The 1,126,074-nt window shown below is 42.9% G+C and overlaps 28 protein-coding genes, 4 long non-coding RNA genes and 1 pseudogene across 91 annotated transcripts; 15 read left to right on the forward strand and 18 right to left on the reverse strand.

Annotated features, from left to right (window-relative positions):
* Positions 1–1,853: 1,853 nt before the first annotated feature.
* FOSL2 (FOS like 2, AP-1 transcription factor subunit) lies at positions 1,854–25,251 on the reverse strand. Of its 3 annotated transcripts, none has more exons than XM_082427974.1 (5): positions 24,373–24,431; positions 17,457–17,525; positions 14,250–14,501; positions 9,673–9,780; positions 1,854–7,216 (listed from the first exon to the last, which is right to left on the reverse strand). In XM_082427974.1, exons 3-5 carry the CDS (start codon positions 14,484–14,486, stop codon positions 6,695–6,697), a joined length of 867 nt encoding a protein of 288 aa, XP_082284100.1. In that variant the 5' UTR covers positions 14,487–14,501; positions 17,457–17,525; positions 24,373–24,431; the 3' UTR covers positions 1,854–6,694. The 3 variants fall into 3 exon arrangements, with proteins under 3 accessions (XP_082284100.1, XP_082284101.1, XP_082284099.1); XM_082427975.1 differs by lacking the exon at positions 24,373–24,431 and adding an exon at positions 19,757–20,057; XM_082427973.1 differs by lacking the exon at positions 17,457–17,525 and having other exon boundaries at positions 24,373–25,251.
* Positions 25,252–70,189: 44,938 nt separating this feature from the next.
* On the reverse strand, positions 70,190–513,531 carry BABAM2 (BRISC and BRCA1 A complex member 2). Of its 4 annotated transcripts, none has more exons than XM_082427967.1 (12): positions 513,399–513,531; positions 509,400–509,551; positions 471,217–471,293; positions 426,524–426,618; positions 380,884–381,078; positions 362,013–362,087; positions 279,780–279,889; positions 175,442–175,541; positions 172,343–172,413; positions 169,429–169,511; positions 115,309–115,462; positions 70,190–72,278 (listed from the first exon to the last, which is right to left on the reverse strand). In XM_082427967.1, exons 2-12 carry the CDS (start codon positions 509,525–509,527, stop codon positions 72,194–72,196), a joined length of 1,173 nt encoding a protein of 390 aa, XP_082284093.1. In that variant the 5' UTR covers positions 509,528–509,551; positions 513,399–513,531; the 3' UTR covers positions 70,190–72,193. The 4 variants fall into 4 exon arrangements, with proteins under 4 accessions (XP_082284093.1, XP_082284091.1, XP_082284092.1 ...); XM_082427965.1 differs by having other exon boundaries at positions 513,319–513,463; XM_082427966.1 differs by lacking the exon at positions 513,399–513,531 and adding an exon at positions 512,859–513,289.
* Positions 476,865–482,833, forward strand: LOC309644334. Its single transcript, XR_014254376.1, has 2 exons — positions 476,865–481,828; positions 482,188–482,833. It is a non-coding gene; the product is annotated as an uncharacterized lncRNA (long non-coding RNA).
* A 145-nt stretch (positions 513,532–513,676) lies between the features above and the next one.
* Positions 513,677–598,488, forward strand: RBKS (ribokinase). Of its 4 annotated transcripts, XM_082427977.1 has the most exons (9): positions 513,677–513,918; positions 539,652–539,784; positions 546,216–546,279; positions 547,218–547,280; positions 550,955–551,119; positions 558,799–558,890; positions 564,024–564,212; positions 586,049–586,123; positions 588,130–592,854. In XM_082427977.1, the coding sequence occupies exons 1-9, from the start codon at positions 513,821–513,823 to the stop codon at positions 588,184–588,186; spliced, it is 936 nt and encodes a 311-aa protein (XP_082284103.1). In that variant the 5' UTR covers positions 513,677–513,820; the 3' UTR covers positions 588,187–592,854. The 4 variants fall into 4 exon arrangements, with proteins under 4 accessions (XP_082284103.1, XP_082284104.1, XP_082284102.1 ...); XM_082427978.1 differs by lacking the exons at positions 586,049–586,123; positions 588,130–592,854 and adding an exon at positions 598,375–598,488; XM_082427976.1 differs by lacking the exons at positions 586,049–586,123; positions 588,130–592,854 and adding an exon at positions 596,815–597,059.
* Positions 514,038–552,076, reverse strand: LOC309644330. 6 transcript variants are annotated; one of them, XR_014254367.1, is made up of 3 exons: positions 551,208–552,076; positions 542,641–545,922; positions 514,038–527,952 (listed from the first exon to the last, which is right to left on the reverse strand). It is a non-coding gene; the product is annotated as an uncharacterized lncRNA (long non-coding RNA). The 6 variants fall into 6 exon arrangements; XR_014254368.1 differs by lacking the exon at positions 551,208–552,076 and having other exon boundaries at positions 542,641–544,830; positions 545,746–546,209; XR_014254369.1 differs by lacking the exon at positions 551,208–552,076 and having other exon boundaries at positions 542,641–542,716; positions 544,688–546,209.
* A 130-nt stretch (positions 598,489–598,618) lies between the features above and the next one.
* On the reverse strand, positions 598,619–607,178 carry MRPL33 (mitochondrial ribosomal protein L33). The gene is made up of 4 exons (XM_082427994.1): positions 607,071–607,178; positions 606,197–606,215; positions 604,346–604,452; positions 598,619–598,925 (listed from the first exon to the last, which is right to left on the reverse strand). Exons 1-4 carry the CDS (start codon positions 607,090–607,092, stop codon positions 598,876–598,878), a joined length of 198 nt encoding a protein of 65 aa, XP_082284120.1. The 5' UTR covers positions 607,093–607,178; the 3' UTR covers positions 598,619–598,875.
* Positions 607,179–609,024: 1,846 nt separating this feature from the next.
* On the forward strand, positions 609,025–609,994 carry LOC309644328 (cAMP-regulated phosphoprotein 19 pseudogene; annotated as a pseudogene). Its single transcript has one exon. The product of its transcript is annotated as a cAMP-regulated phosphoprotein 19 pseudogene (transcript).
* A 1,492-nt stretch (positions 609,995–611,486) lies between these two features.
* SLC4A1AP (solute carrier family 4 member 1 adaptor protein) lies at positions 611,487–700,335 on the reverse strand. Of its 5 annotated transcripts, XM_082427932.1 has the most exons (15): positions 699,532–700,335; positions 699,120–699,315; positions 697,527–697,649; positions 696,675–696,735; positions 696,199–696,338; positions 691,236–691,396; positions 689,872–689,941; positions 689,296–689,482; positions 685,884–685,995; positions 683,758–684,004; positions 681,871–681,957; positions 681,130–681,197; positions 679,688–679,757; positions 615,574–615,632; positions 611,487–614,149 (listed from the first exon to the last, which is right to left on the reverse strand). In XM_082427932.1, exons 1-15 carry the CDS (start codon positions 700,195–700,197, stop codon positions 614,027–614,029), a joined length of 2,370 nt encoding a protein of 789 aa, XP_082284058.1. In that variant the 5' UTR covers positions 700,198–700,335; the 3' UTR covers positions 611,487–614,026. The 5 variants fall into 5 exon arrangements, with proteins under 5 accessions (XP_082284058.1, XP_082284061.1, XP_082284059.1 ...); XM_082427935.1 differs by lacking the exons at positions 611,487–614,149; positions 615,574–615,632 and adding an exon at positions 616,528–616,574; XM_082427933.1 differs by lacking the exons at positions 611,487–614,149; positions 615,574–615,632 and adding an exon at positions 626,693–628,699.
* A 116-nt stretch (positions 700,336–700,451) lies between these two features.
* Positions 700,452–712,096, forward strand: SUPT7L (SPT7 like, STAGA complex subunit gamma). 2 transcript variants are annotated; one of them, XM_082427959.1, is made up of 6 exons: positions 700,452–700,708; positions 701,486–701,586; positions 702,327–702,945; positions 706,454–706,778; positions 707,696–707,933; positions 709,514–712,096. In XM_082427959.1, the coding sequence occupies exons 3-6, from the start codon at positions 702,533–702,535 to the stop codon at positions 709,774–709,776; spliced, it is 1,239 nt and encodes a 412-aa protein (XP_082284085.1). In that variant the 5' UTR covers positions 700,452–700,708; positions 701,486–701,586; positions 702,327–702,532; the 3' UTR covers positions 709,777–712,096. The 2 variants fall into 2 exon arrangements, with proteins under 2 accessions (XP_082284085.1, XP_082284086.1); XM_082427960.1 differs by having other exon boundaries at positions 700,487–700,778.
* Positions 711,476–739,043, reverse strand: GPN1 (GPN-loop GTPase 1). Of its 2 annotated transcripts, none has more exons than XM_082427969.1 (14): positions 738,854–739,043; positions 738,058–738,151; positions 736,006–736,045; positions 735,172–735,238; positions 734,409–734,446; positions 730,350–730,428; positions 730,049–730,143; positions 729,074–729,119; positions 728,278–728,424; positions 727,465–727,547; positions 726,125–726,164; positions 725,384–725,474; positions 714,365–714,472; positions 711,476–712,843 (listed from the first exon to the last, which is right to left on the reverse strand). In XM_082427969.1, the coding sequence occupies exons 1-14, from the start codon at positions 738,962–738,964 to the stop codon at positions 712,758–712,760; spliced, it is 1,125 nt and encodes a 374-aa protein (XP_082284095.1). In that variant the 5' UTR covers positions 738,965–739,043; the 3' UTR covers positions 711,476–712,757. The 2 variants fall into 2 exon arrangements, with proteins under 2 accessions (XP_082284095.1, XP_082284096.1); XM_082427970.1 differs by lacking the exon at positions 738,854–739,043 and adding an exon at positions 738,240–738,787.
* Positions 739,044–739,140: 97 nt separating this feature from the next.
* CCDC121 (coiled-coil domain containing 121) lies at positions 739,141–742,349 on the forward strand. The gene is made up of 2 exons (XM_082427958.1): positions 739,141–739,643; positions 740,115–742,349. Exons 1-2 carry the CDS (start codon positions 739,147–739,149, stop codon positions 741,067–741,069), a joined length of 1,452 nt encoding a protein of 483 aa, XP_082284084.1. The 5' UTR covers positions 739,141–739,146; the 3' UTR covers positions 741,070–742,349.
* A 3,963-nt stretch (positions 742,350–746,312) lies between these two features.
* Positions 746,313–778,089, reverse strand: ZNF512 (zinc finger protein 512). 5 transcript variants are annotated; one of them, XM_082427938.1, is made up of 14 exons: positions 777,932–778,089; positions 777,352–777,410; positions 767,714–767,898; positions 766,808–766,903; positions 766,125–766,208; positions 765,342–765,466; positions 764,716–764,802; positions 764,204–764,302; positions 763,446–763,613; positions 760,333–760,527; positions 752,768–752,869; positions 751,780–751,842; positions 750,508–750,606; positions 746,313–748,334 (listed from the first exon to the last, which is right to left on the reverse strand). In XM_082427938.1, the coding sequence occupies exons 1-14, from the start codon at positions 777,959–777,961 to the stop codon at positions 748,026–748,028; spliced, it is 1,701 nt and encodes a 566-aa protein (XP_082284064.1). In that variant the 5' UTR covers positions 777,962–778,089; the 3' UTR covers positions 746,313–748,025. The 5 variants fall into 5 exon arrangements, with proteins under 5 accessions (XP_082284064.1, XP_082284063.1, XP_082284066.1 ...); XM_082427937.1 differs by having other exon boundaries at positions 767,714–767,901; XM_082427940.1 differs by lacking the exon at positions 766,125–766,208.
* A 490-nt stretch (positions 778,090–778,579) lies between these two features.
* On the reverse strand, positions 778,580–819,913 carry SPATA31H1 (SPATA31 subfamily H member 1; the record flags this gene model as incomplete). The annotated part of the gene is made up of 4 exons (XM_082427084.1): positions 778,580–793,121; positions 793,520–793,755; positions 794,483–794,572; positions 819,905–819,913. The coding sequence occupies 4 exons, from the start codon at positions 819,911–819,913 to the stop codon at positions 778,580–778,582; spliced, it is 14,877 nt and encodes a 4,958-aa protein (XP_082283210.1).
* On the reverse strand, positions 816,908–844,938 carry GCKR (glucokinase regulator). Its single transcript, XM_082427995.1, is given in 23 exon segments — positions 816,908–821,968; positions 821,971–822,052; positions 822,867–822,992; positions 825,374–825,532; positions 834,088–834,171; positions 834,262–834,359; positions 834,557–834,653; positions 835,040–835,116; positions 835,466–835,544; positions 835,548–835,563; positions 835,796–835,842; positions 835,846–835,894; positions 836,534–836,652; positions 837,929–837,970; positions 837,972–838,035; positions 840,848–840,942; positions 842,093–842,146; positions 842,369–842,435; positions 842,744–842,817; positions 843,202–843,270; positions 844,133–844,198; positions 844,364–844,519; positions 844,800–844,938. Coding segments are annotated over 23 exon segments (1,866 nt in total). The 5' UTR covers positions 844,860–844,938; the 3' UTR covers positions 816,908–821,882.
* Positions 844,939–846,897: 1,959 nt separating this feature from the next.
* FNDC4 (fibronectin type III domain containing 4) lies at positions 846,898–849,727 on the forward strand. 2 transcript variants are annotated; one of them, XM_082427987.1, is made up of 7 exons: positions 846,903–847,308; positions 847,489–847,633; positions 847,720–847,835; positions 848,067–848,271; positions 848,748–848,837; positions 849,171–849,295; positions 849,462–849,727. In XM_082427987.1, the coding sequence occupies exons 2-7, from the start codon at positions 847,513–847,515 to the stop codon at positions 849,495–849,497; spliced, it is 693 nt and encodes a 230-aa protein (XP_082284113.1). In that variant the 5' UTR covers positions 846,903–847,308; positions 847,489–847,512; the 3' UTR covers positions 849,498–849,727. The 2 variants fall into 2 exon arrangements, with proteins under 2 accessions (XP_082284114.1, XP_082284113.1); XM_082427988.1 differs by lacking the exon at positions 849,171–849,295 and having other exon boundaries at positions 846,898–847,308.
* A 3,136-nt stretch (positions 849,728–852,863) lies between these two features.
* Positions 852,864–894,537, forward strand: IFT172 (intraflagellar transport 172). The gene is made up of 48 exons (XM_082427929.1): positions 852,864–853,064; positions 855,657–855,800; positions 856,375–856,487; positions 856,917–856,956; positions 857,261–857,326; positions 857,538–857,617; positions 857,836–857,923; positions 858,751–858,965; positions 859,868–859,991; positions 860,403–860,498; positions 861,409–861,570; positions 861,930–861,983; positions 862,221–862,324; positions 862,499–862,584; positions 865,603–865,715; positions 866,698–866,865; positions 874,759–874,895; positions 875,128–875,235; positions 879,178–879,262; positions 879,552–879,644; positions 880,177–880,254; positions 880,492–880,740; positions 880,921–880,999; positions 881,199–881,319; positions 881,512–881,656; positions 883,011–883,100; positions 883,693–883,790; positions 883,967–884,102; positions 884,188–884,304; positions 884,644–884,786; positions 886,378–886,471; positions 886,633–886,697; positions 886,890–887,070; positions 887,314–887,423; positions 887,545–887,674; positions 890,037–890,135; positions 890,344–890,453; positions 890,583–890,646; positions 890,737–890,823; positions 891,117–891,233; positions 891,921–892,031; positions 892,222–892,341; positions 892,865–892,960; positions 893,183–893,242; positions 893,328–893,426; positions 893,740–893,893; positions 894,100–894,191; positions 894,401–894,537. Exons 1-48 carry the CDS (start codon positions 853,026–853,028, stop codon positions 894,488–894,490), a joined length of 5,250 nt encoding a protein of 1,749 aa, XP_082284055.1. The 5' UTR covers positions 852,864–853,025; the 3' UTR covers positions 894,491–894,537.
* A 77-nt stretch (positions 894,538–894,614) lies between these two features.
* KRTCAP3 (keratinocyte associated protein 3) lies at positions 894,615–896,324 on the reverse strand. Of its 7 annotated transcripts, none has more exons than XM_082427984.1 (7): positions 896,143–896,318; positions 895,812–895,996; positions 895,677–895,736; positions 895,303–895,509; positions 895,045–895,179; positions 894,847–894,943; positions 894,615–894,711 (listed from the first exon to the last, which is right to left on the reverse strand). In XM_082427984.1, the coding sequence occupies exons 1-7, from the start codon at positions 896,171–896,173 to the stop codon at positions 894,689–894,691; spliced, it is 738 nt and encodes a 245-aa protein (XP_082284110.1). In that variant the 5' UTR covers positions 896,174–896,318; the 3' UTR covers positions 894,615–894,688. The 7 variants fall into 7 exon arrangements, with proteins under 7 accessions (XP_082284110.1, XP_082284111.1, XP_082284107.1 ...); XM_082427985.1 differs by having other exon boundaries at positions 894,615–894,708; positions 894,830–894,943; positions 896,143–896,314; XM_082427981.1 differs by having other exon boundaries at positions 894,615–894,708; positions 895,677–895,996; positions 896,143–896,324.
* Positions 896,325–896,393: 69 nt separating this feature from the next.
* Positions 896,394–907,688, reverse strand: NRBP1 (nuclear receptor binding protein 1). Of its 3 annotated transcripts, XM_082427943.1 has the most exons (18): positions 907,555–907,688; positions 904,238–904,467; positions 903,930–904,052; positions 903,639–903,740; positions 903,164–903,253; positions 902,970–903,010; positions 902,506–902,600; positions 900,911–900,994; positions 900,667–900,725; positions 900,407–900,505; positions 898,487–898,619; positions 898,183–898,288; positions 897,985–898,035; positions 897,751–897,886; positions 897,493–897,546; positions 897,342–897,405; positions 897,024–897,079; positions 896,394–896,943 (listed from the first exon to the last, which is right to left on the reverse strand). In XM_082427943.1, exons 2-18 carry the CDS (start codon positions 904,445–904,447, stop codon positions 896,839–896,841), a joined length of 1,608 nt encoding a protein of 535 aa, XP_082284069.1. In that variant the 5' UTR covers positions 904,448–904,467; positions 907,555–907,688; the 3' UTR covers positions 896,394–896,838. The 3 variants fall into 3 exon arrangements, with proteins under 3 accessions (XP_082284069.1, XP_082284070.1, XP_082284068.1); XM_082427944.1 differs by lacking the exon at positions 907,555–907,688 and having other exon boundaries at positions 904,238–904,475; XM_082427942.1 differs by lacking the exons at positions 897,342–897,405; positions 907,555–907,688.
* A 15,254-nt stretch (positions 907,689–922,942) lies between these two features.
* On the forward strand, positions 922,943–942,621 carry PPM1G (protein phosphatase, Mg2+/Mn2+ dependent 1G). Of its 2 annotated transcripts, XM_082427946.1 has the most exons (11): positions 923,160–923,270; positions 925,613–925,727; positions 937,296–937,365; positions 937,837–937,922; positions 938,266–938,398; positions 939,076–939,491; positions 940,079–940,213; positions 940,541–940,775; positions 941,161–941,290; positions 941,588–941,690; positions 942,007–942,621. In XM_082427946.1, the coding sequence occupies exons 2-11, from the start codon at positions 925,671–925,673 to the stop codon at positions 942,211–942,213; spliced, it is 1,572 nt and encodes a 523-aa protein (XP_082284072.1). In that variant the 5' UTR covers positions 923,160–923,270; positions 925,613–925,670; the 3' UTR covers positions 942,214–942,621. The 2 variants fall into 2 exon arrangements, with proteins under 2 accessions (XP_082284071.1, XP_082284072.1); XM_082427945.1 differs by lacking the exon at positions 925,613–925,727 and having other exon boundaries at positions 922,943–923,270.
* Positions 942,622–943,052: 431 nt separating this feature from the next.
* ZNF513 (zinc finger protein 513) lies at positions 943,053–946,734 on the forward strand. 2 transcript variants are annotated; one of them, XM_082427957.1, is made up of 4 exons: positions 943,053–943,173; positions 943,729–943,884; positions 944,883–945,470; positions 945,561–946,734. In XM_082427957.1, exons 2-4 carry the CDS (start codon positions 943,860–943,862, stop codon positions 946,385–946,387), a joined length of 1,440 nt encoding a protein of 479 aa, XP_082284083.1. In that variant the 5' UTR covers positions 943,053–943,173; positions 943,729–943,859; the 3' UTR covers positions 946,388–946,734. The 2 variants fall into 2 exon arrangements, with proteins under 2 accessions (XP_082284083.1, XP_082284082.1); XM_082427956.1 differs by lacking the exon at positions 943,053–943,173 and adding an exon at positions 943,217–943,470.
* Positions 946,735–946,842: 108 nt separating this feature from the next.
* SNX17 (sorting nexin 17) lies at positions 946,843–952,662 on the reverse strand. Its single transcript, XM_082427972.1, has 15 exons — positions 952,432–952,662; positions 951,864–951,938; positions 950,726–950,843; positions 950,144–950,208; positions 949,753–949,863; positions 949,551–949,641; positions 949,294–949,381; positions 948,980–949,049; positions 948,594–948,686; positions 948,294–948,497; positions 948,030–948,155; positions 947,788–947,865; positions 947,561–947,635; positions 947,427–947,468; positions 946,843–947,334 (listed from the first exon to the last, which is right to left on the reverse strand). Exons 1-15 carry the CDS (start codon positions 952,492–952,494, stop codon positions 947,221–947,223), a joined length of 1,413 nt encoding a protein of 470 aa, XP_082284098.1. The 5' UTR covers positions 952,495–952,662; the 3' UTR covers positions 946,843–947,220.
* A 118-nt stretch (positions 952,663–952,780) lies between these two features.
* Positions 952,781–957,691, forward strand: EIF2B4 (eukaryotic translation initiation factor 2B subunit delta). Of its 9 annotated transcripts, none has more exons than XM_082427952.1 (13): positions 952,788–952,909; positions 953,288–953,331; positions 953,647–953,782; positions 953,978–954,184; positions 954,448–954,530; positions 954,718–954,809; positions 955,045–955,159; positions 955,361–955,437; positions 955,620–955,722; positions 955,961–956,088; positions 956,227–956,404; positions 956,811–956,991; positions 957,452–957,691. In XM_082427952.1, exons 1-13 carry the CDS (start codon positions 952,876–952,878, stop codon positions 957,649–957,651), a joined length of 1,578 nt encoding a protein of 525 aa, XP_082284078.1. In that variant the 5' UTR covers positions 952,788–952,875; the 3' UTR covers positions 957,652–957,691. The 9 variants fall into 9 exon arrangements, with proteins under 9 accessions (XP_082284077.1, XP_082284078.1, XP_082284075.1 ...); XM_082427949.1 differs by having other exon boundaries at positions 953,981–954,184; XM_082427950.1 differs by lacking the exon at positions 952,788–952,909 and adding an exon at positions 952,919–952,937.
* Positions 957,692–961,312: 3,621 nt separating this feature from the next.
* GTF3C2 (general transcription factor IIIC subunit 2) lies at positions 961,313–982,854 on the forward strand. 2 transcript variants are annotated; one of them, XM_082427931.1, is made up of 19 exons: positions 961,313–961,504; positions 969,065–969,335; positions 969,499–969,820; positions 970,414–970,699; positions 972,572–972,666; positions 973,429–973,506; positions 973,653–973,751; positions 974,843–975,070; positions 975,245–975,356; positions 975,573–975,681; positions 976,989–977,014; positions 977,199–977,328; positions 979,304–979,448; positions 979,556–979,717; positions 979,901–979,988; positions 980,654–980,782; positions 981,077–981,229; positions 981,380–981,487; positions 981,803–982,854. In XM_082427931.1, the coding sequence occupies exons 2-19, from the start codon at positions 969,089–969,091 to the stop codon at positions 982,019–982,021; spliced, it is 2,736 nt and encodes a 911-aa protein (XP_082284057.1). In that variant the 5' UTR covers positions 961,313–961,504; positions 969,065–969,088; the 3' UTR covers positions 982,022–982,854. The 2 variants fall into 2 exon arrangements, with proteins under 2 accessions (XP_082284057.1, XP_082284056.1); XM_082427930.1 differs by lacking the exon at positions 961,313–961,504 and having other exon boundaries at positions 969,059–969,335.
* Positions 982,855–984,663: 1,809 nt separating this feature from the next.
* MPV17 (mitochondrial inner membrane protein MPV17) lies at positions 984,664–995,866 on the forward strand. Of its 4 annotated transcripts, none has more exons than XM_082427989.1 (8): positions 985,369–985,513; positions 985,906–985,980; positions 992,683–992,798; positions 993,017–993,109; positions 993,204–993,299; positions 993,548–993,580; positions 993,850–993,902; positions 994,894–995,866. In XM_082427989.1, exons 2-8 carry the CDS (start codon positions 985,911–985,913, stop codon positions 994,961–994,963), a joined length of 531 nt encoding a protein of 176 aa, XP_082284115.1. In that variant the 5' UTR covers positions 985,369–985,513; positions 985,906–985,910; the 3' UTR covers positions 994,964–995,866. The 4 variants fall into 4 exon arrangements, with proteins under 4 accessions (XP_082284118.1, XP_082284117.1, XP_082284115.1 ...); XM_082427990.1 differs by having other exon boundaries at positions 985,444–985,525; XM_082427992.1 differs by lacking the exon at positions 993,548–993,580 and having other exon boundaries at positions 984,664–985,513.
* On the reverse strand, positions 985,905–991,504 carry LOC309644335. The gene is made up of 2 exons (XR_014254377.1): positions 990,835–991,504; positions 985,905–990,248 (listed from the first exon to the last, which is right to left on the reverse strand). It is a non-coding gene; the product is annotated as an uncharacterized lncRNA (long non-coding RNA).
* LOC309644333 lies at positions 994,232–995,799 on the reverse strand. Its single transcript, XR_014254375.1, has 2 exons — positions 995,718–995,799; positions 994,232–994,941 (listed from the first exon to the last, which is right to left on the reverse strand). It is a non-coding gene; the product is annotated as an uncharacterized lncRNA (long non-coding RNA).
* Positions 995,867–996,628: 762 nt separating the features above from the next.
* On the forward strand, positions 996,629–998,063 carry UCN (urocortin). The gene is made up of 2 exons (XM_082427993.1): positions 996,629–996,767; positions 997,029–998,063. The coding sequence occupies exon 2, from the start codon at positions 997,042–997,044 to the stop codon at positions 997,420–997,422; it is 381 nt and encodes a 126-aa protein (XP_082284119.1). The 5' UTR covers positions 996,629–996,767; positions 997,029–997,041; the 3' UTR covers positions 997,423–998,063.
* On the reverse strand, positions 997,956–1,018,278 carry TRIM54 (tripartite motif containing 54). Its single transcript, XM_082427971.1, has 9 exons — positions 1,017,759–1,018,278; positions 1,002,623–1,002,795; positions 1,001,920–1,002,091; positions 1,000,076–1,000,171; positions 999,163–999,396; positions 998,881–998,903; positions 998,640–998,764; positions 998,409–998,501; positions 997,956–998,101 (listed from the first exon to the last, which is right to left on the reverse strand). Exons 1-9 carry the CDS (start codon positions 1,017,924–1,017,926, stop codon positions 998,091–998,093), a joined length of 1,095 nt encoding a protein of 364 aa, XP_082284097.1. The 5' UTR covers positions 1,017,927–1,018,278; the 3' UTR covers positions 997,956–998,090.
* Positions 1,018,279–1,019,146: 868 nt separating this feature from the next.
* DNAJC5G (DnaJ heat shock protein family (Hsp40) member C5 gamma) lies at positions 1,019,147–1,026,053 on the reverse strand. Of its 2 annotated transcripts, XM_082428014.1 has the most exons (5): positions 1,021,823–1,026,053; positions 1,021,305–1,021,518; positions 1,020,964–1,021,108; positions 1,020,402–1,020,475; positions 1,019,147–1,020,203 (listed from the first exon to the last, which is right to left on the reverse strand). In XM_082428014.1, exons 1-4 carry the CDS (start codon positions 1,022,020–1,022,022, stop codon positions 1,020,420–1,020,422), a joined length of 615 nt encoding a protein of 204 aa, XP_082284140.1. In that variant the 5' UTR covers positions 1,022,023–1,026,053; the 3' UTR covers positions 1,019,147–1,020,203; positions 1,020,402–1,020,419. The 2 variants fall into 2 exon arrangements, with proteins under 2 accessions (XP_082284140.1, XP_082284139.1); XM_082428013.1 differs by having other exon boundaries at positions 1,019,147–1,020,475.
* A 7,099-nt stretch (positions 1,026,054–1,033,152) lies between these two features.
* On the forward strand, positions 1,033,153–1,041,322 carry SLC30A3 (solute carrier family 30 member 3). Of its 3 annotated transcripts, none has more exons than XM_082428007.1 (8): positions 1,033,162–1,033,468; positions 1,036,931–1,037,112; positions 1,037,688–1,037,834; positions 1,037,932–1,038,085; positions 1,038,673–1,038,871; positions 1,039,117–1,039,222; positions 1,039,464–1,039,598; positions 1,040,518–1,041,322. In XM_082428007.1, exons 1-8 carry the CDS (start codon positions 1,033,374–1,033,376, stop codon positions 1,040,664–1,040,666), a joined length of 1,167 nt encoding a protein of 388 aa, XP_082284133.1. In that variant the 5' UTR covers positions 1,033,162–1,033,373; the 3' UTR covers positions 1,040,667–1,041,322. The 3 variants fall into 3 exon arrangements, with proteins under 3 accessions (XP_082284131.1, XP_082284133.1, XP_082284132.1); XM_082428006.1 differs by lacking the exon at positions 1,033,162–1,033,468 and adding an exon at positions 1,034,445–1,036,625; XM_082428005.1 differs by lacking the exon at positions 1,039,464–1,039,598 and having other exon boundaries at positions 1,033,153–1,033,468.
* A 9,048-nt stretch (positions 1,041,323–1,050,370) lies between these two features.
* Positions 1,050,371–1,072,775, reverse strand: CAD (carbamoyl-phosphate synthetase 2, aspartate transcarbamylase, and dihydroorotase). Of its 2 annotated transcripts, XM_082427998.1 has the most exons (45): positions 1,072,488–1,072,775; positions 1,072,109–1,072,248; positions 1,069,802–1,069,931; positions 1,068,796–1,068,938; positions 1,068,482–1,068,623; positions 1,068,124–1,068,295; positions 1,067,735–1,067,920; positions 1,067,451–1,067,563; positions 1,066,985–1,067,130; positions 1,066,596–1,066,727; positions 1,066,221–1,066,454; positions 1,065,873–1,066,094; positions 1,065,485–1,065,673; positions 1,065,115–1,065,239; positions 1,064,804–1,064,934; positions 1,062,005–1,062,117; positions 1,061,516–1,061,760; positions 1,061,053–1,061,299; positions 1,060,590–1,060,688; positions 1,060,177–1,060,401; positions 1,059,908–1,060,090; positions 1,059,461–1,059,679; positions 1,059,018–1,059,185; positions 1,058,224–1,058,406; positions 1,058,000–1,058,104; positions 1,057,325–1,057,564; positions 1,056,997–1,057,078; positions 1,056,530–1,056,696; positions 1,056,200–1,056,364; positions 1,055,924–1,056,055; positions 1,055,502–1,055,703; positions 1,054,936–1,055,126; positions 1,054,701–1,054,841; positions 1,054,389–1,054,490; positions 1,053,889–1,053,985; positions 1,053,557–1,053,607; positions 1,053,220–1,053,264; positions 1,052,944–1,053,113; positions 1,052,759–1,052,833; positions 1,052,025–1,052,237; positions 1,051,695–1,051,820; positions 1,051,340–1,051,495; positions 1,051,153–1,051,254; positions 1,050,871–1,050,965; positions 1,050,371–1,050,755 (listed from the first exon to the last, which is right to left on the reverse strand). In XM_082427998.1, the coding sequence occupies exons 1-45, from the start codon at positions 1,072,567–1,072,569 to the stop codon at positions 1,050,653–1,050,655; spliced, it is 6,729 nt and encodes a 2,242-aa protein (XP_082284124.1). In that variant the 5' UTR covers positions 1,072,570–1,072,775; the 3' UTR covers positions 1,050,371–1,050,652. The 2 variants fall into 2 exon arrangements, with proteins under 2 accessions (XP_082284124.1, XP_082284125.1); XM_082427999.1 differs by lacking the exon at positions 1,053,557–1,053,607.
* Positions 1,072,776–1,072,926: 151 nt separating this feature from the next.
* Positions 1,072,927–1,077,289, reverse strand: ATRAID (all-trans retinoic acid induced differentiation factor). Of its 5 annotated transcripts, XM_082428008.1 has the most exons (8): positions 1,077,089–1,077,274; positions 1,076,537–1,076,731; positions 1,076,297–1,076,418; positions 1,074,419–1,074,490; positions 1,074,135–1,074,206; positions 1,073,912–1,074,033; positions 1,073,486–1,073,583; positions 1,072,927–1,073,260 (listed from the first exon to the last, which is right to left on the reverse strand). In XM_082428008.1, the coding sequence occupies exons 1-8, from the start codon at positions 1,077,185–1,077,187 to the stop codon at positions 1,073,156–1,073,158; spliced, it is 885 nt and encodes a 294-aa protein (XP_082284134.1). In that variant the 5' UTR covers positions 1,077,188–1,077,274; the 3' UTR covers positions 1,072,927–1,073,155. The 5 variants fall into 5 exon arrangements, with proteins under 5 accessions (XP_082284134.1, XP_082284135.1, XP_082284137.1 ...); XM_082428009.1 differs by lacking the exon at positions 1,074,135–1,074,206 and having other exon boundaries at positions 1,077,089–1,077,289; XM_082428011.1 differs by lacking the exon at positions 1,076,537–1,076,731 and having other exon boundaries at positions 1,076,364–1,076,418; positions 1,077,089–1,077,248.
* Positions 1,077,290–1,077,567: 278 nt separating this feature from the next.
* SLC5A6 (solute carrier family 5 member 6) lies at positions 1,077,568–1,088,974 on the forward strand. 5 transcript variants are annotated; one of them, XM_082428000.1, is made up of 17 exons: positions 1,077,568–1,077,642; positions 1,077,906–1,077,972; positions 1,081,455–1,081,999; positions 1,082,327–1,082,392; positions 1,082,720–1,082,771; positions 1,083,131–1,083,198; positions 1,083,521–1,083,675; positions 1,084,054–1,084,194; positions 1,084,389–1,084,518; positions 1,085,059–1,085,147; positions 1,085,565–1,085,677; positions 1,086,020–1,086,087; positions 1,086,498–1,086,584; positions 1,086,733–1,086,914; positions 1,087,130–1,087,233; positions 1,087,481–1,087,596; positions 1,087,992–1,088,974. In XM_082428000.1, the coding sequence occupies exons 3-17, from the start codon at positions 1,081,607–1,081,609 to the stop codon at positions 1,088,142–1,088,144; spliced, it is 1,917 nt and encodes a 638-aa protein (XP_082284126.1). In that variant the 5' UTR covers positions 1,077,568–1,077,642; positions 1,077,906–1,077,972; positions 1,081,455–1,081,606; the 3' UTR covers positions 1,088,145–1,088,974. The 5 variants fall into 5 exon arrangements, with proteins under 5 accessions (XP_082284126.1, XP_082284127.1, XP_082284128.1 ...); XM_082428001.1 differs by lacking the exon at positions 1,087,130–1,087,233 and having other exon boundaries at positions 1,077,569–1,077,642; XM_082428002.1 differs by lacking the exon at positions 1,086,733–1,086,914 and having other exon boundaries at positions 1,077,570–1,077,642.
* The last annotated feature ends 37,100 nt before the right edge of the window (positions 1,088,975–1,126,074 follow it).

Raw genomic sequence — 1,126,074 nt, forward strand, 5'->3', positions numbered from 1 at the left:
ATAACCAAGTCTCCTCCTTTTTTTTTCAGCACTTCATACCTTCTCCTATGCCTTCACATACGTGTCTCATTCAGTAACCCAAGAGACAAACACTGCTGACGGCCTTGGAAAATAGCAGCTCCAGGAGAAATTCCTTTTCCCTTATTCAGCGGTGGTCCAGTGAACAAAGAAAGCCCAGTGACAAAGTTGTGTTCACTTGGGAAACTCTAGGTCCAGCAAAAGGGGATAGTCCCAGGAGTCGCTCACCAAGTCGTCTTTCCCGAGGGAGAGAACCCCGCTTAATCTTTAGAACTCCAACTTTGTTGGAAATGTAATCAATAGAGTTTCCCATCAACCCAGGTCACTGAACTAGTTTGGTTCAAGACAGCCTAGACTCAGCAGGAATTGCAAATTCCCCAACAGACCCTGTTAGAGCCCAGTGGAGGTGGCCCCTTATTGTTTTTCTCAGTAAAAGACTAAAAAGCTGTCTGCGTGCTTTGAAGGCATTGACAGTCACCCAAAGAAACAGGACTGCTTATGACTCCATCTAATAAGCGCCTGGCAACCATCAACCTCTCTAATTGCCATGTGAGTGAAGAGGTGGGAATTTTAACAAACGAAGTCGATTTCGAAGTGTTACTGGAAGATGAAAAATGTGACAGAAGCGCCTAGCCACGAGAGGCGAGCAGAGACGCCTGCTTCTCTCAGGACAGCATAATCCCGAAAGCCGACAGAAGCCGACATGAACATTCCCAGCACCTGCCTCCTTGACACTCACAAAGAGACGCATCAGTTGCTCAGGAAAATACAGGTCCCCCTGAGACACCCCAGACCCTTTCCTTGTTGTCTACTCAGGCAGAAGAGGTGGCTTGGAGGCCCGGTGCTGAGAACTCTGAGTGCCCCGTTCCCTTATATTCCAGGCCCTCTCGGAAGGGAAAGGAGATATGGGAATCCTTCCCAGGCGGGTGCTCGCATAGTATTATCGTTCCCCTCCCCCTCTACAGAGAGGAAACTAAGGCTCAGAGAGGTTACGGGTAGTGGGGGCAGGCCTAGGATTCAGGGCCCCTGTGACTCACAGGCCAGTGCTCTTGGGTCCTCCAGGAAACGAGGCCTACACCCTGGGCTCGTCTTATGCAGATTAGGAGCAAGTGGTGTCATCTCAGGGCCTGACTCTCAGCAGCTGCCAACCATCGCGAGCGCTAATTGATTACAGGTGTGTCTCCCTACCGTTTATACTGCAGGGAAACAGCACCCAGGACAGATGCTCCCCCCTTTACCCCGGGGTTTCCTGGTCTACAGGGCAATGGGATCTGGCTGACACTTCTCAGTGTTCCACACCCAACAAACTGGGTCTATTCAAAAAGGAAGTCCAGAGATGTGATCATTATTTGCACACCTTGGTTGTTTCCAGAGGCCTTTCCTGCGCGTGACCTCACGTGACCACCTGGACCATCTGAGCGATACCTTAAATTGGTTTTTTGAAGATTCTTGAGTTTCCAGAGTCAACCTTGTTGAAATACAATCCAAAGTACCCCCAGGAAGGGACAGCACTGTGCACCATTAGTGGCTTGCACTTGGCAGCCAGCTGAGAATCAGGCCCTGAGAAGTGGGAAACAGGACTGGGAGGGTTTGGAGAGGGTCAAGAAGAGAAAGAAGCAAGAGAAAGGAGGTGGGGAAGGTCTAAGCCCCTCCCAGCAGCTCACCTCCCAGTTTTGCAGAAAGAGGTTCCCGGGGAGCCATTCCTTGCTTCCCCACTCCCACCAGAGAGACCAGCTCTGCCCACGGGGCCAAAGGTAGAAAAGTCTAGAAGAAAAAAGGAGACGTGACAGGAGAGATGGGAAGAAAACACAGAATAAACCAACCATCAGAGGCTCTTCAATCTTAATTCATTTTATTCTACAAAATGCTACTCAATTGAAAGTGGAGAAGCTAACCAAAAAAAAAAAAAAAAAAAAGGAAAAAAAGTTGTAATATGTTCTCTCTTCCATAGCAGCAAGCTTTTTCTAACAAGCTTTCTTTAGTGCAAATACTGTAGGCTTGTATTACAGTAAAATAACAAAACAGAACAACAACAACAAAACACCACCAGAGATGCTTTAGAGCAGAGCTACTCCTCAATTTTCAAAAGTATACAAAGATTTTTGAGCTCACAGCCCTGCCTGGAGAGGCCTATTTAGAAGCCTTTCCAATGGGACCATTTCACCAATACTTAAAAAAAGAAAGAAAACAAGGTGCTCAGAAAGATAATTAAATTCCCCATCAAGCTGTAGGAATCTTGTACAACTTTTTTTTGCCTCCAGGATCTTATAGCAGTCTTTACTCCACATCATTGACATACCTCAAATACAGATGCACAAAGCTTATGATTGTCCACTATATCCAAAATACTATATATACATCTCTCACTGCAGAAAAGACACCCTGATACCTATTCTTTATACAAAGGCGAAGATTTTCTTCCTCAATATCAAGTAACCACAAACTAAAATAAATGGAATAAACTTTTAATCATACAGAGAAAATAATTTTTGAGGAACACGGCAGGATGTTTCCTTGTGTTCTCTTACAACATAGACTTCTTGGTGACCACTGTCCCTAGAGGAATGACAGTCCATCTTTAAAAACAGACCTTTTTTTATACAGTTTATACAGCACAAATCACAAATCATTTTAGAAACAAAAAGAGTATCATTAGCCTAAATTTTTAGAAAAATTATAAAGAAGAAAGAGAGGGAGAGAGGAACGGAGCATTTTAATGCTATCTGTTTCTATTCAGGCTTGGTACAACACAAAGATGTAAACATTTAAAATAAATAATAAAATAAATGTCAATTTCTTCTCCCCCTCCCCTTCCCATGCCCCGCTCAAAATTTGACCCAGCTCCTCCTGAACATGTCAGCATTAAAAAATTAAAACCCTTTTTGATGTATGACCAAAATACTAGAAGCACGAAAAGATGTCAAATAGGTAGTGGGGTGACTGGGTTTCCTTTTTTAAAAGGTGCAGGAGGACATGGGCACACCTAGAAATGTACACACGAACACACACACACACACACACACACACACACACACACACACGACCTGTCAATAAATAGTGAGATGCTGGCTTTTAAGATGAATGCCAAGAAGACTCAACAAGCAGAAAATAGCAAGACCCCTTTACTTAAGTTTTTAAAAGAAAGTTACACACACCACGTATCCTATTGGTCCACAAATTCTATAAAACTCAGGTCAACCATCTGAAAAGTGCAAAGGAGCACATCACAGGGAAAACAAGTTTAGAGGTGGAAGGATATTGTAGGGGGTTGGTCTTTGAGAACAAACCTCGGATTGAAGGCAATCTTGCCTTGGATCTTTGGAGAAAGACCTTCTCACCTCCAAGTGTTTTTTTTATTCATTACTTGTGGGCTTTTAATAAGGGAAGTCCTCATCGCTCAGTCTCATCCTAAAGAAGGTATATATATATATAAAAGTGCCTAACACAGCGTCTGGCACATAGTAGGTGTTATTCTTTTCCTTCTTAAAGAGGCCACGTGGATGTCTCATCAGAGGAGGAAATCAACCTGAAAGTTACAAGAAGAGACTGCGAGAAGCACTGGTGGTCCATCAAGGAAATGGGAGAAAAGTCCCAATGCCTATAAGTTGAGCTCATCCTTAAAATGGAGCCATGTGGGAGCAGAGAGGAGACTCCTTTCCCCAAAGCCTGAGAAAGAGAACCCGTAGCCTCTGATGGTTCTTGGCGTTGAGATGCTTGTGTGATTGGGCGCAGTGAAGACACCTGGCCTGTCTCACGGGCAGAACAATGATTTCTTTCTGAAAACTTCCTCAGTGAACTCCCTGCTTTGAGTTGGCTCTGGCAATTGCCTAAACTTCACCTGGGATCTCCTCTCTTTCCTGTGTCAGCAGCTGCCCCCACCCACCCAGCCAGGAAGAGGACTATTCCCAGAGAGGCCAGCCAGGTGGCCAAGGGGACGGTGTGTTTCACACCAGCCTGTCAAGGGGTGGCTGCCCTGTGCCATCCCAGAGCTGCCTGCAGCCCAGCTGGAGTCCACACCAGCTGCCTCACGGCTGGGGACACAAGGGGAGCACAGGGTTCCCTGCCCAAGCACAAAGGCCTCCCCCCTGCGGCTGCTCCCTGAGGAGGAGGAGGGGGAAGGAAGGAAGGAAGGAAGAGGAGGAGGAGGAGGCAGGCCTGGGTCTGGTGTGAACTTGGGGAACAGCCAGGAGGAAGTGACTGAGGATACACTAGTGCGTTAGGTGTGAATATTCAGCCTTCTCCGAATAACCTCTGGCTTTGGGGAAGCCAGACTACCTCCCAGAACAAAGCTAGAGGGTCCTGAATAGAAACACAGCTCGGAGGCCTCAAGATCCTGAGGGGCGGCTGGGGTTTTGTTTTCTGCTGGTCCCAAAGCCAACGCAGCTTGAAATCAGAACGAAAGCCAGACATTGTCTCAGGCATGTACAGCCCGGCCCCAAGTCTCATACCGGGACCTGCCTTGGGATCAGGGCTGTGCAAAGTGGGGCACAAAGGGACTTTTAGAAATAAAACACCAGAAAGCAGCTTCATTTAAGAAATATATATATATATATATATGCAAAAAGAAGCAAATAGCTCCCAATTGGCCACAAATACCACTTGAGATGATTAAGCCTTTCAGAGCTGAGCACACCCCAGTTCTCTTTGCCCACCTCCTGCTACTCCTTGCTGACTTCTGCGTCCTTGATTAATCTGAAGCCAGAGAAACCCAGTGGCCCAATCTTATTAGGAGCGCCGCTCCCAGAACCTCTGGGGAACTGGGAAGGCAGCGTCACAGCCAAGGAATGTGGGAAATAACATTTTTAAAGCATTTGGGGACAAAATACTTTTTCTTTTAATCTCCTCTCTCTTCATGCCCTATCTCTCCACACGTCACTCCCAGTCATAGCGGTCTGTGTATTTTAGGCATTCGGCTGTTCCATTCTGTGTGTCTAGTGCATGGCAAGTGGATAATGGACATTAAATACCGGCCGGTGTGCCAGGCCTGGGTACGTGAAGGGAATAGGGAACAGGGAACCATGTCATTGCTCTCTTTCTCTCTCTCTCCCCGGAGTCCAACTTTGAGTTCTAACCCCCACTGGGTTGATTTAAATAATATCTATATAGTTTTAAATTATCATACAATGATCTCTAGAGCTGAATCACAATAGCGGGGTCTCCCTCAGAGCACTAGCCCAGCAGAAGCTCATTCTGGAAGATCAGCCCTGGGGAGAAAAAGGCTTTGAGGGGTGGGAGGTGGGGACCACGCTGAGCTCTGCTGAGTTGTGCTCTTGGCGAGGCTGGAGGACTCCTTCCCTGCCCCCCACCCCATGGGAAGGGAGCAGCTAGCTTGCAGCGGGAAGCAACACATCTCATCTCTGATTTCAGCAGCCCCCAAGAATGGCATGTACGCTGCAAGCCACAGTGACAGCTCTGGGCCAGCTGGTCACAACTGGCTGATGGATCTGAGGAGCACACTGGGGTGAGGGGGCAGGGGAGTGTAAAAGAAAAAGCGCTAGATCCATTAGGTAGCAGATGACCACAGGGGGTTGAACAGGCACCAGGGTGAGAGGTGAGAAGCAGGTGCTGGGGCTGCTGCGAGGCGAACCCGACTCCGACTGCCTCCCTCCTTCCTCCCCCTGCATTTCTGTCCACAGCAGGGGCGCTTTTGAGGCTTGGGGAGGGGCCAGGCCCACACTCATTAAACCTCTGTGGGTGGCATCACCCTGAGAGACAGGGTGGGGGAGGGCAGAGCCAGCAGGGACTTGGAGTGATTTGTGGCTCCTAGGAAGAGATGCCTCCCTGGTCTGGAGAGAAGGGTCCGGGGCAGAACGGCGAGGCAGTAATTACAGGAGACGTCCTACTCAAGACACCCATGTGGCTTGTTGGCACTATTCCTGGCCCGGTAATTAGGCATTTGGCAAACCCAATCTGTGCCCCGGCTGTCTCACTCACACCCTGTCTTTTGGCCAAGCCGCTCCTCCAAAAGCCGTCACCGAGGATGGGGAGGAAGGGTCTTCCAAGCCTCCCAGCGATGGCGGCATCTCCTTGAGAGCTCAGGGAGCCCTGCTGGTGGTTCTGGAGATGGTGGTGGACCGGGAGTGTCAGGGGAGGAAAGGTTCTGTATTGCACATTGACTGTCCCCTTCTGGACAAGTCAGCCCCAGCAGAAGAGTCACCTGCTGCCCCATCTCCAGAAATGAAGAGCTTTAATATTGAGACCACCCAGATGAAATGTCATGGCAAATTTGATAAAAACCAAGAGGAAGTGAAATTGACACTGGGGGAAGGAAGGGGCAAATAGTGGGAAGGTGAAACCAAAAGGCACTGAGCATGCTTGGTGGGGCAGAGAAAGACACCATCACTCCAGAGACATATCGTGACAAAGGGACGGGAACGGTCCACACCAGCTTCAGGCTCTTCAGAAGCCAGAGAGATGCCCGGGTCCACCAAACCAAGTTCTCCAACGTTTTTCAAGAAACAGGATTTGCTTTGCAAGATGAACAAGGGAGGAGGTCCCGTGACTTCTAAGAGATCATCCAAGTCCTCCAACGCCTCACCGCCAAATCCCACCTGGGTCTCCCCAGAACCAGGAAGCTCTCTGGCAGGGTCCCCTTCTTACCCTCATGGCCCTGGAGTGCTGAAAGGTGCTGGTCCCTGGGAAGGAGGCAGTGACGAGGACCCCCCTGGGAGCTGGGTTACAGAGCCAGCAGAGTCGGGGAGTTCAAGGAGTCTGATGACTGGTCCCCACTGCTACTGCTTCTGCGGTGAGCCTTGGAGCAGGACTCAGAGGGCGACGCTGGAGACTCCTGCTCCAGGACGCTGGGGTAGGTGAAGACGAGGTTCGAGGTGCCTGGAGTGATGGCAGGAGTGGAGGTCACCACTATGGGGGTGTGCAGGGGCTCCTCCCCGTAGAAGCCCCCAGCGATGCTGATGGGCTTGATCACGGAGCGCTGCGCCTTGTCCAGCCCCGCCGATGAGGACGAGGGGCTGTCCTCTTCCAGGGGCTCCTGCTTCACCACCACGGCGCCTACCCCTCCACTGCCCCCACTGCGCAGGGCCTGCAGCCCGGAGGCCGGGGGCGACCGGCGCTCCTCGGGGCTGATCTTGCACACAGGCCCGTGGGCCACCAGCATGAACTCCAGCTTCTCCTTCTCCTTCTGCAGCTCGGCGATCTCCTTCTGCAGGCCTGACTTCTCCTCCTCCAGCTCCTCCGTCTCCTGCAGGGGAAGAGGGGTATGTGAGGGACAGCAGGGGGTGCGCTGGGGGGTTGTCAAATCTGGGTGACAAACGGAAAACCAGCCACGTGCTCAGAGGACAGAGCTTGAAGGCAGCAAGCTCACACCCCACTGCTTCTGAGCCACCTGCACATTTAAGATTTCCTTTTGTTCCCAAAGCTCCAGACTGAGAGAAGAGGAAGGTCAGCTTGGAGGAAGGGTGAATTAACAATTGTAGCTGTCATGATCGAGCACTCACTTTGTGCCAGGCACTGTGTTAAGCACTTCACAGGCATTATCTCATTCAACCTAGCAGTTTTTTGAAGCAGCTATCAGCAACCCATTTTGCAGATGAAACTGAGTTTCCAAGAGGTTTAATCATTTGCCCAATGCCACAGAGCAAGCAGGTAGGGTAGCCCAGATTTGACCCCAATGTAGCTGACTCCAGAGTCCATATGCTACTACGCTCTTCTGCCTTCGTGCCAGGACCGCCCCCCGGTACCCTGAGGGGTGAATAATAGTGAGATCCGGCGGGGGAAGGGAGCACAGCACGCAGCTCCACCCCCTCTCCTCGTGCCTCCTCAACCCCATCCAGCTCGCCGTGGACACAGCGACACTAAATTCTAAGCTGCGTGACAGTGGAGGTTTCTGTCTGCACGCACAAGCCTAGGGCAGTGCCTGGCTTATAGGAAGCGCTCGATCCATCCCGTTGGGATCTTCACCGTCCCTCTTCCCTTTTTTGCTCTAAGTAGAAAGCATATGTTTCAGGACTCACAGAACCCCGGGAGAACATTCAGTTCAGCCCCTGTGCTTTAACAGATGAGACCCCTGCCAGCCTGAGCGGGCATGTGAGGCTGGCATGGACCTCAGCCCTTCCCTTCACACAAAGCCAGAGAAGCAACAGATGCACATGCAGGGGGTCGTTATGGAATACGGAAAGGCATGTGTCACCAGCCTCTTCCCCACTTTTCCTGAACACAGATTCCTGTTTGAGAACGAGATGACATGGGCCAGAGCTTCGCTAAGCAGAGTACAGCACATTCCGAAGTGAAAAAAAGTTTCCATCTGTCTCAAGGGTCTGATGAACGTCATGAGCTTACGAGAGGCTTCCTGTGGAGGATGTGGCTCAGGGCCTGGGTGGCTGGGCCGTAGGTGGGGAGGCGCGGGGGAGTAGGGTGTGAGGCTTCTAGGGAGGTGGGGGGAAAGCTGCGGGGCCTCAGGGGGCAGGCTCTTCTGGGGCTGGTGGCAGAAGCACCTGGGGTACACCCAGGGGGCATGGCTCCTTGGAAGGTTAGTGGTAGGGAGGGCTCTGCTCGGGGAGTCTCCCCGGGGAGTGCTGATCACTAACGGATCTGCCTCACGTGACATCGGAGCACTCCCACTCCTCCTCCCCGACTCTAACACCTCCACAGGGCACTACTACAGGCATCACGGAATTCACGCAGTGCACATTCAAGACCCACGAGCGAGGGCTCCAGGATGGACAAAGGGAAGCGGCAGCAGGTGAATGGTAACTGGGAGGATTAACTAAAGTAATAGGATGTGCAAGGCAATGATTTCCAAAGCACCATCCTGGCTGCTCACTGCAAGGACTGCCAACAGAGTCTCCCTCACCTCCTCACTTTGCACACATTCCACCCAGGAGAGTTAGTCCTGGCTCTGGGTTTCCTCCACATGGCATACGGCCCATCCTGGAAGGCGGGGCTCTGGAGGGAGTTATGTGACGTTGGTCAGGTCAAGCTTTTGAGAGGGAGGGGTAGGGCCATGGGCCCCCAGGTGTGGGCAATCAGGCAGCAGGGGAGAATGACTCACAAGGGCAGAATGAGGTACCAAGGTGACAGCTTCAGGCTCAGGGCAGAGGCAGGGAACCCTCCCAGACACGAAGGATATGAGAAAACCCCAGGAGAGCACAACTCAGCTGCACGTGACCCATCTCCAGGAGACCCAGAGAGCGTCACGACCCCTGCAGAGGTGAAGGAGCCCAGAGAGCAGCTCCCCACAATGCTCGCCCGCCCAGACTAGATGGCTGAAGCTAGGCCGGGCCACTCCTGCTGGTGGCAGGCACCCTGGGAAGAGGAGCCCCAGAGGAGGCAGGTCTGGGCTTGCCTTGGCTCCCGGGCCCGGCAATGCCAACACCCTCTGCCATCCCTCACCCAGGAGCCCCAGCAGGTCTCAGTGCAGGGATCGCTCAGGTGCTGAATGAGAAAGGGTACCAGGCCCAAGAAGCCTGTCCAATGCTCTCTGGGCCCAGGCTGGTGCTAAAGGCCAGCTCCCTCTCCCCAGCCCTCTCCTTTAATCAGGGCAGTGCTGACCCGTGTGCTGAAAGGAAGGAATGTCTCTGTCTGCACTGACTCACGTGTCAGCCACTAGGGGCAAGGAGGAGGGGCGAGGGCCAGGAGCCCTGGGGTCCCTGCTCTGGCCCACCCAGAAGCGCGCCCACCCCACGCAGAGCTCCTCACCGCCTGCAGCTTCTCTGTCAGCTCCCGGCGGCGGTTCCGGCACTTGGCCGCGGCCAGCTTGTTCCTCTCCCTCCGGATTCGACGCTTCTCCTCCTCTTCAGGGGACAGCTAGAGGCCAAGGTCAAGGATCATGGTTAGGCTCGGATAAATGGCTCACCATCTTTTTGGCTTTTAACTGCATTTTAAGTAGGGGAAGAAGCCCTTCTGGAACTGGGGAGGGGAGGGCCGAAGGCAAGAGGAGCACGGCTCAGAGGCCCAGAACATGCGGCTCACTGCTGTCTGGATGCCTGGGAGGGCACTTAGAGCTGAACCCCACCGGAAGGTGATGTCACGTGTTTGAAGGGAGAACAGGGCAGCCATGGGTCAGGGACTCACCAGCCCAAGCATGATGGCAGCACGTGTCAGGTCAGCCCCGATTCAGTGCCAAGGCCCGAGAGAATGAGCTGGGACTGCTTCCCCCAGAGTCCCCCCGTGCCAGGCCTGCCCCACCCACTTAAGCAGCTTCCTCCGCTCTGCCTAATTACGCCTCCCCATCACTCTGCCTGCTCTGCAAGCCTCATTATCTCCATTCGATTAAGGAGCTGGGCCCAGAGTAAGAACCACCCAGGGGGGCACGTTCTGTTGCCAGAGGGAGGGCCACCCACTCCCAAGGCCCTCTGCCAGCCCTCGAGTGCTGGCCGCTCACAGTTCAACCCCGAGGACTCACCAGTGTGCCTGGCACAGTGCCAGGCTGGACAGGACCAGCAAAAGGAGGAGGGGCCCTTAGGCAGGTTAAACCCTGCTGCCCACCACATCCACTCATTCAACCAACGAGCCCTTCTACACGCCAGGCACAGTTTGTGGGGTTAGAGATTTGTCAACGAACCAAATGAACAAAAATCCCCCTGCAGCTCCTCACAGTGAGGTTGGTTAGGGGCCCGTGGCTCAGGCCAGAGGGCAAGAACTCTGCTCCCCCATCAGGGCTGACACTCTGTTTACATAGAGCCCCCCTTCCAGAGAAGGGCCACCAGCCCCTCGCAGAGGTGATGTGAGGAGATGGCTGGGGGCCAAGGCAGAAAGCAGTTCAAAAAGACAGACCACCCCTTCAGTCATCAGACTGACGGCACACCTACAAGATGCCAAGTACAGTACTTGGGGCTTAGAAGAGTCTGGGGGAATAAGACCTGAGTCCTACCCTCAAGGGACACATGGGGAAAGGGCCAAAGCCACTTTTGGAGGGGCTAAGAGAGAAGCCGCCCCACTGATGGATGCTGCCTGGGCCACCAGCCATCCTGTGAGGGAGGGAGCCACTGCCCGGGCTGGGCCCAGGCCAGAGTCCCCAGGACGCTCCCTGCAGCCTTGAAGGTGCGTGGCTGTGATGTCCTGCACAGGGCACAGCATCACTGTGGCCCTCACCCCCTGCAGCAGCCTCCAGGTGGTGCGCACTGACCTGAGCCCATCCAGCGGTAACATCTCTGTTAGTCTTCAGGCCCCTTCCAGAGACCCGGTCTTGGAGTCCACACTGGAGTCCTGGCTCCACGTCCCTCCTTAAGCCCCCTCCTCCGCCTCCCCAGGAAAGCCAATGGCTCCACAGTCTCTCTTCTGAGAGGTGTCAGGCAGCTGGCAGCCAAACACAGATGTGGCACTTCTGGGTGGACTTGGACAGATTATTGACCCTTCTGAGCCTCAGAGCCCCAGTTGTAAAATGGGGTTAATAGGACCTGCCCTGCCTTCCACAAAGTTTCTGCAATGATCAGATGAGATGCAGTGTGACAGTCCTCTCTAAACTAGAAAGTGCTAGAAAGAAGAAGATGCAATTCAGAGGTCTCCTCTCTGATGCCTTTTCTGCACTCACTGGGCAGCAAATCAACTGGAGACCCGGAGTCCACAGATTCAGGCACCCTGTTCTCTGTGGGGATCGGCTGAGGTCACAAGGCCACTTGGCCAAGGCCCTGAATACTTGCTATTCCTAACCCTGTCTCAACCTGAGCCCAAGAGGGTAACCCTGCTGCAGTCGTGGGTTCAGGGCTCAGCACTGAAAGGCTACCAGGGTTCCCCTTGAGGCCCAGCTAGCCCCCCTCCTCCTTCACTGATGAGGGGCAGAAAAGATGGAGAGCTGGTCCTGGTCCACTTTGGCCTCCGTTCCCCCTTGGCTGCCTCTGGACAAATTTTGGCCTCCCAATTGCCCTAGAAGTCTCGCCCCTATCTGGTGAGGTGTGGGGCAACTTGTGGGAGCTCTTGGCTTAGGAAGTGTTCAGGGGTGGTGACAACACGGTTACAACTTGAGTGTGTCAGCACCACCACGTACCCATCCACAAGCCACACACACCCGTCCCTCCCCGCCACTGCTGGCCTCAGAGGGAGCCTCTGGGGCAGGTTCCGGAGCAGGGCAGTGAGGCACCAGGCCAGCCCCTGGTAACAGGTTCCTCCCCCTGGGGGAGGCTGGGAAGGCGGAAGTGAGCCTCTGAGAAAAGACCCTAGGGCTAGGAACCCAAAGAGCCAAGGTTCTAGGATGCTACCACCTAGGCTTCCTCCAAGCTGCCAGATGATTATCTGAACTCCTAATTGACACGGGATAAAACACTTCTGGCTCTCTCCTTCCCCCTCAAAAAAGGAAGGAAATTCTCCAAACTGTCTTATGGCACGCCTAGGTGGTGTGGTGGGAAAACCACAGGGCTGAAGGTCAAAAGAGGTGGATTCTAGTCCTGGCTCTGCTACTAACTCACTGTGTGAGCCTGGACAAGGCCCTTCTTTCTGGGCCTCAGTTTCCTCATCTGTAAAATAGGTGCAGAGGGAAAATTATTGAATTTTCTATAATTACTGAAAATTATAGAAAAGCTGGTCTCCAAAGACTCTTCCAGATATAAACTTCTAAATTTGGTGTGAGCTAGGTCCAGAAAAGGATGAAGAGTACTCAGCACATCTTGCTTTGTTGTCCTGCTAACCCAAGAGTCCCTCACAAGCCTGGCTCTCACTCAGGGGTCCCTTACGTACAGAGAGAATCCAAATCATCAGTGACTATAAAGCTTAGCACCCTGGGCTCCCTGAAGGAAGCACATTTATAGAGGACCTTAGGATCACTGCTACTGCAATATTTATAACTACAGGTATGGAAAGCAGCAGTGAGGGGGGATACTGGCCACTTGCCCCAGCAGCAGAAGCCCGACAGCACCTGGGAGCTGTGTCTGTTACTGTCTATTACACTCACCTCTCCATGTTGCCCCTGCACAGGGCCCTGCCACTAATAGAACAAACCAACATGTAATGGATACAAGGCCCAGCTTTGTCCTCAGAGGAACGGGGCTCCTGTGAAAGCGTCCGGTTCCTCAGCGCAGTGACCCTTGTGATTCTAAGTGTCCTGGGGACTAGTGGCACTGGATCTGCAGTCATCCACTGGGCACCACGTTTGAAAGGTCCTTGTATTGGAACAAGGAGTGGAGGCGGACAGTGGTTGAAATGGGGAGGGGTTCCAAAGCTGTAACTGAAGTAATTCTTCAAGCTAACGTTTCATTTGAAAAAGGGATTCTACTGCCAAAGTATCTCCCTTCCCTGGACTTGTGGTGGCATGGTGTTGTAGAAGGAGCACCGCACAGGGGTCCAGGGGCCTGGTTCTAGGCCACGCTTGCCCACTCACTTGCCAAGTAGCCCCAGGTAGCTGTGTCCAGGCCTTGGCTGTGTCATCTGTGAAGGGGGACAGATGGGGCTCTTGAAAGGCTCATTCCCTCCTTTCTGGAATTATGCATGACTCTGATTTCTCTTTTGGGAAGCAGGGGGCCATCGCTGCCTTGGTAATCTGTTAATACAGACAATGGGCCTTTTGAGTGTTGGGTAGATGCTACGTAGAGAGCACAGGCCCCACCCTTTTCTGGCGTCTCTCTCAGCCAGGCTGACTCCTGCTCAAAGCTGAGCCCCTTGAGGAAAAAAAAAGGCTGATGATATCTGACCACCTCCACCCCCAGCCCCAGGAGCTCAAGCAGCGGAGCAGACTCCAAAGACCCCAGAGTCCCTCCACTTCCGGAATGTGCATCCCAGGCACCTGAAACGGGCTCCTGCCTTGAGTTGTAGGCCTGAAACATGGAGGGAGAATGGAAGTAGTGTGGGCAGTACTGGTCTAGAAGGGGCGGCGGGGGGGGAGGCTTTAGGACTGCTGGGTGTCTACCAGATACTGGGAGACAGTTAAGGACTCCCCAGAAACCTCCCAGCCAGGGTTCACTGGCTGCTTGTCCTGTGGCCCCTGTACCAAGGATCAGAGAATGATACTGCTGTAGGCAGGGCCTAAGTCCTGCCCACATGCTGACGCCTCACCACTCACTATGCGCTTTCCCACCATGATCTCATTCGGGTGGCAGCAAGTCCTGGCCAGCAAGACCCTATCTCCATTTTGCAGCCGAGGAAACTAAGACTCAGAGATTCTAAGGGACACAGGCGAAATGCCTGACTCTCAGGTCTCTAGCTCTGCCTGCACTGATGAAGGTCCTGAGCTCCTTCACCTCCCCAGTGCTCCCAGAAGATCGACCCTGCTCCCTGCCAGTCTTCAGAAAAACCCTGTGTTATAAGGCCTGGAAAGCCACCGATGCGGCTCCTGACCGGAACTGTACCTGCTCATCTCTCCTCCTGCGGCCCACAGTGGTGCCAATGGTCTTGATCACGCCGGGTCTTGGGAGGGCCATGTGCCCGGGAACAGAGGCCAGGCCCGGCAGGGGGCTATAGGGGTGCGAACGGGGGTACGGGTTGGACATGGAGGTGATCACCGTGGGCTGCACCATCCACTGCAGGTCCTGGCTGGTCGTGATGGCGTTGATGGTGGGGATGAAGGCGCTGCCTGAGCCAGGCATATCTACCCGGAATTTCTGAAATGAGGAGAAAAGTAGGATTGAGCCAATAAATACTGCAGAACAGGACAAGCAGAGCCAGGAGGCCAAAACTGGCAGAAAGTAGAGTCAGAGCCTGGGAAGCCAAGGTCAAGACACTGGGTGGACTTCCTGCACATCCAAGAATCAAGGGGATCTTAACTATTCCTGGGACCCCCCATGTCAGATCTGATCCCTGACTGAGGTCCTGGAAACTCCATCCCCAACTGGCTCAGCGAGGATGTGGTCATATCCCCAATGGTTTCTAGGACAGATGTGGTCCCTAGCAGCTCACACTCAGCAGGCCCTCTCTCAAGCCCTCCAGGCCAGCTAGGCCCCCATCTGCAGGAGAGCAGGTCTTCCATCTGGGCCTCCTGAGCTTCTGGGTCACTTGCCATTATTCCCCAGGGTACCAGCTTAGGATCCCTTGAGGAGATTTGCCGACCAACTGCTTTGCAGCAACGAAGATCACCAGGAAGGTTATTATGTCTGCTTTTGTTACTTTCCAAACAGGTTCATGATGGGGTTGTGACCCCATCAGGGTGAGACCAGGTCCATGAAAAGATGTCCTCTGACCCATGAGACTGAAAGTGGTAGCGTCTGCTGCCAGACTTCCCCTTGCTGTCCTTGTCCTCCTTGACCTTCACCCCCATCTTGCTTGGGGCAGACACACTGTGTCTCTCTTTATCTATCTACATATCTATCTATCTGTGCTCCCAGGCGTGTCTGTGCGAAACTTTGCTGCTAGCTCTGAGTCTTCTCCCTGTCACTTAATTTATGCCCAGACCACGTTGCAGAGCTCTGTGGAACATGCTGCAGGAAGCATTCTATTTAAAATATAAGATGATGACAGAGTACAAAAGCTAAAATGGGCCATGCTCCTCAGCAGCTGGGCTTGACCTTCCTTCAGGGCAGCTACTAGAAAGCGAGAAGGGGGGAGAAGGGAAAGATCCCCTACTTCCAGATTTTGGGGAGAGCTCCCCTCCTGAAACCCTCAGCCTCGGATGATTCCTGTTGCCACAGAAAGGTTCTGCACATCCTTTCTTCCCTAACTTGGTGGATGAAATGATGACAACAATAATAACTAACACTTACTGAGCACTTATTAAATGACAGGCACCATGGTAGTGTTTAACCTAGATTATCCCATTAATTTTCCCTCTGAGGTAAGAACTACCATTATCTCCATTTTAGAGGCAGAAATTTAGGCTTAGAGAGATTAAGTAACTTATCCAAGGCCACGTTCTAATAAGTAGTGGGGTCAGGATTCAAACCCAGTTCAGCCTGACAAAGAGCCTAGGTCTCTCAAATACGGTGCAACACAAGCTTCTGTAGCATTGTTTCTTCCTGCCTCGAAATCCAGCCCCAAGTGCTGGTATCCATCCCCACTGCCCTCGGACAGAGCATCAGGGCCATCCCCACCAAGGGTCCCTACAGACCTTCCCTCACCAAGGACGCCCCACAGGTCTGGTTGACCCCAGATGAAATCCCACTGCCATTAGCATGGATGCTATAGCATCTCCCCTATATTGGCCCAATCAGACCAACCAGGATTAGAAGCGCCAGCAGCAACGGCAGCTGCCACCACCACCGTCTTCGCCCCTGGTGACGACAGCCGGGTTCCTTTGTGTAAATAAGGTGAAGCTTAGAGTACTTCACTGCAGCTGAGGGAGCTGTGGACCCTTCCTTGCTCACTCCCCTGCCAGCTGCCTGACCCCAGTCTGGGTGGTGGAATGTGGCTGCCTCACCTCCCAGACTGCCCTGGGGGCCCAGGGCAGGGGCATTCAGTGAAGAGAGTGACCCAGTGCAATGAATTCTGGGATTCTGTGAAGTTACCAGCGCAATGGATTCTGGGAGTCCGTGAGGAGAGCTGCCCAGTGCAATGAATGGATTCTGAGTCACCTCCCAAGGCAAAGACAACTGGACTTTTTATCCAGAGCTGACTGAAAAGTAACAGGTGTATCTGGGTATGTGTGTTTGAAGGAGGGCAGGGTGCAGTGAACACGGAAGGATACAAGTGGGAAATGATCTTCAAGGAGGAAAAACAGACAACCAGGGCTGGCTGTGAGGAGGCAGGGCAGTGAGAACACGTGAGCGGCTGAGTGTGTGCAGAAGCACTAAAGCCCAGGCAGCTATGTTTCTCTTGGGCTGCTGGATTGGTAGGGTGAATGGGGAGTAGTCTGAGTCAGGAGGCCTGGGTTTGAGGCCTTGGTGAATCACTGAGGACCCAGTTTCCCCGTCTGGAAAGGGGAGTAATAACACCAAACTCACTGCACTATCATGAGGATTAAATAAGTAGCTACTTGTAGTCACAGGCTATAAAAGCACACCGGCAGCTCTCAACCCTGGCTGCATATTAGAATATTCTGAGGAGCTTTTTAAAAACACCAATGCCGGAGCCAGCCTCACCATTATAGTTCTAAAATCATTGCTTTGGGGTGGGGTTCTGATAAGGTGTCTTTTAAAAATGCCTGAGGAGGTTCTAATGTGCAGCCAGGGTTGAGAAATGCTGCTCCAAATAAGTGGCAGGTGGCATCGTCATCATCACGACCACCATCACCACCATCACCATCATCATCATGCATCATCATTGTGTCTGTGCATTTACGGTGCAAAAGGGGTGGCTCCAGGGAGAATTGCCAGCTTCTCATTCCTGGGAAGCACCCAACGTTTTTATTGTTTCTCTCCCCAAGTCCGGTTCTGGGTTTGAAAGACACCCGAGGCATCCAGCAGGATGGTTTAATGTGACCTTCCAGTTGTGTGGGGGAACTGTCAGCTTTCCTTTCAGGAAAGCACCCAAGAAATTCATTCCTCATTCCAAAAAAACAAACAAAAGAGCTCCCATTTCAGGCTGGGAGAGGGAAGCCAAAAACCTGAAGCAAAGCTGAGCGACTAAGATCCCTTAGGACTAAGTGCTGACTCTCAGCCCCTCTCGGGGCCCTCCAGCCCACTCACTCTGTGATGGCAGGTCTACAGAAGGCCGTGCCCAGCCATCAGCCAGATTCCTTGCAGCAGTGGCTTGGTCTAGACAAAACAAGACAGCAATAAAAAAAAAGGCAGTAGGTAATGACTGCCTCTAAATGCATGTACAACTTGTTTCAGAGGGAGGTAAAGCCATCTGGATAACACACTGGCTCTAAACTGCAAGGAAAACACGTCCTAGCCCCTGAGGGGACTGGGGCTCCGATAAAGAAGGCTTTTGTCTGCCGGAGGAGGCTCTCTGAGACACACACAGAAGTTTAAGTGAGATCTGGCAGATGTGTCTTGTCTCAACTCCAAAGGTATTTTTCAGAAAGCGACACTGGGGTCGGAGAGAAGAGGTGGGCCTAGGAGTCTGTGATCCCAAAAGTTAGCTGGTGTTCTTCTCTGACAACAGACCCAAGAATCAGTCAAATGTCATGCTGGGGAGAAATCATGGTTCTCTACGAACGGGTTAACACTGAACACAAACCAAGATGGGGTTTCCCAGCTGTGGGCATTAGGGTGGTTTGATCTCTGCTGCAGCACCAGGTGTGTGCTGCGAGTGGGGGGCTACAGGAGGTAACCCAGGACCCTCACTTGACTCCCCTGGGGCTCTCCAGCCCCCCTGGAAGCTCCTCCTCTAGGGACAGAATTGAAGATGCTGGATGGCTGTGTGGTATTCCAGCCTGGCAGAGCCTCCAAATGCTTTCTTTCACTGTGTCATCCTGTTGACTTCTGGGTGGGCAAGAATGCCTATAAAAGGACAAACTGCCCCCCACCCCCACCGACCTCCTAGAGCAGTTTGGCAAACTTTCGCTGTAAAAGGCCAGATAGTAAATATTTTAGACTCTGAGGGCCATAAGGTCTCTGGTGCAACTACTCAACTCGGCCATAGTAGCGTGAGTGCAGCCACAGACAAGATGTAAACAAATAGGCGTGCCTGTGCTCTCTTAAGCCCTATTTACAAAAATACTTGGGCCATAGTTTGGCAAGCCCTGTCCTAGAGGATCATTCTCATCTCTCATGCTCAGGTTGGTGGAAAAAGAATAAAGAGAGGAAGTGAGAAAGCAAAAAATCACAACTATTCTTCTAACCCAGGGAGTCAAGGGATGGACTCTCACTAGACAGCTTGAATCTCCAGAACCTGAAGCCAAAGTTCAAGCCTTACAAGCCTTGCTGCAGGTCTTTGGGCAGCAGAACCGCCTTATCCTGAAGCATCCTGAATTTAAGGGAGCTGTGGGGCCGCTCAGTAAGTACGTGTGTCCTCCCACTGCCTATGAGAAAGACAGCTCAGAACACAGGGCCCCTAGGGCCACCCAACTTCATCAGGTCAGAGAGGTCCCTGTAGCCCAGCAGTTGCTAATTTGGGAAAATGACCTTTCTGAACTCTGCAGGGCCTTGGATTCAGAAATAAGGGTCACAACCACGGCCTTTTGCAGAAAGGTCTAGGAAGTAGGGTTTGGGTTCCTATTTCTTGCAGACGTGGATGGGGCAGGGCTTATCCCAGAAACTCCTGAGCTGGGCAGAAATGGCATTTAAGATGGAAGTCAGAGTTGGTGTTTTGGGTCCATCCCCTCAGCCAGGCATTTCTCCATCAGATTGATTCTTGACTGGGCCACAAAGCACTCGAGCCATGAACCCCATGAATACCTGTGACCTGCCTCGGCAGGCAGAAATGATTATGCATATCTGGGAAGAGACTGGGTTCTTTCTCTTAAGAACCCCTTTTTTTAGTTTCCCAGCACAGGAAAAGGAAAATTCCAACATCCCAGGAGACTGGCTTGGGGAAGAGGAGAGGGCAGGGCAAATGCTGCCTCAAATGCCCCAGAATAACCCTGTTGAGGTCCAGTTTGACTCAAATGCTCTGTATTTTTACCAAACGTGGGGTGTTCTCCAAAGCCTTCTATATGGAATTCAACCAATTTTCACAGATTCTGCAGTGGACATCACTTTGACCTTTGACCTTTCTTCCTCTCTGAGTAAAGCCACTTAGCTCACCATGGAAATGGTCCTAATAACTCATGATTTCCCCAAATTTTAAAGTATACAAACACTATCTCAGGTGATCTGCCTCCTGTCAGGTTCACTTGAAAGAATCATGCTATGTATCTTCACCTAACTGCCAGAGTGAAGAACAGCAGAGAAGAAAAGAAAAAAGCAAGGAAAATAAGGTGACCAACACAGAGTTTCCACCAAGTTCCCCAGTGTCCTTCCTCCCAGGGCCCTTCTGGACAGAAATTCCACTCCAAAGCATGAGAGGATTCTCTCCACCATTCTGTGGATCCCTTTTGTACCTCCACCAATCCTGGGACAGCTGTGCACTCCACGGGAAGGGGATGCCGTCTCATCTTCTCTACAACCACAGCAGGTGAGCATGGCCAAGTCACTGCCACGTGACAGGGTGCGAGACAGCAGTGGGCAAGAGGAGTCTTACACCTTCCCTCTCCAGCCCAGTGAGTCCAAGAGGGACAGAGTTACCGAATGGGGTTTGGAACAGATATATTTGCCTCAATCAGGGCAGCTGCCGTCATTTTGAAATGCTGTGGCCATCAAAAGACACCACATACAACACAGATGAGACACAGCCATAAAACACTAATTCTTTTTCTTTCTTTCAACAAATAGACCAGAAAGTTAGCCTCCCGAATTATCAAAATCAGTACCTTTATTCCTGTATAACAGAGTGGGGACATCTAAGGTAGAGGTGGCAAAGGCGCCTGCTTTTGGTGTGCCTTGTCTTGGTGACTGCTGTCCCAGGAAGACTCCTGAGATGGAGACCAACAGGATTCGGGGTCACACCTTGCTTTGGACCCAGACAGATCACCCAGACCTCATACATCACACTTGGTTCTTTATATGTCAGATCTTTTGATAACTTCCAAATATCAAATTCACCCTCAAAAGACAAAGATATGTTAGGAGGGAGGGTTTTCAAAAGAATTTGCTGAAGGCAATCCCAAAGAGGGATGCTGTAAAACCTTTCTGAATCTGACTAATAGCCACAGCATTCAAATAAGTATTTAGTCTTCTCAAGGAACAATAATGAAGGGGACAACAGTGATTTGGATGCATAAGTTCGGGTGTGTTTGTAATAAGACAGAAAAGAAAAAAACAGAGGCTCCTAACTTTACACTCACCTTGCATAATGAGGCAGGCAGAAATAAAGTAATGGAAATGCACTCAGGAGTTTGGATAGGAAAATTCAACTGCCACTCAGACAATACGTGACTGCTGTTTCACCCCACTCACTTTGGTGAAACAGTGACACTGACTTCCACCATCAAGAATCAGCGGAACAGACAAATTCCTGGGATAACATTTCGTTTGATCCTAATCTACAACATCTGTGAGATCAAGGCAAAAAAAAAAAAAAAAAGGCACCAGACCGTTAATATACACCTCCCACCTTCCCACCAATTCTGAAGACCACCTCCCCAAATAAAATTCCCAAAGCCCTAATACAAACAATATCAAGAAAACAAGCCTTGGGAATTTGAAGACACTGTGCTGACAGATATCAAAATAGGGAAAGAAAAAAAACACTCCTTTTTCAACCACGTTTTATTCAGAAAAAAACAAACAGAAAAGAAACTGCATCTCGAAGTCAAGCAGCTCCTATTTAACCACTGTTAAATATATGGCATTTATTTGACCTGGATTAAAAAGAAAAAAATCCTAAGAATTCCGAAAACTCACCAAGTTAACACTCTCTGGGGCTGGAAAAATACATTCCCCAGATAGTTCTTCTAAGAATGTCCCGTAGGGGGCACTAGAGAGGTATGATTGGGGCTGACTTGGGAATCACAGTCATTTCTGGTAAAAGTTCTTTGATGTGAGGAATGTCCCAGCCTGGGTACAGTTGGCAAAAGTTCACTCTGGGGAATTTTGTGTGTGTGTGTGTGTGTGTGTGTGTGTGTGTGTGTGTGTGTGTGTGTGTGTGTATGTGTGTGTCTTGGAAAAGGATGGTTGCCAAAGAAGAGAGCTAGTCTGGTATTCCTTGAACTGTCCCCCTTGATTTATTTTCACAAGTTATCTGAGGAACAGACAAATGGCAGCCTTGGAAAAGTTCTGGGTCTTGTTTTTGTTTTGTTTTTCATTAAAAGGGGGCCCAGCTGATGAAAACAAGTTATGAAATGACCTATGTTTGTGTAACTGGCTGAATTGCGTAATGCTCAGGGCCTGAAACCGTTTAAGAGTCGCGCAGCCAGGCAGGGCATATATCTGGGAGGTGTTTTCCTAGGAAAGTTAGGCGAGAGAGAGAGAAAACAACAACTACAACAATAAAAAGAAAAAGCCAGGAGGGGGAGGTGTGTGCAACTATTAGAGACAAATCAAATCACCAATGACCAACCTCTGAGATTAAAACTATAACTGGAACAGGAAATATTTTTCATGCTTCAAGTTCCTGCCATATACAAGAACAGAGGTTTCAACAGAGTTATCTGCCCCCCACCACCTTCCCCAAGTCACTGAAACTCATGGCCATGTGTTAAGATCAAGCTTTGTGAAGCGAGAGAGGAAAGTTCTAGGTTGAGTAAACAGCAATAAACTTCTCAGGAATATCAGACCCCACAAACAAAGAGAGCAGAAAAAAATAATATTCACTTGCCCAGGGTGAAACCAGAGAATGCTCTTACACTGATTGGTCCGCTGAGATGCCACAAAAGGAAGAAGGCCCATCACTAACTGCCAGGAAAGTCTCCCCGTAAAGGAAGCTAAGAGAAATAAAGTGATTACAGGCTTTATCTGGTATGCAATAAAGTTACCTTGAGCCAGAGTGGGGTCACAGACTTGTGAAGTAACAAAAGCTTCTCGCGTCAGTCCTTAGGACCACAGAACAGCTCTGCTCAAAGCCACAGAGATGATAGAAAAAAACCCTGCCTCCCTCCCCCCACCCCCTCCCTCAGGAGTGGATAGGCTGAGAAACTTGTCCAAAGCTATGTTACCTTGCCAATCCCTCTGGTTTGAAAGGCGCCTCACTCAAGCTGCTGGGCCGAATGGGCAGGCGTATATGCAAGAACCCTGTGCACCAGTTATTACTAATTGCAAAATCCTCATGTGTTACAGCATGCTAGGAATTAGCCAACAGCTGCTTTTTGCTTCGGTGATGAGGCCCCATTACACTCTGCTGGACTGAGTTCTCTTCCTTCTGCCTAGCACTGGTTTCCTGTCTGATTTTCTTCCAAAACAGGGAATTGCCTCCGCTCACATCCTGGGCTCAAAGCCCTAGTGACACAGATTATTCAGTTGGGGCACTGATGTCCGGTCTGACTTCCCATCCAGGCCCCAGGGTCTGAGAAAAGCCAGGCGGCGAGGTTGTAACATTTCAATGATGAGTGCCACAGAAACGGCAGCCAAAGGAGCAGATGAGAAATCAAAAGAACCCTTCCTGGTTCAGAGAGGCAGAGAGGGACTTTTTGGGGGCTGTTGAATCGGAGAATGAGGGAATGGGTTATAAATGACTCTAACCCATTGCCTAACGATAGCTGGATTCAATACAAACCACCAATGGGGCTGGAAAGCAAACAAAATCAAACACTTTGGAACAAGATTTGAAACTCTTCACCTTGGTATTCGTCATTAGGGGTGCACTGACTGCACCCTCAATGCACAGACCAGGCTCTCTACAGTGGTGCTTATGGGGACACCAGGGCAGGTAGAGGGAAGACACAGAAAAGCCGTTCTGAGGACTCACCAGGTATGGGGAGCCAGTCTGGAATAAGATACCCCTCTTCAGTTACCAGAGAGAACCGTGTTTCCATTTTATTCTCCATCAGGGTCCCTCCTCCCTGGAAGCCCACCCCAGCCCCCTCTGGTTGGCTGGCGTATAGAGGCCAAGGCCACCGCCTTACCAGAGCAACTCTCGCTGCAGCCAATTTGGCTACAGACTGCAGATCCTGACTGAGGCGGGTTTCAGGTTCTAGTGGCCTTGTTTGTTAAGCCAGCTCCCTCACAAGCCTCGGGGTGGGGGGGGTGGCTGCTGCCGAGGACAGGCACCCCACCAGCACCACCAACCCAGCAGCACCCTTCTGGTATTTATTTATTCTGGTATTTATAGACAGATCGCACGCACAATCCCTCCAGTGCAAACCAGTCCGCCTGCTTTAGAAACAAGTTGTTTTTCGGCTTCCAGAACCACTCAGGAGCCCAAGCGAGGTCTCTCCACCCTCCCCCCCCCCTTCTCTCTGCAGGCGTCCTTGCCCCAAGGTACTACCAGACCCACAAGGCGCCCCTTCTGGTGGCAGTGCAGACTCCTCCTCCGACCCTAACAGGAGATGCATGGGCGCCGGGCACCTAGGCGCAGCCGAGCCAATCAAGGCTGACCTCCTCTTTCCTGACCTTCGCACCTGATTCCCAGAGCGACAACCCGCGCCCACTCCGGATTACTTGAAGGAGCCCAACCATGTTTCCGAGTCCCCAACATTTTTCAGAAATTAAGACCGATGGGGGCCGGGGGAGAGAAGGAGAGGGTTTTTCGCAAGAATAAGGTCCCGAGATGTAGGGAGGGGCCCGTGGGTGCAAAGAATTTTTTTTTTTTTTTTTTTGTTCCACCACGGAAAGAGAGGAGAATGGAGGTGGATTCCTGGGAGATGAGGTACAGACTCCTGGGAAGGGGACCTGCAATTCCAGGAGCTGGTCTGGATAAGATGTAGTGTGAAGGATAGGGTTTGCTGGCTGTTCCAGCCCGCTCAACGCTCCACTTTAAAAAAAAAAAAAGTGTTGGCGGCGGGTAGAGGGGATGAAAGGAGGTGTGGGCAGGACAAGACGAAAATCCAGAACTTACAACGGTGGCCCGTAGGAATTTTCTCGCCAAACCAAGAAATGGAAAAGAAAGCAAGAGAGGCAGTGGCGGCGAGAGGATGGCGGGGATCCGCCCGCGCCGCCAGGTGCACCCGGGCCCCGCACCTACCTGCTGGCCGCCGCCGCCACTGGAGTAGGACTCGGCGTGCGCAGGAGAGCCGCTGCTGCCCCGGGATGAGGTATCAAAGTTCCCGGGATAATCTTGGTACATGATCCGCGGTGGGGGCCCGAGAGGAAACAGGGTGTTTTTCTTCCCCCGCCCTCGCCGAGGCCGCGCACCGGCTGCTGAGCGCTGGCTCCCTGCGGGCCGCGCCTCGGGCTCTAGTCTTCGCTCCCGGGCTTCTCCCCCTCGGCGGCGACACCCCGGGAACAGTGACCCCCGAGCGCCGAGCGCTGCACTTCTTTCCTGCTCTATGAGCGCTGCGGGTCCGGCTGTCCACCCGGTCCCTCCCACTAAAAAGTCCGCGCGTCCCTCGGTCCCTCCCCTGCGCGCGCCCTCCCGCCCCCGCGCGCAACCGGAGCTCAGGTCGGACCGCCGGCTCAATCAAAAATTGGAAAGTAAAACAGAATAGGAGCCCGGCGAGTCAAGCCTGCCACGTCTGGGGACCCCCGATTTCAGACAGGGCAAAAAAAGGCGAAAAGAAAGGCTGCCCGCTTGGAGAAACTTCTATTTCCTCCTTTTAGAAAAGGAGCTGAGAATAAACTTCCTGTGGCCGACTCGCCGCCGGAGTTTCGAGCGGTTCGGACACTTGACTAGAAGAAGGCAGCCTGCGCCCGGCCCGCGGCCGGTGGGGTTCCAGTTGAGCCGGCGCGGAGAGGGACGTGGCCCCGCTCCCCGTGCCACAGCTGCGGCGCCCGGACCTGCACCCCTTCCCCGGCGCCCGCTCCCGGACGGGCCCGCGTTGCCCGTCCGCGCCTCTCTCACTCCCTCTCTCTGTCCCCGCCGAACGCCGTTCGCTTGCTCGCTGGTTTGCTCGGAGCCCCAGCGCTCTGCCCGAGATGAGTCACTACAATGGCACGAGTTCAACTCCACACTCTTTATTCTCCAGCCCCTGTACCTCACGTCAACCCCAGACTCCACCTTGCAGGGAGGAGCGCGCGGGGAGGCGGAGGGAGAAGACCGAGGAGGAGGAGGAGGAGGAAGAGGCGCGGGAGGAGGCGGGCGCAGCGCTACCCTCCCTGCCCCGGCTCCCGGCCGCGCTGACGCCAGCCGCGCACCCAGCGCGAGGAAGGAAGGGGGTGGCGGGTGTGGGAGCGGACCGCTGGCGCGGTTTGAGGGAGCCGAGGCTCCTGGCCCTTCCCCCCCCCGCCCACCCCCGGCCCCGCGCCCTTGGTCTGCTCCGCTGGCGCACGTTGCCAAAGATGGTCATTTGCGTTAGAGGACGCGAGTGCGGGTTCCCTCGCTTTCGGGTGACGTGGAGGGAGAGGGATTCCCTCGCCGGTTCCCCAGCACGCCGCGGCCTCCCCGCCTTCCACCACCCTGGGAAGGGGCGCGGGGCGGGGCCCCCGAGAGCGGCCGCAGGGGCCTCGGCGCCGGGTTTTAGAAAATAATCACAGTCCCGAAGAGCGAGACGGGCGGTTCAGTGCGGCGCCACCGCGAGGCTGGGAGCCGGGCGCGCTGAGCCGCTCGCAGGGAGGGCGCGGCCGCGCATGGTCGTCGGCGTCCTCCGCGGCGCCGCCTGAAGCAGCGGGCGCCCTGGGCGCGCTGGGTATCCGCACCTCCCTGAGGCCGGGCCTTGGCGGGGCGCGGCGCCGCCGGGCGGGGCCGGCCTGCCTAGTTTCCCCTCCGTGGCTGGCTGCCCACTGCTTCCCGCCCCTTCCCCCCACCCGCCCCGTTTTTTCGGCCCTGAAATTAATTTGTTAGGAGTAGCCTTGAAGACGAAATTAAACAGTCAAGACATTCCGGCCGCCTTCTACGCTGGGCAGTTGGGACGCATCTAATAGGAGTAATCGGGCATTATAAGCAACCTTGACTGTTACGAATTTGGAAGAAAAAAAAAAAAATAGGGAAGAGGGAGGCCCGGGAGAGGGTGTGCCCCAACGTTGTCTTCAGCTGTTTTGGAGCGAAGTTCAGGCAGTAGGTAGTGCGGATTCCTAGGTTCTCCCTCCTCGCTGGGCGCGGTGCGGGGTAAAGAGCACAGGCCCTGGAGTATGAACGCCAGGCTGTGCTGTTTACGAGCTGTGAGACTTTGGGCGAGTCCCTTAACCTCTCTGGGCTTCAGTTTCTTCCTATCAAACGAAGGGGTTGAGACATGACCTTCAAAGGCCCTTGTCAGCTCTGGAACTTCAGTCCTTCTGCAGAGATGATCCGGAGGAGCACTGTACTAGGAGTCAAGGAAACTGGGTTCTGGTCCAGGCTCTGCCTTAGTCTCGGTTTACCCAACTTTTACGTGTACCATCTGTATCCCCACAGGGTCCTTGTGAGGACCCAACGGGAAGATGTGTGAAGGCTGTGAAGCATTATGCATTGTTAACACATCACGGTTTCGGTCCTCAGTTTCCTTATCTGTAAAGTGGGGGTGTTGCTAGGAAAGAAAAATAGAGCCGGGAACTCAAAGCTTTCCCGGGGCTCTATATAAAGCGCTGGCGTTTCCGGGACGGCTGGCGGCATCTGGCCGCCCCAATGGCCCCAAGATACGGTAATCCCAAACAATACTCGGGGTCATTGTTTACAACTATAAAACACATTCTGTCCTGAGCTCCATCCCCAAGGACGCGCGCGAAGAGGCGAGGCTGGCCGGGCTCCTCGCACCTCCGCCGCCGCCTGCCTGGCAGAGTCCCCAACTCCCCCGGTCAGGGCGAGAAGTGTCGGGCAGACGGATGCGCGCACCCAGCGCGGGGGCTTGGCGTTTTATGTTTTTGTCTTTTAAATCCTGCGTCCTGCCTGCCTGGGTGTGTTTACGCTCTTCTCTCAGCAGGACTGTGTAAATGCAGTCCTTTGACGCAAAACCGTTCAGCCCTTTCCCCAGCGGCAGCGGCAAAACCCAGAAAACTGGGGGTGGGGACGGTGAGGGGGGGGAGCGCAGGAGAAGAAACCGTGACACTTTCTTCCTCGCCTCTCCGTCCCCTCCCGCGCCACACGGCCCCCGGCCGCCTTGGCGAGCTCTTAGGGGGCTACAAAGGGAGTCGCGGTCTGGGCGTCCAGGGCCCTCCCGGGAGCAGCCGCGTGTCGAAGCGGCGCGAACAGACGCACTTTTAGTTTTCCTTTGAGCAGCAGCGGCTGCCCGGGCCTCCCCCACCCCGCGCTTGAAAATCCGGATGCTTCTGGGTCTCTCCCACACAGTACTTCCAGTAATTCGGGGGAAAAGAAGGAGGGGGAAAGGGAGCGGGATCTTCCTCGGTGGCCTCCGCCGTCCCGGGCGCGTCCAGGCCCGGGCAGGCGCCGCCGGGAGCGCGCGGGCAGGCGAGCGCACCCTCGCGCCCTCACCCGCCCCCGCCCTGCCTGCTCCCCAGCCCTTTCCTTTCTTGTGGGTTCCCGTAAAGCCCAGCAGCCCCGCGACGTCTGCACAGCATCACGGAAGCTGTGCTGATGCAAGTCGCTAGCCTCCCTTTGGTGCGCCCCGGCCTGCCTCGGAGCGCTTTGATCCCGGCCTTCCCCGGCTCCAGAACTTGTGTTGGCTCCCTCTGCCCGCCGGGAGGCCTGCGTTCTGCAGCCTGCCTTCGCCCCTCAGTCCTGGAGCACAAGACACAGAGCTGCGCCCTGGTGCTGTGGGCACCGGTGCAGCTGGTGCCTCGGACTAACTGTGAATGCCAAACCGAGAATTTAGCTTCCAAGTCCAGTTCATTGCCCCCCTCTGGGGGGAATCATTCCAGGATCACCCAGTTAGAAGGGATCCTCTGACTCCCTGGAATAGGATACTAAGAAGAATAGGGGCCAATCTTTACTGAGCACTTACCAGTAGTCAGGCTGAATACTTTACGGGGATTGTCTCATGCAAGCCTCCGAACAAACGTTTGAGGTGGGTATTCGTCCCTGGTTGCAGATCAAGAAAGGGAGATTAAGTAACTTGACCAGGAGAATTAGTTAGAGGGTTAGTGACCCAGTTGGAAGTACAGCTGGGCCTCTATGACTCCAGGCTCTTCCTCTTACCTAGGACATGTGTGACCTGCCTCCTACTGGAATGTCTTTGTTTCTCTCTTACTGGTCTCCAGAAAGCATGGACTTCCTCTGGTGCATGACTTTTCCTCCACTTAGAGGTTCTCCTTAATTCTCTGCCCAGCACTATCACTCAGGGTATGGAAAGGTCATGTCATGTGAGGGAAGAGGAGGCGGTAAGCTGGGATGGGGAGGAAAAGGTAGCTTGTGCCACCTTCTCATTGCCTCTCTGGGTCTTGGGACCTCCCTGCACTGAAGTTAGGTGTTTCTTCCTCTGTCCCTCCTGTCCAGTGTTTGGCCCCGAAATGGTTGCCTGCACATCTAAGTGCTGGACAGTTCATGAAGCCCTTTCACATACATGGCCTCGTTTTTCCTCACATAACATCTGTGCCAGAGATGTAACAACAGTCAGGGTGCCTCTGGATTGCCAAAGTGGAGGCCGAGGAGCAGAGTGGCAAGGCAGCCTCCTCAAGATTTCCCAACCCATGGTTGCCAGAGCCTGAACTCAAACCCATCTCACCTGACTTTACACCCAGGGCTCTGCCTGTTATCCATGCTCCCAGGCTTGACAGGTCAGAAGCAAAGTCCATGGCTTAATAATAAATGGTCCTTTATCCACCATGCCTGAGCGAATCTGCCATCATTTCTCTATTGTAAACCATACATGTTGATGATGTTTGAACATTTCTGAAAGCCAGGTACATGTTATCATCAGTGACTATTTAATCCGGAAGGGTTTCTGTTTGCCCCAAGATCTCTGGATCACTCAGGAGTCCATCAGGAAACAGACCTCAGCCCGGATGGTTCAAAGGAAGAGGCTTTAAAAATGGAGCATCTCCACAGAGAAGTATGAGCAGGGCTAAGAGAGCAACAAGGGATCTTGCCACACCCAAGGCCCAGTAACAGCTGGAAACTGTGACCATGCCCAGGGTTCAAAAGGGAAGAAAATAGTGTTATTAGAACCTATTGCACACTGGGACCACGGAGGAAGGCCATCCAGCAGGATAAAGAGAAGCAACCCATGCCAGAAAGACACTGAAGAGGATGGAGGAAAGGATCCCAGACCATCTCTCCCATCCCCTGTCAGCCTCCCAGGCACAGCAAAGGGCAAGGAAGGGTGAGCAGTGGATCTGGTGGGGGTGGGAAAGGCACACTCAGCAAATGAGGAATAACCAGCAAGGATGCTATTAAACCCAGAGGTATCTTCTCATGGGTGACATTTCAGGATGGGGGAAATACAGTCAATCAGTAAGTCTCACATCTCACCCCGAGTCAGGGTAAACATGAGAATAACGCACACAGCTTTTCAAGCTTGCACCTCCCCTCCCTTTAAACGTCACTGATACATTCAGCCACTAATCCAGAGGGAATGTGTTGTATCGTTCAGGTGTGGGGGCAGAAAGAAAGGCTGGGAACCACGGATCAGAAGAGATCAGCATCTGGAGGAAAGAGCAGGATGAATAAGCAATGTTGACTCCTCCCTGTGGCCTAACACAACCTCCGTTACATTCCAAGAGGGGCCCACCGGCTTCAGTATTCTGAGACATGACATGGGCTCTCACCCACCATGATTTCCATTTCATGTATGGGATTCACACCAAGGAGGAGATGTGAAAGCAAGGAAGTCCAGAAACTATCGCTCTAGAGACCAACCTAATAATAATATTAAAACTGAATGTTCTGCATCTGGGTGGTGGTTACATCTGTACATATGTGAAAAACTCATCAAGTTCTACCCTCGGATTAGGGCATCTATTTACTGTATGTTACCTTCAATTTAAAGAATACAAGCAAACAACAACAAGCCCTTTTGATTGCCTTAGACAACATTTAGCGTTATATTGAAGTCCGTGCAAGACTTCTCAGAAAGCATATGCAAATGAGGCCTTTCTGGTCCCCACTTATGGCCCCGAGGAGACTCTGAGTAGTGACTGCCCTAGAAAGACTCAGGCAGGAAGACGGTACTTCCCCAGTTGCATGTGTGCGCGTGTGTGTATGCGTGTGTGTGTGTGTGTGTGTGTGTGTGTGTGTGTGTGTGTGTTTAAGCCGGATACATTCCAGAGATAAGTTGACCAGTGCTATTATTCAGAAATATCTTTATGAGTCAGAACAGAAGTTACCTCTGGTAGGAATGTTAGTTGGGTCTGGAAAGGAGGAACAGGACAGCTTTGCTCGCTTCCTCTTCTGGGTCTAAGATCTGCATGAGGAGAGGCAGCTCAGATTGGGCTTTGTGTTGAGAAACAGAGGTCCAAGGATGGCCCTGCTATGGCCGGCTCTGTGACCTGGGCCAAGTCCCTTGATATCTCCAGGCCCCTGCTTTCTTATCTGCCACCAAGAGGCTGGACTGAACATAGGCCCTGTCATAGGGCAAGGGATGCACAGAAGCCCTAAAGGGGGAAACTCTTTCCCCACCACTCCTCTATCCGGCATGAGTCTCCTGCCAGGCATCTTCAAGTCCCACATGAAAACACATCTCTCCCACCCTCCTATCCTGAGGACCCAGAAACCCAGGGGGCTATTCAGACCCCAGCATGAGCTTCCCCCCTCCTGCCCCCACCCCAGGCCAGAGGCTCTAGGAAGGCTTCCTCCACTTCTAATCTGGTCAGAGCGTGGGACCCATCAGCCTGGCCCCAGGATTTGCCCAGCATGTAGAGGAAGGGGGAGGAGAAGCCTGAAGCCTGGATGGACCCTGCCCTCAGGCAGTTCACAGTCTAGCTGAGAAAAATAAAGAGAACACACACAATAGTGGAGGCATGAAGCAACAACAATGGTGACACCTATAAAAACCTTTAATAGGGCTTCCCCTGTACCAGACAGTGTTTTAATTGTCGTATATATTAACTCAGTTAATATTCACAACAACTCTATGAGGTAGTTACAATCATCCCCATTCAACAGATGAGGAAGACTGAAGTCAAGAGAGGTAAATTCACCCAAGATTCCAGAGCAAAAGAGAAACAGAGTTGGAATTTGAACACGTGCATTCAGGCACCAGACTCGTGGTATAGAAGGCGCTAATGAATCTTCCCCCTAGCTCTGCATGGAATCATGACAAACCATCTCTACACACTTAGACACTCCACCCACCAGGGTGTCATCTGATCCTCTCAACAGCCTATGCGGTAGCCAGGACCCCCATTATTGGCCCTATTTTCCAGATTAAGAAACTGAGGTTCAGGAAAGGTAAGCCATGGGCTCAAGGTCACACCCACCTTGCATGCAGAGCAGGGTGTACCCAAGTCTTCAGACTCCCATGTGCCAGGCCTTTGCCTTTCTCCTTCACATGCTGGGTCTGTAGCGGATACAAGAGGAGCTCAGAGAATGACCAAGAGCAGGAGGCCTTGTTGCTTGATCCAGGGCTCCTTCCAGCACTGTTGAATCTCTGTCGTTTGGCAGGCCTAGCACCCACTCCCCATTCTGGTAGGAGGACCCTGATTTTCCTTTGGGGGAACCTCCACTTCCCCATTGATCCTAACCTTTGAGCTCTAGGGATAGACTCAGGATACATGATCCAGTCCTGGCCAAACCAAACACCCACTTCCCTGGCCACAGTTACTGACTGTTTCAGGGTGTGCTGATGACCCAAGACTGGCCTTTGAGAGTCAGACCTGAGGCTTTGGCTGAAACCCTTGGGAAAGACATACTCTCTTTCCAACTGGGAGACCATGCTCTTCACAGGGGAGAGACTGTGAGGCATAAAGCCAACCCAGAGGGCAGCAGGGCCAAGCGATGGAGAACAACAGGTTTTTGATGACTTTGTTGGGTCTCCTGGACCCCAGCTTGCCTAAAGTGGTTGTGTTCCTGGATTTCCCATCCTATGGCAAGAGATTCCCTTTTCTATTGGAGCCAATTTGAGTTGGGTATCTGTCAATTGCAAGTAAAAGAGTCCACCAGTGAGCCCATAAACAGCACCTACTGTTAGCACTTACCGTTTGCTAGACATTTCAAAAATAAACGATGCCAAGTAAGAAAGTGGCTGGCCTCAAAGAATTTGGAATCTGGTGAGGGATGAGAAAGATTCTCAAACAACTTTAAAACAAGTCAGAGCGCAAGGCACCCCTAAACACCACAAGGCAGCCACCAGGGTTCTCTGGCTAATGCGGAGGGTGAGAACATATCAGGTGGAACACCTGAGCAAAGGCCTCACGAAGGTGGTGGCAGTGACACTGGCCTCAGGAGTCTGATGAGATGCTGACACGTGAAGGCGGGGGAGGTTGCAGAGCAGACAGCATTAGGAAGAGCCCAAGTTCAGGGAAGTAGGGGCAAGAATCAAGTGATGGGGTTGACTAGGTCCAGGGGCATGGCCTAAATTTTATAGTCTGGGTGGGTGGGGGTGAGGAGAGAACGGTCCTGAGCTATTTCAAATACCTGAAGGCATTCCCTGTGGAAAAAGAGCTAAGCCTACTTGGTATGGCCCCAAAGGACGAGGCTAGGGCTAAAGGGGGGATACTGGTGCCGGGGGGAGGCAGAGTTGACCTCAGCCTAAGGAAGGCAATATCATATCAATTTCATGGGCAGTTTGGGGAAAATGTTCAAAAAGAGGCCAGAACCTGGTAGGTGTTATAAAGGGGATTCAGAAACCAGAGGGGAGTCTGAATCAGCTGACACTGACCATTCTGTGAGCGCTGAGCCAGACTTGGAAATCTGTGGCTAACATTGGAGGGGTTTGGATTTCATTCCAAAGGCAACGCTAATACACACCAACTTGAGGAGTGAGAAAAGGATACAGGTGCGTTGATGGGGTCAGAGCTGCACCTGTATCTATGAATTTCCTTTATAAACACACAATTTGGGAAATTTTAGTATGGATGGGATTGTAGGTGATGCCCAGGAATTTTTTTTTTTTTTTTGGTTAGGTAAGATACTGGCATTCACTCACGTAAGATAATAGTCATATTTTTTAGATGCATACTGAAAAACATGGGGATTAAGTGACATAACGTTTGCATTTTGATTTAGAATATTTAAGCAAGAAAATGGGGGAAGCATATGTATTTTTTTCACACACATATATGTATATGTGTGTCTATATATACTAGACACATATACAAAGTTAGCAAATATAATGAACAAAAGATGCCAGACACAAAGCGATACTGATTGTGTTGTTCCATTATATAATTTTTAAAAGGCAAAACGAATCTATGATGTTAGAAGTCATTGCAGGTCAGGCAGAGTGGAGGGCATGAGGGCTGAGTTCTGTTTCTTGGCTGGGTCAGGCTTACAGGTGTGTTCACGCTGTGAAAACTCAGTGAGTTGTGCACACAAATTTGTATACTTGACTGGATGTATGTTTTATACGTCAATAAATTTACCCTAAAATGCCACCCCTACACACATGCCGACGCACATGCACGTGTGCATGAGCGGGAGAGAGATCTGAATTGTGATATATATGTGAGAGGGAGAACGATCTGAAGCACATATGATCCTCCACCGATAATTTCTTAGAAGAAGACGCAATGTGAGCTACGGCCTCAAGCCTGAGTTTTCCAAACAAGTTTGAATGCTACCCTCAGTGGGAAGTTGTTTTGTTTGTATTTGCCTTACTCAAGAGACACAAATCATGGGCTACAGCCAGAGAATAAAAATCTAGCTTTAAGCTGATCACCCTGGTACAGGATGGAAGGGAGGGGGAAGACCCCAGCGTGGAGACTGAGAGGAGAGAGGTGGGGGGGACCGCAGTGGGCGAGGGCCTGGGAGGGCAGCGTCCACGTTCAACGCTCCCACCCCCGCCCCCGCCGGGCAGTCCCCAGCACACCAACCGTCTGGGGCGTGCTCATGTGGAGAGGGCAGATGTGCACAGACTCACAGACACCCCAAGTACGACACTCACAGAGGGGGCAGGCGCTGCCAGAACCCCTACTGATCACCCCCTGGGTGTCAGCACACCCCACCCCGGCACCCCTGTGGATCAGCTACTGTGGGTCACTGAGCGCATGGGCTGCTGCGGGGACCCGCACCCCTAAAGACACGCAGAGCCCAAGGAGCGGTGGCCCTGTTATCTGCACAATGAGCACATCATGCGATTGCCTGCCTCGGACAAGGAAGCACTTGAGAGGTAGGGGATGTTCCTGGAAGGAAGAATGGGAGGGAGGGAGAGAGGGAGGGAAAGAGGGAGGAAGGAAGGAAGGAAGAAAGGAAGGAGGCAGGGAAGAAGGGACACCACTGGTTTTTCTTTTGAGGCAACTGAGATGTTTCAACAGCCCTAGGTGTGTAGGCGAAAGACAAGGTTTGAGTTCTGGCTCTGCTACTCAGAGCTGCAAACCCCTGACAAAATCATTTCATCTCTATACACCTCGTTCACTCATCTGCAAAGTGGGGCAGAGAGTGCTGATTTGTGCACAGCTCAGTGCTCAGAAAGGGCCATGGGCTTAGATGAGAGGGGCCTGGGTTCCAATCCTGGCTCTGCTGCCTGGGACCCAGGGGACCTTGGGCAGTTACTGAACCCCTCCAAGCCTCACTTTCCTCCCTTGTGATGTGGTGACGACAATAACACCAAGACCTCAGGGCCATGGTGAGGATTATGCATGTATGCATTCATCTAAATATCCATCCACTGTCTATTTATTTATACTCTGCTTATTCCCCAAAGGATTTCTGTAGCTATGGGGAAGATTCAGTGAAACAACACAGGAAGGGCCTGACACATGGTTGGCTGAGCGCACTGCATCCCTTTCTCTGCCTATCTCACAGGGTTGGGTTGAGGCTCCAGTGGGATAATGTTTCTGAAAATGTCTTGCAAACTAGGGAATTCGATACACATGACAGCTAGAGAAAGTGGAAAAGAAAGGAAGGATTTGGGGAAGCTGAGGCAGGAATGGACATCCAGCCACCTCACAGAGGAAGAGCTTGGGTTCTTGGAGCACTGAGGGTGCCCACGCACCAGCTAGGGGCCCATGTGCTTAATACATAAAGCAACTCTAGGAGGAGCCGTGGCTACAGGGTCCTGTAATGTCAGAGCCAGAAGGAACATGAGAGATCATAGGGTACAACCCCACCTCCCTACCCCATTTTACACATGTGGAAACCGAGGCTCAGAGAGGGAAACGGGCTTGCCTCAGATCATCCAGGGCAGCAGAGGCAGAGCTGGGACCAGACTCATTTCCTGATGCGAAGTGCAGAGCACCATTTCCACTGCCCCATGAACCTGGTACGTTTCTCCTCACTCTGGTCTGGGGCACTCCGAAGCAGGTCTGCAGGAGCCTCACTTCCTGGGGTGAATTCTGGTAGCTTAAGGCAGGAAGGTTTGCTCCTTCCCCTGGTAAGTGTGCCTGGGGCCCCACCCGGATGACACACCCAGGGGCTCCTGAGCAGTGACTATAGCCAGTGAATATAACCCACAGCCAAGAGCAAACATAGAGCCTTATTGTTAGGGACATCGATTGCTGCACTGGGTTGGGCATTTATTTATTATCACATCTATTTCTTTGCATCAACAGAAGGCAAACATTCCCCACCCCAGTAACTGCAAGGCTACTACGTGTACCAGAGGATGGCTGATGTCCCTTGAGGCTGGGTTGGGAGCAGAACGAACCTACTTACATGGTCCTTCCATCCGATCCAATTCAGGCAAGGGTAGGAGGGGCTCAGGCCCGACCTACGGGAGAACTGCCCACACCATCAGGACCCGGAGGCTGCATCACTAAATACCATCAAAAGCTGGGGGGTGGGATTGGGAGCCAGAGCTTGTTCTATTCCTCACTTTGCCTCTCAACTTTTGGCAAGATACTAAACCTCCGCCTTGGCGTGCTCACCGGTAAAATATTAGGGGCTGAAAGGATTAAACAGAATACATGTGAAAGCAGCTAGCGTAGTGCCTGATATGTGGGTGATATATGGATGCTCGATAAACGGTCCTGGATCTGTGTCTGAGAGCATGGTGAACCCGTATCCGCAGACGAAACTGTCAGGCCACAGCGGCTCCTTACATTACAAGGCGGATCTGAGCTGGGTTGCCCCTTCTGGGGGAGGACAGTAGCCTGGCCGTAATCTCGCTTGGCGCCAGGGAAATAAACCTGGTGGCCTTCTCAGTCTATGCCAGTCTCCTTATTTAGCTTTCGTGTCAACGTTCCCATCTTTCTCTTGGGCCCAGAGTTGGAGCCGTGCACCTCCACCCATCCCGCCCTCAGGCTCTCTCTCTCCTCTCCGCTTGGGACACACCTTCAGGGCCTTCTCTTCCCCCACCAGCCCTGTCTTTCCCTTGGGAGGTCCAGGTTTCTTCTTGCTCCCATTGCAGAAGATCCAACTTCTCTGGGATTTTTTTTTCCCCCCAGCAAACGTAGGAGGGATTTCGTTGGGACCTTCAGCAGAAAGCTTTGGGAGAGGCAAGTTCCGAGGTAGCTTTGTCTAACGAGGGAGGGCCGGGCAGGTGGAGTCGGAGGTGGAGGTGAAGTTTGGATCCGAGGGATGTGGTGAGCAGGTCCTGTGGGGCAGAGCAGCGGAAATGCTCTTTCCTCCGTGGCTTCCTCCCAAAGGCCCCCAGCAGGCCCGGGGCCCTTGGGAGGAGGCCTTCACCCGCAGCCTTGCCCAGGCTGTCTGCGGCTTGGGGGAAGGGCTTCTCATTTTCCAGATTCTTGACTCTCATCTTGTAATGGATCATTTGTTACTTCCAGCAAAACGCCTGGCAACAACTCTGGGGATGGGAACCAAAGACTCGAACTGAGCTGTTTGGTTTGACCTCAACAGACTGTGAAAGCTGGAAAGGATGCCCAGGCATCACAGAGATCGGTCCTCCTTCCAAAGCAGCACAGAAGTTCTGCGGGGTGATAAAAGAAAATGGTAGTCGAGAAAACGACTCTATTTTCAAATAAGTTTGGAAAAGACTGACTTCAGTGGGTTTCTCTACTCAGGACTTCTCACAGGCTTTTGTAGGCCAGTGCAAATTACGAATATCCAGGATGCATTTTCCAAAAGCGTCCCTTGGAAATAGTGATTCAGCCAGCCCTTTGGCATTATGGTGAGGAAACCGAGGCACAAGGTTCTAGGGACAGAGCCACCAGTGAGTCAAGGTCTCCTGACCTCAGGGTCTATGCACTGTTTCTGACACCAGGATTAAGCTGGCTCATCTTTTTCTGATTTTGTTTTTGCATTGTAATCGGGGGCAGGAGGTAGTGGGAATAGAGTTTATTTATTTAGGTGTATTTTATGTGCTCTGAAGGACAGAACTAGGGCCAGTGGGTAGAGGTTCCTGTTGAGTGGAATTTCAACTCCACCCAAGTTAAGAACTTTAAAATAATTAGACCTGTCTGGACGCGAACTGAGCTGAGGTAACGAGTTTCCCATCACTGGAGGGGTCCAACCCATGGCTGACTGACCGCTGGGTGGGGTAACAGATGGCTCCCAAAAGATATGTCCAGGTCCACATCCCCGGAACCTAGGAATGTGGTCTTATTTGGAAAAAGGGTCTTTGCAGATGTGATGAAATTAAGGATTTCAACACGAGGAGGTCATCCTAGATTATCTGGATGGACCCTAAATCCAGTGACAAGTGTCCTTATAAGAGTGAGGCAGAGGGAGATCACACACACAGAGGAGAAGCCGATGTGAAGACAGGGCAGAGACGGGTGCGCTAAGGCTACAGAACACCGCAGCTGCCAGGGCCTGGAAGAGGCCCTGCCCACGCCTTGATTTTGGACTTCAGGGCTCCAGAACTGTGAGAGAATAAATTTCTGTCATTTTAGGCCAGCAAGTTTGTGGTAATTTGTTGCAGTAGCCACAGGATAAGGGTTAGGGATGCTGGCAAGGGGAGATAAGCACAGATGGGCCAGGGAGGCTTCCCCGAATGACCGTCGGGCCTCTCCTGACCCTCTGCCCAGCGGTCATCATGCCTCCAGGACACCTGTGATTCGGGGACTGGAAAGCTGTGCCAGGATTTCCCATCTGTCCTGGGAAGGGGAAGCCATCAGGGTCTAAGGCCTGAGTTAGGACAAGCCGGTGGGGACAGCTTAGTGGCTGAACCCTGGCTGGTGCTCCCCACGGCCCCCAGCAAAGGCCCCCACTTTGGTGTCTTCAGCAGAGTGTCCCTTAAATTCAAAGAACCTACAAGCATCTCTACTAAGTGATCAGATGGCCTGTCAGAGGGGGGCCCACGGGAGCTTCTGCGTCAACCAAGCAGGGTCTGCCCTTGGGTCCCCTGCCTCAGTGACAGAAATCAGTTCCCCCCGACACACACACACACACACAAACACACACACACACACACACACACACGGAAGGAGGGCCAGGCACGCACTCCGAGGACAGCCTGTTCCCTCACTGCTCCACGCATGCACGTCTACACGCACGCAGGGGCCCTGTGGCAACCGCCTCTCTGCTCCCGAGACAAGTGATAACACGCCTGCCGGCCCATCTCTTCTTGCTTCAGTCCCTGGCAGACTAAGACCCAACCCAAGTTGCAGGGCACAGCAGGATTAATTGCCAGGTAAAGGAGGAGGCTGTGGTTTGACTGTCTCAGCAACAATCTGGGGAGACCTGGGGACAGGAGAGAGGGGGACTGAGGCCAGTGCCCCCCCACAAAGCACCTGACTGCCCCCAAGACCCGCAGCCATCTGCAAAGCCAGTGTCGGCTGCTTTGTCCCTACAGCCGGCAGCCCAGCGCGTCGGGCACCTCCTGGCTGGCTGCTGCCTGCCTCCTTGGGGAGCAGGATGAGCTTTGCCCACCTGGGTGAGCCAGGCTGGGTGCTGGGCAGGAGCCCCAACCCTGGCACACCTGTGCGTGTGGCGGCCTGGCTCACACAGAGCCCAGCTGGCCTTGGGGGTGAGGAGGGTTCCCCCTTGCCCAGCTGCAGTCACAACAGGACGCCCAGCTCCCCCTTAGCTCCCACCCCACACACCCAGGGACCCGGGATCTGGTCTTGGAGGTGGCCTCGCTTTACTTCCTGGTTCCCTCTTTCCACTTTCCAAATCCTCTACAGACTTACCCCAAACACAAGAGGGAACATGGCATTCTCCCCTCTCTAGGTTAGAAATGTTTTTGTAACTGCGCCCGCGGGCTCTGTAAATGTTTGCTTGCAGGCTTGTTTTGCTCAGCTGGGCCAGGGATGGGCTGAAGCCACCCCCCTCAGCACCCCACCCCGCCCCCACCCCGTTCTCGATTGCCTTCTACCCCTCCTGTCACCACCCTAATTTCAGGCTCAACTGTGCGCGTTTAGGGCTTAATTAAACTCTTGTCTTGCTTTCAGAAGAGACATTTTCTGCCCCAGGGAGTTGCTACCGAGCTTTGTGCGGAAGGCAGGTCTGAGCAGGCTCTCAGGTGAAGATCTGCCTGGTGGGAGAAAGAACATCGCCTCCTAGAAGCTGCGGAGCTGTGGCCAAAGGGGAACCAGCAGGGCAGGAGGTGGGAGGCAGGGAGGCCCCAGCCTCGGCAGTGAGGCCGCCCCCAGGCACGGGGGGGCCTCGCCACCTCCGCAGCAGCCATTGCGTGCAGCACTCAATTATCGCAGGTCACGCTGTCCAGGTCACACTGTTCCCGTGCCCGCCCTGCCCTGCCCTGCCCAGCCAGCAGCAGCCTCCAGCGCCTCCCGCCCACTGCTGGCCGCACCCTGGACTCACCATCCGAGATTTCTCCCTCGGGGCCAACGCCCCACCCCCAATCCAAGGGGCCACTGGAAGAGGAAAAGGGCCCAGCGAGTGGGCTCTGTGATCCAGGCCCTCAACCCAGGTCAGACCTGCCCAACACTGGTTCCAGGAGGGACTCTGTGGTATGGAACTTTCTAGAGAAGTGTGTCTCAGGGAGAGGCCTGGGTCTGCCCCTTACTACTTAGGTGTCCTTGAGATTACTTCATCTTTCTGAGCCTCAGTTTCCTCATCTGTAGATTGGGAGTGCTCATATACCTCTCCCACGGGTGGGGAGGGGAATTGAAAGAGACAACACAGGAGAGAAAGCATTTTGTTAACTTGGGTAAAAGGCTGTACAAATATTAGGTAGTATTTCTATCAACATTAAGCAGGCAGTGAGCAAAACCACTGCTGGAGCTGCATTCTCGCCTCCACCCCCCAGCCCAGCCGAATATCACTCCACGGTCCTCTCCCCACCCCGCGCCCTGCCCCCGAGCCGTTCTACCCTGTGAGCACCGTGTCCCCTGCACGGCCCCCCACCCCTGCCCCCATCTCCTCCATTTCTTTCCTCCAGCCTTCAAAGCCTCCTCAGGCGTTCCCCACAGACGTTACCAACAGGGAAACTGAGGCAAGGAGGAGGAAGGCCCTTGTCCAGACCACACAGCTTGTTTGTGGGGGCCAGGGGTCGGAGCCTGGTCTCCAGACACCCTGCTCGGGCCCAGAGCTCCCACCGCTGTCACTGGGATGAATCTGCTTTCTAACAAACTCTTTGGGCTCCTGTGAGGCAATCATTAAAAACAGACAAGAGGGGCTTCCCTGGTGGCGCAGCTGTTGAGAGTCTGCCTGCCAATGCAGGGGACACGGGTTCGAGCCCTGGTCTGGGAAGATCCCACATGCCGTGGAGCAACTGGGCCCGTGAGCCACAGTTGCTGAGCCTGCGCGTCTGGAGCCTGTGCTCCGCAGCAGGAGAGGCCGCGATGGTGAGGGGCCCGCGCACCGCGATGAGGAGTGGCCCCCGCTCGCCGCAGCTGGAGAGGGCCCTCGCACAGAAACAAAGACCCAACACAGCCAAAAATAAATAAATAAATAAAAATTAAAAAAAAAAAACAAAAAAAAAAAACAGACAAGATTCTGGGGAGTGTGGCTCTGAGTCAGGGTCTCGGGGACTGTCAGAGCTGGGAGGGACCCCAGAGGTCTCCTAGGTCAACCCCTTTGGAGAACTGGGCCCCAGAGAGGGGCCCTAGCTGGTCAGTCACACGCCCTGGCCTCAAACTCTCCCTGGCCCGTTCCGGTGGGAAGGGACACCCTCAGCCCTCTGTCCCAGGAAGCCCGGTCCTCCCCAGAGGGTCCCCCAGGCAGGACATGGGAGGCCGCCCTAGAGGCCTGGCGGGAAGCCCATGGGCCACCGTCCCCAGGTGATCCCAGGTCAGCCCAGGTGACCATGCTGTTTCCATCTTCTGAGAGCTTCCCTGTGGGATGACAAAGAGCCCAGGACAGGAGGCTTTTCATCTTCCCCTGGGAGGACCTGGGTGCTGCCTCGGAGCACTTCAAAGCCCGTCCCGCCGTGGTCTCATTCAGCCTTGCCTGAGCGCTGGGGCTGGGAGGCAGTCAGGGCTGGGGGACTCTGAGGACTTGAGGGTGGTGGGGGAAGGGAGAGGTTGTCGAAGAACATGACTTGTCCAAGGTCACACCACTGAGAGAGTCACTTTTCCTCTGTGTACCTCAGTTTCCCCATCTCATGCTCCCCAGATGACTTGTGGCCCATATTGTTGACAGTGAAGGCACCAGCATGTTGCTTGGTCCATGGTAGGTGAGCGTAAATGGTGGCTTCTTCAACAAGCCAGTCATGTCACTTGTGAAATGGGAGCAATATGCCTACCTCACGGGTGGGGTGTGATCAAATAACACAAGTGCCTTGTACAGGGCCTTGGCACACACCAGGCGCCCTGTCAATGTTACTTCTCTTCCCAAATCGCTGGACCAAGCTACCAAAACCCATGCCTATGGACCTCCTCCTATGTTCCCAAGTGTCCCCAGAACTCAGTGGTCCAGACTCCCCTGGCAGCCACTCCAGGGCCCTGGCAGGTGGGAGGCTCTGCCGCTGTCCCATCAGCCTCGTTGCAGGGCTGGGCTGGAGCCCACATTTTCTGAGCCTTTCCCAGGGGCCGGGGGCTGTGTGTTCTAGCCCTCATGGCGCTGCCGACTTACTGTGTGGCCTCAAGCCCACCTCTTGGATTCTCTCTTGTTTCCCCATCAGTAAAATCAGGCTAATGACCATCAGCCTCCTGCACTGGGGTGTAGTGAGAATTAATTAAGGTTTGTAAGAGGCTTTGAGATCCATGGATGAAAGGCCCTGGAGAAGGGCAGAGTGTTATTATCCATTATTAGTACTGTTATATTCCATCCAAAGATCTCACAGTGTCTTACAGATGGTAATTAGTACCTTGCAGGGGTGTTTTGAGGGTGACTAGTCCCATTTCACATTTGGGAAAACCAAGGCACAGAGAGAAGTTAAGTCAGAGCAGGATGGAAAAGGGAAGAGCTGGCCCAGCATTCCTAGAATCTATTGCCACCCTGGCTCTTGTATCCTCAGCCCCCAGGGTACACTTGAGCATCTTCCTTAGGACCAATCAGCCAGGGTCCACGAGGGGCTGGTGACGTGCCTCCTCATCTGTTCCCCTGATTCTTCCCTCGGGGAAGCCCATCCCCAGTCTGGCTGGGCTGCAGAAGCTGGCGCTGAGGGGCCTGGAAGAAAAGCCATAGCCGGATATGAAAGCAGAGGGCACGACAGGACAGGGAGAGTGGAGACCCAGGGCAGCCCACTGCTTTGGGGTGCTGGGCACAGATGCTCCCTTTCACGCTTAGCTGCCCAAACTCCTCTTGTCGCCTTGAGGGTGGGATCATATCAAGGTCCGGTGAACCAATGCCAGTCCAGCCTTCCAAGCTCTCTCTCCAAGGGCATTCAAGAAGGTGAAGAAGCATGAGGCTCTAAGACTGACGAGGTGGGTGTTTCTGGGCTGTCAGTCCATTGAGGACTCATTGGACTAGAGAGCCCCCGCCTGCCTTCTCTGGGGGAGGCCCATTTGTTTCCTGGAGACAATCAGGAGCCCCCGGTGCTTGTGGCTGGCTCCCTGGTGCCCTGCTATGCAGATATGGTGTCCCAGAGCTGGTAGTTTGAAGGCAAGTTGCACTAGTTTGCAGAATAAGCCATGATTTTAAGTACATAAAGTAAAATCAGTGCTTTAATGTAGCAAGCTACAGAGGTGTTCCACAGCAAACCCAGCCTCAGAGCAGGCATCCCCCTCACGGCTGCCATACTGCACAACTGCAGGCAGTTGTCCTGACCCTCAGCCCCACTCCCTAGGAACCAGAGCGCCGAATGCGGGACACTGATATTCAGGGACATGCTGTAAATGTTTAATACCAAGCTCTCAGAAAACGAAACAAAACCAAAAAACTTGACATGTAGTGTTTGCCAATTTCAGTGGTATAAGTACTATGGCTGACTTCAAGCTACTGATGTGACATCAACCAGCTCGCCCAGTTCTCGAAACTCTGACAGTCGGCTCTCTTAAGCTGGTTGGCGCCAGCTCCTGCACACTGCCATCCCTTGAGACCATTTCCCCAAGGAGAGAGGGAGCTAATCGGTACCATAGGGAGGGAACTGGGAGGTCCCTCTCACCCAAAGTAGTTCCTTCATTGATTGTTTTGTCACCAGAAATTCCTATGAAACCTTCAGTTCCAATAGAGCCCTGACATAGATGGAGAGGAGGAGGACTGAGGTGCCTGCTCCGGGGATTGTATTTGTAGGGCTCGATCCCTGGGTGTTTCCTTGAGAAGTGGCAGCAAGCTGCTAAGGAAATGGGCCTAAGATGGGCAGGTTTTGTGAAGGGATGGAATTATAAGGGGTACAGGTAACTGTCAAAGTGAGAGGCCTCAGGATAGAGGCTCTGGCTGGGAACCTGAAGCACAGGAATGTTGAGACTCCCCTGCCTCCAACTAACCAATAAGGGGCACAAGAAGCCTTTTGAAATGACCTGTACTCTTCAAAGAAATGCGAGAAGCTACTGCATCCATGAAATAAGAACAAGATGATATTTTAAAAGGTGACACTGGAAAATAAAAGAGCTCTTTGAAAGTAACCTGATAGGAAACCTTAAAAAAATCTAACAGAAAAGTCAGAAGATAAAGTCGAGAAACTTTCCCAGAAAATTGAGTAAAAAGGCAAAAAATTAGGAAAGAGGAAAAGTAAAAGATAAAGAGAATTAGAGAGTGGATCCAAGAGTTCCAACATTTGCTTGTAAATAATCTCAGAAAAAGATAATGGACAAATTTAAGGGGAGAAATAATCAAAGAAATAACCATACAAAAAAATTTCCCAGCACTGATAAAATGGGTGACCAATATGAAAGGACCTACCAAATGCCTAACACGATAGTTGAGAAAAGACCTACACCAAGGACCATCGTTGTCAAATTTCAGAATGGAGAGTAATAAAAGAACCTAAAAACTTCCAGGGTGGAAAAAAAAGCAGGTCACACGCAGAGGATCAGGAATTCAAATGAAACCAGACTTCTCAAGAAAGCAAAACGACAAGGGAGCTATGTTTTTAAAATTATGAAGGAAAACAATCTTTAACCAATACATGGTTAAACTAAAAACTAAGTGTGAGGATAGAAAAATATATACAATAACTAGATATGCAAGATCTTCAGACATGCAAAATCTCAAAAAAAGTTCACCTCCTATGAATCCTTTCACTGGAAGCTGTTATTTGAGGTACTTTCCCCCAAAACAAGGTGAAAAGGGGAAGAGCTAGGAAACCAGGAATGGAAACAGGAGACGTCTCAGATGATAGCTGTGTCACAGTCGTAGAGAACAATCTATCCAGACCAGAGCCTAAGGCCTCTAGGAGGGTGTCCGTCCCGTGGGTGATAAATCACAGACCTGACCTGTTACCCACGGCACTGTAGTGAGGGGGGTTTTACTCTCTGTCTCAAGGTTAGATGAACCATATTGCAGTGTGTTAAGAATAAACGCTAAGGATAGATGAAAAGATGTTAGAGGAATTAAGAGAGACCCTTCATGATGTCCTATAATTTCTCTGCAAAACCGGAGTTAGGTCATCTGACAAAAGGGGAGGGAGAGGGAGACAGATGGGAGGCTGAGCCAATGGAGAAAGTTTAGAGATTCTGTGTCAGGAACGAAGGGGGCAGTTGACCAGGAGCAAGAGTGCTCCTGAGCATTGGGTACCACGCATTTGCACCTGTCAGCAGAGCCGGGTGGGAGCTGTCTGCACCATGACTGGGTGTGGGGTTTATTCACTGATCATTTATTTTGAAAAAACTTCAGACCTATAGAAACATTCCAAGAACAATACAAAGAACTTCTATATCCCCTTCATCCAGATTCTCTGATAAACCTTTTTCCACATTTCTGCTCTCTCTCTCTCTATTTGTGCCCCTGTCTCTCTCTCCCTCTCTCTTCATAAATATATATAGATCTGCCTTTTTCCCCCTGAACCACTTGATAAGAACTTGTAGACAGGTTGCCCCATGACCCCAAAATACTCCAGTTTGTACTTCCCCCAAACAACGCCCTCTCCTCATTACTATCATTCAACCCTCCAAATTAGGAAATCAAAATTAGTTTCAAGCCATCCTTTAATCAATGGACCCCATCCAAGTTTCTCCAACTGTCCCAACAATGCCTCATTTGCCTTTCTGGTCCAGGATCCAAGTCAGGATTCTGAGTGGCATTTAGTTGTCATGTCTCATTAGTTTCCTTCAATCTGGAACAGGTCCATCCTTCCCTGTCTTTCACGACCTTGACAGTCTTAAAGAGTACAGGCCATTCAGTCTGAGGCTGTCCCCCAGTGTGGATCTTTCCAGCGTTTCCTTGTGTTCACTCTCGGGATGTGCACTCTTGGCAAGAATACCACAGAAATGCTGCTGTGCTCATGTCAGGACATCACATCTGGGCACGCGTTACTGACCTGTCCCACCAACAGTGATGTTAACCTTGATCACCAGTCAGGTTGGCGCCTGCCAGGTCTCTCCATCATCAACTCACCATCTTTTTCTTTGTCTTTGATAAGTATGTGGTGGGGAGATACTCCAAGACTACACCAATATCCTGTTCCTCGTCAAATCTCCGCCCACCAGCCTTAGCATCCTTTGATGACTCCAGCCTTATTCAACAACTAGGAAGGTTGCCAAATGGTGAATATCTATTTCCATCACTCGTTCTATACATACAGTTGGCATTCTACTGTAAGGAAGAGTTTTCCATTCTCCATCATTTATTCATTTATTCCCTTATATCAGTATAGACTCACGGATTCTTATTTTAATCCAAAGGTTGTAATCTGTTACCATCACTATTTATTTTGATGCTCAAATTGTCCCAGATTTAGCCTTCAGGCAGATTCCTGTGTCATTTTGACATGTCCCCATTATTCTTTGACTGTTTCCTTAGTTTCTGGCACAAAAAGATGTTTTAAACTCATCTTGTATTTTTCCTGTTCTAGACCTGGGATCGGCTATCAGCTCTGGTTCCTTTTAGTGGAGAATGATATTTTTTTAAAACTAAGAAGTGGGCTCTTGATTGCTTATTGCTACTGGGTTATCATTGCCTCTAGGCAATTGCCTCTAACCAATAGCATTGATTGTCTGTTCCAGAATAATGTTAAAGAACAGTGGCAAATCCTGGCTCCCTCTTCTTATGCCTGACTTTCATAGCAATATCCCTGATGTTTCAACATCATGCATGGCGCTGTCTATTGGTTTGACATAGATATTTTAAAACCACATTAAAGAAGGATCCTTCTATTTCAATTTTACTAGGAGTTTATTTTTTTAAAGCAGGTATGAATATTGAATTTTATAAAATATATTTTTTGGCATCCATCTAAATGGCCAAGTTGTTTTTCCTCTTTTGATATATTAATATGAGTCATTGTATAAAATTTAGCAGTATTAAACCACATCTCTTTCTCTGAATAAAGTCTATTTGGTCAGGATGTACTTTTTAGAATATAATGCTTGATTCAATGTGTTAATATTTTATTTCAGAATTATGTATCAATATTCATAAGTGAGAAGAGCCTGGCATTCCCTTTTTTTCTTGTCTAGGTTGGATGTCTTGGTGGGGTGGAAACAGGATGCAGGTGAATGTGCAACAGAAATGAGGGCTCCTGGAGTTAAGGAGGAAAGGAAGGCAGGCAAGTGGGAGAAAAGAAGGTAGAGGGGGTCCCTGGAAGGCATACAGGAGACATAGATGCACAGCAAGTTGAAGTGCATTCTGAATGGGAATTTGAAAGAATGGAGCCCTTTCCAGTGAGGTCAAGTCTCAGATTTTGGCCAGGGGGTAGCTTGCTGAAGAAAAGCTATAAGTCATGGGGCTTGGAAACGTCAAGAAACTGTGAGGCAAGGATCTGAATGGACTGCGCACCTGACTGTCGAAATCTCCCCAAGTGGAAGCCAAGGAGCTGGCAGAGTCAGTGACAAGGCCAGTGGGGTCATGACCTGGAGGTTGATGGAGATTGCCACAGTGGGGAGGGGCAGGTGGCCTGGCTGGCTGAGAAGACCCCAAGGGGGAGGTGACTTCTTTTTCTTCTTAATAAGGGTGAAATTGCTCGACACATGACCAGCAGTTCAGAGCTGGGGGAGTGCTGTCCTGTCCTCTCCTGGGCCCAGGTAAGGAGGTGAGAGAGGGGAGTTGACAGCCTGAGAGGCCAGGCGTCAGGGCAAGCAGAATTCGGTTGGCCAGAACTGCTGTTGAGGGAGGGGCGGCTTTTCTAATCTCAACTTGAGGACCAATTCAATTGAATGAGTTAATGGATGTGCCTGGCACAAAGGAAGCCCAACAGAGTCACTATCATTATTATTATTTGTATTAAGTAATTAAATGTCTTTAAGTGATGCTAAAAGGCATTTGCAGACATTGCCCAAGAAATGTGATTGACACGTTCTATTTACAGGCAGAACTGGTTATCTTTCCCACACCCCCGCCCCATCCTCCCTTTCCCTTTCTCATTTCCAGACAGCCTTTGGCATCAGCCAGTCCCCTGACTCAAATCCCAGCGGCCCAAGGGCAAGTTGCATGGACTTGAGGAAACTCGGGCCTCATCTGGAAAATGGGTAATGACACCTCCTGAAGTTGAGACAGGGCACCAGTGCCACAGGGACCACTGAATCTTGCAGCACCCTGAGCCCAGGACTGCCTAGCACTGCAGGTTTGGTGGCTGCTCAGAGGCTGAGCAGATCCCGGGGTAGAAAGGGGATGAGAGAGGGAGCCCCAGCCAGGGCCTGGATTCCTGCAGCTCAGACTGAGGAGAGAAAGGCGGGCGTTGTGGGCGGGGGATGTCGAGAACAGGTTTTCCGGTCCAGACAGGCACTAATCTGTCAAGCCTAAGATCCAGGAACAGGATCCAGGAACTCTGGGAACTCTGCGGCAAGAGAGCATGGCAAGGCAGGGAAGGGCGCCGATCCTTGGCCTGTGGACCGGTGGGTAGTCTCTGCAGTTCCGCATTTAAGCTGGGAACCAAGCAACCAGCCTCTACCACACGCCTCCATCCCCCCATTTCCGGCCACGCTCCTGGTCCCAAAGTCCCCTCCTGGAGCCTGTGTGGTCACAGGCCCTTCCCAGGGTCACTGCTAGGGCTGCCTCTTTCCTGGGTAGGACCCTCACTCCTCAAGGGACAGGGCATGCTGGAAAAGCCTGGGTGAACTTGGAGCCTTGTCCTAAAAGCACCTTATCACAGAGCCAGGGAGGGAGAGGGAAGGAGGGCAGGAAGGATGGACTCCCTCAGCAGGACGAGCCTCTCCCGGGGGACGCTTCCATCCGGGGCTCTGGTTGCTGAGTAATAATGATGATGATATTAATACTCATTCAGCATGTAACACGTGCCTGAATCAGAACCCGCACTTTACAGATGAGGAAACTGAAACTCAGAAGAGAGTTTGACTTACCTAAAGTAACAGAGCTCGTCAGTGTCAGGGCAGAATTCGAACCACATCTATGGAGCGCCAGGGCCTGTGCTTCGGCCCCCTCCACGTGCAGTGCATGAGTATTTAGAGAGCTAGTGGGAGCTCAGCAATCAGCCAGGAGTGGGGTCAGGTGTGAGTTTCTTAACCTCTCTGGGCCCCAGGTGCCTCTGGTGGAAAATGGGCAAAACGATAGCTCCCACAGAGAGGCGTGGGAAAGAGCAAATCAGAAAATGTAGTTGTAACCGAGTCGGCTGGGGTCTCACAGGATCAGTGTGAAACCCCACACCAGGCTCCGAGGAACCCAGGGCCCTCCCCAGGATTTTTGCAGATCACCCAGAGTGGGGGTGAGATGCGGGGCTTAGGTTCAGGGTCCCTTAGCCTCTGGGCCCCGCCTCTGCGTTTCTCTCTCCATGCCACCCTGTGAAAGCCCAGGCTATCTGTCCCTTCCTCTCTCTCCATCAAAAGCCAGCTCTCCCACACCCAGAGGTAGAGGTCTTCACCGGCCAGTGGACGGGGAGGACAGAGAAGCAAAGAGCTTCCGAATGAACACAGCACACTTGGGTTCTTCAAATGCCCTTCAGTCACGAGACTTCCATCTGCCCTCTCCCTGCAGGGCCCCGAAGTCCCAGGCCTCAGCTTCTCATGGGCTCCGGGCCCGCCCTGCTCTCTCCCCCCACCCTCCCCTCCCTGTGTGCCCTCTCCAGTTTTCTCCCTCTGTCAGGCAGTCCACTCAGCTTCTCCATCCCCTCCTGCCTGACTCCTTCTAGACCCTTCTCTGCACGTCCAAGCCAGCCAGGTGCTCACAGAGCAAAATGACCTGCACCTAACGGAGCCACCTTCTTAGACAGCAGACTAGGTTACTTAAGCGGGGCAGGGGCACACAGGCGAAGTGGTTTGCCTTTCCCATCCTCAGCATCCTTCCCTGCTGGCAACCCGCCCTTAAGAGGTGTATGGTCTAGTCGGTGTAAAAAAACAATTCTTGTGTTCTCTGTTAAGACCATTTGGAAATAAGATAGTTAAGGGTTCTAAGTAAACTCAGGGAGAGGAGTAACTGTAGGGAAAACAGGACGACTCACTGTGTGGCCTCAGGAAGGTCTCACCTCCAGACTTTCCATTCACCTGTGACAGGGGAAGGGGACAGGGCAGGACAAGGTGGCCCCGGAGGGCCTTCTGGCTGCTCCCTGCGTCCTGGAGAAGCTTTGGGAGGCGTGACACCCGCGTGACCCTCAGCCAAGGCACCGGGCTAACCCCTGTGGCACGTGCAGCCTGGCAGCCCGTGTCCCCAAACACTGTGCCGAGGAGGCAGCCCTGTGCACGAAGCAGCTGCAGGCAGAGGGCTGGACGCTCCGTGGACAGAGGACTGTGGCTTGAGCTGCGGTTTGCGCTGCGCACCAGGAAGGCTGAGCAGGGAGAAGTGGGTCCTGCTTCCTGTCTCAACCACTGACTGTTACTTTGAACAGCGAGCTTCCTCTCTCTGAGTCTTGGTTTCTCATCTGATGAGGAGGGCCTGGCCCAGCCAGGACAGATCACTAGGCCCTGGGCCTGTGGAGCTTGTGCAGGAGGCCACTCTTTGGGGCTGGGTTTGGGGGACACCCCAGCTATAGGAAGAGCTGCCTGCGGAGGCAAGAGAGACACAAGAAAGGAAACTTTAAAGACTTAGCCAGCCTCCAGACTCCACCCTAACACACAGAAATCAACTCAAGAAAGGATGAGAGATTGTATAGCCCCAGGAGCCTAAAGTGCTAAAGAGAAGTACTTGAAGCGTTGCCTCAGCGCCCTGATCCTTCAGCACTCCCTTGACCTACTTTGTGCCAGGCAAGGCCGAACCACCAATCCTGGTCACATCCACCCTGACCACATCCTCGCCAGCCCCGTCGTGGTGTTTCCTTCAGGTCCAACCACCACCAGGGTCCCTCTCCTGAAGGACTCCGTCTCAGACCACCAGGACACCTGATTTTGCCCCATCAACCTTGGGCTTGGATGAATGAAGGAATGTTTTCAACAATGACTAATTACTGGATGCCAGTCTCTGAGTTATGCCCCGAGTGTGCTGGGCCTCATGATGGCCCAGCCCACCCAATCCCCTTTGGTGAGGACTTGTTGCCCCAGTTCCTGGGAGGGCCAGCCAGTCATCTGCCCCTTGAGGCATGGCCTCAGCTATAGGGAGCTGCCTCTCCCAAGATCTCGCCTTTCCCAGGGCAGCACAGATTGATGACGGATGGATTCGAGGGTATAAAGGGCCCATTTGGAATGACTCTGGAGAGCAGCTCTAGTTCCAGAACTCCCATGGGGCTGGCTGAGGCTGTCACTGGGCATCTCTCCTCGGCTCCCCTCTGCCCAGTCCTGCTTCCTTGTCCCCTTGACCCCAGGGGTTGATCCCAAGTCCACTCCCTAAGAAACATCCTGCACGCTGTCTGAGAGCCTGCTTCCAGGGAACTCAGCCAGCAACACAGACAAGAGATGTGGCCCTTGCTCTGGAGAGCGCCCAGTCTAGTTGGGAATAGAAACAACAACAACAGCGGTAATAGTAACCACACAGAGCTTCCTATCGGCCGGGCACTGTGCTGTGCGTTTTATATTCACTGTATATCAGCCAGGCCTCTCTCAGTTGAAAGAGATAGAAACTCAGCTGAAGCAACTTAAGTAAAAGTAAAATAGGGAATAACTTGGCTCATGCAACTGCAAAGTCCCCTAAACCTCTTGATTCAGCTCCTGTCGGATCCGAGTGTTGCCATGGTGCCAAGAGTGTGTGTCCGAGGCCCTGTTTCCAGGGTTGGCTTCAGTCTCAGGCACAGCCTCTCATTTGGTGGCTGTATTAGTTTCCTGTGGCTGCTGTCACAAACGCGGGTGGCTTAACACACAGCTAGTTACTCTCTTCCAGTTGTGGAGGTCAGAAGTCTGAAATCACAGTGTTGGCAAGGTCTGTCCTTTCTGGAGGTGCTGAGCGGAAAACTGTCCCAGGCCTCTCTCCCAGCTGCTGGTGGTTACTGGCAATCCTTGTGTTCCTTGGCTTGTAGCTGCATCACTCCCATCTCTGCCTCTGTTGCCATGTGGCCTTTTCCCTGTGTGTCTCCATGTCTAAATTTCCCTCTTCTTATAAAGATACAGGTCATTGGATTAAGGTCCACCCTCATCCAGAATGGCTTTATCTCAACTTGCTTACATCTGCAAAGAGCCTATGTCCAAATAGGATCACCTTTGGAGGCAGTTAGGACTTGAACGTATCTTTTTGGGAGACACCATTCAACCCTTAACAATGGCTAAAGGCTCCAGCTTTCCTTCTATAAGCCTGGTAACTTCAATGGAAATGAAGTCTCAGTAACTCCAGCTAAAGTCCCAAGTATGATTCCCACTGGCCTGGTGTGAGTCACATGTCCATCCCTGGGAACCTATCTCTGTGGCCAGGGCAAAGGAATATTCTTATGGGCTGGGCCTGGATCATGTGCTCACACTGGAACCAGGAAGTAAGATTAGCCCTACCTGGACCACATAGCCAAGTACAAATCCCTGATATCACCCAAAGAAAGAGGAATGGACCCTGGAAAGGCCAAAATAACAGATGCTTCTCAGTCTCCGTACCCCCAAGTACCCTGCAGGGTGGGACTTATTCCAATTCACCGAGTGGGAGATGGAAGCTCGGAAAAGCCAAGTGACTTGCAACGAGTGAATGGGATTAGAACTGAGCCAAGACTCTAACCCAGGTCTATCTGGCTCCAAAACTGGGTTCTTTCCCCAAGAGGTGAATGCCAAGAGTTCCTAGGATGTTCCCCCTCAGATGGGACAGTCAGGCAAAGCCTCTTGGAGGAGGTGGAGCTTGGGCTGTGCCTTGAGGGGAGGGAGAGGAGGAGCAGCCAGGAGAAGCAGAGGCCTGGAGCCGGAAGAGCCCAGGGCCTTTGGTTGGGGCAGAGAGTTCTCTTAGAGCAGTGGGGAGGGGCTGGAGGTGTGCCTGAGGCCCACTGCGAGGCCCTGACACTCTTCTGTTCCCCATGGGCAGTGGGGAGCCACTGAAGGTGTCGGAACCAGGAACAGACTAGGCCCTTGATCAGCACACAGAGTGCAGTCTCAGCGGAACATCAGTTAGAGGGGCGAGGCTTGGGCCAGGACCACGAGGAGGCTATGGCCACAGTCCAGGTAAGAGGCGATAAGCACCAAGTGGGGCTGGAGACGAGGCAACTCTACCCGCAGCCACCTCGCTGGCCCCAAGCCGAAATGCAACCCTGTCCCAGCCCAGTCCCCCCACCCGACTCTGTTACTTTCTGCCTCTTGATACCAGCTGTAAATTATAGGAGAGGACCAAGGACCGGCTGGGACTTCCCTCACACTCATGTCTAGTGTCGGCCCTCAAAAACCCCTCCGGACAAACCATGCTAGTGCAGACCTCGATGTGGGCGAATCATTTCGTCCTGGATGGTTATGTTCTGGCACCAAAGGCATTTCCCCAACCAAGAGGGAGAGCAGCGAGGCCAGCTGCTGGCCCAGCTCCCCTGCTTCCTCCCGCTGACTCAGGGCAACAGGGATGGGGGATGGGGGTCAGCTGCTCCCTGGAGCCCCAGGAGCCCGTGCCCTTTGCGATGGGCTCCCCTGCGGGCTCTCTGCAGGGAGGGATGCGAGCAGGGGGATTTCTCCTGCTGCACAGAGGCCGGCAGCTGAGGATGGAAGCCCACGGGCTGCTGGGAAGCCAGCCCCGGGGCCTGGCTTAGGAAGGGGAGTTGGGGGGCCGCTCAGGTGGACTCCTCGAGAGCTGAGGGCTCCGTGAATCTTTCGCAAATGAGGCAGAGCCTCACAGGTCAGGAGAGAGGTTCCCACTGTCCCCAGCGCCCTCTCGTGAAGTGTGTGTGTGTGCGCGCGCGCGCGTACAACATGCGTAGCGTGGGGGGTGGCAGGGGAGAGGGAGCCTTCGCAGTCTCCATTCTTCCCTGGTGCTAAGTCTGCGGAGATGGTCTCAGGCCACACCTATGACTGCACTTCCTCTCAGGGATCCTGGAGGAGATGGAATGAGACCCTTCCCCGGTGGGTCCCCCAGTCTTTCCAGTGACTCAGTATGGAGCGCCTTGCTCACCTTCCCCTCACCTCCTGGCATTTGAGAGAAGGGGAAGTGTGTGGGCAGCTCTGGGATTTCTCGGCGACCGTTCCCAGTCCCCCTGCCGGGGGCACTTGCTGCTCCGGCTGCTGGGAAGCAGCCCACGGGAGGGGGCTCGCTCTGCATCAGAGGGAAGGCCCTTCATGTCTCACTGACTTGGCTTTTCCCAGAGCTCCCCCTGGCATCAGAAGCTGCCAGCTCCGCTCCCCGAGCACCTTGTCCTGGGGCGGTTGAGGCCTTCGCTTTAGGGCAGCGGTCCTGGGCTCCCAGTTCCCCAGCTTCTAGAGGCCAGGAGCAGAATGGCATGAAAAGGAGCCCCGAGTTTCTCAAGGGTGGATTCAAAAAGATGGGATGGGGGAGGCCAGGGGGAGGCTCTGCCCAACACATGGTCATTTATAACGATGAACCAGAAAAATCTATTCTCCTGAAAAGCTGGTACACTTCTTTTTATCAGAAAAGGAGAGCTTGACACCAACAGCACTAGCTTTTGGACGAGACTGCCTGGAAGCTGTGCTCAGATGCGACAGCAGCTCAGCCCACGGTTCCCGGACAACTCTCTCCTCTTCTGCCCCAGCCTTGTATTCTTTTAACCTGACTTTGAAGGCCTCTTATATCTGTGTTTTCCATTGTGAGTCATCTCTAACCTATTTGGAAACAGTCAGGACAGAATGAGTGAATGCATGCATGCATGAATGAATGAATGAATGGTAATCTTTACTGAGTAAATGTGCCAGGCTCTGTTCTAAGCACTTTATGGTATCGACTTATTTAAGTCTCCCAACAACCCTCTGAGAAGATATTTTTAGCATGCCTGTTTCACAGCCAAGGGACTAAAGCACAGTGAGAATAAAAGCTTACCCCAGGTCAAGGCTGCCTGGCTCTGCATCCTGCTTCCTACTGGCACTATCGTGCCTCTGAGAATGAGTGAGTGAAAAGAGCCCATAAGTACTGGTGAAGGAAGGGGAAGGGGCAGGGGGAGGGCAAGTGATGGTGCTGGTGCTGGAGGGTCAGAGCCGATGCTGGAAATGCTGGTGGTGGGAGCGATGGAGGTGGGGCTGCTGAGGAATCCTTCTCACCTGGCTGCTTCCAGCTCTCCCATGAGAGGGTTCCTTCAGGTGCAAACACAAGGCAGCTGACACTGTGGGAAGCTGGTCCCTGGCTTGCTTGTGGCCTTGGATAAGTTCCTTACCCTCTCTTGGCCTCACTCTGCCCATTTGGGAGACAGTGGGATTCAGGGATCTGGGAGGCCTTTTAGCCAAGACACACCACGGCTCTTCCCATGGATGGAGCCAGGGCAGGGGGTGAGCTCTGAGGGTCAGGCAGCCTGGCCCCAGTGGGACCTGGAGGGCATGGGAGCAGGGTGGGAGGGCTCCAAGCTCTGGCAGCTCTTGGGGGCCACAGTCCTCAAGCCCAAACCACCCTGAACTCCCTGAAAACTGCTGGGTTCTCAGAGCTGGGAAGAAACCCAGAGACCATCTAATCTGACCTTGCATTTTACAGACAAGGAAACTGATCCTGGGGAAGGGAACTCCCTGGGCCCCCCCACTAAGCCCAGGCAGATGCAGGGCTAGACCCCAGCTGCCTGTCTCTCCGCCCACCTTCCACTGCCCACGGCTCTCTTTCCTTAAAGCTCCAGTCACCAGGCAAGAGGGCTGCAGGCAGGAGAGACCCCAGAGCATGTGGCTGGGCCAGTGGGATCTCCGGCGGTTCCTCCGGCCTTCGTGTCATCCCGGGCCATGAGTCAGGGAAGCACCACTGTGACACCAACCCAGTGAACTACGACTTTTGAGGTCAAGCAGTTGCTTATGACTAACCCTCACACTTAAGGTGCTGAGTTGGCCCTGGGAAAGTGGCAAGGGAGGCTATATCTCTTTCTGGCAGCCTCCCCTAGCCCCTGGACCCCCAGGACCCTCCCTCAGCTCCACATCTACATGCCAGGGCTCCTCAACCCCAAGCTTGCTGTCTGCTCGCAGCTGGGGGTACCTTGGAAAGAATACGATGGGTAATTCATAGTAGGATGACGACAGCTACAGGGAGGGAAAGCCCCACAGAAAGAGAGGGAAAGAGGGAGCGAGAGCTGGGTCCTGGCTCCCGCGCTGCTGACAGCTGATCACGTGCTTGTGGACAAATCCTGTCCCCTCTCTGGTCTCAGTTTTCTCCTCTATAAAACGAGAGCTTGTGCTGGGTGTCGGTGTATCGTTCTGCACGCTGACCTTGGAGGATGACGGGGTGCTGTCCCTCTCACGGGGTATCTGCATTATAAGGAAAAGAACTGAAAAGGGTGAGCTTCAGCCCAAATAGCTGCGACCCCAGCGAAGAAACGTTGGCCAACTCCCCGCACTGAGCCTCCCGTCCCCTGCCTGACACAGCGGCCCCTGCAGCCCTCAGAGCAGGTCTAAGCGGGCGCGGGGGCCCCTCCCCGGAGCAGAGGGACTGGGGCCTGGGGCAGGTCAGTGCACTTGGACAGTCTTGGCCGTAGAATTAGCGATCTCACCCACCCCTGTGGGCATCACACCTACCCTTACACTCCCGCCCAGACCCACCCAGAGCTACAGAAAACTCCCTTAGGCACTGCCCACCCCTAGCTCATGCAGCCCTGGAGAGGGGGCGTGCAGGCCTGGTCTCCCCGTACAGCTTTCTGTCCTCAGGCGAGCTGTCCACTGGTCCCCCCTACACAGAGGTCACGCCCTCCACCCCCACTCGCCGGTCCATCAGGACCAGTGCCGGGCCTGCTCTTCAGAGCCAGTTTCTCCAGAGAAACCTGCTCAAAGCATTGAGGAAGGAATGGAATGAGATTGGAGAGTAGGGTTTGTTTTAGGAAATCTCTTAGCTTACGAGGCAGGACGTGGAACAAATGAAGAAACCTAGGCTCGCGGAGGGTAACTCAGTAAGTAGGTGGGGACTACGGGGCTGGAACCCTGGAAGCCTCCACACGGGCCTCGGTGTCATTTCAAGGTTGAAAGCACAGAGCAGAGGCCCACCAGCCTCTTCTCCCTCATCTCTGCGTGGGGATCGCGCCGACCTCATGGGGTGCTGTTGAGGAGGTAACAGGGTAATGGACCCACGTACGTGACATTTATTGCCAACATTACTATGATTATTGCTACTCATTACGCCCACCACGGTGAGCACGATCCTCAGTGCCTCAGGTGCCAAGGAGCCACGCCGCCCAGGGGGCCCCTCCCTGCAGCGCCCCAGGAAGCCGCCCTGCCTGGCCTCTGACGTCTGTCCTGTCTGGGAACCCTCTCCTTTCTTGCGGTTCCATGTTTGAAAATCTCCCTCTGTTTTCCCAGCTCCCCTCTAACCAGAATGGCCCAGGCTCTCTGTCCCTCTGTGCACATGAGTGACTTTTGCTGAAAAGCAAACATCATTGGGGCACCCAGCCTCGTGGTTTCAGGCTGTGCGGTTTACCTCATGACGTCATCTTCCTTCCTCCAGATAAACCAGAAGAGACTTAACATCTCAAAGTCTCGGCTGCTCCTGGAAAATGGGGCCTGCACTGACTCGTCCTTTGAAGATTCAGAGAGGGCAGAGGAAGGAGTCCCCAGGCCTGGCCCAGGGTCAGGCTGACCTGGGATGGCCGAAGGGGGTTTTCTAGCACCGAGAACCTGGGTTCCTACTGGCTTGGACAGGGCTCTCTAAATGTAGGAATCAGGCTCAGGGCAGGAGCTGGGGTCCCTGAGGCTGGAAAGGAAGGGCTGGCACCTCCTGGGCCCCAGCTAACAGAGCACCGGGCCCTGAGCCGCCATGCACAGAAGGCAGGAAGACAGTTTCAGCCTGAGCCCGGGGACCCCTCACCTTCCTCAGACCAGGGCACAACCCCCCTCCCTGCCCCCTGCCAACCACACAAAGGGTGGGGTATACCGGGGCGGGGGGACGGGGGGACGGGGAAAGGACCGCTTACGGCTGTTGAATACCCACCTTATCCCAGGCTCTGTGCTTTATTATCTCATTTAATGTTCTAACAGCCCTTTGAAGTAGGTAATTTATAGAGTGCTCAGTGACAGATGACAGACCCAGAGCTCAGAGAGGTTTGCCCAAGGCCCCAGTTAGCAATGGGCCTGGCACACGGTGTTCAGGACTGTTTGCTGCATAGAAAGGAGCCCAGATGCTACCTTCCCTCCGCGAAGCAGAGGTCTCCAGGGCTTCCAGGACAAGACCATCTCCCTTCCGAGGGCACTCGTACCCACGGCCAGAGGGGTCCTGGCTGAGTGGGGCCTCCTCAGAAGGAGCTTGGACCTCAGGCTGGGGCTGGGGGTGGCCAGAGCAACCCAGAGTCATCTCATTTCAGACCTGTCCACTGCTGGGGAGCATGATGGCCCTTCTGTCTTCCCAGTGGGGCCCCATGTCCTTCTACTCGATCCAGATTCTTACTGGGCCTCCACCCCGTGCCAGTCCCACTCACTCCGCAGGGTGTGACAGGAAACGCAGGGAGGGGAGAGAATACAGAAACAAAAAGACGTGGTTCCGGTCCTCAGGGAACCTACACTCTTGGCAGGGGCTGTGACAGGAACAAGGGCCGGCACCACCGCCGCAGTGTTCACGGTCACCGCGTTACTACGTGCCTCGCCCCGCACTCAGCATGTCACACGCTTGTCTCATTGAATCCCTGTTAAAAAGCAACCTGTGAAGTGGCCATTATTCCCATTTTATAGATGAGGCAACTGAGCCTCGGTCTCTCACCCAAGGTCACCCAGGTAGGAAGTGGCAGAGCTGGGATTTGAATTTGGAACTGTCAGACCGTAGGACTGTGGCCCTGATCACAACGCTCCAATAACTCTGACCCTAGGCAGGACCCATGTTCCAGAAAGATATACTGAGTGTGCAGGGGAGCCAGGGTCCCGTGAAGGGAACAGAGGAGGCAAAGGGCGCTCTCAAGAGGGGACCAGCATGAGTCAAGTTTCATGGTGCACATGCGAGCAGCAAAGAGTTCCATCAGGGCAGAGCCCCAGGCCTGGGAAGGAGGGTGCCTTTGGGAAGAGAGATCAAGGACATCCGCGGGGCAGAGCAGATGCTGGGTGATAGCCTCCACCCTGGTGCAGCCTGGGCTCCTCTCAGGAGGTTGTGTCCTTGGGGGTCAATGGCCAGTCCAGGAGGGAGCTTCTCCAGGGCTGGGCCACCCTCCTCTGCTCTATGTCAACCTCCTGCCTCACTCCCTGTGGCCCAGATGCCTTCCCGGGTCAGCTGTTGGGACTAAGCAGTCCCCAAGAGGAAAGCCTGAGCAGCTCCGAGATTGCTGGGTTTGTGGGCTGAGCTGGAGGTCTGGACAATAATGCGAGCTGATAGAGCCCACGTGGGTGGTCTCCGGGAGAGCCTGGGAGGAAAGCAGGCAGGGCGCCTCTTGGCCTGGGCTCCCAGAGCTCATTTGGAACAGGCGTGTCCATGCTGCAGGCTGGGCTGGCTGCAGGGCCTCCGGACCCCTCGGATTCTATCCCCCAAATCGTGGCTGGTCATCACGAGTCACTGCTAGGTGGCCACAGCTGCCTGCCTGCCCACTCTGCCTGCAGGCCCTGGTGGGGGTGGGGAGATCTTTCCTGCACTCGGGGGGTTCATTCCACAGCCGGAGCCCTGGCAGTTCCTCTCTGCCCTCTGCCCTTGGCCACCCCCTTCTCTCGTCAGCCCGTCCTCTGCTCCCCCATCAACAGGAGTCACTCTTTGGGGCCCCAGAGCCGGCAGGACCCTGGGGAGGTGGACTCGGAGGTGGGGAAGGGGCAGGGCCAAGGGCAGCAAGCCCCGAGCGAAGGCCTGGGACAGCGTCGGAGCCCAGCTCCCTCTGGCTCACGCTCCTGGCAGGAGGCCCAGGCTCAGAGCCAGCCTCACAGGCTGATTCGTGACTGAGAAGCTGCCTCCTGGGCCCTGCTCCGGGTGGGAGGAGCCTGGGAAAGTCAAGTTGTCGGCCCGCACAGCCCCGTGGGGCTGGCGCAGGCTGAGTGCGGCGGCTCGAGAAGCACGGAAAAACCGTTGTCTTCATTAAGCATCTGGGTGGAGACTGAAGGAATCAGCAGGAAGGCTTTTCAAATTATCCAGACTTGGGCTGGCAGCCGCGCCCCCGGGGGAGGCAGGTTCGCCTCTTTTGGGCCTTGGAAGGCTCCTCGCTCTCCTTCCTGCCATGGTAATTAACTGGGGCCTCTCTGAGAGGTGAGCAGCATTTTTCCGTACTGCTCTGCCATCCAGCTGCCCAGCCGAGGCCTCTGGCTCTGGAACCCAGGAGCAGCAAGGTCCCCAGGATGTAGTTGCCATCCCCACAGTGGGCCTGGTGAGGCCCACTTAAAGGCCAAGCTTGGGTGAAACAGGGAGCAGAAATGTGGCCACCCCAGGCCCTCAGGCAACCTTGTGTGCAGTGGCGGCTGTGGCCCAATGATCTCTGCAGGTGGCCAGGATGGTGGGGGTCAGCCATCAATGACCAGCCCCTTGATCTCTCTGGCAGCCATCGGCCTAGACCTCTGCTCCCAAGGAGCACGACGCCCGCCCGGGCGGACCCCCATCCCTGGGCACTGCTCTCTGTTTCAACTTTGGAGGTAGAGTAAGAAGGGCCAGTGACTGGCTGGATAAGGGGATTAGAGAGAGTGGGGGGTGGTCTCTTGGGCGACTTGGGGTGCCGTCATCTGAGCCAGAGGCCCGAGGCCCCTCTGGGCCTCCTAAATCCAGAGGATCCCCCATCCTACCCACTTCCAAGGAGGGATGACTGAGGTCACGTCTGCCCAGTTCCAGTCGCTCTGTGGAGTCAGCGTTCTGGAAACTCACACAATCTTCTCTATACTTGTAACAAAAATCATGAAATAACCCAAATACACTCAAAAGAAGGAAAAAGGAGTATCATGACACCCCCCCACCCCCATGAGCCCACCACTCAGCTTCAACACATCAACATTTTCTAATCTCTTTCACTTCCCACCCCACTTTTTAAAAATGTTTGAAAAGAATCCTAGACATATTATTTTTTTAAACATCTTTATGGGAGTATAATTGCTTTACAATGGTGTGTTAGTTTCTGCTGTATAACAAAGTGAATCAGCTATACATATACATACATCCCCATATCTCCTCCCTCTTGCGTCTCCCTCCCTCCCACCCTCCCTATCCCACCCCTCTAGGTGGTCACAAAGCACAGAGCTGATCTCCCTGTGCTATGTGGCTGCTTCCCACTAGCTATCTATTTTACATTTGGTAGTGTATATATGTCCATGCCACTCTCTCACTTCGTCCCAGCTTAACCTTCCCCCTCCCCGTGTCCTCAAGTCCATTCTCTACGCTAGACATCATATTATTACCCATAAATATTTCTCATCTCCTGGCAGTGGCCACGTGGAAGTGACCTGAGCAGTTTCCACGTCTGTCTCCTTTGGGGCAGGGTCTGCCCCTGTCACCTCTGTAGCCCAGCTCCTGGCATGGTTCTTTAGGGAGAGATCACTGAGCTGAGGTGACCCAAGGGCCATGATGTGACCTGTGTGCTGGATGACAATCTCTAGGCCATCCTCCTGTGATGATCTCTAGGTCTAATTTCTATGACCTAGAAATCATGGCCCTTGGGTCACCTCTGCTCAGTACTCTCTCCCTGAAGAACTGTGTCAGGAGCTGGCTTACAGAGGTGACAGGGGCAGGCCCTGCCCCAAAGGAGACTGATGTGGAAACTGCTCCGGTCACTTCCACGTGGCCACTGCCAGGAGACGAGTCTTCCTAGACCAGCCTGGATCCAGGAAGATGTGGAATCCTCTCCTGCCTCCCCAGCGTCCTCAGGATCAACCCAATGGGGTTGGGAAGCCCCTTAATGGGGCCTATGCCTACCTCCGGCCCCTTTCTCACCCTTCGTCCTCTCTATGCACCTGTGCTGGAGTGGCCAGGCCTGTCTCCTGGCCCAGAACACCCCTTCTCCCTGCCTCCAGGCTCCTGCTCAGCATCTCCTCTGAGAAGCCCTCCCTGACCAGCCTGGGGTTGCTCCTGTGCCCGCAGCCTAAACCCCCGGCCCTGTTGTGATGACGGTTCAGCGTGCCCGGGGCTTTCTGAAAGGAGGGACCGTGTCCTGAGTGTTTCACACACGGCCAGGCCTCCTCACCAGGGATGCTCTGTAAGTTTGCTGCATGACTGATGGTGTGCAAATAAAGGAGTGAATTTGCAGGAGAACAAGTCAGTGGAGTAGAGAAACGACTGGAAGCATGTGGCAATGGGGAAATGCTCTTCCAGATTCTCCGTCCATCTTCAGAAACTGGAAAACAGATGGAGCCAGTGAGAGTGTGGGGATGCTTCTCTGCCGGCTGGAGAGAGGGTCTCCTGCCCCTACCCGTCAGCCAAGGCCTGGCCCTCCTGTCCGGTGTCCTGTGTCACTGGCTTCTCGGAAGCCCCCAGGCAGTTTCTCTCCCTGGGGCGGTCCGGGAACCGGCGTGGGGCTCAGTGCACACCCAGACCCTGCGCCTGCTGGTGGGGTCTGTTTGCACAGGGCCATCTGGTTTCAATCCAGTGAAATCTTCAAACTTTCCATGGGAACATGTTCTATTTTAAACTCTCCCGGATGGGCTGGACAAACTCAGCCCAAGCAGGCTGTGAGCCCTTGGGCAACTGCTGGGGGACTTGCCACCGCCGGCTGGCCCCCCGTCAGCAGGAGCAGGCGTGGCTGGGGGGCTCTAGGACCGAGGCCCAGCTCCACTCCGGACTCCCTGGATGACCTCAAGCAAGTCCCTCTGCCTTCTGGACCGCAGTCTCCTCATCTTTACAGCATAGGGTTAATAGCAGGGAGCCCGACTGCCTGGGTTCAAATCCTGGCACCCCCCTCAGTTAACTGCGTGAATGGCAAAGTTACAGAACCTCCTGGGCTTCAGTTTCTTCATCCATAAAATGGAAATAAGTTGAGTTGTTGGGATTACATGAGAGAAGTGCTCAGCACAGTGTCTGGGATATGGCAAGGCCTACGCTAAGTGCTGCTTATCACAGATCTGGAATTTCTTATCTGGAACCTTTGGTCACTTGTGTTCCAGAGTTCATATGTTTTTGCATTTTTAGGAAGGTAATATAATGCATAATCCAACACTTCACATAATCCAGTGAGGTCTGGGCAGTACCCCGTGATGAAACACATTAGTATTTCCTCATTAACACCCATGAATAGTCACCCAAAGTGGGAAAATTATAGGTAGCCTCATGCTTGATCAGGCCAGGTCTTGCTGCCATATAGGTTATGAAAAAAACTTTGGGTTTTCAGAGCTTTGGGGAGTTTGGAATTTCAAACAAGGGCTTGGGGAAGGTGTATTGTTATTATACTGGTCTGTTTAGGAGGAAATGCTGAAATGTTTTCCACTGCTCTGGGGTGGCTCCAGGGCCACGGACGGGGAGGGCAAGGTGAGCCCGCTATAGAGCACGGTGGCGGGCCACCCCCTCCTGCCCAGCTGGTCTGCCCACCGTGGCCTGCCCACCGTGGCCTGCCCTGGACTGGGCCCGGTCATGCAGGGCCTCCACCAGAAACTGGGCACCTTTGTGTGAATTAGAATAAAGCACCCCTCCGTGCAGGCTCAGCACCCACGGGGGTGAGACTCAGTCAGCAGACAGCGACCTTGTCTGCAGAGAACGCATCCCTCCCTCTGGCAGGCCAGCACCACGGCAGCAAACCACACAGACCAACAGGGCGGGCCCTGTACCGACGGGCGCTGGAGGGGCTGGCATCACCCTCGCCTCATGTGGACGCAGTGTGACGGCGCACCTTTGTCTGAGAGTCACGAATTACAGAAGCTTCCCATGGCGCAGAGCAGTGGAAGGAGCCCCTTCAGGTCAGGACATCTATCTGGGGGCACCTGAGGCTGATTTCTGACCCACCTCCCTCCCCTGCCCTCTGCTCTGGCCACTTGGGCCCAGGAGCGCAGGCTGAGGGCTATGTGGGGAGAAGGGAACAAGCTCCTTTCATCTTAGACTCCAAGTGGGAACTAGGGCTGACATCCCCACGGGGTCATCTCAACTGACGTCTGTCCCGACGGTGGAGTGCTCTGTCCTGCATGTTTGCCCAGAGCTGAAGCATTTACAGATCACTGTCACAGACTCCGATTTGACAGCCACAAGGGTCTCATCACCCCTGTCATATACCTCAATAAAACCAGGTTCAGAGGCGAAGTGACTGGCCCAAGGTCATACAGCAGCGGTTGGCAGAACCTAGGCTTCCCGCCTCCCCTTCTAGCGCTCTCTTTCCCACAACTCGTGGCCTCTGGGGCCACCACCTCACAGCTCATCCGGCAGTGGCCTCACAGGGACACCTTCCCTGCTGCCTGGGCGGATGCTGCGGACAGATACCCAATCAAAGGCAGGTACGGGAGAAGGAGCTGGGCAGCAGCCGGGTGGGACCTGGCCCCCGGTTCTAGTCATGCTGGCCAGGAGGCGTCCAGTGACTGCTCCACCTTGGGCTTGAGGAATTACGCCTTGCTGGGTGCCCAAGGGTTAAACGCAAAACCTCAGCTAATAATAAAATACAAAGAGCAAACAAAACAACAGCCGGGGTGGATAAAGGAGATTAATGCTTGTAAAAGTGCTTTGAGCCACTGGAAGAAAGGAGACACCAAACACAAAGCTCCCTTCCCCAGCCTTGGGTCACTGTCGGGCAGCTCTGAGCCTCACGATGGAGAGGGAAGGCGTGGGCGAGGGGTAGGGGTCCACAGCTCAGGGCATCCTGTGAGGAGGGGGGATAGACACCCACACCCGGACTCAAGGGGAGAGTCTTGCTGAGATCACGCAGCCCACAAGGCAGAGGGAGGTCAGCTCTGGCCCACGCGTGGGAGGCCTCGTGAGCCTCGGGGCCCCCGGACAGGATTGACGTTCAGCACAGGTCGGGAGGCTGCCAGGCCCCTAGGGGCTCGAAGCCAGGCCAGGGGCCCTGAGGACTGAGCGCTGGCCTACTGCAGCTGGACAGGGGTGGCAGCCCCCCACACGGGGTAAGGGCGGCTCCAGTGGGGCTCTGGGGTGGGGGGGCCAGGGGCTGAGGCCAGGGGCCGGGGTGGGAAGAGGCAGGAGCCCAAAGCAGATGCCTGTGGCCCTGACAGGAATGGGCACAATGCGAGCAAACAGTACCTGGAAACAGACGCAGAGTCGTGGCTCCCAGACGGGGCAGGAGAAAAGAGGCAACCAGCCCAGGGCCGGGCCAGCGCTCCACGCGCCACTGCCCCCTCCTGCCCTCCCTCAAGCCAAAGGGCTCTCCAACAGCGAGCTGCAGCAACCACCTCGGCCGGCCAGGGATCCTTTCCAGAATGGGCCAGGTGACTCTAATCCGGGCTGTGGGCGGTTTCTACAGGGCCTGAGGGCAAATTGGAAAAAGGTGCCCCTTCTGGGCTGCTGCAGCCCCAGGCCCAGCTCCAGGGTTTGCTGAGTAGCTGGGAGGGGGGGGCTGCACTTTCACCTCCTCCCCCCTCCCTATACGAGGTGGGCCTGAGCTGGAAGGCCCCCTGCAGATCAGGACCCGCCTGCCTTCCACGGGGCCTCTGAGGTCTTCCTTCCCACCTTATTCCTGCACCGTCCCCGTGATGCTGGGGACCAGCCTGCTTGGTCCCTGCCTCAGCTGAGTCAAAGAGGCAGGTGAAAAAGCACTGAACTGGGAGTCAGATTGGGTTTTAGCCTCATGCTGGGTCTCTGCCCCTCTCTGGGCCTCAGTTTGCCCATCTGTGTTAGTGTGGGCCCAGATGGTCTTGATGGTCTTCAGAAGCCTGGACATTGGTGATGCATTGATAAGTGCCTGAGTAAAGGTCGCCCATTGCCTGGGTAAGGCCCCCTGCCTCCCGCCTTTCCCACAGAGTAGCAGGAGTAGAGGCAGAGATGGGGGTTGACGGTGCGGGCAGCTTGGGAAGGGCTGGATTCCGGGTCTTTCCCCACTGCCTGGGTCTCCTGTGTCCCAGGGAGATGCCTCAGAGAGGACTCGTGCTGCGGGGACACCGTGGCTTTTCCTAGAGTGGATGACACCCTGGCTCGTGTGGGTGTGGTCACATACCTCCCTGCTCGGCTCCCCTCCGCCTCCACTCAGACCCCACGGCCTGCAGCCTGGGAGAGGGAGCCCAGAGACCTGCGTTCTCCTCCTAGCGATGCCTATTATGAGCCGTGTGGTCACGCTATGGGGACTCCACTTTCTTGTCTGTAAAATGGGGATAAAAACTTTTACCTCTTAGGGTCATTGTGAGGGTGAGAGATGATGTGGCGAAGGGTCTGACCCCGGGGCTGGCACAGGGTAGACAGATGGGAACTGTCATCCATCCCACCTTTGGCCCAGCCGACTCCCCTGCAGCTCCCTCCTTCTGGGATGTTCTTTCCCAGCTCCCATCCATCAGAGCCCATGGGACAGACAAGTGCCACCTCTCCCAAGTTACATTTTATGATCCCCTAGCTGGACTCTATCTCAAGAGCCCTTTTTCGCCTCCACCATAGACTCTTCCTCTTCCCGATCTCCTTGGAATGTAGTTGCTTCTCTGTGGGAGGCCTTGGGGGCAGGCCAGATCTGATCTCTCTTGGAGCTGATCTCTCAGTGCCCAGCAGAGCCTGGCACACAGTAGGTGTCCTAGAAGAGTGTGTGCAGTGCCCCAGCACTGAGGCTGCCGGCTGGGGCCTTCACAGGGGACGCTCGGGGAAACCTCTGCGATGTGCTGGCCTGTGAATGGTGCCAGGTGGGTGCTGAGGGCTTAGGCCGTCCGTTCCCTCCGCAGCCGCTGCCCCCAAAGCCTCCCAGGCTGGCCAGGTGTGGCTGGGGTAGAGCTGGGGGTGGGCTGAGGGCGCCTTCATAACAGTAATGGTAGCAGCAGCTCCCATCCACTGTCTGTTACACCCCAGGTGTGTTACGTCCATTATCTTGCCCAGTCAGCACAACCAGCCCGTTAGGTAGGTGCTATTATCATCCCACTGGATCGACAAAGAAGCTGAGGTTCAGAGACGTGAAGGTCATGTGGCCAGTGAGTGGCTCAGTGAGGACTCTTGTCTCTTTGGTTCCAGACTGTTTGCTGCCTTCCCTCCAGCCTGGGGGTTCTGGGCTGTGTTCAGGTCAAGCCCCTGGGCCTCCCATAGGCCCTGGCTGGCAAGAGGCTGGCAGAGGAGGGCATTCCCACTATTCTCTGAGGCTCCGAGGCCTTCCCTTTGGTCTCAGAGCTCCTCCTGCACTGATGCCCACAGGTCTGTAAAGGCCAGGTTTCAGGGACTCCCTGGGGCCTCCGCCTGGGCCTGCCCCCGGGTGGGCTCCCCCGGCTGCTTCCACGCCCAGGCCCTGAAGGCAGAGGACTCAGGCTCCCGCTGCCCCTGCCGGGTCCTGCAGCAGTGCGGCCTGGCCACCAGCAGGTTGCCTTGCTTGCGCCCTGTGCCCGCTGGTCTCAAAGCCCAGGCGCTGTCCCCGCATGTCGTCTCATTCCCATCTGTTCCTGTTCGCCCCTTCCCAGGGCCTCCCCTGCTCCAGGGCCCCCCGCCCCGGCCTCACCTCGAGGTGAGGTTCCTTCAGCAGCTGCTGGCCCTGGGCTCCTCTGCCCCTTGCTGGCTGACTTCCAGTCACCACACGGATGCACCTGCCTTAAGTATCACTTTGATTCTGTCCCTCCCCTGCTCACAAGCCTTCAGGGCTCTCTGTGTCCACCTGCAGCAGCTGGACACCTCAGCCTTTGTGGGAAGGCCTTCAGAAGCCAAGCGTTTCGGTGGCTGACTGCCTCCGTTCTCCTCACCGCCCCCCTCAGCTCAGTCTGGAGACACAACACCCTCCATGGGGTCTCACCCAAGGCACCCACCTCAGTGCTTCCTCCGCCACCCTACCAGAATATTCCAGCACCTTCCCCCATCCCCCCTGCTCTGGAGTCTCTGAGGCATGAGCTGGTCCACCACCACACCCATTCCCCTACTGTTTGCTAATTGAATCGCCCCAGATTAGTGTTGCCCTAGTGCCTTTCCTACAGTAGATTTAAGTAATTATTTATGGAATATATTTATAATAGAGAAAATCAAGCAATAATTTAAATGGCCCCAAGTAAAGGACGTGGTGTAGGAACTATGGAGAAATATGAGGTAGATCTTTCAAAGATGGTTGTGCTGACTGTAGCAAGATGGCAAACCCTTATGAAATCATGTTAAGTAGAAAGAAAAGCAGGATACAAAATTGTTTTGTATTGTTTTTAAACACGTTAAAAAAGAATAGAAAGAAAGACTGGAAGGAAATGCCTTTATTCCTCAGGCCGCAGCTGGGCTATCATTTCCCTCCGTGGAATAGGTACAAAGAACTTGCTGCACACTGTTTAACACCCCCCCGCCAAACACGGTCATGTTAGGAGGATGGGTCACGAGTGGCTTCTGTCCTCTGCTCCTTTCATATTGAGAAAAAGACTAGGATACTGACAGTGTTGATGGGAATGACGTGGAGGGCTGGGAGCTTGTTGCTGGCTGTGACACCTGCCCAGGTGCCCACCTTCCAGGTCACACCCACCTCGGGCTGATCCAGGACCCAACAAGCAGAGCTTTCAGGCAGGACTCCTTGTGTTCCCTCCTCAGCACCCCAGGGGACCCTGTTCACCCACATCGGGTTCTCTAGAGCTGAGTGGGGGGAAGGGCGGCCCGCTGCCGGCGCACCTGCCCCCCCACCCCCGTTCTCCCCTCCACCCTCCGCTGGGCCAGCAGGGGAGTGCAGGCGAGATGGGCATCAGAACACATGTCCTCTGCAGTTGGTGGTACCTTCACCGCGTCCTCAGGCACCTCTACCAGGCCCCGGCCGGGCAGCAGGAGGGCCTCGATCTTAAGTGGTGGCAGAGGCAAACTGCTTACATAGCTGCTACATCTCGCAGTTCCTAAAGGTTCCCCAGGCCCGGTCAGCCTTATTTTCATAATCAGCCTGTGAAAAGGGCTCATTATTTTATAGATGAGGGACCTGAGGCTCAGAGAGCAGCCAGCCAGGACTCAGCCCAGGCTTCTTGCTTCACTGCTCTTTGCCTGCCACCTCTGGATGTTCTGGGTTCCAGGACTGACTTTCTGGGTGGGTTCCTTGGGGACCCGAGGCAAGCCCATAGTGGGGCCTGGGAATGGGGCAGGTTCCAGGAGAGGAAGGCGGAGGGCAGTGCCCTGCCCCTTCCACTTTCCTACTTTAGGTCTTGGCTCAAATGTCACCTCCTCAGTGAGGCCTTCCCTGACCACCCTGGTTAAAAGCGCACTCCCACTGTCCCTCCTTTATTTTTCTTCTCCTCTCTTATCTTCTACCATGTGCACAATTTCCTACTCATCTTGTTCATGCTCCCTCACCCCTGATGGGGCTGGAAGCTCCACGAGGGCAAGGATTGTTATGCTCTATTCACTGCTGTTATCTCCAGTGTCTAGAACAGTGCTGGGCACCAAGTAGATGCTCAAGAAGTAATTGAATGCATCCGAACTAGGCATCATGTGCTCCTTAGACCAGTTGCGGAACTCGCCAGGAAGTTGAAACATCATGGTGAGGTAAAGGGATAAAATATTGGTGCGGCCAAGAGGCTGAGTCTGTGCTTAGCTGGCCCCTCTTCCAGGAAGCCCTCCCTGATTTGCACGGCCTGGACGTAAGGAGTGTGAATCTGCTGCTCTCACCACACAGCTTATCACTGCCTCCATAGCTTATCAGCAGCAGGGGAGGGGGTACTTGCCTTATCTCCCTGGCTCTTTGTGGGCAGGGCTGGTCTTATCATCAGTACAGCCTCAGTGCCAGGATCAGTGGGGATGCTGACAGATGTCTAATGCATCAATGGGATTCAATTCTTACTTCTGCCCTGGAAGCAACTCCCGCCTCTGGGCACATAGAAAGTGCTCAGTAAACAAGTGTGGAGCAGATGGAGGGCTGCCTGGCTGGGCACCGATTTCTGTTCTAATTTACATTTGTTTATCCTAACCTGTCAGCCTGGGCTCACCTGTGTCCTCCTTGAACTCAGCCCATCTTTGGGCTCCAGGATGGCCCTGGCACCTCTTCCTACAGCCTCTGCAGGCCTGCCCACCCTTCCTTGGGTGTGGGACTCTCCTCAAGGTTTCTGGATGACGCTACCCTCTCCAGACCTGGAAACCTGCTTCTCACTCTCTGGGTGCCCTGTCGAGACCAGGGTGGCTCACATGCGAACGAGTGGGGGACGGGGTGCTGGAGAGGGAGCTGTGATGGTTACACTGGGAGCTCCTCCTGTTTCTCCAGTTAGCCTGTGGGCCTGGCCCAGGCAGACCAGGCTTTCTAACAGGGGTTCCGAAAGGCAGGAAAGGGGTTCGTCATCGACAGTCAAGATTTTAAGGAAGGCTAATGTTTATTGCATGTTTACCAGCAAGAAGGAACCCCAGCTAGTAAAGGGTGCTAGTTTTGACTGGAAACATGCCCACTCAGTGAGGTAACTTCCAGTCTCCGGCGCTCACCGGGATGTAAGCAAGTATGTAAGTCCTTGGTTTCAAAGGGGAAATAAATGATTACTTAAGAAATGCAGTTTAATAAGCAAAAATTTTGAAACAAGGGGGTCTTAGGAGCTTGATGGAAGTGACGAGTTGGGGACCTCAGGTCAAGCTGCCCACCCAGCACAGGCTCACTGAGGACCCCGGGAGGGGGGAGGGGCCGCGGGCCTGGTGGGGCTGGTGGGGCTGGTGGGGGAGGGAGAGCTGGCAGCAGGGGTGTCGCAGGTGCTCCAGGAGGGAGTAGCGTCTATGGGACTGGAAGTCAGGGGCAGAAAAGGGTTCTTTTTTTTTTTTTCCGTCAGGTGAAGCTTAAGGGTAGGGATAGGAAAGGAAAGGAAGCAGTACAAAGAAGGCAAGGAGCAGCCTGCATCAGACCTAAAAGGCACTAGCATCAAAGACAGCCTTGCCTGAGCACTTACTCTGCCGGCGCTGGTCTAAGCACCTCACACGTCCAGATTCACTGAGTCCTCTGCCAGGCCCAGGACGCAGGTAGTTGCCCCATTTGCTTGCAGGGTAGGAAACTGAGGTCAAGCGGCTCGCTCAACTTCACGCCTCCAGTAAGTGGTGGAGGCGGGACTTGACCCAGGCCAGCTGGCTCCAGAGCCCGCGGGGCCTCAACTCCTGACAACAAGCCAATTAGCCCAGGGCTCGGTTTCATCCACGAGGCTCCAGCCTGGAGAGAGCTCTGGAAGGGGTTGCTCCCCGGTGGCTGCCGGCTGCTGATCGGCCAGCAGCTGGAGTGGGCGAGGGTGCGGGCCACCAGTCCTGGGAGGCTGGGGGAACAGCAGGCGAGGCAAGGGGGTGCCCCAGAGGGCAGCCTGGGTCTCAGTGAGGGTGGAAAGCGGGGAGAGGGCTGGATTGGGCAACCCGCCGGCCCGTGCAGGCTGCGAGCTGTGGTGCGGAGTTGCGGTGAGGCGTCCTCCCCCAAACTGTGCCTGCGCTGCGTCCCGGGAGTGGGCACCGAGGCAGGCTAAGCAGCATCAGGGCATCTAAAGCCGCCCTGTGTGCGTGTGTGGGTGCGCATGTGCTTCGAGGTGGAATGCGTCTCCCCTCAGGGCAATCTGGCCGTGTCAGTGACCCCTGCCCCAGATCTCGTGTCCTCAGGCATGACACCAGCCTTCATTCAGCTGGGCTATAAAATGAACCCAAGGTAAAACCCCCTCCACGAACCTACTCACGCACCCGAATGACTCGAAATCCCTTCAAAATTTCCCCTGGGGAGGTGGACGACATTGCCTTCCTCAAATGACTTTGGACTTCTCAGGAACTGCCATCAGAGCCCTGAGGCCTCCCTTTGGCTCTCTCTCTGCAGCGGTGGCCTGTCCTAGTTCTCTGAAGGGTCAGAGGACCAAGAAGGGAATGGATGCAAAGGACCCGGAACAGGGCCTGGAATATCACTCGTGGTGCGCTAGAGGGCGGCCGTCACTATTAGCACCCACCCACCGCCTTATTTCTAGAGGCGCCTGGTACCCTCCTAGCTTCTACTCTTTTGGCACCTGCCCAAACAGCCACAGGTCTCCGGGAGCTGGGAGTCCCATTTTGTGGCAGAAATGTGATCATGGAGTCGAAAGGGATGAATTTTTATGAGTGGTTCCTAAACCAGCTCAAAGGGCAGATTCCAAAGAGAACCTGGAATGAGGAGACTTCTGTAGAGGGACTCTGGTCTCCAGGGGCTTCAAAGAAGGGGACGGTGGGCTCTGCTTTGGAGGAGCAAGTGTCTGTCCCATGCCATTTGGCTCATTCCAAGATGGTACCAAGGCAGCTAGCCCAGAGCAGGGAGGGCCATGCTGGTCATTCCTGGGTTGCTTGTGGGGCTACTTTTACTGCCATCATTAGTCATAATTTATCATGACCCCAAGCATGATCTTGCAGGCTTGTAAAGTGTGGCTCTGTGAAGGGGATCAGAGAATGAAGGCGCCAACGTGGGAACCCTGGAGAAGGAAAACATGAGTTACGTTAGGAAATAACCTTTGGCGTTACTGCATATTTAACCTGGAGTCGGTTGTGGATCCTGCTGTCTTTGGTAATACCTTCCTTTGGTAATTTTCCTTAATGATCAGAACAACTATTTTCGTCTTGTTTTTCCCAGATGTCAGGCCATTATTTCAACCAAGTGTGTGTTGGACTTTAACCTGAGAATATGGCACAAGCTTTGAAGTCAGATTTTTTTTAAAACTGTGGGCTGGCCCTGGCTCGACCATCTGAAGATCAACTGGTATTTATGTATATTTAGACAGCCACATAGCTAGACCTATCCGCATCTACAAAGACTGCTTCAAAGTATCTTAGTTGGGGACACAGACACACAGAACTGCTGTGTGAAGCCTGGCCTTGGAACCAGCATCTGACCTTGGCCAGCCCCAACCACCCCAAGCCCCTCTCCTCCTGGGGAAAATAGCAAAAACAAGTATATGAATGTCTTACACAGGGCTCTGTATACAGTAGATGCTCAATAAATATCTCATTTGGAGAAGCTGGGAAAAGGAAGTAGAAAGAAACAGAGAGACCTGAGTTCACTTCCTTTGTGTAATAAGGAAGGGGATGGAAAGGGAGAGATAGAGGGGAAGGGAGGGAAAGTAGATACGATGGATGAATAAGGAAATATACCCGTTCCCTGTGCGTGGGTAAGTTATTTAACTTCTTTGAGGCTTAGTTTCTTTATCTATAAGATGGGGATAATAACACCTACCTCACTTAGTTGTTACGAGGATTAGAAAAGTAGCTAGTATGGAATGTCATTCATAGCTCACTAAGGGCGGTGATCACTGTTACCACCACTCAGTACCCTGCGTCTATTACACGTCTGGTCTACTCTCCTGACTTTTACTCTCCTAGCAGGGCCGTGAGCACCAAAGATGCATAAACGTAAAGGTGATGTTTCTTCTCTTGTTTTCATTTTAAAAAGCACCAATGAATTAATCATGTTGCCATTAACAGAACTCGATGTCACGTTACCATTAGATGCTGTTCTTAACATTCACGTTAAGAACTGTGGCACAGCCCCACAACTACTGAGCCTGCGCGTCTGGAGCCTGTGCTCCACAACAAGAGAGGCCGCGATAGTGAGAGGCCCGCGCACCGTGATGAAGAGTGGCCCCCGTTTGCCGCAACTAGAGAAAGCCCTCGCACAGAAATGAAGACCCAACACAGCCATAAATAAATAAATAAATAAATAAATAAATAAATAAATAAATAAATAAAAAGCGAATAAAACTGTGTTGTTCAAAAAAAAAAAAAAAAAAAGAACTGTGGCACAGGCCAGTCCCCATGAACTGGGGCAAGTTCTGGGCTTGTTCTATTTATAGGCCCAAGCAAGAGGCAAACCGAATGTGGTCATTTCTCTGGCTAGGCTGTGACTCCAAAACAAGGGTCTGTAGCTGTCAGGAACTGAAACTGAGTCAGAAGCAAAAGTGGCTTGTGCGGCTCTAGATTTTCCTGCCTATGCGGAGGCGGGAGGCCGAACAAAGAAGCAGGTCACTGTGAGAGGCTGAGGACCTGCCGAGAGTTCAAGCAAGACGAGCGTGGGGCAGAGATGGAGGGAACTCTCATGGATACATCTAACCCCTCATTTGTTAAAATCAAGATGACATCATTTTGTCTTCCTAGTCACACAGACAGGGTCACTCTTCCAAAGGGGGCATATTCATTGGCAGGACTTTTTAACAGGGGCATTCTGACTTTTTAGGAAAAGGCCAAAGTCAACATCAGAAAATCCTTTTTCTGGTCTGCAATAATAACAGCCACTGTTTAGCAAACGTTTCTATGCGCCAAGCTCTGTGCTTTGTGCTTTATATACTTTTCTTATTTAATTCTCACAACCCTGGGAGGCAGATGGTATTTATTCCTATTTTACAGATGAGGAAAACAAAACTCAGTGAGATTAAGTAAAGATCCACACTGGAGCCCGCTCACCCCAACAGAGGCTCCCACCACTCGACTCTCCCTGCTCTTTCCAAGCCTGCATCCAGTGACCTCATGTTGGGAGCCTGGAATCGGTCATGGTGGGAGCATTTACACCATGGAAATTGGCAAACAATACAAACCAGCCCCCTCCTTTTATTTCTCTTCTTTTTTAAACTGCTGAAGAATTGCTCATTAAATATTTACCAGCCACTAAGTGGGCAGAACCAGAATTCAAATACAAGTCTCTCTCCTCCTCAAGCCCATCCTCTTTCCAGTTCATCCCCAGGAGAAAATGAGCTCTCTCTTTCTCTAACAAAGCACCCTCTCCCTATTGTCGGTGGGTCCTCAGGAAACTGAAAGGCTGGGAGAAGGCTGAACACTGGCTGCCCCGGTCTCTTATGCCTCCTCCCCGGCACCCCAGGAGATGCCCTGATGCAGCCATTAGTAGTAAACACTCATAACATCCGAGTCCTTTTCCTTGTCTGTGCTGAGCTAAAGATTCAACTGAAATTACAAGGGCCGAGTAAGCTGGAGACAGGATTTACAAGGTAATAATAATGTGCTGTCGTATATGGCACTTTTGATCTTCAAAGCATTTTATAGCCATTTACTAATTAGTCCTGGGCTGCACTCTGTGCGCAGGTACAATGCTCAGTGATGGGCTGAACCAGCAAGAAGTGTTTAAAAAATACACAGGCGACTGTCGCCCATTTACAAGTGCCGCTTGCTTCCGTTGCTGTTGTGGGTAGAGATAAAAATCTCACAAACACTGGTTCTGAGTCCCTGGCATTTGAAATATGAAGTGGCTATTGTCACCTTCTGTTCTTTGGTTCCGCATAAGAAAATGAGCCCAAATCTTCCCCCTGTGCTAAGGGGGCTGAAAGTCTTTTTAAAAATCATATAATCTCCATGCTCACAAACCTACACATAGTACATCATCCTTTGCTGGGGAAGAAAGAAGTCTCAGTTTGTTTACTAGAGTCATGGACAAACGTGAGAAGCGGTACTGGATCTGGAGCTGGGAGCCCAGGCTGAGTCCTGACTCTGGCACCGACTGGCTGGTGATCATGGGTAACTCACTTCTTAACCCCTCTGATCTTGCTTCCTCATCTGTGGAACAGGGGCGACCCTCCTCACTTGCTTACTTCACAGGTCTGCTGCAGAGATGTGCTGAGATAAAGTGCAGGACAGCACTTCTGGTTGGATTGGGCCTGCTTCCCAGACGTGCGGGCTACCGTCGACAATCTGGCCAGCCTGAGCCATCTGGACTCCAAGAGACTGGCAGGGGCAGGAGGGCCACTCTCAGGTCACACTGCCCAATACTGGCTGCTGTCACTGCGGACTGGCGATTTGAAATGCCAGGGGTCCAGGCCACGTGACCTCACCCCACCCCACAGCTGCCAACCACCCCCAGGCACACAGCTGCCCTGGGGCAGAGGAGGTAGGCAGCTGGCCAGGGTCAGAAGAGACTCCAGCATGGCTGCGACCACGTGCTCAACAGGATCACCTGGGGACTTTATCAAAATCCGGATGCCCAAGCCCCAGCTAATGAGATATGATTCAGCGGGCCTGCAGCGGGGCCCTAAGCAGCAGCTCTTTAAAAAGCTCGCCGGGTGGTTCTGACTACACGGAGAAGTGACTTACTCAGGGTCACACTGCCGGCTGACGGCAAAGCTACGGCGCCGACGCAGGACACTGGACTGTTCTCTGTCATGGGAATTCCCAAGGTTTCAAGGCAAAGTACTCAAGTGGTGAAAGATCCCAGCGTTGGGCAGCGCTTCGGCTGGAAGCCAAGCTGGGAGGTCTGTTCTACCTGTTCTCCCACCTCCTGAGAACATTCCTGGGTGCTGGAGAATACAGGATGGAGGGGTACCCTCACTGCCCCCCAAAAGGGCCCCGAGCTGGCTCCCTTTCAGGCTGACGTGGTGAAACTGAGCTCCACCAACCACAAGAGGAGCTGAGGGAAGAGTGAGAGGCTGGGTTCCACCTGTGCGGGCCCTACAGCGGGAGAGAGGCAGGTGGGCCGAAGTAAGAGCACAGGCCACTCAGCCTGCTGGTTTCTCTCGCCTCCAAGCCGAGGTCCCACTTCCCTGTGTCGAAAGCCCTCAGGGTGGAACGCCGCTAAACTAAACTCGACCTTGTCAAGCGGGCAAGTTGGCTGTGGCCAGCCTGGGTGTAAGTTGAGGGAAGTCGTGTGATGGCTCCCGACTCCCAGGTTTGCCCTAATTTGCTGGCAGAGTTTCTTTAGCTCGTGGGCCTTAGTTCTCGCCTCTGACACTGAAGGGAGCAGCAGGGGAGAGGGCTTGGGGGTGGAAACAAGATGACTTCTGAAACCCCGCCTGGCTCTGATAAGCCATAAATTTAGGGAAGATGGAGCTTGCTCAGGGTACCTTCCCCCGCTCCGTTCCCGGACGGCTGCGGAGCTGGCAGGCCTGAGCCCAGGGGTCACCCACGGGACCCAACCTGCGTCTTTCAGGTATAATTCGCACAGTGCTTCGTCAGCCCAAACAACTCTCCCATCAGCCTCGGGAGGAGGGATGGAGAGAGGGATGGATTCCTTGATGCATTCAGCAACCTTTAACGACTGCCTCCTGGGTCAGGATGGGCTTTGTACACGGCACACACACAGGGGCCTGGAGATGGATGGGGGAGCGGCGTTTGACGCTGGCACCCAATTGTTCCCGAGCACTGGCCTAGGGCCCAGCTGGGTAGGTGACTGAAACCTTGCCAGCTGGTCAGACTCATTCAGGCAGCCCCTTTCCAATGAGGGACTGTCCAAATGGGAAAGGTTGGGTGTGAAACACACACGCACAAGGCGCTGGCTTCAGGGGGAAAGAAAAAAGCAAATGGGTGTTTTATCTGAAAACTTAAAAGAGGTCTCAGAGACAAAGGCTTTGGAATCAGGGTGTGTGCATTTATGATGTCTTAACGTTCCCTGGAAAAATAACAGCATCCTGATTTGTGACTTTATTTCTTCCAACTAAGAAGTATACTGAAGGAAACAAAGAGGGAGCAACCAGAGGTGAGGGGCTCTGGGACCCAGGTTCCCGCCAGCCAGCTCAAGTTTGGGTTCCAGTCGGGGCGCAAAGCTGCTGTGTGAGCGAAATGCTGCCGTGAAGACATTCCAATGGCTTCCAGGAAGCGGCCATATGTGCTGACACGCATGTGGACAGAGCAGTCTGGCTGGCCACCTCTCAAGACTGGTGTTTCCTAGAGCTTTCCATTGGCAAACGCTGCCTCCTGGAACTGAGGGACAAAGGTTTTGAAATAAGCCCTGGTGGGAAAGGGGGAGAAAAAAAATTGTGGTTAGCACAAACATCTTGAAAAAAAAAAAAGTGCAACTCAGAGCTTTCAACCTAACTCGGAACAGTTGTTATTTATTGTTCATGCATCTTGGATTGGATTCCCTTCCCTGCTGATGCAAAGCCCTCTGGATTTTTCCAAGGGAGGTCCATACAGTTCACTACCGTGCTGTCTCTCATGGATATTTAAAGGGCTTGTACTCGGACCTTCCTGGCTGCCAATTCCTATTAGACATCAGTACTCGGGTTCCGTCTGCCCTTCCCCAGGTCAAAGCCAAGGGTCCAAGCTACAAGCCAGAGAGTGATCAAGCCAACCACCCAGTCGTTTTCATGATCTGAAATATCAACACGGTTGCACTTTTACTCAAGTGGATCTTTGACTTCATATAGACAGAGAGGGTCTAATAAGAGGGATTTCTAAGTGATCCACGGTCTCCATTTGTTGGCAGACATATTTGTAGTTTGATCTACTGGAAAGAAAGCCAGGCTGGGTATCAGGAGACTGTTCCCTGGTCAGTCACAGACTAGTGACAGGGTCTGGGGCAGACCGTTTGGCTTTTCCGGCAACCAGGTTCGAATCTGGAGAAGCAGGCTCTCTGTCCAACAGCAGGAGAGGGGCACGTGCCACGCTGACTGTGCCAGGCACTGCCTGAGGTGCCAAGGGTTGTGAGATGACCCAGATGTGGCACCTGCCATGCAGGTGATCTCAGTTTAGAGAAGGAGCAGACACGTAAGAAATACCAACTGCGGTGGTGAGGGCATTTATGGCAATGCCATGAGGCACCAGCCTTGGGCAACCAGTGAAGGAGGCGGTGAAGTAGCCATTTTACAGGTGTTCGAGGCAAAAGACACAGCAGGAGCAGAGGCCTGGGGGCGTGGGATGGCTGGTCAGGAGCTGGGAACTAAACACTCTTCCGGAAGAGAAAGGGTGAGGTAGAAAGCAGAGGGAGAGGAAGCCGCAGAGGTTGCGGTGGGCACCCCGTGTGTCTCCCAGTCCTCCCTCCCGCACCCCTGATGCCTGTGAGATCAGAGCAGTCACAATGGACTTATCCAGAAGTGGCTCACCTGGACCTGTGACTTGAGCTAGGAAGGGCCACCAAGACACCTGTCACCATCAGTACCACAAAGGCCTCAGTACCGTACCCACGTCTATGTTATTTAGGATATGGTTCTAATAAGCTGGGCACTCCAGGCTCCCAGGAGGTCAGAAGCCCCACATTAGGAGTCGGGGAGCTAACTTAAAGGCAGAGGGCAGACCTGCTGAAGCTGCGAAAGGCAACAAGGTGAAACCCATCCGTGAGAAGAGAGCAGAGAACTGCTCAGGAGTCATGAAACTCAAACGGGTGGTTCAGTGTCGGCGGTTCAGTGTCAAATGGGTGGCTCAGTGTCGGGCAAAGAGCCCCACACAACTCAGCAGCCCCGGGGTCGCCGCTAAATCGCCGCTAAGAGCAGTCACTGATGACACCTGCCTGATCCCCTCCCCTAATGCCAAGTCACCGGAAACCCTCTTTCAAATTTCCGTGCTTTGCTGAATTTTTTCAGTCCCAGTCTCTGCAGCCTCTCTGCCACATTCACGCGTGGGCGCCTGTGTCTGGGAGCTCTCTTTCCCTGGGACATTACACGTCTAGACCCCCTCCGTCCCTCCTTCTCTCCCTCCCGCCTTCCCCACTCCCACACGAAATCTCTCCTTGGCCTCTTCCCGTCCTGCTCGCCACTCCCCTCGCTTCCTCTCAGGCTCGAAACACCCTCAGCAGAGAACCTCCCCCCGACCCCGCCACCAACCAATCTGGGTCTCCAGCCCTTATTTCTCTCCCAAACTTCCAGGCCCACATTTCCAACCACCTGCAGGACATTGTGACCTGGACGTCTCTCTATAACTCAAGCCAGTGTGTTCCAAATGCACTTTTTCATCAATATGACGCATTTGAAAGTGCTTCGGCCCCCTGGTACTTCTGTAACAGAACCCTCAGTTTCCACTTCTCCCTAAACCCCTGCGATGAATTCATCCTGAAGTTTCTTCCTCTTCCTCCCCGGTGTCCCAACACCTGGGCTCCCTGTCTTGTTACCTTTCACAAAACTGCTGTTTCTCCCCGAGACAAAAGGCTTACTTCGCTTTTCTGTTGCAACTAAATCAATTCTCTTTGAATGTGGGTCTCTGCCACCACCCCAACCAAGACCCTTCATCTGCCCAAGCTCGCAGCCTGGCATGCCATGATTTTTACTATTTGCACTTTTCCTCGGTTTCGTTTGGGGATCGTGCCTCCCCCCGCCTCTGAGAAGCTGAGGAAGCGAAGGATCCTCTCCCAGAAAAACTGCAGGTAAGGCTCCTCACTGTGATGTCACGTGCAGCCGGGGGGCGTTGTAAGCCCCCGAAGCCCACGCACCGGCCAGGACGCCAGCCCTCACGCCCGCTCCCTGCAGTCTGGCCACCTGCTCTTCCTCACACGTGCCATTTCCACCTCGGGGCTTTAGTCACGCTCAGGACAAATGCCCTTGCCCCCATCAAGGCTTCCCTGGCCACCAGAAGGTTCTCTCCCTGCTTGCAGATGCTCTCTGTGCTTCTGCTGGGGCACGTGTCACGTGTGCACACGGCTTGCTGGCCGGGCTGCACTGCCAGACCTGGAAAGCAGGGGGCATATCCCCTTCTCAGTGACCCCACAGGCCTGCCCATACAGAGGGCCCAGTGTGGACTTCACGGCTGTAATTAAGGTAACTACCGATGGCCACCAGGTTTGCAAGAGCAGTTCAAGCACGTCCCTTGCACGCTGTGGAGGAAAGTGAGAGAGAGCAACCCCACAAAGCAGGCAAATGCAACGTTTAGGTTCTGAGGAAGAAAACTGTAAAACTGTCGTCCATTCTCAAACTTCAGCCTATGCCGACAGTTAGTGAGAAGGGTAAACACAACTCCACCTGCATCCTGGTCCAGCCAAGCCGCCACCTTCTCTGCAGCTTTAGGACCGCAAATCCCTTGCCCACGATCGTCCTTATGGGAAGGGGCACTGTGATGAGGCAGAAGGAGCCCCCGACCGAGGGTGAGGCTGGCCGGGCGAGAGAAGCCCTGAGCCTTGTTTCCCCACAGTGAGGAGGGGCAACAAGCCCACCCTGATGTGATGCTCACACACAAGACGTGTGGGAAGGAACCTTGCCAACTGGCTGCCGCCCCTCGGACGTGAGGGCCGTTCGTTCCTTCCCTGTGCTTCACCTGCTGCTATCTCCCCAGCGATATCTGTGTTTGCTGGAGGGGAGCCTGGTGGCCCTTCTTCAGACGGTCAGATATTGACAGGCTGCTGCCCGTCTCCGCTGCATCTGCTTTACTGCCTGACGGACACCGTGGAGTGTGACGTACCCCAGCACCACTGGGCGGGGTGGCGTCCCTGTCCCAAGTCACAGGGGAGGACACCAGGGGCACAGGCTGTTGGCTCCAAGATAGGTGCCCGATGAGGGAGTGGTGCTGGCTGCTGCTGGAACGGGCCCTGGGCACCGGGGCAGGGGCGTCTCTCCCCCGCTCTCCCTCCTCAGGCCCGGCCTCACACTGGGCAAATCTCATCAGCTCAGTTTTTCTTTGGAAACTTCTGGGGAAGGGGCCACACCAGTGCAAGCTCCTTAGACCGAAAGGTCTTGGCAAGAGGGAGCAAGCTTTACAGCAAGCTCTTTCCTTCTTCAGAAAGTTCTGAAGTTTCCTGTGGTGTCCTGGGCTTTCCCTGCCGGGGCAAAGGGTGTGACGCCAAGGGGAAGCAGTGCGGAGAAGGGCTACTGAAGGGCATGACGCTGCCAGCTGTTGTCAGTGAGTCCTTCTCAACGCGGGTCCTCACCAAGTCGGCTCAGGGAGGGGAGGAGGAAGGGGAAAATGACAACTGGCTCCCATCCATCGATAGGTTTTCTTTTGAAGTGCTGTTTTCATTTATTTCAGTTTTTATCAGAGAAAATGGAGAGCTGCCCAGAGTATACTGCTTGCCAATGGCACTAGTTGTCTGTCACCTTTTAAAAAACGCTTTCACCCAAAGACAAAGTGTATGGTAAGCTTTAAAAGTGTAAGCGTGTTACAGGGGGGTGGGGGGGAAGGTCTTCTCACGTCCCCCTTAACTGGCCAAAAGGGCCCTCAGGGAGAGTGGCCTTGAGGCAGCCAACCTCCTCATTCTACTCCCACTGGAAGAGAAATTATTTTTAGACCAAATTAGAGCTAAATATGCCTTCGGACAACATAAGGCTCTGACCCTCTTCACTGATCTCAGTCCCTTTGCCCTGGGTTTTATTTATTTTTTTGGCTGCGCTGTGGGGCATGCAGGATCTTAGTTCCCCGACCAGGGATTGAACCTGTGCCCCCTGCTCTGGGAGCACGGAGTCTTAACCACTGGACCGCCAGGGAAGTCCCTTCACTCTGGGTTTTATAAGATCACAACTCCATCCGATCCCAGAGTCTCAGGCTAGCAGAATAAAACTTAAAGCACTGACCCCAGGCTGAGGCCAGGTAGGTTTTCCATGAATTGGAAGCAGGACTGGCTCCTGGCCTCAGCTCACAGGCACAGCAGGGGCGGAGTAGACAGACCCCTGAGGCCAGGAATCAGGGTGCTGGGCTGCTCAGCAGGTCTACTTTTCTGGGCCTTGGGTCCAGGAGTAAGCCTCTTCCCTTCTCTGGGCACCAGATCCCTCATCTTCAAGGCAGGGAGCTGTGCCTGATGATCTCCAAGGCCCTGCAGGCTGGAGGCTGTGAAGGACAGGCAGTGTGGGCTCAAGGCCTGGCCCTGCTCCTTACTGGCTGTACCACCTGGGCAAGTGACTCACCGGTTTAGCTTTAATTTCTTCAACTCTAAGAGGTGAGCCATGACGCCTACCTTAAAGGATGATCCTCGTGAGGATCAAATGAGATGCTCCGTGTAAGCACTTGGCCTGGTACCTGGCGAACCAGCTGATCAACGGGTGTCAACTGTTACCGTGGGGACCCAGCTGGGTCTGCGGGGAGAGGCGGACAGCCAGGGCATGTGTGGCTGCAGAGGTCCTATGGTCCTTGCTCCCGGTTCATCCTTTCCCCTGGGCCTTCTTGGATTGTTTTTCACGTATCGTATTGAGCTGGCAGCTGCAGGCACAGAGGTGGTCAGTCTCAGCATCGGACACCCAGCCAAAGTGGTTGGGACACCGCGTACCTCTTGAAATGCAGCCCGGAGCTGCTGGAGGCGTGCTCGTGGTACCAGCGGGAGGCGCCTGCGCCCGGCCGGCTTCTGCTTGAGCCGCTGCGTGCGCTCCCGTGTGTGGCTCTGGTCAAAAGCTTGGTCGGGGGGAGGTCGCAGCCGTGGACTAGATGGACGTTTAAGAATCACGCGGCTCTGGCTACCCCAGACGGGGGTACTGAAGTGGGCCCAGTCCTCAAGCAGACCTTTTTCTGTCCAGGTCAACAAGTATTATAAAGGGGAGGCAGTGGGGCAAGTGAAAAGAGCACTGAGCCATGAGGCAGAAGACACGGGCTCTACTCCAGGCCCTGGCTCGCCGGGTCATCGGGAGCTGGGCCTCAGTTTCCTCACCTCTAACAGGAAGACGGATACTTGGCAATCTCTAAGCGCCACCCAGTTATGGTTCTGAGACACCCACGTGACCTTGAGCAAGCCACTTAACCTCTTTGTGTCCCGCCTCTTCACCTGTTCAATGAAGGCACCAGCCAAGCCCAGGCCCCGACGCACCGTAGGTGACGGTGGTGAGGGGTGATGGTGGTCGCCTTATCTGGGATGCTTTTTCACAAATATGGCAGAGCTCCGATCAGATGTTCAGGGAACTACAGGCAGTTGGTGAGAGGGAAGGAAGGCCTGTTCCTCTCGGCCATGTCTGCCCTCCAACTGAGAGGAGGTCCAGAGTCAGGGAGCTCAAACTAAGTTGCCAGGGGGAAACAATGCCTGGAAAATCCAATCATCTATGTGTTCTGGGGAAGGGGCTCTGGCGGCACTAAAGAGAGTGGTGACAGGGAGCTGTCAGGAAGATCCTCAGAGGCCTTGCGATGAAGGCAGTTAGGAAACTTTCTTCAACAAGTCTCATCAAAAGGGATTTTCCCTGCTGGAATTATAGGTCTTGATTTATTCAATGGACCTTTTCAAAAGAACAAAAATCCATGCAATCAACATCTGAACAATTGAATCAGTACGGCTTTAAGAAAATGAAAACAAAAACAGAGAATAAAAAGCCCTAAGAGGTTGGAGACTCCGGAGAAAGAGGAAGGAAGCCCATAAAGCAGATTAAACATCGCATAGGTGGCACTCACAGCACTGTCCCGTGGGGCAGGAGTCAAGGTCCCACTTTGCAGGTGAGAAAACAGACGCTGAGCGAGTTTAGTTAAGATACACCCTGACCCCAGTGCCACCGGAGCTCGTCTTGCTGCGGGAGCGCGACTTCAAGGAGGAGACCTTGTGATCTTGCCGCCTTTAGCCTCATATACTTGGGGCCTTTTATTTGGCAGGAGCCTAAACAATTGCTCTTTTCCCAAACTGGACTCAGTAGTCTCTTTCTGGAATTCCCACATGCTTTCCTCTGGGCAATCGTAAGAGGAGCCCTACGACGCTTGCTGAGCCAGGCCAGGGCGGCGGTGGACCGGGCAGGGTGGGAGGAGAGGTTCGGGGACACGGAGCTCCTCGTCAGGAAACCAAGGACACACAAATCAAGTCAGAATTCATTTTTGCAAATAGAGGCAAGTTCCCAAACATCTAAGGCTCCTTTCTTTTTCCAGTTTTCTTCTGCAGCTGTGACTTCAACTGGCACATGTTTTTAATCAGTCATACGCAAGCCGACTGCGGTCTGAAAATCAAAGCAGTCCTGTAAATAGTGTAAGACAAGTCCCGCTAATCATCCTTGTGGTCTTGCCTTGTCCTCATTGTCCCGAACGGCCACTGTAAATACTGACTCATTTGGGGTTGCTGTCCCCGTGGCAAAGGGGTCATCCTTATAACAGAATCTCTATAGAGAGACCCGGTTCTGCCTCAATGCCTGTCACCCCAAACCCTCCAAAGGCCACTGTGAAGACGGCCCATCCAACTCTGGGCGCCTTGGTAAGCAAGTGCCCGGCACGATGGGAGCTTATTTTGTAGCTGTGCCCCGAGCGACGTCAGCCTGGCTGCTGGTATGGGCTTTAGGAACAAACAAGTGGTTGTAACTGGTTCATGTACACAGTCTCCCTAAATGTGCCAACCCTTGAGCAGGCCTGGTTCATTTTTAGGGGGTCCAAGATCGCAAAACAAGGAAACTAACACGCTTGAGGTGCAAAGGCTTGATATCATACCGAGAACACAGAATCACACGCTCACAGCTTCGGGCAGAGGTCCTCGCCCTCGGCTGGAATCAATCTCCCCTCTGCTGGGTTCCATGGCACAGTGGCCTCCAACCTCAGGCCCAGCCATGGTCGGCCTTGAGCTTGAGATGTTCAGACTGGTGTCTAGGCTCTATCTTATACAGCTCGGGCTCCTCGCCCGTGAGAAGGCTGAGACCGTAGTCTCAGCATGTGTTGAATTAAATAAAATGCTGTTTTAGGAGGACTTCAACAAACAATCAACTGGGATCAAAGTATTGGGATGAAATCTGGCTCCTTCTAAACCACAGGGTATTTGTCAATGCGTACTGAAACGGTCACAATTACCTAGTGGTTCCTTCTCCTTCTGAGACTCTCCGAGGAGGCCTCCTGGAGCCGGGCCAGTTCCTCTGGGGCTTGAGCAGCGTGCAGCCAGCTTCTGCAACTGCAGGGCCAGGCCCTGCTCAGGAGTCGGGGTCGGGGGCTGTAGTCGCCTCTGCTCCCCGGGCGCCCCCTGCTGCAGTGTCTGAGGGGAGGAGGCCACGTGGGCCAACTGGCCAAAGAGGGAGGGGCAAGGTAGTCCTCGTGGGCTCCCCCAGCCGCAGGGCTGCCTTCCTGCCCTGGGCCCCCAGCTCTGTCTGCAAGCGTCCGTCACAGCCCAGCCATCCCCCCACGTCCCACTAGAAGCTCCTTCACGGCAAGCCCCGCTGCTCATATTCAGACATCTCTGCAGCCCAGCTTCAAGTCTAGAGCCCGACGCACAGCAATCCAACAAACATTTCTCAAACGACTGTGAAAGCTTGGCTTATTTAAAGAGGTACTTTAGAATTATAAAATTTTATAACAGAAAGAAACCTTAGCGGCCACATAGTCCGATCATTACAGGGAAGGGAAAACTAAGGGCTGGAGAAGTTGATGGTCCCTCTCATATGGCCTAGCTCTTCTCTGGAAGCCCCTTGAGGGCAGAATCTGGTGGTGGTTCACCCTTAGTGCCCCATGGTGCTCACCTTCCTTAGGGCCTGACAGCAGGAATGAATGAATGAATGCATGCATGGCTGTCCCAGGGGGCTGCCCTAAGGCCCCAGAGCTAGTAGGCAGAATCTGAGCCCATCCTCCCTATCTCCTTACTCTCAGGCTGATGCTCTTTCCGTCGTGAACCTGCTTGATGAGAAGCTGGGAGGAGGGGGCAGCAGCGTGGCCACTGAGAAAGGCCGGCCCCCCTCTCCCCCGGGGTGGGGTGTGTCAGCTGAGATGATGCCGTGCACCTGCCTGGGCTAAGGCTAGGGCAGAGAGTGGGTAGGTGGGGCTAAGGAATATGGTGCTGCCTGAGGCCTGGGACCCCAGAGCAGAGCCACCACCCTTTGTCCACCTTGTCTCACCATCTGCGCCTGCCTGGTGTGCCTCGGATGGCAGGTGCCTTGGCAACGGGCGTCTCATGTTCTCTGCTGGCTCTGCCCAGGGCCGCACGGGCGGGAGCTCGGCCCTGGCTCTGCTCGTGGCCATGCAGATGCCCGTGGAGGACGCTGGGATCTCCTACTCACGCAACTCACCTGTGCTGGACTGCTGGGGAGAAGCCGCCGCCTGTCTGATGGCGGTGAGTCACTGTCAAAATCACAGATTACCCTCCCCCCATCAGTCAGCAACAGGGGAAAAACCAAAGCATGGCCTTCAAAGGGGAAGTGCTCGGGGTCCCAGGCGAGCTGACCACGAGGAGTGCGGGGCCTGGTCACGCCCCAGCGGGGATGGTGCCTCCAGGCTTCCGCGCAGCACCGCCAGGCATCGGCCCGCACAGGATGGTGCCGGACCCCCAAAGGGCTTACAGAACGCTTAGGAGATCAACTCTTTGGAGCACGAAACAATCTTCTTCCCCGCAGAGAGTCTCTCTGGTGCTTTTAAGCATTGCTTGCCTGGGTGTAAACTGGGTTTCTCCCAACAGGCTCTCAGTACCTAGAGGCCGAAGCTCTGTGTCCCAGCGCGGCTCGGGCCCCTGCCTGCTGCCTTCTGAGTGCACCCCCTGGCCACACCCACACTCTGGGTGTTCGCCCTCCTGGCTGGGTGCTCACAGATACCCCTTGAAGATCTGGGGGAGGGGCAGCAAGGATGGCCATGGTCCCTCTTCAGTCCAATCCCCCTGCCCAGCAGCTGAAATGATATGCCCAGACGCCTGGCTCTCTGGGCTTACAGATGAAAAAGCAGCAATTCCAAAAGAAGAAACTACTGGATGGGAGAGGACATCCGAGGCCTACCCTCCCTGCTGGGGTGCAATGGCCTTAATGGGAACTTCAGGTGGGCTCCTGGGCTGGGAGTGTGGGCAAGTTCCACAGCAGGCTGGCAGGAGGCAGAACTTCTGCAGGTGGAGGGCCCTACGGGTCCTCTCAACCATGCTGAGGTTCATGGCAAAGATGGGGAGGGGTGCAGAAGCAGAGCTCACTTGCCCTGCAGGCCCGCAGGGCTCATTCCACCCTGCACGAGCACAGGGCCCGGCACGTGCTGGCGACAGCTAGCTGTGTGGCCGTGTGCCAGTTACAGAGAGGGAGGGAGGGGGGAAAGGCCTGGAACGAAAGGAAGGACACACATACAATGTGGATAAATGATATCCACACATGGTATGAAACAGGCTTGTTCAAAAGATAGGTGTAATCCATTAGTGGGTTGTGAAATCAACCTAGTGGGTCCTGACCAGCATTAAAATAAAATGAAATCAAAATCAGAGTACATCACATGTGGCAAGTAGAATTTTTCTTGTGTGAAACTTTTGTGGATGTAAAATAAATGTCTTCCTGTGGATTGTGGTTAAAAAAAAGTCTGGAAGCCAGGAGTATAAAGGAAGGGAGGTGCCTACTACATGCTAGACTTCACGCTATTTGTTTTCATCTATACTATTTTACGTTTACTCCTCCTAATGGGCCTACTACCACGCAGGTATTAGTACAGGTTCCCCCCACCATCTGAAAGTAGAGCATTCCTATGAAACCTTTCGAAATGGCATAAAGCGAAGAAGCAATTACCCTGGGACACGTCTTGCTAACGGATGCAAAAATAAAATGAGACAAAGCAAGATGCTCACAGACACAGTTCAAAGCTCTGGTGGCCTGATGCTGAGATGCCGAGTGTAGTTCCCGGGGAAGGGGCTTGGCGGCGCCACTCTGGCTGCTCGGGGCGCACACTGCCTCTACAAGGGCTCGCCACAAAACAAACGCTGAATGCTATCTTTGCTTTTTGCCTTTTTTGATAAAAGTGAAAATCCTCTTTGGATGTCTTTTAGTTACTGAAAACAGGTACTAATGTAGGTCTTTTGTAAAAGCAAAGTGGCATAAAGCGAACTTTCAAAAAGTGGGGGACACCTATATCTTTATTTTTGCCAGTGAGAAATCTACAATTCAGAGATGCAAAGTAACTTTTCTAAGATCACACAGCTAATAGGTGGCAATGCTATTTATGATTCCAGAGCTGCTGGACTCCAAGGAGCACATTCTTTCCACAACGCCATGATTTCCAGTGGAAAAGGCACTGGCAGCTGAGTGCAGAGACTAGGCCTCCCCCTCGAGATCTGCTGTGTGACACTGAATCACTCCTCTGTTTCCTCATCCACACAACGAAGGCATGGGAGAGGTGATTTCTAAATTTCTTTGATTTGGTGATCCTCCCCCTCCCAAACATCATTTTAGGTATATCTCATTCTGCTTCATTAAAACTCCGTAAAATTGGACTTCCCTGGTGGTGCAGTGGTTAAGAATCCGCCTGCCAATGCAGGAGACATGGGTTCGAGCCCTGGTCCTGAAAGATCCCACATGCCGCAGAGCAGCTAAGCCCGTGTGCCACAACTACGGAGCTTGCGCTCTAGAGCCTATGAACCACAACTACGGAAGCCCGCTCGCCTAGAGCCCATGCTCTGCAACAAGAGAAGCCACCGCAGTGAGAAGCCTGTGCACCACAAAGAAGAGTAGCCCCTGCTCGCCACAGCTAGAGAAAGCCAGTGCACAGCAACGAAGACCCAACGCAGCCAAAAATAAAAATAAATTAATTAATTTTAAAAAGGTGCTTATGTTTTTAAAAAACAAAAACAAAAACAAAAAAACTCCATAAAACTGGAATTGCCAATGGCCCAGTAATGAATGTTGAGGGCTCCTTACTGCCAACTCCCATTATACCTACGTTTGTTCTTACAAACCCCCCTAAATGGCCCTTCCTCTTGTAGGTCTGTGTGTTCAGAGGTGGTGACTGGTATCTTTAGCTCTCATTTAGGGACCTGCATTGGGTGACTTTTCAGTAGAATTATGACTGTGATAACAAGGGATGAAAGGGATGAACTTGACCTCCCTCTCACTTGTCCACCTGGTTCCTGGAAGTATTAATGCACCCTACAGAAGAACAAGGCCTAGTCTGAATGTCTGGGAGAAGGAAAGAAGGGCACGTGCAATTCACACAAGTGCACATGGGAGGCACCATAAATGTTCTCTAAATAACGAGCCCCAGAAGAGCAAAGGGTACCCGGAAGGTTCCTTTAACAGTAAAGTCATCTGTCATCTTAAAACTCGCCAGGGTTGTTGAGAAGTACCATGTCTGTAAAGTACTATAAAATGGGAGGTATTACTACCCTGACATAATCAAGCTTGAGTTGTGATCCTGGCTCTGCTTCTCACTTGCTATGTGACCTTGGATGAGCCACTTCGCCTCTCTGCACCCCAAATGCCTCATCTGTAAAGTGAGGGGATGGCTTCTGAGCTTACTTCCAGGTCTAACATACAGTCATCCCCTGGTATTCACAGGAGACTGGTTCCAGGAAGGACCCTCGTGGATACCAAAATTCAAGGATGCTCAAGTCCCTTATATAAAATGGCATAGTAGGGCTTCCCTGGTGGCGCAGTGGCTAAGAATCCGCCTGCCAATGCAGGGGACACGGGTTCGAGCCCTGGTCCAGGAAGATCCCACATGCCGCGGGGCAACTAAGCCTGTGCTGAACCTGCGCTCTAGAGCCTGTGCGCCACAACTACTGAGCCTGCGCTCTACAGCCTGCAAGCCACAACTACTGAGCCCACGTGCCATAACTACTGAAGCCCGTGCGCCTAGAGCCCGTGCTCCACAACAAAAAGAAGCCACTGCAATTAGAAGCCCCTGCACCACAACGAAGAGTAGCCCCCTCTTGCCACAACTAGAGAAAGCCCGTGCATGGCAACGAAGACACAACGCAGCCAAAAATAAATAAATAAATTCATATTAAAAAGAAATGGCATAGTAGTTGGCCCTCCATATCTTTGGATTCTGCAGCCTTGGATTCAACCAACTCTGGTTTTTGATCCTCCGTTGGTTGAATCCACAGATATGGAACATGCAGATACGGAGATCCGACTGTACTTGCATATGACCTATGCACATCTCCCGTATACTTGAAATCATCTCTAGATTACTTAAATACCTAATACAATGTAAATACAATGTAAATAGTTGTAAATACAATGTAAATGCTCCGTACATAGCTGCTGTGTTTGGCAAATTCAAACTTTGCTTTTTGGAACTTTTTGGAATGTTTTTTTTTGAATATATATTTTTTTCTTTGAATATTTTTAAAATATTTTCCGGATGTGGAACTCACGAGACATGGAGAGCCGACTGTACCATTATCCATTATTAATATTATTGCTTTGGGATCAATTTAACCACTTTAGCCAGAGACAGTTTCTTTAGTGGAAGCAGTAATTTAATAAATGACCTCTCCCTGTGCTTTGCTAAAGGGGTTCCCTCCTTAATAAGTACCATCAAAGGCATGGCAAGAGGTTTCTATCTCCCTTCTGTCTCCGGATCTGACTTAGGACCCCAAGAATGGAGGCCAGCATCCATCCTTCAGACCAGCAGACAACCAGACATTCACTCATTCATGCTGAGCTCCTGAGCTAGACAAGGGCTGGTTTCTGCAGGGGGGCAAGGGATGAATCTGAGTAAGGCCTGGCCCTCAGGGGACACACAGGCCCTGGACTCCCAGACAGACTGCTGCCTGCTCACTCTGGGTGGGAGTTGGATGGCTTCACTTCACAGTCGGGGGCCAAGCCCTCTTCCGCCAGCTCCTTCTTCCTGCTATTGCTCTGGAACAACCAGAACAAACTTTCTGCCTGGAGTTGGCTTTCGTTTCTGCTCAGAGCTCTGCCAGGCCATTATCCAGCAGGCCAGACGTCTAGCACTTTTAATGACAATAATAATAATTTGCATTTATACAAGGTCTTTCATCGGGGAATCTTAGAGTGTTTTACAAACAATAATTAATTCTCCTTGGCAATTCTGGGAGCCAGCTATGTAGGAGTCCCTTTGCTTTGCAGGTAAAGGGTACTTTCCTGAACCATGCAACATTTTGGGGGCCTCCCTATCTACCCAAAACCTACTCACACTCAAGGCCTGGCATAAGCCTCAGGCCCTCCGCAGAGCCTGCAGCACCTGTAAGAGTTACACTGGTTTTCCTTCTCCTGAACTGGAATTTGTCCCCTGGGAACCCCTACCCATGGGGCCTCCTTTTGCCTTCTGGAACAAAACAATCCTACCTAAACTGCCTGGGGTTGCTGGTTCGTGTCCCTTGTATACACGTTGTCTACCTCTGTGGTCACCCTTGGGCGGAGCTTTGTGGCTGTCTCGCCGAGGTTCAGTGAGGCCTTGTGAACTGAATGGTGGGAGCAGCTGAGGCCTCCACCGTGTGCTCTGAGCTCCAGGGCCAGGCTGACTTCCTGGGCAGGAGCTCCCCAGGTGCTACTGGCTCTGGAGCCGTGGGTCTGCCCATCTTTAAATGCAGCTCTTTAGATGTTTCCTCCTCTGTGTAGACACGGGGGGCTTCCTGCGTTCATTTCTGGGGGCTGCACCTCAGTGACCCAGAAATACCCTAAATTTCTGTTGAGTGGCTGAATGACAATGAATGAAGATCCTTCTTTCCTAAATCGATCATCTTAAGTCTAGGCAATAACTGTCAGTTGTTTAACGACTGGTTTTTGGAGACCAAGCCAGACAACAACCTCTTTAGTTCTTCTTTTTTCTTAAAAAAAAATTTTTTTTATCCTTTATCAGAATAAATACTTGGTGCTGCACTTGAGAAAAGGACTCACTGATTGCTGAGCTGGAAACCCACACAAGGACAGGAGCTCCATGCCCCTCCTCCTCTCCCAGGGGTTAGAGACAAGGGAGGACTCAGCACTGGGGGGCAGGGGGGCGGGGGCGGAGGGGCGAATAGAATCCTTTGCTAAGTTGATTTCAAAAAGCTAGACCTTCTGGGGAAACCAACAACTCCCTTGAGTGACTTCTGGGTCCTTGCTGGTAGCTTTATGCCTGAAAAGACACCCACCCTCCCTCGGCCAAGAGTACATTGTTTGGGTGAGATCTTTCTCACAGTGGCTTGCCATGGAAGGAATTCCGAGCATGCATCGAAGGCCGTTGTTCTCCTAAAACCTGCGCCCTTGTGAACGTGAGGTTTGGCTTGTGGTGATAGAGCCTCATTTTGCTCTGATTTCACATGGTTCCCACTTACCAGCCTAGAATCAGGGGTGATCATCTCTGGCTTGGATTTGGCCTGGCTTATTGACCTGGGGGAGGCTTGGGAGGAGAAAAGTGGGCTAGAGAGGAAATCTGCTAGTGTCATTCTGTGGCAAGGGAACATCTGGAATCAGAGGGAACTGAACTCAAACATGGGTCTGTCAGTTGGTGGCTGTGTGTCTCGGGGAAGTCACACTTACCCTCCCCGAGTCTCCATGTATTTCTCTCTGATGGGCCCAAAGGACCCATGCGGTGGTTGTCAGGCAACAGCGCCAGGCACACGGTAGGAACTCAAACCAGAGCAGCTTCCTTTCCTCCCACCCTCCCCTCCCATCGCCTAGCTGAGGAACTCCTGTTTCACTTTAATTTAACACACATTTATAGAATAGCTCCTGTTTACAGGAGGGCCTGGAGTACCGGGGACATTGCCTGAAAGTACCTGCACCTAGTAGGCATTTAATAGTTGTTGGATAAGTAAATGAACTAACTTGATCCTTGGTATTTTACAGTTTATAATATGCTTTTAAAAATAACCTCATTTTGAAAAGGGAACCCTCCTGCACTGTTGGTGGGAATGTAAATTGATACAGCCACTATGGAGAACAGTCTGGAGGTTCCTTAAAAAACTAAAAATAGAGCTACCATACAACCCAGCAGTCCCACTACTGGGCATATACCCTGAGAAAACCATAATTCAAAAAGACACATGCACCCCAATGTTCATTGCAGCACTATTTACAATAGCCAGGACATGGAAGCAACCTTAAGTGTCCATCGACAGATGAATGGATAAAGAAATGTGGCACATATATATAATGGAATATTACTCAGCCATAAAAAGAAACGAAATTGAGTTATTTGTACTGAGGTGGATGGACCTAGAGTCTGTCATACAGAGTGAAGTAAGTCAGAAAGAGAAAAACAAATACCGTATGCTAACACATATATATGGAATCTAAAAAAAAAAAAAAAAAGGTTCTGAAGAACCTAGGGGCAGGACAGGAATAAAGACACAGATGTAGAGAATGGACTTGAGGACACGGGGAGGGGGAAGGGTAACCTGGGACAAAGTGAGAGAGTGGCATGGACATATATACACTGCCAAATGTAAAACAGGTAGTTAGTGGGAAGCAGCCACATAGCACAGGGAGATGAACTCGGTGCTTTGTGACCACCTAGAGGGGTGGATAGGGAGGATGGAAGGGAGATGCAAGTGGGAGGAGATATGGGGATATATGTATATGTATAGCTGATTCACTTTGCTATAAAGCAGAAACTAACACACCATTGTAAAGCAATTATACTCCAATAAAGATGTTAAAAAAAAAAACACAACTTCATTTTAATGCAAGCAACAGTCATGTGTGAAATAGATAGCATTACTCTACTTCCACTGTACACATGAAGAAACAGGCTTGGAGAGAGTAGGTAACCTACCCAAGGTCAGGTGCGTGGTAAAGGCAGAGTGGGGCTCAGATATGAGCCAGTGCCCTGCGACAGCACACTGCCAGCCCCGGAGGGCCTTCTGTGGCCACAGGCTTGGAGCAGGAAAGGCATGGCTCTGGTGCACCGACATTCCACTAGAAGGGCCCTCTGAGCGCTGCTCCCCACCCCAAATCTGGCCATAACCTCTGCAGCTAAAGGTGTGGGGCATCATCATGCGTCTGGTGACTTGGAACAGTAAAATTTTAAAATTGGGAACATTTGCTAACTGGGAGATTTCTTTCTCTTAGGCCCTGGGGCTCTGGTCCGAAACTAGCGGACAGGGCTATTCCCCAATGTCCACTTCACGGGCTCCCACCACCCTTCCCTACGGGGTGCAGCCACACTGACGCCCACACTCCACCCACTCTCCTCCCGATCGCATCTTTCTAGGGCACAGAGAGAAGTGCTCTCGTCCACACGACTCTAACTGCTCCTTAGCACAGCGCTCTGCACGGTTAAGGGGCTCAGAACAGTGACAAACTACATTCCTTCTTATTCCCAGGAGCCTTTTAAGATCCAAGAAAGGGAACAGGAAGTAGATACTGAATCCTCGTCTACTCCGGGCTCCCAGCCTCTTTTTCTTCCCAATCCTCTGGCCTCTGAACTGCTGGGAACCGCTGATAGATGCACAATGAAAAGGGTAGGTTAGGAATCTTTCAAAATTTGCCCACATGGCCGGCCGGCCCCAGTACAATTTCCAATGTGAGCTGAGAGGTGGAAACCAGATCTGACCACAAAGCTGTCTCACCCACGGAGAGTTCGTAACAGCCTTCTCAAAACCATGCCGCCAACACACCCTGCAGAGGAGGGTGTCCTGGCAGAATGTCGTCACCGCGCACACTGGGCGACGCGTAACCCAGCGCCTGGGGAGTGAGGTCAGTCCCCACCGTTGTGAGCTCGTCTGTTCTGGCCCTCTTAGCACATTTCTTTGTGCTGCTAGCATATTACCTCTGAGATCTAACTCTGTGGAAAATTATGTGCATTCCTTAAGCGGAGCCAGTTTTAGGTCAGAAGTTGGCAAAGAAGAGCCAGGACGTGGGCTCTCCAAAATAAGCACCTCAACGAGATCAGGGCCCTTGGTGCAGCTGGGGGAGGACGACGTCTTTGTGCTCCCAGCCCCGGGGCTCTGAGCCACCCTGCACTGTGGCACTGCTGAGGGGATGGGTATTACTGGGCGTGCGGGGGACCAGCCCAGGCTGCTGTGGTCTCAAAAACCAAGGCCAAGCAGAGTTAACCTGTTGTTGGTCAGCAAGGCCCTGTGAGAGGAGCCCCCCCAGACTTCTAAGATGCCAGGTGGCAGGAGTGGCTGCTCCACTGGGGAGGGCAGCATCTGCTCTGCACCAAGGAGTCTGGCCAAACGAGCAAGTGGGGGCTGAAATCCAGTCCCTGCCCACTTACTCAGCTGTGTGCTCGCCCAGGGCTAGATGCCTAGAGAAAGGGGGAGGTTTTTCTTACCCAAAGCTATTAGCCAAGTCTGCACCAACCCAAAGGGGCACCTTTTTCTAGTCTGCACAAAAGTTCTTTATAGGCCAGGGAGGCCTTAACCGGGGGACCATGCAGTTCTGTGCTTTGGATCCCCTATTATGCCCTGGGAACGTGGGTATGGGATGCATGCCACTGGGATGCAAATTTTATGTTAGAATCTTGTTTGGACTGGCACCAGGGGAAGAAGATTAAAAAGATTAGTTCTTCCCTAGTCTCTGCATTTTTCAAGGCTTCTTCCTGTTTTTCTCACCATGGCCACCAACCTACCTTGCCACTTTGAGCTATCTTGCCCCATCTCACTGCTCAGACTCAGAGACGGGCAAACACAAACAGCGGGTGGGGTGGGTCCAGGCAGCCACACAGGTTCTCAAGGCAGCATCTGGCTCCCTTTCCTACCATAGTTATCAAGCAGATGAATCAGTGTTCTCCTCCACGTGGGTACAGACGGGTGTCCCACCTTGAACCATGCCACTTAATTCAGTCAGACTTATACAGCTGGGGTGTCTTTTTACCAAAATTGGTGGACCCCACGGACGCCAGAGCCCTCAGACCAATAAACGAATACAGACATACAGCAAAATAAACTATAAAAACACAGCAGAATAAGCCCCCTCCCTGTGTAGATTTCAGCAACCTCAAGGCGTGCTTTGTATTGTAACTACTGCAGGGAAGAGAGAGGCCCCCTTCTGGTTAGCCCCTTATTAGGTGCTTCAGGAGCTTCTGCTGTAAAAGAACTGCACGAGTTCAAAAGCCATAGAAAGTTGGATTTGAAAACCCTAAAGGTCATCTAATCCAGGGATCGGCAATGTTTTCCTGTAAAGGGCCAGACAGCAAGTATTTTCAGCTTTGCAGGCCATATACCCTGTCTCTGCAATTCAACTCTGCCCTTGGAGTGATAGCAGCCATGTGCGATATGTAAATGAATGGGTGGGGCTGTGTTCCAATAAAATTTTATTTATAAAAACAAGCAGGTAGCTAAACTTGCCCTGGGGCTATTGTTTGTCAATTCTTTACCTGTCCAACCCCTCTATTTGCAGAAAAGAAGTGAAGTGGCTCCTTCCCAGTCACAGGACCCACCTGAGACCATCTAAGACCAAGACCCCGGGGAGGAACAGAGATGTTGCTGCAGGCCTCAGAGCCACCAGTGCGGAAGGCCAAAGTAGCCACTGGGATAACTGGAGATTTTGACTCACACGTTCAACTTCTCCAGAGAGGACCAAACTACAAGTGGAAAATCACAGGTTGAAATCTAATGGGATTGGGAAAGACAACCCACATATAGAGCTCGGCTTGCAGAGATGTAACCATCGGTTATATCCTCATAAGTATATGTTGCTAATGTTCATTCATCAGTTAAACTCAGGCACTGTCTTAAAATGTCTCTGGTGAAGGGCTGGAAAAAACAGGAAACAAGGGCCTGGCAAGCCACTGGCACTTGCCTGTGAACAATATGAGAAGAAAACAGCAACTTCATTTTTTCCAGTCAGCAGCTAGTCAAACATCAAACAGTACAGAAATAGTCAGAAAGGACAGACCCTCTCGTCCAGAGCCGAGAACAGGTTGTTTCGGCTGTCAAGCATTTTCAAAACAAGTTTTCTTGGTCTCATGACAGCCTGTGGCAAGAACAAGCAAATAAAAAAGAGTGGAAGACCCCCTGATGGCCGCTCCGGGCTTCCATGTGGGCCGGCTCTGCCCACCCGGCCAGGTTTGCTTTCCGAATGTGCATATAAAGCTGGTCTTAGGGCTAATGCCACCTCGCCGGTGACACCACTGAGTAAAGGGCTCCTCTAAGAACTCTCTGGCATCCAGATTAATCATTCTAGTCTGAGGGGTCAAAGGCACTGTTAAACCCAAGGGTGCTATACTGCTCCAACTTACACCCTGCTTTGTTTTAATTTTCACCTCCTGTTACGTGGAGGTGAAATTACTCCTCTGAAAGTGAGGTTAAAAGCCCTCTACTTTGAGATGGATTTTTCCATCTCAACCGCGGAACACTTGGTCAGGGTGGGGCAAAGGGATCAGCAAGGAGGCACTGCTGGGGAGGAGGGCTAAGATCAAGCTGGTCTAGAAAGTGCCATGAACTCCGCACCAGTAGTGATCTTGCTCTTAGGGGCGGCAAGCATGAAGCTGAGAGTGGCAGCGCTGAAGGACATGCAGCCGAGTGGAGATCTGGAGATGACAGTTGTCAAGTAGTCCCGAGAAAATGTTCACAAGTCAACCAAACAAGTGTATTGGGAATTCTCAGACGCCCTGAATTATTACAGAAGAACTCAAGGTAGTAGACCCAGGCTGAAGTTCAGACTCAAATTCTGGATAGCTGTGTGACTTTGGGCAAAGCACTTCCCTTCTCTGGGTCTTCTTTGTTTCACTTGCATAGTGAGGCAGCTGGACTGTCCTCCCAGCTCCAGTACTGCGGTCCCCAGACTCCCCAGAGCAGGGAGCGTGTGGTCAGTTACCATCATGCCTGTTCTGGCCATCTCAAGTCACTCACGCCACAGGGACAGCTAAAGTCGCCACTTTTAGCAATGTTCCTGGAAGAAGCTCTGTGAAAGAGGGCTTGCACTTATTCCGTGAGACAAGTTATCAGACCACAAAGGCTGTCTTCACTCTGCCAATTGTCTGTGAGAATGTTCTGAAGAAAGAAGGCTGGGGAGATGTGAAGGCTGGTACAAGACATCCTGCCCCACTTGACCTCTGCTCCCGCCCCAAACACACACAGCGGGACCCATCAGCATTTACTGTCTCTACCCAGGAAGTGATTTAAAGGCACTGCCAAAGTCTGCTGAGCAGAGCCTTTATTACCTGAGGGACAAGACTAGAGGACGGGTGGGTCCCCCTCTCCAGGAAGGCGGACAGATTGTTCTGACTGATTCCTGAGCTGTCCCTCCACAAAGGATGCCCATATCAATTTAAATTGCAAATAAACTTCAAATAACATTTCGGTATAAGTATGTTCTAAATTTTGCATGGGATATACTTATACTAAAATTATTTGTTGTTTATATGCAATTCAAATTTAACAGGGCAACTTGTATTTTTAATTGCTAAAACTGGAAACCCTAACTCTGGAGAATAAAGAGTGGGTCTCTTGGGCATTGAGGTGGCAAAGAAAAGGTGAAAGGGCCCAAGACAAGCATTCCTTTATAGTGGTGCACAAGTGTGACCACAGGTCTCAGTTTTTACTGCCTTCCTTAATATTTCCAAGGCAAGAAGGCTCTATTATGCTTTATATATCTATGCCAAGGCAGGTCACTGTATCAATATGTAATCTGCTAATTTAAGAAAAACCTTATTGCCTACAGAAAAGAAGATCAAGTGTCTTAGCACAGCAGTTAAAACAAGTTACCATTAATTGAACACCAACAATACCCCAGACATTTTACCATCATTTTCCCACTTAACATTCACAGTCCACTGTGAGAGAGGACTGTTATCCTCATGGACAGATGAGAAAAGCAACATCCACAGAGGTAACAAAATACTGCCAGAAAGTGGTAGAACCAGGATTTGAATTCTGGCTGGTCTGATCCCAGAGCATCATCATTCCTTCTACCGTGCAGAACTCTGTTACCTGCCTCTTTTCTTTCCTTCTCTCCTGCCTCACCTACTGCTGCCCTCTTCAAAGGAGACTGGCCTACCTGGAACCCCATGCTTCCCGGCCTCTGAGCCTCTGCTCCCTCTGGCAGGAGTGTCCTCCCTCCACCTCTGCACATCAGCTCCTACCCACCCTCCAGCGTCAGCCACCTCAGTCTCAGGAAACAGACATCATCGCCTCTCCTCGGGACTCCGACTGCGTTTCACCTGCATGTTGCACATGCTGCTGCCTGATGAGTTATTTATGTAGAATTTTCATCTCACCTCTGGTCCAGTGAAGGCAGACTGTGTCCCACGCATCACTTACCATGGTGCCTGATACCTACTTTGAATTCAATAAATATTTGCTGAATGAATGAATAAAAGAATGGGAAAAATGCTGGTGATCTGGGCAGGACCTAATCAAAACGACTGCCACTACAAATCCACACTGGGGCTCGCCAAACCTGAGCGTCGACCGAGGCAGAGCACCCGAGACTCTGCAGTTCCAGACAGACAGCTGAGCTCAGTCGCCTGGCAATGTTGGGATGACTCAGGCAATCAGTCTGAGGAAGAGTGGCAGGGCATTATAAGCGCAGAATGCCAGTCTAGAAGTTGGGAAACCCAAGGTATAGCCTCAGTTCCTACACTAAGTTACACTGTGACCTTGGACAAGTCACTTCACTTTGTGGGGCCTCGGCTTCATCGTCTGTAAAATAGGTGTAACAACGGCAGTACCTGTCTCATAGGGTCGTTACAAGAATCACAGGAATTAAAATATACAAAGCATTTACAGCTGTGCTGGTGCAGTGAAAGCCCTCAATGCGTATTTATTATTATTATTGTCTATAAGATGATCAGGAGAGACTGGTTGATCCATTATCACTTATTCTCAGAAAGAAACAACATAGTCTTGCCTTTACATATACGTTCCCATAAATTTCACTTTTTTGGGAGACTGAAATAATGACAGTTTAAAGATTATCCGATCCCCAAAATGATCAATAATGGAAAATCTTGGTCTTCTAAATTTGATTTTTAGAAGAGCTACAGAGCTTCCCACTTTGCAATTCTGACTTGTACTCCGTGTACTGAGTAGTTAATGCCATGGATGCCCTGTCATTGGAACAGAATCTCAACCAGTGATGGATGGTTCCAAAAATCAATCAGCGGGCTTTGTAGTTCGGACTCTTCACAACAGGTGGATGAGTTTTAGCACCTGGAGGGCAGCAACCCTGTGTGTGTGTGTGTGTTGTGGTCCCCAGTGCTTTGCACATACTCTGTATATACAGTTGACCCTTGAACTACATGGGTTTGAACTGCGCGGGTCCACTTAACCACGGATATTTTTCAATTGTAAATACTACAGTGCTACACAGTCCATGACTGGTTGAATCCGCGGATGTGGAGAAACTCTGGATACAGAGGGTCGACTGTATGTTATATGTGGATTAACCCTCACATTGTTTGAGGGTCAACTATAGTGTATATAGCTCTTAAATGTTTGCTGAACGAATTACTAGCAATAACTTCACTGCAGAAGCCACTGTTACACTTGATTCTTACAATCACGGCTGCTCTAAAGCCTGTTCTCCCCATGGCCATGGCACTTCTACCTGGCAACTCAGCCCTGACCATCCAGGGCACTTTTTCTCCTCAGAAGTGACTCTGGATAAGGACTACCCTAGATCACTCCAGCCTCACTTCTGCTTTCTTGGCTTCCATTTTCCATTAGGCATGACTAAGTGCCAGAAGTTCTGTCTGGGAAGATAGGAGTCACTGGAATTTTTTGTCCTCTTCTTGATGTGCAGCCTTCCGGCTGGTTTGGAGGCAGCTGTGAAGCAGTGTCTTTCCTTTGGCCTGCTCCATTATCATACCCCTTTTCTTCTTTTGCCCACTGATTATAGTAATAAGTTCAGCCACAGGAATGTTCACCTTCCCTTAAAGGTACTCAGTGTCAGGTCTCCATACTCTTAGGAGAGCTATTTCTGCTCAAGAATACCTTGGGCTTTCCCCGTGGCCACAGTGTCCCTCAGCCTGCTGGGTGAGCCACTAGGAAGAAGGTTCGATGCCCGGTCGCCCCAAGGGAAGGTGGTGGGTACATGGATGCAGGCATGCTGCCCTCCAGCCCTTGACTCCACTGTGCTCTCCTGTGAGCAAGGGAGCAGGAAACAGGCAGAGTAAAGGGGAGAGGTCAGAGGCGGCTTGGGCCGGCCCTGGACCAGTGATTGGGTAAAAGGGTTCTAATCTTTGTACTGCATGGCCTTGAACAAGTTCTTCCAGGAAATGAAAATGATGAAGTGAATGTCAAGTCTATGCCAATCACTGTGCTGAGGGTTTTAAATATACCAATCACTCCATTTAATTTCCACCACAATGGTTAATGCTGACCATACTCAATTTTGGTGGCACTAGATGATGCCAAAGGTTCCTTCCATGTTCCACGTCCTGAGACTGGTCCCTACTGTCACACTTACCTTTCTAAATGCATCCCTGCTTGGTCACCCAACCTAGCTCTGCTATTGGCTGTGGATTTTGGAGGTCACTGGCATAGTGGTTACTACCCTAATATCTGCTCCCTGTTTTTGCTCACCTCTATAAAGCTGTGAGTTTAACAAGTCATGACTCTAGTTCATTTTCACAGGGGGCCCCTGTGCTGAAGGATCTGACCACAGACAAGACAGACTCCCATTTCTGCAGAAGCAAGGCCTCTGCTTGTCACTAATGATGTGCACAGATTGGATGGTCGTTCTTTGATGCTTCCCCTATTTCTAGAATGCATGCCTTAATGAGAAATGATAGAACCATGCGGCTTGGCCCTCCTGCCTTGGCTGGACTCCACATCATAAGCCCTGAGCAGCCCCGGCGGCACCTGTCAGAAACCAACACGCACATCTGAACAGTCAAGCCTAATTCCCGAGAAGCTGTTTTAACTTGACATCTGAAGAAGTATTACATCTAGAAGTATTTTACTGGGTGTGTGTGTTCAGGGCATATGTGTGCACGTCCCACAGCTGAAGTGTTCTATAAATATTAGATACGGGTTGTACAAAAAGGCATCACGTACGGAGTGTACTTAATTCCATTTAGCAATGTTTTCAATTTGTGTCTGACCTCTGGCAACAGAGATGGAATTTTGTCAACACGAATTAAAAAGTATGCTAAACTACCTTAAACACAATTTTCACTTAAAATCCCAGAAATATGTTAGAGCTTTGTGATCATCAGCTACCAGCCCAGTACTTTCAGATGAGGGTACTGAGGCCCCGAAAGGTGAAGTGTCTTTTCCAAGTTCACACAGGAAATTAATAATGGTGTCCAAATGAGACCCAGGTCTCCTAACTCCCAGGCTGTTATTCTTTGCATTTTCTTTACTTACTGTACGTTTTTCCTTCCAACCGTTCAAAGGCGACTCCGATTCCATGAATAAGCGTGTGTTTCTACTTTGGTATACTATAAAAATCCAAAACCAACTCCCCTATTCCTTCCTTTCTGACTTTATAGGACATCTGTCTATTTTTCCAAGAAAATGTAGGGTTGTAACTCACAAACGAGGAAGTAGGTGTACTTGGCTATCATGAACGTTTTCCCATCCTGGGAGGGATAATCAGAACCCAAGCCTGAGCTGATCAGGAGCTCTCACAACAGCACAACTAAGCGAATTCCCCCGACTAAGATGCGTTCATCTCCCCGTTACTCTTCTGTGTGCAGCTCCTTCCGGCTTGCATGACTGCGACCAGAGAGTAAAGCCTCACCCTGTTTCCCACTGAGAAAGCAGCACGGACAGGGGGTTCAGTCCTGAAAACAGCCCTCAGAGCGGCCAAAGAGTGGAATCAAAGGAAGCCAGGAACCCAGATGGAGGGCCTGGGAGAGATGGCCTGAGAGGTCCTGTGGAAGGAGCGGGGAGGCTGCGTGGGGCTGCGAACGCTCCGCGCCTGGTACAGCCTGGTCTGCACAGGCGGGAAGTGTGGTGAGCGGCCCACTCCAGGATGAGGGCTGTATCAGCAGTAATTGATGGCCGGGCTTTTTAATGGAGCTTATCATTTCACAGCAACAGATGTCAGGTTCTAACAAATAACATGTTCTCTCTGACCTACGCAATTTGGAGAGGATGCCTGGATGCCAGGCAGATCTGGATTCCTCCCCGTCTCTGTTGCTCTCTCTTCTGAAAGAAAAAACAAACCAAATCCCTTGAAGATACTTTTCAAAATGATTCTCTGTGAGAGTTCAAAGATCCAAGAATTTCATGGTATTTACTTGCTTTATTTTTCTCCTCACAACTTCTCTCTCTCTAAACCCTGGGAGGGGTGGGTCAGCTTGTGAACACGGGAACCCAGGGCGCGTGGGGGAGAGGAAGGTTTGGCGCCCTTGGCCGTCCCCAGTTGCTCGGGAGGCACCATCACTGGCTCCTCTCCTGTCTTCTGCGGGTGTTCTCATCCCCCAAGCGAGGCTGGCCTGGGCCTGGAAAATTCCCTCTTCTCTCTTGAGGGGAGTTCAGCTGAGATGAGGTTGGGAGTTTTTAAAGGGAACTATTCCTAGGAAACTCAAGGCAAAAAAAAAAGAAAACCCATGAATCATAGCAGCAGCCGGGCTTGCAGGCTCTGCCACTGAGGTCTGAGCCGCGAGGCGCCCCCTGTGGCCGAGCTTTCTGGGAGCCCCAGCCTGGTTGCTCTGCCTAGCTCGGGGCTCCCCCTTCCATTCCCAGGACGCTTCCTGCCCAGAATGGCTCAGTTCTGCAGCTGCTCGCCTCGCAGAAGGGCTGTGAGGGTGAGCAGTCACAGTGGCCGCAAGTCTTACCTTCCCGGTCAACCCCTACCCCCGGGTGCCAGATGGGAGTTCCAAAAATACAGATATAAAGGGGAGGGATGGGGGGGGGGGCGGTTAGTGGTCCTGGGAGAGGGAGAGGGCTGCAAAGTCCCCGTCAGGGTTTTCCCTAACACAGAGCGATGACTGGATACCTGGGCCCCAAAGCTGGTTCAGTCAGGGTTCCCTCTGGCCAGCTTACCAAGCACAGGGACTGCAGAGAGAGGCCTGATGCCACAATTAAATCTTAACCAGAAGATGTGAGTAGGCTCACATTATAACCACTTATGCTTCAAGATCACCCCTCCCCCCACCAGCCCTACCCTGGTCTCTAAAGAATTCTCAGGCCTCAGGGCTCCTGCAACCGTACTGTGAAGTGCCCTCTTAGGACTGGGGTTTCCACGCTGTGCTCCATGGCCTCCCAGAGGGGCCCCGGAGGCCACAGTAAGGGATAGGGATGAGGAGCACATCAGGTGACCCCCTTCTCTTGAGGAGAGAAGATCTATTTTTATCTGTTTTACTTAGAGGGCTAATGCTTAAGACTGGATTGAAGCATTTAGCAGCTAATGAGAAGTTTGAAGGAAACAGTGTCTTTGGGAATACTAAGGTATTAACGATGAAAAATAATTGAAATAGCCCAGAATGTACAATTTTAAAAAATGATTGAAAGAGAAAGTTATTCTGCAAAGACAACAGAATGACAAATAATAGAAGTATGCATGGTGAAGAGCCACATATGGGAAATTAGGGATTGCTTTGGGAGTATCTAGATAAGTTTCTAAATAAGAAAATTACATCTCTTTCTGACATGGAGTCAAGAGGGGAAACAACAAAATGTTTTAGAAGGTTCATGATGCATTGCCCCCATGTGTTGACCGAGAAGCTATTTTTTGAAATATTCCATTTATATAATGGATTTAATGTGTGACAAGCCATTGCAGTAGGTAGTTTTAGGGTTCAATGCTGTTCTGAGAACGTACTCAGGCCTCTAGGATCAACCTAATGCTTTATACAATGAAACTCAGGGAAAACTCACTTCACCTATTCATAGATTTATCAAACTAGAAAGGATTATAAAAAATTATCTGATTCATTTATTTAGACAGAGCTAAAGCTGTGTATAAGGTACCAAGGTAGGTAAATAGCGGGTTCAGTTTTTTTTTTTAAAGTGATAGTTGGTTTTATGTAGATTATACAATTGAAGCATGGAGTTTTTCCACTTTTCAAACTGGCTGTACTGGCACCAAGAAGACACAACCATAGGGGACAGCAGCCATGGATGGAGCAGCCTAGAACTTAAGAATCTCTGGCCAAGTCACTGAGGTTTGAGGGACTGTTTACTCGGTTGCATGTGTAGCTAGCAATGCTGACTCTGCTATCTTTTAATTAAAAATCTCTGTTTTTCCTCCAGGTATGATGATGCTGAATTCTAACATTTACTGAATGCTTATGACATGCCAGATCCTATGCTGGACAATTCACCTACATTACCCTGTGTAGTAGGCAGAATTCTAAGATAGCTCCTAAGATTCCTCACTCCCTGGCGTGCACTCCCTGTATAATCCCCAGGACTGTGAAAATGATGAATTTCATTCCTGTAAGTGGGTTATGTTACATGGAACCGATGGATGACTCTAAGGAAGGGAGATTAACTGGTAGGCCTGACCTAATCAAATGAACCCTTTAAACCAGAGACTAGATGTCAGTGACACAGAGGTCAGAAATTGGAAACATGAGTGTTTGATGTACTACTGCAAGCTTGATGATGGAGGGGTCCATGTGGCAGGGAATGGCCTCTACCTGACAGCCAGCAAGGAAGCAGGGACCTCAGTCTTACAACCACAAGGATCTGAACTCTGCCAACAACCTGAATGAGCTTGGAAGAGGCCCTGGGCCTCAGATGTGGTAACGGCCCCAGCCAACACTTTGATTTTAGTCTTTTGGGACCCTAAACAGAGAAGCCAGGAAAGTTGTGTTGGATCCACAGAGAGTGTGAGATAATAATTTGTGCTGTTTTAAGATATAAAATTTGTGGAATCAGCAATAGAAAATCACACACCCCATTTGATATTCTAAACTAGCTTCACTATTTTATAGATAAGGAGACAGACTATGAATTTGTCTAAAGTCACACAGCTAGTGATAGCAGAGACAGGTTTAAACCCAACTCTCTCTTGACTTTAGGGTCAGTGCTCTTAACTGCCACATGCATTTCCTCTCTGTATTTATGTTACTCAAATGCCAGGCCTCTGAGGAGGGAGGCTCAGAAAAGTGGTAAAGAGAATGGGAAACTTTATCTATCTGCCTGGGTGTAGATGTGCAGAAAGCCAGAATAAAATGGAGCATAATTTTTCTTTCTTTTCTAAAATTCTTTAGAAGTCAACTGACTATTAAAAGCCGAAGTAATAACAATGTATTGTGGGATTCATAATATATAAAGAAGTGAAACATCTGAATATAATAGCACAAGAGAATTACATTGTTTTAGGTTTCTACATTATACTTGAACTGTTGTAATATTAATTCATGGTAGACTGAGATAAATTAAGAATATATTTTAGTGTGTTAATAACTAAAATATGATACAGAGAGCTATAACTAAAAGACCAATAGAAGAGAGAATGGTATACTAAAAAATACTCAAATAAATCAAATGGAAGATTTGGAAGGGAAGAACAAAGGGATAAAGAACAGGGGAAATTAAACAACAAATAGTAAGAAGACAGACTTATACCCAACCAGCTCATTAATTATATGAAATGTAAATGAATGAAATACTCCAATTAAAAGGCAGAGATTATCAGACTAGATTTAAAAAGCAAGTTACAAAAGGTTTCCTTGACATATAAAGACACACATAGGATGAAAGCAAGAGGATGAAAAAAGATATACCAAGCAAAAAATAGGCACAAGAAAGCAGGAATAAAGACGCAGATGTCGAGAATGGACTTGAGGACACGGGGAGGGGGAAGGGTAAGCTGGGACAAAGTGACAGAGTGACATGGACTTATATATACTACCAAAATAGATAGCTAGTGGGAAGCAGCCGCATAGCACAGGGAGATCAGATCAGTGCTTTGTGACCACCTAGAGGGGTGGGGTAGGGAGGGTGGGCGGGAGACACAAGAGGGAGGAGATATGGGGTATATGTATATGTATAGCTGATTCACTTTGTTGTAAAGCAGAAACTAACACACCACTGCAAAGCAATTATACTCCAATAAAGATGTTAAAAAATAAAAATTAAAAATTAAAAAAGAAAAAGAAAGCTGGTGTAACTATATTAATATCAGAAAAAGCAGAATTCAAGTGAAGTAGTATTATCAGAAATAGCAAGAATCATTTCATAATGATAGAATGGCCAATTTATCAGGAAGACATAACAATTCCAAATATGTATGTACTTAAATAACAAAACTTCAAAATGCAAAAAGCAAAAAATGACAGAACTAAAAGGAGAAATAGACAAATCCAAAGGCATAGGTGGAAATTTTACCACCTCCTTTCAGTAACTGTTTAATAATAAACACAAAAAATAATAGTAAGGATATAGAAGATTTGAATAACACTAACAAGTAATTTGACTTAATATGTATATGGAACACTATACCTCAGAACTGCAGGACACACATTCTTTTCAAGTTCACATGAACTATTTATCAAGATAGACTACATGTTGGGCCATAAAACAAGTCTCAACAAATTTCAAAGGATTAAAATCATACAGATTATAATCTCTGACCAAAACAGAAATTAAACATCAGTAACAATAAAACATCCAGAAAAATCCCCAAACACTTGAAATTCAAGCAGCACGATTATAAATAACTCATGGTTCAAAAAGAAATCACAAAGGAAATTAAAAATTTTTTCTAACAAAATGATAATGGAAAAGACATACAGATGGCCAAGAAGCACAAGAAAAGCTGCTCAACATCACTAATTATTAGAGAAATGCAAATCAAAACTACAATGAGGTATCACCTCACACCAGTTAGAATGGGCATCATCAGAAAATCTACAAACAACAAATGCTGGAGAGGGTGTGGAGAAAAGGGAACCCTCTTGCACTGTTGGTGGGAATGTAAATTAATACAGCTAATCTGGAGAACAGTACGGAGGTTCCTTAAAAATCTAAAAATAGAATTACCATATGATTCAGCAATCCCACTACTGGGTGTATACCCAGAGAAAACCATAATTCAAAAAGACACATGCACCCCAATGTTCACTGCAGCACTATTTACAATAGCCAGGTCATGGAAGCAACCTAAATGCCCATTGACAGACGAATAGATAAAGAAGATGTGGTACATATATACAATGGAATATTACTCAGCCATAAAAAGGAACGAAATTGGGTCATTTGCTGAGACGTGGATGGATCTAGAGACTGTCATACAGAGTGAAGTAAGTCAGAAAGAGAAAAACAAATATCGTATACTAACACATATATGTGGAACCTAGAAAAATGGTACAGATGAACTGGTTTGCAGGGCAGAAATAGAGACACAGATGTAGAGAACAAACGTATGGACACCAAGGGGGGAAAGCGGCGGGGGTGGTGGTGGTGGTGGTGGGATGAATTGGGAGATTGGGATTGACATGTATATACTGATGTGCATAAAATGGATGGCTAATAAGAACCTGCTGTATAAAAACAAAAAAGAAAAAACAACATACCAAATTTTGCAGGATACAACTAAAGCAAACTTCAGAGAGAAATTTATACCTTTAAAGGCTTATATTAAAAAAGAAGAAAGGATTAAAATCAATGATCTAAGCTTCTATTTTGAAAAAATTGAAAAAGAAGAGGAAATTAAACTGAAAATAAGTTGAGGAAATAATAAAGATAAAAGCATAGATTAATAAAATGGAAAACAAACCATGGATAAAATCAACAAAGTAAAAGCTTGTTTCTTTGAGAAGATTAGAAAAATTGATAAACCCGTAGGTAGACTGTTTTAAAAAAAAAGGGAGAGGAAAAAGATACAAATTTTCACTGTAAGGAATAAAAGAAGTTATATCACTATAGCCCCCATAGATATTAAAAGGAAAATAAGACAATACTATAAACAATTCTATGCCAATCCATTCAACAACTTAAATATGATGGATACATTTCTTAAAAAAACCCCACAACTTGCTACAACTAACACAAGAAAAAATTTAAAAAATCTGAATATCCCTATATTTAGTATAGACATTGAATTTTTTTCCCCACAAATAAACTCTACCAAACATTTAGAAAAAAAATAATGCCAAACCTACATAAACTCTTTCAGAAAACAGATAAGGAAGGAAAACTTGCCAATTCATTTTATGAAGCCAGTGTAGTGCTATTATCAAAGTCTAACAAGGACAACACAAGAAAGGAGATTTCAGACTACTGTCATCCATGAACACAGATGTAAAACTCTTAACATAATTTTAGCAAATCAAATATAATAATATAAAAAAGGATAAAATATCATGACTCAGAGGGTTTATTTATCCCTGGAATGCAAGGTTGGTCTAACAGTCAAAACCTAATTAATGTAATTCACCACTTTAATAGAAAAAGAAAAGCCACAGGACCATGTCAATAGAGGCAGAAAAAGCATTCTACAGAATTCAACACTCACTCATGATAAAAACTCTTAGCAAAGTAGGAATATAAGGGAATTTCTTCAATCTGCTAAAGACATCTATGTAAAACCTACTGCTAACATCAATTTTAATGTGGAAATATAAGGCCAGATGTCTGCTCACATCACTTGTGTACAACACTGGACTAGAGGTCCCAGTCAGTGCAAGTAGGTTAAAAAAAAAAAAAAAAAGAAACTAAAAAATGTAAAGATTTAAACACTAGAAAGAAGTAAAGCTGTTAACAGATGATATGACTATTTATGTAAAAAATTCTAAGAAATCTACAAAAAAGCTACTAGAACTTAGTAGGATTGTAAATTCAGCAATGTCACAGTACACAAGGTCAATATAGAAAAATCATTTCTATTTCTATATACTAGCAACAACTGGAAAATAAAATCTGAAAAGCTATCATTCATAATAAAAGCAAAAACATTAAAAAATATCCAAGACTTCTACACTGAAATCTTAAGACATTTCTGAGGTAAATTATAGAAGATCTAAATAAAACCATGTTTACTGATAGGAAGAATTCGGTATTGTTAAAATGTCGATTCTTCCCTTGTTGACCTACAGATTCAATGCCATCCCAATCAAAATCTCAGCAGGCTTTTCTTTTGCAGGTTGGGGTTGGAAGTGGCAAACTGATTCTAAAACGTATACAGAAAAAAAAAGGACCTAGGACAGCCAAAACAATCTTTAAAAAGAATAAAGTTGGAGAATTTACATTTCCTGATTTTAAGAAACATTGGTATTGGTATATAAACAGAAAAACAGATAGATGAAATAGAATATCCAGAAATAGACCCACTCATGTATGGTCTATTTATTTTGACAAAGGCATGAAGGTAATTCAACGGGGAAAGAAAGGTTTTTTCAACAAATGTTGCTTAAATACCTGGAGATATATAAACAAAAAAATTAACTTTAGCCTCTACCTCATACCATACCCCCAAATTAATTTGAGACGGATCATAGACTTAAATGTCAAACCAAAACCAAAGCTTCTAGAGAAAGACATAGGAGAATCTCTTCATGACCCTGTGGAAGGTAAATAATTATGAGGATACAAAAATATTAACATAAAAATAAAACACTGATGGGGCTTCCCTGGTGGCGCAGTGGTTAAGAATCTGCCTGCCAATGCAGGGGACACGGGTTCAAGCCCTGGTCTGGGAAGATCCCACATGCAGCGGAGCAACTAAGCCCGTGCACCACAACTACTGAGCCTGCTCTCCAGAGCCAGCGAGCCACACCTCCTGAAGCCTGGGCACCTAGAGCCCGTGCTCTGCAACAAGAGAAGCCACCGCAATGAGAAGCCCACGCACCGCAATGAAGAGTAGCCCCCACTCACCACAACTACAGAAAGCCCACACGCAGCAACAAAGACCCAACGCAGCCAAAAATAAATAAATAAAATAAATTAATTTTAAAAAAACCTAAAACACTGATAAAATAGATTTCATTAAAAATAAAAAATTTCTGCTCATCAAAAGATACTGTTAAGAAAATGAAAAGGCAAGCCATAGATTAGGAGAAAATATCTCTAATACATATTTCTGACAAATATATAAAGAACTTTTAAAACTCAATAATAAATAGACCAACAACCTGATTAAAAATAGGCAAAATTTGAACAGACCCTTCACAAAAGAAGACATACCAATAAGCACATGAAAATATGCTCATCATTACTCATCAGGAAATCAAAATTAAAAACACAATGCGATATCACTTCATCCCCTATAGAATAGCTAAAATTAAAAAGACTGACAATACCAAGTGTTGGAGAGGATACGGAACAACTGGAACCCAGCATATTGCTGGTGGGAGTATAAACTGGTACGACTTCGAAAAAGGTTGTCAGTTTCTTATATAGTTAATCATACACATACTCCCAGGTATCTACCCACAGAATTGAAAACATATGTCTATTAAAAAGCTTATATAAGAAAGTTCATACCAGCTCTATTCATAAAAATCCCCAAATTGGAAACAACCTAAATATAATATGCAGATGAATGGATTAGTACATTATAGTATATTCATATAATGAAATATTGCTCAGCAGTAAAAAAAAGGAATGCCATAACAGATAACTCTAAAATAATTATGTTGAATACAAAAGACACAAAAGAGTACAATCTGTATTATTCCATTTATAAGAAGTATCTAGAAGAGGAAAAGCTAAGACATGGTGATAGAAATCAGACAGCGTTGTCTTGGGGGTGAGGAGACTAATTGGAAAGGGGTAGAAGGTAACTTTGTCAAAACTCCATCAAAAGATACACTTAGGGACCTCCCTGATGGTCCAGTGGGTAAGACTCTGCATTCCCAATGCAGGGGCCCGAGTTCGATTCCTGGTTGGGGAACTAAATCCCACATGCATGCTGCAACTAAGGAGTCTGCATACCGCAACTGTGAGCCCACCTGCTGCAACTAAAAAACAAAGATCCCGCATGCTGCAACTAAGACCCAGTGCAGCCAAAAATAAATAAATATTTTTTTTAAAAAAAGATACACTTAAATCTGTCCACTTCATTGTATGTAAATTATAAGTGTATGTAAATTACACGACAATAAATATCTTTAAAAGATAAAGATATCTTTAAAAGATATATGCAAAACCCTTGCCTTCAAAGGACTCACAGGTCGATTAAGGAAATGAGATATATACAAAGATGTGAAAAAAATCAAAGAATAATACAAAAGAGATTTCAAAGCAGTATATGACCAACAGTCAACCAACACTGGAAAGAGGGGAAAGAGCTGCCTGCAAGTTAGCATGGATGGGAAAACCATAAGGAAGAATGTGGAAGGAAGGGTAGACCTGCAGGAGCAGAAAGACAGCAGGAGGAAAGCAGTGGGCACAGGCATTGTGGGACAAAGCAGAAGCTAAACCCAAGGGTCTTTCACATGTCCACCCACTGACTGACCCTTCATATCAAGCCCATCAGCAGGGAGGAGTACAGTCTTGTTTTACACGATGAAGTTCGGGAAGGTTAATAGCCCTGCCCAAGGCCACAGAGCTTACAGATTAGAACTTGTGATAGGAACTGGGGCACACATGACTCTGAAGCCTGTGCTCACCCAGCAGAGGGTAATTCACTTGTGAGGACAGAATTTGCTGAACAGCCACGAGCAAGAAGTACATGTCACAGGAAGAGCCCTGGCCAGAAAGTGTCCTTTCTGAATTCACATGCTTAGAATTTTGCTCTGCAGGAGGGAATAAACAGCTGACTCCACTCAAAGGGCTCTAGCGCTGTTCATAAACCGTGAGAGTGTTTATGTCCTGGGCAGAGCTCTCCAAGTGAATTATAGCCTTTTACGCACTGTGTACATACAATATTTTCAGCAGGGGGTGTAAGGAATGCTGCAGCTGACCTTTCTCTCTTTCTGTCCTGTCTCTCCACCTTCTCCACCAAACTCTGGTCTGTACTGCAGGACAGTTCTCTGGTTGTGCTTATCCATTACCTGGCCTTCTGACACAGCTCAGGGAAGTTACTCAGGTCAATTAAAGAAGGAGCTTTTAAACTATTTCTTCTTCCTAGCGTGAGCTGCTGGCTTTCTCTTTTATTACATTTAAAATGGATCCATCTTCACTACAGTAGAAAGCAGACTTTTTTAACATTACTTCGGATGTTTTCTTTAGGCTGGTAAAGTAAAGCAAATGTCTCTTGCAACTCTGAACCAATCTGTTAAGATAAACAGGCTTCACTTACGATATTCCTATACTGAAATCATAGGCTTGTGGTCTGCAACTCCTTAAAGACTCAATTCATACATTCTAAAATGTCTACTTAAGAAGCGCGCGTGTGCGTATACGGACACACGGACACACACACACACACACACCGAGATAGCTTTGCCATGGAAACCACAAAAACACATCTGGTTCAGACTCCACAGCACATACCACAAATAACAGCCCATCTTCTAAGGGCAGATCCTATGTATACACAGGGAAAGCCCGGAGAATTAAACAACTGCAATCCCTCAAATGTAAAACTTACATCATAATCCCCCTTTTCAAGTTTATTTCAAGATAAGTCAGTCTTACTCATTGTTATTAGTTACATTTGCATATGTTTGTTTTTTTCCCTTAAATAGAATTTCAGACTTGGGCATCACAGACAAAGAGGAATACAGGGAGGAAGGGCACACTAAAGGTTCAGGTAAACAACAGCTCTGGATTCCACATGTGAATCTGGGGAGGTCTGGATTTCCAGAGAAAGCTACCCTGTCATTATTTAAAAGAGCCCCAACCCTGCTATGAGTGAAGGTCTTGTACTACAGAACATATAGATGCCAGTGGGTACCTGGGGATGGAAATAGGACCCAGGGAGGGGAAGGAAAGAGCAAGAAGTCTTACCAGTCAAGGAGCATTCTAGGTCTGGAAGGCCAGGTTTTACTAGTAGGTACTTTAAAACCGTCACATGTTTGATATGATAAAGGCTTTGATCTCTCCTGTTGGGCTATAAATTCCATGAAGACATGGACAATTTCTAATTTATTTATCATTGTATCCCCAGCAAGGGGCACATTGCCTGGATCATGGTAGATGCTCAGTAAATACTGGATGAGCAATAAAGAGGATGCTGAATTGATATTCTTCATTTCTGTGATTCTTTGGATCTGATCATCCTTCAGCTGGGATCACAGGTGTGAGCATATGGCTGTACGGAGTGATAAAGTAATAACCACCTGCCACTCTTATGATTTACTTTTGGAAGCTATGGTGTTGATCCACTGTTGCTTCAATCTAGGAAGGCCATGGTTCGTGAAGACTGGTGTTCCAGATACTAAAGTCTTACCTGTAAAAAACTCTCTGCATTTACATTTACGTATTCCATATGACTGGTGAAAGCTTTCTATAGAGAGATTCATGTGCAATAGTAGTATCTCTAAATTCCAAGCTCCAGCTAACTTCAACCTTTATCAAATTCCCAACTTACTTCCATAAGGATTTTAACAGTCCTAAGCTATTTGTGTAGCCATTTATTCAATCAAAGAAGACATAGGCCCTACTTTGGGTAATGGCTGCAGAGATGCAATGGGATATATAATTCACTCTGTTCCTTCAAAGACATTATAGGTCCATATGAAAAACTAGGTACTGGATCCATGTGTTGACTACTAGGCAAAATTTCTATTTGTTTACTGTCAGCTGAAGTTTTCCATTAAAAAAAAAATGAAAGTAGATGCCAATATTTTCTTCATCGACACCAGTTATTCCTTAACTCCAATTTCTACCTAGTACTTATTCTCTAATCTAAATAGAAAGGTAGAGGGACTTCCCCGGTGGTCCATTGGTAAAGAATCCGCCTTACAATGCAGGGGACGCGGGTTGGATCCCTGGTCGGGGAGCTAAGATCCCATATGCCGCGGGGCAGCTAAACTCGTGTGCCACAACTACTGAACTCGCGCTTCTCAACTAGAGAGCCTGCGTGCCGCAAACTACAGAGCCCAAGCGCTCTGGAACCTGCTTGCCACAGCTACAGAGGCCACATGCCCTGGAGCCTGCATGCCACAACTAGAGAAGAGAAAACCCTAGCGCCACAACTCTAGAGAAGCCCCCGCACCGCAACGAAGAGCCTGTGTGCCGCAACTAAGACCCAACGCAGCCAAAAATAAATAAATCTTAAAAAAGAAATAAAATAAATAGAAAGGTAGATTTCAGAAAAATCATATAACCCATTTAAAAAGAAAAAAAGGCAATCTTACCTGATGAGGCTAGATGAGGAGTTGGCTAGCTTTTTCTATAAAGGGCCAAATAACAAGTATTTTTTGCTTTCCAGGCCATATGTGGTCTGTTTCTACTACTCATTCTGCTATGGTTGCATGAAAGCAGCCATAGAAAATAAGTTTAAAAATGGGTGTGGCTGTTGCAATAAAACTTTATTTACAAAAACAGGCACAGGGCAGGATTTAGCCTGCAGGCAGTAGCTTGCCCAACTCCTGGACTAGATAAACAAAATGTTTCTATTTGCAAGAAATAACAATTGATTCACTTACTTTGCTCTTTTGGCCATTTCATTTCCATCCCATCTGGGGCTGTATGGATAATTTTTCTGGGCCTGGGAATAAAGCTGTCCACTGTTGGTAAAGTGATAGACGGACTGGAATGTGAGAGTCGGCTGGTCTCGAGGAAAAAAGAGGGGCAGGTCAACTGCAAAGACAGAAGAAAGGAAAAGAAAGTTAGGGCTTAAATGCCTTTTAATACACTTTTTTGGCTAAACCTGAATGTTGGGTACAAGACTATTTGAACCACAAATACTCGTTAAGGCTTAGGTAAAAGGTATGGAGAGAGAGACCAAGAAATACAAGGTGCCTTCCCTGTCTTCACGGAGTTTACAATCTAGGTAGAGAGGCAAATCACCCATAAATAAAAATTCAACCAATATGAGGCCTGATGTGCAGGTGCTGAAGGAATACTAGGAAATGGTTACAGAAGCTGGGCACCCCCAGCCACCTGACCTGCTGTGGCGCTTACCTTGTCCACTATTCCATAGAGGAGTTAGCTGTATATCTGCTTTAAGTCTCCATTATATCAGAAACTCCTCAAAGGTTAGGCACTGTCTTCCTCATCTAGAATTTGATGGAGGAGGTGGGATGGAGACCATCTTTAAAGAATGGATTTGGAAAGGGGATCAAGAGGGCAAGTGATAATCTTTCTTTTTTATAGGATATGGCAACTGGGCCACCAGAAAAAAAATAAAGTTATCACTTACTTCCAATCAAGCAGGGAATTTTGATACTCAGCAGTTTTACATTTTTCCATATGTGTTACCATATATATCTCCTAAACCAGTAGGAGTTCTTTAATGGAATGCAACAGGGACTACATATGTCTACTGTTGTAGTATAGACTGATTCTAATATTTGCTGTTAACAAGTATTATGTGCTTTATTTGTTCATTTTGGGATCCCTTAACTCAATTTTAAAAAATAAAATGACTTCCTTCAGTTGCGGCATGCGGGATCTTTAGTTGTGGCATGCATGCGGGATCTAGTTCCCTGACCAGGGATCGAACCCGGGTGCCCTGCATTGGGAGCGTGGAGTCTTAACCACTGGACCTGCATGCTGCAACTAAAGATCCTACACGTAGCAATGAAGATCCCGCGTGCTGCAACTAACACCTGGCACAGCCAAACAAATAAATAAATAAATTTAAAAAAATGACTTCCTGCTTTCAGTTGAGGCAAACCATCATTAAAAATGCAGTCTGTTTCAATGGCACATTCCTCAAGGCATATAATGTGTATTTCTGTGAATGTTACCTACTTGAAGGACACAGAACAGGCACATTAATTTACAAAAAATAATAAGAAAAATGTGTATAGACTTTTATAGCTTTGCAGAGTACCTTTATATACTTTATCTGATTCGATACTTACAACTCCTTGAAGCAGATATTATTTTTACCAGCTGCATTCAACAGATGAACAGACTCCGAGAGGTTTATTAACTTGCTCATGCCATAGCTATGCAGACACAGGACTCAAATCCAGTCCTATGATTTAAATCCTAAGCTCCTTCTACTGGTCACATTGCCACCTGCTCTTGGGTTTACTGGTATAACCTCCTCACAACATACTCACTACGTCAAAATTACAATTTAGTAAGCTAAAGTCTCCACTGTGAAGGATGTATCGGGTTCAACTTTTCGGCTCCACGAGGCAAATACATGACAGAAAGATACATACTAGATAGTTATACATGTATCACCATGTCAGTTAGGGTGACATTCGACTTGGATTAGGCCCACTAAGTACCCAAAATGATTTCTTGAGGGAAGTTAGGCTTGCAGCAAACTTAAAAAACTGTCCAGTTGGTAAGGCCTCTTAGACGTCTAAGTATATCTGACTCTGACTCAGTGCTGCAGGGGGTTTCTGACAAATGAATCACACCACGACCAAAGAAAAGTGGCAAGATTTTGAATGTCCACTCTTTAATCACATTTTCCAAGTGCCTCAATGCAGTTTCAATACATGTCTATTTGTGCCAAAGCAAAGATTTGGTAACATATAGGAATAATACAAAACATGAAAAACAGATGAATTCAAATGGTAAGTAATTGGATTCAGAAAACCCTTTGGAATCCCTTCATCTTACAGAGCTTCATCTGTAATGTCTTCAGTCTTTTTGGGTTTTTTTTGTTTTTTCTTTTTTTTTTTACATTTTCTTGGCTGCGCCATGCAGCATGTGGGATCTTAGTTCCCCAACCAGGGATCGAACCCGCACCCCTTGGATTGGAAGCGTGGAGTCTTAGCCACTGGACCACCAGGGAAGTCCCGTGTTCAGTCACTTTGAATAAATATCGTTTTCTAAAATTGTTTATCTCTTTTCTGATTACTCATTTCATTTCCTCTGATTAATTTTAGAAAAACGCCTATTCACATATTCTTTCCTTTGATTTCAACTATGTTTATAGTATATATAAGTTTCCACACATTAAAATGAGATTCAGATTAACCCCCAAAGCAATAGCAATAGCATTGGTGAAAAGTATTTAACATGCAAGCTTCCCTTCAAAACAGCAATAATTTCAAATAATAAAATTCAATGCCAATAATTTACAAATTCAAAGTAAGTACAGTCACCACTCAGTATCCCAGTAATACAGATAATACCATAGGCTTCATGATTCTCAAGCTACCAGCTTTTTGGAGCTTTGAAATGCATTATATTTTTTGTTCCTGTTATTTTGTTTTCTAGAAAATGAGTTGCTGGAAGCTTTTTTGAAGCCAATATTAAAACTCAAACACAGTGGCTACATTATTAAGGGGGCAGGACTGGTCAGAGTCCTTCAAAGGTACAATCGGTAATCCACATACTAATTCACATATGAGAAAAGAAAATTAGAAAAATATAAATATCTTGCTCAGCTTAACTAGGGTATATCCTGCCTGGATCAGTCAGCAGTCACTAAAAGGATGGCTTCTTTAAAAATGTTCTATGCATAAGAAGGAGTGAATAAATAAACTATTTATGAGAAATACTTTGCATTTTTCTTAGAAGAATGATTTGAATGGTGCAAATTAGTCAGAATTTTAAAAAAAACTAAAACTTGTTTTCCTTATCCCCGAATGTTTCTGACACTTCACATTTGGCCTATAGGCTAAAGTCATGATTTTCTGATGCATAGTAAAATAATGACTGGTGGGCCTTCAAACAGCTAACTTGCTTTATGGAACTCCCAAGGCTCTAAGCAGTTTGGGCTCATCATCTCAGCCATGTCAAATCTGAACATTTTAACATTTGCTTCCTTAGAACCCAACCTGTCTACTAGCTCGGGTTTGATTCCCAGAGTAGAATCATTCCATTTGGTTCAGTTACTCACTGTCAGTATTAATGTTCACAACTGCTTCCTATTTCCTTCTTTCTGTATACAGAGACTGAATTTTGGTCAGCTCTCGAGTCACAGAAGGCATGGTCCCCACTTGTTCAGTATAATTTCAATAACCATTTCCGAAGCATTACTTTCTTCAAGAACTTGTTGAAACAAGTCACATCCAAACACTGCTAATTCTGCTCAAGCTGGGCATTTCACAGGAGTCACTCACAGGGCTCTGACACCCTGGCAGAAGGCAGGAATAATTAAGTTCTGCACCAGCTTGCCTCATACTGGACAGTGGCTGCAGTAACAGGTTCCCCTGGCCACAGTCCCAGAGCTGGTGGTGCTGTCCAAGCAGCCACCCTCCGTGCAGCTTTGAGAGGGGGCTGAATGCACCGATAAACTTTGCTGCCTCTCTCTAAACCATGCTGAAGTTCCGACGGTTTTACCTTCTCTAGTAAATAAGCGTAACTGGCCCTATGTGCTCATCCTTGCACCAGAAGAAGACTTCATTAGTTTTCTCTAAGTTCATAAGACTCTCTAAAAACTGCTCACTTCCCCCAAAACCTCAACAATGGAAAAGTGACACTGAACAGCCAAAAGAAATGCCACACTATGTATCCGACCCACAGGACAGCTGCCAGATACTCACTCAACATTTCAGGCATAGTTCTAACAAGTTTGATCATATGGTTTTTCCAGAAAAAAAAAAAAAATCTAATTATGGCAAGATTAGGGCAAGGGACATTAACAGCAAGTAGTGATAATTAGCAGTCTGGCATAAAGCAAGGAGAGAGAATACTAAACAAAAGCAGACTTAGGAAATCAAAAAGCAGCCCAGTCTGGGGTGATTCAGTGTAGGAGCAAAAAGCTCGACCATCCCTCAAGCTATAACCGTACATAGTGACGTTCACTCCCAATCTTGGTAATATGGCCAACACTCTTGGTTGCCTACCCAACAGCCATTCTCCATCCTTCTTTTTTACGGGCAGAGCCCTCCTCCCACCCCATAGTCGGAGAGTGCTGGGTATTCACTCCCTCAGACTTCCCGTAAAACCAAGGTATAGAAATGTGACTCAGTCCTGCCAATGGGACCTGAGGGGAAGTTGGCCAGGGGTCTTCTGAGAGATATTTTCCTCTCTAATTAAAGACACATGTACGGAGACGCCCCCATTTCATTCTCGCCTAGATGTTATCATGTGAGATCTTGGGGCTTGGACCTGTGCACCCATCTCGTGACCATGAGCGGAAAGTCAGCCTGACATCACTGAGCTGAGAATTCATCATTCTCTGGTACTGCCCAGCTCTGGATTTCTTGTTATGTGAGACGATTACAAGCCCTAACCATTTAAACCTATCTAATCAGGTCTTCTCAGACCTGCAGTCAAAGGCAACAAAAGGAAATGTTATTTCTTGCAGCTTCTGTTCAAGGAGGCAGGATAATTGTATAATCTATTTCAAAAACATTTCCACCAAGCATGGTTAAAAACATTCAAGGCGCATAAATAGGAAAGTTTTAGTTGTCTGGAAAATTCAGTTATGTGGGACGGTTCAATCCTTGAAAATGCCAAACAAACGAGGGGTTAACCATAATTGCTTCCCTGGGAGTCACATCATCAAATATTTTCGTCATTATTCACAAGTCAGCCATTATTTCATTTCTCCAAACCTTCCAAACTCTATACTCTTGTGTTCCTGGCTTAGCAGGGAAGATGCTCATGGAGTCACTCTGTGGTGGTGACAGTCCCCATTCCCATTTCCAGTCCTCTCAGGCCCCTCTGGTTCCTCGAAGCCGCATTAGGAGACAGTTTTAACCCCACGTTGAATGGCTGTAAACTTCCCTTCCAAAGATGATTCCCACTGAGGTCAATTCTTCCTAAAAGCAGTTTGTACACATCTCATTCCCAGGCTGCCCCCACAGTGGGCACACAACCAATTAGGGAAGCTGCCATTTATTTACTGACCACCCCTGATCTTACTAACCACACGCTAAACCTCTGAGACACACAGATTCTAACCACTAGAAAGTTATATACCATACATTGCTTACAAGAAGTATAAAAGTCAAGTTTTCCAATTCAGAAGTGTCCCTACTCAAGGCATTAAAAATCAAATGGTGTCTCCTTTTACTATCACTGCCTTACACTTAAGTGACCAAGGAGACTAAATATTAACCACATGTTATTAAACTGGTTTCAACTTTTCACTATCTTTTTGTGATTTGATCATGTAAACAGATTACCTTTGGGGTTTTACTAGTATTACCAAACTAAAGCCTGGAGTTTCTTGAATTTTGCTGTAAACGCTAAAAATCCTAATATGGGAGGTGACAGCACGGTATGATGGAAAAAGGTACCTACAGCCTTTGGAGTCAGATAAAAATGGGTTCAAATCCTAGCCTCATTCATTTATTAGCGGTGAGACCATAGGCAAAACATTTCATCTCTTTGAATCTTGATTTTCTCATCTGCAAAATGAGGATAATAATTCTTATAGCATTGTTGAAAGAACTGAACAAAAAAAGAGCAGGTACTAAATAAACATTCCTTCTCTCCCCCTACTCGTCCTTTTCCTTAGTTTGTATTTTTCTTTTTAATCCGGCTTTATACACTCCTCCATATATGTGAAATTTCTAACTACAGCATAAATTTTCACAGTGTTTAATTTTAACTCTTTTGATGGGTATCTTTCTAAACTTTGTACAGACTTTCACGTCTCAGTAAATATAACATACTGAAAATAATTTAGCCTTTTCTTGATGACAGAGAACACATGGAAAGACCATTATACACAAGAGTCCCAAGTGTTAAGAAGACTTCACTTGCTCTTTCACAAATACTTCCTACCAGACCCCCCAAACCATCCTCTGTTAAAGAGTTGATGTGCCCTTAGTGTGGTACCGAGGTCCCCAGGCTACTGGGATGTGCATGCTGTTTGCCCCTGACCACGAACTTTCTCTATTTATTTCTGTTGCCTTTTCCTAGCCAGCTCTTTTTCCTTTGCCACTTCTCAAGGCCAGCTCGGTCTCAGTATGGTCTCTCTCTCTTGCCTCTTCTCTTTGCCTTTTGTCTACTTCATCCCGCATGTATCTCAGCTTCTGAAGAGTCAGGCATGGCTAATCATCCATCCCTAGGACCCGGACCCGGCGTGGATCAGGGGCTGCACGATATGAAGTGATGCTGTGTGAGCTCTGGGTCGCTTTCCTCAGGCACTGTCCTGAGTTCAGAGACTGTCTCCTCCTCCTCCTTCTCTTGCTGTTGTTTGTTTCCTTCCGAGTTTACAGCTGCCCCAGATAGGTGAACTTATAGGAAATCCGGCCTCTGCTTACATTGTGTTTAGCATTTGCTTTTGAGGTACTTTCTATCAACAGATACAAATTAATCATTCCAACACCCAGTGAGCCAACCAAATGAAACTGTAAGAAGAATCTCAAGATGAAAGGGATGCCATAGCATTGGCCCAGGAAGAGCCAGGTTCTCCCACCTGCCCACACAAACGAACCCAGGCTGAATTAGCTCGGCTTCTCCCGCCACTAGCTCAGAGGTTCTCAACTGGAAGTGAGCATCGGCATCACCCTGGAATTAACGTTGCAGATGCCTGGGCCCCACCTCAGACCTCTGGTTCCTGAAAATGGACCTTAAGTGACTCTGATATGCCTCGCCAGGTAGGAATCACTGCAAAGACTGAGCACTCCTAAGGATCGGGGCCATGAATTAGCACTTAGCACACAGCATGACACATTGCTAAAGGCTTGTTGAACTAAAGGAAAGGAGCATTTAAGGGACATGTAAAATTAAAACCTCAAGGAGATTCCACTTCATACCCATTAGATTGGCAAAAATTTTAAAACCCAACAATCCTCAAGTGTTGTCAAGGAAGTGGAACACTGGGATTTCTCATCACTGATGATGCAAATGTAAATTTCTATAACCTCTTGTACAGTAAAAGCGAAGATGTACATACTTCATAACTCAGCATTCCCACTCCTAAAATACTGCCGCATGTGCATAAGAAGGTAGTTAGGAGAAGGTTTGCTGTAGCAATGTTTGTGATAACAAAAATTGGAAACATCTTAAAATGTCCATCAACTGGAGACTGTGGTACATTCCTCAATGGAATACCTTATAGCAGTTTAAACGAATGAGCTAGGGCTACATGTATCAACATAGATAAATCTCAAGAACATAATGTTCAGTGAAAAAAGCAAGTTATAGATGAACATTGTTAAGTATGACCTTACAAAGTCCAAAAACATGCATACATTATTACACACTGTTTATGAATGTCTATGGAGTAAAAAGCATAAAAACGTGCACAGGAATGGTAAACACCAAATTAAGGATAGTAGTTCCCTCTGGGGATAATGGGGAAGGAGAGAGGGACAGGAATGCATCAGGAAGGGGTGCTCAGGGGGCTGCAACCAATTTGATAACATGCTCTTTCTTTAAAAACAAAACAAAACAAAACCAGAAGCACTTATAGCAAAATATTGAGATTTGGCTAAGGTGGATACATAGTATTTGTTTTTGTACTTTTTACATACTTGAGTAGGCTTTAAATATTTATAATTTTTAAAAGTTTTTCAAAAAGCAAAGACACATATTCATAGCAGCAGAAAACAGTCAACATGATTCCATTTATATAAAGTTCAAAAACAGGAAAAATTCATGATATATTGTTTACGGACATATGTTAGGTGATAGAACTATTAAGAAAATCAAGGGCACAGTTGACATAAAACTCAGGGTAGTGGTTACTTCTGAGAAGGACATGCTTAGGGCTTCTAGGATACTGGCGTTATGTTCCATTTCTGAAGTTGGTGGTGTTTTTTTTTTTTTAAAGATTTAATTTTATTTATTTTTGGCTGCATTGGGTCTTCGTTGCTGCGCGTGAGCTTTCTCTAGTTGCAGCGAGCGGGGGCTACTCTTCGTGGTGGTGCGCGGGCTTCTCATTGCGGTGGCTTCTCTTGTTGAGGAGCACGGGCTCTAGGCACTCGGGCTTCAGTAGTTGTGGCTCACGGGCTCACTAGTTGTGGCACACGGGCTCTAGAGTGCAGGCTCAGTAGTTGTGGCGCACGGGCTTAGTTGCTCCGTGGCATGTGGGATCTTCCCAGACCAGGGATCGAACCCGTGTCCCCTGCATTGGCAGGCGGCTTCTTAACCACTGCGTCACCGGGGAAGTCCTGGTGGTGTTTTATTAGTCTCTAAAGTACATAGGTATGTTTTATATGATCCTTATATATATATATATATATATATTCAAATAAATACTATTTTTAAAAATGAGAGCATTTATAAAACTAAGAGGGTCAGGAAAGCTGAATGGTCTTCATGGGAAAAAAAACACCAAAGTTGTAAAGAAAAATAAAAAGCATAGTAGAAAATGGTGCATAAAAACTGGACTACAGCTTATACAGGCACTAAGAAGATGTACATTCTCTCATGAGAACACTGTCAGGTTGGCAAAATCAGCTGGTCAGCTGGGTCCCTCCTTTTCTCCCAGATTTACTGAGTGGAAGGTAGGGTGCCAGGGAGAATGAAGGCGTCCATGCCCTGAGCATGGGCGGGAACAGGAGGCCTGAGAAAGGGGGAGAAGCTCCCACAGTGAAGCACATCGGACAACGGCTGAGGCGTGAACATGGTGTCCATGCAGAGGAAGGGGGACCCTGCTTGAGGTGGAAGCTCTGCAGACGAGATGGACTTTGAGTTGGTTCTAGAAGGTTAAAAGCTGAATCAGAATGGGAGTCTGGAGGATACTCCGTAGAGAGGAAAGAAGTCGATAAAGCTTCGATACTGTGTAGACATAACAATTTTCCTTTTTTTATTTGGCTCTTTTGGTATTGTATATATTCAATTTAGAAAAGCCATAACCTGCCCTATTTTATCAATCACACTTTCTTTTCCACCACTGCCCTCACCTTGGTACATGCGGAGAGCAACGGGTGATGCAAAGATGAAGGGAGCTGACGCTGGCCTTGGAAGCTCGTGGCCAAGCTGCTCTCCCTTCCTGGAGGGCCCTCCTCCCTTTTCTGGGTTCATCTGGGTTTCCTCTCATCAAGACTCAACTTGTAGGAAGAGCCTCTGTCCCAGAACTCTGCATGCGTCCGACTCGTACTCCTGAACAAGGCCCGCTCGGGGCTGTCCTCACCAGGAGAAAAGGAGAAAACCAGTGGCTGAGGCCAGGACCGAGGGGTCCCCAGCATGAGAAACCTTCCCTACGCCAGCGCTTCTCTGTCTGCTTTCCCTGGTTCGTCCATTTCCGCATCCATCACACGTTTTGTGAGCACATCCCATGTTGCAGGCCCCATGCTACACCTGAGGACCCATGCTTCCTGGAAATGGATGGTGGGCTACACTTTGTGCTTCCTGCAATGCCACCTGGTTTCTGTGTCCCCTGCGGTTGCATCCCGTTTGGATCCTGTGGATCCTGGTATTTCCTCGGTCCTGGCTTCTTGTTCAGTCCCTTCAACCTGCTCTTGCTTCTGTGACCTTCCAGGACACCTCTCTTGCCCGCTCTGTCACTCACTGAGTTCTCCATCCTCCGCATCCCCATAATCCAGCCTCGGCTGAACTGCTAACAATGAAGCGTTCTTGTTATTTTATATCCTCCACATGTGAACACTGGGCTAGACACAATCAAGTAGTTGCTATGTATCTAGGGACTGACTGGCAGAGATCATAAAAGTGAGGAGATGTTGACTGCACTAGACATGTGAAAAAGGAAACATGTTTCTATGAGATGCAGAAAAAAATCTAGCAAGAGAGAACACCATAAACAGCATTTAATACTGTTTAAACTTCTATCTTTAAAAGAATGTAGTCACAATAAATAAAGTCCTGGCCTGGGAGGATTAAAACAGAAATCTGGCTAAATTAAGGAAGAATTTGATTAAAATAATCCTTAAATAAATTAAAATATATTCAAATGCAAAATCCTTGTTATTTAAAAGCTGGGCAAAGTCTTTAAAGAGTCATAAGCTTTTAATTTCAAAAATTCACGGCTGATGTACCAAATGCAAATGATTAGAAGGAAAGGACAAAACTTTTCAAAGTAGCAGGACCGACACTGGTCAGTTTAAATTCCAGTCTTTAAAAATTAGAATATCCTACCAGGCACAAATTTGCAAATACTGAGACTACTCCAAAGTGAAGGACGACTAACTTGGCTTTATGAAGAAAAAAAATTTTGAAACGAATCTAGTTATTTTTATTTTTGAAAGGGTCTGGTTACGAGCTTTATATCCTAGAGAAAACAGCAACAAGTATCTAATTTGACGAGCATTCGCGGAGCATCTACTATGAGCCGGCTCTAGGGAGGCCAAGCTGACCAAAGCCCGGTCCTCCCTCTGACAGGACAACGCCAGCATGCACTTGACCGTCACTGTTCTCAGGCAGGGAAGCGATGGTGAGGGTTATAATAGAGATAGTAACCGCCTGGGGTGTGGGGTGGAAAGATAATCCATCTCAGGGCTTCTAGAAGGCTTGTTAGATAAGCAGGGCCTTGAAAGACGACCAGGATTCCGACAGGCAGCTGCAGTGGGAGGTTTATGACGGGGAAGGGAGAGAGAAAGGTGAGGGAATTCCAGGCAGAGGGAACAGGGTCGAGGAGTCAGAGCAGAGGAGAGTGAGGGAATGCGGGTGATGAGGGTAGAGGGAATACCGGCCCAGAGGACAGGATGCCGGTGCAGAGAGGCTCTGGATAAAGATGCCAAACTGTGCAAAGTCGTGAGCACAAAGCAAAGGAGTGTGGATTTTCTTCCGCGGGCACTGTTACCCTTGAACATTTCTAGGGGAGATATCCCATACCACCCACTCTGGTGGGTCAGACATTTTCCTGCAATTTAAATACCCCCAACATGGTAGAAATCTTCTAGAATGGAGAATGTTTTGGAAGGTATAACACATAAATCAAAAATGTTATTATTTATTATTAGGGGAGTGCAGTCATTCACATCTCAGTTTGGGAACCGATTCCTCTTTACAAAACATCTCCTAAGACTTACTAGTGTGTCCCTTACAGTCAAAGGGAGGCCCTGCGTGGCAAGCCTGAGGACGGCCTGTAACCAGTTTACAGGAGTCTTCAGTTTTCTCTCAAACAACTCTACCTTCCTAGGCGGACAATCCTTACCGTAGGGCCTGAGATTTGGGATTGGGTGTAAGATTGGGGTGGGACATAGTTTAGGTCAAATACGGGGCAGTGCTTGGAAACCAGGCCCCTCAAGAGTGATTTTGTGTTTCCTCATAAGACAGGGTTAAAATCCTGGTCACCATGTCATTCCCCTATGCAGAAACCTGCATGAACTTATTTTTTATTTGTGTATTACATATGCCAAACATCCTCCACTCCAGATTTATACTGTGCTGGGGTATCAAAATTACAGGAAAATGTCTGACCCGCTAGATTAGGTGGCTATGGAAACGTTCAAAGATAAGCCATTCCATTCTTTGGTTGCTTTAGGTTCAGTTCCATCTGGTGAGATGGACAGGAAAGAGCTTATCTCGGTGAGGCTGAATTGTCACGTGAAGAACATGTGCTCTGGAGGTGGCAACCTAGGTTCCACTTAGAGGTTGTATCACGTTGGTAGATTAACTGAGCTTCTTTCCTCATCCATAAAACTGGAAAAACTCCAACCTCCAGGTTGAAAGTAAAGCAGGTGGTACAACATCTGGCACATAGAAAGTGCTCAATAAATAAAGGTTGGAGCCTAAAGGAATGTAAGAACAGGATGGTACAGTGGAAAGAATACAATCTTTGGAATTTGACAGATCTGGGCTTGATTCCTACTCTATCGGTTATGACCTGGGTGACCTCAGGCAATTTATTAAACTCTCTGAGTCTAGGTTTTCTCATCTCTAAAATGGGATAATACCTACCTTGCAAGACTTTTGGGTGGTTTACATGACATAATGAATATACGTAGAATACTTGGCACATAGAAGCTATTCATAAATGATACTTATTATTACTCACTTTTCTCTTAGAAGCAATTAAAACAAACAAACCTGAGTCTATATAATTTCTTTTTCTAACCTGACTTCCAGTTTAGAAAATACAACCCATAGATTAAAGGTAGCCAGGTTCTTTCAATTAAGCTTCCAAGTTAGTTCTGCCCATCATTTTATGTGGGGCAAATTCAGGAGTCTTTAGGAACTCTTCATTTTTAATTCTACAATCTTCTTCCTTCAAATTAAAATAAAAAAATCATAGCTCTGGAGAATGTAAGGTCAAATGGGTTTTGCAGCAAAAGTTGACCAGAGACCAGAAAACATTTGAACAGAGGGGAAGCCTGATGAAAACTTGGTCAGTTTTCCTTTGTGCTTGGATAAAAAAGACCAGAAATGTAATCAATCTTTGTATATTTCAAGATTCCTATTTGGTCCGTGAATTATCCAAGTTTTTGTTTAGTTGTTTTCTGGCCATCTCCTTAGTCATTATTTCTTCTGTGAGAAGGGGTGGGGGATACAGTAGGAGAATGGAAATTAATTCATGTTCTTCCTTGATAGCAACTCTGCTTAGAAATTTCACTTCAGATGGAAGTATGATCGCTGTCTAAAATGATGTTTTTAAACTGTCATATTCTCCTAACTTGAATTAAAGAGAATACATTGTGAAACACAAGGTGAGCGTGTTGAGGCAAACCCTTGACTTGAGTTGCTTGACTTGTACATCCAAATGTAAAGGAATAAGATCATTTTCAAGCAAAGGTATTGGATCACCGTTCTCCTAAGAGAAGCATATTTGCACTCAATAACTGGAAGCTCCAAAACTTTTTTTTTCCTTTTTATTGTTTTTGATTGAAATCTTTCTAAAGCAGCCTTCACATTTACTTCTTCCATATCCCCCTTTATTTTTTAAAAATAAATTTATTTATTTATTTATTTTTGGCTGAGTTGGGTCTTTGTTGCTGCGCACGGGCTTTCTCTAGTTGCGGCGAGCAGGCTTCTCATTGCGGTGGCTTCTCTTGTTGCGGAGCGCGGGCTCTAGGCGCGCGGGCTTAGTTGCTCCGTGGCATGTGGGATCTTCCCGAACCAGGGCTCGAACCCGTGTCCCCTGCATTGGCAGGAGGATTCTTAACCACTGCACCATCAGGGAAGCCCCATATCCCCCTTTAAATGACTCAAAGTCGCAATTATGAATATTAGCTCTCAGAGTGGGCCATACAGCCATGACATCAGGCTGAATGAGGCAAGTGTGTCTAAGTGTCTAGCATCTGCTGTCTATAGTTTCTTGGTTCCCTCCACCCCCATCTCCCGGCTCAGGCTATAGGTTAGGCTATACGTATATACCACAGACCTTCTCTGGACAGTTAAGCTGCTAGGAACTAGGGAACTAGTGCACCAAACTTATTAGCAGGTGTAAGAGTCAGGCCTGAGGTCCCTGTGAGTGAAACACACGGACTAAGTGACACCTCTTTGGTCTATTCCCTTCCTTTTGGCTGTGTTTTTGACAGATATGATTTCAGGGCAGAGCTGAGCTAGGCAGGTGAGATACTTAAAAATCTCCATGTCTTATCACAACAGAGGACATACTTGTTAAATCACAGTTCAGCAAGGGGCCTTGGAAATCATCTGTCCATCTGGTAACTGACGAGCCCTGTGGTACAGAGTGGTGAGCTGCTTGGGCAGCTGACAGAGAACCCCAGGTCTTGACCCCGCATCCAGCGAGCCTCACTGTCTGATGCCCCTTGTGACTTGGCAAATCTCCCTGCAGGAGGAAAGTAACCGCAGCTACCAAAGCTGCTTTTACAGTATGACTTTGGCTTCTCCCTTAACCCAACTCTGAAAAATCTCTTTCTACAGAAAAATTAGGCATGGTGGTTTTTATTTTTGTGTTCCATTCCTTGTTTTTTTTTCTTTCTTTCTTTCTTTTTTTTTCAAATGCTAAGAAAAAGGAAGGAAATCAACATTTACTGAATACTGCAATGTGCTGGGTGCTTCCTGCCACATGGTTGTCTCTTGCCCCTTTTTACTAGGGAGTAAGGCCATGCGTGTGGCAAGGCCAAGCGCTTTCTGGCAGCCATGAAGAAGAGATGGGGCCAGGCTTAGCCCTGGGCCGTCTGGGTCTGAAGCCCGTGTTCTTTCTACCACAAGTGCTACAAATTAGATTTACTGCTTGTTTCTGACATTCTGGAAGGAGTTTCTACTCAGGGGCATTTTGGCTCATCTGCCATCTCAGCCAGGGGTTGCTACGGGCAAGCAACGTTCTCTGGACATGAATCAGAAAGTGCACAGAGGTCTGAGACTGACCCGCACAGCCGTGATAGACCAAGAGGAGGGCTAGGATGTGTTGTTCGTCCAGACCTTACGAGTTATTCCCCTGGGTACAATGAGCTCAGACTTTTAAGAATTTTTATTTTTGATGTTTTGGTTTCCTTGTTTTCTTCCTTTTGATTGGGAAAATATTTTATGGTCATATCTATGGGGTTTTAATGGCATTTGACACCGTTGCTCACTTCTGTTCTTCTCCCGTGATTTCCATGACACCGTATTGATCTGTACTTCCCTTCCTTTTAAAATGTTTACCGTCTTCTTTTCTCCATCCGAGTAACAGCCCCTCACAAAGCTCAGGTGAGGGACTATTAACCCTGGAGGCTTGGCCCTCAGTCTTCCTCCTTTAGCAAGTTCCAGAAAGCCCAGTCTCTCAATATCCTCTGATGCCTTCAAAATCTCCACATCCTTCTCTGACTGCTCACCTTTGCAGTCTGATAATCCCAGAGGCCTGGTGAATGTCATAATACAAGCTTTTTGGCTTAAATGTTTTCATATATATCGTCTCATCTGTGATGTTCAATGGGGCATATTACCCCCATTCACAGTTAAGAACACTGAAACTCAGGGACAGAAAGAAGCTCATTTAGAATTACAGTTATGTGACAGAGCTGGACCTTGAATTCAAGTCTTTCTTCAGATTTTAAACCCATGGTTCTGACATCATCAGGATGTCCTGCTATCGACAGGGGAAGAATCAGGCCACATGTCTGAAATAAAAGCCATAAGCTTGCTCCTCGCTCACCCTCACAGACTGGATCTAATATTCGACCACGCTCAGGGCTTTTGAGTTAACTCTGACTCTTCATCCTGCTGTTTCCATTTCTGGAAAGGCTCACTGTTGGCAGCACATCCTGGAGAGGACTGTCCACAAGGTGCTGTCCCACCGGGAGGGGAACGGGTGGGGCTGGAGGCACATCTACTTCCATCGTGGACAAAGAGAAGTGGGAATTTTTTTTTTTTTTTTTTTTATGGCTGTGTTGGGTCTTCGTTTCTGTGCGAGGGCTTTCTCCAGTTGCGGCAAGTGGGGGCCACTCTTCATCGCGGTGCGCGGGCCTCTTACTATTGCGGCCTCTCTTGTTGCGGAGCACAGGCTCCAGACGCGCAGACTCAGCAATTGTGGCTCACGGGCCTAGTCGCTCCGCGGCATGTGGGATCTTCCCAGACCAGGGCTCGAACCCGTGTCCCCTGCATTGGCAGGCAGACTCTCAACCACTGTGCCACCAGGGAAGCCCCGGGAATGCATATTTTTAAAAATATCAGTCCGCTTTACACAGCTGAATATGCTTTTGGTTAAACCTAAGAACAACTGCATTAGGCCTCCCATGCCAACCCTTTTAGGTCAGCTCCAAATACTAATCAATTCACACCTGAACTAATTCAATAAGCTTTCTCAGCGTCGAGGAATTGCTTCTCTACCTGTCCTACACATTGGCGCCAGCTTAATTACCTTAATTCTACCCCTTGTTCTAGCCTATAGGGACTAACCAAGGTCTCCTGGATAAAAATACAATTCTTGCATGCTGGTGTGGGCAGCTCAGGGAAGGCCCACATAGCTTTTCCTTCTTAAGACGGTGTGTGTGGTACAGCCCATCAGGCTCCAGTTAAGACTAAGGTTATGAACACAGAAGCTGAAGTTCATATACACAGAGCATTGAAGGACAGATGAAAAGAATCAGATTAGGGATAAAAAAGAGAGGGAAGATCCAAAGGGCTTTAACGTAAAGTAGCTTAAACCTGGTCACACCTTAGCAGAGCCTGATGTGGACTCAACAGCTAATCCCTTCTCATTCAGCCTGCCTGCGGCTCTTACTGCCATTCTCACCCGCCCACCTTATTCTTGACCCTTTACCAATACTCTCTATGATGGAAATTACCTTTGTTTCTATAAGCCAAAGGGTTCACTTTAGGTATATTATTAATTGGTTGAATGGAGAAATAGGTTTGATTCTTTAAATGTTCAACTTGCTAAGTCATCACTTATCCCTAGCTCATGGAAAAATTAAACTAGAATCTGCAAAGGGGTGCCCTGAGTAGGCACCAATATGGATCCAGAGGAAAGGTGTGGGAACCCCAGGTCTAGAGGAATGCTTTACCAAGAGGTGCCATTTTTTATATGTGTACACACACACACCTCTATCTAAATATATGTATGTACATGTTTATGTATTTGGTTTAAAGTGCAGGGAAGTTTTAAGACTTGTACAACAGAGAAGAGAGAGCTGCTTGTTTGAAACTCAAAGATGGTGGCCATGAGCATTCCCGACCATGGGACTCTTGACCGGTGAGAGTTAGGGCATCTTTTAGCACAGCACAGAATGACTTATGGGGTTTTTAACTATTTAAAAATCAGTTATGATTTGGTATGAGAGTAGCACCACATGCATTATTATAAGTCAAATAAGAAAAGAGTATGTGAGTTTGTACATTTAGTTATAAAGGCTCTGAGTTGCCCTACCTGCACTAACCCTGTCCAAAGAGCAGGGGATTTCAAGATGAAGCAAAAATGTACTCTGCCCTAAAGAGCTCATCACTGGGGAAAGTCAGTAAACAAGATAATCACACTATAGAATGAGAAGTCCTGAAGTGGGAGGGTGCATTAAACGCACTGGTGTTCAGAGGAAGAGAGGCTGCCTAGCTACTAGGCAGACTTTATTTTCTTCCTCTGTGTTTCATAATATGCCATTTTTCTCTGGATGATAAAAAGTAGATAGTGAGATCAATGGCCTTGCTTTGCTGATGTGCATCACTGCTGAACTGTCCTGAGGTTTCTGGCTGACTAACCCTCACGTCCAGGGACACCTACTTTGCCGCCACATTCACCTGCGTGTGGCAGAGAAAGCAGCGTGCAGACACCACGTGGTTCCGAGGGGCCCCTCGGGCAGGCCAGTTAGTGGCACCAGCTGATGTTTCACCCTCTTCCATGTTTTGCTCATGAGGTGCTGAGCTCTACGGCCAAGAAACACTGTGGTTGGACAGGCCGTGATGGCCCCTGGGACTGCAGGACCAGAGCAGGGTGACAGGCCGCTGAGCGCCGTCGGAGGAGCGGGGGTTCCTGTGTCAAGGCCTCAGGTGGAAGTGGACATACTGCAGAGGGGCGTCGCAAATGCTCCGAGGTGAAGGGCTACTTCTGTTGTGTTTTACTTTAACTTCCAATCTGTCACACACTGATAAAATAAAACTGAGTGACCAGAAAAACAATCATGCTCGGATGCCAGAGCAATGTCAAATTGCTGTAAAAGTTTCTAACTGTTTACTCTCAGTGTCTCCGTGCCTCTTCACGGTCAGGTAATCAGCTGCAGCCTGCACTTTGAGCCTCTGGTCAGGGGAGCCGCAAGACGTGCCTGATGCAGATTTTTCCCCCCCCTTTTCTAACATCTTCATTGGAGTATAATTGCTTTACAATGGTGTGTTAGTTTGTGCTTTATAGCAAAGTGAATCAGCTATACATATACATATATCCCCATATCTCCTCCCTCTTGCGTCTCCCTTCCACCCTCCCTATCCCACCCCTCTAGGTGGTCACAAAGCACCGAGCTGATCTCCCTGTGCTATGTGGCTGCTTCCCCCTAGCTATTTTACATTTGGTAGTGTATATATGTCCATGCCACTCTCTCACTTTGTCCCAGCTTACCCTTCCCCCTCCCCGTATCCTCAAGTCCATTCTCTATGTCTGTGTCTTTATTCCTGTCCTGCCCCTAGGTTCTTCAGAACCTTTTTTTTTTTTTTTTTTAGATTCCAAACATATATGTTAGAATACAGTATTTGTTTTTCTCTTTCTGACTTACTTCAATCTGTATGACATTCTCTAGGTCCATTCACCTCACTACAAATAACTCAATTTCGTTTCTTTTTAAGGCTAATATTCCATTGTATATATGTGCCACATCTTCTTTATCCATTCATCTGTGGATGGACACTTAGGTTGCTTCCATGTCCTGGCTCTTGTAAATAGAGCTACAGTGGACATTGCGGTACATGACTCCTTTTGAATTATGGTTTTCTCAGGGTATATGCCCAGTAGTGGGTCGTATGGTAGTTCTATTTTTAGTTTTTTAAGGAACCTCCAGACTGTTCTCCATAGTGGCTGTGTCAATTTACATTCCCACCAACAGTGCAAGACGGTTCCCTTTTCTCCACACCCTCTCCAGCATTTATTGTTTGTAGATTTTTTGATGATGGCCATTCTGACTGGTGTGAGGTGATACCTCATTGTAGTTTTGATTTGCATTTCTCTAATGATTAATGATGTTGAGCATCCATTCATGTGTTTGTTGACAATCCGTATATCTTCCTTGGAGAAATGTCTATATAGGTCTTCTGCTCATTTTTGGACTGGGTTGTTTTTCTGATATTGAGCTGCATGAGCTGCTTATATATTTTGGAGATTAATCCTTTGTCAGTTGCTTCATTTGCAAATATTTTCTACCATTCTGAGGGGTGTCTCTTCATCTTGTTTATGGTTTCCTTTGCTATGCAAAAGCTTTTAAGTTTCATTAGGTCCCATTTGTTTACTTTTGTTTTCATTTCCATTTCTCTAGGAGGTGGGTCAAAAAGGATCTTGCTGTGATTTATGTCATAGAGTGTTCTGCCTATGTTTTCCTCTAAGAGTTTGATAGTGTCTGGCCTTACATTTAGGTCTTTAATCTATTTTGAGTTTATTTTTGTGTATGGTGTTAGGGAGTGTTCTGATTTCATTCTTTTACATGTAGCTGTCCAGTTTTCCCAGCACCACTTATTGAAGAGGCTGTCTTTTCTCCACTGTATATTCTTGCCTCCTTTATCAAAGGTAAGGTGACCATATGTGCGTGGGTTTATCTCTGGGCTTTCTATCCTGTTCCATTGATCGATATTTCTGTTTGTATGCCAGTACCATACTATCTTGATTACTGTAGCTTTGTAGTGCAGTCTGAAGTCTGGAAGCCTGACTCCTCCAGCTTCGTTTTTTTTTTCTTTCTCAAGATTGCTTTGGCTATTCGGGGTCTTTTGTGTTTCCATACAGATCGTGCAATTTTTTGTTCTAGTTCTCTGAAAAATGCCACTGGTAGTTTGATAGGGATTGCATTGAATCTGTAGATTGCTTTGACTAGTATAGTCATTTTCACAATGTTGATTCTTCCAACCCAAAAACATGCTATATCTCTCCATCTATGTGTATCATCTTTAATTTCTTTCATCAGTGTCTTATAGTTTTCTGCATACAGGTCTTTTGTCTCCTTAGGTAGGTTTATTCCTAGGTATTTTATTCTTTTTGTTGCAGTGGTAAATGGGAGTGTTTCCTTAATTTCTCTTTCAGATTTTTCATCATTAGTGTATAGGAATGCAAGAGATTTCTGTGCATTAATTTTGTGTCCTGCTACTTTACCAAGTTCATTGATTAGCTCTAGTAGTTTTCTGGTAGCATCTTTAGGATTCTCTATGTAGAGTATCATGTCATCTGCAAACAGTGACAGTTTTACTTCTTCTTTTCCGATTTGGATTCCTTTTATTTCTTTTTCTTCTCTGATTACTGTGGCTAGGACTTCCAAAACTATGTTGAATAATAGTGGTGAGAGTGGACATCCTTGTCTCGTTCCTGATCTTAGTGGAAATGGTTTCAGTTTTTCACCATTGAGAATGATGTTGGCTGTGGGTTTGTCACATATGGCCTTTATTATGTTGAGGTAAGTTCCCTGTATGCCTACTTTCAGGAGGGTTTTTATCATAAATGGGTGTTGAATTCTGTGGAAAGCTTTTTCTGCATCTATTGAAATGATCATATGGTTTTTCTCCTTCAATATGTTAATGTGGTTTATCACATTGATTGATTTGTGTATACTGAAGAATCCTTGCATTCCTGGGATAAATCCCACTTGACCATGGTGCATGATCCTGTTAATGTGCTGTTGGATTCTGTTTGCTAGTATTTTGTTGAGGATTTTTGCATCTATGTTCATCAGTGATATTGGCCTGTATTTTTCTTTTTTTGTGACATCTTTGTCTGGTTTTGGTATCAGGGTGATGGTGGCCTCATAGAATGAGTTTGGGAGTGTTCCTCCCTCTGCTGTATTCTGGAAGAGTTTGAGAAGGATGGGTGTTAGCTCTTCTCTAAATGTTTGATAGAATTCACCTGTGAAGCCATCTGGTCCTGGGCTTTTGTTTGTTGGAAGATTTTTAATCACAGTTTCAATTTCAGTGTTTGTGATTGGTCTGTTTATACTTTCTATTTCTTCTTGGTTCAGTCCCGGAAGATTGTGCTTTTCTAAGAAGTTGTCCACTTCTTCCAGATTGTCCATTTTATTGGCATATAGTTGCTTGTAGTAATCTCTCATGATCCTTTGTATTTCTGCAGTGTCAGTTGTTACTTCTCCTTTTTCATTTCTAATTCTATTGATTTGAGTCTTCTTCCTTTTTTTCTTGATGAGTCTGGCTAATGGTTTATCAATTTTGTTTATCTTCTCAAAGAACCAGCTTTCAGTTTTATTGATCTTTGCCATTGTTTCCTTCATTTCTTTTTCATTTATTTCTGATCTGATCTTTATGATTTCTTTCCTTTTGCTAACTCTGGGGGTTTTTTGTTCTTCTTTCTCTAATTGCTTTAGGTGTAAGGTTAGGTTGTTTATTTGAGGTGCTTCTTGTTTCTTGAGGTAGGATTGTATTGTTATAAACTTCCCTCTTAGAAGGGAAGGTTTTGCTGCATCCCATAGGTTTTGGGTAGTTGTGTTTTCATTGTCATTTGTTTCTAGGTATTTTTTGATTTCCTCTTTGATTTCTTCAGTGATCTCTTGGTTATTTAGTAGTGTATGTTTAGCCTCCATGTGTTTGTATTTTTTACAGATTTTTTCCTGTAATTGATATCTCGTCTCACAGTGTTGTGGTTGGAAAAGATACTTGATACAATTTCAATTTTCTTAAATTTACCGAGGCTTGATTTGTGACCCAAGATATGATCTATCCTGATTGGGTTTTGGAGCTGGGACAGTCCAGGCCTCCGGAGTAGCTCTCCTGGAATACAAGTGCTAGTGGAGGTGGCGTCCTGGACAATCCGACCACCAGTTAACTGTGGCTCTCTGAGGGTTTGCAGAATTGAAGACAGTGTCAAGTTCTCACCATGGCTTTCTCTGCTGCTGGGGCTGCCTTCTTACTCACTGTCCCTGTGCAGACCCCCAGATATCTCTTTTCTCAGCCACCTTCTCCCTAGCTAATTAGTCTCTCACTTTCAGTGAGGCTCATCTTTTTTTTTTAAATTTATTTATTTTATTTATTTATTTTTGGTTGCATTTGGTCTTTGTTGCTGCGTGCGGGATTTCTCTAGTTGCGGCGAGTGGGGGCCACTCTTGTTGCAGTGCACAGGCTTCTCATTGCAGTGGCTTCTCTTGTTGCGGAGCATGGGCTCTAGGTGCACAGGCTTCAGTAGTTGTGGCTCACGGGCTCTAGAGCACAGGCTCAGTAGTTGTGGCGCACGGGCTTAGTTGCTCCGCGGCATGTGGGATCTTCCCGGACCAGGGCTCGAACCCGTGTCCCCTGCATTGGCAGGCGGATTCTTAACCACTGCGCCAGCAGGGAAGCCCCAGGCTCATCTTTTGTAAAAAAAAAAAAACAAAAATGGAAAAGAAAATCCATCTTCCTGTCTCTTCCTGATGTCCTCTGTCACTCTGGATCCTCTCAGGATAACACCCAGTCTGTACCGCACTGTGGTTACCTCTGCTCCTACTCCGAGAGACGCCTTCTTGTTTCTTCTCAGAATGTTCCTGCCACTTCCTTGTCTCACGTGAAACCTGGCTTTCTCCCTTGGCCACTCCCTTGAGTAGAAGCCACCTGTTTTCCCGGACTCACCTACACACTCAGCCTTGCCCCCAAGAAAAGCATCCCCATTCGAAGCTTCTACCATTTGGCTAGATCACTTGTGTTGATCCTCTTTGCTGTTATCTACTCAGTCTCCTGGTTACACACTAACTTCTTGATAACGTCTGCACTGGCCTCAAGTCCTCCTCTCCACTCTGGTTTCTGTAACCATCCAGGGTAACTTCAGCATCTACAACGGCAACCTATCCAGCACCCACTTCCCCAGGGCCACATCCCCAACCGTATCATCTATTCATGCTCAGCTGCAAAATAATAACTTCTAAAATACTACTCTGTGACCACAATTTAAAAATTCATTGATTCAGAGACATTTTTGAGTGCTGGCTATACTCCAGGCACTGTTAGGTGCTGGTAGTATAGAAATGAAATAAACTACTCTTAGTGTGCTGTGCCAGCTCTGATGACTATGCCAAAACTTTCTGTCTCTTTAAAAAGCCGAATCCTATCCTTGACATTTTCACTCAGGAGATAACCCAGCTTCCAAACTTCTTAGAGAAAATGGACAGTCGAGGGCGAATTATCTTCATTTCCTGGCACTTCCTCCCTCCCCACCTCTCATATGTGCATCTTTTCCTTCTGTCTCAGAGGAGGTGGGGTTCCTTCTTGTCCAAAGCTCTTTCCCTGACCCGTGTTCCAGGTTCCATACCCTTAAGCCACTTCTAGGATTTTGTCTTTCAGTGATCTCTCTCTCTCTTTTCCCTCTAAATTGTAACTTCTCCTCCACTGGTTCCCTTCTCATCCTGCTGAAGAATCTCTTCTTCCCATAAGGACCCCTCTTGACCACCACCCCTACTAGCTATTTCCCATTAGCTCCTCCTTTAATTCTCTAAACCCCATAAAGAGGTCTGGCTCACCTTCTTCATTGTCAATTAATTCCATAACCCACTCACACCTGGCTTCCCCCAACTCTAATGCATGGATGTTTCTTTCACTGCTTTTCCCACTCTAACATGGCGCATGTTAACTACCAAAGCAAATGCTTTTCACTCTCACCTCACTTGCCACTCCTGCCTTCCTGGTGTCCCTCTCTCCTGGTTCTCATCTTTCCTCGCTGCTGCTTCTTCGTCTCCATCTGTCTCCTGACTGCCACCAGCTGCCGCCGTCCCCAGAGTTGTTTTCAGTCCTCTCATGTTACAGGCTCGTCCTGTGGCCATTCCCCCAGTCCCATGCTACGTGGACTGCAGATCTGCATCAACTAGGATGGCTCTCCCTAAGCTTCAGCCTCACATTTTTGGCTATTTATCGCCTGTCTCCACCTATTTACCACCTAAACACCTCAGACTCAATATATTCAAACTCATTGTCTTTCCCCTCAACTCTGGTCCCCTTCTTTTTTTTTTTTTTTTTTTTAAATTTTATTTTTTTTTTATTCAGCAGGTTCTTATTAGTTATCTATTTTATACATATTAGTGTATGTATGTCAATCCCAATCCCCGAATTCATTCCCCCCTGCCCCCCGCTTTTCCCCCTGGGCCCCTTCATAAGTTTCCACTCTCTACTCAGCTATCCCAGCCATGAATTACACAGCAATCTGCAACTCTCCCTTACTTCCTAAATCTGAGTGTTCACAAAGGCCTGCTGGTGAAGTAGTTCCACCGCGTCTGAAGTAGTTCTAGAATCTGTCCTTTCCTCCCCCTCCCTAGTTCCACTGTTTCAGTGCCTTATATTATCTTGCCCAGACTAGTTATCCCAAGTGGTTTTCCTACCCCCGGCTTCTTCCCCACTTGGATTCATCCTCCACTCTGCCATCAGACCTATGGCATAAGTGAGATAATGTCACAGCTCTGTTTAGCATCCTTCCAAGACTCTCCATGAGTAACAGGACATACTCTGAACTCCTTACGTGCAAGGCTCTTCATCCTCAGGCACATCTCTTTCCCGCCTCATCTCCCATTACTCCCTTAACTCACGTACCCTAAACATGCAACTTTATGAATTATTCCCAATCTTCTGAATGCACCTCATCAGTCCACGAGCACTCTAGTCTCTCTGAGACATCATCTCCTGGTTATCTCCACAGCTTAGTTCTGTTGGCACTTGAAGACGCAGCTCTAGGGCGTTTCCGTAAAACCCCACAGAAGGGGTTTTATACACCTGTATTTTACGCCTGTGTTATGGCTCTCTGCACAGGGTTGTATTACTGTATCTGCATATCCGCCTCCCGCACCGGAAGGCAAACTCCTAGTGCACCTCCCCATTTCTGTGGCCACCGCTCCCAACAGAGGGCTGCGTCTGTAGGAGGTCTGCACATGTCTGAGTTGAACGGACACAAGGCTTTTCTCTTTGACAACAGGACCAAGTTTTTAACCTCTGCATGCCCTGACGTCCTTAGTAATAGTGCTACAGAGGCACAGCAGGTGAGGAATGCAATGGTTTCACAGGTAACTGCCGGGTGACAGAAGTGGTTAGAAGTGATTGTCTGTGACATGCGTGAGGCAGAGTACTTTTGCTTTTCACTGAATTTCTTTGTGGAGTATTTGCTTTTGTAACAATGTTCATGTTTCTTTGATAAAAGTAAAAAATATAAAATTCTTTGGGTACTTCCCTGGTGGTCCAGTGGTAAAGAATTTGCCTTCCAATTCAGGGAATGAATGCAGGTTCGATCCCTGGTTGGGGAACTAAGATCCCACATGCCACGGGGCAACTAAGCCCATGCGCCACAACTACTGAGCCCGGGCACCTTCACGAAGATCCCGCCTGCTGCAATTAAGACCCGACGCAGCCAAAAAATAAATAATTAAATAAAAAGAAACAAAGAAAGAAAGAAGTCAAATGCTAAAAAAAAAAAAAAAAAAAAGAAAAATATTCTTTGTTGGTTATGAATAATCTATCGATATGTCTACAAACTGCAAAGGACCATTTTCTGTGTGTTTGAAAGGACGGGTCAAGTTCTGAGGGCTTAACTCCAAAGGGGCTGCATAATGAGCGTGTGCCGATGACCAGGGAGCAATCCTAGCGGGAGGCTGTACCTCCGGGGTCACTTGGCCAGCAAAGCCCTGCGCCTGAGAACAAAGCAGCAGCCCCGCAGAGAGAATAATGCATTTACTTCGACAAGTCTGCTTATGTACACAGATCATTCTTACCAATGTGTGTTCACACACGTGGGTATGTATGTTTGTGTATATGGCTTTTAAAAAAACATATAAAAATACTTTAAGAAAATATCCTTTTGTTTCTTCTACTCCCCGACCTGGGTACAGTGTGGAGGGAGCAAGCCTTTGAAAGCTATTTCTCCCAGCTTAAGAAAACTAGAATTTTAATGTTAGGCTGAAGACTTTCACACACACACACACACACACACACACACACACACACATTTGGTTAAAGGAAGTGGGCCTGAATGAATGCTGGGCACCTTAGGGCAGAAAGGGTGCAGCTGAGATTTCCACTGAGGACAGCGGTACCCTAGGGTCAGGTGGCACTGCCATGGACAGCAGCAGACCAAACGGTCATATCAGCCAGCACGAACCACAAGCAGAGTCTTTCAAAGGCCAGAGATGAAGATAAATCAATCCTTGCTAAAAACATCCGACGGCTTCGGGGCAGAAAGGCATATTTTGCTTTGCTATGTAATTTCCTCAGTCCTTAACTACAAAAGTGTATCAGAATTGAATTCTAGTGCTCATCCTAAATGGGAGCTGAGTCACAGGTACCTCGGTGCTGTGTCTGCAATCTCAAGTGGGTGACTCATGTCTGTAAAATTCTGAGAGAAAGTACCAACCGACCCGTTGCTTAGTCATCTTTCGCATGGATGCTGGGTTCATGAGCTCTGTAAACTATAATGAGCGATCTAGCCTTTTACCATCTCTTTATTCTTTTCTAAACAGTACAAATTACATCTCTAAAAATAACTTCATCTATGCAAGTGAGTCACTGCGACCTGACAAGCTTCCACAAGCTACCCAGCTAAACTGTAATATTTACTTGTGAAGGTACAAATCGTACTGTCATATTAGCGCCCCCCCCCCTTTTTTTTTTTTTTTAAGATCAAGATTTGGTAGACTTGGGGAAGGGAGGAGGGTTTCATCAAATGTTTTAAGGAAAATACGGTTTACTCCTAACCTTTGATATGGGCAGGGCTTTGGGGTGGAGGTGGGGGAAGAAATCCTCTGAAAGCTACTTCTAACAGCTTATGAAAACCAGAATTTTAATATTTCAAGTTGAAGATTAATCAAAGACTCTGAACTTTTAGTAAGGGGTGCTTATTGGCTGTTGAAGGAGAAATATCAGTAATCTGACTTACACTAACATCCTGAACTGTGAATTTATGACATTTTTGACAAAAGACCCAACCACACTAGTAAATGCATATGTATTCGACATTAATCTTTATTGTCCCAGTAGCCGATTCCCTCACCGTGCCCTGGATTCTCTAGCCACACAACTAAGCTTTGGTACTCCACTCGTTTGCTGGGTAGCTGTCCAACCCTCAGGCCTGCCTGCTGGTCTTTTCTGGGCCTGGCGTTGCCAGCTCTCAGCAGCTCCACCCCAGGCCTGTTCCAGTTAGTCAATAAGTACAATGAATGCAACCTGAGGCAGGAGCAGGTTACCTGCAAGGAGCTTATACCTTCATAAATTAGGTAGCAATACTGAATTATCAAAGCACTGTTAATCTACACTCTGGCTGAAGCCAGAAGACTGGAAGGGTTTCTTTCTCATCAGTGTTTGGTCAGGAATGGAATTACTGATACCTCTAAACCTAGGAAGTTTCCACTGCTGTTTCAGCTTCTCCTTTAAGAGATCAGACCACTTGGCCATAATCGGATGGCCACGTCATCAGCCTCCCCCAGGGCACAGGGGTGCTTTAGAATAGAAAGATGAAATCACTGGTCCATCTGAAAATTCCCCAGGAAATGGCCTACAAAGCCCACTGCATGGCTTCGACCTGGGCAGAGGCTGAGTCACATTAAATCCTTCCCATCTCCCGCTCACTTGACTTGTCCCAAGGAGGAGGCCAGCTGGAGTCACCCGGCCTCTGCTCCTCACCCTGGGGACCAGCTGCCCCCTGAAGGGGTATCTACTGCAGCCTGTTGGGTCTGGTCCTTTCTGCTCGGACCTCACTAGTCCAGCCTCAGCCACGGGCACCCGCCGTGGCCTGAGGACTGCCTGCAGGAGCTGTCGCTCACGTCTACACCCCACTGTGGGTTCCGCCGCGCTCTGGTTTCCCTCAGGACGCAGTGTCCCGTTGTCTCCCTGTCATTCTCGCAAGTTTGATGTTACTCAACCTCCCCAAGCCTCTTTGCTCACTTGCAAAATGGGGAGAATAACTATCTACCTCTCAGGGTTGAGATGACGAAAAGACACCTGTAGAGGAAAGTGCTTTATAGACTGCAAATGTGCTCTGAGCACCGCACCCTCCCAGCTCAGTGCGGGGTCCCTGGGCTCCTGCCAAGTGCCTAACACCGTGGGGGGCACGGCACATAAGAATAACATAATTTAAAAGATCAATTAGGCCTAGCAATCCTGGACCTTGGCAAGCAAGTTAACGGGAATAATGAAGCAAATACGCATGACAATGAAAGAACCATTCAATATAATACACGTTAAAGTCTCACAGTGACGTTATTCAGATTGAGATGGAGGTGATCAGGTTAGAAAACTGGAGATAGGTTTTAAGAAATGGTGCAAGAAATATATGGAGGTCAAGGAGAGATAGCAAAGAGGTCAAAGTTGAGTGAGAGAGAAAGCCCGGTGGGCAAGGGGAGCCTGTGTCCTGAGAGAGGCCGGCGGGCGCTTCCGAGCAGGGGAGAAACACAATGGAAGTGGGGTTTCAAGACGGTTAACTTGGTGGCAGGGCGCAGGAGCGACAAACCAACCAGCTGCCAAGAAACAATCCAGGAGGGAGGGGATTGGCTCTAAACTGGGGTGGAGGCAGGGGAGTGGCAAACAGGGATAAGTAGCACCTGCATTTCCAGAGCACGTGAGGGTTTCCAGTTGGCTTTCATGTGATTTAATCTTCACAAAACCCTGTGAAGTCGGTGGGATAAACAACAATACCATTTTACAGGTGAGGAGACAGTCTCAGGGCCAGTGTATGGTGAGGCTGGAAACTCAACCCAGGTTTTCTGACTGTGAGTGAGTGTTCCTTCTACTATGTGCGTAGTTCTCAAGACTAGCTACGCATCAGGCCTACCTAGGAAGCTGTTTTTAAAATATGCAAGTTCAGCAATGCCCACCCCCTGCCCCACCCATTCTGGATTCTGATTCAGTAATAGAGGGGGGTGGGGAGAGGAGAGAGGCAGGGAGGTAGGTGTCCAGGTGTTGGGCTTTTTCAAGGCTTTGAGGGGTCCTGATGTAGGATCGGGGCTGGAACCTTGTGGGACCCAAGCGGACAAAGAGGGTACAAGAAGAGGAGCAATCACCCTCCATTCCAAGATTTGGAGCCTCAGTTCACGGAGTCGGGTCCTGCCATTAAATGCTGGGTGGAACAGAAGCTGTTCAATCCAGGGAATCTGGTAAAGACCGGTCTCCCAGCCTGGGATGCTGTTTCAGCTCCACGTGTCTGTCTTAGCTCTTATCTTTTATCTCCACCAGCCAGAGTAAAAAGAGTTCTGTGGACTCCGGAAGACTGGCGGAGAGCAGTGGCTGTGAAGACCACCTCCTGTGTTGGAGGGCTCCGCACTCTCCCAGGTCTGAGTGAGCACGGGTGCTGCTGGGCCCCAGCCTCCCCATCTCCTATCGCTCTTCACTCCACCTGCTACTTCAGCCCTGTCAGTTCCCAGTTCACATGGGGTCTTAGGGAAGCCTTCTCCCGCTTCCTCAGAACCTTCTCCAGTTCCACAGAACTCTGGAAATCCCTACCCTGCTGTGGGCTTTCTTGGTCTCCCAGACTTCCCTGCTAGACCCTGAGCAACGTGCTGGCAGACACTGTCTGGCACCAGCTTGTTTTTCTGACACGGGAGAGGCTCAGTGACTACTGGTTTACCTTGTGTGGTAACCTCTGAATCTGAGACAAACTGAATAAACTTCTGTCCAGTTCTCAGCTTTCTGTTCCACCCCACCACCCTTTGGAGCAAATATGAACTTCTATGAAGGCACACGTTCACTAGACTGTTCTGACTTACACTGAGGTTGGAATCCCGGAGTTGGGCCATGTCGGCCTTCCCCTTATTTTGAGCCTTTGCCCAAGCAATAGGTTACCTCTTTTATTATATGGGGTTCATCCTCCACTCCATTTCCCTCCCGGAAGCTACAGGTTTTAAGAGATTTTGCCTTAACTATCATTTCCCCATGAAATAGCCACATTACTAAACCAAACTGACACAATTTCAAACCAAAGCAAAAAATTTAGTATTTCATTTATCCATGATACGACTTTATCATGGATAAGTGTTTGATTTCTATTAGGCTTTTTGAATTACAGCTCTGAACATAGTTCGGACATGGACCGCCATTGCTGCTTTTGTGAATAGTTAAACTGGAATAAATACTAGAAAGAATCTCTTATCTCCTGTTTATCATACCCCACCTTCAAAGTAGAATCTTAAAACCTTTTGGATGCTTTCCCAAAAGAATTCTCCCAATTCTCTACCAGCTAATATTAACTCTCCCTTCTCCTCTCCTCTTAAAAGGTATTTGTACCCACTGTATCTGTACTTTCTACAAACATGCCAACCAAAAGTTAATGCCCTTAACAGTAGAAACCACCTCTAGAATCTACCATGTGCCTAGAACTAACTGAGTAATCATTTGAAATTATTAAATGTTACTAATTAGCATAAATTTCATAAGCTGAGGGTAATTACCAAGCTTAAGCACACATCTATGAAACTTCAAAATCCATTTTAAACTTGCCAATTTCAAACTGTTAGGCAGAGTCTTCCAATGTTACTTTGTACAGTTAACCTTCCTGGTTGGCCCTTTCCCTTTTAACTAATGGCTCTATAAAGGATGAATGTGGGGGTGATACCTGCTTTCTGTAGGTAGCTAAAATCTTTCCCAGTATTATGGTATTGTTTCAGTTTCTATATGTTAATGGAACCCTTACTGTAAAGAGCATGGACATTTACCATACTGCCAAAAGCAATGTATGGATTCAATGCAATTCCTATCAAAATCCCAATGGTATTCTTTACAGAAATTTTAAAAAATCCTAAAATTCATATGACACCACAAAAGACCCCAAATAGCCAAAGCAATCTTGAGCCAGAAGAACAGACCTAGAGGCATCATACTTCTTGATTACAAAATATATCACACAGCTACAGTAATCAAAACAGTATGGTACTGGCATAAAAACAGACACATAGACTAATGGAGCAGAATAGAGAGCCCAGAAATAAATCTACACATTCACAGTCAACTGATCTTTGACAAGATTACCAAGAACACACAATGGAGAAAGGATTGTCTCATCAATAAATAGTGTTCAGAAAACTGGATATCCACATGCAGAGGAATGAAACTGGACACTTATCTCACACCATATAAAAAATCAATTCAAAATAGATTGAAGACTTGAACATAAGACCCCAAACTATAAAACTACTAGAGGAAAACATAGAGAAAAAGCTTCTTGACATTGGTCTGGGTAAAGATTTTTTGGATATAATACTGAAAGCACAGGTAACAAAAGCAAAAATTGACAAATGGGATTGTACCAAACTAAAAAGTTACTGCACAGCAAAGGAAACAATCAACAGAGTGAAAAGACAACCTATGCGATGGAAGAAAATATTTGCAAACCATATATCCGATAAGGGGTTAATATCCAAAATATTTACAAAACTCATACTCAATAGCAAAAAACCAAATAACCCAATTAAAAATCAGGCAAAGGACCTGAATAGACATTTCTCAAAAGTAGACACACAAAGGGCCAACAGGTGCTCAACATCACTAATCATCAGAACCACAATGAGATATCACCTCACACTGTTAGAATGGCTCTTAGCAGAAAGACAAAAGATAACAAATGTTACCAAGGATATGGAGAAAAGGGAACTACTGATGGGAATGTAAATTGGTTCACTAATTATGAAAAATAGTATAGAGATTCCTCAATAAATTAAAAATAGAACTACCATATAATCCAGCAATCTCACTTCTGGGTATACATCCAAGGAAATGAAATCAGTATCTTGAAGAGATATCTGCATTCCCATATTCACTGCAGCATTATTCACAAGAGCCAAGATACGAAAACAACCTACATGTCCATCGATGGATGAATGGATCAAGATAATGTGGTTTACATAGACAATGGAGTATTAATCAGCCTTAAGAAAGAAGGAAATCTTACCATTTGTGACAAAATGGATAAACCTGGAGGGCACTGTGCTGTGTGAAATAAGTCAGACACAGAAAGACAAACATTGCATGATCTCACTGCTGTGTGGAATCTTATAGTCAAACTCTTGGAAATAGAGAGTAGGATGGTGGTTGCCAGAGTTGTGGGGGAGGAAGAAATGGGGGGATGTTGGCCCAAGGGTACCAAGTTTCAATTATGCCAGATGGATAAGTTCTGGAGATCCAATGTACAGCATGGTGACTGCAGTTAACAACACTGCATTGTATACTTGAAATCTGCTAAGAGAGTAGATCTTAAATGTTGTCACCACATACAAAAATAAGAAAAGGAAAAAAACCAGGTGACTATGTGAGGTGATGCATATGTGAATTTGCTTGATGGTGTTGACCATTTCACAGTATATAATATATCATAACATCTAGCTGTACACCTTAAATATATACCATTTTTATTTGTCAATTATACCTCAAAAAAGCTGAAAAAAAGAGTGGCATGGATATTTAAGAGCCTTCTTTCCTTCACAATACGTTGACAGGTTGATCTCTCAGAATTTCTTTCTTTGAACAAGAACACCAGGAACTATTTGAAGACTGGCTGAGTCACGTCCCTGCAGCTGGAGGCACAGTGGTGCCCGTGAGGGCCCGTGTTGTGAGGAGAGGAGGTTATGTTGGTTCACTCCCTGGGCGGGCGAGACCTTGAAGGAACAATGTCCCTGATGCAGCAGGAAGTAGCCCTAGTGGCAGGTGGTGGCTCTGGTCCAGCTTGAGGCCCAACCAAATCAAACACACCCAACCACCTTGCATTTACAAAAACCTCTTCTATTTGAATGAGAGGTGAAAACTCTAAGACTCTGGGTCTGCGTTCTTCTGAAGAATTCCATACATGTGAAGCAGCTGCCTCCCTTTATCTCCGACACTGCCAGACAAGTAAAGCATTCCACAGAGCTTTAGCTGTGTGTTCATGGACAGCTATCATCTTCTAAATCGGGAAAACCAAATAAGATGCTCTACATCCTTTTTGTCTCCAAGGCTCTGGAACATAATCTGTATATGTCAACTTGGCATTCACGTACCCTCTGCATAACTGACGCCCGCATCCCAGGGAAACAGGGCAAGATCATATCATTATAAGAATCAAGAAATAATAGCATTACATCATTGTGTGAGTAAGATGAGGCAAGGCAGAGCTGAAAGGACTCAGCGTTTGAATTTAAACATTTGGGACCTGATTTAATCATTCTGCATTTACCACCTGTGGGATCTTAGGCACGTTACTAAACCTCTCTGCTTTCTACCTTTCCATTTGGAGAATGGCAATCGTGATTTTTATCTGGCAGGATTGTTGTAAGGATTATGAGACAATGCACATAAAGTATCTAACACAGTGATTGTCTCACAGTGAGTGGTCTTTAAACGACAACTATTAGTGTGATGTGGATTGAGGGCCCAGATGCTTTCTCTTCCATAGAAACAGGAGAAGATATCAACAGATGGAAGGAAGAATCTTGCCATTGGGGTGAACAGGACTCGTGGTTCAGGAGTGAGAAGATGAAGGTGGTTTCCAGTTCAGGTTCAATCAAATCCATGACCAATAGCAGCAGTGGCCAAAACCCTCTCCAAAGCATAAAGCCCACGAAGTGGCAACACAGGTACCAGACATCAGCACGAAATGGGCTTGTTCTTAGATCTGGTCCTTTCTTAAGAGACAATTTTAATATAATTTTCTGGAGCAGTGGGCTATACTGATGATTTTCTAATTTTAAGTTCCTTGAGGGAAGGACCATATCTTATTTGTGTACCTGATATACTGCCTGGCTCAAGATGGGGCTTCAAAAAATAATTTTTAATTGAATTAAAGTAGTGGCCTTAACCCTGTTTTCCAGGCCAGAGTAGAGAAAAATAGCACATGTACTATAAACAATGCCAAGGCAATATTCCTTCCAGCATTTTCATAATATGTATGTTAGCCAAGTACTGCTAAGTACTATTAGTCAAGTACTGTTAGAGCCTCTGATGTGATCTTCAGTGTAAAAAAAAACGACAAGAACAAAATCCAAAATATCTTCAGATTATTTTTATTGAACAGTCTGGGTTTGTTTTTACTCTTTCTACAGCCCATGTTCCTATCTGGAGCCTCCCTTTTATGGGCTCTGAAGCTGTAAATCTTAAAGAAGACAGATAAGGTAGGCACCTTGTTAAACAAAATCCCCACCAATATGACAAACATTCAAACAGGAGTGGCCTGCCTTTATCTCGTCGCCACCCAGTTTTGACGGAGTCTGTTTCCCTTTTACAAAGGGTTTGCTGTCTGAGAAGTGAACATTTTACCCAAGAGACCAAAAGTCACTCCCCAGCAAGGTATTTCCCAAAGGAGTTGTACTGTCTGTTCCAGAGGGCGGGCTGCGGCTGCTGAACTAACCCTCCAGGCTGCCGTGAATGCCTTGATTTTTATCTATGGTTAGAGGAATTGCATTTTCTGATAACCTCAGTCCACTCCCCTGAAAACGTGGGTATGTATCCATATGCTGACTCATTCTGGGTGCAGAGAGCACAGAATCCCCTACAGAGGGTGGAGACGGCAGAGGCTGAAACTTCAGAGGCGGAGAAGGGGGAACGGGGTGGGATGGAGAGAACAGCAACCCAGAGGGCTGGATTGATTATTTACAAGCTAGTTTGCCAGCAGCCAGATAAGGGATGGATCCTGGCTGGTGACTGTTACCGTGCTGCTTCTTTTAGGTCTTTCACTTAGCGATAAAGAAGATGTGATGTGTTTATTAAGTCATTTGGTTGCCCTGGAAGTTGGACCTGTGCCTGTGGTGATAACTGTCTAGCCGTGACTCCTGTTTGTTACAAGCCTCAGCTTTTGTTTGCTGAAATGTGGGATTTAGTTGCGTCTTCGTAGGTAGGAGATACTTTTAAAGGGACGGTTTTTAGGAAATTTAGATACATAGTGCTTGCCTTTCACTGGGAAGGATCACAATATAGCTTTGCGGGATTTCTCTGCAAGGAATAATCTCTTCGGCACACAACAAGTCACACTACACACTGAGAGTATGAAGACGACTGATCCATACAGGAGAACCAGACAGGATTCTGACCAGGGCACTGGGGCTGATCAAAACCATGGCGGCCAACAACGTTTGTGATCTCAGGGGCACCCAGCCCCAAAGTGAGTCACTTTCACAGCATGAGGGACACCAACTGATAGTCACCTTTTCAAGTGGTGGGTCTGCTCCTTGTCACATTCTTAGAACTAATAAAGATTTATTTGTATTACTACTAATGATAGTGTTCCAGTTCTTTTTAAAAATTACTATGCAATGTTTGATACATGTCAAAGAATACTTGTAATGCACATTTAACATAGTGAAAAAATAGAACGTGAATGAATCCACACTCCCTCTCTGAACAAAGACACTACCCACAGGTCGAAGCGCCTTGTGTGCTCCCCTCTTCCACTCAATCCCCCTGCCTCTCTCCCCAGAGATAACCACTATCCTCAAGTATCTGTTTGCCATTCTTTTGTTTTTTAAAAACATGGTTTTAATGCCTATTTCTGTATCCCTAAATAATATTTTATCTGGTTCTGCTTGTTTTTGAGCTTTTCATATGCAAATTCTATCACATAGTATGTCTCCTGTGACTTGCTTCTTTCAGTCAACATTGGGTTTCTTAAGATTTCATCTTTACTGTGTGCAGATATGGTTTTGTCATTTCCACAACGGTGTAATGTTCCATGGGGTGAGTTTAACACTATTTATTTATCTACTCCCCCATTAGTTTTTAACCACGACTAACAATGCCACCATGACTATTCTTGTACACGTGCTCCTCAAACACATTTCCTCCTGGGCAAAGTCAAACAAATTTCTCAGCCTTCCTGCAGCGAGGTAGAGTCACATGACTGAATTCTGACCCATGGACTGTGGATGGGAGGGATAAATACCACTTCTAGACCTGGCCCCTACAACCCTGAACGTGCTGGTCTGAGGCAGAAGATGCAGTGGAGGATGCCGAGGCCCCAGGGAATGGTGCAGCCACTGAACTGAAGCAGCCAGGTCCCAGGATGCCTACTTGAAGCAGAGCCCTCCCCCACTCCCTAATGACCGTTGATGAAGTGATAGCACAAAAAAATAAACCTTTACTGTTAGCCACAGAGATGGGGGTTGCTTGTTGTATGTTAGGCTTTCCTGACTACTACAACCTCCGTTAAAATAGATTAGAGTGTGGGTATGTCTGTAAGAAGGGGTCAGGGCTGGGGGTGAGGAGAGAAGGAGGGAGGTGTGCTTATAAAATGGCACCAGGGATCCTTGGGGTGATGGAGACGCGTGTCTTGGTTGTGTCACTGTCAATATCCTGGTTGTTGATAATGTACCACAGTTGTTCAAGATGTTACTGCCACTGGACGAAACTGGGTAAAGGGCACACAGGATTCCTCTGTGTTATCTGTTACACTCACATGTAAATGTACAATTATCCCAAAGGAAAAATTTTTTAAAAACTACGAAAGACCGTATGGTAAATATGGAGAAGTATTAACAAAAGGAGGAAGGCAATTTCTCCCTTGTTTTTGGAAAACAGAAAAGTAAAGTGGCATTAGGTACAGAGGATGGCCCTGAGACCCAGGTGTGTGCCCAATGCACATGACTTTGCCCTTGGTTTCTTCACCTTAAAACAAGGACAATACCTGCCCTAAAACTTCATGGGGCTTGGGGAGATACAAATTACATGAGATGATAAATAGGAAAGTACTTTGAAATATTGAAAAGTTTTATACAGGATGTTGAAGACACATTTCTAGTAACAACTTGGGAATGACAAAGCATAATACAAATCCCACCTAAATTTTTAAGAGCTGGAAAGCTGCGGGCTCTGAGTCTTTGTGTTAACTCAGCAACCAAGATTGAGGGGATGTTAGGGATTGCACATCCGTGGTAACAAGATAAAAGTACTTGTTCCAGGTGCAGACAGAGTGTGAAATATGCTACTTCTAATGTAAGAAAGAAAAGAATCAAGAATATATATTTATATTTATTTTATTCACATAAAGAAACTCTGTAAGCCGGAATTGAAAAACTAATAAAAGTGCCAAGAAGAGGAACAGGGTGGATTGAGCAGGGGTGAGGGTGAGACTTTTCATAGTGTGCATTTTTTTTAACTAGGTGAATATATTGCTTATTCAAACAATAAAATGCAAAATTTAAGGGACATTCTTAGGGACGGTTCCTATATTGTGTGTGTGTGCGTGTGTGAGTGAGTGAGACAGTTACTTTTGTTTTTCTCACGGCCTTACTTAGTTCCAGGAGGATGAAGTTTGCTGAGTGTTATCACTGGGGTGTGTATTTGTGTGTGCCCGTGTGTGTGTGTGTTAGTACAAGTCTGCATACACCAGAGAATTTTGGACAAGGTCTTACCCCCTTCATGTCTCCCCACATTGGAAATACCCAGGAGTCATGGAGTGGGGACCACTGGAGCAGCAACCCCTGCTTTTCAATTTTCTGCCCCTTACCATATTACTATGTTTAAGAACACCAATTGATTTAATTATATTATCACTTTACATGGGGAAACTGAGGCTGACCTAACTCACTTTACCAGACAAAATGAGATTAGAAATAGCAGCTGAGGCCTTTCCTCCCACTTCTGCACTATAACCGCTAGTCAGTAACTCCTTGGGTCTTAATGTGGCTTAAAACGCAAATGCTCTCAGGGTAACAAAGTTAAACCCAGGTTGTTTCAAAGGACTTTCTAGTTGTTACAAGAATTAAATTTGAAAAGCTGAAATCAAGAAGCAATTCTTTCTGATTGTGTTGGTTTTCTGCAGCCTCCACCATCTCGGCCATAATGGAAACGATGAACCATGTTGGAGTAAACTGTCTTTGAACCTTTGAGGGTAGAGTCTCTTTTTGTCTACTCTCTGCAGAGTCCACTAAGCCTGCAATCTTGGGCTGTTCACCTCCCAGAAGAATAGGTCTTTTGAAGTATGCTGTCCTCTTGGTTGGAGGCCAACTGCGCATGCTTTCATCTTCTTGTAAACACAATGTTCAAGCACTGTCCCATCGAAATGGGTTCTACCTCCTCATTGACTGACTGTGGTGGAATGATTTGAACTGAAGGTTTGGCCCACTCCATTCTTCCAACATAAAACAAAGGTTATGCCACTGAGAGATGCTTTGCTGAGACCACAATTCATTTCTGAGGTCTCAACCAAACACGAGCTGAAGGATTAACTTTGCAAATTCTTTTAATTTGTCTGACACAGGAGACAGTTTACAAAACATATGAGGTTTCCACGCTACAGCCAAATGAAAAAATAAGAAATATTAGCATAGCCAAAGAGGTTTTAAAAGAAGACTGTTCATTGGGAGAAGCCTCAGGGAATCTGAGTACAGCAGACTGTGAGTTCCTTTAGAAAATGAACATGTCCCATTCAGCCCTATATCTTTAGTATTCAGTATGGTGCCTGTCACAAAGAATACGCTTAAACATTCATGGAGTTAGTTAAATGCAGCTGCCACCTGGGAGGACATAAAAAGACAAACCCCATTTCTACAAATGTTAGGACCTATAAAGCTAAATGAGACCCTATGTCTAACCTGACAGACTAACTGGAAAAATGCACAGAACTAAATTTGTATCTTTATTGGGAAACAAACTGAGGGGTGACAATGGTTTAGGTCAGAGATTGCTGGGTGCCTGGCATTTAAAATGTGAATGCAGTTTGCTAATTCCCTCGCCTCATGGATAGATTCGTTTTGTAATTATCTTCACTAGACTCACCTGTATGCAAAGTTTGCTGATCACTGGCAGGTACTATGGTTTCCCTGGAGACAGGGAATCCTTAATCCACCTTTTCAACACTTGGGAGAGTTCAAAAGACTCACAGTACAAAGAGACAGATTCATAGTTGGGAGTATCAGAAGCAGCACTGGGAGAAGTAACTCATTTACAGAAAAGAACTAAGACTTAGGATTTGTACCCACCATGTACACTGGGGTAGGGACTCTCCTGATGATATACATACCTAGAGTCTTTTAAGCGTTATAGAAGTGGCAATACATACACACTATATTACGTATATAGTGTTATATAGTACATGTACTGTGCTCCCCAGCCTCTTTCAAATCATAGCATGTACTCAGAAAGTGCTATGATTTTATGGCACTATGGGAAAAATTTACGAGGCTGGCAGAGGTCACTGACCATAGGGTCCCGCTTCTCCAAGGACTGAAACCATCAGTAGCCTATCTGTAGCCTGTCCACAACCCAGCAGTATGTCCTAGCATGTGGGCTGGGAAGCTTTAGTGAACTGTTGAGAACAAGAGTTCTGGAAAGGTCTTAGTTCAAATGCTGTTCCCTTCTACTACTAGCTGTGCGACTTCTGGCAAGTTACTTCATTTCTAGGTGCTTTAGTTTCCTCTACTGTAGAATGGGGATAAGTAGCTATCTTATCGGGCTGTTGAGATAATTATACGGAATTAGGAATGTAAAGTACTTAGTACAGTATTTTGCACATAATAAGCATTCAGTAATAAGTGACACTATTTATACAAAACAATGGCATTATCATCTTCATCATCACCACCTATCATTAGAGGTCACTTCTTATCATCTTAGTAACCTCTGATTGAGAATGAATTAGATAAAGAAGAAATACCAGGTTGACTGAGACTGATGAAATGTGAATAAGATGCCTGCCCACTAATGAATTTTTTATTTGTTCATTTTTAAAATTGTGGTAAAACATACAGAACATAAACTTACCATTTTAGCCATTTTTAAGTGTACAGTAGCATTAAGTATACTCACATTGTTGGGCAAACATCACCACCATCTATCTCCAGGGCTTTTCTCATCTTCCCAAACTGAAACTCTACCTATGAAACAACAACTCCCCACTCCCTGTCTTCCCATTCCCTTGTAACCTCTATTCTGCTTTCCATCTCTGTGAAATTGACTACTCTAGGTACCTCATATAAGTGCAATCACACAGTATTTGTCCTTTTAATTGTGTTTTGACATTCCCTTCACCCTCACCTATCTGAATACAAGGGTTTAAATCTAGCCAAGGGTCATTCTCAGTCCAGAAGTCACTCCCCAAAGCCTCTTTCAGTACATTCTAGGCCAGACCATGTCAAGAATTTGGACCACTTCTATGGGAGGAAAAGTTACCAACAAGGTTTCAAGTTCCAAACCAGAACCCCATTCAGTGTGAAGTATGACTGAATCCTTTTGTTAAGGGTTCAGTCAGGCCAAATAGTTCTGAATCATCCAAACTGGGGATGACCAGGGGTTTCTAGCTTGGGACAGATTCCAGGTGAAGCTGGTGAGAGCCTCCACCATGCATTTGTTTCATGTAAATGTTCACTCGTTGACTCTTCACCTGGATATCCAGTGGCTCATAAAATTCAACATATCCCAAACTGGGCTCAACATTTCCAAATCTGCTCCTCCTAACATAATCCTTGCTTCAAATGATGGCATCATCGGCTGTCTAGATGCCTATGGAAGAAACCTGGGAATCATCCTACTTCTTCTTAGTCCTTGACTGGGATCAACTACTAAGTTTTGCCAGTTTTACTTCCATTCTTGAAATATTTTCTTTCCCTTCATCTCTATCATGACTGCTCTAGTTCAGGTCTAATCATCTTTTGCCTAAACTATCTTTTTAGGTTTCCAGGTTCACATTTCAAATCATCTTCTACATAGTATCAGAATAAACTCTTTTTATAAAAAGCAAATATATGCCCCTTCTCTACTGAGCATTCTTCAGTAACTTCTTGCTATCCTCAGGATAAAGTCCATATCCGTCAGACTGGTATACGATGCTCTCTGAGTTCTGGGCTCTTACAGACTCGCTAGCTCAATCAGACATTCTTCAGGCTCTATTATATTGATACATTAGAAGAATTCTAAGCCACTTACAGTTCCTCATGTATACTCTGTGTTTTCCCACAGTGCTTTTGTTTATGCTAGCCTCTCTGTCTGAAATGTTCTTACAGCCCTCCTGTCCTACCAGGTTGGGTGCCCCTTCTCTGCATTCCTGAAACATCTGGTGTACGCCTAGCATTGAACTTTAAATGTTTCACTGTTGTTTTTATATGTTTATCTTCCTCACTAGACTGAGCCATTCCAGAACAGGCAGTATTCATCCGGTATCCCTAGCGTCTTGAAAGTGCCTGAACCAAAGCAGATGTTCAATATGTGGTGAATAAAGGACTAAATCAACAAACAAATGAGAATAGCTATGGCATAGGTCAGGTCTGGATGCCACTGGAAGGAAGGAAGGAAGGAAGGAAGGAAGGAAGGAAGGAAGGAAGGAAGGAAGGAAGGAAGGGAGGGAGGGAGGGAGGGAGGGAGGGAAGGAGGGAGGGAGGGAGGGAAGGAGGAAACAAGGAAGGGAATACACATTGGAAAAGAAGAAGTAAAACTGTCTTCATTTGAAGATGACATATAGAGTGTACATAATATTCTAAGAAATCTACTAAAGGTCAACATACAAAAGTCAATTGTACCCCTATATATTAACAATGAACAATTAGACTATGAAAATTAAAAAAATACCCATTCACATTAGCTTAAAACAGACTTAGGAATTAATTTAACAAAAGATGTACAAGACCTGTATACTGAAAACTATAAAACACTGCTAATGGAAATTAAAGAAGACGTAAATAAACGAAAACATATACCATGTTCATGAATCAGAAGATTCAGTATTTCTAAGACAGCAATTCTCCCCAAATTGAGCTATATATTCAGTGCAATCCCAATCATTCTTTTTGTGAAGAAACTGACAAGCTAATTCTAAAATGTATAGGAAAAGGTAAAAGATCTAAACAGCCTAAACAATTTGAAAAAAGAAACACAAGGTTAAAGACTTATCCTACCTGATTTCAAGGCTTACTATAAAATGAAAGTATAGATACATAGATCAGTGGAACAGACTAGAGATTACAGAAATAGATATACACTTATTTGGTCAACTGATTTTTGGCAAAAGTGCCAAGGTAATTCACTGAGGAATGCACAGTCTTTTCAACAAATGGTGCTGGAACACATGGTTATTAGTTTACAGAAAAAAAAAAAGAAAAAAAAGAAGCATGCCCCTTACCTCACACTATACACAAAAATTAACTTGAAATGGATCACAGACTTACATTTAAGAGCTAAAACTATAATCTTTTTAGAATAGATAAGGCAGAAATTCTTGCTAAACTAGATTAGGCAAGAATTTCTTAAGCAGGACACAAAAAGCATGGCCCTTAAGATCAAAAAGTAATAAAATGGACTTAATCAAAATTTAATTTTTTTGCTCTTTGAAAGACATAGTTAAGAAAATGAAAAGGCAAGCCACAGATTGGGAAAAAAGATCTGCAGAAGATACAACTGAAAAGGGGCTTGTATCCAAAATATATAAAGAATTCATAACTCAAAAATAAGACAACAATCCAATTAAAAACAGAAAAAAGATTTGAACAGACACTTCACAAAATAACTTACTTGGCAAATAAGCACATGAAAGGATGCTCAACTAGCCTTTAGGGAATTGTAAATTAAAACCACAATGAGACACTACTACACACCCTATAACAACTGAAATTAAAGGGACTGATAATAGCGAGTGTTGGAGAGGATGTGAATGAACTGAAGTCCCATACACTGTTAGTGAGAATGTAACAACTTACAGCCTTCTGGAAAACAGTATGGCAGTATGCTACTGAGTTAAACATATATTTACTATATGATCCAGCAACCCCACTCTTAGGTTTTTACCGAAGAGAAATAAAAACATATGTCCACACAATGACTTGTGAAAGAAAGAAAATATAAAAGACTATACTCTTTATGATTCCATTTTTGTGAAATTCTATAACAGAATAAACTATAGTAATGGAAAATATGATCAGTGGCTCCCTGGGGCTGGAGGTCAAGGGAGGTGATTAACTGCAAAGCCACAAGAGAAACTTTTTAGGGTGATGAAAATGTTCCATGTCTTGATTGTGGTGCTAGTTCTATGACCATACGTGGTTGCCAACATTCATTTAAGGGTTCACTTAAAACGGGTGAATTTTACTATATGGAAATTATACCTCAAAAAAGATGGAAAAAAATATGCTTCGCGGACTTACGAAAGTTGAATTTGTACAATTAGGAAGCATACAATATGCAAATGGAAAAGTCATTAAACCTTAAATCTGAGCGTTATTTTCTGGCTTTTTCCTTATGCTGAACATTACTCAGTTCTTCAAGCTAGTGTTAAGATGTCAGCAGTACAATACTGAACACATACTGTTGTAAAAGTACTCACCTATCTTAGTATCTTAGAACTGAGCCATTCAAACATAGGAAAAATAACTGGATTTAAGAAACCTGGTTTCTAGTCCTATTCTTCCCCTAACATCATGCATGGCCTCGGTCCTGGCATTCAGCCACATCCTATCCCTGTAATACAGAGAGTTTTCAGTAATCTGAGGTCCATGCACCCCCCTTCACCTCCTCCCCCTCCACAAGGGTCCTTGGATAAAATTCAGGGCATCTGGGAACTTGCATGGGAAAAATGTATGTCTTTATATTCACTACTTTTAACTGAAATTTAGCATTTCCTCTAATTATGAATGCAGGCAACCAACTGTAGCAGTGTTAGCAGTACTTTGACTTTGTTATCAAGAGAAATCACAGATATTTTTATATCACATTGTGGTTGTTGCTCATATCTTCAAATATTCTTTATGCTCATCACTATTTCAAAATTGCAGTGGTTATTAGATTTGCCATGGATATTGTTATTTAAGGTATTTACAAAGAGGCTCTTATATCTCTGTTATTACTTTTTAAAGGTTTGATAATAGTATTTTAATATAATTGGCTTCCTTGTAGTACTGTATAATTTATTTTATGCATTTCAAAACACTGAAGAAAGGATCCATAGGGTTCACCAAAGGGGTCTTTGGCACAAGAAAATGTTAAAAACCCCTGGGCAAGATGACCTCTAACCATTCAATTAACTGCTAAGAATTCTATTCAAAACTGGCATAGAGATAGATAGCTCATATTGTAAATGAGATAATTAAAAGCACTTTAAAACTGTAAGGTGGTACACTAAAGTAAGAGGTTGTCTTCTATAGGCCCATGGGTGAAGCGATGTTTTCAACGATTTCACCCCTTACTTTCTTAACTAAATTATGGGGAAGGAAAATGGGTGGTGATATCCATTATTTGTGTCCACATTTCTTTTCTAAAGAAAGATTTTCAAGATTTATGGGTCTTGACTTATTTGGATCCTGCTTTGAACAAACTAACTGTAAAAAAAACATGTTTGAGACAAACAGGGAAATTTGAACATAGACTGGGTATTAGATAATATTAAAGAATTAGATGTAATAATGTTATTTGGATACAGCTTTTTAAAAAAATTCTTATCTGTTAGAGATGCACGTTGAATTACTTACAAGTGAAATAATATTTCACATTTGCTTCAAAATATTCCAGAAAATTAAACAAAAAAAGAAATAAGGTAGACAAAACTACAATATGGGTGATGGGTACATGGGGGTTCATTATATTTTTCTCTCTACTTTTGTGTTTGTTTGAAATTTTTATAATAAAAAGTATTTTTAAAAAAAGATTCATAGGCTATCAGGACAGATCCAGCCCACAGAAATGCTTGGACTGTACTCTGTATAAAAAAAAAAATCAAAATCATGTAAAGGAGCATGCAGCTTGCCACAGTTCCTACCACTCCCACTTGTCTTAGAACCTGGGCTACCCCACATCTATGCAAACCTCTTTAGCTGTAGGTTTGCATGGACTTTGTATAATGAACCATTATAACTGACCACATTACTATGTCTAAACAGGTTAAATCTAGTTTTTGATAATCAGGAAATGGTAATTCTTTTCTGTTTGTTTCATTATTGTTTTATGTTTTTATCCCCAATCTTCATTTAGAAAAAGTTGAACTATACTTGATTTACAATATTGTGTTAGTTTCAGGTTTATAGCAAAGTGATTCAGATATATATATATATATATATATATATATATATATATATATTTCTTTTTTACATTCTTTTCCATTATAGGTTATTACAAGATATTGAATATAGTTCCCTGTGCTATACAGTAAAAATCCTTGTTCATCTATTTTATATATAATGCTGTGTATCTGTTAATCCCATACTCCTAATTTCTCCCTCCCCCCCTTTCCCCTTTGGTAACCATAAGTTTGTTTTCTATGTCTGTGAGTCTGTTTCTGTTTGTAAATAAGTTCATTTATATTATTTTTTAGATTCCACATATAAGTGATATCGTATAATATTTTTCTTTCTCTGTCTGACTTACTTCACTTAGTATGATAATCTCTGGGTCCATCCATGTTGCTGCAAATGGCAATATTTCATTCTTTTTTATGGCTGAGTAACATTCCATTGTATATGTATACCATATCTTCTTTATCCATGAATCTGCTGATGGCCACCTAGGTTGCTTCCCTGTCTTGGCTATTGTAAATAGCACTGTTATGAACATTGGGGTGCATGTATCTTTTGGAAATAATAGTTTTCGTCTTATCTGGATATATGCCCAGGAATGGGATTGCTGGATCATATGGTAACTCTATTTTTAGTTTTTTAAGGAACCTCCATACTGTTTTCTATAGTGGCTGCAGGAGCTGATAATTCCTTAATTAAGCCACTTACTTTTCTCTTTCTATGGCCACAGAGTGAAACCCTACTGGAGCCAATATATTTGTGCCACTGGACAGGGGATCACAGCTAGACAAACTGTCACCATCACTGAGGAGTGACACTAGCTTCATGCCTCACTGCCTTCAGATCAGTAATGTCTTTGGTGAGATGTCCACTTACATTCCTGGGAGATGAGACAGTATATGCCTATCTCCCAGTGCATGGATGGTCACTGACCCTCTACGTTTGTTCCTGGGACTTACAGTTCTCTGTGAAACTCCAAAGGCTTTCGACATTCATCACATACGTGGGGATACTGCCAAGCAATGACCTGAAGCATTATAGTAATATTGTTTATTAGCACATAGGCTCTGGAATCAGTTCCTGGATTTAAATCCTAACTCTGTCACAGTGAATACATTTACCCTTTCTGTGCCACAGTTTTGTCATTTGAAAAATGGGGCACTACTAGTAATTATCCTCAGAAGGATGTTGTGAGGAAGAATAACAATATATATACGCAAGGTACTGAGAACAATTTCTAGAGCATGGTATACACTTAATATCTGTTAACTCCTGTTACTATAACTATTATCTTCAACAACAGCAAAAGTTTTACAACCAAAATAATGCCCATGTTTCAATAATACTTTAAAATTAATTCTAAGAAAAGGTTATACTGAATGAGATTGATACTATAAAAGTTACTCTTTGTAAACAGCTTCCTTTCTTTCATTGAGTGAGGTGCCTTCTTGGGTTACAATTTGTTAATTTCAAAGCCGCTGCATACGTTTTTAAGTCAAAATCACTGAGTATTCATGACCTTTCTTTAATCAGATAAACTCACTTTAGCAATCACTTTAATCCAACAATTACAGTTGAAAAGAATAATATAACATATATAAGAGGGTATTTGGTATTGTGTATCTGATTTACAACCTCTTTCCTTACAAGAAGTCCTTTAAGGTCACTGAAAAGGTCTCACAAGGTATTAGAATGAAGAGAATATTCCTAATGAAAATTAATGAAATGAATTCTCAAACCAGGGTCAGAAATTACAAAAAAAAGACTTTCTGGAAGTAGACTCTAAACATGAAACAGAAGTTTCAATTTGAATCAAAATAGTGACAGTGGTTGCTAAAGGATTGGAGCTATTTGAGCTGTAAACCTTGAAGAGGGTGTGTTTGTGTGTGTAATCAAAAGACGAAAACCACTTTGCCCAGCAGAGCTAACCACTTTCAAGGAAGTCCAGTATAAAAATTAACCCAAATGTTTAAAGTATCTAAAATACCCATAGTTCTCTTAAGCAAAGCAAAAAGGCATTTTGCATTAGAAAGTAGATTTTCTTTTATCTTTTTCTATATTTTTAAATCATTTTGAACAGTACAGAGAACTGATTGGTTTCACTTTTTGTTCATAATCAATTTTAGTTCCTGTTGCTTTGATAGTTATTATTACTACTAAAATGATAAAATTAAACCACAAAGCTTTACATATTCCTGATCTGAGGTAAATATATTAATTCTAAAATAATATCACACGTTTTATAAATCTGGCTTGAAATGAATTCTAATGCATATCATTGTGGTTCCTAATTTTAATCACTTTGTTTATTCTGATTTACTCTTCAAATCTATTTATTTATATAAAAATGAGATCTGTGTCCAAAAAGCAAGCAGGTTTGGGAAACCACACAGTTTTGGTTTTACTGAATTATCTAGTAGCCATCTTGTTTGTTGCTGCTAAATATTCTACAAGACATTGTTTCTGTGGCAAAGAGATGAGTTCACACCAGTTTGCTCAGGAGCTGAGTGGCTGTCAATTTCGCAGCTTTGCTTTGAGTGGTGAAACGACAGTGACACATCAATGCAAATAATTTCCTTGGTTATACTAGCAATCACACAGCCTGACACAATCAGAGCTTGGAAGGGGCATTTGCAACAATAAACAGAAGGCTCTGATTTTTACTTAAAATTTCAAAAGCTGTCCTGATTTCTAGCTTATTGGCCTTGATTACAGGCCTATGAGGAAAGAATTATTTAAATGACTAGCAGAATTAGTCTGCAGTTGTCAATTTCCTCTAGCTTTCAAAAAAAAAAAGAAAAAAAAAGTCTTACCAGAAACTGAGCTCTCTGTAAAGCAAAATTACTGTTTTCTGGACTAATGTAAGCTTAAAACTAATGAATGACCAAATGAGTGGAAAGAGAGACAGATAAGGACAAATACCAAAAGAAGTATATTAGAGAATCTGTGTGAACTTTAATTATTGAAAATAAAGAAAAAAAATCAGAGTAAGAAACTCATCATCTGCTAGAACAAATAAACCCTGCCACCTCCTTCTGCCTCTACTATAACAACTGTGAAATGGAGTAACAGAGCATTCAAAGTCCTACTAAGACCTACCTGAAATAATGGACAGAGCAAAATACAATGCAAATTATTTTCTTCTTTTAATTTCTTTTGAAAATATAAGATTGTTTATAACAGAAAAACCTGTATTGTTATATTTACATGATGTCATATATAGATATAACATATATGACAATAATAGCACAAACAAGGGGGATAAGGAGGAGAAAAGTTGTTATATTTTACCAGAATTAAGTCACTATTAAACTGAAGTAGATTGTGTTAATTTAAAGATGGATACTGCAATCTCTAGAACAAACTACTAAGAAAATTTTTTAAAAAAAGGTAGCTAAAATATCAACAAAGAAATTAAGATGGTACACTAAAAACATTTGTTTGACACAAAACGAGGCAGTAAAAGAGAAACAAAAGAGGAATGAGACAAACAGCAAACAATATCAAAATGGCAGGCCCCAATCCAACTATACCAATAATTACATTAAATGTCAATGGATTAAACTCTCTAATAAAACAGCAGAGTTTGTTTAAACGTATACAAAAGCAAAACCCAACCATATGCTGTCTACAAGAGACACACTTTAGATTTAAAGGCATTTAAAAAAAAGGTTGAAAGCAGTGGGCTGGAAAAGGTATACCAAGCAAACAATAAACAAAATAGAGCTGGGATGGGTTATTAATATCAGATGAAATAGACTTTAAGACAAGAAATATCTAGAGACAAAAAGGAACATTCCATAACGATAAAAGGGTCAATACGTGGGAAGATATAACAATTATAAATGTACATGTACCTAAGAACAAAACCGATAGAACTGAAAGGAGAAATAATCCTTCCTTCATTTGTTAGTAGTATCTACCTTCCTCAACCAAAGGCTTTCCCCAGTTCCTGCCAGGAAACCCTTTCCTACAGCTACAGCTATAGCTCTTTCCAGCTTCTGGTAACCACACTCTCCTCTTGCCCATGCAGTCCTAGGGAAGGTAAAGACTCGCTGCTGCTCCTAACCATCCCTTTTGGTTTTCTTTAACCTTTGGACACAGTCCTTCCACTGAATTCTCCCTAGTTACCTGTGTGATGTGCCATCTCTTTTCTGATGGAAACTTGACCTATATCTAAACTCCTCTCCTTGATTTGAGAGAGACTAGTAGTTTCTTACTAAATAGCCATTCTCTCTTTCTCACTCAAGTTAAAAGCACTCTGATTTTTAGTTGGGCATTTGCTGCCCCAGAAAAAGAACTACATTTCCCAGTCTGCCCTAGCACACATGCTGAGGCCTTATGAATTAAGTTCTAGAACGATGACATGTAATTGGAAGTGGTGCATGAGACTTTTTCAAAGTCTCAGTAAATAAGAAGGTTTGTACCCTCCTTCCATCCTTTTTCTATTCTCTTACTTGGATTGTGACAGCTGGAGCTCCAACAGCTTTTTTGGCCTATAAGCAAGAAAGTCACACCCAAGGGATGATGGAGTATAAAGCCTGAAGGAATCTGGGTCCCATGTGACCTTTGGATATGTCATTCCAGCCCTGGACTGCTTCCTTATACACAAGAAAGAAATACACTTCTATCTTGCTTAAACCATTGTTTTTCAAGTGTTTATTACCACTCCATCCTGATACACATGGCCTGTGAGGCACTATCTTATCTGGCCCTGACTCTCTTTCTAACCTCTCTTGTGTGACTCTCTTTGCTCACTGTGCTCCAGTCACACTGGCTCATGCAAAGCCCTTTGCTACCTTTTGTAGCTCTTTGCACAAGAGGACTTTTTTTCCCCTGAAATCTCTTCACTGAATCTGAATGGCTGCTCATTAAGGTCTCAGCTGAAATGTCAACGCCTATGAGAAGGCTTCGCTGACCATCCTAACAACAGCTCCCCTCTTAGCCTCTTTCAAAGCCCTCTGTTTTGTTCCATTATGGTGTTTGTCACCATCTGTAACATATATTTGTTAGTTGACTTCTTTATTGTCTGTCTCTCTCATTAGACTCCATTAGGGATGGTGTCTCTCTTTCTAATTCTCTCTTATATATATAACATATGAAGTTTTCTCTGTGTCACTCATCACTTTGTGCCTTGCATACAGTAAGCGAGCTTAGAGAATATTTGGTTTTAAAAATGCGTATCAGTGTACCACACCTTTATCTGATCTCTTTTCTCATTAACTAGATCAGGGGTTGGCAAACTTCTTTTGTAAAGAGTCAAAGAGGAAATATTTTAGGCTTCACCATTTTTGTTGCATATTCTTCTTTTCTTTCCCCTAACAACTCTTTAAAAACATAAAAACCATTCTTAGCTCAAGGGCCATATAAAAATAGACTCAGGGTGGAGTTTGGCCCATAGGCTGTGGCCAACCAACCCTTGCGGGAGACTCTAGGTGTCTTAAGGTCAAGCCTGAGTTATTTACTTATATCCTCTGGGACCTAGCACAATACTGAGCACACAGCAGGTTCTCAATCAACTCAGAACTCAGGTGAATTGGATTAAATTGATTGGGTTAGGGGTCGAGAAGAGAAGAAATGAAATGGAACACCTAAAATGGTCAGATTTGGTCTAATATGTATTTTGCCAGGGAGATAAGGCCTATGGTCCAGGCTGGATGACTCAAAGGGTCATCTACCAAGGAGTTACAGGTAACTGGAAAAGATCTCAATACCCTCTCCTTCAAGCAGCAACCCTGTGACCTTAGGCAGCTGCATTCCTTACAGTGCAGCTGACAGGGGCCCATGAAAAACAGCCAATTTTCCCCAGTGGTTGCTTTTGCTCTGTGTTACTGTGCCTTGCTATCTGGTTCTCTTGTCATCCAGTATTCTGAAAAGCTGCTGCCTTAAAGATAGCATCTACCTCCAGAGGTAAATACAGCTTGGCAAATACAGAATTACCTACATAACCACTACAGATAATTCTTAGATGATGGCCAGGAAACCTTTCTGAAAACAGTTTCTGAATGAAAGCAAGTCCCTGATCCTGCTGTGGTTCCAAATCTTGCGATATGTTGATATGGATGAAGGAAAGAAAGAAGGAATAAATGGATGAAAATTCTCCACGGTCACAGCTCCCACTCCTGGAACTGCCAGAACGCCAGGAAGTTGCAGTGTCTCCTGAGAGATCCCAGAATACGTACAAGTTCTTTCTCCCCTAGGGCATTCTTACTTCCGAACACTCTGGCAAGGTCTGAGGCCACAGCCATCAGCCTCAAGAGAGGAGTGCATCTTTCCTCTAGCATCCAGAATGCTCAGAATTATTGCCAGCACCTGCCCTCTCGACAAACCTCTTCCCGGGCCTGGGCAGAACAGAGGGTGCGGGAGAGCAGAGACGTTATCGGGTGTCCTGCCAGGTCTTCAATCTGCATGGAGCGGTGAACCAGCCACAGAAGACTGGCTCCATCTCTAGGCGCTTCCTTCTTCCTTTTTCTTGTTCTTGAGATCTCAGAATAATTCAAGGCAACGTTCTATCATTAAGTCTCTGCCACCCCATATTCAACTCCCATCTTCATGACAAGAAAAAAGGGAATAAGTGGTCCCATGGGGGTTGTAACCAAGCAAGCAGATGCTTGCAAAAGAAGGTAAGTTTCAGATGCTTAACTGTATGACTGAATAAAATGCATTACCTAACCAAGCTTCACTCTGATGTTACAAGTCCTACATTTTAGATACAAGAAAGACGCAAAAGGGTGGAAATAATTTATTTAAAGACAGGCTGTGAGTTAATGATGGAGCGGGAAACAGCATCAAAGTCCCTTGATTCACAGACAAGGTCTTATCTGCCAAAGAGCCGAGAACGTGGGCCCTGACGCTAAGAGCGGGGAGCAAACGGCCTGGGGAGGAAAGGAGTTAAGAGCCTAAGGAAACACTTCGGAAGAAGTAAATTCAACAAATCTCGAGGTCCCTGTACCTGTTCTCATGAGTGTCTGGGGGTTCTATGTTTCTGAAGAAGGTAATCGAAACTAAGTGAAAATACGACTTTAGGACTTAATTTTGCATGTGACAGAGGAAGGTAGAGAAGGGGCTGTAAGAAATAGTGGATACACGGTACTGTGGGGAAAACATTCTTTGGGGAACAGACCTTCCAGAGGAACAAGAACTGCCATAACACTGGACGCACTGACAGGAGAGCTGGCAGGAGCTGAGGGGCGGATGCGCTTCTATCCCTGAACAGCTCTCCTGCCAGGCCCCGCCAGAACCGGCATCCTTGAGTTGCATGTGGAAAACACAGGTGAGAAAGATCAGTGCCAAGGATATCTTTTTTCCCCTTATATCTGATATGATCTGACATCATCTTTTTTGAAAATGGAATCATGGCTAGGAGACCAAAGTAAGTTTCGGGACAAACTGTTGAGATTTCATGCCACTTTGGGATGAAGAAATTGGTTGAAGCAGTCATCTAATTTACTGTTTGTAACTGTCCTTCTGTGTGTCCTTCCTTCTGCGTCCTTCTCTCACAGCCACTCTGGGAGGCCTCAGACCATAGCCACCACCATTCACGGCAGGGTACAGGTCCCTACTGCTGAGCTGGGCTAGAGGAAACACACCAGACTAATCCCCCAGGCAGCTGTCCAGGGTCATGAGACACAAACCAAGCATACAGTCAGGATCTGGGGTCAGGTTACCAGGCTAGAAACAGAATCACTGGGATCAAGATGGTGGGGCAAAGTGGACAGAGCAAATAGGAAGTGAGATCTCAGAAAGTGATTAACACTCAGAACAGAAAACCAAAGCCGTGATAAGGTCAGAATTAAACGTGAGAGCTGGAAGCAGCAGTACGCAGCTCAGCTCAGTAGAGCCACAGAAGATGGTGAGCAAAGAGGAGAGTGCCAGGAGGCCTTGACTGTGGGACCTCCTCTTCCACCTGGCCCTGTATTGTAGGTTAAGCTCCATCTGCTGATGTCTCCACAGGACTTACCAACCAAATCCCCAGTGACGTAAGAGGGAACTAAAACAGAGGGAGGCTTGTCCTAGTGATTTGAACAAGGTCATATAATTAGTTGGAGGCACACCCAAGATGAAAATCTTCATCTCTCCAACTCTCTGCTTATCTGTATGCATAATTAATATAGAGCAACATGCTTGCATTTTTCAGATGCATTTGAAAAGATGGTCCAATGTAAGACTAGTTATCGAGTAGGAGCTCCATATGAAGCACTGCATGACAAGGTGGTTATCATTGGCAAATACCTTAAACGATAAGGATAACCAACTTCTTAGAAGTACGTATGGCCAACTGTCAATTATCTCTATGTAGATTATACCGTGGTAAGGTTTTCATTAGCGCTTTCTTCCCTCTACTACTGTGGACATTTTTGGGTTTCTTCCCCTACTAACTGTTGATGTGATGTCAGGTAAGACAAATTAAGCACTATTTTAGCTTAAGCGAATCATAACCAAGAAAGTAAAACTGCTGGGGAAGAAAAATGCCCCCAAGTCATTATCTTTACACCGACAGCTTGGCTAAACAGGGCCAAAGCTGTGCATCCTGAAATAGTTTATTAAAGTCTAGGGTAGTTCCATATACTGAGTGAAGTCAACCCAAACCCACCGCTTTTCTGTAACTGGACTCAGGAGAGCTGAAACTTCTGTGCCTTTGGCTTGAAGTCTGGGCATGTTGCATATCAAATTACTAAAGAATAAACCTCGTAGCTGACTTGCAACTTAAACCCTGCACGATGGTTCGCTGGTTCTTATATAACAAAGAAATATACAAAAGAGACTCTAAATGATCCATTAAGGAAAAGCTGGAGCAATGTTTACTGACTGATTAATATAATACAACAGGAATTTAAATATGCCTACTGTGTGGAAAACACTGAGAAGTCATGTCAGGAATTCATTAAAACATAGTCCCACCTTTAAGATATATATTATATATTACCAAAGTTACAGATTTTTTTCACTTAATAAGAATGATAACCAAATGAGCAAAGCAATATGTTTCGAGTAATCTTGAAAGTTTTGAGGCCTGAATCTGGAAAGATACTTTGAAAACAGAAATCTCTCTAGGGTAGGGTTTCTTAAATTCAGCACTACTGACATTGTGGACTCAATAACTTTTTGTTTTAGGGACCTGTCCTATGCATTGTAGGATGTTTAGCTGCATCTCTGACCTCTACCCACTAATGCCAGTAACAACCGCCAGCCCTGGTCCCCTACCCGTCGTGACAAACAAAAATGTTTCCAGACATTACCAAATGTCCCCTGAGCAGCAAATGATACCTGGCTGAGAACCACTGATCTAGAGATATTTTCTCTTGAAGACCACGCAGTAAATATACTTATGCTAAAGTAAAAGGAACCAAGTCAGGACACTCAAGTTTGTCATATTCATTATTACATGTGGTTTAGTACATTTTTAAATGTAGGCTGCCATGCTAACAGCAAAAGTATACTCACTGTGCACAAGAAAACAAAAATCTTTCCACATCAGCAACAGAGTGAGTTTTGTGAAGCCTTCTGCATCGTATTCCACGACACCCCTAAGTAATAAAAACATACACACAAACAAGAAACCCTCATAAAAACAAGGTATAAAGGAGGTGGAAACAAGTAAAGAATATATTCATAAAGTCAGGGTTATTGAATCCGAGATGCATTTAAGACAAGTGAGTGTTACCACAGGAAGGATGTGGGATTTGGAATGAAAGCAGCTAGGTTTAAGTTACAGCTTTGCCATTTTACTATCTGTTACAACCTCGGGCAAATCACTTAACCTTTGGAGCCTCAGTTTCCTCATCTGTAAAACAAATATAATCATATGTGTAAACTTCATCATGGAGTTGTGAAAAACAAGTAAGGTAAACCATAAAATGTTATGCAAATGTTAGTTACTAGTGATGAGCAAAAGGACAAATGAAGAAATCAGGGCAACAATGACCCTATGTCTGTACAGTGATAGTGAAGTCTCACTTTCACTTAGGCACTGAACAGTAACAAGCAGTGACAATATTACTAACTACAGGATTATATACTACTTTCTTCCGAAGTATTTGGAATCCTTTCTCTTGTGTCCCCCTATCCTCCCCACCAGGCTCAAGACAAAGTAGCAATGTTAGCTGGGTGGACACTGGGATCAGATGGGAGATGCACGCCTCACGCGTCAATGGAGAACAGCCTCTGAGCATGGAAGGGCCTGGAGAGAATTCTGATAGGCTCACCTCCCCCATTTCCCTCAAGAGCTAAGTGCTTGGGGGGTGTTACCATAATGTGCCAATACTAACCACACAGCGAGGACAAGGATAATGTTCTCTCTTGTCCATACAAAGAGGCCTTTGTTGTCCTTAGAGATGCCTTCATCCTGGCTGAGTCAGGCCAATCAGACCATTAATACTGATGGCCTCCAGGTTTAAGTAGGAAGGAACAGTTGAACTCATTGGGAATGTAAAGGAACTAAGGTACTGAAGGCTTAGTGATTTGCTCAAAGACTGTTGATACATCACTAAGATCTGCTGACTTAAGTCAACAACTCTGTTCACCAGTTTGTATTTCTTTTAAGGATACGTAATTTACTCAACATTATAACACTGATATCTAAACTTTTTAGATCCTGCATCCCGCAAGCAAAAACAAGCATGAATCCTTTTCATTACGCATATAGTACAGTATATGGTAGTACCTGTATATGATTTCGTAATTGTATACAAGTACTACTATATTATATGTATAAAAAAACACAAAAATGTACATAAACCGAATGAGATTTAAAAACAAGTGTAAATTCAATTTTCGTGAATACCAATGGAGCGAGGTGGGGCACACACCCCTGAGGTATGTGCAACCTGCTTTGGAGGTCATTGTGTTAACGTCTGCATTTTCGATTATATATAAGAAAGATAATCTTACTCAAAAATGAGAAGACTAACGGTGTCATTTATTAACCACTCTTTGTATCATAAGCACTTTCTCAAAATGCTCATAAATAAAGCTGAAAAAAATCTTAAGTATTAGAGACTCACGTGAGAGGCAGTCATACTGTTTAGATATTGATACTTCTATTTTGGGGATATGACAAATTTCACTGTGGATAATGAGAAAATTCCTTGAAATTGTTTTGAGGAGTCATAAATTTTGCTTATAATTATGCCACATTTGTAAAATTATATCCCAACCTTCTTCTTTTTTTTTTTTTAAGATTTTTTTGATGTGGACCATTTTTAAAGTCTTTCTTAAAATTGTTTCTGTTTTATGTTTTGGTTTTTTTGGCCTCGAGGCATGTGGGATCTTAGCTCCCCGACCAGGGATCGAACCCTCACCCCTCGCACTGGAAAGCGAAGTCCTAACCACTGGGCTGCCAGGGAAGTCCCCCCAACCTTATTCTTGACCTCATCTTCTCTTTCTTATTCCTTTTGCCCTAATTTCTTCATTTACTTATTTAAAATTTTAATACACACACACACACACACACACACACACACACACACACACATACACACACACACCCCTTCTCTGGAATAAGGTGGGAGATAACTAGACCACTAAAACCCTTAGGGCTTAGTCCCCTCAGGTAGGTAGAGGATCCACCTTTTAAAGAGACTGTAAGGAAAGTCCATTCCCCACCCCCGCCTCCCAACTAAGCCCTGAGGGGAAGGTTGATAAGGGCTCTACCATCATAAGGAAACAGCTGCAGAGCAGCCCACCACAGGCAAGGTGAAGGAAAGGGCCAGAGCACAGGGAGGGCGGGGGGAGACGCCCACCCTGGAACTGCAGCTACACACTTCCCTCCTCCCTTGTGGGGCCTTCTTCCAACTCCTAATCCCAAGTGTGAGTCATCGCGATGATGTCTAATGCCAGACTTCCCCCCCGAATCTCTGTGGCCCTGTGGGGCGTGGTGGTCCTCCTATCAGGAGACCTGAGCTCTGGGAACAGGATCCCAGCCTGGCTTTCTCTCCCCGAGGTGTGTGACTTCCGCCGGGTGCCTGAACTCGCCAAGGTTTCGGGGCTTTCTTCAGTAGAATGTGCCAGCCATGCCTGCCTGCTTCACCTCATGGCTGCTCTGTGATGACGGAGGTGAAAGTGCTGTGCAGACTCTAAAGAGCCCGAGAAGAAGCAGGCCTTACCCACACTGTTACTGCAGTGTTTGGGGCTAGTCATGCTGCTGCTCCGGGAAGACACTTGATTCTACTGTTTGCTAAAGAATGTTAAAGAAAAAGGCCTTCCTGGGAGCTTCAGTGTAAGCAACACACCAAGAAGAATCAAAATGGCATTCAGAGGCATCATACGGAAGAACTGCTCTTTTCTTAATCAAGCCCTTGTATTAGGGTCATCAGGACATGAGTGCGTCATTGATTCGTGGTTTAAACAGAGAACTTACGTGCCAAAGTGACTGAGAAAAGCAGCAATATACTCTCTTCTTTTGTGATATCCTTGAATCACATACTGCACCTGGAATAGGAACCCAAAGCTGAGAAGTGGGGTAGGAAATCATTAAACATTTTATTATGTAAAATTTCAAAGATTCAGAGAAGTAGAAAGAATAGCAAATTGAACATCCATATGCCCACACCTCTATTCAACAACTGTGAATATTTTGTCTAGTTGCTTTATCCAGCCATCTACCTACCTATCAACCTGTCAATCAATCTTGCTGAAATGTTTCAAAGGAAATTAGAGACATCATGACAGTTTGCCCCTAAACACTTCAGCATGCATCTCCGAAAAACAAGACATTTTCCTGCATAACCACAATACTGTTGTCATACCAAATTTAGTAATCATTCTCTGAATTCATTTAGTACGCTGTCCATTTTCAAAACTTCCCAATTGTCCCCAAAACATATTTGAAAAAAGCAGGGTGTAAACAAGGATCAGGCATTTAATTTAGAAAGTCTTTTACTATAGAATAATAGTACCTCCTGGGGTGTGGATGTGTGTATATAATATTGACTTTTCAAAGAGATTGGGCTAGTTGTCTTATTCTGTATTCTCGATTCTCTGATTGTTTCCTTCCTTTTTTCTCTACCTTCTATATTTCCTAAAATTGGAAGTTAGAGCTAAAGGTGTGACTAGATTCAGGTTAAATATTTTGGGCAAGAAAACTTCCTAGGTAATACTGAGTTTGATCATTGGTTAAGGTGATGCCATCCAGACCACTCTACTGTAAGGGGATGTTTCCCCTCTGCCATAGTGAGTAATCCAGGGGTACACCCCTCAAAGCATGGGAAGATCTAGTTCCCATGAACCTTTTACTTAATGGTTTTACTATCTGTTGGAGATCCTTGTCTGAATCGATTACTTCACTAGGGCCTGAAAAAATGGTGATTTTTGTATTCTCTCATTCCATCTGCATTTATCAGCTGGAATTCTCTATGAAGAAGAGCTTCCTCTCATCAAATGGGTCTATTTGGTTATCTTGAACTACAACGCCTATTGAAAAGGCACAGTAATGCTCAATTCTTTCTTTTTAAGCTCATAACATTCAGAATAAGGAGTGTTACAACAGGAGATTTTATTTTGCCTTTTTATATTTCCTTGTTATCACCAAATGACAGTTTCTATAAAAAAAATTTGTGAACTCATTAAGCTAGGCATCTGAAAGTTAGTCATTTACCCATCAGCTTCTAACACAAAAATACATTCCTTATGAAATGTCTTCATAATGGCTGAAAGAAACAGTGGGAGAAAAAGACCCCCCAAATTGTTTATATTGGCTGTAGTCACACTGAGTTTCCATGGATAACAAAAGCTCGAGATAAAGTGCTTGAAATAACCTTGACACAATTGGTACTGATAGCCATTTGTACCCTTTAAAAGTAAAACAATTCTATTTATATAAAAGGGGTTTTATGTCAATTTATAAAAACAGTGCTTGCTTTGCAGGCTTAATGCAGGATCAGAAATGTTATTTTGGGAAAAGAAAAACAGATGATAAGTTTGCTTAAGTGGCTTTGTTTAAAAAGGGGATGAAAACAGTTCTGTATACTTGATTTTAAAAACAGAAAACCATTCTAACAGAAACCCACAACAAAACTGGCTATAAAGATAGATTCCAATGTAATTATGGAAATTCATTTGAAGAGATTGTTTCTAAAAGCAGCCCATACTGTCCTCGTTTGTGGCAAGTAGAAGAACATCAATTTTAAAAGACAAGCAAAATTAATGAAAGGGAACCAGATAAGAAAAACTGACTGATTCTTGTATTTCTGGGAAAATGGTATTATAATTTTTTTGAGGAAAATGTATGACTAGAAATTAATCTCAATTGGAGAGCTTTAAAAAGGCTTTTCTTCTTGGTTCTGGAAGACCAAATTTGCATTTTTCTCTATAATACTGGGATACAGATTTGAAGGCAGTGCAAAGTCCCCCAGTGTAAATAAGAACTCTGTCCTCTGATCCGTTTTGCAGGAGGGCAGTGGCTGCGGGAATTTGGTCCAACTAGAAGCAGCCACTCCGTGAGAGTTAAATACCCTGGAATCTGTGCTGAGCCCACAGACTGCGGAGTTGCCAGGTTTTAGTTTCTCTGACATTTAAAAAGTAATACTGAAGCCTTTGAAGTATTATTATATTTCTAAAATATTTTCTATATAGAGATGAGCTATCTTTTGAATGAAAGAGACAAACAAAAGATTTATTTTCCAAGCCGTTGTGAACAAGTCAACAGGAGCAAAGAAAATAGGATTTTGGGAATTAAGCAAACTGAGTCCATGTGGGAGAAGAAAGAAGGTCAGTATTGCTTGCCGATTAATATCTCCGATTTTTAGCTAAATACACTGGCTGGACATTAACAAGCATATTCTATACTTTGTAGAAATAGCTGACAACAACCATTAGTGGAAACGCAGCTACTTGCCAATGCAAGGGCTCATTCACACAGCTAAGAGACGGCTTTAGATAATCTGATGTGCCTGACTATAAGACAAGCTGACCTGGAAATCCTGCCCCTAGAAGCAGGACTCTGGCAAACTGCTCCTAGACATGACAGGGAGAATCAAAAACCAACTATTAAGAAGTGCAGTACAGAAAAGCAGGAAGAGATAAAAGCAGCTCTACAGAATTACTGTGATATTAACTAGTGGCAAACACACACACACACACACACACACACACACACACACACACACGCATGCAACAGATAATTGGGAAATGAAAGAGTTCAAAAATTTTAAACTGTAAGAAGGTGTAAGATCTAGCAAAAACTTAGGGCATAAAGGAAATTCAAGAAAGAGGAGATATACATTTAAAAGATGAAGATAAGACTGGAACAGGAGGTCAGAATCCTCAGAAAAGGAAGGAGGGCAAAGATATCAGGAGAGAAACTGATGAGATGTAATTCAAAGTAGGAAAGGACGATGTCAGACGGAGGCTGCAACTAAGAGGATGGGGTGGAGAGGACGGTGTGTGCACCAGGATGCTGGGGAGACGACACTGGAGGAAGGAGCCTCACAAGGTGGGGGAGGCAGGGGACTGCTTTTACCTTGTTGGTGAGCAGGTGGCACACTTGAGGAACATAATCAATGAGACATCCTCCTCCTGGAAAAGCTGGGATATGAAGAGCTGAGGAGCCGCCAAGCGCACTGAAAGGAAAAGAGTACAGTGGACACTTCTCTTAGGGCTCAGGCAGTTTAAGTGACACCCCAAACAGACCTGGCTTCTCGTGTCCAGCTCTGCCCACCAACTGCCTGAAATAATGATGAGGGTTACAGGGGCTTCACTTCACGACTACATTTCCATATATATTTTATCCATTTTGTTAAAACAACATGTTCATGTTACACATGACTAACAACTAATGATTAACGACAACTCCTGATCCTATCACACAACAGTACAAATTAGCAAATTTTGATTGGCATGGGTAAATGTCTTACCAACATTAATGGATTGTACCTGTTACTGAAACACAGACTTTTATACTCTTGATTATGCCCAGTTCATAATTGGGCTGAGCAAAGGTAAGTCATTCATTAAACTGAACAAAACGGAACTGACACAACGGTGTAACAGTGTACCAAAGGGACTAGTTCTGCAGCTCACCGGCTTTGTTGCCTTGGGCAGCCTCCTTGGGCTTTAGTTTCCTCATTCTTAGTGTGAGGCAGGTGGTCTAGGGCAGGGGATGCAAAAGCCTGGGGTCTACGCAGCCCAGGCAGGTTTTGTAAATGAGTGGAGAGAACCAAGTGGGGACTCTCGAAGGAACTGGGGATTTTGTGCGCAGTGGGAAGGGCTCTCACTGATCAGCCCCAGCTATCTCTGACAAGTAGGAATACAAGCCTGGTCTTACCAGATCCTAATTTTTCAAGTGAAGCCAGAAATCCAGATGATTTAATCTCTCAATTTTTAAATGGGGGCAATTAATTAAACATTTTCGGAAACACTGGGGTCCCGTGTCTGTGGGTCAATATGGGTAGGACGTGTGCAACTAATCCCAGTAAACACTGATATTCAATTCATCTAAACAAGAAAGTACAGTCAAAAATCATCAATCCAAACACTAAGACACTGTTGATCCAGAAACATTTTCCAGAACTTTCCTGGAAATTCTCTTTTCAGTTTAATTAACCAGCGTAAGATTATTAAAAAAAATTGTTCAGAACCTTATAGCATGCATTTTGTATATCATCCTTAATCTTGATTTCATCTTCTTTCCTACTCTCACTTTCCTTCGGTCCTAATTTGTTTTTCTTATTTGTATTTTATTTTAACATATATATTTCTGTAAGCCTCTTAAAGCCTCTCTGTAAGACAACGGGATATAAAAAGACCCCTAAAACCTCTTAATGTTGTGATTATTCATTATCCAAGTCCCCATAGTAACGAGGTTGTAAATGGAAGCAAAACATTTCATAACAGTAACAGTCTAGAAAATCATTCTCAAATAGTGTAGAGCAGATTGACTCAGTCCAGAGTTTGTGGTACAAGGAACAATATATGTAACAATCAAAGGACCCCAGATCCAGCCTGTCTCCCTACTGACTACAGATTTCTGAAATTAATTTTTCTGGTAAAAATGAATATTTTGTTTATTTATTTACAGGAATGAGAAATCCCAAGAAACAAATAAAATTCCAGGTGGTGTGAGCAACTCAATATGGAGTGGAAGTATTTGCTGTTGACTTATCCTATTCAGATGGTAATTAAAAAGCACAATAACTCTGACAACTGAGAAAATTCTGAGACAGTGTTTGACTAAGTATGACATTACTATATCACGTACACCCTGCAACTGCACAGAATCAGCAAGAACATCATTTCCATTTGCTACTCTCAGAGTAGACATTGGATGAGATTTAGCCTCAACTCTGAAGAAGGCTAGGAAAATTCCTATGACTTTCTGTGAATGAGAGGAAGGCTTTCTGTCCCCTCTTTTCATGCAAAAGTACACAGAGGGCACACATCTCACTGGAAGCGTCTAATGGTTCCATTAGGATGGAAAACGGATTAAGAAGAAAATTCTATAGTACAAGAAAAATAAATCCAGTATTTACAGCCTGTGGTTCTTGGAATATCTGCATAACAGAGAATACCAAGATCCAGGCTTCTCATAGGTTGCTTAGAGGAACAATCCTTAACATAATAAAATAAAAAAAAAATTCAGACAGTTCTCTGGAATTGATAGTAATGGCCTTTGACCTGTAAATAGTATTACAGGATAAGTTCTTAATCATTCACTAAATTGAATACAAGGAGTGAAAACAGCGTGTGGGTAATCCTCTCAACTTGAAACTCTCTCTCTGCCTCTGAAATACAGCCATTAAACAAAAAATTACCTATAATAATAGAAAGAAGCAGAGGTATGGAGAAATCCAAAGACCGGCTGCTCTGCTGCCAGGCCCATCTCTCTGCACTCTGCTTCTGTGATTATCAAGAACTAACCCTTGTTGCTAGGTGCCTTCTCATTATCTAATTTAATCCTCTCCACAATTCAACGAGGTGGGAATTAGCACTGTGATTTTACAAGTGAAGAAATTGAGGCTCAGAGAGCAGAAGAAATTTCCCTGGGGTCACACAACTAGGAAATGGTAAAGCCAGGATCTGAACTCAGGGGAGCCTGTTGCCAGAGTCCAGGCTGCTGTTACTGCTGAATTATGTGCCTCCCTGAGAGCAGGGGGGATTTTAATCTTGAAAGGGCTACAAGGGGACTTCCTAGTGGCGCAGTGGATAAGAATCCACCTGCCAATGCAGGGGACATGGGTTTGATCCCTGGTCTGGGAAGATCCCACATGCCACAGAGCAACTAAGCCCGTGCGCCACAACTACTGAGCCTGTGCTCTAGAGCCCACAAGCCACAACTACTGAGGCTGCGTGCCACAACTACTGAAGCTCGTGCGCCTAGAGCCCATGCTCTGCAACAAGAGAAGCCACCGCAATGAGAAGCCCGCGTACTGCAACGAAGAGAGCAACTAAGCCCATGTGCCACAACTACTGAAGCCCATGCACCTAGAGCCTGTGCTCCGCAACAAGAGAAGCCACTGCAATGAGAAGCCCGCGCACCGCAACAAAGAGTAGCCCCAGCTCGCCGCAACTAGAGAAAGCCTGTACACAGCAATGAAGACCCAATGCAGCCAAAAATAAATAAAAAATTAAATCTTAGGAAAAAAAAAAGGGGCTACAGGGATGGAAAGACACAGTGGGTATGGCTGGTAAGTGAGCAGGGTCAGGATTCCAGTGAGGCTAAAGGGCTTCTAGAAGCACTCAGACCACCACCGAAGCAGGCACTGTGCTGTACATCCCATTCCCCTTACAGCTTTCCACAAGGCAGCAGGACAAGTATTCCTCCCAATTTTGTTCACACCTCAGTATTCTCCCACCCCAACCATCAAACAATCGGATTCACTGCCTCTTGGATGTGAGGGACCGACCACTCTGTCATGTCCAATTGTGAATGACTTAGCTGTGCAGGGGAAGCCTCAATGTGTGAAGCACTTCAGAAACCAGCAAGGATAGTTTTAAATGAGAGTTGATTTTTTAAAGGACGCTCGCTACACACTTTATTTAACTCAGCAGTTTCTCTGCCTGTGAGGGTTCTGAACCTGACTTCCAGCATCACACGCTGATAAGTGCTGCTGATTCATGTATAAATATCCGCCTCATTGGTAAATATTTAACAGGCTTGCTATAGCCTGAATGCTGCCCTGATCGCGCTGAATAAACAAAGTCAAGTGCCTTGAAATAAAAGAGCTATTATGTTTTCAAAGTGTGCAAGATGGAGGAGGTAAGGCCTTGTGATCTCGAATCCTTTAATATTCATGAATCAAAAAATATTGGGCTGAGCATGTACAACAGAAAACTCACCCTGTGCAGGGATGCCCGGCCTCACTCAGCCATTCCCAGGAATGCAGGGCTGGCTGGCAAGAAGCAGGGCCTCACTAACTCACTAAGTGGCTGAGTTGGGGCTGGGGAAAGGGTGAGGGGGAGATGAAAGGGACCACTGGCTGTAGACTCTTCTGATCTCTGGAGCGGTGCAGGGAGAAAGCAGGGCTAAAAGGTGGGGAACCAAAATTGGTGTGGCAGGGTCTCAGGCTGAACTTGGGAGAAGAAACGGGTGAAAAGGGCTGCTTTGATGAGAAAGCACCGTCTATCTCTTTATGGACTGTAATGAAACATGAAACTGCCTGATAATTCTTAAAACTGAAACAGAATCTGTGGATAGAAATTAGAAGGACAAGGCCAGAGCTCGAGAAACCTTTCCAACAGTGGAGTTGAACAGACCAAAAGTTAGCCAGAAAAACATTTCCAGGTCTGTCTCCTTGGCTCTAAAAGTAAAATATAAGAACTCTATGTCTATGTACTAATACTATTGTTTCCATGCAAATACAGCTAATTGAGCCCTTGTGGACCTTGCTCTGTCAGCAAATATTCAGAGCGTCTCTAATATTGAAGACTTGGATTGACTACAGTCAACAGCATAAAGGAAATATTTTTGAGCATTTTGACATGGAAAAATGCAGGCAGTCAGCCTGTCTGCAAGCTTGACTTGGGACAATAGAGTTTTAACTCATTATGGAATAATAACTCCCTTCTCCCCATGTTGGGCTTTACCTTACTGGCCAAATAAAATGAAGAAAACATGATTTGGCACTGGAGAAAAGGAGAAGGGCCAATGATTTTCAACTGTAGTTCCTGCTGCTGCCAAGTTTGCTCTCTTTGGTCTTACTCAACTTTCCCATGAGTGCAGCGGGGAAAACACTACTCTCAAAAGGACCCATCTCTCTCAAGGGTTAAAGTAACAATTAGAGTTACACTAATATTAAAATAGCACCATGCGCTCCAAGAGAGACGTTATTCAAGAATGCCTCTTGTGTGAGTGTTCTATGTCCAGGGTTAGGTCAGAGATGTTTGAATCGGCCTTAGTGTCTCCTTCTGCCTTTGAACCCGGTTCTGAGGGAGAGGAAGTTGCCCTGGTTGCCTCCTCCGTAGTATGATTCAGGGGAGTGTTGGAGGGTGAAGCATGGAAATGGGGAACTTCAAGGATGATAGATGGACACCAGCGGCCACTAGGCCCCAAGCTAAGAGAAATCTAAAGAAAGGTGAGCCTTCAATTCAATCCAACAAACACGAACTGTATGCCTAAATCTGTTTAAGGACTTGAGTTTTCCATTCTGAATATGTGACTAGGGCACCACTGTTAATTCCTTTCAAGGTAGAGAAATGCCAGGGACCTCAAGAATCTGGGGCACTCTATAATGACAGAGTATGTTTCCTGGTGGCTTGCCAGGAAAGCCATTACAATAAAACAAAAGTCACTGTTATTTATTGAGTATCCACTTTTGCCAGGCACTCTGATAGGCATTTCGTTATCTCTAAACCTCCCAAGAACTCTGCCAGATAGACCTAATTAGCCCAAGTTACAGATGAGGAAACTGAGGTTCTAAGAGTCTAAGTATCAGGTCCAAGATTACCCAGCAAGTAAGTTGCAGAGTTAGGTTTGAATCCCAGTCTTTCTGGTTCCAAAGCCTGTGTCCTTCTTCTTTAGAAATTCTTTCATAAGAAGGATGGTGTGGAATTTCTAAAACTCTTACCCCTACTAATCCCTACCTACATACTGAAACAGTAGTATAAGTGGCTGAAATTATCCTCAAAAAGCCTTCATCCATGAAATTCATCACCTTGTCATCTCACTTTTTCTTAAGATATCATCTGTCACAAGAAGTTTACTGGGTAGGATAAAAAAAAAATCATATGTAGGTTCTGAAAACCCAAAAGTACATAAACACTACACCATGGAAAGAGTCTGCTTTTTGTTTTCGTTTTTTCCTAACTGGATTTTCTTTTTCCTAGTAAAGCATTTTCTAGAGCTGCTGTTAGCTCTTGTCTCATTTTATAGATTCAACTTGGAGCCTCTTAAGAATCTCTCCACCACTCAGTTAAACAAAATCAGGGTGTAATTCAAAATGGAAAAAAACTCAATGAATATAACAGGAGAAGAAAACAAAAGATCAGAATGACAAGTTAAGTTTACAAGTAGGAGAAAATTTGGGGAGTCGCACTGGATGAGAGGTTCACTGAAGCATCAGTGTGGGCCTGGCTCTATTACACTTATGCACCTGATCTAATATTTCCACTAAACATACTTCACAGCATAAAATCAGGTCTTCTTAGAGCACTGTATTCCATTTCTTGTTTCCCATTTTTAGAGGGACATATAAAAATGGAAATGTTCTGAGACAATGATAAGTATGATTAAACACACAGAAAACGTTCCTATTTGGAGCAAAGTCTAAAGAAGTTGAAATTGCTAAGTTAAGTTACTTAGAAGCCTATGGAATTATGAAATAGAGTAATTTAAAAATGTGAAGGCATACTATATGGATAATTTGAATCAGGTATTCTTTGCTTAGTCACAGTATAAATAAAGAGAGTTTAAAAGGCAATATGAGGGATTTAGTTGGTAAAATGAATTCTCCACAGAATGGAGTAGTGAATAATAGCTCCATTTATGAAGTACTACGTATTAGGCACTATACCAAGTGCTTTTCCTATATGATATCCTCTCTTCTTCACATCAATCTCCGAGAGGGGTGCTATCCCATTGTACAGATGAGAAGGCTAGAGCTTAGAGAAGCTACATAACCATCTCTGAAGTCACGTAGGTGGTAAAATGGCAGAAGGGCATCTAAATCCAGGTCTCTCTGACCTAAATCTACCCCACTCTCAGGTCTTCAATGATCACTTTTTTTTTTTTTCAATTTTATTTATTTATTTTTGGCTGTCTTGGGTCTTCATTTCTGTGCGAGGGCTTTCTCTAGTTGCGGCGAGTGGGGGCCATTCTTCATCGCGGTGCGCGGGCCTCTCACTATCGCGGCCTCTCTTGTTGCGGAGCACAGGCTCCAGATGCGCAGGCTCAGTAGTTGTGGCTCACGGGCCCAGTTGCTCCGTGGCATGTGGGATCTTCCCAGACCAGGGCTCGAACCTGTTTCCCCTGCATTGGCAGGCAGACTCTCAACCACTGTGCCACCAGGGAAGCCCCAATGATCACTTTTGTGACATCTGGTTCCACATGTGTCAGATCCATCAGGCTCCTCCTGGTTTGGGTGTTTCAGGCAGATGCCTGGGCTGACTGAGCCTGTGAGGCTGTTTCCAGGAATATTAATTAAACTTATTTAGGTACCTGAACTGAAATGGTTAGGGACGTTTTCATTCTAGGCAAATGAACCCCTGGAAACTCTGAGGGCCAGAGGACTTGATGGACACTTTCCAGGAGACAGGAGGTGAAATGCAAGCAAGGAAACTTTACACTTAAAGAAATACAAAAGATGAGAATATTGTAATTGCAAACAGAGTCTGTCCAATGACATGAACACTAACCAAGTTTTTGTTCAGAAATGTGTTTAAGTTTGTTAACATCTCAGAAAAGCCTTTGAGGGACAATCATAACAGATGACTACCATCAGGATTTTGTTAGCATATGAAAAAGCATTTAAACCTTTTAAAGCCCCGAAAAACAACAAATGAACTTAGCAGATGTTCTATTAGGATTTGGTATGAATCAGGCTCCTGGACTTCAGACTATACTACAAAGCTACAGTAATCAAGACAGTATGGTACTGGCACAAAAACAGAAATATAGATCAGTGGAACAGGATAGAAAGCCCAGAGATAAACCCCCACACATATGGTCACCTTATCTTTGATAAAGGAGGCAAGAGTACACAATGGAGAAAAGACAGCCTCTACAATAAGTGGTGCTGGGAAAACTGGACTGCTACATGTAAAAGAATGAAATTAGAACACTTCCTAACACCATACACAAAAATAAACTCAAAATGGATTAAAGACCTAAATGTAAGGCCAGACACTATCAAACTCTTAGAGGAAAACATAGGCAGAACCCTCTATGACATAAATCACAGCAAGATCCTTTTTGACCCACCTCCTAGAGAAATGGAAATAAAAACAAAGATAAACAAATGGGACCTAATGAAACTTAAAAGCTTTTGCACAGCAAAGGAAACCATAAACAAGACGAAAAGACAACCCTCAGAATGGGAGAAAATATTTGCAAATGAAGCAACTGACAAAGGATTAATCTCCAAAATATACAAGTAGCTCATGCAGCTCAATATCAAAAAAACAACCCAATCCAAAAATGGGCAGAAGACCTAAATAGACATTTCTCCAAAAAAGATATACAGATTGCCAACAAACACATGAAAAGATGCTCAACATCACTAATCATTAGAGAAATGCAAATCAAAACTACAATGAGGTATCACCTCACACCAGTCAGAATGGCCATCATCAAAAAATCTACAAACAATAAATGCTGGAGAGGGTGTGGAGAAAAGGGAACCCTCTTGCACTGGTGGTGGGAATGTAAATTGACACAGCCACTATGGAGAACAGTATGGAGGTTCCTTAAAAAACTAAAAATAGAACTACCATATGACCCAGCAATCCCACTACTGGGCATATACCCTGAGAAAACCATAATTCAAAGAGAGACATGTACCTCAATGTTCATTACAGCACTATTTACAACAGCCAGGACATGGAAGCAACCTAAGTGTCCATCGACAGATGAATGGATAAAGAAGATGTGGCACATATATACAACGGAATATTTCTCAGCCACAAAAAGAAACGAAATTGAGTTATTTGTAGTGAGGTGGATGGACCTAGAGTCTGTCATACAGAGTGAAGTAAGTCAGAAAGGAAAAACAAATACCATACACTAACACATATATATGGAATCTAAAAAAAAAATGGTTCTGATGAACCCAGGGGCTGGACAGGAATAAAGACACAGATGTAGAGAATGTACTTGAGGACACAAGGAGGGGGAAGGGTAAGCTGGGACGAAGTGAGAGAGTGGCATGGACTTGTATACACTACCAAATGTAAAATAGCTAGCTAGTGGGAAGCAGCTGCATGGCACAGGGAGATCAGCTCGGTGCTTTGCGACCACCTAGAGGGGTGGGATAGGGAGGGTGGGAGGGAGACGCAAGAGGGAGGGGATATGGGGATATACGTATGCATATAGCTGATTCACTTTGTTATACAGCAGAAACTAACACAATACTGTAAAGCTATTATATTCCAATAAGGATGTTAAAAAAAAAAAAAGATTTGGTATGAACTACTTATAATGATGCCCGGCCACGCAAGACATGAACAGGCAAAGGGAAAGAAAAGCTTTTTTCCTCTTGTTGTATCTTGATCCCTGGCGTGTTACCTGCAGTACGATTCCACCACAATTTCTTTAAGAAGAGAAACTATTTTCAAATACTAGCCTTTAGGAATGAGTGAATTTATTCTGAGTTTGTTACAACTTTGAGGCTCCAACGAATGGCTTTACTGCTCTGCTACTACACAGGTAGAGGTTATTTTTCCTATGAATTACTTTTGAAACATACTTACTGAAAAAAAACCCAATACATGCATATATCAAACCATTACGTTGTACATTGTAAATATCTTACATTTTAATTTGTCGATTATACTTCAATAAAGCTGGGGGAAAAAAATCAATGCATACAATAGTTACCCTAGACTAAACCCACAAGCATTTTTATAACTCCCTCCTCCTCACTGCACACAGGTTTTAATGATGGTCAAAAGAAGATGCAGAGAAAAAACTCCCTCTGCCTGACCGGGTAGAGAAGTGTACCCACCTGATTCCTGTTTGCTGCCATTTACTCAAAGCTCAGGCCTATGAACAGCATGAGGCAGCTTCACACACACATCACTGGTCTCTGTGCTCAAAGAGCTAATCTATAGGTAGCTGGAGGCTGGCTTGCACACACAAAGAAATGAAAAGATAGCAGATGCGGCCAGCCAGGCTACTGGTACACAGCGCTTTACAATTTGTTTCCAAAGTGCTCCTCATTTGGATTGTTACAACAGCCTTACACAGTAGGTAACAAGTATTAATATACTCACTATAGAGATGAGAAGACTGAGGCTTGAAATAGATGCCTTGTCCAAGGTTTAAGGCTGGCAACAGTCAAAGTGGGATTGGAATCTTTCCTGTGCGCTATTTTCATGATTGCGTAAGAATGATCTAGGGAGCCTATTAAAAGCTCAGATACCCAGGCCCCACCCCAGAGAAGCTGATTGATTAAGTTCAGCGGGTCTGAGGTGGGACCTGCTTCCCTAGCGGATGCAGGTGCAGGTGGTCCTCACACCCTGCTCTGTACCTCACCCTGAGGATGCACAACAGGGACTGAGGACGGGAAGGTGTGTGGTAAAAGCAAATGTGCCTCCCATCCCCGAGGCATTAGGTCACTGACTATTTGAAAGGCACTGTGGACAAAAACAGGAGATGAAGAAAGCAGAGATATGCTCTTAAGGAGCTCAAGGCCTAGTACGGGAGATGAGACATTTATGGAAACAACTAGAAAAAAGGTGATTGCTGCTAAGTGTGTACGTGGGCAAAATGAAGTCCAGTCACATGCAGGTAACCAGAAGGCAAGGCTAAGAGCAGTAAAACAAGACTGGGGCTGGAAGGGAGGAGGACACAAAGACTACTCAACAAGGCAAGGCAAATAATCATAGGCTAGGAACTCTGCAGACAGCAGACCATGGGTCCTGGACCACGGTGAGCAGCTTTTTGCCCCAATATGAGAAAAGCCTATTTCATACTTCGGGCTGCCTGGGATATCTACTGGTAAAAGGGCATCTGCCTGGAGAGGGAATAAGAAGCTATGATGGTCCATCCTGATGCATGCCAATGGTGAAGTGGGCGGGAAAGAAGATTCAAGGTTAAAAAAGAAGTTCTGTTTAGTCATAGAGTGAGAGATGTCCTGGAGAGAAGGAAAGGTCTGGGGTTTGAGCCTGAATCTCAGCCAGTTTCCTTGCTTAACATACCTCTTTTATACCGACACCTTCTAAATTTATATTGTCGCTCAGAGCTTTCCTGAACTCAGGACTCATGTGGCCAACTGCCTACTGAACGCCTCCACGTGGATGTCTAAAATGCACCTCAGATTTAACCTGCTCACCAGCAAACTCTGCCTGCAAAACCGACCGCTCCTGCTCTCATCCTGTTTCAGCCCACGGCAGCTCCAACCGACTGGTTCCTTAGGCCCAGTCCAGTCTAACATAACTTCTCCTCTGGATTCTGGCCTCCAAGGATAAGCTGGGGCTGCTCCATCTCAGTGCACTGGCTCAATTCTTCTGCTGTTCCCTCTGCCTGCAACTCTCTTCCCAGCCATCTACTGGGCTTCCTCCCCTGCTTCAGGTCTTACTCAAATACCACCTTCTCAGTAAGGCTTCCTCAACAACCTATTTAAAATAACCCACCTTTTCCAGTAACCTCTCTTCCTTGTCTTACTTTTTTTAATGGCGTATAAATGGCGTATATCTCCATAAAACATTCTACATATTGTATTTGTTTATTATCTCCCCCCATCACCCTTCACTAGAATGTAAACTCCTCTAGAACGAGGATCTTTGTTCTGTTTACTGCTAAAACACCAGAAATAAGAATAAGGCCAAGTTCACTGCAGGCACTCAATAAATATTTGTGGTATTAAAGTTGAAAGAATAAGTAAGGAAAGATATGAGAGTTAAATTTCCAAAATGGACATTAGAAGTCAGTAAGTGTATATTATCTTTTCTGAAACAGTCACTGTGAAAAAGAAGGTTTTAAGGGTCTAGGACAGGGGTTGGCAAACTTTTTCAGTAACGGGCCAGGTAGTAAGTATTGGCTTTGCAGCCCTAAGGTTTCTGTCGGAACTACCAACCTCTGATGCTGTAACAGGAAGGCAGCCATACACAATATGTAAACGAGTGTGCACGGCCGTGTTCCCAGAAAATTCTATGTATGAAAGCTGAAATGTGAATTTCACACGATTTTTTACAAGTCACAAAATATTATTCTTTAAATGTTTTTCTAACCATTTAAAAAATGTAAAAATCATTCTGAGCTCGCAGGCCATACAAAACAGGCTGCAGGGCAGATCCAGCCAGCGGGCTGTAGTTTTCTGACTCTTGATCTAGGATTAAAGGATCACTTGAAAGTTCTACAGATGCTGAAGGTAGGAAAAATATCCAGGAAGAAATATAGGCCAAAAGACCTAGATTAGATTAGCCAAAATGAAAAGTGGGCCCTTGGGTCAAACCTCTTAGAAACTGTATTCGATCAGCAGGTAAACCACAAGCATTAGCCTTTTCCAGGCAAGGGTGAGGTGAACATTAGGCAACTCGTGGACTGTGGGAGTTCTCATAATGATACTGGATTAGAACTGTGCAAGAGAGAGCTATTTATATGATCTCAAATGACGTTTGAGGCATGTTCTGGTGCTCTTACTTCTATGCTAGGTGAAAAAGCTGCCTACAAAAGCCTTCCTCCCACCCGAAATACTAGCTGTTCGTTGGCGACTGATCCTCAGAAATATTAAGATGAATCATATATGCTCTTTTCACAGTGCAAAAAGAGATAATTTTAAAATTCAGAAAATGTCACTTTGGGTAGTCACAAACCACACAGTAGAAAAGCTGCCCAGCCTGAAAATTGTAAATAAATAAAATCCTGTTCCTGCATGGAAACCTTTTTCCTCACTTAGGTTCCAATGCTGCCCTGGGACTTGCCTCCAAGGTTGGCTGCTGTTAAAACGTGTTGGTTCCCATAAGCTGCTGATGGGAGGCGGCCTTTGTTCCCCAGCCCTCTTCCCCCGGGCCCTCCCAGGCTAACCCCGCTGTTCTTGGTAATGCACAGCGCTCAGCCTTGACCTTCTCAAGCTGTTCTTTTCACCTGCAGGCAGCTCTCGGCTGCTCTGTCTACTGCGCTCGGCCGGGTTGGCCTGAAAGGTGCCAGCTGACAGTGGCTCAGTCTTTACCTGGGCACGGGGAAAGGACTCCTGTGTTTCTTTCTGCTTCCTGCTTGGAGAGACAGGTATTTTTGTCTTTGATCCCTAAGCTCTGTCTTCTTTCTCCTGTCACTAAACAGTTCACTCCCTATTTCCTCCTGTGCCCCTACCCCGCGCCCGCCCTTTTTTGCAACTTCATCATTTTTCCCACATTGCACCGTTTGGCACAGGAGAAGGAGGGAACCACATCAAATAAAGGAATGCAACCACAAAAGCTGCCTTGAGAAGCAAGGCCCCAGATTCTTTTTTTTTTTTTTGCCAATTTACCGTTTTTGGATTTGTTCTCCCATAATCAAATCCTCCCTATCGTGTTAACAATGTGGTGGTGTGTCAATACATTGGAATTCTGCTTCAATCAGCGACCCAGAGCTTAATAGGAAAATGAAGCAATAAAATGTTGGTCTTACTGTTAACCTTAAGCTAGGCCTGTACTTAGGATGGGGATGTTGGCTTCTGGATGGAATGTGGGCCAAACCTTCAAAGTTTTGTGAGAGCTCGGGGTTGTCAGCAGAGGCCTAAAGCATTATTCAGGCGTACTTCTGCGGTCGGGAGGTGCAATCACTCCAAGTACCACTAACTGGAGCACGAAGCACCCCAAATTTTAGCAAGCCAGAGAAAGTTCAGACTGAATTTGCGTGCAGACGTTGAAAAGACATATTCAGCTTACAGGCGACAGCAACTCTTGGGTCTGGCTCTGATGATGTCTGTACTTATCACAAAAGGGTTTGTGTAAAGTTAAAGTGTTTTTTTTTTTTTTTTTTTTTAAATTAAAAACATGTGCCCAACATCCAAACCATTCAGAGACAACGATAAGGTGCCACAACCCCCAAACGTTGGGAAGTCACTATTCCCTGTCCTCAGGATACATGTGTTATCGTTAATGTTTAACAACAGCTGGCCAATAGTCATCGTAAATGAAAACACCAGTTAGAGGTTGAGCACTTTTGATGTAGTGATTTTATCTTTTGTGACTAACTTGGTAAACCCAACTGTTCAGGGCATGAAGGGAAGTACTTTTGTTGTTGTTTTGGTTTGGTTCACACGGCGTAGTCACATGCGATTCTGGTTAATGTGGGAAGTCAGTCTGCTCTTGAACATCATCTCTAGCAGAAACAAGCAGACCTGAGCGGGCCACAGACAAGCCACTAGGCAGTGACCGGCCACCTTCAGCTGTCCCAGAACACCCAAGTGATGTGATAGCCTCCAGAGATTCTCTTGGGGAGAGGAGAAGGGAGACGAGAAGAAATCTCTCTCCTCCCATCCCTGTTCTAGGGTAACATATTAGAATCTTACGATGGAAAAATGTGTGATTAAAAAAAAAAAAAATCCTGCAGCTGGTTCTGATGTGAACTAATAGGACAGGTTTTCAACTGCCCCGGCACCAGCAGAAGAATTACCACGTCAAACATACAGAAGGAGGAGTCTTTGATCCTTGGGAGTTAACGACCTTCTCGGCTAACAGGCAAGATTGCTGGTCTGCCAACTTTAGCAACATTCAGTCTGGCCCCAGCTCCACCTTTAAAAGCCAAGTCACCCATGTCATTCCAGCTGCCCGTCTTCCTGCCCCTCCTCCCCACGACAGCCCCACGCTGCCCAACAGGACAGAGAGTAGGACCAAGGCAAGGCAGTGAAGGGAAGCGGGGACTGCGGGCTAGCGCCTGCGCAGAAGCCCCGCCTCCGCCCCACATTCTGCTGCTGCAGCTGAGGTGCCTGGTCCCTGCCCCAGCTACCGCCCCAGGAAAGGACCACAAATGTGAGTACAGAAGTTATCATTCTACCAAAACACCACACGGATGCTGGATGGGGGCGCTGCTCCCCTCCGCAGAACCCCCAGTCCTCCACACCGCATGCTCCAAAACCCACCCGGAAAGCGGCAGGACCCATTTTCTGGAGACACTGGGGAGAAGGAATTGAGGAAAAAGATGATGAAAAAGGACATCTGGGAATCTGAAGAGGTGAGGGACTGAAGAGGCTATCAGCGTAGTCAGAATTTTAACAAAAACAACATGTATTGAGTAGATTCCTGTCATTTAAAAAACATTTTATTTTACTAAATAAATTGTTTACTTACTAATGAAGGAAGTAGGAGTTCAGTTCTGTTAACACCCATCTGTGCAAAACTGGAGACTGCTTCTGAATATCATAATTTATTTACCTGTATCTCTTACTTTAAAAATACCTCCATCGGTTTAAATGCTATTTTTATCCAGTTCTCTAAAATAGATGATTCTAAACAGCCACAACAGTAAACACAGGTCTACATACTCCCAGACAAAGACTGCAGGGCAGGCCTGGTGAGAAGCAGCAGGAGGCCCAGGAGAGCACATTGGTCCGGGCAGCTCAGGGAAATCTGGGTTTGTGGGTAATGTGACAACCCCAGAAGGCAGGTGTGTTTTCTTTCTTTAACCCAGTGACACAAGATGCAACAGAAGGAGAAAGTTTGAGTCAGGAAGGAAACGAATTCTGGTAAATGTAGACAAGGATGATGCCAATTTAATTGGTTAGATATAATTGAAATTGGCCTAATAACTTCTTTGCAACTCACTTTCTTGGTTGCTTCAGAATTTTGACTACTATTATTTTCTTAAGCTTTTAAAACCAAAACACTCAAAATTTACTAACAGAGCAATACTAATAGCACAGAGGGAGCTGTCAACATGACTTATTTAAAAAGTATGACTGGGACTTCCCTGGTGGTCCAGTGGTTAAGAATCCGCCTTCCAATGCAAGGGACACGGGTTCGATCCCTGGTCGGGGAACTAAGATCCCACATGCCGTGGGGCAACTAAGACTGCGTGCTGCAACTAAAGAGCCTGCGCGCCTCAAGGAAAGATCCCACACGCCGCAACGAAGATCCTGCGTGCTGCAACTAAGACCAGACACAGCCAAATAAATAAATAAATAAATATTTTAAAAATAAATAAATGAAAAGTATGACTGAACCATAGCTATTGAATCCTGACCCTGCAGTAGTGAGTGTGTCAATATGGCATCAGTGGCATCAATTTCACCCATTCACACAAAAGAACATGCTGAATGGACCCCTTGATGTAAGGGTTCAGTTTAAGACACTCTATAACTCTCAGGAGTCCTGAGTACTCTCCAAAAATAACAATCCCATAGAAGTCCATGTGGATAATCTTCGAGGAGAAAGGCAGAGGAGGGATCCACAATTTTGGGGCCACCTGGCAAATTCTGAGCATCAAAGTATGCAGGGCTCAGTGGTCCAACTCAGAGCTTACAGCCCCTCAGGAGGGGGCTGGGCTCACATCAGCACCTCTCTTTCCCAGTCGGACCAAGACTGCTTCTCAATACAGGTGATGGCAAACTCAGGACAACTGTCTTTTCTGAGTACTTCCTCATTTTACTGGGCACTAACATGGGATCAGGGTCTCTTCAGAGCCAGAGGAGCCTCACACTCACTCACATCATATCCTCACACTACAAAGCTGCAGCCATGCTCGTTGCCTGAGCAGCAAACACACCAACTGTCCTCCAGACTCAGCATATGCTATCGGGCATATTCTGAGAGACTGGAGCCTCCTCAGTAGGGTGAGGACTGAACGCCAGTTCCTAGAGAATAAATGACAGGTTCGTATGGGTAGGACCAAATAACAAACGTAAACAACAAATTTCAAACAACTGAAGTATCTGTCAATTGCAGAGTTGAATCCATTAGAGTAAAATCTTCTGATGCAGCCACGAGAAAGAATGACACTGACTTACAGGTCCTGAGTTAGAAAACTGGCCGTGATGTATTGTTAAAGGAGAAAAAAGCAAGTTGCAGACTGGTATGCAATATATCATACCATTTCTGTGACTAAACTAAAGCAACAACAGTAACTACAAAAACCCAAAAAGAGCTAGCAGGAACGACATTGTGAAAACACGAAATCTACCTACTTTGCATTTCCCAGTAAATCATATTTCCCCTCTTTTCACTGAGGTGAAGACTTGAGGCTCATTGATTGTCCTAAGGAAGAGGGTGGTACCACCCAGGCCAGAGAAGCCCCGAGCATAGGGAAGAAGATAGCTATAGCGCAGCCCCCAGACGGGAATGGAAAGAAACAGAGGCAGAAAAGGGAGAGAATCAGAGAAAACAGGGTCTGCCTGGGTGTCTTAGAGACCTTCCTTGGGCCTCAGTGTGTGTGTGTGTGTGTGTGTGTGTGTGTGTGTGTGTGTGTGTAGAGACAGACAGACTGACAGGGTAAAAGAAATAAGTAGAGGAAGTAGGTGTGTGTGTGTGTATGGGGGGGGTGGGCAGTGATGGTGAGAGGACAATAGTTCTAGATCACCTGAGGGAAATCCAAGTGCAGAGGGGTCTTTATTCCACTTTCCACTTGGGGCTGAGGAGGTCATGCTTCAGAGTAACCTTCAGACTAAGGGGGAGCTACAGTCGGACACAACTATGACATTTTACCCTGTATACTCTGTTCTTTGGTGCCACTGGAAAGTTACAGTTGCCATTTATTACCTGTGTGTGGGTGAAGGGGACCAGGGTATAAACAGAAGTGAATGTAAAGAATAGAAGGTCCTGAACTTGGCAGGCGAGGGTGGAAAGGGAAGGGCAAGGACCCGATGAATGGAGCACCTGAGTGGTGAGCAGGGTAGTACAGTTTGCTTCTGGGGTTGGGAACCTAAAATTCCCGAGGACGTGGGGACTCCATATTATTGATCTGATTCCCACCATTATTTGGAAGAACAGTCATAACAGCTAACACATATTGAACACTTTCTGGGAGCCAGGCATTGTACTGAGAACTCTCATTTATTATGTTTATTTAATCCTTATGAAAGCCCTGTAAGGTTGATATATTTCACAGATAAACAGTAAGGCTTGGCAGGTTAAGTAACTGACTCAATTAACTCATCTGGTAAATCATGGACACTGGATCGAGCCAGGACATTTAATTCCTAAAGCCACACATTTCACCACCACCCAACCCCTGGCCTCCCACCACAGACCATCTGGCGGTGGGGCCTTAGCAATCACTTAGCTTTTCTGTTGTCCAGTTTCCTTATATGCACAATGAGGATGGGGCCAACTAACTCTCAGATCTCTTTCAGTTCCATCATTCCACTCTGGTCTAATGCAGTGGTGTAGAGAGATAGGTAGCTATTTGGATTCAGAAAGCTGGGAGTATCTCTTATTAAAGAAGCTTTACGAGAAATCCTATAACACCTGAAAGATCCAATCTTAATGTGCAAACTTCTCTGGCACAAAGTTAAGAAATAGTGACTAGTTGATGAAAGCACATTATTCAGAAGCGAAGGTCTAGATGCTGTAAAGAGGGCAGGTACTAAATCCAGGAAACAGGAATACTGAGCCATTACTGTCCAACATGATTCTGCTCACCAGCCTGGGTCCAGGGAAGTCCCTGCAGACAGTAGCACCACAGTTTTATTTTGCAACAGGGACACTTGGCCATGAAGCCCTACATGCTCGCTTGACTCCTCAATGGTTTGTCCAACCTTTCAAGCACAGTTGTTAAGGCCCTGTTACTACTACATACTTTTCTCAGCTCCCACTTGAGACTACAAGCCTATTCCTTTTAACTAAACATGAAATAATCTCTCACTGAACAGTTTCTTTGCTTGTAATCCTCTGCCTGACGTTTTGTCTGATTAAATAGAAGTAAGCTCCTAGCACAAGCCTTGAACAAGGATAAGCATTTGTGGTGGGCAGAATAATGGCTCCCCAAAGATGTCCAAGCTCTATTGCCAGAACCTGTGGACATGTTACCTTACATGGCAAAAGAGAACTTGCAATGCAATAAAGGTTAAGGACCTTGACACAATTATCCTGGATTATCTGAGTGGGCCCAATCTGTTCATAGAGTCCTTAAAGGTGGAAGAGGCAACAGAAGAGTAGGTAAGAGAGATGTGACAACAGAAGAAGAGACAGAAAAGATTTGAAGTGTGAGAGGGACTGGATCTGCTGTTTCTGAAGATGGAGGAAGAGAGCCATGAGCCAATGAATGCAGGCAGCCCCTAAAAGCTAGGAAGGGCCCTCAGCTGACCTCCAGCAAGGACATGGATGTCACTTCTATGACTGCAAGGCACTGGATTCTTCCAACATCCCAAGTGAGCAAGGGAACAGATTCTCCACTAGAGCCTCCAAAAAGGAATACAGCCTGCTAACACCTTGATTTTAGCCCAGTGAGAACTGCACTGGACTTGTGACCTATAGAACTGTAAGATAATAAATTTATGTTGTTTTAAGCTGCTAAAGTTGTGGCAATTTGTTACAGCAGCCATAGAAATCTACACAGCACTCAAAATACAACTGTTTTTTAAAGCAAATACAATGAGATGAATTTATCCTTCTTTAAGCAACAAGATAAATAATGACAGTAGTGGCGTATATTCTATGGAATAAAACAGAATCATTAAGTCCTCTACTGACAGATGAATGGATAAATAAATAAATGAGGAAAGCTCTTTTTTACAGTAGAAAGCCAACTAATAAATGTAGAAGGAAAGATGAAGCTAGAAAATCATCAGTGGATGTTAAAACTAGTGGGTTAAAGTCTGATGAGGATACTTACATAGTCTCAACACTTGTCTCCATGAATTTCTTATTAATCACAGAGAGAAAATTAGTAACATTACAGTGAAGAAACCTTGTGGACATCGCCTTAACCAAGCGATCAAAGCTGACACCACCAATCCTGGGACAAACTGACTTCACGTGCGTCTCGGTATGATGCACTCAGGACACACACCATGTCTGCAGCACTGCTGCCAAATTTCATAATCTGAATCTAATCATGAGGAAGTACCAAATGAACCCAAATTGAGGAACAAAATAACTGGCCTGTACTCTTCAAAACTGTCAAGGTCAAGAAAGATAAAGACAGACTGAGAAACCATTCCAGATGAAAGAAAAACAAAGAGACACGACAACTAAAGGCAACATGTGATCCTGGACTGGATCCTGGAGCAGAGTAAAAAATAGCTAACAGGGATATTATGGGAACAATTGACAAAATTAGAATATGGACTGTGGATTAGATAATAGCGCTGTGTCGGTGATACATTTCCTGACTTGATAACTGCACTGTGGCTATGTAAGAGAAGGTCCATGTTCTTAGGAAATACAATTTGAAGCATTTAGGGTAACGTCCATGTCCCCAACTTACACTCAAATGGCTGAGTTAAAAATAATCATAATATATAGATACAGATACACAGAATACTAAGGCAAATGGGGCAAAATATAAACGATTGGTAAAACTAGGTAAAAGATATAAGGCAGTTCCTCATTCTAGTAACTTTTTTCTCTTTTTAAATATCAACATAAAAAACCCTATTCCCAAACCATAGAAATTATGCTTTCAATTCTTATGTTTATATTAGATCTACTGTTATATGACACACAAAGAGAATTTTAGGGAAAGGAAATATGAGTTCAATGAACTTAATTTTCTGTAGTGTAATACAATATATAAGTGGATAGGTGATTTTTCAATTAATGTTAATATGCTATTTAATACCTTGAATATAGTAGGCAAGCAATATGTACCTGTGGGCTAAAAAGAAGTAATTTATTTTTAGTAGGAAAGTCAGCATCCCAAATAAAAGCATGGAGATACATACATGATATGAAATAAAAACTTTTTAAAAATTAGCTTAAAGTGTGAATGAGCCAGAAAAATGCGGAGGTTAAGAACTCTTGCTCTGGAATTGATGGGCTCAAGGATTTGAAATCCAATATCCACTTAGTATACTGACCTTAGGGCAAGTTGTTTAAAACTTCTCTAAGCCTCAGTTTTGCTCATCTGTAAAATGGAGATAATAATGAAGCTCACAGGGTTACTGTGAAAAGTGAATTAAAGAATCCTGTGCCTCATAGTTTAAAATGTTATTTATTATTATTATCTAATGAGTTCTAATGCTTCTGTACTTGATTGTTTCTTTCATAGGAAAGAGAATCAACATTCAAACCAAACTAAAAAATAAATTCGTTTAGTGGGTATCCACTGTCAAATGTTTGAAAAAAATCACACTTTCAATGAACTTCAAAAACCAACTTATCCTGGAGGAAAGCGTAGTTAAAGGTTCTTTTTAAACTTTCTAGGTCACTAGTCTCACTGGCCCCTCTTTCTCTCCTCTCCCCTGAGACTCTACAACTTTAGACATGTTTCTTCAAATAGAGAAATGCTTAAGCATGTTAGGCTTTCTGCTTTTTCTGCTGTAGGCCCACTGTTTATTTTCTTGAATCTGGAATGAGTCCCTGTATCTCTCAGGTCAAACCTGAACTACTTCCTTAACATTCTGAAATCCATTGAACCAGCTTCCTTCACGTTCACCTTCCAAGTGGTCCCTTCACTGTAGTTCATCTGGATACTCAAAAATGCTCTTACTGAACAAATGATTTTTGACCTCCACACAGCACTTAATAGTATAGATCATTCCTCACACATAAAATGCCTTCTGGCCATTATGTCTGTCCAATCATATCCATCACCTTTTCCAAAATAAATAAGCAGCAATCCATGGGGCCTTTCTTGAGCATCATGAAATTCTTCATTCACTCACTCAATGCATTCATTCAACAAATATTTATAGACATGGCAAGGAACAGGACAATTGTTCTTTCTCTTACAGAGTTTACATTCTACTAAGGGACAAGCAATATAATAATAAATGATAATAAAATAATTGAGGAGAACAGAAAGCACAAAGAAGGAAATAAAATATCATAATGTTTAAGAGCATGACTGTTTATGTGGGAGGCAACTTCAGTGCAATCAAGGAAAGCCTTTCTGAGGAAATAAATTTAAACTGACACCCAAATGGTAAAGTGGAGCCAAGCAAGTGAACATCTGGGGGAAGAGAGTCTTTCTGGCAGAGGGAAGAGCAAGTGCAAAAGCTCAAATGGTAGGCAAAGAACCTGGAGTGCTAGAAACACAGAAAGAGGTCAACGAATGAGGCCAAAGTGCAGGGCATAGGGGAGGGTGGGAGAAGGTCAAATGTGCTGGCAGGGGCTGGATTATGAAGGTGATGGTAAGGTATTTGGATTTTATTCTATGCCCATGAGAGGGTTTTACATTGTTTCTTTCTTCGTACGGTAGATATTTCATGGGCGTATATAAGCTTTCCACACAATAGGTGCTTAATACATGCTTGTTAGGGGCATAAATTAGAAAAGCATCTAGGAGGGAAATGGAGCCAATACTCTAAGATCATGGATGATGGTTTCTGTCACCAACTTGTACCTGTGCTCCATCAACCTTGACTTCAGGTCAATAAGTCTGTTACACTGCATGAAAACAGAATTGTCATGGCAACTCTAATTAGATGGGCTTCTTTCCAAGGAGGATGAACCAAGTACTACACTTGCAGGCTGGTTTGGTTCTCTAAAACACCTGAAAGAATTGCAATCCTCTACAAGTTGGAACATTTAGTACAAGGAGGGCCCAATTTACCAACAGAGTGGGTTCCTAAAGTTGGCTTGTTTGTGAGGAGTTTGGGGAATGCATTTCCCTTTAGAAAGAATGTTATAAAGGAGGTTAGACTCGGGCCAATCCACTAAAGCTTTTTAAAATTCATAAAGTGGCAGAAATACCGTAAATTTGCATTGAGAAAATAATAGAAGTGAATTCTTTTGAAATGTAGCAATTAACCAAAAATTAAGTTGGAGCTTTTAATTTTTCTTCATACTGTCATTTGAGGAAAGGAAGTTTTAATTAAAAGAAAATGAGGAGAGAAGTAGAAAATTTAGTAGAGATTCTATTAAGGAATTCTGGGCACCATCAGGCTTTTAGACATTAATGTCACTAATTTTTTATTATTACTACTTTGGATTCAGGTGTCTCTCAGATAGCTTAGTCATGATCATGGTCGTTTTTGGCTCAGAAATAGAAGAGCAAACCATGAGGAGTGGCTGTCCTGAGGTTGCTGGGCCGTCTTGAGGTTCTCCAAGGAAATGGAAGAGATTAAAGAGAAAGATAGCCTAAAATACAATTATGGGAACTATGAGAAACTGAAAAAGTAAAATGAAGGAAAAAGGGAAAGAGGAAATTCCCATGAGAGTAGGCAAGAGTGGAGGGGTAGAAATTGGCTCACCTAGGACAGCTTGATTGTTACCAAAAAAACAGGGAAATGAAGAGGAAGGAGAAAGGAAGAAAAAGAGGACAGGTGCAAAGGGAAGGAGTGGGAGGGTAAGGACCAAACACTGACTGGTCTTGGATGGATGGAAGAGAAGAAAGTTTTCATTCTTTTATTCAAATATATGGGATAGTTGAAAATTAAATGGTACATTCTTCTAAGACTGAATTGCACTTAATATAATTCTGTTGCATATTAAAGAGAGTTTAATAAATTACTGTTAAATATACAAACACCTGTATATTTTTTGTACACAAAAAATGTATTGTGTTTTGTTGTAACAACAAAATAACAACAGCGAGCACTTATTAAATGTCTATTACCTGTTAAGCATTATATATATATATATTATCTCATTTAATCCTCACAACAACATGAGATAGTTATTAGCCCCATTTACAGATGAGGAAACTGAGGCTTAGACAAGTTAAGTAGTCTGCTAAGGTCACACAAGCTAGTAAATGATGAAGGCCACATTAGAACAAAATCTGATTCCAAAGTGCATTATCTTAACTTCTCTGCTCTATACCTGCCTCAGTAAATATTACAACAATGCTAAGAAAGGAACGAACCTCAAAGGTCAGACCTTCAACAAGTATTTGACCAATTCTTCTTAACATTCATAGATGTAGAATTAACAGTAACATGAATTCATACGCCAAACTGCTTTCTCTAGAATCTTCCTCTTCTTTAGATTAACATATTTTACCACTGGCAATATGAGACCTGCAATGAGTACTTGGGGAAGGCAGCAGTTACAGGATAGATGGCCTTTGCCAAATCATATAAGCATATCAAAAGACGCAGAAAAAATATGATAAAATCCAACAGCCATTCATGACAAAAACTCTCAGCAAATTAGGAATAAAGGAGAGCGTCCTCATTTTGATCAAGAACCTCTATAAAAATCCTACAGCAAACATCATACTTAACAGTAAAAGACTGAAAGCTTCCCCACCTAGGCTCAGGAACAAGGCATGAATGTCTGCTCTCACCACCCTGATTCAATAGTACTGGAGGTCCTAGCCAGTGCAATAAGGTGAGAAAATAAAATAAAAGGCATATGGATCAGAAAGAAAAGATAAAACTGTCCTTATTTGCAGATGACATGATTGCCTATGTAGACAATCCCAAGGAATCTACTAAAAGCTCATAGAACTAATACACAAAATCAGCAAGGTTGTAGAATATAAGATTACCATATAAAAATTAATAGTACTATATATACTAGTAATGAACATATGGAAACCAAAATTAAAAGCATAGTACCTTTTATAATTGTGCTCCAAAAATAGATCGATAAATAAATCTCTAAGTATAATGCAAATGTAAAATAGCACAAAGGAGTTCTTCTGTGGTGATGTAACAGTTCTAGATCATGATTGTGGAGATGTTTACATGAAACTATACATCAGATAAAATTGCACAGAGTTACACACACATGTGCATACATACACACAAATGGATGCAGGTTTAAAAAGTGATGAAGAGAGGATAGATGAAGTATGACAAAATGTTAAAAATGGAGGATGACTATCTGGAGTCCACTATACTACGTTCTCTGGTTTTGCGGATGTTTGAAAACTTTCTTAAAAAATTATTTTTAGGGCTTCCCTGGTGGCGCAGTGGTTGAGAATCTGCCTGCCAATGCAGGGGACACAGGTTCGAGCCCTGGTCTGGGAAGATCCCACATGCCGTGGAGCAACTAGGCCCGTGAGCCACAATTACTGAGCCTGCGCGTCTGGAGCCTGTGCTCCGCAACAAGAGAGGCCGCGATGGTGAGAGGCCCGCGCACCGCGATGAAGAGTGGCCCCCGCTTGCCGCAACTAGAGAAAGCCCTCGCACAGAAACGAAGACCCAACACAGCCATAAATAAATAAGTTAAAAAAAAAAAAAGAGAAAAGGACTTTACTTCTCACCTCACTTACCAAAAAAAAAAAAAAAAAAAAAATTTTTTAAGTCCCAAGCTAACTCAATGTAAAGAGAACAGTTAATCAGTTTCCAAAACCAACCTGACTATTCTCTTTCGTGGTGACTAATAGGAAATTCAGACAACATTAGAATGAAATTCTGTGGTACCCTCTGAAGGTTTTGGCTACTATATGCTCAGGGAATGCAAACTCACTTTATTACTGAGCCAAGAAAAGTATCATGATAAACCTGGAGAACCAAATCATATATAGATCTCATTCTGAAACCAGATTTAAAATATTTGAATTGTCTTTACCTCTGTCTTCATTTGCATAAGGAATTAAGATTTAACCCTGATATGAAATCACTTTGTATCTCTGTTCCAAAATCTCTGTTAAGTATTCTGCTTAAATGTTTTAAGTGTTTTGTTTAAAAGAAATATAATCATTTCAAGGAATCTTCTCCAAGGAACTACTTTTTTTTTTACCTTTTTGGAGATTCATTTCTAAGGGACTGGCCAAAAGTATTTAATGAATAAGCTTTAATGACTACTGTACTTCACTTTCAAGGAACACCTAATCCAGGAGTTTCTACTGGCACTATTAGGAGGAGGAAGGCTTGATTGCCCTTGCTTTTTCTTTCTCTTGCATTTTATAAATCTCTCTCAAGGGGAAAAACAGAAAATAATTCCTTTTTCATTGGAAAAAAAAGTCACTGGAGCACATGCTTTTGACATCTTTCTCTTTTCTTGAGACGTGAAGGTGAAATACTATCTCCTGCTACCACCTTTGCCACTGGGCACATTCCAAGGCCTTCTTTAATATCCAGCCTAACCATTATCAAACATTGGTGAAAAGCTTACTCTTTAGTCTTCCAGGAAGTTACCAGCACTCTCTCCTAGTATACGTCATTCATAATGCAAACACAGCACTTTCTACTAGGGAAATGGGATAAAGACTGGATTTGATCAGTCAGTGCACCACAATCATAGTTTGTGTGTGCCAGGCATCACAGATACTCAGCCTGTACACACCAGAGCAACAGCACCAGCTAGCTCCATTCTGATGATGAAGTTCCATAAATTCTGACTGATCACTGCCAGAGCTATACTGATTGTTAAATATTTCGAATAGCACCATAGTGCCAAGCGTTACGGTAATTCTGTAAGTGCATTAAAAGTGCTCTAAAATTAGGAGTTTGGCATTAAAATATATACACTACTATATATAAAATAGATAACCAACAAGGACCTACCGTATAGCACAGGGAACTATACTCAGTATCTTGCAATAATCTATAATGGAAAAGAATCTAAAAAAGAACAGATATATACATATATGTATATAACTGAATCACTTTGCTGTGCACCTGAAACCAATACAACATTGTAAATCAGCTATATTTCAATAAAAATTTAAAAACGACGACAAAAAAGAACAATTTTAACAATACAAAATTAAAAAAATTTTAAATTTAAAAACAATTTAAAAAAAAATTTAAAAACCCAGTACTTTCTATGTTGTAGCATAATTTACTATTTCCTATGTTGTTCTTCCTTGTAGACTGTGAGCAGCTCAAGGGTGGAAACACATCTTTCTTATTTATCTTTGTAGCTATAGGACCTGGCTCCATCCCAGACGCGTGAGAGGTACCAAATATCTTATAAATTAATACAAGGCAGAAAAGCAGGGGAGGAGAGCCACAGAAGAAAGGCTCTCCCCTACCCCTGCTCCCCCTGCAGGCTTTTCTTTTTCAAGAGGCTAACGTGTTGAAGAGATGGAACGACATTACTCAAAGCCATGGAGCCAATAAGCCCAGGGATTTCTACATTTAAGGAAAGAGGCGTAAGAAAAGAATGGAAAGTTCCTCTTTTAGACACTATGGAAATGGAACCACAGGGTTAACAATTAGAACAGTTAAAGGTATGTGAACAAGGTACATAATTATACCTAGACTTCTGCTTTCTCTCTATACCAATTACTTTAAATTATAGACATGTAGCTTTAGAGTTTAAGGTTACCTATTTTATGGAATAATTTTGTTTCTAAAAAGGAAAATCATACAAGAATCTTTATCTCAAGTAAACCATGCTTATATCTCAATCCCTAGGATTGGATTTGCAGCATGATCAAAAAAATCACTACCTCCTAATGGCAGGAAACCCTAACTGCAGGCCAAATGTCTAAGTAAAAACAGTCCTCAGTACTGGCCCTGAGGAATAAAGAACCCTCAGTGGCTGGACAAGTATCTGACACACGGCTGTTCAGTGAATGTATGTTGAATGAATGAATGAGTAATGTGACAACAATAACAACACGATTACAGCACATACATCATCTTCTACTAACCTGGCAGGCCTTCCCTCCTCTCAGTTGGCAATGCTTATAAGTCAGTGTCTAGAAACTTAAAAAAATTTTTTCTGTTCCTTATCAAGGTAACCCTTTTCCCCCAGGCCACACCTTCTACAGGGAATCTGAAGATCAGGCTAAAGTCCAAAGTTTCTATTATTGGCCAAGTCTCCACCCCCAATTTGTGAGATGCCAATCCTAACAGATAGAGAATAGGTAATCGGAACCTTCTCCACCCAATGCAGCCATGACAGAAAACACTGCCTCAGAGATAAACAAAGTAATCATCACCCCAACTCCACCTCCACTCTGAGGAAGAATCAGAAGAGAGAGCTGTTGACTTCCTGCTATGGACACACACAGCCCGGGGGCCCACATTTAGCCAGTAAAAGATCTCTGAGCTGTGGGAATGGGGTGTGACAGCAACTATGACCAACTCAGCTGGCCATGAATATCCAAACTTATTACTGCAAATAACTTATGAGGGACCCTCAGACCTAATTTAGCCTCATTGTACATTTCAGGAAACTGAGACTCAGACATGTTAAAAGACTTGCCTGAGAACACAGACAGAGCCGGTAGAGGCAGAGTTGTGACTAGAAGCACCTGCCCACGCTTCTGGCCTCCCAGCGGAGAAAGGGGACCAAGGATCAAAGAAGAAAGAGGGTGAAACCTATCATCAATCAGTTCATCTGACACTCTCTTAGAGGTTGCTTACCCCATCACCCCATTTGTCAACTCCAGAGCCCTTGCTCACCTGGTAGGTTTGTCAAATCCTATCTAAACAGGTAGAGGAGAAAATTGTTAGTAGGAACACAAGTTCCTTTATGTAAGGAACTTACATGAAGGTCTGAAGAATAGGAGAAGAGGGTGAACACTCAAGCAGGTATGCAAGAAAAAAAGAAAAGGAAACCGAAATTGTGGGAAAGGTACAATAAAAGAAGAATTTGTCTAGAAGGCCGTGCCTCAGGGGCCCCTTTTGGACATCGGAAAGACTGAGTAAGCAGAGTCCCACGAGGGTGGGTCCTGATTCTAAGTTGTAAATATTGGGGTTGGAAAAGGGGGTATTTCTGCTAACTTAAAAAAAACTGTTAAAGTTCTCAAAAACCACTGTCCTACAGTACTTATAAACCAAACTCAACAATTCAGCTTTTTTTTTTTTTAATAGCAATATCCAGTTAAGAAATGTTCCATAAACATGAATGGCCTGCTACAGACACAACATCTTGGGCTGGGCTCTCTCTGTCCCACCCTGAATCTGTTCTGATCGCAGCCGGGCTGTTCTGGACCAGCATGAACTCTGGAGAGCGGTACCCAGAGCTAACTACCTGCACAAGAATCTTCTATCACAGCTCAGTGAAATCTGGTGCAGGTGGGCAATCCCATTCTCACAGGTGTGTACACACACACACACACACACACACACTTTAACACCTCACCCTCTCACTCACAATTCTTTATGAATTGCTCAGGAAAAATGTATTCTCTCTCTCTGTTCCATTTATGAAGCAAAGAAACAAAACACAAATGAAAACAATAACAGCAGAAACCAGGGACCTAAATCACAGAGGAGAAGCTACCAGGACTTAGCAGTGAACTAGACATATACTCATATTATGGAAAAGGAAATGAAATTAGACCTGATTAACAGTCGGCCTATACCACCAAATTTAAACTCTCTTTGAAATATCCCAAAATCGCCGTCATTGTTTTCACAACAATCTTTATCTATTTTTACAGTGTCCTCTAATTTAACCTTATTTTTTTTCCCTCAAGTGCCAGCATTCAAGATGGTTGTGTATACAGATCATGTGAAACGTTTATTGACAGAATACTGAACTAATGCTATCCCCTGGTCAAGTTTGTTGCTTTAAAAATTTGTTATTGTTTTTAATTTGATTTCTAATAGTGCAGCAATTCTGTTTTCTGAGATACTTCATCCTTAAGTATTCAGGGGAGCTACTACTATAGCGGGTAAGCCCTCAGATTCGGAGTCAGAAAGATTGGCTTCAATCCCCATTCTGCCACTTAGACAGCTAGTATCAGTACTCACCTCACAGGGAGACTGTGAAGATCAAATGAAATAACGCGTGTACATCACTGAATGCTGTGCTTGGCGTAGGGCAAGCACTCAAGAAATATCAGATGCTATCCTCTCCCTCTCCTCCCTCTTGTAGTAGTAGTAGTAATCGTAGTAGTCGTAGTAGCAGTAGTAATAGGGGTAGTTGTCATAATAGTGGTAAATAGTGGCAAAATCACACAGAGTTTGTAGTTAGGTAGGGCTGCAGTCGAATCCTAGCACTGCCACTTAATCAGGGCTGCTGTAGGCATATAAGGAATCTTTATAAAAAGATATACCCCTCCCCCAAAGATAAATGACAAAAAGATGCCCCTTCCTATGGATTGAGGAACATGCCAAAGGGCACTGGCTTGGCAACAAGAGCAGCTGTGCAAGTGGAACACAGGTGGGATCTCAGGCCCCAATCACCATCTCATGGATCAGTATCATCACCATCATCAAGAACCCAGAAGAAAAATGAAGAGTCAGAAAAGATGTCAACAGTTCTGGTTACTCTCCATTCCTGATCTTTCTAATATTCCTGAATTCCACCTGTCTAATGGAGTCTTGGTCTATAGCTCTGATCAGCTCATCCTGATGGGAGACTCTTGGCCCTCTCTCCTTCTGGCTGAATTACATACACATTCCTAAGGCTGGCATTCAAGGTTCCCTACCTACCTCTGAGCTTTATAACCTGGAAGCTTTGTGAATACCTGCCTTATTCTTTCCTACCTTTTGCTAGAATATAAGCACCATGAGGACATAGATTTTTGCCTATATTGCTCAAATATGTAGCACCCAGAAGAGTGGGTGCTCAACAAATATTGGAAAATAAATATATTTGCTCATTTCAGACCCTTTCACCTGGAAACCCTTCCAGCCTTCAAAATTTTATCTTTCCTTCCATCTCTGTTCTACACGAAAGCTTCCCTGAGTCCTAATACATTTTCCATGGAATAATCAGAAAAAACTGCCCAATTTGAAAAGAAAGTCAGCAATGTAATTTTTATAATTTTAAAAGTTGAAGTATTGGTAAAATTATATACTCCTCTAGAAGTAGCCAAACTACTCTAGTGCCCTTTGGGAGGAATAAATTTATATTCATCCACTATAGCTATAAGTCAGGTACATACAAATGCCACAGATTGGTAATGTCTATTTAATTAAAACAAGCAAAGTAAGTTACTTAGCTTCAATCCATACTCTACAAAAGAGCTGGGACCTAAGCCAGCTGAAATTTTAGATCTCATTAATTTCACAGGAAAAACTGCATTGAAGCTAAAATGGTGGACTCTGGAGTCAGAAAGTCAGAAACCTGGGCAAGTTAATCTCTCCATGCCTTCTTCATCCGTAAAGTGGGGGACGATAACAGTACCTACTTTATTAGTTAGGATAGGTTAGGCAATGCTGCAGTAACAAATAATTCCCCACACAGCAGTGTCTTATCACAGCAAAAGCTCATGGAAAGTCGGCTGCATGCACGAGCGACTGTCCTGGGCAGCTGTCCTCAATTCAATGGCTCAGTGATCCAGGTTGGCTGAAGAAGACAGTGACTAGAGAATCTAGTAAAAGAGGCTTTTTACCAACCCAGCGTGGAAGTGGCACTGTTGCAGTGACCCTATTCCTATAGAGACTGAGAAAAGATATTCCAAAGAGCCAGTACAAGCCCCACAGGTGACTCAAGCACTGGTTCATACTGCAGGTAACTGTAGGGCCTCTGTGCTTATGCATCCCTAAAAGTTCCTAGGTAACATTCTGCACGCTGCTTCTGTCTCAGAGACCAGGCTGCTTCTTAAATTCTCTAAGGTCATGGCCTAATAACAATCATAATTTTCATACCATCTACTGCCAATCTCTAGTTCAATGCAAATAAAAAATTATACTTCTGGACTTCCCTGGTGGCGCAATAGTTAAGAATCCGCCTGCCAATGCAGGGGACACGGGTTTGATCCCTGGTCCAGGAAGATCCCACATGCCGAGGAGCGACTAAGCCCATGCGCCACAACTACTGAGCCTGCGCTCTAGAGCCCGCGAGCCACAACTACTGAGCCTGCGTACCACAACTACTGAAGCCCTTGCACCACAACTACTGAAGCCCACGCGCCTGGAGCCTATGTCCCACAACAAGAGAAGCCACCTCAAAGAGAAGCCCGCACACCTCAACGAAGAGTAGCCCCCGCTCGCCGCAACTAGAGAAAGCCCGCGTGAGCAATGAAGACCCAACACAGCCAAAAATAAATAAATAAAATAAATAAATTTATTTAAAAAATTATATTTTTCCCGGAAAGCTACAAAAATTTAAATAGGATAAATAATATCTGTTCAAAGATGGACGTTAACAGACAAAATGAACAGATAGGTAACATACAGGGAGAAGATAATGGCAAAGACTGAAACAAGGGATTAATAACTAAAATATGTAAGGAACTCCAGGGAATCAACATGAAATAATGTAAAAATGGGCAAAAAATATGAATAGGCAATTCACAGAAGGGGAAATTAAATGGGTAAAAGCAAAGTGATGATCAGTCTCCTAGTAATCAGAGAAATAAAAATTAAAGCAAGATGCCATAAAGATTGGCAAAAATTATAAGTTCACAGAATACAAAGTGTTGGCGAGGATGTGGGAGCACGAGCATCCTCCAGGATTGCTGATGAGATTGTAAATCGGCACAGCCCTTCCGGAAGGGCGATCTGGCCCTGCTGTAAGAATGTTCACTGCAGCACGCTGAGACAACTTAGCTGTTTGTCACTACGGGGATGAAAAGCAAAATGTGGTGGATGCCTGGTATGGAACCCCACGTGGCAATCAGGTTCAACAACCTACATATAAAAGGAAAGATCTTAAAAGCATAAAGCCTAGTGAATGTAAGAAACAGAACAAGAACTTTAGTATATCACCTATGTAAATGAAAAGCATCACTTACGTAAAGTCCACAAAACTACACTATACCTATGTTAAGGGCATATCAAAAACATTATTAATGGGAATGGGAATCAAATGGAGATGAGGGTTAAGAAGTAATAAAAGAAAATAAACAGCCCTTGAACAGACTGGTGGTCATGATACTGTGCTATATTAACTAACCAGCAGGACAAATTCAACTCTCCACCCTGAGGTTCCATAGATACTCATACCCACACAAAAAAAGTAGAAAATCATGGGCAGGAATTAATTGATACTTATCCATGAAGTTCTCCCTAAAATTACTCACTGAGGTATGCAGATAAATAAAATAAAATAGGCTATGGAGTGATGAGGATCGATCTGAATATAAAAGACTTAAAGCAAATGAAAAATATTGATGTTGCTACTTGTTTTTTAACGGCTACAGTGTATCAAAATTGTTTCACAGCAGCCTTTACAAGTAAGCCCTTTTCTTATGGAATTAATTGATAAATGCTTTGAAACGAGAAACCCAGATCCTAAAATATAAGGCAGCCCTAGGACAACATATTCACAGAGACTTAAAAGAAGTAAACTAAGTGAATTCATTACCAAGGTCAAAGTACAACCTGTCACCTTAGCTCACTCTGACACTTCATTTTGACTTTCCTAGTTCTGGTATGTGTTAATTTTGGCACATTATTACCCTATACATGAGGGGTAATACAGGAGGTTTTCCACAATGATTCATCAATAAGAATGTATTCATTCTGAGGGGGTGTAAGGACACAGGTGAGGTTAAGGTACAAAATACAGGCCAACACTTTGCCATAATCAATGGCAGTAAAAAATGGGAGGAATTTCCCATTTTTGAAGCACTAAAGGCACATGTTTGTATTGTGTTTTACAGGCTTTATTTTGTACTACCTGTTGAAAATTTTTATTATATTTAAGTCTCTTTTCCTTTTTGCTTTTATTTTCTCTCTTTCTTTTTCAGTACATCTAAAGCAAAGATGAGAGTTCTGATTATTTGTACTCATAGGTTCAATTTTTTCTTTTGGATATTTAAAGATAATGTTATGGGCAAGTTAAATAATGCCATGACCTACTCTTCCCCCAGCTGCATGTATTAAATTAACAAAAGCGCCAGCTAACATGTTCCCAACACATAAACTAGAGCAATAATACTAAGTCCAGCTTTGTCAAGTCCAATTCACCCTGCTGCTTCTGAAACAACTAGATGCTGGAATTAAAGTAGAATTTTCTATCCTTTGAGGAAGCTTTTTTTTTTTTTTAAATTAATTAATTAATTAATTTATTGGTTGCGTTGGGTCCTCACAGCTGCGCGCGGGCTTTCTCTAGTTGCAGCGAGCGGGGGCTACTCTTCATTGCAGCGTGCGGGCTTCTCACTGCGGTGGCTTCTCTTGTTGCGGAGCACGGGCTCTGGGCAGGCAGGCCCAGTAGTCGTGGCGCATGGGCTTAGTTGCTCTGCGGCATGTGGGATCTTCCCGGACCAGGGCTTGAACCCGTGTTCCCCGCACTGGCAGGCGGATTCCCGACCACTGTGCCACCGGGGAAGTCCTGAGGAGCTTCTTAACACGGTAAGAATATAAGCAGTCCTTGATAAAGCTATTGAGAGAAAAGTCACTTCTTAAATCTGAGGAGGAGAAGGGAAAGGGGATAGGACGGAGAAAGAAAGGGAGGGAAAGGGCACCAAAGGAGAAGGGAAGGAAGGAGGGAGGGGGGGGCAACAGGAAGCAGGGGACAGGTGGGGTGGGGGAGGAGCCAGGGAGGGGGAGCGGAAGGTCAAAGTTGAGGACAACTGACCGAGCAAAGCTAAAGTAATCCGATACTGGGAACACAGTAAGCACCCCGGTCACGAGTTGCCCTCCATTAAGCAGTATTTAACCAAATCTTTCTGGTATCTTCCCGAGGGTTTATTTTCCTTCTCTGACCCAGCAGTGCTTTTCCAGCTGGTCGCACACTCCTTATCAGAGTGGAGGAGTGAACTGCATCCAGGGATCGTTCTGAGACCTCGGAGCACTCTCAGTTCTAAAGCTTTTAACTTCCTCTGGTAAAGGATACCCCTGGCCTGCTGTTCCCAATTGCTCCCCTGGCCAACCATCCCCGTGGCTCACCCCACATGACTCCCCTGAGGGAGGAACATCCCGTCTTTGCATCTGTACTGTGACCACGGTGATCCTTCACCATCCGGAGCTTCAGCTCCGCTTTGTGGCCAGGCCTCTACCAGTCCTTGCGTCTTGCCAGAGGCTTTGTCTTCATTTTGCAACCTGTTCCTGCTGATGCACTGCAGTTTCTTGCCAGCATCTTTGTAAGTCTCAAGACTTAAGAAATCCCTGGCAAGAAGCTGTGGAGGATTAGATGCGGCTACAACATGGAGATGAAACTCCTGATACAGCCAAATCTTAAGAGTTTGGCCACGCTTGTTCTTGATTTTTTTCTTTCCTTCCCTTCATATTAAAAACCCACCTAAACACAACAGAAGAGCTTTTAAGCAAAATTAACAACGGTCTGTCTCTTGGTGTCAACTAAAGCCACAAGCTAAAGGCTGCTCCTTATGCACATGGAGATTTAGAGCGCCACGTGGCACCTCGGCCAACATCACAGCCTCTTTGAGTGCGCACTGGCTTCCTCAAAAATATCATCTCTCTTGGCATCCTACTCGAAGCCCCGTATATAAAAAATAAATATAAATGAAAATGTGTGCGTAAAGCAGCAAACAAATGTTGAGGAGATTGAGGGTCCACATTAGCCATATGGTATTTTTGGGTAAAAACAATCATTATGTGATATTAGGACCAAAGAATATGAAATTCAGATTCATCTCTAAAATCTGGCATCTTGTTTATTTCTGCTATCCTCGTTGTATAATACTAGGATTCCTTCTTTCCTTATAGTTAAATCCTTAAAAACAACAACAAAAAAGACATTTTGATATAGAATAGCATACTGGTTTTTTTTTTTTACTGAAACACAGGACACAACTTTTTTTTTTTTCTACATTTTTTTCCCTACTTAAAAAAAAACCTGAACTGTAGTTGATTTACAATATTGTGTTAGTTTCAGGTGTACAGCAAAGTGATTCAGTTACATATATATATTCTTTTTCATATTCTTTTCCATTATGGTTTATTATAAGATATTGAATATAGTTCCCTGTGCTATACAGAAGGTCCTTGTTGTTTGTCGATTTTATATACAGTGGTGTGTCTCTGTTAATCCCATACTCCTAATTTATCCCTCTCCCCTCCACCCTCACCCCCTTTCCCCTTTGGTAACCATAAGTTTGTTTTCTACACAGGATATAACTCTTTGGTTATTAGTGAAATTTACCGACCCCCACCCCATAAAAAAACAAAAAACAAAAAACTTGGTAAACTTGTAAATGGCCTAGAGTTTTTCATTACAAAAGCCAAACCTTGTAGTTCTAGTCTATTTTTGGAAAGGTCAATGATGCTACCTATTGTTTGAATTTGATTGGCTGTTTCAGTCAAGTAAGCAAGAGGAGGAAGTTACTTAAATTATTATTTCTAGATGAGGAGGCCAATTAATTGCTTCGGCAAACTCCCAGCTGCCTACTAATATGCACTTGACCCCTGTGGCTAATTGAGTGTGTGCGCAGGATGGTTACAGATGGATAGTTCGTGGTCCTTTTTTCCATCTGAAATGATACACTGCTTTTATTAACAGGGAGTGAAGAAGAGGGTTAATATCCATAGATAACATTATATTTCATTCACTTCTCTAACAAATGATTAGCCTTTGCAGCCTTCCATTAGTAGATGGTAATAATGTACAAAAATATTCAACAGAGAGACACTTGGACCTAGTGAGAGGCAAATGGTGAATGGTGATCCGTGAAAAATGGACACAGAAGACTCAACAATGACTGATGAGGGGAAGGAATTTAGTGCAAAGGCTCACTCAACCTTTCGTCCTGCCTTCTCCTTTTAGTGTTGTGCGCTGTCAATAGCCTAATAGATAGGAAGGGTTGTTCAGAAAGTAGGTTCTAAATCAACCGTGAAGAAGGTAAGCAAGAGTAAAATGTGTTATTTCCCTAAAAGGCACATTTCATACATTTAGTGGAGAAGACAGCAGTGCTAACTGTGATTAGCAGTTCATTCTTATTACCACGTACAGAATGAAGAGGGGTTTCCTAATATTTACTTTACAAAAGAACAGGGTGTTGGGGACTGCCCAGCTCTACCCATGCCCTGCTTTACTGTCAATTACGGAGCACTTACTTTGTCTTACTGTCCAGGGTATTTCGTTCTATACCTGACTGTGGTTCCCAAATTTTGGCCAGAAACTCAAGGGTTATAGGCTCTTGAAACTTCAGTTGCTGCATGCTGCTACCTTCCTAGAACCCAGTCTGCCAACCTTGACCCAGCACACTAGCTGGTTCTCTACTCCTCACCTGCTTTACTGCCAAATTAAGGGAGAACACAATTCCTGAGCTCTTCTCCAGTCTTGCCTTAGGACACTAGTTCCTCATCTCCTTAGCTAATACCTACTCTAAGTTTTATCCTCTGGACTTTAACTGCAGTCTATACAAAATAAGAATTCATTCAGAGAATTTATTGAGCACTCACTATTTGCCAAGCACAATTCTAGGAGTTGGGTGTATGGTAGGGAACAAAGTCTTTTGTGAAAATTTTACATTGAGAAACAAAGACTGTAATCTGCTAGAAAAACCCACAGCCGCCTGAGCAGCATATACAGGCTAGGAACAGGAAGAGCTGGGTGGCACTAACCTGTGCCAGCCTAGCCAAGAATATGCACATAAAACATGCAACTTGCTACAAGCAGGTAATGAAAGAGCAGAGGCTGTGAGTCGGCCAAGAAGTCAATTCAGCATGCAATGTAACAAATGCCACCTTGCTTCTGGGATTACACCAACTGGCACGATGCTTGCAAAATCAATTGTCTGTCCTCAATGCTGACCCAGCAAAGGGATTAGCACTGCATTATAAAAACGAGTCCAAGAACTGCAAAGACAAGGAAGGCACTAAAAGGTATGCTGGGACAGAACCATGGGAACAGGTACACAAATTCGAGCCAGCAAACCCCAAATTCTAGCTTTTAATAATCGCACCTAAACAGTGGGCGCTCCTGATCCTGCCTTCCCAGGCTGCTTAGTGGGAGTGGCCCTAGGGGCCCTGAGGCCCAGTCACCCACTTTCTCCTTCTTTGGCTGCCCTAGGGGGTCTTGCTCTGGTCAGAATGCTCCCCTCTCTGTCCTGCTGCCAAAATGATCACACTCTTAATCCACCCCCCCCCCCCGCCCTCCATCCCTAAAGCCCACAAAGAGCCTGCTTTAGGGTTGTTTACTTGGGGAGGGTTATTAAGATCAGAATTGACTTTTAATATAGTTAGGGCATAGTTAAAAAGCTCTCTTCTTTTCTCTCTTTTTTCCCCCTCCCACTTGCATCGTGCAGGTCAAGACCCAAGATTATGGATATCACAGGGGGTCTCTGCTTACCTAAAGGCCTGAGGTAAGACTGATATTAACGAAGAATACTGCAGCCAACTAAAAGCTCTAATATCTGAAGATTGGAAGAAGACTCAGTCTCCTGGTATTTAGTAACTGGAGCTAAAGGCAAGGAAGGTAAGGAGGGGGCAGGTGCTTTGAATGTAAAGCAGGAAGGCAGCTTGGGTACCAACAACCCAAAACTATGTTAAAGGAAAGTCTTTGGTTAAAGGTTTTCAGGCCCTCTGACAGTATAAACGCAGGCTGCAAACTTGCTTGAAGGCTGCCTGTAGTTGTGAATCCCCAGGAAAGAGCTTTTGCTCCCTTCTATCTAATACCAAGGTCATGGCAGGCATGTTTCCTTGCTGTCCCCTTCTGTATTACAGATTCCTTTCTCATTTATCTTTACATGGAGGGTATTGCACTTTGGGGCCCCAATTTTATATGGGTCCCTCTTATTAGACTCCTCACCTTGGGCAAAACCTTGGATTTGGCTCCTGTCCCCTACATCCAACAAGTTATCAGAACCCAAGTCCAAGGGCATCATGGTTAGGTAGATGTCTCTGGGTGAAAGCTGACTTGAGTGCTAACCTACTCTGCTGGATTCCTGCTTAAACATTATTTCTGGCTTTTGAGGTTATGTTACTTTCTTTCAGTTTTTATTTTATTTCATTTCCAGAGCTTTTAGTCAGAGAGTTGTTCAGGTACTTAATCTTACTTACGGGGAGAAACAGAAGCTGGGACGTATATTTTGTGTCAGAAAGTTCCCCAGATGATGCCGATGATTCAGGTGTGATTACTAGGGCTCTAAAGCATAGCTGTAGTAGACATAATTTCCTGATTCCTTCTAACAAAAATAGCTGTTATCTAGCTAATCTCTTTTACCATCTTCATCTTCCATCTAGGTTTAAGGGTAGGACATGTAGATAACTGTAAAGAGGAAACGCTCTAAGCTAATATGCCATGCCCATTTTCCATAGCGAATATTTGTGGTACTTGTCAACAGGAGAAAAGCACATTCTGAGCACTCACAAAGCATAAAAGTCCTCTGTTTTGTGATTTCACATACACTATTTCTTTTTACTTCTTCTTTCAGCCTAGTAAGTTAAGTATTATGAGCTGCTTCTTTACAGATAGAGGAGTAAGCTCAGAGAGGCTAAATAAATTGGTCAAGGACACACATGCGCTGAAGCTTTGAGCCAAGAGTTAGTGTGACTCAAAAGAACGTATTTTTCCTCTACCCATAATGTTGTTCCTCAGTAGAAAATAAAGGTTCATGTTCTCCTGGAGCTGACATTTTCATTGGTAAACTGGTGTGTCAATTCAGAGATGAAGAAACTGAGGTTAAAAAAAAGATCAGTGACAAGCGCACAGACACAGGCCAAGTGAATGGCAGAGTGGCCACTGTCTGCTGAGTCCCTGCTTCCAAACACCAAGCTTAGCTTAAAAAAAATTTTAAAAACAATTCTGAAAAAAGTCTTTAACTTTGGATTAATTATGCACTATTGTGAGAGGCACGATGCTCACCACGGTGGAAGCTGGCGCTTACTTCTAAAGTATGGCGGCTCACGGTGCAATACCTTCTAACTTGTTGGCACTAGTCACAGCCCCAGTGCCTCTGGGATGGGATTCTGTCTTTGCTTGCTCAAATTAATACTTTATGTGTGTGTTAGACTTGCCCAAAGCTACTTCTGTATTAGACAGACTTGAATTTTTAACTATTTTGTGTGAAAAATGTGTTATGTTCAAACTGGCACACTCATTTCTGCTGGTAAGTTGACTAATGGCCTGTGTCAAATACACTGACTGAGACCTTATGTCCGATGAGAGCCACTTTTTACACACACAGGTTGTTCACACACACATATGTAATGTGAACAAACAACACACTTTTTTTGTTCAATAATGATTCACTAGTGTACCTAGAGACTCTGGCCTTCTAAGACACCCCCCACTTAAAAGGAAGGAAACTGTCTTCCCTCGGTTGCTGAAGTATGAATCCAGGAGTTTGCTCCATGGGGTCCATGCCCTCTGCCCTTTGGAATTCTCATGTCATAGGAATTTTTTTTCCCAGACAGAAATCTGGATATAATAGACAATAAACTATCCTGACACCTGGGGAAAATTCTGTAAAGGTTATATCGTATTACTATCTATAAGAGACTAAGAAATCTGAAAAGTATAGAAGAAACCGTGTCCAAACAAATCTAAAGCTATAAAATAGAAAGATAAAGGGAAGACCAACACAAGTACAAATAAGCAAAAACTGCAGATGTGTTCTTAACAGCATTCTTGCAACTTGCAAAAGTTAGCATACCTTCCCCAAGGTGTTTAAAAACACCAATGTGACATTTGGGAAAAGGGGAAACAGAAATTAATTATCCTACTATTAAAAAAAACCTCATTGCATTTAACCTCAGAGAGCTTCCCCTGTACTCAAATCTTTCTGGTTTTCCCTGCTAGAGCACAATTTTCTCTCTGGTAATAGGATTCCCATTTAAAATGCCTATGTTGCAACTATACAACAAGTTGTGAGGGAAACACTGAAAAGTACGGTTTTACTAACCAGCATCAGTGACAGTCACTGTTTATTTGGAGAGGTTTCTGTTTTCTTGGCAGAAAAACAATGTAAACAAAGTCAGTTTGGTCACCATAAGCTTAGTTCCATCCAAGAAAATCTTGCCTAGCAACCTTCTTAATCTTGAGGACCACCAACAGGACTTCACAAGGAACTTTGGGAGCTGTGAGCAGAAAACCTACTGCAGAGACAGGGAGCTGACAAACGGACCCATGGTCTCCCCTGCTCCTACCACGAGCCCCGACACGATCTGTCCCCAGGAAACATCGTCATCTGTCTCTCGCCCACCTGCCTTCCATTGTAACCTCTGGTCACACTAAGCTCTCCTCTCTGCCTCTGCATAGGCTGTTTCTTTCGAGTGGAACGCTCGCTCCCATGCTTTGCGTGGCTAACCCTTCTTTATCCTCAGGTCTCAGTTCAAATGTCTCCTTCCCCCGACTCCCCACATCTGGATTAGGGGGTCCAAGTGCTCCAGAGCACCTCCTCCTTTCCCCCTCGTAACGCTTATCAAACTGTACCACACCCCACTTTACCCCCGCCCCCCTCCCCCCACTTTAAGGGCAGCTTCTCAAAGGCAGTGACTCATCTGTTTTCTTCCTTGTTTTATTTCTATTGCCTACAGGACCTGACACCTGGCAGGTGCTCAGGGAATATCTGCTGACTAAGTGAATGAAGCAAAATGAGGAAGCAGAGAAGGGAAGAGAGAACTGCTTTTGAAGGAGCAGGGTGGGGTGTCCGTGGCAAGAATGTCATAAGTTTTAGTGACATCATCTGTCTCTACATAGAAGTTTCATGACATAGCCTTCTTTTCCTTCTTGTAAGCTGCGAAGATTACCTACCTTGGGTTTTCTTGAGCAACGAACAAGCAGGCAATGAAACCCCAGGCAAGATAACAACAGAAGTGGCAATAACCCCTTGCATTTTTATGCCATTCTACAGTTTTTAAAGAATGGTCATATCACTCTCATATCAATTCTGGGAGGCAGGCAGGACGGGTATTATTATTACTCTCATTTTACACATGAGGAAACTGGGACTGTGTGACATGACTTGCCAATGTCAAGTGTTTATTAAGTGGCACAGACACAGCCAGAGACCAGGCCTTCAGACTCCTCGCTGAGGGTTGACTTGGGTTCACTCAGTGCAGTGCATAAATCTAGCGTCTTGCCTAATACCTGAGGAGGAAGGGCTCAGGAGTGCAGAATTATCAGCCTCTAACTCGAACAAATTAAAATCTAACCAAAATGTAATTTTATAATGTGCCTGATTTATTCTTCATAGGTACAGAACTACTGCTCAAGAACAGTTTCTTTGAAACAAATGCAAATACAAGCTAAGAAAAGGCGCTAGAAACCCAGTCCAGTTGACAAAGACCCACAAATTGTGATTGCTTTAGCTTTTCTACCCGGCTTCACGTATAATCTCCTGCCAACATCAGTAGGACACTGAGCTCCAGTCGGAAACATCTCTTTGATTGATGTCATCAGTTAAATGAAAATGATCATATTAAGCAATCAATTTTTTTTTTTCCTACAGTTTTGAGGAAAAACTTACATAAAATAAACTGCACATTTTCAAAGCATACAATGTTAGTGACTTTTGACATATGTATACACTACACCCGAGAAACTATCATCACTATCAAGATAATGAACAGATTCATCATCCCTCAGAGTTTCTTGCACTTTGTAATCTCTCCCTCCTGCAACTACATCACTCCTACCCCCAGGCAACCGCTGATCAGCTTTCTGTCATTGTAGACTTGTTTGCATTCTCTAGAATTTTACATAAATGGAATAATACAGTATGTACTCTTCTTTGTCTAGTTTTTTTTTTCCCCACTCAGAATGATTATTTTGAGATTTATCCATTTTTGGATGTTTCGATAGTACATTCATTTTTACTGCTGAGTAATATTCCACTGTATAGGTATGCCACAATGTATTTATCCAATCACCTGTTGATGGACATTTGAGCTGTTTTCACCTTTTAGCTATTATAAATAAAGCTGCTATGAAAATTCATCTGCAAATATTTGTGTGGACAATGCTTTTATTTCTTCTGCTAAATACCTGGGGGTAGAATGAGTGGGTCATTTGGCAGGTGTATGTTTAACTTTGTAAGAAACTGCCAAACTGCTTTTCAAAGTAGATGCTTTTCAAAGTAGTAGACTATTTTATATTCCCATGAAAGTTCCAGTTTCTCTATATCCTTGCCAACACTTGGTTTGGTCGCTGTTTTTATTTTTAGCCATTACAGTGGGTGTATACTGTTGTGTTCTTTATTGTTTCTTGTATATGTCTTCTCTGCCTAACTAAACTGCAAGCCCCTCGGGAGTAACACTATAATTTATACTTAATTATAAATCTACAATGCTTGGAATATTGATAGGCAACAGGAAATAAATCTTTTTTTTAATGAAGGGACTCATAAATTCAGCAAACCTTGTCTAAAACTCTATCTGTATTCAGTACTAACTTACAATTAAGCAGGTAAAAAACCAAATATTAAATATGTGTTTGCTGTATTCAACTGTAGCCTAGAGACTAAGGGGTTCAAGTAAGTGTGGATTTGCCTTCCTGTCCTTAGGGAGCTCACAAGGAAGGAAAGCATCCCACTGCACACCTAGACGGCAGAGACCATCCCACTACATACCTAGACGGCAGTTCTAAAAGGGCCCCAAGGCCTGTTGTTGGGGGAAACCTAGTTTCATGATGGCTTCTTTCCACTTTTCCATTTCAGTCTCTGGTATATGCAGTTCTGACAAATACCTGTTACTATCTGATTGAGTCTGTTTACAAGATACAGGCAGTTGTTTATAAGACACAGGCCAAATTCTACCCTTTGATATCCAAGAATTATTTTCAGTGATTTCAGGCCCATTATTGGATTCTGGATTCTAGCCCTAACTATTTCTCAGCATAGTTCAAGACTGTAACCAACTTGTTTTCAAGCCCTTGAACTGTAGGGTCCCCCTGACCCACATAATAAATCAGTTTCAAGCTTATTCACCACAAAGTTTAAGGAAGTCATCAACAGAGTTTTATTAAGTGGCAAGCGAGTTAGACGGTTGGGATGTTATGCCATTGTCACATAGGTGAATGTGTAGGTAGGATGAAGAAAGTGATATATGCCCAGAAAGGAGGGCATGAGAGGCATCAGGAGCAAATATATGAGGCTGGCATTGTGTTGCAGATCATATGGCGGCAATGTCTCAGGGTTTACCTAGTCTAGAGCTTAAAACATCAAACTTGCAAATAAGACACTTAGGATCTAGCCTATGTCTGCAATTTATCATCTTATGCAAGTCTCGACTTTTCTGAGTTCCTCCACGTCAACCATCTCCATCCACATTGCAGGCTATAGATAACAGAGACTGTGTAAGCGAATGGCTGTGAGAGTCATATGTAATGCTGTATTTAACAGGTAGCTGCTTAACCCAAACTCACTACACAGGGTGCTAAGGGTACCCCACCCAGTATTCCCTTAAAAACAAAAACAGGAATAATTTGTAAGGGACAGGTGTATTTGGGGAAAATAAACAGTGTCATTATAGCACAGTTAATTAAGAAACATTAGTTCAAAATCCACCATGCCTCATATAAAATTTGCTGATATTTATGGACCCAAAGACATTAACAATCAATGGTGGATTTGCGTTGTATTTCTGATGCCCAGCAACTCTCAGGTTCAATCCCAGAGAATTCCTTCATATCTACTGCCTGGACTCGGGGTGGGATAAGGGGAAGCATGCTCTTGTAAATTACAAAAGTAGTAAAGAAGCATCTTTAAAAAGTAATCCCAGTGGTCCTCTTATAGAAGAACAGTAATAACAATATTATGTGTATATATATGTGTGTGTGTTTGTTTCAATTCTGTTAGTAAAAGTCAGAGGCCATTATCAAGATTTTTCTTTAGATTTCAAATATACAGATAAATTGACAGAATAGATAAAATTTTACATTAAAAGACTCAAAGTGCAAAGAATCCCCTGAACTGTTCCTATGACTCTGCTTTGTCTTTAAAGCACTGTAGAGCAGAACTGTAGGCAAAAAGGCCTCTGCAATTCCTCCTCCACTTACTCAAGTGAGAGCTTTAGAGATGGAAGAATACACTTATTTAACAAATATTTGCCAGTCACTGTGGAAGCCACAACAAAAAAGACACAAAACAGACATGGCTCCTGCCCTCAAGATGCTCAGTCTAGTGGCTTTTCTGTACAGGTCTCTAGGAGCTCAATATCTTGCTACTGTCACTTTCCTAGGCAAGACCCGGGCTGAGTTACAGAGGTGCTCAGGAGAGAGAGGTGACTGCATGCGACAGAAAAAAGTCAGCAACCAAGGTTCACATACCACAGAGCCAGTAACGGGTACAATCAAAACCTATTTCTCCATTATTAAAAATGTTGAATTCCTTATGATCCACAGTGTTACAATAAATAGTACAGAATAATGAGCTAGGCTACAGCCCTTCCTCAGTATTGTCGAATTTGACTTGCCTCTCTTCTCCTCTGTTTTCTCCTTTAGACCATACTTCTCACCTCCCTTTTGACAGTAATGTCCTCTAAAATTTCCCCATAAGGGTGAAAATTCTTGCCACGCATTTTTGGATTTGTTTCAAAAACAATCCAGTGTGTGGGGGGGAGGGGCAGCTGGGACTGGGAAGTGAGTGGGGTACAAGACTGACCACAGATAAAGGAAGGATGGTGATGGCTACCGGAGGTTCATTATACTATTCTACTTTTGTATATTTTTGAAATGGCCCATAAAAAGTTAAAATTAAATAATTTTTAAAAAACTTACTGCATCAACATTTTGCCCTGAAAATACGGTGGTAGGCTAAGGTAGGACTTAACCATGGATTTGCAGACATAACAGAAATGCATTAATTTGCATTCATGAGTCATTCTCTTTTAAATAAGGAAGCCCTGTTTTCAGCTCTCTCTCTTTCACTCTTCTTTACCATGTCCCACACTAAATCCTACCTTTGGGTATTCACCAGCTTTTACAGAAAGAAATCAGTGATATTCCACATAAGACCAATTCTTTTAGGAAGTGCTTTGTCACATTTAAAACTAACTTTTAGCCCACGCACCACAATGAAGAGTAGCCCCCGCTCGCCGCAACTAGAGAAAGCCTGCGTGCAGCAACGAAGACCCAACGCAGCCATAAATAAATAAATAAATAAATAAATAAACAAATAATAACCTTTATGAAAAAGATGTATTTAAAAGGGCAAAAAAATACCTTAAGTATTTAAGATAAATAATGAAAATAAAAGAAAGGTGATGATCGAGGTAATCTGCTTTACTTTCTAGGTAGTTTGTCCCCACTCTTCTTTAATAGTAAACTGGAAAGCTTTCACGCACTGACCCCTGCCCTGGGGATCACCTGTGGACCAATATGTATTCAGACAAGAGTCTCAGGCTGAAGACTGGAACTTGAGACCTAATTTATTTTCAATATAACTGAAGTTTAACATTACAGGAGTCCAAGCCAGTTCCAAAACTGTGCCCAGTGATGTTTCTGGCAGGTGTGCATTCCGGATCATGCATGAAGGTTTTAAAAATTGCTTGATATGTAACCATGACAGATTTTAAAGATCAAAACACAGGTGTGTGTCAGTGTTGCACAGTTCTGCGGTAAGGGCAGAACATGAGATCATTCTACCTAGAAACACACCCAAACACAAACACCCACCGGGGGTTCAGGTGTATGGCTCTGTCTGCAGGCAGATGAATTTATCTCTGGAGTTTGTTCTAATATAATTGGTTCTGATAAGAAATGAGGTTTTGATACATTAATACTACCCCAAACTGGGTAGGTCTTTTCAGCTGACGAGCACCTTCTACACCTGCCTTTATGTTCTTTTTAACCTATTCAAAGACCCAGTTTCTCAACATAAATGGCTTACAGTCACCCATGATTTAAATAGCCTTATTTATTCTTTTCAGCCTCAGTAAACATGAGAGAGGAGCACAAAATCTCAGAATGGTGGAGGCAGAACTCTTTTCCATCTTATTATGAACCAAGAGAGAAAATGATCAAGATAAAGTCTTAAGAAAATAAGTGACTTAATTAAAGCCACCTCACAAAGTAGTGCGTGCATGTCATCCAATGATGCATTTAATATGAAATATCTCCTATATGTAAGGCAGTATACAGAAACTGTTTCATGAGTTGTAAAACTACTTGGAGAGAGAGAGAGAGAGAGAGAATTGACTAGAAGACAGTGCAAATAATCTTCTCAAGTCACAGCCCTGGATCTTTGGTTAAGGTTCACAGAAAGCCTGAGATTTATTTCACTTACAAAAGAAAGCTAACAATAGTAAAGGAGTTGCCGACACAACTGAGCAAGTGTACACTTATCTCCTGTGCCCAAATGCAAACTTTATTGCTCAACAGACTAGGAGTTAAGTTTTGTGTGAATAAGAGCCCAAAGGAAAGAGTTACGTATGTATCTTTGTGAGCAAATAACTACCTTGTGGCTCTCTGATATGAAGATTTCCCAAGAGAAATAAATCCTTTCTTTAAAAAAAAAAACTATAAAAAAGAAAAATACACACAAACATAAACAGAAGATGCATTTTGTACACCACCGCCATTTGGTTACCAGATGTTGGTGTCTGCCCTCAGCTCTCACAAACAGATCAATGCACTTTATTCTTGTGTAGCATCTTCTATCCAAAAGTAAAGTGCAGGGCTTCCCTGGTGGCGCAGTGGTTAAGAGTCCGCCTCCCAAGGCAGGGGACATGGGTTCGAGCCCTGGTCCCGGAAGATCCCACATGCCGCGGAGCAGCTGGGCCCGTGAGCCACAATTACTGAGCCTGCGCGTCTGGAGCCTGTGCTCCGCAACAAGAGAGGCCGCGATAGTGAGAGGCCCACGCATCGCGATGAAGAGTGGCCCCCGCTTGCCACAACTAGAGAAAGCCCTCACACAGAAACGAAGACCGAACACAGCCATAAATAAATATAAATAAATAAATAAAATTAAAAAAAAAAAAAAAAAAGTAAAGTGCAATGCTGTGTGGCTGGTTTGACAGTGTGTCTGCAGAATGTGCGTAAGAACGGTAACGGAGTGAACACCTGCCAGGCTTGTTTAGATGTTGTCTGCGCTGGTGACTGGCTCCACGGTAAGGTGGCTGCTGGGCTGGAGAAACGTTCCGTCTTTTCTCAGGTGAACCCAGGTACCATCATGTGTCACATTGTGTTGCTATGGCTTGCTTACTTCATGCCTTATTATTATATGACCTTCACTTACGTTGAGGGAAGAAGTATATTTTTGTGAATTTTCCTGATTCAAACGGATGCTGTGGATTAATGGGAACCATAAATGACATACTTAAAAAAAAACACCTCACTTTTGGATCCAAAAGAACTAGGATCTAGTCCCTACTTTATTACTTACAGTCTCCACCACCCCAAGGCTGTCAGGTAACTCCTCTGGATTTCAGTGTCCCGGCCTGTAAAGTAAGTTGGGAGGTTGGACTAGATACGCCTTTCCCAAACTTTTCAAGCATGAGGGACATTTTAACACATCAAAACCCCTCTCGGACTAATCGAATGGCAGCAGTTATACTTCAAGAATCTGTGCAATTAGAAAATAAATAATGATAAAAAGAGACTTTCAATGCAGTGACAGTTGAAAATAAAATTCCAAGTTATTAATCACAGCAGAGTCTGTATTCATTTGTAAAGGAATGGTATACAGATGTTAGACATTATTTATTTAGTCTGCAAACAACAGTTGGTGTACATGTGGATTTGCAGTCTTTGCAATAATTCCACAGCAGATTCCCCCCACCCCAACTCGGTCTTCTGTTTAAAGGCTGAGAACCCTGAACTACAGTACAACCACTCCAAGTCCTTTCTGACGCTGACTCTTCATAGTTCTAGTTTCTTTAGATGGTTAGAAGGATCTTTTACACATCAGTGACAATTCTTTGGAAGCACACTTTTAATTCCGCCTCCTCAACCAGCCAGCCAACCAATCAACCAACCAAGACCCGTGAACGGATAATTACACAAACAACTAAAATAAAAAATGGGCCAAAGACCTTAACAGATACCACAGCAAAGAAGATATGCAGATGGGAAATAGGCATATGAAAAGATGTTCCACATCACATGTCATCAGGGAAAGAGATGCCACTACACACCTATTAGAATGCCCCAAATCTAGAACACTGACAACATCAAATGCTGGTGAGGAACGTGGAGCAACAGGGACTCTCATTCATTGCTGGTAGGAATGCAAAATGGTACAGCCACTTTGGGAGAGTTTGGCAGTTTCTTACAAAACTAAACATACTATTACCATATAATTCAGCCATTGTGCTCCTTAGTATTTACCCAAAAGAGTTGAAAACTTATGTCTACACGAAAACCTGCACATGGATGTTTATAGTAGCTTTATTCATAATGTCCAAAACTTGGAAGCAACCCAGATGTCATTCAGTAGATGAATGGATAAATAAACTGTGGTAAATCCAGACAGTGGAATATTATTCAGCACTAAAAAGAAATGATCTATCATGCCATAAAAAGACATGAAGGAACCTTAAACACACATTACTAACTGAACAGATAATTACTATCAATGGTCAAAAAGAAAACTCAATGCCATGCATTTACACCTTTGTCCTCAGGCTATGAAATGTACACAGATTACTCCAAATTGTAGAAATAACATTAAAAAACAAAATCAAAAGAAAACTAACACCTTTTAAGACAGTTATCCCATAAACTGTATTGGGTAAAATATTTAATAACTTTTACCATCAACAAGTTTTCACTTATATACAGCCTAAATCTTTCCTGCTGCAAATTTGCCTCCTTCTCTGTAACTGACCTCTATTGATTATCCATCATCGCATCATCAGTAATTTTTATGTAATTCTCTTCATATAAGTGAATTAAAAAATAATAAGGCACAGAACTTAAAGTAAAATCTTGAATTTAGGACTTCTCTTGGCTCTATTACACACTATGGCTATCTAATCAAAAGGGACTCCCGGAATAAAAGAAAGTCCCAGAGTCTAAGAAAGAAAGAAGAAGGGAAACTCCTGGCATAGAGACAAGTGCGGGGATGTACAAATTATGGTACAAATTATGGTCCATGGGCCAAATCCAGGCTGCTGCCTGTTTTTGCAAAGTTTTATTGAACACAGCCTTGTTCCTTACTTTACATATTGTCTATCGTTGCTTTTGTGATACATTGGCAGAGTTGAATTGTTGGCCCACAAAGCATAAACTCTTCACTCTATGGCCCTTTCCAGGAAAAGTTTGCTGACATGGACTTAGACTTTCACCTTTGCCCTGGGCTGGTTCATGCTGGAGCTCCAGGGCTCAGATTCGGTCTTCTCTCCTCCATCTTACCCTTGCTTGTTACATGAGCTCATCCAGTTTCAAGACTTTAAATACCACCTATCTATCAACAACTCTCAATACGTATCTCCAGGCCAGACTTCTCCCCTGAGCTCCAGATTCACATACCCAACTGTCTAACTGACGCATCCACTTAGAGATCTAACAGACATCTCAAGCTTAATGCATCCAAAACCTAACTCCTGATCTTCTCCTGAAAACCTGCTTTACCCACAGTGTTTCTGATTTCAGTAAAGTGCAATTCAATTCTTCAAGTTAAACCAATAAAAACTAACCAACCAAACAAAAACCCTGGAATTACCCCTAATTCCACTCTCACTCCACATCCGGTCTATCAGCAAATCCTCAACTGTCTCAGTATATTCAGAAACCTGCCACTCATCATCGCTTCTGCTGCTATCATTCTACTCAAAGCTACCGTCTCCTCTCTCCTGGCTTCTTGCAGAAGCCTCTTCGTTGGTCTCCTGACTTCTACCCTTGTCCCTTTCATCCACTCACATGACAGCAGTCAGAGTGATCTTGATAAAACGACAGATCACATCATTCATCTTCCCCACTGCCACGCTGTGCCCCAGCCACGCTGGGATCCTTGCTGATCCTTGATCACTGTCAGTAACCTCCCATCTCAGGCCTTTGTGCTTGCCGATTCTCCTCTCCACAGTGCTCCTGCCCCCAGATCTACGCACGGCTTGCCCCTGTACTTCCTTCTGCTCAAATGTTGCTTTCCCAGGGAGGCTTTTCCCCCGACCGACTTCATCTCTCACCCCTACCCCCACCCACACACCCTACCCCTTTTCCCTGCTTTATTTTTCTGCATATTTCTTGTTTATTTTATTGTCTGTCTCTACCAGCTACAGCGTAATCTTCACGAGGGAAGGAATTTTTGTCCGTTCCACTCACTGCTGTACCCCCAAGTGCCTGGAACACTGCCGGGTACATAGTAAGTACCCAATAAATATTGGTTTAATGAGTGAATGAATGGGCGAATAGGCCATCCCAAGGGTTTACAGCACAGTCGTACTGAAAACTACATTTCTGATTTTATTACGAAGATTAATGGGAAAATTAAAACTCCTTAGTGAAAGATGCTTCACAGATAAAGTGGCTGGAAAGTACCATTCTACTCTAAAGCAAGGGATCCTTCCCCTTAATAATTTGTTTTTTACTCAAATACCTGTATACTAAAGGAGTTTTCAGTTAATCTTTATTTTCTCTTCATCCTCCTAATTCTCTTAAACTTTGTAAATCCGATTTCTCAATCTCACCTTCAGTTTCGTTTTCTCCTGGATCATATCCAAGGCTTGCAAACCCAAAGGTCAGGTATCAACCTGTACCACAGAATGCTTTCAGCTGCCAGAAACTTTCATTGGCAATACAGAGCTGTCATTGATTTCTTGGCAGTACATCATTAAGCGATGCACTGATAAATCAAAAAGAAATGACAACATCACATTAATCCAACAACTGGACTTGACTGAGTTAAAAATCTAAAAACAGCAAGGAAAAATCAGGGACACTGTGATCCTGGCATGAAGGCAGTCTGCACACACTAAAGCCACACTCAGTGTGATCCAAAGTCTTGCCCTTGCTGCACTCCGAAACCCGGGAGCCAGATCACTGGAGCTGGCTTGGGTCACTGTAGCCGCTTTTAATGACTTCAAGTACACCCTCCTGGTGCTCTGAACCCTAGGACATCCCAGATAGCTAATTAAAAAAGAAAACCCTCCTCACCCCTCCCTGGGCCTGTGTGGATCTGAGGGATCTGGCAGCCTACCTGGTCCTTGCCTGAAGTCTTATGAGGCCTAGAGGCTTGGACTACACTGTGAACTGTACACACTAAAGGGGGGAAAAGTAAACAGAGTCACTTATTTATATATCATTAGTCAGTTTTTGCTCAATTAGGGTCTTGTCAAAAGTAGATGGTAACCTGTACCAGGGCACCCCCCACAAGACTAACTCAGGCAAGGACTGAATGTTTGTGCCCTCCTCAAATTCATATATTGAAGCTCTAACTCTCAATGTGATGGTATTTCGAGCTGGGGCTTTGGGGAGGTAATTAGGTGAGATGAAGTCATGAGGGTAAGGCCCTGGTCCAATGGGATTAGTGCCCTTATAAAAGGAGACCTGGAGAGCTTGCTCTCTCTGCCATGTGAGGAAGACAGTGAGAAGGCAGCTCTCTGCAAGCCAGGAATAGAGCCCTCACCAGAAACTGACCAGACTGGCACCTTGCACTTGGACTTCCCAGCCTCCAGAACTGTGAGAAATAAAATTCTGTTGTTTAAGTCACCCAGTCTATGGTGTTTTGTTATGGTAGCCTGAGCTGACTAATACATGAGGTTTTAGATTTTAAAAGTTGCTTTAAATTGCCAAGTCCCAGAAAGCATATTTGGAATGCTCTGTTGATGATACTCTGAATTTGATTTCTTTTTCTATTCAACAAGAGAATACAGGAATACTTTTGTCCTTACTTATCTCACACACACACTACTCTGAGATCAGCCACATCTTGCTGAGACAAGTCTTCTGTGCAGGGAACTATAAGCTGATAGAAAGAACATTTCCAGAATGTCCGGGGGAAAAAAAGACATGTCAAGGCAGAGTCCCTCAGCCTTGGACTTCTGGCCCCCTCCCCTTTCAGTGCTCTTCTTGTCCAAAGGAGCCAGAAGCAGAACAGGGAAGCAAATGCACGCAGGGTAGGTATACTGGGGCTAAATGTGGGGGGGCATGAAACACAGGTGCATCTTCCCTGCTCTGTAACCATTCAGCGGAGATTCTCCAAAGGCTTACAAGAATCTGTTCTTGCCTTTTTGATAGGAAAAATTAACACAATGAATGTCCAACAATTAGAAATAGGGAGACAAACCCATGCATATTATTGTAGATGTTGTTCTTCAAAGCCCTGAACAAATGCACTCATCTGATCATGCTATCAGATGCCAGAAGAAAAGGACCGGTCATTTCTATTAAGGATGGTATGTTGAATAATGTAAACACACACATGCACCCCTCAGAAGAAAACAAAACACAACAGAGGTAAGTAATCTTCAGCACGGTTACATTTCCCAAGTTCCTCTGACTTTTTTGGTCCCTTTTAATCATATCCCTGAACTAAACTCTGAAGAACATATACCCTGCTAAGAAAGTCCTCTGTTCTAAAATGTACACACAAAGAAATCAAGTAGCCATTGTTTCTAAGTTAGCTGAACAGAAGGAAATGACATCAATTTTAAAATCTGAAGAAAATAAGGTCCAAATCTATAACTTCTTTGACACGTCTCTTACAAGTCACTAAACATTCCAGGTGTTACACATACCCGGGAAGAGCTGGCCCTGGTATCAATGACATAATTTATTAAGTAATACTGAATTAAGCGGTACCTCAAGCAAAGGGTAAATGAAATTCTCACCCACAGCAGTCCAATTAAAAATGAGCACAGGGCACTAAACATGAAAAACAATTAGAGCACAACGAGATCGCCCTCTTTCTTTCCCCTGTCTTCAGCTGGTATTAGTAAGAAAACACCAACTGCTAAAAAAAAAAAAAAAAAAAAAAAAGCCTTTATTTTGGGAAGACCTATTGGACAGGAAAACAAGAATGGATTGCCTCATTTCTTGACTCCCTAACCAGAGGGCACCCCCAACCATTAAATGAATGATCCTCTCTCCATAGCAACCTTGGAAATGCACCTGATGGTAGCCCACTTCCGGCAGTGGAGAACTAACCATTTCAGAAGGCAAACAAATGAGGCAAATAAGGAGATATAGGGGAAAAGCCTTCAAAACTATCAAGTGCTATAGGGATATGAGAATATCACCACCATCTCTCATCATTTGACAGATGTGACTGTTTTAACAGTACTCCACAGGGTATATATAAAGATATTCATTGTTAGTGATAGTAGCAAAAGACTAAAAAATGAAAACAAAAACTCATATGCCCATCAACGAGGATCTGATGAAATGAATTATGTTATAACCATCCAATGGACCCACCTGGCTTAATATGGAACAATCTCCATGATATACTTTGAAGGTAAAAAAAAAAGAAAAAAAAGGCTGCAGCATACTTTGTATAGTTCAATATCATACAAGTGACAGAAAAGGTACATTCATAAACACTTTTATACCCATGAAGAACACACAGACTTGTAACTGGCTATCCTGGGGGAGAGGAACTGGAAGTCTAGGGGGTCTGGGAATGGAGGAAATGTACTTTGCATTGTATATCCTTTTATACGTTTCTTCACTTAAAACTTTTTAAAATTTGTATATCCTTTTATGGATATACTGTTTGATTTTTCTTTTAAAAATGTTTCAAAATGTGAGACAGAAATTAATTTCTTGCAAAGTTAAATTCTTTTCCTTTATAGCTTCTACCCATTTATCTTTGTATAATCTCTTAGAACCATAAAATACAAAACAATAATAACCAAAATGCCCTCTAGTCTCCCTCTTACAGTTGTATGATTCCGTTGTAGTTCACAAACATCTAAAAATAACTTTTAAAAATGTGATACTTTCAATCAAACATAAAGATATGTAACATAGCTTTTAGCTATTTTAGGGAGGAATCTTTCTTATACTTTATAATTGTTCTTTATTTTCAGAGTTAATAGCTAAGTTAATTACTTTAATGGCAATTGGTGGATGGAGTTAATATTCCTAGTTTTTTACACACACTACTTGTGATCTTTGGGTTTCAGAGAAGTCAAAATATTAGTTCTATTCCTTAAAGTATTTAAATAACATTTTTCTGAATAAAAAAAGTAGTTCATGTTCATTGTAGAAAACTTCAAAAATAGAGAAAAGCACAGAGGAAAATACCCTCTGGGGTATCAGGGAAATAGCCTTCCTTTTTACTTTCCAATGCATGCAAGAATATATTTTTTACATAATTGGAATCAAGCTGCACATATTGTTTAAGAAGTCTACTTTAATAAATTATCACCTCTACTTATCTTTTGTTTTATAGTTTTAGTGCTTAAGATTATAAAATACGCATTACTTGTAAAATTTCAAACAGATAAATTTTTGATTTTCATTTTTTGTTTTAGTCTCTCTGACAAATGTTACCTGAAACAAAAAACTTTAAATGACTCAAAATTCTCAAAATTCACAAAGTGAAATAAGTGGAAAATAAATTTAAATAATTAAACTTTCAAAGAATGTTTTTTGAAAATTTGAAGCATTTTATACTTCTGAAGTTACTAAAACTTAAAACTGCACTTAAGGCTTTTGGAATGCCCTGTATTATAAGTATATTTTCATGCCATTAATTATTTTTGAAATGGCTGACAGGATTCTGTTATACTGATATGTCACAATATACTTAGTTAACCCCTTATTACTGGATATGTAGATTGTGTCTTTGAAGAGGTCACAAAGAACATAAAGATGTCAGCTAAAAAGGCCTCAGGTTAGGTTAGGTTAGACCCAGGTTAGAATTGTATCAACATACTGAAATCCTGGAAAAATTGATATGAACCTTTTAAAAGTTTTTAACACATATTGTCAAATTATCGTCCAGAATGGGTAATAAGCAACCATTTCATCAATATTGGACATACTTAGAGTAAAATAAAAATGTTTTTAAAATATAAGTGATTTTTCCCCCTTAACCAAAGACACCTACAACAATAATTAAAGTAATATGTTTCAAGCTTTGTTACCACAGCTTGAAATAAAATTCCAATACAGGGCTCAAAACGGCTCTTAAAAACTGACCCATAGTCCTTTACTGGGGTTTCAAAAGAAGTAAAGGTCTAAATAAACCCGTAATAAAATTCAGTTATCGGGTCTTCAACGTGAGCAGGAAGATAATCCGAAGCCCACACACTGGAGGTAAGCTACATCTTTCATCAGTTTGCTCAGAAGCCCTACCACACCATGAGGAAGAAAAAGGGGGTATTAGTGTCAAACCAATAATTGACTGAGTAATAAGACAGAACCCTTACTTATAGTGTCTCTGTCTTTCTGAAAGTTTGGTTGAATTAACTGATTTGGGGAGAAGTGAGACTAAACTATCTTGCACCACAGGGGAAGTTACCAGATCTGTGCCCAGATAGGACACAAAGGAAAAAAATGTGAAGATACTAATATCTTCTTATCTGCATTTCAAGTCTGACTTGAAGCCATTCAACTTTCAGGTAGGTCCTTCAAATCCATTTAAGAGACAAGTTTCAGAGATTAGAACCTTGCTCAGAACTAATCTTCCTGTCCTCCGAGAATTATAAACACACTGATAACTTTCAACAATGCATCGTACAGAAAAGGTTCAAAGGACCTTGGGTCATAAAACCAACCCATTTCATTTTTTGCACACCCCCACCTTCCAAAACCTCAAAATGGGGGGAGAATTTGGAATAAACGAAAGGAGAAAATTCATAGCCACTAGGAGTGATTATTGCCCATACAAAGCAGACAGGCGAACCCCCATGATACCACACCAGGCCACAAGCAGACTTCCAGAGGTAGCAGGCCATGGCTTATAAAAGTCACAAACATACTCTGATTATAGTATGCAAGGCTATGAGTGACGACCTTCCGAGAAAATCAGATTCTGGCGAAATTTTAAAATTTGGTATAAAGGATAAAACTTTTATAATAGCCAAAGATAGAGAAGATGCATTTTTTTATCCATCCAACACAGGAAATTCTGGCCCTTTATAATAAAATGGCTCACCTCTGTGCTGGACCTTCTTTAAAAGTATTTTCCAAGTCTAGCCCACAGGAACACCTTTTATGTGAAAGTGCGTTACACTGGGTTCCTTGAGTTCTTCTGTAACAGAAAGCACTTGGATGGGGTCCAAGAAAGTCTTTCCAAGTATTACTGAAAACCCTCATTTAGCCAGATAAATAGAAGAATTTGGTTCTGACATTTACTATTTTCCAAGTCTAGCCCACAGGAACACCTTTTATGTGAAAGTGCGTTACACTGGGTTCCTTGAGTTCTTCCGTAACCAAAAGCACTTGGACGGGGTCCAAGAAAGTCTTTCCAAGTATTACTGAAAACCCTCATTTAGCCAGATAAATAGAAGAATTTGGTTCTGACATTTACTAGTGGTGTGGTCTTGGGAAAATTACTAACTTCTCTAAGACTTTGTTTCATCATCAGTAATAAGAAAGATATTAATGGTATCCACCTCATGGGGTAGAAATGCAGATTCAATAAGACAGCATGGGAAAAACAATTAGCATCTGAACATTATTATCTTCTCGATTTTATAGGTACCATAGGTTAACTACTTTGGAATACATAGAGTAACTAAATCTCAGCCAACAAAGGGTTGTCTACTAAAGGGACTTGCACTGCTTTAACAAGTAGATAAAAATGACCTGTCATTAAATACACGGATTACAGTTGTCCCTCAGCGATCGTCAGAGATTGGTTCCAGGACCCCAGCAGATACCCAAATCCATGGATGCTCAAGTCCCTTATATAAAATGGTGTAGTATTTGCATATAACCTACGCACATCCTCCCAAATACTTTAAATCATCTCTAGATTACTCATAATACCTAATATAATGTAAATGCTATGTAAATAGCTTAAATACAATGGAAATAGTTGCCTGAGCACAGTAGATTCAAGTTTTGCTTTTTGGAACTTTCTGGAATTTTTTCCCTGAATATTCCAATCCCTGGTTGGTTGAATCCACAGATGCAGAACCCATGGATATGGAGGGCCAACTGTACTTAACAAATAAATATATTTCTGAAATCCTTAAGGATTCTCAAAAATGTTTTCCTTTGTTAAGCTACTTAAATATTCTCTTTGAAAGTGTTTCACTAGTCATTGTCTTAAATGACAGAACTTTATTTTCTCACAGTTCTAGAGACTAGAGGTCCAAGATTAAGGTGTTGGCAGGGTTGGTTTTTTTCCTGAGGCTTCTTTCCTTGACTTGTAGAGGGTCTTCTCCCTGTGTCTTCACATGGTCTTCCCTCTGTATGTGTCTGTGCCCTACTTGCCTCTTTTTATAAAGACACCAGCCACATGGATTAGGGCCCACACTAATGACCTCATTTTAACTTAATTACCTCTTTAAAAACCCTATTTCCAAATATAGTCACATTCTGACATACTGGGTGGTGGTGTTTAGGGCTTCAACATATGAATTTTGGGGGAACACAATTCAGCCCGTAACACTGAGTATGTATTTTCTCTGCTTAAGAGCCTTTACTGCCAGCACCCCCACCCCGCCACCGCATTTTCTATACAACATACCCTAGATTTTTAAACTTGGCATGTAAAATGACCTTACCAACCTGGCTGCCTATCTTACTTTTCCAGCTTCATCTCCTGTAACTCCTGGTTTTGCACCCTAGATACTGACCCCACTGAACCAATTATCATTTTCCAAATGTACTCTTTCATACCTCCTTGTCTCTGGATATACTGTTGTCTCTGTCTAGAATACTCTCCCATGTTAGGTACTCTGTGAAGTTATTTTTGATGCCTGAGGCAGAGCCCATTACATTCTTCCCACTCCTCAAAGAATCTTGAACACCCTGCTACTATAGCATGTATCACCCTGAACTGCAATTGATTCTTTCCATGTCTTTTTCCACCACTATACTGGGAATTCCTTGAAGGCAAGGACCACGTCTGGTTTTGCTCATTACTGATTCTTCTGCACCCAGTGCAGACCTGGTAGACACTAGAAGCTAAAAAAGTATTTCTTGAATGAAGGAAATGAGTAAGTAAATGAAAATATGAACAACCAATGATTGAGAAAAGGGCTGAATTTCTCTTTTGATACCTAGTATAGTGGTATGGTAGTCACCAGACTTAGTACCTGCTTAATATATGATTGCTGACTAAAATACTGACTGAACCATACAAGAAAACCTGCAACAATGAAGGGCTCTGGATGAATTCACTTTAAGAAAAGTTATGAAAGCTGATCGTCTTTGGGGTAAAAAGGAAATGGATTTTTAAAAGCTTATAAACTTCAGGAAAGAAGCGCCAAGATACATGTGACAAGGCAATCTGAGCTCCACTCTGATCCAAGAACAAAGGGTTCCTGGTTTAAGCTATGGGAAGGGTCTGTTCCAGAAAGCAGCTGGGCAGAATTTCCTCACATGAATAGTTCTTAATGTATGGGAAAAGAAAAGAGCAAAACAAAACAAGCAAAGGCAGCAAAAGGGAATAATTAAACAGTTTCTTTTTGTTGTTGTTGTTGTTTTAATGCACTGGACAAACCCCAAGAAGAATGCTGTGGGATAAACATCTGTCCATTGGGAACATGACAGAGCCCTTCACAGGCTCTGTGGCCTGTGTGTGTCCTTATGTGCCCGAGGTTTATATTCGTGCTCCCTCCGCTCAGACAGCCTAGCAAGAGGCCTGTTCCAGGCCAGGACACACTCCACTAACTCCAGCTAGGGCTGGGGGGTGGGGGGAGCTCCCACTCAGTCGTGTCTGACACGACAAAAACCACATAGAGGGGAAGAGCAAATACCAATCGAATGTACGTGCAGAACTGCTTTGCTCTATTTATACAGGTTTCCACCAATACTATATTTTTACTGCTTGCATTAAAGTGACAAGACATGTCACATTTAGAGGGATAAGCATTTGTTTTCCATCCCTATGGTCCCTGGTATCAAGATATTACGTACAGTAAGTTGAAAGAGTGTTTCCTTGTGCCCCTTGCAAGCAGTCACTGAGTCTGGGAGTGTCTGTTAAGAAGAAAGGTCCATAGAAAAATTCTTCTCCAGTCTCCAGGATCACCTGTTAGTTTCTGCCTCCCCAGCTGAGTAGAGGTGCGTAGCTGTGGGCCTAGAGGTGAACCCAGACGGGAACACTCTAGCAGTTTTCAGCGGGCAGCGCCCTCAGGGAAACACCCCCCCAAGGGTAGGTGGCCTTAATTCCCATTCTCATGATGCTAGATGACCTCACCTTAAGAGTCTTGGGCCACGTGGGTCCAATTCTGTGCCCTCTGACCCAGTGCCATCAGCCCAGCCCATCTTACACAAGTTTCACTCTTAGGAGTACACAGTGTCAAGATGGGGACAGGCTTTGCCTCACCTTTCATCTTTGTTTCTGGCTGTAGTCAAAACTTCTCTTGCTCTTTCTATTTATTTCCCTTTTCTCTTTCTAAGGCCTGGTAAGCACAGTTTTTTCATGATTCTCTTACATTATGGCATTCATGTCTAAATCTGGCATTTTATTAAGTACCAGGCAGTGGTGACTGCCTTATGCTTCTTTCCTAGACCTTTGTTCCTAGCTCTATGTTGTTTACATAAGGAGTTTAAGTTGTGATAACCGTGGTGCCCTGATCATCTAAGTCATACGGGATTTTTTTTCAGATATCCATTTTCTGTGACCTGCCTCAAGTCCAGAAAAAAACGTTTTTTTCCCCATAGGCATATAGCTCTCTACATCTCTAAAGCCTCCCAGTACAGCCAGCTACTGACTTACCCCCATATAACACAAGAGGCCACATTTAACAGAAATACTTTGAAAGTAGCCAGTTTGGGCTGTTAAGAAAACTAATTATAAAACTTACCAGAGTCCACCTACTGAGTTGGCTGCAACAAGTACCAGCACTCAGAGCTTCACATTCAGAAGAAGGTCATGGAGAAAGCAGAGGAGCTGCAGGCTGGAAAGGCGTGTGGGAAGAGCAAGGATCTCACGGGGGGGAAATGCCAGAAGCCAGCCCCCAAACACAATTCCAACATCTTTTCTTTGGGGCACCCCACTCTATCTGTCCATATACAATAAAAAATGTTTATACGTAAAGATATTTGGTACGAGTTTTGATTTTCTATAGAATGGTGATTGAAAAACCAATTTATTCTTATGGATTGGATGGTTACTCCACAGTTTAATTTTATCTGAAGGGGAAAAAAAAAAAGCTGACATCTAGCAGTTCAACAAGTCTTTGTCACCAGAGGCCTGTGACACAAATCTCGATATTTTATGGGAACATGTATAGCTTTTCTTCATTTGTGGCTATAATTGCTGCTGGAGACGCCCCAACATGTAAAGGTTGATGCTTCTGAATGTGCTGAAAGATGTTGGAACTAAACCATGCAGTGACAACTATCAAAATGTCACCAATGCAGTGTCACATTCAGTCAAGATGCTTCAAAATGCAAATGTTCAACTAACACTGTTCTAGCTGTGGAAGGAAGAGGATTACCTGGGTGGCTGATGTGGAAAATGAAATGAGTTAATGAGTATAACAGCACTTAGTAAGGAGCCTGGCACAGAGGAGGCCACGCCGGTAAGAGCTCTCCTGCATGGTGCTTCCTGGGTGTGGTTGTGTATGCCAGACGCTACTCTCAGTGCTTTACATGTTTTACTCAATCCCCACAACTGTCCTTATGCCCAGTTCACAGGCGACAAAACTGACTCATAAGAAACTAGTCCAGTATTACCCAGCTAGTAAGTACTGAAGGTGGGATTCAAACCCTGGTCTGACTCCGGAGTCTGTACTTTAACCATTATGCAAGTTCCAGCTTCTCACAGTGTCCTTCTGCAAAAGTGGTATACGTTTCAAGTGCCCTTTATCTTTACTGCCCAGGTGTGAGCCCTGCACTCAGAGTTCAAAGATGGTACCTTCTTCAGCTTGCGCTAAACACCTACTGGAAGCAGCATGTAAATGATAAAAGTACAACATTTCAAATTTCTAAATTTTCTGTCTAAACAACTGCCAACCCCTAGCCACCTGAGCATAAATTCAAAAGACTTCATCTGAAACCACTGGTATTCATTTTACGAATGAGTATTTGATGTGAAGAGATGGTTACAATAGTTAAACTTTAAACTTACACTAATTAAGGCATAGCAAGCAGTATAATCTAGTGAATTATGTCTGAAATTGAAAGCAACAAAAGGATGTCCAAATGTTTGGTCCTAGATCCACCAGAGTCTATCTCTGGCTTTAAATTAAACAATTAACTATCTCATCCCTCAGTTTACCCCAACTGCAAAATGGAAATAGCACCTAACTCAACAGATGAGTGGTTAAATTAGCTGCAGCTGTGCCAGCCTGGCGTTGAGTAACTGCTGTGCAAGACTTTTTGACCACAAAAGAACAAACTGGAGGGGGACGAGTGCCAGAAAGGACACACCCACTTGTGTTTCCTTTTACATTATGAATGCAGGGCTCAGCATTGCTCAAGGGGTTTCAGGATAATATCCGGGACAGGTCTGCCGCAGAGCTCTGGCTGACCCTTGTTTGAAAAGTGGAAGAAGAGTTTGGGTTCTGAGTATTTCCAGAATAAAAGGAAGAAAGAGCTAGCTCTGAGACATTAAGAGGTTGGACCAAAACAGACACTCTTTGAAAACGGGGAAAATAAATTGGCATATCCTCATCTAATCTATATCTAATTTCCCCTTTCCACCTACTCCGAGCCCAACTCTTGTCCCCATGCCCACGACAAGCTCTGGGGTCATTTGCACTACTGAGACCTGCTCAAGCCCTGGGTGGATCGTCGGCTTCCTCCAGCGCCAACCCCAAGCTCTGGAGCCACCCCAAGAGCCCTAGGGGTCACAAAGTAGCCCTGGGGTTCAGGCAACTCAAGACGAGAACGTGCCAACTAGTGTTCCTCTCCCAAAAAGGGCAATGGTTGGACATGTGCTCTTTGCCCCACAATGCCATTTTTCAAATGCTTTATAAGCCACTTGAAAAGAAAACTGCTTACCCATAATTCCCTGAAGATGTCTGGCAGGTTCAAATAATTCCTCAGTTATGAGCCTTTCCTCTAATGGGAATCTGTTGGAAAGCTGACTCTTCACAATTGAAAAATGGGATCACCACGATTATAAACCACCACTAATAAATTCACAGAAAACCACACCTAATAGTTTTAACGTTGTAGTAGTCTCCAGAAATTTGACTAAATAGCATTGAATTAAAAGAAAAGAAAAACATGAGTAGTAGAAATCTTTCATGTACCAGATTCTGACAACGCCTGGACCACAAGTTTCTGTACTTTCCAAACTCTCCTATTCACTACTGTCACTAACACCCACCAAATCACATCCTTTGCTCATTTGCCCACACTCACTATTCATTATAAAGTCCCACCCACCACCGTTTTGTTTTTTTTTTAAACAATTTATTGTGTCCCTTTCCAGTTCACTTAGTTCAGTTCTCCGGATAAATCTGTATGTGATATTTGCATGTGCTAGATGCCAGTGCTTGTGCCACCCCCAAAAAAAAAAAAAAAAAAGCCACCAAATATTTAGAAAGCACCTCCTGGGAACTCAATTTTTTTTTTTAACTCAATTTTTTATTAGGAATAATGGGAGGGAATACAAAAAAGCACATTTGTGTGGCTGTGTGGGTGGTGCTTATGCGTAGGGCACGTGTGTGGCCTGCTTTAAACTGTTGCTTCTGCAGCCCGGCACCGTGGCCGAGTGAATGAGGGAAATGCGTCAACATTATGTGTGAAGAGAGACACTAACCCAGCAGGCTAGGTGGCTGAGGGACCTGAAGGGACATCGGCTCCAGCCTGAACACATCGGTAAGCTATGTGCATAGGGCCCAGCCGAAAAGAACATTCTAAACAACAATAATTTGGGGTTTTTTCCCGAGGATGTGGAACCTTACTGGATCATTACCTTTTAGTTAGTTACCTGCATTAGCTAACTAAATTCTGGCACATGATTGAGCTACAGCGAGGATGACACATGATTAGACACTTGTACTGGTCCCCTCACAGTGCCCCAAAATGCCAGGCACACTCTCACCTCTGGGCCTAGTTCCCAAGTCCCTTCTGTGTGGAGTGCTCTTCCTCTCCTTCCCCTCCTGGAAAGATGTTATCCTTCCTCCAGTGTCCTAGTCAGGATCCACCCCTTCTGCAGGCCTGGGGCCTCCAGCAGACCAAGCTCATGGCTCTCTCGGCTCGGCTCCTGCGGCTCTGCGTGCCCACCTCCAGTACAGGACTGCTACAGTGTACCAGCTGGTTACTGCCGTGCTCCTCTCCACCAGTAGGCTGTTAACTCTTGAGGCTGTGACATCTTCATCTTTATTCCACAACTCCCTACCCCCACCCAAACAGCGTTAGCAGAGTGCCTGGCATGTGACAGGCACTTCAAAAAATTGGTTGAATGAATAGAGGACTATACTTTTCATTTCTACAAACAAACAAACTCCTGAAATGCTTTGACATAAATCAATTCACTCAGAACATAGGAATTTCAGATCAAATGTTTTCTCCCTCACCCACTCAAACGAAAAAGAGAATTTTGTTGATGATACTAAAGCTCCAAAATATGCTTTCCATACCAGTAAAAATTTCCAGGCATGAACTAAAGCAGAACTGAGGCTGCCAGATAGCTTAAACCACAGGTGATAACTTGAAACTGAGAAAGAAAGGACAAAGGCCTTAATGAGAATAAACAAAAATTTCCTACTCTGCCAACTTTAACTTCTTTTCTATTTAAAAAACCTCCCACAATCTCTATCTAAAAAGTCAAAGTGTCAGTCATGCAATAACAAATAAAAATAATGCAGGAAAAAGCTGCATTAGGCAAGTAGGATCAAGAAGTAAGGTAAAAGTCTCAAGCTGTGTTACACTGCCTTTTTATACTGTTGAAAGGTTAAGAATTTGGCTTCCAAATAACGAAGGAGACAGAGCAGGAAGGTCTAAGGAATGGAAAATGCAAATGTAAGTGTGAATATTGCCAGTCCTAAGAGATGAACCCTCTTAGTGGGGTCAAACAGTAATAGCACAGAGATCCAGAGTGGGGACAGGGAGTCCCTTACCAAAACTACCTTTGCTACTGATAGTTTTAGGACCACATAGTGAGGCATAAAGTGGGAGCTACCTTATTAAGAGAACAGCATGTATATCAGCATTTTTTAACTTTCCTGTTACAAAGAACGTTATATAAGCAGACACTGCTGTTTTTCCTTTGGATCTCTATCTTTTCTCCCTATGTTAGCTTCTTCATTTTGAGTTTATTTGTATAGTTTTACTGTCCTGCTGACTTAGACCTGCTGCAAGTATTGTGCTGTTTTTATTTTGAATTATTAGATGCCAGTGAACATGGTTCCATATTTGTTAGTTGTCTTATTCTTTTGTAAACTGAAGGACATTATTATCCTTTTACAAAGAGATCTTAAGTGTTCTGACCAGTTTATACAGAAATGATGTTAACTTTTGTTATATTTGTGATAGATAACTTTCTGGTTTGTTTTTATATTGTTTTCATCATATTCCTGACATAGAAGAAAAGTTCAGCTTGAATGGTTGGGTAAATCACTCATGATTTTATCATTAGTAGGTAGTGTATCTGAGATTAGAACCCAGGTCTACCTGATCCCCCAGCTCATGTCCTTAAATAATTTGCTGAACAGAATTAATGAATTTTACTCTATTAAACTCTATCGATGATATGGAGCCAACACTGGAGATGTCAGTTAATATACTGTTATTTGAGGTGGGTTTTTTTGCTGCTTTTTAAAGCTGTATTTTCTCCTGCTACCAAAAGTATAGTCAGAGCAGCCGACCTACCTTCTTATATGTTGCTTCATATATGCTATGGGTGTAAAAATAGGCTAAGCAAGTTTGCCAGGTCAGTATAAAACAAAATCAGAGTGTGTCTTTAAAATAGGCTCTTCAGTACTCAAACTCCCCTTCTCTTAGTCCAGGGATCAAGGCTCTTCTCCAGGGGGTTGCCAGGAGTCTCACCTTTGGATAAGTGGGATTTTTCCAAGGGGCTGTAATATGACCTTCCCATAGCAATCACCTGATAAATGTTCATTGAAGATGATGAAATACTTTTCTTTAGAGTCCTAATTGCCCAAGAGAAACTTTTCCAGTCAAGATTAGAGAAACAGAAATTTTCCATACACAGGGAAATAACTGGGATGTTATTTTTATAAGAAAAAAAAAGTCTTACAATTTTCTTTAAGTTAAAGAGCTTACTATTTTCATCCTCCCACAAGTCTAAAAATTATAGACAAATGCGTTTGTTTTCTAAACAGAAACACATAATTCACTTTAAAGAAAAGTTGGCTATGAAAAAGATTTCTATCAATTGAATTGAATGGAGTGAATCACATTTTCTTATTAAGTTCCACTTAAAAATTCATAATATTGACTCAATTTTGGCCTACTACTCAAAGATGTCCCTAGACTACTTAAACTCATCTAAAGAAAATATTTATTTCTCTTCAATCAAAGTCATAAAAAATGCATTCCAAATAAGTCACAAAATGAAAATTCCAAATAAGTCTTAAAATTCCATAAGTCGGCTGCATGGGAGCAAACTATAGTAAGAAAAGTTAAGCCATATATATGGCATGGTCCTTGGAACTAATCCTATAACCCTTCCCCTTTTAAGATAAATGCTTCTTTCTAAAAGTCTTCTAAAATCAGTTATTTTGTAAGATGACTCCTGATAGCTTATTTATAATCCTGGGAAAGACTCCGTAACTACTAATAACATAATATTCTTTAAATAGTCTATGAAGAACTATAAGTCACAAATATTTAAAACTTACTTATTCTGTGAGGGATACTCACCAGGTTTTGTATTTGGTTTTGTACTCAGCAGTGGGTATAGAAATATAAATACTATATGGTCTCTAGAATCTTCCAATTAGTGACAAAGATAGATAAATTGAAAAAAATTTAATTCAATGAGATAAAAACTATTATAGAGCATAAACAGTCATGTAGGAGTATGAAAGAGAGCGCTCTTAACTCTGTCTGGTAGAATAGTGCCAAGAAAGGTTCTGGCGAGGAGGTGACATTTGATCTGAATCTTGAAGGAAGAGTAAAAACTAACTAGGAAAGCAAGATTACAGGCAGAAAAAGTAGGAAATAAGTTTTCTCATGTTGTCTCTTAAGTGTGGGTACATATACTTAGAAAAAGCTATGTGTACTTGCACACAAAATAGATTTGTAAACATCAGAAAAGGAAGAGTTAATAATAACTAGCATTATTTCATAAACAAATCACATCAGATTACTCTTTCTTCTTAGAGAGAGGAGGTAAAAACAGTAAACTGATCTAGAGAATTCAGGTAAATACTGTGCCTAACATACAGGTATCTCATGTTATGAATTACCCACATATACCACAACTAGTTCCACACTTCTTCCACCTCCTTGCTATCCAATTGGAAGCGTGATGGAACAGCAACTGAGCTGCCTATGGTTGACAGCCCCATCTGGTGGTCAGGATGGGGAACTATGTGGTTAGTATTTCTGTCCCTCTGTTTTTCTTCCCCAGAGGGAAGAATAAACACTATGTTCCCTCACTGTTCCTACTTTTCTCCCTATAGCTCAGTATCTCCAGCACCTGGCCTTTAGTACACTAATATCTATTTTTTAGATTCCCAATAAATATTTACAGAGCTGAACTGTTTCAAATAAGAAGTCCATAATTCAAGGCTTTTGTATGGCCCTTTCCATTTTTTCCCAAGTACTTTTACTGTGTACGTTTAGCTCAGTTATCTTGGTATGAAGATGAAGAACTCTGTTGCATAAATCACCAGGATTCTCATCGGCTTGCATTAAAATACAATGTAATCTATAAGGAGATGATCCTTATCAATCAATTATTTGATGAATAAGTGAATAAATTTCCTATCTTCTTCTCTTCAAATTCTTAATCTGTTATCTTAGGAACTGTTCTTCATTTTATTTGTAAGGCAAAAGTCACCAGAAATCACCCGTAAGATCAGTGCTAGATGTGTATACACTTGCAGCTGAGCTAATGGAGGCTGAAGATTGAGATAATAAAGAATGATTTATTTCCACAGCTGCTGAAGTGCTTAAAAAAAAAAAAAAAAACCTCAAATATTCCAGAAGTCTCCAAGTACTTTTTATTTTTTCTTTAAGTCTGCTTTTTCTAAACCCTAAAGATCTTCAGAATTTAAAAAAACTTACTCAATCTTATTTTTCTGGGATATTTAATTACTTAGGATGCAATAGTATTAGTTCATAAAAGCAGAAGAGAGAGAAGGGAGATGATAGGAAGAATACAGGAAGAGCAAATGGGAGAAAATTTAAAAGGTAGTAATAGCAAGGAAATACAGTAGGCTCAAAAGTTGAAGTTAAAAAAAGAATATTAAAGAAAGAAAAAGGGGAAGAAAATATGGTGATAACTACACAGGATCTCTGAAGGACCTGAACTGATTCTCAACATTAAACTGTATTCATTTAATATATGTTCTAGCTCATTTGAGAAAAGATATATAATAAAACACTAGAGGGGTGGGATAGGGAGGGTGGGAGGGAGGCTCAAGAGGGAGGGGATATGGGGACATGTGTGTGCATATGGCTGATTCGCTTGGTTGTACAACAGAAACTAACACAGCATTGTGAAGCAATTATACTCCAAAAAAGATCTATTAAAAAAAAAAACAAAAAAAAACAACTCTGGAAACAGAGCAGAAAAGTGGTTGCCAGGGTCTGGAGGTAGGGGGATTAGGGAGAGGCTGGTAAAAGGATACAAACTTTCAGCTGTAAGAGAATAAGGTCTGAGGGTGTAATGTAAAACATGGTGACTACAGCTGGTAACACTGTAGTGCAGAATTGAAATTTGCTAAGACAGTACAATTTAAACGTTCATATCTCTCAAACCCAAACTTTGTGGGCCATTTTGGATGAGTCTTTTACTTAATCTTTCTAGTCCCAAGTATCTTGTCCTGTAAAACAAAGGGGCCTGATGATATGATCTTTAAGGTTTTATTTTTATTTTTAATACTCTCTGACTCTATAAATGATTGAAAAATAAAGAAGGCCCAGTAAAGGAAAGGCAGATGAAGGAGCCTGAGGGAATATGAGGTTTATAAAATGCACAGAAATTCTAATAAAATGATGGTGTTTTCCAGGTAAACACCTCTAGTTACTAAAGGCATTAATTAAAGTAACCAAAAATGGTGTTTTCACTCAGGATATACTCTGGAATTCCAAAATACCCTACCACTACCACTCTCCCAACTCCCCACAAATCACAAACGTTTCCTTTGAAATAATCCCGTTTCTCCAAGTTGAATGTGTCATTTATCCCAGAAAAGTGTTGAAGCTTAACCTTCTTATTCAGCTTCAGGTTCCAAATCTACAAACTGAGAAACTTAACACTGACCTCTCTTGCCAGGGCGTTGCATACCATGTTTAATGTGGCACTTGAAGGCCTTGGGCTTAAAGACACTTGAGAAATACAAAGTATCATTATGTTAATTACTATTATTATAAGGCTCCAGAGCTTAGACTAGCTATATTCTGATGTCTAATGTACTATGTAGTCCTCTGTGACCCAGGAAGGTGATTTCCAAGCATCACATGTAGGTCTGCTGCCCTTGTATATTTCTAAAGCACCACACAAACAAGAGGCCCAAGAGGTTCCAGTGACTTGGGTTTAGATAATACTGTTGGAGCTTAATTTTCTCTGTAACACTACTGAATACCAGGGAAAGTATGACCCTACTCTTTCTGAGGAATATGCTTCACATAATTCAAATCAAAGAGAGTCCACAGAACGAAAGACCAAAACTCACTCATGCATGTCCTGGAGAAAATTAGGTAATAAATCCCAAATAAATAAATGCTCAAGGCAGAACTTCCCAAACTTTATGTGCACACTACCACCTATGAAGCTTTTAAAAATCCAGATTTCTGAGCCCTCAAAATTCTGATTTGGTAGGTCTGGGATGGATTCAAGTAATCTATACTATAAACAAGTGGTCTCCTGATCACACTTTTGAGAAGCACTGCTTTGGGGTTCCAGAAAGCCATCTAATAAAACACCAAAATCCTGATTCAACACGTTCAGCAAAGACATAGAGATCTCAAAGACAGCAAAACCAAGTGAAATGAATTAATTACTTTTTAACATAGTTTCAATCAAACAGCAACTTAAGTGGCTAAGATTTGCACTAGTATTTCCAAAGTCTTGACCAAAAGAAGCTGAACTGAAAAGCCATTCCAAAAATGCAGTATCAAGAAATCCACATGTATACGAACAGAATAAAGCAGAAGAAAAGCCTTTTAGATAGAAAAAGTGATTGTTACACGCTTTGCATTTTCAAATACACCAACTAGCAGCTCAGAGAACAGGTGTGACAAACAATGGGCCAATTTAATGCTCATTAAAGAAAAAGTATGAGCAAAAAAAAAAAAAAAACAACAAGCCATTTGTGAATAAGCCTCTGAAAAGAGGAGCCTCCGAGAAACAGGATCCAAAACCCTAATGTGTCTTTACATTCTTAAATGCTAAAGCCATGGGGGAGAAAAAAACAACTCTATGTGAAATGTTATGAGGTGTTAATGTACCAAAGTGTTACCCACTAAGAATAACACACAAAACTGCTCAAGTGATTACTGGAAGCTTTTATTACAAAGACGAGAAGAGGTAGAAGAGACACGGCTGAATGAAGCAGACGATGGCTTTGAAGAACAACAGGAGAACTGTCTACACACCCCCTTCCCCTCCTCCCCCCCAACTAAATTGCAGACTGAACTACTGGCAAGGAACAGCATTGTGTAACTTTACATGAAACTCTTGGTATAGTCACCAGCCAAATCAACTGATCTGTAATTAGGGCTCAATGCCTAGTAGCTGGTGACTGTCCCTTAAGACTCAGCTCAAATCACACCTCTTCTGTGAAGCCTTCCCTTCCTTACCCCAGCAAGAGAAATTTACTAGTGATTACCATGCTGGTTTTCGGTATTCTGGTATCACACTATTTTTACAAACCAAAATACTGATACTTCTGTTGGTGTTAGAGCATGAATTCATTACGGGTAGGCAGCTTCGTTTGTCCTGGGCTCTTTCCAATTGCTGGTTCTCTCCAATTCTTCCCATCCCCAGTCCTTCCCGGCCAACCACTCACCCCAGACACCTTCCCAGTAAAGCAGGGAAGCCTCACAGCTTCTCCTTACCACTCAGCTCCTGCAAGGTCCCTTCTCCTCGCCAAAACCAAAAAAAAAAAAAAAAAAGGCCCACACTAGACTTGGGGAAGGGCGAAGATCTCCTGAAGTTGAGGCACCCCTTCCCTGTGGAAGGGTTGGCCTAGAGAGAAATCAAAGCTGTATTGAGGCCATTGGCCAGAGCTGAGAAGCTGCCCAATGTCCTGAAAGCCTGACCTGGGAAAGCATCTGAAACGTGGCAAGAAAGCTCCAAAGCCCTGTTGCAATTCTAGGATGCCAGGGCAGAGGGCTGAGGTCCAACCCCTTAGGGGTCCGTGGATCTTCATTCTAAGTTTTTTTAAAGCAAGAGTTGTTAAACCTTTAAAAAGAGACGTGTTGCTAAACATAAGCGTGGCTTTTTGAGCATGCAGAAGAGTGATGCTGTGGGCCATTTACTGTAGCCAAAACGCCTCAGGAAAACATAACTACCCAGTAAGTTTTCTCTTACATATTCCATGATATATTCATTTGGATTACTCCTTTAAAAATCATTCCTTTAAAATAAAAACAGCGCCTGGAAGGATTAGGTTATCTCTCACGGTGCAGCGGCAGTCAGTAATCTGGTTGTCTTACCGTGCAAACCCGCCCACCCTCTGGTGAGTATTCATGCTTGTGAGAAGTGAGGAAGACCACTGACACCAAAAGGGGTCTGACGACCCAAGAAAGCTCTGGAAATTGTCCTCTCCAAGAAAGGATTTGAACTGAATTTCCTACTTAGGGAAAGCCAGAGGTAGTTTAAACAGCAAATGTTAAAATGTTTAGTTTATTAAGGAAGAGACCAAATTGTACGGAAGTATTTTTAACTATCTTGCTCTAAATTATAGTTTTCTTCATATTTATTATATAAGTATTAGTAATTAGCTATTAGTTTTAGCTCACTATTTAAGAATTATTGTAGAAAAATCTGACTGTCCAGCGAAAAAGTATGCCATTATCCTCCTTTCTTAGTTATTCCACACCTCAAGAGCAGCCTATCTGCCTGGAGCATGTACGCATAAACAAGGCATCACAAGTCATCTGGAGTCAGTGAGAAGAGCTGCAAACACAGTGCCCAAGAGAAATTTTAAAACCTCAGATAGGTTTTCTTTAAAACCTACAAAGCAAAACCCCAAATCACAGGTATCTTTAAAGACCCTAAACACTATTCCCCGGTCATTCACTAATCAATAACTATCTTACCCACAAGTTTGATAGGAGCACTGCCTCCTGTGGCCCCCTATTTTCCTTAGAAAAGTCAGACCCTTGGAAGCTATTAACACTACAAAAAACTGTAATTGGCAAAGACTTGAGTAGCAAGAGGTTTTTCATCATTCTCACGGTCTTGTTTTCTAAAGATTCTTTTCCTACCAATACCATAAAGATATTTTTATGATAATAAAATTGCAGTTGCTGGGAGGGCCGTCCAGTTCAGTTCCCATGTTTTACAGGTAAGGGAACTGGAACCCAGCCAGGTGAGGTGACTTACTAACCTAGGGTCACACGGCTACAGCACGGTACTCCTGCCTTCCGGGCTGGTCCTCTTTCCCCAGGTCTCCCTGCCTTTCTGAGAGAGAAACAGCGCTCTTCCCAAGCAGCTTTCTAACTGCTCAGCATGGGTGACGTCTTTGATCGGGCCCGCCTTGAACAGCTACTAAAACACTGACACATTGCTCTTGGTTAGTTTACCTTAGTTCAACTAAGCAACAAGCTCATACATCGGAGCATTTGTCAATAGATCTATGATCTTTAGAGGAAAGAGAAAGGAATGTGTTCGCTCCTTTCTGGGGGTTGTCAGGAAAAAGAAACAGCTGTCCTCCAGCTTCCCTCCTTCCCTGCTGTGTCACCCTGTGTCCAGGGCATTCTTTTGTTTGTTACTATAAGCCCTGCAAACGGCGCCCTTTGCCCAAGACAAAAGGTATGTGGGAGAGTAGACAGAACATGAGCCTCAGAACAGAGAAGTCTAGGTTTTAATATTCCCTCTACTTTTTCCTTGCAGTGTAAGTTACTTAGCTTGTCTGACCTACAGTTTCCTCACCTGTAAGATATAAAACATCATAGGGCTTTTGCAAGGACGAAATGAGATCCCATACTTGAAGCTCCTAGTTAGGTGTCTGGTTCACATGAGCTCCTCAAAGAAATGAGTTCCCTTCTCCCCTCTTCTGCTCTTATTATTAAGATTTTAGACAAGTAATTTAACTAGTTAACCTCCCCTACATAATGGAAGATAACATATGTTTCTGATGAAAAGACTATATAAAACAAAATATGATTATTAACCATCAAGGTGAATACCTGAAGGCATTAATTCACTTTATAAAATGCACAAAGGTACTAATTCACTAATAAATATGCTATGGCAGGAGCTTGTCCTAGGGTGCCAATTTGCTGAAGTAAGAGGCTGCCAGGGCCAAAGTGCCAAGAACACTGACTAGAGCAGCTAGAGAAGGAAGCTTAGTTTTCTAGTAGGAATGGTTAGTGCCAAAGTAAAGATCCAAAGAAGGAAAACAGCAAGGAATAAGCAGAGCTACAGGAAACAGCAACAGCACAGGCATACAGCGTTGTAGTGGGAAGAGCACGAGAAGCCTGGGCCCCAGAAGGCCTGAGCTCTGGCTCCAGACCTGCCGGGAGAGGGTGTGAGAGTTGGGCAAGTCCTTTAAGGTATCTGAGTATTGATTTTCACTTTGGAAAATGGAGATGGCCATACCCGTCCTATCTAGCCTGCAAAGATAACAATGGAGAATACACTTCTAAAGTCAGAAGTGCAATATACATGTAAAGTGAAAATATTGTTACTAAGCCAGCATACAAAGATAGGAAATAAAAGACTAAAATAAGGAAGCCCCAAAGGGTGATGACAAGACAGTAGGATGGTACCCATCGCCCTGACTAGAGGACACCAAGTGAAGATGCTAAGGAATTAACACGGAAGGGCTGAGAACTATGTGCCCAGTGCTTGGCAGGTCGACTGTAACCCACCATGCCAGGGGACAGGGCAGGTGACAAATAGGCACTATAAACATTTAAGCCCGAATTCAGCTTAATTTCAAAAAAGGCAATAAAAACATGACAACAATAATACTCTTACCATTCCTGTCTTTAGAACAGTACAACGGGTCTAGAGGTTGTTCAATTCCTATCTTTACTGTAATAAGTGACAAATGACAGGGAAATGTGATTCATACTCAAGAACCTAGACTATGGGGTAATAAGCTTTTGTGGACAGGCCCCCCTGTCTGGTTTGAGCTGGTTGGCTTTCTCTGGGTGACACAGGGTCCACATGGACAACTTACAGAGACAGTCATTTATTGCAAGGACACTTGATAACATAAGGAAGAAAAGAAAGTACTCCATCCGCTCTGCGTTCTTTCTGGCTCCAGTTCCCCTGGCTCTGGGATGTGGAGGGGTTTCACAAGCAATAAAGGAAAGTCGCTTATTACTATTCCAGATAACAATCCAGAACGGAGTGACAGCTCAACTGCTGTTTGCCCTGCATTTATACTTTGTAGAGAGAAGATATGCCTGAGCTTTGGAGGCCTCTTGGTGTATGGACTTCCGTTGGCTGAACTGAGCCGGCACAATCTGCTGTGACTGGATCACTGCTGGCTCCCTGCCATGGCCCAGCAAGGCAAGCTGTACAGGTGACAGCCACGGAAGAGAAAGAAAAAGGATTGGGTTCTACCCCTCAAAATGTGGCACTATACATGGCAGGCGCTATGGCTTGAGTACATCCAGTTTCCTTGGTAACCTAACTATGTATTGAATGGTTTCTATGGCAAAACATGCCCCAGAGTCCAAATAACCAACATATGCGTACAATTTGAAATGTAACTTATAACTGGGGGGCTTCCCACACTTGAAAAATTAGTAAGCTTAAAAACCAGTCATGATGACCTTACTGTGGCACCAAAGCAGACGTCTCTGTGCAGCCCGATTCGAAGGGCACCGTATCAGGGAAGGGGAAAGCCAAACTAGAATGTGCCAGCCTGAGCTATGTGACATTGTCTCTGTGGATGCTACGTCCCAAGAGATGAGATCCTGATCTGAAAGTAACAGGCTAGACAACCACAGAATGAGAGTAAAGTACTTCTGGGACTCCTGGAAATCTCTGCTAAGAACAGGAATAAGAGTCTCAAATAAGCAATCTAACAAAGTGTTCATTTTATAATCTGGAACTCAAAGGAAAAAGGTTCTTACTTTCCTTCTCAACTGGGATGATAGCACCCCCTTAGGGGGCATATGGAAATATATGGGGACATATTAAGTGGTCTCAATATCTGAGGGGTTATTCATGCAGCAGGCAGGGCTAAGGATGCTAAATGTCTTGCCCTGCACAGGACGGGACCATAAAACAAAACGAGTATAACATCCACATTAGAAAATGTGTCCTGTTACCAAAAGAATTTCCTGATGGGAAAAATGATCAATTTCTTACCACTTGTCTTTTCTTCTTTAAAAACAAAAGATAAAAAGGGAGGGGGCAAATCTAAATAATATTTTTGAAGTTCTTAATCTGTTTGATGGGGGTGTTATATATCACAGAGATGTGAACTTAAGCAAATGATGTAAAAGAAAGGTAAAAATGACTCGTTAAAATGAAGAAGTAAGCAACTTTAATTTCTAAGAAAGGACAGGGCTCCAAAAAGCTGGTGGGAATAGAGGCTCCATGCCAGGCTTGGTAGGGTAAAGCTGCCCTGGGGCCTATTGTGATCTTTGAGTTCAGAACCCTTCAGCCCAAGGTCAGGGTCTATATAGGCCCTCTCTTCACTCTGCAACTAACTGAAAATCTCTAGTTGTCTAGAGATTATGCAGAAGAACAGTGATTAAGTGCAAAATCCTCCTTTCAGATCTCCAGAAAGGCTTCAACTGATGGGCAGATCCTCCAGATCCTACTTCATTCTGCAACTAGTCCAATTTCAGGGCCAAGACAATCTGCTGAAATCAGAAGACTTCCTTAGTTCCAGGACTCCCTTTGGGAATCCTGGACACCTTTAAGTCTGCACTGAACTGAAAAGCCCGTATTGGCTTTTCTTAAAATTCCTAGAAGTCCTGGGAATCTGATCCATATAAGAGTTGTTAAGATTAAGACCCAAGCTAGGATCGGAATGAATTCACTAGAGGGCTGAAGACTTCCCAGCCTAGTTCCAATCAGAAGCCCAGTTCAGCCTTAAGATCGCAGAGGCCGAGCAGCATCCAGAGTCACTCAGTAGTTCTAGCCTGTCAAGAGTCTAAGGTGGTCGGTCCACTGGTGGTAATGGCTGTCACAGTCATCATGACATTCTCATGTCTATTCTTGTATTTCCCCCACTAGCGTACCCTAAATGAATGCAGGAGACTGGTATTACCTATGGTCCTGGTGGATAGTATCTGGAGTGGAATTTTCAAAAACTGGGGTCTCCAAACATTTCAAGAGGAGGAGGCACATGATGCTGCTGACCGGGATGACAGTAATAATAAAACAGGAATTTGCTATGTATCTAGTGTGCACTATGCTAAACCCTTTATATGCATTCTCTCATTCAATCCTGACAAAAATTCTATGAGGATTATAGATGAAGAAACCGAGTTACAGAGAAATAATTTACACTAGTTCACATAACCAGACAGTCGCAGTCAGGCAGCAAACCCAAATCTGTCTTCTTGTGAAGCGGTGCTCTTAACCAGTGCCTGCCTTTATATTTCACTAGAGACTTAATCCCGATGGGAGAGGTAGGTGGGCCAGAAGAGAGGTAAAGTAGCTATGGAGAACAGAGGGGAAGATTCTGTTTTTGACTCAACTACATTTATCTCCCGAGAATTGAGAAATGGGGCAAAAGGCAGAATCAGACCTTGGGCCCTGTTGGTCTTCGAGCTATGTTAGTCCTTGGAACTAAACTGTTGGGGGACCCTTCCAAAAAGGCTATAAAAATCAGCCCAGAAATGTAAACATGCAAAACTGCTCTGCTCAACAAAGTCTGTGAGGAGACTGAAGACTGACTAGGAAATATGTGTCTCTGGAATGGAAAGTAGGAAAAAGCTCAAAGCTTCAAATGGAGAAACACAATGTAAATACGGTACCAAGTAGAGACCGTGGTCTTTCTTCCTGAGAGTACGGGAGGATAGGAAGTAGACAGACAGTGAACTGGAGAGACTCTAAAAGCAAGCTGGCTATACAGCACCCATGGCATGTAAATACTAGAGGTTGTGAATAAGACATAAAAAGGGTAATAACTGGAGAGTACTATAGGGTCCAAGAGTGTATTTCAGTTTCTAACCACTGTGCATGACCTAGGCATCACAACCTGCATATCAATATATAATAAAGGAAAACTGTTCAATACTGTGAATGAAAGATATTTCTAAGGCTTACCACAGGTACAAATAGACTCTTGAAGGTTCCTGAAGGATGATAATAGTAGACTGGTGGTTCTCAACTGGGAGTGATTTTGCATCTCCTGCCGTCCCTCACCCAGGGGACACTATAGATATTATTGATGTCATGACTGGGGGATTGGTGGGAGGTACTGACATCGACTGTGTAGAGGTCAGGGATGCTGCTAAACATCTTTCATTGAACAGGAAAGCCCCTCGCAGAAAAGAATTATCCAGCTCCAAATGTCAACATTGCTAAGGTTGAGAAACTCTAGAAGATGAGAGGGATTAAGCAAAGTACTTCAGACAATTACCAAATGTTCAGAGCCCAGCAAAAATAGCATTTATTATATGCAGAACACAGGCTCCACCAAAAAGTACATAAATCATCAATATATGGTAGATTTCTTCCAATATGATTCTTTTCCACTTTTTTAAAAATTAATTTTAATTTCATAATTGAAATGCTTAGATTCACCCTGAAGAAAACTAAAGCATTACCAACAGTCTAAAGTTCCCTTTGATCTGTACCCTTAGTCCTGTTAGAGTCAAACTGCCTAGTCTCAAACCACAGTCCCACCACTTGCTAGGCAGGTGACTCAGCAAGGTTCTGACCCTCTGTGAATTCCAGTTTCATCATCTAGAAGATGGGGACAACAGTAGTAGCCAACTTTATAGGGATGTTGTAAGGACCGAATGAGTTAATGGGTATAGCATACTAAAAACTTGTGACATAAGTACTCATTAAGCATCAGCTATCATTAGTATCCAGGACACACATACACACCCACATACACACACACTCACTTGCAGAGAACATACACTATGATTTTCATGTTTAGCTTTTTTTTAACATAAAAATGTACGATTCTGCTCATCTTTCTGATATTTGCTCTTTTTTTTCAACTCAGAAAACTTTCCATGTGAGTACATAGAAATCTACCTAGTTCTTTACTGCTTCATTCTATGCCAAAGTATTTTAAGTTATTTCCCTACTGTTGACCATTTCAGCTGTTTCTACCGTTTGGACCCTTAATGTTAAATTCTCCACTGAGCGAGAACAAACAGGGCCAAGTTTATCTGCACCCTTAAGAAAGAGTGTGCAAAAAGCAAATGAACAGTCACTAACAGATTAGAAATAATAAAAGCCAATCACCATAACAAATGATACCTACCAACAAATATTTTGAAGGGTTTCCTTATTGTATGAACAGAAAAATCTAAGATTAAAAAATAATAATATACTCTACAATTTGTTTTTTTTCCAAGGAATCCTATATGATAGTATAATTAATAAATCCTCAAAAGTTTTCAAAATAATTTTCTTTGGCTTTAGCACACATATTATATTGGTCATGTCAAACTCTGACAAAATCGAAGTTAGGAAAAAAGCACTAGGTGAGAGGAGGAAAGGGAAACGTGGAAGTGTTATCACCATTTTGTCATAAACTTTTCTCAGAGAAACACGGCTATAAAAATGTGTTCCAGGATGAAAAGTTGGCACAAAATAACCCAATCTTACATCATCCTTTTTAAAGATTGGGGTGGAGTAAGGAAAGGAAGGATTAAAAAGTGGGAGGGGAAAGCTCTTTGCATGTAGGAAAAAAAAGGATTGTTGGTAAAATAAACTTTCCACTGATGTACAGCTTCTTTAAATGAATGGTTTGGTTTAGCTGAAATTTAGCAAGGTAACAGATATTAGTCTTTTTCAGGAACGGGGAGGCGCCTTCAAGATGGCGGAGGAAAAAGGCATGGAGATCACCTTCTTCCCCACAAATACATCAAAACTACATCTACATGTGGAACAACTCCTACAGAACACCTACTGAACGCTGGCAGAAGATCTCAGACTTCCCAAAAGCCGTGTGGCTGACAGGGTCTTGGTGCTCTGGCCAGGTGTCAGGCTTGAGCCTCTGAGGTGGGAGAGCCGAGTTCAGGACATTGGTCCACCAGAGACCTCCCACCCCCAAGTAATATCAAATGGGGAAACCTCTCCCAGAGATCTCAATCTCAAAGCTAAGAACCAGCTCCACTCAACGACCAGCAAGCTACAGTGCTGGACCCCCTATGCCAAACAACTAGCAAGACAGGAACACAATCCCACCGATTAGCAGAGAGTCTGCCTAAAATCATAATAAGGTCACAGAAACCCCAAAACATACCATCGGACATGTTCCTGCCCACCAGAAAGACAAGATCCAGCTTCTTCAACCAGAACACAGGCACCAGTCCCCTCCACCAGGAAGCCTACACAACCCACTGAACCAACCTTACCCACTGGGAGCAGACACCAAAAACAACGGAAACTATGAACCTACAGCCTGTGAAAAGGAGACCCCAAACACAGTAACTTAAGCAAAATGAGAAGACAGAGAAATACGCAGCAGATGAAGGAGCAAGGTAAAAACCCACCAGACCGAAAAAAGGAAGAGGAAACAGGCATTCTACCAGAAAAAGAATTCAGAGTAATGATAGTAAAGATGATCCATATGGTGGAGAAAAGACAGCCTCTTCAATAAGTGATGCTGGGAAAACTGGACAGCTACATGTAAAAGAATAAAATTAGAACACTCCCTAACACCATACACAAAAATAAACTCAAAATGCATTAAAGACCTAAATGTAAGGCCAGACACCATCAAACTCTTAGAGGAAAACATAGGCAGAACACTCCATAACATAAATCACAGCAAGATCCTTTTTGACCCACCTCCTAGAAAAATGGAAATAAAACAAAAATAAACAAATGGGACCTAATGAAACTTAAAAGCTTTTGCACAGCAAAAGAAGCCATAAACAAGACAAAAAGACAACCCTCAGAATGGGAGAAAATATTTGCAAATGAAGCAACTGACATAGGATTAATCTCCAAAATATACAAGTAGCTCATGCAGCTCAATATCAAAAAAACAAACAACCCAATTCAAAAATGGGCAGAAGACATAAATAGACATTTCTCCAAAGAAGATATTCAGACTGCCAACAAACACATGAAAGAATGTTCAACATCATTCATCATCAGAGAAATGAAAATCAAAACTACAATGAGATATCACCTCACACTGGTCAGAATGGCCATCATCAAAAAATCTACAAACAATAAGTGCTGGAGAAGGTGTGGAGAAAAGGGAACCCTCTTGCACTGTTGGTGGGAATGTAAACTGATACAGCCACTATGGAGAACAGTATGGAGGTTCCTTAAAAAACTAAAAATAAAACTATCATACGACCCAGCCATCCCACTACTGGGCATATACCCTGAGAAAACAATAATTCAAAACCAGTTAGGTACCAAAATGTTCATTGCAGCTCTATTTACAATAGCCAGGACATGGAAGCAACCTAAGTGTCCATCCACAGATGAATGGATAAAGAAGATGTGGCACATATATACAATGGAATATTACTCAGCCATAAAAAGGAATGAAACTGAGTTATTTGTAGTGAGGTGGATGGACCTAGAGACTGTCATACAGAGTGAAGTAAGTTAGAAAGAGAAAAACAAATACCGCATGCTAACACATATATATAGAATCTAAAAAAACAAACAAAAAAAAATGATCAGAAGAACCTAGGGGCAAGACGGGAATAAAGGTGTAGACCTACTAGACAATGGACTTGAGGACATGGGGAGGGGGAAGGGTAAGCTGGGACAAAGTGAGAGAGTGGCATGGACTTATATATACTACCAAATGTAAAATAGATAGCTAGTGGGAAGCAGCCGCATAGCACAGGGAGATCAGCTTGGTGCTTTGTGACCACGGAGAGGGGTGGGATAGGGAGGGTGGGAGGGAGGGAGATGCAAGAGGGAAGAGATATGGGGACATATGTATATGTACAACTGATTCACTTTGTTATAAAGCAGAAAATAACACACCATTGTAAAGCAATTATAATCCAAAAAGATGTTTAAAAAAAAAAAAAAAGATGATCCAAAATCTTGGAAATAGAATGGAGAAAGTACAAGAAACGTTTAACTAGGACCAAGAAGAACTAAAGAGCAAACAATGATGAACAACACAATAAATGAAATTAAAATTCTCTAGAAGGAACCAATAGCAGAATAACTGAGGCAGAAGAACGGATAAGTGACCAGGAAAATAAAATAGTGGAAATAACTACCACAGAGCAGAATAAAGAAAAAACAATGAAAAGAATTGAGGACAATCTAAGAGACCTCTGGGACAACATTAAATGCACCAACATCTGAATTATAGGGGTCCCAGAAGAAGAGAACAAAAAAGGAACTGAGAAAATATTTGAAGAGATTATAGTTGAAAACTGCCCTAATATGGGAAAGGAAATAGTCAATCAAGTATGGAAATGCAGAGAGTCCCATACAGGATAAATCCAAGGAGAAACACGCTAAGACACATATTAATCAAACTATCAAAAATTAAATACAAAGAAAAAATACTGAAAGCAGCAAGGGAAAAGCAACAATTAACACACAAGGGAATCCCCATAAGGTTAACAGCTGATCTTTCAGCAGGGACTCTGCAAGCCAGAAGGGAGTGGCAGGACATACTGACAGTGATGAAAGGGAAAAACTTACAACCAAGATGACTCTACCGAGCAAGGATCTCATACAGTGTTGACAGAGAAATTAAAACCTTTACAGACAAGCAAAAGCGAAGAGAATTCAGCACCACCAAACCAGCTTTATAACAAATGCTAAAGGAACTTCTCTAGGCAGAAAACACAAGAGAAGGAAAAGACTTACAATAGCAAACTCAAAACAATTAAGAAAATGGTAATAGGAACATACATATCGATAATTACCTTAAATGTAAATGGATTAAATGCTCCAACCAGAAGACACAGACTGGCTGAATGGATACAAAAACAAGACCCGTACATATGCTGTCTACAAGAGACCCACTTCAGACCTAGGGACACATACAGAATGAAAGTGAGGGGATGGAAAAAGACATTCCATGCAAATGGAAATCAAAAGAAAGCTGGGGTAGCAATTCTCATATTAGACAAAATAAACTTTAAAATAAAGACTATTTCAAGAGACAAAGAAGGACACTACATAATGATCAAGGGATCAATCCAAGAAGAAGATATAACAATTGTAAATATTTATGCACCCAACATAGGGGCACCTCAATACATAAGGCAAATGCTAACAGCCATAAAAGGGGAAATCGACAGTAACATGATAATAGTAGGGGACTTTAACACACTACTTTCACCAATGGGCAGGTCATCCAAAATGAAAATAAATAAGGAAACACAAGCTTTAAATGACACATTAAACAAGATGGACTTAACTGATATTTATGGGACATTCCATCCACAAACGGCAGATAACACTTTCTTGTCAAGGGCTCATGGAACATTCACCAGGATAGATCATATCTTGGGCCACAAATCAAGCCTTGGTAAACTTAAGAAAACTGAAATCATATCAAGTATCTTTTCCAAACAAAACACTATGAGACTAGATATCAATTACAGGAAAAATACTGTAAAAAATACAAACACATGGAGGCTAAACAATACACTATTAAATAACCAAGAGATCACTGAAGAAATCAGAAAATACCTAGAAACAAATGACAATGAAAACACGATGACCCAAAACCTATGGGATGCAGCAAAAGCAGTTCTAAGAGGGAAGTGAATAGCAATAGAATCCTACCTCAAGAAACAACAAACATCTCAAATAAACATCCTAAGTTTACACCTAAAGCAATTAGAGAAAGAGAACAAAAAAAACCCAAAGTTAGCAGAAGGAAAGAAATTCCAAAGATCAGATCAGAAATAAATGAAAAAGAAATGAAGGAAACAATAGCAAAGATCAATAAAACTAAAAGCTGGTTCTTTGAGAAGATAAACAAAATTGGTAAACCATTAGCCAGACTCATCAAGAAAAAAAGGGAGAAGACTCAAATCAATAGAATTAGAAATGAAAAGGAGAAGTAACAACTGACACTGCAGAAATACAAAGGATCATGAGAGATTACTACAAGCAACTATACGCCAATAAAATGGACAACCTGAAAGAAATGGACAAATTCTTAGAAAAGCACAATCTTCTGAGACTGAACCAGGAAGAAATAGGAAATATAAACAGGCCAATCAAAAGCACTGAAATTGAAACTGTGATTAAAAATATTCCAACAAACAAAAGCCCAGGACCAGATGGCTTCACAGGCGAATTTTATCAAACATTTAGAGAAGAGGTAACACCTATCCTTCTCAAACTCTTCCAAAATACAGCAGAGGGAGAAACACTCTCAAACTCCTTCTACAAGGCCACCATCACCCTGATACCAAAACCAGACAAAGATGTCACAAAGAAAGAAAACTACAGGCCAATATCACTGATGAACATAGATGCAAAAATCCTCAACAAAATACTAGCAAACAGAATCCAACAGAACATTAAAAGGATCATACACCGTGATCAAGTTGGATTCATCCCAGGAATGCAAGGATTCTTCAATATATGCAACTCAATTAATGTGACACACCATATTAACAAACTGAAGGAGAAAAACCATGTGATCATCTCAATAATGCAGAAAATGCTTTTGACAAAATTCAACACCCATTTATGATAAAAACTCTCCTGAAAGTAGGCATAGAGGAAACTTACCTCAACATAATAAAGGCCATATATGACAATCCCACAGCCAACGTCATTCTCAATGGTGAAAAACTGAAATCATTTCCACTAAGACCAAGAACAAGACAAGGTTGCCCACTCTCACCACTATTATTCAACATAGTTTTGGAAGTTTTAGGCACAGCAATCAGAGAAGAAAAAGAAACAAAAGGAATCTAAATCAGAAAAGAAGAAGTAAAACTGTCACTGTTTGCAGATGACATGATACTATACATAGAGAATCCTAAAGATGCTACCAGAAAACTACTAGAGCTAATCAATGCATCTGATAAAGTAGCAGGATACATAATTAATGCACAGAAATTTCTTGCATTCCTATATACTAATGATGAAAAATCTGAAAGAGAAATTAAGGAAACACTCCCATTTACCACTGCAACAAAAAGAATAAAATACCTAGGAATAAACCTACCTAAGGAGACAAAAGACCTGTATGCAGAAAACTATAAGACACTGATGAAAGAAATGACACATGATACAAACAGATGGAGAGATCTAGCACATTCTTGGATTGGAAGAATCAACATTGTGAAAATGACTATACTAACCAAAGCAATCTACAGATTCAATGCAACCCTATCAAACTACCAACGGCATTTTTCACAGAACTAGAACAAAAACTTGCACAATTTGTATGGAAACACAAAAGACCCTGAAGCCAAAGCAATCTTGAGAAAGAAAAATAAAGTGGGAGGAATCAGGCTCTCGGACTTCAGATGGTACTACAAAGCTACAGTAATCAAGACAGTATGGTACTGGCACAAAAACAGAAATATAGATCAATGGAACAAGATAGAAAGCCCAGAGACAAACCCACGCACATATGGTCACCTTATCTTTGATAAAGGAGGCACGAATATACAATGGAGAAAAGACAACCTGTTCAATAAGTGGTGCTGGGAAAACTGGACAGCTACATGTAAAAGAATAAAATTAGAACACTCCCTAACACCATACACAAAAATAAACTCAAAATGCATTAAAGACCTAAATGTAAGGCCAGACATCATCAAACTCTTAGAGGAAAACATAGGCAGAACACTCCATGACATAAATCACAGCAAGATCCTTTTTGACCCACCTCCTAGAGAAATGGAAATAAAAACACAAATAAACAAATGGGACCTAATGAAACTTAAAAGCTTTTGTACAGCAAAAGAAGCCATAAACAAGACAAAAAGACAACCCTCAGAATGGGAGAAAATATTTGCAAATGAAGCAACTGACAAAGGATTAATCTCCAAAATATACAAGTAGCTCATGCAGCTCAATATCAAAAACACAAACAACCCAGTCCAGAAATGGGCAGAAGACATAAATAGACATTTCTCCAAAGAAGATATACAGATGGCCAACAAACACATGAAAGGATGCTCAACATCACTAATCATTAGAGAAATGAAAATCAAAACTACAATGAGGTATCACCTCACACCAGTCAGAATGGCCATCATCAAAAAATCTACAAACAATAAATGCTGGAGAGGGTGTGGAGAAAAGGGAACCCTCTTGCACTGGTGGTGGGAATGTAAATTGACACAACCACTACGGAGAACAGTATGGAGGTTCCTTAAAAAACTAAAAATAGAACTACCATACGACCCAGCAATCCTACTACTGGGCATATACCCTGAGAAAACCATAATTCAAAAAGAGTCATGTACCACAATGTTTATTGCAGCACTATTTACAATAGCCAGGACATGGAATCAACCTAAGTGTCCATCCACAGATGAATGGATAAAGAAGATGTGGCACATATATACAATGGAATATTACTCAGCCATAAAAAGAAACGAAATTGAGTTATTTGTAGTGAGGTGGATGGACCTAGAGTCTATCTTACAGATTGAAGTAAGTCAGAAAGAGAAGAACAAATACCGTTATGTTAACACATATATATGGAATCTAAAAAAAAAAAAAATTGTTCTGAAGAACCTAGGGGCAGGACAGGAATAAAAACACAGAAGTAGCAAATGCAGTTGAGGACACGGGGAGGAGGAAGGGTAAGCTGGGATGAAGTGAGAGAGTGGTATGGACACATATACACTACCCAATGTAAAACAGAAAGCTAGTGGGAAGCAGCCACATAGCACAGGGAGATCAGCTCGGTGCTTTGTGACCACCTAGAGGGGTGGGATAGGGAGGATGGGAGGGAGACGCAAGAGGGAGGAGATATGGGGATATATGTATATGTATAGCTGATTCACTTTGTTATAAAGCAGAAACTAACTCACCACTGTAAAGCAATTATACTCCAATAAAAATGTTAAAAAAAAAATGACCTCTATTTTGTTGAAGCCCTCTATAAAAGATAACGTTCACAGACAAGATGTCCATTCCCTGTTACGGTCCTATTTACGATATTATGTTAACTCATCATTTGTTTTGTTTAAAACTAAAGGCTTCTCCATTCATTAAAGTCATTAGTGCTGCTAGTGAAAGACAGCGTGTCTGAATTTTAACAAGTCCAGAAAAAATCAATAAAATTATTAGCCCTGTATTATGAGATTCAAAATCAGACACACCAGGATCAAATCACATGCTCTTTAATAAAAGGTCACAAAGTAAAATCTGAAACATTGGTGTTAGACCTTTCTTCCAACAACAGTATAAGGGGTTCCACTTTATATATAAATTTTATACACTAAGAACCTTAGTCATTACCTACTCACGCCAAACACTTGTAATCAAGAACCATGCCATTACTTTTTGGTACTAAATAATTACCCTTTGAAGTCATGTTGTGGATATAACAAACCATACACACTTGCAGGGAGAAGACGAGATAGAATGACTTTATTTTTAAAACCCAACTGACTTATCCCCCTATCGACATCCACACTCTGCTCTGTAAACTAAGTAAAAGATACATTAATGTAATAGACCAATTCACAGATCATGGAGATAGAAACATATTGAGAAACATGAGAACCAGTGGAACGTCTGAGAGCTAGAAGCACTGGGACAGAAGTGCTATGAACCACATGAGCTTCATGGAGGTCAAGGCCCAAACACAAGAGGAAAGCTCCCAAGTGTCAGGGCTCAGTACCCTGGATCCTTGCTCCTGGAGTACCTCTGTCCCCACCGTGAGCTAAATTAAGAAACCTAGGTGTTTGTGTTGGGCAGAGAGGAGTGCAAGTGGCAGGGTCTTCATGAATCAGTCATTCCACTGTGAGCCAAAATAATAAGGTTAAAAGGTGCTTCCTAACATAGTGATTATGTTAGCTATTTTGAGAGCAAGAAAGCAGTTAAAATGTGCTCTTACTGAAGCAAATGTCAATCAACAGAATTCTTAGAAAAATGATCATTCATTATATACCCCTTATAGCGAACGTTCCCAATCTGTTGGCTTCATGACACTATAGGGCCTTAGATTTACAGGCTTACTAATTTATTGGACACCAAGCATCTGAGGACCAAATAAATGCTGTGTGTGTGTGTGTGTGTGTGTGTGTGTGTGTGTGTGTGTGTGTGTGTGTGTGTGATGTGTGTGTGTGTGTGTATGAGAGAGAGCTATCACATACATAAAAATATGTATGTGTATATACATATAGGTATACACACACCTACATGCATATATATACATATATATCCACAAATATACAGCATTTACAAGTGTATATATGTATCCATTGTTCAAATATATATACAACCTGTTGTGATTAAAAAAATATAAGTTCATTTAAAAGGCATTTAATTCACTTATTAACATGAAAGGCTAAAAGTATTACTTCTATCTGCATAGGTCTGTGAAATTTTTTTTAGTTTATTTTCTACTCACAGTAAAGTTCAGTCTTTGTGATGCACAGTTCTATGAGTTTTGACAAATGCATAGAGTTGTATATCCACCACCACAATCATGATACAGAACAATTCCATCATCCTAAAAAATTCTCCTGTGCTGACTCCTTGTAGTCAAGCCTTCCTTCCACCCTCATGTAAAAGGTTTTGACATTAAAGATCATTCTTCACACTTGGGAGGAATGGGGATAAGTGCCTCATAGCACTGATGACCATCCTTTTCATAATTTCATCATTTACACACTAGTTTCTACTTCCACCCAGTTATTGACAAAAAGGATTAAAAAGGAAGTTAACTGAAACAACAAGATAGGAAGAAATAGACTTGGAGGAGTTCAGACTTCAAGATAGTACGAAGAAAAAAATGCTAGAACTTGAGGATATACTAGATTAGGTAGTTAAAAAAAAAAAAAAAGGAATATGCCTGGGAGATATGGAGAAAAGCAACAAGTTGGATAAAGCTGGTGAGTGATCATTTATGAGGAAAGGGCATGAACTTGGCTTTTAAGCAAGAGAATGATGAGAGCAGATTTGTTCTCGGAAGTCCACTCCGCCTGCAGAGTGGCAACTAGATGGAAAAGGGGAAGGAGTGGGTGCAGGAGACCACTTAGAACAGTATTTCAATAGTCTGATGGAGAGATGACAATGGCTCAGCTAAGTTATCTGAAAGGATAGAGGTTTACTAAAAAACACAAGAAGTAAAGAAAAACAGGAAAGAGTTTCAACAGCTGCACAGCAGAATATCAGTGGAATATCATTCAGAGCACATCTACAATCATAGTCGACCCTGTGGAAACTAGAACAATCAAGACACAAGGCAGAAGAACATCTTGGCAATATGGCCACCTAGATAACCTAAGGAGTCCTCTTGCTACAACACACCTAAAAATGTTGGATAAAAAGTTTTAAACAAATACAGCTACACTTATAAAAAAAATTAAGGAGAACCCCCAGAAGTACCTGTCCCTGGTTGCATCGCCCGTGGTTCACGTGTCTGGGATATGTGGTACACAGAGGCTGGGAGTATTGTGGGAACTGAGCTCCTCACACAGGACAATGTAGCAGGCAGTTTTCTCGCCTGTTCACTAAAGAGACACTAAGAGTGTTTAAGCAAGGCAGTGACATGGATGGAGTTATGCTTTTGAAAGATTAATCTGCAAAGAGTTAGGAACATAGAGGCTTGAAATAGGGCTGGGGGAAGGGTGAGGAGATAAATGTGAGAGACACCATCGAGGCAACATCAAGTGGCAGTTGTTTAGATACAGGAAACAATGGCGGGAGGAAGGTCAAAAATAGGATGCCTAGGTTTCATGGCTGTGGTCAGTAGAAGGACAGTTAAGTCATTAATGAAAATAAGAACATAGGAGAAGAGTAGATTTTGAGGAAGGGGAGATGGGCAATGTCAGATGATAATTTGCACTTTAGATATTAAATTTGAAGCTTCCATGATTGTTTCAGCATGAGCTAGTACAGAAGGCAATTAACAATGAAGAAATGAAATCTAGAACAAGGATCCTTAAATGAAGTTTATGAATTGGCTTCAGGGGCAGGTGTGTTACTTTCAGAACTTTATTTGAATTTTCTGTGTCTGTACATTTTTCTGGGGTAAAGTCCATGACTCTCCAAGATTGTCAACAAGGTTGGTGTCAGTCTGCTATTCCTTTATACACAATGTGTCAATTTCAGATACTTTTCCTCTTTGCTGTTCAGATGATGTATCTAGGTGTCAATTTCTTTTTATTTAGCCTGTTTGAGTTTCCTCGTACTTCTTCTATTTGGTGCCTTCCATCAGTTCTGGAACATTCTAGACTATTTTCTCTTCCGCTTTCTTATTTCTCTGTTCCCACCTATAACACAGCTTAATGTTTTCATGAACTACCCACTCTTTATCTCAGACCTTTCACTGAGGAATATTTTCCTACTTGTGAATAAATATAAATGAACACTGACTGTACGTAATGAGCAGTGCTCAGAGCTTCGCTGTTGAGATATACTGTTAAATTGAAAATCATAAGGTTCTCGTCTTCATTACAGAAAAAACTCTGCACAAAATCCTTGAGATGTTTAGTAGAAAGGTGCTAGGCCTCAGCTTTTAAATGAGGACACATCATATCTTACAGCTTTAAGCTGATCATTATGCTGTAGAGAGAACAGCATTTGAAAGAAACAAGACACAGAACTGCCCAAAGACACAAAATAAATCTAAGACAGAGCTTAAGGGTCCAACAAGTTTAAGAAACATGTACCAGTGAGATTTAAGGTATCACAGACCTATATACATCTTCTTTCTAAATGTCTATTGTCTGCCTAAAAAGAAAGCTAGATAAAAACATTAATCTGTCACTAACTTAGGCGGCTGGGGGGACAGGAGTTCTGCACCAGAATGTTTCCAAAAATATGGTATTTGGGGACTGATCGATTTTTTTCCCTGAACTAAATTCCATTCTGGTCTTTTTTGTAATGTTTCCAAGTGCAGGCTGAGCTCTTGATCTTTTGGGAGGCACAGGCAAGACAAAAGGCCAAACTCACTAATGAAAACTTGCTGAACTTACTCTTCAGAATTCCATTCTAAGTCACGAAGAACCCTTCTGGCCCTGCTCCCGGACTAGTAAAATGAACATCTCAAGTCCCTAGAGACTAAGATAGCTCACTCCACTAAAACCAAATACACATCTCTCCTGACAGCTGGTTGTCTTAGCATACTCAGGACTATATATTTATCAAAGAGAAAAAAAAAAAAACCACTCCAGGAGCACAATATTTATTATAGGATTATCTCAGTGACTCAAGCAAACATAAGTAAGGCTAAATTAAACCATGTTTACTATGATGTTCTATTACTTAAATCCTGACACAAAATCATCCCAAGAGATCTGAGAGAGTTGATACAGCTTTAAAAATAAAAGGCAAGATTTACTTTTCTTTTAAATCTACCTGTGTTTAGTTGCACAATTTCTCTAGTTATTCTAAAAAGTCTTTTGAGCATCTAAAATGAAAATTCCCCATCCCGTTAAGATGTTGCATTCAGTATCAAATTTAAATAAAATCACAAAATACTGAATTTGCTCATTGCTTTTAAAAAACTTATTTTATCTGATTTATCTGAATTTAATATCCATGATCTCATGAAATCTCACCCATAATTCTAAGTATTACTTTAATATTCAGTTCTCCCCACCCCCTTTCTCTAGGCCCTTTAGTCAAATTTCCGCTTATCCCAGTCTTTGTGGATTACAGGCTATCCAAATGTTCCAAGTGACCATGTCTGTGGCCAGGCACACTGTGGGGGTAAAGGCAGGGAAAGAGAGGCTAGAAAGTCCACAGCAGGAGTAGATGACAGGTCACATGAGATCAGAAGCATATGTACCACTTCCAGGATTCAGCTGATAAGCCACTCCTACAAAATGAAGCTCCACCTCTCAGAAACACGGCCAGGGTTCACAGGGAAACAAGTCTGCTGGCTAGCCACAAAGCACAGCAACAAGAAACGACAATGGAAACCACTTGCCTTTGCAGGCACAGGGATCCAACAGGTCCAAAGCTTTCTGCCCCACCAGGGAGTCCAATAGGTGGCGACTGCGGCTGAGCTCACGTGGGACCCAAGGGCAGGGCCAGCTTGGCAGGAGGTAGGCTGTGGCTCACCAACCCTCAACTGCTGGAAAAAGAAGCCCGCCCTTATAGAGTTTATAGTCCAGGGAAACAGTACGATAATAGAGGCACAAACACAGGAGGGGAGAGTGCAGTCATGCTGCAGAGGCAGGTGGTGGTGGGCAGAAAAGTTCCACGGAGAAGGTGGCGATGGAGAAGAATAAAGAGGACAGACCCTATAGGAGAGGAAAATAAATTCAATGTTCTAGTATAAGAAGCAGTCCAAGCAAAGATACAACAATGAAAAAAGTACAAAGGGTGTTCACAGGAAATCACACACAAAAAAACAGTTTGGCTGAACAACAGGAAATATATAGAAGCCAGATCAGGGTGGAAAGGCAAGCTGGGATTAAAACAGAGAATACTTTGGATGATGAGAGAGCTGTGCTTAACTCAGTTGGTAACAGGGAGGCACTAATGGTGTGGAGCAAGGAAAGGACACTACATGACCGGAACTTACTTCAAGAAGATAGTGAGAGTTTTGTGCAAAATGAACTGAAATAGGAGGAGAAGTTACAAGGCCATCAGGAGACATGGCAATTAAAGGACTGAAGTGAAATGACAGGAGGAATGACAAAAATAGAGATATTGTGGAGACAGGGTTTCTAGTATAAAACAGTGGGCTGGCTATTGCCCTTGAGATGCAGCACCTGGGCACGGAAGACCATGAGAGTGCTGTGAACAGAAAGAAGGCTGTGAAGCAGAAAACACTCATCTACTGGAGGAATGATGAGTTTGGTTTCAGACACTTTGAATTTGAGGTGTCAACCGAACACACAAAAGGATGTATCTATCAAGTGGCTAGAAAAGCAGATCTGCAAACAGGGAGAAAAGCTGGGATTAGAAATAGGGATTTGAGGGTCATCCACAAAGAGGTGAGGCCATGAAAGAGGCCTAGGGGTGGAATCACGGGAAACATAATTTAGCATAATTTCATGGGTTGGAAAAGGAAGTAAAGGCAGTGAAGGATGCTAGGAAGGGTCTAAGAATTCCAGGTTTTAGAGGGGAAAAGATGTATTATAAAACTCATGCTAGACTATTCACAACAGCCAAGACATGGAAACAACCTAAATGTTCATCGACAGATAAATGGATAAAGAAATTGTCATACATGTATACAATGGAATACTACTCAGCAATAAAAAGGAATGAAATAAGGCCATTTGCAGCAACATGGATGGACCTAGAGATTATCCTACTAAGTGAAGTAAGTCAGAAGGAGAAAGACAAATACCATATGATATCACTTATATGTGGAATCTAGAATATGACACAAATGAACCTATCTACAAAACAGAAACAGACTCACGGACATAGAGAACAGACTTGTTGTTGCCAAGGGGGAGGGGGTTGGGGGAGGGATGGACTGGGAGGTTGGGGGTTAGCAGATGTGAGCTTTTATATACAGAATGGATAAACAACAAGGACCTACTGTATAGCACAGGGAACTGTATTCAATATCCTATGATAAACCATAATGGAAAATAATATAAAAAAAGAATGTATATATACGTATAACTGAGTCACTTTTCTGTACAGCAGAAATTAACACAACATTGTAAATCAACTATACTTCAATTAAAAAAAAAACTCATGCTAGGAATATTATCATGAAGATCAGATGTGATGGTAAATCTTAAAGCAATTTGAACATTTCAAAGCACAAAACAAACACATTTTTATTGTTACAGTATTACATATTTAATCTCTAGAAAAGCCACACTGCATTGGAAATGCCACACTTCCAAAGTTTTCCAAAGTCCCTTCCTCACAAATTGACTGGAAATGTGATCTCCTCCTCTTCCCTTGAAGTCTTTCAGTAGTTAATGTCTTTTCTTAGGTGTTTATACAACTCAAGAGGCACTAACTGAACATCAACCATGAGTCAAACACTACACTAGGCACTTTCATATATATCCCACCTTGGAGTGGATGAAACTGAAGCCTAAGATTTATCCCCCTTTACAGAAGATGAAATGAGGCTCAAAAAGGTTAAGTATCTTGAGCAAGACTGCCAGCTCGCAAGTGGAGGAACAGAGGGCTTCTAATGCCAAATCTAATCGTGCTTTTTCTACATACAAGTTGGAACATGTCATATTTGTTCTTATCTCCCTTACTGATTATAAGCAAACTAAGGGCATAAGCCATATCTCATTTTGAAGCATCTAGCAAAGGGCCTTACACTTGTTCACTTTTCACTGCATTTTTTTGCCTGAAAGAATGAATGCATGGATATTTGCAGGCGCACAGGCCTCACTAATGGTGAGTGTTTGTGGGCTGGTAAGCTTTGAGTATTTATTTCCAAGGCGGGGCTGTAACTCAACAACACAAAGTTCTAAAAACAAATTCTGTACTTGTGAAAGATGCCACCTGGTCCGCCTCAGGGGCTGAAGTCCTCTTTTTATGCACAGAGTGGGAACAGCACAGGGAGTGACGAGTTGGTTTTCTTCAAACTACTCCCACAAACCAGCTCAAGCCAAGGAAAGGGCCCACACCTTTTGGGGAAGAGAACTGTGCAGCCTCTGCTGCCCATTTAACCTCTGGTGTCACCACCAGAACTGCCAACAGTCTGGGGAGGAGGGGAAGGTAGAGCAGGTTTAGTGCCAGCTCTGATGACGTTATCCTACGATTCCAGCTTTTATGCCAGGAAAAAAAGGCAACTGGTTTGGAATCTAGTTCCCCCCCCCAACTCCTATTATTCAACCAAAATTTAATTTGCATAACTTACCACTAGCTTTTTTTCCACACTTTACCACTAACTATTTTTTATTTAATGAACAGTCCTTTGTGTCTAATTCAACTGACTGGTTTTGGTTCCTTGGAAAACAAATGTATGGACCCTGAAATATGTGCGTTTCATAAATGTCCCTTGTTGAAGAAGAACACAAAGTTCTCAGAAGCGTTTACTTTGCAAGCCATATACGCACACAGCGGGAGACCAGGAAACAACACGCATCTAAACACTATAAAGGCGACCAGTCAGTCATGCTTTCCAGCGCTGCCAGAAACACCAGACAACAATTCCAGGACAGACTTCTGAAGTGAGACTGCATTGCAGAGCTTCATAAATTATAATACACTTGGGAGCTTTCTACCCAATGTCTCTGACAGATGTTCCCTTTTGTGGCAGTCTCTAATTTGGGGGCAGTTGGTATCCATGTCCCTAGAAATCTTTAGGGTACAGTAAATGATCCCTTTCCTTACATGTGATGACAAGACCCCAAAGTAGCCTTCTCCTATTTCTGAGACTAGTTAACGTGAGCACAGTACCCTTGCCTACTGCACAGACAAGCTGGGGCAGAGATACATCAGCCAGACTAAAATGGGGGCTCTCCCAAGCTCAAGATATCCTTCCATGCCCATGGAGAGTCTTTTCTTGATAATTTTTACCTAATGTGGATCAGGCTATTGGTCTCCTGGGCCTCTGCCTGTCAAATACACTGCATGGGGCTTGGAACTTCCTAGAAAGAGCCACAGCAGAAGCCAAAAAGAGTACAAGCCTCGGCTAGGGCAAGCTTCTGGCATCAGCTTCGGGCGGGCCCACATGGGATGCTTTTCCCATGACTCCTGAAAGAACTCTCCAAGTCTGACTCTATAATCAATGCCTCGATAGTTAAAAGTTGACAGGATAGCATGAAACGCAGAAAACAAATGAGAGCTTAACACAATATCAAAGATAGTACCAACCTCTCTTCACTCAGTTCCTATAATCTATCCTATGACCTTGGCCTTAATGAAATGACATTACTTCTTTTCTATGCTCTGAACTCTGCAAGAGTTAACCAAAGATATTAATAACTTTAGCAACTATGTAAGCCCTTAGAAGGTCATACCACAATTTGGCCACTTTCCATTTTAACCTTTCTCTAAAACCTTATTTTTACAACTTCTACTGAAGGGCATAAGAACTTTTGTTCGTTTTTCTTTGGTATTACAAATGCAGTTCTACTAAGTGAACTTGTATCAACCAGGAAAACTGTACAACTTCTCAGTGCAGCATCTTCACATTTTCTTGTGAGAATTACTTACTGACCTAGAACACTGACAATTATTTACTATTATTTGCTATTATTTACTGTGTACTGCATTCGTAAAAGCATTAAAGGAATGAAAAGACGTGTTCCTTGCCCTTGAGTTGCTTCATAGTTAAAAGATGAAAAAAAAAAAAAAAAACCGCACACCACTAACTAAATCTGTGGTGGGCAGAGTATAAGAGTGATATAAATTCAGTGTTATAAGAGCTCAGGGGAAGGCTAGACTAATTGTGCTCAGGGAAAATGGGTGGTAGATGGCATTTGATTAAGGCCTTAGAAAATGTACAATATTTCAATGCAAAGAGGGCATTAGAGAAGGGCATTTTACATGGAGGTAACAGCTTTAGCAAAGGCATGGAGGCAAGAGAGTACATGTGAATTAAGAAAACTTCAAGTGAAGGACAGGCTAAAGAAGGGGAAATGACCGGAAACTGATCTGGAAAAGTAAGCTGTGGCCAGTTCTTAACATAAAAAGAGGGGGGTAAATGTAGAAAGTTAGATTTTAGAAATAGAAAATCACTTTTAAAATATTCCCTTCACCAATAATTTTTCCCCTCCTATCTTTGACTTTTAGAGTGAGAAATATTTTATTAGCAAGTTTACTTGCAAAGTAGGTGCAGTCACTTCAAAGAAAATTAATGTGGATGCTGGCAACATTGCTTTTCTGAGCTGGCAAATTCTTGGCTCCAGCTTAACTGATACATTCTTATTACCCACATCTTGTGATGTTTTATTGATAACTCTTTTTTGTCATCACCAAAATACCTTCTTAATTTCACTCATTATGTATGTACTAAGTGGCTACTCCAGAACTAGTATTCACTCACTTGTTTACTCATCCTCTCCTTTTCTGCCCCAACTTGTCCTACTAACCACTAACCCACTCACTCAGTCACTCACTCTTCTCCTGTAAACTATATCAGTGATAATAACATTAATAGCTACTACTTGCTATAGTGCCAGGCACTGCACTTAATGCTTTATGAACAGTATTTAATAGAATGCTCAAAACAACACTATGAAATAGGTATTATTACCCCTATTTTACGGATGAGGAAACAAGTTCAAAGATGTTACCTATTTTGCCAGCTGCTAAGTGACAGAACCCAGGTTTAAACCAGATATGCTTAACCCTGGAACCCTTGCCTGTTACCACTTCACTGTACTGCCTTCAACACCCTTTGGCCTCTTACTGCTATGGGTCAGTATTTTCAGTTATAAATGAAAACAGTCATTGAGCGCCTGTTACTGTAAGATCCTGTTCTAGGTGCTGTCATGTATATAAATAGAGCAGAGAATGCCTGTGGGTTATTAATGCTCATAATCTTCCATATTTGAGGATAAACAGCCATGTCTTTTATCAGTGTGTAAGACGGTATGTCCATGATTCATAAATTAAAGCAACTAAGGACAGAGGGGGTGAAAACAGCTTAGTACATGAATGTGGATGGTGACCACATCTCAGACAGAAATCAGCCAACCCTGACTAAATGACTTACAGAGAATTTTAATAATACATTTCAATTGGTCTGTAAAAACTCTCTCTGCTGATGAAAAATCTGTCCTGTCAGAAGTTCCCAACCAAATCTGCTTACAATCCATTTTCGATGAACCTCAACTTCCTTTGAAGTAGAATAAGCTAGTAAAGAATTTTAGCCAACAATAAGCACGTTGCAAGGTTAGTCCTTATAAGATTCATTACTGCAGAATAAAGTTATTGAGTTAAAACACAAACGTGATATTAAACTACTTGTACCACAGGGCCTTCAAGATGGCAGAGGAGTAAGACATGGAGATCACCTTCCTCCCCACAAATACATCAGAGATACATCTACATGTGGAACAGCTCCTACAGAACACCTACTGAACACTGGAAGAAAACCTCAGACTTCCCAAAAGGCAAGAAACTCCCCCACGTACCTAGGTAGGGCAAAAGAAAACAGAAAAATCAGAGACAAAAGCATAGGGACAGGACCTGCCCCTCTGGGAGGGAGGTGTGAAGGAGGAAAAGTTTCCACACACTAGGAAGCCCCTTCACTGGTGGAGACAGGCGGTGGACGAGGGGGAAGCTTTGGAGCCACAGAGGAGAGCGCAGCAACAGGGGTGCAGAGGACAAAGTGGAGAGGCTCCCGCACAGAGGACTGGTGCCGACCAGCATTCATCAGCCCAAGAGGCTTGTCTGCTCACCCGCTGGGACAGGTCGGGGCTGGGAGCTGAGGCTCGGGCTTCGGAGGTCGGATCCCAGGGAGAGGACTGGGGTTGGCTGCATGAACACAGCCTGAAGGGGGCTGGTGCGCCACAGCTAGCGGGAGGGAGTCTGGGAAAAAGTCTGGAACTGCCTAAGAGGCAAGAGACCATTGTTTCGGGGTGCGTGAGGAGAGGGGATTCAGAGCACTGCCTAAATGAGCTCCAGCGACGGGCGTGAGCCGTGACTACCAGTGTGGACACCAGAGACGAGCATAAAACGCTAAGGCTGCTGCTGCAGCCACCAAGAATCCTGTGTGCAAGCATGGGTCACTACCCACACCTCCCCTCCTGGGACCCTGTGCAGCCTGCCAATGTCGGGGTCCCGTGATCCAAGGACAATTTCCCTGGGAGAACGCACGGCGTGCATCAGGCTGATGCAACATCACACTGGCCTCTGCCGCCACAGGCTCGCTCCGCCTTCTGTACCCCTCCCTCCCCCCAGCCTCAGTGAGCCAGAGCCCCCTATTCAGCCGTCCCTTTAACCCCCTCCTATCTGGGCGAAGAACAGATGCCACAGGGTGACCTACATGCAGAGGCGGGGTCATATCCAAGGTTGAATCCCAGGAGCTGTGTGAACAAAGAAGAGAAAGGGAAATTTCTCCCAGCAGCCTCAGAAGCTGGGGATTAAATCTCCACAAGCAGCTCGATGTACCCTGCAACTGTAAAATACCTGAATAGACAACAAATCACCCTAAAATTGAGGCGGTGGACTTTGGGAGCAACTGTAGACTTGGGGTTTGCTGTGTACAACTGACTAGTTTCTGATTTTTATGTTTATCTCAGTATAGTTCTTAGCACTTGTTATCATTGGTGGATTTGTTTACTGGTTTGGTTGCTCTCTTCCTTTTTTTTTTATTACTTAAAAAAATTTTTAATTAAAAAAATTTTGTAATAATATTTCTTTATTTTTTGTTTTAATTATTTTATTTTATTTTATTTTATTTATTTTTCTTTCTCTCTTTCTTTTCTCCCTTTTCTTCCCAGCCGTGTGGCTGACAGGGTCTTGGCACTCCGGTCGGGTGTCAGGCCTGAGACTCTGAGGTGGGAGAGCTGAGTTCAGGACATTGGGCCACCAGAGACCTCCCGGCCCCATGTAATATCAATCAGCGAGAACTCTCTCAGAGACCTCCGTCTCAACACTAAGAACCAGCTCCACTCAACGACCAGCAAGCTCCAGTGCTGGTCACCCCATGCCAAACAACTAGCAAGACAGGAATACAACCCCACCCATTAGCAGAGAGACTGCCTAAAATCATAATACGTTCACAGACACCCCCAAACACACTACCAGATGCAGTCCTGCCCACCAGAAAGACAAGATCCAGCCTCATCCACCAGAACACAGGCACCAGTCCCCTCCACCAGGAAGCCTACACAACCCACTGAACCAACCTCACCCACTGGGGGCAGACAAAAAAACAATGGGAACTACGAACCTGCAGCCTGCAAAAAGAAGACCCTAAACACAGTACGTTAAGCAAAATGAGAAGACAGAGAAACATGCAGCAGATGAAGAAGCAAAGTAAACACGCACCAGACCAAACAAATGAAGAGGAAATAGGCAGTCTACCTGAAAAAAAATTCAGAGTAATGATAGTAAAGATGATCCGGAATCTTGAAAATAGAATGGAGAAACTACAAGAAACGTTTAACAAGGACCTAGAAGAACTAAAGAGCAAACAAACAATGATGAACAACACAATAAATGAAATTTAAAATTCTCTAGAAGGAATCAATAGCAGAATAACTGAGGAAAAGAACGGATAAGTGACCAGGAAGATAAAATAGTGGAAATAACTACCACATAGCAGAATAAAGAAAACTGAATGAAAAGAATTGAGGACAGTCTCAGAGACCTCTGGGACAACATTAAACGCACCAAGAGTCAAATTATAGGGGTCCGAGAAGAAGAAGAGAAAAAGAGAGGGACTGAGAAAATATCTGAAGATATTATAGTTGAAGACTTCCCTAATATGGGAAAGGAAATAGTCAATCAAGTGCAGAAGCACAGAGAGTCCCATACAGGATAAATCCAAGGAGAAACACGCCAAGATAAATATTAATCAAACTATCAAAAATTAAATACAAAGAAAAAATATTAAAAGCAGCAAGGGAAAAGCAACAATTAACACACAAGGGAATCCCCATAAGGTTAACAGCTGATCTTTCAGCAGGAACTCTGCAAGCCAGAAGGGAGTAGCAGGATATTCTGAAAGCGATGAAAGGGAAAAACCTACAACCAAGATGACTCTACCCAGCAAGGATCTCATTCAGATTAGACAGAGAAATTAAAACCTTTACAGACAAGCAAAAGCGAAGAGAATTCAGCACCACCAGACCAGCTTTACAACAAATGCTAAAGGAACTTCTCTAGGCAGGAAACACAATAGAAGGAAAAGACTTACAATAACAAACTCAAAACAATTAAGAAAATGGTAATAGGAACATACATATCGATAATTACCTTAAATGTAAATGGATTAAATGCTCCAACCAAAAGACACAGACTGGCTGAATGGATACAAAAACAAGACCCGTACATATGCTGTCTACAAGAGACCCACTTCAGACCTAGGGACACATACAGAATGAAAGTGAGGGGATGGAAAAAGACATTCCATGCAAATGGAAATCAAAAGAAAGCTGGGGTAGCAATTCTCATATTAGACAAAATAAACTTTAAAATAAAGACTATTTCAAGAGACAAAGAAGGACACTACATAATGATCAAGGGATCAATCCAAGAAGAAGATATAACAATTGTAAATATTTATGCACCCAACATAGGGGCACCTCAATACATAAGGCAAATGCTAACAGCCATAAAAGGGGAAATCGACAGTAACACGATAATAGTAGGGGACTTTAACACACTACTTTCACCAATGGGCAGATCATCCAAAATGAAAATAAATAAGGAAACACAAGCTTTAAATGACACATTAAACAAGATGGACTTAACTGATATTTATGGGACATTCCATCCACAAACGGCAGATAACACTTTCTTATCAAGGGCTCATGGAACATTCGCCAGGATAGATCATATCTTGAGCCACAAATCAAGCCTTGGTAAATTTAAGAAAATTGAAATCATATCAAGTATCTTTTCCAAACAAAACGCTATGAGACTAGATATCAATTACAGGAAAAAAACTGTAAAAAATATAAACACACGGAGGCTAAACAATACACTATTAAATAACCAAGAGATCACTGAAGAAATCAAAGAGGAAATCAGAAAATACCTAGAAACAAATGACAATGAAAACACGACGACCCAAAACCTATGGGATGCAGCAAAAGCAGTTCTAAGAGGGAAGTGAATAGCAACAGAATCCTACCTCAAGAAACAACAAACATCTCAAATAAACACCCTAAGTTTACGCCTAAAGCATTAAGAGAAAGAAGAACAAAAACACCCCAAAGTTAGCAGAAGGAAAGAAATCAAAAAACAGATCAGAAATAAATGAAAAAGAAATGAAGGAAACGATAGCAAAGATCAGTAAAACTGAACGCTGGTTCTTTGAGAAGATAAACAAAATTGGTAAAACATTAGCCAGACTCAACAAGAAAAAATGGGAGAAGACTCAAATCAACAAAATGAGAAGTGAAAAAGGAGAAGTAACAACTGACACTGCAGAAATACAAAGGATCATGAGAGATTACTACAAGCAACTATACGCCAATAAAATGGACAACCTGGAAGAAATGGACAAATTCTTAGAAAAGCACAACCTTCCAAGACTGAACCAGGAAGAAACAGAAAATATGAACTGACCAATCACAAGCACTGAAATTGACACTGTGATTAAGAATCTTCCAACCAACATAAGCCCAGGACCGGATGGCTTCACAGGTGAATTCTATCAAACATTTAGAGAAGAACTAACACCTATCCTTCTCAAACTCTTCCAAAATATAGCAGACGGAGGAACACTCTCAAACTCATTCTACAAGACCACCATCACCCTGATATCAAAATCTGACAAAATGTGACAAAAAAAGAAAACTACAGGCCAATATCACTGATGAACATAGATGCAAAAATCCTCAACAATATACTAGCAAATGGAATCCAACAGCACATTAAAAGGATCATACACCATGATCAAGTGGGGTTTATCCCAGGAATGCAAGGATTCTTCAATATACGCAAATCAATCAATGTGATACACCATATAACAAATTGAAGGACAAAAACCATAAGATAATCTCAATAGATGCAGAAAAAGCTTTTGACAAAATTCAACACGCATTTATGATAAAAACCCTCCTGAAAGTAGGCATACAGGGAACTTACCTCAACATAATTAAGGCTATATATGACAAACCCACAGCCAACGTCGTTCTCAATGGTGAAAAACTGAAATCATTTCCACTAAGATCAGGAAAAAGACAAGGTTGCCCACTCTCACCACTATTATTCAACATAGTTTTGGAAGTTTTAGCCACAGCAATCAGAGAAGAAAAAGAAATAAAAGGAATCCAAATCGGAAAAGAAGAAGTAAAACTGTCACTGTTTGCAGATGACATGATACTATATATAGAGAATCCTAAAGATGCTACCAGAAAACTACTAGAGCTAATCAATGCTTTTGGTAAAGTAGCAGGATACAAAATTAATGCACAGAAATCTCCTGCATTCCTAAACACTAATGATGAAAAAACTGAAAGAGAAATTAAGGAAACACTCCCATTTACCACTGCAACAAAAAGAATAAAATACCTAGGAATAAACTTACCTAAGGAGACAAAAGACCTGTATGCAGAAAACTATAAGACACTGATGAAGGAAATGAAACATGATAGAAACAGATGGAGAGATATACCATGTTCTTGGATTGGAGGAATCAACACTGTGAAAATGACTACACTACCCAAAGCAATCTACCGATTCAATGCAATCTCTATCAAACTGCCAGTGGCATTTTTCACAGAACCAGAACAAAAAATTGCACGATTTGTATGGAAACATAAAAGACCCCAAATAGCCAAAGCAATCTTGAGAAAGAAAAACGGAGCTGGAGCAATCAGGCTCCCTGACTTCAGACTATACTACAAAGCTACAGTGCTCAAGACCGTATGGTACTGGCACAAAAACAGAAACACAGATCAATGGAACAGGATAGAAAGCCCAGAGTTAAACCCACACACATATGGTCACCTTATCATTGATAAAGGAGGCAAGAATATACAGTGGAGAAAAGACAGCCTCTTCAATAAGTGGTGCTGGGAAAACTGGACAGCTACATGTAAAAGAATGAAATTAGAACAGTCCATAACACCATACACAAAAATAAACTCAAAATGCATTAAAGACCTAAATGTAAGGCCAGACACTATAAAACTCTTAGAGGAAAACATAGGCAGAACGCTCTATGACATAATCACAGCAAGACCCTTTTTGACCCACCTCCTAGAGAAATGGAAATAAAAACAAAAATAAACAAATGGGACCTAATGAAACTTAAAAGCTTTTGCACAGCAAAAGAAGCCATAAACAAGACGAAAAGACAACCCTCAGAATGGGAGAAAATATTTGCACACGAAGCAACTGACAAAGGATTAATCTCCAAAATATAGAAGCAGCTCATGCAGCTCAATATCAAAAAAAACAAACAACCCAGTCCAAAAATGGGCAGAAGACCTAAATAGACATTTCTCCAAGGAAGATATACAGATTGCCAACAAACACATGAAAGGACGCTCAAAATCACTAATCATTAGAGAAATGCAAATCAAAACTACAATGAGGTATCACCTCACACCAGTCAGAATGGCCAGCATCAAAAAATCTACAAACAATAAATGCTGGAGAGGGTGTGGAGAAGCAGGAACCCTCTTGCACTGTTGGTGGGAATGTAAATTGGTACAGCCACTACAGAGAACAGTATGGAGGTTCCTTAAAAAACTAAAAATAGAGCTACCATATGACCCAGCAATCCCACTACTGGGCATATACCCTGAGAAAACAATAATTCAAAAACAGTCATGTACCACAATGTTCATTGCAGCTCTATTTACAATAGCCAGGACATGGAAGCAACCTAAGTGTCCATCGACAAATGAATGGATAAAGAAGATGTGGCACATATATACAATGCAATATTATTCAGCCATAAAAAGAAATGAAATTGAGTTATTTGCAGTGAGGTGGATGGACCTAGAGTCTGTCCTACAGATTGAAGTAAGTCAGAAAGAGAAAAACAAATACCGTATGCTAACACATATATATGGAATCTAAAAGAAAAAAAAAAGGTTCTGAAGAACCAAGGAGCAGGACAGGAATAAAGATGCAGACGTAGAGAATGGACTTGAGGACACGGGGAGGGGGAAGGGTAAGCTGGGACGAAGTGAGAGAGTGGCGTTGACATATATACACTATCAAACGTAAAATAGATAGCTAGTGGGAAGCAGCCACATAGCACAAGAAGATCAGCTCGGTGCTTTGTGACCACCTAGAGGGGTGGGATAAGGAGTGTGGGAAGGAGACGCAAGAGGGAGGGGATATGGGGATATATGTATACATATAGCTGATTCACTTTGTTATACAGCAGAAACTAACACAACATAATTCTAAAGCAATTATACTCCAATAAAGATGTTAAAAAAATAAATAAAATAAACTACTTGTACCATGTAGCCTGAATGTTGTGTAAAGTTATATAGAACTATTTCAACACAGAAAAATAATTCGAACATGTCATCGTTTTAAGCTATCTGCTTTTTCTATTCCCTTCACTAATCTAAATAAGTTAATACTGTCAGGATACTGGTTACCTTTTTGCAAACAACTGGAAGCATTACAAATACACAAGAAATTGCGTAGGATGTTGTTCAGCAGTCCTCTTTCGGGTAACCATACATACACAGGGGCATTTGGAAGGAGTCACAATTGTGAATCCAGTCTACCAGGCACAGTATTCACATCACAAACTGCACAACTAAGTCTCATCCAAAGATCACAGCGGCAAATACTAACTGCATTTACTCTGAAATCTAAACTCTGAATATAATTCATTTTTAAGAAAACAAAAGTCAATAAAGAGAAGTCATTTTAAGAGTTTAAGAGTGGCAAAAGAGGTAGCAAGCATGTTTGATTAACAAGGAGAAGCATCAGGCTACATAACATAAATGACACGGATACTTACTGTTCAATTCGGGGTGACAAGTACAGCTTAGGATACACCTGAGTGGCTTCAGTGTCCTCAAAACTGACAGAAAGGAGGGCCACATCTTCTCCCGGGTCTTCATTCACATCCTTAAACAGTTAGTGAAAAACACAATGCCATCAGTTCCTTCTCTCATGACACCTTTCTGGTGACCAGCTTACAGCCCACTAGCAATGAGACCAGAGGTGTGAGTTACCTGGATTCAAGACGCCACACATCCTTTGCCACCTACCTAGTCACTCTTTTAGAGCGATAGCTTTCAAACTTTCTGACCAAAGCCTACCACAGTGAGAAAAAGACTGCCACCAATTTCACTTGTTCCCACATTCCAAGAGGGGAAAAGTGAATCTGGTGACAACAAAGAATTAGACAAAAACAGAGTTAACAAATTACAGTAAACATGTTGCTAGCAAGATATATAATGGCTTATAATTTACATAATACATACAAATGGCTTAAAATTTACTTTTCCTAGGATGAAGAAGCATTATAAACATGATTTATATCACTAGACAACAACAAAATCTTAAAATACCCAGTAATTTTATTATATCTACCTTGATAATATGTTATTTAAATGGCAAACATTACCAAGAAGCATATCACTATGAAGTATTCCACTGTACATGCAAATGGCAGGGTGTTATGTACATATCCGCTTTAGCAAAATGATTATGCATGATTCATATGTGAACCACAAGACATACGTATCTTAAAAGGCTAGTTATAAGAATATTATGACAAAAACACTGTTGATCCAAATATGTATCAAGAAACATTGAGAGGTTAACCAAACAACCCACAATAAACTAGACTGATAATGATAAAACTAAACTTACTGTAATTTATAATTAAAAAGCAAGAATAGCAACAATCGAATGTCATAACCAACCCAAACCAACACGGATGATACACTGAATTGTCCTGAATTAAAATTGTGGGATTTACAACTACGTGCATGTGCTTTACGATTACTGCCAAGCACTGAGTATTTGCCAGACTGCCAGAAGAAAATACCAAATTAGAATAAATTCTCGTAGCATGTTGATTTCAATTTGTGAATAGCAAATTTTAATAACCCTTAATAATTTATTTCTGGTTGATAGTGGCTCCAAGTCAAATGTAGGTTTTTTTAAAAAACTTAATAGCATTGTGCATCTTTCACCCCAAAGGACCGGTAAGAACTGACCCACATTTCTGAATCAGTTCACAGGTCCTCAGGAGGGCTCAGCAGCCATCCTAGGAGGGTCCCAACCCAGACTTTAAGAATCACTGCCCGTGAGCTGTGAGAATCTCAGATATGAAGTCCTTCCTTTGATCTAAAACTAACCTCAGCCCTGTTTCTCCTGCATCCTAGGAAGCTGGACATCATGCTCACCTGCTCACCTCTAGCATCTTCAGTGTCCTTGCTCTGCCTTCTATTGTGCCTATAGGATGCACAAGTGTGGCAAGTATACATAGGGACAAGGACCGGAAGTCTCTCCCATCTTAAAATATAAAAATTTTAAAAAGAAAGAAAAGAATCATGCTGGTCTCTGCCTAGTTCCCTGGGTTCTCTCTCTCCTCCCCCGCACAGACTGCTGAAAGAGTGGTCCACACTCCCTGCCTCACTCCCTCCCCTCCTCTTAGCCTCCCCTCCTCTTAGCCTCCCCTTAGCCCACTAGAGTAGCCTTCTGACCCTACTTCTTCCCACAGGCAGCCACTAAACACAGCAAATGCCTCTCGGTCCTTAGCTTACTTCATCTCTAAACAGTATTTAACATGGAAATCTCTCCCCTCGGGAAATTCTTTCTTGCTTCTAAGAAACTATACTCTCCTGGTCTTCTTCTGTCTCTTTGGCCACTTACCCTTCCCTTTTCATTCTCTCTTTTATAACTTCTCAATTGTCTTTTCGCTTTACATTACAAAATTTAGGCTTGTTGTAACTAGTCAAATGATACAGAAGTTTTTAAAAGAAAAAGCATTTCCACCCTCACTTTTCAAGGTAACCAATAGTAACCGTGTATGTGGCCTTAAACAGCTTTTTCTATGATCATAAAAACACACACACACTTGCATATAAATAACTCTTTAACCCTGTGTCTTGTTTTCCCTAATGGAGTCATATTATACACAGGACTCTACCAACTGCTTTCTAAATAGCCACATAATATTCCACGGCATGGATTTATTTTTTATTTAACCATTCCCCTAGCAACAGACATTCAGGTTGTTTGTAGTTCTTAGCTACTTGATAGTGCTACAATAAATATCCTTGTATATATACCCTTTACTAGTGGGATTCATATTTCTTAGGAGATAACTAAAACTCAGCTGTTGGGTCAAAGGTTATAAATATTTTACATTTTAATAGAGTTTAATAGATTGTTTTTCAAAAAATTTTGCAGCAGTTCAAATTTGGACCCATGAATTTGCATCAGTATGAGAGAGAGCCTCTTTCCGTTCATCCTGAGTCACTGGATAACACTGGCTGTTGTCACTCTTTAATTTAATGTTGGCAATCTGATAGCTGGAAAACGGTATCTCAATTTAGACTCAATGAATGAAGCTGGGCAATTTTTTTCACTTGTTTACTGGTCATTTACGTTTCTCCTGTAAATTTTCCCAACAAATCCTTTACCCATTTTGCTTAAAGGTTCTTAGACTTTTTTGTTATTGTTGTTTATTAGATTTACTAACCCTTGTCTATCGTGTGTATTATAAATATTTTCTCTTTTTGACTTCTGACTTTATCTAGGGGCTCTTCTGAGATCAGAAGAAAATTTAGATTTCTATAGAATTAAATCTGGTTAATAACTCAGGGGTTGTTTAATCATTTTCCTAGTTTTTCATCTAACATTGTTACAATTTTATTTTTACATGTAGATTTGCAATACACATGTGTATCTGGAATATATTTTTAGGTGGTATGACACAGGAAGTATGTACAAGGAGGATCTTAGTACAGTGCCTGGAACACAGAAACCACCCAATGTTTGCTGAATGGATAAATCAATAAACAATTTAATGTTAATTCCTAACCGTTTTTCTCCACACCTAGTGATTTTCAGCAACCTGCTTTGCAAAAGTTGTTGTCACCAGTGATGTCTGGAAACTAAGTACTGGCTCTTTGCTCCTGTCCTCCCCCCGCAACCCCCCCCCCCCCGCCAGGTACACCAAGGTCCCTAGAACTAGCGGTTTTAAAAGGAAAGCCAAGATTGGGAGTCTGAGTTTATCTATCACTGTTTGCTCTTTTATAGATGATAAAGAATCCAACCTTGAATATTCCTTTCTGCAAAGTAAGGATGGAAAATTTTAAAAATACTTATAGTCTCAACAAATAGAAACTATGTAATTATATGACTCTAAAACTCATAAAATATCTAAAATAAGGTTGAAGCTGAGCTTGAAAAAATTCACATTCAGAGGGACAAATTCATTTTATTTTATTATTTATTTACTTTACTTATTTATTTTTGTCTGCGTTGGGTCTTCGTTGCTGCGTGTGGGCTTTCTCTAGCTAGAGCGAGAGGGGGCTACTCTTCGTTGCGGTGCGTGGGCTTCTTTCTCACTGCGGTGGCTTCTCTCGTTGCAGAACACAGGCCCTAGAGCACGCAGGCTTCTGTAGTTGTGGTGCGCAGGCTCAGTAGTTGTGGCTTGTGGGCTCTAGAGTGCAGGCTCAGTAGTTGTGGCTCACGGGCTTAGTTGCTCCACGGCATGTGGGATCTTCCCGGATCAGGGTTTGAACCGGTGTCCCCTGCATTGGCAGGCGGATTCTTAACCACTATGCCAACAGGGAAGTCCCGGGACAAATTCATTTTATAATCTAAGTCTAGAAGTAGTCACCCTTTCGAGTTAGGCTGGTCATCTTAAGAGAGGCAATAAAAAAAGAACTAACATTGAATTGACTTTCAGATACCTTTCCCCAATGACTAAGTTTCCTTGTTAAAGGTCAAGGCTCTGACCTCAAGTCACAAAACTCTGTAAAAACAAAAAAACACTGCAAAACCTGGGGCCAGTAAAAACCCTTTTAATTAACAGCTTCATTCCATATGCCTATGGATAATTTATAATTATTTCCCTTTCCTGCTTTTTAACTTCTCATTTCACTTCTACTTAAGCAAAGAACAGAAATGCTCAGAGACAGTCCTCCAAACAACCGGAATGACCCTGGTTTATATAATCAACATCTATTATCTGGCATCCTGCAAAAAGTACACGAAACATTACTCTGAATATGAAAATAGTTGTTTCCAGGAGTTCCTTTTATGAACTACTTTAATATGATTTATTCCCCTTGGTGTGGCACGTGAGTTTTCCCCCGAGTTGGTATTTGATTCCTAATGGATACGTAAGTTTGACTTTGAGAGCTTAAATAAGCCCAAAGAGTTCCAAAAATACAAATCCACACAGAGCTGTTTCCAGTTTCTGCAACTCTAACAGGCTTGTACATGTGTTCCTTTCCATCTGGGAAATTATAAAAGAAGCTCTTGGACCATGGCTCTTAGAAGCTAACATTACAGATGATTATTGTAACCACTAATGGCAGCATTTGGAAAACAGGGGGTGGTTATAGTGTAGTAGGGGACATTTAAAAATGTATAAGTATACATTTTCAGGGCTTTCTATCTGCACCATTTGAAACTGCAACAAGCTAAAATGGGGGAAAGATGCCGAATCTGCTGAAGCTAAAGAATAAAAATAAAAAAAATAAAAATACTGACTCCTACCTTTATAAAAGCATGTCAGGCACTGATATACATAGGGTGAGGCAATAATGGCCATGATATTTTGCTGAAAACTAACTATGGATTTGGCTCGGCACTTGGCTGTAGCACAAAGGGGTTCCTACGGCTTGCAGTGAATAGTCACTAGATGGTGAGTTCCATGCAGGCTGGGAGTTTTTCCTGTTCATTTTTGTATCCCCAGTGTCTGGAACATAGTAAATATATAGCAAATTGGTTGAAAAAAACTGAATTAATGCAGGAATGACTGTAAGAATGAGGAAATAATGGAGTTAAACAGAAAATGCTTTTTGCTAGAAAGATTCTCAATATTTATCTCTTTAGTTCCTTAAATCTATGACTACTTAAGATTTTATCAAAGAAAACTCAAAGCTGAACCATAGGTAAGCGAAGGGTATACCGACTAATAAAAGTTAACATTCTGCTTAGGTCATAATGGTTTATCTATACACCTATTCTCAATCGCCGCTCATTGCAAATATCAAAAGGGTGTAGAAAAGACAACAATTAGCCTTGGAAATGAAAGCAAACACAAGTACAATTTATCATTATGCTGTACCTTTTTGATATGGTAATTTTCCAAGTGAGGAAAGCAGCCATTAAACAAGCCCCTATATGTTGGGTGTCAATACAGGAACAAACTATCAATTAACTAATTGCTGATAGACATGAGCTGGACAATATATATTACAAAACACATGTCACATAGCCACTGTATTTCTCAATTCAAAAAGGCTTACAACAAAGCTATAACCATTACTAGCAAAACCAGTTTGTGGACATAAAGACTATAAGGAAGCTATTATACTGTCTGTCAAAAATAGAGTAAGAACCATTTTGAGTTACATTTAAAATGATATTAAACAAGACCCAGGATTAATCATGATTCCTAGGGCGAAAAAACTAGGTCTGAGTAAGCACCTCATTATACAAAAGCTATGAGCTTTTGAAAAGATGTAAGCAAATTAAAAATTCCAAACACAGAACCTTATTTTAAAATATACTAAGTGAGGTTTGTACTTTAGAGGCCCAGTATTTTGATAGTACAGATTCGTCATCAAATTACATAAATTTAGATTTTTCAAAGTCAAGTTCTTTCAAGTAAGAGAATAAGACTCTCATGATGCTACCGTTCATTTAACAAACATTTAACAAAGTAAGGAAAATAGATAACATGTTACAAATATTATGGAGAATAATGCAAGCAGGGGAAGGGGGCAAGGAGTGAGGAGGGAATGGAAGTTTCAAGAGAGTGGTCAAAGACAGCTTATGGAGGCTCGGCAGTGGCCTCCCATTACTTGAGAGAGGAGATTTAGGATAAAAAGTCCTCTTGACTCACTGTGTTATACGTCAGCATAAGCAGTTCCAGTTAAAATTTGAATTTGTATTCTACTAGCATTAAGATATGACAATGAACATGCTAGGGAATGGAATTAAATCTAAGCAAAAGAAATATGGAAGAACAAGGAAAACGATGTACCTAACAGAAGACCTTGGTCTCACTGCTAAGGGGTCTCTGTCCAATAAAGACACTGGTCATTTTTTTTGAAATCAGGTCATTTCCTCTTCATCAAAGTGCTGGGAAATATACAAGTGCAAGGAAAGGCAGTGTAGTCGGAAAGCAAAATGGATACAAGAGTAAGGAATCAATGGGCGTCGTGTCGTGTCGTGTCGGGCCCTTCTGCCTGCTGGTGTGGCTCCTGGCCCTGGGCCCCTCCTTTGCATGCAGCAGGGGTTGCAGCACTGGGGTTGGGGTTCTGAAGGCCTAGTTACTGCTTATCTCACCACATACTGAGTTCTTGCCTAAAAATTACTTTGCTACATTGATATATCTTGTGAAGGTAGCCTTTAAGAGAGTTACGTCTGATTTGGTTTCTCCAAATAGAAATGGGAGTAAAAAGATTCCCTCTGCTTGGTCCAGACAAACTGGGCCACTCCCCATATATTTTCCTAGATCTTGACTAACACTTTTGCCCTTGCCATTTCCCTTATCAAAAAGCTCTTTCTCTTGAGGGGGTTGGGAAGGGCAGAATAGGTGAAGGGGATTAAGAGGTACAAACCTCCAGTTAAAAAATAAATAAGCCACAGGGATATAATATACAAAATAAGGAATATGGTCAATAATATTGTGGTGATCATTTCATAACGTATGTAGATGTCAAGTCACTATGTAGTACACTTGAAGGTAACATAATATTGTACATCAACTATATCTCAATTAAAAAATAAAGCACAATTTAAAATGTTCTTTCTCTCCTTTTCTTAATGACTTTATGTGGTGACTTAATGTGGTGACTTTAATTTCTTTTTTCTTTTTAAAGATTTTTTTCTTAATGTGGTCCATTTTTTAAAGGCTTTATTGAATTTCTTACAATATTGCTTTTGTTTTATGTTTTGGTTTTTTGGCCGTGAGGCATGTGGGATCTTAGCTCCCCAACCAGGGATCGAACCCGCACCCCCTGCATTGGAAGGCGACGTCTTAACCACTGGGCCACCAGGGAAGTCCCAGTGACTTTAATTTCTTTAACTCTGATTGTAAATTCACTTGTTCCATTAAGATTCCTTTCAACTGCAGTGTGATCTATGTCTACCCTTGGTAGTTTGTACGTGTTGCCTCATGAATTCCCCATGCTGTTTAAGCAGTGTATATTTTAAATTCCAAACAGACTGAATTTCTTGAGGGCAGGGTAGAGATCTCCTACTTCCTATTATGTCTAATAACAACAGCTGACATATATTCAGTGTTTATTCAATAGTCACTTTGCTTAGTGCTTTCTGTGCATTATCTCATACAATTGCCGTAACAGCCTTAAAAGGTAGGTACTATTATTGTACATTTGCAGATGAAGAAACTGAGGCTTGAAAGTGATTAAATGGTGAAAATGAATTTTGAACCCATGTATGTTGACTCAGAACCTGGACTCTTAGCCATGATGCTATACCCACTGGCATGTTGTTGGGCACAAAGAAAAGACTCAGTATCAGTGCTCAAAGAAAGATATAAACAACTTGGAAACCCACATGCAGAAAAGATAGCAGAGGTTTACTATACATGTACTTGTCCTCCATTTGGTGTCTAAATCCTGTGTCCTCCAAACGACCATAAGCAACTTAAGGAGCCATTTCTTATGCCCTTTTTATCCCAAATAGACTATCCCGCCTGCAACAATGGGTATTCAAAACTAATTGAGGAGTATATGCTTTATGTGTTTTAATGTTTACTTTTAGAAACTGTGGAGCAAGAAATTTTAAATTTTAAGAGTATGAAGACTAAAAGCTATAAAGGTCACCATGCCAAATAAAATGTATTTGTTTGACATCTTCGCACAGACTCAGTGAAGGAAAGAGGATGGCTTCCCCAAGAACACTGATGAGGGCTGTGGAGTTCTAAGCCATAACTTCAATCTTCCTTCAGTTCTGTACGGTTAGGCACACTCTACGATTAACTAACTGTACTCAGTGGAAATAAGAAGAGCTGATTGTCGGGTCGGGAAAGGATAACTACAATGTTCTTGAAACAGCCAGCTCTTAGAAGGGGAGTCCAGGATACCAGGAGAGAGCTGCTGTCACCTACCCGTGTTTTCTAAAAGTGACATCTTGAGTTCATTACTATGAGATGTCACCATACAGTATGGGGTTAGGGTTTTGTTTTGTTTTTTTTATATCTTGCTTATTAGTTTCATAAACAAAAACCACTTCACTGCTCTCATTTATGCAGGAATCTGCTTGTGAAGCTGTACTTAACCTTAATATGTTGGTTATAGCTTCTGTTTATAAAACTAAATTGAAACACATGCTGTGCAAACAACTTTGGGGAAAAAAATTCCTGGCTCTTTTAAAATAATGATGATCAAGATTTCGTTGGTCAACTCCTGTCTCAACGGTTATTATACCTAACAGACATAGCCTTGAGAACCACCAACTTTCTTTGAATAATCACAGCATTGACTAAAAGGTGTGTAAAATGGAGCCTTCTCTCCAGAGGGTTGGAGGTGGTGGTGGGTGGGTGGGGGGAATCGCAGTACAGCCAGGGTCCTCATTGGAAGCACAGGATGTTTCCTGGCTTCCACCACCTTCTCTACTCACCAATGTTTCTAGAGAAAGAATCTGGAGTGTGGGGTTTCCCCTATTACCCTAACAATGTGTTCTTAATGAGTCTGATAAGAAGCTAAGCTTATTTATATAAGCATCAGTTTTTGTAACTGTTTTACAAATCAAACTAAACCACATCCTCAGGCATCTGAGTTGTGACTTTATGCACATCTACAGATACAAACCTTGTGCCAGACTGTCATCCAGGAGCCCAACAAAACAAGTTAAAACAATAGTGAGTTTTCTTTACGCGCATATGGAACAAATACGACACCATTTACCACATCCCCAGTATGGTTCCATAACTTAAGGAAAAGGTAGATAAAGCTTTTATGTAAGTAGTTCATACAGCTCTTTGTAAGGGATAGAAAAAGACAGATTTGAAATGGTAGCTGATACAGTGGGCATCTGTGATGTTACCTGCCTGACACCTTCTCTTCTCCTGGGAAGCCCCTCTCTCTTCTAGTCCCCACCCGTAAGCCCCGATCCTTACAGCTCCCGGCAGAGATGCCACTTCCAACCCCCTGAGAACAGCTGATGGGTCCCGGAAGAGTCCAGTCCTTTTGCACAGGCGAAAGAAACTGTCAGTAGCCGTATTTCCCATTCATGGACGAGGCCAGGCTGTAGGGTGAGAGAGTAAAGCCTGCACCCTAGAGAAGCAGAGCTGAGAGAGAAGAGCGCCCGGGTAGCACTCACACCCTGAGTTCCCGTGGTGCTTGGTCCAGCTGTGTCCTGCTCCTACTGTTGTTTGGCTTTTCAACCTTCTCCCAGCTTTGGAAAGCCAATAAATTGCCCTACGTGCTTTCTGCTGGTTTGAAGTGGTTTTCCTTCACTTATAACCAGCATTTTCTCTTGTAAATTATTAAACTGACTAATATAGATGATAACCATGGCAAATTGAAACTTACAGAACTAAGTGCTAAGAAGAGACTTTCGTTCCTGAGTTATTTGAATACTTGTTACATGCTACGGAGTGCCAGGCCCTAATCAGAGCCTAGAAAGGGCTTTTAGAACAAAGGTGAGCGGCATGCCTCCGCACGTGCCAGAAGAAAGCTTTGCTAGAGCAATCTGCCGCAGCGTCAGGCTCTGGCTGCAGCTCGGCTATTTTCCTGCACTTACTGCTTCTCATCCTGGTGGACCTGAAACAGCACAGTAACCCATCCCGGGCCTTGGATGGAACAGCCTGCACTCCCCGCTCTATAGCCACCCTAAACCTCACCCAGTGAATGAAAAGGTATTGGAGGTGCCAACGCTAAAGGCGGACAAGCCGCAGCAGCAAGCCATTTGAACACATACAACGTTTTGCAAGTTCATCATACAACTTAACAACTGCACAGAAATGGTGATCTTTTAGCTACAGAAATAAAAAAATTTTGCTAAGAGTCTGCATGTTTTTATATTTTTTCCATATGACATGCTAAATGTGGGCATTATGGAAAGCAACAGGTTTGCAAGGCTTCGGCAAATGTATATGAAAGTAGCCAAGCACAGAACCAGGCATGAAGAATGTGCTTGGTAAATGTTAAGTTTCATTTCTCTTACTCCTTCCTCCCCGACTCTTGGTCTGACATCATTTCCATTACCATGCTATTCTTTCTACTATTAAAGCTCCACCCTATCCTTTCCAGGCTAGGTAGCTTTGAGTTATGGGGTTTAGAGATGCTTCCTGTGTGGTTCTGTGTGTGAGGACAGAAGGGAACGGCACCCTAGAAGTGCATAACACCTTTGCACCCACCCACCCAGCGAATCATTTGGCTCAAACAGTCTGGTGCCCATGGCAACTAGGCAACTGGTTACTTCCATGCTGTTTCAGCCACCTGGTACCGCACCCTCATTAACTGGCGAGAGTCACAAGCCACAGGTGTTAAAACAGAGAATGGAGCCTACTAGACACTCTCTCCTTGAAGTAATCAGAGATCTTTTGATTTGCATATTGATGTTATCTGCAGAACCTAAAGGGCAGATAGGAGCTCTGAACAGAACTAGAGGCTTAGAGCCATATCCCTCTGGAACTGGCTGGAGGAATGATTCCAGAGCAGAAAATGAGCTCTGAGAAGTAAACACTGCATTTCTCTCAGATTCAAAAGTGCACCCTGGCCCTACAGTGGCCTGGCATACCAGCCCCTCCAAGGTATCCTTCCAACCTCATTTTCCCACTCTGCCGCTGACACACCCTAACTGCAGCAGCTGCCCGAACTCCATCCTGCCACTCAATCCTAAATGCCTTCTTCCAGCCCTGCATTCCCCCAACCCCAAATCTCCCAATTCTATCTGTTCTTTAAAGTGCCACTCAGATGCCATGTCCTCTCACAAGACTTCCTGATCCCGCCCTCTGATGTAATGGTTTCTCCTCTGAAATCCTACAGGTATGTAGCTACACCCTTCATATGGTAACATTTCATTGTTTCATCTGCATTTTAAAGTTACTTAGATATGTGCTCTTATCATGTATCTGGTTGAGTTCCTTAAGAGCAGTGTTTCATTCATTGTCGTGCTCCCACTGCCTAGAATGGTGCCTACTACAAAAATAGGCACCCAATAAGTATTTGATGAACAAATGTATGAATATGTGTGTGAAAGAATGATCACATATGCTTGCCAGTAAACTGCTGATCCAAAAATGGGTTCCACAAGCAGACTTCCCTAGCAGAAACAGCAGAGGTCTATGTACCTTATTAATTTGACTTTCCAATATAAATCAGTAGGTGTAATTTGGGGCAGAATGAGCCATTATCCCTTGGGTTCAGGTCATCCCCTAGAATAAGAGCAAAATTCAAGTTCAAACACTTGACTGAGAGAGCAAACCCTACAAGACAAAAAGGCAAGAGCAATCTTTTTGCCATTTCTAATCAACTTCCAAACAACACACCATGTGCTATCACTAAGTCAGTACTCATTTATGATTTACCTACCATGGGCAAGACATTTTGATGGAAACAGTAAGGAAAAAAAGAATTGCAAGAATCCATCTCCCAACTCAAAGAGGCAGATGTAAACACATCAAGATGAGAAATGTTCTTTTTTTCTTCTTCAATAAGAGATCCGATAAGATAGGACGTGATTAATCCTTAAAAGGTAAGGCTGAAAACTCATCAGTTTCCTCTATGTATTGAGAGTGAATTCATCAGACTCTTTCCTGGCATTATACTTTTATAAGAGAGGAGATAAGGCAGGAGAGCAATGGGCATCCTAAGAGGAAAAAAGCAAAACTTCTAGAGGCGGTAGAAAGCAGCGAAAGGAAGCTCTGACTTTCCCAGCATGCATGATATTAAATAGCAAGCTTTGGATGTTTTTCAGTGAAGACAGTCCTACCACTTCCTTACTCCAGACTATCTAGTTCAAAACGTGTAGACACAGGGGACCAGTACCAGACCCCAAAGGCAGATGTGGCATTACATTTGTGAATAGCCGGCAGCTAAATGAAGCCTGTGTGGATGGAGCCTTGCTAATCAGACCAACAGCACCAGCTGCACCTGGGTGATGCTTAACAAATGCCTAGATGATCTGTAGAACATTAAAGTTTGAGAAGCACCGGCTTAGAGAACTGACACTTAAGGGAGAGAAAATAGGTCCAAAAATAAAGAGAGAACTGAAAAGCAATGGACTGAGATAGCCATCCTGTGATTAAACAGGAGGAGAACACAGATGAACTGTGATGTTGAACGGGGCTGTGGAAGAGTGTGGAAGGTATCTGAGACAAAGTTTAGGATTTAAAAATAAGTATCTGTGGTATATTCCAAAACCTCAGAGTTAAATGGAGGAAAGAATCATGGTAGAAACTGAAAAGTACAGTAAGGTACTCTTCAAATATTCTTCTAACCAGCCACATCCATAAGCTATGGAGGAGCCAGAGAAAGGGGCCAGGTCAAGAGAGCTGGCATTGTGAACACTATCCCCTTCGGGTCAATGATGTTGGAAATGTGCCAAAGGTGAAATGACATGCGCGAAGGGTAAATAAAATCAGAGAACGTTAAAAATAAAAAAGACCCCTTCGAGATCTGGGCCAGGGGTTGTTACCCTGTGTTCTGGGGAAAACTTGGGATCATGTGTACCTTAAAGTATATGTCTTAAGACATATACAGGGCATTTTGTATACCGGGCACTGGGAGAAAGATTTCATTTGTAAAAAGGTTTCTATTATATTAAAAATAAAGTTTGTAGTCATTGATTCCAATACCCACACTTCACAGATTTACAGATGGAGAAACCGAGATAAGGGAAGTGATTTGTCTAATGTGCAGAGTTGATCAGTCACAGGGCTGAAACCAAAACCCATGACTGCTGACTCCTGCATCAATGCTTTTTTTCACTACGTCAATCTACTGTATCCAAACCTGCTTTGAAAACTCTATGCCGCTTACTAAATGAGGTCTGTGTGAATCAAAAAGGAAATGTAAGATCCCCCCAAACAGGAGGAAATTATTAAGAGTAGAAATTTGCATATGAAGAACATATTATACTAAAAAGTTCCCAAAATGGAAAACTCTAAATGTTGGACTTAGCATACATAACTATTGAGTAGGTGGCTTTGTTATTTAGAACTTTACTAATTATAGAGGTGCTGATGACCAGATTTAGAAGAACTATAAATTGAGTTAGACCTTATCCTTGGCTTGGGTTAGTGAAGAATATTTTTTTAATTTCTAAGCTAATAACAGGTTTAAGATAGACCAATTGACGTACATTTGCAGTTTTGTGCTTATGAACAGAAATTGTGACATTTCACGATACATAAATGATGATGAAAGTACTGAAGCATCCTAGCAAGTTGCAATTCTCCAGGGAAGCTATTAACAGCTTAACATTTCTTGTTCACATTAGAATGTGGATTCAACTTACTGAAAAAAGTTTATATCAGATAAGCATGAAAGAATACAATTAAGATAGCAGACTAGGTTGAACCCTTTAGCTCTTGGGTCTGTTACTTACTGAATCAAATGTTGGTAAGTGTACATGAAAATCTGCACAACAATCCAAAACAGGTTTCACAAACTACGTTAAAAAACAAACAAGCAAACCACGTTTAAAAAACTACACAGGCAGAAAACCTTCCCAATGCCTCAGCAAACTAAATAGGGCTTTTCCCCCAGATAAACCATGGCTGGACCTACTTAAGCCTATGCATCCTGGGCAAAATATATTGCAGATTTCTTTTATTTTCTTCTGTCTTCAATTATTTCCATTCTCCTTCTATACTGAGTATACCTTTGGGACTGACCTCAGGATTCATGCATTCATTCATTCTACGAACATGTATTAATACTCTATTCTGTGTTAGGCACTACCTAGAAGGTGCTAGGGACACATGCCCTCAAAGCCTTTACAGACAAGTAGGAAAACTAAATAAACAATAAAAAAACAATAACTGACCACCTGATTAAAACTGTTAGAATAAAGGTGTATTATAAGAGAGGTGTGAATCTATGGCAGGAAGAAGGAGAGGTGTTAAAGAAAGGGCAAAACTGGCTGCCACATACGGCTTTTCAAGGAGATAACGTTTTTAGTTGGAAGGAATCCCAGTGCTCTAAAGGAGTAAAAAGTATAAGGGAGTGAAACAAAGAGAGAACAGTGCATAGAAAGACACGGGGGTACAGAGGTACATGGCACATTCAGGGCAATGTTCAGGAAGGCTGAAACAGATGACACTAGTAAGGAGGGGTGACAGATGAAGCTGGACAAGTTTAAGGGACCAACCGTAAACAACCTTGATGCATTTCAGCCAGGAGTTTGTTTTTTAAGGGCAACGCAAAAAGGGATTACAAACAAGGTAATAAAATGATCAGACTGCTTTAGAAAGAGTATTCTAACAGCTTGGGAAAGATGGACTGGAGAGCAAGGCTGAATGTGGGGTGGGGGTGGGAGGTCTACAGTGGTCCAGAGCAGAGCGAGAAGGATGTCCCCATAGAAAGGCAACTTGGTGTAGGGTGTCGGAGCCCAAGCAGAGTGCGGAGGGTGCCCACACGAGGGAGAGACAGCAGCAACAATGGGAGACTGGTCACATGGGGGGGGTGGGGGTGGGGGCTGTGTAACCAATGGAATATATCCGTAATATATTATAGAGAATGGGAACGGGATTTATCCCTGGGTAATATATCCACAATATATTATGGAGAACGGGAACAGGATTTATCGCTGGGTAATATATCCACAATATATTACAGAGAACGGAAATGGGATTTATCGCTGGGTAATATATCCACAATATATTACGGAGAACGGGAATGGGATTTATCGCTGGCTAATATATCCAAATTATATTATGGAGAATGGGAACTGGATTTATCACTTTCAAAGAAGAAAGTTACAAGTACGTACAAAGAGGAAAACAGAACAAATCCAGCATATTAAATTGGTATTGGAGGTATCCGTATGAACATAGTTGCTTAATATACACGGATAGATATAGAAATAATATTGAGCATCAAAATAAACAATGATGTAAGTCAGAAAGAGAAAAACAAATACCGTATGCTAACACATATATATGGAATCTAAAAAAGAAAAAAAAAATGGTCAGAAGAACCTAGGGGCAAGACGGGAATAAAGATGCAGACCTACTAGAGAACGGACTTGAGGATATGGGGAGGGGGAAGGGTAAGCTGGGACAAAGTGAGAGAGTGGCATGGACATATATACACTACCAAACGTAAAATAGATAGCTAGTGAGAAGCAGCCGCATAGCACAGGGAGATCAGCTCAGTGCTTTGTGACCACCTAGAGGGGTGGGATAGGGAGGGTGGGAGGGAGGGAGATGCAAGAGGGAAGAGATATGGGGATATATGTATATGTATAACTGATTCACTTTGTTATAAAGCAGAACCTAACACACCATTGTAAAGCAATTATACTCCAATAAAGATGTTAAGAAAATAAAAATAAAAATAAACAATGATGGTAACTGACTATAATCCATTAAATCAAATGGGAAATCATGAGTCCATACTGCTATAAATAAAGTTTCATGAAAAACGAGACATTTGTATGGTTTCAAAGGCCCTCCCCACAAAATACTTACCAATTACAAAAGAAAAAAAGTAACTTTGCAGGGGAGAGCCTCACAGACACCACTTTAAACAAGTCATGAAGGTGAACACAACATTGGTAATGAGTCAAACAGATAGGGTGTGCCACGTGAGAGAGGGCAGTGAGAAGAACACAGCATCACTTCTGTGATATTCCTGCCACAGACGCATAAACAGAATCCAATCATAATGGAACATCAGACAACCCGAATTGAGAGACATTTTAAAAAACTGGTCTATAATCTTCAAAAAGGTTGTGAATGTCAAGGAAAAACTGAGGAACTATTACAGATTGAAGAGACTCGTCAACTGAATATAATCTATGATTCTAAACGGAATTCTTCTGCTATTAGGAAATCATTGGGATAACTGGTGAAATTTGAATGACGTCTTAGATTTAGATGGTTGTATTGCATCAGTGTTAATTTCCTGATTTTTATGATTATACTGTGATTGTGTAGGAGACTGTACATATTTATAAGAAATGGCTAAAGTACATGAAAGTAAAAAGGGCATCACATAGCAACTTACTCTCAAATGGTTAAAAAAAAAACAAATGCTCTGTACTGTTCTTCCATTTCTATTATAAATTTGAGATTCTTCCAAATATAAAAAAAGAAAAGAATTAAAAGATGATAAAATCCAGACCAGGCCATAAAAAGACACTGTTCTCTTAGGAACAAAAAGGAAGAGAAAGTGGAAAGAGCCATAAAACAACAACAACAAAACAAACAAAAAGGAAGAGAGAAGTTGGAATCTTAAATCAGAAACCCATTACATACACATGCTTCAAAGTTTTATGGTACGTATTTATGCCTAATTGTGTAATAAAATACGTATAGTTCTCAAATCATAACACAGGTTAAGTAATCTCCCCAAATATTGCCATTTTCCCCAAATTAAGGAACCTTGCCAGGTTTGGTTATAGCTATCTATGTGGAATGGCTGACCTCCACCTGATCCTGGAGTCAAGATTTGATGCCTAAAGTAGTCAAACCTGGGTTAGCTGTGCTTCTCATAGAAAATCACTTAATAAGGCTGATTTCGGCCTGGGTGCCATACATCACACCTAAACTTACATCACCAACAACCCTGTAAGATAGATACAGTCATCTCTATTTTGCAGATTTAAAAATTTCTCAAAGAGATTAAGCAAAATATCCCAAATCTTCTACTAGTAAGTGGAGCATCAGGAAATAAATTCAGTCTTCTCTAACTCATAGCACATGCTTTTCCCACTACAATCCAGTAGGCTTGTTACGTGCAAGGCATCACATGCTATTCACTACGGGAGAGACAAGATGAATAAGACATGTTCTCATGGAACTGACCACTTCTGCTTTCTCCCCTTTATGCTGTAGTCGGAATCGTCTGCCTCTTACCTCTTGCCAGGTATGACTCACCCACATACCAGTTTTTATCAGTGGGTGAATGCAGGGACACAGTTTTATCTACCTTTTCCATCACTGAAGAGATGCAACAGCAATTCTGAAGATATACAAACGTGCCTTAGAATATAAAGGCCAAAAAATGCTCTCTAAATGTACTGTGTTAACTGAGGTTTTCTGAGTATATAATGACCCCTTATCAGCTAAAACTGGAAAGAAGAAAATGATACAGAAGGAGTGTAAAGAAAATAGTATTACTTCTGAATAATTTGGTGCTGGATAAGAAAGCCAAAGACCAACCCAGGAAATGTCAGGAGTTCTGGACAAATGAACTGCTTACTCCCAAATTTTAATGTTTCATTTGGTAGAAGAGGTCACCTAAGAAGCTCTCAGAAGTCAAAGCCAGGCCTCTGACTAGAGCAATGGGACTGTTGCTCTACGAAGAAGCAATGGGACCTTGAATTCTTCAATTATCCCTGTGAAGATTATGGTATTCTTCTCACTTCAGTGATAGTTAAAAAGAAACTGACTGCTCGATAAAAGCAGAGGGAGGACAATGAGATGGCACGTTACTACGTCAATAATGAATTCCCTCCACCGAGCTCATAATACAAAATCTGATATGTTTAATATTATTTATCTAATCCTGATTTATCTATATGGAACACTGGATATAGGTCTTGGTAGAATTTTGAGAAGCTTATATGTATTGAGCAGATTCCCCATAAAACAAATTTTCTAAAATTCAAGCTATCATGTAAGGAACCATATAATTACTTTCGAAGTTTTATGGAGAAAAAAAGGAAGGAAACCATAAAACAGAAAACTATAAGCTTGTTTATAGATTATTCAAATTAACATAATTTAGAAATGATTTTAATAGGGGAACACGTAAGAAAACTCAATGCTGTTACACTTCTCGTCATTAGTACTATGTCAGGCAAGTCAGTGGCTTTGGTTCAACTCCAGTGGTCTCCCTTACAAACACCAACTGACTGAGTCTATTCCTGGAATTGCTCTAACCTCCCCTAGTATTTCGTCCTTTCACACACAGTAACGCACAGGGAGCGGTGCTAATACGTGAAGCAAGTTCAAAGATCCCAAAGTGGAAGACATTGTTTTCTTGCATCCTACCTACTGTAACTGAAAACTGGGAATTTACTGGAATTGAGGATTTATTATGAGTCAGATGGTTGACAGCTTTTCCAACCAAAACATCTGCTCTACAAAGGCTCAACTGCTACAATCCATTTCCTCTTGGATCTGGAGAATGACCAAGCTGTAGCATAGCCCTTTCCTTAAAGACACAGGGATCTGAAATGAGAAATGAAATAAAAGCGGACCTCTACGTCACCTTCCAACCTCCACTATTTTCTTTGGTGGCATTAAAAATACAATAAAATATGAGAATTAACATAATTTTTGACCATTAAAAAATGGCAATCAGCTCAGTGGAATAACCAAGGACTTTACCAAATCATTCAAATTGACGGCAGCCCAGCTGAAACCAATTCTTTCTTTGGTATTTGAAGAAAGAAGGGACACGTATTACCGAAACGCAGTGGGGAAAGGGTTTCATTATTTATTCATTCATTCAACGAATATTTACTGAACACTACTATGTGCCAGGCACTATTCTAGGAACAAGAGGGGAATAGGCTAGATAATGGCCCACCTCTTGGAGCTTACCTTTCAGCAGGGGTTAACAAATAATAAATAAGTAAGCCGATTCATAAACAGTCTTCAAAGCACTACAGGTTTCCAATAGTCTATTCGTTACCAATGGCACTAAGATTTTTTTCCAGCAACTGAAAGCAGTAAGATTGTTTTTAGGGACCATACCCTAGAGCAGTGGTTCCAATTCTGGTCCTTGTTTAAAAACACATTCCTGGACCCTACCCCTGGCGAATATGATTCAGTAAGTGTGTTTGGGCCAAGGAAATCTGGACTTTTTTTTTTTCAAGTTACCAAGGGACTGAACTGCACATCCAGGTTTGGAGTCTATTGCCCTAGAGTACTGACCTCCAAACATTTAAAATCATAAGCTGTCAGCAAAAAATGTTTGGGCTCCACATCAATATGTCTTATATGTATTTACTTGTAAGCTATATACATGAACCACTGTGCCAATACATTATGAACATCATAAAACATGCACAAACAGTAGAAATTCTAGGAAGGTGAGATAAAAATAAATATGAACAAATATTTTCCCCCAACCTGGGTGGCTGCCTGCACAGGCTTTAGCTTACAAGGTGGGGCACCCCACGAGCCCTGCAGGTTCCTCTCGCAGACTGGGGACCGGGGCAACCAGAGGTGAAGCCCTTTGATTCACAGCCTGGGAAGACAGACTCTACCTCAGCCCTCACTCTGCTCCATAAACTTACACAAATATCACTTCTGGCACAGGTGAGAGAAGTAGGCAGAGGAGCATTAGAATTATAATCTCAGTGGCAGGAATTTAGGAGACCTTGCTTCACTCTACCTGCCAACACATAACCTGCCCGCTCTTGCTGACATAAACTAAGTATGGAAAAGCCAGACTTGAAAAACATATAACCTCCATCCTAGGTTCAGCAGCTGTAATCCTGTTGTCAGCCGTCTGAATCATGTGTGAATGCTTCTGTGCATGCTAGATGCCAGGCCATGTGATACAGTAGAAAGAGCACAGGCTTCGGGATTAGACAGGCTAGTGAGAATCATGGCACCACAGCTTACTCACTATGTCAACTTGGCTGGATAAGTTATTTAAAACCTGGACGAGCCTCTGTTTCCTCAACTGTAAAATGGGAAGAGTTATAAAACTATTATATCAATAACAACATCTGTAAAGGGTACCCAGCACTACAGCCACCATCATTGTCACTGTTACCCCAGATCACCTTGGAATACCTGACCCACCTGTTCCTTGCTATATCCATGCACACTGAGCCTGGCCCATGTCCCTGGAAACGATACCTGTCAGTTGCCTTCAGTGTGTGTAAACTCTTTGTTGGCAAACCCTGGCCTGTCTGTGCAGAATCAGTTTCTTGTTTGGTCCCTCCTGACCATAATAAATGAGTGGCACCACAACTGATGATATTAAAGCCACTTGCTTGGCTTGGCCTACAGGCAGCCCCTTGACTTTGAATTCAGGGTTACACCTCATGGACCAGCAGCTTTCACCTGCCTTTTCATTTGGCAGCTCACTTCCTGGCTGTTTTCTCTCTGTTGACCCACAAAAAAACCCTCAACAGCCAATAACTTCTCTCTTTCAGTCAGAGCCTCCTTTCCAGTGTCGTCTTCTTTGTGCTTCCTATCACTATTGAAATAAAATGTAATAAAATCACTTGAGTGTGAAGATTAGAAGACAGTTCTCAAATGAGCTACTCATGGCTATACACATATATCCATAAAGAGAGTATTTCAACTAATAGGACTTTTACAAGTCAGGCAGGCATATTAAGGAAGATCAGACCTCTTAAACAAAAGATTTTCTAACTGTCTAGATTACTAAGGAAAGAAATAAAAACAATTAAGAATCTATCTAAAAGAATTTAGGAAAAGAGAAAAGAAGTGATATCAAAAGCAGAAAAAACATAACAAAACATAACATTAATCCAGAGAAAAATTCATATTATCAAATCAAGATTACTAGTTAGAAAATACTTTTTTAAAAAAAATTAGGGCATGGGACTTCCCTGGCAGTCCAGTGGTTGAGACTTTGTCTTCCAGTGTAGGTGGTGCAGGTTCGATCCCTGGTCGGGGAGTCAGGGAGCTGGGATCCCACATGCCTTGTGGCCAAAAAAAACCAAAAAAACAAAAAAACACACCAAGGCATGGAACAGAAGCAATGTTGTAGTAGCAAATTCAATGAAGACTTTGGAAATGGTCCATGTCCAAAAAAAAAAACTTTTAAAAAATAAATAAATAAATAAAAAATTAAAATTAGGGCAATATAAAATTTTAGTTACCTGGTAATAAATTTAGTAATTAAATGGGAGTGGATAAAAATTCAAAATAACAAGAAAACAAAAAGGAGATATCCAGAAATAGCAAACTGGAACGGACAATTTACAACAAAAAAAGTTATTAGAAATTACCATTTTAAAAATGCCTATGGCCAATGAGTTTGGTAAGAATGTTTCTAAATTTTCCAAAAAATAGATAAGAATGTTATGCTTTTCAATCTACTTCACAAGGCAAATATAGTTTTTTTTAACTGACATACATTACATTAGTTTCACAACATAGTGATTCAACATTTATATACATTAGGAGATGAAGACAAAAATAGTTTTATTCTCCATAAACAGACAAGATATTCACAATGGTTTTTTATGAGTATGGCTCTGATAACTAAATAAAAATCTTAATAAGTAAAATACAAGACCACATTAAAATAACTTTCCATTACGAACAAGCAAAGTTTATACTTGGACTGCATGACTGGACACAAGGAAAATAATGTAATTTGTCACATGAAGAGAGGAAAGTAGTAAGAATCATAGCATCATTGCAGTAAGTGCCCGTAGAAAACTAAAATATCCATTCTCAGCCTTTTGCCAATGCAAACACCACAACCAGGTTGTCGGGCTCTCTCCAAGAGGCCTCAGGAGCAAATTTATATTCTTAGTGAGGCTTCTGGGCTCAGAAACTCGATTCTGTTTGCACACCAACTGCAGAGCCATTGCTCAGGGGTAGGTGACATACAGCCAGAATGCTAACTTGTTAGTTTACCATGGGAAATTAGGTACTAAAATAATTCTAAGTTCATATGGTTAGTGCGTTCTTTCCCCATTATGTCAGTCCATTGCTTTGTAATGATAAATCACAGTCACAGGGAATGGAATATTTCAAGCCCCTGTATCAGTGCATTCTCTTCCTATGAGGAAGACCCATGTGGGTTGCTAGATGAGCCAGGTGAGATAGAGGAACTGCATTTTAATAAAGCCTGATACATCAATCTCACCTTAGGAATAACCTTGTCAGTGGGGCCAATGGGACACTAGGAGTGCTTAGTCTGTGAGTTACATCCTCCTGCATCCAACTCTACTTTCAGATTATTCAAAACTCACCCATCCTTTATACTGGATAACACTGGAGCAGTTACTGCCAAACTGACTCTATAACAATCTTTTTTTCCTGTTCTTTCCTTAGTTTTTGTTTGATACGTTCTTCCTCCAGATACATGATCACATTCAAACAGGTCTAATATTGTTCACCTGGGATCCATTTCATCTCCCAGAGAGAATATCACAGGTTAATACCTTTATCCATTTATGTGCTGGCTGCAACTTTCACTGGGTAATTTGATTCCCCTACTTCCTAGTTCTTAGGGAAGCAAAAAGGTAGTTACGTCACTGAATGGGCCATTAGGTATTAGAGAAGAAAAGGATTTAAAAGTATAAACACAGAAAGGTAAGAAATAATACGTTTTATATATGACATAATTCAGTATCATCAAGTTATAAAGTTATATGATTATATAACTCAATAAAGTCAATTTGAAATAACCAGTCATTTAAAATAACTAAGCCATTATTTAAAATAACGACTTTAACAGCAAAGTTGCAGGATAAAAAGCCATTTGAAACTACTACAGGCCTATGTATCATGGGCCACAGCTAGAAAACGCACTGGAAGAGACCCCATTTATAATGCTGACCAAAAAATTCAATAAGTGTGTATTAATTTAAATCAGAAAATTAGAGACATCTTAATCAAAGATGACATGAAGTCTGACAGCAGAAATAAGGATGGATAAATGGAGAAATATAATTTGCTCCGTGCTGGGAAAACTAAATATAGTAAAGATGACAACATTCCCTAAATTATTATGTAGATTAAATAAAATACTGATTTTACAGAACTTGGTATTAGTACTAAAACACATGTGTTTGAAAAGTAGGAAAAATACCAAAGGAAAAACACTGAAGTTATGATAGTGGTTTCAAACTATCAAATTTTAAACTGTTACAAAAGAAAAACTATTATCTTTTTAAGAAAGATAGGGTATTAGTTGAAGTAGAAAAAACTCAAAATAGTATTCATAAATAAATATAAAGGGTTAGTACATGATCAGCCAGAAGCAATCCTATTAGAGGAAAGGGTGCTAGTGAGCAACTAAGAAGTGAACAGAAATGCAAAGAACTAACTTAGAGCCTTAAGCTCATACCATACGTGCAGGCTAAAGAGTGAAATTATATGTAGAAGATACCAGAACAGCATTATTTACTCCAACTATGGAAGAGACAGAACTTTAAAACTGCTCCCCAAAAGTAAAATATTATCACAGACAAGATATTTTCAATTATAAAAAAATTTCTATTCCCCCAAATATATCAACTGTCAAACATACCAATATAATATTAGATAGCTAAAGGGCAGAGAGAGCAGAATACTGAAATGTGAAAAACGTGATATAAGGTTACTATCCATAGCACATAAAAAAAAAGAGTCAATAACCAGACTTTAATTGAAAAAGCAGTCCAAGAAACATGAACCCTGGAAAGATGTACAGCTTAATAAGGCAATGAAAGACCATTTTAAGGTATCATAAGTATAACTATTAACTTAGCAAAATAAATTAAAATGACAAAAATCCAATTAGGCCAGGGTTGGAGTACACAAAGCTTTGCCTCCTGTTCCCACCTCCCCAGCCATCTCCCCAGCTAGTCCCAGATTTTCTGGTTATGTTTTATGGGTCTAGCCTGATTACATATGGCCAAAAACTTACTTTCTATGCATTCCAATAAAAGAATCTGAGTTTTATTTTCCTTTTCCTAGGTGCTTGGCTGCCAGGCATCACAGATCTCCTACAACTATATCCCACCTTGCTCCTGTTCATGCTCTTAGAGACTGAAATAAAATATCAATTACTGTAACCGGTCTCTCCTTCTGCCAGCTTGAATGCTTTGCCTTTATCTAGTTACCTTCCGAGAGTGACCATCCTCGCCAATGGATGGGTTTAGTTTCCAAGGCAAGGTTCTGGGTCTGATGCATCCCACAGAAAACAGAGCTTTAATTAATCACGGAGATAATTTTCACATTGTTGGGAATAAACTGGTGTCATCTTTCCTGAACACAACCTGGAAATGTGTAATAAACTGTGCTTATCCTTTGACCCAATAATTGTATTTGGGGGAATTATTCCAAGGAAATAATCCTAAAGTAAATAGCAGGAATTAGTACAAGATGTTCATGGCAGTGTTATTAGAAATAAGAGGAGAGAGGAAGGAAGGAAGGAAGGAAGGAAGGGAGGGTGGGAGGGAGGGAGGGAGGAGGGAGGGGAAGGAGGGAGGAAGGAGAGAGAATTTAAATATCTAATGATATGAGGAGAATGGCTGATAATACTCTGAAATATTAACATAATGGAATATTCTGTAACTACTGAAAAATGGTAACTATGTAAACCATATATACATGGAAATAGCTGGGGCATGGTTCAGTGACACTGGACATGAAAGGACTGGGAAATTGTCGGCCTGACCCCTCGTGCTCACCCCAAAGCCTAGACTACCTAGTATTCTTTCTGTACCTTCCCCCACACCCCACCCCCATTGAGGAAAAAAAAGTTTTCCTTTATTTTTTCCACCATAGCTTGATTTTTTTTCAGATCAATAATACTCCCAAATTGTTGCAACCTCTCTTTTTCTAAATGAGTGTCTAAACATATGTCAGTAGGTTTCCAAGCTTTGCACAACTCGCGTACAGTTCAATTTTTAGAACAACACTTATGACAGATATCAGCCATTCAACCTTTGTTTTGCCTGAATTCCTTCCTGTTAGGCCCCACTTACCCTGCTCACCCAGCTTTAAGGACTACTACTAGGTTCAAGCCAGTGTGCAATATGCATGTGGCCCTTGAACTATCCACACGGGCGTCAGACCGCACTCGCTCTATGGAGCCTTTAGCATATGTGGCTAAGAGCAAGAGTGGTTCTCATGCTGGTTACCTACTGAAACTAAAACTTAGTTCTGAACCTCAGGTCACTTGACGAGGGGGCTGAATTCCTCACTCTCAGGACCTGACCCTATTTCCAACGTCTCTCGCGTTTCCTCAGATACTCCTTCCTGACATTGCAACCCCTTGGAATGGACTCCACAGAAATCAACTTCTCTAGTGGCCTCTCCCTGGAAAAGAGGTCTCTCTTGGGGGGTGGGGGGAGTACTTGTGTTAGGTGGGCTAGTTCCTACTCCACACAAGTCTTGACTTGCTTTGTTTTCCTCGTGAAGAGAACCCAAAAAGCCAAACCATTTATGACATTTCACGAGGCCGTGCATTCACTTCTTCATTCAATTACATTGAGTTAAAATCTGTAAATCTGACTTAAGAGTTCCAGTTAGCCCCTCTGAAACTACAGAGAAAAATCTTCTACTCTCTGTAAAGCCCTTCAAAATATCTAAAAGCAGAACATCTTCCTTAAATTGTCTCTTCTCCTACACAAATAGCCCTAGTTCTTTTAACATACTTGGTAGAAATCCAGATCCTCACTCTCCTAATCACCTTCCGCTGTTGGTCCTCTTCTTCACCTACACGCCTCTTAGGATGCAGCACCCAGAATTATACTACTACTTAAAACCCCAGAGACAGCTTTGGGAACTATCACCTCCTTCGTTCTGGAAATGGCACTTCCATTAATGAAGTCTTATATTACACGAGAATTTTAACAGCTGATTCCCAGTTCTTTTCATATGACTCCTGAATACCCTAAATCTTTTTCACATGAACAATTCTAAATACATCTCCCTATATCTTGCATTTATCTGTGTAGCTGACATGTTTTTTAAGTTGAGTGTTAGAGTGAGAAATGGAACAGAATGATCTCTGGACTATGAATGAGAAGACTTGACTTGTTTCCATTCATCCGTTCCACAAATACTTATCGAGCACCCACTCTGCATCAGGCCCTGTGTTGTGCTAGGTATCAGAACTATAGCAATGAGCATGTAGTCAGGAAGACAGGAAAGTAAATCAACAATTACAGTACATGTGATAAAGGCTTTGTCAGGGGAGGCAAAGGGTATTATGGAAACACGGAGGACATGCACCTGACCCAAATTTGGTCTAGAAAGGCCTCCTGGAGAACTGTCCTCACTCCATCACTCCTAATGGGTGATTTAACTCCCAAAGCCTCAGTTTCCTCACCTATAAAATGAGAGGACTGCTATGGATGAAACTTGCCAATCCACATCAAAATTACAAATGCATTACCCTCTGACCTGGCAATCCTACTTCTGGGAATTTGGCCTACAAATATACCAGCAAACACAGGAAATAATGCATATACAAGGTTACTCACCTGCAGCTTTATTTATAATAGACAAAGTTTGGAAACAACCCGGGTGTCAGTAGAGGATGATTAAAGAAGCCATGATACGTCCACATAATAGACTACTAGGCATTTGTGAAAAAAATAGAAACAACAAAAAAAAAGAAACAAAAGAGGGAGCTATACAGCATGAAAAGATTGCCAAGATACATTTGTTACGTAAAAAAATCCAAATGCAGAGTAGTGTATGTAGTATGCCGCCTTCTGTATAAGGACGAGGATAAATAAGAATATATATACACACTCACACACATGTACTTGCATAAAGAAATCCTGGAAGAATATATAAGAATAAGTAATAAAAGTGATTACCTATAGGGAACTGGAAGCGGAATGGAGCACATGGAAATGGGATGGGAGTGAGTTTTTTCAATGTACACCTGTTTATATATTTCAATTTCTGAGCCATATAAATGACTGAAAAACCTACTTATTTACATTAATTTTAAGACTGAACTAGATGATTTCTAAAGCTCTTCTACTCTTAACATTCTATAATTATATGACTTAACCTACATTTAACTTGTAATAATATAGCCAAATATTCATCAGATTCATTATTAGTAAGGATGCTGAAGTTTATAATTTTAAAAAATTGAATACTTAGGTCAGACCAAGAGGAGTATCTTCAAACTCTGTATTCTGTGACTAACACAATCTTCTTTTTCTACCTATATTTAGATTTTTTTAAATGCCTCTAAATTTATTGAAATTTAATAAAGACTTATTGAGTACCTACCCTGGGCCAGGCACAGCCATGAACAAGACTAAAAAGGTCTCTGAATTAATAAAGCATTTATTATACTGACCATAAGTCATCCTCATTACAGATGTTAACACTGAATTTAAACATAATTTTGTCATCTCTTTCTCCACATATAGATACTTGTGTTGTTTTTAATCTTTTTATGGAAAACTTTCTCAAATCTAATTTAAAACTTTTAAATTAAATTTGAGGAGGGGCCAGCTCATTGTTCTGATAATCTAACCTGGCCCTGCCCTGAACAGGCTAGAAAAGACTCCTGGCTATTTCAATGTGTTCCTCAACCTGGCTCAGGACAGATAAGAATTTGGTTATCATCTCATAAATTAGCCCCCTCCAGACCCCTGGTTTCCCATATATTCATGCCACCAATCTCTCACAACAGTATTAGTGTTTGATTCTCATATTGGGTTCAAATATTTCACAAGATAATCTGTACTTCTCTCTTAATTATTATAATAATTGATTTTTTATCTGCTCCCCCACTAACTGTGAGCATTTTGAGGGCTCAGCTCCGGTTTTATTCAGTGCCTGAAATACCTAGTAGATGGTCAATAAACATTTGCTGGATGAATAAAAGAATGAACAAGTAAACAAACAAAGGAATGGTTAAATAACAACAAAACTAAATTAAGGATAAGTTAAAAATTGAAAAGGAACCAAAAACCACAAGGAAATTAATGTTCTATATTTATTCTCATTACAAGTAAACACAGTAGCTGGCTCTAGGCCCCAAAGGCAAGGTATGGGTACGCAGAGAATAAAGGTAGCAGAGTGCTGACGCTATGCGGATGACATGCTGTCTTCTGCAAAAGAGAGGCAAATGTCTCAGCCCAGATGGTGGTGAGTGGTGTGGTGCAGTAAAGAAAATAAAAAGACATGGGTTCAGGCCCCAGCATTACTACTTACCAGCTAGGAAACCCTGTGCAAGTTGCTTAACCTTTCTGACTCAATTTCCTCCCCTGAGAATGGCAAAAAATAGTATCTGTCCTGTCTACCACATGGAATTGTTGGCATGAGCACATAAAACACTCTTCACGAGAGTTTTGTGATGGTAAAGTGGTATACAAACTTAAAGGACAGAATGAATACTCTTCAACTCTGGGTCAAAATAACTCAGACTTGTTAATGACTAAAACTCAATAAGACTAAATATAATAGGGACAAATTGCATCTTAACTAAACTGTAAGTTCCTCAAAAGCTGCCATTTTATACTTCAGTGGAAACCATAGAGAACGGCCTGAAGATAATACCAGCAAAAGGTATTTTGCACCGCTCACTCAGTGCACGTGTGCCAGAGACAGACTAAGCCAGATGTTGAGAATATGAAGACAAAGAAGATATGATCCTATGATCCTGAACCTATAAGGGCTCACAGTCCATTGAGAGTGGCAGAAATAAATACAAGTGATCAGGGTACTATGGGTGTGTGTGTGTGTGAAAGGGAAGAAAGGAAGGAGGGAGGGAGGGAAAGGGAAATTGGATATAATGATTAAGATTGGCTGGTTAGGTACAAAGTACTATGGGAGATTTACGAACCCATTATAACCTATTCTTTACCCAGGCCCCTGTTTCCAGGCATCCCAGGGTATTTTGAAGATTCCTGGGCTCCACCCACGGTTTATCTTTCCATTGTTTTAGGTCTATATTTTACCTCAGTAATATTCTGTAGATTTCAGTGTAGATATCTTCCACATCTTTAATTAAATTTATTCCTAAGTATTTTATGTTTTTGATGCTACTTTAAATGTTATTGTTTGTAACTACATTTTCTAGTTTTTCTCTTAGTACATATAATAAATTATTTCTAATATTAACCTGGTATCCTGTGCTCTTGCTAAATTCATCCTTTGTTCTAGCAGCCTTTTTGTAGATTTTATTGGATTTTCTACACACACAATTGTAACATCTGCAAAGACAGTTTTGCTTCTTCCTTTCTTATCATTATGTCTTTTATTTATTTTTCTTGCCTTATTGCAGAGATTAGCACATCCAGTACAATGCTGAATACAAGTAGTGAGAGCAGACATCCTTGCCTTTTTCCTGATCTTAGGGAGAACACATTCAACATGTCATCATTAAGTATGATGTTAGTTACAGGTTTACTACAGATGCCCTTAATCACATTGAAGACGTTCCCTTCTACTCATAGTTTGCTGAGAGTTTTTCTTTTCTTTCATTATGAATGGGTGTTGAATTTTGTCAAATGTTTTTCCAGTTTCTACTGAGGTGATCATGTGATTTTTCTTCTTTATTTTATTAATACAGTTAATTACATTGATTTTTGAAAGTTAAACAAACCTTGTATTCCAGGGGGAACTCCATTTGGTTGTGATGTATTATTACCATTTTAAATATAATACTAAATTCTATTTGCTAATACTTTGTTAAAGCTTTCTGTATCTATGTTCACACATGAAGGATAATGGTTTGTAATTTACTATTCTTGCAGTAACCTAGATAGGTATTAGAGTTACTCTGACCTCATAATAACCAGTTCTACTGAACTACACTGATGGGCTGAAATTTACAGCTGATTTCAGCAATGCATAGACTGAAAATGGCAAACCCAGAGAATGGTTGCTAAATTTTATGTGTAAGACAATTAGATAAATTATCATATAAGCATACTATACACAATTTATTGACAAAATTATTTCCCCAAGTTAGCATAAGGAGAAAACTAAGCCATATTTCACTTTAACTCCATATTCCCTGGTTCTAACAATTTACCTTTCAGAGACAAGGAGGTTATTTTGGATGATGTTAAACATCAGAGATTTGTATTTATTTACTGTTTATATCTTTATACTTATTTCCCTGACTCTGAGAAAGGAAACTGCTCCATTCACACCATAGGTAGAGATGGAACACTACTCCTTCCCATTCCTACAGTCATCCAAATACACATTCTACTCTCCCTGGCCCCACCCCAACCCCCCCCCAGGAAGGGCACCCCTACTTTCCCATGCAAGTTCAACAGAAGACACTGCAACTCTGAGCAAATAAACCCAAGTATCATGTATCCATTTGGTTAAAAAACTCTCAAAGGAGCTAGTATTTTTCTGTCACACCGTTTTTAATCACAACAAGGTCCTAATTGACATTAGGATGCATTTTAATTGTTTTAGGGCTGGAAAACAAGAGGTTCTGATGGAGATCAGAGCTAATGTGAAAACAAATTGACTACTTTCCTACCTTTATATGAAATGTGAAATTGAAAAATTAAATTTATAAGGCTAGTATTACAAGGGGAAAATATATTATTAAGGCTAAGGAGTGAGGAAAATAACATTATCACCACGGTAGATTTTTTTAAATGATACCTATTATTTACATAGCACTTGGTAGTTAAGAATGTGTTTGACACGTCTCATGTGATTCTTCCAAAACCCAGAAAAATAGAAACCTAAATAGTACTATCCTAATTTTCACGGTGAGAAAACAGGTTCAGAAAGCTAAGCAACTTGCTCAAGGCTACACTCACAGCAAATGGCAAGTCTGGGCTTTAACCCTTGTCCTCTAATTCCAGAAGCCAAATCACTCTACTTGGCCATGGGCCCTTTGTTTGGCTACGTGTATAATTTACACATGAATATCTTCCAGAGGTAAACCAGAAGATAAATCTATCTTAAAGAATAGAGATCTTAAATAAGTATAACCGCCTTGGAGTGACCCTGATCTAGAAGCATTTCTATCTATTTCAAGTCAAAATAGGACTGATAGGTGATACCTCCAGGAAAGACAATGAGGACATGAAAACAACAGCTAGAACAGAAACTACAAGAGGTATTTTACTTTTCTCAGTGACCTAAGTTCTTTGTGCCAGATACAAGCTCTCTGTCATTTGGCCATCTCTTGATTACTACCTCTTACTCATGTATTAGGAGTTAAGAAGTTATAAATATAATCCCTGTTAACGAAGACAGGTAAAAATTATTCCAAGATTATCTGAACACTGGCGACTGAAAAACCCTGCCTAAGTGTAATGAGTGGCTCTGCCAACTCATCTGAGGGCACCTTCAAATGCCCACATCTTTCTGTAAAATAATGCTAACTCATTAAACACATGCATGCACGCACGCGCACACACACACACACACGTACAAACATGCATGCACGCACACAAGCCAAAACACCACCACAGTGCTTAACAGTGATAGCTACTAGGTAATTTCAAAACAAATATCAATGGCATTGAAACTTATTTATGGTGACTAAATTTTTTAACCATATTTAATTTCATTGCACCAAGTACAAAGTCAATCCAATCTGCCATAATGTAACAAGTAGAATATTAAGCCTCTTACTCTTAAGATTTGAAGATAGAGGACCTAGATTAAAGTCCCAACTGAGCTACTACTTGTTACAAACCTGGGCAAGTTACTCAAAGTGCATGAAAAGTATTTCGTCTTCTGTAAAATAAGGACAATAAAAATAACTATTAATTATTTTCTCATCAGGTTGTTTACTGTAAGTTTCAAATGTAATTATGAATTTCATCATCTATTATAATACCCAGAAATCCATCATTTGGGCTCTGGCCCAAAATCTGACTGTGAAAAGAATGAAAATCAGGCCTTAAAGGTGTATTTTAAAATTACTTACCAATATCAGGAAATTTGTTAAACTCACCTCAGGGCCTCCTGCATTTAGAACAATGACTAGAAGACAGAGATGGCCAAGACATAGTTGTTAAATGGAAAAATGAATCTGGTTCACAGTGATTTTTACTTTTGTATTGAGATGTTTGTTATTTCTCCAAAGGTTTGGCTCTCTGAGCTGTAGTTCTTCCTCGGCACAGTGTCAGAGGTGTGTGTTTGATCATAGCCATCAAAGCCCTGTGCAAACCATGGGTTTTCAACACACACATTATAGGAAAAGGAGGTCTTTCCTCACTGAATCCCACACACTCCGGGCTGGTAGAGCCCTTGAAAATCAAGAATGTGTAATGATGTTTTGACCATTTAAACAGTCTTTGCCCCCTTTTAGATAAAAATTTAAAAAGCTGAAATCATTAATTTTGCAAATATCTTTGATAACCTGTTAGAACAGGGACTGTTCTAGACACTCGGGATACAATAAAAAACAGAAGAGACTGCCTCTCCTCTTACTGCTAAAGATTTGTCACATCAGGGCAGATACACACACGCACACACACACAATGAACACAGCCTGTTAGTCAAAGGGTATGAAGTGGCTACAGAATCCTGCCAGGTGCGTATTGAGATACAGTGAGTCCAGAGATTGTTTTTCCAGATTGTCCCTGACGATCCAGAGGGCTACTTAGAAATGAAAACATTTAATTTGTCCTTTAGAGCAGTGACTCTGAAATCATCTGGAGAGTTTTAAAAACTACAGATGCCTGGGTCCCCTCCCCAGAGAGTCTGATTTAATTGGTCTGGGATGAGACCTAAGCACTGGGAGTTGTGAAAGCTCTCCAGGTATAGCCAAGGTTGAGCACCACTGGCATCGAGCAGCTCAGAATTTCCTGGGAATTAAATAGCCACCCTGTCCTATAAAAGTTTCCTCACCTGGGAGAAGAGAATAATTGCAGAAGTCCACGGGCCATCTTCCACGCCTGCAGCTCCAGAGCAGTTCAACTTAAAGCCCTCGGGTCAGGGAGGGGATCCTAACAGTGAGCTTTAAGGCAATCACTGGGGTCCAGCTATAAAGAACTATGCTAGTCACCACCTTAAGCACCCAAATGGCAAGTTTCAGTAGAATACTAGTCATTTATTATCCTAAACATCTAGATGAGAACAAGCTGAAAAACAAACAAAGAGAATCTTCTAAGTAGTAGTGAATAATTACAGGTATATTTCTGCTTTCTGAAAATTCTGTTAAACATTTTTTATTTGAAACATTATAGAGAAAATACAAATAGAAGAAAAATATCACCCACAAACGAGGTTTATACTGTACACTCTTTTTTTGTAACAGGCTATTTTCAGTCAACAATATATTGTGAAGAAGACTTCCAGTTAAGATGACAGATTAAATTGCAGAAGGCCATGGTGATGAGAAGTAAATTCCCATTTGTTTCTTCACATTGAGAAAGTCCCAAAGGGCAGGACAGAGGTACTAGGTTCTGTGGGAGCTGAGGTCAGAGGCAGGGCTGAAAAGAGCGGTATTGATTCAAGGTGTGTATAAGATTGCAAAAAAGGAAGAGAGCCCGTTCTATGACTGCGGGCCCCAGAAACTTCAGGTTCTCAACAGCCTTGGCTTCCAGCAATTCATCAAAATTTCTAGTTTCATCATCCTACAAGCATCCAGTGACTTCTACCTCAGGTAAGGGAATGCTTATGTCCTGCATCTACTGAAGGCCCCAGTCTCTTTCCAGGTTTTGGGATGGTCCTTTGTTCTGTGACCTTAGTTCTGTGATGGTTTCACGAAAATCTGTCTGTCCAGCTTTTCTTCTTGTGGTAAGGATGGGACTTAGGTTGTTCTAGCTCTTTACATCACAGAGCTGAAAGTGGAAATTCACTCCTAGAATGTCAGCAGCCAGGCCTCTACGTTCTCACACCTCTCCTCCATCTCCAGGCAAGAGACAAAAAATTTACTCTCTGGAGAAGAAAAAAATTCCCCCAGAAATAGCTACTGATACTGGCATTTGAGGATCTCCCAATGAAAAAGATAGCTCACTGCCTGAATCTTTTCCATAGCTGAGCCCTCAATCAACAAGCACTCCCTACACACCCACAAATACACAATCAATCTCTCTTCTTCCTCTCTGTCTCTCTCACATACACACACATACACACACAGCTTCTATTTAGACTTTTAGTATCTCATTCTTTTTTTTTTCAAGTATATGTACTCTTTATTCCATTTAAGTATCTCATTCTTAAATATAAAAGAACCACCAGGCTTTCAAGGAAAGCTTCCAACATAAAAAAGAAGGGATTCAGAGAAAAAGTGAAATTAAAAAACCCCACAGAATTAATATCCTAAAAATATGATAGCAAAATTTAAAATTCAGTGGAAAAACTGAAGATAAAGACAAAAGAATCTCCCAGAAAGGAGAATGAAAAAAGCAAAGAGAACCAGGGGAGGCATAATAAAACAAAAGGAAAGAAATCTAATCCAGAAGTCTAATTTCCAACAAACTGGAGTTCGAGAGAAAGAGAACAAAGAAAATGAAATGGAGTAAACTTTCAGAGGAAAAATATAAGATAATTTCCTAGAACTGAAAGATAAGAGTCTCCACACTGAAAGGGTCCAAACTGCCTACACAGTCACCTTTTGTTTATCTACATTAAAGAAGGAAAAAAATGAACAGGCAGATATACTATAACGAATTACATGAGTAGATTTTTTTTGTTTTGTTTAAACAGCAGGGTTGCTTCTCTGCTAATTAAGATTTGCTTAAACTGATTTTAAAATTAATTTTGCATTCTTTAAACAAAAATATATCAAGAGACTGCTAAAGTATAGTGGCACAGCAGAGGAAAACCAAGTCAAGGTAAACATTTGTTTTCTCCCAGTTTGGAAGGTAGGTTGACTATGTAGATATTTTGAAATATATGAAGCCATTAGAGACAATTTAAGAAACCATGTTGGAATCAAGGAAGATACATTTATTGGAGAGTTACAGGAGCACTTTTGTGCTTACCATAAGAACTTTTTTGAAATTATTAATCTGAAGAGGGGGAAAGTAAACCTTAAATAAGTTCTTGTATTGCTATTTCTAAGTGAAGTTTTACAGTAGTTAAATTATAAAATCATAGGACTAGAAAAATAGATAAGGCCCTTGAAAGCATATTTCAACATTTGCCTTCCTTCCTTCCTGAGGCAAAAAAATACCTCAATCAATCACAAAAGGAACTATATGCCATGCTAAACTTAAAAAAAAAAAATTGTTAACCCTGAAACAGGTATCCACATGCATTAAACAAGTATTCACTGATAAACCTGTTCATCTGTAAAGTGAAAATGTAAGCTTCTCCAAGATGGAGGCATGTTTACTTTGGGGTCTAAATTAACTCACTGTGGTTAATAAGTAATTAAATTAACTTAATTTAGTTAGAAAGAAAAAAAACTGTTTTATGAACTCAAAGGGTATTTGTGTTTTAAAGCCCAAGTCAAGTTTTTCCCTGTACTGGGGACTGTGTCAATGTGTTAGTACACCGGATCATATACAAACCAGCCTATCTTGGATATGAGCTTTACACAGATATATTGAAAATTCTTTCTTCTATTTGTCTAAGCTCTAATCATACCTTTTTCTGCACTAGGGCATATCCTATCTACAATTTACAGATGGACAAGCTCATTTGAAAATTGACTAATTAAAATATATTGATCATAAAATACGTACTGTTATCTTTTTTCCTTAACACATCCTAAAGCCAATCTTAGCTGAAAATGTATACTTACTTATCCTTGTACAGCATAAGACAAGAATATAATTCAATGAAACCTTTACAAAATGTCAGATTAATTACATTTTTTCAGTGCAGATGGATTTAAGGAAATCATCTCTGAAAACAGTACTTCATTTAAAGTAAAATAAAGACATAATTTTCCCTGATAAGTCAATGTGTAGGAGATGCCAAAATATTAAAACTGCCATATATTAAAGATGCTATGATATGAATTTTTAAAGTACATACAAGTAGTTTGTGATGATCCTGAGGCAACGTCCCAGAAGCACTAAGATTCTCTTCGGGGCTTGCCCAACAGGAAGGAATGATAACATGATACACAAGAAATAAACTTTCAGTTATTGGGGCTAAAAATCTCCAATTTTAGATGGATCATTAATACACAACTCAAGTAATGCAGTCATTTAACAAATATTTATTGAATATCTGTAATATGCAGCTTTTCAACTACATCTGTAATTCTGAAAATGAAGTTGGTATGAAGTTGATCACATAGGCAAATCTTACCTCTCCCTCAACACAGGTCAGCATGACATTTCTCTAAAATGATTTCTTTATGAGGTTTTGAAATTCAGTGCCATAAAAGTCAGATGCATAAATCACTTCTGAAGAATACAGTTATAATGTACAATGTATTGTGCAATGGCTTCATGTTTTGGTAGACTTAAGAGATTTACTGTTACTTGAGTTAAACATTAACAGAGACAAAATATATTTATCTCTTTGCCCAATAAAGCTTAATATGCACCTTAAAACAACGTATGTTAACACAATACAAGTAATGTTCTATTCATCCCCCACTGAACTGTGATATTTAAAACATTCCCTATGTTATATCTGATTATAAATGACATTTAAGAGCAGTATTCAACTTAGGAAATGCACAAAATAGAGAGGTTGAAAGTGTTATTTCTTGGAAAAATGGATTGGTAATGCCTTCCTTTTATTAGTCCTTACTAGTTATTACTCTTCATTCTGTAAGAGCAATCTTCTTTTTATTTTTTTAAACAAAAATAAAAAAGATATTAGTTTGGTTTGCTTCTAACACTACACTAAGTAAAATGACACTCAGAGAGCCTGAATACACATTCTATCGTTTAAAATAAATTACACAGGACTGGGAAAGTGTCAAAAATGGGGACACTTAAGGTTACCTTGGGTTTCTTTCTTTACCATGGTTTCCTAACAGACTGTGAGAAGAAAGAAGGGCTTCTCAGGACTCGTTTTCATGGACCATAGACCATAGCCCCTAAACTACTGTCCTAGACCAGCTGTCAGAGTCCAAAACTTAGGCTCCTTGGATTCCTCCAATGGATCAAATCTCTAGGATTACTCTCCCCAGCAACAGACTAAAATGTCAAGAGCACATGAAAAGGCATCGATACTATCTCTTCAGGAAACCACCCAAAATGAAGACACCCGAGGGTACTTGCAAAATAAACATCTTTCCTTCCACATACCCCTTGGCTCCCTCAAGACCTATAACTCTAGAAAGGAGAAAAGGAACTGCCTGGGTTATAGAGCCCACCCGAGTTCTACTTTCAAATATAATTCAACACACACACACACACACACACACACACACACAAAATGATGGCCAGATTCCATGTATAAGTTTCTACAATGGTTTATGTATACATTGTCCTCTAGAGAAATGCCCTATCTGTGCACATCTCTCAACAGAGTCGAGGCCTGCTCTCAGGCTGTTCCAGCCAAGATTGCCACTCACATCCCTGAGATGTCCTCTGCACACCACCTCATCAAACGACACATCTCCTTTCCAAGCCCAGCTCTAATTTCCCTCTTAAAACACCCTATAGGTGTGGAGAAAAGGGAAGCCTCCTACACTGTTGGTGGGAATGTAAATTGGTACAGCCACTATGGAGAACAGTATGGAGGTTCCTTAAAAAACTAAAAATAGAGCTACCATATGAACCAGCAATCCCACTCTTAGGCATATACCCGGAGAAAACCACAATTTGAAAGGATGCATGCACCCCGATGTTCATTGCAGCACTATTTACAATAGCCAGGACATGGAAGCAACCTAACTGTCCATAGACAGAGGAATGGATAAAGAAGATGTGCTACATATATACAATGGAATATTACTCAGCCATAAAAAGGAATGAAATAGTGCCATTTGCAAAGTCATGGATGGACCTAGAGATTGTCATACAGAGTGAAGTAGGTCAGAAAGAGAAAAATATCATATAATATTGCTTATATGTGGAATCTAGAAAAATGGTACAGATGAACTTATTTGCAAAGCAGAAACAGAGTCACAGATGTAGAGAACAAACTTACGGTTACCAAGGGGGGAAGGGGAGATGGGACAAATTGGGAGATTGGGATTGACATATATACACTACTATGTATAAAATAGATAACTAATGAGAACCTACTGTATAGCACAGGGAACTCTACTCAGTGCTCTGTGGTGACCTGAATGGGAAGGAAATCTAAAAAGAGTGGATATATGTATACGTATAACTGATTCACTTTTCTGTACGGCAGAAACTAACACAACATTGTAAAGCAACTATACTCCAATAAAAATTAAATAAATAAAAATTTTAAAACGCCAACACACACCCTATAGAGAGGCCATTTCAGACCCATTATTCTAATCAATTTGGTAGTTCCTACTACTTTAGAGCCTCTCCAAGTGTTTAGCGCAACTGTAAAAATTCTGTCTGGTTGCTGCTGTCTCCACCGCTCATGTGTACAATAACAGCTGCCGCAGCCCTGGAATCGGAAGGAAAAGACAGCCATGCTGCCCGTCAAGTGGCACCTTGCTCTACCCTGCACCACAAGAAAGGGCAGGACACTTCTTAGGTAACCAAATTCATGGTTAGAACCAAGTGCATAACAATGAAGTTTTACTTAAATTAGGTGGGTATGTCTCCCTCATTATCAATTCAGAGAAACGGAGGGCGGGCTATGTGTTTTACCCTCTTTCTAATTTTCCTTACTACCTACCTAACACAGGACACTATACTCAATAAATACAGATCGATGAATAAACTGAACACACACATACAAGTAAAGAAACATCATTGGGGGCTTCCCTGGTGGCGCAGTGGTTGAGAATCCGCCTGCCAATGCAGGGGACATGGGTTCGATCCCTGCTCTGGGAAGCTAGAGCCCGTGATCCACAACAAAGAGAAGCCACTGCAATGAGAAGCCCGCGCACAAAAAAAAAAGCCGCGCAACAAAGTGTAGCCCCTGCTCGCTGCAACTAGAGAAAGCCCGCGCGCAACAACGAAGACCCAACACAGCCCTAAATAACTAACTAACTAACTAACTAACTAACTAAATAAATAAATAAATAAATAAAAGAAACATCATCTATTTCAAAGATGGCCACTTTCTAAAGCTGGGACAAAGGCGAGAGTTAGATACCTGCTTACTTAAAGGCTCAATCAGACCTCAGAGATACAATGCTGCCAGGTAACATTTTGTCATCAACCTCCCAGGGACAATGAGCGTACAAGCACAGTAGCAAGAAACATCAATAATCTCAGTAAAGTGAGAGGCAAGATCACCTCCCAAGAGGAAGGGTGGGCTAGTTTAGAACTGGAAGCACAGGGAGAATGGAATATATATTTTTAGTCATTGAAGAGAATGTGCTACAGAATTGATAAGAAATTACTGTCGAGCCACAATAAGGGCCTAAAATGAAGTTAGAATCACAAATTTGTAGTGGACCAAATCAGCATGGTTCTGGGAATTTCTTCCATAATGTTTTACCATCAGATTGCAAAAAGGGGGAACACACACAGCGACTAATGCAGTGGACTAAGCGCGTGGCTAGGAGGGCCACAGAGTTGACACTGAAGCAGCAGGTCTCTGGGACATGGGTGGGCAGGGTATCAGCAGCGTCTAGGAGTGAATGGATCAAGGCAAGGACACAGCTCCACAGACCTGGATGGAAGAGGCAGTAGCTCAGGACTCTGCAAACAGAGGAGAGAACTGAGATCTTAGAAGTGTAGCAGCGATGATGGAGTACAAGGTACAGCAGAAAGGGGAGGTGGGGAGCAGAGATGGAGGCGTAAAGAGTGTAGCAGGGGCTTCCCTGGCGGCGCAGTGGTTGAGAATCTGCCTGCTAATGCAGGGGACACGGGTTCAAGCCCTGGTCTGGGAAGATCCCACATGCCGCGGAGCAACTAGGCCCGTGAGCCACAACTACTGAGCCTGAGCGTCTGGAGCCTGTGCTCCGCAACAAGAGAGGCCGCGATAGTGAGAGGCCCGCGCACCGCGATGAAGAGTGGCCCCCGCTCGCCGCAACTGGAGAAAGCCCTCGCACAGAAACGAAGACCCAACACAGAAAAAAAAAAAAAAAAATACCTTGGCTAGTTTAACAAACCACAGTACCAATTAAAAAAAAAAAAAAAGAGTCTAGCAGGCTTAAGAATGATGAATGCACTACCATCTCACATACCAAAGTTGGTAAGGAGGATGGCAGAGGATGGAAAAGAGACATGACCCAGGTACTGAGGTTGCCTAAAAAGGTGGGAATGAGTCCTAGATGGACAAAGTCAGCATGATTACTTGAGGTGAATGGTACAGGTGGACAAATGACTACATTTTAATACTTTCTCAACAAATCAGGATAAGTGGGGAAAAAATGAGGCCTCTACAAAAGAGGGAAGAATCAGTTTTCACTTAGAGCAGGAGGGAAGGTACATAAAGGAGAGGAGAAATGACTAAAGAATGAAGGGGTATGTCTCCAGGTGAAAGAACATTTCTAGTCACTGTAATGTTGACTGGATTAATCAAGCTTAGAGTCTCTTAGTAAAATACTCTGAAAGCCTTTGAACTAAGGTACCACAAAAATAACAACTACCTCAACTACTATCATTTTTGGAGGATTTATATGCAAGAGACTATATGAAGTGGACATGCATTATTTACTTTCATCCTTACAATGAGACTATGAGACAGGTATTACACTCATTTTAGTGAAGAGGATACAAAGGCATAAATAAGCTAAATAACTCGCCCATGGTCAGAGTCAGTGATAAAGCTGGGACTGGAACCCAGGGGTAACTGAGCCTTTGCTGTGTTTAACCGCTAACAGAATTCAGATGGTATAAAGTATTCCCTCGCCCCATATTTCTGGTCCTCATACTTTCATCTTTAAAATATGTCTTTTAAAGCTATGCAATGCCAATTCTCAACCACATCAGAGAACTAATACCACATATTTGCACTGCACTGAGAATGCATTGTAGTGTCTTCCCGGGAATGCAACACTTCTAACCTAAAACAGAAAAATGCATTATGCTGAAGAACAATTGCTCTTCACTTTCAAATTACTGGTATCAGAGTGAATGACTTGTTTTTTTATTTTTTCTCCCCCACGACAATGTCCCACAATCACATCACAGTCACACCAAAGAAATGTTAGGCAGCTCTCTGTTTGTTTAGTCTAAGGATTTATTTCCTCACCTCCAAAGAAAATAAACAACTTTAGGTTGTCTTCACTTTGTTACGATTAACTCATTACTAAAAAGTTACAGAACATATTATTATTATATAATAATCTATAAGAATATATATTAAGGTATTATTACCTCACTTCTTATATATAGTACAGAATTGTTTAAAAAATAAACTGCATGTAAACACAGCTTTAGAAGAGCATCTGATAGAACTTATTCCTGTGCCTTTTCGGTAGCTGTCTCATTTCCACACCAAGAGAAAGAAGCAGGTTTGGTCTACTGAAAGGCAATGGGTCTGAAGCAAACTAAGGAAACCGTGGGTCTCTTCTAATTTGGTGTAAAAAGAGATTGTCATTTCTGCTCGGCAACCTAAATTCTTTTAGGGATGAAATGAAGGAAATGGTAGTAAAAGAAGTGAGAGCAGCATGGCTTAAAAATGTGAGAGGGGCCCACTGTAAATCAGGCTGGTGGAAAATGTGCACTCTTAAGATGTGTTGAAGTGTGATGACCACTTTAAGCTCCTCTCCAACCTGCAGTTCAGGTGGACTGGTGGTATTTAGTGGTGATGGTCTACAATGGTTAGGCTGCCACTGGATGCACTAAAAGTGACATTTTCTGCACTGAGTAATTTGCCTCATGGAAAAAAACTTAACACCAGGATACTTCCCTGGTCTTAGCCATAGACTGGCAATTAGGGAAGTGTGGTTCTAGCCTGTCTTCACCAATTATCTGTACCACAGACTTTGACAAGTTCCTCTTCTAGAGAGAGGAAGCTACAACATGTCCAGCCTGTCTTGGAGGGCTGTGAGAAGACCCACGTTAAAGTAAAGAGCTGTGCAGGAAGGGAGAAGGGATTCTGGCTGGAATCAGCAGCTCCATGACCAGCCCTCAAGTCTGCGTGGCTGCACTGTGTTTCTCTGCCTTCCTCTCCCCCTACTATATAAGATTGTTTTTTGGGCTCATTATTGCTTCACACACTGCTTGCTAGGAAGGAAATATTTCTATGCAATAAAAATTCTTCTGGTGTTTTTTACTCCCTTCTCATCCATGCAAAACAGGAAAGCATGACACATTGCCTTTTATGGTTATAAAGATCCAGACTAAGGTTCTTAATGTTCTTAGACAATTGTACTCATAATATTACCACAATACTTTCCTAACTTAACACTGTTTGAAGAGGAAAAGATGCCTTACATACTCCAAGCTTAATATATTTCCAGGGAAGACATACCCTTACAAATGTTTACTAAATCAAGTCACCAGTTAATCAAACAGAGAGTTCAATGAAATAATAAAACTAATATGCTTGTGGAGGGCTACTAAAAATGAGAATACCAAGGTAATTTCACGTGGTTTAAAAAGCAATTTTCTTCTATCTGAACCATGCTCTGAACAGTGTGGTCTACAGGGCATTGAAAACCAAGGGCACAATTGGTCTCTCATAACAGGATCGCTTGTTTTTGTTCACTGTTATTCAACAACCATCACCACAGAAGGTGCTGGAAAAACAATATCCACATGAAAAAGAATGAAGTTGAACCCTTACCTAACACCGTATACAAAAATTAACTCAAAATGAAAAATTAACCTAAATGTAAGAACTAAAATAATAAAACTCTTAGAAGAAAACACAGGACAAAAGCTTCACACTAGATTTGGCAATGATTTCTTGGATATGATACCAAAGGCACAAGTAACAAAAGAAATAACATAAATTTGACTTCATGAAAATTTTAAAACTTTGTGCATCAAAAGATAGTATCAACTGAATAACAACACAACCCATAGAATGGGATAAAATGTTTACAAAGCATACATCTGATAAGGGATTAGTGTTTCGAATATATAGAGAACGCCTAAAACTCAACAACAAAAAACAACCCAATTCGAAAATGGGCAAAGGACTTAAACAGACATTTCTCCAAAGAAGATATATGAATGACCAATAAGCACATGAAAAGATGCTCAACATCACTCATTATTATGGAAATGTAAATCAAACCAATGAGATACCACCTCACACTCATTAGGACAGCTAGTCTCAAAAAAACAGAAAACAACAAGTGTTGGCAAGGATGTGGAGAAATTGAAACTCTGTGCACCACTGGTAGGAATGTAAAATGGTAAAGCTGCTGTGGAAAACAGTATGATGGTTCCTCAAAAAATTAGACATAGAAATACCAAATGATCCAGCAATTTCACTTCTGGGTATATACCCAAAAGAACTGAAAGCAGGGTCTTGAAGAGATATCTGTACACCTATTTTAATATTCACAATAGCTAAAACGTGGAAGCAACCCAAGTGTCCACTGAAAAATGAATGGATAAGCAAAATGTGGGTATGTATATATATATATATATATATTGCAATATTATTCAGCGTTAAAAAGGAAGAAAATTCTGCAATATGCTACAACATAGATGAACTTTAAGGACATTATGCTAAGTAAAATAAGCTAGTTACAAAAAGACAAATATTATATGATTCCACTTATACAAGGTACTTGGAGTAGTCAAAATCATGCAGACAGAAAGTGTGATCGTGATTTCCAGGAGCTGAAGGGAGGGGAGAATGGGAAGTTATTGTTCAGTGGACATACAGTTTCAGTTTTATAAGTTGAAAAGAGTTATGATGATGGATAGTGGTGATAGTTGCACAATAATATGAATGCATTTAAACCACTGAACTGTATACTACTTAAAATAATTAAGATGGTAAATTTTTTTACATATATTTTACCGCAGTAAAAAAAAAAAAGCCATCAGCTGATAGATAGCTCATCTAAAGCAGTACCATCTCTTCCGTTATTTCTGGAGAGTTTTTTTCCTCTTAGGTGAGGCAGGTAGTTTACGGCTTCTTCTGCCTCTTCCAAGTAGTCTGTCCAACAGACAAATCTACGTTACTGAGATCATACTCACTTTTTTTTTTCAATGTTCTAATACTGCTTTCATTTAAGAATACACAGGTTCTTAACAATTTTTTAAATGCTGTATGGTACAGTTGTTTTTAAAATGAGCATCACAGAATTTTAAGGCTGAACCTCAGAGATTATCTAGTCTAATTCTGGAATTAGAGAGAAGAAGGCTGAAACTCAGAGAGGTTTCTTAACTTCCCCAGAGTCACACCATTAATTAAGGACAAATAAGATAAAGGGTACCCAATGTTAACTACTTTGAAAAATCTAATCTAAAAATTTGAACTTACAAAAAGTTATTCATTTTATAAAAGGACTGGCTGAAGGGTTCCTTAAACAATGAGCTCCTGTAGTTCCTTTTTAAGAATTCACTATGCAAAATAAATGTACACTAAATCTGTAGAAATATATCTATAGTGGAAAGTTAACTATGAGCCAAGATTCATGACTGGTTTTTGGGTAACATATTTGTAAAACAGTATAAAATAACTTTCACTGTTTATGCTGCTATCAATAAAACATTGGGATAATTCTGCCTTCTTCAAAAATGGTCCATTTGAGAATAAAAAAAGTAAATCTTCTAATGCCTTTGACACTGTTTCAATCAATAAAATGAAATCCGCCCCCCTCTACTTCAAATTAAAGGTGGTGCATTTATTTACAGAGGATCATATTCCTTAATAAGCACTGTAAATCCAAATAATGTAATTAAACTCTGAATTTCCTATGAAAAGAATTATGAAGGAAGGATACCTGACCAAGGGCCTAGAGCTCAAAATTTTGTCTAAAAACATATACAATGGGAGTTACTCAGTTTTCCTGGGTCTCTCCCATGTACACGTATTGAATTCTTTGTGATTTTATCCTGTTAAAATAACAAACAAACAAATACAATGGTCCTACTTTATCAACAGTGAAATAATGTACTTATAATACATAAAAAAAATAATACTGCAATTCAATAATGAATTATAAAACTTTTCTTTAGTAAGCTATATTTCCTAATAAAGGAAGCAAAGAGCCTTTATTTACCTTTTTTTCAAATTCCTACTTTATTTGTATGACAACAAACAGAAAATGAAGAAACACTGTCACTGGAGTCATCAAATTCTGAAGACCTTCTCTAGATATATGTGCAAGAGCTTTTTTTCCTTTAATGAAATAGTCCAGACAGATACAATTAATGCCAATCTACCCATCATGCAGGTAAAGAAACACATGAAATCCAAAGAAGTGCCTATGTATTCCCTACCTTTTTACATAGCCTTCCCTATCACCTTTCCCAATTATCCACCACCCTGAAATTTTTTGAGACTACTTTGGCGCACCTGATGGCTTTTTGAGAAATGGTTTTTATTGTCATTTTTCCCTCTGTAAATTTCCCTTACTTAGGAAGTAATTTGCTAGAGAAGTTGAGATCAATAGTCCCCAATTTATTTGAGAGTATATGTTAATGTGTATGTTCGATTAACACAAAAATAAGAGATGAAAAACTGGTTCAAGTTGCAAATATGAATAACTTTAAGATCTGAGTTGAGAATCACTTCTTCAATGAATAACAAATGAACAAATGAATGAATGAATAAATGAAGAACAAACAATCTAGCCAACATGTTTTAACACTGCCTTCCTCTCAGTCAGTGCTCGGCAGCATTAGACACAGGTGACCAAGCTTTCTTCTGGAACATCTCCTCTCTTGGCTTCTGCAATGCCACTCTCTCCTCGTTTTTCTACCATTTCAGTAACCACCTTTGTCAGTCTCCTTTACTGACTGCTTCTCCTCTACAAGACCTCTAGATAATCCTCAGGGCTTGGGCTCTTCTGTCTCTACACTTTCTCTTCAGGTGACCAGAGGCATTCCAATGCGTCTAAGCAATGCCTCCATGCTAAATACTTCCAAGTTTATATCTCCACCTCAACCTCTCTTCCAAACTCCAGACTTACAGATCCTACCTACTGGACATCTCCGCCTAGACGTCTACTAGGCAACTCCAAATTAACACGTCAAACTGGAATTCTTAGTCAATGCTTCAACCTCTTCACCCCACCCCAAACTCGTACTCTCTCTTATCTCTATCCTCCCCATCTAAATAAATGGCACCACTATCTACCCAGTTAGCCAAGCCAGAAACCTAGTGGTCATCTTTGCTTCCTCTCTGCTAGTATTTAATTGTCTTGACATAATGGATTTCATGAAAACTACATTTAACATTGTCCTACCTTCCCAAGACACTGAAACTCTAGTGAACTAAAGAAAGGAAGTCTGATAACATGATCTGGTGCCATTTTCTTTAGGGTGGGATTGAGAGAGGGGGAGGGAGGTTAGGAAAAGAATTGAAGCGATATGATCAAACTCGGTATTGGGAAAATTCTGGGTGTTTACAACAATCCATGCTAAAGAATATTTGTTCTTCAAAACCAAAGACAGTTGTCTTTAAAAAAAACCAAAAACCTTCATTTTTCTCTGCAATAACATTTATTTGGGTTTAAGGTACCTCAAAAAGAAGAGCCTTTGTTCTTAGAATGTAAGTTTTGGAATCTTACGTGAAATTTTTTGTGAGATGAACAGCTCTTCCGTACACTACCTCTTCTGAAGTCTGTAATCAAGGATAATTACACTACAGCATAAAAGCCAAAAGTTACTACAATTTTAATAGCATCTTATACACTCTACAAAAATATTTTAAATTCATAAAACATATAGGAACAAAGAGCTGCCGTCTTCTCTTAAGACTTTAGTCCTTAAAGAGCAAAAAGTTTACTTATATCTGCTGTAAGAAGATATTTAAATATAGAAAGTTGTGCTTTGTTGTTACAAACATTTATGCACTTTTATAACTAACCAGTCTCTCCACTCCCATTAATTATATTTAATTCTATTGTCAGTTAGTAGACAAAGCTTTGGGCAATGTTAGTGTTTGTCTCCAAAACCTAAAGGCTAAAAGGTTTGCTCAGCTTCTGAAAATGAAAGACGATAGTATTTGAGAGAATTCTTATATATTTTCCAAGTCATTTACTCCCCCTGCCAATTTACAATTAATGAAAGAATATGTTGAGCTGGAAAACACTGCTGATCACCTAAATTAGGTACTGAGGATACACGGTGAATAAGGCACTGAGTCTGTCTTTTAAGAGCTCATGGTACAGAAATACAGAAATACAGTATGAAAAAAAATGAAATGATAAGATTCTTTATTAAAAATGTTAAATGGTCATCTAGGATTTAAACAACCTCAGTTAAACTGTATGTTAAATTACTAAAACAGGAGTTACTTCCATAAACGTTTTAAATGTAAAATTTTATAAAAATGGATGAAATTTTCTACCTCGAGATTTTAATTAAGTCTAAAAATCTATAATATATAATTTATACAATATAAAATATAAAATGTATACAATAAATGAGGAAAAGTCCGTGAGACAATGAGGAAGTAGAGAGTCTTATTCAAATGAAGTGAAAATGATTGTATTATAGTTATAGTAATCACACGCCAAAGAACACTCAATTTGAGTTAGCTGCCTACTGCAGTAACTTCTGAAGTATACAATAGAAAATACTGTATACTACATTTGAACAATTAGTTAAAATGACTTTCCATATCTGTCAAAAACTGTGGAACACAAAGACTTATATGGTAGACAAAAGCAGGTGGCGACCCTGAAAAAAGATACCCTGGGCTTGTATGTGCATACACACACACACACACACACACACACACACACACACACACACACACACACACACACTTTGTTTTTATGGTAACCCTAATTTGAAATGGTAATAGGAAGGTGTAATGCTTTTTCAAACTTAACCTTACAGTTGGTCCTTGTATCCAAGGGTTCTGCATCTACAGATTTAACCAACCACGGATCAAAAATATTTGAGGAAAAACAATTCCAGAAAGTTCCAAAAAACAAAACTTGAATTTGCTGACCGTCAGCAACTAATTTCATAGTGTTTACATTGTATTTACAACAATTTGCATAACATTTACATTGAATTAGGTATTATAAGTACTCTAGAGATGATTTAAAGTATACTAGAGGAGGTGCATAGGTTATATGCAAATACTATGCTATTTTATATAAGGGATTTGAGCACCTCAGGGGTCCTGGAACCAATTTCCCATAGATTCTGAGGGATGACTGCACTTTCATCCTTTCTTAAATAAGGACAAATTTTCCTTGCCTAGAAGGGAATGCCAATATGAACTCGGAAGCCCCTGTTTACTGCAGAGGTGGGGCCTCACGGCTGTACAGCTCCCTCACTAACTTGTTAGGAGCCTGAAGGCCAAGTTAATCCGCATTAAAATAAAATTTTTTTTTAAAGCAGCCCTCTCAGCTTTTAACAGAGGTGTGGTCCAATCCAGACAATTGTGTGTCCCAGCATATTCTGCTAGATCCAAATAGTTTCCATTGTGATCAAGAAAAAAGCTTGCTTGTCAGAACTTGTATTAGCTGTATTGGGTGTACTTTGTATTAAAACTGGAAGCAGGCAAAGGCAACAGCTGACTTCTTAACTAAGTAGTATGGAGAATCTTCAAGGTTCGATACAGATGTGGTCCCGAGGGTCCATGAACTGGGAAAATCTGTGACTATCTTAGGCATGCCCTAGAGGAACTTCTTAAAAAACTGCCCTCCTTTTCCTGGTCTATACCAAACCTCCCTTCCCCAAAAATTTTTGGCAGAAGCATAATCTCAAATATTTATTTAGTTAAATGTACACTAAAAGTATAAAGTTCACTATTCTCAAGGAAATTTTACATCTTAAACAAGAGCTTGAAAATCCAAATTTATCCAAATCAATGGGCTGTCTATGGATGGTAAACAAGTGCCATCCACTGGTCCTTGTCTGCTTGGGTGACCATTCCCTCCAATAAATACTCCAAACTTTTCATCTTTCCTCACCCCTGTTAAAGCCATGGAGGGCAGAAAAGAAGAGAGAATGTGAAAGTCCACAGAAAGGGAAATGGGTCTACTGGAGATTTACCAGTAGTATAATGACACTTAGGAAGGGTTAGGGAAGTAAAAATCCTGTTTTATTTATAGACACACACACAAATCTACAAAGGGCTAAATTTGGATTTTGTCCCGTTAAGTGTTGGTCATAGACTCTTCTCTCAGAAATAAGGCACTCTGCATCTGCTGAATAAAGAAATATAAATGGTACCAGTGGCATCTGATATTTGACTAGAGATTAGAGAGAACTAACTCCATATGGCCCTAAGAGATGTTAATCTGAACAACCAAAAAAAGTTCTAAACTTGAGCTTACACATCAATAAATAGAGACAAAGGGAGACTTCAAAGCGCAGCAGACTATCAACTTTTCCTAAATGAGTGCAATGAAGAAATCTGAAGGTCAAGTGGCACCCACTTCAAGCATCTCCCTAAGCATATAACTGACTCTTCGTTAGATAATGCTTTTGCAATCCTAAATCTTAGGTAGGAACTGAGTTCAGGGTCAGAGAAGGACTCCTGGCTGACATGGCTTGGTTGTCACGGTTCTGGGTTGTCATGGCTCTTGTCACAAGAGTAAAGCTGTGGTAACAGATAATTCTTAATTCTTTACATACCACTTCAAACATTTCTGAAAAGTAAAACTGACGAAATGCAGTCTGCTCTCTACAACATTCAAGGTCTGGTCTCTATCAGCTTCACCAGCTTCAGCTCCAATGGAAACACCACATACGCAACTGTCTAGCTGAAATAAAATTCCAGGATTACGCTCTTTGAATTCATTTGTGGTTTGGTGGATGGGGGAGTGTTAAACTCCTAAGTGAAATCATGGCCAGATAGGAAGCAGCAAAGGGCCATCAGCACTAAGTACAACTGGGGTGGGGGGGGTGGTCCTCAGATGCACTGAAGACAAAGGGAGGGTGACCAGCGCTGCTGCCAGCTCCACAGAGAGAGCGTGGGTGCAACACAGCCAGAGAGCACCGCCCAGTTTACAGACGCATCAGGTTGAGAGTGAGCACAACTGAACACTGTAAATCACTGTGTTGCATCAACAAGTTTTCAACATAGTCTGCTTCCCACAAATTTTCTTTACTGTTCAAAGACTAAGGCAAGAACACCTATAGTTTTACCAAAGGAACTAAACCCAAGTTGTTTTCCCCCTCAAACCACTGTAACATAACATGAGAAAATCTTAACTACTTTTCAGGAATTTAATCATTATGTAAATTGGTAGGAAGAGACTAAGAATTAAATTTAAACGAACAGAGTTGCATTATAGAAACAAAATTGGGGGGGGTTGGAATTCAGTGATTTTGAACCTGCCTTTCCCATATGAACTGTATCACTGGATAACCAAATAGTAGATGAGAGAAAGCATCTCCTTATTCAATTATTCCAGCTAATACACAGAATGATAAAATTACAGCATCACCATTTGCAACCCCCAATGAATTAATGGATCTAAGCATTAAGCACCAATGGCTGCTACCTTCACAAAAAGAGTGACAACCAGACATTTACGTGCCTCTTGATAAAAGAACACACTACCACCTATAGTCTTGCCAAAGGAATTAAACCCAGATCTGAGTAAGCCTTTCGATTCAGCTGCCGATTTGCAGGAAATACATAGGAACATGCTTCACAGCACAATGAGTCTGCAATCAGCAAAATCTAGACTGTGGGAAACTCTACAAGTAAGTGACCTGGGTTCTTGACAACAACAACAAAAAAAGTAAAGAATAAAGAAGGAACCTGTAGACAAAAAAAGACTTAAAAGACACATCAAATTTAAAACAACAGGTAAGACACAAATATAGTTGAGGGATACACACTTGGGTGATGAAACCATAAGGAATCTCAAGGGCTTCTTCCTAAAAAGTCAGGGCAGTGCTTACTTTTGAAGTGAGGAAGAAGGTGTGATTGGGATGGGGCACAGGAAGTCACGGGAGAGTGCTCTTAATAGGTGACATTTCGGACAGATATTACTACTTTATAATTAAGAAAACTGAAGCTTAATGGGTCTGAGTAATCCACCAAGGTTCCACAGTAAGTGGTGGGCGTGTAGCTGTAGTTCCGACACAGGCTGTCTGACTACAAGCTTGAGCTCTTGCCTAGGGCCTACCTGGATTTAGCACCTTTTTTTTTATTTTAAAGGTATAATTTACAAAAACTAAAGTGCACCCATACTGAGTGTAACTTTTACTTGAGAGTGAAGTCCAATGAACTTTACATTTGAAACACTACCTGCTTCTTAATATCCATAAAAATAGAGGAATGCATAATCTCTTTAAGCAAATATCTTTGCCAGTGCAAAGCCAAGCTGTCGACAATTTAAGATTAATAAGGAAGGTACTTCAGAGACTACAGTAGTAAGTGAGTTTTTCCTGGAACTGGGGATAAAACAGGATGATGCTTCCTATGTGATCTAATGTTTTAGTTTTCTTTTTTTACTGGTCAAAATTAATAATTACCTGGGGATTTTTGAAGACAGCCAAGGTGTGGGCATTGGAAGTAAGAGATAACAAAGTATTTTCTCTGCATAGGAAAAAAGAGACATGAGTGGGGCATCAGAATAGGAGCTACCATAAATACAAACTTTCAGGTTAGCTAACAAAGGGGTAAGTTTTCATAGCACCCCGGAGCAAGCAGAAAAAGACACGAGAAAGCTTCGTGCGAATTAAAAAAGATTAAAAGATTTTCTTAAAGAAAGACTTTCCTAGAGAAAACAGAGTGAAAAAGTACTTTGATTACGGTTAGGTTTAATGAAGCTATTTGAAACTGTGCCTTAAAGTAGGTCTAACTCTTTTGAGTTTATTTATTGTAACATCTAGGCTTGGATTTGTTTGTAAATCATAGTAGTTAGTAAATATTTGTCCTGTTATTTTAAGAATTCTTTTTTGTAACAATCATAGTAATAGGAATGATAATAAGTAACATGCCTAGAGTGCTCTGTGGTGGTCCCTGAACTAACCAGTTACAGGTATCAACTCATTTAATCTTCAGAGCCACTCTCTGAAGTAGGTTGTAACTGTGGATGTACCAAGGCAAACAATTAGTAATCAGCAGAGCTGGAACATTGACACTTTTGTGTGTTTGCATTTATCCACTGCTTTGCAGTTACTTGGCAGTTAATCTTCTTGTTGGGCCAATCCTGCTCTAAACTAGCACCACAATCCCCATGCTGGTGGGCAACCTTAATGGAACTTAGGAGAAACTAAGAGCTCTCTAGAGGGAATGACTATCTGAGTTTGTTCCATTTCAGGGAAGGAAATATTAGAGGTAGACTTGACCTATACTTTTAACTTTCTGTAACTAACTCTTTGATCCATTATATTCCACAGATATCTGGAAATATCAATACATCAGACAGGATTTATCCTATAAACTATGGGTTTCTCTACTACAGTGGTTGGCACACAGTAGGTACTCAATATTGAATGAAAGTGAAAACAAATACATGAGCTAACAATCACAGAACTTTTAGACATATTGTATAATCTGTAGAGTACCAAGGAAGTAAACCGATCATCTCAAGTGGCCCCTTTCTTTTTAAGCAGTGTCGAAAGGTTGAACTAAAGAAAGGGATAAAAAGCGAGATCCCTGGAAAGAAGACAGGGGAAGAAAAGGACCAATGCAGGGAGTATGTAGCTGAGAGAACCAATAAAGAGGATAGTAGGCAATGATTCAAGTTTTCTCACGAATGCATAAATTTATATGGATATTTGTCTTTATTTTCAGTTTGCTAGGAGTCTCTATTATCCTGAAAGGTGAAAATATAATGAAGATGTACCCCTTCATCACCGTCATACACAGACACGTTCATACTTACTCCATTAAAAACATCCTCTGACTTAGAGAAAAAACTTATGGTCACCGGGGGGAAGGGTGGAGGAAGGGATAGATTGGGAGTTTGGGATTGACACGTACACATCGCTATATTTATTTATTTATTTATTTAAAGCATTAGGCCTATAGATTTTTTTAATTAATTAATTAATTTATTTATTTATTTGGCTGCGTCGGGTCTTAGTTGCAGCACGCAGGCTCAGTTGTCCCGCGGCATGTGGGATCTTAGTTCTCCAACCACGGATCGAACCCACATCCACTGCATTGGAAGGCAGATTCTTAACCACTGGACCACCAGGGAAGTCCCCACACTGCTACATTTAAAACAGATAACCAACAAGGACCTACTGTATAGCACAGGGAACTCTGCTCAATACTCTTTAATAACCTAAATGGGAAAAGAATTTGAAAAAGAATAGATACATGTATATGTATAAGTGACTCACTCTGCTGTATACCTGAAACTACTGCAACATTGTTAATCAACTATACTCCAATATAAAATAAAAGATTAAAAAAAAGTCCTCTGAAATAAAAGAAAAAAAATCAGAGCAGAGTTGGTTTTTTTTTTTCATGCATTCATTTTTTTGGTTTTTATCAACCCAGTTATTTTGGGTTGCTATAAACTAAAAGCTATAAGAATGTCAGTGTCGAGGCCATATGTTGAAAGTCAACAGGATTCTTTTTCTTCTAGCATTCTCTCTTTTATTGGCAGGTTTTCCTAGTAAGATCTGTCATCTGGAAGAGCTCATTCTGCACAGTTGATGATTTTCCATAGGTTATGTTTTCAGGCTGAATCATAATCTTTTGTAGCCATAATCTGCTGAAATTCTCATCACATGCATACAATATTTAAAACATTTCATTTTTTTTCCAAAATGTAATATACAAGTTTTCCCCCATCTTCACAATTAAACCAATATCAAAATGTCTTGGCAGAATTAATTATAGGGTGGGAAGGGTAATTAAATTTTAGAACTTAAAACCTCAAATCTACCACAGAGTTGTAAACTTAGAATTTTATGCATTCTTAACAAAGGTTGTCTGCCTCAGCCAAGTAAGTTCACAAATGTTACATTGCGTGACTTGATTCTGATTTACGGTTAAGATTGTTAGAACTTGTATTTTGTGCCCTTGCCACACATGTACATTGTAAATATTGCATAAGAAGACTGGAATGCAATAGTCATAAAAATAATTGCAGGCTATTACATAATCAGAAGTCTGTTTCTATCCTTTATTAGGCTAGTCTCATCACACCAAGTAAACTATATATACCAAATAAAAATAGAATGAGTTCTAGAATTATATTTCCTTTTTCATGTTTTCTTTAGATTTAAGATTTTAATTGCTATAATGTGGATCATAATGTTTCTTTTTTAAAAAATCAGTAGAAAAGGGAGAGTTCACTTGAATAATATACAAGTGAATATTCATCTACATTGCCATGAAATCATTCTACAGATACTATATACCTACACATATGTGTTTTTTTCTTTAAAAGCAAATTCTTCCTGAGTATATACTGTGTTCAGGATGGTACACCAGAATGCAGGGAAATACAAAGGTGAATTAGACTAAGTCTGCCATAAGGGGCTTAAACTCACAAACATCATCCTTTCCTTCCTATGTACCACTGCCAGTGTATCACTTCCCTTCTAGACTGTTGCTGTCTCCTCTAACCTATGCTCCTTGCCTCCGTGTGCCATCCGCAGTGAAATCTTAAGGCACCACTTTGACTGTACCTTGCCACTGACTTTCGAGCACGTACTAAATGAAGTTCAAACCCTTTAGTCTGGCATTCCACACTCAACAATCTTGTTTTTCCTTGAACAGAATTCAAACTTGTCTACCTTTAGGCCTTTCCTCAAACTTTCACTCCTCCTAGAAGTAACAGTGGTATAAGGCCACACATCTGATGGGTAAGATTTCAACAGGTAGAAACTGTAACACAGAGGATTCCAGACTGAAGAAGACACAAAACCAAGGAAGAGTGACAAACGTTCAAGCTAATTGTTTGGTATGGTTGGAATGTAAGATTGATGTAAGTAAGTAGAGGGATACAGGGATAACATAATGCTCATAAGCTTTCAGGTCCTAGTATTTACCTGTCTTTCTATCTCCCAATTTACCCACTTACTTCCTGTGGTGGTTTTAAAATATGTTCACAAATTCCTTGAAACTCCTGCCTTCAAGAATTACAGCCTTGGGCTTCCCTGGTGGTGCAGTGGTTAAGATTCTGCCTGCCAATGCAGGGGACACGGGTTCGAGCCCTGGTCTGGGAAGATCCCACATGCCGCGGAGCAACTAGGCCCGTGAGCCACAATTACTGAGCCTGCGCGTCTGGAGCCTGTGCTCTGCAACAAGAGAGGCCGCGATAGTGAGAGGCCCGCGCACCGCGATGAAGAGTGGCCTCCACTTGCCACAACTAGAGAAAGCCCTCACACAGAAATGAAGACCCAACACAGCCAAAAATAAATAAATAAATAAATAAAATTTAAAAAGAATTAGAGCTTAATTCTCTTTTTCTCAAGTATGGGCTGGACTTAAGCCACTACTAAAGAAGTGAATGAAGGGAAGTGACACTGTGTGACTTCAGACACTAGGTCCAAAGCTTCTTCCTTACTCTCTCAGATTGCTTACCCTGGAGAAAGTCAGGTGCCATGTTGTGAGGACACTCAAGCAGCCTATAGAGAGGCCCATGTGATAAGGAATCAAGCCCTCCCGCCAACAGCCCTGAGAGCGAGCCATCCTGGAAGCGGATGCTCCAGGCCCAGATAAACCTTCAGATGACTACATCATTGCCAACATCCTGTCAGCAACCACATGAAAGACTCTGAGCTGGAAACTCACAGCTAAGTGACTCCCAAATTCCTAACCCAGAGAAGCTATGACATAATGAATGTTCACTGGTTCAAGGCACTAAGTTTTGGAATAATTTATTATGCAATAGTAAATAACTGCTGTACTACCTATGGGATAAATGTCTACCAAGAAGAATGACTTCAGATATAAATATAAATCTTTATGACAATATTCCCAAAGAGTACACTAAAGAATAAATGGCCTTTTAACCTGTGGTATCACTCATATGATTAGAGAGCACAGTGAGGACACAGATCACGTATGTCATGTTTTCCAGCATGTATAGCCTCAGCATCAAGGACAGTGCCTAACTCAGTAACAATTCAATAATATTTGTTGAATGGATGGACCCCTTCCCAAGGATGGCTCTGAAGGGGATTTCCTTACAATATAATAGATTTCACAGCCCTGAGTTTCTTAGCAAAAGATAAGACTAGGCAGGATAAATGGAGATAAAATATAATTCCTTAAAACTGTCTACATTCACCTCTGACCAAAGTGTTCCTCTTTGGCTTACCATTTTAGAGACCTTGAGAAACTGATTTAATCTTCCTGAAAATATTTGACTCTGACATTAATAGTACTACTTAGCACATAGACCTGATATGTTATTTAAATGAAATATGTAAATCATCTGGAACAGTTCAAGGCATAGCAGGCACCCATTAATTAAATACTAATGTTAGTATTATTATTCTCTAAATATCAAGTCTAGAAAAATACAATTTACTTACGGTAGACATTGACATATATGTAAATTGTATCATTCTTATTTCTCACTAGCTATTTAAAAGGCAATGTTGGTTAATCTAAAACTTAATCAAATGTTCTTATATGACTCAGATAATTGTTTATTTAATGCCCTCCAGAAAATTGTCTATGTTATAAGCAGAAACTCATTTTAAGTGAAAATTACATCATAGCTGATCTTTCCTTGTGCACGTTGCAATAGTCTTTGTGCCAAAGCAATAAAATACAACATGGATATGTAAATGAAAATAAAACTGTCTACATTCAATACATTGTTTTTATTTTTATTATTTTACCTTCTTATTGAAAAATACAACTACAAATACTGAAACTGACACAAAAAAGTATCTATAGCTTAGTGAAATACTAAAAGGCAAACACCCTGGAAAGAACCAACCAGGTCAAGAAACAGAGCTTTGCCAGCTACCCCAGGAGCCCCTCCAAACTGAGTGTGTGTGCAGATGTAGTTTCCTTTCTTACATCCTACACCTAAGAAAGGAAAGAACCAGACTACTTAGGCTTAGAAAATAGAGAGGAGATTAAAGAAGAACCAGATCCAAGGAGGTGACTCTCATCATGGCCAGGATCTCATGAGCAGAGTTCCCACAGCACTAAGAACTGGCTGCCAACTGTAGAAACTGTGGGTGTGCAGCAAGAGCTATATGACAGGATCATGAATGGGAAGACCCTTAATGTGAACGTATTATCTTTTTTTCTTAAAATTTTAATACATGGCATAAAAGAGGCATGGATGGAATTTCTGAATAAGAGATGTGATGGTGGTAGCAGGTTCAGACGTCACACTTGTAAATACGACAGCACTCTTGCTTTGTAGATTTTAATTTTGGGGAGCTTTATGTCACATTATCCACTGAAGTTAAACTGCCTTGAACTGTTATGTTATTGTCTAATAATGAAACATCTGATAGTGTGCTAACAAGGTAAATAAATTAAGTTGAATTTCTAGCTCTGTGCCATCAAATATAAATTTTTTTACTCAGTTTATGGATTGCCTGAGTGTTCTAGCATAAAACCCCAGCTCTGTGCATGTTAATTATCAACACATGGGATTATGACAATTTCCTAAAATGGATCAACTATCAACTGAACAGCAGAGTATTGGACTGAAAAACAAAAAAGAATAGCCTCAATGTTGATTTCCAGTTTTTTGCAACATCAGTTATGGCACCGAGAAAAGACTGAATCATTCTAGAATTATTGTGAGATCTTGCTTAACTATATTTAGGGTGGAAAACAGATCTTACGCAGCCTTAACAGGGCTCATAAGTCTTGCTCTTTAATGATGTAATTGTTTAGAGGTGCTAATAAAGCTGCCTGGAGAGGCTGTAATAGATTTCAAACGAAACAAGGTTGGATGGCTCCACCAGTATACAAGGCAGCACATATGTGACCACAAGATATGGAGGACTGAAGCAGCTTCCATTCACGGCCAAGTGACTTGCTGAAGTAACTTTTTAGAGAGGGGTGGAGGTAGAATATGTTCCCACCAAAAAGTTCCTGTCAAAAAAAGAAGTATTTTCATAATTCCACTATAAGAGGCTAGAAAGAACTTGATGACCTTTGAATATGTAAGAATAAAGTTCCACCCCTTTATGTGAAGAAACAGGTCTGCTGTACTGCTAGCTTCCATGACAACTTCTTGTGGTGGAAGGAGTCTGGGCTTTCAAGTGAGACAAACCTGAACTGAAACCCTGTGCCCTGCCACATACAGATAAGGTAACCCACGTAACCCAGTTAACTTCTCTCAGCTTTAGTTTCCTCATCTAAAAAAAATGGAGACAATAATGTCTTCATGTACAAGTCAAGATTTTTCTGATCATAAAGGACAGAAACCCAAATGATACTCACTTAAGCAAAAAAGATTATTTATTGGAAAACTATTGGAAAGGCTCAAAAACTCCAAAGAACAGCTGGTCATAGGAGTTAGAGACAAGACAGGTCCTCAAACCTCAAGGAATGAAACCAAAAACCTCACTACTGACAGTACTGTTTCTCTCTCTCTCCTCTGTACTTCTTTTTCCATACTGGTGTTCTTCATTCCCACTGTGTAGAGGTGTACTGTCCAATATAGTAGCCATTAACCAAATGTGACTATTGAGCATTTGGAATATGACTAGTTTGAACTAAGAGGTGGTAAAGAGTAATATACATACCAGGCTTAAAAGGCTTAGTACAAAAAATATATATAATATGTCTCATTAATAATTTTCATTTTGATTATATATTGAAATAATATTTTGAATAATGATGGATTAAATAAAATATATTATTAAAACTATTTCCACCTGTTTCTTTTTAGTTCTTTACGTGGCTACTAGAAATTACATACATAGCTCATATATGTGACTTTCATTATATTTCTACTGGGCAGTGCTACCAAAAAACTACAAAAACAACCAGAAAACAATTAACAAAATGACAGTAAGTACACATCTATCAATAATTACATTAAGTGTTAACAAACTAAATGCACCAAATGGCTAAATTCTTAAAAAAAAAAAAAAATAAGACCTCTATATAAGCTGCATATAATAGACCCACTTAAGATCTAAAGGCACACACACATTGAAAGTGAGGGAATGGAAAAAGGTCTTCCATGCAAATGGAAACAAACAAACAAAAAAGCTGGGGTACCAATACTTACATCAAAATAGACTTTAAAATAAAGACTGTTACAAGAGACAAAGGACATTACATAACACTCAAGGGAGCAATCCAACAAGAAGATATAACAATTGTAAATCTAAATGCACTCAACATAGAAGCACTTAAATACAAAAAGTTAATACAAAAATAAAGGGAGAAACTGACAATAACACAGTAATAGCAGGGGACTTTAAATCCCACTTACATCAATGACAGATCATCCGACAGAAAATCAATAAGGAAACACAGGCTTTAAATGACACATTAGATCAAATGGACTTATATGTATATTCATTCCATCCAAAAGCAGCAGAATACACATTCTTTTCAAGTGCATATGGAATATTCCCCAGAATAGATAACATGCTAGACCACAAAACAAACCTTAATAAATTTGAAAAGAATGAAATCAAATCAAGCATCTTTTCTGATCATAACAGTATGAGACTAGAAATCGATTACAAGAAAAAAAAAAACTGCAAAAAACACAAACACATGGAGGCTTACAACATGCTGCTACAGAACCACTGGGTCACTGAAGAAATCAAAGAGTCAATAAAAATATATCTGCAGACAAATGAAAATGGAAACACAATGATTCAAAATCTATGGAATACAGGGTGGAGTAAAGATGGCGTATTAGAAGGACGCGGGATTCTCATCTCCTCACAACTAGGGCACCTACCAGGCACCGGTGGGGGACCAAGGACACCTAAGGGGATGGGAGGAACCCCCAGTGACCGGGTAGGACATGGGGTGTGAGAGGAGTGAAGGGGGAGGAGAAGTGGAGGCAGGACGAGACTGGCGCCCCAGAGGGGCGGCTGGGGGAGGGGAAGGGATCCCACAGCTGAAGGGGGAGACTGGGGAACCACTGAGAGGGCAGAGAATCAATAGGGAGCATGGCCAGGTTTCCCCTGCCCACTTGGGCCACCAGGACCCTGCTGAGATCCTGGGCCTCATCCTCTGCCCACCTAGGCCTCCTCCAGCTGCGCGGGTCCTGAGGGAGTGGGAGGGAGAGAAAGGGGAGCAAAAGTAAAGGCCAGACCTCCGGGACTGGCACCCCTGAGGGGTGGCTGGGGGAGGGGAGGAATTCCAACATCTAGCGGGACCCACCCAAGGTTAGGGGTCCAGTGGCGACACAGGAGACCCTGGGGGAGACAGTGGGGGAGGGGAGCGAAGGAATGGAAGGGAATGCAGCCAGTGCTTTCCTAGTCCACTTAGGCACTGGGGAGCCTATTGGGCTCCTGGGTCTAATCCTCTGCCCTCCGAGCCTCCCTCCTGCCCTGCAGAACCCAAGGCCTACCCCTACACCCCCACCCAGAGCCCGACCTCTAAACTCTGAGACCCCCTCCAATGCGCTGGGCCTAAACCCCACCCACACACCCTCACTCAGGGCCCCACCTCCAAACTCCGGAACCCCCACACTCCGGAGGCCCTCCTTTCAATGTGCTGCCCCTCCCCTTCTGCTCGGGTCCTAAGCAGAAGCCCCACCCACGCTTGAACCGTCGCCCCGCCTAGGCTCTGCCACATGCTCAAACGTCACCCCGCCACACCTGCCTAGGTCCCGCCCCACCCTAAACCCTGCCCCTGCCTACGTTCCACCCCTGCCTAAACTCCACCTCCAGAGCCAAGGATTTATTTTTTATTTATTTATTTTTTATTTTTTCCTCTTTTTAGATCAGGGTTCTGTTTTACCTCCTTGATTCACTGTTGTTGATTCTTTTATATTTTTATCTTTCCTAATAAGTCTTTTATCTTTCTAATTTTATTTTGTTTTTTATTCTTTGATATTGTACTGCTTTTTTTCTTTCTTACTTTTACTTTTTTTTTTTTTTTTTTAACCATGCCACAAACCTTGCGGGATCTTGGTTCTCAGGCCGGAGGTGGGGCCTGAGCACCTGTGGTGGGAGCTCCAAGTCCAAACCACTGGACTAATAGAGAACCTCGGACCCCATGGAATATCAATTGGAGTGAGGCCTCACGGAGGTCCTCATCTCAGCACCAAGACCTGGATCTATCCAACTGCCTGCAAACTCCAGTGCTGGACGTCTCAGCCAAACAACCAGAAAGACAGGAATAGCACACCACCCATCAAAAAAAAAAAAAAAAAAAGAAATGACAAAAAAGTATGTTACAGACGAAGGAGCAAGGTAAAATCCTACAACACCAAATAAATGAAGATGAAATAGGCAACCTACCTGAAAAACAATTCAGAGTAATGATAGTAAAGATGATCCAAAATCTCAGAAATAGAATGGAGAAAATACAAGAAACATTTAACAAGGTTCTAGAAGAACTAAAGAGCAAACAGTGATGAACAACACAATTACTGAAATTAAAAACACTCTAGAAGGAATCAATAGCAGAATAACTGAGGCAGAAGAATGGATAAGTGAGCTGAAAGATAAAATGGTGGAACTAACTGCCAGGGAGCAGAATAAAGAAAAAACAATGAAAAGAATTGAGGACAGTCTCAGAGACCTCTGGGACAACATTAAACACACCAACATCCGAATTGGAGGGGTCAGAGAAGAAGAAGAGAAAAAGAAAGGGTCTGAGAAAATACTTGAAGAGATTATACTCTAAAACTTCCCTAACATGCGAAAGGAAATAGTCAATCAAGTCCAGGAAGCACAGAGAGTACCATACAGGATAAACCCAAAGAGAAACACACCGAGACACATACTAATCAAGCTATCAAAAATTAAATACAAAGAAAAAATATTAAAAACGGTAAGGGAAAAGCAACAAACAACATACAAGGGAATCTCCGTAAGGTTAACAGCTGATTTTTCAGCAGAAACTCTGCAAGCCAGAAGGGAGTGGCAGGACATATTTAAAGTGATGAAAGGGAAAAACCTACAACGAAGATTACTCTACCCAGCAGGGATCTCATTCAGATTCGATGGAGAAATCAAAAGCTTTACAGACAGGCAAAAGCTAAGAGGATTCAGCACCACCAAACCAGCTCTACAACAAATGCTAAAGGAACTTCTCTAAGTAGGAAACACAGGAGAAGAAAAGGACCTACAAAAACAAACCCAACACAATCAAGAAAAAGGTCATAGGAACATACATATCGGTAATTACCTTAAACATGAATGGATTAAATGATCCAACCAAAAGACACAGGCTTGCTGAATGGATACAAAAACAAGACCCATATATATGCTGTCTACAAGATACCCACTTCAGACCTAGGGACACATACAGACTAAAAGTGAGGGGATGGAAAAAGATATTCCATGCAAATGGAAATCAAAAGAAAGCTGGAGTAGCTATACTCATATCAGATAAAATACACTTTAAAATAAAGAACGTTACAAGAGACAAGGAAGGACACTACATAATGATCAAGGGATCAATCCAAGAAGAAGATATAACAATTAAAAAAAAATATATGCACCCAACATAGGAGCACCTCAATACATAAGGCAACTGCTAATGGCTATAAAAGAGGAAATCGACAGTAACACAATAATAGTAGGGTACTTTAACACCTCACTTACACCAATGGACAGATCATCCAAAATGAAAATAAATAAGGAAATAGAAGCTTTAAATGACACAATAGACCAGATAGATTTAATTGATATTTATAGGACATTCCGTCCAAAAACAGCAGATTACACTTTCTTCTCAAGTGTACACAGGACATTCTCCAGGATAGATCACATCTTGGGTCACAAATCAAGCCTCAGTAAATTTAAGAAAACTGAAATCATATCAAGCACCTTTTCTGACCACAATGCTATGAGATTAGAAATGACCTACAGGGAAAAAAACGTAAAAAACACAAGCACTTGGAGGCTGAACAATACGTTACTAAATAACCAAGAGATCACTGAAGAAATCAAAGAGGAAATCAAAAAATACCTAGAGAAAAATGACAATGAAAATACGATGATCCGAAACCTATGGGATGCAGCAAAAGCAGTTCTAAGAGGGAAGTTTATAGCTATACAAGTCTACCTCAAGAAACAAGAAAAATCTCAAATAAACAATCTAACCTTACACCTAAAGGAATCAGAGAAAGAACAAACAAAACCAAAGTTAATAGAAGGAAAGAAATCATAAAGATCAGAGCAGAAATAAATGAAATAGAAACAAACAAAACAATAGCAAATATCAATAAAACTAAAAGCTAGTTCTTTGACAAGATAAACAAAATTGATAAACCATTTGCCAGACTCATCAAGAAAAAGAGGGAGAGGACTCAAATCAATAAAATTAAAAATGAAAAAGAAGTTACAACAGACACCACAGAAATAGAAAGCATCCTAAGAGACTACTACAAGCAACTCTATGACAATAACATGGACAACCTGGAAAAAATGGACAAATTCTTAGAAAGGTATAATCTTCCAAGACTGAACCAGGAAGAAACAGAAAATATGAACAGACCAATCACAGGTAATGAAATTGAAACTGTGATTAAAAATCTTCCAACAAACAAAAGTCCAGGACCAGATGGCTTCACAGGTGAATTCTATCAAACATTTACAGAAGAGCTAACACCCATCCTTCTCAAACTCCTCCAAAAAATTGCAGAGGAAGGAACACTCCCAAACTCATTCTAGGAGGCCACCATCACACTGATACCAAAACCAGACAAAGATGCTACAAAAAAAGAAAATTACAGACCAATATCACTGATGAATATAGATGCAAAAATCCTCAACAAAATATACTAGCAAACAGAATCCAACAACACATTAAAAGGATCATACACCATGATCAAATGGGATTTATCCCAGGCATTCACGGATTCCTCAATATATGCAAATCAATCAATGTGACACACCATATTAACAAACTGAAGGAGAAAAACCATATGATCATCTCAATAGATGCAGAAAAAGCTTTTGACAAAATTCAACACGCATTTATGATAAAAACTCTCCAGAAAGTGGGCATAGAGGGAACCTACCTCAACATGATAAAGGCCATATATGACAAACCGACAGCAAACATCATTCTCAATGGTGAAAACCTGAAAGCATTTCCTCTAACATCAGGAACAAGACAAGGATGTCCACTCTCACCACTATCATTCAACATAGTTTTGGAAGTCCTAGCCACGGCAATCAGAGAAGAAAAAGAAATAAAAGGAATACAAATTGGAAAAGAAGAAGTAAAACTGTCACTGTTTGCAGATGACATGATACTATACATAGAGAATCCTAAAGATGCAACCAGAAAACTACTAGAGCTAATCAATGAATTTGGTAAAGTTGCAGGATACAAAATTAATGCACAGAAATCTCTTGCATTCCTATATACTAATGATGAAAAATCTGAAAGAGAAATTAAGGAAACACTCCCATTTACCATTGCAATAAAAAGAATAAAATACCTAGGAATAAACTTACCAAGGAGACAAAAGACCTGAATGCAGAAAACTATAAGACACTGATGAAAGAAATTAAAGATGATACCAACAGATGGAGAGATATACCATGTTCTTGAATTGGAAGAATCAATATTGTGAAAATGACTATACTACCCAAAGCAATCTACAGATTCAATGCAATCCCTATCAAATTACCAATGGCATTTTTTGCAGAACTAGAACAAAAAATCTTAAAATTTGTATGGAGACACAAAAGACCCTGAATAGCCAAAGCAGTCTTGAGAGAAAAAAGCGGAGCTGGAGGTATCAGACTCCCTGACTTCAGACTATACTACAAAGCTACAGTAATCAAGACAATATGGTACTGGCACAAAAAAAGAAATATAGATCAATGGAACAGGATAGAAAGCCCAGAGATAAACCCATGCACCTTTGGTCAGCTAATGTATGACAAAGGAGGCAAGGATATAAAATGAAGAAAAGACAGTCTCTTCAATAAGTGGTGCTGGGAAAACTGGACAGCTACATGTAAAAGAATGAAATTTGCATCTTAGGATGCAAAAGAATGAAATTAGAACACTCCCTAACACCATACACAAAAATAAACTCAAAATGGATTAGAGACCTAAATGTAAGACAGGACACCATAAAACTCTTAGAGGAAAACAGAGAGAACACTCTTTGACATAAATCACAGCAAGATCCTTTTTGACCCACCTCCTAGAGAAATGGAAACAAAAACAAAAATAAACAAATGGGACCTAATGACACTTCAAAGCTTTTGCACAACAAAGGAAACCATAAACAAGACAAAAAGACAACCCTCAGAATAGGAGAAAATAGTTGCAAATGAATCAATGGACAAAGGATTAATCTCCAAAATATATAAACAGCTCATGCAGCTCAATATTAAAAAAACAAACAGCCCAATCCAAAAATGGGCAGAAGACCTAAATAGACATTTCTCCAAAGACACACAGATGGCCAAGAAGCAAATGAAAAGCTGCTCAACATCACTAATTATTAGAGAAGTGCAAATCAAAACTACAATGAGGTATCACCTCACACCAGTTAGAACGGGCATCATCAGAAAATCTACAAACAACAAATGCTGGAGAGGGTATGGCGAAAAGGGAACCCTCTTGCACTGTTGGTGGGAATGTAAATTGGTACAGCCACTATGGAGGTTCCTTAAAAAACTAAAAATAGAATTACCATATGACCCAGCAATCCCACTACTGGGCATATACCCAGAGAAAAGCATAATTCAAAAAGAACCATGCACCCCAGTGTTCATTGCAGCACTATTTACAATAGCCAGGTCATGGAAGCAACCTAAATGCCCATCGACAGACGAATGGATAAAGAAGATGTGGTACATATATACAATGCAATATTACTCAGCCATCAAAAGGAACGAAATTGGGTCATTTGTTGAGACGTGGATGGATCTAGAGACTGTCATACAGAGTGAAGTAAGTCAAAAAGAGAAAAACAAATATTGTATATTAACGCATATACGTGGAACCTAGAAAAATGGTACAGATGAACTGGTTTGCAGGGCAGAAATTGAGACACAGATGTAGAGAACAAACGTATGGACACTAGGGGGGAAAGCGGTGGGGGGGGTGGTGGTGGAGGTGGTGTGATGAATTGGGCAATCGGGATTGACATGTATACACCGATGTGTATAAAACTGATGACTAGTAAGAACTTGCTATATAAAAAAATAAATTAAATAAAATTCAAAAATTCAAAACAAGAAAAAACAAAAGTCAACATCCATTTATGATAAAAACTGTCAACAAAGTGGGTATATAGGGCATGCCTCAACATAGTAAAGACCATATATAACAAACCTAGAGCCATAATTATACTCAACAGTGAAAAACTGAAAGCATTTCCTATAAGAGCAGGAACAAGACAAGGATGCCCCTCTTGCCACTTTCATTCAACATAGTGCTGGAAATTCTAGCCACAGCAATCAGACAACAAAAAGAAGTAAAAAGAATCCTAACTAGAAAGGAAGACGTTAAACTACCACTGTTTGTAGATAACACGATACTATACATAGAAAATCCTAAAGATGCCACCAGAGCCTATTAGAACTAATAAATGAATTCAGTAAAGTTGCAGGATACAAAATTCACATATAGAACTCTGTTGCATTTCTATACACTAACAAAGAACTATCAGAAAGAGAAATTAATGAAACAATCCCCTTTACAATTGCATCAAAAAGAATAAAATTTCTAGGAATAAATCTAACCAAGGAGGTTTAAAGAAAAATATCTGTATTTGTAAAACTATAAGACACTGATGAAAGAAATTAAAGACAAAAGAAACAAATGGAAAGATATACCATAATCATGGATTGGAAGAATTATTATTGTTAAAATGACCATACTACCCAAGGTAATCTACAGAGTCAATGCAATCCCTATCAAAATACCAATGGTGTTTTTCACAGAACTAGAAAAAATAGTTCTAAAATTTGTAGGGGAACAAAAAAGACCTTGAATAGCCAAAGCAACCCTGAGAAAGAGGAACAAACCTGGAGGTATTACATACCCTGATCTCAAACTACACTACAAAGCTGCAGTAATCAAAACAGTATGGTACTGGCACAAAAAGAGACACATAGATCAATGCAACAGAACAGAGAGCTCAGAAATAAACCCATGCTTATTTGTATGGTCAATTAATCTATGACAAAAGAGGCAAGAACATACAATGGGGAAAAGACAGCCTATTCACTAAATGGTCTTGTGAAAACTGGACAGCCATAGGCAAAAGAATCAAACTAGATTACTTGCTCACGTCCTATGCAAAAAATAAACTCAAAATTAACTGAAGACTTAAATGTAAACCCTGAAACTATAAAACTCCTAGAAGAAACAAAGGGAGTACGTTCTTTGACATTAGGCTTAGCAATATTTTTTGGATATATCTCCTCAGGCAAGGGAAACAAAATCAAAAATAAACAAATGAGATTACATCAATGTAGGGACCTCCCTGGCAGTCCAGTGGTTAAGACTCCACGCTTCCACTGCAGGGGGCACAGGTTTGATCCCTGGTCGGGGAACTAAGATCCCACATGCCACGTGGCATGGGCAAAAAATTTTTTAAATAAAAATAAAAAGGTTCTGCACAGCAAAACAAAATATCAACAAAACAAAAATCAGCCTATTGAATAGGTGACGATATTTGCAAATGATATATTTGATAAGAGGTTAATATCCAAAATATACAAAGAAGTTGTACCATTAACATCAAAAAATAAACAACCTGATTAAGAAATGGCAGAAGATCTGAACAGACATTTTTCCAAAGAAGACAGACAGATGTCTAACAGACACATGGAAAGATGTTTGACATCACTAATCATCAGAGAAATGCAAATCAAAACTACAATGAGATATCACCTCACATCTGTCAGAATGGCTATAATCAAAAACACAAAGACAACAAAAAACAAGTGCTGGTGAGGATGTGTAGAAAATGGAACCCTCATGCACTGTTGGCGGGAGTGTAAATTGGTGCCGCCACTATGGAAAACAGTATGGAGGTTCCACAAAAAGTTAAAAATAGAACTATCATACCATCCAGCAATTCCACTTCTGGGTATTTTTCCAAAGAAAATAAAAACACTACTTTGAAAAGATATATGCACCCCTATGTTTGGTGCAGCATCATTTACAATAGCCAGGATATGGAAGCAACCTAATGTCCTTCCATAGATGAATGGATAAAGAAGATGTGATATACACAATGGAATATTACACAGCCATACAAAAAAATGAATGAAATCTTGCCATTTGGGACAACATGGATGGACCTAGAGAGTACTATGCTAAGTGAAATAAATCAGAGAAAGACAAATATTGTACAATTTCACCTATATTTGGAATCTAAAAATCAAAACAAATAAACAAACATAAAACAGAAACATACTCACAGAGAACAACTGGTGGTTGCCAAAGGGGAGGAGGGTGAAGAAATAGGTGAGGGAGATTAAGGGGTACAAACTTCCAGTTCATAATCCATTTGAGTTAAATTATGGATTTAAAGGTATGGATTAACGTTTCTTTTTTCTTTTTTTGTGGGGGGGGTATAGATATCCAGTTGTTCTAGCAACATTTGTAGAAAAGATCATACTTTCTCTTCTGAATTGTCTTTCCACATTTGTCAAAAATCAGTTGTCTCTGTATGTATGGGTCTATATCTGGCTACTCTTCTGTTCCACTGATCTGTATTGATCTATCTGCCTTTTTAAAACTGTCACCATACTTTCTTAATTACTGTAGCTTTATAATAAGTCCTTAAATCAGGGAGTCTAAGTCTTCCAATTTTGTTCTTTTCAGGATATTGTTTTGGCTATTCTAGGCCTTTGGTATTTCAAAATAAATTTTAGAATCAGATTGATGATCTCTACAAAAAAGCCACTGGGTTTTGACCTGATAGGATTGAGACAGATCTATATATTCACTTGGGAAAAACTGACATCTCACAATATTGAGTCTTCCAATATACGAACATGGTATATATTTTAGCTTAGGTCTTCTTTAGTTTCACTCAGCAGTGTTTTATACTTTTTAACATACAGATATTTCATATCTTTTGTTATATTTATCCCTAAATATTTCATATTTTTATATTATAAATTATATTTTTTAAATTTAATATCGGATTATTTCTGGTTAGTATATAGAAATATGATTGATTTTTATATATTGATCCTGTATCTTGCAACATGACAAAATTCACTTATTATTTACAGAAGTTTTTTTGTAGATTCCTTAGGTTCTTCTACATAATAATCTTAGCATCTGTGCATAAAGACAGTTGCTTCTTCCTTTCTACTCTGAGTGCCTTTTATTCCTTTTTCTTGCCTTATTGCACTGGCTAGAAACTCCACTATTGAATGGTATTGTTGAAAGTAAACATCCTTGCCTTGCTAATAACCTTAGGGAGAAAACAGTGGTCTTTCACCATTAAGTATAATATTAGCTATAGACTTTTCATAGATGCAAGTTATCAGGTGAGGAAGTCCCTTTCTGATCCTAGTTTGCTGAGAGTTTTTATCAGGAATGGATGTTTGGTTCTGTCAAATGTTCTTTCTGTGGCTATTAAGATGATCATACAGTCTTTCTTTTTAGTTTGTTAATATGGTTAATCATAGTGTTGATTTTTTAAATATGCAGCCTACCTTGCATCCCTGGGACAAACTCCATTTTGTCATGATATATCATCTTTTTTATATATTATTATACTGAATTTCAGTACAATACAAAATTTCATTTTGAATTTTACATCTATATTCATGAGAGAGATTCATTTGTAGTTTACTTTTCTTGTAATATCTTTGTCTGGTTTTTGTTATCAGGTAATGCTGTCCTCATAGAATCAGTCAGAACGCATTCCCTCCTTTCCAATTTTCCAAACGAATGTGTAGAATTTGTGTATTATTTTTCCTTAAATGACTGATAAACCTTACCAGTGAAGTCATCTGTGCCTGCAGTTTCCTTTATGGGAAGGTATTTAACTATTTAACTATGATAGACATAAGACTATTCAAGTTATCTATTTCTTCTTGAATATGTTTTGGTAAACACTAAGAAATTTTTAAAATGCAAGAAAACATGAGCAGACACACCACTAGCCATCAGAGTGATGATTACATACTAACTAATACACCATGTAGCCTCTGGGAAATTCCACTACTCAATCATGAGGTAAATGAATTCTTAATTTTATTTTGAACACAGTTTTTACTTTATGGACCCTCTGAAATGGTCTTGGCGATACCAGGAGTCCCAGGACCACACTTTGTGAAGTGCTGGTCTATGGAATAGAGACTAAGAATACCATCACCATCAATATTCCACGATTTTATGTAAAAGACTATTTTCATGAAGTACCCACACACTGAATAGACATTCAGGGTGTATAGACTACGCTGTAGAGTTAGCACAACGCTTGAAAAACCTAAACCATTGTCTATCCTGCTTCAAGAGAGTCAAAGCTTTGCATAAGCACCCTTGGAACAAATAATGACACCAACCTTGTTTCTGGGTGTCACCCATTCCAACAATATGGTCATCATGTAAAAACAAAGCTGCAGTAAATGGATTCAAGGAAGGAAAGGGATCTTCAGAAAAATGCTAGAAAGAGGGCAGGTATCACTGTGACATTATTTTGTCATGAAACTAGATCAAAATATAAGTGTGCTGGTTAAAATTGTTTTAAAATATTTTATAAAGAAAAAAATCCCTCTCTTCCAGTTGTATATTAGATGCCATCCTAATCAAGGGCTGCAGTTTCCTTCTCCTACTCCAAATCCTGGCGGTGCGTTTATTAAGAAAAAAAGGAGAGTGGAACATTGTGTAACCGTGAATACAAAACCTAGCTAAGCAAAAAGAACAAAACTGAAAACCCCCAAGGATACTCAAAAAGACTGCTGTGTCTCAGGATAAGAGAGGCAATGGCAGCCAGGGGCCCTAGAACGCAAGGTGTGAGCTAGAACAGGGCTCCTCAAAATATCTACAATGAAGGACCTGTTACTGTTCATTTTGTTTTGTTTTTCCTAATTCTTCACATATTGACGGCTTCATAAAATACATTAAAAATGAGTTCTTATAAAAAGAAAAAAATTTTAAACATCAAAATGCAAACCCAATATTTTTATCATTACAGTCAACAGACATGATTATTCTGTCAAATTGCTTTAAATGTTTCTAAAGACTATCAATTCTGAACTTATCTCATCATGAACCAAAACATACACTCTGGGTAGCACTGACTAGAATGTTCTGACTGCACCCTTTCCTCTCCCTCATTTTCCCAGGTTGATCATTGAGTTAGGTGAGTAAGCACGTCAGCTAACAGGTATGAAAACTTCAGCAAGTCTGAAACGTGGTCACCTAGACCCTTAATATTCAGTTTTACATCCCCTGAACCCTGACTATCAGCCTCATTTCCCTCTTCCTTCTCCCCAATCATTTTATATATGTCTCCTGGCAGACTTCTCTTCCTAAATACAATCCCAATCATAGTACTACTCAAAGCAATCACTCAAAACAATCACTAAACTCCCTAGTTGAATATTTAAGGCTCTGTCTATATCATTATATCTTTAAAATGCCTTTCTTTTCTTATCTCCCACTAGTCTGTATACATGTTCTGTGATTTAGGCAAACTAGACTTTTCTGCTGTTCTCCAAATGTTCTTTCATTGTCACCTAAAACCACGCTCATATTTTCCCTAGCTTCTCTCTATCAATACGAGTCTTTCAGGCCCATTTCAAATGTCACCTCCTTTATAAAGGTCTTTTCTAACTAGATGTAATCTCTCACCAACCCATTAAAGAACTCTGTACTTCTCTTACGGTACTGAAATTATTATGACTTGCATTACTATTGACTATGCAATCATCTTATGCCCCAAACCAGAGTTTACTTTTATTTGAATTGTAGGTCAGCTGATTGATGAAAATGGATTAATGGTAACAGATGACACTGATAAACTGACACTAGCCCTGTCATGTGCCAGGTGGTAACCTTATGATGTGGGGAGAGGAAATGTCACCATTGAGAAAACAGCTCCGAATAAAAAATGGTAAACCTGTAATGATCACAGCCCATAATTCCTGTTACCCTCACTGTGCTACTTGGTTCCAATCCATACTTCCCTTTCTGAATTATAGGTGGCAATACCTTCCCCATAAACAGGCTGAACACAAACGGCAAATTCAAAAAGACAGTATGAAGGGATTCGTCTATACTTTGCCTTAAAAAACCAACTGCATAAAACAGGATTAGAAAAATAAGGAAGTTTGGGTTTTTTTTACAAACTCAATAAATACTCAATAAATGGTGAAGTTCAAAGTTCTAATGAACACTGACCTGATCAATCCTATCTGAAATTTTGTGCTTATTTCTGGACACCACAGTTTAAGAGAGATGCTGGCAATCTGGAATACCTCCTGAAGAGAAGTATGAGGATACAGAAGGTTTTAAAATCGTATGACATGTAAGTATAAAGGACTAAAGCTGCCTAGCCTATAAAAGAACAGAATCTCTGGTTGTTTGAATACAATTGTTTTTGCTGTAATGTGAAAATGCATTCCTTTAAAAAATTGCATTTTAGTAAACTACACATTAAGAATAAGAGGCTTATGAGAAAAATATAGCAAGGCTAGACCTTACTTTACAGTTAGTCGCTTGTACAACTTTGTAACCGTAGCATTAACAAAAACCAAAGTAAATCCAATAAAACTCTAATGTACTTAAAATGACATGCTATATTCATAATAAACAAAGAATTATTATACTAAATATAGGACTTTAAAAAAGCTGAAGATAACTTAATGAAAGGGGCTACAAGGAAAGGTTGAAACTGCTGAGTTATGGGAAAGAGTAGAGGGACATCATCATTAGAAGTTACAGCGGAGAAGCAGGTTTTGGACAAAATGTAGTGATGCCAGAGAGGGAAAGCTCTGGCTTATTGTCTTGTGTTTCTTTTCCACAAAGATGGGGAGAAACCGTGCGATAAATACTTAAATACAGAGTGTACAGCAAAACTGAGCCACGTGAAAGGAATGGAGTGAATGGACACTGTGTGCCATACAAAAACCCTCCACAGCTTGTTAGTTCATCTGCGTTAGTGTACTTTCATTCAGCTGCTGTTATTCAGTGGTCAAACTATTAACTAAACCATGGCAACTTCTGACTTATACTGACATACTTCCACTATTTATCAATCATGTGCGAACTAATCCATGTTACTAAAGCATTGTATGTAACAGAATACACTGTACGTAAAGAACTATCAAGATATATGGGGACAGGGTAGCAAAGCAGGTCAACTGATAGTGATTTGAGACACAGCTCCATTCTAAAATTATAATTTAGAAGATAAAAACACAAGTACACCATAAAAAAATAAAAGCAAAAGAAAACAATAAAAGAAAACTGAAAGGAGGAAGTTCACAGAAGCTGCCTGTGACTATTCTTCATTTTCAGTAGGGAAAAATACTACTGTCAGAATTACCATAAATTATATCTGAAAATTTGGGGCAAGTGAAAATTTGGGTTTTGAATTCTAGATGGGGGAAAAACAGGACAGAAGAAAAAGAAGTAGTAAACATAACTCTATCTTAATTTCAATGAAATGCTTACTTTCTTCCTAGACCACAATAAATTCAATACTTTGAAATATAAATTAATGACTAAATAAAATCAAAACCATTTCTATTCTGCATTTACTCCACGCTCAGAAATGTATTAAGTACCATCATATTCATCATCTCATTGATATTCCCAACAACCCAATGTGTTGTGCTATAGCCTAATCACATTTTAACAGTTAGGGAAACTAAGACTTGGAAGAAAATTTAGTAAACTGTATGCTGCTAACAGATTATTTAAAAATAAGAGAGAAGATGGAATAAAGGAAGGAAGAAAACAAGGAAGGAAAGGAAGAGGAGGGAAGAAAAGAGGGAGGGAGACTTCAACCAAGCTGAAGGTGCTAGTAAAATAAAAACAAAGAGACCATGGTATTAAAATTCACTTAAACTCACTGAACCAAATCCTTTTTCTCATCTTTCTATGATGCTCCAGGTGCCTTTGTGAAGAATTTCCCCCACCCTCCATCCCATAATTTAGAAAAGGGGCCAGCAAACAATTGTCTGCAGTCCAAAGCCAGTCCAATGTCTATTTTTTTAAATAAAGTTTTACTGGGATTCAGACACAATCATTGATTTAGATATTGTCCGTAGCTGCTTTCATGCTGTGACAGCAAAGTTAAGTAGTTGTGATGGAGACCACATGGCCTACAAGCCTATAATTTTACTATCTTGTGATTAAGCCTCAAATGCAGATTTTGGCTCAATTTTAGCAATGATAAAGCAGACTTATTACTGGAATGAAAAGCACTCTACTTTTATGGCACGTTCTTCCAGGTACATATTCCTACTTTTATAAAGGTATGCCTACCCCTATTTGATTAGACAGAAACTATTTCCTTTCAGATAACATGAGGGTTTCCTGTGAATCCTTTATGGTCTTTCAAGCACCAGACAACTGTTTTGTTTAAAACCAGATTTCACAAGAGTGAGTTAAAGCAGTCTTTATTTCTAAAAGCTGCTTATTAAGTGTGACTTTATTGGATCCAAAAAATTCCCTAAACTAAAAAGGTATCAAATTCTTTTTTTTTCTTTTTAACATCTTTATTGGAGTATAATTGCTTTACAATGGTGTGTTAGTTTCTGCTTTATAACAAAGTGAATCAGCTATACATATATATATATCCCCATATCTCCTCCCTCTTGCGTCTCCCTCCAACCCTCCCTATCCCACCCCTCTAGGTGGTCACAAAGCACCTAGCTGATCTCCCTGTGCTAAGCAGCTGCTTCCCACTAGCTATCTATTTTACATTTGGTAGTGTATATATGTCCACGCCACTCTCTCACTTCATCCCAGCTTGCCCTTCCCACTCCCCGTGTCCTCAAGTCCATTCTCTTCGTCTGAGTCTTTATTCCTGTCCTGCCCTTAGGTTCTTCAGAACCATTTTTTTTAGATTCCATATATATGTGTTAGCATATGGTATTTGTTTTTCTCTTTCTGACTTAATTCACTCTGTATGACAGACTCTAGGTCCATCCACCTCACTACAAATAACTCAATTTTGCTTCTTTTTATGGCTGAGTAATATTGCATTGCATATATGTGCCACAGCTTCTTTATCCATTCATCTGTCAATGGACACTTAGGTTGCTTCCATGTACTGGCTATTGTAAATAGTGCTGCAGTGAACATTGTGGTACATGACGCTTTTTGAATTATGGTTTTCTCAGGGTATATGTCCAGTAGTGGGATTGCTGGGTCGTATGGTAGTTCTATTTTTAGTTTTTTAAGGAAATCTCCATACTATTCTCTATAGTGGCTGTATCAATTTACATTCCCACCAACAGGGCAAGAGGGTTCCCTTTTCCCCACACCCTCTCCAGCATTTAGTGTTTGTATGATGGCCATTCTGACTGGTGTGAGGTGATACCTCATTGCAGTTTTGATTTGTATTTATCTAATGATTAGTGATGTTGAGCATCCTTTCATGCGTTTGTTGGCAATCTGTGTATCTTCTTTGGAGAAATGTCTATTTAGGTCTTCTGCCCATTTTTGGATTGGGTTGTTTGTTTTTTTGATATTGAGCTGTATGAGTTGCTTGTAAATTTTGGAGATTAATCCTTTGTCAGTTGCTTCATTTGCAAATATTTTCTCCCATGCTGAGGGTTGTCTTTTCATCTTGTTTATGGTTTCCTTTGCTGTGCTAAAGCTTTTAAGTTTCATTAGGTCCCATTTGTTTATTTTTGTTTTTATTTCCCTTACTCTAGGAGGTGGGTCAAAAAGGTTCTTGCTGTGATTTATGTCATAGAGTGTTGCCTATGTTTTCCCCTAAGAATTTTATAGTGTCTGGCCTTACATTTAGGTCTTTAATCCATTTTGAGCTTATTTTTGTGTATGGTGTTAGGGAGTGTTCTAATTTCATTCTTTTACATGTAGCTGTCCAGTTTTTCCAGCACCACTTATTAAAGAGACTGTCTTTTCTCCATTGTATATTCTTGCCTCTAAAAGGTATCACATTCTGAAGCATCTTTTAATGTGTGGTTTAGAGAAAAAATTTTGTAATTAACAGTCTTTGAATTTATATTCAGTTATCAGGATCAGAGGGCTTTTTGATGTTTGCTACCTTATGCTTGCTGAGAAACAACTATAATCAATACATATCACTCTAACAAGCTTGCTATATTTTAAAAAAGAGAATATTTGGGGGAAGTTATCAGTTTCCTTCCTAGCAAATATGTAAAAATAAATGGACTTTCAAACAATTCCAAATAATAAAGGACAATGCAAGAATTCATCAAAAAAAAAAAATCCAGGGAGATTAATTAGCCTAATTCTCTTCTTCTGGCTGCACAGAATGCAAAATTCTTCCCTGTTCCTAAGGAAAGGTGAGGAGAGTGAGGAATTTTAAAACGGAAAATTTACTAAAACTCAATCTTTGATGACAAGTCACATTTTGTGACTGTCATACACACACATTTTAAACAGTCATGCTATTACCTATTTTCCCCTACTATATGAAGGAATGATAGCACCCCACTCTCACCACTTTTATTCAACATAGTATTGGAAGTCCTAGCCATAGCAATCAGACAAGAAAAAGAAATAAAAGGAATCCAAGTTGGAAAGGAAGAAGTAAAACTGTCACTGTTTGCAGATGACACGATACTATACATAGAAAATCCTAAAGATGCCACCAAAAAACTACTAGAGCTCATCAATAAATTCAGTAAAGTTGCAGGATACAAAATTCATATACAGAAATCTGTTGCATCTCTATACATTAACAAAGAACTATTAGAAAGAGAAATTAAGGAAACAATCCCATTTGCAATCACATCAAAAAAAAAAAAAATAGCTAGGTATAAACTTACCTAAGGAAGTAAAAGACCTGTATTCAGAAAACTATAAGACACTGATGAAAGAAATTGAAGATGACACAACAGATGGAAAAATATAACGTGTTCACAGATTGGAAGAATTAATATTGTTAAAATGAGCACACAACACAAGGCAAGCTACAGATTCAATACAACCCCTATCAAAATATCAATGGCATTTTTTCACTGAAGTAGAAAAAAATAATTCTAAAATTCATATGGAAACACAAAAGACCTCTAATAGCCAAAAGAATTTTGAGAAAGAAGAACAAAGCTGAAGGTATCACATGCCCTGACTTCAGACTATGCCACAAAGTTACAGTAATCAAAACAGTATGGTACTGGCACAAAAACAGATGCATAGATCAATGGAACAGAATAGAGAGCCCATAAATAAACCCACACACCTATGGTCAAATAATCTATGACAAAGGAGGCAAGAATATACAATGGAGAAAAGACCATCTCTTCAATAAGCGGTGCTGGGAAAACTGGACAGCTACACGTAAAAGAATGAAATATGAACATTTTCTCACACCATATACAAAAATAAGCTCAAAGTGGATTAAAGACCTGAATGTAAGTTCTGAAACCATAAAACTCCTAGAAGAAAACATAGGCAGAACACTCTTTTACATAAATCACAGCAATATTTTTTGGATCTGTCTCCTAAGGCAGAGAAAACAAAAGGAAAAATAAACAAACAGGACCTAATTAAACTTAAAAGCTTTTGCACAGCAAAGGAAGTCATTGACAAAATGAAAAGGCAACCTACCAAATGGGAGAAAATATTTGCAAATGATATGACCAATAAGGGGTTACTATCCAAAATATATAAACAGCTCATACAACTCAATATCAAAAAAATAAACAACCCATACAAACAGCTCATACAGCTCAATATCAAGAAAACAAACAACCCAATCAAAAAGTGGGCAGAAGACCTAAATAGACATTTCTCCAAAGAAGACATACAGATGGCCAACAGGCACATGAAAAGATGCTCAATATTGCTAACTATTAGAGAAATAAATCAAAACTGCAATGAGGTATCACCTCACACCAGTCAGAATGGCCATCATCAAAAAGTCTACAAATAATAAACGCTGGAGAGGGTGTGGAGAAAAAGGAACCTGCCTACGCTGTTGGTGGGAATGTAAATTGGTGCAGCCACTATGGAGAACATTATGGAGATTCCTTAAAAAATTAAAAGTAGAGTTACCATATGATTCAGCAATCCCACTGCTGGACATATATCTGGAAAAGATGAAAACCCTAATTTGAAATCACTCAGCCATAAAAAGGAAGGAAATAATGCCATCTGCAGCAACATGGATGGACCTAGAGATTACCATACTAAGTGAAGTAAGTCAGACAAAGACAAATATCATATGATATCACTTATATGTGGAATCTAAAAAAAAAATGATAAAAATGAACTTATTTACAAAAGAGATACAGACTCACAGACATAGAAAACAAACTTATGGTTACCAAAGGGGAATGGGGGGGGGCAGGAATAAACTAGGAGTTCGGGATTAACAGATACACACTACTATACATAAAATAAACAATAAGGACCTATTGTATAGTACAGGAAACTATATTCAGTATCTTGTAATAACCTACAATGGAAAAGAATCTGAAAAAGAATATATGTATGTATAACTGAATCACTTTGCTGTGCATACAATATTGTAAATAAACTATACTTCAATGAAAAATTTTTTTAAAAAATAAAATAATAAATAAACAACCTGATTTAAAAATGGGCAGAAGAACTGAAATAAACATTTTCCAAAAAACAAAACAAAACAAAACATACCTATGGCCAACAGGCACATGAAAACATGTTCAACATCAATAATCATCAGAGAAATGCAAATCAAAACCACAATGAGATATCACCTCACACCTGTCAGAATGGCTATCATCAAAAAGGTCACAAACAACAAATGTTGGCAAAGCTGCAGAGAAAAGGGAACCCTGGTACCCTGTTGGTGGGAATGTAAATTGGTGCAGCCACTGTGGAAAACAGTATGGAGGTGCCTCAAAAAACTAAAAATAGAACTACCACATGATCCAGCAATTCCACTCCTGGGTATTTACCCAAAGAAAACAAAAACACTAATTCAAAAAGATACATGCACCCCCATGTTCGTAGCAGCACTGTTTATAATAGCCAAGATATGGAAGCAACCTAAATGTCCATCAACAGATGAACGGATAAATAAGATGTACTTGTATACAATGGAATATTACTCAGTCATAAAAAAGAATGAAATTTTGCCATTTACAACAACATGGATGGAGCGTATTCTCTTCAGTTGAGAAGTTCAGGGGTGCACACCTGCGCCCAAGTAGGACAGACATGGGAAAGTCAGTCTATGCCTACCTGTAATTTATTTCCTGCTACGTGGACTATGGAAGCAGAGGATTTGTACCACATTTCCCATTTAATTTATACTAGTTTGTGCTGGAGTCCTATCACCCAGAAATAAAGAATCCTAATTAATACAGAAGTATTTTTTTTTTTTACTGACTGAGTTTTTATGTAAATGATTTATCTAACCCTTTGACTTACCACAGCTAAGAATAAAACTCAGACACTAAAGTCAGGACTCATTTTCAGAATAAATTCATTCTATCCCATGTAACAACCATATACGTGGACTTCCGTGGTGGCACAGTGGTTAAGAATCTGCCCGCCAATGCAGGGGACACAGGTTCGAGCCCTGGTCCGGGAAGATCCCACATGCCGTGGAGCAACTAAGCCCATGTGCCACAACTACTGAGCCTGCGCTCTAGAGCCCGCGAGCCACAACTAGTGAGCCCACGTGCCACAACTATTGAAGCCAGCGCATCTAGAGCCCGTGCTCCGCAACAAGAGAAGCCACCGAAACGAGAAGTCGATGCACCACAATGAAGAGCAGTCCCCGCTCATCACAACTAGAGAAAGCCCACACGCAGCAACAAAGACCCAGCGCAGCCAAAAAAAAAAAAGAACCATATATGCTTGGAGTATAGTATAAGGCAAAATCATATCACTGAATACTTAATGGCTTTTTCATTCTAACATCAAAAAATTTCATTAGTGGATAAAACATGTACACTTGGAAATATAAACTTATGAGTGAATGATGGCTTCATCATAGGGTGAAAAAATTTCACTGTAGCAAATTGGTAGGATATGTAGTCAAACTCCATGATATGTCAATATTTAAAAGTTCTACTTTACCTTTCATTTCTTTGAGATGGTGAGGCAAAACTACATTGATGCTGTGAAGAGTATCCTAACCCTAGGAATTTGAGGAATTTACTTTTGGACTTAGACTATCAGACAGCAGGCAGGTAATTAGATTAGGAGCATCCAAATGCAAATAACATGTAGAACAGTTCCTAATGCAAACTTAGTTTTAAGCATATAGCCAAATGTCCCAAGATTATGATACAACAACTTTAGGAACTTAGATCTTAAAACCCTCAACAGGTATTCTGGATTACTTTTGGTATGCAGGTAGGTATTTTTTTGCCCTTGTTTTGTGTTATACAAGAGTTTCTCTTTTTTTATCCTTGTTGGTTTTTTTCCTCTTTGCAGGAACTAAAGATCCAGAAAGACATTAGTGCTGCAAGGTAGGCATTTAATCTATAGTAGAAAAATCACTTCATTGTACTTTGGGAAGGGAAAAATGCTTTCCAATTCTGCCAAATAAGTTCCACCTTTTTCCTATCTGACTGGCAAGGAAAGTGAGGGCAAAACAATATAAAGTTAGAAGTCTTAGACTAGAAAACATGGAAATTTGGTTTTGAAGAGGAAAAAATATATAGATTATGATCCAAGAAGTATGTTTTTTCCTCTGACCTTCAAGAACATGAGCAGAGACAACACTAAGTTCAAACAAACAGGACAACCATTCAAACTGATAAGGCCCAACAGATCAAAATACAGGAACTATAACTGTAAATTATGGATTAAAGTGATTATATGAATAATATACTCTCATATACTACTGAATTTTGTTTTAAATGAGCAGAAATAGAGTTTTAACTGGACATATAGAGGTCAATGAGTCTGTGATTTAAGAGTTTCCAAAGAGACTGCTTGCTATTCTAATAGAGCAAAGTAACTGCTAAAACCAAATTAATTATGCTTGGTAATCACAGGTCACAACTCTTGGATACACAGTGGGAAAACAGTCAACTAGAAACTAAAAATGAAAGTTTAATGAGGCACAAAAATCCCATGTTTTACTTAGGGGAAAAGAAACTAATAAGTCCCTTGGGTAGAATGTTTAAAAAAAAAAAAGTGTTCCCTAATCTTTCCTATGGTCTATAGTTTATATACCAGACTATATTGTATTTCCAGGCATTATCAAGATTAAGATCTAATGTTATTTATGACTACTATAATATGCAGGAACACTTGCACAAGGATTTTGTCTTCTCGCTACACTGTAATAAATACCATTAACCCTCTGAACAACATCAAATTTGGAAGGCAGAAATTTTTCTTACATTAGAGCAAAGCTATATCACCATAGGCTGAAGATGGCTGAGGAGATACCTTAAATTACGACCCAAATCTACATCTATGATAAACTTAGGCCTTTGTCTTAAGGCTTCCTGTGCAGAACTTGCTGGTTCCCTGGTCCATTTAGTTTTTTTTCACACTAACCACAGCCTAGTGTGGATCTGGATTTAGACCCCTTCCCAAAGTAGCTGCTCCCAAGCCACAAGTTGCCTGCATCATATTTTAAAGAATGCCATATACACCGGCCTAACTCAATTCTAGGTCTCTCCAGGACAGTCCAACTTGCAAGGTGCCCGGGATCAACTGCGACATAAATAAAGAAAATGAAACATCCTTTAGCACAGCATAGTTAATATGCAATCCTACTTAAAGACAGAATGCATATTAAGATAATTTCTAAGAGAGCCTTTCATCCCCAAAAGATTATTAACCAAAGGCAGTTTTTTTTCCAATGTTTAATTTGCTTTTACTAATTTTGTCTGATAAGGAAAATCCATTTTGAAATGATTTTTAGGGCCACTATTTTAGCTTTTAGGTAACAGTAACTCCGTGGATCTTCATGTAATATATTTCTTAATAGAATTCATCATCTGAACAAAATGCTGGCAAACCATGCAAATAGTCGGAGTTAAATAATGACTTAAAAAGCTCATCTACATTCTCATACTGATAATCATATACTTTTACCTTGAGCAGGTATGTGGGAATATTGCTGAAATCCACCGGCAACTTCAAAAGGAAACGAGCTGAAAATTCACCAGTCTGCAGGGAACAAAAAGGTTTAATAATAAGATTAAAATAAAAAATAGATTGTGAAGTGACAATTACAGCCAAGGCCACAAGTTCAACCTGTTTGAACTGCAGGTATCTTCAATTTGGGTTTCCTAACATCAAGCAAGAAAAGAAGGTTGAAAAAGTAGGGGAGGATCAAAAAGCACTATTAAATTATTAGTTACTAAAAAGCACAATTAGAATTTTTTAAATCTGCATTTTAAATGTGCAATAGAATTATAATGCAGTAGTTTTACCTTTTTGTTTTTTAAAAGGATGAAAAGAATACATTAATGTGTGATTTTTTTTAATCCAAACAATAGGCACAGACCTGCCCATTCGATTCATCTGACTTTACTAAAGCATTCAGACCACTTCACTAATATTTATAACCCATAAGCTAATGACATAAATCACCATCCTTTATAGTATGTCTGGAAGTAAAAACAAAGGTCAAACTTCGACCCACGCATATAAAGCAGTACATCAGTGGGTACCCCAAATAAGACTCTAATCACTTGACAATCTGTTAATATCATCATCATCAACTAAAATTTTTCAGTAATTCTTTCCATGAACTAGTCTCTATAGGAAAGATATGCAGAGGTTTGGTGATTTAAAACATTAACTAAGCTTAAATAATAGCTTCTATTATTTTCTAAAAGAGAAAACTCATGCAAAAGAAAAAAGTTTCTCTCTCAATTTATGATGATGGGAAATCATAATAATATTTTTTCTTTTTTATGATGGGAAAGGCTAAGGAATCACATTTTTTAAAAAAACTCTGGCATAGTCTAGAGGAGGGGTTTTTCCAACTGGGCTATGCAGACACCTAGGGCTTCTAAGAAACCTCTGCAAAGGCAACAAAGAGGGGTGCTGAGCTGGTGGGGTCCTGGGTCTTCCAGCCTCTCTGGCAGCAAGCCTGCAGTGCAGCTTGGGATTTTGACATCTTGGGTTTCATTATGAAATTCTGTTTGAATAAAGAACTCTGGGGATGATCTAGAGCTACTCTAAAGAGTGGGTCTCCACCTTTTTCATATTATGACCACTAGACAGCTCCCTGAATCTCCACTGTCTACCCCCCCTTAAAAATATGAGCGCCCTAAACTCCCTAGCACATCTTTAAACATAGCAGGCATTTACAAATATTTTTTATGGATGGGCGGATGAACGCACATGAGGAGGCATGCACACCTCTTACAGAAGGTTCCACAAGAGCCACCACTCCTTTCTACAAACACCCAAGCAACTGGCTTCAAGGTCCTGGCCCTAATTTTAAAACTCTGACCTAAAACCTTGAAAATGCAAACAGAAATATAAACCTTAAGCTCAAAAGATTAAAATGGTAACTACGATCTGCATAGTTGTGTGCTGTTTTACTGCTTACAACATCATTTTTTTTTTTAAAGAAATTCACGTTCTTTTATTTATTTATTTATTTATTTATTTATTTATTTATTTATGACTGTGTTGAGTCTTCGTTTCTGTGCGAGGGCTTTCTCTAGTTGCGGCAAGTGGGGACCACTCTTCATCGCAGTGCGCGGGCCTCTCACCATCGCGGCCTCTCTTGTTGCGGAGCACAGGCTCCAGACGCGCAGGCTCAGTAGTTGTGGCTCACGGGCCCAGCTGCTCCGTGGCATGTGGGATCTTCCCAGACCAGGGCTCGAACCCGTGTCCCCTGCATTGGCAGGCAGATTCTCAACCACTGCGCCACCAGGGAAGCCCAACAACATCTTTTAACTTACATCAACCTCTGGCTAAGGACAGAGCACTTCTTCATCACCACAAGCCTAACCCCATGACAGAAAAGGCAGAAAAGAGAGAACCAAATGGACAGACTCAAAGCTGAGGTCCCAGAAGTCACTGTGTCACCAGGAATGCCAACGGTGAGAAACAGCGATACTCCTTAGAGCTGAGCAGCTGTGCTCTTCCTTTGATACTTATTCCTCATTTCAGTAAATGGTAATACCATTCTTTCAGTCTCTCAGACCAGAAACCTCAGAATCATTCTTGACACAGTATGGAACCCCAATCGTGCAGGCTACTTGCAACTCAACACTTGAGAGAATAGTTAAGAGCTACTTAAGGATCTATAAAGAGCTTGTCATTGTGGATGGGAGGAGAAGGTTTGTGAAAGATCCTAATAAAATTCTTACCTTCTGTTATAGTCCAAAATTGCTAGAAAGATGTGGTTTTAGTGTACTGTTAAGCTCCTAGAGGACTAACATATCCTGTGAAGTGTGATTCTTTGGCCCTAAGTACAAGAAGTCATACTTTGAAAGGGTTAAGTATAGGAGCAACAGAGTTATATGGGAACTTATAAGAGGAGCATCTAGCTCAGTAGGAGTTTGGGAAGAAGAAGAGAAAAGTCTTCCTTTAGTGCTGCATACAGTACTATAGAGGGAGGAACACACACAAAAGAATACATGTTCCCAACAATTGTCCCCATTCTTTCTCCTATATTCTCTATTTTTTCCTGTTTACCCACTCACTCCCATCAGCATGCAAACATCATTAAAAAAGGTCTTTCTTGACTTCATATCCCTCTTCAGGTCCCATCTCATTTCTCCGTTCTACTTTACAAAATAATCTCCTGTAAAGAATTAGTCTATATTCGAGGTCTACATTTCCTCTTTTATTATCCTCTCCAGAACCCTCTCCCAGTCAGCCTTTCCTCCACACCTCTCTACAAAAACAGCTCAAGGTCACCAATGACCACACCATTGCCAAATCCAATGGTCATTTCTCAGTCCTCATCTTATTACTGTTCTGTCAGCAGCATTACAACATAGCTGATCACTTTTTTCCTGGAACATTCTTTACTTGACTTCCAGGATCCCAGTCTCTCTTGGCTCTTCTCTGCTTCTCCACTGGCCCTCCCTCTGGTCTCCCCAACCTCTAAACACTGAAGTGTACCAACGCTTAACCCCAAGACCTCTTTTCTTTATCTACACTCCCCCAGGTGAGCTCATCCAGGATCTTGACTTTAAATACCATTTATATGCTGATGATTCCCAACTATTTTATCTCCATCCCAGACCTCTTCCTAATTCGAGTTTCATTATCCAACTACCATGATGAAAACAAAAAATCCTGATTTTGTGCTTTTCCTTTGATATTTATTCCTCATTTCAGTGAATGGCAATTTCATTCTTTCTGTCTCTCAGGCCAAAAACTTCAGCATCATCCTTGATTCCTGTCTTTCTCTTGCTTCCACATTCCAAATGGCAGCAAATCCTACTGACTCCACTGTCAATTTATATCCTCAGTCCAGCCACTTCTCACCACCTCCACAACCACCTGATCTGAGTCATTATTATCTCCAGCCTGGTTGACTGCAACTACCCCTAACTGCTTCTGCCCTCGCTCACTTGCAGTCGATTCCCATCACCACAGGCAGAGAGATCTTTTCAACACACTCATCAGATTATGTCCCTCCTTGGCTCAAGAGTCTCAAACGGTAGGGATTTAGCTCCTTCACAGAGGAGTCTGACAAGGTAACAATTGAGCAAATATGTGAAAAATACACAAAAAATGTGTTTTTTTGAAAACAACAACAAAAGGAGTGAAATGTGAGACTTAAAAAATTAAAACAACTCTTGTACATATAAGGTAATCGGAAAGATAATTACATATTTAGCACTTGGACTCATTTGAACTGCTAGTTATTTTAGTTCATGTACTGCACTGTAGCTCTTTTGCCCTATTTTAGTTTGTACAATGTATTTTTATTCTACTGGCTATTTTAGACCAACATTCTTTTAAAAATGCTCAGACGATCCTTACTTTATCCCTTCTCAAAATGTTGATCCTAGAACTAATATAAATTTATGTTTATTGGCAAAAGACTGATTTATACAGCTAAATTTATAATAAAAGAAATGCTGATCTCAGGACTAATATTAATTTGTGTTTATCAGCAATGGGCTGATTTACACAACTAAATTCAAAATAAAAGAAACTTAAGAGTGTGAAAAGAATTTGGTCTACTGGAAACCATAAAAAGTGCTTTATGATCTCCAACTTTCAAACCTACTATACATTCTTTATTTTGCCTTTGAGAGAATAAAGAAAACTTAGTACTTGTTTCTAACAGCGTTGGAAATGTTGGAGACTAACGTTCTAGAATTCAGTCTTCAGTTCTGCCACTGATTTTCCTTGTGACCTATAAGCTAATCTTTTTTTGTGAAACTGAGTTAAGTGGTGATTTAAAACATGTCTTAATGTAAAATTTGAGCCATAAACATTATATGAGGAGCAAAACACAAGTGAAAAATCCGCCTGGAGTTCTACCTCAGACAGTGACTCTTCCTGTGTTTTTATATTTGAAGTTCCAACAGTTATTCAAGCAATTTACTGCCACTCTGTTGCAACGTCAAAGATTGCTTCCATAGCAATCTTTCCTGTAAGCCGAAAATGAGACATTTAGATGCAGCCAAGTCAACATAATCATTTGCTTTTCTTTTTGTCAATCCTTGGTCAAATCTTCTCTTGGATAGACGTAGAAGATTATCTGACCTATGACTGTTAAAATGTCAGCTGTTCTGCCAACTGCCTTAATGGCAATTTCCCCAGCATTAGCAATAAATATGTGCATCCTTCCTTTTTTCAAGTTATAGTACCTTGGCAAGTAACTTAAACTAACAACATGGAGTTTTGGCAATTTATTAAGTCTAAGCTTTTCTTCTGGTAATAGCAGCTGTGCCATAGTTCTCTTTTCCTTTCAGAAGTGACAGGTAGACATCTTGTGCAGAATGGATTCCAAACCCAGGTTGCTCTGCAAAGGGAAATTTTATTTCTTTTTTTAGAGACTGTTCGCTGTCAACAAACAAGCTGTCATCTGAAATTGACTGCTCTTACTGCTTAGGTAGCTAAAAGCTAAGAAATACTCAACAGTGCCTATAACTTTAGCTGGTGACAGCCTGGTAAGGATGATTCTTTAAATAGACTCTGACAACCAACAGCCTAAATCTGGAGGTTGTTCCTTGTTAAATCCATAATTATCTACCACATGTGAGAAGGAAAGCCAAAGTTAGTCTGATTAGAACATCTCACACTTCACAAAAATATTTTCTAAGATATATCATTTAATTATTCTCAAACCCTGTTCAGCAGATATAACTCATTTATACCTATTTTAGAAATGAGAAAACTGAGGCTTAGTCAAGAAACCTGCCTGCAGTCATTGAGAGAGTAATAAAGAGTCAGAACTCAACCTTAAGACTTAAAATTTATTCATCCATTCATTACTGTACAGAGCCTAAAATCTGCCAGGCCCTATACGAGGCACTGCAAATATAGTAAGTAAAAGAGACAAAATCCCTGCCCTCCTGGAGCTTATGGTCTAGTGAGTGAGTCAGACATTAATCCAAAATAATACTCCTATAAATTACAACCTGTGAAAAATACTATCCATGAAAGGGCAGAGTGCTCTGAGAGCATTTTCAAGAAGACCTGGCCTGTTCAGACTTTGGGGCTCATTACTTGAGGGAACTTTAAAAAGCTGAGTCAAAAGACCATGTGGAAAAATAAACAATCAATACCAGCCATGAGAGGAGGCTAGTTATGCCAGATAACAAAGCATCATATAAACACACAGTAATTACAGCAGCATAGTACTGGTGTTAAATCAACAGACAGACTAATGGAACAGGAAGTAAGTCCAGAAATAAGCCCAAAAAGATTTAGTGCGTGACTGATAGTGTGGGACAAATGGAGCCATAAAGGAATAAATAAAACTTAGATCCATATTTCACATCATATATAAGGAAAAAGTCCAAGTGGATTAAGAATTTCAGTGTAAAAACTGAAACTATAAAGAAGCAAACATCGACGAATGTCTTTATAAAATCTTGCAGCGGAGAATGACTTTCTAATTCAGAAGCCGCAAAGGAAAAGATAGATAAACTTGACTACCTGAACATAAAAATTTTCTGGATGGAAAAAAACACCATCAGCAATGTTAAAAGACAACTGGCAAACTGAGGAAAGTATATTTTCAACTCCATCACAAAGAGCTAATGCTCTTAATGAAAAAGAGATTTAAAACCCAAGAGAATAACAGGAAAGGATAAACAGAAAAGAAATACAAATGACTCTTAAACATATGAAAATATTCTAAACCTCATTCATATCAAAAAATATACAAATTAAAACTAAGTTGAACATCATTTTCCACCAAACAAATTGGCAGAAATCTATCAGCACTTTAAAGATATCACTGTACTGTCTTCTCACCGCCACTGTTTTTGATGAACAGTTAGTGGTGACACAAATAATTTTCACCTACATATAAAGTGTTACTTTCTGTGGTCACTTAAAATTTTCTCTTTATGTTTGGTTTTCAGTATTTTGACTATGATGTGCCTTGTTTTTTCCTTGCATTTGTCTTGGTTGGGGTTTGTTGAGATTCTTGAATCTGTAAATGTATGTCTTCCACCGTATTTGGAAATATCTGGGCATTATTTAATCAAATATTTTCCTGCTTTCTTTCACGCATATTAAACACCTGGATTTTGTCCCATAAGCTCTGCTTTCCCTTCTAAGTATCAACCCCCATCTAGTATCTGCTGCTTTTGATCACTCTCCAGTGCCTTGAGGCACATGGCTTTATATCTGAGGATGGGTTAGTCTAATAGGAGCTACCCAGCCATTATGCAAAGTGGAACCTGACAGAAACCTGCAAATAAGTTTGATTTATGATTGGCACTGCTGTGGAGAAACAACCACTCTCATATATTGCTGCTGGGTTAATAAATTGGTATAAACATTATGAGGGCATTCTGGTGATAAAATTATAAACACACATAATCTTTGATCCAGCAATTCCACTTCTAGTTATTTATCTTACAGACATACTGGAACACATGCAAAGTGACATGTACAAGATTATTTATTCCAGTCTTATTTGTAACAGCGAAAGATTCAAAACAACTTTAATGCCCAACAATAGAATTCAGATTAAATAAATTATGGTTCAATTATTCAGTGTAATAATATACAATTATTTTTTTAAAGGAACGCTTATATGGAAAAAAATCTCTGAGCTATATTAAGTCAAAAGTAAGGTGCAAAACAGAGTATATATGTTACCATTTGCATAAAAGGTATGTACTATATGTTACCATTTGCTTATATGTGCATAAAGAAACTCTGAAAAACTACAATAGGTAAAAGCTGCACCAGTGCTTATTTGGGGTGGGAGAAGCAAAGGAAGGTGGTTTGATTTGGGTGGACACAAGACAATGATGGGAGGGAGACTTTTTACTATATATCTTTTAATACATTTTGATTTTTGAACACTATGAACATATTACCCACTCAAAGAAATTTTAAGGGATTTGAAAAGTAAAATTAAAAGTGTGTATGATGAGATGCTCATAATTCACGCACTCATTCATTTATTCAACAAACATTTATTGAGCACCTAACATGCCAAGTCCCAGGCTGGGTAATGGAGATCTTAAGACCAACAAAATACAGTCTGTTTATCTTGACTAGACAAACAAAATATTACAGTGTGATGCTTGAAGAGAGATATTTACAGGATGTGGAGGTAACTAAGTTAAGACTCTTAGTTTCAGGTGACAGAATTCTAATTCAAACTAACTTGAGCTAATAAAAGAGAATTTATTTAAAAGATATGCGGTATCTCAGGGAATCTAAGATTAAAAAAGCAGCCCACACCTAGAGGAGTGGGATAGGGAGGGTGGGAGGGATATGCAAGAGGGAGGAGATGTGGGGATGTATGTATACATATAGCTGATTCACTTTGTTATACAGCAGAAACTAACACACCAGTGTAAAGCAATTATATTCCAATAAAGATGTTAAAAAAAAAAAAAAGCAGCCCAGTCTCAGTTCAAAGGACTCTAATGCCCCCAGAATTTTCTCTCTCTTATCTCTGCTCTCTCTGTGCTTCGTCTTACTTTCTCTCTATTTACCACTTTCTGATTCTTTTGACTAGATAATATGAGAAAAAAAGGTCCTAGAGTTACATGTTACAGACCAGCTACCCATAACAAGACCAATCTCACTCTCAGAACTAACTCCAAACTCTCAAGCAAGAACTCTGTTTGGCTTAGGTGCCTCCTGATCTAATCAACACTCTTTCCACAGTTTTTACAGTGAAAAAGTTAATGTTACCATAAATTCACTGAAAATAACTGAAAAACTAGGAAACTCTTTGGGGGAGGCAGGGTTGAGTTATATGTACATTTCCCAAAAGTCCTAAAAAAGTATGAGGGGCTTTCTTACAGAACACATCAAACACAAGATTCTTCATCTTTTTCCTTTTACTACATGGAGTAGACTCAGGGCTTCCCTGGTGGCGCAGTGGTTGAGAATCTGCCTGCCAATGCAGGGGACACGGGTTCGAGCCCTGGTCCGGGAAGATCCCACATGCCGCGGAGCAACTGGGCCCGTGAGCCACAACTACTGAGCCTGCGCGTCTGGAGCCTGTGCTCCGCAACAAGAGAGGCCGCGATAGTGAGAGGCCCGCGCACCGCGATGAAGAGTGGCCCCCGCTCGCCGCAACTAGAGAAAGCCCTCGCACAGAAACGAAGACCCAACACAGCCAAAAATAAATAAATAAACAAACAAACAAACAAACCCAAAGTTAAAGAAAAAAAAATTTATAAAAAGTCGACTGAGCCGGCTTTGGAGATACTCGTAGGTTCTCCTCATGCTGAGGAAATTGTGCAAGGGGTGCTCCCAACATCTAAACACCATCGAAAATGGGGCACCCAAGGCTCAGAACAAACAAGTGGCTTCACAATGCAAGTAAGCGGCACCATTCCAGCCCTCCCTCACACGCTGCTGTGCGAGGTGCAGGCAAAGGATTCCCTCTGTGTTTCATAATGTCTCCGTAAAACCAGGTCTTTTCCACTTGACTGGCCCTGCTGCTAAAGGAAACTTGAATTTTCTACTGATGCTTGTATTAAAAAAAAAAAAACAAAGACAGTAATAAAGGTCCTTTTAAAAGTCAGTAAGGGGCTTCCCTGGTGGCGCAGGGGTTGAGAATCTGCCTGCCAATGCAGGGGACACGGGTTCGAGCCCTGGTCCGGGAAGATCCCACATGCCACGGAGCAACTAAGCCCGTGAGCCACAACTACTGGGCCTGCGTGTCTAGAGTCCGTGAGCCACAACTACTGAGCCTGCGCGTCTGGAGCCTGTGCTCCGCAACAAGAGAGGCCGCGATAGTGAGAGGCCCGCGCACCGCGATGAAGAGTGGCCCCCGCTTGCCACAACTAGAGAAAGCCCTCGCACAGAAACGAAGACCCAACACAGCCATAAATAAAATTTTTTTTAAAAATGGAGGCTAATTTAAAAAAAGAAAAAGTCAGTAAGATTGGAAAAGCTATCATGTTTACTTTAAATGTCTGGTGACATAAAGCAATTTAGGTACAAACACACACTACTTTTAGTGAATAAACTAAAAAACTGAGGTATAAACTACTGTGACCAAGATCCTAAGTACTCCTACTGACATACAGGTCAAAATCCAATATAACAAATTCCATTATGCAAACAATAAAATTGTGAGAGGCTGTGTCCTGGGATCATTTATTTTAAATAATGCTCAACTCATAATAGTTCCATGTGGTTAAAAACAAAAACAAACAAACAAATCTGGACAGTTTCAAGAAGTGACTATTATAGATTTGACAACCATGCTACACTCTTTCCAAAGGAGAGCCACAAGTTTATCCTTGCCACAGGTCAAATGCCATCAGAGCATAACTCCCAAGTAGCATAAATTAAAGGGGGATGATGAGAAGCCCCCTGTATCCCCTGCTCCCTGTGGCTGACTGGCGTCACTGAACACCTACTCCATCCTCGTGGCCAGCGGTGAAAAGGCCATCCACTTCCAGACCCTCCAGCTATTCTGATCTCTCTCTGAGCACTCTCGCCCTCCTCTCCCACCATTCTAGACCAGTGCTGCCCAAGAGACAGAGAGATAGAGAGAAGGAATGCAATACACAAATGTGAGCCATATATACATATGCCATTGGAGATTATTTAACATTTTCTAACAGCCACATATAAAAAGATAAAGAGGGACTTCCCTGGTGGTCCAGTGGTAAAGGATCTGCCTTCCAATGCAGCAGCGGCCCGGGCTCGATCCCTGGTCGGGGAAATAAGATCCCAACTAAGCCCGCACGCCACAACTACTGAGCTCACGTGCCACAACTAGAGAGCCTATGTGCTGCAAACTACAGAGCCCACGTACCCTGGAGCCTGCGCGCCACAACTAGAGGAGAGAAAACCCGCGCGCCACGAAGAAAGATCCCGCACGCCTGAATGAAGATCCCGCGTGCCACAACTAAGACCCAACGTAGCCAGAAGTAAAAATTAAATAAATAAACAATAAATAAATCTTTAAAAAAAAATAAAAAGATAAAGAAAAACAGGTGAAATTAATTTTAATAATATGTCCCAATATATCCAGAATATTATCATTTCCACATGTTATCAACATTAAAAAATTATTAACAAGATCATTTTTTGTGCCAATTCTTTGAACTCTGCTGTGTATTTCACACTTGCATACATCTCAATTCAGACCAGCCACATTTCAAGTGCTCAACAGTCACTTATGTACAGTCAGGGGTTCCTGTTTTGGACAGCACAGTTCAAGATATTTTTCCATTGGACAGCACAGTTCAAGATATTTTTCTACTAACATTAATTCCTATGTTAAGTTAGTTACTCCCTGTCACAAATACCTGAAGAGCTACCTGAGCTACCAAATGCTATGAACCTGGAACACTCCTAACAGGAAGGTTGGTAAATGTCACCTGGTTAGTGGGAATGAACATGGGACCCATGCCTCTTGCAGCTAATATGTTTTTTCCTTCTTCCTCCAAATACAATCTGAACTTACTGCCTTTACTTTGTCTTCACCACTTCCCTTGCTGATACCCTGACATCTGTTCCCCCAACCTCAGAACCCCACCAAAACTACTCCTGGAAAGATAAGCAATGCTCTCCTTCTTAAAAAGTAACTCTCCCCTTCCCCTTGTTTTCCATACTTAATCTACACCTTGGTGATATCAGCTTCTACTCGTCCACACATGGTACTTTATGATTAACAGCATTTTCAGAGATAAGACAGGAACAATCACTGAACTACAATTTACTGAGCAACTACTATAATAAGTTACTTCAAATATATACAAAAGAAGGCTAATAATAATAACAATAATACTTTGTATTACACAACTCCACCGTTTGCTTAATTTTGTTTGCTTCGCACACAGGGGATCTAATGTAATCTTTGTGTCAAGGTTGGGGTGACAGAGTAGTTATCTCCAGCAAAGTGACACAGGGAAACGCTTTAGTCAGACACACACAAAAACTAATGACAGGGGCTTCCCTGGTGGTCCAGTGGGTAAGACTCCGCACTCCCAATGCAAGGGGCCCAGGTTCGATCCCTGGTTGGGGAACTAGATCCCGCATGCATGCCGCAACTAAGACCCAGCACAGCCAAAATAAATAAATAAATATTTTAAAAATACAACTAACGACAGAATTAGAATCCAAAGCTCCCACCTCCCAGATCACTTCTCTCTCCAACACATTTCTAGATGGCCTCTGCCCTAGAGGAGCTTACACTCTAAGCACACTGCTCTAAAAGTAATCAAACAACGAGGCCAGAAGAATGAGGAGGCTCTAATGCCTTGGTAGCCAACTTAAGCCAGAATCAATTCCTGTAAGTGCCTCAAGGTTAAGAAGAACAGCCAATCCCAAACAGCCAAGTAGTCTTTCCCAAAAGATGCAACCACATCGGCTCTAGCCAATCAATTTCCTTGTTTTGCATCCAACTCCTCTCTGTAAAAACCTTGCCCGTAACTCTTATCAGTAGAACACTCCTAACCACCTTGCATCAGTGTTTGCTCAAATAAATTCTTAAAAATTTTAATATGTCTCAGTTTATCTTTTAACAGTGCTCATATACTTTCCCTTCAAATGTCATATCACAGCAAGATGGGGTGACAGAAGCATCAAGTCATTAACTCAAACGAGGAGCTATCATGAAATGGCTCCTTTCATATTTTTAAATGTTGCCAGAGTTTAATTTATAAGCCATAAATTTTAAAAATCTTACTGGGATTTGTGGTCAGGTACAACAAAAAACGGTAATTGTTTCACATTCTCCAACATATATCATTATTAAGAAAATACCCACAAAAGGAAAAAATCGGTTGCTAAGAAAATGTTTTACCTCACAGATCACCCACTGGTGATCTTTAATATGTAAAAGATGTGAAAATATGTGGTTTTAGAACATCTCAAAACCTTCGTTTCACGGCAGGAAAGACAAATGCCTTTAATCAAAATATTAGGGATGATAAAATAACTTTGAGTTCTGGGAATTAAAACAAAAGCCAAAGAAAAATTCACAAATTTGCTTACTGCGCTCTGTTACCATTAACAGACTCTGGTTCTTTAGCTATGACAGACACATGCAGGAAATGCTGACAAGGCAGTTGACAGATACAATATAAAGTGAGACCTTAGGTTTTACCCACTGAGAAAACTTATAATGTACCTTTATTTTGATATGTTGTAGCAAAACAGTATATACAATTTTAACACCTATAGCTTACATTGTGACATTCATTGAAATTAAAATTCTAATCTTAATAACTGCTCAAAGAGGTAGCAGGAGGAAGATCTTTGTGGTAATCTGTATCCTGATTGCAGTGGTAGTTATAGGAAATTACTCATGTGATAAAATGGCATACACATACATTGTACCAATGTCAATCTCTTGGTTATGTAAAACATAACCACTGGGGGAAACCAGATGAGGGTATACAAGACCTCTCTGTACTATTTTGCAACTTCTTATGAATCTATAACTATTTAATATATCTTTCAAAATTAAATATTTTAATATACCTTTTAAAAATGATTCTGATCATGCAGGAACATTAGAATTGTTCATTGTGAACAGGTAAGCTTGCATCCCAGTGTATCATCTGTTTTCTCCCAACTAAAAAAAATACTGGTGTTTACTAAAAATTATAAAACCAGCATAGACTAAGAATACAATCTTCAAAACTCTACTTATTAAAGGAGATGGACAAAGCAATAAGAGAGATGACTTCATAAAAAGACCATGGTAAAGAATTAATAAAGAGTTTGTGTTGGTTTTTTGTTTGTTTGTTTGTTTAATGTTTACTTTCAAATGTGCACTTGCTGAAATCCTCTAACTGGAAATTGAGGAGGAAAAAGAAGAGTGTCTGCAGTGGTGTGGAGGGAGCACTGTATTTCAAATTAATATGCTTGTCAGAAGGCTGACAGGAGATCAGAGCCCTCTCCCTCTTTCTACTACATGGTTTTTCCTTTTGCCAGCTGACGGTAAAATGGAAGAGGCATCTCAGGTTTTTCAGAGCCTCTTACTTTTAGAGCAGAAATGTAAGGTTAAGAATGTAAACACATGTTCCAAAAAGAAAAACTCCGTGATGCAAAGGCGAAAACAAAAAGTCACCATCCTCTCAAATGAATACAGGATGTTGTAATCCAAAGGTATTCAATACTTATGCACAGTCTTGGATTCATTACAGAAAATATTTATCAGATGGCCTAGTAGAATCAGGAGAACCAAAATACATGGATTCACATTTAGCCCAGGAAGAACATAGTGACTCTTATAATAATTTTATTTAGGGAATATATTAATTTTCATATTTTATTTCCTATATCAATTTATTTCATATTAAAATGTCCCCTTGCTTCAATATTCCAAAAAGACATAATAGATATGATTTACTAATCAGTAAAACAGTCATATGTATGCCTATAATTCTTGTCCCCCACGTATGCTATGCCTCTAAGTTGTTCTGCAACCATATAACCCCCTGACCTCCTCTTGCTATAGTGCTGTCTATGTCCACCTTCCTTTAGGACCTAGTTAACCAACTGCTGTTCCAATTGACTATTGCATTCTTATTTAAGTGTCTGCGAATCATCCACCTAAAGACCTGAGTGTAATTCTTTCAAAAATCTCCAGAATGTTTTTGCTTTCTACAATCCCTAGGACCTTTCTGCTTCTCCCTAATTTCTCAAAGATAATATCTCTGAAACACAGCAGCCAGTTTCTTCAGTGCCCTGAAACAGTCCCCCCTAGAGCCTCCAGAAGGAACGCAGCCTTGCCGACAATTTGATTTTAGTCCAGGGAGACCCATTTCGGACTTCTGACCACCAGAACTGTAAGATAATAAATTTGTGTTGTTTTAAGCTACCAAGTTTGTGGCAATTTGTTACAGCAGCAATAGGAAACTATTACAGTCCCTGATTCAAAAAATCTCGGCTCAAAACCAAACTGCTTTCTTTCTGCTAGGGTCCTGTGTTTGTCACCCAAATTCTTGGTCTGGATTTGTATTCCATTAGCAAGCTGTCCTTTAACATATTCCTGAACCAGCACGCCATGCTCAAATGTGTTTCACCCTGCAAGACTCATCTTTATGCCCTGTTTCTAGACCAGGAACTAACTCATATGCCTATATTTTTACTTCTAGAGTCTCGGCTCCTACTTCCACTGGGCCCTCCCTAGGGCTGGTCAGCTGCAAGCTTAACCTCTAATTGTCCACCTTGCCTTCTTACAGGATTCTCAGTTTCTTTACTTCCCCTAAGTCCATAATCATTGCCCTAATGCTTACAAATTACTCAATAGTATATCAAAATAAACTGGGGCAAATGTAGCAGTAGTAGGTTTAAAGAATGGAGAATCAATAACATTAAATGAGAAGTTTTAAATATACTATAAATTCAAACTACCTAGCTATTTTAAATGAATTTAAACTTCTACACTCAGAAGAACTATATCTCAAGTATTAGCTGAGCCAATGAACATAATTTTAAAAATCCTTAGATCAGAAATGGTACCATAGGGCTTCCCTGGTGGCGCAGTGGTTGAGAATCTGCCTGCCAATGCAGGGGACACGGGTTCGAGCCCTGGTCTGGGAAGATCCCACATGCCGCGGAGCAACTAGGCCCGTGAGCCACAATTACTGAGCCTGCGCGTCTGGAGCCTGTGCTCCACAACAAGAGAGGCCACGATAGTGAGAGGCCCGCGCACCGCGATGAAGAGCGGCCCCCACTTGCCGCAACTAGAGAAAGCCCTCGCACAGAAACGAAGACCCAACACAGCCATAAATAAATAAATAAATAAATAAATAAAATTTAAAAAAAACAAAGAAATAGTACCATAAAACTGTATATACTTAAATTCAGCCTTAATATTAAAAGGGGGAATTAGGAGGGAAGGAAAATCCTAAAAACTAAAGATCAATTAGTTTGACGGTGATTCCAATCATGTCTTTAAAGGAACCTATCGGCACTAAAGACAACACAGACAGGTTCACCAAGAAGTCATGTCAAGTGAACCTAACACCTCTTTTGAGAGGACAACTAAGTTGATTTTTTAATAAGAAAAATGTTGGGATTAGAGGATACACTAAGTTTAATAAAGTTTTCCTTACTATCCATATGAACGGATTAAAGTTTCAAAACAATAGTGTAAAACCTTGAACTCTGCACTACTGGTAGAAATGTAAAATGGGGCAGCCATTATGGAAAACAGTACAGAGATTCCACAAAAGAAATTAAAAATAGAATTAACAATATGATCCAGCAATCCTACTTTGGGGGATATACTCAAAAGAATTCAAAGCAAGATCTTTGTACATACCCATGTGTAGTCAGCATTATTCACAATAGCCAAGAGGTGAAAGCAATGCAAATGTCCACTGACGGATGAATGGATAAACAAAATGTGGCATATGCATGCAATGCAATGCCAGGCAGTCTTAAAAAGGACAGAAATCCTGTCACATGCTACGACATGGATGAACCTCAAAGACATTATGCTAAGCGAAATAAGCCAATCACAAAAAGACAAATGCTGTTCGATTCCACTTATATGAGGTCTCTAAAGGAGTCAAAAATCATAGAAACAGGAAGTAGAAAGGTAGTTGCCAAGGGCTGGAGGGAAGAGGAATTAGTATTTAAATTGGTAGAGTTTCAGTTTTACAAAATGGAAAAGCTCTGGAGATCTATTGCACAACAATGTGAACATACTTAACACTACTAAACTATATACTTACAAATGGTTGACGATAAATTTCATTTTGTCTTTTACCACAGTAAAATAAGCAAAATAAATTTACAAAATAACAAAAAAACCTTGAACTGAACACAAGATGATTTGTAACAAGGATGAATTTTAGTCCTACTGATTCAAAGGCATTAATCATGTATAAAACCTTGGAAAACATGTCCTTTGAGAAAGAGCTGAAGAACAAAAGGGGAAAGGCATATTTAACCTAAGAAAAGAAAGACTAAGTGAAATCTGAAAGAATTAACACAGAGAAGGGAACGTAAACTTATTCTGTGCTTAAATAAACTAGAGTTTATTAATTAATTCATTCAACAATTGTTTACGGAATGTAAACAATATGGCAGGCACTGTTCTAGGTGTTTACTATATTTCCAGTGAATGGAACAAAGATCTTGGCCTTGGTGGAATTTTACATTCCGCTGGGGAGAGACAAACAAACAATAAACATAATACGTAAGTGTGGTAGGCTCCCAGTGATCTCTGGTATTCACACTCTTATGTAATGCCTCCCCTGCGTGTAGACTGGACTTAACAAGCAGAATACATCAAAATTGATGAGATGTCACTTCTGAGATTAGGTTATGAAGACTGTGACTTCTGTCTTGCTCACATACTCACTCCTGCTTACTCGCTCTGGTGAAGCCAGCTGCCATTTTATGAACTGCCCTGTGGAGAGGCCCTAAGAAGAGGCAAGGAACTGAGGGCAGCCTCCAGCCAACAGGCAGCACTATACTGAGACCCTCAGGTCAACAGCCCACAGGGAATTGAACGGTACCAAGAAATACATGAATGAACTTAGAATGGATCTCTCTCCAGTTGAGCCTTGAGTGACTACAGCCCTGGCCAGTACCTTGAGTGCAGCCTGTGAGAGACCCTCAAACAGAGCGTCTACACAGATTCCTGGCAAACAAAAATTATGATAATAAATGCTATTGCTTTAAGCCACTAAATTCTGGTATGATTATTTTATGTGGCAACACATAACTAATACAATATGTTAATTATATAGTTTGTTAAAAAGAGATGCAAAAAAAAATGTGGAGCAGGGTCAGGGTCGGGGGAGGGTGTACAAGTTACAATTTTAAAAAGAGATGTTGAAAAGACCTGCACGTGAATGTTTGTACAGCATTATTCATAACAGTCAAAACGCAGAAACAACCCAAATGCCCATCAATTGGTGAATGGATATGTGGTATGCCCATCAAATGGACTATTACTTAGCCACAAACAGAAATGAAGTACTGACACACGCTACAACATGGATGAACTGCACACATAACATGTGAGGTAAAAGAATCCAGTCACAAAAGACCACATACTGTATGATTCCACCACAGGTATGCCTCAGTTTATTGTGCTTCGTTTTACTGCCCTTCTCAGATATTGCATTTTTTATAAATTGGAGGTTTGTAAACCTTCTCTGTTGTTAGACGATAGTTGGCATTTTTTAGCAATAAAGTACTTTTTAATTAAGGTATGTACATTGTTTTTTATAGACATAGTGCTATTGCACACTTAATAGACTACAGTGTAGTGTAAACATAACTTTTATATGCATTAGGAAACCAAAAAATTCGTGTAACTCACTTTATTGTGATATTTGCTTATTTGCAGTGGTCTGGAACGAAACCCGCAATACTTCCCAAGTATGCCTGTGCATGAATGTTCAGAAAAGAAAATCTATACAGACAGAAACTAGTTTAGTGGTTGCCTGAGGCTGGGGGTGGGAATAGGATTAACTATAAATGGGCATGAGGGATATTCCTGGGGTGATGGAACCACTCGAAAACTGGATTGATGGTGGTTGCTCAACTTGGCAAATTTATTAAAAACCATTAAACTTTACACTTAAAACAGGTGAATTTATGGTATCAAAATTATACCCAAAAAAAGTTGTTTAAAAAAAATGGGGGTATTAATATAGGCATTGCTGAGAACATAACACATGAGTAAAAACGTTAAGGAGGAAGGATATTAGCCTTGCGAATATCCAGGGGAAATATGCCAGACAATGGGAAAGCTATGCAACGACCCTAGGGCAGGAGCATATCTTGTGTGTCTGCAGCACAGCAAGGGTGCTACAGAGGCTGGAGCTGATGATTTTTAGACAGGAAAGTGGGAGACGAAGAGAGAGAAGGAATGATGGATGGAGGATGGTGGTGACAGGAATCATGTACAGCTTTTTTACACCTCTGGAAAGACTGCGGCTTTTACTATGAAAGAAGAAGAGAGGGATATGAAAGTGCTGGGCAAAGGAGTGATACACTCTGACTTGCATTTTTAAAGGATCATACAATGTAAAGAAATTATAAAAGGATCCATATAAGCTGGCTACCTCCAGAGTTACTGACCCCTCTCATCTGACTGGGATACTATATACTTTCTCATAATTCAGAGTTTTGAAAAGACATTAATGTTTATCTGGTTTCTCAAAGATACCGCCTGGGAAGTTTGTAAAATTTGGAGTCTCACATCTGCAGCCGCAGATATTCAGAAGTCAGGGGCTGCGGATGTGAGACTGAGAAAGTACACGGGCAACCTAAATCATGTTTATCTAAGGAAATGGCCAGGATTTATTATAAATGCATGTCTGAATTCATTATTTTATTCTATTGCAGATAAAGTGACCTTTTTTCTCCCATTCTCAAAAAACCTTACCCAGTTGTTTTTTTTCCCGGCATAAATTTCCATGTTCTCTCCATACTGCGGCTCTTCCAGTAACGTCTGGTATTCAAACATGAGGCGGGAACTCTCACGGAGGCGGCTGCATTGAAATTGGTGATATTGTTGCACAAGTTCCTTCACCACAAGTAAGAGACATTCAGGATTTGATGGATTCCAGGAGGCAAGGTTCTGCAGAAGCCAAAAATAAAAGACCAGAAACAAATGCATTTTCACACAAATCCAGTATCATATTAGCACATCAATATAGAGAAAAAGAATAATGAAAATCTAAGAGAAACAGACTACTCTTTTTTTATTGAAGTATAGTTGATTTACAATGTTGTGTTAGTTTCTGCTGTACAGCAAAGTAATTCAGCTAAACATATATGTATATATAATCTTTTTCATATTCTTTTCCATATGGTTTATTACAGGATGTTGAATATAGTTCCCTGTGCTATACAGTAGGATTGTTGTTTATCTATTTTAGATATATATAATATATATATATATATAAAATATATCTGCTAACCCCAAACTTCTAATTTATCCCTCCCCCACCCCCTTCTCCCTTTGTTAACCATAAGTTTGTTTTCTATGTTTGTGAGTCTGTTTCTGTTTTGTAAACAAGTTTCTTTGTATCATATTTTAGATTCCACATGTAAGTGATATCACATGGTATTTGTCTTTCTCTTTCTGATTTACTTCACTTAGTATGATAATCTCTAAGTCCATCCATGTAGCTGCAAATGGCATTATTTCATTCTTCTTTATGGCTGAGTAGTATTCCATTGTATACATGTACCACATCTTCTTTAGCCATTCATCTGCCAACGGACACTTAGGCTGCTTCCATGTCTTGGCTATTGTAGATAGTGCTGCTATGAACACTGGGGTGCATTTATCTTTTCAAATTAGAGTTTTCTCTGGATATATGCCCAGGTGTGGGATTGCTGAATCATATGGCAACTCTATTTTTAGTTTTTTAAAGGAACCTCCATACTGTTTTCCATAGTGGCTGAACCAATTTACATTCCCACCAACAGTCTAACAGGGAAACAGACTACTCTTAATTTATGATAAACTCAGAGCTGAAGTTAGAAGGGTCTTTTGAGCTTGGTGATTTTTCCTGCCTTCTAAAAATTCTTGCAGAAAATCAAGGAGAATTCCACCGTGGGTAGGCAGAAATATAAACTGTAAAGTAGGGTAGTAACAAAACAAGAAACCTAAACATCCTAGAAGACCATAATTGTAGCCCTGGAAGACTGAATTTGCTTCATAGTCTTTCATAATTTTAATTTTTTTCCCTCTGCACCTAAATTCAGCATTAAAAGCTAATGTCATTCAACTCAGATCCACAGACCATCTGCATCTGTAATACCAGACATAAACAAATGCTCTGTAAACATTAGCACCCCACAGAAATATAAACACAATGGTGGTGGTTCAGCCTGAAAAAGATAGGAATGGAGTAGAGATGAGGGAAAATACAATTAGGAAATGCAAAGTTCAAAGAAAAAGAGGAAGGGAATGTCTCTGATAGCTTATGACCAGGAAAGGAGCTGGGAAAGATGTGGTAAGTATATAGTAGCTGTTAAGCTCTCATTCATTCAACAAATACTTATCAAGTACCTATTCTGTATCAGCCACTGTTCTAGGCAGTGACAGGAACAAGCCAAGTCCTTGCTAAAGGAGCTTACATTCTTGTGGGCCAAAATAAGTAATAAACAATATCAGATGGTAATAAATGCTACCGAGAAAAATAAAGCATGCATCCCTGAAAAGTGATGAAGGAAGGGCTTCAAAAGAGAAGTGATCAGCTGGGTCAAATGGTGTTGAGAGTAACATGAGGCTTGGCAATTGACTGCTGCGTCTATTGACACAGGTCAATAGTGTGCTCAGCAAGTGCTACTTTGGTGAAATAGAAGCTTGACTGTGGAGGTTTAAAGATAGGATGAGTAGAAAGAAACTGCAGACAGCTAATACAGACAATTCAAACTGGTAACCAGAGGCAGAAGCGGGGCCAAGAAAAAGTTGTGCTCAGATGTTTACAGCTTGATGGAATATCCCCATAGAGGGGGAAACGTGCTGATGTAAAGGGAGGTGGGGCAAGATTCCACCAGAGAAGATGACGATTAGGGAGGTAGGGATGGGATCTCCAAGAGGGTTGCCCTAGCAATGAGCACAGGGAGTCCATCCGTAGGTACAGGAGAAGAGGCCAGCTTAGGAGTACAGATGCAGGCAGGCTGTCCTAAGTGCTGATAAGAGCTTGTGGTGGTTCTCTACTGGGAGCTTACGTTTCCTCCTTGAAATAAGGTGATCAGCTGAGAGTGAGGAAGAAGGAGGGGATATGGGAAGTTTGAGAAGAAGGTGTGAAATAGTCATTTAGAACAATAAACAATAAATGAACTGGGGAAATGGGGGAGGAATAAACGGACTGGGGAAATGGAGGAGGCGTTCCAATTAGCACCAAAAGCCCCACTGAGCTTGAGGTATGATTTTTAAGTGAGACCAACAGCATAAATTCCCTTGCCTGGGTGCAATGTGGAGTGGGAGGAATCTGGATTTAACAAAGGTTGAGATTTTGCCAGGTAAGTACAAAAGAAAGAAAGAGGGGCAAGAGATCTTAGAGGGTTTGCAAAACAATGATCATAATTATGGACCACTGACGTTAAGCCAGGAAAAAGCAAAGTAAGTTCATAAGGGAAGTGAGAGTTAGTGAAAAGGTGGTAGGACCCAAGGTCCTGGTGAGCTGGAAGAATTGTTGGAGTTGAGATGCTAAAAAGAGGAAATCGGAAAGACACGAGGCGTGGTCAGAGAATGGGATGTTTGCAACTGAGACGATGGAGGTGATCTATAGCGGTACTGATGAGGCCTGGCTGAGCATGTGCCTGGCTGAGGACGTGAAGGAAGGACGAGACCACTAGAGGAAAGGAAGTCAGGGACTGAGAGGCCTGCATGTTGGGAGGAGCATGTGTATGAATATTAAATCACCTGGAATCGCGGCAAGAGCAATAGTGCTGAGAAAATAACAGTGAGCCATGTGCTAAAATCTTCAAAGAATGCCTCTAGATAACAACAAGGAGGGGGTGGTGGGTCCCACTGCCTGAGGGCCTGAGTTTCAAGGCTGGGGGTGGGGTCCGGGAAAAGGGAATGACCTTTCCTTGCCAGCAGCACTGAGGAGCAGGAACACCTACCTCCCCTCCAAGTACAGTGACACAAGAGGTGAGAGAGAAATCAGCTACAATTTGCTTGAGAACATGCGGGGAAAGACAGAATCTCAGGGTAGAGGGTCTGAATACTCAGGCTTTAGAGTGGTGGTCATCAATCTTCAAACTGGAATCACCTAGAAATACTAATGCTTGGGCCCTACTCCCACCTCCAGACTCCGGTTTAACTGAGTTAATCTGGAGTCCGTCTTGGGTAATGAGGTTTGTTTGTTTGTTTTCTAAAGCTCCCCAGGTCATTCAACATGCAGCAAAGGTTGAGAACCACTGACTTAGAAGAAAAAGGGGTAGAGAAGTTAAGGATATCAGGGACTTTACTGATAACAGACCAGGTCAATACCCAAAAACACCCAATCTCTAGAAATCTAGGAATTTAGCACCTATAAAGGAAAACAGCAATACATTACAAATGTTCAACAGGTAGTAATTATATAGCTTGCTGAGTACTATAGAAGTTCTAAGAACTTTTCGTATATTCAAGTTAATCCTTATGACAACCTATGTTATACTATTATACCATTTTATAGGTGAGGAAACTGAGGCCAAAAGTAGTTTGGTATCTCATCCAAGGTCACAGAGCTGTTAAACAATAAAACTAGGTTTCAAACTTAAGCAATTTGACTCCAAGTCCCTGCTTAAGCACCACAGCAGAGGTTCTTACACATTCTGGTCTCAGGAACCTTTTATACTCTTAACAAGTATTGAGGACCCCAAGGAGCTTCTATATATATGAATTATATGGGTTAAATTTACCATATTAAAAATGAAAACTGAGAAATTTTTTTAATATTTATTAATTCATTTTAAAATAACAATCTTATTACATGTTAACATAAAAACATTTTTTAATGAAAAAACTGTATTTTCCCCAAAACTCATGAGACGCATGGCATTGTTTCATATTCTTGCAAATCTCTTTAATGTCTGGTTTAATTAAAGAGCTGGATTCTCATATGTGCTTTTACATTCAGTGTTGCAATATGTTGTTTCGGCTGAAGTATATGAAGAAAATCCAACCTCATTCAAATATGTACTTTGAAAAAAGAGGAGTATTTTAATAGCCTTTTCAAATAATTCTGGATCTTCTTCTTTGATACTACACCAAAACTCAACAAGTGGCAGTTTCTTAAAGGTTAGTTGCAATGTGGAATCTAAAACTACTTTTTTTTCTTTTCCATTATGGTTTATTACAGGATATTGAATATAGTTCCCTGTGTTATACAGTAGGATAAAACTATATTAATAAACACTTCATACTCTTACCCTAAATTCCAGTTGTCTATCCTACACTTTAAATGAAGCTTTTACTCGTGTATGACTTTGTATCATGCATTGATCATTTAGAAAATACTGACTCACTGAGTTATACAGATCTTCCAAATGTTGACATATTTCATGTATATAATTTTAAAAAACCACATTCATTAATATCATGACCAATCTCACCAGAAAAGTCTTCTATCAAAAGAAATAAAAAAAAGGTAAAGAAATGCATCCTTTAAAAGGATGGTAATTATTTTGCTCCACTGCGTGGGTTGATTTAGGGACTAAATGACAATGGAGACACCACTAAACTTAGAGGAAAGATAGGTCTTAAGGGATATCCAAATGAAGACTTGATGAACAGAGGAAAAAGTAAGAGCTTCAGCATGCTACACTGAAGGACAGAGGGCCCTTGCTATGAAGCGATTTGACAGAAAGAGTACAAAGTCCTCACAGGCAAACCTCTGGACCTCAAGAGCCTGAGGTCCTTTGGGGCTACTCAAGACCGCAGAAGGATATAACAACACAGTATAGAACTTAAAGTGATCATTATATAGCTGGCTATGCATTTCCTTCAGAGATCATCATTAAACACTGATAAATAGGAAAAATACACAATCTTCCATTTCCTGGTCAAGTATTCCTTTCAAGTCCTTGTTCCAGTACAAAAAGAAAAAGCTTTAGTTGCCTCAATTCAAACTCTTAATTCTATCATTTCTCTTCAGCTATTTGGCAAGTTACAAGCTTACATCCACAAATTTTTTTTTAATTATGAAAGCATATAAGCTGGCAAACACCTCTTACCAATTTGAATTCATTTCAAGTGATTCAATCTAATTGTTAAATGCATAGTAAAGACATGCCAAGCAGTCCCTTTCCATTAAATACAACCTCCCAATACATGGAAATGCATTTGACCTCTTTGGCCATTCAATGAAGACTTCACTGGGAAATGATTTAGCTGAAAAACATTCCCATCAAGGGAAGCAGAGACACGCTCACAGTGATAAAAATTCCTCTACTACTGCTACTTGACCACTTTTACATATTAAGTAATTTGTGCTTTGAACTACTTGGCCTCAAAGGCGAGAACCCTGAAGATATACAAGATTTTTTTGGTCACTTCCTAAGACTAAAGCATATTTTAAAAACAAGTCTAACAATGCAGGACATTGGGGTTTTCCACTCTCTTGAGTAGGAGATAGAGACAAATACCCAAAGCTTCCTCAAGGAAAGAGTGAGAGAGCATAAATTAAGAGGCCTCTTTATGAAAAAAAGAAAAATAAGTTTCTCTCTCTATGCACCAAGTTCTTATTCTGCTTATTTTTGGTAATACATGAAAGAGGAAATCTGAAATGTGGATGGTCAAGAAGAATAGGCATAGGACACATAATATACTAACATAGAAAAGAGTAATGAAAATGCATTAGGAGAAAGTGATATAATACGATAAAAGAGACAAAAGCAAAAGAAGTAACTGCTATTATGAAACTTTATTCATTCTCACCAGACACCTATGAAGCAGTTCAGGGAAGGTATCACAGCAGTGCTTTTTCCAAGACTGGTTAACTAGAGAGGCTGAATAACTCTGAGGATACTCAAGTGTAGAACTGAGAGTGCAGAACGTAAACCTGACAACCTTCCCCCATTCAGGTTACTTAAAATATCCGTTTCTAACCAAAGAATTGGCATCTGCCTCTTTGTAGTCACAACCTGTCTCCCACCTAGCAATAATTCTTGATTCCTCACTTTGGTTCCCTGTCCAGGCTGCCTGACTTGAGGGATGTTCCTGTTCATGTGACCCTCAACCTTCCCACATCTCTGTCATCAATACACTCCACCACGCACATTATCCTCCCAGATCAATGGCCCCGCAGGCTTGAAAAGGCACAACCAATCCTCAGCTCCTTATGTGAGCTTCCTTATGTGAGAAACATAGCGAAGGATAACTTTTTCAGACGCCTAACTCACTTCACCCGCAAATCACATCTCACTTATTCAAAACAAGGCTTCTCAGCCATACTGAAGCAAATTCATTCACAATAACACCAATATATGAAAAAAGCTGGGAAACAATGTACTAGGTTCACAGCGCTGGGGAGATGAAGAAGGGAAATAAGCAAATTAGCAAATGAGCCCTGGGACCATCACTGCCTAATAATGAAGGGCAAAAAAATCTTCTAAGGGAAAAAATTTTTCTTTTAAAAAATAAAGCTTATAATAAAAATTTTCAATTAATAAAAGGATAAAGTACAGGCATAAATTAGAAATACTTCTTTAAAATTGTCTGAAACTTCTTACTATAAAATTTCACACAACTCTCTAGCATTGTATACAACATACAATACTGTACTATATAGCACTAAGTAGGCCTTCTACCTATACTACTCCAAGAGTTAAGACAGCAGAAGGATTTAGAAAGAACATTTTTTTTACAGTCAGTTAATTTACCATGTAAAATTGAAAGTTGCTAAGATAGTAAATCTTAAAAGTTCTCATCACAAGAAAAAGAAATCTGTAACTATGTGTGGTGATGAAAGTTAAATTTATTGTGGTACTCATTTCGTTATTCATATACGTATCAAATCAAAATGTTGTACACCTAAAACTAATACAATATTATATGTCAATTACATCTCAATAAAAAGTTAAAAAACAATATATGAAAAGTATGTAACCTTATTAATAAGCAAAGAAATGTGATTTTCCTGATTTCTTCTTCTTCATAAACTAATATTTCATTGAAATAGTAATATATACATGGTAAAAGTAATAGCATGTTTTTCCAATAGCATAAAAGAGTGTAAAGAATAAAGGTAAGTCTCCCTCCCAACCTATACTATCAGATCCCCCGCCCCCCGCCACTCTCCAAGAAGACTACTCTTATCCCCCAGAAGGAGCCACGCTGGGACCTCGTAAAGTACCAACGTTCGGCCCTTCTTGGGTGTTCCTACACCTGACCTCTGGCTGTGCTCACTCGGGGCTTCCGCCTCTCCTCTTTGAAGCTCCATGACCTGCTTCCCATGGTTCAACTGGCTCCCTTGGATCAGGTCTTAGTTTGAACTCATTAGCCTGACTTTTACTCCAAGACAGGGCCTCAGTCCCACAAGTTGTTTCTTGTTCCCCTGGGACTTACTAATTTGGCCTGCCCCTCACCCAGCATTCCCCACAAGAGAAGAAAATCAAGCAATAATTATTAGAAACAAAATTTACATCTTAAATTAGCCAAGTTCTTTCTGTAAACAAATAACTAATGCTGGTGAGGATGTAGTTTAACAGACACTTTACACATGAGAGCACAGACTGGTACAAGCATTTTATATATATGTTTTTTTAGGAAGATTTTTTTTCCCATATATATATGCACACTACCATGTGTAAAATTGATAACTAATGGGAACCTGCTGTATAGCACAGAGAGCTCAGCTCAGTGCTCTGTGATGACCTAAATGGGTGGGATGGGGTCAGGGGAGGCCCAAGAGGGAGGGGATAGGTGTATACATATAGCTGATTCACTTCATTGTACAGCAGAAATTAACATAACACTGCAAAGCAACTTACTCCAACTAAAAAAAAAAAAAAAGGAATCTTAAATATGTTCATTCTCAAAACCTCAATTACCCCTAGAAATCCTATTTATCAAGAGTCTTAAAAATGTTCATTCTCAAAATCTCAATACCCTTAGAAATCCTATTTCTGGGAATCTATCTAAGAAAACAACAAAAATAAGGGGCAAAAAATCGTCATAGACAAAAAATATACTTTGAGTCATTTATAATATCATAAAATTGCAAATTGCAAATAACCTAAAAAGCCTGATAATAAGAAACAGTTGAAAAACTGTTATAGTCATTCAAAGGAATAATATGCAGCCAATATGTTCACAAATACTATGTAACAGCATAGGAAATACTTTCATTAAAATATTAAATGAAGACAGATATAAAACTATATATACATTATAATCACAATTTTTGACTACCGCTACCCCTCCAACCCTCCACAGCAAAAACCATCTATCCACAGAAAAATTACTATAAAAAATGTTAACAACTGATGTCTATAGTTGGGAGCTGTTTAGAAGAGTTTTTCTTTTCCCTTCTTCCTAATTTTCTATATTTTCCAAATTTTCTGAGTATGTGTCTACAGATATGTATGTATATGTGTATATGTGCACATGCAAAACACATGCATATACCATAATGGAAAAAAGATAAATTTTAAATAAAATAGCATACTTCAGACATTTCACTTCAACCTGCTTCTCAATCTCAAAGTTTAAGAAATTCCACTTGCCATCTACATATTTTATGAGACTTCAATCATCTCTTCTGATCAGCTAAAAGTTAGTTCCACAGCCTTCTGGATAATAAATCTTTCTAAATAAATACGCTTCAAGTAACCTTGAACCTGGTGTTTCCTAAGTTCCAAGCCCACAGAACATTTCCAGAAAGCTAATGCAATATGCTATAATGAAACAGTCACAGTTGTAGGAATGTATTCTTCTCTCAACCAAAACTCTTTTGTAGTACACTCCTCGAGTGGAAAGTCTCAGGAAATGACCAGTTGACATCTTACATTTCTAACAGAACTGTAACTTAACAGCATGAATTTTTAAGATGTCACTTCATCCGGAGAATACAAAAGATAACAAAAATAAATTTACTATTTGATCTGTTTTTAAGAGGACCAAGTATTATCAGAAATGAATGTCTACACTATACATTAGAACAGGGTTGAGTATTTATAACTCCTCTAATATAGCATCTGAAATAATTTAAGTGAAATTACTTTAAACATTTTTTCATACTTTCTTAAAATATACCAACTTCTTAACTTCTTAAAGTAGAGTTAACATAACATAAATTTGGGAGTGGGTGAGAGGAAAGTTGGATTAAGAGAAACTAACTTTGGGACTCTACAGAGCAAGTCTATTTCCTTTTCCATATAACTTCCCTTCATGTATTTATAGTCATGTAGCTAACAAAAAAGACAACACAGCACTCCCAATCATATCCCTTATAGTTATAATTAACTTGTAGTTAATGTTTTGGCATTTTATATTTGAGAAGAGTCAACTATTAAAAACAAACTGGGGCATGTGGAAGGGGAAAGAACATCGGAGTTGTATTCTGCTCTAATAAAATTTGTAGAGTACTCACAGAAATAAATATTGGTAAGGCAAAATTTTAATTAGGGTAGTTTTATAATCCTCAGTGGCTTTATTTTCAAATATTCTAATAATTCTCTTCATTCTTATAAGCAGAGCTGACTGAGTCTGAGATGTGAGAACGTTGCCATGTCCTTTGAAGTTGTTGTTAATTACAGTCTTGAAAACTCAGTAGCTTCTTGGAAGCACAGAAGTTAATTAGAAAGAGATGCAAATCTGTGACATCCAAATGAATAGCTAAGAAGACAACCAATATAAGGCCACTTCTGGGATTAATACGGGCTAGTAAAAGCATTCCTAAAAGTACAGTTAAGTTAAATTCTCACACTTACTTAAGAACTATGTCTGACCAGTAAACTGAATGTATTCTGGTAAAATGTGGCAATTCGCAGCCTGTGTTCAGTGGCTGCTACTGAAGTAATGTGAGTAGAAGGCACTCCGACCTCTTAACCTGTTTTAACCAGGACACCTCTGCCATTCTGCTTTTGGTTTTGGTTTGGTTTGGTTTGGTTTGTTTGGGTTTGGGTTTGGGTTTTGTTGAAGTTTTACCTAAGATGTCATTTGAAAAAAAAATTTATTTTTTGGAAAAAATGGGGTAGTCTAATAAGTAGTGAATACTTCTCTGAAATCTTATGCTTCTTTTACCCTTCCTATTTGTGACCATCTTCATCTTGACCCCGGAGGCCCTCCTAGGAGGAATCCAGAATTATAAAATGGCCTGGAGGACCTTCAAGATGTGCTGAAGAAAAGCATTTTCTCTAGTTTTTAAGACTATAGTCCCAAGTCACCAAATTAGTTTATGTATACAGCTCATGATTGGAGTAAAAGGGATTCATCTCCTTAAATCATACATATCTTGACAATAAGCAAAGTGGAAATGCCATCTTCTCAAAAAAAGCTAGTCTGTTTGGGGCCAGTCATGGCAGCTTTTGCTGTGGTTCTGCCCCTGCTTTCTCTAGCGCTCTCCAAGGTTCTGACCTCCTTCTCAATCAACAACCAACTTCCCGGGATTTTTTTTTTTTTTCTTTTTTTTTTAAACCTTTTTGTGATCTAGGCTTTTCTTAAAATTCTTTTTTATTTTCTTGCAGAAAAAAAAAAAATACAGCAGTCCATTCCCTGGCTGACAATCAATCAAAATACACAAATAGCTTAGTTTATGAAAAATCACTTTCCCACATGATTTCATGATAGAACCAACAGGCTCATAAGGAAGAAAAAGCAAAATAAAGAATTCTAAATCTGAATTTTTTGAAATGCCATTCAGTAGGCAGCCTCACCGACAGTTGCTAGGTAAGCGAAACTTCCAATTAACAGAGGAGTTCTGGGGAATCTTCAAATATCTACCAAGAGATGACCTACTGGTGCATCACACCAGAATTTCTCTACCATCCCAAATTTGTGCTAGGGTGACAGACTCATTGGAACTGACATACTTGTTTGCTTTCTTCCACAGTCAACCATGCTTTTAATCTAAAATGTACAAAAGTATCTAAAAATTATAGCTTTGGCTCCATTTAAAAAACTCAAAATATTGTAATATCCCTTCTTGTCCATCAGAAGTTGCTCTACAGATTACCTGTCAGCTCCTCTAAAAAGAAAGTGACCAGCATGCAGCCTCATGACATGCTGAACTACCACTTCAAATAGGTCTCTAGGATCACCCAGCACATTTTCTAAGTTCTGTTTCTTTCTTTGGAATTGGGGGTGGAGAGATGGAAGCAAGGAGGGAGGTGGGAGGGAGCAGAAGAAGAAAGGAATCTCAAACCACATCTCTTGATCCAGCCTTCCTTGTTTATTAAGAGGAAGAGAGTAAAGAGCAGATTCTTTTCTACCTTGAAACCCACCTCCCCAAGTGAAACATTCTTGAAAAGAAAGAGTACCCTTCCCAGAGCCTTTACTAGCCTTTCTTCTCTTACCAGTACAACCAATTAGAGAATAGGAATGGTATCTTTTCCAAAATGTGTATAAAAGAACTAAGACTGGAAACACTAAAGTCACTGAGTGCTGAATTTAATAAAAACTAAATCCACTCTATTTCTTCCCTAAGATGTTGTCTTTGTCCACACAACTTTAAGGTGCTATCTTTCAAATACAAAATCAAATCTATTTGGGGCCAAAATGCTCAAGTTTTACACCTACTGTTTCTCAAAAAAAAGTACGAATAAATAATATTATTAAGTTCAATTTTGGATAAAATGCCAGTGTAGACTAAAACTTGATTAATGAACCCTAAACATTAGAAATCCTTCTGTCTGGTCAACAAAGTGTTTTAAAGAAATTTAAATTCCTTTAAGTTGTGCATGCATCCAGTTTACCAAGACCCCAACAATTACAAACAAACAAACAAAAAAATCCTTCTGTGACCTAAGATTGGCTGTGGCTCTGAAATGAAAGTTACTATTTACCTGAGACACTGATGCCACACACCTTCTCAATCAAGGCTACTCAGACTCTGAGAATAAAAGGCAACATTGCAATGGCAGAAAGGAAATTAGCAAATATGATTTCCAACTTAATTCAAATTGTTTTTCCTGGGGATGCATTTAAATTGTCCAGGTTGCTCGAATATCATCCAGGGATGTGATTTTGAAGGAAACAGCTTGTTACTGGTTTTCCTGGCTGTACTACAAGAAACAACAGTGTGAGCTTATTTTAAGTTAAAGTGTGCTTCTGTGTTTCTTTACAAGAAATTAACTGCAATCATTTAGTTAAAGCAAACACTTTGTTAGGGTTTCACTTTTCATTACAAAATGTCTTCAGGAGTCTTTTAAACTTAGAAGATTAAGAATCCCATCTGCACAGAGATTTTAAGCTTGGAGCAAATTATTTAAATCATGGCAAAAGATGACTGAAGTGATCCTCTGTTGGCATTGAGTGTATTATAGCCATAGGTGAGTCACAACATCACAGGAGTCCTATCCATTCTCCCCTATCAAGACAACTTTTTTTCTGCCTCAGTCAGGACCAGACCTCAGGGTAGATTCTCATTTCTTTCCAACTAATCACAGAGATAATCACAAAAAGACCTATAGGAATGAGCAGTATGGTACAAGACAGAGAACAAACAGCTTCAACCAAGTTGTTATTTTTTAACCAAACACCTGCAAGCTCTGACCCCTGGTTTCTGACCCCTGCCCTAGATGATTTCCCTAGCTAGACCTGGCCCCTGGGCTACAATGATTTACACTGTACAACTGCTTCTCCTCACCTTAGCTGAGCTCCCTGGACTTAATTCTAGGCCTGCAGTATTTGCCAGACCCTCTTCCTCTTAGCCAAAATCCCAGTCCTGGGCCTTCCTGGCCAGTGGGCTTAGAGCAACCAGTGTCCTAGTAACACAGTCTGTGTGTGAATGATCAGGGGAAAAACTCCAACTGAAAAGGAGGCTGCCTCAAGCTCTTCTTGTTGCCCCAGCCACAGGCAGCTATAAGAGCAAGGAAGGAAAAGCCATGTAAACTAAAGGAACTAAAGGGGAACTAAAGGAAAAGACATCCGCTAAATGCAATACACAAGGTAGTAAGAGCTTTCAATGTCTTTATCCTTCCCCCTAAAAACTCTACCTCACCCTAGGTCCATATAATGTCCTTGGTCTAAACCCACATTTGTAGACATCTATTGTTTGATTTCCAACACCCATTTCCCTTCTGGTAACGCAATCCCAAATGTCCTTTGGGAAACCACCCCTCCCCATTCTCAGGCATGGGTTTTGAGTAAGAACCTCCACTTCAAGCTCCACAGGTCCTGACTGCCTAACCCCATCAACATTTCCTACGCACCTAGGAAATTCAGCTACGTGCACATACCCAATCAAACCCAATGAGAAAAACGAAAGACATCTGAGAAATAAAAGTGTTCCTTCCTCCCATGATAGGAGAATACAAAGTCTGAATTGGAGTAACAATTTTATACTCACAAAGGAAGAGACTTGAGCCGCTGGGTGGATATGGAGACTGAGAATAAAGTCAACACAGTGGAAGGTAGAGCAGAGAAGAAAAGAAATAGAAACTAGGTCCTTAAATGACATGATTGTAGCCACTGGACCAAGCCTTATCTGAAGCCCACCTCTGGTCTTTTAAGTTCTGTAAGCCAATGAACTCCCTCTATTGTTTAAGCCAGTTTGAATCAGGTTTTCTGTCAGAAGAAGAAGAGTAAGGAGGAGAAGGAGAAGAAAGAAAGAAGAAATAAAAGAGTACTGATACACCATATCACTATTTTACCTCCTCTAAGACACAGAATAGAGGGAGACATGCATAAACTCATAACTATTTAAAAGCCCTTGAATCTAAAGTATAGATTTGATGTGGGTCCTTATGTTTTCTGCTAGAGAAAAAAGTTAGACAGCTTCTTACATTATCTGCAGGAAAATCTACACAGAGGATCAAGCTATTTCCACTAACCCAACAATGATTAAAATCATCTCTCTTAAGGAAAAAGTAAATTAAAAGGAAGGAAGGGAGGCAGGGAGGGAGGAAGGAAGGAAGAGTCCAGTCCTATATATTAATATTACAACTCATTCAATACACTTTTAGTTAAAATGGATCTGAAATAGGTATCTGAGATGTTCCCCATCCCAGAGCTTTTCAAACACCAGTAAGGTAATTGATTCAGTGGGTAATAAAGCGAGACTTCTGAAAAAGCCAATAGTCCTGTTGAAGGATACAAAGGAGAAAAGTGAACAACCGTTCCAGTCCAGATAAGGACACTTTGATTACTGGCACGTGTCTTGGGAAGGCATACAACAAGCCGCAGCCCAGCCCTTCATTAGCACTGAGCTTAGAGAGGAGGTCTTTACTGGCTTCATGGTCCTGTAAACAGGAGATATTTTTACCTTTCCTCCACTTGAGTGAAACAATCAGCATGGACAAACTGTACTATGGTGTCTTATCAATGCTGGCTCCATGCCAAGCTTGAAGTGTGTAGCTTTGACTAGTAAACCTTTATATCTTTTGCACAAATTCTCTCTCCAGAGAGAGTGAAAATAGGCCCCCACAAAGCAGCCACAGTGACAGCCTCAAACCATTTGTCAACTTAGCAATACACAGTGACTACTCGGTTTCATGAATTGTCACTTCCTTAAACTTACCATCCCTCTCTAGCCCCCAAAACCATTCCTCTCATCAGGTGTTTCAAAACTGTGGTGCTCCTCACAGTCAACTAAACAAAAGCATCTACTTCAAATTGTACCACCCAAACAATCTTCCCTGGATCTCAGTTAGTGTAAACAATCACAGATACAAATCCCTCTAATGAAATGCCTCAAGAACCTTAACAATGCCCTTACATCCTAAGCCACCAATATCTATTACCATCAACACACTTTTATCGAACAGAATGGGGTTCTTTCTATCAATAAACACCACTTTTTAAAAAATTCTTCAATAGAGGGCTGTCAATATGCAATCTTCATTGACCAAAGAACCTGGTATCTTCCAGCAAGTATATGAAACCTTGTCTACCTACAGCTGTAGTTCCCATCCTATCATCAGAATAACTGTAAAAGTATCTTTCAAAAAGACAGATTCTCAGATCTTACACTCTGAGACACTGATTCAGTAAGCCTGGAGTGATACCCACTCCTTGGCCCTAGAGAATCTGTTTCGTGATTTTTGGAGTCATGTTCAGACATTCTGATAGCAAGGTAGAAACCCAGGAAGTTTGATCATCTTTCCGACAAATTTTCTTATTGTGATCAAAGACCCAAATAATTTCACATAAACTCATTAGGCTTTCACATAAGATCCACTGTTTAAATGATGGCTAAAGACTCCATCCACTAGAACTTTCCATTCAAGTTGCCCTGCATATTTCCCAGGAAGTAACAGAACGTGTCTCCAGACCTGTGACTTGCTTCTAACAATAATTAACACCTGAAATCCAGGGCTATCCATACCCTGAAAGAAAAAAATCTTCAACAATGGAGAGCCAAGATCATTCTTGTGAATTCCTATTTCTCCTACAGTAGTAGAATCTACTAAACTTGATCCCCTCATCTGCCTAGATCTATATCTTCCAGGCAGCTCCTCCTGGGATCCCATCATTCCTAATCCAATGTCATCTATGCCCCAGAAAAAAAACACCAAATAGCTTACCAAATGGTGTCATCATTCTTAAATTGGGAGTATTTATTTGTGTTTAATTTTAAATCACATCTTTCCTCTCAAATGCTTTTATGATGGTTCCATTTATATTAAGGAATTACAGAGGGGTTGCAAACTGGCAGCCTCAGCCTGCAGACATGCTTTCTCTGACCCACACAAAATTTTGTTTTGAAAATCTTTAGACAAAACATACACACTTCAGCAGGTCACAATCACCACCAGTTGTGGTGATTGTGACCTGCTATACACTGTGCTATATACACTGATCTTTTTCACTCATTTGTATTACCTGCTGGCTCCTTTAGGCATCTGAGTTTGCAACACCTGAATTAAGACTTTAGGGAATTTACCAAGATATTTTTTAGTTCCTTCCTTGCTTCCTTCACTTATGGTAGATACATAAGGTGTTTATTGGCGTCACATAAGCAAAATGCAAAATGAATGGCTAAAGTTCCTCAGGCATTGAAAATTAAAGATAAAAAGAAAATTCTCCTATTCAATGCACCCACTAATGTTCACGAAGAATGACTGTCTGGGTGATACAGTTCTTTCATATTATCTTCCCTCTATTAGACTATAAACTATCTGAGAACAGGGACAGTATCTTATTGATCTTTGCACAAGGGATGTACTAGACATCATAGGCTATTCAACGTGGGCACTCAAATTATTTGTCAAATGAATGATCACTACTATTCAATTCATCATAAACTAAGTTAAATATATTAAAGGATCCGAAAATTTTCCAGGGTCAATAAAGACACCGGCTTTTGGGAGCCAAGCTAATCCGCGGTCAAGAGCAGAAGTAGACAAAGGAAAACGGGACAGCAATTCTGAAAATACAATATTGCAATATGACTAATTATAGTCATCAATCATTAAAAGTTTAAACAGTCTGAAAAATATTATCTTAAAAGCGTTTTAAGATATCATATCTTTCCAAAAGCTAGCACACTTAAAATAAGAATTAAAAAATTATTAAAAACAAAATCAAATTATCATGGCTCAACAGACAAGGTCCAAGGGGTACAAAATAGCACATTAAATCAGTTCCCCGTTCAAAAAACCTGCATGAGCTGTTGATCTTCCTGTTTTTCATAAACCTTATAATTGTGCTTCCAGAAAACTACCAAGCATCTGCCTCTATGTAGCTAATTCTTGTCATCTTGGAGCCCTCACAAGGAAATAGAGAGTGTACTGTGCCAGGATCACTATCTTCTCCAGCCAAAATCATTATGCTTCAGAGCCAATTTCCTCTTGGTAAATCTTGATCAAATTCCTTCAATTTGCAATTTCCTCAGTACTGGTAATGGCTGCACATGTCACAAGTCGGTATATATGTGTTATGTGTTTAACAATATTCATTATAAATTTAACAGTAATATGTGCACATGTGCACACATGTAAACATATATCTATGTCTCCAGCCACTCACATATATCCATGCATACTGGTTCCTATAAGTCTCTTTGCTTGGCTCTCTATGAACACCACAGTCACAAAGCCCATTTGGGCTTTCCTAATCCAGTGATAATTCTCTAGGAGTTAATATAACTTTGGAAATCTGCATTAATCAACTCTACTACGCAGCTACAACATCATGACAATCAAGCTTAATAATAATTCTGATGCTATAAACAGCCCCTTAAAAGCTTCTGAATCATCAAAAAAAAGATCAAATTATGTTCTAGTTTTAGTGTAAAGGGTATTTTATCAAAAACCAATTATTTTAAAAGAATTGGTGATCTATATATAACTTCCACAGTAAATTTTTATGAGTCTGAATATTTGATTAACCAGTACACCTTATTTCCCAGTTATTATTGATAAAGCAGAATTTCTGTAATTTTTATATATGACTCCTATCTTTAAAATGTACATATTTACATATAGTATTAACAAGAATTGCAGATTAATCATAACACCATATTTTACAGCTATGATACATAATTCTTCAATCCTTTAAGTGCCAAACTGTTGACTCTCTAGTTGTTGTTATTCTTTAAAAATAAGCCATATTAAATATAATTCACCTTTCCCGATGAATCAAGGTCATTTTTATGAGAGCATATTACACTGCCAGTATGTATTTAAAAACAGTGATATCATTAGAGGTGGTTTTTTTTAGAGAAAAATGAATATTTTTAATTAATTTTTATTGGAGTATAGTTGCTTTACAATGTTGTGCTATTTTCTACTGTACAGCAAAATGAATCAGCTATACAAATACATATATCCCTTCTTTTTTGGATTTCCTTCCCATTTAGGTCATCACAGTGCATCAAGTAGAGTTTCCCTGTGGTATACAGTATATTCTCATTAGTCATCTATTTTATACATAGTATCAATAGTGTACATGTATCAATCCCAATCTCCCAATTCCTCCCACCCCTGCCTTCCCCCTTGGTATCTATCCATTTGTTCTCTACATCTGTGTCTCTATTTCTGCTTTGCAAATAAGATCTATACCATTTTTCTAGATTCCACATATATGCGTTAATATACGATATTTGTTTTTCCCTTTCTGACTTACTTCACTCTGTATGACAGTCTAGGTCCATCCGCGTCTCTACAAATGACCCAATTTTGTTCCTTTTTATGGCTGAGTATGGAGGTTCCTTAAAAAACTAAAAACAGAACTACCATATGACCTAGCAATCGCACTACTGGGCATATACCCAGAGAAAACCATAATTCAAAAAGACACATGCACTCCGATGTTCAATGCAGCTCTATTTACAATAGCCAGGACATGGAAGCAACCGAAATGTCCATCAACAGAGGAATGGATAAAGAAGATGTGGTACATATATACAGTGGATCATTAGAGGTTTTTAAGTGAATAGGCTATCCTTAAAATGAATGAGTCCAGGATACTTTACCTTAATAATCCTTCTGTTGCTTTTGATAGTTCTTTTCTATCTACTATACAAACATTTGCCTCATTTTGCTATAACCAGTGTCATTGTAAATTTTAATCTTCAGTCATGCATTATTTACAATTATCTAAATAAAAACTAAAGATGCCTCTATAGCTCATGTATACATTACAGCATGTAGTCCCTACAACAAAATTCAGAACCTCTTCTTTTGGGAGGGTGGGGGTTATTTTTGGTTTGTGACTACATACCAGGTGGTTGAAGGTGCACAAAATCTGGGACATATTTCCACCTACCAATTCATAGGAAATGCAGAGGAACATGTTCAACTGTGCCGTGGGAATACAATCAACAGAATCTAGTCTGTGGTAATTTTATAAGACAAATATCTCTGCTTCTTCGATCATAAATTGCAAATGGGGGAAAAAAGACAGAGAAAACTTACAAGTTAAAAGATATTTAAAAGACATAACAATTAATCATAATGCATAGATTTTGATTCAGACAATTTGAAATTTAAACACTGGTTATTTCACGATGCTACAGAATTACTGTTAATTTTTTTAGACAAGATAATGGTATTTTGGTTATGCTTTTTAAAAGCTTCCTTATCTTTTTTAGTAACATACCAAAATTTTCACAGATGAAATGACAAAATGTACAGGATTTGTCCACCTAGAGGGGTGGGATAGGGAGGGTGGGAGGGAGACGCAAGAGGGAGGAGAAATGGGGATAAATGTATCTGTATAGCTGATTCACTTTGTTATACAGCAGAAACTAACACACCATTGTAAAGCAATTATACTCCAATAAAGATGTTAAAAAAAAAAATAATAGTATGCTAGGGAGTAAGTGGATGAAGGTACAGATAAAACAAGATTGATTATTAGCTGACAATTATTATGGGTGACAGACACATGAAGATTCACTATATAATAATTTCTACTTTTGTATATGTTTGAAATTTTCCATAATACAAAGTTTTTTTAAAATGAGGCAATTCTATAGTTATAAAGAATTTTGTTTTGCTTTTATTTCTAAAAATTATATCTAAGATTTTGCTTTGATTTCTAAAAATCGCTAGTTAAATTTATGCTAAAAGTTAAAAAAGCTATATCATTAAACTAATCGTAATTTTTTAATCTAGCTAAAAGAGTTTCTCACTTTTCAAAATCTCCATTTATCCTTTATCTTAAATGTTATTAACGTCTTACACTGCATTATTTTCTTAGGAAAAAAATTCTCACAGGGCATGTTGCAGAATAGCACAAAAATTTAGATCACAATTTTAATAGTTATAAATAAAAAGGTACAAAAAAGTACTAACAAAAAAACTGAGAAATGGCTCCTAGGCTCTCTTCAGGAAGTGGAAGTCATTAGGTTCATGGAGAGTATTTCAGCTGTTTATTTTTAGTCTTAAAAGTTTGATAATTACTAATACGGATTTTCTGATTTGGTAAAAATATAATTAAGGGTGCCTATGATTTATTCACTATGAGTTACAAAAGATACATTTATAACATAAGTCTATAACTAATACCAAAATTATTTCTAGTCAGTTCTATTCATATATCAAGACAAACACACAAACTCAAATGTTGGAAACAGTTATTTCATCTTTTCCTGACCCTAAAATGCTTTTAAATTTAATGTGGGTGGATTTAGTGAATTTGGGTTTAGCAGTATTACCTAGGTAGGGGTTGAAGGTAAAACAAATGGTTAACTTACACTTTTAATATAATAACCTAATTTTTAAATTAAATCGAGTTTCATTGAGACAAATTTTACATTTTTAAAATAATTCCCGTAGAAGCTGACTGTGCTAAAAGTTCACGTTAACCTTGCAAACATCTCCAAAGTAATAAAAGAAATAAATCCTTTTAAAATGTACCTTTAAACATACAAATTATCTACAATTGTTATATTAATTACTATTCTTACCAATTAATTTTTTCAAATCTTCTAAAGGACTCCTTTGATTTAAAAATGTGACTGATCATTTCTGGTACACTATATTTTAGATACTGTAAGTAATTAGCTGTCCTTCTTTTAAAAATCTATAATCCAGACTTCTTACTTTTCAATCTGGCTTCTTCACAAATGTTCTTGAAACATATTCAAGAAACTGCATTAAATATGCTGAATGTTTTGCTTATAATAATATTGTGCTTCTATGGTATTTTCATAATCCCAACAACTTAAAAACATTTAAAAAATGTATACAGGGTCTACTGAGTCATTGTCAATTCAAGGCTACAAACCATTCTCTGGTTAAGTGATTACATCAGACCATTGTAAGGGTTGAGCTGGCACTTTACTTTGCAGGTTTAACTATCTTGGCTCTCCAAAGCTTGTGTGGGGGCCGCAGTTTGGCATAAAATTCTCAGCCGGATACAGATAATTTATCTGAAAAACTGTTTTAAATGGCTAAGGGTTTGTTTTTTTTTTTTTTTGCTTTTTAAAAATGTTGGAGAAAGCATACATTAGAATCAGTTTCAAATTTTATAATATTCTTTTCCTTTTTAACGTTTCCATCCCCGTAGATAATCCAAGTATAGCAAAATAATCCCAACCCTAAAGACTTTCAATAAGTACAAAACCTCACTTCTATATGAGTTGAAATGCAAACTCAAAGATCAGAATAAATTGCTTTGAGTTATAAAGGGAAACCAGAGGACTTCTCAGAAAATACAAACATCTGCTAAACCTTCTATAGCTAAGATTATACATTGCCCTTGGTCATTTTGGCTTCTACACCTCTAGTTTTATTTCCGTTTTTCCATTCAGATGTTACTTTCTTTATTCTTCACAACAGCCTTGTGAGATAGAGGTACTAATATTAGCAGTTTTATTAATAAATAAATAAATGTATAGATGCTAAGTACCTTGGCCAGCATAAACCACACAGTAATCAACAGAGCTAAAACTAGAATTCAGGTCTATCTCAACCATATTTGTTTTCAGTACCCTTAGGTCTCAGCCCTGGTTGTACACTAGAATTGGCTTTCTAAAACCACTGGTGGGGCTTCCCTGGTGGCATAGTGGTTAAGAATCCACCTGCCACTACAGGGGACACAGGTTCAAGCCCTGGTCCAGGAAGATCCCACATGTCCCGAAGCAACTAAACCCGTGTGCCACAACTACTGAGCCTGCGCTTGAGAGCCCGCGAGCCACAACTACTGAGCCTGCGAGCCACAACTACTGAAGCCTGTGCACCTAGAGCCCGTGCTCCACAACGTGAGAAGCCACCACAATGAGAAGCCTGCACACTGCAACGAAGAGAGCAACTAAGCCCATGTGCCACAACTACTGAGCCTGTGAGCCACAACTACTGAAGCCTGTGCGCCTAGAGCCCGTGCTCTGCAACAAGAGAAGCCACTGCAATGAGAAGCCTGCGCACCACAACAAAGAGTAGACCCCACTTGCTGCAACTAGAGAAAGCCCGCGCACAGCAACGAAGACCCAACACAGCCAAAAATAAATAAATAAATTTATTTTTAAAAATAATAATAAAACCACTGGTGCCCAGGCTCTAACCTAGACTAAATACCTAAATTAGAATCTTCAGGAGATAGGAGGCTCAGTATATTTCCAGTGGTCCCCACGAAAGAATCACAGTATTACACAAAGCAATACAAGAACAGAAGAGTAGAAGGACGGATGGCAGACATGGTCAATATTAAGTTGACTACGTGTAAAGCCAAGCTTTAATGCTATTTTTTTCCTCACCCTATAGACACCCACATCCCCACTCCCAAGTAAACGCCAAGAAAAAGTCACTTAATTTTAATATTTGCCTACATAAATTTTATTGGGAACATAAGTGCTAACATCCACCAAAATGTATAAGATAGGTGTAGTTGAAATACCTTCTGGATGATTTATAATTTTATCCCCTCTTTACTGCTATCTCCCTTCACTGATTTTGTTGTTCTTCATTCCTTTCTGCATCTCTAATCTTCCAACTGAAATCTTTTCTTCTCCCTGAAGAATTAGTAAAGGTTTGCTGATGATGAACTCTGCCTTTGTTACCTAAAAATGTCATTATTTTACTTAAATTCTTGAAGAATATTTTTGCTAGATACAAATTTTAAATGGTTGTGGTTTTCTTTCATCACATTAAAGATATCATTAAACTGTCTTCTATCTTCCATGTTGCATAAGAAGTCAACTAACAGTCTAACAGTTGCTCTTTTGTTTTCTCTGGCTATTTTTAGATTTTTCTTATTGTCTGGTTTTCTGTAATTTTGCCATGATGTATCTAGAAGTGCTTTTCTTTATAATACCTTCTTAGGATTAACTGGACTTCCTGAATCTGAGCAATTACGTTAATTTTTGAATGCTGAATGTATTCAATTATTTTTTAAATGTTTTATTGTAAAATATAACAAATATTTAGACAACATCACAAAACAAAAATGTATAGCTCAATTAATAATCATAAAACCAACACCTGTGAAAGGAATGGAGCACATGTACAAAGCTAGGCTGACCATCACCTTCTACCCCCCAGGCAACAATGTTCATGGATATGATGACCCGAGTGAGGTTAATCAAGACTAACAAAAACAAAACAAAAAAAAGACTAACAAGTCTCAATTCTAAGACTTCTGGTCATGATGTCAGATTTGCTCTTCTTCTGGTATTGTGATGTTGACCTAGAGGTATTAGGAGATGCTATGAAGGGTGTGAGAACAATGTCAGCAAAGCAGGAGGCAGAGCAAAGCCCTGATGCCACTGTTTGATCCTAAAACCAGTCATGCCCCAAGCTAGCTTTATCCCTGGTCTTTTCTGTTATGTGGACCAATAAATCCTCTTTTTACTTAAGCCAGTTAGGTGACATTTTCTGGCACTTGAATGCTACCAGGTTCTAATTGATACAATTCATTGTGTGATTTCCCTTCTTGAAGCATTTCTCCATCTGAATTTTGTTATTACCATTCTTTTTTACCTTATATCATAATTATCTACAGCCACATTTTCTCTATTATTGAACTATGAGCATGGAGCACAGGGGCTGACACAGAGGTATTTGATAAACATGTACTGAAGAAAGCGTAACTACATCAATCACTCATCTTTGTGTTCCTAACACCTAGTACAAAGGCTTAAATATAGTACAGATTCAATACATGCTTGTAGAAGGAATTAACTAACAAATAAGCAGCTGGAAATAGTATTACAATAGAGCAGAGATCAGGACACACAAACGATATGTTAAAACATCCCTTTCCAGAGACTAGAATGATCCACGTGGTTGTGGATTAGAGTTGGAGACATCAGTATAAAATCATGTTTCACTTAATATAGATACAAATGGTTAATATATACAAACATTTATAGATATGTGTGTTTCCTTGCTCTGTTAGCTCAGAGGACCCAAAAGGAATGACACCCCAGTAGCAACAAGCACACTTAGCACTCAGATCTTGGTTTCTAATACCTTTCTCCAATAAAATTAAAAGAACTAGGGCTTCTTGGGGAAATGGCTGATTCTAAGACAAGAGCAGGAAAGAGATAAGATGGGCCTCAACATCTTGTCATGCTATAAAGTAAGAAAGTGATCCAACAAACAAACCTATAATAATAGGGGCATGTCAAAAGGATACAGGAGCCAACTGAATAGCTTCCAGTGGCCAAAGCTGGAACAATTTCAGCAGCAAAATAAATAATGTAGTATTGGATTGTAACCCAAAGTATGAAATAAATAAGTCCATACTGATATAAATAAGTGATGTGGGAGAACACACAAATCTCCCATGCAGAAGAATTCCAAATAAATTATGTAGATATTCTGCCATTAAAGAGGTATATCATACCTCCCAATCCTTAAGTGTGGCCTGCACACAGTTACTCCCTTCTAGGGAGGACAGTATGGAAAGGAGGAGAAAAGAGTAACTTTACAGTAAAGAACTGACAAACACTCTCTCAAGCCAAGTAATTAAGGATAATATCAACAGTGATAAGTCATATTGATAGTATGCACCCTAGATATGATGTGATGAAAATGGCACATTACCTCTGAGGTCCTCCTACCAAAAGCCCATAACTGCAGTCTAACCATGAGAAAAATATTAGGCAAATCCCAGTTGAGAGACATTCTATAAAATACCTTGCCAGTACACCACAAAACTGTCAAGGTCATCATAAACAAGGAAAGTCTTAGAAACTGTCACAACTACAGGAACCTAAACAGACAAAAGAACTAAACGTAATGTGGTATCTTGGATGGGATCCTAGACAGAAAAAGGACATTAGGAGAAAACAAAGGAAATCTGAATAAAGTGTGGACTTTAGTTAATAATGATGAATCAATATTGGTTCATTAATTGTACAAATGTATCATAGTAATGTAAGACGTTAGTGATAGGCAAAATAACGTGGGGTACGCAGGAACTCTCTGTACTATCTTTGCAATTATTCTGTAAGTCTAAAGCTAAAAGTTCTAAAACTGAAAGTTCTAAAAATTACAAGTTTATTAAAAAATAAATAGCCCTTCACTCATAAGGCCCTGCATACCAAAAGCACACAAAGTAAGCTAGCTGTAAGACTAGCCTTTGAAACAAGTAGAGAATGGGAAATAATCAATTTAGACATTCTGAGGGAACATAATCAACAATCAAGTACACATTTTTCTTTAAAAATGTAAAATAAAATTTGACTCCTCTGAAAAACTAATGTACACATATGAAGTTCATAACTATTTCCAGAAGTGTACTCACCAACAGGTGGCTAAAAAATAAAGGCATCAAAAATTTCTGGAATCCTTAATACCACAGGGGAAAAAATATCTTCAGATCATGAATATCTCACAAAAGCATGTCTTGGTAAACCATATTTTTTTAAAAAAGGAAAACAAAATAAAACAAAACCTAAGACTGCAGCAGTTTCTTAAAATCACAGCCTAAATCTGTAATGAATAATCTTTTGTATCCTAAACCCCTAACAATTTTGCTTCCATCTACTTCTATAACTATATTTTCTATTCTTTACCTATGCAAACTCTACTCCAAGAAAACTGGTTTGCATAAACAAAACAAAAAGGCAACCTACAGACTGGGAGAAAATATTTGCAAACGATGTGACTGACAAGGTATTAATCTCCAAAATATACAAACAGCTCATAGAGCTTAATATCAAAAAAACAACAACAACCCAATCAAAAAATGGGTAGAAGACCTAAATAGACATTTCTCCAAAGAAGACAAACAGATGGCCAACAGGAACATGAAAAGATGCTCAATATCACCAATTATTAGAGAAATGTAAATCAAAACTACAATGTGGTATCACCTCACACCAGTCAGAATGGCCATCATTTAAAAAGTCTACAGATAATAAATGCTGGAAAGGGTATGGAGAAAAAGGAACCCTCTTACACTGTTGGTGGGAATGTAAATTGGTACAGACACGGTAGAGAACAGTATGGAGGTTTCTTAAAAAACTAAAAATAGAGTTACCATATGACCCTGCAATCCCACTCCTGAGCATATAACCAGAGAAAACTCTAATTTGAAAAGATACATGCACCCCAATATTCATTGCAGCACTATTTACAATAGCCAAGACATGGAAGCAACCTAAGAGTCCATCAACAGATAAGTGGGTAAAGAAGATGTGGTACATACATACAATGGAATACTACTCAGCTATAAAAAAGAACAAAATAATGCCATTTGCAGCAACATGGATGGGCCTAGAAATTATCATACTATGTAAATCAGGCAGAGAAAGAAAATATGTGATATCACTTATATGTGGAAGCTAAAAAAGTGATAGAAATGAACTTATTTACAAAACAGAAATAGACTCACAGACAGAAAACAAACTTATGGTAACCAAAAAGGACAGCGCTGTGAGGGAGATAAATTAGGAGTTAGGGATTAACATACACACACTACTATACATAAAGCAGATAAATGACAAGGACCTACTGTATAGCATAGGGAACTATATTGAATATCATACACACACACACACAACTGAATCATTTTGATGTACATCTGAAACTAACACAACATTGTAAATTAACGGTACTTCAATTAAAAAAAAAAAACAAAAGAAAACTGGTTTGCTCAATGCTCTCAACATGCCATACTTGGTTTGTGATACTTCACTGTAGCTTTGTCTTCCTGACTACAGTGCCATTACATCTGTTCATTTTCTAAATCCTACCGCTGCTTAAAGACCCAGCTAAAACCCTTCCTCCCTCATAAAGCCTCAGATGACCATAAAGGCACAATAATCAACACTTCATCAGAACTCCTGTACCATTAATGTGGTACTTAGCATATTCATTCATTTAAAAACAAAACAAAACAAAACAAACCTTAGTAGTGTGTACTTACTAAATGCCTATACCACAAGTGTCAGGGAAATTAAAGATGAGTTAAGATATGGTCTCTGGCCACCATCACCCTGATACCAAAACCAGACAAAGATGTCACAAAGAAAGAAAACTACAGGCCAATATCACTGATGAACACAGATGCAAAAATCCTCAACCAAATACAAGCAAACAGAATCCAACAGCACATTAAATGGATCATACACCACGATTAAGTGGGGTTTATCCCAGGAATGCAAGGATTCTTCAATATATGCAAATCAATCAATGTCATAAACCATGTTAACAAATTGAAGGAGAAAAACCATATGATTATCTCAATAGATGCAGAAAGAGCTTTTGACAAAATTCAACACCCATTTATGATAAAAACCCTCCAGAAAGTAGGCATAGAGGGAACTTTCCGCAACATAATAAAGGTCATATATGACAAACCCACAACCAACATCGTTCTCAATGGTGAAAAACTGAAACCATTTCCTCTAAGATCAGGAACAAGACAAGGTTGTCCACTCTCACCACCATTATTCAACATAGTTTTGGAAGTTTTAGCCACAGCAATTAGAGAAGAAACAGAAATAAAAGGAATCCAAATCGGAAAAGAAGAAGTAAAGCTGTCACTGTTTGCAGATGGCATGATACTATACATAGAGAATCTTAAAGATGCTACCAGAAAACTACTAGAGCTAATCAATGAATTTGGTAAAGTAGCAGGATACAAAATTAATGAACAGAAATCTCTTGCATTCCTATACACTAATGATGAAAAATCTGAAAGAGAAATTAAGGAAACACTCCCACTTACCACTGCAACGAAAAGAATAAAATATCTAGGAATAAACCTACCAAGGAGACAAAAGACCTGTATGAAGAAAATTATAAGACACTGATGAAAGAAATTAAAGATGATACAAACTGATGGAGATATATACCATGTTCTTGGATTGGAAGAATCAACGTTGTGAAAATGACTATACTACCCAAAGCAATCTACAGATTCAATGCAATCCCTATCAAACTACCAATGGCATTTTTCACAGTACTAGAACAAAAAATTTTACAATTTGTATGGAAACACAAAAGACCCCAAACAGCCAAAGCAATCTTGAGAAAGAAAAACGAAGCTGGAGGAATCAGGCTCCCGGACTTCAGACTATACTACAAAGCTACAGTAATCAAGACAGTATGGTACTGGCACAGAAACAGAAATATAGATCAACGGAACAGGATAGAAAGCCCAGAGATAAACCCATACACATATGGTCACCTTATATTTGATAAAGGAGGCAAGAATATACAATGGAGAAAAGACAGCCTCTTCAGTAAGTGGTGCTGGGAAAACTGGACAGCTACATGTGAAAGAATGAAATTAGAACATTCCCTAACACCACACACAAAAATAAACTCAAAATGGATTAGAGACCTAAATGTACGGCCAGACACTATAAAACTCTTAGAGGAAAACATAGGCAGAACACTCTATGACATAAACCACAGCAAAATCATTTTTGACCCATCTCCTAGAGTAATGGAAATAAAAACAAAAAGAAACAAATGGGACCTAATGAAACTTAAAAGCTTTTGCACAGCAAAGGAAACCATAAACAAGACAAAAAGACAACCCTCAGAATGGGAGAAAATATTTGCAAACAAAGAAACTGACAAAGGATTAATCTCCAAAATATACAAGCAGCTCATGCAGCTCAATATCAAAACAACAAACAACCCAATCCAAAAATGGGCAGAAGACCTAAATAGACATTTCTCCAAAAAAGATATACAGATTGCCAACAAACACATAAAAAGATGCTCAACATCACTAATCATTAGAGAAATGCAAATCAAAACTACAATGAGGTATCACCTCACACCAGTCAGAATGGCCATCATCAAAAAATCTACACACAATAAATGCTGGAGAGGGTGTGGAGAAAAGGGAACCCTCTTGCACTGTTGGTGGGAATGGAAATTGATACAGCCACTATGGAGAACAGTATGGAGGTCCCTTAAAAAATTAAAAATAGAACTACCATATGACCCAGCAATCCCACTACTGGGCGTATACCCTGAGAAAACCATAATTCAAAAAGAGTCATGTACCACAATGTCCATTGTAGCTCTATTTACAATAGCCAGGACATGGAAGCAACCTAAGTCTCCATCGACAGATGAATGGATAAAGAAGATGTGGCACATATATACAATGGAATATTACTCAGCCATAAGAAGAAACGAAATTGAGTTATTTGTAGTGAGGTGGATGGACCTAGAGTCTGTCATACAGAGTGAAGTAAGTCAGAAAGAGAAAAACAAATACCATATGCTAACACATATATATGGAATCCAAAGAAAAAAAAAAAGGTTCTGAAGAACCTAGGGGCAGGACAGGAATAAAGACGCAGACGTAGAGAATGGACTTGAGGACACGGGGAGGGGGAAGGGTAAGCTGGGGCAAAGTGAGAGAGTGGCATGGACATATATACACTACCAAATGTAAAACAGATAGCTAGTGGGAAGCAGCTGCATAGCACAGGGAGATCAGCTCAGTGCTCTGTGTCCACCTAGAGGGGTGGGATAGGGAGGATGGGAGGGAGACGCAAGAGGGAGGAGATATGGGGATATATGTACATGTATAACTGATTCACTTTGGTATAAAGCAGAAACTAACATACCATTGTCAAGCAATTATACTCCAATAAAGATGTTAAGAAAAAAAATATATATATATGGTCTCTGCCTGCAAGGTGTTCTCAGAATGGCAGAGGAGACAAAAAATGTAAACAAACAACAACTGGACAAAATAGTAGTGCTACAGAGGTATATATAATGTGTTATGACAATACACAATATTGTAACAATATGCTACAATATTTCTCTATTTATGTTTAAGTTCTGTTTCTCCAATTAAATCAAAGTCCTCTTGAAAGGTAGAGTTCTTTATCTCTACTCAATGCTGTATACACGTTAGCCAAAAACAACTTGGATATTGTTTCACTAAAACCTTAATTTCACCTCTATTTTCTTAAGAGAAGTGTGGGTAGAATCCCTGTTCACAGAAATTAGACTTACAATGATGAATTAATACACTTTTTTAAGCAAGTTATTGTAATATTAAGTAATATTATAATCACCAACTATTAGGTATTAAGAATTCACAAATTATTCCCATTCCACTTAAGTGAAGTTCCTTGTTTTCGATGAAAAACAAACTTGAAAGTAAAGAAAAAGGACTGGTTTGAGATACACTTTTTATGTTCCTGGGGATGCACTAACCATCAGGGACAGGGCAAAAGAACAGAAGCCAATTTTAAAAGATTCTTCAGACGAATTCATCATGTCAAAGGAAAAATGCTTACAATAATATGTAAGGTAAAAGAATATATATTGAAAACTGTAAAGGACATGTATGCGTGTGACAAAGACATAGAAAAATACTGAGAGTAAATCCACTAAAATGTTAATAATACTCATCTCTAAACTGTGGGATTAAGGATTTGTTTTTATTGGTACTTATCTGTATTTTATATGTTGTTAATAATAAAAATACCCTGTTATAATTTAAAAATCCAACTCTTTGAGAAGAGTGCTGGAGAGGAAAAAAGGTGATAAAGAGAGGATGACAGAGATGACCAACCAAAGACAATGAATAATCTTCAAAACTGATCATCAAGTAACTCCTCTGAATAAGCAGTTTTTGAACTGAAATGCTTCACACGCACGCAGTTCAGTACCTCATTTTCCCAAAAGCATTTTTACAAATTCACTTGAGTAAATCAGAACTGGCAATATATGCTAAATGTTATATTTGCCATTAGATTTCAAAAAATAACTTGGTTTGCCTTTTTTTCATTTGTCTTATAAGAGTGAACATTTTTTTTGGTATTTATTTTTGTTTAACATCTTTATTGGAGTATAATTGCTTGACAGTGGTATGTTAGTTTCTGCTTTATAACGAAGTGAATCAGCTATACATATACATATACATATATCCCCATATCTCCTCCCTCTTGCATCTCCCTCCCTCCCATCCTCCCTATCCCACCCCTCTAGGTGGTCACAAAGCACCGAGCTGACCTCCCTGTGCTATGGGGTTGCTTCCCATTAGCTATCTATTTTACATTTGGTAGTATACATAAGTCCATGCCACTCTTTCACTTCGTCCCAGCTTACCCTTCCCCCTCCCCATCTCCTCAAGTCCATTCTCTACGTCTGCATCTTTATTCCTGTCCTGCCCCTAGGTTCTTTAGAATCATTTTTTTTTAATATTCCATATATATGTGTTAGCATACGGTATTTGTTTTTCTCTTTCTGACTTACTTCAAGAGTGAACATTTTAAATGTACCTTGTTTGTACTTACAAGATGTTGTTTTTCTACAACTGTGCTTTTAAAAGCCTTGTTTGTAACACATGCCTTCAAAATGATATGTGTGTAGGCATATGTGTATACATTAATACTCATCTTATTCCACAGTTGGTTATGGTAGCAACACCTTTGAAAAAATAGATGAACTCATAAATCATCATTCCTAGACCAGGGGCCTTCCACTGTCTCCCCTAAGGAGGTACATTTTACAAAGAATAACAATATCAGCATATTTCCTACCTCATAAAATGTTTCCATGGCTGATAAGTAAAAACAGATAATGGTGGAAATACAGAGTTTCTAACTCATCAGCACATAAACCAAGTTTGCATCGAAATTTCTCATAATTTTCTCATATTCACTTGGATCATACATTGATGCATCCTTTGAATCCAAGCTGCATTCAGATCAAGAGAACCAGAGATGCCATCTCTAAATAATGTTTACCCTTATTTCTTTCCACCTTAGGAAAATCTATTGGAACTTAAAATCTAGGTTTTCGGGCTTCCCTGGTGGCGCAGTGGTTGAGAATCTGCCTGCCAATGCAGGGGACACGGGTTCAAGCCCTGGTCTGGGAAGATCCCACATGCCGCAGAGCAGCTGGGCCCGTGAGCCACAATTACTGAGCCTGCGCATCTGGAGCCTGTGCTCCGCAACAAGAGAGGCCGCGATAGTGAGAGGCCCACGCACCACGATGAGGAGTGGCCCCCGCTTGCCACAACTAGAGAAAGCCCTCGCACAGAAACAAAGACCCAACACAGCCATAAATAAATAAATAAATAAATATTTTAAAAATCTAGGTTTTCGTAAGAAAGGAAGAAGTATACTGTTTTTTGGCATTTTAATAATTTTTATTAATGTTATTGAAATTTTATTAACATTAAGTATTTTTATTATTAATAATGATTTTTCTTAATTCTGTATTCTTGCCAACATAGGAAGTGGTATTTATGGTCCACTAAGGTTTTGTACTTTTGCTTTGTTTGTTTTGTTTTGTTTTTTAATTAGAGTATAGTTGCTTTACAATATTGTGTTAGTTTATACTGTACAGCAAAGTGAATCAGCTATAGGTATACATATATCCCCTCTTTTTTGGATTTCCTTCTCATTTAGGTCACCACAGAGCACTGAGTAGAGTTCCCTGTGCTGTACAGTAGGTTCTCATTAGTTATCTATTTTATACATAGTATCAATAGTGTATATAAGTCAGTAAAGGGCAAAACTATATGTAGGACAACTGACTTATGCTTCCAGATCAGATGGAGTGGCTTTGTATAAACCAGCAGTCTCAGTAAGAACAACCAGAAAGCCAGATAGTTGAAGGTATTCGACGTCTGCTGAAGCAATGAGAACTGGAGGGGCTGAGAATTCAGAAAGGAGAGAGCATCAGGGAGAGGTATCCCTGGGACATTTGCAAATTCTGGGCACAGGAAGGAGGCTGAGAAACCAGGCTTTGCACAGCACAAAGTTGCTGCTGGACTCAGAAAAATCATCAGAACAGAGTCTTGAGAGACCTCAAACATGCAGCCAGTTCCCCTCAAGACATCTGATAAATTCTGGGGCAGCCCAAGGGCAAGAAGCTAAAAATTAAGCAACCACTTCTGAAAAGCAGAGCAGAGTTACCAGCAGGCTTAACAAGACAAAATTTAGAATATGAGATCTCTCAGGGAGATCCATGAGATCCATGCTGTGCAGGTGTTCAAATAATTTGATAAATAACATGGTGTCTATTTTAAAATATTTTATTGGCCAAAGCACTTAAAAGGGTCTAAGAACAGTGGCCACTCCAGACTCTTGGTTAAAAACCCTGAAGAGCTCTACTTCAGGAACAGTAGTAAAGCAAAGGTAGACATACCCTTACCAAAGCCACAAACCAGCCTCAACCCAGCAGAGTCCCTGTCTGGATTAAGGTGATCGGTCAACGTGTATCTGCCTGTGAGAGGGGACAATGAACTTTCTCTCTAGAAGAAAAGAGCATCACCTGGAGCCTCTATTGTTTTTGAACTGGAATGTCTGACATCCACTCAAAACAACTAGAAACACCAAATACAGAATCATATCACTGATAAAGAAAAAAAGCAGGCAAAACAAATAGACCCAAGAATATTTCAGATATTGGAATTGGTTCATAAGGACTTGAAAATAAATACAATTAGTATGTACAAGAAAATGGAGAAAACTATAGATGAAAAGCTAAATTCACTAAAGAACTTATAGAAAAGAACCAAATGGAATTGTAGAATTGAAGAATATATTACCTAAAATTAAGAGCTCTTTAGATGGGTTTAACAGCAAATTAGACACAGCAGAAAAAATAAACTGGAAGGTAAGTTTGGTGTTACATAGTTGTGCTGGTTATTCCCTTATTGCCTCTCATCTCCCAAATCTACTCTTCTTTGTCCTGCTTATGAAACTGGAACTGGGCCCTGTAAACATGTTTCCTCTGTCAGCTGGTGCAATGTTTAGCTTGTCAATAGAAAGTGATGGAGGGACGGTGCAAGGCGTGACAGAAAGGGAGCTTCTTACCCTGGCTCTAGTGCACTTTTCAGAGCTGCACCTATGGTGCAGCTGCTAGAGGCACACAGGAGACCCAGCAGTGCTCACCCTCCAGCCCGTTTAACTGGCACCTAGCCCATTTCTACTTGCCAGCCTTGGCCTACCAGAACCCCCAAGTGAGGGTCTCCATCATCCAGGGGGCTGTAGCCACACCCTCTCCAACAAGGAGGTCAGAGTCTCAGCCTTGGGGGGTTGCAGGGAGCCATGAGAAAAGGGTCTTCCCAGTTTGTTCCTTTTGGGGCATTCTTCCTCTACCCTCCTCAAATTACTGATATGGTTTCTGTCTCCTGACTGAACGCTGACTGACAAAATGGTCAAGTTTCATTTTAAGTGTACCCTGTTTGTACTTTCAAGATGTTCTGTTTTTCTACAACTGTATTTTTAAAGACTTATTTATAACACATACCATCAAAATTATGTGTGTATGCACATGTGTATATATTAACAGTCCTCCCCTTAATCCTCTACACAACGTGAGCCAGTGAGAGTCTGCCCTTCAGTATACGCCCATCAGAAATGCACACATATGTCCAATGAGACATGCAGAATATTCATAATAGCACTATTCACAACAGCAAAAAAAAAATGTAAATAATCCAAACGTTGATCAACACTAGAATGGATAAATGAACCGTGGTACGCTCACACAGTGAAACACTATGAGCAACGAGCAGGCAACAACAACAGCTACACGGGTAAAGCTCCCAAATAAATGTTGAGTGAAAGAAGTCAGGCACACAAGTACATGCTGTTTGATTCCATTTGCAGAAAGATCAAAAAGAGGCAAATTAATAATGGTGAGAAAGTCAGCACAGTGTTTACTCTTGGGCAAGGTGGTCACAGTGATGGGAGAGGGCATGAGTGGGGCTTCTGGAAGCTGGATATGTTCTGTTTCTTGATCTGGGTGCCGATTACATAATGTCTTTACTTTCTGGAAATTCGCCATGCTAGGTAGTTACGATTTGTACACTCTTCTCTAGGCATGTTATTCTTCAATAAGTTACATAAAATGTGTATTATTTATAAACAACCAAATAATATGTTTCTAAGTCCTTGACACTTACTATCCATGGATCTGATAAACTGCTCCTCCTCCATGTCCCCCCCAGCACCGTGTGCACATACCTCTATTTCCTGCTCGTATCACCCAAGGCTGCAATTCTGTTCACTTATTTGTCTTGAGCATTATGTCCAGCTTGAGGGTGAAGGATGAGTCTTTTATAGGCCTCAATTGAGGCATTAAACAGATATTTGAAAAATGCAGAGCGTTCTATTTTATAATATGTTAATGGCCGTGGCAATGGTAGTGTCGAGGAACAGCAGCACCACACATCTGGATGGCATTTGTGAACAGTGGGCCATGCAGTCTATCTCAGCTTAGTGCTTTCTTCACATATATTTCAAATATCTTTCATGTACACAGGATACGGACACTATTTTCCATGGACACATTCAAAAGATGTCTTTCTTTAGGTAGCACAGAGAAGAGCAGGGAAGGAGAAGCAACAAGGTGTGAGCACACTACTCTTTCACACTTACATTCCACAAGCAGAACAGAGTCAGTGAAATAATTACACAACCAGTGGGTAGTACCTGCAGTAGCGTTAGGTTCCCTACCCTGAAGATGCTTGTCGCAAACACAAAATCGTCGTCACCTTCTTCAAACTAGGAAGTCAGATATCAGTGGTTTCTAACCATGCTATAATTGCAACATGTTCTTCTCATTTAAATATATGATCCACCCTTCCTCCTTTATGCAATTTTATTTTAAATTAAAGTGAATTATCACTATTACTTTGGGGGGAAAGAATTTCACAATACCCTCTAAGGCAGCTGAACACACCACACGGTGTTACAAAAGCGAGGCTGAAAAATCACAGCTTCAGAGTTTCTGTTAACTGATTTTTATCCTACAAATTTCTCAAAAATTGAATCTCTTTCTTCCAGTTTGAAATTTTCATTTAAGACATTTTCTAGTCTTGGAAACCAACAAGTCCCTTAAAGATGCAGAACCTTAAAGGCAAACTGTTCATCTAACAGATACACACTGAGCACCTCTATGCACCAGGTACCCTTCTAGACACTAGGATACAGCAGTGAAGAAAACAAATTCCATTCTCTCAAGAAGCTTCCAATCCAGTGAATAAACAAAGGTGATCATGTATCCCAGTTTACCTGGGACTGTCCCGTCTTAGCAGTGAACATACTAAATCCCAGAAAATCCCTCACTCCGGGACAAACAGGGCAGTTGGTCACCTTAGCAGAAACAGATACCTAATAAATAAGCAGCCCCAAATTTATCAAATGGTGATAAAGTGCAGTGAAGAAAATAAAGCAGGATAATGATGAGAAAATAATGGGGAGAGCATTACTACTATTTTGCATAGGGATGTCAGGGCAGGCCTCTCTTATATAATGACGTTTGAAGATAGGAGGAGAACAAGCCATTCAGATAACTGGGAGAAGAAGGTTCCAGGCAGAAGGGAATGAAACTGGTAAATAGCAAATAAAAAGTTTCTAAGGAGGTCCTCAGACTTTTGGAGGAATAGCAAGGAGGCCCGTGTGGCTGGAAAAGATTGAGCACGGAATAGAATGGAAGGAGAAGCAATTATAACCGCTAGAGCAGACCCATCACTTACAGTTCAGCACAAGTTCCAACTTCTTTCTGATGATTTTAATCCTGCAGTTCCAACCCATGATAATTTTCCCTTTTTCTTTTTTTTTTTTAATTTTTATTTATTTATTTATGGCTGTGTTGGGTCTTCGTTTCTGTGCGAGGGCTTCCTCTAGTTGTGGCAAGTGGGGGCCACTCTTCATCGCGGTGCGCGGGCCTCTCACTATCGCGGCCTCTCGTTGCGGAGCACAGGCTCCAGACGCGCAGGCTCAGCAGCTGTGGCTCACGGGGCCCAGCTGCTCCGTGGCATGTGGGATCTTCCCAGACCAGGGCTCGAACCCGTGTCCCCTGCATTGGCAGGCAGATTCTCAACCACTGCGCCACCAGGGAAGCCCCCTTTTTCATTTTAATGGAGCCTCTGTCTTAATTTAGTGATCATCCTCTCCTCTCATATTATATAATATATGTGAAAACACTGTGTAATTATCCCACAGCACTTCTTGGTATCAAGTATTCCAGCACTGAAGTATATACACCTATGGCCATTTGTTTTCATGTATCTATGTCTCCCTAAAATTTAGCCTCCTTGAGGTCAAATTCCATATAACACAGTGTTGGACACACAGTGTGTAATCAATAAATACCCACAGATAGGATTTTCCCCAATTTGTCTGTTGTTGATTTTTATGCTTTTTCATTAGTAAAGGAGGGCATCAATATGTCAGCCTCTTAGTTACAATATGACAGATGAAACAGTATGGCAAACACATAAGACAGAACAGAGTGAAAGCAAAGTCACTGACAAATTCACTTATATGGCAGGGACAGCTCTTTAATCAGCATATGCTTCGGACTTGAGGCTCAAAGCAAAAGTGCAAACAGCAAAAAGCTCTACAAACAACCTCTCCAACCAAGAATCAACTCTTCTTAAGTGTCCCTGAAAAATACTTCTAAGCACAGATTAACTGGATGATTATCATGTTATTGTTGTATTAAAAACTTTCCACCACCAGCCCCAAACCAAATTAACTGCTCCCTCTGCCATGTACTATGTTGTATTCACATGATTTTCTCATATTGTCTATTAAATAAAGTAGTGTGCTAACCCTGCTAACCAGAGAACACTATATATCTAGAGTATATATATATATATATAGAGAGAGAGAGATAGAGAGAGAGAGAGAGAGTATAGTATAGAGTATATCTAGAGTATAGTTCAGGCTTTTTTTTTTTTAATTGAAGTACAGTGATTTACACGTTGTGTTAATTTCTACTGTATAGTGAAGTGACTCAGTTATACATATATACATTCTTTTCAATATTCTTTTTCATTATGATTTATCACAGGATATTGAGTACAGTTCCTTGTGTTATACAGCAGGATGTTGCTGTTTTTCCATCCTATATATAATAGTTTGCATCTGCTAATCCCAAACTCCTAATTCTTCCCTTCCCCCTATACCCTCCTTGGCAACCATAAGTCTGTTCTCTATGTCTATGGGTCTGTTTCTGTTTCATAGATATGTTCATTTGTGTCATAGTTTAGATTCCACATATAAGTGATATCATATGGTATTTGTCTTTCTCTTTCTGACTTACTTTACTTAGTATGATAATCTCTAGGTCCATCCATGTTGCTGCAAATGGCATTATTTCATTCTTTTTAATGCCTGGGTAATATTCCTATATATATATTCCACATCTTCTTTACCCATTCATCTGTTGACTGATATTCAGGTTGTTTCCATGTCTTGGTTATTGTAAATACTGCTGCTGTGAACATAGGGGTTCAAGTATCTTTTCAAATTATAGTTTTGTCTGCATATATGCCCAGGAATGGGATTGCTGGTTCATATGGTGTAGAGTTCAGGCTTTATCTCCATCGCTTAGGCCTTAGGTCATAACTTTCAATTAATATTACCTTACATGGTTTGGTGAATAAATTATTAGCATATATAATGTAGAGCAATGAGGCAAATTTTTAAGAAATCTACTACAATTTATGAATGTTGATCTTAAAAGAAGCTCCCAGACATACTGTAAGCTAATTGCAATGCTGCTTCCATTTCTATCTTATGAAACACTTTAAGTTGAGTTTAAGAGATCAAAGGAAAAGCGATATCAGTATTTTATGACCACATCTCAATATCAAAATATGTAATCACCCAGCTTCGACAACAAACTGATTTACCTCAAAAAAGTAGAAAAAGATGAAGAACATAATTCTGTAAAGAGATTTCTGCTCAATAGAAAGAAAAACTTTATGTTAAAAGTTAGAGCTGTAAGGTTGCTGGATACAAGATCAATATACAAAAATCAATTGTTTCTGTATAGTATCAATGTGAAACTGAAAATGAAATTAAAAACAAGTTTATTTACAAAAACAATAAAGTTCTTAGGAATAAATTTAACAAAACGAGTGTAAAACCTGTACTCTGAAAATTACAAAATTAAAAGATATTAACGAAAGACTTAAAAATGTTAAGGCATTTCATGTTCCTGGATTAGAAGACTTAATGTTGTTAAAATAGAAATAATCTCTAGCTGGGTATACAGATTAAATGCAATCTCTTCCAAAATCCCAGCTGGATTCCTTGCAGAAATTGACAAGCTGATCCTAAAATTAATGTGGAAATGAGAGCAACCCACTAGTCAAAGCAATCTTGGAAAAGAAGAACAAAATTCAAAAACTCATACTTCCCAATTTCAAAACTTATTACAAAGTCACAGAAAGTAAGACAGTGTGGTACGGGTATACATATTGAGAATTCAGAAACAAACCCACACATTTATAGTCAATTGAGTTTCAGAATGCCAAGAATGCCAAAACAATTCAATAAGGAAAAGATAGTCTTTCCAATAAACTGTGCTTGGGGCATCTGTATCTCCACTTGTAAAACAATAAAGCAAGGCCCCTACCTCACAGTAAGAGCAAAAATTATTAAACTTGGACTAGGCAATGGTTTCTTAGATATGAAACCAGAAGCACAAACAACAAAAGAAAAAAGACAACTTGGACTTCCTAAAAATTAAAAATTTTTGCCCTTCAAACAATACTATCTAGAAAGTGAAAAAATCCACAGAATGGGAGAAAATTTTGTAAGTCATATATCTTGATAAAGAACTTGTACCCAGAATATATAAAGAATACTTACACCTCAACAATAAAAAGACAAATAACCCAATTTAAAAATGGGCAAAGGATTTGAATAGACATTTCTACAAAGAAGATAAATAAATGGCCAATTAACAAAGAAAAAGATGCATAACATCATTAGCCATCAAGGAAATGCAAACCAAAAACCACAATGAGATAACCACTTCATACCCACTAGGATGGGTCTAATCATAAAGATAGATAACAATAAGTGTTAGTGAGAATGTGAAGAAACTGGAACACTTATACACCACTAATGGGGATGTAAAATGGTACAGACACTTTGGAAAACAGTCAGGGAGTTCCTCAAAAAGTTAAACATAGTGTTACCATTTGACCCTGTAATTCCACTCCTATATATCCAAAAGGACTAAAAATATGTCCAAACAACAGCAGTATTTATAATACCCAAAATGTGGAAACAACCCAAATGTTCATCAACTGACAAAAGTACAAATAAAATGTGGTACATGTATACAATAGAATATTACTTGGCAACAAAAAATGATGTAGTGATACATGTTACACTGAAGACAGTATGCTAAGTGAAAGAAGTCAGTCACAAAGGACCATATATTATATGATTCCATTTATATGAAATATCCAGAATAGGCAAATAAACAGACAGAAATATACATTAGTTACTGCTGAGAGTGAACACAGGTGGGGGTGGGGAGGATACGGAAGTGACTGCTAATGGGTCTGGAATTTCTTTTAGAGGTGATGACAATGTTCTAAATTTGACTGTGGTGATAGTTGCACAACTAAAAACCACTGAAATTAATCAAGACAGTATGGTACTGGCACAAAAACAGAAATATAGATCAATGGAACAGGATAGAAAGCCCAGATATAAACCCATACACATATGGTCACCTTATATTTGATAAAGGAGGCAAGAGTATACAATGGAGAAAAGACAGCCTCTTCAACAAGTGGTGCTGGGAAAACTGGACAGCTACATGTAAAAGAATGAAATTAGAACACTCCCTAACACCATACACAAAAATAAACTCAAAATGGATTAAAGACCGAAATGTAAGGCCAGACACTATAAAACTCTTAGAGGAAAACATAGGCAGAACACTCTATGACATAAATCACAGCAAGATCCTTTTTGACCTACCTTCTACAGAAATGGAAATAAAAACAAAAATAAACAAATGGGACCTAATGAAACTTAAAAGCTTTTGCACAGCAAAGGAAACCATAAACAAGACAAAAAGACAACCCTCAGAATGGGAGAAAATACTTGCAAATGAAGCAACTGACAAAGGATTAATCTCCAAAATATACAAGCAGCTCATGCAGCTCAATATCAAAAAAACCCAATCCAAAAATGAGAAGACCTGAATAGACATTTCTCCAAAGATACAGAGATTACCAACAAACACATGAAAGGATGCTCAACATCACTAATCATTAGAGAAATGCAAATCAAAACTACAATGAGGCACCACCTCATACCAGTCAGAATGGCCATCATCAAAAAATCTACAAACAATAAATGCTGGAGAGGGTGTGGAGAAAAGGGAACCCTCTTGCACTGTTGGTGGGAATGTAAATTGATACAGCCACTATGGAGAACAGTATGGAGGTTCCTTAAAAAACTAAAAATAGAACTACCATACGACCCAGCAATCCCACTACTGGGCATATACCCTGAGAAAACCATAATTCAAAAAGAGTCATGTACCATAATGTCCATTGCAGCTCTATTTACAATAGTCAGGACGTGGAAGCAACCTAAGTGTACATCAACAGATGAATGGATAAAGAAGATGTGGCACATATATACAATGGAATATTACTCAGCCATAAAAAGAAACAAAACTGAGTTATTTGTAGTGAGGTGGATGGACCTAGAGTCTGTCCTACAGAGTGAAGTAAGTCAGAAAGAGAAAAACAAATACCGTATGCTAACACATATATATGGAATCTAAAGAAAAAAAAAAGGTTCTGAAGAACCTAGGGGCAGGACAGGGATAAAGACGCAGATGTAGAGAATGGACTTGAGGACACAGGGAGGGGGAAGGGTAAGCTGGGACGAAGTGAGAGAGTGGCATGGACATATATACACTACCAAATGTAAAACAGATAGCTAGTGGGAAGCAGCACATAGCACAGGGAGATCAGCTCGGTGCTTTGTGTCCACCTAGAGGTGGGATAGGGAGGGTGGGAGGGAGACGCAAGAGGGAGGAGATATGGGGATATATGTATATGTCTAGCTAATTCACTTTGCTATAAAGCAGAAACTAACACACCATTGTAAAGCAATTATACTCCAATAAAGATGTTAAAAAAAAAACACTGAATTATACACTTTAAATAGGTGAATTGTATGGCATATAAATTATGTCTCAATAAAGAAGTTATTTTAAAAAAATCAGAGCTATTCCCAAAATGGAAAATGATACCTCACTGGAAATAATGTCAAGCAAAGGCAAATGGCCTTCTATTGGAGATATTACTGTAAGAGATGGATTCAATTAGTGGTTCCCAATAGCAGTTTACAGACTAACACATAAAAATCACGCAGGGAACTTAATGACTCTGTGGCTCCCTAAAGTATCTATCTAATTCAGTATGTCCAGTGAGGTTCAAAAATTTGTATTTTTAACAGGCTTCCTAAATTATTCTAGCAAAACAAGTGTAAAACAAAACAAGTGTAAAACCAGAAGTGGGACCAACTGTACCATTAAGATCCTAACAATAATTTTATGATTCCCTGATATCTATGAGATACCTATCTCTAGATCTGGTATCTATCTAGTACTTTCCATTCAGCTGAGAATCTCAAAGTCCATAATGAAATTCACCTTCCTGAATGAAGAGTCTGAGTTTAGAAAAAAGTGGCTTCATCAGATGGGTTAGAGCACCTCATATATTTTTATTAACCTTATGTGTACCCTTTAAGCTACTTCAAACCGTTCTTTGCAAAGATACAGGGCACCCTCCAGAGCTGTGTAGACCTCACCCAGCTAGTGCAGGGTGTATCCTGGTTGCTTATCTAGGCTTGTCCAGCTGACTGGTCCATAAAGAAGCACTGGGTAACCTGCCTGAGGCCTTAGATAAACTATAGCTAAAGAGGTGTTCCCCTAGATTTGTAATCTTTCTTTTAGATATAGTGCTTTATTTTTTTGGCTGTTCTTTTTCAGCTAATTTCTCAAAAACATTTATGATAACTTCACTCAAAACTAAACATCAGGGGACTTCCCTGGTGGCGCAGTGGTTAAGACTCCAGGGGGCCCAGGTTCCATCCCTGGTCAGGGAACTAGATCCTACATGCATGCCACAACTAAGAGTTCGTATGCCACAGCTAGGGAGCCTGTGTGCTGCAACTAAGGGGTCAGTGAGCCACAACTAAGAAGCCCACGAGCCGCAACTGGGGAGCCCACCTGCCGCAACTAAGACCCGGTGCAACCAAATAAATAAATAAATAAAAATAAAATAAAATATGCACCATTAAATAAATAAATAAGAAGAAGTTTACACTTATAAAAAAAAGAAAAAAAACAACTAAACATCAGAAGAGTGAAGTTATAATATCAACTCCAACACAACAATATGGTCGATTTCCCAGATGAATGGATAAAGAAGATGTGGCACATATATACAATAGAATATTACTCCACCATAAAAAGAAACGAAATTGGGTTATTTGTAGTGAGGTGGATGGACCTAGAGACTGTCATACAGAGTGAAGTAAGTCAGAAACAGAAAAACAAATACCGTATGGTAACACACATATATATGGAATCTAAAAAAAAAAAAAATGGTTCTGAAGAACCTAGGGGCAGGACAGGAATAAAGACACAGACGTAGAGAATGGACTTGAGGACACGGGGAGGGGGAAGGGTAAGCTGGGACGAAGTGAGAGGGTGGCATGTACATATATACACTACCAAATGTAAAATAGATAGCTAGTGGGAAGCAGCCGCATAGCACAGGGAGATCACCTCGGTGCTTTGTGTCCACCTAGAGGGGTGGGATAGAGAGGATGGGAGGGAGATGCAAGAGGGAGGAGATATGGGGATATATGTATACATATAGCTGATTCAATTTGTCATACAGCAGAAACTAACACACCATCGTAAAGCAATTATACTCCAATAAAGATGTTAAAAAAATAAAATAAAATAAATCTAGGTCGATTTCCTGAATATTAAAACAGAAAAGTGGAATAAGATAAAACTTAAGGTCCTTTCTAGCTTTTAAAGTCTATACTCTCACCAAAATAAATAGAGAGATAGACAGATAGATAGAAAGATAACGTCTATACTCACAATCCTTGCTAATATTGAAGATGTGCCTTGTAAATTTTAAAGGCAATTCCAAAAAGAGAAATTGTAAACATATATTTCTTATCCTTTCCATCATAGTGTTCCCTCTTGCATCATGCTGGCTCAAAGCCCCTTCCCCCCCATAGATTTTTACAACAGTCCTCAATCTCTCTTATACAGACCACACTGCTGTTAGATAATTCTCCAAGTATCATTTCCTTCAGTGGCTCTTAACCTAGCATTCAATGCATTCCACAATCTTATCCCAAGTTATCTTTCTAACCTTTTCTAGCCCTTCCTTATATTAACTTACTCTTCAGCAAACCTGTCAAGTACCTTCTTCTACAATATATTATACATATCATTTGTTTATGTCATTCCCCTTACTTGAAATACTCTGTGCCACACTCCCCACTTTTGTTCCATTCTTCAAGTATTATTATAAGTTTCACCTCCGCAACAAAGCCTTTTCTGACAAGCTTCTTTAAACTTCTGGAGCTCTTAGCCTGTAATATATCTTTGGCATTTAGCATATGCTACCTTCCACTGGGCGTATTTAATACAGGACAGATCTGTAGGGGTACTTCTGCCTTATTTTCTCCAGGTAAGGCCTTCAGCTTCAATATGGGGTGAATTTGTAACACAAAGCATCTAAAGGGACCATACTTAAACTACAATGTTTTAAAAAATCAACTAAAGTAACAGTTTATGTGTAATTATTAGAAATTTTGCAACAAACCCATCCTACTCTTGCCAACTGTATTTTTACAGCTGTGTTCCAAAATTTAAGATAATTCTTTAGGTTTGGGTTAGTACTTCCTGTTTAATACTTCCCTTTTAAAAAAGGGAGGGGGGACAAGATTTCCAAGCAAGTCCTCAAACTTTTAATTACAAAACTTCAATGAGACAAAAAAAAATTTCCAAAAAACAAAACTAAGAACATAGTTTTTGAACAATAATAGAACCTCTTATGGTACAGGCATCATAGCAAATTCAAACTTGAGAAGGGAAAGAGAGAGACATTTTGTCTGGTCAGACCTTTTAAACAAAATGGCACATGCTTTTCTCCACTAGCCATGAAAAAGACATTTTTTATACAAACCACATGTGCTCTGACAAGTACTACCACCCTTTTCTCTGCTTTAAATCCAGAAACATTTTACTTCAACTACAAAGTTTTTGGTCTTGCTTAATAAAGAACACTTAATCTGGTCTTTACCCTTCTGATAATAATACTGAGAAAATGCAGATGTAAGTCCAAATTTGCCACTTTCACTTCTATACAAAAAAAGGCCTCCTGAAGAGCCAAGAAACACTCCCTTAACAAGCCCCGTGATGAAGTGTTAGTAAACATTAGAAAATTGATTGCAGGCATGAAATATTAAGTTAAAACAAAGAAAATGTTTTCAACATGTCTCCTTCAGCTGAAGTAAATATATTTTAACCAATATGCTAGAGGTTTTCATTAATTCAAAATAGTCTGAAAGTAAAACTGCAATGAAAAAAAATCTCTTATTATTTTGGCACATAACGAGTTACACTTATTTCATAGGACAGAGAAAAAAGGGGTGGAAAAAATCCATATGTTCAGCAAATGTATCTGTTAAAGAATTATCAAAAGCTAACTTTATTCTCCTTTCAGCAAACAGAGATCATCCAAACAGGCCTGCAGTACTCACATGCAGAGCCGAGGGGTCTGGCAGGAACTCAGCATCTTCTCCAAAGATAAAGTCGGGAGGCAGCTCTGGGTACTGGGCATTGAAAATGATATCCCCTGAAATAAAAGAAAATGTCAGCCCTTCTTATTTCCTTGCAAATGTATGAATGATCTGAGGAGTGCATCAGAAAAACTTCTAAAAGAAGTTTATATTAGTTTAACAAAAATACTGAAAAGCACTTTCAGAAACGAAAGAACTGATATCTTCTTTTAAATTAACATCCACAGCATGCAATCAGAAAGTGTTACCTCCTAATACACTATAAATATAAATACCCATGTAGAAAAGTAGAAGCAATAACATCCAAAGTACATGCAGATTTTGTTAATAGGAAACATTACTGTCCAATCACTGCCTGCTAATTAATAAGCCTTTATCAAGGACTGATTTTCTAAAGATAAAGTCCTTGTCTTGAAGAAATTAAACACACAAACCTTTGGTATAATGGAAAGAACATTTGGCTTGGAGTCCAAAAAGTCAGATTTAAAACCACAGGATCTCCTAATTATTTATTAGTTCAAGTCATTTGGGCAAGTTTTAACTTCTTTAGAGTTCAGTTTCCTCATCAGTAAAAAGAAGATATAATAGTACTGACATCACAGATTTGTTGTGAGGGTAAAAAGAGATAGCATGTCTAGCTAGGTGTCTGGCATATGGTAAGCACTCAACAAGTCAAACAGGAGTACTACTATTGTTAGTAACAGTGTTATTACTATTGAAAGTATTATATTGAAGCATAAGATAAATTACAAAAGCTCCTTGGCAAATTTGTACTTTAAGATCTTCTACCTCTCTGTTCCTCTCCTTTCTCCTTCTTTAGCTTCCTTTTTTTTCCCTCTGCTCACCCCAAGAATCAGTCCTCATCATTCCACTAACACCAACAAGCAGATTAGTATATCCACAATCTAACACACATACTGGGTTCTAGTGTACAAGAGTGTGTATACTTGTATACATGCCCACAACCTCTGTACCCATGCACACACATAGTGTTGTATCAGTCCAGTCATTTTTACTGCTCAAACAATAATATCTTCATAGTGACATCTAAATTCAAACATTCAGAATTCAGTTTTCATTTGAGCCTTTCTAACCCTGTGTACTATGTATTTCAACTTCAAACTCAACAAGTCTAAAAACATGCTCATGACTATCCCTTTTCTCACTCCTCTCTTCCCCTAACTGACTTCCCCATTTCTAGGGATGGCACTGCTACTCCTTAGTCACCTATGCTGAAACTTTAATGTCATCTTTGAACTGACCCACACCCTTTATACTCTTAGAAAACAAGTCATCTCAATTTTTTCCCCAAAATGTTTCGCATATGCATATTTCCTACTGCTAACAGCTCAACCCAGGCCCAGATGACTTAGGCCATACAGTTATGCATCCAAAGAACAAAAATTTGAACTCTCCTCTAGGCACTATGCTGGGCATGAAAGATCAAACAAAAAACTCTGTTTTTAAGGACTCAACAGACTAGAAGAATTACTACCATACCCTCTTAAATGGTCTCCCAATACGTCCAGCCCATAATACATACTATCATAAAGTAAATCTTAAAGTACTGCTTTGCCCCAAAACATCCTAGCTCAAAAAATGTCAATGGTTCTCTAATGTCAAATGGAGTAAGAGCAAACTTTTCAAACTGGCATTTAAGGCCTCCAAAACACAATGTTCCTTATTTATCCACCCTTCTCTCTATCTACAAGCCGATACCAATTTTCTATTCCAATCAACATGATCCACTCGCTGACCTCCAAACTATGACACCTAGTTGAAATGCTCTTTCCCCTTGCTCAGTTCTTACTCATCCTGTATGAGCCCTCTTAATTACCTTCTCTTGCATGAAGCCTTCCCTAATAAATCCAGTACACACTGATCATTGTTACTTCTGAAATTCAACAATACTGATTGGTTATGCCATTCAGTGAGTATTTAACTGTAGTCTTATATTGGTTTCGTAGCTCCATTGATTTTAAAAATTCATAATAAACACATGGTACATGTGAGGCACTATGACACATACCATGTCAATACAAAGATGGTTATCCTCAAGGAGCTTACATTTAGTGAGGGGGACAGAACATATACACTGCAGCACAAATACACAGCAGTACAAAGTAAGTACATATACTTGATCTTCCTAAATATCTTGTAAGCATTCAGAGAATAAATATGCTCTTATACTTACTTCATGTCTTCTCCGACAGGGCAAAGTACAATAGATACAGAATATATTCAAGAAATGCTCAATATATGAAAGAAATTCTGTTCTCTGAATTGGGTATCTAAGTACTGACAAAATCTACAGTACAGAATAGGGCTTCCCTGGTGGTGCAGTGGTTAAGAATCTGCCTGCCAATGCAGGGGACACAGGTTCAAGCCCTGGTCCAGGAAGATCCCACATGCCGCAGAGCAACTAAGCCCGTGCACCATAACTACTGAGCCTGCATTCTAGAGCCTGCGAGCCACAACTACTGAGCCTGCGTGTCACAACTACTGAAGCCCGTGAGCCTACAGCCCGTGCTCCATAACAAGAGAAGCCACCGCAATGAGAAGCCCGCGCGCCGCAATGAAGAGTAGCCCCTGTTCACCACAAATAGAGAAAACCCACGCGCAGCAACGAACACCCAATGCAGCCAAAAATAAATAAATAAATTTATTTTTTTAAAAAAAGCATAAAGTATGGAAGAGTTACTTCTACCACTTTCTGTAGGGAATAAATCTAAACAAGAAAATATACTCTTCAGAAGTTGGGTGTGGAATTAAATTATCAAAAGTAGTACAATCACTACCTCTCCTTCACCCTACCACAATCATTATCCCTGGTTTTAACTATATCTATTACAAATTATAAACTTCCTTCAAGTGTTCTAACTATAAAGCATTACCCCAAGCCAAGACTAAGAGGCAAAGACAATATAAATGTACTGATTACTCATTCTTACTCAACTATACCCATAAGTTAATAGAACAGAGGCATTAAAGTTTTGGAAAAAGCCAAGCTAGAATCTATTGTGCCTTGATGTTCAAAAAATAAATAGCATGCTAAATTCCAATAGAAGAAATTTTATTACTTTTGTTACTACAGGAGGACACAAAGCTGGATTTTCAAGTTCTCAAAGGAGCACTGTCAGTAATACATATTTCCAAACCACTAAACATTAGAAATCTGATCCAAGGATATCTACTCTTGCCAATTCTATTCAACACTGTACTGGAGGTTCTAGCCAGGGCAATCAGGCAAGAAAAAGAAATGAATGGCATCTAGATTGGAAAGAAAAACTAAACTTATCTCTATCCACAGATGACATGATCTTGCATATAGAAAACCCTAAAGAATTCACACACACACACACACAGACACACACACACACACAAAACTATGAGAACTAATAAACAAGTTTCACAAGGTTGCAAGATACAAGATAGAGGTATAAAATCAACTGCTTTTCTATACACTACTAACAAACAATCCAAACATAAAGTTAAGAATATAATTCCATTTACAACAACATCAAAAAGAATGAAATACTTAGGAATAAACTTAACGAAAGAAGTGTTAAGACTTGCACTTTAAAAACTACAAAACATTGTTGAAAGACTTTAAAGAAAGCCTACGTATATGGGAGATGAACAACTCATGTTCATGGATCAGGAGACTTAATATTGTTAAGATGGCAATACTATCTAAATTAATCTACAGATTTCATGCAATCCTGCTGGCTTATTTTTTTGCAGAAATTGACAAACCAATCCTAAAAGTCATATGGAAATGCAAGGGATCCACCATGGCCAAAAAGTAATCCTGAAAAAGAGCAAACTTGAAAGACTCACACTTCCCAATTTCAAAATTTATTACAAAGCCACAGTGATCAAGACAGTGTGGTAACGACATAAGGACAGACATACAGATCAATGGAACAGAATTCAGACTCTGGAAATAAACTTTCATATTTATAGTTAATTGATTTCTGCCAAGGGTGCCAAGACAATTCAGTGGGGCAAAAAGAGTTTTTCATCATTTGACACCCATAAGGATGACTATTAAAGAAAAAAGAGAGAGAGAATATAACAAGTGTTGGCGAGGTTGTGGAGGAACTGGAACCCCTGTGCACCACTGGTGGAAATGTAAAATGATGCAGCTGCTATGGAAAACAATATGGCAGTACCTCAAACATTTAAAAATACAATTACCATATGATCCAGCAATTCTACTCTGCGTATATATTCAAAAGAAGTGAAATCAGTGTTAGTGTCTCAAACAAATATTTTCATACTCAGGTTCACAGCAGCATTATTCACGATAGACTAATGAAAACAACACAAGTGTCCATTGACAGATGAATGGATAAACAAAATGCAGTGTACAAATACAACGGAATATTAATCAGCTTCAAAAAAGGACATTCTGGGACTTCCCTGGCAGACCAGTGGTTAAGACTTCGCCTTCCAATGCAGGGGGTACAGGTTCAATTCCTGGTCAGGGAGCTAAGATCCCACATGCCTTGTGGCCAAAAAACCAAAACATAAAACAGAAGCAATATTGTAACAAATTCAATAAAGACTTTAAAAATGGTCCACACACACACATACACACACACACACACACACACACACACACACACACAAATACATTTTGACACATGGTGTAATATGGATGAACCTTGAGGACGTTATGGAAAGTGAAATGAGCCAGTCATAAAAAACACAAATACTGTACAAGTTCACTTATATGAGGTACCCAGAGTAGTCAAATTCAAAGAGGCAGAAAGGAGAATGGTGGTTAGCAGGAGCTGGGAGAAGGGGAGAATGGGAAGTTGTTCTTTAAAGGGTACAGAGTTTCAGTTTTGTAAGATGAAAAGAGTTATGGAGATTGCACAACAATGTGAATGTACTTAACACTACTGAGATGTTTGTTATATATATTTTACACAATTTTTTAAAAATTTTTAAATAAAAGAGTCTGCTATAGACTGAATGTTTGTGTCCCTTTAAAATTCATATGTTGAAACCTAATCCCCAGTATGACAGTACTTGTAGGTGGGCCTTTGTGGGTGATTAAGTCATAAGGGCAGAGCCCTCATGAATGGGATTAGTGCCCTTATAAAAGAGAACCAAGAGAAGGCCCCTCCCACTTCTGCCATGCGAGGTTATAACAAAAAGACAGACTGTTTATGAACCAGGAAGAAGACCCTCACCACTGACTCTGCCAGCACCTTCATCTCAGACTTCCCAGCCTCCAGAACTGTGAGAAATAAACATCTGTTGTTTAAGCCACCCAGTGTATGGTAATCTGTTATAGCAGCCTGAACAGACTAAGACAGAGTCTTTTCAACAAATGGTGCTGGGAGAACTGGATAGCCACATGCAAAAGAATGAACTTGAGTCCCAACTCATACCATATACAAAAATTAACTCAAAATGGATCTAAGACCTAAGTGTATGAGCAAAAACTATAAAAATCTTCAAAGAAAACATACGAGTAAATCTTCATAACTAGGCAATGTTTTCTTAGATGATAAATCAAAAGCACAAGCAGCAAAAGTAGGTAAACTGGACTTCATAAAAATTTAAAACTTTTGTCCTTCAAAGAACAATACCTAGAAATGAAAAGACAACCCACAGAATGGGAAAAAATTTGGATTTAGGATTTGGCAAATCACATATCTGATAAAGGACTCATACCCAGAATATAAAGAACCCTTTTACTTCAACAATAAAAGGCAAACAACCCAATTAAAAATGAGCAAAGGATTTGAATAGACATTTCTCCAAAGAAGATATAGAAATGGTCAATAAACGTATGAAAAGATGCTCAACATCATTTGTCATTAAGGAAATGAAAATCAAAACCACAAAAAGATACCACTTCAGACCCACTATGATGGCTACAATCAAAAAGACAAATAGGGCTTCCCTGGTGGCGCAGTGGTTGAGAATCTGCCTGCCAATGCAGGGGACACGGGTTCGTGCCCTGATCTGGGAAGACCGCACATGCCGCGGAGCAACTGGGCCCGTGAGCCGCAATTACTGAGCCTGCGCGTCTGGAGCCTGTGCTCCGCAACAAGAGAGGCCGCGATAGTGAGAGGCCCGCGCACCGCGATGAAGAGTGGCCCCTGCTTGCCACAACTGGAGAAAGCCCTCGCACAGAAACGAAGACCCAACACGGCCATAAATAAATAAAGATAAATAAATAAATTTATTAAAAAAAAAAAAAAAGACAAATAATGACAAGTGTTGGTGAGGCTGTGGAGAAACTGGAACCCTCATACAGTGCTGGTGAGAATATAAAACAGTGCCATCACTTTGGAAAACAGTTTGGCAATCCTCAGAATGCTAAACATAGAGTTACTTCAGGACCCACCAATTCCATTCCTAGGTATACACCCAAGAAAAATGGAAACGTATGTCCACACAAAGACTTGCACATGAATGTTTGTAGCAGCATTATTCACAATAGCCAAAAAGAAACAACTCAGTATTCATCAACTGATAAATTGATAAATAAAATGTGGTATATACATATAATAGAATATTATTCAACTATTAAAAAAAAAAAAAAAAGAAGTACTGATATATGCTACAATGTGGATAAACCTTGAAAACTTTATGCTAGGTGAAAACAGCCAGACACAAAAGGCCACATATTGTATGACTGTTGTGTAATTCCACTTCTATGAAATGTCCAGAATATGTAAATCCATAGCGACAGAAAGTAGATTGATGGTTGCCAGGGGCCTGGAAAGGGGGGAGTGGGGAGTTACCGCTAACAAGCACAAAGTTTCTTTTTGTGGAGATGAAAATGTTCTGGAATTTGTGTTGATGGTTGCACAACTTCGTGAATGTATTAAAAACCACTAAATTGTACATTTCGAAGAGTGAATTGCATGGTATGTGAATTATATCTCAATAAAGCCATTGTTTTCTTTAATCTGATGCAAAAATTCATCCCATTTTAATCCAAACTTAAACACAAATAAATTAGAAAGTGTTTACTCAATGGTTATGAGTAAATTATTTTTTATAAATAAAATCATCTTGAAAATGCAATTGGAGAGTTCTCCATTTAAAGAAACTCTGCAATGAGTCCTTTTTAAAAGCAAAGAATGTTTTTATAAGATGAATACTTACAAAGACCTTTATTTTTCAACAAGTTCCCCAAATGGGTCCTTCTAAAAGAGAGTACTGGGGAGTGTTAATTTTTTTTTAATTTTCATTAATTTGAAAAAATTTTTTAAAGCTGCCAAAATTATTTAAATATGCAATAATTTTTTTAAAGGAAACAATGTATACCAATTATTATACCCTCAACTGAAAGGATCCTTTTAGAGAGAAAGAAAATAGAGATTACCATATTACACATAGTAAAAATATTATACAAGTAATTTTCAAAACAAAGAAATAAATATCTTTCAGAATTTCACACTCTTACATTTCAGAATTTCTCAAAATCTTACTTTCAACCTCAAAGAACTCCTAAAACACTCTACCTTAATACTCTATAGCCTCTTGGGAATAAAATGCAGCAATGTTTCCTTGCTAGGGAGAATGGTCAGTAAATCAGACGAGAACATTTATTAAAAACCCACCATGCACAGATGCACATATTAGATACCTGGGGAGCTATCTAGGAAGTAGAAAACATAGTCCCTGACCTCAAGGCAGAGATGGTGGAAAAAGACCAACACAAATCATGGAGAAGAGCAACAACATCGCATTTCCTTTATTTCACCCTGGAGAAGATGATGCAAACACAGAGTACAGATCACTTGGATACTGCTTACTCCAACTTTTCATAAAAAGGAAGAGCAGGCAAGAGAACAAAGAAATAAAAATAGGATCAGAGGTGATATAAGGTGAGGTTAAGAAAGAAACAAAGAAAGAAAGAAAAAGTAAAGAAACAAAACACCTAGAATGGCTAGAAGTATAACAAACACGTAACAACAAAATGGCAGTTTCAAGTCTTATTTTTCATGATTCCCTGAAAATTGACAGACTACCACTGTAGGACCAATGGGGCAGGAAAACTTCTCTTTGAAAATACACATCTACAATTCTTCATAGAAATCACAATCGGTGCTAGAAAGTTTTTATTTACATGCTGTGCCTTGGCAGCTGATACTCTTCAGAGCATATCAGCAGCATCTCAGGAAGGCCCAATCACCAGATCCACAGAGCGGGCCACATGTCCTGCTCCCCGGTTACAGAAGGAACACAGCTTGTCCACAAGCTCCTTTCCTTATTCTTATAGTATAGTGCTATTTTGTCTATCTTAAGCTTAAATAACTGCCAGGAGAACACAGTTTCAAAGAAGCAATTCAAATGGTAAATAAGTGGTATTTTGCCAGTGATGGAAGAATTATTCCTATCAGTGGCTACATAAAATGATTATTTACTGAAACTCCCAATTATGGGAAGTAAGGGTCAGACAAGAGTCTTGTGGAAATGCTAGGCTGAAGGAGATTTTCAACAGAAAGGCAGGTTTAAGCAACAGTTCTACAAAAGATTTTGGAGAGGTTAACTTATTTCCAAAAGTTAGTTCTAACTCTTGATAGTGTTTCCTTACACTGAAATGCAACCTATCTTTCTCTGAAAATTTCATCTACTGGTTCTTAGGAATTTATGGAACAAGTGTAGTTTCACTTTAATATCAGAGCCCTTCAATTATTTGCAGGCAGTTCTTGAGACCTCTCTTTCAACCCCACCATGAGTCACCTCTTGACCAGGTTAAATATCCCAGTTTCTTTCACTATTCCTCTTATGACTTGGTCTCCATTTCCTTTATCACTGTCTCCTCTCTCTTCTCTGCATGTGTACCAGTTTGTCAACAGTCCTCTTAGAGGGTAATACCCAGAACCAAACACAAGATTCCAGGTGTGCTCTAAAGAACACAGAATCAAGTAAAAGAAAATCCATGCCTTCATTTTAGGTACTAAACTTCTATTAATAAATACCACTGCAAATTGAAGTAGCTTTTTTGGCAGCCATATCAATGTTAACTCATATTACGTGCCCTATCAACTAAAAGCCCCCAAATTTTACATATACACTAATGCTAAGCCATATATCCCTCATTCTTAACTTGGATACCTGAATTTCGGAAGCCATTTCAGGAGTTTAAATTTATCTCTATTACATTTCAATCTTGTTAGATTCACCTCTCTATTTACAACCCATCAAAATATTCTTTGGTTCTATTCCAATTTAGGGCTGGCACCCTCACTTTCAAGTTATACACAGACTGGCTAACCATGCTTCTGGGAAACTCCCTCTCTGGCAGTCACAGTTCAATTATCAGTACCTCCTGGGTGCAATCATTCAAACAATAATATTTACCCCCAAATACTACAAACCTGCAGCATTGGAGCCAACAGGCTGTTGGGTGGGACTGACAGCAGCCTCCGGGAGGGCTCACGCCAATGAGTCCTCCCCAGAACTGCTGCTGCCATTTTCTTTGTCCCCGCGGTGAGCCACAGCCGCCTCCCCACCTCTGCAGGAGACCCTCCAGCACTAGCAGGATTGTGGTTACGGAGAAGGTAGAGATGCATACTGCACAGCCTGCCCTCCCCTCAGATACAAAAGCAGCTGGGGCCACCATAGATGTCAGACTTGCATCACCTGTGCTGTCATCAGTCGTATCCAGAAGGCTAACTGTACAGCTACCTCTAATGCCGTCTGTGGGGACTGTCTGCCCAGGTTCTACCAAAAGACACGTACTGGAGGCCTGCAGGACCACGAGTGTATCCCATGCACGAAGCAGACCCCCACCTCTGAGGTTCAGTGTGTGTACCCAGTTCTCTTCTACCCTTTCTTCCCCAATCCATTGGGTGACAGCAAGACAGGGTAGTAAAGACTTCCCCTACCCCCTCATACTCCTTCCTATAGGGTAGATTGGCAAGGGAATAGGTTAGATTTGAGTAATAGTTTCACAGTGTATTATCTGTGTAACCTTCTATAAATCATTGAAACTCATTGAACCTCATTTCCCTCATCTGAAAAAAATGAAAAAAATGAAAAAAATGAAAGACATGAAAATCATTGTTCTTCATACCTTATGGGATGCTGTCTAGTTCTAATGAAATAATAGGTTCGAAAGCGCTTTGTAACTTACAACATTTGTACACGTGTGGATTATTTATTTGAAGTTTATAGGAGTCCCTCATGCTTAGGACTAGTAAAAGGCTGAATGAAGTACTAGGATCTAGTCTGTGCCCATATCACTATCCATTTATCTATCATTTTTGTCTATCTACCATCTATATGCCTACCATTTTTTTAATTGATTGATATCTTTTTAAAACATGAAGTATTTCAAATATGTAGAAACATTTTAAATGCAGAAAAATATAAAAATTAAAATGCTCAGTTACACAGCATCAATAATTAATAAATCTTAAAATTTTGCAAAAAAAAAAACCTACAAACCTGAACATTCATCACAAGGATATGATGAAGAAACTTATCAAATGCCTCAAACATACACTCTGTTTTCCCCACAAATTCAGAGATACTGCCAATGATTCCATTGTACAGCACATTTTTTTGTCTTAAGAGGTAAAATTTCTTTTCCTATATTAAGAAAAAGAGACTATAAAGAATTATATCTGAGAGTTGTTATAATTTGCATGAAACAGGCCCTCAAAAATTATCTGTAGAGGAAAGGATGAAAGTGGGGGTAGATTAAACTGAGATCATTTAAATTTCCCTCCTTTCCTTATGAGACTTCCTTCTATCAGATTCCTGTCTCTAGACTGAGACCACATGTACTCCTTATTTGCATTTCCAGTATCTAAGCTGCGCTGCGCAACAGAAATATAATGCAAGCCATATACATAATTTAAAAATTATTAGTAGCAACTTGAAAAGAGTAAAAAGAAAAGGATGAAATTAAATTTTTAACTATTTTTTAAAATTTTATATACAGTAAAATGTACCTTTTTTGTGTAGAGTTAAATGAGTTTTATCATATGTGTAGATTCACATGCATAGATTTATATAAATGCTACCAAAATTAGGATACCCTCCAAAATCTCTTCATGCTATGCCTTTGTCGTTGAACTTTCCCACCATCCCTCATCCTTGGCAACCTCTGATCTGTTCTCTGTCCCTTCAGTTTCACATTTTCCAGAATGTCATATTTAGAATCATATAGTAAGGTATTTAAAATCCAGCCAAATGTACTGATACATTTAAATGCATGTATGAATAGTCTGTTCCTTTCCTTGGCTGACTAGTGTTTCATCGTATGGATGTACCACAGTTTGTTTATCCATTTACCCAATGAAGGACACTTGGGTTATCTCCAGTCTTATAACGCAGCTACAAACATCCATGTTCAGGTTTTTGTATGAATACAAAATTTCCATCTCTAGAAAAATGATTATCATTTCTAGTAAATACTTAGGAGTGGAACTGCTAGATCATATGAAAAAGTGTATCTTTAACCTTAAAACAAATTGCCAAACTCTTTTCCAGAATGGCTGTTTCATTTAACAGTCACAGAAACAATGCATGAGAGTTCCAACTGATACACATTCTCACCAACTGATGTGGTCAGTTTGTTGTTCTCATAGTCCTTGTTGTTTTTAGTCCTTCCAACAGGTGTCTCATGGCATCTCATTATGGTTTTAATTTACATTTACCTAATGACTAAGGAAGTTGAGCATCTTTTTACATGCTTATTTGCTATCTGTATATCTTCTCTGGTAGACTGTTCAAATCTATTGCTCATTGCTTATTATTCAGTTGTTTGTTTTCTTATTATTGACTTTTGAGAGCTCTTTATATGTTCTTGAAATTTGTCCTCTGTTAGATATGTGATTTACAAATATTTTCTCCCACTGTGTCTTATCTTTTCACTCTCTTAACAGCATCTTCAGCAGAACAAAGGTTTTAATTTTGGTGAAATCCAATTCATCAACTTTTTTCTTTTACAGATTGTGTTTTTGATGCTGTATCTAAGAATTCATTGCCTAACTCAAGTTACAAAGACTTCCTACTTATGTTTTATTCTCAGAGTTTTATAGTTTGAAATTTTACATTTCAGAATGTGATTCATTATTTTTTGTACATGGTTTAAGATATAGATGGAGGTTATTTTTTTTCCCTTGGCATAGAGGTGCCCAATCACTCTAGCACCATTTTTTAAGAAGACTATCCCTTTTTTCCACTGAAGTGTTTTTTTCATAATTGTGAAAAATAAACTGACCATATTTATGTGGTTCCATTATTGTACTTTGTATTTTATTTTATTGATTCATGTCTATTCTTTTGTCAATACTGTACCACCCTGATGACAAGTCTTAAAATTTAGTAGTCTGATTCCTCCAACTTTGTTCCTCTTTCCAAAATTATTTTGCTATTCTAATTCCTTTGCCTTTCCAAATAAATTTTAAAATCATCTTATCAATATCTACAAAATCCTGCTGGGATTTTGATGGGAATTACACTAAAACTATAGATTAATTTAGGGAAAATGACAACTATATTGAGTCTTCCAATCCATCAATATGATACGTCTTTCCATTTACTGAGGTCTTTGATTCCTTTGTTTTTTTTTTTCGGCCATGCCATGTGGCATGCAGGATCTTAGTTCCCCAACCAGGGATGGAATCTGTGCCCCCTGCAGTGGAAGCGTGGAGTCTTAGCCACAGCACCAGCAGGGAAGTCCCAAGGTCTTTGATTCCTTTCATCTGCATATAGATCCTGAACATATCTTATTAAATTTATAACTATTTCTTTTTTCTTTCCATTTTATTTATTGTACTTTATTTTGAGAGAGAGTAGCTATTATAATGGCACTGTTTTTAAAATTTGTTTCCAACTGTTCTTGCTAGCATAAAAAAATATGATTGATTTTCCTGTGTTGACCTTGTATCCTACAACCACAGAAAACTCACTTATTAGTTCTAGGAGTTTTCTAGAAATTCCTTGGGATTTTCTACATAAACAATCATGTCATATCAAAGGGTTGAGATTCTTCTACTCTGTAACAGTTTCCTGTGTCACTTCCCGCTAGAACACAAACAGAGGCAAACAGAGGCAGTGTTATCTCTTCCTTTCCAATCTGCATGCCTTTTATTTCTTTTTCTTGCCTTACTACTCTGTCTACTATTTCTAATATAAAGTTATACAGGAGTGGTGAAAGTGAACATCCTCACCTTGTTCTCAATCTTAGGAGGAAAGCATTAGTTTTTTTTACCATGTATGATGTTAGTTGTAGGTTTTGTGTAGATGTCTTTTCAGGTTCAGGTTGAGGAAATTCCCTTCTATTCCTAGTCTGCTAAAAGCATTTGTTATGAACAGATTTTGAATTTTGTCCAATGTTTTTTCTGCATCTATTGATATGATCATACAGTTTATCTTGTATACTAGTCTGTAAATAATGAGAATAACATGATTGATTTTCAAATGTTGAACGTGTTATTTATTCCTAGGATAAAGCCCACCTGGTCATGATACATTTTTTTGTTCTGCTAGATTCAATCTGCTGATATTTTTTGAAGAGTTGCTTCTCTCTTCAAATGATGGATACTGGTCTAAACTTTATTTTTCTTGTACTTCTTTGACTGGTTTTTATACCTGGAGAATGTGGCCTTATAAAATGAGTTGGTAAATTTTGTGTCCACTTCAATTTCTGGAAGAGACTGTGGTGAACTGGTGCTATTTCTTCCTTAAATGTTTAGTAGAATTCGCCTGAGATGATCTGGACCTGGAGTTTTATTTTTGAAAGATTGCTTTTTTTAAAGCTATGAATTCAACTGTTTTAACAGATATAATATTATTCAGAGTATCTATTTCTTCTGCAGTGAGTTTTGATAATTTATGTCTTTCAAGGAGTTTGTTCATTTAAGCTGTCAAATAAGTTGATATAAAGTTAGGTTCAGACTGAAAGTGCTAAACTATGTTCTATGGACTTGGTTCAAATGGCAGTAGAGTTTTCAAAGCCTTTTAATGCTATCCTGGTTTTCCCCAAGTGTATGTTACCCAGAGACCAGTCAGGGACCTGGGCAAGAGTCTACACCACAGTTTAATTCTCAAAGCCTTTGCTATATTGATTCTGTCCAGTTCCATACATGTGTAGTTCGAAAATAAGCCTGAGATTCCATACACAAATTAAAGGATGCTTTTCTCCAGCTATATACCTAAATTAATTAATTAACATCAGTTTCACTTTTTCTCCAGCTCTCCGTGATTTCCCTCTATACTCTCTGACTCCCAGGGGTGCCTTTTCCTGGTGTTCCGGCTAGAAAGCAGGAGTTTTAGCCTTCCCAAGTTCTCGTGTGCTTCCCATGACTGTGTCCACCTAAAGGTGAAGCAGCAAAAGAGTTAGAGAGGCTGCTGCAGGAGCCCAGTTTCACCACTGGAGCTTACCTGAGTTAAGGCCAGGAGAGTTTAAAAAGCTCCATCCTAAAGCCCCCCCACCCCACCCTTTTGATCTTCTGACCCGAGAGAAAGGGTTTTCCTTGCAGCTTCTTCTGTCCATGTCCATTGCATAGTTCCAGGATCCAGGGTACTCTAGGGTCTAAACCAGGAGATGGGAAAGGAAAAATGGGGGGGGGGGGGGCGACAGGAAACTAACCTTTAACCTCTATATGGGCCGTTCTTTGAGCTTTGATCTCTCTTCTTAGTATGTCTGCTATTATTTATTTTTCTGAGTCTTCAGGTAGTTGCTGTTTATATTCTTTAGGTATTCTAGGGTTTTTAATTGTAACCACTGAGAGAGATAGGGTGGAGAATATTCCTTCTTATCTGGAACTGATAATTAATCGTAATAAATAAATATTTAATAAATAATCATAAACAAAACAATTAACTAAAATTAATTAATCTTAATTATTTATTTAGCCAATAGATACAAAACAGTATTATTTCAATGCACAATGAATATAAAGGTAATTAATGAGATATTTTACATTATTTTTAGTACTAAGATTTCAGAATCTGTTGTGTCACATTTACAGCACATCTCAAATTCAGATTACCCATATTTTAAATACTCCATTGCCACTTGTCGCTAGCAGTGACCACGCTAGGCAGCACAGAGCTAGAGGAACAAATAAAAGGAAAGAAGAGAACAAAGGGAATGAAGGGAAAGTAAGAAGGTCACGCAAACTTCCATGACCACTTCCAGGTAAAATGTGCTCACTATTTCATAGGCAGCAGATTCTGTTGCTGGGCAGTCATTAGTCGATGCATAAAGTACTATCTTGTACAGAAAAAATATATTTGCCTACAGATCGCTTTTACCTATTCATGGAAGTCCTACCCTAAGCATTATCCTACATGGCAGTACCTAAATCATCTGCAAATGACTTCTTCTATGAGTCTTCTTTTCTCCAGATAAAACATGTCAGTTGTTTCAGTGGTTTATAAAAAGAGACAGTTGTCAGGAAATTAAGCTACATAATTCTTAGGTATGTCAAAGGGAATCTGCTATGTTGCTGATTCTTAGAAACTTAGGCTAATTAGGAAAGGGGTATAATGTCCCATCTTCAGATGCTATGCTTTAAATGAACCTTTAACCTTGAAATTTTGTATCCTTATTTCAGCACATAAAATAACAATATCTTAAGTCAAATGCTGTGAATTAGCATTACTTTATTGAGTAATAAATATTCTATTGTAGACAACTTTAATCTTAATAATTTTCTGATGCATATTCACAAAATGTTTCATTAATACAATTTGTTACCAACTTTTTTTAATGACTAAAATGCATCTGAAACCATAAAAAGAAAGTAAGCTTTCTCAACCTTTCTATGATTGTTTTTTGTAGTTTTAGAAAGTAGTTAGGTATCAAATATAATTTTTAAACAAATCAGTAATAATGACTGTCATGACATAGTGAAACTGATGTTAATTAATTAATTTAGGTATATAGCCTCTACATTACTATGTATTTACGTTTCATTTTCTGTGAACTAAATATCATAGTGAGATGGATAAAAAAGTTGATTTAAATATACAGAGTAAGTAACTTTGCATTTACAGAGAAGAGACATTGCCATTTGGAGGATACCATGGAAAAAATCATAGTATTGTATGTGACGCAATACACACACACACACAAAAAGGTAACTGATTATTCTATACTTGAAGAAGCTTAAGAAAAAAGAATATGTAACTGTAAAGATTTAGGTTGAACTGGCAGGATAAAAGAAGGCTTTTTTTCTCATTTTTAGAGATAATCTTTACTTGTTAATTCACTCAATACCTCAAAAAATATTGAGCATATACAATACTCTACGTCATGTCAGTAACAGAATAAGAATTAAGAGATTCTACTCCAATTAAGGTTGCAATCTAGGAGGTATGATCTTAGAGGTAAGACATTTATGAAAATAACTATAAACACTAATAAATTATTGATTCAGAATAGTATCAACCAATGGATACTAAAACCATTGGACAAAAACTTGTTGGGGAACAGGATAGTCTCAAATATCAGCCCACAGATAACTAATAAATCACAATATAAAAAAAGGTATCTTTATAATGGAGAAATCTGGCAGATGCTACCTTAATTTAACCACGTGGCCAAACTTAGCAACACCAACAATGGAACAAACGGGCATCATGGACCTTATGATGACTGCACTGAGAAGGATATAACACCACCTGTTTAGAAAGCTTGGCAAACATGTTTAAGCTAAATGCAATCATGAAGAGATAATCAGACAAACCAAACTGTGGGACATTCTACAAAACAACAGGCCTGGAGTCTTCAGAACCATAGATATCATGAGTGAAGGAAAAAAAAAAAATGGTAAGAGAACTATTCTAGATTAAAGAAAATAAAAGAGGTATGAGCAGTAAATACAGTGACGATCCTTCCCTGGACCACAGATCAGGGGAAAAAAGCTAAAAGGACATTAATGGACAACTGGAAATATAAATATGAGCCACATATTAGATAATACTATTGTATCAATGTTAAATTTCTTGAGCGTGATAATGGCATTGAGATTCTATAGAAGAAAAACGTCCTTTTAATGAGAGATATATACTGAAGTACTAGAGGTGAAGTATCAAAATGTTTGCAACTTACTTTAAAATGGCTCTGCAAAAAGATTTAGATATATAGATATAAATATAATCTATATCTGCATACGTATGCACATGTGTGTGAGTAAAGAGAGAAATAAATATGGTAAAATGTTAACAACTGACAAATAAGATAAAGATTTTACAGATGTTCATCGTACAATTCTTTCAAAATTTTTATAGGATAGATGTTATTTTTAAAAATAACAATTTGAAAGAAAAAAACAGTATAAGGTTAAAACTGATTAGTGTCACATTAAATGGACAAAATAACATGCCATGGAAATTCTGAAAATGGAGGTATTAGTAAGGAATATAAGAGATGGCTTCATCAAAGAAGTGGCACTTGAGCTGGGTGTTAGATAACAAAAACAACTCTAAAAGAAAAAAAAATTACAAAATACATTAATATATTCTTTCATAAAAAGTGAAACAATACAGAACATATACCAAAAAATTAAAGAATGAAAAGGATTTAGAAATGAAGTTAGGAAGGGAACATCGTCAGCAAAAGCAGAGTTGTAGGAAACCCAAAGCATATCTAGAGAAGTGTAGCAGATGCCGCTGTTGCCCCACCCATATCCACCTGGTCCACCCACCTCAGCACTCACTGCAGCTCTGGATTCCTGTACACAGAAGCTTCTCAACCTCAGTCCCACTGACATTTGGGGCTGGATAATTCTTTGTTGTAGGGGGCCACTCTATGAGTAGGATGTTTAGCAATATACCGGGCCTCTACCCACTAGATGCCAGCCAGTAACACTCTCCTCCTCCCTCAGTTGTGACAACCAAAAGTATCTCCAGATATGGCCAAATGGTCTCTGGGGAGCAAAACAACTTCCCCACCCCAAACCCCACTCCCCATTTCCCTAACTCCCCTCCTCATCCTGCTACCCCCCACATACACTATAAACCAGCTCAAGTAATTTCACCTGTCTGCCTAAGGACATTCTCTGGCCTAAAAGAGAGCTTGGCAAAAAAAAAAAAAAAAAAAAAAAAAAAAAAAAAAACCAAACAGACAAAAAGCTACAGTGCCTGAAAGTGAATGACACTAAGACCAAAGGATGAGAATGGATATCTAAAGAACTTCTTTGCCCTTCCTTGGGACAATATGGAGGAGTTCTACATGGTTGGGAGGCTGGAAGTAGGCTTTAACCCCATCTACCCACAACAATAACCCACTCATTTATGCACCCTTTTCTGGCTTTTCCGCCTCCCTTGTCTCTCTTCCCCACTCCCTCACTGTGTTTCCAGGGATCACCTTCCAAATAAACTATATGTACCCAAATCCTTGTCTCAGGCTCTGCTGTTCTAAGTATCCAAACTTACGGCAGAAAATTTGGCTGTTCAGAGAAGAAATGTACATTCCTCCTGGAGAAATGAAATGTTTAATATCTAACCATGACTAGGTGGGAGTTTCCAAAATCACACCTCTGACAGTTTTGCTCAGCACTTGGTCTGAGCCACTAAAGTTCAGCATCATGAGACAAGGCTTTGGTCCTTCCACTTCTATTTCACAAGCAGAAAAGGAACACAGCATGCCTGTACTCAAAAGGCAAAGAAAGGAATAAAGACTGAACAAACCAACCAAGTTACTTCAAAGAGAGGAGAATGGTTCAAACTATTAAAGCTGCCTGATCTACCAACTTAAACAAACCAAGGGGTAACTTGAGACCTGAGAGAATCTGGCTCAGCAACTCACTAGAGACAGACATGCAACTTTGCAAAGTGCAACAATTTCTTACAAGAAATTGCTTCCCGCAGTTGTTCCCTGGAGGGAGAGGAAGAGTGAAAATGCTGGCGTGAGGCCTGGAATGAAAAAAGTACAATATGAGCCTGGAATATCTGGTCATGCCAGAAAGCAAGAAAGCCATCAAAGGCTTTTGGGGTCATATTGACAAGACTCAGAAACACCACGAAGAGGCTCTCACTGGCCAAAGATGGGTCACTTCAAGCGTCAACAACAATAATAAGTGTAATTGGCTAAAACACATCAATAACCAATTAACCATGAGTTAATCATGATACACTAAAAAAAAAAAAATCACGTTATCTTTGGAAGATGTGAAGGAAACTACTCATTATTTTGAAAACTGATTCATACAGGAAACACAGGAGCAAATGACATGGCTGAAATCATCAAAATTCAGACGGGGGAAAACTCTATAGGACAAATGCCCCAGTTTCTTCACAAATAAAGTGAAAATGAAAAAAAAAAAAGAAGAAGAGAGACAAAAGATTGAAGGAGGAGGAAGAGGAGAACAGGAAAGAAAAACACCATGAAGAGGAAAAGGAAAAACAGGAGAAAGAAGCAGGGACCAGGGATGAGATGACTGTAAATAATACATCAGTCTATTGCAATATATACACTCTCAGCATCCAAACAAACTGTAAAACACACACACACATTTTGTTTACATATGTGTGTGTGTAACACACACGCACATTCTGTTTACGTGTGTGCGTGTGTGTCTGTATACATTGACTCAGGGAAATTTGAATACTACCTGGTAATGAAAGATTTTAGAATTAGTATCAACTTTTTAAAGTGTTACAATGATAGTAAAGTTATGTTTTAAAAAAGAGTCATTATCTCGTAGCAATACATACTGAAATATTTATAGATGATGTGATATGACACTCTGGATTTACTTCAAAATAATCCGGGAAAAAGTTGACGGAGGACTCATCAAACACGAGGGACCGTGAACTGACCATTGTGAAGCTAGGCGACAGGTACCTAGGAATTCATTATACCACTCTCCCTACTTCTGCATTTGAAATTTTCCCAAAAAAAAGTTAGGGGACTTTCTCAAAGCCTCCACATATTGACACCAGAGTTGATCTCTGATGACAAACAATATAATTTATGTTGAAATAATCTTCATTCAGCAGACACAGAGTTGGAAGGGACCTTATAATGAAGGCAATCATACAATTTATCATCCAAACTGGGACACCCTAGAGTGGGAAAGAGGGCGTTATTAATAATTAACCAGGACAAGAGATGTAAAAAGGAATATGGTTGATCGCCCTCCACACATGATAACCAGCTCAGTTTCTGACAGCTTACAATTATCCCTTAAAATACACAATGTCTCTAATAAACAAGTTATATGGAATCTATTTTAATTCTTCCAGTAACAAAGAACTCAGTATATTAGAGGACAACACCAATCACTAGAAGCTCTTGTGCAGAGCCCAAATCCTCTTCTTAATAACCTGTCTTTGGTAGTATTGGTTTTAATACTTTCTGGGAGAACAGACTGTGATGAGTAGAAAGAACGCTGAACTAAGAGTAGAGAATGGGATCTGCCATTAACTAATGATACCATCTTGGACAATTTACTTAACCTCTCTCAGCCTCCACTTCCAGTTCTTTTTATCTTTAAAAACTAGCACTCCTGGTTTCTTCAAGCATTGCCTATGTGTCGTGATTTCTGTCATACACACACTAGTTTGATAATGTTTCTCCTACACTGTGCTGCCCAACTGTCAATACCATACTCATGTATAGTCCACTATGTCACAGACACAGCAGAAGAACCTCATTCCTAGCTGGGGACCCAATGTTGCTGTTAATACAGCAAAAGATTGAGTTAGCTTTTTCAGTAGTCACATCATGTTATTGGTTCATACTATATATCCCAGATTGTTTTTCATGTAACTGACTTCCTCTACCTACACAGCTAATTTCTGAAATCTAAATAAGGGACTTTACACAGTTAAATTTCATCCTGTTGTTTTTGAACCAACATACCAGCCTACTGGGATTTGTCTGTCTCGCATCATTGTATCAGTCTCTTTAAACTTGTGTTCTCCACAAGTTGAGCAAATATGTCCATATCACTCACAAAAATCTTGAACAAAACATAGTCAAAAATACAACCCTAGAGTACTTCATTCAGAGACTTTCCAATGATTGTACAATTTACTGCGAATCTACTTAACCATTTTTTGATTTAACAGCATACATATCCAGAAAGACATCACAGGAAAGTGGTCAAACTTTCTGCTGAGGGTCTTCCCTGGCGGCGCAGTGGTTAAGACTCCACGTTCCCAGTGCAGGGGACCCGGGTTTGATCCCTGGTCAGGGAACTAGATCCCACATTGCATGCTGCAACTAAGAGTTCTCATGCCACGACTAAGGAGCCCATGTGCCGCAACTAAGGAACCCGTGAGCTGCAACTAGGGAGCCCACCTGCCGCAACAAAGACCCAGCACAACCAAATAAATAAATAAATATTTTTTAAAAAACAGCAACAAAAAAAGCTTTCTGCTGAAATGATTTGCTATGTCAGCTGATCTACCATCAAAAAAGAAATAAGGTTAGGTTGGCATAACTTGCTTCTAAGTAAACCTATGTTAGCTACTAAAGATATAACATGTTTTAAATGCTCTCAAACCATTTGTTTAATAACCAGCTCTTGAAGCTTACCCAACATCAATATAAAAATTAAACTGTCACTTTAAGAATATATCTCTCCGGGGCTTCCCTGGTGGCGCAGTGGTTGAGAATCTGCCTGCCAATGCAGGGGACACAGGTTCGAGCCCTGGTCTGGGAGGATCCCACATGCTGCGGAGCAACTAGGCCCATGAGCCACAGTTACTGAGCCTGCGCATCTGGAGCCTGTGCTCCGCAACAAGAGAGGCCGCGACAGTGAGAGGCCCGTGCACCGCGATGAAGAGTGGCCCCCACTTGCCGCAACTAGAGAAAGCCCTCACACAGAAACGAAGGCCCAACACAGCCATAATAAAATAAATTAAAAAAAAAAAAAAAGAATGAAGAAAAAAAAAGAATATATCTCTCCTTCCTTTTCTTTAAATATTAGGACCATGTTTTTTCTTCATTGTAGTCTGCTACCATTATCCACAATTTCTCAACCCTGATAATTACTTGGTAGTTCTAATAATTCCAGTAATTCCATTTTTTCAAAAAGATCACCACTATAAAAGGAATATTGGCTTGGCTAATTAATTCAAACAGGAATTCCACTGAGTGCTCCTTTCAGTACCATAAAACTGTCATGCAGATGACAAAATAAAGCTGTTTTGTCTCTGGGACAAAAATATTTTTTGAAGAGCACTGCAATGCTGTCTCATGAATAATAAGATTCCTATTAATGATAGTAGCTATATATCCACTTACCAAGGACACTACTAAAGAAATTGCTACAATCAGTAGTGGATTAGATGACATCAAAGAGTCTGTAGCTCTAAAAATAAAATTCTTTCACTTCAGTTAATTATTAGGATGACATAAATTCTAACAAATCCATGTCTCTTAAGAGGAATTGTAGCAAGACTAATAGGTTGAAGGTAGAATATTCTATTTTAATTAAATTTGCTTTTGATCATGTCTAATTTCTTTCAGATTCCTTTTGTTTCATAAAATAAAACTGAGTATTTGATATTTAAAGCTTATGCTAAGGTCAAAATCTTTTGATAATTTCATTTCAAAATAAATGTTAAGTACATTTTTAAATGAAAAGCCAATTTTTTCAACTCAAAAGTGCCCAAAAAGTTTAGCTCTACATATCTGGTCCACCTTATTATCTTGACCTTTAAGTTATCTTGACCTTTAAGTTTTCTTCCCTCATCTTTCCCACATTAAATCAAAACCATCCAAGTGATTTTAGAAAGTTGCTCGAAACTGTTGTCTAATTTGTGATCTGATTGCAAATTAAACAACAGATTTTACTATATCACAAAGATATAATTAAGACAATGAAAGATGTATTCGGCCAGATAATAATAGATCTGAATCATAAAGCTATGTTGCTAACTTAGGGTCTATAAGATAACTGAAGATCACAGGCTTAAAGACACACACAGTAAAATCAGCATTTCAGACTATTCTCTACATCTCAGAGTTGAAACTAAGCCTTTATCTCTCATAAACCTGATTAACTTCTCATCCTATTTTCAGCAACTTCTGCTTGTGATTTTTGCCCTCAGAAACAAAACAAAAATAACCAACCATGAGTTGTTACTCTTCAAGTGTCCAAGAGAGATCCACACAAAAGTGGAAGTTTGTCAGTTCGTTTCCCAGTCAGGTACTAGTCAAACTGACCACCACCTTTCCCAGCTGACGTATGACTGAAGCATTAACATTTGATGTTGTATTTACTTCCTATTCAGCAATGCCACTGCTTGTTCTTATTCCCTGCATCACTTTCTCACCACGTTGATTTGCTCTTATCTGCTTCTACTAAGAAGCCAATTGTGAGTGTATGGTAATAAAGACAATAATTCTTTCCCAGCATGTTACAGTGGGAAAAGCATCGGGCTTGTACTCAGAAGTCTTGGAATTGGCTCCCTGACTTCCCAGTTATGTGACCTAGTCACTTGGACTCTGTGAGTCCTCCCTTGTATGTAAAACAGGGCAACTGGCCCTCTTGAAAGTTGTTGGGCAATTACAGTGAGATCATTTAAGTAAAAATACTTTGGAAAATATGGAATGCTATATGATTGCTAATACTTCTTTCTAATTCCTAGCTGAATTATACAAAGCAAAAATTTAAAGCTGCTGTGGCCACAGCTTGACACAGACGAGCAACACTTGCCAAAAAATCAGGAGAAATAACCACAGAATGCTAGATGGGGTAAAAAAACAAAAAAAAAAAACCACACCAATCTTTCTTTCAATTCTGAGTTCATTGTTTAGCAATGTGTCTTTTGCTGACTGCATCCACTGGCACAAACCAGAACACCAGCAGCAGAATCAAATGAGCACACAAAGAACAATCTCAGCCTGGGCCTTTTACTTCAGCTCCCACAAAACAAGGCTTGGAAGATTGTGCAAAAGCCCACTCATAAACTTTCAGAAACTTTGTGAAAACCAAGCACTAGCCTGTGGAATTCATGAAAAAAAAAAACAAAACTGAATAATACTTCCTACTGTCAAATAACTCTGAAATGCCCAGCAGCTGGACCAAGAAAGATTAAAAAAAAATAGTATGAAAGATCCTTTGAGTTCACACACGACAGAGTCAAACAAGTCTAACAATGAACAAAAGCAAGTCCCGTAATCCACAGAAGCTAAAGTGGGGGGAAATCTACTGAAATGAATGAAAATTTAGGATGCTGAAAAATAAGGATGAATAGATTAAAATTCTTCAAAAGTAGATAAAAGAAAATGCTTTACAGAAACAAGGAATGATAAAATTTTAAAAAGTAAAACCACTACCAAAGTAAAAACAGTTAAAGCTCCAGCCAACATTCAAAAAAAAAAGAAAGGAAAAAAGAAAAAGAAAGCAACATAAAATGAACAGTTTTTTAAAAGCAATGGTATCACGATGACAGTGTTTCTGTTTGATAATTTAAGTTGATGATAACAAAGGACAGAGATGGTCAAGCTCCAGCCAGGAAAATTACGCAAGTCAGAAAGAAACAAATCAAGCAGGGTCTGTAAGAGCAAGTTATCTACATGTATCACAATTTTCAGGGAAAGGGTGGAGAAATAAGCAAAACAAGTCACAACATCTCAGAAGTGCCAAGGTCATTCCAACAGAGTGGGGAAAAAAAAAATATTAAGAAATGGTATAATCTAAAAGCATGTAACAGAGACCAAGTAAAATATAGTAGAATTCCTTATAACACAGGGGCAAATTCTATCTTGACCACAATACGTGAAGTAAAGGGTTGATACATCATGGTTACCCTGTCATGAAAGTAGCGCTCTTTTATCCAGTAATAGGATTTCAATGAGGCTACAGCATCTCTCTTCTTACAACATTAGTTAAAAGATTTCAACAAATTAAATATTTTACTGAATGGAAAACTATCTAAAACTACAGGATTCCCAGACTCTTAAGAGTACACTTAGACATGGAGCTCATAATCCTTCACAGAAACAAATTGACTTGCATGTGTCTGGTGGCCAGACTGCTGGATGGCTACAGAAAACAATTATTTTATAGAAGCAATTCCACCACTCAATCACAACACGTGCCGAGTCTTCAATGTGGACAAAAGCCCTCTGAAGCTCCATAACTAAAACTGTAGATTTGTTCCCCTCTTCTCTCAAGAAAGCTGCTACTTAAAATCAATGCCCCACTCCAAAGGTAGGATCCCTTCCATTCCCCAAAACCACAGGCATCTTTGGGTTATTCGAAATCCTGAAGAGCCATGTCGAGGTTCAGAACTCACACAGAGTCGTGGTGGTCCAAGGCACTCCTCTGGAGAGAGTCCCCTGTACTTCTTCCAAGGGTTCCCAGTACTTCACACTGACAGTATACACTACGCACAAAGCTCACTCAAGGAAGGCACACCGTAACGACTAAACACCAAGCCACTCTCTTTCCTCACAAGAGTATTTGTCAAAGGCAAGGACCTGATGGTCAGTTATCTGCACTGTCTTGAATACTCTCCACCACGCAGCCAAGCCCTCTCCAGACCATCCACCTCTTGGAAGGAGACTTCAACTCCAACCTCATCCAAATATGAAAATAAATAACATATATTCAAATATATATATATATACATATATATACATACACATATATAATTAATATAATAGATCATCAGTGTGAATTCCCCACCCTTCCTCCTCAAAATTTACCCGTTTCTTTCCTAATCCTTTTGTCTTTTCTTCTTCCCTCTAGAGACTTAACCTCTGGTCTCTGCTCATGATTCCACCTCTGCCATCCTCCTACAGGCTCTTGTTCCACAGCTATTCTTCAGGGTCTGTATTCTAATTACTAACGCTACTGAACAAACTACCCCAAAACTCAGAGGCTTAAAATAACAACCATTTTATTATGGTCACAGATTCTGTGGGTTAGAAATCCAGGTAGAATGTAGGTGGCTGATTCTTTTGCTCTTCACAGCATTGCCTGAGATCACTCAGTGGAATTCAGCTGATGGACAGACTAGTTTGAAGGGTCCAATATGGTTCCACTCACATGTTTGGTGCCTGGGCTGGGATAACCCCAAGGCAAGAACTGCCAACTGCAGTGCCTACATGTGAACTCTTCATGTGGCTTGGCTACTTGACAGCATAGCAAACTCAAAACAGTCAGACTTCTCATGCGGTGGCTCAAAGCTCCAAACCCAAGTGTTCCTGCTAATAAGACAAACACTGAATTGCCTTTGATGACCCAGCCTCAGAGGTCAAGCAGCATTACTTGCATCATACTCTATTGGTCAAAATAATCACAAGCCCACACAGATTCAAGGGGAGGAAAATTATACTCCAACTCTTGAAGGAGGAATGGCAAGGTCGCACTCAGTACAGAAGACCATGCAGGACAGGAGATACTGTCGTGACCATCTTTGGACAGTCTGCCACAGTCTCCTACTTCACTACTTTGTTTCAGTTTAAAATCATGCTCAGGGCTTCCCTGGTGGCGCAGTGGTTGAGAATCTGCCTGCCAATGCAGGGGACACGGGTTGGAGCCCAGGTCTGGGAAGACCGCACATGCCGCGGAGCAACTAGGCCCGTGAGCCACAACTACTGAGCCTGCGCATCCGGAGCCTGTGCTCCGCAACAGGAGAGGCCGCGATAGTGAGAGGCCCGCGCACCGCGATGAAGAGTGGCCCCCGCTTGCCGCAACTAGAGAAAGCCCTAGCACAGAAACGAAGACCCAACGCAGCCATAAATAAATAAATAAATAAAAATTTAAAAATTAAAAAAATAAAATCATGCTCAGTCTAATCAATTCTCTCTTAAAATGTCTACTCTTAGTCCTGTCCATAGTAGGCTTAGATAAACAAAGAAATTTGAGAAGGTAATTGTAGGCAACGGTAAGAGAATTAGCAAAAGTTGGGGGGTAGAAAGCAAATTACGTGCCCAGGGGATGATGAGCAGACTACACTGGGAAGAACCAGATGTTCAGAAGGGAGAGGGCAGATAGAGTTGAAAATGAAGGCTAGAGACAGATGGTCCAAGTTGTCTGGTTTAGAGTAAAGAAGGGGGTAAAGAGAAGAGAGAGTGCTGGCAAGGTTATGATAGTGCCAAACAATGGAGGCCCTCAAATACTGGGCTTCAGAATTTGGACTGAGGAGGTGCTGAGCAATGACTGGATGAGTGGATGGAAGAAAGTGCTCTGAGATTCGTGAATTCTTTCCTTTCTATAGGAGATGGCCAACCCTGAGAAAGCAAGTAAACAATCTGATGTTTAAGGGTGATTGCCTGGAACTTGTCTTACCCAAGAGTAATGAAATTACACTTAGAAAAACAGAAAAGAAGAAACAGGAAGATAAGAACAATAAAAAAAAATTAACTGGAGAAGAAAACATTTTGCAATTTGCTCTACATTAGGATGACCAAATTGTCTGATTTCAACATGAGGTAGCATTCATTCTTCAGTCATGACAGTCTTTAGGCATACTGTCAAGCAACGTATTTCATGTCTAACTAATCATTTCATGCTCTGCTTATTGGACCCATCCTGAAGACAGAATCAAAAGCGCTGCTACTCTCAGGATAAATTCAACCTACTCTTTTCTTCCCAATGTATTATACTCATCATTTTAAAATAAGAGATTCATCAATCAAGAGTTGTTCTTTACAAAGTAAAGTCATTTAGTCCTATTGTAGCCAAGTGTTGGCAAAACTACTTTTGTGAGTCTTTTCCCTGGTTCTTTCTAAACATGCATATCAACCTGGTAGATTTATATAAACTTTCAGAGCTCTCTTTCCCTGTCTTCAGTGCAAAAACCATGATACTCTTTCTCAAATCTTTAGATACGCCCTTGTCCCACTGAAAGTCCCATTGAAAATTAGTATCCTTCCAACTGAGACTTTCCACATAAGATATAATCTTTTAGTGCTCTGGTCTCACTCATTTAATAAATAAGCATTTCCTGATCAGCTACTATGTGGGGCATATAGACCTTAGAGATCCCAGGGATTCCGCCCCTAGAGTTTAGCAATATGTTATTTCAGGAACCACAGATTTGACTGGATATAAATAATCTGGATAACAAATTCTCCCATGTCTTGGAATCCAAATTTCTTCCTTCATGCTCTCCTTAGTGCATTATCAGGATTCAGTCTGTTTCTATGATGATACTGCCTGATGTCCATAAATCTGACATAAAATCCACCTTCAGAAAGTTCACTTTTTCTGTAAAGCAGCACAATTTCTCTTTCCTTTCCTCTCATCTTAAGAACCAGAACACAAAAGAAACAGAGAGCTACGCTAACGATGTTGAACCTCACAGAAGATGGGGTTTTCATAAATATGAAAAGAAGAGTCAGAAGTAGAAATGATGTGTTCCAGGACAGACTGTTAAGGATGCCACTTAAAATAACTCATGCATGGGTCTGTATCCTCTTTATAAACAGGTTCTTCTCTCAGACGAACCGGGCTAAAGGTAACTCCTATTCTACATGAATAAAATCAAGTTGTCAAAATGTGACCTCCGAGTCATAAGAAAGTAAGAAAATTGCTCTTTTCTAAGTCCCACAACATAGTTCACCCACTGTGGCATGACAAATTAGAACTAAGATGACATTTATCTTCACATTAAGTAGTGAAGACATGTGCTTTAAATTATCTCTGCTTTCCAAAGAGTGAAAATCCAATGCAAATACTGAAGTCATATCCAAGGTGAACAGTCTTAATGGATGCTGGTAGCAGGAACTGAAAATTCCCACTGTTAAGAGGAAGACACACAGAGAAGAAATAACTGGGCAACAACATGGCCTAAGTCATTAGAATATCCTTGAAAATCAAAGCCCGAAATAAAATGAAGTACCCCATGTGACTCTGAAGACTTAAGCATGACTCATTTGCAATGGGGGGAAAACTTCCACTAATGCATATACATGTGTTAGGAAAAAAACAGACAAGATTTACAAATGATGTCAAAGATCACTCAAGTTTTTGCCCTAGACCGACAAAATGGAAAGGGTAATTTCAAACTGCTACCCAGCGCTTTTAGAAGTTGCCAAAGTTTTGAAGATTTTTGTTCTTTCAAAGGAAGAAAGCAACGATGAATAACAATAGGGTACTTCCTGGCCTGAGGAAGAGGGAGACAGGAGCTCTCCAGCTGCACTTCCTAGAGAAGTATGCCAGCTGCCTTCTGCAAACTGAGATCAAATTTCCAAGAATTTACAGGATAGCAGTTATGATAGATGACCTAAAATACTGATCTGTTGCAAGAAGGATGTAGTGCAGACCACACAGGAACTGACAGGAAATCAGCCCTCGGGCTGGCACTTACACATTTAAGAAGGCTAGGAATCCTGGACTTTTGACAGCCAAATTTCATCATTTTCCTTTGTAGGAAGAGTTATCCTTCAGAGAGAATAGTCAGAAACATCTTGTACAAAGCTTCTTGGTGCCTATTCCTATTTAATAACACTGCCCCCTGCCTGAACCAGTGGTTTCCTCACATGTTAGAAGTCCATCTAAGGTCCTACAGCACTTACGTGACCAAAAATCACATGTTTGCTGGCACACACCTTCATTTTCTCAGCCACAAGCCCACTGAATGCCATAAATGATTCACAGGCTGTGATGATGGTAAGAAGAAAAACTAATATTTGGAGTTCACCAAATAATGAGTCATCCCCCTGGAAGAAAAGAAATCCTTAGAACTGGCAGCCCTATAGGACAAAATTTTAAAAATTGTTTTTAACATTAATATTAATTCCATAGAAGTTGGCAAAATGAAAACGATTGAGAAACATGTGACATTTGGTTTGCTTATGCCTTATAAAAGTCCAGTTCATGCTCCAAGAAAAAGAATGAGTAGGATATCTATTACCTATTCCTAGACCTGCCTTCTGGACTCACTGCTGCCAAGTTACTCATTCTCCCACACAACACTTTCCATACTAATTTTGACCCTTAAAAATCAAAAAGAAGCCTTGCCTTCTTTGCACCCAAATGCCAAAATGGAATCTTTTAGTATTTCACCTTTATAAAGGGAATGTTTGAAAACAGGCCTCTTTGGCTGTGACATCAGGGAGCTACTGAGGCCTCCAAGGGCCGGAGGAAACATTCCCAGCCCCTCACAGTGCTGCCTACTCCTACGGTGCAATCTGGCAATGGCCAGGGACCAAGTCTTTAAAGCTGTTTTATGGTATTTAACATATGGTCATAAATTGCTCAGTGCTCTGAAGAGGGGCTAAATTTGCCACCCCTATTGATGAGAAATGTTCTTATTTATTTAAATTTAGTGGCAAATTGGCACTTCTCCAGATGGAGAGGTTTAGGCATAAGTACAAAGGAAGAACTAACTAGAGATGGAGTTGGAACTTTTCTATACGCTGAATGCAACCACATCAATTTAGGTTTACAGAACCACGATCAAACAGGGTTTCCCATATAGAGCGACAATAATAGGAAAAGAGTCTAATTTCTAAGGCCCAAGGAGGGGGGAAATATAAATTTTATTCAGACTGCATGAAAACTTTTTTTAAAATTTCTTTCTCTTTCTCCTCAAGTTAACTCTCTCTCTTCCTTTGTCCCTTCACCTCCCCCACAAGTTAGATGTATGTGGACTTCATCTGAAGTCTAGAGACCTCCCTGGAAGTTCCTAAATCCCTTCGCATCCACCTTCCTATCTGGCCACAATTTTTAACTTGCTTCTTTTTTTTAATGGCTCTAATTCCCCACCACTAAAGACATGATCCTACTAAAACACTTTGTTCTCTTCCTTTTACAACCAAGCCCTGTAGCCAAAGGCAGAAGAAAAACAAGAATCTTATTTATTGATTGATTTGTTTTTTGGTGGGGTTGTTACTAATGGTATTAATGTGAATGGCATCAAAAGGGAAATGGGAAGGGTAAAGCCACTGCTGGTTTTGTTTTTTATATGCTGATATAGAACCAGCAGAAGAATCAAAAGATCTCTCGCCTAACTCTGGAAATGTGAAGAAGGATTTCAATAAATTGGAGGTTTGACAGCAGCCTGGGAAAAGTATTAAAAGAACTATTCTATGAAGAGGTAGGCTGCTTATATCAAATAGAAGTCTCATTTTTTATTTTGATAGAAACAGAAGAGTCATATCTGCCACACAAATAAATATAGAGATTGATTTATTAAGAATCAACATATACAAGTTAATATGAATGATGCCACATACTAGGAAATTTAGACATGGTTCATATCCTTTGGGAGAATGGAAATATGCAATCTCAATTATTTCCCCTAAAGCAGACTAATGATCCAGTGAAAATCAATGGAGATCAGCAATCAGAAAATGCCACATAAAGCCTGCCGTGCAACCAGAAGTGATCTGGAGTGCCTGTGCCATCTGGAATGCCCATCAAATGTCCCAAAAGGTCTTATGCTAACTTCTGTTGAAATATCCTGGAGGTGAGAGCAGCTCAATGCCCTTAAGGGCCAAAATAATAAAGAAAAAGGACTAGTTCAAAAGAAACAGAAGCACATCTGGGCCCTCCATACACTTCCATTAAGAACCTGGTTTCCTAAATACCTTTAATTCTTAGGTCAGACCAGAAGTCTCTGCTTTACCTATTCTGAAAAACTATTAGTCCCTCTTTTCTGATATGAAGTCACTATTGCCAGTACCATAATCGTGCAAAAAAAGGGAATCATCCTAAGATACAAAGTTAATTAACAGAAACGTAGGCATGTACTGACACCAACTTTGTACCCTCACAAGATGCTATACATTTACTAAGACAGTCCATACCAGAACCCATAAAACAAGTCACAGTAAATTTTAAAAGATGTAGATCATATAAAGTATGTTCTTTGACCATAATGGACCTAAATTCAAAATCACTAAAAGAAAGATATCTTAAAAATCTAGAAAATTCTGGAAACTAAATGACGTTTCTAAATAACCCATGGGTCAAAAAAGAAATCAAAAGGGAAATAAGAAATATGATGAACTAAAATGAAAATATAACATATCCAGATTTGAGGGACAGAGCTAAAGCAGTACTTAGATAGGAATTTATAGCATTAAACACCAATATCATAAAAGAAAGATCTCAAATCAATGACCTCAGCTTCCACTTAATAAACTAGAAAAAGAAGAACAAGAAAACCCAAAGTAAGAGAAGAAAGAAATATCAAAGATCAGAATGGAAATCAATAAGATAGAAAACAGAAATACAACAGAGAAGATCGATAAAGTCAAAAGATGGTTCTTTGAAAAGATAAAATTAAAAAATTAGCCAGACTGGTAAAAAGAAAAAAGAAGAAACAAATTACCAATATCAGGAAGAACAGATGTGACAACATTACAGATTTTACGTATTAAAAAAAAAAAACAAGAGAACATTATGAAAAACATTATGCCAATAAATTCAGCAACTTGGATGAAATGGACAAATCCCTTTAAAGATACAAGCTACTGACACTTGAGAAGAAGTAGATGACCTAAGTTCTATATTTATTAAGGAAATTTAATCTGTACTTTAAAGTGCTTTCACTGGAGAATTCCACCAAACATTTAAGGAAAAAATAATATGAATTCTTCACAAACTATTCCCCAAAACTGAGGAAAATGGTTCTCATTTCACAATTCATTCTGTTCTGAAGTCAGTTTTGCCATGATGCTAAAACCAGTAACAAGCATAAAAGAAAACTACAAACCAATATCATCCATGAACATAAATGCAAAATTCTAAACTATTTTATTTAGCAAATTGAATCCAACAACATATAAAAAGGCTAATACATCATGACCAACTGAAGTTTACATCAGAAATGCAAGGTAAGTTGAACATTCAAAAGTCAATCCACCATACTAATAAAATTTTTTAAAAACCACATGATCATCTCAATAGATGAAGAAAGTATTTGCCAAAATACAACATCCATTCCTGATTTTAACACAAAACAAAAAACTCTCAATTAACTAGGAATAGAAGGGAACTTCCTCAAACTGATAAAGGGTGTCTGTGAAAAATATACAGCCAATATTATACTTAATGGTGAAAGACTGTACATTTTCCCTTAAAATCTGGACAAGGCAAGAATGTCTGCTCTCATCACTTGAATCCAACAACATGTAGGAGACTCTAGTCAGTGCCCTAAGGCAAGAAAAAGAAATATGGGGGGATTATATTTTCAATATATTAGCAACAAAGAGTTAGAAAAAGAAAGTTGAAAATAGATATACTATAAATTAGCATCAAAAAATATGAAATATTCAGAGGTAGATTTAACAAAATTTGTACAAGACCTGCTCACTAAAAACTACAAAATACTTAAAGAAATTAAAGAAGACCTAAATAAATGGAGAGGTTATCATTTTCATCCATTGGAAGACTCGATGTTATTAAGATCTTAATTATCCGCAAATTGACCTCCAGATTCAATGCAATCTCAGCAGGATTTTTGCAGACATTAACAAGCTAATTCTAAAATTTCTATGGACACAGAAATAGTAGAAGTAGTAGGACTTATAGTACTTGACTTAAGGATTTACTACAAAGCTATAATAATCAAGGCAGAGTTATACTCACATAAGGATAGACATATCAGTGGAATACAATGTAAAGTCCAGAAATGGGCCCACACTTAAATGGTTAATTAACATGCATATGGTCAAAGTTAACTCAAATTGGATCATAGATCAAAATGCTAAAGGTAAAAAATATAAAATTTCTAGGAGAAAATCTTTAAGACCTTCAGGTAGGCAAAGATTTCTTAAACAAGAAGCCAAAAGCATAAACAACAAAGAAAAAATGTTAAATTTGACTTCATCAAAGTTAAAAAGTTGTGCTCTTGGAAAGACACCATTAAGAAAATGAAAAGAGAAGCCATAGACGTATGAGAAAATATTGACAAACAGACAAACAACTTCTTTCCAGACTATATAAAGAACACTTACAACTCAACAAAAAAAACAATCCAATCAAAACATTTGAACACTTAACAAAAGATATATGAATAGCCAATAAGCACATGAGAATGCAAATCAAAACTACAATGAGATACCACTACACATCCACTAGAATAAATATAATTTAAAAGACCAACAATATCAAATGTTGGTAAGAATATGGAATAACTAGAGAGCTCGTAAATTGCTAGTAGGAATGTAAAATAGTACAACCACTTTGGAAAACAGTTTAATGATTAACATACACTTATCTTACAACACAGCAGTACCACTGCTAGGTATTTACCCAAGAAAATGAGAACATATCTCCACAAAAAGACATGTACAAAAATTTAACAGCAGCTTTATTCATATAAGCCAAAACCTGGAAATAACTCAGATGCCCTTCAACAGATGAATGAATTTTTTTTTTAACTGTGGTATATCCATACAATGTTCTACTATTGGCAATAAAAGGAACAAAGCATTGATATAAGGAATAGTATAGATGAATCTCAAAAACATTAAGCTGAATGAAAGAAGCCATACACCTAAAACTACATAGTATATGACTCCATTTATATGAAATTCTAAAACAGGCAAAACCGTTTATAATTTCAGAGAGAAGATAAGGATCAAGGGTTGGGGGATGGTGGTGGAAGGAACTGACTTGTGGAGGAAAGAAAATGTTCTATATCTTTGGAGGATGAAAATGTTCTACGTCTTGACTGTGGTGTAGTTAAATAGCTATTTATAGCTGCCAAAATGTATGGAATTGTTCATTAAAATGGGTACATTTTATTTTATGTAAATTATACCTCCATAACGTTAATATAAAAAAGTGGGATATAAATTTCTATCTCAAAGTTACTGTGTGATTAAATGAGAAGATGTATATAAATAAGCCTAACTCTCTATAAAATATATGCTCAATAAGTTAGTCTTAGCAATTTTATCAGTCATTTTTTAATAAACTATAATCAGCATCAAAGCCAGATTTTATAGATATATAGTTAGCCTATAACTAAGCTGACTTCTGACTTTACAAATTTTTAATAATGTTAGTTGCTATTATTAAAAATTCTTCCAACATTCCATGAATTCCAAGAAGAAACATTCTGAAATACCAGACAAAGGAATCTTCAAAATCTAAGGGAGAGTTAATCTCTAATCCACAAAATTAGCACTTATTACTTGACTTTCAATGAGCATTTTTTAGAACATTCACTAAATCAAAGGTGACCTGCCTCCCTAATTAGCCTCTAAAAATACCTTGAACGCTAGATAATAATAATCTTTAAGTAAATGAATCTTTTAAAAAGATAAAAATAAAGTAAAATGAAATATACTACCAAGAAAAATTATAATGCCTCTTGGCATGATGCCAAACTAAATCCCTGGACTTCTGTGTCCAACTTTTTACTTAGTGCAACTGTTACAAGTCCTAGTAAAATTGGTTCAGTCCTCCTCTCCTTGCAGGTGATCCTGGAGTCCCAGCCAAGGAGCCTCACAGAGAGCACAGCCATCAGAGCAGCAGGTTGGCAAGTGCCAATGAAGAACCAAATATGTCACAGAACGGTCCAGCCATTTTACTATTGCCTTGGTCCATCCTACTGAAGACTAAACAGTGTGAACAAAAGTAGAAAGAGGAAGAAAGGCAGGATATTTGAGAAGTACAACAAGCAAATCACTTGTATATAGGCTTTTTTTTTTTTAGAGAGACAGAGTAGTTTAATGTGATTGTTTCCAAACCTGGCAGCAGCACCTAAGAATTTTTTTTTGTTTTTTGTTTTTTAATGCAGATACCTAGGAAACATCAAAGGAAATTCAGATTCTGTAGGTCCAGACTGAGGTCTGGGAATAAAATAAGGTTGTTGGACTCTCCTTAAGGCCCCCCTCCAATTTTCCAATGTTATGATCCTGAAAGGCAGACTAATAATTAAACCCACTTTCTCCTTCACCCTCATTCTCTATGGGTTGCCGTCTGCTGTCACAGGAAACCAAGAAAGGTGACTCACAGACCCAACTGAAAACAAATCAAAGATAAACCACTGGTACAGGGGATTCATACAAGAGAGGAACTTAGGGATGGAAAAGCCCTAGGAAAGGCAGGTGTTAGAGAATGGCAGAAAATAAATGAACTGGACTTCATTATATTACATGCTACATTTCCTGTTTCAGGGATTGTGAGCATCTAACGCTTGGCTATTTCTTTTCCCCTCCTGTTTTAAAGTGAAAGTCTTAAAGAAAAGAAGAAAATTATGAGAGTATTTTTGTTTCTACTTTATACTATTGAAGAAGGACATTAAGGGAGTTAATATAAGGCTAAACATTGAATGCATAAATATTGCTCTATAATGCTATTCACTTTAGTAATTCAGTGAAAGATGAATCCATCCATCCGCTAGATCTTATCCAAGGAGTTGTGTTTCAGTTCCTCAAAAGCAAAGGTAGAGTCATATGGCTCGTTCAGGATGTAGGCCTCTAACGTAAGTTGCAAATACAAATATTTTGAGGGTATGTTTGCTCTTTGCTAAAAGCTCTAAATTTTTTGCATAAAGATTTTAAAATTCCAAAATTTTTACTTTTTAATGAAATTCATTGTTTTAAGGGAGAAAACTTTGAGGTCCCAGAAACTGTTCCATTTCGCCTGACTCATAATATGGTTAACGGAATGGGTCCTATGGGAACAGAAGGTCTTTTTCGAAGAGCTTGTGAAGTTACAATGAGGCTGATGCAAGATCAGAGAGAACCTTTAATGAGGTAATCATCTATATTTTGTAAATAATCAAAATGCACAGATGTTTAATAGTAACTTTGAATGTGATTATTGGTTTAATAGTAACTTTGAATGTGATTATTGGTTTCTAGGTTGTTTTCTTTACATAGAAGCTACTTTGCTGAGCCTGCGAGCCACAACTACTGAAGCCCGCGCACCTAGAGCCCGTGCTCCGCAACAAGAGAAGCCACCGCAATGAGAAGCCTGCGCACCGCAATGAAGAGTAGCCCCCGCTCGCCGCAACTAGAGAAAGCCTGCGCACAGCAACGAAGACCCAATGCAGCCAACAATAAATAAATAAATTTTTTTTAAAAAGACCGAATTTTATGGTATGTAAAATATATCTTAATAAAAGCTACTATCAAAAAAAATCTACTTCAACCAGTACAATGTATATAGGCTTTTGACTTGGACTGTCGTCAGCTGAGCTCCACCGAGGGGGCCCAAGGAGAGGCTGGAAGGGCAGACTGTGACAGCCTCGAATGCTAGGCTGTGGGATTCGGTCGCTAAAATACTGAAGGGAAGGGAGAAAAGGTTAAAGCAGAAAGATTACTCGGTTAACATTTTCCAAATAGATTATTTATTTTAAACAATACAAGAAATTTTTCATAAAATAACACTGTCATCCCAACAAGACTGCCAACAGCTACAGCCACAGCAGCCAACCTTTGGACCTACTGACCAAAGTTCAGGATATAAGGTATAAGAACAAACCAAGCAAAGTGCAAAATTCTTACATATAAGATTAAATCAACAGAACCTTAATATCTCTTTCAGCTGATGCAACAAACTTCTCCAAAACACCACTGGGACCTTCTGGTGCTACCAGTTTGGCGTTTAGTTTATGTTTGACAGCCATCAGGCAAAGCCCTTGAGTGTCTCTACACACTGCTACATAAGTGAAGTCTTTAAAGGACAAAGAGCAGAAAAAAAGAGCATTCTGAGTTTACTATGCTGATTGGCTAAGACAAAGTAATATATAATAGACCTGAGATGCAAGAAGCACTGTGTCAATGCATACACACACACACACACACACACACACACACACACACACACACACACACACAGGGCAGCCAAACCACTTGAGATAGGATAAAAATGAAGTCGAATTTCAAGATTCAGTAAAGCAGAAGTTCTGGAACACTATTTACAATTTGTCTATAAAAATCTCTGTGTATATTTGACCACTGTTTAATTAAATGATACATTCCATTTAAATAGCAGTTCTGAGATTGGTTTCCTTTTGTTGTAATCATTCTCCAAAAAATACAAATTTAAATTTAGTGACACAGTATCGAAGCCTTGGAAATGCTTCGATTTTATACTGCTCCTCTGAAGACACAGAGACATAACATATCATTCAAATCATAATCTTTTTTTTTTTTTCACTTTTTCCTCTGAAAAAAAGGCTTTTCCTCTGGGAAAGTCTTTCAACTTCAAAACCTTTGGAGATAATTTTTTGGCATGACTTCTTGACTCTGTCACAAATGGGTCTGAAATATTCATCATTCCTCTCAGATGATAAACAATGGCACTGCTTCTACTGCTAAAGACAAAGGCAAAATGCCTCTAGTTTCACTTGGAATCTCTTTAGAAAGAACTCCTGAAACAGTGTAATAGATACCTCTCTGGGTACCTGCCCAGCCCATGCTCACTTTGTGTTAAACTGGCCTCTAGTAACCATGATAATACATGAACCAGAGCTCTTGGCTATATGACTGGATCCCAAGTGGACACCCAGCCCAAGATGCCAAACAGACCCTCTCACTCGAAGACCATAGACTGTCTTCTCGTGGCCTTGAACTTAGTCACCATGTCCTAGGGGGCTCAGGAAGCCATTTCTGCTCTACATGAGGAGAAACAGAAATCTGGGGGAAAAAGAATAAAGTGAATATGGTGACAGGAAAATATGTTTCGGGAGGAAGACAAAGACGTACAAGAACACAGATGCTGACCAGCTATTATTGTGTCTGCCACCCTTCCAGTCCCTATGAGGCCTGGCTATACTTCCTGCCCTTGGGCACCATGGAGTTCACTTAATTCCTTATAAAGACAAACAAACAAACTCTTTAGTTTATGCTTGTTCCAATGGGTTTCTTATAACCAAACAGTCCCTGATTAAAATAAATTGTTAGTATGAAAAATAGAAATTTTAAACAAAAGATAATTTCAAATTTGAAACCAGTGTTAGGAAACCATTTGATTTCGGCCACAGATTTGCTTGATATAACTTAAAATATTTCAATTATCTCTCTTTATAGTTACATAATAGTGTTACTCAAAAAACTTGTAAAATTGAGAATATTTCAGAGTTCTGTCTCTTCCTCATCAAACCTCTTCATTATCATATCCAAAGAATGAACATGGTCCATTCATTCCACAAACACAAATTCCCCTCTAAATACCAGGCAATAATGTACAGGTTAGAAATAAAATATGAGCAAAACAGCTTCACACCCGCCCTATTTAAATAGGACACAAAAAAACACAAACAATAATTTCTTCAAGAGTTAAGTGCTATAGCGCGTGACTATTTTTACAAATATGCATTTATAAGAATCTCGCTGATCTTCCTCTGTGAATTTTGCTGTAATGGGCATATTTTCACTCATTTTAGTGGCACCATCCTAGATCTTAACATTTGTTTTATTTAAATCAATTTGATCACTGAAGATTCACTTTTCCAATCCTCTTTAAGTAAGTACCAGTTGTCTCTTCTACAGTCATGAAATTAAAGGACTTTTTTTTTTTATTAATTTTTATTGGAGCATGTTTGCTTTACGATGTTGTGTTAGAAGGACTTCTCTTTAATTCAGATATCCTTTGATATTTTCCATGAGAATCTTACACAAATTGGCAACGCTTTCAATGCCCAACAGTTTTCTCTTCACATTGAAAAGAGCTGAGGAGACAATAACGTCATTCCTAATGTACTGTAATCTTCTGGTCTTTTTTACTTCAATTATTTCATTTTACACGTGGGTAATTCTGTAGGAATAAATCCATGAATTCATGAGTAGAAATGTGCCCTCTCCTTTGTCTTTCATTCTTACTATCATTAACTGCAAAATTTATAGACGAACTGTTTCCTAGTATATAAAATATCTCAAAATATAAAATTTCATTACATAATATTGTCATTAATCTGCTTTGAGAAGGCAGAGTAAAATATATAAAGACAAAATAGAAACAGACTCCAAATCTGCAAAGTACTGTATGTCCTTCCTGTTTTCTGAATTGTTAAGAGCAATGTTCCAATTACAAATTCCTTGTACAATAAATAACTTCTAAAGATTGAATTTCTGTTGGCAAAAGACTGATACAAGTAACAGAATGTCACATTCTTATTTTTCCAATTCAATAAACTTTTGTATATACAGTTTCCATAATCAATTGTCTTTTCCTTTTATTTGGCTATGGACTGCTTAAGGCTAGGAGTCTGACTCACCTTAATGTGCAAGAATCTCAGTATATAAAGTTCATTTATTACTCAATTATTATAGAGCATTCTACAGGCTAAATTAAGTCTCTAGCATATAATGATGATAGCAAGCAATAACTTAATAGGACATAACTACAAGATATGGTAAATACCAGTCCAAATACCCTAATCACCAAAGTTATAAAAGCTTACAGTAGTGAGAGGATACAGGATACTAGTAAATGCTTCCTAACATAAACGCATACAGCTAGAAAGATCTTTGTGAATGTATGAGTCTAGAAAGATCTTTGTGAAGTCACATTATTTCTGGCTCAAGACTGTGGACTGACCACAAACATTTATTTCCTCTCTCTTCTAAGACCCACCCTCTCATTAAATGATAGTGGAGGAACAGAAAGATAAAAATCAAAAACAACAGGAGAGTGAAGAGGAAGGGAAAACAGTAGCAACATTTCCACAAATTCCTAGAAGGCAGAATGCAGATGGAAGAGTAGTACTTGAAGAGATAGGGCAGAGAAAGCTTTGGCTGCAATAATGAGAGGAAGAGGCTACTGATGGAGAGGAAGCCATCTGTCCTGGTAAAGCCATAAAAACTTGTAGTCATCCGGTGTAAGGAGAGGCAAGAATGAGCCTAGGGGCTAAGAACAGGGAGACTGACTAAAAGCTCCACAGGCAATAATCTGTATATACCCATCTCCCAAAATGGCATGGTGGCCAGATGTGTATCCCCAGGAAAAAACTTTAGAAGACTTTCTTAAAAAACAGAATAAGCTCTCTGGGGGAGAGCCAGAACAGCTGAACTCCAAATATGACACATAGGAGTGCTCATATTAACAGCCTGCCCACCATTAACCCACATACTCAATTAAGTCCTGCCTATACCGAAGTCCCAATCAGAGTTTTATCATGTTTTATATATAAATGGACAACCAAAACCCATCTTTTATTTGAGGAAAGGCTATAGAATAGCAGAGGTAAAAAAATAAAAGATGATAAAAAATATAATCCCTGGGGAAAATCAAAATAATTCAGAAAACAGAAAAAAAACTAAAAAAAAAAAAAACTATATCCTTCGAAAACTTTTAAGATACTGTATTCATAAAATAAGAACAAGATGTTGCAAAAGAGGAACAGAGCTCTTAGAGCTCTTAAAAATTAAGATACCTGGGCTTCCCTGGTGGCACAGTGGTTAAGAATCCGCCTGCCAATGCAGGGGACACTGGTTCGAGCCCTGGTCCGGGAAGATCCCACATGCCGTGGAGCAACTAAGCCTGTGTGCCACAACTACTGAGCCTGCGCTCTAAAGCCCACAAGCCATAACTACTGAGCCCGTGTGCCACAACTACTGAAGCCCATGTGCCCAGAGCCTGTGCTCAGCAACAAGAGAAGCCACTGCAATGAGAAGCCCATGCATCACAACAAAGAGTAGCCCCCGCTCGCCACAACTAGAGAAAGCTCAAGCACAGCAATGAAGACCCAATGCAGCCAAAGATAAATAAATAAATAAATTTATTTAAAAAAAAAAAATTAAGATACCTAATTATGACTGTGTTAATAAAAAATTATCAGAGGAGCTATAGGAAAGGTGGAAGGATAGAGGGAGGAGTGGAATCTGAGCAAGTTGTTTGAGACTGTGGTCCAGCAAAATAACAAGGTAACCTGTTTACCAAGACATAATTCTAAAAACACAGAATTTTCAATACACAGATTCTACACTACAAGGTCAAATCCAAGAGAATAATAAAGGTAAATCCCATAGTGATAACTGCAGGAGCAGGCCTGCAGAGTTAATCATTCAAGCAATTTGTAGACAAGGCACAGATGGCAACTGTAGATTTAGAACAGACAGTAAGTTATCACCCTTGACAATGCAAAAGGAAAATAACAGAAGACAGAAGCTGGGAGGTGAGGAAGAGGAATGGAAGGAAGGGCAGGGGCTAATATCTTCATCTTATAAAGTGGGGAGCCAAAAGACACTGTCTATGGTTAACGGGAAACTAAATAAAAGCATACTAAGCGGTCATCATTACTGCATAGAGATTTTGCTTAAGTAATAACAGTGATAACTGTGTGCCAGGCACTTACTAAGAACTTTTAGGAGCTGTTCATTTAACTATATACTACAATGCTTTAAATGATCCTTTAAAAGAAAAGAAAAGAAAAAATTCGAAGCTACAGGGTAACCAACACAGGCACCGATAGTGGTGGTATAACTACACTACAGAGGAGAAGACAGAGATAAAGGGTGCAGTGAAAATAGGCTGATACCTTATGCATCAGAGCAGGAAATCAAAAGATAGTAATATCTAAAATTGATAAGCCAAGAAACAGAGGCATAAGCATATTACTTAGATATGGGGCGATCATCCCCAGGAGAACTAAACACTGAAACAATTTTTTAAAAATATTTTAAGTGGTTCCCTTGAGAAACAGGACTAGGGCTGGGGAGAAATGGAACAGAGGACTACTGTTTTCATGTATTAAAAAATGTTTGAATTATTTACATTTTTAGTAAATGTGAATGATTTACTTTGATCATTTTCTTCAAATTTAGTCAATAATATTTTTCCCCAAAAAAAGTAGCAACCTAGTCTGTCCCTACTACCTCAGACAGGTGAAATTCTTTTGTATTTTAATGGTTTCCAGAGAATGATCTAACAATGAAAGGTTAGCAAGTCAGAATGTCACAAATTTTTTGGTTCACGTTGCATTTGGTAAATTAATATAAAGTGATTCTACGAATACTAAGATGTGGTCTTTCCTAGCCTAGAGTGGTCTGAAAGGCACCGCTTACCCATATGTCCCACCTTCAACATCTTTGTTCTTTATTCCTCCCTATAAGAATTGAGAGACTTTCATACCCCATTCACTAGTACAGTTTCAAGAAAGAAAATTCCTGATGAGATTATTGATACTAACCAACCAAAGCTATCATCATCTCCACACTAGGCTAGAGCTTCAGTACTGGTAATTATGGCAGAGAAGGGCTGATGCAACCTAGGCAGATGCTGTAGATGGTGGACTAAATCCTACAGTAGGTCTTGCATACTATTCATCGAGGTCACAAACCAGTGGTCCAAGAGCTCAAGCCAGCCCACACACACATTGGTTTGGCCTGCATAATGCTGGCCCACATTGTAATTTTGAAGAAGTGGCCTACATCTAAAACTGAGAATTCAAATAAAAATTCAGATTTCTGCCTTTACTCAATAAATCAGTAAGGGCAACCCCTCGAAACTGGGTAGGAGTTCCCCAATTTGCCACACCTAGCCTGCTTCCCTCATTCATGTTACCAGTCTGACCTTGTAGCCATTTGTATTTCTGACCTTTGCTAAAAAAGATAAAACGTGTGCATGCCCACTTGACCACAACTTACTCCCTGCCGACTGCCTTACTTTATTTTTGTTTTTGTTTTTTTTTGTTAACATCTTTTTTGGAGTATAATTGCTTTACAATGGTGTGTTAGTTTCTGCTTTATAACAAAGTAAATCAGCTATACATATACATATATCCCCATATCTCTTCCCCCTTGCGTCTCCCTCCCTCCCGTCCTCCCTATCCCACCCCTCTAGGTGGTCACAAAGCACCGAGCTGATCTCCCTGTGCTATGTGGCTGCTTCCCACTAGCTATCTATTTTACGTTTGGTAGTGTATATACGTCCATGCCACTCTCTCACTTTGTCCCAGCTTACCCTTCCCCCTCCCCGTATCCTCAAGTCCATTCTCTAGTAGGTCTGTGTCTTTATTCCCGTCTTGCCCCTAGGTTCTTCATGACCATTTTTTTTTTTTTTAAGATTCCATATATATGTGTTAGCATACGGTATTTGTTTTTCTCTTTCTGACTTACTTCACTCTGTAGGACAGACTCTAGGTCCATCCACCTCACTACAAATAACTCAATTTCATTTCTTTTTATGGCTGAGTAATATTGCATTGTATTTATGTGCCACATCTTCTTTATCCATTCCTCTGTCGATGGACACTTAGGTTGCTTCCATGTCCTGGCTATTGTAAATAGAGCTGCAATGAACATTGTGGTACATGACTCTTTCTGAATTATGGTTTTCTCAGGGTATATGCCCAGTAGTGGGATTGCTGGGTCGTATGGTAGTTCTATTTTTAGTTTTTTAAGGAACCTCCATACTGTTCTCCATAGTGGCTGTATCAATTTACATTCCCACCAACAGTGCAAGAGGGTTCCCTTTTCTCCACACCCTCTCCAGCATTTATTGTTTCTAGGTTTTTTGATGATGGCCATTCTGACCGGTGTGAGATGATATCTCAATGTAGTCTTGATTTGCATTTCTCTAATGATTAATGATGTTGAGCATTCTTTCATGTGTTTGTTGGCAATCTGTGTATCTTCTTTGGAGAAATGTCTATTTAGGTCTTCTGCCCATTTTTGGACTGGGTTGTTTGTTTTTTTGATATTGAGCTGCATGCCTTACTTTGACTAGAACTAGGACTGAAAGACAAATTTTCAAAAAGTGGTAAATCCTTCTGATCAGTATCTTAGGAGATAACACCTAAAAGCCAGAAATACAAACTAAAGCACAAAATCCAATAGCTAGCACTGTAATCTACATTTTTCAGTAAAAGAGTCATCATTTACTTACATTTTAATGTCTCTCCAGCATATGGTATGTGCAATTTAAATCGGTCACAGTTGGGTCCAGGAGTCAATGACGTGCAGCTTTAAAAAAAAGAAAGAGAAGAAAAGAGTTTCTTAAAACCCCGCATATTTACAATATTTAATAAGTTAATAAAAAGTGATCCTTAAAGACAAACGATTAAAACACTGGCTTATAGAACAAAATAAAAGCCCTTAATCGTCATGGAGGCCAAGATACAACAAGACTCGCACTCAAACAAATAATTCATTTATCCCACAATAAAACCTATATGCCTTCTAACAATAAATACCAACACTGCTTCAACTACTTCTCTCAAAGAAGTGTATCTCGACTTTGAAAACAGGTATATGATCCAAAACAGGTCTGTAGTCTTTGATGCCAAGAACTGTAAAAGAAGAGTAGTTTTATGGTCATATTTTAAATATAGACTCTTAGTTTTCACTCAGTTAGTACTAAAAAGAGCCCACTTTTGGCCTTTTTCTGGTACCAGATGGTTTTCTCTCTTTTCCCGAAAATAAGGCGCTTCCTCTAGATTTGGCACCCCATAACTTACATCTGTAGCAGAGCACAATGCACTGCACTCAGTTTCAGATAAAATGCAAATCTAAAAGGGGGGTGAGTTAGTCATCCAGGTCTCAACAGCTTGTTTTTTTTTTTTAATCTATTACTGCACAAAGTTATACAATACTCTTTGTTCTTTACAGAGATTTACTTTGTAAGATATCTCTCATAATCTTCTGCGTCATAACTTCAACTGCATAACAGCAGTATTGGCTTCATAAATTAATAAAATATTAATATGAAGTCAGTTAAGGAAGTTGTATGTCTTCATGTAGTCAAAAAAAAAGCAACGTTTTTAATTTGTAAAGAAGGCTAATTTTCATTCATGATTCCAAAACCGCCTATGAAACATTTCTGAAAAAGAACCTACAAAAGTAGTTTAAGGAATGGAAGCATTGTTAGAACAAATGTACAACTTTCCGAGATGGCCACTTTGAAGGGCAACAGTCATTTGAAACTAAATTTGAGAAGTGCTGGCTCGAAAAAAAACCAACTCAGATCTCAGATTAACTATTACTTTTCCCCAAAACTATGTGAATGTGAAAGAGAAAAGAAGCAGACAGAAACTTTAATGTATTTAACATAAATCACTAGGTTGATTATTCCTCTTTATCTTTAGTGGCCAATAAAAATATTAGTTTATAAACTAAACAAAATTGCACTAGTCATTGCAGAGTAATCTACTTTAATTTTTTACAGGTTTTAAGAACACAGTCTCCTTTTCAATATAAAAAATTCTTCAGGGCACATTTTCTTAAAGGTACTAAAATATTTCTCTTATAGTATAATCTTTCCTAGCCCACAACATAGTAGTTCTTTGAAAACACTTATGGAAAACACATAAATTTTCGCATTATAAAATACAAACGGACAGAAATGACCCTATAAGCAACACTAAGAATTTTTTCTCGTATATTATATTCAACCAGCAATGTTTTTAAATGATTTTTTTTAAAATATTCAATCAAGTGTCTTTTGGGGTCTTGAAGATCATCAAATTACCTACATCGCTTAATGAGTAAAGTTATTAATAGTACAGGAGATCCTCGGGATTAATCTGATTCTGGTTTGTTTGAATAACTCATCATTCTTCAATGTGAATTAAGTTTCTAAATTCTTACATTCACGGTGGGGCCACACTTTATATTATTCACTTTATGCCTTAACCACGACTAGGAAAGTGTTTTTGTGCTCTGCCTCTTCACCTTCCTCCCTTCCTACTTGAAGGGCTGGTTCCAGCCACCTCAGGGTGTAAAAAAATACATTCCTCCACCTGCGTGATTCACTCACTGATTCTTTTCACTTAGATAAGATTTATTGAACATTGCTCTATGTGTTAGGAATACAGGGTGGACAAGACAGACAAAAGCTACAGTCTCACGATAATTAAATTCTAGCGAGGGACGGAGAAATGATAAAAAAAAGAGACAAACACACAAAGATGGTTTAAGATTGCTAAATGTGATGAAGAAAATAAAACAGTGAGCTGCAATAAAACAGGAGCCACATTACATTGGAAGACTGGGGAAGACCCCTGGAGGAGGTGAAATCTGAAACCTGAATAACGCGAAGGGGCCAACCATGCAAAGCTCTGGGGAAGAGCGTTCCAGCCAGAGGAAACAGCTGGTGCAAAGACGTGAAGGCAGGAACAAGTCTGATATTTCTGGGGGAAGGAATCTTGCTAAGTCTGGGCAATGCGGCTAGAGCAGAGTGACTGAGAAAGAGAACAGCAAAAGATTAGGACAAGAGATTAAGCAAGGGACAGACCACGCAGAGCCTTGCAAGTGGTGGCAGTTGATTCAGGTTTTACTCTAAGCACAAAGGAAGGTTTTAGGAAGAGCAATATTATCTGATTCTAAGCTCTTAAAAGATTACCCAGTATACTGTATGGAAAAGGGAACTGTAAAGAGGCAAAACGGAAACAAGGAGACCAGAAACGAGTCCATTTCAGGCCAAGAATGATGCTAGGTACTTGGATGAGGGAAACAGCAGTGGCAAGGGAGACAAGAAGATTTATTCAACAGGGGCAACTAGCAGAGAAGCACACGTTTAGGGAGAAGGCAAGTCAAGAGCTGGAAGTGTGAGATGACAGCCAAATCTCACATGGACACAGAGGCAGATCCATGGGTGGGCCAGCCAATCTATACAGGCCACTAACACAGCACGAAAAAGAAGAAAAGATAGAAGAAAAACTCACCTTAGAAGAGTCCTGTCTGTTGTTGGAAAGATCACTTACTTGAAGTGGGGATGGTGGCAGGGGTAATACTCCTCAAACAGGAGTATACACAGGTTATGTCACTAATCTCCAGTGAACTGTAGGGCTTCTGTTTTGCTGAGAGGTATACACAAATTTGGGGCCAAGAACTGAACTGTTCAAGGGAACAGAGGCAAGAAAGGCTAAGCTGGTCTCTCTCTCCTAAAAAGTAGGCAGTTTCTCCTCCAATTAAATACTGAGAAAATTATTTAAAATACCTTGTTATGCTCTGTCTTCCATATTACCTAGGATAAATAGTTTTATGGGAAACAAACCAATGTCATGTTACCTAAAGGTTCTTTTAAGATTAAACTAAAATGTTTCCCCTTTTTAAATTACCTCTGTCTAAAACTTGTTTTGGATGGACTTCCCTGGTGGCACAGTGGCTAAGAATCCACCTGCCAATGTAGGAGACACGGGTTCGAGCCCTGGTCCGGGAAGATCCCACACGCCGCGGAGCAACAAAGCCCGTGCGTCACAACTACTGAGCCTGTGCTCTAGAGCCCGCGAGCCACAACTACTGAGCCCGTGTGCCACAACTACTGAAGCCCGAGAGGCTAGAGCCCGTGCTCCGCGACAAGAGAAGCCACCGCAATGAGAAGCCCGTGCACCACAGCGAAGAGTAGCCCCCGCTCACCGCAAGTAGAGAAAGCCCACGAGCAGCAACGAAGACCCAATGCAGTCAAAAATAAAATAAACAAATTTATTAAAAAACATAAAAAAATAAAATAAAACTGGTTTTGGTCATGTTATTTAATATACCATAAAATTTCAAATCACACTCAAAGAGTGTCTTTCTGTTAATCAAAAGAGGGCATGGGTTAAAAAACACTGAAAACCACATATGGGTAGTATGGCTCCACGTACGGAAAAGACAGATCAGTGTGTGTGTATGTCTATGTACACAACAGATTTCAAAAGGACCGTCACCAAAATGTAGCAGGATTTGGGGTGATTTTTAGAATGTTCTTCAACTACCTTTCTGCATTGTTTTGATTAATAAGGAACATGAACTATTCTACAATTATATAAATATTTTAAAGCTAAATACATTCTTTTTATATTTGCCTCAGGAAACGTGGCTATGATGGCTTGATTTATCTTTTTCTTCTAAAGTGCTTCACTCCTTTACAAAAGGAAAGAAGGCAGGATGATCTACCTATAAAGAGCCTTCAGGTAAAGTATATGAAAGTCTTTACATTGTGATATCACAAAATGTCACATTTCAAACATTTATTATCTCTCACAGTTTCTTATGTGGCAGGGTCTGGGAACCCTTACACCAGAACTGTGTAAGGCCTCCCATGAAGCTGCAGTCAAATGCAGTTACAGAGAACTAACACAGTGGGAAAGTTCATTCTCCTAGAAAGGCATTTCCTTACACAAGTATGAAAATGCTAGTAGATAAAAAGTTACCAACTTCATTAAAATTATATTTGTAGAATGGCAACTTGTCCTAACACACAGTTAGATCTAAGTTAAAAAACCAATATTCCAAACTGAGTATCTTTTAATAGTAAAATAATTTTTAAATGACTTAGAAATTACTGACAATTTAAATGTAATTTCAAATTTGTCTCTCAACTATATTTTTTTGTTTGTTTAATTTTTTTTTTTTTTTGGCCACACCATGCAGAGGCTTGTGGGATCTTAGTTCCCCGACCAGGGACTGAACCCACGCCCTCAGCAGTGAAAGCATGGAGTCCTAACCACTAGACCGCCAGGGAATTCCCTCTCAACTATACTTCTTGAGTGCTTACTATAGGTCAGGCAGTGTGCTGGGTGCTGGGAATACAGCAGTGACAAGACCAAAACACATATCTTGGCATTATAACATAAAAAGGATTTTTGGGTGAACTATGCTCTAAAAATGTATCTTTCACTAAATTCTAATTACCTCAATATACTGGGGACTCAAGATTTTAAAGTTTAACATGTGGGAGAACAAAGTGGGTTGAGTTCCCTTTTAAAAAGATTATGCAAGTGGGAATTCTCAAGCGGGGATTCAGGTTAACAACAAATCAGGCAGTTTACTCTGGTTCTTTATTACAGAAATTGCAGCTAACCATTGGCACGTTGAAATGCTAAGCATAATAACCTTCTTATACTCTCATTCCTATGATCTCTTATTTTACATCTAATCACGACTCTCAGTATTATTATTGATCTATTTTCTAATTGTGGTTTGTTTTTCCTACCAGATCTAAGATTCTTGGTGCCAAGAACTGCTTTACAGTTTTAAAAATGTCTTAGTACAGCATCTAGCACAGTGCTAAGCACCCAGCACTGATGAAATTTTACTGTATGACTGTAATCATCAGCTAAACTCAAAAACTGTCATTTTACAGATGACAACAGATTAGAAACCACTTCCACTTCTGGCCACATCTTAGTCTCCTGGGCCTAAGCATCTTTTCTTTTTTTTTTTAATTTTTTTTTTAAATTTTTATTTATTTATTTTTGGCTGCATCGGGTCTTCATTGCTGCGCGCGGGCTTTCGCTAGCTGCGGCGAGCGGGGGCTAATAATCTTCATTGCGGTGCACGGGCTTCTCATTGCAGTGGCTTCTCTTGTTGCGGAGCACAGGCGCCAGGCGCGCGGGCTTCAGTAGTTGTGGCTCACGGGCTCTAGAGCGCAGGCTCAGTAGTTGTGGTGCATGGGCTTAGTAGCCCCGCGGCATGTGGGATCTTCCCGGACCAGGGAGCAAACCTGTGTCCCCTGCACTGGCAGGCAGATTCTTATCCACTGCGCCCCCAGGGAAGCCCAAGCCTAAGCATCTTTAAATCATCTTTAAATCTCTAGAATCCAGCAGCACTGGTGTCCAGAACGTGGCTACTCCACCGACTATGTATGGAGATAAAGGTTTGCTGAATGAAAGGTTTGCATAAGACTTGATTCCCGGTCTAGTGCTCTTTTCCTGACAAAAACTGATGATTTAACTGGAATTGGGAAGGCGCTCTCATCCTCACCTCTGAGAAAGCTAAAAGTGTGACTATTTGTGGAAGGTCCTCCCTTTGAAGAGTTGTACATGCAACTCAGAATTTAAACTTAAAGTCATTACCTAAAGTTACTCTATTTTCACAATAAATAATAATAACAGCAACAGCTAACATTTGTTGGGCATTTACTATGTGGCGAGCACTGTTCTAAGTTCTTTAATTAGATTAAACTATTTAAGCCCACGGCAACCTTCAGAAATAGATGCTATTATTATCTCCATTTTACAGATGAGGAAACTGAGGCAAACAGAAGACATGCAACTTGCTAGTAAGTGACAGAGCTGGGATCCAAGCCCAGGATGTCTAGCTCCAGGACCCATTTTCTTAACTACCAAACTAAATCATCTCTCAATAATTAAAGGGGAAACCATCAGACTTACTGAAAAATGTGAATTATAACTCTTTTCAACAAATGTGTTTTTATTAAGTACTTATAATAATGGAAAGTAAAAGCTGACAATAAGTTGCCAAAAAGTGTTCAGCCACATGTGCTTTAATGAAAAGAAAATGATTTCTCAGTAATATGAACTGTATACATGTAAATCAATGATGCAAAAGAGGGAACAAGGCCCTTATAACCTTATAACTTGATTAAATAGGCGCTACAATGTTGACACTCTTGATTTATTCAGCAAACTCTTTAAATAAATAGTGAAACATAAATTTGGATTTGAATCCTCTTTAAATTATTACTTGTTCCTAATTACTGAGATCGAACTCTAATTAGTAGAGTTTCACTCTAAAGAGGAAAAGGTAGGCAATTTCACAACACTTTATATGATTTGAGTGACAGCCAAGAATTAATCTTGATTAACAAAGTTATATGAAGATATTCTACAACATTTAAGACACCAGCATTTTTAAGACAATGCAAAATAATATGCTTTCTAGTTTAATGCTAAACCTATTATTTGACATACTTTCTGGAAAAAATAATGACAAACCATTTCTATTCTTCAAGCCACCTTAAAAGAACAAAGTAGATGAGTCTAGGGTTCCTTCCCTGAGTCTACGTCAGTTTCCTTTACCCTGACTATTAATTCACCATTTGGCATGTTCTCCTACATAGCTTCCTGTTTTCTTGATAATGACGTTTGTGCTTAACCAACAATATTTAACAGCAGCTAAGAAGGAAGTCTTCAGCTTTGGCAACCTAAAATAACAGGTGAGTATAAAGAAAAAACAGGCTCAAAGACCAATAACTGCATTTTAAATAACTATTAAGTTATAAATTAGAGTGAATTATTGTCAGTTGATATTCAGCACATTTCCATTTTACAGAATTAATTTATTTTCTCTGAAGTAAATCTAACATCAATAATTCCACTCAGACTAAATCAGTTTCAAAATTATCACGGTTTCTAGACTGAAAGTCAGCAGTAAAGAAGCTAGAAGACGGAAGTAGGATATCTTAACAGCTATCTAAATAATCTATAAAATGGGCATTTTATCTGTGAAGGCATCTGAACCTCTGATTCACAGAATCTTTCACCCTCAGTCTTGGAAGGGAATTATGGTCCATCTAAGTTGACTGTCAAAACCCACTAGGTCAAGTCTTAGGCCTTTCTACAAGAAGACTCATGAATTAAAATTGGTAAAAGGAGGCAGCAAAATCACACTGAAGTAGATGTTTTAGATCAGGGGTCCCCAACCCCCGGGCTGCGGACCAGTACCGGTCTGCAGCCTGTTAGGAACCGGACCTCACAGCAGGAGGTGAGCAGTGGGTGAGTGAGAGAAGCTTTATTTGCCGCTCCCCATGGCTTGCATTACCACCTGAACCATCCCCCCGACCCAGTCCATGGCAAAACTGTCTTCCATGAAACTGGTCCCTGGTGCCAAAAAGGTTGGGGACCACTATTTTAGATCATTATCCAGGAGAATGGAACTACCTACTTGATGACATATGATGTTCCTGATATACCAAATACATCCTCTACATCTCTAAAGCCTAAAATCTATTTCTGAGCCCTACTAGAAAGTGATAGATTTAATTCTTAGCATAGGAATCCAAAATGCCATTACCAGAATAAGTGAGTCAGCCCAGAATGTTTTAAAAATTATAAAATTAAAATATTCAAAAATATGTGTTTGCCAGTTCATGTGGCATCAACTGTTATTCTCAGTTTCCATGCTATATCTCCATTTATAAATGAGAGATTTCAACTCTACTTTAGAGTAGGGAGTATTTTTAAATCTTAGTAGGTGTTCTTATAGCAAAAATGTGGTTTAAATTGCAATATGATTTCAGTAGGAATGATGGGCTCAAATACTATTTTTAGCAGTTAACTAGGAGGGGGGAATCCTTTAACTTTCTGAGATAGATGCTTAGCTCATTACTGTCCAACCTTTCTTCTTTTCTAATATGAGCATTTAATTCACTCTGCTAACAGAATAAAAAAGAAAATTAAGAGGATTATCTCAATAAGTGCAGGGTAAGTGTTTGATAAAATTAAATATCCATTTATGATTTTTAAAACTCTTTGAAAACAAGGACCAAAAAAAGAAACTTCTGGGGCTTCCCTGGTGGCACAGTGGTTAAGAATACACCTGCCAATGCAGGGAACACAGGTTCGAGCCCTGGTCCGGGAAGATCCCACATGCTGTCGAGCAACTAAGCCCGTGCGCCACAACTATTGAGCCTGCGCTCTAGAGCCTAAGAGCCACAACTACTGAGCCTGTGTGCCACAATTACTGAAGCCCGTGTGCCTAGAGCCCATGCTCTGCAGCAAGAGAAGCCACTGCAATGAGAAGCCCACGCACCGCAATGAAGAGTAGCTCCTGCTCGCCACAACTAAAGAAAGCCCCCGTGCAGCAATGAAGACCCAATGCAGACAAAAATATAAATAAATAAAATAAATAAATTTTTTTAAAAAAGAAACTTCCTTACTATGATAAAGGCCATCTACCAAAAACCTACAGCAACATCATACTTAGTAACAAAATGTTAAATTTTTCCCTTTGAGATAGAGAATGAGACAAGGATATCCTTTCTTACTACTTTTACTTAACATTGTACTGGAGGTCCTGGCTAGTACACAGTATGTAGCATGGGGAAATAAGGGTATAAATATTGGAAAGGAAAAAATGAAACTATACTTATTTGCCGATAATATGACTGCATGTAGAAAGCTTTTAAAATCTTCATCTGCATCATTGGAAATAATATGTGAGTTTAGTAAAGTTGCTAGACAGAGAACATACAACAAAAATCAACTGTATACTGTATATGTACATCTATATACCATCAACAATCAGTTAAAAAATAAAAACTTTTAGAAAGATGCCATCGAAAATAACATCAAACAATCAAATACATAGAAACAAATGTCACAAAAGATGCACAAGAACACTATTTAGAAAGCTATTATTAAGAAGAAAATAAACAAAAATGAACATAGATATCGTGTTAAGATTAAGAGAAACATAATGAAAAGATGATAGTTCTCCTTAGGTTGATCTGAAACCTGAAAGGCAGATTCCAAATGGAATGTTAAGAACCAAGAATAGACCAGATTCTCTTGAAGAAGAAAACTTGAGAGAATTATTTACAGTAACCAAAAGGTGGAAGCAACCCAAGTATCCACCGACTGATGAATGGATAAACAAAATGTAGTATATACATATAACGGAATGTTATTCAATAGCCTTAAAAAGAAAGGAAATTTGGGGACTTCCCTGGTGGTCCAGTGGTTAAGAATCTGCCTTCCAATGCAGAGGGTTTCGAACCCTGGTCAGGGAACTAAGATCCCACATGCCACAACTAGAGAGTCTGCGTGCCACAACTACTGAGCCCACACACTCTGAATCCTGCGCACCACAACTAGAGAGAAGCCTGTGCGCCACAACAAAGAGCCTGCCCACCGCAACGAAAGATCCCATGTGCCACAACTAAGACCCGATGCAGCCAAAATCAATCAATCAATAAAAAGGAAGGAAATTTTGACATATGCTACAACATGGATAAACCTTGAAGATATTACACTAAGTGAAATAAGCCAGTCACCAAAGGACAAATACCGTATGATTCCATTTATATGAGGTACCTAGAGTAGTCAAATTCAAAAAGACAGAAAATAGAATGATGGTTGCCAGGGGCTGAGGGGAAAGGAGAAATAGTGTTTATTGGGTACAGAGTTTCAGTTTTGCAAGATGAAAAAGTTCTAGAGATGGATGGTGATAATGACGGCACAACAATCTGAATATACTTAATGCCACTGAACTGTAAACTTAAAAATGGATAAAATAGTAAATTTTATGTTATATTTTACCACAGTAAGGAAAAAAACTCAGTAGGAGAACTTGCTCTGTTGGATATCAAAAATTACTATAAATCATTAAAATAATGACATTGGTACAAAGACAGACAAATAGAACAGTGGAACAGAATAGAGAGTCCAGAGAAAGATCCTCACATATCTGGACACTTGATTTATGACAAAGGCATCTTTACACAGAAGTAAGGAAAGGAAATTGTTTTCGATAAATGGTGCTGGGTCAACTGGGTATACTTACAGTGAAAAGTATGAAACCCGATCCCTATCCTTGTAATATTCCACAAAAATCAAGTCTAAGTGGATTGAAGCTCTGAATGTAAACAGTGAAGAAAAATATTTTTAGAAGATAACTTGGGATGGAGAGAGATAATGTAAGAATATCTTCAAGAACTTGGGGTGAACAAAAATTCCCCAAAAGCACTAACTATAAGGGAAAAGATGGGTAAATAGGATCACCTTAATATTAGATCTCCTGTTCATCAAAAAACACCATTAAGGGCTTCCCTGGTGGCGCAGTGGTTGAGAGTCTGCCTGCCAATGCAGGGGACACAGGTTCGAGCCCTGGTCTGGGAGGATCCCACATGCCACGGAGCAACTAGGCCCGTGAACCACAACTACTGAGCCTGCGCGTCTGGAGCCTGTGCTCCGCAACAAGACAGGCCGCGACAGCGAGAGGCCCGCGCACCGCGATGAAGAGTGGCCTCTGCTCGCCGCAATTAGAGAAAGCCCTCACACAGAAACGAAGACCCAACACAGCCAAAAATAAATTAATTAATTAATTAATTTAAAAAAAAAAAAAAGAAACTACACACCCAACAGAAAATACATATTAAAAAAAAAAAAAAACACCATTAAGGGAGTGAAAGACAAGCCACAGAGTGACAGATGATATCTTCAACCTATAAAATTGATTAAAGGCTCATATCCAAACCATATAAAGAACTCCTGTAGTGTTAATAAGAAAAAGATAACTAAGTTAGCAGACCCAAAGGAGCACTTCATAAAAAGGGATCCAAATGGTCGATAAACTTATGAAAAAGCGCTTATGCAAGTTCACATTTTCCTTTCCCATAATACTAAATAATTTTGAAACAGCTGTTTTCATGATCTTCATCTCTTCTTTAACTGAATTTTTCTTAACTCTTATGGAAACATTTCCAAAAATTTGTGATGGGGGATACACATTTCTTTACTTGAAATCAATTTATAAGTATTTGTTGAACATTACTAAGATGACTATATAAAGTGTTACACCGGGCTTCCCTGGTGGTGCAGTGGTTGAGAGTCTGCCTGCCAATGCAGGGGACACGGGTTCGAGCCCTGGTCTGGGAAGATCCCACATGCCGCGGAGCGACTAGGCCCGTGAGCCACAACTACTGAGCATGCGCTTCTGGAGCCTGTGCTCCGCAACAAGAGAGGCTGCCATAGTGAGAGGCCCGCGCACCGCGATGAAGAGTGGCCCCCGCTTGCCGCAACTAGAGAAAGCCCTCGCATAAATAAATAAAATTTAAAGTGTTACACCTAACAGGTCAATGGTCCATGGTCTGTCTTCAAGTGAGTATGTAAGACAACGCACTAGGATGCAGGAAGAAAAACTTAGGGGAAAAGAGTGTGTGTGTGTGTGTGTGTGTGTGTGTGTGTGTGTGTGTGTGTATGCATATATATGTATATGTATGTGTGTATATATATATGCATATATATGTATATGTACATGTGTGTGTATATATATATATATGGACAGAGAGAGAGAAATTAATCCTTACCAATACGTAATATACAGACTGACCCTGGCACTCTCTTTCAGTTCCCACATAGTTGTTCAAGTGCCCTGAGTTTAAAAAGATTACTTTTTCAGGTATGACAAGTGAAAATACCATATTAAAATTATGTAAATTATGTTTACAGTAATGCTTATTTCATTTTATATCATTTTTTTAATTTTTATTTTATATTGGAGTATAGTTGATTAACAATGTTGTGCTAGTTTCAGGTGTACAGCAAAGTGATGCAGTTATACATATACATATATCTTTTTTCAGATTCTTTCCCATATGGGTTATTACAGAATACTGAGTAGAGTTCCCTGTGCTATACAGTAGGTCCTTGTTGATTATCTACTTTATATACAGTAATAGTGTGTGTATCATTCTTTTCAATATATGTCATATATGTTTTATAATATACAAGTATGTTTTATAATTAAATAAATATGCATGTATTAGGGGTTCATAATCAAATAATTTGAGGTACATAATCAAAAAAGATCACTGCTATAAGAGTTACAGAAAGGAGTCTCTATTCTCAAGAACCTTGAACTGTAATCAGAAGACAAAAATCAAACCTGTGAAAGTCAAACAAGGCACAATTTAAATAACAATTCAAGACAACAATAGATACCAGTCACAAAGCAATTAACATGATTAATTGCCAAATTAGTGGTGAAAGAAAATAAGCACAATAGGAGTTGAGAGAGCAGAGAATCCACTTTCAGCAGGTAGTCAAGGAAGGTTCACTGGAACCCGGGCTCTAAGAATTAGTTGGATCTGATCAAGAGAGAGGAAGGAAAACTAAGTACCTGCAAGTGTCCTTAAATAGGGCAAAACCAAGGAGACAGATGCTCTGCTAAAACAAAAGCTCTATAATAAACTAGAGTACATTAAACCTTGGATCCCTTAGTGCTCAGCAGCCTACCTGGTGGCACACAGGAGGCACCTGAAAACTACTGCATATATAGTACAGGTGAGCAAGTGGAGCCGGAGAGGACAAGTGTACTCCAAGGTCATATCAAAGTTGAAACAAATTACATAAATGTCCTGGACGGATTCCTATTCCAACTGTGGGAATGCTGGTGATTCTTACATTAAAAAATATTATAGAAATCCCCAGGGACAAGGCCAACTTACATACTGTTTTTTGTTTGTTTGTTTTTTAATTTATTTATGGCTGTGTTGGGTCTTCGTTTCTGTGCGAGGGCTTTTTCTAGTTGTGGCAAGCGGGGGCTACTCTTCATCGCGGTGCGCGGGCCTCTCACTATCGCGGCCTCTCTTGTTGCGGAGCACAGGCTCTAGACGCACAGGCTCAGTAGTTGTGGCTCACGGGCCTAGTTGCTCCGCGGCATGTGGGATCTTCCCAGACCAGGACTCGAACCCGTGTCCCCTGCATTGGCAGGCAGACTCTCAACCACTGCACCACCAGGGAAGCCCTTACATACTGTTTTTTACAATTAATGTACAACATAATTTTAGAAAAAGCAATTTTTATATCAAACACTTAATTTGTTCAATAAAAATATTCCTGTAACAGTTTTAGGCCACCATTTTCATTCCTTGACCCCAAACATGACCTAAATGGATGTATTCCCTATTCTCTGAACTCTGCTTTATATTTTATACCATTTATAACCTATATGCTAAATCCCAATCTCAATTCCTGCTCCTTACAGGAAAGGACTGGAGAGTATTTATCTTGGCATGCTCCAGTGGCTCACGTTCTCAAGGGAATGAACTAGCAGAGCTTTGATCTTCCTCTTACTGATTTTCATGATATTCGTTTTATTTGTTTGTATCTCCACAGTGCCTCACACTTACTAGGTGCTCAGTATATTTCTTCTTATGAAAAATAAATTTGAACACTGCTATATTTAAAATAGATAACCAACAAGGACCTACTGTATAGCACAGGGAACTCTGCTCAATATTCTGTAATAACCCAAATGGGAAAAGAATTTGAAAAAGAATACATACATGTATATGTATAACTGAATCACTTTGCTGTACAACTGAAACTAACACAACATTGTTAATCAACTATACTCCAGTATAAAATAAAAATTTAAATAAATAAATAAATTTGAGCAAACATGAACAGTGCAAAGGCAGGGTACAGAAAAGAATAAATGGAAAACTGGTAGGGGACAGGGGAGGACAGAGAGAAGAAAAAACAACAAGAAAAAGTACAAGAGTGAACCGCAGTAGAAACAGACAACAAGGTGGAGGTAAAAATGGAGAAGGGGAGAGAGAATGGGAGAGCGGAGGGAAGAGGGAGAGTTAATAGATTCTGAAGTGTCATTAAAGGATTCCCTTTCCTGTTGGTGAGAGGTGCTTTCCAAAGATGAAAGAAAAGTTTTTTAAATTCTCAAATTCTTCTCTTTAAGTGATTATGAAAAAACTTAGCATCTGCTATATGAGCATATCTGGAACTACAAGATAATGGGACAAATGCGCCATCCATGGATTTTAGGTGTAGGTGGTTTTAGAGGATTTTTTTCTTAGATTGCCATTTGAGATACAATTGTTATACACTATGAATTTTAAAGCCTCGTGCAGGTTAAATAATCGGTCTCTTCCTTGGTTTCCTCATCTGTAAAATGGGGATGACAGTCACACTCCATGGAGCTGTTATGCGGATCCACTGACTTGATACATATAAAGTGCTTAGAACAGGGCCTGGCACAGAGTACGTAATTACTGTTAGGAGTATTCAAAAGCACAAATTGCAAAACCAGAAATATGGAGAAGGAAAGTCTATCTCAAACTCTGTATTCATTAAAGCCTTAATTTTGCTTGGGTAATAATTTTCAGAATTTAAAGCAAACAAACAAACAAAAATCTTCAATTGACCCCCTCAACTCATTACTATGCCTTCTTTATTCCACAGACAAAAATTATCAGAGGGGATCCCATCGTGCAGAGATTGAATCAGAGCAGTAAAATGATTTTCCCAGGTCCCAAGTCAAATCTAATGGAGCCCAGGATGCCCCTCATGTTGCACAGCAGGACCCACAGGGGAACAAAGAGAAGAATATCAGCTGGAGGATCTAAGTGGTAGCAGAGCCGGAAGAGAACAGAAGGAGCCATCAGAGAAAAGCAAGGAGGGGAAGCCTCTAGTCTAGACCAGAGGCTTTCACACCTTTCTGATACACAGTAAGAAACTTATATATCACCACTTTATACCACCACTCACTACACACACATGCGCTGAGTATATATGTACATATACGGGTACATGTGTATACACGAGTGTCTATGTGTCTATATATACAAATTGAAACATTTTTCTGTAATACTTAGCTCTACTACATGAAATGCACTGATATTTTTTATTCAATTCTATCCTATTTCATATTTTTTTAATGTGGATCGAGACCCACTAAAATGATTTTATAACACACCAATGGGTTACAACCTGCCAATGGTTTGCAACACAAAGCTCTGTCCAATACAACCTCAGAGAATATAACTTCCAGAAAAATGAAGATAACAGTACTGTACTCCACACTGGTTAAAACCATCCCTCAAACACGTCATTCAGCTCTAGGTATTACACTTTGAGAAGTAGAGAGACTAACTGGATCACATTCAGGAAAGCCAACAAGAATGGTAAAAGGACACAAATCACACGGTATAAGCAAAGGCTATGTGTCAGCCTGCAGAAGAGAAAAATACAAAACATGACAGCTATCTTCATTTATGTGAAGTGCTGTCGCATCGAGGATTGATTGTTTGTTCCATACTGTGTCAAGATGTAGAAGTGACACAAAAGCACTTTCTAACAGCACAGCTGCCCAATAAGTGGCCTTGGGACTCACGGAGTTTCCCTGTGACTGGAGATACGCAGGCACAGCCTGGACAGGCGCTTCACAGGGAAGCATTAGAAGGGGCTAATATATCACATGGTGGTTGTTAGGGTTTAATGCCTTCCTATCCTGAAATTCTGTTAACTCTAGACTAGATTAAGACAATATTATACTATAACACGACTTAAAAAGCCAACACCAGTTCTTTATTAAGTTTTTATAAAGAAATGAATTCTACCATGAACTACATTAAACAACCTGAAATGGCAAATGTTAACATTTTAACAAAAAACAATATAATAAAAATTGACTTAATGTGCCCAGCCCAGTCAATAAAAATCATCAGTTTCGACAGGAAAACTTAAATGCCACCCAAGTCACTGGCATAGTGTTAAGATGTTTATCAACTTAGAAAATATAAATCCATATATAGCTTTAACAAGCAAACAGCAAAAAATGTTTGATCTTTTTTTTTTTTGGTGGGGGTGGGGTGACGTGCCTGACACAGCATACGGGATCTTAGTTCCCCCACCAGGGCTCAAACCCGTGCCCCCTGCAGTGGAAGCACATGAGTCCTAACCACTGGGCCGCCAGGGAAGTCCTAAAATGTTTGATCTTTAGAATGCGCAGGAATAAAGGAAGAAGGTTTCCCCAGAAAAGACTATATTGTAAACATTGTCTCCTTACTCAAAAGTCATGCTTCTTTGTTCTATATGTAGAATACATAAACAAAGTAATGATGCTCTGTCTGAGTTTTTACTGAACCAACTAACTGAAAGTTTTGAGAGAAGTCTTCATTCTTATAACCTTCTACCATATTTGTTCTACTGTATTTGTTTCAAAAGAAAAAGAAACCAGTATCTCAGATTATCCAATGTGTAGCTAGGAATTACTTATCACTAATGTACTACACTGTCTCACCCCTCAGATAGAATTCTCAAAACAGCCAACTCCGGGACTGTCAGAATGTAGAAATCCTCTGAATAGTGACACTCAAAGTGGGGCCCATGGACCAGTACTGGACTATAAACTATTACTAATCCATGACGAGACAAGCACAGATACTGAGAGTAAGAATTTAGAAACTTTTAGAGTAATTTATAAGAGTAGTTTTAATTTTGATGAATCTAATATAAAGAAGAATCTAATATAAATATTTCATTTTTCTAGTAATTCTTTCTTATTATATTTTAGAAAAGTATCAGTTGGTGACAGACTGGAAGTTTTTTAAAACTCTAGTCCTTCACCAAAGACAGTTTGAGAAACATTTATCTAAATATCCTTTAAATGCTGAAGGTCCTTGACCATAAAGATAAACTGCTTTACTTTGATGTGCCCCAATCTCTCTATTCCCTTTGGTTTTCCCACTACAGTAACAAACACTATTTACTCCTTGCCAAGTGTTCTTTTGATATCCCTGCTAAGTTGACAGTAATATCAATATAGCTCACTGCTTAAAATTTATCATTGGATTATCTATCTGACTGCTCAGAATTTGTAACACTACTTCATTTGCATCCAGATGTAGCTCCAACACGTTCTTGGATTCATTCCTTTTAAGAAGATATTAACTAATTTGACGATCCAGTTTGGAAGGGTCACCCAATCTTATAATATGACTGCTGGCATAACCTGTGGCAGCAAGTCATAATTTTTTAGAAAGTCTAAAGATAGTATAGCTCAGTTCTAAATCCTAGGCCTCCACACCTAAAGTAGTGGCCTGCTGCGTCCTGAACTCATGATTAAAGACCTGGTATCTCTGCAATTCTGCCAATCTACCTGGACTCTCAATTCTCCATTTGAACTATTTGGTCCCCGGAATCCCTTCTGATTACACATTCTTTTATTTCTTACACAAATATGTACAAAGATGGATATAATAAATATATAGTAGTCCCCCCCTTAAATGCAGTTTTCCTTTCCAAGATTTCAGTTACCAACGGTCAAAGTCTGAAAATATTACATGGGAAACTCCAGAAATAAACAGCTCATAAGTTTTAAGTTTCATGCCCTTTCTGAGATCTTGGGCTGTCCCATCAGGAATCCCCAACCATGTCATAGTCTGTTCCTGACATACAACTGCTGACATCATCAGGGCTCAATGATCCAGGATCACCTGAAGCAGATGATCCTCCTCCTGACCAACCGTCAGGTCATTAGTAGCCTAACACTAAGTCACAATTCCTGTACCATTTACCTCACTGCACCCAGTCATGTAGGCATTTGATCATCTCCCATCATCTTAAGAAGAAAAAGGGTGCTTACAGTACAAGATATTTTGAAAGAGAGACCACAGTCACATAACTTTTTTACCGTATATTGTTATAATTGTTCTATTTTATTATTGTTGCTGTTACTCTCTTACTGTGCCTAATTTATAAATTAAACTTTATCATAAGTATATATGGAGCTCAGTACTATCTGTGGTTTCAAGCATCGCTGGGGGTTCTTGGAACATATCTCCCATGGATAAAGGGAGACTAGTGTATTTATAAAAACCTGCCAATAACAAACAACTCCTAAAGACATTTTTATTACCCAAAAATATAATCAATACTACTCTTAGGAAAAATTAAATAAATACACAGGGCTGTGCTATAAGAAATTATTCCAGAATGCCAATAATTACATACTTTTAGCTAAAATTTGCAACATCACTTAAGCTTCCAACTGTTCAATAACTTGAATAATGGAAAAAAGCAAAAAAAAAATACGAAGGAGTCTGAGAATTTAGGTCAAAGAATGAATCAGTGACAGACAATAAAATAACTACATGTGTTTAACTTGTGCCCCAGTTCCAACTATGAAATTGTTTAGTCTTTAATTTGTAGACATCTACAAACTCTTGTCAAATTATCTACAACACTGAGAGCCAGCTCATTTGTAGTAACTTATTGCCTAGAAAATATTGTTATTTTAGACAGCTACTTTTTCTGAATGACTTCTAATACTGACCTCTTCCTGATGTTTAAGTTTTAGTCTCAACTGCCTAAGAAATTTCTGAAATCCATCCAGTAAATGGGTTTTCTTACTACCATATCTAAAGATGTTTCACAAAGGTAGATGGCCAAAACACCTGTTTCACAGTATACTATATTAATAAGTGATTCCTATCTTTTTCTGGCCAATGCTTTCTTGAAAAATAAATAAATAATATCTGGTAGAGAAGACCTGGGATCCAGTCCTGTTCTCCACCACTTATCAGCTAAGTAACCCTGAATGAGTTGCTTAATCTCTCTGAGACTTATGTCCTCACATGTTTTAAAAAAAATTTTAAAGGGATGATTATAAAAACATTCCTCACAGATTTACTGAGGGCAAAAAAGAGCCAATGAAAAAAAGGGCTTTATACTATTCACAAATGCTAAATACATTTATTGTCCATTTCTTTACGGTAAAAAGATGATAGATAGATAGATAGATAGATAGATAGGGAGACAGATAGATAGATATTGTCTATTTAGAGCTCTGAATCCACTGTTGGCCATGGTCAGTATCCAATATCCAATTCACAGTAAAATAAATTTTATATTCTTTCCCAGGAATGCTATTGAAAGTTCTGTCATTCCTACAATATAAAGTATATACTCACACAAAGAGTCCTGATGATAAACCTACACCGGGAAGAGCACAAAGTGACAAAGATGCTCTCTTTTGAATTTCATTCTTCCTCAAGTCCGTTTCTTCTACCTTCTACCCCAATGTCTGTGTTTTCTCCTAATACTAATAAAAATTTCCCCTGATGCTGTCTCATCCCTCTGGGCTCCTACAGCAGAAACTGTTTTTAAGCCAGATCTACCTTTTTTTAAATGAATCACACAAGTAAAAACCTTTCACTATAAAAAAAATTATAATAATATGGAAATCAAAGTACCAAGTATCCCTTCACGGCTCATACTCCTTCCCTCTCCCAAGTTAACCACTGAATTGAGGTTTTTAAATATCCTTCCAAACCTTCCTCCATACGTTTAGATATACATATGTACACATGTATAGAAGACTTCTGTACACAGATACAGTCATACAATACCTGTTATACTGTAGACTGACACTTAACCTACTTGCCATTCAGTCCTGATCAACACTCCTGTAGTGGCACTTTGGCAATACAGACAGTACTTCCCAGTGGTGGGTCACTGAGATCATTCCACTCACAGCACAGTTTCTTAGAGCTTCAACAAGTATTTACTAAGTGCCTACTTTGTGCCACATACAGGGTGTAAGGTCCTGAACAAAACAGGCATGGTGCCTGCCTTCATGGAGCTAAAAGTATGGCATAAGACACAGCATTAAATAAATAATCAGTTGTGAATATAATTTCAAATGGCATAAGTGCTAAAATAAGATGTTACAGGAGCAACCTAAATGGGAAAAGAATTTGAAAAAGAATAGATACATGTGTATGTATCACTGAATCACTTTGCTGTACACCTGAAACTAGTACAACATTGCTGATCAACTATAATCCAATATAAAATAAAAAGTTAAAAAAAAAATAAGATGTTACAGGAGAACACAACCAGGAAATCTCATTTAGATGGGGGCTAGGAGAGCCCTCTGAAACTCTGAAAAAATTACATTCAAGCTAAATCTGAAGCATTGTAGAAATCAGACAATTCATAACAGGAGGAGAAAGAATGATCCAGGAAAAGGAAGAAGGTGAGCAAAAGCCCCCACTGGAAAAGGGCTTGGGGCCTTCTGGTAACAAAGAGAAGGTCAGTGAAGCTTTACGGAAGTAAACCACGGGGAAAGCAACACAATATAAGGCTGAACAGGGGAGAGGTGCCCAATCACATGGCAAATCATTGAGCATTTGGAGCTTTTATTCTAAGAGCAAAGGGAAGCCATTCAATAGCTCTGAATGATCACAAGATCTACTTTTGATTTTTAACTTACATTTTTTAGATTTCCTGAAAATAATATAAATGGCTGCTAGGTAGAAAACAGATGAGAGAGGAGCTAGAACACTTGTGAAGAGACTAGTCAGACAACAGCTGGTGGTGCTGACACTGCAGATGGAGGGCAGTGGCTGGACTGGAGGCCAAAGAGCCTCTGAGAGGAGCTGATGAGGCTAAAGAGACACGTGCATTTCAGGAAGTAATGATATCTTGGGCTTCCCTGGTGGTGCAGTGGTTGAGAATCTGCCTGCCAATGCAGGGAACACGGGTTCGAGCCCTGGTCTGGGAAGATCCCACATGCCGCGAAGCAACTAGGTCCATGAGCCACAATTACTGAGCCTGCGCGTCTGGAGCCTGTGCTCCGCAACAAGAGAGGCCGCGATAGTGAGAGGCCCGCGCACCGCGATGAGGAGTGGCCCCCGCTTGCCGCAACTAGAGAAAGCCCTAGCACAGAAACGAAGACACAACACAGCCAAAAAAATTAATTAATTAAAAGAAAAAAAAGAAGTAATGATATCTTGAAGTCCACACTCAGGATTGGGACAGGATTCCATTTCAGTAGCTCACTTTACTGAGGAGTCCCTCTCAATGGCTGTACGCTTGCCTCTGGCTTTCTTCACCCTTTCTTCTCTACAATCTTTTCCTGTCCCAATTTTATCTCCCCATATTGTCCCTCTGCCTCCCTCCATCGCTTCTTTTTTCCCTCCATAACCTTCTCCCTTACTTAGATACAATATGAAACTGAAATAATTTTTAAATGTTTACTTAATGAATAGTTAATTTAAAATCCAAAGGATTCAAACATGTATATATACATTCACCGAAAGATATGTACTAGAATGTTCACATCAGCACTATTCATAAAAGACAAAAACTAGGAGCTACCCAAATGCCCTCCAACAGCTGAAGAGATAAAACTGCTATGTTCAAATAATGGAATACTCCTTACTCAAGCAGGAGAATCAATACATCCACAACAATATAAAATCTCACAAACATAATGTTGAACAAAAGAAGCCAGACACCAAACGGCATTTTGTGGAATATAAATTCTACTTACATTAAGTTTTTTTTTAAAAAAAGGCGAAACTGGGCTTCCCTGGTGGCGCAGTGGTTGAGAATCTGCCTGCCAATGCAGGGGACACAGGTTCGAGCCCTGGTCTGGGAAGATCCCACATGCCGCGGAGCAACTGGGCCCGTGAGCCACAACTACTGAGCCTGCGCGTCTGGAGCCTGTGCTCCGCAACAAGAGAGGCCACGACAGTGAGAGGCCCACGCACCGCGATGAAGAGTGGCCCCCGCTTGCCACAACTAGAGAAAGCCCTCGCACAGAAACGAAGACCCAACACAGCCAAAAAATAATAATAATAATAATTAATAAATTTTAAAAATTTTTTTTAAAAAAAAAGAAAAGGCAAAACTAACCTATGCTTTCAGCAGGCAGGACAGTAGTTATCCTTGCGCATGTGACAGGGGAGGAAGAGCACCAGGAGGATGTGTGAGGAGCTGGTAACATGTTTCGCGGGCTGCTCATTACACAGACATGTTCAGTTTGTGAAAATTCACAGAGTTACATAACATATGATTAGGTGTACTTTTCGGCGTGTATTCTGTACTTCAAAAAAAGTTTTTTAAAATCAATGAGTTTAGACCTTTAATGTCCAGGGGAAGGGAGCAGTAGTAACAACGAACCACTTCTTTGATCCGTGATGCCCTGTAATGACCTTTTTCACCCCAGGAGACAACTGCGATATAGCCCTGAACTTGGAACCACGAAATCTACTCTCAGATTCCCAGCTTTATACTTATTGTTCTTCTACTGTGCCGTGTCCTACTCTAGGCACTGAGGACACAGCTGTGATGCCAGATGAGACCCCTGCCTTCTTTGAGGCAATATATGCTTGAAATTGGCAAGAAGCTGGATCCCGTAATGGAGAAAAACAGGGGAGACCTGCTTTTGATGGAATGGTCTAGCTAGACAACCCTGAACAAGTCACTTAACTTACTTGAGTCTCAGTTACCTCATCTGCCTTAAGGGATTATTATAAGGATCAAATGTGATAGTATCTTTCAAAGCACTCATAATGATAGCATTATTCATGATAACAGCTCTTATTACATTATTGTCCTTACTGCTCAATATAGAGTTGCTTGAGTTAACCAATGTCAGCCTGGTCTACACACTAATACAGTAACAATAACAAGGAATAATATTTTGGAGGTCGTTAATTCTCAATTAAGAGGTTTCTACTCTGGGTAGAAGCAGGTGTATTGATAAACAGCTCTCCACTCCCTCTAGAGGGGTGCTAATGACACAAAGGCCTGACTCAATTTCAGCACAGCCTTCTCCAGCCTTTAAAGAGAAGCAAGCACAGAAAGACGGAGCTAAGAGAGGGGCAGGCTAGAGAAGTGATATCAGCTTCTCAGAGATCAAATTAACCAACCAAAGAACATATATGCAGTACCTTCATTTATTATCTGACCAGCACTTTCTTGGTACCACAATGAATCAGGGTCCATACTTAAAGGAGCTTAAGATATGGTATCAGAACTAAAATCAAACAAAGACAACAAATTTAGGGGAAAGCAAAAGGACTGAGCAGTCAGAGACTTAGTATCAAATCCTGGTTCTGCCATGTAGCAGCTTGGGACCCTCACCTTGACCTCTCAGGACTGCTTCCTTCCTTGTAACAAGAGGATGCCAACACCTACACCTTGTGCAGTGATGTTGCAAAAGGCAGTGTAGCTAATGTGCCTAGGACACGATGTGGTGTAGCAGCTACTATTACTGCTACCATCATCGTGATTATTTTATAGGCAGAATTCCACTAAAAGCCACTAGTATGCAGCCCAAAGTGTCTACACGTTGGTTCCCTCTATTCTTTCTGACTGCATTCCCTCAGTCCTACACGGAGCAGTATGTACTCAGATACATTTACACTATAAGGCTAAAAACACAGTGTGAACGTAAATCTATGTGCTCGCACAGACTGAAAAGGTAAAAAAGCCTCTTTGAGTTTTCAGAACCTCAGCTGCTTCTAAAACTATGAGGATGCTCTCCCTGCTACTTATTCTGGCTTAAATCTTGGGGCAGCCTCCTTTACAGAAGCTATTTTCATAAGAATTTACAGGTCAAGAATAAGTTCACAATTTCAGCACTGTTTTAGCTTTCCTCACAGTACTTGATTTAGTTTGCCTTCTCAGCCAAAGGCTTGAATCAAAGCATAAATTGAAGGAAAAAAAAAAAAAACAATGGTGAAAGACTGATAGCCTTTTCTGTAAGGTCAGGAATAAGACAAGGATGCCTGCTTTCACCACTTCTATTCAAAATAGTACTGGAAGTCCTAACAAGAGAAATTAGGCAAGAAAGAGATATAAAAGGCATCCATATCGAAAAAGAAGAAGTAAAACTACCTCTGTTTACAGATGACATGATCTTACATGCAGAAAACACTAAAGATTCCACCAAAAAAAACCTGTTAGAACTAATAAACAAATTTCACCGAAGTTGCAGGATACATAATTAACACACAAAATTCAGTGGCAGTTCCATATACTAACAATAAACAGTTTGGAAAGGAAATTACAAAAACAATCCCATTTACAACAGAATCAAAAAGAATAAAATACTTAGGAATAAACTTAACCGAGGAGGCAAAAGACTTGGACACTCAAACTACAGAACATTGCTGAAAGAGATTAAAGAAGGCACAGACAAATGGAAAGACATTCTGTGTTCACTGAAGACTGCTGAAATGTTGATATTACCCAAAGCGATCTACAGAGTCAATGCAATCTCTATCAAAAGCTCAATGACATTTTTTGCAGAAATAGAAAAAGCCATCCTAAAATTCAAATGAAAGCTCAAGGGATTCCCTAATATCCAACACAATCCTGAAAAAGAAGAACTAAGTTGGAGGTCTCACACTTCCCAACTTCAAAACTTAATATAAAGCTATGGTATTCAAAAGAGTGTGGTACTAGCATAAAGACAGACATATAGACCAACTGAATAGAATAGAGAGCCCAGAAATAAGCCCTCACATATATGATCAAATGATTTTCAACAACAATACTAAAAGCATGTAATGGCAAAAAGATTGTCTTTTCAACAAATAGTGTTGGGAAAACTGGATATCCACGTGCAAAAAAAAATGAAGTTGAACCCTTATCTTACACCATACCCCAAAATTTTTAATTATAAACTAAAAATGGATAAAGACCTAACCATAAGAGCTAAAATGATAAAGCTCTTAGAAGAAAACATAGGAGGAAAAGCTTTATGACATTGGATTCAGCACTAATTTCTTGGACATGACACCAAAAGGACAGGCAACAAAAGAAAAAATAGATAAGCTAGGTTTCATCAAAAGTAAAAACTCTGTGCATCAAAGGATACTGTCAAACGAGTGAAAAGGCAACCCATGGAATGGGAGAAGGTATTCGCAAATCATATATCTGATAAGGAATTTGATATCCAGAATATATAAAGAACTCCTACAACTAGAAAACATAAACAAAAAAATTTAAATAGGCAAAGGACTTGAATAGACATGTCTCCAAAGAAGATACACAAATAACCAATAAGCACATGAAAAGATGCTCAACAACTTTAGGGAGATGCAAATCAAAACCATAATGAGATACCACTTCATATTCATGAGGATGACTATTATTTTTTAAAAAAATTAAAAACCAACATGTGTTGGTGAGGATATGGAAAAATTAGAACCCTTGTGCATTGCTGGTGGCAATGTAAAATGGGGCAGCCACTGTGGAAAACAGTATGGTGATATCTCAAAAACTTAAACATAAAATTACCATATGATCCAGCAATTCCACTTCTGAGTATGTTCCTAAAAGAACTGAAAATGGACTCAGAAAGATGTTTGCACACCCGTGTTTATAGCAGCATTACTCACAATAGCCAAAAGGTGGAAGCAAACTAAGTGTCCACCAGTGGATGAATGGATAAACAAAATGTGGCCTATACACGCAATGGAATATTATTCAGCCTTAAAAATGAAGACAATTTTGACACATGCTACAACGTGGATAAAACTTGAAGATATTATGCTAAGTGAAATAAGCCAGTTACAAAAAGACAAATTCTGCATAATTCCACTTATACGAGGTACTTAAGGTAGTAAGATTCATAGACAAAAAATAAAATGGTGATTGCCAAGGGCTGAGGGAAGGGAGGAATGGGGAGTTATTGTTTAATGTGCAAGGAGTTTCAGTTTTGCAAGATTAAAAATGTTCTGGAGACGGATGGTGGTGATGGCTGCACAACACTGTGAATGTACTTAATGACACTGAACTGTACACTTAAAAATGGTGAAAATGGTAAATTTGTGTTACGTATATTTTACCACATTAAAAACAAAGTATGTGCTAAGCCCGAAATTGAAACTCCATGTTAATAATTTAGCGAACCACAAAAATTTTTAAATAATGCTTTTTAAATGGAAAAGTCTTAGGAGTCTATAGATGAAAAAAGCAATTGTTCTGAGGGCATTATACCTACTTAACAGTAGAACATCAAGATGTTTCCCAAAACTTCCACTTGATTCCAGATCTCTTATCAATAAGTTGGCAAGAGCAAAGGCTGAGATAAAAACCTTTTCAGAAAACAAAAAGGATACGTTTTTCAAAAAGTCAAGAGAAGCAAGGTCAATGGGAAAAACAGCTTTCATAACATGCCATTAGAAAGATAACCAAATGACTCAGGAAATGTGGCCCTGGAAAGGAAAATTACGAAATTATTTCTCAAGACCATGGCACCAAAAAGCAAGATTATTCAAGCAACATGGAAGCTAAAAAGGGGGCTGTGTTACATGCGCATAAGGAGTCCTTTAACATATGACTGATGGCACAGGACAGTTAATTTGGAGCCCTGAAACAGATTTATGTACCTATCAACATGTATAAAAGAGCCCCGCTTTAATCTTAAAGAATTTTGCAAATTTGTCATTCTAATTAAACAAAAACTAGTCAAAAAGTACTACCTTAAAATTGCACAGAATAGAGAGGACAAAAGATAACAGTAGGAATGATTTTTTTTTGTTCTCTTTAACAATGCAAAGTAGAGCTAGGAACAGACTAAATTAATCTTATACCTCTTTCCTTTACACGTTAGACTGGCTACTTCCCTTCACCTCTTCCCCTTCCCCAACTTCCATACCAAGTGAAGTCACCCTGAAATTAAGTCACTGCAGGGCATGAAAAGCCCAAGACTGACAAACATTTAAAACTCCGAACTCAGATTTATCCTAGCATTCACCACCCCAGACTCTGTGTGAACACTGTGGAATCCTAGCAAAAGTTCCCAAGGCCAGTGCCTGCAGGGTTCACTGAGTCAAGGCCAACACCACCACGCTGACTTTTCCCAAAAAATCCTAAGTACAAAATATCCACAACCCCACCCACCACTGCCCTCACTAGCTCTCCACCTTCCAACAGGGCTCCCTAATCTAGCCTGCACACCATCTTACCAGGCCTTGCCAGGCAGGCTTCTTCAACCCTCTGCTAAGAACTGCTGCATGTCTCTGCCCAAGACACACAATGTTCAATCTCTAATAGCTGTTGAAAAATGTTAGGTTCTATCTGCTGGAAAAAAAAAAAAAAAAGTTGATATCTCCATGCTCATTCATTCTTCAACCTAATCAAATATTCCAAATTATATCCACCTGCAGGGTCTAAGTTAGTCACATTAACTTTTTCCTGTCTCCATAGATCTCCAAAAATCAATGAACAGGATAGAAAGTTACCCTGGAAACAAAAGTCTCTGACTCTCCTGTCCTTTTCTGCTCTATGATTTCTGACCTTTGTAATACATGTGTGAGCTCCTTTTTTCTCTTTTTTTTTTTTTTTAAAGATTTAATTTTATTTCTTTTTGGCTGCGTTGGGTCTTCGTTACTGCGAGGGCTTTCCCTAGTTGCGGCGAGCAGGGGCTACTCTTCGTTGCGGTGCACGGGCTTCTCATTGCGGTGGCTTCTCTTATTGCGGAGCACAGGCTCTAGGTGCGCGGGCTTCAGTAGTTGTGGCACACAGGCTCAGTAGTTGTGGCTTGCGGGCTGTAGAGCACAGGCTCCGTAGTTGTGGCACACAGGCTTAGTTGCTCGACAGCATGTGGGATCTTCCCGGACCAGGGTTCGAACCTGTGTCCCCTGCATTGGCAGGAGGATTCTTAACCACCGCACCACCAGGGAAGCCCCCACGTGTGAGCTCTTACCTTGCTCTGCTCGCCTGGGTCCTATCAGACAGCTCCTTTATATCGCTTGCATAGACACTCATTCTTTATAGAGTCCCTGATTCTGGAATGCCAATGTGATTCTACCAACTAACAACGATAATACAGTGAAATAATAAATATATATAATATACATATAAACTATGAAAATATATTATATATACATTATACATAATGTTACAATAATAATATAATAGTAGCTACTATTTATTGAGCACTATGACCAAGCTATTCTAAGTGCTTTATATAAGTTATTTCATTTCATCTCCATAACTACTTTTTATTTTGCCTTTATGTGCAGTCTTTATTTCAAGTATTTGTTAAAATACCATTAGGTTATTCCTCAGGACAAGAGCAAAGATCATTCCCTGCAGAAACTTACGAACTATGTACAGAACTTTACAGAACAGAAAACAACACTTTAGCTGAAGCCTGACTGCTCACCAGTGGTTGGTGTTCTGAGTGGACTCAGCGAAGAAAGGAAATCAGGCAGGGAAGGAAAGGTGCCCCTCTGGGCAAGTCTTATGATGGTCACAGACTGGAGGCTCTGTTTCTGGAAGGTTCAAGTACAGCACAGGGATTCTATGTGTCTTTTTGGCTACACGCCAGGCTGAGGGGCCATTAGTTTAATGTCACTCAAATTCCTGGCCAGCCAAACTCCCGCAGCGAAAAGTCCCAAACTGAGGATCAAGTTCTTCCAGAGATCATTCCTATCAGTGGCGAAGTGGTAGACACCCTGAAGCCAATATCCCACATCGTCCAGAATTTCAGGAGCTTCATTTGGCAAGCCGGCAGTGTTCATGTCAACCCCACTGGAAGCCACAGCAGCACTTTTGGGCTCCGCAAGGCCTCTCACCCCCATAACTACTTAATAAGATAATTATTAATATCATCCCCATTTAAGAGAAAGCACAGAAAGGGTATGTAACTTGCCAAAGGTCATAAGCTACTAAGCAGTAAAATCAGGATTCAAACTCAGACCTCATTGGCTGAAAAACCTACATGCTCACCATTACATCATGCTGTGATCCAACACCTCTAAAGATGGCTCACTGGGCTCCAGCCCCATCCACCTTGACTTCTGGCTTGTGCCTACCCAGCCCCTCTCCCCAGCCTTGCTTGAGCTCTTCTGGTCCTGGCTATGTTTCTTTTCTCCAAATTCTTAAGTATTCTTAAGTATTCTGATAAGAGATTACTGAATTATTAAATTTTCCAATATGTCTCCTGATTCTACTTTAAATTCTATAATGGCTTTCATATATGCCAATAAACCACTAAGAATTTCCATATGATAGCAGCCAAAGAATAAACACCTAGGAGGTTAACAGTAAATGTGCAGGAACAAAATGAAGAAAACACAAATCTTTATTCACATACACAAAAATGGATGTGAATAAGACAAATTGACCATATATTCCTAAAGATGTATACTCAATATTATAAATCAGGAATACTCAATATTGTAAGACTATGATCCAAGGGCCACTTACCTATTTTTTTAAATAAAATTTTGTTAGAACACATTTATTCATTTTTGTATCGTCATAGATTTTGTGCTACAATGGCAAAGCTAAGTAGTTGCAACACAAACAGTAAGGCTCAGCTAAGTAGCTGCAACACAAACCGTAAGATGGTAAATATTTTAATACCTAAAATATTTACTTCTGACCCTTTACAGAAAGTTTGCTGACCCTTGTTGTAAAGATGTCCATTCTCTCTAAATAAATAAAGAAGTTTTATGCAATGTCAAACTCCCAGCAGGTGAGACCACAAGTACTCGAACATATTATAAAGCTATAATAATTGAAAAGCTATAAAACTGTACAAGGCAAATACAGACCATTGAAAAGAAATAGAAGGTCAGAAATAAATATAAGAATTTAGCATATAAGATGGCATTTCAAAATAGTGACTGAGTAAAGGATTTATTTTATAAACAGTGCTGGAATAACTAGATAATTATTTAGAAAAGTAATAAAATCCCATTTCTACAGTGTATTATACACCAAAATAAATTCCAGATTAATTGACTACTTTTCAATAAAAATGAAACTATTACAGAAGAAAATATAGGTGGTCTCAAAGTAGAAAAGGCATTAATTGTGCAAAATGTTAAAAGAATCCATGAAGGAAATAGATTTGATGACAACTTACAAAGTAAAAGTTTTGGCATATCAAAGATAAATACAAAAGGAGATTCTTTACAACCCCATGTTATAGCAAAAGATAGATACAAACTGAACAACTATCAATAATAACTGATTAAATTATAGTACATTCACACACTGGAATATTATGCAGAGATTAAAAAGGAGGCAGCAGCTCTATAAGTACTAATATGAAATAATCTTCAAAATATCAAGTTAATATGAATGTTTAATATGTTACTATATCAGTTATCTATTACTACATAACAAGCCATCCCAAAACTTAGTGGCTTAAGAAAACAATTTTTATTTCTCATCAATCTGTGGGTTGGCCAGTCAGTTCTGCTGGTCTCTCCCTGGCTCACCCACTCAGCGGCACTCAGCTGATGGGTTGGCTGTGGAGCTGAGCACAGCTGGGACAGCTGGGATACCTGAGCCATTCTTTCTAAAGGAAACTAGACCAGGAGACTCCTGAACATGGTGGTGGGGCTCTTCCACGAGAGTGAAACAGAACACAAGGCCTCTTAGGGCCTAGACGAAGAAGCCACACAACATCATTTTCACCACACTCTACTGGTAAAAGCAAGTCACAAAGCCAGCCCAGATTCAAGGGGTGAGGAAGTAGACTCTACCTGCTGATGAAAGGAAGGACAAAATCATATTCAAAGGAGAAGAGATAAATAAAGATAGGCAGGCTTTATCAGGAGCCATTACTGTAATAATTTACCACAGCTATTGCTTATAGAGAAATAAAAAAAAAAAAAAGAGGGCTTACATCTACAAAGAACACCTCTAAAAAGAAGTAAAAGAAGCTGGTAAGCAGTAGTTTCCTCCAGAGAAGAAAATTTGGGGAAAGGAATAGAAAGGAGACTTATCTTCTGCTTAATACCCTTTTGTATCTTTTATTTTTTTTATCTTTTATTTTTTTGTATGCTGTACATTTATTACTGCCTCAAAAATGAATGCTATTTAAGATATTCTGCATATTGAATAAATTAATTTAATTGAATGACACTGAAAACTTCGGGAAAAACCATCTATAATACCTGTGACAAAAGGTTAATCTTCATAATATATAAAAAGTTTACAAATCAATAAGAAAAAGACAAATACCCCACCAAAAAAATGGACAAATGTCATGAATTCGTAATTTTCACACACACACACACACACACACACACACATGCAAACACATGCCAATAAATGAAGCAAAATAAAAGAGCAAATACCATTTCCATCTATTGAATTAGCAAGTAATATTACAAAATTTATAATACTGATATTATCAAAACTAGAGGAACTAGCATCCTCATATACTACTAGTGGGAGTATAAATTGATAATACATTTCTGAAAACAAGTATGTGTATATTTACATATCCTTACATATAAATACAATAAACCAATATATTAAATACATCAAAAGCCTTAAAATTTACATACTCTTTGGTCTAATAACTGAAATTTTGCTGACACACAGGAATATATACATCCATATAGGCACTTTAACTTTTTATAGCCCCAGAGAAAAGACCTCCAGATAATGAAACTGACAATCACCTAATAAAAAGGCCAGGTTTTTTACTGCCTGAAAAACAGTTCCTGGACCCAATTCCAATGTATGTGTGGAGGCTACCCCATACCAACAGCAATTCTCACCCTACTGGTGTCTGACAATTCAACTCAATTCTGACACTGTCTATCCAGAGATAAAATCAGATTCCACAGTTAAAGGGCTCAGTCCCATAAGACCACCTCCACTTCAGATGCCAGGGACCCACTGGCTATAAATCAGAGGTTCCCACCACCCCCTCCTCAGGTTCTACTAATTTGCAAGGAAAGCTCACAGAACTCAGGAAAACCCATTTACTCACTAGATTACTGACTCACTATAAAGGGACATTAAAGGATCGAATCAACAGCCAGAACTTCTGGGTTTTTATGGCAGCTGCATTACATAGGCATGATTGATTAAATCATTGGCCATTAGTGATTGATTCAACCTCTAGCCTCTCTTCCCTCCCCAAAGGTCAAGGAGTGGGACTGAAAGTTCCAACCCTCCAAGCACACCGTTTGTTCTCCTGGCAACCAGCTCCCACCCTTGGGTGGGATCCAAAAGTCACCTTCCCTCAAGCATTTTCAGGAACTGAGGACAAGAGACCAAATATTACTTCACCGCTCTTGTCATTCAGGAAATTTCAAGGGTTTGGGAAGCTATGAGCCTAGAACTGTGGCTGAAGACCAAATATATATGAGATAAATATAAATCACAACACCATACTGCTTGATCGCAATGCAGTGAGGCTCAGTAGTTGACAAGCCCACCTATGCTCAAAGAGCTTCAAATTCACATTTTAGAACCTCAGCCTTTAATAGACATGGACAGCCAAGAATCATCAGTTTAAGGAAAGCCACCAACATGAAAGACAGAGAGCAAAACAGAGATAATGCAAGGTATAGAAGAAATATTTAAACATTTTTTAAACATTTAGTCAACTATACCTCAACTGAAAAAAAAAAAAACTACAATTAATATCCTACAGAAAAGAAAATACTGCATCCATAAAACAACAATATGTGTTGGGGGTCCCCAAGCTTACAGATCAAGGCCTCCAAAATTCAAAAGGAAGATAATTTGCAACCTACACTTTTGCACCTGCCCAAATTATCAACCAAGTTTAAAGTAGAATAAAGATATTTTCAGACTTGCAGGAACTCAAAAATGAACCTCCTCTTCTCCTTTTCTTAGGATGCTATTGGAGTACATGCTCCAACAAAGCTAGAGGGTAAAACAAGAAAGTAAGATATGAGATTCAACACAGGAAAGAGGCTAAGGGAATGATACAGTGATACAATGAGAGCTGCCTGGCAGACCTAGACAACAATCAATCCAGATTAAAGCAGCTCCTCCATCAATCTTCTCACCTTCCCATGTCAGCAGATGGCATGACCATCTACCTACCCACTCACTCAAGCTAACAAAGAAGTCATTCTTGATTCTCTCTCAAAACCCAAATTTAACAAACTCATCATTTTACCTTCTAAACAGCTTATAAATACATTCACTTCTTTCCATCTCCATTGCCACCACCATATTCCAAGACTCCACCATCTCTCACCTGGTCTATTGTAATGGACAGCTAACTAGTCTACCTTATCCTGCACAAGCCATTTTCCATATAACAACCAGTGATTTTTTTTAATATAAATAAGATCATGTCACTCTGCTTAAAATCCTTCAATAGCTTCTCATTCCACCCAGAATAAAATCCAAGTTCCCAAATATGGCCCACCCAGCTCTGTATAATCTGGCCCCTGACTATCTTTAGAATCTCACTTCCCTCTCACACTCCCTCCCTATAGTCCAACCACAGTGGCCTTGCAGATCCTTGAACATGGGAAGCTTTCTCCTGCCTTTGAACATGGTATTCCCTTTTTACAGCAAATTCCCCAGCTCTTTGTTGAATTATCCTCATCTTTCATGATTCACCTTTAAATGTCATTTCCTCATAGAGAGCTTTTCTAACCATCAATTCTCAACTAGCCCCTCACCAGGTCAGTTTCCCTTCATTTCCTTTCCTCCATGAGTTAAAAAGAGGGGGTTTTGTTCAATGAATTACAGTACGTCATAATAGAACAGTATGCAACCATTTAAATGAAGTTATTGAGACTTCCCTGGTGGTCCAGTGGTTAGGACTCAGCACTTTCACTGCCATGGCCCAGGGTTCAATCCCTGGTCGGGTTACTAAGATCCCACATGCCACGTGGCATGGCCAAAGAAATATATAATAAAATAAATGAGGTTAACAAAAAGTATTTAGGATATATGGTTAAGCAAGACAAGTTTTAAGTACTAGAATAAGATGGATGAGGAGAAATTTTTCTACCAGCTATCATGACATACTATAAAGTTGTAATGGTTGATACAGTGGGAACTGGCACAGGACAAGGAGGCTGACTGATCAGGACAGAAAGCCTAGAAACAAATCCATGAGTGATGTAAACTTGACTTAATAAGAGAGGTAGCATTGCAGAGCCACAGGCAAAGGATGACCTTTTCAATAAATGATGCTGGGACAACCAATTATCCATTGGGGGAAAAAACTATACTCCTATCTCACAATATATTTTACAGAAAAAATAAATTCCTATTTAAAGACCAAAAAAGGAAAACTTTAAAATTCTTAGAGAAAGATATATTACTTTTGTGTAGGACAGAATTTCCTGAAGTGGTCCCTTTCTCTCTCTTACAAATACACACACACACACACATGGGCACAAATCTAAAAAGGAAAATACTGATGAATCTGACTTCATTAAATTAAAACTTCTGGACATCAGTAGCACCAAATTAAGAACATAAGCCACAGACTTAATGCAGATATTTGTAATATATGTAACTGCCGAAAGATTAGTATCCAAAATACGTAAATAATATTTTAAGATCAATAAAAATATATATAAACAATCCACTTAAAAGATGGGCAGGGCTTCCCTGGTGGCGCAGTAGTTAAGAATCCGCCTGCCAATGCAGGGGACACAGGTTCGCTCCCTGGTCCGGGAAGATCCCACATGCCACGGAGCAACTAAGCCTGTGCACCACAACTACTGAGCCTGTGCTCTAGAGCCCGGGAGCCACAACTACTGAGCCTGCGTGCCACAACTACTGAAGCCCAACGCTCCTAGAGCCTGTGCTCCGCAACAAAAGAAGCCACCACAATGAGAAGCCCACGCACCACAACGAAGAGTAGCCCCCCATCGCCGCAACTAGAGAAAGCCCGCGTGCAGCAATGAAGACCCAACGCAGCCAAAAACAAATAAAAAATTTTTTTAAAAAAGAGTATAAAAAAATTAATTAGTTAAACAAGAATCCTGGCCTTAATACTGACAGCCTAGCAACGGAGTTTAGAAACACACATAATCTTAGATAAGGTAGAAAGCTTTAGTTGCCGTAAGAGAAATAAAGATGAATTGCGATTAAAAAAAAAACAAAACTTACTTTGCATAGATTCTTGCCTATCTATTCCTTCTGTGAGTCAGACCTAGAATATAGATACTCTGGTACCTCATCTCTTCAAGGGCAAGTAGCTATATATAGTAACAAGACTGGTTCTTATGACCTCTAAAAATCAGTCTCCTCATTTTATACCTTCCGTGTACACTGTGTCCTACAGGGTATGCGCCATTTGAGTTAATAGAAATTCCAAATGTTAATCCCAATTCTCATAACTGAGTGCTGCTGATCTAAAAGAAAGGGAAATGCCAAAAGTGACACACCAAAAGAAAAAAATTCTCTTCTCTAACTCTGCCATTGTTTTGCTATAGAAACTTGAGGAATTCACACTTTGGTTGATGGAAGGATTGAGAAAAGAACTGTTAATGAGCTTCGAAAGAACTTTCATGAATCTTTCAGCCACGTACTACATAAAAGGCATCAATAATGCTCTAGATTAATAAGGCTTTTCACATCATTTTATGTGTAACAGCTTCGTTAATGTAGGTAAAGGTATTTTTATTCTTTTTTTAAATCGAAAGAAAGTAAATTCCATAAATACTACACGTCATTAAACACTGTTTCAAATATTTTTCACAGAGCTAGTCCAGACAGAGCCAGGTTTAGTGGATTCATTTCAAATTGATCATCAGATCCACTATTTGCATTTAAACACTCAACTAAACATTCAGGATTTGGGAAGCACCGAAAAGGGAGTCTACAAAAAAGTAAAGTGACCTTATGTTGATGAATCCAACTGTTCTCTCAGAATACCAATAGAAGAGTAGGAAGTTCAGGTTTATATGTTTACATCATCTTACACAAACCAGTCCCCAGTCCTCTGGCCATCAGTCCCCTCTCATGTCTTCAATACCTCTGAAAAGAATGTTTGTGACAAACTAAAGAAAAAAGACCTTTTTGCGTGTCCTAGCCATACAAGCCAGCAAACATCCCTGGTACACAGATGTGTTTTTTTAATGATAACTTTAATGAGATATAATTCACAAACTATAAAATTCACCCTTATAGGTGCATAAATCCATCATTTTTGGTATATTTACAGAATTGTGTAACCATCACCACTAACTAATTTTAGAACATTTTCATCACCCCAAAAGGAAACCCCAGGCCTACTGATTAATTAAATTGAAGGTAATACCAGATCTTTTAAAAAGCAGCCTACCATTCCAATAAAATGTCCAACTAACCTAGTCTTCTCTAACTTACTACCTTATATCCAGGTCTTCAGCTTAGTATGAAAATAGCAAGATTTGCACAAGGCAAAAACAAAAGAGCTTAAAAAACAAAAGCTAAAAGAGAATCAAGAATGTAATGTTTCTAGTAAGAAAATGCTCAAAAAATGATGGGGGGCTTCCCTGGTGGCTCAGTGGTTGAGAATCTGCCTGCCAATGCAGGGGACACGAGTTCGAGCCCTGGTCTGGGAAGATCCCACATGCCGTGGAGCAACTGGGTCCGTGAGCCACAATTACTGAGCCTGCGCGTCTGGAGCCTGTGCTCCGCGACAAGAGAGGCCGCGACAGTGAGAGGCCCGCGCACCGCAATGAAGAGTGGCTCCCGCTTGCCACAACTAGAGAAAGCCCTCACACAGAAACGAAGACCCAACACAGCCATAAATAAATTTAAAAAAATAAAATAAATTTAAAAAAAAAAAAATGATGGGGATATGCTCAAAAGCCAACTTGACAGGGCTCTCAATGACAAAGGCTAGAACAATTGAGCCAAAAAAATAAATGAATATAGTATTTGGATTATAACCAAAAGAATAAAATAAATACCTAAAAATTCATACTGACATAAATAAATAACAGAATAAATAAATAATTGGGGGGTGGGAAGGAATAGTGCTTCTTTACAGAATTCAAATTACTAAATGTGGGAGGAATAGGGACATTAAAAATCACCCCTATACAAGAACCACAGTAACAATTATTGCAGGCAAGAACAATTAATGGATGCTGAAATTAATGGACAAAAGTATGATGAGAAACAGAACATCTGCACAGTCTCAAAATGTCACTCCACAAGACACTTATGAATTACAAAGGGAAAGTCAGTTAACTTTACAGTAGAGAAACCTGGTACACACAATCTTAACCAAGTGGTCAAAGTTAATATACCAATAACTAGACTTATGAACATCATGTACTCCCTGATTTGATGCACTGAAAATGGTACAACATCTCTTCTGTAGTATTCTTGGTTGGAAAAATAATGTTTCTCACTCTAATAAAGGGAAGACACTAGACAAACCTGTACTGAGCAACATTTTACAAAGTAACTAACCAGTGCTACCTTTAAAAGCTTAAAAATCATGAAAGACAAAGAAAGACAGGAACTGTCACAGGTTGGGAAGACCAGGAAGACATGACAACTAAATGCAATCTGTATCCTGGATTGGATCCTGGACCAAAAAAGGACATTAATGGGAAAACTGGCAAAATTCAAATAAGGCTTACAGAGTAATTATCAGCATGTAAGGATGCTAATTTTCTGTAGCATTTTGTAACTTCTCTTTAAGTAAATGTATTTCAAAATAAAAAGTTGGGTTTGCTTTTTTTTTGATTGGGGTATAGTTGTTTTACAATGTTGTGTTAGTTTCTACTGTACAGAGAAGTGGAGTTCCCCGTGCTATACAGCAGGTTCTTAGTAGTTAGATAACTACTATATGTCAATCCCAATCTCCCAATCCATCCCACTCCCTACCCCCCGCTTTCCCCCCTTGGAAAAAGTTGGGATTTTAATGCAACATTTCTGGCCTGAGATATTACTGTTTCAACTCAGTTGTGAGAAATGACTCATTTTGGCTATTATAATTTTCCTATTAGGAGAGACTCTATCAGATAATGTCAGATTTGCAATCTCAAATCCCAACTCTTACAGTGCATACTGAATTGCAGAAGACACAGCAAGAAAACAAGTCAATGATGAAAAACACACTTGCTAAAAACCACACGGCACACTGTTAACAAAGAGATATGCCTTTAAAAAAAAAAAAAAAAGAACATTCTGATCATAAAGCGATGGCCCACAGCACAGCTAAAACAACTTGAAACATAAAATGTCAAGAACTGGACAAAACCAGTCAACACGTGATAAGGTCATGACTTGATGAATTTCTGTGGTGTTCAATTTTTACAAGCCTGGTGAGAAACGTTTGCTATTAGGTAAAGCTTGGATTGGTTCTGGTACATACCCTGATTTCAAGTCAGTTATCCTCAAACAGTTTGTAGCATCCAGTCCCACTTTCCCATTGCGGACCACGCTAGATATGAAAGGGGAGAGCATTGGAGAAATTCGGTTCAAGGCCACCTCCGGAGACATTTTAGCTTGACTTGCAAATCACCACTGAAAGGAGAAGGAAAGAATGATGATCAGAATATCCAAAGGAACAAGATATAACACGCTTCCTGGAAACTAGCACAGCACACAGAAGTATCTCTTGCATGATACCTCATTTCCTGTCTTAGAGCAGCCTCTTCCAATGACCCTCTGGAAGAATCCATCTCCCTACTGCTCACCTACTCGGGACGCAGACTTTTCAGGAGCAGCAGCAACCCCTGAAATCCAATTTCCTCCCCCTTTCCAAAGCCAATGTCTACCTTGCCTCACTATACTTAAAAGCTGTCCCACTCTATCTTACAACTGGCAGGTCTGACTTTAGTTGAAGCCTCAAGAAGTCTTCACTGACAATCCTCTTCCGCATCACACAAAACACACACACCACTAGGTTAGGAATCCCTCCCTCTGTGTCCCCACAAAGAGTAAGAACTTGATTACTTATAGACAGGTGCAAAAATAAATCCTCTTTTGCAACCCAGAACTCATTGTTCAGTATGAGTTTTGATACAGATAAGAAGGAACATGATTAAAAAAAAAAAAAAAAAAAAAAGAACTTGATTGATAAAACTATGTAAAATTCTAGAAGAAGCATATCCTACTTGCAATTGGTACTTACTAGAAATTATTTACTTCTGCTACAGCTCTCTTAATTACTTCCCCTCCACAGTGTATTATAATTACCTGCTTAGTGATCTCTTCCCTGCAGAACTTTTTTTTTTTTAATAAATTTATTTATTTATTTATTTATTTTGGCTGCATTGGGTCTTGGTTGCTGCATACGGGCTTTCTCTAGTTGCGGCGAGAGGAGGCTACCCTTTGTTGCAGTGCGCGGGATTCTCATTGCAGTGGCTTCGCTTATTGCGGAGCACAGGCTCTAGAGTGCAGGCTCAGTAGTTGTGGCGCACGGGCTTAGTTGCTCCGCAGCATGTGGGATCTTCCTGGACCAGGGCTTGAACCCATGTCCCCTGCATGGGCAGGCGGATTCTTAACCACTGCGCCACCAGGGAAGTCCCCTGCAGAACTATCTTGAAACCCTAGTGTTTAACAAAAGTACCTGGCACACACTAAGCACCCAATAAACATCTTTTAATAACTATGTGAATAAGGAGACAAAAGCTAGAGAAATATTTAGGTATGAAGAGAAGACATTATGCCCTCAAAAAATTTGGTAGAAGATAGCATATCTGAGATGTGGCAAAAATCTGCTTAACAATTAATTCATGAAAGCACACACCTATCCAGATATTAAGCAACACAAACTAACATGGATCTAAAAGTTTTTGACTTTAAGGCACTAAGAAGTTCTTAGACTTGAAAATACAAAAGTAAAACCAATAAATCATCTCTAAGTTACTTGGAAACCTACGGGGCTGGAGGAGGGAGTACCTGAATTCCTCTTAATAGATTTCTAAATGAAAGCCTCCACTTTCAGAGGTGAGTAACTCAATTTAAATGATCATTTTCTTCCTTGATCTGAAAGGGTAATCCCACATCAAAAGCAAATTAATTTCCTGCAAGTTACAATTACAAGTAAATGATGTTCTCGTTCTAGTTTTCATATATAATGCCATATGAGGATTTACAGCCCCCTGCTAAACGTTGAAAACTAGTACCTGTTTTAATCACTTCAGAGTAGTAATAAAGGGCAGTGATCTTTCAAAAAATAATAACACTGTGACCCTACATAGTGATGACACCCAGAAGTACCTCTGAAGCAGATAAAGCTTTATACTTTAGTACTCAAATCATCCTTTCTGCAAATATAAAACGACCTCCTCTTCCGACCACTTAACAGATGATCTTCCTCCACCACTCCAATATTTCATCACAAAATAAGAATAAACATCTAATGCACTGTATTCAGTCATTAAAATCATGTACATTTTCATAACACTTTATCACTTATAAAGAGCTTCCATATACATTAGTGCAGTGGACCTTCACAACTCTGGACGGTAAGGCATATATTAGAATTCCCATTTTACAGATGATATGGATAACTTTTATAATTTGTCTTTGAATAGTATACTAGACCATATTATCACTTTGAAGTCTATTTTTTTCCTGTTCTGCAACATTTCCACTTTTATTTCTACCCACTGATGTCACAGTTCTTGAAAGGGATGCTTATCTAGATCATATGCAAAACAGAAATACTCATCTTGGAAAAAGCAAAAGGACCTTACCTACATTACAAAATTATTCTTCCATGTATTTCCCCCCAATACCTATTATTATTTTACCTCTCATTTCTATGAAAAAGGGAAACAGAACCAACACATTCTGAAAATCTACTGAGTATCAAGCATTATATTATCCATCTCTATCTGTAATTTCATTTACTTCCCAATAACTACCTTGTTCTCTGATTAGTATTATTGTTCCCATTTCACAGATAAGAAAACCAATGCTTGGCAAGACTAAGTAACTTGTTCAAAGTCACAAACCTAGCAAGCAGAAGGATCGGAATTCAAATTCAGATCTCTCTCAAAGTCCACTATACTCATCTTCTTCTCAAATAAACATAACTTCAATCACCAAAGAGAAAAGCATCAAAGTGAATTTATGTTTCTTTTAACACATACATCTAGTAAAATGAACAAAAAGTCATGAATTTAAACTAATGGTTGCTTGACAACTAGAAACAAATTAGACTACTGTTGGCCTACTGCTGAAGCTGGCCTGAGTGATTCACTAGGCAAATGCTAAAGGGAACAAACCTGCTCCAGAAACCAAACTATACTTCAGGTGACAACACCCCATCCAATTCAGCAACTGTCATGACCTTAGAATGACACCTGAAGGAATGAATTTGTCTTTGTTTCCAGAACAGCCATAATACTATCTTTTGACAGTGCAAGATTTCATGCAGCATTAAAATGTTTCAACCGTAGCTGTTGTGACTTCTCTAAGGAAGAGGAAAAAAAAAAAACCTGACTCCAAAATCAGAGGTCACCAAACAGCCAAAAATGATGGTTCTTTGGCTTTTGAGCCAGGGACACGGATGAGAGATCACCCCCCAGTAGTAGCTTTTACACATCAAAGCACAATAATAGATCCCAGATAGTCAAAATTTTACGGTGGCCAGCCTCCCTTGAATGCTAGTTGTGCATTTTCTATTTCCTGATTTTGACGTATAACATACAGAAGGAAAGTGCAGAAATACAATTTTTACAGGGGTCTGCTGCCTCAAGATAGGGTCACATGAGGTCCTTTGATGGGTAGTCTGGGGAATACAAAGACGTCTAAAGCATCGCCTAGTTTCTTGCAATTAAGATGGGATGACAAACACGGAAACATGTGCCCAGCTTACGTCATGGAACGGAAAGGGGTGGCGTCCTGCTGCGTCACGTCGACGTCATACAGCGCACGAGGGAAGTTACACTGGGGAAGCAATTTCTCCAAGGGGCAACATTCAAGAAAAACAAGTCGGCTCGAACCCAAAGAATGACCACCCCGCTCTAAAAGGGGACAGCTAAAAGGGGACGCTCTTCCTTCCCCCAAACTGTATGATTCCCTCATCAGGCGGGAAGGAGGGAGTCTGAGCTTATTCAGGGACCAGGGGGCGGGCTAAGTGTGGAGAGAGCAGCCTCTGGCCTTGGGGGCTCGTTCTTGAGGGGACCAGCGTGATGGGGATGAGCAGGGCATCTTTGGAACAGGGGCCTTCTCTATAGGAAGAGAAGGCGAGCCCTGGGCATATTTAAACCACGGTCCTCAGCGCCACCTGTGCGACTCGGGATCCAACCTCCCCGCACCAGCCCCAGTCCAGGTACCTGGAACTTAGTCCGATCGGTAACCGGCGACTACGTGGGGGTACAGGTTACCCGAGCGCGCCCCCGACCGACGCACCAACCTGCGCGCGCACCGCGGGCCAGATGCGTGCGCGTCCCCGGACGTCCTGCCCCGCCCCGCCCCCTCTGCGGCCCAGGAGCCGGGCGGCGTGCGCGTCCCCGGCCGCGCCAGGCCGGGCGCTCGGAAGGGCGTCCCCGCAGTGCCTGAAAGTTCCTTCCCCCGCGCCTGCCTCGTGCGCGGCGAGCTGCGCGGAGCGTGGAACGATTAGGAGGGCTCTGTAACGAGAGGCTGTGCAGGGAGACAATTCCTGGGAGAACTGGGGGCAGTAGGTGGGCGGGGTTATTTCGGGCATCCAGGTGGGCGACCCGCGTGGGCGTCCGGAAGGCCCGCGTCGTTAGGGAGCGTGGAAGCGGAGTCTCTGGTTACGGGGTCGGGCAAAGGTTAAAGGGCAGCCTCCAGGTGGGAGAGCGCCGACTTTGCGCAATGGCCGCCTCTGGGGAACCCGGGAGGCAGTGGCAGAAGAAGGTGGCGGCGGCGGCGGCGGTGGTGGTGGTGGGCTCCTGCATGACCGACCTGGTCAGGTTAGTCCGGGGCCCTCACGCAGAGTCTGCGGCTGGAGCGAAGGGCGGACTGCGCTCTCTCTTTTCACTGCCTTGGCACTGGGGCTTTGGGGATGGAGAGTGTTGACTTGTGGTGTGAGCTCCAGGTTTCCCCAGCCTGCAGCGTGCCTTGATAGGGTAGAAGAGGCAGGCTTGAGTTTGTAAACGTAATTGTCAGATGAGGGAACATAAAGGCCGGGGTGTAGGGAAAGCTCTGGTGTAACTAGCAGCGCCTCCAAAGACCTGCTCCTGTTTTCTTGACCAGGCTGCTGAACTCTCCTCTGGCTAGCCGAGTGACTTTGGCCACGTCATTTTACCCCCGAGAATGTGCCCGCCTCACAGCGTTGTTTTGAAGACTAAATGAACTAAAGTGTTTTGAGCTATAATATTATCCAGATTGGGTATTATTCGTGTGAACGTGTATAAAATGAGTGGAGCAGAGGTCAAAATTTTAGGCGGTCATCTTTCACCGTATTGATTGTTGGCTTTCCCGCATTTCATCTTTACCGCTTATTTTTCAGTATTAGAGTAACCATAGGTTACCTATGGCAAACCAAGTGTGAGTCAAAATAAAAACCCGTAAACACAATATTTACAACCATTTTTATAAAAAGTGATCAAATAAACAAAATATGCTAGATGAAAATAGTTGAGAGTGAGATTGGATGAAGAGATCTTCCCAATTTATCTTTTTTTTAATGAAAATGGCTTTTTTGATTGTAAAAGCAATGTTTATTTATTATAAAGAAAAAAAAACATATCCCAAGAAATCCTACCATTTAGGTTGCTTCAGTTTAATTTTTTGGTGAGTGGCATTTTAGATATAATGCTATTTTTATATTATAAAAATAAAAAATGATTATACTACAGTAAGACTTTATCTGTCCTGCAACCTTGCTTTTCCAAAGGATAGCCGAGAACCTGGAAATATTAAATAAAAAGGCCTTGGGACAATCAGAATAAGTCACCAAATCCCTGCACTAAACCACCTGTGTTTTACTTAGAAAATAGTTTTAGGGTCTTCACATAACCAACTTAATCTTACATTGCTTAAAATGTTTATAAACTAGGTTATCACATTTCCAGACCGAGATTAGAAAGGTGGAGATTAGAAAGGGGGAGAGAGTGCAAGGGGCAGTTACAGTAATCACCAAAAACTTGAGTGAGGACAGTGTATCAACAAGCAACAAAAGAGTTGTAAATGCCAAGAGCCTGGGGAATTCCCTGGCGGTCCAGTGTTTAGGACTCTGCGCTTCCACCGACGCGGGCCCAGATTCAGTCCTTGATCAGGGAACTAAGATCCCACAGGTGTGCAGTGTGGCCAAAAAAAAAAAAAACAAAACACCAAGAGTCATTTTTTTTCCCACAGATATTTGAGCTACATTGTGCCAAGATAGATGTGCTTCCTTTAGTGACAGAACATAAAGTCCAATCTAGTTCTGGACATTTGGTGAAGAGGCCCACACATCTTTCTCTAGAGCTAGAGTCAGCAAACCTTTCTGCAAAGGGCCAGATAGTAATTATTTTAGGCTTTCTGGGCCACATTTGGTCTAGGTCACATATTCTTTTTTATTTTATTTTTTTTAACAGGTACAGAATGTAAAAACTATGCCTTACAAAATCAGCCTGCAGGCCATAGTTTGCTGACTGCTGTCTAGAGCATCACCGTCTGACAGCGCACTATAGTAATTGATGTTACTAGCAATGACTCTTTTCAAGAAAAGGGACTATGGTAATCGTTAAATTTTATATACAAATGGGGCACGTGTTTTATTTTAGAAATAGTTCCATCAAATATACTTAAAGTTTAGTTACATAAAGGAATAAACCTTCAGATATCTAAAATAATTCATTCCTTAGAAAATCCATCTAGCTAAAATTTTACCATAATTCTATACGTGAAGTACAGAAGAGAAAGAAAGCTAAATAATTTTCCCATGCACCCTCCCTGAATAAGAATGCCAGGGTTAGAATTCAGAGCCACCTTCTTGTTAAACTAAGAGCTTTCTGTGAAGCTTGACCATCACACATTAACGCTAATTATAGTACTTTCTAAGACGAATACTCTTCAAACTTTGGGGAGGGCAGGGTCTCAAATGCCCATGTTAGCATCTGTCAGGATTTTAAAGCTTATTTCAGAGCTAGAGGAATTTAGAGATTATTTATAATCTCTAAATCTCTTCAGTTTATAGATGAGTAAAGTGAGGTCCAGAGAAGAAACTCTCACATTGTGGATAACCTTTCCTTTTTTTTTTTTTTAATAAATTTATTTTATTTATTTATTTTTGGCTGCATTGGGTCTTTGTTGCTGTGCAGGCTTTCTCTAGTTGCGGTGAGCGGGGGCTACTCTTCGTAGCGGTGCGCGGGCTTCTCATTGCAGTGGTTTCTCTTGTTGTGGAGCACGGGCTCTAGGCATGTGGGCTTCATTAGTTGTGGCTCGCGGGCTCTAGAGCACAGGCTCAGTAGTTGTGGCTCACGGGCTTAGTTGCTCCGTGGCATGTGGGATCTTCCTGGACCAGGGCTCAAACCCACGTCCCCTGCATTGGCAGGCGGATTCTTAACCACTGCGCCACCAGGGAAGTCCCTGGATAACCTTTCTAATTTCTCTTCTCTTGCCATTTTCTTTCCTTTATAAGCTATCCAGGTTTCTGTTCTTCACATGAGTCACTGTTAAAACTTTTATTCCCCTATAGATTCTCTCCCACGACTTTACTAACAAACTTTTCATGATTTCTTTTCTGATTACTTCTGCCTCTGAAGATATTTACAGAATACCTGAGTATAGGATTTTTATTTAAAAGCCTGCTTCTGTGATAAACTTGGGTCCAACTTCACTGGTTATGGTACATATCATGATTGTATTATTTTTCTATTGCTTCTGTAACAAATTACCGCAAACTTAATGGCTTAAACAATACAAATTTAATACTTATAATTCTGCAAGTCAGAAGTCTGACACAAGTCTCACTGGGCTAAAATCAAGTTGTAGGACTGTGTTCCTTTCTGGAGGCTCTAAGGGAAATCTTTTTCTTGCCTTTTCTAGCTTCTAGAGGCTGCTCACATTCTAGCTCATGGCCTCTTCCTCCATGTTCAAAGCCAGCAATGTCATCACTCTGACACTCACTCTTCTGCCTCCCTCTTCTACATTTTAAGAACTCTTGTGATTTCATTGGGCCCAAATGGATAATTCAGGATAATCTCGTTATTTTAAGGTAGCTTATTAGCAGCCTTTATTCCCCCCTTGTCATGTAACATTACGTATTCACAAATTCCAGGGATTAGGATGTGGACATCTTTGAGGCAGGGTTGGTCTGGGGGTGGGGCATAATTCTGCATACCACAGTGATTAAAGTCAAAAAATCTTATAATACTTAGAGCTTGGAGAATCATTGAAGCCTATTAGTCCATCCTCCACATTTTACAGATGAGGTAATTAAGAGAGGTTAAATGACTCACCCCAAATCATACAGCCAGTTAGTGGGAACCCAGGTTTCTCAACCTTTATCTTTCCATTATATCATTGTACCTCTAACTCTGGCTCATATTTATTGCCCTTTTCATGTACAGTTCATTTAAGGGCTTATAGTCTGTGCATTCATTAAGTGTTTACTTTGTAAGCTGGCAAGGAATAACAACTAAGGGTTTATAATGTTCAGGTCTAAAGATAGTATCGTCATTACTGTTCCTTACTTCCTATCTAAGTTTAACCATAACCAGCCTAGACACCCATGCCTATACTGTAAAATCACTTTAGAAATAAAACTACTTCAGTAACTAAGCCCTCTTGGATGGCATCCAAGTCCAACTCACTTTATATATTACATTACTGTGTGCCAGGCACTGCTAATTCAATCAGTGAGCAACTTTTTTCATTTCTAATTTCAGTCCACTATGAATAGTAAGCTCTATGTACTAATAATTTTTAAAAATCATTAGCTCAGCCAACATGACAAACAATGAACATTATTTAATACCCACCTGTATTTATCATTATTCTCTTCCTCCTTCAGCAATCATCTCTGAAGTTCCACATTGCAAAGATAAGAGAAATCAAGTCTGTTCTTGTGGAAAATTAAGTCAAAGTTCCTGCAAAGACAGATTCCCATGAGAACCCAACAACAGATGAAACTTTTTAGACGTTAGGCTCATAGACCTTGGTTAATCATGCTTTCACTAATCTTTATTTCTTATGACATGTGTCACCCATTTTTAAAATTATTCATTCAGCAAATATTTATTGATTTTATACCATGTGCCTCTGGACTTCCCAAGGTGCAGAGGATACAGCAATGAAAAACACAGCAAAAAATCCTTGCCTCATGGAGCTTACATTCTAGTGGAAGAGACAGACAGTATCAGTTAGAAATAAGTAAAATACATACTCTGTTAGATAAATGCTGAGGAGGAGAATAAAGCATGAAAGGGGGATGAAAGTAGTAATTTTAGATCATTGGCCACAGAAAGCCTCACTGAGAAGGTGATTTGAGTAAAGACCTATAGGAAGAAAGGAAGTAAGCCATACAGAGAACCAGAAGAAGAGCATATGCAAAGGCCCTGAGGCAGGAGCAGACCTCTTATTATCAGTGAACTACAAGGAGTCCAGTGTAGCTGAAGACGAAAATAAGGGAGAGGGGAGGGCAATTGATGGTTAAAGGACATTGGGTCCTACCCTGGATGAAATGAAAGGCCAGTGGAGGGTTTGAGCAGACAAGTGACCTAATATGACCCGCAAGGGCAGAAACAGGGAGACCAGGTCAGAGTCAATTACAATAATCCAGGCAAGAAATGATGGTAGCTTGAAAACAGTGCAAGTGGGGAGAAGTGGGCATCTTCTATTTTGAGGGTAGAGCTGACAGGATTTGCTGAGGAGTACGAGATAGGTCAAGGATTACCCCAAGTTCTATGCCCTCTGCAAGTGGAAGGGGAAATTGATGTGTGCTGAGATGTAGAAGACTGTGACAGAGCAAGTTGCGTAGGGAGAGGGCAGTGTCAGGAGCTCAGGCTGGACGTGTGAGATTTGAGATGCCTGTTAGACATCCAGCTGAAGGGGTCAAGAAAACAGTTAGATATATGTGTTTGGAGTTCAGAGGAGAGATCTAGCTGGAGATATGAATTTGAGAGTCATCAGTGTATAGATGGTATATAAAGCCATGAGACAGGATGAGATCACTGAGGTCTGTGCTCCAAGGGCACTCCAACATTGAGAGGATCCATTTTACATAATTTATCTCCTGTCTCACATCTCTCTGTACCCCTAAAACTTGCTTTGAGACAAGCTTAATACAAACCCATGTTTACATTTCCATGGCAATAGACTATGATGTCAACTAAAACCCTGTGTTTTCCTTTTACATGCTCCAATTAAAAGTGATGGCTGGAGAGGTAAGGCTCATGTTCAACCAAGCATCTAAATTTAATCCTTGGCAAGTCAGGAAATGATTGCTTAATTCTCAAAAGATTTTAATTGGAAGGTGGCATAAGTGAATTTAGAAGCTTTTCAATCCAAAGTGGATGAAATGTTGGACCTAGATTACTTTAAAAAAAAAAAAAAAGGCCAAAATTTTATACTGTACCTAGAAAAGGTTACATGTGTCTGACATATTACGGTACCCTCTAACCTGCCTTCCACCAGAAGCTTCTTGAACTTGTCAAATTTAGAACAGAAAAATCACTTTGGCAGTCACTTTTTCAGGAAAGTAAAAGCCAGAGGAATGTTGGTCCAAGAAGTATCATGCATTCCCAATAGTAGAGGAATATAATATCATCCTTCATTATTCTTTCTGCTCCTTAAATTGGTCTTCAAAGTTGCTTATCAGTTACCAATCAATCTTTAAATTAATGTTTCATTAAACATGTTTCTGTCAACTGAATTCCCTAAATTCAAATGAAATCATTCATGGGAAATTTGCTAATTTTGGTGCCTTCAAAGAAAACATACGTTAAAAGGTAAATTACGTATGACAAAGAAAGAGCACCTATTGTTTGGTATTACTAAGCAGTCCCTTTTGCAATCCATTACTTGGCCAGCTCTTCGTGCCCTAGTGTCTGCATTCTAGGGAGAGCAAGGTGAAGTGGGCTTTGTGATGAACGTTGCTCCAGTATTTTGATTACTTGTATGTAATACTGAAATACTGAGAGTGTGCTAAGTGCTAGGGATACTGCAATTAGTATAACATGGTCATTGCTCTTGAGGAACTTATAGTCCAAAGAAGGCAGACACAAAGATAGATCATTGTAGTATGGTGTGCTAAGTACCTGCAGGTTCTGTGGGAGAACAGGGGAAAGTTCCTGGATAAGATGCCTCCTGAGCCAAGTCTTGAAAAATAAGCAGGTGCTAATCCAGGAAAAAAAAAAAAAAAAAGAAGAAGAAGAAGAGGAGTCATTCTGGCCAGTTGGGATGAACACGGGGAGTGAAGTCATGGATGTGGGTATGCCAGGGTGTGCCAGGGACAGCAACCCCTGGGTCTGCACACTGCACACTAATCATCAGATGGAAGGTGTCCATGAAAGACCTCATCAGCCATGCTAAGGTGCTTGGGCTTTATTTTGTAGACCCTGGGAGCCAGTGAAGTGTTCAAAGTATAGGAATGACATGGTCAGATTTGTATTTCACATAGCTCTCTCAGTGCCCAAGGCAGATGTAAAAGAAGGCAATGTTTTGAAGGCATCAAAGACATTCTCCTTGAAGACCGAGAGACCCATTTTGAAAGGTAAAGCAATGGTCTTCACAAGAGTTGATGAAGACCTGAACTAGGACAGTAGTAATGGGGATAAAGAAGAGGTTAAAGGTTAAAGAAATACTTAGGGAGTAAAAGAGTTGAAAACATCTGTTAAGAAAAATGGGCATGGGCTTCCCTGGTGGCGCAGTGGTTGAGAATCTGCCTGCCAATGCAGGGGACATGGGTTCGAGCCCTGGTCTGGGAAGATCCCACATGCCGCGGAGCAACTAGGCCCGTGAGCCACAACTACTGAGCCTGTGCGTCTGGAGCCTGTGCTCCGCAACAAGAGAGGCCACGATAGTGAGAGGCCCGCGCACTGCGATGAAGAGTGGCCCCCACTTGCCACAACTAGAGAAAGCCCTCGCACAGGAACGAAGACCCAACACAGCCATAAATAAATAAATAAATAAAAATTTTTAAAAAATAAATAAAAGAAAAATGGGCATGAGTCAAGCATCTGCTCTCTGGTCCTTTATGATCAAACCCTGTTACTGACAGTTAGCTTTCCCAAATTGATAAGACCTGGAAACTGGAGTTCTTGGAAAGAATCTCATTTTGTGGAACAAAAGCATTCTATGCTTCATGCTTTTTAGCAGGGGAAAAAGATTATATTCCTTAAAAATCAAAATATGTATTATCAAATAATTAAAAGGCAGTCAAATCCCCTCTTGGGAGGAAAAGTCCAAAATTGGTTTTGAGATTTAAGAAAAAATATTGATTTGCTTTTATAATTGTAATGGAGAAATTAATGACAAATTTAGCTCAGGAAATTCACAACTATTTATTGGAGATAATGAAACTAACAAGATATTAAGTATACCAGTACTCCTAAAAACAGAAACTACACAAACTCCACCACCCATGTAACAAAGATATTTATAATGTAGCAAAGGTGTGTTTGGGGAACTTAAAGAAATACTGTGAAACTAGAGACTTTTAGAGTAGGAAAGAACCTTGAGTTCATTTTTGTGTTCCACACTGTTCATTTTAATTATTGGAAACAAGGCTGGGAAGAATTAAGTGATTTTCCCCCAGCAAATACCGTTAAGGTTGGAGCCAGGATTAAAATTGTATCTCTTGACTCTCAAATACTAACACATTGTTGTGAAGGTTAGAGTAGCCTTTCAGAAGTTTGACATATATTTGCAAGAGACAAGAAGGTATTCAAAAGTGCTACTAGGGAGCATTTTCCTTGGGGGGAGAAAAAGCAAATTATGTAGTTATCTGTATCAGAGGACTTAATATTGTCCTTTAGAGGGTTTTTTTTCATATTTTTTACTATGGTAAAATACACTAAACATAAATTTTATTATTTTAACCATTTTTTAGTGTACAGTTCAGTGGTATCAAGTATTATACAACCATCAGTATTATACAACCATCATCACCATCCATTTACAGAACTTTTTTTTTTTTTTTAAGATACAGAAAAATCAAAATCTTTTATCTCCTCTTGCCTACAGCGTGTCTTTGCCAAGAAGGGAAAGGGCTGCAGCAGGGAACATTTAAAAGTAGGGACCTCGTGCAGGGAACATACTGTGTAGCACAGGGAACTCCACTTAATGCACTGTAGTGACCTAAATGGGAGGGAAATCCACAAGGGAGGGAAGATCTGTATGTGTATGGCTGATTCATTTTGCTGTGCAGTAGAAGCTAACACAACATTGTAAAGCAACTAGACTCCAATAAAAATTAATTTCAAAAAATAAATAAAAAATAAAAATAGGGACCCCCCCCGCCCCACCTGGTCAGTTTCTTCCAGCTGGACAGAGTCCCCTTTGGGGTTTTTTTGGATCACTTTCTAAATTTAATATGCATCAGGGTTGAGAACCGTGAACTCAAAAGGACCATAATTTAAAATTTTTCATCTTCCCAAACTGAAACTCTGTACCCATTTAAACAATAACTCCCTGTCCCCCCTCCCCCTTGCCCCTGGCAACCACCATTCTACTTTTTCTCTATGAATTTGACTTCTCTAGCTACCTCATGTAAGTGGAATCATACAGTATTTGTCCTTTTGTGACTGACCTATTTCACTTAGCATAATACTTCAAGGTTTATCTATGTTGTAGCATGTGTCAGAATTTCCTTCCTTTTTAAGGCTGAATAACATTCCACTGTGTGTCGGTACCACATTTTGTTTATCCATTCACCCATCGATGGACACTGGGTTGCTTCCACCTTTGCTCTATTGTAAATAATACTGCTATAAAACATGGGTGTACAAATATCTGTTCAAGTCCTTGTTTTCAGTTCTTTTGCATATATACCCAGAAGTGGAATTGCTGGATCATATGGTAATTCTGTCTAATTTTTTGAGGAACCACCATATTATTTTCCATAGCAGTTGTACCACTCTTCCTTTCCCTATCTTGCATTTCTTTTTAAACTACCTACTCTTCATCTTATCCTCCTTTTCCTATTCCAGTTTATTGTGTGAGATTTTTTTGTTTTGTCTCTTATTTTTGGCTCCTGCTAGCAATCCCCCTTTTATGTCCTCTTATGCAATTATGCATCCCCATGTGCATGCATACGTGTTCTAAGTATATGTTTGTTGGGGGCGGGGGGATGACTGTGCAGAAGAGGAGCTCAGTAACCTCACACCTCCTCCCCTACCACAGTCAGCCACAGCATTGTTGTCACCACTGTATTACTTGGAGATAAGTAATTCAGTGTCCTAAATTTATACCTGTAAGTTGATTCCATTTGCTATGATGAACTTCTTTGAACACTTACCTTTTGGACTTGTGTCTTTTTCCTTCGGGAAATTCATAGAGGTAGAATTTCTAGATCAAGGGAAATAACATTTTTTAAAATTTTTGTAATATATTGCCAATTTGCCTTCATAAAAAAAGTGTTCTAAACTACACTCCCACTAGCAATGTGAGAAACGCCTATTTCCTGGAAAACTAACCAACACACTGCCGGTTTGAAAGGTGATAAATATTATCTCCTGTTTTACTACTAGTGACATTGAGTTTTTTCTCAGATGTTTGTTGGTTTGTATTTCTTCTTTTGAGAATTGCCCGTGCATGTGTCCTTTGTCCATTTTTCTGTTGGCCACCCCTTAAGATTTTAAATGAGAGTGTTCAGAGGGAAAAAAAAACTGTGAGGATTCTAGCATGAAAGAGAGTTCTTTCTGCAGCAAAGGAACTAATAGTGTAAAAATGAAAGTGGAGCCATAAAATTGACTCCAGCTAGCACAAAATTTTGTGGAAATGAGAAAGAAAAAGGTCTCAACACTGGCTGCCAATTAGAATCAATTAAACCAGACTTCCAGGGATAGGGCCCAGGCATCAATATTTTTTGAAATAAATTCCTCCCATAGATTTTAATGTGCCACCAGGGTGGGGAACAAGCATTTATTAGTAAAAGTAGGAGCTATGAAGTAGTGTGAATGTGGCAAAATACTGTAGTAATTTGGAGAAATTACCCTTTGAGAGAATGGGGATAGGGTTATTCCTGACCCTGGGAAGGCATACTTGGCACAGATGAGCACATCAATTTTTAAGTGGCACCATACCTGGTTATACAGTCTGTCAGCTGTGATAATACGAAGCGTTAACTCCTGACACATTGTATCACGTGACACTGTCCAGTGGATATCAGTTCTCGAATTCCGTGAGTCCTGCTCAGGATAGTTTATCTCCTAGTTAAGTGGCTGGATCTTCCTCCATTTTGACAGTGAGCATACAGTGTTAACACGTGACTGTAAGCTCAGTGAGGACAGGGTCTGGAGGTCCTCAGAACCTCAAAACAAAGCCTGGAATATAGTAACGCAATAAATGTGTGCTGACAGTGGACTGGGTATCCCGAAACGGGTCTGAGATGATTCCAATATATTTCTTCCATAGCTATACTAAGTCAAAATTTGCCTCATTGGATATAAGTTTAATCACTTGTTAGTAGTATCCACATAGTGATGTGTTACCCTTTTGTTATATGATCTTTAAGGAACATACAACAAAAATCATAAAGGAAGATTTCTTGGAATTGTGTAAAGTTCTTATGACAACTGACTGTGGTCTTAAAATTTTTCATATGAACATTTTAAATAATCTCCATCTATCTTTCTTTACTTTCTTCACAATTTTTATAATACTAGCTTGACTTGGCGCATTTCTTGTATATCTGCACAAGGCAGATATAAATTATCTTTGTATGTATATGGTCGACTTGTTTTCTAAACGAAACTTGGGGGTTTTGTTTGGAGTTTGGGTTATTTTGTTTGGAGGTGTTTTGTTTTGTTCTTAGTTTGTTTCCCAGATATATCATGTATTAGATACTGGCTTTTCCTCTTTGGTCAAAAATGTTTTCTAATGCAGTTCTTCCATAATATTGCAGAAACTAACTTGTGCAACAGTTTTTAAGTGCCTTTTACATATTATACTTTACATCTGGATTTTTACCACTGATTTAAAATGTTACAATCCATAGACTGTGGTAGCAATAATATTGATTTTTTTTTTCTAAATTAGAAGTCTTCATTTCCAAGTGAGAAATAACAAATCTAAATTTTCAGTTACCTGTTTCCAAACAAGTATAGTTGACCCTTGAATAACGCAGGGGTTGGGGGGTGCCAACCCCCACACAGTCAAAAGTTCACGAAGAACTTTACAGTCGCCCTTCATATCCACGGTTCCACATCCGTGGATTCAACCCACCATGGGTCTTGTAGCACTATAGTATGTATTTAGTGAAAAAAATCTGGCTATACACACAGTTCAAGCCAGTTGTTCGAGGGTCAACCGTACTCTGCCAAAAATCTTAAAGAAACTCAACTCCCAAGTCCTTTAGGCTGTCTTGATAAAAATTATAAGCAGTTCTTTGGTACAGGTGTACCTCACTTTATTGCGCTTCACAGATAGTTTTTCACAAATGGAAGGTTTGTGTCAACCCTGCGTTGAGAAAGTCTGTTGGCGCCATTTTTTCAACAGCATTTGCTCACTTCATGTCTCTGTGTCACATTTTGGTAATTCTTACAATATTTCAAACTTTTTCATTATTATTGTATTTGTTATGGTGATCTGTGATCAGTAATCTTTGATGTTACTATTGTAATTGTTTTGGGGCACCATGAATGGCACGCATATAAGACTTCAAACTTAATGTTTTGTGTGTTCTGATTGCTCCACTGACTGGCCATTCCCCCCATCTCTCTCCCTCTCCTCGGGCCTCCCTATTTCCTGAGACACAACAATATTGATATTAGGCCAATTAATAACCCTACAGTGGCCTCCAAGCGTTCAAGTGAATGAAAGAGTCACACATCTCTCAGTTTAAATCAAAAGCTAGAAATGATTAAGCTTAGTGAGGAAGGCATGTCGAAAGCAGAGACAGGTGGAAAGCTGGTCCTCTTGCGTCAATTACCCAAGCTGTGAATGCAAAGGAAAAAGGTCTTGAAGGAAATTAAATGTTCACTCCAGTGAACATATGAATGGTAAGAAAGAAAACAGTCTTATTGCTGATATGGAGAAAGTTTCAGTGGTCTGGATAGAAGATCAAACCAGTTACGATATTCCCTTAACCAAAGCCTAATCCAGAGCAAGGCCCTAACTCTTTTCAATTCTGTGAAGGCTGAGAGAGGTGAGGAAGCTGCAGAAGGAATGTTTGAAGCTAGCAGAGGTTGGTTCATGAGGTTTAAGGAAAGAAGCCATCTCCATAACATCAGAGTGCAAGGTGAAGCAGCAAGTGCTTATGTAGAAGCTGCAGCAAGTTATCCAGAAGGTCTAGCTAAAATCATCAATGAAGGTGGCTCCACTAAACAAAAGGTTATCAGATGCAGACAAAACAGCTTCATATTAGAAGATACTATCTAGGACTTGCATAGCTCGAGAGGAGAAGTCGATGCCTGGCTTCAAAGCTTCAAAGGACGGGCTGACTCTCTTGTTAGGGGCTAATGCAGCTGGCAACTTAAAGTTGAAGCCAGTGCTCATTTACCATTCTGAAAATCCTAGGGCCCTTAAGAATTAGGCTAAATCTGTTCTGCCTGTGCTCTGTAAATGGAACAACAAAACCTGGATGACAGCACTTCTGTTTACAACATGGTTTACTGAATATTTTAAGCTCATTGTTGAGACCTACTGCTCAGAAAAAAAAAAAAAATCCTTTCAAAATATTACTGTTCATTGACAATGTACCTGGTCACCCAAGAGCTCTAGTGGAGATGTACAATGAGAATAATGTTGTTTACATGCCTGCTAACACAACATCCATTCTGTGGCCCATGAATCAAGGAGTAATTTCAGCTTTCACATCTTATTATTTTAGAAGTACATTCCATAAGGCTAAACGTGCCACAGAGTGATTCCTCTGATGGATTTGGGCAGAGTTAATTGAAAACCTTCTGGAAAGGATTCACCATTCTAGATGCTATTAAGAACATTTGTGATTCATGGGAAGAGGTCAAAATATTAACATTAACAGGAGCTTGGAAGAAGTTGATTCCAACCCTCATGGATGACTCTGAGGGGTTCACGACTTCGGTGAAGGAAGTACCTGCAGATCTGGTAGAAATAGCAAGAGAGCTAGAAATGGAGCCTGAAGATGTGACTGAAGTGCTGCAATCTCATGACAAAACTTGAACAGATGAGGAGCTGCTTCTTAGGGATGAGCAAAGAAAGTGGTTTCTTGAGATGGAATCTACTCCTGGTGAAGATGCTGCGAAGATTGTTGAAATGATAACAAAGGATTTAGAGCATTACATAAACTTAGTTGATAAAGCAGCAGCAGGGTTTGAAAGGATTGACTCAAATTTTGAAAGAAGTTCTGCTGTGGGTAAAATGCTATCAAACAGCATCGCACACTACATAGAGAAATCGTTCATGAAAGGAAGAGTCAATTGATGTGGCAAACTTCACTGTCCTATTTTAAGAAATTGCCACAGACACCTCACCCTGATCACTCAGCAGCCGTCAACATCGAGACAAGACACTCCACCAGCTAAATGATTATGACTTGCTGAAGGCTCAGATGATGGTTAGCATTTTTTAGCAATAAAGTATTTTTTAAATAAGGTAGGTACATTGTTTTTTTTGATGTAATGCTATTGCACATTCATAGACTACAGTATAGTATAAACATAACTTATATGCACTGGGAAACCAAAAAATTCATTTGACTCACTTTATTGCGATATTTGCTTTATTGTGCTTGTCTGGAACTGAACCAGCAATATCTCTGAGGTATACTTGTACTTTTTGTTGTTGTTGTTGTTGTTGTTGTTGTTATAATTTAGTTTTCATTATTTTCTAAATACCATTATAATGTCTTCTTTGATCCATCAACTTAATTCCTCCTGAACTCTAAGGAAAGGAACACTATTTGGTCTTTCCACTTTACCATCTTGGTTCAGCTTGCAAAACTCCAATATTCTTCAAAAGTACAGCTACCAGAAATTACATGAGAAATTATAAAAACATGAAATATAAATAATTCCAAGGGACATTAAGTACATTTGTACATAATACCTTATAATGGGTTTTGTAGTCAGACCAGCCTTGGTTTGAATCCTGGCTCTGCCATCTTTTACTGGGTGAGCTTGGGTAAGTTTTTAAATCTAATTCTTATTCTTCTTATCTGTGAAATGGAGATGAAAATAATAACCTTGTCTTGGGGTTATTGTAAGGATTAAGTGATTTAGTGGTCATTGGTGCTTAGTGCAATATTTGTCTTACGATAAGCACTCAAAAAATGGTATCTGGCACTATTAATGTATGTATATTTTAACAACTGTTTATTGGACACTTGATGTGTATAGGCACAGTCTTAGGCCATAGTGATACAGAAGCAAATGTGATACAGGCTATGAGACAAACATGCATAGATTGCTAGGGAGTAGAGGCAGGGCAGCTAACCCACACGGTTACATTCGGAGTCCTAGAGGAAGTAATATCTGAGTTGACGCATGACACATATAGATTAGCTCCAAAAGAAGAAGGGGAAAGAAATTTCCAATCATAGGGAATAGGTTATGCAAAGAGATTTGAAATACAAATAAGATTTTAAGAATGAATACTTAACTATTATGACAGTGTAGTGGAGGCCACCACTCTCCCCTGTAACATCACTTAGTGTCACAATCAAAAGAAGTAGAGAGATGCAATGAACTATAAGTCTTTTTCAATACAGAATTTGCTATTTTTTATGCTCATAAAAATAATGTTAAACAAATATTTCTGTTATATCTACTGAATGTCCAATATTATAGTCAAAATTGAGAAAAAATATCTAAAATATATAAAGAACTCCTGCAACTCAAGAGCAAAAAAATAATCCAATTAAAAAATGGGCAGAAGTTCTGAATAGACATTTTTCCTAAGAAGACATATAGATGCCCAAGAGGTACATGAAGAGATGCTCAACATCACTAATCATCAGGGAAATGCAAATCAAAACCACAATGTATTATCATCTCACACCTGTTTAGAGTGGCTATTATCAAAAAGACAAGAAATAAGTGTTGGAGAAAAGAGAACTATTGTGTACTGTTGGTGGGAATGTAAATTGGTACAGCCACTATGAAAAATAGAATGGAGGTTCCTCAAAAAGTTAAAAATAGAACTAACAATCTAAGGGTCCACTGATGCATGAATGGATAAAGAGAATGTGGTGTATGTATATACACAATGGGATATTATTCAGCCATAAGAAAAAAAGAAAAATTTGCAACAATATAGATAGACCTGGAGGGCATTATGCTAAGTGGAGTAAGTCAGAAAAATACCGTTTGAGATCACTTATATGTGGGATCTTAAAAATATATATATTTAATTTAAAAACTAAGCTCATAGATACAAAGAACAGATGGGTGGTTGCCAGAGGTGGGGGTGGGGGTGAGTGAAATGGGTAGGGGCTCAAAAGGAACAAACTCCCAGTTATAAAATAAATAGGTCACAGGGATGTAATGTACAACAGTGTGACTATAGTTAATAATACAATATTGCTAAGAGAGTAGATTTTTAAAGTTTTCATTTAAAAAAATTGAGAGAAAGTTGATTGTAAGTAGCATAGAATGATTTAAGGACCATGGCAGTGGAATCCTAAATCCAGAATTAAGATTTAGGCTCATCTACCTAACAGCTGTGTACATTTTGATAAGCCATTACTTTTTTGAGTTCTCACTTCCTTCCTAAGACAGAAATGATGATAATGCCTATCTTGACCCATCTTACAAATGTATTGTGAAGCCCAAATACAATATAATCAGTTCTTGATTATTCATGATGATGGGAATGTGAAAGAAGCATGCGCACTAAAAACCAAACATAGTAGGTAAATTAACATTTTTAATAACTGATTCCAGAATATATTATTTTTGTGTGCTGATTTAGCCTTCTAATCATATTTTGCTTACAATAAAATTAATTCCATTTATATTTCTTTTACCTACACCAGCAGATGGCAGGAAGAACTAGCCTAGAGATAATTACAATGGGGTGACAGGAGTCATTTTGAAATTTAAAATTTACTATAATTAATTGGCAAAATAGAAAAGAAAATATTGGTTTATAGTTATTTAACACTCTCATACTTTGCTTGTCTTCTTCAATGAATTAAAACATTTTTCATCAGGAACTTTGATAAATGTCTCAACAATTCTTTCTGCTCCTTATTTTCTGCATCCTGATTGTCCCACATACCTTTATGCCATCCTATAGTTGTCCAATCCCCACTCACTAATCCCCCATACACATACATGTATGTATTTCTCCTGCCCTCTCCTCTTGCACCTTGTAGTTCCAAAATTAGCTCATTCAGCACCTCCCTATCCAAGCTTTTATTCTTTCTCCAGGACTTTTCTCAGCTGGGAGTAAGGAGGTATATATATATATATAATTATTCAAAAAGATTAGTTGACATTAGACGGTGTTTTAGATTTTAGATATATTTTTAATACTTTGACCTGTATGCCTCTGGTACCTTCTGTACTCAGTCCTCTATCCCACGTTGGAAGACTGAAGAAGGATGTGAGCCTGTTTTGTCCCTGTTATTCTGACCACATTTGTTTAATAACCATTCTACTTGGGCTACAGTCATACATAGCACTTTTGCCCTGCTCTCACCTCATTGTATGATTTTTTTTTTTTAATGTGGAGCCATATGCTTTTTCGCTTTTTATTTATTTATTTATTTGGTTGTGCTGGGTCTTAGTTGCAGCAGGCAGGCTCCTTAGTTGCGGCAGGTGAGCACCTTCATTGCGGCTCGCCAGCTCCTTAGTTGTGGCATGTGAACTCTTAGTTACGGCATGCATGTGGGATCTAGTTCCCTGACCAGGGATAGAACCCAGGCCCCCTATATTGGGAGCACGGAGTCTTAACCACTGCGCCACCAAGGAAGTCCCTGTATGATTTATTATGTATGTGGGATTCTGTCATCCCAACTAAGTGTCTTTTAAGGTGTAGAACATTCATTCAAAAATATTTACTTCTGACCATATTAGAATAACCAGTATAAGACTTACCTTCCCACCATAAACAACTAGAAAATGGGACAAAACACATGAAGCAACTGTTTCTGATATTGGACAACAGGAGTGTTATCCAGAAAAGAAAGGAGACAAACAAGGTAAGTCCTGGAGGCACATTACTGACCATCGCACAGAGAGGAGGAACTCAAGGGAAGCATGGCAGCATCAGTGAGTTGAGAAAATTGAGTTCATAACTTAGGAAGACTACGGTGGCTAGGATTTATGGGAACATATACTGGAAGAGAAGGAGCTAATCAGGGGGAAGTCCAGAAATCTGCAAAGGAGTCCCCTTGACTCTGTTGCTAAATGCTAAATGGATATATATAGAAACTCCACAAAGCTGGGCAACTACTCGAGAGCTCTAAGGTGAACACGTTCCAGAAATTGTACAGGAATGGGAGGTGTTGAGTTCTGTCCAGCCAGAGACATTGTTGAACTGCTGGAGCATTCAGCAGAGATCCAAGAAGGATCACAATTTAGTTAGAAGGGGTAAACTTGCCCTAAAGTAAAGGTACTCTGAACTCACTGTAACAACTCTCAAAAACATTCCTCAAAGGATCAAACAGATCCACAAATTAACTGCCTGAAAAAGTTCAACCCTTTGGAAAAATACAATAGAATTAAGACACCCGATGTAACATTTGCAATGTTCCGCATTCAATCAAAAGTCATTAGACATGCAAAGAATCAAGAAAATGTTATCCATAACCAAGAAAAAAAAAGTCAAAACCAACACAGAAATGACAGGGATGATGGAATTCACAGAAAGGGATTTTAGAAGAGCCCTTGTAAATATGCTCAGTGATTTAAAGAAGAACTTGAACATAATGAGGAGAAAAGTGGAAGACGTATAAAAGAACCAAACAGAGATTTAAGAAATGAAAGGTGCAGTATTTGAAATGAAAAATTCATCTGATGGGCTTATCAGCAGAGTAGACATTAGAGAAGAAAGGATCACTGTACTTGAAGACAGTGAATAGAGATTATCTAAATTGAAGCGTAGAGGGAAAAAATGACTGAGCAAAATGCACAGAGCCTCTGTGATAATGAGACAAGCAGTCTATCGTGTGTAAATGGAATCTAAGAAGAAACAAAGAGTGGGAGAGGCACAAAAACTATTTGAAGAAACAATGGCTGAATTTTTTTCAAATGTTATGAAAAATATAAACACATAGATCTAAGAATTTCAGTGAACCCCAAGTAGGATAAACATAATGTAAACCATAGCAAAGCACACTGTAATCAAATTCCTGCAAACCAATTATAAACAGAGACTCTTAAAAGCAACCAGAGAAAAATACACATTACATAAGGGGAACAAAGATTGACTGCAGACTTCTTATTAGAAACAATGCAAGCCAGAAAAAAATGAAATCTTTAAAGTACTGGAAAAATAAACTGTCAACATAAAATTCTATATCCTTCAAATATGATGGGGAAATAAAGACAGGAAAACAATAGCCAAGAGAATTTATAACTAGAAACTTGCACTACAATAAATATTGAAAGAAGTTCTTTAGGTGAAACCAAAATAGTACTAGATGGAAACTCAGATCCACTCAAAGGCATGAAAAGTCCCAGAAATGGTAAATCTATGAATAAATGCAAAGCGTTCTTTTCTTCATTTCTTAATTTCTTTAAAAGGCAATTGACAATTTAAATAAAAATAATAACACAGTGTTGTACGGTTTATATTATGTAGAAGTAAAATGTATGCCAATAATAACACAAAGGTTAGGAAGGGGTAATGGGAGAATACTACCGTAAAGTAGATTACATTTATAAGTAAAGTGGTTTAGTAATATTTGGAAATAAACTAAACTAAAGTGCTTATTGTAAACCCTAGATCAATCACTTTTAAAAAATAGAAAAAAAGAGGTGGAGTTAATAACACATCAGTAGTGAAGAAGAAATGGAATACAATTAATCCAAAAGAAGCTAGGGCAAGAGGAAAGAAATAAGTGAGTGTTGTAACGTTGGGCAATGATATTGCTATGAAGAAAATTGTTGGGATGCGATGCTCCATGAACGTTTCCACGTTTGTGCATGATCATGACTTTCTGAGAAAGACTGTTGGCACTTGGATTAAAGAATGTTTGAACGGCAGACAAACTGTACAAGTCAGAGACCTCTGGAGAGATATAGAGACTTTTTCCTTGGATACATTTATTTACGTTCTAGGGATTGTAAACCTAAAGACCTCTCCCTCCTTTCCCCTAAGAGGATTTGTTTACATTACAGAGCAAAAGTCAGTAGGTCATATTCTTCTCCCCCCTCCCTCCCTCCCTCTCTCTCTCTGCCCCATCCCACCCCAGAGGGGAGGAGGAACAGCAGTTGTGTCAGCTGTCCTACATCAACTCCCATAATTCATGATTTAAGGGCTTCTCTCATCATGTCACCCCACAGGGGATTGGGACATGGAGAACGAACACAGTTAAGAGTAATTAAAAGGCTGGATCTGATCCAAAAACCTAGTGTTATTTGTCAGAATGAATGAATGAATACTTTACAAAAATTCAGTTAGGAAGGGGGTATCTCACCTGTAAGGTGGTCTGGGAAGGCCTCTCCAAGGAGGTAACATTTGAACAGAGGTGTGAATGCAAAGCCATGTAAGACCATAACGTGGGAGAAGACCATAACATGCTTGGCTTTACTGGCTCTCCCAATGCCTAGCACTCTTTCTCACACATAAGCAAAATTTAAATAAATAAGGGTCAAGTATATGACACTCTGAAAGGCTGGCCACTTCTGACTAGAGTATTGTTTATCTATTCTATAAATTCAAGAGTAGCTGCATCTTCAGACAAAATGACTTTTTAGCCACAGGCTTGTTAGCTAGGAAAAGATATAAGTTAGAAATCAAAATCAGTTAAGAACCATCTAAAGCATAATTCATGTTTCATTTCCTTAAATAAATCATATGTGTATGTATGCAAATTTAGGGTTAGGCACCACAAAATGAAGTTTTAGCTGCAAGGCTAAGTTCTTTTTACAGAGGTAGAAATAGGTATCACTAGCTTGGTTTGGGAATTACCCCATGCTTGTAAATGTGACATACACAAATGCTGGGAAGAATAGATATGGTTGAAAAATACGGGCAGTAGGAATAATAAATGAGCATAATGAATGTTAACTGGGTGATAACTAATGGTACAATCCCCTGTTACAGGGGTGTACAGTGTCAGAAGCTTACAGCCAGAAGAAGAAAGGATGGAATTCAAAAGCCAAAAAGCAGCATATTCCTTGACTTGGCTGGAGCCAGTATCAGTGTAACCTCTTTGGTCAAATCGCTTCTTATCCGTTTCACCAGGTCATTCCTTCCTTTGATATGAATCATCTCTGAGAATCTGTAACAGGCACATCATTGTCAAGAAGTTAAAAGCAATTGATAAGTTGTTCTGGTAACACCTGTCAGTGAAATAACTCAGAGTACAAAACCCAGGCATTTAAGGAGTTGACAAGTATTATTAAACCTGTTTTGCAAGAGAAGAAGCTGGTTCAAAGAGGGAAAAGCTGTCAAAGGTAATGCAATCTGTAAGTGGCTCAGGCCTCCTTCCTCATACAACCAAACTCTAACTGCATGACCTCTCATGGCCCAGAAGACTGGGGGGCCACCTGAACGTTTATTGGTGCTTCCTTCTGTCCAACTTTAAAATATCATGACATTTTTTAAAAAAAAATTTTTTTTAATAAATAAAATATCATGACATTTTAAAGTTACGAATTTTTTTTAAATTCAAATATATTTCTTATGACTGGTTTTCTCCTTCATTCAGAAATTTACACTATTTAAAAATTTTAAATGGTAGCGACAGTATATTTCTACCAGTACTGCTTCCCTTTTTTTTTTTTTCCTTTGAGCACTTAATTGGTCTGTCTTTGACACCCTACTAAGAGCTCATGTTTGAATTGGGAAGAATTATGGTGATGCTTTCATACAGCGGATGGTGCTTTGTGCAGGTCCTTTCCTCAACCTGACCTTAATTTCATGATTTTAATAAAGAAAAAAAGATAGAAAAGCCTAATTCAAAGTAAATTAGGATCTATAATTCAGAAATGCTTCTGCCCGTTTGTAACTCATGTTCTAGTTGCTCTCCAATTCACTTTCCACTGTTTAATTCATTCACTTTTAAAAAAATAATCAGCAATAAACTATCTTTGAACAGAAAGCAGGGCAATAAGACAAAGGCTTGAGTGCACATCCTCTGTGCTGGACTGTAATGCAGGGAGCAAGAGTGAGCGCCAGGGAAGGGGAGGCCGGGAAGCAGAAGAGCTCATACCAAGATACTTGATGTGTTTAACGGGTTGCCCTGTCCTGCAGAACAGCCCAGAACAGAAACAGAAATCCTGGAGTGAGGAGAGGATGGCCCTGGGCAAGGCTCTGTTAGGCTGCACCTGCAAGAAGCCAGCCGGAGGCAACTGACGGCTAGAAAAAGACGCGGCGAGGCCAGATGAATCTGAAGTAGTCACAAGTGGCTTCCCATAAAACACAAAGATATTCTTGTTGAATACAGTAGGTCCCCTACATACGAACCTTCAAGTTGTGAACTTTCCAAGATGCGAACGTGCGTTCCATCAACGTCAGGCATGAGTGAAATTGCAGCTTACCCTCCGTCTCCTATTGCTGACGATCCTACCATCTCCTACCTCCTCTCCCTCCTCCCGTCAGTTAACTCTTCTTGCCTGTTCACTCAGTGCCAGCCCCTGTATGCCAGCTGTTGTACTGTACTACCATACTTTTCAAGGTACTGTACTGTAAGATTAAAATGTTTTATTTTTTGTGTTTGCTTGTTTTTTATGTATTATTTGTATGAAAAGTATTGTAAACCTATTATTACAGTACAGTACTATATAGCCGATTGTGTTAGTTGGGTACCTAAGCTAAAACTTTGTTGGACTTACGAACAAATTGGACTTACGAATGCGTTCTCGGAACGGAACTCGTTCGTAAGTAGGGGACTTACTGTACTTCCATGCACTTTTGCCCCCCACTCCCATCCTTCTCATGGGTATCTGTCATTAACATTTCATTTCCTGTGCATTTACATATCATATGAGAACATGTATCTTTTTCCTTTTAAGAAACATGAATCAGGTCATACTAATCTCCTTATTCTGTGACATGTGTTTTTCACTCACGTGTTATTAGCATCATGGTTAGGTTTTATCTCATTGTCAGCAAGCTTACTTTGCCCTTAGGAGGTTCATTGGAAAACACTGATTTAACGTTTGTTGAATTAATGTGTGAATGAAGGAATGATAGTATGAGTTCTAGTTACAGTTCTTGCTTATAGAAAGGAATGCTGCCAGTATTGGGAATGCAGTGGGCAAGGTCTTGTAAAACATGGAATTTTTATTGCCAGACAACTGAACAGTCATCCCAGCCTCTTCTCCCTCATTCGTCAACACCTCCACATCTTCAATTCAGAGGAAAGAACGGATACCATACAGGGGAGACATGGAAAAGAGATGTAGGGGTGGAAAAATTATCTTCCCTCTACCTTTCTAAGTTCTTGGCTGAGACCCCTGTAATGAAAAACAGATGAATAAGAGAAAAACAAACAAATTTATTAATGTATCCCTCAGGTATACACGGGAGATACCCAGGGTAAAAATGAATCCCCAAGGTGACTTAGAATTCGCGATTAAATAACATCTTAATAGGGAAGGGGGAGGGGAGTGGTAGGTCTCTTAGGGGAGAGTGAATGATTTTTAGGACAGATGAATGGCCCCTTAGAAGAATAGATGGGAGTTGTGACAGTCTGTGACAATGTCTGTACAGGTGTGGTATTGACTTCTAGTCTCTCCTGTGACAAGAGTCAACCCTCTCTGGTTGACGAAACTCCCAGGAAGGGGATTTATGGCAGTTGAGTTCCTTTGGGAGGATCTGTCCGTAGGCAGATAAGGGGAGTTCGGAGAAAGCCTCTCCCTGCATTTGCTGTTTTTCACGTGCCTACAGTCAAGATAAACAATATACCAAAGCAGCATATTTTGCAGTAGCACGTCCTTCTCCAGTCATATTTTGGAGTAGCATATTCTGCTACCCTTCAGAGATAACAGGAGACTCTTACAAAGGTTCATTCAGTCAGCAAATGGGGATAAGATGGTGCAGACATTGGTCCCTATCCTCACGCAGGGCAAGGCGACAACTCAGGGAGGAAGGAAATAAGAATAGGACGAAGATGTAGAAGGAAAAGAAAATAATAGCGTTCCAAGGAGTGAGGAATTTCAGTGATGGCTAAATTAGTACAGTGCTTGTGTTAATATAAGTTGTTTAGAAATGAGTTTAAATCCCAGCCATCTGCTCCCACATCAAACACATACACGCAGCACCCCTGATTTCACTCCTCCCCCACATACACGTACATCCCGGTAATAATCTGGTGATATATTTTTCATGGTTTCCCACAGTTGATAATAAAAAATACACTCAATTCAAACCAGTGAGTTATGACCCAGATCTAAGTATAAATATAGTGGAAGTCATAAGTTTCTTTAGTGACAGTCTTACTAATTATTTTGGCCTGTTTTTAGCCACATTGGATATTTTTTCTTTTTAAGGTTGCTATGAATGTTGTTTGCAGCAGCATCAATAAGCCAAGAATTCATATAGTTACTCAATCACACAGATTACTCATCATTGCCTGTTCATAACAGAATCCTAAAATGTTTAAGATTTCTGATGCAAATCAAAATCTCATCATCACTTGTCATTGCTAAATTAAATGACAGGATAATAACATTACATTAAAACCATTTTTCTCTTGATTGAGTACCTTTTTCAGAAGTGAACCTTGTAGATGTATATTTTTTCATCAGTACTATAAATGCATTTAGAATCCAAGATAAAAATAGAATTGAAAAGGGGCGGAGTAGAGTGGGATGTTTTCAAATTATTGATGAGTCTCTTTTGAATCTCAAATAACCGTATTTGACAGGGCACTGCTAGGGAATGGAGTAGTTTTGGCCCAATTTATTGAGACTTTTAGAAATACATAAAGGAGGTTCATAGGTCAAACTTCGTTTTTATTGACATGATCATGTGTTTTTGGCATCAGTCGTATGTCATTCCATTGCAGACAGGCTGTTTTCAGTTAGATCACAGCCTAGGTGGGAAATGAATGTAAATTTCTGATCTGCTAAAACAGAGTAGGTTCTCAGTTGAGTTATTGTGAACTTCTCTCTTGGCCTTTCTTTCCTGTCTAAAGCTAATTAACCTCTGGGGCACACCTGCCATCTCTCCATTGGCTCCATCTGGCCCTTGGCCCTCTTTGTGGCCAGTCAACCAGTCCTCATGCCACTTGAGCCGATCTTCTCCACTTGCCCCTATACCCAGAACTCCTTTTCCATTTAAAGTCATGTGTTCTTCAAAGATTTTGTTTCCTCACATCTTCCACCTTCAGTGTTATGAAAATCATATCCTGGAGCAAGTCTTTGACGCTTTTTGCCTCGTTTAATATTATCTTCATTAGACAGTAATGTCAGTAAAAATCCTTAGCACTTGGAGAAGTCAGTGAAGGTATAGACTGAAACAGGATTGGCTATGAGTTGACAATGGTTGAATCTGGGTGATGGGTACATGGGGATAGGGGAAGTCAATATAGCATTTCCTCTAGTTTTATATGTTTGGAATTTTCCATAGTAAAAATTTTAAACTAAACTTAGATCTTTAGAATGCTTTTATTTATATATATATAAAAGAGATGTAGGGGTGGAAAAATAATCTTCCCTCTACCTTTCTAAGTTCTTGGCTGAGACCCCTGTAATGAAAAACAGATGAATAAGAGAAAAACAAAGTTATTAATGTATCCCTCAGGTATACACGGGAGATACCCAGGGAAAAAATGAATCCCCAAGGTGACTTAGAATTCGGGATTAAATAACATCTTAATAGGGAAGGGGGAGGAGACTAGGACTGAAACCTAATCCTGCCATCTAAATACCCCACTCCCACCCCACCCGGAAGGAAACAAATAAGATTCTTTAGTGCCCGGAATTGCAACTTCCCTCTTCTCCTTAGGTCCTGAACAGGACTACCAGAATCCTGGCACACTTCCTGCTTCTTGTAAATGACCAGATAAACCTGTACAGAAATGCACAATAACTTGGTCCCATTTATTAAGTCCCACTGTGAATAAAGTTCTGTGCTGGGCATTGGGAAGGGGGAATATGAAATTACTTCCCTCCAAGAGTTCCCCAAGATGGAAAACAGAGGCGCCCGTGAGCAACCCTGATGCAGTACAGACTCTAAGCGCTGTCATCTGAAGTAGAGCTACAGCAGTATGGCTGTGGGGCAGTGGGGAGGGAAGAGTTTTGTCAAGCAGATGCGTTCTTGACAGTGATGCAAACTACTGAATGTTATCTTCAAGGAAAAGGTAATCTTTCCTGCTTCTGCCTGCAGTTCTGGCTGCTAAGACTAGAGCGCCATCAGATAAACTTCCCTCTGTCTTCTGAAGAGCTTAACTTGACTGCAGTTACCAATGTGCTTTTTTTTTTTTTTTTCTCCTTCTCTTTTAAAATTATGATAGCCTTACTTCTCGTCTGCCAAAAACTGGTGAAACCATCCATGGTCATAAGTTTTTTATTGGCTTTGGAGGGAAAGGTGCCAACCAGTGTGTCCAAGCTGCTAGGCTTGGAGCAAAGACATCTATGGTGTGCAAGGTAAGTGTAAAGTATGGTGGAGAGGGTTCTAGAGGCGAGAACCCGGTTTAAGACATGAGCTCATATTTTTAAACTATTTTAAAGTGAACAATTCAGTGGCATTTAGTACATTCACAATGTTGTACAACCACCATTTCTATCTAGTTCCAGAACATTTCCATCATTCCAAAGTAAAAACTCCTTGCCCATTAAGCAGTTTCTCCCCATTCCCCCCCTCCCCTCAGCCCCTGGCAACCACCAATCTGCCTTCTGTCTCTATGGATTTATCTATTCTGGATATTTCCTATAAATGGAATTATATGATATGTGACATTTTGTGTCTGGCTTCTTTCACTTAGCATAATGTTTTCAAGGTTCATCTACCTTATAGCATGTATTAGTACTTTATTCCTTTTGTGGCTGAATAATATTCCATTGTATATACCACAATTTGTTTATCCATTTATGTGCTGATGGGCGGTTCCCACCTTTTGGCTGTTGTGAACAGTGCTGCTATAAACAAGTACATGTACATGCATGTTTAAGTATCTGTATGAGTCTTTGAGAGGTTCGTGTTTTTTTTAATTTATTTATTTTTATTTTTATTTATTTTTGGCTGTATTGGGTCTTCGTCACTGCACGCAGGCTTTCTCTAGTTGCAGCGAGCGGGGGCTACTCTTCGTTGCGGTGCACAGGCTTCTCATTGCGGTGGCTTCACTTGTTGCAGTGCACAGGCTCTAGGCACGCGGGCTTCAGTAGTTGTGGCTCGCGGGCTCTAGAGCACAGGCTCAGCAGTTGTGGTCACGGGCTTAGTTGCTCCACGGCATGTGGGATATTCCCAGACTAGGGATCGAACCCATATCCCCTGCATTGGCAGGCAGATCCTTAACCACTGCGCCACCGGGGAAGCCCACGTTCGTTGTTTTTAAAGATTTAAATAGGAGAGAGTAATCTTCCATGTCCTTCATATTAGTTTCTACCTCACTGAATCCTCTGGGAAGTAGCAGTCCTCAAATAACTTAATGCTGCATTCCCTGAATTTAATGAGTTTATAACTGGAGTGTAAGAAGTGAGGGGAATTAGCCTACTCCAGTGGGTTTCTGTGGTCCAGCTTCTAAACAACAGCATAAATCATCCTGTTTTTAGCAGGTTTCACTCCAGCAACACAGCTCTTGGAAACTTGGTCTAATAACTGATGATTTACTCATCTCTAAGCTATTTTCTTCTAATGCTGTATCTTGGATCAGAAAGGAATCTGGGGGACTTCCCTGGTGGTGCAGTGGTTAAGAATCCACCTGCCAATGCAGGGTACACAGGTTCCGTCCCTGGTCCAGGAAGATCCCACATGCCGTGGAGCAACAAAGCCCGTGCACCACAACTGCTGAGCCCACACACCGTAAAGCCCGCGAGCCACAACTACTGAGCCCGCATGCCTTCTATTCCTCTCACATCCACTCCTATGGTTTCGTGATTCATTTCCCAAGTTCAGTTTCACAATTCAAATATTTCTATTTTGCATTTTGGGAAATGTTCGAGTAAGGAGGCTGATTAAACAGAGGTGCTATTTGTTTTATTCTGGTCTGTGTATGATGGTTATTTGAGCACCTGTACAATTTTGAAAGTTCTTTATATCTACTGTGACTGATTTAGTCGTCTGTTGTTTAGCCCCACAGTGGAATTTAGCCTGGGTGTCTATACAGAAAGGACATGGAAACATGGCTTCAGCTAAAACCTATACAAGGTTACTTTGCTTAGATACCCTGGGACCTTTAGACATGGATTTATTTAAGCTTAAACAAATTGCATCGTATTCTTAGACTTCTTAAAAAGAAAAATATCTTTTATAATGAGTTATTGTTATCCATTAATCATAATATTTCATTCAATTATGAAGTATATTTTTATTTAGCAAATTAGCCAAACTGCCTTATAGCAGGTTTCCTAAAGATAACAAATTCCAAGTCGAAAACCAAAATCATGAAATTACTCAAGATAAAAATGAACAGATGGAGCAAAAGAAAAACAGGTAGAAAATTTTCTTAGCAACCTTAACTTACTACTGCCCTGCAACAAGCTCAGACTCGAGCTCTGATGGAGGAGCACTGGCACAGGCACAACATCTGATACCGAGCTAAGGGGAAATATTTGTCAGGACATTGTGATGAGGGCTATTCAGCAAGAATCCATCGAGATGCGTACAGTGACACGTGTAATGAAAACCTTCAAGTAGTTAAGAGTTGTGTAGTCAGTACTCAACTGAGTCACGGGCCAAGGCCACAGTCCGAGGATCACAGGGAGCCCCACCCTCCCTATCCCACCCCGCTAGGTGGTCACAGAGCATCAAGCTGATCTCGCTGTGCTATGCAGCAGCTTCCCACTAGCTATCTGTTTTACATTTGGTAGTGTACATATGTCAGTGCTACTCTCTCACATAGTAAAGGACTTTTTAAATAGGACTCAGATCTCCATTGCTTTTTGTCCCCGTTTCAATACAATAAATATTGTAACCCTGGGCATAGATATGCTCCCAGTTGGCTATATTGTCCTTATGAAAGGAATAAGATACATGGTTATGTATATATATACATATATATGTGTGTGTATGCATATATATATATATATATATATATTTTTTTTTTTTTTTTTTTTTTTTGGCCGCACCAGGCAGCTTGTGGGATCTTAGTTCCCCACCCAGGGATCGAACCCACACCCTCGGCAGTGAAAGCGTGGAGTCCTAACCACTGTACCACCAGGGAATTCCCAAGATACATGGTTATATTAAACAGCATTATTTACACCAAACCATTAATGGAGCTGTTATGTTTTTATTAAAATAATAATAGTAATACAGTCTCATTTTTTAAATAATGCACCCACCTGCTTGCTTCCATGATCAATTGCTTTTCTGTTGAAGATAGGCGGCAACAGGAAGAATTAGAAGCGTCTGGGAGAACTAGATGGGCAGGAAAGTAGTTTATAAGATTGACTCCAAGCAGCAGTAGCCCTGCCCCTACCCCAAGAGAAGCAGCCATAGTAGCAGCAGTACAGCCATGATGATGATGATGATGATGATGACACCAAGTCATATTACTTAATCCTTTAAAGTTTTCAATGTCCTTTCATGCGTATTATTTTATTTTACCCGCGCAGCAAACTGGCTGGGTCTCTCCAGATAAGGAAACTGAAGCCTATAGACGGTTAAAGTGGCTTGCCCCAGATCACACAGCTAATGTGAAAGGGCTTCTGACTTCCATGACACAAATGAAAATATTGTCTTCCTATTCTTAGGCTTTTTTCACTACTTTTACTTTGTAATGTATCACTACAACCTCCATGCGAAGTTAATGGAGCTAGAGTCGACTTCTTCTAATCCTCAACAGTGTTGCTATTTTTCCATTTATTTTTGACAAGAGAATACCAAAGAAGGCAAAAACAAAGGATTTTATTCCACTTCTCATGTAGAACTTAGAAGGCCAGCCAACAGATTTGCCAGGAAATCACTATTAGAATAAATCTGGAACCATAACAATCACTGAGGGATGTAGTCAATCAGGTAATTCTCTGGACAGGAAGAAGACAGGTAGCTACTGAAGCCTCTAAAATACAGCTGCAGCAAGCCTGCAAAAGCTTTCACACCCTGAGCATGAAATCCCTTCCTAATTAGGCCTCTGATGCACATGATATTCCACCTGGTGTTATAGTTGTGTCTCCATGTCTTATTTTCCCTCCAATATTATCAGTTTCTTGAGGGCAAAACTCCATGTTTTGGTTTCTTCCTCCCCTCCAACAATTCTTCCAAATCCTGGCACTTTCTAATATTTGTAATATCAGCACCATTTATCAAGCCTGCCCTTGGTATTCACCTTAAACAGATTTTGCCTGTATAAAACTGATAGGGGGGCTTCCCTGGTGGCGCAGTGGTTGAGAATCTCCCTGCCAATGCAGGGGACACGGGTTCGAGCCCTGGTCTGGGAATATCCCACATGCCGCGGAGCAGCTAGGCCCGTGAGCCACAGCTACTGAGCCTGCACGTCTGGAGTCTGTGCTCCACAAGAGAGGCCGCGACAGTGAGAGGCCCGCGCACCGCGATGAAGAGTGGCCCCCACTCGCCACAACTGGAGAAAGCCCTCGCACAGAAACGAAGACCCAACACACCCAAAAAATTAATTAATTAATTAATTTAAAAAGAAAAAACTGATAGGGAAGGGTAGAGAAGTTCCTTTGCTCTAATTTGTATCAGGCTCCACATGCCTAGGGATGGCCTTTCTTAATTCCTACAGCATTCTTACAATGATACTTTCCCAACTATACAACACTTTTGATTACCCATGGGAGAGAGTTAAATAATGTAAATAAAATTTTTTTTTTAAAAAGATGAGATAACAAAGATTTTGTTTTCTGGTATGAGTCTTTGACCTAAGAAACAGGATGCCTTGGCTCTTACCTGGTAGAAAATGGCCAGCCTTCTATAAAGGAAACCTTTAGTCGATGACCTCCTTCTACCAGGGGACTCTCCCCACAGCAACCCTCTGTACTTCATTGTAGAGATAGAAATTCTGCTAATAACAACTTATATGTTATTTGAGATTATTGTCTAATCAGCATTTCCACCAGAAAAGGAGCACAGGGAAAAGTGTTCCTCGAGGAAGAAGGCATCAGAGGTGGCATTTAAATCAGAGGTCAGCAAACTATGTCCCATGGGGCAAATCTTGGTCACCATGTACTTTTGTAAGTAAAGTTTTATTGGAACACAGCCATACCCATTTGTTTACAGATTGTCTTTGGCTGTTTTCACACTACAATAGCAGAGCTGAATAGGTGCAGGAGAGACCATCTGGCCTGCAATGTCTAAATCATTACTACCTATCTGGCCCTTGACAGAAAACATTTTCTGACCCTTAACCTAGACAGTCTAAAAGCTTACCAGGAAATGTTATCATCACTCATTGAGGTTCTTGATCAAGTAAACCTCTAGGTTTCTTTCTGTTGATATGTCCAAAGAGGAGCAGAATATACCAGGAGTGCTGAGACCTAGATAGAGACGTTATCCACTGACAAAGTGCTCATCTGCAGGACAGAAAAATAGAAGTATAGTTCAGGTGTGGCAAGCCTAAAAGCCTATGGGGCCAAACAGGTAACATACATTGCAGTAGGCCAGGTGGGGGCTATGGTGAACTAGAGAGCATGTGCTCACTAATGAGACAGGTTCAGCTCTGTTGTCTTGTAAGAATGTAGGCCTAGTGTTTACCAGGACCTCTAAATTTTCAGGACTTCCCAGAAACGTGTTTGTTTTTGTGGAGTCTCCTGATATTTAAATGGTGACAAGCTGGTTAAAAGTAAAAATAGGAAGAGATCCACACAAAAACCTGCACATGGATGTTTATAGCAGCTTAATTCACAATTGCCAAAACTTGGAAGCAACCAAGATGTCCTTCAGTGGGTGAATGGGGAAATAAACTGGTACATCCATGCCATGGAATATCATTCAGCACTAAAAAGAAATGAGTAATCAGGCCACAAAAAGACATGGAGGAACCTTAGATGCATATTACTAAGTGAAAGAAGCCATTCTGAAAAGGCTACATGGTGTATGATTCCAATTATATGGCATTCTGGAAAAGACAAAACTATGGAGACAGTGGAAAGATCAGTGGTTTCCAGGGGCTAAGAGGAGGGAGGGATGAATAGGCAGAGCACGGAGGATTTTTAGGGCAGTGAAACTATTCTGTATGAGACTATAATGGTGGATACATGTCTATACGTTTGTCAAAACCCAAAGAATGTACAATCCCAGAGTAGACCCAGATGTAAGTATGGAGTTTGTGTGATAATGATGTGTCAATATAGATTCATTGATTGTAAAAAATGTGCAACCCTTATCATGTTGTCTGTGAATGAAAGAGTCCAAAGGAAAAATCGAAGTATCATTACCAGAATGGATGCTAGGATGCAAAACAACAGAATTCCACTACACCAACTTACCCAAGTTAGCTAGGACTTTTTAAATTCCCTCCTGTTTGCCCCATGTCAGGGTCAGTGGAGAAGATAAGAAGATTCTAAAACACCAGGCAGGTCATTACAAAGATGCCTTCATTTATACTGAAGTATGAACAGCTGAGATTCTTCATAAATATTGAGGGTTGTTGATGGTGGACAGCTCTGTCTCAATGGCAATTTCCATATGAAAAGATCAAAATGAGAGTGAAGCTGCAGAACTTGTGACAGTCACTAAATGTTTCACGTTTTAGGCAGGATACAAATGGAACATTAATATATAACAATTCTTTGGGCTGAAATCAAGTATAGCATCTTACATTAAGAAGATTAATTAGTTAATGTTTACAAAGTACCATGCAGATATGCCCTTTTAAAATGCTAAGTATTCTAAAAACTACATTTGTAGCATTTTACTAAATGTAAAAAATCTAACGTTCATCATTTCTTTGGTACAGGTTGGCAAAGATTCCTTTGGCAATGATTATATAGAAAACTTGAAACAGAATGGTATTTCTACAGGTAAAATTTCATCTTTCTTTAAGTTAGTTTTTATAACTTTCTTCTGGAATCTGGTTACAAGTTGAAAATACAATAGAATTATTAGATCCTCCCCTGGTGGCCAGAGAATTTTTATGCACAACTTTGTCTAGTCTTGCTTAAATATCCTTTGGTTAATTCTTTCATGTACGTTTCTCCAGACAGGAATAAAATGATAGGAGGTTACAAGCGTTCATCTCATAGAAATGTTTCAAAAGTAGGTGACAAGAGAAAACAGGTGCTGCATTCACAAAAGATATCTTAAGAAAAGTCATTGAATGTCATAGCTGGAAATGATCTTAGAAACCACTGATGCTGATACCATCATTTCACAAAAGAGAAAACTGAAGGCCAGATTGGTTCTGAATTTGTCCAAGAGCACACAGTTAGCTGGAGCCAGAGCCAGGACTAGAGTGCAGGTCTTTGGCTCCAGTTCAAGGCTCTTTGCTGCTGCCAAAGGCTGCCTGATCAACATTTCCATTTACACGCCAGACCATAGTTCTTGATGAGATGCGAAGCTTATGAAAATGAAGAAAGTTAAACAATTTCATTTTATGAGTCTGACCTTTAGTCTTTCATCTCAAGTCTGTCATTTCTTTCACTGAAGAAAAGAAATATGGTGGTCTAGAAAAATGCATATGTGTGCAACTGTGAATAATCTGAAGGCATCGGAAGCGGGGGTGGTTTGCTGGGTTGCCACTAATGTAGAAAAAAGGCGCAACTAAGTGTGAAGACTTGTATTTTCCTCATTGTATAGGTGATGGGTATAAATTAGCACTAATTACTTATTTCTTTTTTATCATTCCAGATGGTTAAAGGTTAAAAAGTTTTTCCAAGGATTAGTGGTGCATTGAAATTGTTAAAACAGATTATCCTTGCCAGGCTGTACATACGTGACTGTGATTTCCTTTTTCTTTTAGAATTTACATATCAGACTAAAGATGCTGCAACAGGAACTGCTTCTATAATTGTCAGTAATGAAGGTATGTGTTTCACATATTGGAGTATCATTTCCAGAACTAGAGCAGAAGCATCAATTTTTACCCTATTCCTGTGGATCTCTTACCATAACCACCACTCCAAGTTCTAATGTGTGGTCTTTCCAATCTAAATATATATGTTGCCCTTTACTTACACTTCCCTAGTTGATCATTCAAATACAAAATTGTCCATCCAATACATATGAAGTGGTATAGTTGCCTCAAAATTATACTTATATTCTGTAGCATCCCATTACCCTTCATGTGAACCCAGAACTGATATTTCTCTCTAAAAGTAGTTAAGTATTCATCTGTCATTTCAGTTACACTAAGTAAATAAATGTAAATATATGGGTGCAAAAGAAAGTTGATGAATCATATTTATAGAATATTTACTGAGCAAATGGCAGCAACCAATTACTTCTAACTTATTGTTAGTGTTCAATTTTGTCTGCTCTTTAAACAGCAACCAAATCTCAAAAGTCTATATATACAACTATGCCTGTCACAAGGCCTTGCAATAGTTGAAACATTTGTCTTTTAAAAACAGTAACTTCCAGGACTTCTCTGGTGGCGCAGTGGTTAAGAATCCGCCTGCCGGGCTTCCGTGATGGCGCAGTGGTTGAGAATCTGCCTGCCAGTGCAGGGGACACGGGTTCGAGCCCTGGTCTGGGAAGATCCCACATGCCGCGGAGCGACTAGGCCCGTGAGCCACAACTACTGAGCCTGCGCGTCTGGAGCCTGTGCTCCGCAACAAGAGAGGCCGCGATAGTGAGAGGCCCGCGCACCACGATGAAGAGTGGGCCTCCACTTGCCGCAACTGGAGAAAGCCCTCGCACAGAAACGAAGACCCAACACAGCCATAAATAAATAAATAAATAAATAAATAAATAAATAAATAAATAAATAAAAATTAAATTAAATTAAATTAAAAAAAAAAAAAAAGAATCCAATGCAGGGGACACAGGTTCGTTCCCTGGTCCGGGAAGATCCCACATGCCGCGGAGCAACTAAGCCCGTGCACCACAACTACTGAGCCCGCGTGCCTAGAGTCCGTGCTCCGCAACAAGAGAAGCCACCACAATGAGAAGCCCGAGCACCGCAACTAGAGAAAGCCCACGCGCAGCAACAAAGACCCAACACAGCCAAAAATAAATTTATGGGGGGAAAAATCCCAGTAACTACCCTTTACCCTCGAGTAAGCTTTTCATAATTGCTGCCAACTATTTTAAGTATAAAAACAGCTACATAAGATTTTTTTAAATCAGAATTAACATTCAGAAGGACCGAGCATTTCATGGAGCACCTAGGACAGAAGAACCTACTGCTTTGTGAGAAGTTAGAGTGCATTGTTTTAAATTAGGATTTGTCACAATATGTCTTTTATTTATAATGCAGTTTCACAAAATCATTTATCATGAAGTTATGGTATTTTTAGTTCTACTTTAGTGATCTCAAAGTTGCAATAACAACCCCCCAAAAAATATATTCCACTTAAAGACAGTAGACAAAAGATTTCATTCTAACAACCGTCTGTGTCCATTATTTTAAGCTACATTTAAGTAATTATTGCTGCTAACAGCAGCTCATTCCCTGTCTTAAACTTTAACTCTTTTTTGTGTTCTAGGGATATCGAGTTCTGTTTCTTCCTTATCTGTGTAACAAAATACTGCATTTTCCGTGCAAAGATATTTAATATTGTATTTGGGGTGCCTGTTATGGTAGACTTTGTCTGGTTTCTAGTGTATGGTAATGCCCTCGAGAGTATAGATTGTAGTAGAAGAGCTAACACAAATACCCAGAGAGACAACAATCAGCATCTTTAAATGAAGGGATGAGTAGCGGTTTTGACAAGTTTAATTTGAGGCATGAACGAGCTAGCCATATGGCAGTGTCCACCAGACAGCTTTCGTCTTGGGCTTTGTCACTCATCAGCCAAGGCCAGGCCAGAAATGTCTATTCAGGAGTCAGCAACACAGAGCAGCAGTTGACTGGAGCAGAGAGAATGAGGTCACTGAAGGAGAACGGCAAGGAGGTATGCTGTCTTTCAGTGTGCGGGTACTTTGAATTTTTCCAGTACTGAGATAGGGTTTATGCTGAACCATCCCCACTTTATTAAGTCCTCCTTGGCCAACAAACACATCTGTGGTAAGATGATAGGCCAGCATGTGTTCTGCGGTCAGAGGTAATTTTAGGTCACGTCTATACAAGATCAGCACAAGCAGCCTAGAGCACAGAAAAGACTGATGCAACTCATCCCTCTAGGTCAGGCTGTCCTATAGAATATAATGCAAGCCATGTCCATAATTTTACATTTTCCATTAGCCACATTTTAAAAAGTAAAAAGGAACTGGTAAAATTAATCTTAATATATTCACTTAATATATTCACTTAACTCAATATATCCAAAATATTGTCCTTTCAACATGAAATCAAAATGTTCTTTAAAATTAATGAGGGACTTCCCTGGTGGTGCAGTGGTTAAGAATCCGCCCGCTAATGTAGGGGACACGGGTTCGAGCCCTGGTCCAGGAAGATCCCACATGCCGCAGAGCAACTAAGCCTGTGCACTACAACTACTGAGCCTGCGCTCTAGAGCCTGCGAGCCACAACTACTGAAGCCTGCACACCACAACTGCTGAAGCCCACGCACCTAGAGCCCGTGCTCCACAGCAAGAGAAGCCACTGCAATGAGAAGCCCACACACCGCAACAAAGAGTAGCCCCCGCTCACCACAACTAGAGAAAGCCCATGTGCAGCAACGAAGACCCAATGCAACCAAAAATAACTTAATTAATAAATTTAAATAAATAAATACATAAAATTAATGAGATATTTTACCTTCTTTTCTTACAACTCAGTCTTTGAAATCTGCTATGTATTGTACGATTGAAGCACATCGCAGTCTAGACAAGCCACATTTCAAGTGCTCAGTCGCCACATGTGGCTTGTGCTCATGACCACCATATTGGACAGCACAGTTCCTGAGAGTTCACCTGACAGAGAAAATGCACCACCACTCCTCCCTCACTTGCGTGGGATTGTAGAGAGTGGGTCCAAGTGATAAGCATACAAGATTCCTTAGTCCTGCTTCTGTTTGATCTAGTACAGTATAGGCCAAAAATCACTCTCTCCCTACCTTAAGTTATCTTGTATAGTTTTTCATGTTTGATATCATAAAATGTGTTTTGATTTACAAAATCACTTTTCTGAATACCCTGGGGTACACACATGAACTGACTGCATGCTAAAGAGCATTAGTTTTTAGCATTAAGCAAGCTGATTCCTGTTTATACTCATCATTATGACCTCTGTCATTTAGGATTCAGAATCTTTACCACATATATTGTACCAGCCATTTCCCATAAGAGAAAATTTTTAAGTATGTTATATATAATTCATCAGCTAATATTCTTTGTAAATATATAAGAATATTGATAAGGGAAATCTTTTTTAGATTTTGCTCAAGATGATCAGAATAATGTGATTCCTACAGAGATGTAAAGGAAGATCCATTAGGAATATGAAATTTAACCTGAATGGCTTAGAAATGCTAGAATTAATACTTACAACACATTTTATAGATAATGACTTTCTAAGGGTGATTGTAACATTGCAGGATGTCGTTGCTTGGTTTTGCTTGATTTTTAGTATAAACATGTAAAAATTCTTTATAGGCCAGAATATCATCGTTATAGTGGCTGGAGCAAATTTACTTTTGAATACTGAAGACCTGAGGGAAGCAGCCAGTGCCATTAGCAGAGCCAAAGTAATGATCTGCCAGCTAGAAGTAACTCCAGCAGCTTCTTTGGAAGCCCTGAGAATAGCCCACAGCAGTGGAGGTAATTCTACACATTTGTCCTTCTTTCTGTAAAAGCTTTTATCACTGTCTCAGTGAAAGTTAACCTTTCAAGTTAAGCAAAGCCATACTTCTTCTGCAGTAAAATATTCTTTCTCCCATCTGTGAGATTCACTGTCTTCCTGTAGTTCTCAATAATGTTAGAAAACCTTAAATATAGTGAAAAAATAACATGAGTAGCATTTCTGATATTCTGAAATACAAATCTCCAATCTAGTTAGCAGAAATAATTCAAGTAGTAACTAGAATCTTTGAAGCAGCCCATTGTCCAAGATACACTCTAAGTAGTAGAATGAGTTCCATTCTGACAACCAGAGGTTAAGCTGCAGGTCATGTATAATCACTGCCCAGGTACATTTGGATAAACATCTCAAGGAACTGAAGATTTGTTCTTTCTCCTTTTTGTAAAACTTTATTGTCTTTTCTATAAACAACAAAAGATTATTTATATGTAATATTTTCTGTGTTGTCAGTGTCCTTTAAGCGACTCTTTTTGTTTTGTTTGATCTTTGACTTTGGAAATTTTCAAACACACAAAAGCAGGCAGAATTGTATAAGGAAACCTATCACCCAGCTTCAACAGTCATCGACTTGTGGCTAATCTTGATTCATCTGTTCTCCCACCCACTCCCCTTCTCTCAACCCCAGCACATAACCAACTTTTTAAAACTCCAGATAGTTTCTTTCTGTTTGCTTCTTTTTTACCACTGACTAGTGGGGAAAGCGTCTTCTGAGTTAGAATCCCATTTCTGTTCCTTGTTAGCTTTGTGGTCTTAGCAGAATTATCTGAGTTTTCTGAGCCTTGTCTGTTAAATGCATACAGAAATACTCCCCTACAGAATTGGTCTAAGAATGAAATAAACTATGATGCCAAGTATGGTGTAGTACTTCTCAGTAAACACCAGTTTTCTTTTCTCTTTCACTTCTCTCTTTAAATTAAAATTAGGATAATATCCTGATCTCAGCACCCTTTGGTCAAAAAAATCAAAATAAAAAGTAGACACTCTAAGACAGTGGCTTCTCCTTGATATTGTGGCCATAGTTCTGTGAATTATACTAAGAAGAAAATAGGGAGAGAACCACATTGACTTTTCCAGATAAAACTTTCTCATCAAGACACAAAACCAAAAAAAAGAAGAAGAAAAAGAACAGTAAGTGTGTGTATGTATCTGTGTGTTTATATAAGTGATTCTCTCAAAGTGTATAGTGTTCTACATAGCAATAAATGGAAAATAAGTTACTGAAATGATTTTGTGGAGAATTTTAAAATGTATGTCCTGATTTAACAAATTTCCTCTTGGCAAAACAACATGCTGTGGCAAATTCTCACTGACATTTAATGTATTTTTAATGGACTCGAAGCTGTCAGAAAGAATTTTAAGCCAAAACCCATTTGGTTACATTTTCTCAGGGTGTCACAGATAAAGTCTAAGGCTTATGGTGAGCATTCTCTGCACTGACTGCGCTCATCGTAATCAGGTGGTGTGAGTACACCGTGCCACTTCATTCATGCTCCTGTCTTTCCTTGTACAGGTCAAAGTATATTCTCATGTAACTTCTTTTTTTCCTACTGTCCCTTGCTTCTCGGAGATGACTGCTCCCTCTGTCCTAGTCTAATGGCCTGTTACCTACCCAGCTTGTGGCGGAGAGAAAGGTACAGGAACCACAGTTGAGGAGCTAACCTCTCACAGGTGAGGCTAGAGTTACCCGGATGGACAGGCAGCCTGACTCAGGCTGTCATTTGGGGGTGGGGAGCGTCCAGCAATGCCTCCTCCATCACCTGCCAGGCAGCTCTTCTAGTTGAGGAGCTGGAGGATCTGGGGCATCAGGAATGGGTGGGGGTAGGTGATGGAGAGCCAAAGATCACCTAGCCTACTTCACATTTTTACTGAGAGCCAGCATGCCTAAGTAGCGATTCTGCATGATCTTTCTTATATAGTAATATTGGAAGTAGTAATTCCTGCACTTATATGTACTTTACAGTTTATAAAGCACTTTCATATATATTTGGTCCTCAGAAAAACCTTATGACAAAAATATGGCAGGCATTATTCTCCCAGATTGAAGGGGAGAAGACAGACTCGGGGAGGTTAAGTAATTAGCTCAACCAAGGTCACTGTAGAAACCAGGATTCCACACTCCAAGACCCAAGTTCTGTGTCCTAGAGCATACTTTAAATAAAGAAACTGCCACATCCCGTTGATATCAAGGAAGAGCCTTTATGAAGAGTATCTCTAGAAAAGTGAAATCCATGAATTGCAACAATGTCCAACATGTAGCCTAAGCTTTGAGTGTTATTACTGCTCGAGTCACAGAGACAAGACCCTAGAGTGTTCTCAGCAATGTGTCCCCTATCTGCCTCATAAAACACACACGCAAGCGCCCCAGCACACAGGAGCCTCTGTCTAGAACTCAGCTGGTCCCCATTTGGTAGTTACCAGTCAGACACAGCTCAGATTTTATACTGTGAGTGGGGGGGGGGGGGGGGGGGTGTGTGTTTGAATTTAATGCGTCTACATTCTCACCTGAGAGAAGAGTGGTACAATGAAAGGAGCACTGGTTTGGGAGTCATGAAGTATGGCTTTGAATTCAGAATCAATCACTTACCAAATGGGGGACCTCATGCAGGTAAGTCAGTTCCTTGCACTGAGCCTCATTTTCTGAGAGCTCTCACAGTTCTTCAGTGTCACAGTGTGAGAATGGGCTGATCACAGAGCGTAAAGATCTGTTGAGTGCTGAGTGTCCTGTCCATTACCGCACAAGGCTGCATATGTGCTAGTCAGCATTATTCCATCTACAAGAAAGATGGTAAAATCCTTGTCATCATCATCATCATCTGTGGGTTTATTATCACAGCTCCCTCATCTGTATACTTAATCTGTATACTTACAAGCAGTGACGTCTGAATTAAATACATTGTATAACTGGATTATATATCAGTTGTTAAAATACAGAGGAAAAAGACCCCCCGCCTTCATCTTTGAATATACTGTCTCTGAAATCGCTCTCTTTACCAAAATGAAAGCATTGGTTTTAAACAGCACCTGCAACACCAAAAATGACTTGGGAGCCCTCTACAGCCCCCTCCTCTCTAGGTCACAGTGGTGTGACTTAGGCCCACGGCAGAGCTGGTGGTACAGCTGCTTGTGATGAAATTATGCCTGTTGGTTCTGGTCTTTATATCCATTTCAAAGCAAATGCGACATTACAGGAACAACTATAAATAATTGAGATTGTAAGATTGCCAAGATTAAACTCTAGGTAGGATACAAAATATCTTTTAATGCCACTTTAGTCCTTTTCCATTTGGCAAACAAAATTTCTTGGCTGGCCACCTTGACTTTCACAATAACATGGACCAGCACATAGCCCAAGCTTTGGGTGTTTTTGCTGCTCAAGTCACAGAGAAGAACCTCTAGAGTGGGAGACTGCCAAGCCAGTGTTTTGGGTAGCCCAACCTTCCTATGGTTTCCTTACTTAGGGTGATTTTCTCCCCCTGTTTCTCTGAGCTCGTTATTAGGGCCTTCTTAGCTGTCCAGCCCCCTGCCCTGCATGGTGACATCATTAAGAGCTTCCACCTCATTTTCCTGTCTTTGCGCCTGTACAACGGCCTCCCTGGGCCTCACCAGTTCCTCATTGACATTATTGCGCCAGCCATTGACATGCTGTTAAGACAACTGGGAGTTTAGTCCGTCATACGTTGTAATGGATAATAATTACTGTTGGGTGCTGTCAGTCACCTCTGCAACTCCAAGTTACTCCATGGTACATCCTGTGTTCTCTAGTTTTGCATGGTTCCAGGATGACATCAGGTTTTTTTTCATCTTGACTATTACAAATTTGCATTCTTCTTTGATGAACTACATCTGCTAATTCTTCACTTTTTTTTCATCGTGGTAAAGTATTCATGCTTATTTATGGTAGCATGAGCCAAAGAGACTCCTTTCTTTATGGTATTTTCACTTTTCCCCTAAATTTAGTTATTAGACTCTAAGCCTGTGTATCCAGTTTTTTTTGGTAAGAATGCTTTCCCTTCTTAAGATACAGGCAAATAAGATTTGATTATTTTTATACAGTATTTACAGTCAAATTAAATTGTAGAATTTCTCAATCCAGCAATTGTTGCTTAAAATTCAATGTCATTGTTTCTTTAAAATTTGTTTTTGGGACTTCCCTGGTGGTGCAGTGATTAAGAAACCTCCTGCCAATGCAGGGGATACGGGTTCGAGCCCTGGTCCAGGAAGATCCCACATGCTATGGAGCAACTAAGCCCGTGCACCACAACTACTGAGCCTGCGCTCTAGAGCCGGTGAGCCACAACTACTGAGCCCGCGTGCCACAACTACTAAAGCCCGTGCGCCTAGAGCCCGTGCTCCTCAACAAGAGAAGCCACTGCAATGAGAAGCTTGTGCACCGCAATGGAGAGTAGCCCCCGCTCGCCACAACTAGAGAAAGCCCACATGCAGTGACTAAGACCCAGCGCAGCCAAAAATAAATAAATAAAATAAATTGTTTTTAAAAAATTGTTTTTATTGTGAAAAATTTCAAGTATGGTAAACTCATATATACTCTCATTTAGCTTCAACAATTATCAACACTTGGCCAATCTTGTTTCATCTATACCCCAACTTATTACTCCCATCCCCCATTGCAACCTTGGATTATTTTGAAGCAAAACCCAGACATTACATCATTTCACTCACAGTGTACTCATTTTTTCTTTTTTTTAATCTGTTGTGTATCTATACACTAGCAATTCTTTTTTTTTTTATTAATTTATTTATTTATTAATTTTTGGCTGCGTTGGGTCTTTGTTGCTGCACTCCGGCTTTCTCTAGTTGCGGCGAACAGGGGCTACTCTTTGTTGCGGTGTACAAGCTTCTCATTGCGGTGGCTTCTCTTGTTGCGGAGCACGGGCTCTAAGCACGCGAGCTTCAGTAGTTGTGGCACACGGGCTTAGTTGCTCCATGGCTTGTGGGATCTTCCCGGACCAGGGCTCAAACCCATGTCCCCTACATTGGCAGGCAGATTCTTAACCACTGTGCCACCAGGGAAGCCCATGTACACGTTTTTTGATGTGAGATATTATATGTATTTTAAGAATTATGTCTTTGCATGATGTATAGCAGTTAATCTGTGGTCAGATTTATTCTCAGCCTTTTGTAACTAATCACTTATTAGTTTAGTGAGTAACCTCTCAGACTTTTTTCTCTTCTATGTAAGTGTATAAATGTAAATACACATATAGTTATGTTTTATTTGTTTTGTTCAAAAAAGAGGGGGATCCTACCATAGACTTTATTATAAAACTGCCTTTTTCACTTATAAATAAATTATAGAAGTCTTTCTGTGACAAAACAGAGATCTGCTTCATTCTTTTGAACAGCAGCAGGGCATTCCATTGGGTGTATGTGTCATAATTTTTTATCCACTCTGATAGATACTTAGGTTTCTTTTGGTTTTTTTCTGTTACAAGCAGAGCTGAATGAACGTCACTGTACCTCATCTTTGCAGGCCTGTGTATGTCTGTAGGACAGGGTTAGAAAAGGAATTGCTGGATCAAGGATCTTTTAGGATAAAATGGAACTTTTATAAGAAGAATGGCTCTACCCTATTGTTGCATACTGATAGCTTGCTCTAACCTGTGCTCAGAGCTGCTGAGTGCAGCTTTGAGGATCAGATTAGGTGAGCAGTGGTGTTTCAATTTAATGCTTGAGGAAAATAGGGAACAACATATTTATTTTGAAAACCTAAAAAGTAAATGGGTGTGTTAGAATGCTGGGCAATGATGGTTTTTATGCATAACTGACATCTCTGAGACCTTGCAGAAGCGGGAAAACCAATGAGAGAGATTGTTGCCAGGCTAAAAACTCCATCAGAAGGCAGAAGAGATGGGTGGACAGGCGGGGGTGTTGGGCTGTGGGTAAAGGACAATATAATAACAGTAATAATCCTTTACTTTTGTACAACACTTCACAGTTTACACAGGGCTCTTACATCCGTTTTCTAATTTAAGCCTCACAATAACCCTGTGCAAAAATATGAGCAGCCAAAAATATACCATAGAATTTCCGTGGGTGGACATTCTAGATTCTAAAATAATGAAAACATGGGAATAGTGTTAGCCTATAAACCACTGGACAAGATCCACTGACCGAACCAAAATGTTAAGTAAGACCAAAGAAGGTGCAGCAGTAGATTAGCTCCTCCCTAGGCAGAAGTGTTGGACAGCCTCCACCGGCCACGTGCTGATACACACCTCCCTATGGAGCGCATCAGCGCCAAACTAGCCACGGGAGAGCCACGTGGAGAACTTGTCAATGTGCGCACTCACTGACCTTACCCCCAGAGATTCTGACTCAGTGGGTTTGAGGTGGAGCCCAGAAGTCAGGCATTTTAATAAGCTGTCCTCGTGAGGCGGATATGCAGCCAAGTTTGTGAACCGCTGTTCTAGAAGAGTCTCTGGGGACTGCAGCTAGAGAGTTTTACTCTATGAGTCTATAGTAAATTAAGGTTACTAAACACACATAAGTCAGTGGACCTGGGTATAAGAAAGAAGACCAACCAATCTAGTTGGGTACTCTGGTGGATAAGTGTTTTGACAGAGGGAGAGCTTCCTATGAATATAATTTCTAAATACTTAAAAAACAAATTTACAAAGTTCCAGAACAAAGGCTGTTTTTAAATTTTGTGAATTGGCATGGGGGGCTTGTGTTGCTGTGGACAGAGAGTCCTGGCCTAGAGAGGCAGCCACTTTAGAAACAACCAAACCCTGGACTTCAAGCTGGAGGACCCTGGGTAGGGACCCAGCTTAACCGTCTCCCAGTGTTAGGACCTTAGACTGACCTCATCTCTCTGAGGTTCACTTTCCTCCTCTGAAAAACATACTTCTTCTAACACTGTGATGGCCGTGACATTCTCATTTTTCCTCTTTCTGCTGTCCCCATCCATCCTCCTCTTGTAGTCTGAGCTAGCTCTTAGCCTCTGATTGAATTTCTCCTCCTTTATCAACCTTTCCTTTACATTCCCAGATTGCCCACAGAAGCCAAGACTGTAAGCTTTTGTGTGAATGTGTATGTTTGCATGAGTAAGTGCAACATATTTGGAAGACATACATAGGTGTTCAAAACGTGGATATGTACATGAACTTCCTACTTACCATTCTTACCAGGAAATTTTTAAGCTCTTCATTGTTTCCTTTCTATCGTCTCTTTTTTACTTTCCTGGAAAATGGATTTATGAACTAGCCTTGCATCTAAGCACTCACAGTAACCCACAAAAATGTTCACCAGACTGCATGTTCACATTTATATGTGTCCTTTCATGCCACAACATTCAAATTTTTAATGTTAATTGTTCTTGTTGTTTAATGTTCTTGTTGTCCTTTGCCATAACTTTGTAATCACCTTAGTTGTAAATATTGATGCTTGCCCTTGAAGCTGAAATGTTGTAAAGTAAAAAGTAGAGCACATGGACATAAGAAGGAATTGCTACTAGGCTATCACAGAGATTGAGATTCCAGACTTTTCTACATCTGTAACTAAGTTGATTTTTAATCCAATGGGGAATATGGTTGTACTTGGGGACTTCCCTTACTCAATGTCCATAAATGCACCATGTTAAAAATGATAACCACTGAACCCCTTTTTCACTCCTTTGTAGTAAAAACACTGTTCAACCCAGCGCCCGCCATTGCCGACCTAGACCCCCAGTTCTACACTCTCTCAGATGTGTTCTGCTGCAATGAAAGTGAGGTAAGGATGGAAGGTTTTGCTCATTCCTTGAGAAACCAAAAGACTTTCATGTACGTGGATAAAGCAAAGAATCAGGCCTTACCTCATCATCTTGATTGCATGTGAATTCTTGGGCATAATGAAAACAGATTTTTTTGAATGACTGGGATGTAGAGAAAAGGAAACTAGTGAGTCCTAGAAGAAAAAGGATTCCCTTAGTCATACCCATAATTGGGCATTTATCAAACCTCAGCTAATTTTAGTCCCCACCCTGCCCTCATACTATTAGTTTCTGTTTTCTTTTTTAATCAACATAGTCTATGGACTAATTACTGTTAGTATTAGAGTTGCCAGAGATAGCAAACAAAAATACAGGATGCCCAATTAAACTTGAATTTCAGGTAAATAAGGAATAATATACTAAACATACCATAAAATTATTTGTTGTTTATCTTAAAGTCAAGTTTAACTGAGAGTCCTATATTTTATCAAGCAATGCTAACTAATGTACAACCCTGGAGCATTTGCATTCTGTTGTGAAGACCCTGTGATTGCACTGGTGGACAGACAGGTTCTCCATTGATGCCGTGGGAAGCCCTGGTGGCCACTCCGCTAGGGGAGCACCGTCTCAGTCCACCTGAGGGTCATAATGTATATATCTGCATAAAATCTCCATCAATATATTCATATCGTGCCATTCTAAAGCATTTTAGGAAGAAAATTTCAATATTTTCCCTCTTATAGGCCAAACAGTATTAGACCAGCACTCTCCTCCAACATTGGGAGGCAAGACATATTATACAATGCAACATACAGAGAAAGAAAGTTTATAATTAACGAACTATTAGTTTTTCATTTGGTGCAAAGGCTGAATGAAGGTTTCTAGGATTTCCTGACCTGCCTTTTTATTAACTTCATCTCTCAGAACATAAAGGAAATAAGAAAGAAGACTGCAACAAGGAAACTAATTTTAAGAAGCCACAATAGGTTATGCAATATTTTTGAGCAACCGCCATGGCCAGGCATTGTGCTAGGAAAAAGGAATTGTGGGAGAGAGTGACCATTTCACAATAAGAAGTTAGATTACCCTCAACTGCCAAACTGGCTTAGATTTCCCTGCTAGATACTTACAGAGCATCTCTAATGATTCTTCAAACACTCATCACAGCTCGGACTGCTTGTTCAATACCTCTGTCTTCTCCTGGGAGAGAACAGACATCTCGTATTCACTATTGTATCCCAATGGCTATCTATTGCTGCATAATAAAGTACCCCCAAATCTAGTAGCTTACAACAACAGGAATTATTTATTGTCTGTCATGGTTTCTGTGCATCAGGAATTGAGACAGGACATAGCATGGCTTGTTTCTCCTCTACGATATCTGGGGTCCCAGCTGGAAGACTCAAAGACTGGAATCATCTGAACCTTCTTTCACTCACATGCTTGCTAGTTGATGCGGCCGTTGGCCAGAACACTTACACATGGCTTCTCCTTGTGGCCTGGGCTTCCTCACAATATGGAAGCTGGGTTCCAACAAGATCCAGTCTCCTGAGAAAGGGTGAGGGAGAGAGAGCGCAAGAGCCTGGCAGAAGACATGGTGGCTTTTATGACTTAGCTTTGGAAGTCACACAGCATCTCTTCTGGCCCATTCTACTGATTGACGTAGGAAAGTCCACCCTGGTACCCCACCTCTCAATAGAAGATTGTCATTGTCACAGTGTGAAAAGAGCATGTATGATGTGATATATATTGATAGTTATCTTTGGAAATTATCATCTGTTATATTGTACTCGGCACATAGTTGGCACGTAGTAAATGCTTATTGAATGAATGAATAAATGAATGAACTCTGGTCGTTAAGGAAATTGATCTCAAAGGGAACTCTATTCAATACTCTGTGATGACCTATATGGGAATAGAATCTAAAAATAGTGTATATATGTATATGTGTGGCTGATTCACTTTGCTGTACAGCAGAAACTGACACAGCATTGTGAATCAACTATACTCCAATAAAAATTAATTTAAAAAACTTAATAGAAAAAAGAAAAATTTTTAAAGCTTAACATTCTCATAGATGACTTCTAATCATGATAACAGTGTAAATTCATGCTTTAAGATATTCCCTCTGTGCCACACACAAACCATTGATATATAAATAACAAAAAGAGACAATGAAAATATACTCACAAGCTCAAAAACAAGATAACTCCACAGATCAGAAATGGAACAAAATCACAGAGATTCAGCCTTGGGTGTGCTGTACTCCAGTCCCAGAAGCTGGCATAGGTGTGTGGAAGTTTGCCTCCAATGGGTAATGGGCACTGAAAGTGTGCCACTCATGGGAGACTGGAGCAGTGCCCAGGCTAGAAACCAGAGGTGCTGGGCTAAGGCTTCCCTGCTAAGGAAAAAGAGTGGAGAAAGCTGCTATGCCTGCTGCTTGAGGCTACAACATATAGAAAGCTCCCAACCTGCAGAGACAGGAGGACAGAGAGACTGCCTCTGATCAGGAAGAAAACCAAGCCAACTGATGACTTAGCGACTGGATTGGCAGTTAGTGCCAATACCCCCAGAACAGGAACTCTCTGTTGCCGACCTAACACCTGGCTCTGGTTTAGAGACCCTTGGGGACCTAGTGGCTGCAGCTGTAAAGCCACTAGAAAGGCAGGGATAAACCTGATGGGAGTGAAATGTGCAGACTCTCCAACTCACTGCGAGCAGAGTGAGCCTGCAGGTGAAGAAATGTACTGATGCTAGAGATCCAGCAGAATCAACAATCTGAAGAGAAATGTGCCCAAGATGAAATGCAAATAATAAAACAATGCAAAAAGACTTTAAAATAAGTATGATTAAGATTCTCATTCTTTAAAAAAGGAGAAGAAATTGTGAAAGAGAAACAGAATCAAAGCAACAGTCTGTGAATATGAAAACCAACCAATTAGAAGTCCTGAAAATGAAAAACAGTCATTGAAAAATTTTTAAAGCACTCATTAGAAAGATAAACATCAGACTGGAATGAAGAATTTGTGAACTGAAAGTGAATCTTGATCAATTCACCTGGAGGTAGAAAATTCAATTCACCTAGAAAATAGCACGGAAAGAAAAATAGTTTTAACTGTTAAAGAGGAAGTTAGCAGCTTGAGAGGCTTCAACATGTGTCAAATTGGAATGAAGGAAGAAGAGAATGGAGGGAACTGAAGAGAAGCTATGTTAGAGGAAACACTGCAAGGTGTTTTCTAGAACTGAGAAAAGGCATGAGCCCTCAAAAGATCAGAAGCGTGTTAGAAGTACCACATAAGATAAATAAATATAACTTTCTACTAACATACATTTTAGTGGAACTGCATAACATCAAGGGGTTGAATAAAGATAAAAATATTTTTAAATAGCCAGAGGAAAAAGGAGTACATGCCTGTAAAAGGGGAAAATGGAAAAAACCAAAGTGTCCATGAAAAAGAGAACAGATTTTGTTCAAACTGTAGCATATATCTGCAGTATGGAATACAGTGCAGTTTTTTTTAGAAAGCTACATATATCAACACAAATTTTAAAATGTTAAGGTGAAAAGTACAATGCTAAATAATATATATGGAAGATATCATTTAACTTCTTTAAAGAAAAATATTGGAAGCAAATAAAGTAAAATTTAATAAAGTAAAATGTATTAAAGGTGGGTGGTAGGTACATGGGTGTTTGTGCATTATTTTTCATGTTCAAGATTTTTCGTTAAAGAACAGCTGTTTAAAACGTTTTTAAAAACCACAAGAAATCAATATTTCTGAATATAAACTATCCAACTCAACACAAATATCCCAGTAATGAAGATCAATGCAAAACTTATAAAAAGAAAAAAGAAAGTGGCCTCACAGTATAACCCACACACACTGAAAGAAAGAGTCTATGGAAAAGATGGTAAGAGGGGGCTGGGGGCTACATGGTCAAGTTAATGAAACACATGCTCCTGGGAAGACTGACACATGAGCAGACACTGTGGGATGATTTACAGGCACCAAGAAGGGTTAGTCTGGGCACATTCAGGGCAAGCAAAGGAAGGGATATACCCATTCTTAGGAAGAGATAGTATATGATTAAACTGTAATAGAGAAAAGACAAAATTTGGTTATAAACTTTCTAAGTCAAAAAGTATCATATAATTCATCTAGTCCAGTGAATTTTCAGCTGCCAATCCCAGAACCATAAAGGTTCCCTGGATGAGGAAGCAGGGCTGCAGCCCCTCACCCCTACTTCATCCAGAGGATTTTTTATATTCTAGGAGGAAACTACTGATCCTGTCCAAGCCCTACATTTTACAGACTTTATGTGACTTGGGGAAGTTTCCAGAGTTAGTGAGTAGTGGAGGTCTCTGAACATCAGCACGTTGCTTTTTCTGCTGTGTATCAGAGCCTCTCCTACTCTGCTTCCATTTACTCAAGCAAAACAAACAAAAGAAATGAGTGGTCTGCAAACTAGTAATATGCAAAAGGCATTATGGCCCAAGAGAAGCCTAAAAGAATTTAGGTGTGAAATGTATGGGTATGATTTATACCAAAAATCATTGGCAGTGGCCCCTTCCTTTCTTCTTTTCCTCCCTCCCCACTTCCCTTATTTCTTTTGTAAAACTCTCTTTGTTCCTCCTAACTCTTTATTATGAAAATCATCACAAATAAGGAAAAGCTGAATGGGCAATACAGTGAATACTCATATCCTCTCCACCCAAACAGTTGTTAACATTTTGCTGCACTGGCTTCCCCTCTCCCCTGTGTGTATTTATTTTTGTTTTGGTTGAATTATTTGAAAGTTGCAGGCATGATCCCTCACCCCTAAATACTTCAGCTTGCATCTCCTAAGAGGAACCACAATACCATTACCACACCTAGGAAAATTACCAGTAATTCTATACTGTCATCTGATATTCAGGCCACATTCAAATTTCCCCAGTTGTCTCAAGAATGTCTTTTATAGCTTTTTTGTTGTCATTGTTATTATTGTTTTATTTTATTTATTTTCCTGAGCCAGTACCTACCAAAGTTCCCCACTGCATTGGTTGTTATGAAAAAGAAGGGAGACATCGCCTAGAAAAACAGATCTAATCTAGAAGCAGACCCAGTTACTTATTCTCACCACAGTTTCTTTTCTTTTGGTATGTATTTCAGGCTGAGATTCTGACCAGCCTTGAGGTCGGTAGCCCCTCGGATGCTGGGAAGGCTGCGTTGGTGCTCATGGAAAGGGGCTGCCGGGTTGTAATCATCACCTTAGGTGCTGAAGGATGTGTGATGCTGTCACAGACAGAACCTGTCCCAAAGCACATTCCCACAGAGAAAGTCAAAGCTGTGGATACTACGGTAGGTTTTTCAATTTCAGAATCCTTTTTGGCCCTTGAAAATCATCATTTAGTAACTAAGATACTGCACCTGAATTTTCGGATCACGCGGTAGAGGCCCTTAGAGGTAATATGGGGGAAGAGGACAATCAGGCAGGAGAACTGTATCTTAACCTTTTCTAACCCACTGTAGGACTTCATACAAGTCACTTAACCTCTCTGAGTCAGTTTTCTCATCCATAAAATTGGAATATCAGTAAAATTATACCCATATTACCTATATTCATTCATTCATTCGTTAAATAAGTATTTATTAAATACCTATTATATGCCAGTCATATATTAGGTGCATATGTATAGTGATGAACAAGACAAAGTCTCTGCCCTCATGGGGCCTCGATTTTAAACAGTAAACACATCGCCGGGTCTTACAAGCCTCTTGTGTGGAATGAAATCACAAGGACCACTGGTTATTATATTGTAGTAATAATAGCATTACTACGTGCTTACTGTGTCTCTTTCACATACCTCTCATTGAATCTTTACAACAACCATATGAGGCAGGTACTATTATTATCCTCATTTCACAGATTTAGAAACTTGCTCTAGATCCTAATGCAAGGAAGTAACAGAGCTGGAGGTTCAAAACTGAGACACTTGTGTGAGGTGCTGTGTTAAGGACAAGCAGGTTAAGTGGACAAGGCACGGCTACAGAGCAGCGACAGAAAGGAAACAAGTTAGGAAAAGGCTCAGGCTTCCTCTAAAGCTGGGGAAATAAAAGTTATTTGCTTATGGCCTAGACTAGAAAAGTAAGTAAACGTCAAGGACAAGAAATTAGAGTTGCGGAAGAATAAAAATTTTAGGGTTTTTACTTATAAGAAACTGACATATTATTATTTATAAAATATGTTTATTTCTTTGCTTAGAAAAGACTTTAAAATGTGGGTCATTTATCAAAAAAAGAAGCCTAAGGGCATCTGATGAAGTTTTAGTTAAGAATATGCATTGAAATAGATAAGTGCAAGGAATGCTTCTATTACATGAAATTACATCCTGATTGCCTTTGTGTGTGTGTGTGTCTTTTTTTTTAAGTTACTTACTTACTTACTTATTTATTTTGGCTGCGTTGGGTCTCCGTTGCTGCATGCAGGCTTACCCTAGTTGAGGCGAGCGGGGGCTACTCTTCGCTGCAGTGCGCGGGCTTCTTGCTGCGGTGGCTTCTCTTGTTGCGAAGCACGGGCTCTAGGCGCATGGGCTTCAGTAGTTGTGGCACACAGGTTTAGTTGCTCCATGGCATGTGGGATCTTCCCGGCCCAGGGCTCTAACCCGTGTTCCCTGCATTGGCAGGCAGATTCTTAACCACTGCACCACCAGGGAAGCCCCTGATTGCCTTTTAAAATGTGCTTTATCAGGAATTTGATAAACTATACTTGGCGATGTTATTCTCATCATATTTACTTATTTCTGAAACCATTAGTTTTTCTGTTTTGTCAAGGACAGTAACCTGAATTTGAGAGATTCCTTATTAGTTTTGAAGTCAATCCTGCATTAGCCTAAAACTATTCCAGGTCCTGAACTAAAGCAGAAGAGTTTGTTCTTCTTTTGCTAAATATAAAACAAAGGGTCCTCATGAAGCTATTGGACCTCTGTGACTGCCCAGAAGTGGCTCAGCCTCTGCCTTCAAAGTCTGTGTCAGTCACGACTCCTTTTGCTCATAAGCACCAGGAACACAACTCAAACGGCTTACACAGAACAAGGGATTTATTTGGTGCACATAAGTGGAAGGTTGGAAGGTACAGCAGAATGCAGACGCTAAACCGTGTCATCAAGACTCACTTGCTCACCCTCTCCCTGTCAGCTCTGCTTGCCTTTTGGTGGGCTTTGAGCTCAGACAGGTGCCCTCCAGGTGGTGGTCCCTGGCAGCACCCTACTCACACTGTGCCTCACATCATGTCCCCATCCCCAGTGTCAAATAAAAATCAAAGAGCTCTTATAAGAGGATGGGAAGTAGATACTGATCAGAGTAAAACCACCCATGCCCGCCATAGAACACTCATGTGGAAATGCACTGCTTGGGCAGAGGATTAAAGGATGGAGAAACTAGCCTTGGAAATGTTCAAATTTGAATCAGTAGTAATAATCCTCAATAATTTCATGTTGAAGGACTGGATTTCACAGATCATGACGGATTATAACTTTGAGCATCTTATGTACAGCGATGTGCACCAAGGAGGTTTTCACACTTTGTTGATACAGTTTTGTGCTCTTTCATTTGGTTTCTTAGCACTTGCAGTTAATTTCTAGGTTTCAGGAAAGGTGAAACACAGTGAGAGTTCAGCGAGAACAGATTGCTTAATGCTTGGAGGCAGGAGAGAGAAAATGGGATCGGGAAGATCAGGACGCTGGATCAGGGTCAGCAGGTTTTTTCTGTAAAGGGCCAGATGGTAAAGTTTTAGGCTTTACAGGCCATATGCATACATGCTCTGTTACAGCTACTCAGCTCTACCGTGGTAGCATGAAAGCATCCATGAACAACTTTGTATGCTACTGAAATTAAGTTAGTATTAATCTAAACTAGATTAAGGTGTTAATTGGAATCACCAGTGCAATCACTAAGAAAAGAACCAAAAAAAGAAAAAAAAACACCTAAAAGAAACAAGACGATTAAAATGGTACACTAGAAAATATTTAACAAAAAACAAGATGGTAATGGAGGAAGAGAGGAATAAAGAAGCTACTGGAAGATATGCTATTGTAAACTGGGATAAAACTAAGACAGGAAGATATGAGATCCAGGAAACAGGTGATGCAACGTAAGAGAGAAGTCAGTGATGATGAAGGAAAGTTCCAGGACAATAGCTATGCAGGAAGCCCGTGCCCAGTCAGTTCAGATTAGAGCAGGAGCATGGCGGGCTCTGGAAGGAACGTCTCCCAGAAACAAAAACGAAAAAAGGAAAAAGAAAGAAATAGTGGAATATCCAGATATCCCGTGTGTTTGAATATGCACAAAGATTTTTAGCTCTTGTAGAATTTGAGGATGAAGTAGTAATTAATATGTAGAAAACTGAGGAAATGAAAAAAAAAAACAGCAAATTTTTTCCTCTAGGTCATCTGGAGTCTAAGGGGAAAAGGTATGATTAAGTAAATATAAATTTTGTACACCACATGGCTATGAATGCATAGTCATAACAATGTAAGTGCCAATTATTGATTTAACCAAAAAGAGAGATTATAATCATACTGTGAAAATGGAAAGATAAAGTGAGTGTGTATTTGTGTACACATAGGGGAAGATAAGAGAATTAAATGCTCATTTTCCATTGTTGGAATTCAAGAGATAATATCTAAAACAGATTTTTTTAAAAGACAACAGTATAAGCATACTACCAGAAATAGAAGATAAAATCAGAAGAAACCAGTAAAAGAATTTAAAGTATTTGCCTCATAGAAATAGGAGTGGAGAGGGATGGGGCATTTACACTTTCAGCTTTGTCTTTTTAAACTATGAATACAGATGGCTTGGATTTTTTTTTTAAAGGCAAAACACAATGAGATACCATTTCACACCACTAGGATGGCTATAATCAAAAACAGATAATAGCAACTGTTGACTAGGATGTGGAGAAATCAGAACCCTCAAACACTGCTGATAGGAATGTAAGATGGTGTAGCCACTTCGGAAAATGCTCTGGAAGTGCTTCAAAAAGTTAAATTTAGAGTTACAACAGACTCAGCACTTCTACTTCCAGGTATATAGCCAAGAGAAATAAAAAAACATATGTTACACAAAACCTTATACGGAAATGTTCACACAGCATTATTCATAATAGCCCCAAATTGAAAACAAACCAAATTTTCATCAACAGATAAATGGATAAACAAATTGTGGTATATACATATGACAGAACATTATTCAGCCATAAAAAGGAATACTGATACATGCTACGGCATGGATGAACATCCGAAACATTATACTAGGTGAACGAAGTCAGACATAAAAGGCCACATATTGTATGCTTCCATTTATATGAAATATCCAGCGTAGGTAAATCTATCGAAACAGAAAGTAAATTGACAGTTAGCAGAGGCTGGAGAGAGGGTAGAATGAGGAGTGACTGCTAATGTACCCAGGGTTCCTCTTTGGGGTGATGAAAATGTCCTAGAATTAGATAGTGGTGATGGTTGTACAACCTTGTAGATATACTCAGAACCACTGAATTGTGCACTTTTTTAAGGGTGAATTTTAGGGCATGTGTATGATATCTCAATTGAGAAGACAAAGGACAAACAAAAACAACAAAAAGCACTTCACTAATGAGTGGATACTCCTTCGATAAAGAATCTTCCACTTAATTGCTGTACTGAATCTACTGACTGGACGCTTAACATCCCCCCAGCGGAACCGAGGTGACACAGGAAACAAGGGTAGTTATTTTCTGGCTGTAGAGTCTCCCTCAGCTTTTTCATGCTGTCTTTCTCCTCTCATCCAGCACTCATTATTAAAATTCTTGCCTGTCCTGCACACAACTGTTCAGCTTCTTCATAAGTCTGGTAAAGAAGGAGCTAATTCACCTGGGGAGGTGAGGAACTCCCAGGGAGGCATTTTCTTCTGAACAAATGGGCTCCTTCACTTTCCTGTCAGGAGGGTATTACTTGCTCTCGGGCAGTTTGTAACCTTCTCGCTTTTCTCCTCCTCCTCATCCCTTATGATGTTACACCTTAACAAAAAAATCCTGCTGTGCAACCTAAATATAGCCAGTTTTTATTTGCCAATCATACTGGCATGGATGGCGGAAACCTCTTGAGTCAGTTGGCACGTTGTCCACTGGAGACAGCCTGCCCTAGCAGGAGCCATCGCCTGCTCTACGCTGTGCCTCTGCAGACTGCTATATCCAGTTTTGCCTCAGTGTTAATAGTTGGATGTATCGCCTCTATTTTTACATCTGTTTTTCCCCTTGTACTAAAGTGAGATGGTGGCAGTAGCTGCAGATGTCCTCGGCTCAGTTTGGAAGACATGACAGATTTGTCTCTTTTCCCATCTCTGGCGCTCATGTCCTCACTCAAGTCCTTCCAACCTGAAGGTCAGGGGCTTTGCCTTCTTGTGTCCATGACTGCACTGAATAATTCGCTCCATAGTCAGAGTTACACACATATAAGCATGGTGACACTTTAGGATTACTGTGATAGCGTGATATATTGTAACCTTAATTATCCTTGGCCTATAAGCTCTGTAAAATTCCCGATTTATAAATTTCCTCATGTAAATGGTTAAGTCCTAAAATCTACATTGACACTCTTAATTTCAAGAATTCAGCCCCTAAGCTAAATCTGTCTTCTCAAGAATCACTCACCTTGTAATAAATCATCATAATTCAGGATATGTAAGTAAGCGAGAGTAACCAAAGGCGAGGGGCAGGGGGGACTCATCGTCCCTATCTTTTATTCCTCTTTCTTTCTATCCATTGCATTTGAGTCCTGTAGTCTTCACGGTTATTGGTGAGGCTTGAGGCAGCATCAGCCCAGCTGCATGGATGCCCCCAAGGGACAACTCGGGGCTGGAGACGCAGCTCCAAACCGGAGACCGCACCAGTAGGAGGTGGAATCATTTCTGTTACCGTTGGCGTGGAAGCACTCGTGAGGGCGGGGTGATTGCTGGGGCTGGTGGATTACCCACAGTTTTCCAAGGTAACTCCTCCTTGGTGTGTCCCCCATCCTGGGGTCTGGCCTTCTGCCATCCAGGCTGCTCACAAGCATAGGCTCCCATTAATCCACTTCTGAGGTACCATCCAGAATGACAGTTCAGTCTTTGAAAATCCAACATCTGAAGGGCCGTTATTTCCATCTTGGTGTGACCTTCCCCCCAGCCTACACCCTCTTCCCATCCCCAGCCGCCTGGCCACTGGAAAGCCAAACTAATTTTGTCAGATGTAAGTAGAACGATTGAATTTAGGTGCTCTCAAGAGATGTTTCTCAACTCCGGCAAACTCAGACACTGTTTCCTGCTGAGCCACAGTCTTGCTGAGAGGACTAAGTACTCACCAGGTCTCCCACGGCACTGCCAGTGGTAGTCTTTGTGACGCTCCTTAAACTGTGGTTCCCCAGCAAACCATTCTTTCTTTCTCCCACCTCCTTCTTTCTGATCAACATGTACATTCCTTGCATTTGTTAGTAATTGGTGGAGTTGCTGAGGGGACTTTGTAGCTCAGCAGCCATTTTGTCCTTGAATAGAGACTTTGCACATTTCTGTCCCGAAGCTTCTGTTATAGCCAAAATGTTTGAGTGCCCCTCACTGTTGATTGCCAATACTTCAGAAAGGGTTGGGCCATAAAATACAGTGGGTAAAGAATGATAGAATCTTGGGTGCTAAAGAGGTAACTATAAAATAATAAGACTAACTGTATCTCCATATCAATTTATTATCCAAGAAGTGACTGTTGTTTCCTTCAAATTTTGACCTTAGGAGAATTAAGTATATATTGATACTGCCAATACTCAAAGTACCTTGGGAAATGCTCTTTTAGAATTGCTTTGAGAGCCTTCATCACCTTTACCCCACCAATCACTCTATTATTTTTTTTACTTTCTACTCATGAAATTAATACATGCTTAGTGTTCAAGAGGAGAAAAGAGCAGACAACACAGAAAGGTATAAAAAAGTCAGATATTCATGATCCTATCACTTAGATGTAACCACTATTAACATTTTAGTGTAAATCCGCCTAGATTTTTCTATGCATAATTTTGAATATCTGTACTTTTGAATATCTGTTAACAGCAAACTTGAATATTTGCAACAGCAGAGGATTAATATGTGTCATTATGGGAAGGCTCTACATCCCCAAAAATAAATGAAACATTTCTTTAGAATAAAGTAAGTAGGCAATTCACTGAAGAAGAAATACGAAAGATAAAGAAATGAGACACTGTTCAACCCTACAAGAAATCAGGAATATGCAAATCAAAATAACAGTGAGATTGCCTTCACTGCCCATCAGGTCAACAAAAAATAAAGATTGATAATGTCAAAGTCCAAATAAATTGGAAAAACACGTGCTCTCATATAATTCTGGTGGGAGTATAAATTCATAGAATGTTTTTGGAAGGCAATTTGACAATACCAATTTTTAAAATATGTTTTCCCTTTGACCCAGTATATCTCTTTCTAAGAATCTGTCCTACAGAAGTGTTCACATATATCAATATTTGTACAAGAATGTTTATTTCAGCTTTGTTTGTAATAACCAAAAAATCGGTTAGACAGGTCTACATAATCATCAGTAGGAGAAGGTCAAATGATAATAGTATGGTGCCATTGATTTAAAAATAACTCTAAAAAAATAAAATAAAATAACTCTAGCTATCTGTAAGTAAAAGTATAATTTAAAATCCAAAACAAACAAACAAAACCACCAGACTTTCCCATTACTCATGGGAAGGGGAACAGGATGGGGGATAGGAAAGTGTTATAAAGGAGGACCTCTACGTTCTGCTCCATATTCTTCTGAATTGTTTGCATTTTTCACATATTACTTTGAAATTTGGAGTAAAGATGATTTGGGGACATAGCAAAAAACTATTTGGAGCCATATCTAGCAAGTAAGATAGGTGATATCCTTTCTCAAAGGGCAAACTGGGCATTATTTTCACAAAGGAGCCGAATTAGCCACTGTTCACTCTTGATCTCATAAAGAACCTCTCAAGCTTTCCCAAATCTCTATATGTGGAGGCTGAGTAGCCCTTTGACTTAGGATGACCTCTGAATGGAATAGAGTCCTGATGCCAAAGAAATAGATCCACATGCCTTTCAGAGCCACAGCACTTCAGCCTCTGTAAATCTGGATATTTCACTACACACTTCTGACAGTTTTTTTCTTAATCTTTCTAAAGAAAAAATTTCCCTCAAAAACATGTTATTTTATACAGTTTCCTTTGGAAATATCAGAATAAATGTCAAAGCTGCACTGTTTCTGTTCATCACTCAAATGCACGGCAGATCTTCAGAGAAACTTCACTCATGTTCAAGTTTTCTTTCTGAATGAGTCTGTTTATATATCTCGGTTTAACTCTTCAACCCTCATTCTCTCAACTGATAACAGAATGAATGATCTAGACTTTGGCTTTGCCACATTTCTTGGTCTTTGGCTAATGAATGACCTGGAGGAGCTATAAAAGGGGCCAGGCCATAGGAGATGCCTCACGTTGAAGTACTTAATAGTTCATGTACTTCGTCGTTCATATACCTCTGATTTGAAACAGACCTGAATGGAAGGGCTCATGAGGGATGGAGGAACATACGTAACACAAGCCCTTGGACTGAATTGTGCTCCCCCTAAAAGTTATATGTTGAAGCCCTAACCCCCAAAGTTACTGTATTTGGAGATAGGACCTATAAGGAGGTAATTAAGATGCAATGGGTTATAAGGGTGAAGCCCTGATCCCAACAGGATTAGTGTCCTTATAAGAAGAGACAGCAGAGAGCTCAGTCTCTCTGTATGTGCATTCAGAAAGCTCATGGGAGCACATAGCAAGGCGGTGGCCTCCTGCAAGCCAGGAGAAGAGGCCTCAGAATGAAACTTATCTTGCCAGCACCTCAATCTTGGACTTCTAGCCTCCAGAACTGTGAGGAGTACATTTCTGTTGTTTAAGCCGCCTAGTCTGTGGTATTTTGTTATGGTGGCCCAAGTAGACTAACACATGCAAGAAAGCCAATCAGCATGCTTCAGAAGTGACCTAAAGTGAATGCTGAAAAATCAGCTGTTCTGTGAGAAAATAAGCTGAGGCAAACTAACAGGATCAGCCTAAATCACCTTTCTTGTGAAATATCTCAAGAGTTTTTCGTATGGTTCAACTGTAATCATCGGTCCTGGTGGCTAAGGGCAGATGATGTCCTGGGTTCTAATCCTGATTTAACTAATAACTAGCAGACAGTTTTGGGCAAATGACTCATTATGTTTGGGGCTCAGGTTGTGCATCCAAACATGATGTGTCTGCAGTGGGTGATCTCTGAGTCGTCTTCAACCTCTGAAATTCCTTGATTCTTACAGATTCTTGGGGACATAAGGATCCTTTGGCTAATAATGAAAAGCAGGGCACTACTCTAGGCCAGGCATTGTGCTGGACTCTTTATGCATTTTCTCACACGCTCAGAACAACCCTGCAAGACAGGCTAATGCCCACTTTAGAGAGGAGGAAGTTATACCCCCAAAGGTAAACAACCTGCCCAGAGTCATCCAGCTGGTAAGTCGGCAGAGCCAGGAATTGATTCTAGGTCTGTTTGCCTGTCTGCCTGACCCTGACATCCGTGTCCTCCTTACCACACCCTCTTGATTTGGTGGCAGTCTGCCTAGCGTCCAGTCTCTTCTATTTGGCATTCCAGCACCGACTCCTTGCCACTTGTCATGCTATAGGCTTCTGTAAGTTGCTCCATTTCTCTAGATTTTCAGACGCTTCCACTCTTGCTTTGTGCAGTACAGTGCAGCCTCACTTAAATGCAATAACTCATGTGTAGTCTAAGAACAGTGCCTGGCTCATGTAAGCACTCAGTACATCTTAGCACTCATTAGTAGGTCCCTGTGTGCCTAAATGTTCACTTTACCTGGATATCTGCGGGGCGGGGGCGGGGGGGGGGGGTGCGGTGGCATAACCAGGTAGCACGTACCAGGAGCTCGCACTACTCACCATCACACAGGGTGGGTATGATCTTGGCTCTGTACATTACTGGAGAGAAACCCAGGTCCCACTGCCATTCAACTCCAGCACCTTCCTGTACAGGGCAAGGAGCAGGATTGCATGGCTGGCAATGTGGCAGGATGGTGCCAGCCCAGATGTCAAAGGTTCAGGCACAGATCACTTCATTCATTCTTGTCTTTGAATGATCAAGGAGGAGAGGTGCACCACTCCTAGAGTCTGTAACCAAAATATCTTTTCATTAAACTTCTTTAAGTAAGGGTCTGAACCACTAACTAGAGAGGCTAAGGAAAATGTAATTCTTCTTTTTTAATCTTCCCAAACTAGTTCTCCAGTTTAAGGAAAGAAAAAACACTACTCTTTCCCTGCCTAGCAAACTCCTACCCATCCTCAAGGTCCAGCTCAGAGAATTCTTTTTGGGCAACCCCAATGCTTAATACAGTGCTTTGCATATAATAACAGGTCCTCCTGAAATAATGAAAGAGTTCCAGTTCCTTCTGGGAAAATAACTAGTATGTGTGTTGTTACAGTCACTTAGCCTCACTGAGCTCCAGTGTTCTCAGGGCACTAGAAGATCTACAGGATTCCTTATAGTCCTTCAGTGCCACGCTGAATGTGCCAAGGGAAACAGTCAATCTCAGATACAAATGCTCTTTTTTAATGATTTGCAAACAAAATAATTACCCAGTTTCCCATTTTTTTAACAGCTGTTCATAGTATCTTTATTTGTAATACTTACAAATAGTTAATTTGTAAAACAAAAAATAACCTAAATGTCCATCCAAGTGAATGGGTAAAACAATTGTGCTATGTCCATACAATGGAACACTACTCAACAATAAAAAGGAATTAACTGGGCTTCCCTGGTGGTGCAGTGGTTGAGAGTCTGCCTGCTAATGCAGGGGACACGGGTTAGAGCCCTGGTCTAGGAAGATCCCACATGCCGCGGAGCAACTAGGCCCGTGAGCCACAACTACTGAGCCTGCACGTCTGGAGCCTGTGCTCTACAACAAGAGAGGCCACGATAGTGAGAGGCCCGCGTACCGCGATGAAGAGTGGCCCCCGCTTGCCGCAACTAGAGAAAGCCCTCACAGAAACGAAGACCCAACACAACCAAAAATAAATAAATAAATAAATAAATTTAAAATATGGAGGAAAAAAAATCATTAAAAAAAACATGACTTGGGCTTCCCTGGTGGCGCAGTGGTTGAGAATCTGCCTGCTAATGCAGGGGACACAGGTTCGAGCCCTGGTCTGGGAAGATCCCACATGCTGCGGAGCAGCTGGGCCCATGAGCCACAGCTACTGAGCCTGCGCGTCTGGAGCCTGTGCTCCGCAACAAGAGAGGCCACGATAGTGAGAGGCCCGCACACCGTGATGAAGAGTGGCCCCCGCTTGCCACAACTAGAGAAAGCCCTCGCACAGAAATGAAGACCCAACACAGCCAAAAATAAAAATAAAAAAAAAATTTAAAAAAAATGACGATGTTTTTAAAAAAAAAAAAAAAATGAATTAACTATTTATACAGCAATAAAATAGGTGAATTCAACATAATTACACCGAGCAGGAGCCAGACGATAAGGAGTACGTGTATCATGGTTCCATTTATATAAAAGTCTAGGAAACACAAACTTGTCTATAATGAACAGAAGCAAGCCAGTGACTGCCTAGGGTCAGAGCAGGATTGGGGGAGGAAGTTTTGGATTACAAAGGGTCACATAGGCACTTTTACCCAGTTTCCCATTTTAAAACATATCCTAGGATTGTTTTCCCTGGAGTCATAGAAAGGCCAGGCCAGAAAAAAAAGAAAGAAAAGAAAAGTTACAGAGGGTAAATGACATCTCCGAAATTGGCATCATAGAATAAAGAAAATCCATATCCAAATGAGGCTCTGAAATAGCCAACTTTTTTCTTTTTTTTTGGCTGCGTTGGGTCTTCGTTGCTGCACGTGGGCTTTCTCTAGTTGTGGCGAGCGGGGGTACTCTTTGTTGAGGTGCGTGGGCTTCTCATTGCGGTGGCTTCTCTTGTTGCAGAGCACGGGCTCTAGGCGCACAGGCTTCAGTAGTTGTGGCACACAGGCTCAGTAGTTGTGGCTCGTGGGCTCTAGAGCGCAGCCTCAGTAGTTGTGGTGCACAGGCTTAGTTGCTCCGCGGCATGTGGGATCTTCCCGGACCAGGGCTCGAACCCGTGTCCCCTGCATTGGCAGGCGGATTCTTAACCACTATGCCACCAGGGAAGCCCTGAAATAGCCATCTAAAACTTAGGAATGATACCAATAAATGGGCATGATGTCTGTGTGAAGTCTGCTGACTCTGGCTGCCAGAAAGGATGAAGATGACAAAAAGAAGTTCACTGACTATTAAAAAAGAAAAAAAAGGACAGAGGACAAGGTAATTGCTAAAGAGACTGATCGACAAGGCACAAGACATCTGTCATGCCAGGGGGCATATTAACTCTATTACATTACTTCCACATCAGCAGATCACCTCAATTACCAGCTAATCAGGCAGAATTAAACATTTTAAATTATCTTTCTTAATCTGCTTGTGATCATTTGAAAACCCAGGGCTCTAAAAATCTAATTGTAACTGCTTACCAGAAATGTCATCTTCACTTTGAGGAACTGAAGCAGGGCCAGATACAAGACTGTTTTTTTTCCGTTTTCCTAAAGTACCGTCCCATGGCCAGAACTGGACTTGCATGTACATCTGCCTAGTGCCGGGCATATTAGGGGCTCCCAAGGGGACCTGGCCCTGCTTCAGAACTCATAATGGCCAGAGACTAAAAGAAGAGCAATGGTAGGGGAGAAGGAGGGTATGGGGGTGGAGGGAGGATGGAGAGGAAAAAACAACTGTTAAAACCTTAGCAAGGGACTTCCCTGGTGGCACAGTAGTTAAGAATCTGCCTGCCAATGCAGGGGACTCAGGTTCGAGCCCTGGTCCGGGAAGATCCCACTTGCCACGGAGCAGCTAAGTCCGTGTGCCACAACTACTGAGGCTGCGCTCTAGAGCCCACGAGCCACAACTACTGAGCCCGCATGCTGCAACTACTGAAGCCCACGTGCCTAGAGCCCATGCTCCATGGCAAGAGAAGGCACTGCAATGAGAAGCCCACACACTGCAATGAAGAGTAGCCCCCGCTTGCTGCAACTAGAGGAAGCCCACGCGCAGCAACGAAGACCCAACGCAGCCAAAAAAAAAAAAAAAAAAAAAAAGAAAACCTTAGCAAAAGTCAGGAGAGCAAAATCTAGATTTAGAGTGTTCTGTGGGCCTCGAAAGCACCTAATTGAAGGGACAGGAAACAGTCCCTCTCCCAGTAAGAAGGGATGGTATGAAGGGATGGTATGAGGTTGTGGGAGATTGCTTACCCATCTACAGTTAAGACTTCTGAGCTTCCTATGCCTAAGCTCCTCTTCTTCCCACTCCTTCAGTGTCCTGGACATCAGTGTGATGACATGGCAGTGAGCTGGTAGTCTACTCCTTGCCCGTCTTCCTAGGATGCTGCAATAGTGTCCTCAGGAGGAGAGCTGCCAGGACTGTACTGTAGGTCTCCTAAGTGGTTTCCATTGCATGAAGATGATTCTTGGGTAGGCCTAGAATTATATGGAGGTGAAAAAACGTTTGGAGCCAAAGTGTAGAGCCCCGTGAGTTAGAGCCTTGCCTGTTGCCCTCAGTGCCCATTGCTGCTGATAGAAGTGGACAAGGAAGTGAGAAAACAGTTGTGTGGGTCATAGCTTGCTGAACGTCTGCCTGCCCTTTGCGTGAAAGTACGAGTATGTGTGTGTTAGGTTAGTGGTGTGTGTACTTTGTGTATTTTCAATGTGGATAATGTGTGCTCCATGTGAATGATCTATGAGTGGCATGAATGCCATGTGTTCGTGTGTGCATGTGTGGGTGAGTAAATGTACTACAGGGGGACAGAGTTTTAAGGGCTAACTAGTCACTCCCACTTTCCTCCTCCTACTTCCATTCCTTTAAAATCTACAGGAGGGTGCCATACGATGGGACAACCCCTGAAAAAGCTATGTGATTTGGGACCAGAAGTTAGGTGAATTACATCTTCCCTGAAAGATTCTCTAAAAACAGGAAGTTGTATATCCTTTTCCATCCTTGGTCAAAACAAACAAAAATTGGGAAAAGAACGATCATGGTTATATTTGCGAGATGACTTCCCTGTGACTGTCCTGTTCCCAGTTAGGAAAATCCTCTTTACTGAGACTTCAACTTTTAGGTTTAGCACGTGGGAATCTAATTAGAAACACATTTGGACAGAAGAATAGTAATATTTTGTAAGAATTTCTCTTGATCTTTGCCATTCTGCAGTTTTACTGCAGTGAATTCAGATCTGAATTTATTCTTATTTTTACTGCTCATGACTCTTTGTTCCTCTTGAATCTCAGTATTTGTGTTTTTCATCAATTCTGAAAAATCCTCAACCATTCTCTCTTTTATTACTGCCTCTCCTCTATTTTCTCCATCCTCTCCTTCTGGAACCCCTATAAGGTATATCTTAGACCTTCTGTTTTCCATATCTTACATCTTTTAAAATTACTAGAGGGACTTCCCTGGTGGCGCAATGGTTAAGAATCCGCCTGCCAGTGCAGGGGACACGGGTTCGAGCCCTGGTCTGGGAAGATCCCACATGCTGTGGAGCAACTAAGCCCGTGCGCCATAACTACTGAGCCTGTGCTCTAGAGCCCGTGAGCTGCAACTACTGAGCCCGCGTGCCGCAACTACTGAGCCCGCATGCCACAACTACTGACGCCCATGCACCTAAGAGCCTGTGCTCTGCAGCAAGAGAAGCCACCACAATGAGAAGCCTGCACACTGCAACAAAGGCCCAATGCAGCCAAAAATAAATAAATGTATAAGTGTATTTTTAAAAAAAAACTACTAGAGAGAGAATCCTAAATAGGGTTTCTTCATAGTCAGGATCCTGGGGCTGCCTGGCACTTTATTCTCGTAGTTCCAGGGCTGATGAAGCAAAAGTGCCCTCTAGAACTGAAATCAGTTCTTTAAGAAATGGAAAAGACTCCTGTGGAAGATGATGGCAGAAGGGGTGAGGAGCACTCCACTGTGCACTCACCTCCTCGCGCTTGACCGGAATTTTCTGCGGGGGGGGGGGGGGGGCCACGCTGCTGTGATAAGACAGACCCTGGCCACACAGCGCTTCCGTCTAGGAGGGTGTGTAGCCCACACAGGATGAGAAGTGCCGGGATAGGGAGGCTCCCGAGGTGCCGCGGGCGTGCAGCTGAGGGGTCCGCCTGGCCCGAGGCGCCCAGCGAACCTGCCTCGAGGGCCAGGGAAGGAGATGAGCGGAGGGCTGTCTTCACCGTAGTGAAGAGTAACCCAGGCAGAGGCAGGAGCTCATGAAAAGGCCCAGAGGCAAGACAGCAGGTCATGTCTGTGCCTTTTCAATCAGTTCTGATTGGAAAGAGCGTAGAGTACAGGAAGAGTGGGAAAGGATGAGGTACAGCTGGAACCGGGATGGGTCGTGAAGGGCTTCGTTTGCCACTCCTGGGAGTTTGCACTTTCTCCTGCGGGCAGTGGGGAGCCACTGATAAGAGGTTAAGCAAGGGATAGATTTGATCAGATCTATGCTTTATAAAAGATTAACATGGCTGCTGTGTGAAGAATAAATTGGAGATCATAATACTGGAGGCAGGAAGAACCATCCAGAGACTGTTACATTGAAACAGATAGCTAGTGGGAAGCAGCCACATAGCACAGGGAGATCAGCTCGGTGCTGTGTGACCACCTAGAGGGGTGGGATAGGGCGGGTGGGAGGGAGAGGTAAGAGGCAGGGGATATGGGGATATATGTATACATAGAGCTAATTCACTTTGTTATACAGCAGAAACTAACACCATTGTAAAGCAATTATACTCCAATAAAGATGTTTAAAAAAAAAAATGTTACATTGATCTGAGAGATCATAGCAGCCTCGACTAGGAGCATGGCAACAGGGATGTGGAGAAGTGGCTTTAAGAATTCTTAAGAATTCAGAAGACACCCCACCCCACCCCCCACCAAAAAAAAAGAATTCAGAGGACATAATGGTAGTCCATTTCCTTTTTTAAAAAATTGGGGGTGGGGGGCTAAGTTAGATGCTTATTTCATAGTCAAAACAAATAGCTCATTCTATCAGCCTCCATGGTTTTCAGCATTTTTTGGAGCCCTGACTCACCTAAGCGCTAAGACCTACTCCCATTAGAAACAGTTCACATCATCAGTGATTCTCTGCAGGTGGAACAGGAAGATGCCCGCGTAATTTACGAAAAGGAAACTGAAATGAAACACCCTGATGATTCCTGTGTGCCCGTCTATGAGGCGAGCCGGGCTGCCTGCCACCATCTGGGGGAGGCACTGGTCCATGCAACAGAGAAACATCTGGAGCAGAAACTCATCCTCCATGTAAAGTAAATAACATTTGGAGGAAACTCTTTTCAAACATAGCGCTAGTTCAGATATCTCGCCCTACCACCTGTGCCCAAGACACCAGCTTACTCCTGATAGAGACAGAGCCTTCACGAAACTACACACTCTCCCCCTGATGAAGTGACGAATCAGCCAATATGTGATGAATTTGGGTTGTGTAGACAAAAATACCAGGTATTCCAGCCAAGGCACACACAGTGTGCTGTGAATCATCCCCACCAGCTTTCAGCAGTTAGATTAGCGGAACAATTGCTCAGTTCCTTCCTTCGTCTTCACAGTGTAGACCTGGCCCAAGACCCAAGAGTGAAGCAGCAACTGTAAGGAAGCAGAAACATTATAAATAACCTAGAGAACCCTTTTATAACAGCAACTGCCTGCTGATTTTGTGGCCTAACAGCTCAAGCAAAAAAGGATATAAATATAATATTGTGCAATGACTGATTACTCAAAATGTTGTGCATCAGCAGAAGTGGGACCTGTGGTTGGTGCTAATATTATCAGATGCCTTTGCTGTTTAATAATCTGGTAGCTCTGTATTATTTAGCATGCAGTTTTCACAGAGAACAATGATTTTATTTCAAGTACCTCTCACTGAAATAAAAAAGCAGCTGTTAGAAGATGAACATTTGGCAGAAAATGTTTTAGTGGAATCTTTTGTGAGATACTAAATCATATTGGATTAACTGTTTTCTGTCTAGAATAGTGGAGTCACAAAGAAAAAAGATCGCTGACCACAGAAGGCAAGGGCAGTCTTTAGAACCCAGTGAATCACTAACAGACATTTTAGTTTTAAGTGCCATTTATTCACCAATATATAAAGTTATTTATATACAAAGCTTCCATTAATAGTGCCTGAAGAATGGGCCTTTTTTATTCCAGTTTTAGCTCATACTCAGGATTCTACTTCCCTTTCATTAATAATGGAATTCTTTAAATTATAGAATAAATTAATACACCACAGACATTTTGGGCAGAATGGGGTTTTTAACCAGTCTTACGTCTCCACAGGCCATTCTGTGTGGCTAGCCTGCTGTGCGCATGCCGGCCCTGCCCCTGAAGAGGCACCGAGGCAGCCCGCTGGGCTCCTGGGCTCCTGGCCCACCCACTCCCAGGTTGCTAGAGCAGGGCCGAACCCCAGGTTGACAATAGACCCTCACAGGTTCTTCAGGCTGGCCGGCCACTGTCAAACTAGGGCTCTGCTGGAGAGGAAGTGACATCATGACATAGCTACTGGGCATAGCCGTTTTCAGCCAGAGAACATGATCGAGCTGCTTTCATGAGGCCATATTGACTCAGGAACATTTTTCACATGAAATTATTATCACTAAAACATAAAATTCTCTTTTCTAAACTATCAAGCAATGTATAGAGCAAAGACTTTCACTTTACTCCCAATTCCCACTCTTGGGATGGAGTGGGTGATGGGTAAAGATTAAAAATGGAGGGTTTTCAGAAATAGCTGAGGATTGCTTATAGGATAAAACTAGCTCAAAACAGCTTCACCAGAATGTCCATTTCAATACTGGTGTGACTGGCCAACCCAGAACCCATCAAAAACCAGAAGCTGAGAATGGACTCTGAGACGCTGAGTTGGGCCCCAGATGGAGCCAGCAAATGACCTGTCAGTATGGACCACTGGCTGACTTAGACCAGGAGTTTGTCACCAATAATGGAACCAGACCAGTTCATGGTGCTAAGCTCTGAGGTAGAACACCTCAACCATGTACGTTCAGGTGGTGAGGCTGGGATAGGTGAAACGTGGCATCAGGCTGGCAACTTCTTTTGCCTTTGATTCAATTTTAGATCAAATCAAGGTGATGCAGTTATTATGATCACTGTACTCTTGCAAATTGTTATTAAATACTAGTAGGGTACCAATAAATAAAAAATCTAGCAGTTCTGGGATGAAGGTTGGTAGAGTTTTTCTTGTTCTTTAGTAGTTGAATTTTAATCAATATGTTGAAAATTGGAAGACCAGAGTCATTTTTTAATACCCCTTACAATCTTTTGGGGCAGTAATATGCTGCCTTGAACATATATCTCCCAACCTTACTTTGACTTTGCACTCGACTCCCCATTGATCCCTCTCTGTTTTCATCCATCTAAATGAAAGAAGGCTTTGGCCCCATAAACCTCATTCCAGATGGAAATGCATAATTCAAGAGAAATACTGATGTCAAAGAAGAGAAGGCACACCAATTTGTGTCAGCAGTTGCTGTAAATTAAAGGAGTACACGGAGAGTTTAATGTAATGTAGAATTGAAAATAAAATTAGAACCAATATTTAGGCAGTTCTCCACCTCTTTTTTCCCTACTGTGACATGAAGGATTGACTCCCAGCTTAAGTACCTAATGTAGTTCATTTTTCTTTTCTGCTAGAATTTTTTTCCCCATAAAATGTTGCATGTTTATCTTTGGCATCCAAAATTAGATCTCTTCACTTTTTCCATTCTAATCTCAACAGAAAAGTCAGGGTAGGAAGAGTCAAAATTTTCCCCTCATCTTCCACACCCATCACGTTTGCAGCATAGAAAGAACCCCACTCTACCAGTCTGACTAGTTCAGCTGCTGTAAATAGCTATTAATCCTTCCTTAATATTGTTTCTCTGTAATGTGGATGTCACCTACATGGTTTCTTTTGTTTTTCTAAAGCTGGAAAACAAAAGGTTGATAATGAACATCTCAGACATGTACGACTGCACAAGGTGTTCCTAAACACTCAGGAGAAGCATTCTTGAGCACGCATCCAAAGGGATTAGTCTGATCAACTGCCATTATTCAGAACCTTTTTGGAGCTCTTTATTCAGATTTCCCCCAGAGCCAGTGTTGTTCTTGATAGTCACCCATTGTTTTGGCCACTGGTGGAATTTCCTAGCTTGATCCCCCCACCTTAATCACTAGATGGTTTTAAATGATTCACTCTTTCCAGAAATAAATTTCTTAGGATAGTGGTTCTCAAAGTGTGGCCAGGGACCAGTAACATCAAGATCACCTGGGAACTCTTTAGAAACACAAATCCTGGGCCCCACCCCAGATTTAATGGATCAGAAACTTTGGGGGTGGAGCCCAGCAATGTGCATTTAACAAGCCCTCCAGACAATTCTGAGGCACAATCTAGTTTGAGAACCACTGACTTAGAAGATGAAATATTGCCTTCATTGAGGATATTCAAAGATGTGCTACTGATTTTTAAGGCATTCCAAAGAACAAGTTTCCAAAAGTTTTTGAGCAAAGTTGTAGTACATGTATGGCCTCTCCGGGGGACTGCTTTAAGAGAGACTGGCCTTCCTGAGACATCCCGGTTCTGCCACCTAGTCATTTGACCTTGAGCAAGTTCTTACACTTGGTTTCTCATCTGGAAAATGAAAGACCCACCCTTACCTACCTCACAGAATTGTAATGAGATTCAAAGTGAGTCACATCTACAAATATGCTCTGTAAACCAGAAAGTACTAAAAAAAGTGAAAAGTGAAAGTCGTGTCATTCTGCAGACAGGATTCTGGTAGTCTGAGCATTATGTCAGGGCAGAGAGTTGGAGAAAGGCCTGTATTTATCATTCCTTTGGCCAGATCCACCTTTTTGTCTATATAATGACCGATTCATCACCTTGGTGGATGTGTCTAAGATTCTGCCATTTCAGCCCACCAATTTATTTGGTGCTAAGAGAGGAAAACCATTGCCTGACTGGTGGCTACAAGGGGCTAGGAAGATGTATTCATTTTGAGACATGCTATTTTCTATGGAAAGCTTAGTGATGGTGAGTAAGGATGGACTGTGTATGTGGGCACTGTACTCTCATGCCCAGAACTTGTCACACACTAGCAGTGAAAAGGTCTGTACTGAAACCACCCATTTCAGCCCTGTGCAAGGGAGTCATGACCTTCAGCAAGGAAGCGAGTGTTCATTGCCATATACTAGTCATTGCAGAGAGGCCCAAAAACAAAATCCCTCGAGCAAACCAAATCTATAGAAACTGAGATTTTAAGCCAGACCAGTTAATGTGTCTGTGCTTGAGAAGAATGTGGGTGGATTTTCCCTCAGAGGTTAGGCTTTACTAACAACTTCACCATAGGAATTCTTAAAACACCAAGCTCCTGGTGCATTTGTAACTTAACTTTAAAGCTTTACAGACTGTTGAGTGAACATATCTGGGCAGGAAGGAAGCTAAATCTGTTGCCTTAGTGCTTATTGGGAATGCAGTTTTAGTAACACAGAAAACAGTTCCCACGAGGCCAACATCAACTTCACTTTTCACACAAAGTGGCAGCTAAAATCAAGAGACTCAATAAGAATCTAATTGGTTAATTATGATTAAATTATTGGTTAATTATGGGAAAATAAGCTGTTGGTTAATTATGGAATTAGAATAGGAAATTATTTTGCTCAAAATGTGTGCCTAGTTAACAAATCTGTAGAGACAGAAAGTAGATTAGTGGTTCCTAGGCCTGGGGGGAGTGGGGAGGAATGAGGAGTAACCGTTAATGGGTCCGAGGTTTCTTTTAGGGGGGATGAAATTTCCTAAAGTTAGACTGTGGTGATGGTTGCTCAACCCTGTGAATATACTAAAGAACACTGAACTGTATACTTTAAATGGGCGGATTATTTGGCATATGAATTATATCTCAATCAAGCTGTTTTTTTAAAAAGTCAAATTGCTAATAAATTGTAGAGCCAAGGAAAACATTATGCCTGTTTAAAAGACAAATAAAAATCACATCAAAACTTTGCTACATGTGGTTTCGGATCGATACGAAATAGTGATCATTTGAAATATATTAAGGCAGAAAATATTTGCTTTCTTTTAGTCAGAGTATTTTAAAAGCAGACTATCTCAGCCAAATAATTGAAATTTAAATGTAATAAATTAAGGTGGCTAATAGTTGAAGCCAAAGTCATGGACATTTATGACATAATGAGTAGTCTATGTTCCCTACAGATTTATTTAGAATAAAAATCAGCAGCACTTACACAATAATGATAAGAAAACTGGATTCTCACTGTCCATCGTGTTGCCCTAAACTGATCTGGTTAGGGAAGGCTGGAAGGTTGAAGTTGGAAAGGATATGATCTCATCCTTATGATGTGAATATGCGCTGATAAGAGAAGATAGAAATATTCAGATTCAAGCTGTGAAATGGGGCTCTTGTATAAGCAGCATTGTATCTCATGGTATGTTTATCAGACGGACTACTCAGTTTTGTCTGCCCAGGAGAGAACCTTTGCCCTTTCCTGCCTCGGCAAGATACGCCAGGCCACGCTAGCTCTAATCTCCTGGTTGAAGTCCTGGCTCCAGGGCTTGGGGCTTGCCTACGGCTCACTGGTGGCCATGGAGACTGTAGATTGAAGTAAACAGGAAGGGAACTGGCTGGGAGATGTAGGAATTTCTGGCTCAGTGGAAAGAAAGCAGGGAGCTACCAACACCTGCCTAGCGAGCCTTGTAATTTGGAGGCTGCTGGTTAGGGCTTCTTAATGCACCGGGAGACCCTGACTGGGCCACTGGCAGTTCTTTGCGGCAAGAGGCCCTACTTTGGTGTTTCTCAAACACCTTTCTTTCATTTATCACCACCCACTCACCCACCTCAAGGAGCCTTTTAAGAGATTTTTTTCCTAATTGTCCTCTTCTTCCATGAAATTTTAATACCACAGATATTCATTCATATTCTGTGTGTGTGTGTGTGTCTGTCTGTCTGTCTGTCTGTCTGTTTACATACTGTGGTCGTCCCCCACACACAAGAATGAATTTTCACCCCCGAGAATGCATGCCCTGGATGGAATGAAGGGTCTGCTCACACTTGGAGAGAGTGGTGAGGTCAGTCACACGGAGAAGGTGGAGAGGGTGGCCCATGCCCATCACTAACCACGAGAAGCCCTGACTTCGGGTTCCAGCATGGCTAGAGGAGTGTCCTCTCCAGTCACCTTGTCCCCGCCCCATCTGTTCAGCCTGCCTGCCATCCTCCGGGCTCTGCCACCACCTCCGCTCCCTGGCAGGAGCCCTCTGCCCAGTGGTTGGCTGACTGTGATGGAAAGCAGGGTCCTCCACCAAAGCAGCAGCACAGGTAGAGGTGCATAGCTTTCCCCGCCAGCAGGTCACTTCCTTCCCATGCTGTCCTGCAGCCCTTCCCAGCTCTAGGCCTCTCCCCAAACCCTCACTCACTGTTCTCCCTCTGTTCCTTCACCCAAATGAAAGCGTGAGATTTATCAGGTTCCCCAGTCTTGCACTGACCTTTATACTCTTCACTTCACATTTCTTTAATATCCTGCTCACAAACTCTTTGAAGTTCTCAGAAAGTACCTCCCCTGCCCTCACAGTGAAATGGGTTTCAGAAACCCCAGCACATACAGATGGCCACTGCTAGAACTCTCTGAAACCTGGCTCCTTGTAATTAAGAGCTACAGGACATGCTTCTACCTCCTCTGCCTTTCCAGACTGAGAGCATTCCTAACGCCCTCTTCTCCTTGGAGCTGGGAACATGAAGCCAGGCACAGCATAAACCCCTTGGCCCTGGGAGCCGCAGGATCATGACCCTCTTTGTGCCTTAGAACCCGCTGACTTAGATCATGGGCTTTTATTTTCCAAAAACGTTAGCAAGTTAAGGGGCCTCTAAGATGGTACCATCGAGTCTCCCCCACCTTTGTTGAACACCTGCTCTGCTCCAGGCACTGTGCTAGGCCTTTTCACATACATTATCCAATTCAGTATTTACCTCCTATGAGGTAGGTTCCCATATTACAGATAAATAGTCACAAGAGAGGTCACACAAGAGGCTGAGTCACTTGCCTAAGTGGTGAAATCAGGGCTTAAAGTCAGGCCCGTTTAACTCCACACCACTTACTGCATTGTCCCAGGGGAGAAAACATGTTCCCACTTGAGAAAAACATTTTTCCCAGCTGTGTACAGAGGGGCTTCACTGTAGTTTACCATTCTCAAAAGATGACACAGTTAAAAGGGAAGAAGGTGGGATTCAATTCCAGGTGTGTGTTCCCTCAGTGTTTCTTCCCCAATATCCATGTCTCCTGCCCGTCCATGATTAGCCCTTTAAGGACAAAGAATGACTTTTCCTCTCCCAGGCCCCACCAGATGTTCATGCCTCAACCTCCTGCAAACAGGAAAGAGGCAGAAGCCCCATTCTTAGAACTTGGAAGCAGGAGCAAAGCAGAAATTGCCACCAAGTTAGCCTGAGGGCAAAGCCACCTCAGCGCCACCTCAGCGGCCCTGCCTGCACGGGGGTGGAAGGTTGCAGGGAGCCTGGTGGGTTTACACTGATCCTGTCCCTTTCCTGAGCCCCTTGCAATATTCTTTTTTATGAAGAAGAAATAGCACATTGACTTGGGATTTAGTCATATTTCATCCCATTTGCCTTTTCCCTGGCCTCTAAAACCACGAGCCTGGCTGAGGAATTCAGGTCCACAGTGTAGGCTTTGAACAGCTTTGTGTAGGGAGAGGTTTTGAAAAGAAAGGAAAGTGGTATCTACTTGTCAGATGGAATGTGTTAACAAATCAGGGAGGAATGCAAGGACTTTAACTGTTAGGGTCCCTTGGCAGTTTGGGTGATGAATCATCCAGCGTGGGTACGGATTCCTAGCAAATGAAGCCTCATGATGACATCACTCTTGCAAGATCATCTGGGTTTCTGTTGTAGGCGCCTGACAAGTTCTTACCTTGGGGATTTTCACCACATGGCGTTTGTTGTTTTTTTTTTTCCCCCAGCCACAATTAATACCCATCATGCCTTACAATTCACCCACTTTTCTATCAACTGGAATTTGGCAAACTAGGACTTTCATAAGTCTGTCTCATTATCATCCCTCCTACAGGGCATTCTTGGGACACCGTGTGCTTCTCACCTAATCACTCAACACCCAGCCTCCTGATGGTCCTTGATTCAGTCAGCATGTATTTCAGCGGCGAGCCTGGCCTTGCACTAGTCTGAGGGCGTGGACGTGATGAAGATCACAGAGGAGAGCAGGGGCATCTAGGACGGTACCTAATCCAGACTCGTGGGATCAGGGAAAACACAGTGCTTTGAATATGGTGCCAGTCAGCAAATATATGATGACTAAGTTAATAACTGAGTTGAGTCTTAGGAGAGGAGTAGGAGTTAGTCTAAGAATGAGTTCAAGGGGAGATATCTCAATGAATGAAGACCTGTGGTTACATGCGTGAGTAGGAAAAAGTAAGAGATGAAACTGGGTAGGTGGGCGGGAGCGCCTCGTGTGCCATGCTAAGGAGCTAAAATGTTATCCTAAGAAAGATGAGAAATGATCAAAGGGCTTTGGGCATGGAAGTAAGGTGGCCTGATTTACAGCAGTATGGAGGATGGAGTGGAAGGGGCCAGACTGGAGACAGAGAGACTAGTTAGGAAGTTAACGTGGTCCTTTAGAGGTGATGTGAGCATGAAGTAGGGCAATGGGGTAGGGATGAAATGAGAGGACAGATTAGCAAAATATTTAGAATTTAAACTTGGCAACTGGTGATTATCCAGAAGATCCCCCAGATTTTCAGGGTAGGGTTGCCACAAACTGAAAAGATAAGAAGAGGCCCAGGTTCAGCCAGTTATGAGTTCAATTCGGGTATGTTGAGTTAGAACTGCCTGCAAGAGACCTGCAGCTGGTCGAGCTGACTCACAGGTAGTTAAGATACACGAATCCCAAGATAGAGGAGAGTGTGGGCTAAAGATAATGACTTAGGACGCCTCATATTCATAGCAGTCAAAACCATAACAGCACAGTATTTGACACACCCAGGAAATTAGGGGAAATGAGAAGGGCAGTGGGTGAAGGACAGAACCTGAGGAAATACCAATATGGATGGTGGGGGAGAAGGAAGAGAGACCATGGCAGAGACAAAGAAGGAGGGTCAGAGAGACACAGGGACCCAGGAGGGTGCCTTACTGCTCTGTGCCTGTCTCCCCTCTAAACCTTATGGTTGTCCTGTTCCTCATAAGTAAGCTCTTCTACATCCTTACCTCCCCATACAGCCCTTATAGGTGAAAGCGGCTCCTGATCCCAAAGCACATTCTTGCAGCTTCCAGCCATCCCTCCTCTACCCCCCTGAAGAGATTCCTGCATCTTCGTGGCTCATACAATTCACTTATAAAGGCTCAACCTCCTTTCCTGGTCATTCTCTGTTTATCTAAGCCTGGCATCTACATCACCATTTCTCTCTCCACACCTCCCCCCCAATGCTACCATCATAGGACGACTTCAGTACCATGAGGATGAACCATCACCAAGACTCACAGTTCCTAGATGCCCTCACCTCCAGGGACTCTTCACCTCCACTCCAGCCTCCCATTCCCATGACGACTCCCAGGAAATGGTTACTACCTGGCACTGCTTCAGTTCTGTGGGAATAAACCTCACATCCCACTCTGACCACAACCAGCTCTCTCACCTCTTCTCCTACACTTGTGTTCTCACTTTCCTTAGTTCCCTCCATTTTCTTCTGGCCTGTTGACCCCCTCCTGACCTCTCTTCCTTCTTTACCCGGGTTAGACTCTCCAGTTATTCATCTGGTTATTCTTTTTTTTTATAAATTTATTTATTTATTTTTTTATTTTTGGCTGTGTTGGGTCTTTGCTGCACGCGGGCTTTCTCTAGTTGCTGCGAGCAGAGGCTGCTCTTCGTTTTGCGGTGCACGGGCTCTAGGCATGTGGGCTCAGTAGCTGTGGCTCACGGGCTCAGTAGTTGTGGCTCGCGGGCTCTAGAGGGCAGGCTCAGTAGTTGTGGCACACGGGCTTAGTTGCTCCGCGGCATGTGGGATCTACCCGGACCAGGGCTCGAACCCGTGTCCCCTGCATTGGCAGGCGGATTCTTACCCACTGCGCCACCAGGGAAGCCCCATCTGGTTATTCTTTCCTGAAATCTTTACTCCCTTTGTACCTTCCCTCTTCCCCCACACGTGCCCAGGGCAACTCTGGTTCCCATTCTCTTCTCTGCTCCTGCCCCAAGCACGCAGTGGGAAACGGGATCCCATACAGAGGGACATCATTAAAGATTCACGGTCTTCACTCTCATCCCTGTAATTCTTCATCGCTATAGAAAACATAAGCCCCTCCCATGGGGAAATAGGAAAAATTGAGCAGTAGCCAGAAGCCCAATCTCTCTCCCAAAATAGCTTCTCCACCTGCTCTATTGCTAGATTTCCACACAGATGTCCTTGGTACAATCTTGACTGCCATTTACCACCTTTATTCTTACCTTGGGCGAGTTACTTAACCTCCTTAAATCCTAGTTTCCTCAGTTTTAAAATAAGGATCCCCCAGGCTTGCTGCCAGCCTCCATGGCACATTGTGCAAATTAGAAGGCGCCTCTCTGAATAGGCGCAGCTTGGGGAGCTGAGCACGGCCTGCAGACCCACAGTCACCCCATCACCGGGGCACCCTCGTGCAGAGCCACCTTGTATGACCAGACACTGCAGCCCCAGCTACGCCCACCTCCACAGGGTTCTTAGGAAACAAAGGCGATGACCTGCGCAGTGCCCAGCAGAGAGGAGGGCTCTGAGCAGAACCTCAGGCAGAAGAGCCCTTGCGGACCACCTGGGCTTGGCGCAGCATGTAGGCGTGCTCTGCTGGGGTGGCAGCTGCAGCCATTTGCAGGCATTGCCTGCCGGCTCCAAGAGGTTTATCACTGTGCGCCCCTCTGCCGTCAGGGAGCAGACCCCTGAGAGACCGGGACGTGAGCTGCTAAGTTCAGTGAGAGAGCAGACCGGGGTCACGGTCAAGGGCTCAGGCAGGCAAGGGGCAGCGGGAGGGAACAGGGAGTGCGGGCAGCTGCACAGAGAGGATGGTCGGAAAGGGAGGAGACGGGAAATGAGCAGCCAGCCTCCCCAGGGCCACACTGCCTCCCCGCAGCCCCACAGCCCAGCTCTAGGTGCTGTCCTTAGGAGCATCCACCTCTCAGGGTCTCCCCTTGGGGTCCTCTCACCAGCTGCTGATGAGTGTCATCCCCACGCCACCAGCCCTGCAGAGTGCCTCGCCCTCCCCCAGGCCCCCGCCAGGGGGCTCAGGTATTCCATAGGGTGTGTTTTGCTCCTTCCACTTCACTGTTCCTGCATCTGCCTCCCGGGTCCCACAGGCCAGAACCCCTCAGGACCCAGGAGTGTGCAGGCCCTCAGGAGAGCAGGAATTTCAGAATGCTACATCCATTCTCTAAGAGCGGCTCTTCCTTAAGAGGCAATTATTGTGAGAAGGCAGTGAATAGTAGCCACGTGGGTATTTTTATTGAAGAAAGATGAATTATGCCATCACCCCTTTTGGCACAAAAATAATTTTCAGTAAAAGGTTAAAGCCATCATGTTGTATCAATGAGAACTATTCCATTATTCCAAGAATGATTGATTGGAAAGTACTTTACTTACAGGAAAATCACAGTGATACAATACAGCTTCTACTTTTAAAGCACTTTCCATTAAAAAAAAATTATAACCAGTGTATAAAAATAGTTATACTGAAGATGTGAATCAACAGCCGAGTAATTTATTGGCACTTGAAAGCCCTGTGGTATAAATAGATTCAACAATGAGACTATCAAGTAACTCTGGGCTGTGGCAACCTAACCTCCATTTTCACTGACACAAAAGAAAGTCACATGTAGTTCAGAAAGGGACATCTGGCCCCCTTGGAAGAGATCACTGGAAGAGAAAAACACGATGGAACTAGGACCATGAGTCAGGCCAACTCAAAGCACTGGGTGAGGCAGTGGAAGAGACACAGGGGACAGAGATATATGGTCTCTGCCCTCAGAGAGTTTTCAGGTTGTCCCAGACTGTAGGCCTGTACACACAATCATCAGTACAATGTTTTAAATGCCTAAGAGAAATGCAAATGAATATATCACTCCCTTTCTTTCCCTTACACTCTTTGGTGAAAGTTAAGTAGTACTTTTCTACCTTTTCACTCTTAAATTTCAAAGAGCTTTTCCACTGTTGGATGTAATGTGACTTTTAAAATAGTATTCACTGGCCTTCACATCTTTGAGCTGATGGCCCCAGGAGTCTCCCTACTTCCTTGTGTTTGGGGAATGAGGCCAGACTGCTGCCCTCTTTGTGAAGAAGCATGTGGACCACCACCCCTACCCCCACCATCTCACTTCCGGTGAGAAGGGGGAGACTGGGGCAGCTGAGAGTTGGCCCATCAGCAGTCATTAATTGAGCATATACTACTTTTAAGGACTGTATAACTCTGGGGAGTCATCAGATAGGAAAGAACTAGACAAGATTTCTGGCCTCTCAGAGGAGTTTAATACACAGGATTGCCTCAATCAAGGTTCTTGGTTGAAAACAAATCGACCAGCTGTGTTACTGACATGGGGCACTGGACACCATCACAACGCCGCCACTAACATCCCAGAATTCAGTTTTTCTGCAACCACTGTCACAGCCAGAAAATGTTCCTCCCAGTCCCCTGGACTTTCAGGAGGGTGTCACTGCCTAGTCCTTAGTTGCAAAGGAAATTGCCTCAATGAGATGGGGTATCTCCAAATGCAGGCAAGAGGTTCTCTCAATTCAGTTCACCCCGACTTGTAGTAGATGTCCACTTAACTAAGAAAAAGAGGGAAATCATTCAGAGGCTGAAATTGGCCCATTTGCAAATTCACACCGTGACCGATCCTGATTCTTTTTTTAACTTCTTTAGTAAAATTTCCTTTGTTAAAAACTTCTCGGGACTTCCCTGGTGGTCCAGTGGTAAAGAATCCGCCTTACAATGCAGGGGACGCGGGTTTGATCCCTGGTCAGGGAACTAAGATCACACATGCCGCGGGGCGACTAAGCCCGCGTGACACAACTACTGAGCTCGCGCGCCTCAACGAGAGAGCCTGCGTGCCGCAAACTACGGGGCCCACGCGCTCTGGAACCCGTGCACCACAACTACAGAGCCCACGGGCCCTGGAGCTCATGCGCCACAGGTAGAGAAGAGAAAACCCACACGCCACAACTAGAGAGAAGCCCGCGCACCGCAACGAGGAGGCTGCGTGCCGCAACTAAGACCCGACGCAGCCAAATAAACTAATTAAAAAAACAATTTGATACAAATCCTTCATTTTTCTCTGTATTCTTAAAAAAAATACACACATACTCATAGACACAGGTGTTCTCTTTCCTCTCTCTTCCATTACCCCCCCACCCCCGCAACCTCCTGTCCATCATGATGCTGAAATCTTTTTTGGCTTAACTAAAGGACATTTCTCCAGGTATGTGCATGTATTGCTAACCTTTTCGTATTAATATCTGCATATTTTTCCGTAATACAAATGTACGAGATTATTCATCCATTCTCCTATTTGATAGAAAATCACATTATTTCCAGTGTTTTGCCTTTGGAAACAATGCAGCAATAAGCATCTTTGAGCACATATCCCAATATTATAGGAGTTTTCACTTCTGTAGATTTCCAGAAGCAGGACTGCTAAATCAAAGGACACACACATTTTTTAACAAATACTGTTATTACTCTTCCACATTCCTACCAACAATATATGAGAGTATCATTGTCCTCTCCATCTTCATCTTGCTGCTCTTGCTATCAATCTTACTATTTTATCAATCTGATGGGTAAAAAATATTATTTTAATTTGCATTTTACTTAACAGCTGATAACGTAGTATCTTTTCATGTTTGTTTACTGGCCATTTACATTTCCTTTTCTGAAATTGCAGACCTATATCCTTTGTCCATTTTTATCCTGTATTTGTCTCTTTTCCAGCAATTTGAAGGTGTTCTTTGAGTATTAGGAATATGTCATATGTATTAACAACAATTTTCACCACATTTGTGCTTTTTAACTTGGATCTTTTTTTTTTTTTGCCGCACAGCGCGGCATGCGGGATATTGGTTCCCCAACCAGGGCTTGTACACGCACCCACTGCAGCAGAAGCACGGAGTCTTAACCACTGGACCACCAGGGAAGTCCATTTGGCTTTATTTACAGTGTCTTTGGACATATATTTTAAAATTTTTTTAAATTAAAATCTAATCTTTTTTTCATTACGGCTTTTGGGTTTACTGACTGGCTCGTGGTTTCCCTGCTTGCAATTATTCAAATATTCATCTAAATTTTCATACTATGTTACTGTTTTGTTTTGTTGTTGTTGTTTTTTTTTTTTTTTGGCTGTGTTGGGTCTTCGTTTCTGTGCAAGGGCTTTCTCTAGTTGCGGCGAGCGGGGGCCACTCTTCATCGCGGTGCGTGGGCCTCTCACTGTCGCGGCCTCTCTTGTTGCGGAGCACAAGCTCCAGACGCGCAGGCTCAGTAGGTGTGGCTCACGGGCCCAGTTGCTCTGCGGCATGTGGGATCTTCCCAGACCAGGGCTCGAAACCGTGTCCCCTGCATTGGCAGGCAGATTCTCAACCACTGCGCCACCAGGGAAGCCCCCTGTTTTATTTTTTACATTCAAGCCTTTAACCTACCTGCAATTTAATTTTGTGTATGATGTAAGGAGGAATCAAGACTTGAAATCTTAGAGTTTGCCATAACTCTTCATATACTGTAGTATTTTCCATGTTTTCGTAATACACCCTCCACCCAGCTCATAATTTCTCTGGTTTCAGACCTTTCTCTTGTCACATTGCTGTGTTGTGAACTGAGGGAGAGCATGTCTGTCTGTCTCTTTCTTTCTCCATTGTTTCCCTCAGGAAACACTTAATAAACAATTGCAAGGCACCTAGCATAGAGCTTGACATATTTTAGGTACTCAGAAAACATTTATGGGAGGAAGGAAAGTGTTGAATTCACACCTGAGTTACTATGACTCCTTGGCAAGTTGAATATTGACTGCTTATCTGTGTAAACAAGGGGAAATGTCATTCTCCTTAAAGCCATTCACTGTCTCATGAGCTCACTCTGTTCCTTCCTCTTCCTATATCTTTGTTCTTTGAGGCCTTCCTTCTCTCTATAAATCTGTCTCATTTCATAAGGATTCCCCTTAGGCAGGCTTTCTTCAACCCTTCCTTAAAATTCAACAGTATTTATAAACTCTGCCACACTATTTAGCATTTAATCCACAATTGATTTTATTCTTTTTCAAGTACCCATCACTGTGCTAGGCACACAGCTTAGTAAATACTTAAACTGCAACTGAAACAATCGTGCATACCAAGGTATAGCCTCAATATTTGTTATGAAAGCTCTTGGGACTAAGGAAGTAACAAACTGGGAAAAACTGGAAAATGACCCTGAAAGCTGTTAAATACCAGAATGATTTTTCAAGTGAAATTGTATCATCATATTTATTTTAAATACATTTGTTGGATGAACACATGACTAGGTACTGCCCTACCTGAAGGCAGAGGTCAACAGACTTTCTTTGGTATTTTCTATTTCCATGGGTCCCTATATGGCCTTCACCAACTTGGGCCTTTGGAGATTCAGGGGAAATGGAACTAAGCCTTATATGACCCTACATTTAGTTTGAAAATAACATCTGAATGGCTCTCACCACGTTCTGCATGAATTTTTAATGGAGAAACAGCTAATTCTAGGGCTAGGGCAGAGAATATACAAGATGAGCCTGGAGCATCTTATAATGTCAGAAAACAAGAAAGTGCTCAAAAAATAAAATGATGGAAGTATGTCATAGGGACACAAGTACCAACTGAAAGAACTCCCAACTGCCAAAGCTGGAACAATCTGAGCAACAAAATAAATAATGTAGTGCTGGATTATAGCCTAAGGAATAAAATAAATATCCCTGAGTTCATACTGATATAAATGAGCAGCTGAATAAATAAATGAGGGAGAAGAAACAAATCTCCCATAGAGAAGAATTCCAAATAATTTATGGAGACACTCCACCCTCAGGGAGGTAGAGCATAACTCCCCACCCCTCAAGTGTGGACTATACTGTGATTTGCTTCCAAAGAGCAAGTATAAAAAGAGAAAGTAACTTTACAATGGTGAAACCTGGCAAAGACTACCTTAGCCAAGTGCTCAAGATTAACATCATCAGTGATAAGTCATGTTGACAGTATGTACCCTTGATACGACATGATGAGAATGACACTTCACCTTTGTGGTCTTCCTCCCCAAAACCGTAAACACAGTTTAATCATGAGAAAAACAGACAAATCCCAACTGAGGTACATTCTACAAAATACTCAACCAGTCCTCAAAACTATCAAGGTCATCAAAAACAAAATGTCTAAGAAACTGTCAGAGCCTACAGCAGTCGAAGGAGATACGACAACTAAATGTAATCCAGGTATCCTGGATGAGATCTTGGAACAGAAAAAACACATTAAGCAAAACTAGTGAAATCCGAATAAAGTATGTAGTTAAGTTAATACGATAATGCTATTATTTCGTTAGTGGTGACAAATGTACCATAATAATGTAAGATGTTTACAGAACTAGATGTGGGGTATATGGAAATTCTCTACTATCCTTGTACCTTTTCTGTACATCTAAAACTATTTTAAAATAAAAAGTGTACTTAAATATTTTGAAAATACAGTTTGGGCAACAGATGGCTACATGCTTATCTCTACAACTGTGCTTTTAATTACAGGGCGCTGGTGACAGTTTTGTGGGAGCGCTGGCCTTCTACCTGGCTTACTACCCTAATCTGCCCTTGGAAGAAATGCTCAAGAGATCCAATTTCATCGCAGCAGTCAGTGTCCAGGCTATAGGAACACAGTCATCTTATCCGTACAAAAAAGACCTGCCCCTTGATCTGTTTTGATTGCTATTAACTCCAAAATAAATATACCTGGAAATAAAGTGTACTTGGGGATGGCCACTCTTAACTAGCAACTTACTATGTCATCTTCTCCTTTCTTTGCAAATACTATATTCATTTACTAAGTCATCCTCAAGCCTTCATTCATTTCTTTATAATGATGATTTCTTTGCTTTTCATGCAGAAGTCAACTAGACAGAATTAAGGATTCCACAACGAAGACTTGTACAAACAATACTACTATTCAGGAACCAGCAAACTCTACTGCCAACACATCATGATACTATAATGTACACCGTAGAGCAGAGGTTGCATACAACGGTGTCTAGAGTCAGAGCAGAGAATGTTAAATAAGGGAAGGAGGCATATGAATTGGGCCACTCAAGCAGTTCCTTAGAGGGGCGGCTGACAATCAGCTTTGCCTTTAGTGTTGTCAAAGCTTCTGGTTTTGCAAGGGAAGCCAGAAGTTTGGATGTTTATTGAAATCTTTCAACATTTAAGTATCAGCAACTGATTTTTTTAAATTGTAAATACCACCTGTGGGCTGCTTTCAGCCCATGTGCTGAATAGACAAGTCATTTGCTAAGCCAGATTCTAAGTTTTTTGAAAAAAAGGTGATTCATGCATGTCACAGACCCTTTACACTGGGCTTAGGTAGGATCAGGTGAAGGATTTTTCTTGTAACCCAAGACCACAATGTAGTTTCCATCTAAAAACAGCCAAGATCTCACCTAGTATTGCTTTGAATTAGAGCTTTAACAAAAGATGCCAGAAAAATAGCTGATTGACTATAATGCCACAAGCCTCTAAGATTCAACAACTGTCTAATTTCATTTCCAGAGAGCTGCGCTCACATTTCCTCAGGAGACAGATTGGGCCACAGGGAAGAACACCTGTTATTTTGGAACAACATTGGTTTCTTAATGCTTGTGGTCATGGTGAACACTCTATCCTTCTCCCCTATAAATGCAGTCGGATACGTACCAGCAGAGCTCAAAACGTGAGCTGATCCTTACCTTCAACCAGAAATTTGACAAGTAAAGGAGAAAATGGGCAATTTTGAAAATCTGTAGTAAACAATAGCTTGAGTGGCAAAGTGTACAGATCTGGGTAGAGCAGGAGTCCTTATCTGATAGGGATTTCCAAGCTGATTAGCTGTGTGGTACCACTGCCCCAGAAGCCCTAGCCATTAGCTTTATGGAAATACACTATAGCGCCTCTTACTTAAAAAAAAAAAAATCTAGGAGTTAAAGCAGTCCAAAGCTGTCCCAGAAAATCCTAGATACTACTTTGGAGACGTGAGTTTGAGAATATGGACCAATGGCATTTTTCTAATTATATAAGCACAAAGCAAAAATAGCAGTTCTCTTGGTTTCTTCTGTGTTACAGCTGGCTCCCTTCTTGCCATTCCTGCTCACCGCTGCCATCTCTGCTACTGCACGGGTGTTCTTTCAAGATCACTCTGGACTGTGACTGCCTTTTCTGTGAAGTACAAGAAAGAGCAGACTGGAAACTCCTGCACAAATCTCACTATGGAAAATTTTCTTTTCTTATATGAAACAATGGTTATTTTTTAGGAATGTAGTTTTTAAAATTTCAAATAGTGGGGGAAAACACCACTAAGAGACAATAGTACAGGCTATTTTAATATTTTTATTAAGGGCTATAAAAATATCCAGAAAGATAAATAAATGTGATGCAATGATGTATGTCCTAATATGAAGAACTTTCTTTCACTGCATTGTTTTCCTTCACAATGGCCTTCAAATCACAGGAGGCAGTGATTCCATGCCATTTCCTCTTCTTTCATTACACGCTGCAGAATTTCTGAATCAGTGTCCCGCCCTCAGTCTTCTCATTTATAAATCAAATTCATTTTCAATCCATTGTTTAGAGGGAGCGTATTTTTTTCTGTTCCACAAAGAGGACTTTTTTTTTCACTGTCGGAGGAGAAAAAAGGATTGTAGCAGAAAACTAAAAAGTATCGTCACCATTTTTTAATAAAAATACATATCAGACCATGAGCCTTCTCTTCTTTTACTTTCCTTTGTCATGAGGATGGAGCTGACTTGCTAACTCAGTTCCTCAATCCCAGAGATCAGAGAAGACTGGAGAAAATGGTAAGGAAAACAAGGGAAGGTGCACCAGCCAATCAGTGGCATCCTTGGTACCCCACAAGGTCACATTTCAACCAATGTGAAATAATCAAATTTAAAAAAAGAAAATCACAAGCAAAAAAATGAAAAACGTCTTCACCCAGCTAATGTCCACTCTTGTAGGAGGTAAAGCAAGAGCTAGACTCCAGAAAAAAAGCAGTAAAAACTGAGTAGACCACAGAAGAAAAGGAAGCCTGGCTGAAAGAGTAAATACACATTAAACCTTGTACTTTCCAGAAATGGTTTCATATACCCAAATATAAATTTTCAAGTTTGGTAATAGATTTAACATCATAACCCAAATATTATTACTTTAAACATCATAACAGAGTACAGTTCTCTGAAACACCCAAAACAAAAATGCTAACTGCCTGGATGAAAGATTAGAGACTAGATGCTAGGCAATAAGGTTCTCATAGTTCCTGTAACGCCCTATTATAGCACTCCATTAACATCACACATCTCTCTCTCCCTCTCTCTCTCTCTCTCTCTCACACACACACACACACACACACACACACACACACACACACACACACACACACAAACCACCTGAATTCTTCTTTGCCAAAAAACCAAAAACAGTGCATCCGGGAAGATCCAGGAACTCAAAAGACTAAGACACAACAGCAACTCACTTGTCCCTACCACATAAAGAGATTTTAGCTTGGTTTTTTTGTTAGTCTTCTGTATCAATATGGATACCCTGTATATGAGATTCCCAAACTGTCTATGATTAAGAATTAGCTAGAGAGCTTATTTAAATACACTCCTACTTCTTACCTCCACCTCTACCCTAATTCTGGTTCTGTAGAACTAGAGGGGGACTGGAAGTCTGTATTTTTTCAAAACCCTCAGATGATTCTGATGGGCAGCTGAAATTAATAACCATTAACCAGTCAACAGAATTTTATCTATAAATTTAAAATACATATTTTATTACTTTGTATATAGGGATATTTTTAATATACTTCAAATCATCTAATATTAAACATAAGTAGGACTGATGCTCCTTCAAAGTCCAAGGAAGACTACAAAGCACTGTAAGACAGTAGTAAAGAACCCAAACAGCTTCCCATCAGACAATGTTATTCATTGCAAGAAATATTTCCCCCATGTTTTTCTACATGGAACTAAAAAATGGATAAAAAAAAGAATTTGTCTCATGGATAACCAGTCAGGAGATTATTAAAATGACCTTGAACAGAAGTAACTGATGAATATTAGTAAAGCAAGGCTTTAGTCACAAAAATTTTGATTTACTTGCTGCATTCCTTCCCTTAATTCAAAGAATAGATATTTAAGTTCACAGAACTGTGCTAGGCAAAGTGGAATTTATGAAAGCGTAGAAGTCCCTGCTTTAATACCAGTATATCATGAGGTGCCTGTATGGATGTCCAGTAAGCCCCACAGGAACCTCAAGATCAAAGGGGACTGGAATGGTGAGGGAAACGCCTCACAGAGAGGGTCAAGTTTAGCCTCTAAAGCAGCAGCAGCATCTGGATGAGCTAAAACAGGAAAGGGCATATAGTGTAGAGAAATCGTGATAGGAGGTAAGAATGACAGTGTTGACCGCAGGGGAAGGTCCTGATTAAAAAAAAAGAAAAGAAAACAGACTAATTTGGCTCCATGTAATAGAAAAAATATGGGGCCTGGAGTCAAAAAGACTGGGTTCAAACCTTGGCTCCACCATTTATCTACTGTGAGTCCTTGGGCAAATTTCTCAAAATACTTTTCCTTCAGCTTTCTTCCCTATGAGAGGGATAACTCCATCTCCCTCACAGGTTGCCAGACAGCAAACACTCAGTATGTGTTAGATGAGTTGAAATGACACACTGCTATCCACAATCATAAACATAAATTAATTTTCTGTCAAAATATTTGCTGCTTAATTCACAGAAGAATGAATCTGTCAAGTTCTTTCCCTACATCTAATTTAAATCTATTCTGCTTCAATTAAAGTCTATATTGTCTTGTTTAGTCATCCAAGGAATTAAAACTGACAAGTTTTCATTTTCTTTATAATAAACCTTCATATATTTAACAAAGTTTAATAAGCTTATGCCTCAGCCTTTAATCCGTCCTCCTTGGAAATTTGCATCTAGCTTTATATGAGGAAAAGGAGTTTGAAAGGACTTAGGCTGGTTCTAGCCATAGAGTATACCATAAAGTACTCAAATAATTGGGAATTTTTCCATGTTTCCTTGCCTGATTTCCTTCATAAAGCAGACAAGCAAAACATTACCCTTAAACTAACCATTTATTCACTGCAGTAAAATATGCTGGGAGAACTGCCAAGCTATTTGGTACCCTGGGCAATGGGGCAGGCCGCAAGGCAAACATCACGCAAGCCTCCACGGCATTCAGTAAGTGGGCAGAAAGCCAATCGCTCTGCTATCCCAGAACATTCTCTTCTTCAGAAGAGACAAAGTTGTGCTGTCATGGCTCCAACCATTCCTTATCAGAAAAGCTCTAATCATCTGTTTGAAATTAATATATGAATCTTTTCTTCCACTTTCAACTTACAGTCAGAACTGTTTATGGTTGTATCCTTTCCCAATCTCAAAACTTAAAATCAGTCTGACAAATAATAAGTTCCTAACACCTCCATACTAACAGTGAAAATTCCAATACATTTTCACACTTAAAATATCAGAGAAGGTTATTCAATCAACATTTATTAATGTTGTACAAGTTCCTAAAAAACTCTGAAGGAGCTAAAATGCTAGAAAAACAGCTACTTTCTTGTAAAGTTCATCACTTTGGGTTTTCACCAGCTGATACAAAGAAATCAGAGGGAGAAAACCACCACACCAATCCAATATCACATTGCTATGGTCTGAATGTCTGCGCTCCCCCAAATTTACATCGAAATCCTAACCTCCAAAGATGATGGTATTAGGAGGTAGGGCCTTGGGGAGGTGCTTTGGTCATGAGGGTGGAGCCTTCATGAATGCGATTCATTCTCTTGTAAAAGAGACTCCAGAGCTTGCCTGCCCCTCCACCACGTGAGAACACAGCAAAAAGAACCCCTTCCTATGAACTAGGAAGAGGGCCCTCGCCAGAAAGCGACCATACTGGCACCTTGATCTCGGACGTCCCAGGTCCCAGAACTCTGAGAAAGAAAGATCTGTTGTTTATGAGTCACCCAGTCTGTGGTACTTTGTTGTATCAACACAGACTAAAACACATACCTTATCATTCTAATAATTTTTCCACCATATGAGATATCATCTTGAAATTCAGACTCCTAATTATCAGGTACAAACCTAGAATCCCCTTTTTATTATAATAAAGAATGACCAGAAATCTTAACACCAAAAACACAGCAGGAAATTTTATTTCTGTTAAAGAGTGGAATTTATACCAATTTTAGGCTGACAACTGGGCTTCTCAGAGCCTTTTTTAAATGCCTCCTTACATTGGTACAGCCCTCATTTTTTTTTAAGGTGGTATTATTTTTGTTTTTCTTAGACATTGACGAATGCAGCATAATGAACAGTGGTTGTGAGACCTTCCGTACAAACTCTGAAAGCAGCTAGTAACGTAGCTGTCAGCCAGATTCGCATTAATGCCCAACCACAGTTCATGCACCAGTAAGTGAGTTTTAGCCTCCTATGAAATCTCTCGATAACAGGTCCATACGTAGTGATTCAGGGCCTAGGCTTGGAGTCAGACAGTCCTGAATTCAAATTTGTATTTTGTCACATATTTTAGCTGTGTGTCCTTGATTAAGATCCTTGGTACCAGATTCCTAACCTATAACATGGGGTTCAGATTGCCCGGAGAGTATGGGTGCTTATGTTACTATGCATTCACATATCTGAATATCTGAAGACCTGAAGACTTGTGTAGGTAAACAAAGAAGACAGAATTTTCCATTTGGTCTGGTTATTCACAAGCACTAGTTTGTTTCCTTTCTCTCAAGGATCACTGTCTTTTGTTGCCTATATTGTCCTTTTGTTGTTGTTGAGTTTCAAGTGGGAAAGTAAATTCGGTCCCATTGCTCCATCTTGGCCACAAGTGAGTCTAGCAGGTCTTGTTCTTAGTTAAAGAAAAAGTTGATTATGACATTAAGTGCCTATCTTTCATTATATCATGGATTAATTTGGAGAAATAAGATTCTAGCACCAATTTCAACTCTGATCACCAACCAGGTGTCTCACAATTCAACTCAACTCTGACACTATCCGCCTGGAGACAGTAACACAGGAACAGCCAGATGGAAGTGACGCACAGGGCAAGGTATGGGGAAGGGGAGTGAAGCTTCTGTGCCCTCTCTGAGCATGCCAGTCTCCCAGAATCCCCACGTGATTACCAACCCAGAAGCTCCGGCACAGTCATTATTAAGAAGCAATTATAAAGGGGCTGTTTAGAAGCAAAGGCACAAAAATGAGATGAATGGCCTGCAGTTTTGTTTGCTAGTTAATTTTGCATAAATTGGCTCATGAAATCCAAAAACAGGATAGGCTACCACCAACAGTAATCGGGGTGCTGACCCTTTTTATCTGGACTTGGGAACATTTGTCTTTTTCAGATAAATGTTTCTATCCACTGAGGCCATTTAAAGTTATCACTTACTATGTCATTTTAGCAGATGGTACAAAACAGCAAATGAAATTTCCTACCCTCCTGCTCTAATATATAGACAGCATACTCCTTTAACTCGAATCTGGACCTAATTACTTGCCACTGTTGGGCAGATGACCCCAGCAGAACATTCCCTCCCTTTTTCAAGACTCTTCTCTGTTTCCAGAACAATATCCCCTATTCTATTTACATGGCTGCTTTCTCACCTTCAAATCTTTGGTTAACTATCTCCTACTAGATAGACTTTCCCTGAACCATCCTATCTAAAGGATAAAGGTAGGATCCACCTCCCCCCAACTTCATCCTGTATCTCAGCATCCTGCTTGTTTCTCTCATAGCACTTAGCATAATTTGTCAATTTTCCTTTCTCTCCCTTCCAAAACCAGACTGTAAGTGCCAAAACCACAGGTACTGAGTCTATCTTGTGTCTTCGCATATCCCAGCACCTGGGATACTAACTAGCACCAGGGTAAACTTTCAACATGTACTTGGAATGAACGCTATAGTGACAAAGGGGCCACAAAACTGCCAAAGATGTTCCGCATCAATCTGAAAAGGGCATCAGGCCTTGAAAGCATTTGAAGTTATTATGGAGTAACTTCTCTGAATCTTACCTACTGGATCATAATGCAAGAGAGTCAGTTTCTCCCGTAGTCGGCTTCTCTTAGTGTTGAAGGAGAAACCTGTTCCAGCTTGGCTCAACATTTTCACCAGAATTGTTCTAAGATTTAAAAGCAAGTTGTTACAAGCTGAGGAAACAGACCGAAATCAGTCATGGGGGGGTGGCACATTCTGAGAACCCTATACAGCAGTATTACTTGTGAGACATCACTTAAGCCTTAAGTTCAGTTCTAAGACGGCCTATTTTTCCATATATCACAGCCTGAAAGGTTCTGATTCCCAAGGGTTGTTCCATTACACAGGGTGCCTTGGTAATGACCTGACCAAAGCAACAAGAACAATCAAACCACACTGTGGGAATAGACTCAGACACCCACCTTTTAGAAAGAGCAGAAGTCAGGAGTGGGGAAAATACGCAAGTACTGGTAACCCTAGCTGGCCAGTCAGGAAGATGGCTGTCTCAGAAGAGCCCTATCTTCCAGGGATGAGTAATAAGAGTAAAATCAGGAAAGGACAGAATAAAGGTATTGGAACTTTTACATTGACAATGTGCAAAACCTTGTTCCCCTTCATATTTTGTTTAAGTTCTAGTCATCCAAAGCATTAAAGTTCATATTTTGCCTCACTGGACCTTTTAATACCTCATACTATTTGTTACTCTTGCACATGTCTTATCTCCCTATGTAGATCATGCTATTTGATTTCTCATCTAATTCCAAAAAAGAATTTGAAGCATTCAAATATACAATATATCTAAGATATATTACACATCTTTGCATCCCTTTCAATGTACAGCACAGTGCCTCATACTAAGAGGGATATAATATCTGTTGATTAAGATAGACAATAATTAGTCATTCATTCAAAAAGATTCAACAAATATCTATTAAGTGCTTACTCTGTGGAAAGCACTATAGGAAATGCAAAGCCCTGTAACTCCACATCTGCACCTTGAATAACTAACAGTAATAGTATGGAAGGTGAGTTGTGTACACAAGGTCTGTAAGGCAAGACATATATGACAAATGGCACAAGGATTCAAAGAACATGACAGGCAGGGAGCATCTCTAAAGAAACTGAAGGCATGGGAGATTCCCTACAGAACCTGAAAGTGGGAAATAAATAACTGGATTGTGGGAAAAGCTATAATAATCAATAAAAAATATTGAGGGTAAAACACTAACATACATGTTTTTCATTAACTTTAATCCAAAAAACCTAGTTTTAAGGATTTGTGATGTGTCTTGGGTTGTAAACAAAGGCTGCTTTAGAATTTTTCTATTTTTAACGCAGAAAATCTTACTTCGGTTATTGTCTACAAAATTTATTTTGAAATACCAGTTTGATATTTATAGTCTCTCTGGTACAGCATGGAATCTTTAGCCTTTGCTATTTTTGAAATGCTTATACCATGAAGGCAAAGGATTACAAAACTCAATAAAACAGGCTCTGTCGATTAATCAAATCACAGCTTGCTCTGCTAGATTCCTGTAGTGGGCTCCAGACAAACTTCCCTTGGTCCTCAATTTGAGGAAACAGAATTGCAGTGGTAGTCCAAAGAGAGCACGGGGACCCTGATGATTTGTTTAGGAACAAGACAGCAAGAGCAACTTTTAGTAAATTATTTGAATGTTCACTTAAGTAGGTCAGTTGGGAAGGAGGGAAAATATTTTTTGAAACAGTTCATAGGGCCAAAATAATTCATCAAGTAACTAATCCTCAAATCAACTTTTAGAAAATTGAAGCCAAATGCTTAATTTAACATAAGGATTCATTGGCAGCAGTGGGACTAATGAATCTAACATAAACAAGTGAAGTTTAAAAAGAGAAAAACTTTTACTTACTTTGACTTGGTCTTGGCAACTTTTTTGTAGGGAGGAAAGAGAAAAGAAAAATAACGATTTATTATCTTGCTTATGCAAAGCTCATATAATGTCAGGATAATCAAAATTATTTAAATCATGAAGTAGGCCATAAATTGTCACTCAAGTAACTACTCCCTAGCTAATAGGGATCCCGTTAGGATTTTATAGAAGCTTTTTAAAAATCCAATCAGACCACCACAGTTCTGGATGTAATGCTATGCAGTCTCTTTTCAGTTGGACTGGTTACCTTTTAAATCTTCCTAAACTAAGATCTGCTCCACTTGCTCCTCTTCTAAGGTGCAAACATTTGCACTAGAACAAGCCTCTTGTTTGGTAAGTTAACCTGTGCAAACTCCAACAACCATCACATCAGGTGGAGAAGTGAAACTAACTCTAACCGGGAAGTCAGCCTGGTGCATGGAAGAACACTGTCTTGGGAGCCAGAGGGCTTCTTTCCCAGCCCAGCTGTATGACCTAGAGTCAATCACTGCTCCTCATTTTTAGAGTTCTAAACGACTGAACTAGAGGTTTTCCCCAGTTAGCACGTCCGGAGATTCTGCTGACACACCGCTACAGAGGCCGGGGGAAAGCGCCCCACTCCTGCCGGGCTGACTCTACAGTCCGAACGAACCGCAACTGATCCAAAACCAGCGCCCCAGACCCCCGAGACCCACTAGCCCCGCCGTGAGCGCGGCGCGGGGCATGCCGGGCGCTGTAGTCCTGAAGGCCTGGGAAGTCGCAGCGGCAGCTTCCCGGCCGACGCGCGCACCCCACCCCGCAACTTCCCGGGGTCCGCCTGTCACGGCCTCCCGCCCCCGCTGCAGGCCCTGCCGCCGCCTCCAGCCCCACTTACAGGTGACCGCGGACAGGAACATGTCGACAGCAGCCTCGGTAACAGGTCCGAATTCCCGCAACGAATAACTGCTTCCGGGGCACAGGCCTGTTCCGGAAGAGGATTCCGGGAGTGCTCCGAAGCCACGCCCCCTGTGTAAATCTCAGGGCTGAACCCGCCTCTAAGCTGTGTTCTTTACACTCCAGGTGTCTCTTTTGTGGTGCTGGAGTGTGGAGTCCCCTCCCCTTTTGGAGAGGGACTTTGTTATCGCTCGGGGTTCGCGACCCAGACCCTGACTGCTACTTCTGGGTCAGAGTTAGGTGCTTTCCATACATGTTTCATAAATAATCGCAGCCGCCTACGTTAAAGCCACAGGAACTCCCTATGTTCCTCAGCCGCTTCAGGCTATCGGGCTCCCGCGTTATTTCCTTAAATTTGTTGCCTTCTTTTGCCTCCTCTGGCCCATCTCCATCTCCACCTAGTTAACATCTACTCTCAGTCCCTCCAGAATTGAGAACTCCACCTGAATATCCCTATTCCTTAATTTTATGTTGGATTTCTAGGAGGGCAGGGCCCTGTGCATCTTGTTAACTGCTGTATCTAAGCACCTGCGTGGCAATAGGGACCGAATAGCTGAGATTGGGAGCGCTGACATAACTTGCTTAATGTCACAAAACTAGTAAACGGCAGAGTCAGAATTTGAACCCAGATTTTGTCTGACTGCAAAGACTCATGCCTTTCCCTCTAGACATTGGGACCTAACCACTTTGCCATCTTCCAATCTTCACCTCTCTGCAAGGAACCTGGGCTCCTTCAACACCAGGTACTTCAGCCGAAACCTCATTTCCCAATAATCAGGACTTTAGGATTTTTTCTAATCTGTGATTTTACCTATATATTAAATTTTACAAACATGTGAAAGATTTATTCTCATGGATCATCCTCACTGCAAGTAATAAAATTATTAAAAAGACAAAATGGGAACTTCCCTGGTGGCGCAGTGGTTGAGAATCTGCCTGCCAATGCAGGGGACACGGGTTCGAGCCCTGGTCTGGGAAGATCCCACATGCCGCGGAGCAACTAGGCCCGTGAGCCGCAACTACTGAGCCTGCGCGTCAGGAGCCTGTGCTCCGCAACAAGAGAGGCCGCAAGAGTGAGAGGCCCGCGCACCGCGATGAAGAGTGGCCCCCGCTTGCCGCAACTGGAAAAAACCCTCGCACAGAAACGAAGACCCAACACAGCCATAAATAAATAAATAAATAAATAAAATTAAAAAAAAAAAAAAAAAAAGACAAAATGTAGCTCTCCAATACAACACAATTTTTAAAATTAGGACTCTCCTTGCCCTTAGTACCTCTAATGGTTTTTTTCCCCCATAACTTAATTCCAGCAACTGAGCACCCTCTAGGTGCCCAAACCCTTCCTTACCTTGTGCAGTTCAGCTGCTGACAAACAAGAGCTTCAGGTGTTCAGGAAGGTAAGGTTTCTTATTTAGGAAATTCCTTTTGGGGATCTATAAGAAAGGAACACAGGACTGGAAGCCAAGGAACGTGAATTCTAGTCTTTGTTCTGTCCCTTAAAAAGTCATTTCAACTCTTCAGACCTCAGTTTCAGGCTCAGTGTGGGCACTGGATCAGTGATTCTCATTCCTGAAGGTATATCAGTCATCTAGGGTCCTTTAGAAGACCTGGATGCCAGAGGAGAGGCCCAGAGTCTGTACAGTATTTCTTCCCCCTCCCCAATTTTCTATGAAGAAGCATTTCGAATATATCAAAAAGTAGAAAGGATAGTATAATGAACAAACTATATACCCAATTCAACAAATGTTAAGATTCTGCTATGTATATTGATGTATATGGAATTTTTTTAAATATGCATATGTATATGCATATATATATGGTTAGGGTTTTTGGCTAAGCTGTGTAAAAGCAAATTGGAGACATAACCTTTCACTCCTAAATATTTAAGTATCTCTCAAGAATAAGATCATTATAACTACAATAGTGTTTTTATTCCTTAAAAAATTAATAGTTTGGGGGAGAAGCTGGGTAAGAGGGAGCAGTATGTCCATGGAAGTCCCTGAGGACTTCCAGCCTCTGAGGAGGAGCAGAAGGAAATGGAAGACAAAGTGACTAGTGCAGAGAAAGCTGAAGAAGCAAAATTAAAAGCAAGATACCCTCATCTGGGACAAAAGCCTGGAGGTTCAGGTATTTTAAGGAAAGACTGCAGAAAGGGCAAAAATATTTTGATTCTGGGGATTACAACATGGCCAAAGCAAAAATGAAGAACAAGCAACTTCCTACTGCAGCCCGGATCAGACAGAGGTCACTGGTGACCACGTTCCCACTCCACAGGACCTTCCTCAAAGGAAACCATCTCTTGTTGCTAGCAAGCTGGCTGGCTAATTAAAAGAGCTGAACTGTGTGAATCTTCTAATTCCCATTATTTCTCCTTAATATGTTACTTCTCCGCTTTTTATTTCCTTTCACTCACTAAGCCATTTGAGAATTATGGCTTTGCAGGTAGTGGTAGTGTGTATGTAAGGGAATAAACATGTGTAGAGTTTTGATTAGTTTAACAGTGCACTGATAAAAAGAACATGTTAGAGCAACATAAAGTAATCTACTTGAAAATAATTGTATATATTACCTAACTCCTAGTGTAGGGCTGGTTCCAACAAGTAACAAGCAAGTTTTACAATTTTAATGTTTTGGCTTTCTTTAATTCATCTTAGTTATAGCTTTGTATGTTACTCTTATTTAATATAACCTCTGTTGTATTGATTTCTTCTGTATTTTCCTTTTGGATTTTGTAAAACAGAAGTTTAAGACCACAAGTTAGAAGAAAGGTCACATATTTCAAACACAAATAGATGGGGCTTCAAAAGATTTGTATCCTGTGCTTGAACTTGAATGGCCTTAAATCTGTTTCAGCTTTAACAATAGAATTTTACTTGGGCAATATTTGCCCATTCTGGTGTAACTTATGTGACTCTAATGCTTAATAGCTGCTGTTGAAGCTAGTATTCCTATTCAGTTTTATAGTGTTAGAATACCTTTTGTTGTTGAAGCTGTGAATGAAGTGTGCATGTGCATTGACTGTTGAATTCACTTTTGTGCCATTTTTGTAAATACAGTAGTTTTGCACAACCTCTCAAAAAATAATTAATAGTTTCCTAATCTCTAAGCCAGAGGCAAATTGTCTTTTATGACTGGTTTCTTCAAAAACAGTGTCCAGTCTGGGACTTCCCTGGCCGTCCAGTGGTTAAGACTCCGTGCTTCCAACGCAGGGGGTGCAGGTTCAATCCCTGGTTGGGGAATTAAGATCCTGCATGCCATGTGGCATGGCCAAAAAATTTTTTAAAATAAAATTGCAAAAAAAAATGTCCAGTCAAGGATCACACATTATCTTTAGTTGTCATAAATCTTTAATCTCTTTCAAATCTAAAACAAAACCCCTCACTTTTTCTTTTTCGTGATACTGAATTTTTAAAGAGACTGAGCTAGTTTCTTGTGGAGTGTCTTGAATACTGAATTTGTCTGATTGTTTTCTTATGTGGTCATTTTACTTATTCTTCTATCCCCTGTATTTCCTGTAAATTGGAAGGTAAGTCTAAAGGCTTGAGAAGATTTCATTTAAAACACTTTTGACAAGAGGACACGATGCCCTCAGCTTCATATCCCAACATATCAGGAGGTCCAGAATGTCAGGCTGTCCCCCTGCTAGTGCTAGGTTGGGTGATCTCTAGATCTCTCCGTTGTAAAAGTAGATTTTCTTTCTCTTTGCAGTTTTCTGTAGGGTGGTACTTTGGCATATGAGAATATCCTGCTCCCCAAGAACCTTTCCTCATGGTTTTAGCATCCATTGATGATCTTTTTTTGACTCAGGAATTACATTTGGGGGTACACAATGGTAATTTTTCTAACATTTAACTTCTTATTCATTTGCTAGCTTTCTTCTGTAAAGAAGAGCTTTCTAGGGACTTCCCTGGTGTTCCAGTGGTTAAAACTCTGTGCTTCCACTGCAGGGGATTCTGGTTCGATCCCTGGTCGGGGAACTAAGATCCTGCATTTTGCATGCCTGTGCAGCACGACCAAAAAATCTTTTTAATTAAATAAATAAATAAAAGCAGAGTTTTCTATAAACAGCTGAGGCTAAATTATAGTTCCTCCTAAAAAGTCAGGGTAAATGCTAATTATTTTCTCTTTAATTACTAACATTCAGAGTAAGAACTTAGCATGAGTCACTTCCAGTGGTGACAAAGAGGTTTTCCCCTTTCTGTAATTTTCTTTAACTTTTTACTATCACTTTAATGGATTTTTATTCATTGTTTTATAATCAAACATGGTCATTATTATTTTTGATGTTTGAATTTTCCCAAAGTAGGTCATTAGGCATCCCTTCAAGTTGGTCCAATGTTTTGTTTTTTTTTAAATAAATTTATTAATAAATTTATTTTTTTCTGTGTTGGGTCTTCGTTGCTGCGCACAGGCTTTCTCTAGTTGCAGCAAGCAGGGCATGCTCTTCACTGTGGTGCGCGGGCTTCTCTTGTTGCACAGCACGGGCTCTAGGCGCATGGGCTTCAGTAGTTGTGGCACGTGGGCTCAGTACTTGTGGCTCACGGGCTCTAGAGTGCAGGCTCAGTATTCGTGGCGTGCGGGCTTAGTTGCTCTGTGGCATGTGGGATCTTCCAGGACCAGGGCTCGAACCCACGTCCCCTGCCTTGGCAGGAGGATTCTTAACCACTGCGTCACCAGGGAAGTCCCCAGTGTTCTTCTGACACACTTCCTTCCTTGCTTTCTGTCACCAGCTGTCTCAGGTTAACCTTGTACTTTCCCTGGCCCAAACCTGGAATCAGCCATTTCTCCAAGGTACTCTGATTCCTTTTGGTAGAAGCCACAATCTGATGCACAGCCACTGGACTAGATTTTAGTGGATTTCAAGCTTTATTTTAAACCATAGAATCTTCATTCAAATGAAATCTGTCTCCGGAGCTCACAGTGTAATATAAAGCTTCATCTCTTGAGGGATGTCCTCAGAATCTTAGACTCCACAGGTCACAGAAACTCTGGACTATGGAATGGCCACATTCTCTTCCAGAGCTGTTGCTCTGGATTCCAGTTTGAGGTTTCAAACCCCACCCACAGGCCCTGCAGCCTTTTGTCATACTTCCCATTACGTACTTCCTTCTCACACTGTCTGACCATGCAGAGGACTGGTCCAGCTAGGAGAGAGCCCTGGAGACACCTTGGCAGCAGCAGGAACAGCCTGGAGCAGAAGACCACTTAAGACCTCTGCTGCCTCAGAGATAGGAAACAACACTTCAGAAACAATTTGGGACCACAGTTACAGAGTATCTGCCATAGACTGAATGTTTGTGTATACCCACCCCCCAGCCCCACACTAAATTCATGTGTTGAAACCTAATCCCCAGTGTGATGGTGTTTGCAAGTGGGGCCTTTGAGAGGTGATGAGGTCATGAAGGCAGATCCAGTCCTTGAATCTCATCTCTGTCTACACTCATTCCCTTGATGGTCACATCTGGTTTGTTTTTAAAAATCTACAAGCTGAAGACTTTCAAATTTATGTCTCCAGTCCCAACCTTCCCTCCGAACTTCAGATTAGTGTATTTAACTGCCTACTTGACATCACACGTCCAAAATCAAATTCCCAAACTTCTGCTGCACCCCACAGGCTTCCTCTAAATCAGTATGTGACAATTCCATTTTTCCAGTTGCTCAAATAAAAACCCCGGCGGCCAACTTGACACTTCTGTCTCCTACACCGTATATCTAATCCATCAACAAATCCTGTCACTCATATGTCACCTAATCAGTGAGGTCGCTCTATGTAAAAAAGCAGTACACACACACAGTCCCTATTCTCCTTACTCGGCTTTATATTTTCCTACAGCACTTATCACCATTTAATATTATTTTTGTACTTGTTGATTTCCTTATTGTCTATCTTCGTTCACCAGAATGTAAACATCTTAAGATCAGGAATTTTGTCTTATTCACTCACTGCTGTAATCTGGTGCCTAAAACAATGCCTGCTGCCTCTATCAAATATCTGTTGAATAAATGAATGAATAAATCTGAGAAGAGAGGCACCATACAAATGCTAAATTACTGGGAATTCCCTGGCGGTCTAATGGTTAGGACTCCGCGATTTCACTGCCAAGGGCCCAGGTTCAATCCCTGATCGGGGAACTAAGATCCCACAAGCCGCGAGGCATAGCCAAAGACAAGACAAACAAACAAAAAACAAATGTTAAATTATTAATAAATATTTACATTTAAATGGCAAACAATGGTAAATATTTGTGTATTGTTGATTGTTTCGGGCTTCAGAACTTATGATTACTTTTTAAAAGAGATAGCATGTACACTGTTTCTTGAAATTCTTGAATGGACTAGAAAGGAAGCAGTGGCTTTCTAGTCTCATTACTTCAACCTGCATCCACGTGTTATTTACACCTCATACTTCGTCGGCAGTTGGTAAGTGTTAATTAAAATGTTTATTAATACAGATGTAATTCATGATCTGGGGTGTGTATGTTTGCCTGAATTTACGTAATGGGCCCTCTGTGCCTTACTAAAGTGAAGAACAATTAGATCATCCTGGAAGCCCAAATGGAAAGGGTATAGTCCTTATGGGAGGGGCACTCATCCTCTTTCTGCAGCTGGGAGAAGGTACAGCCGTTTAACCTAGATTCTTAACCCAGGGAAGTAGATGGAGGAAAAGAACAAATCTATTGAACATCTACTCTGGTGGGGCTTTAGCCGCAGTGTCTGTGTTGCATTGGCAACACCGCATCCCCAGCTCTCAGCACTGGGCTTCAACCCCGAGGAGCTGGATGCTGTTCCCCGCCTCCTCTGTTGTGTTAAGAGGCCCCTGACTGCCCATTGTCCAGCCCACTGTCCTACCTATGTCCTGCCTGACCTACAGTTGGGAAGTACAGCCACCGTTCTTGTCTACAGCGTCAGTGATTCTGGCTCCCTGACGTGTCCCAGGGGCCCGGGAACATGGGCATTTGAGGAGGGAGACTCTGCTGGAGAAAGGCTGCAAAAAGCTGGTACCTTCACAAGCTCAGACACCTGCAGGCAGATGGGACAGCTTCAAAATTGGGTCCTCTGCTTCAACAGCTTAGTATTACAGCAAAAACTTCCTGAGGCAGCAAGACTAAAAGCTGGCAGGACCTGGGGGCACCAACCAGATTCAATCTGTGAGCAGTGGGCATCCTCGGGTTGGCATTCAGTGCCTTCCATTGTCTGGCCTCGCTCTCCTAATTCAGCCCCATCTCTCTTCACTGGGGTCTGCCCTTTCTGGAAGAGTATCAGTTACTTTTTGGATGAAGTCTCTCCTGACCCTACACTCCCCATCCTACCCCACTTCTCCCTTCCACAGATTCCCTTAAGAGCACCTATTATGTTTCCTGCACCCGGATCACTGGTCTGCCTCCCTGCTGGTATCTAAGTCCCCTGAGGGCCAGAGCTTCTGAATCTCTGTATATTTCTCCCCCCCCCCCCAGCAGGAGCTCCTAACACAAGGCAGCTGCCCCACTCACTTTGACAAATATGAACTGAGCACCTTCTGTACTAGGGAACCCCGCTCCAGCCATTCTCCGTCTCTTCAATCCTACCTCCCCTCCCATGTCTACTTGAGACAGGGAGAGTGGGAGGAACCAGGAGAAGAATAGAAGCAAATGCAGAGAGGTGTTGAAAAAAATGAGCAGTGAGCATCCTTCTGGGGCTAAAGTGTGTGAAGAAATGAGCGCAATGACTAGAAAGGATGCCTGGGGCCAGGTAACCAGGAAGGAAGGAACCAGGATGTCATCGTCCGGGGTTTGGCCTTGGTTCTGTGGGCAGCAGGGGAGTTAAGTGATGTGATCAGATCTCTGTAGTGGCAGCATCTGAAATCACACTGTTTTCCTGGCTAATTGGGAGAGAGGCAGGGACTCTCCCATCCCACCAAACACAACATTCCCAAGTGCCCTTCACTTGAGAAGCAACAATAGGCACTTTTGCTGCTCTACACGTTAGTGCCTGTTTATTTAGTTAACACATGTATTTGGTGTTTCTGTAATAACTGGTAAGTTCTTCTTGTTTGTTATCTTAGACCAGTCACTGCGCCTTTTTTGAGGGGGAGAAAGGTAAGGAGAAAAGTATCATTGAAGACTTTGAGAATCTGCTAAAGGCTATGGCTTAGCTTTTCCACCAAATGCACATATGCCCATCAGAAGCAATTTTACCTGGACTTTCCAGTGGTTCTCAACCTTGGCTGCACATCAGAATCACCTGGGGAGAGCTGTCAACCACTGGTGCCTGCCTCCCACCACCAGAGGTTTTCATTTAATTGATCTGAGTGCAATCTGGATTTCTAAACTCCCTAGGAGATTCTAGTGTACACTCAGGATTTTACATTATTGGGCTAGGGATCTGTGGACTCCGAAATAAGGCCTCTACCTTAGACCATAAGTTCCAGGTGTGTCCATTTAACTTTGACGGTGAGTAGCACCTACCTGTGTAGGCAGGGGAGGGGAGAACGTAGCCAGTTTGAAAGAACGAGAAAGTCTTGAAGCTGTAAGCAAAGAGAGGAGGTGCTCACATACATTCCAGAAGGCTGCAGGACGCTTAGCAAAAGAGGGGCTGAAACAGCAGACAAAGAGCAGGAAACTTAATTGCCTTCCTGACAGATGGATGGAAGGCCAGCAGACAACACCTTCCCACCCACGCACTGCACCTCTCCCAAAGAGCTGAAAACATTATCGAGGGGCTGGCAGAGTCAGTCTTTGGGGAAAGCCAACCAGTTAAACGTGTGGTCTGGTTGATGGGTGGGGAGAGGGTAGCAACTGTGGGTGCTGAAATAAAGCGGCCGTGAGGGTGTGGAGGTTTGGCGTTGAGGGGCTGGAGGAGAGGAAGATTGGGGGCATGGTCAAGGAGAGGCAGTCCTGGGGTGGGCGGGCCTGGGCTGCACGGCGGCAGCAGGAGAGGCGGCTGCGGTGGAAGGAGAACTTGGAGCAAGGCCCAGCGCCACTAGCCACAGGACCCTGCCCAAGGACCTGGCCTCAGTTTCTTACCTGGGACTTGTGTGACGATCACTTCAGAGGAGCCCGCAATCTCAGATGATTATCGTCAGATCAACTCTAAAGCTTTTTTCACTGTGAGGTCCCATGAGCCTAGGAAAGTTCCCTCTGCAAATGCTCTTTGAGGTTTTCAAACCTGGTATCCATCAGAATCACCTGCGGTGCTCACCACCCAATAACACAACTCGGTGAGGGATGGGAGGGCGGTCCCCAGGTAGTTTATAATTCTCACCTGGTGCTTCTGATGCTTGTGCTTTGGGAATCACTGTTCTAGATCATGGTTTCTCAACTCCTGGGGATCTCGTCAAGGGGCAGATTCTCAGCCGGGAGGTCTGAAGCGAGGCCTGAGATTCTGTGTTTCTAACAGACTCACTGATGGTGCTACTGGCTGTACATCCTTGCCACTCAAAATGTAATCCAGCCAACATCCCCAGCAGCTGCAGCAGTAACATTTGGGAGCTAGTGAGTAATTCAGAATCTCAGACCCCACCCTAGACCCACTGAATCAGAATCTGCAGCTCCAAGTGATTTGTATGCATATTGAAGTTTGAGAAAGATTGTTCTAGAAGAAGTGACTTCCTGATCAGGGAACCAAGGTTGAAACTTGGGAATGGTAAGACAAGACTTGGTTCCTTAAAATAGAGTGTAAGTTAGAGAAAGGTGAGTATTTTCATGTTTTAGTTACTGCCATATTTGTGGGCCTGGCACATAGTAGGTGCTCAATAAATATTTGTCAAGTGAATGGATGAGGTAAGAGTCCAGTTTCTAGGGCCAGGGTATGAGGCTAGAGTGGGGCCAGTAACCATCATGACTAGATGCCAACTTCTAGGATCAAGGTCTTTCTAGCCCTCTGCCCAGGACAGGATTGGTCCTGATGTTGGCCCAGAGTAGAACTCATGGCCATGTGAGGTAGGAGTGTATTAAATTGTCTCATCTGTGAAGATTAAAAGGCTATATGGAAATGTAGCCAAGAAATACACTGGTGTTCTCAAGTAGGTCTGCTACAAGAAGCAGGGGCTGAGCCAACCAGTGGGGTATGGGTGGCCAAAGGAGCCACAGCTCCAGAAATAACTCATCTGGTCTGGAGGAGGGATTCCATGAAGCTGCCTCAAGCATGTACATAAGGGGTAGAATTTAATACAGTCAGCATCAATTCTAATACTCCCCTCTTTCCTCTGTTTAAAACAGATGTCAGGGGCTTCCCTGGTGGCGCAGTGGTTAAGAATCCGCCTGCCAATGCAGGGAACACAGGTTCGAGCCCTGGTCCGGGAAGATCCCACATGCCACGGAACAACTAAGCCTGTGTGCCGCAACTACTGAGCCTGTGCTCTAGAACCCGCGAGCCGCAACTACTGAGCCCGCGTGCCACAACTACTGAAGCCCGTGCACCTAGAGCCTGTGCTCTGTATGCAACAAGAGAAGCCATTGCAATGAGAAGCCCGCGCACCACGACGAAGAGTAGCCCCCTGTCACCACAACTAGAGGAAGCCCACACACAGCAACAAAGACCCAATGCAGCCAAAAATAAATAAATTAATTAATTAAAAAAAAACAAAACAAAAAACAGATGTCAGTAAGACCTAGCCCAGGATCAAAGGCAACCAGTATGGCTCTTGTGGGTTGGGGAAATATTAAATCCTACAAAGGACAAACAGTGTTCATTATTAACTAGCCTTAGAGGAACAGATAAGTAATTCATAGCTGAAGTGATTTTATTGCTAGTCTTCAGGGATGCCAGTCTAGAAGAGAAAGTGTTTCTCTTTGTTTCTCCTATGTGTAGCATTATCCAAACTTTCTGCATAATCCTGACAATAGAAGTTAGGATTTCAACCGAAGTAAATCCATTCTCATCCTGTCCTAGGAACAAATTGGGCTGAAGATTTCTGACAGACTCTTCAAAACACCAGGCCCTTTTTCCTAATGATTATTTTAAATATACTGTGAACATGAAAGAATGCCTTCTAAAGCAGTGTCATTTTTATCATCAATTTCATTTGCTTGATTCCTGCAAGCGAACCAAGTAGTAATTGTGCATTCCCAAGGGCTTATCTACCTTCGCCTTGGACTGGGGTCCACGTTTAAGGTAAAATGAAATGACCACGGTAATGGCCATACCAGTCATAGCAAAGTTTCCATGAATAACTACTTTCAAAGGAACAATAATTTTCCATCATGGCTTCCTCCCCCATAACCTGATCTTCAACGTAATTTCTAACTGTCCCAGAGAGGCAGGTCCCACAGAGGGACAATCCTGTGAATGTCTGCAATATCTCCCAGAAGGATGGTTCCTGCCCAGCATGCAGTCCCCCAAGTTGCCAGGTGCATGTGACGAGGGAACATGAACTCAAACACTGTACTCATTGCCTGCCAGAAAAGTGATTTAAACTCCTGTACTTGACTGTCCTGCTACAGACGGGTGTGAATGTATCATTGCACCTTTCTTGGCTTGTGAAAAGAATGGCTAATTAACTTTCTCAGTTGCTTTGGAATAGCATTCAATGTCAAGTTGCCATAGTTATGCATATTCTCAGTCTTTTAGAACCATTTTTGAATGGGTCTGTGTTTCTTTTTGTTGACCGAGAGAGACAGTGAATTGTCATGTCCACAAAGATGACCTAACTTGAGTTTCTGTGGTTTGGGATCCTGCCTGCCCGTGTTTCACCCTGTTTTGCCTCCAAGGCAGAAGCCTATGTCTCTAGCCAGGATATTGTGGTTAGTTTCCTGGCCTCTGACCAAGGTGGGGACACACCTGCACCCCTGAGGGAGGGAGAGCCTGTGGAGGGTTCATGAGGCCAGGGCTGAGTCACTCGGCCGGGAGACATGTCAAACGGCATTAGAACATCAGTTTGGCACTTAAGGAGCAAGTCCCCACACAAAAATTTGTCTGTATGTTAACAATCTAGTCCATTTTCAAACTAAACCAAGGAAAGGGATTAAAGTTTTGTATCACCTATTCCAGCATTGGAGTTTGGTCATGTGAAATCACCCCAAAGGAAACCTCAGCTTCACCCACAGATCCAAGGATCCCCACCTGATAATATTTCATCACAGGCTGCTCTCTACTACTCCTACACTTCACAGTCCTGTCCAAGGACCATGCAAATTCAAAAAACCTCATTGCAAGTCATCAGCTTGAATTTTTCTACCCAAATCACTTTCCTTTCTCAGAAAATTGACATGTAACTTGAATAAAATGAGCCTTCTTAAAAAAAAAAAAAAAAAAAAAGGGAATTCCCTGGCAGTCCAGTGGTTAGGACTCCACGCTTTCACTGCCAAGGGCACGGGTTCAGTCCCTGGTTGGGGAACTAAGATCCCACAAGCCGCCCGTGGCCAAAAAAACAAAACAAAACAAAAGAACTAACAAACTGAGCCTTCTTTCTCTCTTATGAAGTTCCATCTTCACATGGTATCCAATTCAAAAGAAATGTAAGTTAAACTCCAAATGCCTTAAAAATCATGTAAATCTTTGAGACATTTCTTGAAAAAATGGCCATTTTTCTCACCCAATATCCCACTCAACAGCGTACCCAGCCCATTCTCTCTCCAGAGAGTAGCTTCCCCCTTTTTCTTATGTAGATTAATTTAGCCTCTTTGATGTCTATCATCCTTGCATCCTAGCCACCATCTAATTCAGCCATAAGAAATGGGGGCACGGGTGGGGGGGAAGGGAGGGGTGGGAAGGCAAGCAGCTCAGAATCCTCCCATAGAAAGCTAGAAGGGAAGAAAGGCTGTAACAACCTCTGCCTCAGCATCTTGGTCCCAGAAGTAAGAAGAGGGAATGGGAAGGAAAAGGATGCCCATAGCACTGTTAGTACCTGAGAGACCTTCTCCATCCTCAAGACAGCAGCCTCCTGAACAGGGCTGGGTCCCAACATGTTGCCCTGATGCTCACCAGCAGGCAGAACGCAGGCAGTGAGATCCTCGGGACCCTCCACAGGGTCCTGGGACGACTTTACCCAAACAGGGGCAATCACTGCAATGTGCATATGCCTGTCTCTCTGTGAAGCAAGAGCTTTTGAAGGATTCAGACTGTTTTGATGTAACATGGTGTGCGGCCAAAAGGAAAATCAGGATCCACATCAAGCTTGATTTTCATTCCAGTAAGCCATTCCAAATGAAGGAGGCAAAGCCTTTCAAAAGTTGTCTTCTGTGATTGGGAATAATTGGGTCCAGTTTAATCTGGTGCACGGTGAAGTTAAAGAGCTACGGGACTGCTTCTAGTGTGTTTTGCAGTTTCCAGAGTTACTAATTAGCTCCATGACATTAAGGTTAATGAGATAAAACATCTATAAATCAAGTTGATGGCCAATTCAAGAAGAAAGCCCCCAACTCCTGCACCACGATGAAAACACTATAATTTCACTCTTTCAGGCTGTCCATTTGATTAAATTTGATTATGTGTGAATATATACAAATGTATAATTATAAAATTCATACTTAAAGTATAACTACCTTGCCCAAACCTCCTTTCTAAATGTATTCAGTACCAATAAGACAGTAAGTCAGTTGTTAACTATTAACAGAATGAACTGATTTGATGAAAGTTCTAGGAGTGACCCTTCCCAAAGAGCAAAAGTCTGTTATGTTAAAAAAATATGTTCCTTAAAATTTGGACATGAACTCCAGAAAATAAAATTACGGATTTTATTGACTGAAGCTATAGAGGAATTTGGGGTGTAGAGAACATTCTGATGAACCCTTTTGTGATTTGAAGGATTCTAACCCTCTGAAACTCTCTATTTGTAAATGTGGGTTTTTCAGATGGTTATGAGCCTAGGCTCCAGACTCAGGAGAACCAGCTTAACACCTTGGCTCTACCACTTACTAGCCCTCTGTCCTTGGGCAAGTTACTTAAACTTCTGTGCCTCAGTTTCTGCATCTGAAAGATGGGGATTATAATAGACTCTCTCATAGGGTTTTCGTGAGAATGAAATGTGAAAAGTCATGTAAATCATTTAGCACAGGACCTGGAACATAGTAAGCACAAAGTAAATCATGATGATTATGAGTGACGTAGGGCCTAATTGTACTTTGACTTTCCTTCTTGAGCCATTTGCAGGGAACGTAGAGCCTTGAAACATAGGTTTAGTCAGACAAAGTTCTTTGCAATTTATGATGGAGGTATAGTTGCTCATCATCAAGCTAGTTTGAGTGCAATATTTAGCAATTTTCCTTTGTCAAAGACTTGATGCACCTTCTCTTTTTTCCCTCTCAGACTCTTTTTTTTTTTTTTTTTAACTTAAAAGATTGTAAGAGTTATTGTGTTCTGGGCGTCCAGGTCCCTGGGATATGAAAAGTAGCCCAGAGTCTCATTTATATTTGATAGATGGGGCCTTGAATAGAAATGGCATTCCCAAGGGCATGTTTTGAGGCTTTGACTATACAGAGGAAATTTCCAGATCTTCTGACACTCTCTGATCCTTCTGACTGGATCCACTTCCTCCTGGAAGAGCTCGTGGGAAGCATGGTCTGGTGGGAGCAGATTCTCAAAACAACTATCTTTCTTACCTCTGGATGACCCCACTGTGTGTGGCGGGGCCGTGGTATGTGTGTGGTGTGTGTATACACTCACGCATGTCCACATTCCTAGCGTTCAAGGATATTCTCTTCAGCTACAGGTTAAAGAGCACCAGGAGTAAATGGACAAAGTATCAGTTACTGGCTCTGATGACCAGATAGTGAACCCCATTTCAGCTCTAAGGAGAGAAGAGGAAGCTGAAGCTCTGCAAAGAGCAGGGCCTTGCAACTGCAGCCCAGGTTGGCCCGGCCCAGCCCAGCCAACTTTTGCTTAGTCTTCGAAGAATACAGGCTTGTGCCTGCCTATTGCATCAGCTGCTCCCCAGCTGCCCTTCCCTGCCCCACCCTGGAAAGTGGTGAGAGCTACGTAACAGCCTGTGAGGCAACCACTCAGGCGGGGGGGGGTGTCTGGGGGAGACTGTCTCACTCCTTCCAGACAGGCCCCACCCAACAGGCACTCCTCTAATCCAAGCCCATGAAGGGAAAGCACTCATCGGGCCCAGGGTCCTCCCTGCTCTCCTGACACTGCATGCATCCCTTTCTACCTCCACCTGGGCATTGTGGGGTGACGGACAGGACTTCTGAGCCTCCTCTTTTGGCCAAAGCGGGCTCCAGAATCTCAGAATGTTAGGGCTGGAAGACTTCAGAGGGCATCTGAAACAGCATTCCCATTTTACAGATGATAAAATTGAGGCCCAGAGAAGCAAAATGACTTGCCAAAGAGCCCACAGCTGGATTGCATCAGCTTGTTCAGACTATAGCTCACATCTCCTCTCTCCTGCACAACCTCAGCAACAAAGGACAGAAGTGTTTGGACTTGGCCAATCTTTGAATGGAAGACAACACCAGAAATGAGTGCTCTGCGGTCTGTGAAGTCATGTAAGCTGGAGAGTAGGATGTTTAGGAGATTTTAAGGAGGTTGAAATCCTTTCTGAACATACGCAGAAGACTCCTTTAATCGAAGTCTTGCAGGAGAGCAGGCCAATTTCAGGCTGAGCTGGGACAGGAACAGACTGAGGAGACGGGAGAGGGGAGGGACTCAGCCTGGAGCAGTGCCAGAAAGCTTACCTGATGCCTGGCTCGTCCCCAGGCCTTCAAGCCCCCTGGACCCTGGGAAGTCCCAGGGCCACTGAGGCAGGTCATCAGGTTCCAGGTCAAACTCAACTACCAGGCCCACTGTGGGGGGCTCAGGATGGAAAAAGAGAGCAGCCATCAACCAAAGGTGTTAACATGGGAATCCAGGGTACTGGGTTGAAATCAATAACCACTGACAATGTATGTTGATTTAAAGGGTATATTAGAAGCTATAGCTACACACAAATCCACGTACATATCTTTTTAATCATTTTATTGAGGTATGATTGACACACAAAAAGCTGAAGATATTTAATGTACACGATCTGATGAGTTTGGAATATACACACATTCTTTATTAACGTGTAGTTCCACCGATGCCCAGTCCAAGAGGTATCCAGCTTCCCTGGGTCACTTGCAGCTGACACGTGCAGCCTCCCTGAGCTTAAGCTGATGAAGAATCAACATTGGCTCCTGCTCTTCCTGGGACCTTGTTTAAGAACCACCTTCTTTGGCTTTTAACCCAAGGGCTGCCAGCAACACTTGATGTCCTGCAGTTTTTAGGCTTTTCATGGACTCTGGAAACCTCATGCTGAAAGTCTCTCTCTGAGGATGATGCTGATTTGACAGATACTCTGGCTGTTTATCTGGCACGTGTGGTTTTCCTGAAGGCGATACCTCCCTTGACTGACTTCTAGAACTACCCACATTCTCACAGCCCCTCCGGACTTGAGGGCTCAGCCATGTTCTCCTGCTGACACCCAGGTCCTGAGTGATTAAAATTCTTCAACCCACCTTTCTGATTCAGGGCTCTACTTTTACAATGCAATTACCTGTCTTGAATCTCCATCATCATCTCAAAGGGGCAGGAGGCATTCTTCCTTCTTTTCAGCCTGCTGTACACAGGAGGTTATCCAGCTGCCATTTAAATGCTGGGCCCCACCAGGTATGTAGGAGACACAGCCCCACCCACTAGTAGGTGTACTCCTGGGAAAGCCCTCAGGTCCACAAGAAAACAGTAGGATAGGGCTTCACTGTGTCCATGGGCTCCCCCATTGGGCCGCTGAGCCCCTGGTGCACCTAGGAAGTCACCCTGACACATCATCCCTCCCCCTTCCTCAGAAGGATGGTGAGTAAGCAAGGCCTGTGAATTGGGCATCCCCATGTCGAGGGGCAGGGAATGCACATGAGCTCACAGGGAGGACAGGGAGATGGTCCTGTGAGCAAGAGGGTCTGGCATAGTCACAGTGGGGAAGCAGGAGACAGGAGAGGAATCAGGGAAAGGCCCGGGGGAGGAGCCTCGGGCAACAGAAGGGGGTCCAAAGCAGTGTCATCAAACGGTTTTCTATTTTTTGCCTAATAAAGTTTCACGAGTCAACTCAAATGTTTGCTCCCACTTCCTGCCCTTAAGGAAGAAGACGGTAGAGGATAGCTCGTCCAAGGATTTGGAATTTGGAAATGGTCAATTTCCAAGTATGGGAAAAATTCATGTAAAATGAGCACTCATACCCCGTCTTCATTCCACTCCTGGCATGGACAACACATTCCACAGGAGAGCTGAATGACAGAGCGTAAAGGGAAATTAGAGATGAGATCATTTCGTCAACATCCTCATTTTACAGATGAGAAAACTGAGGGCCAGAGAGGTGCTCAAAATCACTGTCAATAATTGCAGAACCGGGGCTTCCCTGCTGGCGCAGTGGTTGAGAATCTGCCTGCCAATGCAGGGGACACGGGTTCGAGCCCTGGTCTGGGAAGATCCCACATGCCGCGGAGCAACTAGGCCCGTGAGCCGCAACTACTGAGCCTGCGCGTCTGGAGCCTGTGCTCCACAACAAGAGAGGCCGCGATAGTGAGAGGCCCGCACACCGCGATGAAGAGTGGTCCCCGCTTGCCACAACTGGAGAAAGCCCTTGCACAGAAACGAAGACCCAACACAGCCAAAAATAATAAATAAATAAATAATAATTGCAGAACCGGTGAGACTAGAACTCTGGCTCTTAACTCCCAGTCCACGCGTTTTCTTCCCTTCTACCTGGGGCTAGGTTTCCATTCCAGCTGCCATGACTATTCAGGGATAAAGGTTTGCCTTGGAGCGCCCTCCTCTGGCTCTGCGCAGCCACTGGAGTAGCTACGATGATGTAGGCCTGGGTTCTTGGACTTGAAAATGCAACAGAATCACCTGCAGGTGGTCAAAACAGGCATTGCTAAGCCCACCCTAGAAGTTTCTGATTCCGTAGGTCTGGGGTGGGACCAATAATTTGCATGTCTAACAAGTTCCCAGGTGAGGCCGATCTGCTGATTCAAAGACTCATTATTGAGAATCTCTGGTGTAGGCAGAGATCTTGTGGCCCTTGCAGCAAGAATACCTGGGTTCAAGTTCCAGCTTTGCCATGCGTGTACTATAACATTGAACATGATGTTGCTTAATCTCTTGGCATCTCAGTCTCTTCATCTTATGATGGTAACTGTAATAACCACCCATCAGGTAAATGTGTAAAATACATAAATCACATGTAAAACTATATGAGGAGTACCGTACTGATGCTGTGTGAATACACAGACTGACAGATATACGACCCTTGTCTGGAGACATAGCGCTGTGGGCCAGGAAATGTCCATGGTAACTGAAGCATTCTCTTAATACTACTCAGAAATACCACAAATCCAGCAGAAATGGTGTTCATTCTTACACAAATATTGCCTGAGGAATTATTAGGGCCCAGCACTGGTTTACAAAGGTGAATGACACAGTCTCTGCCCTAGAGGAGCAACTAGGAGGAATTTAAACATGCAAATCCTAATAATTACCCTACTGGGTGATGAGCCAGGGAAGGAACCCTATGCCTTGGAGCACAGAGCAACCAACCCTGGGGAGTCAAGTAAGGCTTTGAAGAGGCAGCTGACTTTTGAGTAGGCTCTTGAAGGATGAATAGGAGTTCTTTAAGAAGAGAAGTGGCAGTGGGCACTCCAGACAGAGGAAACAGAATATGCAAAGTAGCCACAGAGGCATGAACATGTATAACATGTCCAGGGGAACAGTGTAGTTCTATGTAGCTACAGCTCAGTGGGTCTGGGAAGAATAGCAGAAGAAGGGGTTGGCAAAGAAGGCCAAGGCAAGATTCTGCAGAATCCAGGATGCCAGGCTGAGAAGTTTGGACCTGATCATGAGTCTGATGAGAAGCCATTAGAAGACAACCACCTCCTCCTTGGTGGAGTCCTTGGGAAAAAATCCCTAATGAATCCCCGAGATGAGGATTTATGAGCCAAGGGCCTTCACCACCCTCCTGAGCACCCCCAGTGTCTGTGAGCCTCGCCTGCCAGGAAGTCAAGCCCAGAAACGCCTCCTGAATTGGGCGGGGGCCCTCGGGAACCTGGAAGGCGTGAGGAGTAACGGGGCAGCCTCTTACCTCCTACCTTCATCAGATAGGCCGAATTTTCCCGAAGGTTTCCTCATTCCGTCTCCCCCCCATGGGTGTGGAGTCAGCGAGAGAACAAAAGCGTGTTGTCTCAAGCTAAGAAGTTCTGGGAGGGGAGGAGGGAGGTGTAGGCGCCCTTGGAGGTGGAAGAATGAGCGCTGATGTAATCCCGGAAAAGGTCTGTGGAGACCTACACCTGGGGAGGCGGCCCCTTACCTCACTGACCTGGCTGAGGTGTGGAGAGTTCGGGAGCTGGAAGGGGCCTGAGAGGTGGGCTCTCCCAGGTGCCTCCTTTGAAGATGAAATAACAAACACTCAGTGGTCAGGCAAACTGCCTGTGATTGCTGTCTGTCCCTCTCTCCCCGTATCTGACTCCAAGATGTAAAGTGCCAGCCTCTGGGAAACTGGTGCTTTCTGTGTCCACTGACCTCCCACCCTCCTCCTGAGTCTCTCCCACACCTGACACCCCATCCCCCCACTCCCCACCCCCCATTCCCACCCCCCCAGCCAAGCCCCTGACCCTCTGTCAGACTCAGGCTTTTGTTTCCAAATAGGTAGATACGAAAATGTGTAGAAAGTGGTCTCTCCTGTTTTTGAAAACTGCAATGGTGAGAAAAGAGGACAAATTGCTATGCTAAACTGCGTGGGTTTGGGTTTTTAATCCCAGTTCCTCTATCTTCTGTGGAGGTGGAAGCAAATTGCTCTTGTGGGAATAATCCCTTTTGTTTTTAGGAAAATATTTTAATAGGACTTTGTGTTACGCAGGGATAAAACTTAAACCTGTTCTGGAAAAGAGACAATGCAATTCAGAACAATGTGAAACTACAGGCTCTGCGTCATTATTATAAAAGGTGGTTTTCTTTTGGAATGAGTGGCATCTCTTCAGGGGTTATGGGGAGTTTTGTTCATGCTGCAGCCCGGCCTTGGCTGTGCTTTGGGGAGTTGAGGGTGGGGCCTGTGTCCACGGTGGGAGAGAGCAGGATTGAGCGGGCGACTGGCAGGGGGGGCAGCCCAGTCTGTGGAGAATTCCCAGGGGTTCTCGTAAACACTGGAGGAGGGAACCCCAGGAAGAACGGGGCTGCCACTGGAGCTGTTTCTCTTTCGTTGAGGGGTGGGAGCTGTTCCCCTCTCTGGCAGGGCTATGGAAAAAAACTACTGAGCTCCTTCTAAAATGACTGCAAAGTCAAGTAAAACTGGTCCCTCTGTCCCTGGCCCTCCTGCCACTGCCAGCTGAGAACACAGCCTGTTCTTTGATGAGGCCTAGCGTCTGATGGGATGTGGACAAAACCAATAGAACCTCTCAGTTCCTAAATATTGTATTTTATTTTGAAAAATACCTTTTCATAAATACTTTACTTTGAAAAGGTAAAAAATTTATTTTGAAAAAAGTTGTTCTAGGACACTGGTTCATCCTGCGATTAAGGATGCATGTCCTACGGCATAGGGAACTGGGTTTGAGTCAGTAGCCAAGGGAAAGAATAGATGGACCTTAGGGGGTAAAGGACTTCTGTCTTATATTAGTGTAAAAATTACACTAATCTATTATTTAGATAACAATATATTATAAACATATTACTATGTACTTATATTTTGTAACATAAGTATATTATAAAATAATCAAAAACAATAATTTATAACAGGAAAAATCTATGTTAAAATAAATGTAATATACGACTTTATAGAAAATATAAATAATACATACATGTGTAAAAACCATAAATATCACCAATTACCCTATCACCAAAAATTAATTGATGTTAGCATTTTGGGATACTGTCTTCAGATCTTCTTCTATGCATATAAACAAATAAATAAGCAAACAAATAACTAGATATATTGACCATCCATTCACACTTACTGTATAATCCCAATGGAAAGAGAACACACTTCTTTTCCAACAGTTCTAGCAATAGTCCCAGGGCCAACTCTCACTGGTCCAGCTTGGATCATGTACCTATCCCTAAATCTAGAACACACAAAAGCCAATTTAACCTATAAGATATAGGTTAAAACTAAATATATACTTTTATGAGTCATTCTACTTAATGAAATGAATGAAACCATGCATGTGCAAGTTTTTTGCAAATGTAATTATTAAAATCATTAATTATATATGTTATTAATATCATCACTGCCCTTTCTCCATTGTCCTTTTTCCTCTCCTCTTCTTGCTTTATCTGTTTTTCTGCTTTTTCCTCTTCCCACCAAGTCTCCATCATGTCTGGGTTAACTCGGCTGTGGTGGACTAGTAAGGAGACCAAGTGCTATTTATAGCGGTGTTTCCTCGGGCGGTGTGGTGTGTGGTGATACGGGAACACACCATTAAGGGATACTTCTATCTCTCACTACAGCCGAAGTGGCTTCTGAGAACTCTGTCCATGGTGAGGAAGAATGTATAGGATGCACTCCTCTCTCCCAGCAGAGACAAGCTCTACCTTTTACACCACCTGGTCAACCATTTAGGCATAGATTTGGTAGAATAAGAGTTTGTTACTCAGGGAATATCTGGGATGATGCATTCCTGTCAGTAGACCTACAGAAGGACATTTCAGCTGGAGAGAGACCAGAAAAAAACAATCAACCCAAATCCTGGAGAGGACATCGATGTGAGAATTGGCATTTTAGTTTGGCAAACTGAAGGTTGGCACAGGTCAGGGACTGTAAGAACAGAGTGTCATAAAGTCCTTTATGGAATCTTGGATATATGAAATAAGTAGTTTGGGGATAATTAAATTCCTACTTTAAAAAGTGGGTGGTTGACAACACATGTACATTGGAATTGAATAATTAAGTAAATGAATGGCACATGGTGGGAGCCAGGTTTCTTATTGTTGGAGTAGATGTTTACAGACAAATAAGAGAAGGCTAGAACGATCCATGTGGTAATGAATTAGAATTGAAGACATAAGTGGGAAATCATGCTTAACTTAATATCGATACAGATGGTTACATATGGAAATATTTATAGATATACGTACATACATGGGTTAGTATACACATCTATTTCCTTGCTATGTCAGCTGAGAGGATGTAGAAGCAATGACATCCCAGTAGCAATGAGCACACCTAGCACCCAGATCTTGGTTTCTAATACCATTCTCCAATAAAAGGACTAGGTCACCTTGGAGAAATGGTTGATTCTAGAACTGGGGCAGGAAATATACAGGATGGTCCAGGAGCATCTTATAATGCCAGAAAGTAAGGAAGTACTCAAAACTCCACAATGATGGGGGGAGGTGGTGCGGTAGAGAACAAAAAGGAACACAGGAGCCAATTGAAAGAGCTCCTAATGGCTAAAGCTGTAACAATTTGAACAAGAAAATAAGATATTATCATATTATAACCCAAAGTATAAAATGAATATTCATGAGTACATACTAATATGAATAAATAATTGAATAATTAGATAAATGAGGGATAATAGATAAATCTCCCATATAGAAGAATTCCAAATAACATGTGTAGATACTCTCTGCCTTCAAGGAGGTGGGGCATAACTCCTCAATCCTTAAGTTGTAGATTGCCCATAGTGACTTCCTTCCAAAGAGAACAGTATGGAAAGGAGTGGGGGGAGTAACTTTACAGTGCAGAAACCTGTCAAATACTACCTTAGCCAGGTCATCAGGTCAAAATCAACAGTAACAAGTCATATCGATATACATACTCTTGATACGATGTGATGAGACTAGTGCTTCACCTCTGTGGTCTTCCTCCCCCAAAAATCCATACTCCAAGTCAGATCATGAGAAAAACATCAGACAAATCCCAGTTGAACATCAGTCTACAAAATATCTGACCAGTACTCCCCCACACTATTAAAGTCATCAAAAACAAGAAAATTCTGAGAAACTGTCACAGTCAAGAGGAGCCTAAAGAAGCATGACAACTAGATAACGTAATATTCTGGATGTGATCCTACAACAGAAAAAGGAAATGAAAAAAACTGAGGAAAACTGAATAAAGATTGGACTTAGCTAATAATGGTGTACCAATATTGGTTCATTAATCATGACAAATGTGCCATACTAATGTAAGATGTTAATAATAGAAAGAATTGGGTGTGGGGTATATGAGAACTCTGTACCATCATTGTAATTTTTCTGTAATCTAAAACTTTTCTAAAATAAAAAGGTTGTTTTTTAAAAAGCATCATACACCAAAATGTTAATATTGATTATTTTTGGATGGTAGGATCATAAGAGTTTGCTTTAAGGAACTGCTCAAATTTTCTACAAGTACTATTTATATAATCTGGAAACATTTTTTTAAGTAGGTATGAACTTCCAGTTAGAGATAACAAACTGATCGTGTATCTTTATCTCCTCTTCCTCCACAGACCGCACAAAATTCTTTTTAAAGTATAGACCCATGAGAATACAGAGGGTGGAAGTGAGGACATCAGTGGACAAGATTGAGTTCAGTAATTTTTGGAGGATTGAAAGTGGCTGGAAGAACAGTAACAGAGTTAGCAGAGCAGAGGAAACCAAGACTTGAAGGACCTGGAAAGGAAACTGATGGTGAGGAGTGAGCAGATTCTCCCCATAGAGCCCAGAGAGGCAGGGGACTTGGAGGCAGCAGGTTCTGCAAGAAGAGAGTTTGAAGCATGGGATTAAACTCTAGGGAACTGGTTGAAAGAGATATATGGAAAAATTACAACTCTAGATCCCCTTCCAATCTCACACAGTCAGGCAACAATGCCCCCACCAGAGAGTGGAGGTTTTTTCTTTAGAGAAATTGAATCAGAGCATCCCCGAATTCAGGGATTCCAGCAAGATTAGAGGGCAGATGACTGATTAAGTGTAAGTACACATGATAACAGTAGGGCCCTCTGCAGGACTCTTCCCTTACCGAACTCCCAGAAAGGAACTTTCAGGCATATGTTCCCTGGATAGAAGATTCACTGGAAAAAAATTTACTAGCCCACAAGAGAAGTCCTCTAAGTGTTGGCTTTTCATGGTTTCCCAATGAAATGGCCTGAGAGTGAGGCCCGCCAGTCAAATCCCTGCCCATACACACAGCTGCCAATCATGTTGATGCTCAATGTTACCTAGGACTGGATAGCCCAGAATCACTAGGAATTTGCAGAAAGTCTCCTACATGAAAGAGAGAAACCAAAGCAAACAAATATTTAAAAAAAGGAACTCAGAGGAAGCAGAGATAATGTAAGAAGAAGAAAAACATTTTTAAAATTTTATGTATATATTTCATAGCCTCAGAGAGCTAAAAGAAGATGCATATCCATGAAAAAGAATAGGATGGTGTAAAAAAGGAATAATCAGAGAATGAGCAAGAGCAATTACAAATTTAAAATGTGACAGCTAAAATAAAAGATTCAACAAAAGAGTAGGAAAATAAACTTGAAGATATCTCCCAGAAAGTAGAATAGAAAGATAGATGAAAATTAAGAGAGAAAAGAGTGTTAGAGGATTATTCAAGTTCCAACATCTGTATGCAGTTTCAGAAAACAGAGAAGGTGAAGGATAGGAAACTATTTTTAAAATAATACCAATGCAAGAAAATTTCCCAGAAATGAAGGACATAAATATCAAAATTGAAAGTACCCACTAAATGTCCAGTAGAATGGAGGGAAAATACCAAGGCAATAATTTTGAATTTCAGAATAACCAGATAAAAGAAATAACAGCATAGCTTCTAGAGAGAAAAATCACATAATATGTGAAGGAGTAAGAAGCTGTGGCATCAGACATCTCAACAGCAATATAGGATACTGGAGGATAGTGTTGGGAACCCAAAGTTCTGAGTGAAAATTATTTTAATCCTAGAATTCTGTACTTATCCAAATAAAGGCTAAGTGTAAATGTTGAATAAAGGCGTTTTCAGATTTGTAAGAACTCAAAAATTTTACCTCCCACATACCTTTTCTTAGGAAGATAGTGAAGGGTGTGATTCAGTGAAATGAAAGAACTAAGCCAAGAAGGAGGAATAAAGAAATTCCAGAAAACAGAGGAGCAATTCAAAGGAGAAGACTGATAAAAGGAAGTCCTAAAATGACACCTGAGCTCCAGGTGTAGAGAGCAACTCATTCAAAATGAAGCAAGACAGAGGGTATGGGGGGTGGGGGTGGTAGAGAGAGGACAGTGACAGATTACTGGATACATTTGAATATTTGCGAAAAAACATTGTTATATATTTAACAGATATGTAGAGAACATTTTGAATATTAGCAATAATTATTAAAAAGAAATAAACAAAAGAAAAACTATGGCAACTGTTAACTGCAAGAAAATCACAAAGTCAGAGGGAATATAACTATGCAATACCATTGTTCAGCAGTAAACAATATTTACAGAGTCATAATAAAATAAGCATTGACTACTGATTTAATTTTTTAAATCATGCTCACTTACATGGGAACATGAGAAAAGGGGAAAGGTTAAGAAAACTAAAACCTCAATTACCATGGAGGAAATCAACAGAAAATATCTGTCAAGCTCATGCATACAAGGCAAAGCAAAGTCAAGGCCTAACTGATTTAACCAGTAAAGATACAATTAGCCACCTTTAGACTTAGACAATTTTTTACTCACATAGGTAGCAAAAGGAAGAAGCCAAAGATGCCAGCTCCCTGTGATCCTGGTCCCATACACCAAAAAACAAACAAACAAATACACTGAAACAAAAGGGGCTGGATGACTGAAACATGAGTTGTGGGATACATGTTACTGCGGAGCCAGTTCTAGACTGTGGCTAAGCAGTTTTATATTCTGCAGCTCTATTCTGAGGTATGGGGCTTTAATGATTTGGAAAACAGAAGTAAGGAAGTCTCCTAGGTCATAACCAGAAAGATCAAAGAGATGGAAAGATGGGATAAGAAAGAAGAGGCAAGAGTCCTATAATAAGAATTCTGGGAGAAAGTGAAAAGGGTGACAAAAAGTAATTTTTTTCAAAGAATATGTGAGAATTTTCCAGAAATGAGATAATATTAAAAACATTATAGTGAAACTAGAGAATATCAAGAATAAATTTTAAAGTTTTAAAGCCAAGAGAGAAAAAGAACTGATTACCTAAAGCCCGGGGGTATGGGGGCAGGGTAGAAAACCCTATATCTCATCAAAACCCAAAGGCAATGAGAACCTGTCTCGTGACAGCCTTCGAGGGAAGATAGGGTGGTGAGTGGAGATAGCTTCTTAGTAACTCCTTACAAGTCTCCCATCCTCTCATCTTCTGGGAGGATCACAAGGCATTCCACCAAGACTTACACTAGCTGTGGTTCAACCTTTTGCTTTTGTAGCCTATTTGGATATGTGCAAGGTCACAAGGATGCCATGGCAGAGTTGGTCCATGCAGTATCAAGAAATATCAGTATAAGCATATTTTTTTTAAAAAAAGCAGAAATCATCAGAAGAAAACAGCTAAAAGAGTTGGAAGTAACTATCTCTTCGTAGGCAGACTACAAACAGGGAGGGAGGGGCAGAGGGCTGATCCTTTTATATAAAAGATTTTAATATAGAAGGTTCTATTTGATTCTTTTCTATATACTTTGATAAAAATAGAAGTTAGTTTATTTTAAAGAGGTAGTAGGCACAGGGATAGGTCACTGGCCCCTTGAATCTTTGACCTATCACCTGGTACGTGTTGTTGGACATCTCAAGCTACAGCTCCTGAAGCTTCATACCCCATCTCATCCTTCTCACTTACCAAAGCCTAAAACTTACTCGCCTAGAAGTAGAAGTCCCGAAACTCCAGCCTGGCAAAATAAAGGATGAAAAACGCTCATTGAAGTATCATGAAGTTTCATAGCAACAGGGAAAAGAGGAGATCCTTAAACTTTCAGAAAGAAAAAAGTGAGTTTAAAAAGTCCTAGGAATCAGAATTACAGTTGACACCGCAAAACAATACTGTATCCCAGAAGACAATGACTCCAAAATTCTGAGGGAAGATGATTTTACCCCAAAATTCATGGGCTCTAGAGTGCAGGCTCAGTAGTTGTGGCGCACGGGCTTAGTTGCTCCACAGCATGTGGGATCTTCCCAGACCAGGGCCCGAACCCATGTTCCCTACATTGGCAGGCGGATTCTTAACCACTGCGTCACCATGGAAGCCCCCAACATTCTTATAATAAGAATTCTGGGGGAAAAGTGGAGAGTTTAGCAAAAGGCATTTTTCTAAAAGATAATGGTTGAGGATTTTTCAGAAATGAGGAAATACAGAAGCATTATAGTGAAACTAGGGACCATTTAGTAAAGAAGAAATTCTAAAAGTAAAAGAAAGAAAAAGAAAGAACTGACGACCTAAAAAGGAAAAACAATCAACCTGATAATAGACTTCCCCTGTACCACAACAGAGACTAAGAGACAATGAAGTAATAGCATCAAAGTTCTAATGGAAAATCACTGTGAACCTGGAATTCTGTACTAAACGAAACTATAGTTTAAGACGGAAGGTGAGGGACTTCCCTGGTGGTCCAGTGGTTAAGACTTTGCCTTCAATGCAGGGGGTGCAGATTCAATCCCTGGTTGGGGAGCTAAGATCCCACATGCCATGGGGCCAAAAAAACCAAAACAAAGCAGAAGCAATACTGTAACAAATTCAATAAAGACTTTAAAAATGGTCTACATCAAAAAAAAAATCTTAAAAAAAAATGAGTGAAGGTGAAACAAGGATAATTTAAAACATACAAGCACTTAGAAATATTACTACTCACAGACAATGCTTCTGCAAAAAGAAAACTGAACCCAGAAGGTAGGAATCAGAAGAATCTATGGTGAGGAAAAAGAACACTAAAACATTGTAGTAAATATAATTAAGTGCTGTGTACAAATAGTAAGAATAAGAAGACTAATAATTGTGGCTTTGAAATAAGAAAGGGAGTTCTGAGGGAGGGTACATCAAGCTTAGATCCTTGTCTGACTTGAGAGCAGGCTAGAAGAAGGGATTAATTTAGGCTTTGTTAGAAAAAACATAAATTTGCTGTTATGTTGGGAAATAGAATATATAATTTCAATACTAGTAGAGGAAAACAAAGGGAATAAGTCATGTGCCATGTTTTCACGGTCAGATCCCACATCCCCACCCATCTTGGTCCACCAAAATTGCCATGTAAAACAAAGACTTGGGTTAAGGGGTGCTCACGAAATACTGAGCTGATTACATGGACATTTTAATTTCAAAAGTATCAATAAATTCACAATCTAAGGGTGAAATTGGTTACCTGAACAGGTTTTCATTTATCTGGTCATTAGTTCAACAACAGCATGTATTTCCTGAGACACTCCCATGGGTCAGGCAGCATGTTGGAAATGGATGAGATGAATAACATCAGTTATTCCTTTTAGAGTCTAGGAAAGTAGGGGAGGAAGAAACACCACTAAAGCAACTAACTTGTTTAAAAAAAAAAAAAACAACTCTAAATAGAATGAGGTGGTCCCCCAGTAAATCCTTTCAGTTGGATAAAAAAGAGATTATGGACAGGATTCCACAGAAGCAGATTAACTCAAAATATCTATGATGAAATCTAGAATGAGACGCAAGTCTCCAAAAGAATTATGGGTACAGTGATGGACACACAGAGTTGACTGAACTCAAATAGTTAAAAAAAAAAAAAAGACAAAGTTTTTGAGAGAATTACATCATCAAAAGAACCACCAACCTGTACAAAAGGAAACAGTGACAGTTTGAGATGTGAAAAGACCTTTGAGCCCCAATCCCACACCCAAGAGTGAGTGCCTCCCTAAACTTTGTTAATGAGATTTAAAGGATTGTTAGCACAGAAAAACTGACTAATACATTATGGAAATGTTCTAACATAAGCAAAATATTGAAAATAGTATAATGATGCTCCACATACCCATTATAGAAACTTCAATAACTATCGGCATGTAGGTAATGTTATTTCAACTCTAACCCCACTTACTCCCCCATCTTTGTCTTAGATTATTTTGAAGCAAGTCCAAGATATCTTATCATTTAAACTGTGAATATTTCAGTATGTGTCCATAACAGCTAAGGACTCTCCTTAAAAATAAACACAATGTTGTTATCACACAATTTTTTTTTTGCCTTGAACCTATTCTTTTTTAAAATTGTGGTAAGAAAGTATATAACATAAAATTTACTATCTTAACTGTTTTTAAGCATACAGTTCAGTAGTGTTATTTTCACATTGTTATAAACAGATCTCCAGAACTTTTTCACCTTGCAAAACTGAAATTCTCTACCCATTAAACAACACCTCATCCCTGGTAACACCAGTCTATTTTCTGTCTCTATGAATTTGACTATTTTAGATACTTCCACACTCATCTTGTACATTATCCTATCCTGTAATCAGTTATTTCCCCTAAGGAGCCCTGGTCCTTTTAGTGGGACATGGTATTTAGAAATCACAGTCTAGGTCTAGAGGTGCTCATTGTCACCAAGCTGGTAATGGTTTCTAGACCTTCTCAGTTGACCTCACTAGAAAGCAGATTATTTTACTGATTGTAAGTCCATATTTTCAATTCAAATTTAGGATTTTACTTAATTTAGTTGATTTTTATATTTATATCTCTTTTCTCATTCACTGAAAACCTTGGATCCTAATGATGTTAACATAATTTCTTATTTGCATCATTCTACCTATATATAATAATTTCAGAATATTCATAATATTACTAACAATATGATTACAAAAAGAAGTTTCATATTTTTACAGGGTTTTTTGTAATCATTTCATAAGGTATGCTCCTCTACGGTCACATACTCAAGTTACTGTGTTTTTAAGTCTCTTGAAATAATTCCTTGAGTTTTGCCACCAATTTGACACGTAATTGGTATCATTTCTTTTTCTTTCTTTTTTTTTTTCTCTTTTTCTTTTTAAGAATTGCTTTTTTCTATGCTAATTATTTTGTAATTGTGTATAGTAGTTATATGGCTCAAAAGTCAAGTCCATGAAATTGTTTACTCAGAGAAGTCTAGCTTCTGTCAATGACCTCTCTGCTTGGTCTCTCTCCCAGACAGAAGCTTTTTTTTTTTTTTTTTTTAATGTTATGGTTTATTCTTCTCCTTTTTAAAATATAAGCAAACACACACATGAAGATGAATGTTTTTTCCCAAATAAACAGTAGCATACAATACTTGTTTTCTCCACCCTGCTTTTTTCATCTTATATTTCATATGTGCTAGAAATCACTCAATAGGAACGTACGGAGATGCCCCTCACTCTTTCTCACAACTTCATAGTACTCCTTTGTATAGATATACCATGATCAATTCGACTAGTCCCTTATTGATGGACAAAATAAAATAGAATTTAAGGTAAAAACATTATAAGGGTCAAAGTGGGACATTTCACACTGATAAAAGGAACAATTCACCAAGAAGATATAATAACTGGGAATTTGAATGTTTTCAACAGCACAGCCTTGACATATATAAAGCAAAATCCAAAAGAGTTACAGAGAGAATTTTACAAATCCATAAAGATATTTTCTTGACTTGTATCATAAAAAATGGTTAGCAGTATCTCACCCAGGGTCTCAGAATGCTTTTGAGATGCAGCCATTGCATACCTGACCTTCCTACTTCCAGTCTTACCCCATCCAATCCATTCTCCACACTGCAGCCAGAGTGATTTCTCCAGAGCACACGTTGGACCATGCTTAAAACACTGCAGTGATTCCATTAGGTGCTAAAAGGCCTTTGCTGCTCTGGCCCCACTCTTGTCTCCAGCCACCTTTCTCACCACTCCTGCTCTCCCTGTCTTCCTGTCAGTCATGCTGCACTGGTTTGCAGATCCTCAGTATGAAATGTGGTTTCTCCTGCCTTGGGCTTTTGCATATGCTATTTCCTCTACCTGGACACTGCTCATCTTTCCTCTTCTCCTTCTCCTCTTTCTTTTTCTTCTTCCTCAAGATAACACCTTCTAATCACTTAGGACTCAATTCAGGCATGACCTCCTCCAGGGAGCCTTTCCTGGCTCCACAAGATGGGGTGCACCCTTAGCCCCTGATGTTCCCTAACAGAGAATATATCAGCCTGCTGGCCACAGGCCTTTTCTTTCTCCACTCTAGACTGCAAGTTGAGTTCTGGAAGGGCCAGGATTGTGGAGCTTTTTTTGCTACTGTACCCTCAATCCCTAGCACATGCCTGATATACAGAGAGGCTCAGTAACTATTTATTAAATAAATGAACAGTGGGCAGAGGTAAGGATTATATCACCTTTATGTTACTGGGGAAGAACAGAAGCCTAAAGATGGTCAAGAAACAATACAGAATCGGATGGAGGTAAACTCCTTAAAATCTGGCTTCTTAGCCCGGGATCTGGTCCCAAGGTCTCATGGACCCATAATGAGCTGTCTAAAACAAACAAAGCTGACCATGTCCCTCACATGTAAAAAGCAGATGATCTTTAGGAGTTTTATAAGCAAAGCAGTGCAAACGGGAGCTCCTTGGAGTTCTTCGTCTAGGAGTGTCAGTGGGTTGGGTGGCCAAAACCATGTAGGATGGTGAGAGATAAGTGTGTCCCTGACATCAGCCCTTCCCTCCTAGGCTTCTTCCCCAAAAATCCACATTAAGTGTGTGCTCAGGTGACCCTGGAAAGGGGTCTGTGCTCCCCAACCTTCTCCACTATGCCTAGCAGAGTGAAAGCCAGCTTTCTAGAGCAGAAAGCTCCATCCTGGGACAGGGGAGGATATTGGGGGGGAGGGGACAGTGCAGAAGGGCAGGGGGATAACAGATGAGGCTAAATTAATTTTGGAAACCATTAAATCTTTGAAAAGAGAGCGTGTTTTCAGCAGGGACAGTGAATCACTGTGATTTGCAGAAACAGGCACAAAGCAATTAGCCATCTGGATGCTGTGGCTTCCAGCTCCCCAGCGGAAACTTCAAGTGAGCGGAAGGCTGGTCATTACCCAGCCCAGGCCCAACTCTCCAGTCCCCACAGATAAGTCTGTGCCTCCAGCCGGCTGGGAGCCCAGAGGCCTAGGACAAAGGGCAAATTGGCAAGAGTCACAGAAGAATGGGCAGGAAATGCAACACCAGCCACAGGGAGCCAGTACTACTTCCTTCTTCCTGTGAGCGCCCCTCAAAATCCATCGTGACTGAGTGAGCAGTTCATTCACTTGGCAAGCATTTGTTAATCACCTACTATCTCCCAGACTGTGTGCTAGCACATAAATTATGTCATTTAATCCTCATGACATGCATATGAGGAGTTCCACCTGTGGCACAATTTCAAGGGGACCCATCACATGGTATTCCATGTAAATAGCACCCCCTGGAGTTATAAAGCAGAGTAGCCTTGCTGGGAGAGATTATTATCTTTTTAAATTAAATTTATTTAAACTAAAAAAAAACCCCACAGTTCACCCATTATAAAAAAATTTGTTATCTTTTTTAGTGAATGAGGAAATAAAAGCTAAAAAAGAGGGCGTGAACTTGCTCAAGGTAAGTGGCAGGATTGAGAATGGAACTCAGAATTCCGTGCCCTCTCCTAGATGATCTATATTTGCCAATTACTGCTCTATCTGGCTCATCAAGTTTTGAGAACCAAATAATACACATAATAATGGATGTGAAAGGATTTATAAACTGTAAGGTGCCATACACAGCTGAGCTATTTTTATAAAGCAGTTACCCTGCTTCCTCTGGCACCCTGTAATCCTCAGGCACTGATCCTCCATTCATTCCTAGAAACTGCTGGGGAATACTGGACAAGCCCTTCCAGGAAAAGGGTCAGCCAGCCTCTCCAGGAAGAGAACGTACCACTGACCAGAAAGAGTGCTTTGCTCGAGGAAGCCTGACTGGTCTGGACTGCGCTGTGATTTGCAGACTGCGATGGTTTTGGCCCTTTTGCGCCATCAGTTTGCACCATGTGTGGCAGAAAGGCCAAATGGAGCACGATGCTGCCAGAGGGAGCCTGCTTCCAGCGAAGGGGAGGGAAGCCAGGAAGGGAGACACCACCTAGACTGACCAGAGGTGCCCGGGTCCTCTCGCCTGCCTGGGTGGTGGTGGGACCATTGACCAGTCACTTCCCGCTCCATGCGTGGGTAAAGAATTGCCTCTCCAGAGCCTCCGCTGAGAGCTGGTTTGCCCAGCTTAGGACTCTGCTGAGGCCTACGAAACCCCAGACCTGGGCAGCCAGAGGGTTTTCATTTGCTGTCTGCATCTGTAGTCCATCCAGCTGCTGCTGGGAGTACCAGCTCTCTGACCAGGAAAAAGTTGAGGGGAATGCAGAGATCATGGACCGGGAAGCAGATTACCTGGGTGAGAAGCCCAGCTCTGCCTCTCCCTGGCCAGGACCTTAGGCAAGGCTACTGACCTCTCCCCTTGATTTCTTCATGTATAAAGTGGGGTTAATGTCCCTGGCCTCACAAGGTGATGGTGAGGCCTGAAAGAGATCACAGGTGCCCTTGGGGAATAGGCGGGTAATAGGAGTGAAGAGAACTTCAACAATAAGGTTTCCTGACTTACCATGGCTGCCACACGGAACGCAGGCTCAGGGTTGCCAGATCTTTTCGTTTGTCAAGAAAAATCAGAAGTCTGGGTTTTTACATGAACTTTTCCAATTGTCAACAGCTTGTGAGGACAGAACAGAGCTTGACTGCTGGCGGTCAGAGCGTGAACTCAGGTGATGACCACGTGCCTGCTGGTCTCTGGGCTCACTCTGTGCTCAAAGTATTAGTGTCCTTCCTCCTCTCCCTGCTTTACTCCTTTCTGGTTGGCTCCCTAAGGCTCTGCCCTTCCCAGGTGGTGTCGGTTACCACATTGTAAACTGAGCTGGGGTCGGCTCAGCCCTGGCGTGGCTTGAACCCAAGGCCCTGGAGCTGAGGGAGGGCAGGTCCTCTGGGGCTCTGAGGAGAGGTGTTCTCAACAGAAGCAAGCTGGGTACAGGATGCCCACCTGGGAGCCCCACCGAGCCTCTTCCCCAAGAGGGAGAGAGAAGGTTGAGGAACAGGGATCTCCAGCCACAAAATGAATGAATGAATGAACAAATGGACAAGCCACTGCTGCCTCAGGCAGAACTTTGCCTGGCAGCTGGGGATCAGGATTGAAGATTCTGCTCCTCTCCATCACGCTGACGGAACTCCTAGAAGGCCTCTTGCAAAGGTTGGCGGGGCCTTGGGCTGGGAGTCCTTGCAGAACAAACAGGCTCAGGGCCAAGTGAAGCAAGATGCTTTCCAGCTCCCCATCTCCATCTCCTGCCTCTGATTAGAATCGGAGGCAGCCTCCTCCCCCCAGTGCCTTCCAGAGAACCGAGCTGGGGCTGCCGGAAGCTGGAGGGCAGGGCACGGGGGAGGGAGGGGTATAGGGGTGGACTCTTGCATCAAAGTCCTTCCCAGAAAGGGGCAGCTCCTTCCTAGCACTGGGCCTGCTGGTCTCCCCCACCCGCCCTTTCCCGGACATCCCGACGTCTCTCTTTGCAGCCTTTCCCAGGCGGGGCCCAGGCTGGTCGAGGCCTCAGGAGTCCTCTGTGAAGCCACAACAGGAAGCACTTGGCCCCGAGACACACCCTCTCGTTCCCTCTTAGCAGTTCCCAGGAAAGGGTGAGGGAGAAGTCCCCACAGAGCCAGTCTTTCTCGGGGCACTTCCCACTAAATCCTCCAGGTGGGGAATCTTCCACCGCGGTGTCCCCTCCCTGGTTCCTTCAGCTTCCCCTAAGCTCCTCCCCTGAGGTTGTGCCCTGGCCGGGCTCCTCCGGTCTGCAGCTGCCTGACCTGACCTCAGTGCCCACCAAATGGACACTGGAAGCTCAGCCAGCCAGACATCAGATAAACCTAAACTGAGGGGCATTTTACAAAGCCACAGAAGGATAAAGAAGGGCTGAGGAACTGTTCCAAACTGGAAGAGACAAAGACAACTAAATGCAATGCGTGATCCTGGGTTGCATCTTGGATCAGGAAAAAAAAATGCCACTTTTAAAGGACATAACTGGCAAAATTTAAATATAGACCATATAATAGGTGGTAATATTATATCCATGTTAAATTTCCTAAATTTGATCATTGAAATGTAGTTATAAAAAAGAATGTCCTTGGTCTGTTTTGTCTGAAGTATTTCGGGATAAAGGGGCATGTCTGCAACTTAACTCTCAAATGGTCCAGAAGTAATAATATGCACATTAATATTCCTCAAAGAGTTAAGCATACAATTATCATGTGACCCAGCAATTCCATTCCTAGGTATATACCCAAGAGAAATGAAAACTTATGTCCACACACTTGTACACAAATGTTCATAGCAGCATTATTCATAATAGCCAAAATGTAGAAAAAACCCAAATGTCCAACAACTGATGAATGAATAAATAAAATGTAGCATATATCTATATACTGGAATGTTACTTGGCTATAAAAAGGAATGCAGTATGAAAGGATAAATCTTGAAAACATTGTGCTAAGTGAAAGAGCGAGTCACAAAAATGACATATATAATTCCATGTCCAAAATGTGTTGACCAGAATAGGCAAATCTATAGAAATAGAGAGGAGATTCATGGCTTCTTAGGGCTGGGGGGAGTGGGGTTTATGGGGGAGATATCTAAAGGATATAGGATTTCTTTTTTGAGGTGACAAAAATGTTCTAAGATTGACTGTGGTGATAGTTGCACATATCTGTGGATACACTAAAAACCATTGAATTGTACACATTAAATGGGTGAATTGTATGGGATGTAATACTTCAATAAAGTTGTTATAAAAATAATAATACATATATATGAAGAGAGAGAGAGAAAGTGAGTGATAAAGCAAATGTGGCAAAACATTAATGACTGCTAAATCTTGGAGAAGGATATTCAGAAGTTCATTATACTATTCTGAGTTTGAAATTATTTCAAAATAAAAGGTCGATTTTTTAAAAGGAGAAATTTTCCTTTTGCCCATCTTCCATCTAGAGGGTGGTTGCAGACAGGCTGTAGTACAGGCTCTTGAGTCTGACAAGGTGGGCTCCAAGTTCAACCCCACTATTTACTAATTGTGTCACCTTGAGTGAGTTACTTGATCTCTCTGGACCTCAGTTTCCTCATCTGTAAAATGGTAATAATGCCAATATTACTTACCAAAGAGAACTGTTGTGAGCATGAGAGACAGTACACATAAAGTCCTTAATTTTTTTATGTGGTAAGTGCTCAAAAATTATTAGCATTATTACTCATTCCAAAACAATTTAAAAATAATTAGTTTGCCTTTGGTATTACAAAAGTAATACCTGTTCATTATGGAAGTTTTGGAAAATGCAGATATACAAACAAAGAAATAAAAATCACCTGTAAAGCCCAAATTCTGTGAAAATCATTGTTAACATTTTGGGATATAACTGGATTGTGATACATTTACAGTGTACATAATACAATATTTAGCAAATTGTACATATTATTTTGCAACATGCTTTGTTCACTGTACATAACAGACATCTTCTGAGTATTTACCAAGTACTGGGTTTAATGTTGAGGAGTCTGAAATGAATAAAACAGATATCAGCCCTTAGGAGCAAAATCTAGAAGTAAGAAAGACTCATTAGCCAATAATTAGAGGACAATTTGATGAGGGTCACTCACATTGAAAAAAAAAGAAAGAAGAGGGCCTGCCTGACTCGGCCTACAGATGGAAGGGCTTTTCAGAGGTTCTCAGTGGATACGAAATAGGAGGGAAGGGGGCAGGGCACAACCTTTAAAAGAATGACATAGCCATAGGACACGACATAAATGGTTAGAACCAACTAGGTCCAAGATGGCGGACAAGACTTCCACTAGACCTTGAGCCTCAGTACACACTCACTGTAACGTATCAGCGTGCTAAATGACACACCCACAGGCGCCATGACAGTTCCAAGGCCAACCATAAAAGGTCAACAAGTGGGCGGTGGCCCAATTCCTGGAAATCCCGCCCCTTCCCTAAAATAGCTGGAGTACTCCTCCCACTCATTAGCCTATGAAATTACCCACCCCTATAAAAACTGACAATGCCGTGCCCTGGTACCGCTCTTGCCTTCTGAGATGGCCCACACTCTGTCTGTGGAGTGTGTTTCCCTCTAAATAAATCCACTTCTTACCTATCACTTTGTCTCTCACTGAATTCTTTCTGTGATAAGACATCAAGAATCTGAGTTTCATTAAGTCCTGCAACCAGGTGTGTGATCTCAGTTCAAAGACTGTGGGTTCAAGTCCCAATCTAAGTTGCACGGTTTCAGATAGACATTTCAGACAGAGAAATGGGGAAGTGCTGTCTGCACAGGGGAAACAGTAAGTGCAGACCAGCTGGGGCAGGTTCATGGAGTGTTTCGTAATGGATCACAGTAGAAGCAGTGTGGCTGGAACCAGATCATAAGGGGCCTTGAATGCCATGCCCATGTTTCTGGACTATAGCACAGCCCTCAAGGGTTAGAATTATCCTTCAGCCTTCTAACTCTCCCTCTTATATCACAGTGTTTAGAGTCCCTAGTTAGGAGGCAGATTGGCTGAGTTCATATCCTGGCTGTGTAGCTTACCAGCTGTGTGACCTTGGGCATGGTACTTAACCTCTCTGAACTTTGATTTCTCATGTAGACAATGGGAAAAATAACAGACCCAAGTTCACTGGATTGTTGTGAGGATTAAATGAATTTACAATACATGTAACAAGCTTAGAGTAATGTCTGGCACAGAGGTATTTGTTATTATTTTTCACCTATCATCACCTCAACCCTCTCTTCTAGCAGCTGACTCTCCAGTAATTTAACTCCAATAATATAGAGCAAGGTGGGATGCCCAGGGCTCCAGGGATCACAGAAGCAGGCTGTTTGCCAGAGCTGGAGCCATGAGTCCCTTCCAGCCAAGTCCTGGGAGTGGGAAGAGGTCAAATAAAGGAGCCTCCGTACTTCCAGGAGCCCTCACTAACATCTGATTCCCCTCTATCGGGAAGTTGTCCCCTGGGCCTGGGACTGGGCCCACACAGCTGTCTCCTCCCTTGAAGGGAAAGCTATGATGGGAACACTTTTCTCTAGGGAGGAAATGGGCAGGGAATGACATTTGTGTCCCCACCAGTATGCAAATCGTCTTGCGAGACAAATGATTTTGCAGGAAAACACATCCTGTTCCCTCCAAAACATTTCCCTTGACGTCTGGGGGGAACCTGTTGGGGTGATCAGGGTCAGAGCAACTGTTCAGGGAGCTCCTGACTACCAGCCCGTATGCCCCAGGAGCCAGAGGGCTGGTGAAGACGAGAACCTATAGGCTGGGCACCCCTGGGCTTGGCCCACGTCCCCTCTCCAGCCAGGTTCCTCCAGCCAACAGGGAAGAGAGAGGAGGTCTGGTGGAGCAGTGTCTGAGGAGCCAGTAATCCTGGCTTCTAGGGCTGACTCAGCCCCTAATCCACTATGGACGAGTCATTTCTCTCTCTAGGTCTTAGTATCCTGATCTATAAAATAAGTTGGTTAAATCAGATCAAGTGTTTGCTTGAACATAGACCCTTAAATCATAAATGGGTCCAGGAAGTTGGTGCTGCCCTCAACTGTATGCAAATCTCTTTGCATGTGTGTATTTTTCTGGGGAAGCGTGCAAAGCTGTCATCAGTTCACCGTGGCAGGGGCAGGGGTGGTTCCTGTTAGTCAGACAAAAGGTTGGGTGATCTCTGTGGTCCCTTGATCTGACTGCTGGATAGATGGAAGCTTCTTGAGGACAAAGATGTGTCTTATAACAACAGCATAACCTGGTATCTGACAGACAGGAGCTGCTCAATAAATATTTTGAATGAATGAATGACACTCATCAAATGCTGGATAGTGATGAGAGCAAAGGATGGAGGTGCTCATCAGTGCAGACTCTCAGCTGTGGGATTTGAGGTGGCCAGCGGTGACAAGGCTGGGGAGGGGACAAGCTGGTGGGAAGTGAAGGAAAGCTATCTGAAAACCCATCCTGGAATCTGCACAGTTCGTGGGCTACCTGGCTTGGGTTTCTCGTCTCCAGCAGACACGCACACCTCTAGCTCCTCTTGGTTTCTTACAGAAGACTCAGCCAAGCCAGACTCAGCCCAGCATTCTGCAACTGAATCGGTTTGGTTGCCACAATTAAAATTCTCAAATTTCTCCAACCAGAAAATCCATCGAACCTAAAGATAGGCTCACTGCCTGGTCTCTTGAGGGTCACTGGAGCAGGAGTGAAAGTAAAGCAGGGGGCAATCTGTCTCCTCATCCAGGACACCTCCAGCCCTGCCACCTCAGCACCCTCCCTCATGGCCCCACTTGGACTCCTGGCTGAACTCCTTTACCCTGCAGCATCGTTGTGTTTCCTCCCTCCACTCCTTTGCCTAGAAATATACACTGGTTTCTACACTGGCCTCTCCCGGCCTTAATTAAAATGCCTTCACAAGTTTTTTATGACCTGGAAAAATGCTTGTGATTTGTATGTGAAAAAGAAAAAAAGAGAGCGAGAGAGAGATACAAAATTGTATATCTACAATAAAGTCTCAACCCCCAAAAATAAACTATGTAGAAATATGGATGCTATATACATTATAATATTATAGTATCAATATATTATATATTTATGTATATGTTTGTATAATATTATAATACTTCAATGCTCTGTCTTAAGACAATATTATTTTTCCCCTATTCCTCCATTCAGAAAGCATGCTCAAGTGAGAGGCATTCTGGGAACTCAAGAGCAAAGGAGGCATAGGGGCTGGGGTGTCCGCATGGCAGTGGAGATCATGAACAGGATAACTGCATGGTCCGGGACACAGAGGTCCTGGACAGCACGCTCTGGACCTGGCTAAAGGAAGCTCATCCCACCATCATGCTCTTGGGAGGGCAGGCCCGGGAAGAAAGGTTCCAGCTGGTTGGGCCCTTCCAGGGAAGACCTCAGCCCATAGGAAGTAGGGAGGTGGGGTGGGTGCAGGACCCAGCAGGATCAAGTTCTCTTGTAGAGGGGGTGACAGGGGCTGGGGTCAGGCCTGGGGCTCCCACATCTAGTCCAGGTCATTGTCAAACTGTCCCAGGCTTTGTCATGGCAACTCCCTGGCCTTGGGAGGAGTCCTGAGCTGGTGGTTTGTCTTCCTCTTCCTTTCTCCCTCTGCCCTAGCTGAGAGCATTGGGAGGAGTTGCCTTTGCAGCGATCCATTTGTAGATTACTATTAAAGTAATCATAGACTATTGTAGTGTAGTGTTGTCTCCATTCAACCAACATCTATTATTATACCGAGTACCTACTATATACCCAGAACTTCCACGGGTTCTGGGTATATAGCAGTGAGCAGAACAAATCCTTATCCTATATCGTAATAGAAATATATTGAACAAATTTTTTCAGCCTTGGATGACACCTACATAAACCCACAACGACAATGCTGGCTCAAAAGCTTTCACTATAGGGACTTACCATTTTTTCTGCCTAGGACAGCACCTCCCTTTTTGGGGGGAACGGCTCTTTCACCACTCCAACATGTAATTATGGAAAGAGCTGCTAATCAAGTGTGTTGCTCCCCTGTTCACAAGGCTGAATGTATAACCCACATGGAGCCAGTTGTAGAACCCTAGGGACGCCTTGGCCACAGTGCATTGGTCTAGGGATAGTCACATGACCCAAGTTGAACCAATCAGAATGCTTCCATAGTTTTTTCTTTTTAAGTTTTAAACCTTAAGTCTAAATACATAAATTATACATAAAGGTGTTATCATTGAAAAAATTCAAACCTGACAGTCTCCTACGATCTCCACCCCTAATCTTAGTCCCTCACCAGAACTTTTTCTAGGCATTTGGATACAATTAGAAATATATGTTATAAACATACACACAGGTATATCTATTATTACTTCAAGGTTTTGTTTTTGGTTATGCTTAAGTTATACCATATTATGTGTCATTCTGCAAATTACTTTTTTCATTTACCAAGATATCTTAGGGGTTTATGTCAGTACGTATTTCATTCTTTTTAACAGTTTCCATATTTTCAGAGTATAAAATGTACCATGGTTTAAAGATGGACATTTAAGTTATTCCTAATTTTGTGCTACAAATAACCCTTGCCGATATTTCTTTATGCTCATGTTTGAGAGTTACTGGTCAGGATTTTGAGAAGTGGCATCATCAGAGCAATAGTATCCACATTTAAAATCAGAATATAGGGAATTCCGTGGCCATCCAGTGGTTAGGACTCTGCACTTTCATTGCCGAGGGGACAAGTTCAATCCCTGGTCAGGAAACTAAGATCCCGCAAGCCACACAGCGTGGCCAAAAAATAAATTAAAAATATATAAAATCAGAATAAATGGTGCCAACTGTCCCTCCAAAATGGCTGGGACAATTTACAACCTCCCAGCAGTGTATCAGAGCATTAGTGTTTCCATTTTCCCATTCCTTCACTGATAGCTGAGAGTATCAGAGTTTAACATTTTTGAAATCTGACGACTGAAAAATGGTATGTTGCTGTTTGCCAAGATGTCTCAGGGGTTTATGTCAGTACTGGAGCTGGTGGGAGGAGCTCTCTGTGCTCTGGCATAGCCCTGAGAGCTGCAGTGGAACCAACACCCAAGAGGGGAGGGAGGGCGAGTCCCGAGGGTGTCCATGAACCCAGTTGTTCCCTCTCTGCTGTCTCCACAGTCAGCTCCTGTGAGCCAGCACCTCCTTTGGGGCTCAAACTAACCACAGCTGTGTTTCTGTTACTTTCAGCCAAAAGATCGAACTCCTAATTAAAAGGTACAAATGACCATTGTGTCTGTCATCCTTGTCACTGAGTTCACAACGCTTACACTGATTCTCTAGCCTCTCTCATTGTTCCTTTTTTTTTTCTTTTCTTCTCTTCTCTTCTCTTTTCTTTTCCTTTCCTTTCCTCTCTCCTTGCTCTCCTCATTCACACATCTCTCACCCTAGGCAACATATTCGTGTGTCCAGATCACCCCGGAAGGTCCTTTTCAGGAAGGGTAGGGCAGAGCAGCAAATAAAGCCCCTGGGAACAGTGGACGGAAAGAGCATTTGCCTGACTCCCGAGTGGAGTCTTCGCAGAGTGAACACAGACATTCTTAGAACCCAATTTCTCTGCTTTGGCCTTGTCAGAGATGGCCAAAGTCAATGTTAATGGAAGGGTCAATATCTCTGTTTTAAGGGAGGAAAAAAAAAAAAAAAGGAAGAGAAAGAGCAAGAATGAAAGACACAGTAAAATAATCAGCCCTCCCTCTGTTTTAATTATCATACCCCCCAACACTGAGTGAAAACTCATTTTGTTAAAAATCTACAAAGCAGTTGCAATAGAGACAGACATAACATAAACACATAAACACAGGCTGTCAATGTTCTTTTGATGATAGTATGTGTTTACTGTTTTATTTTATTAAAAGAGTGAGGACAAGGTGCTAAATTACATCCAATCCAAAATAAAGGGGAGCAGCTCAACCTTTCCTCCTGTAAACACACTGTGCTTGCTCTTCCGCCGGCTGACCTAACGCTGAGAGCAAGTCACTGTCAAGTGTGTTTCTGGTTGACATGACCTACAGTGCTGGAGAGTTCTGAGTACAGTTCTTTTCAGACACGAGGTCATTTCACCCTGGAATAATTCTGAGAAGTAGCAATGGGCGAGGGACAACAACCCCACGTCAGAAAGTAGGGGCCTCCCAGTAACAGGCTGTGTCCTTCAAGACCAAACAGTGACAGTGGAATGACGCAACAGGCTTCCCTCCCAAGATTGGATGTCTGTGAGAAAACTGCTGGAGAAAGGCTGGCTGGGCTGGGAGCTCACGGTGGGAGATGAAGGGAGGGAACTGCACCCCCAGGATGGCTGCAGGGCCAAAGCGGGACTTAGGAGAAGGGTCATGTACACTGAGGATTGATTCACAGAGTGAGAGGCTGTGAGAGGGGTGATGGCCTCTCATCATGGCCCCGTAAATCTTTAGCAAAATACCCCTTGCCCCATACATACATGCCCTACCCCACCCCATGTTTGGAAGGAAAAGTTTTTTTCTAGAAACCGGTAAAGGGGCTGAATGTTACATTCCATTTGCTGGGGTCAAGATAGTCAGCTCACTAGCAAGAGAAGACAATCTGTGAGGCATCTGTGTGTGCATATTTGTTCTTTCCTGCGGTATCCCCAGTACCTAGAACGGTGACTGGCATGTAGTGGATGCTCAGAAAATACTTGTGGAATAAATATACACAACCCTTCACGTGTGCAGTTTCGGCCACACACATCGCTGTGTCTTCCTCCTTCAAAGTCTGTTCAGCATCCACCAAGACTCTGCTGTGATTGACCCAGATCCTCACTCACAGCACTCAGCACCCTGCCCTGCTGCTCCAGGGAGGTCCTCACCAAGATCTCTCCCCACCACCCATGTCTAGGAAGGATGGAGATAAGATGCATCCTGAGGAAGCTCTTCAAGCTCCACCAGTGAGAGCAACTGGCCTGTTTTTTGTCTATGGCCAGGGTGGGGTGGCAGACTTGTCCACCTGGTTCTCACAGCAAGGCCTCAGCTCTGTCCCCTACTGTGAGAATGGAGGAACTTCACCCAGAGCTTCAACTCCCAGGCTCCTTGGAGCTGCAGCACATTTTATCACTTTGCTCTGTGTAAGGGTGAAGCCACCACTCTCACATGTGTTAGGATTGGTCACTCCGAGCAAAGACCTAACCTCTCTCAGCCCCAGGTGGCTCATCCATAAAGGAGGAGGCAGCTCCCTCCCTGCTCACCTGACTGCGACTTGGTGAGGGTCAAACGAGCTCAGACGCTCGAAAGTGCCTTTAACTGTATAAAGCCCAGGCCAGGTGTGGCGCTGCCATTTTCTAACACAGGCCTCTGAACAAACACACACTCCACTACCCTATGTGCAGAGCTTACACCTCCCTTTTCCTCCAGTCCTCAGCTTGGGCGCCACAGTGCAAGCTGCTGGCTGGCCGAGGGCTGCAGGCTCCTGGGCCACCTACTGGGCCTGGATGAAACACCCTGGTAGATGCTGCTGGCTGAAGCAGGAGAGTCCTGGTGCCCTTACTTGTTAGGCCTCACGATCAGAGGCAGAGGGCTATCCATCCAGGTGGGAAGCCACAGGCACGTGGAAGGCCACAGTAGCTTGGGTTAGGTGCCAGCTAACCAGAAGCTGGAAGGCCATCAGGGACAGGGCATGTCTCCCCATGTGACCCTGAGCCCCACATGCTGAGGGATGCAGAGGCTAGGTCTTAACATGGCCTCAGACGAAGGAAAATCCCACAGGCCCTGGTATGCAGAGGGCAATGAGGTACCCCATGGGTGTCTGTCCTGTATTTGGCAAATAAAAATACAGGACAGACACCCAGTTGGACTTGAATTGCAGATAAGCATCAAATACTTTAAAAATATAAGTATATCCCATGGAATGTTTGGGATATACTTATACTAAAAAGTATTTGTTGTTGATCTGAAATGCAAATTTAACTGGACATCCTATACTTTATCTGGAAACCCTACCCCCTCCAGCACGCCCCAAGGCTAAAAGGGCTCAAGGAGCCTAGAGCCTGCAGCCACAGCACACTGGAGGTTCTGGGAACTCTCCCAAGAGGCCACTTCCTGGCAGCCTGCCAAGGCTATGTTCTCAGTTGGTGACCCGTGCAGCCCCGCATTGGGTGGAAGAAGGAGAGGGACCATGACAGGGAGAACTAGGGGTCCCCTCAGGTCATTTCACCCATGAGCCTCTGTGAGGTGAGAGTAACCCATCTCCTTCACAGGGCCTTGTCCACATGGAAGGCAGTCACGGCGGGCAGGTGCTTTAACTTATGACGTGCCCTCCTCCTGTGAGGGTATTGTCGCAGGGGCCGCACCTGCCTTTGCTCAGCTCTTAAGTGTTGGTGTCCCCAGTGCCCCTCCCTCTTCCCCGAGCCGTCTCACCCACTGCCTGGCTCCAGTCACCATCTCCAGAGAAATCCAGCCCCCTTTACAGGAATAAACATATACAACATTCTCAGGGTTGACACCGTCCCAGGATCCACTGCACACAGGCATTCCAGCCACTCTCATCCGCACCATGGAAACAGCCTCCCGGCGTGCCCGCCTCCGGTTCCCTGCCATGCCCCCGCCCCGGGTCCCCTGCTTAAAACTCCTCAATGGGTTCACGCTGGTCTTGGCATAAAGTCAAAACACCTCATCTGTCTTCTGCCCTCAGGCAGGCATGTTTCTCGTCATGTCACAAACTGGCCAGCACTGTCCCTCTTCCCCAGCCCATTGTCCAACCAAAAGCCTTGCAGTTCCCCTGACAGCCGTGCCCTTCCCTGGCAAGCCTCTGTCCATCCTGGCCCTCAATACCCTTCATGAATCTCTTTAACAGTTCCTTCACTTCTTTGACCTTCAGCGTCCTTCCCTGTCCAATGGTGATATTTGCTGCCCTGCCAGGCTTCTTAGGGTCTCAGAGAGAATCAAATGACAATAGCGATGTAAAACTATTTCCTAAGCTGTAAAGTTTTGTGAGAGGTGAAGGACAGAATGACAGGCAATCCAGGAGAGCCTTACAAGTCTCCTTATAAGCCGACCTCAAATGCCCACAAGAAGCACAGGGGACAATCAAGTGAAGGGACCAAGGAAATTATGGCATTTGAGCAGGGAGGTGTGGCTGGGTGGGTAGCACCGGGGTGGGAGCCTCTAGTGGAGCAGCCATAACCTCCGCATGGGGTCTGGGGCTGCACGGGAACCCCTGGGGAGGCAGGGTGGTGATGAGGTGTGCAGGAGAGGGGGCTTTGGCCCCTTCCTTCCAGCTCAGCAGGGTGAGTCATCCAGGAGTACGGGCCCAAATCTCGCCTTCCTCCGCTGGAGGCTGAGCTGAAATGGTCCAGAGGATGTGCCCAGAGCATGGAGACGGCAGTACAGAGAGTGAGTCACAGAGCTGAGTCAGAGCCCACTCAGCCCTTTTCAGGGCTCTGACGAAGGCTGTGCCAGCAGAGTGGCATTCTTCCAGCCTTGCCCCTTCATACACACACACACACACACACACACACACACACACACACACACATTCTCCAGATCAGTGGACTCACAACATGCTTCCCCTGACTGCCAGCCTCATTTGTATCCCAGGGTCAGTGAAATCCTACTGGGTCTCCAATGTAGCTCATAGCAGGGAGAATGAGGGAGCAGGTCCAAGACACAGCCCCTCAACACTGGGATGAGTTGAGAAGTCACTGCTCAAACACCCAGCACCAGGACCCCAAGTCCTGGTGGGAACATTGAGTGTAAAGGTGTGTCTACGCAGATTCAAACAACATTCTGTTTTCTTCTTCTTCAAGTTAATATGGAGGCTTTGATACATGTAAGCATAACCTGAGCTCATGGTCACAAAACAGGTTCTAGTCTGATCTGTCCATTTTCAGCATGAATACTGAATTCTGGCTTTGAATCTATAACAGAAAGAGCCACTTGCTTGTATCAGAGAATATACAATATCAGAACCGGGATGACTTAGAAGTCATCAACTTCTAGTCTAACTGCTTCATTTATAGAGGTAGAAACTCAAATCCAGAGAGGAGAAAGGAAGCAGAGTCTTTTGATAATTTCCAACGATTTTGCAGTTCTTAAAGAAATATAACATTTACTACAAAAATAAACCATATTACAGAAAGAATAAAAAAGAAAAACCACATTAATCCCAACACTCTAACATAACCACCAATATCATTTTGCTACTATTTCTTTACAGTTTCTTTTTGTACAATTGGAATCCTACATGCATAAAATTTTGTTTCTTGGTTTTGGCCGTGCCACATGGCATGCAGGATCTCAGTTCCCCAACCAGAGATCGAACCCATGCCCCCTGCAGCGGAAGTGCGGAGGCTGAACCACTGGACCACCAGGGAAATCCGATGCATATAATTTTGTACATTACTTTTTTCATTCTACTTTAACTTCTCAGCATTTCCACCATGTTATGAGAGTCTTTATAACCACCATTTTCAATGACTATATAGTATTCCAGCATGGAGAAGGTCATAATTTTTTTCATGACTTATTTAACCATTCCCTTATTGAAAGACAGTTAAGTCATGCCCAAATTTTGCCTATCATAATGTTAAATATTACTTTTTCATTTATTTCCTTGGGTTAGACTCCCATAAGTGGAATTGCTCTAAGGTAAGAAGTGTGAACATTTTTACGTCTCTTGACATATGTTAACAAACTGCTTTCTTTATGACTGTACTAATTAAACTGTTACCAGCAGTACAAAGGCCTATATTCACTGCATCTTTACCCTCCACTGCATACCATGGTTTAAAATAAAATAACTTGGATAGTCTCATCCACCAGAGGGCAGACAGCAGAAGCAAGAAGAACTACAATCCTGCAGCCTGTGGAACAAAAACCACATTCACAGAAAGATAGACAAAATGAAAAGGCAGAGGACTATGTGTCAGATGAAGAAACAAGACAAAACCCTAGAAAAACAACTAAATGAAGTGGAGATCAGCAACCTTCCAGAAAAAGAATTCAGAATAATGATAGTGAAGATGATCCAGGACCTCGGAAAAAGAATGGAGGCAAAGATCGAGAAGATGCAAAAAATGTTTAACAAAGACCTAGAAGAATTAAAGAACAACCAAACAGAGATGAATAATAAAATGACTGAAATGAAAAATACACCAGAAGGAAACAATAGCAGAATAACTGAGGCAGAAGAATGGATAAGTGACCTGGAAGACAGAATGCTGGAATTCACTACCATGGAACAGAATAAAGAGAAAAGAATGAAAAGAAATTAAGACAGCCTAAGAGACCTCTGGGACAACACTAAACACACAGCATTCACATTATAGGGGTCCCAGAAGGAGAAGAGAGAGAGAAAGGACCCAAGAAAATATTTGAAGAGATTATAGTTGAAAACTTCCCTAACATGGGAAAGGAAATAGCCACCCAAGTCCAGGAAGTGCAGAGAGTCCCAGGCAGGATAAACCCAAGGAGAAACACGCCAAGACACATAGTAATCGAACTGACAAAAATTAAAGACAAAGAAAAGTTATTGAAACCAACAAGGGAAATATGACAAATAACATACAAGGGAACTCCCATAAGGTTAACAGAGCTGATTTCTCAGCAGAAACTCTACAAGCCAGAAGGGAGTGGCACGATATATTTAAAGTGATGAAAGGGAAGAAACTACAACCAAGATTACTCTGCCGGCAAGGATCTCACTCAGATTCGATAGAGAAATCAAAAGCTTTACAGACAAGCAAAAGCTAAGAGAATTCAGCACCACCAAACCAGCTCCACCACAAATGCTAAAGGAACTTCTCTAAGTGGGAAACACAGAGAAGAAAAAGACCTACAAAAACAAACCCAAAACAATTAAGAAAATGGTAATAGGAACATACATATCGATAATTACTTTAATTGTGAGGGATTAAATGCTCCAACCAAAAGACACAGGTTTTTTGGAGCTGTGGAGCTGAATGGATACAAAAACAAGAACCATATATATGCTGTCTACAAGAAACCCACTTCAGACCTGGGGACACATACAGACTGAAAGTGAGGGGATGGAAAAAGATATTCCATGCAGGTGGAAATCAAAAGAAAGCTGGAGTAGCAATACTCATATCTGATAAAATAGACTTTAAAATAAAGAATGTTACAAGAGACAAGGAAGGACACTACATAATGATCAAGGGATCAATCCAAGAAGAAGATATAACAACTATAAATATATATGCACCCAACAAAGGAGCACCTCAATGCATAAGGCAACTGCTAACAGCTATAAAAGAAGAAATTGACAGTAACACAATAATAGTGGGGGACTTCAACACCTCACTTACACCAAAGGACAGATCATTCAGACAGAAAATTAATAAGGAAACACAGGCTTTAAATGACACAACAGTCCAGATAGATTTAATTGATATTTATAGGACATTCCATCCAAAAACAGATTACACTTTCTTCTCAAGTGCACATGGAACACTCTCCAGGATAGATAACATCTTGGGTCACAAATCAAGCCTTGGTAAATTTAAGAAAATTGAAATCATATCAAGCATCTTTTCTGACTACAACACTATGAGATTAGAAATAAATTACAGGGAAAAAACGTAAAAACACAAACACATGGAGGCTAAACAGTACATTACTAAATAACCAAGAGATTACTGAGGAAATCAAAGAGGAAATCAAAAAATACCTAGAGACAAATGACAATGAAAACAAGATGATCCAAAACCTATCGGATGCAGCAAAAGCTGTTCCAAGAGGGGAGTTTATAGCAATACAATCCTACCTTAAGAAACAAGAAAAATCTCAAATAAGCAATCTAACCTTACACCTAAAGGAACTCGAGAAAGAAGAACAATCAAAACCCAAAGTTAGTAGAAGGAAAGAAATCATAAAGATCAGAGTAGAAATAAATGAAATAGAAACAAAGAAAACAATAGCAAAGATCAATAAAACTAAAAGCTGGTTCTTTAAGAAGATAAACAAAATTGATAAACCTTTAGCCAGACTCATCAAGAAAAAGAGGGAGAGGACTCAAATCAATAAAATTAGAAATGAAAAAGGAGAAGTTACAACGGACACCACAAAAATACAAAGCATCATAAGAGACTACTACAAGCAACTCTATGTCAATAAAATGGAAAACCTGGAAGAAACAGACAAATTCTTAGAAAGGTATAACCTTCCAAGACTGAACCAGGAAGAAATAGAAAATATGAACAGACCAATCACAAGTAATGAAATTGAAACTGTGATATTAAAAATCTTCCAACAAACAAAAGTCCAGGACCAGATGGCTTCACAGGTGAATTCTATCAAGCATTTAGAGAAGAGCTAACACCCATCCTTCTCAAACTCTTCCAAAAAATTGCTGACGAAGGAACACTCCCAAACTCATTCTATGAGGCCACCATCACCCTGATACCAAAACCAGACAAAGATACTACAAAAAAAAGAAAATTACAGACCAATATCACTGATGAATATAGATGCAAAAATCCTCAAAAAAATACTAGCAAACAGAATCCAACAACACATTAAAAGGATCAAACACCATGATCAAGTAGGATTTATCCCAGGGATGCAAGGAGTCTTCAATATACACAAATCAATCAATGTGATACACCATATTAACAAACTGAAGAATAAAAACCATATGATCATCTCAATAGATGCAGAAAAAGCTTTTGACAAAATTCAACACCCATTTATGATAAAAAAACTCTCCAGAAAGTGGGCAAAGAGGGAAACTACCTCAACATAATAAAGGCCATATATGACAAACCCACAGCAAACATCATTCTCAATGGTGAAAAACTGAAAGCATTTCCTCTAAGATCAGGAATAAGACAAGGATGCCCACTCTCGCCACTATTATTCAACATAGTTTTGGAAGTCCTAGCCACAGCAATCAGAGAAGAAAAAGAAATAAAAGGAATACAAATTGGAAAAGAAAGTAAAACTGTCACTGTTTGCAGATGACATGATACAGTACATAGAGAATCCTAAAGATGCCACCAGGAAACTACTAGAGCTAATCAATGAATTTAGTAAAGTTGCAGGATACAAAATTAATGCACAGAAATCTCTTGCATTCCTATACACTACCAACGATAGATCAGAAAGAGAAATTAAGGAAACAATCCCATTCACCACTTCAACAAAAAGAATAAAATACCTAGGAATAAACCCACCTAAGGAGGTAAAAGACCTGTACTCAGAAAACTATAAGACACTGATGAAAGAAATCAAAGATGACACAAACAGATGGAGAGATATACCATGTTCTTGGATTGGAAGAATCAATATTGTGAAAATGACTATTCTACCCAAAGCAAACTACAGATTCAATGCAATCCCTGTCAAATTACTACTGGCATTTTTTACAGAACTAGAACAAAAAAATCTTAAAATTTGTATGGAGACACAAAAGACCCTGAATAGCCAAAGCAGTCTTGAGGGAAAAAAACGGAGCTGGAGGAATCAGACGCCCTGACTTCAGACTATACTACAAAGCTACAGTAATCAAGACAATATGGTACTGGCACAAAAACAGAAATATAGATCAATGGAAAAGGATAGATAGCCCAGAGAAAAACCCATGCACCTATGGTCAACTAATCTATGACAAAGGAGGCAAGGATATACAATGGAGAAAAGACAGTCTCTTCAGTAAGTGGTGCTGGGAAAACTGGACAGCTACATGTAAAAGAATGAAATTAGAACACTCCCTAACACCATACACAAAAATAAACTCAAAATGGATTAGAGACGTAAATGTAAGACCAGACACTATAAAACTCTTAGAGGAAAACATAGGAAGAACACTCTTTGACATAAATCACAGCAAGATCTTTTTTGATACATCTCCTAGAGTAATGGAAATAAAAATAAACAAATGGGACCTAATGAAACTTAAAAGCTTTTGCACAGCAAAGGAAACTATAAACAAGATGAAAAGACAACCCTCAGAATGGGAGAAAATATTTGCAAATGAATCAACAGACAAAGGATTAATCTCCAAGATATACAAGCAGCTCATGTAGCTCAATATTAAAGAAAACAAACAACCCAATCAAAAAATGGGCAGAAAACCTAAATAGACATTTCCCCAGAGAAGACATATAGATGGCCAAGAGGCACATGAAAGCTGCTCAACATCACTAATTATTAGAGAAATGCAAATCAAAACTACAATAAGGTATCATCTCACACCAGTTAGAATGGGCAGCATCAGAAAATCTACAAACCATAAATGCTGGAGAGGGTGTGGAGAAAAGGGAACCCTCTTGCACTGTTGGTGGGAATGGAAATTGATACAAGCACTATGGAGGACAGTATGGAGGTTCCTTAAACACTAAAAATAGAATTACCATATGACCCAGCAATCCCACTACTGGGCATATACCCAGAGAAAACCATAATTCAAAAAGACACATGTGGGCTTCCCTGGTGGCGCAGTGGTTGAGAATCTGCCTGCCAATGCAGGGGACACGGGTTCGAGCCCTGGTCTGGGAGGATCCCACATGCCGCGGAGCAACTAGGCCCGTGAGCCACAATTGCTGAGCCTGCGCGTCTGGAGCCTGTGCTCCGCAACAAGAGAGGCCGCTACAGTGAGAAGCCCGCACACCGCGATGAAGAGTGGCCCCCACTTGCCGCAACTAGAGAAAGCCCTCGCACAGAAACGAAGACCCAACACAGCCACAAATGAATGAATGAATAAATAAATAAATAAATAAAAATTTTAAAAAAAAGTAGTCAACCTTTTAAAAAAAAAAAAAAAAAAAAGACACATGCACCCCAATGTTCACTGCAGCACTATTTAATAGCCAGGCCATGGAAGCAACCTAAATGCCCATCAACAGATGAATGGATAAAGAAGATGTGGTACATATATACAATGGAATATTACTCAGCCATAAAAAGGAATGAAATTGGGTCATTTGTAGAGACGTGGATGGACATTGAGACTGTCATACAGAGTGAAGTCAGTCAGAAAGAGAAGAACAAATATCGTATATTAACGCATATATGTGGAATCTAGAAAATGCTACAGATGAACCAGTTTGCAAGGCAGAAATAGAGACACAAATGTAGAGAACAAACGTATGGACACCAAGGGAGGAAAGCGGGGTGGGGAGGGAGTGGTGGTGGTGGGATGAATGGGGAGATTGGGATTGACGTATATGCACTAATATGTATAAAATAGATAACTAGGGCTTCCCTGGTGGTGCAGTGGTTAAGAATCCGCCTGCCAATGCAGGGGACACAGGTTTGAGCCCTCGTCCAGGAAGATCCCACATGCCGCAGAGCAACTAAGCCCGTGCGCCACAACTACTGAGCCTGCGCTCTACAGCCCATGAGCCACAACTACTGAAGCAAGCCCGTGTGCTGAGAGGCCATGCTCTGCAACAAGAGAAGCTACCACAACGAGAAGACTGTGCACCACAACGAAGAGTAGCTCCCGTTCCCTGCAACTAGAGAAAAAGCCCGCACGCAGCAACAAAGACCCAGCACAGCCAAAATAAATAAGTAAATAAATAAATTTATAAAAATAAAATAGATAACTAATAAGAACCTGCTGTAGGGCTTCCCTGGTGGCGCAGTGGTTAACAACCGGCCTGCCAATGCAGGGGACATGGGTTCGAGCCCTGGTCTGGGAAGATCCCACATGTCGCAGAGCAACTAAGGCCGTGCACCACAACTACTGAGCCTGCGCTCTAGAGTCCACAAGCCACAGCTACTGAGCCCATGTGCCGCAACTACAGAAGCCCACGCACCTAGAGCCCATGCTCCACAACAAGAGAAGCCACCACAATGAGAAGCCCATGCACTGCAACGAAGAGTAGCCCCCGCTCGCTGCAACTAGAGAAAGCCCACGTGCAGCAGCAAAGGCCCAACGCAACCAAAAAATAATAATAAATTAATAAATAAACTAAAAAAAAAAAAAACCTGCTGTATAAAAAAATAAATTTCAAAAAATTAATTAATTAAATAACTCGTCCATTTCAAAAAGTGACCAAAATGTAAATATTTATACCTTCTGACTCACCAATTCCCGTGTTAGAATTATGGAAATAATCTAGTGTGTACTGACACATGCAAAGTTGTCCACTGAAGAGTATGATAGTGGGATACCAGGTATCTTAAAATGGAGAGGCGTGCTAAAGTCTGTGCAGAGGGTTATTACGGGGAAAGACGTCAATATTTTACTTTATACACTTCTGTGTCGTCTTAATTCTTCCATGAGCATGTATTACTTTTATAATTAGCAAAATGACAAAGATATTTCCAAATCGGAGAATAAAAAACCTTGCAGAAACCAGCAAGTTTTCATTTGCAGTTAGTGCTGCTTCAATGCATCAGAACCCCTGCCCCTAAGCCTTACATGACCTCGAATTTTCTGTCAAATGGTAATGATACTACTAATGTCATAGGGTTATTGTGTCACTTAAATGAGATCATTCCTGTAAAATGTTTGGCACAAAGCCTTGCATTTAGTAAGTACTAATAAATGTTAACTACATAATTATTTCACTCTGACATTTGTTTTAGTCCCCTACCCACAATCTTAGCCACTATTTCTTACCACGAATCCACTAACTCCCAGCTTCCAGGGAACAAAGCTTGTGTGAAGCCACATTAGCCACATACCTTTCCTGAGAATTCTGTTTGACAAATCATAATCCATTAACCCCAGAGCGACACAAAGGCGTGATTCAGGAGGGAGCTAGTGGCACAGGTATGTGTGTGGGCAGTGCACCTGAGCACCAATGAATACCCCTTCCTTTCCAGATAGTGGCAAGGACCCACAGCATTTGAGACTGGCAAAAATGAGAGAGCTTGTTTTCAGCAACAGCTGGGGGAAAAACACACAGAGAAGTAAAAATAAGAATATCTGATTTTTTAAAAATTGAAATCTCCAAGCACCCATAAGTGCTTAGAATCTCAAATACCTTATGCTTATTTTCAGAAAAGAGAAAACAAAATAAAACAAAAATCACTCTTTAGAAAGAAAAGCTGAGTAGAAGCACACTAAGCTGGGGGCAATGGTGTGTGAAATGCAGTAGGACCTACAGTCAGGCAGCCCGGGCCCAAATCCTGGCCCTTCCCCTTGACTAGCTCTGTGAATATGGCCAAGTTAATTCATCTTTTTGTGTCTCAGTTTCATCATCTGTAAAATGGGGACAATAAAAGTTCCTACTTTATGGGGTTGTGAGAATTAAGTTAGTTAACATGCAGGTATAAGTGCTCTGTGAGTACTGGTCGTTACTATTTTTGTATGTGGCTGTTTGCTTTCAGCAGGTACGTGCTGGGCAACTCTCACAGCCAGTCAGGGAACCTTGCTGAGGGTCCCCCCTACAGACATAGCCTTGGAAGGAGGGCCAGCCCAGGTTTGCAGGCAAAGCTTTTGCTTCCTCTCAATCCCTCCTGAGGCAAGGGCCGGGGTGAAGGAACCGCTGCCTCCTGGTCTTTCTGCAGGCACCAGGTCCCGGCAGTCTCACAGAGGTGGGGATGGTGCCAGGGTCAGGGGTGGTGGAGGGGTTACTGCAGTCAGGCAGAGGCAGGCTGACCTTGAGGGCAGCTGCTCCTAGAATGACCTTTGATTACATCGCCTGGGAAGGCAGCAAGGGCCTCCAGGCAGCTTCCTATCTGGAGACCAAGGCCTTGCAGTCAGAGGCTTGGAGCAGAGGGGCAGGGCCTGATGGGAGGGGGCGGAAGTGGAGGTGACAACGCAGGAGGAGACTCTGGGGGAGGGAGAGGAATTGGGAAGGTAGGGGGCAGATGGCGAGGCAGAGGCTGTGGGGAAGGTGAGAGACCAAAAGTGGAAGAAGGAGGAGGAAGAGGAGAGGAGGCTTTGGGGGAGGAGTGGGGGGCGTGTGAAAAGGAATGGGGAGGGGGAGGTTAGGGGACGGTGGAGGAGGGGGAGGGGTGGGGGGACGACAGGGGCGGCAGGGCCCCTCCTCCCCTCAGAGTGTGGCTGTTTTCCGAGCACCCCTCCTTCCGCAGCAGAAATGCAGCCTCGGCCTTTCTGGCCTTTTCTGGCCCCGTTGCTCATCCACACGCCTCCGACGCACTTGTCAGGCAGCCACTGGGGAGGACGCGGCGGGAGCCTCAAATGCCACCTACTCCCCGGCCTCTCTCCCAGTTGATGCTTCTATTTTAGGCACCACATTATTTCCTGCTGTGATTTTTTCAGCCTTCTAATTCGGGCTCTGAGGTAAGCCGTGACATCCGCTCCGGCTCCCGCAGCCTCCCCCTCCCGCCCCCTGGAAGCTGCGCCTCGACCCTTGTCGGCTGCACTCCTGGGACTTCAGGGATTCACTCAGCCACGCCCACCCCAAAAAGAGTCTTTTAGGAGGAGGGACATTCCCCCTGTGCAGGGTGAAAGAGCCCAGCTAGAATATATTTCTAGGCAAGGATTTAGAAAAAAGACAGGGACTGGGTATAAATTATACCAGTTTGTCCCAGATCCACCAAGGGGACTGCTGATGCTTCCATAACAGTGGTTTTCAGTTTTGGGGGGAACAAGTCCCCTTTGAGAATCTCATGAAAGTTATGCACCCTCTCCCCAGAAAGTGTCTGCAGGCAACCCCCCACCCCTCCACCACAACACGCTTTGATTCTGCTTCTAATGTCAGGGTTGTGCATGAGACCAGAGGTGTCCCAAGACCCCAGGATAAAAGCTCCAGCTCAAAGGCCCTGAGTATCCATACATCGGTCTCCTCTCGACAGTCTCCTCCCAACCAGACTCACTACTCCCTTCTTATTTTCCCCTCCCCCAGGATAGGCCTCATTATATTTAATCAATGTGTCTGTATGTGCAAGGATTTCACCCCCAAATGGGCAAAGGGAGGTCAGATGGTAAAGTGCTTACTGGGGGTTGGGAACAAGCCCCTGGGTCTCCATTCTGATTCCTTACCTGGGCCTGCCTGACCCTGGCAGTGGAAAGGACACTGCACTTGGATTCGGGGAGACTTGGGTTCAGATTCAACTCTCAGTAGCTTTGGTACATTGACTTTCCTGAGCCTGCGTTTCACTCGCACAAAAGGAACTCTGATAATAAAGCTTCCCTCATAGGGCTAAACGAGGTGGTGCAAGCAGAGGCACCTTTTAAAGACCTTCTCGGTCAAGGGAAGGGGCTAGTTTACTTCTTTTGAATCTCTTAGACCTTGTCTGTTATCCCTAAGAGTGGGAAGCACCTAATAAAGTTTTGTGGTGGTTGTTTTTTAAATCCAAATAGGTAAAATGAGTCCCAAATAAGAAAGTGATGTGAGCTGAGATACCTCCAGAAAGATGAGTGAGAAGTCAAGAGCCCATCGCCAGACAAATACAGAGCAGCTGACACGGGAATCTGCCTTTGAAGTCTGGCAGATCTTGATTCAGAATCTCTGCCTTTTCCACAGGTGCTACAAGGGGACCCTCCATCCCTTCCTCTCCACTGACGCCTCCCCTCCCACCTCCAGATACACCTCCCTCCCACCCTCCATGCTCTCTCTAGGGTGCCCTCTGGTATGTCTTAGTTCTTTCTCCCAGCCCTGTGAGATGTCTCTAGAGTGCTGAGTGCATTCTCAGCATGATGCCCTAATGGTCCAGCTCAGGGGCCTTTTCTCAGTCCCCACTCCCTTGACTTTGGACGCACCTCCTGACACTGTAGAGGGCTCTTCTAAGCCTCTCCTGAGCTCCTACAGTGATACTCTATCCTGGTTCTCTTCCTGCCCCTCTGATTGATCTGTCTCTTTTGTTGCCTCCTCTCCCTCCTCTGTTATCTTTTTAAGGGTGGCTGTTACCCAGGGTTCATCACATTGCCCTTGGTTCCCTGTCCTCTGCCCTTTGGGAGGGAATCTCATCCATCCTGGTGGTTTCAACTATCTCCTCCAGGCTACCAGCTCTGACCTCTCTTTGAGTTCCACTCCCAATTTCAACTGCCCATTGGATGACGGTAAGCCCTGTTATCATCTCAAAATCATCATATCTAGAAATAAATTCTTCATTTTCCCCCACCCAGCTTTCCCTCCTGGCTTCCCTTCTCTGTTTGGGGCATGACATTCTCCTGGTCACCCAGGAATAAAGGCTCCATCAGCTTTGACTCTTCTTTTTCCCTCTCCTCCCACCTCTGTGCAGACACTAAATCTTGTCCATCCCCCCTTTGGGATGTCTCTCTGGCATCCATCTCTTCCTTCCCTTTCCCACCTCCATTCACCTAACCCTAGCTCTTAGCTCTGATGGCTGAAATAGCTTCCTGGCTGGTTTTTCTGCCCACAGTCTTGCCATTCTTTAGAATAAGTTAACTTCTGAGTCAGGACCCACCTCCACTATAACTTCCTTGACCATCTGAACTACTTTAGCACATCTTGCCTGCTCCATTCACTTTGTCAGTACATCTTATCTTGCCAAGTGCTCTCTCTCCTATTGCTGTTTAGCTTTTCACATTTTTCACCTAAATGAGAAGCTCTTGGAGCTCTTTCTAGCCCCTGATCTGAGCTTGCCCAGGACCAGCCAGTATCCCTGGTGCTGCACCCTGGCATGTAACACGAGTACTTCTGATTCCTCATTGTCGCCCCTGTTTTTCAGTCTGGCCACTTCAGCCCCCTTTTTAATTAACCAAGGAGTGCCCTCCACCAGAAAGCAGAGAACCCAAATTCTAATGCCTAGAGGGACCGGCAGATCATGAAGTAGGTGAGGCGGGCCAGGTGTGTGCCGACAGGGAGTGGTGCGATGTAGATCCCATGTCCCCAGTCCAGAGGGGTTACTGCTACTCAGTCCCCCTTCATTGCCATTGGGCCCAGTGTGGCCAGATTTCCCAGGTTTTCAAAACAAACACCAAATTTGCATTTTTACAGGAAACTTCCCAACTTTTAAAACACTGTGCAGGCTAAACAGAAAACACGCTACAAGCTAAATTCAGCCTGCAGGTAACCCTGGACATAAAGGTTTCTAGCCTTGTAATTATTCTTGATGTGGCAGAAAGCACTTTGGATGGGAGGTTCCTAGTTAATGATTATGTCAGTAATGAGCTGTGTGATCTTGGGTAAGTTACATCCCTCTCTGGGCGTCAGATTCCTCATCTGAACAATAAACAATCCTATTAAATGATCCCTAATGCCTTTTAACATGGTTATTCTCTGGTTCTGTGGCTTATACCAAATGGTAATTTTAGGATTTCCCTAAAGAGGGAAATCCTGTTTAATTGAATCGTCTGGTAAATGAGATTTACTCTAAATACACAATGAACATAGATAACCACATTTCAAAGAACTAGAATACAATAAGTCATTGGTTAACTGAAATTCTCCAGGGTTAACTGGAAAATCCCCTTTTAATCAAGCTTATTGTTGCAAGACTTTCTAAAATACCAGAGTTCAGTTTCCTGCCTTTCTAAGCACAGGAGATGCAGCAGTGCCGGGCAGGGGAGGGGAACTGGTGAGTCAATGTCTGGATGGCCCTGCCACCTGGGCTGAAGGGGCGGCAGCAGAGCCGCAGGAGGTCCTCTCAGGCCACTCTCAACCAGGGGGGCTGCTAGGGATCAAGGACCAGCTGGCTGGGGCCAGAAGATCACTGCACTGGGACCTCATCAGCCTCTTTGCAGGACTCATGCCCCAGGGCTTAACATCCACGCTGGGAGTGGGAATTACCTCACTCGTAAGCTGGGAATTCATTGAAAACTGGCACTGGCGGAGATGTGTGTTGAGGCTGAAGGTCATAAAACAACCCAGAGCTCCTTCCCTCTGAAAAGAGTAAGAGTTTGGAGCCCAACAGATCTTAGTCGGAATCTAGACTCTTCCACTTCCTAGATGTATGACTTTAGGCAAATGCCTCAAGCTTTCTGAGTCTTAGTTTCCTCATCTATAAATTGGAGATAACAATACTCTTTCAAAGAGTGGTTATGAGGACTAAATGAAATCATGTCTGCTAAATGGCTGGTGTAGTGTTAGGGATTTACTAAGTGCTAGATAAGAGGAAATTCTTCTTCCGTTAGGAAGTAACAGCTTTTATTGCTTAAAATCCAGTCTGATTTTCCAGTCTTTTTTCTTAATAGGGTTAGAAAGTCAATACCGGTCACCTTCCATGATAGACTTCCACTTTCCATGATAGACATTTGAGGAACTGTTTACAGAATCGGAAGTTGTCTCTCGTTCCCTCCTCTCTTCCATCCTACGCTATCATTCTGAAGTACAGACACCAGCCTTAAAATCAGAACCAAGATCTTGATTTTGCAACCATTATGCTAATCATTGATTCAGTCAAGCATCATCAATGGATGGTAAAGTTTGATGAAGGCAGAGTATTCACAGGCTTAAAGTATCTCCTCTTAAATTACTTATTAATTACAAAGGGAAAAAACAGTAACTTTACCATGGAGAAACCTGGCAGACACCTTCACCTCCATTGGTGAAGTTAACATCACCAGTCCTGGGACAAACAGACATCATGTTGGCTCCTGATATGATGCACTGAGATACACAGCATCACTTCTGTGAGATTCCTGCCAACAAATGCCTAACTTTAATCTGATCACGAACAAACATCAGACTAACCCAAGCTGAGGGACAGTTTACAAAATGACTCGCCTAGATTCTTGAGAAATATCAGCGCCATGAAAGAGGAAGAAAAGCTGAGGAACTGTTTTACATTAAAAACTAAAGAGATATAACAATTAAAAGGAATTAAAATTAAAAAGAATGTATGCTCTGGATTGGATCCTGGACTAGAAAAAATATCATTATAAAGAACATTATTGGAATAATTAGGTAAGTTTTAATATGGATTGTACATTAAATAATAGTATTATATAGATTTTAAATTCCCTGATTTCGATTTTATGGAAAAGAACATCCTTGTTCTTGAGAAATTCACACTGAAGTATTTAAGGACAAAGAGGTATAATGTCTGCAACTTACTCTAAAATAGTCGAAAAAAAGAAAAGTATAAACATGTAAAAACACGTACAAGGAGAAAGAATATTTAGACAAATGCAGCAAAATGTTCACATCTGGTGAACTTGAGTGAAGAGTACAGAGGAATTCTTTGTACTAGTCTTGCAACCTTTCGGTAAGCTGAAATTATTTCAAAAGAAAAAGGAAAAAAAGAAGGAAAGGTCTGAGCCAGGGGTTCGTTACAGCCGGGCACAAAGCCTCACATCATTTGGCCTGCAGCACGGTGAGGTAGAGCCCTGACTTGGAGACGAGGTTCAAGCCCAGCCCCGCCAACTGCAAGATACTTAACATCTCTGGATGTCTGTCTCTTCACTCCAAACTGTAGAGAATAATAGTAATGCCTCTCCCTTAGGGTTGTCAAGAGGACTAAATTAGGGAGTCGATGTAAAACAATCCGGCACATGCCAAAATATTATTCATGTATTCTACAAGTATATGCTGCTAAGTGTCCAGAAGTGAAAAATACGAACAGAATTCTTGCCCTCAGGTAGCTTATACTCAAGTCAAAAAGGTGGAAAATAAATGACTAAATGAAGGGCAGACGTGTAATTACAAACTGCCATAAATTCTACGAGGGTGACGGAGTGTGGCCGGAGAGATGGGGAGAGATGGGGAAGCCTACCACTTACAGGGTGGTCAGAGGAAATGCCATTTAAGTGGAGCCTGCGGAAGGAGGAAGAGGGAAGGGTTGGCAGTCTAGCTGGTGGGAACAGCAGGAGCAAAGGCCCTGAGGTGGGTGAGAACTTGGTATATACGAGAAATGTGACCCTCTCTCCTCAGCTAGAGCATTTATAACTCCTGTATGTTCTGTGAGGGAAGGGGCAGCATAGCACCGAGCACAGATTGGACACTCAGTGTTTGATGAGTGAATAAGCGAATGGGTGTTCTTTGGTTTCAATATTTGCCATGAGGAGATCTCCTCTCTCTCTGCCCTTAGTTGCACTATGTAGTGAAAAGAAAGGAGGCTTCTTCTGAACTGGCAGCTCTGGAGTTTTCCTCTCTGTGGGCAACTTGCTTAGATCACAGAGCCGGGAGGGACCCCAAAAGTTCCACGCTCCCACCTCTCATGGTAGAGGGAAGAAGCCAAGACCCAGGCTTGGGACAGACTTGCCAGAACCCATGGATCTGGTTGGGCGCCCACGTCTGGTGCTTTCCCAGCCCCGCAGCCTGCCTTGTTTATTTGTTCAACAGGTTTGTTCAACCATGGCACAGCCTGATCTGACTCTGGAACGTTTAAGAGACGAGCCAAAAAAAATCACAGAAAAATGGTTCGCTCTTGGAGCTAAGGGGTGGGGCAGCCAAGGTGGGAGCCAGGGTTCTGGCCAGCTCTGGGGCAGAGTTTTGGCTTGTCCTCTGCTGTCTTTTTCCCTCCTGCCCTTGAGAACCAAAGGGACTCCAGTGGGATTGCCTGTCTCTCTGTCCTGTTTCTCCAGGACCGTGATGTGGCCAGCCTAGAACTTTCAACTGTAAGATCCCTGGTTCTCATCTCCACCCTCATTAGCTGCATCCCAAACCCCAGCTTCCACCCACCAAGTTCAAGCCACAGCCTGATCCACTTGACCAGCCCTGGGATGGAGGTGTTGGGCCCAGCACCTGGATCGTTCTGCCCCCCTCTGCCTGCATCGACCTCTTTCTCCCTGCTTGTGAGCTCTTGCTTATCCTTCAAAACCCAGCTGTTATGTAAAACCTTGAACTGACTCCCCCGGGTAGTCTGCCAGCTACTTTTTAAATTTTAAAAAGCCCAACCAGGATAAACAGGATAGCTAAAATGCTGGATTTCTTTGCTTTTGTGTAACTAGATACTAATTCAGTGTCATAATGTTATTATCGCGTGTTGATCAGAAGCACTTATTTGCAGTTACATAAATGTTTGATTACAAAAAAAACTTGAAATGAACACCTTAAAAATGCAATCTGTGGGACTTCCCTGGCGGTCCGGTGGCTAATACTCTGCGCTTCCACTGCAGGGGGCATGGGTTCTATCTCTGGTCAGGGAACAAAGATCCCACATGCCGCTCGGCGCCCGCCCCCCACCCAAAAAAAAAGAAGGTAAAAAAATGCAATTTGTGTGGCTGACAAAATAACTTATTTAAATATTAATTAAGGCCAGGTGGTAGAGGGGATGAAGTAAGGAGGACAAAAGGAATCCTGGTGGTAAAAAGGTGACTCTAAGGTCCTCTGCAGCCTTTTGATACACATGGCTGCCTCATTTCCCCAAAGGCTTGGTACACAGTAGGTGCTCAGAAAGTATTCATTGAATACCGTATGTGAAAGTGTAGGAGTATGCAAGGATGATGACTAGAGTCACTGAAGCCTCTGTCAACCCTAGTGGCTGTCCCTTGGGGACCAGACTAATCACCAAAGCAGGAGCTGTCCTAGCCTCAGGCCCTTTTCCCCTAACTGCCAATCCTTAGTGTTCACCCAAGTAGCACTGCGATTAGTCAGAACCCGGGGAGGAGGCTGTGTATTCTGGAGCCCCGCCAGGAAGCAGGGGCAACAGCCTGGATTCTGACGCCCATTGCAGCCCCCTCTGCCCCTTTGCTCCAGGCAGCTCCCCAAGAAGCTTGAGTCTGACCAGTTGTGGGAGGCGCTGCTCTCCTTCACTTCCAAGATTAGCTCAGACCTTAAAAATCACAGCCTGGCGCCTGCTCTTCTCATGACGAGGAAAACAGGAGATGTCAGAAGGCTCCTTAGGTATCGGGAAGAGAACAGCTCCTTCTGTTCCCTCCCTTCCTCGTATGAGGTCATTGAATCAGGATGACAGAGCAAACAGTGACATGTTGGGACTTGTTCCTGGACTGATTCCAGGGTTTCTCAAGCCCCTCCCTCCTCCTCCTCCTCCTCAGAATGGCAGACCCAGGTGTGGACGACAAACAGAACTGGCCTCAGTCCTTGGGATCTGGGAGATGGACACTAGTTGGGAGACACCCTCCGTGGTGGAAAAGAGGAGGTCCTGGATAGACCTTGGTGGAACTGGGAATCGTGATATTGGCACCACCGGACACTTGCACAGTTTTCCAGGCTTCAGTGTACTTTCCTTTATTCTCATTTGAGTTAAGGAGGACAAGAATTCTTTTCTGACTTTACAGATGAGAACACTGAGACTTGTTTAAGGTCAGCAACTTAATCAGGGTAACATGGCTTAAGGGTCACAGAGCCAGACATGAAAGAGTTTTGTGACTCGAGTTACAATCATCTTCCCACCTCACCACAGTCCCTTGAACTTCACTCATTGGTATACCTGTCTCATGCTTTGTACCTTGTTGCATCCCACCATACTGTTACTTACTTAATGTTCTTCTTTAAATAAACTCACTTTAAAAACTGACCTCATTCTATGCAACAATATGTATGTGTGTGTGCATGTGTATAAATAATAATGTATTTATATGCATAACTGCTAAAATTAAACATTTTCATCCTCCTCCCCTGAAGTCAACTCTCATAATGCCAGGGATGCTACTGCACACTTTCAGAAACTGTCCAACTGTCCTCCGCCCTCCCTGCATTACTAATGATGGATTGTCACAGGCTGGCAGCCAAGTGGCTGCCCTTGTTGAAATGCTCAGCCAGTGGGATCACTCAGGGCCACCACTGTCGTTGTTAGCGCTGTGCCTCCAAATCACAGAATTACTGAATCAGGGGGGTAAGAGAGAGATCATGGAATCCAGCTCCTAGCGGGGAGAGCCTTATACAACACACCCACTCACAGTCCTAAAGGTTAAGGGAGCACCGTTCAGAGACAAAAAGAGGAATGAGATGTAGTCTTTGCTCTTGAAACTCACAAACCTTACAAACATAAACAACTGAAAACTAGAAGGAATAAGCAAAGGATCTGGAATTATGGTTCCACCATGAACTTGGCATGCCTTTGAACAAGTCACTTCATTTTCTGAGCCTCAGTTTCCTTAAACAGAGGTGATAACATCTCCTCTTTTTACATTTTAAGACAGATAGGAGGGCTTCCCTGGTGGCTCAGTGGTTGAGAATCTGCCTGCTAATGCAGGGGACACGGGTTCGAGCCCTGGTCTGGGAAGATCCCACATGCCGCGGAGCAACTAGGCCCGTGAGCCACAGCTACTAAGCCTGCACATCTGGAGCTTGTGCTCCGCAACAAGATAGGCCGCGACAGTGAGAGGCCCGCGCACCGCGATGAAGAGTGGCCCCCGCTCACCACAACTAGAGTAAGCCCTCGCACAGAAACGAAGACCCAACACAGCCTAAATAAATAAATAAATAAATAGCGTTCCCTTAAAAAAAAAAAAAGTCCACTTGTGTTGCTTTTAAAAAAAATTAAAATTAAAAAAAAAAAAGACAGGAGATTCAGATTTTTGAAATGAGTGTGATCTATCAAAATATCAAGTTGTACACCTTAATTATATACAATTTTTGTCAATTATTCCTCAATAAAGACAGCGGGGCGGGGGGGGGGGTGGTGTGAAAAAATGCTCTGTAATACAGCGTGTAAATAATAAACAGGCAATGCCTAAACTCCTCCATAGAATATGTGCATTATGACTGGAGAATGACTTTCTCCGGGTGAAACTAAGCACCAGAAACAACAGGCTGCGAAGAGATTTAGGGAACACTGTTTGGACCTTGTCAGTGTCCCTAATTTGCTGCTTTCAGGTCTTGGACCTGGGAAGACATTGGTGACCTGAACCAGCTTGCTGCCCTGAGGTCTTTCAGAACCCTGATTCTGAAAGAGTTCAGGATGTGCTTCTTACTCTTTCTTCTGCTTTGAAACATTTGTCTTCTGGCTTTCAGCTCCAAGTGCAAGTTGCTGTACGGTGATGGGTCTTTACTGCCCTCTTGTGATCACTCCCTGTCATAGTTGCATTGACTTTTGAAGGGGTGTGCGTGACAGCCTGAGGAAACCAGAGCCAACCCTCAAGATCAAGATTTTCCAGGGCCAGCAGAGGGCTTAAAGCCCAAATTAAAGCCAGCTGCTGTAATCCGGAGCTCCTTGACGGGAAGGGGTAGTTCCGCCTGATTTTGCCCCAAATAGTTCAGGAATCCAGGCCTGTGCCTGCATTAACCCTGCTAAGATGGTTAGTGCTTAGATTGTCCAGCTTGTCTGGAACAAGTTCTGGAAATGAAGGCAGCTCTAAGGTCCCTTCTCTGCCTGGAAAACCCAAGGGCAGGAAGGGCCAGGACTAGAACTTGCCCTGCAACCCTCACACCTATAAAGCAACAGTTAACTGAGCACGTATTTTGTGAACTGGTAGGTGCCATGAGGTGCAGGTGGGGTCCAAAATAAGATAGTTGCCATGCCCAACTCAGAAAGTTTACAAACATAAATGACCCAAGCACACATATGATTAGCAGATGTCAGGTCATCCGAGCAAGGGGTATCACAGAAGTAGAAATAAAGTGCTGTAGGGCTGATGGGAAAAGGGAGATTAGTGACAACCAGGGGGATCAGGATTTCCTGAAGATAGTGAGACTCAAGCTGAACTTTTAAAAAATGAGTAGGACCTTACCTAGTAGACATGAGCAAGGCAGAGCACAATGATGCTAATAACTACATTTTCGGGAGCTGATTACGTGTCAAGCATGGCTAAAGTTTTTATAGATAGCTCAGTTACTTAATCTCCACAACAGTACTATGAGGTAGCTATTATTTTCTCCATTTAATAGACAAGGAAACCGAGGCTCAAGGCCATGTACGGCAAGGTGTGATGGAAAATATATGAAGAAGTAAAAGCGAAAGTTGTGTTTGGGGCAAATAACCTATTATTACTAGAGTATGGGGTATACTTGGTGGGTAGCAGAAAGGGACAAGAGCATATGGGGATGAGTTATGATGATCAAAAAGTACAGGAACCCTATGATATGGGATTTTAAAGCCTCAAATGAATTTGGACCTCACCCTTTGGATAATGGAGAATGTTTTGAGGTTTCAGAGCCAAGGATTCTGCTCAGTGATGTACTTTAGGATAACTCAGATGTGTGGAGGAGAGCTTGATGAGGCAGAGACAAAAGGGAGGGAGATGTGCGAGGAGTCAAGAGGCGAGGGGAGCTTAGGTCAGGGCAGTGGGCAATGCAGAGGAATGAACCCTAAAACCTCTACACGGAGAAATTGTTGAGATTGACTTTGGGTACTTCGATTTTTAAGAAGTGGTTTAAAAAAAAAAAAAAAGGATGCACTTTAAATGGCTGAGCAAAACAAAGTTACAGTGTTTGGCTTCAAAGACCTCGAGAGATTTAAGTTATGCTTCATGTTATACAACCCTCAACTACAAACATTTACACACAATGGTTATAGAATCCTCTTCCAGTAAAGGTCTTATGTAGCCTGCAGAAATGCTTCCTCAAGAGCGATAAGATACACATTGATTTATAAGATGTTCTTTCACGGGTTAGGTGGCAAGAAAAGTTGTCCTCTATAGGAGATAAACAGACTTTTACTTTTAAGGATAAAAGAAGACTCTAAATGCTACACTTAAAATTCCATATGAAATTGGCAATTAGTATGGTCAGAACCAAGAATGTGGACTAAGTTCAGATAGAGAGTTATTATTAAATCTATAAAAATTTCACACTACGTACTTCTCACACTTTCCAAATGAAATAGAAATCTGTTCAAAGTCATATCATCAATTTTATTGATACTTCATTAAAATGTGTTACAAATAAATTCTATGAAGACTTGAAATTAAAAAAAAAAAAAGATTGATTTGGAGGATGAAGAAGGTGGAGCTACATTCAGTGGGAACCACTGTCCCCTCACATGCTGAGCCCTCAAACCTGTCATCAGTGCCAGGTCCTCTTGGGGGGAGAAAGACTTCTGGTCTCCCGTGGAATAGAGGTCTCAGTCCCACCCTGGACTGTCGTAGTGCCAAACCTCTAAAACCAAAGCAGGGCACAGTCCTCTCAGATTGCTGAGAAGAAATCTTGAAAATGGTTCTCAATGCCCACATCAAATGAGGAATCTCATGATCAAAGAGCAGCCTGTCACAAGAAGACATGATACCAGTTTGATGCCATGACCCACCCTCCACAAAGGCCAAGGAGAGTTTTACGTCATTTCCCAGCAGTTTGTCAAACCTGGTTTGGTCCAAACAGGGATGGACCAAACCTTGTATGGGAACTCAGCCGCGCCAGGGGTTTGCATTCCTGCTTTTGATTGCCACAGGGCTGGCAGGCTTCCTTCCCTCTGGCTCCCACTCTCAGGAAGCCGTCCACAGCTGCTGGTCACTTGTCACACCCTACCTGGGAGGTGGCAGCATTTCAATGGTAAAGCAACAGATCCCCAGGCTGTGGCTAACGACTTCAAAGTTTGATAGGAATTGTGTCATTATTTCCCAAAGAGTTAACTCCATCCAGTTACAGTGAAGTAGTAATGGGTAAAGGCTTGTAATGGGCTATAAGGAAATAATGGGACTTTATACTTCCTATGCTAGATTGGGACAATTCCAGGGAAAATATTTATAGCAGGCACTCAACAAACATTTACTGCATATACCAGGCACTATGCAAAATCCTTAGAAATGTCCTAAAGCAGACAAAGAGATTTGTTTTAAAGTTACACTCACACCCCTGACCTTTCTTTCCAGAATGCTGTTCACTGTACCACTTACTTTACTTTTTCCCCAAATAAATGAGTACCCATAGCCAAGAAAAGCTGTTCCCAATACCAAAGATATGGAGACCAGTTGTCCAAGACTGGGGTCTGCCTGCGAAATTCGTGCCTGCCACCTGGTCTTCAAAATCACCTGAATCTTAGGCTCATCTGGTAGAAGACTGAAACTGTTCTCTAGCCCTCTCTTGAGATCCAGACCTCTATATTCAACTGCTTTCTGGACACCTTTACTTAGATGTCTTAACGGGACATCAAGTTCAACTTGCCCAAATGGAATTCACGATCTCCTCCACCTCCACCTGGTCCTCCTCCAGCGTCCCCTCATCTCAGCAAATGACGCCATCCACCATTCAGATGTATAAGCCAGTGATCTAGGAATTACCCTCCAGCCTCCTTCCCCTTTCATTCCCAGACAATCCATCACTCAGTCTCAACCATTCTACTTGTTAAAATATTGCAGGGACCCCTATCTTTGTATCTCGATCTCCACTTAGTTCAAGCTGCCATCATCTTTCACCTGGATCTCTGCAGCAGACTTCTGACTAGTCTTCCTGCATCCTCTTGCCCTCTTCCATCCTTCCTCCAACCTGTAGCTTAAGTGTTCTTTTAAAGACCCAAATCTGACCATTTCACTATCACTAACATTCCAGTGGCTTCCTGTTGCTCTTTAAATTCAGAGGCAGATATGATACAGAATTCCTGAGGAGGCCAGGAGAGACCAGGGACACCCTGCTTACAGATAACCTGTTGCGTTCTTGCTGTAACAATATTTTTTGTAATGACTAATAACCTTGCTTTCGTTTCTGTGAAAAGGAGACTAGATCACTTTGATTTCTGGTAACCAAAAAACTGCAACCCATACAGTTCAGGAGGGGGTAATTAGCCTTCTGAACAGAAACTTTTCAAATATCCTAAAGACACTGTAACGAACATCTTGAGTCAGATGAGACCCCAAAGATGAATTAGCCTAGAGCTGACAGTGGGCCAAACCTGGTCTGCCACCTGTTTTTGTTTTTAAAATATTTATTTATTTATTTGACTGTGCTGGGTCTTAGTTGTGGCGTGCGGGATTTTTAGTTGCGGCATGTGGGATCTAGTTCCCTGACCAGGGATGGAACCCGGGCCCCCTGCATTGGGAGCATGGAGTCTTAGCCACTGGACCACCAGGGAAGTCCTGCCACCTCTTTTTATAAGTAAATATTTATTGGAACACAGTCACACTCATTCACTTGTATACTGCCTATGCCATTTGCACTCCAATGGCAGAGCTGAGTAGTTGCGACAGATTATATGGCTTGCAAAGCCTCAAATACCTGGTCATTAATAAAAATGGTTTGCTGACTCTGCTCTAGAGGTTCTCCATTACGGGTTGCACATTAAAATCACCTGGAGTGCTTTTAGAAGGGATCAACTCAGAGATTCTGATTAAATTGATCTGACATGGAATCTAAGTATTGGAATCAAAAACTTCAAAAATTTCCCTAGGTAATTCTAATATGCAGCTACAGTGGAGAATCACTGATATAATCCAGACTCCTCTCACAGGTAAGTCGGCCCAGATGTCAGGATATGTCTCCTTTTTGTAATGAATAACAGCTACTAATATCTACAAATCCCTGTAAAGCACATCCATCTACATGGTCTCATTTGATCCTAGAACAAATCCGAGGTCCAAAGAGCAAAAAGCATTACTGTCCCTGCTTCACACACGACAGAATTCAGGCTCAGGGAAAAGTCATGTCCCCAAAGTCTCCTATTTAGTAAAGAGAAGCTAACACTCACGTGCAGGTCTTTTGAAACAAGTCCACTGACCACTGATATTAATTGTGCAAGTTACACATTTATATTTTATTTTGGCCAATGGAGTCCTACTTGCTTTCATGCTCTCAAGACATAGGACTATACCTACCCTTCCCAGAACACTTAGATATCTGCCTTCCTAAAGCAGACGATGCTCTGTGGAGTCCCTAGGATTCCTCAAGGTCACTGTGAGGGTAGAGTGAGGAGGAGAGGATTGTATGCATGCAGGTATGTGTGTGTACATCCAATCCCCATCCATCCCCACCTCAATTCAACCAGAGCAGGCATATTTTTTACCTGTTCAAGTATTAGGGTTCCACATACAATTCTGTTTGAATCAGGAGTTTCACCTTTGAAGACCACTGATCTGGCTCAGACCTTAGTCCGTGGTTTCGATCCAAGGTGGCACAGACACTCTGCCCCCGAATTCCTGTCACTTCTTACATCATCAACAAGTTCTTCTCTGTTGGTCTAAATGAAGTCCAAAATAGTTTCTCATAACGCCAATATTGGTATTGTTTTTTGAGGAATCAGACTTATTTTTAGTAGAACAGACATCTGTTAGGGTAACTGAAGCTTCTTGTTACTGCTTCCTGCCCACCTCACGCATCCCATATAGTCCACATTGGGAAAGCATCATCCTCACCCACTCCCTTTCGCTGGGCCACAGCCGTTCTCCTGCCTGCTCACTCTGTGTGCCTCCAGCATAATCCACTGGTGCTCCACCTTGCTTCCACTCTTAGGCTTTCCTTTCCTGTGCAAGTGAGGCACTGATGATGGGAAGTGGGGGGCGGAGTGGGAATAAGACATATTCTTGCATTTCTTCATGTTTCCAGACAGGAAGGAACTATTATTCCCCTCTCTACAGAGGTGAGAAACCCTACAGTGGGCAGAACACATCCAGCTTTTCAGTCTGTGACCTTATTTGCACCTTTCCACAAGAGGAGGAGTGACTAACCTGACTGGTCAGAGTCCAGGATATTCAAAGGGCTGAGTTTTTATCAGCATCAGTGCCTGCGTGCACGAGGTGTGCTGTGGTCCTGAACTGTGTCCTCATAAGTCAGGGTCTGTTCTCAAACCTGGCAGGAGGATTACAGTGAGAGGGAGTGTAGGAAGCCCCCACTGTGTAGATATATTTTTAGTTCCAAGAATGACAGAGACACTCAGGGTTACACCCTGGCATGACCTCATATTTCAACACTTATTTGAGGAGGCAATTACCAGTGAATCCTAACGCCTAACTGCCAGAAGCACCCTATTGCTCAGTAAAAGCATAGTCCCTAAAGCTTAAGACAGACACTGTAGCCTTAAATAAACATGAGACATCTTCACCTTCTTATTTTAACAGAGTCATGTCTCTCACTTTACTAATTCTCAAAATATACGGTTCCTTTTTACATACATACACAAACACTTTTAAACATAAATACCAAATTCAAGAGAATCAGAAGGGTAGATAAATTCAGGAAGCCAAGAGCACAGAAGAAAAGGCCAGTCACCAGATTTTACAAACGATCATCTGAACTCCTTCTCTGGACATTCAGCTTGACATATGATCCTAAATACCCCATGTCACATGGTCCACAAGGTCTTCCTTTAGGACTGGGAAGCAATCAATAGCCATACTTATCATTAAGATGGGTCCTGCCATCTCCACTTTGGCCTAGGTCAGAGTAAAAAGCAGACAAGAAGCAAGCATTTTAGTACCTAAATTTCTATTAATTATTAGCATATTAGAAACCCCATCCACAGAAAAAGCAACCTGTGATAAGCATGTGGGAAAACAAGCATCTCATATATTGCCTTAAGGGTGTAGTAGGAACATAAGCTAGCATAATCCCTATAGAATGCAATTTATAGTCTCTTAAAAATGTTTGTAGCCTCTGATCCAGCATGTTGACGTTGAAGAATTTTTTTCTACAAGTACACCTCGACACTTGCAAAATTACACATATTAGAGGTTACTTATTGCAGACTTGTTTGTAATGGCAAAAGACAGGAAACACAGCAAATATTCACTGAGGAAACTGGTTAAATAAATAAAGGTATATCCATACTATAAAAAAGAACTATGCTACCATTACAAAAAAAAAAAAAAAGAAATCTATAAATAGCTATGGAAGGATGTCCATATATTATTAAGTGCAAAACAGTTAAGTATAGAATATGCTTCCATTTGTGTAAAAAAAGTGATGAAATATTATGTATTTTATTGCTTACATAGGCATTTTACATTATATATATAAGAAGTCGTAAGAAACTGATATTTGGTTGTCTTTAGAAAAAAACTGAGTAGCTAAAGCACAGCTAGAAGATTTTTTTTCCCCACTTTAGAGAAAATTTAAAATACATGCAAAAGTAAAGAGAAAAATATAATGAACCTCCATGTACCCAGCACCCAGTGTTAACCATGATCCACATGTGGCAAACCCTGCTGTATCTCTTGCCCCTCCTCTATCTTCCCTCATCCTCCACCACTGGACTATTTTAAGGGAAATCCCAGGTATCATTCCATCTGTGAACACTTCTGTACATATTCCTGGAAGACAAGGACTTTTTCTAAAAAACATAACTCAATATCACTCACACTTTAAAAAAATTAACAGTAATTTCCTAGTATCATCACATATCTAGCTAGTGTTCAAAATTATCTGACTGGCTTATAATTTTTTTTAATAATTGTTTGTTTGAATAAAGATCCAAACAGAATACACAAATTATATTTGGTTGATATGTCTCTTTAGATCCTTTAATCTACCCAGAAGGGAGACTTTTCCACTACATACTCTTGTAATGTTCTTATACTGAACCTTAAATATATATTACCTATTCAGAAACCTAAATAAATATTAGAGGAAAAGAAAAGTAAAAACCATCTACCTTCAGGTGGGACCCACACACAGTAATCTGGATCATCTTCTGGATAGTTGGAGGAAAGTGTCAGTGGAAGCTGCAAAAACAGATAGGTTATTTTATTCAAAAGAATTTTAACTCTAAGAATTATTGTCCCTATCCCTGTGAGCAAACAAAAATTGAGAGAACAGCTTCCACTAATGATCTTGACATAAGTAACCAAAAATGGGGGAGCATTCTCTCTCTGAATCTTGATTTTTTTCCACAAAGCCTCAACAAGCTGATTTTCAGCCAGTGAGAGTGATGTTTTTTCTAAAAGAGGCAGTCAAGACAGGTGTGAACTCTAAATGATATCACCTCCACAGAGGAAAATTTGACATTGCCTTTTGATCCAGGTGCAGAAAAGTTAACAAAGCAAGCCTGACTGCTATCCTTTGAAAGGCCTGTTTGAAAGGCTTGTTGGTGGCCATCTGGGAACTTGGATTTCAAGAAGGTTCCCACTACCCTAACTGACAAAGAGTGGCCCACTGGGCCAAAACTGTTCGTAAAAACAATGTGGTTTATGCTGAACACCTGCTTTCCTTCTAGGACAATGGAATTTGGGTAGATGCCAGGCAGGGGATACCTATGTGATCAGTACCCAATATAAATCCTGGGTACTAAGTCTCTAATGAGCTTTCCTGGTTTCACAAGTTGTCACTCTTTGTGAGGGGAATTATGCACAGCCTATGTGACGTCACTGGAAAAGGACCCTTGGAAACTTGTACCTGGTTCCCTGGACTTCACTCCATGTTCCTTTTCCCTTTGCTGGTTTTGCTTACTATTCTTGTGATGTAATAAATCACAACTGTAAGTTCCACCACATGCTGAGTCCTGTGAGGCTTCTTGTGAATTACCTAGCCTAAGGGTGGTCTTAGGGACCTCCCGACACCAATTCCACTTCTGGGAACTTACAGTATCCATACAAATTATATTCACATAAGGTTACTCATTATAGCACTGTTATAATAAAAGACTAGAAAGAACCCAAGTGTCCAGCGATAGCATACACCCACACAGTAGGAAGCTCTCAGTGCACTGATGTACAATGATTTCCACCACAGGTTTAAAAAAAAAAAATCAAAGTGTAGCATGCAGTATATTACATTCTACCTTTTGTGTAATAAAAGGAGGAAAATAATATATTATTCAAATGCCTTTGTATGGCATATTAGGTTATGAAGAAAGATTCACAAATTAATAAAAGAGGTATGTGAGCAATTATAAAGAACAGAGTAGATAGAGACAAGAATAGAAAATCCAAAAAATAAAAATTAAAAAATAAAAATAAAAGAGCCCAGATTTCTAGAAGAGTGGGTAGAAGGCAGCTGGGAATTCTGCTAAAATAATCCACTCTTCTGGATATGGCCCATGGCAAAGGGGTTCATTTTTACTTCCAGAAAAATGAAGATTATGACTAAAGCACTTACTTTGCCTCGACCAGGAGCTTTCTTTTTCTTCAATTCATCTCTGCTTTTCTCATATTCATTCTTTGATGCTAATTTATGAAAAAGAAAAAAAAAAGAGGCAATAGCTATTTCAGAAAAATAAAATGGAAAAGAAAAATTCCTCCCTAAAGAGCATTATAATTATTGAAGAAAACATCACAATCTAATTCTCAAAAATTCCTTCTACTACTGTAAAGACTATGTAGAGAGAACTGTCCTTTCGTTAATAACCTTAGTTTTCAAATCCTAAGCTTAAATTTAATCACACCTTTCGAAAAGGTAAAGGAAAATGGGGCTGACTTTACTATTTTTCAATTTAATCATTACAGTTAAAAGCAGTAGAAAACAAGAAAAAAACAGTCCTTTTAATAGCCCAACCTTTCAACCAATTTATTTTAATAATGTTTGAATCACGCCCATGACAGGCACATATTCAACTCTGGGAGATGTAAAATTGTAGAGAGCTTTGCATGGCCAGAGGGAAACATGAAGGCATTAGGTGCTTTGGGGGTCGGGGGGGAAACCCAGGCGACAGAGGAGGAAAAGAAAGGCAAACAGGATGGCACCAAACATGAACCTCTCACATATTCCAACTCTGTCCACAGCCCTGGTGGCAGCATCTACCCAGTGTCTGCGCCCCTCGGGTCAGCCGCCACCCCCTCCTCTCTGACACCAGCTGGCTGCCTGTGTGTGGAGCAGCAGTGGAGTCGCTGCGCTACTTGCCTGAGGGTTCCTCACACGATGCAGCTGTCTCACTCATCTCTTGGTAACCTTTATTCTGTTCCACTTGGCCGAGTTGAGACATGTTTTCTATAAAATGCAGAACCAAAGCATACTGTATTACTTAATTCGTGGTGGGGAACCAAGAAAACAAATCAAAAGCAAGAAAAGCTAAGTACCTACATAATCATCCAGTTTTACTATCATTAGCTTCAACTAACCTTAATAAGGTTTTCAATAAATGTGTCTCCAGAGGTCTAACAGAGAACCACCAATTTTCCACTTCAAAAACTGGCCAACTCTGAGGTAAAACTTTTTAGCAATACTTACCAAACCCTTAAAAATGTACATATTCCTCGGCCTAGAAATTCTACTTCAAGGAACATATTCGAAGAAAATAATCAGAGATGAGCACCAAGATTTATTATATACAAGTATGTTTATAATAGCAAAAATTAACAAATAACTTACATGTATAATAATGTGGAGCTAAGTAAATTATGACACATTCACGTGATGGACCACTTTGCCCCTTATTAAAACCACATTTTAAAAGACTATTTTAAGACATACAAAAAAATAGGTTATAAAATAGCATGTACAATACAATCTCAATGTTATTTTATAAATAAATAAATTAATAAATAAATGAATGCCTGGAGTAATCCCTAATCAGCTGCAGATTTACTAATTAATGTATCTTATAAACCAAATTTTTAAATCTGCTATTTTTAGACACACATATTTACTTCGGTCCCTTAAACAAAAAAATACAATACTTACTGCTCGCCTCCCCACTGACCTGTTTATGTAACACCCTTACAATGGGTGGATCAAAGATTAGACTCTGAAAAAAGTATGTGTAGTACCTTTTTTGAAAAGGCCAAGCATTGTGCCAATAACAAAGGAAAATGCAAAAACAAAAGATTTACTTCTCATAGATGAGGAAACAATAACTTGTCTGTGTCTAAAACAGCTGAAGGTGACTCAGGAGAAGGTCTACATACCAGGCCTGGTGTTTTTACATGGACTTGCCTGGTTTGTTTTGGAAGTCCATATGCACACATTCCCACACACATTTAATGCCAGTGTTTTTTGCTTTTCCTCATGCTCCCTATTTTCTGTGCAGTCTTAATCTTGCTAAGCAGTTTGGCCAACCTGCAGGAAAATAACCCCTGCACCTGACAAGGGTTAAGAGGATACTATAAAGATAAACAGTAATCTCTGGGCGTGGGAGATTCCCCTTTTCTTCTTTGGACTTTTACGTATGATCCAAAGTTTCTAAAATGAACATATATGCCTTTTATAATCAGAAGAAAACATATTTAAAAACTAATCAATTCCCTCTTTTATATTTTTCATCAGCCCTTTGTTGAGGTGGGTGAATATGACATGTCAGGTTCTCTGCTAGGTACCATGGGCAAAAAGATAAATAAGGCATGATGCTTCCTGAGAAGTACATCCAGTGGGGACAATTATGTTTAGCCTCTGTTTCGGGGATGGGGGAAAAATGAATAAGGGGAGGCTTACCCCGAGACCACCTAATCAGGCCCCATCATCTGCCCTGTTCCACTGCCCTCCAATCACAGAGTGGCAGCAGCTCAGGACTGTTCCACAGCTGCTGTGGTTTCAGATTCCACAGCTTTCAACTTTCCATAATTCTGGAATACACTGGAAATACTTGCCCTTATTTTACAATGAGGATAAATAATGACTGGCAATCAGAGAAAGACCAGGAAAGTATGTTTCCACAGAGTCAGCTGTATCACACATCACAAAGTGTCACAAAGCCAAAATGCACAGGCAAGAACTGGCTTTGCTTTTTCAAACCTATCCACGATGAATGCATATGCCCACTGAATAGCACAGGAAGGAGAAAGAAGACATTACCATGATTTTTTGTTTCTTTAGAACATGTGAAATCTGTGGGAGGACCTGTTTCCTGCACTGCTCCTTCTGGCTCTATCTCCTGCTGTAGCCTACTGCTTCCTGCCTCCATTTTCTTCTTTTCATGCTCTTCCTTTTCTTTCTCCTCTTGCTCTTCCTCCTCCTCCTCCTCCTCCTCCTCTTCTACTTCAGGCTCATCCTTCATTCTCATTAGAGTTGGAGGGAGTTCTGGACGCTTGGGGGGTAACTTCTATGAGGGAAAAAAACCCATGAACAAGCAGTTCTACAATATGACAGAGACACATCTTTTCAAGGGGGTTAAGCTAAATGAGCAGAATGTCTAACTTCTCTAGGCGGATCAACCCTGCCGAAGTTTGTTGGAAGGAGGACTTTCACATGAAATATTATCCATCTACGAATCCTTAACAAGTATGCTTGTTAATTTCTAGGGTCAAAAGAACATTAAGTATGAAACACTTGAAACAGCTTGTAGGGAACAAAAACATTTATTCCAGGTACGATTTACTGAGTACCAGCTGTAGGAATTCTGTCCTGTTACCCCTCATGATGTTAAATTCATTACAAATCTTAATTCATTACAAAATCTCCTAGGGAGTAAATCAGACACACATTTCTAAAAAATAAATCATTTGTGCAGCTTTTTCATTTTAGATTTAACACAATTTCAAGGAAACAAGATATGTAAATCAGTAAAACAGATCCTGAAGAAAAAGAAATTTCTTGAATAAGGTCAAATATTCTAATCAAGACCTTTCAATAAAAGTAATTATTAGAAAAAGTTGATCACAGCATAAAGAATAGGAAGAAAGTACCAAAGTATATGTTAGGTATATCATTTTTTAAATATAGGATTTAGCTCAGTAATCCTAAGGAGAACTTTTTAGTAAAGAGTTTTTCTTCTAACTAAAACACCCTCTCCCCACCTCACAGAAAAGCATCCATCACAGGTAAACCACATGGTACTCACTCAGGACACATGGCTGGGACTTCAGATCTCTGCCACCAGAGGACAGTTTACCCTAATTCAAGGTGTTATGGACTGAACTGTGTCCCCCCAAAATTCATGTTGAAGTCCTAACCGCCAGTACCCCAGAATGTTACTTATTTGGAGATAAGGTCTTTAAAGAGGTGATTAAGTTAAAATAAGGCTGTTAGGGTGGGGCCCTAATGCAATATGACTGGTGTCCTTATAAGAAGAAGGAAAGCCGCCAGAGCTGCAAGTGCACAGAGGGATGACCATGTTAAGAGGCAACAAGAGGGCAGCCATCTGCAAGCCAAGGAAATAGCCCTCAGAGGAAACTAACCCTGCTGGCATGTTAATCATGGACTCCTAGCCTCCAGAACTGTGAGAGAATAGATTTCTTTTGTTTAAGCCACCTAGTGTGTGGTATTTTGTTATGGCAGCCCTAGCACATTAATACATAAGGTTATGCTCTTTGGGGTGATGAAAACCTTTTAAAAACTGACTCTATAAATAAGGATGTACAAAGAGCAAAAACATACATCAGTGAAGTATTAGAGGATAGTAGAAAGATCACAACTCAAGAGATATAAGACCTGGATTTGATTGCATCTAGTTACTTAATGATGGTGTGATCTTGAATTTAACCTCTCTGACCCTGCTCCTCAACTGTGGGCGGTAATAATTCCCACACATCATAAGGTGTTGGAAGGATTAAACAAAGTAAGAAAAACTGTATGGCAGAACCAGGTGTAGAGATTATGTTACTACCAAGTGTTAGTTGACTCTGAATATTACAACATCTAACCACCAGGAAAAAAAGCAAAAAAACCCAAACAAACCCAGAAACCACAGGAGACCCTTTCTTAAACGCAACACTGATCACAAATTAATAAACCGGTATTCTAATTCACAAATCGGTTACATGCAAATTGATTCACATGAATCGATTCATCAATTCTTGATAAGCCTAGGCTGAAGAGAAAAATCCAAGAACGACGTCCTGGGAAAGATGTGATCATACCAAGCCCACAGCCACTTTTTACATGACTGTGGGATGAGGCATCTGAGTTTTGAAAAGAAAAGAGATAAATTAGCTCGGGATAACTCAAGAGCTAAAAGTTTAACACCCTGACCCACAACTTACCCCTATTGTTCCAGTTTTTAATTTGAATTTGCTTCCTCCTTTCATGGCACCAAAGAGAGGCAGTGTAAGCTTTTTAGCTTTGTTTTCTCCATCTGTAGCCTGACTTTCAGTTCTAGGAAGAAAGAATAATTATCTATTCCAGTGAGGCCAAGGTTTTATCTAAAAATACCATGGTAAACAAACTTTTGGCACCACAAAACTGTCCACAGTGAACATTTATGCATACACGAATAAGAAAGAGGTATTCAGGCCAGCAAAGTTTGAATGGACAACACTGCTGATTGTCACAGACACAGAGGTATTACGGGCAAGATAAGGATACTACCTTAGTCTAGCAATTTACAACATGCTACATGACTTCACATTCATAAAATGATGCCTACAGTACACAGGTCAATGGCAAAGGAGAATACACAGGCATGCCCCATCCCCACTAAATGGCAGGAGGTGGATCCATGGTGTAAAGCCCTATTTGCCATCAACCTCTGAAGAGGACTCAGTGCTCGACTTACTTACCTGGAGGCCACACTTATCATAACCACACACAACAGCTCTGAGCACAGAAGTTTAAAAAACAAAAACGTATGTGTAAAGGGTGCGGGAGGCAGGATATCCTGTGTAGTGAGTAACAACAAAGACTTAATGAGAGACCCCACAACTGGCGAGCTTGTCAATGTTCTCAGTGGCTGAATATAGTTATAAAAGCTAAGCACATGAGGGTAAAGCTGAGGAAGAGCAAAAAGAAGAGACTGTAGAAATTAGAAAAGAGCAGGGGAAAAAAGAACAAAGCAAAAGAAAAACAAAAAGGATGGCAGTTGAGTTGACAAGACACTCAGAGAGTAGGCAGAGGTGACAATGACAAGATAGCATGAGGAGAAAGAGGGGAGAAAGCCCTATGCTTTCTTCACATTGACTACAGGACAACCCTGCCTTCTGGAATATAAGGACAGAACTGGCCCTCCTGGCTCACAGGGGCCCATACAAGAAACTGACTACGCTGCTCAACCCTGAAGCCCCATTTCCACTCCTGCCTTCTTTTACCTAAGTCTTACCCCCTCGGTGGTGCTCTTGAGCCTAGCCTCACCCCCCTTCTGGACCAGAGACAGACCCATTGCCTTGCTGAGGCCATCAGTGGAAATCCTGCCTGCTTGGCCTTAAAGACGCTCTGTCAAACATCCCTCACATCCCTTCCCCACAAGCGTCAGGAAGCATGGAAAGGCAAAGGCAAGAGCAACACAGATATTTTTCAGCTCCATTAAATAGCTTGGCTGGCCTGGAGGACATGCAAAGCCTCCCAAAGGAGAAGAAAAAGTAGAAGATGGGATCACAATCAAGAGTTGCTTGTGGGTGGAGCAGGGGTGGACTTAGGTAGGAAGTTTAGAAGTTCAACCCTCAAGTGAGAAGAGGAGGGAGAAGATACACAGCATCTGAAGGCCAGTATCCAAAGTAAGAAAGGGAGGAGGAACAAGACAGACACACAGACAGCAGGAGGGGAGGCTCTGGAGGAAGCTGATGTGTGTCTTCTAGCTCAGAACACCTCTCAGGGCTGACTTAGCAAATTAAAGGATTACAGAGCTGGAATTAAAACTCACTGTTAATTTGTCTCACCTGGGCTATGGCTCCTGAGTTTTTACCTTTTCTCCACAAAAACAATGTCACAAATAGTTGCTAAGTATATCAATGATAGTAAAAATTATGACAATGATAATACATATGCCAGCACTTTATTAAGTGCTATTCAGTTAATCTTTGCAACATCATTATTCTAATTTACAGATGAGGAAAGTGAAGATCAAAGAAGTTACATAACTTGCCTTAAAATTCCCAAAGACTAATTGACAGAGCTGAGAATGAAACCCAGGAAGTCTAACTCTAGTGCTAATCCACCTCCTCACTGTCAGTAAGGTAACTCAAACATCATTTGCGGCAAATAGACTTCCGTAGACTGATCTATGAATCACTGTATTAAATATCCAAACTACATATAAATCTTTGAACAAACCTGCTAGTAATTTGGGGATACATCTTCTGTGCAGATGATCAAGAGCTCCAGAAACGGTTGGCCATTACATTTTTGTAAACAGAAGTGCCTCTCAATTGATAAATACTCATCTATGCAATGCCCCCAGCATCAAGTTACAGGTTTTGTACACGGGGGTGAGGGGCTGAGTAGACGCTTACTGACAACCTAAAGCAGCACTGTCCAACAGAACTTTCTGGAATGACGGAAATGTCCTCTGTCTGCACTGTCCAATACAGTAGCCACTAGCCACATGTGGCTATTGAGCACTTGAAATGTGGCTAACGTGACTGAAGAACTGAACTTTTAATTTTGTTTAATTTTAATATACATGTGACTATTGGGTGCTGTACTGAACAGCACGGACCTAAAGAAAACAAGAAACCTTCTATATTTAACTACCTTCATAAGTGAGTGAACGCACCTAGGTAGTACCACTTTTTGAGATGCCCATCTGGATTGTGTTTATTGAGGGTTGCTTACTTCTACAACCACCTACTCAACATTTTCAAAATTTGTCGACACCACATAGAAGACAATTTAAAAATATTGTCAAGTTGAAAGACTGGATCTCTCTCTCTCTCTCTCTCACACACACACACACACACACACACTCACTCACTCATAAATACTAGCCACGTCTGGGAAAAATTATTCTTAAAATCTTGTTTACAAATTACTCAAAAATCTTCTGGATGCCTGCAAATGGATTTGGGTTAATCTCTTCCAATAATTTCCCCAAAATCAAAGTTAACAATAAGATCAACTTCAGGGGATTATGTTTTTTCCCCTTTTTAAGGAAGAGATTCCACTTTAAAAAAGTATTTAAATATATTGAAGAGTTATCAACTGGTTCTTAAGAATGACAGATATAGGCATTAAAATGACCATCTGTACTCATATCTTTTCATCTGTGGTTTTAAAATCATAGATAAAAATGGTATTACATTGTAGTATTTCTCTTATTATGCGTGAGGTTGAGTTTATATAGTTAAGAGTTATTTGTATTTCTTTTTCAGTGCCCTTTCAGTTGACATCCTTTGCCCATTTGTCTCTGGTGAATAGGTCTTTATATATTAGGGAAATTAACCTTTTGTGCATGTTGCTCTTTAAAGAAGTTTACTCTGCACTAAAAGTATTAAGTAAAAATTTAGAGCCCTCCAATGAAACAGGAATCAATATAGTTTTCCTTAAAAATCCAGTAGTGGTTTAAATTTCACAAATAAACTGGGTTTTTAGTTACTCCATGAAACCACTGCCTTCTGTGCTTTAAAGAGTTTCTTATAGTCTATTTCTAGTCCATAGTGATTACCTAAAAAAATAAAGATATAATTCAAAATGTTATCTTTGTGAACATGCTTATTTAAAATTCCAAGTATAACTAAGACTTACTTTTTTAGTTCTGGAATCTCTGCTGGCTTTACAATTTTTATCAACCCTTTAAGTCTCTGCTGTTCTTTTCTCAGTTCAAAAGTTCTCAGGTGAAGTTTCTTCCGGGACACACCATCTAATGCATTCCCTGATTTCATTTCTGACATGAACGCATCTAAAGAGTCCTGAGATGGTGACTCTGATAGAGCTGTCCAAGAAAGGGATAATACATGTTTAGAAAGATGGCACCAAATATTTTAAAATTCAGCCCAAGTTTCCATAGAGAAGTCACTAACTTAAAGCTGGACAGAGGACATTACTGATATTAGGAATTAAGGAAACTGGTTATACCTGGGAGATCTTAGAAAGTCACTTTGCCTCAATGGGCTTCATTCCCCTCATCTATTAAATAAAGAGGTTGAACCAAATAATTTATAATGTTCTTTTTAGTTCTAAAATGTTATGCTGCTCCTTAGAAAGGCTCCATATCCTGTAAATCTTAGTATCTTAGTAACCAATGTAGCCTTAGTACCTAGCAAAGTGCACTACATACAGTAGGTGCTCAATAAATATTTGTTTAATGAGTCATTACCTTACCTTTGCCGGAGGCTTTCAGTCTCTCAGAAATTTCAGAGAGTTCCTTTTCAGCATCATTTAACTTTGCAACCTGTAACACCCAAATTAATAGGGTTAGCAAATGTTTTTCTTCTTTCAAAATGTGGTAGCTTTCCTTTTCTTCCTCCTCTTATTTTAATTATTGTGACAAGTTTTAAGAGGATTAATTCAGAAGTCCATTTAAATCTGCTCCTCATGGGGTTAACATTTTTCATTTGTTTATTTAAATCTAATTGAATGAATATCTGAATTAAAGAATCAAGAATTAAACAGAAGGAATGTACAGAACACAGACTTTATTTTACTCAAAAGAAAGAACTCAAGGGACTTCCCTGGTGGTCCAATGGTTAAGAATCGATCTTGCAATGCAGGGGACACCAGTTCGATCCCTGGTAGGGGAACTAAGATCCCACATGCCTCGGGGCAACTGAGCCCGCATGCCACAACTAGAGAGCCCACGTGCTGCAACTAAAACCCAACGTAGCCAATAAATAAATAAATAAATATTTTAAAAAAAGAAAGAACTCAAGGCATTTCTTTTCATTGATGAATCAAAAGGATAGATGTTAGATAATGTTTTAAGCTCTGAATACTACTTAATATAGTGAAAATACAGGTCATCTTATGATCATTTCATGAAGGATACACTGTTTAAGACTACAGGCATAGCTCATTTTATGGAGCTTTACTTTACTTGCACCTTGCAGATATTGCATTTTTACAAATTGGAGATTTGTGACAACCCTGCATTGACAGAATGATGGTTAACATTTTTTAGCAATAAAGTATATTTAAAATATACATTGTCTTTTTAGAGATAGTGCTATTGCACACTTAATAGACTACAGCATACCTTTTATACGCACTGGGAAACCAAAAAGTTCGTGTGACTCACTTTATTACAATTTTCATTTTATTGCAGTGGTCTGGAATTGAACCTGCAGTTACCTCTGAGGTGTGCCTGTATTACCAAACTACACTCCTCAAAATTCCTTTCACAATTCTTGGCTGCCAAAAGCCTAGAGTCAATTTCACCTCAGAATGTCCCAATTTGGAACTTTTTCCTTCCTTTTTCTGGGGGTAAGATCATATCCGAAGAATGCTCATTAATGGATCACTACCCACCTAGAGACAGATATAGTCTCCAGCAACAAGCCAAACTTTTTCCAACTTGGATAAGACTAGTTGTTTGTTACCATCAAATTTACAGATCACAAAAATTATACTTCAGTACTAGATTTCAATGCTATTGCTTTAAAAATTATAATTATAAAACAAATTTAAATAATACATTATTTTTTTTAAAAAATTAAACTACCACAGCTACTTCTATAAATAAAACTTGCCAATGATTCGAAGGTCTCTGGCTTCTCATCAATCTTCCCAGCCTTCTTCATTCGGTTCAGACGCTTCTTTTCAACCAGGCCAGTCCGATCAAGAAACGTGTCATCATCGCTATCATAAAAGTCTTCATCTTCCCAGTTCTTGGCTTTCCTTTTCCGAGATACTAGAGGTAGATAAAATAAATGATAATGAATCAGTTTTAAAAAAAGAAAAAGAAATAAGGCAAGTAGACAAGCAGCTTAAAATATCACCATCAGTTATTAAAAGAGAGGATTCAACAAGCTGCCAAACTACATATAAAAACAAAGGGCTAAACCTTGAAGACATTATTACAAGTGAAACGAGCCGGACACCAAAGGACACATATTGCATGATTCCACTTACATGAGGTACCTAAAATAGTCAAATTCAGAGACACAGAAAGTAGAACACTGGTTACCAGGGGCTGGGGGGAGGAAGAATAGGAAGTTACTATTTAATGGGTACAAGGCTTCAGAATGGGATGACGAAAAAGTTCTGAGATGGACGGTAGTGATGGTTGCACAACATGAACATATTTAATGCCACTGAACTATATACTTAAAAATGCTTAGGAACTTCCCTGGTGGTCCAGTGGTTAAGACTCCATGCTTCCACTGCAGGGGGCACAGGTTCGCTCCCTGGTTAGGGAACTCAGACCCTACACGCCGCGTGGTGCGGCCAAAAAACAAATAAAAAAAAATTTTTTTTTAAATGCTTAGAATGCTAAATTTTATGTTATGTATATTTTACCACAATAAAAAAAAAAAGTTAAAACAAAGGGTTAATTTATTTAATGAGCAAAAGCTCTCAAAAATCAATTAGCAAAAAAGGAAAAAGATAAATGAGGAAAGGGCCAATAATCCAAAAGAAAATTTTAAAAGTAATAAAAAAGTTCACAAAAAATGAAATACAAACGCCCAGCAAACATTTGAAAAGATGTTAAACTCTTTTTTAATAATTAAAAAACACAAACTAAAATAATGAGATACCACTCACCTATTAGACTAGAAAAAACATAAAAAGATTAATAATGCCTAATTTGGTAAGGATATGGGGAAATGGACTCTCAAACAGCTGGCTGGAATGCATATTGACACCATCTTTCTGATGGTCAATCTTACAACAGCTGTCAACATTAAAGACGCAATTAATCCAGGATTCTACTTAAAGGAATTTATCCTATACATATCAATGAAACATTGTAACCATGAAAACCATGAAAACCAGGGGACTATGGTAGCTATTACTTTTTTGTCTACCCTATGTCATCTTACTCCCCTTGTTCTGGTAAAAGTACCCCCTTTCCTCTAGAAAATTCCTCTCCCATTCCATCTGGATTACGGGTAGTCATGTGACCAGAGCCAGATCAATAAGAATCTTTCCCTTATAGTTACACTTAGATACAGGGGAAAAGAGGCTCTCTTTCCAATGAGGTTATTAAAGAGAGAAGATATAAATCCAGGGCTGTAAGCATCCATCTTTTCCAGGTGCGGTAAGAATCTGTCTGCAAAATAAAACCATGCATTCATGAGACAGACTCACTCACAGATACACATATGTAAGTTGTATGCGTCCTGGTGATACTGAGTTCCGGTTTTGTAGCACTAAGTTCTGCTTCCAGAACTTGAGGTCCTGGTTCATGCAGTTCTTCCTTCAGTCCTGTGAGGTACTCTTCCCAGCTTCTGCAGCCAGTAACCTTTCCCCCTAAGCTAGTTTGAATTAGGTTTCTATTATTTGCAACCAAAACAGTCCTTATTAATATAAACCTGATAATTTCCAGGTTAAGATGGTACACTGAACACACATATCTAATTTTGTTCTCTCCCCATACCCCACTAAAACTGCAGCAAAGAGATCTTTTTTTAAAGACACTAATCTACAAAGACAGGGAGAACAGTCGTGGGGACAGTAACACCAAATTTTTGGAAATTAAAAAGCAGACAGATAAGTGGAAATTAACTTAGCAGAAATAAAATATAAAAAATGGATCCTAAACCAACAGTGGGGAAAGCTGAGAACCAAACTGATTATACTACAGAATCCTCAAAAGGATCTGGAACTGGGGCTGGATAGTAGTGCTAAAATAAAGAGGACTGAGTAAAAGCTGATTGAGAAACAGATCCTCCTTCTCCCTGGCTACTCACCTCCTTCCCATCCCCAGGAAAAACACAGAGTTTAAGACAGAAAGTCTTTGAACTATGGGTTGACTAGTACAATTGAGGGCATGGGTACTACATTCAAAAAACAGTACTCTCCTGAAAAGAGCTGAATGCTGAGAACACGCTCAGCCATCTCCACCACGCAGCTCTAGGAACGCTGGCAGCCAGTCCTCTCCCTTCATGCGGGAGACTGGAAGAGTACTCTCTGGGGAATCTTGCCAGCAGAAGAAGGAAAATCTAAGGATACTTACATGGAGAGTTCCCCAGCAAAAGGCCCACCCACATCATTGTACAGTGTTCCTCAAACTTAACAAGCCCCACCTATATATTCCAAGCTGCCAACCACATTTTTTGTCCCTATATAAGTAACTACAGCCAAGAAATACATAACATCTGAGAAAAACCTCTGCCATGCACGATAGATACCAAATAAACAAAAAGAAAAAACAACCTGGAGAAAACAGATTAGCAGAGAGATGAGACATTAATAATCCATGAACAACAACAGGATATTATGTTTTAAAAATGAATATTCAAAGAACAAAAGTGAGCTTTGGAAATTAAAATCTTGATAGCAAAATTAAGACAGAAAGATAAAGTTGCTGAAATATCCCAGAAAGAACAAAAAACACAAATAGAAAAGAAAAGGGAAAAAAAGATAAGAAACTTAGATGATCGGTCCAAGAGGTTCAATATCTAAAATAACAAAATTCCAGAGAACAGAGAAAACAGAGGGATGAAATGATGGAATGGCACAATTCCAGAAATGTTCCTAAACTGATTTCCAGATCAAATGGACCCAACAAGTACCCAAGGGAAATGGATGAAAATATACCCACAGAAAGGTACATCACAGTTAAGTTTCAGAGCCTTGAGAACAAAGGGAAACTTACAAACTTCTAGTGAGAGGGGGAAAAAAAGATGACATACTAGAGATCAGGAAAATGAATAGTTTAGGACTTTGATAGCAACACTGGATGTGAGGTAAGAGCAATGCCCTCAAAGCTGTGAAGGAAAATTACTTCCAATTTAGAATTCTATTCCCAGCCAAACTATTAACCAAAAGTAAAGCTAGAACAATTATATTTTCAGAGTGGAGGGTTTAATAAAGTTGACTTGCTATATATCCTTTCTTAGTAATCCACTAGAGGATGTCCACCAAAACAACAGTAGACCAAGAAAAATGGAAGATGTGAACTCCATTGAAGATTATATCCGTGCCCCCTATTGTTGCACCAGCTTTCTATCCTGCCAAAACTACAGAAAGATGTGCTCCACTAAAACAAGGGAATAAGCCAAGAAATATGAGAATCTGAGAATCACAAAACAGAAAATCCATCCCTGGAGAATGAGAAAGGAAATCTCAAGGAAGACAGCAAATGAAGTCCCAAATGACTGTCCTGCAGCAGGCCTAGAGAGTGGTCATCCTTAAAAGAATGAGAAGAGTCCTCTTCAGGAGAAATGTCTCCAAAAGAGTCAGAACTGATAAATTACTTAATGTGATTGACCATATGGAAGAACATACTGAAAGGCTACTGAAAGGTGTGGGAAGAATGAGTAAGAGGTACCAAAAAAATCAAACACATGAAACACATACACAATTATTAACTTTAGAAAAACAACAAAAAAAACCCCTGCTCAGTTGTGACTAATATTTGCATAAATGTAACCATGTAAATATCAAATACTAATTTAAGTCAATAGATAATGTTTAAATGACTCAAAATATAATAGCATATTCATGTTTTTTAGAAATATGAATTTTTTTTAACATTTATTCTTTTTTTATTGAAGTATAGTGATTTATAATACTGCATTAGTTTCAGGTGTACAGCACAGTGATTCCATTTTTCTTTTGTTTTGTTTTTTTGCAGGTTATATTCCATTACAAGTTATTAGAAATACGGATATTTTTAAATGCCAGAAGAAATAACTGAAAGAGTTAAAAACCTTCTAGGGGGCTTCCCTGGTGGCGCAGTGGTTGAGAATCTGCCTGCCAATGCAGGGGACACGGGTTCGAGCCCTGGTCTGGGAAGATCCCACATGCCACGGAGCGACTAGGTCCGTGAGCCACAATTGCTGAGCCTGCACGTCTGGAGCCTGTGCTCCGCAACAAGAGAGGCCGCGATAGTGAGAGGCCCACGCACCGTGATGAAGAGTGGCCCCCACTTGCCACAACCAGAGAAAGCCCTCGCACAGAAACGAAGACCCAACACAGCCAAAAATAAATAAATAAATAAATAAATAAATAAAATTAAAAAAAAAAAAAAAGCCTTCTAGGGATGAAGACTGGGGAGGGGCAGGACAAAGAACAGGTATATTTAGTTATAAGCCTTCGGTAGTTTTAAATTATATGTAAGTTACTTTGCAATAAAATTAATTTTAGAATAAATAAAAAATAATTATATACCCAGACAGATTTTTAAAAAATAAGGTAAATTTAATGCAATGACATGGGTAATGTCCATGATACATTCTTATGTTAAAATGTCACAAAAGAATATTATAAGTAACATAAATGCATTTGTGTATGCGTGGTTTTTTTTGTTAAAGGATCTACTTCTGAACACACATCTATAGAAAATGTCTGGGAGAATATAAATAAACAATGGTTACCTTTGGGTATGGAGATAGGGAATTTTTTCTTTTCACTTCATAGAATTCTGTACGATTTACATTTTCCCCCTAAAAAGAGGTTTTGTAACTTTATGTGTTAAATTTCCCTTCCTTCTTTCCTTCTTTTTTGTTTTTTTTTTTTTAAAGAAAAGTGTTCCCATGTACTCACCTGCCTCCTGCCGCAGCAATCCCAAAGTGTCAAGGATTCGACAAGCTTCCAGTGAGCACTGGATCATTGCCTCTTTTTTCTTTCCTGAGTGAATAGCCTCAGCCACTAGCTGTTTTCCAGTTGAATCATCCACAGGTAATCTGCATTGGTTTGGGGGGAATTATAGCACAGCACTAAGCTCCAATTCTCATGAAAAAAATTAATATTTTATGATAATAGTCATATTTTTTGAGATGGCTTTTTAATCTCTCAGTTCATTTTGTTCTATCTTGCCAAGGTTGGACTTCAAATCTTTTCCTTCCACCTTTTACTCATCCCACCCTAACCCCAACGTGTTACTAAACTATCAATGTCCAAATTCAGGAATAGGCTAAAATTAAGATTAAAGTTGCTCTTTGGGTTGTTGTCTGTAACCATAAATTAAACCTGAAATTGACCACTTTCCAGAAATGGATGTTAATGAGAAAAGAACATACCTCACCCTGCAAAGCCAAGTGCTATGACCCTGTTCATCAAATTCATATTCTAATTCTTCTCCTGTGGGAGGAAGAAAGACAAAACAATTTTAATAGCATCTGAAAGTTACTAGTTGATACAAAGGGAAAAGACAGCAAAGGTTAAGTAAGAATATAAAGTTCTCATACCACATTGAATACTAAATTTCAAAGCATTTCACTTCCTATTCCTAGGAATTATTATCTGATAATAAAATGAGAATGAGCTTGAGGCAGAGAAAAGCCCAAACTCAAATCAAAACAACTCTCCATACACAGGTTTGTCCCCTATATAGGAGCTTTCACACTTATAAGTTGTAGACTTAGCGTTAATTTATCATGGTTGCCTAGTTTTTAGAAGCATAAATATTAAGTGCAGAATGCAAGCAGTTCATATATATATTTACACTCATACACGTGCGCACACATACACATAGATGTTCTCTCAAAGCATTTCTACTGAAACTATTCTCTGCGGAAACATTCTTTAAATCATACAAAGTGAAAATCCATGTTAAGAATTACAAAAGATCAGGTGAATAAGAAACAAAAAAATGACAAGAAGTTGGGTCAATCCCCCCCCCCACCCCAGTCCTGGATCTTTTGACAAGAATCGGATGAAGTCAGGCAAAAGTACTTCCTTTTTTCCAAGATGTGAAAAAATAACAAAATTCTTACTATTTTCAAAATAAACCTGAAGCAACTGACCACACAGGCAAGAAATGAAGAAGGAGGAGAGCAGATAAACTACAGCATTTCTAAGTACCTGAAGATCTGGAAAACCACCCTGTTGTGGATACATTATACTGGCAGTGTCAGAATCTGTTTACATACCTTCTCGGTCAAAAAAACCTTGGAGAGCCTTTTTTGGATCCTTTATATAAAAGGCCTCTCTTTCCTGCTGAAACTCTAAGACAATAGGGTTCTCTTCAGCCTCATCCTCTACAGCATCTTCTCCTACAGGATACGGGAAAGAAAGAAAAGACAATCAGACATAAGAGACTATCTGAATGACACCCACTATCCCTTCAGGCTGGATAAAGATACAGTTATCAGTGATGAAAAGAAACGTGGGGGTGGGGTGGGGGGAGGACAACCACAAGACCATCAGTATGAACATCTTCAGGTTTTCTAAATTGTGTGACAAGTTAAAACTTGTTTTCATGGCATCTTATTTTTGTTCTCCATCACTATATGTATTGATATTTTAAAAGCAAAATTACCTACCACATTCTCTATGTAAAAAAAAAAAAAAAAAAAAATGAAGTTCCTCAGCCCGGCATTCTCACTCTCTCACACCCAGGTCTAGTACTTTGTCTTCAATATAATTTCCCAATACTTATCATATCCACCAACAGACTGCTCTACTTAGTACTCCCGTAAAATCATCAATCCCTGCCCCAAATACCACCCCAATGCTCAGCTTCTTAAGGGCTTCTTTTCCTTTCCTTCAAGTCCCAGCTCAAAACCCTTCTGTTTATAAACTTATAAACTGTCCCAACGATCTGTTACTGCTGCCCAACAGAAATATAATGAAAGCCATATATGCAATTTACATTTTCTAGTAGCCACATCAAAAAAGAGAAACAGGTGAAATTATTATCAAGGAATCTACATAAAAATATTATGAACATTTTACATTCTTTTTTCACACTAAGTCTTTGAAACCCAGTGTGTATTTTACATTTACAGCACATGTCAATTTGGACTAGCCACACTGTAAGTTCCCAGTGTGGCTGATGACTACCGTACTGGATAGTGCAGGTCTAGGTCCTCAGTGACTGCCCCCTTCTCTGAACCCTTACCCTAGCATACTAATGGTTTCTAGCTTTTGTTTGGCACTTACCACAACTAATTTCATAAGATTTATCTGTCTTCCCAACAACATAGTAAGGCCATCTTCTAGCTTTTCAAAATCCCAGCTCCTGAATACCCATCCTCCAAAATGTCTGGTTTTATGGAAAATTCAATTTATTCCTCTGATTAGATATTTTCACATTTCAGGGTATTTACACAAAGTATGAAAAATTCAAAAGAACTCCTATATTGAATAACATTCCGTTTTATTTGACTGAATGTAGTTTCACCCCCTTTAGCAATAATCAGTAGTTAATTAAATAAATTTTAATGGTTAAAAATAATAAACTATATGCTGAGGAACTTTTGAACAAAGGACTGCACTGTAAAGCACATTAAAAGAAATCAATAGTGCCCATAATTCAATTTTTTGGCATCAGAAAAGTTAATAAATCTGAGTTTTGGTAACCTAATGTGCAAACTGTATTTGTCCTATCTCAAAGTCATGAAAGCTGTATGATAAAAAGAAAAACAAAAAAACCCAAACAAAAAAAACCCAAAAAACATTTAAGGGTACTAGTAGAAATGAATTTAAAATATTAACCTCTGGCAGCAATTTTGATTCCTTACCCATTCCCCAGGTGCAGCCCATTTCATCATCTTGACTACTAGTATTTCTCTTTCTTTCAGCTGTATCCGTTTCCTCTTCTTCATCTGAGTCTTCTCCCAGCATCTTCTTCTCCAACATCATTTGTTGCTGCTTGCGCAATTCCTTCAATTGCGTTACTGTCAACTCAGATTCTGCCTCTCGGTCTTCCTCTGGTCCCTGATGGATCAAGCAAAAGAATTCTTTTACAGTTGACTGTTGAAGTCACTTTCAGAAATATGGCAATGTGTACAGAGATCTGGAGATGAGGGGCCAGATTTCTCCACTTTTGTAATCGCTGACTGAGACAATCTCCTTCCTTAGTGAAAACTTAACGAGCTCAGGAACGCAGCCGGGTGCACTCCATAGACTGCAATTCTAGGTTTTTCTACTTACCTGAAAAATAAAGAGCCGAGTGCTGCCTCCAAAGCGAAGAACATGCCCGACGTGGACCCGACAATAGGTGCGGGGGGGGATGCGGGTTTTGTTAAGAAAAGTGCCGTGGGTGCTTCCCAAATCGTAGAGGTAGAAGCCAGGCCCGTGGCCGTCGCATTCTGCCTCGGGACCGGACACCCTGTGCTGCAGCACAGCGTGGTAGCGAGACACCGAAGGATGCTCCAGGCACACGTCGCAGCTAGCGAGCCTCCCGAAAAGACAGCAACTCATCCCTTTCAAACTCCGGGTGCCAAGGATGGTGCCGCCCTTCAGCGTCTCTAGGCTGTAGGGGGCCGTGGCGGGGCCGCCCCACGGAGGCTCTCGGTAAGGGGGAGCCCGGGCCGGGCCGCCAGGGGAAGGAGCCGCTGTGGGGGGCCGCGGCTGCTCCTCCGCTGGGCCCCTAGTCTCCACGCTGTCCAGCAGGGCTGGCGGGACTTCAGGCTCCGCGGAATCGGAGTCCGGCAGCGCCGTGGGCCTTTCCTTCTTTACCTCCTCAGGGTTTGAAGGATTGGTGGCCGGGGCTTTGCCCCGCACCGCCGGGGGCAAGGGCAGGCCTGGCTTCTTGAAGTCGCCATTGAGTTCCTGCGAGGCCAGCGGCTCGGACTGAGAGGGACTAGCGGCCATCATCAAGCGCGTGCAGCCTCGAAATCCGTTCCTGGGAAACCTCAGCCACTCGGTCTCTACATTCCTCTCCACGCCTCCCTCTCCCCAGCCCCCAGCGGCTTCTCTGGCAGCGACGGTGGAGTTGCTCCTTCACGACCTAGAGCGTTGTGAAGAAGTGAGAATCCTGGGAATTTATAAGAAGAGGAAAGCAAAAAGGCGGTCGCGGAACTGTCGGAATGGGAACGTCTTTAGAGGTTGCAACTGGGTTATAACGACTTCCTGTGGCAGCGACTGATTGAGAAGAAGCGCTTCCGGCAGCCTTGAATCACTAATCAACACACCAGCCTTCCGGGCCTGACGCGACCCTTGTCTCAGGCCTCTCGGAGTCGTACAGCCGCCCAGCCCCGCGCCTGCGACGTGGCAGTCCATAGTGGAGCCTCCTTGCCTCGGTCCAGGTCCAGATGTCCCTGTGTCCGGGCTGCCCCAGCATTAGGCGACCCCAGGACCCTGTGATTGGCGCCTGCGCCTGCTGACGGTGACGGAGGAGCCCCCCTAGGGACTTGGGCATTGCTTGTGCTTGGTGTCTGTCCTTCGTGCTCCTTTCGGTGAAGCTAGGGGAGAGGGCGATTTTTATTGTCACTTGGTTCATTCATTTATTCGTTCGTTCTTTTATTCTTTCCAAAACCAATTAATGAGGCAGCATAGTGTAGTTGTTAAGAGTGCAGGCCCTGGAGCCTGGCCGTGTTGATTTTCCCTCTCAGCCATTTCTGACATTAGGCAAGACAGTAGGCCTCAGCTTCCATATCTGAAAAGTGGGGTAATAATAGTATCTACTTCATAGAGAGGTTGGGAGAATTGAATTAACAGTAAAGGCAAAGCCCGGCATGTAGTAGGCACTCACTGTACTAAGATCACAGTTGTGAGAGATAGATGGAAGAATAAAATTGAGATAAGTACTAGTTTAAATATAGGGATAAATGCTGTGATGGAGACATGCAAAGTGCTGTGAGAATATAATGAAGGGAGATGTACTGGGGTGGTGACTTAAGCCATACTTAAGAATAAATACAAGTCTGCCAGGGATGTGGTGGGTGTCAGGGCATTTCTGGCAGAGATCACATCTTTAAGCTGTGAAAATGCATGGCATTCTCAACCTGAGTAGTCTGATATTGGTAGATCTAAGGTGGTCATTTTCTCCAGGAAGTTCCTCCTTTGTGTTTTCTCACTGCACCAGGTCTGTGTCTCTAGAACAGCTCTTACCACACACTTTAATATTGAAATGTCCTTTTTATGTTTTTCTCCCTCATTTCAGGGCAAGGATCTTGCATTAGTCTTTATCTCTTCACATGATATCTGGCATTCGGTAAATGTTTGCTGAATTTGAAGAGACATACAGGCAATGAATCTGGAAGGGTGAGTTGAAGCCAGACTGTAAACGTTGTTGAATGGTAAACCAAAGAAATTTTGACTGACTTTTTTCCAATAGGCAATGAGTTTAAAACATTAAGTCTAGCATTACTGTAGAGAGTAGATTAGATATAAGGAGAGACTGAAGGAAGGGATATTCGTTAGGAGACAGCAGATATCTCAGATTCTTCCCTGTATACGTCAGAAGTTGAATGCATAAGACCGTTTAGGTTAGTGGTTCATAAATTTTTCCACCAGGACCAGTTAAACGTTCCCATGCCTGGCATTCACAAATTAAGAACCACCTCGGGAATTCCCTGGTGGTCCAATGGTTAGGACTCGGCACTTTCACTGCCCAGGCCTGGGTTCTATCCCTGGTCGGGGGAACTAAGATCCCACAAGCTGCATGGCACTGCCAAAAAGAACCACCTTTTCCTATCTTTAACTCTCTGCCCTTTTCTCCTACTGGTCCAGGACAGATGTGTCAAGATACTCTGAGAAGTATTCCAGGTCTCATTTAAGCATCTTGCCTTGCAAATCGTTCAGGACTGGGTATGATGGCAGTTCTGGTAATGAGTTAGTAGGGTGAGCTGGAAAATATGGACACTATAGCCCCAGATACTCTTGCAGCTATTAATCTACTGATGACCCAGACTCTACCTTGTGGTTCAGTCCAGTAGGAATTGTCCTAGTGTGTGATTGTGATGACTGGCATCTAACAGTTGTATTTCTCTTAATTTCTTCAGGGAGAACATCCTTGGTCCTACAGTGTTGCTGACACTGACATTTTTCTAAGTGGTCTTCAACTGCCTACTTTTTATGTAAATAACTGGCTAGACTTCACATTTTTCACTACAGAAGCCCATAACCTGCAGTTGCTAGAGATTTTAAAACACTACTTTTAGGATATCATCTACATTTAACTTGAAAGGTCTTCCTTTCTTATTCCAAAATGTTGAGATACTGGGGAGAGATACCAATCTCATCAAGCCAGACCAACAGAAGTTCCTTTGACTTGCTCCCTCGGGAGTTCCGACTGGTAGAAGTCCATGACCCACCCCTGCACCAACCCTCAGCCAACAAGCCCAAGCCCCCCACTATGCTGGACATCCCCTCAGAGCCATGCAGCCTCACCATCCATACCATTCAGCTGATCCAGCACAACCGACGTCTGCGTAACCTCATTGCCACAGCTCAGGCCCAGAATCAGCAACAGACAGAAGGTGTAAAGACTGAAGAGAGTGAGCCTCTTCCGTCCTGCCCTGGGTCACCTCCTCTTCCTGATGACCTCCTTCCTTTAGATTGTAAGAATCCCAGCGCACCATTCCACATCCGGCACAGTGACCCAGAGAGTGACTTTTATCGGTAAGGCAAGGCTTTGCTATATCTTACTTTTCTCAAAAAATCTTCCCAACAACCCTGTTAAGCAGGTAATCACATTTCCATGAGGAAACTGAGGATGAGAGTAATTGCCTTGGCCAAAGTTGCTCAGGTAATTAGTGGGAAGTCTAAGACTTGAACCCTGATCTTCCGAATCCAGAGTCTGTTATTTTTTTATTTTCTGATGGAACAAATATTTATTGAGTGCCTAATATGTGCCAAGCACTTTACTAGGAGCAAGGTACTGCACTAGTTTGTAAAATAGGCCATGGCCTCATAGTCCTCAGAGTCTAGTCCTTCTGTTTAATTAAAAGGTGTAATATGGGTTTAGCTCAGTGTCCTCAAAATGATATTCATGGACTTATTCTCATACTATTAGGAATCTCCAAGTTCTATACAAGAATTTTTAATTGTGTATTTTCATTTTGATAACATAGTTTAAGAAATAATAATAGAAAAATGTTCTTGATCCTTGCTACTCAAAATCTGGTCCAAGATCAGCAACATCAACATCACCTGGGAGCTTGTTAGAAATGCAGAGTCTCAGACCCACCCAGACCTGCTGAATCAGAATTTTCATTTTAACAAGACCTCCAGAATATTCACCCAGACCTGCTGAATCAGAATTTTCATTTTAACAAGACCTCCAGAATATTCATAAGTATATTTCAATTTGAGAAGCCCTGCTCCAGATCCTCTGAATGACTGCCTTATAACCTAGTGCTACTACTAGGTTTCAGTGTGAAAGTTTGCATTTGGTGCCAAATAATTACTTTTTCCTTTTCATTTTGAACTTTGTCAGACTTATAGAAAAGTTTAAATAATAGTACGACACACGCCCAAATACACTTCACCTGGATTCACCAATTGTTAACATTTTGCCACATTTACTCTCTCTCACGTATGTGTGTGTATACACACATTTACACACAAATATACAAACATATATGTATACATATACACATACACATAAGACTTTTTGCCAAATATTTTAAAGTTGCAGACATTGCAATATATCACCCCTAAATTCTTCAGCATTCTTTCACCCCTAAATTCTTCACCTTATCCTAAGAATAAGGAAATTTCCTACACAATCCCAATAACCATTATCATATCAAAGTAAATGAACACTAATTAAATACCATCATTTAATATGTCTGTATTCAGATTTCTCCAGTTGTCTCCAAAATATCTTTTGTAGGTATGTTTGTCCCCAATCCTGGACCTAACAAGGATTCATGCATTGCATTTGGTTGTTATACCTCTTTAGTGTCTTTTTTTTTTTTTTTTTGAGGTATAGTTGATTTACAATACTATATTAGTTTCAGGTGTACAACATCATGATTCAATATTTTTATAGATTATACTCCTTTTAAAGTTATTATAAAATAATGGCTATATTCTCTGTGCTGTACAATATATCCTTGTAGCTTATTTATTTGATACATAGTAGTTTGTACCTCTTCATCCCCTTCTCCTATCTTGCCCCACCCCCCTACCCATTCCCCCCTGGTAACCACTAGTTTGTTCTCTATATCTGTGAGTCTATTTCTTTTTTGTTATATTCACTAGTTTGTTTTAGATTCCACATAAAAATGATATCATACAGTATTTGTCTTTCTCTGCCTCTTTAGTGTCTTTTAAGCCAGAATAGCTTCCCCCTTTTATAATACATGATATTAATCTTTTTTAAGAGTTTAGGTCACTTGTCTTGTAGGCTGTCCCAAATCAGACTGGATTTGCTGATTATTTCCTCAAGATTAGATTCAAATGAAATGTTTGGCAAAAATACTACATAAGTAATACTGTATATCACTTAGTGCATCTGCCTATTGATGATAATAGTTGCTACTCTTTTAATTGTCCCAAACTAATGAGAAAAGAACAGAAATAGACTTATTAAGTAAGGCTTGCAGTTGGGCCAGATGAAGGCCAGAAAATGTCGTGGTGTATTGTCTAATCGAAGGCTCTGAAGACATTGGAATAGTGAAAAAGGGAGGGAGAACTGTGTCATTACATGCTTGCCCCGTGTTAGTATAGATGTGCCCAACTTCAACACACTTATTCTGTGGGAATCAGTACCAAGTTTACATTTTGAGAGCAATTTACCTTTAACAAAATAATATTGTCCTTCATATTAAATTGATGCTATTATTTAGAATTTGTAGTTTCGTGTCAATTTTCTAATTTTAATTGTTAGGAAGATTCTGTGAACATCAGAAGTTTAAACGTAGTTTGTTTTATACATATTTAAGAAACTGTGTACAAAAATAATTTGCATCAGCTATGGGGGTACGGGAAGAATTATTTTCCTTTGAAATGGGTCCACATATTAAGCAAAGCAATACTGATTTAGCTCTGTTTATTAGGCACTTCTGAAACCTTTAGCTTTTGGTCCAGAGACTGGCCATGGGAAATGATGATGCAAACAGTGAATGAAAAGTTATTAGGCAGTTGGTTTTCTTATGTTCCAATTATTACGTGAATTACAGTAGTTGCTACCGAGCAGGTCACAGCAGCATGGGTGTGCAGCTCCTCAGGCACTCTGTACAGCAAGCACAGGGTGGCGCATGCCAAGTATGGACCGGGGAAAAGTAATTTTCTGTACCCTATCTTATTTTTATCTATTTACTTTGTCAGAGGGAGGCAGAAGATAGGAAATTTCAGGAGAGCGGGTAAATTATTAGGAGCTCATTAAAAGTTATTTTTAGGAGACCGGACAGTTTTTTGAGGTTTTTTGTTTTGTTTTGGAAAGATTAGGATCTTTGTCATAGTGATTAGGTGCAAAACAGTGTATTATTAAGAACATGGGATCTAAAGGCAGAAGCTCTATCACTTAATAATACCAAAAATCTTTTGGCAAGTCAGCCCCTCTGAACTTCAGTTTCGTCACCTGCCGGATAGGAATGTGAAGAAATATGGACCCCTACCCACTTCACAGCATAAAACAGGATAAAAATGCTTTGTAAGCTATATATGTTTTAAATTGCTTTTATAAAATTGAGTTCCTTTCCCAGCTTTACAAATGGTCTGTTGTAGTTAAATAAGAATCTCCTAATTGGGACTGTGAATTTCTAGAAGTCCATATATTGCCCAGCATGTGAGGAACCTATGTTCTGGTGAAATAGAGCACCACTGAGCAGTATCTGAGCTGTACTCTTAGAATTAATCAGATCCTAAAAGTGATCAAAATCCAGCAGTTGATATAAGGAGAAGGAAACTTCCTTTTCACTAGATACCCTTTTATACTGTTTACTACAGGCATCTATTGCCTGTTCAAACTTTATGTAATTGGAGCAGCTCAGGGATATGACTGTGGGTTGTTGAGACATGCCCTGACAGCAACAAGATGACACTGGGCTATGTAACCTGCCTAGAATTCCCCTGGAAAGCTGAGCCGGTGGTTTGATTGGGGTTGTAAACCTCCTAGGGAGACAGGACAGGTCACCCCTTTGCAAGAGCACTAATAACACTAGCATGTCTCCACTTTCAGTGGGAAAGGGGAACCTGTGACTGAACTCAGCTGGCACTCCTGCCGGCAGCTCCTCTACCAGGCAGTGGCCACAATCCTAGCCCACGCAGGCTTTGAGTGTGCTAACGAAAGTGTCCTGGAGACCCTAACTGATGTGGCACACGAGTATTGTCTTAAGTTCACCAAGTTGCTGCGCTTTGCTGTGGATCAGGAGGCCCGGCTGGGGCAGACTCCCTTCCCCGACGTGATGGAGCAGGTTTTCCATGAAGTGGGCATTGGCAGCGTGCTCTCCCTCCAGAAGTTCTGGCAGCACCGCATCAAGGACTATCACAGTTACATGCTGCAGGTGAGAGGACCCTGAGGAGAAGTGGGTAAAGATGTGTAATCCAGGGGTGTCCAGCAGGATCCCTAACACTTGCTCTAGGGTGCAGAGCACAGGGTCTTGGAACAGAGCGGACTTATCCTGCTTTCCTCTCGGCCCTGACTGTGTTCCACTGGCCTCATCACTGACCTGGCCAGACTCAGGGGTCTCCTTTAGTCAGTGAAATTATAGCATGTAGTTAACATGCTTTTATTCAACGAATATTTATTGAGTGCCTATTGTGAGTCAGGCACTATGGGATTCAGCAGTTAACAAGTTCCTTGAGCTTGCACTCTTGTTGAAAGGGAAACAAAAACAAGTAAACAAATAATGAGCAAAATAATTTCAGATGGCGTTAAGTGCTGTGAGAAAGAAACAAAACAGAGAGAGGTGACGCTGCCCAAGGGTGGAGTGTGGTGGGGGAGATACCATTTTTGGTTAGAAACAGAAGTATCTGAGCTCTTCAACCCTTGTTGAAACCCTGAGGCATTTTGTTCACTGTTTCGGTTTCCCCAAATCTAAAATATGGTGGAATTCTTAACACCCAATCGTCTTTGCTAAGCGATCCAGATTTCCTACAGTGTTCATTATCTACCTGTGGTACCTATGTCAAATGTTAGTTTTTATAGCTAAAAATGTGATCTTTTGTCCCAGTTCTGATATAATAATACAGCCTAAATATTTTTCACCTTTATGTACCTTTTAATTAATGACATGCACATTCTCTGCTAAACAGATATTCTTTACATGTCTCTGTCATTTATGAATTTCAAACTCACATTCCTTCCTTTGGCAGTGATGCTTTATGCATATTCATATTCTGTTAGCTTTTCCATGGGATGCCACAAGCTGACTATCCAACTTGCTTTTAACTTGGAAAACTGACTCTTGCTTGCCAACAGATTAGTAAGCAGCTCTCTGAAGAGTATGAAAGGATTGTCAATCCTGAGAAGGCCACAGAGGACACTAAGCCTGTAAAGATCAAGGAGGAACCTGTGAGCGACATCACCTTCCCTGTCAGTGAGGAACTGGAGGCTGACCTTGCTTCTGGAGACCAGTCACTGCCCATGGGAGTCCTTGGGGCTCAGAGTGAACGCTTCCCATCTAACCTGGAGGTCGAGGCTTCACCACAGGCTTCAAGTAAGAGAAGACAACTTACCCATTTTGATTCTGGGAGATCTGCCAATCTCAGTACTTCTGGCGTTTTGGACTCAAACTCTGGAGATGGTAGAACAAAAGTAGGGATGGGCAGGAGAATGGAAAGTCTGAAAACAAATACAGCTTCACTGATCTACAGATACCAACATTCTCTTTGTAATTAAGGAAGAAAGGACTAGCAGAGCTTTACAGACATTCTTTAAAATTATTTCTAGTTAGGATGTAGATGCAATAAGTGATTACCAGAGTTAATTCAGCTGACCCAGCTGGGTGGGCAGATGGCCTCCTGTTCTCTGTATTCTGGTCTTTCCTGATTCTTGTACTGAATTGATTAAGGCAACTTCCAGATAGATGGAGTAATGTTAATTGCTCAGGGATGTTTGAATAGTTGGGGTTCCTTGCTAAAGTACCCCCCAACAAGTTGGAACTGAAAGGAATTGAAATAGGGCAACCCAGTTACAGGCAGCTGGCCTCTTCTTCCAGATAGAACCTGTGATTACCTTCAGAACCAGATGACTTGATCCCTAAGTCAGTTAGATTGCAAATTAGTCTAGACACTCAGTTCTTTACAAATATAAATTGTCATGTCATCAATGCACAAATGATGCAAATAGCCAGTCCTCCAGTGTAGCCTAAACAGAATTAGGCCGCATTTTTTAAAGTATTGGGCAGAGAGTCTTTCACCATGGAAGATGTAATAACCACAGAACAGTGTTGCTAGAAGACACAGAGGCAGGAGAGCCAAAAAGAAATTGTTGCAGATGTAGGGGTCATGTCTCTTTTCAGCAGTCTGGGAACAGCTGCCAGCATTTCGTACTGGTCATTAACTTTTCATAATGTGAGTGAGGACCAGGGACCCAAACACAAGGCAGGAAAACAAGACAGCCCCATGAAAGGACAGGCCAATGTAACACCTGACCAAGAGCCCATGGTTGTGCCTGCCCTTGAACCATGAATCTTTCCACGTGCAGTTTTACTTCCCTGGTTTAGGGGAAATGGAGGTGGATGAGGTGGGGTAAAGGAGGGTGAGGAAGTGGAAAAGAAGATATTTAGAGTTGGTAACTGTTTGAGCAGAGAATAACAACCAGATTCTCCAGCCAAGTAGAGAATCAGAGTGAAAACTGCTCTCAAAGGTCATCAGTCAGCCCTGGGTGGTGCATGCCTCCTACTTTGTTCCAGCCTTTTTTTTTTTTTTTTTTTTAATAGATTTTTTAAAACAAATTTTATTTATTTATTTATTTATTTTTGGCTGCATTGGGTCTTCGTTGCTGCGCGCAGGCTTTCTTTAGTTGCGGCGAGTGGGGGGCTACTCTTCGTTGTGGTGCGCGGGCTTCTCATTGCGGTGGCTTCTCTTGTTGCGGAGCATGGGCTCTAGAGCACAGGCTCAGTAGTTGTGGCGCACAGGCTCAGTTGCTCCGTGGCATGTGGGATCTTCCCGGACCAGGGTTCGAACCCGTGTCCCCTGCACTGGCAGGCGGATTCTTAACCACTGTGCCACCAGGGAAGCCCTGTTCCAGCCTTTCTTACTGCTAGTTAGTTCTACGTTCTTCTTCCATTCCCAGGTACAGAAGTAAATGCTTCCCCTCTTTGGAACTTGGCCCACGTGAAAATGGAGCCGCAAGAGAGTGAAGAAGGCAACGTCTCTGGGCATGGCGTGCTGGGCAGCGATGTGTTCGAGGAGCCCATGTCAGGCATGAGTGAAGCTGGGATCCCCCAGAGCCCTGATGACTCAGACAGCAGCTACGGCTCCCACTCCACTGACAGCCTCATGGGGTCCTCCCCCGTTTTCAACCAGCGCTGTAAAAAGAGGATGAGGAAAATATAAGGCAAAGAGGGAGAGTTGCTTTCCAGACCTATAAGACCCAACAGAAAACCTTGATGTATTCTAATTCGTTTCCATAAACAGTGATTTGACTTTTATTCTTAAACACAGTGGGTTTTCCTGATATCAGTGGAACTGGATTTAACCAAATAAGTAAGTCTGCTTTTTCCTTTTGCATCCAGTTTTTGTAGTTTTCCACAACAACCAAGCTACCTTTCACAGACATCATGACACTGGGATGGTAATCCAGAGACCAAAGCACTGTCCCTGACATCTACTGTGTGACTAGACAAGTGACTTAGCTTCTCTAGAGCTGTTTCTCTTGCACAACTAAGAAGAATCATACTGCTTGACCTACCTTGCAGAGATATTATGAAGATGGAGATGTTAAGCCTCAAAGCTGTGCTTGAATAGACTCACAAGTAAATATATGCTGGTATCAAATGTCAATTTTTTTTTAACTTGCTTCATTTTTGGTCCAAGTCCTTGGGAATCCAGTGCTAATACCTAATAGGAAATAGCTAAACATTGCATAGCTTATCAGTAGTCTTTTTTTCAAACTGTTTTTGCTGCCCACGAGGTCGCCTATAAAGTCAGAGCGGTCTGTGGTAAACAGCCTTTTTGCTTATTCAGACAGCCCTCTACTATCTCAGCCACATATTTTCTTCTTCCTTCTCTAGACTTAGTCCATGTATTTCCACCATCTTTATTTTCTTATTTCCATTCAGATTTTTTTTCTATATTTTCACCACGTACACTTTTTGATTGCTCCTTTCATTTTTCTCCTTTGTGAATGAAGCAAACAGGACCTGTCCAAGGACAGGCTTATGCCTATTTCATTTGTTGCATCTGCTTGGCCATCAGAGGACAGTCCATTCCTTTGCCAGAATTCTCTGCACATTGTGTTTCTACTGGATGGGCAGCCTCTAAAAGGATAACAACAGTATGCACCTTTCTGCTTTACATCATGTCTTGAACAACTTTACTGCTGTTACTCATCCATAGCAGTATCTGCCCTGTTTGGCATCCAATAGTCTCAATCAGTATTTATTAAGTAAATGATGTAGCACTGGAATAATCAGGAGTAATTAGCAAATGTGTGCATGTTAAATACTGCTGAAGTTTGGTTTGAGGGTGCAGAATACAAGTCTTGTGAAAGTTAGAGCACTCCTTTAGTGGAGACCAGAAATCAAGGCCCACGTCATTGAGTGCCTTAAAGTCCAGCACTGAGAATAAATATGAATGCAATAGCAACAAAATGAGGTTATAATTTAAACTGTTACCAGATCATTTATAAGTTTGCTAATTGTACATCCTTGGCACATTTATCTAAACCCTTCCTGTTCCAGGCTTAGCTGCATTTTCCCTTATTTATTGATGAAAGTACACATCAGGTGGTCAGTTTCCATAAAGTAGCCACCTAGTATTTAATTCATTCACTTAGCAAACATTTATTGAGTACCTATTATGTACTGGGTCCTCTGCAAGGGATACACAGATGAGTAAGACTGTCTCTGCCCTTATGTAGCTTATAGCATAAGCCAGACAAGTTCCTCTTTAAGGAAAAAGTGTACAAAGGCACTAAGGGAAAAAATCAGGTATGTTCACAGAGTTTTGCTGTGCAAATGGTTTCCTCTTAAAGAACAGGTTCAAGTTTTTAGACCAGTGCTTCCCATTAGTTATAGAATACTGAAATTAATACTTCATGTAAAACAAAACACTTTTATTTTTAGAATGTTAGAGAATAGGCACCAGATGGTCAAGGTAGGGGTACTGTGATAAAGCAGGTCATAAGCACATTGATATCTGATATTCACCTGGCCTAGAATTATGTCATAGGCTGTTTGAGTTAGAATATTGTTCTGAACTTAGCATGCATCAGAATCCCCTGGAGGCCTTAGTAAAACGGACTACTTGGCCCCACGCTCCCCCCCCCCCCCCCCCGGTTTCTGATTTAGGTCTTGAATGTCCCATTTTTAGTGACTTCTCAGATGCTGCTGCTGCTTCTGGTCCAGAGACCACACTTTGAGAACCACTGATCTGGAATACAGGTTAGGCAGGAATAAAATTCCTTAAGAGAAATGTATAATGTTTTAAGATACTGTGAAGAATGTGGAGGCAAAGCAAACCCTTACCAGGGCTGTTGTTATATATGGAATGTGCAACTGACCCAAATCCGTGGCCTTTGAGTAAATCACTAAGGATACACTGCATTAAGTTACAGTACAAAACAAACAGGGCCTGGCTTTGTACCTGGTTACTAGGTGTGGTATGTACATGGAACTTTAGTAAACATCATGTGGCTTTAAACCTCTCTTCTGAACTGCAGTGACTATTTGTGATAATTTTCTTATTTGAAATTATGACAAGCAGGCTTACAACAAAGTTAAGATTAAAAACTCTTTATCCAAGTCACCCTCTAAAGTAGAATTCTTATTTGTTAACAATGTTTTGCCCACTTTCTTCAATGAACCTGGTGTTCTACAATGAGCTACCCAGTGTGAGGCACATTTCATACCAAGATTCATTGGTTGCCAAGGAGACTCCACTGCCACTCTGGACAAGCTCCTGTTTCCCCTCTCTCTTTCTGCTAAAAGGAGGGGAACTTGTGGTACAGGTTCAAAGGCAAGATGCTGGAGAAGTAGAGGCTACAGATCCAGCCTACTAAGTTCTCTCTCTGTTCTGTCCATCAGCAGCAAAAGTATGTGCATTCAAATGATAAAACTTGCAGTTTTAGGCTTGAAGGGATATCAGCATCCAAAAACAGAATATCCTTCCTTGCATAAATCCAAGGAAAATGCCAAGGGGAATCAGCATCTACCTGCCAGGTCCAAATGTATTCTATCCCTGGCTTCATCTGAGTCAGGAGATTTCACTAATAAGAGAAACTGCTATCCTGAACAAAACTGTCCTTTATAGTAGCCCCCAATCAGAGATAAGGATAGTCCCTTCACACAGAGTTCCAAAATTTTGGACTTTAGAAACTATTTGTTGTTTCTCTTCCAGTACTGTGCCATTGATTCTTGCATAAAATTCTGGAATGCTGGCTCTTCACGGCTTTCCTCCGTAACTGCAAGGAAAAAAGAAGGTTAATTCTTTTTAAACTCTCCCATTAGACAGGTGGATTAGAGCTGCTGTCACCCATCCATCAGAAATAGTACCTTTGACCCTTGAACAACACGGGTTTGAACTGCATAGGTCCATGTATACACGAATTTTTTTCAATCGTAAATACTACAGTACCACACGATCCACAGGTGGTGAAATCCACGAACGTGGAACCACAGATACGGAGGGCCAACTATAAGTTAGTTATATGGGGATTTTAAACTGCGAGGAGGGTGGGTACCCCTAGTCTCCAAGTTGTTGAAGAGTCAACTATACTCTATTTCTAAGACACTGTATGTTCACTTCTCCCAATAAGGAAATATCTCCTAGAAGCAGGCTCTATTTATCATGTTGCCCAAAATGTACAATTTCTTTGACCTGTAAGTGGGGAGAATACCTCCTTCATAAAGTAACTAAAATGAGGTCCCACTCCTACGTATTTTTAACTGAGAGAAATGAAAACCTCTGTCCACAAAGACCTGTTAATGAATGTTTAGAGCAGCTTTATTCACGACAGCTAAAACCTGGCAACAACCCCAATGTCAATCAGCTGGTGAATGGATAAACAAAGGTACATCCACATAATAGTACTATTACTCAGCAATAAAAAAGAACATATTACTGATACATGCAATAACATGGATGGATCACAAAAGCATTACACTGAATGAAAAAAGTCAAATGCAAGTTAAATACTGTGATTCCACTTACACAACATTCTGGAAAAGGCAAAATTATAGGAACAAAAATCAGATAAGTGGTTGCCAGGAACTGGTGTGGGGGAAGGGACTGAATAAAAATGAGCATGAGCGAACTTTTAGGGTGACGGAAGTGTTCTGTTTCTTGATTATAATGGTAATTACAAAACTATATATATGTATTAAAATTCATCAAGCTATACACTTTAATAAAAGGGTGGGATTTATTGTTTGTAAATTATACCTCAATAAATCTTACTAAATGATGCAATTTACATGTTAGCATCCAGCACACTGGAATAAAGAGAAGTTTGCTCCTGGGCACAGCTAGGACCTCAAAGGGTTGTTTCAAGAAATAGATTCTGTCCACAGTCCATAAAACTATGCAAAGTGGAACACTTTTGGGTTTCCAGAGCCATTCTATCTTCAATGCTACAGTCCCTTCTGACTGGTTTAGGTCTGCTGAGGCCTCCTTCTGTATTCTTAAAACAACAATTACAATAAACAATCTTGGATTCCTCAAAATTGAGTTAGGACCTAAAGATGAGAAGACACAAGACTAATAAAAGGCCGTAATCAAGCTCAATATTAACCATTCAGTAGGAAGGCCAGGAACTTTCAATATATGGAACTCCTTCCTGGTGCTGTATCCTTTAGCATTTCCTCTCTCCCCTGTTACTGGCTACATGCTCAAGGTCTTCTCTCAATAACAGGAAGCTCCCAGGCAAACAATGAAAGAATAAGCGGTTGTTCTGTTTTCATGAGCCACCTCAGCCACCTCTCACCTCTGTGGTCAATATCTTCAGTATCACTGTCTGCTTCCTCATCCTCTTCATCCAAGGTTCCCCGAGTCAGGATCAAGTCAGAAGGGTCCAGCACAGGAGATAAGCTGCCTACATAGAAAACATCTATCAGTAGCATGTCATGAACACAGGCCTCCTCCAAAAAGTGATTTTGAATCAATAAGTAACTACGATTAAAAATGGGCAGGATGGGGCTTCCCTGGTGGCGCAGTGGTTCAGAGTCTGCCTGCTAATGCAGGGGACACGGGTTCGAGCCCTGGTCTGGGAAGATCCCACATGCCGCAGAGCAACTGGGCCCGTGAGCCACAACTACTGAGCCTGCGCGTCTGGAGCCTGTGCCCCGCAACAGGAGGGGCCGCGATGGTGAGAGGCCCGCGCACCGCGATGAAGAGTGGCCCCCGCTTGCCGCAACTAGAGAAAGCCCTCGCATGAAGCGAGGACCCAGCACAGCTAAAAGTAGATAAATAAATAAAAATAAATTAAAAAAAAAAAAAAGGGCAGGATGAAAGTGATCATGATAAAATGCAGGATCTTATCTCTTCTACATGTACAGTTAATACCACTTAACATTTCTACACTAGTTTATTTCACAAAGTGCTTTCATGAGGCCAGTAACCCAAGAGGTCTCATTTTTAAGTTGAGGAAAATAACTCTCAAGTAGCTTGTCTTAATAGTAATAGTAATGTCATTTGTTTGTACTAGCTCTCAGCTTGGAAGAGGCTATGGTTTTTCCTATGAAGGCTAAAGACGTTTGAGCAGATCCAGTGTGCTGGTAAGTCAAGAGTAAAAGTGTGGAGCGTGGAGCTCACTTAACTGGTAAACTCAGCCAGGTTCCAGCACCTCCTCCACCAAGTGGCTTTGCTGTTCTCTACTAGACCTATAGCAATAGCTGTCATGAACAGAACTTTACTCCTTTAAAGGCCAGTCCACCAATGAGTGTGGGTGGGTGAGTGTGTATATATTTAAATTTGAGCACCAACCTAGGAACCCCTAGAGAATTAATGACAAAACTAACTCAAACAATAAAAAATGTCAGTAAAGTAGCAGAATAAAAAGACTAAAATACATAAATGAAAAGTCTTCATAAACACAAACATAACCAGTTAGAAGAAAAATCCCATTTTCAACACTAACGAAGATACAATCCTTGGGAAAAATTTAACAAATTTAACAAAACCTACAGGAGGAAAACACTCCTGGAAGACACAAAAGTAGACTTGACAAATATAAACACATTCCTTGTTCTTAGACAGAAAGAGCAACATCAAAGAGATGTCAATTAATTAATTAATTAATATAACACAATCTCAATAAAAATATCAAAGAGCTTTTTTAGCAACAAGCTACATTAAGTTGATACTAAAGGTCATCTGGGAAAATAAACATGCAAGAATAGTCAGGGAAACACTAAAAAAGAAAACTTTGGGGCTTCACTGGTGGCGCAGTGGTTGAGAATCTGCCTGCCAATGCAGGGGACACGGGTTCGAGCCCTGGTCCAGGAAGATCCCACACGCCGCGGAGCAACTGGGCCTGTGAGCCACAGTTACTGAGTCTGCGCATCTGGAGCCTGTGCTCCGCAACAAGAGAGGCCGCGATAGTGAGAGGCCCACGCACCGCGATGAAGAGTGGCCCCCACTTGCCGCAACTAGAGAAAGCCCTCGCACAGAAACGAAGACCCAACACAGCCAAAAATAATAAATAAATAAATAAGTAAATAAAAAAGAGAGTTCCTACTCTCGCTTTAAAAAAAAAAGAAAACTTTGAGGAGGACTAGCCCTAGCAGATACTAAAACATACTATAAAGCCTCTATATGTAATTAAAGACACACAGTACAGGCACACAGTCTAGAGGAATAAAATAGATAATCCAGAAATACATCCAAGTACATATGAAACTTTAGTATATGATACAGGTAGCATCTCATCACTGGGACAAAGGTAGACTTTTTAATAAATCATGTGGGTACAACTATTTATGAAAAAGGTAACACAGACCTATACCTCACACCATACCCAGGAATAAACCCTAAATGGATCAGGGTTCCAAATGTAGAAAATAAAACCATACAAGTACTACAGTAAAACATGAGTGAATGCCTCTTTAACACAGGTGTAGGTAAGGGATTCCCAACTATGACTCAAAACCAGGTGCAATAAAAGATAAATAAATTTGACTACATCAAATTTATATAAAACAAAACAAACTTTTGCATGGCAAAATAACACCATGAACAAAGTCAAAGGGCAACTGACAAACAGGGAGAAAATATCTGCAACATGTATCACAGGAAAATGAAGACTATCCCTACCTAGATTAATGTATATTAAAACTAGTGGGTGAACATTTGAAAATTAAAAGTACATTTATCTAATCAAAGCATCACCCCAGAGAGGGAGAGAAGATGGCGGAAGAGTAAGACGCAGAGATCACCTTCCTTCCCACAGATACAGTAGAAATACATCTACACGTGGAACTGCTCCTACAGAACACCCACTGAACGCTGGCAGAAAACGTCCGACCTCCAAAAAGGCAAGAAACTCCCCCCGTACTTGGGTAGGGCAAAAGAAAAAAGAAATAACAGAGACAAAAGAATAGGGACGGCACCTGCTCCAGTGGGAGGGAGCTGTGAAGGAGGAAAGATTTCCACGCACTAGGAAGACCCTTCGCGGGCAGAGACTGCGGGTGGCAGAGGGGGGAAGCTTCGGAGCCACGGAGGAGAGCGCAGCCACAGGGGTGCGGAGGGCAAAGCGGAGAGGTTCCCGCACGGAGGAGCGGTGCCGACCAGCACTCTCCAGCCTGACAGGCTTGTCTGCTCACCCACCGGGGCGGGCGGGGCTGGGAGCTGAGGCTCGGGCTTCGGTCGGATCGCAGGGAGAGGACTGGGGTTGGCGGCGTGAACACAGCCTGAAGGGGTTAGTGCACCACAGCTAGCCGGGAGGGAGTCCGGGGAAAAAGCCTGCAGCTGCCGAAGAGGCAAGAGACTTTTTCTTCCCTCTTTGTTTCCTGGTGCGCGAGGAGAGGGGATTCAGAGCGCCGCCTAAACGAACTTCAGAGACGGGCGCGAGCCGCAGCTACCAGCGCGGATCCCACAGCAACAGGGGCGCAGAGGGAAAAACGGAGAGATTCCCGCACAGAGGATCGGCGCCGAGCAGCACTCAGCAACCCGAGAGGCTTGTCTGCTCCCCCGCCGGGGCGGGCGGGGCTGGGAGCTGAGGCTCGGGCTTCGGTCGGATCGCAGGGAGAGGACTGGGGCTGGCGGCGTGAACACAGACTGAAGGGGTTAGCGCACCACAGCTGGCTGGGAGGGAGACCGGGAAAAGGTCTGCAGCTGCCGAAGAGGCAAGAGACTTTTTCTTGCCTCTTTGTTTCGCTGCGCGCAAGGAGAGGGGATTCAGAGTGCCGCCTAAACGAACTCCAGAGAAAGGCGCGAGCCACGGCGATCAGCACAGACACCAGAGACGGGCGTGAGACGCTGGGGCTGCTGCTGCCGCCTCCAAAAAGCCTGTGTGTGAGCACAGGTCACTCTCCACACCGCCCCTCCCGGGAGCCTGTGCAGCCCGCCACTGCCAGGGTCCCGTGATCCGGGGACAACTTCCCCGGGAGAACGCACTGCCCGCCTCAGGCTGGTGCAACGTCACGCTGGCCTCGGCCGCAGCAGGCTCACCCCGCCTCCTCTGTACACCTCCCTCCCCGCGGCCTGAGTGAGCCAGAGCCCCCGAAGCAGCTGCGCCTTTAACCCTGTCCTGTCTGCGCGGGGAATAGACGCCCTCAGGCGACCTACACGCAGAGGCGGGTCCAAATCCAAAGCTGAACCCCAGGAGCTGTGCGAACAGGGAAGATAAGGGGAAATCTCTCCCAGCAGCCTCAGAAGCAGCGGATTAAAACTCCACAAACAACTTGATGTGCCTGCATCTGTTGAATACCTGAATAGACAACGAATCATCCCAAATTCAGGAGGAGGACTTTGGGAGCAGGATATATTAATTTTTCCCCTTTTCCTTTTATTTGTGAGTGTATATGTATATGCTTCTGGGTGAGATTTTGTCTGTATAGCTTTGCTTTACAATAGCTTTATTTTACTTCACTATATTATAGCCTCTTTCTTTCTTTCTTTCTATTTTTTCTCCCTTTTACTCTGAGCCGTGTGGACGAAAGGCTCTTGGTGCTCCAGCCAGGCATCAGGGCCGTGCCTCTGAGGTGGGAGAGCCAACTTCAGGACACTGGTCCACAAGAGACCTCCCAGCTCCACGTAATACCAAATGGCAAAAATCTCTCAGAGATCTCCATCTCAACATCAAGACCCAGCTTCACTCAACGACCAGCAAGCTACAGTGCTGGACACCCTATGCCAAACAACTAGCAAGACAGGAACACAGCCCCATCCATTAGCAGAGAGGCTGCCTAAAATCATAATAAGGCTACAGACACCCCAAAATACACCACCAGACGTGGACGTGCCCACCAGAAAGACAAGATCCAACCTCATCCACCAGAGCTCAGGCACTAGTTCCCTCCACCAGGAAGCCTACACAACCCACTGAACCAACCTTAGCCACTGGGGACAGATACCAAAAACAACGGGAACTACAAACCTGCAGCCTGTGAAAAGGAGACCCCAAACACAGTAAGATAAGCAAAATGAGATGACAGAAAAACACACAACAGATGAAGGAGCAGGGTCAGAACACACCAGACTTAACAAATGAAGAGGAAATAGGTAGTCTACCTGAAAAAGAATTCAGAATAATGATAGTAAGGATGATCCAAAATCTTGGAAATAGAATAGACAAAATGCAAGAAACATTTAACAAGGACATAGAAGAACTAAAGAGGAACCAAGCAATGATGAAAAACACAATAAATGAAATTAAAAATACTCTAGATGGGATCAATAGCAGAATAACTGAGGCAGAAGAAAGGATAAGTGACCTGGAAGATAAAATGGTGGAAATAACTACTACAGAGCAGGATAAAGAAAAAAGAATGAAAAGAACTGAGGACAGTCTCAGAGACCTCTGGGACAACATTAAACGCACCAACATTCGAATTATAGGGGTCCCAGAAGAAGAAGAGAAAAAGAAAGGGACTGAGAAAATATTTGAAGAGATTATAGTTGAAAACTTCCCTAATATGGGAAAGGAAATAGTTAATCAAGTCCTGGAAGCACAGAGAGTCCCATACAGGATAAACCCAAGGAGGAACACGCCAAGACACATATTAATCAAACTGTCAAAAATTAAATATAAGGAAAACATATTAAAGGCAGCAAGGGAAAAAAAACAAATAACACACAAGGGAATCCCCATAAGGTTAACATCTGATCTTTCAGCAGAAACTCTGCAAGCCAGAAGGGAGTGGCAGGATATACTTAAAGTGATGAAGGAGAAAAACCTACAACCAAGATTACACTACCCAGCAAGGATCTCATTCAGATTCGATGGAGAAATTAAAACCTTTACAGACAAGCAAAAGCTGAGAGAGTTCAGCACCACCAAACCAGCTTTACAACAAATGCTAAAGGAACTTCTCTAGGCAAGAAACACAAGAGAAGGAAAACACCTACAATAATAAACCCAAAACATTTAAGAAAATGGGAATAGGAACATACATATCGATAATTACCTTAAATGTAAATGGATTAAATGCTCCCACCAAAAGACACAGACTGGCTGAATGGATACAAAAGCAAGGCCCATATATATGCTGTCTACAAGAGACCCACTTCAGACCTAGGGACACATACAGACTGAAAGTGAGGGACTGGAAAAAGATATTCCATGCAAATGGAAATCAAAAGAAAGCTGGAGTAGCAATTCTCATATCAGACAAAATAGACCTTAAAATAAAGACTATTACAAGAGACAAAGAAGGACACTATATAATGATCAAGGGATCGATCCAAGAGGAAGGTATAACAATTGTAAATATTTATGCACCCAACATAGGAGCACCTCAATACATAAGGCAAATACTAACAGCCATAAAAGGGGAAATCGACAGCAACACAATCATAGTAGGGGACTTTAACACCCCACTTTCACCAATGGACAGATCATCCAAAATGAAAATAAATAAGGAAACACAAGCTTTAAATGATACATTAAACAAGATGGACTTAATTGATATTTATAGGACATTCCACCCAAAAACAACAGAATACACATTTTTCTCAAGTGCTCATGGAACATTCTCCAGGATAGATCATATCTTGGGTCACAAATCAAGCCTTGGTAAATTTAAGAAAATTGAAATCGTATCAAGTATCTTTTCCGACCACAACGCTATGAGACTAGATATCAATTACAGGAAAAGATCTGTAAAAAATACAAACACATGGAGGCTACACAATACATTACTTAATAACGAAGTGATCACTGAAGAAATCAAAGGGGAAATCAAAAAATACCTAGAAACAAATGACAATGGAGATACGACGACCCAAAACCTATGGGACGCAGCAAAAGCAGTGCTAAGAGGGAAGTTTATAGCAATACAAGCCTACCTCAAGAAACAGGAAACATCTCGAATAAACAACCTAACCTTGCACCTAAAGCAATTAGAGAAAGAAGAACAAAAAAACCCCAAAGCCAGCAGAAGGAAAGAAATTATAAAGATCAGGTCAGAAATAAATGAAAAAGAAATGAAGAAAACAATAGCAAAAATCAATGAAACTAAAAGCTGGTTCTTTGAGAAGATAAACAAAATTGATAAACCATTAGCCAGACTCATCAAGAGAAAAAGGGAGAAGACTCAGATCAATAGAATTAGAAATGAAAAAGGAGAAGTAACCACTGACACTGCAGAAATACAAAAGATCATGAGAGATTACTACAAGCAACTCTATGCCAATAAAATGGACAACCTGCAAGAAATGGACAGATTCTTAGAAATGCACAAACTGCCGAGACTGAACCAGGAAGAAATAGAAAATATGAACAGACCAATCACAAGCACTGAAATTGAAACTGTGATTAAAAACCTTCCAACAAACAAAAGCCCAGGACCAGATGGCTTCACAGGTGAATTCTATCAAACATTTAGAGAAGAGCTAACACCTATCCTTCTCAAACTCTTCCAAAATATTGCAGAGGGAGGAACACTCCCAAACTCATTCTACGAGGCCACCATCACCCTGATACCAAAACCAGACAAAGATGTCACAAAGAAAGAAAACTACAGGCCAATATCACTGATGAACATAGATGCAAAAATCCTCAACAAAATACTAGCAAACAGAATCCAACAGCACATTAAAAGGATTATACACCATGATCAAGTGGGGTTTATCCCAGGAATGCAAGGATTCTTCAATATACGCAAATCAATCAATGTGATACATCATATTAACAAATTGAAGGAGAAAAACCATATGATCATCTCAATAGATGCAGAGAAAGCTTTCGACAAAATTCAACACCCATTTATGATAAAAGCCCTGCAGAAAGTAGGCATAGAGGGAACTTTCCTCAACATAATAAAGGCCATATATGACAAACCCACAGCCAACATTGTCCTCAATGGTGAAAAACTGAAACCATTTCCACTAAGATCAGGAACAAGACAAGGTTGCCCACTCTCACCACTATTATTCAACATAGTTTTGGAAGTGTTAGCCACAGCAATCAGAGAAGACAAAGAAATAAAAGGAATCCAAATCGGAAAAGAAGAAGTAAAGCTGTCACTATTTGCAGATGACATGATACTATACATAGAGAATCCTAAAGATGCTACCAGAAAACTCCTAGAGCTAATCAATGAATTTGGTAAAGTAGCAGGATACAAAATTAATGCACAGAAATCTCTTGCATTTCTATACACTAATGACGAAAAATCTGAAAGTGAAATTAAGAAAACACTCCCATTTACCATTGCAACAAAAAGAATAAAATATCTAGGAATAAACCTACCTAAGGAGACAAAAGACCTGTATGCAGAAAATTATAAGACACTGATGAAAGAAATTAAAGATGATACAAATAGATGGAGAGATATACCATGTTCCTGGACTGGAAGAATCAACATTGTGAAAATGACTCTACTACCCAAAGCAATCTACAGATTCAATGCAATCCCTATCAAACTACCACTGGCATTTTTCACAGAACTAGAACAAAAAATTTCACAATTTGTATGGAAACACAAAAGACCCCGAATAGCCAAAGCAATCTTGAGAACGAAAAATGGAGCTGGGGGAATCAGGCTCCCTGACTTCAGACTATATTACAAAGCTTCAGTAATCAAGACAGTTTGGTACTGGCACAAAAACAGAAATATAGATCAATGGAACAGGATAGAAAGCCCAGAGATAAACCCACACACATATGGTCACCTGATTTTTGATAAAGGAGGCAAGCATATACAGTGGAGAAAAGACAGCCTCTTCAATAAGTGGTGCTGGGAAAATTGGACAGGTACATGTAAAAGTATGAAATTAGAACACTCCCTGACACCATGCACAAAAATAAACTCAAAATGGATTAAAGACCTAAGTGTAAGGGCAGACACTATCAAACTCTTAGAGGAAAACATAGGCAGAACACTCTATGACATACATCACAGCAAGATTCTTTTTGACCCAGCTCCCAGAGAAATGGAAATAAGAATGCAAATAAACAAATGGGACCTAATGAAACTTAAAAGCTTTTGCACAGCAAAGGAAACCATAAACAAGACCAAAAGACAACCCTCAGAATGGGCGAAAATATTTGCAAATGAAGCAACTGACAAAGGATTAATCTCCAAGATTTACAAGCAGCTCATGCAGCTCAATAACAAAAAAACGAACAACCCAATCCAAAAATGGGCCGAAGACCTAAATAGACATTTCTCCAAAGAAGATATACAGATGGCCTACAGACACATGAAAGAATGCTCAACATCATTAATCATTAGAGAAATGCAAATCAAAACTACAATGAGATATCATCTCACACCGGTCAGAATGGCCATCATCAAAAAATCTAGAAACAATAAATGCTGGAGAGGGTGTGGAGGAAAGGGAACACTCTTGCACTGTTGGTGGGAATGTAAATTGATACAGCCACTATGGAGAACAGTATGGAGGTTCCTTAAAAAACTACAAATAGAACTACCATACGACCCAGCAATCCCACTACTGGGCATATACCCTGAGAAAACCATAGGTCAAAAAGAGTCATGTACCAAAATGTTCATTGCAGCTCTATTTACAATAGCCAGGACATGGAAGCAACCTAAGTGTCCATCATCGGATGAATGGATAAAGAAGATGTGGCACATATATACAATGGAATATTACTCAGCCATAAAAAGAAACGAAATTGAGTTATCTGTAGTGAGGTGGATGGAGTTAGAGTCTGTCATACAGAGTGAAGTAAGTCAGAAAGAGAAAAACAAATACAGTATGCTAACACATATATACGGAATCTAAGGGGAAAAAAAAAAAAAAAAGGCCATGAAGAACCTAGTGGCAAGACGGGAATAAAGACACAGACCTACTAGAGAATGGACTTGAGGATATGGGGAGGGGGTGGGGTGAGATGTGACAGGGTAAGAGAGTGTCATGGACATATATACACTACCAAATGTAAAATAGATAACTAGTGGGAAGCAGCCGCATAGCACAGGGAGATCAGCTCGGTGCTTTGTGACCACCTAGAGGGGTGGGAGGGAGGGAGATGCAAGAGGGAAGAGAAATGGGAACATATTGTATATGTATAACTGATTCACTTTGTTATAAAGCAGAAGCTAACACACCATTGTAAGGCAATTATACTTCAATAAAGATGTTAAAAAAAAAAAAAAGATTTGGATGGAACAAAAGTAGAGACTCATAAAATAAAAGGTTAATATAAAAAAAAAAAAAAGCATCACCCCACAAAATACTTATTATGAAGGGAAAAATAACTTTATGATGGAAAAACCTGGCACACACCACTTTAAGTAAGTGATCAAAGACAACTCATCATCAACCATGAGGAAACATCAGACAAACCCAAATTGAAGAAAATTCTACAAAAATATAAGTACCATAGACTTCAAAAATATCAATGTCATGAAATGCAAAGAAAGACTAAGGAGCCATTCCAGATTAAAGGAAAATAAGAGACGTGACAACTAAATGCAACACAGATCCAGAATCTTCTCCTGCTATAAAGGGCAAATGGCTACATCTAAATAAGGTCTATACATTAGATAATAGGAATGTGTCATGTGTCAATGTTAATTTCCTAGTTTTTGATAACTACAATGAGGGTATATAAAATAATGCCCCTATTTTTAAGAAAAACTCAAGGGTAAAGGTGCATCATGTCTGCAACTTACTCTTAAATGATTCAGAAGAAAGTTATATATAATATACAAATATTTTATAAGTATACTTATATATTTATATAAAATGTAATGCCAAACATATATAACAGAAAGAATAAAGTAAATGTGGTAAAATGTTAACATTTGGCAAATCTAGCTGAAGGGTATATGGCAATTCTTTGCAATTCATGAAACTTTTCTGTAAATCTAAAATTAGGTCAAAATAAACAGTAAAAGAGGGGGAGCATTAAAAGGTAATTAAAAAAAAAAAAAAGGAGACATCAAGTATCTTGCCAAAGTAAACCAAAAACTACCTGAAGAGAATCATCATATACATATGTATAAAAATATAAACACAGATAAGATAAATGTGGTATGAGAGACATAGACAGTGGATTCCTCTTTAACATAGATGTCAGATATAGGTATGTCCGTAGGTATATATCTACATCTGTACACTTCAAAAATGTCAATGTCATGAAATACAAAAGCAAAGGATCCATTCAGGATTAAAGGAGACTAAGAGACAACTAAACACAATGCAGATCTAGGATTTATCTAAATTGACTGAGTAACAGATAGATAGATACACTATACAACATTTACTTTATCCTTTTCTCTTTCTCTCCCTTGAACATAAATACCTACCTACTAAGTGGAGATAAGTGTACCCCGCTCTTAGTTCCTAACACCAGAAGACCCTCCAGTACCTGTGGCAGTCCCGGTGTCCAAGGCTATAGAGCCCATATCTTTCCGAAGTCGTTCCAGTTGTTCTTTCTGCTGCTGGCTCTGTGCACTGGCCTATATACACACAGGAAAATGTCGTCATATTAAAAAAGGAGGCCCAAGTTAGATGCCAGACTTCTAACTGGAGATGACAAATTATACAAATACTCGAGGCAGATAAGGGATAGCTAGCTGATGACAGAAACGCTGAGCAGTGCGGGTCCAGATCAGCAGAAGCTCATTCCAGAGGGCTCTGCAGACTGTACTAGAGGTTTCAGGAATTGGACACAAAATCATCAAAAGAACCCTCAAACAGACACAGCAGGAAGGCTCAGTGATAAGATGTCCAATGTAGCCGATGGGGACAGGACACTTGATCATTTGGGATAAGAGTTGTGAACTACCTCTCTGTTCTTAAACAAAATTCTACAAGTAGCCTTTAAATGGACCTTGGAGTAGGGGTGGAGGTATGGCACAAGAAGGGCTCAGCATATATAAAAGGAAAAATTACTGATTTTTATTACTTCAAGTATAGAGAAGAAAACTAATTAAGGGGCCTTTCTGCATCCAGACAGCATACATACAAATTTACAGGTTTAAATTAACAAGTATCTAAAGGATATATTGAGAACCAAAACAAAAGCATTTATGGCAGAAGGATTAGTACATAGTTTGAGATTGTTTATTCAGTGGCCCTAAAATACACAAACAGCCTCTTTTCTTACCAGCGATTTCTTCAGACGTTCATATTCAGGACGATACTCTCTGGAAAGAGAAACACTTTCTAAATCCCTTTGATTAATAATCTATCCTGTTCCCTCATCCACATCACTTCTATTTTCCTAGTACTTTGATAATAACAAAAGATCTTATGTCACCATACATCACATGTAACAAGTCTTAGTCACTGAGATTCTATCCCTAAGGAATTAAAAGCCAAGGTGCCTGCCCCCACCCTGAAATCAGCAACAAGACAAAAGACTGACTGCTGATCTGGGAAGATCAACTCTGGGGAGACCATGACCAATGAGTTCACCATTCACTTGGATAAACATGAGTAAAAGATGTTTAAATGATGAGTAAAAGCAGCTAGGCCTACTGGGCTCAGGAAGCCCAATATATAATTATGTCGTTTATCTGGGCAACCATGAAAGGATACAGAAAAGAGTCTATCCTGAGGCTTTGATAACACATGCAAAAAAACAAAACAAAACAAACCTCGTCTGATGAATAAAAATCAAAATAATGTTTCTGAAAACCACAATGTGGCTATTAGGCTCTTGCTAAGTATGACGCTTGCTAGAAAGCAGCCAATTATCAGGCCTAAGGAAAGTGTATAGGTGCTATGACTCCACTTTCCTTTAGATAAATGGAACTCCAGTATTAACCAAGAAAATAGTTATAACAATCATTTATTAAGAAATATGCTTACTACATGTCAGCAATTGTGTTAGGTGCTTTAGATATATTATCTCAAATAATCCCCACAACGATCTTAACAATAAATGCTATTATCCCTCATCTATAAATGAGGAAAATTTGCTAAGGTTACACACTTATTAACTGGAGGAAAAAGAAATCTAACCCATGTCTATCTGACTCCAAAGTCTATGTTCTTCATCAGGGGTCAACCAATGTGGCAAACAGGACAAATCCAGCCCACTGCCTATTTTTATAAATAAAGTTTTATTGGAACACAGCCACGCCCATTTGTTTAGGAATTGTCTATGGCTGCTTTTGCACCACAATGAGAGTTGAGGAGTTTCAACAGATAATACTACCCACAAAGCCTAAAATATTTAACATCTGGCTTTTTACAAACAATGTCTGATGACACCTGTTCTTCATCATTCAATACAGTGAAGATTTTATACTCCTATTCTTTTTTAAAAAAAGTTAACAGCTACTTGTTAACCCTAAGTGCGGTCAGATCCAGTACACAGCTGCATGGCAAATATAATACAAACACTATGAAAACCAAAATGTTTTGCCTGGCTAAACAGCTATCATATCAGACTTGTGGGTAACTAAGAGTGCCATCAATAGAATGTTCCTTTATCCTCACCTTTCATATTCTTCTGTGGCACTGGCAACTTGCACGAAGAGTTCATCTAAGCCTGTACCCAGAACAGCAGACACACCCACCACCTGCCAAAAGCATCATTAATGCCACTGAGGAAACAACTGTATACTTTTAAATGGCATACATTATTTGGCTCAAATTTCATAAAATCTTCATAGAAGAGGTTTGGCTACTTTAAGAAGTCTCTGGCAAAGAATGAAGCTAAAACAAGACAAAACGGCATACCTACTCAAAAGTGATGGAAATAAGTCTATGGAAAATAGAGAACTGAGAAAGATAATTAGGATCAAACAAGCAGCAGTTCATCTATTCCCTATCAAATCAAACCACAGTCTGTTCTCTATAAAAATTAGTATCTCAATGTCTTTGCTTGGGCAATTAACATACTTGCTGCTACCCACACCCACTTTTGCTTACACAAATCTTACCCATCCTTCAAAGCACACCTATATTGGCTATATCCTCCAAAAATCTCTCATTTCAAAAGTGATCTACCCCCTCACCACTATCAGGCCCAACTTTTAATCTTTCTTAAGATATCACAATATAAGTTACTATAATACATCATGTTTCAACTCTGCATTTAGCCTTCTCTCCTAACTAGAACATAAACTCTCTGAGGGTAGGGTCCGTATCATATTTATCTTTTAAGTCTCCAGTTTTTAAAAAGCTATGCCTTAAAAATTACTTTTCAGAAGGTAATGAACTTCCTTTCCAAAACAGGTTCAAAGCCAGCCCTTTGGGTTATGAGGTTATCTGGAGAGACCAACAGCATAAACAAGAGAGAAAGTTTACCCTGAGGGAGCTGTAAAACTCATCTAACACCAGGCTCATTGAACGAGTCAGGTTACTGACGTATGTAGTCTCTTGATTCAAGGCATCTTGGAAAGCCTCAAAATCCTGCATCCATTCCACTGCAAAGCTGTGATCAATGATGTCAGTCTGTACCAGAGAGAAGTCAACTATCAGCAACCAGAGACGAGGTCAGACATCAAACAGTGGCAAAAAAAATTTTTTAATTAAGTGATGACAGCAAAGAGCAATAATTCATGTATTTTCTTTCTCTGCTTCCCCCATTTCCTCCTCCACTGCAACAAGCCACAAAGAGCCAAGACTGCTGTGCAGTATAAATAATTAAATGAAGATCTGTATATTCCAGGTTAGAACAGACCCTTCACTATCCACTGCCAAGTGACCATGGCCACAGTGGAGGCCAGCACCCTCCAGGCTCTGAAGTCAAGTACATAGCCTCTTGCATCCTAGCCAACAACAGAGAAGTTTTGGTTTTGTTTAACTGCCACTTCCAATAGACCAGCAGTCCCTCCCGCATTTACACAGTCCCGATCCTGAGGGATAACGCATACGCTGTGGACCAGGGGCTACTCTATCTAGCCTGAAGAAACTTCGGAAAAGAATCAGCGATATATATTCATTCAATTTGACTGAATCCATTTCCTAGAAGTGCTCATGACTTTGCTTCAGGTTAGCTTAAATCTGCTCTCCAGCATCTAAAATAATCCTTCTCACCTACCCAAACACAAGGTTCTGATGAAAAGGAAATATTCAATCACAACAGGAAGAATCCACTTACTTTATTCATGACCACAATAAAAGGCAGCTTGGTTTTGTACAAGATGCTGAAAATCAAACATTGAGGCATTATTAGTAAAAGCACTTAAGCGCCTGCTTGCCTGTTATCTGATGGAACTGAGTAATAAAAAGGGAGATGGGTTCAGACTCTAAATATAGGTATCCATTCTTACACAGCACTCACATATTCTCCCCTCCCAAGCAGGAAACCACCACTACCAACAAGCAAACAACACACATACACACTCTCTCCTTTTCTTAGAGTAATAATGCTTTGGTACTGATCCTGGTTGTGTGTGTGTGTGTGTTTTTCACCAAATTAACTGTCTTTTAAACAATTAATATGAAGACAAAATAATGCTATCAAACATCAGATTTCTATTTGGACTAGGATTTCTTGTGTTTAACAGGAAGGGATATCCCTAGTCATAATGGAAGAGACAAATAGGGGTGATTGTTTTTTGCATACCCCCAAAATAAAATTCAGCATTAATAATGGTCCGCCTTGCTCCTAGGTCTAATGCACTAATATAGCCTAGTGAGGCACGTCGTTCCTCTCCTAATGGCACCACACTTGGGAAAACATGTGCATTTAGAATCATGGATGAATCTTTTTTATTCAGTCTCTCCTCATGTTATAATTTCACGCTTCCTATCACAACACAGAAGAAAGGCATTTAGACCAGGGGCTCTATTCTATTCAGAATTGGATTTCATTCAACTTGGGGCAACTTCCAGAAGGTTCATATTCATTCATCACCTATTCTGTAACAAGCAAGGGAGGAAGATGAGAAGTGGCTGATAGAGAATGCCAACAGTATATGTGCTTCTTTTCCGGCCCTAACCCAGAGCCACTAAAGTGAGTGGCAAGCCTGAATGAAAACCTAGGGGTAAGCACTCAGGACTCAAAAATGATGGAAAAGAAGTGGAGACTTCATACCTTGACATAATACTATGCCCAACAATAACGCATTACCTGCAGGCATAGAGCATATTGGACATGAAGGTCACTGGGTTGATACTTCGAGATGTGTCCATTACATAAATGACAATCGTTGGAAACGAGGATGCCTAAAGCCACAAAATAATCAAAGCTTTAGCCAGAGGGCTCTTGACCTGTGCCCAAACTCTTCTCCTACCTTCTGTGGCAAGGAAGAACCACTTTAGGCAGGTGTGCAGAGCTCTATGACTCTATCCCACATAAGATCCCAAGCAATAAGAAGCTTTTCTTGTCTGGCTCTCTACTTACCCTGAGTAACAAGTCCTAGAATACTCACCAGGGCCTCAGTGATGATTGTCCCAGAAGCTGACCAGGTGAATACCTCAATCTGTCCAGGTGTGTCAATCAAGACATACCTATGTCAAAAAAGACCATTAAAGAAGTTTTTACTTATGCATTCTGAAAGATATTCCATCCCACAAAACATTAGCATCTGGTTACTCAAGACTGAAATAACCTCTTCACACTGCCAAGTCTCACTTCTTCCCATTGCCCTTAAAGTGCATACCACATTCCCCTGGGTTTTGTTCAATGTCCAGTATTCAGGCTCATTGGCAGGAGCAGCAATACATCACTGCTGCAAATGGTCACAGAGAAAACTGACAGTTTTAGAAACACACTGCATTAAAAATGAGAGATAAGCAAAACCAGAGTGGAAATCTCTTGGGAAACCATCTAGTTACTTATGGGTGGGGTTGGAGGAAAATGGAGGGAGGGAGAAAAGGAATAAGAAAGTGATAACTAAAGAAGAGGGTCTCTTCTTGAGGGGATGAAACGTTCTAAAATTGATTGTGGTGATGGCTGTACAATTCTGTAACTACACTAAAAGCCACAGAATTGTACAATTTAAATGGGTAAACTGTATGGCCTATGAACTATATCTCAATAAAGCTGTTTTTAAAAGAGCAAAGATCCACACGTACATGGACAATTAATTGACAACAAAGGAGCCAAGAGCATACAACGGAGAAAGGAAAGTCTCTTCAAGAAATGGTGTTGGGAAAAACAGTCACATGCAAGAGAATGAAACTAGACCACTCCATACACAAAAATTAACTCAAAATGGATGAAAGACTTGAACATAACACCTGAAAACATTAAATAAATTCCTGGAGGAAAACATAGGCAGTAACCTCACTGACATCTGTCTTAGTGAAGTTTCTGTGGATCTGACTCCAAAGGCAAGGAAATCAAAAGCAATAATAAACAAATGAGACTACATCAAACTAAAAAGCTTCTGCACAGCAAAGGAAAACATCATCAAAACTAAAAGGCCGGAATTCCCTGGTGGTCCAGTGGTTAGGACTCAGCGCTTTCACCGCAGTGGCCCAGCTTCAATCCCTGGTAGGGGAACTAAGATCCCGCAAGCTGCCGGGCATTGCCAAAAACAAAAAACTAAAAGGCAAGCTACTGAATAGCAGAAATTGCAAATCATATCTCTGATTAGGGATTGGTATCCAAAATATATAAAGAACACATACAACCCCAAAACAAATAAACAACCCGATTCAAAAATGGGCAGAGGATCCGATTACGTAGACATTTCTCCAAAGACACACAGATGGCCAAAAGGCACATGAAAAGATGTTCAACATCACTGATTATTAGGGAAATGCAAATCAAAACCACAATGAAGTATCACCTCACACCTGTTAGAACGGCTCTTATCAAATAGATAACAAGTGCTGAAGAGGATGTACAGAAGAGGAAACCCTCGTAAACTGCTGGTGGGAATATAAACTGGTGCAGCTACTATGAAAAACAGTAGAAAGATTCCTCAAAAAATGAAGGATAGAGCTAACCATATGATCCAGTGATTCCAATTCTGGGTATTTATCCAAAGAATATAAAAACACTAATTAGAAAAAATATATGCACCCTTATGTTCATTGCAGCATTATGTACAATAGCCAAGATATGGAAGCAACCTAAGTGTCCACCAATGGATGAATGGATAAAGAAGATGTGGTATATACACAGTGGAATACTATTCAGCCATAAAAAAAGAATGAAATCTTGCCATTTGTGACAACATGGATGAACAACATGAGGGTATTATGCTAAGTAAAATAAGTCACAAGGAAAAAGACAACTACCATACGATTTCACTCACATGTGGAATAATCTGGAGGAAGGAAGGAAGGAAGGAAGGAAGGAAGGAGGGGAGGGAGGGAGGGAGGGGAAGGGAAAGGGAAGAGAAAGTGAAGGGAAAGGGAAGGGGAAGGGAAGGAAACCAACCAACCAAAAGCAAGCTCACAGGTACAGAGAACAAATCAGCGGTTACCGGAGGAAAAAGGGGTTGTGGGTGGGCAAAAGGGGTGAAGGGGATCGACTGTATGGTGACATAACCGGACTTTTGCGGGGTGATCACCTTGCAGCGTACACGTGTTAAATTGTAATGCGTACCTGAAACTTATTTTTAAAAAAGCAAAAAATTTGAATAGACATTTCTCCGAATATATACCAATGGCCAAGAAGTACACTAAAAGATGCTCAACATCTGGACTTCCTGGTAGTGCAGTGGTTGAGAATCCGCCTGCCAATGCAGGGGACACGGGTTCGAGCCCTGGTCTGGGAAGATCCCACATGCTGAGGAGCAACTAAGCCCGTGTGCCACAACTACTGAGCCTGTGTTTCTAGAGCCCGCGAGCCACAACTACTGAGCCTGCGTGCTGCAACTACTGCAGCCCGCGTGCCTAGAGCCTGTGCTCTGCAACAAAGAGAAGCAACCGCAATGAGAAGCCCACACGCCGCAACTAGAAAAAGCCCGTACACAGCAAACGAAGACCCAACGCAGCCAAATAAATAAATAAATAAATTTATTAAAACAAAAACAGTTACAAGTAGTGACCAGGATGTACAGAAAATGGAACCCTCCATACACTGCTGGTGAGAATGTAAAATGGTGCGTGAAGCCAGCAGGAGCTTGGAGGAATGGGGAATAGAGTGACTGCTAATGAGTATGGGGTTTCGTTTGGAGATGAAAATGTTCTGAAATTAGGTAGTTCTTTTATTTTTTTTTTTTTTAAGATTTATTTTTTATTTATCTCTTTTGGCTGCGCCAGGTCTTAGTTGCGGCACCGCGGGATCTTCGTTGAGGCATGAGGGATCTTTCGTTGTGGCACACAGGATTCGCTCTAGCCATGGCAAACGGGTTTTCTCTTCTCTAGTTGTGGCACTGGTTCTGTAGTTTGCAGCACGTGGGATTCTCTCTAGCCGTCGCGAACGGGTTTTCTCTTCTCTAGTTGTGGTGTGGGCTCTGTAGTTTGCGGCACGCGGGCTCTCTAGTTGAGGCGCGAGAGCTCAGTAGTTGTGGCTCGTGAGCTTAGTTGCCCCGTGGCATGTGGGATCTTAGTTCCCTGACCAGGGATCGAACCCGCATCCCCTGCATTGTAAGGCGGATTCTTTACCACTGGACCACCAGGGAAGTCCCTGAAATTAGGTACTTCTGGTCAATGCACAACTTTGTGAATATACTAAAAACCACTAAACTGTATACTTTAAAAGAGTGACTTTATGGTCTGTGAATTCATATTGCAATAAAGCTGTTACTTTAAAAAACTACTCTAGTATGATCCTATTTTTGTAAAAACACCTTATCCATCCACCCTTCTATCTATGTACACATGAATAGAAATGCTTGGGATGACAGTCACTGATAGCAATAGTGATAATAATGATAGCTATTTCTAGTGACAAGAAGGGTGATAGTTTCATCTTTTAAATACTACGCATGGTAGGAATTATTTATAGTAATAAGCCTATATCCTTTTTACAAAAATAATAAATTATCTTCCTTTCTTTTAAAAAAGCAAACCTATTAAAAATTTAACAACAGTTCATTGTGGGTAATATAATAAGAATATCCTATTTTATATTTTGATACTTTTTAAATTAAAAAAATTCCCTCTGAATCATGTAAATTATATTAATTTAAACAAGGATTAGAAAGGTATTTCATAGACTTTAATGCCAACAAGCAAGAGAAGGCAAGTGGACAAGTGAATGTGGACTCAAATTCTCAAAATACCTCCTAAGAAGCTGGGAACATATACCAAAGTGATTGGGGGTGGGATACTATTAAATTGAGCTCTACACTGTAGAGCATCTTGTTGTTTTTTTTTTTTTTGGCCACGCCATGGCTTGTGGGATCTTAGTTCCCCAACCATGTAGAGCATCTTAATGACTGTCTTCTTGCCAACAATTTTTTCACTTATCATGGTTTCATCTCAAACTACACCCTCTCAGAACTTGATAGTAACCCAAAATCCTTCAAAAAACCTAGAAACATGTCAACTACAGAGTAATAAATAGGCATTAGACTGAAATCACTTACTTAGACATGTTCTGGGCCTTCTCAATAAATTTCATCACCTAAAAGAAAAATACGCCAATTACAACAGAATCCAAGTTCAACAAAAAAAATCACAGGGCCCTCTCGAGAGTGGCCCACCTCACAGGCACCATTAACGACTGAATCTCTATGTTCTCTGTCTGAGGACACCAACTAACATGCTCATGGAACCAAAGAAACATAGCCACACCTGCCGCACCACAACACCCTGGAGCACAGGGCAGGGCCTAAGGAGCTGAAGACTTGATCTGTCACTGCCAAGTCTCTCTCGGTGCTTCAGTAAAGCGTTAACAGCCTGAATCATGGAGTGAAATCGGGGTAAAAAATCAGTGATTGCCAAACACTCTTAAGGAAGTGGAATGTGACAAAGAAAACATAACAGATGACAACAATTTGTCACAAGTGAAAAGCCCCATAATTGTTCCATTCCCTGCCTGGTAGCCTATCCCACTCCCCATCCCTCCACCCCATCCTCAGGGTAAGACTGCAAGCCAGTGACAGATCAAGAAGAGAACCCAGGTCTCTTAGGTCTTTGTTTTATTGGCCGCCACAACGTTCAATGTGAAGTCTCTCACCATGTTGATCATCCTCTCATAGCCTACTTCTTTGTCCACCAAAATGCCTCCTTATATTCTGTATTGACATTCAGGTTGATTGCCCTTCTTTCCCAATGTGATCGAGCTAAGGCATTTAAGAGTCACAGGTTTTGACACAGCCATGTCTATGTAAATAGAGACAGACATACCTGATCAAATCTGGTAGCAAAGAGATTGAGTGAGGTCACTATGCCACCATTGGGTCCAAGTCCATACCTAGACACTAAGTTGAGGATTTAAATTGCTTATAGATCAATTTAGACAATAAAGTTTATTATCTAGACAATCCCTCACAAAAACAGCATAACATTAGTGTTCCATTGACCAGTATGTATCACACAATCTTAACCTCATAGGGAAACATTCACTATCAATGTCTACCTCATTCATCGTTTAGAAATGGCCAGGCGAAATGAGGCCAAAATGGAACAGACAGATGTATCAGGCATTGACGGCCTGATGGCATTAGCCATGAAGATCATTTATATACCACTCTTTGCTCTGATCCTCACTCATCAAGCCACCTGAGGATTAGAATTAGTCTTCCTACCTAGACTTACCTATAGGGAAAGTACACATTTCACACAGCAATGTACTAAGAGTTGATCTCACTAATCTTTGAGTTTCCCAGTCTAAGCGGATGGTGATCAATGGATGCATTCACCAAGGCAATACTCCCTTGTGGGACCCAGGCACGCCACCAGCTAGCCTCTCCTTCTCTGTGCTAATTACAACAGCCTGCAGTTCAGGACAAACGTAGAAAACGGAATTCACAAGCTGAAATAGGATTTCTAATCACCTATAATGCTTCTCCCCACATTCATCTTCCCTCTTCTTCATAAAATTACCAGAAAGCAATCGAATGCTTTTGCTAGTGTATTTCACAAGGGAAGGCACAAACAGTTTTTTCAAAGCTACACAATACACAGACAGTAGGTAGCCAGGGATGAGCCAACAACCAAAGTAGATGTGAAAAAGGATACTGTTTCATGACTTCTTTATACTTCACAGTGTCACGAATATCTGGAGGGAAAAAAAGAGAGAATGAAATGGAATTTAACATGTAAGAAACAATACAGTTTGAGAATCTCCACCTATAATATCTAAGCCAACAGACCTCTCAAGTCATCTCTGCTTCCTCTGAGCAAACAAATCAGTTTCTCTCTTAGCATCCAAGGTACTTTTCAAATCTGTTTTCTAAATTTTCAAGCTAAGATCACTGAATTGCAACAGCAAAAGAAGCAAGTTCAGGAAGAGACTAGGAGGACAAAAGGTACCCTGTAAGTACCTTCCCTCCCAGCAAGAAACTGAAACTAGCTTTTGAGGCTTCTAGGAGCTCTCAAGTTATGGTAGGGATGTCTGAGACAAAGAGAAAAGTTCGATACAACTTAAATACCTTCTCAGTGACCATATACATAGAAAAAGGGAGCTAAATGAAGAAAAAAGGTTTATTTCTTACTCCTTGCTTACTGGTAACAAAGGTAATGCAGATAACATTTTTATAAAGGCATTAACTTGGGAAGTGGATGGGGGGGAGAGAAATAAGTAACGGAGATTAAGAGGTACAAATTTTCAGTTACAAAATAAATGAGTCATGGGGTGAGATGTACAGTGTGGGGAATACAGTCAAAAATTATATAATACCATTTTATGGTGACAGATATTAACTAGACTCATCATAGTGATCATTTTGAAATGTACAGGTATTTCAAATTACTATGTTGTATACCAGGAACTAAATACTGTGGCAGGTCACTTACACTGCAAGACAAACAGACAAACCCACAGAAAAAGAGATTGGATTTGTAGTTACCGATCTACAAATCGGTAGAGGGTGTGGAGGGAGGGACAATTGGATGAAGGTAGTCAAAAGGTACTAACTTCCAGTGAATAAATACTAGGGATGTAATATACAACATTATAAATGTAATGAGCACTGCTACACGTTATATGTGAAAGTTGAGAGTTCTCATAACAAGGAAAAAAAATTTTTCTATTTCTTTAATTTTGTATCTATATGAGATGATAGATGTTCACTAAACTTACTTGTGGTAATCATTTCATGAGTTTGTAAATCAAATCATTATGCTATACAACTTAATCATATACAATGCTGTATGTCAATTATATCTCAATAAAACTAGAAAAAAAATTATTTGGATGGAATTTTAAATAAAAAGGAAATTGGTCTGTCCGGTAATATCTAACTAAACCTATCTAGCAGTCAGTAGACCTATATCCCATCAACTATTAGAGTTCCAGCCTTTAAGTGAAAAGATGGAAATTTTTTTTTTTTTTCAAAATTCTTCCCATAATGATTTCTGCTTCTTAATACAAGGTCTTCCTTAATTAGTAATGTTTGGAGTACAAGCTTAATAGGATTAAAAAGAGACCAGGAGGGAAAAGACTAACATCAAGGAATAGTCTGAAAATCAGGAAGCCTAGATCCTATCAAGAATCAGGACACTGGATCCCATCCATTCTTAATCTTTTTTATACAGTAGTCTGGGGAGTCCTCTACAAGTCTGATGGTAAGAAGGAAGGAACCTCTCACCAAGACAATGCACACAGGCATATATACACACATTTTCCCATGTAACTTTGCAAGATTCCTACAGATCAGTAGGCAAACTCTGCACAAAACCCACATGCTCTTAACTTGAAGAAAAGAAACTATATAAACAAAGTTTATGTATCAGAGCCTGCTGAAGGGTTTACGGCTTAGAAGCCAGAGGACTGACTTTCTGTCACTTCATTTTCCCAAAGAACCATAGTCTGACACCCTAGGGTCAAAAGAGGTAGAGAGAATGGTAGTGGTAAGGAAAAAAAAGGAAATTTAGGAAGAGGGAAGGAGTAAACAAAGAGAAAAAGGGAATCAGGAAGAAGCCTGTTTCAGGATGCTAGCAAATCCAAGGGAAACGAAATTAGGCAGTTTAGAAAACATTAAAAATGGAAGCATTGAAGACTCATAGGATAGGCTGACAGCTTTCCATTCTCTGAGAAACTTCACACAAGATCTGGCACAGTTTACTCACCAATATTGGCAGGAAAGGGAACTTCATGCACAGCTGGGTCCAGGTTGATCACATAAGGTGGACACCCTTGACTATGCAGATATCCTGTGAGCCTCTGCACACACACGGGGAGAAGGATAGACTGAGACCAAGAGGCATGATAAAGGAAAAAGAGAGAACTTCCACCCCTTAATCCAACTTACCAGAATTCTGCACTTCCATTTCCCTCTACCTTAAATATTCGTTTCTGATCTCCACCTCCAACATTCACTCTCAGTTGAAATGCTACCTTTCTTCATCACACATCCAACAGAGCCTCCTCTACTCTCCATCACTTATTGACTTGGGGGGTGGGGGGGGAGCGGGGGTTTCTATCTCCCCCACAAAACATTAGCTCCATTTAAGCAGGAACCTTGTCATTTCCGCTATATCCCCAGTACCTGAAGCATGACAGGCACCCCAGAAGGAATACTTTAGGAATCTACACCGAAAGCCTGTGTGCTAGCACTCTATTAACCGCCAGAATTACTTGTTAAGCCTCTGCCTTCGAGGAGTTGGCACTAACAAGGCAATTCCAATACCAAGTACGGTCGTCACAAATAGGCACTGAGGGTGCGCAGAAGAGAGGCTGAATGAACCCAGGCTAGGATCTGAGACGGCTTCGCGGAGGAAGAAACAGGGGTTGCTGGCAAGTCCCTGAAAGCCAGGCGCCGGTACCCTCCAACTCCCCAGAGAGACCTCCCTTTCTCCCCTGGCCTTACGCCTGCCACAGACAACTTCTCGCGCGCTCCTACTACGCCCGCGCCGTGTAGGTCACCTGTACAAAGGTGGTTTTCCCAGACCCCGCCATTCCCAACACCAACAGACACACTGGCGGCCGGGGACCCCCGGAAGCTTGCGGCTCCGGGGCAGCTGCGAGCGCGGCCATCTTGCTCCTGGCTCCGCCCACTCGACCATAGAGACGCTCGTAGCTAGAGAGGCTCCCGCGACGTTCGGAGCTCTGAATGAGACTAGAACAGAGCAAACCAAACCGAACCGAACCAAACCGGCCAGAGAGGGCAGGGCCAACGGGCTAGGCGTGCGCCTTAGCTCTGTCCGTTCCTGACCCGGATGGGGGCCCAACTAGGGACAGAGGCGGGGAAGTGGAGGCACTGGGAGGACAATTGGAGTAGGCCACCTAAAGAGCCGCTCATCGTCGTCGGGCAGGGCCTGGGAAGGGCAAACCTCTGGACCCCGGGCGGGCGGGACGACAAGGGACCCCCGGGCTCCCACACTGCGAAAGTGAAGAGAGTGCCTTTTCCTGTCGGCCCCCCGAGAGCGGGGAACCGAGCCGCCGGACAACCGGCCGCTAGGGCTCGTCCGGCGGCCGAGGAGGTTAAGCGGCTCAGGGCTGGACGTGCCGGGACCCGGGCGGGATGCGAGCCCCGGAGTTGCTGGGCCGCGCCAAGAGCCGCAGAGACCAGCCCGGAGAAACTGGAAAAACCCTCCGCACTGGGACGCCGTTTCCGCGTGTCGCCAGCCCGCGACCGTAGGGCTCTCTCCCTGGCGGTCTCCGCAAAGGTGCACCGTGACTTTGGGAAGGAACGTTTGGTTGCCGAGTTTGTCAAGTAGGTACTGAGGGGGCGCTTCTCTCCACCCAGGCGCCCTCGGTACCCGGAAAGGTGGTGAAAGAGCCGAGCCATGTATACACTCCTACTCCCGACCCCCCAGTTGGCTGCGGTGGCCCTTTGCAGCAGCTGTAGTGTTCAGTAAGCCGTGAGATCTGGGTTTTACGCCCAGGCTCTGCCACCCGCTGGCGGTGTACATCGTGGCCAAGTCACTTCAGTTCTCTGAACCTGTTTTCTCCTCTTTACCCTCGAGATACTACCTCGCAGGGTTGCAGAGACGGCATATTGTCAGTTGTAAACAACACTCCCTCGTCTTTACCCCTAGCTCTGTCCCCCGTGCCTTGTGTGAGGAACATCGTAGGTGCTCCCAAATAGTTGGGATATGAATTAAAGTTACGTGTGCATTTTTAAAATTATTTCCTAATTTTTCGTGAAAAACATGGGGGGATGTCTCTCTTGTTCTTCCTTCAGGTTGGCTGAGGACTCCAGTAATTCCCTTCAACCGGATCTTAGTTTCATAAATAATTTTCTCAAGCCAGAGAAGCTAACAAAGGCAGAGAAGAGGTTTAAAGAAAAGGCAGTAGTGGAAATGATGAAGCTAGACAAGCAAATCAAAGAAACTCAAATCCGACTAGAACCGTTAGTGGAGGAATCCAGGCAGCTGCTGGCGGAAAACGTACGTGTCGAGGAGGAAAACCAGTTCTTTCGGGAATACCTGACCAAGCAAACAGAGGAGTCTAGACAGCGAACCGAGAAGCTGTGGAACTACTATTTACAACAAAGTGGGCAGATCGAACAAAGGAGACAAGAATTAACGTCCAAATATGCGGGAAAAAATTCAGCGCTTAAAACAGAGCTCTTGCAGAAAGAAAAGATCCTATCCAATTTGAATAAGCAGTTGGAGGCAATGAGGGACGTTTCGATAGTAAAGGAGAAACAGGAGAGAGAAATTCAGACACTACAGCAGGAGATAAAGAAAACCCACGCTGAGACAGCTGCAAAGAAACAGGCCATGCTGGTCAAGTTCTTCCAGGATAAAGCATTACTGGAGGCACAACTGAGTGAGCTAGATGCAAGGCAGTTGGGAAAGAGACCAACAAAGGAGCTGAACAGCAAGAACGAGGCCTTGGAGAGGGCAGCAAAGCAGTACACTTCCGAGTTCCACAATAGCATCGACAGACAGCACCAGCAGTTACAGAAGGAACTACCACAGCTAATTCAGAAATGCCAGAAGTTGGAGGTTACTCACAGCCGTTTAAAAAAGAAGCAGCAGCAGCTGCAGCAGGAGCAGTGGTACCTACAGTGCTTAAGCCGGGGGAGGCAACGGCTGCAAGAAAGGCGTAATCCGTGCCCAAAAGGACAAGGTGCTCCAAAGACCACACTGAACCCTGCCCTAGGCACCAAATCAAGGACGCATCCAAAGTAATTCCTAAAATAACACGAAGTCAGGAATGGAGCAAGGGTTCTTAGGTGCTACGTAACAGAAACCAGGTTGGGAAGGCTTTGGGATCTCAGGGTGCTGTGGTTAAATATCCATCATGATGTGTTAGTGTGAAGGATTAGGTGCTTTTCTCCAGCAGTACTGCTAGATTATTTGTGGGACTAGCTTCCCTTAAAGTTAGGTTTTTCTTTAATTAGCTCTTGGTAATAAATGGGCTGTTCCTCACACCCCCAGATAACCCAGTACCATTTGCCAAAAACCCAGATGTGAAACTACCTCAAGAAAACCACCTTGAGGAAGTGACAGGAAAATAGTTGTGTGGTGTGTTTCACCTAGCTAAGTTAGGTTTCTTTATAGAAAAAGCCCCCTGAAGAATAGCATTTCAGATTGTTATATTCTGCTTTCTGCTCTGTAAACAACCAATGTCCATGTATCCTCACTTCTTTGGCCACCTTAGCACACAGTGTTTTTAAGCTCTTTGTAAAGTTTGTGCTGGTGATCAGGTAGCTGTTTCTACAGTTTTCTCATGATTGAAAAACTCTTAACAGCAAGTGTAATAAGCCTTAGGCAGAGTAACCTTCTGATGCTCAGCCCATACCATTTTTGCTTTGTGTGAACTGTGTGAAGGGAAGAGAAGCTAGAGGGTATGTATACCTGGTCAGTTTTCTGTGGAGAAATACCTCTAGCCTGAATGAGGTGACTGAATGCTTCTGCCTGTTTTAGGAAAATGTATCAACAGAAAGTTTTCATATATTTGGAGAACTTTCTAAAGAGTCTTTTGCCATCTCTTTCCCTGGCAACATCCTCAATTTCTAAGATGACAAAGATGACTGAAGTTTCGATAGAGTGAACACTTTAGCTTTAGGTCACTTACTACGTTTTTACTGCATAAGCACTTGAAATGCGTTTTGTCCTTGAAATGCGTTTTGTTATTCATGTGTACCCTATTTATGCCCCTTCAGTAGAACTAGGAATAGTATTTTAAATTAATATAGACTTTTAGGGTAGTTATATTTTTGGCACTTAGGACATACTGATGGTTAGGTCGGGGATTTCTTTGAATGCTGAATCCTGGTACAGAAATACAGCCTCATATTTTAATGTTGCTCCTTTATGGAAAAACAGAATCAACTTAATGTTTTCAATTGTCAGTGATGAAAAAGTCCATAATGGTTTTCCCAGATTTCAGTTTTATTCATATGTAAAATGAATTCTTGTACAATTAGATTCAGAAAAGGATTCTGCCTCAATGTGCCTTAACTTCTAGCTTTGTCCCAACAGTCCACAGCCCAACCCTGACCCACCCCACCCCTTTTCTCTGGCGCTCCAGTCCCAGGCCTTGGGCTTGAACAGCTGGGAAAGGTCTGGTGGCTGGGGAGGAGTGCCAGCAATAGTTCATAGTAAAAATTTGGGGGCTCTCAAAGCTAATTTTTTACTAAAGTTTTTATACAGCCTCAAATTGTTTTATTAAAAAAAAAAGATTAAAAATGGTGATGCTTACAAAAAAAAAAAAAACTTTTCTGTTAAATGTGTAATGTCTCGGTTCTTAAAATTTTGTTGTTATTGAAAATAAACTCAGATTATAATATACCCACTGATTTCATTATTGTTCCAATGTAATGTACCTTCTACTTACCTCTTCTCATGTCTTACCAACTCTGCATGTCTTCTTCATACTAGTGTGCACACAATAAAAATGCAGTTTTAGTGCACAAAGTAGAATGTTAGGTAGCACACAGTTGCCTTAACCTGAATAGTTCTATTCAGTGGAGCTGAAAATACAGAGAGCCTGTTTAAAAACATGGTATCCAAGACGCATTTGAAACCGTTATTCTCTGTCGATGCAAAAACCATAGGAAGATATAAAACTAAGGATAAGGAGCTGGAAAGCAAGAGGGATGGGTAATCTTATTATTCTGCTGTTAATTCCCCCTCCTGCCAGTGCTGTCCCGATGAATTAATTCAGGAGTGAATAACTTCCACCGTCTCAGTTTATTTTGAATTCCTCATGCCAGATAATGGATCTGATCTGGTGTACTGCTTCTGGCTGTCCCTTTGTGAGGCCTCTGAGGGCTTGAAGACTTTAAAGGGTGAGTCATCTGATAAAGCAGCGGTCACCAACCTTTTTGGCACGAGGGACCGGTTTCGTGGAAGACAATTTTTCCACGGACTGGGGTTGGGGATGGTTCAGGCGGTACTGCGAGCTATGGGGAGTAATGGGGAGCGGCAGATGAAGCTTCACTCGCTCGCCCGCTGCTCACCTCCTGCTGTGCGGCTGGGTTCCTAACAGGCCATGGACCGGTCTGCAGCCCAGGGGTTGGGGACTCCTGTTGATAAAGGCCCTTAGAAATTCCTGTCGGCAAGCCAGCAGTAGGTTGGCCAACTAGGATCTCAGTCTACTTTTTGCCTGCTTTCCTATGCTAGAAAGGAAAGAGGGTGATGTTACAGAAAGTGCATTTAGATGGAAAAGACCTCTGAGGTGAAATTTAGGTTAAGACTTGAACGATGACATGAAGCCTGATGTACAAAAATTGGGGAAGACATTCCAGACAGAGGGAACAGTGAATGCAAAGGCCCTAAGATGGGAAGGAGTTTAGTAGGATTAAGGAACAGAAGAGTCAGTGTGGCTAAGTGTAGTTGGGGAATGGCAGCGAACACGGACAGAGCAGAGGCAGATGAGGCTAAAAAGGTTAATAGAGCAGGCAGGCCTTGTAGGACAAGGTAAAGGGGATGACTTTTATTCTAAGGGCACTGGGAAATCACTAGGCTTTAAGCAAGTGAACGAGGTTGATTTACAGTATAAAAACTCACTACAGCAGTATGCGGAGTGTACCAAGCCAGTGAAAAGCAGAAGGAATCCAGTTAGGAAGCTCTTGAAAAGGCAAGAGGTGATGACTGTTCGGAATGGAATGGCAAACATGGAGGTGAACAGAAGACATGGGGGAGAGCTGATTCTTAGTGTGAGGGGAAGAGGAAGCAGAAGTAAAATTCCTAAACTGTTCTTTTTGAAGAAGGAGGTGGGCAGAGTATTTTTTCTTTCTTGTTTGTGTGAACTTTTTCTTTTTGGCCACAACATGCGGCTTGCAGGATCTTTCTTCCCAGACCATGGATTGAACCCATGCCCCCTGCAGTGGAAGCACGGAGTCTTAACCACTGGACCACCAGGGACATGCCTGAACTGATTTTTAAAATGAAGCACTTCAGACATAGCAAAAAATATAGAAAAGTATAACAAACTCACTATCGATTTGAAAAAATAAGAACTTACCATTCACTTGTCCCTCCGGATCCCTGAAGCACTATCTAAAGTTGATGTTTATCATGCCTGTGCATGTTTTCCTGCTATCTTTTCTATATTTTATTAAAATATATTTATAGGTACTATATTTATATAGCCTATATACTTTTATTTCTATATATCCATAAACAATAGAGCATTGTTTTTCCATGTTTTTAAACCTTCCACAGATGGGACTCTTTATGTATTCTATAACTTGCTTTTCCCAGAGTTTATTTTGGAGCTGTATTCATGATGATACAAGAAGACCTGGTTCTTGGGATAGTGTTAAAGGGGTAAGGTTACCTGACTGAAATGGAAAATCCAGCCCGTCCCGCATGGTGCTGCAGAGGGGCAGCCCCATCCAGCATCTCAGTTCACATCTGGTGGTATCACCCCCCACCTGACACTCCCCTAGCTGTCCCCGTTGCCTCAGGAAGAAATCCACTACCTCGAGTGGCATGCAGAGAACCAGATCCTCTCCCCCAATGACTTACCCACTGAGTCACGTAAAGGTTTTCTGTGTCTCTTGGTTGAATGAATCAGTTGTTTTAAAGAGATGTGAGGAAAAAAGTGCTTTAAAACCTGCTATTAAACAAATGCTAATTTTTTTTAAAGAAGACCTGGTTCTTTTGACAGCTGTATAGTGTTCTTTAGGATGACTACCACAACTTACCCATTTTCTCCTGATAATGGACAAGTAGGTTATGTAGGAGACTAGGCTCATGAAGAGACCCAAGATTATATCATGACTCAAAGAAAAGACATTTATTTCTTGCTCATACAATAGTCTCAGATAGATAGATCATCCTGATCGGCAAATAGTCTTTCTTGGGGTCATTCAGGGAATCAATATCTTCCATGTTATGGTCTACCATGCCCTAGAGCTGCCTTATCAACTGCATCTAGCCAGAAGAAGGGGAAAGAAAGCATGGAGGTACACTCGCTCTCTTAAAAGTCCTGGCATGGAATTGACACACATCACTTGCACTCACATTCCACCACAGAGAAGTTAGTTGGCTACCCCATCACTACAGGGGAATTGGCTGGAGGGCTGGAAATGTAGTCTAGCCATTTCTCCTATAATCCTATAACTCTGCAAGGTAAAGCCAATTTTGCTGGACAGCCAGTAGTCTCTGGTACAGGATGTTTCCAGTACATATTGGAAATTAGACTGCAACATCATTCTTGTAGATGTCTAGTAGAACACCTGACCAGGAGTAGTTTGTATAGCCGTAGAAGTGAAATTACTGAGTCTCAGGGCATATCTTCAATTTTAAGAGATCCTGCCAATTAGTTTTTAAATTGATTGTACCAATGTCCATTCCAAAGTGCAGGGAGTTCACATTGCTCCAAAATCTAGCTAGACCTGATACCATTCAACGTCAATAAATATTATTCTAATGAATTTGGTTAAAAAACTTAAAAATTCAATTAATATATTTAGTATAATCTCTAGTGAGTCCTGCTGATCCCTGGCTCAGATAGGAAAAAGGATCACCTGCGAGGGCCCTGGATGAGACTGGACAAGTTTAATCTCACACCAATTACAGGCACACATCTGTTATTGGGGGTTTGGGTATAGACCACCACAATAAAGTAAATTTCACAATAAAGCAAGTCACATGAATTTTTCAGTTTCCCAGTGCATATAAAAGGTATGTTTATATTATATTGTAGTCTATTTAAAGTGTGCAATACCATTATGTCTAAAACAACAATGTACATACTTTAATTAAAATCGGTATCTGTAAAGGGAAGAGCAATAAAGCAAGGTATGAGTGGATTCATTTGAACCAGCATATTTCAGGGCCCAAAGAACTATGGACACAACTGTATGTGTTACTTCTTCCAAACTCATTCCCATCTCTAGTCGTTATCTTCCCCAGACACACTGTGTCAGCAAGGAGACAGGTAGCACGTTGGAGTCAATGAACAATGGAAAACATCATTCTAACACAGAGTCATTTATTTTTCTTGCCATTGCCAAACATTCCCCAAGTCTTACTCACCAGAAATTAACAGAGCTTCTCCATTTTCCTCCCTGACAATCCTCATGTACGGAAAGGGCTTTAAGGGAGCAACTGCCAATGACAATGTTGAGTGGACAGACCATGTCCTTCCCTTGTTGCAAAACTACCCGTTCTGGCAGTATCCCAATCAGGTTTCAATGCTCCCATGTTTGAAAGTGGTCTTCACAAAAGCCCACATTTTAAGGCTATATGGAGGAGCACAGAGAACAGAGTTAAAAGTGGTAACAGCCTTTCAGAATTTGAAAAGGCAGTATTGGTCCATATTAGGGTTAAGGGTCCCTGGCTTTTTATGTGGCATAAGCCACAAAAATTGGCAAGAATATAGAAGACCAATATTTATGGAAAAGGGGAAGAGAATCCAGGAATACGACAACAGAGCTGATCTAACCAATGCTCCAAGGAAAGCCAGCCTCAAAGAGAAACAGCCTAACAGATACTATCAGGTAGGCATGAGGTTCAGAAAAAGAACTTTTCTTTCCAACTCCAGATAAATATCTACACCTGGTGTCAAAGTCTCAGGTTATAAAAAGGACAGAACACAACATCTAAAAAAGAAGGTAGAGGACAATATTTTCAGAGAATTCAAAGAGACAGACTTTGGCTAAAGGGAGATACGAGGACTTAACAGAGTGCAGACTAACAAGTCAGGTCAAGTCCAGGGGAGAAGGAATGTGCACCTTGCCTACCAATCTTCACGGGAGTACCAGCAATATTAGGGTTCTGTGTCAAACATCAGGAGCAAAAGGGTTTCTTCCTCTCTCAATGCTCAAAACTTCAGGAGCAAGACAAGCTGCAGGAGGGCACTGGTCATAGCAACAGATGAGGCCTCACACCCAGGGAAGTTGAGGCGGTATTTATTTTTGCTGCTACTTTCTTCTTTCCAGTCATTTTATGTGTGGGACACATTCCTCCTAAGGCTGCATTTCATGTGTGTGGCTCTAGGTACTTACTGCCACCTGGGACAAACAAAGCATTTCCTAGGAAAACCTGTGTCCGGAGGGTCTAGCTTTTTTTATTCTAAATCTATTTTCTCACTTTCAATCCTAAAACCATATTGAGACAACAAACAGCCTCCATAAATTCTGTCACCCAAGCAGACAGGGGAACCTTATTAAAGGAGTGACAACAGTTCTAGGTTCTAGGCTTGTTATATCACAAATACAAAATGATAAATCAGTATGGTTTTAAAAAGTTAGTTTGGAATTGTTTTATAAGATGACGGAGCGACTACGAAATCAATGGAGCTTCCAAGAACATTCTACACCCCAGTACGGAAAGGATAATCAAACAGGTTTCTTAGTCTCGTACGGGGCAAGAAGGGCCTATAGTGGGCCTTAAGGAGGAGCTCTTTGGGCAAGATAAGAGAAAAACAGGAGGACTCCAATGAGAATAGCAGGAAAATCTACCAAAAAGGAGATGGGGGTGGGGGTGGTGGAGGGTCCACGTGAATCAATAGGGAAAACACTGAAATTTACACAGGAAGAAGGAGCTGAGAGTGCCACAGCCTTACACAAACAGCTGAAAGAGTAAATTTCTCTTCACTTGGCCCCCATGACTCAGGCCTCTCCACACAGGTCCCTGTGACCACAGCATCCCATCCACTCTCCCAGGAGTGCTTTCACACTGACTGCCTATTTCTTTCCTCGTTTATGATTCGTCTTTGGGGGCTTGACTTTCTGGAACTGTGTTGGCACTGGCTCCTGCTCTGGTTCTTTACAGGACGTTGCCACAAGCAGTTCCTCATGACTCCTCCTCTGATCCTTCCCTACTCTAAGACTCAGCTCTGTCTCAGGAAGCTCAATGCCAGGCTGCTGCCGCCTTCTTAGAGACCTTCGGCTCCTGTGCTGCTGCCTCCGCTTTTCTTCTTCTTGCTGTCGCTGTTTTATCTTCATCAGCTTCTCAAAGCTTTTGGTCGTTGTTGGGTTTACAACAAACCAGTCCTACAGAGGCAAAACAGAAACATCTGTCGTTGTTGGGTTTACAACAAACCAATCCTACAGAGGCAAAACAGAAAATATAGTGCACTAGGAAGTGGTATGGGAAGATTTTTTTTAAAAGGCATGATTAGGACAGAACACAGTAAAGAGGAAACAGATATGGAACCAGAGCTTAGAACTGTGTCTTTTAAACTGGAGAAATTCAGTACAGAGCAGTCATTACAAGCATTTCTTGTGTAAGACGTGATTTCGGGTACAACAATAAGTGACCTAGGAAGTCTGATTACTTAGCATGATCCCACCCACGCCTCTCCTTTTAAAAATCTTCTCATGAGATGTAAAGCACTGAGCCACAGGAGATTTTTATTTCATGACAGTGTAGTGGTTAAGAGCATGAATTTTGCAGCCAGACCACCCGGGTGCAAATCCTAGCTCTGTTTCTAGCCATGTGACCATCAGAAAATTACTTAACCTCTCTGAGTCTCAGTTTAAAAAATTAAGGGTTAGGGACTTCCCTGGTGGCGCAGTGGTTAAGAATCCGCCTGCCAAGGCAGGGGACATAGGTTCGAGCCTTGGTCCGGGAAGATCCCACATGCCGCGGAGCAACTAAGCCCGTGCGCCACAACTACTGAGCCTGCACCCTAGAGCCCACGAGCCACAACTACTGAGTCCGTGTGCCACAACTACTGAGCCCACATGCTGCAACTACTGAAGCCCAGGAGCCTAGAGCCCGTGCTCCGCAACAAGAGAAGCCACCGCAATGAGAAGCCCGCACACAGCTCTCCGCAACAAGAGAAAGCCTGCGTGCAGCAACGAAGACTGAATGCAGCCAAAAAAAATAAATAAAATTAAAAAAAAAAAAGTGAGGCAGAAAGGGAGGAACAAGGTAAACATGTTTAACACCACAAGGATTTCATAAATACAGGCATAAATTATTGAACAAATACTTGGGAGCAAGTCCCAAACTAAGTGAAATTTGTTGGTTCCAACTTTTGAAACAGAAACTGGAGAAACAAGTGAACTATACAAAGGCCAGATTTTGTCAGGAGATAATTATCTTTCAAATACTTCCCAAAGCATAAAAAGGTAATATTATTAAAAAAAAAAAAAAAAAAAAAAAAGACTGCCTTCCTGAAGAAATCTCAGATATGGAAAGGGATTCCCAAAGCTTCAACCAGTAAAGCAACAGAAACCACAATGGATGACACTAACTAAAGCCCACACTGCTAAGAACTATTGCATCTGAAGGCAGAGGACAGCCGCAGGCGCTTGCTATATTTCCTCACCAGGCAACAACAGTATCTGCAGTAAAATATTCCAAGAGAATGTACACTCTACTCCTTGAGCTTTTGCAATAAGGGTATTTAATTATATAGTAGACAATTTCTCTGTTCACCTAGACTCCTAAAAACTTTCCCCAAGAGAAAACTCTTGACCTTCTGAACTTAAAGCATTTTTAACAGAATTTTTTAATTTTGAAAATTTACAAACTTTCCAGAAAAGTTACAATAGTTCAATGAACACCTAGATTGACCATTGTCAATCTCTCTTCCCCTCCTTCTCTTCCTTCTTCCCTCCCTCCCTCCCTTCCTCTGAACCATTCACAATTTAGCTACAGACATGACACTTCATCCCTAAAAACATCATCATGTATCTGCCTAAGAACAAGCGCATTCCCCTGCATAACTACAATACAATTATCACATTTTGGAATATTAACATTGACACATTACTATTACTTAGTAGTACAGCTAGTATTCAAATTGCCTCAACTGTCTCAATAACATCTTTTACATTGTTTCTATGTGGTATTTCAACAATATTCAAAACAGGTTGCTCAAAGATGTTGGAATACCAGAAAACAGGAGCATAGACATTGCTGCGAAACAAGAATTCCAAAGGTGTAAATGCAGCCTGGTTCCCAAATGTCTGATTTAATTGGACTTAAGATAATTAGAAGAGTCAGGGATGCTCACACCCACAGTGATTTTAAATGCTTTCACAGAAAAATACTAGTACACGTCTAATTTTAGGAAGTTTGTAAACTCTAATGTAGACCCTTTAGTCTCTCTGACAGTCTTAGCCTATAAGAACAGGCACAAAATTCACATCCCTTGTGGCATATTCATGGGGTCCACAAGATTATAAAAACACCGTGGGAAAGGAGAAACCTCACCTCAGCGTGGACAGAGTTGATGTGATACTTGACACCACTCTCTGACACAAATTCTTTTTGACATAGAAGACACTTGTATTTTCCAGCCACAAAGGTTCCCTATTTTCAAGAAAGAAAGAAAGAGAATGGTAAATTCAGGAACACATACCTGGGCAATGGGTAGCGACTGTCAGAGATGAAAAGAGGAGATACTACCTTCAGCAAAGTGAAGAAGGAAGAAAATCCAAAACAGCACTATATTTAGGAAAACAAGTTTGGGCGTACTATCACCATAATACATCTATCCTAATGCAATTCTATACCAAACACCGACCCCACTGATCCTCCCCAACACAACCTGAAGTTCCCCTAATTTTATTATGTAACACGTCACATTTTTCTATCTTCCCTTATGTCTTCCATTTCACTTCCAGGTTCTCTTGGTTCCTCCCCTCAAATGATCAAACTCCTTAAGTTCAATGAGGCACCAATGTGCAATTCTTCCCACTAGAATCAATCCACTGCTGCAAAGAGTGCCTTAGGAATCCAGAATTAGAAGAGTACCCTCCATAAGACCTAGCTGAATGACTCAGAAACTAGGATCAAGATGACAAACTCCTAAGCATTCCTGGACAGATCTGGTTTGGATGCCTCCAACTCCCTTGTTGCCTTGACTGAGACTTCTCTCCACTCCTGAAGCTGCGGGTTTCCGTGGTGCTTATTTTGTGTGAGGAGATACTTCTGAATGGGAATGGAAAGTGGCAGCAATCCCCATGACTGGTAGGTTGTAGGGCACCGGGGTCAACATGGAAAAGATTCAGTGAGGTGAATGGCTATTAGCCTAACACCCAGGGATCACATCTCTCATCCCCAGAAGCCAGAATAGTTCAGATGGGTTTGAGGATCTTCACCAATCCAGATAAGCACAATGTAGGTTGATTCTAGGAAGTTGAAGGCCCAATAAGACAGGGCAGGCCCAGTGTGGTAGACGCTCAGGTGGAAGAAGTTAAATCCCTGGTAGGGACTCAGAACTATATATTTTTCTCCAAATTTTTTCATTGATATGACTTATGGCTATTTTGGCCCATTCTGCATCTTGGACATACCCTGGCATCCCACCCAATTAACAGACCGAGGATCTTTGGGACAAACAAAAAAAACTAAACGAAACTAAACCAGCCTTTGAAGATAATAGCAAACAGGACAACTAGCTGTTCACTGAATCTGAATTCTCTTCCATGTCAGACTATTTTAGAGGTCACGTTAAGATAAATAGTTCAGAACATTACAAACCAATGTACAAGAGCCCAGGTGAGCTTTAAGGCCAGATACACTACTGTAGACAGCCTCACAGCCCTGAAAAAGAGAAAAAGAAATCATGTGAAGACTACACCAAACAGCATCCTTTTCTTAGCAATCTGGCCATTTACACTAACCCACTGTACCCTTGCGGGGGGGAGGGAGGGGGGAAGAAGCCCAATAAATTGCACCACAAACCACACAGAAAAATATGTAAGCCAAAGAACAAAAAGAAAACCAAGGAAAGGTAAAAGAAAAAGAGGTAAATAAGTTGTTTAAAAAAGCTTAAAACACTCTGTTCCCTGGTACTTTTCTGATACTTACAAAAATACAAAAAATTGTATGCTCAAATTTTTCCAAAAATCAGCTTTCTTTAGTGCAAATGTGTCTTTTACTTCTTATATATCTACTCCTGCCCAAAGTACTGCATATATAGCTGTAGTAGATTAATGATGGCTGGAAATTCTCTGCCACTCTTCCCATCAAGAAGTGAGTCATTTATCCTCCCTTTGAAACTGGATAAGTCCTGAGATTTTTTTGACCAACAGCATGCTATGGAAATGAGGCTGAACAAATTCTGAAGCTAGGCCTAAGAGATCTGAGCTGTTGCTTTTATGTTCTTGGAATACTCTGTCTGAGAATTCAGTCACCATGTACCCCACTGGTAACCCAACTACCATGCAAGAGAGAGAGGCCATATGGACAATCAATCTCCCAGCTGAAGTAGCTGCTTTGAAGCCACCTGGTATTCAGGCCCCATCAGAGCTTCCAGCAGAATGCAACCCATGAATGATTCCAGCTGGTGCCATATACAACTGCCCTCTGAGCCTTGATAGAATTGTTGATTTACAGGATCGTTAACAAAGTAATTGATATTTTAAGCCTCTAAAGTTCAGGTGCTTTGTCACAAAGGAATAAATAACTGAAACAACAGCAGATGCTTGATCAACATTTAGTGAATAAATGAATGAGAAAGAACCACCTGGTTAGGACACTGAATGCGATGATACTTCTTGATATCTGACTTCCACTTGTGTAGTACTTCCTGGCTGAAGGTCGGTAGCCCAGGACGAGTATATTTTAACTAAAAGACAAGCAACATTTTGTTGGAGGAATCCAACTTTCAACTAAAATACTCCAAAAGTAACAGAATTACATAACTCTTCAGGTTCATATAATTCTAGAGTTGCAGAAGTATATTTTCATACACAAAAATGATAATATGTAAGATCCTTTAAAGTTCCTGAAACACGTAAGTATAATTGCCTACTGTTCTGTCTTAAAATAGTTTGATTTTTAAGAGGACAGGAGACTTTCAGATATAACACTTCATCTAAAGTTGAAAAAAACAGCTAGTGACAGAGCATTATACAGTTAAAATATTTGTTACAAGAGAAAGCAATATAAATTTTCCCTCTCTATATATTATATATAATATGTATATATTATACTCAAGGAACATATATATATTACATATTCAATAGAAATATATGGATATGGGTCAAAGGCTATAAATCAAAATGTTAACAGTGGTATTCTCTGGGTGCTAGAATTTTGAGTGATTTTCATTTTTTTCCTGCTTATCTGCATTTATCATTTTTCTTCAATGACATCATGTTAATTTTTGATATTTTAAAAATTCTAACACAAAAAAATTAAGGTTCAACCTGAAAGAATGTGAGAAAACTCAGGGAATAGAACATCTATTCTTTGCTTATACTGCAAAAGTAGAATTATTCCTAGCACTTCCTTTCACATGCTTTGACACCAGTTAGTCTCTTCTTACAACTATAACTAGTTTCCAGAAGAGTTAACACCTGTAGAGACAGTTCTTGCAAAGTTCACCATTGGTAATACACAGTCCTCCTGCTTGAAAAATGGAAGCATCTGAAAGGAAACTGATTCTCTGAGACAGAAGAACAGATCCAAGCCCACAGAGGTTAATGGAGGAAGTAAGAAAGGTAACCTAAAGAACCTTCGGTAAATCACAGTACAAAACTGGTTTTATTTATAAGCATTTCCTCTTTCTTAGTCATTTTAATAGTATTAATTCTTCCAATCCATGAGCATGGTATATTTTTCCATTTGTTTCTGTTGTCTGCAATTTCTTTCATCAGTGTCTTATAGTTTTCTAAGTATAGGTCTTTTACCTCCTTTGTGAGATTTATTCCTAGGTATTTCATTCTTTTTGATGCAATTGTTAATGGGATTGTTTTAATTCTGATTTCTGATAGCTTGTTTTTAGTGTATAGAAACAAAACAGATTTCTGTGTATTAATTTTGTACCCTGCAACTTTCCTGAATTCATTGATCAGTTCTATTAGCTTTTGGTGGTATCCTTTGGATTTTCTTTATATTGTATTATGTCATCTGCAAACAGTGACAATTTTACTTCTTTCCAGTTTGGATGCCATTGATTTTATTTTCTCGTCTGATTGCTGTTGCTAGGACTTCCAATACTATGTTTAATAAAAGTGGGCATCCTTATCTTCTTGATCTTAGAAGAAACGCTTTTAGCTTTCCACTATTGAGTAGGATGTTACTGGCAGGCTTGTAACAGATGGCCTTTATCATGTTGACGTATGTTCCCTCTGTAACCACTTTGCTGAGAATTTTTATCATAGATGGATTGCATTTTGTCAAAAGTTTTTCTGTATCTATTCAGATAACCACATGCTTTCCATTCTTTCGTTTGTTAATGTGGTATATCACACTGACTGATTTGTGGATACTGAACCATCATTGCATCCCTGAGATAAATCCCACATGATCATGGTGTAAGATCCTTTTAATGTATTGTTGAATTAGATTTGCTAATACTTTGTTGAGGATTTTGCTTTATGTTCATCAGTGATACTGACCTGTAATTTTCTTTTTTTGTGGTGTCTTTGTCAGGTTTTGGTATCAGGGTGATGCTGGCTTCACAGAATGAGTTCAGAAGTGTTCCTTCCTCTTCAATTTTTTGAAAGAGTTTGAGAAGGGCCAGTGTTCACTCTTCTTTATATGTTTTGTAGAATTGACCTATGAGGCCATCTGGTCCTGAACTTCTGTTCGTAGGGAGCTTTTAAATTACTGATTCAATTTGGTCTGTTCATATTTTCTATTTCTTCCTGATTCAGTCTTGGGAGATTGGATGTTTCTAGGAATTTATCCATTTCAGTTGCTGTATTCTTCAGTTCTTCGGTTCTTCTTTATATTTTTTAACTCTTTGTTAAACTTCTCATTGTTCATCCATTCTTTTCCTGATTTCATTGAGTATCTTTATGAGCATCACCTTGAACTCTATCAGGTAGAAGGCTTATCTACTCTTTGCTTAGTTCTTCTTCCAGGATTTTGTCTTGTTCCTTCGTCTGGAACATAGTCCTCTTTCTCCTCATTTTGCCTAATTCTCTGTGTTTATTTCCATATATTAGACAGGTCAGTTACAGTTCCCCATCTTGGAGAAGTGGCCTTATGTATGAGACATCCTGTGGCACCTAGCAGCACACTCCCCTCGGGTCACCAGAACAATATGCTCTAGGGATTTCCCCCTATGTGGGCTATGTGAGCCCTTCTCTAGTGGCGGGGCTGGCTACTGTGGGCACACTGGTAGGCGGGGCTGGCACCTGGTCCAGCTGGCTGCTAGGCCCTGACTGACGCAGTGGCTGCCGGCCCACTGGTGGGCAAGACTGGGTCCCAGTGCGGCTGACAGCAGGTCCCCGGGGGGTCCTGGGACTGGTGGTGACCTGCTGGTGGGCAGAACTGGGTCCTAGGGTGTCTGGCTACCAGGATTGGGGGCACCCAGGGATGATACTGGCCTGCTGGTGGATGGGACAAGTCCAGTAAGGCTGGCTGTGTAGCCCAGGGGGTCCTGGGGCTGGTGCCAACCCACTGTTGGGCAGGTCCAGGTCCCAGAAAAGCTGCCTGTGCAGCCTGGGGCTCTTAGTGCTGGAGCTGGCCCACTGGTGAGCAGGGCCAGGCTCTAGGGGGTGTCAGGGCTGGTGCAGGCCTGCTGGGGGGCGGGGCCAGGTCCTGGGCCAGGGGTGGAGGGAGCTGGGTCCCAGCGTGGTAGCTGCTCAGCCTGAGCCGGTCCTGGGACTGGTGCTGACTGGCTGGTGGGTGGTAAGGCCCTGGTGCTCACAGGCCGGAGGGAGGACTCCAGAACGGCACTTGCCAGCACCGGTGTCCTCGCAGTCAAACACGCGCCCCAAAATGGCTGCCGCCAGTGACTGTTTCCCCTGGGGGAGTCACAGTTGCCTCCTGCCTCTCTGGGAGGCTCTCTAAAACCAGCAAGTGGGTCTGACTCAGGCTTCTTTCCAATTACTGTCTCTGTGCTGGGTCTTGGCGTGTGTGAGGTTTTTGGTGCGCTCTCTAAGAGGAGTCTCTGTTTCCTACAGCCCTCTGGCTCTCCTGTATGCAAGCCCTGCTGGCCTTCAGCGTCAGACGTTCTGGGGGGTTGTCTTCCCAGTGCAGGACCCCCAGGCTGGGGAGGAGTCAGGTGGGGGGCTCAGACCCCTCACAGCCTGGGGAGAACTGCTGCAGTTATGAATATTCTTCTGCTTGTGGGTCACCTATCCAGGGATATGGGTCTTGACTACCATGTCTCTGCCCCTCCTACCCATCTTGTTGTAGTTCCTTCTTTACATCTTTAGTTGTGGATATAACTGCTATTTTCTGCTAGTCTTCACCTCATTCTCAAAGATAGTTGCTCTGTAAACAGGTCTGTCCATGGGAGGAGGTGAGCTCACAGTCATACTACTCTACCATCTTGGCTACTCCCCCATGAATGGTTTAAATTAAATAGGATGTAGGGGGAACGCAAAATGTAGTAAGAGTAACACATGAACCTTATTCAAATGGGAAATATAATTATTACAAATGAGAAACATAATGAAAGGAGTGGGGGAGGTGGGAACCAACCTAAGAAACTTTGGAAAACAGTACTTTGACTATATATGCTAAGGCTAAAGATTAAAAAAACTGTATACAAATATTAGTCTCTAGTTAGTAAATTTGTTTTTTACAAATTTGAGGTATGGGTTAACAATTCTGAAACTACTTCATGTTATAGTAGGATTGAGCAAATAAATAAATGTACTGTAGACAGTGACAGCCAGGATTCTCACTACTAGAGAAAGGAGTTACAAGTAAGGAAAAAAGACGGTGCGAATGAAACTTGTAGTGTTGGACTGGAGATGAATCATGGCTTTAAACAGACAGATATAGAATAAATACTAGTACGTGTATGTGTGCATGAATATTCATACATAAATGTCATATTTCTATCTGTCAAGAGGGCCCAGAAGCAATGACATCCCAGTAGGAATGAGTACACCTAGCACTCAAATCTTTGTTTCTAAATATATTCTCCAATAAAAGAAAGCAGGATTCCTTAGAGAAACAGTTGGTTCCAGGGCTGGGGCAAGAAAAATACAAGATGCACCTACTGTATCTCATGTTGTCAGAGAATTTAAAAATGCTCAAAAAGTGATAGGGACATGCTGAAAAGACACAGGAGCCCACTTGAAAGAGCCCTTGATGGCCAAATCTGGGACAATTTGAGCAGCAAAATAATAATAGCATTGGATTATAACCCTAGAATAAAATAAGTATCCATGACTCCATACTTACATAAATCATAGAAGAAAAAGATCTTTCTCACAGTAGAATTCCAATTAACAATTGAATAAGAAATGATGGAAACAGAAAACCATCATTAGACTAAAACACAATAGAAATAATTGTTGCAGGCAAGAATCACTGATGGATGCTAAAAGTAAGTGGGCAGAAGTATAAAAAGACAGATTAGTTGAATGTCTCAATCTCGCCACAAAATATTTATTAATTACAAAGGGGAAACTGTAATTTTGCCATGGAGAAAACCGGACACCTAATCAAGTGACCAAGGTTATTATCATCAGTAAAAAGATACATATACCTCCTAATACGGTACATTGTGAAGGGCCAACATTGCTTTGAAGGCATTTTTGCCAAAAACATAAAACCTTCAATCTAATCTTGAGAAAATACCAGACACACCCACATTAGGGATATTCTACAAAATAACCAGATAGTCTCTTCAAAAGTGTCAAGGACACAAAAGACAAAGAATGCCCAAAGAACTGTAACAGATTGGAGGAGACTAAGGAGACACAGTAAACATAATTAAATGTGGAATCCTGATGGGATGCTGATGGGATCGTGTTATACTTACATGTAAGATGTTGGCATTAGAGGAAGCTGGGTAAAGAGCACATGGAAACTCTGTACTAATTTTGCAATGATTTTGTAAGTCTAAAAGTATTTCAAAATACAAAGGTTTTTTAAAAAAGGAATATAGATTTGTAAAATAGTAAGAAATATATATTGGTCTCTGCGCCCTAGATCCTGCTAATACTTAGTCTTTGACCCTGGTACTTGACACAGAGGTCCTAAAATTTGTAATTCCCTCAGTTATAGGAATATCTGACACAGAGCTCCTAAATCTCTTGGAATTTCCTGGGTGACAGAAGCATCTTTTGTTCTAATGAGTTGACTCTTGGTGGACTCCTAGAAGGGGGCTGGTCACCAGAAAGACAAAGCAATGATTAGAAGTTTGGAACTTTCAGGCCCACCTCCCATTCTCTGGGAAGCAGAGAGGGTATGAAAATGGAGTTAATAATCAATCATGCCTATGTGATGAACCCTCCATAAAAATCCCCAAATAACAGGGTTCAGAGAACTTCTGGGTTGGTGAACATATCTATGTGCCAGGAGAGTGACACACCCCCAACTCCACAGGACAAGAGCTCTGATGCTCAGGACTCTTCCAGACCTCACCCTATGTATCTCTTCATCTGGTTGTTCATCTGTACCCTTCATTACATCCTTTATAATAAACCAGTAAACGTGTTTCCCTGAGTTCTGTGAATCATTTGAGCAAATTATCAAACCCAAGGAGGGGGTCATGGGAACCCCAATTTATAGCCAATCCATCAGAGTACAAGTTGACAACCTGGGACTTATGACTGGAATGTGAAGTTAAAGCAGTCTTGTGGGATTGAGCCTTAACTTATATGATATGATATTAACTCCAAGTAGATAGTGTCAGAACTATATTAAATTGTAGGATACCCAGCTGGTGTTGGAGAATTGGCCAGTGTGGGAAAACCCCACACATCTGGTATCAGAAGTATTGTGAGTGTGTAGTAGTGTGAGAGTAAAGGAAAACACAGGAGGTTTTCCTAAACAAATTGCTTGTGTTTGCATCAAGAAACACCAGAAGGACACACAAGAAACTAATAAGAATGGTTAACCATAGATACAGGAGAGGAAAAAGACAAATGAGAGTGAGATATCTCAATGTTTATCATCATTTTGACTTTTGAACCACAATCCAAAAAATTAAGTTTTCATGTTTAAAAAAAATAATTATGCCTTAAAACCCATACACGGTCAAAATATAAAACTGTTTGATGATTTTGAGAAAGTATCTGCTAGGTAACACTACCAAAACTTATCAGTGAGCTAACAAATTCTCTAACACATACCATGCAAAATGAAAGCAAATGGACTGCAATATCACAAGATATATATCACTATGCAAAATTCACATCTAAACTGAATTTAGATAACCATGTCCTTTAGCCTGTGGCATGAAAAAAGTGGCAATAAATCTGAAACAGGAAAGGATGTTCTGATATTCAAAAACAGGATCCAACTTCTTGGACACCAGTAGGACTGATTTTTAGACCAAATAAGAAAAAGTGTTAACTTCTAGATTTGACCTATTTTCTTGTAACACATAACATTCCTCTCACATGGGTCAAAGCACTAGGCCAAATCTAAACTATTCTTCTTGACACCCTGGAGAGTAACAGGCCCTTAACTCTGATCTTAGTCCTTACTGTATAGCCCTCCAACCCCTTCCCATGACTACTCCACTGTCATATACTCCTTGTCTCCTCTTGGCCAAATAGGGCTCCTTCCCTCTGTGATCTGTTTATTCTAAACCAAAGGCTTCCAAGCTGGGTTCTGCACCCCTCAGAAGTACATTTGGGGCCATGGAGGGGAATGACAAAAGTATCAAGGAGAAGGCTAAGTAGACAAGCCTTTGGGCTCACTACCCCTAGTTACTCAGAGCAACTCCATTTTTAGTTATTTTATATAATGGTGTTTTGCATAAGCCCTTACTATTTGGAAAAAAAAGTAGGTGGGGAAAGGGGTCCTACTGCTATAAAAACAAACTGAAAACACCTACCTAAACTAAATATTAAACTACTACATATGAACTAACCAAGTGGAAACATACTGGGCAAAGACCAAACAAAAAAGTGACCTGGGAATTCAGGTTCACCCTGGAAGTAGCCTAAAATTAAGAGGGCTCCTTAAAGAACTTCTGAAAAAGACTGTCACTCTAGGACCTACATGAATCCAAACACTGAAGCTGGATCAGATATACTCCATCTCCAAGGATAAAGGAGCAAAATATTGTCTATCATGTACTCACTCAAGTGTGTTTACTTTTCTGTATGTAGTAAGCCAGTATCAGACATAATGCTTCAAAATTAATACTACTTTCTGCCTCACCTTCCGATCATCAGGTACCAGATCCTGAAGCACCTTTCTCTTAGGCCACTCCTTGGCTAGTTCAGCAGAGGCCAGCTCCTGCAGGTGGTATACAGCTATCTTGGCAGAACGCCTCTGAACTCGGCCCCCACTCTTTGGCTCCAAGCTCATGTCCTTCAAGCATTCTGGCTGTCCTGACTCTGGAAAGAAGGATATCTGCAAGAATAAGACACAGTACAACACAGGCCTGAGAAATGGCTTCCATCAGATCCAGTGATTAAAGGCTGTCCTTCCTGCTCTCAATATCGAAAGAGCTATTTAAAAAAAAAAAAAGAAAGAAAAGAAAGCTACTTACTAGCTTGCTAACCACTAGTATAAAGCTCTACCATCTTAATGCATATTTTACTGGTAAAAAGCTTCTTAGCAGGATAAAATCTGTTGTGTTGGAATAAGTGAAAGTGGTTAAAAGTCAAGATATACCCATATACAAAGAAATAAACATCAACCCATATACAAAAATTAATTCAAAATGGATCATAGCCGTAAATGTAAACCATAAAAGTATAAAAATTCTAGAAGAAACCTAGGGAGAACGTTTTGTGATCCTGGGCATGATGGTTTTTTGATGTGTCAACTTGGTGAGGCTACTGTCATCAGTTAATCAACCAAACATTAATCTAGATGCTGATGTGAAGGTATTCTTGTACATCTAATACATGTCCATAATCAGTTGACTTTAAGTAAGAGAGGTGTGACAGAAAAAAGAGGCAGGAGACATTTCAAGCATGAGAGAGACTCAATACTGTTGCTGACTCGACGATAAATGGACCATGAGACAGGGATTGCAGGTGGCCTTCAGAAGGTGAGCACATCTCCCAGCAAACACGGAAATGAGGTCCTATACCTGAATGGAACTGAATTCCTGAACCATCTTAATGAGCCTGGAAACAGATCCTCTCCTCGAGCCTCCAGAAAGGAACAGCCCTACCGACACTTTGATTCCAGTCTTGTGAGGCTCTACGGCTCTCTGGTTCCCCTCTTGTGAGGGGAACCAGCTGAGCCATGCTGTAACCTGGACTTCTGGCCTAATAAACTGTGAGATAATACAGTTGTGTTGTTTAAGCCATTAATTTTATGGTGATTGTTATAATGCAGCAAAAGAAAATTATACACTGGATTGGGCAAAGATATCTTAGATACAACAACAAAAGCATTATCCATAAAAGGAAAAAAAAAGATAAACTGAACTTTATGAAAATTAAGCATTCTGCCCTTTGAAAAACACTATAAAAAATGCAAAGACAAGCTACAGACTGGGAGAAAATATTTGCAAAACATGTATCTGCTAAAAGACTCATGTCCAGGGACTTCCCTGTTGGTCCAGTGGTTAAGACTCTGCGCTCCCAATGCAAGGGGCACGGGTTTGATCTCCAGTCGGGGAATTCAGATGCTGCATTCCGCACAGTGCAGCAAAAAATAATAATAATAATAAATGAATAAATAAAAGACTTGTGTCCAGAATATATAAAAAACTCAAAATATATTTAAAACGTAATAGCAAGACAACAAAAACTGCAACAATAAAATGAACATAGGATTTCAACAGACACTTCACTAAAGAAGAAACTTCACTAAAGACTGACATTGCCAATAAGCAGATGAAAAGATGGTCAATATCATTAGTCATTAGGGAAATGCAAATTTAAACTGCAGTAAAATACTGCTACATACCTATTAGAATGGATTTAAAAAATGAACATGACAAGGGCAAGTGCTGATAAAGACGCAAAGCTCCTGGAATTCTCATACTTTGTTGGTGAGAATGCAAAATGGCACAGCCACTTAGGAAAACAGTTTGGCAGTTTCTTACAAAGTTAAACATACACTTATCATACGACCTAACAATCCCATTCCTAAGTATTTACCCAAGAGAAATAAAAATTTATTTTCAGGGCTTCCCTGGTGGCGCAGTGGTTGAGAATCTGCCTGCCAATGCAGGGGACACGGGTTCGAGCCCTGGCCTGGGAAGATTCCACATGCCACGGAGCAACTAGGCCCGTGAGCCACAACTACTGAGCCTGCGCCTCTGGAGCCTGTGCTCCACAACAAGAGAGGCCGCGATAGTGAGAGGCCCGCGCACCACGATGAAGAGTGGCCCCTGCTTGCCACAACTAGAGAAAGCCCTCGCACAGAAACAAAGACCCAACACAGCCAAAAGAAATAAATTAATTAATTTAAAAAAAAACAAAAACAAAACTTATTTTCACACAAAAACCTTTATATAAATATTTATAGCAGCTTATTCAAAACTGCCAAAAACTAGAAACGACTCAAATGCTCTTCAACTGGTGAATGGATAAATTGTGAAATATCCATACAATGGAATCCTAGACAGAAACAAAAAGGAATAAACTAATGATCCCTGCAACACATGGATGAATCACAAATGCATTATGCTAAGTGAAAGAAGCCAGACTCAAGAGGGTATATACTGCATGATTCCATTTATATGACATTCCAAAAAGGCAAAACTATAGGGACAGGAAATAGATCAGTGGTTGCCAGGGGCTGGGGATGGGAAGAACAACTGACTACAAAGGGACACAAAAGAATCTGGGGGGCATGATCAAATTGTTCTATATCTTGATCATGGTGGTAATTACATGACTGTATGTTTTTGTCAAAACTCTTATAACTGTATACTAAAAAGAGTGAATATTAATTACCATATGTAAGTTATATCTTGCAACTTAACGCTAAAAAAAAAAAACGAGGTGGGGGAGCCTAGAAATGTAATCAGGAAAAGAAAAAGTCAAGACAAAAAAATTGGAATAGAGGAATCAGCTGGATAGAATCCCACAAAATTTCTCGCTTAGGGAGAATGCCTTAAGCTTTAAAAATATAGTAATGAGTTTACTTCTGCCCAGACTATACAATGAACTTTGATTTCTTTAACCTAATAATGATCAAACAGCAGACAGGAGAGCACAAAAGAACAAGGAAGAGAGAGAACAAAAACATTCAGATTACAAGGGACTACAAATGAGGAACCAAGGATGTAGGAAAGATGCAGGGGCAAGCAGTCACCGCAGAACAGATCCCCAAACAGGGTCTGGAAAGCAATCAGTACTCACAGGCCCATGCTCTGACCTCAGATGATACGCAAGTCCAGCCTTCGATCTATATGGCTTTCCACAGTGGTGACATTTCAGGGTCATCTTCTCCAGCTCTGCAGCCCCTTTGCCACATTTTCTGACATGATACAGATATCCCATGATGCTGGTGAAGCTACTAGAGCAACTCTGAACAAAGGAGAGAGGCCTATATTATAATCTTACATATTTTTATATGATTTCTAAACTTCCAAATAGCCACATCATACAAACAGACGCTCTGATATCACTAGACCCTCTCCAGCATTTCCCATTGGCACAACCCTTCCTTGTCCCTGGCCCAACTGCTGTCCTATCTACCACCAAGTATGATATTCAATCAATTTAGTCAGCAATCAGTAAACTAGAACTGTATACCTCATCTGTGTCACAGCTTCCTCCTTGGTCTATGATCCAACTCCACCCCAATATCAAACAGCCAGCAATATCAAAGTTCCTCACATGAGGTTACTACAATCCTCTTTATCACACTAAAGAAAGGATGACAAAGAAACTCCTTCAAACAAAGGGAAAAGGGAGAACAAACTTCTGAAGATGAGAAAGAAAATAAAGAACTGTTAATGAGTTCAGGAGACCCTGAAAAACAGAAGTCGCTCTTATGCTGGAAGATGACACAAAACCAGGTCTGTAAGGGAGAAGCAGGAGACATGGAAGCGAATAACAGAAAGACATTGACCTGAGACTCCAGGCAGAAGGAGTTGCTGTCTTTGGGCTCTTACCTCACGCATGCACCTCAGCTTTCCCAGTCTCTTGAGAACTGTTCGGAGACGTTCCCTCTCACTTGGCTCATCTATTTCATCTCCAGCCTTCAAGATGGGCTAGAAAGCAAGAGAAGCAAACAGGCAAATGACTCATGGACAAGACAGATACAAAAAAAAAATTCTATCATAGGAGAATCAAGGACTGGACTAGTACCTAAGCTGATGCCCATGAAGTCTAAGTTGTCTGACTCCTGGCTTTCTCCATCTTCTCCTAAACAGTGGAGTGAATGTAAAGGAACTAAGAGTTCAAAGCCTCTACCTCCCAGGATATGAACCTTTGGGCTAACCTAAACACAAATACCTATGTATCCACATTTCATTGTGTGTAACTCTTCTATCTAAAGGGTCTTCTTACTTAACACCCCATGAAGTCCCAGAGCCTTAGCCATCTCCACTGATTTATCTACACTCGTCCAAGTAAAGGCATCCAAATACCACATAGGCTCATATAGCACAGAAGACACTCTTACCAAGCTATTATGATTTGCCATGACATGATACTTCATCCCTGCCAGTGAACGAAGTTGTTTCCCACAATGATGACAAGTGAACATTTCCTACAAGGGAAAAATACTGCTCAGGGCCAGGCTGTTCAACAGAGAAATAGAATGTCACAAAGTCCTATTCAACTGCTCTGGTCTGTATCTCCTTTATTTCCCAAATTCTATAATAGTCAATGAATCTCAAAATCCCAAAAGCTCATTGTCATGTCCTCAAGGGCAAAGAGGTAAAGGCTATTCATTTTCAAAATAATAAGAACTACCATTTACTGAGTGCCAGTATTTGCCAAGTAATGGGGTAGGCACTTAGCATGTAATATTTCTTTTTTATCCTCTCATGGACTACACAAGGTAGTAACTATCTCTACTTTATAAATGAGAAAACTGAGGTCCACACACAGAAAGCTAAATGACACAACTAGTAAGTAGCTGAATGAAGATTCAAACCCAAGTCTGTCAGACTCCAGAGTCTATGTTTTCTCTATGACACAATGCTGCCTCTTCTCCACAATAATCAGCATATCCAACACAGTGCCAGAGGTTTAAAGTTTGGGTAAAAAGTCATAACAGTTATGAAATGCCACAAAATATCTAACCTGTTTGCAGTTTTCCATGTGTTTCTTTAAGCCCTCTATGGTCTTTCTCCCCACTGCCTGGCAGGTAGGACAGGAGACACTGCCTTTATCCACAATTTCTAAGTACCACTGCTCCTCTAAACTGCCTACAAAGGAGAGAAAGGAACACTTACAATTTGCAGTATTCTCCAGAAACAAAAAGCACAATCCCAGATTTTAGGAAAAGTATCATAAAGTGGCTTTTCCTCTTCCTGGGGGAAAGACTCTTGCTATATATAACTTCTAGAAATAATTTTTTTCAGGCAGTGAAGAGTTTCTGAAACTCCTACTCAATTCCCCACGATCAAAACCATCCAACAACCACTCCAAAGCCCAGTGGCTTAAAGAAATGAGCAATAATTTTTTTCCCAGTTTTACTGACGTATAACTGTCAATGGGTAATATTTTTCATAGTAGCATATAAGAATGGGATACTGAGATATATAACAATCAGTTTGCCAAGTGTTTCCTATGTGCCTGAGACTTTGTTAAATGTTTTTATCCCATTTAATTTTCACAACAATTCTGACTGCCTTTATTATTCCTATTTAGAGACAAGGAAACTGAAGTTTGCAGAAATTAAGAGGCAGGTCAAAAAATTAATGAAGCGCCAAAACTTGAACAAACGTGACTGACCTCCAAAGCCATGCACTTAATAAGTGCCTCCCTAAAAAAATGCTTTGGTACATCATTCCTTTACCAACAACAACAAAAAAGACAGAATGAGAGAACCAGATCTCACAAAGCTTCCGACAGAAGGCATACCTGCTGCATAAGCTGGTGGTTCCTTCCGAATACGACGAGCCTGGGCTTTGGGATTAGGCTGAGTTTTAGGCCGTTGCTTCCTCCCTGACGCAAGACAGAAACTTGAAGCCCAACACATCACCTTTGCTGACCCCTCTCTAGCACCAAAATCTCTTTCCTCCTCTTCTCAACACCCTAGGCCCCACTCCCTCAACCAAATGACTCCCTTAGATCATGACAGAAGAAAACGGTAAAATAAGGCAGGATGGGGGGACTTCCCTGGTGATCCAGTGGTTAACACTCCGCGCTCCCAATGCAAGGGGCCCGGGTTCAATCGCTGGTCAGGGAACTAAGATCCCACATACCGCAACTAAGCCTACACGCTGCAACTAGAGAGCCCGCGCGCTACAACTACTGAGCCTGCGAGCTCTAGAGCCCGCGAGCCTCAACCAGAGAAGCCCGTGCGCCACAACTAGAGAGCCCGTACGCCACAACTAGAGAAGCCCGTGCGCCGCAACAAAGATCCAGCGCAGCCAAAATTTAAAAAAAAAAAAAAAAGGCAGGATGGAGGCCATTCCTTGCCAAAAAATTCAAAGGGCTCAAAACTGCTTAAGGGCCAAAATCTAAGGTCCCTCTCCCTTTCACCTTCAGAGAATAAAGCCCAGGCACGCAGTGAAAAAGAATTAGCAAAATTACTCCCTTACCATAAAGCTTATGCTTCTTCTGAGGAAATTCTCGATAGTCTTCATCTTCTTCCTGCCTGGGCTTCCTTTTTCCTTTGGCTGATACTCCACCTGACCCTGAAATAACACAGGAAAACAAAACAAAATCTCAGTATGGTTTATATGAGAACATCTATGCCCGCCTTCAAATCATCGATCACAAGACCACCAAAGGGAAAGATTATCAGCAAGCACAGGTCTTACAGAAGTGTCTGTAACATTTTTAGGGAAGTTGGTATAACTTTTCATTAACTGACTCAACCTCCCTTTTTCCTTTTGTACTGTTCTCCATCCCAAGTGATCAACTTTTCCCTATGAAAAATAAGATCCTTCAGGCAGTGTCATTTGTTTGATCCTGATTTGAGGCTAACTGTTCAAGATAAAGGGCTACTAAGAACCCTTCAGACTATAACCACTAATAAATTCCACTTAGAATAATCCTTACACTAGCCCCTAAACCCTCAACAGAGGATCAAACTAGAGCAACGGGAAAGAAAGTTCAATTCGTATGAAGAGGAAAGGCTATACCATATAACCTAGAGGAGTAAGATCAGCAGAATTTCACTCAGTAAAACAGAGGGACAGTTCATGAAGCTAACAGTATATGACAGCCTAACACCTTAAAAAAATTTTCTGGGGACTTCCCTGGCGGTCCACTGGTTAGGACTTGGTGCTTTCACTGCCATGGCCCAGGTTCAATCCCTGGTTGGGGAACTAAGATACCACAAGCCGAGTGGCACGGCCAAAAAAAAAAAAAAAAGAAAAATTCAACCACTAATAACAAACACATATGTGGTACTTAATACTTTAAAAGCCATTTACAACAGCTACCTCAAATATAACTTTAGAGAGTTCCCTGTCTTTGGAATAAGATACTGATACTAATACCTTCAACATGGGAAGTAGCAGCTGGCTTGATCCTTCTCATCTTCATCCAGTAGGTAGACTTTCGGAAGGAGGCTGGAAAATCACTCACCGGTTCACAAGAAGAAGCAGATGATGAGCCGCTTAAGGAGTCATCGTGAGGGATAGTGTACTGGAAACTATTATCCTTTATGGAGCACTGGGTCCTGCTACTAACACGACACAAAGATAAATACCACAAAGGAGGGTCTGGAGTAAAGTTTCTATTACTTACATTACATCATAAGAAGATAATCAAGTTGGTTACCTGTGCAAAAAACGAAGAAGCCTGATAATAAAAACAATTTAGATTGTAATTTTCTAACAATTAAAATAGTTGACCTAGTACAATACATATAATTATTATTATACTTCACTATAATCAGAAAGCATAAGCAGTCCACATAAATGATCATTCTATAGCCCAAGTAGGCATTCCTTCCTAAATCCATCAATGAAAAGAAAGTAGTAAAATAGGGTGTTCCATGACCCTTCAGAAGATCCCCTGGATCTGTAAGCAGGTATGTCCAGGCCTCCCTATTTCTCTGGCAGAGGGACCGTAACCACTACACTTTGATGTCAGGGCACCCTGTCTTGCTTAGGCAACTTGATACTTAGATCCCATAGCTAAAGGAAGGGCGCTATCTTGTCTGAGTTAAGCTGGCCAGAAGTCTGGTATACGGCTGGACCCAAATTTCTAAATCTAAGACGAGTCAGTATGTAGTCAACAAACATTACTGAGTAGTGACAAAGTATCTTCTAGATGGCTCAAAGTGTGGTAGAGCAGCAGTTCTCAAAGTGTAGTCCAAGGATCTCTGAGACATTCCTCTTCCAGCTAACTAACTGTGTGAGGCTTGCCGTAGATTTATGGTTTAGAAAGGTCACTCTGGATGCTGTATGAAAGATGACCCATGGAGGATGAGTGAAAGAAAGGAGAAGAGTTAGCAGCTTATTGCAACAGTATGGATAAGAGATGATGAAAGCTTGAACTTGAACTAAGGTTTCGTAGTAGAGATGATAAACTGACAGATTCAAGACAACACTTTAGAGGTAGGGTTGGTAACAATTACACATAGAGGTCTGTGGTAGCAGGTAGTTGGAAGTAACAAAGGTGACCATTCTTAGGAATAAATAAAAGTAAAATGTGATAGATACCTGCTAAGGAATATTATGCAGTTGTTAGAAGCAATAAACCATTTCTACACATCTAGAGATACAAACATAACTAAAAAGCATACTGTTTAATTAAAAAAAAAACAGAACAAGATGTACAGTACAATGTCAATTCAGTAAATTAAAAACAATTACACAAGTAAACAGCACTAGCTATTTTATAAGGACTCATAAATATTTAAGGACAAATATCAAACTTGTTAGTATGGTTGTCTCTGGGAGGAAGGGGATGGATGTGGGGATAGGGAAAACAAAAAATAACAGGGACTTACAAAGTCAGTATGCTACAAAAAGGGAAAAATGATTCTCAGCTCTGTACCTGAGGTCCAACATTACAAATTTAATACAGAGATGTCCTGGTTCCGGCACAGTGGCATACACCCACTACGGCCCATTCCTCTTGCTGATTACAACTAAAAACTCTGGACCTCAAAAAGTAAACAAAAGCAGGTGGATTGTGGAGAAGAGTTAAAACTTGGAGAAGTGAGCCACATGGGGTATGTTTCCCAGTTTTTTTTTTTTCTCTCACATGCAGCTTTGCAACAAGGGTGGCCCCCACTCACAGACCAGCATGGGCAGCCTAAATTCTCATAGAAACTCCATCTTTCTTGCCTTAGAAACCAGGAAAAGGGGTCTCTATAGACTAGAGAATGTGGGGGAATCATGGAGAAGAGACAGGCAAAGAAGGTGACCTCATATTTCTGTGTACAAATCCACACAAATCACAGCTTAACCTGAGCTATGTATGTGTGGAGCATACCCAAACCAGCTTAGCGAAGACTCTGAAAGTGAAATAGATTTAAACAAACTACACAAGTCTCAGCCTAACCCCTGAGCTACTATTGTGAGACAGATCCAAACCAATGTATCAAAAGCTTGGAGAACTGAAACAAGATTTGAAAAACCTGAAAAAGTCTCAAACTAACCCCTGAGCTCTAAACCATCATAGAAAAGACTCAAAAGAATGGAACCTCAGTTCCACTGAACCAATGCCTTCAGAAAGTAGGACAGAATTTATGGTCTGAACCTAAACAGGTTACCTGCTAAAATAAAAACAGCAACAATCCCCAGAAGATCCTAAAAAGACCCACGGTCTACATAAATAACATTCACAATCTTGAGAATAAATTCCAAAATTATGCAATTCACAAAGAACCAGGAAAATGTGAGCAATTCTCAAAGGACAGATGATAAACAGATGTTGGAAGATGATGCAGATATTGGAACTATCAAAGCCTTTAAAGCAGCTATTATAACTATGCTCCACGATAGAAAGGAAAACACACTGGAAATGAAGGAAAATGTAGGAATTATCAGCAGAAAAATAGAAATCATAAAAAAGAACAAATTAATTTTAAAACTGAAAAATAACAGAGAAAATAAAAACTCACTGGATGGGCTAGTAATAGACTGGAGACGGCAGAGGAAAGAATCTATGAACTTGAAGACAGATCAATAGAAATTATCCAATCTGAAGAAAAAGAGGACAAAAGACTGAAAAACAGTCAACAAAGCCCCAACAAGCTGTGGTGTCAATATCAAAAGATCTAACTTAAGCGTGGTTGTAATCCCAGAAGAAGAGGAAAGAGAGATTGAGGAAAAATTTTTGAAAAAAATAATGGTGGAAAATCCCCCAAATTTAATGAAAAACTTAAATTTACAGATTTAAGGAGCTCAACAAACACTCAACAGAAAAACACACTTAGACATATCTTAATGAAACTGTTTAAAACTGAAGATTTTTTAAAAATCCAGAAAGCGGGTAGAAAAAAATGACATATTACATACGGAGAACAATGATTCAAATGATCGTGAATTTCTCAACAGAAACCAAGGACAAGACAGCACAACATCTTTAAAATCCTGAGAGAAAAGATTTATCAATCCAAAATTCCATATTCAGTGAAAATAGCCTTTACGAATATTTCTTCAGATGAAGAAAAACTAAGAAAATTTGTTGTCAGCAGACTGCTCTATGAAAAATGCTAAGGGAAATAATTCCAGCTGAAGGAAAAATGACACCAGAGAGGAATTTGGATTTTTAAGAATGAAGAAAGAGCAAGAGAAATGGCAAACAGCCAGGTAAATATTAAAAACTCTTTAAAGCAAAATTTTAACATTATCTGGTAAGGTTTTCAATAAATGTAGATGTAATATATATGACAGCTATAATTTAATGGTCAGCAGGTAGGGGGTTAAAGGAATCTATACGGTCTAAGGCTTCTACATTTAAGCAAAGAGGTAGTATTTTAACTCTAAGTAGATGATGAAAGGGTAGGTATGTATATTGTAATTCCTAGAGCAACCACTACCAAACCACCCCCTCAAAGGAAAAAAAAAGGGGGGGGGAGTAGGAGAGAGAGCCAAAATCAAATAGATAAATTAAAATGGCACACTAAACATTTAAATAATCCAAAAGAAGGTACAGAGGAACAAAAAACAGAGTAGAGAGAACAAATAATTAAATGGTAGACCTAAATCCAATCATGCAATTAATTTAAATGTTTACGGTCTAAATACTCCAGTTAAAAGTCAGAGATTGAGAGAGTAAATAAAAAAGCAATATCCTAGTATATGCTGCCTACAGAGGCACACTTTATTTAAATATAAAGACGTATGTAGATTGGAAGTAAAAGGATGGAAAAATTATACCATGCCATCAGCAAACACAAGAAGGCTAGAGTGGCCATTTTTATATCAGATAAAACAGACTTCAAGACAAAGAGTATTACCAGAGATAAAAAGGGACACTTCATAATAATTAAAATGACAAATCATCAGGAAGACATAATTACTCATTGCATGTGTCTAACAATAGAGGCTCAAAGCACACAAAGCAAAACTGATAGAAAAAGAAAAGTAGACAATTCTACAATCTTACCAGAAATTTTAAGTCCTCCTCCTCTTAGGAACTGACAGACTAGACAAAAACTGAGTAAAGACACAGAAGATCTGAACTACACTATTAGCCACCTTGCTGTAGTTGACATTTATAGAACACTACATCCAACACTATGGGATATACTTTCTTTTCAAGAGCACACTGTGCATTCACAAGATAGATCATATACTGGGCTATAAACTTTAAACTTAAAAAGATGAAAATCATACATGTGTTCTCTGACCACATCAGAATTAAATTAGAAATCAAGAATAGCAAGGTATCTAAAATACAAAATAAATCTGGCAATTAAAGAATCCAATTCTAAATAATTCATGGGTCAAAAATGAAATCACAAGGGAAATTCAAAAATATTTTAAGTGAATAACAACAAAAATATATATAACAAAATTTGTGGGACGCAACTAAAGCAGTACTTAGAAGGAAACTTAAAGCTGTAAATGCTTATGTTAGAAAAGAAGATCTAAAATCGATGAGTTAAGATTTCATCTTAAGGTACCTTAAAAAGAAGAGCAAAGTAAACCCAGAGAAATAGAAGGAACAACATAATAAAAAGGAGAAATTCACAAATTAGGAAACAGATATTACAGAAAATCTGGTTCTTTGAAAAGATCACAAAATTGACAACACTGTAGCTAGACTGATCAAGAAAAAAAGATGCCAAAGATACCACAAATAACCAATGTCAGAAATGAAAGAGGGGTTATTATTATACATCATACAGACATTAAAATAATGAGAATACTTCGAAAAACTTTATGCCAAAAAAACTGACAAATTAAGATGAACAAATTTCTTAAAAAATACAGCTTACCAAACTGACATAAGAAGAAACTGGAGGCATAAAGATCAGAAGGAAAAAAGTAAAACTGCCCCTACTTGCAGATTTTTTTAACAGATTTTATTCAGTTTGTTTACAAAGATAATCTCAGGAAATATATGGTATAATTACTAGAATTAAAAATGGGGGCTTCCCTGGTGGCGCAGTGGTTGAGAGTCTGCCTGCCAGTGCAGGGGACACGGGTTCGAGCCCTGGTCTGGGAGGATCCCACATGCCGCGGAGCAACTAGGCCCGTGAGCCACAACTGCTGAGCCTGCGCGTCTGGAGCCTGTGCTCCGCAACAAGAGAGGCCGCGATAATGAGAGGCCCGCGCACCGCGATGAGGAGTGGACCCCACTTGCCGCAACTAGAGAAAGCCCTCGCACAGAAACGAAGACCCAACACAGCCATAAATAAATTTAAAAAATTAAACTTAAAAAAAAAAAAATGAATTGAGGGACTTCCCTGGTGGTGCAGTGGTTAAGAGTCTGCGTGCCAGTGCAGAGGACACGGGTTCGATCCCTGGTGCAGGAAGATCCCACATGCCACGGAGCAACTAAGCCTGTGTGCCACAACTACCAAGCCTGTGCTCTAGAGCCCGCAAGCCACAACTACTGAGCTCACATGCCACAACTACTGAAGCCTGCATGCCCTAGAGCCGGGGCTCCACAACAAGAGAAGCCACCACAATGAGAAGCCCGCACACCGCAACGAAGAGTAGCCTCTGCTCACCGCAACTAGAGAAAGCCCATGTGCAGCAACGAAGACCCAACACAGCCAAAAAATAAATTAATTAATTAATTAATTTAAAAAAATGAATTTAGCAAGTGACAGGATACAAGGCTAAAATACAAAAATCAATTGTGGGACTTCCCTGGTGGCGCAGTGGTCAAGACTCCGCGCTCCCAATGCAGGGGGCCCGGGTTTGATCCCTGGACAGGGAACTAGATCCCGCATGCATGCCGCAACTAAGAGTTCACATGCCACAACTAAGGAGCCCATGTGCTGCAACTAAGGAGCCTGCGAACCGCAACTAAGGAGCTCGCCTGCTGCAACTAAGACCCAGCACAACCAAATAAATAAATGAAATATTTTTTTAAAAAGTGTATTCTTAGCTACTAGCAACAAGCAACTAGAAGATGAACTTATAAAAATAATAGCATTTACAATAACAAAAAACACAGCAACCTAGGAACAAATCTAGGAACCTAGAAACAAATCTAAGAAAAGCCATCCAAGAATTTTACAATGAAAACTACAACACACTGGTGAGAGAAATTGAAGACCTAAATAAATGGAAAAATATAACAGGCTCATAAATCAGAAAATTCAATATTGTTAAAACGGCAGTTCGCCCTAAATCGACCTATAGATTCAATACATATACCAATCAATACTCCAGCATGCTTCCTTTTATAGAAATAACAAACTGATTGTAGAATTTATATAAAAAGGCCAAGAAAATATAATAGCTGAAACAATCTTGAAAAAAACAACAAAGTTAGATGACTTACCTTATCTGATTTCAGGACTTACTCTAATGCTACAGTATCAAAACAGTTTAGTATTGGCAAAAAGACAGACATATACATTAACGGGAGAGAATAATGAAAGTCCAGAAACAGACCCACACCTATACATGTTCAACTGATTTATAACAAAGATGCCAAGGCAATTGAACAGGGAAAGGATAGTCTTTTCAACAACTGGATATACAAATGGAAAGAAATTAATATTGACCTTTATAACACACCATACATAAAAATTAACTCTAAATGAGCCATAGACCTGAAGATAAAACCTATAAAACTTCTGGAAGAAAGCAAAGGAAAAAATCTTTGCAATTAGGGATGGCAAAGTTTTCTTAAATAGAATACAAATAGAATGAAACATAAAAGGAAAAAATGATAAAATTTTTATTATTTTTAATGATAAATTTAAAACTTTGGCTCTTCAAAAGACACCATTAAGAAAATGAAATGCAAACCACTGACGAGGAAATATTCAGGACACATATAACAAAAGAACTGTGTTCATAAAATATTTTTTAAAAATTAAATTATATAATTTAATGGTGAGACAAAACACAATTTTTTTTTTTTTTGGGTGGCAAAAGACATGAACAGACACTTGACAAAAAAAGATATATGAATGGCCAATAAGCACATGAACACATGTCTTACACCACTATTCATCAGGAAAATGCTCATTAAAACCACAATGAAACACAATTATACACCCATTAAATTAGCTAAAATTAGAGACTTACTCTCCTACACTGCTGGTAAGAATGATAATACCTCCAATTTGGAAGACTGACAATTTCTTAAAAAGTTAAACATACTCCTGACATAGGACCCAATCAACCTAAGATGGTAAATTCCATCTTAATAAATAAATACTGTGTTAAGTATTTATCAAAAGAAACAAAAATATTTTTCCACACAGAGACTTGCCCATGAATGTTCACAGCAGTTTTACTGTAATACCTCCACACTGAGAATAACCCAAATGTCCCTCAAGACAGATGGCTAAACAAACTATGTTATATCCATAATGGAATTTTGTTTAGCAACAAAAACTATTCTTCATTCAAAATCATTATTCTGAGTGAAAGAAATCATGCAAAAAGAGGACACAATGTCTGATTTCATTTATAGAAAATCCTAGAACATGCAAACCACTGTACAGTGACAGAAAACAGGTCAGGGGGTGTCTGGGGACAGGAGTGGAGGGAGGAATGAATTGCAAAGGGAAGTGAAAGAACTTTTGGGAGAGATGGAAATGTTATCTTGATTGTTTTACACCACTATTCATCAGGAAATAGTGTTTCATGGGTACTTACATATGTCAAAGCTGAAGATACTCTATACATATATCTATATATTTATACAATATACTTATTGTATAAATATATGCAGTCTACTGTATTTCAATCATACTTCAATGAAGTTATAAAAAAAATTTTAGTGGGAACTGGCAGTCCTCTAGGGCCAAAACCCACCATCCCAAACAATGGGAACAATCTCTACTAGAAAGACTTGATAGTATCAACAGGCCATTAAGAGTCAAGTCCCATCTGACTCCTCTTAGGAAACTGTCCTCAAAGAAATTTCTTTGCTGTCAGTGTAGGACTCAGATATACCGACCTCCCTGCTCATGAATAAGCAAGAGTATAGGGGAAAAAAAATCAACAGTTTTAACATCTTGGGGATTAAGTCAACGTGGATAGGGAATCCCTCCCTCCAGCTCTCTTTTATTTTTAAAGGACTCAACAAAAACAATTCTCAAGTATTTTACACTACCTATCAACTCAGGGTATTTGATTATTTGTTAAAAACCAGATTAATCTCAAACTTCTCTTTCCATAAATATGACAAGAAAAAGCCTTTGGCTCATACAATAACTATCATAATTGTAGTGATTTTAAAATAACCTGTTGTGTGTGGTACTATCTTTCAGTCTCGGCTTCTGATCACAAAGATGAGAAGTTTAACCTATTTTCAACTCCTTTCTGATCTACCAAGAATTTTTAAGAGCCCCTAGTTCACTCTCTAGGTGCAAATATTTAGATTTCGTTAGAAAAGTATTTTACGTTCATCTCAGTATCCTTTGCAGCCTTTTTTTATTCTACCCAATCCTTAAATACTGATGTTTTCCACGGTTTCATTCTCTACTCTCTTCTAGTCTCATTTCTCATGGAGGATTCTCAAACTTCACAATGTCCTAGGAGGCCAGTTAAAAATAAGGATTCTGATGCCCTAACCCCAATGATTCTGATTCTGATTAATAGATGAGGGCCCATTAATCTTTACATTTCTGAACAATTACCCACTTGCTATTCCATTAAATCCTTTTACCCATTCACATTCTGTTCTTTCTTCTGAAAAACAAAAACAAAAAACAAAAAAACAAAACAAAACCCTTTTCCTTCTGGCTAACTGTATTATTCCTTGACTTTCAAGTCTGTTTAGGAGTGATTTGCTCTGGCAAACTTTCCCTTCCAAATATCACTCCCCTTCCCAAAAGGCTATATTAAATTCCTGTTTAAAAACATTTCTTTACACTGTATTGTGTGGATCTCCTTGCCTAAATCGGTTAGACTGTTAGTTGTGTGTTTTTCACGTCTGTGTATCTAACCTACCACAGAGCTGCCACAAAGCAGATATTTAGTAAATATTGTATGAATGAATTAATCCCTTCCAATGAGTATCTCCTTAACAAGAATCTTTTTTGTATTAACAAATATGGAAAAGCTTAGCACATTCAGTAAACAATAAACCAGTCTTGAAGCCAAGTAGTTTGAAAATATAAGCATTTCTTACAGTCATTTTTATCAGTCCTTCCCAAGTTCATCAATGTATTCATGAGTACATATTTGATGTCTAAAGAAATGCAGGGCTACACTGAGTCACACATTCCATTTTTCTTATAATTCGTACTTTTTTTTTTTGGATGCCAAGTTTTCCTCCCCCACACTAGGATTAGACTTGCACTGTCCAATCAGGTGGCTACTAGTCACAGGTGGCTATTTAAATTAATTAAAATACAATTTAAAATTCAGCTCCTCACTGACCTAAGCCACATTTCAAGCGCTCAACAGTCATACGTGGCTAGTGGCTACAGTACTGGACAGTGCGGATACACAACATTTTCCTCATCACGGGAAGTTCTATTGGACAGCGCTGGCGACACAATTATAAATGGATCGCACAAAACCTCACTTACTTCTTAGCTCCCACGATCCTCGTGCTCCTCTGCTGCTTAAAGGATGTGGGTCCCGGGGTCTAGCAAATTGCAAGCACATGAGTAAATGCTAGGGGCCTCTGAACCTTGACCACAAAAAGACGAATCCCCCTGTGCCAAGAAATGAAGCTCTCCCGGGGCTACTCCCTCAAACGGAAGAAGGCAAGACTTTTTACGAAAAATGTGCCGCCCTATCTTCCTACAGGGTCAAGGCAGGTGACAACACTAGAGCCTTCATCTCCCCCATTCTCAAAGCCCTGTCCTAGAAAGAGGCTCTAAAAGGGAGACAGAAAGCGAGGACAACGGATATGGGAGGCACTGGGGATGTAAAAGGAATAGAGACTAACGGCAATATGACGAGGAACTGAGTCCAAGGGGGTGGGGATCGGGCAGCAGAAGTCGGGGGAAAAACGAGGGGGCTGGTATATCTGACCTAGAAGGGTGGGGCCTGCGATGGGCTCTGATAAAACCAACTCTGAGCAGGGGACAAAAGCGAGGGACCGCGTGTGGCGGGCTCGACAGCGCTACCCCTAAAGCGTAACGGTCAAACCGAGAAACTCACGGCGGGCACTGCACCGAGTCTGGAAGACATCACTCCCTCTCCACGCCTAACAAATTCACCCAAGGGCTCCGGCCAGATCAACGCCACTTCCGCTCTCCTCTCCGCTCCCGGATGTGGAGTCGGCGCCGCGAGCCCCGTGTCGAACGTCTACTTCCGCCTCTCAGCTTCCGAGGGGGCTGCGGCAGGGCGAGTCACGTGACCAGGCCCCCACACCCCCGCCCCCCACACACTTCCTCTGAGACCCCGCCCCGGGAGTGCGCTGTGGGACCCGGGAAACTGGGGGTTGGGGGTTGGAGCCTCTGCTTGGCCTCGGAGTCCGTCCGTCTCGTTCCCTCCGTTTGCACTACCTCTCCTGCCCCTCCACGCCCCCATGCTCCACCGGGCACGACGAGTGGTCTTTCTAGGTGCACAGGAAGGTCAATTATTACCCGTTTATTTATCTTAGGGAAATGACAGAGCCATTCCCGCCTTCCCTCCCTCCCTCCCTCCCTCCCCTCAGGTAGAGAGAAGTAGAAGCTCTTTCATTGCTGAGGGTGCAGGAAGTGGAAGCCAGTGGCTGAGCAGGAAAGAAGCCAGGAAAAGGCAATTTGGTGGAGACTTGAGCGAGGCAATGAATAACTGGGGCGGGTCTCTTTCTATCTTCTAGCGTCAGGCCTCCAAACTTGCCCTCCTTTGGGGTTTTTTGGTGTGGTCTCTAGGAGACATGTTTGAGTTACTCCTGAAATCTTTACCCAAACTATATCTGGGCCTCTCCCTAGGTGAGCTGTGCTTGAGTCTCTCCTTGAGGGGACTTTGGTGGCTCCTCTCAGAAGCACTGTGTCCTCTCCTCTCAGAGGGACTGCGACATCTCCTCTCAGAGGCCCTGCGGTGCCTCTTCTCAGAGGGACTGCGACATCTCCTCTCAGAGGCCCTGCGGTGCCTCTTCTCAGAGGGACTGCGACATCTCCTCTCAGAGGCCCTGCAGTGGCTCCTCTCAGAGGCACTTCGGTGGTCCCTCTCAGAGGGACTATATTGGCTCCTTCCAGAAGAATTCCATGGGGTTCTTTCCCTACAGAAGCTGTGGTGGTTTCGTTCCTTGTGTGTGGACTTTTCTTTAAGGTGACTGTGTGAGGTTCTCTTCATAGGGGAACCATGGAAGGGTCTCCCAGCGTGAACTCTGGTTCCTGGTTTGGAGTTCTTGGACTCCTGGCTAGAGATTTCATTTCTGTTAAAGTTTTTCTTAGCTCTGCTATTACTCTCATTTTGAACAGGACCCCAAGGCTGGCTGCTTGAGGTGTTTTTGAGAGTGGTACTTCTTTGGGAAACTATGGGCTTGGGCAGTTGTATAGGTCTGGGTTGGAAAGAGCTATTTCCTGTTGGTTGTTGAGCTGATCTGAATTGGTCTGTTTCTCCCCACAATGTGCTCTCCTCCTTAATGGTTGGGTCTGTTGACCTTAGCTTGAGAGTTGGCATCCTGTGTCTTTTGATATCTCTTGATAAGCAATAGTCTCTGGCTTTTTGTTTTGGAAGGTAGTTTTTGCTTGACCGGAAATAGTCTGGCCTTGTCCTGTCCTCAGGCTTCTGCCCAACCAAAGCCATAATTCTGTGTGCTGTTTGGAATGCCTGCTTTAGGCCCTGAAGAAGGAGTTGAATGAATTTTGGTTGGGAGGATTTCTTAGGTTGTCTTTTTAAAGAGGCGGTAGTTGTCTGAGATGCTCCACTCATCTTCCTTCTTAACTGGCTTGGTAATTCCTTAGAGGAATTAGGAGCCCACTTTTCATCCTGATTGCTTTCAGAGTCACTCTCTGATAGAGAGTGAACTTCAGTGAATTCATAGTGTCCAGGCTCTCTAATTTCTGTCTTTTCTACTAGGCCAGGGCTGCCACCTTGCCTTCGCCTGATGTGGACTTGTATAGGAGCAGGACACTGGGAAGACCCAGACTGGAAAACTATTGTAGAAGTAGGACTCTTGGAAGCTTGAGTATAGCCTTTAGCTTTCCTTAGTGATGTTGATCTAAGGCTCCTTGGTGTGATGGGTCTATCTCGTCTATGATACTTTGGGACTTGGGGTCTTTTCCCAGTTTGCAACCTAAAGCCAAGACGCAACCTGATCTCTCCATGGCCTTCAGGAGTGCTTACAAGGTGAAGCTGTGGATAGATAAGAAGGTAAGTTCCAAAAGTGGCCTGTAATTTATGGCAGCAATTAAATCCTGAACATCGGCCACACTGTAGGCAGATAGGGTATTTTAGAACCAGACCTGAAGCTAAAGGTGGAGGTACGTTGGGGGGTATTTGACTCCTTAACAGTTTTGCTGCTATTTTTAGCTGCAGATCTTGTAGAAGCTGCAACTGTTCTGAGAAGTCAGACTTGGCCTGGGGAAGATAACTCGGCTTGAGGGAGTGTTGGGACTCAAAAATCCTTGTCTGTGAATTACTCTGTGAGTTCTCACTCTCTTCCACTGGAACAGAATCTCTCCTAGCAAAAAATACGTTGAAGGAAGACTCTGACTTTGCTGGGGCAGGAAGCTGACTCCCTGTACATGAAACAGGCATGTGCTGAATGACTTCCTGGGATATATCACAGCGCTTTGAGTTTGTTTTCTTTATTCTCACTCTAGTGCCAGAGTAGTGCTGTATTATGGAGGACATGGAGCCACGTGTCCACATCCTTAAGGCCATTCTTTTCTCATGACCGTGGCATGAAGTATGTCTCTGAATGTAGTTTTTGACCACTGAAGGCTGAGAAATAGTACCTTGACCCTTCTCAAGCAGACTCTGGGAAAATTCCATCAATTCAACTGGAACCCCAAATAAATTCTGAATAGATTGACAGGTATCTGCAGTGGCTCTTTCTGTTAAAGATGTTTGAGAATAAAGCTTTCTTTCCATGCTGGTCCCCAAGACATTCCCCAGCGTTAGCATACTGGAGAGGTATTTTCTAGGTAGTCGCTGCCTCCAGGAGCGACTCTCCCAGACATTCCGTCGCCTGCCCAGGACAGGCCAGGTAAGGCCTCTTCGAGCCCCTGATCCTGCCTGGAAGATCCTAGATTTTACATGTTTTATGCTTTGCAACTTTGGTTCTGGAGTAGACGCCAAATATTTCACACTTTGTTGCTGTGATTCTGGAGACAAATTTGAAAATTTGACACTAGTCAACATTGGTCCTGGTATGAACTTCTTAGTTGACTCTGGTGCTGACACTACTGATTTCATACCTTGCAATCCTGAAGTCAACTCTTGGCAATTCATACCTTGTTGTTGGGACCCTGGTGTCAACTCTACAGATTTCACATTTTGAAGGCATGGCTGTGGTGCAAAGACCTCAGATTTAACACATTGTGACCTGAGGCATGATGATGACCCTAAAGAATTCACACTTTGAGGTTGTAGCAATAGGTTTGACTTCATAGATTTCACATCTTGAGAACATGGCGCTGATACAGACACTACAGATTTCTGCCTGAGGCAAGAAATCAATTTCTTAGAATTCACATCTTGAGGTTGTGGCTCCAGTTTCAACTCCAGAGATTTCCCATCTTGAAAACATGGCGCTGGTGCAGACACCACAGATCTTACACTCTGCTGCCTGAGGTGTGAAGGCAACTCCTCAGAATTCATACCTTGAGGATGTGGCTCTGGATTTAACTCCACAGATTTCACTTTTTGAAAACGTGGCTCTAGTGCAAACACGTTCCATTTCAAGTTCTGCAGCTCAAAGTCTGAAATCAATTTCGTAGAATTTGTACCATAAAGCAATGGCTCTTTGTTCATCTTCACAGACTTCATATCTTCAAGAAGTTGCTCTGGTAAAAATAACATAGGTTTCATACCATTTAACTGAGGGCCCAAAGTGAACACAGACTGCACAACGTGTTGCTGTTCCCCAAGGTGGTTCACCAAAAATTGGACTTCTGGAAACTTTGTCTCTGGAGTTAACTCAGAAGATTTCACATCTTGCAAATGTGGTTCGGGGTTGAACAACATAGATTTTGTACCATGAGACTCTGGCCCGGGGTTCATTTCAGAGGGTTTCATGCCTTGCATCTGTGGCCCTGGATTAGACTTTATAGAATTTATGTATTGAAGTTCTGACCCTGAATTCAACCCAGTAGAACTCACACCTTGCAACTGTGCGCCAGAGTTGAACTTTGTTGAGATTATACCTTGAGACTTTGTCCCTGGAGTCAATTCACATTTTACATCGTGTAAATGCTGCACAGGACTGAACATAATAGATTTTATACCTTGAAGTTCTGGCCCCAGATTCAAATCAGAAGATCTCATACCTTTACATTTTGTCCCTGAAGTTAACTCAAGAGATTTTACACTTTGCAAGCGTGGCCCACATTTGCAACCCATAGAATTTAAACATTGTAATTTTGGCTCTGGATTCAACTCAGAAAAATTTGCACACTGCATCTGTGGCCCAGGGTAGCATTCTGTAGGTGCTACACTTAGAAACTTTGACTCTGGACTCAATTCAGATTTCTGACCTTGGCAATGTGGTCCAGGATTGAACACCATAGATGTCTCACATTGATTCTCTGTGCCTGGATTCGCCTCAGATCCCATATCTTGACATGTTTTCCCCGAAGTCAACTCAAAAGATTTTGCTCCTTGCAAGGGTGGTCCATGTTGGCACCCCATAGAATCTAAACATTGTAATTTTGGCTCTGGATTCAATTCAAAAGACTTTGCACACTGTATCTGTGGCCCAGGATTGCATTCTGTGGGTGCTACACTTAGAAACTTTGACCCTGGACCCAATTCAGATTTCAGACCTTGGCAGTGTGGTCCAGAGTTGAACACCATAGATGTCTCACTTTGAATCTCTATCCCTGAATTTAACTTAGAAGAATTCATACCTTGAAGTTTTGAAACGGAGTTTAATTCAGAAGAGTTTGTGCCTTGCAAATGTGGCCCAGGGTTGCATCCAGTAGAATTTACACACTGAAGTTTTGGTTCTGAAATGAATGCAGAAGAATTCACACCTTGCAAATAAGGCCCAATGTAGAGCACTTTAGATTTTCTACCTTGAAGCTCTGGACTAGGATTCAACCCAGAAGACTTTATATCTTGCACCTGTGACCCAGTGTTGAATGGCATATAATTTATACACTGACGCTGTGGCCCTGGATTCTGTTCAGAGCATTTCCCACCTTGTAATTTAGGCTTATGCTTGAATTCCAGAAATTGCTCATCTGGAAGCTTCATTTCTGTGCTCAACTCAGATTTTACCTCTTGCAACTGTGGTCCAGGATTGAACTCAAAATATTGAATACCTTGAAGCCTTGTTCCCAGACAAAAATCAGAAGATTTCACATCTTGCAACTGTTGGTCAGGATTGAATTCCAAAGATTTCACATCTTGAAGCTTTGTCCCTTTGCATAATTCTGAAGATTTTATATGTTGCGAATGTGTCCCAGGATTGAACACCATGACTTTTACACTTTGAAGTTCTGGCCATGGATTCAACTTATAAGATTTCTCATCTTGCCACTGCTTTCTACCACTGATCTCAGACAATATTCCACTATGAATCTTTGATTCCAAGGCCAACTCAGAGGGTTTTGCAACCTGAAATTCTAGACCAGGGTTGACCTCTGTAGAGTTCATTAATTGAAGCTTTATATGTTCAGAAGATTTTGCACCTTGCAATTTTGCCTCAGGGTTGAATTCCATAGATTTCACACCTTGAAGGTGTGCCTCTGGTGTCAACATAGACAATTTCCTGTCTTGTAACTGTGCAGCTGAGTTAAACCCCAAAGATTTCACATCTTGTACCTTTGTACCAAGAGTCAATTCAAAAGGTTTCATATCTTGCCACACTGGCCTGGTGGTGGACTCCACAGATTCTCCACTTTGAAGCTTTGTCTCTGGTGTTAACTCTGAAGATGTCACACCTTGCAACCATGGAACAACAGATTTCAAATCTTGAAGCCTCCACTCTAGCATCAAATCAGATTTCTCACCCTGTCTCTGTGGTCCAGGGTTGAACTCCACTGATTTCACACCTTGAAGCTTCCTCCTCTGGGTTAAGTCAGATTTCCCACCTTGTAACTTCAGTCCACAGTTAAACTCTAAGGATTTCACATCTTGAAGCTTTGTCTCTTGAATCAACTCAGAAAATTTTTTACTTTGTGTCTCTGGTCCAGAGTTGAACACCGATTTCGCTTTCTGAAGCTTTGTCCCTGGGATCACTTCAGAAGATTTCATAACTTGAAAGTGTGGTCTAGAACTTAACCGCTTAGATTTTACATCTGGAAGCTTTATACCCATGATCAGCTCAGAACACTTCATATCTTGTAAGTGTGGGCCTGAGTCCAACTCTACAGATTTCACACCTGGAAACTTCCTCCCCAGAGTCAAATCAGAAGATTTCTCACCTTGTAACTTTGGACTAGGTTTCAGTTCTACAGACTTCACACCTTGAAGCTTTTCCCTTGGGATAACTTCAGATGATTTCATACCCTGCAAGTTTGGTACAGACCTGAAATTTGTAGATTTTACATCTTGAAGCTTTATATCTGTGATTAATTTGGAAGATTTCATATCTTCCAACTGTGGACCCGACTTGAATTCCACTGATTTCACTTTTTGAAGCTTTGTCCCCAGTATCAACTCAGAAGATTTCACACCTTGCAATGGTGGCGCAGATTTGGACTTCACAGATTCCACATCTTGAAACTTTGAGTCTGAGATTAATTTAGAAGATTTCACTCTTTGCAATTGTGGCTCAGAGTTGAACACGAATTTCACATTCTGAAGCTTTGATCCCAGAATCAGCTCAGAAGATTTCAGAACTTGCAACTGAGGACTGGGGCTGAATTCTTTATGTTTTACATCTTGAAGCTTTATCTTTGAGGTCCATCCAGAAGATTTCACACCTTGTAACAATGACCCAGGGTTGAAATCTGTAGATTTGACACCTTGAATCTTTGTCCCCACAGTCAATTTAGAAAATGTTGTACCTTGCAACTCTGAGTCAGAGATTAACTCAGTAAATTTCTTATCTTGGGACTTTGTCTCAAGTGGTGACTTAGAAGATTTTAGACCTTGCCACTGTGGCCCACTGTTGAAATCCTCAGATTTCACACCTTGAAGCTCTGTCTGAAGAGTCAACTCAAATGACTTCATACTTTTCAAGTGTAGTGGGGAGTTCAACTCTATAGTTTTATCACTTTGTAATTGTGACTCTTGGCTTAATACCCCAGATTTCACCTCAGGAAACTGTGGCTCTTTTGTAAGCAATACAGACTTCACACCTTGAAGCTGTGTTCCTGGGGATGACGGTAATGGTTTCACTTCTTGAAACCATGGTCCTGGGATCAACTTAGGAGATTTTCCATCATGCAAGTGAAGCCTAGATTTGAACATCATGGGTTTTATATCACAGAGCTTTGACTTGGAAGTCAGGTCACATGATTTCTTACTTCTAAACTGTAGACAAGGTTTCAAATTGAGACCTTGAGGCTGAGGTTCTTGGAGTGATGCCAAAGATTGTATACCTTGGAGCTTTGGCCTTGGAGTCAATACAGATGACTTTATATCTCTTAACTGTATCAAAGGTTTCAACTCTGCTGGTTTGACACATTGAGATTGCAACCCAAGATTTAGCAGAGATTTCACACCTTGAAACACTGGTGCAGGCATGCACTGAACAGTTCTCATACTTTCAAGCTGTGGCTTTTGGTTTAACTCCACAGTTTTCATACCTTGAAGCTGTGGCTCTGAGGTTGATGCCAAAAATTTTCCTTCTTGCAGCTGTGGTCCTGGGGATAACTCAGGAGTTTTCACACTCTGCGACTGTGGCCCAAGGTTGAACTTCATATATGTTGCACCTTGAATTTTTGGCCCCAAAGGCAATTCAGATGACTTCACATCTCTTAACTGTATTGAAGATTTCAACTCTACAGATTTGACACCTTGAGATTGTGACTCAAGATTTAACCCTACAGATTTCACACCTTGGAACTCAGGTCCTGGTATCCACTGAATACATCTCATACTTTCAGGCCTTGGCTCCTGTTTTAACTCAACAGTTTTCACACCTTGAAGTTGTGGCTCTGAAGTTGACTTTGAGGATTTCACTTGTTGCAGCTGTGGTCCTGGGGTCAACTTGGGAGACTTTATACTTTGCAACTGTGGTTCAAGTTTGAACTCTTTAGGTTTTACACCTTGAATATTTGATTCTGGAGTCAATTCAAATGATTTCCTACCTTTCAACTCTAACTCAAAGTTGGGATCTACTAATTTTCTCTCTTTAAATTTTAGCTCTGGAGTTAACTCCCAAGACATCCCATCTTCTGACTTAGACCCTCTCTTCAGTGGCTCTGAATTCACACATTGCTGCTCTGGTGAGATTACAGATATCTCACCAACCTGTTTTGGCCCAGGAGTTAAATTCACAAGTTCCATCTCTTGAAGCTGTTGCCTCGGGGCTAAATCCACAGATTTTACTCCTTGAAACTTTTGTCTTCTGGTTGCAAACGCAGATTTTACTGCCTGCTTCTTTAGCCTTGGGGTCAACTTCACAGATTTTACAAATTGCAGCTCTGGATCTGGAGTCTTCTCTACAGGTTTTAAACTTTGAAGATTTGAACATGGGGTTATCTCCAAAATTTTCACATCTTGCATTTGTGGCTTGGTAGTCAATTCCTGAGGTTTCATACCTTGTAGTTGAGGCCCTTGGAGCAATGACCTTGGTGCAAAAAACACAGAATTCTCATCTTGCATCCTTTGTCCAAGTTTCAATTCCACAGCTTTCATATCTTGCAGTTGTATCCTTGGGACCAACGTCACAGTTTTTAATCCTTGATTTCTTGAACCCAGAGCCAACTCATCAGATTCCACACCTTGAAGCTTGGAATCTGAGGTGAGTTTCACAGATTTGACGTCTTCTATCTGTGGCCCTGAGGTTATCTCCACAGATTTCTTAACTTCCAGCTGTGGACTTGGGGTTAGCAACGTAGATTTCATACCTCTTGGACATTGTCCTGGAGTTAAGGCCACAGAGTTCACATCTTTCAACTCTGACTCTGAGATCAACAACTCAGATTTCAAATCATGAAGTTTTGAGCCTGGGGTCACCTCTACCGGTTTCACATCTCCCACCTGTGGCCCAAGGGTTAACACTGTAGATTTGACATTTCCCAGTTGTGGCTTTGATGTTAACTGCATAGATTTCATACTTCCCAAATGTGGCCCTGGTGTTAACTCCACAGATTTCGTATCTTCCAGCTGTGGCTCTGGCATTAGCGCCTCAGATTGTAAACCTTGAAGCTTTGAGATCGGGATCCACTCTACAGGTTTTACATCTTGCAACTGTGATCCTTGGATCAATTCAGAAGATTTCACAACTTGTAACCGTGGTCTTCTGGTCAACTCAGAATAGTTTACACTTGGCAACTGCGGTCCAGGAGTCAACTCCATAGATTTTGCATCTGGTATCTGTGGCTCTGAGACTAATTTATATGAAATGTCACCTTCAAAGCTTGATATGTGGTCTACTGCCACACATTTTACACCTTGAAACAGTGGCTCTGGTACTGACATCTCAGGCTTAACCCCTTGTTGCTCAGGTCCTGGGGTCAACTTCATAGATTTTACTCCTTGCATCTTTGGCTCTGGAGTGAACTCAAAAAATTTCACATATTGTTGTTGTTGCGCTGAGTTTAACTCTGAAGATTTCACACCTTGAGGTTGAGTTCCTGATGTCAGATCACAAAATTTGACATCTTGTAGCCATGGCCCCACCTGTTTCACACCTTGAAGCCCTGGAGACATCTTTGCTGATTTAGAATCTTGAAGCCCTAACTCTAGAGTCGTCTCCGCAGAAGTCACACTATGAAACAGTGGTCCTGGGATTTGCTCCCCAGATTTGACACCTTGAAGCTTTGGCCCTGAAGTCAATTCAGAAAATTTTACATCTTGCTGCCCTGGCCCTAGGTTCAGTTCCTCAGATTTCACATCTTGAAATTGTAGTTTTGAGGTCAGTTTGACAGATTTCAAGCTGTGAAACTGTGATCCTTCAACAGACAGAACAGATTTCATATTTTCAACTGGGAGCCCTTGACTTAACTGCAAAGATGACTCTGTTACAAATCCTACGGACTTTATGTCTTGAAGCTGTGTTCCTGGTATAAACTGCACATGTTTGAAACCTTGATGCTTTGGTTCTGGGGTCAAATCAGAAAATCTGATATCTTGCAAGCATGGTCCTGAGTTTAGTTCCATAAATTTCGTACTTTGAGGTTGTGATTCTGCAGTCAACTGTACAGATACAACACTTTGATGTTTTGGTCCTGGGATAAAATCTGACAATTTTATTTCTTGCACTGGGGAAGCTGGGGTCAATTCATCAGATTTCACACCATGATGTGGAGACCCTGAGATTAAATCTATAGGTCTTTCTCCTTGAAGTGGCAGCTCTGGAGATAACTCTGAAAATCTTGCACTATGCAGCTGTGGCCCTTGGAGCTGTGCCTCCTTACTCAATTCCTCTGATATCATGCTTTGTAGCACTGGCTCTTGTATTGGCTTCTCTGATTCTACCACTCTGGTAGTAGTTGACTGTTGAATTAAATTAACATATTTCACATCTTGTAATTTTGGCTCTGGCTCCAACTGCCTAGACTTTACTCCCTGGAGCTGTGGCTCTGGGGTCAACTCCATAACATGTGGTTTTCGTCCTGTAATAAACTGTTTCGATCCTACCACTAATGGGGATGACTCAGAGGTTAACTTCACATATTTCAAATTTTGCAGTAGTGGCTCTGATTTCTCATATTGCATCCCTGGTCCTAAAGTCAACTCCAGAGATCCTTTTTCTGAATATGTTGGTACTGGTATTACCTCCTGGATGTTTTCAACTGGAAATGTTGCCAACCCCACAGTTTCTGTGTTTTCATATTCTGACCTTAGGGGTATCTCTGATGACTCTGTAACTTGAAGATGTGGCCTTAGAGGAGTAATTCCTGTATATTCTCTAACTTGACCTGTTGGTTTTTGTGTTATTGCTACTTGGGGCAAAGCCTCAGAAGTCAGCCTCACAGTTTCTGTATCTTGATAGCCTTGACCTAGAGTCATCTCTGAAAATTTTTGAAAATGTGGCCTAGGCATCACCCCAGCAGTTTTCAAGACTAGCTGTGGGATCAGTTTCACAGATTCTTCCTCTTGTGGGCAGATCTCAGCAGCTAACTCTGCAGGCTCTGTGTCTTGATGCCTTGGTCTGGAAGTTAGACCCACAGATTTCAGTCCTTGTAAATGTGGTTCCATGGTCACTTTCCTTGATTCAACATGCTGTAACTGTGTCTCAGGAATTAACCTACTAGATTCTTCCAGTGGCACGTGTAAATCCACAAAATTATTATCATGCATTAATGGCCCTAGAGTCAACTCCTCAGGTTTTATACTTTTGGACTGTGGTTCTAAGGTCAATGGCACAGATTTCACATTTTGAAATTGTGGTTCCAAGATCAACTCCTCATAGTTCATAACTTCTGAATATGGTCCTAGATTCAGATGAACAAACTTCATACCTTGGGACTCTGGGGTCAACATCTTTGATTTCATACCTTGCATCTCTGATCCTGGTACCAACTCTAAAGATTCTTGTATTGTGTGCTGTGACACTGGAGTATCCCCCATGGCTTTTACACTTTGGAACATTGGCTCAAGAGTACCTTGGAATGACATTGAGTTCATCTGCATAAATTCTGAAGCTTGGCTCAGTGGCCCTGGGGTATTTCCTAAAGATGATTGTATCAACCCCCTAGATTCTTTTGCATGGTGACAAGTGTCAGAGGTAAACTTTGCTTCTGTTTCTCGATATCCTGGCTCTGAGATCATCCTTAAAGATTCTGAAGCTTGATGCCATGGGGTCAATCCTTCAGGTTCTGTGACTTGATGGTTCGGTTTGAGGTTCAACTCTACAGATTTTACTGCTTGAATGTGTGCTCCTGGGATCAGTTCCTCATATTTCATGTCTTCTACCTGTGTCTCAGGAATCAACCTCCTACTTTCTACCATTTGAGGAGTTTTCACATCTTCAAGCAATGGTACTGGAGCTGTCTCCTCAGATCTTATATCTTGTAACCATGGCTTTCGGGCAAACTCCACAGATTTCATATCTTCTTGTACTGGTCTTAGAGTCAACTCCACGGTTTTTATACCTGGAAACTCTGATGGTAGGTCCAAATGAACATATTCCATACCTTGCAACTGTGAACTGGGGACCAAATCTATAGATTCCCTACTTTGCAACTGTGGTGCTGGGACTAACTCAGCAGGTTTTTCATTTTGTTGTTGTGGTCCCAGGGTCAATTGGATAGATTTCACACCATGAAGCTGAGACCCTGGGGCTGACTGCACAGATTTCTCACTTTGCAGCTGTGGTATGGAGGCCAACTCATCAGGTTTTATACTCTGCAGTTGTAGTTCTGGGGCCAGTTCTATAGAGTTCACAGTTGGGATCAGCTGTCCATATTTTACCATTTGTGGAATTGAACCTGTGGTTATGTCTATAGATTTTGTATTTTGCAACTCTAGTCCCAAGATCAGTTTCCCAGATTTCAAATTTTGCAATCCTGGGGATAACTTCATAGAATCCATAACATTAAATTGTGGCATTGGCTTCATCCCCATATACTTCACATCTTGAAGCAGTGATGAATCTTGTAGCATTTCTGTAGATTCTGTGACTTGAGGCAGTGGCTTTTGGCTCATTCCCATAGATTCTGTACCTTGACCCAGTGACCTTGGGATTGTCCCTAAAGATTCCATCATTTGATGGTGTGACTGTGTCACCGCTGCAGATTTCTCCATTTGTAGCCAGATGTCAGATGTCAAACCCGTAGTTTCTGTGACGTGATGGCTTTGCCTTGGACTCATCTCTGAATACGCCAGAATTTGATGCCTTGGGGTCACCCTTGAAGACTCCATGACTTGATGAGGTGGTCCTGGGGTTAATGCCATGGATTCTGTGCTTTGATGATGTGGTTGTGGAGTCATCCCCTCAGAGTCTAGCACTTGAATGCATGACTCAGGAGTTGACTCCAGAGATTCCTTGACTTGAGATATTAGCCTTGGGGTCAAACCCTGAGTTTCTACAACTTGTGACTGTGGTGCTATGATCATTCCCATGGGTGACCCCAGTGCTGTTGGAGTTACCTTTAGAGAATGTATGGATTGTTGTGATGGCATTGGAATCAATCCTACCAATTCCATGATTTTAGGTGGTAGCTGTGGAGGAAAGCCCACAGATTCTACCATTCCACGTGGACCAATAGTAGTAGGAGAGCTAGAAGAAGTCAAACCATCTGATTGAGTTGCCCTTGGGGTCAAATTTGCAATTTGAGACTGTGTGTCTGGAGTCAAACCCCCAGATTCTATAACATGTGACTGTGTTGGTGGAATTATCCCCATGAAATCCATAGCTTGTAATAGTGTCACTGGAGTTACTTCCAGGTAATCCTTCACTTGATGCAATGGCCTGGCGATCATTTCAGGTGATTTTACATTTTGACATATTGGCCCTGGAGTAATCTTCAGTGGTTCTATGACTTGACTTTGTGGCCTTGATGTTACGTCCACTGATTCCATAACTTTATGCTGTGGCCCTGGGGTCATTTCCACAGTTTCCATGACTGCATGTCGTAGCCTTGGACTCATCTTTCCTGGTTGTATGACTTGCTGGTCCAACAATGTGGTCCTTTTCATTGACTCCATGACTTGATATTGCATCCTTGGGGTCATTCCCATTGACTGTATGATAGGTGGATGTGATTTTTTAATCATCCCCATAGAATCCATGACTTGAAGCAATGCTATAGGAGTTACCTTCACATTGCCTGTGACTTGATTCTGCTGTCTTGAGGTCATCTTCCTTGATTCCATAACTTGCTGCTGAGATCCTGGGGTTACCTCCACTGATTTAATGACTTGATATGATGGGTTTTGGCTTACACTCACTGTTTCCGTGGCTTCCATTGGTTTCACGACTTCATTTGGTGGCCGTGGGAACAAACCCACAGTTTCTATCACTTCTGACTGTGATTCTGGAATCAGCCCCATTGAATCCATGACTTGAAGTAATGCCAGTGGAGTAACCTTTATACTATCTCTGACTTGATATGGTAGCTGTGGGGTCAGCTCCACGTTAGTCACTTGGGTCTTATGCTGCTGTATCCTTTTTTCTGGAAGATCTATGACCCTCTGCTCTACACTAAGCTCTAACACACGTTTTGGGTCCTTTGGCAGTAAAGTCGTTTCCTCTTGAGCTATGTCAACTCCTAAACTTTTGGGAGGTGGAGTGCCCATTGATGTCATTAAGGGCCTGGATCCAAGGATTTGAGGGCCATCCCCAGATTGTGACTGCTTACCTGGGATAAGAGTCTGTGAAATTTTTGTTTCTGTTCTGTTTAATCCAGATTCCACTCCAACGTTCATGTGAAGCTGAAATGATGGAAGGTCTGAGGATTCATTGTTGATATTATGCTCAGTGCTTTGATGAATGGGCATAGATAAGTGGATTTGAGGTTTCTCTGGTTCAGGGACTCCTCCTTGTACCTCAGTTAAATAATTCAGCATTGCCCATGATTCCCTCACAGGCAGAGGCACTGTTTGTTCCTGCAAAGTACAAACCTTCCAAGCCATATGTTCCTCTAACTCCCGCCTAGCCAAAGGAGAGAGCTGGAATGGAGCTGACCCTGGCAGTAGTGGTCTCTCTTTGAAAATTGCATTTGGTCTATGATCTGACGTCAAATGACTCTTGCTCCTTCTCTCATCCTTTGTTTTCTCTTCTTGTTTGTGGAGATTTGGGGATTCAAAAAGAGAGTTGATAAAAGTGTTTTGAGGTCTTAAGGATGAAAGAGCTGCCAAATTCTGAAAAAGTTTTGATTTCCCAAGCTCTGAGAGCCTAAAAGAAGGCAGGGTTTTGCTTTGGTTCCTGAACACAGGAGGAGGTTGATTTTGAGGTAAACTAGGTAAACTGTGGCTCCAGAGTTGCCAAGTTGTTCCTTCAGAAAAGACAGGAAGGTGAGACAGGCTGGAGTCGTAGGATGATCCAGAGGAGATGCTACTGTCAGAAGAATGTTTTGCCTTCTTACAGTCACAACAGGGTAGAACAGGCTCCTGAGCCACAAAGACAGAGGAGGTGGAAGAAGAAATCATATCCTGTGGTTCAGGCAAACCCAATTCCATAAGACTTGATCTAAGAAATAAAGAGAAAAGTTTCTATTTGTTTTGAAACAGGAAAAGGAAAAGTAGGAAAAGGGAAAGATAATGGCCATTTCAAATGCAAAATAATGTGGACTGAGGGAAAACAAACAAACTAAAAAGGTTGCTTTCCCCAACATCAATTACTTATTTATGGAAAGAATTCCTCCACCAGGACAAAGGGAGGCATTTGTCCCCATTCCAATCAGAAATGATTCACAGACCAGTGGTTCTTAAACTTTGTTCGAACCCAGAACTTCCCCCACTACCAAAACTAATTAACTAACCATCTTTCTTCTCCCTCTCCTTCTCCCTCCCTCCCTCCTTCACTCTCTTCCTTCCTCCCTCTTAAAAGCTCTACCACCTTCAACCCCAACCCAGAAACTACTTGACCTTGCACTTTCCAGGTGTTGGATGATCTGTTGAAGACTCCTGTCCATTGACCAGCATACATATTCCTGGGACCACCCCATAGGGAGTCCTGAAAAGCTGGATGCAACAGAGTATGTCAGTGTAATTGAAGTGATATTAAAGTACTGGTAAGGAAAACAATAAGAAGAGAGACTTAGAAAGGATACAGCTATCATAGCGAGGGAAGTAAAACAGAGTCCGAGGTATCTTACTCCTAACTTTTATAGAATTTATCAGTAGGGTAGGCTGAAGAGAGAAAGAATAGACACAGTGAAGATGGACTTTACTCACCATGTCAGGTTAGCTTCAGTGCAACCCATCCTGAGATTGTCTTCCCACTGTGGATCTGGGAGTAGAGGTAAAGAATCTATTAGCGTTATGACTATTGACATCACCTTAGTTCAACCCCTTCATTTTGCAAATAAGGAAACAAAAACAAAGCCATGCCTAAGATCATAAAGCTAATTAGTGGTAGAGCTCAGATTTAACCTAGATCTCATTTTGTTTGTTTGTTTTTTTAAGCTGTAGGATGCTGTCTTCAGCATACAGTAGATGTACCCATTGGAAAGAGCAGGAATAATCATGATAGGGAGATGGAGTGGGGTAAACAGAGGAATACATATCTTTGGAGGAAAAGATATGTATTATCCAGTGTCTATGCTAGAGAAAAAAGGTACCAAAACTTCCCGCACCAAACTCTTGGTAGTTACCCCTTCTTTGTTCTTCAGTCTCACCATGTTTCTTTCCTGATACTTTGAGCTTTGCACAAAAAGAGATTAGGAAAGGAAGTATGAGGATAGGAAGCATGGAAAGAATTATGGAGCCATTTACATTTCTTTGGAAGTGGAGATGCTAGAAAGAGTAGGACTATTTCTTTCATTTACATAGTCCAACCTTCTTCCTTCCACCTGCTATTAAAGGTTAGAGTCTTAAAGCAGACCCCACAGTTGATTTGTCGTTAGCCTTGAACTGAAGAATAGGATCTTTCTGACCTGTGAATTTCTGGATCTTTTTCAGTTTATGCTGCTTTGAAGTCTAGAAAGGAACAAAAAGAAAAAATAAAATCAGGTAGTACTCTAGGTTAGAGACTTTATTGACAGCGCACTTCATCTCATAGACATAAATATTTATACTGTTGGCATCCATAACCACAGCAACAGTTATGTCATTCATTTATTCATGGATCATTTATTGAGTACTTACTAAGTTCTCAGTATTGTGTAGGGTGCTGGAACTGTAGAGATAAATATGATCCCTGTGTTCTAGGAACTTACACTAGTAGGGAAAATAGATGTCTAAACAGATAAATTACAATACCATGTGGTAAATGCTGTAACAGAAATATAAGTGTGGGGCTTCCCTGGTGGTGCAGTGGTTAAGAATCCACCTACCAATGCAGGGGACACGGGTTCAATCCATGGTCCGGGAAGATCCCACATGGCGCGGAACAACTAAGCCCGTGCTCCACAACTACTGAGCCCGCGAGCCACAACTACTGAAACCCATGTGCCACAACTACTGAAGCCCGCACACCTACAGCCCCTGCTCTGCAACAAGGGAAGCCACCACAATGAGAAGCCCACGCACCACAACAGAGAGTAGCCCCTGCTAGCCACAACTAGAGAAAGCCTGTGTGCAGCAACGAAGACCCAACGCAGCCATAAATTAATTAATTAATTAATTAAATAAATCTATATATTAAAAAAAAGAAATATAAGTGTGAGGGAATAAAGAGAACAGTGATTAACTGCCTGGGAGAGAAGGGAAGAATTCCTCAAGAAGTTGCCATTTGTACTGGAGTATGAAGAATCAACAGAAGGTTTTTAGGTGAAGAAAGGGCATTCCAGGCAAGTGGGAACATCACTGAGAAGATTAGAGCATCATGATTGTTAGGTGCACTTTTGCTAAGTAGTGAGAGATGAAGCTAAAAACATAGGTGGAAGCCAGATTATGCCAGATTATTTGGGATTTTTATTTTATCCTGCAGGTCAGAATTTCCCATCCAGTAGTTAATAAAATCCTGGGGTTTCTGCAAGGGTGTTCCAGGTCATTTTAAAGGCATAAATGACATTTGTTACAATTTCAAATAAAACTTTTTTATTTCTTCCCTTTATATTAGGATATCAGTCTCTGAAGGTATATTAAAAGAGCCTACACAACAATTAGTAGGGAATTCATGAACATGCTCATGATGCAGTAGGCCAGTAGTAGAATAACCCTAGCTGCAGTGGTAGTTTTGAACTTTGGACAGTTTTAAATTGATTTTATACTTAGTCATATATTATTTAATTTATGTCCATAATGGACTGTTGATTAAAAACATAAGCAAAAGGAAAACTGATGTTGAAATACAGGTTGATGTATTTACAAATGATCTTTCTATATATTTATCTCAAAATGATCTCTACATATCATAGACCTAAATAATCTCCCACTAGAAAACACTTGGGAATGCTGAATAAAATACAACAAACATCTTTTTAAATGCAGAATGTAGCTCCTTAAGAAAGTAAGGGAAATCTCCAGGTCAAAAAGCAGAAGAGGCTTCCCTGGTGGCGCAGTGGTTGAGAGTCCGCCTGCCAATGCAGGGGACACGGGTTCGAGCCCTGGTCTGGGAAGATCCCACATGCCACGGAGCGACTAAGCCCGTGCGCTACAACTACTGAGCCTGCGCGTCTGGAGCCTGTGCTCTGCAACAAGAGAGGCCGCGATAGTGAGAGGCCCGTGCACCGCGATGAAGAGTGGGCCCCACTTGCCACAACTAGAGAAAGCCCTCGCACAGAAACGAAGACCCAACACAGCCATGAATGGATAGATAAATAAATAAATAAATAATTAAAAAAACAACAACAACAACAACAAAAAAACTGAGTCTCATCCAATGCAAAAAAATAAAAATAAAAAATTTTTAAAAAGCCTCTATTGGACATACTAGACCTGTTTTAAAAAAAAAAAATCAGAAGAAAACTGAAAAACAAGAGTGGAAACTAGTTGAGACTTCAATGCCCTAGGTCATTTGCAGTGTCAGCCACTGAGGGACTTAGGTTAACAGTAAGGTGGGGACAAAGATAAGGCCCATGTGAAGTGGGTATTTAAATGAGACCCCAGGAAAAAAAGCCAGGCTTGTCAAATTGCTACACACTTGGTAAAAAGGTGGCTAGAAAAATATCTGCTCACCAGACAAGGAAACTTGAACTCTGGGTGGGAAAAAAAGCCTTCTCTGAAATTTTTAACCAAGAGTCTATCCTCATACTGGTTTGAAATTCTAATTTATATTCCTTGTGTAGTCAGGAACCCTCAAACTGAAAATAAATGTGGTCCTGGGCTGATAATGCCCCTAGGGCAAAAGGCAAAATAAATATAAATCTTGAAAATTGAAGTAGAAGAGGAAAGAGAAGAAAAATAGTTTGAATAACTATATTAATAAATGTGAAATGCCTAATGCAATAGTTAAATTCTTAGAAAAAAACATAAAATATAAAAATTGGGCAAAAAGAAATAGATCATTTGAGTAGACCAATAAGCATGCAAGCAATTGAAATGATAATCAAAGACATTATCCATCAGAGGTAATGAAAGAATTCACCAAGGTTTCTGAATACCAGAAAAACTTATAAATGTCAATAGCATTTCTCTACTGAAGCAAAAAAACTAGAAAAATATAATTTTAAATATGAAAGATATTTTCCACAATAGCAATAAAAATGTTAAAGTATCAAGGTATTAACCAAAAAGAGAGAAGACCATCATGTAGAAGACTATAGAACTCTATTAAAGGACATAGAGCATGATCTGAATAAATGGAGAGACATTCTTGGCTCTGGTTGGAATAATTTTAAATTATAAGGATGTCAGTAGTCTCCCAATTAAATTATACTTAATGCATTCCCAATTCTTTCCGTTGGAATGTTTCAAGGACTTGTAAAACTCTCTAAAATTTATATGGCAAAATAAAGGTCCACTAACAGCTAAGTCAAGCTCAAAAAGAAGAGCAAAGAAAGGACTTGCTGTACCAAAACCTAAGATACACTACAAATGTATGGTAATAGAAACAGGAACAAATAAGTGAATGGAACAAAATAGAGAACTCAAAGACGGACTCCTGTATATACAGCAACTTAATATGGTAAAGGGAGTTCCATAAATGAATGGGAAAGATTCTTCAGCAAATAGTGATGAGAAAACTGGCTCAATATAAAGAGAAAAATAAAATTGGATCACTTTCTAATACTACATATAGAGGGGAACTCTACATGTATTAAAAACTAAAATGTGAAACGTGAGACTGGAACATAAAAACAAAAAAAAAGTAGGAGAAAATCTTTGTGACCTAGGGCACAGGATAACTTCTTAAAGAAAACTTCAAAAATACAAACCAGAAGGGGAAAAAAAATCCAGTAGAAGACTCTACCATATCCAGCTGGAACCTCAAAATCACAAATCTGCCCCTTACTCCTAACCTCAGGGAACTACAGGGAAAGTTGCCTTGACACTGAGAAGTTCAGAGGACTGGAGGGAAGTCCCTGAGAAGTTGTAACTGCAGGTTGACTTTTGTGTAATTTTCAGCTTAAGTTCACATCATCTGCATGGTCCCCCAAGCCATGATCTTGAAGTGGTCCTGGATTGATGGTGCCATAGTCTAGAGCAAACGAGATACTCTCTGAGGAAGATCTTCATCCTAAGCTTCAAAAAACTACTGTGAATATTGCATTTCATTAAACATCTAAGATACTACCAATTATAAAATGTACTATATTCTACATGCCACTGAGAATTTTTTTTAAACCCTGCCAATTAAATTATAAAACAACATCAATTGCAAGCCATATCCCAATTTCAGAAAGGTTAAATATTTTAAAATAAGCACATGTGCAGAAACAACAGAAAGCAGAAACAAACCTACAGAGATATCAGGTATTGGAATTATCGGATCTAGATTAGAAAACAACAATGCATATTACATTTAAAGAAATAAAAGACAAGCTTAAATATATTTATAAGGAACAGAAAACCATAAAAAGTGATGTAGCAGATTTGAAAAATAATCAAATGTTATTCTAGATATTAAGAATGCAGTACTGAAATTAAAACCTCAGTGAATGAGTATAACAGTGTTGATGAAATTCTTCTGAATAGAGAGTTGGATAAGTATGCATACTGAAATTTCTGGAGTAACCACTAAAAGAATAGAAAGAAAGTATATGAAGGGAAAAAATGGAGAGAAAAAAACCAATCTATGATTTCTGTTCATGACAATGGTTTGAATCCTGTGAACGAAAACAACTAGAAAAGATTGACAAAAAAATTTTTTTTTAAACATCTGTTTGAAGTCATTGGAGAGCTATCAAGGCATCAAGGATGAGAGGAGCCAAGATCTCAGAGAAAAAGGAAGTGTAGAGAAGTGAGCCCCGATTTCCTCCTCAAAGCATTTGACAATTCTCAAACCATGGCTGAAAGGCTAAAAATCTAAGCAGAGTATTCAGTAGTTTTATAGGGCTGATGGACAAAAACTGACTAGGGGCCAAGGAGGAGGGACCCTAATAGAAATCCCAGGCTTTCAGTCGGAACCCCCAAATGGCCATACCTTGGAATAAAAATAAACCGGAAATAAACTAGGCTCTAAAATTGAAGCTCAGCCTCCAATGAGTTTAATCCTTGACTGGATTAAGATGATCTTTCCCTATTCTAGATGACTTCCAGAAGCAAAAATAATTCTGCTGTCTGAAGGAAAGTAACTTTATCCAGAGCTTTGAATTATGTCTTCAACTTTACATTTAAAATATCTGATATTCAATTAAAAATTGCCATGTATACTAGAAGATAAGACTGAATGAAAACTAAGAGACAAACACAGGCAGTATAAACAAATTCACAGGCAATCCAGATATAGTTAAAAGACATGGTGTTTAAAATATATGTGATTTATGTGTTCAAGAAATTAAATGACAAGATGGAGAATTTTAATAAAGAACTAAAAGCTATTTTTAAAAATCTAATGGAAATTCTAGAACAACAACAACAAAAGAACTAAAAATGGGTATAACAGCAGATTAGACACAACTGAAGGGAAGTCTGAAGAAAATATTCATATTGAAGCATGGTGAGAAAAAAAGGAGAAAAAAATAGATATAAGAACCAAGAAACGTGGAGGACAAAGTGATAGGAATCCCAGAAGAGAAGGAGAAAGAGAATAGAGCAGAAAAATATTTGTGAAGTTAATAGTGCAGGGGTGTATATGGGAATTCTCTGTACTTGCTGCTCAATTTTGTTGTGAACCTAAAAACTGCTCTAAATACTAAGGCCTATATTCAGGGGAAAAAGTTTATAACTAAGAACTTTACAAAACTGAGAAAGCCTGAGATTCAAGCCATAAATGCAAGAAGTGTTAGGAAGCAATGTAAAGACAAAGAAAAGCCAAACTGAAGTACATTATATGGTGCTGAAAACCAAAGACACAGAATTTTTAAAAGAGCAAAAAATAAAGGACACATAACATTCAAAGGAGCAATAAGATCAACACTTCATATCTTTTTAGAAATAATGAATCCAGAAAACAATGGAATGACATCCTTAAAGTGTTAAAAGAAAATAACTACCTGGACCTCTATACTCAGTGAAACTGTCCTTCAAAATTTAAGGTGAAATAGAGGCATTTTCAGTCAAACAAAAACTGAAACTAGGGACTTCCCTGGTGGTCCAGTGGTTAAGAATCTGCCTTCCAATGCAGAGGACATAAGTTCGATCCCTGGTCAGGGAACTAAGATACCACATGCCGTGGGGCAACTAAGCCCGCGCACCAAAACTACTGAGCCCATGTGCCGCAACTAGAGAGCCTGTGTGCTGCAACTACAGAGCCCACGTGCTCTGGAGCCTGTGCACCACAACTAGAGAGAGAAGCCTGCATGCCTCAACTAAGACCCGATGCAGCCAAAAATAATAAGTAAATAAATAAATAAATATTTAAAAAAGAAAAACAAACTATTCATAGAATTCCCAATTGCTCTAGCTAAACAATGTTGGATAGAAGTGCTGAAAGCAAGATATATCCCGAGAATCCTAAGGTAGTTCAACATAAGAAAATAAATCAATGTAATATACCACATTAATAATAAGAAAGGGTAAAAACTGACATGAATATCTCAATTGATACAGAAAAAGCATTTGACAAAATCCAACACCCATTCATGATAAAAACACCAACAACAATTTAAACTAGGAATAGAAGGGAACTTCCTCAACATGATAAAAGGCATTTATTAAAAAAAAACAAAACAAAAACCCACAACTAATGCTGTACTCAATAGTGAAAGACTGAAAGCTTTCCCTCTAAGATGAGGAACAAGATAAGGATGCCCACTTTCCATATATCTGGACAAAACTATAATTCGAAAAGATACATGCACTCTTACGTTCATAGCAGCAGTATTTACAATAGCCAAGACATGGAAACCACTGAAATGTCCATCAACAGATAAATGGATAAAGAAGATGTGGTACATATATACACAACCGAATATTACTCAGACATAAAAAAGAAATAAAGCCATTTGCGGCTACATGGATGGACCTAGAAATTATCATACTAAGCGAAGTAAGTCAGAAAGAGAAAGACAAATACCATATGATATCACTTATATGTGGAATCTAAAATATGATGCAAATGAACTTATCTACAAAACAGAAACAGACTCACAGACATAGAGAATAGACTTGTGGTTGCCAAGGCTGGGGGTGGGGGAGGGATGGATTGGGAGTTTGGGACTAGCAGATGCAAACTATTATATATAGAATAGATAAACAACAAGTTCCTATTGTATAGCATGGGGAACTATATTCAATATCCTGTAATAAAACATAATGAAAAATAATATGAAAAGAATATATATATACATATATATGTATATAACTGAATCACTTTGCTGCACACCAGAAACCAACACACCATTGTAAATCAACTATACTTCAATTAAAAAAAAAAAAAAAGGATGCCCAATTTCACTACTTCTCTGTAACATTGTACTGGAAGTTCTAACCAGAGCAATCAGGTAAGAAAAAGAAATAAAAGACATCCAAATTGGAAAGGAAAAAGTAAAATTATCTCTAGCCACAGACGACATAATCTTACTTACAGAAAATCCTAAAGAATATATGCACACAAAAAATTATTAGAGCTAATAAATAAAATTAACTCTAACAGTTACAGGATACAACATCAACACACAAAAATAAGTTGTATTTCTACACACAGTGAACAATCTGAAAAGAAAATTAAGAAAATAATTCCATTTTTTAGCATCCTAAAGAATAAAATAACTGATTCACTTTGTTATAAAGCAGAAATTAACACACCATTGTAAAGCAATTATACTCCAATAAAGATGTTTAAAAAAAAAAGAAGAAAATACTTAGGAATAATTTTTTTACTGGAGTATAGTTGACTTTCAATATTAGTTTCTGGTGTACAGCATATAGTGATTCAGTATTTTTACAGATTATACTCCATTAAAAGTTATTACAAGATAATGACTATAATTCTCTATGCTATACAATATGTCCTTGTTGCTTATCTGTTTTATATATAGTAATTTGTATCTCTTAATCCCATACTCCTAATCTGCTCCTCCCCCCTTCCCTTTCCCCTTTGGTAACCACTAGTTTGTTTTATACATCTGTGAGTCTGTTTCTGTTTTATATATACATTTGTTTGCATTATTTTTTAGATTCCACATATAAGTGATATCATACAGTATTTGTCTACTTAGGAATAAATTTAATCAAGGAGAGGTAAGACTTGTACACTGAAAATTACAAAGCATTGTTGAAGAGATTAAAGAAGACTGAAATAAATGGAAGGACAACCTTAATAATGGATGGGAATATTTAATTTTGTTAAGATGGCAATACTTCTAAAGCAATTTACAGATTCAGTGTAATCCTATCAAAATCCCAATGTCTTCTTTTGCAGAAATGGAAAAAATTATCATAAAATTCATATGGAATTACGAGGGACCCTAAGTAGGCAAAACAAACATGAAAAAGAAAAACAAATTGAAGGACTAACACTTTCTGATTTTAAAACTTTCTACAAAGCTACAATAATCAAAACAGTGTGGTACTGATATAAGGATAGACATAGAGATCAACAGGATAGAACTGAGAGTTTAAAATAAACTCTCATATTTACAATCAATTGATTTTCTATAAGGGTACCAAGACCATTCAATGGGGAAAAAATAATCTTTCAACAAATGGTGCTGGGACATCTGAATAAACATATGCAAAAGAATGAAGTTGGACCCTTCATATTATTTACAAAAATTAATTCAAAATGTATCAAAGACCCAGATCTAAGAGCTAACACTGTAACATTCTTAGAAAAAAAATATGGTTGTGATGATTAGTTTTATGTTAATTTTATGTCATGATGTTTAATTTTATATGCTAGGCAGTGGTGCCCAGTTGTGACCAAACACTACTCTAGATGTTGCTGTGAAAGTATTTTTAAGATGTGATTAACATCTAAAATCAGTAGACTTTAAGTAGATTGCCTTCCATAATGTAGGTGGGCATCATCCAATTAGTTGATGGCCCTAGAGCAGAGAGTGAGGTATGCTTCCTGAAGAGGAAGTAATTCTGCCTCAGCACTGAAACAGAGAAACACCCTGAGTTTTCAGCCTGCCATAAGAATTTCTGATTTGTCTCTCTCATATATATGTGTGTATGTGTGAGTGACTGTGTGTGTTTGTGTGTGTGTGTGTGTTGTGTGTTATAATAAAGAACATACCTGGAGTTTGTCTCGGGTTCCTGGCACAGAGCTTCAAAAACCCTTGGAATTTCCTGAGTGATATGAATGCTTTTGCCATGTTAATGGAAAGAAAGAGGGATTACTTCTCCCTTTACTTTAGGTGCCTGGAATAACCTCGATTCTAAAATCTGATAAAGTGCTTCCCTGGTGGCGCAGTGGTTAAGAATCCACCTGCCAATGCAGGAGACACGGGTTAGAGCCCTGGTCTGGGAAGATCCCACGTGCCATGGAGCAACTGAGCCCGTGCGCCACAACTACTGAGCTCTCGTGCCACAACTACTGAAGCCCACGCACCTAGAGCCTGTACTCTGCAACAAGAGAGGCCACTGCAGTGCAAAGCCCATGCACTGCAACAAAGAGTAGCCCCCACTCACTGCAACTAGAGAAAGCCCACACACAGCAACGAGGACCCAATGCAACCAAAAATAAATAAATAAAATAAATTTATAAAAAAAAAAGAATACAGATGCAAAAACTCTAAACAACATATCAGCAAACTTAATCTAATAATATAGAAAAAGGATCATGAACAACATCACAAACATGTCATAATTATTCCAGGAATTCACAGATGGTTTAATATTTCAGAAATTAATTGTAATTCAGCACATTAATAGAATAAACCAGAAAAGCCATATGAGCATCTCAATAGAAGCAGAAAAATCACTTAAAATTCAACACCCATTCATGCTAAAATTCTTAGCAAACTAGAAATAAAAGGGAAATTTCTTAATTTAATAAAGAATATTTATAAAAATCACATAGCAAACATTATACATAAATGGTGAGTTAAGGAAAACTTTCTTTTATATAAAAAAAAAGAAGGTAAAGATCTCCACTGTCATCACTTCTGTTGAACATTGTATTTGAAGTCCTAGTCAGTGCAAAAGAGCAAGGAAAAGAAATAAAAGGCATAAGAATTGAAAAGGAAGAAATAAAATTATCATTTTCAGACAATATGATTGTATAGAATATCAAAATATGCTTTTCGAAAAGCATCTATAGATAAGTTTTTAGGAGTGATAAGCAAATTTAGCAAGGTCTCTGAGTGAAAGATCAATATAGAAATATCTACTTATTTCCAAGTGTCAGCATCATTTAGAAGATGATACTTAAAATACCATACCAAACCAAACATTTTGAACCTCCTGATGATCATCATCACCTATGAAATAATCTTGCCCCCCAATAAACGAAACTAATTTTGATAAGTCTTAGATCCAACTTTCTCATTTACAAGAAACACAGAAGAAAACAAAACATGATAAATGACAACATGGGCATTTAATCAGCAAAATCTTGCTTGCAAAACTCTAGAGGGCAAATGATCCCTTTCTTTTACACATAAATGGAAAGAATGAAAGAAAAAAATAAAGGTGGGGAATCTACAAATTAGAAAGAACTTAAGAAACACACCAACCAATCTCAATATGTGGGCCCTATTTGATCTTGAGTTAAACAGACTATAAATAATAATTTATATCATTTATGAGACAATCAGAATTTGAATACTGACGGATATTTGATGGTACTCAAGAATTATTGTTCCATTTTTAGGCATAATAATGATATTGTGGTTAAGTATTTTCAAAGAGCTCTTAACTTCCAGATATACATATTTAATTATTAATGAAATTTTATTATCTGAGATTCACTTCAAAATAACATGGTAAGAGAGTTAAACCTGGGTGATGGATTCATAGAGTCATTATACACTTCTATGTGCTTTTGATTTATGAAAAGTTCCCTAATAAAAATGAAAAAAAATCATTTACTGTAGCTTCAAAAAACCCTTTTTATTGAAAACTAAATATTATTGGAAGAAATTAAGAAGACCTAAATAAATGGAGATACAAACACATTCATAGGTCAGAAGATTCATTATTTTTAGGAAGTCAGTTATTCTCAATCTGAACTACAAATTCAATGCAATTTCAATCAAAATCCTGAATGTTTTTATGTGACAATTAACAGGATGATTTAAAAATTTATTCAATGACCTAGAATAGCTAAGGCAATTTTGAAGAAGATCAAAGTTGGAATACTTACAAGACCAAATTTCAAGACTTTCTACAAAACTATATAAATGAAGACAGTGAGGTATCAGTGCAAGGATAGAAAATAAACCAATGTAACAAAGTATAGAGTCCTGAAACAGACCCATACTTATATATAATTACCTGATTTATGACAGGGTCACCAATGCAATTCAATGAGAAAATGATGATCATTTCAATAAATGGTGTTGGAAGAAAGGACCAGGATTTTAGGGTGAGGTGGTGAGGCATAGTCATGTAAGTGCAGGGTCAGATTTAAAATTCTGATATTTTGTTCATCATAGATTTTCCAAGTTAAGTTTGATTTTTTAATAATATTGCATTAAATATTGTCTTGATTACTTTTATGGTGACCCTTAAATTTTGTGCCCAAGGTGAGTGCCTCACTCATCTCACCCTAGTCCCTGCCCTACTGGAGGAATTGGATATCTATATGGGAAAAAAAAGAACTTTGATCCCTACCTTACATCATACACAAAAAGTAATTTGAGATGGATCATAGATCCAAACCCAGCTTCTAGAAGAAACATAAAAGAATATCATCATAACCTGGGGGTAGGCAAAGATTTCTCACACTGGAAACAAACCAGAAAAATCACTACCTATAAAAGCAAAAATTGATAAATTAGATTTCATTAAAATTATGAACTTTTGTTCATTAACACACCATTGTGAGTGAAAAGGTAAGCCACGGTGTGGGAGAATTTATTTTTAATACCTATAACTGACAAAAGACTCATATCCATAATATTCAAAGAATTTCTACAAATAAGTAAAAGGCTGACAAACCAATCCTTATAAATGGGCAAAAGAATTGAGCAGATGTTTCGCAAAAGAGAATTTCCAAATGGCCCATAAACACGAGAAATTTTTCAATATCATTAGTCATCAGGGAAATGTTCATTAAACCACAGTGCAATATCAAACACACTCGTTAGAGTGACTAAACTTAAAAAGATACAATGCCAAGTGTTGGCAAGAATGTGGAGAAACTGGAACTCTCATACTCTACTCAGAATGTAAACTGATATAATCACTTTAGAAAACTGTTCAGCATCATCTACTAAAATTAAACATATATACCACATTCCCAAGCAATTCCTCCCCTACTGGAAATAGGGTTCCACATCAACAATGTGTCATTTGCAGTTAACATCCTGAAACCTTATCTTGTCATATAAGTATAAATTTTTTAAGTATAAAAAATAAACTACTGGCTTTTTGAAATGCAGTATGCAAGAATTACAGCCACTGGGTCATGAAAGCAAATTTTTGGTCTATTTTTCATGCCACAACAGGTAGTTAAATTTCATTCTACGTTTCAATATACATTAGGTCCCCAAACTAACAAGCATGACATAATGTCACTTAGAAATTCATTGTCGACCACATACATGAATCTCAAAAACATGCTCGGCAAAAGAAGCCAGATACGAAAGAACATACACTATATGATTCTAGTTTTACAAGTTTCAAGAATAGGCAAAACTAATCCATGACAACAGAAGCCAGACAGGATGTTGCCTTTGAGTGGAAAAAAAACAAACTAGAAAGGTACACTAGGGAACTCTCCAGGATTATGGCAATGCTGTACTTTGATTGAGGTGTTAGTTAATGGGTGTATAAATTTATCAAAACTCAACAAACTGTACACTTGATTTCTGTGCATTTTACTGCATATAATTACAGGTATCCTCCACTTTTTGAAAATTTGCTTTATGCCACTTCCATTTTAAGAAAGACCTACATTAGTACCTGTTTTTGTTAACTGAAAGAAATCCGAGAGGATTTTTGTTTTTATGAAAAAAAAAGGCAAAAAGCATTCAGCATTCATTTGTTTTACAGCAAGCTGTTAAAGAGGCAGCATACACCCCAGCAGTGAGAATGGCACCGCCAAGCTTCTTCCCTGGGAACTACATTCAGCATCGCAGCACCTAGCCGTCACAGCTTTGAGCTGTGTCTGGGAGCATCTGTGCTTTATCTCAATTTACTTTGTGCATCCATTAGCAAGATGTGTCCTAAGGTAATTGCTCCTTCTCTTTGTGTCATTTTGGCTTACAAAAGGTTTCACAGGCTCACTCTACTTTTGGATAGCCGGGGGAACCTGTATACCTGAATAAAAAGTAGAATTGTTGACAAAAAACTTCTTCTTACATAAATATGTAGTGAGAAATATTTTTATTTTATGTAGAAAGTGACATTGTGTAATTTACACTCTACTTTGTTTTTATCGCTGCATCCTTTTGGGAAAGAGACTAATGTTACCCCTCACCAAAGAAGGTAGCCAGGACTTTGTTCTTATAGTCTTGGTTCTCCTAATCCACAGTAGGGAGTTAGTTTTTTGGTGCCGAAATGATTGCCTGGAACCTCCAATATATGATATGTCTCAATATATGAGACAACCCTCATATAAGACTAGGCCTGTGGAGGATTTTAAGCTGAATTGTGCCAGAGGTTTAGTGCTTGGTGCTTCTAGAATTAAGAAGAGGTCAGCTGACTCCCTGAAACTGGGAAACAGCACTGACACTGCAGGTTTGCTGTGTAGTGGGCCCTGAGCCTGATGAAATTTATTCCTCCTGGTCTTAAGAGCTCAGATATAGTGGACTGGGGGCCTTGGCAAAGGTCTCTGTGACCAAACTTGACACACAGCCACAATTTTTGCCTTCAGATGGCAAAGAGGAAAAGCAACAGCTATTCCGATGGCTAAGGACCTGCCCCCTGCTATTTCGGATAAATTGCCCCCACTCCAGAGTTCTTATACAGTGCAAAGATTGGGGAAGAAAAACAGATACCAGACTTTTTGCCAACCTAGGTGATAGGAAGTTTAAGCTGGATTATACTTGATGTAGACAAAGAAATATATTTGCCATTTCTCATACCTAAGTGTTGGGGAAAATTCATATTTGTTACAAAGTCAATTAAATATCATGCATCACTTGTTACATGGGGAAAAGTGAACATTTGTCTTTTACAGATGATGTTAAAATGAACTTTGAAATTTTAAGAAAACACTGTTGTAAAATGAAATATTATTTACCTAAAATCACTTATCATATATTATGAAAAAGGGACAAAATGATTTTTAAATTCTTAAGGTGGTTGACAAATTTTGGCAATGAAAGTTTGAGAGTCAAAAAGGATTAGAAGGGCTGGCTTCCCTGGTGGCGCAGTGATTAAGAATCCGCCTGCCAATGCAGGGGACACGGGTTCGAGCCCTGGTCTGGAAAGATCCCACGTGCCACAGAGCAGCTAAACCGGTGCGCACAAAACTACTGAGCCCGTGCTCTGGAGCCCGTGAGCCACAACTACTGAGCCCACGTGCCACAACTACTGAGCCCACGTGCCACAACTACTGAGCCCACGTGCCACAACTACTGAAGCCCACATGCCTAGAGCCCGAGCTCCATGGCAGGAGAAGCCACCGCAACGAGAAGCCCGTGCAACTGCAACAAAAAGTAGCTCCCGCTCGCCGCAACTAGAGAAAAGCCTGCACGCAGCAACAAAGACCCAAAGCAGCCAAAAATAAAATAAATTTAAAAATAAATAAATATTAAAAAAAAAAAAAGATGAGAAATGCTGCTGCTGCAGGCAGTGGGATGCTGAGAGATTTTTGTTAGTTTCTTTAGTTACTTTTAGCAGAGTGTCACAATCAGCTTTGGGAGGTTTTGTGTGTACTGTAATTTTTTGTTTGTTTCTTTGTTAAACGTTATTTATTTATTAATTATATTTTTGGCTGCGTTGGGTCTTCATTGCTGCACGTGGGCTTTCTCTAGTTGCGGCAAGCGGGGTCTACTCTGTTGCGGTGCGCGGGCTTCCCATTGCGGTGGCTTCTCTTGTTGTGGAGCACAGGCTGTAGGCGTGCAGGCTTCAGTAGTTGTGGCACGTGGGCTCAGTAGTTGTGGCTCCTGGGCTCTAGAGCGCAGGCTCAGTAGTGGTGGCACATGGGCTTACTTGCTCCACGGCATGTGGGATCTTCCCGGACCAGGGCTCGAACCCTTGTCCCCTGCATTGGCAGGCGGATTCTTAACCACTGCACCACCACAGAAGCCCTGTAGTTTTGTTTTGTAGAGCCAGGGTCTATGCTCTAGGCTGGAAAACGTTTGTAGGAGACCACTTAGCGACTGAAAATAGTTCAAGAGGAGTCTTAGTTAAGACAATGACACTGAATCTGGATGGCTACATTTGAGAGATGTTTCTGAGGAAAATTTTTAAAGGATTTTGTTGCCAAATGTATGGATAACCACTATCTATTTCCAAGATCTAGAGTCTAAGTTAGTGCTACCCAATAGAATTTTCTATGATGATGGAAATCATCATATCTGAACACTTGAAATGTAGGTAGTGCAATTAAGGAATTTTAAATTGTATTTAGTTCTGATTAATTTAGATGTAAATGGCCACATGTGGCCAGTGGATACTAGATTGGACAGCACATGTCCAGACTATTAATTTGAGCTGCTTGACGAATATGTCCACATACATTTTCCGCCTCCTGCTACACTTACAACTTCTGTCAGGTGTTTCTTATGTTGCTTAAAATGCCATCTCTTCAATCATTCAGGGTTAAAACTGAGAAGTCATCCTTTCATTTCACAAACACCTGTGGAGCACTTACTATATGCCAGGCAGTATACCAGACATAGGGGATACAAAGATGAATATAGTCCTCATAGGAAAATGATGATAATGTTTATAATTAACTCTTTATATTTGAGGCCCAATCAGGAAAAAAAAGACTCAATCCCTTTACTCTCTTTCTGCCTCACTTCCTATAGCCAAACTTTCACCTCAGGACCCTCCTCCTCTCTCACAGCCCCGAGGGCAGAGATTTTTGTCCCTTCCATTTACTGCTGCATCCATAGTGCCCAGAGGAGCGCCTTGTACATGGTGGTGGCAGTGGGTGATAAACACCGGGGGAATGAATCAATGTCCTCTTTTCCATCTTACTGCTCTGATTCTTTCACTTCCTTCCCCCTCCTTCCCACTAAGTCTTTAAAGTAGCCTCCTACGGGATTAGCTACACCAGAGAACCACCATATGCACTCACTGGAGTTATTTAAAGCCTCACATTCAAAGCATGGTGCTTGGGACTTCCCTGGCGGTATAGTGGTTAGGACTTGGTGCTTTCACTGCCATGGCCCTAGGTTCAATCCCTGGTTGGGGAACCAAGATCCCGCAACCCACATGATGCAGCCAAAAAAAAAAAGAAAGTCAAAATAAAGTATGGTGCTCAGTTCAATAGCAATAGGATCACCTGGGAGCTCATTAGAATTGCAGAATCTCAATCCTTTCCTGAATTAGAATCAGAATTCTACTGATTCACAAAACTACAATGAGGTATCACCTCACTCCTGTTAGAATGGGCATCATCAGAAAATCTACAAACAACAAATGCTGGAGAGGGTGTGGAGAAAATGGAAACCTCTTGCACTGTTGGTGGGAATGTAAATTGATACAGCCACTATGGAGAACAATATGGAGGTTCCTTAAAAAACTAAAAATAGAATTACCATATGACCCAGGAATCCCACTACTGGGCATATACCCAGAGGAAACCGTAATTCAAAAAGACACATGCACCCGAATGTTCATTGCAGCACTATTTACAATAGCCAGGTCATGGAAGCAACCTAAATGCCCATCGACAGACGAATGGATAAAGAAGATGTGGTACATATATACAATGGAATATTACTCAGCCATAAAAAGGAACAAAATTGAGTCATTTGTTGAGACGTGGATGGATCTAGAGACTGTCATACAGAGTGAAGTAAGTCAGAAAGAGAAAAACAAATATCGTATATTAATGCATGTATGTGGAACCTAGAAAAATGGTACAGATGAGCCAGTTTGCAGGGCAGAAGTTGAGACACAGATGTAGAGAACGGACATATGGACACCAAGGGGGGAAAACTGCGGTGGGGTGGGGATGGTGGTGTGCTGAATTGGGCGATTGGGATTGACATGTATACACTGATGTGTATAAAACTGATGACTAACAAGAACCTGCAGTATAAAAACAAACAAACAAACAAAACAACTAATACTAAACTTTCATTGGGCTATTTGTATGGAAATATGTTAATATAAATGTTTCAGAAAAAAAAAAAAGAATTCTACTGATTCAGAATCTGCTACTGAATCAGAATCTGCTTTTTAATTAGCCTCCCAAGTGGTATGTTTGAGAAAAAAAAGTTTAGAGTTTAAACTTTTGAAAGTTTAAATTCTGTGCTCTAAAACACAGATCTAAGCACATTTTCCCCTGGCTTTAAAATCTTTGATGCCTTTCAATTGCAGACAGAATAATATTTATACAAAGTATTCAGTCTGGCGTTTGAAGCCCTCTACAATGGGACCCCTAACCACTTTGCGACATTTTCTCTCACTTTACCCCAACCGGTTCCCTACACTTGTACACTGCATTCCTGATAGGTGCCTTCACCTCTCCTTGAACACATCCAGCGCTCTTCTGCTTCCCATGCTTTCCCCCGATCAATTCCTTCTGTCCAGAAAGTCTTCCACTACTCTCCTCCGCCCATCCTATCCAACTTCAAAATCCTACCCTTCCTCTGAAGCACAGCTCAAACCTAAGCTCCCCGCAAAGGCATTTTATAGATCCTAGAATACTCTTTACTTCCCATCTCTTCAGCAATATTTACACCTCTATTAACTCATCCCTTTCTCTTTCCTTGGGATATATATATATATATATACACACACATATATATATATGTCTTGGGTTTTATATATATATGTATGTATGTGTATATATATATATATGTATATATGTCTGACTTTCTCCCCCACTATACCTCGAAAAGGTGGAGGTGGTGTTTTATTCTTCTTCAATGTCTAGTATGCTGCCATATATAATAGGTGCTCAAGGTTTGTTGAAATGTATTGAAGGGAAAAGGACCGAGAGTGACTTGCAGGACGACATCCATAGGCACTACCTCAACTCCCCTCTTCCCACCATCAATTCCTCCCACTGCCCAAGATTAGGAGTTTCTATGTCTCCAGGGACAGGGGCAGGGGCAGGGAGCAGTGAGTTTCAAGAGAGTGTTGCATCACTTACCTCTGAGTACGTCTTGGCTGCCACCTGCTCCCTACTCTGCTTCCCAGAAAACCTCACCCAAAGCCCCCAGACAAGGAAACCAAATAGTAGAAGGCTGACATATGGTGGCAGTGGGATGGTTAGCTTCCAAACCAGAGCCATTATTCAACCCCATGCACCTCTCAGCCATGAGTTTTATCCCTCATGACTCAATATGACATCACAGTGGGCATTCCAAGGGTCCAGCCAATGTGCTTGCTGCTTAAGTCTCTTCTCTGAGCCATATACCTGCTGCCCTTTCCTGCAGCTGCCCTTGTGTCCTGCTCTGACAGCCAATGCTCAAGGAAGCTCCTTTACGATTCTTCTAGGATTGAAGAAGAATCACGTGTTATAAACCAGAGAGTATGGAGGCAAGGTTTCAAAGGAGCAGGCTTTCCAAATGGCCTGTTTTGCCCTATAAGCATCTTCTCTGGAGCCAGTCACTCCCTAGAGGTCCAGGCATGGTGTCATATGTTCCAAATCACACATTAGAATACAGGGTCAAGAACATTTAAGAAAGCTTTAAGTAGGTACTTTAAGTAGGTACTCTCAGAAAATGTATGATATATGGTTTCCTAACTCCAATGCTTGACACATTTCCTAGTTGCTGTTGCATTGAGACAGAGAAGAGATATCACGTAGGGAAATTAAATGACCTTAGAGGATCACACTGCTCCAAGTCTAGAATATTTTCCAAGTGTAGACGATTTATTTTGTCATCACGCCCAGAATTGACTGGATTTTCTAGAGTTAATTCACTGAAAACTAAATTTATAAGGAATTGATTTATGCTGTAACAAAGATAAATAAAACTGGTCAGGCCATTTTTTTCTTATAGGAAAATTAATTCGGAAAATCCATTCAATTAAATAATTACTGAATAGCAGGCACTGTCTTAGAAGAAGGCAGACATGATCTCTCACCTCATAGAATTTTCAGTTTATTTGGGCAGCCAAAGTAATATACTTGAAAAGTCCATCAACAAGGCCCTGGTTAAATAAATATGATATGTCCATATTATAAAATACTCTGCAGTCACTATAAAGATTATAAAGAATGAGGCCTGTCATTCTGAGCACACATTATGTGGCAGGTACTAGTTATATGCCAGCCTGGAGTTCTAAAAAGAAGATTAGGGCTGGAGGTACAGTTTTGGGCTCTTGAAACACGTATGTGCTTCGACAAGAACCTTTTTCTATATGTATATAAAAATGTATTTTTGGGGGGTCTCAAATATTTACTCACCATTTTGTTTGAGAGTCATCATGCTATTTTGTACAGCTGAGATTCATTCACTTTTATTAGTTCATTGCATTATATAACTATTTCATAATAAATTTATCCATTATGATGTTGGACATTTGTCTTGTTTTCATCTCTGGCTATTATCAACAATGCTATTAAAAGCATGTTTGTCCATGTGTCTTGGTGAACATATATTCCTATTTCTCTATGGCAGTGGTTTTCAAGCTTTAACATGTATCAGAATCATCCGGAGGGCTTGTTAAAACACAGATTGCTGGGCACTGATTGCTGATTAAGTTGGACTGGAGGCCAGGAATTTGGCATTTCTAGGGAGTTTCCAGATGATGCTGAGACTGTGGGTCGGGAATCACAATTGGAGAATGTCTGATCGAAGTATCTATCTAAGAGTGGAATTGCTAGGTTGTAGAGTAGGTGTAACTCAAACTTTAGTAGACAGTGCCAAACTGTCTTTCCTAAGTGGTTATGTCAATTAATAGTTCCACCAGTGATGAATAGCAGTTCTTCTTGCTCTTTTTTCATGCCAACATGGTATTGTCAAGCTGTTTAATTTTAGCCAAACTGGTATATGTGGTAATGATATTTCATTGTGGTTTTAACTTAAATTTCTCTGAGAACTAGTAATTACTAACGTGTGAACACATCTTCATAAGTTAATTGGGCATTTTGTCTTTAAATGTATTGCTGCATTCCAGTTGCTAATTTTTTTTAGGATTTTTGTGACCTATTTTTATGGGTGAAGCCAACCTGTAATTTTCCTCTCTTGCTGTCCTTTTCAGGCTTTTGGTATCAAGGTTATACTAGACTTATGAGTTGGGGAATGTTTCCTCTTTTTTTTTTTATGCTCCGAAAGAGTTTATAGAAGATGGAACTCTTTGATCCTTCAGCATTTGGTACAACTCGTCAGCAAAGCCATGCAAGCCTGGAGATTTCTTTGAGTGAAGATTTTTGACTACAGATTGAATTTATTTGAAGGTTATAATACTATTGACAATTTGTTTTTGTTTCAGGTTTTTTTTTTTTTGAGTCAGCTTAGGAGAGCTATATTTTCTAGCAAGTTTTCTATTTAATCTACAGTTTCAAATGTATTGACATAAAGCTATTCAAAGGTAGTACTGTCTCCTTTGTGTTTCTGATATTGGTTATTTGTGCCTTTCCTCCCTCTCTCTCTCTTCCTTTTCCTTTATCTATCTTGCTAGAGATTTATCAATTGTAATTAATCCCTTCAAAGAACGAACTTTTCTGTATATTTGTACTCTATTTCAATAAGTTATGCTTTTGTCTTTATTATTTCCTTACTTCTACTTGCTTCCCCCTCCCCCAGGCTTATTGAGATATAATTGACATATAACTACTTCTACTTTCTTTGGATTTATTGTGCTGGGTTTTTTTTCTAACTTCTTAAGATGAATGCCTTGATCATTCACTTTTAGCCCTTTTCCCCTAATTGTGCATTTGAAGATATAAATTTCCTCCTAATTACTACTTTAGCTTCATTCCACAAGTTATGATATATAGAATGTTTATCATTCTGTTCCAACTATTTTCTAATTTCCATAATGATTTCTTCTTTGATCCATAGATTATTTAGTAGAAATTTAAAAATTTCTAGACATAAGGAGATTTTCTAGTTGTCTACCGAAGTTGCATTGTGGTCAGAATATATACTTTAATTTCAATCCTTTGAAATAGTTTTAAGACTTTATTCGCAGTTTATGGTCAATTTAAAAAATTCTATCTGTGCTTAAAGATAAGACATATGCTGCAAGTGTTAAAAATAGTGTCTCTTCAGAGCTTCCCCTGCTGCCTGTGGCGGGGTGGAAGGTGGTGACGGTAGTCTAAGTCCATTTGGTCAATTCTGCTAATCTTTTTTTTGGTCATGCAGGATCTTAGTTCCCCAGCCAGGGATGGAACCTGTGCCCCATGCAGTGGAAGTGCACAGTCTTAACCACTGGACCGCCAGCAAAGTCCAATTCTGTTAATCTTGATGTTCAAGTCTATATTATTCCTAAGCTTTTGTCTGCTCTTTTCCACCAACTACTAAGACAAGTGTGTAAAATCTCCCACTATGATTGTGCATTTGTTTATTTCTCCTTTGAGTACTGTAGATTTTTGCTATATATATATATATATATATATATATATATATATATATATATATATATATATATATATTTGTGTGTGTGTGTGGCTGTGTTGGGTCTTCGTTGCTGCGTGTGGGCTTTCTCTAGTTGCGGCGAGCGGGAGCTACTCTTCGTTGTGGTTCGTGGGCTTCTCATTGCAGTGGCTTCTCTTGTTGCGGAGCATGGGCTCTAGGCACGTGGGTTTCAGTAGTTGTGGCATGCAGGCTCAGTAGTTGTGGCTCACGGGCTCTAGAGCGCAGGCTCAGTAGTTGTGGCGCACGGGCTTTGTTGCTCCGTGGCATGTGGGATCTTCCCGGACCAGGGCTCGAACCCGTGTCCTCTGCATTGTCAGGCGGATTCTTACCCACTGCGCCACCAGGGAAGCCCCCCTTGCTTTATATATTTTTAATTGTTATTTAAAATCATAATTTATTACTGGTGAATTAAATCTTTTATCACTATGCCGACCCTCTATCTCTAGTAATGTTTTTTGCCTTAACTTATTGTGTCTGATATTAGTATTGCTATAGCAGTTTTCTTTTGGTTGGTATTCGCATGGTATACCTTTTTCCACTCTTTTACTTTCAACCGTTTTATATCCCTTTGTTGTAATATTGGATACAAAATAAACCAAAATCTAAATATATGTTATTTGTTATATCACTTATATGTGGAATCTAAAATATGACACAAATGAAGTAATCTACAAAACAGAAACAGACTCACAGATATAGAGAACAGACTTGTGGTTGCCAAGGGGATGGGGTGTGGGAGGGATGGATTGGGAGTTTGGGAATAGCAGATACAAACTCTTACATATAGAAGGGATAAATAGCAAAATCCTACTGTATAGCACAGGGAACTATATTTAATATCCTATAATAAACCATAATGGAAAGGAATATGAAAAAGAATATTTATATAACTGAATCACTTTGCTGTACGGCAGAAATTAACACAACATTGTAAAACAACTATACTTCAATAAAATAAATATATGTTATTTGTAAGTGACACATCCAAAATAAATAGATTTTAACTGAAGCATGTATTCCACTTACATTTAATGTAATTGCTAAAATAATTAGACCAAAATCTACCCTTTTACTTTGTACTTTCTATTTTTTCCTGTTTTATATTTTTCTCTTTTTTCTTGTCTTTATTTAGACAACTAAGTATTTTAAATTAATCTCTCTATCTTCCCCTTTACTAACTGGAAGTTATACTCTCTGTTTCTGTTCTTTTAGTGCCAGGGTTGGCAAATGGTGGCAGGTGGGTCAAATCTAGCTTGCTGCTTATTTTTGTAAATGAAGATTTTTTGGAACACGGCCACACCCATTTTATACATAGTCTGTCTGCTTTCATGCTACCACAGTAGAGTTGAGTAGTTACAACAAAGACTACAGGGGGCCTGCAAAGACGAAAATATTTCCTGTCCATCCCTTTATAGAAAGAGTTCGCCAACCCCATTTTTAGTGGATTCTTTTTAAAATGCAATATGCACATTTAACCTATCAAATTCTTTAATTAATCAAAACCTTTATCTTTTTTATGGATAAATCAAGGGCCTCAGGATATTATAACTCTACTTACCTCTTCCCATATACTTGTTACTGTAGTAATTTTAATTTTATTTTTTTTAAAACTTTATTTGAAAGCTACCATATGATCCAGCAATCCCACTCCCAGGCATATATCCAGAGAAAAACATGGTTTGAAAGGACACATGCACCCCAATGTTCATTGCAGCACTGTTTACAATAGCCAAGACATGGAAGCAACCTAAATGTCCATCAACAAAGGAATGGATAAAGAAGTGGGGTACATATATACAATGGAATATTACTCAACCATTAAAAAGAATGAAATAATGCCATTTGCAGCAACATGGATGGACCTGGAGACTATCATACTAAGTGAAGTAAGTCAGACAGAGAAAGAAAAATGTCATATGATATTACTTATATGTGGAATCTTTAAAAAATGGTTACAAATGTACTTATTTACAAAACAGAAACAGACTCACAGACTTAGAGAATAAACTTATGGTTACCAAGGGGGAAGGGTTGGGGGGAGGGATAGACTGGGAGTTTGGGATTGAAATGTACACACTGCTATATTTAAAATAGATAACCAACAAGGAAAAAAATAATAATGTATTATGAATAACTTTATGACAATAAATTTGACCTTAAAAGAAAAGAACACTTTATCTTGGAAAGTTTTGATTTACAGAAAAGTTGCAAAGATAGCACAGTGAGTGACTGTATGTCCTTCACCCAGTTTCACCTAATGTTTTAACTTTGTTATACTTGAAAAATCTATGTGAACAACATTGGTACATTCACTATTAACTAAACTCCATACTTCATTCGAATTTCACCAGTTTTTCCACTAACGTCCTTTTTTTGTCCAGGACCTGTATTTAGTTGTCATGCCTCCTTCATCTCCTCTGGTCTTGTGATGGTTTCTCAGTCTTTCTTTTTTTTTTTTTTTTTCCTGATAGTTTTCTTTCTTGTCTCTTTTTTTAAAAAATTTATTTTATTGAAGTATAGTTGATTTACAATGTTGTATTAATTTCTGCTGTATTGCAAAGTGATTCAATTATACATATATATTCTTTACATATTCTTTTCCATTATGGTTTATTACAGGATACTGAATATAGTTCCACCAATTACTAAGACAAGTGTATAAAATTTTCACTGTGATTGTGGATTTGTTTATTTCTCCTTTGAGTACTGTAGGTCCTATACAGTAACAACTGTTGCTTGGTTTCTCAATCTTTGTTTTCTATGACCTTTATTGTTTTGAGGAGCACTAGGCAGTTCTTTCGTAAAATGTTCTTAAATTTGGGTTTCTCTAATGTTTTCCTTATGCTTAGACTGAGGTTTGGGGAAGAATACTGAGGTGACGTGCCCTTCTCGTTACATCATATCAGGTGGTACATGATATCAATTGGTGACGCTAATTTCCAGTACTTGGTTAAGGTACTGCTTGCCAGACTTTTCCAATGTGAAGCCTCTATTTTTCTCTTTCAATACTCTGTTCTTTGGAAACAAGCCTCTTACTTTTGCCCATACAGGGGTTGTAGAGAGTGAGGGGTTATTAAGCTCCATTTCCTGGAGTGGGGTATATCTACATGTATTATTTGGAATTCTTGTGTTAGGGAGATTTTGCTCCTCATTTATTTATTCAATTATTTTATTATATCAGTAGGAACTCATGTACACCTGATTTCTACTTTGTGTTATAGTCCAATACGACATTATTTATATTGTTGCTCAAATTGTTCCGGCTTTGGCCACTGGGAGCTCTTTCAGGTGGGCTCCTGGGTCCCTTTGACATGACCCCATCCTTTTGTTTTTATGAGGACTTCGTTACTTTCTGGCACTACAAGGTGCTCCAGGCTCTTCTTCCTATCTCTCTCATACCACAGCACCCCAGCCACTAGTTTACAGTTAAGCCCAATTCTTCTCTTTTCCAGGATGAAAGCATTTTGCGACCTAGATGCAGTGCCTGTCCCGTCAGCCCTAGGATTTAACCCACCTCTCTAAACCATACCTGAGTTTAGATTGGATCTTAGACATTTTGCTGTGCTTGTAGGGCCCATCCGTAGAGCCATGTTGGGGCCCCTCTACCTCTTACCTGGTCCCCAAATCCTCCTTCAACCTTACTGTCCCATGGGAACTTGCTCCACCCTAATATTCCAGACCACCTGAGTTATAAAAAGAATAGCTGACTTGGGGGAGACCTCATGAGTTCCATCTTTAAATACATTAAATATGAAGTATATGTAATATCCAAATATCTTCTGCCTCTGCACCTCTTACTTTAGATCTAGTAAATAGATATAGCAGGAAATTGTTTCCTTCATCCTCCACAATCCAACCCAGTCTTTTGGGTTAGACCCTTTTAGTCATTTCAGGAGAAATTACTGTCTTGTGTTGATACAGATTACCCTCTAGCTGTTCTTGCCCTCAGATATTTGCTTTCTCTAAATAGTGGTAAAAGTTGTCACCCTACCTTTTGCATCTGGATAGGTCTTTAAAAATCTTTGAATCTCTTTAGCTCTTCCTAGAGCTCAGGTTCCACTGACAATGACCTGACTGTCTGATATTGGATCCACACACCCATGCAAGCCTCCAAACATTCCCAGGTTTTCTTTGAATGTTCCCTCACTTCACCCCAACCTCCTTCTTCCAAAGCTGTCCTTGATTCTTGGCCTACCCTGTAATATCCTCAGAACAATTCTGGCAGTTCTCTGTACCTAGCTTGCTGTTGGAATCCACTTCAATGATCTCTGTCCTGTATTGCAATTGCTCATATCTGCTTGTGAGTTCCCAGGGGGTGGGGATCAGATCTTAGTCATCTTTTTCTCCTCTACAATGCCAGAGTGTAGCCCAGCCTCTAAAGTTTCCCAAGGTGAGCAGTATACCACCTTGTTTATAACACCTGAGTATCACATGCAACTGTATACGAATTGAATTCACTTGATATCTTTGCACCATCCAAGTACTTGGCGAGTAAAAAAAAAAAAAGAAAGAACCTCTGGACTTCTAGTGTCCTTCTGCATCCAGCCTTGGGGAAATCTGACCCTGCAACCTATCCATTCCACATGTAGGAGTAGGGCTACTGCACATGTTGGCTCTGCCTCCTCCAGCCCTGGAAAGCTGGGTATCTTCTCTGACTTGACCCTGCTCATGATGCCAGGATGAGAGACGAATTAATTTACTTAATGGAAGTGCACGGGGGAGAGTTGTGGGTAAAGAGAAGCTGAGAGCCTTTGCAGGATCTTTTCCTAACTTTACCCCTCTTGAGTTGTAGAGTTAGGAAGAGGTGTCTGTGGAGGATAAAAACCAAATCGATGGCAGTCAGAAGGCACTATGGGAATGGTGTTGAGGAAAGGGGCATTGGTTAAAGACCTAAGGTAGCAAAGTAAACGTAGATATATCAATAGAACAGAAAAAGAGAGTTCAGACGGAGGCTGGAGGCCCACAGATATAGAGAGGTAACTTGTGGCTGTCTTTAAAAGATTGAATACTCTATCTTCATAAAACTGAAATCTATTTGGCTCCTTAGCAGTCACCCTCCTGCAGAAAGGTTCAAGTGAGCTTCAGGGAGGTTTTGTCCCCAGAGAGTTCCTGAATGTCTATTACCTAGGTACTTCTTGACCACAAGGGGGAGCCAGCTCTCTACCACCATGGTCACAGTCATAGGCACTGAAGAGCTGGCATGGGTCTGGGATGAGCGAGGGTGCCTTTGATTTGTCAAAACAGGTGACAGCTGAGGTCTAAAATGTTCAGAGTGGGGTCTCTAGTGTGTGTTGGGTCCCACTCTGGCACCCTCATAGTTCCTTATGTTCCCTTTACAAACACTGGGTAGGGATGCAACACTCACTTTATGGTCCAGTGTGTGGATGTAGCATTCATTCTAGTGATGAGGATCCTGTCATGCCTAATTGGGATTGTTATTTTCTGGGTGTCCTATGTTGGGGACACAACTTCTTCCCTCTTTCCTTGGAATTATCTAAGTTCCCACCTCTCCTTGCTTGTGTGATTCTTTGTAGGAGTGAAGTATGTGTGTGTGCGTGCACGTGTGCACCTACGTGGTGGAGATGGGGGGATATAAAGAAGCTGGAATAAGGTTTGGGTCAGTGACCACTGAAATGGAGTTGGGAAGCAGGTGGAGACATAAAGAAACAAAACTGCTGTTGGGACCGACCCATGCCACTCATCTTGTTCCACCTCTGATCTATTGACTCTGATCTCAGTAGATTTCGAAACAAGACATTCAGTTTTATTTCTGAAATCAGAATATGCCAGGGAAAGTGGATACCACTGGGCGAACAGCAAGATCTCCCCAGAGGAGAGAGCCGCTGTCTCCCCAGCCTGGGCGGCTGGTGCTCCTGGAGACGGGGCCTCTCCTCCCACCTCACGTGCTGCTGACCCAACAAGTCCCCGTGGGGTGGGCTGGCCCCCTCCACGCGCCCAGAAACACCAGTTCACGGCACAGCCCGATCTAGGGTCTCCAAGAGGTCCGCGTTGCGCTTCCGACCTGGCCGGGTGAGGGCGCTCCTGACAGCCTCACGGACGAGGGAGCTGCAGCCAGGTATGCCTGGGCCTCAGGGATGGAGCACCGGAATAGGAGGCTCAGCAAGGCTATGGGGATCACCTGTGGGGAAGAGGCAGTGAGAACTGAAGCCTGAGAAAGTGAGGCCGTCTGAGGAAGAACCCTGGAGGAGCTAGAGCATTCAGTGTGGGAGTCAGAAGATACCAGGTTGGATGCAAGAATAGAAGGGAGGGGCTTCCCTGGTGGGGCTAGTGGTTAAGAATCTGCCTGCCAATGCAGGGGACACCGGTTCAAGCCCTGGTCCCGGAAGCCCACATACCGCGGAGCAACTAAGCCCGTGCGCCACAACTACCGAGCCTGCGCTCTGGAGCCCGTGAGCCACAACTACTGAAGCCCGCGCGCCTAGAGCCCGTGCTCCACAACAGGAGAAGCGACCACGATGAGAAGCTCGCGCACCGCAACGAAGAGTAGCCCCCGCTCGCCGCAACTAGAGAAAACCTGCGTTCAGCAACGAAGACCCAATGCAGCCAAAGATAAATAAATAAAATTAAAAAAAAAAAAAAGAACAGAAGAGAGTTTTCAAAGACCAGAAATTGGAATGAGGTGAGTCAAGAGCAGAGAGAAGCCTTCATCCTGACCCAGAAAACTCCTATTCATCAAGACTGGTTCGTGACCCAGGTCTCCCACTCTTTCCTGACTCCCCTCCTAGGTAAAACTGAAGACTCCTTTTCGACACCCCTGTAGTACCTTTTTCACACTTCTCTGACTACTTGTCACAATCATGTCTCCTCCATGAACAGGGGGAGCTCCTTGCAGAGTGTCACTGAGCTTTGTAAACTCAGTGCTGAGACAAGTTCCTGACACATCGTAAGTACTCAGTCAGTGTTTGCTAGATGACTAGCAGCTCACGAGTTACCTGTTCCTTCTCATGTGCAGCCTGGACGTGGAAGGAGATGGGAGCTGCTCGAATATCATCCAACAGTGGCTGAGGGAAGTGGATCACCTGGAGGAGGCTCTCGATGCATCGAGCCTTGGGCTGTCCCTATAACCGCTGTGGAAGAAATGGTAATGTCCATGCTGGGCTAGAAAGCCATGGGAGCTGAGAATGGGGTCAAGAGAGAGTGGGAGTATGGGATCTCGAAGACCAGCTGTAGAGAATTCGTCCCTGTAGGCAATCCCAAACTCACAATCCCCAGCTGTAAAGGAAAACTGGGGTAAAAGGATTGGTGTTGGGCCTTGATTGGCTGGGTTACACTGGAGAATTAATGGCAAATTGGTCGTATTTTTGGCCATGTCTCTGCAATCCCAAAGGTTAGTCATCTTAAACTGAACTCATTCCCTCTGGTTTCCTCCCTAACCACATCCATCCTTTATACTGCTGTAAGACAGTTCATCTGCAAACACTGCTTCTATTTTTTTCACCACCCTTTTCCTCTCTATCTAGCTCAGCACTGTCCAATAGAAATATAATGAGTCACATATGTAATTTAAAATTTTCTAGCACAGCATTAAAAAAGAAACAGGTGAAATAAATTTTGGTCATGTTTTATTTCATCCAATATATCCAAAATATCATTTCAACATGTCAACAGTATTAAAAATTTGTATTAAAAATACAGTATTAAAAATTATTAGTGACATATTTTACAATATTTTTGTACCATGTCTTTGAAATCCAGATTGTATTTTACAATTACAGCACATTTCAATTCAAGTGCTGAATTTCAATGCAAAATTGAAATGTAGTCCTACCAAAAGAATAAAGTTGCATTTAATGAAAATTTACATGCTTCACTTTTTAAATAAAATTTGGAGCTCAGTTCAGTTCAAGTGCTCAATAGCCACATGTGACTGGTGGCTACCATCTTGGACAGCACAGATCTAGCTATGTTTGACAAGTCCAAATTCCTGTCTGCCTTTTATTCTTCCACAGTTTCTCCCCTTCCTGCTCCCTCACCACTCTGTAAAATGACTCCAGACCTGTGTCCCTCACATATCATGCCTAGCCCCCCTCTGGGCCTTGGCTAATATTCCTTCTAACAAAAGTGCCTTTCTGTCCTTCACCTCTCCAAGCCATAACCAGTAGGCCTAGCTCAAACATCACCTCTTCCATGAAGTCTTCTGCTTTGCTATAGTGCATAGATCCTACCTTCTTTCATGTTCTATTGGACTTCAGTAAGGATCATGCAATTTGACACTTAATTGTTCTCTGTTTCAAGTGTTGGCTTTGTCTCTCCTCCATTAGATGGGCCACTCTGGGATGGCAAGGACTGGATCATAGGTAGCTCTGGCTTCCCCTACCTGCCCGAACTCCAGGAACTAGAAAAGCATAAAGGATTTTTTTTCCCAGTTGGTTGGTTGTTTTTACTCATTCGAGAAGGTTGTTTTTGGGCCCTGGTGGCTGCTCACTAAATGCCCATTCATTGGCTCCTTTCACGTAGAGTTGCCAGATTTAGCAAATAAAAATATTGGATACCCAGTTAAATGGAATTTCAGATGGATAATTTTTAAAAATTAGTATAAGTATGTCTCAAATATTGCATGGGATATACTTATACTAAAAAATTATTCTTTATTTCTCTGAAATTCAAATTTAACCAGTGTCCTATATTTTTCTTTGCTACATCTATAGCAACCCTACTTTCAGGACCATCTGTTGTGCTATGTGCTCAGCATCCATGCCTCCCCCTCCTGGTATCAGCACCTTGATTTTCCTCTGGGGAATTATTGCTTCCCCATTCTCAGGCCACACTGTTTGATTGAGGCTCACGTCATGCCCCTTCCTCCATTGCCATCTTAAAGGGAGAGCATGGGTGACCCAGGCCTGGGCAGAGGGCTGCTTTCCCCTGGAGAACAGTGATTGGCTCAGGGATGGGCATGTGACCCAAGACAAACCAATGAGGACCCTCCCCCAGGTATTTGCAGGAATCGCAGGGACAGATAAACTCTCCTTCCGCCAGAGTTGCTAAATTGGTAGGATGTTAGGCTGCCACTGCTGGTGGCCAGTTTGCCACCTAGTGGAGAAAATCTTCCTGAGAATGAGAGCAACACAGAGGAAAGCAGAGCTAAGGGCTGAAAGTTCTGGAGCATGTCATTTTGCGTTTCTGGATCTAGCTACCCTGGGACTGTTCAGTTACATGAACCAATCATTTGCCTTGCTTAGTTAAACCAGTACAAATTGGACTTCTGTCACACATATGTGTAACTGAAAGAATCTTGCCTAATAGTTATAATTGCACAAACACGCACCCACATGTGCACATATACTTCTTAGAGGAGAGGCTGGGCCTGACAGAAGGAGGAGGAGAGGCACAAGAGAAAAGTCAGCCCTTACCCCTACACATCTACATACCTCTGAAATACGCCCTCCTATGGCAGCCTAGGCATTGAAGCCAGGCCCCACCCACCCAGCCCCATCCCGTCATGTCCTAGGTGCAGAGTGGCCAGAGCCCGCCAGAAGAGCTTGGAGTTGCAAATGTGGAGGTCCAACATGTGGTTTTGGAGGATCTTCCCAAGAAGCATATGGGCCCCTGTACTCACTGTATTCAGCACCCACTTGGTGCTTAGCTCATGTTGGAACTTCTAAATAGGGCAGACACATGGGGATATTGAAAATTAGGGGACATTAGAGCAGCAGGGTGAACAGGGCCTTATTATCTGACAGGAATCCAGGGATCAAAAAATGCAGACATAAGGACTTCCCCGGCAGTCCAGTGGTTAAGGGTGCATGCTTCCAATGGAGGGGGCATGGGTCTGAGCCCACATGCTGCTCAGCATGGCCCCCCCAAAAAAAAAGTAGACATAATTTGCTCCATCAGCCAGGGCCATTCCAGGCAAACCTGGCAGCTTCACATATTTGTGGGTTTTTCTTTCTTTCTTTCTTTTCTTTTCTTTTCTTTTCTTTTCTTTTCTTTTTTTTTTTTTTTTTCGGTCGTTCTGCACAGCTTGCAGGATCTTAGTTCCCCAACCAAGGATTGAACCCGGGCTGAGTCCTAACCACTGGACCACCAGGGAATTCCCCACATATTTGTGTTTTTGACCCTTGGTAGACAGATATCTTCCCTGAGTCCTTCCACAGTAGGATTTTGCTCTTTTTTTTTTTTTTTTTTTTAAGATTTTTTTGATGTGGACCATTTTTAAATTTATTTATGGCTGTGTTGGGTCTTCATTTCTGTGTGAGGGCTTTCTCTAGTTGCGGCAAGCGGGGGCCACTCTTCATCGCGGTGCGCGGGCCTCTCACTATCGCGGCCTCCCTTGTTGCGGAGCACAGGCTCCAGAAGCGCAGGCTCAGTAATTGTGGCTCACGGGCCCAGTTGCTCTGCGGCATGTGGGATCTTCCCAGACCAGGGCTCGAACCCGTGTGCCCTGCATTGGCAGGCAGATTCTCAACCACTGCGCCACCAGGGAAGCCCAGGATTTTGCTCTTACCAGCACTTTCCTCTTGTTACTCAGGTACCAGACAGGGGAGAAGTGGAAATCCTGGGATTCATTCCACTAAACTAAAGACTCCTTGAGAGCAGAGATGGTGTCTTATTTTGCTCCAGAGCCCCAGTCTTTTTGATAATGGCTGACACATGATTACTGACCAATACATGTTTGTTGAAAAATTAATTCAATTTAATCCTTATAACAACCCTATGAAATAGGTTTTTTCTATCCCTGTTTCTACGTATGTGGAAACTAGAGGTCAGAAGTAAACTTGATAGTGAGACGTAGAATCAGGACCTAAATCCAGGTCTCCTGATTTAGTGATGAGGGCATTTCCTACTTTGCCACGATCATTTCCTGGATGAATGAGATAATGGATGTGAAAGCACCATGAAAACTGAAATGTTGTACAAACACGTGGTACTCTGGGAATAACTACCACCTGTTCTTGACCCTCATATCTTGCACTTATAATATCTATTACCAAACTTTGAGGGCAACAGGAGTCCAGTAAAGGAATTGAGGGGGTTAAGTATTTGGTCCTAGCCAGGCTGAGGAAACAGGCTACTACTTCTGCCTCCTTATTCTGCAACTCTATAAATAGCTGGTCACACAAACCCCTAGCAGGGTGTATACTGAAAATACTTAACAAGTGATCGACAAAGACACTGAGTATAAGAAGAGAAATCTGACCGATCAGAATGAGGCTGGCCAGTATGCAGTACTGATGCTATAGGCTGCATGTCAGACTGCCCTGTGGGGGAGAGATCAATCAAATCTGGGTTATATCATTAACCATTTATATCACCAACCATTTATACCGTTAACTACCACTAACAAAAAAATAATTTTTACGTAATTTGAAGCTAGACACGTTCATTTTAAAGTTCATGTGGAAAAAGGGCAGCAATTCTATAGAAGAGTGTTGAAGGGAGGACTAACTCTATCGGACATTAAATTTACCGTAAAGCATCTATAATTAAACAGTATGGTACCAGCACATCAATAGACAGAAAGAAAGTCCAGAAATAAACCAGTACACGTGGGAACTGAGTATCTGATACAGGTAGCATCTCAAATCACTCAGGAAAAGATGAACTTTAAATATATATATTGGGATAATTGGATAGTCATTTAGAAAAATATAAAATTGGGTCCATACCTCACCCTATACACAAGAATAAACTCTTAATGATAGTTTGGAATTAACATTTACACATTACTATATATAAAATAAACAACAGGGACCTACTGTATAGCACAGGGAACTATATTCAATATCTTATAATAACCTATAGTGGAAAAGAATCTGAAAAGGAATATATATATATATAACTTAATCACTTTGCTGTACACCTGAAACTAACAGAACATTGTAAATTAACTATTTCAATTTAAAAAATGGTTTAAAAAAAAAGAGAGCAAGAGAAAGACCACTTTCACTAGAAGAAAACATGTACTAAAAGAAAACACAGATGGAGTTCCTTTACAATCTGGGGGTGGGTGTGGCATGAGGGGAGCTTTCTGTCCATCAAGATCCAAATTCAATTAAAGATTGATAAGTTCTACCCCAGAAAAATTAAAGCAAAGACTTTAGCATGGTTAAAACCCAAAGAAAATGTAATATATAGTTGACCCTTGAACAACACGGGTTTGAACTACAAGGGTCCACTTATATGCAGATTTTTTTCAATAGGAAATAGTACAGTACTACAATGATCCTATCCCAGGAATGTGGATAGGGAGGAACCACGGATACAGAGGGTCAACCATAAGTTACACCATTTTCCACTGTGCAGAGGATCAGTGCCCCTAACCCCCCACCTTGTTCAATTGTCAACTGTATAGCAGAAATAAAGGACTAATTTATAAAGAACTCAAAATCAAGGGATCATCAAGACCACAATACCATTAGAAAATGAGTATATTTCATGTATTTACATGAACACACAGTTCAAATGCCCTACGTAAGAGACTGCCCGAATAACCCTCGCAAATGTGTGAGCACACGCGAATGTGGAAAATAATGAGGAAGAGTTCTATAGGCCTGCGCTCTAGAGCCCGCGAGCCGCAACTACTGAAGCCTGCGCGCCTAGAGCCCGTGCTCCGCAACAAGAGAAGCCACCGCAATGAGAAGCCTGTGCACCGCAACGGAGAGTAGCCTCCGCTCTCCGCAACTAGAGAAAGCCTGCGCACAGCAACGAAGACCCAACGCAGTGAAAAATAAACTAATTAATTAATTAATTTTTAAGAAAAGAAAGAAATGCAAAGCATACACGCACACGCACACTTTTTTTGTAAAAAGAAACACAGGAGATAAGTCAGTCAGTAATGAAATTGGTTTCTTGCAGGGATGAGTGGGAATGGGGTGGAAGGGACAGAGAAGGAAATGGGACATCTTTTTATACAGTTCTGACTTTTAAATCATGTTATGTTTTACATATTCAAAAGATAAAATTAGACCAAAAACTGAAAAAACTCTAAAATTGAAAACAAATAAAAATAAATGAACCTAACTGTATATCGCATTAATAACATAACCACAGAGAGAAAGAAAAAATTTAATGAAAGTGACTTTTGAACACTTTATCTAGTGGGATGTGATCAAAGAACAAAAAGAACTGCAAAAATCTCAACCACTTCTTGGTAAGTTTGTTGATGACAGTCGTATTAGGGTAGCAATTCCAAAACTGTTTGGTATTTACTGTAGGACTGAACAAATGGGTAAATACACTGATGATATTGGAGGAGAGTACGTGTGTGTGTGTGTGTGTGTGTGTGTGTGAATATACATTTATATATATATATTTCCTTGTTCTTTCTACTGAAAGGGCTTAGAGGCAAAACAAACCAGTAGTTGTGAGCATACCTAGCACCTAGATTTCTAAATACCAGTCTCCACTAACAACCAGGGTTCCTTGGAAAATGATTGATTCCAGGGCTGGAACCAGGGAAAGTATAAGATGAATGTAGGCCAACATTTTTGTGCTCCTACATAGGAGATGACTGGGTACACACACACACACACACACACACACACACACACACACACACAAATACACACAAACGCAAATGTAAATAATGAAGAAGAGATTTTTAAACTGAAGTGGAGTGATTTTCAGTATATTTTGTTAAGCAAAAATGCAAGGCACAAGAGTATATTGCGTAAGAGAACAAGAAAAAATTTTTTTTGCAAAAAGAAATACAGCAGAGTGTTCAAGTGCTAATGTGGATAGATATGTCACAAGAACACAAAGGCCAGCTTGAATGAGCTCTCATTTTGAGCGTTAAAATGAATAATGACAGGAATGGATTAAAAGACACAACAACAACAACAAAAATTCATGAGTCCATATCAATACTAAACAAACAAACGTAGATAAGGTGGGGAGAGAAGAGAGATTTTCTTTACAGAAGAATGCCAACTAATAAATGGAGACAGAAGGATAGAAATAGAAAAATCACCATTTTAAAACCATCATAGTAATAATTGATTCAACCAAGAATCATTAGTGGATGCTAAAACCGTGGGTGGAAGATTGCTGAGGAATAGGATACAAAGAAATCTAACAGACACCACCTTGACCAAATGATCAAACGCAGCATCACCAATAAAGGGACAAACTGATATTAGGAGCCTCTACATGTGATACACTGATAAAGGCACAGCCTCATCTATGCAGGACTCCTGCCCCAAAATTTAACGTGAATATAATGAAGAAACAATAAGGCAAATCAAAAGTGAGGCACATTCTGCAAAACAATTGGTCTAGACTTCTAAAATATCAGTGTCTTGATGAAAGACATCAAAAACGACTGAGGAACTCAGCCAGATTAAAGAAAACTAAAGAAACACGATAACGAAATGCAATGCATTATCCTTGCTCAGATCCTGGACCTGGAAGATAAAAACAATACAGGAATAATTGGGGAAATTTGAATATAGTCTGTATATGAGATAATAGTGTTGTATTAATTGTCATTTTCTTAAGTGTGATAATTATATTATAATTATATAGACAAATGCCTGTTGTTCTTAGGGAACACAGTAATTTGTGTCAAGTATCATATCTCCAATTGCCTTTCAAATGATTCGGGGGAAAAGAGAGATGAAGCAGATGTGGCAAAATGTTAATAAGTGGTGAATCTAGCAAAAAGCATATGGGTGTTCACTGTATTATTAGTAAAGTATAGTATACTATAGTATAGTATAGTATCATTGATACTAGTCTTGCAATTTTTCTGCAGATTTGAAATTTTTCAAAATAAAAGTGTGGGCTGAGTTACATCAAACTATTTCTACAACAAAATATTTATAAGCTCTAAAAGAAGCCTCCGTATTTCAAACAATTTCAGTACATTTAAAAACATAAAAACCGGAATCAAGAAAAAAACAAACACACACACACACACACACAAAGACTGATAGATTTGACTATGCCAAAATGTAAATTAAATGTCTCTACATCAAAAACATAGAAATTAAAAATAATATACTGGGGGAAAACATGGAACAGGAAAAGAAGGCTACTATCCTTGCTATATACACTCCCTCTTATAAATTAGTAAGAAAAAAAATACCCTAAAAAAGAATGAGGGGCTTCTCTGGTGGCGCAGTGGTTAAGAATCCACCTGCCAGTGCAGGCAGCACGGGTTTGGGCCCTGGTCCGGGAAGATCCCACATGCCGCGAAGCAGCTAAGCCCGTGCGCCATGACTACTGAACCTGCGCTCTAGAGCCCGTGAGCCACAACTACTGAAGCCCGCACACCCAAGAGCCCGAGCTCTGCGACAGGAGAAGCCACCGCGATGAGAAGCCCGCGCACTGCAACGAAGAGTAGCCCCCGCTCACCGCAACTAGAGAAAGCCTGCGCGCAGCAACGAAGACCCAACGCAGCCAAAAATAATTAAATAAATTAAATAAATTTTAAAAAAGAATGGGTGAATATGCCCAAAAGATATGAAGAAGCAGTACAATAAAGAAAAAAATTCAGGGCTTCCCTGGTGGCGCAGTGGTTGAGAATCTGCCTGCCAATGCAGGGCACACGGGTTCGAGCCCTGGTCTGGGAAGATCCCACATGCCGCGGAGCGACTAGGCCCGTGAGCCACAATTGCTGAGCCTGCGCGTCTGGAGCCTGTGCTCCGCAACAAGAGAGGCCGCGATAATCAGAGGCCCGCGCACCGCGATGAAGAGTGGCCCCCACTTGCCGCAACTAGAGAAAGCCCTCGCACAGGAAGGAAGACCCAACACAGCCATAAATAAATAAATAAATAAATAAACCCAAAATTAAAAAAAAAAAAAAAATAGATGTAACACTCAAGATTTCAGCTTTAAAAAAAAAAAAATTCAATGGCGAATATATATCTTTAAGGAGCCAATCTCCATAGTAATTAAATATAAATTACCACGGAAATGCCTTTCGTTTTGTTTCACTTTTTTTCCTTTGCTGATTAGCAAAGATTAAAAAGAACAATGTTACCCAGTATTTTAAGGTTGTGGGGAACAACCAATTTTACACTTTGTTTACAAACCTCTTTGGAGGTAACCACATGCATCAAAAACCTTAAAATTTTAAACACCCTTTGACCCAGTGATTCCACTTTTGGATGTTTATCCTAATGAGAGAGTCAAATGTGTGTATAAGGATATTCTGTGCAGCATTTTAATAAAAGCCATAATATTGAAACTACAGTGTTTGACAACTGGGGCTAGAGTAAACAAATTACAGTCCACATACTGTGGAACACATGACATTAAAAATGATGATGTAGATATATTAGTACAGAAAGGTGTTCATAATTTTAAATAAAGAGAAGCAAGTTAAAAACAGCATGTCAAATATGATCTTATTTTTATATAACTATATTTACATATGCATAAAAAAGTAGAGGGACAGTCTCAAAATTTGTCTGAGTGGTTTTTGTTTTGTTTTGGTTTTTTTTTGGAAGAAGGTAGATTATGGATGATTTTTTTCCTTTTTTTGATTTCTGTATTTTCTAAAGCTATGACAGTAAAAAAATGTATTGCTATTGTAATTACAATTTTCTTTAAAAATACAGTTCTTTAGGGCTTCCCTGGTGGCGCAGTGGTTGAGAATCTGCCTGCTAATGCAGGGGACACGGGTTCAAGCCCTGGTCTGGGAAGATCCCACATGCCGCGGAGCAACTAGGCCCGTGAGCCACAACTACTGAGCCTGCGCGTCTGGAGCCTGTGCTCCGCAGCAAGAGAGGCCGCGATAGTGAGAGGCCCGCGCACCGCGATGAAGAGTGGCCCCGCTTGCCACAGCTGGAGAAAGCCCTCGCACAGAAACGAAGACCCGACACAGCCAAAAAAAAAAAAGATTGTTTAAAAAAAAAAAAAATACAGTTCTTTAAAATATCACAGATTATCATTCTCTGCTATATCCCCTATCTCTGGGATAGTACCTGGCATGTGACAGGTACTCTAAAAATATTTGTTGAATGAATGAATAAATGGATCGGGCTCAACTCATGAATATGGTTGAAATTTATCTTGTATGGTGAAATAAACCGTGGATTTAGAGTCCCAAAACCTGAGTTCAAATCCTGACTCCTGTCTTATCTGTGTGGTCATTATTAAAATCCCTTAATCTCTTAATTTCATCTTCCTCATCCGGGCAATGGGGACACTAAACATACATTCCTTAGGAGATTGTTCAGAGAACTGAGATAATATACATGAAATATTGTGTAAAGTGCAAAGGCCTCTGTGTATTAGGTATTATGACTATACAATGGAACCTATAAGTATGATGGGGTATATAACATAAAGGAGGGGTCTAGACGTTGTGGGTTTCATTGGAAGAGACTTCTTAGAAGATGTGAAATCTCAAAGGCGACAATGAATGTGGAAAGCATGCCAAAAGAAGTAGGGATATGACCAATGAACACCATTTGGAAGGAAAGACAAAGATACACATTGAAAGGAGCGTGGATCCCCTGTTCAGGGGGAGAGGAGAGGAGAACTCCACTGAGTTCTGAGGGCAGGTAAGGAGCATGCCAGCTGTTGTCTGGTTAAGTTGGGGAGCTTCCTGGAGGAAGTAGTTTGAATAATGGATGAGGCCACATCTCTCCAGGGCAACCCTTCAGGGGCCTGGTTCCACCCCATGGAGGATGGAGGGCTGTCGTGTGAGAAAACTGAGAACCAGAGATGTGTAAAACTGCTCTCTTTCTTCGGCCACGAAGCAGAACTGAACTGGCATCCAGACGTCCTGCTGCCCACTCCACACTCTAAACTGCAAAGTGCACCCAAAGTGATCATTACTTCTACGGTTATTAGCAATGCTTGTACTGGATCATCATTTCATTAGTAAGCAGGGACTGTATCAGTGTACTATTATCTGCAGTGAACTCAGCATAGGACAACTTGCAAAAAAATATGTCTTAAAGGCTTTTGGACAGTGAGGATGACTATAGTGTCGACAATTAACTTGTGACAAAGGACAAATGAGTATCTGTCAGGTGATTGGCGGCCTATCCTGTACTTTTGCATATTTCTTGAGATAACTGAATGCAGTAGCCCATTGACTTGGAAACTCTGACTAGTGACCTGGTAACACAAGAACTTGCCCAGCTGGCTTGGTGAAAGTCAGACAAAGCTTTCTACCCTCCGGCCCTGGGTTTTCTAATTCCTGGAATCCCTCCTCCTCTGTGCCCCTCACTGCAGATATTACCTCCTCATTCCCCATACCTGGATGAATTCCCCGTCATATTCGAAGAAAAGCAGTGGCCACGTGATGCTGATGATGGAGGGAAAGAGCTTCTTCAGAGGGGTCTGCAGAGAGAGAGGAGCAGGAACGGCATCTCCAGGAAGCCCTGGCTGTAACTGCTGCCCCGGGTCCCCTCCTCAAGGCTGGACCCTCTCTGGCAGGGACTGCCCCACAGTGCTGTGTGCCAAGGCCTGGATGTTGGAGGTCTTCTCTTTCACCTGCTCCACCAGCATCTGCACCTCCTTGAGGTTGTCTAGGAGAGGGGGAGGGCATCAGAGTGAAAAGCCTGGCTCTTCAGCTATTCTTTCTCCTCCCCTGGGGTCCAGTCAGGACACACACTCCCGTCCCTCCCTCTGAGCAGGTGCCCTAAGACCCAGAAAAGTGATAGTTCCTCTGAGTCACTCTGCTGCCTCCATCCCCTCACCCCACCACTCCCATCATCCCTCTCACCATGCAGGGTAAAAATGAAGACCACAGTGTCAATTTCTGCAAGGGATGGCAGGATGGAAGTCAAGAAGTCTTCCTGGGAGAAGGAGAAATGGGGACCCTGGGGCAGAAAAAGAGGAGAGAGTCCTTCCCATGGAAAACTCCAGCATATAGACTTGAAGACCAAAGAAGCCCTTAGAGGACATCTAATGCAGAGCTTTTATCTACAGATGTAAAAACCAAGATTCAAAGAGGTAAAGTGTTTTGCCCAAGATAATGCAGCATGCTGACGGAAGAGTGCTGGACCAGAGCCAGTTTTGGGGAGTGAAGCCAGAGCTTTCCACACTGTTCCTGTGCTGCCCCAAAGCCTCATGACCTTTAACCCATATTCCCTCTCTAGAAGGGAATCTCATTGTACTCCCTTACCTGTTTCCACCTTCCTCTTTTCTCCCACCCTCTGCACACCAGTTATCTTCCCAACTTCCCCAAGTCCCATCATCTTCCCACCTGGTTGATGAGCTCAGCCTTCTGGTTAAACATGTCACTGTGATCACCAATGAGAAAGCCATGGACATCTTGGAAATCTGGGAAGGTTAAGGACAGGGAGAGAGGAGGGATGGGCTTCAAAGGAGAGGAAGGTTCTAGGCCTGGGGAGGTGTCAGCGGGGCTGGGAGGAAAGTGGCAAGTGGGGTGCAGGGTAAGCAGTATCACACTTGGGAGGCCATAGCTAAGCACGGGGCTGGGAGCTGAGGGATCAAGGACTGAGTGAGGGTTCAAAGGAAGGAGCATTTGACTGAAATGCATATCTACATAGGGCAGGATGGACATTGAATGAGGACCCTCTGTGGGTTGGGAGTAGGAAAGAATTTGGAGAGCAGACCAGTTGGTTTGGATCAGGAGGAATCGGGAAGTAAGTCAACACTGGGGTCCCACCAGCACCAAAGGTGTGGATGCACTCTACTCCATCCATGATGGCAATGATGCCCAGGGTCTGCCAGCCAACCAGGTCTACTCAGCCTTTTTTCTCCAGGCTGAGAATGGGTCAGAGGTCAGGCCATGAGAGATCACAGTGAAAAAAATCCAGAGATCAGAGAAAGACACACGCAGAAGAGCACAGGAGTAAACGAACCAAAAGCCTACCCTGACCCTCCAACACGCAGACCCGCTACCCTCCCCATGTTATCATGTCTCGTAGAGTCTCCCCTGCTCTCAGGACATTCCCCATCCAGGCCGCTTCCCCCCTCCAAATACGCATCTACACACCTGGTGCTGACTTGCTTCAGCAGGGCGGCGATCTTGGGGCTTTGACTCTAGGTCACCTGATGAGCCCACTCAGATGTCCGCAGGATTTCCAGAAAGCATCTGGGAGAAAGTCCACCAGCTCCCAGGGCAGGCCCAGTGCCCCCTCAGAAAGCCTGAGTCCCTCCCGCCCTGGGGAAGGCACAATTCCCTTGAAACTAAGTTCTGCTGGTCCCTGGTGGGGGAGCGGTAAGTAGAGCCAGACTGCATTCAACAGGGGCAGAGAGGGCTTCAGCGGGAAGAAGACTAAAGAGCAGAGAGGAGAACAGGGCATCCAGAGCACTGGGAGGAGGGTGGGATCAGAAAGTTGATGAGGGGGTAAGTGAGTGATGTGGAAGCTAGGCGAGAGACCCTGGTGAGGGAAGCAGGCCCACAGCAGGATGACCTCTACCCTGCATGGCCTGGACCACCCCCACATCAAAGACTCTAGGAAGCTAGGTTAGCTTTGGATGTCCCAGGTGTGCACAGGGATCAGGTCTGGACCTGAGGAATCCAGGGTCCATCGGAAGCAAGCCAGACTCTGTGACTGTGTGATGGGAACAGTGGCGTCCCCCTGCCAGTTCCTTTCCCAGGGAAGGAACGGCAGGGCCACAGTCTTGCTGCTACCAGCGCACCCTCCAGATCTGGATCTGCCATTCCCCTGCCTGCACCCTCCCACCCACTGCCTGACTCTGATCTCTCTCTGGTCCAGATCCTCCTTACCTCGGAGATGCTGCGATGCTCCGGTCCGCAGTCTTGTGAGCTGCCAGTAACAGGGTTTCCAGCAGGATCTTTGTGGCACTTCCACCTTTTATCCGGGAGGAGCCATTGAGGCCCTCAGGCTGCAGAGTGATGACACCCAGGAGAAACTGGGAGAGGAAGGAAGGTCCTGGAGTTTACTAGTTAGTGACCACTGTGCATGTAATCTGGTTAGTGACTCTTGGACATACGCTCTGGTTAGTGGCCACTGGGCAGGCATTTGTAGGACTCGTGGCCCCCAGTGTGCTGTGAGGAGGAGTGCTGGTTGAGGGCTTAACTGAGAGGAGAGGAGGGAAGGGAAGGGAAGGGAAGAGAAGGGAAGGGAAGGGAAAGGAAGGGAAGGGAAGGACAGAGAAAAGAAGAGAAGAAGAGAAGAGGGAAAGGGCCACTTCTGGTCATTTCTATGGTACATTCAGGACTCTGGAGAGGAAGCCAGAATAACTGAGTGTCCTGTTAGCTGGGGATAAGGGTTTTTCAGAGAGGTTTTGTTTTTGTTTTTGTTTTTGTTTTCCAAGTACTTTCTCCCTCCTCCATCCCCCACTTTTTAAATAACAGTTTTTAATCCAAACACTACATTTCATGTTCCTTGGACAGACCAGTGAAGCAGCCATTGATTGTAACGTACAGATATGTAATATGACACACCAAAAAGATAAAGAGATTACAGCAAAAAGAATGATAAAAGCATTGTCTGAGAAAGGAGATTAAAAGTAAATAATTGCAGAGAAGAGGAGAGATGAGCATCTGGGAGATGAAAGATGCAGAACTTGTGTGTAATGTGGAATTCCTGCCTTCCTATCTTGCAAAAGGAAGATCAAGGAGAATGTCACAGATGTGCCCATCCCTGGCAGAGTGGGGCAGGGCAGGGATTTGGTTAAGGCCCTTGTAAGGTCAAAGGAAGGGCAGATGATGCTAGCGAGATGCAACCACAATCCAGAGAAAGAAGGAACAGGAGCACTGGAGGCTTAGAAGGCCCACACCAGTTTTGGAGAGTCTTAGGCAGAAGAATGAAACTGCATCCCCTTTTTTTTTAAAAGCCCGTATTTGAAATTGAAACATATAAAAGAGACATAAAGCAATACTTTCTACACACAGATGCAAAAGAGCTTCTTTAAATAGAAACTGCCCTAGACCATTTAGGTGTTTAATGATTACTGATTTAAGAGACAGGGTCAGAATGGAAATAAAACATCTTAAGGTGAAAAACGAAAGGAGAAAACAGGATTTGATTTACAACATTTTAGTAGATACACAACACCAGGAATTTAGACATGATGTAACAAAACCTAAAATCAGAGGCCCTAAGTGGCAAGCCATCCAGAGGTGGGTGTGAGGGGTGGGGGTGGGGGCAGATCTCACCCCAGTTGCTGGATTGAGCACAAAAGCTTTCTGTTTTCTCTGGCAGTTTCTGCATCTGCTCTGCTATTTCTCGAAATGTTGAACTCCAGTCTTCAATGGGGTCATTTCTGGGGCCCAAAGAGAGACAGAGGGGGGATCATGTGTGAGGATCTAAAGGAAGGGCCTCAGATGAGAGTTGGAACCAAATACCACATTGAGATTGGGGTCAGAGGTCAACAATTTCCTAGAGAGATGTGCTTTGATGCTCATAGGGGCACTGTGTTCCTGAACCCCAAGGATGAGGGTTAATAAAACATTCAGCAATTTAAGCCCAGAGCAAAGCCAACACTCAAGTAAAAAGTTCCAGCCTGAGACCAGAACTTTCTTGTGTCCTGGTTCTTGCACAGGTCCTATTGCCACGTCTCCTCTGCAGAGAGAGGCGACAGTGTTTATTGTGTGGTTGAAAACTGAGATCCCCAGACTTGGCGGGTCATCAAAATCATCTGGGGAGGTTTGCTTTTTTTAAATAACTACCCATTTCTGGTTTCCACACCCACCCTGAGAGTCTGCTTCAGTAGTTCTGGAGTGGAGCCCCCGAACCTGTATTTTTAAAAAGCTTCCCAGATGACTCTGAAGATCAGCCAAGTTTGGGAGCCACTGATTTAAGGAACAGCTGGAAGGTCTCCACGCCTACGTTGTTTGAAATCCTTCATTTCACTTAGTCACAGTCCCTGAAATTAGCATCCACTGCAGCAGATACATTTTTGGTGAGGAAAGCCCTCCATTAAAAGAGATCATTTATACCTTCGTATGAATTACACTACATGCCTGGAATCTGGGAGCTGAAAAAGTCTCTCAGAACTCAGCTGTCCCTCTCCCCAAGACCACCATTAAATACACAAAGCTGCTCTTGGGTAATCAACAAGCCTTCGCTGAAATACCTCCAGTGACAGGAAGCCCTCAGCTTCATTGGGTGGCCCCCTCCAATGGTTTATTTATCAGAGTTTCCCCAGCTTGGCTGTGCATCAGAATCTCCAAGGATGCTTCCAAAAATTAGATATTTCAGAGCCTTACCTCAAACCTACAACATCAGACCTCTCATACAAGAATCTTCCTTATTAACACTCCCAAGGCAGTGCTTCCACAGAATCACACCTGAGCATTGTTGGTTTAATATGCTGGCCTTCATAACACAACATTGTAAATCAACTCTACTCCAATAAAAAATTTTAAAAATATATGCTGGCCCTCTTTGAGATCAAAGTGTCCATTTAGACAGAGAATAAGAGGGAGGTGACTTGGAGGCACAGGGATTTCAGGAAAGGGGAACAGGGGGGGAGATGTGAGTAGCCAGAGGGGACCAAAGGGGCTCCTGGCATGAAGGAGAAAGGGCCTAAATTAAGGGAGCTAGGCAAAGGAGACTAGGAGGCCAGTCAGCACCCACTATTCCTTCTTTGAAAAGATGCTTGGGACCCACCTCAGATGAAAGCACAGATCTTTGTGGTATGCATTTTCTTGAGCCCACTCTATCCTCTGACCCATGTTTTCCTTGCCTCTTCATTCCCTGTTTTAAATGTATGCTTTCTTATATTTTATGCATCCTTTATAAACTGCCTTCAATCCTTTCTGAAATGAGAGAATAAGCAAATTAACCAACAAACAAAAAACCTCCTAAGCTTAGGAACACCCTTTATTTATTTTTTTTAACATCTTTATTGGAGTACAATTGCTTTACAATGGTGTGTTAGTTTCTGCTGTATAACAAAGTGAATCAGCTATACATAAACATATATCCCCATATCTCCTCCCTCTTGCGTCTCCCTCCCACCCTCTCTATCCCACCCCTCTAGGTGGACACAAAGCACCGAGCTGATCTCCCTGTGCTATGCAGCTGCTTCCCACTAGCTATATATTTTATATTTGGTAGTGTATATATGTCCATGCCACTCTCTCACTTCGTCCCAGATTACCCTTCCCCCTCCCCATGTCCTCAAGTCCATTCTCTACGTCTGCGTCTTTATTCCTGTCCTGCCCCTAGGTTCTTCAGAACCACTTTTTTTTTTTAGATTCTATATATATGTGTTAGCATACAGTATCTGTTTTTCTCTTTCTGGCTTACTTCACTCTGTATGATATTCTCTAGGTCCATCCACCTCACTACAAATAACTCAATTTCATTTCTTTTTATGGCTGAGTAATATTCCATTGTATATATGTGCCACATCTTCTTTATCCATTCATCTGCCGATGGACACTTAGGTTGCTTCCATGTCCTGGCTATTGTAAATAGAGCTGCAATGAACATTGTGGTACATGACTCTTTTTGAATTATGGTTTTCTCAGGGTATATGCCCAGTAGTGGGATTGCTGGGTCGTATGGTAGCTCTATTTTTAGTTTTTTAAGGAACCTCCGTACTGTTCTCCATAGTGGCTGTATCAATTTACATTCCCACCAACAGTGCAAGAGGGTTCCCTTTTCTCCACACCCTCTCCAGCATTTATTGTTTGTAGATTTTTTGATGATGGCCATTCTGACCGTGTGAGGTGACACCTCATTGTAGTTTTCATTTGCATTCCTCTAATGATTAATGATGCTGAGCATCCTTTCATGTGTTTGTTGGCAATCTGTATACCTTCTTTGGAGAAATGTCTATTTAGATCTTCTGCCCATTTCTGGATTGGGTTGTTTGTCTTTTTGATATTGAGCTGCATGAGCTGACTGTATATTTTGGAGATTAATCCTTTGTCAGTTGCTTCGTTTGCACCTTTATTTACTTTAATATTCTGAGATTTGGTGAACAAGAGGATATTTGCCCTGCCCTCTCCTTTGTGACTATTCTGTAGATTTTCACAGGTTCCCTCCCAGCCTCCCCCAGGGGTCTGGCCATGACCTTTCATTACAGAAGGTCTGCGTACGACTTTTCGTTACAGAAGGCTCACCTGGCCGTGCTCACTGGGTTGAAACCCATCAGGACTGGCAAAAAGACGGCTGGGTTATCCATGCAGTAGTCCATCTGGCCTGCCACAAAGGGAGCCTGGTGGTAGGGAGAGAGGAGGGTACGATGAGGGGGGTTACTCTAGTGCTGCCCGAGGCCCACGTACATCAGAATCCACCCCACATGCTTGTTTAAGTGCCGATTCTGGGCCCAGTTAAAATCTACTGGATCTGAATTTGAAGGGGAGAGCCCATGGACCTACATTTTTTAAAATTAATTATTATTATTATTATTATCGACCACACCATGCAGCTTATGGGATCTTAGTTCCCCAACCAGGGATTGAACCCAGGACCCTGACAGTGGAAGCGCTGAGTCCTAACCACCGGACCACCAGGGAATTCCCTAGATCTACATTTCTAACAGGTTCTCCCAAGGAAATCTTCTGCGTGGTAAAGTCTGAAAATACAGAAGTAAACTGTAAGCTCCATGAGGTCAGTGTCCTGCTCTCCTTGTGTGCCTCATTCCACATCTAGCCCTTGCTGGGGTCCGGGTCCTGCTCAGGGAATTCTGAGAGTCAGAGTCAGAGCTGCGCAGCTGAGAGGAAACTCAGGGTCATCTAGCCCAGTGCTTCTCAAACAAACTACCTGGGAATCTTGCTAAAATGCAGATTCAGACTCAGTAGGTCTGGTGTGGGGAGGCCTGATATTCTGCATTTCTAACAGATCCCAGGTGATACTGATGTTGCTGGTGTAAGGACCACACTTTAAGTAGCAAGGGACTAGTCCAGGGTCAGCTTTTTCTGTAAAGAGCTAGAAAGCAAATATTTTAAGCTTGTGGGCCCTACGATCTCTGTCCAATGACTCAAACTTACCATTGAAGTGTCAAAGGAGCCATGGACAATATGTAAACACAAATGGCTGAGTTCCAGGAAAACTTCATTGACAAAAACAGGGAGCAGCTGGATTGACCTGCCAGCATAGTTTGCTGACCCCTGGACTACTCTATCTATTTTGGTTGTTGAATGGATGGGTACGTAGTTATTGTTGGATAAGATCCCTTCCCCCTTGTCCCACATTCATGCAACTGGATCCTAATTAGTGAGAGTAAAATCAAAATTCCTTACACAAGCCCTTTCTGTTTTCTAGATAAATCTAGATAAATCTTGTTGATTTATCTTCCATGCTGTTCCACTCCTACTCCCTGCCTTCCTATAAAATTGATCCACCCAACCCATCTTCACACTCACAGAGAGTCCCACTGAAATGCCAATGACAATCACCCTCTTCTTGCCAGCAGCCACCTAGGAGAGGAGGATGGGTGAGGTAGTGCCACCAAGAGGATTCTAGGGTATAAACATATTGTGTGGGGATGTCAGGGCCAGGATGGGGTGGGGGTGGCTGGAAGGGAGTTGGGGGGCAGGGAGGAGGCAGGGGATGGGCTTTGGCTGGATGTTGGGGCTTTGATGTCCCCACAAGAAGGAACAGACAGAGGTCTGTGGTTGAGTGTCAGTGGAAAACACAGACTTCTTCAGTTCCTCGATCCCATCCAGGGCACTATCTTCCGTCCCCTCCCTAGAGGCCATCACAGACCTAAGAGGACAGACTCAAGGTCAGTGGCACTGCTTGGGAAGCAGAAGCCTGTGGTTTATTAGGGCTGCTTTGAGAGAAGGAAATGAAGGGAAAACTATCACTGAATGGGCACCTACTATTTGTTGGGCACCATGATAAACACTCTGTAGGGTTGAAAAACGTAAATACCTATGAGGGTTAGTCAGGCAACGTAAGTATGTGAAGTGGGAAGCAAACCGGACACAATCTCCACCTAAAAGCATTCAAATTCAGTTTCTAAAAGACACTAGTTAGGCCAAACAAAATATTCATAGGCCAACTTGGCTTACCTGTCACCTCCTGCAATGAGGTAGGTGTAAAGAGGTTTCTGTCCTAGACCTATCATCAGCTGGTTAAAGGAGACCTGCAAAGTCGGAGAGAACATGAAGTAGTAATGACAGGGAAGGAACAGTTATCTTGGACTTTCAACACCTTGAGGGTAGAGGCTGTATAATGATTCTCTTAGGTCAGTGCTTAAGCCAGTACTGCTTGGAATCTGACTCTTAAATATGCTGCTTGGAGATGATGGATTAGGGGTGTGTGGGATGTAGAGACATTGGCAATAGACTGGTGGGGCTTAGATGGGCTCAGAAGAAATGGGACTCCATGTTGAGATCTAGCTTTTGGAGAAGAAAGAGAGCTGGAGCTGGAGGCGGTCCACCTAGGAGCTTAGCTATGAAGAGCTTTAAGGTCCTGAGGTTCACCCCAAGAAGGCAGAGAGAGCAAAACCGGCGATCAAGGTACTCGCCGACATGAGGAATGCCATCCTGCCAGAGGTGCCCCTCCACTCAGCCCCACCAGCGCCTCCCTCAGGCTCCTGAGAAAAGAAAAATGCCTAGGTCTCCAGGACCCAGCTCAGGTTGGGAGAAGCATATTCTCTTTTTGGTTGGTAACAGAACCCCCCTCTTATCCCCAAAGTGAACAGAACATAGAGAATATGGTGTAGAAGAAAGAACCTTGGATTTGAGAAAGAAACTTCAGTCTGACCCCCAACTCTGGTTTAGCTACTTATTCAAACCCTTACTGGACTTCCCTCGTGGCGCAGTGGTTAGGAATCCACCTCCCAGTGCAGGGGACACGGGTTCGATCCCTGGTCCAGGAAGATCCCACATGCCGCGGGGCAACTAAGCCCGCAAGCCACAACTCCTGAACCCCCATGCATAGAGCCCATGCTCCACAACAAGAGAAGCCACCGCAATGAGAAGCCTGCACACCACAACGAAGAGTAACTCCCACTCGCCACAACTAGAGAAAGCTTGTGCTCAGCAACAAAGACCCAACACAGCCAAAAAGAAAAAAAAAAAAACAAACCCTTACTTATTCCAGAAAGGACTGAAAGCAGCTTTGTCATAGACAGATAGAAAGAATCAGCATTATCTGGCAATTATTAGCTGAGTGTATTTGGGCAAGCTACTGTGATTATCTTAAGTATTTGTTTTCCCATCCAAAAATAAATGGAGACAACAACACCAACTTTACAGGTTTTTGTGAAGGTAATGGGTGTGAAATACATGATCAGTTATAAAGTATTATGCAGTAATAGTTATTATAATTACTATTGATTAGTAAGAGTGACAATAAGGATGTAAAAGTCTATAAAAGGGAAAAATAGAGACCAAGAAAAGAGAAAAGTAGAGGGAAACACGAATTTAAGCAGGGAGCAGGTGGAGAGTTGGTACCTTCAGCACTTCCTGAACTTTTCCAGCCACTTGTACCATGGTGGTCAGAGTTGACTCACTGTTGGGTCACTGGAGGCAACAGGCAGGCATCAGCAGCCAAGAAAAGGACAGTGGATTGGGGGGGTGGGGGAGGGGCTCTCAGACCATGGTCTGAGAGGGCAGAGGTTGAGGTGGGCTGGGGTTGGAGTGGGCATCGTTATTTGCAGTGTCCAGGGGATGGGTCTGGGTCACCTGGCATGTGGGCATGACTTGTCCCTCCTCCTGGAAGATCTCAGGATCACATTGCCCCAGCAATCGAACAATCTGCTCGGCATCTGCTTTGTACAGATCCCGGGTCAGTGGGTTTGACTTCTCTGTGATGGGCAGGGCTGCCTCATACCCAGACAACTAGAGGGAAGGGGGGACAAGGTCAATGGCAGGGAGCCTCATTCACGTCTGCTGAACTGGAGGTGGGTGTGGCAGCAGGCACAGTGTTGGGACACACACACACACACACACACAAAACATTTAGCCTGCACTTGGTACTCTGGACCTATCAAGGAAAGAAAATCAGGAAGGAAGTTGGGAAGGAGGACGGGGAAAGCAGAAACCCAGGGTGGAGGGAAGTCCAGATGAGGCAGGATTCTAGGAATCAGCGCAGAAGGCCAACAGGGAGAAAGGCTCTCACCTCCCACTTGCCAGGCTCCGGGGTCTCAATCACATGTTGAAACCGTTTTGTGCTTGGCATGGTCCGACACTGTGGACACACTGTTGTGCCTACCTCTTCAGCCACATAGCCCCTTCTGTCACACTGACTCTGCTTCCAGTTGGCAGGGCCTTAGCTGAGCCACGGTGATGATTAACCCAAGTACCCTGGCCTCTCTGCACACCTCTGCCTGTACCCTTTCCTGGACACTAGGTCTCCAGCCCTCTGGTCACCCCACGGGGGCTCCCCAGGTCCCTCTTTACAGGCACCCAGACTCCCCAGCCTCTGGTTGTCCCTGAAGAGGAAGACGCGAGGTCTTCATTACTCTTGCCCTTCGGACAATGCCCTCTTCTCTGGAGAGCCTGGAGGCCGGAAGGACAATACCCAGGCCCAGGGCAAAAAGAATCCCTGGGCACGAGTGCTCTGGAACCAGGATGCATCAGGAGGCCAGAGATCAGGGTTCTCAGGGTCAGCAGAGGTCAGAGGACCTGGGCCATGGCTTGATCACATGCTCAGCACATGCAGTCCTCCCTGTCCCACTTGCACCATTTCACTTTCCTCTCAGAAGGAAGGCAACAGAAGCTTCAGAGCCCCAGGGGTGCACGCACTGAACTGGATATTACAGGGGAAAGTGCCACAGAAATAGAAATACTGCAATGAGAATTAGAAACCAAAGTATCTGCCCTAAATACAAGTTTGGCTAACATTTATTTACACTGAACAATGTATTTTCACATACAGTATCTCATTAGATACATTAAGAAGCTGGTATTAAAAAGAATGAAATAATGCCATTTGCATCTGGAATTTATCATACTAAGTGAAGTAAGTCAGACAGAGAAAGACAGATATCATATGATATCACTTATATGTGGAATCTAAAAAAGTGATACAAATGAACTTACAAAACAGAAATAGACTCACAGACATAGAAAACAAACTTATGGTTACCAAAGGGGAAAGGTGGGGGAGAGGGATAAATTTGGAGTTTGGGAGTAACAGATACACACTACTATATATAAAATAAACAACAAGGACCTACTGTATAGCACAGGGAACTGTATTCAATACCTTGTAATAACCTACAATGGAAGAGAATCTGGAAAAGAATATATGTATATATGAATCACTTTATTGTATACCTGAAACTAACACTTTGTAAATCAATTACAGTTCAATGTTTTTAAAAAGATGATGATATTGACACCCTCATTTTTCAGATGAAGAAACTGAAGCTCAGAGAAGTTAAGTTAGTTGCTGAAGATCACACAGCTGACAGAATTGGGACTCACACCCAGGTTCTCACTCCACATCTCATGCTCAACCAAAGCATGAAATAACTTAAGGATTTACATGTTTATTGAATAAATGAAGTAACTAACAAATTGGTGCAATTAATAATAATCTCTCATTCACACAGTGTTATAAGCTTTATAAAGATCGTTCCCCAATATTGTCTCATTTGATCCTCACAACAGCCCTGTTGGATGCTCTGATATACACGTGGGAAACCTGAGACTTAGATTAACCTCTTTGTCTAAGGCCACACCGTAAGTCCCAGAGCTAAGACAAGAAACAGGTCGTCTCTCTTTAAATTTCCCCTATAAACCCAGCACTCCTAATAATCGCCGTATCTCCAGCTATTAACATGCCAGACACATAGAGAACGCTCAATAAATATTTGCCTAATAAATGAAAGAACGACTGAGAGAATGAAGGGAATCAATATCAGATTATGAATGGGGAAGATACTTAAAAGCTGACGCAGTCTACAAGTAGGAGATTGTCAAAATAATTATTATCTCCATCATTCTGTCCCCTCCCGCACCGGAGGTGGAATTCCACTTCCCAACTCGGCTAATTCCATCTGGGGAGGGAGAAGCCTCCCAGGTGCCTGAGACCCTCGCACCTGCGCCTCTCCCGACATCCCCCCGCCCCCCTCGCCCCTGCCGGGGCTTATCACACAGAGCCGGGATCTGGAGGTTTGGGGGCCCGAGAGGCCGCCAATGAGAGGGTCGTGGGAGGAGTCCCGAAAGAACCGGGTTGGGGGGGCGTTGATGACGGCGGCGAGAACCCCAGCTGGGCGGGGCGGGCCCGCACGTCCCGGCCGGGCTGCGGCGGAGCGACGGGGGCCAGCTCTGCAGAAGGCGGCGGCTGGCTCGCCGGGACGGTCACATCTGCTGCAGGGGCCGGCGGAGGCAGTCGCACCGCCTCCCGCCCCGGAGACCCAGGCCAGCCTCCGGGCCGCGCCGGCACCGCCCCCTGCTCCCGGACAGACTGCGCGGCCGGTCGGAGCTCGGGGGGCTTCGCGGCCCCGCGGCCCGCGCCCGCTACGCCTCCGCCCTCTGCCCGCAGATCGGTCCAGCGCCGCCCGCCTCGCCGGGCCCGCGCCGGGATGGGGTAGGGACAGCGCCACGGAGTCGGGCGATGGGCCGCCCTCTGGGCACCGAGCAGCCCCCCGAGGCCTGAGCGACCGCGAGGACCGGCGGAGGTGGGTGTGGGCAGAGCAGAGCCGCGCACCAGGGGCGCCGGGATGTGGCGGGGGCCAGGAAGGCATGGGGAAAAGGGGGGCTCTGGGGCTGCTGTGGGCCGTGGGGAGCCCGGGAGAGCTGCTGCCCACCCGCTCGTTCTGGCAAGTCCTTGACCCTCCCACAACTCCTGCCACCTCCAGGAGCCCCGCCTGGATGTCAAACGGATGCCCCAGTGCCTCCCAGCGGACTCGGTGGGGACCATGGCTTCGCTAATGCCCCTCTCCCCATATCTAAGCCCCACTGTCCTCCTGCTGGTCAGTTGTGACCTGGGCTTTGTACGAGCAGGTGCGTAAAGGGGGAGAGGGTGGGAGGTAACCAGAGTTAGTCTGTGGGTGGAACCTGTTAACTGGTTAACGCACTGGCACCCACAGACCGGCCTCCCTCTCCTGTGAATGTGACAGTCACTCACCTCAGAGCCAACTCGGCCACTGTGTCTTGGGACGTCCCAGAAGGCAACATCGTCATTGGCTACTCCATTTCCCAGCAAGTATGAATCACCCTTCTGCTACCCTAACCCGTGTCCTTGGATCTCTGAACATTCCTTCTGTCACCTCCCTCCCGACCCCAGCTCCCCTCCCAGCTGTGGGAGAATCTGGGAGCTGGGATTCCCTGGCTCACGCTGCCCTTTTCACCCTTACTCCCTTGGAGTGCTTGGATGTTCAGGAGGTGGCCTGGGACCAGGGTGAGGCTGTCCTCCTCTCTCACCAACTCCCTGCAGCGACAGAATGGACCGGGGCAACGTGTGATCCGGGAGGTGAACACCACCACTCGGGCCTGTGCCCTCTGGGGCCTGGCTGAAGACAGTGACTACACAGTGCAGGTCAGGAGCATCGGCCTTCGGGGAGAAAGCCCCCCAGGGCCGCGGGTGCACTTCCGGACTCTCAAGGGTTCTGACCGGCTACCCTCAAACAGCTCGAGCCCAGGTGAGGGTCTCAGGTATTCCTCGCTCCCTAAAGCTTTGCATTCTCTGGCTCTTTACCTGGTCTTTGGTCTCCTGTTTACTTCCCTAAAGCAAGCAGCCGTCTAGCTTAGATGAATAGAAGGATGATTTAATTCATTGTACTGCCAGGAAAGGAAGGAAAGCAGGTTGGCAGGGGACCGGGTATAGACAGGCTGGTAACGAATTCCTTGGGGGAAGGGCTTTTAAGCTTCCTTTTACCCAGCCTCAGTTCACAGCAGCTGCAGCCTGCATGAGTGAGTACCTGACCTGCAGCCCCCCTGGCTTTTTGGTCTCTAACCACCTGTCCAGCAACAGCTTCCCAGAGAGGGGCTACCAGTGGCAACGCTGTGATGGGTCTATCTTGGCTCTAATCCCCAGTATCTCCAACCTTAACTGTCTGCACAGACATAGCTCTCTAGCTGCTCCCTGTAACCTGGGGTCCGTCTCCTTCCTTCTCAGGTGACATCACAGTGGAGGGTCTGGATGGAGAGCGACCTCTGCAGACGGGGGAAGTGGTCATCATTGTGGTGGTGTTGCTCATGTGGGCTGGTGAGTTAAGCAGCTGGACAGGGCACCATGGATTGAGTGGGGCTCAGTGAAGGTGGGAGTTGGTGAAGGTTGTTGGGAGAAAAGGGGGTGAGAGCAGTGGCGTGGGGAGATGTTTAGTTGAGAGGGATGAGCAGGAAAAGTTTGAAGAGAGGGAGAGGAGGCTTTAGGGAGCCCAGAGAGGATGATGAAGAAGGTGGTGCTTGTGCATGGGGACCGGGAATTCAAAGATTTTCTTCTCGGATTTTCTAGAAACTGTGTGGGTATCTCACTGCCTTTCGAAGCTGTGAGTGCGGAGGTCAAGATCAAGGTTCAGATTGTGTTGTTGTGTTTCAGCTGTAATTGGGCTATTCTGCCGTCAGTATGACATCATCAAGGACAATGACTCCAACAATAACCCCAAGGAGAAGGGGAAGGGACCGGAACAGAGTCCTCAGGGAAGGCCAGTGGGGACAAGACAGGTGATGTGCGGCCAGAGAGGGAGGGAAGGGCGATTTTGCCTCTAGAAGCAGTGAGGGAAAGGGTGAAGGGCCACAGAGGGGCAAGAGAAGAGGGAGAATGGAAATTTGGGATGGAGGAGGCTATCGCCTTCCTGAAATTAGAGACTCAAGCCATCTTCTTTCACAGAAAAACTCACCATCCATCAACACCATTGACGTATGAGTGAAGAAACAGAACCAGAAGACAGACGCACTAACATCCTGGGGATGGGGATGGGGTCAGGGAGAGCCCAAGATGGTGATTTGCCCAAGACTGAAGGATCCCACCGTCTCCCAGAGGGTAATGACACTCCCACAATCTCAGGCCTGGTATCCATTCTCTTTCCACTGTGAGCAGGGCCAGAAGGTAGGTCTGTTAGGGTCTGAGCCCCTGGACCTGGGGAGTGGATATCAGATGGGATATGTCCTTCCATCCCCCAGGTCCAGGAGAGAGTCACTTGTTCAACCCTATCCCATTAGGTCCCACATGGGGCCCCCATTTCACCTGCGTCAGGACCCTTGGCATCCCCAGCTGCCCCCACGTCTTGCCTCTGGGTCTCAGAGAGGAGTGTTTCTGTGGGTACTCCACCTCCCCCAGCAAATAAAAGGAATTGTCTGGGCCTGGAGGCAGATGCTGCACTGCACTACTCCAATGTCTTCCATGGAGCCTCAGGTGCTCCCCCTCTCACCTGGCAGCCCCTTCAGCTGCTGGTGATCTCACCCCTTGGACATTTTTCCAATAAAGTTTCTTGGACAAACTGGAGCTGACTGTATGGGATACTATCTAGTATGCTGAAAACACTTCTCCACTGTCTCTCCCCTGCCTACAAGGGCCCTTCACACCACCACCAACTTGACAGGTGCAGACTCTTATTTGAAGGTGTTTGCTTTGATTCTCCAGCCTGGAATTGGGTGGAGCAGAGCCAGAAAGAGGCATAGAAAACGAGGGCCCTAGATCCTTTTCCTTTTTTGGGTGAGAAGGAAAAAAAGAGGATATAAATTCTTCACGTACTAGTGGAAACTAAGGTTATGGCACATGAGAGGGCCAGTAGCCTTTTTATCTTCACTGCCCACATTGGCAGCTCAGCTCCTCACCATTTATTCCTCTGATTTCATCAACCCTGAGCTAATTTTCAGAAAAGGACTGAACAGGGTCTTGGGACAAATGAAAGAACAGCTACACTAATGGATCCCTGGGTGCCAAGTGTTCCTCTCTCGTGCATTTCTGTGCCTATTCTTCCCTGCCCTCGCTTTCCCTTTTGTCTGTATGTCTCTCTGTTCATTCGGTCAAAATCAGTAATAATTGTAAAGAATAAATGAGTTTATATTCACTCTCGGCCATTATATCCAGAGGAGGATTCCGGAAATAAAACTGGGGTTGGAACTCTCTTTTCAAACGAATTATAATTTGGGGGACTTCCCTAGTGGCGCAGTGGTTAAGAATCCGCCTGTCAATGCAGGGGACACGGATTCGAGCCCTGGTCCGGGAAGATCCTACGTGCCACGGAGCAGCTAAGCCCGTGCGCCACAACTACTGAAGCCCGCGTGCCTAGAGCCCATGTTCCGCAACAAGAGAAACCACCGCAGTGAGAAACCCGTGCACGAAAAGGAAGAGTAGCCCCCGCTGGCAGCAACTAGAGAAAGCCTGCGCACAGAAACAAAGACCCAAAACACAGCCAAAAATAAATAAAATTTTTAAAAAACACTACTATTAAAAAAAAAAAGAATTATAATTTGGGCTCTGGGGCCTACTTGTTTCCTGTGAAAATAGGGACTGTCCTCTACTTTTTCCTAAGTTCCACGGGGAGGTTGGTGCCAGTGAAAGAAACACCTGTTGACATTTGCAAGCACTCTGTGGGAAAGACTTCAGAACCCAGAATCTGTCTGGACAGCATATGCTACACTGTCTGGAAGGTAACAGTCTTCTCCACGTATGATCCTCCGAGAGGTGGCTTATGAATAACTCTCCTTTTTTGCATCTTGATCTCTCTGGTATGTTACAAGGAATTAGACCAATAATTCTGAAAGGGACCCCAATCCAAACAAAGATCAAGAAGTCAGTCAGTATCTTTTAAACCTAACCAAGCTCCAACCCCGGGTTTCACAAGACTACACCTGTCAGGTGAGCCAAGCTCTGGTCTGCCCTCTGCCCTAAACCATAAAAGCATCCTGATCTAAGCAGCGGTCTTAAACTCACCATTTTCCAGTTCAAAAGTAGGGTGTTTACCTCTCTCTGACCACTGCTTCCAAAGCACATATCTCTCAGACTCTGGATACATCATCATTTCTGGGGATAGGAGTGTCACAGGGTATATAGTAGCATGGGATGGAGATAGGGAGCTAGAAGTTAAGAAGGAATACAGGGCTTCCCTGGTGGCGCAGTGGTTAAGAATCCACCTGCCAATGCAGGGGACACGGGTTCGAGCCCTGGTCTGGGAAGATCCCACATGCTGCGGAGCAACTAAGCCTGTGTGCCACAACTACTGAGCCTGTGCTCTAGAGCCCGCGAGCCGCAGCTACTGAGCCCACGTGCCACAACTACTGAAGCCCATGCGCCTAGAGCCTGTGCTCCGCAACAGAAGCCACCTGCTCGCCGCAAATGGAGGAAGCCCGCGCACAGTAACGAAGACCCCAATGCAGCCAAAGATAAATAAATACATTTTTTAAAAAAAGGGGCTTCCCTGGTGGCGCAGTGGTTGAGAATCTGCCTGCCAATGCAGGGGACACAGGTTCGAGTCCTGGTCTGGGAAGATCCCACATGCCGCGGAGCAACTAGGTCCGTGCGCCACAACTACTGAGCCTGCGCGTCTGGAGCCTGTGCTCCGCAACAAGAGAGGCCACGATAGTGAGAGGCCCGTGCACCGCGATGAAGAGTGGCCCCCGCTTGCCACAACTAGAGAAAGCCCTCGCACAGAAACGAAGACCCAACACAGCCAAAAATATAAATAAATAAATGAATGAATGAATAAATTTAAAAAAAAAATAAAAAAAAAGAAGGAATACAAAGGGTGTTTAAATGCACCAGCTCTGGGTTGAATCCCAGTTCCGTTCTTAACGCACTGTGTTAGCTTAGGCAAGTGACCCCTCTAATCCTGAGTTTCATGTTATATAAAATGGGACTAATAATGCTATCCCCTTCAAAAGGTGGCTTTGAGATTAAAGGAGACAATGCATGTACAACACTTTGCACGGTACCTGGCAGACACATACTGAGTATTCCCCGTTACCCATCGTTATCAGCCTTGTGATCCCGTGCAAGTTACATAACCTATTTAGGATCAATTCCGTAAAAGGCCTATAATAGCAACTGCCCCGCTTTCCTCCAGGGTTGTGCGGATTAAAAGAAGGCACTCAGCCACGCTTACGTACATCGAACAGCTAGAGAGACTACGATTACGTAGGACCCCGGAGATTGCGGAAGGCTTGTGGGCGTGGCTGGAGTTTGGGTTTGCATGCCACGATGGGATTGGTCGAGGAGAGGATTCATCAAGCCCTCTGGTGGGAGGTGGGTCCCGGATCCCTCCCTAGACCTCACTGCGGCTGCGCGGGTTCTGTTTTGCTTCGCTGCGAACCTACGCGGTGACCTTGCGACGCGTGTCGCGCTCAGGTCGCTTCTGCGTCAGCAGTTGCCGCTGCGGCTGCGTGGCGGGTTGTCCAGGTAACCACGGGAGTTGTCCGCTATCTGTTGGCATCTGAGAGACAGGTGTTCGTTATGCAGTTGAAGCACCTGAGGACCCTGCTGAGCCCCCAGGTGAGGAGTCGCGTGCCTCTTCCCTCCCTCGCCCGCCTTAATGTTCCAAGAAAAGTGGGGGACTGAAGTTTAAAAACGTTGAGCGCCTACTGTGTGCAGAAGATCGAAGGCTATAGTTGTGATTCGGACTCTGCTACGTCCATAGAGTGTTGAGTAGGTGAGATGGAGTGCTGAGCACCGTAGCTTTCATTTCGTTCCATTTAACGAATCGGTTGTGTACCAGGTCCCATGGTGGGGCTCCAGGGGATCCAGAACTTGCTCAGTTGTTGCCCTTGCCTTCAAGAGGCTCGTACTAGAGGCAGAGGCACACGTGTAAACAACGAACATTAATCTACACCTCTCAAAAAAGCACTTTAGGTGTAAGCCCACCTAAAGGAGTGCAGACGACCACACCGTTCGTTCTAATGGTGAAGATCCCAGATTCAGAAGAGGCTGGACACTGGGGGAGGAACCCTAGAACATGGTGAAGAAAGGCTGGGTTTCGGAGTCAGGAGGCCAGAATTCAAGTCCTAGCACCCCACTACTTTAAATAAATGACCTGATACCCCTGACTTTAGCCTTTATTACACAGGCTCTCTGAGCACTCACCCAAACTTCTACATTTGGAAAACGGGAGTAATAATAATCGCAGCCTTAGGGGGTTAGGGGGAAGAATTAAAGGAAGTAGTATACACAAGAGAACGTTGTAAACTGAAAAGTAGCGTGAAAACTGATAGACAAGAGAGAAGGACATTCAAAATGCAAAGGACAAAATAATAGAAAGCTAACAAGAATATCTGTCATAACTGAATGTTTAAGGTGTACCAGGGCAGTGTAAGTAAAGAAGCTAGTGTTGCGGATTATGGAGTCAGACACACATGGATTTAAATCTTGGTTCTGCCACTTAAACTGTGTTTGTAAACTTGAGCAAATTACTTAACCTTTCTGTGCCTCAGTTTCCACATCTGTAAAAGATGCATAATAATAGCTTCTACCTTAGTTATGAGATAAAATGAGATAATGCATATCAAGCACTTAGCAAAGTGCCTAGTCCACGCTTGTTAAAGGTTAGCTATTATTCTGTTCTCTACCTCATGTAATCCTCGCTACAGTCCTGTGAGGTACATATTGTAGAGAAAGGAGAATTGATTGATTATGAGAATCAGGAAGGCTTCACAGAGAGTGTGGCTTTAAGAGAATAGAAGGAAATTAGAACAAAAGAGAGGTGTGCTCATTGCTCAGTAAACTGTTCTCTGAATCTGTATTTCTAAAATTCCTTTACCCTAATGGAATAATTGGAAATGAAATCTTCCTTCAATCTTTCAAAATAAGATGATGTCACGATGCAGGTAAGGGCTGAATGCCCAGGATTGGGCAAAATGATTAAGGAAGATGATTGGCAACAATTGATAAGCCCTCTACCCTCCTAACCTAATTTAGTCAAGAGTTGGAGGGGGCTAAAGGTGGTGGTGTGGCTATTTTCTGACTCCAGTTTGAGGATTTTGATGAAAAATGCCTTTTTTACCTCTGACTTTGGAAGTGGGTAGGTTAGGAGTAAAAAGTAACAATGTTTTAAGCCAGGGCTCTAGAGCCCAAGCAGTTAAACAATTGGAGCAGAAATTAAATTTTTTATTTCAAGGAGGGAAATCCTTAGTGCAGAACCACAGACCACCAGGGCTGGTGGTGGAAGGGACAGACATGACAAGAATAATTCACTGGGAGTTGATCGCTTCTAACTTGGGCTTCTGTGAAGTGGATTGTTAAGGGTAAAAAAAGACAAAAACCAAAGTGGCATTGTTTATCCTGTCTTAACTCTGATTATTTTACTTCCCATTCCAGAACTTTCACTGTCTCTCCCTTTCCTACCAAATAAGCCCAAACTCAGCCTGGCTTCAAAGACCCTTGTTGAACTGGCCTCTGTCTGTTTTTCCTGCCTCACCTCCTCTATTCTGCTATTTACAATATAGTTTCAGCTAAATTACATTACTATTTATTGACCAGAACTTGCCATTGCTCATGCCATTCCTTCTACCTCAGGTAATTTCCCTACCTAACTGTATCCATTCTTCAAAGCTTAATGTTGATCATTTAAGTGGAAAATTATCTCAGGCTTTTCCAAACTATTACAGTGCTTTATATGTGCCTCTCTTATGGGACTTTTCCCGTTTTTTGTACCATCTTATTAGATCCTTGGGCAGGGACCATGTCTTGCTCCTTGTCTCTCTCTTAGCACTTGGCCAAGTGCCTTTTTTATTAAGGTACTCAAAAAACATTAATTGAATGAATGGCTAAAGACCAAAACTTTGCAGTTATTTCAGTAGCAGACCTGGGGAATGAGGGAATAAGGAGGCCACTGCAGGGACACATTGGTACAGTTGATTTACCATGTCACCTCTTAGTGCATTTGCATTATGGGTTTCTAGAAGCACTTTGTTCTCACCATCCAGGACTCTATAGCCTTGGAGACCTGGATGGATTATGGGCATCTCTTTGTTTTAAGGACTGTGCTAGAAGGAAAATTGACCAGAGTCACACTAGAAGTAATGGAACTAGAAATGCTTCTGGCATTCTAGACCAGCACCTGGGTTTATTTTTGCCCCTTTGCTTCTGCAGGATGGAGCTGCAAAGGTCACCTGCATGGCATGGTCCCAGAACAATGCCAAATTTGCTGTCTGCGCAGTGGACCGAGTGGTGTTGCTGTATGATGAACATGGGGAGCGAAGAGATAAATTCTCCACCAAACCAGCCGACATGAAGGTGAAGGGAATATTCATGTGTACCTTAATCTGTTGATGGGACCCTATAAATCTAGAAAACTTCCTATCCTGCTTCCTAGACACAGGCATAGGAAATGGCCCGCCCTTCCTTTTCTCAGTATAAAGCCCTCAAGCCCACTACAGTCACACATGCACCTTTTCTTCTTTTTTTTCTTTTTTTAGATTAGAGCATAGTATTCTTTTTTTATATATAAATTTATTTTTTTTAAATTTATTTATTTGTGGCTGCCTTGGGTCTTCGTTGCTCCGTGAGGGCTTTCTCTAGTTGTGGCGAGTGAGGGATACTCTTTGTTGCAGTGTATGGGCTTCTCACTGTGGTGGCTTCTCTTGTTGTGGAGCACGGGCTCTAGGTGCACAGGCTTCAGTAGTTGTAGCTCGCGGGCTTAGTTGCTCTGCGGCATGTGGGATCATCCCGGACCAGGGCTCGAACCCATGTCCCCTGCATTGGCAGGCGGATTCTTAACCACTGTGCCACCAGGGAAGTCCACCTTTTCTTCCCTTTTAAGGATACTCATTACTTCTTTTTCTTTCCTTTTTTTCTTTTTGACTCTTAGTATGGCAGGAAGAGCTATATGGTGAAGGGCATGGCTTTTTCTCCTGATTCCACCAAGATTGCCATAGGACAGACTGACAACATCATCTATGTCTACAAGATTGGAGAAGATTGGTGAGGATAGAGATTGGGAGATGGGGTGTCCCAGAGAAGAAGAGAAAGGCAGGAAGAAATGCCTCACTGGAAGGGGGAATAGAGAGGATGAGGAGCCAAGCTGGGGCTTGGAAGGTAGAGGCCTTCTGGAGTCTGTTGTTGTAGCTTCCCTACCTTTGCATGCACCACGTGTTCTATGATCCCATCCCTGGAAGAGTCAGTCTTAGATCAACAAGGAAGCCCTGTGAGATCCTGGGGAGCCCGGAGTGATGTTTTGTCTTTGTTATTCTTCCAAAGCTACTCAGTCTCCTCTGAGGGCTTCTGTGGAGAGGTAGGAAACACTAGCGGGCCAGGGAAGGTATCTACAATTCCTCCCCTCCCGCAGCATCATTTGTAGCAGTTTATTCATGGAAGTGGTTTGTAATATGCTTCCCTCCTTTTATTTGACAGGGGTGACAAGAAAGTCATCTGTAACAAGTTCATCCAGACGGTAAAGTTCAAACCAGTCCCTGGGAGATTAGGATGAACAAGCATGTATCAGTATATCTGCTTATAAATACAACCAGAAGTTGCATTTGTTAACATCTGGCTCTGACTTTTCCTACTGCGTGAATGTACTGCCTGCCTGCTCATCCCCCTGCGCTTTCCTCCTTAGAGCCCAGTTGTGTCCCCTCCTCTCCTTCCCTACAGGGGGTTGGAGTGGTGGCATGTGGTGGGCTGTTCAGGTTCAGGTTGTTATCAGTGTGCTAACATACATAGACAGCTTTATCCTTTTCATTCTTTCTTTCTTACAGAGTGCTGTTACTTGTCTGCAGTGGCCAGCAGAATACATCATTGTCTTTGGACTGGCTGAAGGGAAGGTAAAGGAGGGAAGAGAAACACAGGAGAGGTTGTGCATGGGGATAATGGTTCTGGAAAGAGGTATATGGTTAATCTTCTCCCTTAGGGTCAAGTTGTGTACTGGGGAGACTACCCAGGGAACAGTTTTTGGTTTTTTCTTTTTCTTTCCTTAGGACCTGGGTGAAATTGAAAGTAGCCTAACCAGACTTTTGTCCATTCTCCCATTTTCAGGTTCGTTTAGCAAACACCAAAACTAATAAATCATCTACCATCTATGGGACAGATTCTTACGTGGTGTCCCTGACAACAAAGTGAGTAAGGGAGAGCGGTATCCCAAAAGCTTGGAAATGGTAGGAAAAGCTATAGGGGACTCTGGACTGGGGGACCATAGTATGAAAGATGGAGAGGGCTGGTAGCAGGAACCGCAGGTAGGGTAGTGTTTGACAGAGAAAGGGGACTTTCTTGGTGAGACAGGATGCTCTAATGTCTTCCTGTATTTCTCTCCTTTCCTCCTTTTCCCCTTTTTTAGTTGCTCTGGGAAAGGAATTCTCTCTGGTCATGCAGATGGCACCATTGTTAGGTATTTCTTTGATGATGAAGGCTCTGGAGAGTCACAGGTATGAATAAAGGATGCTCTGGAATAGGGGAGAAGGAAATACCAAGAACTCTCCGAGAGGAGGTTGGACATCTAAGGAATTTAGATCATGGTGCTGGGAGAAGAGGCTAGAGGAATGAGACCTCAGGCAGAGAGACACTTGGATGCGGCCACAGAGAGGATTTGTTTTTCGGAGGCCAGAGCTTAATATTTATGGGAAAGGATGAATCAGGTGGAGGGGACCTTGAGGCAAAGAGAAATAAAGACTCTGAGAGTAATGAAAAGTGAAAATTATTCTCATTTATGTAAAATATATATTCATGTATATAAATTCATAGAAAGAAAGGGTTGTTTACTCTTGAGAGGGAAAATATGGGGGATTAAAGGAAGGTTCATGTTTTAATCTATGTAATTCTCTATTGTTTGAATCATTTACGTTAAGAATTACTTGTGTAATAATTAAATGTATCCCTCCTGGAATAAAGGGGTCATATGCTCCCTGTGGGCCTGTACGGTATTGGTTAATGTGTAGGACAGCTTCCTTTGGGGGGCCTTATTAGGTGAATATTAAAGATCTGCAGACACAAGTATTTTGAGGTTCCATCTTGAACACAAGATCAATACGTGTGTATTTGTATATATGTCATAAAAGATGTGTGTGTGAGTGTAAGACAGAAAGATAATTTGTGAAGTCTTCGGATTAAGATGTGTTAGGGTGGGAAAATGTTGGGAGAAAGATTTCTGCAGAGTAGGATGGTCAGAGTGAGTGTGTCAGATGCTAGGAATGAGAAATTTCTGAGGTGGAGTCCTCAGAGTCAGAGTGATTGAAACCCTCTACTTCTGTCTTAGGGGAAGTTGGTGAACCACCCATGCCCACCCTATGCCTTGGCTTGGGCAACCAACAGCATTGTGGCTGCAGGCTGTGATCGGAGGATTGTGGCCTATGGAAAGGAAGGCCATGTGCTACAAACTTTTGACTATAGCCGTGACCCTCAGGAACGGGAGTTCACCACAGCTGCAGCAAGTCCTGGGGGCCAGTCTGTTGTGCTGGGAAGTTATGACAGGTGGGTCTCCTTTCCAGTTGCAGCTTCTGCCTGCTTTCCCTGTGTACACTCTTCTTTAGTCCAGTTTTGCTTCTCGACCAGAGTGGGAGACTGGATCAGAATCAAGTGATTCTTAAGTTTCAATTCATGCACTTTCCTCTTCCTGCTCCCACCATCCGTTGGCACATCGGCAGTTCCAAAATGCACCATGCTCTTGTTGTGTCTCTGCCTCTCCGTGGGATTCCACGGCAGAATTCATCTCCACTTTCTTTGTGTTCCCTTTGCCCCTTTTCAGACCACTGGCTTAGTGTTTATCACATTATATTATACTTTGCTGTTTGTATCTAACTGGTTAAATTGAAGAGCCCTTGAGAAGAGGGCCTATTATTCATTTTTTTTTTAAGTCTCCAGGGCCTAGATTAGCATCTAGTATATAATACATGCTCAAATGTTTGGTAAATGAATGAATGAATGAATGAATGAATGATGGAACGGTGAATAAATAGCTAGAGTCTGGGTCCCATCTCTTCCTTGGAGCGCTTTTAACCCCAGCTTTGTCAGTCCTGTCTTTCTGTCCCCTTCAGTCTCATGTGTGTCTCTTCCTTTCTTTCTTCTCTGACTCCTACCATTTCTTTTCTTTTTCCATGTTTCTCTATTGCTAACAGCTCATTTTTCTCACCAGCCACAATCTCTTTTTATTTTCTCCACTCCTATCTCTCTTACTCCATTTTACTTTTGACTTGATTTTCCCAATTTACTTCCTTTGAACACTTTTGTCCTCTCCTACTAGACCTCCCAACTTGTCTGTTCTCTTTTATTTCCTCTGTTCTCTGATGTAGCAAGACTAATTTCCTTCTGTTACAGGCCCATTTTCAGTTTTTCTCAGCCTCCAACTCTTCTAAAAGCCACATACTTAATTTCAGACTTCGGGTACTCAACTGGAGCCCTCGAAGAAGCATCTGGGAAGAGGCAAAGCCCAAGGAGATTGCCAACTTATACACCATCACTGCCTTGGCCTGGAAGCGGGATGGCTCACGACTCTGTGCGGTGTGTGACTAGTAACCCCTTCCTGCTTTGGTGACTTTCTTCAAATTAAGAGAAATCCCACCTTATCCTAAAGCACTCTCTCCTGACACTAGAGAATCTCCTCTTCCCTTTTGACCACAACCTAAAACTCTGACGTTACAGGCAGGAAAGAGAAATGCATACCTTATTGGAGGCCAAATGGGACAAGAGTTTTATAGGCAGGGATGATTTCTCCCTTACATCCCATCACTATGTGATTCTCTTGAGTCCTGCAATTGCCACCTCTTTCCTGCTGGTACTTCCAAAAACTACCAGCCCTTTTACTGCCAACTCTTCTGTAGATTCTAGAACCTAGGATCTGAGAGTGTCTCTACCCTCTACATGCCTACGTACTGTGTGTGTTACCCTTTATGCTGTCACTTTCTCTTCCAGGGCACACTCTGTGGTGGAGTGGAACAGTTTGACTGCTGCCTCCGAAGGAGCATTTACAAGAATAAGTTTGAGTTGACGTATGTGGGACCTAGCCAGGTAAGCGGCTGATAGCCTGCCACACTGAGATTTTGCCATGGCTCACTCATCCTTGTATTACTTCCCTGCCGTCTGGCCACAGCACAGAGTCAAATTAACCTCTGGCCGAGCTGTTCTGAGGAATAGAATGTGTCAGGGCAACTCTCTGGCAGCTTTCTTGCTATAGTTCTTACAGCTTATTGTAAGAAAAGGATTAACCACCAGGTTTAAGGGGTACAGAGATTGCCATTTACATCTTCCTGGTTTAAAACTTCACTGCCTATAGGATGGCAACTGGGGAAGTTGATAAATAGGATTATAATTCTGAATTCTTTTGTTGTAAGGCCTCTGAACTCACTGTGTATGATGTTGCAAGCTCATTTCTTAGTTTCTGAGCCCACTATTCTCTTTTCTCTACCTCCACCCTCCTTTCCTTCATTTATTATTCATTGATTCCTTTAGTCTTCCATTTTCTCCAGAAATATTTATCCATTCTTTATGTGTCAGCACCGTTAAGCATTGAGAATTCAAAGATAGTTATCTGTAATACATTGTCCCTTATTTGAGAAGATCGTTCTAGCAAAGGAGACAGACATATCAGAAAATAATACAGCACACTGTGGTAAAGTTATCATAAAAGTTTGTACAAAGAGCTACAGGAACATAGGGAGAGTGATTGGTTTAACCCAGTGGAACTTTCAGAATCATATGTATTATAAACATCAAAAGAGATAATATATTAAAGCATTTCATAAATAGTGAAGCATTATGTAAATGTGAGGTGTCCCTTTTACCAAGAATATCCTAGGCCAGGCAAGGAAAAAAGATGTTACTTTGTTTAGCCCTGTGAAGGTGGGCGAAGGGCACAGCATGTTCACCCCTCTTTCGGATTGGGGGAAGCCTGGGGAGCTCAGACTCGTCTCCTACCAAGGTGATTGTGAAGAACCTCTCATCGGGGACCCGAGTGGTACTCAAGTCACACTATGGCTATGAGGTGGAAGAGGTGAAAATCCTGGGGAAGGAACGCTACCTGGTGGCCCACACGTCAGACACACTGTTGCTGGGGGACCTGAACACTAATCGCCTTAGTGAGGTAGGAACCAAAAATGGAGAGGTGGGGAATGGGGCGTCCTGAGGTGCTACTCAGGCAAGCCAGGGTCGCTGGGGGAAGATCTCCATGGGAAGCTCTGACATTCTGGTGTGGGGGACCTGGCTTCAGGGAATGAGACCCAGGAGGCTTAGAATCCCGGCATATGAATCACCGTTGTTGGACTGTTTTTACACCATCTCCCAGAAGCATAGGGACTAGGGCAAAATCTGACATAGCCTCTCTTTTGTGCAGTGTCAAAGCGTCCCCCAATTCGATCTCTCTGCATCCCACCCTGTTGTTGTTTCAGCATTATCTTGGATAGTTATCCACATTGTTCCCTATGTCTTTTCCCCCCTTAACAGGTAGCTTGGCAGGGATCTGGTGGCAATGAGAAGTATTTCTTTGAAAATGAAAATGTGAGTAGAGTTTGATTCACCATCACTGTCCTGATAAGCCTCCTTCTAGCTTCTGTGTAGGAGGATGGCAAGTGGCAAGGGGTTGAGAAAACAGCAGATAAAGAGGGAGGGTGAAATAGGCAGAGGAACAGAATAAACAGAAAGGTGGGTGTCACTTTGAACTCATGGTACACCTCCCTCGACTGTTTTTCTCTTCATGTAATCTTTCCACTGTATAACAATTCCATTCATCCCCAGGTATGCATGATCTTCAATGCTGGAGAGCTAACCCTGGTGGAATATGGGAGTAATGATACCCTGGGTTCTGTACGTACTGAATTCATGAACCCCCATCTCATCAGGTAACCCCACCAGGTTCTCGAAATTTTTGGAACCCAAAAGAATTCCTTTTGACTTCTAACTCCTATATCCTCAGGTTAATCTAAAATCTTCATCCCATATGGTATTTCAGAGCTCCTATTAAACATCCCAGCTACCTAAGCCCATTTTGCCTCACCTGACCCTTCATGTTTCAGTGTCCGTATTAATGAGAGGCGCCAGCGAGGAATGGAGGATAATAAGAAATTGGCTTATCTTGTTGATATTAAGACTATTGCTGTAGGTGAGTAAGACTCTCTCATAATTGTAATAACAAAATAGATGTTTGTAAAGCACTTCCATGTCACAGGATTGTGTGCAGAGGAGAATCCAGGAATCTGAGAGGCATCAGGTAAATGTGTGACCTCATTCTTACAGTGGATATGTGAAATGTTTAAATCCATATGTGTATGTCTATATCTAGAAGTCTAGATACAGATGCATTGGTAAGTATAGGCCTGCCCATATAATTATTCATGTTCTCTAGGCATATATCTCAGGGCTGGAAAATTGTGAATTGTAGAAAAGAACCATTAGCAAATTTAAGAATTTTCCTGTTTAGACTTCATAGGATCACAGATTCTTAGAACTGGAAGGGGCCTTACTTTCTGTTTAGTTTGTCATTAATAAGTAGTGATGACAAACTTTATGTGCATTTCACAAATGTTCACATTTATAAATCGTATTGTATATATTAATAGTTAATTTTTTATCATGAAATGTTTTAAGCATAGGAAAAAAGTATAAAGAATAGCATGGTATTCTCTAAAAAGTTTAGAGAATAACTTATCCAGGTAGTGTAGGTATTAAGAACAGGGCTCTGGAGTCAAACCTCCCCACTTCTCTACTTACTACATGTGTAATCATAGGTAAATTACTTCACCTTTCTGTATCTCAATTTCCTCATCTACAAAATGGGGATAAAAATAGGACCTACTTCATATGAAAAGCACTTAGACTAGTGCCTAGTATATAATAAGTGCTTAATAAATGTTAGCTATTCATAATAATAATATTATTATTACTTGTGTACCCATACCCAGTTCTGTCAAATCCTTACATTTCATTATTTTTACCTTGGATCTTTTCTCTCTTCTCTATTGATGGACATTTGTTGGTTTTTCACTGTTACAGTATTTCAGTTCGCTAAGATTTATACCCAGCATGGAATTGCTGAATCGTAAAAGAGGTACATCTTCAATTCACTGAATATTTCCAAATTGCTCTCTGAAGAGTTTGTACCAATTTACACTCCCACCCCAGTTACAGTTCCACTTCCTCTCCAATGCTTGAAGTTGCCGGACTTCATTATCTGGCTCAATCTGATGTATATGGAAATATATTTCATTGTTTTAATTTTTTTGTTCATTTGTTTATTGGCCATTTGGATTTCTTCTGTGAATTGCCAGTTCATATCCGTTGCCTATTTTTAAAATTAGGTTGTCTTTTCTTTATTTACGTGAAGGAGTTCTGTGTGTGCGTGTATAGGCTTTGATGGTTATTTGCATTGCAGCTGTTGTCTCAGCCTGTGGCTTGTCTTTTCTCTCCTTTTCAGCATTTCTTAGTATTTAGACATTTTTAAGTTTAATGTAGTCCATTTTATCACTTTTTTTTTTTTACTGAAGTATAGTTCAGTTTAGAGTGTTGTATATCACTTTTTAATAAATAGTTTGTGGGGGTTTTTTTAACATCTTTATTGGAGTATATTTGCTTTACAATGGTGTGTTAGTTTCTGCTTTATAACAAAGTGAATCAGTTATACATATACATATGTTCCCATATCTCTTCCCTCTTGCATCTCCCTCCCTCCCACCCTCCCTATCCCACCCCTCTAGGTGGTCACAAAGCACTGAGCTGATCTCCCTGGTTTGTGGTTTTTGAGGTCTTATTTAAGAAATCCCTCCCTACTCCCTCCTGTATTTTGGCATTTAAAATTTTGCTTTTTACCTGGAATTTATTTTTGTGCATAATGTGGGTAGGAATCTAATTTTATTTTTTTTCCATATGTTTAACCATTGTTCGAAAGTCCATTCTTCACTCACTAGTATGTAATGTCATCTCTCATAAATCAAGTTTCCATATACATATGGGTCTGTTCTTAAGATATTTTGACATTTCATGAATTTTCTATTTCACCTGAAGTTGCTGAGCTCAGAAATGTAAGTATCTGTAATAGAAATAATAATACAGTCCAGTGGCCTAAGTTCTAAGTTCCAGTGGCCTAAGTTCTCTCAGCAGTAATGAGCTGTGAGATTTTGGACAAGTCACCTCACTCTGTAGGTCTTATCTTCAATGTACATTGACAGAGTTCTTCTCTTAACCATTTTGGGTCATCGACCCCTTTGAGTATCTAATTAAAAGCATAGATCCTTTCCCAGAAAAATATCTACACGCATAATTTTGTATGTAATTTCAGGCTGCTCACAGAAGTAGGGTCCCCACAGCTCTAGCTTTCTATGGTTGTACTTATAATCGGGGCATTGAAACATGGATTTATCATTTTGCTTTTTAATTAAAGGAAAATTCATTTTTAAGTTGGTCTTCCCATTAGTGGACATCCGCTGGCATTTGGTCTTTAGCTTAAGCATAGGTAACAAAAGCAGGCACATTGCTTGTTGATAATGTATATCAATAAGACCTGTGAATGGGCTTTGTTCAAGAGACTCCCTGAAAGCACCCTAGCCAACCCTGAGTGGTCTGTTCTAAACATGACTGTTTCTTATATTGCCTACGAAATTCAGACCAAACTAATATTCATCCTCTGCACTGACCAGCCTAACTTTAGTTAGAGGTTCCTCCTATTTTGTCTGTGTGCCTTCACCACTCTTTGTCCCTAAGTGTTCTTATATCACTGCCACTCAGATATGCAGGTACCTCCTTGGAGCACGTATGATCACCAGGGTCATTTCGTTCATCAGCTTTCTCTCACTGGTGTGTTTGCTGTAATTGTGGTTCATCATGAGAACAGAAGCCAGTTGCTCCATAGTTCTGACCTGCTCTGAGACAACTCCGAGAGTCCCAGAGAGGAATCACATTTCTTGATGAGTCTGGATCTTTTGAGTTAATAACTGAAGAGTTAAACAAAACCTCTATAATTTTAGAAGAAATACAGCATCTTAAGCATCTTAGCAAAATTATGTTGTACTGCCCATTTCCATTCCTGAGTGACATTCTCTAGGCTAATGCAACATTCTTAAAGCCAGACTTTCACAGGCCACCTCATGCCTTGTATGTGATTAACCCTGTTTCCTTTACTCTCTAGTGGACCTGATTGGTGGCTACAACATTGGCACCATCAGCCATGAGAGCCGTGTGGATTGGCTGGAACTTAATGAGACTGGGCACAAGCTTCTCTTCAGGGACCGGAAACTTCGTGTGAGGAGGGTTACTAAGGCCTTAGCCATAGACTGGTCCATAAAGGATGTGGTACTAGCTGCCAGCAGGGACTGTGGGAGGCAGGATAGGACATAATTTCTTAGGGCTATGCCATTAGCATAGCAAAAGGCACAGAAGAATCAACATTCTTTGTATCTGCTATCACCACCCATCCCATTTTACCCTTCAGGAGATTGTGTCATGATGGCACCAAAGTCAAGAGAGGAATTTGGGAGTTGATGTCTCTCTTACTATTCACAAATCTGTGCCCTCATGAAACATCCTTACCCCTGCATTCCTCTTCCTCATGCCTAGCTGACCTTAGCCCACACCTACTGCTCCAGTGCTCTTCAGCGACACTTATCTGACGGCACTGAAGCTGGCTTGAGGACAGTCTCCCCCTAGCCCCTTATTGATTCTGATCTCAATATGGTATCACCAAAGAGTTCAACCTCAGGGGCAAAAGGGACTCTCTGGTGATTTTTTGTTTCATTTTCATTGTGATGTGAAAGCCATCACAAATTTCCAGACCATTTAATTCATCTGGTGCCCTTACTTTTGTAATCCAGGCTGGTAACTCTGGCCCAGAGTTATTCTAAGAATGAAAGTCTGGGACTTCCCTGGTGGTCCACTGGTTAAGACTCCGCACTTCCACTGCAGGGGGTGCAGGTTCGATCCCTGGTCAGGAACTAAGATCCCACATGCCTTGCAGCGCAGCCAAAAAAAGTCTGACCTTCACCTAACTTAAATTCCTAGGGTGTAGATCTTTGCTCTTTTGATCATCTCTTATTTGGCCAGAGTCAGAATATGCCAACTCAGCATAAACTTGAAGGGTTTATGGTTGAAGATCAGTAAGCTTTGAAATTCAGCATGTACCTGACTGGTGGGTTAGCTCACCACATTTCACCATTAGGAAAATTGTCAAGATGAGAAGACACCCTTATCTCCTTTTACTTGTGCTATCTGCTTCTTCCTCCTTCAGTTGCACCTGTACGACATTGAGAGCTGCTCTAAGACAATGATCCTCAGCTTCTGCTCCTACGTGCAGTGGGTCCCAGGAAGTGATGTGCTGGTAGCTCAGAACCGAAACAACTTGTGTGTGTGGTACAACATTGAGGCACCTGAGAGAGTCACCATGTCCTCTATCAGGGTATGTTGACACAGGGCACCTCAGACAGAGTGTTGAGCTGATTAATTAGAACCCTGAGTAGGCTCTGAAGTGTGCTTGGTTTCTCTGCCCACCACCCATAATCTCTTTAATAGAGTTGGCAGGTGACGCTTAGACTCCTTCCCACAGTGGACCAGGCCCCAGAGCCATCCTTGTTCAGATTCCTGACATTATATTAGACCCTTGGAGTATGGGTCTCTATTATAGTGGGAATTCACCAAGTCATAACATGGAGTCCCCTTAGGCTGGAAGATCCCCAATAGGAGGAGTAGTTCCGTATCACCTCCTTGTGTGCTGATTCTCTGTTACAAGCCATTCAGAGTTCCATTTTTTTAAGACTGCTGATCAGACCCTCTCTCCTATCCCACGACAACATCGCACACACAAGTAATATTCCAAAATCTGGGAGGAGCCTATGCAAACAGAGAAAAGAGGCCCCTATGGTAGGCTAGGATGACTGGTGTGGGTGTGGGTAGAGCACTTGATACTTCCTTTTTGTTCTTTCTATATCTCTTTTTTTCTCCTTTTTTGCCTCATTTTAGACTGATTAAGGTTGAGTTTTTGTGAGGGGTCGGGGGGTTGTCCTTTTCTAAATACTCTTTTTTTCACTTTTTTGGTTTGAAGGTTACACATCCTATTTCTATAGCAGTTACCCTTAGAAGTTCACCATGTATTTAAATTAACAAGGTCTAAAGTTAATCAGCATCTAACCCCCCCTGCACTGCAAACAATACAAGGACCATAAAAGACTTTAAATGTGATTACCTCCCCTTTGCCATTGTTGTCTAGTATTTTGGTTCCCTTCTGTTATCCCCAAAGTTAGACATTATTATTTTATACAGACAGAATTTGTATAGATTTACTGTCATAGTGCCAGTTTCTCTGTTCACCTTTTCCTTTTGCATTGCTGATCTTCCCTCTGGAGTTATTTTTCTTCCTCTTCTTGAAGAATATCATTTAGAAGTTTCTGGGTTTTTTTTTTGAATTTTTGAATTTTATTTTATTTTTTATACAGCAGGTTCTTATTAGTTATCTATTTTATACATCTTATTGTATACATGTCAATCCCAATCTCCCAATTCATCCCACCACCAACCCACCCCCCCCGCCACTTTCCCCCCTTGGTGTCCATACATTTGTTCTCTACATCTGTGTCTCTATTTCTGCCCTGCAAACCAGTTCATCTGTGCCATTTTTCTAGGTTCCACATATATGCGTTAATATACGATATTTGTTTTTCTCTTTCTGACTTACTTCACGCTGTATGACAGTCTCTAGATCCATCCACGTCTCTACAAATGACCCAGTTTCGTTCCTTTTTATGGCTGAGTAATATTCCATTCTTTATATATACCACATCTTCTTTATCCATTCGTCTGTCGATGGGCGTTTAGGTTGCTTCCATGACCTGGCTATTGTAAATAGTGCTGCAGTGAACACCGGGGTGCATGTGTCTTTTTGAATTATGGTTTTCTCTGGGTGTATGCCCAGTAGTGGGATTGCTGGGTCATATGGTAATTCTGTTTTTAGTTTTTTAAGGAACCTCCATAGTGTTCTCCATAGTGGCTGTATCAATTTACATTCCCACCAACAGTGCAGGGGGGTTCCCTTTTCTCCACACCCTCTCCAGCATTTCTTGTTGGTAGATTTTCTGATGATGGCCATTCTAACCAGTGTGAGGTGATACCTCATTGTAGTTTTGATTTGCATTTCTCTAATAATTAGTGATGTTGAGCAGCTTTTCATGTGCTTTTTGGCCATCTGTATGTCTTTTTTGGAGAAATGTCTATTTAGGTCTTCTGCCCATTTTTTGATTGGGTTGTTTATCTTTTTAATATTGAGCTGCATGAGCTGTTTATATATTTTGGAGATTAATCCTTTCTCTGTTGATTCTTTGCAAATATTTTCTCCCATTCTGAGGGTTGTCTTTTCGTCTTGTTTGTAGTTTCCTTTGCTGTGCAAAAGCTTTTAAGTTTCATTAGGTCCCATTTGCTTATTTTTTGTTTTTATTTCCATTACTCTAGGAGATGTATCAGAAAAGATCTTGCTGTGATTTATGTCAAAGAGTGTTCTTCCTATGTTTCATCTAAGAGTTTTATAGTGTACAGTCTTACATTTAGGTCTCTAACCCATTTTGAGTTTATTTTTGTGTATGGTGTTAGGGAGTGTTTTAATTTCATTCTTTTACATGTAGCTGTCCAGTTTTCCCAGCACCACTTATTGAAGAGACTGTCCTTTCTCCATTGTATATCCTTGCCTCCTTTGTCATAGATTAGTTGACCATAGGTGCATGGGTTTATCTCTGGGCTTTCTATCCTGTTCCATTGATCTATATTTCTATTTTTGTGCCAGTACCATACTGTCTTGATTACTGTAGCTTTGTAGTATAGTCTGAAGTCAGGGCATCTGATTCCTCCAGCTCTGTTTTTTTCCCTCAAGACTTCTTTGGCTATTCAGGGTATTTTGTGTCTCCATACAAATTTTAAGATTTTTTTGTTCTAGTTCTGTAAAAAATGCCACTGGTAATTTGATAGGGATTGCACTGAATCTGTAGATTGCTTTGGGTAGTATAGTCATTTTCACAATATTGATTCTTCCAATCCAAGAACATGATATATCTCTCCATCTGTTTGTGTCATCTTTGATTTCTTTCATCCGTGTCTTATAGTTTTCTGAGTACAGGTTTTTTACCTCCTTAGGTAGGTTTATTCCTAGGTATTTTATTCTTTTTGTTGCAGTGGTGAATGGGATTGTTTCCTTAATTTCGCTTTCTGATCTTTCGTTGTTAGTGTATAGGAATGCAAGAGATTTATGTGCGTTAATTTTGTATCCTGCAACTTTACCAAATTCATTGATTAGCTCTAGTAGTTTTCTGATGGCATCTTTAGGATTCTCTATGTACTGTATCATGTCATCTGCAAACAGTGACAGTTTTACTTCTTCTTTTCCAATCTGTATTCCTTTTATTTCTTTTTCTTCTCTGATTGCCGTGGCTAGGACTTCCAAAACTATGTTGAATAATAATGGCGAGGTGGACATCCTTGTCTTGTTCCTGATCTTAGAGGAAATACTTTCAGTTTTTCACCATTGAGAATGATGTTTGCTGTGGGTTTGTCATATATGGCCTTTATTATGTTGAGGTAGGTTCCCTCTATGCCCACTTTCTGGAGAGTTTTTATCATAAATGGGGGTTGAATGTTGTCAAAAGTTTGGGAGTGTTCCTTCCTCTGCAATTTTTTGGGAGAGTTTGAGAAGGATAGGTATTAGCTCTTCTCTAAATGTTTGATTGAATTCACCTGTGAAGCCATCTGGTCCTGGACTTTTGTTTGTTGGAAGATTTTTAATCACAGTTTCAATTTCATTACTTGTGATTAGTCTGTTCATATTTTCTATTTCTTCCTGGTTCAGTCTTGGAAGGTTATACCTTTCTAAGAATTTGTCCATTTCTTCCAGGTTGTCCATTTTATTGGCATAGAGTTGCTTGTAGTAGTCTCATAAGATGCTTTGTATTTCTGTGGTGTCTTTTGTAACTTCTCCTTTTTCATTTCTAATTTTATTGATTTGAGTCCTCTCCCTCTTTTTCTTGATGAGCCTGGCTAAAGGTTTATCAATTTTGTTCATCTTCTCAAAGAACCAGCTTTTAGTTTTATTGATCTTTGCTATTGTTTTCTTTGTTTCTATTTAATTTTTTCTGCTCTGATCTTTATGATTTCTTTCCTCCTACTAACTTTGGTTTTGTTTGTTCTTTCTCTAGTTCCTTTAGGTGTAAGGTCAGATTGTTTATTTGAGATTTTTCTGGTTTCTTGAGGTAAGCTTGTATTGCTATAAACTTCTCCTCTTAGAACTCCTTTTGCTGCATCCCATAGGTTTTGGATCATCGTGTTTTCTTTGTAATTTGTCTCTAGGTATTTTTTTATTTCCTCTGATTTCTTCAGTGATCTCTTGATTATTTAGTAATGTATTGTTTAGCCTCCATGTGTTTGTGTTTTTTACGTTTTTTTCCCTGTAATTGATTTCTAATCTCATAGCGTTGTGGTTAGAAAAGATGCTTGATATGATTTGAATTTTCTTAAATTTACTGAAGCTTGATTTGTGACCCAAGATGTGATCTATCCTGGAGAATGTTCCATGTGCACTTGAGAAGAAAGTGTAATCTGCTGTTTTTGGATGGAATGTCCTATAAATATCAATTAAATCTGTCTGGTCTATTGTGTCATTTAAAGCTTGTATTTCCTTATTAATTTTCTGTCTGGATGATCTATCCATTGGTGTTAATGAGCTGTTAAAGTCCCGCACTATTACTGTGTTACTGTTGATTTCCTCTTTTATAGCTGTTAGCAGTTGCCTTATGTATTGAGGTGCTCCTATGTTGGGTGCATATATATTTATAATTGTTATATCTTCTTCTTGGATTGATCCCTTGATCATTATGTAGTGTCCTTCCTTGTCTCTTGTAACATTCTTTATTTTAAAGTCTATTTTATCTGATATAAGTATTGTTACTCCAGCTTTCTTTTGATTTCCATTTGCATGGAATATCTTTTTCCATCCCCTCACTTTCAGTCTGTATGTGTCCCTAGGCCTGAAATGTGGGTCTCTTGTAGACAGCATATATAAGGGTCTTGTTTTTGTATCCATTCAGCAGCCTGTGTCTTTTGGTTGGAGCATTTAACCCATTCACGTTTAAGGTAATTATCGATATGTATGTTCCTATTACCATTTTCTGAATTGTTACGGGTTTGTTTTTGTAGGTCCTTTTCTTCTCTTGTGTTTCCCACTTAGAGAAGTTCCTTTAGCATTTGTTACAGAGCTGGTTTGGTGGTGCTGAATTCGCTTAGCTTTTGCTTGTCTGTAAAGCTTTTGACTTCTCCATCGAATCTGAATGAGTTCCTTGCTGGGTAGAGTAATCTTGGTTGTAGGTTCTTCCCTTTCATCACTTTAAATATATCGTGCCACTCCCTTCTGGCTTGTAGAGTTTCTGCTGAGAAATCAGCTGTTAACCTTATGGGAGTTCCCTTGTATGTTATTTTTCATTTTTCCCTTGTTGCTTTCAGTAATTTTTCTTTGTCTTTAATTTTTGTCAGTTTGATTACTATGTGTCTCGGCATGTTTCTTCTTGGGTTTAATCTGCCTGGGACTCTCTGCGCTTCCTGGACTTGGGTGGCTATTTCCTTTCCCAAGTTTTTGACTGTAATCTCTTCAAATATTTTCTTGGGTCCTTTCTCTCTCTCTTATCTTTCTGGGACCCCTATAATGCAAATGTTGTTGCATTTCATGTTGTCCCAGAAGTCTCTTAGGCTGTCTTCATTTCTTTTCATTCTTTTTTCTTTATTCTGTTCTGTGGCAGTGAATTCCACCATTCTGTCTTCCAGGTCACTTATCCGTTCTTCTGCCTCAGTTATTCTGCTATTGATTCCTTCTAGTGTAGTTTTCATTTCAGTTATTGTATTGTTCATCTCTGTTTGTTTGTTCTTTAATTCTTCTAGGAGTTTGTTCTTTAATTCTTCTAGGTCTTTGTTACATTTCTTTCATCTTCTCGATATTTGCCTCCATTCTTTTTCCGAGGTCCTGGATCATCTTCACTATCATTATTCTGAATTCTTTTTCTGGAAGGTTGCCTATCTCCACTTCATTTAGTTGTTTTTCTGGGGTTTTATCTTGTTCCTTCATCTGGTGCAAAGTCCTCTGCCTTTTCATTTTGTCTATATTTCTGTGAATGTGGTTTTCCTCCCATAGGCTACAGAACTGTAGTTCTTCTTGCTTCTACTGTCTGCCCTCTGGTGGATGAGGCTATCCTAGAAGTTTCTTTAGTGAAAGTCTTTTGATGATAAACGTTCAGGTTTTGATTATCTGAAAATGTTTTTATTTAGAGCTTTGCTCTTGAAAGATACTTGGACTCAGCACCCAATTCTAGATTTTTTTTTGGCTGTGTTAGGTCTTTGTTGCTGCGCCTGGGCTTTCTCTAGTTGCAGTGAGCGGAGGCTACTCTTCGTTGCGGTGCGCGGGCCTCTCAGCGCAGTGGCTTCTCTTTGTTGCAGAGCATGGGCTCTGGGCATGTGGGCTTCAGAAGTTGTGGCACGCGGGCTTCAGTAGTTGTGGCACGTGGGCTTCAGTAGTTGTGGCACACGGGCTCAGTAGCTGTGGCTCACGGGCTCTAGAGCGCAGGCTTAGTAGTTGTGGCACACGGGCTCAGTAGTTGTGGCGCACGGGCTTAGTTGCTCCGCGGCATGTGAAATCTTCCCAGACCAGGGCTTGAACCCGTGTCCCCTGCATTGGCAGGCGGATTCTTAACCCCTGCGCCACCGGGAAGTCCCCCCAGTTCTAGATTGACTGTTAATTTTTCTTAGCCTTTTGCACATATTGTCCCATTGATTGACTTCTTTTGTTCTGACAAGTTTATTAATAGCCCTTTCTGTATAGGTGATCTGTCTTTTCTCTCTGGTTGCTTTTAAAATCTTTTTTTAGGCATGTTGAAATTTTACTACAGTGTGTCTAGCTATAAATTTCTTTTTATTTATCCTGCTTGGTATATATTGTGCTACCTGTAATTGTGAGTACACATATTTCTACCTGTCTTGCAAATATCCCAACCATAATCTCTTTAAACATTGCTTCTTCTATCGTATTCTCCAGTCTCTCCATCAAAACTCTAATTAGGTATATGTTAGATTTCTTGTTCTGTCTTTTGTACCTTTTTAACCTGTCTTTCATATTTCCTTTCTCCTTCTCACTTCATGCTACATTCTGGATAATTTCTTGAGATACATCTTTTAGTTCATTAATTCATTTTCATCATTGTCTAATCTGCTATTTAAACCATCTATTGAGTTTTTTAATTCAAAAATTGAATTTTTCATAAGGTTTTATTTGGTTCTTTCTCCAACGTGACTGACCATTTTTGATAGTCTCTTGTTCCTTGCTTAATTTTTCATTTCATCTTTTAGGTCTTTAAACATCTCACACATAATTATTTTATATTTCGTAACTGTCTTTTTTCTTAACTATTATTTTTGATATCTGAGACCCATGGAGGTCTAAAACTGTTGTTTATAGGTATTGTTTACTCATTTAACTTTTTGGTTAACTGTTTGTTAACTTATATTTTGGTAATTTTTTATTGTGAGCTCATGTTACATTGAATGTAATCTTTTGGAATCCTGAGGGCCTCATATAGGCATGTTTTCCTCCAGAGATGATTTGTGTTTGCCTCTGCAGGAATCAGGCATATTAATGACCTGTACCCCTTTGGTTCCCTTTACTGAAGAGAGGATCCCCAGTTTAATGAAGGAACCTTAGATTTGGCCTCCCCATCCTGCTGGAGGACCCAAAGTTTATTCTCCTAATACTATGTTTGCCTTCAGGGCAACTGTATTCTTCCTACTTGCTCACCTTCCATTTTTTCCTGCTCATGTTTTTTCGGTTTTAGCTTACTGACCTCTTTCTCTCTTGCTTTCTTTTTGTGGGGGCGGGGGGAGGGAGTAGGAAGCATTCCTAGTGGTTTCTTCAGTTGAACTTAGCAATACATTGGGAAGTATGTTCAAGTTGAATTTTAACAGGAGGGCCTTTAAGAATACCGAGTCATAGTACTGCTGGCAGTACTGCTGGCAGTAGCAGAAGTGGATGTCACACTTTGTCAACTTATCCCTAGCCATTAGTGCCATCATAGCTATGAGTGTACTTTAACCCAAGGATATTACCATAGATAGGGAATTTTTATCTGCCTGAGAGAAACTAAATGTTAGAAAAACAGGGGCCACTGTAATTCCCTCAGTGTATGAGCAGTAGGGTTGAATGAGGGTGGGTCTTTTCTGCAATTGAGTCAGTGGAAATGCTAACTTGGAATTCTGGTGGGATGGGGGTGTTGAATTTTTACAGGGTGATGTTGTAGGTCTGGAGCGGGGCGGGGGAAAGACCGAGGTGATGGTGACTGAAGGTGTGACTACAGTTGCCTACACACTGGATGAGGGCCTTATTGAGTTTGGAACAGCCATTGATGACGGCAACTACACCAGGTGAGGGGCTAGACTGGTAACCAGCAAGGTGGTGGGAAATTCTGGTTCTGAGGACCTGGGATGGGTAGTAAAACTGGCCATGTCTGAAAAGAACGTGGTGTCCTGGGAGGAGATTGGACGAAGAGGACAAATAATTGCCTGCCCCCCTCCTCCCCTGCCCCATCACTAGTATTCCTTGGTGTCTTCCTGACCCTGGACTCATTCCTTGTGCTTTGCTTCCTTCCCTCTCCAGGGCAGCAGCCTTCTTGGAGACTCTGGAAATGACCCCAGAAACAGAGGCAATGTGGAAAACCTTGAGTAAGCTGTCACTGGAAGCAAGGCAGCTACACATTGCTGAAAGGTGAGTTGGACTGTAGAACCGAGGTGCCAGGCAGCTAGGAGGGAGGGATGGCCATGCGGGTATCTTCCCCGTGGGCTGCTCCTCCCCAGTGTTAAGGCAGCACTTCCCTTCCCATGCCAACAGATGTCATAGAACCCTTCCATGGTACAGTTATTCCAAACATCCTCCCGTCCTATATTATGAGTATGTCTTTTATTTAATTTTTTAATTTTTATTGGAGTATAGTTGATTTACAATGTTGTGTTAGTTTCTTGCTGTACAGCAAAGTGAATCAGTCATATGTGTGTGTATATATATCTCTACTCTTTTAGATTTCTTTCCCATTTAGGTCACCACAGAACATTGAGTAGAGTACCCTGTGCTATGCAGTAAGTTCTCATTAGTTATCTATTTTATACATAGTAGTGTATATATGTCAGTCCCAATCTCCCAGTTCATCCCACCCTTCCTTCCCCGCTTGGTAACCGTAAGTTTGTTCTCTACATCTGTGACTCTATTTCTGCTTTGCAAGTAATTTCATCTCTACCATTTTTCTAGATTCCACATATAAGTGATATTGTACAATATTTGTTTTTCTCTTTCTGACTTACTTCACATGAGTGTGTCTTTTATTGTTGTCACTCCCCAATCTTGTAACTAGGTGCCCCTTCAAAGTTTTTAACACTCATACCCTACAATCCACATGTTGATGTGTATATTCCAGGTGTTGTATAGGAGTGTAATTTATAGGACAAACATGGGACTCCAGACTCTCTGATTTCAAATATTGGCTCCATTTACCAACTGTGTAACTTAAGAGAGGTTAACTTAACCTTCCCAAGCCTTGGTTTCTTCATTTGCTCTATGAAGTGGGGATGATAACAGAATTTACCTGCAGGATGGTAAAGAAAAATGGCAGTGGTAGTGGAGAGCAAATGAGAGGACCTGTGCTAAGAGCACAGGTTGGAAGTGCTCTTTAAAGGTCAGCTGCTGCTATTTTGCCGAGGAGTCATCCTTGGTCCCTTTTTTCCTATCCTCCCACAGCTAGACTCTCAGCAAGTCCTAGGGACACTGATCCAGGGTCTTCAAAACATATCCTGAAAAGTAATTCACAGAAATCTCTTGCATTACTATACACTAACAGTGAAAAATCAGAAAGAGAAATTAAGGAAACACTCCCATTTACCACGGCAACAAAAAGAATAAAATACCTAGGAATAAACCTACCTATGGAGGCGAAAGACTTGTATGCAGAAAACTGTAAGACACTGATGAAAGAAATCAAAGAGGATACAAACAGATGGAGAGATATACCATGTTCTTGAATTGGAAGAATCAACATTGTGAAAATGACTATGCTACCCAAAGCAATCTACAGATTGAATATAATCCCTATCAAACTACCAATGGCATTTTTCACAGAACTAGAACAAAAAATTTTACAGTTTGTATGGAAACACAAAAGACCCCAAATAGCCAAAGCAATCTTGAGAAAGAAAAATGGAGCTGGAACAATCAGGCTCCCTGACTTCAGACTATACTACAAAGTTACAGTAATCAAGACAGTATGGTACTGGCACAAAAACAGAAATATAGATCAATGGAACAGGATAGAAAGCCCAGAGATAAACCCACGTACATATGGTCACCTTTTCTTTGACAAAGGAGGCAAGAATATACGGTGGAGAAAAGACAGTCTCTTCAATAAGTGGTGCTGGGAAAACTGGACAGCTCCATGTAAAAGAATGAAATTAGAACACTTCCTAACACCATACACAAAAATAAACTCAAGATAGATTAAAGACCTAAATGTAAGGCCAGACACTATAAAACTCTTAGGGGAAAACTTAGGCAGAACACTCTTTGACATAAATCACAGCAAGATCCTTTTCAACCCACCTCCTAGAGAAATGGAAATAAAAACAAAAATAAACAAATGGGACCTAATGAAACTTAAAAGCTTTTTCACAGCAGAGGAAACTATAAACAAGACGAAAAGACAACCCTCAGAATGGGAGAAAATATTTGTGAACAAAGCAACTGACAAAGGATTAATGTCCAAGATATACAGGCAGCTCATGCAGCTCAATATCAAAAAAACAAACAACCCAATCCAAAAACGGTGGAAGACCTAAGTAGACATTTCTCCAAAGAAGACATACAGATTGCCAACAAACATATGAAAAGATGCTCAACATCACTAATCATTAGAGAAATGCAAATCAAAACCACAATGAGGTATCACCTCACACGGGTCAGAATGGCTATCATCAAAAATTCTAGAAACAATAATTGCTGGAGAAGGTGTAGAGAAAAGGGAACCCTCCTGCACTGTTGGTAGGAATCTAAATTGATACAGTCACTATGGAGAACAGTATAGAGGTTCCTTAAATAACTAAAAATAGAACTACCATATGACCCAGCAATCGCACTACTGGGCATATACCCTGAGAAAACCATAATTCAAAAAGATGCATGTACCACAATGTTCATTGAAGCACTATTTACAATAGCCAGGACATGGAAGCAACCTAAATGTCCATTGACAGATGAATGGATAAAGAAGATGTGGCACATATATACAATGGAATATTACTCAGCCATAAAGAGGAATGAAACTGAGTTACCTGTAATGAGGTGGATGGACATAGAGTCTGTCATACAGAGTGAAGTAAGTCAGAAAGAGAAAAACAAATACCATATGCTAACGCACATATTTGGAATCTAAAAAAAATGGTACTGATGAACCTAGTGGCAGGGCAGGAATAAAGACGCAGAGAATGGACTTGAGGACCCAGGGGTGGGGGAAGGGGAAGCTGGGACAAAGTGAGAGAGTAGCATGGACATAGGTACACTACTAAATGTAAAATAGATAGCTAGTGGGAAGCTGCTGCATAGCACAGGGAGATCAGCTGGATGCTTTGTGACCACCTAGAGGGGTGGGACAGGGAGGGTGGGAGGGAGGCTCAAAAGGGAGGGGATATGGGGATATATATATACATATAGCTGATTCACTTTGCTGTACAGAAAAAACTAACACAGCATTGTAAAGCAATTATACGCCAATAAAGATTAAAAAAATGCTAACAGGTAGATACAAGTATTTTGTACATGTGTACATGCATATATATATATATATATATATATGAACACAAAGTCAAATTCTATATGTTAAAAATAAAAAGTGATCCATGTGATTGTAAAAAAAAAAAGAAAAGGTATCCTGAATCACTTATTTGTTCAAGTCTACTGTGTCCACCCTGGAATAGACCACCACTATCTACATGCTGTGTTGCAAAGCCTCTTAATTAGTCTCACTGATATGGTTCTTATACCCCTGCGATCCATTCACCCCATAGCAGCTGAGGTAATTTTTTAAAAACATAAATTACATTATATCATTTTCTTGCTCAGAGCCTTCCAGTAACTTACTATTGTACTTTGTATAAAACCCAAACTCTTTGCATGTCCTAAGGCCCCACAAGATTTGGCCTCTGCTTTCTTCTCATATCAGGTACTTGCCCATTAGTCTCCAGCCGCACTGGCATCCTTTTGTGCCTTTGAGCGTGCCAAGCTCACTCCTGCCTTAGGGCCTTTACACTAGCTTTTCTCTCTGCCAGGAATAATTTTTCTCCATCTTGTCATGATTGGCTCTTTCTTGTATTAAGGTCTCAGCTCAGATGTCAGCTTCTCAAACAGGTCTTCTCTGACTACCAACTTAAGGAGTCCCCTTAGTTTTATTTTCCATTCTTTCAAATAATCTTTGTTTATTTGTTTACTAATTATTTGTTTCCACTAGAAAGTAAGTTCCCTAAGAGCTGGTCCCTCATCTGTCTTATCCCTTTTGTGTCCCCAGTGGCAAGAACAGTTTCTGGCATATAATAGATGCTCAGTATATCTACTGAACCAATGAATTAATGATGATTCTATAATAATATTACTGTTATTGCTTCCATGCTATAGGTGCTTTTCTGCTTTGGGCCATGTAGCAAAAGCTCGATTCCTACATGAGACCAATGAGATTGCAGATCAAGTGTCTCGGGAATATGCAAGTATTCTCCTCCTGATTCGTTCAGTCTTTCAAGCTGAGATTTCTCCTGGTACTCAACCCCACGACTCTTAGCTTTCCAGCCATGGCTAATTTCCTCTACCCTGCCCCCTCCACCTCTACCTTCAAGTCAGACCATTTTGGAATTGCTTGCCAAACCTCGAGCCTCTAAGCCCCATGGAGGTTTTCAGCTTCCTAAGCCTTTTAGCCTCCATGTCTCTCTGGCCACACAGACAGAATGGCTCCTGTGGCACCAACAGAATAACCAGAACCTCCTTTTTCCCCACAGGGTGGAGAAGGAACAGACTTTTATCAGGTCCGAGCACGTCTAGCCATGCTGGAGAAGAACTACAAGCTGGCGGAAATGATCTTCTTAGAACAGGTAATAGGAACAGAAGAACTGGATGGAAGAGGGGATCAGAGGGGGAAAAATAGAGAGGTGAACTCGAGAGGAATGAGCACTGGTCAGCTGGGCTACCAAAGGTCTGGGGAGAACTTTCAGAAAGGTCTGTACAGTGCATTTCACTCCTCCATAATTGCCTCCTCTGTGTTAGTTCTTACAATTACTTCTATCTTTCATAAAAAGTCTGCTGTCTTCCCCGTATACTCCAGAGCCTGTCTTTGCAATTCTTGTGCGTGGAGGTAGATCCAGATTTTGTGAGGTCCAAAGCTTATACAATTTGAGGAGCCCTCTTTAAGAAAAGTTGCTTTGGAAGGAACCTGTGCAAATAAGGTGCCCTGAAGCTTAAGTTTCTTTTAGTTTCATACTAAATTCACCTCTGCTTGTGTATACGTAAAGGGTGAGGCTTTCAGTCCACACAGGCCGGCATCTTAGCTGGGCTGAGGAGAGCTTGCTGATTTCTGATTCTCGTATCTTCCTGGTGTCCCTCTTTCCTCTGCCCGGGTTCCCCTAGAACGCTGTTGAGGAGGCCATGGACATGTACCAGGAGCTACACCGTTGGGACGAATGTATCGCTGTGGCTGAGGCCAAGGTACCAGTTCTGTCTTCCCCACAGTTGTTCAGAACTCATGCCCACCAATATCAGAAACCTCCTCTTGTCAAGGAGACTGTAGGAACTGCAGCAGGGCGGGGGCCGGGACCTGATATGGTGAGGAGTTGGGACATTGGTGACTGGGAGGGTTTCTGTTGTTACAGTGGGATTGGAGAAGCCTGGGAAGCAGCAGGGCAGGAGGGATGTGACTCCTAGTCTTCTCTGTTGCGTGTCCAGGGGCACCCAGCCCTAGAGAAGCTGCGCCGGGGTTACTACCAGTGGCTGATGGACACACAGCAAGAGGAGCGAGCAGGCGAACTTCAGGAGAGCCAAGGGGATGGGCTAGCAGCCATCAGCCTCTACCTCAAAGCTGGGCTCCCTGCCAAAGCTGCTCGGCTGGTGCTGACCCGAGAGGAGCTGCTGGCCACCACGGAGCTGGTAGAGCACATCACTGCAGCCCTTATCAAGAGCGAACTGTATGACAGGGTATGGCTGGCTTCCCATTCCTGTCCCTTACCCCCAGGGCTCAGTGCCCCTTTCCTACCCAGAGGAGTCTTGGAGCGCATAGCCCTCCCTGACTGGTGGCTGACTCGCCTCCTTTGGGGGCTGATACTTGATTTTTGTGGAGTAAGGGTATCTTTGTAGTAATATGGGATGTGTTAACAGGCAGGTGATCTCTTTGAGAAGATTCGAAATCCACAGCGGGCCCTGGAGTGTTACTGTAAAGGCAACGCGTTCATGAAAGGTACTAGCCACCCACAGCCCATCCCTCAGTGTTGCGGACTGCGGCCCAAACAGTCCCCCACACCTGTTGTGTGCCTCTGCTCAGGCTGACTGGCTTCAGTGCTCCTCTGTCCCTCCACTTCTCACCTGTATTCCACGCCTCATTTCTCTATCTCACTTTTCCTGAAGTCTGAGCTGAGTGCCCTCTCTGTCTCTGGCAGCGGTGGAGCTGGCTCGATTGGCATTCCCAGTGGAGGTGGTGAGACTAGAGGAGGCGTGGGGGGACCACTTGGTGCAGCAGAAGCAGCTTGATGCGGCCATTAATCACTACATTGAAGCCAGGTGTGGTGGTCCGGGGGTGCAAAGGACATTTGGGCATGAGATGAGAGGTGATGGGGAAAGTAAGGGTGCCAGGGCCTTACTAAAATAAGAGAGATCTCAAAATGTAGGTTGGAGTATGCTTGAGGTTTCCCTTTACCTCCATCTGTTTTCCTCTTTCCTCATACATATTTACACCTTTCCCAACTATGCCAGGTGCTCCATTAAGGCAATTGAGGCTGCCCTGGGTGCCCGCCAGTGGAAGAAGGCAATTTATATATTAGATCTACAGGACCAGAACACTGCGTCCAAATACTATCCTCGTGTGGCCCAACACTATGCGTCTCTGCAGGAGTATGAGGTGAGGGAGAGCCCCTTTCTGCAGCCGGAAGCAATGCAGTACAGGATGATGATGAGGGAACCCAGAACAAGAAGTGTTCCAAATCCTTCTTTCTGGGACCCAACAGTGTCACCACCCTGAATGGGAAGAAAGAGGTTTACTTCCCCCATTTCATTCTAACATAACATAGACCCCTCTCCCAGACGTATAAAGCAAGTCTCTAGCTCTCTTCCTGTGCAAGCATGAGTGATGCTTCATGGATAACTCCAACATTAGCAGGTGCAAACTAGTATATACAGGATGGATAAACATCAAGGTCCTACTGTATAGCACAGGGAACTATATTCAATATCCTGTGATAAACCATAATGGAAAAGAATATGAAAAACAATATATATATACACGTATAACTGAATCACTTTGCTGTACAGCAGAAATTAACACAACATTGTAAATCAACCATACTTCAATAAAATTTTTATTTATTTATTTATTTATTTATTTATTTATTTATGGCTGTGTTGGGTCTTCGTTTCTGTGCGAGGGCTTTCTCTAGTTGTGGCAAGCGGGGGCCACTCTTCATCGCGGTGCGCGGGCCTCTCACTATCGCGGCCTCTCTTGTTGCCGAGCACAGGCTCCAGACGCGCAGGCTCAGTAGTTGTGGCTCACGGGCCTAGTTGCTCCGCGGCATGTGGGATCCTCCCAGACCAGGGCTCGAACCCATGTCCCCTGCATTAGCAGGCAGAGTCTCAACCACTGCACCACCAGGGAAGCCCTAAAATTTTTTTTAAAAATTAAAATTAAAAAAAAAAGAATAGGGACTTCCCTGGTGGTGCAGTGGTTAAGAATCCACCTGCCAATGCAGGGGACACAGGTTCGATCCCTGGTCTGGGAAGATCCCACATGTTGCGGAGCAGCTAAGCCCGTGCACCACAACTACTGAGCCTGCACTCTAGAGCCCACGAGCCACAACTACTGAAGCCCCCGCAACTAGAGCCCGTGCTCTGCAACAAAAGAAGCCACCGCAGTGAGAAGCCCGCGTGCAGCAATGAAGACCTAACGCAGCCAAAAATAAATTAATTAATTAAAAAACAAAGAATAACTCCAACATAGTTACAGTATAGAATTGCCTTGCATTGCAGAAACGTGAGACCCTCTTAAACTCCCACCGTACTGTCCTCATGCTGTTTCAGGCTGGTCTTTTTTCAAAACAGTAGAAAGTCTGAAACACCTGTAGTCATCTTGTCTTCTCTGTGACTATAGGATAATGGTATCCCAGGCTCTGCTCCATCCCAACTGAGGTTTGTTCTTTCCTCCTACAGGCTGCTTTCACTCTGATGCTCTGACCTTTTGCCTCTGCCTATCTCAACCACAGATTGCTGAGGAGCTCTACACTAAGGGAGACCGGACGAAAGATGCCATAGACATGTACACCCAGGCTGGCCGCTGGGAGCAAGCCCACAAGGTAGGGAATGGGCGGAGTTCATGAGAAGAGAATTCCACCTTTGTGGTTACGTTGCCACTTTCCTTAGTCTCTGATCTCCCCACTTCGCCAGGTTCCCTGAAAGCTGAGGAAGAGTACCAAAATACAGTCTGGGTAACTTTGATCCCTAGCCATAGGGAAAGGCAAGGATGAAGAGAGGCCCTTGTTCCCAAACCTGCGATTCTGAAGACAGCAGATGGGCTTGGGGGCTAGGGAATCTGAAATACCTCTGCTGAAGCTCTAGCCACACTGGTAACCGTTCTCGCTCCTGCTCCCAGAGCCCAGTGGGTACAGTAGGAGTAAGGTAGTGGGAACAGGTGCCCCCCGCACAGGATGTCTCTGGCCCTCCTGCCTTAGCAGAATGTAGTTCTTACTCTGCTCATTATGGACTTGGGATTCCCTGAACTGATTAGGAGAGTGACGCTAACCAAATGCCTGTGGTTGTTGGGAAGGTTCAGAGTTCCTGAGAAAACAGGCTCCCTTGAAGCCCCACTTCCTTGTCCGCTCTGCATTTCCCTCTGCTTCCCTTGGGAATTGGTGCCTGAGGCTACCCTGGCTCTGTGTGTCCGCACAGCTGGCGATGAAGTGCATGAGACCAGAAGATGTGTCGGTGCTGTACATCACCCAGGCTCAGGAGATGGAGGAGCAGGGCAAGTACCGAGAGGCTGAAAGGTGAGCCGTGGCCCCAGGGGAGGTGTAGCAGGAGATGGGGCTTCAGGGCTAGAGGGAGGGATGAGGTCTGCAGATATGTGCCCTCTGCCCAGAAGGCAGTGACAGAATCCCTTAGGAACGACTCTAGCAGCAGGAATCTGGGTCTAGGAGGCCGCAGGTGTATCTCCTATCCCCAGGCTATATGTGACAGTGGAAGAGCCTGATCTTGCCATCACCATGTTCAAAAAGCACAAGTTGTATGATGATATGATCCGCCTAGTAGGGAAGCACCACCCAGATCTCCTCAGCGACACACACCTACATCTGGGCAAGGTGAGCCCTTCTCCTGCCCCTGCCCATCTCTCCCCCAAACAGGCTCCATCTCTCCCTCTCTCCATCCTGATCCACCTCTCCCCAGGAGCTGGAGGCTGAAGGCCGACTACAGGAGGCTGAATATCACTACCTCGAGGCCCAGGAGTGGAAGGCAACAGTGAATATGTACCGGTCCAGTGGGCTTTGGGAAGAGGCCTACCGGGTAAGGAGTTCTTACCCTTACTGGGTAAGGATGTACCGGGTTCATCCATCCCTCTTTCCCACTCTCAAGTAACTGTCTAATTCTAAACTGGTCATGGGTGTCTTTGAAAAAAGTCCACACCTACGCACAAAATTTCACATACAATTTTAATGGTTTGTGAACGACCTGAAATCCATCCTGGGACCCTAATCAGGTTAATAGACCCTGAAACTTAGCCCTCTTCCTACTGTTCTAGGAGAGGCACCTGCTCTTTTTCCAAGCTGAGGTCAGGTCAGAGAGGAGAAGGGAGCAGCCATGTACCCCTGTATTGGAGGATTGCCAAGTGGCTTTGCTTTTCAGGTGGCCAAGGCTCACGGAGGAGCTAATGCCCACAAACACGTGGCCTATCTGTGGGCAAAGAGCCTGGGAGGTGAGGCTGCAGTTAGACTGCTCAATAAGCTGGGACTCCTGGAAGCTGCTATTGACCATGCTGCTGACAACTGGTGAGGCCCCAAGCCTTCTCTCTGCTGGCCCCATTCCAGACAGAGCCTCTATATAGAGAAAGGAAATTGATGTATAACTGAAAAGCATTTCTGGAGGCTGAAGCAAGAGTGAAGCAGTGTGGTAAGGAGAGATCCTTGGAAGAACCTGATAGAGAGGCAAGAATGAATTACTAACTCTGCTCCTGTTCCCCAGGAGGCTCAGAATGGTGTTTAATCTTTGGCTGTTCTAAGGAGAAAGGTGGAAAGAGAACAGCTTTTAAAGCTAAAATGCACTAAGCCAGTAACTTACTTCTGAGTAACGGAAGTGTGATTCTATTAAATGCAAAATGAGCTTTTCTTTCTTTTTTTAAATTAAGTTAAATTAAATTATTAATGTTTTGAAGTGTAGTTGATTTATAATATTAGTTTCAGGTGTCCAACATGATGATTCAATATTTTTATAAATTATACTCCATTTAAAGTTATTATAAAATATTGGCTATATTCCCTGTGCTGTATAGTGTATTCTTGTAGCTTATTTACTTTATACATAGTAGTCTGTACCTCTTAATCTCCTAGCCCTGTCTTGACCTTCCCCCCTTTCCTCTTCCCACTGGTAACCACTAGTTTGTTCTCTATATCCGTGAGTCTGTTTCTGTTTTGTTATATTCATTTGTTTTGTTTTTTTAGATTTCACATATAAGTGACAACATACAGTATTTGTCTTTCTCTGTCTGACTTATTTCACTAAGCATAATACCCTCCAGGTCCATCCGTGTTGTTGGAAATGGCAAAATTTCATTTTTTTTATGGCTGAGTAGTATTCCATTGTATACATGTACCACATCTTCCTTATTCATTTATCTGTTGATGGACACTTAGGTTGCTTCCATATCTTGGCTGTTGTAAATAGTGCTGCTATGAACACTGGGGTGCATGTATCTTTTCTAATTAGTGTTTTTGTTTTCTTCAGATATATACCCAGGAGTGGCATTGTTGGATCATATGGTAGTTCTGTTTTTTAGTTTTTTGAGGAACCTCCATACTCTTTTCCCTATTGGCTGCACCAAATTACATTCCCACCAGCAGTGCACAAGGGTTCCATTTTCTCCACATCCTCACCCACATTTGCTATTTGTAGACCTTTTTTGATGATAGCCATTCTTACAGGTGTGAGTTGTTATCTCATTGTGGTTTTGACCTGCATTTCTCTGATGATTAGATGATTAGAGCATCTTTTCATGTTGACCATCTGTGTATCCTCTTTTGAAAAACATCTGTTCAGGTCTTCTGCCCAAAGTGAGCTTTTCTTAAGTAAATGTTAAGAACACCAGTAGTAATCCTTCATCGAGTCAGATTGCTGCGGGTAGTTTTACTTGTTTTGGGAAGATTATTTTTCTGCTAGTGTAGATGTGGCTCAGGAGGAGGTGGTCAGAGCACCAGGAGTCCTTCCTCCCTGTCAGTGCTGTGCTCTCTGTGCTTCTCTATCATGTCATATTGTCTTTCTTAATCTGTGCCTTTTCCTCCCCTCAATCCTTGCCCTCTGTTTTTCTTTTCCTCTTATAAAAGGAAGTATAGAGTAGGCTAACCTTATCTGCGCCTTCCATTTCAGCTCCTTTGAATTTGCTTTTGAACTCTCTCGGCTGGCCCTCAAGCACAAAACTCCTGAGATTCATCTCAGATATGCTATGTACCTGGAGGATGAGGTATGGATGTGATTCTTCTCCATTGCTTTTGACTCTGACGGCAGAGCCCTCCTTCCCATCCCCTAGCCCACTGCTGCCAGGCATTCAAACCTCTTGTCTCATGGCTGCCTGTGATGCCAATCTCTGTCTCATCACGTATGGCTGCCTTTCTCTCCCTCTAGGGAAAATTTGAAGAGGCTGAAGCTGAATTCATCAGGGCTGGTAAACCCAAGGAAGCAGTCCTCATGTGAGTTACCCCGTAAATTCCTTAATCCTGTCCTCCCAGACTCAGCCCCAGGATCTTTCGTTGTCATCTTCACCTTCATCTAAACCTAGTACCAGTAAATCTTATACCCCCTCAGCGACATGGCTTGTTGCCTCTCATCGTGGAGGCCTCATTCCTATACTCAGCCTCCTCTCTGTCCTCATCTGGGAGCAGGTTTGTCCATAACCAGGATTGGGAGGCAGCTCAGCGTGTGGCCGAGGCCCACGACCCTGACAGCGTCACTGAGGTGCTCATGGGGCAGGCCCGGGGCGCCTTGGAGGAGAAGGACTTCCAGAAAGCAGAAGGGCTGCTGCTTCGGGCCCAGAGACCGGGCCTGGCCCTCAGTTACTATAAGGTGGGCCAGCGGATTCAGGGCCATGAGGGGAGGGTGAGAGGATGTGAGAGCCCACAGAGCACTACAGTGAGCCCTGGTACTGAGAATGATACAGGAGGTTAACACTGGGGAGGGGGAAGGAGACAAAGAGGAAGGGGAAGAGAAGTCCAAGGACCTAGGGATCAGTGGGCCCTAGCACCTGAGTGGCACTGGAAAGCTGTCACGCCTGCCGCTAACCGTCCTGCTACCTGGCAATCTGAGCAGGAGGCTGGACTATGGAGCGATGCCCTGCGGATCTGCAAGGACTACATGCCTGGCCAGCTGGAGGCACTGCAGGAAGAGTATGAGCGGGAAGCTACCAAGAAGGGGGCCAGGTATGAAGCCAGGGGACCCGGAAATGTCGGCAGGGCTGGGGATGGGTGGTCAGAAGGTGTGCACAGAATCAGCCACGCTGCCCCTCCCCATTCCTGGTCACAAGCGCGTTCGTCTGCACAGGGGCATGGAAGGACTGGTGGAACAGGCTCGACAGTGGGAGCAGGCTGGAGAATACAGCCGTGCAGTCGACTGTTACCTCAAAGTGCGGGATGCAGGGAGCAGCAGCCTGGTGGAGAAGTGCTGGATGAAGGTGAGGCTGCCACACCTGCCTGGCCCTGTGCTTCCTGGCCTCCATTCACATCCAGCGTTCCTTCTCAGACAGTCATCTTTTTCCTCCTGTGTCTTTTTGTTTTCAATCAGGTAGCAGGTATCTACTGAGTGCTTGCTAGATGCTAGATCCACAACCTATGAAGGCTATAAAAAGGGATATAACACAGAACCCGGAGAGCCAGAAACTGGGGGAAGGTAGACTAACATGTGGCTCAATTAGTTAATATCGCAACTTAGTGAAGATTGAAGTGTGTGATTCAAGTAGAGTTCAGAGAAGGGTGAGATCTCTGTGGGCTGGGGTAGGGGAACCCTTGTGAGGGAGGAGGTAGGCCTGGGGTCAGAGCTGGAAGGGCAAATCCAGACCCTGGAGCTGGGCCAGATGGAGGCCATGAAAAAAGTAGAGGCCCCTCCTCTACCCAGCAGCTCCTGAAAAGAAGCCTCTAGCAAATTAAGCCAAGCTAATTTGTTTCATCAATTCTAAGATAGATTGTTGGTGTCTTTGAGATGGGGATACATGTATATTTTAATGATGTGCCTTAGATGCAGGGAAATACGGTATTAGGAGTTATGAAGGGGTGAGATTGATCAGCCCCTGAATAAAATGTTGGTGTGCTGATGCCCCTGCAGAATTTCCCTTAGGTTTGTGAGGCCTTGTAATTGAATAGCCCCTAGAAGTTGGAGGGGAAGGAAGTAGAAAGGACTGAGGATTGGTTAAGAGTTTAGCAGGTTTTAATCAAGTATGAAGCATCTTCTGTATCTTACTCTGGGGCATTGTTTACTTGGGTCTGTTCATGACTATACCTTCTTCAGATTAGTCAGAGGGTGGCTTCCTGGATGGGAGCACTTTAAGCCTTGACGGCTTTGACAGGTAAAGAAAGAGAGGCAAGGGACTTCCCCGGCGGTCCAATGGTTAAGACTTTGCCTTCCAATGCAGGAGGCGTGGGTTCGATCCCTGGTCGGGGAACTAAGATTCCCACATGCCGTGGGGTGTGGCCAAAGACTTTAAAAAAAAAAAGAAAGAAAGAGAGGCAAGAATAGGTGGGGGAAGACCAGGAGGATTAGCATAGACTATAGCTAAACTGGACCATGTGGAAATTAAAATCTGGTGAGGATGTCAGCATCACAGCGCAAACAGAGTGAACTCATGGAACACTTGGGTTTGTAGAATTACTGAGTTTTAGGGTTAGAAGAGGTCTCCAAGGTCATCTAGACCAACACTGTCCAGTAGAAATATAATGCAGGTCACAAAGGTTTAAGTCATACATGTAATTTTAAACTTTCTAGTAGCCCCACATTCAAATAAGTATAAAGAAACAGGTGGAAATAATTATATTCTATTTAACCCAATATATCAAAACTATTATTTCAACATGCAATCAATATAAAAATTTATCAAAAATTTGCCATGCTGCCCCTCATTCTATTCATGTAGAATGAATATTCTACATTCCTTTTTTCACACTAAAATCTTTGAAACATTTAAGGTTACAGCACATCGCAGTTGGGACTGGCCACATGTGACTAGTGGCTGCTGTTCTGGACAGTACAAATCTAGACTGACCGTCACTCTTTTTTTTTTTAAAGATTCTATACTTTATTTTTTATTTATTTATTTTTGGCTGCATTGAGTCTTCATTGCTGTGCGCGGGCTTTCTCTAGTTGTGGCGAGTGGGGGCTACTCTTTGTTGCGGTGCGTGGGCTTCTCACTGCAGTGGCTTCTCTTGTTGGAGCATGGCCTCTAGGCACGCAGGCTTCAGTAGTTGTGGCTCGCGGGCTCAGTAGTTGTGGCTCGCAGGCTCTAGAGCACAGGCTCAGTAGTTGTGGCGCACGGGCTTAGTTGCTCCGTGGCATGTGGGATCTTCCCGGACCAGGGCTCGAACCCTTGTCCCCTGCATTGGCAGGCGGATTCTTAACCACTGTGCCACCAGGGAAGCCCTGACCATCACTCTTATGGGTGAAGAAACTGAAGCTCAGAAAAGCCTAAAACAAATAGTTGCAGAATGCCCTGGGCTCCGATTTTAGGGGTTCTTTCTCTATACCATGCTACCAAGATTCTGTTTGTGACAAAGAACTTGAGAAACCAGTTTGTCAAAGGTGACAGGACCAAATGCAGTGATCTCAGACAGCGATGAGTGTCTGAAAGAGGATGAGTTGAGAGGAACAGATAGGTCCTCTATTTAAAGGCTCTGATGGACCATGAGGCAGGATTTGCCCAAGAGGGCGGAAAGTGAGGGAGAGTGCAAGAAAGTTGACAACTGGAGGGAAAAAAACAGAGCAGGTCGAGGACCCCCCAGCAATATTTGTCTCTCCTACCCATTTCTATCTTCTGTTCAACCACTCAGGCAGCTGAACTCTCCATCAAGTTTCTACCTCCCCAACGCAGTCTGGAAGTAGTTCGGGCTGTGGGACCCCAGCTGATTGGAATTGGAAAGCACAGTGCAGTAAGTAGCGTGCTGGGACTGAATAGAAATAGATTGCACAGAGATGGGTGGAAAGGTGACACCTGCACTCAGGAAGCTGTATGAGGTGGGTCTCCTGGCAGGCATGGCATGCATTTCTGTTTCCCCAGAGTTCACAGAGAGTTCCCAGAGGGGAGACTGGGGAGGGAGGGGAAAGATGATCTCCAGTCTCTGACTTTCCGCTGTGCAGGCTGCAGAGCTCTATCTGAACCTGGACCTAGTCAAGGAAGCAATCGATGCTTTCCTTGAGGGTGAGGAATGGAACAAGGCCAAGCGTGTGGCTAAGGAGTTAGATCCCCGGTAAGCTCATGACCCCTTCTCACTAGAAATTCTCTTTTACTTCCTTTTGTAAAGATTGGGAGAAAGTTCTCATGGGAGGGGTGTGCATCCCAGGACCATGAAGTGCAAGATCTCTGCACATCTTCACAGGTATGAAGACTATGTGGACCAGCATTATAAAGAGTTCCTCAAGAACCAGGGCAAAGTGGACTCGGTGAGATTGGCAGAGTCAGCAGGAGGCAAGCTCAAGAGATTCTCTCTCTCCTTCTCCTCGTGTAACTCTGTCTTTTCCACTGACCCGTAGCTGGTGGGTGTGGATGTGGCGGCTGCTTTGGACCTGTATGTGGAGCAGGGCCAGTGGGACAAGTGTGTTGAAACAGCTACCAAGCAGGTACTGCTCGCTTCATCCCACTCCCAGCTCTTCTGTGCATTTTTCTGACTCCCCACCTGTCCCAGAGCTGTCTCTCTTACTTCCTCCAAAGCCCAAACCCCAAAGATCCCTGATCAGCGTCAGAGAGCTCAGTCTTCACACTCTGACAGTGGGGTCAGAGGCCTAGCTGGGCCTGGCTTGCATATGCCCTTGGCCGCCTAAACAAATCCACGGCCTCAAGTCACCACCCCACCCTCACTGCCTGGTCTTACTGACCCCAACCTCCCCTTGCTTTTCCTGCACCCCTGGAACAGAACTACAAGATTCTGCACAAGTACGTGGCTTTGTATGCGACTCACCTGATCCGAGAGGGCGGCTATGCCCAGGCGCTGGCCCTGTATGTGCAACACGGAGCCCCTGCTAACCCACAGGTATCAGCCTGCTCCTTGGGGTGAACGTTTCCGCAAGGAAATTCTTACCTTCTCCTCAAGGACCACTCACGCTCTCAGGGTCTGTCTTCTCAAAGGATTCTTTCATTAGAGAGCATCGTCCCCAGAGACCCCACCCAGCCTCTTCAGAAACGTACAGCCTCTCTAGAGGATTTACCCTTTGAAGGAACACCAAACAACCCCCCCATGCTCTTAGCTAGCACGCAGGGAACAGTCTTGCAGAGGTGAACCGCACACACCTCTAGGGCCTTACTGACTTCCTCCGGAGAGCGAGCACCGCTCTCCTACCTGAGCATCGCAGCTCTGCGGACACCGTCACCCCGGTAACAGTGTGGCTGCACTTTCACTGCGGACACTGTCACCCCGGTAACAGTGTGACTGCACTTTCACTGCGGACACTGTCACCCGGTAACAGTGTGACTGCACTTTCACAGCAACACATTTGCCCACACCCACAGGGCGCCAGATAGGAAGAAATTGCTTTTTCTTGCCCTTCTTCTTCCTCTTCTCTTAAAATAACGCTCTCTCTAGCAGCGTCCCATAGCTCCCCCGCGCGCGCGCGTTTACAGCCCATTTTCCTCTTTGGCCCCACTTCCCCTGACCTTCTCTTCTAGTTGTGCTCTTCTCACTCAGCTCTCCTTCCCCCTCCCCCTCCCCCTCCACCTCCAGAACTTCAACATCTACAGAAGGATCTTCACTGACATGGTGAGCTCCCCTGGGACCAACAGTGCCGAGGCCTATCACAACTGGGCTGACCTTCGGGACGTCCTCTTCAACCTGGTGAGGAAGTCGGGTGGACAGCAGAGCAGAAAGGCTATTCCGCCTGTCCATGTCCACGTCTTTTCTTTCACGCACATAAACCTTCACCCTCGGACTCTACCTTCCTCTGTCCAGGTGGCCGTCAGTTGACCACTCTGGCCCGGGCACTCCTCTGACCCCTGACCCAGGCTGTGCACTCTCCCTGCTCTAGTGTGAAAACTTGGTGAAGTCCAGTGAGGCAAACTCTCCAGCCCATGAGGAGTTCGAGACCATGCTGCTGATCGCCCATTACTATGCCACTCGCTCTGCGGCCCAGAGCATCAAACAGCTGGTGAGACAGAGGGGGGAGGAGCCCTCAGTCTTACAGACGTATCTTCAAATGTATGAAGTTGAATGAATTCAAGATCTGGACAGTCTCAAGCTTGGCTCACTGCTCTCCTAGTTTCTCTTTACCCTTGCTGAGATGGTTTTCTTTGTATTCCTCTGACCTTCTTAGGGCTCTGTGCCCACAAAGCTTCAGCCTCATTACGCTCAAACATTCAAATTCCATGATTTCTGCATTGACCTCTTATAATATATACATACCTTTGGCTTATTCATGGTAGTATATTGTATATTTATTTCCTGGAGTTGGACAATAGAATTCTAGAGGTGGGAGGAAATTTAGAAATAACCTAGGTCCAGTTCTCTTGTGCAGATGAAAAAAAAACTAAGACCCAGAACTGCATGACCCAGAGCAATTTAATATTGATTGTTGGTCTTCTGGTTCTATGGCTGCCTTAGTTATAAGATCATTGGTCTGGCAGCTCAGTCACATAGTGCCAGGATCATAATGCTTTGACTTTAATCCATAGGAAACTGTGGCTGCCAGGCTTTCTGTTTCACTCTTACGTCACACCCAGCTACTACCTGCAGACAAGGCCTTCTATGAAGCAGGCATTGCTGCCAAGGTGAGCAATGGGGCCAAGCAAGGGTGGGGCCCAGGACAGAAGGCAATCAAAAGTTGGAAAGTAGGAAATCCCAGCTGCTCAGGTGGAGCAGAGCTGAGTGTGGGGCTGACGTTATGGAGGAGATCATTTTCCTGTATCTTCCTGGGTTCTCCCCCCTGCATCCTGGAGAAACACAGCCACGCCCAGCTGCTCACGCCCACTTGCACCTTTTCTCTGGTGCAGGCAGTTGGCTGGGAGAACATGGCCTTCATCTTCCTCAACCGCTTTTTGGATCTGACAGATGTGAGTAGGGCAGTTGTGCCCAGAGGTTGGGAGGTTTTGCCTGTCACAAGCTGTGCCTATTTCATGGCTGCCCACTCTGCCGCAGGCAATCGAAGAAGGGACTCTGGATGCCCTTGACCACTCTGACTTTCAGGATACAGACATTCCCTTTGAGGTGCCACTCCCAGCCAAGCAGCACGTCCCGGTAAGGGCACAGGATTGGAGAGCAGGAGGCCTCACGAGTGTGAGTGCACTGGAAAGGGAGGACACTTTAGCATGGTCCTCCCAACACTTTGTAATGGCATCAGTCAGCAACGTCTGTGGAAGGGCCTCAGCCCTCACTGTTCGTTCAGTGAAAGTAGAAGCAGAGGAAAAAACTAAGGCTGTGACTGTGACCACCAATCCAAGGAGGATCATTTGTGGGTGAAAGGTGGTACACAGGATGACGGCTCAGCAAACCCTCTACCCATCACCTTCTACTTGCCCTGCCCTGCGTGAAGCTGCTCTGTCCTTCCCAGGAGGCTGAGAGAGAGGAAGTTCGAGACTGGGTGCTCACAATCTCAATGGACCAGCGGTTGGAGCAGGTTCTGCCTCGGGATGAGCGTGGTGCCTACGAGGCTTCCCTGGTGGCGGCCAGCACTGGAGTTCGGGCACTGCCCTGCCTCATTACAGGTACAGAACCCTACAGCACCCCATATTCTGTGGTGGGTGGAAAGGAGGGAAAAAACAGCAGGATCAAGAAACTGTTTTACTGTGATTCAGTAAAGGATGCAGAAGACAAGAACATCCTACTTTCTACCCCTAAATTGCTCTTCATTCTTCCCCCTCAATCCATCGCAATCTCCAGTTCATCTTTTTTTCTCCCCCCACCCCTCCAGGATACCCCATTCTGAGGAACAAAATTGAATTTAAGCGGCCAGGGAAGGCAGCTAACAAGGACAACTGGAATAAGTTCCTTATGGCCATCAAGGTTAGAGAGGAAGGCTTGAGAGATGGGGGTAGGGAGAACAGCGCTGAAGAACCCACCAGCAACTGTGCCGGGTGGGGGAGGTGCTGTCAAGAGGGCAGGTGCAGGCCTGAACCCTGCTCCCCACACTGAGATGGAGCAAGTTTTTTTTGTATCAGGGATGTTTTTCCCAGCGCTGCTGAGTTCCTCTCGTGCCCTCTGTTTCCTCACAGACCTCCCACAGCCCTGTGTGCCAAGACGTGCTGAAGTTCATCAGTCAGTGGTGCGGGGGACTGCCCAGCACCAGCTTCTCCTTTCAGTAACTGGTAGAGTTAGTAGGTTCCATCCCTCATTAAAGTCTTGTAAGTAACTGAGACTACTGTATGCTTTGATCAAGTTCACCCCCGACACTAGCCCAGCGCCCCTTTCCCCCAAAAGGAACCATAATCAAGTAGAAGTTCTTTTATTACAACTGTTATTATATAAACATATCCTAGGGGTCAGTGGAAGATCCTTGTGGACTAAGCCTCCGGATCAGCACCTGCTTGACAGAAGGAAGAGCCTGCGTCAGAGGGCAAGCAGCATAGCAAAGGCCCAACCCAGTTCTAACAGTGGTCCCTGCCACCGCCCTTCCCCAGGCCACAATCCTCCTGGCCCATTACCTGTCCCTAAACCCAACTTTTCTGTGATATCCGGATTTCTCGAGTTTGATCCAGTAGCTGCTCATTTTCCTGCCTCTTACATTTAGGAAGTTCAAGCTCTGTCAGTTCCTCCAGCTACAGAAGAGGGTGGGGTTAGTACTCCAGCCCTGTATATAATTCAGCATCTTTTCAACACAATTTGTGTTGAATGAACCCTTCCTGTGCATCTTCCTTACCTGCTCCTGTAGCCCTTCCTTCCTACAGGGCCCAACCCCACGTAGGGTGAGCGCAGCCACACAGCAGTAACCAGATAGAGCAGCCTCAGCTGCAGACATGAGCAAAGAAGGGATCCAGAGAGCCAAGGCTGTATCCTAAAAGGTGAAGGAAGGGCGGGAGGCCAGAGGAAGCAGGGCAGGAGTGGCAAGTAGGGGCGATTAAAGGGCAGGACCAAGGCTTTGTGGACCGCCAAAAGGCTGCGAAGAGAATGGACTCACATAGATTCTTGTGGGGTCAAAGGGGCAGTCGGTGTGTCCAGACCCCTGGTCCAGTGGTAACAAAGGATCCAGCAGTCCTGGATGGCAGTCAGCAATAAGACGGCGGCCGCCGTTGGCCACAGTGAATGATACAGCAAGGAGGAGGCCCAGGGAGCAGGCAGCAGACAAGAGAAGGTTCACCAGAGCTAGTGCCAGCAGGGCCCAGTGCTGACAGGGGCAGAAGGTCAGGGTGAGCAGCCTGGGGATGGCTGCCTCTCCCACTGACACCTCGGTGACTCCATTTGAGGCTCCTCCTCCCACTAGAGATGAAGCTGAGTCAGCCCCCGTTTCCCTGACGCCGGGCCTCCTCATTAAAGCTCCAGAAATCCCCTCACCAGTCGTGGGCGAAGAAGGTTCCTGGATGCCAAAAGGGCCACAAGTCCCACGGAAACGCTCTGGAAGAAACAAAACCTGAGGCCCGCGCCGCTCTCCAGCGCCAACCGCCCGCCCCACGGCCCGGCCCCGCTCACCAGCAGCCCGGAGCCCACGGAGATGACATTGGCGGTGGTGTACTCCGAGGTGACGGCGCCGCGGGGATTGGCCACGTGCCGCAGGACGGTGCCGTGCAGCACGGCCCCCAGCAGCAGGTTCACGTGGCCCACCAGGATCAGCGCCAGGCCCACGTGCATGAGCCGCCGGGGCCCCCGGGCCGCGTCTGCAAAGCACGGGGGGAGGGGCAGGCCTGAGCGGGAGAGGAGGCGGCGGAGGCCCCTAGCTGCCGCCCCGAGTCGGCCACGGGGCGTAGGGCGGGTCCAGGGTGGGCGCTCAGGGGAGAACGCGACCGCAGGGGCCAGAAATTACCGAAAACGCAGAGGCGGCAGCGGCACCTCATCTGTCCCTCAGCGCTCGCCGCGGGGCAGCTCTACCTGCCCTGGCCCCGCCCTCGCTCCCCGGCCAGTTCCGCTCTCCCTGCGCACCTGCAGCCCAACCTCCGCGCCCCCTGGCGGGGGAGGCAGGCGCACGCGCCCACACACACACACACACACACACACACACACACACACACACACAGACACACACCCACCCACACCCACACACCCACACGACGCGCGTAGCAAAAAGTAGACTTTTATTACAGCAGCAACTGAGGCGAATCGAATGGCCCCCCGGGGCCACCCCTGCAGCACCACCCTTCTCTCCCGCCCCGTCCGCCCCAGCGGGATTGTAGAATTCAGCTCCCAGCGCCCGTGGGCTTCCTTTCCACACAGGCTGGGCGGGAGCCAGCAGATCAGCTACTAGCCCCCAACTAGAAGGCGGCTGCTGAGAAGGCCCAGGCCCACGTCTGTGCAAAACAAGTAAACAAAGTGCAGAGGGATGGAAGAGAAGGGGAGGGGTGGGTAGGGTGATGCTCAGAACCAGGGAGCCCCAAAGCCCTCCTGAATAATAAAGGAGAGCGGGGCTTCACAGGGTAATACTGTCTGGGGGGAAGGGGCAGGAAGGCTGTAGCACATGTTGCGACAGCCACAGCTCAGATTAGGGGCTGGGCCCGAGTGAGCTCTAAGAGGAGACGGTGACAGCGGCTGAGTTGAGGGTGCTGTTCCTGGCAAAATTGAACTTGTTCAGGGTCTCCTCCAGCAGAGAAGTCAGTCGGCTCTGGTCCGCCTAGAGGGGAGGAGCTCAGTGAGACCGGGTGGAGGAGAGCGGAGGCAGTGGGGGCGGGCGGCTGGAGGCAGAAACCTCACCTCGCTAATGAAGCCCAGCTGCACCAGCTCGGCCGCCAACTCGGGGATGTTCTCATCTGACAGAGAAACGGGAGAGGGTGAGTACAGTGCAGCAGTGAGGGGCATAGAGCCCTTGGAACAGCCCCAGTCAGGCGACCCTGGCTGGGAAAGAATGACACAAGCAAAACTGTCAGATCCACCCTCCAATTTTAGGGGCGAAGATATTCGTTCTACGTGAGTCGATGTGTTACTGCCCTGTCACCTTCCCCACCCCTGAATGTGTCCCTCACAGATAAGGCTCATAGACTCTCCATCCTCTGAGGGAAAGGAGAGACTCACTTGGCATCAGGTCACAGCTCAGGTGCCGGTTCAGTTTGTCCTCCAGCTTCAGCAGAAGCGTCAGCTGGAGAGTAGGACAGTCAGAAAATGAGGCTCCCCTTCCCCACCCTCTGGCCACCCAGCCCTATGCAGCCCTGGCCCTGAGCCTTACATGGTGTTTGACGCCCTCCTCCACCGACTCGATGTTGCACTGCATCAGAACCACCTAGGGAGAGGGGACAGAGAGGGTCACTAGAGTAGGGACCAGTGAGCAAAAAACCGCCAAGAGCTGGAAGCCTTTCCAGCCCACGGGACATGAACGCCAGGGAGCAGAAACACATTCTTCTCTCTAAAGGACAAAGCCTTATCTGAGATGTCCTCTCTCCCTTCCACCACGACCACAGAGACAGCCACACCCACACAGCCCCACCTTGCGGGTCTCCACCTCAGCCGGTTCAGGTGTTGGAGTCTTGACAGATGGCGGCACCACAGGTGATGTCACCTCCTCCTGCTGTGGCTGCTGGGGCCGAGGCAGCCCAAAGGCCGTCAGGGGGTAGATCCCGTTCCTAAGTGGAGATCAGACAGGTCGGATGGGCTCCGTGGATGCCTTAGGACACCCACCCCTGCCTCCTCAAGGAAGCTTTTTTTCTCATTCTTCTCTCACCTGACATCTTCAAGGAATTTATCCAGTTCCAGAGCTGGTGACTGAGAGTACCTGGAGAAGAAAAGAGAAGGAAGATGGAAGGAAGGAAACGAGCAAAATAGCAGATTCCACCACTCCCAGAGAATGGACAGTTGACAGAAACCTCAGGGTGGGAGTGACCAATCTGTCCTTTTCAGAACCTCTCAGTTAGTTACTCACAAAGTCTGAACTGGTTCTCTTCCTGGTCCTGCAGGGATTTCAGCCAGTACAGCACTGGTATCCATGTTTTTGGTGATCTCCTCCAGAGCATTCTCTGGGATCATGTCTGGAGGGCATGATGGAATGGGAAGTTATGGAAGGATAGTTCAGCTTAATATCACAGAAGGCACAGGGGTCCTGGGGGAGGGTGGGGGAGGAACGGAAAGAATCCCTTTGGAAGTAGAAGAGGAAAGGAATCATTCCAGTGAGAGTTACAAGGCTCCAGACTGGAAAAAAAACTCCCAGGAGGGTTAAGAGGACTCACGCTGGTGTCCCACAATGCAGTGGGCAGCAAGGAGTTTGAGCGAGGGCACTTCAAACAGTGCTGGGTGGAACAGAAGTTCTCTGGCTGTTGGTCTGCGAGCGGGTTCAGACTGCAGGCACTTTTGAATGAACTCCTAGAAAAGGGGACAAGGGAGTGGAGCAGGCATCTGGCAAGCACTCCACTGTGTTCGTCTCTCTCTCTCACATTATATCTAGCACAAGGCTGTGTGCATACCAGGTGCTCAGCACTGGCTGAGGGAACAAATTGCTAATGTATTTGAAAGGACTTTGAAAACTGTAAGGTATTATATGAAAAGTATCATTCACTGTCCTTCTGGTTTTATTTTTCTGCTCCCCAACCGCAAGCTTTTTTTCTTTACTGTTCAAACTTATGATTTCTTTTTCCTTATTTTCTATCTCTCTGCTTTATTAGCCCACTCACTGCCTACCTTCTCCAACCCTCACCAAATTTACCTCTCTCTTTCCAAACTCACCCACTGTGGTCAATAATAGTTACCATCTTTTTATTTCCCAAGCCTACCACAATTTCTTTTGTCCGCTACATCATTTATTAAATTCACTGGATTTCCCCATGCTCCCTCTAACCCCACAGGTCCCATGACAGTTAACCTGCTCTCCTCCTTTCAATCTGGAAGGCCAAGAAGGCCATATACCTAATCTCTTACTTGAACAGCCCACCCTGACACTGAACTAGAAACTTATTCCACACTAGCCTCAAGACTTCCCACTAATCTTCCTTCTTTTCTCTCCTCCCCCCACTTTTTTTTGAATTTTTGAATTTTATTTTATTTATTTTTTTATACAGCAGGTTCTTATTAGTTATCCACTTTATACATATTATCCTCCTCCCTTTTATAAGCATCTAATGAGTTACAAACTAACCTTGTTTGGACCTTCCTGTCCAGACCCTACTTACTATAGTCTACTTCCTGATTCATAACCCCTATAACCTTTTTATTTTTTAATTTTTTCTTCCATTTTTTGATTTGTGTTTTAATTTTATTTGGTTGTGCCGGGTCTTAGTTGCGGCATGCGAACTCTTAGTTGCAGCATGCATGTGGGATCTAGTTCCCTGACCAGGGATCGAACCCGGGCCCCCTGCATTGGGAGCATGGAATCTTAACCGCTGTGCCACCAGGGAAGTCCCCCCCCATATCCTTTAAATCTTAGCTCATTTATTTCAGGGCACTTTCCCTAACTAAAACTATATAAATATAAAACCCCAAATGACTGGTTTGAGTAATTCAAACTGATTGATTTGTTCAAAAATATCAAGATGGTTGGGACTTCCCTGGTGGTCCAGTGGCTAAGGCTCCGCACTCCCAATGCAGGGAGCCCGGGTTTGATCCCTGGTCAGGGAACTAGATCCCACAGGCCGCAACTAAGAGTTCGTGTGCCAGAACTAAAGATCCCGCATGCGGCAACGAAGATTCCCATGTGGCGAAACTAAGACCTGGAACAGCCAAATAAATAAATAAATAAATAAAAGGGTGTGTGCCAATAATGGTCATGCCTATATGAAAGAAAAATACATACCAAGATGGTTGTCTGAAAGTGTATACCAATTACCTGAGGTAACCAACAAATCAGTTTGTTTTCACGTAGACAAACCTAAGTTAACACACAAATTTTAGTCCCAATATTACCCATCTTAAACCCCTAACCTGTGAGAGAGAGAGAGAGAAAGAGAGAGAGAGAGAATGTGTGTGTGTGTGTATGTGTGTGTGTGTGTGTGTGTGTGTACCAAGAACACCTAGGGAAATGTTCACTACTTTGAGTGCCCTTTCTGCTTTATGTTTTCTTACTCTTAGAAGAGAGCATATTCCCAGCAGGTAAAAGGAAGAAAAATCTGAAGACATTTCAAAGTCTGTTAAGGAGGAGTGATCCTGAAGATTCTTACCCTCTGTAATGGGTCTTCTAGAAGCTGAATGGCACTGCTGATGGCTTCCTGTGGCACATATGAGGACTCTCCATTGCCCTGAATCTCTAGCACTGCCATCTGCAGTGAGGGGTAATAAAAAGGAAAAATAGAGACCTAAGAGAACCTCAGTGCTCCCACAGTCACTCCCTCAAGACCAGTACCTTACTTGTCAACCCTCCATTTCTCTTCTATCTTCTAATTTGACCCCTTTCCACTACCCACCCTTCTGGTCTCCTCACCTCCAGTGCACACATGCCAAAGGAGTAGATGTCTACTGCCGTTGTCACATTAGTGACTTCTAGGGAAAACAGAGAAGCTTTGGTGAATCAGAGGATCCAGGCAGGACATGGCAGAGGTGTCTTAAAACTTTCTGCATGCCAGTAGAGAAGGACAAAAGTTTCAGTTATGTTACCTCCGACCCTCAGGTTGTAAAGTGGAAAACCTGGGGGATGGGCACAGGGCAGAGAAACTGGGATGCCTCACCTCCGTATTCTGGTGCAAAGAAGTGGAGATTCTTCTGCTCTTCCCGACAAGTCTTCACATGATTGTTGATAGTGTCAGGAGCCACTGGGAGTAGGGGAGATACCCACAATCTGACCACCATCAACAAAGCACACCTCACTCCAGAGAAAGGCCCCCAAAAGACAAATTCTCTCCTGAAGTCTCTAACCCTCAACAGGCGCAAACCTATCCCTTTCCCATCATGAACTCCAGACTAAACATGAACACCACCTATCTCCCCTTTCTCAGGTCTACCGCTTCTCATCTAAGGTCCCCAACTCAGTAGCAGCAAAGGCTCCACACTAAACTAACAGGTACACGGGGGCTTTGGGCTGGCAAGGAACAACACAGTCTAAGGAGAAACTCACTTGTGACCTGCTTACCTTCCCCAAAGCCCAGGTACATCTAACCCCAGATCACATGAAAACGTTTGGTCTAGTTCTTTCATCCACCCTGCAAACAGTGTAAAAACACAGGCAGCCCTTCCTAATCTGGAACAATTAAGAGACCTCAGAAACTTGGATGAAGATGGATAAGAAGGATTAACATACAACCAAGTAGACAGCCTCCTTCTTACCCACCTTTACTGACTGAAACTCAAAAACAGCTCAAAACTGAACCAATACCCTTAAATCAGTTTCACTTGTAATCCACCAAAATTTTTAGACCCCTGCTCTACTCTCTTATTCCTCAACATTGCCTGCCACAGAGCTGAACGAGGAACCAGGGCCAGGCCCAATTTGGACTCACTCGGATCATAAACAATGACTACAAGTCACAGAGAGTCTGGGAGCACAGTATGACTTAGGGAACCAGCCTGATGATGAGGGCGAGTAAGAATCCAGGACGTAAGTGGCCAGCCAGGCAGAATCCATAGGAAACAAGCAGGTTATGGAAAGGCAAGCAGGCGGAGGGCTGGTAGCGCAGAAGCCAAGCAGGCATAATTAGGCAGGGGAATGGTGTTTGCTCCCACGACTGCATGCACTGGGCAGCCGCAAAGGGGAGCAGAGGAAGCACAAACAGCGCCCCAAGTAGGGCAGAGGGAGCTCTCACCATTAGCAAAAATCCTATGAAAGACTGTTGGGAACAGAGCAGCCCGTAAGCGGGAGGGAGGAAAACAGAGAAAAGTTGTGAGCGATGGAGCAGCCAAGCCCCAGACAAATGGACACACAAACAACACACAGACACGGCACACAGAAATGGTAAACACTGCACACATATACACAGCAAATGAAAGCACTCACAGCAGGCACAGCCTGGAACGTCCTTTGGTTTGGTAGCGTCTGGCCCCAGGGGCTCAAATCATACCTTACACCTAACCCTTGCCCTTTCCCAACCTCCTATCAAGATCTCTGTATTAACCCCAGTTTCCCTCCAAAAAGGTACAAGATTAGACCCTACGCCTTCTCCACTAATTGACTGGCCTCTCTCTATAAATTACCCCTAGTAAGGTCCTTTCTCTTATCACCAGCCCACACCTCAGAACTTTGCTCTGTCTTCCCCCATTCCTTTCATCTTACCCCCATGGTTCCCAAATTCCCGAGGCTCCCCTGCCCAGAACCTCTCCCTCCCCTCACCAGAGCCAATCTTGATGAGTCCGTTGTGCTGGATGAAGATGGTGTCACAGGTCAGGTTCCCATGGATGATGGGGGGGTCACAGGAGTGCAGGTAGCTGTGGGGGCACTGGGCTGTTAGAGGGGCCACTGGGAAATTAGGGCAGGGGGATCCCAAGGGCTAAGAGGAGCAAGGGCCTGGTCTCCTGCTGCTCACCACAAAGATAATACCCACACTCTGAATCTCCATTATGCCTGATGAGTTAAATAGCTGGATAAGCGCTAGGAGAAAGAGGTAGGAGACAGCATCATGGTCAAGGCATTAGGATGAACCCTTTAAAAGACCAATAGGGGCCTAATCTTGAAGTATATGACTCAAAGAAAGTGGGGAGAGGCAGAAAAGAACGGCAGAGTAGTGCCCTGAAATCTGTTTGGAGGAACTAAATCAGGAATAAATATGGGAAAGACACTAACCAGATCCTACTTACCTTAGGGCAGAGAGGATTTGTGTGCACCAACGCTTCCAAGCCTGCAACAGAGTTTGATCCGAGGGTCAGCAGTAATCCCCTCTCTTAACCCTCCAACCAGTTCCCTCCATCCCATCCTGATCAGCTTCATAATTAACATAATCTTTTTTAAACCTCCAAACCAGCCTACAGCTTTGTCTGCTCTCCCTCCATACCTTTTCATTCATAGTCTTGTGGTTCTTTTTGGTCTTCTTCAGAAATTGCTTAAGACTCCCAGATGACATGTATTCTGTGATAAAAATGACCTGGAGAGGCAAAGCACACAAATAAAGCCTTATAGTAGAAATGATCCCTTATCTAGGTAACACATATAAAACATATACATAAAATTTGGAAGCCTGGTGTTTTTCTTGATAAAGTTTCTCTCTTTTGTTCTTAGCATCATTCCTTAGATTTAATAGGGCAATGAAAACTACTGAGCAATATGAGCTACGGGAAGGAAGAAACAAAAATTCACTCATTTCTAGCCCGACTATAACCAGACAAAAGGCACAGGTGGTGGTCATAGCCCTACTCTCATCTCAACAGCAGCTGATTCCAGCTCTGTTTCAAAACTATCTTTTTCTGAATATAAAATGAACAATAAGTGTAACTAGTCTCTTTGCAGTAAGCTCAGGAAAAAGTTCTTACCCTGGCCTTGTTCTCTTTAATGTCAGCCCAATACTTGTGAAACTTGACAATGTTGAGATGTTCCAACTGAATCAGATTATCAAACACAGCACGGACCTTTTCCTGGAAGCAGGGGAGACATTGGGATAACAGGGGTCAGAAAGCATTATCATCCTAAAAAGCCATTCCCTATCCCCCCTAGAAATGATCTAACCCCAACGTACTCTTCTCATAGTAGCTTCCCAACCCCAATTCCTCTTTAACACCAGCATTCTAACATCCCACAGGCTGCGTTCTTTCACCATTACTTACCTCCTGCAGCTTGTAGTTCTTTCGCTCAGAGAACTGTACCTCATTCCACACAACCTCTACACCCTCCTCTGTATCCATGGCCAGGTATGCACTGTCAATACCTGGTACATTCCGCTGATTCACCTGAGAAGAAATTCAAATGAAAGGGAATTAAAGTTACCACACGAACTCTCTATTTTAATACTCCATACGATCATCTTCTCCCAGGCTCTGACCTGTTAAAGCTTGGTCTGCCCCATTGAGACTCTGCCCCTCCACTTTTTACCTCTTAGAATTCACTCTCAAGAGTAACATGACCACTACCTCACCTCTTCTCGCCTCTTCTGCCAGCGCCCACAGGGTGACTCTTCCAAGATCTCAGACTCATCTTCACTTTCTTCTTCTTCCTCAGGGGAAGCTGCTGAGGTCGTGGAGGTCACAGGAGGTGACACTGACGTCAGGCCAGGAGCTGAGGATGAGGATTCTACCTTTGGGTCTGAGCCACTGCTGAGTACTGTCTGGGACTCCCCCTCCGACATGCTGGAACAAACACTCAGGCCTGCATTGGTTGGAGCAAGGGTGATGGGAGAAGGCAGAGAGGGTTAGGATAGATTCTATAAAGATTCCATCCTAATAACCTAATCTGGGGTTAAAAAGGAAACAAAACATATACCTCCCTTGTTTCCTTTAAATCCAAAATCAGAATTAGTCCTGTATGAACCCTAAACATTAACTACTCTCCTAGTCTAGAGAAGGGGAGCTTTCTTGGTTCAAGATGACTCACCCAGGTCAGTGAGCAACTGAAGTATATTTTAAGCTTAAAGAATATGCTGCTATGCTTAATTCTGTTAATAAACATATTTTATCACTTAAAAAAAATGACTCACCCAGGAGTGGCAAGCACAAGATTTACGGTAGTACAACCCGTGTTTAGTAAGGTCCAAATGAACAGCAAAATCAGGGGCCTCATTCCTTCTCAGCAAACACTTACCCGATAGCCTTCTCTGTGAATCCTCACCTACCTCTTGCACTGTGCTCAAGAACCAAGGTACACGGGCCCTATTTGGAACAGATGACTCGAGACCCCCAAATGTTCCACTGAACCAGCTCTAGATCTAGAGCTGTAGCACTCTCAACCAATTTATTCAGCTGAAACTCTCAGCTGATTTATTCCACTTGAACTAACCTTGGCATTCACTGTCCATCTCTCCTATGCACAGAACAAGCCTGCCAGTCCATGATGAGGCTACCCTTGGGCCAGGTGACTGGCAGTGGCTAGTGACTTCATCCCTGATGACCTCACCCTCCCTGTGATGTGAGTGTGGCAAATGGGTGGGTATTGGTTAGCAACATTTTTTTTTCATTCACTCATTCAACAAATGTTTATTAAGCACTTACTGCAGGCCAAGCACTGAGCTAGGTGCTTGAGATACAACAGTGAACAAAATAAATAAGATGCCCACACTCATAAAGCCGCAAATTTAAGGCAGAGCTAAGACTTTAAGCTTCCAGTTTTCATTTCATTCACATGGCTCAAAGCCTCCATCCTCTGACACAGGTATTCCTTTCAAGTACAAATAACTCAAGACACAGCCATTATAGGATAAAGCACTATACAGTATAACATTTTATACTAACTAGTGTATAGTATTATACATTGACATGGCTACTTAAAGAAAAAGAATCCTCAAAAGCTAAATGTCACTAACTTCAAAATCACAGGACAATCCCTGAATGTTATCCCATATCTCTAAGAACGAAGGCCGTGCTTCCCTGGTGGTGCAGTGGTTGAGAATCTGCCTGCCAATGCAAGGGACACGGGTTCGAGCCCTGGTTTTGGAAGATCCCACATGCCGCGGAGCAACTAGGCCCGTGAGCCACAACTACTGAGCCTGCGCGTCTGGAGCCTGTGCTCCGCAACAAGAGAGGCCGCGATAGTGAGAGGCCCGCGCACCGCGATTCAGAGTGGCCCCCGCTTGCCACAACTGGAGAAAGCCCTCGCACAGAAACGAAGACCCAACACAGCCAAAAATAAATAAATAAAATAAAGAATTATTTAAAAAAAAAAAAGAAGTATATCTAAGTATTTAAAAAAAAAAAAAAAAAAAGAACGAAGGCCGTGAAGGAGTTGGAACCTGATGTGCGCTGGGCTCAAGGGAGTGCTCGCCAGGATGAAAATGATATCCTGTAAAGTACATTTGCTCCTGTAAGTCAGTTCAAAATACAGAAGCTTCTGATCAACACCAACCTTCTGAAAAGCCCTCATTTCTTTTTAGAACTCTCAGATGCCCCCTTCTGCCCATCTCTGCCCCCAACCTACACTGTGTTTAACCCAAGCCAGGAGATATTATTAGATGACATTCCAGTAAATATCAGAGGGCAAACAAAGCACTACAGAGAAAATCTGGCAAGATGTTATTTCGCCTATGTTTTTTTCTCAGTCCTTGCCTAGCATAGATTTCAATCAACCAGTCTTAGTAATCTACCTGAAAAGTAGCTTAAAAAAATGGTAAGAAAGTTCATATGGGTTACTTTATTTATAGAATGCATCCTGAATCTGAACAGCTAAGTAAAGTTTCCAGCTACATTATAAGAAATACCAGTGGAATTCTAATACAGGAAGCCTGTAGCCAATGGGCTCTAAAGAAACTTCTGGACCCAGGGCACAATTAATCCACAGCAGGGCACCGCAAGAGATGCCAAACCTTCACCAGTCATAGATGCTCTTCGAATGTGCTTGTCTTCTCCCTCCCCAATCTCTCCCCCGTAGGCAAAATGAAGGCAATGCCCAAGATCCCCCAGCACTCCCCCTGCTGATGGCAACACTGGAGTTTTTGTCTCAGGGTCGGTCGTTCAGAGGTTTAAATGAGATCACATATGGAAAAGGCCACTGACGCCCCTCAAGGGAATCTCCTCGCCACCCCGAGATGCCTAGCGTTCACTTCCGAGCAGTGTAGGTAAATCGTTGCAAAGTTTTTTCCTGCAAAGTTTTTCATTTTTTGGACTGCAGCTTCTCAGCATTTCAACTCCTCAGCAACAGCTCACAGGCCTCTCGCCCGCCCTCACCCTGAGCGGACCAAAGAAGGCCTGAGACCTGCAGAACAAGCAAGCTCGGGGAGGAATTTCACACTGCAACAGGTCGCCTAGCCCGCTGTTGGCGAGGGACCGTCGGGCCCGGGGGCCGGCCCTGCAGCGAGCTGCAGCCACCTCACCAAAGGCCAACCCCGCGGCGCCGTCAGGGGCGCAGGCCACGCCCCCGCGCAGTCGGCGCGCCGACCCCGCGAGCAGGCGCGGCCCCGACGCTGCGCTTCCGCAGGCCGCCGGGCCCGCGACCGCCGCCCCCGCCCCCGCCGCCGGCCCCGCCTCTCGTCAGCCCGAGTTCGACACGAACGCCGGGGCCTCGCGCCCCGCGCCCGCAGAATTCCGGGCGCTGCCGCCGCCGCTCGGGGACGGTCGGGGAGGGCCGGGCAGGGACTGTGGGGCCGAGGTGTACTCTCGGCTCCGGCGGGCCGGGCCTTGGCTGCCGAGTGAGCAGGGCCACCTCCAGACACCCGCCTGCCGGGGTCCCACCGTCCTGGCCGCGGAGGCCGATCCTCTCGTCCTTTAGCCGAAACCTTCCCTCCCTCTCAGTCCCCTCGGCGCTCACCACCCGACTCCGCTCCCCGCAGCCTGCGCTTCAGCTCCAGCTCGGGTTCCGGGGCCCCGGATCAGAAAGACTCGCTCACAGCTGCGCTCCGCGGCGCAACCGAACTGCGGGCCCCGCCCTCGCGGCGTCCGGACCAACAGATGGGCGGTGCCGCAGTGCCGTTGGGTTTCCATTGGACAGGGCGGCCAGGGTGGGCGGTCCCCGGGCAGACGGTCGCTCGCAGGGGTAGTCTTCAACCCGGTTTCCTCCCCTAGAGCCTGTCCGGCTGAGACCTCTTGGAGTGTTCGGTGTTTTCGGTCTCAGCTGGGGCCTGTCTCTCCGTCCACCCCTCTGTCCGGTCGTGGTGCCCCCGATGATTCTGCTGGGCGAAGGGAAGGCCTTCCCCCTCTTCTTGAAGGCGCCATGACAGTTCTAGTCCGACTCAAAGACAAAAGGAGTGAAAGACGTAGCCTCAATCTGAGAGGAGCGCCCACCCACTTTCAGTATTTGGGGGTGAGACTGCGCAGAACACCAATTCTTCAGAAAACTTTTTAAAAATTACTGGACACATTAACACTGAAATTGAATAGTTAACGCTTCGTAATTGGATAGTACTGATGTTAGCCAAAACTTTGCAAGAGGTTTTCACAGATATCTTTTGATCCTCGTCAGAAATTGCAATTTTCATTCAGTAATAGTTGCCAAATGGAAAAATACTGAATCAGAGGCATTAAGCTATTCACCGAAAATTGGTAAGAACTATATCTAGAATCCGAAACAGTTAAGATTTATCAAAGAAGACTTCCGTGAAAAGATGTTTGGAAAGAATTTAGGTTAACTGCGAGGAGGTGAAAAGAAAAAATGATAGATTGTGGGTGAGCCCATTGATCTTCGAAAACCAAACCCGGAGCCCGAAATAAGTTAACTCTGCTCCTAGACACGTATTGTGGAGGGAGGAGGATGAATCAATCATCAGTACTTGGAAATGTCATAATCACCAAATCTCACTGTCCTTAAAGGGAATCTCTAATCCTATTTAACTGATAGAAGGCTATCTGGTAAAAGTTCCCTCATTTTCCATCTCTTCACCTTAAAATTTTTTAAATCAAACTTTTATCGTTCCTTGATTCTTTCACCTTTGAAAGAGAGGGCTCAAACACTCTTTTAGAAATCTGGACATTGTTTTGGATATTTTTTAAAGGCATTTGCCCACCAAATTTAGCATATAATTTCAAGGAGTTGAGGTTAAGAATCTTTGTTCTAATCTCAAGGAAAGGATGCTCCTCCTCCTGTCCAGATTAATCTCTTCACCAGGTAGACTCCAAAGCAACTGAACACCTGGCGAATGGTAAACATTCATTAAGTATCAGTTGATACGACTATTACAGTTTCCCATTCTCTTCTGTCTGGTTCTTAGTATTATCAACCTTTACCTTTCAACTAGCTCCTTTCAAATCTGCACAGAGGACCCATTGGCATCTTCAAGTTCTCGTTTTGTTTTTAACCTTTCATTCATGTTTTTTGGGGGTTTTTTTTTGTTTGTTTGGTTGGTTGGGTTTTTTTGTTAGTTTTTTCTTTGTTTTTTTGGCTGCACCGCGTTCCCCCCCACCCCGTGCCCCCTTCCCTGGAAGCGTGGAGTCTTAACCACTGGATCTCCAGGGAAGTCCCTTTACATTCATGTTGAAAATGCTCAAGGGGGCTTCCCTGGCAGTCTAGTGGTGAAGACTCTGCCCTTCCAATGCAGGGGGCGTGTATTCGAATCCTGCTGGGGGAACTAAGATCCCACATGCTGCAGCGGTGCAGCCAAAAAATAATAAAATGCTCAAATACTGCCTACACTTTCACCACATCATTTTTTTTTTCTGCTTTAAAAATAATACATACTTATTGTAACAAATCAAACCATTTCAAAAATAACATAGTATAATGTAACTTTGTATAGTAGCTTGTATGTGCTATATTCCACTGTTTTAATTGCCTTATGACATATTAATTCATTTAATCCTCACAACAATCCTATGAATATTGTGAATTAACAATTGCTATAGAAAGTGAAAATCTCTTACCTTAGTTCACCAAAATAATTAAGACTTTGATATATATTTCTCCATATTTATTTTTTCTATGTATATATTAATATATGTGTATATAATTTAAAATAAAGGCAAGCATATACCACATAATCTTTTTCAATTTACTCTTTTCACTTTTTTCCACAGCAGCACATACAGCACTATAATTTTTTAACTACTGTAGAGTATTCCATTATCCAAATGTGCCAATGTTTAATAACTACCAGGGAACTTTGAGGTTATTTCCAACATTATTTATTACAGATAAAGCTGTAATGAACATTCTGCTACATACACCTTTGCCTACTTGTGAAAATGATTTTACTCACTCTTAAAAGTGGAATTGCTAAGTCAAAGACTAAGAACATTTTGAGTAGATATTGCCAAGTTTCTCTTCAAAAAGATACCAAATAACCATACCACCAAGAGTATGTTAGGGTTCCTGCTTCCCAACATCCTTACCAACATTGGATATTACCAATCTTTTCACCTTCGGTGATATATTAAGGAAAAAAAAAAAAAGATATCCTACTGTTTTAATTTACATATATTTAATTAGTGAAGTTAAACATCCTTTTTTTTTTAAACATCCTTTTTTTAAAAGAATTTTTTAGAACAGTTTTACATTTACAACAAAATTGAGAGGAAAGTACAGAGATTTCCCACATACCCCTGCCCCCACATTTGCACAGCCTCCCCCATTACCAAATCACCGGAATGGTATAGGTTTTACCAAGGGTGAACTTACATTGACCCATCATAATCACGCAAGTCCATAGTTTACCTTAAGGTTCTTGGTGTTGTACATTCTATGGGTTTGGACAAATGTATAATGGCATATATCCATCATTATAATATCATACAGAGTGTTTTTACTGCCCTAAAACCCTCTGTGCTCTGCCTACCCATTCCTGGCAACCCCAATCTTGTTATTGTCTCCATAGTTTTGCCTTTTCCAGAATGTCAGAATCATACAGTATGTAGCCTTTTCAGATTTGCTTCTTTCACTTAGTAATATGCCTTTAAGTTTCCCCCATGTCTTTTTATGGCTTGATAGAGCACTTCTTTTTAGTGCTGAATAATATTCCATTGTCTGGATATACCACAGTTTATCCATTTACCTATTGAAAGACATCTTGGTTGCTTCCAAGTTCTGGCAATTATGAATAAAGCTCCTATATACATCCACGTGCAGGTTTTTGTGTGGACATAAGTTTTCATCTACCTTGGGTAAATACTAAGGAGTGCAATTTCTGGACCATACATTATGAGTATGTTTAGTTTTATAAGAAACCACCACACAGTCTTCCAAAGTGGTTGTACCATTTTGCACTTCCACCAGCAATGGATGAGTGTTCCTATTGCTCCACATTCTCACCAGCGTTTGTCTTTTTTTCTGTTTTTGGCCATTCTACTAGGTGTATAGTGGTATCCCATTGTTTTAATTTTCATTACCCTGGGACATATGATGTGGAGTATCTTTTCATATGCTTATTTGCCATCTGTATATCTTCTTTGCTAAGGTGTCTGTTAAGGTCTTTGGCCCATTTTTTTAGTTGGGTTGTTTTCTTATTGTTGAGTTTCAAGGGTTTTTTAATGTATTTTGGGTAACAGTCCTTTATCATATGTGTGTTTACCAAGTATTTTCTCCCAGTTTGTGCTGTCTTCTTATTCTCTTGACATTGTCTTTCACAGAGCAGAAGTTTTAAATTTTACTGAAGTTCAGCTTATCACTTATTTCTTTCATGGATCATGTCTTTGGTGTTTCATCTAAAAAGGCATCACCATACCCAAGGTCATCTAGATTTTCTCCTATGTTATCTTCTAGTTTTATAGTTCTGCATTTCATATTTAGGTCTATGATCCACTGTGAGTTAATTTTTGTGAAGTGTATACAGCCTGTGTCTAGATTCTTTTTTTTTTTGTATGTGGATGTCCAGTTGCTCCAATACCATTGTTTTCATATGTTTACTGCCCAATTGCATTTCCTCTTCAGTTTCTTGCCTGTACATGTTCTTTGCATATTTTTAACTGGGTTGATCATCTTTTTCTTATTGGCTTGTAAGAGCTCTTTGTATATTAGGAAAATCCCATTGTCTCCCCAGTCTCCTACACTGTGAATCCCATCCTATCTCTATCTCTATTGAAACTTTACACTCAGTTTATTATAAACCTCTATTCCAAAAGCCCTTTCTCGTTTCCCATTCTCCATGACCTCTTTAGCATTTGGGACCACTGAACAGCACGTTCTTAAAGCTCCTCTCTTACTTTTCATAATACAAATTTATTTCATTTCTCTCTCAATTTCTAATTTTTTCTCCTTTACGTTCTGTTCTTCCCTCCTTTTTTTTTTTGGCCGCACCACACTGCTTGTGAGATCTTAGTTCCCTGACCAGTAATCAAACCCGAGGCCCCGGCAGTGAGAGCGCCGAGTCCTAACCACTGGACAGCCAGGAAATTTCCCCCTCCTAACTATTAATGTGCCTGTCAATGTGTCCAAAGTTATAGTCTTTGTTCTCTCTACACCATCCTTTAGAAAATATGTCCATTGATGAACTTCCAATACATCACCAGGATGATGGTTATATTTATCTCTAGCACTTCTTGCCCAAGCGCCAAGATAATATTGGATGCTCCACTCTCACTTCAAACTTAATTTGCCTAAAGATTTTCATTTCAGGTTAGTAATCCACCTTGAGAACTAATTTATTGGGAATAGAAGCCAGGTGGCTGGGTGACAGAGTGGGAGGGAAACTATTTGTATGCCCATTTATGCCTTTTATACTTTGTGCCACATGTACATATTTTTTATTCAAAAAAGAAACAATATTTAACAAAGAAACAATTTATTAAATAATTGTAGAATAAAGAAAGGCAATGCTTTTAGAATACCCATATATATATGACTAATTTCTAAGCTTCCCAAGTGACCTGCTGACCTCATCTCCCAAGTGGACTGTAGCTTGGATTGTGACATGCTGGTTGCACAACGCTATACATTTACTAAAAATCATTGAATTAACAGTGAGTGAATCTTATGATGTGAAAATCATACCTCAATAAAACTGTCCAGAATCTTTCAGATCTTGGTTTCCATAAATCAGGGCAATTAGAAATTCAGTTGGGATTTTGCTCAAAGCTTTTCTTCCTCAGTGTGCGACTCACTAGTCACACCTCCAATCTGATCATTCTTCTAGGGATGTGATGTGGATTCTTTCTTCCAAAAGAGCCTCTTTTCAGAATGAAGACATAATCAAAGGAACAAAAATGTTCCTTTGCCTCAAGCTTGGCACTTACATTTCTATAGGACCTCAAACTAAGAGAAACCTAGATTTCGTGATAATTGTGAATCATCTGAGAGATGCTTTAAAACATACACCTTCCCAGGACCCTACCTGAATCAACTGAATCTGAATCTGGGGTCCGGGGAGGACTTGAGTATCTGTATGCCTAAGATTCTGCCCAGGTGATGCTGATGCAGGTAGCGTGGCTCGTCATTAGGCTGAAGGGTGGTAACCATCATCATAGCTGATGCTTATTCCTGTCCAGACATTGCCTCATAACTTAGGCCTCTGAGCTTCATTGTTTAAGTTATGAAATGGGAACATGATTTGCCCTACAACTCTACGTCATGTCATAAGAAATTGAGTCAACTTCTAAAATAAACATGATAGATAAATAGGGGCACTGGGAAATTAAGAAAAAAAGCAGCTCATTTAAATTAAGAATTAGATTTATTAATTTTTAGATTAGATTTCCACAGCTGTATTCAATTATGTTCAAATCAAATTTATTTATTATTTATTTTGCTCTGTGTTTTACTGGCATAGAGTTAATACCTATTTTATTTCACAGGGATGTTGTGAGTTTAAAATAATTATCAGGTCATTCCACAGCTTTTTCTGGGCTAAAACCCCTTATTGTAAACCTTTTGTTTCTCTTCATTTACTTAATTTACCTTTGTTGTAGTAATAGAGAGAACTTTCCTAAATCTAAAATTATTTCCTGAAAAAACATAGATTCAGACTTTAAGAAAAGGCCTTTGGAGATCCCTTGTAGCATTAGTAGTCTAAGATTTCATTATTTCACAGCTCACAGCCAGGCTGGAATCAGAGAACAAAATTCAATTTAACTAAACAAATATTTATTGGCTTGTAAGAGTACGTGCTAGGTGCCATGCTAGGCAGACAAATCAATAAGACAAAGTTCCTGTCCTTAAAGAGTTCATATTTATTTAGGAAGATATCTGTGTAAACAAAAATGTGACAGTGCTTAACAAGTACAACAGAAGTATGTATAAAGTTCTGTAGGCTTAATAGAGAAGGACCTGATTGACTTCATAGAAGAAAGATACAGGGGACGCTGTCGCAGGCTGAATAATGGTCCCAAAGATACCCATGTCTAATCCCTGGAATTTGTGAATATCACCTCATATGGCAAAAGGTACTTTACAGATGAGATTAAATTAAACATTTTGAGATGGAGATATTATCCTGGATTATTAGGATAGGCCCTAAATGTAATCACAAGTGCACATAAAAGAGGGAGGCAGAGGGAAATTTGACTACAGAAGAGAAAGAAATGTAACCACTGAAGCAAGAGATTGTCTTTATGCCGAGGAATGCAAGCAGCCTCCAGTAGCTAGACAAGGAAAGGAAATGGATTCTTCCCTAGAGCCCCTAGAAGGAACCAGGACTGCTGACACCTTAACTTTAAACCAGTGAAACCAGTTTCAGACATCTGGCCTCCAGAACTGTAAGAAAATAAATTTGTGGGGTTTTAAGCCACCAAGTTTGTGGTAACTTGTTACAGCAGCCATAGGACACGAGTACATAAAGTTTCCCAGAGGACAAGAGTGATGTCTGCCTGACCTGGGTTTTAAAGGATGAATAGGGGGCTTCCCTGGTGGCACAGTGGTTAAGAATCCGCCTGCCAACGCAGGGGACATGGGTTCAAGCCCTGGTCCGGGAAGATCCCACATGCCGCGGAGCAACTAAGCCCGTGCGCCACAACTACTGACCCTGCGCTCTAGAGCCTGCGAGCCACAACTACTGAGCCCGTCTGCCGCAACTACTGAAGCCAGTGCGCCTAGAGCCCGTGCTCCGCAGCAAGAGAAGCCACTGCAATGAGCAGCCCGCGCACCTCAACGAAGAGTAACCCCCGCCCGTCGCAACCAGAGAAAGCCTGTGCGCAGCAACAAAGACCCAACGCAGCCAAAATAAATAAATAAATAAATTTATAAAAATAAATAAGTAAATAAAGGATGAATAGGAACGTTAAGGGAGGCAAGAACAATCCAGAGAAGACTGAACCCTCCTTTTCTCTGACTCTCCAGTCTCAGAAGATAGGAAGTTGGACCTAAAACATGATTTTGCACCCCAAGTTTTGTGACATTGCCTCATTTTTTAGCAGTTAAGAGTCGAAGATTTCCAACATAGGTGTTATTTTTCTTCCCTTCCCTTCACCTCTGGCTTTTCAGTTTGAATTTATTTTATTTTTTAAAATTTATTTGTTTGTTTGTTTATTTATTTACTTGGCTGCATCAAGTCTTAGTTGGCACACGGGATCTTTGTTGCGGCGAGTGGGCTCTGTAGCTGTGGAGAGCGGGCTTAGTTGCCCCACGGCATGTGGGATCTTAGTTCTCCAACCAGGGATCGAACCTGCGCCCCCTACATTCCAAGGCAGATTCTTAACCACTGGACCACCAGGGAACTCCCTGAATTGAAATCTTTGTTTTTACAAAGTTTTTTACATCTGGGAGAGAAGAGACTCTCTAGGAAAAACATTCTTAAGAGAGCAAGTGAAAAAAACTAGAGAGTCTGATAAGGATACTTGTTTATTACTGGAGAAAGCTTGGGAAGAAAGTGACAAAACACTCTCCAAAAACAAGCAAAGGAACTCCTTGCCTGTTTTGTTTGGGACTAAGAGAAACAAGACAGTGAAAATAAGATGTTAGTAAGAGCTCTAAACTGGGTATAACTGAAGAGAGAATAAATTACTCAGAATGCAGCACAGAAACACAAGGATATATATAGTTAAGAGAGAGGGAGGATAGATGGAGAGCTCCAACATGTATAATGAGAGTTCTAGAAGAAAATAAACAGAATGATGGTGAAACAGTGTTTGAAAATGTAAGAGATAAAATTTTTAAATATTGATGAAAGACATTAGACACCAAATTTTAAAAATAAGCCTTTAGTACTAATAAAATAAACACATGCTGAGGCACATTATAGGAATATTTACACAACATTAAGGATAAAGAGAAAATTGTAAAAAGCTACCAGAGATGAGAGAAAAAAAACAGATTACCTGTGAAACAACAGTGAAGACTGATAAAAGACTTCCCTATAAACCTAGAATTTTATCCCCAGCCAAAATATCATTAAAGAGTGAGGGCAAAGTACATTTTGATATACCAGAAACAATTAAGGAATTTTTTTTAAAAACCACCCATACAATCTCACTGAAAAACATAGTTATAAATAACAATTTATAAAACTGCTTGGGAAAACTTCCATTTCTGGCCATGATGGTATAACAGGGACCACGTTTACCCTCCTGCCTTAATCATCTAGAAAACTGGACAAAATATATGAAGCAACAATTTTCAGACATTGGACAACAGGCAGCACAGGATAGTGATCCCTGAGAGAAGGTAAACAAATGAAGTGAATCCTATGAGTACCCCAGCTTACAGCCTAGAAAGAGTTTTCAGGCCACCTTGTAGAAAGAGGAAACCTAAACAGAGCCTGACAATCTCACTGCATTGGGAAGACAGAGTTTGGAGTTCAGGGAGGCCAAGGTGGCTAACATTTTCAGGGAAGAGTGCCAGAAAGGATGGAGATACACACAGAGAGAACTATGGAGCTCTGCAGAAGGATCCTCTCAAGATCTCGGCTAAACATACTCATGATAAAACTATCAAGGTTGAGGAAAGAACCGTTTGAGAGGAGGAATTGGCACAATCTTCCAGTGGTAAGAAAGCCATTTTGGTGGACAGGGTAGCAGGATTCCAGCTGGCAGGTTTCCTATTACTACTGTTTGCTCTTTATTCCTTAGCAAATCAAAGAGCCAAGAGATTACAAATGTGAGGTCATTTGTTACTCTGAATGTGAGCCTCAGTTAAGAACTTTTGCCCTCCTGGTGACTACAAGAACCAGCAGGGTTTTTCTAAGTAATACTCTGGTTCTCTTGGGCCAATCTGTCAGACTCAACTTGTGTGTCCTCAGTTCTCAGCAGCCAACAGAGCAAAGGAGTTCTCTTACTAAAGGATTCTGAGAAATCTCTAAGGAATGGTTAAGTGTGCCACAGATCCTCGCAGGAAATTACTATCACTTTTGCCAGCTGTCCCTGCTCCAAACCACTGCGGCCCTTGAACTTTGTCACCACCTCCTTCAGGCTCCCCACATGGCCCCATCCCAATGGACATAGATCTCCTCACTCGATTCCCCAAAGCTCAGTTCAGTCCAGGCTATTTAACAAGACACAGAGGCACAGACATGAAAAACAAAGAGTAGCCCACAACTGCCACTAGAAGTGGCTATTCTTCAGATTCCTGATAAGGCAGAGCCAGCTCAGCCTACCCATTTTCCCCAACAGGAATCTCCAGACTGTGCCACGTCTTGGAGTCTTGATGCCAGCAACAGGCATGAGTCCAAAGAGAATCTTTCCTTTCCAGTTCAAGGCCTGCTTATTTTCACCCTAGAACATCTATCCTTTTCCTTAGGGGGAAAAACTCACCTCCACCTTGACCTGGTTGATGCAATCCCAGGAATTGTGGACACTTTCCAGGCTTCAGATAATCTGGCTCTAACTCCACTTTGTGAGATACCAGTTGTTCAGACCAGTCTGTCAGGTGTGAGGTATGGAGAAAAGACTGGCACACACCTCAGGGTGGCTCCAGTTTTGTGATCACCTGTGAGCAAACACTTGAATTAAAAACAAACATTGGTCTCCTAAGAACAATAAGTATTTTAAGAAACATTCCAGTCTATATTCTTATTTAGGGGGAAAAATGGATCTCTCTCTCCCTGCAAGGGCACAATCCTGTGAAGGACACAATTTATAACACTAATAAATAAATTAACCTCAGCATCTCAGTCTGAAATATCTGGATTTTGGTTAATGGTCATTTCATGATTTTCTTTAGGATAAAGGTGGGTATTTGCTTTACGTATGCGTAGTGGGCCCATCCTGGTGATTTTCCTAAGTAAAGGCAGACTGCTTCAAAATGAATTTACATCTTGCCTTCTAGAAATATAAAACTGTGACTGTAAAATATAACACTTCTCTGACTTTAGAAAATGTTTCATTTATTGGGCACCCTTTAAAACTTATGAGTACAAAGAGGAGTAGGGGCTAGAACAGAACCTCAGAAATGGACTCCTTCCCTTTTCTAGTTAACTTCAAAATATCTATATTCTTTCTTTCTTAGCACTAAATCTTGCCCCCACTTTTTTTTTTTTTTCCCTCCCTGGACCAATCTTTCACCTTTAATGACACACAGAATGGAATGTAGCATAAAAACTGCTGAGCTTCCAAAGGTAATCTTTTATGCATAGTATAATGTCATCAGAAACTGGATATGGTCAAAAACAGAATTAGGAACCCCAGGAAAAGCCTGGGTGGGGGTTAGCCTGGGAGGACTTACATCTCAACTTCTTGCCTTTTTCTCATTCTCTCCTCACTTAACATCTTCCACATGAAGGTTAGGTTTCTCAATCTATGGTCTGCTACCCTCTGGGGGTGTTGAACTTCCAAGGCACTCTGAGTCTTCTATGAGAATTTTATTTTTTTTGTTTTTCTAAAATTTTTATTGGAGTATAGTTGATTTACAATGTTGTGTGTTTCTGCTGTACAGCAAAGTGAATCAGTTATACACATACATATGTCCACTCTTTTTTAGATTCTTTTCCCATATAGATCATTACGGAGTATTGAGTAGAGTTCCTTGTGCTATACAATAAGTCCTTATTAATTTTCTTTTTTTAAAAAATTTATTTATTTTTGGCTGTGTTGGGTCTTTGTTGCTGCTCACGGGCTTTCTCTAGTTGCAGCGAGCGGGGGCTACTCTTCGTTGTGGTGTGCAGGCTTCTCATTGAGATGGCTTCTCTTGTTGTGGAGCACGGGCTCGAGGTGCGTGGGCTTCAGTAGCTATGGCACATGGGCTCAGTAGTTGTGGCTCTAGAGCGCAGGCTCAGTAGTTGTGGCGCACGGGCTTAGTTGCTCCGCGGCATGTGGGATCTTCCCGGACCAGGGCTTGTACCCGTGTTCCCTGCATTAGCAGGCAGATTATTAACCACTGCGCCACCAGGGAAGCCCCTTATTAGTTTCCTGTTGTGTATATGTCAGTCCCAATCTCCCAATTTATCCCTCCCCTCCTTCCCCCCACCCCCGGGTAACCATAGTTTGTTTTCTACATCTGTGACTCTATTTCTGTTTTGTAAATAAGTTCATTTGTACCTCTTTTTAGATTCCACATATAAGCGATATCATATATTTGTCTTTCTCTGACTTCACTTAGTATGATAATCTCTAGGTCCATCCATGTTGCTGCAAATAGCATTATTTCATTGGTTTTTTTTTATGGAGTAATATTCCATTGTATATATGTACCACATCTTCTTTATCCATTTCTGTCAATGGACATTTAGGTTGCTTCCATATCTTTGGCTATTTTAAACAGCGCTGCAATGAACACTGGGGTGCACGTAACCTTTTGGATTGTGGTCTTCTCTGGATATATGCCAGGAGTGGGATTGCTGGATCAGTATATGTGCTGCCGAAATGAGCACTTCTATGAGAATTTTAAAACATTGTGCTTTAAGTTTTATAATATAAGCATGTTAGCATATTTTGGATCATCTGGATTAACATTTTATATTTTTGAGTGATCCTGAATTTATGTTTAAATTTACAATTTAACTGGTATCACATTATACTCTGAAGTTAGCATTTAACTTTTAAAGCAATGTTGCCCAGCCTGGGGGGCTGGGGGTGGGGGGGCGGGGGACGGTCCCTTAAATCCCTTGGGATTTGCAGGTATGTCTCAGTGGTACACAATTACTCACACTTGAAAAACACTGACTTAAGCCACCTTCTTCTCTTTTCTTCTTTCTCTTATGAGAGATAACTGGAAAGAAACTCATGAGAGGCTAATAGAAACAGACAAAAAAAGTTTTTAAAATGACAAGTATTTGTCAGTTTATTTTCAATATTCGATCAATTTGAGCAACAAGAAAATATAAGCAATCTAATTTTAAATATAAAAATCAGGAATTCCCTGGTAGTCCAGTGGTTAAGGATTTGGTGCTTTCACCGCTGACACCCGGGTTCAATCCCTGGTCCAGGAACTAAGATCCTGTAAGCGGCGCAGCAAATAAATAAATAAATAAATATTATTTTTTAAAATAAGGCAAAGGCAATACCTCAATATTGTGAATATGTATAGGAATCTCCAAATGCTTAGAATTCGTTATTTTCTACCCACAACAAACCAATTCCATGCCTTTATCCCTAGTTGTTGTGTGAACTTGGTATATATTTTAGAGACCCTTTTTATATTCAGGCCGGCCCCTAAAGTACATGTTCAGAAGCTGCTTCTGTTACCATGTGTGATAGGTCAGATTTCTGAAGCTCATAGTTTACAGAAAGACTCATGAAAATCAATCTGTGAATACAGTGTTTTAGAGTATTTTTAGTTAAAAAAATTTTTTTTGCTCAAAGCATGAAACCTTTGTGTCCTCAGAAGTGTAATGTAGTGGTTTGGGGGAAATGGAGATGGAATAGGGAGAGGATAACCTTCATATTCTTTGTCTCTTTCCCACCTCTTTCCATGAGCCCCTTAGTATCTCCATTTCTTCTCTCAGAGGCACCACTGCCCTCCCAGTGCCTCACTTTTTTTTTGAATAATATTTTCTTTCCCACTTTTTTCCTTATCTGTTTTTCTCCCATTTTGTTTCAGGCCTTCTTCTATTGTTTTGTGAACATAATTTAATGTTATTTCCATTCCATATTTAGCTTGTATATATGTATACCTAATGAATGGTAGATTTTTGGTTGAATAATAATACAACATTTATGTAAACTTGGCACTTTATCTTCAGCTCCTCTTAGCCTTAAAGCAATCCAAAAAAGTAGATACTGTATGTCTGTTTTATAGATGAGGAACTGAGTCTGAGAGAGAATAAGTAACTTGTGAAAGACCACATAGGTAATATATATATCAAAACTCACGCTTTTTTTCCACAACATCACATTCCACTCTTAGAAGAAAAAAAAAAAAGAGGCTGAGGGCTTCCCTGGTGGCGCAGTGGTTAAGAACCGCCTGCCAGTGCAGGGGACACGGGTGAGAGCCCTGGTACGGGAAGATCCCATATGCTGCGGAGCAACTAAGCCCGTGCACCACAACTACCGAGCCTGCGCTCTAGAGCCCGTGAGCCACAACTACTGAGCCCACGTGCCACAACCAGTGAAGCCCGCGCACCTAGAGCTCGTGCTCCTCAACAAGACAAGCTACCGCAATGAGAAGCCTGCGCACCGCAACGAAGAGTAGCCCCCGCTTGCCGCAACTAGAGAAAGCCCGCGTGCAGCAACAAAGACCCAACACAGACAAAACATAAATAATAAATAAATTAAAAAAAAAGAAAAGAAGCCGAGTAATTTCATGCTCCTTTAACACTGCCTTGGTAAGAGATCTTATCCGGGTTCCTGATGACCAACAGGCCTAATTAACACCTCCTACCTTCATAGCCTAACTTCAAGCCAATATTTGCAATGTTTGTATATCTAGTTGTCACCTTAAACCAAACGCACCATTTTCTCCCCAAACTAGCATTCACCCCCGCCCCCCGCCCCCATCACACCATTTTCTGTTACCGGCTCTGCCAATTTTTGTCATTCAGAGGCAAAACCTTGGTGATATTCATTCATTCAACAAGTATTTAAATACTATTCAGCACAGATAAGAATTGTGCTAGGGATGCTGGGGTATACAACAGTAAGTTTGACAGAGTTTCTGACTTCCTAAAGGCTTATAGTCTGTCAGGAAAGACACACAAGTGGGGACCCAAACCATTGTAGGGATATTAGAGAAGACTTCCTGAAGGTAGTAATGATGAGGGTGGGTGGGTGAGGAGGTATGTTCCATGGGTGAAAGCATAGGAAGAGAAAGCATGGAGGAACCCAAAGACATATTGCTGAAGCACTGGGTAGCGGAAATGGAGAGGAATGGGAGAGACATGGAAGAAGCCTTTCAAGCATGAAGGGTCTGGTAAACTATGTGAAGGAATTTGGACTATCTGAAGAGTAGGAGGAAGCCATGATCTTTGTATTTTAAAAGAATTAATCTTCTTATCCTTTGAGAATTTTCCCTTTCTCTTCCACCCCGAATCCAATCTGTTACTAAATCCTGTCCATTTCTTATTGTCTAATTTGTTCCTTTATCTCTATTCCCATTGCCACCCACCTTAGTCCCTGCCCTTCTCGTCCCATACTTAGATTAAGAGCCCTTTAACCAGTTAGTTTCCAGACTCTCCCTCCAATCTACACTGTACACGAAGACTAGACCAACAATCCCCAAGTGCTACACCAGGATAGCAGTGAAGTCCAAGTCACCCATTTTGGCGCTTGCGACCATCTCTATCCTATCTAATATTACCACTTAAAATCAATTTCCAACGGGGCCAGATAGCTTCCTCAAAAACCCTCACCAAAGCAGTTTACTTTCATTCTTCACCCCTGCAACCTTGTAACATTATTCCCTTCTCCCCCTGGTATAACGCACGCCTGGGGCATCCTGAGGACCTCAAGTAACAGCTCTTCCACTCTCTGATTTCTTCTCGACCAGCATAGACTGGGTCACAGATCGAGGTCTTCATTTTCTTTTATCAGAAAGACTCTCTCACATCCTACTCGCGTAGGCCTCACAAAGCCTGGCCAGGGTACTTCTTGCGCTCAGAACCCTAGTCAACTTTAATTGAACCGTACGGGGCGGGATTTGAGGGAGTCTGAGGGCGCGGTGGAGAGTGAACTGACACGCTGGAGGATGAACCGGAAGTGCCAGGTCCCGCACAAAAGAGCTTCAGACAAAACGCGAGAGGCCGGGGTAGGGGAGCGGAGGCGGGGGACAGTGGGGGACGGTTGGGGACAGACACTGGCGAGGAACAACGTCCCACGCTGCGCCAAGGAGGCCGCGGCCGTTGGTGGGCGTGGCCGCGCCAATCTCGCGGGAGGACGGTTGGGCGGGCCGTTGTCCCCGCGGGCGGGGCGAGTTGCTAAGGAAATGACTGCCCGCCGCGCCGCGCCGCGCCGCGCCGTCCGGGCGGGGTCTGAAGCGGCGCCGTTTCCGCTTCCGCTCCCTCTCTGCTCCGGTCCCGTTACCGCCTCCTGGGCCGCCTCGCGCCTTTCACCGGCACCTTGCGTTGGCCGCGCAGCCGGGCCCGCTCCTGCCACGCGCGCACCCAGGGCTCCGGCTCCGGCGCCGGCACGGGTCGCGCTCCGTTCGCCTGCCCCTGAGGCCGCCGGTCAGCAGCCGCCATGGGTGCCTACCTCTCCCAGCCCAACACGGTGAAGTGCTCCGGGGACGGGGTCGGCACCGGCGCCTCGCGGCTGCCGCTGCCCTACGGCTTCTCCGCCATGCAAGGCTGGCGCGTCTCCATGGAGGTGAGGCGGGAGGGGCCCGTAGGCTGACGGCTGTAGGGCGGGAACCTGACGGAGAAAGGGAGCCGGGGGGGGATGGGGTCATCCCCGGGGAAGGGTCCGAATCGAGAGCCTGTGACCGCAGCGGCAAATTGGGGGGCGACAGCGAGAGCGGAGCCGGGGCCGAGAGGGAGCTGCCGGTGCTAGGAGACCGTGTGACGGTGGCCAGTTTGGCGGCGAGGGCTCGGCCATGTGGGGAGAGGCACCTTCCGCCCACTGACCGACCTCCCCGTGCCTTCGCGCCATCCTCTCGTGACAAACCAGCCCTCCAGGCTCGTAAACGGTGTGAGGTTTAATGTGGGAGTAAAGATGAAGAGAGGGACTATTTATCCATTGACTTTTGCTAGAGAGAGGCGGATAGATGTGAATGATTGTACTTAAAAATAAAAAATGTGATGTGTGAGGCGTCTTTGGACGAGGAGTTTGACAGGAAAGGAAGCCAGGCAAATAGTCCGCTTCAAAATCTTAATATCTATATGCCTGGCCCTGGGCACCACATGTTAATTTCAGAGGTTTGACTTGACCTCCAAGAGTTGTCACTCGTTTGCATTCTTTCACGGCCTTTCTTGGCCTTTGGAAGCCTTGAACTGTGTCAGTCACTATAATTTCTTTTAAAATTATGCCTGATGTTTTTTTCTCACTCGGAATTTCTCTAAAACTTAGTAATTGTCATTTTACCTGTGCTTGTTGTAGCTTATAGTTTCCTTGATTTTCAGTCATTTCATCAACTTTTTTTTTTCTTAACCTACAGAGAACTGGTTTTTCTTTTATAGAAAAATTTACTATCGATAAAAGGGAAAAATGGAAAAATTCTGGATAAAAAGGAGTAGTGTTGGGCAAATGGGTGTGAAACCACAAAGGAGAACAGAGAAAACTATGGTAGGAGGGAAAGGAAGAAAGACATGTGTAAGACGTGTTTTCGTGAAGAGTTTTGTGAGGTCTAGGCAGAGGAGCCAGGGAAATGCTCTATTATGTCTGGGATCGAAGGTTTATCCACTTACTAGGTGGGCTTCAGGTAACAGCCAAAAGTCTCCCTTGGGAATTTCTTCAAATCCCTCACTCCTCCCTGTGGTTAGCTCTGGAATGACAGTATAAACTTAAATGGTTTGTTCTCAGACTCAAATTTTATACCCACGGCAGACTTTATCATATGCTTAAAATCTCAGGAATGGAGAGGATCCTATATAGTTCATCTCACCACATTTTACAGCTCAAAAACCGACGCCCAGAGAGATTAGGATACTTGTGCCTTGGTGGAAAGAATCTGTAGGATGAAAATTGTTCAAGACCTATACTACACACTGTTCTCATCTGTGTCATCCTGAAATAAAGCATTTATATTTCTCTATGGTGCACAGTATTGAGTTTACTGGGTGCTTGGTAAGTGTAATTGTCTGGCTGGTAGAAATATCTGGATGTAGCTTCGCTGTCAATCTGGGGTTTGGGTTAGTTGGTAATTTGGAGGTTCCAGTTCTATGGCATTTTCTGTTAATATTGTAAGATTTGAGGTGACTATCTCATGTCACAGTAAGGCTTTTCCTTTGGGTTTCTCATTCCATATTTTCCACTTTCCTCTCTGCTGTGGTTGTTCCACTTCCTTGTTACTCTTTCTAGTTTTCTTTATGAATTGAGTTGCTTGGATAATCAATTTTCCAAGTCTTTTGCCCAGTGATTCTGTACTGTTTGCTTCTTCTCTGCAGGGCATTTCCCTTTATTTTTGGCTTCTCCTCTCGTAATTAGAACATAACTGTTTTCATCAGGGGCTGTTTGGTTTGTAGAGATCTTGCTAGACTATTCCTTAGATCCTAATCTTCCTCCTGAGAGATAACCACTTAGGGTTTTAAAATCTTATTATGCGGTTTCTGAATTTCCCTTTGTTTGAATAGTTAAGTACACCCAATCAAATCTTCTTGAAGTCCTGTTTGGGATCCTGTTCTGCTGCATTGATACTTTTGCTTCTGGCTTTGTTTCCTTTCTCCCTGCAGTATAACATAGTTTCTTTGCTATGGCAAGAAAAGAACTGACTTCTAGCCTGTTGAGTGAATCTTACCTTTTCCGAAAGTGTACTCCTGTTCCTCTTAACCTTTAGGGCTGAATTTCACCAGTTTATTAATTCTATTGACCTTATTTGCCTGGTCCTAATGATGTAGTTGAGGTAAGTTTATCACACCCGTACACATTATAAAGGTTACTGAAATCCTGACTGATGTATAGTCAGCCTTAGAGAGTACTGTTTTATCCCTTCTCTTGAGGCAAGAATGGCAACTATCAATAGCTGGCATTTTATACTTTCTGCCTCTCTCCAGCCCCTTTTGCTGTGGAACCAGGGTGTTTTGAGGAGGGGTAATCAAAATACCACAGTTGATGTTCCCTTCCCTTCTTCCTTCTCCATGGTTTGGAGGGACCCTCAAGCTGGTTGAGGTATGTATTTTGGGGGCTAACAGGTAGGTTGTGGAAGGGTGCCTGAGAAATATATATGGAAAGGCTCTGAGTTTCTGATGTCTAATGAGAAGTCCAATCTGAAAACAGTTTTAGTTGATGTAGTCTCAAAGAGACTAGAGTACTTTTAGTTTTTGGTTGAGGTTCTGTGGAAGTGACAAAATTGCTTCCTGTGGGGAATTAGGAGATATATATATATATACATATACATATATATATATATATATATATATATATATATATATATATGTATATGTATATATATATATATCTTATATTTGTCCCTTTTAAAGGCAGCATCAATACCTAGAGTATAAATTTGAGTAGGCTAGCTGTTTATTGCCATATAGAAGCTGGCTTATTAGTGGTCACAGAGGGTCATCTAGAATTGAATGTAGATAATGTTGAGCAGAAAGTTCTTAAAGATACATGCACGGTAGTTTCAATCATTATATTAATAGGGGAGATATAAAATGAGATACCACAAGCATGCTGTGGGGTTCCACTTGAGAGAGGGCATCTGAGGCTGAAGACCATTTATTGTTTGTACCTCAGATTAGTGTCTCATCTGTAGCTTAAAGCACTTTTTACTTACTGAACCAGATCAGAATTCCTTTGTCTAGGATACAGTTAAGCAACTTTCATAAAAGGGCATTCTTTTTGATCAGCATGCAGTTCCTATTCTTTACAATTCAAAGATAGCATGAAATGATATCAAATGTATGTCCATTAATATGGAGAAATTTTTTTCTACTATACTATTCCTTTGTAAGTTTTCAAGCAACTGTAAGTTACAGTCAGAACTTATTTCTCAAGATTTCAAGAATATCTTACATTATTTCTGTTGCCCAATCCCCTAGCAGTTAATACTGCTTCTGAACCCCTGACCCTCTATTGGGTTACCATCTTGGAATTATACTTTGAGAGGTAAGGGCTTGAATTTGAATGTAGAAATTTGACAGATCTGATCAGTAGTTCTTGCCACTGTTAGCTGCCATTAAAATTGTGCTGTCTGGAAGCACAAATCTTTAGAACTGAAAGCATCACTGATGTTTAATGATACACTGTGAACTGAGTACCAATTCCAGTGGAGTTGTTTCCTGTTTCCCTCTAAGTCTAGTTCAGAGATGGAGTGTGTCAACTTTTAATCATGCATAGTACTTGAAAATGTATATACAGGTCCCTTTTTAAACAACTGTATCGAGATATAATTCAGGTACCATATCCATTTAAAGTGTACATTTCAATAGTTATTATACTCACAGAGTTGTGCCGCCATCACCACTATTAATTTTAGAACATTTTCATCACCCGAAAAAGAAATATTGTAGCCATTATTAGTCACTCCCTATCCCCCCTCCTCTAACCCCTGGCAACCACTAATTTACATTATGTCTTATGGATTTGTTTATTCTGAACATTTCATATAAATATGTCACCTTTTATGTCTGGTTGCTTTTTACTAAACTATATATATATATATATATATATATATATATATATATATATATATATATATTTAATTTATTTATTTTTGGCTGCGTGGCGTCTTTGTTGCTGCGCGCCGGCTTTCGCTAGTTGCAGTGAGCTGGGGCTACTCTTCATTGCAGTGCACGGGCTTCTCATTGCGGTGGCTTCTCTTGTTGCGGAGCACGGACTCTAGGCACGCGGGCTTCAGTAATTGTGGCGTGCAGGCTCAATAGTTGTGGCTCGTGGGCTCTAGAGCGCAGGCTCAGTAGTTGTGGCACATGGGCTTAGTTGCTCCGTGGCATGTGGGATCTTCCCGGACCAGGGCTCGAACCCGTGTCCCCTGCATTGGCAGGAGGATTCTTAACCACTGCGCCGCCAGGGAAGCCCCTAAACAACATTTTTAAGGGTCATCCAGATTGTACCATGAATCAATCAGTACTTCATTCCTTTTTATGACTGAATAATCTTCCATTGTATGCACATTTTGTTTATTCATCCATCAGTTGATGGTGGTTTGGACTTCCACGTTTTGGCTATTATGAATAATGGTGCTATGAATATTCATGTTCAGATTTTTGTGTGGAAATAAGTTTTATTTCTCTTGAGTATATTCCTAGGAGTAGAATTGCTGGGTCATATAGTAACTCCGCGTTTAACATTTTAAGGAACTGTCTAACTATTTTCCAAAGTGGTTGCTCCATTTTACATTTCTACCAGCAGTATATGAGGGTGTCAGTTTCTCTACCTCCTCCCTACACCTGTTATCTTTTTTTTTTTCCTCCAGTTATAACCATTCTGGTGGGTGTGAAATGGTATTTCATTGTAGTTTTGATTGTATTTCCGTGATGGCTAATGATGTTTGAGCATTTTTCCTTGTGCTTATTGGCCGTTTCTGTATCCTTGGAGAAATGGCTGTTCAGATCCTTTGTCCATTTTTTTTTTTTTTTTGTCTATGCCGAGTAGCATGTGGGCTTGCAGGATCTTAGTTCCCCAACCAGGGATCGAACCCGTGCTCCCCTGCAGTAGAAGTGCAGAGTCTTAACCACTGGACTGCCAGGGAAGCCCCTGTTGGTGTCCTTTGAAGCACAAAAGTTTTTAATTTTGATGAAGTCCAGTTTATCTGTTAAGAGTTTTATAGTTTTGGCTCTTACATTTAGGTCTGTGATCCATTTTGAGTTAATTTTTGTGTATGGTGTAAAGAAGGGTTCCAAGTTCAAACTTTTACATCTGGATATGTGTTCGTCCCAGCGTCGTTTGTTTTTGTTTTTTGTTTTTTTAGGTATTTATTTATTTATTTGGCTGCATCGGGTCTTAGTTGCAGCGTGTGGGCTTCGCTTTAGTTGTGGCGCATGGGCTCTAGAGCGCGCGGGCTTTGCAGCTCAGGGCTTAGTTGCCCCGCGGCATGTGGGATCTTAGTTCCCTGACCAGGGATCGAACCTGCATCCCCTTCATTGGAAGGCAGATTCGTAACCACTGGACCACCAGGGAAGTCCCCATCATTTGTTAAGAAGCGTATTCTTTTCCCTTTCTGAATTATCTTGGCATCATTGTTTAAGATCAATTGACCATAAATATGAGGGTTTATTTCTGGACTCTTAATTCCATTCCATTGATCTATGCACCACACTGTCTTGGTTACTATAGCTTTGTGGTTTTGAAGTTGGGAAGTACAAGTCTTCCAGTTTTGTTCTTTTTCTTGTTTCTTCTTTTCTGGGTCCCTCGTATTTCCATATGAACTTTAGGATCAGCTTGTCAGTTTGAGTACAAAAGGCATCTGGGATTTTGATAGGAATTGCTCTGAATTTGTAGATCTATTGATGAGTATTACTATCTTAATGATATTAAGTCTATAGTTTTCTTGCGATGTCTGTCTGGTTTTGGTATCAGGATAATACTGGCCTCATAGAATGAGTTGGGAAGTGTCACCCCGTCTTCTGTACTTTGGAAGAGTTTGTGAAGAATTGCTATTAATTAGTCTTTAAATATTTGGTAGAACTCACCAGTGATGCCATCTGACACTGGGCTTTTCTTTGTAGGAAGTTTGTTTGTTTGGTAAGATACACATAACATAAAATTTACCATCTTAACCATTTAAAACGTGCAGTTCAGTAGCGTTAAGTAAATTCACATTGTTGTGCAACCAGTCTCCAGAATTCTTTTCATCTTGCAAAACTGAAACTCTATACCCATTGAACCACTCCCCATTCCCCCTTCCCCCAGCCCCTGACAACCACTGTTCTACTTTCTGTCTCTATGAATTTGACTACTCTGGGTACCTCATATAAAGACAGATTTGTCTTTATGACTGGCTTATTTCACATAGCATAATGTCCTCAACGTTCATCCATGTTATAGCATGTGTCAGAATTTCCTTTCTTTTTAAGGCTTAATGATGTTCCTTTGTATGTATATACCACATTTTGTTTATCCATTCATCTGTTGAGGAACACGTGGGTTTTTTTACTTTTTGGCTCTTGTGAACAAAGCTGCTATGAACATGGGTGTATAAATATCTCTTTGAGACCCTAATGGGAAGCTTAAGATCAAGGTGTCTGGAGAGGGCCCACTTCTTGGTTCATAGTGGCTGTGTTTTAGCTGTGTCCTCACAAGGCAGAGGACCTCTCTGGGGTCTTTTATAAGGGCACTAATTTCATTCATGAGGGCTCCTCCCTCATGACTTAATTGCCTCCCAAAGGCCCTACCTCCAAATACCATCACTTTGGCCCTGAAGTTTCAACATAGGAATGTTAGGAAGACACAAAACATTCAGTCCATAGCACAGTGGTAATACATGCATATAATTTTAAAAGTCAGACAGTAATACATGACTTTTTTTTTTTAATAAATTTTTATTTAATTAATTAATTAATTTTTGCTGTGTTGGGTCTTAGTTTCTGTGCGAGGGCTTTCTCTAGTTGCGGCAAGCGGGGGCCACTCTTCATCGCGGTGCACGGGCCTCTCACTGTCGCGGCCTCTCTTGTTGCGGAGCACAGGCTCCAGACGCGCAGGCTCAGTAGTCGTGGCTCACGGGCCCAGTTGCTCCGTGGCATGTGGGATCTTCCCAGACCAGGGCTCGAACCCGTATCCCCTGCACTGGCAGGCAGATTCTCAACCACTGCGCCACCAGGGAAGCCCAATACATGACTTTTTAAAACCAAAAATGTAGTTCCCTTTCCAACCACCTTCAGAAGTTTTATCTTGAATTGCAAAGATTTAAATAAATTTAAGTATCATAAATCTAAATGATTGATCAAGTGATACAGGAGCCTTTGTGGATGTATTTGTAACCTTAGGAAATTGACATCAGGAAAGATAACCAGGTCTTTATTAATAGCAGATCCACTGGTGTCTAGAAGGTCAGAAGGGGCTGTGTGATATATAATTTAGTAAGGCAAGACCTAAGAGCCCTTATTCAGGTGATCTGTGTATTGTGCATCATTTCTTTCATACCATCTGAGTGGTTATTGTGTTATGATACAACTTTAGGTTTTGGGTAGTAAATGAAGGAGGAGGTATCCCTAAGATATTTGTTCTGAGGCAGCTGGGAACTCACCATCATAAGCAAACATCCTGCTGTGTTACAAAACATACTGTTAGGCCCCAGCGCTGTAAAGAAATTTAAGACAATCTGTTTTCATGCTGTTTTGGACCTAGGACTCCCTTTTCCCCTATGGAATGTTGGATAACAATACAAGATAGCATATGCTGAATGCCAAATTATTGGTAGAAGCAATAAATGTTAAGAGTTCGGGTGGGGAATGATCACAGAGTATTGGTGTGATGAAGAAATATCTCTTGGAGGTGGTGAGACTAACTGGACCTTTAGGAAAGAGTATAAATGGTAACAAATGGGGAGGAGGAAAGTGGGAGAAGAAAAAGTATTAGAAGAAAGGATAGGAGGAAAGACTGAAGCAGGCGTACTTACTACTTTGCTGGGGTAGGGTGTTCAGTATCAAGAGTGTCAAGAGTAGTTTCTTTTGGGGAATGGTATGAGTTAAAGAGACTAGGTTATGGAGATGGATAGGAATGATTACTGAGTGCCTTAAATCGCCAGTAACTTGTATGGAATTAATCTAATGCAGTAGAGTCCATTGAAGGGCCTAGCAATAAAATGTTATATAAGGGAGATTAATCTGGCAGCTGGATGTATGTAGGCTGGATTACAGGGGGCAGAGAGTAGAGATTGGAGAGGAGTTAAAATACCATTAAGAATAAAGTAATCCAGGATCACAGTTATGAGGGAAAAGTCAGCAGGACTCAGTAGTGGTTGGTGGAAGACAGCCAGGAAGTCAAGGAGGACTGATATTAGGTGTTGCCTAGGACAGTTAAGATTCCATTGACAGAAATAAGACATGTAGGGGAAGCTTTGATTTTTTTGGAGACTGCTAAGTTCCTGTTTACATATGTTAAGTTTGAGGTGGAGAAGGGATATCCTGTAGAAACAGGCAATTGGAGGTATAGAACTACAGTTCTTCACAGAACCCAAGAGAACTTTTGAGAAAGCTGACGTGGTTTGTACTATTTAATTACATACAGCGGCTGGGGAGAATGAAGCCTGCAAAATGGCTATTGGGATTGCTGTTATAGTGATTGCCTGCTTCGTGAAGTATGATCTTGAAGGAGAAGGGTTTGAGTTTAAGAGGAAATGTTAATCTAGAAAGAGAGGAGAGGGACTTCCCTGGTGGCAGTGGTTAAGAATCCACCTGCCAATGCAGGGGACACGGGTTCAAACCCTGAGCCGGGAAGATCCCACATGCCGCGGAGCAGCTAATCCCGTGTGCCACAACTACTGATCCTGCACTCTAGAGCTCGTAAGCGACAACTACTGAGCCCATGTGCCACAGCTACTGAAGCCTGCACACATAGAGCCAGTGCTCCGCAGCAAGAGAAGCCACCGCAGTGAGAAGCCCACTTGACACAACTGGAGAAAGCCTGCGCGCAGCAACGAAGACCTAACGTAGCCAAAAATAAATAAATAAATTTATTAAAAAAGAGACAGGAGAAATATTGCTTCTGAGGCAGAAGTGAAGGAGATGTTAGATACAGCTATGGAGAAATTTTGAGTTAGAATAGGGAAGATGAGGTAGATCTTGAAATAAGACCTTGATCTAAGTAAAGTAAGAGGTTAGCTCATCTGCTATGAGTGAAAGGAAAATAACATTGAGAGCTTGAATAATGTGGGAAAGGTTTGTGACTGACTGTGGTTAATTAAGAGTCAATGCAGAATAGAGAAAAAAGTGCTAAATGGAAGTAGTCACCACAATCAACATGATTTCATGACATTTTATGACTAGCAATACTTAGTGGCTCGGATTCAAGTGTGAAGAAAGCATTTGGTCGGGTTATACAAGGTTGGATGAGTTTTTCTAGATTGCTAAGAGACAGAGTTGAAGTATGTAATACTTAGCTCTGACTCAGAAAAGGACAGAGAGAGAGACAAAGGTAAAGGTATGGAAGCTATGATTGAAGATATAAGGGGGAAATTGAAGTGCTTAGAGAAGGTAGAGCAGCAGTTCCAAGTGATATAGATCCAAAACCTCGCCAAGAAGTGGAGGAGAAGGTAATGTGGAGTGGTTCTAGGAACTGAGACCTCGAGGTATAAGATGAATCTTTATTGTGGGCATTCCTCTTTGAGACAAAGGATAGAGAAGACAAATGTGAACCAGGTACTAAATTTCAGAGCAGAATATGTATACTTATATATTACGTTCCAGTTTACAAAGAATTTTTACATGTTTTACATCAGCATCATGATAGTCCTGTGATGATACGAGTAATGTAGATATTCTTATTCCATACTATAGAGGGTAAAATTGAGGCACATCAATAGATAGCTGACCAGAGATCACACAGTATATGGTAGCTTGGCAGCTTAAGGACAATCATAGGTTTCTTTTGTTGTGGTCATTATTCAGAATGGAACAATATGGCTAATTGTATAAAAATAAAAATCTTGAAAAGTAGGATATAATTATTACTCAGATTTCACCCTCCACTAAGTTTGATGTGTGATCTTAGACTTCTAACATATACATAGATACTTTATTTTTTGCTTTTTATCACAATATATTGTGAACTCATTTCTAAATGAATACATATTCATCATTTCTAAGAGCTGCATATATTCCATTGGAGGGATGTACTGTTTGTAATCTAATCTATTCATGGAAATTTAGATGGTTATAATTATTTTTTATTATAAGTAATGCTGTAATGAACATTCTTCATATCTTTGTTTCCTTGTGTCAGTACTCCCATAAAATAAACTTTTAGAAGTCAAATTACTAGATCAAAAGACATGCACGTTGTGGTACATATTACCAAATTGCCCTCCAGGAAAACTAGTAATTTATATTCCTGTTTGATCAGAGTACATGAGAATGTGTTTTTATCTTCACTCTTATTATTACTGGATACTATTAATCTTTTTCATCATTCTCATTTGCACAAAAGGATAATTCCTTGGTTTTTTAATGTTTATTTCTTTGATTACTATTGAGGTTAAATATTTTTTCCTGTGTTCACTGTTGCTAGATCTGCTTCAAAGTCACATGATCTTGTGAGGAACAGATGAGAAGTCAAAAAGATTTTTTTAAATAGAGGTGTGGGTTCAAAAGAGATAGTACACCAACCTAAATGTCCATCAACAGATGAATGGATAAAGAAGATGTGACACATATATACAATGGAATATTACTCAGCCATAAAAAGAAACGAAACTGAGTTATTTGTAGTGAGATGGATGGACCTAGAGTCTGTCATACAGAGTGAAGTAAGTCAGAAAGAGAAAAACAAATACCGTATGCTAACGCATATATATGGAATCTAAAACAAAACAGAAAAATGGTACTGATGAACCTAGTTACAGGGCAGGAATAAAGAGGTAGACATAGAGAATGGACTTGGGAACATGGGGTGGGAGGGGGAAGCTGGGGCGAAATGAGAGTAGCATCGACATATGTACACTACCGAATGTAAAATAGTTGGCTGGTGGGAAGCAGCAGCATAGCACAGGGAGATCGGCTCGATGCTTTGCGATGACCTGGAGGGGTGGGATAGGGAGGATGGGAGGGAAGCTCAAGAGGGAGGGGATATGGGGACATGTGTATGCATATGGCTGATTCGCTTTGTTGTGCAACAGAAACTAACACAGTATTGTGAAGCAATTATACTCCAATAAAGATCTATTTAAAAAAAAGAGATGATACAGCTGTGATTTAGAGTGCGTTACAGGACAGAGAAAGACCAGTTGATTCTCTTGTTCCACTGGGAAGCAGTGGACAGGAAGAGTGCTCCTCTCTCATCTACCAAAAAAGTGAAATTAGTTGGACCAGCCTCTCAAATTTTAGCATATATTGAGTCTTTTTAAAAAGACATTTCATTTACTTTTGAAAAAGTAAACATTCCCATGCTTAAGTCTTGCTCCCATCAGTCTGTCTGCGCCCTCATGCCCTCCCACAGTTTACTTTTATTAGTTTTCTGTGTGTCCTTGTAGTATTAAAGTATGAGAAGACAAATGTCTATTCCTATGCTCCCGCCTATACAGAAAGCAGCTTACTAAATATATCATTATGCACTTTGTTTTATTTAACAAAATATCTTGGAGATCTTCCATGGATTTTTTGTGTGTGTGTGTTTTGTTTTTTGGGTTTTTTTAAGGAAAGCAATATTTGTGGATCTCCAGTATTCACTAAAATGTTTTTAATGTAATGTTACTTATATGTGTACAAACATAGAACTGGACATAAATTACATGCCAACAAACCAAACTACAAAATCAACAGAATTAAAATCAACATTAATGTGACACAGCTGTTTTGCTGAAACTAATCAGACACTCACAGCATGACCAAGGTAGTGACGGCTGAGGTACAGTTTCTTATGGGTTTAGCATACCTGTGCTATACTGTGTCCCATGCCGATTCTCTCACTGCTTTTGTCATCTAACCCATCCCTTCTCACTTTTTCTTTATTTCATAGCACTACCATCTTTCTATGTGAATTATGCCATCATTCTATATGATTTACCTATTTACTGTGTTTGTTGTCTATATTCCTCACTAGAATATAAGTGTTTTATGAAGTGTGGGTCTTTATTTTGTTCACTGATACATCCTGAGCACCCAGAACACATACTAGCACATAATGGATACTCAGATATTTGATGAATGAATGAATGAACAAATGAATTCTTAGGCACATTAAAGTCTGAGAACCACTGTAGAGGATGCTGTGGTAAAAGACAATCATAAAAGGCAAGAAAGTGCTAAGATGTTGGTGATAGGAGAGGAAGGCCCAGTAAGATAAACCCTGGTCTAGAGGGATGGGAGGTCAGTGTGGCTGGTGAGAGAGCGGTTGGAAGAGGGAGAGAGGCAGAAGTTGACCTTTGGTGTGTGGTGTTCTTCTAGATCTTGGGGATGAGGCTAAGAGGCAGTCGTGTCAATGGCCATAGATAGGCCATCAAAGGCCTTCTGTGGATGCCCATTAGCTTCTGGGGCACTTTCTCCTGGAGACAATCAGAGGGAAATACAAGAAAGAGTAGCTCCTTTTCAGTGCTCTCCTTCCCTACTTTAAAACCCTAAGTTTTTGTTTTTTTGGTTTTTTGTTTTATTTATTTTTGGCTGAGTTGGGTCTTCTTTGCTGCGCGTGGGCTCTCTATAGTTGCGGTGCGCGGGCTTCTCGTTGCGGTGGCTTCTCTTGTTGCGGAGCACGGTCTCTAGGTGTGTGGGCTTCAGTAGTTGCGGCACACAGGCTCAGTAGTTGTGGTGCACGGGGCTTAGTTGCTCCGCGGCATGTGGGATCTTCCCGGCCCAGGGATCAAACCCGTGTCCCCTGCCTTGGCAGGCGGATTCTCAGCCACTGCGCCACCAGGGAAGCCCCCTAAGTTTTATATTCTAGACTTGTATAATGAAGGAATAGTCTTATTTTAGTGACAACAGAACTACTGCACTCAGGTCTCTGACTATTAATATAATTAGAAATTTTTAAATACTAATACCTGAAAGACAAAGGAGAACTATTAACTTTACTAATTAATCAAAGTAAATAGCTAATTATATCCTTTTTGTCTGTAGAGAATACCTGAAAGGAAGGTTGGGTTGTTTTCCAAGATGGGGCAGGGTAAGCGGCGGTACCCTTTTATCTAGGTCTGACAGTCTTGCCTGAACTTTGGCTTAGCCAGTAATACTAGTTTGGGGTAGCAGTTTTATTAATAGAAGAATTTGATCAAGCCCAGCCTCCCAAATAAAATGTTCGTGTAGTAGGACCATTGCAAATTTCTCTTCAGGTGTGCTGTGCCTTCAGAGTTAAATGGTATCTCAGTTCCAGCTGGGGATAGGAGATGGGATGGCTGATTTAATGGGGCATTGTAAATTCCACTGTGTGTAGTTTAATAACTATTTGTTGGAAAGATATTCTTTTGTAAATATATCCTCCGCCTAGCCTTGGGGGTAACTTCTTAAATGAGTTAAACTTTAAGAGAAAAGGGGAGTAATTTGTTTAGATGGTGGTTTTTGGGGGGTGGGGAGTATTAAGTGTATGTAGCTTTACCAATTTCTAGTGCTTTCACTCCGGCTGTCTTAGGATTCTCCTAGAAACTTTTTAGGTCGGTAATGCCCTCAGGTCGCTTTTTGCTATCTTCCCTAACATTTTCTTCCTTTAAGTTCACTGATTCATAGAATGGGTCTGGAAGTGACTTTAAAGATCCTTTATTCTGGTGCTTCCCATAGTTGCCACAAATCCAAAAGGGTCAGATCTAGAGTTCCAACAGCCAAACATTCTGCCATCTGGACTGAGATCTCCTAGGCTGAGGCTGCTAGACTGCAGAGGTAGTTGACCTGATTCATCTCTTTCCCTTCTTCCCTCCCTCCTTCCTTTCCTTTCTCCCCCTCCCTTCCTTTCTCCCTCCTGTGTACTGTTCTTATTTATCATCCCATCCTCCTTTCTTATTTCTAGGACATATAGGTCAGCCAGGGAAAGGTTAGTGCGATTAAGGTGTGAAGGCAATCCTTAATGACCTGAGGTGCACAAGGAAGAATACCCTTTGACCTTAAGAAATGATGATTATGCTCTTTTTCCTAGGATGCTCACAACTGTATTCCTGAGCTGGACAGTGAGACAGCTATGTTTTCTGTCTACGATGGACATGGAGGTAACTTTAGCAGATCATATGGTAACATTCTAGGACCCCACTTCCAGGTCCTTTGTTCTTTTACTTTCCAGGGTTCTGGTCCTCAGATATAATTTCCTGCCTAGTTCTGTTTTTCTCTATTCTGCCATTCTTCCTTCCCAGGAGGATAGTGCATTGGTTCTTAATCTCACCAGGCCTTGTTTTAATCCAAGAAGCCTCTTCCTACATTAGCATTTATCTCTTTTTCACTGAAAACTAAATATACAGGCGAGAAAAGACATGGGATATATTAATATAGCCCTGAGAGAGGTGATGGTGAAATCCATTTTCTTGGTCAGAACTTCCCAAAACATTGTCTTTTAAATAGGTTTCAGTTGTGCTAAGATATTCATCTTCTCAATCCTTGGGGTTCACTCTAGAATGGTGTGCTGATATTATATCACATTCTGTGTGTGCGAAGCTATGCTCTGGGTGACTTTACCTTTGTTCTAGGGGAGGAAGTTGCCTTGTACTGTGCCAAATATCTTCCTGATATCATCAAAGATCAGAAGGCCTACAAAGAAGGCAAGCTACAGAAGGTCTGTCTTCCCACACTGTTCATTCTCCATTTCTGCAGACTTTCCCTTTTTTTCCAGTCCTTGGCTTTTCCTTTTTCATTGCCACCCAGCTTCTTCTTACTGTATTTCTTAAAGAATTCCGTACCTAAAATGAGCTTATTCCCACTTGATCCTTTTTAGAGCTACCTTATTGATTCCTAAGTCTCTAATCTGTTTTTTTATTTGTCTGTGAGTGTCTCACAGCTTGGTGGATCACACTCTAATTTGCATCTCATCCTCGTGCCCAGGCTTGTGTATAGGCAGTTCATTTTGTACCCACGTACTTCTTCCTACACTTGCCTCTTACTAGTTTGATTATATTCAGGCTTTGGAAGATGCCTTCCTGGCTATCGATGCCAAACTGACCACTGAGGAAGTCATTAAGGAGCTGGCGCAGATTGCAGGGCGACCCACTGAGGATGAGGATGAAAAAGAAAAAGTAGCTGATGAAGATGATGGTGAGTGTGGCATCTTTTGTTTGAGAGGAAATTGGCATATTAAAGAACTGTTCTTTAATACATATTAGTTGTGTGTCAATTCTGAAAGATGGCTTCCTAGGGACCTGGGAAATCCTCATGTTAAAGAATCTCCTGTACTACAGGTGGTTATGAAAAGGAGAGAGAGGATTAACCTTTGTTGAGTTCACAGTGTTGTAAGCATTTTTATATACATCATCTTTTGTCATTGCAATTGGGTCTTTCTGGTTCATTTTAATGTTTATGTGATTTTTTTTAAGACTGGAGCTGCCTTTAGCCGTAGCAGCCAGTCATTAAGCCTGAGCGCTAGGCCTGGACTAGTAAGTAGCATTGTGGACTTCCTGGGTCCTCAGCCAGGTTAGGGTTTCCAACTTACCAATAAAAAATGAGAGGTGATAGGGAACACATATAGTAACTAGTATTCCTTTGACTAAGAAGGGAGTGCAAGACAAAGACCAAAGGAAGTCTCTGGAGGCTGATGTTACTTGAAGAAAAGGGAGCAAAGGGCTGTTCTTCTGAAATTTGATAAGTGACAGGAGCCTTAGGAGTGGGAGGTGGTGGGGAAGTTGGAACTCAGGTTGCAAGGGCTGTGGAGGTAGTAAGGGACTGATGCCATGAGGAGTCTGGCATGGGGTGCTGATTTAGCCTCTCCCCTGCAGTGGACAATGAGGAGGCTGCACTGCTGCATGAAGAGGCTACCATGACTATTGAAGAGCTGCTGACACGCTACGGGCAGAACTGTCACAAGGGTGCTCCCCACAGCAAATCGGGAGCTGGGGCAGGCGAGGAACCAGGGTCCCAGGGCCTCAATGGCGAGGCAGGACCTGGGGACCCATCGAGGGAAACTTCTCCAGAGGAAAATGGCCCCACAGCCAAGGCTCACACGGGCCTTTCCTCCAACTCGGAACGTGGGACTGAGGCAGGCCAAGGTGGGGAGCCTGGCACTCCCACTGGTGAGGCTGGGCCTTCCTGCTCTTCAGCCTCCGACAAGCTGCCTCGAGTTGCTAAGTCCAAGTTCTTTGAGGACAGTGAGGATGAGTCAGATGAGGCGGAGGAGGAGGAGGAAGACAGCGAGGTAAGGGCCCAGTGGGGGCAGATAGATGTTGAAGTTGTAGAGAGGGCCTGGTTGGTCGCCGTGCATAGCTTTCTACTCTTTTCTGTCTCCTATTTTGACATCATCCCCCACCTACAGTCTAAGCTTTTTTTTAATTCATTATCTCCACCAACACGGGTACCATTAGCCCTCTTAACCTCTTCCTTTGTTGACATTATAACAAACAGATCTAGTTCTGGCCTTTCAGAGTCTGTCTCCTAGAGAGAGAACAAGAAGTTGGTGGTTATTACTTTGGATATGTGGGTGTTTCTTTTTCTGGGCAACTTATTTTCTGGTCATGTTGCCTGGAAGGTGCTTTTGGCTAGCAGCTCTGGCCTTCCCCGAGGTTCCCTGCTAGTGACCGCTGAACCTAGTTCAGGATATTAGTTATGTCCATCCTAGTCCTCTCCCCCGTCCTCCACATTTTTCCATCATGATCATATATTTGCATCTTTCAATGTTTTAAGGATCTATGTTCAATCAGGGCCTCTTGGTTCTGAGCGTGAGTTGGGGGGAGGGGGCAAGGAGGTCATCTCAGTCCCAGTAGCCTGGGATTGTCCCTCTGGCAGGAATGCAGTGAGGAAGAAGATGGCTACAGCAGTGAAGAGGCAGAGAATGAGGAAGACGAGGATGACACTGAGGAGGCTGAAGAGGATGAGGAAGAAGAGGAGATGATGGTGCCTGGGATGGAAGGCAAAGAGGAGGTGTGTGGGGAAAGGAGGGCAATGAGTCTGGAAAGCCAAGAGGCCAAGTGTGAATTCTCTGATTTTGATTTTGGGAGAAGGGTCCCCTTCCTATCTTAGCACTGAAGTCATGGTCGTGGAGGGATTTACTCTGCAAGGGGAATTAGGCCTCTCGGGTAGAATTATCTCAGAAAAGGGCGAGAGCATGCTATATCTGGAAAGATTAAATCTATGCTCCTCCTGTCTGTCAAAGTGCTCTTGGTGGGCCTAGTGAGATGAGAAGACATAGGGGAATGACTAGAGCTGGTGTCCAGAAGCTCCCATGATGGTCCCTTTCTTCCTTTTAAGCCTGGCTCTGACAGTGGTACAACAGCGGTGGTGGCTCTGATACGAGGGAAGCAGTTGATTGTAGCCAATGCAGGAGACTCCCGCTGTGTGGTGTCTGAGGCTGGCAAAGCTTTAGACATGTCCTATGACCACAAACCGGAGGATGAAGTGGAGCTAGCACGCATCAAGAATGCTGGTGGCAAGGTCACCATGGATGGGCGAGTCAATGGTGGCCTCAACCTCTCCAGAGCCATTGGTAAGGGCCAAGAAACTATGGGAAAAACTTCTGGGGTCTTGTTCTCTGTTCCAGACTACCTATAGCAAACTTTAATCTTCATGGCCTTTTTATCTTTCCAAGTATTTTTGTATCTACTACCTATGTCCCTTAATCATCTCTATGAAATAGGTAAAATAGGTATCATTTCTAGATGATGAAAGAACAGGTTAGTGACTGACCTGAGGTTCAGCAACCCAAAGATAGGGTTGAAACCAGAAAAACTAGACCTCACTTCTCCATTCCACTAGATTATGGAACTTTGTAAAGAAGGGAAATAAATGGCAGGGTTTGACTGGCCTCAAACACAAATCTGTGCGAAGTGCTCAAACTACTTACTCATCAACCATCCATTCCTTTACTTCAGGAGACCACTTCTACAAGAGAAACAAGAACTTGCCACCTGAGGAACAGATGATTTCGGCCCTTCCTGACATCAAGGTGCTGACTCTCACTGACGATCACGAATTCATGGTCATTGCCTGTGATGGCATCTGGTAAGCACTGGCGGAACACCCTAAAATTCCCTTTTTTCCCCTGCAGCATTACTTCTCTTCTAGGGCTCTGAGCTGCTTTATCTTCCTTCTAATGGCTGTAGTCAGCCCCTTTTCTCAGGCTGCTCTAGAATTAGAGCCTAGATAGGCAGCAGCTTGGTGTCAAGACCCCCAAGCCTAAGGCAAAGCTGAGAAAAGTCTCTGTGGGTGTTTACGTTGGCCTGAGCCATCTGTGACCTCTATCCTCTACTCTGCCTTGCTGGGACTAAAGAAGATTCTTACTGTTGTTTTTGACCCCAGGAATGTGATGAGCAGCCAGGAAGTTATAGACTTTATTCAATCGAAGATCAGCCAGCGTGATGAAAATGGGGAGCTTCGGTTATTGTCATCCATCGTGGAAGAGGTAAGTCCCAGGTAGAGGAGAGAGGGTGTCTGGTCTGTGTATCCAAGGTTTTCTCTTTTGCCCTGAGTTAAGACCAGAGCCTGGGAGTATCACTAATTACTGACAGATACTAAACTCTGACTAGAAAGTTTCACTTTCCCTCATTTCCCTGACTTATTCTTATGCCTCATGCACTAGCAAGTGGCCTGTTTTGTGACACCTGTTGCCCGTTCCCCTCCTTCTGCCACCCTGTCTCAGCAAGGCCAGCCCTTTGAGACTTTAGGTTCCCAGGAAGGTTTTCAAACGCTGAAGCTGAGCTACCCCATCCCTTTTGTAGCTGCTGGATCAGTGCCTGGCACCAGACACTTCTGGGGACGGTACAGGATGTGACAACATGACCTGCATCATCATTTGCTTCAAGCCCCGAAACACAGCAGCACTTCAGCCAGAGAGTGGCAAGCGGAAACAGGAGGAGGTGCTCTCTACTGAGGAGGCTGAAGAAAATGGCAACAGTGACAACAAGAAGAAGGCCAAGCGGGACTAGCGGTTGTCCAGACCCCTGCCCACCTAGACTGTTCTCTGAGCCCTCCAGACTGAGACTGAGTTTTGTCTTTTTCCTTTAGCCTTAGCAGTGGTTATGAGGTGTGCAGGGGGAGCTGGGTGGCTTTGCTCAGCCCATTCCAAAGAGGGCTCTCCCTCCACACAGCAGCCTGGGAGCCTCTGCTGTCCTCCCCAGCCGCCTCCTTGCTCCTTGGGGCTCATCACCGGTTCTGTGCCTGTGCTCTGTTGTGTTGGAGGGAAGGACTGGTGGTTCTGGTTTTTACTCTGTGAACTTTATTTAAGGACATTCTTTTTTATTGGCGGCTCCATGGCCCCCAGCCGCTTGTACCCGCTCTCTGTTGTACACTTTCAGTCAACACTTTTTCAGACTAAAGGCCAAAACCTAATCGTGCCCATGGTGTCCTTTTTTCTCTGCTGCCATCCTGTCCAGACCACCCACCCAGGATGCCCTGGCTCCACAGTTGGCCCCCACCAGTAGCATCGACCTAGCCCTTCCCTGTGTGGGTGGTGTGTTTGCGTGTGGTGTGTGTGTGTGTGTGTGTGTGTGCGTGTGTGTGTGCGCGTACCTGCCCACCTACCTGCCTGCCTGTGATGTGTGAGACTCGGGGAGAGGGGGGCCGGGTACGGTAACTCCCTGAGCCGCTGGCAGCCTGGCCTGGCGTCGCGGCTCATCCTCACCCCCTCCTAGGGTGAGGAACGATTTCCTTGTTCCTCCAGGGAGGGGTCAGGACCGGCCAGGCAACCCTTAAGACTAAAGCCAGGGTCACGGTTTGACCTGCCCTCCTTACCGGCCAGGTTTCATCTGATCCCTGATTGGCTCGCCCGCTTGCTTCCGTCACAATCACTTCCTGGTCACGCTGTGGACGCTTTCGGGGCTTCTGCTTTCCACGGACTACGCGTCCCGTGTGGCTCTGCGACAGCGGAAGCGGAAGCGAGTACGGAGGTACCAGCTGGTCTCCGTAGGGCGGGGGTAGGGGGCTCCATGAATGGACGCGGCGGCGGCGGCGGCGGCGGCGGGAGCGGCCTGAGCTGGGCGCCGGGGCCAGGGCCGGGGGCTGCCCGGGGCCCGCGCCGCTGCATGGGGGCGGCCCGCGGGCCCTGAGGGGAAGGGCGGGCAGGCCGAATTGGGAGGGGCGGGGCCGGGCGGCCGCAGGCCGGAGGCGCGTCGGGCTGGAGCCGGTCACGATGCCCCGAAGGAAGCAAAGCCACCCGCAGCCCGTGAAATGCGAGGGGGTCAAAGGTCAGGGGTCAGGGGTCACGAGCTGCGAGGTGGGGAGGAGCGGGGGTGGGGTCAGTGGTGTGGGTTCAGGTCTGGGTGGAGGAGGACTCTTGAGGGATGGGGTGGGCGATCTGGACTCCTAGCTTCCCATCGAGGTACTAACAGAACCCGAGAGGGTCTACGAGTGCGGGAAGTACGGTCTGCGAGGGCTGGCTCCCCGGGTGCGAATGATGGGCACGGTTCCTGAGGGAGGATCTACAAGCCTCTTCCCCTCTTCAGTGGATACCGAAGACTCCCTCGACGAAGGACCTGGGGCCCTGGTATTGGAGAGTGATTTGCTACTAGGCCAGGATCTGGAATTTGAGGAAGAAGAGGAAGAGGAGGAAGGTGACGGCAACAGCGACCAGCTCATGGGCTTCGAGAGAGACTCTGAAGGTGGGTTTGGGGGACTTACTTAAGGAAGTGACCGCTGGAACCCCGGCCTTTAGGAGGCGGGTTACGGTATAGTGCCAGTGAGCAAAACACCGTTTCCTGCCACTGGGGCTGGTTTAGTTTAGATTTGAGCTAGATTTCTTCATTTGCCTGATGGTCCATCACTTTGTTGAGGTCAAGTTCTGGGGCCTGGTTCAAAGGTGGTATGAATAGGACAGTAGAGGAATCACACGGAACAACTGGTTAAAAGTAAATGCCCTTTTAATAACTTTATCCCGCTCCCTAGCCCATTCCTTATATGAGTTTATTTTTAAGAGGTTCAGGGAAGCAACCTCATTCAAGCTAGTATTTACAGCTGATCTAACTCCCTTTCACCTGCAGCATAAACTCCTTTTGTATGGAGGTATTAGTCTCTGCCCTCAAATATCCTTCCACATTCCTCTTCCCTGTGATCTTAGCATCACCCCATCCTAGTTTGCTGCACTACCTATCCACTAATGCCACTTCTGAAGGATGATTTTGAAAGTCATTGAGGGAATCCATATAAAAGAGAATCCATCCTTTAGGCTTAGAAGTGGTATTACATGCGTTACTTTGTTTCCTCTTCCCTCCAAATTTTGCCTCTTGAGATAGTATGGAGGTGATTATAAAATAAAAACTAAGAGTCCTTACTGATAGAGGCACTAGAAAAAAGGTATCAGGTCTCTGCCTTGTGTATTTTTACTTTCTTATCCCAAGAATCAGTTAATTATTTAATTATTGATTCATTTCAGTCTGTGGTCCACTGTGAGCCCTTGATCTTTTTCCATTCATTGGTTCTATGTACAATTCTGTCATCACTAGGTTAGTCCAGACTTGGAGGTAGATGATTTGTGTTGAATTTTTAGGATCATTGAAGAGAAGGGTGGAGCCCAGCAAGTGGGGAGACCACAAGTGAGAAAGGGAGTTTGGAGTCTGTTCCTAGCCTGTGTTGATGTCTCTTCTCATGTCTGTCTCACCAGGAGACTCTCTGGGGGCCAGGCCTGGGCTTCCCTATGGGCTGAGCGACGACGAGTCTGGGGGCGGCCGGGCACTAAGTGCGGAGAGTGAAGTTGAGGAGCCAGCCAGGGGTCCAGGGGAGGCCAGGGGTGAGAGGCCAGGCCCAGCCTGCCAGCTGTGTGGGGGGCCCACAGGTGAGGGGCCGTGTTGTGGGGCAGGAGGGCCGGGTGGGGGGCCCCCGCTGCCCCCACGGCTACTATACTCATGCCGCCTCTGCGCCTTCGTGTCCCACTACTCGAGCCACCTGAAGCGGCACATGCAGACACACAGCGGGGAGAAGCCGTTCCGCTGTGGCCGCTGCCCCTACGCCTCAGCCCAGCTCGTCAACCTGACGCGACATACTCGCACCCACACTGGCGAGAAGCCCTACCGCTGTCCCCACTGCCCCTTTGCCTGCAGCAGCCTGGGCAACCTGAGGCGGCATCAGCGCACCCACGCGGGGCCCCCCACTCCTCCCTGCCCGACCTGTGGCTTCCGCTGCTGTGCTCCACGTCCTGCCCGGCCTCCCAGTCCCACAGAGCAGGAGGGGGCAGTGCCCCGGCGACCTGAAGGTAAAAAGCCAGGGACCAAAGAACCTCGGACGTGAGTGGGTGGCCTTAGGGGTACTTGGATTCATAGCCCAGGTTTCATTGTCTCCACAGATGCCCTGCTGCTTCCAGATTTGAGCCTCCATGTGCCACCAGGTGGTGCCAGTTTCCTGCCGGACTGTGGGCAGCTGAGGGGTGAAGGGGAAGGCCTATGTGGGACTGGATCAGAACCACTGCCAGAGCTGCTGTTCCCTTGGACCTGCCGGAACTGTGGACAAGAGCTGGAAGAGGGGGAGGGTAGTCGGCTGGGAGCGGCCATGTGTGGGCGCTGCATGCGAGGAGAGACTGGAAGTGGTGCCAGTGGTGGACCCCAGGGCCCCAGTGACAAAGGCTTTGCCTGTAGCCTCTGCCCCTTTGCCACTCACTATCCCAACCACTTGGCTCGGCACATGAAGACGCACAGTGGCGAGAAGCCCTTCCGCTGTGCCCGCTGTCCCTATGCCTCTGCTCATCTGGATAACCTGAAACGGCACCAGCGTGTCCACACAGGAGAGAAGCCCTACAAGTGCCCCCTCTGCCCCTATGCCTGTGGCAACCTGGCCAACCTCAAGCGTCACGGTCGAATCCACTCTGGGGACAAACCTTTTCGGTGTAGCCTTTGCAACTACAGCTGCAACCAGAGCATGAACCTCAAACGCCACATGCTGCGGCACACCGGCGAGAAGCCCTTCCGCTGTGCCACCTGCGCCTATACCACGGGCCACTGGGACAACTACAAACGCCACCAGAAGGTGCACGGCCACGGTGGGGCAGGAGGGCCTGGCCTCTCTGCCTCTGAGGGCTGGGCCCCTCCTCACAGTCCCCCCTCTGTTTTGAGCTCTCGGGGCCCAACAGCCCTGGGTGCCACTGGTAGCCGAGCTCTCCATACAGACTCACCCTGAACTAGGTCCTTCTCCCCTAGGGCTCTATGGATTAGCCCTGACCCTCCTGTATGCTTTATACAGATGGACCAGAAGCCACCTTTTCCTTCCTCCCCCGCTGGCCAGGGGCTCCACACAGACTAACCTAGGCACTATACGGACCAGTCCAAACCCCATGGGCGGGGAGCCCAGATGGACCAGGGGGCCTTGCCTTGACTGATGCGACTTCATAAGCTCAGTGAGAAGGGCCCTGTATCCACCTCCACTGCTCCCAGGGGCGGTGGATGAACTGGCTGGGGGACTGTCCAGCCTCACACCTGTCTATTTAACTTATTTCAGTGCTTTATAATAAAGGAAACACTAACAAAGCCACGTCTATGCTGAGTCAGCAGTGGCAAGCACGGCTCGGCCTCACCCTTAGCACAGCAGTCCATGCTGTGACGGGGGGAGCAGGGGCAGTGAGAGGGAACCAGAGGTAGGCAGCAATCAGGCTGAGTTTAATGACGGGGAGCTGGGCCAGACCATACACAGACCTCTGCCCATCCCCGTGGCTCATGGCCCCGAGAAGCCAGAAGCAGCCTGGGGGGAGTTGTGGTTCCTCCCCAGGCAGGTAGCCATGGTCCCGTGGACTTTGTGCAAAATACTAAATGCTAATTTGGCATTGAAGGCCAGCTCTGAGCGATCCTTTGTATAGCCAGCCCTGGGGAGGGGAAGGGAAGGCAGGTTAGGAGGCCCCTGGCCGAGGAGAAAAGGGGACGATACGAAGAAAAATACCCCAGTTTGGGGGATACAGGCACAGGGCAAGTTTCTGAACACTCCTCCAGGGTAGAGGGCTGACATCCAAGCTCTGGAGATCACAGATCCTCGTCTCCAATGCCCTCAAAGGCGAAATTGCCGTGGACATCACTGGCACTGGCATCTGTACTGGGAGTGCCAATCCCCCGCAAGCTCACGGCACTCAGCTTGCTCTGTAATAAAGGCAGGGTCGGGGTCAGAGGGCTCAAGCCTCCCTAAGGTCCCCTACAAACACCAACCTCACCAACCCTCGTGGGAAACTCACTGAGAGTTTGACCATGGACTCCCGGCTGGCATCAGGTGACTCCTAGGGAGGAGGAGGCAGAGGTGTCAGAGACCTCACTGGGGAGGTGACACAAGGCCTGGGGGCTGGGGGACTGACCAGGGAGGAGGACTTACGAGCAGCGGTGGGGACTTCACTGCTTGCTGGCTGGCTGAGCGTCTCAGGGTGCTCCCCACCCGCCGGCGTAGCACCTGGGGATGGAGACATGAGGGGCTGATAAGGGCTGGCCACTCCCTCTGGAATCCCAATCCCTTCCCCTCCCTCTCAGGAGAGGCGTCACACCTAGGACAAAAGGCAGGGAGAGCACAACCGCTCAGCTGCTTGGTCCGTGCTTGCTGCTTACCTTCCTGATGCTGCCGCCGGATTTCTTCACCATCAGTTCATCTACCATGGACTGCAAGCAGATGCTCATCATGATAGCCTGAGGGCAAGGAGAGAGCTCAGCCTGACTAGAGTGGTCATCCTGAGCCCAGCACCCCTAAGACAAGGGCGCCCACTCACATGGAGTCCTGGAAGCCCTAGACTTGGGTATCTAAGAGAGACGGTGCAATGGGCTCCAGAGGAGGCCTGAGGGTGGGCTCACACCTGGGGGCTGGTGATGGTGACCCACTGTAGCCGGTCCTTGCTCATGAGGTATTCAAAAGCCAGTTCCAGGCGCACCTCACCCCGGCCCCGACCTGGGCTGCTTGTGCCTCCACTGGGCAGTGGCACCTGGGAGAGGAAGGGTAAGAATTAGGCTGAGCTCATTCTGACCGATGTGCCTCTCCCTGACCCACTCCAGCCCATTCCTGAAGCTCAAGGCTTGCCGGGCCTCCATCCCCAAGGTCTCCCCCTCCTACCCCAACTCACAGAGGAGGTGACCCGCCAGCACCGCATGCGGGTGACCCGGAAGGAGCCTTCACGGAGTTGCTGGCCAGGCAGGCGGAGCTGGAGGCTGAGCTCACTGTTGCCTGCGCTCACCACCACCGGACAGTCCTTCTCCGGGAAGTCAGCCACACAGGCATCGAAGCGCAAGTAGCCATAGTGCCGCAGTGTCTGGGCCAGACGCAGGAACTGAAACCCAGTCAGCACGCGGGACGGGTCAGGAGGGGAAGTGGGACAGCCCAGAGGAAGCAACCCCTTGGAGGGAGACAGGGAGGCAGGGCTCACCTCCTTCTTGGAGACCTTCTCTTGCAGTGATTTGAGCTGCCGGTGCTGCTCCTTGGTGACTAGGATCCACCCACGCTCAATGTCTGATACTGTCTACAGCGGAGACAAGGGGTGGGGGGTTCGGGGCTCCCAGTCAGAGATCCAGAGTGTCCAGTTACCTCTGTCCAGCCTGACCCCTAGCCCCACATTTGAGCAAGCTCTTCGCAGTTGAGTCCTTGACCATATCAGCTTACAAAGCAGGGAGAGTAGAGGTTGTGCCATATGCCCTGAGAGTATTCTAGAAACTTCCCCATGAACTGGCAGTAAAGATACGAAAGGAGTTTTCTTGGCAGAGGGACACCAGAGCCATTTTCAGGGGAAGGGTTCTGAGGCAGCTCCAAGCTCACCTGAGCATAAAGCAGGTTCAGGCCAACCCGGTTCTCCATGACATCGTCATCATAGGCAGAGTCCCAATAACTGTGAGGCCAAGGGGTGGAAAGGGGTAATGGGGCTAAGCTGGGGGAAGGCAAGAGGCAGAATGGAAAAGGGGCAAAACCGGAGCAATCTGGAACTATGGGGCTAATGGCGATACAGCTGGAGGAAGCTTGGGAGGCCTGGTAGAAACACCCAGCACTACCCCCTTATCCAGATTATTCTGTCTCAATACGTGGCCCCATAATCCAGCCCAGCACCCTCTCCCTCCTCCAAGCCCAGCCCTGACCTCTTCCTTAGCACAATCTTATACTCTTGACTCCGAAGACTGGCAACAGACACATAAGGCAGCTCAAACTCTTGCAACTTCCGTACAACTGTGGGTTTATAAAAAAAAAAAAAAGAAAGAAAAGAAAAAGAAAATGTCATGAAACTCAGGGGAGGGAAATCAAGAGAGAAGCCCTGGGGAAATGCCACATTCTTGGGGGAGACAGGCAAATTCACTAGTGGAAACAGAGGGAAGCTGTAAAGTCCAGACAAACTCACACGAAAAGGCTCCATCCTCTTTTTCTCGAACTAGAAAGAGACTAAAGTATCCGATCAAGTCATCTGGAAGATCCAGCTTTGCAGCCACAGCCTAGGGATAGGGAATGAAATACAGCTCATCATGCTGGATGGTTCCAGTCACCCCAAGCCTGGGAACCTGGGGTGCAGGGGGAGGAGGGGCAGTGCAGAACAAGCGCCTCACCTCCAGGACATCCTCAGTCTGATCTGAAGTTAGCACATTGACCAGAACTTTCTGCCCGTTGCTAAGCAGCACTTCCAAGGAGACCTCTTCTGTTGGGACCTGCTGTGTCTCCTGGTTGTGAGCATACACGGGAATGGGAGGCGCCTTGTTAACAACATGCCCAGCGTCCAGCTCTCACCCTTCCCAACTATGTTGTATTGTAGGTCCCTCTGGTGACTTTATTCTCAGCTGTTTAATTATAGACTGGGTTTCCTTGATTTCACTGGTAGAGCAGAAGCCCCATTCCATACAGAAAGGTGCCAGGATGGCTCCTCTGTACCCACCTCATTAAAATGATGTGGCCCTGCAGGAAGGTGCTTCCCTTAAATCTTGGTCCCATCCAAAACCTTACCTGTTGCGCCCGACGCAGGAAACTATTGAAGGTCTCACTGCTCCCAAGCAATGGGTCTTGCCGAACTGTGGGGACAAGAGAATGATGTTCTAATAACTTATGATTCCCTCTTGGATCCCCCCAGTTCTCTTTTTGGCAGGCCCCCCAGGTCCCCTTTCCTGGGCTGATGATGGCTTGTCACATCTCCCACCTGGCCTCACCTCACTGTTTGCATAAATTCTTCACCTGCCCCACCCTTGGCTACCATCTAGTTGAGTCCAGTCTATAGAACTAGGGAAAAATAATGTTCATCTAAAGCACATCAGATACAAATTAAGTTCTCCCCGCCGATCGAAACTGCTTTAAGACTAATTAGTGCTATATTAGTATTTCTCATAGATGTCAGTGCCCAAATTGCTTTGCTGGTACCTAGATATTAGAACATCCTTGCATGCTATTTACTTTTGCTAATTAAATAACAGATAAAACAATAGGCTTCCCAGATCTACAGATTCCTTCAGGACCTTCTATAAAATCAGCTGTTTTAAGTCTCTCTCCATAGTCCTCAACAGAGTCAGCCTAAAGTTCCCTCCAACCACTCACCAGCTTGCATGTACTTCTCTAACTGCTCTCTCCTCTGTTCTACCTCAGCGGGTGTCAGAGAGAAAAGCTTCTTTGGGGGAAATGCAGGAAGCACATTGGCCCCATATTCCTTCCGAAGCTATTTGGAGAAAGAGATACAACTCTTCACATAAACATAGCAAATGAGAAGAGGCAATCCATATTCATAATGTTCTCTTGGGCTCCCCTTCCCTTAGTCCCTGCTCCCCTATCTACCCTGGTCATCCAGGAAATCATTCCTTTGGCAGGGGCAGCATCCCAAGGGAGCCGTTCCTCTGTCCTAGATATATGTTCTTTCCAATCTTACAGTGTACAAGTCAGTCCCTCCACAGTGTGGGAAGGGTTTGTATAGGGCCAGGGCCTAGGGAGACCCTTGATTATCTAGCAAAGCTGTGTTCATTGAACCCTCACAGGAAGCAAAGGGCTTTGTAAGGAAAGTTTATGTGCACAGTTAAGTAACAGCTAAATATATTCACGAAGTATTTTAGGACTTAAAGGGACTTTGCAGATCAATGACTCCATTTTTCAGTTGTACAAGCTGAGGCCCAAAGAAATCAGGTAACTTGCTCAGGGTTGCAAAACTAGTTATCAGTAAAACCAGGACTCTGTACCGAGTTAAATACAGAGTTCAGAATCTGGTGAGGATAACAGAGAAACATTACATCACAGACACATAAGGATAACTGGAACAGCTACACCCGCTCAGGTGAGTCAAGGAACACAGAAACTGGTGAATGGTTTGTATCAATATGAGCAAGGAAAAGAATTTCAAGTTGCAGCTCAGATGAGAGAAGGAAAGTGCTTTGGCAGCGTAGGGGGTAGGGTTGTCGTTTTCTCCATGCACAGGCACAGGCAGTGTACAGGCTGTGTAAGATGGGGACAGAGGAGAAAGGAGGGAGTATGTGAGTATAGGGAGGAGCAGTTAGTGGCAGACATTAAGCTTCCTGGGAGTTCCCCGGAAATGTCAGACGATAAGATAAAGCACCAAATCCTTCCCTGTGGCAGTGATTAAAGGGGAACTACAGCCTACGGGAAAGCGACGAGGACGGAAATGGAGACACTGATGCCCAGGTGTAGAAAAGGGCTTGAAGCTGCCTCAAGGCAGGGGTGCTAGTCCCACCTGCTCGTGCAGCCCCAGGAGTTGGCTGTAGCGCACCCGACAGTGCAGGACTCCATTCACGTGAATGTTATAGGCCTGAGGACACAAAAGCAGGCAAGCAGTTTAGGGTCGCGGTCTTGTTTAGGGTCGCTCGCCTCGCTCGCCATTTTGGCGGGGCTTGAGAACCCTGGCCGGAAGTTGCCTGCCACAGCTCCGCCTGAGCAACGCGCCGAGATCTTCCAAAGGTGGCCAGTCGATTTCCCCCAGAGCCAGGTCCCAAAGCAGAAGGACCAGTCGGGGTAAACCCGGGCGCTCAGGCTGCAGTCTTCCTCCCCAGGAGGCCAGGGACGTCCACCAGAGTAGCCGCGGCCCAGCCGGGGGAGGCGATGCGGCCGAACAAAGGACCTACAGGAGCTGGGGCGACCTTTGGATGAATCTGAGACGTAATATAAGCTCCCAGCGAGGCCGTCGGGACTCGGCGGCCTGTGACCAGGCCCGAAAAGTGGCGGCCAGACTTCGGAGGCCGCTCGGAGAGGGCTCCGGCCCGTTATCCCCGCCCCTGCCCGGCCGGGCTCCGGCCGCTCCTCACCACGTAGGCGGAGCCGCCGCTGTCCCCGCTGCGGGACTCGGTTTCAGGAATGGAAAAGTGCATGTTCCCTGCGGCAGGGCCCGGCCGGGTCCGGACTGTGAGGGCCACAGCGGCTTTGCACGCTCGCCTCCGCTCCTCAGCGCGTCCCCGCAGCCTCGCTCGCCATTTTGCGGGGGACTTGCGATCAGAGATGGGAAGGGCTGGGAACGTCCGCTCTGGGGCGCAGCGCCCCCGGCATCCTGGGAACTGTAGTCTAAAGGACAAGAGCCGACAGCCGGGATTGGGAGCCCGAAGCTGAGAAGGCCCTTATCGCGACCCGTAGCCAGGGGCAGAGCCCCAGAGCGCTTCGGGGCTTGTAGTCCGGTTGGGGCTGCGCGCCGAGGCTGTCGGCCCAGGGGGCGCTGTAGTCCCTGTGACCCAGGCGGGCGGAGCCTAGGACGGAGGATGATGGCTGCCGTGGCCGTGGCTGTTCGCGAGGGTGAGTGAAGGGCCGGGCGCACAAACAGGTACGCGAGCGGACGGGCCCCGGATGGCTCCTGATGGGCCCTGAGTAGCTCTGGGCCCCGTCGTTCGGTTGCCGCACCACGCCGGACTCTGTTCCGCACTGCCTCGGGCGCACTCCTTGCCGCCTAAGGGCTTGTTCCTCCGGGAGGTGTGCGTGCTCCCTCCTTCCCCCGCCCCCCTTCCCTTTGATCCTGCCGCGCACTGCGTACCCCACGCCGATCCCCTGCTCACCTCCCGCCTGGTGGCGGACCCGTGGTCATGCAGACCCAGCAGCTAGCAGCGCCGAGTACGTGTCCCCGCAAACCCTCCCGGAGCCTCTCTGGTTCACTTTGTGCCCTGTTTTTTGATGCAGACTCGGGATCTGGGATGAAGGCGGAGCTTGTTCCTCGGCCTGGGGTAAGTGCGGGTGCCCTCCCTAGCCGCCTGTCAGGCGGTACGCAGGAGGCCGTGTCAACTTCATTCCGCCCCAATCTTCATCCCCGTTTCACTTTATTTCTTGGTAAAGCCAAGAGATTTTACAGAGCTTTTTCAGCCCTAATGCTAATGTGACTGTGACTTGCAGGAGATTCCTGTGGGCTCTAAGCTCGTAACAGGTAGCTGCTGAGACTTAGGAAGGACTAGGGATCCTGTGGGAGACTAGTAAGTATCCAGTAGTGTTTATTCATTTTTGGAATTGTTGGGGAAGAGCAGTGTTCTATGTCTGTGTCTTAGGCAGGGGGGAGGGATATGACCCAAGAAGAAAAGCTGCAGCTTCGGAAGGAAAAGAAACAGCAGAAGAAGAAACGGAAGGAGGAAAAGGGGGCAGAACCAGAAACTGGCTCTGCTGTATCTGCAGCCCATTGTCAAGGTGCGGGGGCTTTTTTAAAGGGCCGGGGTGTGGAGCTGGTAAAGGGATGTGGTGGGAGAGAAGAGGGGGAGACAGGACAAAGTTGGTTTGAACAAGTGAAAAGGGAAAAAGTTTAGATAAACAGGAAAAGAAGCTTTGGTTGGGGCATAGCTATTACCTACCTGGGGCTTGGGCACCTCTTCCTTCTACCTTTAGCAGGCCCGACCAAAGACCTGCCTGGACTGGACAGTCAGTTGGGCAGTGCCAAGGAGAAAGTTCCAGCAGGTCGGAGTAAGGCTGAACTTCGAGCTGAAAGGCGGGCCAAGCAGGAGGCTGAGCGGGCCCTGAAGCAGGCAAGAAAAGGGGACCAAGGAGGGCCACCTCCTCAGGCCTGCCCCAGCACAGCTGGAGAAATGCCCTCAGGTATCTTCACTTCAAGACCTCTGTTGATTCAAATGCCTATGTTAGCTCAGGCTTCTCCACAGTAAAACAGCTCCCAATTTTCACCTTGGTTCCCAGAGTTCACAATTCTCTCCTTAACCTCATCCTACCCGTTTCTTTTTCTACTCTTTTCTCCTGTTTTTTTCCGTCTCTCTCTCAAATCTTTCTCGATGTCCCTTATGCCCTGAAAGCAGATTTCTCATTATCACCTACAGTGTCTTGAAAACACGATTGTTATCTTCTAGGAGTGAAGCGTCTACCCGAGCATAGTCAGGTTGATGACTCCACGCTTCTGAGGAGGCTTGTTAAAAAACCAGAACGGCAGCAGGTAGGAAGTGGGTTTGGTGTGTGGCCAGAAAGAGCCTAGGGAGATGGAATAGAGGGAGGAAAGGTGCTCGGGGCGAAGTGAGACCCTGGAAAAGGATGGGTATTTGGCTCACCATCTTCTTCCTTCCCAGAATTATCGCACAGTTTTAAACTCTAGGCTCTTGGTCCTGTTCCCCTGTTTTGTCAAGGTTCCTACACGAAAGGATTATGGATCCAAAGTCAGTCTCTTCTCCCACCTACCCCAGTACAGCAGACAAAACTCTCTGACCCAGTTTATGAGGTAGGAGCTTATGAAATTGTCATAATTTTTAAGCATGAGGAGTTTTAGTAATTCTGATTTGAAAGTGACTGGAAACTTGAGGTTGGATCTGTGGAAAGAAGCGTGAACACAAGGCAGAACTCTAGAGGAAATGGGGGTGTCTGTGCGAGTGAAGGAGGTTTCTTTTCATCAGGGGCAGGTGGGCGGTAGGTGCTCAAGTTCCCTTGCAAAGTGTGTGACACCGCCATCCCATCAGCATCCCATCCTCTGTGATCCACCCAGCCATGGTGCGACTCGGCCTGCAGTACTCCCAGGGCCTGGTCAGTGGCTCCAATGCCCGGTGCGTTGCCCTGCTTCATGCCTTGCAGCAGGTATGTCCCATCTTGTTACCTCTTATGATCCAGCCTCACCTTCCCCAACACTACCCCAGCTTTTCTCACCCAGAGTAATCTCTGGGGGGAAGAAGGAATGACTCTACCCTCAGAAGACTATTCTCAGAGAAGCTTACCCTATCCCCCTTTCAGAGACTTTTGTTAGGGCGCATTTTGCTGATCAACTTGTGTACCCTACAGGTGATTCAGGACTACACCACACCTCCCAATGAAGAACTGTCAAGGGACCTAGTGAATAAACTAAAGCCCTACTTCAGGTAAGGATGACCACTGCACATCCACTCCCACCCCACCTTGCTCAGTCCTTTTCTTGGACCCTTTTTCTTGCTCTTCTATCTCTATTTTCATTTTTCTGTTTTCTTTTTAAAAAAATGTTTTTAAATGTGAAAGCTTTGTGAGCTGTGAAGAGTTGCACAGATGCAAGGTGTTGTTGTTGTAGCTTCCTGACTCAGTGCCGTCCCCTGTCCGCGAGCATGTACAACGCCATCAAGTTCCTTAACAAGGAGATCACGGGTGTGAGCAGCTCCAAGCGGGAAGAGGAGGTGATGAGTATGAGGAATGAGCAAGGCATGCACCTGGGGGATAGAGCTGGAAACATGTTCGGGACTCCCAGAGGGGCAACTCTCTGGTCTGCCTGGTCAACGGTTAAGGAGGTGGTTGGTCTGTCTGACCTTGGCCCCCTTTAGGCCTGTCATTATATGCATATTCAAGCATCCAGCATGATAATCAAAGGGAAAGTTGTGTTCATTTCTTGTTCCATAAGTATCTTGCTCCATTTAGGCCAAGTCAGAACTTCGAAAAGCCATCGATCGATACGTGCGAGAGAAGATTGTGCTTGCAGCTGAGGCAATCTCACGCTATGCTTGTGAGAAGATCAGTAATGGAGATGTGATCCTGGTATATGGATGGTATGGGCCAGACGCTATGACAGAGAAAATTGGGGAGTGAAGTGATTTGAAGAAGGAACTGCCCCTTTGCCCTTCAGGAATGAGCTGACCATCAGTCAGTGACATTTATAACTGAATCTTCTTCTCCATTCACTCCAGCTCATCTCTGGTATCACGAATTCTTCAGGAGGCTTGGGCTAAGGGCCGGCGGTTTCGGGTGGTAGTGGTGGACAGCCGGCCACGGCTGGAGGGAAAGCACATGCTACGTTTTCTGGTCCGTGCTGGGGTCCCTGCCTCCTACCTGCTGATTCCTGCAGCTTCCTATGTGCTCCCAGAGGTGAGGGCAGAGGAAAAGGACTCCAAAGTTCGAGTAAAAGGGTATAGTAGTATAGACATAGTCTGGCCTTCCCAACATTGCAATTGTCTAGAAATACTAGAATTATACAGCTGTGTTTATATTTAGTAGAAGCATCTACAGCATGTTATACAGCATGTTATACAGCATGTCTAGCTATTGCGAGAACCTTATATTAAACTAGTAGCCGCTGAGAGGGAACAGGGCAAAAGAGTTTAGTTTTCCTGTGGGTGGTGTGGTGAGTCAATGGTCAGGTGTTTTCCAAGAGCCTTTATTAAGATTTGTTACCCATTGCCTTAATATTGCTGTCCTGGGTAAGAGTTGGGAAACTTATTCTGCACTGGTCACACATGACATTTTTTTTCCTCCTCTCTACTCTCCAAAATAGGTTTCTAAGGTGCTGTTGGGAGCTCATGCACTCCTGGCCAACGGGTCTGTGATGTCACGGGTAGGGACAGCGCAGCTGGCCCTGGTGGCACGGGCCCATAATGTGCCAGTGCTGGTCTGCTGTGAAACATACAAGTTTTGTGAGCGTGTGCAGACTGATGCCTTTGTCTCTAATGAGCTAGGTAAGGAGGCCCAGGAGGGCAGGAGAGAAGGTTCCAGGGACCTGAGAAGATTTGGGAGGGAGAGGGGAGGTTGAAGTACAACTTATTTTTTATTTTTATTTTTTTATAAATTTATTTTATTTATTTATTTTTGGCTGCGTTGGGTCTTCGTTGCTGTGCGCGTGTTTTCTCTAGTTGCGGCGAGTGGGGGTTGCTCTTCATTGCGGTGCGCGGGCTTCTCGTTGCGGACACGGGCTCTAGGTGTGCGGACTCCAGTAGTTGTGGCTCATGGGCTCTAGAGCGCAGGCGCAGTAGTTGTGGCGCACGGGCTTAGTTGCTCCGCAGCATGTGGGATCTTCCTGGACCAGTGCTCGAACCCGTGTCCCCTGCATTGGCAGGTGGATTCTTAACCACTGTGCCACAAGGGAAGCCCACAGCTTATTTTTTAAAAGTACGTAAAAGGGTACACCTCCCATTGCAGATGACCCTGACGATCTGCTGTGTGAGCGAGGAGAACGTGTGGCCCTGGCTGACTGGCAGAACCACTCGTCCCTACGGTTGTTGAATCTGGTCTATGATGTGACCCCCCCAGAACTGGTGGATCTGGTGATCACGGAGCTGGGCATGATCCCTTGCAGTTCTGTACCTGTTGTGCTGCGAGTCAAGAGTAGTGACCAGTGAGTGGGGGAACGCAGGATCAATAAATGACATACTCCCTACACTTAGCAACTCTGCTGCCTTGTATCTCTTTTAGCATCGTCACCGCTTAGGTTAGGAGTCCAGACTCTCCAGCCCCTCTTAGCACCTGCTACCAACCTCCATGCCAGTGCTTTGGGGCCAAAGTGAAGGTCAGTATGGAGACCAAAAACTATCCAAGTCATCAACCATTTATTGAGCATCTATGTGCCAGACACTGAGCTAGATATGAGGAAAAGTATAATAAGGACAAATAAGAGTCCTATCCTTAGTATTTTAGTGTTATTATTACATTAATATTTAAGTTAAACCAATATATTGATATTTATATTAAATAGTTACACATTAATATATTAATATTTTGTATCTTTAGTATTGAGTGTTTACTGTGTGTCATAAACTGTTGTAGTCCCTTTCTTATCCATTTAGGAAGATTAATACCACTCTATGAAATGTGATTTTATAGATGAGAAAACTGGGGCACAGAGAGGTTAAGTTACTTGCCCAAGGTAACACTAACTAAACCGGCATGTGATCTCAGGCATTCTGGATCTAGAGACTGTGCCCGTAATTTTTATGCTATCTGCCATTAAGGAGTACTCATCATGATGGAGGAAGACAGATGATATCTACAGTATGAGATACATTCTACTAGTAGTATGAACAGAGTTCATTGGAAGCAACCCAGGATGTTGCCAGGAGATCTAGTGAGGTTGGAGAAGACTTCACAGGTAACATCTGACCTAGTCTTGAAGGATAAGAAGTTTCCCAGTTGGAAAAGAATGAGAACGCAGATCAACAGAGGAAATAACTTAAACAGACTACAGAATAGGCTTTAAAGTGACTGGCCAATTCCAAAGTGCCAAGTAGTGTGGTAAAGCTAGAACCGCGGCTTAGGTGGACAATTAGTGATACAGCTGCTAACGTAGGTTGGATTGGGTCCAGGTTGTGAGAGTCTAACCATTGTGGTTAGCCTAAAAAAAATGTTAGAGTCATATCCATTTTGTGTGTGTGTGTATGTTTTATTGAAAAATTTCAAGCAGCATAGAAGTACAGTGAACTATACAAAGAATCCCCATCACCAAATGTAGTAATTACCAAGATTTGCCACATATGCTTTTTGTTTCCCTTTTTTTCCTTGCTGAAGTTGTATTAGAGCAAATCCCAGTCATTATATCGTTTTACTCCTCCAAACGTCAGTATGTCTCTAAAAAATATGGAAGCTTACCACGTCATTACACTTATTAAACTCTTCCTTACTGTCCAGTCCATAATCAAATTTCCTTGATTGTCTCAAAAGCAGCTTTTTACTGTTGAATCAGGATCCAAACAAATCCATATATTACATGTCGTTATTTTGTCTTAAATTTTTTGTAATCAAAAGCAGTCTCTCCAACCCCCCTTCTTTTCTCATGAGATAGACTTGTGCCAGGAACCAGGTTGAGTATGTTTCATACTGCCTTGCCATCAGGTTGGTTGGTCCATTTTCAGTGATGAATGGGTCCAGGTGTTTTAAAGTTTCCCAACAAACTTTCATTTAGTGGTTTCATCCACTTTTATTGTTGCCTGAATTATTTCATTAGAGGATGCAACATGGTAAATTTTTTTTTCCTAATTACATCATTCCATACGTACTAGCTGATAATCTTCTATAAAGAACTCCCTCTCATCAGTTACTATTCTGAATTACAATTCATACTGGAAGGCAAGATAAATGTTTAATTCTTTCCTTTTAATTGCCAGTTTTCAGGATTGATCACTGGTTACTTCCAGTGGCATACAATGAGAAGTTGTTGAATTTTTGCCTTTCTCTGTATAAAGATCATGATGAATTCATGTTTTTTTACATATTGAGCATACCACTCAATCATCAAAATTAAGCAGAGGTTCAACAGGGTCAGCTCTGTGCTTTAGAAAGGTAGCTGGTAGAGATTAGAGGCAGGGAACCAGATCAATTAAAAAAAGATTGCCTATCAATCAAAATCACAAATGCACCTAAACTTTGGTCCAGCAGTTCTGCTTCTAGGAACTTATGCTAGCCATATAGTTGCACATTTGAAGTAGCTTAGATAGAGTTATTTATAGCAGCATTGTTTATAATAGCAGAAGACTGGAAACCACCTGGATATCCATTAATAATAACAAGGGCTAATCATACTACATTCATATAATTACATACTAAGCAATCATAACAAAGAATAAGGAAGGTTTTTATATAGAGAAATGGAATAGTCTCCAAGGTACACTCAAAAGAAGTAAGGTGCAGGACAGTGTGTGTAGTTGCTGTTTGAATTAAAAAGGGGAAAGACTCCCTGGCTGGGGAACTAGATCCTACATGCGCAGCATGGCCAAAAGGTTAAAAAAAAGGGGGGGTGGAGATATATATGTATTTGCATGTGTATAAATACAGAAAGTATCTTGGACCTGTAACAAGAAAACTGCCTGGGTCGATGTGGTCTGGGAGGCTGGACACAGAGGTGTCTTCACTTTATACCCTATGTATCTTTTGAATTTTCAGCCATGTGAATGTCTTATCCCCCAAATAAATACAATTATTAGTATAAAAAAGATTTTGCTTTAGTTGAAGTCAAAGATAGTCTAATCTGAGGCAACAGGAATGGAGAAGAGTCAGATTTGTTCATTACAGAAATAAATGCTTGAAAAAAATTTTTAATAGAAAAATAAATAAATGCTTGAAGTTGTCAAGTTGAGAGCTGTCCATTGGACAAGCATTGTAGATACCCCGTATTAGAGGAACTGCAGCCTCGACTGCACCCGATTTTGCACTCTCACAAAGGCGTCAGTCCTTAGCCACGGCGCAGCCTTAGCTTGTCTTTAGGCCACTTAGGGCAAATGGGATGGGAGTCCCCTTGCTCCAGATTTTAAATCTTAGCTAGCTTCTCCCATGCTTTTCTTAAATGGTTTGTGTAACCAAGGGAATTTAATAGATGAGATTATCTGGTAAGAGAAAGATTGGTTTACCCCACCCTTTCCTGTTTATACATCCTGAACTCCATTATTCGTTGTATGGAGACCTGTGAGATTTACACAGCTTTAAATGCCTCAGGAAAGGGCGGAAGTTTGTTACATTCTTTCTCCACCAGCATCCTACCTCCCAGGGAGGGAGTGGGGCAAGGCCTACGACCAAGGGGAGGGTCCAAGCCCGAGGATCACTTGAGTAGAGCGTCCTCATGCCAGGCTTTTCTACTGCTCTTCCCTTTCACTGTGTTTCTGTCTCGGGTCCATCCTTGACTTCACTAGTGGCTGGATCTGCTGGGGGCTGCCCTGAGGGGGAAGCCGGAGTCGTCCCCCGAGGCAAGGATTCCTTTGTCTCCCAGTCTTGGCTCGACGGCGGGGCTGCAGGTCAATACTCTCACATCAGCCCGGCCCTGCCCGCCACAGGCCGGTAGTCTCGACAGAAAGCCAGGATTCCGCGCTCGAGAGCGACACTCAGGCCTGGGCACCCGCACTCTCGATGCTCGAGTAGAAGCCGCGTGGGAACCGGCGGGGGCGCGACGACTGTCACCGCGCAGGCGTCAGTCTTCCCTTCGGGGCACTGCAATTCCCATAAGGCCGTGCAGCGGCATCCCCTGCGCCGCTAAGGCCCGGGAGCTGCGCCCGCTGCGACAGGGCTCGGGGACGCTCGCCGCACTGCATTATGGAATACATAGTCTAATAGAAAACGTCCTGGGGCACAAACTCCCAATCAAGCCCACGTGTTTACCTTGTGCACTGGGGGGACGTCAATGAAGAGTAGCTACCAGATTTCGTCATAAAACGGCGACCAGACAGGCGGCGCCATCTTCGAACTTGGACTTCCGGAAGGACTTTGGTGAGGGTGAGTGTACAACAGCGGGATGTGCGGGGCCCCACGATTACTACCCCCCCACCCCACTTCTTTTTCGGTAGCACTAAGATATTGGGAACCAACTCCGGCTCCGCTTTTCCGCCTCTGCACAGCATCGCGACCTCCAGCCCCAAAACTCCTCCGGAAACCGTCGTGGTCCCCACCTCCCTAACCCACGGTGGCAACCGTGCATCCCCCATCTCTGCTCTCCTCGGGTCTCGCCTTCTTTCCCCACGCGGTGTCCGTAACACCTCATCCTGTGTCCCGGCCGCGGCGCTGCCTACATTGCAACCCTCGGACTCTGCGAACCTACCGTAGTCCTCAGCCTTACGAAACTCAGGGCTCGCTTCCCGAACAGGCTAGTGGTGAAAGCTACCCCACGCCCAGGACTGAGAAAGGGCAGGCGGTCACCCCTAGAGTGGTAGCGGGTCGGTCTTCTCATTCTGCTGTGTTCCAGCCTCTTTCTCGGTGAGGCTCTTCTAACCCTGGGGGTTGTGCCCCGCGCGCTGCAACCTCATTGGCGCAGCCAGGGGCCAGTTATGTTTCCCAATCTAGTCCTTTTATCCCGCAGCAACTTGGCTTTCTGTTGGGGAAGGCAGAGGTGGTGACTTCAGCTTCACCCGTGGTAACTCACTTTGTTAGAGGGGTGCAGGGTATGGCCAAGCCTTATAGCCCCAGGGGCATATTGTTACACAAACCTGTCATTCCTGCGCCTTCGTCTCTTTTGGCCACCCCTTCTTATCAACTGTAGTATTGTTTTCTTAGTAATTTTCTTTAAATTGATTTAATTTTAAGATTTAAGTGCTTTAGTCTTGATCTAAACAATGTAGATGAAACCATGGGTTTCATGGACTAGTTATAGTTTTTTTTTTTATATACAAGTTAAAATAAAAAAACAATTAGTCAAATAAAATCGTTCATTTTTGTATCTCAGAAATCATCTTGCATACCACCAGTTGTACCATAGGAACACTTTGGGAAACAATGTATTAGACCAAACAGTGTGTGTAAAGTAATTCCATACTTGAGGAGCAGTGTTATCTAATCATTTTCCACATCTGGGGAGATCAGGCTGGCAGCCTTGGAGCAGCATGGGAACCAGACAAGTTGGGGTGCAGATGCAAAATCTTATAAACTCTGGTACACATTTACTCAACATCCCTTACTTGTGTCCAGAATTTGCATTGTGAAGTCAAAAATGGAAATTAACCACAATGCCATGCCTTCTATGAGAAGTGAATCCTTATAGAGATTTTTGTACCTTGAGAAGTTAGTTGTTCAATCAACAAAGGTTAATTATTGCGCTTACCACGTACCAGGTTCTGGATACAATAGTGAGTCAGATAGACAAGATCCCTATCTTGAAACTTTTAAAGAAGATAGATATGGAATAAGTAAATACCCGTATCTCTTATGATAAGAAAATTCCAGATGGACTAAAGAGCTACATGTAAAATCCAAAATTAGAAAAATTATTAGAAGAAAATAAAAGAAGATATTTTATATTCTGATATTATATCAGTGGGGTAGGAAATGCCTTTTTAAGACACAAACAGGGGAATTCCCTGGTGGTCCAGTGGTTAGGACTCTGCACTTCCACAGCAGGGGGCACGGGTTCGATCCCTGGTCAGGGAACTAAGATCCCGGCATCATGCAACATGGCCAAAAAAAGAGACACAAACAGAAGCCATAAAGGAGAAGACTGAGAAATTTAACTCATAAAATTTAACTTCAGTTTAGCAAGAAACATGAGCAAAGTTTTTTTAAAAGGTAGATACAGAGAGAAAATATTTGCAACATAAATAACTGCACAGATCAATAAGGAATGATCAATTTGTCCTATAGAAATATGGGCAAATTATGTGTATTGGCAATTCATAAAAGACATAGATGTCCAACATATAAAAAGAAGTTGCTAATCTCAATTATTATCAGGACAATGCAAATAAATACAGTAGGGAAGAATTCTTTCACCCATCAGACTGGCAAAAATCAAAGATTGACAAGGGGTGGTAAAAAGGGTATACCCATTTTTACAGTTAGTAAGAGTATAAATTGATTTTCACCTTGGTGACCTGTTTGGCAGTATCTGTTAAATTTTGAAATGTGTATACCCTTTAACCCAGTACAGTAATTCCACTTCAGATGATTATTCTAGAAAAATAATTTCTCATTAATGAAGAGATCTATACTAGAATATTCATTGCAATATTATTTGTAATAATATTATAATCCAATTGTCCATTAAATGGGAAATATCCAAATAAACTATAATCCTATGGAACACCATATAGTAACTAAGAAGAATGAAAAAGATGTATGTGGGAAAATGATATGGAAAAATCTTTAAAACATGTAGAAATTCTCTTAACTGATTCCATTTAACTAGCTGCCTCTGTTAACTGACATTCTCCATTTCCTGTGTAAAGCATACAAACTGATGCCCATGGCACACTGAATTCTCGAAGCCTGTAGGTTTTTTTCCTATAGACCTGGTCACTCTAACTAGTTGAACTGAATGCTTGCCAAGAGTCATTGTATTGGTTCGAACATTTTTAATATCAGTTGATTTGTCACTATGTTTATATAATTGACATATTTAAATTTTAAGGAAATTTGAGTATGTAAGAGTTACTGTTTCTATTAAAAGTAAGTTGAAACATGGCAGATATACAGGTGTTTTATTGTTATTCTTTATATTCTACACTTATTTTATAAGTATTTTGTATCAACTAAAGATTTTATAGAAACAATTCTGAAAAAGAAAAGAAAGCAAACTAAACTGAATACTTTGGAGAGACAAAAGTGGTGAGTTTGCAAACAAGCAAAAAAGCTACCAAATAGGTGTAAGACAACTGTAAAAGACTGAGGAAATTTTGTAAACATCTGGAAGGTTACTGCACTTGAATTGCTTCTCAAGAAAAGAGAATGTTTCAAGAAACAAGTGGTAAGGAGCCTTGGTGCTGCTGAGAGGTCAAGTTAAACGAGACTGAGAAGAGTTTATTGGACTAATTGACACAACAGTTATTGATCACTTTAGCTTCAGTGATGAGTTGAGGGCAATATCCTAGTTAGGATGCAGCAGGGTAATTAAAACATCAAGGGCAGACAACTCTTAAAGTTTGACTGTGAGGGGCAGGAGGATATTAGTTGGAGAACTGTGGGTTGAAGGATAGTTGTATTTGTGTTAAGATGAAAATTAAAAAATAGTTAAATGTTGTTTATTTTTTAAATTTTATTTTATTTATTTATTTTGGCGAGGCACATATTTTATTTATTTTGGCGGGGGGTGGGGGGGTGGCGCACCATACAGCATGCGGGATCTTAGTTCCTCCACTAGGGATTGAACCCGTGCCCCCTGCGGTGGAAGCGCAGAGCCCTAACCACTGGACCACTAGGGGATTCCCGTTAAATTCTGTTTAGAAGGAGCCAATGGAAAGGAAAAGGATAAACATCTTCAGTTTCTTTGGGTGGGGCAGGAGGGGGCATGGGACTAGAACACAAGTGGAAAGTTTGGCTTTAGAAAGTGGATGAGGTGCTCAGAGGCAGGGAGTGTTAGGTTATCTGACAAGAAATTGAAGTATGGTTTTTGATTGTTTCAGAAATCTGAGGCTAAGTTATCTGCTGAGGACTAGGGGATCAGACATTGGAGGAGAGAGGGTATGGGAGCTGATTAGAGAGAACGTGTGATTGCTAGTGCTCAACTACCTTAGATGCTCCCGTGGAGAAGATGGGTGACTGGTTCATCCAGGCTTGAATTTTGCCGGGCCTATGGAACAAAAAGACAAAAAGAAAGGAAGTTTGTAATATCAACAAGAGTCTGATTAAAATAAAGGAGTCTAAACTACATGGTATGTGGCTGACATAGGGAGAAATTGGAGAGATCAGTGGATTCATTAATATGGTTAAAGAATAGATACAGTGATAGTAGTTGAGCAATCTAGCTGTAATGATGGGAGGTTGTGATCAGGTATTGGGTGTCTTAGTGATTTTAGAGGTTAAAAGGTTTTATATGCTGACAAGTTTCAGGTGTGACAGTGGAGTGACTAGCAGTGATTTAGCTGAATGTTATGAGCTTGGAAGGAACAAGGTTTTTACAAGATGGGGAGGACTATTGGTCAAGAATTGACACTGGAGAGGAATTGAGAAAACACTGGCCCTACTTTCTACCCTCGGGTAAGTGGCATGTGAGAGAATGAGCACCCTCCACTTGAGAGCCTGGAAAGCTAGAAATTTCATTTCCTGGAATGTTTCCATCCAAGATTCTGAATATGATTTAGGCCTTGCCAATCAAATGTGCTCTTGAAGAACTCAAATTTGGACTTGAGTTTAGAGAGGAGGCAGGCCAGAAGGCATGCATTTTGCTGTTGCAGGTTGTGGCAGTGGTACGGTTCTGGATCTGGGAGCCAGAGAAGAGTCTTCCTCAGTTGGTCACTTTCTGATTATTGCAGAGGCAGCTTGTTTACGGAGCCATCAGCTATGGCAGGGGCTTCTTCAGCCAGCTTCTGGCTCCCCACCGTGGCAGAGGAGAAGCCATGTGGTTCTTGAACCAGCAGCTGTAAACAACTTCTCAATTTGACAAGTACTTGTTCCTAAACGTTTTTTCCCCAACCCTTCCAGTGATCCTCTATGCAGGTCGTTTTCAAACTTGAGTATGCATCAGAATCACCTGAAAGGCTTGCTATAACATGAAGTGCTGGCCCCATCCCAGAGTTTCTGATTCAGTAGGTCTGGGGTAGGACTGGAAGTTTGCACTTAACTGACTTCCAAGTGATGTGCCAGTTCTGGGACCACCCTTTGAGAACCACTGATGTGAACCATTTAATACCCTGTAATAAATCCCTTTTATTTATCGTGTTTCTGTCACCCTTGTGTTGTTTTTTTTTCCTTTTTCTTTGTGTGTGTGTGTTTCCATTATTTTTAATGATCTTTTATTATGTGGTCTTTTAGAAAATTCCTTCCGTTTCTTAGCCCTATTGGGTATTTTGGAAGCAATATAGTATACTGTTTTTAGTTCTATTAAACATCTAAATGGTATTAGTAGGGAGTTCCCTGGTGGCCTAGTTGTTAGGATTCCAGGTTTTCACTGCCGTGGCTGGGGTTCAATCCCTGGTCTAGGAACTGAGATCCCGTAAGCCACACGGTGCCACCCCCCCCCAAAAAAAAATGGTATTAGTAAACCTATATTTTTCAATTTGTCAACCTTAGAAGCAAAATTAAGATACTTCTTCTTTTGCCCCAATCTACTACAATCAGAATATTGGTATTTTTACATTGTGGGGCATTGAAATTTTTAATTTATAGTCTGTTCTATACCTGTAGTTACCACAGTTAATGATGTGTCACTGGGTTAAATCCTTACTACCAGCCTTTTAATAACACAACTTCTCCACTAGAAAGTTCTTTATATTGATTTATCTTTCATTGGCTAAATTAGGTCTTCAAGTGGATTTTTTTAGAAACTTGCTTATTTAGAATGTTATCCCATTACCTTTACATGAATGACAGTTAAGTAAAGAATTCTCTTGATCCTTTTAATGTTTCTTTATCTTCTGACATCAAATGTTTCTGAGAACTCTGAGGCTGACCTGATTTTTTTCTCTTTGTAGGAGAAATTTAGTATCTTCACTTGTATTTCTTGGTCTTGACAAGTACTTATTGATTTTTGTCTCCCTTTTGCACCATAAGCCCTTTTGATCTATAGACTGAGATCTTCCTTTATGTTAGGAAAGTACGCATTTCTAGTTTTCATTTCAGGAAATTTTCTTTTGTTAGGTCTTTGAACATTTTTTTTCTGTTCCCATTTTTCTTCTCTCTTCTTCAGGAACATCAATTATTCATATGTTGGCTTCCCACTTTCTCTTTTCATCCGTATCATCTTCTCACTAATCACTTTTATCTCTTTACAACCTGTGTGGTTTTTTTCAAACATGTCTTTCATATCACTGATTGTCTTTTCAGTAGTACATATAGTTTCAGCATTTTGCTTCTCCTCTGGTTTTCATTTCTTTGATTTTATTCTTTTACTCAGTTTCTTTCCTTATGACTGCCAGCTCATTTTTTTTTTTGCCTTGCCATTGTTTTATCTCTTCTTTCGTCTCTTAAATCTTGGATTCCACAGTCTCTTTGGCTTTTTTGAAAGAATAGAAGCTTTTGTTGGAAAATTTCTTGTTTTCTGGAGACTTTCTTTGAAAGGGTACTTTTCACCTTTTTCATTTGTGTCCTTTTTATTCTTTCCATAGTAACTATGCATAGGTCCCATTGGATCCTTTTTGCTTATTACTAATTTTGAATGGAGTAGTTCTCTCAGGGTTTGCTGTTTACCAGAGAACAATGTAGGTGGATTCTCATTGACCTCTATTTACCTTGATAGTGTTCTATTATATCCCTAGCATATGATGTTATAATGTATCCTTAGCACCTGAGTTAAAGAGTTGGCTATTGTTATAGTTTATAATGATAGACTGTAGCTTCCTCAAGAGAGACAGTTGGAAACTTTAATTTGTATGATATTTCTTGTGGTATTTGTATTAGCACACTTTTCCACTGAGGCTGATGAGTTCTTTATCCTTAAGACATATATAGACCTATGGAGAAGTTCCTCCTGGGATCTGAGCTATTTCTTCCCTTTTGTTACAGACAAGTAGGTTATTCTGGCCAAAAGCTGGGCCCTTGCAGAGTTCTATGTTGCTCAGGTTTTTGGTTTGGTAGTCAGTGTATTGTTTATCTCTGTCAGTTTACTTTGGTCCATGGTTGCACAGCTGGTTTCCTGGGTTTGAAGAAAATGAAGATTCATGACCATTTTTTAGTCCATTCTTCAGTGTGAAAATGGTCTCTTAATTTAGTAGGATGCTCGTTAATTGTCTCATAGGCTACCACCTCCCCCATCCAGCTGAAAGATTGCTAGCAGGACACTAGAGAATTACTTATTCTTAAATAAATCTGTACCTTGACTAATATTCACAAAGATGGATGTCAGATCTCGTCATCCTGTCCTCCTTCAATTTGATGTAAACTTTATAGTATCTGGCAGCTATTCTTTATAGTCTATTCTAGAAACTTGTGGCCCTTTCCTACATTCATAACAGGTGATTTTCTCTCTCTCTCTCTCTTTTTTTTTTTTTGAAGGGTAGGGGATGATTCATTTCATTGGGTTTCAGGGAGAGGAGTTCACTCACTTTAAATCATCTAAATAAAGCACTTAGTACAATACTTGACACATAGTAAGCATTTAATAAATGGTAGCTTTATTATCGTTTGTTTGTTTATTGTCAGCTCCACTAACATGTGAGTTCCGTGAGGTCAGGGACCTTGTCTGTCTTGCTTATTGTCATGTTACCAGTTCCTAGAATAGTGCCTGACATGTAGAAGATGCTTAGTAATTATTGCTGAATGAATGAATGATCAGAGAGCTTGGGTTTCTTGTTGGTGGGGAAGGTGGGGGGAGGTTGGAGAAACGGTTGTGAGAAGAGAAAGACAGGAAAGTAGAAAAATCTGAGCCAGTGCAAATAGCTTTTACCTTCTACTCACTTGTATGTCTCTTGTATGCAGGCGCAGCCATTTTAGGGGGTGCTGATGGATCCCTACGGGGTCGGCTGTGTTGCTCTGGAGGAGGCCGGCCCCGTGGGGAACATGACTGTGGTAGACTCTCCTGGACAAGAGGTGCTAAACCAGCTTGATGTCAAGGCCTCTTCAGAAACAACCAGTGTGGAGGCTTCCATAGAGACGTCATTACCTACCCCTTTGCCTGGATTTGAGGATTCTCTTGATGAGAGGAGGCTCCCTCCAGAACAGGAAACCCTCTCCAGACTGGAACAGCAAGGTATGTCCCTTGACCTTTCAGCTTTTTATCTCCCCATGCTCAGCTTAAGTTGAATGAGAGCAGGTTGAGCTCATAGGACCTTACAAACCTGGGTATGGTGTAATCTGTTCCAAAGAGGCTTGAGCTCTGGTCCCATCTCACAGACCCATATTCTTCTCTACAGATCTTTCTTCAGAGATGTCAAAGGTCCCAAAGCCTAGGGCCTCAAAGCCTGGCCCGAAGAGAGGTGGTAGGACACGGAAAGGCCCCAAAAGGCCCCAGCAGCCTAATTCTCCATCAGCCCCTCGGGTTCCTGGTCTCTTAGATCAATCCAACCCTCTGTCCACCCCCATGCCTAAGAAACGAGGTCGAAAGTCCAAGGCAGATCTGCTACTGCTGAAGTTGTCAAAAGGCCTAGATCAGCCAGAGTCTCCACATCCAAAGAGGCCCCCTGAGGACTTTGAGACCCCTCCTGGGGAACGACCCCGCCGAAGGGCTGCCCAAGTGTAAGGATTTTGGGGCACAGCTTGGTGGAGGGGGGCTGGGCGAAGGGATGAGGGTGGGGCAGATGCTGGAGAGATGAGTGGACTGTGAGGAGGTGTCAGGTAAGCAGGGGTGGTGTCTGGGTTCTGGGGACTTGAGCAGTCTTCTAGCTCTTACCACAGCAAGTTTATCTGTGGTTAAATTTGTCTATCTGGGAGGTTCCTTTCTGTACCTCATATCCTATCACATTTTTCACAATGTCCTCCAAGTCTTCATTGCAATTTTACTGCCCAGTATATGTCAGTATATATGTGCCCTCCATTCTTTCCCTTCGCCCTCAATGATCTTTGACTGTGGTAGAGTGAAAAGTGTTTTGGACTTGGAGTCAGAAGACCTGGGTTCAGATTCCACCTATGTGATCTGAATCATCTTGGCCAAGTTACTTAACTTTCCTGGATTTCTGTTTCTACATCTGTCAAAGGGGAAGGGAAGTTAATAGCCACTTCACATGGTCACTGGGAGGATCTAGTGAGATAAGAATCAGCCAAGTGTCGGGCAAAGTGGGCTCTCAGTTAAGTGTCTGTGAGTATTGCTCTGACTCTGCCCTATCCTACAGGGCACTTCTGTATCTTCAGGAACTGGCTGAAGAGCTCTCAACAGCCCTGCCTGCTCCCGTGTCCTGTCCTGAGAGCCCCAAGGTGAGCAGCCCCACCAAACCCAAGAAGAGCCAGCAGCAGGCAGCCTGTCATTATAGAGAAGAAGAGGATGACACTGCACGGGACGAAGACTTCGTTCTCCAGGTTGAGGCTGAAGATGGAGAAGAAAGTGAGGCCCCAAGTGAGAGCTCGTCTGACCCCGAGCCTACAGTGCCCCGGAGCACCGCACGAGGATCCACTTCAGGGGTAACCTGAATAGACAAAGTGAATGGGGATAGCAGGATTATTAGGGGGTCAGCAGGACGCCTAGGAGGAAAGCTTTGGCCTAGTAACTAGGATGGCTAAAACAGGTAAAAGGAAAAAAGAGCAACTTCAAACACAGTTGAGATTGTAGGGGCTGCGGGTGTAACTAAACAAAATTATTCGTTCATATGTTGAGCATCTACTCTATGCGAGGAAACACAAGCATGAATAAGACAAGGTCCTGCTTTACAGAGCTCACAGTGTAATAGGTGCTGCATCAGGAGTGAACAATATGCTTTAGGCATATAGAGGAAGGATGATTAACTGCTTGGACTTCATGGAGAAATGATACTTGAGCTAGGTCTTGAAAGGAATAGAAGTTTGCCAGAGAGGATGGTTTTCCCAGAAATTGGTTGTGGCTGCAGCATAGGGCTTGTGGTAAAGTGGTGGGGAAGATTAAACTAGAGAGGATGAAAGGACTAAACTTGATAGGAGCCAACAAAGGGTGTGTGTGTTTGTGTGTGTGTGTTTGTTTAATTATGGTAAAATAGATAAAACAAAATTTATCATTTTAAAATGTATAATTCGTTGGCATTCAGTGCATTCACAATGTAGTGTAACCATCACCACTATCCATTTCCAAAACTTTTGTCATCCCAAACAGAAACTCTATACAACAGAGGTTTTTAGGTAGAAAAATAACATGATCAGTTAGGAAAATAGATTAATTTGCAGTTGACAATAAAGAAGACAGCTTCAGTTCTCCAGTTCCAGAGGTAGTAAGGGCCTAAATTAAGCAGTGAAGGAAGAGAAGACGGGGAGGCAGATAAAAGGATATATAAGAGAATTAATAGCAGTTGGGAGTTGAAGGAGAGGAAGGAGTAAGAGTTTCCAGCTTTGATGGTGCTCTCATACACTGAACTTGGGAACACAGAAAGAGTGGGGGACACTGGAGGGGGGAAGGTGGGCAGGCGAGGTGATGAGTTTACTTTCTGACATGTCAAGTTGGAGGTGCTGGTAGATCAAGGGCCATCCTTCTGGAGACGTCTCTTTGCTAGTCAGATATATGGGACCAGTGCCTTACTTCTCCCAGATGCAACATTTAAGGGAGCACCAAAACCCCCAGTAATCAAGATAAATATCTCGATGCAACATTTTTTTTTTTTTTTTTTTTTTTTAGTATTAGTTGTTCGATGCAACATTTTAAAAATCAAAATTAATGCAACAAATCTATGGTGAAGAAAATATCAAAAATTTAAATAAAGATAGCAACCGTATAATTGATATTCCCTTTTGCCTCAGGCTCTAATATGGCTCAGCACCACACTGAGTCTAGAATTTGTAGAAAAGTTGAGACTGAGTAAAGTTTACATTTACTAAGACGCAGACTTGATAATCAGGCATTAAAATGGTGGTCAAAGCCATGAGACATGGGATGAAATTACGAGGAGTACGTGTATTGAGGGCTGAGGAGACAGAGGGACTCTGGGAAATACCATCACTGACCAAATGGATCAGAGGAGGGAGAGCCTGCGAAGGAATATTAGAGACGTGGGAGGAATAAGGAGAGACTACCCCATAGGGCAGGAGTTTCAAGAAGCAAAAGGAGTCCTTTGAATCAAGTGCCATGGAGACACGCTAAGGAAGATGAACAGAAAACAGATAGCAGGTTTTGCGGTTTTGATGGAGGAATAAGAGCAGAAGATGAAGAAGTCATTGTAATGGTTGAGATACAAATCTTTTAAGATGCTGATAGGTAAAAGGTTGGAGAGGAAGTAATGCCAAGAAAAGTAAAAGTTGGGAAAGCGTTCTCCTGGGGACTTTCTCCAGCTTATAAGATTCTCTCCCTTACACTTTCTTCAATTTGATCCCCAGAAGCAGAAGCCACACTGCCGGGGAGTGGCTCCCAATGGCTTACCAAATCACATCATGGCTCCTGTTTGGAAGTGCCTTCATCTCACCAAGGACCTGTGAGACTTGGGGAACGGGGACTGGGGATGAAAGGGTGGTGGAGGAGTGCAAAGGACGATCTAGCAGTGGGGCTGTGGGAAGGGCGGAAGGCACTCACAGGGTAGAACACTGTGAAGACATTCATGACTAAAAGGCACTGCTCCAAAGGCAAGAGCTCTTTTTTTTTTTTAATTTTATCGTATTTTATTTTTTGGCTGCCTTGGGTCTTCGTTGCTGCACGGGCTTTCTCTAGTTGTGGCGAGCGGGGGCTACTCTTCGTTGCGGTGCGTGGGCTTCTCTTGCGGTGGCTCTTGTTGCGGAGCACAGGCTCTAGGCACGTGGGCTCATTAGCTGTGGCTCGCGGGCTCTAGAGCGTAGGCTCAGTAGTTGTGGCGCATGGGCTTTGTTGCTTCACGGCATGTGGGATCTTCCCGGGCCAGATATCAAACCCATGTCCCCTGCATTGGCAGGCGGGTTCTTAACCACTGCGCCACCAAGGAAGTCCAAAGCAAGAGCTCTTGAGCTGTGCTGTCCAATATGGTAGCCACTAGCTGCATGAAGCCATTTAAATTTCATTTTCAATTAATTACATATAATTAAAAGTCCAGTTTCTCAGTTGCACTAGCCACATTTCAAGTGCCCAGTAAGCTACTTGCAGCTGGCGGCTAGTGTGTTACACAGCACAGATAATAGATCGCTCCCATCATCACAGAAACTTCTATTGGGCAGCGCTGCTCTAGAATTTCTCTCTTCCTTCATTCATGATGCTTCTGTTTCTCCAGCCGAGAACAGAAGCATTCATACTGGGAGTTTGCAGAATGGATTCCTTTAGCCTGGAAGTGGCAATTGTTATCTGAACTGTAAGTTGAAGAAACATCTTTGAAATCTAGGAGGGGGTGACACCACTGGAGACAGAAGGGTAACAGAGGACTCTAGATTTATAATGGGAATCCCAGGATGGATGAAACTCTTCCAAATTTAGGCTGTTCCCTTTGCCCTCCCCCAGTGAGGCAGCTCACTACCTGCCCCAGGAGGAGAAGTCACCACTGTTTTCTGTACAACGTGAAGGACTTCCTGAAGATGGCACACTCTACCGAATAAACAGGTGACGATTGCACGTCTTTTTCTGATTCTGGGAGACAGAAAAATGAAAAATGGATGTTGAAAGGGATAATAGATTGGCCCTGTTCTTCCCTTAATGCTGGTCCAATTGGTCCCAAGGGTAGGAGTGCTGGCTAGATCTGGTCAGCCCTCTCGAATTTGCAGTGCTTATCGCTGCTGGCCAGACTGAGGGAGCCTAGGGAGGTTGAGGGTAAAACCAGTTTTCAAGGTCACATCTACTCAGATAGACCTAGACAAACTGGCCCTAGAGAGAACACTAGTAAACCAGAATGCACAACCTGTCATCTTTGAAGGTAAGCCTAGGACTAGACAGACTTTGGGAAGGAAAGGAGGAAGATACAAATGGTGGCTAGGACTGGTTTCACCTGTAGACTGTGACTGATGTTCTGGTGCTTGCTTCAGTCAGTTCACAGGAGCTCCAGGTGGAGCTCCCATTCTGTTCACATTACTTTTTTTTTTTTTTTCTTTTTTAAGAGCAGTTTTAGGTTCACAAAAAAATTGAGGGGGTTTTTCCCATATACTCCCTGCCCCCCACATGCACAGCCTCCCCCACTATCAACATCCCTCACCAGAGTGGCACGTTTGTTACAGTTGATGAACCTACACTGACACATCATAATAGCTCAAAGTCCATAGTTTACCTTTGGGTGCACTCTTAGTGTTGTACATTCTGTGGGTTTGGACAAATGTATAATGACATGTATCCATCAATATGGTATCATACAGAGTATTTTCACTGCCCTAAAGATACTCAGTTCTGCCTATTCATCCTCCACCTCCCCCACCTCTGGTTATCACTGATCATTTTACTATCTCCATAGTTTTACCTTTTCCAGAATATCTTGTAGTTGGAATCATACAGTATATAGCCTTTTCAGGTGGGCTTCTTTCACTTAGTAATGTGCATTTAAGGTTCCTCCATGTCTTTTCATGGCTTGATGGCTCATTTCTTTTTAGTGTGAAATAATATTCCATTGTCTGGGTGTATTACAGTTTATTTATCCATTCACCTACTGAAGTCCGTACTACCTTTTATTAACTCCTTTTTTCATCCCATCTTTGACTTTTCTCTAGATTTAGCTCTATCACAGCACACCCAGAGCGCTGGGATGTGTCTTTCTTTACGGGGGGACCGCTCTGGGCTCTGGACTGGTGCCCAGTGCCAGAGGGGGCAGCAGCCTCGCAGTATGTGGCTCTTTTCTCCAGCCCTGACATGAATGAGACACACCCACTGAGCCAGCTTCATTCGGGCCCTGGGCTGCTCCAGCTCTGGGACCTTGGGACCTTGCAGCAAGAAAGCTGGTGAGGTGGGGCTGGGACACTGCCATTGGAGGGTGGTTGAGGAGGAGAGAAGGATGGGGCTGGGCAGGGGAAGGGGGCAAGGCTCAGACTGGGTTGAGACAAGGGGAGCACAGGCTCTGGCAGCTCCAGGCCCCTCCTTCCCACCCATTCTCCCCACATGCTTTCTCTTCTCAGTCCTGACAACAGAGCCCACTTTGTCTATGGGATTGCTTGTGACCACGGCTGCATCTGGGACCTCAAGTTCTGCCCCAGTGGAGCGTGGGAACTTCCAGGCACCCCTCGGAAGGTACCTCCCAGTTGATTGTGGGATGGCCCTAGGACTCGGAGCCAGGACAAAGGGGCCCTGGGTCTTCCCAGAGTTGGAGGGAGGGAGGTTAGAGAGTGGTGGGTGGAGTTTTTCCAGCAACTCCATATCATATTTTCAGGGACCAGAACCTGAAAAGTTTTCTGAGAGGTGCCTGAAGGCAGCAAGCCTCAGTGCAGATCTGGTCTCACCCTCTAGGCGCCTCTCTTGCCCAGGTTGGGTCTCCTGGCTCTTGCCTGCTCAGACGGGAAGGTGCTGCTGTTCAGTCTGCCCCATCCCGAGGCCCTGCTGGCTCAGCAGCCCCTAGGTGAGTAGCACAGCAAGGAGAATGGGGCTGCTGGAGTTGTGGCCAGAGCTTAGCAGGGCCTTTCTGTCTCCCCTGAAACTCCTCCAGGCCCAGTCTCTGCAGTACAAAGCCTTACCGAGTCACTCCTCCCATTCTGACTTCACACATGTTGTTCTTGACCTCATGCCTGCATGCAGCCTGCATGCAGTCCTCTCTTTTGCAGTCTTGTAACTGCCCACTTTCAGCACATTACCTTTTATCTGCCCCCCTTCCCTGCTCTCCTGTGTTCTCAGGTCTTCCTCCTCTTGCTACCACAGTTAATTGGCTGTGTAAAGAGCTGCTGAAGGCTGAGGCTTGCGCCTGGGGCTTGTCTCCCCTGCCATATTCCTCTTCCTCCCCCAGATCCTGTCCTCCACCTCTCCTGCCCTCACCACCACACATACACGTAAACACACTCTCTTTGTTGTGAAGAGAGGGAGAGAATATAGAATTCTCCCTCTATATTCACCTTTGTGAAGGTGAGCACAAAGAGGAAGGGGCAGGGAAATGCAGCTCCTATTTGGTTGAATTTATTTGTTTTTCAACAGCACTGAGTAATTAAAGAAGAGGGCACCTAGGTTTGAACCCTGAGAAATCCCCTGTTCAGTGGTCTGGTGTTAGGAGTGGGCTGAGGAGGGAGTGGGAGGTGAGGAAGTGAAGACAGAAATGTATAGACAATTCTTTCAGGAAGTTTGGCTGTGAAGGGGATCATATAAATGAGGGCGGTGGCTGGAGGTGAAAAAGGGGTAAAGGGGTGCTTTCCTGGTAGTCAGTGGTTACGACTCCGTGCTTCCAATGCAGGGGCGTGGGTTCAATCCCTGGTCAGGGAACTGAGATCCCACATGCTGCGTGGCGTGGCCAAAAAAAAAAAAAAAAGAATAATGGGTAAAGGAAGGCTTTGGTTTGTTCGTTTGATTTAGATAGAAGACAAGAGTGCATGTTTACATGTGCGTATGAGAGTGACCCAATAGGGAGGAGAAAGTGGACAGGGCAGGAGAAGGGGAGGGTAACCAAATGAGCCACGCTCTGGAAAAGGAGGGGATGAGACGAGAGCCAAGTGGAGGGATTAGCCATTCTGATAGGAGGAAGCGCACTATCAGATAGAACAGGAGGAAAGGAGAATCTGGGGGCAGACAGAGGCAGGTTCATCCATTTGATGGTGAAAAGAGAAGAGTGTGAGGGAAGGGCATGGTTGAAAGGGCTGGGGGTGCTGGTCTAAGAGCAAGGCCTGATGAGGACCTCAGTCCTCTGGATGCAGAGTGTCAGTTACTGCTCTTCTTCCCTCACAGATGCAGTGAAGCCTGCCATCTATAAGGTGAGTGAGGAACCTGCTACCGTAGCCAAGGCTCCATCTTCTTGAGCCTCCCTTACTGATTCCACAGCGAGTCTCCTTCCACCTGAAAAATCTCCCGCCTCCTGCTGGATTAAACAAGGATTGGAGCCTTTGTTCCAAACAGTAGTTATCCCTAATCCTAGCCTTGTCTCTCCTGTCCCTGCAGGTCCAATGTGTGGCAACCCTTCAGGTGGGGTCTATGCAAGTGTCAGACCCCTCTGAGTGTGGTCAGTGCCTTAGCCTCGCTTGGATGCCCACCCGGCCCCACCACCACCTGGCTGCTGGATATTATAATGGTGAAAAGCAAAGCAGAACATAAGGAGCTACCGCTCTTTAAACTTTTATATATGCTTGTTTTTCTGTTGTTGTTTCCTTTTTGATTCAGTGTTCAACATTATATACTTAAAACTATTCATGAAATGTAAAAAAATACAAAGAAGAGAAAAAAAGTCACTAGAATTTTTCTACTCAGAAAGAAATAATTGAGTAGATAAACATCATTTCATGCTGGTCTCTATGCAGGTATAAAGGTAAAAAGATTAGATGGAGAGATAAAGAATTCTGTAAAAATGGGATCATACTCTAGATACTATTTTAAATTAAAAGGTATTAAGTTTAATTATACTTTAACTTCATGGAAGGAAAAGGCAAGTGAAACTGAAAAATTAGTTAAGCTCCCAATAAATGTTCCTTCACCACAGAGAGATTAGTTCCATAAAGATACTTTTAAGATTAAAAGGGAAAAAAGTAAAAAATTATAAATAACATTAAGTAATTGGCGTTATTACGTTGTTATTGTTTTTAAATGACAGTTTCACTTTTAGACACACCAGTAGACTTTCTGCTAGGGTGATAAGGAAATTAGCACTCTTACACTGCTTCCTGTCATCCTTCTCACGATCTCCTAATTGTGTTTCTTTTGGTGGTCTTGTTCTTACACTGTCAAGGTATGTGATACTCAGTGCTGTTTTGCTATCTTAATTCCCAGAGTTACTTAGTCTTAACTCTATATTGAAAATGATTGCCTATCTCCACCAGTCCTTTGATCTCAGTCTCCCCCTCCATTGCTGAATTACTTATATTGTTTAGCTGTAATTCACTGTCAAATTTTTTCAAAAAGGCTCATAGATGCTACATTTCCTGAGTTTATGTATAAAAGGGGTTTTAGCCTCACATGCTTCCCCCAACTTTTTTTTTCAGTTAATTAATTAATTTATTGGCTGCGTTGGGTCTTCGTTGCTGCGTGTGGGCTTTCTCTAGTTGCGGCGAGCGGGGGCTACTCTGTTGCGGTGCGCAGGCTTCTCATTGCGGTGGCTTCTCTTATTGTGGAGCACGGGCTCTAGGCACATGGGCTCAGTAGTTGTGGCTCACGGGCTCTGGAGCGCAGGCTCAGTAATCGTGGCCCACGGGCGTCGTTGCTCCGCGGCATGTGGGATCTTCCCGGACCAGGGCTCGAACCCGTGTCCCCTGCATTGGCAGGCGGATTCTTAACCACTGCGCCACCAGGGAAGTCCCGCTTCCCCCCACTTTTGTTTATTAAATTCTTATTGTTCTTTAATTTGTCTTTCACTTTTATCAAAGTTGTACTTTTGATTACCTCCTCCTCTGCCAGCCTGGTCAGGGGTCAGCTTGTTTTGGATCAGCTGAGTTAGTTTCTATTTGTCCATTTGTTTTCTATTCCTCTACATTTTATTGCTTTTGGCTCCTTGCCTGTTCTCTTTGCCTTAGAGCAGAGTTGGCAAACATTTCTCTTAAGGTTCAGATAGTGAGTATTTTATGCTTTGTAGGCTGTTTTGCCATTGTTGGAACTATTCAACTCTGCCATTAAAAAGTGAAAGCAGCCACAGACCTTAGGTAAGCAAATGGGTGTGGTTGTGTTCCAGTCAAACTTATTTACCAAAATAGGCAGCAAGCTGTATTTGGCCCATGGGCTGTAGTTTGCCAACCCTTGTCCTGGAAGGTTTATGCTTTTTAAAAAATCCCTTTATTTTTATTTAGTAGGGAGTAGAGGACACTGGGTTCATTCAACCTATCTTTCAACTGCAGATCTCAGACTAAGCTATTACTTTTGTTGATGAGAACTGGAACTAATATCAGGTTGAGTCTTCAAACCATAGAGGGAATGTTGGCTAGCTAATCATGATCCCTATAGCCTTTCATAAGGCATCAGGTCTGAGAGTAGAAGACATAGATCCTAGGAGCCAGAGAAAGGAATTAGAACAAGAAGGGAGAACCTGGCTCTAATACCTACGCATTCTGTCCCTACCTCAGGCATGGTGGTTTTCTGGAACCTTCCCACGAACTCGCCTCTGCAGCGGATACGGCTCTCTGATGGCTCCTTGAAGCTCTACCCCTTCCAGTGTTTCCTAGCCCATGACCAGGCTGTGCGTACCCTTCAATGGTGCAAAGCTAACAGGTATAGAATAGGAGAGTTGTGGAGGTGGGAGGTGAAGACTGGGACAGGCTGACTCTTCCAGGCTTGTTCAGATTTGATCCTCTCCCTCTTCTCCCATCTTTCCACAGTCATTTCCTAGTCTCTGCAGGGAGCGACCGGAAAATCAAATTCTGGGACCTTCGACGACCTTATGAACCAATAAACTCTATCAAGCGCTTCTTGAGTACAGAGCTGGCCTGGCTGCTCCCCTACAATGGCGTCACTGTGGCTCAGGACAACTGCTATGCCTCGTACGGCAGGATGGAGAGAGGAGGAGCTCTGGGGGCAAGCCCTAAGGGTTGGGGTGCACTGTGCCAGATTGCTGTGGGGAGAGGAGGGTTGAGGGTTGTTTCACTGAGAGAGTTTGAATTGTGGGGGAAGAAATGAATCTAATCTTAGAAAAAGCAAGGTTTTCTTTTCTCTTTCTCTTACAGTTATGGACTCTGTGGAATTCATTATATTGATGCTGGTTACCTTGGTTTCAAGGCCTACTTCACTGCTCCTCGAAAAGGCACTGTCTGGGTGAGCCCCTCTCTTCCAAACCTTCATTACACAGGAAAACGTTTCCTTTACTCACCTAGTGGTGGTCAGAAAGAGGCAGTAGTGGTTTTTTTGGTTTGTTTGTTTTGTTTTGTTTTAATATTTTTAAATTTATTTTATTCTTTTTGGCTGCGTCGGGTCTTAGTTGCGACACGCAGGATCTTCACTGAGGCATGCGGGATCTTTTTTGTTGCGGCGCGTGGGCTTCTCTCTAGTTGTGGCGTGCGGGTTTTCTCGTCTCTAGTTGTGGTGCGCAGGCTCCAGGGCACGTGGGCTCTGTAGTTTGTGGCACATTAGCTCTAGTTGAGGCACGCGAGCTCGGTAGTTGTGGCGCACGTTGGCTTAGTTGCCCTGCGCCATGTGGGATCTTAGTTCCCTAACCAGAGATCGAACCCGCGTCCCCTGCATTGGAAGGCGGATTCTTTACCACTGGACCACTGGGGAAGTCCCAGAGGCAGTAGTTTTGGGTAAAAGGAGAAGACAGGTGTGTGGTAATTGTATCTTCAGGGATATGGGTTATGATAAACTCATATTTGTTTGTGCAAATATGTCTCTCCCCCCTCAGACTGTGAAGTTGTTACCAGTTCACAGAACTGAATAAATATGAGTGAATGAATGAATGAAAAATATCTCTCTCTTCCTATTAGAGTCTTTCAGGATCCGACTGGCTCGGGACAATAGCTGCAGGAGATATATCTGGGGAGCTCATTGCAGCTATACTGCCTGATATGGCACTGAACCCAATAAATGTCAAACGACCTGTAGAGCGAAGATTCGTACGTATATGAATATTTAATAGCAGCACCATCTGTTGGGTCCTAATCCACATGACCTCTCAAATTAGTGCTACCAATTAGCAGCAGAGTACAAATTAGTACTAGGTCTCCCAGCCCTGATATTCTCCCTGGAAGTCTTAGAATAGAGCTGTACATAATCTCCCCTACCCTCGTGCATCTGAACATATGTTTAAACATACTACTTACAGTCTTTCCTGCTCCAAACCAATTTTCTCTTTTACTTTTATTCAGTCTTCAGTATTATAGAACCTAATCTAACATTCTTCTTTCTAGCCTATATATAAAGCAGATCTGATGCCATATCAGGACAGTCCTGAAGGTCAGGACCACTCTTCTGCTTCATCCGGGGCCCCCAACCCTCCCAAGGCTCGAACTTACGCTGAAACCGTCAACCATCACTACTTGCTCTTTCAAGACACAGATTTGGTAAATTGAGGCCAGGAGAATGGGTGTGGCATTAGAAAAAGTAAAAAACTTGAGTCCTTGTATAGTAGGGAATCCTAAGGAGTTCCAGCAGAAAGATGCAAAACTAAGAAGCTGCTCGCTTTCTCTCTCCTATTACACCCTCCTCCCCAGGGTTCATTCCACGGTCTGCCCCACAGAGAACCAATACTGCGCATGCAGGAGGGAGAGGGGCAAACGCGGCTCTGCCTGGACCGGCTGCAGCTGGAAGCTATTCATAAGGTAGAAACCTTATCTCTCATCTTCGCCATCCTTCATCTCATTTCCTCCCAACTCTGGGCCTGTGAGCAGTGAAATGGGAGATGAAAAGGTAATGGAGACGGTGAAGGGGGGGAAACAGCTCCGGCACTCTCATCCTCCAGAGCATGATAGACATACCTCATTCATCGTCTTCTCATTCCTACCTCTCACCCCATCGTGGTCCTCCTATCCTTTCAGATTGTGGCTCGTTTTTTGGTTTTTTTTTGCTCTTACAGCTAAGACTCACCCTAAAGCAACAACTGTGAGCATCTCTTTTGTTTTCTATTCTCTTCACAGGTACGTTTCAGCCCAAACCTGGACTCCTACGGATGGCTGGTCTCTGGGGGGCAGTCAGGGCTCGTTCGGATCCATTTTGTCCGTGCACTCACCTGCCCACTGGGCCACCGTATGCAGCTTGAAAGCCGAGCCCACTTCAATGCTATGTTCCAGCTGGCCTCCCCCACTAAAGGGCCTGGCTTCCCTCCAACCAGCCATCGCCTTCTGCCTGGTCCCTAGTCGTGGTCCCCACAGAACACTCAGGATGAAGTCTGCCGAGAACAATTGGCCCCGTGCACACAGCCATGGGAACTGGGGCTTTCCTGGACAGTGATGCTGCCAGGCCTGGACCTTTAGACCTGCCTCCCCAGGACTCCTTAGATCCCTCTCTTTCCACAGACTTCTTCTGTCATCATGGCCCCCCGCGGGCAGGGGGGTTCTCCCTCCACAAACTCTCAAGTCTCCTCAGCATAAAACTATGACTCACGAGAAACACTCAGGCCTGACCTAGGCTTGGGAGTCAAATTGCTCATATTGAGCATATTGTGAAGTGGGTAAAACTAAGTAAAGGTACTGGGTGTTTTTGAGACCACATGTGAGTGGGTGTTTGGAGAACTGGAAAGGGTATCTGCATGAAGGCTCCTGTCTGACTGTATTCCAGGATCCAATATTACTGCCTTCCTAACTTCCTCCTTAGAGTACCCAACACCCAGGCCCACAAGGGGGTGATGGTAATTCATTGCACTGAAGCTGCTTATAGTACTTACTTAACTGAGGAACACACCACAGACACCCTGCCAACAGAACTGGCTCAGATCTTACTTGCTCCTGCTTATGAAATGTTCCCAATCACTGGTCATCTGACCCTTCCTGAGCACTCCTAGACAGTCATTTTTTAAAAATCTTCCTTTATATCAAGTCAAACAGTATACCTCTATAAATTTTACCATGGGTGTTAGGAAATTTAGTCACTCTTCCCTATGATTGCCCTTTTAAGTATTTAAAAATAGCTCTCATGTGTTTCCCAAGTCTTTTCTTCTCTAGATTAAATATCTTCAGTTACTTTAACCATTCTTTTACACGTCATGATTTTTGAGCCTTCATTATACTGTCACACTGTTGACTTATTAAACATATTTAGCTACTTTATTTCAACTCTATGGGAGGTGTTTCAAACCCAAGCACAGTAGTGTATTATAGCTCATCTTGTTAGGGTCCTCTTGTGGGATGTTGCAGACTCACAGTGACTGCAATATTGCCTCTTAAGCAAGGATAGACCCCACAAGGAGAAATAAGCAAACCATAGTCTTGGAATGTATGAGTACAACCTGAGGTTTGGGGCAGGGAGTAGTCAGATGACTTCAGGAAATAGAGAAAAACACATAGCCAGCTCCTATTTAAGGGAGTGGAGATTAGTTCAGTGCCTACCTGGAACAGAACACTTTTGACACTGTAGACTGATTGGCCAAATATCTGGGAACAGCTTTCTGCCTCTTCAGTGTAGGGAACTTAGCATTATGTGAGGAAATCTCCTTTAAGAGGAAAGGAATCAAGTAGTTCAGTTCCTCCCCTGTACAGAAGAGGAAACAGATTTGGAGGCAACCCAGACCATTAGCAGCAGAGAGACCACAACTCACGTCAATGCAAAGCAGCCAAGTATGCACCATCCTGTTGTGCCAGCTCAGTTTATGCCAGTTTTCTTTTTGAGAGGACTGGTAGGGAAGTGCTTTCCATTGCAGAGGAGCTTTGCTCGTTCTACACAACAGCCCCTTGACACTGCCTCAGGAGATCCCACTTTCAGTGGTAGAAAAGGTGGGGCCTGGGGACCCCTGTCATTGAGGCTGTAGGTTGGTGTTGGCAGCCCTGCTCCTGCTGCTGGGTCTCTGCCCTAATCTCATCCAAAAGAAAAGCAGGAAAATGCTTTCAGCCCTTGCTCTCTTTCTCTGCCATAAGCCCTTTTTGCCCCAGGCCACTCCCCTTCCAAACTTTCCTCCTGATATATACTTTATACTATCCACGGGTTCCCGCATTTTTTCTTCCTTTGTGCCTTTGCTCACACTATTCCCTCCTCCTGGAGTGTCCTTTTCCACCATCTCCACCTAAGTTCTATTCATTGTTCAAGGCCCCAGCTCAAATTCCACCTCCACCAAGGGGCTTCCCAGATTTCTCCAGTAAAAATAATTCTCCCTTCCATGTGCTCCCAAGAGAAAAGGAAGGAAAAGAGGTTAAATGAGAGTTTATTAGGCACTTGATCTATTTCAAGTACTTTAGCATATGTTACTTAATTTAACCCTATGAGGTTGGTATTGCCCCATTTTACTTGACAAAGATAAGATTCTGAGAGGTTAAGCAGTCTGAATAAGGTCACATAACTACTGAGTGGTGGTAGACAGTCTGACTTCAGAATACAACTTTCCAACTTAGTACATTTGGTCTCCTATTACTAGTGTAAATTCACTCCTCTAGCATGGTGTTTTGCATATAGAAAGCTTTAGTTAAATGTTTGTGACATCGAATTCTCTTGCCTCCTTACTGTGTTTTTCCAGTTATCTGTTACAGGATTCTCCCTGCCTTAATCATATAGGAATTGAGTAAATTGGGGCTGGAGCTAGCCAGGTAAAGACCCTGAAAGAGTCAGATATGGTTGCCTCCTGAAGTGTGAGCTCCCTAGGGATGATTAAGCAAAGGCTGTCTGCCTGACAAATCTGCTAGGGACCTTGTGAATGTTTCCACTACCCTAGAAAGGATGTTGCAGTATATTCATAAAATTTTAGAATGTTAGAGCTGGAAAGGGATTAGGAAATCACCATATCTATTGGTTTCCTAACAGTTTTAGTTGTGGGCCCTTGTTTAAATGTGGCTTTTTCTATAAGTATACATGTATTTTTTAAAAGCTTAGGTAAAGAAGAACCTGTGATACCCCTTCCCCAAACATCTATAAAGCCCTAAAACTGAGGAGCCCAGTTTGAAAAACAAAGAGTCCAACCCCCTAATTTCACAGATGAGGAACTTCAAGTCTCGCGATGACCAAGGCTGCAAACCCGCTAGTTATGAAACCAGTACCTAAACTAGAGGTTCTGTAGTCTGAATGATTTCCATGGAGCAGTCATCTTTACGCAGCATTTCTAAAGGCTACTGTGGACAAAGCATTGAACTAGTTGCTATGAGGACGACAAATATGAACAAGACCCAGTTCCACCCATTCAGGAGCTCACAGTTGAGGCTACTGAAGAACTTACAGACATTTTTTTTAAAAAGTAACACACACGCACGCACTTAACTATGGCTAATAGTTTCCAAACTATAATTCCTGAGACCGAGAACGACGTCTGCACCTTGGCCAGTTCCGGAACGCGGGAACAGTGAGAGTCTATCCAGGTTAAGAGGCCCGTGCACCGGAGAGAGAAGGGGCAGAAGCAGACAGAGGCCGGACCCAGGGGGGCAGGCGGGCCCCGCACCAAGACTCGGCGCAGACGGAGCCAAACCCTTCTCCCCGGTATTAGTGGCTGAATCCACTCCCATTCCGGCCCTGGATGCAGGGGAAAGCCTAGCGCTTAGCCGAGCGGAAGGGATGGGATTTGGGGCGGAAGTCCCTCCGCCGCTCAGGTCACGTGGGAGGGGCTGAGCTTGCGCGCTGTTGAGTAGCGAGAGTTCCGCGGTCACCGGCTCAAAGCCCAGCGAGCCCGCAGCTGCACCCCCGCGTGTGACCGTTCCGGGCTCAGGGAGTCAGAGGTCGTTTTTCTGGTGTGGAGTTGGGCTCAGGAAGGATACGGGCTGGTTCCAACTGAGAGTCTGAATCTGGGGACCGACCAGGCTCTGGGTGAAAGCCAGAGCAAACCTGTCCTCCTGTGTGTCTCGGTCGGGACAGAGGCCCCCAGATAGACCTGCTTCAGGGCTGGGGGTGGGGTGGCGGGTGGAGGCCACCGGTATTCCATAGCCGCCCACAGCCTTCCTCACTTCCCCGATTGCCTAAGGCGATCCCTGTGACAGGAAGCTGTCCAGGAAGCCTCTGCCCATTTAGAAGCGGGAGGGGGAGAGGGAGTGGGCACAAGGGAAGGACAAAAGTCTCTTTAACTGTGGAGAGGGGCAGTGGGGGTGACCCCCCTCTCCTCTCGCCTTGACAGAAAGCATGGCACTTTGGCGGGCGTACCAGCGGGCTCTAACTGCTCACCCGTGGAAAGTACAGGTCCTGACAGCTGGTAAGTGTCCCTGTGGGACCTAGTGGTACCAGAGCAGGCTGATCTGGGAGGCAGAAGCTCGCTGCACCCCCCGCCCTCATTTTTTGCTTTTATTCAGACCCCTTGAAGGATTGGCTCTCACCCCAGTCTGTTTTGGAGGGAGGGTCCCCAAGGCTGTTCTTAAGGAAAGGGGTATGCATAGATGACCTGGCTATAAAGTAGGATCTGAAAGTCCTTACAAACCTGAGGAGTCATCCCCTTAGGATGAAGAAAGGCATTGCCCCTAGGAGGCCTTAACTTAGAAAATGAACAATAACAAAGGCTCCTTTAACATTTCACAGTGTGCAAAACACTTTCAACACACATTATCTCATAGGGTCCCCACAAAGGTGGGGACACAAAGTGGGCTAAGATTACTTGGGTCCACATTAGATCACACACCTAATAAGTGCTGGAATCAGACTCTTACCCCAGTTTATTTTTCTTAGTATTGTTCTTATTGTGAAATATATCTTAGTACACAAAAAAATGATTAAGATATGTATGTACCATTGAAATAAAAGTAAACTGAATACTCCTGTATCAGTACCCAGCTTTGAGACCCCTTGAATGCCTGTCCCTAATTCATACACCCTAAGAAATAACCACTGTCCTGAGTTTTGTTTATATCATTCTTTTGCTTTTCTGATAGTTTACTATCTATGGATGTATCCTCAAACAATATACTAATGAAGGATTTGTTTTTACTCTAAATCCAGTGATTGAGTAGCGACCTCACAAAGGTAACCCAGTGACTTACCTGTATTTGTTATCATCTCATTTTGCAGATTAGCTAATATGAGAGGAGACGGCACAGAGATAAGTTTTATAGGGGGAAGGATTGGAAGGCCTGTGACTATTGGGGCAGTGTGACGGTGACCGGTTAAGATAAGGTCTTGCCTATGTTTAGAGGAAGGGAACAGGATTCTAATGAGGACCATGGGCTTCTGAGAGGAAGACTGTTAAAAAGGGGTGGGGGGGATGCTACTGAAAGCCAGGACGCAACAGCAGTCCTGTTGCTGGAATAGCCCCACATCAGCACTAGGAACTTCATTGAGCGACTGGCCAAGGAGTCTTTTGCCCCTCCCTGGGCCCCTCTCCAGCCTCCTGTGCCCAGCTGTCCCCCATCCTGTCCTCAGAGTGTCCGTCAGCCTGCATGACTCACCTGGCTGCGTGTGTGGTGACTCACGCTGGACTGGGTGGCTGTGATGGGAACTGACACGCTGGGCCCTTTGCCCAGCCTCACATTCCCTCAGGGACCCGAACTGCCAGAAGGAAGTTTCCCCCTCTCCCCTTCGTGGCCATCAAGAATAGGGAGGGAAGGATGGTCCTTGTGTTTCCTTACCCGAGGGATCTGCAGCTGACGAAGGCAGGAGCTAGAGCTCCAAGGGGTCCAAGTGCAGATGCGTAGCTGAACTGGGGTGCTGGTCTGTCAGTGCTAGAGCTCTGTGGCTCCACACCCCCAGAGGCTGTGCCAGTATCTCAGCCCTGAAGCAACCTCTAGGTAGCACTTTTCTCAGAATTTCCCAGACCTTTCAGACTTTTCCTTCCCTGCTGCTCAGTGTACTCGAATCAAACTACAAATAAAGGGGGGAAGTGGATTTAGCTCACTGAGCTGTTTTTAGATCCCAGTACAGTAGTTCCTAAGGTCCCACGGCATAGCTCATCACACTGGAAAACAGAATAGAGGTTTCAGACTTGGAGTTAGAAGACCAAGGTTTGAATCCCAGAGCCATAGCACTTAGTAGCTGTGTGAATCAGGACAAGAAAATAAACCTCTCTGAGCCTCAATTTCCTCATTTAGAATTTGAGTTTAGTTATATGACCTGACAGAGTCAGTGTAGGGATTATCTCTGAAAAGCCTTTAGAAATCAAAAAATACTCAAGAAACTTAAAGGCTCCAGGAGTTGGCCCTTTATATGAGCGTTGGCAACCCAAGAACAACAAGCTCTTATTTTTATAGTGGTTTTTGGGTTGGGTTTGTTCCACTTGCCGTAAATTTGGAACATGGATAACCATCTAGCCTCGGTTCTCCAAAAAGTAGAGTTTGAAGCTTCTTTGCAGGTACTTTGTTAGGAAGTAATCCCATGGTGGGGAGAGAGGGAAGAGGGACAGCCAATAGAAGGATGCATTATCAAATGGACACTGCTTAGGGCACATGGCTGCTCAATCCCTTAAAACTGACTGAGAAGCTCTTTGAAATGCCTCTTAGGACTTTATGGGTGAATAGTCTTTTCTGGAGAAAAGGAGAAACCTTTACCCACCGGCTCCATCCCACGTTGGTCAAAGGTTTGCCATATGGGATGTTGATGCCCGTGCTCTGTGCTCTACCAGGTTGCACGTGCATCATCCCCAGGTAAAGCATCAGTAGCTCAGCCCCAGGTAAGGCATAGGCCTGAGACAAGGACCCATCAGGTGAACTGCAGTGGTGGCTGGAGTAAGAGATAAGTGAATCAAAAAGATCTGATATGTTTCAAAAGAAGTGTCTGGTACACCCAGTTTGGGCCAAGCCAGAGTCAGGAACAGAGCAGCCTGGGCAAAGGTCTGCGGTGTGTTCTGCAGAGTCTGAGTCAGCCTTCTCCCATCCTTTCTTGAGGGCCCTTCCAGTCTCCAGGGGGCCCAGCTCCATCCATCTGAGGCCACTCTGGTCCTGCTGTGGAAGCAGCTGAGCTTCTGCAGACACTGGTTTCCCTGCAGTCTGAATGTGAGAGCTCAACAGGCATTAGAGACCATCCAGTCCAGCCCTTGATACTACAGAGAAGGAAACTGAGGCACAAGGGAGGAGTGATATGCATGAGGTTTCATGGTCAGTGGTGGAGCTGGCATTAGAACCTGGGGCACTTCCCAATGCACTGCCCTGCAATTGAGACACCTGGGACCTCAGATTGCTGAGTATAGTTCCAGCTGGTCTGGGCTTAGGTACCTGACAAGCTGCAGAACCCTCCATTTTGTCTTACTTTCTGGCAGTGGGAAGGGTTCAGGCCAGGAGTGAGGAGAGCACTCCGACCGATCCCAGAGGAGGCGCTCCCCTCTCACTGCTGGGCTTCAGCTCCCTTCACGCTCTGCCAGACCAAGCCCCTACCCCAGGCAGCTATTTAATTATTGGAGACTTCTGGAGAGGAATGAGATAGCACCCTGGCCCCCTGCCAGCAGCTATACCTGCTGACCCAGACCTCCCATAGTCAAGGACAGTTTCCTGCTCCTCATTCCAACTTCCTGCCCCTCAGTTTTCTCATCTTCCATTAATTCTTTGGTTTCTTGCATCTAAGACTCGACACACAAAAGCCAGGAGAGGAACAAAATAGGGGAAGTAGAGAACTTACCCCCACCCATGCCTAGGATGAGGGCATGGAAGTTGGGGCTTTTCCACTAGCGGGCAGAAGGTGGTCCCAAATAGATCTGTGCTCAGATGCAGGCGCTCCCCAACCCCTACCCCCCGCCCCACTCTGCTGAATCTGGTGGCGAGTGACGGCATGAGAACTGGCACCTACCCAGGGGCATGATGTCACACCCACGCCAGCATCTGCCCGCTGGGCTCTGCGCCCAGCCTGGCATTGGGGCATCACTGCCCAGCAGCCCCTTGTCCTGCCCCATCGGGGCTCAGGCATTATGTCTCGGCAGGCCTCTAGTCCCAACCCCCTGGAAACAAGTCCAAGGAAAGTGGAGCCAGAGCACGGGAGGGTCCAGGCCAACCAAATATGTCCAAGAGGACTCCCAGAGCCTAGGGTGGTTGGGGTCTGTTTGGCCTCTGGGTTGGGGAAGGTGGGATGAGGAATCTGGATGTCAGCCCTTCCTGCTCAAACAATCACTCTGACCAAAAATGCAGGCCTTGCTCTGTGCTTAGACCAAAGCCTTGGAGCTCCCTGGAGCTGCTGCAGGCCCATGGGGCCTGATGATCTGTGTTCCTCCAGAGGACGAACTGGGCATGGTTCTGTCTGAAATGGACAGAACTGGCAGGGCTACAGGCTACACACCACCTACTCACTCCTGCTGCTTGGTTGTCTCTCAGGCCTGATGGGCATGGTTTGGGGGCCTGGAATCCATCTTTCTCAAAGGCTGCAGGCTTCCAGGACTGTGGGACTACACGTCAGGGACTTTGGTTTTCACTCCTGCTCTGCCTTTAGCTTGTTGTGTGACTGTTGGTAAGCCATGAAGAGTGAAAACACCCCTCTCTTTGTGACTGTTTCCTTCCCAAGAATATTGCTGCTTGCCCTCCCCACAAGGTGACAAGGAACAGAGGTGATCACATTCTGGGGAGTAAAAGACAGAGAGGAAGTGCGTTAGTCCAGTAAGTGTCTTTGATATGCGGGCCTTTGGGGCCTTGTTTGGGCAGGAACGCCGCCCCCCCCGCCCCGGCCCGCGCCGTGAGTAGCAGCCACAGGAGCCTCTTGGTGCCCACTGGCCCCTGAGCCCAGGTCTCAGCCTCTGCTGGGGATTCCCTGGCCTCCTGTACCCCCTTGAGAGAAGGCCTGGTTTCAGGCTCCAGCTCCACTCCTTACCAAGTCACCTCATCTCTCAAAGACATTAAATGGAGGTGTGACCTCTACCTTCCAGACCTTTTGTGAGGATTAAATGTATGCGAGCCCTTTTGTATACTGTAAACATCTTGCCAAGTGTCAAACTGTTAGTCCCTTCGTTTAAGCAGTGACTGTCTTTCTGTTCCCCCTTCCCCAGGCCTCGTCAGGGTCACTCTTCCCTTTATGCATGGCCCCAGCAGCTCCCTCCCCTCCCTGGGCACGCAGCTGGTGACCCCAAGTTGTTAGGGAGAGGGGATAGGGTGTTAAGTGCTAATTGCGTGGAGGGGGAGCAAGCCTTCAACCCCACTGCTCCTCACACCTTGAGCCTGGGTGCGTCCTTTGGGCTACACTTGGCGTCCTCTGTGCCTTCCCAGGGCAGTCTTGTTGTCTGGGTGGTACCTCTGACATTTCTCCCAGTTTATTTTCTGAGCACCTGCCAGGCTTGGTATGGTGGGAGATAAGAGAACAAAGACGTCCAGGATTCTGTCCTTGCCCTCTGGGAGGCCGTGTCTAGCCATGTACTTGGAAGGGCCTCCACCACTTTGGGAGTTTCAGGGAGAGGAGAGGCAGGGCTCCCTTGGTGGGTGTGCTGGGGGTCCCAGCAGCTGAGGCCAGCAGCCTAGGTCACCTGTGGGTGCCCCAGCCCGACCCCAGCCCTCAGCCTTACTCAGCTGCCTCTGACGAGGCTGCACAGGGGCAGGGCTGTGCAGGGGTGCGGGCGAAGAGCAATGAGTGTGCAGCCAGGACGGACGTCAGAGCCAGCTCCGGGCCAAGGATGAGGATGTGTTTGCCCAGTGCTAATTGAGGGCACAGGGACAGTGGTGGCTATGGGGCTGGAGGGGACTCTCATTACTCACTGTGATGGACAGGCAAGCTGAAGGTCATACGGTCACTCCCAAGTGGCCCTAGTAGAAGTGTGTGTTTGCTAGAAACCATCACACCACCATCACTGATGGGGGCTCTGTAAACAGTGATGGTTTCTTTTTTTTTTTTTTCGGCGAGCGGGGGCTACTCTTCTTCGTTGCGGTGCGCGGGCTTCTCATTGCAGTGGCTTCTCTTGTTGCGGAGCACGGGCTCTAGGCACGCGGGTTTCAGTAGTTGTGGCACGCGGGTTCTACAGCGCAGGCTCAGTAGTTGCGGCGCACGGGCTTAGTTGCTCCGCGGCATGTGAGATCTTCCCGGACCAGGGCTCGAACCCGTGTCCCCTGCATTGGCAGGCGGATTCTTAACCATTGCGCCACGAGGGAAGCCCAAACAGTGATGGTTTCTGTCTTGGTTTTTGGGTGTGGGTGTCCTACTAGTGCTGCTTGGAGCTGGGTGTCTGTGCAAGTGAGGGGAGGGGAAGCGGGTGCAAAGACCTGGGGAGAAATGGCCTTAATACCTGTTGGCAGCTCAGTCTGAGGCTGTGAATGGGAAGTCTGGGTGTACCTGACTGTGCTGGGAGGTGACAGGATCCTTCCTTGCAGGGACTCTTTACCAGCTCAGCCAGTCATCCTCCTGCCTGGGACCATTTGAACACTTATGTTTTAGAGTTATTCTTGCTGTTCTCCACAAACAGAGACCCCAAAACCAAGGTGAAGGACATTGGCCAAGGTCTTGCCTTCGGCTGGGGGGGAAAAACAACCCCAGGATTCCTTAGCGTTCTGCACATGATCTATTCACAGTAAGGCGTCCTGGAAAGGACACTGTCTAGGAAATCAAGCCACCTGGTTCTTAGCCTTGGCTCTACCACTTACCGGTTATGTGAGGTCCCGGACCTTCATTTCCATCCATAACTCTAGAGTAAGGGGTTTGCACGAAAACGTCTGGAAGGCCTTTCAAATTCCGACAGTCAGTGCGTCTCAGCCCCTGGCACCTCAGATTCTCCTTCCCCTACCTGCGGTTTCTGAGTCCAACTTTCCTTCACTGCTCAGTGCAGTGTTCTTGGGCCCTGGCCTGCTCAAGGCTGCTCATCCCAGTTTCTAACAGGGCACATATGAAATATCACCATCCTTGGGGAGGTGTTACCATCCTTGAAGCAGCAGGAAAGGACTGGCCATTTGCCCCAGAATGAAACTCCTGGCCTCAGAGTGCCAGAGCCTCATTCAGTGAGCAGACTTACCTACCTCCTTGGGATGGCAGCTTGTCCCTGGGAGGTGTCCTGACAACACCTGTGTACCCTGCACAGGGTCTCTGATGGGCCTGGGTGATGTTATCTCACAGCAGCTGGTGGAGAGGCGAGGCCTGCAGGCACACAAGACTGGCCGGACCCTGACCATGGTCTCCCTGGGCTGTGGCTTTGTGGTAAGTTCTGCCCACAGCAGGGCTGCTGGTGGATTGGACAGTGGTTTCAGTTCCCTGTCATCCTTTAGTTTCCCTTGGACCCTGTCACATCGAAGCCAGCCTTGAGTGTCTGCTCCCCCTGGGGTTGGGTTTCTCATATTCGGGGGAGGAGCTTTGTGATGTAAAGGCCTAATGCTCCCCTCTGCATCCCTGCTCCCCTCTGTGGGGGTTACTTTCAGGGCCCTGTAGTAGGAGGCTGGTACAAGGTTTTGGACCGCCTCATCCCTGGCACCACCAGGGTGGATGCACTAAAGAAGATGCTGTTGGATCAGGTGAGCGCAAGGAAAAGGGAGTTGGGGAGGCTGAGCTGTGTCGAGGGAGGGCAGGGGTTTAGGTGCTCACAGTGCTTTACTTTCTCTTCCCTAGGGGGGCTTTGCCCCATGTTTTCTGGGCTGTTTCCTCTCACTGGTAGGGACACTCAATGGACTGTCAGCCCAGGACAATTGGGCCAAACTCCAGCAGGTGAGCTGGGCAGGTGTGGGGATGATTTGTGGATGGCAGGCCGGCAGGCCCAGGGGAATGAGGCATGCTTCATGGGGACGGGAAAGGTGGAGGTGCAGGCAGAGCTCCAGCTCTGGAGGAGAGGAGCTGAGGGGCAGTGGTGCAGGGGTGTCTTCTCTGAACAGAAGTCTCTATGTGATACTCAGATCGGGAGGTCTGAGCTGCCTGGAAATGCAAATGTTCACTTGTTCCTTCTCTTGTCTCCTCAGGATTATCCTGATGCTCTCATCACCAACTACTATGTAAGAGCTGACACCTCAGCTGCCTCTTCTTCTTTCTTGAGTCCAGAAGTGCCAGGGTCTGGGGGTCCTCCTGACACAGAAATCCCTCAGTTGGGATTACTCTCTCATTCCCACATGGGCACCATACTCAGGGAAGCACTCACCCAGTTGTGCAACATATTCTTGTCAGACCAGACAAGGAGTCAGCTGGAGTCAGACCAGGCAAGGCAGTGAGTCTGGGGTCAGGTGATGGAGGCAGCCCACCAACCTTTACCTTCTCTCTCTTGTAGCTCTGGCCTGCTGTGCAGTTAGCCAACTTCTACCTGGTCCCTCTTCATTACAGGTATGACAGATCCCCACCCCACCCTTCAAAGAAGATGCACATTATGAACGGTTGGAGACAAAGTGATTCTCATTTTAACCTTGAACTACCTTAGACCCCCCAGAACACTCTGCCCTGGTCAGAGCTCCTCAGACTCCTGAGCATGTTATTACAGAACATCTCAGAGTGTCTGCCCACTGACTTCTTTCATCTTCCCGGGGAGGATCTTGCTCCACAGTCCTTGTCTCCACCCCACCTGGGCTCTCTACCTTTGATGGCATGTCTGCAGGGGCAGTGCTGCAGCCTAGGTTAGGCAGAAAGGTAGACCAGAGAGACAAGTAGGAACGTGGTCAGGTTAGTCCACTGCAAAATATTATTTTATCCTAGATAATAAAGGTAGTTGCTGAAATCTCAATAAAAAAATATAGTGGAACCAAGATGAGTGGTTAAAATTATTGGAGGTGTGGGGGCTTTGGGAACAGGGAAAAACATGAAACTCTTCAGAGGGGACAGGGTCAAAATGGACATGAGTAGCATAGCAAAAAGGAGTATAGACGTACGAACTAAATGAAACTTTAGAGTCCTTGCAGTGCTCTATGAAACTAGAGCAAGGTATATTTAAAATAAAGAGAAGGAGGTGCTACTTTATATGGCAGGCAGCACATTTTTTGGAAGATGAGATCTCAGCTGTACAAGACGGACAGATGTGTATTTAGAAGGAGCCTGGACAGGAGTACGAATAATGGAGCCATGCATGGCGAGATGGCGGCTGAGGGGGGGTTAACTTTGGGGATTTTGTCCAGGAGACAGAGCTCTGGGCTGGCACCAGAACCTGAGCTGGTTTTCCTCTCGTCTGAGTCACACATCCCTCCGTGGGGGGGCTGAAGGAAGGAGAGCTAAATCTGGGCGTTCTTGGAAATAATCCCTCTTTTCCCACCGTACTTTCCCATCTCTCCCCGCTTGCTTGCTCCTTATTCTGCTGCTTCTTCACGGTGCCATCCCTGTTCCTTAGGTTGGCTGTTGTCCAGTGTGTTGCTGTTATCTGGAACTCCTACCTGTCCTGGAAGGCACATCGGCTCTAAGTCTGCCTCACTCCATCATTTCAAGCTTGCAGTGACGCAGCTTGACCCTGGAAGGGTCAAACCACCTCCTCAAAGTGGGCACATTGGTTTTCACAGGGGTTTGTGGCTGGTCAGAACTTAATGGGGTTAGCACTCTGAAGTGGGCTGTTTCACTCTAAAATGTAACCTGACTCCTACTGAAATCACTAAAACCTTTATAATGGTCTTATACCCACCACATAGTAGGCACTCCATAAATACTTGTTGAACCATATGATTTTGTCACTTTCAGTTTACACCCATATCCCGGCAAGTACCACTCATCCCCACTCTTCATAGACACATCTGTTTTTCTAACCCTTCCCAGCCCTAGTCTAGCTCCAATTTTGGGGGAGCCCCGCAAGCTCTTTATATGGTGCCTCCATAAATATATTTCTAAATAGGTAATCTGGAACTTGCAGAGGCAATGAGTAAGACCCAGCAGAAACCAACTGAGGAGTCGCGTTTTCTAGAGTTTGGAAAGAACCTGGAGACCACTAAGCCCAGTCTTTTACAGATGAGGACACTGAGGTCCACAGAAGTGAGGTGACCTGTCCACACCATGAGTTACGGGCAGAGTAGAAACTTGAACCCACGTGCTATAGTTTGAATGTTTGTATACTCCCCAATTGATATGATGAAAACCTAATGCCCAAGGTGATGGTATTAGGAGGTGGGGCCTTTGGGAAGTGATTAGGTCATGAGGGCAGAGCGCTCATGGGATCAGTACACTTACAAAAGAGGCCATGTGATGAGACAGCAAGAAGGTGCCATCTGTGAGCCAGAAAGCAGGTCCTCACCAGACACCAAACCTACTGGCACCATGATCTTGGACTTCCCAGCCTCCAGAACTGTGAGAAATAAATGTTTGTTGTTTATAAGCCACCCAGTTTATGGTATTTTTGTTATAGCAGCTCAAACACTTAAGACACCAAGTTTCCTTACTTCCTACCCAGTGATCTTAACCTGGAGGTCAAAGATAAAGTAATACTGCTGCTGTGATTCCCAGGAGAAAAATTAACTTGGCTAAACTCCTGCTTTGGGGCAAACCTAGAAGCAGATGGACCAGCCTTTTGTTGTCTGAAAGCACCCTGACCAGAGGCCCTCTTTTTTTATGGTGCCTCAGTCAAACAGCCCTAGAATTTAGATCCTGGGGCTAGAATGACATCAAAAATCCTGGCAGCTCAAGCTGCCTCAGACGCCTCTTGGGTGGGTACCATGATGGTAGCTGAGTGCCAGCAGTGCTGTCCTGATTGCCTCCATTTACAGAACTGATAGCTGGGGCAAGGGACTGGGTCTGAGCAGGACAGCATTCTCCAGAGGCCTCTGGCCCCTTCTAGAGGCTGAGGACAAGGTCAGCACCATGGACAGCCCCGTGGTCCAGTCTTCCTTTCACGTGCCAGAGAAGACTGCAGATCTGGACTAGTTTGGTCTGGGGACAGGCCCCCTGGTCACTGCTGGCTGTTCTAAACAGGTGAAGGACTCTCATGGCTGGAGCAATCTTTACTCCCCAACAGGCTTCTCACTCTCTTGAGCCAGGTGTCACTTCCAGAGACGCGCCCCACGGGGTCTCGCAGCCGCAAGGGTCGGACTCGAAGCTGCGGCCGTCATTGCTCTACAATCAGTGCATGTTCCTCGCTGACGTCAGCCGGATCTGTCCTGGCGCTATATAAGGCTGGCGGCAGTCCCGGGACAGACCCCGTGTTCCCCAAGGCGCCCTCAGCCCGCCCCGAGGGACCGAGACAGGAGCTCCTTCCTGCAGGGTACAGACGCTCTCCGGCAAACTGTGAGTGGCTCTCAGCGTCCGCCCAGACTCCCTCAGCACCGGGACTGCGCTCAGCTCACCCACCGCGACCCGCCAAGAGGGAGGGAGGGAGAAAAGGGTGGCACAGGACTGGGCAGTGGCTGGGGCTGGAGGGAAGGCTGTGGGCACCGGGCAGCAGTCGCAGGGGCCCGACAGGGGCGCTGGAAGTGCGCGGGAAGGGGAGTGGCTCCCCCTGCGACTGCCCCTGGCGCACCTCACCCTGCGCTGCGCCTGTGTGTCCAGGGCCGGTGGTACCATGAGGCCGGTGGGACGCGGGGCGCTGCTGGCGGCGCTGCTGCTCCTGGCACAACTGCGCCCGGGGAGCAGCCAGTGGAGCCCGGAGGCGGCGGCGGCCGGGGTCCAGGACCCAAGTCTGCTCTGGAGCCCCCGGACACGGAACCACGGCGGCGGGGCCCGCGCGCTCCTCTTGCTGCTGGCGGAGCGCTTCCCGCGCCGCGCGGGGCAGGGCCGATGGGGATCCGCGATCACAGGCGAGCGGCCGCGACGGGACGACCCTCCGCTGTCCATTGACCTCACCTTCCACCTGCTACGGACCCTGCTGGAGCTGGCGCGGACGCAGAGCCAGAGGGAGCGCGCCGAGCAGAACCGCATCATATTCGACTCGGTGGGCAAGTGATCGGCGGGGTCTGGGGCCCCGGAAATCTCGACCCCCATCCCCCACCCCCGGGCTGAGACGTGCGCGACAGGAACTGACCCAGTCCCGCGGGGCTAGAGCGGCCTAGGGATACCCTGAGCACTCTCCGCGTTACTAGTTTTTAATAAAAGTGCCGAAGAGCCGTTGGCCTCTGCTGCGGGGCGCGGGGAACCACAGCAGGGTGTAAACCCGTGGGAAAGTGGGGCTCCCAGGTCGGCGAGAGGGGACCAGATGCTGCGGGAGGGCTCCGCGAGAACGGCTTTCAGCCAGGGTCCTGCGGTCCCCATCGTCCCCAAGTCTCCCAGGAACTCAAGCCCTGGTGCCGCCGCACCACCCCCGACCCTCTTGGCACTGGGCTTGCGAATCCATGCCTGATATCGAGGAGGCGCCCAATAGGGGTTCATTCCACTTCCGCCCCCGAAATGGTCCCAGATTAGGAGAAGGTTGGGATGGATGGTGATGCGATCGTCGCCGAAGCCGAGGCTGAGAGAGTGAGCAGTGAAAGGAGCTGCGGGTCGGGACGCATTAGCCCTTTATTGAGCCCCTCCCCCGCGGCGGCGCTCCGAGCTGGGTGGCGGGTGGTCCCTGCTCAGGTCCTTCACCACCCGAGCGCCAGGCCGCGGGTGCGCAGCCTCCCCAACAGGGGCGAGTCAGTGCAGGCCTGTCCCCGGGAAAGAAAGCTCGGTGGGCGGGCGCTCCAAAGAGACAAGGCAACTCCGAAGCCCAGCTCACTCCCTTTCCCCAGCCAGGAGGGTTTCTCCTCCACTTCCCCACCCAACTCGGACTCCCAAACCCCCAGAGGAATGGATGGTGGGAAAGAAAGTTGTGCTTCAGCACGCGCGCTAGGGGGCGCACCCCTCCTGGTTGAGGTTGGGAGTAGGGGCCCCAAGCGATCCCTGATGCAGCAGAGAGGGAGATCGCCGCGGGAGGGGCCGTACCAGCCAGACCCCGCCAATGCCCACACTCACCTTCCGGCCCCTCCAGCCGCTCTTCCTCTGGCCCTGCGCTGCCCTCTTCCCCGTCCAACGCTACCTCCTCATCCTCTTCCTCCCCAGAAGCTCCTGGGCGGAAGGAAGGCTGGGTGAGCTGGAGTCCCCGATTCTCTGGCCGTCTTGCACCCATCCCCCGACCCCCAACCTGGAGGGTCTGGACGCCTAGTCCTAGCGGCCCGCCGCCCCCTCCCATCCTCGCTCCCTCACCTGGCTGGAAGTCGATGGTCCTCAGCATTTCGGCCACATGCTCCACGCTCACGGTGAATTGCTCCATGCTTTCATAGCCCGGCTCCGGCCGTCCAGCCAGCTCCACCTTTGACATTGTCCCGACCCTGCGGCAACCGCAGCTGCAGCGGCTCATTTGGAAACACCCAGCACCCTCACCCCCTCCCGGTGGCAGCGGAGCCCCCTCGGCCCCTTCCTTTCCCTTCCCACTCCACCTACTCACTTATTGATCAGCTCCTTGGCCTGCTGCAGGGAAGAAAAGAGGGTGAGAGTAAGCATTGTGCCAACCTCTGGCAAAGTCCCATTTCTGATGCCCAACACAGTCCTGCGGGGTCGGTGGGGATGCGCGTCCCAATTCGTTAAGGAAATAATGCACTCAGAGGGGGTGATTTGCCCAAGGCCGTGGGGCAAGTAGGTGCCAGAAATAAGACTTGAACCCGGTCTCCGCGTGTCAAGGCCCCCACTGCAGCCACTAGGCAGCCTGACACCATCCCCCAAAGCACACCTGCAGATAGAGCGCCATCTGCGGTTCCTCCATGGACTGGATGGCGGACTCCACCAGCTTAGAGGAGGCCTCCAGGTGGTCTCCGTACTGGCGGATGAGGGCCCTGACGCGCTGCAGCTTCTCCTCCTGCTTCCGGGCCAGCGCCTGCAGCAGCTCACCCTTACGCTCCTCCAGAACTGCGCACAGGGCCTCAAACCTCTGGTTTAGCAACTGCTTCTGCCTCCGGCTGTTGTCCTGAAAGACCGGAAGCAAGGATGAGACCTCATAACTGGGAGAGCACGGGGCTACTTGTCCCGCTCCCGACTTAATGGAAGTCACAGACAGCCAAGAAGAAAAGTGACCTGTCGATTACACCACAAATTAGTGGCAGAGACAGAACTCCAGCCAAGGGCTGCTGATTCCCAGATCTTTTCAGTAATAATAATGATATATATTTTGTTAAGCTTTAATTGACATATAACATTATATTAGCTTCAGGTGTACAACATGATGAATCAATATTTGTATATATTGTGAAATGATCACCACAATATGTCTAGTTAACATCCAGCACCATACATAGATTACAAATTTTTTTTTTCCTGTGATGAGAACTTTTAAGATCTACTCTCTCAGCAGATAACACTATATTTTAAAGAAGCTTCATGAGTGCTGTCTATATTACTTGTATTATCTCATTTAATTCTCAAAAAGATCCAATGAGGTAGCTAACATATCATTCTCTCATCACTATTTTATATAGTTAAAAACAAGAAAAACTGAACACAGAGAAGTTAAGTTACTGGACCAAAGTCACAGAGCTAGTCAGGGACAGAGCTGGGATTCAAACCAGCAGCCTGGTAAGCACAACACACTACTTGTGATCCACCTCCAGGAGTCCAGAAACTTTCCCTCCCTCCCATCCCAGGCTCACCTCAATGGTCTGGCACACCTCCTCCATCTGCGTGATCACTGCTTGCACACGGTCATTGCCTGCCACCAGCATCGAGATGCCATCACTGAGCTCACTCTGCCACACACACAGGCCAGCACTTAGGGCTGGAGGACCTAGTCAAGAGCTGTGCCCCCCCCCACCCTGGCCAGGCTGCCCAGGAAAGGACTGCCCCCTCCCCTCCACCATTAGGGCATCTTCAGGGCAGCTCTGACAGAGATCTAGAGAGTTTGGAGCCATTCAAGAAGTGTGGAAGCACACTCTATGGATTCTGGAAGGAGGTGGAGAGAGGAAGTCCTCCACCACCAAATGAGAAAGGAAGAGACATTCACCAAATATCCACCAAATGCCAGGCACTGGCCTAGATGCTTTATCTGTAGATTCATGTCTTCCATCAATTTTGAAAAGTTCTTCATGATTATCCATTAGGATAATATTGCCTCTTTTCCATTCTCTTTATTCTCTCATTCTGTGACTCTGATTAGATATATGTTAGACCTTCTCATTCTCAACCTCCTCATCTCCCAGTGCTGTATTCTAAGTGGTTTTTTCAGTCCCCTCTTCCCCACCTTTTTTTTTTTTAATTAAAAAAAATTTTTTTTTTGCTGTGCCCCGTGGCTTGTGGGATCTTAGTTCCCTGACCAGGGATTGAACGTGGGCCCTCAACAGTGAAAGTGTGGAGTCCTAACAACTGGACCGCCAGGGAATTCCCCAGTCCTCTCTTCCTGAGAGAAATCTGTCATTTAATTCATCCTTTGAATGTTTTATTTCAACAACTATATTTTCATTTCTAAAAGCTCTATTTGGTTCTTTGTCAAATCTGCATTTTTGATAGTCTATTATTGCTTTTTAAAAATATTTATTTATTTATTTATTTTTGGCTGCATTGGGCCTTTGTTGCAGCACACGGGCTCTTCATTGTGGTGTGCAGGCTTAGTTGCCCCACAGCATGTAGGATCCTAGTTCCCTGATCAGGGATCAAACCCTTGTCCCTGCATTGGAAGGCAGATTCTTAACCACTGGACTGGCAGGGAAGTCCCTATTGCTTATTTTAAATTTCCATTTTAAAGCATTTTATGCAAAGTGACTTTCCGTTCTTCAGTAATTCCAGCATCTGAATTTCTTTGTGTATCTTCAATCATGAGCTAATCTTTTGTTGTTCTTAATCTAAGAAAAACCCAAGGCCTAAATTGAGGGTTTTTCCTCCAGGCAGAATTTGCATTTGCTTTTGTCAAAAGCCAGGTGGCACAACTGACCACTTCAGGGATTCCTGGGATTCCAGTTTAACCTGGGATCCTTGGGGGTCCTCACTGCAGGCCCCCCACCTTTTAGGAGTTTGGAGGCATAATCTCATCTCTCTAGTTCAGTAATAATTTGCCCTGTGGGAAATCCTGCCTTTTCCGTGCTTATCACTCAGGGTTCTGTTCTCATCCCACTTCCCCTCCTCCTCTCCCCACCTCACCGGCACTTGGAGCTTTCCTTTACTTCCTAAGTGTCTACCAATTTAATTTTTAAATTATGTTTTATGTAGAATCTAGATGTGTGACAGTGAGATGGCCTTGAGAGTCCACCATACTGCATCCATTTCTCATTTTATCCTTACAGCTCTCAGGGGTAAGCATTTTCATCCCCATTTTACAAGTGAGGAACATGAGGGCCAGAGAGGTCAAGTGACTTACCCAAGGTCACACACTGAGTCACGCATAGACTTGGGACTTCAGCCCTGATCTGCCTGCCTTTGAAACCAAGTGGAGTAAGAGGCTATAGTTTGAGACCCTTTCCTATGTCCCCACCCCCACACGCCTGCTTCCTCTGCTGCTTGATACCTTCTGGCGTTTGTAAATGGTGGGCAGTGGGGCCACCTCACAGTCCTTGTGGGCACCGAAGACCTTGCAGAGAGAGCAAGTGGGCACTTCACAGCTCAGGCAGTAGATATTGATCTTCTCATCTTCATGCTCCTCGCACATGAGGTGCTGCTCAGCCTTGGAATGCAGCGGCCTGGAGGGGAGCGGACAGGGTGGCAGGAGGGTCAGGGGCCAGGCTGGGTGGGGGGCAAGAGTGTGAGACTCCATGAACACCTTCTCTTCAGCCTCCACCACCCAGCGCCACCTTCTCTGCCCCTGCAGCTGGTGCTGTGGCTGGGCAGGCGAGTGACTTCCACGGGGCTCTTCCTTTGAGGAATAGAGCTATGGCGTAGCGGAGACCTAGATCCAAGAGTAGTTTCTATTCCAGGGCAGGGAAGTCCCGTGGGGCGGGACGTCATGGAGGGTTGGCAAGGACCTTGCTGGTGGACGGCCAGCCCCTCCCCAGGTGAAGAGGGGGAAGCACTAACCAGGAATCAGAGGCTGCCTGAGCTGGGTGACCTGACGAGCTGGGGGCAAGTCCCTCCTCTTCTCAGGTCCAGTCCTCTCATCACTAAACTGAAGAGGCAGGTTGATCGTTTCAGCTCCTCTCTTCTGGCCCTGATGGGTTCCCTGGCTGTGTCCCAGGCCCTGCACTTTAGAGAAACAAGAGACCCTAACAGCTCACCGGGAGGACTCCTGCTTGTAAATGTCGATAATGTTCTCCACTAGCAGATTCCGCTGCAGGCCGTAGACACCATGTCGGTCCAGGACAACCTCATGCCTGCAAGACGGGCAGCGGAAACGGCCTCCTGAAGACACAGTGGTGGAGCCCCGGGATTGCCACAGAGGGTTTGAGGCCTGTGGGGACGGGGAGCGTGAGAGAAAGGCACAGTGAGTCATGGGGGAACTGGGAGGAGGCAGGGGGAATATCACGGGGACTGGGGAGTAGGAGAGTGGTGAAGAGGAATCATCAGCTCTTTTCTATGGCTGGACGCGCCTCTGAGAGCAGCTCTTGGTGGGTGGCCATGGAGACTTTCCCACCTTTGCCTTGTTACTCAGCCCACCTCCTTGAGTGTCCCTGCATCCAGAGCCTAGCTTGATCAAGCCTAGTTAGGGCAAGCTCTCCTCAAAGCGGCCCAGCTTGGAGCTGTGGGGAGACACTGACCTCAGCAGGAAGGCCAAAGTAGGAAATGGACTCTGAGTGTTGCAGTCCTCCAGCCTGGGGCTCTCACGGGCCAGATCTGGGGGACGTTCTCTGCAGCCACGGTCAGGGGCACGGAGACAAGTGCTGAACAATGGGGCAGACATATCGAGCCAGGTAATTCGGGAAAATCACTCCAGGGACTGGGAATCAGGAGTCCTGGGTTCTTGTGCTGCCCCAACACTGCCCTACTATGCATATTTGGGCAAGCATTCAACCTCTGTACAATTAAGGACGAGATTGGATTATTTATTCTACCATAAACATTGAGTGTGTCAGGTAATTGCTAGGCTCTGGGCATAAAACATGAACAGGTACATCACATTACCCTCAGGGAGAGCAAACTGACAACCACATCTAGTGGGCTGCGTGTTATGACAGGAGGAATCTCAGAAGAAGGGTTTACCAGGGCTGCTCACCACTTCCTCCCGCTTACACCTCTTAGGGAACTTGCTCCATCGCATCCTAAACGGGAGAGCCCTGCCATGGCCCAGGCCACAGATGCTTGGCTCAGAATTGAGGAGGTGATCACCTGACCCAACAGGACCAATCAAATTTTCTCTCTAGGAACTTGGAATCGAGTCACAGAGGCTGAGGTGACTAGACCATTTGCAGCTTTTGAACTGAAAAAAGACTTGTGAAGTTGGGCTAAAAGCTGACATTGTGGCCACCCCAAAATCTGTGCAAGTGGACAGTGTGAGGGGTCCGACACTGTGAACAGAGAAGGCTGGTCTGCAAGGAAGAGAAACAGTCAATCTGGGGAGAGCAGCAGAGATGAAAGACTGGTAAATACTGCTTATTGTTGCTCGATATTCACCCCTTCTTCTTCAATAATAGAGCCCCTGAGTTTTTAGCAAGACACATGGAATAAAGACCATATGACCAAGCCTCCCTTCCAGCTGGGTGTGACCAGGTGACTGCGTTCTGGCCAATGGTATATAAATAGAAATGTTTTGTGCAATTTCTAGGAAGTATCTTTAATGGGAAGGGCATACCCTACTCCTCCTCTTCTCTCCTTCCTGCTGGCTGGAATGAAGGTGGACTGGCAGGACTTCCCTGGTGGCGCAGGGGTTAAGAATCCGCCTGCCAATGCAGGGGACACAGGTTCCATCCCTGGTCCAGAAGATCCCACATGCCGCAGAGCAACTAAGCCCGTGTGCCACAACGACTGAGCCTGCGCTCTAGAGCCTGCGAGCCACAACAACTGAAGCCTGTGTGCCTAGAGCCCATGTTCCACAAGAGAAGCCACCTCAATGAGAAGCACGCGCACCACAACAAAGAGTAGCCCCCGCTCACCGCACCTAGAGAAAGCCTGCACACAACAACGAAGACCCAACGCAGCTAAAAATAAATAAATAAAGTAAATAAAATTTTTTTAAAATATGGACTGGCGTAGGTTGAAGCAGCCATCTTGAGCCATGAAGTAGCCACATGTCAAGAATGGCAACAAGATAAAAGGAGTGAGTCTCTTATGAGGCAGTCCTGGACTGCCTACCCATACTTTCACTGGAGAGAAAAAATTTTACCGACTTGAAGCCATTGTTATTTTTGGTTTTCTGTCTTTTACAGCCGAACCTAATCCTAATTGGCTGGAACACCATGCACTCTTAGAGAGTAATGGAGAGAGAGTCACCTGTGACTTTGTATGTTCAGATGTATTTCCCGCAATTGGGTTCCATAAAATTCTCCAAATCCTTATGCTATACATCAACCAGAGGGACCCTAATGCGTGTGCAGCAGCACCTATAGCACATAGAGGGCATCCAAGTCCAGAGTCTTATTTGATCCTTTGGTAGCAAGAGATGTAGGCAAGGCAGGAAATGTGGCCCCACTGTGAATTGGGTGACTTATCTTGGGGAGAGTGACAGGCATATCATAAATATTACATTTTGGGGGAATTTTTTTTAATTATTTTATTTATTTATTTTTGGCTGCGTTGGGTCGTCATTGCTGTGTGCGGGCTTTCTCTAGTTGCGGCGAGTGGGGGCTACTCTTCATTGCGGTGCATGGGCTTTTCATTGCGGTGGCTTCTCTTGTTGCAGAGCATAGGCTCTAGGTGCGCGGGCTTCAGTAGCTGTGGCATGTGGGCTCAGTAGTTGTGGCACACAGGCTTAGCTGCTCCGCGGCATGTGGGATCTTCCCAGACCAGGGCTCGAACCTGTGTCCCCTGCATTGTCAGGAGGATTCTTAGCCACTGCACCACCAGGGAAGTCAGGGAATTTCTTTAGAATTATAAGAAGTTAACATTTTAGCCCATCATAAAGCTAAACGGATTAGCTTGAGATTATTCAAGGCTGTGTTTGTGCATCTGTCCTTCTCAGTAACTGGAATTGTATGAATATTGTTGAGTTTAGTTTAAAGACTGGGTTAAAGTGTGAGATCACTGGGCTTTTGTTTGCTTAATACAATAATCTTTCAATATTTAGAATCCAAGTGAGCAAGATGGTGTTAGGAGAGCTCTAAGCCTGCAGACTTACTCCTGGAAGGATCTTACTTCTCTTTGATTTGCTGGTGGCAAGCGTAGAAAGGTGCTCAGTAAATGTCTGAATGGGAGGAAAGGGGGCGTATTCTAAAGTTTTGACCCAGAGCAAAGATAAACTGCTAAGTAGCCTCTCCTAACCTCCCTCTCTCATTGCACTCTTCCTCTATACTCATTATTTAACAGTCAACACATGTTTTCAGGGCCTATTATGTGTCAAGCACTGTGCTGTGGGCTTTCCAGACATTACTGAATTAACCCTCGAGAATTTCTTGTAAAGATGGAGGAAATGAACATTTACCCCCTAACTTGGACTACAAGAAATATAACCACAAGGCTAACACCTATTGAACACTTAGTTTATGCCAGGCTTTGCTCTAAGTCCTTTTATTTGTATTAATTCATTTCATCCTCATATCATCAACCCCATTTCAAACATGGGAAATTGTAGCCCAGAAAAGTTAAATAAATTTGCACATGGTCATCAGCTAATAGGTGGTGGAATCAATATTTGAACTCAGGCACTCGGACCCCAGAGCCCATCCTAATAATCATTATACTGCATTGTCAGATACAATAAAATTTAGGCCAATTGAAGAATGATGCCCAGAGCTAACATTTGTCTCTCTGAGCCTCAGGTGAAACATTTTAGTAAAAGAGTCATGAAGGACCAAACAACAACCTGTCACACAGAAAAGAGAGGACAGCCTAAAAATCAACTTTGCAACTGTGCAACTGTGGATTGAAGTTATTTGAGCAGAAATAAACAAAAAATGACCCATCAAACCAAAATCCCGTTGCCACGGAGCGCTAAGAGGGCCCAGCGGGCAACCAGAATGATCTGCTTGTCTGTGAAAAGAAGAAATAGCTCAAATCTCAGGGGAGATGGATCTACACATGCCCCCACGGCAGATAATTCATCAGATTCTGTGTGAAAAATATTCTGAGGCAACATAACCAAATTGGGACACTCAACTGCCTACTAATCCAGGTCATACCCCTCTGTTTTCCAAAGAAGCCAAAGAGCTAAACAGAGATTACAAACCAATGACAACATCCAGCTAGCCAGTCTGCATTTAGGAGAACAGAGGAAGGAAGCCAAGGTAAACAGGGTTGAGTGAAGAATTCACCCTCAGCACCAGATAAAGCTACCCCTATACAAAGAGGAGTGATAAGCAGAAGAGATCTAACAGGAGATACAAGCCAAGATATTACAAAAAGAAAAGGGAAAAGAAAGCAAGATGAGCAAAGGACAGATGAAGAAAACCCTCTGGAAGAAGAATTGCTCCAGCAAACAATTCAATTTCAATCTAACATTTTTAAAGAAATGAAGAAAACATAGTCTCCGTAATTAAAGAAGAGATATAAGGGAGCAAAGCTGGAAGAAAAAAGTGAGCTGGCAGAATTAAGGAAAGTAAAATATGTTATCAACATAGAAAGAAAATTCACATTTGACACAGTAAGAAGTAGAATATATGATACTGATAAAAGTCACATAGATTTTAGTAGAAAATAACAGACACAAGTAACCAGGACTGCATGCTACAACATGGATCAACCTTGAAAATGCTGTGCTAAGTGAAATAAGCCAGTCACAAAAGGACAAATACTGTATAATCCCTCTTATATGAGGCACCTAGAATAGTCAAATTCACAGAGACAGAAAATAGAAGGGTGGTTGCCGGGGGTTGGGGGAGGGAAAATGGGGAGTTATTATTTAATGGGTACAGAGTTTCAGTTTGGGATGATGAAAGTTCTGAAGATGGATAGTGGTGATGGTTGAACGACAATGTGAATGTTCTTAATGCCACTGAACTGCACACTTAAGACTGGTTAAGGGACTTCCCTGGTGGTCCAGTGGTTAAGACTCCACGCTTCCAATGCAGGGGGCCCGGGTTCAATCCCTGGTCAGGGAACTAGATCCCACATGCTGCAACTAAAGATCCCACATGCCACAACTAAGACCCAGCCAAATAAATAAATAAATAATTTTTTTAAAAGACTGGTTAAGATAGTAAATTTATATTATGTGGATTTTACCACAGTATTACAAAAGAAAAGAAAAAGTAATCAGGACTTGTTGGGTTATCTTGGCCAAGGGTCCTACTTCAGACTCCCCACATGAGGACTGACCTCAGGGATTGGCCTGAGGTGGGCTGGCGAGGCACTCTGCCTCTTCATCGCTTCCCCACCTGCCAAAGAAATTTCTGTGGTAGCTCATCCCACTGGCTAACCATGACCATTCTCCCAGGACCAGGGGCTCTGAGAGGCAATCAGTACTCAGGCAGTCAACCGTCCATCCCTTGTTTGAAGAACACCACCTTTCTTGGGAGCTGGAGAGCACACAGGGCGGGCGAGGTGGAGGGTTGCATCGCTTTGGCCACAGGGTGGTGCTGCTCCCTGGAGCAGATGCCACAGATGAGCGCAGCTTTGACATTCATCCCTGGGTCCCAGAGTCCCTCCCTCTTCCACAGCTCAACTCCTCCTGCCATATCCTACTTCTGGTTGGCTTTCCTCCTAACCTCGAGGGCACCCCTTCCTTTCTGTGATGGCTTTGGCAATGTTTCCCCCACCCAACTCCACACCGCCCCACTTCCTTTGCTAGACCCTGAAGCATATATATATACGTGTATATATATGCCCTTTGGTACTGGGGCTAAATTTGACTGGTAATAAAATAGTAAAGTTTTTCTTTTGCATTTTCCAGGCCCTCGAGCTTATGGCCCAACACGCGTGTTGCTTAGAGGCCTCACTGTGCTATCCATGTGCTCAGTACTTCCCCCAATACAGCATACATACTGAGGACAGATGTGAAGATTTCAGGTGATACGAGGATGGACATTTAAATTTTTTATGTGTTTATCTCAATGCATATTAGAAAAAATAACCAGCCTATAAAACTGTTGATTTTTCATGGATTTTGTCATTGAGAATGATAAATATTTCAACTTTAAAAGTGAATTCTGGGACTTCCCTGGTGGCGCAGTGGTTAAGAATCCGCCTGCCAATGCAGGGGACACAGGTTCGAGCCCTGGTCCGGGAAAATCCCACGTGCCGCGGAGCAACGAAGCCAGTGCACCACAACTACTGAGCCTGTGCTCTAGAGCCTGCGAGCTACAACTACGGAGCCCACGTGCCACAACTACTGAGCCCTTGAGCCACAACTACTGAGCACACGTGCCACAACTACTGAAGCCCGCGTGCCTAGAGCCTGTGCTCCGCAGCAAGAGAAGCCACCGCAATGAGAAGCCCACACACTGCAAGGAAGAGGAGCCCCCGCTCGCTGCAACTAGAGAAAGCCCGTGTGAAGCAATGAAGACCCAACGCAGCCAAAAATAAATAAATTTATTTTTTTTTAAAAGTGAGTTCTTTTGAACAACATTGTTAATCAACTATACTCCAATATATTGTAAAATAAAAAGTTTTTTAAAATGTGAGTTCTTTTAAATAGAAATACTCAAGCATAGCATAGGTGGTACACAGCTTTGGCAAACATCAGGAAGGTGAAACGAGAATGAAGTTTGGGACGTTTGCTCTAACCCTTTTCTGACTCCCTCCCCTTATCAAAACTTGTGTGTCTTGCATCCCAAACCTTTTGCAAATGCTAGGTGGCTACTTTGAGAAAGTCACCTGTACTGGATATGTAGATAAAATTGTTACCCATTCTTGGCAACATCTCTATATTTTAACAGAGATGATATGCAGGATGATATAGGGAAAGTAACACTGATCTGAAGATCTGGTTTGGGATTTGTCATTTATGACCTTGGGAAAATAATTTCTCTTAGGGCTCAGATTTCCTCAGATCTAAAAAGAGGATTCGTACTTAGCACTAGCTCCTTTCAAAGGCTGATGTTTTCTGAGCAATGAGCCTTAATGGATATATTTATGGTAAGAATACTGACCAGGGTGGGGGAAGGGAGTTGTTGGTTTTCATAACAACCTTCTCCTCTCATATGTTGCAGGCCACCATATCCCACTCTGTTTAAAGTTTTGGCTCCTGTGATCCAATATCTCACTTGTTTTTGCCAGTCCCTAGCTGTCCCTGGATCGCCCTCTTCCTGTCTGATGTCAGCACTTCCTGAAATCCCATCTCCTCTGAAACAGCCCCAGTGTATTTAGATGGATTTATACATTCTACAATTTGTATTATCTGTGAGGTTTAAATTTTACATAATACACCTGTATTATTTTTGTAACCAGAATGAACAGTAAAATTGCTTTTTCAGATAGTTAACATGCTGGTTATTTAATAGTAGAGATTAAATGAGTTATAGAGGAATTATTATGCAACTATCTTTAACAGTTCTTAACATGGGGAGAGACCCATGAAAAAAGCAGGATATAAGTCTGTATAGACAGTAGGATCCCAATTTTGAAATAAGTGATGGGATTTACAGGATTTTAAAATTTCTTCTTTGTAGTCATCTACATTTACCAAATATCTTTGTATAGACCATGAAATTACTTTATAAAATACATAAAATAAAAATTAAACATTTTGGCAATCATTTCCATTGAGTGATAGAATTGTGGGTGATTCCTTTTTTTTTTTAAATATAATTTCCAAATTTTGTACAAGGACTTTGGGTTTGGGGGGAAAAAAAAACCCTTTACTTTTAAAAAGTGCAATGCTCAATCCTGCCGTGAATGAAAAGGGGGCGCTAGAGTGACAGGCGAGTTAACAAGTGAAAACGCTACTTAGGAGACCGTAAGGAACCATGTTAGTTCGAGGGAGGAGGTGTTTAAGAAGATACCATTTGAAGACAGGGTAGACAGGAAGCAGGAGATGGTCGTTAGGAAAGAGTTTCAGGAGACCAGAGATACTATAGGAGTTTAGGTTACAGACAGAGGAGTCCTGAGACGGGCGGGGGTTGCGGGGTTGGGGGGGAGCTAGAAAGGTAGGTTTTACCAAGAAGGGCTTTTTTTTTTTTTTTTTTGGCTGCGTTGGGTCTTCGTTGCTGCACGCGGGCTTTAGTTGTGGCGAGCAGGGGCTACTCTCTGTTGCGGTGGCTTCTCTTGTTGCGGAGCACGGGCTGTAGGCGTGTGGGCTTCAGCAGTTGTGGCACGTGGGCTCAGTAGTTGCGGCTCGTGGGCTCAGTAGTTGTGGCTCACAGGCTCTAGAGCTCAGGCTCAGTAGTTGTGGCGCACGGGCTTAGTTGCTCCGCGGCATGTGGGATCTTCCCGGACCGGGGCTCGAACCCGTGTTCCCTGCATTGGCAGGCGGATTCTTAACCACTGTGCCACCAGGGAAGCCCCCAAGAAGGGCTTTTTAAAAATAATTGTGGTAAAATCATGGAGGGCTTTGAATCCAAGGGTAAAGATCTGAACTTAACTTTATAGGCAAGGTTTCTAAACTGCAAGAGAAAATTAGAGTGAATATTAATCTAACAGAGGTGATTTGGATACATGGGAGAGGAGACTATGGCTTTCGCTTCTGATCTAAAGGCACAGATCAGAAGCAAGAGCCATAGTCAGTGCAGGTCACAGGCTTGCCCTCAGATAGTGGCAGTAATCCTGCAAAGACTAGGGATGCCAGAGGTGGAATCTGGCCAATCACTTGGCTGTGGGTGGACTGTGGGGAAAGGAGGGAGTAAGACAATTCAGGCATTTCAAGCCTGGATGCTTGGGGAGACAGCGGAAGCTGTATGCTGTATACATTTCGTATGACAAAATGTATAATTTTGTCAATTATACCTCAACAGAGCTGGGGAATAAATGCTGGAGAACTTAACCTGGGGGCCAGAACCCCCAAAAGATCCATGACTACAACTTAAGGGGTCTGTGAGCCTCGATGGGAAAACAATTACATCTTCATTTTCACTAACGTGCCTAGCAGAACCTGAGCGCTTCCTTCAATTATGAAGGTAGGCGACAAACCACGTAGGTTTAGTAGTACCTGTGACTTTGTCACCAACAGAAATCACGGGTATTTTCATATCGCATTACAGTTGTTGATCAAATCTCCAAAAACAATTTATACTTATCACTACTTCTAAACTATAGTAGTTATTAGGCCCACTGTTCCTTCTTTTTTTTTTTTGGCTGCACCGCTAGGCATGTGGGATCTTAGTTCCCTGACCAGGCATCGAACCCATGCCCCGTGCAGTGGAAGCGCAGAGTCCTAACCACTGGCCCGCCAGGGAATTCCCCCATCTCATTATTTAATGTGTTAATCGAGAAGCACATATATTACTCTATCAAAAAACATGTTCTAATTATTTTAATAATTATATTCCAGCGTTTCTCAAGTTTTTCACTCCTGCCTCTTCTAAGAGCCTTTTAAGACATTTCCCCCCAATTGCTATCCCCCGCAATTAAATTTTAACACCACAAATCTTAAAAATGTCAAACTCATAGAAGCAGAGATTAGAAAGCCAGTTGCCAGAGGCTCGGGGTGGGGAAATGGGTAGCTGTTGGTCAAAGGGCAGAAACTTTCAGTTATAAAATGAAGTTCCCGGGAGCTGATGTACAGCATGGTGACTGTAGTTAATAACACTATGTTGTGTACTTGGCAACTGCTGAGAGAGTCTAGACCCCTCACACACAAACATGGAAACGGTGAGGTGATGGATGTGTTAACTACCTTGATTGTGGTAATCATTTTACAGTGTATAGATATATCACATTATCATGTTGTATACCTTAAATATATATAATTTTGTCAATTATACCTCAACAGAGCTGGGGAATAAAGTTTTACATAAGAGCAGAAAATAAATAAAAAGTAAAATTGCAATAAATTTTTTTTAATACCACAGATAAAATTGGAGCAATATCACCCCCACTGAGACTGCATGCTGTGTTCTAATGCAACTGGCTTTTTCTTTATAATCATATATATTTTATGCACTTAAAAACCCTGTTCTTAAAAAAACACACATATACATTGTCCTTAGGATCCATAGGCTTCACAAACTAAAAAGGGATCTATAGCACAAAAAGAGATTACTTCCTGCCCTGATCGTGAGTTCCAGATGGTCTCATCACAAATAGGAACTTTATACTCTGAGGTGCGCATGGCAACTTCCTTAATACGTCTCCATAGCTGACAGTCTCCACCTTGGGCTAAAGATCTCTCAGCTGACCAGTATCCAGTTAGCATAAGCCATCTTCTGCTTCTGTTTATCTTTCTATTTTAAGACTAAGAAATAGCTTTGCTGAAATCTTACATTTACACAAGGGAGCCAGCCCCATAAAGTAAAATTTCACAGGCCAATAATGTGATGTGTAGAGAAAATTCCATCACTCTAGGAAACAGAACACCTACATTTATGTCCCTACTCTGTCCCTTTGTTTGTGTGACTGTAACCTGTTTCCTGTGTTCTCCCCTGTAAAATGGAAATAACATTGATTCTAACTCAAATGGAATCACACATATGAAGGTACTCTATAAATTATAAAGCACTGTACAAATGGTTATTAAAAATCTTAATCTAGACCTTAAAAATATATGACCACATAGAACCACAGGACATGAAATAACTGTTCTTTCTTCACTGTGAAGGATAAAATGGAATGGAATAAATACATGGAATTCTAGGCCATGATCAGGGGTTTTGTGTGGCATAAGAGCTATATGGTGCCTTCTATTTCTTTTGTAATGGTCCATGGCATCCAACAGAAATGTTCCATCTAGAAAGATGCTCCGTGAACGCAGTTTCTCTATCAAATCTATTCTTATCTCAGAATGTTTTCCCACTTTCCTGGCTATCCAGAGTGATGCTGATTGCAGATACTGGCCCAGGATGTAAGGGGGCTTGTTGGAGGCTACCTCCCCTAAACTATTGGCCTGGCCAGTGATGAATAGTGGACCACGCAGATACTCTGGGCCAGACCCTCAGAATACACTGGAGAAACTGGGAAAATGGAGGCAGAAGACCAGACATTTGGTCTGGTGACCTTGGCCCTCTTCCTCTGAGCTTTAGAAGAATACAGGCGTTGGCGGCAAAAGCTGAGCTGTGGGTGGAGAAGGGGTTTTGGGTGGTGAGCTAGCTCTGCCCGACAGAACCTAGCAATGAGTGTGGCACAGGGGTTTGTGAACGGAGGCTGGCTGAAAGGAGGGCTGGTAAGCAGAAGAGTGAGCCAAGGTAGGACACTAGTAACAGAATGCAAAGTCCTGAAAAAATGGAAATCCATAATGATATTTCTTGAATTTGTGAAATCAGATTGTTAGAATTACAAGGATGTTAAAGATCAGTTTAAAACCTCGGTTTCATCCATACATGTGTAAACAGGCTTGAAGAGGTGAAATAGCCTGCTTTACATCACATGACAAATTAAGGAAGAAGCTGGTGGGACTTGAGCCCAGGAATGCTGAGTCTCTGTCTATGATTTTGTTTCCCACTCAACCCAGTTTCTTCCCTAAAGTAAGATTCTAAGCCTGCTACAAGGTTAACACAATTCACAAAATTTCAGTGAACCAGTTTCTCAAAAAGGAGACCTGCCCAAGGCTGGGCTGGGGTGGGGATGTCTTGGTGCCCTCAGTAGCAGGTGGAAGTGGCCAAGGAGACAGGCTGTGTAGGGTTTTCACCAGCTGGCCTGTACTTGATGACAGCAGGTCCTAACAATTAGCCGGTAAAGAAGTGGAATTCGGGATGAAGTAAAAGAGGTCATCTCTTTCCCAGACTGCCCTTTATGAGAGAAGGAGACCCCTTTATTGCTATCCCCATCTCTGTAAATCTCTCCCTACATGGACACCCTCCAGAAAAGCTGTTTCTGATCAACCTTCTTACAAGGCCTTCTGGTTGCCTGTTAAGTTACAACAGGTTGCAGCTCATAAACAAGTGCCCACAGTGAAGTGGGGGCAGGTATAAAAATAAACCGAAGGCTGCTTTAAAGTAGTTTAGGAGTGAATAGAGTTTACAAATTCAGAAACACATGGGAAGATGTTTGTGTCAAATTCCCACACCGACAGCTTTCCTCTAGTCAAAATGCTTGGTAGCTGAGTGGGTGCAAGTGTGGGGAAAGAGAGAGAGAGAAATTAGAGGGTAAGGTTAATGTGGTGTTTTGGTGTTTTATTCTGTTTAAATTCAGAGAGAGAGAGAGAGAGAGCGCTGTATCACAGCTCTGAAGAAAACTAGTTAAATTGTGATGGCAACTATGTAAAAATATGAGACAAGCACTTGAAAGTAATATGCAAACATGAAAATAATTGTGTTGGAGGAGGTGGGATCATGGATGATTTCCTCCCAAACCCTTAATACGGGTCAACATTTTCAATGAAAAAAAAATTTTTTTTCTTTATTGGCCGTGTTGTGTGGCATGTGGGATCTTAGCTCCCCGACCAGGGATTGAACCTGGGCCCTCAGCAGTGAGAGCTCGGAGTCGTAACCAGTGGACTGCCAGGGAATTACCTCAATGAAATATTTTAACTTTTAAGATTTTGCTTCCTGGCTTTTTTGTTAACCTGATGTTATAAGATCATACTCCCTCCAAATTCTTGTTTGTTGCCCATCACAGCAGTTTTTAGGACAGCAGAACACTGGGCATCATCTAAATGTTTCAGAGTGCAGATTTAACAGACTGTGGCCCAGCTACAACAATGGACCACTATACAGCCATGAAAAAGGAAGGTGCATTAACTGTTTTTTTTTTTTTTTTTTGGCTGTGCCGCAAGGCCTGCGGGATCTTAGTTCCCTGACCAGGGGTTGAACCTGTGCCCCCTGCAGTGGAAGTGCAGAGCCTTAAGCACTGGATCACCGGGGAAGTCCCAAAACGAAGGTGCATATCAGAATGTGCGGATATGAAACAATGGCCAAGAGAGTGAACAAAGGCAGGTATAGGATGAATTTAGTTTAAACGTGTGTGTATACACACACACACAGAAACGTCTACCGGACCACGGAAAATTTCTGGAAGTATACCCAAGAAAGTTGGTAATGGCTACCTCCATCTGGAGAAGGGAATTACATAGGGCCTGAGGTGAAGATTCACTTTTCATGATATAAATTCCTATAGCGTCTGAAAAAAAAAAAAGTGTGTGTGGGGGGGTGTATAATATACTGGTATCACTTTTCTAAGCCCTATTAACTTTCTAGGCAATGTTCTAAGGGTGTTCTTCCTAAGTAGTTTTAAGAGAGAGAAACCACAAGTCCTATTCTTGTCGCCATACTTAGAAAACAGACAATCTGATTATGCCTAGAGTTGTCAAAATGTGGAGGCAATGTGTGAAGAAACTAAATATGCTCATCTTTCACAGGGAGATCTACTGAGATGTATATACATAAGTGCAGCTGAAGAACTGGGTCAGCCTCCCACCAGGCCACCCCAAATAAAGCAGCAAGGAAATGAGCTGTTCAACTTCTCTCCTTGGAGGGCCCAGGGGTGCCCTGCACTCTAAAAGATACACAGTAGTCCAGATGCACAGAACCATCCCAAAGCTCTGGGAATCATGTTCTCTCCCAAATATTCTGTACCAAACAATTCCCAGGTCTCTCAGGGCCCAGATCAGTATTCCAGAGCTTCAAGGAACCAAAACAGTGTGTCTAGATGCAGAGGATGGACTGGAACATCTTCTAGCCTCCATATGAAGGACCGTCCCTGGGTCCTCTTCCCAACGACACTGTGTGCCATGTACTTTAATATTCTGACCAATTTTTTACAGAACACGTTACCTTCACTTTCAAAACTTTGTTTTGCTTTCACATATTTCAGGCTCTAATGAAAAGACGTTTCACTACAAATTCATGAGGAGGGATGGCAAAATCTTTTTGTCATTCCCTCCTAGGCATCTCAGCCTGAAGGATGTTCAGTGTTACTAAGACCGAGGGAAAACCCAAGATAGTGGGCAAGGCATAGCCTCTGGTACATGACTTAGTGCCCGGGATAAGCAGATCCCAGAGGGGGAAAATCACTGGCTCCGAGGTTCTCTGGAGCCACATAATGGCAGGTTTGGACACGTAGAGGAACAGGAGATGGGCACAAGCCTTGATGGGAAGATGGCAGGAGAGACCATGGAGTTCAGTGAAGACGGCAGACAGCAAAGGGTGGGTCACAGGGCACAGCTGTGGACCTGAATTAGCCAGCCCATTATTTTCCCCCAAACATGCTGCCTCTAAAGAACTTAAAAGGGAAACATTTTCTCGGTTAAGTTGAAAATCACGTGTTCAACACATTTCCTCATAATTTCTGATACAGATGAAGAATATGTGCTCATGATGTTCCTTATCGCTGCCATGCCTACTAAGCCAGCCAGCTCTGGTCTATTCTGAGTTTTCACTTCATTTGCAAGGGTGTGTGTGTGTGTGTGTGTGTGTGTGTGTGTGTGTGTGTGTGTACGTGCCTTTATCCCTCACTCTCCCTGATCTTTGTTCATTTTATAGGTTACTAGAACCTACACCAGGGCACGGGGCAAGAAAGAAAACCCATTTATATAAACCATTCTGGTATGTGCTTTTATTTTTGAAACCAGGAGCTAAAATGATATCTGTGAATTTGACTAGCTATGCTTTGCTCCATGACCACACATAAGCCAAGACTGGTTACATTTTGGGGAAGCAAAATTTATTCTCTGCCTTTTCCCTGCTTAAGTGACCTCAATCCCTTTTAACCAGCAGGTCCCTTTACTGACCAGTCTGAGGTGGGACACAGGTGTGAACTTCAGCTGGGGAGGATTCCCAGTCCCCTGCCCACTGTCTGACTCTGCCCCCCAGAGACGGATGCGTTCAGCTTTGCTTTAAATACAAATAGTTTCACTGTCATCATGGACCTTTCTCACAGAGTTTATTTTTTAACGTTTCATTATCTCACTGCTATTTTCTCCAGATTTTCCATATTGTTCTCGAAATCTCAAACTCCAAACTGGAATGCAGAGTCTAGCACAGACTGTCACACAGCCTGGTGGAGGATCGCTTCCCTCCCAGTTTCTAAGGGGGTCTCCTTTCCTCTGTAGATACCAGCATCCCAGCGGCTGTCCACGCACAGGCTGTACACGCCAGCCTGCAGAGCAGCTGCTGACTCATGCTTACTTTGGGATCTGCTAGGACCCCTGGCTCTTCTTCTGCTCTTCAGCCAGGACAGCCACCACCCACCTCACGGAACCCTCCTCCCATCACCTTCTGGGATCTCAGCGCTGACCCGATGAGAAGTCTCCCACGAGTCTGCACTGCTTTACCCGGCCCTGCCCCTGCCCCGGCCCACCTGGAAGACGTCATTGGCACACTTGCGGCACAGGTTGTGCTGGCAGGGCAGGATCACCACCGGTTTGGAGAACATCTCCAGGCAGATGGGGCAGATGAGCTGCTTCTCCAGGCTGTCCATGCTGTGTGCATCCCCGAGCAGCGGCTTGAAACCCACTGTGAAGTTCATCCCCTCAGCAATCGTGCCTACCCTGGCCTTGACCCTGGTCCTGGCCTTCCCTCACTGCCTCTGGACCCTTCCTCGTTTACTTTAGACAGTCTGCGGATTCTTGTGTTCCCTTCTGTTGCTCACTCCCGAAATAGCTCTGCTATCTCTTCTGTCCCTTCCTCTAACAATTTGCCTTGTCTTAGATCGCTGTTTTCAGACACTTCTCTGTCTCTCCTGAGTCTCTGCTCTGTACCCCAGCCAGGCACACGTAGCTTTTTCTATCCCTCCCTCCCTGAATGGCTCTGTCCCTGGAAATTTCTCCTTTTGTTTCCCAAACCACTCTTGTCCACTCTATGGGCGGCACTGTTTGTCTCTCACTGCCCAGAGAGGAGATTATTTTTTAACGTGGGGGTGGGGAACAAGGGGCATGTGTGTGTGACATTCCAGCTCCCAATTTAGCTCATGTAAGGTGAGCCACAGCTGTCACCGAGTGACCCTGACTCACTCAGGAACGGGTGACTCCCTTGAGCAAGAGCCGGGGTGAGCTTCACCGCTTATGGTGGAAGGTAGGACAGCAAAGTGGCTCTTACTCAGGGGGCTCCTGTGAGCCCCTGACCCCCATGCTCTGGCCTGGGCCCCTCTTCCAGGGCAGTGACACAGAATCTGAATCGGCCTGTATGAGAGGCACCATCCATGGCTCGGGGTGGGAGGAAAGATCCTGCCAGACCTACAGTTAGTGAAAGTTTCTGCCTCCGAGGCTTAGCCAGTGACCTTGGCCCTCTTCCTCTGAACCGTGTGATTCAGAACAAGGGCACCAGAGATGAGAGAGAGGCTCTGGTTCAACACTTCTGGACCCATTTTTGTTTTTGCCCAGACCTTTCTTATATCCCCCTAGGAAAAGAAGCCCCGGAGGCTGGAGCTGGAAGGTGTGCCAGGGCCTGGAACTACCTCATGAGCACGCCCCTGAGAAAGTATGGGATTCTGGTCCATGAACACATCACTGGAGCCACTCCAAGGACTTTAAATTTGTTAGAAAATTGTGAGTAGCTGAGCTGGGCAGAAAGGACTGGAATGCCAGGGACCTATTTCGGGCACCAGGGGAATCAGTCTCCAGGGGAATTTTAGAGCACTGACAAAGGCATCATCACAAGGTTCTGGGAAGCCTCTGCCCCAGCTCCACAGTTGTCCTGGACTCCTGCTCTCCAGGGCAGGCTGGTCTCAGATGTGACCTTGACCTCCTACTTCTTCTCTATCCCAGGCACAATTTGTCTTTTTGGGGCCCAACATATGCACTGGGATTGGACAAAGGCTCTTTTATTCACTGACATCCCTTAGCCCCTCTCCCGGTCAGGAGAGAGAAGTTTGAGGAGTTACTAGACTCTGACCCTGCGTAGACGGGAAATGGTGTGATGTGGATACCAAACAGACAGTGCGATGAGGCACACGTGGGGAAAGGGTCTGTAAGAGTGCAGTCTTTACCCTATCACACGTTTCATGCCCCAGTTTTAAGAACAAAACATATAGTGATCAGCTTGCATAAGATGTGGTCAAAAGGACGGAGGCAGGCAGGCACTGAGGTGTGAACTTCAGTCAACCCACAGGCGCCCTGCTAATGGGTGCTATGCTGGCAGCTGCAGTAGAGGGAGAATCCAAAGGTGGGATAACTACCCCTAAGCCTCAAATGCATTGATACTTTTCCTGAGTTGTCTCATGGTGGTATGGAATGCGGCTGGCAATGCCAAAGGCATGGGCACCAGAAGAAGATGAGACCAGCCCCCAGAAAGGTGTACTCCCTTAGGAATGTGGCTGACACTAAGAGTTGCTGGTACACAGAACTGCAGCAAAGAAGGGTTAGCTGGTATAGCAGCTCCAGGACAGGATCCATCCAGCTTGGTTATCAGCATCCTGATGGAGATATCGCAAGTGGCTGACCCTACCAGCTGACATTGGCTCAAATCCCAAGGAAAGCACAGGAAAAAGAATGCTCAGGAAAAGACTGTCATCACTGCCTAAGACCTCACAAGGGTAGGGATATGAGGGCTGCTCTCTAACAGATTAAAATTGGGACTGCAGCTGAAAAGAAGAATAGCTGGGTGACCCTGTATGGCCAGGGTCAGTTATACCATCAAGGACAAAGATGGCATCCTCACTGGGATGGATGCCATCGATGCTTCTGAAGATGGGAGTCTTACAAGTAGAGGGGAAAATCAGGGTCAATGTCAGGACAGGGCTACTTGCTCTTCTCTTCACCGAGTCCAGCAGACTGGGCAGCGGAAGGCACCCTCACTGGGTCAGCACCTAAGGGCAGAAGAAGATGGCATCTTATTAACCAGAAGGAATGATCACCCAGAATTTAAAGCCAACCCCCTATAAGTAAGGATACAAATACCTGTAGTCCATACTATAAAGATATAAACTTTCCACTAATGACTCATCTGAAGTTAGTGTTTATCCTTTTCTTACCCTTTAATTATTGCTGCATTTCAGTTTTCATACCTCACTCTTCTTCATCTTTTAATAATTATCGTCACTGGAATTATCTTCCCCTCCTCTAAAATGTTCTCTGCGTCCTGTGATGGAATTTGAAAAACACGTATGTAAACATTTAGTAACAAGTTTTTAGTCCACTGGTGAAAAAATGGTGACCTTGCAGTTATGCATTCACATCTCTAGGTGGCACTGGTGTGAACGTCAGTCAACCCACACTTTAGGGGATGATCTCAGGCACTTTACCTTTCTTTTGAGTAAATGCAATGAACTGCATCCTCTAACTTGTCTTCGACTACTGCTTTTTCTAGGCACAGTCCCCCACCCCATTCTTTTCCTTAACTCCCACCCCATTTGTTAAGCTTAACAGTCATAGGAGGCCAACATCACATTCAAACTGTCAGTGTGCGGCACAAACAAACTCAGAAACCAAGTGTATCCCCTTCTCTTTCTTCACTTCGCCCCAGTACTGACTTGAGACGCCCAGAGTTGGGGGTTCACAGTTTCACCCCCAACCATTTCCTGCATCCCTGTGCCAGCTCTTATCCCAGTCCCTGCCTGTGGTTCTCACCTGGCCTTGGAGGCTGATTCTGGACATTCGGCTCATATTTTTTCTTAGCTGCTTCCTCGGGTGGTGGCTTAAGTGCTCCACAGCAAAAGCAGCAGCAGCAGCAGCAACAGCAACAGGTAAGCAGAGCACACAGGAGGACAAGCGTCTAAAAGGTGGGAAAGAATGGCTTCAATCCGGCAGTTCTTGTGTATTTCCATTGAAGCTCCCCTCCCTCAATCCTTCCAGCACCTGCTATATGAGACAACAGAAGCATTTGTCCTAGGAGAGGAGGATTAGCTGTCCTAAGAGAGGAGGGTTGCCCCTCCTTCCTTATTCTTAAGAGACTAGGAAGAATTGTGTACCTTGAACCAACAACTATTCAGCGTAAAATAGTATGTGACGCCTTCTTCGCCAAAGTGGTCGTATATATATATTCCCAATGAGCCACGCCGGTCGTAAATTTGCCGCTTCTTAGGGTCACTCAGTACGGAGTGGGCTGTGTTGATCTCCTTGAATATTTCTGCTGCTTGAGGGTCCCCTGGATTCTTGTCTGGATGATACTTCAATGCCAGTCTCCTACCCAAGCAATACCCAAAGGAGGGTGGGGAGAGGATGAGAATGGCTGGGGAGGGAGGGTTAGGATGAATGACAGGGATAGGTCTCTAGATGGTGAAGAAAGAATGCATGAGATGTGGTACAAAGGATGGAGGCAAGCAGCCCAAGTCTACATTCCTTCCCGTGTCACAATGAAGAGGATGATGGCCCCACCTGGCCCCAAAGTGAAGGCTTGGGGATTTAAAAATGGGTCAGAAAGCAAGGTAGAGGGAAAAGGGTTCAAGGGGGAGAATTGCAGGATTTAATAAGGGGCTGATGTCTGAACCTGTAGGCCTTTTTGATGTCTTCAGGTGAAGCGCCCTTCTTAAGCTCCAGCACTGCATAGAGGGTTGATCCAGTTTTGGACAACCGGCGGGCTGCTTCGTCCACGTGAGCCATGATCTGGGTCAGAGGAGAAGAAGCATTTGTGAGAACTTCCACAGGTGAGGCCACAAAGAAGTGAACTTCCAGTGACAGGAAGCTCATCACCTTCAGGGGCTAGGCAGGTAAGTGGCTACAACGGGACAGGTATAAGACAACAGTGACTGGCATCTGTGACTAGCAGGACAGTGCAGGTGACCTTCAAATTTTAAAGAGGAAACATCTCACATTTCCCAGTGTCCCTCAGATACACAGACCTCCAGACACCCCACATTCTACAGAAGTGAAGCCAAGGGAGGTCTAAACCCTGCAAAAAGATCGATTTTGTCCAGAGCTACTGGTACCTTAAGTAAACAGCCCCGAGCCTGTCCAAGCTCATTACTGGGTTTGAAAGACCAGCAGGGCCCCAGCCCCTGAACAGCTTGGGTGGGGAATCATGGAGGTCCCCAATTCCCAAGGGAGAAACAAGTCAGACCAAACCCTGCGCTGCCTAAGAGAAGTCAGGCGTCCAAAAGCCAGACCAGAAGGCAGTGCTTGCACCTAGGCCAGAGACTTTCTTCCTCCTAACCTCCCCTCTCAAACCCTCCCACCTCTGTCCCTCAGGGAGAACAGAGGGGTGACTCAAGAGATAAAGGAGGAGCTGTGGGGCAGACCAGAGAGGTAGCAGCGAGCAGGACCCCAGAGGGTCGGGGGAGTGCTTGGGAGGCTGTGGCTTGGGAGAACCAAGGCAACAAGCTCAGAGGGAACGCTCTGGTTCCCCAGGTCCCCTCCGGCTCTGTGTGGACCCCCCACCCGGCCTGGCGTCTACCTGGGAGTCGCTCTCTTCAGCCGGGGAGGCCTCAAGCAACCTCCATCAAGGTGTGAAACTTCACACGGCAGCGGGCCAGTGGCCGACTGCGCCTGCGCGCTGCGTCAACACTAGGGGTCCCTTTTTGGCGCTGCAGGTAGGTCTGGGAGGGACTTATTTCTCTCGCGGGGAGCCTGAGCGTAGGGATCTGCCTGGCGCCAGCGGCCAAGGGCTGCGGCGCGTCGGTTCCAGCCCCACCCGCGGTGCAGCCTGCAGGGCCGTCCCTTCTCGGGTTGGGGCGGGGGGGACTCATTCATTCTGATCAGGGACATGGCTCATCGACTCACTGAAGGAAAGCTAACGGGGCTTGCAGACCGTGGCTGTATGAGAGGTATGTTTGCTACAAACCTTTCTCAAGAGGTATATTACCTTCTCAGTCTTCTTTTACGGAATTTAGGGGTCTCCACTTGGTCCTTTTTTTCCCTTCTGCCGGGAAACTCCTACACATGCTTTAAGACCTACATCAAATATCAGTATTCCTAGGAAACTTTCCTTCATTCCCTCAATTGTTCTCACCTTCCTCTGTAAAAGCATTTATCCTATCATATTGTAATTTAGATGGCATGTTCCTTTAAATTGATGTCTTGAACATTTCCAAAAGTCATTACTGTTCTTCAGAAACTTCCTTTAAATACTATTACATCACGAGGATGTACCATAATGTAATTATATAATCCAGATTGGATAATTGTTTCTAATCATTTGATAGTATAATGACATTATGAAAATTCTTATCTTTAAATCTACAAATAAATCTTTTTTTTTTTTCTTTAGAGTAGATTCCTGGAAGTGGAATTATTGGGTCAAAGCGAATTTTTTTGAGGCTTTTGATCCATATTGCTAACTTTCTTTCCAGAAAGTTACCAAAAGTACCAATTTACCTCCCTAACTAATTTACATGCTACTTGCAGGGCATAGGAGCACCTATTTCTACTCAATTCCTGTGATCTCCTACAGGTTTGCATCCCTTATAATTTACCACTTCATGATGTTGGTTTTCGTAACAAAGGAGCACTCAATGGCTCCTATAACATGGAATTGAAAGAACTTTATTGTTTCAATCCTATCTCTCTGTTACCTCTCTTGTGACTTATTATCTCTTCCTTTTATTACTGTTACCTGCGTACATTTACCTTCCCTTCTAGGTTTTAAGTTGTAAATACTGCACCCCAGAGATGTGAGCCATCTGAGCAAACTAAAGAGTCCATGGGCAACAGGCACAACGACCACTGAATTAGTTTATTTCTGTAGATCTGTGATCAGTGTAGGGGTGGGGATGAAAATCTTTGGTACCCCTCACTGAGTTCATAGGTTCTGGGTTACATGAGTTTAGAGGTTAGTCACCTAAAGTAAAGGAGATAAAGCTAACAATTTTTTGATGGTTTGTACTATGCCAAATTTCTCTAACTAACCTCCAGCCTTTCATCACCATCATGGAGGGACAGAACTAGAACAGCCCAAGTCATTTCTTTACCAGCACTGGGAAGAGAACAGAAGGCACTGGAAGTGCAGTGCATTTACAGGGAACGTCTCACCTCAGTCTACAGGCCCAGTGTGGTCCGGCCCCTGCTTCTCACTCCAGCTCTACGGAGTACCACTGTCTTGCGTGCTCTGGTCTCTGCTGCACTGCTTTTCTGTCAGTTCTTTGAAGACACCGTGTTCCCTCCCACTCCTCTGCCTGGAGGGCTCCTCCCCAGGCTACGTGAATAGCTGACTTCTCATCCTTTGTGGCTCTCAGCTTCGTGCCTCCTCGGAGAGTCCTTCTAGATTGAGTTCCACTTCTCTCTCCCCATCTCGTTAACACCCTCACCCTGATTTGTGAATATATATTTATCTCACGTTGATTTGTTTAAGGTCTGCCTTCACCGGTAGACAGTGAACTCCATGAGGGCAGGGACCTTGTATGTTTGCTCACCATTGTATCCCCAGCACCTAGAACCATGCCTGGCTTATGATAAGTGAATTAATGATTTGCTGAATGAGCTATAGCAGAGGGAGCCCTCTGCTGGTCCAGTGGAGGCCCAGAGTTTGGGCCATAGCAAGAATTGCCTGCGACAGAAGCAGTTAGCTGGGGAATTGGACAGGACTGCAGAGCCCACTTTTCCTCATATGATCTGAGACAAGAAGAGACATGAGGGGTAAAGAGACAGAAGGCACTAGGAGAGGTAGTAATGGCGATTCTGGGCTCCTTGTTTCTTGTTTGTCTTAGTTTTCCTCCAGTTCCTAACACAGTATCTGGAATATTGTAGGTACTCAATAAATGTTGGTTAAGTTGAATGAACAAGCACGCTTTTGTGTACCTTTTCTGAAGCACTTTTACCTCATTGTCTCCTTTGATCCTCACAACAACCCTGGGAGGTGGTATGAGCCCATCCCTGCTTTACAGAAGTGAGCCCAAGAAAGAGCCAAATTAGGCTCTGAGAAGAGTTAGTAAACAGCTTTCACATCTTGCCAGAGGCTCCAGAATGTTATTACTTCTTATCACTGCCCTCTGACATTCTAATTAATTCTAATCATAGTGGCTCTTGAAATAGCCATTATCTTTAAGCCTTCTGCGCCTCTGCTCTGAATGAGATGACACTGCAGCCAGTAGCTGCAGAGATAGGAATAGAGCAAGCAGGTCAGCTGGCATCCTCTGGCCAGGGGCCTCCACTTGGCCTTTACCTAGAAACAGACCCTTTTTGACTCCATTTTCCATGCACAGGGTCTCTTCTAACATCCAGCACAGAACTAGGAAGAACATACAAGCCAGGAGTCAGAAGCCCTAGATCTGCGTTTTGGCTCTGGCTCTAACAGGCTGTGTGATCTTGGACAAGTCACTTAATCTCTGAGTCTCTTCCCTCTTCTGTAAAATCCTGTGCTGTTTCACAGGGTTGAGGTCAAGACTAAATTAAATTTGGTTGTAAAAAAAAATGGAAAAAAATTGTAAAAACCATGCTAAAGAATGATGACAGACTCAAATCTTTTCTGGAATCATTTGCCCTCCCGTCATACCTTGAGTCAGTGATCTTAGAAGTTTACTATGTCATAGAGCCATTTGGTCTCTCCTGGAGAAAACCAAGAAGCATCCCTTATTTACCCACAAACAACTAAAGTTTTAGTCATATAGCTGGAATATACACATACAGACGGCAGACATTGGCATATTTATACCCAAAATATCACGCTCTCGAACATATGCAGTGGGAGAGAGAGATCATAATTTGTCACACCCAACCCCCAGGTTCTAGAATCGTACAGATTTTGAGCTGGAAGGGACCTCAGAAACTTAACTCTCATACAATGCCTTCCTTTTGTAATTGAGAAAAGTGTGGCCCAGAGGAAGGGATTAACCTGCCCAAGGTCAACCTGTGAGGTCCAGACCTGTCTTCTGACTCCAAGTTCAGCGCCTATACTGTGTCTGCTCCTTATACACACCAGCTCCCTTTCCACTTTAAAATCTAAGTGTAGAAACAGACCACATCCGTAGTTGATATTCACCTCTTTTCATGGTGATGTCAGGTCATATCCTGCTTTCCCTCCCCCCAGTTGAAGGCATACATACTACATGTGACTAAAAATACCTCTGGCCCCGTTTGTTTGCCTGTCCTCCCCAGGGCAGACGTCCCGTGGTGGGAGGTGGAGGCCTTCCAGTTAGAGAAGCTGCTTTATACCCCTGTCCTCTCTGCCCTGCAACCCCAGACTCTGCAGACCTAAGGGCAGGCTAACAGGGCACACCTGCCTTACCTGTAAAATGGAGATAATAGTCTCTGCCTCTTAGGGTTGTTAAGAGGATTAAATATTTAATCTGAACAGTGCTTGGCATGTGGCAAGTGCTATGTCATCGTCGTCATCATCATCATCATTCTTTCTATCCTGTCTCCTCCCAATTTTGTAAAGAGAGAAATTGCTTTCATTCTGTCTCTGGGAGGAAGGGGGTAAATCAGGGTCCTCCCTCTAAGATTTGGAAATTGTCATTGGAATCCTTCCATCCCCTTTCTACATTCTTTTCTCAGCCCCTTAGGACCCTATTTTCTCATTCCTCTACCCAGTGCCCTCTGCCCTCCAAAATAGCCATAGTGTTCCCCAAGCAGTCAAAACTCCAAAATTACCTCTCTCACTTCCTCTCCTTTAAACATTTCTAATAAAAATGATTACCTCCATAAAATTATCTCATCCCTACGGGTTAGGTGGAAAGCAATCTAATTAAAACCCTATAATTCAGCTTATAGTGAGAACAACTGTTAATACTTCACCCTCTTAATTCTTAACCAACACAAAAGGAATAACTGGCAGAATTTCAGGCAGTATGACTGAATGAAGTGAAAAATATCAGGCTCTGTTTTGGGAAGAGACTTTGGGCCTTAAATCTCTCCTCTCCTTTCTGTTCAGCTCTACCAACTTCATGTCTTTTCAATTCTGGGGCTCTGCATTATTCTGTGTCTCCTCCTACATCTCTGATAAGTTTCCTGTCCCTTGCTGGCTCCTCTCCCTTCTTTCATTTCCTCATTGTGGATATTCTGTATGGTTTGGTCTTTAAGCTCCTGCTTCTCCTCTCTCCTCTCTACTTCAGAGATGCAGTCTATGGGCTTGGCTTCAGCTGGCACTACTCTGCTTTAGCTCAGCTTAGTGTCATCCACGTGCCAGTCTCCCATTGCCTCAAAACCACACTCTGAAATCTGAGCTTATGACCTTGCCCCCAGACTGGTTGTCCCTCTTGCTTTTTCTATTTACGTTAATGTTATGACTCTTTCCAAGATAATGCTGCTCAAAACCCAAACATCAGTGGGCTGTGGACCATTATTTCCCCCAAATTTGGGCCAAAAAAATCTTACTAATTTCTTTTTTCAAAATTGCTCTTTCATTGTCCCTTTCTTTTCAGCTCCCACAGCTTTGAAGCACCTCAGTTAAAGGATTTCCATGTCACACTGACTGTTGTCCTAGCCTTCTAACTGTTCTCCCTGCTGCCAGTCTCATCCTGGATACTGGTTACCAGATCAATGTTCCTAGAGCAAAGCAATGTTTCCATCGTTACCACTCCTTTGCTCATAGCCTATGGGGTGCAAAACAACCCTTTAAATATGGCAATGAAATCTACAATCTGATACCATGTTATCCCTCCAAATGCATTGTCTGCTATTGCCCTGAAGTAAACCTTCCATAACCATCAGTCTTTTTTTTCCTCCTAAATATTCCTGTTCTTTCTCACCTTGATACCATTGCCCTCACACCAGTTCCCCTCGTGAACTGTCCTTTTATCAGTTCACTTACTCAACAAATATCTATTAATCGTTGCTCTATGCCTAGTACCTTGGATACAGTGATAATCGGCTCTCATAGATTATAGCTTAGTGTGGAAGATAGACATTCATTTATACCTTCAACAAATATTTATTAGGTGCTATCCTCTGCCAGATTCTGTTCTAGGTACTGGGGATATAGCAGCATACAGAACAGACAAAAACTTCTGCCATCATGTAGCTTAAATTCTGGTGGGAGGAGATAGACAGTAAACAAGATAAGTAAAATATTCAGTGTGTTAGGTGGTAATAGTTGCTATGGAGAAACATAAAGCAGGGGATGGAGATGGAAAAAATTTGAGGGAAGACTGCACTTTTTAAAAGCATAAGCAGAGAGGGCCTGTAATAGTGAGATATATATATATATATATATATATGTATATTTTGTAATATTTATTTATTTATTTTTGGCTGCATCGGGTCTTAGTTGCACCCATTGCGGTGCGCGGGCTTCTCTCTCTAGTTGTGGTTCATGGGCTCTCTAGTTGTGGCCCGTGTGCTCAGTAGTTGCGGAGCGCGGGCTTAGTTGCCCCGTGGCATGTGGGATCTTAGTTCCCTGACCAGGGATCAAACCCACGTTCCCTGCATTGGAAGGCAGATTCTTAGCCACTGGACCACCAGGGAAGTCCCTGTAAAAGTGATATTTGATTCAAGACCTGAAGCAGATGCTCAGGTGAGTCGTGAAGACATCTGGCAGAGTGTATTACAGGTAAAGAGATGAGTAAATGCAAAGGCCCTGGGGTGGAACACACCGGGTATGTCGTAGGACCCACCTGCACAAAGGCCAGAGTGGCTGGGGAGTGAGGTGGGAGTAGTATGAAATGAGATCAGATGGGGCTAGATTGCATAGGGCTTTGCAGGCCAGTGGAAGGCCTTTGGCTGATACTGAGACAGAGACTGATGAAATCTGGCCTAGTTGCCTAGCCCGGATTGAGGATAGACTATAGGGCAACAAAGGTAGAAAAAGGAAGACAACCTAGGAGGCTACTGCAATAATCAAGAAGGCAGACGATGGTGGTTTAGACAAGGATGGGAGCAGGATTTGTTGACAGACTGGATGTGGGGTACAAATAGAGAAGTCAAGGATGACTCTAAGGCTTCTGGTCTGAGCAAGTGGAAGGATGGAGTTCGCATGTTCTGACATGGGAGGACTGCTGGAAGAGAAGGTTTGGGATAAGGGTGACGATCAGGAGCTCAGTTTTCGATGAAGCTTGAGATGCCTATTAGACATTAAAGAGGAGAGGTCAAGCTGACATTTGGGTATATGAGTTCAGAGTTCAAGTGAGAGATCTGGGAATCACCATATAAGCTGCCATTTATTTTTTAAGTATTTTTTTTTTAATAGAAACTTTCAAACACATATAGAAACAGAATAGTACAATGATCCTCCATGTATCCATCACCCAGCTTCAACAATCATTGCTTCTTGCTGTTTCTAGATAGTATTTAAAGCCTTGAGACTGGATGATATCTCCATGGGACTAAGTGTAGGAAGGTAAGAGAAGAGGGTGACCAAATACTGGAATATTCCAGCATTAAAAGGTTGGGAAGATGAGGAGGAACCAGCAAAGGAGACTGAAAATAAGCAGTCAATGAAATAGGAGGAAAACTAGATTATGGTATCCTGGAAGCCAAGTGAAAAAAGAAATAATCTCCAAATAACAATTTAATTACAGTAGAGTAAGTGCTAAAGCAGAAAAAGAAGTGTGCAATGAGAATGCATAACATGCACTAGCCTGATTTGGGGGGTCAGGAAGGCTTCTCTGAGGATGTGACATTTAAGCTGCAGCCTTCTCTCATCTTCTGTATCTCCAACTAAAATCCTGCTTCCTCCATCCTGCTTCCACTCTGACAATCAGCTCCTCCTTTCTGGGATGGCTTTATCGAGGACTATGTATCAGGCACTATGGTGTGCTGGGGACACAGTGTTGAGAAAGACAACAGCTGTCTTCAGAGAGCTTGTACTCTAGTGAAGAGACTGACAAGTAAACGATTTTGTTAAAATGTGGTGAGTGCTAACATCACCGAGGCACAGTGGGCCTTGAGATCACCAGGGAAGGGCACATAACCCACCCAGGGGTGGGAGGGGTCAGGAAAGGCTTTCTAGGGGTAACACCTCTGTGCATACGCTTCAGCTTGGCTTGGCCCTTTCAAGTGTTAACCCTTGCCCACAGCCTTGGATTCCAAATCTTGCCTGAGATCCCTGGCCCAGCCTAAATCCTGACCTCAGCACTGGGCTTTGCTCTCCTTCTCTCTCAATATGAAATGGTCCAGCCTGGGTCTCCCTGAAGCCTTCTTCTGAGCTGCTCTGTTGCCCTCTGCTCTGGAAGCTGGCACTGACCTGTCCTCTAGGGAACACCCAGGCCTTCCTGCCTCCACAACTAATAGCAGACTAAGGACTCACCTTAGGGAACATTGGTATCTGAGGAAGGCGTAAGAGCTTGTGGGTAAATAAGTAACCAAAATCTGCAGAACAGAAATCTCTTGCAATCAAGTTAAAGCCAGGATGGGAGAGAACACGTCTATCTTGTTCACCAGGAATCCGCAGCTAGGATAGCAGGGCGCATGGCAGGAATAAGTGTTCAGTAAATGTTGAATGAAGACTAGAGTTCCATACAGGGCACCAGCCCTCAGCGGTCCTTCTAGCTCCTGCACAGTTTTCCTAGCTCCTGTCCAGGTGCAGAATGCCTTCCTCCGACCTGGAATTCAAGAGGACCCTTTGCAAAGATTTTCATAGGGCCACTTGATGGTTCTTTAAGAAACAGGTGCAAGCTGTCTGTTTCCTGCCAGGCTTTTCATGCATAAATTTCTAAGCAAAAGAAATTGTTGGTATTCTCCCTGCCGTTGCACTCGACTTCTGGAGGCAGCACGTTCCAACGCCAGAGAGGCGAAGCGAAGGGCAGCCCTGTTATCCATCTGCTCCGACGCCCCTTTCCCGTCCTGCTTTCTCGCTCCCCGCCGGGTGGCGGTGGTGGGGCGGGCACGTGCCGGCGTCTGCGCCCCCTCCCGGGCACCCGGGGCTGCTGTCCCTGCGCCACGGGCTGCCCAGGAAAGGAAATCCCGGAGGAAGCCATTGTTATTACCACGTCCCCCTGCTGTCGTCATCGGCCGAGGCGTGCCTAGAAGCCCGCCCCCCACACCCCGTCCCGCATAGGGTCCCACGGTTTCTGCCCATTTTCGAGCTCGCCCGCCCGCCCCGCGCCACTTTGGGCGAGGCTACCGCATCTGAGCCCTGGAGTGAGCAGTGGCCCTCACGTCCCAGCTCCAAGGCTCTCAGAATTGGCAATGCCCCAGGCCCAGTGCGGACGGAGCTTCGAAAACCGACGGCGCCAGGCGGGACGTGCCCGGGGCCCTGGCATAGGAGAGCGGGACATGAATTCCACCCCAGCTCTGACACGGACCAACAAGGTGACCTTGCTGGTGGCTTCCCCTCTCGCCTTCCTATAACCCACGGAGGGAGCTGAGGCCCCATGCCTCTAGGGGAGGTTGGGGGACGAAAGCCACCCCCACCCTCGCTCCCTTGCTCCGCGTGGACTTTGGGCTGCGCCTTAAGGGAAGAGTGTGGAGAAGAGGCTGGCGCGGGCCCCGTGCAGGGCGTGGGTGGAGGCGGCGCCGAGGGCGCGCGCAGACCCTTTCGTTCTTCCGTGCCGCAGCGCTCCCGGCGCAGTACAATCTCTTAGCACACGCCGCCCGCAAACCTTGGCACAAGCCGCACTCTCCCCGCCGGAACAGCCAGCCCGCCGCCCAGCTTGCCTAATCCGTTCAAGCCTCACCTCCTCCGCGAAGCTCTCCCAGGTTAACCCCATCACTTCCAACCACTCTAGCTGGCACGTCCTCTAGTTTTTTTGTTTTTAGAAGTACACACGCAGTCTCATTGTCTGAAAAACACAATGTTGGGGTTAGATGACTGTCACCAGAACCCTAAATTCATTCTGACGGGTATTCTGAAGCCCAGGGTATTCTGAAGGGTGCGTTTGATGGGCTTCTTGCCTGGGCTAGCTAACGACTCTCACCCTCCACCTTCCCCATCCATGCTCACTCTTTCCCCTCCTCCTACGGACCCTTCTCTTCACAAGAGTGTCTCAGCTTGGAGTGCACAATCCAGTCACCACCCCTTTTCATTGTACACTGGTGGCAGGTGTGAGGGGCACAGAACATTGAGCATTTGAAGCTTCGGCTCCAGGCTCGGCCACAGACTGCTGTAAGTCACTCCTTCCCCTGGGCTTTAGTTTAAATGAGGCAAGATGAAGTAATGCCCGGGAAGGTGCTACAGGTTTGGAGGTAAGGACTAGCTGACCGCAGCCTCCCTCCATGAACTTGGGGCTTGTGACCCCAGAGAAGTGGAGCGCTCTTCCTTTCGGCTGCCCCAGCCTCTCAGTGACAAAGCTGCGGCTGTGCGCTCTCTCCAGTCGCCTTGTGGCGTCCTGAACCGGGGAGGGAGAGAGGATGGGGTTCCAGTCCCAGTCCTTTATTCACTGGTCGCATGACCCCGGACACTTCTTCCTCTGGGACTGTTACTCGTCCGAAAAATAGGGATAATAATGGATTGAAGGAGAGCTGGAAGCTTTTTGTCGCCCCATGTCTCTATAAAAATAAATAATAATGAGCGGTACAGTGCTTGGCAGCAGACTTTGCTCGCGAATTCCGACCCCACATCCGCCACAGAGGGGTTTCTGGCCGGAGTCCCTGGAGTTCTCCCGGATTTGTCACACAGCTTACCCCACATTCTCTTTCTGGTTCTCTCCTCCACACCTGCTTCTGCCTCCGTGTGGGGAGGCTGGGGCCACGAGGTGACGGGTGGTGGGGAGAGGGGGTGGGATGCCCTGGCGCGGACCTGCACGGGGCGGTGTCCCTTGGGCGAAGATTGGTTGGAAGGTCCCTAGGCTTGAGGAGCTCGGCTGGGAACTGGTAGGCAGGGCTTGGGTAGGGGCGGGGCTGGTCTGCCTAGGGGTGGGCTATGGAGGTTAGGCGTTGTCTAGAACCCGGCGGGGGCGCAGAGAGCTCCCACCGCCCCACCTGGCTCCGGCACCGGGAAATAGGGCTATGCCTACGGGGACGGGGCTCCGGGGGCGGGGCTTAGGCGTGGGGGGAGAGGCTGGGGAGCCTGGAGGCGGGGCTTGGGGAGCTCGCCCCACGCGGGGCGGGGCTCCAGCAGCCGCGGGATCTGCAGTTCGGACTGCCGGCGCCACAGTCGCCGCAGTTCCCTCCACTGTGGTGGCCCCGAGGCCCTCCGGGGAGTCTGGGGGTCGACGGGCCGCTCGGACTTGGCGCGGGGTTGGCCACGCCTCTCCCTACCTCGGTGCGGCCTAGACGGTCGGGGCCGCGGGGAAATGGAGGCTTCTCCTGCCACGGGGGGCTCTGAGACCACTCGCCTGGTGAGCCCCCGAGACCGCGGCGGCGCTGGTGGCGGCCTGCGTTTGAAGAGGTAGGATTGACCTGGGTCGGCCCTCGGCTGGGGGGGGCGCCACCCTTCCGCCTTACGTCCACTTCGTTGTCTCTCTCGGCCGGCCGGCCCAGCGCACCGCGACCCCCTCGGCTTCGTGGCGCTGCGCTCTGTCCCCTCCGGCTGCACAGAGAGCCCCGGCCCGCCCAGCCAGCCCCGACCCCCGCCGCTCAACAGCCCGATATGCCTCCTCCTGGCCACCTTCTTCCTCCCGGTCCCGGGAAACTGCTCCTCGGCCCGCCCCCCAAGCCTCCCGACCCCTCCGCCCCCCCCCCCGCCGCGTCTGACTTGCCCGCGAGCGACTGCTCCTCCGTCTGGCCGGAGTCCGCGCCAGGTGCTCCGATGTACGCATTGCTCCGGGGTCGTAGGAGCCCCTCGCCGCCCAGGCCTCCGGCCCTACCCTCCGCGCTCCCGGGCTCGGGGCGCCCCCTCCAGAGTGGCCAGCTGTGGGCACTCGGGCCGACGATGGGCCCGGGCTCCGCAGCGGGTCTTCCGGGCTCCTGGGGGGCGGGCGGCCGCTGGGAAGCGAGGGGGCGGTAAGGAAGGAGCAGGTGCGGTCTGGGCGGCGGGGGTATTCCCGGCTACGCACAGACGGGGCCGGGGGCGGCGAGGTGTGAAATGAGGCGCTTGGAGCGGTCGGGACAGCGGGCCGGGGGCGGCCGGAGAACCGCCTCCGCGTCCCGCCGGCCTCCGGCGCCCGGCGCCCGCCGACCGCCTTGTCCCTCCGAGCGGCCGCGCCAGGCCCTCCCTGGCCACCTCCGCTGGCCATTTTGTCTCTTTGCCCACCGTTCGTTTATCTCGGGAATTTGACAGGGTCTCCGGCTTTTTCTCTTTCCTCATCTCTCTCTATCTTTCCTTTTGCCTCCCAACCCCTCTCCCTTTGTCTCGGATGTGGTGCCTCTGTGGGTTTCTCGCTCTTTCCCTGGATGGGGACCGTAAACCTGGGTGGATGGGGGAGTGGATGAGCAGAAGGGAGGGAAGACTTCCGTCGGAATCTCTCCCGCGGAGGACTGCAGACGGGGGCAGCTGTGGCCCTGGCGTCTCTTCACGTACCTTTCGACTCTGCTTCAGGCCAGTCTCCCCTCTACCCCGCTCAATAGTATTTGTTGTTTGTTGGGGGTTTCAGAGGGCCAGGGAGAGCAAGTTGTCTTTCCTTCTCTGCACACAGCAGGTAGCTCCCCAAACCCCTACACACCAACAATGAGGCTTCTTTAGTGCCCAGTTAATGCAAAACAAAAGGGAGCAGCCTGTTGATGGGTGACTACCTTGATGCCTGGCCGCGCTGTGTCTTACAGGGCCAGGAAGGGCATCTTGCCCTCTGCCTCAAAGCCACTCACCCTCTATTTGCTCTTCAGACCCTCATCTCTGACTCCCAGCTTATCCTCATTCTCATATGACCATTAGTCACCAAATCCTGCAGTACTTTCTGGAAGAAGCTCTTCCCTACCTGCCTGCCTGTCTCTAAGATTCTGCGCAGGGAGCCTCTGGCCTTGTCTGTTCTGGACCCCTCCATCTCCTCTCTTCTCTTCCTCCCAGACTAGTACATCGTCAAGGTCATCCATCTCACAGCTCAGGAAAGATTAAATCAATCAGTGTATCTCCCTTTATGTTACTTTGAGCCCATCAGTTTCCTCCTCAGCCCTTCCCCTGGTTCCTCACACTTAAGCTCCAAGCTGCATATCTTGTCATTGTCATTCCATGTGTCTGGAGCTCCTGTCTCTACCTAGGTCTTCTCTTAAACATCTCCTCCTCTGTGAGGGTCTCTTCATCCCCTTTAGAGTTGGTCACTCCTTCCCCTGTGCTCCAAAATCCTTTGTTCATAACCCTCCTGGCCCCAGCTTCTCCTTGCATAGTCAGTCATTTGCGACACTTCTGTCTCTCCCCCTAGATTGAGCTTCAGTACGTGTACGCTGCTTGGTACTCTCATTGAAGAATGAGGATGGATTTCAAAGCCACCCTCATCTCCCATCTCCTCTGGAAACACACCTGGAATCATACACACCCAGATTCTAAGTCTTGGAAGGGGATTCCAAGAAGTTAATCTACCTGCCAGCACTTGTATTTTCCCTAGAAGCACCAAATGTGCCCCCATCTCCCTCACAGCTGAATTCGCCCATTGGGCAGAGCTGTCCTCAGCCAGAAGGCCCCAGGCACCCTTCCCCACTTTACTGCTGTGATCACATTTCTATCTGGAGCCTTCATTTTCTCTCAAGGGTATTCTTGTGACACCTCCATGAGTATTTCTAGAACTGTACTTTTCTATTTAGGTCCTTTATGCTGTGGAAGGTTGTGTTCTCCCTGGGGTTCAGGTTGGGTAGTAATGGGGGTGAGAGTTAAGCCAGAAAGGACTGAAAACTCAGTTAGCCTGAGCTCAGCCTCTGGCATCCCCAGGGGAGGCCTCCAGCCCCGCTCATTTGTCCAGGGAGGCTTACTGCACTGTGCGGTTAAAGTGGCCTCTGCTGGGTGCTTGTGGCCACACTGAGGTCCAGCTAACATGTGGCAGACTCCAAGCCCAGCACTCCTACTGCTACCAATCCCAGCCACACCAGTCTGCGCTCTCTCCTCCCCATGACAACCCAGCTCTGGAATCTGGCCATTAGTTCTCTGTGCCAGGAACTTCAGACTTTTTGGGTCCCAGCATTCTACTCTCCTCTTAAAGGGCCACATCTAGCTGAATGTCTTAGAGAGAGAAGGTGAAGGACCTGGGAGTGGAGGCACCAGGATGTAGGTCCAGCAGGGAGGCACTAAGGCCAGGACCACGTGCTGAGCCCCACCCCACACTTTCACACCACTTCCGCTTCATATTGCCTTCGCCGGGCACGTGCACCTCCTCTTTATCAAAATCCTTCCCATCCTTCCAGGCCCTTCTCAGGTGCCTCCTTCAGTTGTTTCCCTGATTTCCTCATTAGAGTCAGTATGTCCCTCTGAGCCCTGATAGCACTTTAACTGCTCTAAGGCAATAGCTACCTTTTGCTACATCTCATAGTATTTAGGTACACATTTGTCTTGTTCACCAGAGGCTCCCAGAGATCAGAAAGGATATCCTGCTCATCTTGTGTTCTTCGTGGCGCCTATCATATTGAATTGATTTGGTTGGAGTTTAATCTCAGCTCGACCACTAACTAGCTGTGTGGCCTCCGTAAGTCCTCTCTCCCTTTGAACCTCATACTTCTAATTCTTTAATAAGTGGTAGACTAGACGTCTCTAAGGTGCTTTCCACGTGTGCTCTGAGATTCTATGGCTCTGTACGTGAAAGGAAAAGGGAGGCTGGACTCTGAGTTGTCCATTTAGCCCCATCTCTCCTGTGGCCCTCTGTCCACAAGGCCTCGAGAAAGGATAGAGAGGAGGGACATCTGATGAAGCCGGTCTGGGGGATCCAGGACCTGGGAGTGAGGAGTTAGCCCTTGAACCAGGCCCCAGCTTGAACTGTGCTGCCTGCCTCAGTCTCTTCACAGAGCCCTCCGAGCCCCTCCCCGAGGAGCCCAAACCCGTGGAGATGTCCTTCCACCACTGCCACAGGGACCCTCTGCTACAGCCAGGTCTTACCCCTGAGAGGCTGCAGGCGCAGAGGCAGCTGTGTGCCGCCTGTGCTGTGTGCTGCGTCTTCATGGCCGGGGAAGTAGTCGGTAAGTCGGAAAGCAGTTCCTCCAACACCATCCTCCGGATGCCTGCCTAAGCCACTTCCCACCCAGAGTCCCAGGAATGTTCCTGGGTGGAGATGCAGAGAAGATGGGGATGGCTGGGACCGGGGAGGTGGGTGCCCAGGACCCAGGAAGTGGGAGAGGGCGAGGGACAGCACCAAGGGAATTCAGGGCTGGCTCATCAGTATGAACTGGTTTTGTAAAAGCCCTATTTTCTTGTTATTAAAATATGTTGTTGTAGGGAATTCCCTAGTGGTCCAGTGGTTAGGACTCTGCGCTTTCATTGCTGAGGGCGCAGGTTCAATCCCTGGTCGGGGAACTAAGATCCCACAAGCTGCGTGGCGTGGTCAAAAAAAAAGTTATTGTAGAAAAACTAGAATATGTGAATGAGTGAAAACAAAAAACCCCCACAAAATCCCATGTGTAATCCCATCACCAGAGAAAAATTGCTGTTCACATTTTGGTATATGTCCCCCCGCCCCGTCTCTTTTCCATGCCTCTACACACACTGCATGATGTTTTCTAAATGGACCAGACCATATATCACTTTACTCTTGCAGGTGGGTATCTGGCGCACAGCCTGGCCATTATGACTGATGCAGCCCACCTGTTGGCAGATGTGGGCAGCATGATGGGCAGCCTCTTCTCCCTCTGGCTCTCTACCCGTCCAGCCACCCGCACCATGACCTTTGGCTGGCACCGCTCAGGTAAGGCCCCTGCATGGTCTGATGACCCCGCCAGTCTTGCCAGAAGGTACCTCTCAGGGTCCTGGGCAGCTCTCTGATAGCTTGTCTTCCCCTGCAGAGACTCTGGGGGCTTTGGCCTCTGTGGTCTCCCTCTGGATGGTCACTGGCATCCTCCTGTACCTGGCCTTCATCCGCCTGCTGCACAGCGACTACCACATCGAGGGGGGTGCCATGCTGCTGACCGCCAGCATCGCAGTCTGTGCCAATCTGCTGTACGTTCCAGTATGGAGCAGGCACCGTGTGGGATTCAGGGCGAGGGCTCCTCCTCCAGGGCGGGAGAGCAGGCTCTCCTCTCCCGGGCAGACTCGCAGCACGCACTTGCTGTTCTCATCTCTCTGCTCTAGGGATGCCTGAGAAGGGACTGGGGTAGAGACCTAAAATTCAGAGTCAAAAGACCTTTGTTAAAGGCCTGCTGTGTACTGGCCACCCTGCTGGGGGCTGTCATCAGCACTGTCTCATTTAAAGCTCACAACCACCCCATGAGGTAGGTAGTATCACTCCTGGTATACAGTTAATCAGATAGATCCCAAGAGGTGACCAGGGAACTTGCCCAGGGCACATAGCTACTTCAGTAGCAGGGCCAGGATCTGAATCCACGTCTCTGGCACCACGTATTCTTGCCCCCAGGCTGCATTACTTGTCTCTCTTGGACCGTATTGTCTTTTTCCTGGGACTGGGAAAATAGGGAGAAAATAGGTGGAGAGAGGGCTCTTGGGGAGGTGAGAAGAGGAGGTGTGGAAGTGGGCAGAGGAGGCCGGGAGCAGGCCACCTGGGCTGAGCTGCTCTGCTTCCCCCTCAGAATGGCCTTTGTGCTGCACCAGGCCGGGCCCCACCACAGCCACGGGTCCAGGGGGGCAGAGTATGCACCGCTGGAGGAGGGGCCTGGGGAGCCCCTGCCCCTGGGGAACACCAGCGTCCGGGCGGCCTTTGTGCACGTGCTGGGGGACCTCCTGCAGAGCCTTGGGGTGCTGGCCGCTTCCATCCTCATCTACTTCAAGGTACTGTCTGTGCAAGCCTGCCCCAGCCTTCCTCCCTCAATTCCACGCCCCAGCCCCTCCTTCCCTGGACCCCCACCCACCGCACTCCAGCTCCCAGCTCCCCAGGACTCCTGGCCCAGGGTTATCGTCCCTTTCACCCCAGCAGGGTTCTCAGGGGCCTCTCAGGTCCTGTTTGTCCAGGATGCCCCTAGGGCTTCCTCTGAAAGGTCCCTGATTCCCAGGCTTAGGGCTTTCTTTCTCTACAGCCTCAATACAAGGCAGCTGACCCCATCAGCACCTTTCTCTTCTCCATCTGTGCCCTTGGATCCACGGCTCCCACCCTCCGAGATGTTCTCCGCGTCCTCATGGAAGGTGAGTCAGACGCCACTGCTCCCCACCCCCCCGGGGCCCTCTCTGACCTCACCCCAGGACTAGGCGCCTCTGTTTTCTCTGGAGAAAGTGTGGGGAGAAGGCCTGTTGGTGGAAGGAGGATTCAGGGACGGGGTAAACTGTGGGGGTCAACAGGGTGAGTGGTACAGGATGGGGGAGGTGGGGTCCTGGCCTCTGGGCAGGAGTGGCCCTGGCAATAAGGCGTGGTGGGTGCTGCTTGCAGGTACCCCCCGAAGTGTGGGGTTTGAACCTGTGCGAGATACCCTGTTGTCAGTGCCAGGAGTTCGGGCAACCCACGAGCTGCACCTGTGGTCCCTTACGCTTACTTACCATGTTGTCTCCGCACACCTGGCCATTGGTGAGTCCAAACTGACCCCAGCCAGTTACTTTCCAGAAACATTTCTCCCTTCCCCTACCACCATCCAAACTTAGGAAGATGGTCTGAATTAACTGCGAATGTTTCCATCTCTCTGTCTTTTGTATCTCTCTCTCTCTCTCTCTCTCTCTCTCTCTCTCGTATGTTGGAGGCAAGGAGCCCTGGCTGGACAGGGTTTTTTGGGGGAGGTTTCACTCTCTCTGAAGTAGTGCGGGGAACCAGCAACCCTTTAAAAGATCCCTGGTACCTACAGGTCTCATGATGGGGCTCAGTTAGGTAAATTATGGCTCCTCCACTCAGTGGAGTATCATGTAACTTTTAAAAATGATGATTATGAAGACTGTAGGGCAACTAGAAAAAATGTTTATGGTATAATGCTAAGAGAGAAAGCGGAATATAAAATTTTAGCTACATTATGGTTCAACTATTTAAAATATATATGGTGACTCACAAGCTGACAAAGAATTTTTGAGTTTCTTCCAGATGCAAGAAGCAATCAGAGACATGCAATTTGGATGCCAAAAATATTATACTTTGTAGGATATTTGATGGTAACTCTAGAGGGACAATGAGAACAGAATATTTAACATCTGGAATGTTGTGGAAAATCGGGTGGTATGGCTGCTGAAATACACAGCTGTATACTTGATACTCAAAGAGCAGAAGAGAATAGAAAAATAATGGTCTAGTGTGTTAGCCTAGTCGATTAAGGATGAGTCTCTCCGACCTTTTTGACAGTTTTACACTGTTCATACAATATATAGAGAAAATAAAGCTCCCCGTTCAATCTTGGCTTTCATGCCATGCAAACCCCTGGTTCCCCTTCACCCATCCTTATCTGGGCCCCTTGCTGGTTCCCAATTCCCCTGGAAACCTGCTGCCTCTTATCACTCCCCCGCAGACTCCACGGCTGACCCTGAAGCCGTCCTGGCTGAAGCCACATCTCGGCTCCACTCCCGGTTTGGATTCTCCAGCTCTACCCTGCAGGTCGAGCAGTACCAGCCTGAGATGGCCCAGTGCCTGCGCTGCCGGGAGCCCCCCCAAGCCTGAGGCACGGCCGCACCCTCACCCCACTGCCAGGCCCAGGCTCAGCCCTGGACTCTCAGCAACTGCCTCCCTGCTCACGGAGAAGGGACGGAGCTGGGTCCGTACCCTTCCTCTCTGCCCGCTTCCACCTGCCGACCCCCCAGCCCCAGTGGGCAAGACCAAAGTGTGTGTGGGGAGTGGGGCCAGAGTCAGGCTGAACAGGGAAGTCAGGGCAGTCGGGGTGTGTAGAAGTCCTGTGGTCCCTGCTCCCCGTGCTCGGGGGAGCCCCCAGCCTCCTGTCTGTGCAGTTCATTTGTCTGTGTGGCAGGCTGGCTGGCTGGGGGATCTGCCTGTCTTTGTGCTGTTGGTGTGCCTAAGCCTGGGGGAGGTCAGCAGGGGCCCCCTCCCCACGTGGCTCGCTCTCTGTCTATGCAGGAGCCCCAAAGCCTGCACTTTGTCCGTGTGTTCTAGCCTTATGGTTTTGTGTGTGTGTGTCTTGGTGCTGTGGCCTGTGTGTCTCTACCTGTGTGGCTGTGCTATGGTCTCTATGAGTCTGCACCATCCATGTGTCTGTCTGGGGGTCTGTCTGGCCATCCCTCTGTTGGTGCTGTGCCCTCGGCTCTCCCAGAGAGAGGGAGGACTCCGCCGCAGCTCTGCCAATAAACTTGTATCGAACTGCACCTTTCAGCCCCTGTGCTGACTCCTCAGGAGGGGCACATAGAATCGGTCATCTGGGAACGGATAGAATCCCTCAGCCAGAGTGACCTTGCACAGCTCCCCTCCCCCCTTCCCAGCCTCTCCATCCTCTCCACCCTCAAATATCCATTCTGATGTAGGCTGAAACCAGCCGGTCCCTTTACTGCCTTCCCCTACTTGGCAGTGTGCTCGAGCCTGGGTCCTTGGCTCAGGGAGATGCCCATTCGTTCTGGGCTTGGTTATAGGAGAAAGCTGGATGGCAAGGAGCTGAGGGATACTAGAGCCATTCTGAAAGGCTTCCGCAGGCCAGGATGGCCTTGGGCTGGTTGGCGGGAAGCTGCAGCCATTTGGGAGAGAGGGGTTGGACCACAGTGCTGATTTGCCTTTGTTCTCAAGCTGTGTGGGGTGCTGGGGAGCAGCCCTCAGTCCCGACTGCCCCAACCCTGCCTCACAGCAGCCAACCCCAAGTCCAGGTTTGAGCTGTGGACACCAAGGACCTCTTTTACAATTATCCTCCCTTTGCCTCATATGTTGAATCATATATTTCGACAGATTTGACCTTACAGATCTCATTAAGGGATTGTTCATTTTCTCTTAAAAAAAACATCAAGCCCTTTGTGCTTTCGTTTTGGATATAGTGCAGGAGTCCACTGGCCTTCCCATCCTAGGTTGATACAATGCCAGCCTGAAGCAAAGACCCGGAGCATTTTCATTAGCTCGTGCATATTTCTGGAAGGCTTCTCCCCCACAATGAAAATATCTTTATTATTAAATTGTGCTGATTTTTTAAAATTATAAAGGCAATATATGTTCACTTTAAAAACCTATCAAAGGAGGGAATTCCCTGGCGGTCCAGTGGTTAGAACTCTGTGCTTCCACTGCCAGAGGCATGGGTTCGATCCCTGGCTGGGGAACTAAGATCCCACAAGCTGTGCAGTGTGGCCAAAAATAAAAATAAATAAAAACCTATCAAAGGAAAGTGTATAAAGTAGAAAGTGAATGATTCCCCTATACTCTTAACTCCCAGAGATAACTGCTATTCACAGTCTCTCTGCTCATATTTTCTTGTATGTACAAAGACTTCTACATAATAACATAAGAGGATTACATTATAGGCGATAACATGTAACCTGCTTTTATGATTCAGCCATATATCCTGGGTGTGTCTTTCCATGTCAATACACATAGAATTCATTATTTGTTTTAAGGTGTGGTCTTTGGACCTGTTGAAAATAGGCCTCCCCATTCTGATCTTCAGCTGGGGGCCCCTCGACCAGGATGGGTGAGTCGCTGCTGGCCTGCTGGCCTGAGTCTAGCACGGGAGGCTGGGCGCAGGCGAAGGGCTAGCAGTCCCTCACACTCGGCACCAAGGCTGCCCCAGCTGCTCTCCATGCTTTGCTAGTTCCTGATACTTTCTCATCTTACGACTCATTGATTCCAGGCCCCAAGTGACAGGATGGGGGTTGGGAAGAGTGAGGAAATAGAGAGTGGGGAAGACTAGGACTAGATTTTTACCCTTCCAACAGCCTTAAGCTGCAGCCCTGCCCTATATGCACAAGGCTGGATCCCTTTGCAGGAGAGGGAACAGAACATTCAGGGCAGGAAGAGACCTCACAAAGCATGCAGTCCATCTCTGTCCCATACCCCTGCAAAATGAAGAGGAAGCTGAGGCTCAGAGAGGGAAAAGGACTTCCCCAAGGTCACCCAGCAAGTGACAGGGGCAGGTGCAGAGCCTGGGCTCTCACTCCCACCCAGACCCTGGGAGGCTCTTGCACAGTTGAGTTTCTCAGCAAAACTCTTCTCGGTTCTTTCCCAGCAACCTGTTGCTGCTGGCTAGCCCATCCTGGGGCTCTGCGCTCAGGCTCCTTGGTTCTGCCTCGGCCTTCTGCTAATACTCTGGTCACTGGTAACCCCTCTGCATTCCAGCTTTCCTAATTATAAACAGAGGGGTTACATGACATTGTGGGCACAAGTGTGCCTGGTATATAGAGGGCATGTAGGAAAGGGTTACCTTTTGGGTGGAATCTATGAGGGATTTCAGGGAAAAGGGTGACCCAGCACCCTGACAGCAGGGATAGGAACCGACATTTATTGAGCTTACACTTGGTGCCAGGCGCTGTGAGGCAGACAGTATTATCTGTGCTTTACAGATGGAGAAACTGAGGCTTACCTGCCCCAGATCATGCAGCTAATAACCATCAGAGTTGAGATCCAAATTCAGTTCTGGCTGCACTAAGTCCCCAGCCCTTTTCAACACCACCCTGCCTTTCCACCCGCCTCCAGGCATTGCTCTGTCAGGGACAGAGCCGCACAGAAGAATCAGGAGCATTCTCCCCCATTCATAGGGCATTCCCGAGGGAGTCCAGGAAATCCTTATCTGCAGGAGCTGCCTGCACACCCCTATTATCTCCCTGACGCACCTCTCCACTTGCTTATCCAGAAGGCCCTTTCCTCTTGGTGTCCTTCCTTGATGGTAAAAATGAGTGGTGGAGGGAGAGGTGAGGAGAAAGGGCTGGGAGGCGTGGGGACGAAGGGGAGGCCTGAGGAAGAGCAGAGCAGGGGAAGGGCCCATCCATCAGCCCAGCCCTGGCAGCTCTTTACACAGCTGCTTAACCAGGGGAGGAGAGGGGAGAGGGCCGCTCTCAGAGGTGGAGATGTACCAGAAAAAAGGGAAAGCCAGAGGAAGATGAGGTGGACAGGAGGGGGGGCTCAGTGCAGTTGTAGGAGCGCTTGAGAGAGACCATGGAGTCAGATGGAAAAGCCAGAATGGGAGGCTGTGGATTGGAGGGCCTCGTGCTGCAGAGACAGGGCAGGTGCTGAAGGGGAAAATCTGGGCAGCTGGGCAGGCCCTGCCCTCCTCAGGGAGCTGCTCGCCCAGGGGGCCGCCGGGCCAGCTGGCCATGGGTGGGGGGCCGTGCTTTCCTGTTTGAGGGGCGAGGGCTGAGGACCCGGCAGACCAGGGAAGCAGCCTGTCTGTGGTCAAGAGCAAGCTCGGGGTGATAAAGCGGTGTTCTCCTCCCTCCGGTGACCCTGCCGCCCCTTCGGGGACTTCCCTAAGCTGTGGGCCCCCCCTGGCTGCCTTGAGCCGTGCTATCAGAAGGGGAGCAGCACCCCCCTGAGGCCTGTGCCGTGGCAGCAGCCCAGGCAGCTGGGAGACTGGAGGGAATCCCAGGACCCTGAGTCAGGCTGGGAAGACCCTGCCTCTATTCCTGGCAGATTCCCCCACCTCTGTGGAGAACTGCATTTAGGGAGTTTCTTTTATTGATTGAGTGATTGATTGATTGATTGATTGGCCTCGCTACTCGGCTTGTGGGATCTTAGTTCCCTTACCAGGGATTGAACCTGGGCCCCGGCAGTGAAAGTCCTAACCACTGGACTGGTAGGGAATTCCCTAGAGTTTCTTTTATACTTGAAGGACTGGGCCTCCCTGTCCCTGCTCTGAGGCCCCTGGCCATCCCATCTGCACCTGGTCAACACCTTCCAAAGGGTGCTGGGCAGTTCCCAGGTGCCTGTGGGGCAGAGCCTGAGGCTGCACGTGCAGCCACGATCACAAATGATCCCACAAAGTGGGCCCTGTTGCCAGGACTGATGAGAGAAAGTGGGTGGGGAACATGGGGAGGAGGAGGGGCCCAAGGCTGCCAGAGCCTGCGCCCCGCTCCTGCGCCCCATTCCCCACCCTCCCTCTGCTGCTCTCTGGCTACAGCATCCTGAAGCCCCCGGAAGCAGCCCCAGGCCTGGGCGATGCTCACTCAGAGGGCAGGTCTCCTCCTGTCTGGGCTGACCCTCTGTACCCAGCACCAGTGTAGACGCCGTGGTAGCCACCCTGGGAAGGGCACGTCACAGCCCGCTCCTGAGCTATTCCCAGCCTCTCCTCCTGAGCCAGAACTCCCACTCCCTCTGTTACCAAGCTGATACTGCTCACTGCACAAGAGGCCAATAAAATCAAGAGATGAGTTGTTGGGTCAAGGAATAGTGAGTGACTTTATTTGGAAAGCCAGCAGACTGAGAAGATGGTGGACTGGCGTCCCAAAGAACCGTCTTCTTAACGGAGTTAGAATTCAGGCTTTCTTCTTTCTTTCTTTACTTACTTACTTATTTGGCTGCACTGCGGGGCATGCAGGATATGGGATCTTAGTTCCCTGACCAGGGATCAAACCCCCTGTACTGGAAGGCGGATTCTTAACCGCTGGACCACCAGGGAAGTCCCTCAGGCTTCTTTTATACTAAAAGGAGAGGAGGTGTGGTTGTTTGTTGCAAACTTTTTGGTGCTGGAATGCTTTGTTCTTGCAGCTGTTTAGGTAGGTCTGGTCACAATGTTCCTACAAACCTCCAACAAGACAAATGTTATTCTCTGTTCTGCAACTTTTTATCTCTATATGAATGGAAAAGTGTTATACCTTTAAAGGTCAGAGCCCTGGGGCTAGCCTGTATATTTCAGGCTGTAGGCAACATTCTTAACTTGTAGCAAAAGTAATAGCATACAAAGGTTAAAGTAAAAACAACAAATAAAACAAAACAAACAAATTTTAAAAAGCTAGATCCAATGTGGAGTCAGATTTGTTCTTCCCTATTACATTTCTGGAAGATTTTATGGTCAATTCCTAAGTGGAAGCCTCATTACTGGAGAGAAGAAAAGTGCAGCCATCCATAGCCTCCTCCATCCTAGCCTAGAGCTATGATCCTAGGGAAGGCTGCAGGCTCCTGATACAGAATAGTTTCCATTCTTAAAAGAAAACAAAATCTTCCCAGAATAGAACAGGAAAGCTCTGTGTAGGTGGGTCTCCAGGTGCACCCCTTTTGAGTTTTCCTATCCTGTTTGGTGCTGTGCCCATGGCACCTGGTCACAGGGTTTACTGCCTGACTTTCTCTCTGACCCAAACAGTCTGAACATCCATTTCCATTCTCTCCTTCCCTTTGGCTCAACCAAGATAGGCTATAAATTTTAAAAGGACTGTAGCCAAAAAGCCTAGGGAGAAACAAAAGGGAACCAAATCCAGGAAATAAAAGACAGCTAAAGCTTACCAAAATAAGCAGGTTTCAGACGTTACAACAGCAAACTTGCCTTTTCCCTGACCGTGGACTCTGCCCAGAGATCACCTCCCGGCTCTCGTCCACCTCGCCCACCTGCTGCACCAGAGCAGGGTTCAGATCAGGACCCAGTCACACAAGACTTCTGGGAGGCACAGCAAGGGGGTGAGGTTGCCCTGCAGATTGCTTATGGCCCCTGAGGGAAGGCACTGCTCTCCTCACGTTTGCCTCCCCAGCACCAAGCTCACAGCCTGGCACTTAGTAGATAACGACTGCTGGTGAAGGAATGAATGGATGGAAAGATAGGGAAGGAACGGGCGTGGGGTCAATACAAGCCCATAAGGTGCCATCTTAGTCCCCAGGCCCCCAGCCATGGGCCAGCAAGCCAGTGCCTTACGGGCTAACTCCCCAGGGCAAATCTGCACCACCCTTTGGTGGTAACTAATCAGGAGTTTGTCAAAGAGGAAGTAATGGATATTTCTAGAGAGAGGGTCCTCCAAGGTGGGTGAGGTGCCATGGCCCTGCCTGGGCATTGCCTGCCTAACCCTACCACAAACTCACGATATCTAGCTTCCCCTCTGAGCCCTGCTAGGTGATCCTTTTCTCCTGAGGATCCATCAGAGCTTTCCCAGCCTTTTCTAGACTTTCAGGTTCTAATCCCTACACCTCTTTTTCCTTGGCAAACAACCCTCAGCTTCTCAGCCAATACCTCACTAAGCCCATGAACATGGTGTCCACCTTCCCACTCACAAAGCATCAGACTGAGTCTGTGCCTCAGACTGCATTCTCTGTGGCCTCCTGCAGGATCTGATCCTGTCCACACCTCTCCCCATATCTCACATATCTGAAATTCTGGGCCTCTTTGAGGGCTTTCTTCTGAACTCTTCTCCAACCCTTTCTGGGGTTCAGGTTTTAGCTGCCCGCTTTTGCTCCCATTCTCTCGGTGAATAATACAGAGGCACAAATTTAAAGAGCTTTCATTACCTTTATGTTGATGATTCGGTCAACAAATGTTTATTAAGCACCAACCCTGTGCTCAATACTTTACTAGGTGCTTGGGATGTATCAGTGAATAACGTCTCTGTTCTCATGGCACTTAACGTTATCACATATAAATATCACATTTACCTCTGTTGCACTTGTTTCAATTCCCCAGCTTTGTTATCGACATTTCCATAGAGATGTCCCACAGCAGCTGATCAGTATCCTGCCCAAACAGTTCATCCTTTCCCACCCCAAGCTGGTCTGTACCCATCCCCGTTCTCCTCATCTCAAGAGCCCGCCCCACAGAGCCACCCTTCACTTTCCTACCCTGTTTTGTAACATCCATTCTTGCCTCTTCTCTTCAGCCATCATCTGCTTTTAGTGCAACAACATCCTACCTGGCTTCCCTAATGGTGGAACGGCTGCTACCCCCAGCTCTTCTGGCACTCATTCTCGACCCCGCACCACCACCAGCAAGGTCCCCCACGGTCTACAGGATATCGTCACGGAATTACACACGCCTACCGATGCTACACTGGCAACTTCCAACTCTACCTTTCCAACTGAAAGCCCTAAGGTGCACTGACTTGCCCACGGTTGCAGGTCGTTAGTGACAAGTGGCAGCAATAGGATGAAGGTGGTCAAGCTCCAAGCGGAATACCTATTTTGAGGGGATTTTCTTCACTAGGATAGACAGTGAAGAGTTGGGGGAAATGATTTTGCAAGGAAATAGGCAAATACATTAGGTCAGACCTCTTTTCACAGGGGAATATATTTAAAGAGTTCATCCAAGAGTAAGTAAAAAAGAATGTTAATATTTGTAAAGCGCTAGAACAGTGCTTGGCACATAATTAGAGCCATGTTAACTTTAAAAAAAATAGATCAAATCTCTTAAGTATCTCAGGAGGAAGGAAGACCAGGAAACTTTTTTTAACTTGATATGGTTAATGATAATCCCATGGAGCACATGAAGCTGTTTCTTAATGAATGTGGAACAGTCTCAGACGTGGGTGTTTTTTTTAAAGGTCTGTTTTCATTTCTTGCTGATAGTCTCTTTTTACTTCCCAGTGTCCTAAGATCTCCTTTCTGGTTGTAGGGGAAAGAAGTTTATTCAACTTGGAGCTGTGTTACAATTAGGAGAGCCAAAGAAAGGGTCAGGGCAGGGACACCTCCCACCACTTAGCAGCTGGGTGGAATGTGTGTGCCGCTTGGCGGCAAACGCCGCTTCCGCTGAGGACAAGCCTCCCTGAGTTCTGTGAGAATGTGTGTGTGACAGATTCCTAGTACTCGGGAACATCTCTGATTTGTTCGAATAGCGTAAGAAGGGTAACTGAAGTCCTAGAAAGGAGTAGAAGCGTTCTAGAAACGATACTCTCCTTTCCAACCAACCAGGTCCTCCAGGTACCTGAGGGAGAACTCGTCAGGGTCAGGGGTTTGAAAAGCCTGGGGAGGATTAACATTAGGGGGATTGGAGACAGCTCAGCGACCCCGACGGGCAGGTGATGTTACACCTAGTCCCACCCTGCTTCAAACAGTGCCTGTGGTTATGAACTCCTATTTCTGTTGGAATCTACATCCAAACCTCTTGGTCTGGCTCATCAGACTCTCAACCCTAACAATATGGAGCAGAAAGGTCCTGCTGGGTCTCGGTGTATCTCCTCACTGTGCTGCAGACACAGAACTACCACTCCTATGTTCAAGCTGGAAAGCAAGATTCTTCACCCTCCTCCCATCCACCTGGCAAAGCTTGCCCCTTCCTCAGGAACCAGCCCAAACCCCAACTCCGTGGATCCTTCTGACACCAGGAGACCTGTGCTACTCTCTTCTGAGAACCAGCTCCCCACACACACCTTAGACTTGTTCTCTGGTTGTCTAGATCTGTGTTGCTTGTCTCTCCCACTGATTTTTGAATGCCCTTCAAGCCTGAAATAACTTTTTCCTTTTTAACAGAAAGGTGAGTTTGAAGTCAAGTGGTCCTGATATGTGAATCCTAGCGATGTGACTTTGGTTAAGCCACCTGGTAATCTTCTGAGTGTTCTGCGTCTGTAAAACGGTTGGACGTTTGGCATAGGATTAAATATATGTGGAAAGTTCCTGCTCATGCTAAGTTTTCAAAAAACGAGTTCCATCTCCTTTTCCCATCCCTGCAACTTGCTAATAGCTAACAGCTCTTTGCACAAAGCAGGTTCTTCCTGAATGATGTTGGAGCAGTTTGGACCATCATGTGCCAATTCAATCTGTAGAAGTCACTGGATGTCTCACCACCTAAGAGGCCTCAAAGTTGAGGATGAGAATTACCTTGCTCATCTTTACACTCCCACTGCACATGGTGCTTTGTACCCAGAGGGTGTAAGTTAGCCCGCTGGATCCAGAAATTTAACGTCGCTAAAGTTCATGAAATGGAATAGCTCACACACTTTGAATGATCCACAGAAGCCCTAACCTGCAAAGATACCTGAGCTACTCCACCTCAGCCCCCTAGCCCAGGGTTCCCAAGCGAAAGTGCTCCTCAGCCCCCCTTACCCTAGTCCAGGCTGAAAAATCCAGTGAGGCAGTCTCCCAGGGAGAGCAGGTAGGAGGGGCTCCTCCCAGTAAGGGCAGCTGGAGAACTCCAAGCGAGGTTTTGAGGATGCAGTGGCCACCTCAGCCACTGAGGAGAGGACTACCCAGAGGAGAGGAAAGGCCTACGGGATAGCGAACACCACTAGCAGGACGCAGATGCTCAGCCCTCCCTTCCCCACGACTCATGCACCTGGATTGAGGAAGGAGGGCTGGACACGTATCAGTGTAGCGCAGGCCGCAGAGAGCACCAACAGAATGGCGCGTTCCTGCCCAGAACCCCAAAGAGCCACCACTCTGAAAATGGGGGACTGGCTGCCCCCTGGCCAGAACGTGAGCCTGCCCGGCAAGGCTGCTCTCGTATTTGGGAAACTATTCTCGTTTTCTAGAAGAAAGCTCTGCCTATTACACTTAACATCCTCTGCTGAAGCCAGGATACATGCAAGGAAGCAAGAACCAGAGGCAGCTCAGCTGTTTTACTAAGTCAGTGGAAAAGTAACAGTAGAGATTTCAGGTGCAATAAGGGAGACGGGGCCGAGCGGGCCCCAGCATCTGAGGCCCCACCCCCATGCTAGACAGCTCCAGTCCAGTCCAGCGTCTGAAGCGTGGTCCACATGTGTGTGCGTATGAGCACATGACCTATCTGGATGCCCCAGAGCATCTACTAAGTGTGCTGCCTCCGTGGAGGGCACCGGATTCCATGCCCAGCAGCTGGGCCTGAGAAGAGGCTGAGGAGTCGGGCCCTAGAAGCGGCCGAGAACGGTGGCTAACAGAGCCATGCGGATGTACATGCCATTCTCCGCCTGCCGGAAGTAGGCTGCTCGGGGGTCCGAGTCCACCTCCACACTGCAAGAGAAGGAAGAGTTACCATGTGGCCCAAGACAGCCTGAACAGGACTGAGTGCGCTCCCAGAGCCAGACCCCCGCCCCCAAGCATATCCTCAATTTTGATGCCATGTCACCTTATCTCATTGACTCGGGGCATTGGGTGCATCACCACCATCTTCTTCTTGGCCCGGGTCATGATGTGGGGAGTGAGGATGAACTGGCCAAAGCACTGAGAAGCAGAGAGGGGCCCCGTTAGCACCTCCGGGCAGGGGTGGCTATGAGCCCACGAGCCTGGGTTTCACCCCCCGGTCCTCACACTCAGTTATCGCAAGCAAGGGACCCAGCCTCCCTGGCTGCCAGCCTCCCTGGATGCCCAGCAGTTCCGGCCCTGGCTTCTCCTCAACCCTCGTGCTCACAGCTTCATACTCCTGGGTAGAGCCGAAGCGCTCCTTCTGGATGCGAGTCATGTAGAGCACGTCAGTGTCGGGCAGCGCCTCCTCAATGCTCTCAAATTCCTCCTGGAGGGTGAGGCCCGGCCAGGGTGAATGTGGTGCCGGCGCTGACCGCCCAACCCAGGTCCCCCACGGGCTCCCAGGGCCTGACCTGCTTGGTGCCGCGGGACGCCACGAAAGCCCGCACGTTGGGGGGCATGCGCAGGCTGGGAGGCGCCACGTAGCGCAGGCTGACGCGATACTGGGTGAGCAGGCAGGCCAGTGAATGCACCGTGCGTCCGTGCTTCAGGTCCCCAACCATTGTGATCTGGGGAGGAAGCCGGTCACCAAGAGGGCCCCCAGACTGAGCACACCCCCACCCCCATTTTAAAGCTCTCGGCCTCAGGACCAGAATGTAGGCCTCAGAATGCAGGCAACATGGCCTGAAATGCAGAAACCACCTCCCAACTGTCCCCCCTCTCCAGACCGTCACCAGGCAGGCCTCCAACCCCTGCCACCACCCTCACCGTCATGCCGTTGACCGTCCCAAGCTCCTCCCGGATGGTGAAGATGTCCAGCAAGGCCTGGGTGGGATGCTCTCCGACCCCATCCCCGGCATTGATCACTGGCCTCCGGCAGTGCTTGGCTGCCAGCTGTGAACATGGGGACAAGGAAGGAGAATCCTGTCTTCTGCGTCTCAGGGAACCCCACTCCCTGCCGCAGTCCCACTCCTCCTGCGTCCCCGCACCCATCTGGCCTGACTGAGACCGGCAGTCACAGGAAGTGTGGGCAGGAGGGCCCTCGTGTCCCTGGGTCCAGCCAAATCAGTCCTGCCCCGGCACACAGGCCGGCCTCACCTCCACTGCGCCGGGCTGGGGGTGCCGCAGCACCACGACGTCGGCGTAGCAGCTCATGGTCTGCACCGAGTCAGCCAGGGATTCACCCTTCTGGACGGAGGACGTGGCTTCTGAGAAGCTGAGCACGGCGCCCCCCAGCCGGGCCATGGCTGCTGCAAAGGAGCTGCTGGTCCGCGTGCTCACCTCGTAGAACATGGAGGCCATCACCTTCCCCTGGGGGAGGCGGGAGTCATGTGTGCACACACGTGTTCATCTTGGGGAGCGCGTGGGCTGATGCCTGCCTCCCCAACTTACGCAAGAGGGGTGCTAGAACCCTTTCCCCCAAACCTTCCCATGACCTGTTGTAGCCTTGACATTTTCACCGTAGTGTCACTCTGAGCTAAAGGTCTGCCTCCAAAAAGCCATTGTTAAGAGTCTGAACGAGACATTCATTCTCTGGGAGAGAAGGAAATACCCTAGACTTCTCTCCCACGAATACATCAGCACCAACCAAGTGACCAGATTAGCGGGCCTGTGTGCTGGTGCTCAGGGCCTCCCAAGTCAGCTGAATACTGACCAGAGGAGGGCAAACATGGGGGCGGCCTAGAGAAGCAGGACCTCCCAGAGTAGGGCTTACCTATGGAGGGTGTGGACTCATACGAGGGGACCTATGGCAGGGGAGGGAGACCCCTCTGACCACTGCACAGCCCTGCTGACACGGGCCTGGATCCCCAGCCCACAGCCCTGACCCTGACCTTGAGAATGTCGAGGCTCCGCTCCTTCTGCACCATCATGCGCAGCGTGTGTGCCACATTGAACAGGTGAGACATCTAAGAAAGATCCCAAGTCAGCTGGAAAGGCGGTGGCCCCCAGAGGTCCTAGCCCCGGCTCTCCAGATGCTCTGAGCTCTGGGTATCGCCCTCGTCCCTCCCCCAGGCACCTGATCCTTGGTGAACTGCTGGACAGACAGGATATGTTGGCCCACTAACGAGTGCAGCAGGGGTGAGGTCTGGGGGTGCAGCAGGCCAGGGGTCCCCAGGCTCTGGGGCGACGCCTGTCTAGGTACTGGCGGTGGAGGGTAGCAGGTGCCATCAAGGGTTCCCAGGAGCTCTGCAGAGTGAGGGACGGGGCAGAAGAGGCGGTCAGAGGGTTCCTCCTACCCAGGCCAGATCAGAGAGGTCCCCAAGGCGAGCGCGTGTTCCGGGGAGTCTCTCACCTGGCTCAGCTGCCTTCCGGGAGGTCTTCTCCTTTGGCTCCTCAGCTACAAAGAGGGCAACAGGACAGATGTAAGCCCGTGGCTGAGGTGTGTGAAGAGCCCCCGCTTCCCCAGGACTCCGGATCACAGTGTCTGTGTTAAACCAACTCACACCACAGCAGCTAAAGCAGGTTAGGTGAGGGCAGGAGAGACTGGCAGCTCTGGGCACGGACACATGATTTCCCACAGGGGCTGTTGTGTGTGATCAGTGGTGCCCTCCCGGGACCCTCCCAGTTGGCAGAAGGATCCTAGGCAGGGGGAACGGCCAGGCTCACACCAACCAACAACCTGGATTTACCCCACGCTCTGCTGCCCCATGGGATCCCAGCTCCCAGGCGGAGGAACACAGCTGCCCACAACAAAAAAGGGCCTGTGAGAAGATGCCGTGGGATGCCTCCCTCATGCTGGGCGGGCTGATTTAGGCAAAGGGGGGCACAGCAGGTCAGAGGGCAGCAGGAAGGACAAGGTAATTGGACAGAGGTGAGGTGCTGGGGGGTGCTGGGACAGTTCCTAGGCCACAAAGCCCCCAGCCTCAGCCCACCGGGGACACTGCGGGGGAGAGGAGCCCATCCCGACACATCTCTAAGTCCAGGTGGCCCCACCCTCCACGTCATAGGACCTTCCTCTTACCTGGCAAACCTGGGTCAGAGGCTCGGTGGATTCGGGGCGGCAGGTGGAAGCGGCCATCGGGAAGCGCTGGGACGCCCCGGCGGGGCCTCTCTGGGGTCTGGAGAGACAACACTGGGTACTGACCTGACCCTCCTCAAATTCAATCCCTCAAGAAAAGCCAAACTGCTCCCTGCCTGCTAGGATTCTACCTCCATCATGTCCCCTCAGCCCTCCCTCCCACTGGGCTGCCCTCAAGAGGTGCGGGCCCACTGGCCTCTCTGAGACGTCTCTCTGGTTGGGTTAATAATGGGTTTGTGTTTCCTGTGGGAAGACTCCTAAACTGAGAGTTAATTCTGTGTTTTGCAGTAGAGGGGGCAGGTGGTGAGGATTTTAAGTGTTAAGTGACGAACGTTCCACCGCCCCGAACCACCAATGAAAATGTTTATGCTGTTAGCCTCGGCCCTGACTGTACCCCCCACCCCCACCCCCGCCCCAGCCCCAGCCCAAAGCAGCACGGATACCGTGGTTAGCTCACTGGCGGCCGGGGCCGAGGGCGTGAGCTGGGGAACAGCCCCCTGCGGCCACTTGCGTACATCCTGTCCATAGCCCGGCGGCACCAGCACCTGCGGACAGAAGGCAGGGGTGGGCAAGTGAGCCAGACCGGGGTCCTAAAGGGGTGGAAGCCAGCGAGAAGAAAAAAATGCCCTGGGGACCTGCACCCACCCGCACCCAGGGCAGTTGAACGGGTAGTGGGACCACAGAGATGTGCTGCGGGAGGGAGGAGAATAGCACGAGCGGGTCACGACCGGTCCGGGCATGGGCCACACACATACCTGCCCATCAATATAGGCAACCTCTCCTCGCAGGACCACACGGCGGACGGTGCCTTTCACCTTCTGCCCTTCAAAGGGTGTCCAGTGGGCCTTGGAGAAGGGCATGTGGTTGGGGACTGTCCATTCGTGCTCCAGATCCACCTGCCAGAGTCACGGGTTATGCCGGGCACGGGCTGCAGCGTGGAACAGCTCCCAGGGCTGGCGAGCCCCTGCCCCCCGGCCCTCATCCCCACACCTCCACGTAGGTGTCCTCCTGGGGGGGCAGGTGGAAGATGCGCCGCGGGTTGTGGTGCAGCCGCTGCAGCAGGTCATCCAGGCTGAGCCGGCCCTCGCTCACTGCCGTCAGCAGCAAGGGCAGCATGGTCTCCAGCCCCGGGAAGCCGGGGGGTGGCTGCGGCCCACACTTCTCCTCCACGGCGTGGGGGGCTGGGAGAAGAGAGCATGACCCCCGGGACCAATCGCCTCCACCCACGAGAGGTCACGCACGCCACCAGGATGGTGCCTCACTACCAGCCCCGATGCTAATTTTTTCTGGGAATCAGAAGGTAGGGAAACTGGCACTGCTGTCATTTTGGCGCGCCCACACCTTTCACCCACATTCTCTCATTTACAGTTTCCTCATTTGCTCATTCGTTCTTTCAGTAAATATTTATCAAGCACCTATGACAGACCAGGAACTGTATTAGAGGCTGGGATCCTACCCAGATCAAGGCCCAATCTTCATGGAGCCCAAGGTCCTTGCCCGTGAGGATGGGGCACGAGCCCGCCTGGGCAGAGGGGGTTCGGCCTGGGCCCTCTCACCATGGTCGGAGGCAAAGCAGTCGATGACGGCCATGTTCTCCCATAGGGCTTCCACGTCCTGCCGGGAGCCAAGCTCAGGCCGAACCTCCCCCTTCCCGGGCCCCAGGCGCTCCAGGTCATCGCGGCTCAGGAACAGATGGTGGGGCGCCACCTCACACGTCACCGGCAGCCCCCGTGCCTTTGCGGCTTTAATCAGCAGGATCTGGGGGAGAGCAGGGAGACCTCGAGGAGGCCTCCCTCCAGGCCCCACCCTGCAAAGTCCCCGCAGCCAACCTCCCCTCTCGGAAAGTCATGGGGCAGATGTGCTGGGTACGGGCTCCAGGCTCCCCTGCTCGTCCCCTGCCCCTCTCCTGCCCCCAAGGACTACCCTGATCACCTGGAGTTACTGGGAAAGCAACAGGGCACCTCTGCTGGGCTCTCACCTCTTCCTTCCGCGCCACGTGACAGATGTGTACCGAGCGCTGGGTCAGCTGGGCCACCATGAGGACGGCAGCGACACTCTGCCGCTCTGCGTGGGCCACAATGGGGAGGTGGGACGGCCACGTCTCGAAGTGCTGGGGGCAGGAAGAACATTCTGGGACCGTGCAGAGCCCAAGCCCTCACGGAGCTCCTGACTCTCACTGCTGCCAGCCCACTGTGCGGGGCCCTCAGGCCAGGAGGTACTGGTTGGCTGCCTCCTCTCACCTGCCCACCCCTACCTCCATCCACTGGGCCACACTGTCCAGCCACAGCTCAGAGAAGGTCTCGTTGAGGTAGAGCTTCAGCCCTGCAGCAGACCCAGCCACAGCACCCAGGGTCCCTGCGTTTTCCGACGAAGCTCCGAGGAATAAGGCATAGTCACAGCGGGCGCCGGCCTCTGCCAGCTGGAGAGGGTACATTTGAGATTAGGCCCCTCAGCACCGGTGCCAGCTTGGCACCCATGCGTGGCCTGGGCCCCTGGGGAGGGGCAGAGGGAGCAGGGTTCAGGGAGGTCGGGGAGGTTGGTGGGGGCATGTGGGTCACCAGGAAGCAGGAGAACAAGGGCTCACCTTCTGTGCCAGGGCCAGAGCAGGGGCATCGATGATGGGGGGCCGGGTATTAGGCATGGCACACACCATGGTGATGCCCCCGGCCAGGGCAGCCGCTGTGCCTGAGGCAAAGTCCTCCTTGTGTGTCCCCCCTGGTTCCCGCAGGTGCACGTGGACATCAATCAATCCTGGGAGAACACGGAGGCAGCAGATTAGAGGAAGATTCTGAGACACGAAGGGCATCAAGGAGGTGAACTGGGGTGGCAGGAAGATAAGCAGCGACTGATACGAGTGAGAGGTGGTGAGGTTCGTCAAGGGCATCGTGGATGGAGGAATAAAAGAGCTTAGAGTGAGGAAGATTCTGGGCCCTCCCCACTCTGTACACTCCAGGGCAGAGTGGGCCCCACGGCCATCCTTTGCTGCACCCAGGGTCCATGCCAGCTTCTACCAGTGTCCAGAAGCCAGGTTCTCTCAAGAGATGCACTTACCAGGTAGCCGCACGAGCTTCTGGGAGGTCATGCAGTCAACATGCACCTTCAAAGGAGGGGCTGGCCCAATCTGTCCTAGAGCCTGCAAGGTGGAAACCACGATCAGCTTTGACTTAAGGGCAGCCTGGGAGGTGCAGATAGGGATTGGGTTTTCCCATAAAGCAGGCTTCTGCCTCTCTATACCCACCTTCTCTCTCTGCGGCCACAAAGCTTGATTACTAGCATGGCTGTTTCGTACTGAGGTTTCCCAGCCCCAGGGCACGCTCACTTCTCCCTCCTCCCCCACTGACACTGGCCGCCCCCTTCCCGGCACCCAGGTGTCAGTCACCTCCACAAACAGTTTGGTGCACTTGATATCGATGATGAGGGGCACGGAGAAGTCAGCGGCCAGGCGCCGGGTGCGGTAGCCCTTGGTGACGAAGGAAGAGAGACGCCGGCCTCCGGCCCCGCGCATGGACAGGTTAATCACTAGCTCGAAGTTTTTCTCAGCGAGCTGCTCCAGGATGCTTCGTTGTGGCGGACTCTCTCCATCCACTGCTTCTTCAAAGTGCCAGTCCACCGCCGTTACCTGTGGCCCAGAGACAAGGTCGGGGCCAACCTGAGCCTGGCAGGGGCCAGGAAGGCCAAGCTGAAGGGAGGAGAGGCGGCCCAGGAGCCCATGAGGAGGACGGAGAGCAGGCTACCCCTCTTTGCTACAGGCAAAGCATTTTTCTTGACAAGAAAGGTATCTACACTATGGTTACCAAGGACTCTGTGGTATGAGCCCACACATCACACAGAAAGATAAAATTCTGGAAGGAAACATGCCAAAATGTTAACAATGGTGGGGAGATCATGAGGGAATTCTTTTTTTCTCTTTGCTTCTCTGTATGTTCTACTGCTCTACATGGAATATATAACTTGTACAATGACAAGAGAAGCAGGGGAACAGGGAGAGAATTCCCGGGTGCTCTCACACCCTTGGAGAGCGGGCAGCGTGGGGTAGGGCGGGAGCAGCCCATACCTTGACACCGTGCTCTGTATAGAAGTCAGCAGTGCCCAGGCTGGCGTAGAGGCTGTAGCCCAGGCTCTCCAGCAGTCGCACAGTTGGGAGCAGCTCACTTTTGTTCTGAACCAAGAAGGAGGATGAGGCTGTGTTTCCCCTGTCTTCCACTTCAAGGTCAGCCCTGGCCCAGGGAACCAAGGCCATCTGTCCCCCCAGCTTCAGGCACCCCCCGGATTCTGTACCTTATAGCTGCCAATGGTCAGCAAGATGTTCTTCTTGGGGATCTTAAAGCCAGTGCTTAGCATGGCCTTGAGGTAGGCCTCACAGCGGCTCTCCCCAAAGCCAGCCACTTCCCCGGTACTGGTCATCTCCACACCCAGCACCACGTCAGCACCCGCCAGGCGGGAGAACGAGAACTGGGGCACCTGAGAGAGCAGGAGGTGAGTGAGGCCCAGGCGTGAGGGGCCCATATCCTGCACCAGTGGGGTGGCCTCAATCCCCTCTCTTGGCCTCCTCCAGACAGCAGGGTGAGCCTTCCCTGTGCTGCTCCACGTGAACCCACCAATCATCAGCTGCTTCCCAAACATGCTCGGCTCCCCTCGGTCTCCACGAGGCTACTCCCTGGCCTTGGAACACTTCCTCAACAAGCTCGGCCAATCTCAAATGTCACATCCTGACCGTCCTCCAAGGCTCATGCCAAATGCCACTTCTTTTCTTGAGCCTTCTTGAGGGTCACCACCCTCTCTGGAAGTTGCACCTCCTTTAGCGTTTTGTTTTTATCTCTACTATGCAGGTTTATCACACACTGTTCTAGAAACAAGCTGTTTTTGGACCCGACTTCTCTTGCCTCTCATCACTAGAGGGGAAGCTCCTAAGGGACAAAGACCATCTTATTGCCCTGACGGCCCAGGAAGGCCTTGCCCACAGGAGGTGCTTGGTTTATACGTCGACTGACATACAGCTTGCGCAGCAGATGAACTCCCTCCGCTATTCGCCTCCCCGCTGACTGCTAACCTCGGGCTTCAATCCTCCTTACCTTTACTCCCACGACTCCAGAGCCAGTCATGAGCCCCACAGGCTCCACTTCTTCCCCCATGATGACCCGTGTGGCCAAGGCTACTAGGTCCACACCCAGTGTCTTGGAGACGAAGGGGAAGGAGCGAGAGACACGCACGTTGCATTCAATGACTTTCAGCTGGTCGTCCTGGGCAGAGAGGGATTGGTCGGGCCTTCCACAGGTGGACTTGTGACACCACCCCAGTGACCTTGGCTCTTCCCCTCGCTCATCATTCTGTGGGTCATCAACCCGGGACAGGGGGCAGGGTGACTGCTACAAACCCTGACAATACTGTGGGCTTGAGCTGTGACCCTGCCCCTCCAGCTTTCCTCCTCCAGTGAGGGCTCCCTGGCACCAGGGCCAGCACAGAACAAGGAGGCACCACGGACCTCTGGTCCCTGCCTTTAGCCCCCTCTTACTACCTTGGCAATGAGCTGCAGATTGAAGGGTCCTGTGACCTGCAGCTCCTGGCCCACAGCGTGCACGATGGCTTTGATCCGCTCCAGGGTTTTGGCAGTGATGTCCTGCGGTGGGGTCACCAGCGTGGCATCACCTGAATGCACACCTGCGTTCTCCACGTGCTCGGAGATGGCGATGGCTGCCACCACACCATCACAGGCCACAGCGTCCACATCAATCTCCTAGTTGTGGGGGGGTGGGGGGCGGGCGGCGTGCAGGGCAATGTGATGTAGAGCAAGGGCCATTTTCTTCTCCCACTTGCCCCCGCAGGAAGCTTCCCTTCCTTTAAGAGCCCTGGCACAGCCCATCCTACCCAGCCCACTGTGCCTACAGACTTCTGTAGGACCAGAGAGGGGAGTCGCCTCCGAGGCTGGGAGCCTGCCTGCCGAGACTTGTCTGCAGCCTCCCACCTTGGCCTCCTGGATGAACTTGGAGATGACCACGGGGTGCTCCTTGGAGACAGCTGCCGCACTGCTCAGGAAGCGCTCCAGGTCCCCATCGGTGTAAGCCACATTCATAGCAGCACCACTTAGCACATAGGAGGGGCGCACGACACAGGGGTACCCCACGGTCTGGCAGAACTGGCGAGCAGACTAAGGGCAAAGGGAGCTTAGCTGGGTTGCTCACACTCACCCGTGACATCATCCAGCCTCCAGCCCCCCACCAGGCCCCAGCCCACCTCTAGGTCACTAAGCTCCCTCCACTGAGGCTGGCTGATACCAATGGTGTCCAGGAGCCGGGAGAACTTAAAACGGTTCTCAGCTGAGTCGATGGCTTCAGGGGAGGTGCCCAGCACCCGGCACTGTTGCCGATGCAAAGCCATGGCCATGTTGTTGGGCAGCTGCCCGCCCATGGACAGGATCACGCCTTCAGGGTTCTCTAGCTCATAGATGTCCATCACCACCTACGGTGCAGGAGGAGAAACAGGTGTCGGTAGCAGACAGGGTCAGGGGTCTGAGCCTTCTTGCTCACTGCTCTTCATCCTTCACCCACTTCCCCTCAAACCCCACAAGTTCCAAACAGTCTTAGGTCCGTCAGCCACTCCTACTTGACTGGCCTCCCAGGCTAACAGGCAGCCTTCATCCGTCTCACCTCAAAAGAGATCTCATCGAAGTAGAGTCGGTCACACATGTCATAGTCAGTGCTGACTGTTTCTGGGTTGTAGTTCACCATGATGGTTTTATACCCCATCTGCCACAGCGAGGGGAATGACATTCAGCAATTAGGTGGGAAGAAGAGCATCGAGAAAGTAAAGCCAAAGCAGTACTTCAGAGAGTACCGCCTCAGCTGTCTCTGAAATTGCTGTACAGGACGGCTGCCTTGGGAGGGAAGTAAGACCAGCAATGAAGGTATCGGAAAAGCAGATACAGAGTTCTGGAGAGGAACCACATGTGAGGCACAGGATGGCCTAAGGGGACCCCCCAACCCAAAGCCCTGTGATAGATGTAAGGTGCAGCAATGACTAGAAAGTGCCAGGATTGAGTGTGGGTGGAAGGCAGCTGCCAAAGCTGATTAGAACAGCAGAGAAAACCATATCAAAGACTAGCTCTTGGACCTTTCGGAGCTGCTGGATGCAGCCCACAGCACACCAGTCAAACTCGACGCTGGAGCCGATACGGTAGACGCCAGAGCCCAGGACCAGGACATGAGGCGTTCGAAAGCTGAGGTCATGGGTGGTGCCCCAGTATGTCAGGTACAAGTAATTTGTCTGGGCTGGCCATTCAGCTGCAACTGTGTCAATCTGCTTCACCGCTGGGCAGATCCCCAGTTCCTGACGCAGCTTGCGAACAGCCAGCTCTGTGCTAAAGAAGAAGGGTCAGAAACATAGGCCCTGGGAGTGGGGTATGGACCAAGTAGAGGGCGGAGATCCCAGGCAGGGATCAGAGAGGAAAATTCCCAGGGACGAAGGTCAGAGGCCTCCAAAGCTCCCCACACCCTCCCCTCTGAGGGCCCCTCACTGGTACGAAGGTTCTCTGCCCCACACTTCTCAGCCCGAGGCCCTCCCCGCCATCCCTGACCTGAGAACAGCGAGGGCAATCTGCTTGTCTGAGAAGCCGAGGCGCTTGGCCTGCTGCAGCAGGTGTAGGGGCAAAGACTGTCCACGGTGTTGCTCCAGCAGCTGGGTGTGTGCTACGATCCGCTTCATTCGGTGCAAGAACCAGCGGTCGATGCGAGTAAGTTCATACAGGCGATCCACCGAGTAGCCAGCCCACAGGGCAGCTGCCACCACAAAGATGCGCTTGTCTGTTGGAGTCTCCAACTCCTAACGGGGAGAGGGCAGACAAGCTAAGCCTCCGTTTCCTCATCTGTAGAAACAAATCTAGTGATACGTCCTCATAATAATGAAAAATGAGAAATGAAATCACTGAATTCTCAGCAAAGTGAAAACACAGCAAAGGTCCACAAGTGACTGGTGCTAGTATTACTGGTAACAAGCTCAGGGGCTGGGGACAGAGAGAAGCAGGGTCTGTTCTGAGGGTACTGCCAGGGGAAGGGGAGCCGCTTACCATATCACTGACGGGCTTGACTGTGTGATCAAAGCCCACGCAGTTCTCATCCACCATGCGCAGAGCCTTCTGGAAGGCCTCCTCAAAAGAACGCCCAATGCCCATGACCTCACCTGCAGGAATACCATGTGAGGACTGAGGGCCAGAGGGCAGAGGCAGCTGGGGGCACGCTGCCCAGAATGTCTGTAGTTGTTTTTTTTTTTTTTTTTGGCCTCAGCTTGTGGCATGCAGGATCTTAGTTGCCCATCCAGGGATCGAACCCACACCCCCTGCAGTGGAAGCTTGGAGTCTTAACCCCTGGACGGCCAGGGAAATCCCCAGAATGTCTGTAGTTTACAGTCAAGTCCCACGGTGGTGGGATTTATGGTGTTTCATTGAGAATCTTACACTTGCACCTCTTCTTCCTATCATTTTCATGTTTTGTGTTTATTAGTGAAGTGAAACTAAAATGCCTAAAATGGGCATGTGGATACTGGAACATGTTGCAGTTTTACCACAGAGGCCCCATCCCTGATGGGTTATCCAGTTATTCGGTTTGCTTTATTCATATTGTGATGACACCATCTGGGATCTGGCTCATCCTTTAAAACTTTTAAAAAGTCTGGATAACAGGAAGATGATCCCATTACTCCATGAATCCATCCAGAGCGAATCACATTTACAACTATCACTTTAGAGTACTTCCTCCTGGACTTTTTTCAAATATGTTTTATACATGATCATAGTAGACATACAGCTTCTATCCTGCTTTTTCCCTCATGGTACGCTTGTTCCCACATTCTATGTCACTTTATTACCAGCAGTTTAACTCCTGTATGATTTACCATAATGTAACTGCTCACTTACTGTAAGACATTTAGCTTTGACGTGTTCATCATTCTAAGTGAGGCTGTGATGTTTTCCGTGCTTTAGGTTATCTCCTTAGGATACCTTTCCAGAAATGCATGGGCAGTAGGTAAGATAAATCTTCTGGCCCTTGATAAGTATTAGTGGCTTTATAGAAGTTTGCGCTTTACAATACAAAGTATAAATTTAACCAATCTTCTAAGAAGTGTGTATAACCATTTAAAACAAGTTTTGCTAATAAGCAAAAATAATTATCTCATTTTAACTAGACTTCTAACTACTAATAAGAGGGAACTTCCCCCACCCCCCAGCCCTGCTTATTGATTTCCTGTTCTATAAAGTTTTGTTCATGTCCTCTGAAAATTTACCCTAGGGTCTTCAAATATTCCTTACCATATGTATTTTTCTGTTTACAATCCTAATATTTGTTTCTTTAAAAAGTTTTTAAAAACGCCAAGATGGTACCAGTAATGTTAAGTAAGTGGATGAGTGATTTTGTTCAATTCCTTTGTAATGTGGTTATATTATAAAAGTTTTTATCTTGGGTAAAAGAGAAACCCAATGCACTCATACATGCAAGCCTAGAAAAATCCTGGAATCATCTATATCCCCAAATTAATCGCTGTATGACAAGATTACAGGTGATTACTCTTCTTTGGTTAAACTATCTTTTCTAATTTCTCAATGATTCATGTATCTTACTTGTATAATAAAAGTTACAAAAAGTTACCATGGAAGATCACACTCCAAGAACACTCAAATAGATGTAAGATACTTAAAATTAAATGTCTCATCTAGGAATCAATTTTTGATTGTCCTATTTTCAATCTACTTCTTTTAGCCACAATTTATGGCTTCATTCCCACGTTTATTATAATTTTTACATAACAGAAATTCATCTCCAGAAGGAACATCTTGGCAGTCTTGTAAGATTTCTAAAAGTTCTGAAATCATATCTGAGCTTAGACTTACATGTTTAAAGGCTACTATTGTCTTAATGGAAATTTGGAGCACAGTAAAATGCTATTATCCTTAGCTAGTGGCACTTTGGTACACGCACATGCTTGTTTTAATGGAAATGCTTTGCAGGACAAACTAAGGCAATTTAAAGGGTCAGTATAAGGAAGCATACTAACTCAATCCCAGCACGCTCTCCACTGCTTGGAGGCTGACCATCATGCCCATTCATTATTCATTACTAAGTGTCCCTGTTTTTATGAAAAGGTGTCTGATGTCCTGCTCTGATCTTAGACATTGTATTAAAAAACATTTCATTTAGTGACCATGGCAGGAAGTGCCCAGAGAAGGAGATACGCTCAGCATGGCTGCCACTGCGCTGACTTGGCCTTAGAAGTGTTCATAGGAAAACAGCAGTCGTCGTTTCCCTGAAGCAATCAGTATTTAAACGAGCATGGAGAACAAACTGTCACTGGTAATAACAGCCTAGTGACGAGGCCACGGGCAAAATGCCATGAAATGCCGTGGGTGGAGTTTCATGGAACTGGTCTCACCCATGACAGGCAACGTAGTGTAAACAGAGGAACGTATGCAACCAGCAACTGATCTAGTTTTCAGTTCTTGGCTCCGCCCTTTACTCAGGCACACACTCTCCTTCTGTGGGCACCTACTTACTCATTTGTAACATGAGAGAAATGAGATAGTCCGATGGCTATCACCCCATCCCAAGATTTTTGACATGCCATCTGGGGAGTGGAGGTAGCATGTGTATTCTGACAGATTTCCAGATGCCTTTGATTCCCGCTCCTGAGGAGGACTGCTATCTTAGTTGGAAATATCCCTATTAGTTCTGAGAAACCGTGTTCCCAAGAAGCTGCTCATATAGGAGCTGAAAGATCATGCCAGGGAACTGACTCTATGACATTCTAGATTCTTAGGACATGTGGGACCCCATGAGGTGATCTGGGGAGGGGTCTCTTGGGATGTGTCTCTCACCGACACTCTTCATGCAGCTCCCAATCTTTGTGCTGACGCGGAGGAACTTGCTGAGGTCCCAGCGAGGAATCTTCACCACACAATAATCCAGACTGGGTTCAAAGGCTGCTGTTCCCCCTGTCACCGAGTTCCTGGGAGCCATCAGGTGAGGGTGCCAGAAGGACAGAGCAGAAGATGTAAATGGTGAGCTTCCAGATAGTTCTCTCCATCCCACACATCCAGGCCAATGTCCTTTCCATGTTCCCTGTCCCATAATGTTTTTTTTAGCTCCCCACCGCCTTTCCTCCCTGATCTCTCCCCACCCCTTGTACCTGAGTTCAGGTAGAGAGATGCCCAAAGCCAGCTTGGCTGCCACATAGGCCAGTGGATAGCCTGTGGCCTTACTGGCCAGGGCGGAGCTGCGAGAGAGCCTGGCATTCACTTCAATGATGTAATACTGCAAAGAGAGAGAACAGAGAAAGAGTTACCAGATAACTGGCCTAGAAGGTCTGCCTAGGAAAGGTCTCCGAAAGGCAGGAAAATAAAGCAGCATCCTCCAACCCAAGGCCCAACCCTACCGAAGATAATCCCAGCTTCTACTCCAGGGTCTGTAGGGTTAAAGGGCCTCTTGGCCTAGAGGCCCCAAAATTATGGAAGGCGGTCCAACAGCTACAGCATCAGCTCCACGGCCTAGAGTCTCACCTGCTCAGACTCAGGATTCAAGGCATACTGCACGTTGCACTCCCCAACAATTCCAAGGTGCTGAGTCACCTTGATGGCCGTCTGCCGCAGTAGCTGGTACTCCCTGTCATTCAGCGTCTGGCTTGGAGCCACCACTATGGACTCCCCAGTGTGGATGCCCAGTGGATCTAGGTTCTCCATGTTACACACCTATGAAGGGAGAGTCCCAGAGTGGTCACTGCCAAAGGGAGTCAGGAGAGGTAGGAGGCTGCATCCCAGGGTCCTGTTGCCTCTGGAGACGCACCCATCCTGGGTCTGAGGGACATCGAACTCTCAAAGATGTCAGCCGGACCCCGGCTCTTACAAGAGCTCATACTGCCTGATGCTACGCCCCTCTTCCATCACTCACCGTGACACAGTTGCCATAGGTGTCTCTCACCACCTCATACTCAATCTCCTTCCATCCTTTCAGGGACTTGTCTACCAGCACTTGGCTGGTATGGGCAAAAGCTGGGGCCACGAGAGCAGAGAGCTCCTCTCTGTTAGAGGCAAAGCCAGAGCCCAGGCCCCCCAGGGCAAAGGCTGCACGCACCAGCACGGGGTACCCCAGTCTCTCGGCAGCTGCCTGGGCCTGCAATGAGCAGAGACAAACAAATGGGATCAGGCCTTGACCGCGTGCCGTGCAGAGGGCTCCTGGACCCGGAGAGAATACGGTGTCAAGGAAACGACACCCGTCTACCCCAACCGTGCCTCAAACCTGCTCAAGAGAGTTTGCTGCCTCACTGGGGGCCACGTGCTCTCCGATCTCGGCCATCCTGGAGGCGAAGGCGCGCCGATCCTCAGTCAGCTCAATGGTCTCCACAGGTGTGCCCAGGACCCGGACCCCATACCGAGCGAGCACCCCAGCCTTGGTCAGCTCCACACCACAGTTCAGAGCTGTTTGGCCCCCAAAAGTCAGTAACACGCCATCTGGGCGCTCATTACGTATCACCTGAGGGAGGAGAGAGGAATAATAGGCATTAAGACCCTGGGGTTAGGGAGTGGATCAAAGAATTTGGAAAAACCCAGAGTGACACAGGATCCCCCTGCCCACGTGGCTTCCCTCCTCAGCCTAGCCTCACCCGAGTCATACCTGGGTTACGTAGTGAGGTGTTATTGGGAGGAAATAGACCTTGTCAGCCAGCCCCTGGGAGGTCTGCACGGTGGCAATGTTGGGGTTGATCAGCAACGTCTGGATGTTTTCCTCCTTCAGGGCCTTGATCGCCTAGGGGGACAAAAAGGGCATATCGGCCTCGAATGCAGAAGCAAGATTTTCAGTCTTAGACCAGTATTTCTCTTCCTCTTCTCCCCTCCCTGGACTCTCAGTCCCTAAAAACCCACTTCTGTTCCTCACCACCTCACCTTTCTGCACGTTCCCCAGATCTCCTGGGTCACTTCCTCCCTACAACTAATGTTCATGCCTCAGCCCTATCTGCTCCTGAGGGCCACACACCCAGAGGGTCAGGGACGCACGTGCTTTACCTGAGAGCCTGAGTAGTCAAACTCTCCGGCTTGGCCAATGGAGAGGCCCCCTGAGCCCAGAATCAGAACCTTTCGTGGTGGTGGAAGCCCAGAGCCTGGGGTGGGAATCCCAGGGAGACAGAGGCGCTCAGCCAGCCGCTCTCGAACTATGGAGGCAAAGAAAGTCATAGAATGTTAGAGCTGAATGAGACCCGAGAGGTCATCTAGATTAACCCCTCACTTTACAGAAGAATCAAGAACAAGTCATGCCTCTAACGAGTGGCAGAGGCAGGACCAGAAGCCAGGACTTGTGATTCTGGGTTCCTTTGAACAGAAGAAGCATAAATCAATCATCTTGGCCTGACTGCCTTCCCACCCCTCCCGCCTAACCTCCCAAACACCTATCAGTTTCCCGAGACAGGTCCATCTTATGCCTCTCCTGGAGCCCATTCTTAGATCCACAACCCAGTTCTACTCGAGTGCTTACCTGTCTGGCCCCCAGGGTTACTGGTGGTGGCTTCTTTCACAGTGTCCAGAAAAATATCAAAAAGAAGTTCCATATCTGAAGGGCCAGCCTGGTGCTCTGGGTGAAACTGGACACTGTTGAAGAGAGTGGATCACGAAAATTGCCATCATCATCGGCAGCCTTGGAGGTAGGTAGTGGGAAAGATGACGGGGGCCACTGCTGCGCTTTACTTTTTGATCTTCAAGTCCCAGTGGGCGTCAAAGCTGTACAGATCCAGTCATCATGCCAGAACCACCCAGGCTCACCTGAAGAAGGGCAGGCTCTCATGTACAATGCCTTCATTGGAGTGATCATTGGCGTTGGTGAAAAGAGGAAGCCAGCTTGCTGGCAGTGAGTCTGTTTCCACAGCAAACCCATGGTTCTGGGATGTCAGAAAGCAGCGCCCAGAGCCCACCAGCAAGCATGGCTGGTTATGGCCTCGGTTCCCATACCTGGCGATGGAAACGTACTGAGTCACAGGCCCCTTTCACCCTCCCTTCACTACTGTACCAAACCCAGCTCTTGCTGATCTCACAATTCTCACCAACCCCCACTCCTATTTCAACACTAATAAACACCAACTCTACTCCCATTCCCAAGGCTCCCCACACCTCATGTCAGAGGTGTGGGCACTTCCTCTCCCCACAAGTCCCACCTCATCTTGTAAGTCTTGGCCCCAATGGCTAAGGCCAACAGCTGGTGTCCCAGGCAGATCCCAAAGACAGGTCGGGGGTTCGGTTCAGATAAGACACGGCTCAGTGTGGATACCACGCTGGGATAGGAGGCGGGGTCGCCAGGGCCATTACTCAGAAAGAGACCCTCATACTCTGGAGTGGGCAGAAAAGATGATGTCAAAACCCGTGGTTCAACTAGAGAGAAACACCACTAGAGCAAAAGCCCTTATCGCCACCTTCTTCCCTGCAGCTCATTTTGACTTTCGGCAACTGGACCAAAGGCCAGATCTTCCACCCATGCTGTTTGTCTGTGACCTTGTACAGACCTAAGCTACTCACCCTGACTGCCTAATGCGTGGTCCCAAGGTACCACAGTGACCTCTGCCCCACGCTGGCACAAGCATCGGATCTGATTATACTTGAGGCCACAGTCCAAAGCAAGGATCCGAGGGGTACCCCCTGAATTGAATACCCGTGGAACCTGAGGAATAAAGGGCGACGGTTGACAGCTGTGATTAGTAGGTATAATGTGCGCACACCAATCCCTACCTTGGAGGCCTCTTCTGGTTCTCCCTCAAGTGTTCACCCCCGAGTATGGGCAGACTATAACTACTGTGCTTAGTCTGGAATACTCTCCCACTCTACCTCTGTACCTTAATGGAGACCTCTGGCACCAGGGCACGGGCATTGGGGTCCAAGAAGGGCAGGGTTGAAGGCTCCGTCCCATCCTGGACCAGCTTTCCCAGCAGAGACCCTTGCTCTCGCAACTTCTTAGTCAGCTCCCGAGTGTCCACTCCTGCCCAAACAGCAGACTCTGAGAGATCACTCCCCCAACGCAGTCACGCATGACGTTAGACTTCCGTTCCAGAGCCTGAGTCACACACAGCTGTTCTGTGGGCGTCAAAAATCCCGGGCTATCCTGCTGGAAGTACCCTACCATGAAGTACTCTTGCCCTCAAATATCACATCTGAATTGAACCACCACTCCAGATCTGTTTACAGAAAATAATACCAAGGGACAAAAGAACACGCTAAATGACAATACAGGAATGTAATCAATAAAATGCAGACTGTGGGGTACGCTAAAGGAAAATCAACTGTTTGTGTCAAATAGGTTACAAGGCCCATAGAGTAAAGATTATCAACCAAATGCAATGTACAGTCCTTGTGTAGACCCAGATTCAAATAAACAAACAGTTTTTAAAAAATCAGAAAATTGGAGAAATTTTAATCATACCTTGTATATTTGATATTAAGGAATTACTGTTAATTTTTTAAAGGTTACGGTAATGTTACTGTGATCATGTTTTTACAAGGATTTTTTTTTCATAGCTATTGAACTATCTGTGGATGAAATGATATTATGTCTGAGATTTGCTTCAAAATAATCTGGGAGTTGTAGTAGTGGTGATGAAATAAGTTTAGCCCTGAGTTGATGAAGCTGGGGATTCATTATTCTATTCTCTCCTTTTGCAGGTTTGAAATTTTCCATCTGAGAGCTCAGTTCCTTCCCCCAGCTCCAGCCTCCAGTCTAAAGCTTTCGGATCAGGTACATTGTATCACAATCTTGGACTCAAGTCCCAAGAGCCCACAGAGTCCTTGATTCTTTCCATCTGGGTATCTGTGCTCCACTCAGACACCCCTGTGCTTGCACCATACCTTGTAGGCCAGGTATGCCATGCTGTTGCAGCCACTCATGCAGGGTACGGCTGGCACTCCAGTGGCTGGGTGTGGGGCAGCACTCTCCTACCACCAGTCCTGCCACGTGGATCCCCGAGGATTCAAACCACTGTCGATGGGAGGAGGAGAGCGTGAGAAGCTCAGGGCCACACACCTCCCTGTAGGGCCATGGACCCTGTACTTCAGCCACACTGAATGACCTGTCATTCCTTTAACATGCCAAGCACCTCGTGCTTTTGCCTTTTATCAGCAATGCTGTCACCTGCATGAAACACTGAACACATGGGCCTGGGGTGCCTGATTAGTCATTGAAACGACATTTTCCTTTTCCCTTCCTTTTCTTCTATCCCCTTTTCCATGAAGTCACCCCCATTCTCACCCACTGCAGCTTCTGTCTCCTCCTTAGAGCTCACCTAAGTTCACTTTGTTTCTACTTGACTTGCTATTTCCATTGTATTACAAATGTGTCCAGATGTCTTCATCAGAGAACTATGAACTCAAGAGCAAGGTACCTGACACATGACAGTAGTCAGCGTTTACTGAGGGCCCACTTGGTGCCAGGCATTAGAATAGATGCTGGGGGAGGAGCATGAGCATAAAAAAAGACAAGGTCCTGTGTTCAGAATGTTACTTTGCTACCTAGGGAACCAGAAAATTAACAAAGTAAGGTAGATAATACAAGATCATAATCACAGAGTGTGATAAAAACAGTGTAGAATAGGCAAGGGCACAATACCTTACTAAATAAAAACAAAGGTTCAGGGTGCAATACTAGGCATTATACCACCACTACCCACCCCCACTTCGTAAGGGATTATCATTAAAAAAAAAGGTAATGTACGGCTTCCCTGGTGGCACAGTGGTTAAGAATGTGCCTACCAATGCAGGGGACAAGGGTTCGATCCCTGGTCTGGGAAGATCCCACATGCCACAGAGCAACTAAGCCCGTGAGCCACAACTACGGAAGCCCGACGGCCTAGAGCCCGTGCTCCGCAACAAGAGAAGCCACCACAATGAGAAGCCTGTGCACCGCAATGAAGAGTAGCCCCCGCTTGCTGCAACTAGAGAAAGCCCGCATGCAACAACAAAGACCCAACACAGCCGAAAATAAATTTAAAAAAATAAATTAAAAAAAAAAGGTAATGTAAATTTGCTACTCAATGTAAATTTGCTACTCGATAGATAAGCTTATAATAACTAAGTAGAGAAACAGATTGTTTATCTGGGAGAAAGTGGCATATTTAAACTACATCTGCTTAGTGGTGGAAGGTTTGAAGAAAGATGAATGTAATCTGAAGGCTAGTTTGGCAGAACCCTCCATGGCTAGGTGTCTGCACATGGACAAGTGCATTTACAGCATATGTGCTACAAAAGCATCCGTGGTGGGCTGGTGGCTCCAGGAGGCCTTACTCACCTTGGTTCTGTCAGGGCCTCAATTTTGCAAGGGTATAAACTCAACTTTGACATCGTATCTAGAGTTGACAAAGTTGAAGACTTACGTCAATTAACCAAGATAGTGCATTATAAACTAGAATGCAGTGAATTTATACAGAATGCAGTGAATTTATGTGATGAGGGATGGTTCTTCCAGGAATACCAAGCATGTCTCTTTCCTAGAGTTTCCTTTTCTAAGTGTCAGGGTGATTGGGAAAGAATTAAAGGCTCAGTAACCCTAGAATTAGGACAAAGTGAGTTTTGAGGAATCCTACGCTGGAGGCTATGGCTACTCTACAATTAACTTGTGTTGATTTTTTTTTTTATTACTTGAACTCTCAGAGGGCAACTTAGTTTCCAAATTCCAGAGGAGGAGGAATAGGAGAAACCTCACTGAGAAGGAAACTGAGTTTCGTATCTACATGTAAGAACTCTACTGAAAAGTGGTAGTAAAGAATGAGGCAAGGTAAGGAAAGCAGGTTTAGAAGATGATAATCAACTTCATTGGTTTGGTAGGTGAACTGTGACCCGCCATCACTGAGAAGGGTGTAACCCTAGTTTCCAGTCTCTTTCCCATTAATTTATGCACTCTTAAAGCACTGCTCCCATCACATCACTCTGCTGCTAAAAAATTTTCACTGGTTCCTTACTAGAGCCCAGACTCTTCACCTTCGCCTCCAGCACTCGGTGCTTCTCAAGGTGTTACCTAACAAACCCTGCAGAGTGCCTGTCTTATCACTTTAGTGTGTACCTGCTTTCTCCAGAATGCCTAGCGGAATGTCAGTGCCTTCACTAACAGTTAACAATTACTGATTTGAAAAGGAATGTAGTGAAAGCATTGGATGTGGCTACCTTGCTGAGCCCGAACTCATCCACTTCATCTGGAGGGATGCCGTAGTTACCAATCAGAGGATATGTCAGCACTAAGATCTGTGCTTTGTAGGAAGGGTCAGTGAGGGCCTCGGGGTAGCCGACCATACCGGTTTGAAACACTGCAAGAAAGAGGCAGAGCTGGGGCTTAGGCAGGGCACTCTTCGGAGCACTGCCCCGAGCGACGAGAATGCCCCAGTGGAGGCTGCCCTGACCGTCAGGGATAAAAGGGGTCGGGCTGGGGAATGGCGGGGGAGGGGGTGTGCAGGCGGGGAAATGGCGGGGTCTGGGCAGGGCAGGGTGGGCAGAGAGGGGCAGCAGAGAGTGGGATGAGGTCGGCAGCCAGCCCGGACTTGCTTACCCACTTCCCCGGCAGTCGACACAGCGGCCCCAAAGGGCTGGCCCCGCAGGACCGACCCGTCCTCCAACACCAGGGCCGCCATGGGAACGGAGCTCAGAGGCCGGGGTGATTACAGAGTAGCGGGAAACGCAGCAAGCCCCAGCGGATGCTAGAACCACGTGAGTACGGCGCGCCCGGAATCGGTCCACGTGGCTAGCCGCGCCGGTGTCTGGATCAAGGGCGGCGTGGACCGCGCAGGAGCCCAGGCACTCTGGGCGGCGGCAAACTGCGGCGGCGCGGGCAGCTGGCGGCGTGAGGGGCGGGGCCAGGAACGTGAGGGGCGGGGCCAGGGCAGCGACAGGGTTGGGTCACCTCCTCTACCCTGCGCGAAGCGATGGGATACCTGAGAAAACCAGCTCTCCCAAGGTAGCCTTTCCCACGCTAACCAAGAGACGAAGAAGAAAAAAACAAAAACTTTATTACGGTCAACAGCACAAATGGGAGCCGGTACTAGTCCACTCCTGGACTGGGTCTACAATACGCAGGGTTGTGCAAATTTCCATCCTCCTTCCGACGGCGGCCTCTGCCTTGGGAGGGAGGATCCGCTGACCAATGATGTCTAGGAAGCAAATCTCCCTGGCTGGACTAAGATGGGGATGATCTTTAGTCAGCAGGAAGACCTATGTGGTTCATGAAGCCTTGGCTTTTCGGCGTTGAGTCCCCCAAAGGAGGATGGAGATGGATAATGTGGTGGATCCCAGAATCCCAAAGAACATGAGCAGTGAGAAGGAGCCCTGTGAATAACAGACCGAAAAAACTTCACACAGGGTTACACTAAGGGCTTACAACCTAACACCCAGTTCTTTCCTAGCATACCTGTCCCCTCACCCAGGGCAATTCTCTTATAGTTTCCTTCTCTAGGTGATTTGCATCAGCTCCTGGTTTTATGGCTCTTCTTTCAGAGAGGTACTTACTCTATGCATTTCTCTTATCCCTAATTAGAAGACCTAATTCCTCACCTGGCGCATACACTTGTAGCCATGGAAGCCTTCAGCACAAACACACTGCAAGAGACCTGGACCACCAGGTGCACAAGATCCATTCTCAGGACACATTTCTGGGAGCCAGAGAAAAACAGAGAACATCACTGGATTTCATTAGGTATGTTTCCCAAATATCTCCTTCAACTTAGATTCTCTCAACTATTTCTAGGTCAAAGGTAGAGCGGAAAGATTACAGATAATCAGAACATTGTCATCATCATCATCATCCTAAGTTATTTTAAAAATATTAACAAAAGGTTAAGACCTTTTTTTTCCGAGGGGTTAAAGCTTCAGAAACCCAAACAAAAGGCACTTAAGCAACTTTACTGTCTTTCTGATCTAAATCGGAGAATACAAGGGAGGAAGGGCAGTTTCTGGAGGGGTGGAGGTGAGACAGCATACCTGAGTCCCCAGTGCTGTTGCAAAGCTTCCTTTGTTCTTGGCAGGTTTGGTTGTTTATATAAAAAGTGACAGTATCCCAGGCATTAATACCTCCAGGACAGCTGACATCTTGTGGCAGTATCCTGAACACAACACAGGCAGTCATAATATGCAGCCTCAAGTTGCTGAGTTCACATCACTGCCTCTCTTTGGTTCTCTCCCACACCCCACACCCCTTACTCACAGAGTCTGGAGCTGGGTAAAGCCATGGAAGGTGTTGGCCAAGTCACCCTGGAGGGGGTTTGCCTGCAGGTCTCTGCAAAGCACACACTGTTAGCACCGTGCTCTAGGAAAACACCTTACTTCCATTCACACATGAATGTGTGTGACTGGTAATCCAGTTCTCATTCTGAGTTGTCCAAGTGTAGACAATATTCAAACATCCTTTTAGGAGTCCATCCTCAAAGACTTTCCCATCAACCCTTTGCCATAATCACCTTTTGGGAAGGAGGATAATTAACGACTTACATGATGATAGCAGTATGTGCCTGAGGAAAGTATGGACCAGGGTCCTTCAGAGAGCAGTTCTGGAGATCCAGCCTGAGGAAATAAGGTAATCAGCAAAACTGTGTGTCTCTCCCCTTCATCCAAGGTAAGCTAATACAACCCCCTTATCAGCTAATATTAATTGAACACAGCTGTGTCGGGGCCACAACCTAGGTACTCTGGTAGATGTTTTAATCCTGCATTGTCCAATTGTCACCACTAGCAACATGCAGCTACTTAATTTAAATTTAAAAAATTCAGTCTCTCATTTGCACTAGCCACATTTCAAGTGTTCAGTAACCACTAAGGTGGTTAGTGGCTACTGTATTGGAAGGTACAGATACAGAACATTTTCATCGTGACAGAAAGTTCCACCGGACAGTACTGTTCTTATCACTATACCTATGCATCTGTGCATATATTGAAAGAAATGTGTTTCTTGTCAGGATTACTGAAACTCACTCACATTGTAATATTATGATTCTCAGATCCACAAAAGGCCGTCATATAGGAAAAAAATTCAAGTCACATAAATGAAAGTTTTTTCCAAGTGCATTTTCTACCAGATTGGATGGATGTAAACTACTGGATATTAAGGTCCATGCCACACTATTTTTTCTTCAATATCTATTGCTGTCTGTTCCTTTATTCTACAAATATTTACTGAGTGCCTACTAACTGCAAAATTTCAGAGAATTAAAAATAACATTCAATATCTTAGCTTGCAAGTGGCTTACAATGTAGTAGGGGAACAAGACCATCAACAAAAAAAAAACAGTATGAACATTAAATTACAATATGAACAGTATATAAAATTAGAGTGGTACAGACACTAAGGATTAGAGGAAGTAAAAAATAAAAAGATATTACTCTGGTTTTTAGTAGTAGGGAACATTCACAAAAGATGTTGGAATTAAAGGACAGATATGTTCTAATTTGGTGGAGGAAGGCAATTTTAGGTAAAGAGAGAGGTTTGAACAAAGAAACAAAGGTGGAATGCTTTTGAAGGCAGGAGAGTCTGGCTGCTGCCAGACCCTCATGAAGGGTTTGAGTGGACAAATAATTGAAAGTAATGTTGAAAAGGTGGGTTGGGCCAGTCTATGGTAGTTTCTGGTTTGAACTTTATCCTAGGGCAACAGACAATTATAAGTCTAATTTTAAAGCCAGAGAGTAATAAGGGAAAAAAATTGGTTTTCAGAAAGTTTAATATAAAGAAGTATTTAGGCAGATGAGGGAAAGAGAAGAATGGAAGCAAGACATGTGACATTTTGAGTCTGAAGTGAGAGTGCTCTGAAAGAGGAAATGTTTAACAGGAATCTAGAGGTACCCACATGTATCTGGAGCTTGGAGAGAAGTCAAAGGAAACTAAGAGATCTAGTTTTGGGAGACACCTGCATAATGGTTGAAGCCGTAAGAAGAGGTGGATTCTCAAGAGTGTAAGAGGAAAACAATGCAGAGACTAATCTGCATAAGGGGACAAGAAGAGAAATTTGCCTCAGAGACAAACATGAATTAATGAGAAGGGGAAGCAAACCATACTCCATAGTGTCCTTCAGGCCAAAGGAGTCATTTCATGGAGACACACAGTAAATAAGCCAAAGAGTTGACAATAAACAAAAGAAACAAGCTTAAAAAAATGCTAAAAATTATGACTTTTATGCATTTCAACCAGGAAGAACCACAGGGTTGTTTACTTAGCCAAAAATGCTATAACAGATTTAAAAGTCTGAGACTCATGGTTTAGATAGATGCCTCCAAAACAGGCACGAATATTTATCTCAAAAGCCAATCAGGCAAGCCTTGAAGAATTTGGTTTGGGAACTCTTTTCCAGTATCCAGGGATGTCTTCTCCTCCCTCACCCCAGGATGGTGCCCTTCCAATTCAGGCAGCAGCGGGCGTGCAGCATTAGCTCTGGTGTCTGCTTACAATAAAGAGCCACTTCTGACAAATTTTGCACACTCCCTGGACACTGGATGCATATCTGCAGAAGAAAGAAAACAGGACTCCAGAAAGAAAGCCAAGAAAAAAACAAGGATCAAAAGTTAACTGCCAGTACACTCTCCAGAATTCCTCTAACACAGGGCATGGAAGTGTCCTACCTTTATGTCAGGTTTACTAGAAGACGCATTTCTTCCCCTTGGAACCAGGCGCCAAAACAGCGCACCAGAGAATTTCTGTACCAGATCTTGTCCAGGGAAGGACCTCATCTTTGAGAATACTATTCGAACATATATATTATGCCCTCTCCAATGACTTCTCAATCTGCCAGCCCCGATTTGGCAGGTGTAAAAGGACTGCAGGTACACAAAGAACTCATCAAGCATTACAGAAAGTACAGTCCTGCCAACGCACATTATAGGGCATTCGTACGCTGTTAAGCTTGCAGAATGGCCAGAGGTCTCGTTTGTAGAAAAAACGACTTAAAGTTATTCAACGATTAAGGAGCAAGGAGGTCAAATTTAGGTCTTTGGACGTCGGCAAGGCGAAGGCGCTGGGAGACAGCGGCGTGAGTACTCGGGAGTGGGAGCTGGCTGGGCTATGTCTAGGGAGGCCCCAGGGACGAAATCGGGCCTGCGCGGAGACAGAGGAGTGGGGAGAGCCGAGGGCCGGCAAGCAACTGTTTCAACCCAACCTTTAATTTGCTTCAGTACCTCGGGTAGCGCCAAAGCCCTTTCCACGCTCAGAACGAGGAGTAGGGCTGCAGCCCAGGGCACCACGCTCAAAGGACTGTCGAGCCTGCGAGGGGCCATTTTTCGCCCCCTCTATCCTTCTCGGCTGATCGCGAGACTTGCGCGTGTGGCCCCGCCTCCCACCGTGTCACGCCCTCGCCCGGGGCGTGGCCTAGCCTGCCAGGCTAGTCCGCTGGGCCGGTCGGTCCGGGGAGGGCTAGGGGTCGCTGATAGCTGCGGAGGTCAGCGCTCTGCTCTATGTGCCCCAGTCCTCGTTCGGGGGGACTGACCACCCCCTTCTCCTATTCCCCTTTAAGCGAAGGCCTCCCCGCCACTGCTCCCTCAGCCCCGCGTTCCTTGCGCTTGGAGCCGGGGTCGCGTATCCGCAGCGGCTGGGGGTTAATCCATTTGCCCTCAGTAAACATGGCGGCGCGGCGGCGTGGGCGGGCAGGGGGCGGGACCCCGCTGTCACCCGGTTTGGCGCTGCGGGGCCGGCTCTTTGCCGGCGGCCGGACCCACGTGTGGAGACCCGGCAGGTGGGCCGGACTGGGGCGGGCCGACAGGGGGTGGGCCGGAACACAGAGGCTCGGGAGAGTGGCGTCAGGGTGGGAAGGGACGAGGAGGGGAGGGGAGGAGCGGAGAGGTGAGGGGCGGAATGGGCCGGCCTCTAGAGTGGGGGCCCGGGAAGATCGGAGGTGCCGGCGACGAGGTCCTGAAACCACGCGGCGTCCTGTGTTCTGGCGAGGAGGTAGGGGCGGGATAGATGCTTCCCTAACTCCTCATTTCTTTGCCTTCCCAGAAAAAGGGAGCGATGCAGATTTCGGGAAGAACCACGGGACCGCCTTAGCCTTGGCTGGGCCACGGAGGTAAGGGAAAGACAAGCGCTGTCCCGTGGTGGCCCGGCGCCCTGACCGAAGGGCGCCAAGCGAGCCCCGGGCCGTGGGGGGGGTGGGGGGGGACTGAGTGTTGGCTTTGGTTAGGGTTAGCAAAAGCTCATCAAAGCTAACCAAAGCTCGTCTTCAGTAGCGTGGCTTCCCTTCCACCTACCCCAGGTGTCTGGAATCTCCTGAAAGGATTTACCTTCAGAGGGCTGGCACATTTTCTAAGGCATTAGTAGTTACTAGCATTTTAATGAGGGCCCCTAAAGCCTTTCAGAGCTTGAGGAATTCTAGGCACAAAGACAGATTTTTTTTTTTAGTAATTTCCCTGGAAACTATGCAATCTTTTTTTTTTTAATTATTTTATTTTATTTATTTTTGGCTGCATTGGGTTTTTGTTGCTGCGCGCGGGCTTTCTCTAGTTGCAGCGAGCAGGGGCTTCTCATTGCAGTGGCTTCTATTGCGGAGCACGGGCTCTAGGCACACGGGCTTCAGTAGTTGGGGCGTGTGGGCTCGGTAGTTGTGGCTCGCGGACTCTAGAGCACAGGCTCAGTATTTGTGGTGCACGGGCTTCGTGGCTCCGTGGCATGTGGGATCTTCCTGGCCTAGGGCTCTCACCCGTGTCCCCTGCATTGGCAGGTGGATTCTTAACCACTGCGCCACCAGGGAAGTCCACAAAGACGGATTTTGAAGGCATCTTTTTGGGAAGGTTTATCTTTCAGTCGCACCTTTGCCTTTTGTAGGAGTCAAAGCAATTCACTTTGTAACCAAAGTGAGAGTGGAGTTAGGGTGGTGAAGGGTGATTCTCTTTCTTGTCTGTGTATCTTGGACTTTTTAAAAGAGTCCCACAGCCCGCTATTTGTGCCCTGTGTGTTAGAGTTTTAGTGAGACAAGTTATCTCTTACTTTCGGCTCCTCTCAGATGCAAATCCATGGGGTTTAGATCAGTGTATAGTTGTTGCTGTTGTTGTTGTGGTTGTTTGGCCACGCCTCACGGCACGTGGGATCTTAGTTCCCTCACCTGGGATCCAACCCATGCCCCCTGCAGTGGAAGCACAGAGTCTTACCGCTGGACCGCCAGGGAAGTCCCCAGTGTAGCAGTTTTAGAAGGCCACTATCCTGTTCTTAGAATCATGTCTAATGAAGCCTTTGTTACTGGGTCAGGTTTTTCCTGTCTTGCCTGGCTCTCTCTTCAGCCGTCCAGGAGAGTTCTCTGCATCTCATGCAAATAGAATCCACAGGAGCCCTGCCAGTTTACCCCAGCAGTAGAGGGTCTCCATTTCTGTACATCTGTTTTCCTGTCTATACTTGGACCTTTTTTCGTTTCTCCAACTACCAGCCTAGCCGTATCATTAACGCTTTATCTCTACACAGTGTTATGTGCACACAGCAGACATCTTCTCTCCTCTTACTCTCTGGTAGTTCCCGTCACCTCTTTCACAGTAATAAAAACTTGCCAAAGAGGAGTGAGAAAACTCAAGATGTTGCAATGCACAAAGGCCCAGGGCCTCTTTAGGTTAAACCTGAGTGGCCTGTTGGGAACATTGTTCTGGGGACACTAACATTTGTGACTCAGTAGAACATGTGATTCAAGAGTTGGCAACTCTGATTTCCTCTCTTCATTGGCTCCAGGAGGTTCAGAGTTCAGGACTGGTTTGCATGAGGTCGTATCTTGCCAGCCAGGCAACATCTGTCCAAGAACACAGTGTAGGAGAGCCGGAAGACAGCTAGGCTGATCTTTCTCCTAGTGGGCAAGGACAAAAGACATAGTTTATATTAATCTCTCTCTAGATTAGTTGAAATCTAATCTTTGCTTCAGGAATGACTGACAGCAATTAACACTCTGCTCCAGCCCTGGTTCTGGGAGTAGTGAAGGAGGGGCTCCTGGTGAATTACTTGTCATACCTACTGACAGCATTGTTTTTTCTCCCTTGTTTTATATCATGCTGTATAACCCTAGTGAACTAGAGAGTGTTCATATAAAGTGCATAACCTGAGACATGGTGTTTTGAAAGTGATAGGTATGGTTACTTATTTATAATTGTTAACGTTTATAAAGTACATAACACACTGCTGGATTATATAACAGGTGTTCAAAAGATGTTAACTAACATCATATTAGGCTATCTAAATCATGGGCCTCAGTGTGTTTGTTGGTAAATGAGGGGGTTGTAATAGTGATCTCTTAAGATTCCTTTAAGTTTTGACATACTGTGATCTGGTCCTTGTTCTGAGGATAATGTAGGTATATTCTTTGAGGATTAGTATTTCTTGTGCAGGAGTTAGAAAAGCAACTTTCCCATCTCTCAGCAACTCTTTTCCAGTTCCCCCTTGCACACAGTGCCAAGTGTGACTTACAGTGAAAGCCTAATCCATCTAAGAATGCTATTGAATGTGAGCTCCCTGCTCCCCATTCTGGAGCCTCTAGGGCCGAGCTGGAGTTTGGGGGCTGTAGGGTGACAGGGCCATTTGGTCCACAGCGATTGGTTCCCTGAAGGGTCCAGAACAAATAGCTGCTGAGCTTCCCTCTACCCCCAGTTCCTCGTCTCACCTCAGCCACTTGTAGACCAGATCCTCAGCCTCTGCCCAGCTCCAGACACACAGCTTCTCCAGGCAGCTTTGATTCAGAACAGGTATTGCTTCTTGAGGTGGGTGTCTGCGCCCATGGGATAGGACCACTTTCCCTGACTGTTTCTCTTGCCTGCAGCTCCCTGGCTGGTTTGCTTGTTTCCAAAGTGCCCCTGTAATTGTAACTCTGAACCCCTGGCTCCAGCATGTTGCCATCTCCTTTTGAATCACACCACTCTTCCTGCATCTCCTACTGACTGTGGTGTTATAGGTAGAGGAGCTGAGAGGTGGGTGGCCGGCCTTATTTAGTAGTGTTGGGGAGAACAGAGTGGTTGGCTTGGGGTTGCCTGAAATGGAATTTGGCTCTCTCGTGGAGGTGGCCTCCCTGGTGATCAGTGTTGAGAAGGGCTGCTGTTAGGACGGTGACACTGAGGATCACGGGGGTGCAGGTGCTGAGGCTGGGAGAATGGAGGAGGCCATGCTGTCATTCGTCTCTGTTTCTTCCTCCGTGCTGGCTAGTGGCGCCAGGCTGGGCTCTGCTGGCTTAGTACATTGTAGTGACTGGGTCTGTGCCTGCAGGATGGGGCAGGGAATTCTGAGAAGAAACATGGGCTAGAGTTGATTTTTCTTTCACTGCTAGGGTGGAGACCTAAGAAGGTTCTTAAGTTTCACAGCTGTGTACACCCGAAAAGGACTTGGCCAAGTAGTTGTCTCCTGGCCCTCTCAGTCTGCTGCTTCCTCCCTCCCCTCTCTGCCCTACCAAACCCATATCAGTACCTCCAGACCTTCAAGGGCTGCCATGGAGCTGGCTGGCCCAAATCTGATGGGTGTGGGATGCACAGGCCCAAGGGTGGGTGGCCATGAAGGCAGGATAGGCCTGACTGAGAGCCGATTTCTTTGCAGCTCACCCGGACAATGTCACTTGGTGGTAGAGGAGGACGGTGAGACGGTGGCTGGGAGTCAGATTGTAGCCACTTGCCTGCCACTGCCCAGCCGAGTGGCAGCCCAGAGCCCAGGAGCAGCAAGCGGCTGCAGGTCACAGACACAGAGAGGGTATGAGTGTGGCGGTGAGCACCTCCACTCCCCTCCCCCCAGCCTCAGACACCAACATGGTCACATCCACCTTCTCCCTGGTGGACTATGTGGTCTTTGTCCTGCTGCTGGTTCTGTCCCTTGCCATTGGGCTCTACCATGCCTATCGTGGCTGGGGGCGACACACCATCGGCCAGCTGCTGTTGGCGGACCGCAAAATGGGCTGCTTTCCTGTGGCGCTGTCCTTGCTGGCCACCTTCCAGTCAGCCGTGGCCATCCTGGGCGTACCGTCTGAGATCTACCGATTTGGGACTCAGTATTGGTTCCTGGGCTGCTCCTATTTCCTGGGGCTGCTGATCCCAGCACATGTCTTCATCCCAATCTTCTACCGCCTGCATCTCACCAGTGCCTACGAGGTAGGTAGGGAGGAGCACATAGGACCCCCAGGGTAGGGGTGGAGAGGAGGAACAGGGCACATAGGGATCTGGGCCCCTGGATCTCCTTTGCCTAATGAGAGTGACAGGGAATACCTTGTGTGTTTATAAGTTCTCTCTGGTTGAAGTTGGGCGGGGTGGGAGTTGGGGGAGAAGAAGGGTGCTGTGCTGAGTGGGGCCCAGAGTGGATACGAGTTGGATATTTCCTCTGCTCCTAGGTTTCTTGAGGGAAGTTGTGTGTGAATTGTTGGGGGTGGAGTGGAGAGAAATACCTTTTTAAAAAAAAAAAAAAAATCTACTCCTACCTAGTACCTGGAGCTCCGGTTCAATAAAACTGTGCGGGTTTGTGGGACCGTGACCTTCATCTTTCAAATGGTAAGTGGAATGAGGATAGAAATTGAGCCTGATGCCTGGTAGGGGGAACTGGACTCAGGCTTGCTGAGGCAGCTGGAGCCTTCCTTGCTGTCAGACTAGCAAGATTGAAATTCCTGCTAGCCCCCAGAGGCAGCCTGCTTCCCATTCCTTCCGGTTCCGGCACAGATACTATGGTGGCAGCAAGCCAAACTTTGGAAGAAGGGAGAGGGAGGTGAGCCTAGGTGAAGGGAGGCCATTGGGATATTGGAGCTGAGGTCCATCTTTCCTTCTCTCTCTGCCCACCCTCATCTCCTCTTCCCCTCACATTCTCTTTTCCATACCCGACAGGTAATCTACATGGGGGTTGTTCTCTATGCACCATCATTGGCCCTCAATGCAGGTGAGGAGTCACAGCCCCTGACTCCCAGCCACAGCAGGCTGGGAAAAACCTTTGGGAGGGGCAGGTAGAGGAGAGTGTGCAGAAAAGAATCCAACCTTGACCAGGGTATTATTTCACTGCCTGGGCCCTTGGCTGGTCTCTACTAGAGGTGGAAAGCTAATCAAACATTACCATGCCCCATCTGAATTGGTTAATCAACACCTTTTGGTGGAGCTTTGCAAACTTTTTTTTTCCATTGTGGTAAATGATTTATATCATCCTTAATGACTAAATGCTTCATATCTTACCAAGGCTTCTCTGGCTTCTCTGCTGGGAAACCCTCCTCGGGAGACAGGAATGTGACTTTTATTTGTTTACAGTGACTGGCTTTGATCTCTGGCTGTCAGTGCTGACCCTAGGCATTGTCTGTACCGTCTACACTGCTCTGGTAAGCGCAGTTAGTCTTAGGGGAGGGAGGAGAAGAGGTGAAATTGGGAGGGAGATGGGAGGAAAGGGAAAAGATGGGATAAGATCAATAGGTGGGTGGTAGGTGAGATAAGAATATAGGTGAGGAGAGGGCATGACCTTCTAGGGTGCTGTGAAATGAGATGTAGGAAATGGGATGGGCTTATGGTGGGGGGTGGGGGATGAAGGTGGGGGTGGGCTGGGAGTGACGTCAGCAGCTGTACACCGGTGGCGGCTGTCTGGTGCCCTCGCTGGTGGTGTGGCTTTGTAGACGTCTGCGGCAGGTGTGCTGTCTCTCCCTGCAGGGTGGACTGAAGGCAGTCATCTGGACAGATGTGTTCCAGACACTGGTTATGTTCCTAGGGCAGCTGGTGGTTATCATTGTGGGGTCGGCCAAGGTGGGCGGTTTGGGGCACGTGTGGGATGTGGCTTCCCAGCATGGCCTTATCTCTGGAATCGAGTAAGTACACCCCTTCCCCGGCTGGGGTCTGTAGTGCCTGACAGCTGAGCCCATCTAGAGCCTGCGCTTAGGGCTGTAGTAAGCAGAGGGCAAGCTGTGGAAGTAGAAGTGCAGCACTGAGGCCAATGGGAGGCTGGCACTGCAGCGGTGGAGGGTGAGCGCAGCGTTCTGGCTGGTGGTTGGGTGTCAGGATGTTTTTGGTACCTGGGATGAGGCTATGGTTGGAGGGGTGGAACCACCCCCTCCCCACCCAACCTGCTGCCCTGTCTTGAGTCCAGCTTCGCCCTGTCAGCCATCTCTCTGCCCTGCCCCCTGTTGTAGGAGGGTGGGGAAGGCTGAGTCTCTGGGGCAACAGTGACATGTTGGTGTCTCTGGCAGGCTGGATCCGGACCCTTTTGTGCGGCACACTTTCTGGACGCTGGCCTTCGGGGGTGTGTTCATGATGCTCTCCTTGTATGGAGTGAACCAGGCTCAGGTGCAGCGCTACCTCAGTTCCCGCACGGAGAAGGCTGCGGTGCTGTGAGTGCAGGGCCATGAGACCGGGGAGCACAGGCTGGGGGAAGAGTGGGCCCCGGCTCCACTGAGGCAGTTGGGATGGGTCAGGGTGCCGGAGCGCACACGCACCCATTGGGCAGGACGTGGAGCTGCCTTCTGGGGCTTGGGGACGTGCCTGCTAACACCGTCTCCCTGCTTGGCACTGGCCTCTTTTGCAGCTCCTGCTACGCTGTCTTCCCTTGCCAGCAGGTGGTCCTCTGCATGGGCTGCCTTATTGGCCTGGTCATGTTCGCCTACTACCAGGAGTATCCCATGAGCACCCAGCAGACTCAAGCAGCCCCTGACCAGGTGAGAAGGCCTCCCTGCACCCCCTCCTGGACCCCCCAAGGGGAGTGTCTGGGTGGCTGCAGGAGGGACTCCCACCCTGGGTGGGAAATGGATGGAAAGTCCTTCCTGTTCTGGAAATCTACAATCCAGCATGTGAGGATCCCAGCCCCCAGCTAATCACAGTGCCCACCCTACTGGGGCGGGGACCTACCTTCACTGACTCACCGCTCTGCACCACCTTCTCTGTGGGGAGCCGTCACACGCCTGGTCTCGTCTAACCCTCCCGACAGCCTCATTTTACAGAGGAGAAAAGGACGCACAGCGGGGTGGCCGGCATGCTCAAGTCACACCGCTCACCGAGGCAAAGCTGGGGTGTGGGCTGCGTCCTTCTCTCTCCGGAGCCTGCTTTCTCTCCACTTACTGTGGGGTTGCCCTCAGTGCCTGGCCCCCTTCCTAAAGCACGCAGTCTCCAGACACTGCCTGGCATATGCAGGGGAAGGGCGGCGTGCTCTGGGGAAGGGCTTCTCTGAGGAGAGCTGTGCACTTCTGCTCCGCCTGCAGTTCGTCCTGTACTTTGTGATGGATCTCCTGAGAGGCCTGCCAGGCCTGCCTGGGCTCTTTGTTGCCTGCCTCTTCAGTGGCTCCCTAAGGTACACTCTTTGACCTTTTCCATCAGGCTTGACACAACTGACCCCTCCTTGGTACAAGGTGATGGGTGGAGCGGGGGTCCCTCTGAGTCTCTCATTGTATTCGTTCATGTGTGAATGACAAGGGGCAGCTCATCTGTGTGGGACAGAGCGTATCCTCTCCTGGGGGATGCCCCTTTTTGGTGAAGGATTCTTCTTCTTTTATGATACCAGGAATTGATCTACTTGAACCAAACCTGTACCCCACTCAGAGAAGGCCAGGTGTCCCTGCCTCCCAGGCCTCTTCCTCATCAGCCAACTGTCAGGATGGTGTTTGGGCTGCACACGTCCTCTCCTGCCTTCAGGGTGCTTTTCCCTCAGTGGGGTCCCTTGTTTTGCGTTTCTCAGCTTCTGGACTTGTCTTTCTCTTTCTTCTTTCAGCACCATATCCTCTGCTTTTAATTCACTGGCAACTGTTACAATGGAAGACTTGATTCGACCCTGGTTCCCTCATTTCTCTGAAGTCCGGGCCACCATGCTTTCCAGAATCATCGGTGGGATTATGCTTCCTCTTCTCTTCAGCCGTGTTCTTTCTAAGACACACCCTAAGAACTGTTGTCCATCTGCTTTGAAGCACCAGTTTTAGCCTGGGCTCAGCACTTGCCCAATGAAGCACCAACCTTGTTTACGTGTCAGGGAATTTCCTGGGGGAGGTCTCTGAGTCACATAGAGTGAGGACTGGGTGGGAGAGACCTGGAGGTGGGGCCTGAGGTAATATGCCCTGTTTCCAGGGACACAGAGGTAGTAGTTTGGCTGGGGAAGGAGCTTTGCTCTACTTTCCCCCCTTTTATTGTGTTAACTCACATCTGCTTGTTTCCTCCTTTCTTTTTCCCCAGCCTTTGGCTATGGGCTACTTTGTCTGGGAATGGCCTATATTTCCTCCCAGATGGGACCTGTGCTGCAGGTAATGACTATGGAGGGAAGAAAGCAATTTTTAAGGGAGAAAAGGAGCTGATTGAAACGAGAAATTGAAGAAGACAGCTATTGTGAAAGGAATGACATAGGGGGCAGGTGTCAGAAATTCCCCTTTGATGAGCTACCTTTAGCTGTGAACAGATTCTCAAGTAGCCAAAAGCCCCAGGGTCATTGTTGGCTGAGAGATATCTGAGGATCAGCCTCAGGAGAACCCCGAGCACATTCCCTTAACCATTTCTGCCCTCTGGGATCCTGCGTTCTGATGATTCCAGGTAGAACAGACGGACAGCTCTGACAGGTGGGGCTCTGAGGCAGTGGTGGTAGCGGTGCCACGTTGGTGAGGCTGGGGATCTCTGAGCCTGAGTGTTCTTTTCTTTTTCTCAACCCTGTCCTCCGCAGGCAGCGATCAGCATCTTTGGTATGGTTGGGGGCCCGCTGCTCGGACTCTTCTGCCTTGGGATGTTCTTTCCTTGTGCCAATCCTCCCGTGAGTGACCCATCTGGCTCCACGGTCATGTGCGGGGGTGGACCTAGGGAACGACTTGGCAGGGCTCTCACTGTGACTGCTGGGAACTTACGTGAAGGTTTGGTGGGGCTGGCATTGAGACAAGAGAGTGCGCCGTGTCTCTGGGCAGGGTGCCATCGTGGGCCTGTTGGCTGGACTGATCATGGCCTTCTGGATCGGCATTGGGAGCATAGTGACCAGCACGGGCTCTGGCAGAGCACCCACTCCCTCTAATGGGTCCAGCTTTTCCCTGCCCAGCAATCTGACTGCTGTCACCATGGCCACACTGATGCCCTCGACTACTATCTCCAAGTGAGTCAGAGCTCACTCTCTCTCTCCTTGCGGAGAACAGCTCATTTCTGAGGGGTTTTCCAGGGGCCTTGCTAAGGGATGGCCACCAGAGGACTTGGGCCACATGTCGGGTGTTGGGCCCCAGGATTCTAGGACCGTGTAGGAGGGCGGAGCCGGGTGCCTGAGGAATGCCTGCCGCTGAATTGCTCATTGTCCTCACCCTCTGCTCTCCCCAGACCCACAGGTCTACAGCGGCTCTACTCCCTGTCGTATTTATGGTACAGCGCTCACAACTCCACCACGGTCATTGTGGTGGGCCTGGCTGTCAGTCTGCTCAGTGGTGAGGGGGTGTGGCATGGGGGGCACAGGGAAACAAGGACCAGTTGAGGGAGGGCGCTCAGGGGTCTGGGGTCTGGAGCTCAGGGAATCCCGGGCTCCTGGGTGCCTGGAACAGTCACGCTTCTTGGTGGAGCTCGGGGAGGTGGGCGGGGACTGGGGGTTTAGAGCCCTGAGAGTAGGGGGAGAGCAGGGGGCCGCGGGTGCCCCCTGGTTACACAGTAGGAACCTCGGGAGCACTTTGTCTTCAGGCGGAATGCGGGGCCGGACCCTGAACCCTCGGACCATTTACCCAGTGTTGCCGAAACTCGTTGCCCTCCTGCCCATGTCCTGTCAGAAGCGACTTCACTGCAAAACCCTCAGCCAGGTAGCGCCTCTGTTGTCAGATCGCCCCTCCTTTCCCTCTCAGGCTACTGCCGGCCCCCTGGGTTCCTGTGCCTCCCTTTTCTTTCTCCTCCCAGCCTCCCTTTCTCTGATGATTGGCCTGAGCTGGACTGTCCCGCAGCAGCTGCCTGGCCCCTTCCCACAGGGGAGTGGGGGCTTGGTGGGCAGAAGGGTCTCAGCCCCGAGAGGCCACAGCTGCTGGCCTTTTGTCTCCCTCCTCCCAGCCCCGTGCTCATCCCCGGGCCTGCTGCTTGTTGGTCTCCTTTCTAGCCAGGATCAAAGCAGGGTCACCTTTCCTGCAAGAGAAAGGGGAGGTTCCTTCACCTCCCCTTTGCCTCACGTTCACCCCACCCACTCCCTTTGCTCTGTGTTCCCCAGGATCTCTCTGTGGACACCGCTGTGTTTCCAGAGAAGGTGAGCAATGGGATGCTGAGGGGCAGCAGAGACAAGGAGGCCATGGATGTGCCTGAGGAAGGCCCAGCCCACCAGGGGATCAGCCCCACCTTCATCCTTCAGGAGACCTCGCTCTGATCTGGACTCGGGACCCAGCCCCAGAGACCACCCTGTGGCACAGGAATGAGTTCCTTGGTGATCCTCAGGGGTGATCAAGGACTGGATGACCTCGCCCACACCAAAGGACCTTGTTCTTGGGAGCTTGTGCTGCAGTAGAAGCTGTCATGTCACGGGAGGTGTGAGAGTAGGACAGGGTTTTTCCTTGTTCCTTGCCAGTCTGTTCTCTAGAGAACCAGGCTTGCAGAGGGTAGGATTTTGCCGGAGAAAGGGATAGAGGTGAATCCTCTGGCAAAAGGATAATGGCTTCTGATTCCGCATCATCAGGCTCCTTTGAAGTGAATAGAAATAGCAGTGCTGGACCCACTTTGTCAAGATTGACCATCTCCCCGTAAAGCTCAGCTGCCTTGGCCAGCCGTTGCTTCCCTCGCAGTCCCCTCGGAGCACACGTTCTGTCAGCCACAAAGGGCCCCTGTGGCACTACTTTCAGGTTGTCTGTGATACCCAGGCCCCTCTCATTATCTGTCTACCTCCATTCTTGAGAGGGAGGTTTTGGTGTCCCTGAGAGGCGTCTTGGAGCATACAGGTATATTCATCTCCCTCGCGCAGAGTAGGGAAGCTTTCCACCTCGCTGCCCCACCCTCCACCTCTGTAATGGGTACTTGGGGACGGGGAAAATGTTGATTTAAGAAACTAAATTCCATGACCCGGTCCACTGTGGAGCGTGCCATCCGTCTGACTCCTGAGCCACGCCACCCTAGTGGCATTTGGTCATTCATGCTGTTTCCTTTTGGAGTTTCTTCCCCACATATCTTTGTTCCTAGGGAATAAAAACTGCTATTGGGCTAGAATTTGGGCTCCTGTACTGTCTGCACCTGCTCTTGTCCACCTTAGTGCTATCCCTGGCGAAGATAAAGAGCCCCTCTTCCCATGCACAGGTCTTCCTCTGCTGAGGAGAGAGGCACGGGACCAGTGATGGCTTGGTGAGGTTTCTGGTCTCTCTGGCTGATGTGTCTACAGGGGGTAGCATTGTGCTTATGGGGTGGAAGGTGCACACTTTCCCTCTGCTGCTTCTCTTCCCCTGTGGCTCAGTCTGTTCCCTGTCCCGCCCACCATGTCCTCGATCAGAACAGTCACTGCTGCTCTGAGAATTTTCACTTTGGGACAGGAGGAAGAATGCTGCTATTTGGCTTTTAAAAATAGAACATTCGAGGTGGACTTTAATGGTCTTGTGAAGAACACTTTGCTCATGCCCATGCACACCTGGTCTCTAGCTCTGCTTGGCCCCGTCCAACTGCCCAGAAACAGCTCTGGGCAAGCTCTCCAGGCCCCTCAGCAGAGACTTAGTCCCACACACATCCATGGCCAGTCCCAGAAAATGCCAGGTTGACTCTGCCCTGAGGTCTGCCCTCCTCTTGACAGCCCCCCACCTTGGGGCTGAGGGCCACTGCTCAGCCCACGTCCCCACCCAAGCCAGCTGCCAGAGTTGTAGACCTAGCCGGGCTCTCATTTATTCATTCTTCAACATATTTATCCATCACCCACTTCATTCAAGGGCCTTACCTTGGCTGCCATCTTAGAGCTAAGGAAATGACTGTGCCACCCAGGGACTCTGCACCAGGTGCCACCGTTGGCCTTTGAGTTGTCCCTTTTTGTCTCAAATTCTTGCATTTTGGCTATATTTACATAGAAAAAGGGGAGACCCTACAGGACTCAGAACTTTCAAGAATTATATTTAAGGGGAATGGTAAAAAAAATTCATTCTCCGTATAATTCAAACTCTGTAACAGAACACAGATGTTCCTTTGTCTCTAATGCAGTAACTTATCTTCATGCAGCGTTTTCAAAGTACCATTTAATGATTGAGGGTGGAGTCTAATGGACAGACCTGGGTTCGAATACTGACTTCAGTTACTTCATCTATTAGGTGTGAATGTCACAGTTAAAGATTCAAAATTATATTGTGTGTAAAGGACTAATGCATTCCTTAAATGCCAGTTATTGTGATAATTATTGTAGTTTTCAAAGCACTTTTCATGTGCTACCTAATTTTATACTTTGGGAGAGAAGTACGTTCCATATCATCTGCGTATTTAATGTATAAGGTAACTGGATCGCTTGCCTAGTGAAGGGCTGAAGCAGAGCTAGAACCCGGGTCTGTGACTCCCGTTAGCCCACCAAAGTCACATCTCTTGCCTGGAAGCAGTGTCCTTTTTGATAGGGTGCTCACGCAGGTGACAGTCTCTCCTGAGATAGTCCAGAGAACAACGATGTACTAAATGGGGTGCTACTGTACCATCATGCTAGAATCTTTCTAGGTCAGTGGCCTTCAAACCTTTCTTGAGACCCACGGTAAGAATGTATTTCACAGCATGACCCAGTACACTGATATATTGCATTGCGTCACTAAAACATTTCATGAAAAAATGTCTCTGGGTATAGTTAATATTTTTGGAGCTCTCCTTTTCCCTTCCCTTCTTGAATAATTCAGTCCTTAAGCCATTATGTGGAGCAGAGCAAGGTAGGCATTCATGCTGGGGGCTGAGCGTTCTGGGTGTCAGAGCTCAAGTGAAAGGAGGGAGGCCATGCATAGGAGTGGCCCAGCTTGAATGTCAGAGCCTGAGCAGGATGAGGGGGGCAACCACATGGAGGGCAGCCTGCTGTGGGGTGTTAGAGCCCAAGCAGGATGAGGAGAGTGCCCATGGGGGTCGGGAGCCTGGTGTGGGGTTGGAGAAAGAGAAAGGCGTCCTCACAGGAAAGAAGACGTGTGGGTTGTCAGCTGGAGTGAGTGAGGTGGGAGCCTATAAGGGGGGGCAGCTTGACGTGGGGTGTCAGCATGAGGAGGGCATCCACAAGGTAGGTGGCTCAGCATGGCTTGTCAGAGCCAGTGTGTGTATGTGTGTGTGTGTGTCCCACATGGAGAATCAGAACCCTATCAGAATGAAGAGGGCGGGACTTCCCTGGCAGTCCAGAGGTTTAGATTCCACGCTTCTGAGGCAGGGGATGCGGGTTCGATCCCTGGTCGGGGAATTAAGATCCTACATGCTGCGCGGCCAAAAAAAAAGAATGAAGAAGGCATCTATACGTACGAGCAACACGTGCAAGCAGCTCAACCTGGGCTGTTAGAGTGTGAGTGCAGTGAGGAGGGTATCTATACAGGAGGAGGATCTGTCATCAGGTGGGAGTCCAAGTAGGGTGAGGGGGTCACCTGCCATGGAGGCAGCCAGTGGTGGGGAGATGAAGACGTCCACACAGGGGCCAGCCATTACAGTCTCAGAGCCTGAGTAGGATGAGGAAGGCATATATGCGAGAGATAGTGTTGGGGCTTTGACTACATGCTGAGAGATTAATCAAATAAGTATATTAGGAATAACCTGAGCCATGTTTCTCACTAGTGGAGAAGGGTGTTACATGCATGGAAAGGGAGAAAGCAAGAGTGAACTCTGTGGTGGTGGATCGGAGAAAGGGATATTGGCATGTGTTCATGGTTTTTAACAGATCTACATAAATATAGAAACAAACAGGGAGGGAAGTAGCTCTGTCCGCTGAGGGTTTGGGAGCAGGAGTAGTGTGATAGCAATAAGTGCTTTGTGCCTAGATCTTGGATTCTAAATACTATTTTCCACTAAAAACAACAACAACAACAAAAACCCAAGGCTTCTTGGAGAAATAGTTGATTCTAGGGCTGGGACCAAAGTACAAGATAGGCCTGGAACATCTTGTGCCAGAAAGCAAAGAACTTATCAAGGAAAGATAAGATCATATCAAAGGACACAGAAGATAGCTTGAAGGGACTCTCACTAGCCAAATCTGGAACATTCTGAGCATTAAAATAATAGTAATGGATTATAAGCTATTGAATGAAAAAAAAGGAAATCATGAATTCATACTGATAAAAGTAGTAAGTTGGAAATTAGATAGGGTATGGTATATTTATATAGTTTCAAATACTTCTCTCTGCACAAAATACTTAATTACAAGGGAAAAAGAACTGTAGTGGAGAAGCCTGGCAGACACCATCTTAAGTGATCAAAATAAACATCATCTGTAATGGGATAAATCATGCATTTATCCCATTTATCCCAATGGGATAAGTCATGCATCACCTGATAAGATGCAAAGGGAAGAACATGTAATCACTTCTGTGATTCTCTTGTCAGAAATGTATAACCTGAATCTAATCATAAGAAAACATCAGACAAAATAAAACTGAGAGACATTCTATAAAATAACTGACTTGTAACTATTGGGACCATAGCTGAAAATTAAATAGGATCTGAGCATTAGATGGAAGTAACATTAACTTCCTGACTTTGATGCTTCTGTTGTGGTTATGTAGGATAATGTTCTTGTTAGTAGGAAATACACAATAAATTTAATTTCATGCATGATCTACTGATGTGTTGCAATTGGCTAAAAACACTGTAGTGCTAGGCTTCCTTCCCAGCTTTCAGACACGGAATGGGTTTCTTTCCCACTTCCCACCACCAATGGTCCCAGAATTCCAAGGCCTCCATGCATTTTCTATTTTCCTAAAGTGGTCATGTCCTCTGAGAAGCCATTTCTGGCTGTTCCCCTTCCTGTGAGAAGCAAAAGGGCTATCAGCCTCCAGTCCCAACAACCAACCTTGGCTCCCCCTCATCTGACAAAGCAGAAAACAGATGACTTCATGGCAGGGCTGGTGGTGGGTGGGTGGGGTCTTCGGTCCATTTGACCATTTTTGCCAGTTAGAGAAAAATCGTTCCAACCATTCCTGTGTGTTCACTAAGCCACTGGCAGAAGTTCTAGCTCCCAAGCAATAAACTCTTCGGATTTATCGTCTGAGAAACATTTCTACCAACCTAGAATTTTACACTTAATCAAAACGTAATACAAATGAGAGCATGAAATAAAGACGTTTTCAGATATACAAGGGAACATAAAGTCAACAAACGTCAACTGTTAGAGAGAACGATGACCAAATTAACCAATAACATTTATTGTTACATCTAAATAAGCAGGGATTATTTTTCAAACAATTAATATAATCTGGAACTAAAATCCAAGAGCTAAGATTCTCTAAACTAATTGAACTAAGATTCTCTTTTCTCATTTTTAGAGAACAAGATGTAGACCAACACTGGATAATAGAAAAATTAAAGTATGAGTAATACATGTAAAGATAACTAATAGAATAAAAGAAATATGATATATCACTCCCATACCATTAAAGCAAAATATCAAATGGAACAAAAAAACCCTGATTATTCCAAGCATAGGTGAAGTGTGTATGTGGGGGGGAATTTTTCTAAATAAAAATGCTGAATAACGTGGTAAAAATAAGTCGAAGTGTATCACTCATCTCGATATTTATGAATATATAGAAGTAAAACAAACAAAATCATAGATTTATACATTTGGCAATAAGGAAAGAAATCCAGCTTTTGCTATTATAAAAGATATACTTAAAAGGAAACAGCATGAAATAATTGAAAATAAAGGTATGGAAAAAAATTTGCCATGCAAATGATAAAACAAAAGCAGAAGTAGTAGCAGTAATATCAGACATCAATAGAATTTAATAGAATATCAATAGTATGTCAATAGAATCAAGGCATAAGGCATTAAAACAGATCCAAAATGATGTTTCATATTGTTTATAACAAAAAGCATTACTGAGTTTGCTTATCTGATAGTAAAGCAGGTTAAATATCTGGACCAATGTTCCTGTTGAAAGCAGTGATAATGCTGAATAAAATGTTTTTAAAAACTTCTTAAAATCATCGTACAGCTGGTAAGGGTAAGACTTCACTGGGCTGAAGGCTAAGTGAGGGCAGGAATCCAGACATGTAGGCAGAACCCTGAGGCTGCTATTGTCCCCAGGGGCACTGGCAGATCTGGGTGAAACTGAGCTTTAGTTTCGACAGCTTGAGCTTTGACAGAAGTCTAGCCCAGGGGATGCCCAGCATATGGAGACTAAAAGGATACTTTCCCTCCTTAAAGCTGGGGCCCAAAACGGTGATGCCCTCAGGCCCCAGGAATGCAAGAAGAGTTGCTCTAGAGCCAAGCAGAGCAGTGAAAATAATCTCTGTAAAATCACAAATCAACACTTGTGGATTTGCAGTCCAATTTCACATTGCTCAACAAGTCAAAATTTGGGACTTTGAAAAGAATAATAAAATTCACCAACTCTGGCAAATATGATCAAGAAAATTGATAAGGTACTACAACTAGAGATTATTGTACTAAGTGAAGTAAGTCAGAAAGAGAAAGACAAATACCATATGATATCACTTATATGTGGAATCTAAAATATGACACAAATGAACCTATCTATGAAACAGAAACAGAATCAGGGACAGAGAATAGACTGGTGGTTGCCAAGGGGGAGGGGGATAGTGAGAGAGGGATGAATTGGGAGTTTGGGATTAGCAGATGCAAACTATTATATATAGAATGCATAAACAACATGGTCCTACTATATAGCACAAGGAACTATATTTAATATCCTGTGATAAACCATAATGGAAAAGAATATGAAGAAGAATGTATAGGGCTTCCCCGGTGGCACAGTGGTTAAGAATCCGCCTGCCAATGCAGGGGACACGGGTTCGAGCCCTGGTCCGGGAAGATCCCACATGCTGCGGAGCAACGAAGCCCGTGAGCCACAACTGCTGAGCCCACGAGCCGCAACTACTGAAGCCCGCGCGCCTAGAGCCTGTGCTCCGCAACAAGAGAAGCCACTGCAATGAGAAGCCCATGCACAGCAACGAAGACCCAACGCAGCCAAAAATAAATTTAAAAAATTAAAAAAAAAAGAATGTATATATGTGTATAAGTGAGTCACTTTGTTGTGTTGTAATTAACACAACATTGTAAATCAATTATACTTCAATAAAAAAATCAAAAAAAAATTGAGAAGGTACAAATAATTCCAGAAATAAAAAAGATACATAGGGCTTCCCTGGTGGCGCAGTGGTTGAGAATCTGCCTGCCAGTGCAGGGCACACGGGTTCGAGCCCTGGTCTGGGAGGATCCCACATGCCGCGGAGCAACTAGGCCCGTGAGCCACAGTTACTGAGCCTGCGCGTCTGGAGCCTGTGCTCCGCAACAAGGGAGGCCGCGATAATGAGAGGCCCACGCGCCGCGATGAAGAGTGGCCCCCACTTGCCGCAACTAGAGAAAGCCCTGGCACAGAAACGAAGACCCAACACAGCCATAAATAAATAAATAAATAAATAAAAATTTAAAACCCCAAGGTTTAAAAAAAAAAACAAAGATACATAATTACAGATATTGTAGACATTAAAACAATAGTAAGAAGATATTATAAACAACTTTAGGCCAATAAATGTGAAACTTTAAATAAAATGGACAAATTACCAGAAAAATACCACTTATCACAGACTCAGGAGACAAGAAAAAATCTGAATAGTCCTATTCCCATTAAAGAAATAGAAACAGAAGTAATAAAAGTATCTAATTGTGAGAAAAATCCAGGGCCTATATGGCTTCACTGTTGAGTTTTACTAATATTTTTTTTTTTTTTAATTTTTTTTAAATTATTTATTTATTTATTTTTGGCTGTGTTGGGTCTTCGTTTCTGTGCGAGGGCTTTCTCTAGTTGTGGCAAGTGGGAGCCACTCTTCATCGCGGTGCGCGGGCCTCACTATCGCGGCCTCTCTTGTTGCGGAGCACAGGCTCCAGACGCGCAGGCTCAGTAATTGTGGCTCACGGGCCCAATTGCTCCGCGGCATGTGGGATCTTCCCAGACCAGGGCTCGAACCCGTGTCCTCTGCATTGGCAGGCAGATTCTCAACCACTGCGCCGCCAGGGAAGCCCGAGTTTTACTAATATTTCAAGGAATAAATAATTCTAAATTTACATAAATGATTCCAGAGTATAGAAGAAGAGGAAACCCTCCTGAATGCATTTTCTACTTACCAGCAGCAAGCATTTAAAGTCTGAGATTTTAAATGTATCTTTTATAATAGCATCAATCTAATACCAAAACTCTACAGAGACAGCATAAGAAGAAAGGAAATGTATAGGTCAATATTACTCACAAACACAGGTGTAAAATCATAAAATATTAGTGAATCGAATCCAGCTATGTATATAAAAAAATAACATATCATTACCAATTGAGTTTATCTCAGAAATGAGAGGTTGGTTTAACAACAGAAATTCAAATAATGTAATCCTTACCATTTACAAATTAAAGCAAAAATCTCACTATCATCTCAAAAGATGCAGAAAGGTGTTTCAAAAGATCAACATTCATTTATGAGAAAAGTTATCACTAGCAGGACTTCCCTAACCTGATTAAAGGGTATCTATGAAAAAAAATCTACAGCAAAATGTTAAAAACTATAATCAAAGTTAAGGTAAAATAATTTAACTAATTCTTTTAACTATAATCAAATTTTTTAAAAAAGGGAAACAGCTGAAAAAAAATTAGCAGTGAAATGTTGAACACTCTCTTTGAAATCAGAAACAAGATAAGCATGCCTGCTATTACAATTTCATCTTACCATTGAATTAATATTGTAGTCAGCAGTCACGCAAAAGCTCAAAAGAAAAGAAAAGAGTGATGAATTTGACCATATTAAAATTAAAAACTTTTTTTTTAACACCTTTATTGGAGTATAATTGCTTTACAGTGGTGTGTTAGTTTCTGCTTTATAACAAAGTGAATCAGTTATACATATACATATATCCCCATATCTCTTCCCTCTTGCATCTCCCTCCCTCCCACCCTCCCTATCCCACCCCTCTAGGTGGTCACAAAGCACCGAGCTGACCTCCCTGTGCTATGTGGCTGCTTCCCACTAGCTATCTATTTTACATTTGTTAGTGTATATATGTCCATGCCACTCTCTCACTTTGTCCCAGCTTACCCTCCCCCCTCCCCTATCCTCAAGTCCATTCTCTAGTAGGTCTGTGTCTTTATTCCCGTCTTGCCCCTAGGTTCTTCATGACCTTTTTTTTTTTTTAAAAAACTTCTTTTCAATGAAAGACACCATTAAAAGAGCGAAAAAGACAACACACAAAAAGTAGAGAAAATCTGTTGTATTTGTGACACATACAACTGACTTAAAGAACATGCAATGTAAAGAACTTCTAAGAATTGACATGAAAAAGAGAAATCATCCAATTAAAAATGGGGAAAATATTTGAATTGATATTTTACAAAAAAGGAAATCCAAATGGTCTATAAGGAATTCAGTCTTACTAGTGATCAGGGATATGCCAATTAAAACAAGATACAATTACACACTTACCAGGTTGGCAAAAAATGACTCCAAGTATACATTGGAAACAGTGACTTGATATGTGTTAAGGTGGCTACAGTTTTACTCACCACTGCTTTTGTACCATAAGTGAGAATGTCCACAGAGTGAAAAGGGCATGTTACATCTTAGTATTATGATAGAAGAAAATAGCTCTAACTTCAGTGACTCCTTGATAAAGTCCCTGGGACCCCTAGGGGTTTATGGACCACACTGTGAGAATTGTTGCCCTAAACCAGGAGACACACAAGAACTTTCATAGCAACATAATAACCTCAAACTGGGGACAATCCAAAAGTTCATAAAAACTAGTGTTACGTTCATACAAGAATGCTTTGCAGCAATGACAAAAAATTAACCACAACCATACACATAAGCTAGTGTTGATTTTTTTAAAAAAGCAAGTCATAGAAGAAAACACTGTGATTCCATTTGTCAAAGTTCAAAGCAGAAAAAAACTTAAGCCCCATTGTTTATGGACCCATACAAAGTTTGTAGAACCATAAAGAAAAGCAAGGGAATGATTAATCTCAAACCCAGGTGAGTGGTTACCTTGAAGGAAAAGGGTGGATGATGTAATCTGGGAGGGGCTTTGCAGGTACCAGCTGTGTTCTAGCTCCTCACTGTGTGGGAATATCATAAAGATTCACTCTAAACATTACAAATATATCTTATATGCTCTAGGAATATTTCTCAATAACTAAAAAAATCTAATGTATAATAGTCATCAACATAGCTCTCATTTCCAATATATTCTTAAGAAGAAAAGCAAGATGCAGAATAATACATAATATGCCCCCTTTTGTAGGAAAAATGATGAGGAAAAGAATACATTAATGCTTGTTCGTATATGCACAAACTATCTCTGGAAGGGTATGGGGGAAACTAATAGTGATGAATGCCTGTGAGAGGGGCCGGGATGATAAGGGGACCAGGCTGGAAGGGGAGCCTTTTCTTTCATCTTTCTGCACCTTTTTATACATTTTGATTTTGAACAATTCATGAATTACTTATACTAAAATATTTTAAAAGCCCTGTGCATCTGGAAGTTTAAAAATATTTCTAAATAACACCTGCATTAAAGACAAATCTTACTGGAAATTATAAACCATTTAGAAACTTATTGCAACTCAAGCATTACATAGCAAAAACCGTGGCTTTAAGCAATCTTTTAAATGTTGAACAATCTGATGGGCAAATACATCTCATTTTATTTGCTTTTCTTGATTACTATTGAGTTTGAGCACCTTTTCTTTTTTCTCTTTCTTTTCTCTTCCTCCTCCTCCCCTTTCTCTTTCCTTCCTCCTCCTCTTCTTCTTCTTTGATTTGCATTTTTCTGTGAATTTCCTGGTCATATCCTCTGTCAATTTAAATTATTGTTGTCAGAATTCTGTATATATTCTGGATATTCATTTAATGCAACATTTTTTTTCTCCTACACTTTCTGTTTTCTTTCAACTTTTATTATAGCATTTTTTAAACAGAAATTTTAAATTTTATGAGAACAAATCTCTCAGTTTTTTATGGCTTCTGGATTTTGTATCTTGTTTAGGAAGGCTTTCTCCACCCCAATATTATTAAAGATATAGTTTAAAATCCTTTAAAATATTTTAACTTTTCCTCCCAAATGTTTAACTATTTGTACCATCTGTGTTTGATGTGATGGGTCAGGAGGGTCAGGAGGATCAATCTAAAATTATTTTTCCTTCAGTGGATAGCCAATTATCTCACATGATGTATTGAAAAAAGCCACCCTTCCTTCGTAGTTTTTTTTTAACATCTTTATTGGAGTAAAATTGCTTTACAATGGTGTGTTAGTTTCTGCTGTATAACAAAGCGAATCAGCTATACATATACATAAATCCCCGTATCTCCTCCCTCTTGCGTCTCCCTCCCACCCTCCCTATTCCACCCCTCTAGGTGGTCACAAAGCACCGAGCTGATCTCCCTGTGCTATGCAGCTGCTTCCCACTAGCTATCTATTTTACATTTGGTAGTGTATATATGTCTATGCCACTCTCTCACTTCGTCCCAGCTTACCCTTCTCCCTCCCTGTTTCCTTAAGTCCATTCTCTACGTCTGTGTCTTTATTCCTGTCCTGCCTCTAGGTTCTTCAGAACCTTTTTTTTGATTCCATATATATGTGTTAGCATAGGGTATTTGTTTTTCTCTTTCTGACTTCACTCTGTATGACAGTCTCTAGGTCCATCCACCTCACTACAAATAACTCAGTTTCGTTTCTTTTTATGGCTGAGTATTATTCCATTGTATATATGTGGTACATCTTCTTTATCTATTCATCTGTCGATGGACACTTAGGTTGCTTCCATGTCCTGGCTATTGTAAATAGAGCTGCAATGAACATTGTGGTACATGACTCTTTTTGAATTATGGTTTTCTCAGGGTATACGCCCAGTAGTGGGATTGCTGGGTCGTATGGTAGTTTTATTTTTAGTTTTTTAAGGAACCTCCATACTGTTCTCCATAGTGGCTGTATCAATTTACATTCCCACCAACAATGCAAGAGGGTTCCCTTTTCTCCACACCCTCTCCCGCATTTATTGTTTGTAGATTTTTTGATGATGGCCATTCTGACCCCTTCGATTTTAAACGTCGCCTCTATTGTAAGCTTCATATGGAGCTGTTTCTGCATTTTATTCTATTCCACTGAGCTATTTTTATCCCTTTAATTTTATACTGCTAGAGCTATTTCTAAAGTGTTAATATAGCTTTATGTATTTTTATATTTACATTTTCATATATTTTAGGGAAAATTCCCATGAAATAATCTTTTTCAATTTTTTTTGGCTACTATTGAATATTTCATCTTTCAGAAGAGAATCAGAATTCTTAAGTTCCAATTTAAAAATCCTGTTAAGATTTGGTTGGGATTGCATTAAATTTATAGATTAGTTTGATTGTCCTGGATGCCTACAGCATAGAAATATCTTTACCTGGATGATGTAAGTACCAGATCCGAGTGGTTTCCATGCAGTCTCCTTGTGAATTTTTATTTGATTCTGACAGGCAATTCCAAGGAGCCATCACTCTGTCTGAATTGTCCACAAGGAGTCTTCAAAATCCACACTGTGGATGGTGCTTATAGTGGGCTCTGCTCTCAGTCTTTGGGTAGACACTGTAAGTTCAAAGTGGCAAGCAGGGTTAGACGCAAAGGGCCCACTTAACTTGCAAATATTTCCATGCAGAAGTGCACTAGTAATCCTAACTAGTCTACTTAACCACCTCACCAACTGAGAAATACCCTCCATTTACTCTGTAAAACATATTGACCAGTGGCCAAAACCCATTAAAATCCCAGAGCTAGTAAGCTACTAGCACATGTCTCCCATTGGTTGGGTTGTATAATTGCCAAGAATCAGCCGTGTTTTTTCTCAAACCTGTATTCACCAGTTGTACTTGATATTGTAATTAAATACAATCACCATGTCAGAAGGGAGTAGAAGCCCAGGTTCCCCACAGAGCCCCTGTTGACACCCTGGGAAGGGCATGCTCCTCCCTAGGCCTCTGCTGATACCTCCCTGCTGGGGGGGGGAGGTGTGCTCCCTACAGGTCTCCAGTGACACTGTAGGGGTGGGTTTCTACTTTCTGACTCCATAGATTTGCCTATTCTAAACATTTTGCATAAATGGAATCATAAAATATGTGGCCCTTTGTAACTGGCTTCTTTCACTTACCGTAATGTTTTCAAGATTTGACCATGTTGTAGCATCTATCAGTACTTCATTCCTTTTTATTGTTGAATATATTCCATTGTGTGACTATACCACATTTTGTTTATCCATTCATCAGTTGATGAACATTTGCATTGTTTCCACTTTTTGGCTGTTATGAATAATGTTCCAATGAACATCCATGTACAAGCTTTATGTGGATAAATATTTCCATTTCTCCTGATTATATACCTAGGAGTGGAATTGCTGGGTAATATGGTAATTCTGTGTTAACCTTTTAAGTGATTACCAAACTGTTTTCCAAAGTGGCTGCAAATTTTACAGTCCTACCAGCAATGTAGGGGAGTTCCTATTTCTCCATATCCTTGTCAGTTCTTATTATTGTCCATCTTTTTTATCCTAGTGTGTATAAAGTGGTTTTCATTGTAGGGGCTTTTAATATTTTACTTTTTTTAGAGCAGTTTCAGGTTTACAAAAAAATTTATTTGAAAGTACAGAGATTTCCCACATATCTCCTCTCCCTGAGCACATGATATCCCCTACTCTTTACATCTTGTATTAGTGTACATATTATATAACTGAGAAATAATATTGATACATTATTATTAACTAAAGCCCATAGCTAACATTAGGGTTCACTCTTTGTGTTGTACATTTTATGGGTTTTGACAAATGTATAATGACTTGTGTCTACCATTACTGTATTGTACAGAATAGTTTCGCTGCCCTAAAGATCCCCTGTGTTCCACCTATTCATCCCTCCCTCCCCCTGAACCACTGACAATCACTGATCTTTTTACTGTTTCCATAGTTTTATCTTTTCTGCAGTGTCATATAGTTGGAATCACATAGTATGTTGCCTTTTCAGATTGGCCTCTTTCACTTAGCAATATGCTTTGAAGTTTCCTCCATACATTTTCTGGCTTGATAGTTCATTTCTTTTTATAGCTGAATAATATACCATTGTCTGGATGTACCATAGTTTATTTCTCCATCCACTTCTGAAGGACATCTTGGTTGCTTTCAAGTTTTGGCAATTATGAATAAAGCTGCTATAAACATCCATGTGCAGGTTTTTGTGTGAATGTAAGTTTTCAGTCTATTTGGTTAAATACCAAGGAGAGCAATTGCTAGATTGTATGATAAGAGTATGTTTAATTTTGTAAGAAACTGCCAAACTGTCTTCCAGAGTACTTATACCAGTTTGCATTCCCACCAGCAATGAATGAGAGTTCCTGTTGCTCCATATCCTCATCAGCATTTGGTGTTATTGGTGCTTTGGATTCTGGCCATTCTAATCATTCTAATAAGTGTTTTAATGTTCTAATTTTCATTTCCTTGATGGCATATGATGTGGAGCATCTTTTCATATGCTTATTTGCCATCTTCTTTGGTGAGGTGTTTGTTAAGGTCTTTTGACTCATTTTTTAAGCAGGTTGTTTGTTTTCTTATTGTTGAATTTTAATAGTTCTTTGTATATTTTGGATAACAGTCCTTTATCATATATGTCTTTTGCAAATATTTTCTCTCAGAGCAATTCATTTTTAGAATGTTATGCCACAGAATTACCCCCACACAGGCCCAAAGATGTATATGAAGGATAGTCATTAAAGTTTTTTTTTTTTCCTAAAAAATAACAAATTAGAAGGAAAACAAAATGTCTCAGACTGGCTCTTGGTCACAAGCAGAAGTGACTCTGGCTGATGAGCAGAAAGTCATTTATTATAAAGATTATTGTTGGAGAAGAGGAACCAAGATGGCAGAGTAGAAGGACGTGCTCTCACTCCCTCTTTGAGAACACCAGAATCACAACTAGCTGCTGGACAATCATCAACAGGAAGACACGGGAACTCACCAAAAAAGATACCCCACATCCAAAGACAAAGGAGAAGCCACAATGAGAAGGTAGGAGGGGTGCAATCACAGTAAAATCAAATCCCATAACTGCTGGGTGGGTGACTCACAGATAGAGAACACTTATACCACAGAAGTCCACCCACTGGAGTGAAGGTTCTGAGCCCCACGTCAGGCTTCCCAACCTGGGGGGTGCGGCAATGGGAGGAGGAATTCCTAGAGAATCAGACTTTGAAGCCTAGTGGGATTTGATTGCAGAACTTCGACAAGACTGGGGGAAACAGAGACTCCACTCTTGGAGGGCACACACAAAATAGTGTGTGCATCAGGACCCAGGGGAAGGAGCAGTGACCCCAAGAGAGACTGAACCAGACCTACCTGCTAGTGTTGGAGGGTCTCCTGCAGAGGCAGGGGGTGGCTGTGGCTCACCGTGGGGACAGGGACACTGGCAACAGAAGTTCTGGGAAGTACTCCTTGGCGTGAGCCCTTCCAGAGTCTGTCATTAGCCCCACCAAAGAGCTCAGGTAGGCTCCAGTGTTGGGTTGCCTCAGGCCAAACAACCAACAGGGAGGGAACCCAGCCCCACCCATCAGCAGTCAAGTGGATTAAAGTTTTACTGAGCTCTGCCCACCAGAGCAACAGTCAGCTCTACCCACCACCAGTCCCTCCCATCAGGAAACTTACACAAGCCTCTTAGATAGCCTCATCCACCAGAGGGCAGACAGGAGAAGCAAGAAGAACTACAATCCTGCAGCCCGTGGAACAAAAACCACACTCACAGAAAGATAGACAAGATGAAAAGGCAGAGGGCTATGTACCAGATGAAGGAACAAGATAAAACCCCAGAAAAACAACTAAATGAAGTGGAGATAGGCAGCCTTCCAGAAAAAGAATTCAGAATAATGAGAGTGAAGATGATCCAGGACCTCGGAAAAAGAATGGAGGCACAGATCGAGAAGATGCAAGAAATGTTTAACAAAGACCTAGAAGAATTAAAGAACAAACAGAGATTAACAATACAATAACTGAAATGAAAACTACACTAGAAGGAATCAATAGCAGAATAACTGAGGCAGAAGAAAGGATAAGTGACCTGGAAGACAGAATGGTGGAATTCACTGCTGTGGAACAGAATAAAGAAAAAAGAATGAAAAGAAATGAAGGCAGCCTAAGAGACCTCTGGGACAACATTAAACGCAACAACATTTGCATTATCGGGGTCCCAGAAGGAGAAGAGAGAGAGAAAGGACCAGAGAAAATATTTGAAGAGATTATAGTCGAAACTTCCCTAACATGGGAAAGGAAATAGTCACCCAAGTCCAGGAAGCACAGCGAGTCCCATACAGGATAAACCCAAGGAGAAACACGCTGAGACACATAGTAATCAAATTGGCAAAAATTAAAGACAAAGAAAAATTATTGAAAGCAGCAAGGGAAAAATGACAAATAGCATAGAAGGGAACTCCCATAAGGTTAACAGCTGATTTCTCAGCAGAAACTCTACAAACCAGAAGACAGTGGCATGATATACTTAAAGTGATGAAAGGGAAGAACCTACAACCAAGATTACTCTACCCGGCAAGGATCTCATTCAGATTCGATGGAGAAATCAAAAGCTTTACAGACAAGCAAAAGCTAAGAGAATTCAGCACCACCAAACCAGCTCTACAACAAATGCTAAAGGAACTTCTCTAAGTGGGAAACACAGAGAAGAAAAAGATCTACAAAAACAAACCCAAAACAATTAAGAAAATGGTAATAGGGGCATACATATCGATAATTATCTTAATTGTGAGGGATTAAATGCTCCAACCAAAAGACACAGGCTTGCTGAATGGATACAAAAACAAGACCTATATATATGCTGTCTACAAGAGACCCACTTCAGATGTAGGGACATATACAGACTGAAAGTGAGGGGATGGAAAAAGATATTCCATGCAAATGGAAATCAAAAGAGAGCTGGAGTAGCTATACTCATATCAGATAAAATAGACTTTAAAATAAAGAATGTTCCAAGAGACAAGGAAGGACACTACATAATGATCAAGGGATCAATCCAAGAAGAAGATATAACAATTATAAATATATATGCACCCAACAGAGGAGCACCTCAATACATAAGGCAACTGCTAACAGCTATAAAAGAGGAAATCGACAGTAACACAATAATAGTGGGGGACTTTAACAGCTCACTTACACTAATGGACAGATCAACCAAAATGAAAATAAATAAGGAAACAGAAGTTTTAAATGACACAATAGACCAGATAGATTTAATTGATATTTATAGGACATTCCATCCAAAAACAGCAGATTACACTTTCTTCTCAAGTGCACACAGAACATTCTCTAGGATAGATCATATCTTGGGTCACAAATCAAGCCTCAGTAAACTTAAGAAAACTGAAATCATATCAAGCATCTTTTCTGACCACAACGCTATGAGATTAGAAATGAATTACAGGGAAAAAAACGTAAAAAACACAAACACATGGAGGTTAAACAATACGTTACTAAATAACCAAGAGATCATGAAGAAATCAAAGAGGAAATCAAAAAATACCTAGAGACAAATAACAATGAAAACACGATGATCCAAAACCTATGGGATGCAGCAAAAGCAGTTCTAAGAGGGAAGTTTATAGCTATACAAGCCTATCTCAAGAAACAAGAAAAATCTCAAGTAAACAATCTAACCTTACACCTAAAGGAACTAGAGAAAGAAGAACAAAGAAAACCCAAAGTTAGCAGAAGGAAAGAAATTGTAAAGATCAGAGCAGAAATAAATGAAGTAGAAACAAAGAAAACAATAGCAAAGATCAATAAAACTAAAAGCTGGTTCTTTGAGGAGATAAACTAAATTGATAAACCATTAGCCAGACTCATCAAGAAAAAGAGGGAGAGGACTCAAATCAATAAAATTAGAAATAAGAAAGGAGAAGTTACAACAGACACCGCAGAAATACAAAGCATCTTAAGAGACTAGTACAAGCAACTCTATGCCAATAATATGGACAACCTGGAAGAAATGGACAAATTCTTAGAAAGGTATAACCTTCCAAGACTGAACCAGGAAGAAATAGAAAATATGAACAGACAAATCACAAGTAATGAAATTGAAACTGTGATTAAAAATCTTCCAACAAACAAAAGTCCAGGACCAGATGACTTCACAGGTGAATTCTATCAAACATTTAGAGAAGAGCTAACACCCATCCTTCTCAAACTCTCCCAAAAAATTGCAGAGGAAGGAACACTCCCAAACTCATTCTATGAGGCCACCATCACCCTGATACCCAAACCAGACAAAGATACTACAAAAAAAGAAAATTACAGACCAATATCACTCATGAATATAGATGCAAAAATCCTCAACAAAATACTAGCAAACAGAATCCAACAACACATTAAAAGGATCATACACCATGATCAAGTGGGATTTATCCCAGGGATGCAAGGATTCTTCAATATACGCAAATCAATCAATGTGATACACCATGTTAACAAATTGAAGAATAAAAACCATATGATCATCTCAATAGATGCAGAAAAAGCCTTTGACAAAATTCAAGACCCACTTATGATAAAAACTCTCCAGAAAGTGGGCATAGAGGGAACCTACCTCAACATAATAAAGGCCATATATGACAAACCCACAGCAAACATCATTCTCAATGGTGAAAAACTGAAAGCATTTCCTCTAAGATCAGGAACAAGACAAGGATGTCCACTCTCACCACTATTATTCAACGTAGTTTTGGAAGTCCTAACCACGGCCATCAGAGAAGAAAAAGAAATAAAAGGAATACAAATTGGAAAAGAAGAAATAAAACTGTCACTGTTTGCATATGACATGATACTATACATAAAGAATCCTAAAAATGTCACCAGAAAACTACTAGAGCTAATCAATGAATTTGGCAAAGTTGCAGGATACAAAATTAATGCACAGAAGTCTCTTGCATTCCTATACACTAATGATGAAAAATCTGAAAGAGAAATTAAGGAAACACTCCCATTTACCACTGCAACAAAAAGAATAAAATACCTAGGAATAAACCTACCGAAGGAGACAAAAGACCTGTAATGCAGAAAACTATAAGACACTGATGAAAGAAATTAAAGATGATACCAACAGATGGAGAGATATATCATGTTCTTGGATTGGAAGAATCAATATTGTGAAAATGACTATTCTCCTCAAAGCAATCTACAGATCCAGTGCAATCCCTATCAAATTACCAATGGCATTTTTTACAGAACTAGAACAAAAAATCTTAAAATTTGTATGGAGACACAAGAGACCCCGAATAGCCAAAGAGGTCTTTGAGGGAAAAAAACAGAGCGGGAGGAATCAGACTCCTTGACTTCAGACTATACTACAAAGCTACAGTAATCAAGACAATATGGTACTGGCACAAAAACAGAAACATAGATCAATGGAACAAGATAGAAAGCCCAGAGATAAACCCATGCACCTATGGTCAACTAATCTATGACAAAGGAGGCAAGGATATACAATGGAGAAAAGACAGTCTCTTCAATAAGTGGTGCTGGGAAAACTGGACAGCTACATGTAAAAGAATGAAATTTAGAACATGCCCTAACACCATACACAAAAATAAACTCAAAATGGATTAGAGACCTAAATGTAAGACCTGACACTATAAAACTCTTAGAGGAAAACATAGGAAGAACACTCTTTGACATAAATCACAGCAAGATCTTTTTTGATCCACCTCCTAGAGTAATGGAAATAAAAGCAAAAATAAACAAATGGGACCTAATGAAACTTCAAAGCTTTTGCACAGCAAAGGAAACTATAAACAAGACAAAAAGACAACCCTCAGAATGGGAGAATATATTTGCAAACGAATCAACGGACAAAGGATTAATCTCCAAAATATATAAACAGCTTATGCAGCTCAATATTAAAGAAACAAACAACCCAATCCAAAAATGGGCAGAAGACCTAAATAGACATTTCTCCAAAGAAGACATACAGATGGCCAAGAAGCACATGAAAAGCTGCTCAACCTCACTAATTATTAGAGGAATGCAAATCAAAACTACAATGAGGTATCACCTCACACCAATTAGAATGGGCATCGTCAGAAAATCTACAAACAACAAATGCTGGAGAGGGTTTAGAGAAAAGGGAACCCTCTTGCACTGTTGGTGGGAATGTAAATTGATACAGCCACTATGGAGAACAGTATGGAGGTTCCTTAAAAAACTAAAAATAGAATTACCATATGATCTAGCAATCCCACTACTGGGCATATACCCAGAGAAAACCATAATTCAAAAAGAGACATGTACCAAAATGTTCATTGCAGCACTATTTACAATAGCCAGGTCATGGAAGCAACCTAAATGCCCATCGACAGACGAATGGATAAAGAAGTTGAGGTACATATATACAATGGAATATTACTCAGCCATAAAAAGGAACGAAATTGGGTCATTTGTTGAGACGTGGATGGATCTAGAGACTGTCATATAGAGTGAAGTAAGTCAGAAAGAGAAAAACAAATATTGTATATTAAGGTATGTATGTGGAACCTAGAAAAATGGTACAGATGAACCGGTTTGCAGGGCAGAAGTTGAGACACAGATGTAGAGAACAAACATATGGACACCAAGGGGGGAAAGCCGCAGAGGTGGGGTGGGGATGGTGGTGTGATGAATTGGGCAATTGGGATTGACATGTATACACTGATGTGTATAAAATTGATGACTAATAAGAACCTGCTGTATAAAAAAATAAATAAAATTTAAAAATTAAAAAAAATATAAAAAAGATAATTGTTGGGAGGGCTAGAGAATAGACTTGATGCTAAACTTCAAGGCACAAACCACATATAGAAATAGCCTGATGAGTAAAAGGCCCAGACCTTGTGCTGTGACCAAGAACGAGATGCTGTAATTTGCACTGCCACTCAAAATTTGATGGCAATCACAACTGTCACTCACACCTTCGCCACCAATGTCTCTTCTGCATCAGGAATTTGCTTTGTAACTCCTACTGCTCCCAAAGCCATAAGGCTGTGCTTCCCTGGCCAGCAAAATGGATGTCCTGCCCAAAGCACATGTCCTCCTGGGGTCCACTTCTGATTTGGAGACTGGCCTGGGTGCAACTTTTTGGTAGAGCTTCCAAGAAGACTGGAGAGTGAGTTTTTCCTCCAACATAAGAAGTGTTCCAGAGGAGCTGGCCAACCAGAAAACACGACAAATGTCCACTGTAGTGTCTATCAAAAGGAGATTGGCTAATATGTTATGGCACATCCATGTATTAGACTTCTATGCAGCTCTTGAACAGTACAAGGTAGTTTCAAAAGTAATGATGTGGGAGGATCTCCAAGATACAATTAATATGTATTATACTCTAAAATTTGTATTTAAAAAGTTATACATATTTATATAATTGTCCATGTATGCAAAAGTCTGGAAGGATACACAAGAAACATAGCAATGGTTGTTTCTAGAGAATGAAAAAAGGAGACTAGGATGCTTCCTTCCATTTTTTTAAATAAAAATGTTTGCCATACATAAAAATGTGTCTTTTAAACCTTTGAAAACTTTTCTTCATTTTAGAATGTCTAGAACTAAAACCAACAAACAGTGCTTATTATCCACAGTGTGATCAAAAGAGACAGCATAGATGCCAACGGTACCTCAGGATCACCAATCCCAACTTCTTCTGGGCTAAAGCTTGTCCATTTCACACCTACAATTGTGACACAATGTCTGTCTCATAAAATTGGCCTGCCTGGCTCGCACTTCCCCCTGCAGCTCTGTGAAGCTGTCAGTGAGGTTGAGCACGTAGGGAACTGTTAATAAGAATAACTATTCCATCCTAGGAGGTGAGAATCACTGTCTCCCATCCACCTTCCAAAGTCTGAGGGAGGGTTTCTGTGATTCTTGAAAGTGTGATTTGAGAAAGACCCATGTGATTCTACTAGGCCGTAGATCTTACAATAAAATAACTTTAGCTCTGTGGCATAAAGGTCTTCATCTGAGTTCTGGGTCTCTCTAAGAACCACAGCCATTTAACACCTGCTGAGTGAGATTCAAAACACTTTCAGCTGAATCATTTAGGATGCTTACAGCAGCATAAACAGAATGCCCAACTAAATGAGGCTCAAACAGTGAGGACATTCATTATTTTACAAAACAGGAAGTCTGGACGAAAGAATTCCAGAACTGCCTAATTCAGAAGTTCAACAATATCAGAGCTCTGGCTCAGTCTTTCTGACTTTCTCATGACTTTTCCTCCACAGTGACAAAGTGACTGCTGCTGTTCCCAGCACCACATCTTCACAGGAGATTGTTGAAGGCAGGAAGCATGAAGGACTTCCCACATTTTGTTTCTCTCTCTCTCTAGTTTTTAATCAGGGAGGAAAATCTTTCCCAGAAGTCTCCAGATTTCTCCTCAGATGCAATTGGTCGAATTCTGTTATATGCCCACCCAAACCAATCACTGGCATGGGGGAAGGGATTGCCATATTTTGGCTTAACCAATCACAGTTCATCCTCAGAACATGGGGGATAGGATTGCCCATCGGTTGTTTGTCTGAGATTAAGTTTTAACTGAATGTCCTTTCTTTTTACTTGCCAAATCTGGCAGCCCTACTGGGTGACAACCCCACCTTTCCTGAGCCTGTTGCCAGCCCATACTTAACAAAATCAGAGTTCCATTAGCAAGAAGAAAAGGGTAGTGCCTAAAAGTAGTGTTAAGAAAAAATTAATCAATAATCGAACTAAGAAAGAAATGGAAAAATTTTTTAATTTTTATTTTTATATCTGTGTCTGCGTCAGCTCTTAGTTGTGGGATCTTCGTTGCGGCATGCGGGATCTTTCATTGCAGCGCATGGGCTCTTCGTTGCGGCGCACAGGCTCCTCTCTAGTTGTGGCGGTGCGGGCTCCAGAGCACACGGGCTCAGTAGTTGTGGCGCGCGGGCTTAGTTGCCCCACGGCGTGTGGGATCTTAGTTCCCCGACCAGGGATTGAACCCGCTTCCCCTGCATTGAAAGGCGGATTCTTAACCACCGGACCACAAGGGAAGTCCCAGAAAATTTTATTTGAGCCAACTTAAGGATTATAACCTGGGAGGCAGTATCTCCCCCCCTTTTTAATAATCTTTGATAGAAAGCATTAGGTGGTGGTTGCTTACCTATCCTGGGTCCATCATGTCCCTCGATGTTGGGTCTTAAATAGCCCAGTTCTTTTTTTCCTTTTAGGGGGTTGTACTAGTAAGATATCTGGCAAGGACTAACAATCAATTTCAAACTGTTCAATAGGACTCATGCCAATTTTACCTTGCATATGTATTGTTCATGTTCATTAATTTATAAAGAACTGTAAATGTGATCAATAGTTTCAATTGTTTAGATATTATCTCAGTAAGAGTAGGTAATACACAGCACAAAAGGCAAGAAACTATCACTTTATAAGTTACACAAATTATAATCAAAATTGCCAATAGGAGTGACAATGTCATTAGTAAAGGTTTAAACCAAGATCCTCCTAAACCAAACCATTTTCCTAGTATTTCCCCTTAACTGGGAAGAGGATCATTCAGAGCAGAAATCTGCTTCTTTATATATGTCATAAGATGAGTTACATCAGAAGACACATCAGGTATAAAACCCCAACATTCAGTATGTATTATAGCACAACTTCCCCCTTGGGAAGCAGTTAGAATATCAAGGGCCATGAGATTCTGCAGGACGACTTTTCTTATCATGGAGACTTCTGAATTGAGCAAGCTAATGGCTTGACTACTATCATTCAAGGCTTGCTGAGTAAATTTTGTTAAACTCTCTATGTGAGTAATGATATCTTCTATTCCAAGTGAAGGGACAAATATCACAGCCAAATGATCACACCATTGCAAAACTGACAGAACCCAGTGTGCTTACATTAAAGGCAGATTGGCGGGGCTGATTCCAAGGCTACTGATAGGTGACCTTGAGCCCAAGGGAAACCGATTGTGCATCTTCCTAAACAACATGGGGAGAGCCGAGGTCATAAACATGTTCTATAAATCCACTGGGGTCCAATATTTAACATCTAGTCAAAGGGGGTATTTATGGCCAGGTTCTGAACAGGTGTCCTTAACTGACCAGGTAAGAGGGTTCCACTTAGTTATATTGGCGATAGCTTGCACAGCACTAGAAGTTCCTTCTTCTAAAATTACATTTTTAAGGGCCAAACAATCAGAGCCTTGGAGAGGAGAAATCCACCAAGGTAACCGAGGAGTACTGGACATAGGTCATTGGCCACAAACCCAGCAATTGGATTGACTTTTTTTGAAACTTACATATAATTGAGCCCAAGGAAGAGATACATTTGGTTCGTTAGCAAAAGTGTGGGCAATTATCAAAGTAATTATGCCTGGTCCGGCACCTTAAATCAGCTGTCTAGTTCGTATGTCTTCTTCTTGTCCTGATCTGGTAGTGCTGGTCTTAGCTGAAGTCTGGTGTCAGAAACAGGAGTTGCAGTTCATTCAGGACAGGAGGACTGATATAGCCCCTTCCATCGTGCCTGTAAAGAGTCCTTTATCTGATGTCTTTTCATTATGCATAATCTCCCGGTAATAGATCATGGGTATCTGCTCTTTGTCCAGAGATAGATTACTATCATAAACTTCAGAAACAAACTCAGAATGTCCTTTTAATAATCTAATTAAACTTTACAATAATGTAACATAGCAACAAGGAGCCATCAGGGAAGTGAGTCTTAGGCAGTAAATTTTAAAAACCTCAAAGACAACACTAGAACTTAATATCCACTGAAACATAATTCTTTCCTCTCTAAAATTACCCTTATTTCTACCAAATATAGCCAAATTAATGCTAATTTGTCTAAAAATAATTCTGATTTCAATAAAGTTGGCCTGATTATTTACATAAGTGTAATTGATCCTTCAGGCTTTTAAAAATTGGCTATGATGGGACTTTTTATAAGGAATCTCAAATTGAACTTTCAAAAGGCCTCTCAAGTCTAGGAAAGCCACATCAAGGGCTTGCCATCAGGTTCTGCCTGAGATATCTATAGATGTGGGTGGATTCCTGTCTTTTCAAGGTCCCGAAATATCTTGAAATTCCTGCAACCAGCAGGAGGTGGTCTTCTTATTCACCTGATAAGGCTTTTGGGAACCTAAGAATTTCTAGTTTCTGGAAGGAGCAGGTAGAGAAAAGATAAATGTTTCAATTCTACTTACAAAGTTATAATTTATTAAATTTCTGTAAGTCATACTTAGCTTGAGGGGAAGGATTTCTTTATATCTGGAAAACAGATTAAAAACCAGCAATATTTCAGGCACCCCTCCCCTTGCCAAATTACAACCATATTCATCAGTTCACTCAGTCCTATGTGACTAATTCTTGATCTTAACCTTCTGTTGACAGTTTTATGAAGCCATCAGGTTTTCCATTAAAGTTCTCTAATTTCTTACCCAGTTCAGTGGAAACTATTTTTGAGTAGAAACACAATAAAACATAATTATTCCTAAAGAGTTCACCTAAAAAACTCTTATCTCACTTACATTTAACTTAAAAATTTCATCATATCAAGTTATTTTTCTTGCAGACAAATTTTGTAACAGGAATAATAAGATCTTATTTGACTTCTAGTAAACCTAAGTACAATAAAAGTATTATACTTAATGTTGATGACTCTACAGACATGTTTGTATTAATTAAACCAACAAACTTAAACTTGTTTTCATTCATTAAAAATTAATTCTAAATCATATGATCCTGAAATTCATTTGGGTTAGTTTCATTTATATTTCTGAGTATTTATATAAGCACCTAATTTCCTTTAGATCGATTATATAGAGATCTTTTACAAACTAATTTTGACAATACTGATGCCAAAATATTGGCTCCCTGTACACTGATGCTGAAATGAGATACGGAGACATGGTTTTGGAAGAGAAAGAAGGGGTGGTTAAAACAGCTGGTTTTAATTCCTCAAAGAATTGGGTGGCCACCTCAAGGATATCAAAGGACTGATGTACCAGTATTTACTTAACGGTTGTAGTGGGGTTCCTCTGAAGGGCCACTGCAGTCACGAGGATTGATCCTCAGATACTTCTGCTGGGTTCTCAGTCACCTGAGGACCCCTAGTGGCCAGAGAAGCAAATGTCCCTTGTTCTTAGGAGATGAATAATTGTCTCTCATTTCACTAGCAAATGGTTTGTTCAGATCATACACTGACCTTTTTTTTTCAACTTAAGCCACATTTAACAAAAACCCAGCCACCTATATTTTTCCTAAGCCTACGGCCCAGATTCCCCTAGGTCCCTACTTAGGACATGTACCGGTACTCATTAAGACTCCAAGTCTTAAGTAAAAACAGCTTGAATAACATTTTTAGGATGATCACTTAAAAACAATGAGATCCAGATATGAGGAGAATTCACCAGAACACCTGAGGAGTACTGAGAAGCTAGTGGGGCTCAATGGGCCTGTGCTGGTACTGAGTGCCAGTTCGGGGTAGACTCTAGGTGTCCTCCGGTGGGTATCACTGATATCCTGCCCACTATGCCATGCTAATGTCAACCAAAAAAATTAATCAATAGTTGATCTAAGAAAGAAATGGAATAATTTTATTCAAGCCAATGTGAGGATTATAACCTGGGAGATGGTCTTTCAGAAAGCTCTAAGGGCTGCTCCACCCGTTAGAGGTCTAAACACAATTATATAAGTTTTTGAAACAGTTTACACAATCCAGATCTGCACATACAAAGGGAGTATTGGGTCATTGTGACCCATTGGTTGTGCTGAGGACCAGGTTTTCTCCTGGACTTTAACAGTTACACCCACTTTTTTTCTCTTTTTTTCTTTTTTGGCCATGCCCTGTGGCTTGTGGGGTCTTAGTTCCCCAACCAGGGATTGAACCTGGGCCTCCTGTAGTGGAAGCAAGGAGTCCTAACCACTGGACCACCAGGGAATTCCCAACAGCCACTTTCAATGCTGGGGCTGGCATTGCCCTCAATGACTGCTTTGTCAAGTTCATTTCCTGGTATGACAATGAATTTGCCTACAGCAACAGGGTGGTGGACCTTATGGTCCACATGGCATCCAAGGAGTGAAAGTCCCCTGGACCACCAGCCCCAGTGAGAGAACAAGAGGGAGAGAGAGGGTGTCAGCTGCTGGGGAGTCCTTGCCCCAGTCCTATCCCCCAACACAATGTGAATCTCCTGTTCATGACACAGTTTCCATCCCAGACTCCCTGAAGGAGGGGAGGGGCTCAGGGAGCTCTACCTTGTCATGTACCATCAATAAAAAGAAAGTCCTGGTTTATGCAGCCCAGGGTTTTCGTGTGTGTGTGTGTGTGTGTGTGTGTGTGTGTGTGTGTGTGTGTGTGTGTGTTGGAGGGTTGGGGGAGTGGGTTGGGCAGCGGGAGAGCCAAGATCATAGTTTTATAATATTACAGAATAAAATCCAAAATTTCAGGGTCAGCTGGCATGGTCAGATGAAGAGTGACAGATTTGTTAAAAATAATATGTGTGTAGGGCATGTTACCACATGTAATTTACATTTGTGTGAGCCAGAGTTTTAAAAGCCACCACCCAGTGTTCTTCAGCTTTGCTGTGGCATCTAAAGAAAAGGAAACACCAGCCCAGATGCTTCCTGAGACCCTGGAGTTTTCTGTGTGGAAGACTTGAGTATCACTGCTTTTTCAAAGACCACTTGGGATTGAAGATCAAGGTGCCATAGAAATGATGAGAGTGAACAGGAATGTTTCCCATGGGAGTCAGTGCCCATTCAACACTATTTTTATGCTTTTATGTAAGGGGATGATTATGATGTCAGTAATGAAAAGGCATTTCTGGGTCCTGATTATAAGTGTGACTACTGGGAGGCTGCTCAAAGACAAACATGGACCCACAACTCCTCTGCAAGACACCAGCTTAACACTGCTAGCAGCTGCCCGGCTCCCCCAGCCCTGTGTAAAGCCACTGGTTTGTCAGACCCCTGTGAACTCTGGCCTACAGCCCAGGCAGCTCAGAAATTCTGGCTGTCAGACTGGAAACAGTGTGACAACCTTTTTAAAGTGTCTCTTCTGGGAGACAAAAATCCAATGGCTTGCCTGAAGATACTTACTGGGATCATGTCTGATAAACACCTAAGTTTTCTGAGGTTGGCCAGAAATAAACTTCATATGTATATATATGTATATACATTTTTTGGTGAAAAAAATAATATCATTTTCCTAGACTATATTTATGTTGCAGATTTGATTAAAGGAGAGCTTGGGTAAACATGAAAGATTGAATATGTTTTATCTTTTCCTTCCTAAATCCCCACTATAATAACAGTAAAGAAGTAAAAAGACCATAAACCTATAGGGTTAAAGAGAAAGGAGAAATGATGACAGGAGTTAAGAGACGTCAACACAATATTGGAAGATGAAAGCAGATGGACGATTGATAACTGATTTAGCAGAATGGAGAGACTTAAACAGAAGGGAGCTGGTGAAAGGGGTGCAGCAGGTAGAGGGGGGCAGTGGAGGGCACCAATAAAGAGAAAGTCAGTTGGCTCAGAAGAACACAGGAAAGGGTAAGGAATCAAAGGCGCAACCACTGATCTGTTCCTCGTCTCTCTATTTTTGCCTTTTCCAGGGTTTTCTTAAATGGAATTATGTAGTCTTTGGAACCTCGCTTCTTTCATTTAGCATAATATATTTAAAAGTCATCTGTGTTGTAGTATCAATACTTTTTTCCTTTTAATTGCTAACTAGCGATCCATTTTATAAATGTGCCACAATGTGTTGGATTCGTTCCAGGTTCTGCTATAAACATTTGTGTAGTGGTTTCTCAGTTTTTCTGTCAACATAGGTTTTCATTTCACTTGGGTAAATACCTAGAAGTGAGGTTCTGGGTCCTGGTAAATCCTCTGAATAATGCTGATTACTTTGTTGTTGTTTTAACAAGCAACCAATCCAGTGAGTTTCAGATCACAGGTTCTGGTTCACCTTCTTTGGGAAGTAGTTCCCGTATCAGTTCAGTTTTCAAAGACTTTGCTATACTGTTTGGATCTACCCTTTCATGTCTTACTCTGGAGTTGGTCTGGGACTTGGATGTTGATTTATCAGTATATTTATGTTGTAGTTCCATACCTAAAGCTTTGTATGCTTCTTTGGGTGTGTCTTGCACATGAACAGCCTGGGGTGAGCCTCAGACTTGTGTCAGTTTATAGACAAAATCAGAGATACCCTTCTCCAGCTCTCTCTTCTGAGGGATTTCCATATCACAAATCAATTGATCGTGTGGCTTCTCTTGCCCTGTCATAGTTTATTGTGAAGGATGAGAAGGATGACAAATTCTGCTGTTAAAAATGTTTAGTGACAGCATTTCACTTTAATCTCCACCCCCTGCTCTGCCTCTCAGGTCATCCAAAACCACTGTGTTCACACATTTCACACGAAATAAACTCACTGTCATTCTGTGTTGTCAGGAGGATTCCCATCAACAGAATGTTTGGGAAATGTGTTGTAACATCCTATACAAGGGCTGCCAAACAGCCATTGTACCATATGATTTTTTCTGGCACTTTAGAGACTCTTTAATCACCCTTTTGATGTAAAAAAATTTGTCTGCCAATAAGTTTTTCTCTAAAATAGGAGGTCGTGACAGGGTACAGACACAAAATATTTTTGCAGTTGGACGTATAGGACTCAGTAGCCATAAGGGTGCATTTCAAAACTTTCGGATACTTTTTAAAAAAAAGTTTCTCTCTTTATCATAAATAATAATTTGCCTTTTGTCGTATCTAATGCTGCTCTGTTGCATGACTGTCTTTGCTTGGTTCAGCTTCCCAAACTGAGCAGTGTTTAAAAGCACAGGGTCTTTTAAGGTGTCAAAACTGACCTTTGGTGCCATATCCAACATTCAAATAAGAATCCTTGTACCTTGATCACATTCTTACCACCTTTAATTTCATACTTCTGTGACTTGGGGCAACAGAAACAAATATGAAAGTGTTTCCCTGTCTAGAGTTTGTTTGTGAGTCCCCTTCAAACAAATACATCACAAGAAAATAAAACTACAGACCAGGACTTCCCTGGGGGTCCAGTGGTTAAGACTCCACGCTTCTGCTGCAGGGGGTGCGGGTTCGATCCCTGGTCAGGGAAATAAGATCCCACAGCCTGTGTGGTATGGCCAAAAAGATAAAACAAAAAACAAACAAACAAAACAAACTACAGACCAGCCATAAGGACAGTCATTTTTCTCACAGAACAAGATGTCTGGGGGCTAGGTGGTCCAAGGTCAGCTCAGAGCCTTGATAAGGTCATTGCAGCTCCCAATAGACCAACAAGTCCATCTTTCTGCCTTGCCATCCTCAGCATGTTGGTGATGCTTCCACTTGGGGTTTCAGGATGGCTGCAGCAATTGCAGACAATGCAGGAAGCCATGATTTCATCCAGCAAAAAGGAAAATGCAGTGCTTCTTCCCATGCATCTCTTTATACTAGAACAGACAAAAAACTTCTTAACACACCATTCTAAGACAACAAATATGCTATATTAGTGATTATATTAATAATTCTTTGGCAAAAGGAAGAAGAAGCCAGCAAAATAAAACTAAAAACCTTTCTGGCAAACAGCAAAATCCAGAAACTTAAGTAGCTGAGGTACACATCCAACACTGACTGCTATTTTACAAGATAATTCATTAGCAAGTCTAGGAGATTGATAGCTGCACTCTATAAGGGATAATACAAAATTTTTGGATGCCTAATGTCTACAAGAAAGTTCTTATCAGTAACAGTGAAAGACATTTTTATGATTACACAAAAAGAACAAGAAGAAAGAAGATATTGAGCAGGTAAACAGGTAAAAATTTCACAACAGAATCTCTTTCCTGAATGTAGGTCTGCACAGTTCACCCTGGCTAGATATATAGTCAACATAACTTCTGGGGTGATGAAGTGGCCTGCATTTTCTGTAGGACTGCACGGTGATTAATGCTGGGAGAATATAAATGGTATCATACAATACGTGGCCTTTGTGTCTGCCTTCTTTCACTTTGTATCATGTTTTCAAGGTTCATTTGTGTTGTAGCATGTACCAGTACTTCATTCTTTTTTATTGCCAAATAACATTCTATTGTGTAGATATACCACATTGTGTTTATCCATTCATCATTTGATGGACCTATGGGTCGTTTCCACTTTGGGGCTATTTTGAATAGGGCTGCTATGGATGTTCATTCATAAGTTTTTGTTTTTTTTTTTTTTTTATAAATTTATTTATTTTTGGCTGTGTTGGGTCTTCGCCTCTGTGCGAGGGCCCTCTCTAGTTGTGGCAAGCGGGGGCCACTCTTCATCGCAGTGCACGGGCCTCTCACTGTCGCGGCCTCTCCCGTTGCAGAGCACAGGCTCCAGACACGCAGGCTCAGCAGCTGTGGCTCACGGGCCCAGTTGCTCCACGGCACCTGGGATCCTCCCAGACCAGGGCTCGAACCCGTGTCCCCTGCACTGGCAGGCGGACTCTCAACCACTGCACCACCAGGGAAGCCCCATAAGTTTTTATTTAAACACATGTTTCTACTTCTTTTGGGTACATACCAAGGAGTGGAATTGTTGGGTTATATTGTAATTCTGTTTAACTTTTTGAGGAACCACCAAACTGTTTTTCACAGTGACTGCACCATTTTACATTCCCACCAGCAATGTACAAGTGTTCCCCACTTCCTCATTAACATTTGTTATTTTCTGTTTTGTCTTTTTTTCTAATTATGGCCAGCCTAAGTAGGTGTGAAGTGGTGTTGATTTGCATTTCCCTAATGACTAATGATGTTAGTTATTGTTTGGGTATTTGGTTTGAACACTTTCTTTCTAGCAACTAAATCACCCAATGAATGTCAGTGCTTCTGGTGAAGGTGGTAATTGAAGCAGATAAGTGTTTAGATGGTGCTCTGGTAAAAATTTGAGTCTGTACATAGCCAAGTCATAGAGCCAGTGCAGAGTATTCAAATAGATTAACATATGCCTGATGGTGCTCTTGCCTGTCTTCATAAATGTCATTTCGGGCCATTATGACCATTTCTGAATGGTACAGGACTGAAGTACAACTCAAGATCCACACAGCCTGCTTATAATAATGCCCTAACTCCCTCTGAAGATGAAACACATTTATTTGTGTTCCTTAAGCCAATGCATAGAAAAATTTCACTGAGACACTCTTTGGACCACTGTTCTTTGTTTCTCTTTTTAAAAATTAAATAATACATTCATATAGTTCAAAAGCCAAACAACCTAAAAAGGAGTAGCCTTAAAAGACTCACTCTCACCTTATCCCCCATCCACTTCAGTTCCCTCTCCAACAAGTAACTGCTTTTCATTGTTTTGTGTGTGTGTGTGTGTGTGCGTGTTTCCTTACGCAAATACAAACAAATCATATATATTCTGGGAGAGTAAAATACATGCTGTTTTGTACTTTTCTTTGTCTTCATTTATTTCTATCTCAAGGATCTTTTCACATTAATGTTACAGAAATATATGAGATCTGTTTTTCCATAGAGCATGTTGTCAAACTTTTGGATTTTTATTAGTATGATGGTTGAAAATGGTATTTCATTGTAGTTTTAATCTTTATTTCTCTTTATTATTAATGAGTGTGTCTATCTCTTTGTATGTTAAAGGATATTTGATTCACTTTCCTGAGATCTGTCCGTTCATATTCTTTCTCCATTTTTCTGTTGGGTTGTTGGTTTTTTTCTTAATAATTTCTAGGAGCTTTTTGAATATTACTGATGTTATCACTATGTCTATGACCTGAACTGTAAATACTCTTTGTCCAGTTTGTCATTTGCCTTCTAACTTTACTTATAGTGACTTTGGCCTTGCTAATTTTCTCCATGCTACTTTTATATTTATAAGTAGAACAGAGGAGGAGGAGCCAGGAAGAAGACTGAGAAGGAACAGCTGGTTAAAGAATCTGGAGAAGAAAAGTGTTTCAAGAAGGACAGAGTTGTCTAAAGGGTCAAATGATGCAAAACAAAACAGAAACTAAGACAAGGTCATAGAAATGAACATCAAATTTGGCAGAAGGGGGGCAGTTTTAGTGGTGGAGATAAACACCTTGTTGGAGCGAGTGAGTGAGGAAAGGCGATGGAGAGAACTTTGAAAAAGTGTTGCTCTGTGGTGGGGCAGAGAAATGTGGTGGTAGATGGGGAAACAGGGTCAAGGAAGGGTTTTTTTAGTGGGAGATGCTATACTAGAGAATATCTGTAGGTTGATAAAAGTGGGAGAAACGATCTAGTGGTGAGAAAAAAGCCAAGGATGCAGAAGGAGGTAGAGGGAATACTTTTAAGAGTGAGGCCCTTCAGAAGGGCAAGAGGGGGTGGGATTCAGGCCCACACAGAGGACAAGCTTCATCCATCATGAGCATGGGCACAGCTGGGAAAGTGGTAGGTGTGGTTGATGGTAAGCTGATGGAGGAGTTCCTGCCTGACTGCTCTTGTTTTCTCATGAAGTATGTGGTGAAGACAAGCTGAGAGGACTCCAGTAGATAAAAAGAAGTGGGAAATCAATGTGTTAGAATGCGGGAAAGGAAACATACGAGGGAAGGTTGCTGCAATGTTGAGTCCCATTTGAGATTTATGGTGAAAATTTCAAGGGAAGCCAGGGGCCACAGCTGTGGTTTCATCTCCAGCAGTGCTCAGGCCTGGAGTGGGAAGATAGTATCAGGTCAGGAAGCTGTCAAGCAAAAACAATGGAGGGGGAGGGGGCAAGGGAGAAGGGTAATAGCAAGGGAGCGATTATAGTAATGAACATGGAATCTGAGCTGAATGAAGAGGAAGTAAGGATACGGGGAAAGACGGTTAGTAAAACAGAAGGTGGTAAAAAAATCAGAGGCCTCAATAAGATAGAAGAAATATGGGACTGCAAGCACTAGTCTGGGTGAGATGGAAGGATGGGAAATAGGGATCTAAATATCAAATCAGAATGCTTGAAATAGAGATTTTGGAGATGGTGCAGTTATTGGTGAAAGAGTATGACCGTAGGAGTGAGTGGCTGCAGTGAGGGAATCAGAACTTGCATTTGAGGAGGTCAGGAGCTGAGTTCCCAAGACGTTGGATAACGCCTCTGGGCAGAACCAAAGGATTGGCATCTAGAATGTATACAATAGGAAAATCTTATGAGAATATTCTGGGTGAAAGTGTAAATAAAAATAGATTGTTGAATAAGCAGCTTGTGTTCTGTTTTATTTAGACACGGATTTAAATGGTGGGAACTGTGGAGATGTGTACTTAAGTGGTTTAGGAAATTATATACCATGAGGTTATTTATTTTTGGGGGTATGGAGGGTGGAGTGGCTTTATAATAATTCCTAACAGTTGGTACAAGCCTGCTAGGGGAAGAACGCTGAGAGATCACAGCCCATCAAGGTCTCAACTCACGTTATTTTTCTCACAAATTACACAACCTTCTTGTTCATTTGCTGGGCAAGCTCTGCACACATGTTTACAATCTGGTTAAAGAATCAGCCTTTACAATGACGTTATTAAACACAAACATACACAGTGGTGGCCATAGTAACAGCAGGGAGCCTCTGGAGTTTGATGCTCTCAAATCCAGTTTCCTCGGCAACATCTGAGGAGGGTTGTGAGCCTTTAGGAAAGAGGCCATTTTCCCATGCACATTCACAGGAGAAAAAAACACGCAGCCAGAGAATGTTCATAAGGGTTGGTGTGACCTTCCTTGTCCTCCTGGCAGGCAGTCACAGCTGTAGACGCCCGAGATGCTCTGCTCTCCGGCTCTGAGGGATTTCTGTGACCACATCAAGATGCCATCGACAATCAACCAAGCGAGGCTGTGAGGATCTGTGGACCTTGTCGCAGCCCTCAGGTTCCCTATTTGAAAGAGGAGTGATGTTCAATGCATTCTTGGTCAGGAGGCAGGTCAGGAATGAAACTTGCCAAAAAGAATTGATACGGCTGTAATGTCATTCAGGGTCCAGTCAGGAATATAAAAACCATACCAGTTATTTTTAACAGAGGGAATTTATTATAAGGACTGCAAAGGCCAAAGGAAAGGGCCCAGGAAACATAGACGTGTCAACAGAAGGAAGCCCCCGGATGGGTAGTGGTTAAAAAAGGCAAGAGGTGGGAGTTACAGGAATCCAGAAGCTTGGAAGAGGTGGAACTCAGGCCTCAGAGGAAGGAGTACTGGACAGTTGGTGCAGGTATCTTTGATGCACACAGTCAGATTGGTTCTGAGACGGGGAAAAGCTGGAAACTTGAACTGCGCTAAAGAGCTGTTGCTGGAAGCAAACCACAAGAAGCCAGTCCCTTCTCTCTCCTCCAGCCTTGCAGGTTTCCCCTCCTGGTGGAGTCCAACAGGGTGCCAGCTGGTTTGCTGAAGTCCAGCCCCACCGAGCAGCCATAGGAAACAAAAACAGGTTTCCAGTTTGGGGGCTGTCACAGACAATGCTGCTATGAGCATTCTTGTGTATATCTTTTGATGCCATTTGTGCACTCATATTTTGGGGGTATATACCTAGGTGTGTACTTGCTGGATTTAATAGATACAGGTATTAACCATTCTGGAGAATGTGTAGTGGCATCTCGTGATTTCAATGTGCATGTTTCTAATTTCTATTGAAGCTGACCGTCTTTGATCACTTGAATATCCTCTTTAGAAAAGTTTCCAGTCAGGGTTCTAGCCCACTTATAATTGGGTGGTCAGTCTTTTTCTTATTGTTCTATGGGGTTTTTAAGTATATTCCTGATATATAAGCCCTTTGATTATATGTATCGCGAATATTCTCTCCCAGTCTGTGAACTTGCCTTTTTCACTCTCTCAACAGCATCTTGTGATAAATAGATGTTCCTAATTTTATGTAGTATAATGTATCAATTTTTTTCCTTTAGGGTTAGTGCTGTTTGTGTCTTTTTAAAGGAAAATCTCCTTATTCCAGGGTCATGAAGATACTCTCTTATATTCTTTTATTTTTTCTGTTTTCCATCTCTTTGTCCATATGAACTGAATTCTAGTGATTTTTTCAGACCTATTTTCTAATTTGTTAGTTCTGTTTTCAGCAGTTTCTAATCATCTACTGGATTTCTAACTAAAATATTATATTTTTAATGCCTAAAAATTCTACATTTTCCCTCAATTCTGCCTGGTCATGTTTGACAGCCTCTTGTCCCTGTGTTGTCTTTTCAAAATACTCTTTATTTCTTTAAACATATTAAACATATTTAATGTATATTCTGTACCTAAAAATTACAATATCTGCCGTCATTGCAAGTGTGATCCTACCACTCCCAAGTTCAATGTTTCCACTCTCATTGCTTATGGTAGCATGTTTCCTTCTGATTTTTAGAACTGTTTGCTATGAGCTCAAGTTTGTCAGAATTTTATCCATGGGAATCCTTCAATGCCTGATTTAAAGTATGTTCTTCCAGAGAAGAATTGCAATTTCTTGTGCTTAGAAACATTACTAAATTGAGATCACTTAAAATTTGGGGCTTTTTTGGCTCCCCAAATTTTAAGGGCTTGGAAATATGTGGGAGACTCCCTCCCCCACCTCCACCCCAAGCCAAGATCTATTTGGGCAAATATTCTCATCTCTCCTTTACTCACTGAGGATGTTGGCGTTTGGGGATCCCAAGTTTATTACAGAGTCTTTGATCCAACTTTGCATTTTGTACGGGCCCGGGCTTTTTGTCTCTTGTCCCCAGATTTGGCTTCTTAAAACCCTGACCTTGGGCACCAGGAACCTGCAGATACCACCAGGGCTACACTGGCTTCAGTGCTGGCTTACCAATTTTTTTTTTTTTTTGGCTGCGTTGGGTCTTCATTGCTGCGCGCAGGCTTTCTCTAGTTGCGGCGAGCGGTGTGCGGGCTTCTTATTGCGGTGGCTTCTCTTGTTGCAGAGCACGGGCTCTAGGCGTGCAGGCTTCAGTAGTTGTGGCTCACGGGCTCTAGAGCGCAGGCTCAGTAGTTGTGGCTCACAGGCTTAGTTGCTTCGCGGCATGTGGGATCTTTCCGGACCAGGGCTCGAACCCGTGTCCCCTGCATTGGCAGGTGGATTCTTAACCACTGAGCCACCAGGGAAGCCCTGGCTTAACAATTTTGGTTTTATACTTTCTTATTCCTTTCCCTCACTTATCTGCCAGCCCAGCAATGAATTTTAAAACATTTAAAATTTTTTATCCATAATTTTGAGCGTTCTGTACCAGGAGGGTTTTCCTGCACATTAGTCTACCATATTGTCAGAAACGGAAGTCCAATAATCTTTCTTAGAAAATATGATACTCATGCAGGAGCCCCATAAGGCGTATAATTTCTTCTTCAGCAGTCGGTCAAGGACTTTTTACAAACCCAGGTTTTCTCTTTCCCACTGTGTTTCTTCATGTTTGTTTAGGGTGTCTCAGGAGAAATTCCTTCTATAAATGTGTAGTTGCCATAAGTGAGAGCAAATTGAATGAAAACTCCCTAAAAATAGCAATTATTGCACCAGGTAATGAGATGATCATCCAGGACCATATTAAGTTGGGAAAAAATAAAAGCTATGGGAGAAATGATTAACCCAGATGATACCTTTCTGTCAAGATCAGAGCCATCTTCTTTCACAATTTTGCAATTTAGAAAGAGCTAGGAGTTGTTTAAAATAGATGAGCTGGGCTTCGCTGGTGGCACAGTGGTTGGGAGTCCACCTGCCAATGCAGGGGACACGGGTTCGTGTCCCGGTCTGGGAAGATCCTACATGCCGCGGAGCAGCTAGGCCCGTGAGCCACAACTACTGAGCCTGTGCTCTGCAATGGGAGAGGCCGCGACAGTGAGAGGCCCGCGCACCGCGATGAAGAGCGGCCCCCGCTCGCCGCAACTGGAGAAAGCCCTCGCACAGAAATGAAGACCCAACACAGCCAAAATAAATAAATAAATAAATATATTAAAAAAAATAAAATAAAATAAAATAAAATAGATGAGCTCCCTGTCTTGGGATGTAAATTTAAGTGGAGCAGTTCTGGTAAAGAAACCAGAGGGGGTCTTCTGAACAACTCCAGTTCTGACTTTGTACAAAGATCATCCTTGAAATGCTTTAAAGAAAAAAAATATAGGACTTCCCTGGTGGTCCAGTGGTTAAGACTCTGCGCTT

This window comes from Balaenoptera physalus, assembly GCF_965194825.1.
Source record: "Balaenoptera physalus genome assembly, chromosome: 15".
NCBI classification, from domain to species: Eukaryota; Metazoa; Chordata; class Mammalia; order Artiodactyla; family Balaenopteridae; genus Balaenoptera; species Balaenoptera physalus.

Excerpts from the sequence above, each read along its gene's own strand:
- FOSL2 (XM_082427973.1), bottom strand. The coding sequence starts at position 24,474 with ATGTACCAAGATTATCCCGGGAACTTTGATACCTCATCCCGGGGCAGC. Across the intron at positions 14,502-24,372 it reads GTGGCGGCGGCGGCCAGCAG|AAATTCCGGGTAGATATGCC; the intron begins GTAGGTGCGGGG and ends TCCTCATTTCAG. Across the intron at positions 9,781-14,249 it reads GCAGGAGGAGAGATGAGCAG|CTGTCCCCTGAAGAGGAGGA; the intron begins GTACAGTTCCGG and ends CTTGGCCTCTAG.
- BABAM2 (XM_082427967.1), bottom strand. The coding sequence starts at position 509,527 with ATGTCTCCGGAGGTGGCCTTGAACCGAATTTCTCCAATGCTCTCCCCT. Across the intron at positions 381,079-426,523 it reads CAGACCCCTCGGCTCTGCAT|AACCTTGCCTCCTGGAATCC; the intron begins GTGAGTACTGCA and ends TGGCTTCTGCAG. Across the intron at positions 279,890-362,012 it reads TTCCCACATACCTGCTCAAG|GATGTGAATGAAGACCCGGG; the intron begins GTAAAAGTATAT and ends TAACTGTTTAAG.
- RBKS (XM_082427976.1), top strand. The coding sequence starts at position 513,821 with ATGGCCGCCTCTGGGGAACCCGGGAGGCAGTGGCAGAAGAAGGTGGCG. Across the intron at positions 513,919-539,651 it reads TGCATGACCGACCTGGTCAG|CCTTACTTCTCGTCTGCCAA; the intron begins GTTAGTCCGGGG and ends AAATTATGATAG. Across the intron at positions 558,891-564,023 it reads TCTGCTGCAATGAAAGTGAG|GCTGAGATTCTGACCAGCCT; the intron begins GTAAGGATGGAA and ends TATGTATTTCAG.
- MRPL33 (XM_082427994.1), bottom strand. The coding sequence starts at position 607,092 with ATGTTCCTGTCCGCGGTCACCT. Across the intron at positions 598,926-604,345 it reads CTTGCATTATGATCCAGTAG|TGAAAAAAAAAGTCCTCTTT; the intron begins GTAAGATTCAGA and ends CTCCTCCGACAG.
- SLC4A1AP (XM_082427932.1), bottom strand. The coding sequence starts at position 700,197 with ATGATGGCCGCTAGTCCCTCTCAGTCCGAGCCGCTGGCCTCGCAGGAA. Across the intron at positions 697,650-699,119 it reads GGGCTGCACCTGGGGAATGG|GAGAAGATGCTGTAGAGGAT; the intron begins GTAAGGAATCAA and ends CGTATCCTGTAG. Across the intron at positions 691,397-696,198 it reads ATTGCTGCGGCAGGAGGCAG|TATCTCGGAAAAGGAAAGCC; the intron begins GTGAGTACATGG and ends ATCTACCTCTAG.
- SUPT7L (XM_082427959.1), top strand. The coding sequence starts at position 702,533 with ATGTTGAGATACTGGGGAGAGATACCAATCTCATCAAGCCAGACCAAC. Across the intron at positions 702,946-706,453 it reads CCAGAGAGTGACTTTTATCG|TGGGAAAGGGGAACCTGTGA; the intron begins GTAAGGCAAGGC and ends CTCCACTTTCAG. Across the intron at positions 706,779-707,695 it reads ATCACAGTTACATGCTGCAG|ATTAGTAAGCAGCTCTCTGA; the intron begins GTGAGAGGACCC and ends GCTTGCCAACAG.
- GPN1 (XM_082427969.1), bottom strand. The coding sequence starts at position 738,964 with ATGGCCGCGCTCGCAGCTGCCCCGGAGCCGCAAGCTTCCGGGGGTCCC. Across the intron at positions 727,548-728,277 it reads AGTTTTACAGCTCCCTCAGG|GTGGTGGGTGTGTCTGCTGT; the intron begins GTAAACTTTCTC and ends TGCTTTTGGCAG. Across the intron at positions 714,473-725,383 it reads GGACACCGGGACTGCCACAG|GCAGCTTATCTCCTGTGCTG; the intron begins GTACTGGAGGGT and ends TTTTCTATGTAG.
- CCDC121 (XM_082427958.1), top strand. The coding sequence starts at position 739,147 with ATGGGGGCCCAACTAGGGACAGAGGCGGGGAAGTGGAGGCACTGGGAG. Across the intron at positions 739,644-740,114 it reads TTGGTTGCCGAGTTTGTCAA|GTTGGCTGAGGACTCCAGTA; the intron begins GTAGGTACTGAG and ends TTCTTCCTTCAG.
- ZNF512 (XM_082427937.1), bottom strand. The coding sequence starts at position 777,961 with ATGTCTTCCAGACTCGGTGCAGTGCCCGCC. Across the intron at positions 764,803-765,341 it reads ACATGGAAAACTGCAAACAG|GAAATGTTCACTTGTCATCA; the intron begins GTTAGATATTTT and ends TTTCCCTTGTAG. Across the intron at positions 763,614-764,203 it reads AGCTGAGGTGCATGCGTGAG|AGTTGCTCTAGTAGCTTCAC; the intron begins GTAAGAGCCCAA and ends TCCTTTGTTCAG.
- FNDC4 (XM_082427987.1), top strand. The coding sequence starts at position 847,513 with ATGCCCCAGTGCCTCCCAGCGGACTCGGTGGGGACCATGGCTTCGCTA. Across the intron at positions 847,836-848,066 it reads GCTACTCCATTTCCCAGCAA|CGACAGAATGGACCGGGGCA; the intron begins GTATGAATCACC and ends AACTCCCTGCAG. Across the intron at positions 849,296-849,461 it reads GGCCAGTGGGGACAAGACAG|AAAAACTCACCATCCATCAA; the intron begins GTGATGTGCGGC and ends CTTCTTTCACAG.
- IFT172 (XM_082427929.1), top strand. The coding sequence starts at position 853,026 with ATGCAGTTGAAGCACCTGAGGACCCTGCTGAGCCCCCAG. Across the intron at positions 853,065-855,656 it reads GGACCCTGCTGAGCCCCCAG|GATGGAGCTGCAAAGGTCAC; the intron begins GTGAGGAGTCGC and ends TTGCTTCTGCAG. Across the intron at positions 856,957-857,260 it reads GTAACAAGTTCATCCAGACG|AGTGCTGTTACTTGTCTGCA; the intron begins GTAAAGTTCAAA and ends TCTTTCTTACAG.
- KRTCAP3 (XM_082427980.1), bottom strand. The coding sequence starts at position 896,173 with ATGAGGTGCCGCTGCCGCCTCTGCGTTTTCG. Across the intron at positions 895,997-896,142 it reads CTGCCGCCTCTGCGTTTTCG|ACGCGGCCCGGGGGCCCCGG; the intron begins GTAATTTCTGGC and ends CGTGCTTTGCAG. Across the intron at positions 895,510-895,676 it reads ACCTTCTTCGCCCACGACTG|CACTGGGCCCTGCTGGCACT; the intron begins GTGAGGGGATTT and ends TGCCCCTGTCAG.
- NRBP1 (XM_082427943.1), bottom strand. The coding sequence starts at position 904,447 with ATGTCGGAGGGGGAGTCCCAGACAGTACTCAGCAGTGGCTCAGACCCA. Across the intron at positions 903,741-903,929 it reads AGAACTACAAGCTGCAGGAG|GAAAAGGTCCGTGCTGTGTT; the intron begins GTAAGTAATGGT and ends CCCTGCTTCCAG. Across the intron at positions 903,254-903,638 it reads TTAAAGAGAACAAGGCCAGG|GTCATTTTTATCACAGAATA; the intron begins GTAAGAACTTTT and ends TTGCCTCTCCAG.
- PPM1G (XM_082427945.1), top strand. The coding sequence starts at position 923,145 with ATGGGTGCCTACCTCTCCCAGCCCAACACGGTGAAGTGCTCCGGGGAC. Across the intron at positions 923,271-937,295 it reads GCTGGCGCGTCTCCATGGAG|GATGCTCACAACTGTATTCC; the intron begins GTGAGGCGGGAG and ends TCTTTTTCCTAG. Across the intron at positions 937,923-938,265 it reads AAGAAGGCAAGCTACAGAAG|GCTTTGGAAGATGCCTTCCT; the intron begins GTCTGTCTTCCC and ends GATTATATTCAG.
- ZNF513 (XM_082427956.1), top strand. The coding sequence starts at position 943,416 with ATGCCCCGAAGGAAGCAAAGCCACCCGCAGCCCGTGAAATGCGAGGGG. Across the intron at positions 943,885-944,882 it reads CTTCGAGAGAGACTCTGAAG|GAGACTCTCTGGGGGCCAGG; the intron begins GTGGGTTTGGGG and ends CTGTCTCACCAG. Across the intron at positions 945,471-945,560 it reads AGTGCCCCGGCGACCTGAAG|ATGCCCTGCTGCTTCCAGAT; the intron begins GTAAAAAGCCAG and ends TTGTCTCCACAG.
- SNX17 (XM_082427972.1), bottom strand. The coding sequence starts at position 952,494 with ATGCACTTTTCCATTCCTGAAACCGAGTCCCGCAGCGGGGACAGCGGC. Across the intron at positions 949,382-949,550 it reads AGAGGATGGAGCCTTTTCGT|TTGTACGGAAGTTGCAAGAG; the intron begins GTGAGTTTGTCT and ends ATAAACCCACAG. Across the intron at positions 948,498-948,593 it reads AGAAGGTCTCCAAGAAGGAG|TTCCTGCGTCTGGCCCAGAC; the intron begins GTGAGCCCTGCC and ends ACTGGGTTTCAG.
- EIF2B4 (XM_082427947.1), top strand. The coding sequence starts at position 953,194 with ATGCAGACCCAGCAGCTAGCAGCGCCGAGTACGTGTCCCCGCAAACCC. Across the intron at positions 955,438-955,619 it reads AAACTAAAGCCCTACTTCAG|CTTCCTGACTCAGTGCCGTC; the intron begins GTAAGGATGACC and ends TTGTTGTTGTAG. Across the intron at positions 956,089-956,226 it reads GTGATCCTGGTATATGGATG|CTCATCTCTGGTATCACGAA; the intron begins GTATGGGCCAGA and ends CATTCACTCCAG.
- GTF3C2 (XM_082427931.1), top strand. The coding sequence starts at position 969,089 with ATGGATCCCTACGGGGTCGGCTGTGTTGCTCTGGAGGAGGCCGGCCCC. Across the intron at positions 977,329-979,303 it reads GGCTGCTGGATATTATAATG|GCATGGTGGTTTTCTGGAAC; the intron begins GTGAAAAGCAAA and ends TCCCTACCTCAG. Across the intron at positions 979,449-979,555 it reads CAATGGTGCAAAGCTAACAG|TCATTTCCTAGTCTCTGCAG; the intron begins GTATAGAATAGG and ends ATCTTTCCACAG.
- MPV17 (XM_082427989.1), top strand. The coding sequence starts at position 985,911 with ATGGCACTTTGGCGGGCGTACCAGCGGGCTCTAACTGCTCACCCGTGG. Across the intron at positions 993,581-993,849 it reads CTCTCATCACCAACTACTAT|CTCTGGCCTGCTGTGCAGTT; the intron begins GTAAGAGCTGAC and ends TCTCTCTTGTAG. Across the intron at positions 993,903-994,893 it reads CTGGTCCCTCTTCATTACAG|GTTGGCTGTTGTCCAGTGTG; the intron begins GTATGACAGATC and ends CCTGTTCCTTAG.
- UCN (XM_082427993.1), top strand. The coding sequence starts at position 997,042 with ATGAGGCCGGTGGGACGCGGGGCGCTGCTGGCGGCGCTGCTGCTCCTG.
- TRIM54 (XM_082427971.1), bottom strand. The coding sequence starts at position 1,017,926 with ATGAACTTCACAGTGGGTTTCAAGCCGCTGCTCGGGGATGCACACAGC. Across the intron at positions 998,904-999,162 it reads AGATGGCGCTCTATCTGCAG|CAGGCCAAGGAGCTGATCAA; the intron begins GTGTGCTTTGGG and ends TCTTCCCTGCAG. Across the intron at positions 998,502-998,639 it reads GACCATCGACTTCCAGCCAG|GAGCTTCTGGGGAGGAAGAG; the intron begins GTGAGGGAGCGA and ends CCTTCCGCCCAG.
- DNAJC5G (XM_082428014.1), bottom strand. The coding sequence starts at position 1,022,022 with ATGAGCTTCCTGTCACTGGAAGTTCACTTCTTTGTGGCCTCACCTGTG. Across the intron at positions 1,021,519-1,021,822 it reads GACATCAAAAAGGCCTACAG|GAGACTGGCATTGAAGTATC; the intron begins GTTCAGACATCA and ends TTGCTTGGGTAG. Across the intron at positions 1,021,109-1,021,304 it reads TGAATAGTTGTTGGTTCAAG|ACGCTTGTCCTCCTGTGTGC; the intron begins GTACACAATTCT and ends CCCACCTTTTAG.
- SLC30A3 (XM_082428007.1), top strand. The coding sequence starts at position 1,033,374 with ATGGAGGCTTCTCCTGCCACGGGGGGCTCTGAGACCACTCGCCTGGTG. Across the intron at positions 1,039,223-1,039,463 it reads TCTCCGCGTCCTCATGGAAG|GTACCCCCCGAAGTGTGGGG; the intron begins GTGAGTCAGACG and ends TGCTGCTTGCAG. Across the intron at positions 1,039,599-1,040,517 it reads CTCCGCACACCTGGCCATTG|ACTCCACGGCTGACCCTGAA; the intron begins GTGAGTCCAAAC and ends ACTCCCCCGCAG.
- CAD (XM_082427998.1), bottom strand. The coding sequence starts at position 1,072,569 with ATGGCGGCCCTGGTGTTGGAGGACGGGTCGGTCCTGCGGGGCCAGCCC. Across the intron at positions 1,055,127-1,055,501 it reads CTGCTTTGCCTCCGACCATG|CCCCCCACGCCGTGGAGGAG; the intron begins GTGAGAGGGCCC and ends CTCTTCTCCCAG. Across the intron at positions 1,053,608-1,053,888 it reads CTCTGACCCAGGTTTGCCAG|CTGTGTTCCTCCGCCTGGGA; the intron begins GTAAGAGGAAGG and ends TGTTGTGGGCAG.
- ATRAID (XM_082428008.1), bottom strand. The coding sequence starts at position 1,077,187 with ATGGCCCCTCGCAGGCTCGACAGTCCTTTGAGCGTGGTGCCCTGGGCT. Across the intron at positions 1,076,732-1,077,088 it reads GGGCTTTGGCGCTACCCGAG|TCCTTTTACACCTGCCAAAT; the intron begins GTACTGAAGCAA and ends GTGTACCTGCAG. Across the intron at positions 1,073,584-1,073,911 it reads CAACAGCACTGGGGACTCAG|AAATGTGTCCTGAGAATGGA; the intron begins GTATGCTGTCTC and ends TCTGGCTCCCAG.
- SLC5A6 (XM_082428000.1), top strand. The coding sequence starts at position 1,081,607 with ATGAGTGTGGCGGTGAGCACCTCCACTCCCCTCCCCCCAGCCTCAGAC. Across the intron at positions 1,082,772-1,083,130 it reads ATCATTGGCCCTCAATGCAG|TGACTGGCTTTGATCTCTGG; the intron begins GTGAGGAGTCAC and ends ATTTGTTTACAG. Across the intron at positions 1,087,234-1,087,480 it reads GGCTGTCAGTCTGCTCAGTG|GCGGAATGCGGGGCCGGACC; the intron begins GTGAGGGGGTGT and ends CTTTGTCTTCAG.